This window comes from Polypterus senegalus, chromosome 12 (genome assembly GCF_016835505.1).
Source record: "Polypterus senegalus isolate Bchr_013 chromosome 12, ASM1683550v1, whole genome shotgun sequence".
NCBI classification, from domain to species: domain Eukaryota; kingdom Metazoa; phylum Chordata; class Cladistia; order Polypteriformes; family Polypteridae; genus Polypterus; species Polypterus senegalus.
Window position 1 is genome coordinate 109,608,836 of NC_053165.1, and position 1,064,023 is coordinate 110,672,858.

At 40.5% G+C, this 1,064,023-nt stretch overlaps 6 protein-coding genes across 10 annotated transcripts; 5 read left to right on the top strand and 1 right to left on the bottom strand.

Annotated features, from left to right (window-relative positions):
- The first annotated feature begins 12,282 nt into the window (after positions 1–12,282).
- On the top strand, positions 12,283–46,492 carry LOC120541526 (zinc finger protein 391-like). 3 transcript variants are annotated; one of them, XM_039773248.1, is made up of 3 exons: positions 12,283–12,412; positions 42,348–42,738; positions 43,071–46,492. In XM_039773248.1, the coding sequence occupies exons 1-3, from the start codon at positions 12,347–12,349 to the stop codon at positions 44,093–44,095; spliced, it is 1,482 nt and encodes a 493-aa protein (XP_039629182.1). In that variant the 5' UTR covers positions 12,283–12,346; the 3' UTR covers positions 44,096–46,492. The 3 variants fall into 3 exon arrangements, with proteins under 3 accessions (XP_039629182.1, XP_039629183.1, XP_039629184.1); XM_039773249.1 differs by lacking the exon at positions 12,283–12,412 and adding an exon at positions 38,985–39,186; XM_039773250.1 differs by lacking the exon at positions 12,283–12,412 and adding an exon at positions 39,239–39,274.
- A 20,657-nt stretch (positions 46,493–67,149) lies between these two features.
- si:ch211-79k12.1 (uncharacterized protein LOC568891 homolog) lies at positions 67,150–98,489 on the top strand. The gene is made up of 8 exons (XM_039773251.1): positions 67,150–67,307; positions 81,818–81,942; positions 88,348–88,549; positions 90,101–90,252; positions 93,446–93,590; positions 93,684–93,822; positions 93,961–94,053; positions 98,033–98,489. Exons 1-7 carry the CDS (start codon positions 67,250–67,252, stop codon positions 94,043–94,045), a joined length of 906 nt encoding a protein of 301 aa, XP_039629185.1. The 5' UTR covers positions 67,150–67,249; the 3' UTR covers positions 94,046–94,053; positions 98,033–98,489.
- Positions 98,490–200,126: 101,637 nt separating this feature from the next.
- Positions 200,127–934,513, top strand: cadm4 (cell adhesion molecule 4). 3 transcript variants are annotated; one of them, XM_039773253.1, is made up of 11 exons: positions 200,127–200,262; positions 564,802–564,948; positions 688,740–688,892; positions 726,944–727,078; positions 800,438–800,599; positions 824,488–824,578; positions 874,116–874,288; positions 907,752–907,781; positions 912,806–912,835; positions 929,002–929,130; positions 933,858–934,513. In XM_039773253.1, exons 1-11 carry the CDS (start codon positions 200,196–200,198, stop codon positions 933,965–933,967), a joined length of 1,227 nt encoding a protein of 408 aa, XP_039629187.1. In that variant the 5' UTR covers positions 200,127–200,195; the 3' UTR covers positions 933,968–934,513. The 3 variants fall into 3 exon arrangements, with proteins under 3 accessions (XP_039629187.1, XP_039629186.1, XP_039629188.1); XM_039773252.1 differs by lacking the exon at positions 200,127–200,262 and adding an exon at positions 476,648–476,718; XM_039773254.1 differs by lacking the exons at positions 200,127–200,262; positions 907,752–907,781; positions 912,806–912,835 and adding an exon at positions 476,648–476,718.
- A 46,292-nt stretch (positions 934,514–980,805) lies between these two features.
- Positions 980,806–989,055, bottom strand: LOC120541530. The gene is made up of 4 exons (XM_039773255.1): positions 988,350–989,055; positions 987,800–988,263; positions 984,874–985,162; positions 980,806–983,257 (listed from the first exon to the last, which is right to left on the bottom strand). Exons 1-4 carry the CDS (start codon positions 989,014–989,016, stop codon positions 982,485–982,487), a joined length of 2,193 nt encoding a protein of 730 aa, XP_039629189.1. The 5' UTR covers positions 989,017–989,055; the 3' UTR covers positions 980,806–982,484.
- Positions 989,056–1,012,333: 23,278 nt separating this feature from the next.
- On the top strand, positions 1,012,334–1,026,714 carry LOC120541532 (trypsin-3-like). Its single transcript, XM_039773256.1, has 5 exons — positions 1,012,334–1,012,377; positions 1,020,538–1,020,706; positions 1,021,667–1,021,926; positions 1,026,078–1,026,214; positions 1,026,426–1,026,714. The coding sequence occupies exons 1-5, from the start codon at positions 1,012,338–1,012,340 to the stop codon at positions 1,026,573–1,026,575; spliced, it is 756 nt and encodes a 251-aa protein (XP_039629190.1). The 5' UTR covers positions 1,012,334–1,012,337; the 3' UTR covers positions 1,026,576–1,026,714.
- A 15,377-nt stretch (positions 1,026,715–1,042,091) lies between these two features.
- On the top strand, positions 1,042,092–1,051,941 carry LOC120541533 (cationic trypsin-like). Its single transcript, XM_039773258.1, has 5 exons — positions 1,042,092–1,042,147; positions 1,042,995–1,043,157; positions 1,048,675–1,048,934; positions 1,049,559–1,049,695; positions 1,051,771–1,051,941. Exons 1-5 carry the CDS (start codon positions 1,042,108–1,042,110, stop codon positions 1,051,918–1,051,920), a joined length of 750 nt encoding a protein of 249 aa, XP_039629192.1. The 5' UTR covers positions 1,042,092–1,042,107; the 3' UTR covers positions 1,051,921–1,051,941.
- Positions 1,051,942–1,064,023: the final 12,082 nt, after the last annotated feature.

The following is a 1,064,023-nucleotide window of genomic DNA, read 5'->3' on the forward strand; positions in this document are numbered from 1 at the left end:
CCATTACTCTGAACTTGATTAAGTCGGCTTGAAGTACTGTATATTATGTTCTGTTTTGGTGTAAATTCACAAGTGACCATTTAATTTCATTCTGTTTTTTTTATATTTCTGAGGCTGGCGTGTGACTGCAGGGCAAAAATAAATTTACTCTCTGGTTTCTTCACATTATAAAATTTCTTGTTGCTTGTGAGATGGATGGCTGTGAAATCTTGCCATTTTTCAGTAGTAGAATGAAGAAGTGCATTAGCTCTGGGTCTTTAGTTCATTGTCCCACTGCAGTTGTCTTAATTCTCAGCAGATTCTTGTTGTTAATGGACAAACATGCTGTTGTTTTTGCTCTCAGCCCTTCTAATCAAACATTTTTACCTGCATGCATTTTACATTTCTGAAAAATCAGGAATATATTTTTTGCAAAATAGAATGATTTTGTAACTCTGAAGCCTCACATGTTTTCTTCTTATTAATACAGTACATGTTGTAAGCAAACAGTTGTTTTATATTGAAAATACGTAAGCACAATTGAGATGAACTGAGCCATTTTTATTGTTATTGATTTTAGTACTTAATGCTCATTTTTACCCTGTTGAGAAAAAAATAAGCAATTAAAGACTTGGAATCTAAAGCAAGTCAATTAAAAATGAAAACCACAGAGGTTTAACAAAAAATGTGTGAACTAAAGGCCTGGGACCTCATGCATAACGCTGTGCGTAGTATTCGCACTATAACATGGCGTAAGCACAAAAGCCGAAATGTGCTTACGCACAGAAAAATCCAGATGTAGGAATCTGTGCGTACTCCAACTTCCACGTTCTTCAGCTACATAAATCCCGATCAGCATGAAAACTAACGCTCGTGCACGCGCCTTATGTCCCGTCCCAACTCCTCCCAGAATTACGCCTATTTGAATATGCAAATCAATATAAATCGCCCTTAAGCGCAGCCTTCTGTGAAAAGACAATGGGAAAAGCACGGGGAAAATATAAGAATTTCAGCGAATACCAAGTGGAGGCAAAGGAAAAACATACTATTTGTTCAAATAAACCGTGATATAGCGTGTTGGAGAAACTTAAATGCTCACGTTCACAAAATCGCACAGTGCCGGAAATAAAAAAGAAGTCACATATCAAAGTCGCCGTGAAAAGCCGAGTTGTAAGCCCACTGTCTGAGTGTCATATGAAAGCTTATTAGGGTACAGAGAAAAAAGGCACATGGTTGGGAAAAACCACGAAATGTCAACTTCAATCTCGACATTTCCACTTTAATCACGTAGTTTATTTTGTCATTAAAGTAGAACATCATAAACTTCATCTTAAAATCGTTTAATTAACCAGTTTCTCAAATCACATCGTAATTAAAGTAGCACGTTAAATTCTTTGTTTTGTATTTGATCTTCTATGTGCTCTGTGCGTGTGAATCACTACTTGCTTCTTAAACCGGCTCTCTTCCTCCAACTGGACACAGAATCCATTACATTCGTGATATTACAGCTCTCTGAATAACTAAAATACTGAGATGTATACGTGATGTCATTTTCATGATAATAGGAGTTAAAGCACGTTATTAAACATGTGTTTCACTTCGATGAAATAATTTATTGCAGCAGTACTCAGGGGCGGCTCTAGGCTTGTGGTGGCACTGGGCAGAGGAAGAATCGGTGGCTCCTTTGCCCGCCCGTCAGTAAGGTAGCTTATGCACAGTGGATGGCCACGTCCGTTGCAGACACTGCATAGCCGCCTTGTGCTCATGACACAAGCATTTAACTTTTGCCGAAATTTGTCGCTGCGTTTTTAGCTGTGTTGTTATTTTCTCTTTCTGTTTTATATTCAGTATACATTGGCGTAGCCGTCACTGCAGTCAGTGCTTTTCTTTCCCCAAGTAACCGATCGCCATACAATCAACTCTGTAATAGACGTTAAGCCATCTGTAAGCTTAGCGCCGATTCTTCAAAACGTTTAAAGAACATTGAAATATCTTCGTAGTACATGTTTAATTATTCTATCCTTCACGACACTCCCAGTGAAGAATATAGATTATTTAAATGAAGTTAAAGTTTTATCTGTATAATTTAATAAACATATTTTGCTGCATTTCACCTTAAAAATGATATCGTCATCATATGTAAATACGCGCTTTATAAAGTGGCTCAGGTTGTGCGATATTATAACTGTAGTGCAAGTTTACAGTGGGGTGATTGTACTTATAAGTACACACAGTTCTACAAGGTGCAATTGATTGAATGCATTTAAAGTTCTTGGGATGAAACTGTTTCTGAACCGCGAGGTCCGCACAGGAAAGGCTTTAAAACGTTTTGCAGTGGCTGAGACAGCGTGTGTTTGAAGCTGTATATCGATAATTCCCTTTCCGATCAGCTGCTGCTGTGATTCACACTCAGATACAGTGATATAAATACTCCGAGTGGTGCAGTGAGAGAAATATGGAAAAAGATGATCCGCTGTGGTAACTCCTAATGGGAGGAGCTGAAAGAAGAAGAAGAAGAAGAAGAAGAACTGCCTTCAGATTGAGAGAAATCTACAAACTAACACGTACGACGAGAGGCAGAATTTTAAGACCACTAGTATAATATATATACAGGATGAGGCAGAAAGGATGGACGTTTTTTATAAAATCATAAAATTGTAAATTTTTTCTTACAAAGAAATTTATTGAAAGATTTGAGTTCATATTGAAATAGCATTTGACAATTTGTAGGGATGGAAATGCAGGTCTAAATGCAAAATACACCTTACCGAACGATTACTGAGGCCAAGTTCAGAAGAACGCTTCCAAGTAGATCGACTTGGACTGCGCAGCAGTGCTAGTCGTATGCTTCAACATTTTCAAGGGTACGTGCCATTCATGTAGCCCCCGGCGTTCTTTTGTTCATTAGTGTACCTCGTGTACGAAGTGCTTTAACCCAACATAGGATAGTGTTACGAGAGGGAACTGCTTTATTTCTGTGGATATTGAAATGACAATGAAACTCACGCTGAACTGCGGTAATAGATTGGTTGTTGTTGAAAAAACAGTTGTACGCAAAAACGCAGTGTTCTATCATCCATGGCTCCATGCCTTCAACTAAAAAGAAAATAAAAAAATGCTAAGACTTCACAAACCTAACGCCACCTACCGCACATCTGTCACTCCACCTAGTGGTGAGTTCTAGCTATTTCAAACACGTCCATCCTTTCTGCCTCACCCTGTATCTCTATACATATAAAATCCAATGTCTGTCTGTCCGCTTTCAGGAGAGAACTACTTAACTGATTTAGATCATTTTTTTTCAATAATTTGCTTGAACAATCTTCTCTCATCGCGCTATGAATCATAGTTTGCTTGCAGTACTGATTTATTTGAGCCAATCCGAGAGACGCAGCAGGCCGAGGGGAGGGGGAGGGGCCGTCCTCACTCATGCACCAGCATCACGGCGTTCCTTACCTCTGCTTAGCTAGCAAATGAAAGAACTACTTAGTAGTTATTTAGTTTGTGTTTTTTTCTATAATTTGCTTGAACATTCCAGTTGATTACTCGGGCAGGGCTGTGGGGGATGGCTAGTATATTATATATACAGTGGGTACGGAAAGTATTCAGACCCCCTTCAATTTTTCACTCTTTATTATATTGCAGCCATTTGCTAAAATCATTTAAATTAATTTTTTCCCTCATTAATGTACACACAGCACCCCATATTGACAGACAAAAAAAGAATTTTTGAAATTGTTGCAGATTTATTAAAAAAGAAAAACTGAAATATCACATGGTCCTAAGTATTCAGACCCTTTGCCCAGTATTTAGTAGAAGCACCCTTTTGAGCTAATATAGCCATGAGTCTTCTTGGGAAGGATGCAACAAGTTTTTCACACCTGGATTTGGGGATCCTCTGCCATTCCTCCTTGCAGATCCTCTCCAGTTCTGTCAGGTTGGATGGTAAACGTTGGTGGACAGCCATTTTTAGGTCTCTCCAGAGATGCTCAATTGGGTTTAAGTCAGGGCTCTGGCTGGGCCATTCAAGAACAGTCACAGAGTTGTTGTGAAGCCACTCCTTCGTTATTTTAGCTGTGTGCTTAGGGTCATTGTCTTGTTGGAAGGTAAACCTTCGACCCAGTCTGAGATCCTTAGCACTCTGGAGAAGGTTTTTGTCCAGGATATCCCTGTACTTGGCCGCATTCATCTTTCCCTCAATTGCAACCAGTCGTCCTGTCCCTGCAGCTGAAAAACACCCCCACAGCATGATGCTGCCACCGCCATGCTTCACTGTGGGGACTGTATTGGACAAGTGATGAGCAGTGCCTGGTTGTCTCCACACATACCGCTTAGAATTAAGGCCAAAAAGTTTTATCTTGGTCTCATCAGACCAGAGAATCTTATTTCTCACCATCTCAGAGTCCTTCAGGTGTCTTTTAGCAAACTCCATGCGGGCTGTCATGTGTCTTGCATCTCCTCAGTGTGTGGAGACAACAATTGTACATTTTGAGTGTTGTCCAAAACTAAAAGGGTGAAATATTTGTTTGAAAACTTCTACATACAGGCTTATTTGCAGTCATGACTTTTAGAGTCAAGTAAATATCTCCTTTCAGCTGTTTCTCAGTTACATCTTCATGGTATTGGTTGTAAGTAATATTAAGTGACATAGCCAGTTTTCAATTGGAATATCATTTCATGAAACTAGCACTAAAATTAATTTAATTTTTTTAATTATTTTTTTATTGATTTTATGTAGCATTCCATACAGACAAGTCAAACTTAACAAAACAAATTTCAATTTAACCCCCACCCAAGAGAAGGAGACGAAAGCCAACAACCAGAGTAAAACTTTAAGAGTTCAAATTGGCAGAAGAGTGGCAATTTCAAATGGCAAAAATGGAAAACTCACTAAAATAGGGTTTTCACATTTTCTGGGATAGTAAACAAGAAATATTGCTCCTGAAAGACTTGTGAAAATTCTGTGTTTATCTGGTTTTTGCCAATCAGATGGTTATAAATTCTATGTCTCTCATCCATATCAATGTTGGAGATACAGTTTGCTTCAAAAAAAATGTGGCACATTGTATGTTTTCCACAAAAAGACACAGCAAAATGCACCATTGTACACACGACTGTTTTTTTTTTATCTACAGGAGAACTCACTATGTGGAAAGCCACTTGCCTATGCCACCTAACCAGCAACCACCTTCTGCTGTTTCCTAATTCATAAGGATAAGGGCTCACATGATGCGCCCTCTGTAGAACTCTGAGTTTCATTTCTATTTGTGATGCATCTTTAGGATTGCAATTTATCTATTAAGGATTGCATTTATTCAGTAAATTTCACTTTAAATTCAGTTTTGCGTGAATTGTTTTGTTCATCACTAGTTATAAGTTTGTCTAGAAGACGTGAATAACTGTTGACTTACAGCACTGGATAGTGGAGGAGACAGATGCTTCAAAATGGCAATTTAAAGAAAAGCAGTATGCAAATAATTCTCTTATTTGAGCTGGTTTATGAACATAGTGAAAAGTATATGAAGATCATAGGTCTCAAAATCCTGGTTTGGGCTCCAGTGAGTCTCATGTGTTCATTTAAGAGGAAATCACATGCTGAACAGAATGTCACATGGTGCACTCCTGTTCTTGGCTTGGGTGACCTCATACAGCCCATGCACACACACACACACACACACACATTCATTTCAACTGATTTCTCAATGTGATGACAGTCCCTTCACTCTGCTGTGCACCACCAGCATTATTAATACTACCAGTGCCTTCACCTCCATTGCCTCCTGTGATAACCTACAGATGAATGATCAGACAAAGTTTACTGCGTGGGGAGAGTGGGTTTTGAGAGATGTAAAAAAGAAACAATCTGCAGTCTTCTCCCTTGTGGTCAATAATAGATTTAAGACACATAATATATTAATTAAAGGATTAACTCAGAAGTTTATTATAGTCTAAACTCAATAATATTGTTTTGTGTCATATCAGTTTGATCAGAGTGGCATTTTAATCTCTTATTATCACTCTTGACTTACAGGTGACATAACAGCCCATGGATAAACTTCTCTGATTTTCATGCTGCATTCTTCACGTTCATATTAAATACAAACTCACCCTCTGAATGTGTGCAACACCACTAACAAAAAGAGAGAGGTTTTACATATTTATACAATGGTGAGGTTTATTACAAGAATAAAAAAAAAAAATAGAAATATCCTCCTTAATGGACTTTACTGGAAATAGCTATCAATTGCATACAATGCATAATCACTCATCCATCCATTTTCACATTCCACTGGGTCATGGCCGGGCAGCTAGATCCTATCTTACAAGGCAGGAACCTACTCTGGATGGGATTCCAGTCCAATTACAGGGGACAATCATTTTTATAACCCTTATATTGGTTGACCTTTGATTTTGAACAAGTTACAGTTCACACAGTCTTTGCTGGTGGGCTTAAGGATTGCTGTCAGGTCCAACGCTTGAGATGCACACTTGAGGGCAGTGGGGACACTGAAAAAGACATTATAATGGATGCAAGTTCTATAATGCAATTTGCTATTAGCTTCACTCTTATTATATTTGTCTATTATTGTGACTTAGCTGAAGATTTTTAGGAATGAAAATAATAATTCTTTACATTATATATATAAGGGCAGCAGTAGCTCAGTCGGTAGAGCGGGTTGTCCAGCAATCGGAAGGTCGCAGGTTCGATCCTGGCTTCCGGCATGAGAATGCAGCTGTTGTGTCCTTGGGCAAGACACTTAACCTACCTTGCCTGCTGGTGGTGGTCGGAAGGATTGGTGGTGCCAGTGTGTTCGGCAGCCTCACTTCTGTCAGTGTGCCCCAGGGCAGCTGTGGCTACATAGTAGCTTATCATCACCAGTGTGTGAATGGGTGAATGACTGTTGTGTTGTAAAGCGCCTAGGGGGGTTCTTGAACTCTAGTTAGGCGCTATATCAAATACAGACCATTTTACCATTTATATACTGTAGTGCTTTCTCACTACTCAAAGCACTATTCAGAGTGAGCGGAGAGCTACTTCAAGCACCACTAATGTCCAGGATCCACCTGGATGATGTGATGGCAGCCGGCATGATCCCCACACATTAGCTGTTAGGTGATGATAGGGTGAAAGATAGTCAATTAGAGACAGGGGATGATTAGGAGGCAAGAATGACCAGGCTATGGTGGGCAATTTAGCCAGGACATCAGGATACACCCTACTCTTAACAAAGGATGCCCAGGGATTTTTTATTGACCACAGAGAATCAGCACCTTGATTTTTCTTCTCATCCGAAGGATGACGCTATTTTTACAGCACAGTGTGTCCGTCACTGCACTGGGACATCAGGATCCACATTCAGACCTCATGGTAAGTGTCCCCTGTTAGTCTCACCAACACCTCTTCCAAGAGCAATCCAAGCTTTTCCTGGTATGCTTAGCTTCAGGTGGATGACCTTTCGGAAGTGCATGTGGTATGGCTGCACAAATTCAAGTAATTACAAATGCTTTCTTGCAACTGTATGCACTGCTACTATTTTCAAAGAAGTCAAGATGCAATAGCAGTGTATGCTTCATAAATATTTTGTTTTTTGTCTTCCTCCAGGCTTGCCAATACTGATACCTCTGTAGATTTTACATTTTGCAGACTCCGTTTTTATGAATTGGATTTTAAAACGCTTAACAAGAATGAAATTAGTTTGGTTGCTAAATTGGCAGATCTGTTCCTGAATGTCAGACCAAATTCAGAATCTTAATCAGCATTTACTTCAACATTACAGTTTTAAAAATAAAAGTGCCAAAGTGGTTCTTCAGAGGGCAACCATCATTGGAGCCCAAAGATCCATCCACAAGAAGGTGACAAAAAGAACCATAACAAGTTCTATAAATATCCATGAATAGACGGTAAGAGATCTGTGAAATACCAATGGGTAATTTTAAAAGATTTCATGTTGCATACAATCACATAGGCTAAGTGCAGGTTTTCTTGATCTGTCAGAATCCTGCTAGGCAGCCTAATATAAATTAAAAGATTTTCTGTTTTGTCCACATTTGAACCAATGAAGCAATGGAAAGAACATCTCCCAAAAAGAAATTGTTCTTTGTCGAGCAGTAGTTCTACGAGGAACCCCACACCTTAGCAAAGTGTGATTTTTAAGAGTGCACCCTTTAACCCTTTCCCCTTTTTCTCTCCGTTGGCTTAAATCAATCTGCACAACGTCAGAATCACCCAAGCGGAAATCAGAGCAGGCTGCAACTAGTATCATTCTGAGTTCTTGAAGCAATAACTAAATCTGACAATAGCCATTACTTAGAAATAACATGTTCAACCAAAAGAGCACCTTGGAGATCCTCAGCCTTGACCTGCTCTGAAGGCATCAGGTGAATAGGAGTTGATGAGCCGCACTGGGCAGAACAGCCTGTTGTCATCAAAACTGTCTTTGGACTGCATGTTCTTACACTTTTCAGCTCTAAGACTGTCCCGGTGATGTTAACAGCTCTGTAGACTCTGCTTTCTCTCTCATTACTAAACAAATTCATGTAACTCTGTGAATAGCTTCCTTTCTTACTTTTCAAAATATTATGTTTGAATCTATTGGAAATTGATCTTGTTTGGTTTAGCACAGCAAGCAGAGAAAAAGAGTAACATTTACTGTATATGCTGTTGGTTGGATCAGCCAATTTAACTGACATAAGTAAATCATTGCCAGCATTTTCCTTACATAATGTTAATTTTAATCTAAAACCTTGGTTTCATGAAGTGATACACTGTGAAACAGGTGGAATTAAATTGAAAAGATTTGAAAAGAAAGAAAATAACTTTTACAACTACATTTTTCTTCTGAACTCTGTTTAAAGCCACAGAACATTGCAATTTGTGGCTAGAAGATCCTTCAAAACAATTACATTTTTCTATTATCTTCACATTGTTACAGAGCTAGAAGAACAGAGCAGACCATAAAAGCAAAATCAATGATGTTTAAAGACAAATACTTAAAGAACATCTGTGTGCAATATACAATCATAAAGCACGTGACAAAGGTTTAACGTAACACAAATTTGATCTTGATTCACGTTGGATGTTTTCCTTCAAATCTCCCTCAGAGCGAGGCTTGTTCCGACAGATTTTTCCTTTGAGCATACCCCGAAAGGAAGACATCTGGTGGTGTCAAATCCGGCAACCGTGGTGGCCAAAGCCCCTTTGAAATTACCCTGTTGCTGAAGAAGAACTCAATTTCTGCCATGCTCTTTGTAGATATGTGACATGTTGCTCCATCTTGCTGGAAGTAACCTTCTGTTAACTCACGATCATCCAGTTGATTCTGACATCTCTTGAACGAAATGGTGATCCAATAGGTTTGCACCATGAAGATGCACTCTCAATGCTGTACGCCACCATCCTGATGAAAAGTCAAGTGACTGGTGGTATGCACCCAGAAGTGGCAAACGGAGGTTAAATGTCACGACAGCTGTCCATCTTCTACCTCATTGCTCCGACACAGGGGCATCCCAGCTGGTTCAAAGCTCCATATGTCGAGGAGCACATTGCATGTTGTTTCATTCAGATTACTTCGTCCTAGCGAGAGTTATTACAGAATATTCGGGGCCTCTTCCAAGTGAATATCCCTGAATTATATAGATAAATTGTTAAGTAAATGTTAAGTAAAAAATGCAGTGCAAGTTAAAAAATGCAAGGTGAAGAGTGTGAAGCAGGTATAACAGACAATAACTTTGTATAATGTTAACGTTTACACCCCAGGGTGGAACTGAAGAGTCGCATAGTGTGGGGAATAACGATCTCCTCAGTCTGTCAGTGGAGCAGGATGGTGACAGCAGTCTGTCGTTGAAGCTGCTCCTCTGTCTCGAGATCATACTGTTCAGTGGATGTAGTGGATTCTCCATAATTGACAGGAGCCTGCTCAGTGCCCGTCGCTCTGCCACAGATGTTAAACTGTCCACCTACGTGCCTACAATAGAGCATACAGATGATGGCATTCTCTGCTCCCATCTTCTCCTGGTATGCGAACTGCAGAGGGTTGAGGGCGTGGAGGACCTGTGGCCTCTGGTGGTGAAGCAGCAGCCACTCCATGGTCTTCATCACATGTGATGTCAGGGCGACAGGCCAGAAGTCATTCAGCTCACTAGGACATGAGACCTTTGGGACTGGGGTGATGCAAGATGTTTTCCAAAGCCTTGGGACTCTCCCCTGTTCCAGGCTCAGATTGAAGATGCACTGTAGAGGACTCCCCAGCTATAGCACACAGGTCTTCAGCTGTCATGGCGATACTCCATCTGGACCCGCTGCTTTGCTGGCACGAAGTCTCCTCAGCTCTTTGCTCACCTGCGCTGCTGTAATTGTGGGTGGGGATGTCTCTCCTATGCTGGTATCAGCAGAAGGATGGGTGGAGGGTGCAGTACTTCAAGGTGAGAGTGGGTTAGGTTGGTCAAACCTGTTAAAGAAGTTGTTCATTTGGTTTGCTCTCTCCATGTCTCTCTCGATGGTGGCACCCCGCTTCGAGCTGCAGCCAGTGATGATCTTCATCCCACACTTCCTTCATGTTGTTATTCTGTGACTTCTGCTCAAGCTTTTTCCTGTACTGCTCCTTTGCTGCCCTGAGCTGGACTTGGAGTTCCTTCTGCATGCGCTTGAGCTCATGCTGATCAACGCCATTAAAAGCCCTTTTCTTCTGGTTTAAAAGGCTGTTGATGTCATTAGACTTTCACCTCAGCCTTGCTGCACAAAATTCCTATTTGCAGCAGAGCCAAAGAATAATAGAAAGGGGAATGGAAATTGGAAGCAGAAAATGTTCTGCTCTTATGGCAGAGGGTATATACTTTTAATGAGGCTGGTGTGGATGCAGGCCATCAACACTACTGATTGTACATATTTGTTTTGTTCAACTGTTTTCAATTAAAATACTCTTTTTTGAAATGTATTATATTAGAACATTGTTCTAATAGGGTGGACAGAAAAAAATGTAAAAACAAAACAAACAAAACAGTTAAGCTTTAGAAAAAACAAAATCCATAAGGGTTCTAAGCCAAACGAATGTCCAGCCCAACTGGGCAATCTATCTACCAAAGCTGTTCTTATGTACTTCTTTATTTTTTATTTATTTATTTTACTTTATCTTAAATGATTCAAACCAGTGAGATATCCACTTTCTTTCAAGCAGCACGGGCGGCTCCACAGGACTTTGATCAGGTGGTTGTGCAACAGAAAGTCACCACAGAAGAATCAGACAGCAAAACAGAGAAAAAAGAAAAATGAATAATGGTTGCAGAGAAATAAACGCAATATGCACCACCTAAAGAAGTGTAGAAATTTTCAAAAGATAGTGGAATGTATTTTATTTCATAGTAGAATATAAGAAATTACATACATTTAAATACCCACATAGATAATTTACAAATTGCCACCTTGCTGCTCAGGTGACGCATATAGACTTATCCTCTTCACTGTCCTACTTTTATTTTTCTCTGTTTTACAAAGGCTACCACGGCACAGTAAACGTTTTAAACAAAGGTACTCTGCTGTCTTTGAAAAAAAGAATAACCTCTTTAGAATTTTTTATTACAATGCATATAATCATTTAGTTTGCGTTCCACTTAGAAACAATATTGAACTGATTTTGTGCCTTCATTATACACGTTTTCTTCTTTGGTTATTAAATTATGATAGTACTTCACATCACCTTTCACAACCTTATTCCAATCAATCGAAGGATCAAAAACGTCAGCAAAACATTAAGGTAGTATCAATTGATCGTTTTCAAGTTTCTATAGGCGAATTCAGGGGCAATTACCTAACAGTATAGCAAATTATACAGTTTCGTAAAGTGGTCGATTAAGAGGTGTTTGGAAACTCACAAAAGTAACTGGTACCATGCCATAAAGTTGCTCGTTAATCTCTAAGAAAAATCGTTTTAAGAACCGTACCCCAGTCTTGTCTCTTTCATTAGACTTTTGACAAATGCTGTGCGTGTTCTGAGGATGTGACCCATATAGCTGGGGTAATTGTTTCATCCATGTAATATACAGAAGATAAAATAAAAATATCCAATTTAATTATCATGGCTATAATTACAATGTAAATGAATTATAAACTCTTCAATCCATCCATCCATTTCCACACGTGTCTCTACCGGGCTCATCTTTTCGCGACCCTGCAAATCGATTAAGTGAGTTCGGAGAATTGGAAATAAATTAGGACAGTTCGAGCGAGACAGTGCCTTGCAAAAATACAAATCCCAGAAGTCATTGCGGGATGAGCGACTCTGCTCACGTGGTTAAAGGAAAACCTGCAGTTCGCCGAGATTACAGTTTTCAGAAAATATGACCACAAAATATTACTATTACAAATAATACTATGAATAACTGCAGCAGTGTGACCAATCTCCTTCATTACCTGCTCGTGTCTTCGTACGTGCCAAAGGTGGGTTGATTTGCTCATTATTATTGGTTAAGGTAGTATAGTAGTATGTGTTTCAGATGTTAAAGATATATTTTCTTCTTGTTATGAGTACAGCCATCATTTTGATGGTGTCTTTTTTGTCTTCCTTGATTAGTCGAATTATTCCATTTATTACCAGTTATAAAATGGCAGTCAGCTGATATAACGCATTTTCTCACACCGGTATGTTGTGCGCTCTGTCGTTTAACCCCATCCCCTTGCTCCTTATTTTGTATTTTTCTAAGTCAACGGTTATGCAAAACACAGGTTATTTATAATTTATTATGCCACAAAAAAAGTTAAGTACAGTTAATGCATGCATGTCACCTTCCCAATTATAAGTCACATTTCACTTAAAATTACATGGGTTCTTTAAATATCAGTATGTGATACAGCCTAATGCACATTAAGGAATATTAAATAACTTAACACTGTGTGCATTATGAATAGTTTTCCAGAAATGTGTATTTTTATGTTAAAAAATGTTTGCAATATATTTACAATTACCCTTTTTAATGGTTACAGAGGATTCAGCGGTGGCTCAGTCGTTAGAACAGCTTCTGCAAAGCTCCATTGCTGTATTCAAATGCAGCCCCTGCAGTTTATGTCTATATGGTGTTGAAAAGTATTGTCTGTGTCCATTTGGGTTACTTCTGGTAATTCCGAGTTTTCTTTCCAGATCCCACACACACGTATTATAGTAAACTTACTTGGTGTGTGCAAGTGCGCTTGAAAATGGATGAATGAGATTTTAATAATGACCATGAGTGAAGAGTGTTCTGTCAAAGTCACGTGTATGGTAAGTGGGGATTGACTTTGTGTGAGACAGAGACAGAGCTCCCTGGTGCGCCCCGTTATGTACTTGCGCCTCATTCACGGCTGATTCCCACTTTTCTGTCGTGGGCCCGAATCTCCGAACTGAAAAAGCGACTTAGAAAATGGACGAGTGTCTTATTTTATTAACGTTTTCCGACTCAAAGGAAACTGCCTTTTCCTTATGCTACAAGACGTGTATCAAAGTCACCTTTTTTTCATTCCGTTAAGGGCAACATGCTTCCCAGCGCCGTGTGTGAGGGGTTTTTGTGTGTGTGTGTGTGTTTTCCTTTTTTGTCTTCCGTGTATCCTTTTCTGTCCTATTATCTGGTAATAATTCTAAACCTGGCAGTCAATATGACTTATGAGAGAAGTGTATTTTTCAGCTGTTTATATATATATATATATAAAATAGCTGCACATTATTTAGGTTAATTGACATATTTAAGGTCGAACTGTGAGCATAATCAAGGGACTGAACTAACAATATTGTGGATGAATGTCCACACCCAATCACTTTGTCACACCTCTATATGTTATATTCTTAAAAAGAGGGGAACAACAACAAAGACAAGGTTTTATATTCCAATTCGCTGATATAAATCAATACATAAAGCTAAATAAGTTATAAACTTCTCAATAACTGGTAAATTCATTAAAGTCGAGTTTCCCACTAAGCAGCTCAACCCAGCATATGCATAACCCAAATGGCATTACAATGCCCTCTGCTGGTAGGCTCACATTTGATTTTTATTTAGAGAAAATTCATTTTTACAAGCTAGCAGTCAACTGTTCACCTGTAATTCATGGTTTACGGTTTGATATTATATATTATACACACACACACACTAACTGACCACTGTATTGGCTACACCTTGCTAGTGCCAGGATGGACTCCCTTTGCCTTCAGAACTGCCGTAATTCTTCACGGCATAGATTCAACAAGGTGTTTGGAAACATTCTTCAGGGATTTTGGTCCCTACTGACATTATTGCATCACACAGTTGATGCAGAGTTGTCGGCTGCACATCTACTGTATGATGTGAATCTCCTGTTCCTTCACATCCCAAAGATGCTCTATTGGACTGTGATATGTTTAAGAGTCAAGCCAGTGTAAGATAATCTGAGCTTTGTGACATGGTGTGTTATCATACTGAAAATAGCCATCAGAAGATGGGCACACTGTGGTCATAAAGGGACTGACATGGTTAGCAGCAATACTTGGGTAGGCATTTAAACAATGCTTAATTGGTAATAAGGGGCCCAAAGTGTCCCACACCATTACACCACCACCACCAGCACCAGCCTGAACTGTTGATACAAGGCAGGATGGATCCATGATTTCATGTTGTTGATGTCAAAATCTTATCTTACCATCCAAATGTCGCAGCGGAAATTGAGACTCGTCAGACCAGGCAAAGTTTTTCCAATCCTCTGTTGTCCAATTGTGGTGAGCCTGTGCGAATTGTAGCCTCAGTTGCCTGTTCTTAGCTGACAGAAGTGGCACCCAGTGTGGTCTTCTGCTGCTTCAAGATTCAACATGTTATGCATTCAGAGATGCTCTTCTGCATTCCTTGAGTATAATGAGTGGTTATTTCAGTTACTGTTGCTTTTCTATCAGCTCAAACCAGTCAGGACATTCTCCTCAGACCTCTGGCATCAACAAGGCATTTTTGCTCACTGATTATTTTCCCTTTTTTTGGGCCATTCTTTGTAAACCCTAAGAGATGGTTGTGCATCAAAATCCCAGTAGATCAGCAGTTTCTGAAATACTCAGACCAGCCTGTTTGGCATGCACCAACAACCATGCCATGGTCAAACACCTTTCCTCCCCATTTTGATGTTTGGTTTGAATTTCAGCTGATTGTCTTGACAGTGTCTGCATTCCTACATGCATTGAGTTGCTGCCCTGTGATTGGCAGATTACATAGTTATGTTAACAAGCAGTTGAACAGGTGAATTTAATCAAGAGGCTGGTGAGTGTATATATTTAAAAAAATACGTAACATATATATATAAGCTTCACCTTAATGATGAAACTGTTGAATGAAATCATAATGGGTTCAACAGGATGAAATGGTGGACTCTCTATAGGGTTGCTGATGAAGTAGATGTGTTGATCATTTGGACTGAGAGACCCAGATGAATTTTTCAAGAATCTGACAGGATAACCTCCACTGTGCCCACATTGAGATGGATACCATGAATGTCTAACCTGGAAGAATCCATTTGGTAAACCCAGGATATTATCATTACAGTACATTATATTAAGGTGGCACCTTTATCCAAAGTGTCCTTTAAGATGAGGTTACCAGGCAATTGTTCACATATCTGTTTTATTTTTAAATTGGAGTACAGGACGGGTATGCTGGAAGGTTACTAGGTATATAAGTCATATTTAGATTTGTTCCACTGGAGAGGCAGGATCTCTATCTGGAGAAAGGAATGCTCAACTATTTGACCCTCACCATTTAGAAGGAATGTTCCATGGGGTAGCCGTAGAGCAGCCCAGGCTAGTTTACTGCAATAAGACAAAGACCAGTTTATTCTCAGGCTCAGTCTGGCGGATCCCATGTGGCCATAGCTGTTTGATCCAATCAGTTTCACAATTACCGAGTCATTTAACCTCTGATTATCTTATTTAACTTGTTGTTTATTTCTCTCTCTTCTTATTCTGCTTTCAGAAAAGTACAAAAGTGTGATTTTTACATCGATATGCCATTTACAAATATGTGTCATTTTAAGTCTCCTGTATTGTTTTCCTAATAATTTGACTTTTCCTGTGTAGTCTGCTTCTTTAATTGTGTTCTAATAATGACAATTAACAAAAAGCAGAGCAAACACCCAAGCAAAAGGCACTGAATACTGAAAGTCTTGAACTTCTTCAGCAATAGACCAACTAATGGACTCCATTGGGAAATGATGGATTAAATAACTAGAACACCTGGAAAAAAAAGAATGCAGATCATAGTGATGACAAAGATCCTAAAACCAAACTAAATCACAAAATTATCTCATCAATATCTCTTATCTAATTTTAATTTTAATTCTCTCCTTGTAACTACTTCTTTCACATCTTGTAAAGAACCTTGAGATACTTCCTTTGTATGAAAATGTGCTATAGAAAATAAATAAATAAATAAATAATCCCCATGTAAGTTACATAAATGCTTGGTACATTCTAATAAAAAACTAAACTTAGTTTTGTAATTTCTTTATTAACCTCAAAACATAGAAAACAGGAAAGAACAGCTTGCTTAAAGAGTCCAATTAAAAGATAAGCTGATTGGAACAAAAGCTTACAACAACATGTGCTCCCTAAAAACGTATTCACTTGGTAATCAGGATTTTTGCACAAATTTTAGAAAGGTTTTCTTAACAAAGAGTACTACTGACACATGAAATAAATGACCAGTTAGTTTGGTGGAAAGTAGGACTTTATGGGCTTTGAATATTTGACTTAATACTAGTTTGGAAAAATTAGGCACATAGAATTGATGAGATTTGTTGGGCTAAATAACCCATTCTCGCCAAAACTGGCCTAATGCAGTGCTTCCCAAACTCAGCCCTGGGGACCCCCTGTGGCTGCAGGTTTTTGTTCCAACCAGATTCATAATCACTGATAACACTGAGCTCATTTAATTAGCTGGCATTTTTTTCTTTTATTCTACATTAGCACAGCAGCATGGTCTTTACATTTATAAGACATTTAGCAATATGTCTGCTTTTGTTATAAATGTAAATGCTTAACTCTCTTTTGTTTGTTGATTTTATTATATTTTGCCCTTTCTCTGTGCAGTTTTCCCCCTTCGTTGTATCTTAATAATGACAATTAAAAACGAGCAGAGCAGACACCCAGGCGAACAGCACACTGAATAATCAAAGGCTGCTACTACTTTAGTGTCAGACCCACTAATTGGTAAATAATGGATTAATTAAACAATTGGAACACCTGGAAAAGTAGAATGGAAATCAAGATAAAAGTATTGTGAAAAAGAAAAAAAAAATACCTTATTTCCATGTAACTGTTTGGTATATATATATATATATATATATATATATATATATATATATATATATATATATATATATATATATATATATATATATAAAATTATTTTTACCAAACTTAGTTTTCTAATTTCTATATTGTTCTCGAAACACGGAACTTGGGAAATAACAGTTCACTAAATTAGCCCAGGAGTCCAATTAAAAACAGAAGCTGATTGGAATAAAAACCTGCAGCCACAGGGGGTCCCCAGGACTGAGTTTGGGAAGCACTGCTCTAAATGCATTGGTGCGCCTTTGACTTTAATGGCTGAGAGTGTAAATTGTTGCAACACTCCTAAAACATGCAATGAAAAATATGGGAAGTATAAGCTTCTCTGTGAGTAGTTCAATATGAATTATCCTAAGTAGTAAGGACAGAATTCATAGATTAAAGTGGCCATTAAAATGAAAGAGTGGGCTAAATAGAGTGATGTCATTACAAAAGACTCAATTCCTTGAAATGGCTAGCTTAGCTTAGCTCTAGGGGACCACTGTCAGCACTAATGGAGCCGCTATTGTCTATACTGTCTTAGATATTAGACGGGAAACAATGAGATGCACACACAGAATTTATAGATGTTTCACTGAATCTTGAACATCTTCACAGTTTTACTGACACTTCCAACCATGATATTTTGTTGTTGTCATCCTGATGTATTTTACATTGTCACATGTATATTTTTTTGCCCTAAAGGCAGAATTACACTTCCACATATCCCATCCATTTCACTTTTCATAACTGATGACCTAAGAGGACATTTTTTAGAGGAGCTGAGGCCTCATGTGTAAATCTTTGCTTAGATTCCATATTAAAATTTCGCTTACCCTTGAAAAGCAATAACTGCGTACACACAAAAAAACAGGATTTATAAAACTAGATATATGCCACCTGCCATGCCAAGTTCCTTTAGAAATATTAACTCAGCTTAAAACTATGCGCTTGTACACATGCCACATTTAGCCTCTCTATGTCATCATCTGTCAGTAACCATATATGGTATTAAAGTGCCTCTTTTGAATATTCATGATCTAATCACCATATACATTTGGTCATGTTCCTGAGTAATGCCTTTACTACAAACAACAGAAGAAAGAAAGCAGGAAACAGAACTTGAGCAAATGTGATCTAGAGTTATAACTGATTGAAGTGGAGAACTACAAAAAACATTCTTTTTGCTGATTTCTCTGCCGGAGTCACAAATAAAAGAAAAAGTGACAACAGCTGTGAGCAAAAAAGCAATGTGCCATTATGTAGTGCCCACAGCACTGCCAGTAGACAGCATGAATTCACACAGGCTGTATGTGCAGAACTGTGAGATAAAAAATTAGAACATTTTTACCAAGTAAATGTTGCAAAACTTACAAATTTCTTGACTTTTGATGTATAACATCCAAGCATCTTTGAACTGAAATTGAGCTGTTGTCCCGAGGGACAGAGTCTGGAACATCCATGTGCTCATCCTGGCCCATCCAAGGGGGTACAGGCAGTCCGTGTTTCTGTGCTGTGTTGTGTAGTACAGTATTGCACAAGCCATCACAATGCAGCACACCTTTGCAGGGCTGTACAGCAGTGTGTTGTCTGACAAGTCATCTACCTTTAATCACCCAGTAGTCTGTTCTATCACTGATTATGTGCAGGATTGCCTTTTCATTATATCTCCTGTCTTGTGGTGAACCTGCTCTCATGTGAAAGAAATACTGTAGAAGTTGCCTGTAGTGTATTAAACATAACTGAAATGGCACCCATTAGGCTTACTTACCAAGACGTCTGCTCCTCTTACTATTTTTTGATGAAATAAAGGAAACATGAGTTGAGCCATTCCACCTCACAATAATATTAATCAGACACATTTGAGCATCACATATTGGCTGTACACTAATTAAATGAAAGAGTTTTCTATTTCAAAAAGCAAACTCATTCAGTTATGATGCCTTTATCACAACATGTGTGCAGACAAGCCAGCATTAGGAATATCACCAATTGCTACAAATTGCCTTTTGATCTTGGTTTACTCATCCTCTTAATTATACCATCCTACACAGATGGCATGACATGGCTCAGGAATGACTGTCGATTCCTGACTAGTCCTGTAACGAAACAGGGACTGTGTGATTTCTGTGTGATGGACTGTAATATAGGTTTCAATTCAGCACACAACTGCAAGAGGACATCTTTAGGAAGTCTAAATCAGCTTATAAGAAGCCAGTCATCATCATAAGCCAAAAGCATACTGCGATCCCTGATAGCCTGCCATTGGCAATCTCATCCAAAAGAGCTAACACTGCCTTTGCCTGCTATGTTGTACAACATATAGCACCATCTTTTTTTCTAGACAGAATTAAAAGGCTACAAAAGAAGGCAATTGACATTAAGTGAAGGCATTGGTGTTATTGCTAACACTGAAGAAAGATTATTGAAAGAACATGTCAATTAACTGTGATATAATTAGTTCAAGAACATTGGAATGTGACTGATGCATCATTAAGATGCAGAATAAAACAAGATTTTCTATTCAATTCATTGTCCTGCTCACTGAAGTTGCTAATATGCCGGCACCTAAAAGAGACTGCAAAGGACTTATTTGACTTAGGTCAAACGTTATTATAATATTAATCTAATTTTCATGGCAAGTTCATGTTTTAAAATTCTCAACTTTTGTGTAAGAAATGGCTTATGTACATTTCAGAGCACAAACATATTTTGTACATGAGGTCCCAGGAGCCTATGCTGTAAGTCATCCTAGACAGCACTCCAGCTCAATGCAGACTGCACAGAGACACAGTTACATTCACTGAGTTGGTTTACTATGTGGCTAAAAAAGTCAGTGAGCCTAAGAAAGTGAGCAAAGTTTATGCTAATTGCATACCATCTCAGAAATAAATATTGGAGCAAAACAGTCTAAGGTGGAAACATTATATCTACTGTATAATGAACAGAATAGCCATTAGCATAACCCACCTCATCAGGGCTAGGGCCATGGAAGAATGAAGGCAGGATCCAACAGTGGTCAGGTATTCACAAATCCTATTCACACACTTGACACAACCTTTTAATTTCCAATAAACCTAAAACATAAAACATGTTTGAGATATTGGAGCACAACTAGAATGCACATAGAAAACCCTTAATAGACATGCGGAGAATGGGCAATCACACTACAGACAGTAAGCAGTGTGGGAGATTTGAACCAACATATCATAATAACAATAAATATTACAAATTATTAATGCAGTAAGATTGCATGACTGTTTTTTCAGTTATTATCATGGGAAAGATTGTGGGCCTAATTTTTACATCTTGCTGCTCTTGGACACACCTGACTTATTTTCCTATCCCAGGTGAATTTCCACAATCTTTTGTAAGCAGTCTTCATATTAATTTATTCACATAAAACATTCATGTAAAAATTTATACACTTGTTCATTATACTCCAGTGAATGATGGCTTGAGCTAATTATACAGAATCTCCTGATTTAAGTGAAAGATCTTACATACATTATTTACAATGGCTGTTATGTGTGTGTTGTAAAGGACAGTGTATCCATTCCAGACAAAGGCTGCATAAAATCATACATTATGGTGTGGTGTAGTCATTCAGCATCTATCTGTTTGTTCTTTTTATTGGAAAATGTGTCTGTTTTGCTACAAATAATGCTACTATGGTATTTTGCACAGTAATGGCTATGTTTACTTTTCAGATAACTGGAAATCCTTTCAGATTTTATTAGACGAACACATGTTTCACAATTGGCCTCATGAATATAAGCAGAGTTATGCCTGGAAGGGTTTAGAGATGTACATTAATCATTGCAACTTTGTTTTTTAAGGTGATCATTTAAATGTTGCAATGAACGCCCCAATAACAGTAAAGGATTGTCTATTTGTTGTATTCTAATAAAGCTGTTTTACAGCCATCTCACTTTGATACAAAAAGGCACCGATTTAAAATTTGGTATCATTTAAGGCACAGAAGACAGAATGAAAAGTGCCATTATTTTATTCTAATGAAAAACGGATCCCTTCTTGGATCGAGGCCTTGTCGTGGCAGAAGGGCTTGCGTGGTCAAGTGATCCTCGGAGCTATGTTGTCGGGAGCTACATGCTCCTGGTAGGGCTTCCCAAGGCAAACAGGTCTGAGGTGAAGATCCAGACTAACTTGACCCTGAGACCCCATATGGACTTAAAACAAGGATCGGCGTTTCTCTTGACTGGGAAAGAGTACCCGGGGCAGGGGCTCGCTGGTGAGGGCCTGGTGACTGGACCTTCGACCACGGGGCCCAGCCAGGCTCAGCCCGAAGGAGCAATGTGGTTCTGCTCTCTTGTGGGCCCACCACCTGCAAGAGAGGCCATAGGGGTCGGGTGCAATGTGATATGGGTGGTAGCCGAAGGCGGGAACTCTGGCGTTCTGACCCTCGGTTGCCGAAACTGCTTTTGGGACATGGAATGTTACCTCTCTGGTGGGGAAGGAGCCTGAACTGGTGCGATAGGTTGAGAGGTACCGGCTAGATATAGTTGGGCTCACCTTTATGCATGGTCTGGGCTCTGGACCCATTTCTCTTGAGACAGACTGGACTTTGTTCCAATCTGGAGTTGCTGTGGGTGAGAGGCGTCGGGCAGGGGTGGGCTTGCTTATGGCCCCCCGGCTCGAGGCCTGTACGTTGGGGTTCTCCCCGTTGGATGAGAAGGTTGTTTCCCTACGACTTCGAGTTGGGGGTAGGACTCTGACTGTTGTTTGCGCTTATTTGCCGAACAGCAGTTCAGAGTACCCAGCCTTCTTGGAGTCCCTGGAAGAGGAGCTGCGAGGTGCAGCTCCTGGGGACTCTATCGTCCTGCTGGGAGACTTAAATGCTCACATCAGCAACGACAGTGAAACCTGGAGAGGCGTGATTGGGAGGAATGGCCTCCCTGATCTAAACTCGAATGGTGTTCAGTTGTTGGACTTCTGTGCTGGTCATGGATTGTCCATAACGAACACTATGTTCGAGCATAAGGGTGTCCATAAGTGCGCTTGGCGCCAGGATGCCCAAGGTAGCAGCTCAAAGATCGACTTTGTAATCGTGTCATCGGATCTGCAACCTTATGTCTTGGACACTCGGGTGAAGAGAGGGGCTGAACTGTCAACTGATCACCACCTGGTGGTAAGTTGGATCAGATGGCGGGAGAGGCTGCCAAACAGGCCAGGTAGACCCAAACGAATAATGAGGGTCTGCTGGGAATGTCTGGCGGAGGAACCGGTCAGAAAGATCTTTAACTGCCACCTCCGGCAGAACTTCAACCTCATTCCGAGGGAGGCGAAGGACATTGAGTTTGAATGGGCCATGTTCCGAGCCTCCATTGTCGAAGCAGCAGAACGGAGCTGTGGCCGCAAGGTTGTTGGTGCCTCTCATGGTGGCAATCCATGAACCTGGTGGTGAACACCTAAGGTTCGAGAGGCCGTCAAGCTGAAGAAAGAGTCCTATTGGGTCTGGTTGACCAGTGGGACTCCAGAGGCAGCTGAGGGGTACCGGCGGGCCAAGTGTGTGGCGGCATAGGCTGTTGCAGAGGCATAAACTCGGGCATGGGAGAAGTTTGGGGAAGCCAAAACAACTTTTGGTCGGCACCGAGAAGGTTCTGGCAAACCGTCCGGCACCTCAGGAGGGGAAAGCGGTGCTCCACCAACACTGTGTACAGTGGAGATGGGGCCCTGCTGACTTCAACTGTAGACGTTATTGACTGGTGGAAGGAATACTTCGAGGATCATCTCAATCCCACCAGCATGTCTTCCTTAGAGGAAGCACTGCTAGAGGACTCCAGGCCGCCCATATCAGGGGCCAAGGTCACTGAGGTAGGTAAGAGCTCTGAGCTGGCGGGGCCCCTGGAGTGGATGAGGTTCACCCTGGGTTCCTCAAGGCTCTGGATGTTGTGGGGCTGTCCTGGTTGACACGTCTCTGCAACATCGCATGGACATTGGGGGCAGTGCCTCTGGATTGGCAAACCGGGGTGGTGGTTCCCCTTTTTAAGAAGGGTGACCGGAGGATGTGCTCCAACTATAGGGGGATTACACTCCTCAGCCTCCCCGGTAAGGTCTATTCAGGGGTGCTGGAGAAGAGAGTTCGGTCGATGGTCGAATCTTGGATTCAAGAGGAACAATGCGGATTCCGTCCCGGCCATGGAACACTGGACCAGCTCTACACCCTGGCCAGGATCCTGGAGGGGGCATGAGAGTTTGCCAAACCAGTCCACATGTGTTTTGTGGATTTGGAGAAGGCATTCGACCGTGTCCCTCGAAGCATCCTATGGGGTGTGCTCCAAGAGTATGGGGTACAAGACTCGTTGTTATGAGCCATCCAGTCCCTGTACAGGAGGAGCAGGAGCTTGGTCCGCATTGCCGGTAATAAGTCAGACTCGTTTCCTGTTGAGATTGGACTCCGCCAGGGCTGCCCTTTGTCACCGATTCTGTTCATAAGTTGTATGGACAGAATTTCTAGGTGGAGCCAAGGAGGGGAAGGGGTCTTGTTCGGTGACCTTAGAATCTCGTCTCTGCTATTTGCGGATGACATGGTTCTGTTGGCTTAATCGGACAGTGACCTCCAGCTCTCACTGGAGCGGTTTGCAGCTGAGTGCGAAGCAGCAGGGATGAGAGTCAGCACCTCTAAATCCGAGGCCATGGTTTCCAGTCAGAAAAGGGTGGAATGCTCTCTCCAGGTTGGGAGCATATTACTGCCTGAAGGGGAGGAGTTCAAGTATCTCGGAGTCTTGTTCACAAGTGAGGGAAGAATGGAGTAGGAGGTTGACAGACGGATCAGTGCGGCATGAGCAGTGATGACACGCTGGAAGGATTTTATCTCCCGACTGGCCCTGGAACACCTCAGGGTCCTCCCAGAGGAGCTGGAGGAGGTGGCCGGGGAGAGGGATGTCTGGGCTTCCCTGCTTAGGCTGCTGCCCCCGCAACCCGACCTCGGATAAGCAGTGGATAATGGATGGATGGATGGTAGGATGGAAAAATGGATTTTATTCTCCAATCCCAAAGATGTGCAAGTTAAATTAACTGGCAATTCTAAACTGGCCAGATGTGAGTGAATATGGATGTGTGTGAGTGTGAGTGAGTGTGCCCTGAGTTGATTCCTGTCGGGTGTCACTTTGCCTGTTCTTGACCCTAAAATACATGTATGTAGGCTAGAAAATGGGCAAACATGCAGGCTTTACACAGACAACAACCAGGCTGTGGAGTCAAACTCATGATGCTGGATCCTGAAGACAGTAGTGCTAACCAGGGTTCAAAGTGACTGGATGTGAACCTGTAAGCCTAAATCATGAGTTAATAGACTCTGCAAAGGAGAATTACAAATATTGTTTTTTTGAGCCATTCATTCCATTATTTATTCATTTTCACAGCCATTTATTCCATTAATTCATGAATTGATACTTTTATTCATTCATTCAGAAACTTGCTTAGAGTTTATTCAGTTTTGTTCAGTTTTAACCCAAATAGATAGTGTTGCCACTTTACACCTATAGTTCATCAGGTTATTTTCCCAGTCACGCTCCATTCTGTCTACACTTCTCCTTGTGTACGAAAATATGTGTCTCTTTATTAGACTTGCAGTTTTTGTTTTCAAAAATTTAAAAGCATATGGCTAGGTTGAATGGAGACACACTGCTGTGGTTTGTGTGTGTTTTAATTCAGTTCATGATGGAGGGTACAGGGGTCAATCCAAGCAGCATCGTGCAGAAGGCCGGAAACCGCCCTGAGATGGGGCATCATCCACACTCATTTATACCGTGTCAGTGGAGAGTCGCCAGTTAACATTACATGCAGAACTATTGTATGTGACAGACAAAACGGTGAAAAACCATATAAATACATTGAACTGGAATTTAAACTCAGAACTTTAAAGCTGTAATGCAGGTTTACTTACCCATAATGCAGCTGCACTGCCTGTCATGTTAGACTGAGTATTTTTTTTTCTTTTCAACAAAGTAGGTCTAGCAAATGAGATACTTTGTATGGTCAGAAATATCACATTGCATGGCTCATTCCACAATAGAATCGCCCAGTTGGTCTGTTATTGCTTCAATGAACAGACATTATCAGTGTTCATCAGTCAAGTGAATGGACCAATGTGCACCTGCTGAGACTACTGAAATGTTTAAGGAGCTTATTAGTGACTGCACAATCTGACGGTCATCGTCATTAAATGCACAAGAGCACAGTTATGTAATTTTGAAAATATTGTATACAAATAAAGCCCACAACCTGCCATTTTTAGAGATAAATTCTATTATTAGATATCCTCCTTCCTTTTGAAAAAGTGTTTGTACTGGGTTAGATTCATCCATACAGTTATATTATATTGTGGATCCTACTGCATCTCCTTTAATTCATATATACCTTTATGATTGTTTTTTCTCAATGTATATGAATATCATTATTTCTCTTTACATTTTTCATAATGAACTTCTTAAACTTACCAATACCCAATAGATTTCTATTGCAGTTTTAAGAACATACTGTATATGGCTCTTTCTGACCATTAAAATAAAACTTGTGAATGGTATTGTCCTTAACAAGATATATTATCTAATTACAACCTCCTTCATTGTTTCACTTATGATTATAGTGCTTTTTTAATATTCATTCATACAACCATTTCCTAAACTCGTTACTAGGGTTATAGCGATCTAATGTATATTGTGCCAGCATCAGTTTTTAGCTCACTTTGTAGCTAAAGTGATCTCTTGTTTGTGGTGGGATGTTCTGTTAGAGCTGAATGTGAAATCTGTCTCCTCTGGATAAACTGTAAAAAATGAACTTCTAGATTGATCTGCCTGGCACGGTGGTGTATTCAATTATCAAATTCTTAGTGCTCTGAAAAGATGAACAGACACTTGAGAGATTCTGTCAAGAAATAAACAAATGATCCTTTAAAAATGAGTCAGATTGTGCCTGATGCTGCTAATTGAGGCACAAACGAGAAGAAAATTCAAAAGGAAATTGTTTAAACTACTGTTAATTCATAGGCATAGCTCAAACATAAACTAGTGTGCTGATGGGACAGATAAAGCTCATACTGTATATTAGAAAGAAAATATATTAGCTAAGACAACTGATATTGTGATTTTCTTTTGTGACAAATGTAATTCTAACAGTTATATGCTCATTTAATAACATATTTAAAGCTAATTCCTGTTGGCTCACACTGGAAGACCCCAGGGCAATTCTACATCTATATATTTATTTCCTTAGTCTGCTTCCTTTGTAAGAACACTGCAGGGTGTGGGAGCCTACTTGATCAATATTTAGTGCAGTGCTGGAGTCAGCCCTGGCGGCATGCTAGTCCATTGGAAATTATACTCACACTTGTTTAGGCCCATTTAGGTCACTGATGAACCAAATACAGCTCTCTTTAAGACTTGGAAGGAAAGCTGAAGAGTAACTCATACAGACACAGAGATAAAGTGATGGCTTTGTGCTGGCAGGGACCAAGGCAAGATTTCAAACCACATCTTTTGTGCTTGTCAGGGATGCCAGGGGCAACGACCCGGCCGGGACGCCTTGAGGAACCAGAAGAGGGTCTATGCCCACCCTGGATCATGTGGGGGCTGCCATCCTTGTTGCTTTGGGGGCCACGGGTAGAGGGCATGGAAGCCCAACCCTGTAGGGACCCGTGGTCATCGCCAGGGGGCGCCCCAATGCCTTGCGGACCCAGCCACACCAGGAAGTGCTGGGGGTAAGAGGAGCAGGGAAACCCGGAGAGCTTCCGGGAGAACAGCCGGCACTTCCGCCACACTGGGGTGTGTCCAGGGAGGAGTGCCGGGAAACACCTGGAGCCCATCCGGGGTGAAATAAAAGGGGCCGTCTCCCTTCATTCGAGGCTGGAGTCGGGTGGAAGCAGGACAAAGCAGAAGAGAGAGTGGAGGCGGCCCGAAGAAGAAGGCGTTGAGTGGCCAGGACTTTGTGGGGTTTGTGTGAACCCTTGTAAATATTGTACATAATAGTGTAAATAAACGTGTGGTGGTGATTTAACAACATGTTTGCCTGTCTGTGCCCGGGCCGCGTCCACAGCTATAAGACAGTTTCACTAGCCTCTGTGCTGCTGTGTTTTTATCTAGGCATTCTTCCATTATCAAGTCCAATTAAACCAACTCAGGGTTTGCTTTGGTGGGGGTGATGCTATTCTGATGATTCTAAATAATAATATATAATAATTGACACTGGTTTAAAACTTCTTATATATAATTGTTCCCAGTAGCTTGACATAGGTTGCACAGTGTCAAATGTAGTGATAATAGTAGTACTACTCACTTGTTCATTATATACCATTTGTTGTTTTTTACTAGATGAGCATTTTCATGTCGTAATGCAGTTTTTTGATAATGAAAGCTTAAATGGTCACTTTGCAAATGCTTTACTTATGTAATCATTTTAATGTACCGTTTCATTAACCACTAATCCTGATGTTGGTTAAATTAGTGTTTGGTTTTGGACTCACACACAACATGAACTCTCTCCATGCACAGATTTGGACTTTGGTAACAGCTAGTGGCCTGCCATGAACACTCACTGTCTGAATTATATCATTATATCTCTGAAGCAATTTTTTATCAGCCAGAGAAAAAACAAGCTTGTGAACCATGGGCTGAGCAAACACTATTTCTGAATACTGGGAGTGGAGCACTGCCTGGTAATCTCAGCTGAGCCCTCTTGCTCACTCAGCCTCCACCTTACTTCACAGCACCTCCACCTTCACAATTAGTGACACGAAAAAGAAAACATAAATATTCTTCAGTTTTCTGTTATCTATTTTAAATGCTGAAACTCTCCCCGTCCATTCATTTCCTAGTCTGCTTATTCTAATTCAGGGCTGTAGAAATTCTGTGAATATGAAGTTCTTCTTCTTCTTCTTTTCCTACTTCTATGTGGGATCGATGTGTTTGATCAACCTTCTCTAAACAGCTTGGTCCTTCAGTTCCTCCACACTCAAGCCCTTTTCCTTCAGATCTTCTTTTATTTTATTCATCCTCCTCCACTTTGGCTTCCCTCACTTTCTCTTCCCTTGTACTTTCATTCCCATCACTCTTTTTCCCACCTATTCATTGTCTGTCCTCACCACATGTCAATCGACATTCCTGTACTTTCTTAGATATCTCTCCCACTTTTGTTGTACTTCAGATTGTATCATTTCTTATTCTGTCCTTTTTTGTAACTCCACACATCCAGAGGGGTAAACCAGACCAACTTGCTGTCGTTTCCAAGTGCAGATAAATAGAGAGAGTTAGTGTCAGGCTGTAAAACTTTAGCCAAAACCTTAAGGATGGAAAATGTGAAGTTCAATTACTTAATAAAATTAAAATGTGTTTCTCAAATGTGTGAATATTATACTTAATGTTTTAAAGCCTTGCAGATATCTTTTAGATAGAAAACGACCATTATAAATGTTTGATTGAGCTCAGGCTTGCTGTTCAGGGTTTTTGCATTTAGAAGAGCTGATTATTCAACAGTTTTAAAATGTAATTAAAACTCCATACACTAGTCATGTTCCATGACACTCAGGCCATTAATGTCATTTTTACATGATATTTTTTTCTAGTTTATGCTTTTAACCGAGGCAGTTAACAAGCATGAAGCCAAAATATCATATTAAAAATTAACAAGTACATGTGAACATCTGTTCCCAGTGTACAATAAATAACATTACATTATACAATATGATTTTATGCTAATGCTAATTAGATAATAAAACATGACATTATTGTAAACTGTGTAGTCTGCAAAGTGATGATGATGTTTAATATGCCTGCCTGACTAAAACAAAGCACATTTCCTGTAATATTTCTAGTGTATAGACTACCATAATTACAGACAACCACAGTGCAATTGACCATAGGTGTACCAGACGGTGGTGGTGAAGAGGTTCCTGAGACAAAGCTTTAGGCATACTGGCCTTTCTAAATCTTTACCTATGGTGGTGAGCTCTGGGTGACACAAAAACAACCAGAATGCGAGTACAGACAGACAAACTGATGCTCCTGCCCACCGTAAACCCTGCTAGAGGAAGAGGTTTGTCCAGTTCAACATATTTAAATTGCAGACTCTGCCAGGATATGAAAATTTAAGTAGTGAAATGATAGGAAACTCATTGTCACTCTTGGCTCATCTGCATGGAGTTGATATTGATTACTACTGCCAATCCTGTACTGTCACAATTCTATCGACGTGTATGTAGCTGAACACCTCTGCTGCTCTTTTGGTTTTCCTCTGCCAGTTGTGAAGTTGTGTGGGAAGATGGGCTTGTATGTACTTTCAGGTGGAGATAGTAGAGGAATATTGGGTGAGCAGGGCTTACAATAAAATAAGATTGCCGTCAAGGATGACAAAGTTTGCTGGACAGGATTATGGAGATTTGTTTGTACCAGCTGCAGTGGGCTGGCACCTGTTCCTGCCTTGCGCCCTGTGTTGGCTGGGATTGAGTCCAGAAGACACCCGTGACCCTGTGTTAGGAAATAGCTGGTTAGATGATGACTGACTGACTGTTTGTACCGCTATTTTGGTTGTACACTGCTCACTGTGTTCTACCTGTACTGTCAGCACAATCTTCTTTGTGTCACTGCCATGTCATGATTAGCATCTGTTGTCTCCCATGATACCATTTTACCCTGCCTGTTATACCTCATTTCCTTGTGCAATAAGGACTTTATAATAGATCCTTAGGACCTGATACAGTACATGCTGCTTTTTGAATGTCTCTCAGCTCCAGCCTGTCAGGTTCTGATAATAATTGTATTTGCTATGTTACTATTTCATATTCCGTATTTGTTTAATGATTCATTTCAAAATTTTCTTATTTACATAACTTGCTTCATGTTGATCATTCATGATGTTACTAGTTTCCCTGTTGCTACACTCCTTGCTTGTGACGAGATTGCCATTGTTAGGCACGGTTCATTACAACACATGAGGTATATTACTGAGTGATTAAGTAAGTGATTAAACTTTATTTAAAACTGAAATTTAATATAAATAAGAGATGAAATTCAGAGAATAAATTAGAACTGTTTTGACTTTAGTTTTATAATTAAATATCTGTAATATGCCTTTGACCATTTCTGTTCCTAAAAGTTAGTTTGCCTAGTGCATTTTCTTCATTGCTGCCATTCATATACACTCACCTAAAGGATTATTAGGAACAGCATACTAATACGGTGTTTGTCCCCCTTTCGCCTTCAGAACTGCCTTAATTCTACGTGGCATTGATTCAACAAGGTGCTGAAAGCATTCTTTAGAAATGTTGGCCCATATTGATAGGATAGCATCTTGCAGTTGATGGAGATTTGTGGGATACACATCCAGGGTACAAGCTCCCGTTCCACCACATCCCAAAGATGCTCTATTGGGTTGAGATCTGGTGACTGTGGGGGCCATTTTAGTACAGTGAACTCATTGTCATGTTCAAGAAACCAATTTGAAATGATTCGAGCTTTGTGACATGGTGCATTATCCTGCTGGAAGTAGCCATCAGAGGATGGGTACATGGTGGTCATGAAGGGATGGACATGGTCAAAATCAATGCTCAGGTAGCCCGTGGCATTTAAACAATGCCCAATTGGCACTAAGGGGCCTAAAGTGTGCCAAGAAAATATCCCCTACACCATTACACCACCACCACCAGCCTGCACAGTGGTAACAAGGCATGATGGATCCATGTTCTCATTCTGTTTACGCCAAATTCTGACTCTACCATTAGAATGTCTCAACAGAAATCGAGACTCATCAGACCAGGCAACATTTTTCCAGTCTTCAACTGTCCAATTTTGGTGAGCTCGTGCAAATTGTAGCCTCTTTTTCCTATTTGTAGTGGAGATGAGTGGTACCCGGTGGGGTCTTCTGCTATTGTAGCCCATCCGCCTCAAGGTTGTGTGTATTGTGGCTTCACAAATGCTTTGCTGCATACCTCGGTTGTAACGAGTGGTTATTTCAGTCAAAGTTGCTCTTCTATCAGCTTGAATCAGTCGGCCCATTCTCCTCTGACCTCTAGCATCAACAAGGCATTTTCGCCCACAGGACTGCCGCATACTGGATGTTTTTCCCTTTTCACACCATTCTGTGTAAACCCTAGAAATGGTTGTGTGTGGAAATCCCAGTAACTGAGCGGATTGTGAAATACTCAGACCGGCCCGTCTGGCACCAACAACCATGCCAATCTCAAAATTGCTTAAATCACCTTTCTTTCCCATTCTGACATTCAGTTTGGAGTTCAGGAGATTTTCTTGACCAGGACCACACCCCTAAAAGCATTGAAGCAACTGCCATGTGATTGGTTGATTAGATAATTGCATTAATGAGAAATTGAACAGGTGTTCCTAATAATCCTTTAGGTGAGTGTATAACTGCCATGATAGGTCTATTTGGTTTCATGGATTGATCATGCTGTTATAACCACTGTGACTCAGTTATGATTTTGTAATTGCTAAAAAATTAAGTTGACTCTTGAAACCCACTAGTTTATTATGTACCATCCTCTCCAACATGTATTTCTTTAATGTCCTACTGCACATTAAGAGTAGTTGACATTTGCCTTTGTGTGGAGCATAAAAGAGCTTCAAAAGTTAAATCATGTTCTGTCTAGCAGTTAACAACATTTTAACAGTGAATATGCAGCTTTTAATTCGTTTTTACACTAGTAGTGCTTATGCATTATGATGCACTAGTGATGCCTCATCTGGACGTCTGTGTCTAGTTTTGGTCTCTGGCCTACAAAAAAGATGTAGCAATTCTAGGAAAAGTCCAAAAATAGTGACTAGGCTGAGGGCTGCAGGGTGTCCGTTATCAGAAAAGATTAAAAGATTACCTCTTCGTTTTAAGTAAATGGAGGTTAAGAGGTGACATGATCAAAGTGATCAGAATTATGAAAGGTAATAGTGCAATGGCTCAAGGATGTCATGTTAAAATAAGTTCAACAAAAACACAGGGATTTAGCTGGAAACTTGTTAAGGGTAAATTTCACACAAATGTTAGGATATTCTTCAGTTCTCACGGAGAACTATAGCTTCATGGAAAAATTTACCAGGAAGCATGCTAAGCAGTAGGACTCTAGGGACATTTAAAACTCAACTTGGTATTATTTTGGAGGAATTAAGTGGATAGGACTGGTGAGCTTTGTTGGGCTGAATGGCCTGTTCTCACCAAAAGTTTTCTAATGTTCTAATACCGACAAAAGTTTTATACTGTTTATCGACTCTATGTATGCAAGTGTTCTTTGTGTCTCTTTCAGTGACACAGACAAGCAGCCTGGTGCTCTAGTGCCTGTTCCATTGCAGTGTAGCCTAGTGACCACAGTATTAGGCTGTAAAACACAAGCTGACGACTTCAAGTCTCACAGCTGATTCATTTTGTGACCCAGAGCACGTTGTCAAGTTGTATGAATGCAGAAACAGCAAAACCACTGTGATTTGCTAATAACCTTAGATAACATGTGTCAGGGAAAATAATGTCAAATATGATACAAGCTTTGAATAATTGAAAACTATGCATTTTAGCGGTGGAGTCTATTAAGCAAAAACGAGACTGGGTATACATTATAAATTATATAATACATGGCTATGTTGACAAGTAATAGAATACATTAAGAAGTATTTGATATCTCTTACCTTCCGTGTAACCTCAGGGTTCATCCTCCACCTTCCCTTGGTATCCTCTTGTATCTCAGCCTGTATTGGCCTGCACTTCCTCTTTCGTTTTGTGTTCCCATAAAGCCTGCTTCTCAGATAATACTTTTTCCATGTGCATTGCTTGCCTCCAGTATGCTCTTTGGTTACCACTAATGGTGGACAGGCCCTCATTACCTGCAGTGAAAACATCTTTGATTTTGAAGGTGACTCTGAGCATTCCTCATATGCCTTTCCTCGATATCCTTGAATGTCTCAACCTGCTTTTTGGTGTTTCATATCTCGATCATGTTAGACACACAACGAAACTGGTCAATCAGACCAAAGCCAAACAGACCAATCAGATTACTCAGACATTAGCATATTATTATATAGGTGTACATGTAAACCATATGCAGTAAACCTCTCAAACCACAGTAAAGTACTTCAGATGTTAGCAAGAACTATCATTTAGGAAAAGAGGCCTAGCCTTTGTAAATAATCATTCAAATGAATACACTTGGACAATAAAGAATAAAAGTAAATAGTATTCCAACAAAAACACAGAAGCGCAAAATGAAAAGACTTACAGACTTGATTTCCTAGTTATGTTGCAAATGGAGAAAAACTAAATGCCAGATTTTTTAAAGAAAATCAGTTTTGAACTGTAATTAGCTATAGCACAAAAAGTGCATCCTTTATATTTTCCTGTACAGTAAGCCTTTACTCTAATAATAAGAACTTTATGTGTTCATTCCTAGGTAATTGCTATCAAAATATGCTAAACAAAGCAGTTAAAGTTGTGAGATGAGCCTTGCAATTAAATAATTTTGCTTAATCATCACAGTTTCAGCAATATGTTGTACTCTCAGCTATAGTCCAGGTTTCCTTTGTTACTGTAGATACAATAGACAAAAGCAGAATGTTAAGGGATAAAACTGGATAATGCAAATAAAATCACCTGACTCCTCCATCAATCTCTTAACATTAGAATTCAATAAGAGTACAGCGGCCTAAAGAGAATGCAGAAGACCAGTCCTTATTCTTCCTGGAAAAAAGGCACATTTAGAAACGTCATAATCTCAGTTGAATGTTTTTGAAACCATTAATTAACACTATTAAACTTGATTGAAAAAGGAAAGTTTAGATTTGCAGAATTATTTGAAATGAAGGTCCCTGTGGGTTGGCCAGCCCAGTAATTGCACACCATAGAAGTTAAGGCCAAGAAATACTAAATAGTAAAAGATGGGAACCACCTGTGGACACCACAGAAAACACTTATATTGGGTTTATACAGTATGTTCGCCTTTGAGGTTGTGGGTGGACATCAGAATACACAGAGAATGAACCACAAAAGCATCAAGAAAATGTACAGAGTCCATAAAAGAAACCATTGGGTGAAGACTGGAAACCATGACTCCATAACCAACCACTGTGTCATCTTGTCTCTAAGGCTAAGAAATATCCATGTGAATTACTGCACAGTGAATTACTACATAGTCCATGAGGCCCTGCTGGAATTCGGGGCCCGTCCATGCTGTCGGGAGAGCTCCTCCTGGCGGCCTGGGAGTGAGGACCGGAATATGAAGCTGGCCATCCATCACAGATACTTACATCATAAAAATCTTTCTCAACCTAGCTGTCTTACTGGTCCATAACCCTGTTTTGCAAATCTTGAAAAATGCTCATGAAGCATTTTGGCTTCCATTTTCTGAAACTCTACTTCTAAATCTGATTGTGAAACTTCATATATCTTAATGTTTAAACTCAGACTGCTGTCTTACCTGTTCTCTCTGACATTTCAATTACTGTACCCTCATTCATTTCAAAGTTTCCCATTTTGTCACTACCGTTGCTTGTTTTCAAAGTTCTACACATTATTAATCTCTTACTTTACTTTGCACAATGTTTTAATTTTCTTAATATTTTTTGGCCATGTAAGACTGAATTGCTTGATTTCATACTCACTGTTTGAATTTTGAAAGGTAGTCATTCCAGCTCCTGGAATCTTTAAATGCTGTATTTTGATACTCACTCATTTTGTATATGTGATACTCTGCTTTAATTCTTGTTTGCTCTATAAAGAGCCTTACAATGGAACGGCTTATGAAAGGTGCTATTTAAAAATAACTGATCAACTGATATAAATAAATATAACACAATAGCCAGGGTCAATTTCCAAAAGCTGTTTTTATAAAATTTTACTCAATGGAAAGGTGTACTTTAATAAGATGGCAACCAACACCACTGCCCAAACAAACCCATTCAGCATCAGAATTCATCTTAGATACTGTAAAACACGCTCGGCTTTTTCACATGGTTCAAGAAGCTCTTGCAAATCAGTTACGGTACAAAATTATTCATAAATTAATATAGTTATTCAAATATAGTTAGACGGTGGCAAAGTAGTCACTCAGCAACCTCACAGATTTAGCATTCTACGTTCAAATCCTGGCCCAATACCTGTCTGTGGGGAGCCTGCCATTCTTCCTGTCTGTGCATTGGCTTTCTTCCCAAATCCTGAAGACGTGCATGTTAGGTTAATTGGCCTCCTCCAGGCATGTATAAGTGTGACACCTGTGTCCTGGGCTGGTTCCTACATTCTGTGTGATGCTTTCCAGTTAGGCTCTCTAAGTAGGTTTCAGAATTCATGTTTGTACATTTTTGTAATCTTATATTGTGTGCATTTTGAATTAAATGACTTCATGCTTCAGCAACGTACACATTCCAGTATTGGGTGGGTTACATGGGAGTAATAAACCTGAATGGGTTTGTACTTTTTTGATTTGCTTTCTACTCCATTTCTTGATGACCAACCCAGAAGCAGTCCTTCAAACAGTTGGTCAAGAAAATTAGGGCCAAGTCATCCAATAATTGATTCCACAATCTGTGATAATAAAACATGAGTGCTAAAAAGCATTAGCAGATTGAATTGGCAAAAGTAGGCTTTCTGTTAAATTAAGCTGATGACAGTTAAGATACGTATTTTGGAAATGTAACATTCATATGTTGTACATATAACATTGTGATAGATCAATGCAATTTTTAAATTAATGTGTAGTTGGAAGATATAAAAAATAATCCAAATCCAAGCAAAACCAAAGAAAATGATAGAATAATAATTTAGAATATTAGCACAGACTCTGATAAGTATCATAATAAGCCAATGTTCTGAAAAGGATTAGCTGATACATTTTCCCATTTTAATACATGCCATTGCCTACAAATAGCTTCAGAAGACTGATTTAGTGCTATTACACTGTATCCAGTTGAACCTGAAGAAGTGCCGGTGTTTTTAGTTGATATGCTATTTAGCTTTAGGTCTATAGCTGCTTTTTTAACCATTTTAGCTGAAGGTCTGTAGCAAACAGGGCAACTCTTGTAATCTTATAATTGGCTTTTGCAACCCCTGGTGAGTTTCACACTGACACTGAAAAGGTTGCATTTGGAATCCACAACTGTTTTCTCATGTAGGGTCTTATGCTGACCCTATTTCTCCTTTAAAACTCTTTATTGTATAGACTTTAATAAAATGTCTAAAATCCCATACATTTACCACTCTGTGATCAGGTACTTTAGCACCTCCTCCCCCCTTCCTTTCTACATCTGTAACCTCAGGCAGTTAGACAGAGTAAAGAAACAGGCAGAGGGTAAGTTAGACATGTAATTATGTATTATTGATAGAAATGCCCCAAATAGCAGAATACTATGTGAATAATGGCAAACCATATCTTTACAGCTTATGTGGCAGTGCATCTTGTCTCTATAGGTGGCTCTAGGCTTATCTTCAGTCTAGCTTGCTTTGCCTATCACATGGCCTTTGAATGGGGTATTGAAACAGGGCTGCATGCCTGTCTCAATATGGCTGTCAAGACAGAGTTCCCTTTGTCATGGTCTTCTCTTCATGGCTAGATGGTGAGAGAGAAAAAGGTAAAGTCAAGGTGACCAAATTTATGCCATTCTTAAAACGCTGGGGCATCATAGTACAGAATGGCCATTGATTTAAAACCAATCATAAACAGCCATACTTTAGATCAATAGAATTATTTTTCCAGGCACTTCCTGCCCAGTTACCAATGGCAGTGTTTAGGTATAACTCATCCCCCAGTTGCTTTGTTTAGTCAGTTTATGGCCTTCCTGTGGTAATTTCACATCCTGAGTCAGTCCTAAAGATGCGGTTCTCATCAATGAAGTAAAACATGCCTCCTGATGCTCTCTACCTAATATTACATGTGTGTTGACTGGTTTACAAATAAAGACATACAAAATATTTATCAACGTATATGCTAGAAATCACTCCACGGCAACACCATTGTCTGATGCTTTGTTAGTATCTACATGCAATCCCTTAGGCACGTTTTAACAATACCTGGTTTAAATCAGATGACAAGCTAGTTTGGGCTCTGGGTCCAAATCCCAGCTCATTCACTGCCTGTGTGGGTTTTCTTTGAGTACTCTGGTTCTCTTTCCACAACAAAGCACACATGTTGGGTTGATTGGTGACTCCACATTGACTCAGTATGTGTGATTGTGCCCTGGAATGGACTGGTGCCCTGTCCAGAGCTGGTTTATACATTCTACTGCAGGGTTATAATGATGGATGGACATGTGATTTAATGATCACCTCTATCTGCTGGTACTCAATTATATACTTGGTGCAGCAGCTGCTACACACTTTATTTTACTAATATGTTATATATCACTACTTTTTATACAGTATTTTCTGACTTACAGAGTGCTTATAATGGTGATTTGTTTACTTATGTACTAATCTTTATAAAGCATACAAGTGCCAACAGCAACATTTATTTATACTGCCATTTTCATAGATCAAAGTATCTCAAAGTGTTTTTTTAATAATAAAAGCTAGACACAATAACAAAAAGAAAGTAAAAACTAAAGAACAGTTGCGTATAACAGTTGAGAGTCTTAATGTCCAGATTAATTACAAACTATGGTCAGATGGCCAATAAGAACAGGGAAATAAAAACCAAGGCCAAAAGACCCCCCAGATACCCCTGGGCATTCCATAGTCCATGAATGTGTCATCATTAACAGGATACTCTTGTGGAGCTCTCTTCATTTTCACAACATCCCAGGTGGCTACAGTACACTTGGATCAGAAGGGCTGTGGTGTATAACACCACCACAGACTGTGGAAAAAGAAGAAAAATACACAAGGTAGTGATTAGTGTCTAATCTGCAATGCAGCAAACAGAATTGCATTTAATGAAATGAATCCATTTTCTCCTCTCAGTATGAAGCAGTGTTAGTGATGCTAGTCATTTCTTAAGTGATCAAGAGAAAGATTACAGAAGGTGGATTTTTAGTAGATTTTGAAAGTGTTCAACTGTAATGTCCCAGCCTATATCTAGTAATGTTTATCCTCCTTGCAGTTAGGATACCCAGGTTCGCTTCCCGGGTCCTCCCTGTGTGGAGTTTGTATGTTCTTCCTGTGTCTGTGTGGGTTTCCTCCGAGTGTTCTGGTTCACTCCCACAGTCCAAAGACATGCAGGTTAGGTGCGTTGGCGATTCTAAATTGTCCCTAGTGTGTTCTTAGTGTGTGTGTGTGTGTGTGTGTATGTGCCGTGCGGTGGGCTGGCGCCCTGCCCGGGGTTTGTTTCCTGCCTTGCGCCCTGTGTTGGCTGGGATTGGCTCCAGCAGACCCCCGTGACCCTTAGGATATAGCGGGTTGAATGATGGATGGATAGTGTATGGTAAGGTGAACAAGCAACCTGTAATAAGAAGGTTTTAAAATGCATTAAAAAAAAAATATATATATATATATATATATATATATATATATATATATATATATATATATACTCTTTTAAAAGAACGTTATTGGCTCACTTCTATTTTTTACATAGAATGTTATTGGCTGACTTCTAATTTATGTATAGAACGTTATTAGCTGACTTCTATTTTAGATATATATTTTTTTCTTATGTCTATGAACAGCATCGTTGCCCCATTTTGCTTATCTCAGGTACAGTATCTCAAGCCTAAAAAAACACACAAAGCGGAAGAACATCAACTCCCATCGTGCTCCACGCTTCACGTGACATGTGAGGCCCTAGCAAGAGGCGCCGCAGTGGCTCGCCGTTGTGGAATGGGTAGAGTTGGTTGGCCCGTCAAAGCAACTTTAGGGTTTAACGGTGGACGGAGCTGCGCTTGTTTGGTGGGCGACGAGAGCAGAATCCCGAGGCTGCAAGCCCATGTACTTCATTTCGATGGAGAAGGACCGCTTTTTCCCGAGCGCTGCTGCCGTAAGTGGGGAGGCACAGTGGCAGACAGAGCAGTACGGACCGAGCCATTTTAGGACACGTCGAAGTGATGCCGGGATTCCTACTGCTGGTTCATACTGGTTTTGGGCCTTTTGGGGTTAGCTGTGAGGGTATTTCAGGGAATTAAGGCAGGGGGCGTGACGAATAATAAGGGTGGATCCCTCCGGGCTTTGCTGTGCTAAAAATAGAACGACAGTTTGCTACTTGACATTAATGGACTCTGTTAATATCGCGTTTTGCATGTAATGATACTTCTTATTGTTGTGTATTTCATTAGTTAGGTTTTTTTGCCGCTCATGTATTCCATGTGTTGTTCTTATGGTCACTTTGTTATATAGCTTTATGTGTTTAAGTTGTACAGAAATCACCTCATCATGCAAATTACCAGCCCGGAAACTGGTGTAGTATATTTATACACAAACGGGCACCCTCTACTGTATGAAAAATAATATGAGACAGTAACATAAGTAATAACATTATGTTTCCGTTTCCTTCATCCTAGTCCAGTAAAATATAAGATTTCTAGTGGTTTAATTCACTTAAAGCCGGCAAAGTTTGTATATACAGCGACAAAAGTATTTTCATGAGTGTGAAAACCACAGTGGGTTATGCCTTAAAATGTAGGTCTTCAGTTCCTGATATCTTGAACAGATGAACTTTTTACAAACACTGCTTTAATTGTTTAGAATGAAAAAAAATGGTGTTGTGGGAGTCGTTTCCTTGCTGCAGTTTTTGTATGCTTTAATAAGATGATCAGTTCCTGATATTATTTAACTCCATAGTTAATTTAACAACTTTAAAGACTTAGGTTGAAGGTTCAGAAACACTATGGTGCAATTTACCCAGATTTTTGTCATCCATTTTGTTAACACTATTTTTCATTATTGTTCCGTTACTGTATGTAGCTGTTCACTTTATTTTAGTTTGGTGTTGGGAGTATCCATTTTGAGTGTTTCCTTAACTACTAGCATGTACAGGTATACACAAAAAGAGTGCACAGAGTGCTCTTACAAAAAACATTTTAGAATAAAAACTTAAGAGCAATTTTATAAGAATTAAACTATTGTGATTTTCAGAAATCCATATCAATCTTATATTTTTTTTTATCAGATTATAATGCATGGTTTGGCACCTTTGGTCAACTCACAGCTGTTATCTCCATCATTCTGTTAAATTTTATACCAAAATAAAAACGTCCACAACTGGGGTCGTAGTTGAGAAACTCATTTAGAGTTTACTGGGTTTGGCGAACATGCTTCTGGGGAGTAGCAGTAGCTGCAGATTTTTGTTTCTGCTTTTATAATTGGAAATTAATAACACTGCACAAGTATTTCTAAGGAAGTCTAAATTTATACTGCCATCGATTTTCATGCATAAAACTATTCTTGCACTTGAATTAATCAAGTATTGAATGCAGTACCACACTTAAATTAGATTCAGATAAAAAGACTAGCTGAAACAAATTCATGCACCAATGACATATTTCTGACATTACTGACATATTTCCAAAGCTGAAATCAACCTAATTTTATGTACATTTTATACAGGCACATTTATAATATTAACAGTTGTTTGTATAATGTGAATGTTTTCAATGCTTTATAGCAATTTAAAATATTAAAATTCAAAGTAAATGTTTGATTTTAGTCTAAATTTAATACTTTGTAAGTTTAGAGATTTGGTATGTAATTTATTTAATGAACTATTGTTATTTATTTTTATATGTGTATGTGAGGGAGAGAGAGAGATTTGTTATTAATGTTCTTTTATCGTAAACGTTACCACAAGATTGAGCCAGCCTTTGACGCATCAGCCGCAAGTCAGGAGCCAATCCCGGACAGAGTGCCCATCAATCAGTGGGAGCTGCATTTTCATTCTGTCCCTTTCTACAGTCACATATTTGGAGTGGCTAAATTGGGCAGCTCTAAGTAGTTCACAGCTTTAATAGGAAACATTTAGGATTTTTTTAAATTTGGGCAATGCACACTTTTGAAAAAAAATCAGTATTCGATATGAGATGTATTTAGTCTTGTTTTGTGAGGTTTATACCAGAAACCTAACGCCTATTATACCTTGTCACTTGCAATTTTTTCTTAGTAACATGGAGAATTGCAGCTTTACATACAGCGACTTACAAGAGTATTTTGTCCCAGCAAAAGTTGTGAAAGTTTTCTTCTTGAGCATATGCATGTGTAATACAATGTAGATTGCAACATTTTGTGTAAATATCCATCAGAATGTGAATACTTTGTAAATATAATATCTTCAGAGCCTGTTTATTCAATTGGGGTTCTATACTAGTGGTGCTATATGTATGCAGGAACCAATCCTGGAATAGATTCTAGTCCATCGCCACTGCATACTCTTGGGCACACTCACGCAGGGTTAATTAAGAATCTCCAAATGACCTAAAACTCTTGTTTTGGGATGTGGAAGGAACATCTATGCAGATACGGGGAGAATGTGAGCACTGCAAACTGGCAATGACCTGTGAATGACCTGTTGTTACCAGCATTCTAGTTGCGAATGAGGCAGAAGTGCTAACCACTGTGCTAGTGGAGTGAGTACCTATGCTAGGAATTGCAGTGAGCTTTTGTTTATTAAAATTTTCTTTTAAGTTGTTACTGCCTTCAGTGTGTTTTCACGATGGTTAAAGTGTGTTTTAGAACTAAAGGCTTTTGGTATTGCTAGATTTACCAGACTGAAGTGAAGGATTTATAAAACTACCCAGATATAATAAATATGCAGTATATTTAAAACAATTGTCTCAAATGTATTAAAGAGTATTGTAGAATTTTTTAATCACATGTGAACAGTTCACTTTAGCCTTGTTTGTTAAATGAAAATGCTCCAGAATATATTAAAAGTAATTCCATATTTATTGAGCGAAAATCTTGTTAAAAGTGACTTTTAAATTGCAGTTGTTTCCATGATTGCTCCATTGGACCTCAGTTAGGCTCAGTGATTGGTCAGAGTTATGCAGTAAGTATGAAAGAGCTAGCAACTTATATTTTAGACACTAGCTTCTTGGCATCTAGGCTATAGTGCCAGATGTTGGTGATTTATTGTGCAGGATTTATTTTTTTTTATTTTTTCAGGTTTTACTTGTCTTATTGTCCGCCGTTTCTTTTTTATTTTTACAGAGGGGCCCCTGTTCTTGGTTTGAAATGCATCAGTTCATTGGGGATCTCATGGCATCTACACAGAATCCATCTTCAGGGACAGATGTGCCACAGCAAGAAGCAATCCGTGCCATGTGGGATAGTACTGGACCAGAGACTCTGGGATTTAAGCTGACATCTTCTAAACCTGTCTACAGTGCTGAAGGGATGCAACAACCTTTGACTGCCAGCTACAAACAGGTTGCATCAAAGTCGCCTTTTAACATAGAGGGCATTACTCACATCATGCCTCTGCACTCTAAACATGCACCTTCTAAAACCATAACCACTGTGAGTGGGATTATTAATCAAGTTTCAGAGGCTGGACCAGCTACAGTGACAAGCAACAGCCAAATCAGAAACTGCAATCCATGTAAGTGGAAAGCTGATACAGATACAATTATAGAAAAACATTTTGCATGTAACCTCATTCTGTGAGGGAAAAGGAGGACTGCTGTCTGACAAGAAATACAGTGATAGTATTTACTTCTGGATGAAATGTGTTTGGATTAGTACTCTGTTATTTATATAAGTAGATCATGTATGAGTAGACCAACTTCAAGAAGTTGGATTATTTTAAATACTTGATGTATGATGACTGTGGTTTACCATAGTAGTTAAGTAAATTAGTGAAATGTTTTGCATTTTTATCAGTCTTTTTGATAGTTTCATGAAAATTTATTTTTTCTGTTTTTATTCCAATAGTTGAGAACCAGTCTTGTTCCAGCTGCTTAATTGAGTTCCCGGATCTGAAGTCCAAGGAACGGCATGTCAGAAGACATCACCCTGAACTGTATGAGGCATTCAGAGAACAGCTTCTAAATGGAACAGTTTTCTCGTGCTTTTCCTGTGACCGCAGTTTTAGCAATTTAGAAGAACTTGGCCAGCACCAACTCGCCCATGCAACTCAAAAACTGCATCGGTGCGTGCTCTGTGAAGCAATGTTTCTCCGTCATGCTCAACTTTTACAGCATCAGCGAGTGGTCCACTCCTGTAAGGCAGGAAGTTTCATTTGTACAGAATGTGGAAAGAACTTCAATAGTAGCAGTAACTTGCGCATCCACCAGAATGTCCACACAGGGGCCAGGCCATATTCTTGTACAGAGTGTGGAAAGAGCTTCAGCCAGTCAGGTGCACTCAAAATTCACCAACGTATACATACCGGAGAGAAACCCTACACCTGCTCATTTTGTGGCAGAGGCTTTCCTCACCTAGCTGGAGTCCGAGCTCATCAGCGCACCCACACAGGAGAAAAGCCTTATCGATGCCTACAGTGTGGAAAGAGTTTCACTCAGTCAGGAGCATTGCGAGTACACCAGAGAATACACACGGGGGAGAAACCCTACCTTTGCACCGAGTGTGGAAAGAGTTTTTCCAATCGCTCTGGCATTCGTTTTCACCAGCGAGCTCATAAAGAAGAACTACCTTATGGCTGTGAAGACTGTGGCCGCAGATTTAAAGATGCTCGCAGTCGTAACAAACACCAGAAGCAGATTCATTATGGAAAGATAGATGGGGAGGAGGAAGAGGAAGAGGAGGAGGAGGAAGTGGGTGAAGAGGTGGAGCAAGAGGAAGAGAGTAATGCAGCAGAGACAAAAGAACTTAAATCTAGTGGCGAAACGCCACAGGAAAAGTCACAAGAGTTAGAGGAGGAAAATGAAGCCAATAACAGAAATGCAAGATCAGACAGCAACGTTGAAAGCTGCGAAATAACTATTGTCACTAAATAAAAGAGATACTTTGGTAAAATGAATGCACTGTTTCAAATGGTTGACGGCTGTCTGGAGATATTTGTACTTGGTGTCTGAAGATTTTTGCCCCTTTTCAAAAGTAAAAGCCCTGCAGATGCAATACGTAGTTCAGTAAAATGAAAACAATAGTTGGACACCTTGTTAGATAATCAGCTTTCAAGAGAGTCCAGTGACCCTGATGAGCTTTATAATAACGCTTTTGCCCACCAGCAAGGTGCCTTTTGTGCCTCGAGGATGAGGGTAAAAGCTTATTTTTAATGTACTGTAGTTAAGTTATCAATGATTCTCAGGGGAAACACCACTGCGGACACAGAAAAGCTTCCTGTTAAGTACTTTGCTGATTTACTGTATTTCAGGATTATGGGAGCAGATTTATACAGGGAAGTTCTGTTTACTTAAGAAAACTTCTGCATCCCACAAAGAACATTTATCACGTTTCAGTGCGCTAACAACATCTCTGAATTACTTTTGCTTCTGTTGCGGACAAAAAGTAACCAACTTGCAACAGTCACTCACACTTTGTACACTTTCAAATATGTATAATTTTGGTTTACTTCTAATGCAAGTATATTTAGTATGAGGTGGTATTATACATGAAGAATGAATATATATATAAAAAATATGTATGTATTTTTTTTTTGTTTTATAGTGGCTAAACTGTTTGTAACTAAAGACATTTGTATAATTTGCTGCATGGGATTTGCACTAGAGGCGGCACACAAGAAGTTTAGCAATCATCCTAAAACTTCTTGATGCTGTAGTTCAAATTGCTTATATTTGTTATGTATGCTTATGTAGTTACTTTAGTTATATTGGTTTACCTTTGCTTTATATATTTTTTTCCATTTATTTATTTTTCTTAGTCTGCCAAAATGTAATCAGATCTCTGTAAAGAAGCACTGTCAAGGTGTAGCCTGGATTAATTTGTCCTGACTGCATTTAAAGCACTTGATATGCTTTGACTAATCAAGAAGGAAACTAAAAATTTAAAGTATTTTTTTTCCAAGATGCACTAAGACTGTGGAGTGACAGACTTGCTGTTTCCCTTTTGTTTAATCAGTCTGAGGGTACAAGTACAGATTATATTTTTAAAATGAACACTTAATATTAAACAATTTATTGAATACTGCCACAGCTATGTTAAATTACAGCTGTGTCAGTGTGTTTTAGAATATTTACTTTGCTGCAGGGATGCACAGTCTTGTAAAATGCATATTTCATGTATTATGCCATGTATATTCTGTTTTTCAGCTTTTTAATTCTCACAGCTTCAGTTGTACTTGTTTATTAGTAAAATAATGAATTTTAATTGCTGTTTTAATTTTTCCAAATGTATCTGTGCTATGACATGATGTATTACACAATATTGGAGATCAGGTATTGTCTGTAAAGATGCAGTATTGTGTGCCCGTGAGTGTGTTTTTAATCTCTGTATGCCATGTTCTTTATAACTGCCACATTTGTGCCTTTCAATTATTTTTATTTTTTTTAGTGATCAATACAGGCAATTGTACTGATCAATTTATTCATTTTTGAAGAAGTATAAAAATTTAACCTGAAACAGGAGCTAAACCCAGGAGTGAGGCTTCAAATCACGTGACACAAATGAAATCTATGTGTCAATTTTGCTAAATGCCATTTAGCTGATGAACTATTGCTTATTTTGATTTTATACTTTGTTGTGTCAATCAAACTGTTGAGTATTTTTCTTTTTTTTGTAGAAAAGGTAAAGTAAGCCTCCCATCTACACACTGCCTTTATAAGGCTGAATGTTTTTCTTAGTTGTAAAGGTGTCTTTTTAAACCTTAAATGGACAAGTTTGACATCTGGGTAAGCATATTTAAGTAATACAGTAGTTGGGTTTTTTTTTGTACATTTTGGTTGTGCACTTCAGTTTATAATCCTGTTTAAAATTTGCATTGGTAACCTTAGTTGTCAGCACCTCTGTTAAAATGTTTACTAAGAGCGAGCAATGATGAAATGCCCTTCTTCTAAAAAGTTAAATATCCTGTACTATTATTACCTCTGTTATTCCCATAAAATGTAGATTTCTTCAAGTCTTGTTTTCAAATGGAGCAGAGAGAATATATTGTTAGTGTGTTTTTACTGCTTTGGCTAATGCTTAAAGAGTGTGAGTTAAAAGTTTAGAAGTACAGTTTTTAATCTTAATTGGATAGTTCCAATTTAAACAGCTGTTTTTTATCTTGGCATTGTGTTAAGTCTTTAAGGCACTGTTCTAGGGTCTTTAATATGTATGCAGAGCAGGTCAAATGTTTGTTTGCTTACTTAGAGGCATTTTAAACAATACATATTTTTGCTCATTTTAACCTCATAGGTGTTGCTGCCTAGTTAAAAATAAATCATGTTTGCATTCTGTATCATGTATTTTTATGTTAAAGGAGGTTCAGCAAACAAATGTTGCCATATTTATTCTGCTTTTTGGTGTGTTGACAAGGTTTACAATTTTCAGTTTAATAGAGTAAGAGCAGTGTGCAGAAATGTGAGTCCCCAGAACAAATGACATGTTTTACTGAATTTCTTAGAAGATGTTTACACAACCTCTTCAGCAGTGCATCTCAAGTTAAAGTCCTGCAGATTTTTATTCCAACTACTTTCAAAAATCAATGAGTTACTATTCCTTTTAATTAACCTAAGTCTTTATTTAGTTTTCCATCTCTCTTGTTTTTCATTCAGAGTAATATGCTGGTATAATATTTAGATATGTGTTTTTTTTCCATAATTTTAAATGCTTTCATTTCTTCTATTTACGGAATTTGCCATTTTAATTGTATCAAAATACTGAGAGTTAGTGAAGAGTGGTACTGACACTACAAATGACACTGAATGTTGAAAGAGAATTATGAAATTGTCAATACCTTTTTACCATATTCTCAGACTGTTAAAATTGAAGAGGCAGTGTACCAAGTGGAAGGCTATTCAGCCTTTTTTATATAATACAGGTGCATCTCAATAATATAGAATATCATTGAAAAGTTAATTTCAATAATTTGATTCAAAAAGTGAAACTCGTATATTACTAGGGGGCTTCGCTCACCCACCCCCAGGTTTGGTTTACCAGATATACAATTATTGTATAAGAGATTGTTATTTTCATGGGAATTGGTACATATGCATTATTTTCACTTTTACTTTAAAACTTTTGTAAAAACAATACTTGTCCTTTATTTCCAGCCCCGGACGTGGTTCCATCTCTTTCTCGCAGGATGTATAACGCTGCTTGCATTGTGAAGGGGGCGGCTGAACGCATGCGAAGGAGATGCCGTCAGATCATCTGCTGTCTTTCTGCTGCTTCTGTCACGCTGCCAGTCGATCATTTTAAAGCCTGTACAGCAGCTGACCTTTTGCCACTTCATGTCTCTACCGCTTGCGTTGTGAAGGGGGGGTTAGGGTGGCTGAACACACGCAAGGAGAACTGGTCGCATCATCTGCTGGCTTTCTGCTGCTGGGAGTAACTTAGTATCACTTGCGGGACTTTAAATTGTCTCTCAAGAAGATCATGTCTTGTCTCTTTAGTCTCCCTCCCAAAGAGTTTTTTCTTATAATAGAGAGATATAGATTCATTACACAAAGAGTGATATATTTCAAGCATTTATTTTTTTTCTTTTTTGCTAATTATGCAGGTAATGCATCAGAAAATTAGAATATTACATAAGACCAATAAAAAAAATGATATAATACAGAAATATTAGCCTACTGAAAAGTATGTCCATGTACGCACTCAATACTTGGTATTACTGCATCGATGTGGAGTAGCATGGAGGTGATCAGCCTGTGGCACTGCTGAGGTGTTATGGAAGCCCAGGATGCTTTGATAGTGGCCTTCAGCTTGTCTGCATTGTTGGGTCTGGTGTCTCTCATCTTCCTCTTGACAATAACCCATAGATTCTCTATGGAGTTTAGGTCAGGCGAGTTTGCTGGCCAATCAAGCACAGTGACACCATGGTCATTTAACCAGGTATTGGTACTTTTGGCAGAGCGGGCAGGTGTCAAGTCCTGCTGGAAAATGAAATCTGCATCTCCATAAAGCTTGTCAGTAGAGGGAAGCATGAAGTGCTCTAAAATTTCCTGGTAGACGGCTGTGCTGACTTTGGACTTGACAAAACACAGTGGACCAACACCACCAGATGACGTGGCTTCCCAAATTGTCACTGACTGTGGAAACTTCACACTGGACCTCAAGCAACTTGGAGTCTGTGCCTCTCCACTCTTCCTCCAGACTCTGGGACCTTGATTTTCAAATGAAATGCAAAATTGACTTTCATCTGAAAAGATGACTTTGGACCACTGAGCAACAGTCCAGTTCATTTTATCCTTAGCCCAGGTAAGAACACTTCTGACATTGTCTCTGGTTCAGGAGTGACTTGACACAAGGAATGCGACAGTTGCCGTGTGTGGTGGTTCTTGAAACACTGACTCCAGCTGAAGTCTGCAGTTATCTCTGTTGCTTGTGCACCTTTTTCTGCCACATTTTTTTTCTTCCACTCAACTTTCCATTAATATGCTTGGATACAGCAGCACACTGTGAACAGCCAGCTTCTTTAGCAGTGACCTTGGGTGGCTTACCCTCCTCATGTGGCCTACTGAACTAGACTGAGAGACCATTTAAAAGCTCCGGACACCTTTGTAGGTATTTTAGGTTAATTAGCTGAGTGGAGTGTGACACCATGAGTCTACAATACTGACCTTTTTAACAATACTCTAAATTTCTGAGATACTAATTTTGGGTTTTCATTAGTTATAAGCCATAATAAGCAAAATGAAAAGTAAATGCTTGAAATACATCACTCTGTAATGAATCTATATAATGTGAGTTTCACTGATTGAATTACTGAAATAAATGAACTTTCTATGATATTCTAATTTATTGAAATGCACCTGTATATTTGTTCTTCCTAAACTCTTCGTTAATTTCCACAATTAAATATTTGCAAAAATGTCATTTGTCTGTACCCAGCAAAGTCTGTGTTAACATCTTTTTACCTAGAGACTCAGTGAAACGTAGAGTTTGTATTAGTGTACCAAAAATGAACTGTAGTGGACAGTCTTGAGTCCAAAGGAAACCATGTATATCTATTAATAATCTATGCCAAGGTATCAACTCTTGGCAATCTTTGAATTACTGTACTATCAATGAAGTCTGTCTTTACCATAAATATTATTTGTTGCATTTCTGTTTATTCTCTCACACTGACTTAAAAGTTCAGTAAAATTGTAGTTTATCTGTCCTGTTTCTTAAGCCAATGGCAAAACTGAAATTTGGTGGTTTCAGTTACTTTGGGCCAAAAGTCTAGTGTTATTTTTTTTTTTTAATTATATGCTGATTGCATTTTGGGGCTACCTGGTTGGCAGAGCCTGTTTAAGTCATTTTGGCAACAGGGGTGGGAAGCATTCTCGAATGGGGCTTCAGGCAAAAGTCTGATATTTTAATTCTACAGTTTTTAATGGTTTTTGGGGAGTGCAAGGATTGAAGAACCCTTAAAGCTCATTCAATCAATTTTAGATGAAACTATGAGGATAAAGTACTCTTGTCTCATTAATGTGGTAGAGCAAAAGTGAATGTTAAAGTTGATTCTTTCCAAACTGCAACAGCACCTACATTGTATTTATTTTCATTGAAGTCATTTAACAAAAATAATGTTTTTATGCTGAGAATAGCATGGGAACATTTGCTACTGAAGGATTTTTTTTCTATACTGGTTTTAGTAGTTATTCTTCATTGCAAAATGGGAAAATAGGATATTTTCATGTTGCTTGGCAGTAAATTGACATGCAAACCAAACTGATTAGTTTTTGCTCACAAACACTTCAGTTGAGGTGAGGTGAAGAAGATTAATGCAGCACAACCTTGGAAAAGGGCAAATGCATCTTGAATGAGTGTGAAATGTGCTAAGGGTGTGATCTACTAATCTGTCAAGTAAGTACAGTATTTACATGGGCATCTTATGTTCTGCTACCTGTAGATTAATAATATTGCCATTTTCTTATTCTGCAGTGTAGAGTTAGGTGACCAGACTTCATTTTTATCCAAGACGTACCCTTTTTTGAGGCCTAAAATTTCAGTCCAGCCAGGATTTATAAAATTCTTAAAATTGCCCAGGATTTTGTTTTGCTTGTTACTCTGTGTAAACAACACCCAGGAAGTCTCTGTGTTTTTGTTTGTTCCATGCTCTGTTGGTTGATTATTTTTTTTTTTCTTTGAGCTTGCACTGGGTGTAGCCAGCATTGCTAGTAAAAGCAGATGTATTGAGGTGTCTGCTAAAAGAACAGCACACTGCATGGCAGTTTCAGTCATTTGATAGTTAGTAGGATGGCACAGATGCACATTATTACTGTTGGTGTACCAAGTCTTAAGTGAAAAAGATACCCAAACTAAAGTGTAAATTTACAGAGTTTTAAAATGGCTTATGTAAAATTGGTGTTCAAGGCTGACTTTGTTATTTCAAACCACACAGCAGTGCATAGCAGAGCAAAATTGTGTCATTTGGCCTGATTTTTGTGAAAGAACAGACAACAAAAATAACTAGCGAGATTAAACTACAGAGAATTACTAATATAAAATATACCTGTATATTCCTTTTTTTTTTTTGTCTGCATATTGATTTGACAAAATTTTTACGTTTGATGTTTACTCTGAGGATGTTGATGGAGAAGTTTAGAGAAGGCCAGAAGGAGTTGCATTTCGTCTTTATGGACCTGGAGAAAGCATATGACAGGGTGCCTCGAGAGGAGCTGTGGTATTGTATGAGGAAGTCAGGAGTGGAGAGAAATACGTAAGAGTTGTACAGGGTATGGACGAGGGAAGTGTGACAGTGGTGAGGTCTGCGGTAGGAGTGACGGATGCATTCAAAATGGAGTTGGAATTATATCAGGGATCTGCTCTGAGCCCTTTCTTATTTGCAGTGGTGATGAACAGATTGACAGACGAGATTAAACAGAAGACCCTGTGGACTATGATGTTTGCTGATGACGTGATCTGTAGCGATAGTAGGGAGCAGGTCGAGGAAACCCTGGAGAGTTTAAGAAATGCTCTGCAGAGGAGAGGAGTGAAGGTCAGTAGGAACAAGACAGAATACATGTGTGTAAATGAGAGGGAGGTCAGTGGAATGGTGAGGATGCAGGGAGTAGAGTTGGTGAAGGTGGATGAGTTTAAATACAGGATCAACACTACAGAGTAACGGGATTGTGGTGACTTGCCTTTTCCTGCGCATTAAAAATTTTCAGAAATGCGAGACGACATGGTCGTTTGTCATGTTTATCACTCTGTTCGCAACCGCTTTGTCTCGGTGGTGGTTCTCGAAAAAATCCTGGCACTCGTTCCATTTTTCCATGATGGCTGTTATTGCATCACTTTTTATAACCGCCCTTTCCTCATCTTCCCCTGAGGACTGCTCCTTGGTGAGCAACTTATGCTGCTCCTGCTGGAGTTCAGCAAGTTCCTCCGTCATCAACTCCTTTTTAATGATCCAGGACCAGCTCCTCAAATCTTTCTAAATCCTGTTCAGGAACGCATTCAGGTCACAGTTTCTTCCTGGCCGAGTTCAAGGTCCGGTATGTGAAGTCTTCCCAGGCTTTATCGATGAGGTTGATGCAATGAACGATGTTAAAATGGTTCTTCAAGAACTCTTTCAGGGTCAAAGACATCTCTTTGGTCACATTGAAACACCTGGGGCCTCATGTTTAAACGGTGGATACGCACAGAAATGTTGCGTAAGAATATTTCCATGTTTAAATCGAGATGTATAAAACCTAAACTTGGTGTAAAGCCACACACATTTCCACGGTACCTCGTACCCTGTCATACGCAAGTTCTCTGCTCGGTTTTGCAGACTGGCGGCCCCAGCATCAAAGCAGTGCTACTGTACCTGTGAGGTTATCCTTTCTTTTCCTAACGCGGCTTTATAAATACACTGAAATTAACTGCAACTTGTTTATTAGTTTAATGCATCTGATTGTAATTAACCAGTAACAATATAATGGTCCATGAAATGGTCAAACTATTCTAAATACCATAGCTGCTTTAGCGTTGTTACTTTCACTGCACCTTCTTCTTCTTTCAGCTGCTCCCGTTAGGGGTTGCCACAGTGGATCATCAATCAGAGAATTCTCGGTATGCCTCAGCCATGCTTCCTATTTGAACTGCTCTCATACGACAAACGTTTCACACCTTTCCTGTGCAGACCTCGCGGTTCAGAAAGAGTTACATCCCAAGAGCTCTAAACGCACTCAACCAGTCCATCAGCTGCTCCTTGTAGAACTGTCTGTACTTATGAGTACAATCATCTCACTGTTAACTTGCGATACAGTTATAATATTGCACAACCTGAGCCACTTTATAAAGCGCGTATTTACATATGATGACGATATCATTTTTAAGATGAAATGCAGCAAAATATGTTTATTATATTATACAGATAAAACTTGAACTTCATTTAAATAATCTATATTATTAATAATTAAAGGACACGGTGTTGCTACGCTAGCAAGGATCTGGCGCTCTGCTCACGGATTGTTCCTGCCTCGCACTGTATGTTTCACTGGGACTAGTGTGAAGGATAGAATAATTAAACATGTACTACGAAGATATTTCAATGTTGCTTAAAAGTTTTGAAGAATCAGCGTTATAAGCTTACAGATGGCTTAACATCTGTTACAGAGCTGATTGTGTGGCGATCGGTTACTTGGAGAAAGAAAAGGAAGGACAGGAATTGGAGGTTAGTACGTTTGAAAGAGACGGTACTGCAGGGGCGGCCTTAAGCAAGTACAAACTGTGCGCCTGCACAGGGCCACCAAATCCCAGGGGCCACCACACCAATATATATATTGAATATAAAACAGAAAGAGAAAATAACAACACAGCTAAAAACGCAGCAGCAAATTTCGGCAAAAGTTAAACACTTGTGTCATGAGCACGAGGCGGCTATGCAGTGTCCGCAACGGACGTGGCCATCCACCGTGCATAAGATACCATATTGACATTGGCAGGCGAAGGAGCCACCGATTCTTTCTCTGCCCAGGGCTGCCACGAGCCTAGAGCCGCCCCTGAGTACTGCTGCAGTAAATTATTTCATCGAAGATCACACACAATCACTGCGCCACTGTTTAATAACATGCTTTAACTCCTATGATCATGAAAATGATATCACGTATACATCTCAGTATTTTAGTTATTCAGAGAGCTGTAATATCACGAATGTAACGGATTCTGTGTCCAGTCGGAGGAAGAGAGCCAGTTTAAGAAGCAAGTAGTGATTCACACACATAGAGCACATAGAATATCACATACAAAACAAAGCATTTAACGTGCTACTTTAATCACAATGTGATTTGAGAAACTGGTTAAACGATTTTAAGATGACGTTTATGATGTTCTACTTTAATGACAAAATAAACTACGTGATTAAAGTGGAAATGTCGAGATTGAAGTTGACATTTCGTGCTTTTTTCCCACTGTGTACTCTAATACGTTTTCATATGACACTCAGACAGTGAGCTATGACTCGCCTTTTCACGGTGACTTTGATATCTGAGCTTTCAAGTTTCTCCAATACGCTATGTCACTCGATCAACTTCCTTTTGTTGATTATACCATGGTTTAATTGAACAAATAGTATGTTTTTCCTTTGCCTCCACTTGGTACTCGCTGAAATTCTTATATTTTTCCCCGTGCTTTTCCCATTGTCTTTTCACAGAAGGCTGAGCTTAAGGGCGATTTATATTGATTTGCATATTCAAAGAGGCGTAATTCTGGGAGGAGTTGGGGCGGGACATAAGACGCGTGCACAAGCGTTAGTTTTCACGCTGACTGGGATTTATGTAGCGGAAGAACGTGGAAGTTGGAGTACGCACAGATTCCTGCATCTGGATTTTTCTGTGCGTAAGCACATTTCGGCTATTGTGCTTACGCCATGTTATAGTGCGAGTTCTACGTACGGCGTTATACATGAGGCTCCAAGTGTTTCTAAGCTGTAGAAATGCTACTGTTGCTTTGCTGATCCATATTTTGACTTCTGCACCAGTTCCCTCCTTTTCGTCTGTTACAATGGCCTCTTCTAGGGCTTCTTCCTTAACTTTTATTGGTTCTTTGCTGCAAGCATTGACTTTCTGGAGTGTTGATAAGCCTCTTTATGCAGGTCTGATGATTTTTCCTGCATCTGTTGGTGGCTGTGTGAGTGCAAGGTGGCATCATCTGCAAAATCAAGGCCTTCAAGTTGGGTCCATGGGGTTCACTGGATTCCATTCTTGTTCTCGCTGGTAACAGACTTCATAATCTAGTCAATGGTAAGGAGGAATTCAAAAGGAGACAGCATGTCTGATATCTGATCTAAAATTTATATTTATATTAGATATCAGACATGCTCCACTTAAAATATTTTATATGGCAACAGACTGCATAAAACCCAGTTAAACCGATATATTAAGGTAAGTGTTTATCTCCAACTGTGCACCCTGCCAGCCGGAAAGCAAGCTTCGGCTCTTTCCAAACACGTTAGTAAACCCTGAATCACAAGAACAGACACAAATGAGAAGATTACAGTAAATGTTTGTCAGGCTTCAGCTGAAACACAAAGTCTCAAATGTGCAAAGACATTCAGCCGCCTGCTGGAAAGCATGATGTCATCTTGGCAGATCTTAGTGCCGTTGGACAAATACCAGCCTCAGAACTTGTCCCAGAAAGCATAGAGCTTAGTTTTCTTGCTTCACCTGTACTAATAGCAGCAGAACGCCTTTTTGGAGCATCTCCACAGACACATTTGTTTGAAAATAAAACGCTTCAGTTCTGCTGTTGTGTTAACGCAGAGCAGTAGGTTGCAAGGTGGAGATGAGGGACACATCCAAAGGAAGTGCTCCACCTCTGCTTCTTTTTAAAGTCTGTCATCAATCAGTCATTATCCAACCCACTATATCCTAACACAGGGTCGCGGGGGTCTGCTGGAGCCAGTCCCAGCCAACACAGGGCGCAAGGCCTATTTTATTTTAAAGGTTTTATTAGATGCTGAGGGTGAAAGAAGAGAATGGTGAGCACAGCTGCTTCACAGCTCCAGAGGACCTTGCTGATCTTCTCACTGTCTCTGTAGATCTTGCATGTGCTCCTAATTTGCAGGCTTTCTGATTTCCTTAAACATCCCAGAGATACACATACTGTAGCGGGTATTTGATGACTCTAAACTGGCCCAGCATTTGGACAAAGAGGCATCCCATCCAGAGTTTGTGCTGAAATAGGCTCCAGTTCCCCATGACTTTTTAGAACATTAGAACAATCTAAATGAAAACAGGCTATTCAGACCAAAAAAGCTCGGCAGTCCTATCTATCTAAAAAAAGACAGAGAGGACAGGAGCATGCGATGATACCACATGTTGCTGCACCCACTACATGACAAACCACCTCAGAATCCCAGATGAGGACCTGAGTGCAGCCATGCAATGGGTGACACTTCAGCAACACACTAGTTCAGATGGAATGGAGCTGTGTGAGTTTTTTTTATGGCGGCAGGAGTGCCAATCCTGCCACCAACCCTCAAACTTACCCTGCAGGTTGGAGGACCTACTTGCAGGGCTGGATGCAGATTAACATCATACCCAGGACAGAGCAATTGCAGGTTAAGGGCCTCGCTCAAGGGTCCAATGGAATGAAATCACTTCTGGCATTTATGGGATTCGAACCTGCAACCTTCCAATTGCTGCTGCAGATCCCTAGCCTCAGAGCCACCACTCCACCCCGAAAATTAGGAAATGTGTACATGGTGTAACCTTCAGGTGCTTTTGGTTACCAAGTTGACTGATTTGAAAGTTGGAACATCTCCCTTTTCTAATCACTTCATTCGAGCATGATTTATCACATTTTTGTTTATTACATATTTTTGTAATAGTGAGTAATATTCAAAAATAACCAAAATAATAGAATGCAGTTACATGTGTTAGTAGACAATACTGAATATGTGCTTTTTAATAGCACTTTAAAAGACAGCATTCATAGAGTGGTGGCGAATCACCCAGAACAAAACTGATCTTACTTCTGTCCTGAGGCATTAAGAACTGCTCCTTTCTAGTTCCTCTGACTTAGAAACTGCTGCAAATTTGGAAGTCAGCATTCATTTGAGACCAGCTTCTGCAGGAGTTGGACCTCCATGAAAAGGAAATGTGTTTAGCCAAAGGAGAATACACAAGACTGGCAAATGACACCTGCACAATAGTTTATTTCATTTCTGAACCCCACCTTACCGGACATTAAAAGGGGCATCCTTTTGGACCATATATATATATATATATATATATATATATATATATATATATATATATATATATATATATATATATATATATATATATATATATATAGTGAGGTTTCTAAACTCTTTTGGGACTCCACCCAACAGGACAACACGTCGAAAAGCATCCCAAGGCGCGATCACTAAGTCTGTGGAAGACTGTTTATCCATTGCTGGGGCAAACACAGGCTCACATCGCTGCAGCAGCTCACCGCCAAAGCAAATCCGAGCCAATCACAAGGATGTGATGCGCGAGTCACTGTCTTGCACCCCAAAACATAAGGCTAAGTCTCAGTGCTGTAGCAAAACTGGAACAGCATGGTTATTTATTGTAGCATGATCTACCACTCTCCAATACACAGACACAGCAGTCAGGCAGGTTCGTGGCCAGGTTAGTGGCCAAGCAATACTGTTCCCTGCATTTATAATGTTCCTTCCATCACCCATTGACAACAGCTGCTTATAGCGTGACTGCGATTGTCTTGGATTTGCTTTTGCAGCAAGTTGTTGCAGCGCCATGAGCCTGTGGTTGCTCCGGCAATGGATAAACTGTCTTCCACAAACTCGATGATTACACTTTGGGATGCTTTTTGGTGTGTTGTCCCGTTGGAGTTCCAAAAGAGTTTAGAAACCTCACTATATATATATATATATATATATATATATATATATATATATATATATATATATACACTCATTGGCCACTTAATTAGGTACACCTTGCAAGTACTGGGTTGGACCCCCTTTTGCCTTAAGAACTGCTGTAATTCTTCATTGCATAGATTCTACAAGGTCATGGAAACATTCCTTATGGATTTGGGTCCATATAAACATGACAGCATCATGCTGCAGATTTGTTGACTGCACATCCATTATGCAAATCTTCTGTTCTACCACAACCTAAAGGTGCTCTACTAGCTTGAGATCTGGTGACTGCGGAGGCCATTTGAGTACAGTGAACCCATTGTCATGTTTAAGAAATGAGTGTGAGATGATTGGAGCTTTGTGACATGATGCGTTATTCTGCTAGAAATAGCCATCGGATAACAGATACACTGCAGTCATAAAGGGATGGTACTCAGGTAGGTTGTGACATTTAAATGATACTTGGCTGATACTATGGGACCCAAAGTCAGTCATCGTCCAACCCGCTATAGCTTAACACAGGGTCACGGGGATCTGCTTGAGCCAATCCCAGCCAGCATGGGGCGCAATGCAGGAACAAACCTCGGGCAGGGAGCCAGCCCACCGCAGGGCACACATACACACACACACGCGCACCAAGCACACACTAGGGACAATTTAGGATCGCCAATGCACCTAAACTGCATGTCTTTGGACTGTGGAAGGAAACCGGAAAACCCTTCACGCAGGGAGGACCCGAGAAGTGAACCCAGTTCTCCTTACTGTGAGGCAGCAGCGCTACCACTGCATCACCGTGCTGCCCGGGACCCAAATTGTGCTAAGAAAATATCCTCCACACCCTTACACCACCACCACCACCACCAATCTGAACCATTGATACAAGGCAGAATGGATCCATGTTATTGACACAAAATTCTGACCCTACAATCCAAATGTCACAGCAGAAATCAAGACTCATCAGACCAGGCAATATTTTTCCAATCTTCTGTGTCCAATTTTGGTGAGCCCGTGTGAATTGTAGCCTCAGATGCCTGTTATTAGCTGACAGGAGTGGCACCTGGCGTGGTCTTCTGCTGCTGTAGCCCATCTGCTTCAAGGTTTGATGTGTTGTGCATTCAGAGATGGACTTCTGTATACATTGGTTGTACTGAGTGGTTATTTGAGTTACTGTTGCTTTTCTATCAGCTCAAATCAGTCTGGCCATTCTCCTCTGACCTCTGGCATCAACAAGGCATTTTCACCTAGAGAACCCCCGTTCACCGGATATTTTCCCTTTTTCAGACCATTCTTTGTAAACACTAGAGATGGCTGATTAGATATTTGCATCATCAACAAGCAGTTGAACAGATGTATCTAATAAAACGGCTGGTGAATGTCTATATATATATTATATATGTACAGTATGTGTGTGTTCACACTCTGAGTTTGCTGTAGTGGACAAGACAGCCTCATAACCAACACCACAAAGACTCTCATAAGTGTAACTGGTACCAAAGCATCCTAACACAAGTTCAACAATCAACTTTGTTGCTGTGTCATCTGCTCTGAGGCTGAATGTTTTGGGTATTTGAATAAAGAGAATTGTTGAGCTGTCAACTGATGACCACATGGTGGACAGCTGGCTGAGAAGGATGTGGTGCCTGACTAAGAGTCACCTGGAAAGACTAAACAAATAGTGAGGGCCTGCTGGGAACTGTTAGTGGATACTTTTGTTTGGAATGAGTTCTGCTACCATCTCTGGAAGACATTTGCTTATATCTCAGGAGAGTTCAGTGATGTAGAGTCAGAAGGTACCCAGTTCAGCACTTCAGGAGTGCTGCTTTATATACAGTACATATGTGGTACACACACACACACACACACACACACACAATTACCATCACCTACACCAGTCCTGATTCTAATGGTCCAACAGCCTATGAACAAGAACTGGATAGAAACTAAAATGTAGGGTCCATGTTTGGTGGGGATTTTACAAACATAAAATTCATATTCATATTCATTCAGCATGTTCATTTTGGTATTTTTGAGTTACTGAGTAGCACCATCCTACTGCTTAAGTCAGCCTTTTGGGAGGACATAATTGAAAAGTTTATAGGTTAAATGGTAACTCTGAGGCTGTTTGCACATTGAGTTATTGAGATGTATTTCCATAGCAGCAGATTCTCGAAGCTGTTTCATTTGTTTGTCAAGCATGGTTTGTTTTCTACCGAAGTGGAAAGCCTGGTTTGTGAGTCATAGTTTACACTTGATTTGTATGTTCCAGGTAGGATGACTACATCAAATGAGCAGCTGCTTTCACTTTTTATTTGCAGCTTGGGACTTTTAACAAAGAGTCCGCTTGAATTTGTCTTATCCTGCTTGATATGTAGGGCCATAAATTCACTAATAATAACAAGCGCACACACACACAGACACACACACACACATCTTTTTGCTAATCATACACTTTTGTCAAAACCTTCAAATATGGGATGTATATCCATTAATGAATGTATCGATATTCTGAATGGTCTGGAAACAGTCATTCAAAGGGAGCAACAGACAAGCTAGGCCATCCAATATGTGAACAGTGTATTGGAGACCCCCCTCCCCAAAGGCCCTGATTTAAATGATCAAAGTTCGTATGTGCGTGGATGTGTGTGTGTGTCTGCCCTGCAATGGACTAGCACCCTGTTCAGATTTTGTTCTTGCCTTGCACCCTGTGCTAGCTGGGAGAGGCTCCAGCAGCCCCCCACGATCCTCTTCAGGACTAAGCAGGTTAAAGAATGACTGAATATACACTTAAATAGCTGGATAGACTGATGCTATCTTATCAGGAAGTACAGAGATCTGTTTTCACCTTGACATTAAAGAGGCATCTTCTGTTGATCAGTGTCAAAAACGTCAAATCATATCCACTGTGATTCAATGTTGCATAACAATACAATGTGAAAACTTCCAACGCAGTGAATGCTTTTTATACGCATTGTAATTATGGTTTTGTCCTGGATTATCTTCTTATATAATACGCTACCGTGGTTGTTTGCTTGTCTGTTCTGGATTGTAAATCACCTGTAGCTTGCAAACCGTTTGACCTGTTGACCTGAAATTTGGTACACACATACTACATGATGTCTGCTATCTCATTTTGGGGTGATAATTGACCTCCAAGGTTATTCCTCTTTTTATTTTTATTTTATTTTATTGTAGAATCAACTCTCAGCAGCGGCCTGCAGGGTGGCTGTGCGCTGTTCTCATTCTTACCTCCTTCACCGTCACTTCCTCCACCTATTGATATCTTAAATCATTCTTGAGGCAGATTGAAGACTTAAGTGAAAAATTAAAGAAAATGTACTAAGTAATTGCAACACAAACACTGACTTAATCAGTTTTAAACACGAAAAGATGCCAAAAAAATAAAAGAAGAAGCGGGCCGCTAGGGTGGAGAAAAGAAGAGCTGCTCAGGAAGCAGCAAGAACATCAACCTCTGAACCAACGAATGCCAAACGTACAGAGGAAGAGGATGAAAATTATAAGTCAAGTGTATTCGCAGGGTGCCGTTACTGGTTTAATATAATGCAGAATATACAGAATGTTCATTATTTTCTTCCCTAATGCAAAATGTGTGATTTTTTTTTCTTACTATGCTGAGCACTTTGGCCAAAGCCTCAGAGCTTCAGAGTTTGTACTGTCCTTCACTCTAACTGCTCTCATGGCACTTTACTTGGTGCCTCGTGGATCTGTTGCATGACAAAGAACCATTATATTCTGAGAAAACATGTTTCCACATGAAATTGGTTCTTTTGGGCTTCAAAAAGGTTCTTAAAATGTGGAGAAAACATAAATCTTTAACGCATAGTAGGCTACAGAAGGATACTGAGAGATCTGGAAGAAGGCTGTGTTATTGGATCCAGCAAGAGTCCTTTAAAAATCAGGAACCCTTTGGGACGTCACATATCTGTTATAATGTGTGTGTTTGGGGTGAGTGTGTGTGAGTGTTCATCTTCTGACAGGCTAGCACCCTCTTCAGGGTTTGTTCCTGCCTTGCACTCTACGGTAGCTGGGATAGGCTTCAGCACCCCAACCTCAACCCTGTTCAGGACAAAGCGAGTTATAGAATGACTGAATGGCAGTTATCGTCTACTCATGGGTATTTATGAAGACTGTTATCTGCCTAAATAAATACAAGTTCAATCTGGACCCTTCTTGTGGATGCTTCTTTTAGGTTCTCATATGATGTTGCTTTGGCACCTTTATTTTTAAGAGTGTTCCTATGTGTTTGTGGTGGCAAGTAATCTTCCGCCTTGTGTAGCAGGAATTGTGTGTGCTTGTGTGGGTGCAAATTCAGGAATGAGTGGTGGCAGTGGAGCAGGACAGTGAGTGGAGGCCCAAGGAGCTCACTGCTTTCCTGAGATTCATGTTTGACTTCAGCACATGCACTTCCATGACACTCCACTCCAAAGTGATGGTGGTGGCTGCTGTTACCCACTGCGAAGAGTGTATGAAGGACTTGATTATAAATGTGATGTGTTCCATTAAGTGCTGGTAAAGTGTGACAGTGACTATTGTGTGGTCATGTCAGTCAACAGCAGGGGTAACTAACTCCAGTCCTGGAGGGCCCCAGTGGCTGCAGGTTTTCATTCTAACCATTATCTTAATTAGTGACCTGTTTTTGCTGCTAATTAATTTCTTTTGAATTAATTTTAATTGACTTACTTTTTCAAGATTTCTTTCCCGGAATTTCTTCATCCTTCCTCTAAATTTCTTCATTTCTTTCCTTAAATGGCACCCAAACAGAAATGAAACGTGAACTGAGTGAGCCAAGAGAAGACCAACGAAGTCAGGACCTCAAACTCCAACCAGTTGCTTAATTAGTCGCAGAGTCTCGTTGTTTATTAAACCCGCTCTTTAATTCCATGGCTTGTTGCTGCTCTCATTGTACAATATGACATGTCCAGAATTGTTGATTTTCTCTTTTCTAAGCGCACTGTTAAAATGTTTTGGGGACCTGAACAGATCAGCATTCCTGAGACCTTCACCTTTCTTTACTTAGAGATATCGTATGATGGTCACAGTTTGTTGGTCATGTTTTGGTCCATTTTGTATCTCATTATTGTTTGGCAGCTGATTATGGGAAAAAAAAACAATAAGGGGGCCGAGTCTTCAAGAGCAAGTCAATTAAAATCAATTCAAAAGAAGTTAATTAGGAGCCAAACAGGTCACTAATTAAGAAAAGGGTTAGAATGAAAACCTGCAGCCACGGTGGTCCTCCAGGACTGGAGTTAGGGACTCCTGGTCAACATAGTACATATAACCAATATTACAAAGAATATTAGTATAATTATATACTTATTAAAAAGGCTGTATTTACATACGACTTCACAGAAGCTGCAATCAAAGATAATAACTTTAGTAGTTTGCAGCGCCTTTTGCCACAAGCATTTGTAAAAGAATGTTTACGGCTTCGTTTTCCTTTCTTTCTTTTTTTTATTACAAATCAATCAGGTCGCCCCATTTAACTAAAATCCGACAATGCCCACCCACGCCTATCCAGAGGGCAAAAAAATGCGACGTTTCGATGTGAAACCCCCTGAATGTTACTGAGGCATCCCAAAGGTTAGCCTTTTATAAAAACCTTCCCGCGGAAAGGCTCGGGCTGCAATAAAATGGGCTTGAAAAATAATTGCTTTTATTAAAATATTTGCATAACCAGCGCAGGTAGTAGGAGGTGCTCTTCCGGGATTTTATTGGCTTTTAAAAGAAAAAAACAAATCATCTCGGGTGCGCGGACTCTGCCTGGCAACAAAAGACGCCGGCGCTTCGATCGGCGCGTTCACCTCCTCCGACAGGGCGTCAGAAAATTCAACGGAACCGCGCATGTTTGAGCTGCAGTGCCTTTATTGGAAATAACAATAATATCACGATAACACGCATTTATATATTTTGCTCTCAATATTGGCGATGCATTACCAGTTGCTACACATTAAACCATTTTTTTGAACATTCCCATCAGATTTGCTATACTTTCTTTATCCATTGTATTGAAATTTAGGATTGCAGACAGTGGGAGCCTATTCTAATGTAACATTCATCTGATATCCACCTTTTATTTAATATAATGCAACACACACATAAATTAATAAACATATTATCTTATCATGTTAACGATTTTGTTAAATACGCGACAGGATTAGTTTTAATCTACACATCATCCTACATTCTGATTTTGCCTTCTAACTCATCCTGAACCGTAACTGTAAATAAATGGCAGGGTTGGCAGTGAGCACATGTGACACGAATTATTAAGTTGAAAAGACGGGAAGAACTAAAAATGACATCAAGGGCTCAACTGTCTTCCAAAGTGCCTCGCTAAGTCTTGGCCAGTTAATTGGGTCATTACTGTCACGTGTTCAGAGTTCAGCAAAATTCGTACTTGCTTAGGCGAGGCCGGGCTGTTTCATACCGAACTGACGGCCTTCGGAACGAGGCGTTTACCTCGGGGTTCTCGGACTCAGCGGAGTGTTAGCCTCTTCAGTTAGACCCATTTCCTCGGTCCGTGGAAGACCGAAGTGGCTGTCGGTTTTCATTTCAGCCACATTTTTAAATTATTAACAAGTCGTTGCTATTGGTGGAAAATTCGTACCTTAATTTAAATTGACTCACCTTTTAAGATTCCTTAACCCAAATTGCTTGTTTTTAACCAGCATAAAAGTTAACAAGCAATACTGAGCTGCCTAAGTTAAAAAAAAAAATAAAATAAAAAATATTGGACTTCCTCCGGGAATGTGCTAGGAAACGAGTTAGAATTCGGGCCATTTAACTGCGAGTGTGGAGTTTGCATGTCCTCCTCGTGCTGACTTTGAATTTTAAGTGCAAAAGCAGGTCAGGATTTCTACTTATCCGCAGCTATCTATTCGCTTCCAGTTAGCTATTTATTCACACAGCATGTACAAAACAGTTTTTTATTTAATGTTACCTGCAAGAGAAAATATTCTTCAATGTAAATATTAATTTGAGTCATTAAAATTGATCAATTAAAATTGGCCCATTAGTTGCAAAAATCAATATTTCATATTTTAAACATTGGCAAGTACAAATGAGTTACATCAAGTTTGGCCACCTTAACTTTCACAGTTTTGAGTAAAGATTGATGCCTTTGTTAGGATGGATGCAGCTGAGTTTTGCCCGAACCAATGCAGGTACATGGGTGCAATTGACTGGTAATGTTGGCACTTACCCATATCTAATTAAAAATATTTACCCTGATATTAAATGGTCACTGTATTAGGTTAAATGCTGTTGGAATATTTTTACAGTATTGAGAAAAGACGGATGCCTATGTTAAAATGTAGTTGAGTTTTGCCAGGCTCAACATGGGTACATGCATGAAATCTACTGGCCAAGATGGCACATTTCTATATGTAAATGTGATTTACTGTGATGTTTAATGGTCACTGTAAAGGGTCAAATGGCTTTGGGTCACCCCATATCTTTAAAATTTTGTGAGATGAGAGATGTTTTTGTTAAGGTGAAGTTGAGTTTTCCCCAGCCTGCAATGTGGTTATCTGGAAACTGATAGGCAAAGTTGGCACCTTCCCATATCAAATTGGAAAGATGTCTTCCGATGTTACATGGTCACTGTAAAGGGTTAAATGCTTTTGGACCACTTTAATTGCCACAGTATTGAGAAAAACACGCCTTTGTTAAGATTCAGATGAGCTTGGCCCTGCCCAATGCAGGTATCGGAGTGAAACTATTTGGCAAAGTTGGCACTCATATATATAAACTGCTCAAAAAAATTAAAGGAACACTTTGAAAACACATCAGATCTCAATGGGAAAAAGACATCCTCCTGGATATCTATACTGATATAGACTGGGTAATGTGTTAGGAATGAAAGGATGCCACATCGTTTGATGGAAATGAAAATGATCAACCTACAGAGCCCTGAATTGAAAGACGCCCCAAAAATCAGAGTGAAAAAATTATGTGGCAGGCTAGTCCATTTTCCAAAATTTAATTGCAGCAACTCAAAATTGTACGCAGCACTTTGTATGGCCCCTGTGTTCTTGTATACATGCCTGACAACATCGGTGCATGCTTCTAATGAGATGACAGATGGTGTTGTGGGGGATCTCCTCCCAGATCTGGACCAGGGCATCACTGAGCTCCTGGACAGTCTGAGGTGCAACTTGGTGGCATTGGATGGACCAAAACATAATGTCCCAGAGGTGTTCTATTGGATTTAGGTCAGGAAAGTGTGGTGGCCAGTCAATGGTATCAATTCCTTCATCCTCCAGGAACTGCCTGCATACTCTCACCACATGAGGCCAGGAATTGTCGTGCACCAGGAGCCACTGTACCAGCATAGGGTCTGACAATGGGTCCAAGGATTTCATCCTGATACCTAATGGCAGCTAAGGTGCCTTTGTCAAGCCTGTAGCGGTCTGTGTGACCCTCCATGGATATGCCTCCCCAGACAATCATTAACCCACCACCAAACTGCTCATGCTGAATGATGTTACAGGCAGCATAATGTTCTCCATGGCTTCTCCAGACCCTTTCACTTCTGTCACGTGCTCAGGGTGAACCTGCTCTCATCTGTAAAAGCACAGGGCACCAGTGGTGCATCTGCCAATTTGGTATTCTATGGCGAATGCCAATCGAGCTGCATGCTGCCGGGCAGTGAGCTCAGGGCCCATTAGAGGACATGGGGCCCTTGGGTCACCCTCATGAAGTCTTTCTGGTTGTTTGGTCAGAGACATTCACACCAGTGGCCTGCTGGAGGTCATTTTGTAGGGCTCTGGCAGTGCTCATCCTGTTCCTCCTTGCCCAAAGGAGCAGATACTGGTCCTGCTGATGGGTTATGGACCTTCTATGGCCCTCTCCAGCTCTCCTAGAGTAACTGCTTGTCTCCTAGAATCTCCTCCATGCCCTTGAGACTGTGCAGGGAGACACAGCAAACCTTCTGGCAATGACACGTATTGATGTGCCATCCTGAAGAAGTTGGACTACCTGTGCAACCTCTGTAGGGTCCAGGTATCACCTCATGCTACCAGTAGTGACACTGACTGTAGCCAAATGCAAAACTAGTGAAGAAAAAAACAGTCAGAAAAGATGAGGAGGGAAAATGTCAGTGGCCTCCACCTGTTAAACCATTCCTGTTTTGGGGTCATCTCATTGTTGCCCCTCTAGTGCATCTGTTGTTAATTTCATTAACACCACAGCAGCTGAAACTGATTAACAACCCCTCTGCTACTTAACTGACCAGATTAATATCCCATAAGTTTCATTGACTTTATGCTATACTCTGATTAAAAAGTGTTCCTTTAATTCTTTTGAGCAGTATATATATATATATATATATATATATATATATATATAATGAACTGAGTGTTTCCCTAGCACTGGAAAGGGTTAAATGGCGTTCGTTCACCCTAATTTTCAATTTTGACAAAAGGCAAATGCCTCTGTTAAATTATCCAAATTTCCTAGCGCATTCTTTTTTTGGCAATTCCAAATGCGTGTCGGCGTACTCTGTGAAGGAATTTAGTCCCATCCAAGTTTGGTTCCATTTTTTTTTGTTTTGCCAGATGGTTTACCTGGCCTCAATCACACATCCTTTATCAATTACTAACAATAAATCGATGACATTGATCTCCTTTGTAATTTATTGGGGTTGGTCATTTATTGGGGATTCGGCATAACGCAGCGAAGTTTGGAGGCAACGCGGAGCTCCAGTGCATCCGCGAGTTCGTTTCCTTGTTGTTGCAGTAATCTCACATTTGCATTTGCAGACCCCCACACACTCTTAAACATTTTATTGTGGAGTCCTAACAAACAATTTGAAACAAATCCCGGGAATCTGTTTTTTTTTTCAACAAGATTTCTCTCTTTATTCACTTCCCAAACAAACTGCAGTCACTTCATGTTTGTTTACACGAGGAAAACACTCAGGACACCTTAAGAGTAACTGAACCCTTTGCCGAAACCAACCTGATCAGGTGCGCACTTTCAGTTTCTTGTAATCTGCATCTCGGGTCTCTTGAGCGAGCGGTGATGAGAAGCTCGCCCATTTCCGTGTTAGGGGATTGTCGGCCTTCTGCGGTTCTTTAACTTACTCGTAGCTCCGCCTTCTGGTCAATGTTTATAAAAACTGCTGTCGCAGTAAAAAAATACAGTTCAGTTTTTCAGAAGAGAGAGTAAAACAACTTAAAAGATGAAGACCGGTTCTTATGTTGTAGCGATCTTGCTGGCTTTGCTGAGTCAAATTCAGGGTAAGCATCACTCGTGCGGCGTGGGTGTCTTATTTGACTTTAACTGGAACTGACCGAACTAGAAGTTGAATCGTGGACTTGTTACGGGAGTCTGAAATCGGAGACACACACCTCCACTTCTTACACTGCTGTCGTGTAGAACAAAGCGCCTTGCATCGAGAACGACATTATATAAATGGCAATTCAATTCTTTTTAATATGTAGGAGTTTGGAATGTTAAGTGAACTCAACTTGCTTTAATCTTGTGCTGCTGAGGAATGACGAGGTGTTGCGCATTTCTCAAAAGCTTACGCGTCAAGTCAATCCGCCACTAATAAATATATGTAAAAATATATACATATATATGTTTTTTCTTTAAAGTATACTGTCCCGTATCGAGCAACAGTGGATGACTCTTTTACCATGGACGACATTCTTTACAGCGCTCGGAGACATGACAGCTTCAGGTGACAATCAGCTGATCGTCGCCCGCTCTCCTCTCACGATCGGCGGAGTCGTTCACTTTCACTTTCTCTCTCTCTCGGTATTTCTTTCGGGGTTTTTACGAGACTGTCATCCTCAGTAAACAGGAAACCGATTCTTTTCTAATATATGAACTTTCAGTCTTAAAAGTAATGGTTCTTTAATAGCACTTCATGGTTCTTGACTGGGTTGTGTGATTCCTCGTAGAACTATTGCTTGACAAAGCACCAGAGGGTTCATTGCATGTGAAGTTGGTTCTTTGCGCTTTGAAGAAATCCCCTTTTATGTGGAAAAAATTAAACCTTTTTGTGTCTGGTAAGCTACCTAGCAGGACACCGTCAGATTAAGAAAACCTGAATTTAGCCTGTGTTATTGTATGTAGCAAGAGTTCATTTAAAATCATCATCCATTGGTGTTTCACAAATCTGTTACTATCTATTCATGGTTATTTACTGTTGCAGATCTAAATAAATATTTTATTCTGGATCCTTCATGTAGATAGGTCTTTTGAAAATCAAAAATGATTCTCCTGTGGTGAGCTGGCGACCTGCCCAGGGTTTGTTTACTGCCTTGTGCCCTGTGTTGGCTGGGATTGGCTCCAGCAGACCCCCATAACCATGTAGTTAGGATATAGCGGGTTGGATAATGGATTGAAAATGGTTCTTTTGTGGCATCACTCTGAAAAACCTCTCTGTCATCTTTGTTTTTAAGAATATAAATTGTTTTAAGATAAAAAATAATTTCATAAAAAGGGGTAAACTACCAAGGACAACAGTACCATGGAATACAAGCTGAAGCCACAGTTCAGTAGTGTGGGAACTCCATGGCGTAAGGCACTAGATATTAAGCTCCAAGACTTCCAGTTCAGTCCTTGCCATTTTCTGACTTTGTGTGCCCAAGTGAGACACTTAATTTGTTCTCCAGCTGTTAAAGATGAACACATCAGACATTTGCATCTTGAGTACAAGATATACCAACATAGTCTGTTTGTGAGACAGCTATACTTCTGACTATAATATTGTGATATCTGGTGACATTTAACCCAGCAGACACAAAGGGTTAACTACACAGTAGTGGTAATTTAGCATTAACTCTCCTATTGAGAGTTTTATTCACAATTCACCTTTCCAGATGGCCAGCATATGGTGCAGGCTGTTTTAAATATAATTCCTCATTGAGTGAACTAAAATACTTTTACTCTAGCTGCGACTTTAGTCATGTTTATTGTTAAGTATTGTAGCACCGCTGGGTCCAGACCTGAGAGGGCCATGCTGTCCAAGGAGGTGGGAGTACCTGGAGAGGCAGGACATCAAGCAGCCCCGTGAGCAGCAGGTAGAAGGGGGGCACCAACACAGCACTTAAGAGTGCGTGTCAATCATGTCTCAATCATGCCTTGAATATGGACCCTGGCCTTGAGGAGTAGTGTGTCATAGGAGTTGCCTCTGTCCCCAAGTGAGCAGAGTGAGGTGGAGCTGGGTGACATGTGTGCACAGACAAAAGAGACACCGCTGAAGATCTGAGTGGCATGGTGGAAGTGTTGTGGAAGATGCCAATGGTCCTTTTTAGGGCTATTCATCAGCAATCAGCTTAGAATGGTTCATTTCATTCCTACGTCTCCTACACCCCTTGGGTCATTACATTGGTGGCAGCGGTTTGAAGAAGAGCAGACTAATGACCCCGAGCCAGATGACTGCTTTAGCACTAATGCCTGTTGACCCGTTGATCATGCTAGCAATAGCTCACATAAAGCAGGGCAAACCAGGTCACCTTGCACCCCATGAATGTACTGGCTGATGGACCAGGTTTCTGAGGAGAGGGTAATGTATCACTGCTGGGTCCGGACCTGAGATGGACACACTCATCTGATGGCTGCGGACTGTACGAGGGAGCAGGAAACCCTGGAGCTAAAGCAACCCTGTGATCAGCAGGTGGGGATGTTTGGGCACAGACACCACAGTTGGAGGGCACTCCGACTGCACCTCCCAGCTGCTGGAGTCCATCAGCCTGGATTCATGGCCACTGGCGATTCTTGGATTTGGACCCTGGCCTTGCGTCAGCTCACGGATAGTATGGCATACGGCATTGCCTCTAAAAGGTGAGCCTGGTTAGGTACAGCTAGGTGGCATGTGCAAGCGGACAAAGGGAGAAAGCAGATGAAAGCACGGGTCGCCACTGAAGACCTGAGCAGCCTGTTAGAAGCAGCTGATGAGGAAGCCAACTGTCCTTTTAGAGCCACTCACCAGCAATCGGTATAAAAAGGTGAATTCCATTCCTCCGACTCCTGCACTCCTGGTTGTTGCAGTGTATTATTAGGTTATTTTTGAATAAGTGCACCAACGATGTAACTGAGCATATTGCCTTTGAAACGGAACTTTCTCAGAAATTCCTTCTGTGCTACCAGGGGAAGTACTGCAAAACTCCAAATTTAATCTCATTTCTTCTTTCTGAAATTAAATATCTTTGGGTTGTGGAACGAAAGACCACAGAAATCTGTGAAAAAGCTACATGGTCAGTGGCAAAGCTGGCACGTCATGCCATATGATTCTCGAACCCACTCAATCCAGACCAGGGTCGCAGGTTGGAGCCTAACCCAGCTAGCATAGGGCGTAAGGCAGGAACAAACCCGGGACAGGGTGCCAGTCCATCGCAGGGCACAAAGCTGGTATTGGAATCCTAAAGCAGTAACAGCAGCATTGCTAACCACAATGCCAGCATACGCCAAGTGAATTCAGTTCAGATTTCATTTTATATGCTAACCCTTAAAAGTAGCTCATTTTATAGCATACACTGCACATATTCCTAAAGGTAAATGCAAAGAAGTGGCCATTAAAGTCAGGAATAATAAACTGCCAAACTAGTAGATGATAAAGTGCATCACATTCTGACTGTGCTTAAAGACAGATGGTAACAGAATATAAAAACTGCAGTGTGATGTTACGCTGGATCAAATAAACCTCTAGGGACCTGCTGTCCTTGTGGAAAATTCAAAGTCAAAAATCTAACCGGCCAGATCGGGCTAAGTGGCACCATTCAGGCAAAAGAATTAATAAGGGCTTGCAGATCTTTAAATAGTACTAACCATTTTGGGTCTGCCATGTCTGTCTGTGGCATAGCTTTACTAAGTAGTGTGTTTCTGGTTTGAATAACCTCTTATTTTTTATTTATTTTATAATATGGGGCATACCTCAGTCTGTACATCTGTGTTATCTGTGTGTCTGTCCAGTGGCTATGTCCCTGTCATTCCAACAGATAGAGCATTACATACATCTCTTGTGATAAAATGCATTGCATTTGTCATTCCAACAGATGGAGCATTTTGTAGTTGTATTATCTTTTTATTAAGGTGGACTAACTGTGCTTTTGTGTAAGATGGGTTGAAATCGAAGTAATCAACATAGACCTTAGCGTTAACATTTGCAGTGCACCATCTGTTGGGTTGCATTTTGAAGTATATGCAGTAATAAAATGCCTTGTGTTTGTCATTATAACAGATGGGGCATCACAAAGTTTTGTAGTAATAAAATTCTGTTGGAATGAAAAATGGAAGGCATTTTATTACTACAAATGATAGTGACGTGCCATCTTTTGGAGTGACAGAGACATACAGTAGCAATTAGATGGATGCATAGAAAGACACACAGACACTTATCTTTTTATTAAGGTGGACTAACTGCTACCTGTATTAGACAGGTTGAAATCTAATCAATGTGGACTTTAGTGTTAACATTTGCAGTGTGCCATCTATTGGATTACATTTTGTAATGCATGTAGTAATAACATGCCCTGCATTTGTCATTCCAACAGATGGTTTATCGCAAAGAGTTGTAAATTTTTGTGAAGCACCATCTGTTGGAATTAAACATGCAAGGCATTTTATTACTATGACTTGTTGTGATGTACCATCTGTTGGAGCGACAAATGCAATACATTTTATTACTCCAAATGTTAATGATACGCCACTTGTCAGAATGACAGAGCAGCAAGATGGATGCACAGTTGCTCAGACACACAGATACGTATTGTTTTATTAAGGTAGATATTCTTTCTTATTGAATACATGTAGCTTTTAGGTGGTACAACTAATACTTAAGTTACCCACTCAGGGACACTTCATTTCTGGTACCTGCCGCTGATGCTGTCTTTTGATCAGAGCTGAATGTACAGTTGGTGGTTTTGTCAAAAGCTTATGAGAAAGTAATATCTTGTAGGAAAATTGTGGAATTGTGTGTGTGTGTGTTTTGTTCATGATAACTGTTTAAGTAACTGTTTTGGTGTCTGTAACAAGTCCAATGGGATTTTTTTGGCCAGTGTCTCTTTGTGATCTGTCTTGCTATAATATTATGTCTCAAGCAGTGTGATTGATCCAGTGGCTGAGCACTTGAAACCATTGTGTTGTAGGCTACAATCCCACTGCTGGTTCCCTGTGGCCCCCTGAGGGTGACAGTTAGCAAGCATGTGGAGATGCATTACTTAAAATGCAGAGACAAACTGCACCGGTGACCACCATGACAAGTTGCTGCCTGCCCAGACATCCCCTCCTTCACACCTTGGTAGGAATAAATGGGTTCAGAAACTGGAGAGATAAGAAATTGACGTAGCTAAGCCATGTGTTCACACGTCAAGAGATATGAAGCCAAGCAAAAAATGCACCAGGTGCCTGCACAGGGAATAGAAAAGCACTGTGACATATTTGAATAGACGTGGTCTTCATAAATAGCCGCATTGAATAGTTGATTTAACTTAAGGAAGTAAGCAGTGTTGCCCTTTGTGCAGAGTGCGAGTTTGAAACACACCTCTTCTGCTATGAAAGAAATTAGTCACAGATGAAAAACAAAAGGCCGGGGAAGCACAGCAGGCAAAACAAAGAGCAAGTGTCATGTCGTGGTATGGAATGTGGAAGATAAAAAAAGAAAATTCAAATTCCAAGTCAAAAACATCCATCCATTATCCAACCCGCTATATCCTGACTACAGGGTCACAGGGGTCTGCTGGAGCCAATCGCAGCCAACAGCCATCTGATTGCCTGTCTTTTAAAGTAAAGCTGACCCAGCATTAACAACTTGGTGCTTCCTCTTTGCGCTGCACGAACAAAACTTAATGATGTTAAACGTAACCAAATTAAATCAGGCTGTAAATGGTATGAATGTAAGATGGAAAAATAATCAAAATAGTCATACACAGACGATTAAGGACCCTCCACTTTATTTACATTTTGTTATGTTGTAGTCTTGTGCTAAAAATAATTAATTTTTTTCCCCTCATCGATCAACAGTTAATACCACAGAATGATAAAGCAAAACCAGGATTTTAGAAATTCTTACCAGTTTATTGAAGAATATCCAACTGTCACCAGTATTCAGACTCTTCACTCAGTACTTAGTTGAAACACCTTTGGCAGCCATTAAACCCCACATTATGGTGCTGCCACCACCACCACGCTTCACCAGTGCAGTGGTATTGTGCCGGTGATGAGTGGTGTCCTGGTTTCCTCCAGATGTGATGCTTAGAATTGAAGTTCAAAAGTCCAAGCTTGTTTTTATCAGACCAGAGAGTTTTTTTTTTTTTGCATTTTTGCTAAGTCCAAGTGGGCTTCTATGTATGTGTCTTTTACTGAGGACGGGCTTCTGTCTGGATACTGTGTCATAAAGCACAGATCAGTGGAGTGCTGCAGTGATGCGTGTCCACAGGTTCTCTGGAGCTCCGCCAGAGCGACAGTTTGATTGTTGGGTAACACTCTCACTGTGATCACGATTGCTCAGTTTGCCTGGTTGGGGCTCTAGGAAGAGTAGCTGTTTTTCTAAAATACTTTCAGTTAGCAAGTATGAAGATAATTGTACCCATGGAAATCTCCAACCCTGCTCTTTTTGTATCCTTCTCCAGATCTGTGCCTTAACACAGTCGTATCTCTAAGCTCTTCAGGCAATCCCTTCAACCTCATGCCTCAAGTCTGGGACCCTCTATAGAGAGGTGTGTGCCTTTCCTAATTATGTCTGGTCCATTGAATTGACCACAGATTGACTCCACACAAAGTACAGAAACATCGCAAGGAGTAACAGAAAATGGCCGCACCTGAGCTAAATGTTAACTGTCACGGCAAAGGGTCTGAATACTTGTGTCAGCACCATATTTCACTGTTTAATTTTGAATAGGTTTACATCAATTTCTAATTTTCAATTTTCACTTTGTCATTCTGGGGTATTGAGTGTTGATTAATGGAGAAGAAAATTAGGAAAAACAGTCCTTTCTTGCATCCAATGCTGATGGACGTTGGCTCCTTACAACCCTAAAACTTATGAATAGTAGATGTCCCCAAGCCTTAGTGTTTCAAGTGCTTTACCTATACAGTGTTTATTTGTTTTATACATAATTTATGTTCTCCTTGTATCCACATTCTAGTTTCTTCTTGCATTGATTTTCTTTTGTTTAAAAGAACAACTCATTATGGGACCACCGTAATACATAATTACCGTTTATGTTGTGGTTTTGCACATGTTGTGGTTTAGTTGCATGTGTTTCTATTTCTTTTGTTTATGATTTGTAGTATTTTTTTTACGTTTTATGTATCTGTATGTAAACCTGTGTTATGTTCCATGTGTCTTGTGGGTGGTTCCCCAAGAGGCGGGGCCACCTGCCAATCATCACCAGAGACTGCCCTCCACCCTATAAGTAAAGAGGGTCTGCCACAGTTTCTGGTGGTTCATTTTGAATGTGCTTGGCAGATAGCTAGTTTTCTTGTGTTCTTCTGTGATTTGCAACATTGTGTGGATTTCTGACCATGTTGCTCTGCATTTGGACTTTGCCTTGGATTGTGTATTGGGACTTGTTCAATTTGAATTGTCTTTGCTGACAAAGCCTTTTTGGCTTGTGTGCTCTAAGGAGCTTCTTTAATTTAATAAAGATTCTCTATGGCCCTTTTTCTGTTTAGCTAGGGTTTTTGGACAGGGTTTCCCCCTCTAGTGGACATTTTAGGTGCTTTTGGAACTTAACATGCTTTGGGACTCCTAGTCATAACAGATGTACAGATTCTTTAGACTGATGTGCTTGTGTTGGCGAATGTGTCATTGGATTGACTGGCACGCTGCACAGGGGTTGCAATGATCCTGGGATGGCCTTCCAAGACCTTTCATCAGAATAAACAGATTTGTATCAAAATTCATAATAACCAGTATCTGAAAACACTGAATGGTTACTGTGAACCATTAAGAAAACTCTGCTTTATGAAAGGAGGAAAGAAAGAAAGAAAGGGTACTCCTGTTAGAATTTCAGTTTTAGTAAAGACAAAAAGGCTGAGTAGTGCTGTTTGTTACAAAACTCTGCATAAGTGACATTCCATGATGAACCCTGGACTTTTAACTGTGTGACAGATCAAATAGCTGACAAAGGACTGCCAATGGCAGAAGGAACACTAAATTGTAGAAATGTCCATGCCAGTGACTTGAGCGTGCTTGTAAAAGAAAATAATAGTAAACATGGTCTACAGGGTGTGCCCAGCTCTGGACTGCCGTGTAGGTCAGTGAGGGTACCATTGCTAACTGTAACTGTATAACTGTAACATATAAATAACTGTTTGATGGCTAATAACTTTCTTGATCTAAATCAAAATAAAACAGAGGTGCTTATAGTGGGTCCATCAGCTAAAGCCCAAATTGGTCTTGGACTTCTCGGCTCTTTCTCTGCCTTTTCCAAACCTGAAGTCCGTAATCTTGGTGTTACCTTTGATAGTAACCTCTCTTTTGAGAAACAAGTTAATTCTGTAGTCAAGAGTTAATTTTTCCAACTTCGTCTAATAGGTAAGATAAAGCCTTTTTTTTATCTTCTAAAGATTTAAAGAAAGCTACTCATGCTTTTATTTTTTCTCACCTTGATTATTGCAATTCGCTGTATTCTGGGATTAACAAATCTCTGATACACAGGTTACAGCTGGTCCAAAATGCTGCCACTCGCTTTCTGGTTGGGGCAAGGAAGTATGACTCTGTTTCTCCTATTTTAGCTTCTTTACACTGGCTGCCTGTCAGTTTTCGAATTGATTTTAAAATCTTGCTGCAAGTTTTTAAATCTTTACATGGGCTCGCTCCTGCCTATTTATCTGAACTGTGTGTTTTACACCAGCCATCCAGAGTGCTTAGATCTTCTGGTCAGTTGTCTCTTGTTGTCCCTCGTACCAAATGTAAAGCCAAGGGGGACGGGGCCTGTGCAGCTGCTGCCCCTCGCCTGTGGAACTCTCTACCTCATCATATAAAGGAGTCATCTACAATTGAACAGTTCAAAACAAGATTAAAATCTCACTTCTATTCACTTGCATTCAGTGACCTTCAGTAATACTGATGGTTTCCATCTTTGTGATCATATAACATTATTTCTATTTATTATCTATCTTATTTTATGTTCATATATTTTATTACTATTTATGTTTTATTGTGTATTGGTTTTTTTTTTTCTTTTATTCTATTATTGTAAAGCACTTTGGCCGCAGCATTACTATGTTGTTTAAAATGTGCTATATGCATAAATTGACATTGACATTGACATTGTATGCTCTCTAGCCAGTGGACAGGAATAGAAATTAAGGATACTGATTAGAAGAATATTGAAGTTGTTCAGTTTTACAGGACAGGTCCTGACTCCTATTATGAGGACATGGGCCTTCAAGTATGAGGTAGAGCTCAGGGTCACAGAGGCACTGGGATGAGATAGGCCAGGAGTCTATAGAGGAGAGAGAGAGAGATGGAGAGGTTAGGAGTGTGCACTGGTACAGCACGTTGCCACACCCACCACATGACAAACCACCTCTAATTAGGACCCGAGTGCAGCCATGTGACCGGTGACACCTCAGCACCACACTAGTTCAGACAGAATGGAACAGTGTGAGGTTTTTTTTATGGTGGCTAGAGTGTCAATTCTGCCACCAACCCCCAGGTCTCCCCCTGCATGTTGGAGGGCCTATTTGCAAGGCTGGATGCAGATTAACGTCATACCAAGGACGGAGCAATTGCAGGTTCTCTCAAGAACAGCTCTAGCATGCCAGGGGTGTCAAGAACCATTTCATTGTGTGGCATAAATAGCACTTTATGTGTGCAGTATGGGCTGGAATGTATCAACAAACTGCTACCATGACACTTTCTTTACAAACAAAACTTACAGCTTCCTCTGTGCTCATCACAACCATATAAATGGTCACTTCCAGTTCTCATTGATGTAAATTTGATGCAGTGATTAGCTAGCAGGATGTCATTGCAGGGGAGGGTCAGATTTAAATATATGTTTGTTGTCCTAAGTAGGAAGATGATGAGCCACTTCACCACTGAACAACAATGAAGCATTGTGTAGGTACGATCCTTCCTTGGGATCAACTCTCAAGATGAATTAACATGCACCATTGTATCTGAACACTGGGCTCCTCTCATGCTGAAGTGGATTGTTATTGAGACCACTGGCCTGTCTAATGATGGCCTAAACCCTGCTTGCCTTCCCTAATAGAGGGTCAACAATCCAGCTCTTGGTGAAATCTACTTCAAAATGATAGCAAAGGCCCACACTGAAGGACAAAAAAGAAATCATGTGAAGAAGGTTAGGCCACCCACCACAAGCCAGCCTTCATGGTCTCCATCAGTGATGAACAAAGTACATGCTGCAGGCCTCTCTTAGCAATATCTAATATTCTGGATTTTCTCAGATGTTCTTAACAAGGTGGTGCTGCTCTTGGATGGTGTAAACATAGTAAGTTGCCATGTGGAGGCAGACAAGAAATATTTCAACAACTCTGGCTTTGACCGTAGGAGCAGAGAGCACCTCTAGTGCTGCCACACAGAGGAGTAGGTGTGGATGTTTGTAGCTGCTTGCTTATCTCTGTTTTTGTGTTCTTAAAGAATGTGAATTTGCACATGACAGATTTTATCAGTGATCGAGTTGGTTGGCATCAGCCTACCTGAAGGTGAGATTTCAGTTGTCACTCTGTGTCTATACACACATCAGCATAAAGAGCACCGTTTACAGATGTGAAAGAGGAAAGTTAGAAGATGAAAGGTTCTGTGGTCACTAATAAACCAAAGTGGATTAGTCCAATATGTGAAGCTGTGAGTTTAGTGAGACAAATGAAGTGCACACCTAATGGCCCGGGCAGTGGCACACTGATGTACCTTTTGGAAATTTGGGCTTTTTTTCAAACACTTCAGCACCAAAACTGAAGTGTAATGTAAATTTTGGTACAACACTGCATTTCTCCATTCCTCAAACTTTTACAATTACACTGGGTAACAAAATTGATTTTTTTTTTGTCACATGAATCAATATGGGTGCATCTTACAGTATTTTTCATGCTGACTTCAAAAATCCATCACACTAGGATTTTAAGTGACACATGATGTGACTGCCTCTGAAATGGAAGGATCTGAGCAGAGTATGTGCTCGGGGCATTATCATCCCAGGATCACTAGGTGACAGCCCCCCTGGGTTGCTAGGGAACCATGAACTCCCACAGGGCAAGTTAGAAATTGTAGTTTGGTGGCTCAGCCCTGTTGGGTTCTAGGTGTGCCACCAGGGGGTGCTGCAGGAACTCCAGATCTGTATGTCATCAGGTTTCCACCTTACCTGGAAGTGCTTCCAGACCAAGTCTATGGGACACTAGAAGTACTCCCGGGGATCAGATAAAAGGAGAAGGCTGCCACTGCTCCAGGGCCAGAGTCAGGTTGGAGAAGACAAAGCTTGCTGGAGGAAGAGTGGAGGCAGACAGAGAGAAAGAGAGGAAAAGTGCTATATTGCTGTGCTTGACAGTACTTTTGTACTGTACTGTGGGAAACAGTTGAAAAGCATTTCCCACTTGTAAAAGTCTTTTGTGTGCTGTAAAAGAACTTGTGTCTGAGTCTGTCTGTGTCAGGTTTTGGGGAGCTGGTGTGCCCTATGCAGGCCACAATGACTGAAATGTATTATAAATGTATATTTACACTATATAAACATGCTGGGAAAGTCTAACCTAAAAGGTTCAAGTATACAGTTTTCTATTCTATTGGCCTCAAGAATATTCGTCTTAAGGGCCCAGTAGCTGTCTGCAAGCATACTGGAACTCCACTTGCTTTGGAATCCCTTTTTCTTTTCAGAACTGCCCTGATAAAGCCGTTCACCATTGTCATCGCTGACCCCTCTGAGATTACCAGGGAAAATGTCTGGAAATATATAGAATGTAACTTTTTAGTTTAACTTTAAAATACCCGTACACCTTAATAAGGGTTGATATACTAAATGTACAGCCTAAAAAATGACACAACTACTCATGATGAAGTATTTTTAAAACATCCCTAAGCTGTTCTGTGACAACATCTTTGTTGACAAGTGTAGTCTACGTCAACTGTAACAGGAAAAAAACTGTTAATTTTCCCAATTTTTTTTAGAAGTAAAATCCTGCAGTACTTCTTTGTATTCCTTGCTCTGTGCTCCAATAAACACACGTTATCGGCAATACACTAATAACCCAATTGTGCTCCACAAACTTAGAATCTGGAACCAATGTAGAAAGCATTTTAAGACGGAGAAGCTTCTATCTGTGGCACCCCTGCAAAAGAACCACCTCTTTCAACCCTCACAAACATACGCAGTTTTTAATATCTGGAAAAAAATTTGGAATTAACTTGCTTAGAGATCTTTATATAGACAACGTCTTTGCATCCCATGAACAATTACATTCCAAATTTAACATTCCAGCTACACATTTCCTTCACTATCTTCAAATCAGGAACTTTGTTAAACAGAACCTTCCAGATTTTCCTCATCTTGCACCCTCATCCACGCTGGAAAAAATATTGCTCAATCTCAAGGAATTAGACTCCATCTCTACAATATATAAAATCATTTTACAATCCCTTCCTTTCAAAGATCCAAGAGGACACTGGGAAAAGATCTCTCAATTAATATATCAGAAAAGGAGTGGAAAGTAGCAATGCAGAGAATTCACTTGAGCTCCATATGCACAAAGCATACAATTATACAACTCAAAATTATATATCGAGCACATCTGTCTCGACTAAAACTCTCCAAAATGTTTCCAGTGCATGATCCAAACCTGCGAACGCTGCAACCAAGTCCCAGCCTCACTAGGTCACATGTTCTGGGCCTGCACCAAATTAACATTATTCTGGACAAAAATTTTTAATTACCTCTCAGACAGTCTTGGACTCACAATCCCTCCTAACCCATTAACAGCTGTGTTTGGGGTTCTTCCAGAGGGGCTTAAAGTGGAGAAAGACAAACAAATTGTGATTGCATTCACTACACTGTTGGCACGCAGACTTATTCTGATAAACTGGAAGAACCCAAACTCTCCTCTTTTAAGTCAGTGGGAAACTGATGTGTTATACTATTTAAAATTGGAAAAAATCAAATACTCAGTTAGAGGATCCATACAGACTTTTTTCAAAACATGGCAGGATCTAATTAGTAATATTTTAAAAATAAGTTCATGAAGCATAGAGAATTTATTAATTTAGGTATGTTTACAAGCCTTAAAATTTTACAGCGTTTGGCTTGCTCTCTCTCTCTCAGGGGTGGGGATCGATCTGTTCTTAACATAATTCTTTTTTTTGTTAAAACTTGATTACTATGTATGGATTGTAATAAAATTTATAAAAATAAAAAAAAAAAAAATTTCCCAATTTTAAGGAACCTCAGAAGTGAGGACTTTGCCAATTATGCAGCTCAGGTTTCTATCCTTCATTGTGAATTTGAATCTCACTTTCAGGATCTGACAGACATATTTTACACTTGTTTCGTCTCCTTTTGCTGCTAATGTGAACAATGCTCGAGAATTCTTACAATTCTGAAAGTAACTGAACTCGATTGGCTGCTGTGGTACTCTTCAACATAAGTTCACTAAAGCTTCTTTGCATGATTTCTACAGGTTACACATTGTTAGGGATGTTCCAAGGCTTTGCAAGCATGATGTGCACAAGGCAGCACAGTGAGACAGTTGTGAGCCGGTCCTGTTACAAATTAAAATTAATAAAAAGCAATAGACGCCTACTAACAGATGCAAATCTTTGCAACGAATTAATTGTTTTGATGACCAGCATCGCAGTTGATATTAACAGCTTGTGCAGAAGTAAGCAGTTTTATGTTCATGACCAGAACAGTGTCACAATCCAATCATTGTTCTTTAAAATTACTCTTTTACTGTTGTTTGGACATTGCTCTTAATAGCTTTTTATAAATGTTTTATAATTAACCCATTTCTTGGAGCAACTTTATTAAAAGTTAATGTTTGTTGTTAAAGGATTACTTTTCACCCAAAAATGTTTTTTTCTTTGTTACTTGCCCAATGTAGTTTGTAGTGAGGATCAAGAAATTAGTTTTAACTAGCCGAAGCCCGCTGTAGTATACGGTGGTGTAAGAATAGGAACGGAAAACAGTGAGAAAGGAATTCAGAAATCAAGAAGAAATAAATACTTCCTGAAAGAAGCAGTTGTGGATAGGTGTTTTGGTGGTGACGACAGATAATGAGTTGAAAGATCTAACCCTAGAAAAAGCCACGTACAACTGACCGTGGCTGAAGACTGGCTGTTAGAATTATTGTGAAGAGTAAACAGCATGTGGGTATCCGGTCTGTGCTCCGGTCTTTGGGTATCCGACAGTGCATGTAGAATTTCCAGCCAAGCAGGATTACATGTGAAAGTGATAAATAAACGAGGCTGTCGGAATTTACGTACTATGGCCATGGCATCCTGCTAGTTTTGTTGCATGTATCTTGGACTTCCTGGAAATATGGACGGTAATATGATCATTTTGCCTAAACGTACATTTTTATTTTCAGCGTTTGGGTCCCCATCTGTTCCTAGAGAGGGTGGGGGTGTGACATCATGGGACTCCACCTTCTATCTCACTGAGTAAGTGAAAAAATGAAGAACAGTGGAATTTCACTGGTGGGAGGTCAGGAGCTTCCCACTTATTCTGTGCCTCTCATGTCTTTCTGCAGTGCCAGGCTAGAGGAGTAGGAGACTGAGGAAAATCTGGCTAGTGTATCACCGGACTTATCTTCCCCATTGTCTTTTTTTTTATCTTTACAGGCAAGCCATCCCTGCTGATCCAGTCTCCTGAAGGCCCTGTGCTGGAAGGCCAGTCGGTTACCCTGGAGTGTGTGTCAGATATGGACAGTGATATGAGCTTTTACTCCATCCAGAAATATTCCAGGGTGAGGCATTCTTCTGGGCTGGTGGGCTTTTTTGTGGTTGTAGTTTTGTTTGCTACAATAGACCCTCCTTAAATCCTTTACAAAATAAGAGATGTTTATCTAAACCTACTGTAGCCAGAAGCGTTAGAAGCAAGTGGGGTATTCCAAATAAGAATATTGGTGCAGTTCAGAGAATTTGATGATCACTTGGAGGCCAGCAATAGTTTCATGCTGAGTGACACTGCGTAGTAAATGTCAATTTTGAGTCCAAGACTGATCAAAGCTTTTGGGCCTTCATTTGTCTGCCATTTGACTTGTATTAGTTGCACTCATAATTACTTTACATACTCAATCTAAAATCACAGCTGCTTTTTATTTATGTATTTGATCATAACTTATTAATAATATGACAGGTTGAGCAGATTTCACTGTAGAACTTCCCCCAGTAGCTCTGCGTGTGCAGTTTGACAGACATGATGTGGAACCTCAGGGTGATCAGACAATAGGAGAAACACAAAGTGTTATTTTATTTATTCATGAAAGAGAGTTGTGTACACATGCAAAGAGGGATAAGCACAGGGAAAACAGATCACATACGTCTCAGAGATGAAAACCTAAGAAGATGCCACCAGGATAAATATGCTTCTGCTTTTCACTCTTGTGAGGCTTTCCTGTCTGCTCATCTCTCACATTCATTGGTGCAGCGGTGTGACACTTTTTAGGGATCACATAGCTAAGAGCCTGAGGTCCCTTTACCTTGTAACAGATGGCCTGGCTGAATTTGTATCGAGCTCTGGTTCCCAGTATGTTTCAGTTCACACTATTGATTGAGCCTTTTTTTAGAAGTTTGTATTAAATTAGAAAATTCCAAGCTGCTTATTTGGGAGGCTATGATTGCAATCCCGTCTGTTCAAAGTGTGGAGCAAGAAACTGTGACCAATCCAGCCTGTGGAGGGTCTATGGCTAATAACAGTTCTTATGTTTTTAAATATAAACTTTATGAAAGAAATACTCAGTGAAGAATTAGTTTTAATGTCGAAGTCCACCTGCACGCCTACAAGCAGCTGATGGAGACTTTTCCAGATGCAAATGCTTGTACGAAGGATTTGTTTTGCTGTCAAGAGCAGCTCTCAGACAAGAAAAGCTGGAAAATTTACAAGTTGAAATAACTTCCCTTGAGGTAAATTTTAAGGAATAAATTAGTCTGCAATTGAGGTTGCACAGAAGGTATTTCTATTATAAAATTCATGATTTTGAAAATTCACTGATGCCATTTAAATAGAAGTCTTTTGAAATTTCAAAAATGTGTTCGGTATGCTCTTTTCAAGATGTCTCAATGAAATGCCATATTTTCCTGAAGAATTATGGTATCAAATTTGAATTTATTAGGTCCACTGGGGACTGAAATGTTTCAGGTGGACAGACAGATAAACAGACGGACAAAATGATGACAATAGGTAATAGGTGCTTTTAGCTTTTTATGGAAACACACCTGAAAAGCACAACAGTAACATTCAGATTGGTAGCTTTTAGTGTTTAGAGGGAGTGACATCATTGTGCTATTTCATTAAACCAACCAGTCAGATGCATCTTTCTGCAAAGCACCAATGAGCTCAATAGCCGGTCTGCACAAAAGTAAGGATTCCATAGTCAGTTAACCATGAGCTCTCAATGTCTCTTGTCTTGTGAGATGAGATATCATTGGTTGGGATTTCTGAACAAAGCTAAACATGACTTCTAGTCATTGGGTATGTCATATTTGCCAACCATAGTCACTGATCTCATATTTTCTGGCAATTGGAAATTGCTGGCAATGTCCCATTTACTGATCATGTGCTTACCATTCAGCACAGTCATGCTCTACACTTTTTATGACGGCAAAAAGTGTGCTGCCTGATGGAGACAGAGTTCTACCAGAGCTGTACAAAGAGCTTCTAATTTTCATTTTGTGACAGTTCATAAAACATGAGACATCAGACAGAAGAGCCTGAGACATCAGACAGAGGGGGCTCTTTTCTGTTTGTAAGATACAAAGCACCCATGCTGCCTGGCAGAGCCAGCGTTGTAGGAAGGATTAACAGGTTAACAGATATGGCGAATTCAGCTACTGTGTTTGTGCTTTTTTACTTTCTCGTATATAAAGTATAGGGAAAGTATTGTAATAGAGAGATAGATAGATACTTTATTAATCCCAAGGGGAAATTCACATAATCCAGCAGCAGTATACTGATACAAAGAAACAATATTAAATTAAATAGTAATAAAAATGAAAAAAAATTAAAATAAAATTAATGTTCGATTTACTCCCGGTGGAATTGAAGAGTCGCATAGTGTGGGGAGGAACGATCTCCTCAGTCTGTCAGTGGAGCAGGACAGTGACAAAAGTCTGTCACTGAAGCTACTCCTCTGCCTGGAGATGACACTGTTCAGTGGATGCAGTGGATTCTTCATGATTGACAGGAGTTTGCTTAGTGCCCGTCGCTCTGCCACAGATGTTAAACTGTCCAACTTTACTCCTACAATAGAGCCTGCCTTCTTAACAAGTTTGTCCAGGTGTGAGGCGTCTTTCATTTTTATGCTGCCACCCCAGCATTCGATTCGATCTCGATTCGATGTCGAGATTTTGATGAATCTTGATGTTTTCGACCTCCTTGACGTTCTTGTATATGAAGTAAAAGGAAAGTATTGGAATCCTCCAAAAACTCATTTTAAATGACCCTGAGTCCAGAATTATGTCTGTTTGTCTGTCTCTGTGTGTCTGTCCCTGTGTGTGTGTATGTAAACATGATAACTTTCACTTAGGTCAACAAAATTTTGCATACAAGTATGTACAAAACGTAGATTTCTATCAACTTCATATCAAGTGACATTTACGGCAGTACATCGTTGACTGTGTCCAACTTACTAAGATTGTGTAAGTGACGGCTACAACTCAAATTGCTGGAAAACTCCTCTAATGTGATGTAGACTTAATCTACATTCAGTTATTTGATATGTTTACCCAAGAGACTTAATAATGGTAGGTAGATAGTAAAATTAGTTCAACTAGAGCTCTTCATGTTAGGACCTTTTATCAGGGTCAGAGGTGGGGCTTGAGCCAGCGTCCTTGATGCATACAGTGCTTACAGAAAGCATTCATCCCCTTGTAGGTTTTCACATTTTATTGTTATACAACATTGGATCACAGTGGACTTAATCTGGCCTTGTTGACACTAATCAATAGAAAAGACTCTTAAAGTCAGATAACAGATCTCTGCAAAGTGACCGAAATTAATTACAAATATATGACACAAAAGTTGTGCGGCCTACCCTTTCATTTATCCTTAGCTCTCCTTCACTCTTTGTTTCTTTTACACCGGTCATACTTTGATGCCAGTTAAACAGAACAGAGATGAGAACACAAGTCATTAATAATATTTTTCATGACAACTAGAAAAATAATAAAGTTGTAAACTTAAGGAAGAATATATAAATCATTAAATATGAAAACGTAATAGCATTGTTTGTTTTTCAGTCTTCTCCTTTGCAAGAAGCAAATTCCTCATTTTATTACACTAAGCAATATATTTGTCTTTAGAACAATAAAGACTAATAACGCTGTCAGTAATGTTAAAGGATAAATCCTGTAAACACATTAAAAATGGCACACACCATCTTAATTTAGTATTTTGATTTTACTTTTGCTTTTCATTTTGTATTAGGTTTATCTCCCTCTTTAATTTTGTACTTCGGATCTTTTGAATTAGAGATTATTGGATTTTTGTTTTGATTTTAGTTTTTCTGAATAGAACAGTTCAATTAAAAATTACAGTCTCATTTTTTGGCCAGTTTTGTCATGTCTTTTCTTCTCCTTTTGGATTTATTATAACAATCAGAAGACAATTTTGTCTTTTTGACTACAGAAAGAAGTGCTTATTAATTTTAGAACATAAGAAAAATTCTAATGAGAGCAGGCCATTCAGCTGTCCAAAGCTCAGCAATGCTGTCCACTTAATCCCTCCATTTAACATCAAGTCCAGTTTTGAAGAGGCCTAAAGTCCAACTGTGTGCCGCTATTTGGTCATTTATTTAATGCTTCTATAGTTCTTTGTGTGATGAAAAACTAAACATTTGTATGAAATTTAGTTATAAAGGTTGCTACCTTTATCCCTGTGTTCTTGTTCAAGAAATTAATTGCCAGCTTTTCCAATCTTTCCTTAAAACTCATACCTCACAGTCCTGGAAAGAAGACCACATAGCGCAGCAGCCATATTGAGACAGGCATGTGGCCTGTTCTGAAAGATGACTAAATATTATGACTTAACAACAGACATTTAAGGTCTGTGTGCCGCCTGAAAGTACACATCAGCATTTATAAGGTTGTATGGTTGCCAATATTCAAATGTACTTTGCTTATTGTCATGAACATTATCAATAATACATTATTTAAGTTGAAACTTAACTCATGCTTGTCCTACACGACACTACACAGCGATACTTGGTGTCTGTTGATAGACATAGAGGTGAACAGTATAAAAGGTGTCACCCCTGACACAGATGTTGATGGAGTGTACCTGGATGCCAAAAGTCAATGTCTATAGTGTCTGCCGATATGCTTGAGTAATCGTTCGGGCAAGATGTCTCCCTCTCTGTTTACTCTTCCTCTAGTGGAAATCGGAGATGATTCAGCTTAACTCGTACTGCAAAGGTGCGACGGTTAGAGGAATTGATAAGCTTGAAATGCATCGATTCATCAGGACCTGTCACATTTAGAAATAAATCACCTGAAAGTGATATATGAAATTGGGGGAGTTGGGAATGGCTCACAGGGCCAAAGACTGGGAAACTGACAGATGCAAAGTTACCTACTGAACTTGCACAAGGATGCTTACTTTGAAAGGGTACATTAAAAATAATAATAATAATAATAAAATTGAATAATAGTAAAAATAATAATAAATACACAGACACGCACCCTTCTCTCTTCTTCACTACATGATCCTCTGTCTCTAAACACTGTATGACCCTCTGTCTCTTCCCACAAGATGACCCTCTGTCTCTTCTTCACTGCATGATCCTTTGTGTCTAAACACTGCATGACCCTCTGTCTCTAACCACTGAATGACCCTCTGTCTCTAACCACTGAATGACCCTCTGTCTCTTCCCACAAGATGACCCTCTGTCTCTAACCACTGCATGACCCTCTGACTTTTCTCCTTACATGACCCTCTTTCCCCACCACTATGAAGCAACCATCCACCCATCTCCCCTTTGCCCTGAGCCTGCACTCCCTACGACTTTCTAAGTTTCTAAGTCTACCTTTCTTTCAAGTCTACCTTTGAGTCTATGTAATTACCTGAGGTTACAGATGTAGAAGGGAAGGTGAGGAGAACTTTAGTACAATATAATATAATATAATATAATATGATAAAGTACAATACCTTGCAAACAGTGGATATCTGTGGGATTTAAGACATTCTGATAAAGGCTACTCATTAAATAATACAAAAGGATAAAGTAGAGTAAGTAATATAGACAGGACATAATATATACCAGGACAAAACAAGTGTAGTGGCAAAGGTGCAGGAATTTGCATCAAATTCTCTGTCTGACACTGAGAAAGTCACTTAAATGGCCGGTGCCCTATTTACAAAGAATGCTTGCCTTGTAAAGCACAATGGTGAAAGGCGTCATTCATAAATCAAATTGGCAGTTCCTGGGCTGTCTCCATGTTAGTAAGTGTAGACTTTGGATCTGACGTGCACATGTCCATCTCCAATTTCTCATGATAGCCTGCAGGCCTTCTTATTTATTATTATTATTTTTTCTTTATATGCCCATCTTAAGGTTTTAGATAATAAGTATGGATTTCAGGTTCAGATACATGTACTGTATTTTTTTGGGTTGGTAATGGATGTAAAGAGGACTATTTCCTAATGGGGTTGAAGCGAATCTGTGTGTTTTATTGCCATGTAAAGAGCCTTAAGTGTTTTATTGCCATGTAAATCGCTCTGAGTGTTTGGGCCTTCTGATGCTCATCACTTTTGCTACTTGCTGCCCATTGATTGGCTTAGAGGCTCAGAGACTTGATGCTAGAGTGTTGCCTATTTAGACCTAACCACTGGCCTCCCTGTCTGCTGCTCTAGCTAATTTAGAGTGCATTGAGATAATATTTATCATGAAAAGTGCCATGACAAAGATTCTTGATCAGAGTGTGTTATCTTTTCAAAGGTTGTTATAGCATTTGTCCATAAGGAAAATGTATAAGCAATGCCCTGAGTATTTTTGTTTTTGAGAGGCATATAAAGCGGTGCAGATTGATACAAGCAGGTGGAATGGCTGGATCAATCTGTCCTAATGCTCAGGGTCGATCACTTTGCCAGTCTGATGTTATCAGGACCATAGACAAGTTCTAAAAGCTGCTCTCTGCTTTTTCTTCTTCTGCAGTACATGATGATGTGGATCAACTTAGAAAAGACTACTCACTTAAGATGCTGGTACTATGATGTGAATGTCACCCGTGCTGACGGCCGTCTGCAGCTAAACATTCCCAGCATACAAAGCTGGAACTCTGGCTCTTTTCGCTGTGTTGCTAACAACGGCACCAATGAGGAATCCATATCCGAAGATTTGAATATCCCTGTGCATTGTGAGTAACTCGAGAACAGATTACTGAATCAGAAGCCTGCCAGTCTGAGCAGAACTGTTGGGGACAGTAAAGCTGTTTTAGGGGAATGACCTCTGGAACTGCTAATCATCCTCTTTAATAAAACCCCTGTGTGCGTCCAGGTGTCCGTGTGTGTGTCTTCTGGTGAAGTGCGCATGTGCAGGGCTGCACCGTGCCCCGCCCATTTGCACGACAGTGAATGGCGTAGCCTCAGCCGCGCATGATAAGCAAGTAAAGGTGGAAACCGCGCACATTAAATCCATTGCTAGGGAGATGCCACACATAGTGCCCCACGCATTTGCTGGGGAGAGTGCTGATTGGGTACTCACGGCCGTGCACTAAAATTCCATTGTTGGAGAGACGCCACACATAGTGCCCCGCGCATTTTTACTATCTACTAACAACATGCCACCCAAAAAGGACACGTCAAGTGGGACAAAAGACACAGACACTCAAACCCTTTTTAAGCAACATCTCCTAGAAGAACGGTCAGCTCAACAAGTAAACATCAACAAAAGAAAGGCTGAAAGACAAAGAAAAATACGAGCACATAGATCGATTGAAGACAAAGAAAATGAGCGTCATAAAAACGCTACAAGAGAAAGACTCAGAAGAGCAAATAGATCTATAGAAGAACAGGAAAATGAGCGTAAAAAAATTATCAACTGAGCAAGATATGCAGAACTATCCTATTGAGTTTCTTAATCAGCTAACTCCAACAGGAATGCCGAGGCATAAACTGAACCTTAAAAAGGGAGCAATAATTATGCTCCTTAGGAATATAAACACTAAAAGAGTGTTTAGAAACCTCATCATTGCTCAAGTAAATAACAGGTTCAACTGAAGGGGGCATCGTCTTTATTCCTCGTATTGATTTGGCTCCATCCTCTACTAATTGACCCTCTACATTAAGAAGGCGACAATTTTCAGTTACATTAGCCTTTGCCATAACAATTAATAAAGCTCAGGGGCAAACCTTAGAAAAAGTTGCCATTTACTTGTCACAACCAGTATTCAGCCACAGTCAGTTATATGTGGCATTAGCTAGAGTTAGAAGTTTTTCAGATGTTGTTGTCAACGTTGTAGATGGTCCTGAACAAGGCAAACTGTTGCCAAACTCAGACAGAGTATTTACAAAGAATGTTGTCTATAATGAAATTTTATAGAAAAATTAAAAAAATAAAAACTTTTTCCTAAATATCTTCTTTAGATATAGTGTATTACATATTGTTAGAAAGTTTTACACTAAGGCAATATTAATTATACTTACTGTATTATCATATATGTTTCTATTTTATTTTTATTATTATTTTACTTTAGGCTTCTTGCAAAAATATTTTTGAAAAAAAAAACAAGAAGCAGAATGAGGTCGAGGACCCTTGCCATTTAATATAGACTGTTCCTACTAATGTTAATGCAATACTGTTCAAGCACCCGTTATTGTAACGGGCTTAATGTCTAGTATGTTAATAAAAGCTCAATTATGAGCTTGAGCAACTCATAAAATTTTCACATTTTTTTTCTCCTCCTAAGATTTACGAGATATCTCGATCTACCGGGACAACAGCTTCTATAGCCGTTACTGGGATCAGCTTGGTGTCCTGAATGTGACACGCGGGAGTGATGTGGAGGTGGAATGCTCTGCTTCAGCTTCTGAGACCCCCACTTATACTTGGAGCAAGAAGGTATGTCATCACGATGAGGACCATTTCACAAGAAAGGTACAGTGCTGGGTGGGGAGGACTGCTCTGTAGTTTCACTTCATGAAGGAAGCAGAGGAGTTTCATGCTGTTAGTGTGGGCCAGTAGTACCAAACAAAAGCTCCCATCTGGTTACAGTTGTTTACACCTGCTTGATAAAAAAATAAAATGCTACTTTTTCTGCTAGGAATGAGCACAGAGTGAAGAGAATTCCACAGCCGTGGTAAACTATCATGCCATCCTGCGCTTGGATTCTGCTTGCCCATAATGCCTGAGCTCCCTGTCATTGTAGAATGAATTGTGGTAATAAATCAATGGTGGAAGTAACATTTAGATTGTAAGAAAGATCACCGATGAGGGAAAACTTTTCACATTTACATTCATTTTAATCATACCCAGGGGATCTGGAACTTCCCTCAGCTGCATTAGGAGCAAGGCAGGAAACAGCATCAAAATGGATTTCTTTAATTTTGGAGACAGGCCCCATTAGTTACATTTGTCATCCAATTGCAAAGGTGCATTATTTTTATATTAATAAGCACATTTTACTGTCTTTTGTACAAAGATTGTAATAGAAATCACTGTAGATTTTAAAATATTGAACTAATCCTTAACCAAACATAAAGGAACGTGGGTGGAGAACATAAAAACACAATGCTGACAGAGGTTTAATGAAGTCCACGTCACTGAAGCTGTTAGACAAGTTATGAAACAGGTTATTATTGGAACAGAGAAAAAACTTGACAAGGAGTCGTCTTCATCGCCATTATGAGGTGTTTGAACAGTTCTGATAGTTTGAATGAAACAAGTTAAACTGAAATACAATACAGGGCTTTACTGCGGAACTTCTGCTTATGATCAACAAACTAACAGAAATCATTTTTAATCATTGACATTGCATTGTAAACCTTAATGCTGTCAAAATACCACAAAGTGGACCCTATGCAATATGATCTGTATATCGAAGTTAAGAAGTGGAGCAGATGCACAGTATAGAGAAAGCTAACAAGATCAATCACCCAGATTTAGATCTTGAAACACTTCTAGAAAGAATGGCATCAGCCTTCAGGGTAGAGCACTGCGATGTTGTTAAAAACTGTCAAGATCAGAATTGAGAAGACATGGTGAGATGTCTGGTGTGTCCTGCCTAGGAGATGATCTAATCCCAGAGTCCAAATCATTGGCGTCATGCTGGGAGAAGTTTCACAAGAGTTAAAGCTGGGCAATAAGAAAGAATCCTTTATAAATGGCCATGAAGGATGGCATTAGGGGGCATTTACCTACATAAATAATATTATCACAGGCTTTGGGTGAATAGCATTTTCTTTATCTTTAAATTTGATACTTAGGGATCACAGCTGTAATGAGCCTAGTCACAACTAGAGCATCAAATACGTGTAGGACTTTAAAGTCATTTCTGGATTTCAGAAATTAGTTCTGTGGCCACTGCTGCTGCTACTGCCTGGATCTGACATCTTGGGTTCAGATTTCATGCCAAGATGTTGTCTGTGTGAAGCTTGCACCTTCTCCCTATGTCAGTGTGAGGTTTTTCTCCAAAATCCCTAAAGAGGTGCAGGATAGGTAAGCTGGACATTCTAAATTGGCCCTGTGTGTTGTGGTAAAGTGCATTCTGTAGTCTAAAGGCAGTTTGGCAGTTTTAATAAAAACAGCATGCTCAAGCTTAGGGGGCAGGGGTAGGTGCATATGGCAGCATGGTCGAGCGACCCCAGGGTGTTGATGAGGTAATTGGTGTAGCCTGCATATACGTGCAGATGTGTGCAGTTTAGCTGATCTCCCCATTAGGGCTTTGAGGTTATTAATTAGGCCATGTGTGCCCACTGAAGCATAAAAAGAGTCCATTTAGGACATAGAGGTGCAATAAGCAGTCAGGAAGTGGCCCTCGGGTGGGGTAGGAACACGAACAGGAATAACTAGCCACTCTGAGCAACCCCTGCTGAATGCCAAGGGATGGATGGCAGTGGGAGAAAGGTGTAGGGCTCATGCCACTGAATGCCAAGGAATGGTGGCGGGAACACAAGCCAAACCAAAGGCCAAGCTTGAGAGGGGTATAATATAATATGCTCATTTTTTAATTTGATATCTACCTGCTGTGTTTTGAGTGCACCCCTACAGTGGAGAAAGTGTGAGGCCTCATAAAGGCTCCAAAAACAAGGCAGGTCTTCCCAGCCTGCCTAAAACTGACATCACCCCAAGCAGTCTGACCTTCCAACTCCACGTGGTGGCTTTGACCTATACAGGCCCCACATGAGGAATGGACTTTCAAAAGATTTAATATCCAAATATCTTTAACATTTGCAAAAAAATACCCTTCTAGGGAAAGGATCTGTAAAATATTTGGCTAGGAAGTGAAAGTTCCAAAGCAGAATATGCATTAGAAATAATAAAAAAGGACAAAAACAACAAAAAAGGCAAACAGGATTTGCCTAAAATGGCAATCCAAGGTATACAAGTCCCAAAAACTCATAAATCAAGAACAGATTATAATTAAACCAAGCATGATCAGATAAAAACAGTCTTGTATAAAGAGAAATCAAAAGCTAAAATAACATAAAGATGGTAACTTAATAAACAAAAAGAAGAACATTAAATATGCAAGAAATAAACAAAGGGCAATAATCCTCACTGAACAATGACACTGCCACAATCAGATTCAAGTTACGTTAAAGGAAATTAAGATCTGATAGGACGATGATTATCAGAATTGCCAAAGTCAGACTTTATAGCAGAAGTGCTGACGGCATCAGACCGGAAGCAGTTATTGATAAGCATAATATGTTTAGTCTAGTTTATATTTTTGACGTTTTTGCTTGAAGATGGAGATTCCAGAGTGGCAGGGTGAATCTTCTCTGTAGAGTTCTCTCCAGCCTGACTAAAATCTATGAAGGCCAGCTTCTTGGTATCAGGCAGTGTAGTTGCAGAAGGCCTTCATTACTCAGTGGATGTGAATTGAAGTGTTGAAATTAGAGTTGAGAGGGTAATTGGCAGGTTTTAGCAAGCAATCAGGGTAGACTGGTAAATGTGGTCAATACCGCTGATAGGATCAGTCAGTTAAATGAAGTAAAAAAGAACCCTTGTTCTGATTCATGATTGTGAACGCTCAGACTGGTGCAGAGCTGTGCCATCTTCTATAACATGCTTCTTTTCTTTGTGCCTTCAGGGTCTTGAATGGGTGCAGCTGTCCAATAAACTAAAGCTCCAAAAGGTGCAAGATGGTGATGCTGGATTGTACACCTGCACAGTGCAGCACCCTACGGTGCCCAGCCTGTCTAAGACACGTTCCTTGCAGCTGTATGTGGTGAATGGTATGAGTCTGTGAAGTCAAGGAATTTGACAGAATTCTTTAGGGTGCAACTTGTTGCTTTCTTTTATAACCTGCTCTTTCTTTGAAATCTCAGAAAAAAAGAATTGGCTGGGTCCAGACCAAATGAACCTGATCTTGATGACTGCTGTTCCTGCTGGAGTACTTCTGCTGATCATCCTTATCCTGGCAGTGTATCTGTCCAAACGCAAGGCACCCATTGTCAAAGGGCCCATGTGAGTATGTCTATAGCTCCTCGTAAAGACAGAGTTGGGATTCCAGATTTACAAAGCTGGCCAGGCTCGGCCACATTCCTGTCTCTTTTCAAAATGACTGTTGATCTCTCTATCTCTGTTTATTTTTTTCTGTTGAAGTGATGACCATTCCCAGAAGAAGCCCATATACACTGGGAGCCAGGAGTCTCTGCCTTCCGCTGCTGACACTCAGCCACTAGTCTAAATGGTGAGGTAGGTGAAAACAATGGGATGAGCTGACAGAAAAAAAATTTGTGCAGATCATGTGGTAGTCACATGTGTCAAATGAAACAAAGCTAGTTCAGAAGACAAGAGATGGCAGTCGATGCTAACAAAAATGAAGTTTTAAAGACTGAATTGTCAGTTGATCCACTAGGAGTTGCCAGATGCATTGAGTCAAAGCTACCTGAGAGATAACAGCAGTGGCATCTACAGGTCAATCGGGCTGAGTATGGTCAGATGTCTGAAGGAGTACAGATTAATTCTCTTAACTGCGGCATCTCTACTGTACTCTTAATCAGGGCCGTCTTAACGCATGGGCACATGCTAATCTATGTATGTTGTGACTTGCAGAGTGGTTGTGTAGGTAGGGCCCTCAGTGCACTGCTTTGCCCGGGGGCCTATAATGCTGTTAAGATGGCCCTGCTCTTAATGCAGCATTGGGCTTAACACATCTCCTAGGCTTATAATAAGCATACTGTATAGTGCTTGTCTAACAATGTATGCACTCTGACAACCAAGATTATAAAGCACCTGCCCATTAGATCCACATTTGCATTATCAGGTCTAATTGGATCCTTCAGGATCAACCTTACAGGGGAGTCACGCCATGGCTCAGTAATTTATAAATTATATTATTGCTAGCCTTGGTATGTTTAATGTGGAGTCCAAGATTCCAAGGTCAAGCTACAGATATCTTATAGGCTTTCCCATCAAGTCCATGTAGCTGTAGCTCTAACACCTTATAACACCTTACTGTGTTGTCAGATCTATAAAACCTTACGCACAACAAGCAGTGAAACCAGACTATACTGAGCTTATATGATTAGTTTATTTCATTTATTTGTTCAATAATTTTATCACTGTTCATAAATTATAGTAAACGAATTGCAGGTCAGTCCAACATCCCACATCCTACCCATCTAGACTGCAAGAAATCAGATCATACAAAAGGAAGTGATACTGAGCTATTAAAGGTTAGCAGAGCTTTGGCATGCTTTGATAAATAAGAACATCTCTAATACAAGACTGACAAATTGATTCCAATGTCACATTATGTGATTTCTAGTCATTGGGTATGTCTGACGTGCTAAACACAGTCACTAATCTTGTTGCCGGATCATGTAAGTTTACACAACTGAAACTCACTGGGCATGTCAAATTCCTGCCCATTCTTGCTCCACCCCTTTTCTGACAGCCAATAAACTGCTGCCTTGTAGATCCGGTGCTTTAGGAAGGGTTAACAGGTGTGGTGAGCACAGGCAGAACCTCTGCTCTTTTTATTTCCATTCTGTTGTGGTACATAAAACACGTGCCATGTAACAGATAAGCCTCTCTTCTATTGTAAGGTCCAAAACACATGTGTTTTATTCCTCGTCGCTGTATTATATGCACTGTACTTCCAGACGAACATACATTGGTTGTCAGCTCTCATGCACATAAGCCTGCCCCTACGACAAAAAGCAAAATCAAACCTGTTTCATTGTGTCTGGGCGAATCGCAGACAAGTTGTTGGAGTGAGTCACAATATGCAGCTGGCTTGATGAGAACTTGTCGCCACCTGCCTCCGACTTGCAAGATTATGTAAGTGAAGTCTAAGAATGAAAATCGCTGGAAAGTCATCTAATGGGACATAGCTATGTGATGGTGATTAGTAAAGTGAATTTAGTTTTTTTGTAATTTTAAGGAAAATAGGACCGGCATCTCTCATTACATGATGGTAGGTGAGTTAGTTTTCCTTCAATTGTAGTAGCAGTGAATGTAGATACTAAAACAGGTGATTCATCAAGTGTCTCTCCGGATAGTTCTGTTAGTGCCTTATGGGTAATTGTGATTCCAAAACTGTCAAGATAAAAATATTATTCTTATAAGATCTTAGCGTGGGACATTCCCAAAGAATAAGTCCCAGTGAGACATGTGCCGGAGCATTTGAGTCTTGACCTGGATGCATTTTGATAAGCTGAGTTCAGAGAGATTTATGATGTACACTTTTAAGTTGTATTATATCACACCTTGCACACATTCATTAGGAGTGTATTTTGTCAGTAGCTGACTTTGACTCATTATTTAAAATTATGAATGAATGACCTCATTAACAACACAGATTATCAAGAGATGTCCTCTATTTTGGAGACCTGCTAAAGTCTGGAGATACTGCCGTTATCTTTATTATGGCTAGAAATTACAGTTACAAAAGCAAATATTGAAGGAAGGTTGGGAAAGTTGACGAGGTTTTAGTAAATGTTTTCACTTGCATGTAATAAAAAAAAAATAGTGTTAGCAACATTTTCAAACTGACTTAATCCAATTAAGGAGCCTATTCTGGCATCCCTGGACACAGCAATACTTCATCATAGTGCCCAATCACACCTTAAAGGGCCAGTTAACAATTTGTGGGAGGACAACCAATACAGACAAAGGAAGAAAAGAGCAAAGTGCCCCATGAACAATGTCCAGAAGCAGATTTCAAGCCCAAGGATGCTGGATTTGTGAGACACAAGTGCTACTCACTACAAGAGAGGCATATATTTGCTCAAAGGAGGTTAAAATATAGTCAATATAGAAATATCTAAAGATCTCAAAAACAACCCCATTTCATTGTCTTCTTGGGGTGCCGTCCTGAGTGAGCATTAAACCTACAGATTTCTTTTTTTGCCATAACAATTAATAAAGCTCAAGGGCAAACCTTAGAAAAAGTTGCCATTTACTTGCCAGAACCAATATTCAACCACGGTCAGTTATATGTTGCATTATCATGAGTTAGAAGTTACAGATGTTGTTGTCAACGTTGTAGATGGTCCTGAACAAGAGTGTTTACAGAAATGTTGTCTATAATGAAATTTTATTGAAAAATTTCCTGAGGTAAAAAAATAAAAACATTTTCCTAAATATCTTCTTCAGATATTGTGTATTACAGATTGTTGTAAAGTTTAACACTAAGGCAATATAAATTATACTTCATGTATTGTCATATATGTTTCTATTTTATTTTTAATATTATTTTACTTTTTAACAAAAAAATTAAGACAACAAACAGAATGAGGTCAAGGTCCCTTGCCATTTAATATAGACTGTTCCTAATAATGTTTATGCAATACTGTTCTAGCGCCCGTTATTGTGACAGGCTTAATGTCTAGTCCTTTGATAAAACTGTTAATGACGTTGACACTTAAACTGATCTGCTTTTTTGTGCGCCTCCCTGTATGTAGCATCCAGTCAAACAAAGTTGTGCAGATTTAGAGCCGAGTCTATCCAATAACATGAGACTATTAACAGATACATCATTCCAGTTTAATTAGAAAACGTCAAATCCTATACTCACTCAGTTTATAATATCAAACATTAAATTGGATCCTCTTATCAGATTACTGAGACTTGTGTTGGTCTCAATCTCTCTAGTGTATGATGACATCAGGCTGCTCAGAGCTTATAGCATCGAATTTACTGGGGTATCTCCAGAATGCCAAAGGTTAATTTAACCAGTTTTCATGAGTTCAGGGTTAAATGCCAAGCTCTATACCACATGTATGTGATGAGACCCAGGCTGCTTATTAAGCTTATGGCATCGGTCAGTTGATTCCAACCAAAGACAGAGCTGTGTGAAGTTTAATGGAGAGTCCTCTCTACCAGGCATCAGGCCTAACAAATTCATAAAGTGCCAGGCTTAGAGGTGAGTCTCCATGCCACTAGTCCCTGATGTGATCAGACAGGCATACCGATGGGTAGCTGTTACCATCAGACCACTCAAAGCAATGTCTGACTCCACTTTAAAAGCAGTGTGTTTGGGCTAATAAGGGTTTATGTTATTAGACAGCGCACCACGTAGTCACCTCTTCTGACAGCAAAGACAATGACCAGACTTACGCAGCCTTTCACAGGCTGTTATATAAAGATGCCTTAACACACCTTAGCAGGTAGGGTTGTGTAAAACATCCAGTTGTGCCTCTCTTTACTTATTCTTCTGCTTCTTCAGATGAACCGCAGCCATTGAAGACTGAACACCAGCAGGCACACAAAAGATGAGACCCTTTACAGAAGACTGCGTTTGAGTGGGCACGGGAAGGCATTTTGATTTTCCAAAATTCTACAGCAATTTTTCTTTGTATTGGTTACAAATCAGGGATTCTGCTTACATTTTTGATTTTGATTGTCTACATTTATGAATCAAATTTTAATACCAAGTATTGTGTTTTTTGTAACTCTTGTTACTGTCTGTCTTAGGCTTTTGAGGTTATGGCCTTCTTTCTATAGAGAGGTTTAAAATATTTTTCAAGATGCTTGTCAATGACTACTGAGAAAAAAAGTGTGTTTGCAGATGTTAAAGCACTTTAGAATTTGGTTTTGCTTTTGAATCTCATCCTGCTGAAGTACTTTTTGTTCTACTGCATCAGAATTGTTTTTCATATTAATAAAAAGAGTGTAATAAGTAATGTTACTCTTTTTTCTTTTTATTTACAGTAAACTATGCAGCCAGCATATAACCAGTAAGGTTCAGAAACTGTAAATATCCAGTGCCAGGTTTGATATCCACACTCCCCAGTTTCCGCCTACGCTGTTTATAGATTTTTCACTCTTTTTTAAGTGACCATGTCTCATCTGTTTTGAAAAGTGAGATTTGTATTTGGTTTTGATTGCTTCGTCCTCTTTCTCCAGTTCAGTTTTTATGATTGATCATCTTTCCATGACTCTGTTTTGACTGATTGCTGATCTTCTTCGAATTTAAGTTTGATTGTTCCTGCCTTTTACTCAAGTTTTAATGACTGCTTCTGGTCTGACTCAGGTTATCTTGATTAGTCAGCATCTCAGATTAGGATTACTGACAGGTAAACATCTTTGGATTCGAACGTGATGGCCTGCTCCTCTTCACTCATTCGATTTTAATACACTGGTCATGTTCCTCAGGTTCCATTTTGACTGACTACTCTTCTTTCCATGACTCAGATTTTTCAGATTGATCCTATTCTTTGGACTCTTGCTTTGATTGTCAGCACTCCTGACTCTGATATGATTGACATCTGTCATCTTTGGACTTTGTTGTTTTTTCTTTTCTCATCTCCTCCACTACCCTGTTTTGATTTCACCTTCAATTCTTCTATTTTCCCTGCCCATTCTGGCACGCCTCTTCTTCCATTGACTCGCTGCTTTTGATTTTCTGCTCTACTCAATTCTTTTTCCTACGTGCTCTTCTTCCTCTTGACTGTTTCATTTGTCTGCTTCTGCTTTGATTTCCTTCTCTACCCACTATGTTTTCCTATAAATTCCTCTTTTTCTGATGTGTTTTTTCTTTCCCTGGTTCTGCTTTGGTTATCTGCTCCTCTTTGTCAGACTCTATTGTAGATGTCAGCTCCTCTTTCTCCGATTCTCTTTTGGTTTTTCTATTCTACTTCAGCTGTTTTCCTATGTGTTCTTCCTCCTGTGACTGTTTTAATTGTCTGCTACTCTTCTTTGGACTGTCTTTTTCATTCCCTCTGTTTTTGCTATCCATTCCTTATCTTCTGACATATCTATCCTTCTTCTGACTCGTGTTTTTCCTACAAGCATTTCTTCCACTGACCATTTCAATTGTCTGCTCCTCTTTATCTGACCATTGTATTGAATTTCTACTCCATTCCTTCTGTTTTTCCTGTACATTTCTTTTTCTTCTGACGTATCTGTCCTTCATCTGACTGTTTTTCCTATGTGCTCATGTTCCTCTGGATGTTTTAATTATCTGCTGCTCTTTGTTGGACTCCCTCTGTTTTTCGTATCCATTCATCTTCTTCTGGTTCATCTCTTCTTCTGAACCTGGTCTGAATGTCTGCTGCTCCCCCTCCGACTCTTATTTTAGATGTCAGCTCCTCTTTCTTTGACTCTGTTTTGCTTTACAATGCCTCTGTTTTCCCATGTACTCTTCTTCCTCAGACTGTTTTAATTCTTTACACTTTTCATTGGATTCTATTTTGAATTTGTCCTCCTTTCCTTCTGTTTTTCCTCTCCACTTCTCTTCTTCTGACATACTGTATTTGTTCTTCATCTCTTTCTGTTTTTCCTATATCCTTTCTTCCTCTTAACTGTTTGAACCACCTGCTCCTCTTCATTGGCCACTGTTTTGACGTTCTTCTCATTTCTCTCTAATTTTCTTGTCCATTCCTCATCTTCTGACACATCTATTTTTGTTCTGATTCTATTTCTCCAACATACCCTTTTTATTCTGTTTTGATTGTCTGCTCCTCTTCATCTGATTGTTTTTTACACTCCCATCTAATTTTCCTATCTATCTGTCTTCCTCTGGCTCTGTTTTAGTTTTCTACTTCTCATCCTCAGACTCTCTTGTAGATGTCAGCTCCTCTTCATCAGACTCTGTTTTGAGGTTCTACTTCTTTCCCTCTGTTTTCCTATCCATTCCTCTTCTTCTGGCTTATCTCTTCTTCCCCTGACTCTGCTTTAATTGCCTACTTCTGTTCTTCAGACTCTCTTGTAGATGTCAGCTCCTTTCCCTCTATTTTTCCTATCCATTCCTCTTCTTCTCTCACATCTATTCATCTTCTGTTTTTCCTACACAATCTTCTTATTGTGACTGTTTCAATTGTCATATCCTCTTTGTCTGACTCTGTTTTGATTTCTTCTCCACTCCTTCTGTTTTTCCTCCCCATTCCTCTTCATGTGATGTATTTATTTCATCTTCCTGTAATTCATATTTGACTGCCCACTACCCCAATGCCCCGATCCTTACATGATCAATTTGTTCCTGATTGTATTTGAGGAGCACTTAATCTTTGGCTGCTCCTCACCTAATCCAGTTACTTTTTCTAGAAGACCGTCACAGACGCAGAGCCAGCACATTTCCACATCAAGATGTCATGTTGTTTTTTTCTCTGCCCACTTGTGGTGCAGTCTGCCCAGATTCCCAACAAGCGTCATTATTGTTAGTGAGAACAAGATTTCTTCTCTCTCTCTGCCTCCCTGACCTGCAGCTGACATTTCATTGTTTTCCCAGCCCACTCCTCTCTCTACGAGCCTTCGCTGCCAGTCTGTTGCACTTCTACATGAAATGCTGGTAATGCCCACAGCCTGAGAGCCAGGCTCTCCCCCTGGAGGCTGTGGGCAGAGCTGTGCCAGTCCAGGCTTGAATTGTGTCCTTGAGAATATTTAGTGAAGTCTTGAATATTTATATGCAATTAAACAAAGCCTGACTATTTTAACCTCTGGAATGCTGGAATATTTTGAGCTGCCTGCAGTCTCTTCATTTATGAATATGTATAGAGCAACTCTTGGATTTTACTCTAATGGCAATTCAGAACCCGAATTTGTAAACTTACTTACTCTGAAGAAAACGGCACAGCTGCTACACCCGAGGCGAACAGCTTCCTCTGGACTTGTGCCAGCAGCTGGCAGGACCATCATCATGTTACTGCCTAAAATACACTTTGCTACGTGTCAGAAAAAGCTTCAGACACCAGATTAGAGCTCATGACGGCGCACTGCATTGTGCTTATGCTGGGTAATATTCAAAGTGGCATTCTCATTTAGAAAGCAAGCATGCCGGCTGCCAATAAAGTTTTTAAATTGCTGCAGAAATACACTGCCTGTGCCAAATTCAAGTGTGGGCCTTCATTTACTCTGCCACTTTAACTGTGTGGAGTCCATGGCACAAAACATGCCTGGATAAGTGCAGGGTGCACCACCTGCGGGATTTCCCAAATGTTCAGTGACTAGTGCCAGCTTGAAATGTGCCTGAGGTGAACAATGCAGCCTCGACACCTCATGCTGCACATTCCAAAATGTGTTATTCAAATTACGAAAACTCGGTGGCAAATTGTCCCAGACACCTGCCTGCTCTGAAGAAGACACCATTTTCTCAGACAGTTCCTGGCTGAAGCTCTACTATTTGTTGTCTCATTGCATGGCAGTAGAGTGTTGTACCGTGTTAGCCATAGGTTGATGCAGGAGAAAGTAGGGTGAAGTGACATCTTTTATTGGCTAACTAAATATATTATAAATACAAGCTTTCAAGGCAACTAAGGCCCCTTCATCAGGCAAGGTCTTACGAGCTCCGTCTTCTTCCACTCTGGCTTCTCGAAGGGAGTGAAGCAGCCTCTTTTATCCAGCCCCCAGAAGAAGTGCTCCAGGTGCTCCCCAGTTAACATTCGGCAGCACTTCCAGGTGTGGCGCAAGTGTTGCAAGTGAGTTCAGCTCCTCTTCTGGCAGCACTTCCAGGTGTGGTGAAAGTGCAGTATATCCCATTTCCGGAGCTTCGCAGGCAGCCCCTGGCGGTGGCCACATCGATGCAAAGGGTTGAGCTACCCAGGTCCGTGGACCCCATAAAATCCAGGGTGGCTGCCCGCTTCCATTCCAGGGAGGACACTGCCTTTCTCCCTATCCTTCCCTTCTCGCGGCGTCCCGGTGGAGCAAGGTCCCTGGACATCTGTCACAGACCTAAAGGACTGGAGAGAGTACAATGGGACAGGTTTGAAAGCAAAACAGTTGCTATGAGGGCAATGAAAATCCTTTATGAAACATTTTGATTCCTTTTTTTTTTTTTTTGGAAAATCATCAGGTCTGTGTCACATATGAGTGAAACAATGGAAATTGAGCTAGGTAAAAGGCCAATGAATTATTTTATTTGGACAAATACATGCACAAAGCACCTCCACTATCCAATAATAAATCGATAATCACAATACAATTCACAATAACAATAATCCTCCACACCTCCCAGCAGCTCAGTCACCCTTCCTCCCAACTTGGCTCAACTGCTGGGATCTCCCACAGTCCTTTTATAGTCCCTGACCCGGAAGTGCTTCTGACCCCCAAGTTCCATGTGATTCTTAGCACTTCCAGGTCAGATCAATACTCCTCTTTTTCTTCAGCCCGGAAGTACATTGAACATTGAACATACAAGTCCTTGAGCCTCCCTGCAGCGCCTTCTGGTGGTCCCCACAGTATCCAGCAGGTCTGTGAAGGGAAACTCCAAAGTCCATGATGCCCTGCTGGAATTCAGGGTATCTCCACATTGCAGGGAGGGCTCCACCTGGCGGCTTGGGGGTATTGGCCAGGATAAGCTGCTGGCCATAGTTCACTATATATATAGTGGCGAGTGGCTGGGGGTGGTACCCAGCCGGGATGCCCAGGAGGACCGGAGGAGGGCTTACTCCTTCTCCAGACCACGAGGGGGCGACTGCCCTGGTGGCTTTAGGGACCACAGGAACAGAGCTTAGAAGCTTAGTATATATACTGTGTATATATATATATATATACACATATATATATATATATATATATATATATATATATATATACACACACACATTCATCCACATATATATAATATATACACATATCTACATATATTCACACATACATATACACACACCTATATAATTTATATATATATATATATATATATATATATATATATATATATATATATATATATATATATATATATATATATATATATATATATAAAAAAACTGCTCAAAAAATTTAAAGGAACACTTTGAAAACACATCAGATCTCAATGGGAAAAAGAAATCCTCCTGGATATCTATACTGATATAGACTGGGTAATGTGTTAGGAACGAAAGGATGCCACATCGCTTGATGGAAATGAAAATGATCAACCTACAGAGCCCTGAATTGAAAGACGCCCCAAAAATCAGAGTGAAAAATTATGTGGCAGGCTAGTCCATTTTGCCAAAATTTAATTGCAGCAACTCAAAATTGTACGCAGCACTTTGTATGGCCCCTGTATTCTTGTATACATGCCTGACAACATCGGTGCATGCTTCTAATGAGATGACAGATGGTGTTGTGGGGGATCTCCTTCCAGATCTGGACCAGGACATCACTGAGCTCCTGGACAGTCTGAGGTGCAACCTGGTGGCATTGGATGGACCAAAACATAATGTCCCAGAGGTGTTCTATTGGATTTAGGTCAGGAAAGTGTGGTGGCCAGTCAATGGTATCAATTCCTTCATCCTCCAGGAACTGCCTGCATACTCTCACCACATGAGGCCAGGAATTGTCATGCACCAGGAGCCACTGTACCAGCATAGGGTCTGACAATGGGTCCAAGGATTTCATCTTGATACCTAATGGCAGCCAAGGTGCCTTTGTCAAGCCTGTAGCGGTCTGTGTGACCGTCCATGGATATGCCTCCCCAGACAATCATTAACCCACCACCAAACTGCTCATGCTGAATGATGTTACAGGCAGCATAATGTTCTCCATGGCTTCTCCAGACCCTTTCACTTCTGTCACGTGCTCAGGGTGAACCTGCTCTCATCTGTAAAAAGCACAGGGCACCAGTGGTGCATCTGCCAATTCTGGTATTCTATGGCGAATGCCAATCGAGCTGCATGCTGCTGGGCAGTGAGCTCAGGGCCCATTAGAGGACATGGGGCCCTTGGGTCACCCTCATGAAGTCTTTCTGGTTGTTTGGTCAGAGACATTCACACCAGTGGCCTGCTGGAGGTCATTTTGTAGGGCTTTGGCAGTGCTCATCCTGTTCCTCTGCCCAAAGGAGCAGATACTGGTCCTGCTGATGGGTTATGGACCTTCTATGGCCCTCTCCAGCTCTCCTAGAGTAGCTGCTTGTCTCCTAGAATCTCCTCCATGCCCTTGAGACTGTGCAGGGAGACACAGCAAACCTTCTGGCAATGACACATATTGATGTGCCATCCTGGAGAAGTTGGACTACCTGTGCAACCTCTGTAGGGTCCAGGTATCGCCTCATGCTACCAGTAGTGACACTGACTGTAGCCAAATGCAAAACTAGTGAAGAAACAGTCAGAAAAGATGAGGAGGGAAAAATGTCAGTGGCCTCCACCTGTTAAACCATTCCTGTTTTGGGGGTCATCTCATTGTTGCCCCTCTAGTGCATCTGTTGTTAATTTCATTAACACCACAGCAGCTGAAACTGATTAACAACCCCCTCTGCTACTTAGCATTGACTTTATGCTATACTCTGATTGAAAAGTGTTCCTTTAATTCTTTTGAGCAGTATATATATATATATATACCCTTTGGGGTGCGAGCAGCTGTTGCTGGGGTGCCAGAATCCATCGAGGAAGAAAAATGAAAAACATTATTTGTACAAAATCTTAATTTATTTATCCATTCCTAAATAATTAAATGGGCAGGCTATTTTGTATCAGTGCAATACGCTGCTTGTTAAAATGGATGACTCCTGCTCTTACGTGCACTTAGTGCTGCGTGGGTATTATGAACTATTGTATCTGTTCAAGTTCTATTTAAATTTTAAATATAAGTAATTTTTATTTAGTCGACAGAAATATCTTTGGTAGGAATGTAAGTTAAATTTAGTCATCATTGCATAAATTTTTCTTCACCATAGAAATGTAAAGACTAAATTCAACTTACATTCCTACCAAAGATATTTCTGTCGATTAAATAGAACCTACTTATATCCAAATAGAACTTGAAAAGATATATTTTTTCGAATCTGAGCACGCATTTTAGATCGACTTAACGCACACCACATCGAGCCCCATGCTATTGTGGTCTCGGTTGCCTGCCTCAATAAGTCACCGTCACTTCGCTCTTACTTTTTTACCGTTCATTTAATCATGGGCCTCTCTACAGTTTTGTTTATTTTCAGGTTGTAATGTTCATTAAATTTACGTATCATCTGGTCCATTGGCGGACCGTGCATCTCACACCTAGGCCTTCAGTAGTGCTCCATCTGAATCAACCCGCCTCTCAAAAACTAATTTATGGTTATAAAAACCATCTTAATATGCAGAAATACAGTATAAAAAGCCGCTGCATCGCAGATAGATAGCCACAATAAATGCCTTTATTGAATAGACAAACCAGGGGTGAACAAGTTCCTTTCTACTGCAGCCACAGCCGCGACACACATAAAAAACATCAATAATAACTCATAAACTTGCAGCAATATTATTTAGGAAAATTGCAACATTTTACTCACCAAAAATTTTGATTATTTGTAAACAAAATCCATCCTCCTCTCTTTCCTCAAAAACAGTTCAATCACTCTGTCATACGGATTATCCGTGCACCTCAGTTCCATCAAAAAGTCCCTTTCTATCGCCATCGAAGCTAATGCTGAAAGTCGAACCTGCGGCTTCTATCCCATCAATGGATCTGAATACGGTGACGTCGCCGTACGGCTGCTAGAGGGCTGTACTGACACCAACTCAAAATATGATTGGTTGAAGCAACAGGTTAATCGACATTTATTTTGTGTTAGAGTGCTTACACAACGGATTGTGAAGGCCTCTCTGCCTGGCAACAAATGATGGCTGAAATGTGATTGGTTAAATGCTTTAATACGAAAATACATGCCAGGAAGCAGCACAACCATCGGAAAAGCTATGAAAGGAAGCGGACAGACTATTTGGAATTATTTAATAATTATATTTTGTCCATGAATACTTAACATCAGTTTGTGATTCAGATATTTTTACTTATGAATATGCTAAGCACAGTCCTTCACCCGCGAATATTTACCTTATATGGGCAGGCACTCAATTGCGTGGGAGACGTGATGACGTGAGACGCAACTCCGCCTCCCACGGCCATCGAGCTGCAGTCTATTACAGTATATGGACGAAAATAGGTTCCAGTTATGACCATTATGCATAGAATGTCGAAATGAAACCTGCCCAACTTTTGTAAGTAAGCTGTAAGGAATGAGTCTGCCAAATTTCAGCCTTCTACCTACACGGGAAGTTGGAGAATTAGTGATGAGTGAGTGAGTGAGTGAGTGAGTCAGTCAGTCAGTCAGTGAGGGCTTTGCCTTTTATTAGTATAGATATATTTATATATATATTTTTTTCTTTTAACAAATTTAGTATTCTAATTTCTATATTGTTCCCAAAACATAGAACTTGGGAAATAGCAGTTCACTTAATTAGCCCAGGAGGCGAATTAAAAACAGAAGCTGACTGGAATAAAGACCTGCAGCCACAGGGGGGTCACAGGACCGAGCTTGGGAAGCACTGCACTGCCATATTTCAAACTCACTTTCCTCTTTGATGAAGGCAGTATTAATTCAAATAAATGTTCACTCAGATATCAAATTAAATTAAACCTGTGCTGTGATTGGTTAGTTTGTTGCAATTCAGGGGAAAACAGACAAGAAGTCAGTCAGTCAGTCAGTCAGTCAGTCATTATCCAACTCGCTATATCCTATCACAGTGTCATGGGGGTCTGCTGGAGCCAATCCCAGCCAACACATGGCGCAAGGCAGGAAACAAACCCCCAGCAGGACGCCAGCCCACCACAGCTAACAAGAAGTTAATTTATGAAATATTTTGAGTAACCAGTAGTATTATTTATTCCCTTTAGAATAAGACTCTTTGTTGTCTACTTTGTGTAACGTTTCCAGTATTAACTGTGCCCACCCGTCAACCCATCTATTGCAAGTAATGTCATGCAAAACAACATAGCAGCTTCTCACTGTTTTGTTTAAACTGAAAATGCTCAAATATTTTTCTAGTTTCAAAAATTTAATATATATATATTTTTCCTGGCTTTAAAGGTCTGATAAGGGGGCTCGTTGGGTCTGTAGTCCCTCTTGCTTTACATGGGCTGTGGTGGCATACCCTACACCTCTGATTGGGGCTTTATTATTGTAGCACAAACTTACAAAAGAGCGTTTTCCTGAAAAAGGAGAGTTGAAAAGAAACAGGAGAAAACAAGACCACTTGGACATGGTGGTTTGTGTGCCAGTATGTTTTATTCCAACAGCATCATAATGTCTGACACAGGATATGCGCATCACCAGACTGACAACCACTCCTGGCTGAGGTAAATAATTTGGTGAGAGAGCATTGCAAAAGGGCAAAGCTATATCGATTTACAATTTTGTTGAAAATCCTAACAAAATTTTTCAAAATGTAAGTGTAACAATATGAAAATGAAAGAGAAACATGTGAATTATAACAATGTGAATTATAAGAATAGTTAACAGGATTACCTTTCAACCACACTTCTTGTGAATTTGATCCCAGTATATGATCTCCTGTCTCTGACGCATAGGTGGAATAAAGTAAACAGGATGAACGGCTGGATGGAGGCTGCAACAAAATAAACCATAGCACACATTTTAAACTGGACCATTGCTGTGCGTAGCGGTGCCTCTGACTCAAGTCTCGCCACAGGAGAACTGCGTTCATCTCATCTGAAAAGCGAAGGTCCACAATCCAACATTAACCTTCCATGCTCGATATCTCGTTTGTTTGTATCTGTCCTTCACAGCTAGACTGGACAAGTAAATTAATAAACTGGTAAAGCTAAAGTGTTAATGCATGTGATTCGTTTCAAAAGTGTAATGTGTTATTTTTCCTTAACTGCTTTTACATGTGTTGTTCCACATCCTTTGCTATCTAGACAAGTTCGTTAATGGTGACTGAGAAATTAGGGTTTTTGATGGTTGCTTTCGATTTAAAACTCTTCTAGGAGGTTCAAAGACAAAATTGTCCATATTTATAAATAGCAAATTTAAATATGAGAGAAGTAAAATGTCTTTGGTGTATTAAGAGCATGTCATGCTGCTTTTAAAAACTAACATTTAATCAGTAAAATCTGCGCCAGACTGCAATCCAAGAATCTGCAAATGGATCCATTTCAATGAATAAAAAAAGTAAATCCTAAAGCATTAAACACCGCAATTGAAACATGAACTGCCTCAGACTGCGGACTGGGAGGCGTCATTCAGATTCAGTTCTAACAGTTCTTACACATTACCTTCGCATGGGACAGCCGTGTCACGTAATGACAATTTCATATGAAAACCATAAGTCTTTACGGTTTGAGCAGCTAAAAAGCTGTCAGGCATCGACATTCACTGGGAACTGCCGGGCATCAATGAACTGATTAAATATGTGATTAATTAAGACTGATGGAATGAAATTTTATGATTGATTATTTAATTGTGTTACAATCCTAATATTAATACATTCTTGGTTATAATGGCATCCGAGAGTGATCACGTGTTCCATGTTGGTTGGACGTGCAGTACGAAGTTCACTGTACTCTGTACTTGTGCCTGTTAAGATATCCATCTTAATATCCATCAGTCATTGCAGAAAATCTCCATGTTTCACCTTACTGGTGCAGCTCCCTTCGTAATCATAACTGTGGATCCAGGAGTTCATCTGGATATGCCCATTGTAGGTGAGATTCTTTAAGACTTTTGAGTTCATTGTGTATCACTATATGGTCCCCTCTCTTAGGCCAATGTGTATGCATCCACTGGGATAACAAAATGGACAACATGCAGTAGGTTTAAGAACTACTAGGCCATAGAAAGCCTCTTCAGTATAACAAGACTATGATCTAGAAGGGCGTATTAGTTATAATACTAAAGTTTCATTCCTTGAATCATATTACATATTAAATATATCCCCACAACATAAATTTGATAAATATCACTCCTTCAAATGCAAGAGATCACTACCACTGGCAAGATGTACAGTCATTCATTCTTCTCTTTCAGATCACTGCAGAGACAATGCTATCCAATTATTAGTGTATTGAATTGTATGATGAATTCTAGTAGGCACACTCTCCAGGGCCTGGATTCTTCAAGACCTGATGACAGCATCAAAGAGGTCTGTTTATAACTTACTTAGTCTGTCTTGGCAAGCTGGAATCAGTGGATGATTTGTGTGATTAGTACTCCATGCGCTTTATCATGAAGGTTAGCGACAGCCTGTGTCCATGTTCTTCTACTCTGGGGAAGAAGTGAAAAAAAGATATTGCTTTTACTTCTTTAAAACAAAAAAAAAAAAAGTGATGAGAAAGATGAAGAACACTTCCCTCTGTGTTCTGATCTCCTATCATTCTTTTGTTTTGCCTTTATCTCACTTGAAATGCCAGTTGTAACCCAGGTTTATCTTTCTGAATATGCCAATTCCTCATTCCTTCGTAATATTTACCCAGCTATATTTTATTGCTTTTCTAGTTTAATGTTTATGTGGCTTTAGTTGTAAATCTGCTATCACACAAAAGATTAACTTTGAGTAGCTCCCGTGTCATCTGTATGGTGCTGTTTTATGTGGTATAAAGCACAAGCAGACCTTAGTGCTAAACCATAAAAGTACCTATGCCAGAGGCCTTATTGAGGAAACTGCAGAAACCTACTTTTTATTCCAAATTCCACTTAGTCAGAAGTGACAGACTGTATATAACTAGTTCCTACTGAGCCCAAAAACTGCTGCATGCATCAGTGCTGAAAAAAGACAAAGAAATAAAGAATCATACCACATGACAAGTAAAAACAGGGATTGATTTACTCATCTTCACAGCACTGGGCATAATCCAGACAGACAGACAGACAGACAGACAGACAGACAGATAGATAGATAGATAGATAGATAGATAGATAGATAGATAGATAGATAGATAGATAGATAGATAGATAGATGCTTTATTAATCCCAAGGGGAAATTCACATAATCCAGCAGCAGTGTACTGATACAAAAAAAATTAAAGAGTAATAAAAATGCATGTAAAAACAGACAATAACTTTGAATAATGTTAGCGTTTACCCCCCCAGGTGGAACTGAAGAGTCGCATAGAGTGGGGGAGGAACGATCTCCTCAGTCTGTCAGTGGAGCAGGACGGTGACAGTAGTCTGTCACTGAAGCTGCTCCTCTGCCTGGAGATGACACTGTTCAGTGGATGCAGTGGATTCTTCATGATTGACAGGAGTTTGCTTAATGCTCAATTGCTTTGCCACAGATGTTAAACTGTCCAACTTTACTCCTACAATAGAGCCTGTTTTCTTAACAAGTTTGTCCAGGTGAGAGGCGTCTTTCTTCTTTATACTGCCTCCCCAGCACACCACCGCGTAGAAGAGGGCACTCGCCACAACCATCTGGTAGAACATCTGCAGCATCTTATTGCAGATGTTGAAGGACGACAACCTTCTAAAAAGTATAGTTGCTTAAGACCTTTCTTACACAGAGCATCAGTACTGGCAGTCCAGTCCAATTTTATCATCCAGCTGCACTCCCAGGTATTGATAGGTATGTAAACTCTGCACACAGTCTCCTCTGATGATCACGGGGTCCATGAGGGGCCTGGGCCTCCTTAAATCCACCACCAGTTCCTTGGTCTTGCTGGTGTCAAGCAAATTATAGAAAAAAACCCAATCTAAATCCATTAAGTACTGTAGTTTTCTCGTTCACTAGCTAAGTGGAGGTAAAATATACCCCGAGGCTGGCACATGAGTGAGGAGGGCCTACCCCTTGGCCCACTGCATGTCTCTCAGACTCTCGCAAATAAATCGGTACTACAAGTGAACTATGATACTTTGTGCGATGAGAGAGGTCGCAAAATAAATTGGAATATTCAAGCAAATTATAGAAATAAACCCCATCTAAATCTTTTAGGTAGTTCTCTCATGAAAAGTGAACAGACATACAGACAGACAGACATTGGATTTTATATATATGGATACTTTAACCACCCTGACTCGACAAAAACATTCCTAAACTTATATAGTCCAAGATATATAACACTATCCAGAGAGCAGTTAATCATCCTATAGACTGAAAAATAAAAAAAAAAAACTTAAGGGACACAACTTATCACATGGTCAAACCTAAAACATCTTTAAGGTGAGGCTGGAAAAAAAATCCTTTGTTAAATTTTAGGAATACATAGGACTATACTTTTATAAATATATATACTGTGTAAAAAAATCCTGCTGGATATCTATACTGATATGGACTGGTAATGTGTTAGGAATGAAAGGATGCCACATCGTTTGATAGAATTGAAAATTATCAACCTACAGTGGGCTGAATTCAAAGACACCCCAAAAATCAAAGTGAAAAATGACGTGGCAGGCTAGTCCATTTTGCCGAAACTTCATTGCAGCAACTAAAAATCGTACTCAGGAGCTTGTATGGCCCCCACGTGCTTGTATGCATGCCTGACAACGTCTGGACATGCTCCTAATGAGACGACAGATGGTGTCCTGTGGGATCTCCTCCCAGATCTGGACCAGGGCATCACTGAGCTCCTGGACAGTCTGAGGTGCAACCTGACGGCATTGGATGTACCAAAACATAATGTCCCAAAGTTGTTCTATTGGATATTCTCACCACATGAGGCCAGGCATTGTCATGCACCAGGAGAAACCCAGGACCCACTGCACCAACATAGGGTCTGACAATGGGTCCAAGGATTTCATCCCGATACCTAATGGCAGTCAAGGTGCCATTGTCTAGCCTGTAGAGGTCTGTGCGTCCCTCCATGGATATGCCACCCCTGACCATCACTACTGAACCCACCACCAAACTGGTCATGCTGAACGATGTTACAGACAGCATGACATTCTCCACGGCTTCTCCAGACCCTAAAAAATTATGTGGCAGGCTAGTCCATTTTGCCAAAATTTAATTGCAGCAACTCAAAATTGTACGCAGCACTTTGTATGGCCCCTGTGTTCTTGTATACATGCCTGACAACATCGGTGCATGCTTCTAATGAGATGACAGATGGTGTTGTGGGGGATCTCCTCCCAGATCTGGACCAGGGCATCACTCCTGGACAGTCTGAGGTGCAACCTGGTGGCATTGGATGGACCAAAACATAATGTCCCAGAGGTGTTCTATTGGATTTAGGTCAGGAAAGTGTGGTGGCCAGTCAATGGTATCAATTCCTTCATCCTCCAGGAACTGCCTGCATACTCTCACCACATGAGGCCAGGAATTGTCGTGCACCAGGAGCCACTGTACCAGCATAGGGTCTGACAATGGGTCCAAGGAATTTCATCCTGATACCTAATGGCAGCCAAGGTGCCTTTGTCAAGCCTGTAGCGGTCTGTGTGACCCTCCATGGATATGCCTCCCCAGACAATCATTAACCCACCACCAAACTGCTCATGCTGAATGATGTTACAGGCAGCATAATGTTCTCCATGGCTTCTCCAGACCCTTTCACATCTGTCACATGTGCTCATGGTGAACCTGCTGTCATCTGTGAAAAGTACAGGGTGCCATTGGTAGACCTGCCAATTCTGGTATTCTATGGCAAATGGCACTCAAGCTCCACGGTGCCAGGAAGTGAGCACAGAGCCCACAGGCCACCCTCATGAAGTCTGTTTCTGATTGTTTTGTCAGAGACATTCATGCCAGTGGCCTGGTGGAGGTCATTTTGTAGGGCTTTGGCAGTGCTCATCCTTTTCATCCTTGCCCAAAGGAGCAGATACCGTTCCTGCTGATGGGTTAAGGACCTTCTACAGCCCATTCCAGCTCTCCTAGAGTAACTGCCTGTCTCCTGGAATCTCCCCCATGCCCTTCAGACTGTGCTGAGAGACACAGCAAACCTTCTGGCTTTGGCACGTATTGATGCGCCATCCTGGAGAAGTTGGACTACCTGTGCCACCTCTGTAGGGTCCACGTATCGCCTCATGCTACCAGTAGTGACACTGACTGTAGCCAAATGCAAAACTAGTGAAAAAACAGATGAGGAGGGAAAAATGTCAGTTACCTCTTCCTGTTAAACTATTCCTGTTTTGGGGGGTTGTCTCATTGTTGCCCCTCTAATTTCATTAACAGCAAAGCAGCTGCTACTGATTAACAACCCCCTCTGCTACTTAACTGAGCAGATCAATAGCCCAGAAGTTTCATTGACTTGATGCTATACTCTGATTAAAAAGTGTTTGACAGTACGTGCCAAATAATACAAAGAATACACAACACAAATTGGGACTCATTGGGTGTAAACACCTTTGCTTCCCTTTACGGGAATAGAACCTCAGATGTCAGCGTTGCTTCACTTACTTGACTGTGGATTGAATGGCAATCTGATTATTTGGATGGTTACCTACGAGGTAATGCTTGTGGCTGGATGTTTTGGGATATAATAGTATGTAAGTACACCTGATGAGCCCCAATTTGGGAGAAACTCGTGTTGTGTACTCTGTTGTTGGCAGGTACTGTATCATATATCTATTATCTGTTTCTCGCAACTGAGAGGATGTGGCAGATGTTTGCTGACTGGCAACCAAACCACAAGTGTTATCTGGTAGGTAACTATATATATATATATATATATACCACGAAAAAGCACTTTGGATAAGTTAATCCTGGCAATGCCTAAGTTATCTGCCTTGGTTTACATGTGAACCCCCCAATACTTACCTATTTAACATTCTCTCAACAGTTGTGTCCTTACTAAGGGTTGTCTTCCTTCTCTATAAGGAGTTTACAGTCACTCTGCAATGCCCTAACAATGGCTGAGGCTAGCTAACACAGCTTCCTCCACTACAAGGACTGATTAGAGTACCTTAGCAAAGGCTTATAGCCACTACAAGAGCTCTGCTCTAGCCAGGTTACAGAGCATATCCTGTTCCTGGATCACTTATTAAGGACTTCATTTAGAAATATCTTAACAAATGCCTAGAGATTAATTCATGGTTATATCAGCCCACTCCTGGATTGCTGCCTTTGAGAGATTCTGAACCACCTGAACAAACACAGCTCAAATCTGTACAAACATGCAAGATACACCTTTGTCTATCTCCCTAGAATAGTTGAATCTTTTTTCATGCATCCCAGAATTCAATTAAACACATTGTCACATTGTTATTAATACCCAAAATTCTCACAAACATCATATGAGTCATTAGTCCTGCTGCTTGCAGCTCACAATGTTAGCTTACCCTTACACTGTAAGCTCTGGGCACACATTTTATTTAATTACACAAAATACATATTACTATTGGCATTTAATAAACTGTAAAAAGCACAATTTTTATCCCCAATTTAATAAAAAAAAATGAAGTAACAAATGTATACAAATTAATTTCTTTTATAGTTGTCCAGGCTTCTGCTTCAACCGTATGTGTTGGTAGTTTGTTTCAGATTCCCACAGCTCTTTGCGTAAAGAAGTGCTTCCTGAATTCAGTCCTAAATGTACTTCCTTGTAATTTCGACTTGTGTTCTTGAGTATGTGATTCACTATTTAGTCAAAAGAATTCAGCTGGATCTACTTGATTAATGCCTTTGAGGATGTTAACGACCACGATTAGGTCCCCACAGAGTCTCTACTGCTTCAAACTGAACAGATTTAATTCTCTGAGCCTGTCACAGTTCAGTTCAATTTATTTCTGCATTCATTGAGTATAGACTCAGAGTGCTTGCATAAATCCACATCTATAATACATTAGCAGCAAGTTGTTAAACTATACAACATTTGCATATATGAACACACAAACTTCTCCAAACACGCTGTAAACAGTATAAAGTGCATTAACACTAAAACTAAAATAAGGCCAGTTGACAATGTCAGGAACATGTGGTTTAATCATTTTCGTGTTTGTCCTTATTTCTAGGAGTATACATTGTTTCTCCATTTGTTACTGCCTTTTCATCACTATTTCAGTAACATCGTGATCAGCAACAAATTTAAATTAAATCTTTGATGTTTTTATTTTGTTCTGATGTGTTGTTACTTCATCCTGCTTCTTATTTTTCAATAGCTACTGTTATTTTGTGCTTGTAGAGAATATTGCAATATTAAAGAAAGCAGCGCCCACAACAAAACAAAACTTTAACTAATCAAAGGAAAAGAATTTTTGAAAGCATACCAAATAAAAAATGGCATTTTAGGCAAATATAATCTATTTTCACTCATATTTCATTTCATCAGTCATTTCATGATATATGCCAAATTGCTCATATTCACACAGCTAACATTCCTAACTATTTTCCTGCCGGCTCCTAAAGGAAGGTCCTCTTCATTCTTTGCCATTTGTAAAATACATTTGCTACTAGGGACATTCAGCCTGTCCCACTGAGCAGGTTATGGGAAGGAAGACAAAAACTCCACTTAGCACTCGATTCCTCTAGGGAGTCCATGGTTCATTTACTAATCAGAGGCTACTTTACACTTTGCACTGACCTCTTTTATTTCACTAGAATGCTCATTTTTCTGACAAGTCCTGGTTTGTGATGATAAAAATGAACATTGATGCTATTTTATTGTTTGGATTTACTGTGCAGCTCTCCTTTAACACTTTCTGTTTTTCATTCCACTTGTTCAGGTGAGCATAAGTACTGTGAGAATATAACTCAAAAGTTTTCTCCCTTTTCCTGCACAGGCTTTTCTCTGGGTATTGCACCTGTTAGTTAAATATATATTGTAATATATGGCCGGCCAGTCAGCCCGGCCAATACCCCCAGGCCGCCAGATGGAGCGCTCCCTACAGCATAGAGGTGCCCCGAATGCCAGCAGGGAATTATGAACAACTAGCCAACCCGCGCCCCATAATCAGGCCGTTTTTTAAATGATTTTTAAGGGCAGAGGAAAAAATAAACATTTGAAAAATCCGTAATTTAATAAACCACCAAGAAAAGTAACATTGCAACAATGCACGCTACGAACCAACATACAATTGTTCGTGACTGAAAACCGGAGGAGCGCCGTCGCGCTTTCTCCTTCCAAAGCGAAGGACGGAGTTGAACGGCGCTCATTCAGTACGCACTGCCCGCTTATGTGCCCGCCCCCAACTCCCTACCTGAGTCGCTGCCTGTGTACAGTCCACACGCACCTGTGAGTCACGTTGACTGTTAATTTTCCAAACACCGCCTCAGTCGGTTTCCACGTTGATTTTTCATTGTTCTTTGCGTTTCTGGCTGCTTTTTTTTATCCACCAAGTCACCCGACCATGGGGGGCTTTACAAAGGACAGGGACGTAATCAGTGTGAGCATATGACCCGCACGTACTGGGAATTTCTCGTTCGTGGGGAACAATTGGAAGCCACGGTCTCCATCACGAATGGGGTTCAACGGCTTACCCACGCCGGGTAGACACACGTTGATCCATTCATTGTAGCGCGTGCAGTACCGGACATACAAGTGCATCACAGACCTGTTAATGCTCAATCTCACGTGGCTGAAAGCCACTTGTCCCTCTAAGAATTTGGACGCCGACCGCTGTTGGGTCGTGTAACTATTTAGCAGGCGGGAGTCTCGTTTGTTTTCGGAAATAACCAGCCAAATCGCTCCACCAACTAAGAACTGCCATGCACCACCACCCACAAAATCGAAAAAGAGCTATCAATCTGTCAATCCTGTCCATGTCCGGGCCGGGTGAGGTTTCCTGTGTTGAGTCAAATGAAGTGAAAGGCTCCACACCTGGTGGTGCCCTTCCGTCAATTCCTTTAAGTTTCAGCTTTGTAACCATACTCCCCCCTGAACCCAAAGACTTTGGTTACCTTGTTGGCTGCCGGATCGCCTGTTGCAGGGCCTGCATTGGTGAAGCAGGTGAGACGGTAATGAAACAGAGGCACAGGGCTTATTGGTTTTTAAAGACTGCTTCCTTCATTGGGTTTTAACCAATGCACGGAACGAACCAACACACAATCGTCCGTGCGGCGCTCAGGGTGGAACGGGAGGAGAGGAGAAGGACATCCACTCCGCTCCCTCCGTCATGCTAGTCTGCTGATTTCTCGTTCATTATACACTGCCTGCTCATGTGCCCACCTCCAACTCGTCACTCGAGTCGTTGTCGTCTTTGTACAGTCCAGATGCACCTGTGACTCACGTAGACTTTTCATTGCTCTGTGCGGTTTTGGCTGCCTTTCTATATATAATCCACCAAGACACCCGACCACGGTGGGAGGGGGGTGTGTACAAAGTGTAGGAGTATCTAAGAAGACGCATGTTTGTCGCGGATGCGAATTGCTGTATGTAGCGTGTAAAACAGTTTGTTATGGTGCACGCGGTCGTGCGTCGTAACCGAAAACTCGTTTTTTAAAGACTGCTCACTTCATTGTGTTTTAACCTCAGTTGTAAAGGAACGTTTTAAGGATTCCATGTGATACCCCTTGCAAACAGTTTTACACACCGCATATGGCGATTCACCTCCGCGAGAAACATGCCTCTATTAACAGTCAACGTGGTCGGAGCTGCATGTGACCTCTACGACAGACGAATATAAATGACGCCGGTTTTTCTGTGTCGTCGCGTCCGAGTTGGTGGGCGTGGCTCTGTGAGTTGTCGTCGTATCCAATGGTCTTGGAGTTGGTGGGCGTGGCTCCTTCCTGCGTGCGCCATAGGTGTCTCACTTGTCGGCAGCTTAGTGAATCCACGCCCCTTCCGGCGTGCTTTCCATGGTTGTCTTGCCTTAGTGAATTATATATATAGATGGAGTTTTTATCCACAGCCCTGCTGGATACCACAGGGGCCGCTAGAAGGCGCTGCAGGGAGGAACAACAATTGTTTTCCCTACAACCCGGAAGTGTGCCCTAGTCACATGGACAGAGAGAGAAACTCTTCTGGGTCAAGGACTATTAAAAGGACTGTGGGAGATCCCAGAGCTAAGCTTAATCGGGAGGAAGGGTGGCAACGCATCTGGGAGTAGGACGATTGTTTATTGTATTGATTTATTATACAGTAGTGTATTGTATGAATATTGTGGAGTGGAGTGTGCTTTGTGCACATATTTATTATAATAAAGTCAACTATTGGACTTTTATCTGGTGTCTGGTGTCTGGTCTGAGGGTTCAAAGGGATGACAGTGCCCCCTATCTGTCACAATATATATAACTGAAAAACACAGGGTACCAGTGGTGGACCTACCAATTCTGGTATTCTATGGCAAATACCAATCGAGCTCCATCCTGCCGGGCGTGCAGTGAGCACAGGGCCCATTAGAGGATGTCAGGCCCTCAGGCCACCCTCATGAAGTCTGTTTCTGACTGTTTGGTCAGAGGCATTCACACCAGTGGCCTGCTGATGGGTTAAGGACCTTCTACGGCCCTGTCCAGCTCTCCTAGAGTAACTGCCTGTATCCTGGGATCTCCTCCATGCCCTTGAGACTGTGCTGGGAAACACAGCAAACCTTTTGGCAATGGCACGTATTGATGTGCAATCCTGAAGAAGTTGGAATACCTGTGCAACCTCTGTAGGGTCCAGGTATCACTTCATGCTAACAGTAGTGATACTGACTGTAGCCAAATGTAATACAAGTGACAAATGAGATGAGGAGGGAAAAATGTCAGTGGCCTCCACCTGTTAAACCATTCCTGTTTTGGGGGTCATCTCATTGTTGCCCCTCCATTGCACCTGTTAACACCAAAACAGCTGAAACTGATTAACAAACCCCTCTGCTACTTAACTGACCAGATCAATAGCCTACAAGTTTCATTGATTTGATGCTATACTCTGATTAAAAAGTGCTTCTTCAATTTTTTTGATATATATATATATATATATATATATATATACACTGCTCACAAAAATTAAAGGAACACTTTAAAGAAACACATTAGATACATCAGATCTCAATATGAAGTTGGATATCTATACAAATAACGACAGGGCAATGTCTTAGGAACAAAAGGATGCCAAGTCTTTTAATGGAAATAAAAGTTTTCTGCCTACAGAGGGCTCAATTGTGTAGACACCTTAAAATCAGAGTGAAATGAAGATGTGGCAGGCTAGTCCATTTTTCAAAAACTTAATTTCTGCTACTCAAAATGCTTTTCAGTATCTTGTGTGGCCCCCACGAGCTTGTATGCATGCTTGACAATGTCGGGTCATGCTCCTAATGAGACGACGGATGGTGTCTTGTGGCATTTCCTCCCAGATCTGTATGAGGGCATCCCTGAGCTGTTGTACAGTCTGAGGAGCAACCTGGCGCCCTAATGGACCGAAACATAATGTCCCACAGATGTTCTATTGGGTTTAAGTCAGGGGATCGTGAAGGCCATTCAATTGTTTCAATTCCTTCATCCTCCAGGTACTGCCTGCATACTCTTGCCACATGAGGCGGGCATTGTCGTGCATTAGGAGGAAACCAGGACCTACTGCACCAGTGTAGGGTCTGACAATGGGTCCAAGGATTTCATCCTGATACCTAATGGCAGTCAAGATGCTGTTGTCTAGCCTGTAGAGGTCTGTGAGTCGCTCCATGGATATGCCTCCAAGATCATCACTGACCCACCACCAAACCAGTCATGCTAAACGATGTTACAGGCAGCATAATATTCTCCACGGCTTCTCCTGACCCTTTCACGTCTTTCACATATACTCAGGGTGAACCTGCTCTCATCTGTGAAAAGCACAGGACGCCAGTGGTGGACCTGCCAATTCTGGTATTCTATGGCAAATGCCAATTGAGCTCCCGGTGCTGTGCAGTGAGCACAGGGCAGTAGACATTTGGGCCCTCAGGCAACCCTCATGAAGTCTGTTTCTGATTGTTTGGTCAGAGACATTCACACCAGTGGCCTGCTGGAGGTCATTTTGTAGGGCTCTGGCAGTGCTCATCCTGTTCCTCCTTGCCCAAAGGAGCAGATACTGGTCCTGCTGATGGGTTATGGACCTTCTATGGCCCTCTCCAGCTCTCCTAGAGTAACTGCTTGTCTCCTAGAATCTCCTCCATGCCCTTGAGACTGTGCAGGGAGACACAGCAAACCTTCTGGCAATGACACGTATTGATGTGCCATCCTGGAGAAGTTGGACTACCTGTGCAACCTCTGTAGGGTCCAGGTATCGCCTCATGCTACCAGTAGTGACACTGACTGTAGCCAAATGCAAAACTAGTGAAGAAACAGTCAGAAAAGATGAGGAGGGAAAAATGTCAGTGGCCTCCACCTGTTAAACCATTCCTGTTTTGGGGGTCATCTCATTGTTGCCCCTCTAGTGCATCTGTTGTTAATTTCATTAACACCACAGCAGCTGAAACTGATTAACAACCCCTCTGCTACTTAACTGACCAGATTAATATCCCATAAGTTTCATTGACTTTATGCTATACTCTGATTAAAAGTGTTCCTTTAATTCTTTTGAGCAGTATATATATATATATATATATATATATATATATATATATATATATATATATATATATATATATATATATATATATATATATATAGTGGTGGACAGCCGGGGCGCCCCTTCAGTATATGTTCCAGAGGAGCAAGCATGGGCCCAATACCTACCCCGGGATACTAAACCCCCCTCAGATTCCTGCAGGGCTTCATGGGAGTTGAAGTTTGTTGCAGCCCTTTTGGGATCCACAGGTGTTGCCAGGGGGTGCTGCAACAGGAGCTGTTGAGCCCTTATGGGTACTGTTTTCACCACACCTGGAAGTGCAGCTGGAGCACTTCTGGGAGCTTTATAAAAGGAGCCAGCAGCCACCACTTGAGGGGCCAGAGTCAGGAGGAGGGAGACAAAGCTGTCAAGGATGAGTGGAGGATTTAAAGGAGAAGATTTGCACTTGCACTTTAGTGTATTTGTGGGACTGTGTTGTGCCTAAAAGACACGGGGAAGATGTTGCCCCCATGTGAAGAAAAATTAAAAGTTTATTTATTTTACGTGTGCCTCCAGAGTCAGTTTGTGTCAGGTCGGCACTCATATAGCGCCTTTACTACTACTATATATATATATATATATATATATATATATATATATATATATATATATATATAATATGATAGTCATAATGGATAGACTGACACCCTGACTGAGATGGAGGGTGGTTCTTTATGAGGCCATTTTGGAAAGATTGGACAGATGGATGCACATCTTGTCTAGAATGGTTCCTATTCCCTTTCCCAGTCGAGGAGACAATATAATGAACTAGCCATGTGCACCCAACTACGTTGCGCGTGTTAAAGTTGTCTGTGAAGGGCTCCCTGTTTAAACTTGGCTGCCAGTTGTCAACTGGGCCCTTCGTCGCACAGCATTATGATTTTTTATAAGGGAAACAAAATTACAAAAGAAAACCCTTGGACATTGATTTGATTGATACGGCCTACTCGGAATCACTGTCCGAATAGTAATTATGTGGTGGTGTAGGAGCATTTCTGCTGCTGTCCGTTCACAGTCCGTCTCGTTTTCACGACACTGTCATTTCCTCTCACGATCTGTTCTCAACCTTTCTCCAGTCTCGCAGGTTGTTTTGTGGCAATCCAAAGAGTAAGGCAATATACACGGAGCAATGGTTATAAATGGAGGACACATAGGTATCCAGGCTCTTTAAAGCATAAATAGGGATCACTTCACTGACATGTGAGCAAGCCACGGTACAACTGTGAGACGCGCAGCACTCATCGGCTACAACGTAACAATAATAATTTCCGGAATGTGCTGTTATGTTGTCATTCATTTTACCCACTGTCTTTCTTTCATTCATATGTTACGGCACGTACTTTTAACTTCGGCAATCTCATTCTTTAACCAGGCCTCAGGAGCTAAACATCGTAACACTGTCCACCACCCCTTTCGTAATTACGGCACATTGTTGACATCCGTGAGTAACAACAACGTACTAAACTGGAAGGTGGTCTACACATGCATGGAATTCGCGGACAAACAAAGATCAAGATCTAAATGATTATATACTGTATAAAGATTAGTTAATTTAAAGCACAACAATTTGTTTAATTTGAATGTCTGTGTTTTGAGGTGTGACTGGAGTACTACAGTCTTCAGTAGTATAAGCCTGGAGGAGATTCTTAATGCAATGCCTATGTTTTAGCTGTCTCTCTACTGCCATCTAGTGCTTCTTTTTCTAATTCATTCGCGGACAAACAAAGATCAAGATCCAAATGAAGATTATATATAGAGATAAACTTGGGATGACTGTCTACCAAGAACAGATGTTCTCCAAGTAGAATAGATGGTAGTCCCCCTCTGTCATGGCCCCAGTTTGGAAATGCACTGGGCTGCTTGGGAGGGGTAGTTCTGAGGGGTGGCTCTGTTGGGTTCCTTGGGTGCAGCAGCCAGGGGACACTGCTGGGAAACATGACCTGGTTTCAGTCCACCGTATTCATTGACTTGTGCTGGATCTGCCTAATTTTAACAAAAGTGAACATAATATAAAATGTTAGATGAAAACTTTTTTTTTTGACCTGGAACATTTATTTTAAGAGTGTATTGTCCTTATTTCTAAATGGCTGCTAAACTCAAAAAATTAACCAATGGGGGTCGCTCACTTTATTGATCGCATTTAAGTAATGTTGACATAATTCTTGTAGATGTTGTATTAACACAATTAAATCATAAAGAAACAAAACCATAAAACTATTTTCTTTTAGAAGAGGCATTTTTGGCCACGGGATTTGTTGTCTTCATCCACATATTTTAAGATAACCTTACTCAATTTTTTAATGCTCAAAGCATGATACTCCCATTTTCATTATATACAATTACTTAAGTCGATTTAAGTTAATGCCTCGCAGTTAGGAGACCCGGGTTCGCTTCCTGGGTCCTCCCTGCGTGGAGTTTGCATGTTCTCCCCGTGTCTGCGTGGGTTTCCTCTGAAGCTCGGTTTCCTCCCACAGTCCAAAGACATGCAGGTTAGGTGGATTGGCGATTCTAAATTGGCCCTAGTGTGTGCTTGGTGTGTGGGTGTGTTTGTGTGTGTCCTGCGGTGGGTTGGCACCCTGCCCAGGATTGGTCCCTGCCTTGTGCCCTGTGTTGGCTGGGATTGGCTCCAGCAGACCCGTGTGACTCTGTGTTCGGATTCAGCGGGTTGGATAATGGATGGATGGATGGATTTAAGTTAAAAAAAAAACAATTTTTATGCATATGATTTGCCTATATTTGCAGAAATCTCCAAACCCTTTTTTTCATCGTGGTCCAAGGAACCTCAGCACAGTTGAAAAGAATGTTAGAGACTTTTAGTAAATTAACATTTTCTGAGTGCCGTGGGTTTTGTGTGATTGTGGAAGATGATTTATTTATTTATTTATTTGTTTGTTTGTTTGTTTGTTAACACTGTTGACAAATTTGTTGCCCACCCTTCATCACAAAACCATCGTTTTCTTTGCCTCCTGTACAACAGAATTACTGATATTAACAATGCATACAAAGGACACGCTGCTTAAGGATAAGAATGCAGCGGCAGCTACGAAATGAGCATACAAGTGGAACAGGCCTGCTTCATTATGGCCCATCATTTAAAGCAAAGACTAAGTTGATTTAAAATGAATGGATTCCAGAAACGTAGCAGACATCTCTCACTCCTGGTACACTGAGGCATAGCGTATTGTTTCGGACATGATTTGAATAACATTCAGATTGTATCTTTTCTTTCACTTTTATTTCTAGTATTAAATTCCTGGTTTCTCTGCAAATAAACATAAGAAATGGTCTTAAAAGATAGATAGATAGATAGATAGATAGATAGATAGATAGATAGATAGATAGATAGATAGATAGATAGATAGATAGATACTCTATTAATCCCAAGGGGAAATTCACAATAGCAATAGTTTTCCGCATTCCGAACTGAAAGCTATGATTTAAACTTTTATGGAATATTCGGCAGACGTAGGGGATAACGTTGCATATGGATTAGTCGATAACTTCAAATAAAATGTTCCAGAAACATTCTGAGAACTTTATTTTTAGCCGAACTGTGGCCCAACAATTAATGAACGTTAGTCCAGTGTTAGGTGGGTTGAATCGAGACTTGACTCAAACGCATCTCGCCATATTCGTGCTGCCTCTTCACATGCGACGTGCCGTAGCCAGCCTTTCAAATCCGGATTAGGCCCCGCCCTATGGGAGCCGCACCGTTACGTTACCGACAGTGCCAGAGAAGAACCAGAATCGGGCCAAATGTATCGTGCTAGCTGGAAAAGTTAAGGACTCGTGCTTCAGTTAACGGGATTGTCATTTTGCAACAATACCTGACGCTCGTTTTATGATTCCGCATTCCGCTCAATACTTTGATGAGATCAAACGCTTAGGATTAATGAAGTAAACTTTTAAGACACATCTGGACTTTTACGTCCCCTGAGAACATCTGTGACATTTTGCTGTCGTCTACTGCTCAGTGACCAAAAGAACCACATTTCCGCGTAACAACTGCCACCCGATCTTGCTTTCTTTGCTTAAGGATGACATTGCTAACCACTAAAGAGGACGTACAGGGGGGGGTGCCGCACAGAGGGACTCGGCTTCATATCAAAATTCTTCCTTTTCTTATAACAGGAACGACCACGAGACTGCAGTGTAAGTTTTCAGCATGTATGTTTTAAAAAACTGGCGCATTTTACTTAAATTATGAGTATTCGGTAAATTTTGCCCAACTAAAAGTCGGATGATATTGTCTTTTAAAACCACTTTATCTGTAACTCTTTGTATGTTTGCCAGACTGAAAATAAAAATAGTCTAAGACAGACCCAGTCCTCTCCTTTCCTACAGACATTAATGTATAACCATGCTTCTGCACTTCCGTGCGTTTGTACTACCTAGGGATACAAACAAGGCAAAAAATGAGCTCAACACAAATGAGCCCAGTACAGATTGTAAGCTCGTAACGGAGCGATCTTCTATTCACTCACGTCTTTGCTCTGTGAGGTGATGCCAGGCATCTTAAGTGTCAGACCCCAGTGTTACGACGTGTCAGCGGCGAGATATGAAGTGGTTATCGACCACTGTACCCACAAATGATTCAGCAGCCGCAGAAAGTCAAAAATCCGCAGTAAGCGGCCAAACTGGGAATTGTAAAAGCTTTCCGATGTTTATGTCTCTTTTATACTGACAATGCTCAAGTAATTAGGTGCCCACTGGTGCCATCACAATGCTGCGCAAAACATCGATGGATCGACCCTTTTGAAAAGAATTAGAGATAATGAACTAACGCTCCCCCGATTCACTCTCCTAGCTCGTTAGAAAGTTTTGGGTTCACTTGAATCAATTCCTCCAGGACTCCTGGACTTACCCCCTCATTTCTGCTTTCAGATCACCGCAGCAGGTTCTGGAGTGTCAGATTTTCTGCAAAAATATCCTGCGTAAAACCTCTTACTCAAAGGTGAGATAAATAAATAAATAAAATGCAGAAAGCTGGTATCACAATTTAAGACATGTACAGTACTGCCCGTTGGTCGCCAAACCCCCCATCGATTTGTTGGTATGTTTAAATGTGTCCGATTTCCAACACACGAGGAAGCGCAGATAGCACTTTGGAGGTCGGGTCGTTTTTCGAAAGGCGCGGGCGCCTGTCAGCTGGCATGTGCGGCTGAGGCTGCTCTTTCTATTGTTCATCAGATAGTTGACCTTCGGAGCTGATTTGTAAGATAGCAGACATGCCTGGGGCGCTTTCACGCCTTGTTACTTTCACTGTCAGCACACTAACCACCCCAGGTCCGGTCTTTACACATCTCAGGCGCAGAGCAAGTCTTGTAAGTGCTACGCGCCCTAAAATAAAACGTCGCATGTCTAGGGAGGGGTTGACTGCAATCAGGGCGAACTGCTCCTAATTCAAAAGCGTGGTCACAAGATGTCAGATGCTGCTGGAGGCATTCTTGCATTTAGTAGATGTTCTGAGTAACCCTGATCAGAAAATGTTTAATGGCATTTATATATAGGGGGATGGCTGTCAGCGTAATGTAACAGAGCTCAATGAGAACAACCCTAGCAGTGGATGGCCGCTCATGGGAGACATCAAGTTTGTCTTAATATAATGGGCATCTCACGTGTGCTCAGGCAGTTCACTTATTCTTTTATGGATATCAGAAAAAAATGCTGAGATTTATTTTATTCCGTATTGCATTGGGAGTGAGCAAACATTTCATATACAAAGATTCTCAGGAAATGTTAATAAGAGCTGGAGTCAGTCCCAGGCCTTCCCTAGTTTACATGATATTCCCATGCTGTGGTTTCCTCCCACAGCACATGTTTGTGTTTCAGTGTGTTCACCCTGCGCTGGACTGGCGCCCCGTCCTGGGGATTGTACCTGCCTTGTGCCCTAGGCTTGCTCCTGCAGGATTAAGCAGGCTTAGAAAATGCTACAGTGTGATATGTGTTTATACAGCAGGGTTTCAGAGAGGCTGACATAATTTTTTCACTATAGGTGTCCAAAAAGTGAGACTCTGATTTTAAGCCATGCAGCATGTGATTCAGCAGAGCATTTCCACAGCTTTCTGAGGAGGATCCAATATGACTACGTCACACTGATCCAGATCTGTACCCTAAACTGTTACGACTTCTTTAGCATTCACTCCACCCAGGAATAAGGATTTCACAAGCAATACAAAACTTTTATTTCATTAAAGAAAATGCAAGGAAGGAATTTTAAAAAAAGTCAAATATGAAATATAGAAATAAAACGTACCTGTTGCACTGGCAAAGACAAAAGGTCAACACCTCATTGACCAGTTAGGGTGTTTCTCAACCTCCCTACTTCCAATAATCAGTAATGGTCGGCTTTCTGCTTCCAGTCACTCTCATAGTAACACGATAACTAACATGGCCATCCATGCCAATAAACTCAACTTTCAGTTTCATACTCATCATGCTACCGGCATGGAGGTGTCTTTTGGCAACTCCCTTTTGGGGATTTTCACGACCTTCATAGGACCAGGAACCCTACAAAGTCCCTGGGTGTTAGATGACAGTGCTTTGGTGTGATTACATTTATTTTTAACCTTTATAGCTTTCGGGTGGAGTGGTGGCTCTGAGGTTAGGGATCTGTGCCAGTTGCCGGTTCAAATCCCATAAACGCCAGAAGAGACTCTACCCCGTTGGGCCCCTGAGCAAGGCCCTTGACCTGCAATTGCTCCATCCTTGGTATGATGTTAATCTGCATCCAGCTCTGCAGGTAGGTCCTCCAACTTGCAGGGAAAGGTTGGTGGCAGGACTGGCACTCCAAACACTGTAAAAAAACTCACAATGTGGTGCTGAGGTGTCACCCATTGCATGGCTACACTAAGACCTCAATCCGGGTGGTCCGTTGTGCGGTAATGTGCTGAGATCAGCATATGCTCCAAACCTCTCTTTATAGCTTTCAGGAAGTTTACCCCACCAGTACTATCTTATGCTCCATCCACACAAGTTTGTTGTCATTTAAAAACAAAGACATTGTCTCTATTTTTGCCTTTCATCCAAGATAATCTGCTGTTTTTAATTCCTGAAAATGGAGACTTTTCAAAACGCTCTGCAGATCCGTATGCTTCTGATAACACCACCTCAGTGTTGCAGTGTGAATGGGTGAAATCAGAGAGCTCTGAAAACGCAGACTTCCTAAGTACACTCTGATTGGTCCTCTGATTGGCCCTTCCCCAATTGGATACTGCTCATTACAACTGCTTGTCTGTATTTTACTCTTACAGCTTCAAATATCGTTGTGTTTATTGCCTTTGAGTTTTCTTCTGTGTTTTTATCTCTTACTGTAAAGATTTTTTGGCCAATTTCTCTAAAACCTAGGTTTACGGTAATCCTCTCCCTTGTTAGGGAATTTTGATTATCGTTTGGATCTTTTTATATTGCAGCGACTCAAATTGTGACAGAACAGGCAGATGAAACATCACAAGGAAAGGTGAGATACTGTTGGTGGGGAGGCAGAGCTGCGCACATTTAATGATCTTAAATAGAGGCGATGAACAGAGTAGCAGGTCTTGACCGGGCATAAGGAAAGAATGTGACTGGTATGGCATGAAGGCATGTGAAGACAGCAATACTATTTGGAGAGGAAGGGTGGTGTCTCCTGGGGCTAACAACAGGAGTTCATTAGAGTCCTTTCTTAAAGAGGCAATACACGGTATTTTCAAGGACTATTATGTTGATCAGGATTCCCACCAGATCTTTGTCTGCTGGCTTCATCTTGTTGCTTATGCATTTATTGCTGAAATCTATGAGATCTCACCATTGGCAATGGTTCAAGTTCTGTGACCAGTCTGCATGGAGAAATGGTTCCCAGATCAAGCTCACCAATCCTCCATCTTGGGTTGTTAGGTGATTCAATCCCACTTCTCTCACCAGTGTAACAACCTCATGTGTGTCAGAAAATGGACTAACACATAAATACAAGCAGCTGTTTAATGGTCCTTGAAAGCGTTATTTTTTTTGGCTGTTTAAGAAATTGACCATAATCAACTTCTGCTGCTAACCCCAGGAAATGCCAGTCTTCCTCTTTAAGGTGAACAGCTGTCCTCACAAACCTTCACAAGCCTTCATGCCTTGCCATCTATTTCATTTCTTTTTCCAGGCCAAAGCCAATTGTCATTCTGCCTGAGAGTGAGCCTTATCTGAACAGGCTAGGAAGGAGTCTGGCCATCTTTTTGTCTCTAGGCAATATCAAATAACATTAAAGGTTGTTTAAAAATAGTTAACAAAGTTTAAAACCAAAACTTAGAGCAAAAATCATCAATCAAAAAATAGGCAGAGCGAAGGTCGAAAACCAGAATTACAAAAAGGAATTCCCTAAGCAAGAGAAGTTCTTTCAAACATGCAAATAAAATGTTTTTTGAATTATTCAAAAGCGGAGATACTCAGAACAAGACCTGAGGTCACATTATGTTATGTGATGTAATAAGGACAAATGGAGTCACAAAAAGGTTTGGAAATGGCCAACTTCTATTCATGAAAACAAATGACACGTCTTTACAGGCTGGGGTTCAAAACAGAACTAACAGGTTGAAAAGCTGTTCTATAAATATGGCTGAACAGAGGAAGAGGTGGAGTCAGGGAGGCCGGAACAGGAACTGATGTGGAGGAAGAGTGGTTCTGGGTACCGGATATGATATCATCAAAGAGTGCTGGAAGTGACGTCAGCAGGGGCTGGACTGGGGGTGATGTCATTGGGAGGCTGGTTCTTCAGCTGGTCTGCAGAGGGACAAAATGAGAAAGGATCAGGTGACAGCACCAACCCCTGGTCCGACTGAGAAACAGCACTATTTGAGCCTGTAAACCAGGGGTCCTCAAACGTTTTAAACAAGGGGCCAGTTCACAGTCCTTCAGACTGTTTGGGGGCCGGACTATACACTCACCTAAAGGATTTTTGATATTAGGAACACCATACTAATACGGTGTTTGACCCCCTTTCGCTTTCAGAACTGCCTTAATTCTACGTGGCATTGATTCAACAAGGTGCTGAAAGCATTCTTTAGAAATGCTGGCCCATATTGATAGGATAGCATCTTGCAGTTGATGAAGATTTGTGGGATGCACATCCAGGGCACGAAGCTCCCGTTCCACCACATCCCAAAGATGCTCTATTGGGTTGAGATGTGGTGACTGTGGGGGCCATTTTAGTACAGTGAACTCATTGTCATGTTCAAGAAACCAATTTGAAATGATTCGAGCTTTGTGACATGGCGCATTATCCTGCTGGAAGTAGCCATCAGATGATGGGTACATGGTGGTCATGAAGGGATGGACATGGTCAGAAACAATGCTCAGGTAGCCTGTAGCATTTAAACGATGCCCAATTGGCACTAAGGGGCTTAAAGTGTGCCAAGAAAACATCCCCCACACCATTACTACACCACCACCACCAGCCTGCACAGTGGTAACAAGGCATGATGGATCCATGTTCTCATTCTGTTTACACCAAATTCTGACTCTACCATTTGAATGTCTCAACAGAAATCGAGACTCATCAGACCAGGCAACATTTTCCAGTCTTCAACTGTCCAATTTTGGTGAGCTTGTGCAAATTGTAGCCTCTTTTTCCTATTTGTAGTGGAGATGAGTGGCACCCGGTGGGGTCTTCTGCTGTTGTAGCCCATCCACCTCAAGGTTGTGCGTGTTGTGGCTTCACAAATGCTTTGCTGCATACCTCGGTTGTAACGAGTGGTTATTTCAGTCAATGTTGCTCTTCTATCAGCTTGAATCAGTCGGCCCATTCTCCTCTGACCTCTAGCATCAACAAGGCATTTTCGCCCACAGGACTGCCGCATACTGGATGTTTTTCCCTTTTCACACCATTCTGTGTAAACCCTAGAAATGGTTGTGTGTGAAAATCCCAGTAACTGAGCAGATTGTGAAATACTCAGACCGGCCCGTCTGGCACCAACAACCATGCCACGCTCAAAATTGCTTAAATCACCTTTCTTTCCCATTCTGACATTCAGTTTGGAGTTCAGGAGATTGTCTTGACCAGGACCACACCCCTAAATGCATTGAAGCAACTGCCATGTGATTGGTTGATTAGATAATTGCATTAATGAGAAATTGAACAGGTGTTCCTAATAATCCTTTAGGTGAGTGTAATTTGAAAAAAAACATGAAACAATTCCCATGCACAATGCATATATCTTATTTGTAGTGCAAAAAATATGAAAGAACAATACAATATTTAAAATGAAGAACAATTTTAACCAACATAAACTTTCCAGTATTTCAGTGAGAAGTGTGATGAGATAGTCAATGTCCGGCTCCATGTTTGTCATTGCCAGTCGTAACAAGTGATGCAAGTGTGCCTCAGTTAGTCTGGATCTGGTTGGAGATTTCAGATGTTTCATTCGGGAAAAAGTCAGTTCACAAACATAGGTGCTGCCAAAGATGGTTGCCATTTTAAGTGCATGGTTCCTGAGGCTAAGATATGTCTCAGAGGGGAGAGATGCATAGATGCATCTTGACTTGCTGCTTGTGTCTTTCAGAGAGTCACAATTCTGTAGTTAGTCCATTTCCATTTGGTAATTTGGATCAACAATTTCAATGTCAATAGAAAATGGGTTCCAGAAAAGCTGTATGTCCTTTTCATGGAGATGAAGCTCTTTAAATCTCATTTGAAGCTCCCTTTGCAACATTTCCAGTGAATCCACAATTTGTTTGTTTGGGAATGAAACTGGTGGTTTCTCAAGCAACAGCTTTTGAGTAATGGGGAGATGGCAGAAGTTTTCCTCCTTCACTTGTTTAACGAGGAGGTCCAATTTTACTTCAAATGCTTTCACATGTGAATGCATATCACAGATGAGCTTCCCCTTTCCTTGAAGCTGCACATTGAAACTGTTGAGTAGCTCTGTTACACCTGTCAGAAAGGCAAGGTGCCATTTCCATTCTGCATCATTAAGCTGTGGTACTTTTTGTTTTTTTAAAAGCAGAAAAGCAGAAACCTGTGGAAGTAAGTCATAAAAATGTTTCAAAACTCTCCCTTGACTCAGCAAACGGACTTCTGTGTGGTACAGAATATTTTCATAGGCAACATTCAGCTCAGACAGAAATTCCTGAAACTATCTTTGGTTTAGTACACGAGCCTTAATGAAGTTAACACAGGACACCACAACTTTCACGACAGAGTCCCACTTCAGTGATTTACAACCCAGCGCTTGTTGGTGGATGAGGCAGTGTATGGCTATTGGACGTGAATGGTTGTGTTTGTTCATCTCTTGGTTAATGCGTGCAACCACTCCTTTCATAGACCCCACCATGCTAGGAGCACCATCAGTTGTCACACTGGCTAGTTTAGCCCAGTCCAGCTCCAAATTACTCACAGTTTGGCAAACCTGTTCATAGATAGCCTCTCCTGTTGTTGTTCCTTTGATGCTTTGCAGTGCAGCAAGCTCCTCTGTGACTTCGAAATGATCATTTGTCCCACAAATGAAAATTAGAAGTTGTGTAGAATCATAAACATCATTGCTTTCATCGAGTGCCAACGAAAAATAATAAAGTTTTTTTGAGGAGTTTTGCAAAAGGTGATACAAAGTGTCCCCCATTTCTTCAATCCTTTCTGTAATTGTAGGTCCTAAAAAACTCACTGTACTAAATAAATCAGCCTTCTCTGGACACATCTCTTTGGCAACAGAAAAAAGGCCTTCTTTAACAAATTCTCCCGCTACGAATGGTCTGCTAGTGCGCGCTACTAGCTAGGCAACTTGAAAACTTGCTCACAGTGATGAAATATTTAGCTGCTTCTGCATCACAAAAGCATTTTGCTGAGTTGTCAGTCGATTTTTCAGTTTTAATATTTTGTCTTTTCTCACTTGTCCGACGAAATAATCATATTTGTCTATATGTCAAGTTTCATAATATCGACGCAAATTGTATTCCTTGAACACAGTCACTGACTCCTGGCACACCAGACAAACAGCTCTCTCCTTGTACTGCATGAAAAAGTAATCGTATGTCCATTGTTCTTTGAATATCCTGCACTCAGAGTCAATTTTTCTGTTCTTTGACCTTATTGTTTCCAAAGGGATGCACAATGGCTACTACTTTGTTGGGGTGGGTGTGTCCTCGCCCCTGGTTACTACCTGTCTGCCTCAGGGTGGTGAAGGTGGCTCGGCTTGGCGTGTCCTTGGCTCCAGCGCTTCACATCACTGCATGCTAATGATGCTGGGTGCAGCAACAGGCGCGGCCACAGCAACTCCCACGGCCGCAGCAGGGGCCAGGTAAATGACCTTGGGGGGCCGTATCTGACCCACAGGCCATAGTTTGAGGACCCCTGCTGTAAACCAGTCTCTAGATGCACGAGGGTGACATTGACCTCCATGTCACATGACTGGAAACAAGCAATATGGCCATGCAATGAGAGTCAGAAAATGGGGAAGACCACACAAAACACAAATAAATGCTTACCCAGCAACAACAATCTAGAAATAGCAAAAATAAGTTGTCACAGACATGTGAGCAGGAAGAAGCTGTTTGGACCAAGGGAAGGTAATTGCACATCAGGCCAGGGGGGTGGCGGGGTGCACTTAACCTTCTTCCGTTGCCTTTGCAGTCCAAACATGGGAAAACCTGCTTGATTCACCCTTGATGACATCACTTCCGGTCCCGACGGCCTGAAGAACATCACTTCCGGTTCCAGCGCCCAAAGAATGGCATTTCCTGTTCTACCATGTTACTTCCGGTTCTGGCCTTTAAAGCCGCCATATTTTCACTAAGAAGTCAGTTCAATTGTGGACTCCAGCCTATGCACATCAGCGTCATGTAAAATAGCTTTTTGCACCCAGGGATATTATATGGATGGCTGCATCAAACCTTTATTGAGTGTGTCAAGTCTGTTTATTTCACAAGGCCCAAAAATGATATAATCAAAATCTCAGGGAGTCAAAAATCCAAATTCATAACAGTGAGGAGAAGACGTTTGTAAGGTGGGCAGCCACTGCAATGATTTTACAGATTTGCTTTCTGCTGAATTTTGCATTTCTTTTTTGGTTTACTCTTATTATGTTTTCATTTTTTTTTGGTAACATCGCCACACTACGATTCTGTTGAGGATTTTGGCTCATAGGCGCCTCCATCTTGTACACTGTCATGTAGCCAGGGCCATATTTTTGTTGGAGATGGCTTCTGTTACCACCTCATGACTGATGTCATTGCATCACTGATATTTATGATGTGTCACAAACTCGGCCAAGAGCCATAGCAAGGTTTGGGGCAGCAAAATTGAAAAAATGATAGCACTGAGATGCACGATTCAGAGTCCAAAATAGAACTGAGGGGATAGGGTAAAGGTGGCACCTTTTAAAGGCCAATATATGAAATAACATCAGGGGGTTGGAACCGGAAAGGGTTTTCATCCATAGGCTCAGACCTGGAAGTGATGTCAAAGGGGTCTGAAGCAGACTTGACGTCATCAGGACCAGACAGAATTTCCCGTGAACGGTCTGTAGAAGACCTTTAGCTGCCTCCCATGCACACATGTGTGACAGATGGCAGGACGCTACTACTCCTGTCTAAGATGTCCAACATGATAGATAAATAAAGAAATACATTAAATTGGTGTGTAGTAAGGGTTATCAATTTCCAGGTATTTAGGTTGCGGCCTTTGTTTTGTTACTTTTGATTTTTGGATGTTTTGGATTTTTATGTATTTGTTTTTCTAGATCTTTTGGTAAAGATCCATCTGTCCGTTTCTGATCTTGTTTCTCTTTCTTTTCCTAGTCCTATGAAACTTTGTTCATCTCAGGCACAACACTCGTCCACTTTCTTTACATATGCAGATTACCAAAGAACAGCACGGTGGCACTGTAAGACTTGGGAAAATGACAAAGGTGTGCAAGAACAACGAATAATGATTTTCTGTTTTCAAAGCACTCATGCCAATTATTACAGACATTTTGTGACTGATTGCATATGATGGCCTCTGACAACAAATATTTTTCTCTCTTACTCAGTCGATTATAAGTAAATGATACTGGCTTCCGCATAATAACTCACAACTTCTTTCTTTCTTTCTTTCTTTCTTTCTTTCTTTTTCTATGGTACCCCTGGGTTTTTAGGAGTTATCTGCAAAGCACAGTCACTCAGAGGACCTGCTGCTACCTTACTGCTCATGAGTCCTGGGTTCAAATCCTCTAATTTTACACATTCTGCATGTAACTGTGAATTGAAATGAGCAAGTTCAGAGATGGCATAAGTGTAATAAATAACATAATAATAAAAATAATAAATAGTCCTTCAGTTTTCACTTATTTGAGGTACATTTCTTAGTAAACATAACACAGAACGATTTACTTCCATAAGTTATAACACCTATAAAAAGTATTCACTCTATAAAAAGAAAAGACCTCAACACAAAAAAAGGTTTGGGGCAGCCACCCATATACTTGAATCAGGCTGCAAAGGTAAGGTTTGGTAGCACAGAAGTTTGTACAGATTGAGTCCAAAACAGAACTGAGTTCAGAGTGGGAAGCTGTCTTGCTTTTAGGGCAGGTCGGAGGAAGTGAAGTCATCAAGTCCAGGCAGAATTTCCCATGTCTGGTCTGCAGGGATAAAAGAGAAAGGTTTACTGCACCCTGCCACCTCCTTGGCCTGGCGTGGAATTACCTTCTTTTGGTCCTTCTAGCTGCCTCCCATGGTCATGTGTGTGATAACCCCTTTGAAGTTTTCACATTTTATTGTTATGCAACATTAAATCACAGTGGATTTAATTTGGCTATTTTGACACCACAACACAAAAAGACACTTTAATGTCAAAGTAAAAACAGATCTCTGCATAGAGGTGTAATTTAATTTCAAATATTAAACAAATAAACAAGAATGACAACCCTTTTAGAATGGCACCCCTAGTTCATCACTGGTGCCGCCAGTTTCATTTAGAAGTCACAGAGTTAGTTCAAGGGAGATCATCTGTTTGGGGTTTCAGTTGATTGTAGGATAAATGTAAATGTGGAAGGGCCAACTTGTGGTGGGTTAGCATGGTGGCCTGACCTACACAATGAAGACAAAAGAACACTCAGAGCAACTCTGTGAAAAGGAGATTGAAAAGCACAAGTTAGGTTATGGAGACAAGAAAATCTCCAAGTCGTTGAATATTCCTAGAAATCAATTATTAAAAATGGAAAAAATATGGCGCAGCATAAATCTGCCTAGAGCAAGACATCCACAAAAACTGATGATTGTACTGGAAGAAGACTAATGAGGGAAGATGCCAAGATATTTATAAGAACTGAGAAGGACTGACAGAGCTACAGTGGGTAAGACTGGAGAACTGGAGAAACTGTGCAGATAACATCTGTGTCCCGGGTGCTTCAGCAGTCGCAGCTTTATGGGAGAGTGGAGCACAGAGAGTTTGCCAGAAGGAATTAGGGAGACTCTGAAGTCACCTGGTTCTGTGGTCTGATGGAACCAAAAATGAACTTTTTAGCCTCAGAGGAAAGATACTGGGTATGCTGGGAAACTAATGCTAAGGACAGAGCTGCCAGGTAAGAGGAAAAGAGGAAGGCCTAAAAGGAGGTTTATGGATGTGGTGAGAGAGGACATGCAGGTGATAGGTGTAACAGAACAAAATGTAGAAGACAGAAAGATATGGAAGAAGATGATCTGCTGTTGCTACCCCTAACGGGAACAGCTGAAAGAAGAAGAAGTAATCAGACTGAACCCCATGTGCCATATAAGCCAAGCTCTACACTCTAACCCCACCGCGAAGCATGGCAATGGCAGCATCATGCTGTAGGGATGCTTCTCTGCAGCAGGACCTGGAAAGCTTATGAGGGGGAGAGGGAAAAATGAATGCAGCATGAAAAGTCTGGACAAAATCCTAATGCAGTCTGCCAGAAACCTACACACTGGGAGAAGATTTGTTATCCACCAAGACATTGACCATAAGCATAAAGCCAAAGCTGCACAGGAATGGCTGAAAAGCAACATTAGCATCCTGGAGTGGGTGAGGCGGAGTAAAGATTAAAATCTAAAATGAGAATTTGTGCTGGACTTGACAAGGGCTGTTCACTCACAATGTTCATGTAACCTGACAGAGCCTGAGCAATTTTACAAAGAAGAATGGGGGAAAAATGTCACTGTGCTGATGTGCCAAGTTGGTAGAGACCTGTTCACACAGAATCAGGGCTGTCATGGCTGACAATGGAGCATTTGCTAAATCCTGACATGAAGGTGTGAATACTTATGCACTTAAAAGTTTTGTGTTTTACATTTAGAATGAATTTAGACCACTTTGCAAGATCTGTTTTTATTTTGACTGCTTTTCTATTGATCAGCATCAAAAAGGCAAATTAAATCAGCTGTGATTCTTTAGAGTCCTGGGGCCTCATGTATAAACAGTGCGTATGCACAGAAATGTTGCGTACGAACTCTTCTGTGTTCAAATCAAATGAAATGTATAAAACCTAAACTTGGCATAAAGCCACACACATTTCCACGGTACCTCATACCCTGTCGTACGCAAGTTTTCTGCTTAGTTTTGCAGACTGGCGGCACCCAGCGTCAAAGCAATGCTACTGTTCCAGTGTGATTTATCTTTCCTTTTCAGATGCACATCCCTGACGCAGCTTTATAAATACACTGAAATTAATCACATATTGTTTATTAATTTAATGCATCTGATTGTAATTAACCAGTAACAATATAATGGTCCTCGGAATGGTCAAACTATTTCAAATACTATAGCTGCTTTAGCGTTGTTACTCTCACTGTACTTTCTTCTTCTTTCAGCTGCTCCCTTTAAAGGTTGCCACAGCGGATCATCTTTTTCCATATTACTCTAACTGCCCCACTCGGAGCAGCTGATCGGAAAGAGAATTATCAGTATACAGCATCAAGCACACGCTGCCTCAGCCATGCTTCCTGTTTGAACTGCTGCTCACACGGCAAATGCTTCAAAACCTTTCCTGTATGGACCTCGCGGTTCAGAAAGAGTTACATCCCAAGAGCTCTAAACGCACTCAATCAGTCCATCAAGTGCTCCTTGTAGAACTGTTTGTACTTATAAGTACAATCACCCCACTGTAAACTTGCGATACAATTATAATATTGCACAACCTGAGCCACTTTATAAAGCTCGTATTTACATATGATGACGATATCATTTTTAAGATGAAGTGCAGCAAAATATGTTTATTATATTATACAGATAAAACTTTAACTTCATTTAAATAATCTAAATTGTTAATAATAATTAAAGGACATGGTGTCACTACGCTAGCAAGGATCTGGCACTCCATTCACGGATTGTTCCTGCCTCGCACTGTATGCTTCACTGGGACTGGCATGAAGGATGGAATAATTAAACATGTACTATGAACATATTTCAATTTTCCTTAAAAGTTTTGAAGAATCGGGGTTATAAGCTTACAGATGGCTTAACTTCTATTACAGAGCTGATTGTGTGGCGATTGGGTATTTGGAGAAAGAAAAGGAAGGACAGGAATTGGAGGTTAGTACGTTTGAAAGAGACAGTACTGCTACAATAAATTATCTTATTATTATTGTCACTGTGCCACCATGTTCCCATGTTTAATAACATGATTTAACTCCTATCATCGTGAAAATTATATCATGTATACATCTCAGTATTTTAGTTGTTCAGAAAGCTGTAATATCACAAATGTAATGGATTCTGTGTCCTGTCGGAGGAAGAGAAAGCCGGTTTAAGAAGCAAGTAGTGATTCACACACATAGAGTACATAGAAGATCAAATACAAAACAAAGCATTTAGCGTGCTACTTTTGTTACGATGGGATTTGAGAAACTAGTAAATTAAATGATTTTAAGATTAAGTTTATGATGTTCTACTTTAATGACAAAATAAACTACATTATTAGAGTAGAAATTTCAAGATTAAAGTTGACATTTCGTGCTTTTTCCCCACTGTGTGCCTTTTTTTTTGTCTGTACCCTAATAAACTTTCATATGACACTCAGACGGTGGGCTACGACTCACCTTTTCACGGCGACTTTGATATGTGACTTCTATTTTATTTCGGGCACTGTGCGACTTTGTGAACTTGAGCTGTCGATTTTCTCTGACACTTTGTCACTCGATCAGCCTCCTTTTCTTGTTTATACCACTTTTTAAACCAACAAATAGTACGTTTTTCCTTTGCCTCCACTTTGTATTCGCTGAAATTGTTCTATTTTTCCTCGTGGTTTTGCCATTGTCTTTTCACAGAACACTGAGCTTAAGGGCTATTTATATTGATTTACATATTCAAAGAGGTGTAATTCTGGGAGGAGTTGGGGCGGGATAGCAGGCGCGTCTATGTGCGTTACTTTTCACACTGATCGGGATTTATGTAGCAGAAGAACATAGAAGTTTGCGTATGCACAGATTCCTGCATCTGGATTTTTCTGTGCGTTGCGTACGCACATTCCCACTTTTGTGCTTACGCCATGTTATAGTGTGAGTTCTTTGCACGGCATTATACATGAGGCCTCTGGAGTTTAGGATCTTTAGAGTCCTGATGCTTCCTGTCTTGCTATATGGTTGCGAGACATAGTCTCTATCCAGTGACCTGAGATGAAGACTGAACTCCTTTGGTATTGTGTCTCTCCAGAAAATTCTTGGGTACCTTTGGTTTGACTTTGTGTCGAATGAGTGGTTGCTCATGGAGACATGAGACATGCTCATGAGACACATTACCTGCATTGTGATGAGCGTCAGTTACAGCACTACGGCCATGTGGTGCATTTCCCTGAGGGTGATCTGGCTCGTAAGATCCTCATTGTTCGGAACACGAGTGGCTGGACCAGGCCAAGGAGTCGCCCAAGTAACACCTGGCTGCGGCAGATAGAGGGTCATTTCCGGAGGGTGGGACTGGACTGCGTGTCTGCTTGGGGGGTTGCCAACCGGGATCCCGAGCTGTTTCATCGTGTAGTGGGTGCGGCAACGCACTGTACCACTGCATGTTCCCCAACTTGACTTGACTTGACTTGTGATTCAGTGTTATATAACAATAAAATGTGGCAACTTCCAAGAGGGTGTATACGTTTCCTGAGCACTGTACACATTCATTCACATTTAGGGCCTGCGTGAGGAGTCCTCAGTCCCAAGGACACACCATATGTGTGATATAAGGAGCCTGACTGTTTTTAGAAGTCAATATTCCTTGAATCTTTGATGATGTGACCCTTTAAGATCAGTGTATTTGATCCTAGAGCTTTGGCTTTCGCTACTAAATGTTATTGCAGATGGAGTTAAAAATCTATTGCTAGTTATCTCCACATTTTTATGTATCTATTATAAAAGAATATACGGGCACAACTCTGCTTTTTATGCAAAATAAGACGTTACTCAAATAAATGTCAAAATGAAAATGTGCTTGTTCGATCACTGCCACCCCATCAGCCATTTACTAGTCATTTTCTGATCTCCCACTGCTCTGCCTTATTATTCCATAACATTTTATAAAAGTATTCCTCTACCTGTCAACCCTGAGCCTTTAACTACTTTTGAAAGTTGTTTTTTTTTTCCTTAATTTTTCTCTAAAGTGCCTCTGAAGGAACACAAAGAACAGAGTGTATATTTATCAAGAGAGTGTATGGGTCCTGTGGGAATAACCAAAGAATTCTGCCGGCATAATTGGTGCCGATACTGTCAGGACATCAGAGCGACTTGTTTAACGGATTTTAAGGAAATGATTTTTCCAAGGGTTATCTTCATCATTCTCAAGTGAGAAACATCTAGTTGCCCCCCACCTTTCCGCCATCCCACTCCCCACCGCTGCGCATCATCTCTCCCAGTGGCAAACATTACAGAAGTGCCTCACGTCTCAAGCTGTAAAGGAGCCTTCAGACTTTCCACTTTAGACGGAAGCATTACATTTCTGTAGAAGAGAAGTCGGACGTAAAGCAAATCTTTTATTTTTTATTTTTTGTTACCGCCGATAATGCAAAGCCAATGCTTTGATGTATTTTGCTTTATTCTTAATGGCTTTGTGGAGTGCTTTATGATTGCCCTCTCTAGAGAAGATGCTATATAAAATAAAGATGGACTGAGGGATTTATTGAGTCTATTTGGTTTTCATTTCTATAGCTCAATAGCCAAGCAGGTAATTTCACCTTTTTTCTGATAACCTGCTAATGGAATAATTCTGCGTCCACAAGAAGTGTCCAAAAAGATGGAAACACCAAGTGTGTGTATACACCATGATTCTGAATCTGCCAGCGTGTAGAAATCTGCAGCAGGCAGGAAGTGCTACTCTTTCATAATAAAGTCCATTGGCTCATTTTGTATCTGCAGGGGTGATGCAGTAGTAGTGCTGCTGCCTCACAGAAAGGAGATCAGGGTCTGCGTCCCGGGTCTTCCCCGGATGGATTTTGCATGTTCTCCTCCCGGTGCTGTAGTTTCCTCTCACAGTCCAAAGACATGCAGGCAGTGTTGTGCAAGTTCTCACCTCACATCTAGCTCAAAGTTCAGTTCACACAGATTAAACTGAATAAACTCGCATTCATAGTTCAGCATTTAAATTCTGAACTAGTTCATGTTCAGTTCAGTTCAGTTTGTATTTTTTATGGAGTGAGAATAAATGACCCATGAGTTTACTTTTTTCAATTTTGCATGCCTTATATTAGACTATTACAGTGTTCTTGAATAAAATACAATAATTAGGAAAAGACTTTTTTATTTAAATACACTTTATTGAGTTATACCCAAACACATATAGTCATATATGCTAATAACCTCTTGGTCAAAAAAGAAATTAAATAGATGCAGGTATACAGTTAGGTCCATAAATATTTGGACAGAGACAACTTTTTTCTAATTTTGGTCCTGTACATTACCACAATGAAGTTTAAATGAAACCACTCAGATGCAGTTGAAGTACAGGCTTTCAGCTTTTATTCAGTGGGTTGAATAAAAAGATTGCATAAAAATGTGAGGCAACTAAAGCATTTTTTTAACACAATCAATTCATTTCAGGAGCTCAAAAGTAATTGGACAATTGACTCAAAGGCTATTGGGCAAGTCCGTCGTTATGTCATTATCAATTAAGCAGATAAAAGGCCTGGAGTTGATTTGAGGTGTGGTGCTTGCATGTGGAAGATTTTGCTGTGAACAGACAACATGCGGTCAAAGGACCTCTCCATGCAGGTGAAAGAAGCCATCCTTAAGCTGTGAAAACAGAAAACACCCATCTGAGAAATTGCTACAATATTATGAGTGGCAAAATCTACAGTTTGGTACATCCTGAGAAAGAAAGCAAGCACTGGTGAACTCAGCAACGCAAAAAGACCTGGACGTCCACAGAAGACAACAGTGGTGGATGATCGCAGAATCATTTCCATGGTGAAGAGAAACCCCTTCACAACAGCCAACCAAGTGAACAACACTCTCTACAGGGCAGGCGTATCGATATCCAAGTCTACCATAAAGAGAAGACTGCATGAAAGTAAATACAGAGGGTGCACTGCAAGGTGCAAGCCACTCATAAGCCTCAAGAATAGAAAGGCTAGATTGGACTTTGCTAAAGAACATCTAAAAAAGCCAGCACAGTTCTGGAAAAACATTCTTTGGACAGATGAAACCAAGATCAACCTCTACCAGAATGATGGCAAGAAAAAAGTATGGAGATGGTGTGGAACAGCTCATTATCCAAAGTATACCACATCATCTGTAAAACACGATGGAGTGTGATAGCTTGGGCATGCATAGCTAAAAGTGACACTGGAACACTAGTGTTTATTGATGATGTGACACAGAACAGAAGCAGCCGAATGAATTCTGAGGTGTTCAGAGACATACTGTCTGCTCAAATCCAGCTAAATGCAGTCAAATTGATTGGGCGGTGTTTCATGATACAGATGGACAATGACCCAAAACATACAGCCAAAGCAACCCAGGAGTTTATTAAAGCAAAGAAGTGGAAAATTCTTGAATGGCCAAGTCAGTCACCTGATCTTAACCCAATTGAGCAGGCATTTCACTTGTTGAAGACTAAACTTCGGACAGAAAGGCCCACAAACAAACAGCAACTGAAAGCCGCTGCAGTAAAGGCCTGGCAGAGTATTAAAAAGGAGGAAACCCAGCATCTGGTGATGTCCATGAGTTCAAGACTTCAGGCTGTCAATGCCAGCAAAGGGTTTTCAACCAAGTATTAGAAATTAACATTTTATTTCCAGTTATTTAATTTGTCCAATTACTTTTGAGCCCCTGAAATAAAGGGATTATGTTAAAAAATGCTTTAGTTGCCTCACATTTTTATGCAATCGTTTTGTTCAACCCACTGAACTGAAGCTGAAAGTCTGCACTTTAACTGCATCGGAGTTGTTTCATTTAAAATTCATTGTGGTAATGTACAGAACCAAAATTAGAAAAAAGTTGTCTCTGTCCAAATATTTATGGACCTAACTGTACATATAAATTACCTCTCTATTTCCAACCGTGTGACACAAATGGTGACTGTGAAACCAGCGTGTAGGTGAACAACAACAACAACAACATTTATTTATATAGCACATTTTCATACAAAAAAAAGTAGCTCAAAGTGCTTTACAAAATGAATAGAGAAATAGAAGACACAATAAATAATAAACATAAGTCAACATTAATTAACATAGAATAAGTAAGGTCCGATGGCCAGGGTGGACAGAAAAAACAAAAAAAAACTCCAAAGGCTGGAGAAAAAAATAAAATCTGTAGGGTTCCAGACCAAGAGACCGCCCAGTCCCCTCTGGGCAATCTACCTAACATAAGTCAAACAGTCCTCTTTGTATTTAGGGTTTTCATGGAAGGACTTGATGATGAACTAACTTGAAGGTGAACTAACTTATGCTGCCGGTCAAAATTCACATCACATATCGCATGTCCAACGGAGAAAAATATAAAGTGGCCTTGCAAAGTACAACGTTTTCCTAAAAGTGCTCGTGTCAGCAGGGGTGCAGCTTAAGCACAAGCAGGCAGACACAGACAGAGCCTATTTGATTTTACGTTATTTTTTCCAAATTCAAATAAATGGCAAAAAAATCATACAAAAGGAATAAATATTCGTAAAAAAAACCATGTGCTTATTCGAATACCGTATTCAGAGTTGGTTCCACCCCTACATTACACGATAAAGCAAAACGTTTAACCTGGACCTAAACCAAATCCAGAATGTCACATAAACCTGAACTAGCTCCCGTTCAAGTTATTCGCTTGCAAATATGTTACATTAAGTTCACCGTTCTTAGAAAAATTAGCTTATTCAATGAATGCACTCTTTTGAGCTAGTTCATGCACAACACTGAATGCAGGATAGGTGAATTGATGATCCTAAATTAGCCCAAGTGTGTGATTGAGGTGTGTGTGTGTGTTTTCACCCTGCAATGGACTGGCACCCTGTCCAGGGCTTGTTCTCACCTTGTGCCCTATGCTAGCTGGGTTTAGGATCCAGCAGACATCTGTGACCCTGTTCAGGAGATAGCAGGTTTGAAAATGACTGAGTGGATTGGTGTAAATACAAGACATAGGCTTACACGTCTTGCCAGGTTAACCCCTAAATGCATAAGGGGTGACTGAGTGAGATATGGAGCATGAATGGTTTTGATGTCTGTGATGGATGGCCGGCCGTTTATCCTGGCCAATAACCCCAAGCCGCCAGGTGGAGCCCTCCTTAGAGTATGGAGGTCCCCAGAAGACCAGCAGGGCATCATGGACATTGTAGTTTTTATACGCAGCCCTGCTGGATTCCATGGGGGCCACTAGAGGACGCTGCAGGGAGAAACAACAGATATTTTCCCTATGCCCCAGAAGCACACATGGACAAGGGGAATGATGTGCTTCCGGGGTGAAGAAAAGGACTTTTTACCTGACCCGGAAGTGATTGAGATCACATGGACTGCGGATTGGGAACACTTCCGGGTCAGGATATATAAAAGGACTACGGGAGCTCCCAGACGGTGAGCTGAGCTGGGTGGAAGGGTGGCAACGCGTCTGGGAGTGGAGGAATTGTTTATTAGTGATTATTGTGATTTATATATGAGTATTGTGGTGGAGAGTGTGCTTAGTGCACTGGGGCGATTAAATAAAGTCGAATCTTGGACTTTTACCTGGTGTTTGGAGTCGTGGACAGGGGTTCAAGGGAGCGAGAGCGCCCCCTATCTGTCACATGTCATACACATTAAGTTACTGACTGAACACATGCGTCCTGTTGATAGGACTGATGCTCTCTCAGAAGACACTCTCCGGCAGGAATGAAATGACAGTTCATTGAGTATTAATGTCTGTAGTGATCAGGGACGTGCAGTCAGGGGAGGCAGGTGAGGCTCATGAAAAGAAAAAATACTAATAATGATAACATAAAATAAATGTGTCCACTGGTCTGTGCTATTAATTTGTTTTCTGTATAAATCCAATAATTTTGATCATTTTTATAGCCAAAATCGCTGAATTTGTGCATTGCCTGTTCAAATACAGAGAAGGAACTCGAGGTGCGGTAGCGATAAGCCTCACCTCAGACATGCGCTATCCCTCACACACGGTGTTGATGCATGCAATTGGCATGTGCCTGTTGCTGTCTCCTTGTATGTCACCAATGTAATGTTAGCAGACACGTTTATTATACACCCTGACTTTCCACAGTCTGGCTAATATCTTTAATGAATGTGTGTGACATTTTTTGTCTTGCTGATCAGACATAAAACTACAGTGAAAAGGCACAGGGTGAGGCAGACAGTATTGTGGCGCACAGAAGGGTGCGCAAGTGACTCCAACAGATGCTCATTGCTGCTGTTCTTCTATGCAGAGGCGCCAATAAGTTAGCGATATCAAAATGTCAAGTGCACAGTAGCGGTCCGTTTATTTTTATTTTTTGTTCCGACTCACTGCCAAAATGGAAGATTAAAATTTTTAAAACTAAAGAAAAATAAGGAGGCCTTTTACAAGAAATTGACAGAGATTTTCGTGGGGAAGGTAATACATACAAGTAATACTTACAGTATGAAGGCTGCAGAGCAAATGCGCTCTCTCACGGCTTTCACGGCTATAAATGTAACATTCTTTCGTAGCTAAATATGTACCTTACCAATGTGTGTGTAAAAAATGCTTATGAGATATGAAACATATCCAGTAGTCATGCACATGCTGCCAATCGAGTAGTGAATAAGCTACTCCTTTGGGTTCATATATTTGTAAATCTCACTCTGAAGCAATCAGTGCCTCACCAGCAATGAACCTCACTGCACGTCACTGTGTGTGCCCATGTCATGCCAATATAATGCATCCCTCACTATTATGAAGTGCTGCACTCAGAACTGTTTTTGGTAGGCACTACCATCAGTCTGTGGAGATACCGATGCAAAATGGTTCATCTCTCCATTCCAATTGCTCAGGAGTCTATTGCTTGTACACTATTGCAAAAGTAAATATCCAGTGGAAAATGACCAGGAGATATACTGTACCAAACAATTCGGATTGGGAAAATAATCTTAGTCCAAAATTTGATAGGGTCTGAGTAGCCCATTAGAGAGATGCATGGGACTCAATGCAACAAAATCAAGTTGGAAAAATGTTACAACAATTTTCGTACAAAGTCAAATTATTCATGCCTAACCAACTCTAAAAGTAAGTCTTTTATTAATGCTAAATTCAAAAAAATTAGATTTTTCTGGCTTCATGCCTCCATCCTGAACAGATGGGGCTGGTGACATGTTGATATGCATGACCAGCAACAGGCACTGTGACTGTAATCAGTATTGGCCCTGCCATGAGAAATGAGCACTAAATAACAGTGCTCACAACTAGCAGACACACAAAATGGTGCTGTAGTTACACCCCTTTTAAAACAATAAAAAATTAGAAACCTAAGTACAATAAATTGAAACTGAATTTTAAACTGAAATGCAGAATGTCAAAACCCCAGAATCATAACCCACTCTTCTGAGGACCTTGGCATTTTTAATGCTTGGTTTTGCACAGCAGTCCAGCTATGGCGTCCTTTCTCTTTAAAGTTCTCTGTAGGACCGTTCTTGATTAAAATTGAATGTTCTTTTCAGCTAATTCATCAAAAAATGTGTAATCCGCAAGTTAGTTCCAATTCTCTGCTTTCCTGAAACTTTAAAATTACATGGAACCATTTCACAAAATAGTTGAATGGATAAATGATTGAAAAGTTGGGAATGGATAAGTCCTATGCAGTATTTGCTTCGGCCGTGTGCCCAGTGCTTTTAGGATGGCCTGTGCCTATCTGCCACCATTAAATTGATTTAAGTCATTTCAGAAAATGGAGAAATACATCAAACGTTTGGAATGGGCTGTTGTCCTACAGAAGATCTCTTTTACCTTATATGCTCACCTACCTGGATAGGCAGCTCTAAAGCTGAATTAAATATCATCAGAAATGAATGGATGATTTAAGTCTGTGCAGGTGACTTAAACCCCATGTGGGGTTGGCTCCTGTCTTGTGCGCAGTGTTGCCAGCACAGGTTCTGGCTGGCATGTAAGGAGGCAACTAAGAAAATAAATGAATCGTTTTGTGGCTGCTCACCTGCTCACACCTTAACGTTTGACTGCAGTTGCTCTTTTTAGGTGGTGTTGTTCCTTCTCAGTCTCGTGTTTAGTTCAGCTTAGACACGGCTTCAAGTGAGACCCACCAAAGCAGAGTGATGTTTGTACCTCAAGAGCCTGCCATGCATAATCATAAACAAAAAGGCCTGCCCACCATATTTAAATACAATCATGGGCATACTGGGGTTTTAAATGATGTCGACTTATCAACCACAAATGTGTGAAAGCATCTGCTTTCAATACACATTGGGCACCAGGTACTCACACACACCTACACTTAACTTTTGCAAAGGGGCCAATAGGGAGTTGCCAATTAACCTAACCTAACCAGAATGTCTTTAAGGGCATAAACTGGAAAACAAATGAAGACATGGGGAGATGGTGAAGTGAAGAATGACATTGTTTGAATTTATTGTGAAGGGCAAGTATCTAGCATCCCCCCAACTCAGACTACTAACTACACAAAAGAAGGTTTATTTGCTTAGGCAGCTTTGTGCATTGGTCGATGTCTACCTCAGCTAAGGTGTGCTAGAACATTTCATGGCACACTCCTTCACTAAGAATGATGTGCACATTTTTGGATTTAAGAAACAAATTAAAACACCCAAAGAATGGCGTTATAATCAAAGGACGAAAACGAAGGTGATCTGTGAGGCAGCAGCACTAACCACAGCACCATCTACTCTTCAGTTTATTGTTAAATAGTCAGCCATTCTTCATAGCTCCCTGTTTACCTTGGTTTTCCGGCAGGCCATCATCAATCTCCCTCTCTTGTGCAGTCCTCTGCTCCTTAGACTAAGGTAGCCACCCATTTCTGACAGATCACAATTTCTTCTTTAGTCTTAAAGCAATTTCAATCCAGCCTGGCAGGGTTGCACATCTATATCCTTCATTTGGCTGTATTTATGGAGCCGTTTTGAACAGTTTTGAGGTTACTAGTTTGAAGTCTTCTGCATACATTTGCATCCTTGCTTCCCAGATACATTTCAAGGCAGAGCAGACTCCAGGTCCCTTCATTCACCTTCGCAGCTCTACTTAGAGGTCACTGTTAGGGTGGGCATGCCTGAGGATTTTCTTAGGCACACAGTGGGTAAACACCATCTCCCGTTTCTCTGCTTTAAATCATTAAAATGGTCAAATCTCTGGCCACCTCCATGATTTTCCCACATCCGTGGGCGAGACTATCTATTATTGTCCTTCTCCTTAGGTTTACTGTCCACATAGCTTAACAATATTAGTTTTAATATTCTTGTCAATTGGAGTAAGACTTTAATCAGCTTCTCTCATATCTCACTAAAGGAAGTGAAGTCGATTCAAAAATCCAGGGTGTGCCTCCCATATCACCATTTCATCTGCTTGAAACACATGATGAGAAAAAAAATCATCTCAGACCAAGAAACATCTCATACAAAGCGTATTAACTATGTTTTTCATTTAACATAATGCATGTAAGGGCACTTGTGTACATGACATCTCATGGTTGAGCAGTAACTGTCATGAGTGGAGTTGGACTTCCAGGACTTTAGTTTCTGCATTTGTATTTTAAATGTATTTAATCTAGTTTTAATTATTGTCTGGAGCTGGAGCCTCTTTGACTTAAAGGTTTAAGGTAGGAGCCAACCTTGGATGGGGAAACACTTCTCTTCAGGGCATACTTAAGCCCATATAAACACACAAATTCTTAAAGAAAAACAAGAAAAGAGCAAATATGTGATACTAGAGAACAACAGCCTCCCCATGTCATTGAGCAGCAGAAGCTGATGTGGGAATATAGCCACATTTATTTGATAATAAAAATCCTTCTTCTTGCAGTTTTATTATAAAAATCTCGCACAAGGAGAGAGGATCAATAAGCTAAAATAATCTGAACCATTAGAAGCCATGAAACAGAATCCAGCAATATTTTTAAAAGGTTTGTTATCCCTCTAACTAGTCCTCCCTGTACCTGACTTACCCAGGCTAGTGCCATTTGTGCCCCCATCTGGCCTTGCTGCACTCTCTAAAGTGGACGCTGGATGTTACTTTCCCTCCTTAACCATTGTAAGATGAGGCCGGCTTGTCATCCCGGCCAGTACCCCCAGGCCACCAGATGGAGCTCTCCCTGCAGTATGGAGGTGCCCCGAAGACCAGCAGGGAATCCTGGACGCTGTAGTTTTTATCCTCAGCCCTGCTGGATACCTCAGGGGCCGCAAGAGGGTGATGCAGGGAGGACCGAGGACTCATTTGTGCCCTATGACCTGGAAGTTTGTCATAGGAAGAGCGACGGGCTTCCGGGGTGAAGAAAAGAACTTCTACCTGACCCGGAAGTGATTGAGGATCACATGGACTGGGGATTGAGAACACTTCCGGGTCAGGGAATATAAAAGGACTGTGGGAGCTCCCAGACGGCGAGCTGAGCTGGGTGAAAGGGTGGCAACGCGTCTGGGAGTTGGAGGATTGGTTTATTGTGAATAGTGATTGTTTATATGAGTATTGTGGTGGAGAGTGTGCTTTGTGCACTGTGGCAATAAAATAAAGTCAATCTGAGGACTTTTACCTGGTGTCTGGAGTCGTGGACAGGGGTTCAAGGGAGCGAGAGCGCCCCCTATCTACCACACCATATATCCTGCCACTTGTCATGATTCCCACTAAGTCCTCATTTTAACTTTCTTCCAAAAACTTCTAATAAATGTCCCCCTGCATGTTTCCAGCTGGGAGCAGATTGCCTGATTTCAATCCCCTCACCTGATCCTTTTCCACAGGCTCCGTTGGTTGTCTCATTAGCCGTCACCTCACTGTTCTTGGCCTGTAGAGATCAAAATCACTTCACTGCAGAAACAATCTGGTGTTTAGTTTCATTTTCCAGAGACACCACCGCAGCCTTTACCTCAAGGAGCTTTGGCCTTTGACTCTAACTTGTACTTTAAGGACATACATAGACTAACAAACGCCAGACACTTCATTTAAAACTACATTTTAAGTGAATGACAATGCTTACATCTCTCACCCGGCACTTTTGACAGTTTTTCCAAATCAAAAGTGTTCAGTTTGCTGACTAGCCAAAAACAGGCAGGAGAAATATACATACAGAAAAAAAAAACACTTGTTTTTTGCTGATTTTAATATAATAATTCTTCTCCGGATTTACTTATCTACCCCGACACACCAGGCTGCATAGGGTCTTGTTTCATGCATTTAAAACATGGCCCCAGCGTCGAATTTGATGTGCGGCTGTGCATGTAATGCATTTAAATTTGGGTTTGCTATTAAGTGCACAAACACACACACACACGTATAAGCACACATAAACGTATTTTCCTCTCAAGTCTGCTAGCTGAGTGGATTTGGCAGCCGTTTGACTGCTCAGATCTGTGAGATCTGAAACGTATTCACCGCTTATATCCCCCTTAATTCACCGTTGCTGTTTGACAAAAGCCCAACGCAGAGCCTAAAAGCAATGAGCGATCATAATGCGGATTGTGTCCTGGGAGGAAATGAAAAGGCAGGTTACCAGAACCTGCCGATAGAATCAGAAGGCAGGCAATTTGATTACTGAAAATAAATTTCCCTTTATTGCTGCGGCTGTCGCCCTTTCCCTCAGGAGGAGGGGTCAGCTGTCCTGAGAGATGGCCCGTAACAAACGAGGCGACACAGCGTAGATTACAGACCAGCACAGCTGCTGGGAGACTGCAGTAAGGCTCAGATGGTTATGGCGAAAGTGACATAGAAACTGCTAGTAGATGTAGAGGGTCTAGGATTTAGGGTGCTTTGTTTTCATGAGCTCATTCAAAGCATGAAAGGAACCAAACAGTAGGATGCTTAGAGTATCTAACCTTAATTGGAAGCTCAAGATTCCTCCTCTTCACTTTCGCAAACACAAATATCAGCAGAGTTTCTTTACAGCCTTTGTTGATTTTTGTAAACTATTCAGCTCATTTGATCGAGCTGCCTTGTGGGACATCCTTAGACTTTACGGGATCCCTCTATAGTTGCTGGATATCATGGCCGGCCTGTACACTGGTACTGTGAGTGCTGGGTAGAGTGGAGGCAGAACCTCTGAATTCTTCTCAGTTGATTCTGGGTTTCATCAGGGGTGTATTCTTGGTCCTACTCTGTTCAATGCTTGCCTGAACTGGGGATGGTCATGGGGTACGGTGACTGTGGGGCATCTTTTGGTGAAGCGAGATTCACTGATTTCGACTTTGCTAAAGATGTTGTGATCTTCATGTACTCAATGGAGGTTCTGATTGGGGCTCTCGAGAGACTGAGCGAGGAGTATGAGTGTCTGGGCTTCCAAATGTCCTGAATAAAAACCAAGATCCAGGGTGTAGCCATCAGCAGTGTGTCTGTCTGCGGAGAGAGTGTCAACCTTGTTGAGAGGTTTACTTACCTTGGCAGTGACATTCTGGTGACCCTATGAAGTCATTAGACGTATTGGGAGACCATGAGGGGGTCATGAGATCACTGGAAAGAGGTATATGACACTTCCAATATCTTTCTAAAAGGATGAAGTATTTAGAGTCCTGGTGCTTCCTAAATCTTGCTATATGGTTGCGAGACATGGATGCTATCCAGTGACCTAAGACGAAGGCTTGACTCCTTCAGTGCTGGGTCTCTACAGATAATCCTTGGGTACCACTGGAATGACTTTGTGTCTAATGAGCAGTTGCTCATGGAGTCCTGAATGAGGCAAAATGCTTGCATTGTGAGGGAGCGTCAGTTATGACACTACGGCCATGTGGCGCAATTCACAGAGGATGATCTTGCACATAAGATCCTCATTGCTGAGGACCCGAGTAGCTGGACCAGGCCAAGTGGACGCCCACATGGCATATAGATGATCATTTCCAGAAGGTGGGGCTGGACCATATTTCTGCCTGGGGGTTTAAAACCCGGATCCAAAGGTGTTTCATTATGTGTTGGGTGCGGCAACGTGCTGTACCAGTGCAAGCTCCCCAACCTGACCTGACCGACCTAAATTAACTTTCATAGTACTGGCAAAGAGAATTTAGTTTTGTAAATGGTCCATAGCAGTAGCAGCAGCAGCAGTAGTAGCAGTTGCAATAGTATTGTCACATGTACAGAGTACAATGAAATTCTTACTTGCATGTCCAACCAGCATGCAACATGTCACCATTCATTTTATAATTTGCAGACATTCACTCAGTTTGTGGAAGGATTGATGTTTTTTTTTCATTTTATGCTGCCTCCAAACCTTTATCCTGTTACATGTACAGTTTATCTGCAACATTTCGGCCACATGTACGGCAAACATTCATCTACTATTAGAGTAAGCAAGGTGAGCAGCAGTCTGTTAGTGTACATTCACACATCCATACTCACTCGTGGCAAATGAATTTAGATGCTGCTAATGAACTTAAACTGCTAGGTTTGGGGTGTTGGAGACAAATTGGAGCACCCAGTGATAAGCATGTGGAGAAAGCACTGAAATAATAATTTAAATGATAGTTTATATATCCATGAATATGAAATTCTAAGAGCTGTGTCCATCAGTCATGTGAGAACAATTTTCTTCTAGAAACATGATCACAGTCTAAATCGAAAGTTAGCATGTATATTATGTGATCTAGGGTCCCACAGCACATAACAAACGCACAAAAATTTCCCCTAGAGTATTAAACACCTTCAAAAACCCTGGCTAGTGACACATAGGACCATGCAGAATTCATTAAATAAAAGATAAATTAATACAAAAATGCTCTGGTATAACATGTAACCATGCAGCGCACAAAAGAAAAAAAGAAATTGCCTGAAAAGACATAGGCGATCCAAGGTGAACAAAGTTGCAATTCGAAATCCAAGGCAAAGTCAAATAACAGACTATAAGTTAAAAAATCCAAAGAATCATAAAAGCACAAGAAAATCATCACAAAATCCAGGAACTTGCCACATCATGAGTGCATTCAGATAAACTGCAAGGTACTCTGGGATACACTCCGTCTTTATAGGGCTGAGGGCAGTAGTAGTAGTGATGGGCAGGGGGAGGTGCCTCTCAGAGTACCACCCACAAATCACAAGGAACACAACACAATACACACTGACATAAAGAAACTAATCAATTAATACTGGCAGCAAAGGCTATGAACAATATAAACATAAAAATTGCATTTGTACCCCAGCCTAGGGGAGCCCTGGCTGACACACAACAATGTGCTGATGAAGCAAAAAACTGGGTTAGCTCCAGTCATATCTCAGCCAGAGTTCCTTCTATAACTGGGGTTCAAATGCTTGTTTTGTGTCTTTGCTTTATTTGTACGTGTTAACGATTTCTTGGTTATGACTTACAGTATTCTTCACATTTTTTGTATCGGTATCTAAGTCTGCATTATATTTAATGTGTTTTGTGGGTGGTCCTCAAAGAGGTAGGGTCACCTGCCAATCACCACCGGGAACTGCCCTCTGCCTTCCATAGTTCCTGGCAAATGCACTTGGAACTTTTGATAAGTTTTTGTGTTTCTTCTGTGATTATTGTAAATAATTGGATTTTCAACCTGTTTGTGTTGTCTTTTGACCACTCTTTGTATTCTTGCTTTGGGACTTTGTTTATATTTCCATTTTGCGTCCTTGTGATCTACAGAGCTGCATTATAATTTGAAGAGCTTTTTATTGAGAAAAAAAAATCTTTAATTTTACAAAGATTCTACAAGGCCATTTTGTGTCTAGTTAGGGTTTTTAATAGGATTTCCCACTATAGTAGGCCTTTATGGAAGTGCTTTTGGGATGTATATAACTTGGGACTTCTAGTCCTTGACAGCACCAACCTCAGCAACGTTATTGGGGTTTGCATCTTTACTACGGAAAACTGCTTGAGAGGGTAAAATGGAAGAAAGGAAAAGAGCAGTGACAACATCTGCTGAGTGTGAAGAGCACTGCTGAGGCTGTTCACAGGAAGAAGAAAATAGTGGCACCATCTGCTGATAAAATAACATCCAATGGGGATATCGGAGCCTCTGTAAAGTTTAAATCTCCCCTTGGGGACAAAAACGTCTACAGTAATCCCTCGCTATATCGCGCTTCGACTTTCGCAGCTTCATTCCATTGCGGATTTTAAATGTAAGCATATCTAAATATATATCACAGATTTTTCGCTGGTTTGCGGATTTCTGCGGACAATGGGTCTTTTAATTTATGGTACATGTTTCCTCAGTTTGTTTGCCCAGCTCATTTCATACAAGGGACGCTATTGGCGGATGGCTGAGAAGCTACCCAATCACAGCACGTATTACGTATTAAATAAAACTCCTCAATGATATACGAAATGCTTCCTACTCAGTGCTTTGCACACTTAAAAGCTCTAACAGCCCGTATTGATTTTTGATTGTTTGCTTTTCTCTGTCTCTCACTCTCTGTGAGAAATACAGGCAGATACTTATCCATCATGCAATACCATCAGGGAGACGTATGATTGGCCCCATTATCTGCTTCTGACGGAGAGGGTGTGAGCAGAGGGGCTGTTTGCTTAGAAGATACGGAGGCTCCTCTAAAAAATGCTGAAAGACTACCTTCACATTGATCCCTTTGCGGCCGCTTTATCGCGGTGCCCACATATTTAAAAGCAAAGCCCTATTGATTTTGATTGTTTACTTTTCTCTCTCTCTCTCTGAAATTCTCTGCTCCTGATGCAGACACTCATTTGAAGAGAAGATATATTTGCATTCTTTTAATTGTGAGAAAGAACTGTCATCTCTGTCTTGTCATGGAGCACAGTTTAAACTTTTCACTAAAGGGTGTTATTTCATGTCTATAGGGCTCTAATAATGTTAAACGTATTTAGAAGGTCGTAAACAGGTTTTCTATGCTCTAACTGCAAAAATATTAGATTTATAAATAAAGAATCCTACTTCGTGGAAATACATTCATCACGGTAGAGTCTGGAACGGATTAACTGCGATAAACGAGGGTTTACTGTATAACTGTGCGGAGAATATTTATAAACAGTGTGGGAGAGTTTCTAAGGGCTTAAAATATATAAAAATAACCATACAAACATGGTTTCTACTTCACGGATTTTCACCTATCGCGGGGGCATCTGGAACGTAACCCCCGCAATCGAGGAGGAATTATTTTATCTCTATCTATTAGGTGGAGTGGTAGCTCTGAGGCTAGGGATCTGCACTGGTAATCGGAAGTTTGCTGGTTCGAATCCCGTAAATGCCAAAAAGGGACTCTGCTCTGTTGGGCCCTTGAGCAAGGCCTTAACCTGCGATTGCTCCGTCCTGGGTATGACATTAATCTGCACCCATCCCTGGATCTAGGCCCTCCAACCTGCAGGGTAAACTTGGAGGTTGGTGGCAGTGGCAGAATTGTATCAGTGCATGCCCCTAACATCTATCTATCTATCTATCTATCTATCTATCTATCTATCTATCTATCTATCTATCTATCTATCTATCTATCTATCTATCTATCTCCATAGCATCATCTCAAACATAAGAGGCACTGCAAAAATGAAGAACGAAAAACAATAAAATGAAAATACACTGAAACACATGTGTTGCCAAAATAAAGCTTACTTTATTTGTACCACCAGAGTCACACCCAAGACATAGTAATTCACTACACATTATTAGATTAAATGATTTTTATTCACACACTGCACTTCTTCAATCACCTTTCCAAAAATCATTCACAACAAGTACAATAAACCAAACAATAACCAAATCATTCTTCCTCCTTATGCCCTCCGCTAAGTGTTGGCCAGCACCTCCCGTCTTAGAGTCCTTGATGTGAGTGCTTCTGGTGCTATGGTGTATCCTTCAGGAAGCAGGGGGCTCCTGCCCTGACAGTGTCCTCTAATGAGTCCAACTCCCAAGCACCCCTGTGGGTGTCCTGACTGGGTTACCATATGAGGACCACTGCCACCTATTGACTCCCAATCCTCTGCTTTTCTCAGTCCATCTGCAAAATGATACTTGCTGTGCACAAAGTTATTTATTCGTCCCGTCAGCCAATCTGTGTGAGACATTGCATTGGCCTCCTGTCCAGGTAACAGAACATCCTCTGATCTGGTCGGGCTGCCTGTTCTCCTCCTACAACACATAAGAGTATCAACAGCTTCTTATCTTTTGCATTAATGGAAGCCTTTATTGATAATCCCCCAAAGACACAGTGCAGATATTTTATTATTGTACTCTACAATTATAATGTTTTTTAAACCTCAGATGTTTACTGCAACTTCTGTCAAACAGAGGATGAGAGGTATCAGAACTCATTTTCATCTGCTAAGTTTTGTAAAGCAAACACTCTGGCTGGTCTGCCAAGACCACTCTGACCTCACAGACAGTCTCCAGCTCCTTGAACAACAACAACAATAACATTTGTTTATATAGCCCGTTTTCATACAAATGATGTAGAAGAAAACGATGATGCTGAAGAAAGAAAAAAGAAAAATATAAAAATAAGATTAGGCAATACTAAGTAATAAAGAATAAAGTAAGGTCCGATGGCCAGGAGGACAGAAAAAAAAAAATCTGCAGGGGTTCTGAGGCCACGAAACCACTGAGCCCCCACTGGGCATTCTACCTAACATCTTAATCAGTCCTCATGGTTTTCAGGCTTCACGTGGAAGAATTAGAGGATGATGGTCATGTGGACCTCTGGCCTTCAATCCATCAACGTAGGGACATCACGGTACTTTGATCATGTGGTGGTGGTGCAGATCACCACCACAGAAAACTTGAAAAAGAACAGCAGAAAAAGTAGGGTGTGGTACCTGGATGGAGGTGGTACCCAGCCTGGACGCCCGAGAAGACCGGAGGAGGGCTTGTGCCCTGGGGGCCGCGGGTAAAGACCTGGGAAGCTCGACCCTGTAGGGACCTGGGGTTACCGCCAGGGGGACCCCAATACCTGGAAGACCCTGGACCTCAGCACTTCCGCCACACCAGGAAGTACTGGGGGGATGAGAAACAGGGACACCTGGATTGTTTCCGGCGAGACAGCTGGCACTTCCGCCACACTGAGGCATATTGGTGGGAGATTGCCAGGAACACACCTGGAGCACATCCGGGTGCTTATTTAAAGGGGCCGCATCCCTTCAGAAGAGGACAAGAGTCGGGTGGAAGGGTGGACAAAGTCTCTGGAGGAGGCAGGAGGCGGCCTGAAGAAGAAAAGAGAGAGAAGGCATTGTGTTGGTCTGGACTGAGGGGTATTGGGGCTTGTGAGCATTGACTTGTGTGAAGAGATGAAAAATAAACGTGTGTGGGGTAATACTAGCATGTCTGTCTGTCAGACAATGTCCACAAGGGGTTAGAACTTATTGCGGAGCCATGAAAAAAATGATAATTAAATGCATATACAGAATATCAGTATTAAACTAAAATGAAGCTATAAGAATGCTGTGTTAAAATAATGGGTGTTTAGCAGTTTTTTAAAGAGCTCCGCTGTATCAGCCTGGCGAATTCCTATTGGCAGGCTATTCCAGATTTTAGGTACACAACAGCAGAAGGCTGCCTCGCCACTTCTTTTAAGATTAACGCTTGGAATTCTAAGCAGACACTCATTTGAAGATCTAAGGTTACAATGTTGAGTGTAAGGTGAGAGGCATTCTGAGATATAGAATGGAGCGAGATTATTTAAGGTTTTGTAAACCATAAGCAGTAAGCAGTTTAAATTTTATTTTAAACGACACAGGTAACCAGTGTAGTGACATCAAAACTGGAGAGTTGTGCTCGTATTTTCTTTTCCTAGTTAAGATTCTAGCAGCTCCATTCTACACTTGTTGCGATCCATTGATGTCTTTTATGAGTACTGTAGTCCTGAGAGGAGAGAGTTACAGTAATCTAGTCGACTGAAAACAAAAGCATGAACTCGTTTTTCAGCATCTTGCAGAGTTATAAGGGATTTTAATTTTTGCTCTATTTTTTAAGTGAAAAAATGCTGCTGAACTGAAATTGCAGGCTGTATCAGGCGATCTACTCCAGTCTTTTCCTAGCAGTCTGTACCAGCTACACATCTGGTAGGAAGTGCCCAGGAAGACCATATACATCATCTGGGTTCTCACCATTCAGACAAGCAGTTGCTCCACTCTAAGCTCCCAGACTATCGAGCTCCTTCCTCCCCAGAACAACAACCACTTACCTTAAATCCACGCCAGCATCATTCTTAAGCACTACACGGTCTACATGATCTTTCCATTGACGTTTCTTAAAACAGAGGCTGATCTTCATGTGCTGTAGGTCGCTCCCAAACAAGATTAGCAGAATGCTTGTGTATCGTGTGTGTGAGTTCATCGTCCTACTTAATTTTCATATTAAATATTGGTTTACCTACATTATACAGCTTCATTTCTAATTCTATTTGGAATAAAGAGATAAGAGATTTTGTAAAATGGACTGAGAGTGTTCATTTCTTATGCTTGATGGTTAGAATTGGATAGATTTCTTTTAAAGATTTGGGGGTGAGGTTCTTCACTCTTTTCAAATCTGAAGCAAAAAGAAAAAAGCCTCAAAATCCTAAATTCAGAGTTCTGTCCCTAACATGTCAAAGAATAAAGTCAGGTTTCAGCATTCAAGGATTTTACTTTCACAGATTCACGAGTAAAGCTCATTGGGAGAGATCTGGGCTGCGATGTGGAAAATAAATTTATCTGGTTGAGGTGCATGAAGTGAAGCATTCCAATATGCAAAACTGCTGCCGGATAGGTTCATGGAATAGGATCTGTCAAATCAACGAGGCCCTGATCCATCACAAACAAAAAAAAGGATAAGGAATAAAAACAACGAAAGACATCTGCCAAACACAGCCTGATTCTCCACTCCGGGGTCTGCCTCCACTACAGCAGCTTCCCAGCAGACATTGCAGCCACTGCCCAGCATCTTCCCCTCTGCCTTTTCTTTCCTTTGACTCGGAGGTTACAATATTTCATTAGATTAGAACTGATAATTATTCCTTTTTCTCACAAATTCATTCATTTTTTAATTTGCTTTGTCCAGTCCAAGCTCTTCAGACCATCTCCTGGCAACAGCTTATACAGATTTTCAATTTATTTTATTATTATGGATATTAAATAACATTTATTCTTATAGTGCAATTTCATGCAATGCATGTAGCTCAATGTGCTTTACAGGATGTTAAGAAAAAAACTACAATTACAAAGTATAAATAATGAAATAAAATTAAGTGCCCCTGTATAATGGGCTTGTGCCCTATCCAGAGATTCCTCCTGCTTTGCGGCCCCCTGTTTGCTGGCATGGGCTCCAGCTGCCTGTCCTGGGTAAGTGGATTGAGAAGATGGATTGATGGATATAATGAAATACAAAAAAAATGTATATACAGCAGGGAAAATAAGTATTGAACACGTCAAGGGTTTTCTCAATAAATATATTTCTTATGGGGCTATTAACATGGAATTTTCACCAGATGTCAGTGAAAATTTCATGTCAATAGCTCCATTAGAAATATATTTACTGAGAAAAATGTTGACTCGTTCAATATTTATTTTCCCCACTGATATATTCATTTTTACAAACAGCTGGACACATGACGAAGGTTTGGGGCAGCCACCTGTATAAAGCTGCAACAGGCTTTAAGGTAGAGTACAATGTGTACTGATTAGAGTCCAAAACAGAACTGTTTAAGAATGGAGGATGAGGGGTTTTTATAGCTGGATCAGAGGAAGTGACGCCCTCAGGGCCGGGACAGGAAGTGATGTCCCCGGGGCCGGGAAAGGAAGTGATGTCCTCAGGGCCAGGACAGGAAGGATTTCTCGTGTTTGGTCATCGGAGAGAAAAGAGAGAGGTTCAGTGCACCCCACTACCCCCTGGCCTGGCGTGGAATTGTCGTTTCCTGGTCCCATTAGTTGACTCCCAAACACACGTGTGTGACAATATATATATCAAATAATAAAATAAATTAATGCAAGTTAGATAATACAGATAACAAGTATTAGAAAAGTTAGAGTCCTTAAATATAGATTACATTGCTATACTATTCTTTTTAGGCTGCTATTGATTATAATGATGGGGCCAATGTTAAGGTCAGTTGGTGTAACTCTCTTGTGCTTAGGAGTCGATTTCAGGGCTCACCTAATGTTAATTCCACCCCAAGTCGAGAGTTGGCGCTGTTGTATTATCCCTCACCTCTCCTTTCTCCTGTAGACCTGATAACTGGTGATATCTGGTGATAACTGGTGGCGTAACTGTGCGATATATTCCAAAATAATTGTAGAGGGAAGAGCCTCTATAGCCCATATTTATCTGGGGCCATATATCTGTATGTCCCCTTCACACTCTCACTTTGGTAAGTTATACACCCGGTGCTGTATTTGAGGAGCGCAGCCTGTACTGAGTCCTTCCTGACCCCCAAACGCACTCCCCCACAGAAACTTGGCCCCGGTACTTTCCTACCTGGTTAATTTCATGTTCGTGTCCCGGTTTCTTCTGGGATTTCATCCTGCCGGCTACGCCACTGTGATAATAAGACACCAAAGACATCATAAAGGTTTGGGGCAGCCACCCATATATTGTTTTTCTCAGCTGCAAAAAGGTTTGTTGTATCAGAAATACGATGTGCATCTCACAGAGTACAAAACAGAACTGGCTCTAGTAGCCCAAGATGGAGGATTTAAAGGCCTGGAGAGGAACTGATGTCATCAAAATGGCCAGAACCAGAAGTGACATCAGCAAAGGGGCCAGCTTCGGAAGTGACGTCTTCTGAGGCGCAGGATTTCCCGGGAAAGGTCTGTAGGGAACTGAGAAAGACAGTTTGCGCACTCCGCCACCCCCTGGTCAGATGTTTCATTACACTTACTCAGGCCCTTTAGCTGCCTCCTACTCGCACGTGTGTGACACCGCCTAACCACTTCTTTTATGCTTAACTCTTGGAACAGCAAGCAACGCAGAGTTTGAAGATCTAAGATTAGGAATGAAAGGTGACAGGCACTCCAAAACATAAGCAAAAGCATTATATACAATTAGTAATATTTTAAAATCGATTCTCAAGGACACAGGTAAGTTATGCTGCTAAGACTGGTGTGGTGTGGCAAGATTTTATTTTATTGGTAAGAAATCTTGTAGTTGCATTTTGAACTAACTCCACCAGATTTAAATCTTTCTCAGTTTTTCCAGTTCCGAGTGTACTGCAGTAATCAAGTGATGTTATAAGAGGTTTGTGATGGACGGCAGGGACAGACTGGCACCCTGCCTGAGAACCCTGATCCCTTCCCTGGATGGGAGCCGATGTAATGGGTGGTCACAGACAGTTGCAAAGTGTTTCCCTGTCTCAGGAGAAATGGATGGACTGGCATTCTGGCAGGGTTGGAAAGAAGACTTTTACCCATTTAGAAGGCCAGTATAATAGATGGATGGGGAGACATGCCTTCTAAGACACTATGTGGCAGCAGTCCTGGACTGGTGTACCCATACGCATGCCTGAAGGGTACACTGGGAACTGTGGTTCAGCCAGGCAGTCCTGCTGGGTTTGTTGGGTGTCGCATGAATAGTAGTCCCTATTCTGGGAGGTTTCTGTCTGCCCCAAAATGATTTCCTCTGTGCAATGTCTTGACACTAAATGTACTCCTGGATTCTGCATAAAAGGGTTCACCTCACATCATTTGTGGAGTTGATGTTATGAAAGCACATAAGTCCCAAAAGCACTTCCAAAAATCTTCACTAAAGGGGGAAATCCTATCAAAAACCCTGGCTAGATACAAAAAAGTGGCCAAGTAAAATGCTTAGAAAAAAATTAAAGATTTATTATTACAAAAATTATGTGTAAATATATGAAGCTCCACTGAGCACACAAGACAAAAAGCGGTTGCTAGCAAGGGCAATCCTAAGCTAACAAGTCCCAATGCACAATTCAAAGTCAAAAAATAGTGCAAAACAAAATGTTCAAAAATTCAATGAATCAAAATAGTGAAAGTACAGCAATAACACAAGTAACACTCATTAAATACCAGAAGGATAGAATGGGCAGTTCAACCAAAGGCATAAAGGCCAAGCATAGGTCAATGAGGAAGATGATTTGCAATGAGATGAAAGAACAGGACAGAATCGATAAACTAGTCAGAGGAAAAGAAATAAAGTGAAATAATGGTCAAGGGACTGGCTGTTAGGTGCAGTGGCGTTCCTGCATTAAGGGGCAGTCGGGCACAGCCCCACCAGGTGCACTTCCCCTATGAAATTAAACTTGACTACTAAAATGTTGATAATAACCCTTAGCTTTGTTTTGTTAAGCACTTTTAAAATTTTCTATCATATGCCCAATATGATTAAAGATGTAGAAAAAATATTCTTTCATGTAGTATTAGAAATTGTTATTTTGACGGATGTTGCAAGCCTCTTTTCAGCTGAGGCGGTGGACCCATTGGCCCTGCAGTGTTCTCTATGCCCTTGGGTGTGGAACCAGAAAGTCATGACCCAAATTAAAATGAGTGCTGCTTCTTGTTGTTACTTTTGAGTTATGAGTTAGCCTTTTGATTTGAGCTTGTCCCAGACGAGGCCATGCAGAACACGCCAGTAATGGGGTATGAAAAGTCCAATATCATCTGTTCATCTTAAAGGCAGGCACAGTTATCTGAAAAAAGGAAAAATAGATTCATATTAGTTCATTTATCATCTACAAGATATTACTCTGTACGTCTTGATTTTCATCCCCCACTGAGGAGGATTGCACTGAATTTAAAAAGCCTCAGAGGAAGCCTATGTGTGCTCCTTCCACTTTATTGAAAAGAAGCTGACAGTATGACACTCCTCTTTCTAAGATCAGGTATATATAAAGAAAGTCGTTTTTTGTTTGTCTGCTCGCCACACACTGACCAAAAAAAAAACCCAAAAAAACCACAAACTACTACAAAACAAAGAGACAATCATAAAGGAGCTGGAATGTGTTTTAATCCCTTTTGTGTTCTTTTGTATCCTACATGAGGTAATCCTATTTAATTATCCATTATAAATGCTTAGAGATACTCTGCTGCTCATTTATTTACACAAATGAAATGAACTACACAACCAGTTGAGCTTCACTCTGATGGACAGCTTACATTGTTTTTATTATATTTCGCTAAGAGCTTGTTCTCTGGCTTAGGTGTATGTTCCAGTTTCTTGTATTTTTCTGTTGTTTTTGAATTGTTATTCTTCATATTTCATTTGTTATAATGTAATTTTTGTTATGTGGACCAACAGGCGGACACCTCCACTTCAACCCAGCACAGACAGGAGTGGGACACAAGTTCAAGGCACACATGGTTTTAATTATTTGAACGCCTTCCCCGTTCAGCACAGAGCACAATATTCTTCTTCTTTCTTTCTCTCTTCTTCTCCACACTCTTTTTCTCCTCCACTCCTCCTGGCAAGCTTTTTCTCCCTCCTCCTGACTCTGACTCTCGGAGTGGTGTCTGCTGGCTCCTTTTATAAGACACCCAGAGGTGCTCCAGGTGCTCGTTGACGCATTTCCAGGTGTGGTGGAAGAGCTGCCCACAAGGGTAGAGCAGCTGCTGTAGCACCCCCTGGTGCCACCCACAGTTCCCAACAGGGCTGTATCCAACCCCAACTCCCTTGGAGCTCTGCGGGAGTCCGAGGCACCACTGCAACCCAGGGGGGCTGCCACCTAGCGCTCTGGGGGAGGTAACTCCGGATTTGCTTTCTCTCCTGGTCCTTCCAGTGTGGAGGCATCCCGGCCAGGCAAGGGTCCTGGCCATCCACCACAATTAATTTTATGTAGTGTTTATGTACTGTTTTGGTGTATTTATGTTTTCTGGCTATTCTCCTTGTGTTCTGTGCGTGGAACTCCTTGAGGTGTCTCTTCTGTGGTGTCTCTCATTTGAAGTCAGTCTTGTTCATTTTAATTCTTTTGGTTATGTCAGTGGTTCTCAATCTGTGTGGGGGCCCCCCAAAGGGGGCGCAAAGTAACAAAAAAAAAACAGTGTGCGGAGATGTGAAAAAAGGAAAACAAGAATCAAAAATATGAAAAAAAAATCTGTTGAAACCAAAACAAATTAACTTAAACTACATTCTGATAGTAGAACAATAAATATAGAGTTAGATAAATGTCGATAAAAGTTAAGTAGGTATAATAAAATATGCATCTACATTTCAAAAAAATGTTAGGGGGGGACGCGATTAAAGCTGTTATGAAAACTCGGGTCGCAAATACTTAAAGGTTGAGAAACGCTGGGTTATGTTAATAGTGTTGGTCATTTGGATTGCTATGTATCTGTGTATCTTCTTTTATGCTCTGTGTTTTTTTTTTGTCCCGTCTGACCTATTAAGGTGGGGACTTTCTACAGTCCCTGGAATTCCTTTGTGAATGTGCTCATGGTATGGTGATTTCTCTTGAATTGATTCTGTGCTAGGGTGGCACGGTGGTGCAGTGGTAGTGCTGCTGCCTTGTAGTTAAGAGACCCGGGTTCACTTCCCGGGTCCTCACTGCGTGGAGTTTGCATGTTCTCTGTGTGGGTTTTCTCCAGGCGCTCCAGTTTCCTCCCACAGTCCAAAGACAGGCAGGTTAGGTGGATTGGGGATTCTAAATTGGCCTTGGTGTGTCCTGTGGTGGGTTGGCACCCTGCCTGGGATTGGTTTCTGTGTTGGCTGGGATTGGCTCCAGCAGACCCCTGTGTTCAGATTCAGTGGGTTGGAAAATGGATGGATGGATGATTCTGTGCTTGTGTGGATTTTCAACCCTTGCTGTATTTCATGATCATCCTTGGATTTTTGTGTATCATGTCATTGTTTGCCTTGGATTGCCTTGGTGGTTTCAAGAAACTCCTTATGCCTCTTGAGCTCCTTGGAACTTATTTTGTGTCTCAGAGAATTTTTTTTTTTTTTTTTGTATTTCTAAAGATTTCTAGTTGTCCTTTTGTGTGACAAGCCAGGGTTGAACGATCCCCCTCTAGTGGGCATTTTGAGTCCTTTTTGGACTTTTGTGCTATTTTCTAATTGCAATTGTGAGGCTGCCATATTATGCAGCAGCAGGATTTCTCTTCTGTCCCACAGCCTTCATAATTCCAGACATGCAGAGAGCAAGCATTGGTGCTGTATGACATTTAAATACCTATAAAACACCCACAACAACTATATTATATAGTATCATTCTGTAGTGAACACCGTCCCAAGGCACTTTACTGAAACATAACAGGCCATTAACATACCCTCTGAATCTTTGGCGACACAGGGAGCCTGAGCTTATCAGGACAGCTTTGGGTACAAGGCAAGCAGTCCATTATGGGACTCGTTCAGACACACAAGAATGGGGTCAATTTAGGATCACCAATTAACATAACATTTATTTTTTTTCAGATGTGGCTAAAAAAAGAGAACAATTAATTCACATATTTATTCACATATGAATATTTCTCAGAACTGGAGCAGAGGCTGATTAAATGACTTGATCAAGGTCTCTCCTCTAGTTAATGATAGGGATGGAACCATCAAGACTGGCAAAGCCTTCACCACCAGACAACCCTGTCAATTACATTGGGATGCAATATGGAGTAAGACAAAGTTTGATCCTTGCCATAAAATTTAAATATTTATTCTGATGCTGGCGTAGTATCTCATCACCAACAGTGCAGAACAACTGGTTCTAATGACTGCTAATCCTTCTAATTTAATATCAGAGGAGCATATCCTCTGAGGATGGGACTTGATTTTCCACATTTTGTCAAGCCATTATTTATTTGGCACATTTGAAAAATGTTTCAGATGACAGTTTTATGGTATTAGATTTATGCCGACATAAAATATCCTATTTTATGACAATGAAACAGAAAGGCGAGTAGAACACCACAAGAACAAAAGAATAGGAGAAGCCGTATAATATATGGATTTGGAAGCCAAACAAAACACAGCAGAATTAGAAAGCCATTGTTTTCAAAGGCTGTAAAGGTCAACGGCTTAAAAACAACAAATATTTTTCAAGGTTTTGAAAAGGACTTAGGGTGGCACAATGGTTAACACTGCCTGCCACTTTTTGGGATCTGGGTTCAGATCCTGGCCTGCTCAATCTCTGCATGGAGTCTGCTCGTTGTTTCATGCTAATGTAGATGTTTCTCTTGGTTAGTCAAAGACGTTTATGTTAGGTTGGCTTGGCGTAAATATTAAGTGTGTAAGTGGACCCGGTGGCGGCGTTCAGTTGTGCCAGAGAGATGTCTCCACAAGGTATTAACTGACAAAGCCTGTTTTTAAAAGCAGATTGTTTAATTTATGATTTTAGGCAATGACCTCAGGTCACAAGGACGCAAAGGGGTCTCTCATTAGTGTCACTTGAGTGCGTTCTGCTGAATGCTTCGGTTTTGCCACAGATGCTCAATGCTTTGTGGACGAAGAGCTCCTTTGGGCTGTGCAGGTGGGTCACAGCTACTTTTAAAATCTATTTTTAGGACAGGCAGGTGTTCTCACCGGAGATGGCTACCTTTTAGAAGAGGCGGCTAATTAATAATGGCGTCTGGGTTCGCTAGAGGCAGCATTTCTGCTCAAGGCTCTTCCAGGAGGCCCTTACTTACTGGAGGCTGTTCTTCTGGTGAGAGGCTTCTATCTTCATGATATATATTTTATTTTCAATAAGAGCAGCTGCTTTATATGAGAGCAGGCAATGTTGCATTTTAGTGGAGGCAGCTGCTGGTACTTAAAGGTGCCAGCTTTGGAGGAGATTACTTACAAGATGAGGTTTTGTGGAAGGCAGATGATTCCAGGAGCAATTTTACTTCAGTCAAGTCTAACTGATTTTCTTTAGTGTAAGAGATCCATATTTACTTAAACTATGCATTTTAATACAAGCAGATGTTATTTATGAGTGACCACACAGGTTCAGAAATGTTGCTGCCAGGGTCCTGACTTGGTCTAAATGTGTGTAGTACAAAAGTACAAATACTTAATTTGAGAATCCTTCAACCTTACAAGAGCATTAAATGTTATGCATAATTCCACTTTTACCGCAGTACTTTTTCAAATGAAGATGGTTACTTTTAGTTCACTGTGTTTATAGATACATTTGTTACTGTAATAATGTGTCAAAAGCCAAAAGGGCTAGGCAAATATGCCCAAAGCATTGCCTGGTCAATTCTGTAAAACAGGGGTCACCGACTGGTTTAATTTGTGTGACCACTAGGGAGCGTTGCAGCATCTCAAATCCCAAACACAACCTCACAAACACAAGTCCCGGTACAATATAAAGCTTTATTTTGACAAATACCTCTTTTCCTCTCTCCTTCCACTCTTACAGGCATTTTGTCCTTCTTCCACCTGACTCCAACTCACCGGGATGAGGTTGAGCAGCTTCTCTAATGTTGGATCTCAAAGTACTTCTGGAGCTTTGGCATACCCCTGAAGGAAGTACTTCCAGGTCATTTGGACATCCCATAAAGCAGGGATCATTAATCCCATCAGCTCCTCTAGTTGGACCCCACAGATCCCAACAGAGCTGCCTCGTGGGGCTACAGGTCCCAGCATACCCTGTGGTGTCCGTATGGAAATCCTGACCCAGGGATGCTGCCATCTAGTGTATCGGGAGATCCTGTCAGGACTGCACATTATCTTCCCCTGTCCTCCTGGCTGGGTATTGTTCTTTGGGACAACCCTGCCGGGATACTAGTGTGTCGACATTTATACTGGCATCTTCTGCTCTGCCACTCTTTTTGCTTTTTTGCCACTTGCTAGGTAAAGAAAGGGAGTCCATCCAGGTAGGGGCGTTAGGCCCTGCACGCCGTCCATTACACTAGACTGGCTTTATGCTTGATAGAGAATTGTGGACACAAAGCTTTAAATTCCAACATCTTACCCTTCAATTTCTAACCCATTTAACTGATGTTTTTGGGGTCACAGAGTTTTATGATAGACAATCCAACAGTATTATCTAGAAGACAGGCACCAATTCTGGAAGGGACAGAGGCCCACAGGCTGTCACGCCTAACAAGTTTCGATTGTCTAATTAACTTAACATGCAGTTCTTGGTAATGTGGCTGGAGAACTGCAGCACCACAGAAAAATCCACCCAGACACAGGAAGAAAAGGCAAACTGCATACAATAGGTGACCAGGCTAGGATCTGAAGCCAGTCCCATGAAACTAAGGTGCAGAACTACTAATGACGATCACCCAGTGTTGCCACAGCTTACACCACATAAAAGCTAATAGACACCTAACATCCCCTCATGATGTTGTCAACACCCCAACACACCATTATCTTGTGGCTCTTTATATATAAAACTCTATTCTGTAGGTCTACTTATGCAGAACTGAAGTTCAATATGTTGAAATGTTATCTGAATGTCCACCTTCTCCCTGTTGTATTTAATTCCTGCTTTTTCTACTGCATGTTTAATAATTATATAACTGATTTAAAAAAGACAAAAGAGACTGAAAAAGGTCTACAGATAAAAAAATGTATTGAATCTCAATGGAGCTAACCAGTCACTTCAGAATGTGTCCAAAAATGGGACGGAGCAGTGAGGGAAAAATGGCTGTTTTTATAGCTACTAAGGAGGAAGGGGGTGTGTTCAAGGGTGCAGAGCCAAACGTGAGGTCACTGGTAAGGAAGGTTCTGGAAGTGAAGGTGGAGATAGGCAGGCTTCTGTTCAAAGAGTCTGGAGGGGAGAGAGATGAGGCATTAGTGCATCCCATCAACCCCTGCTCCAGCTTATCACATTCAGCAAAACCCATTGACTGCCTCCCATGCGCTCGTGTGTGACACTGACCATTTTGTTGCTCCAGAGTCCCTGGTTTGAATTCCATGTCTGCTCACTGTTTTTGTTGGAGTTTACACATTCTTTCATGCCTGACAGAGCTGTTTTTGCCTAATACACCCATTCATATTTGCAGCTCGATCTGTGATTCAGTGTTGGTGCGCTCTCCTATTATTTGGTGTTGCACCTCAGGTTTGTTCCCAACAATTCTATACTTGAAAACTGGATTCTGAAAATGCAGCTTTCTTCTTAAGGACATAAATTTGATAAACGAATGGAGATCATTCAGTTCATCAAGCTTGTTTTTTTAGCCAATAGCTAAGTTGTCCCAGTATCTTATCCAGATTCTTCTTAAAGGTCGTCATGGATTCTGCTTCAACTCCATGCCTTGGTGCTCCCACAACTCTTTTATTAGAGAAGGCAGGTTTTTCAGAGGCAGTTATTTTTGCTTTACACATAAAGATTTGCTATTTTGCCTTTTGTGATTCAGTTACTTTATTTAAAGGAGGAAATGTTAAGGAAAGATGACCATTTATTAAAGGTGGTCTTTAAAGGGGAGCTGATATTTAGAGAAGGTCAGCCATATTTGGAAGGGTCAGTAATTGCTTAATTTAAAAGAAATCATTTAGAGGAAGCTGAACAGTTCTTTTATGGCTGGCCTTTACTTGGAGGTTACTGCTTTATTCACATGGCAGTGGCCATTTAATAATTCCCAAGAGGCTCATTCAAATATGTCGATCTCTGTATTTATTCAAGGCTGGAGAATATTGCTTAAGGAAGGGGAATTGTATTCACAAAGAGGGAGCTCCTTTTAGTGGGTGGCCTGGTGGTACACCGTTTAGCCCTGGAGACTTCACAATGGCTGTATGAAGTTTGTATGTTCTCCACATGTCTGTGTGGGTTTTCTTCCAAGAATTTCATTGTTTTAGTCCTGATGATATTGAGGTTAGGATGACTGGAAGTCTTCTGGTGTATTTAAATGTGCCTTATGGAGGACTGGTACCCACTAATGCTTGGGGTCTACCTTCTGCTAAGATTGACTCCAACTCCTTTCACTCTGAGCTGATGAAAATGCATTTTAATAATGGATGGACCTTGTTCAGGAGTATAGAATTACAAATCTTAGCTCCAACCTGTGTCAGATTTTTAAGGAAAAAGACCATTAAAAAAAAATTATTGCTTTGTTCAGTTCAGCCTCACAGGCGGTCACCTTGGAAGCATCAAGCCCAAGGCAGACTCTTTGTGAGGTACCAGTCCATCACAGGGCACACAGTGCCTGTCAGAATAACAAGTGCATCTTTGGAATGTGGGAGAGAAAACCGAAGTACCAAAGAAAAACACACAGAGACACGGAAGGAGCATGCAAACTCCACATTGGCATAAATGGGCCTGGACTTAGAGCCATCTTACCAGCATCATAGGCCCCCGGGCAAAGTAGTGCTCTGGGGCCCCTGTTTTGATAGCAAAGCAGAAACATGCATAGGCATCAGAAACATCGCGGGCCCCTGTGCTCCTGGGGTCTCTGGCCAGTACCCATTGTGTCCATACATTAAGACAGCCATGCATTGGATTCAGAAGCCATGACTGCTAACTGCTGTATCACTACCCCAGCTTGTTTTAACCAAAAATATCAAATGAGCAGCCATTTGCACTAAGCTTTTGAATCCTTACAGGAGACATTTTGTTAAAACCAGTAGATTAGGTTGAGGTGAAAATGAAGGCCAATGTTAGGACTATGACCATTATGCTCCTGGCCAGTCAGCTCATCTGGTATCAAACATGTCAACAATTCCCACCATGCCTCGACCTCTACACTTGAACGAACTTTAGTTTGATGTTAGTAAGCCACGTTAATGAATAACTTCTCCCCATGGCACATTGTCACTGCATCATCTTCACAGACTGATTGCCTTTTACACATTTGTTACAAATATTTGAAACATGTCCCGAGTATGCAACATTTTATCATACTTTTCCTGTGCATCCCACAGCAGCCAGAGCATTAATCATGAAAATGTGCATGTGTTCTTTTCTTAGGGATTATGCTGCCAGCTATTCTTGTAATGATAACTTTCTTTCAAAGCTCACGGATTTGCTTTTCCATTCCTCGGCATGCTTTGTTCACATCGGTTATTAATTTAAATAAATGTCTCTCTTATCTTTCCTGTGCCAGGTTAACGGCCCTTTTACACAAACTTGCTGTCTACACATCCATATAATCTGCCATTATATTACCGGAGAATGAATCTCAGCCTGTCTGACTGACTCCATCAGTACTGACTTGAAAAGTCCTGCAATGAAAGAAGCTTTTGAAAAGAAATAAAATATAAAGTGACCAATTAATGCTATGGTTACTCCTGTTGCTGTTCTCTGTAATATTTATATTCTGCATTACTGTCTGAATTATTTATTGTCTTATTGAAACGCATTATGACAAATAAAGAATCTTGAATATTACCAAAATTAGGGCATAATGTTTGTAAAAATAAATGCAGTTGGACAACAGTACCTATCATGTGGTGGGTATCTTTGACCAAATAGGTTGGGTGTCTCCTAATTCTTGAGCAGAAATGCACACTGTGAACCATGCGGGCACACCTTGGTATTTTTCTGTTAACCCCGCCTCTGCAGGGGTGGGGCCTCATTTGCATTAGGATTCTTGGGTGCTGTGTTACCAGAGGGATGGCTATTTAAGATCCATTTTTTCCTTAGCAAGTTGCTGTGGCTTTAACAGACATTAGCTTTTGTATTTTTATCTGTCATTGTGCTCTGTGTTGTTTAATCTTTCTGGTTCTAGTTTTGGCTTGTGTTTTACACAGCGGCATAGTGAGTGGCTTGTGATGACTGATAATAAAATACATAGGGAACAAACTGGTCAGTTCTGCAAGTAGTAGAAGAAGTAAAAATAATAAGGATCAGAAAATGGGTTTAGCAGTTGTGCAACGAGCCCCGGACACAGACAGGCGGACACATCAATGTCACCCACAACACGTTTATTATCACGGTCCATATTTACAATAGTGCACACAACCCCAAAAGTCCCCAAAGCCCTGGCCAACACACAATGCCTTGTCTCTTCCTTCAAGCCGCCTCCTTGCCTTCTCCCAGACGTCGTCCTTCTTCCACCTGACTCAAGTCTTGAATGAAGGGAGGCAGCCCCTTTTATAATCCCCCGGATGTGCTCCAGGTGTTTCCCGGCAATCCCCCACCGACACGCCCAAGTGTTATTGCTCTTCTTCCCCCCAGTACTTTCAGGTGTGGTGGAGGTGCTGAGGTCCAGGGTCCCCAAGGCATTGGGGCACCCCCTGGCAGTGACCACGGGCTCCTACAGGGTTGAGCTTCAAAGCCCTGTATCCGTGGACACCAAAGCAACCAGGGCAGTCGCCCCCTCGTGGTCTGAGGGAGGCGTAAGCCCTCCTCCGGGATGCCTTGGGTCACCCCCCCAGCCGTCTGCAACACAGTAAACAAGCGTAGAACAAAGTGGGCATTGCCCATTCTGCTACGCTTTTGTGGCACACCAAGTCTGTTAAAAAAAAAAGCCAGATTTAATAGGGATGCAGAGGTCCAGCTGCACAAACCCCCACTTGCATTGCAAACTAAGCGACTGAACTCCAGCTTGTAGCAGGATCTACCCAAACTTCATCTGATAACAAAGGTGGAAATCAGAAGTGATCTGACATCTCTCCAGAGGCCCCTCTGCAGACTTCTTGAGCCAGAAAGCATGAAATGGACTTGAGCAAAGACAAAGACCTACTGTATAATTCAAGGCATGGCAACTAAGATGAACAGAAGTCCTTGTCTATTAGAAGACACTGACTTTCTAACTGGAAATGACTATAATCCAATCAGGAAAAGGTTCAACCTTCCTTTAAATCCACATTCACCTCATGTCTAAAATTAAGTGAGAAGAAGAAAAGAATGCCAGAGAATGGACACTCACTGAAATCCCTTGGGATTTTCTCTGGACGCCCTCTCTGGGATACTCTAAGGAAGGGGGAACTCTCCAAGCTGACTGAAAACATCTGAATCCTGATCTCTGAACCTGAAAGCTATGAGCTGCTCTTTCTTCTATTTGCGAGCCTGAGAGCTGAGATCCAGTCTGCCGCACTAAGCACTGAGCCCTGACTGCTAAAGAGCAGCCATTAGTACAAGAAGGGAACTTCAGCATATAAACACCTGGGCCAGAATGAATAAAGCCTCTCCAATATGAAGTGGCAAAAGACAGAAGAAGGAAAGCTGAGGAGGCAGCAGCACAGCACTGACAAGAATCATGAAGTAAAAAGAAAGAGTCCACTTCAGTTGAACCTGAAGCAACAGCAAAGCAACAACTCCACACAACATCGGACATCATCTATAAAGACCTGGTGTCATAAAACTATTCATCTCTGCCAAGATAAAATAGAACTCTAAATACCAGTAAACAGTCAACCTCCCTGGGTTATGTGTGTGTCTGTATCCAGTTTTAAATGTCAACCCATATATGCAGTTATCATATTCCTGTAATAAATTGTATTGTTCTGTTTCTTAGTGTCCCTCAGTAACCTTGATATAAGTCTAAAGGCCAAAGACCTCCTTCTACAGCAAAGAAAAGTAAGGTAAATAAAGTAGAGGTCTTGCCAAATTATGGGATTAATTACCACTAATGCCAAAGGCAAAAATGATAATTAATTAAAAAAAATTTAAATTTCTTTTTAAAATCCTATTTTATTATGGTATCCTCCTGGGTGACTGTCTTATTGATTATTAATCAAATAATTGGGAGTATGCTCCCCTCGCCTTTCTCGTATACTGAGATAGAGGAAAAGGTCATCAGAACCTCTTCAGTTGCGCAATATTTCTCAAATATCAAATCTCTTTGCTTCTCGTCATAACTAATTGATAAAACTGGTACATAATCACTTATCTCTATTCATAATCGAACTTTAAATTAAAGTGATATTTTTGCACATAGGGAGGTTGAAAACGGATGTGGAATTATTTCATGACTATAGATATAGATTACATGCAAATTAAAAAGATTTATAGTGACCTAAAAACAAAGAAAAAGTGTTAGTCTTTACATATAATACGCTACTGTGGCTGTCCGTTTGTCTGTCCAGGATTTTAAATCACCTGTGGCTCACAAACCGTTTGAACTATTGACCTGAAATTTGGTACACATATACTATGTGACGTCTACTATCTGCTTTGGGAATGATGATTGACCGCAAAGGTTATTCCTCTTTTTATTTTTATTTTATTTTATTGTAGATTCAAGTCTCTATAGCGGCCAGGAGGGCAGCCATGCGGCACATGCTTACTACGGGTGCCGTTCTCATCCCTACCACCTTTGCCGTCACTTCCCCTAACTCTTCATATCTTAAATCATTCTTGAGGCAGATTGAAGACTTAAGTGCCAGCTTAAGTGAAAAATTAAAGAAAACATAGTAAGTAATTGAAACATAAATACTGACTTGATCAGTTTTAAAGCAAAAAGATGCCAACGAAAGAAGAGAAGAAGCAGGCCGCTAGGATGGAGAAAAGAAGAGCTGCTCAGAAAGCAGCGAGTGCATCAACCTCTGAGCAGACGAATGCTAAATATACAGAGAAAGAGGAGAAAAACTAGGAATCCTCAAGTCAAGTGTATTCCCTGCACGTTATCGTGCAGTGCGCCATTACTGGTATTATATAATATTTGTTTGAATAAATTTCTATAGGTAAAACTGCATTTAGCTACATTTAATTATGATAATGATGGCAGAAATAAAAAAAAATATATAAAATGAAATGTATGACCAGGAACACGATGGGGGACATAGCAGCTTATTCCTCCCATTACATCTTTAGATTTACATGACATGTTCAATGTTTACACATTATTGTTAAACTGATGACATATAAATTAAAATAAAATTAGTAGTAGTTGATGAAAGAACATGCGTTATATTGAATACAGTTTTTAAAATTGTGCACACATTTTTATTTCCATGATACAAACAAAATCAGATGGTTGTTTAAATAAAATGCTACTTCCAGTTGAATATCTTTTTCTCAATTTTCATATCTGTTTGCTTTATATCATTATAAATATCCTTACAAAATTTCAATCATCTATCTTTAATTATAATTATAGTTTACTTGAAAATTCACAAAAGAATTCAGTTAATGTAGCACTTCTGGTTGTTAATAGGATTCCTTATTTTTGATATAAAGTGGGTGTACAAAATCTCATTTACCTACATCAAAGTGTTTTCAAGTTATTGTGTTTACACACAGACAGACATCATTTCAAAAATGGTATTTTCGGACTCAGGAGGGTCTAAAATGTTAAGATTCATCAAAATCTCGAGGTCGAATTTTTTCACAATTCCTATTCTTTCTCAATACTAAAGTATCTATCTATCTATCTATCTATCTATCTATCTATCTATCTATCTATCTATCTATCTATCTATCTATCTATCTATCTATCTATCTATACGGGAAAGTAAAAAATAAATCCTACACAAGCCAACATTACCAGTACGTCAAATCTTTCATCAAAGCCTAAACGAGAACAAGAACCTGAAGTCAAAACGATACTTTGCCAATTATTTTAACCTTGAAAACCTTTGGTAAATTTTAAATCTTTAAATGCAAACTCTATAACATGGTCCAACATTGGATCCTGGGAAGTATTACTAGCTGACCTTTCTACAATTGTACCTACAGATGTTACAAGATCTTTTTGTGATAATGAACAGCACTACATCAAAATAGAGACACCCTTAAATTCACAATGATGTCAATAATGGCACAACAATTTTTTAACATTGAGAAATGAAAATGGAGTGAGAAACAGATTTCAGACTTAAACTACAATACCAATGTAAATCAACTGGAGAAAATGTCAATAATGCAAGATAAATAAATAAGAATACTTAATTATAATTAGATAATTAGATGGAGTGGAACAGTAATTCATGCAGCTTTTGTTTTCCTCTGTAGAAAGGAGGAACATCATCAGGAAAAAAACTGGCATCACTCCTGCACTGCCTTTTTTCGACAGGAAGAATGAAACCTTAGTGTTCCAGAGAGTTTTCAGTTGACCACCAGGCAGTAAGAAGTACAGACGACTCTCTTGTGGTTGAATTTTTTGGTTATAACAAGTGGTTACTGAGCCCGGTTTTCAACATCCACGCAGAAGCTGTCCTGCGGTGAGCAGAGTTGGATGAGTCAAAGACTGATGTGAAAATAGGTGACAAAAACATCAATAACCTCAGATATGCCGATGGTATTACCCTGCTAGCTGAAAACAAAAGGATCTCGAACATCTAATCATGAAAGTCAAAGAAGAAAGCGAGAAGGTTGGACTGGACCTGAACATCAAGTAGACAAAGATTGTGACAACATCAGAAAATGCAAGCATCCATTTCAAGATTAACAGTGAAAAAAATGAAGTGGTTGAAGATTTCATCTTTCTTGGCTCTAAAATTAATTGTGATGGCGAGTATACCCCTGAGATCAGGAGAAGCCTGGCACTAGGAAGAAATGGGATGGTCAATATAAACAACATATGGAAGAGTAAAGACATCAGCCTGGCAATTAAATGTAGACTGGTCAGTGGCCATTTTCCCAATAACAACATGTTGTGAAGCCTGGATGCTGAAGAAGGCAGACAGGCCAAGGATCAATGCTTTGACGCTGTGGTGCTGGAGATGTCCGCTACTCATTCCGTGGAACACCTGAATAATGAAACAAGCAGTTCTGGAATAGATCAAACTGAAATTCTCATTGGAGGCCATGATAACAAAGCAAAAGCTCTCTGACTTAGGTCACCACATGTAGAGTAGGTTGCTTGAGAAGATTATCATGCTTGGAATGGTCAGTGACCAAAGAGAAAGAGGCCACCCAAGAATTAACTGACTAGATACCATGAAGAAAGATAGTGGACTGAACATCACAGAACTGAAAGAAGCCATGAGAGATTGGAAGACATGAAGAGCATTGCTCCACAGAGAGGCCAAGAGTCGTATTCAACTGAACAGATAAATGTGGAAAGGTTCGAAGTTCTTACAAATGTTTAGCAATTCTCTTTGGGACAGATAGACATTTTTGGTTTACATGGACCTTCAGTTGCTTCTCTGGTTGTTTGGTTTGGATTTTCCATTGGTTTACGTCATCTGTTGTTAATTATTTGCAAAATGTTTCATTTTTGGTGAGCTAATTAATCTCATTTTGAATATTTGTTTCATTTCTCACTTATTCTTTCCTTATTTCATTAATACTTTTTTGTGATCAACTTTTTATTAAGTAAAGATTGTCTTTTCTCTATTTACAGCAGTGGTTCTCAACCTGTGGGGAGGGCCCCCCTAGGGGGACGTGAAGTAACAAAAAGGGGGGTGTGAAGAAGTGAAATAAAGAAAACAAGAATCAAAAATATGAAAAAATATCTGTTGAAACCAAAACAATTTAACTTAAACTACATTCTGATACAAGAACAATAAATATAGAGTTAGATAAATGTCGATAAAAGTTAAGTAGGTATAATAAAATATGCATCTACATTTCAAAAAAATGTTAGGGGGAGCGCGATTAAAACTGTCGCAAATACTTATAGGTTGAGAAACACTGATTTACAGTATATAGAAACTTGATTAATTAATGACTTAATTATTCTTTTGTGTTTGTTGTTGGTTTGATGTGTGTAAAATGTTAATAAAAGTATTATTTGGTAGTTTTTTGAGTTCTCATGATGTTTTATTGGTTTTGACCTCACCGTTTAGAGAATGATCAAAGATCCCAGTGTCATTTCAAATGAAGGTAGAAATGATTGTGATAATGACCAAAAAAACATTTTAGCAGAGGCAACTCTATAAATGTTTTATTCAGTTTTAGGACAGGCTGTGAAGTCGTTTGAGGAAGCCTCCAGTTTACTGTCATCTCTATACTCAACTCCCTATCGGTGGTCTTGACCTGTGAGTACAAGTGACTCAAAAGAGGTCCCTATTGAGAATTGGTGGGCTTGCTCTGCATTATAGGATGAGGATATCAGTGATGTAGGAACTCTTTGAAGGAAATGTCTGCTCTTCCAGAGCAAGAAGAGCCATTTGAAGCGGTTTCTGCATGTAGCGATGATAACCCCTGAGTGCCTGCCACAGGACGTGTATCACACATGGGCGAGACCTGGGGCAGACAAGGACACACCGGATTATATGTATCAACTGATAGGAGTTGAAGAAAGTTGTTGGAAATACGTTGCCAAAAGGTTTTATCTCAGCATTTTTCCCCATCTACCATCATTTGAAGTGATTAATGAAACTGCCACTAATATTTGTTTTTCAAGTGTTTTTGCAATTTCACAACACAAACCTCACTAAAGCCCTTTTTTGTTAAAGGTTTATGTGGGAAACATTCTCCTTAAAACCTTGTTTACCCTTCCTGTATGTTTTCTGCAGCTGTGTAATGCATGGCATTCCATACCACAACAACTAAATCAATTCTACTTACTGTATGCCTCTTATTCACAAAACAATGGAGGAGTGCAGTATGCTTTATAAAAAAATGGGACCTGCAGCATATTTTCTACACGGAGATAAACCAACATGCATCATCATGCCCATTACTGTGTTCTCTCCACATAAAATCTCAGTACACAAGCAATAGCCGCTTCTGAAAACCAACACTCAGTGAGCTATTACAATTCAACTGCCTTATCCTATTATTAATATTATTTTACATTTATATAGCATCTTTATCACTACTCAAAGCGCTTCAGTGAGTGGGGAGCTACTTCAACCACCACTAATGTGTAATATCCACTAGGTTGATGTGACAGCAGCCATTTTTATGCCAGTATGCCCACCACACATCAGCTGTTAGGTGGTGAAGTGGTGAAAGAGAGTGATAGCCAATTAGAGAGAGGGAATAATTAAGGGGGAAGAATGATGAGGCCACGGTGAGCAATTTAGCCTGGACACTGGGATACACCCAACTCTTTAAGGGATCTTTTATGAACACAGAAAGTGAGGATCTTAGTTTTACATCTCATCTGAAGGATGGCACCATTTTTACAGCACAGTGTCCCTGTCACTGCATTGGGGCATTAGGATCCACACAGTTACTGCAGGGTAAGCACTCCCTGCTGGCTTTACCAATACCTCTTCCATCAGCAACCCAAGCTTTTCCTAGATGGTCTCCCATCCAAGTACTGGCCAGGCCTGACCATGCTTAGCTTCAGGTGGATGACCTGTTCTGGTGTAGGTGGTATGGCTGCTGGTGGTTCAGAGGTAGAATTCTCACCTGCCAACTGCCTTATCCTAGTTGAAAATATGCACACTTTTGCTGATTTCCTTTTTACCTCACTAAAGATCTTTATTTAAATAATAAATAACAGGCAGATGCATGCCCAATAAATGCATGAAAGCTTTCCCTGACAGGAACTAAACACCTTTGATCTTGTGTGAATGGCACGAATCTCGATGTAATTGAAACACAATTTGTTGTGCCAGTTTTATCAAGAAGCAAAACACTTGAGTTTCACTGCAAACTGAGTTTTAGCAAATCATTTCACTCATCTCTAATCCTTGGGAAGAGGATTGGAAAGTGGCTATTGATATCTCATGTTGAACAGTACATTTTCATTGCCACATGACAATAATGACCCTATGACCCATTATGACAATTTGGTTGTACTGTACTTCTAGTAAGTTAAATTAGCTTCATGCTATATGCTTATAACAAAACATGACATTCTTATACTCGCTTATTCTGATTTCGGGACGACATCAGGTACAACGCATGAATGAGCTCTGGATAGGACATCGGTTTATATTTCGAATCCTTTCCAGGGATGTGATTTGTAATTAGATTAAGGTCTTTATAGTTAACTAACTAGACATTCACTCAGTGTAGCTGTGATGATTCTGAGTTTTTTATGCTGTACATACAAAACTTCATTTAGAATTTATTTTTTAAATATCTTTTAATTTTGATCTTGTTTCTCAATTTTATTGTCATTTTTTAGCAGTAAATCATAGACGCCACCATTTTATGTGTTTTTTTCATGGTTACAATTGTGTTCAGTATGTATTCCAAAGTCATCATTATGTGATGTCACCAGCCATCTGTGGTGTACTCTTGGTAGTGTCCAAGTTTATAGATAGATAGATAGATAGATAGATAGATAGATAGATAGATAGATAGATAGATAGATAGATAGATAGATAGATAGATAGATAGATAGATAGATAGATAGATAGATACTTTATTAATCCCAAGATACATCGAATGAAAACCTCGAATGTTAGTTAGTAAATACATTTTTGGGGAGTTAGGATTTCTACAAGTACTTTTTCCTTTGATGAGGTATTTGGCTTTGACAACAGTTATTTTTCACTTCCCAGTCTGATTTGAGGTATGACTACAAGCCCTCTGTCTCTCTCTGCATCTGTCTCATCTCCAGGGTCTTGAACAATATCCCCTCTGAGACAGTACAGCAGCCATATTCAGTCTCACCACATGCAGAATCAAGTATATCCATTCCTTAGCTGAAATTATTATTTTTCCTTGCGGAGATCATTTGAAATTGTATGTGACTTTACACTATATTTTGGATTTCTGTGAACAGGATGACTCACGGGCATTATTTGACTTAACTCTTAACCACTTCAGTGTAATACATTTTGGGACAAGCCTGTTGAATAATGAAAGAATCGGCTAAGTGATCATAGTACTGAAGGTTGCTCCATTCATCTACAAATTTCACCTATCCAGGCCACATCACCTGCAAGGTAAGAACCAGCTCTGGATGGAGAGCCAGAAAAAGACATGATAGAGCAAATTCAAGTTGAGAAAGTAGCATAAAGGGTATTTTGAGTGGGAAGAAAATCTAAATGTGTGGAGGAAAACCAAAATGGATGGGGAGAACTTGCAGACTCCACACAGACATTGATCTTCCCACATTACCAATTTGCATATGAAGAACTGTGCATATTAACTGAAGATATACCACCCACAAAGACCCAGGAGTCCTCACTAACATTTTATTTCTGTATTACAACTCACCTCTTATTTTAACTGTTTCCTCCAGCTTTTAGTGCTTTTACAGCACCTCTTCCCAGAACTTCAACCTGGGCAGCACTTATCTGTTCCCTCCCACCTTTCACTGTGGTTCAGCTTCTTTTTTGCTTACAACGGCATTGAGTTTGGGAATACAAGGAACGTTTTACAGAAGCAAAAAGCTGAATATTGTTCACTGAGGCTGAAGTATATTTTTTAGATTGAAAGTAGACTTAAGAGGCCTTCAATCCAGCTGGAGTCTTCAACAAAAAAGAACAGAGCATTTGTAGTGGCTGACTTCTCCTTCACTCCTTAGCCCTATACTCACTTTAGGGACACTAACTTTAGGTAAGCCTGTCAGTTAGTTCTTCAGAATATAAAGTATTATGGTGGAGTCTCCAGACAACCAAAGAGGTGGTTCAGAAAGTAACGAATCCAGAGAATAATGTCAAACTACAGCATGACTCTGACACACCTCATCTTCTCACACTGCCATTATCCTCATTCAGAAATATTCTTTGCCCCATACTGGTATTACTGGATCTTTCCAAGAAGTTGAATATTTTGAATATTATAGTAAAAAAATAAACCTAGACCTGGCACAGAAATGGCCAGTTAGGCGGTAGCAACAAAGAAGCCAGCAGCAGAAAAGTTAGAAAAGAGGCATTGTCCATTTGTGAAATCCAAGTTAGTGCCTCACACTTTCCAAATTTAATTAAGAGGAAATGAGGTATTGAATGCAAATCAATCAGTATAATTAGAAATGTGGGAAATGTCACCAGGCAATAAACTATGACCTCAAGACTCTCTGTACGAAAGTACTGTCAAGAGTAGGCTATCCAGACAGGGTAAATTGAGTCACTCAGCCTTGGCAGTCATGGATATCCCACCAAACTCTGCTAAAGGGGAATGGAGTCCTGCTACAGCATAAATACCAAACACTGGGGACTTACAATATGTTGTGTTCACTGATGTGTCAGAACACAAGACCATTGCTAACATTAAGGCGTGGGAAGAGAATTTATCATTGACAGCTATAAGAGGTATAAGACAGGAAGGTGCTTTGGTCTCATTTAACATATCCTCCTTATGCCAGCCTTATAAAAGTAATAACATCCAAAGAGTTTTCTGTTTCTGATGAGCTGAGGATCCATGAATAACTTGAAGTTACATGATAACCACCTCAAGTCCTTATCCTTACAGTTAATCCATAAAGTACACCCTGTCCTAATCACTGGTGCTGACCCTCTGATTTAATCATGTAGGACCAAAAGGAGGCCAACGGCTGTAGAGACCAAGCTGAGGATGACTCTTAGTGGTCTGGCCAGAGTCCTATAACATCAACTAATGCTACATCAGTGTCTCTGGATATCTGACAGCCTTTCAATGGCTGAAATTTTGAAGAAAGCACAGACACTCTGGGGAATGATATACTGTACAGCAAGACAATTTAGAGCTTCTCCCGCTTATTATGAAACATGTAATGTCTTTTCTCCACACTGATGATGCAACTCCAGGTATAAAGTGCACTGGAGGAGATTCTGGAAGGATTTAGGAGAATTAAAATCTAGAGGCTCTTGGTTAGGATTAAACATTGATAGCTGATGATTTGGTTAAGAAAGAAGGGGCTTGGTTCATCTCCTATCATACTTTTAAATAAGACAATAATAATGATTACTTGTAATTTCCTTTTTATTAGTTCAACCTATTTTGCTGTGGCACAATCTAAAACGACTTTGACTCTTTTTTTGTTGTTACTTTGACTTTGGTTTCATGTTCAGGCTCTGATGACAGGTTTTGGTTGCTCCTTTTGGTTTTCCAGTCCTCACTTGTGTTATGAATATTTTTCTGCCAATTCCCATCCATTAATCACATTTTGCGTCTTTTCCTTCTCCTTTGTATTTCTGATCCTTGCCAGATGATCCGCAACATCAATTTTACTAAAGAATATGTTCATGCTAGGGATAAAGCAAATAATGCTGTGGGCTTATTTCACTACCAGACCCTCCAGGCAGCAGTCAGAATCTTTCAATTGTAGATTATTTTTTCTAGTATCATGATGGCAGAGATTCAAGACCTTAACAGAGTGTCAAGAAATTACATTAAGTCATCTGGGCTCTGTCAGTAGTTTGGGTGCTAGTGATAACTAAGGATAGAGCAACTGGTTGATCCGACTCTATCAAACCAATACTTATAACTGTCATCATTCCTCTTGCAATGTCAAAAGAATGGTCAAGAATGGCTAGTTTAACTGTCTTTAATGATCCAATATGTTTTTCAAAGGGAATTTTTGATGTTGTTGCTATGGCTACATTGGTAGAATGACCGACGTTCATGGGGTCAGGACCAGAAAAGAGGTATTCAGAAAGTTGCTGCAAAGGGGTCACGTGGACTTATGCAGCACAACATTTCTGGTCTTCATTTTGACAACTTTAGCTACCCAAACTCCTGACATGAGACAGAGCAACTTGCATTTTGGTTGCTCACTATGACCATCGATCTGTCTCAGATTAGCTGATCAGGTTGCTAGTATTACCCAGATGGAACATTTATAGAGTCAGAATTTAAAATAATGGATGAACTTGTAACTCTTCTTTCTGAAATCCACAATTTCAAGGAAGATGCCACCATGGCCCCTTCCTCATGATTATGTACTTCAAGGAGCAAATTTACAGACAAGTACAGTAATCCCTCGCTACTTCGCGGTGCACTTTTCGCGGATTCACGACTTCGCGGGTTTTTAAATATAGTAAGAGTATTTCCTAGTCTAAGAACAACAAAACAAGTTTGGTGACTAAGTGCGTTGTAAAACGGGCTGTGATTGGTACATGGGAGGGAAACGACAAACAACAGCTTCCCGCTTTCTAGCCCAGATCCCACAGCATCTCCCCTTGTCTCTCTGTTGCGGCCATTTTGCTTCAAGCTTTCTCACCAAGTGGTTTACTTTACACTGTACTGTGTGTGATTTTTTTGTGGTTTCTTTGTGTTGAACTTCACTTCAATTGTCACCCCCTGCAATGGCTCCCAAACGTGCTCCTTCTTCCAAGGCTGGTGCTGAGCCTAAATGCCAACGAAGAATGATGACGATCGCTAAGAAGGTGAAACTTCTGGATATGTTGAAGGAAGGGAGAACGTTTCGCTACATCAAGAAGGAAGAGGAGAACATTAGGAAGACAGCTACCATCTACAGATCTGCAGACTGGCTAAGGATCTGCAAGAGCGGTCACAGGAATGGGACGATGATATGGTTCGATCGGCCCAATTTTGCAACAAGGTCGACGACGTCATGACCACCTACAAGCTGCTCTTCGACCGGAAAAAGAAGCAGCGGTAGCAACTGCTGATCACAATGTTTTTGCAGCCTCACAAAAAAGAGCCAGTTCCTACTACTACTACGGATACACCTTCAGAAACTGTGGAAGAGGTGCCCCAGGAAATGTTAGGTAGGTCCCTGTTATTAATAGAGTAAAGGGTGGGTTGTAAACAGTACAGGGAGGGTTTTAAAAACATCCAAATACACGGTAAATAATTAAATAAATATGGTGTCCCTATTTCGCGGAAATTCAGTTATTGCGGCCGGCCTTGGAACCTAACCTTCACATATATGTAAGAGTAGTTTTAAAAGACAGTATCCATTAAATTAAGACAAAGACAATAAGGAAGAGCATTGGCTTAATTTCTTTTTCTGACATTGAAACTGGTTATTATTTCCAATCGCCCAGTGCAAATACCAGCGTCAGAATACACCATTTAACAAACTGGCAAGAAAGCACAGCAGGCAGTGTTGCTCCCTTACAAACGTGGACCTCAGTTCAGTTTATGGCCAGAGGACCTTGTGTAAGGAGTTTGCATACACTCCCCATATTTATGAAGTCACATTTCTTCTTTGGACCAAATAAATGTAGCAAGGATGATTTGTAACTTGAAGTGTGTTGCTTGGGAGTGGGTGAGGAACTGTGCAAGCATTTGATGGATTAATATCTTGAGAGGTTTCCTCTTCTGTCGGGCCGTTGCTACCTACACACTAATCAGAAAAATGTATTATCAGAAAATGGATGGGTAGCGGGATATGATGCTCATGTTAAATAAAGTTTAGAAGTCTAGAAGAAAATGTCCACAGAACTGTGTCCCTTTTATGTGAATTGTAATGCACTTTTACTGAAGGAATATCTTATTAGCTCAGTAGACTGTTTTTTAATTTCTCACGTGAAATATTAATTCATGGAAGATTATGGGCTTGTTCACACATGTGCATTTTGTAACATTTTGTGCTGTGGTCACATAGTGCAGATAATCCATAGCACACAAGCATAATCAATGATATTCAATGGGCTCCATTCTTATCATCATGGGAGAACGCAGTGAGTTTTTAAAATATGCGATGTGCTGCATATCTTCTGCATGTGGATGCACAACAATGCAAACGTATGCAGTAAAACACACAAGTCCTGTAAGGCTGTAAATCCATTTCCATTTTCTGTTTCTAATTTCCTGCAAATGATGTTGATGACATACACACTTCAAACACCATGGCGGAATACAATCAATGTCGTCTCTGCCTCTGATGCATCTCTTGGGCTTCAACTATCATGACTGCTATTGCAATTCGCAAAGCAGGCATTGTATTGAAAAAATATCAAAACATATGGTGCATGGATTAGCACAATACAGCAGATCCTCTATATCCATGGATTCCATTCTCATGGATTTGCTCATCTGCTATTATAAAAGCATATCCCATTTCACATCCACTGTCATCTAATTGCGCCTATTCAGGGCCAATGCAGAGAAAAGAAAAAAATTCTGTGAGATTTACTGGGCCTGCGGTGGGTTGGCACGCTGCCCAGGATTGGTTCCTGCCTTGCGCCCTGTGTTGGTTGGGATTGGCTCCAGCAGACCCCCGTGACTCTGTTTTCGGATTCAGCGGGTTGGAAGATGGATGGATCTACTGGGCAGCTGTGACACGTGACATTGAGCAATAACATGTCTGTGATGCCCTTAGGTGTCCAGGTGGTGCACAAATGCTACATCATATAGATCAGCGAGTGTCTATCCAATGCCGAGGGACATAGGTAGGATGTTAAATCCCATTCAGGACAGGGACTGGAACTTGTTCTCCATGAACAATGTGAACAACAAGCATTGATTAGGTCCTTGCCCTTTGTACATACCACCTGTCGATACTACGATTGAAGAAGACGATCAAACTTAACAATCCAGAGGATTTCCGTAGGTGAACCTGTGGAAGGATCATTACTGGGCCTTGAGGGTGTGGGACTCCGTCTGACCACATCTCACCCCGCCAGTCTTGACCCAGCTGTATGGGACAGGACCCAGGATGGGACACATTGTGATGAGCCTAGTTGATTTTCAATACATTAAACTATACAGGGTGTCCATAAAGTCAGTGTGCAATTTAAAATAGTTGTAACTTTGTAAGTATATGTGATAGAAAGAATTCATAAAAAGGATTAGAAAGTTTGATATATCTAATTTTTTTTTTTTTTTTGTCTGTAGAAGTTTCATTTTTGCCGTATTTGGGGAACTGAAAATCCACATGAGTCTGTTGAACATGAAAGAGATTCTCCCAGAGTTAATGTGTGGTGTGCTTGGGAAAAAATCGACATAGGGCCATTCTTTTTTGAAGGGTGTGTTGTTAATGGTGATAGATATTTAGAAATGCTGTAAAATTACTTCATTCCTCATCTTGAACAATTAGGACTGATAGAGAATACATTGCTTCAACAAGATGGTGCTCCTTGTTACTTTGCTTTGCATGTTAGACAGTTTCTACATGAGAAATTCCCAAATAGATGGATTAGAAGAGGTGGACCATTTTCTTGGCCTCTATGCCAGATTTGACTCCATTGGATTTCTTTTTATGGGGACATGTGAAAACTAATGTTTATTATAACAAACCTCGATCTTTTGAAGACTTGCAAGCTAGGATAACTGATGTGATTGCTGGTATTACTGAAAACCAGCTTGAAAATGTTTTCCAGGAACAACAGAATCGCATTACCCTTTGTATTAGTAATGATGGTGGACATGTTGAAAATTAACAAGAACAATAAAAAATGTAAGTATTTCTTCTTTCTAATCCTTACAGAGTCTTTCTATCACATATAGTTACAAAGTTACAACTTATTTTAAATTGCACACAGACTTTATGACTACTTGTCTAAGATGGGTTGAAATCTCAGTAATATACGTAGATCTAAGCATTAACAGTACATCATCTACTGGAATGTGTTTTAGAACGCATGTAGTAATGAAATGCATTGAATTTGCAATTCCAACAGATGGAACATCACAAACATTTACAGTAATAAAGTGCATTACATAAAGTGTTTCTGTTATATGTAATGTGGTGTGGGATTTTGTAAAAGCAGAGTTAATGATTGTGCTGTGCCATCTGTTGGAATGACAGAGACACAGTAACCAGACAGACACAAAGATACACAGACACTTATCCCTTTATTAAGGTGAATGGTAACGGGTAGCAAAAGTGTGTTGTGAATAGGGTCCATTGGAACCTAACCTCCTTTTTCCGTGATTTACATTTCCAATGCGTTTTTTAGAACGTAACCTCTATGGATAAAAAGAAATGACCGTATCTGAATGTGACATGAAATCCTCCCAGTTTGTTTTTCTGCTAGAAATTAGAGAATGACAGGCAGTTGTATGCAGAATTAGCACTTGAAAATGTACAAACTTATGTGCTTTAAAGTGCATTAAAAAAGCATGTCAACGCTCAAAGCCACATGGAAAACACACCTGTGTTAATCCGTGTCTCTGGATTCATGCTGGTGTGAGTTGGCTCTCAGTCATAAGTCACAGGATCTACAGTATATATATATATATATATCAAAAATCTGTGTGTTTTGCAGATCATATGCTACAAAAATTAAGCATGAAACCTGGGATTTACAGATTACTGAACTCCCTTGTGTTGGGCTCTTTTTGATAAAAAAAAAAAAAAGAAAAATTAAAAATTATTTCTGAATTAGTTTCCACGTTTATCCTGTGGTTTGGTCAAAAACAGACATGGGGGTTGTGCCCAGGAAATAATAAAAGTTGAGCATAAATGAAAAGCAGGTACATCTCCAGCATGTAAGTACAAATCTGGAACAATAACATGATAGCACAGCTCAAAAATCCATTGGAGGCGGACGTGTAAAGCTTTTTGTGAAGATATGGTTTAATCTAAAGAGCTCCCCTCTTGACTCTGTACATGTATTTGACCCCCTCTCATTTTCGCATGGATGCTTAAAGGCCCACCGCTTCTCTGTTTTTAATTGCGTCATTAGCATTTTGAAGCCTAAAGCCTGTCTGTTTCAACACGCTGCATTTTTAACAGCATGATTCATTGTGAGAATAACCAAACTGCTTTACAAAAATACAAATACAGATGGAGGATATAGTGCCTTGCAAAGATATTCAATCCCTTGTTACAAACCCACACGTGCCTTCTGAATTACAGATGCAGTAAGTGAATACGAATATGACAACTGATGTTAAGTGTATGCAAAGGCCAAAAAGAAATTGTTACTGGGATCCAGTTCAGGTGTATGGGTGTTCTTCCCATTTTAATGTTGAGATAAGCTGATCAGGACAGAATTTAAAGTCCATGCAGTGGAGATTTAAGAGCAAACCATAACGGGCAGTCAGAGAAAAGCAAAGGTCAAAGCGCTGAAAGCAGAGATCAGCAAATCAATACAGGCTAGAAGACGTGAACACAGTTTTAGTCAAAATCTGAAACTATTTCTTATAATTTATGTTTCTTATATATTTAACAGCTTTTGATACAGTCATGTAAAAAATGAAGAGCTCCCCATTATATCTTTTTTAATGCGGACATGCAAGATTTGATGTTTATTTAAACTGTATCTTTAGGTAAAGGTGATGTAATTGGGGAAAAAATATTTTATAATAAATTATTCAACAGAAAATGAACAAATATTTTGTTTTTGTCTGTGATAAAAGTAAGTCCCCCTAGCTCTAATAGTTGGTGATGCCCCCTCAAGTAGGCATTCCTTGTGACTGTCTACGAGTCTCTAACATCAACTGGGAGAAAGTTTTTCCCACTCCTTCATGCAGAATTCTTTAAGCTGTGTGATGTCTGTGGGTGTCTTTCATGCACAACCCATTTCAAATCCCCCAGTGGGATTCCGATTCAGGGATTGACTTGACTATTCTAAAATCCTCCATTTATTTTTATCTTCTACCATTCGTTGGTGGATTTCCTGGTATGTTTAGGGTCATTGTCACACTGCAAAGTCCACATTCGGCTAAGATTCTATCTTCTGACTGATGTTCTCATATTATCCTCAAGCACCTTTTGGTACATTAGGGAGTTCAGAGTGGATTCTGTAATAGTGAACTGCTCAGGTTGTGATGCAGCAAAGCATTCCCAACCCATAACACATCCACCACCGTGTTTTACAGTTGATATCAGGTTTTTCTGGTCAAACATATCTTATGGTACCATAGCCAAAAACCCTTATATTTCCCTCATTGGTTCAGAAAATCATTGTTCTTAGAAGTTCTGGTCTTTGCCTAGGTGTTCATGGGAACCCTGAGGTTCTTTCTGGGCAGCTAATCTTTCCTCCTGTCTCACCTCCCATGTTAATCTAATTTGTGTGGCCTCTTTCTGATGGTAGACTTGTGCACTTTAACATCAACAGAGGCAAGAGCTACTTGTATGTCCTTTGATAAAGTTCTGGCATTCATAGAGACTTCTTTTAGCATCTTGTATTCTGCTCTCAGCCTGAACTAACTGCAGCATCCTGGCTTGGAAAAGTTGGCAGTTGTTTCACGTTTTCTCTACTTGTAGAATGAGCAGGTCCCAGACACATGGGCAGCTATAACCTTCTTGCACAAAAAGTAGCTCAAAGCGCTTTACATAATGAAGAAAAGAAAAATAAAAGACAAAATAAGAAATTAAAATAAGACAACATTAGTTAACATAGAAAAGGAGTAAGGTCTGATGGCCAGGGTGGACAGAAAAAACAGACAAAAAAAACTCCAGACGGCTGGAGAAAAAAATAAAATCTGCAGGGGTTCCAGGCCACGGGACCGCCAAGTCCCCTCTGGGCATTCTACCTAACATAAATGAAACAGTCCTCTTTGTAGTTAGGGTTCACATGGAGTCACTTGATGTTGATGGTCATACAGACTTCTGGCTTTTAATCCATCCATCATTGTTGGAACATCACGGTGCTTTGAGTAGATGGTGGTGGCGCAAGCAGAAGGAAACAGAAGAGAGAGTAGGGGTTAGTACAGATTTTAGCGCCACCATGAATAGTTATAATGAGTTGGATATACAGAGTATCAGGATTATGATTACAGTGAAGTTATGGGAAGGCCATGTTAAAATAATGTGTTTTCAGCAGTGCTTTAAAGTGCTCTACTGTATCAGCCTGCCGAATTCCTATTGGCAGGCTATTCCAGATTTTAGGTGCATAATAGCAGAAGGCCGCCTCACCACTTCTTTTAAGTTTTGTTCTTGGAATTCTAAGGAGACACTCATTTGAGGATCTAAGGTTACGATTTGGAATATAAGGTGTCAGACATTCCGATATATAAGATGGGGCGAGATTATTTAAGGCTTTATAAACCATAAGCAGAATTTTAAAGTCAATTCTGAATGACACTGGTAACCAGTGTAGTGATATCAAAACTGGAGAAATGTGTTCAGATTTTCTTTTCCTAGTTAGGATTCTAGTAGCTGCATTCTGCACTCGTTGCAAACGATTTTTGTCTTTTTTGGGTAGTCCTGAGAGGAGTGCGTTACAGTAATCTAGTCGACTGAAAACAAACGCGTGAACTAATTTCTCAACATCTTTCAGTGATATAAGAGGTCTAACTTTAGCTATGTTTCTTAAGTGAAAAAATGCTGTCCTAGTGATCTGATTAATATGCGATTTAAAATTCAGATTACAGTCAACAATTAACCCTAAACTTTTTACCTCCGTCTTGACTTTTAATCCTAATGTATCCAGTTTATTTCCAGTTTATTTCTAATAGCCTCATTGTATCCATTATTGCCAATCACTAAGATTTCAGTTTTCTCTTTATTTAACTTGAGAAAGTTACTATTTTACTATTTTATTTCTTTATGTAAGTATTTTACATACAAATCTTGATATGTTTGCATATACCAAAAAGAAAAAAAATCATGGGGTGCACATACTTTCTCAGAGCGTAGCCGGATATATATTATATTATATTATATTATATTATATTATATTATATTATATTATATTATATTATATTATATGTCACACAGATGCATATGGGAGGCAGTCAGAAGGGCTTAACTAAAGGTAAAGCACCAGATCAGGGGTTGATGAAGTGCACTAATGTCTTTTCTTCCTCCTCTGCAGATCACCAGAAGGAAAGATGACCTTAACCTCAACCAGCCCCATCTCCAGACCACACTGCCCTACTGACCTCACTTCTGCCTCTTTCCTTTTGGACCCTCCTCTTCCTTCCCACCTCCTATAAAACCAGCCAGTTGCCTTCCACAGTTAGTCCCGTCTTGGACTCAGTCGTCCGAGATTACTCTGCATTCATCACATCTTTTTGAGTCACTATTTTTAATATATGGTGTGGAACCCCAAACCTTTTTCTTTGTCTTTTGTGCTTTTTTTCACGTATATTATATTATATTATATTATATTATATTATATTATATTATATTATATTATATTATATTATATTATATTATATTATACTTGGACAATATCTAACATGCAACTGGATGTCTATCATGATGTCAAATGCCGCACTAGGTGTGTCCCACTTATTTAGAAACATGTAACAGTGAGTGACTCACAAAATGGTGTAGATGATCATGTCAATGATATAAACATCACAGAATACTACAATTACTTCTTAAAACCTGACAGTGGTGGCCTAGTGCCTGTCTTGGCAGTGTCAAGCACAAGGAAGGAAACAACCCTGGATGGGATTCTAGTCCACTGCAGGGCACACACACACACAGGCATACACTCACACACACTCATGCACATTCCCTGTCACACAGGGTGAATTTTGAATTGTGTAACACACACATCATTGGGGGTACGGGAGAAAAACTGGACTACACATAGAAGGTCCATGGGACATGAGGAGAACATGCAGACTCCACGCATACAACAATTTGAAGTCTTAGAGGAAGCAGCACTACTCCACCATAGGGAAATCTATTAAAATATTGCTTTTTCCTACAAAAAATATCTTCTTTAGTAACTATACCACTCAGTGGATATGCTGCTAATACCTTTGAACACTGGGATGATGCATTGTGTCTTCCATTTTGTGGCACATTATTAGTGAGCTATGGATCCAGAGTTTTCCGATTTATGCACCTGGAGGCCTAGGTGAGTAAGCCATGGTGAGGACTGAAACAGAAATGAGGTGCCACAGTCACTTGGCCGCACCTTACAGTGAAGCTCTACTTGTTTAGATGGCAATGAAAGTGAAACAGTAATTCTGAAGTTTCCAAACAAATACTCCATATGTTTCAGTAAGTTGGCTAATTGCGTAAGAGTTGCGATTAAAAGTGACACAACATAAGAGGTTATGGTTATTATTATTATTATTATTATTATTATTATTATTATTATTATTATTATTATTTGCTTATCATGGCAATTTGCCTGTGGCTGCTGCTGTGTCCTTGTCCTGACCAGGAATCTAAAGGTTTAACCCAGCACATTACAAAGAACGTGAGCGGTTGCCATCAGTGCTATCTTTGGTACTTCTTGGGCTGTACAGAGTCCTGGTTGCACCTTCAGATTCTTTTCAAATCATTTCTTGATGGTACCTAGGACTCCAACCACCACAGAGACCACATCCTGCTGATCTCAATCTCCGCATCTTTAAATTTGCTTTGCTTTTCAGCTTCTTTGAGTAAGCTGTTGTTGCCATTTGAGAACGCTACATCGATCAGCAGACATTGCTGCTCCTTCTTATGATGGACTACTATATCAGGATGGTTAGCTTAACTGGTACGATCAGTTTGCACATGATGGCAGTGTCTCCAATGTCGACAACAGACTCTGGTATGTGCTGGTGCCATTTCTCAGGCATTTTCCACCTGGTGCACCACAGATCAGTCAGTGCAGATAGCTGGCAACCTTGTTGTGCTGGTATTTAATAGAATAGCGGTATAGGCAATGCAATGTGAAATAATCTGTGAGCATCCATCCATCCATTTTCCAACCCGTTGAATCTGAACACAGGGTCACGGGGGTCTGCTGGAGCCAATCCCAGCCATCACAGGGCGCAAGGCAGGAACCAAACCCGGGCAGGGCGCCAACCCACCGCAGGACACACACACCCACACTCACACACCAAGCACACACTACGGACAATTCAGAATCGCCAATCCACCTAACCTGCATGTCTTTGGACTGTGGGAGGAAACCGGAGTACCCGGAGGGCATTGTTGGAAAAAAAATACTTCTTCTCTGCACAAACTAGATGTCTTAAACAATATGCCTAATTTATAGTTTGTTAGTATAAAGTCTGTGGAGGGCTTATAAAGTGAGTTTTGACTAATTCACTCTAAGTGTACGGAAACGTCTGACTTCAACTGTAGGTAAACCAATGTACAGTAGAAACATTTCATGTATGCCCATAACTCTGCATTATTTTAGAAGTATACAATTAAAGTTGAATACTTCTTTATTTTATATAACACCTTCACAAACGGAAGCGTGACGGCACAGTGGTTAGCACGACTGCTTATACCCTGACCAGAATTACTGTTGGTGTGGAGTTGTCACTAAACAAGTGATGGTTACGTTCACTTAGCCCTGTATGAGTACTAGAACACCATGTGCTTTAGAGTTTATTCCTGTAGTCCTTAAAGGTATTAAAAGTGTCTCCAGCACCTCTGTGAACATGAGCTGGATTAAGGGAGTTAGAAAATGGTTGTTCTATTAGATCATAAAGTGAACTTCCAAACAGTCTGAACACTTGAAGAAGCAGTGGGCTTAACACAAGGGTGAGCCCACAAACAGAAAAAAGCTAAACGTTTTTAAGAGCAGTAAGAGATGGCGCACGACACCAGAATGGTTGCCAAAGCAGAGCAGAAAGTTAATAAAATAAATAGAGACAAAATCAATAAAAAATGGGAAATTTATTTTGAGAAGAACCAGTTATGAAAAGACCTAAAAATAACTTCTGTAGAGTTTGACACTCACAGGTAAAAGAAAGTGACATAAGTCACATAAGTACCAGAAACTTACACGGAGTAAGTGATGATGACAGCAAGTGAGGAGTTCTGGAATGTATGGCTGTGTACATTAGTCATAGAGTTTAGAGTATGATTTGGAGTCAGATGAGATGGTGGTGGAGTAAGAGGGTTAAGCATTGATTGGATGTTTTCTTTTGTCTTAAGTGTAATTTCATTCAAAACAGAAGTGCAAAATTCCAGTTTTAAAATAAAAAATGTAGACATCTAAAATAAGGAATGGCTTTAGTTCTGGATGAAATGCACAGGAAATCATTGTGCGTTTTCAGCTCAATAAAAACCATATGTGGATATTCTGTTTGTTATAAGTAATGTATAAAAAAGAGGGTCCTGTGTGGTTACTATGGTAGTGAAGTGAAAATGGCTGCGCACACAAACACTTCAGATATTAGATGAAAATATGAATGGGAGACAAAAGCAGAGAAATGTGCCTGTTTTTTAACTTTTTCCAGATATGTTAATAAATATACTGCATGCTGTATTTTAAAAACATAACATAATATTCTTACAGCTCCTTAGCCTAATGCAGACGGCTTGATTCTCTCCCAGTAGTATCAGGTGCTAGCCCACCACAGAGCCTCACCCACACTTACAATCACACAGGGAATATCTAGAATCATCAAATAAGCTAACAAACATATATTTGAAGATGTGGGATAAAAACCCACCAGGACAAGGGGAAAGTATGTGATTCAAAATGTGCCACTCCTGGGCCCAGGAGTTAAATCCAGGGTACTGATTCATTAGGCAGTATTGGTAATCATTGTGCCACCATCACAGCCTACATGTATCAAAGTTTTAGAATGATGTAATTTGTTATTCATTCATATTTCAAATTATCTTTTCAAGTGCAGCGGTCATGCATCACTAAAGCCTTTTCTAACAACAGTCCTGTATGGACAGGAGGCCAGTCCACTTCAGGGTAACATCACTCAGACTCTTAAGACTCATCAGCCTACCACATGCATACTTGGGAAATGTGACAGGAAAACAGACAAAGAAAAGGAGCAATCACACAAACTCGATACAATGCCCAGGCTGGCATCTGAACTGAGAGCTCTAGAGCTGTGAGGCAGCATCAGCAACCACTGTGCCACAATCCATCCATTTTCAAACACACTTATCCAGGAGAAGGGTCACAGAGAAGCCGGAGCCTATCCTAGCAAACATCGTGTGCAAGGCAGGAACAATCCCTAGACAGGGCACTAGTCCAGCACATGGTTAAAACACACACATCATGGCATATTCATCAATGGCAATTCGCATAACCTGAATGTCCATGTAACCCATACACTTTTCCTGCACATCCCTCATTTCAAAAAACTGCATTAACACCTATGAGCAACACACACATCTGGACCTTTGCTTTACTCTTTTCATCCCCTTTGCCAAATTTTTTTTCTACCATTTTAAAATGATATTCATTTTGGCAGGTTTTTGACCTTAAATCCACTTGACAGGCTCAAATGTGACAATGCTCAGAAGAAAGATTTATAAAATGAATGGATGGATGGATGAATGAAACACATCTATAACTGAATGGAAATCAAAAGATGAACTTGTCCGACTCAGATTTTTCCACCTGATGACCCCCTAGTTTACAGAAACAGTGTCTATTAGGCTTTTACGAAGCCCCTGACAATGAGCCTAGAGATGTTTCCATTTACAGAGGCAGCCAAAACACTTCCACTCACTTCTGTAGTCATTTTGCTGCTCCAACCATTGGTTACATGATTATTAAAGATGGGAGGACCAGCTCTGGAGGTGACCGTGTATGTCTAACAATGGCACAACATGCACAGTAGTTCACATTTTACAGGGCTTTGAATTTGCTACACGATTAGCTTTAGCCTTGTCTTTCAATAACACTTTGTTCACAAATTCTGCTTCCTATTTTTAAGCAGATGACCAGTGAAGTGCTCTCTTGCAGCATAGTTTCTTTGATATGGTTTGGACTAAATTTCTATTTGAGAGTTGAGTACCTAAATTGGCTTGTGTTCAAAGATGGCTCTACAGTCTTCAAGCTGGTTTGATCCTACTTAACTGTAGCTCAGAGAGATAACCAAACACTGACTTCAAAGATACACATGTATCACTCCTTTACGCACAACAAGGAAACACTTGGCAGACAATTGTTCCAATAAGGATGTAGGAATGCAGAGCAAAATGTGAGTCTATTCCTAAATGATAAAATGTATTTTCAGAACCCCTCTCCCACTGTACTGTTTCCTAATTCAAACACTTGTATATAAAACAAAAAAGAGGTTCTAGATCTCCTATATATATATATATATATATATATATATATATATATATATATATATATATATATATATATATATATATATTTTGTCACACACATGCGAACAGGAGGGAGCTGTATTGACCAAACAAAGAAAATTCCATGCTAGGCCAGAGGGTGATGGGGTACACTAAATCTTCTTCTGTTGTCTCTGCAGACCAAAAATGGGAAAACCTGTCCAATTCAACCCTCTTTTCACAACATATATAATATATAAATAATAATAATAAATATAGATATATATTTATATATATGTAAAGAAGAGACAATGCAACATCAAAGTATTGGGGTACCTCCCTAGTGACCCCTTATAATTACAAATGTTGCAGCACAAAACACATCGAACAAGTTCTAATGAGAACTCAAAAAAATCATAATATACATATATATATATATATATATATACTGCTCAAAAAAATTAAAGAGACACTTTTTAATCTGAGTATAGCATCAAGTCAATGAAACTTATGGGATATTAATCTGGTCAGTTAAGTAGCAGAGGGGGTTGTTAATCAGTTTCAGCTGCTGTGGTGTTAATGAAATTAACAACAGATGCACTAGAGGGGTAACAATGAGATGACCCCCAAAACAGGAATGGTTTAACAGGTGGAGGCCACTGACATTTTTCCCTCCTCATCTGTTTTTTCACTCATTTTGCATTTGGCTACAGTCAGTGTCACTACTGGTAACATGAGGTGATACGTGGACCCTACAGAGGTGGCACAGGTAGTCCAACTTCTCCAGGATGGCACATCAATATGTGCCATTGCCAGAAGGTTTTCTGTGTCTCCTAGCACAGTCTCAAGGGCATGAAGGAGATTCCAGGAGACAGGCAGTTACTCTAGGAGAGCTGGACAGGGCCATAGACGGTCCTTAACCCATCAGCAGGACCGGTATTTGCTCCTTTGGGGAATGATGAACAGGATGAGCACTGCCAGAGCCCTACAAAATGACCTCCAGCAGGCCACAGGTGTGAATCTCTGACCAAACAATCAGAAACAGACTTCATGAAGGTGGCCTGAGGGCCCAACATCCTTTTAGTGGGCCCTGTGCTCACTGCCCGGCACAGTGGAGCTTGATTGGCATTTGCCATAGAATACCAGAATTAGCAGGTCCACCAATGGTGCCCTGTGCTTTTCAAAGATGAGAGCACGTTCACCCTGAGCACATGTGACAGACATGAAAGGGTATCGAGAAGCTGTGAAGAATGTTATTCTGCCTGTAACAACATTCAGCATGACTGGTTTGGTGGTGGGACAGTGATGGGCTGGGTAGGCATATCCATGGAGGGACACACAGACCTCTACAGGCTAGACAATAGCACCTTGACTGCCATTAGGTATTGGGGTGAAATCTTTGGACCCATTGTCAGACCCTATGCTGGTGTAGTGGATCCTGGGTTCTTCCTGGTGCATGACAATGCCCGGCCTCGTGTGGCGAGAGTATGCAGGCAGTACCTGGAGGATGAAGGAATTGATACCATTGACTGGCCCCCATGCTTGCCTGACCTAAATCCAATAGGACACCCCTGGGACATTATGTTTCAGTCCATCCAACGCTCACAGGTTGCACCTCAGACTGTCCAGGACCTCAGTGATGCCCTGGTCCAGATCTGGGAGGAGATTCCTCCAGGACACCATCCGTCGTCTCATTAGGAGCATGCACCAGCATTGTCAGGGATGCATACAAGCACGTGGGGGCCATACAAACTCCTGAGTACGATTTGGAGTTGCTGCAATGAAATTTGGGCAAAATGGACTAGCCTGCCTGCTGCATCATTTTATCACTTTGATTTTCAGGGTGATTTTGAATTCAACCCTCTGTAGGTTGATAATTTCATTTCCATCAAACGATGTGGCATCCTTTTGTTCCTAACACATTACCAGTCCATATCAGTATAGATATCCATCAGGATTTTTTTTATCCCATTGAGATTTGATGTGTTTTCAAAGTGTTCCTTTAATTTTTTTGAACAGTTGTATATATATGAACAGGGTAAACATTAACATTATACAAAGTTATTGTCTGTTATACCTGCATTTTTATCACTCTTTAATTTAATATTGTTTTTTATCAGTATGCTGCTGCTGGAGTATGTGAATTTCCCCTTGGGATTAATAAAGTATCTATCTATCTATCTATCTATCTATCTATCTATCTATCTATCTATCTATCTATCTATATATATACACACAATATATACAGTATAGATAGATAGATAGATAGATAGATAGATAGATAGATAGATAGATAGATAGATAGATAGATAGATAGATAGATAGACACACGAATGCTTACACATAAACCTATAAAAAGGCAAATCAGCCACAGTCATCAGTCTAGTGTAGCATATCAAGCAGGCATTCAATATACAGCTAACTACCTTAAAGCACAATAAAATGAAGAAAAATGTTTTGGGTAAAACTGACTAGTGTGGAAGAACTGAGACTGGACACCACAGCAGTGAGAGTTTCATTTAACACCAGCACAGAGCACAGCACAACACAAGAACCACTCTGAAGTCAGTTAGGACAGTGGTATTTGCACAGTACAGGATACAGGAGTCTTATTCTTTTCATGAATGTACATATCAACCAAAGAAAAGTGTACATCACTAAGACAGCTTGTCACACTTATAGAAAATCCAGAAACTATCCAAGGTTCTAATGTTCCCACAGACAAAATGTATATTGTTGACAGTTTCCACAGATTAGAATAATCTATCTATCTTTCTTTCTATCTATCTATGAGGTACCATGATCGGTTCATTCCCTTAACCAATAACCCATCTTAAAAGTGCCCCTTACTCATAAAGATCCTCCGTTAACGAAATTCACAAGTGACCTAACAAATAGGTCGAGATGACCTTTAAAATCTTTAGTTTTTATACAAAGTCAGTGCTCCTGTGGGAAAGATAAAAGTATGTACTATATTTGAACAACTGTATTTTGATAACATCGCTGTAGTGTTTAGTATAGTAAGACGTTGTATAAAATGAAGTGTGCTAGAAAAGATAAGGAAACTAATTCTCTGTTTTATAATTACAGAGTCGAACAAAAGTAACCAGGTACAGAAAACTGTAATTACCACTTAGCTGCACGCTTTTTCTAAACCGATATAGGCAGCCCGAACTATGAACTACATAGCATTAATAAATAATTAGCCCGATATGAGATCAGTGCTCACACTGTTAACACTACCAGTGACTGCTGTGGTCGTTTTCATTTGAATCAAGAACGCTTCCTCGGCCCCAATTGTTCTCCCTAAACTTATCGTATGAGGCCGCTGTTTCACACTATTCACTGTCGGCGAGCCATGCTTAGATTCATTTTTAATTTAGAGCGCAGGCGCTCCGACTTTTAATTGGAGTGCGAACACGTTTAAAGTCCGAATCCACATGGGGCTCGTAAATAAGCTCCTCCTTCCACGTTGGCGTGCAATTCCATTGGCGAGCGAACGGGATGCCCCGCCCACTCTTAGCGAAGCTTTCATTAACATCTATTAAGGTGGATCCGGACTGCCAAGTCCTTGTGTGATGCGCGGAGTCACGGCGAGGCACAGAGAAGCGCAGAGCGACTAGGGTTTTAAGAGATAATGGCTGGGTCGTGGACGGATTTCCTGGCGTCCGTTGGGATTTTATTTCTCGTCATTAACAACAAAGGTAGGAATACTGCTTTATTTGTAACCGGCGGATGGGCTTCAACTTACTCTGCTGCGTTTGTGTGCAATTCCGGACAACACGGCAGTTGAGCATTAATATTTCCGTATTTGGGAGACGTGATATGAGATGGATTTACTGCTCTTTTGGTTATGGTGACAGTCACATGTAGGGGCCGTTTTGCAGACATCATAAGCAATAACATGCTGCCGATCTCTATTCACGAATGTGTGTTTTGCTTATTATTGTGGACCGCACGTTGTCACTCCTTGCCCACTATAGATGACAAAGCCAGCTCTTTGTAGTGTAGCGCATTGCATATTTATTGTGTACATCTGCTGAAGGCAAGTGCGCTGCGCGCTGACACCCCAGCCTGTCTTAACGGGACACAAAGCCGTGTCCGTAAAACAGCGAATGATCGATGACCCCCTCTCCCTTGTGTTCAGCCTTCTAACAGATAAGCGGAGAAGTGCAGGTGCATCACCGTTCGGCCGAGGTAGCTCTGTAGGTCCGCATGCGTTTTCTTTAAGATATCTTTGGGAACGCGTATCTTAACAGGAAAGAATAAGACCGATTTCATAACTGTCTGAACCGAAATGCGAAAGAGTATTGTACAATTGTTTAATCAATGTGTCTGTTAATAAATATACAGTTCGTGTTCTTGAAAGAAATCATTAAAGAGAAATCCCCCTAGGCGGTGTTCAAATCCTGGCGCACACATTGCGACTCCTTTATTATTTGTCATGTTTCACATACATCTTGTGTGGGCATTTCTCAATCACGGATACTGCTCGTATTAATGTTGCTAATAAACCGCCTTGGTATACATAGTATGTGAGTTATCTGTCAAGTTAAAAGATACACATTAACGTATATATACATTTATGCAGCTCCTCTTAATGATAGTCTAACGTGTGCTCTTAAGCGTTCGGTAACACATATCGAACATTTGATTGGCAGTTATCAGTGCGCAGGCTCATAAAGTCAAAAGTTCGATCCCCAAATTGTTGTTTACAAGAAGATTGTGGAAATATTAAAAGAGACCACCACCTGCAGTCCTAAGCGTGCCATTCTGTCGTTATCCACTTTGAAATGTATGCGAGCTCTGATTTGAAGAAAAATGAACTTGACCACAGTTTGAACAATCCACCTGTTATTTCGCGGTTTGTTTGGAGAAAAGCCTATCGCCTTGGGTGAGGCCGAATATATCAAGCATGCTCCGCATATGTAAGAAGACTGCTTGTCAGTTTCAGTTCAAGAGGTGTGCACGTGCAGTTGAGTTTTATTTAATCGATTTTCTGGCATTGCCTACAGTTTAGAACTAAAAGTGTTCAAGGTGGCTGTTTAATACTACAGTACATTGTTACAACATACTCAGAAGAAAAGCTCGTCTGACCAGAATTGAAAAGAGTTGTTCAAAGAACCGATAGAGTCGCACATGTTTGAAACAAATGGGGCTGCGCATTTACTCAGGATCTGCCTGTATATGTGTATTTGTTTTATAAATTCTTTTTGGCATCAGGTTTTGTTGGAATCATTAATTCATGTGCTAGTTTTAACAAAACGCATTTCGCGTTTTATTCCTTAGTCTTTAAGGATGGCCGGTATAAGGAATCATTTTTGATGTAATCTTCAGTTTTTGCACTCAACACGCTGTCCTCAATACAAAGCAGAATTTTTTTTATTTCACGATAATAAACATTTCAATTCTAATATTAGTTTTTAGAGTTACTGTATATTCGGCATCCCCCATGGAAACGACTCTGATGTCAAATCTTTCCTGAAACACTTTATCAAATGAAGTGATGTTATTAATTACAACTTGATTTCTTTTTTTATGCAAAAAAAATTCTAAGTGTGGATACAGCAACACCAAGCTGTATAAATACAATAAGATCAGGACAGTTGCGTTTGTCAGGCTCAGTAAAAGCACTAAAATAATGGAGAAAATGTCGGAGAATGTGTCGTGTCACTAATATTATAAAAGTAAGGTTAAAGTTCTTAACAAGGAACATACAGTAACTTACAATGATAAATAAAGATTTTATTTCACTTTTTCATGCAAATTTCAAGTAGCTTTTGTGTAAAGTGTTCAAAGTGCCCCTTTGGAGGGCACACATGCCTGGTTCACAAAGGCTACACACATCAGGTGGTGCCAGTTTATATTAAGACATGGCAGTGGGGCGAGGTGATCCAAGTGCGCGTTTCCCCTACTGCAGGAAATTGTTGGAGTGTGTTTAATTGTCATCCATTGTGCACTGCGGTGATCATGCTTCAGGATTTTGTCTACTTGTTTTAAATCTAAGCCTTGAATTTCTTATGCCGCCCTTGTCCTCCTAGCAGCATGTGTCCCTTCATGTTAAGCCAAAAAGCGTGAAGCGGTGGCAGGCATGGTGTCTCTAAAGATGACTTTACAATGCAAACACACACTCCTTGTTTTGACAGGAGAAGAAAAATAAGATTGCTCCGAGGGTCTTGTGTGTAACATCTGAGATGGTTAAACCTGCATTTCTGAAGTTGTCTGCATTGATTGGGAAAATGTGTCTGTCCATAGTTAGCTGCTCCCAAATTGTGACACTTTAGTAAAATAATGCTGCAATAAACCTTAAAAATATGACGTTCAATATTCAACACATAATAACTGCTGTCACGGGGGTAGCACATTCACTGTGCTCCATGATGTGTATTCTTGGGGAGCACAGTTCTTGCAAGTTGACATGCTGCTTGGAATTATTGTATTGCAGTCTATAACACGTAATGTAATCCTGAACCTTTCACAGATGCTTGTGTTTGAGGAGAAAATGGCAAATGTTCAAGCTTTGCTTGTTAGAAACCAAAACTGGAATTTCTTAAAATGAACTTCTTTTCAGCTTATATTGTGTGTTTACACTTTTGCACGTCATATTGATTGTTTTTGAGAATCCTCGCCCTAGCACTTCTTAAAGTTGTCTTGAAAAGCAGCATTCAATAGATAAGTTTATTTAAGTCGCGTTTAAGGAAAAGTCATCCAAGTTTGGGATGGATACATACAGTATGTACCCCTTCTTGCTTTGATCATCAATTTCTAACCATAATGAAAGAGCAGGTAAAGCCGCTTATTGAAAACCATTTACTACGTGACATTATCTTAATACAGTTCTAGGAACTGGGTAACCCGCCACTGTTTGTTGTTTTGTCCCTGGGGGCTGATGAATGGTTGACATGCCTAGAAGGCGCAGTTACAGCGCGTTTGTTGAGCAATAAAGACCTCCCGCGCGTGCGCAGACACGTAAATCTCGCAAACCGTTTCTGAATTCTCGTGGGCTTTTTATTTCTTCAGTTTAGCTCGCGTGCGCGTTCGTGATTATGAACTCCATATACTTCGCCACTGTCAAGCTTCTTTAATTATTTAATGAGTTTGGTTGTTACACGTGTATTTTGGCCTAAGTAAATCATTCCAGTCCTAAGGGCTTCGGGAGACGGCGTGACATTCACGCCAGTGTTCTTCATCTGGCAACGACTAATCCATTTTGGGTTTCAATTTTTATGCTTTAAAGCCACAAACCAGCATTCGTGTTGCAGGGGCTCACATTGGAAAGCATATACTGATTATTAATTTGCCTTGTTGCTTGTATTTTTTTAAATATTGTACTTACCAAACCCGGTCTGCCAGATGGCATGCAAATGCATGGATTCAGCGCCGATCGCTCTGCCTCCGATTTTTTTTTTCCATTTGCACATCATCCAAGAGCAGATCCAAGAAGTAGCTTCCTGTCGCGAGATGTACACAAAGGAGCTGTCATCTCTTCCTGCCACTTGCTTGATCAGAGTTTTATTTCCTTAATTTACTAGCGGACCTTGTTGGTCCTTGACAACTGTGATTAAACTCAATCTTTCATAATAAACACGCACGAAGAAGTGCACGTTAAGGTGTTTCTATTAACCTGGATGACAGACGAATGACATTCTTTTGAATGTAGTTTGTTATTCAGGCGGCAACACTCAACACGGCAATGGCATACTGTCAAAATGAGCATAATGTTTTAATCTTACAAATTAACTTTTTAAACGCGTTGACTTTTCAGGGCTCTGCTGAGTTCCAATCTACCTAATTACGGGAATAAGCGGTTTGTAGAAAATGTTTCAAAATATACTATATAGCTTCTCTGTTTAACGACTTGCACTGTTTTAACATTAGACGTTTAACTGTGAACACAGAGACGAAACGGAGTGGTTCGGTGCCTAGCGGAATGCCTTTTTTTATTCTATTAGCATTTGTCAGATATTGGCAGTGCCCCATGAAGATTTGCCAGGCGTTAATTGATTCTGTTACCCTTTTGAGATTTACAATTGTAGCTCACACAGACACGAACTCAAGCTAAACCAAGTGGGCACATTGCACATGGACGGGCCCGAGCCCACACAAGGTACCTCTGTTAGGGGGCGAGGGGGCTTCTCTTTTATACTTTCGAGACAGGAATGCTGAGCGCGCGGGTTCCACGCACGCGTGATAAGTCCGAGCTGCTGTTTAGCAATCGCCACGTTCAAAGTGCTAAAATCCCAAATGTGCCCCCACGAAGCACTGTTCTTGATTACTGAACAAGAGGAGCGCTTGCTAGTATTTTAAAAGGGGGCCTCGGGGTTAATTATCATCATTAGTCGGTACTCGTCACATATACACTAGAAAATGAAAAGTGTCTCTTTTTTTCTTTGTGCGTGCGTAAGTTCTGCTGTGCATACTAATTTCCCCGAACAGAGACCCCCTCATTGTACCCTAGACACGAGAGAGAGACATGTTCATTCAATAGCATGGCGAATATAATACACAAAGCCCCAAACTGTATAGGTTAAAAAACAAAAGTATTTGAAATGCACACAAATTAGTGTGCGGATTCCGGACGGTGCAATTGTATCCTATGAACAAGAACTGCATTTTTAAGAGATGGGTCATTTATTAGAATATCATCTCTAGATTCTTCATTGTGGTGTCGAACGTGCTGAATATAACGCTACATATTGACGTCAGTTGAGCTTGAATATTCGATGCTATATTTTCATTATCGTTTTTAGTACCATTTCTTCTTGAGATGGATTTTAAGCGTGTGATCTAATTTCTATACTGATACGTATACATGGCTGACAGAACATTTAGTATTAAGGGACATTTCACACACCGATGCACACGTGGACTTGCCCTGCCTCTATTCTTATTCGATACATCCACGTTAATTGAGGTTAACAACGGGGAAAAGGTTAGCGCGATGACATCGCCGCATGTAGAAGATCAATGTGGAGTGCTCGGCTTATCCCATTTTAGGCACACTGCAAAAGAACAAGCAGCCATTTCATTATGATAAACGAAAAGAATATATTTCAGATGAACAACAGCGCAGTGAAGCTTCAGCATTCTCAAACCCGCTTAATCCAGTTAAAGTCCGCGTGGGGATGAGGCTGGCGCGCCAGCAGTGGCATCCAAACCTGGGCAGCGTGCCAGTTCATGGAGGAGCCCACTCGCACACACGCCCACGCAAATCCAATTTACAATCTTCAGTTTACCTGACATGCACGCCTTTGGGGATATGGATGGAAATGGATAATTTACAAACTCCACGCAGACGACGTCAGGGGCGGGGCTAAAACCCTGGCCGTTGGATACGTACGTTCACCAGGATTGACGGGAACACCAAAAGGAAAACTTTACACCACCAGTCAAAAGTGTGGACTCGGCCAGAAACGTTCGTGTTTTTGATAGAAATCAATACCTGTTTTATTCAAGATACCAATAAATTGACTTGGAGTCAAGACATTGGCATGTTACAAATGGTTATACTGTAATTCATTATTCACATAAAACTTCAAAGCTCAATTTTCAGCAGCCATGTCCTAATGGTCAACTTCCATTTAGCTTATCCTTTAGCATTCCTAAAGGCAAGTCTGCGTTCAAAAATGGACAAAATTAAAGAGTTTTCTCAAGAAACCGGTCTGTGTGTGTATGTGTTTTTTTTTAACAGAATGAAGTTTATTCACTGGATTTCCAAGAAGCTGATGATTGGATACATAAGTGTCTGTTACTGTCTTGAGAGAGAAGGGCAAACTGGATATTAAAAGAAGGGGAAGGACCAGATGAATAAGAGGATAAGGGTTAGCAGAGTCTGTAGTGCAAGGCACAAATAAAGTACATGTCCTTGGATGGCTTCTTACTTAAATATCTGCTAAATACCAGCATCATGTGCAACAGATAAATGATGACTTTGGGCAGAATATGGTTAGTGTGACATATAGGGGCATAACCACCAAACCCCAGGCACAGTTGTCAACACACAAGTCTTGGCTTCAAAATAAAAGTTTTTATTATTCACAATACTGTTTTCAGGTTTTTGTCTTCATGATTTCACAATTCCAGACCAAGTAAATGTCTTTCTTTCTTTGCCATTCCTCCTAGGTGATCTTTGTCTATCCTCTGCATTGCGACTCCAACTCACCTAGGTGAGGTGGAGCGGCTTCTTTTATACCAGACCTGGGACTACTTCTGGTTTTACCACATTACACACAGGAAGCTCTTCTGGGTTAGGCAGAACCTCCTTAAAATGAGGGAACCTCACCTCACAGCTTGCCCTGATGGCTCCTATGAAACACAGTAGGATTGCCCATCAGAACTCTGACTTCCATGCCACCCTGCGGATGTGCACATGGGAGATCCACCAGAGAGGCGCTGTCACCTATCATGTGGGGAGGATACATGACCCTGGGATGCAGTCTTCTTCCACCCTTTCATTAAAAAGGCATTCCGGTTGGGTAAGGAACCATCCATCCTAGTCAGAATGCCAACAACCCTGTGCCCCCTTTGACACTGAAAAAGAGTGTTATGGTCAGCATTGTGGCGGCATCTTTTCTCTGTTGCAGCACCACTGGTATTTGGTGTGTATTTAAGAATGAAGCCAACTAAGGACCTGTATAAGGCACTTGTTTCACACAATGCAGACACTGAAGTTCTTATCCTCTTGTGCAGTTTTGCATTTTGACTTTCCTCTTCCTTTTCTATCTTGGTTAGATCCAGTTTGCCCTCTTCCCTCAAGGCAGTAATAGACATCTTTGCATAAAATCTTTACCTCTAAAGTCTGTTGCATGGAATAAGCCTCATTCTGCAGAAAACAATAGACTGACATATCTTGAGAATGCTGTTTCATTTTGACTATTTTTTTAACCCAGAGCTGAACTTGATTAATGCCAGTATCTTGCCACCCAAGTAAACAGAATAACAGGTTTCAGTCACACAAATGGAGTTACAAAGGTTTCTGTTATAACCGACTAGCATTTAAACATGACTAATTAAGGATAAGCAAAGGGAGTTCGGTGACCATTCGGAAACTGAAGGAATGGTAACAAAAATTCAACGCATACGGATGGCATTTTATGTTTCTGATGAAATAGGAAGTTTATCACTAGAGAGTACTATTCACGTAGAAAAAAATGCTACTCGCAGTAAAACAAAAGTAAAAAAAAAAAAACAGAAATACTCGGAATACACAGAAATTGAAAGAAAAGGAGATGTGAAATTTGGAGGGCGGTGCGGTGTATTTGTGCAGCAGCAGCCTCCTCACACCGCTTTCACCCTCTTCAAATTGTAGGTGGTTTGTGGATTTCAAGTACAATAGGTTGGGTTTCTTATTCCGTTTCGTATGCCAAGGTACATGACCATTAGCTGCTTATTGATACTAAACTGGCACGGAATGAATTAGGATGTCAAGGTATACGTGCCCAGCGATTGTTCGGCGTCCCATTCATGGTTAGTTCCAGCGTTGTGATCGTTCATTACGGATTATACGGCTCGGTAACTTGTAGTGGAGAAAAGAAAAAGATGGACAGATGCTTACATTTTTAAATAACAACAAAATCCACAATGTCCATATCATATTGTGTATGAGTTGTTATTTAGATGATGAAATTATGCCGTAAGACTTTCCCGTATTTAGCGTTTTGTTTGGATTTACAGCCTACCGTCCGGTGACCTTGTGACAGGTGTGTGCCCAACACATGGGCAATAAAGCAAACTATCCTAATAATAAGGTAAAACACACAATCTTTATCCTAAACAGCAATCCCATACACCCCCGTTGTTACTGCCGTCTCCCAGTAGCAGATGAAGCTATCGTGCCTTTGTGGAAATTACGATTTAAACAATTGAGGTCGCATATTTACAAAGGCTTCGCATTCTTCCGGAAGCGTGTCTATTTAATAATACATGAAAACATGACGACATCAAACAACGCTCTTGCGGTTTAACAGAGTCTTCTACCGCCTTCATGGTGCTCCCGACACACTTCATAGCTCGTATCAACCAAAGAGAATAAACACACAGAGAAATACAATCAGGGCTCGCCGATGAGGTCTCTCCATAACTTGATTGGCAGTGTGCGTCGTGTCACGTTGAGGTACAGCAGCTTTGTCAAGAATAAAATAAAAAATACCATGGATTACCAGAGATGAGAATTAGATACACCGAATATGTCTAGGATTTACAGGACTCGTTTTATGTCACATTTTCGGGAACGCTGTTGTTTCTTGTGTACTTTTAAAGCTCTCATGTTTTACAGAGAAAATGTGCCGCTAGCAATACCACGCATGCTAAGACAGTGTGAAATCGTTTATTATTTAATGCGTAAAAATATTTTATAATTAGGCAATCCGCGAGAGGCAAAATGCACTGCAGATCGTGCATTATTATACAAAAGCTGCTGTCATTTAATGCATTTTTGAGCGTTGGACAGAAATCACAATGCCGTTTTCTTCATGTTGACTCGATGTTAACACGGTTTTGATGGGGATTTCCTGCCTTTTGCAAGTTTAGCGAAAAACAATTGATTTAAGGTTACTTCTTCGGTAAAACCCACAGTCACCATATACTTATTGCTTGTTTTAAAAGATTAAGCACCAAAGATGATAGTCTATTTAATGGATGTCTATATATAAATCGCCTGTCCAAGAGGCCGATTTCAGTGTCAAACTGGAAGTGATATAGACAAAAGATTGGCAAAGAAAAATACCCTGCCTAAGTGGTGCAGATGAGAAAATCCAAAAAAGAAAAATCGGATAAGTTGAAATCACTGTACTTTTGATCACAATTAACCGATCAGAATCTTAGCGCCGTTCATAGATGGAATAAATCAAGGCGCTATATATACACATCGTCATTTAAAACAGCCAAGTTATGTGCATTACAGGGTCAGTTCAGTTACAACAGGGAGATGTAAACTCTTAACGAGTTAACAAGAATGAAACCTTACTGCTACAACCAATTGAAAACAAGAATCGTTGAACACCGCAATGGAGTTAGCATTTATTAGTATGTGAGTTGGTCACACAAACGCAGACCTCGCACCAGCCGATCGTATTCTAACTCGCACATTGGATCGCGGGGAGGCAAGTAGACGCGAACACCGACGGAGTCTCACGAAGCGATCCATAAAATAGGTCCCACGAAGCTGGGTTAATACTTTTACATGAAATAATATCACATCGTAATTAAAATTGGGTTCGCTGGGTTTGGGGTGTATCCCGGTTTATAGGGTACCAGTCAACCAGTCAAACTTTGGGATTGCCAGGTATAACACAAGCTGTTTTGTAGATGTGTGAAACAAACCAGAGTCCCTGGAGCAAAACCAACGGAACACGTGGAGAACATGCACACATCCCACCGACAACGTCCTACCTAACCTAATAAGTTGGATCCACGAGGCAGAAGTGCTAACCACTGCGCTGCAGTTAATAGCACTTTAGAAATACTGTAGAAATCGACAACTTAAAGAATTGAGAATATTCCAAATGGTATAGCGATGTGGGAAAACTATGTGCATCCTATCTTATGGTCGTGTGAAAACAAAAGAAAGGAAAAGAAAACAAAAAAAAAACCCGCCAATGTCTAGACAGGCATGAAGAGTTGTAGATGAGATTGTTATGGGAAGAGACTTCTCATGTCTCATGACAAAACAGCTGTAAGAAAGTAAAGATAAATTGGAATGATCGAATTGTATCGAATGGTTGGGGTTGAGGGGTTAAATGCTCCGGAAAAAAAAACAATAGTATTCACTTTCCCTAACAGCGATGACCGCAGAGTGAGTTTCATAAAGTGTTTATCCGAGCCAGCAAATTCCGGCATTGGCAGCTGATCTGTTGTGAGGAAACTTTCTGTTTCTGTTTTACTCACCACGGGTTTGATTGAACTCGACACAACCTTCACGCACTTTCCTGATCGGTCCGATTAATTTATGTCTTGGGGATTTCTGGGGGTTTCCGTGTGACTGAAACAGAAACTCCGGGTTCGGTTCGCTAACGCGATCCAAGCGCGCTCTCTCACGCAGAGTCGACACACTTCCTCGAAGAGCCGCTTTAAAAGCCGAAATGCGATTAAACGCCCGCTGCAAAACAAACTTCTTAAACCAAAAAACAAACAGAGCAGAAGCCCCCGGATTTCGCAGCTCTAGGCTCACAAGCTGCCCAAAAGCTCTGCTGCGTTCCAGTTTACACGAAATACTCGAATTAAACTGCCATCAGGCTTACAAAATACTTACTCTTCTTTAACTGTCACTTCATGTTATGTTCGAGTGATGCAGATGTGACACATAACACCAAAGCAAGTAAAGGTGAACCTGCATTCGACCCTTCGAAGTACACATACAGTCGGTAAGAGAAGGTCACGAGGGAAAACAATCGAGTCAGTCGCTGGCAGCCGTTGCGGGTTTCATGTGTGGCACGTACTGCGCACCACAGCTGTAATACAGCAGAATACCGATCGCCACTGCCGGTGTGTAGAAATACTATTGGCCAGCAAGCACCTACCTGGCTACTGTATTTAGCAGGTCCAAAAGATTCACCGACCTGATAATGAATTTTCTCGCTAAACAATTGATTTCCACGGCAGTGTCCTTGTCAGGTCGGTTATAGGCACGGCTGACGAGCCTCGTGTTCGGACGTCTAGAAACGGCGCAGCATTGTGTACATCTAGTCTTACTAAAGGTGCTAGTTGTATTGCGCTCTTACAGGGGACGTTGGGGGATAGAGCGGCGGGCAGATTTATTGACGTGAAAAAGAGAATTGCTTGAGCTAGAGACCCGCACGGGCATCCCGCCAGCCTGAAGCGGGCTCCCGTGTATGCGCGCGCTCCCGGCGCCGCGCCGCTTAAAGAGACTGGCTGCGAAGGTGTGATAAGTGAATCAAATGCACCGGCTCGAGCGAAAGCACGGAGGGCTGGAGTAATTCCGAGGTGCTGAGACACAACAAGGCTGCTAGAGTCGAACTAAAGGCAAACAGACTTTAATCAAAACATGACATCTCGCCGAGTTTCAGGACTCTATAGTTCCTGACACTTTTTAACTTAATAACTGGTTTCGTCCCCAAATGAAGAAAACAAAAATGTATCTTATGTTATGCACCTTTCTTAGCACAGCACAACCGCGAAGTGAGTCCGTTTTTCTATACATTGCGAAGACTTTGTCACAGGGCCACATGGCTTTATAAAGTAAATTGGCTACATTCTTAACAATAATGGTTCCAGAGTGGTTTTTCAGAGCGAAGCCATAGGGGAGCCATTGTTTGGTTCCCAATAGATCCATCCACATGAAGGGTTTCGAAAGAACCGTTATTTATTATTTAGATCTGCAGCAGGCTCCATACAGTAAATAGGCATGACTAGATAGTAATAGATATGTGAAATACCAATGGGTCCTTATTGTGGAAGGACTTTTGCTGCATATAAGACAGGTTAAGTTCAGATTTTCTTACTCTTATTAGTGTATTGCTGGTAGCCTATTACACATTCGATTTCAGCTTTTTATACATATTAAGGAGTTTTTAAAAGCACAAAGAACCATCTTCACTTGCCAAGAACTGGTCATAGAATTAAATAGTTCTGTTTCAAGCAATAGCTCTACGAGGAACCACACAACCCAGTGAAGGACCATAAAGTGCCATTAAAGAATCAGTATTTTTAAGAGTTTACTGTGCGCTTCTTTGTCCAAAATTTAATAATAGGGCTGGAATGACATCACTTTAATTGGCTTCATTTCAAACAATGATGAGTCCATATATTACAGAGGAGAGGAAGAAAATCTGACAGTGTGGTGCAGCCATTGTAATATTGAACTTAATATTCAAAAACCTTGGAGATAATCATAGATTTCAAGCAACAGACCCCTGTTCACCTATCACCTCCTATGGCTCGGCCATTGCAACTACAGAGATATTTAAGTTTCTGGTTTCTCGCAGAACCTTAAATGGGGTGAAAACGCCACATGTATTATCAAGAAAGTCCATCTGAGAATGCTTTTGTGGTGCCAGCTGAGGAAATTTATTCTCCCCCAAGCAATACTGGTCTAATTCTACACAGCCATCATCAAGTTCTGTCTGACCTCATTTATAACTATCTGGTTTGGTGCTACTTCTGTTCAGGCTCAGGCCAATCTGCATGGCATCATCAGAAAAGATCATAACTACTCTAACGTACCACCCATTCAAGTCCTGTATGAGTCCAGGATAAGGACATGGATCATGAAGATCATTGCTTGTCCAGTTCACCCAGGGCACCACCACTTTCAAAGACTTCCCTCTGGCTAATGTTTTTTTTGTTGTGGCAGATAGAACATGTCACCTGAGCAGTCACTTTCCATGTGTAACTATACTGACTACTCAGTATTTACGGGTACACCTGAACTTACTGACTACTCAGCTTTTACAGGTACACCTGCACTTACTGATTACTCAGTATTTACATGTACACCTGCACTTACTTTCTACTCAGTATTTATGGGTACACCTGCACTTACTGACTACTCAGTATTTATGGGTACACCTGGACTTACTGACTACTCAGTATTTACGGGTACACCTGCGCTTACTGACTACTCAGTATTTACATATGCCTCTGCAGTTACTGACTATTCAGCATTTACAGGTGCACCTGCACTTACTGACTACTCAGTATTTATGGGTACACCTGCACTTACTGACTACTCAGTATTTACGGGTACACCTGCACTTACTGACTACTCAGTATTTACGGGTACACCTGCACTTACTGACTACTCAGCATTTACAGGTGCACCTGCATTTACTGACTACTCAGTATTTACGGGTACACCTGCACTTACTGACTACTCAGTATTTACGGGTGCACCTGCACTTACTGACTACTCAGTGTTTACATGTGCACCTGCACTTACTGACTACTCAGTATTTATGCGTACACCTGCACTTACTGACTACTCAGTATTTACGGGTATACCTGCACTTACTGACTACTCAGTATTTACAGGTACACCTGCACTTACTGACTACTCAGTGTTTACGTGTACACCTGCACTTACTTTCTACTCAGTATTTATGGGTACACCTGCACTTACTGACTACTCAGTATTTATGGGTACACCTGGACTTACTGACTACTCAGTATTTACAGGTACACCTGAACTTACTGTCTACTCAGTATTTACGGGTACACCTGCGCTTACTGACTACTCAGTATTTACATATGCAACAGCACTTACTGACTACTCAGTATTTACTGGTACACCTGCACTTACTGACTACTCAGTATTTACTGGTACACCTGCACTTACTGACTACTCAATATTTACGGGTACACCTGCGCTTACTGACTACTCAGTATTTACATATGCCTCTGCAGTTACTGACTACGCAGTATTTACATGTGCCCCTGCAGTTACTGACTACTCAGTGTTTACGGGTACATCTGCACTTACTGACTACTCAGTATTTACGTGTACACTAGCACACCTTGAACCTTTTTCCTCTTCCATTTATTGTATTAGATTTTTATTGTATTTGTCACTTTATATTTTATGCTTCCATTATATGCTGCCTTAGATTTTATCTTTCTGGTTGTTCTTTCATCAATTCTACCACAACAAATTCCTAGTACATGTGAGTGTATCTGTCCTTTTAAAGTGAATTCTGACTCAGAGACTTTCCTCCAGGCTTCAAAACAAAAGCCCCAGTGAGAGTCTGTGTGTTTTCCACTTTCTGTTTTTAATCTACACTTGTTTTTCTCCAGGTATTCTAGTTTGGTCCTTACAGGTGACCCAGTGTGAGACGGTGTGCAAGTGTGGCCTGCAGTGGGCTGGTGTGCCACTCAAGTACAAGCACAAGCACAGACCCCAGCTTGCTCTGAGGTTTACACTTGGATTAAGCAATTTGAGGAAACAGAATATTTGGAACATTTTTTTAAGTTAATGTTCATATTTTTTTCTTACGATAACAAAGAGAAGCCACTTTGAAGGATTCTTTATCATTACACAACACATTTAAAAAATGTAATTAATCTTGCAACATACGTAAATGTATTTATGTCATCTGATACATTTCCTCAAGCGCCATTAATTGGATTGATCATTTAATTGAATAGCTTGACATGGCACTACCCACAATCTCCCAGACTGGCATTAGCGTACGCTTTAATTGTTGAAGAAATGTAGAAAATGGTTATTGTTCTCACAGCTTTTAGTACACAGGAGTTAATTTAATCTGTGGGTTCATTTTAATTATTTATTTAGGGGATTCTAGTTCTCTTGCTTATTAATGGTATGGTTTTTTTTTCTTAAGTAGAATTCTATTAATAGTGAGATGCAAATATGAAGGTAGCCATTAGTTTACAAGGTTATTTGCATATACTAAAGTTACATATGAAATGTAAAACGGGGTAGTGTGTATGGAGGAATATTTTGGACAAAAAAAATAAAATAAATAAATGCATTGTAAAATTTTATAATAAAACAGTGATATGCGAAAATAAATAATTAAATATGTCATGTTACTTATTTCTTTATATATTTAATGAATTCTTCATTTATTTCAGTGACACAGCATGCAACCTGAAATATGTCTATACATGATAACAGTCATTTTCACTTGTCAAAGTTGGGAGGGTGGGCTCTAGTGAGTCCTGTGTGTTGATCGGTGAATCATTGGAAAAACGATGATAAATCTTTGACCATCAAGTGCTACATTTGTAGGCAGATACCTGATGATAAAGTCAGGGCTTCTTGAATTGAAGTAGCCGCCTCCTGCAGGCACTCTGGCCTGCTTCTTCTTGCACTCGTATCCGCCACAGAGAGGCACAATCAGTCCCATCTTTGATTGCCTTGGGAATCCTGGGGTTCATAGACACGTGCAAAGCTGTGACTGCGAGTGTTCCCTCTGCTGATGATTCACCAATCAAAACACAGTACTCAAAAGAGCCCACCCTCTCAACTTTGACAGGTGAAAATCATTTCAAGCTATATTTCATGCTGCATGGGGTGTCACTAAAATAAATAAATGAGGAAATAATTAAATAAGAAATAAAAACATATTTCACAACATGTTTATTTATGCTAATATATTGTGTCACTCACCTATTGTAACATTCCTTAATATATTTATTTGTGCATTTATTTATTTAATTTAGTCCAACATATACAGCACCTCCATAGGTGTGATGGCGCATTAGATCTGTTCTTGCTGTGGTGGGCTTTTCTCTAGGTGCTTGTCATTTCATCTCAAAGACATGAAGGTTAGGTTCACTAGAGATTCCAAATTGGTCCTGCATAAGCTATTGTTTGTTCCTGTGTTGTGCCGTATATTAATTGCAGAGCACTCTTAAAAACAAAGGTTCTAGAGTGGTTCTTCTGAATGATGGTATAAGGGAACCATTTTTGGTTTCCAAAAAAAAACAAAACAAGATCCATGTGAAGGTTTCAGAAAGACCATTTGTTTATTTAGACCAATAATAGGCTCCATAACTTTCCATGAACAGACAAGTGAAACACCAGTAGGTTCCAAATTTTTAAAGGACCCCATCGCACACAATCACTCAGGCGAAGGTCAGGCTTTCTTGATTTGTTGTATCCTGCTGGGTAACCTCTTATACATTCAAGATTTCTGTTTCCTCCACATATTAGGACCATTTTCAAAGCTCAAAGAAACAATTTCATACTCAAAGAACCCAACTCAGAATGAAATGGTTCTTTTTCAAGTAATGGTTCAACAGGGAACCACACAGCCCGGTGAAGCGCCATTCCCGTGCCGTTATTTTTAAGAATGAGGTCCCGGCTCCCCTTGACCCAGAACTGGATTAAGAAGGGTTGATAATGGATGGATATTCAGTTCAGGTCAAAAATTAAACTGATCTTATTTTTTGTCAGAAAAGTACAATAAACACTGAGGAGAAGTACTTCCCCAGAGAACTAAAAGTGTATAACTAAGTAATGTCTTCAGAAGTGACTTCTGAATAAGAATTTAATTTGACAGAAAATATACGTCTGATTATCCTTTTCTAGTCTTACATTTTAGATCAATTTCTGGTAAGACAGGGCAGTGTCGTAATAAAAATATTAAAAGAAGAATTTTATGTTTACACATAATAAGTAACTCAATAAACTTGACCCCATTGTTTTGGATCGAAAAATGATGCAAAATGTTTTTAAGAGCTGCATAAAATCATCAGTTTCCTCTTTGGTATAATTAGATGTCTACGTTTTGCTGTATTGCATACTCTAATAAAACGTTGCAATGTTTTCATGTTTTCACAGCAACACCAGTCCCTTAATCCCCCCAATGGCCTACTTGAACGTCCTGATTCAAATGCGTACAATTTGATGGACAGTTATATTATCTACTAAATGACACCACCATCCATCCATCCATCCATTATCCAACCCACTGTATCCTAACTACAGGGTCACGGGGGTCTGCTGGAGCCAATCCCAGCCAACACAGGGTTCAAGGCAGGAAACAAACCCCGGGCTGGGCGCCAGCCCACCGCAGACCCCACAATCCACTTTCTATATTTCAGAATGTTTTTTTATAAAGATTTTTTTTGCAAGTATTAGTGTTGTAATTTGGATACACCGTCTCATTTCTTTACCAACTATATATAAGACCCGCCCTTCAAAACGATACAATGCCTTCAATAATGGATGTGTATGCTGGGGGCATTTATTTGAATACAGTTAAAGTGGAACAAAAAGCTCTTGTATTTTGTTCTCCTTCAAAACAGTAAAACCAGATATATTGTAAATATTTCATAGCATATATTTTTTTAATTTCCTTTGTGTTCCTGACCCATTCACTGACACTTTTATAGCATTTGAAAACTTACCTCAACATGTATGGAAATAAAAATAACATTCAAAGTGTATTTTCTGGTAAAAACGTTACAGAATTTTGCAGCTTATCCTATTGCAACCAGGGCTGGCAGCAGTATTAAGGCGTAGGGCACAGATTGTGGCGCGTGGGGAGGACCCAGCCACACGGGTTAGCTACCAAACAGTCGGTTGGTTGGCGCACTAATAAGCTTGACCGAGGGTACAAAGTAACCTAGCACCAGCACTGGTTTTAACGTGTGTGTGCCACATAAGTATATTCTCGAGGTATACAAATTCTGAAAGAGCAATATCCGACCTTTATTTTGAGAGGTAGAACATGAATATCTGTGGTGGGCTGGCGCCCTGCCCAGGGTTTGTTTCCTGCCTTGCACCCTGTGTTGGCTGGGATTGGCTCCAGCAGACCCCCGTGACCCTGTAGTTAGGATACATCGGGTTGGATAATGGATGGATAGGTGGAACATGAATACTGAGTGAAGGATGATGAATGTTCTAGCCAGTTAAATCAAAGTAGCAGAAAAGTGACAAAAAAATGAGTTTAAAGGGTTAAAAATGTCCACCTAATATACATTGGCAGGTTACAAATAAACTGATTTCTTAATAAATGCAATTAGTAAATTCCAGATCTCTAATTTCGTGCTATCTAAAACCACCAGACTTTTAAATGTGTATTTTGAAAGCAGTGACCTATAACCGAGTTCTCTCCTGTTGTGTCCCTCAGGATTTTGTTTTTCTCATTCATCTCAAACCATTTCACACTTGCATTATATTGACCTAAATTTCTATGCATATACAGTAGTAGGCTGCTAATATCAAAGATCATTCTTGGATGCATTTCAGCCTCAGACAGGCTTACCGTATGCCTCAGTGTAATCTGAGCCTGGAGGTTGGCAGAACTTCTTTAGATACATATCAATAAAATATAATTGTCTTGAGTAATATCCAGCACCAACAAACTACTTTCGCTGTGCACTTTTGGTCAGGTCAGCCGCTTCATTTGCAGCTTTGGAATCAACAACTAACAATAACGGTAGTCTGATGTGTTTTTAAAAATACCATCAATCATTAAACATCATGAAGTGTTTACCTCATTTCTCTAACTCCGATTCAGAAATATTCGGCCTTGTCTTTATTTCTTTTTCTCTCAATGCCCTTTAGGTCTCCTGTCACCAGTCCCACATTATGTAGTAGACATGCACTAAATATCCTAACACTGGCTCGCTCCTCAGTTAGGTAAGCTGCACCGGCTCTCGGTCTGTTTTAGGGTAATCCTGCATGAACTATAGGTCTCTGCGCTCAGGACACCCTCCAGTTGAAATGACCCCACACACGAGATGGTCTGACTAACCCATAAATGAATGTGCGCTCCATCCAGCTGCCTGGATCAGCTTCATCTAATCAAAAACACGTCCACGTTTCTGCTGGTTTGTCCCTTTCAGTTTGTATACATGGCAGCTTCACGTGAAATCCTTTGTTATTTCCTCCCCATTATTAAAAATTAAGCCGAAGATACGTGTGCATTCTCGATGGCATTTAGAAAATAACTTTTTAAAGTTCACAGTTTCATTGGCTTGTTGTAATTCCTTTTCATTTTTAAGCTTCGGCCATGACACTTTCAAACATCTATACATATCGAGTGCATGGTTTTACTTTTGATGCTCAATAAAATGAATTTTGACTGATGATACATTTTTCATAATAAAAAAAAATGAAATGAGCTGCTTAATATACCAAAAAATGAGTAATTCAAGTGTTAATCTACTTTGTGTTTATTTATTCAGTGTAGCATTCACACCTTATTTTTAATTAAAATCAATATAATGTTCTACAATTAATATTATCTTTGCACATCCTAGCCTATTAAATGTACAAGAACATTATTATTATGGAGTCATTTTCAAATTGAAAAATAAAATGTTATTAGGAACATTTATTGGATTATTGATTGCTTCCAACACATTTTCAATTAAATAACTTGTTATTTTGTCTGTAAATGGAATGTAAGTATTAAGTGCTTTTATAATAATTCAGTACTTTGGTATCATCATGAGTAGTTCCTCAGTAGGCACATTAATTAAAAGATGTTAAATATTCATTTATTTCTCCTTCAAATGTATTTAATTTGAGTTTGACTTGGTTTGTATTGTCTCCCTATGCAATGCGTTGTAATTAGAGTTTCACTAATGTGAACGTTTAACCTTTGCTAGCAGCTCATTTGAAATAACTAGCAAGATTACGTTTACTTAATTTAAGATTAAACTTAACAGAGCTGAATCATCTCATTTCCCCATACACCGTATTTATTTACTTTTGTCACTCATTTATAAATTGTAAATCTCTGACTGATGCAAATTACAGTCCTGTTCTGTTTAGTCATTTCTTTAGTTCATGTCTCATTTCAAAAGAACACAATGCTTCCTGTATTATTCCACTATATAATGCGCAATGAAGGAGACTTTTAATAAAGTGTCACCACTGATTTCAAGTGAGGAGTCTTCATTCGTATTGTTTAATGCCCACACATGAAAAGGAATGAAGGCTCCAACAGCGCACCCGCACAGCGGCGTTTGCTCGCCTTGGCTGGTTTGCTCAACATGAGCTATAGAAATCTCTTCCTCCTCACACAGCCTGCGGTGAGCTGTGGGCAGCTTCTTTTTATCTGTATGTGTTTTCCTCACAAACGACTGCCATTGGTGACGGTTAATTGCAGCTCTGAGATTAACATGTAGGTTTTGAGAGTTGGAGCTTGAGGGCAGAGCAGTATGTGACTTGGCACCGAGTGGGTTAACAAAGACAAAAAAAGGGGGGGGCATTTCCTTTTGGTAGAGCCGTGTTGTGAAACTTCTAATTCAGGGAGCACTTTTTAGGAAGTGATACTTTTTTTTTCCGTTTGGGAAAGTTTATTGTATGTCTTAGTTTTGTCTGAGCAATTTTTCCATTTTTGTGAAAATACAAGGAGGATCATGTCAAAGTCAACGTGGGCACCTTGAATTGTGTATGCGATGGACTGCTCAGCGTTTTCCTAGAAATATGTCACACTGTCACACTTCCACCTTCTTTCTTAGGAGATATCAAGTTGATAAAATTCCCAGTCTTTGTATCAGCCATATCTACCTGTCTACCTTAGTCTTGGACAGATTGAACCATTTCTTGACACTTTTCCATTCTCTGCTACATGGAAGAGAGCCCACGTTTTGCACTTCTCTTAGGAGGTACTGAAGCCAGTTCCATCATGGCCAGCGTCATACTGTTGGGTGCTACCCGCATGATTACGACACCTTGATTAGTTAATTCCAGAAGCCCAGCTTGTGAGCCATGAACAGAACAGGAAGCTATTATGTTGTGTTGATAGTCCATAGGATTAGATCTGATAAACTGTATTAATCCCAAGGGGAAATCTAGAGCAGGGCGGCACGGTGGCGCAGTGGTAGTGCTGCTGCCTCGCAGTTAGGAGACCCGGGTTCGCTTCCTGGGTCCTCCCTGCGTGGAGTTTGCATGTTCTCCCCGTGTCTGCGTGGGTTTCCTCTGGGCGCTCCGGTTTCCTCCCACAATCCAAAGACATGCAGGTTAGGTTGATTGGCGATTCTAAGTTGGCCCTAGTGTGTGCTTGGTGTGTGGGTGTGTTTGTGTGTGTCCTGCGGTGGGTTGGCACCCTGCCCAGGATTGGTTCCTGCCTTGTGCCCTGTGTTGGCTGGGATTGGCTCCAGCAGACCCCCGTGACCCTGTATTTGGATTCAGCGGGTTAGAAAATGGATGGATGGATGGATGGAAATCTAGAGGCATACAGCAGCAAAGGCATAACAAATACAGACTGGCAGCACAAATGATACAATCAATCAATGGACAGAATAATAAATCTATAGTTAGCAGAAACAGGAACATGAATACAAGTGAACTTGAAGAGTACAAGTATTTAGTCTGGAATGTTGGGAGGAAGTATTGAATTGGCTGATAGTAGCAGACCGAAAAGACCCCCCCTAGTTCTTAGCACGCTGCAGAGGAATGTACCTGTGGTTAAAAGTGCCCCATGAGAGCGCCTCCTGGAGGGGATGTTTCATGATGGCATCCAATTTTGCTACCACAACAGCTTCCATTGTGTCTACGGTTGGCTCTGTGATGGAGCAGGCCCCCCACCCCCCTCCGAATAATTGAATTCTGGTGTTCCAATCATTTCCATGGCCATAGGTGTATAAAGTCAAGCACCTAGGCATGCAGACTCCCTCTACAAACATTTGTGAAAGAATGGATCGCTCTCAGGAGCTCAGTGAATTCAAGCGGTGGTACCATGATAGGATGCCACCTGTGCAATAAGTCCATTTGTGAAACTTCCTCGTTACTAAATATTCCACGGACAACTGTTAGTGGTATTATGACAATGTGGATCCAACTGGGAATAACAGCGACTCAGCTACAAAGTGGTAGGCCACGTAAAATCACAGAGCGAGACTGCGCATGCTGAGGTGCACAGTGTGCAGAAGTCGCCAACTTTCTGCAGAGTCAATAGCTACAGACCTCCAAAAGCTCAAGAACGGTGCGTAGAGAGCTTCATAGAATGGGTTTCCATGGCCAAGCAGCTGCATCCAAACATTATATCACCAAGTGCAATGCCAAGCGTTGGTTTCAGTGGTGTAAAGCAGACCGCCACTGGACTCTAGAGCCGTGGAGACGTGTCCTCTGGAGTGATGAATCACGCTTCTCAGTCTGGGTTTGGTGGTTGCTAGGAAAATGGTACTTGTCTGACTGCATTGTGCCAAGTGTAGTTTGGTGGAGGGGGGTGGGATTATGGTGCGGGGTTGTTTTTCAGAGGTTGGACTTGGCCTCTTAGGAACTCAGAATGCTTCAGCATACAAAGCCATTTTGGACAATTTCATGCTCCCAATTTTGTTGCACAAAGCAGGGTCTGTAAAGAAATGGATGAATGAGTTTGGTGTGTGGAGGAGCTTGACTGGCCTGCACAGAGCCCTGACCTCAACCCGACAAAACACCTTTGGGATGAATTAGAGCGGAGACTGCTCTCCTGGAAGAATGGTCAAACATTCCCATAAACACACTCCTAAATCTTGCGGAAGGCCTTCCCAGAAGAGCTGAAGCTGTTATAGCTGCAAAGGGTGGGACAACTCCATATTAAAGCCTATGTGTTAAGGATGGGATGTCATTAAAGTTCCTGTGTGTGTAAAGGCAGGTGCCTAAGTACTTTCGGCAATATAGTGTATCTGGAGCAGCTTGATGTATAACATCAAAAGACCTCCATCTCCTCAGGAAATTCAGTCTGCTCTGGTCCTTCATGTACAGCATCATTGTGTTGTCAGGCCAGTCCAGTTTGCTGTTGATGTGAACCCCCAGGCACGTGTAGCGCTGCACCGCTTCCATGTTCTTCCCCTGAATGTTGACTGGTCCCAGATTGGACCCAGCTCCTTGTTGATGTTGAGCTGCAGGTAGTTCTCCATACATCACAAGACAAAGTCCAGTACAGGCCTGCTATGATCTGATTTGTCTCCATTATTAAGGCGGTATATGATGGAGGAGTCATTAGAGAACGTCTATAGATGGCATGAGCTGGTATTATACTGAAGTCTTTTGCATAGAGGGTAAACAGGAGGGGAGACAGGACAGTGCCCTGAGGTGCTCCAGTATTAACACACCTCCATTTCTGACACTCCATCCCTGAGCTTCAGAAATTGCTGTCTGTTGGTCAGGTAGATCATGATCCAGGAGATTGTGGGGGCATTGAGATGCATAGCCGTGAGCTTCATTAGGTAGAATGGTGGTAAAGACAGGAAAAATCATAGGCACTATATAGCATAAGTTACTGTTAAACTGCAACCATCATAATCATTTTTTTCCTAAGCCCATTTCTTTCATCCATCCATCCATTATCCAACCCAATATATCCTAACTACAGGGTCACGGGGGTCTGCTGGAACCAATCCCAGTCAACACAGGGTGCAATGCAGGAAAACAAACCACAGGTGGGGCGCAAGCCCACAGCAGGGCCATTTCCTTTCAGTAGTCTATAAATGAAAATGTCAGAATTATTAGTTTGGTATATATTAAAGACATTTTAAAACATACATTTGTTTTAAAAAAATAGCCTCTTACCTCACAGAGCACTGCTAATGCCACCAAACGAAATGTGACATGTAGCCTTGTTAAAAAGAAGGTTCAGCCTTGAATTTGGTGAAATGTCATTTTCTGCATTTTCATTTGCAATCACTCTTTTGTGGGAAACTGTTTCTCAATGACAGGGTCAGGCGTCGGGGAAAATATATGATTCTTGTCATATTATATTGTGCCTTCTGAGAATTTTTTTGCTATGTCCAAAACAACGTGTCAGTACATATTGCCTAGAATGGTGGGGATTTATCATCTCATGACCAGGCATACAATTAAATTTGATGTTGTGGGCTCATTTGATAAATCAGCCATTATATTACTTTACGGTCTTTTTCTATTCTAAGATTTATTCTCCAGTCCATAGCTGGCTTTGTAAGTAAGGGACAATGGGTTTGTAATGTTATATCAGCTGAAAATCTAAATATACAGGCATCTATGAAAGCTAAAATATAAGGTGGCATTCTCACACCCAAGTAATCCTGCTTAGGATCATGATGAGCATCAGTGCTAGGCAGAAAAGAGCCCTGAAGGGGGCGCAACTTCTCACATACACACCTGCACACACATGTAGACAATGGATGGGCACAGGTTTTGGGCCTAGGGTACATGAGAATGTGGCACTAAACACGACGCCACCCCGAGAAGATTTTACTTTAATACAATAAACCATTATGTGCTTCTTATGAAAATATGCCAGACATTAAAAACATTTGTTTGTACTGCCCCCGACCTCTGTAACACATGTATCTCATTGATGATGGAGTTTATTAACATGAGGCTTCTCTAAAGTGGTGAGAAATAACACGCTGCAATTATAGATGGCTGCAAGGGCAGGTGGATAATGGTAGCCAACAATTAGGAAACTAGTGCCTCTTGCCATGCCTAAGGGGAGGTAAATGTAACTTGTTCAGATGGTTAAACTCGGGCTTTTCTGACAATTTGAATCTGAAATTTGGTTTTGATAAAGTCTTGTTTATATTGTATAAGCCAAAACATACCTGCATCCAGAAACACTGATCACGTTTGCATGAAAGCTGCAGTGTCTTAAGAGTGGGGCCAAATATCTAAATTCTGGTCTTAGTATCTGACATGCTTATGACTGCAACAAGGTCATACTTTTAGTTTTAATATAAAAACGCAGTAACTTGAATGAGTCATACATCTGTTGTGAATCTGATAAAGGCCAAGACTTTGGTCTTTGTGAAGCTCGGTGTTCAGCCCAGGGTGTCACAGCACAGCACATATTGGCTTTCTGGATGCAGTAGTGGGCAATGATGGTTGCAAGAAGCCACTGTCACCAGTCAGACTCAATTAGGGCAGTATGGAGTAACTGCTCCACTGTAAGACTCGCAGATTATGACACAAGAGTAGCTATGCAAATGCTGCCATCCTGAAACATAATTCCACTGTAAGACTCACCGATCATGCTATAGGCCACAGGAGTAGCTATGCAAATGCTTTCAACCTGAATAATAATTCAGAACAAGAGACAGTAACTTGCCAAAATGGGATTTCATTTATTATATCCAATACTGTACAGCATCCCCTATTTACTAATCACCATCACTGATCAAGTCTGGATTGCTTTTCGGGTAGGGCAGCATGCACCAGAGTTCGATCCTTTTTTAATATTAAGTCCTGGTTTGTCTTTTGTGGTGAATGGATCACATGTGGGGATGACGTAGACATTGCAATGTTTCTCAGTCTTTCTTGCGTAACAATACACTTTTTACCCATGTCTTTGTGACATAGCGCAGAAATGAAAAGAGTGTGATCGTCAGAGTTCTTAACTCTTTCATGGGCTAAGTATTTTTTTTTCCTTTTGTCCCAGGGTTGAATATTTTTCCAAAATACTCCAAAGCACAAAAAGCAATGGTTTCACACATAACATAAAATACTTATTTATGACAAGTATCACTCTGTTTTATGTTCCATGAGCCTTACAGTATGTAAATTCACATACCTATTACTTACCTGTTTTGTCTCAGGGGTGGCACGGTGGCGCAGTGGGTAGCGCTGCTGCCTGGCAGTTAGGAGGTCCGGGTTTGCTTCCCGGGTCCTCCCTGCATGGAGTTTCCATGTTCTCCCCGTGTCTGCGTGGGTTTCCTCCAACAGTCCTAAGACACGCAGGTTAGGTGTATTGGCGATCCTGAATTGTCCCTAGTGTGTGCTTGGTGTGTGGATGTGTGTGTGGCCTGCGGTGGACTGGTGCCCTGCCCAGGGTTTGTTTCCTGCCTTGCGCCTTGTGTTGGCTGGGTTTGGCTCCAGCGGACCTCTGTGACCCTGTAGTTAGGATATAGCGGGTTGGATAATGATGGATGGATGTTTTTTTCTCATTACTCATAAGCTGAAAGGCACTTTCTGGAAAAAACTGTTTGAAGTAGTCGAGTGGCTGGTGATCCGTAGTGTCCACAAGCACACCCTGTCGTATGATGATGTTCAGTAGCCAGCTTGCCTCACACTGATCTATGTCTGTATAGTCCTCCCAGGCAAACGTAGCCATAGGTGTGTCAGCTGCACGACCAGCTGGGGACCAATCTGCTAATGCAGGCACCTGACTTTCACTTTTGAGTCAAATTCAACAATAATATGCAAATACATAATACACATGGAGTATTTTGCTTTGTGCATTTGGTTTGCTGTCTCACCCGATGTTGATGCCATTCTAGACGTTGTTTATGCCTCATGCACACACAGGATTCAACATCAAGTCAACAAGTCTTAAAAGTCCTCCTAGGGAAGAGGGTCTACCTATAACATAACGGTGAGTTTTATCGAAATTTACAGCTTTTATTGCCCTTAACCCCTGGATGTGGACTTTAGTCGACATCCATCCTCAACCCCTTGTGTTGACAAGAAGTCGACATCCGCCCTAAAAGAACTAATGCCCCCCTTAATAAATCAAGCATGATCATCAGAAAACAGGGGAGTGTCCCCGCTGGTGAATCGAGCATAACCCACTTCACGATCCACTATAAACAATCGCTAACAGCGCACTGCACGTTATTTGACTTGAGCATTCCTAGTTTTCATCCTCTTTCTCTGTCTCTGTTTAGCATTCATTTGCTCAGAGGTTGATGCACTTGCTGCTTCTTGAGCAGCTCTTCTTTTCTCCACCCTAGTGGCCCGCTTCTTCTGTTCTTTCGTTGACATCTTTTCACGTTAAAACTGATTAAGTCAGTGTTTGTGTTGCAATAACTTAGTACCTTTTCTTTTATTTTTCATTTAAGCTGGCACTTAAGTCTTTAATCTGCCTCAAGAATGATTTAAAATATGAGGTGGTAGGGGAAGTGACGGCAAAGGTGGTAAGGAATGAGAATGGCACCCGTACGCATGCGCTTAATGGCTGCCCTGCTGGCCGCTGCCGAGAGTTGATTCTACAGTACAAAAAAATGAAATAAAATAAAATAAAATAAAAAGAGGAATAGCCTTGGAGGTCAATCATCACCCCAAACATGGATAGTAAACGTCATATGTGTTCCAAATTTCAGGTCAATAGGTCAAACGGTTTGCAAGCTACAGGTGATTTAAAATCCTGGACAGACAAACAGACAGCCACAGTTGCGTATTATACAAAAAAATAGCAATTCACAACCCACAGATGGTAGCGTGAGACATACTGAAGTAGACCATGTTGTAACTTGGACTATTTTTTTAAATGGCCCAACTGTCAAATCACTAAGAGTCTTATCATAGGGCACCATTGGACACAACTGCCCATTTTTAAGGACACTTTGACAATGTCATGATGTAATAAGTTGATCTAATAATCCATTTGAATTGTCATGGCCTTGTGTCATTTTCCAAGAGGACAATCCCTAAACACATTTTTAGTGAATGCCCATGTAGCATCATCACCTTTCCCAGTCAGCAATGTCCACACTTCTATCTCTGATAGAGCACGGTTTTGTTCATAATTGCCTTCTTTAAAAAAAGCAAACTTTTTTAATACACATAATAGCCTATGGATATACAGTATTTCACAGCAATTAAGGTTAACTGAGTGAAGAAGACAGAAGTTTAGCGGTAAGACAGTTCTAGTCACTACCCGTGGCACCAGAGTGTGGCAACGTGTTGAGTGTTGATTAGCACATACAAGGACGAATTTCACTGTACTCTGTACATGTGACGGTAATGACTCTATAAACCTATTTAATCCACCAAATACAGACATTAATGAGTAGCAGCCCTTCATCCTTGACTTGGCTGTTACTGTCCAGTAATGTCCTATAGCAGAGCACAGGCTTATGTGTGACAGTGGAGTTCACAGAGATCATCAAATGCATTTGGCCATTTCTGTAGATGTACCAGTAACCTGAAGAATTTAGATACCAGATATGGAGATGTGCGACATCATTTGGGACTTCAGTAGGGACAACTCGCAGAAAATTGGTGCACGTTTAGAGCTATTTCCGTTTATCCAGTGAATGCTCCTCTCTCAAGTTATGGCAGGCAGTGGTAACAACTGTGCATTCGAATGAATATTGTCGATCCAGCTAGATTTCCATTGATACCAAAAATCTGAAAATACGGATGCCTTTATAGAAATCTGATCATGGTGTGCATCACTCTCCATGCTTTCACAGAAAACTGGACACGGCCAGGCTTGGTGGGAAAGCGTGATCAACTGAAGGATTATTTGTTGGAGCAAAGCACATGGAAGCCAACCTCTCCCTAACTTTAAGCAGGCTGAGGTGTCTTCGCCATGTCAGTACGTAGACCTGAGACATCACCGCCTTACAGCGGCGCTGTCTTTACTGTTAGGTGTGGAACACTCTGCGAGCCCAGCCTCAGCCATTTATGCACCTTCTGACTGGGCGGATTGTACTACAGGACTCCATTTCACTATTGTAAGATGTGAAGCTATCATACTTATATTAGCAGCCATGAAGGTTTTAACCAATATGAATGCCCTTCATAGGTTGTATTGTTCAGGACCATTAAATTGATTTTTTTGGTCTAACTTCAGAATATCTTTTTAATCCTGCTGCCTGTTGTATACACTAGTCTTTCTTCAAGTTAAATCATTATTTAAGACGGCAACATTTTTTTCTGTGACATTATGTATCTACCAACAGATTGAAAAATGTACAACTAAAAGGCCATAATATTACTACTTACTGTTTAGTGGATGACAGTTTTATCCAAGGCGACTTACAACATTTGAGTTACAATTGGTTCCATTTCTGTCGCTTTTTTAATTGGAGCACAGACAGGTGACGTGACTTGCTCGTGGTCACACAGTGCCAGTAGCCAACTGAGAAGCTCAGGGCTGAAGTCCAAAGCCTTAACCACTGTCTGCCAGTGTCATGTCCTTATTTAATTAACTATGTGATGAAAATGGCAAAATCAGATTATTAAGGAAAGTTTTGCTGAATTCCGATCACATTTGTCCACTCTTTATGTTTCTCACTCTTGTGCTGTTTCCCTGGGGCGGTGTAGCAATTGTTCACAGAGCTGCTCTGCGCTGGCACCACTCCTTTAGAAATCAATCTTGTCTTCATTTTTTCTCTTTGCTTTCTTTTCAGAAAAAAAAAAAATACAAGGCCAATAATTGCCTCATTTCACAGCAGAGCTGGCTTCAGAGTGCCTTGGCATCTTGTCTTATTTGCTTGAGAGGTTAACCCTGTGCTGTACAAGCCAACAGGCCACCTTACAGAGAATCTTTAAAAATGCATCTGTTGTGGAATTAGTTTGATTTGTTGAAAATAACATTCATCAGTAAGCAAAATTTGTGAATTCCAATCATCAAATTTACCTGCTCCATATACTTGTCGTGAAAGGATGTTAAAACTAACACCAAATGGGACGGGAAAATCAAAGTGATTACTAAAGGAGCCTGTGTGAATTGAGCTTGAACTTCCATTGATTTGTTTTCCTAACATTTCTGTTTGCTTTTGATCCCACCTATTCTAATTAATTGTACAGTAACAGGGAACCACAGACCCAAGTGCGATGAATGAACCAGCCCTAAGTGGACGACACAATCATCCATCAGTTTTCTGACTCCACTTATTTTAATTCATTGATACAGGGAGCATTATTCCCTAGGTAGAAACCCACCATGAAAGAAGTGCTAATACATCCACTGGCACCAAGTCTTGCTCAGATTGTGCCAGTCCATCTAATCTGTGCTTCACTGGGATGTAGGAGAAAGCTGGATTACATGGAAAAAGACCAGGCTAGGATCAGTCACATGTGCCCGACTTGTGCTACCCAGATCAAAGTTTTACTAGCTTAATCATGATGTGCTTTATTGATATGGCTAAAATCAACAGTATTGGTAAAGTTAGTAAATAGTGCTATAAATGAAAGGATCATGTTTATGTATTTATTCTAGGAAACTACTGTAGAAATGCAAGCCATTTTATAAATATGAACAAAGGCAAGCAGTATAATCCACACTACATGCTATAAACAAATGCCAAATACTGTATAGAAAGTAAATACAAATATAAAATATTAAAACTGGAAAAATAAAAGTAATTTATGGTTCCAAGCCTAAGGCTATAGATGTTGACTAGACCTTCAGGATGTTACGCTACCTTTCCTGATGAATGTCCCTATTCGAGTACCAAGACATGCAAGATAGCATGCAAGACACAGAATCTGTACATCATTATCAGTGTCACAGAACTGGGAGGAAACCACCGCACAAAGTTACATTGTGATTTTTAGTAGTGGGATTTAAAAGTGATGAGTCTTTTTTGTATCAACGTGTCTTTCATTATATTGAAAACTGCCTTTCATTTTATTTAGCAACTGTCACTTTAACATTGTCATGCTTGATCGAGTTTAATTGGAAGAAGTTGGGGATGTGGCTGGTTCCTCGAGTGCCAAACCCATTCATTTTCAGTGTGTTCTCCTCACCGCAAAACCAGAACACTAGTGCACACTTTCTTTAGTGTGCCACAGCTTTCTCGCCACCTGTTTTTCAATTTACCATATGAACAAGTACACCATGGAGCTTCCACTTTGCCGTTGGCAGACATTGTCTTGAGTGCTGTAATATTAGCAGGAGTGTAGCTGAGGACTGGAACAATCTCTGCTCGGAGCTCTCGTGAGCTTTAGATTTGCGTATCCATTGTGCCGCTTTTGACAAAAGAATACAGTCTCAATCTTATCCTACCATTTCTTTCAGATTTTAAAGATGATCCTTTGTTACGATGTAGAAATTTGATACAACCAATAATCTGTGTACAGAAAGTGCAGCATAGAGCTAACACTCAAACGTTTAATACATTTTATAATAAATGAAAAATAACAACCAAAAATACCAATACTGTACAATCTATCTATCTATCTATCTATCTATCTATCTATCTATCTATCTATCTATCTATCTATCTATATGTATTTATATGTATATATATGTGTGTGTATATATATGTATATATATGTATATATGTATATATATATATATATGTATATATATGTATATATGTGTATATATATGTGTATATATATATATATATATATATATATACATACATGTATTTATATATATATATAATAAATTGCGGCGAGCGGCTGGGGGCAGTACCCGGAAGTACTGAAGGAGGGATTATGCCTCCTCTGGACCACGAGGGGGCAACCGCCCTGGTGGCTATGGGGACCACGGGAAAGGAGCATGGAAACTCAACCCTATAGGGGCCCGTGGTCACCGCCAGGGGTTGCCCGAATGCCTGGAGAGCCCTGGTCGTCAGCACTTCCGCCACACCCGGAAGTACTGGAGGGAAGAAGACCAAGAACACCCAGAGTGCTTCCAGGTGCACAGCTGGCACTTCCGCCACACCAGGGAGTGCGGCAGAAGTTCATCGGGAGGCACCTGGAGCACGTCTGGGTAGATATAAAAAGGGCTGTCTCCCTCTATTAGATATCTGAAGTCGGATGGAAGAGGATGAAGCCTGGAGGAGAGAAGTGGATGCAGTCAGGAGAAGAGGCATTATTGAGGAAGGCCTGGACTAAGGGTGATTGGTGTGGGAGCAGTGGGTTGTGCTTGTGCACTTGTAAATAGAAATGGTCAATAAACATGTGTTGGTGCTTGAACCATTGGTATCTGCCTATCTGTGTCGGGCTGCTATCTGATATATATATATATATATGAGAGACAGAGTATTTATGTATGTGTTGTGGAATATGACCCGGACACAGACAGGCAGACACGTTTAGCTCACCCACAACACGTTTATTATACTTTATTTACAATTATAAGTGCACCACAACCCCCAAAGTCCCCACAAGTCCAGGCCAATAACCAAATGCCTCACTCTCTTCAGGCCACCTCCTTGCCTCCTCCAAGACCTTGTCTCCTTCTCTTCTGACTCCAGCCCCCGAACGGAGGGAGGCAGCCCCTTTTATAATCACCCGGATGTGCTCCAGGTGCCTTCCGGCAATCTTCCACCGGCACTCCCCAGTGTGACAGAAGTACCGGCTCTGCATCCGGAACCACTCCGGGTGTCCCTGATCCTCTTTGAAGTCCAGTGCTCCATAGTCATCGGGGTGCCATGTGGTGGTGACCACGGGCCCTTACAAAGCTTCAAAGCTTCAAAGCTCTGTACCCATGGTCCCGAAAGCCACCAGGGCTCAGCCACTCGCCACAGTGTGTATATATGTATATATATATTTCTATTTTCCATTATATAATAAAATGCAAAGGTCTGTGTCTGACCCTTCAAAGAAATCTGCCTTTGTTGACACAATCGAAAACAAATCCAAGTGTGAGACACACAAGAAGGAGTAAAGGCATAGGAGCCATGCTGAGAGACACCTTCAACAACAACATTTATTTCTATAGCATGTTTTCATACAAATGATGTATTTCAAAGTGCTTTACAAGATGAAGAAAAAAAAGAAAAAATATGAAAATTAGGCAATACTAACTAACAAAGAATAAAGTAAGGTCTGATGGCCAGGGAGGACAGAAAAACCAAAAAAAAAAATCTCCAGAGGGCTGGAGAAATAAACAAAATCTTTAGGGGTTGTGTGGCCACAAGACCACCGAGCTCCCTCTAGTCATTCTACCAAACATAATTGATCTAAATCAGTCCTTGTGGTCTTCAGGCTTCAAATACAAATATAAATACAGGAATAATAATTAAATACGGGAAGTATAAAAGTGGACAGGAGGCGAGCAAGGTGTCGTGAAATGACAGAGTCTGAGAAGCAGGAGTGCCAGTCAAGAAAGGTTCAGATACATGAGCATACTGAGGAAAGGCACTGAGGGTATAGATAGAGAAAGAGATAGCAAACATTTTAAAATGTATTTGATTACTGCATCGACAGGTCACATGATTAGTATACAGTATACAGTATATACAGTGCATTCACAAAGTATTCAGATCCCTATATTTTTCATATATTATTATGTTGTAGCCTTGTGCTAAAATCATTTACATTTATTTTTTCCCTCATCAAACAACACTCAATACACCAGAATGGCAAGACAAAAACATGATGGATAGATATTAGACATTTTTGCAAAGTTATTAAAAATATAAAATTGAAATATCATTTGAAACAGGTCTTCAGACCACTTTGCTATGACACTTGACTCTGGTGCAGCCTGTTCTACTGATCATTGTGAAGATGTTTCTACACCTTGTTTATAGCCCACTTGTGGTCAATTCGATTGATTAGACAGGATTAGTAATGGCACACACCTGTCTATAGAAGGTCTCAAAGCAAAAGCCAAGAATTGATGTTGAAAGGAATTGCCTGCAGAGCGTAGTGAGAGGATTGTGTTAAAGCTACAAAAAAAAAAAAATCTTGAAACATTAAAGGTTCCCAAGAGCACATTGGCCTCCATGATTCTTAAATGGAAGTAGTTTGGAACAACCATGACTTTTCCTAGAGCTGGCTACTTAGCCAAATTGAGCAATTGGAGGGTAAAAGCCGTGTTAAGAAAGGTGACCAAGAACTAAAACTGTGTGTAGATAGCTATCATTCTGGAAGTTTCTCCAATTACTGCAACACTTCACCAATCTGGGCTTTATGGCAGATGGGCTAGCTGGGAGCCTCTCCTTATTAAAAGACACATGAAAGCCTGCTTGGAGTTTGCAAGAAGTCTGCTAAATGTCTCTCAGACTGTGAGAAACAAAAGTCTCTGGCCTGATGAACATGAGATGAACTGTTTGGTCTCAGTTCTAAGCACTGTGTGTGGAGGTTGGAGCTTTATGCTGTGGGGTTATTTTTTAACGGCAGGGACTGAGAGACTAGTTATGGTTGAGGAAAAGTGGAACGGAGTGAATTATAGACTATTCCTTAATAAAACCTGCTAAAGAATGCTGTTGACCTCAGACTGAGATGAAAGTCCACCATCCAACAGGACAATGACTCTAAGCACACAACAAAGACAACACAAGAGTAGTTTAGAGACCAATCTGTGACTGTCCTTGAGCGGCTCAGCCAGAGCCCGGACCTGAAATGAGTCCTACCTCTAAGGGAGACCTGAAAATAGCTGTCCACCGATGGTCTCCATCCTCTGTGACAGAGCTCGAGAGGATCTGTAGAGAAGAAAATTCCCAAAATCCAAGTGTGTGGAGCTTGCCGCGTCAAACCCAATTAGTCTCTAATCTATAATCACTGTTAAAAAGTCATTGAAGGATGTAAAAGGGTCAGAATACTTGTTTCAATGGGAAAGTTCAGTGTTTACTCTTAATACATTTGCACACATTTCTAAAATCCTGTTTTTGCTTTGTCATTCTGGGGTACTGGATGTTGTTTGATGTGGGGGAAAAAATAATGTAAATGATTCTTAACACTGCAACAAAGCAAAATATGAACAAAGTGAAGGTGTCAGAACACTGATGATATATTTAATAATGCACATAGAATTAGTTAACACAAACCCAGACTTGCATATTTTATATTTACACAGTATTTCCATCAAAGAGAAGTTAAGATTCACACATTTTCAGTTTTTCCTCCTCCTTCAGGCTGCAATGTCTTGTACCTTTTTAGCTTTGTAGGTAACTGTTGATGCAACCCTCTCTAGTTCTCAATATATTTGTATATAAGTACGTTTATGAACAAAAATAACAGTCTCCTTATAATGCTGTATTGGGTCTTTAAACAAATCATGTAGAAATTATTCTAAAAAACAATGGCACATTAAAAAGTAAATAATTTACACCTTGACAGTTAATTCTGCATCACTCTGTCTGCTTGTAGTAGAATTTCTTCCTCCATTCCCTCTTTTTATCCTGTCTAGTAATTCATTTTAATGTCTTCACTATCTCTCTTACCATGTCTACGTCTGCAAGAAAGCAGGCATGGAGAATCCAGACATGTAAGTACATGAGCCTATATGCTTAGCCTTTATTGTATCAGTGAAATGTAAATTGCAAAAGTGACCTCGGGGAAGGTTTTTCCTTAACATTATGGTAATTTGTGCATAGACAGAGTAGATGATTTTCTTGGACAAAGTGCAGTGTGATCCCATGAATGGATTTGTGTTCAAAATGTCACTGTGTTGCCCTTTAAAAGGGATAGTTTGAGGAGATGAGCTAAGCAGCTGAATCAGTTTTTGTGAATGGATTCCAAGCTGTATGTAAGGCCTGAGTAGATTAAGATACGTAAAACAGCAGAGCAAAATCCATCCCAGTTTTTCAATCTTATCATAAAGTGTGATAGGGCAGAGAGTTTCTATACAGATGATGATTTTGTCATCTTAAAGATGTGCTCTTTTATACTATGGTGTGTTAAACTAAATATTCAGATGAACAAGATAAATGGAAAGGATCTGCTGATGAAGGGCAGGAAGATGTTTTTTGGGGCCTTGCACTAAGTGCTGCTCCATGCGCTTGTGTAGTTTCTCTCTCCATCTCACGGTGTCTCTCTTTGTTGCGTTTCCCTGCTGCCTTTTCACTGTTAAATCTGTCAAACCGGCTGTAGGTTGTCTGTCTGTTGGCATCCTTCCTCATAACTGAGTGTCAGAGACCATGACATGTGCTGCTACAGGAGAAATGGTGTAAAATAAAACTAAAAATTCACTAATACAACATGTGGATCATTAAAGAACACTCACTGATGCAATATTTAGATTGTATTAGTGAGTGTAGATTTTACTAGTGATGGTTTTATGTTTGTATTTGTGTGTTGTTTAACATCATTGCAATTCAACCATGGGCAGTTTGGAATTCTATTTCTTATCAGTACATGTCACTGTATTAATTTCAAGCACTTTTGTATTATTTGATGTTTCTTTGTTGTCATACTGATCTATGAAACAGTGTGTGGTTTTCACACACATTTAAACCTGCTATTTTTATCAATACAAATGTTTATATTTGGTTGGAAATCTGCCATATGTTTATATTGTGTTCGCAAAATGACATATATTATTCATTGCTGTAAATCTTTAGGTTTACAGGCAGCTGGAATTAAATCAATGTCTTTGGCAGTATTTGTTGAATTACTGGAATCTCCCTCCATATATATCCATTGTGAAGCCCGGGCACGTACAGCCGCCCTAACCTCCCGACACAGACAGGCAGAACAAAGGTTCAACACAAATATTTACAGTTTTGTGCACAGTACACCAGCACAGCACAGTCTCTTCTCTACCACCAGTGCATCCATCTCCACTGCTCCTCAGGCTTTGTCTTCTTCCTCCCGACTCTGGCCATTGAATGGAGTGAGGCAGGTCCTCTTATTCAGGTCCCAGGAGTGTTCCAGGTGGCTCATCAGTATTACCTGGAATCACTCACAGGTGCCTTGGAGGTCCTTTATAGGGCTCTGCAGCTCCCTCTGGCAGCCCCCACAGAACCCAACAGGGCTGCACCAAACTCCAGATCCCGGCATGCCCTGCAGGAATCCGTGGGGCTGCTGCCACCCAGAAGGGCTGTCCTCTAATGTCCCAGGGGAGGTATTGCCTTGCCAATGCCCTCTCTCCTGGTCCTTCCACTCTGTTCGCATCCCAGCCAGGTAGTCGCCATGGCCGCCCATCACACTATATATATATATATAAAATCAGGTTCTTTTGGTACTTATTCTTTTGTATATATAGTGGGAGCAAATGCTACATTTTAACTTACTACTTGTTCCTAAATTTTTATATATAAGGATACATGTTAACATACATGATGTTTCATGATATCGTAAATTTCGCATTTCTCTGCCCAAGATTTCTAGGTAATGTACTGCAAGTTACGACTAAGAGCAGTGTGATTAGACCTGTTGCATTACAGATTGACAGTCCCGGGTACAATTTCCACACGTTCCATATGCCTGTGTAGATCTTCCCTAAAGTATTCTGGTTTTCCACAGACATCCCCCAAAGAGGTGCATGCTGGGATGATTGTCGGTTCTAACCTGGCTACGTGTGGGTGTTTGAGTGAGTGGGCCCTATGGTGGACTGGCACCCTGCCCTGTGTTGTTCCCTACCTTCTACTCACTGCTGCTGGGATACAAGCCTCCCCAAATTGGATTAAATGGGTTTAAGATTTCATGTTAACTCTTGTGTTTGTTTTAATCATCTTAAATATTTTAATAATTTCTCACTCAGTAGATTATTAATGTGTACTCTAGGTTGCACATGATTAATTCCTGGCTTAAAACCTCGCAATGTGAGAGAACAGGAGTAAAGTTTAAGAGCCTCCTAGAGCAGAATCTGATAATGCAGCTGTTTACCCACTGTTTCACAGCTCTGGCAGAAAATGGTAAAATATTTATACTCTCATAATGAAATGCGACATTTCAGAGGTGCTTTGAGCCAGGCTTTGCAATCTTGCAAGCATTTAGTCTCAATTAATTTTGATACTCTGAACATACAGCCACATCTCATGAGTTACTGAGAGACTCTTTGAGAAAACGTTTATCCTTCGCATTTGGACAAAATGAGCCTGTGTGGTACTTAACATGGTTTGATTTACCTCTGCAGCTAATCTCGTAATGTAAGCTTCTGTTAACTTAATTAGCGAGACCTAGATAACAAGAAGACAGATTTACAAAATGGGCAGCTTGCATCCTGTACTCCTGACTGAACAGAAACCCTAGCAGAAAGCAGACAGTTGGTTTCATTTTTCTTTTCCTCTAATAATCCAAAAGATTCAGCCTAGCTGGGATACTATTAAAGAGGTCTTCTTAATGCACTGTAATAAAGACAAAAGAAAAAGACACAGAGTTGGGGCACCATAGTGATGCCTGTATGATTGGCAGTCCAAACTACAACTCGGAATGGGAGGGGACAAAAAAAAAACTTGGCAAAAAGAAACAATTAGTTTTGTTTTTTTCAGACATGAGTCTATGGTTGACTGGCTCCAAGATCGTGGCAGAGCCATTTTTTATTCTGGAGCACAGGAAGAGGCGGGTTCAGGAATCGGAAGTGAAGTCATTAGGGACGTGACTGTCAATCAATACTTCTGTGGTATGGGCAGGGATTAACAGCAATAGGCAGTGGAGCCAACCCTTGGTTTACAGTGCAATTATCTCCCCAGTGCACATGGGTGACAGCACTTAGTCCTCATGGTGATAATCCTAGATATTGAACTGCTGAAATGGATGGATCCATATCTTTGTATGTTAATCCCACCGTATGGAACACTTGAAAGAATCCTAAGGGTGACGATCTACACTAGTAGAGGTTCAGTCTTATATTTCAAGAGACCCAAAGCTGGAAACATCATTCATCTTGGATGTGATTAATACTTGCACTGGACAAACTGTTGATTTCTCCTTAGCTTAACTAAACATGTGCCAAGTTTTGAATAAATACAAAAACTGGCTCTGGTGAATTCTGTTGCCCAAACTGCCATTAAAAATGAAAAAGATAACCTCCCTATTTCCAAATGGACTTTATACTGGTTTGTTTTTTTCATTCTACCGTGTGTTCTATTGTCAGTAAAGGCAAGAGATCAGTAATGTTCATCTTTTGTGGTGTACAGTTGGCATGAATAATCTTAAGAGACTGAATAAAAAGTAATAAATAAGTTCTTTTGCCCTCCACCCCCAACCAGCAACATCTCGGTTTAAGCTGCTCAGTTCCAGTTCATTTAAACCCCATACATCATTAATACACTTTTAGACAGCGTTGAGCTGTATGGCGCAGGAGATTCTGTCCCAAGGGTGGCCCACCAGATGCTTGTTATGCAAGACGTTACCCTGCACATTAAGATGAGCTCTCCTACCTCTAGTATGCTAGGAGCATTGTGTTATGTCAGTGTCCCAGATTGGGGTCAGTAAGCGTCCCAGTCAGTGTCCATACTACAGGATTGATGGGACTCTTGTAGGAGTGAAGGGGAATCCTTTGGACTCTTGTGCCCTGACTACTTGTGTTCTTTTTGTATAACAGATAGGGTCAGTGGCTTTCATGCTGCAATAGATACCTTCTGCTCTAATTCACAGTGGTTGTTTTTGGAGAAATCAACTTTACAGAAAAGGATCAGCGTCAGATTGTATCCATCTCTGCGTAATAGAATCTTTACATGTACAGTATAAAGGTTTTCATATTGACCACTTAAACAAAGAGCCAGTAAAATCAAGACACAGCCACTAAAATAGGAGCAATAAAAGGCCAAATAGATGAAACAGAAAATAAATTATAGTCTGACTTGCTAATGTGTTATGTGATATTTGTATGGATTCTAGCGGTAGCATTTAAAACCAGAAGGACATTAACACCTTTTCTTTCTAGCACATTGACATACAATGATGATATGACACGGTTTAGAATAATATTTTTGAATCTGAGAAAGGGAGATTATGAAGTTGTTAAGCTGATAAGAGAATAATGCTTTATCTTTAGCCAAGACACGCCACTCCTAATTCAGCCATTTACTCTCAGGGTTGTTAAAGAGAGGAATGAAATGTAGTTGGCAGAATCCACCGTTTAGAAAGAGTTTAGCTTCCTGAGTATCACTGGAAATATTACAAAAAGCTGTTAGATTTAATTGGTTTTCAGCAGTAAAAAGTAATATGACATCTAAGCACTGAAATAATTAATGCAGACAGTGTGCTTATTCATATGGCGCAACTAGAGTGACCTTCAAGTTCAAGTCCAATTTATTTCCACACAATACAGAACACAGTCAAATTCTTACTCACGTATCTGGACAACATGCAACACGTCACCACTCTGGGCAATTATTAGAAGTCAGACATCTTGTAGAGCTTTGCAGGATCATTATACACATGCCGTCAAGGATTATATTAGTTTTAAATGCTGTAAAGCAATCAACAGTACACATACTGTATGTATGTAGGTGATAATTGTATCCAAAGCCAGTAACTAATCATAATTGCATAGACTAAGAGACTAGACAGGATTGAATAAAAGCTGAATGGAGCAAAGTACAGAGACATCCTTAATTAAAGGCTGCTCCAAACGGGGCTGAAGGCAAACCTTCCAACAGGACAATCGTCATAAGCGCAAAGACAAGACAAGACAAGACAGGTGAGGCTTAGGGACACCTCTGTGAATGTCCAGCCAGAACCCAACTGAACATCTCTGGAGAAACCTGAAAATAAGACGTTCAATAACAGACCCCATCCAACCTAACAGAGCCCAAGAGGATCTGCTGAGAAAATGGCAGAAAAAAACAAAAGAAAAAACAAATCCAGTAGTGCAAAGCTGGGCATGTCATACCCAAGAAGACTCCTGGCTATAATCACTGCCAAAGGGGGTGAGGAAAGGGTATGAATATGTAATATCTCTATTTTTAAAATAAATTTACAAAAATTTGTAAAATCCTGTTTTTGCATTGTCATTCTGGAGTATTGTTTCTTGACGTGGTGAAAACATTTAATTTAAACCATTTACGCAGGAGGAGGAGGTTAGGAGCACCCGCTGTTAGCACATTGCTACACCCACCACATGACGAGCCACTTCAGGATCTCAGATTGGGACCCGAGTGTAGCCATGCAACGGGTGACACCTCAGCACCACACAAGTTCAGATGGAATGGAACCAGTGTGAGGTTTTTTTATGGTGGCCAGAGTGCCCGTTCTACTACCAACCCCCAGGTTTTTCCCTGTAGACAGAAGGCCGCAATATTGCAAAATGCGATAAAGTGAAGGGGTCTCGATATTTTCTGAATCCACTGTACACACAGCGAATAACTGCACATTACAGATTTAAGCATAAATATTAATGACTGCACCCGCACGTGTCCTCTGTCATATCTACTTGTCAGGCTTCTTGTTTCTGTTCTTTATATTCAATAAACACTGTCGTATTTCCCCCAATGGTAGAAAACAATTGGCACACGAGCGCTCCCAAGGCTCTCCCACACGTATACCTCTTATCGAAAAGCAACAAGCTGGGGATAAAAGACCGGCATCGGCACCTCGGAGCAAAACTCGGTCTTGAGGTATAATATAACAGCTCTAAACTTATTCACCAGTGAGCATGGACGCGACCGATAAAGCATAAAGAGGCACCGAGTGCCCGCTGGTCGGAAAGGCCAGCCGCTCTAAAACAGTTTAGGCAAAATACGCCATTAAAGTCTCAACTGAACAAGCAGAGCTGTACATGCCACACTTTATCTGGCCACCTTTTCTTGCGCCCCTGGCCGCTCAAGTTGGCTCCGATAGAAAGATGTATTTTCCTTCCTCTTTGTTTCTTTTGGCTTCAGGGCAAAATTTGCGTGCTTTTACTCACTAATATGGAAAAGCAAGCTTGTGGGCGAAGCATATATTACACACCTGAATGACAACCTTTCACAAAAACGCCTCCACACCCACACTGGAGCTGCAGCAGGCAAAATCAGACATGCGTAGCAGCAAACAGACGCGCGGGCGCGCTGGCTTTGGCTTTCTCACAAAGCGTGCTCCTGCGCGTGCTCTCTTTCGCATGAGTACATAAACGCAGGACTGCGACGCACGCGCATAAGAATAAATGCACGAGTGGAGAAAACGCGCGCAAATTTCAGACTTGACTTCAGTGCTGTGTTCGTTACAAGTCATAATAGTGCACTCCTAGTGAAGAGATATCGTTTTAGACAAGTTTGGGTTATTTTAAAGAATGCTCTACAGGCACCATGAGACAAAAGGGATTGAGACACAGATGATCAGTGGGGGAGCAATAATTTATAAAATGTGAGCAGCAGTTGAGACAGTCCCTTGGCGCTAAAGAAATTCCCGTCTCTCCGAGAAGGCAGGAGCAGATGGCCGGACTAGATGTACGACAGCTAGCACGTTAAAGCCTTTACTTCAAAGAGCCTTTTCATGGTGATTATCATCTCAAAATATGCCCACTACTGATTCGCTGTGTGACCCTAAACTGATTCAGTTAGTGTTCTAGTTGTAGAAATGTGGAATTTTTGCAGGAATCTTTTGAATACTTCTGATTGTGAAAGGCACTGTAAATAAGTTTATACATCATGCTACTGTATATTTTGACAATAAGCATAGATGGAAAAATTAAATTTCTAACATAATATTGTAAAGCGCACCCTCAGCTAGGTGGGCTTCTAGTGGGGGATTTTTTGTCTTTTCTTATTTTCATTAGCGAGTGTGGAGTTTGAAATCTCACAGTTCCAGGAGTGTTTGTCATCAGGGAGACTGGACTTTGTCCAAAACCTTCTTTCCTGGCATTGTCTCAGCTGTACTCCATGTCAGGACCATTTCTTTCTCTTTCTTTTTCAACTCTGGGGGTTTGGTTTCCTTTCCCTTCAGACAGTTGTCTTTGAGCCGTACCAAGGTCATCTACATAGATCTCTGATGTTCCTCATCAGTTAAAGTTGTATGGATCAAGGCTTGTCCAGAGGCTCACATTCCGACTGAGAATTCCTGTCAGACCTTTCTTTCAGTTGATGAAACTACAGGGCCTGATCAGTCTCTTTCCATCTTTCCATTAGTAGCGGGAAGCTTCTAATAAATAGTCACTTCATTAAGTATCCCTGTGGGGAAATAACCCAGAGAGCATTGTGACTGCTAGAATAGACCCAGTATGGCGGCAGGGATTACAAATAAACAGCTGTGCAAGAGTGATGCTCGGATATGGCCTCAGCAAGGGTCATTAAAGGCCACATTTCCATATAGGGCAGGGGGCAAAGCTACCAGTCCTTCTTTGTATATTTCTGATGGTTTAATCCACCTGCTAGGTCAAAAACATGACAACGTCTTATTCACTGGTCTTATGTTGTTCCTAGTTTGCCAAATCTATGGACGTATTGACAAAAAAAAAAGGGGAAACATCCGAGGTGATCTTGGTGCCCTTTCTACTGCTCAGTATGATTGCCTTAGCATTTTGTTGAGCATCTGTACATATAAAATGGTAAGGATTGTGTCCATTTGTCATGAGACTACATACAATCCGGTGGGGCTTAATCAAAGGTTTATGATGTGAAACACACTAATGAAAAAATGTGCCTAATAACAACCCTCACTGAGTTATCAGAGTTCACATCTTTCTTACAGCAGTGACATCTGCTGAGCATGAAGCAAATTGCTGAACCCAATCACATGACAGGAAGTAGTCCAATGTTAGGCATGTGTGGCGTGGAAACCTGCAGGTACACGTGCACTGCTGGGACGGGACCTTGGTCTTGGGAGGACCAGAGGTCCGTATGTTTTCTAGTTTACTTTTAGTCACTGGTGTGGCAAGCAGATAGGGAGATGAAAGCAAAACTATAAAGTGGCAGTCTTTGGGCCACCTCAGTACTCCACTGATTCTGCCTGACCTCACACTGGAGATGTATTTATGTTTTTTTTAAACTGTTTCTCAACATCATTTCTTCTTGGTTATTGGACATCTGCTATTTTTTTTATCAGGCAACAAATATAAAGGTGGTGGGGTCACCGATTCTCGATTGCCTGTTAAGACATTATTTAAGGGAGCCTTCCATCTTTCTGATGGCTTTTTTTGGTCTTCAGCCTTTGCAGTCCTCCACATGTTGAATTTTTTTTCCCCATTTTTTTGGATGTTGCTTCCTCCATAGCATTACTTTGGGTTTCAAGTCAGGTTTATTTTGAACCCTGTCCTTGACCTTGATCCCAGTACATCTGTCTACTGTTATCTGTTACTGCTGTTTGGTGTCACTACTTTCATACTCAAGGCAAGTGAAAGCCCACACTGCAGTTATAGGAGATGGTCATTGATTTGTCCAGCTATGGCATTGCATGGTGAGAAAGGAGCTGTTCTGTTATTTGAAAAAAGGGCATTTGTCATGAAAGGTGCAACATAAATGAAGACTGATATACAAGGGTTCAAGTCACCCTTGCCATTTCCAAAGGAGCTTGTGTTTTTTTTTGGTGTATGCAGGCCACTCTTACATGTACTCTACATATCTGTAGTGGCCAGTGTATTGTTCTGTGTGATAGTGTGCTGGGGAAGTGGCATTAGTGCCAGGGATGCCAACAGACTAAATAAACCGATTAAAAAGGTTGGAACAATCTTGGAAGTCAGGCTGGACTCACTGGAGAAAGTGGTAGAACCAAAGTTACTCAGGAAGCTGCTTGCTATGCTGAACAAAGACTCTCATCCCTGTATGAGGTCTTGAGTAAAAACAGAGGAGTGCATTCAGTAACAGACTGTGACAAGTGCATTACTCCAAGAAGTGCAATGTGAGGTTGTTTCAACTTTCAGCCATCAGGCTCTGTAATGACCCACCCCTCGGCTGAGGTGGCATTGCTCCTGTGTGCTGGATGGCATGGTTGGCCTGTTAGACATCTTAAAAGATGATGACACCATGTGCAATGTACTGTGCCAGTGCCTCGCATCCTGTACTGTGAAATTGTAGCTGATAAGCATGTGCAATTCTAATCACTTTACACTTAGTTAATTCCTATGCTTTGGTAATTTAATTGTAGATAATTCTTATATATGTATTTGTGTGTTGTTTGTTTACTTAAGATTATTATATTTCTTGTTGTATGTACATCTGTGCCTTTTTTTGTCTGCTGCTGTAATCCTTCTGTATAAACCTACCTACCTACCTACCAACCTACCAACCAACCAACCAACCAACCAACCTACCAACCAACCAACCAACCAACCAACCAGCTCACTAACACTTGCCTTCTAACCGCCAATTGGATCACCTAAGCCTGTTATCCACTCCTTTGCTGTTATTATGACATCCCAAGGCAGGCTAGTCCCAAAATGCACTTCCAGAATTGTCCACTGCCAAACCCCTACTAGATAAAAAGGCAAATATAAAATCTTACAAAAATAAAAACTTTTTTTTTCCTTCACAGAGTGCTCCGTCATGCAGTGAAGCTCCATAGAGCTCAAAAGACATAAAATAATTTGCCTGAAATGCAAGGAAATCCACGTGAAGAAGTCCCAAAATGAAATACCAAGAATAGTCAAAATGCAGAATGAAAGGTTAAAAAAAATCCAGCAGATCACAAAAAGCAAAAGGCTAAAGAGAAACACAGAATTCACCAAAGCTCTCTGGCGCATTCGAAATTAACCATCTGGGACTATTGGAGACCCTCAGGATTTATAGTGTGGGGGGCAGTTTCTGACGGTGATTGGCAGATGTTCCTTCCTCTTGGGTGGCCACCCACAAAATATACTAAACGTAACACAGGCCGTTTACATACATAGACATGATCAAAAACAAAGAATAATGCAAAAAAATCAACAAAGTAACATTAACATATATTAAAGAAACAAAAATGAATAAAACAGGCCTAAATCGTGGACTCAAACCCTCCAGGTTAAAACACAACAGTTGCCACATGAACTTCACGTCTCTTCTAATCCAGGCTTTTGTCCTCCCTGTTGTTTAGGTTAGGTCAGTTCATTACCTCCACTAATTCTAATTTAAAATTCTGTGTTTTCCGTTTCCTTTACTGGTTGAGTTCACCATCTTGTGAAGTAGATAAGTGACCTGGTGTCTTGTCCACTGTTGCCTTTCAGGAAGGCCCAACACGAGTCCTTCTGTCGTTTTTAACAAATCAGCCCAAGATCTCCTCTTTTGTATCTTTTCCAGTAGTAGCCTTGTAACTTTAAATTGAAGTGGCCATTGTATGAGTGACAACAAAAAACAATTGGTTTGACATTTTTTTTTTGTCCCTGGTCAGCATGGGCTTATTGACCTGCAGGACACTTCTGTGGCTCCTGACTGCAAAAATAACCCAATATCCTCTGAAATTCTGGTATGCTCAGAAATACTTGGACCCAGTCTTCTGTATTTGTTTGTCTAGTCATTCGTGAGATTCTTTCTTTCTGTTTATGTCAAAAGAAATTTAGCGGCGGCGGAGGCGGGAGCGGGCCCGTCGGCTGCAGTTCACTGGGCAGGGTAATGGAGAGATGAGGATGACATGAAGTGTGTTTTTTCTTTAATACTGCATTTTCAAAGTGAAAGTAAATTGTCATCTCTGCACTCCCACCCCCTCCCCCCCAGCTCCCATCAGCCTCTACCCAATAAGCTCACTTTAAAGAGGCCTCTCTGACTAATGGCTAGTCTGTGGATGCGTGACAGATGGGGCAGGTCACTCGTCAGTTTCATCACTTTTTTTTATTGGGTTTTAAATCTTTTTCTCAACAGAAATATTATTTTTCACAAATGTACTTTGACACAGTGTTGAAGGATGCCTAAACGTTTTCTGCAGAGCTAAGAGCACTGCTCAGATAGTTGTTGGAGAAGTCTGTTAAGCACATTCAGCCCCACTGGATGCCACAGATAGTGGCTTTGCCAGATCCAAGATTCTATGGGATTCTGGTGCCAAGATGGAAAACCAAAAGCATCTCCTTGTCTTCTTTTGTGATATTGGTAGTGATGCTGTGCTGACTTTAGAGCAGAGAGGAACAGTCCACGCACAAAATCCTGGGTACGGTTCTGAAGATTTTCCATGAGAACAACTTAAATAAGTGCAAAAAAGTAACAGTCAAAGACAGCGGAGATAGGTAGCCATCCAAGACCTTGTGGCATTACATTTGTGAGTAAGCAGATTTGGAAATGAATGGAAAGAAGGAGGTCAGGATTTAACAGCTGATCCATAACCATTCATAGCTGGTGTCTTCCTTGTGCCTAACATTGATACAAATCAGCTCTACTGGGCCTTGACTTCTTGACTGAATTAAGCATGTTCAGGACATACCTGTGGGAGCATGGAGGTGTTTAGGAGAGATGGCAGTGGAGTTTTAACCAGAATGTTTAATGGGATCTTGGAAATTGAGAGGATGCCTGAAGAGTGGAGAAGAAGTGTACTGGTACCAATTTTTAAGAATAAGGGGGATATGCAAGACTTTAGTAACTACAGAGGGATACAATTGATGAGCCACATCATGAAGTTATGGGAAAGAGTAGTGGAAGCTAGGTTAAGAAGTGAGGTGATAATTAGTGAGCAGCAGTATGGTTTCATGCCAAGAAAGAGCACAACAGATGCAGTGTTTGCTCTAAGGATGTTGATGGAGAAGTTTAGAGAAGGCCAGAAGGAGTTGCATTGCGTCTTTGTGGACCTGGAGAAAGCATATGACAGGGTGCCTCGAGAGGAGCTGTGGTATTGTATGAATAAGTCGGGAGTGGCAGAGAAGTACATATGAGTTGTACAAGATATGTACGAGAGAAGTGTGACAGTGGTGAGGTCTGCAATAGGAGTGACGGATGCATTTATCATGGAGGTGGGATTACATCAGGGATCGGCTCTGAGCCCTTTCTTATTTGCAATGGTGATGGACAGGTTGACAGACGAGATTAAACAGGAGACCCCGTGGACTATGATGTTTGCTGATGACTTTGTGATCTGTAGCGATAGCAGGGAGCAGGTTGAGGAGACCCTGGAGAGGTGAAGATATGCTGTAGAGTGGAGAAGAATGAAGGTCAGTAGGAACAAGACAGAATACATGTGTGTAAATAAGAGGGAGGTCAGTGGAATGGTGAGGATGCAGGGAGTAGAGTTGGCGAAGGTGGATGAGTTTAAATACTTGGGATCAACAGTACAGAGTAATGGGGAGTAAGGAAGAGAGGTGAAAAAGAGAGTGCAGGCAGGGTGGAATGAGAATAGTGTCAGGAGTAATTTGTGACAGACGGATATCAGCAAGAGTGAAAGTGAAGGTCTACAGGAAAGTAGTGAGACCAGCTATGTTATATGGGTTAGAGACGGTGGTACTCACCAAAAAACAGGAGACAGAGCTAGAAGTGGCAGAGTTAAAGATGCTAAGATGTGCATTGGGTATGACGAGGATGGACAGGATTAGAAATGAGGACATTAAAGGGTCAGCTCAAGTTGGACGGTTGGGAGACAAAATCAGAGAAGCAAGATTGAGTTGGTTTGGACATGTGCAGAGAAGAGATGCTGAGTATATTGGGAGAATGATGTTAAAGACATAGCTGCCAGGGAAGAGGAAAAGAGGAAGGTCTAAGAGAAGGTTTATGTATGTGGTGAAAGAGGACATGCAGGTGACGGATGTAACAGAACAGAACAAGATGCAGAGCACAGAAAGATATGGAAAAGATGATCTGCTGTGGCAACCCCTAACGGGAGCAGCCGAAAGAAGAAGAGGAAGGACTACTAGCTAAAATTAAGTCAGAATTTTGTTACTAACTCCTTAGGTTCAGTGGACAGGTATAGTCAAAATGGAGAGGTTCTTCTATTGTTGTGGACCCAAAGTTGAAAAGCAGCACATCTGCCACCCTTCAGGAGTCGTATCATCATATAAACTCATGCTGGATGGCCGTAGAGCCCTAATTGGTACACCTACATACGTTGCCTGTAGGTTTAACATCACCTGGCAACCCCGAAAGTGCTTGTGATTAACCTTAATCCGTAAAGTGAAGCCAAGCTTGTACAAGGTAGTTTTCCTGCCACATGCCGAAGACATTCATGTTAGGTGATTGACCCTTTGTAAGTGGTCCCTGAGAGAGACTGGTATCTTCTCCAGGGTTGGTTTCTGACTTGCACCAAAAGTTGCCCAGGATTGGTTTTGGCTTTTAGATATTCATTTATATTTATTTTTGTGGCATAAGTCAGCAGACATTATATCATTACTGATTTTGGAAACCTAAAGTATTGTGAAACACAGTGTGTCACCATTAAATGAGGCTCACTGAAGGTTGTCTCCATCCTTCGGCCACAGTCCTCTGCTGCCGCCCTGATCTTCCATAGCTGCTTGTATGTGAGTCCATTGACATTTTCTCTGCTGCTTTCACTGCCTGCACATTCACACCACTGGGTGCACCTCACAAAAGGATTCAGAGATAACACCGTCTGCATTCACTTTCCACAACTCCTTGAGCTGAACCAAGCCAGGATCCTTATTGAGATTCCTGGCTGCCATGTACCCTGGCTAAATGTGTCCTACTGGAAAAAAGACAGGTGAGTTTATTTACTGGGCTAAACTGGGAGGAGCGCATTAAAAATATATAAATAAACCTAGCTACCAAGTCCTAATGATAGTCAAGAATCATAGTTGAATAATCTGGCAAAGAGGTCAAACCAAATGAAACTCGGGTGAAGCACAGAAACAAAAGGTTTCTTTAAAGTGGTTAAAGAGGTTTGAATCCGTAGATTGAATAATGAAAGTAACCTCCAGGCGATCTTTATTCCGCATTACCCGTGGGTCATGACCCTAGAAGCCACACCCCTAGCAATGATGGCTGTCAAAATGGCACTAATCGAAGGGCCTAAAAATAACATTGAAGACATAGAAAATAACAAATGAATTCAAGCAAAGTCTAATCACGAGAAAATGATTTAAGCTGAGGAGCGGGTCTCATACTGTATGTGCAGATGTTTAAGCGTCCCATCATCTCTGTGTTACCCACTCACACACACAGACACACACATAGCTTCTCAGGATGGCTCCGACCCTTCCGACAGAGTCTCACTCCCAGGCTAACGTGGTCCTGCCAGATTTTTCATGACAATAGATGCTGGGGTGGACGTGCCAAGAGGCAGGCCTGAACACTTTATTAATATATCACCACAAAGTGTTTTAAAAGCAAAAAATGGATTAAAAGAAACTCTAAATCCTAGTTACATTAAGTTAAATATACTCCCTGACCCTGAGCTTTTGACCACTGACTGTGAAACAGTGGCTCAGTGGCAGCAGAATCAGTGGCCAGATTGGCAGATGTGTTTGGGCTTAAATCCAGCAAATGCCAACGCATTTATTTATTTTCAGTATTCTTGTATTTAAGAAACTGAGTGTAACTACTGGGTGGGCTTTGTTTATTTATTTATTTCTTTTGATTGATGTCTTTACTCCTATGTGTGATCTGAAAATCAAAACAGACTCTGCATGATGCCCCACTCTATTGGGTGGAGACTGGCATCAGGTACCTCCCTGCTAGTGTAGCTAGAATAAAGAACAATAAATGATCAGAGGGACTGAGCGTATCCGAACTGAGAGAGAAAGCATCAAACTGTATTGGCTTTGATGTAGAATTCATTGAAAAGCGCAGTTTGCAAAGCACAAGATGGTATTTTTAAGAGGTGCTAAAATTCATCTGTTTGGAGACTTGGGTGTAGTGGGTCTTTAAATTTTGATGCCACAGTAGTCGGCTGACCTAGCCTTTCGTAATTTGTGTTGGAGCACTGACTAAAATTTGTAGCACAGCACCATTCATTTTTTTTCTTAAACATTCTTTCTTTGTCCAGTTGTGGAGCAGCGGGCCAGAATAGAAAGGTAAACTGTTTATTTAAATTCAAAGATTTTACCTTATTTATATTTAAATTATTACAAGCAGTGAAGTAAAAAATGGATATGCTGGAGACATCAAGGCATATTACTGCTAGGATAGAATGGTGTTGAAAACAGAAAAGATGAAGGGGAGTGCAAGAGAAGACCAAATCAGTTCTCTCTGAATGCTGGGACGAATACAAAGAGGAGGAGAAGAAATGTGCTGAAGTGTAAAGCTACTTAAATTAAATCTCTGCTTCTCTGATGGGAAAGAGAAGTCAAAGAGGACACTGGGCGAGATGTCACATGCCTGCCCCAGAATTCAAGTGTGATAGCTGCCAGCTGCAAAACTGTGACAAGACGTGAGAAGGAGAGACCCTTTCTCATAGCTCACCCACATCTCCCGACAGGTTAAAACGAGAAATAAAGATTACCTCATAGCATGTGATTATGGGATGGTGACGCTTAAGGTGAGCACACATGCGGCAAAGTGCTAACAGATCTGAGGATTTCACTTTATGTCAGCCACAATGATGTCAGTGGTGCAAGGCTTTCTGTAGGTGGTGTTCCCTTCCTTTTTCTAGAAGGTTGTTGGTGGCACCCAGCTTTCCAAAAGGAATTGGGTTACATGAAAATGAGGTGATGATGTCAATTTGGTTATTTCTGGGAAGTATTGTCTTAAGCCTGGTAAAGTACACACTGATTATTATTTTTGTTTTCTAAATTTTATGTGTAGGGACTGTGTAGCTCGCCTCTCCAAGGCATAGTCTGCAGAGTCAAAGAGGAGCTTAACTTAAAATCCACTTAAACTAGCCAATCCCAACAGTACTGGGCACAAGGCAGGACACCCTGCGGTGAGTGGTAGTCCATATCAGGGTTCAATCGCACACACACACCAACACTCGCACTTGGCCAGTTTGGAACTTTCAGTCAACCAACCAGACACATTCATGATGATGCAGATACAGGACGAATGTGAAGCCCAGTGTCACCATGCCACCCTTGTTTTTGTAATTTCTAAATTGCTTTGTTAAGTGCTTTAAAAAATAACAGAGTGAAGATTCTGCTTTTATATCTGCCAGTTGTGTCATGGTTATAATTGCTCACCAAGCACATTCAAGATGAACAAAGGCTAGTAAGGCTCCACTAATGATTCGCATGATTACTTACCTCATTTGTTTACCACTGGAAATACCAGTGTTGATGGCAGTGACATACATATGTGATGGTGCAGGTGTATTTTGAACCCTGAACATAGCCTCTGTTATTTTGCAGCCTGTTATTAACACACAAACACACCCATGCACATCTCAAAACAGGTGAGCATAGTACTTAAACTTTGCAGAATAAATAGCACTAAGCTACGCATTGGTTAAAACACTAGCTGTGCTTCCCGTGAGATGAGTTGTAATCGAAATAAGCGTTAATGCTTGCAGTTTACCCTGTATTTGAATGTACTTTGTAATGCATACATGTAGTAATAAAATGCTTTGCATTTGTCATTCCAACAGATGGTGCATCACAAACATTTGCAGTAATAAAATGCATTACTAGAAATGTTTGTGATGCGCCATCTGTTGGAATGACATAGATCTAGCAACTGGATGGACCCACAGATATGCAGACACTTATCCTTTTATTACCATCATCAGAAGAAAAGTCTATGGTACAACAAGATTATGGGAAAGTTAGTTCTCCATAGGGCGGCATGGTGGTGCAGTGGTAGCACTGCTGCCTCACAGTTAGAAGACTTGGGTACGCTTCCCTGCATGGAGTTTGCATGTTCTCCCTGTGTCTGCATGGGTTTCCTCCGGGTACTCCAGTTTCCTCCCACAGTCCAAAGACATGCAGGTTAAGTGCATTGGCGATTCTAAATTGTCCCTAGTGTGTGCTTGGTGTGTGGGTATGTGTGTGTGTGCACCCTGTGGTGGGCTGGCGCCCTGCCCAGGGTTTGTTTCCTGCCTTGCTCCCTGTGTTGGCTGGGATTGGCACTGTAGTTAGGATATAGCGGGTTGGATAATGGATGGATGGATAGTTCTCCATAGTGAGATAACGGTGGACAATCATCATAGTGGAACATGTCGGACTGGTTGGCAGCTTCCGTTGATGGTAACAGCAGGCCTGTCATCTTGGAACATAAACTTTTGCTAGTTAATATTGAGACCACAAGGGGATGGCATTGAGCCCTAAACCTCTGACACAATATTATCCAACACAGTTCCAGGTTCAAGTGAAGGATTTTATTACACAGATAAATCACAAAAGGTGCAAAAGCAACCATCCACAATTATGATCAAGTGTTCTTCTTTCTCTCTTTCCAGTCCTCTTGTTGCCTCAACCAGATGAGTCTGAGTCGGAAAGCAGTGGGCTCCTTTTAAGATGGACCCCGGAATGCTTCTGGTGCCAATATGTGTCCTCTTGGAAGTACTTCCGGATCATGTGGAATCCAGGGAGGTCACCCTTCAACAGCATCCTTTAATGGCACCCAGGGACCCTGACAGGGCTGTACTTCCCACTCCCATGTACTCCTATAGGTGTTCAAACTGAGCCTCCTGTCATATGCAGGATGGAAATGTTCCTCACCTCTGGCTTCTGATGGTCCATCCTTTATATGCCTCTGGCTGGGCAAGAAATTATTTCCTCGTCCATTCAGTGTACCCTTTTGTCCGCCGTGGTACTTACAATATATATACAGGTAATAGCAATCAACAATATTGGCACCCTCATATTTTAGGTATGTCACATACACTATCTTGAGAAATAATGGGAAATATATCAACTTTCTTTCAGCGTAATATTTTAATAGTATGTTCAAAGGTATACAACAAGAAAAAGATGTCTGTTCAACATTGATTTAGTAATTTCTGAAATAAATATGCCCTTTACATGATTATTGGCACCCTTTTAAACAATTCAAATCAGTGTGAAGAAAAATAACCCTCATCTGCAATCAATCGTCAGTACTCATGTGATTTGAATTCACCAATGACTGATAGTTTTAATATTTAAAAAGTATTGAATGTATTGAAGGAATCATTATTCAAAGGATTACCAAGGTACTTTGGAACAAAATATGCTACCTAGTGTTCAGAAAGCTAGGCCTGGGTTGATAGCAATGGGGATAATGACCCACAACATACACCCAAAAGCTCAAAAGAATGGTTAAAGAGGCATACATATGCCAAAAAATATCAAAATGGTGACTTGTTTAGTCACTCCAAATATGTTAAATGATAAGCCAAAAGCGTTTCTGCATGTTGTGGACAGGCTAAATATAAAAATCTCCACCATTAAAATGACAATATCAGGTAGAGTGGGTCTCCACCCTTTGCATGCAGTATCCACAATGACATCTTAAGCTGAGAAGCCTGTGAAAATCCTCTGTGAACCACAACCCTGCAAGATTTGTTATGATCACAAACAGTCTAAACACAGCACCCTTTGGGGCCCTAGGGTGTCAAGGCTGCAAAGACCCCCTCTCACTTCAGCCACTAGGCAACGCACATTTACTCAGGCAGTAGTCTGCATGTCAGCAATAAACCAGGCACAGGGACTGCAGCAGAAAAACATTCAAACCTTTATATCGAGTCAAATTCACCTTCCATTTTGTTTAATGAATAGAACAAAGTACTCCGTGTGTGCAACATTACATCTGTAGGAAATCTGCTTTCTTGTGATTAATAAAATTAAAGTTTATGCCACTTCATGACAATAAGGTTTAGAATCTTGAGGATTGAAGTGGGTGGTGGATGGCGTAATGCTGTGGGAAAAACTCAATATTGGGTGTTTTTTTGTCTCTCTCGTTTATGCAAGTAGGGCTAATGGGTGGGCACCCAAGTCACCCTGATAGTTGATCTGGCTATTTGTGGGGTGTTCGTCAGAGTGGGATAGCCATGGAGTTATTGACCAGAGAACGGTCTGCTTATTTGGTCTCTGATATTGTGTTTGTCCACCAGTGCTGTGGCACTTATTTGTGTGTGAACTGCATACTGATCAGCTGCTTGAGGGTTATGTGTGTCAGGGGCTCTAGTCAGTTTCAACAGCAAACCCCTTCTTGAGAACTTGTAGTGTTCCTCTGACTTTTGCAAGCTGATAAAAAACAACCTTTAATATGACAATAGCCAGTCTGTCGACTTTTGTGTGGCAAACCAGTCTCATCCAGATCATATAACCAGTACGTTGATGGAGTCAAAGATACTTCTGCCATTGGGAGAGGCACCCTAGGGATTGGGCACACCAGTATACCAGAGATCAGAGTCCTTATTAACAAAAGTAAACAACAATGCAGTCTTGAGTGTGTGGATCAGATGTCCAGTTAGGACAATAGAACTCCCCACCCGGAACTTTGGAATTCTCTTTCGGATCTTTTGGAAACAAAGCATCAGCACTTTGTGCTTTGACTATGTCCTTTAGAGAATACATCCTTTTTCTGCAAAAGAAAGGAGGACACCGGAAGAATGTGGAGGAGCTGAGACGTTGGGGATTCAGACTTCCGAATTTGAAATGCAGCAGGCAGTGTCCTCAGACGTAGATGCAAGCAAATCGGCCGCACGTCTGTGCTGCTGCTTACTGTGACCCTCAGATTGATTTTACCCCTTTAGAAGTTGAGAAGAAGAGCCAATATGATAGCTAACCGGTAAAATATCGCTTACTTAGGCTTGTCAATGTTTTTTGTTTTTTTTGCCAAGATGCCCTGTAATTCTAAGTAATTAAACATTTATTTGTAAGAGGAATTACTTTTCCTACATTTGCAAGCCTGTTCATGAAGTACAGCATATATACAAGCAGGCACATAGTGATCTCAAAGATACATGAGCCCAGGATCAAACAGCTTGTTCATTACTTGTGTACGCTTCTTATTCTATTTTTGATTGTCTGGGTTTCCTCCTATATTTTAAAGATATAACCAATCAAATATATAATATAAAACACGTATTTATCGCTCTTCTTATCTCATAATGCTGTCTCTAAATGGCATGTTGTAACTAACACATTCCTAGAATTAGCACAGAATTGTGTTAAAGTGATTTCACTTCTTCAATGATGTGCACAGCACTTTTCATACTGATTTGTTTCTCCCTGGGGGCAGATAAAGTTCTGTCTCATCTAATCTTATAGTACTTTCTTTTAATGGTGTGGTGTGTATTCCAACACTTCACGCACTGCTGTGCCAAGTAATTTATATGGCATCTTTCACTGCAATTGTTGTTAACGCTACCTTTGAATTACACAGTAAAACTTTTGGTCTCCTAGAGCTTGAGGATAGCAACATTAATCCATTAATAATCTACACAGCAATTCTTACAGGGAATCTTCTTTTCCAGGTACTTACCCGGACTGGTACAGCATACATATTCCTAATTTATGGTGATATAAATTGATTTCAGTCAACCACACAATGAGTTGGTAGGACCAGTCCACCCATTAATAAAGATTAGATATTTCTGTAGGTGACTGTGGTAAAGGGGGGCCCCAATTAAAATAAATAAATATGTATGCATGCATGTATGTATGTATGTGTGTATGTACTGTATGTATGTAAAAGGATATGTGTGTATATACATATATACATTGTGGAGACTGGCCCGGACACAGACAGGCAGACGCGTTCATGTCACCCACAAACACGTTTATTTACAATATACAAGTCACAAAGTGCACCACAAACCCCCAAAGTCCTGGCCACAATGCCTTACTTCCTTCTACAGGCCGCCTCCTTGCCTCCTCCTGTAGGCTCAGTACACTTTTATTATCACCCGAATGTGCTCCAGGTGGGTTCTGGCAATCACCCGCCGACACGCCCCTGTGTGGCAGAAGTGCCGGCTGCATCCCCGGAAGCACTCTGGGTTCCCCTGCTCTTCTTCCCCCCAGCACTTCCTGGTGCGGCGGAAGTGCTGAGGTCCAGGGCTCCAAAGGCATGGGGGCGCCCCCTGGCGGTGACCACGGGCCTCAACAGGGTGGAGCTTCAAAGCTCTGTACCCGTGGCCCCCAAAGGAACCAGGGCGGTCGCCCCGAGATGGTCTGGGGAAGGCGCAAGCCCTCCTCCGGTCCTCCTGGGATTCCCAGCCGGGTCGCCACCCCAGCCACCTCTGACAGTATATATATATATATATATAAATAGTGATAATAATACGCCAAAGACATCATAAAGGTTTGGGGCAGCCACCCATATATTGTTTTTCCCAGCTGCAAAAGGGTTTGTTGTATCAGAAATATGATGTGCATCTCACAGAGTCCAAACTAGAACTGGCTATAGTAGCCCGAGATGGAGGCTTTAAAGGCCTGGAGAGGAACTGATGTCATCAAAATGGCTGGAACCAGAAGTGACGTCAGCAAAGGGGCCGGCTTCGGAAGTGATGTCTTCTGAGGCACCGGAACCTTGCAGGATTTCCATGGAAAGGTCTGTAGGGAACTGAGAAAGACAGTCAGCGCACTCCGCCGCCCCCTGGTCAGATGTTTTATTACACTTACTCGGGCCCTTTAGCTGCCTCCTACTCGTACGTGTGTAACAGTATATATATATATATATATATATATATATATATATATATATATATATATATATATATATATATATATATATATATATAAAATATATATATATATGTATGTGTCTGTATATGTGTGTATGTGTATGTATATATATATATATATATAAATGTATGTGTGTATGTGTATATATATATATGTAAATATGTATGTATATGTATTTTGTTTATGAATCTCTCAAACACTCTGGAAGGTGAATTGTGCTTATTCTGAAAGGTTCTAAGTGTTAAATTGCCATTGCTGCTGCTGCTATAATCTCAAGGTCCTTTCGGATTTCTTCTGGTAGATCTTTCTGGCGTTGGTTCTGAAAGATGGATAGGCATGTTGTTCTTGGTATTTAATAGAACTAGGAGGAGAGATGTGGCTAATCCTCCAGATACTAGAAGCTTAATACGGCTGCCTCTGTCAATCGGTAATATGAACGGTGCCTGTTATTATAGTCATAGCTATCTCTTAGTACTTTCCCTGATTGCTGCATATTCCTACACTTTGAGCCCAGTGATGTAGAAGCGACCTGTTCCTGATCTTAGAATGAACCACAGGTGATGTAGTATCTGACCTGGCATTGCTGGTGTTTTGAGTCCACTCTGCTCTGTTTTCATATTATAAGAGTTGTATCCTAGGAAAACAGAAAGCTGTGGAGGTACAAGCATCAGGCGTTTGCTTTTTGTTTGTCTTTATAAATTTATTTCATGAAAAATTCAAAACCCAAAGGTTCTCTGAGACTTGTGTTCAGTCACAGCTTTGCAGGTTCAAATTGTTAAATATTCATAGGTTCCAAATGAAGTTTACTAAAAAAAAAAAAAAAAAATGCTGCACTGCAAGATAAAACAGGTTAACGGCTTTCTGCCAATCAATGTTGTGTTTCTCCAGAACCCCTGCAGTATCCTGGTAAAGCAAAAAGCCTGTGAATCTGCAAGAAATCTCTGAGCTGCAGAATTGTCTCAGTCTGTCTGGTTAAACTTGGCAAAAGGAACTCTTTGCTATTAAGGGGCCACATCATATCAGCTCTTTCAGAGATGGACGTTCATTGAAAGAATCTGCAACTGCTTTAATGCTCTGTCGTGGTCTCATGGTTCACCCTGTCCTATGTGGTATTGCAGGTTAACCACCCTGGAGTCTTACATTAAGGGACTAAAGAGATCACATATCATAGCTCTGCAGCTCCACTGCCTTGCAGTCTGAACTGTTGGATCCCAGTGGCCTGTAATTTTACAATTTTGCACTGCAGGCCTGCAGCTTTTCTACAATTCAGTCACACTTACCAGATATAAGATGTTTGTAGCTCCATAACTGTGTTGTCTATCAGACGTTTATATTCCCGAGGTCTAGTTCCACCACTCTGCTCTTTGACTTGTCACACTGCAGAGGCATAACATTTTTTTCAGTACTGCAAGGAAGTCTGTTTCCTTCAGAGGGCCACCTTAAAATTCAACTTACCAGATCTGGATAGCACCAAAACCTTGTCAGACCAGTCAGACTTCTGTAGTCTGACTTGTCAGATGTCAGAGGCCTACCGCTTCAGTTCAGTGTAGCCTGTCTATGTTGCAGGTATTCCCCCATACCAAATAGAATTTTTTGCTATCAGATCTGGCACGATTTAATAGAGCCCTGCAGCCACCTCACCTTGCAGTCCTCCTTGGTATCTGAATCCTTACAATCTGCTCTCAATTCTGTCTGATCTCTGCATTGTAGCATGTTAGATTTCTGAGTCCTGTCATGTAGTCAGTCTGCTTCAGAGATCTTCAGTTGGCTTCAGCTGAGCCACTTTGTGGTCCTGGTCCATCTAAAATGATCTGAGGAGCTCCAAATTCTTGCAGTCTACCAGACTTCCGATTTAGACTTTGACTGTCAGATCTCTGTGATGTAATCAGCCACATGCCAACTTCCTTCAGCTTCACAGTTTTACAGAATACTCTGTCTCTTTAAGAGGCCTTTGACGGCACCCTTTAGAAGTATGACTTATCAGGTCTGACACGCATGCCATTATACAGTTTGGTCAGATCTTGTGGTTTTCCATTGCACCAGCTTGCAGTTTGATATCAGATCTAAGACATGTTCATCTGTACAATCCGGCCTGTTCAAACTCGGAGCTCTAGTTGTACAGCCCTGATCTCACACCTACTAGATTTCCAAGACTGGTTTGTGTTATCAGATCAGAAACATGAACAGCTCTGCCTTCATGTCAGATGTGGAGGCTTATATTTGCACCACATTGCAGTCCCCCTTGTCAGCCGCCCCACAATCCCGCTGTCATACCTGTCAGGACATCTTTGTGGTCTGATCTGTTAGAGCTTAGAGGCCTTCTGTTTCACATTACAGGGCCTTCTGCACATTTCTGCTTATATGAAATGCACTTGAGTTCCCATTGATAGTGTGTATGGGTGCTGTGTAATAAACGAGAAGGAGAAGAAAGAAAAAAGAAAAATATAAAAAGATTAGGAAATATTAAGTAACAAAGAATTAAGTAAGATCCGATGGCCAGGAGGACAGAAAAAACAAAACAAAACAAAAAAACTAAATCTGCAGGGGTTTCGAGACCACAAGACCACCGAGCCCCCACTGGGCATTTCCTGCACTCATCACTTGTTATTTTTTTAGATTTCTTCCATGATAGACAATCATCTTCCTTTTAGTCTCAATTTTAATTTTTACAACAAGTCACAGGAAGTGACGCCTGATGAATTTAGGGGGTGCAAAGCAGCAATCGCATTGTTTTTGGTTAAAAACTCTTTAATTGAGAATGCATTGTGTGCAGATGCACTATCATGGAGCAAAAGGCAGTTTTGTGTGTGTCACTTCTCCAGACGTTTTTTTCCTGATTTTTTTCTAATGAACACTGCAGATGCTTTTCAGCGGCTTACTGTGATGTGACTGGTTAGCAGTCTGTTAATGGGGAAATTCTTAGTTAGCAAGTCCATCAGTGTTGAAAAACATGATCATCGTTGTCATGATCTTCAGTATGACCTGACGTGTTTGTTCAAGCTAGGTAAAACTGCATTTAGCTATATTTAATTATAATAATAATGGTGGAAATAAAAAAAAAAAATCATAAAATTAAATGTATTAGCAGGAACACGATGGGGACATAGCAGCTTATTGTTCCCATGACATCTTTAAACTTACATGGCATGTTCAATGTTTACATGTTATTGTTAAACTGATGATGTTTAAATTAAAATAAGATTAATAAAAGTTATTGAAAATATATGTATATTATTGAATACAATTTTTAATATCATGTACACATTTATATTTCCACTAGAAAAATACCTTTGCAGCGGCGAAGTACTGTCCTAAAATTTTTATTAAGAAGAAAATTAAACCTTTTTCAACTGAGGAAAAATATACCAATAATTATTTGTTAAGGATCTCTTTGTATGCCACATTGGGAGTTCGGCCCTCCGGTTATAATATGACCAAGCTGTGCGCTGAGCTTACTCTTGAGCATGCAACGTACAGTTGGCCACGTGAACAGTAATCTTGTTTCAGATCTCACAGCTTGGATTGCTGCTGTCATAATCAGTTTGAGTTTCATGGTTTGTTTCAATTACGACAGTATTTGTAGGACTTGTGTCGAAGAGACATTCAGCATCTGTCAAGTGTTGTAAGTATACAACCAGTTTCATCGATAACTTCACATCCAGCTTTTGAGAGTTTAAACATTCATAAACATCCGACGTTATGACCATTACGTGTAGAATTTCAAAATTTAAACCTGCTTAACACTTTTGTAAATAAGCTGTAAGGAATAAGTCTGCCAAATTTCAGCCTTCTACCTACACGGGAAGTTGGAGAATTAGTGATGAGTCAGTGAGTGAGTGAGTGAGTCTGTCAGTCAGTGAGTCAGTGAGTGAGTGAGTCAGTGAGGGCTTTGCCTTTTATTAGTATAGATTATATTATATAATGTATATTATATCCATAGTTTACTTGGAAATCTGCAAAATTATTAATTTAAAGTACCACTTCTAGTTGCCAGAAGTGTCCCAAAAGTTGCTAGAATTCCTTATTTTTGATATAAAGCAGGTGTACAAAATCTCATTGACCTACATCAAACAGTTTTCAAGTTATTGTGTTTGCACACATACATAATCTCAAAAATGGTATTTTCAGACTCAAGAAGGTCTAAAATGCCAAGAATCATCAAAATGTCGAGATCGAATTTTTTCACAATTCCTATACTTTCTCTTTACTATGTATACGAGAAAGTAAAAATGCTCATCGTGGTCTGATTAACAAGACTGTAGGCATGCAGTACCTAGTGGCATAGTTGATAGATACACTCAAATCCTTCTTTGTTGACCAATTCCAGGAATGTTTGGGTCCTCCCTTGTGTATGTTTGTATAAGTGTGTGCATGTATATGTGCATCATGTAATACAATACAACTTATTTTTTTGTATAGTGCTTTTCACAGAGTGCAGACGCAGAGCTTTGTGATCAATTCTCAAGTAAAATACAAGTATGATTGTAAAAAAAAAAGTACAATTATACTAATTACTAAATACAGAACTGGTACACATATAAATGCAGATTTATTAAAACATACAAAGAACTAAGTAGAACTGTTTAAACATAAATGGAAACCAACAATATATGTCCATTAATTAACTGATGAACTATGGCCAGTTAACAATTGTAAAACAGAAAGTTAGAACTACAGTTGGCTGCCTACCTGCTCCTGGCTTTTCTATAAAGTAGTCTGTGTTAGTCATCCAATATAATGAGAAAACCTTATGATCCAATGCTTCCAACGCTTCTTTAAGTGAGAGAACTTTTACATATGCTGGAGAGCAGCCTGGCAGAAGAGCATTGCCACCAAGTGCCGCCAAGTGCCACATCCAAATACTGAGACAAGAAACAGTACACTTATATTTCTGTACAAATGACTAAGAAATAGAAATGCACTATACATAGCTAATCAACAGCTCTAGTCAGGGTATGCTACACTAAAGTAGTGAGTCTTCAGCTGGGATTTAAAAGCCGAGACTGAAAAGGCATTTCTTATATTGAGAGGCAGATCATTCTACAGCTTTGGGGTCCTGTAACTAAAAACATTGTGTTTTTGTGTGAATGTATAATAGTGTGTGTATAATATGCAAACAAAGTTTTAGTTACACATATTACACATAGTCACACATGTGTGCATAGAGGACTTCTTTGAGGCTCTGATAAGGTAAGCACTACCATAATGGGATGAAAGGGACGTTCTCACTCACAATCTTGTCTAGCCATCTAGTGCTCCATAGAATTGCAGCCAGGTGACACTTGACCACACTGATTGATTGATTGATTGATAGATAGATAGATAGATAGATAGATAGATAGATAGATAGATAGATAGATAGATAGATAGATAGATAGATAGATAGATAGATGCTTTATTAATCCCAAGGGGAAATTCACATAATCCAGCAGCAGTATACTGATACAAAGAAACAATATTAAATTAAATAGTAATAAAAATGAAAAAAATTAAAATAAAATTAATGTTAACATTTACTCCCCCGGGTGGAATTGAAGAGTCGCATAGTGTGGGGGAGGAACGATCTCCTCAGTCTGTCAGTGGAGCAGGACAGTGACAAAAGTCTGTCACTGAAACTACTCCTCTGCCTGGAGATGACACTGTTCAGTGGATGCAGTGGATTCTTCATGATTGACAGGAGTTTGCTTAGTGCCCGTCGCTCTGCCACAGATGTTAAACTGTCCAGCTTTACTCCTACAATAGAGCCTGCCTTCTTAACAAGTTTGTCCAGGCATGAGGCGTCTTTCATCTTTATGCTGCCACCCCAGCACACCACCAGAGAAGAGGGCACTCGCCACAACCGTCTGGTAGAACATCTGCAGCATCTTATTGCAGATGTTGAAGGATGCCAACCTTCTCAGAAAGTATAGTCTGCTCTGACCTTTCTTACATAGAGCATCAGATATTTAAAGGTCTGCACCCTCTGCACACAGTCACCTCTAATGATCACAGGGTCAATGAGGGGCCTGGGCCTCCTAAAATCCACCACCAGCTCCTTGGTCTTGCTGGTGTTAAGGTGTTCATGCAAACCACCCAAGCCACGCCCTTTCCAAACTTGGAGATCTATAAAACCTGCCTTGACAGAAGTCACTATTCTTTTATTTGATTGTAGGTGAGAGAAGTGACAGGACAGGATCCTCTACAGCCTTAGTTAAAAATGATTGGCTGATGTTACTGGCAGAGGCTGATTCTTTGATTTTGTGTGCTTTGTTTCTTATTTTTGTTTTGATATTTAAGCAGAGTTTTCAGGCTGGTATCCCATATCTTGAACCTGTATCGGACTAGCCTGTACTCAATATACTGTACATATCTGTAAATATCTATACGTTTATATTATATTTATGATGTACTTCAAAAGAAGCTTCTTCAACATATTAATGAAAGTTAAGCATGTGTGCTGCATCAGTATTTAATTTCCTGCATTTTAACAGTTGCCATATAGTAGCTGTTAGTTATAATTCTGATTTTACTTCCTGCTTTTCTACTTTCTTTTTTTTAACCTTCACACCATACTGGAGGTGGTGAGACTGGTGACTTGTACTGTGTGACCTGTAAGATCTTACAACAATGCCTCTATAGCACTTTATTGGCACATCTGCTGCTTGACATGCCCAAAGCTGTGCCATTCTAGAGCCTCTTGCTATTTTCAAGGGAACTTCAGTATTGCCTGTCCACCTATAGTGTGACTAACCTGTCACATACAGTACATGCTTTACATCTTTGCAGTCTGGCCAGCCTGTGTCGAATGATTTCAGCCACACCAGCCAGCTCACAGATTATCTCTCAGAGGTCTGTGCTTGGACCTGTGCCCGGAGGTTAGAGCAGCCTCTTTAAGAAGCTTGCAGCTGACTACGTTTTCAGCTCCCCAACTATGTCACACACACTGTGTGCAGGTATACATTGATTTTTCTCTGACCTATTAGATCTGAAAGGTCAGCAGCTTCACACCTCTTCTCACCAGCTGTGGATGGATCTCTGTAGCCTGCAGACGATTCACCTGCACAACCCTGTAGTCTTCCGTTTAGTCCCTGACCTTTGCGTTTCAAATCACTTCACCTTCTCAGCTCCATTTTTAGGTCTCAATGGTGTGCAACTTCATCACTTTGCAACCTGACAGATCCAAGGCTGTAATGCAGTCGAGCCCCTCTCTAGGTGTGCCACTTGGCGTCAGTAATATTCTCTTTTGCCACAGCCTGGAGTGGGTCTTTCTTATGTTAGAGGCCTGCAGTTTTATCAGCCTGGTCACGTACAGCTGCAACATCCTCTAGTCGCTACAGTAGAAATGCACATAGAGAAAAAGACCCCAGTTGCCCAGGCCTGCTGCCAGGCCCCCCTCCATCATTTTTTAGCCCTTGTGGCAGTTTCTAAACCTTACAGCAAAGCCATAAGATGTGAGGGCATGCCAGGTTATCTCTTTACATGCTAATTTCTCTCTGCAGTCAGACCTCTGTTATTGTGTCTTATGGAGGCCTACCATTGCACCACCTTGCTCTCGGTTCCTTTACTGGCTCAGCTTCCAGTCATTTTCCACCATGTTCTCAGAGCAATCAGACAGCAGAGGCTTACAGCTTTACCACATATCCATAGGGAGAACTGTCACATTACTTTACAGATTTACCTTAGCGAACTATGTGACCAATGGTTTTCACATCCTTGCAGTCAGACCTGTCCGTTTCATTAGCCAGCAGTGAGAGTAGCTTGTTACAGAGCTCTGCATTTGTAGTTGGCCACTGCTTAACAGAGGTCCAGGTTCTGTTGTTTCTCTGACCTGTTTATCTTCCAGGTCTGCAGTTTCACATTGCTGGTGTCTGAGCTGTCTGTTTTGGGTGTGCGTAGCTGCACCACCCTGCAGGGTGCCACTTGTTGGCAGCCGGTAACTTCAATCCACACTCCCATAATAATCTACACGTACTTAATGAGCCTCACAGCATTTGCCATTTTGATAACTTATTTTAATTAATGTGCACAAGAGCAGTAATGATGACACATGCGTTTGACACATTCTGTTTGTAACAGGTTATACACAGTGTTAGTCGTGATTTTTCCATCTGCATGCTCACCTTGCCAGTTTTTGTGAAGCTACCTTTCAACTATGGTGCCAGCTTCCCGATAAGCATACTCTTTAAAAACATAGTTAACAGAGGATTTGTGATGTACTAGCTAGGGAGATGGTGTGTTCAGAAATGGGATATTTCCAGTGGGAAACCTTTCATTATTACTAGTGCACACCAGTGGATCGAGCGTACAGTGAAAGGGGCATGAAGTCTTGAGCGGAACGCTCCTGCCGGGGAGACATAATCAATTCTGTTATGATTGTTTCTCACTAAATGCTCTTACTGCCCGTGCCGTCCAGCCTTGCTTCTAAATGATGGATGTTCCATCTCTCTCATTAGAATCCAATCTCTGGTCAGTCGGCCACCAATTCCGCCAATTTAGCATTTAGTGACATTGCATTTTCAACGCCTGAGACTCATTTGCCAGCTTTCGCTTTGTCATTACATGCCAAGCATCTCTCTGGTACTTGTCGCTCGACAAGAAAGTACTAAATCTAAATCTGGTGCCATAAAAGTGGTGAGCATTCAGCAAGCAGGCTTGCACCCAAGCCTCCAAGAGAGCCACACACGAAGCAGGCTTATTCACAGAAGCAAGCTTTTCTGAATGTGAAATCCAATATTAATGTATTCCCTCCTGCCACCTTTTAATTGAAATGTGGCGAACTCATGTTAATATTGACATATAACACTTTATTTAATAAGTGAGCGATTGGTTAGTAAAAGAGAGCTGTATTTACTTGCACTTTCACAGTCTGGTGGGTGGAAAGCTTCTGGAGGTGGAGATGTCCTGCCAGGAGCTTTAATGATTATACTGGGGTGCAAGTTTTTTTTTAGTCTATGGTATGCATGGTAGGCATGTCTGCTCAGGTGCCAACCTGACTAGTGAGGTGTACTCCCACCTGTTATTCCAGTCTCACAAGTGGACACCCATGTGCGGTCCCAGACAGCAAGGCCTTCTCTTGTTGCCTGTTCTGATGTCAGTAGTGTCCTCCCACTTAGTGTTCCATCCAAATGTGTGCAATCCCACCAGCTGTCACGGATGCATGTGTGGGCTGTAACATCTGGAAAAGCGTATGTCCATGTATTATCCAGACAAGTGGGCTTTTGCGCTTTGTGCAATTCACTTTTTTAATGTGTGCTCCTGTGTTATCTCCTGACTAGTTCTGCATAGACTTTTATTATCCCAGACACAAGCATGCTCCCCACGTTGTCCTAACCAGAAGGTTTTGTAATGCTAAGTGCTGTCCTGGTCATATGTATATCCTCTTACAAGTTGTATCAAGGGTTCTAACTTGTCCAGAGAACTTGTTCATATATTCTGTCCCAGTGTGTTTAATGGTACTCTATAGGCTGTCCTAACCCCATGGGCTTCCTTCCACTGATTTTCTTAACCCAAGCTAAGCCCACATGATGATCTTACCCAACTGATATAGACCAATATAGTGGTGTTATTCCTCCAAGCTAGCTTGAACCGTAGAGTTTGTACCTGCTGGCTGTCCAGCCATATTTCTACAAGCTACAGTAGCTTGACTAGATGAATAAATTCCCAAACAGACTGATGTTATTCCTTCAGGCTGTCCTGGCCCCTTGTACTTCGTCTTATACACTGTCCCAACCACATTGTGTTACTCTTCCAGGGCCTCCTATCTAACCAGACATAAATAATCTCATATACTATCCCAGCATGAAGGTGTTGTCCCTCTACTCTGTCCTTGCACCAGGTCTTATAGGCAACTCTGACCCCAGGTGCCTCGACTCATAACATATCCAAGCCATGTGGTGCTCATTCTGGCTGTCCTTGCTTATGTCCACATCTTACATCTACTATAGGCATCAACTATTATGTATGATTTGAGTCCTTCAGGCTGACATGATATCATGAGTTGTTTCTTACAAGATGTTCTTTCCTAGCCTTTGGTTTGAAATTATAGCACAAATAGGTAGATGTACTCACACATCTCTGATGGGTCCTCACAAGCTGATGAATGTGTCCACATATGTTGTCCCGACATAATGGTATTATTTCTCTAGGATGTCCTGACTCCAAGTGCTTAGTTCCATGTAATAGTCCAATTAGATTACTCCCAAGTTGTTGGGCTTACTACTCCAGGCCACCCTAATGCTTAGTCCATTAAAATGTCTGAACCAGGTGAGATTTCTCCTCCAGGCTTATGTAACTCCAGGTTCCGATGTGTCCTCACAAACTGATGAATGTACTCGCATATGCTGCCCCAACATAATGGTGTTATTTCTCCAAGATGTCCTAATTCCAGATATTTAGTTCCACATTGGATTACTCCCAAGTTGCTGGGCTTACTACTACAGGCTCTCCTGAACCTGTCCTAAGTTTAATCCTTCTAGCTGACCTGACCCTGGATGCTTAGGCCCATTTTATGTCCCAACCAGATGGTGTTACTACTCCACACTGTCCCAGCTCCAGGTGCTTAGTACCACATGTTATCCCAGCCAGATGGATGTTCTCCTACATTCTGTACCAACCAGTGTTGTCCTTACCAGATGGATGTCCTCCCACATGCAGTCTCAACCAGATGGTTGAACTCTTTTGGCTTTACTTACTCAGGGGGTCTTACTATCACGTGCTGCCACAACCATAGGGTGTCTTGTCATGTCCTGATGGATGACTGTGTTCCCACATGCAGTCCCGAGCAGATGGTCTAGAGCTCTACCCACACAGGGCTTTCTTCTGCTGAATATACTGACCTGGGAGATTTACCCCTCAATTCAGTGTAATTTATGGGTGTTTAACTCCCTCTTCAAAACACAGAATCTGAGTACTTAAACAAATCTGTGTATACAGTACAATACCATAGAAGCACAGAAAAGTGACACATTTGAAAATGCATTTTAGCACAGTAACAAGCAGATGAACTAGAGTGAATTTACTTTCAGGTCCTGTCCCAACCAGACAGGTTTACACCTTCTGGCCATCCTGACCCTGGGCCTTACTGGCAGGTCCAGTCTTGACCAGAGAACTTTACTCTTGTGGTTTGCCCAAACCTGAGGGGCAAACTGCAGAGCAGCTAATGTGGTGTTTCTAATGAGCGAGTAATAAATTCAAAGCCTTCCCTGTTTTGAATGGTGGTGTGGACAGCTGTTGTAAACTAAAGGACCCTTGTAGTCTTTTTGTTACCTCTGCTGTCTTAAGGGGTTTCCAGCATAGTGCTCTTTCACCCAGAACCATTATTACACAGTTTTACCTGTATTAGGATGTACATTTGAAGTCTTCTTTGGTCAAAAAAAAAAAAGAAAGAATAAAAAACTGTCCAGGGTGTGATCTGTGGGATTCAGAGAGGATATCCTTGTGATGAGTTAGCGTACCGTCAAACTGGCCTCCAGCAAATTCTCTCCTGCACCCATTAAGACAAGAAAAGAAAAGAACATTTTGTGTAATTAACTGAATGCTGGCAGGCATGAGCAAAATGTTTTTATTAAATGCCAGATTTAATCACCAAGTGTGCTGCAGAATGATGGATTCTGTCTCGTGCTGGCGGCACGCTGGCCTGGCTGTGTGTCACACAGGGTTTTGAGCAAGCTGACAGTACCCGGCTCCTGTACTCCGGCTGACCTCCTGTTTGTTTGCGTGTGAAATGATGTGATGAGAATGCACATTGTGTCTGTGGAGGCGTCTTGCTGGTTTGGGGTCGCGAGTGAACTGCAGCCCTGGAAACAGTACTGGCTAGGTTCGTGGGGGGTGGTGGGGGGGGGGGATGCAGCGGACGTTTAGTCGTTTAGAGTCGCATTGACTTCATGTTTACTTGGGACTTTCCATTGAGAGCACAGATGTCTCAAAACTATCAACACCGTCTTAACCACCTCTTCCTGCCATGCCATCCATGAGATAAGATAAACGAGAGTCTAGAGCATGACTGACATCTGCAATGGAGACTAAATAGATGGGGAGGCACGAGGGCACTCAGGGACATTATTTTTATAATTAAAACAAGCAAACTATTTACAATGAAACAAATTCATTAAAGCAGCTGTGGTAGCATTTATTTATTTATTTTTTTCCTCCTAGCAAGCCAAGTGTTTTCCTTAACAAAGGGACATTTCAGTTTGATTTCTGTTAATAAAAATTGTATTATTTGCAGCTTCCTATTGAGAATAGTTAGTTATTGAATGGTCTTTCTTCTCTGCACTTGAGCCTAATGGGGCTGCACCCTGTAAGTGGCACTAATTCACCCACTTTTATTCCATCCAAATATAGACCTTGTTTTTCCAAGGTGGTGGTGGAGTTGACACTGAAAAGGATGGAAAGTACATGAGGGTATTTATCATACATTCTAAGAGCAGATGCAGTGTAAAAGGTAGATATAAGCCTCATGGTTGCTAATTCATCTGCTGTCTTGTCTTCTTCCAGCACTTTTTGTTCATATGATGTCATAGTAAAATGCTGTTTTAGGGAGCTGCAGTCAACACTGAAAAATATGGAAGTTCATCCTGGAATACTTTCATGTCCACTCCTGATCACACTTGATCAGACAATATGATGTGGAGTGAGCTAACCGATGTGGCGAATGCGTCGGATGCCTCACCATTTTCGCTTTGGTGACACTTGGGTGTATTATGTTGTGGGAAAACCTCCTCTGTTTTCAAAGTAGTCATTCAAGGAGACCAGATGAGAATATAGAGCATTTCTTTATTTGCACACTGATATGCACAAATGTCTCAGTCCATGGAGTGAGCAATTAATTAAACAGTTTGCTTGCTTTTATACTTTCCTACTACCTTACCTCATCGAATACGTCATGTCAACTGCCTCTTAATATGCCACTGGTGTTTTCAGACTCGTGTAGACTCTTCCATTTACCTGAATGCTGCCTCATTGAAAGGGGAGTCCTGTGGACTTTACTACTGCCTTAGTGGCGCTTCCTAGGGGCTTTCCCATTAGTTTATCCTCACTTTCTAGAGGGGTGTTCATTACTCATTTACCTCATTTTAACATTAGTAACTACTTTGGTGGCTCCTGTAAGATGAGGTTTAAGCCTCACATGCCCAGGTTTAAAACAACATTTAGTTAAACCTTTAATTTCATTCAGTTCTTTTCCTTATCTTTAAATTAGTCACTGTTATAACATCATTCAAGTATATACTTATAATAAATTGCAAAAGATTTACTAATAGTTCCATAGTACATGAGGTTTTTCATCATTTTGTGGGTCCAGGATAATAATGATGTTTAGTACGTCATGGCAGGTGTGCTGTAAATAGTAGACACAATTCTCATAGCTGTTACTTCATTTGTGTTTTTTTCTTCTCCCAGCACCTTTAGCTAATCTGATGTCACAGTAAAAGTCACTCATCAAGATATTAGTAGCTGGTCTAAGGCTTACTGATGTGGTGAATATGTCAGATGCCTCACTCTTTCCTCTTTTGTATGCTTTGTCTGAAGCACTGTGCTGATTTTAAAAGATGGTGTCCTCATTACTGCATTGCACTGCCTTGATCAGATGATATTGTTGTCTTAAGTATATAGAACAATATTTCTTTGTAATGAGAATGCAGGTAGGATTCACTCTTTCATGAGGGCCTTGTCCATGTAATTAAATCTGCAGAGTAGAGCAGTGCACCACCACCACTTTTTCAGCTAAACCTTCCTGCAGGTCCCTTGCTGTCATATGGGGTTTTTGCTTTGCCTCCCTGCACTGCCTGTTCTTTCTGTTAGTTTGCTTGGTCTTCTAGATCTTATCTTGACTTTCATAGTTCCTCTTAACTGCCATTTCATAATGACATTTTCAGACTGTGGAGATTGCTAGCCAGAAGCGTTTTGATATCATTTTATAACCTTCCTCTGCTTTCTAGGCATCTATTAGTTTCATTTTCAGATCCTTAGAAGGGTCCATAGTTGTTGAGTATGGCACAATGTTTGAAGACTCAAAAGAATTTATTATTCTCATCAGCTGACAATTCTTGACCTGACTAACAACCTAATGAGCTAAGCCAGACCAGACTAATGATCCAATGTCGCAACTGAAAGGGAGCCCACACTTTTTTCAAATAAATTGTAACCGTAAATTAACATTTTGGTAAAAATACCATTGTTTAGATTGTTTCCTGTCAAAGTTGTGTATACTAATTTTTACTTCAAATGTGGTGGCACAGTGGGGTGGCATTGTGGCGCAGTGGTAACACTGCTGTCTTGCAGGAAGAAGATCAGAGTTCATGCCCCAACTACTCTTTGTGTGGAGTTTGTGTGTTTTCTCGATGTCTTCATTGGTTTCCTCCAAGTGCTTCCTCACACAGACATGCAGGTCAGGTGGGTGGACTCTCAGCTTGCCCTTGCATGTGGGTCATGTGTGCTTGTGTGTGAATGTGTCTTCTTGCGATTGACCAACACCCTGTCCAGGGATTGTTTCCATCTGTTCTATGATTCCAGAGATGGGCTCCAGCTCCCAACAACTCTGATTAGGGAAAAATGGTTTGATATTTCAAATTTTAACAAAACTTGTAAGTTGGTCAGGTATGTCCAGGTTTTTACATAGAACTGTATATGGATATGATGTACAATCCCGCCATCTCTTTTCTTCATACCTGTTTTCTTGTCATGAAGCACTAGGCACTGTGTGAAGTCCATTTTTGGAAGCATTTTGCTCAGGGGCCACTTGGTTCCAAAATGGCTCCATCTTATATAGATGATGTTTGGCTTGTTTAAGATGTTATTTTTTTCTGACTGGATTGCATTTAAGGTTTCATTCTGATGGCTCCTTCATGAGAATCATGTTCATGTTGGTTATGTTGCATAATCGAACATCACAGGGAATCCTCACAGAAATTTACACTCACTAAGATGTGGACAGTTTTAATTCAGTGGTCAAACTATTCGGCAGAATCCTTAGACAAAACTAACTTGGGGAGGTACAGTATGTACAGACTCAATACAAAGGTCTTCCCAACTAGTCCAAAGTCTGTGAGCCACCACTGCCTTGCCATAATGTTGCTTATACAGCATAATTGGGCTTAGTGGAAGATTCCAAGAGAATGGAGTAAAAGACGTTTTCAGAAGGCCATCATTTGCATGGTCACACATTTGTGAATGGGCTTATTTGCAGAGAGGATCTCATTTCCCTAATTGTGGTAGACTGACAGGACGAGCCAGCCCATCACCCTAAACGACACATCGGCATGTCTTATTTTTCAGACACTTCTTCCTCACCCTGGATTTGGTCTGCTGAGTTTCTGTCTCCATCGACCAACCCCCTCCATCCCAGTCTCCAGACTGCCTCTTTCCTCCGCAAACTTGACCTTTGTGCTTTGAGTTCCTAAGGGACTGGCTCCCTCATGAGGTGCGAAGGCAAGGATGCGTATGTACGAGCGGTACACGCCAGACAATCTGTTTACCACCTTTACAGAAAGGTTACGCTCCAGTGATCCTAAACTCACAAATGCAGTTTAATGAGGAGCTGGACAGCGGTGCCGAGATTTGGCCATGGCTGCTCTGTTAACCCCTTGAGTACCACATTACAGTGAGCTTCGTTTGGCCTTGTCATTTCTCATTGATGGGGGATGGGGGGCGGGCATGGCCACGTCATTTTACAAACCCAGTATGGCAGGCCCCATGCATACCTCCGTCACCTGCTTTAAGGGGATGTTGCCTTTGGGAAAGCCAATAAGCTCTCGCGTTACTGCTGTGTGCTGCTCATCATGTTCAACATGACCTTGAAGAGCTTGAAGCCTGTGATCATATAATCCCCCCCCGACACATGTATGCACACTCTCACATGCACACACCAGCTGTGATTGCCTCTGTAGCTCCCAGCTGCTGTCTTTGTTTGTGTGAAGAGAGTTTAATGTGTTTTGTCTTGCAAGTGCTGCTGTTGACAACTGCAAGACATCTCTCTGAAAAGAAGATGATTGCTGGATGCTCTGCCGTGCTTGATCTCCACAGTGCACAGAAAGAAAACGTCTTGTAAGCAGGGAAATCACAACCCCCGTGGCCCTGTGGCTCTGCGGAAGCAGGCTGCGGCAGACTGTGAGCAAGCGCTCCAACCATGGCAGCCAGTGTGCATAATTTTGGGACTTGGGTTGAGTGGGGTTGCATGCAATAGGGAGGGAGGTGTGTCTACCTGCCAATGTATTAGTGCTGGGAGCTCTGGGGGAATCTCCTAACCAGCATAGCAAACTGGCATAATAGACATTATCAAAACATCCCCTCTTCATAAACCTCTACTCTCAAATGGTAAAACATTTCATTTTAATTCAACATTGAATTGGGAGCTTCACAGTAGTGCAGTGGTTAACTGTGGGTTTAATCCAGCATCTGGTCAGCATCCATCAGTGCATTTACATGCGCTTTAATAACATGGTAGTTCACAGAAACCTGGTTTCTAAAATGCTATGCAGTTCCTTATTCCGGTTAAAGAAAACGTGTTATTGGTTAACAGAGGTAGACTTCTCCATGATTAGCCCATTCATTTGGCCGTGTAAACCCTTAACTGTGCTACACTTAAGGGTTTTGTAGTCTGCACATGTCCGTTGCACTGTCAGCCTGCACATGTAATAAATTTGCACACTCTTCCGTAAATTGAAGAGCACTGAAGTATAGTCGATTCCAGTTAATTGGACCACCGGTTAATCGGACCAGCCACTGATTCGGACCGAATCCTAAAGAACCGAAACAGATCATAATACATAAGCCTAATATTGTTTGCTTATTTGGACCAAAATTCCATTTAATCGGACCAAAGAATGTGACAGAGAATAAGAAAAAGAAGCCACAAGACGCCCGCAGAAAGCGGATGTAAAGCGGGTCAGCGACATCGGGAGGATCCCTGGGCTCCCCAGGAGAATTTATGCTTTTATCAAAGGTCAGGAAGTCGGAAAATTTGTTCCAAGTGCAAACTAGTGGGGGTGTAGATCATTTAGAAGAATTTGAAGATTTATTTTTCAGCAAACAAAGCTGTAAGCAACCGTACATGTACATGTACGTAGTTCTTGTTTGTACGTTCGCCATACGCGTGTGCAGCACAATAAAAGTCATAATGACATTTTAATATGTTACTTATAGCACGTCCCATCTTGGTTGCACATGTATAGGGCATGATCGTGTAATCGGACCAGCCGGTTATTAGGACCAAAATGATCGCGTCCTGATGTGGTCCGATTAACAGGAATCGACTGTATCCACAAGATACATTTCCTGAGGAAAATGCTCGAGTGACAGCATTATTTCTTCTACTGGCTAAAATCATCTGTCTCAGTATTTCAAAAATTAATAAAGTTATGTCGATGAGCTGAACGCACAGAGCAATCTCGAGAGCAGTAGGTTAACGCATTAAAAGTAATGTGCATTGTGTAGTCCGATAACTTTTTAAAGTAATGAGTAATCTTATAAAATACTTATTGTACAGAAGTAAAAATACCTGCGTTATTATTAATGCATCAGCATTGGATGTAAGGCAAGAAACAAACACACGGGTACGTTGCTCCTTGGAAGGGCTCAATTGCACATCCAGGCAATAAAATGTGCTGTGTACAATTTGATAACAGAAACATATTAACAAAGGGTCAGTTTTCACCAGCTATTCGCTATAGATATGTTGAAACAGTGTGATCGGGTGACACAGCGGCCAGTGTTAATGCAACAGATTATTGGGGGGTTGAGGATGTGAAAGGGAAATGAATGTTATTTACTTCACAGCACATGAAGGACTAAACATATTTATAAAAAACACAAGAAAATTATAACAGGCATCACGCTTGTTTTCAGAATCATGGTTGCCAATGATAACATTTAACGTTTAATGACTTTGGAACATTTTGTCGAAGAAGAGCTCCAGAAGATTACTTGCGAACGCACATGTGGATATGTAAGAAACCAGGGTTCTGTCTTAACTGGGTTACTCACATTATCTTGGTTTTCTTGGTGCTTGTAAACGCATGCTATGTGGAGAGCACAAGTTCTTTCCAGGTCTCCTCCCACATCTTCAAAGGTAGGCTGGTTAGGCTAATTGGTGACTCAATACCGGCATGAGTTGTGAGTGTGCTGGTGTGCATCAGTGAACTTACCTAATAACAGTTTGGTCAGACCAGCTTGAATTAATTGGAGCACAAACTCAACAAGCTGTTAAAGGTGCAGCACAGGGATGCTGGCCCATGTCGACCTTGTGTATCTCATAATAGTTGCAAATTAGCTCTTTCTGGAGCTTTACTCATCTCATCTCATCTCACAGATGCTCAATTAGACTGAAGTCTGGTGACTGGGGAGGCCACTGCATTAAGGTGAAGTCACTGCTCTGTTCCTGGACTGATTCCAGCAATTTACTAGCCTTGTAACATGGAACCTTATCCTATAGGAAAAGCCTATTCTTGGAGGGGTACACACATAACTGCTGCCATGGAAGGGAGCACCTGATCAGCAACAGTGTTTACAGTGCCCTCCGCTAATATTGGCACTCTTGGTAAATAAAAGCAATATAGGCTGTGAAAAATGTTTTTATTATTTATCTTCTTGATCTTTCAATAATAGCATTTAACAAACATGCAACCTTTAATTAAATGGGAAAAAAAAATTCTCATCATAAAACAAATCATTTTCTCAAATACACATGTACCACAATTGACACCCCTATGCCAAGATAGCAGCTCTATGTCTTTTCCTATATGTGTTCTCTGGCCTAACTAATGCTTAGAATCTGACACCATTGCTCCATACAGAAACTCTCCAGACCCTTCAGATTTCAAGGCTCATGCTGGTGGACTGTCTTCTTCAGCTCATTCCACAGGTTTTCAATGCAGTTTAGGAATGGGAACTCAGGTGGCCATGGCAAATCCTGGATTTTGTGGTCACAGAGCCATTTTTGTGCTGATGTTGAGGTGTGCTTTGGATCATTGTTCTACTGGAAGTTCCGACCATGGCTCAGTTTAAGTGTCCTGGCTGAGGCAGTCAGCTTTTGATTTAATACCTAGTGAGTCCATGATACCAAGTGTCCTAATAGGTTGTCCAGAGTCTTTGACAGAAAAACAGCATCAAAGATACTTCACAGGGAGGATGAGGTACTTTTAATAATAACTTATTACATTTATATAAAGCTTTTCTAGGTACTCAAAAGTGTTTTACTTAGACAATGGGACACCACCAGAACCAGCACTAATGTATGGCATCCACCTGGATGATGCAGCATCAGCCATTTTTGTGCCAGTACACTCTCATCACCTCAGTTAGATGGTGAAGGGGTGAGAGAGATATTTAGCCAGTTAGAGACAGGGTAAGATTGGGGGTGCAGAATTAATAGACCAAGGTTGGCAATTTAGCCAAGACATTGGGAAACACCCTACCATTTTCAAAAGATGCCCTGGGGTCTGTCATGACCACAGAGAGTCAGGACCTTAGTTTTATATGCCATCTGAAGTACAATGACAATTTTTACAGACCGTATCCCCTTGCTGCATTGGAGTATTGGGATCCACACTGACCACATGGTAAACAACCCTTGTTGGCCTCACCAACACCAACCCAAGCTTTTCCTAGATGGTCTCCCATTCAAGAACTGTCCAGAACTCAACATGCTTAGCGTCAAGTGGATTACCAGTTCATTACCTCTGCTCCAAACCCACCACTGGTGTTGTTAAAAACTCCCTTCTGACTCATATAACACTTGTCGCCTTGAAAGTTCCAGTAATGTTTAGCAAGCTTGTAGGCATTTGAGTTTATTCTTTGATGACAACAGAGGCTTTTTTTCTGATAAGCCTTTAAAACAACTTGTGGTTATGTAGGTGGTGTCTGATTATAGTTTTGGACACATCTGAACTTAAGACCCAAATACCATCTACAGTTCTCTAGCTGTGATCATTGAAGATGCTGTGGCCTTTCAAATCATCCTCCTCAATGTTTGTGGAGTCATAATACAGTAGACACATGTCATCTTCCAGGCTGATTTCTCATATCTGCAGTTGCTTTAAACTTATTAATTTTTGCCTTATTTTGGAATGGGCCTTTTCAACCATTTAGCTATTTTCTTAAAGCCATTTCCTGATCTGAGCAGCTCAACAAGCTGTTGTTGCACATCATTACTATGTTCTATGTGAACGACTAATGGAATTTGGTCAGTGTGTCACCTCGGAGAAACAGGAAGTCGTGGCTAACCACTTAAGTGTCCCTAGTCAGTCCGATGAACTTAAAAACGTAATATATGAATTGGAATACTTGTACTTCAGTTTGATTTTACTTATCCCTGGAGGTGGCACACATATTGCAGAAAAATTTTTGTTTCAGGCCAGGTCAGGTCAGGTTGGGGAGCATGCACTGGTACAGTATGTTGCTGCACCCACCGCATGATGAAACAGCTTGGGATCCTGGTTGGCAATCCAGCAGGCAGACACGTGGTCCAGTCCCACCCTCCGGAAAATGACCCTCTATCTGCTGCAGCCAGGTGTTACGTGGACATCCCTTTGGCCTGGTCCAGCCACTCAGACAATGAGGATCCTACGTGCCGAACCACCCACGGGGAATTGCGCCACATGGCTGTAGTGCCGTATTTGATGCTCCCTTTTTTTTTCCTTTCAATTATTTTACTTCCATTAATGGTTGTATTTTTGTTATTATTTGGAATGAAAGATCAACAGGATAAGGACATTTTTTTCACAGCCCACTTTGATTTCATTTACCAAAGGTGGAGAGATATGTAGATACCCTGTGACCTTCAAATGTTACATCTGATTGCATCTTCTGACCATAAGGGTCTTAATAAAGCGTGTATTGTTGACACCTAACAGGATAGATCCGTGGACTCATGGGGGATTTTGTCATATTCTATTCCTTCCATTAGCACTAATCATTTGCCTTACCCCTGTCTGTGTCGATAGTAGGACAATGTGCTTGTTCAGCAGCACTGAGGTGCTCAGCCATTCATTGCCTAAAGTGGTGTCAGCATGCACCAGCCCCTATCTTCAGCGGTTTGTTTCCATCTGTAGGGTAGCTGTTGGCTCAATGCTTTGGATGGTGGCCCATTCTTGATATTGTTTTGTATGATGTGCCCTGCAGGTATGTTTTTGCCAGTATGCTCATGCTTGGGCATATGGGGAGCGCTATCATGCTGCCTTGGCACACACTTATATCTTTAGTCTAGCCTGATCCCCCTCTGAATTATATATGTGCATGGTTCATTGGTAGCTGCCTACCTGCTTTAAATAACACTGAGCAGTCAAATACATGGCTTTATTCTTGCCTTTGAGTGAGAAACACCTTGTGTGATTTAATAACACGTGTACTGTAGGTGCATACGGAGTGCTGTGCTACCCAAGACCCAGTGCTATGGCATATGGACTCCTTTGTATATTTGGTTTGCTGCGTCTTTGCACAGTTGCTTTTCCTTTCTTTCCATAATTGCTTTTTTTTTTTTTTTAATCTAGTTGCCGGCTTCATAGGCCCTCCAGGGGAAAACACAGGAGTTTGATAAATGGCACTTCCTCCTGATTGTTGAAGAAAATATAATCTTTTTTTTTTTTGCCAGTTCACTACCAGCCTATCCTAAGTTAACTTGTACCTCCGAGCCCCAACAGATGCTAGCAAGGTTCACATTAACAATTGAGAGCGAGGAACTGTGGTGTGTGAATAGGTAGGTGCGCTTCTATCAGTGCCATGAATCTGCTCCTCCTGACGCCTGGTCTCCGCTTTTCATTGGTCACGCCTAGTGTCTCAAGGGACATCCTGTATCTTTGGGTCTGCAGTGGGAGATGAATCCTATTAATTGTTAGATTCGGCGTGTTGTGACAGTCTGTGGGGGGCTGCTATCAGCTGGCGTTGCAGGCCATGATTTGCTACTGCAGTCAGTCTAGTGTCAGGAAGGTCACAAGATCAGTGAAACAAGCAGATCAGTTAATAGAGTAAGAGATACCGCCTCGAATATGAAAGGTGACTAGGAAAGATTGGAGTCGTGGTTATGATTTGATGGCTACGGTGTGCATGTGGATAAGGTCAATCTACAATTTATCAACCAGTCTTTATTTTTCTATAGCGTCTTTAACAGCAAAAGCCACCTAAAATTGTTTTATACTGCAGCACAGCTTGCAGATGATGAGCACAGGATAGCGTCAGTAATTTTCACCATTTAAATTGGACACAAGGTCATTAAGTGGAAAACCAGGCAAATTACAATCAAGCTTGGGGAGATGAAATTATGCATTTTGAAACAGCCCATTGTTTCCCAGCTTAATGTGGTGATGTAGCAGGTTTCCATCGGTGATGCAAGCAGAAATGGGGGGTGGGAGTGGGGAACCAATGGTGGGGGGTGGTGGAATCCCTGGAGCAGTGACGCTTCATCGCCTCTCCTGCAAGTATATGGGGGAAATGTGGCTTTATGATAAAGCGTGTGAGTTCATGTGAGGGAAACACAGGACACGAACAGCATTAAGTGTTATTTATTAGCCACACGTGGATAAGTGCTAAAATGAAATGAAACAAATGAAATTCTGTAATGAACATGTGAACCGCCGATCCTCACTATATTATAAGTTGGATAGAGATAGTTGAACACCATTCTCTAACGTGCCATCCATTTATCTATTCTGTTAAGAGAGGTGTTTTTTAAATTTTCTTCCTGTTTAGTCCTTCTGGTGTGTGTTCAGACCATAGTGTGTGTATGTGTGTGTGTATATTTATTTAAAGGCAAATTTTTATCTATCTATCTATCTATCTATCTATCTATCTATCTATCTATCTATCTATCCATCCATCCATCCATCCATCCATCCATCCATCCATCCATCCAGGCAAGAACAAACCCCTGGAAAGGGTGCCAGTCTATCACAGGGCAAAACATCCACCCACACACCAAACACATACCCAGGCTAATGTAGTATCGCCAATTCACCAAACCTGTATGTCTTAGGACTGTAGGTGGAAACTGGAACATCTGGAGGAAACCCATCCAGACATGGAGAGAACATGCAAACTCCACACAGGGAGGACTCTGGTCTCCTTACTGCAAATCTATCTATCTATCTATCTATCTATCTATCTATCTATCTATCTATCTATCTATCTGTCTGTCTGTCTGTCTGTCTGTCTGTCTGTCTGTCTAATAAATTATAGTAGTAAACTTATAGAACATATAACTTAAAAAGTAATGAAGCAATAGAGCATTTTCCTGGATTTAATACAACAGTTCTGTTTATCTTTCTGTCAGTGTCTCTGTACATTATGTAAGTTAGTAATAATAATTATGCCAAACATTGTGATATATGTAAATGTGATAAAATTTTTCACTCAGTCAGTCACTTTGTCATTTTCTAACCAGCTTAGTCTTAAATTTGGTCGCTGGAGTTTACCCAACTAGCATAGAGCACAAGGCAAGAATAAACCCTGGACAGGGTGCCAGTCTATCATGGGGCAAACATCCTCCCACACACCAAACTCACACCCAGGCTAATTCAGTTAATACCAGTTCACCTAACCTGCATGTCTTAGGACAGTGGGAGGAAACTGGAGCATCTAGAGGAAACCCATCCAGACATGGAGAGAACATGCAAACTCCACAGAGGGACGACCCCGGTCTCCTTACTGCGAGGCTACCCCGCTATTATCCTAGAACTTTACATTTAGAAACAATTATGGAGTTTGCTAGAAATGATCGTCTGTGTGTCTTTACGTCTACCATTACTGGACAGGTTCATAGGGGGCTGTTGCCTATTCTGGCAGCACTAGCCTCAAGCTTCAAGCTAGCGCTGGACATTGTGGGGCATACTGAGGCACTTACTCACTAATACTGATGCAATTTAGATCTGCCAACCAGCCTTACACATCCATGCCTTTGGGATATGGGAACAAAACTGGTATGTTTTAGCCAGGGTGTGCTGTCTGGCTTCTGCTTATTTGCATTTCTTTTGTCCTTTTTATTGCATCCCTATCTTGCAACTCAGTCAGTTTGGGTTAAGCACATCTTCCAGAAGTATAATAATACTACTAATAATAGTTTTACTATTTAGTGCAAGCAATGTCTCCTTCTTCATCGGAAACCAATTTATCTGGCTGGTCCTTCTTTCTAGTGTTGAAAAATGGAAGAGGTAAGAGAGATACCAACCAGGTTACCATTGCACTTCCTGCTAAATAGCTTTCTCAACTGCTCATTCTCTTTTTTCCCCCCAATACACCATCATGGGACACACTTTGGTAATTTGCACTTCTGCTTGTCGCCCTGTGTGTGTGTGTGCCCTGACTTGCACCCTATCCATCTGTCTTCAGGCCCTCTCATTGCTACTATGTTTTTAAACTAACATGCTTTGAATCTGGAATACGTGCGCAGCATGTAAGTGCAGACGAGAAGGCTCTAAGAATTTTGACCCAGTAAAACACATCCTGAGAGTTGACTTCTGCTCCTTGAGCTTCAGTCTAGAGCCCAGCTGACATTGTGAAAGCCGGTGAGCTTGACCTTCTCAGAGCCTGATGGCTGTCTCTATACAGTAGCCATCTCACAAAATAACTTTTTGGAGGCTGCAAGAGGTAGTAACCCTTATGATATTTCCCAAGGCGGTATTAAGAAGTGTATTGCCTTCTAATCACAGATTTATCGAGAGCAGCAGCAGTGGCGGCAGAGGCAGCGTTGGCCTAGGTTCTATTGTTTTGCACATGGGCACCCTGCAACAGATCCGGTATAATTAGAGCCATTTCTTCTTTCTAGCCTCATCTCCCCTGGCATTGGTGCGATAGTCATCTTTAATTAGCTGGCTGAAAATAGCGTACGTACCTTTTAAGAAAGCCCTGGCCTGTGCATCTGCCTCCCAGTCGGCTCAGTGGCTTTACTCTGTGTGAAGTGTGGCTGGTAAAAGAAAAACTTAAAAAGAGTGCACAGAAAGAGAGAACTAATTCATTTTTTATTAATCTCTAATGAAGAAAAAGAAGGGAAAACATATCTGCTGCATTATTCTTATTATTAAAAAAAAAAAAATCTTCTGGGCCGTCTGCTGATAGCAACTCCACTGCTGTCTTCAAAGCAAAATCATAAGCCAATGTTTCTCTCAGAATGAATTTGGGTGGTTATGGGGTTTAAGGAGATATCCATTATAATTACACACCCACCCATCCTTTTCGTTCCCTGATTTCAATTGCATACAGCACCTGAAGTGAGACGTTACTGAGGAATAGCTGAAGGAGGGTGGGCTCAGGAGGCTGAGGGCATGAAATTGGAGGGTGAAGGTTGACAGATTTTTAGATGTTTTATAAGTTTTACTAAGGGACTGACAAAGTGTGATGGGTAGCTAGGAGCAGGGGATCAAGTGCCGTCACTAAAGGGTAAAGTGTGTATTTGAAATGCAGGGGTCAGTTAGCTCCAAGGCCTTCTGGCCAGCCAAGGGGGTCAGGTCCTAATGTCAATAGGCAAAATGGGCACTTGATGATTTACAGCTTTATCCATCCATTCGTCTATTCCTTAAACCTGCTTATTCTTGTGTAAAGTCTCTTTGGACCACAACGTCTTCTGTCAATACAGAGCATTAGGTAGGAACTAATGTCAGGCTGGATACCCACAAATGCTTACAACCTGCTAGTCTCCACACTCTTCTAATCCCCAGTTCAGAAAAGACTCCACACTCTTCTAATCCCCAGTTCAGAAAAGACTCCACAGTAGATTTTCATGATCAGAACTCGGTGCCATTAGTGTTTCTGCTTCAGAATCCTCATCTCTGTATTTTTATTGCTGATTTCCCAGTTGGCACTGAGCATCCTCTTCAACGACTGGATACAATAATGTACAACAACAATATTTACTTCAATAGCACGTTTTCATACAAATGATGTAACTCAAAAGTGTTTTACAGGATGAAGGAAGAGAAAAAAATGACAAAATATATAAAAATTAGGCAATGCTAATTAAAAAAGAATAAAGTAAGGTCTGATGGCCAGGAGGACAGAAAAAAAAACTCCAGACGGCTGGAGAAAATAAACAAAATCTGCAGGGGTTCCAGGCCACGAGACCACCGAGCCCCCACTGGGCATTCTACCTAACATGAATAATCTCAGTCAATACTCATGGTGTTTAGGCTTTACGTGGAAGAATTAGATGAAGATGATCATGTGGACCTCTGGCCTTCAATCCATCAACGTAGGGACTGCACGGTGCCTGATCAGGAGGTGGTGGCGCCGATCACCACCACAGAAAACTGGAAAAAGAACAGCAGAGAAAGTAGGAGTTAGTACAGATTTTGGAGCCATGATAAAAAAGATAATTAAATGCATATACAGAATATCAGGGTTACTCTAAAATGAAGCTATAAGAAAGCCAGATTACAAGAATGGATGTCCTTGGCTTTAGTGTAGTAAGACTGTCTAAGCCTGGTGAACTCCATTTCTGTTTGGGTACGCCATGCATCCAACCATCGGTTCATTCTCTATAGCTGCTTGGCTCAGTTTTAGATTTTCAGCATGTCCAGCCTGCGGCAGTAAACATGGAGCTGGAACAATCCTTAGATGGGGTGGCAGTCCTTCACAGATCACACTCATGAACTCTCCCACATTCTCTCACATTGGTTTAAAGTTAAAGCCACTGAAATGACAGGAGAAATGTGTCTGTTAAACACACAAAGAGCACGAGTTACAACCATGACAGGTACCCAAGTGCTAGGAGGCTGCTGTGCCTCTGCAAGGGTTAAAAATGATGGTTAGCGTAGGTGTTGGTCATGGCCATTCCTGTGTTCAGGGTAATGAGCACTGCTCAGGCTTGGATTTATCTGCGTAGTTCACCACAGATTGACAGCAGCTGTAAGCACACTAATATGACAATGTAAGCTTCTCCTACATATTCATTTAATGAAAATGAGAAAATCTTTTCTGTCTTATGTTTAGATCACGGTGGTCCATCCATTCAAGCATTTTCTGAACCCACTTAATCTAATTTTAAGTCAGCAATGGGTGCTGGGATGGGTTTCAAACCAAGTCCCCTGGAACCTAACTACTGCATCACCAAGACACCCAGTTTTCATGTTTTAGGCAATTATGTTAGTAATTCCCTGGTTTGTTAAGTTTTTTTCTTTCCAGCAAGGTTTTAATGCTATTGTTATGCTGATATGCTTCCTGTAAGTCCAGAGACAGAGAGGTTGAGAGCATACGCTGATTACAGCACACGACAAACTTGTGATTGAGATTCGAGTGCAGCCATGCAACGGGTGACACCTCAAAACCACACTGAAGAGTTGGAGGCTGGAGTGCCAGTCCTGCCACTAAATCCCAGGTTTTCCCTGCAAGTTGGAGGACCTGCTTGCAGGGCTGGATGCTGAGTAACGTCATACCCAGGATGGAGCAATTTCAGGTTAAGGGCCTAGCTCAAGGGTAGAGTCACGTTTGGCATTTTGCAGGATTCAAACCACAACCTTCTGTGAAAGAAAAATTAACTGCTTGCAAGCTGCATAGGGTTAATAGCTGACAAAGCCGTTTTGCTATAACAGCAGGTTGTTCTTACAGTCATCTGTCATAAGACAGGGTGCAGTAAGCTGACCCAGGATAACTTCCAGTTTCTCTAGGATCGTGTCTATTTGACTCAGGAAAAATGACCTTTCCTTCTTTCGGGTCAATCTGACAAGTAAAAAAAAAAAAAAAGAATAGATGGCCCATTAGCGTAATAAAATAAAATGCTTAAGTAAATGATATTATGTTTTTTTATTAAGTAAGGGCAAGGGGGAGGAAGAAGAAATTATAAAAAACCAATCGAAAAATGGAAGTTTGTTCTTCTGCCTTACAATGTAGAATCCAGGTACTCATCTGTGACTGAATAAAAATCTAATTGATTGAACTATTCCTGTCTTCCTCAGGGGGTTTCTTCCACACTTCCGATTACCGGTGCAAATCCCAAGCCTTGGAGTCACCATTCTGCTCTATTAATCCAAGCAAAAAAAAAAAAAAAATTACATTTCCATTTGTAAGTGGCAGAAAGATGCTATCCAGGTGCAAAAGGATGCTGATCTGCAAATATGTTTTGTTGGTCCGATTAAGAAAAACATCAAGAAACAGTAACTGTTACCCCACCAGCAAGAAGTGGAGCACGAATGAGACAGTCTTCCTTTCCTTTTGTGGTATCAGCACCATGTGTTACAGTCATCATTTACTATCCTCATTTTCATTTCACTTTTCCTGCTAAAGTTTGTGGTAATAACCAGCTGAGCTGTGCTGACCAGGCTTTTTAATCCTCTATAACTCCCTCCATCCCTTCTTGGGAAATTGTCATATGTTTTCAGGCCGTCTGGGAGATATAATCCCTCTAGCCCGTCCAGGGTCTCATCTGGGTCTTGTCCCAGCAGGCCCTGCCTTTTCCACCTTATGCAAAGGGTGTCTATGGGGCTTCCTAACTACATAAGTAAACCACCTCTCGATCCAGAGAAGCAGAAGATCTTCTCCAAGGAAATCCCTTATTGCCAAGTTCCTCACTCCTTTACAGGGAGTAAACTAAGCAGCTCTTCTCGTGAGTCTCATTTTACCCACTTGTTTTTGTGATCTCATTCACGTGACAATAATGACTGTATATATATAAATCTTTTTTTTTGGAACTCATGATCGTACGTAATGATGGGTATGAAGACTGACAGGTAAATAGACATTTTTGTCTGAAGACCTAGCTCTCGTTTGAACATTTTGAAAGTCATTGATACTACAGAGTTGATGCAGCAGAATTTCTGTCATTAAACCCGGAGTCACTTAAAAAGTGGAAATCAAGGGGAAGTGTATTTAAAATAGACAACAGGGAGCATTTCTTCATATGGAGATTTGTGGTCATCTGGATGAAACTGCCGAGTCCTGTAGCTGAAGCAGAAATATTAAGAACATTTAAAAAGTATCTTGATTAGATATTGGGGCTACTTGGGTGTTAAGCAACAAAATGAACTTGATGGACTATATAGTTTACTTTTTTCATCCAATGTATTACCTTTTTTTGCTTCACCACCAGTGTTTGGTATAACATCAGCAAAACACACCACTACTCTAATACATTGATCACCTCTGCCTTCAGTTGTGAACAAAACCCAAGGTTGTGACAGCTCACTCCCTATTCAAAGGAAATGGGCCACACTTCTCCCTGAGTGGAATCTAAAGTCAGATTTCGACGGGGTTATTCTCATTCAAACCAAATCACACTCTGCTGTGAACTGTTTCAGTATGCACCATAGACGACACTCTGGTGAGGCCCAGATGACAACATCATATATACAGATGGCAGGATGCAGTCCTTAGGTTCCAAAACTAAAATACAATCTAAACCTCAGCTTCTTTCTTGAAGCCATTAAGAAGGCCAACAGAATGTTAGGTTACATAGCGCCCTGATGTGTGCAGTACAAGTCACAAGAGGTTCTGCTCAAGTTTTATAACACACTGGTGAGGCCTCATCTGGAGTACTGTGTGCAGTTTTGGTCTCCATGCTACAATAAGGACATAGCAGCGCTAGAAAAGGTCCAGAGAAGAGCGACTAGGCTGATTCCAGGGCTACAGGGGATGGATAATGAAGAAGGATTAAAAGAGCTGGCCTTTTCAGTTTAAGCAAAAGATAATTGAGGTGACATGATTGAAGTGTTTCAAATTATGAAGGCAATTAGTACAGTGGATCAAGACTGTTATTATAAAATGAGTTCATCAAGAACAAGGGAACACAGTTGGAAACTTGTTAAGGATAAATTTCGCACAAACATTAGGAAGTTTTTCTTTACACATATGATCATAGACACTTGGAATAAGTTACCAAGTAGTGTGGTAGACAGTTGGATGTCAGAGATTTTTACAACTCGATTTGATGTTATTTTAGAAGAATTAAGTGGATAGGCCTGGTGAGCTTTGTTGGGCTGAATGGCCTGTTCCCATCTAGATTGTTCTAATGTTCTAATATCCTATTCATGAAAATCGTAAACCAGGGAATAGACAAGACACACTCTTGGTAGAATCCAATGCCTATACTGAACAGTCTCAACATAATACCAAGAATACAAACACAACTGCCCCCTGCAAAGACTGGGCCTAAATGACACACAGCAGCTGTCCTTGAATCACGTGTACTTGAAACACCTTCTATAAGGTGTAGCTATTGGATACTTGATCAGAAGATTTTTTACTAAATTCACAATGCTCAAAGAGACATGATTGGCAAGTTTTCAAATATTTGTGGGGTTATGGGAAAGGGCAAAAAGTGGGTCCATGTATCCATAGCCAGGACGGACTCTTCATGTTCCCTCCTGGATCTGAATTTCAAATATTGGAGTCCCAATTCCAGGACTCTAGCTCAGGTTACCCCAGTAAGACTAAGGATTATTAGCTTTTGGTAACTGGAACATAACCTCTTGTCCCCCCTTTTAAAGAATGGGGACCACCAATCCAGTGTGTATGCCCCAGGCACTGTCTGCTCTTCTATGGCATAATGAAAAGGTGAGTTATCCGAGACACACTCACAGTATTCAGTGATTTCATAATTTCTGATCAGATGTCATCCAGCCTTGTCGACACTACAAAGCTTTTTAGTCATCACAACAACCCATCTTCATACAAACTTCTGGTTCTGCCAGCATACCCACCTAGTTTAGGAGTTCTTCAAAGGGTATGCCCAGTTGAAGTTACTCCTACTTAAGACTATGACTTTGTTTTGGTCACAAATTCTTAAAGGGATGTTGTTTGGAGTTGTATGCTCTGTTAAGGTTACCCACAGCAAATTGGTCTAAAGGGAGGGCATAGACAAAGAATAACTTTAACTGACCCTTCTAAGAATAGCTAAGCTGGAACTGGGATACCAGGAGCCACTTCTGGAGCCAGGCCTGGTATTAGAGTTTGCTGGACAAAAAAACAGCATTGGGCCACCATGAGGGCTCATCAACCTCAAGGCAGAGATTGAGAGTTGGGTGCAATGCCAGTCGGGTGACAAGCAAGAGCAGGATGTGATTGAAAGTAATACTCACCATTTACGTTTGCTTCATTTGCTGGGTCTGAATAACTTCATTATCATTAAGGCATTTACCACAAAACTTTTTGCAGTTTTTTAATCATTATCTTCTTTGAGAAAAAATTCTGTTACTAGGCTCGCTTTCATCCTCATAGCCTGGTATCAGGTTGTTGCCTCTTTGATGGATCCCTCATGAATATAAGGAAACGTTTAAAACGGGCCTTTTAATCTCAACATAGCCTCTTCTTTTTTTTAAATGTCATGTCAGTATTTGAAGGTCCTCAAGGTGCAACTTTCAACTGCAGTACTTAATGATTTATTCTGCATATCTACTACTCTCTGGGTTTAAAAAAAAGTCATGTTTACTGACTATAAACCAGCTTTGTTAGCTTCAGTGCTTTTATTGAAAAGCTGATTTTATAGTAACAGCTTACATCTATCACACTTACTTGGTACATAAATTTGAACACTTCTCTCAGGTAACCTCTTAATCTCTGCTTGTTTAAGATGAAAATATCCCGCTCGCTCAGTCCTTCCCTTATAGCTTAATGTCCTGAATCAGTCCAGTGTCTCTCCTTTGGACTTTTTCTAGTGATTCTGTGCCTTTCTTACTGCAGTATATAGAGGTCGAAACTTCACTCAGTGTTGCACAAATGTGCAATATGGCCCAAGTACGAGGATCCATCCATCCATTTTCTAACCCGCTGAATCCGAATAGGGTCACGGGGGTCTGCCGGAGCAAAACCCAGCCAACACAGGGCAGGAATCAATCCTGGGCAGGGTGCCAACCCACCGCAGGACACACACAAACACACCCACACACCAAGGCCAATTCAGAATTGCCAATCCACCTAACCTGCATGTCTTTGGATTGTGGGAGGAAACCGGAGAGCCCGGAGGAAACCCACGCAGACACGGGGAGAACATGCAGACTCCACGCAGGGAGGACATGGGAAGCGAACCCGGGTCCCCTAACTGCGAGGCAGCAGCGCTACCACTGCGCCACCGTGCCGCCCAAGTACGAGGATAAATAAAAAAAAAAAATAAAGGCAATATGAAAATTACACAGTAACTGCAATGGACAGAAGTTGACACAATGCAACATGTTCAGATAGCTTTATGAGTGTTTCGAACACACACAGTGCAGCATTCTGCTGTTACTCTAGTTGAAGCCAAGATCAAATGAACATGGATGAAAGGAAGCTCCACTGTAGGATTGCACCAATGTTGAACAGCACAGTGTAGTGTGATCTCTTTGGTCAGAGAGACTGAAATCTGCTGAAATTCACTGAAGGATGTCGGCTTAGTGTGGAAATGAAAACCGCATGACCCCACGAAAAGTGTATGAATGGGTAAAAAGGTTTAAAGTGTAACCGAAGAAGTTCGATCTGGTCAACCATCATGCACACACAAGCCTACATCGACAAGACAAACACCTTCATTAGAGAAGACTGGCAGATTATGTTGTCCACTGTTGCTGCACATTTGGGTATCAGCTATGGATCTGCCCATGATATATAATGCATGTTGATTTGGGGTAGCATACATTCTGCACAAGATGAGGACCCAAACAGCTTACTGATCTGCACAAGTCAACATCTTGCACTGAATCTCAGCAGGTTTCACCCCCTTTGACCATATAAATCTCACTATGATGTTCAACAATGATGCAATCCTGCAGCGGAGTGTCCAAGGTGGCGTATTCAAAATACCCATCAAACAGTGCAAACTGGTTGCATTGCCTCATATCGTTTACTGCCTTGACTGTATGATTTACCCTCCTTGTGTCACATCTCATGACTTCCCACAGCATTGGACACTAGTCAGTGTGTTAAGTACTTGTTATATTTGTCACATAATCCACCTATGTTTTTTATGCATCTTTGAAGAGACAATCTTCTGGACATGTGGTTCAATTATTACTCTTACCAGGACCCATGTCAATACATTGCAACATTTTTATATCTGCCACCTTTAATAAAATTCTCACACACCACAAAGAAAACAGTTCATTGTTGAACATGATCTTTTAAACAACCCACTCCTTCCTGTGGCTTCAGTTGCCCTTCTACATTGAGAGCTGACACACTTTTTCTAATATTCCAGAAATTCAGAAGGTAGACAGTTTCAAGTTTTAAAATGTAGTAAATAAGTGGTATCGTTGCATGGCTTTCGACATTGTGGGTCATCTGGAGGTGCCAAACCTGTCAGGTTGCTCTCCAGCGGTCTGCTTGTTCCCTGCCTTGAAGGCCAATTGTAAAAAATGCTGCTTTGTCGAACCCCATGTGAGCATGAAAGCTGAGCATGATAGACGTTTAGGCAGACCGTTGCTTGGCAAGAGTCGAGTCTTTGTTTCTTAAAGCCACAACACTCAAAATGTAATGGCAACATTTGGTACACTGTGTTCATTGGTGTAAATTAAGGAGATCTGTAGCACTTCTTAGGTGTGTTCACAAGTAGAATTCTACATGAAAACTGGAAATTACAAAAAACCCAATACAGTAGATTATTCTTTTGGATCTAAATGTCAAAAAGTCTAAAGGAGTAGTTCACCTATCTTGTGCATTCTGTTTTTACAGTGCCTATTATGAGTATTCCCTCTGTTGGAAGCTTTCATGTTTTATTGTTATATAGCATTGAATCGCAGTGGATTTAATTTGCCTTTATTTATACATTGATCAACAGATACAGACTCTGTAATGTCAAAGTGGAAACAGATCTCTGCAAAGTGGTCTAAACTAATTACAAATATAAAACACAAAATAATTGACTGCATAAGTATTCAAATCAAGACAGTGTTTAGTAAATGCCCTTTTGGCAGCCTTGACATCCTTAACTCGGTTTGCTCAGATCTCTGTCAGCCATTTGTCTTTAGAAAACTTGTGAAGCTCTGGGGATTGTGAGTGAACAGCCCTTTCTCAAGTCCATCCACAAATTCTCTCTGGGGTTTCCTTGTATTTTGCTGCCTTCATTTGACCCTCAGATAGCCTTTCAAGTCCTGCTGCAGAGAAGCATCCCCACAGCCTGATGCTTCATTATGGAGATGGTGTGTTTTTGTTAATAATGCGCAGTATTCAGACATGGCCTTTGGTCTAAAAGATAAGTTTTGGTCTCATCAGACCATCGAACCTTCCTCCAGAGTTCCCTATTTTCCTTCTGACCACATCTAGCCAAGATGTTGTGTGTGTGTGTGTGTTTAGGCACCTCACGGGACAGAGGTCAAATTAAGCAAGTCTCGCTTTTATCTTTGCAGAGAAGACTTTGAGCTTCGTGCTAGACAGATTGAATGTCAGTAAGAAAGCCATTGTTAAAATTGCAAAACAGTAAAAAGGCACTTGCCTAGGCCAGGAGCTATGAACAGTCTCAATGTACTCTGAAATTAAAGCATAGAACAAAGAAGCACAGCAGTTAAGAGATTCCTGATGCTATTGTCCTGTTGACATTCAGAACGTTGTCTTTTGCTGTGCCTTTGGGTCTGCCAGACCTGTAACTGTCAGAGTGCCTTCAAGTTTCCAAGTTCTTTTTGATGGTGTACGAAGCTGTGCTCACTGGCACCTTGGCTTTCTTTTCACTTTCTCAAAGAAAAGACATACACTTTCCAAAGGTCATAATGGTATGTCTGTCTCCTTTTGTTAAGTAGCTTTTTGTCTCCATTATGATTGCACTCTGTTGTTTAATATTGTTCAACTAATGCTTCAGGGATATCACAACACAGTTTGTTCTATCACTGCTTTTATGCAGACAGTGAGTTTGTAAGTAATCAACAAAAGATTGGACACCTGTAGAAACTGTCTCAATATTACTAAGGCTTTTTTAACCTTTGTTGGCTGTTCTAAAACTTTTGACTTGTAATGTATTGTGTATGTAAATATGTATACTGTGACCTTAGTGTGGTTGTAAGTCCTGAAGGCGATGCTGTTTGGAGTGGTATGTTCTGTTAAGGGGTGGCACGGTGGCGCAGTGGTAGCGCTGCTGCCTCGCAGTTAGGAGACCCGGGTTCGCTTCCCGGGTCCTCCCTGCGTGGAGTTTGCATGTTCTCCCCGTGTCTGCGTGTTAGGTGGATTGGTGATTCTAAATTGGCCCTAGTGTGTGCTTGGTGTGTTTGTGTGTGTCCTGTGGTGGGTTGGCACCCTGCCCAGGATTGGTTTCTGCCTTGTGCCCTGTGTTGGCTGGGATTGGCTCCAGCAGACCCCCGTGACCCTATTTGGATTCAGCGGGTTAGACAATGGATGGATGTTCTGTTAAGGTTACCTGTAGCAAATTGGTCTTAAGGGTGGGCTTGGACAAAGAATAGTCTATAAATGACCTTTATATATTTTTTTTATTAGATTTAAGAGAATGTCATTTGAAACCAGAACCCATTGCTGGTGATAGGCATGGTGAAGAAGTTTGCCAACAAAAAGTTGCACAGAGCTACCCTGTGGGCTCACCACCTGCAAGGCAGTGGATGAGAGTTGGACGCAGAGCCAGTTGGGTGACAAACAAGATTAGGATGTGTTGCAGTTAACGCCTAAAAATAGTACTTGCCATTTATACCGGGTCTGAATTACTTAAGCACATACACCAATGAGCCACAACAATAAAGCCACTGAGGGGTGAAGTGAGTCCCATGGATTATCTTGTTACATTGGCACCTGTCGAGGGGTTGGAGATATTAATCAGCAAGTAAACAGTCAGTTCTTGAGGATGATGTGTTGGAAACAGGAAACATGAACAAGCATAAGGATCTGAGTAATTTTGACAAGTTTGTGAAGGCTAGATGAATGGGCCCAAAATGGCATAACTTGTTGGGTGTTCCCAATATGCAGTGATTAGTGCTTACCGAAAGTAGTCCAAGGGAAACAACTTGTGAACTGGAGATAGGGTCGTGGGCACCAAAGGCTTGTTGATGCGAGTAAGGAGTGAAGGCTACCCCATCTGGTCCAATCCTATTGAAGAGCTACTGCAGCACAAATTGCAAAAAATTATCATGCTAGCTTTTAGAGAAAGGTATCTGAGCACATAGTGCACTGCAGCCTGCTGAGTACGGGGCGGTGTAGCTGCAGACGTGTCAGAGTGGCCATGCTGACCCCTGTTCACCACTGGACATGTAGGCGTCAAAATTGGACCGCAGAGAAAGCGAAGAAGGTGGCCTGCCTGGCCTGTTGAATCACATTTCCTTTTGTTCATGTGGATGGCTGGGTGCATGCGCGTTATTTATCTGGGATAGAGATGTCAGCAGGATGCACTATGGGAAAAAGGTGAGCCCGCAGCAGCAGTGTGATGCTCTGGGCAATGTTCTGCTGGGAAACCTTGGGAGCTGGCATTCACGTGGATGTTTTTTGGATTCATACCACCTACCTAAAGATTATTACAAACCATACACACCCTTTCATGACAGCAGTATTCCCTGAAGGCTTTCAGCAGGATAAGACACCATACTACATTGCAAAAATTATTCAGCAATGATTTGAGGAACATAACAAAAAAATTCAACGTGTCAATCTGATCGAGCATCTGTAGGATACACTGGGAAAACAAGTTCAATCCATGCAGGCTTCACCTCGCAACTTACAGGACGTAAAGGATCTGCAGCTAACGTGATGGAGGTGGACATGATGACTGAAAAGTAACTGACTTAGTACAAGTTTTACCATTATGAAATGCTAGGAGCGTATGAATTTTGAATTGAATTGCTTCACTCAATTTTATTCAAAAGAGGTTTTTTTTCATTTCTGCACAGTTACTTCAACTGCAGCAACTTCAACTGAGGAAGGAGAATACATAACTAGATGCGATACTTCCATCTGATTACACATAACAAAGTATTGGCCTCTAGGAAAAAAATCGTATGCTGTACCCACCACTTTTTATTCCTCTCTCTCTCTCTGTTTAAGGCAGCAGGCATTTGCATACTGTGTGCCCTGTTGCTTGTTATTTAATAATTAGAGACACCTTATCAAAAGCCTTTCTTTCTTTCTTTCTTTCTTTCTTTCTTTCTTTCTTTCCAATACGCCCAGCTATTTGCTTGTTTTGCTTCTTATTTTCCATATCCTCAGACCGGACAAGTGAGGCGTCAGTCTTGTTTATGCACATTTCCCTTCAGTACCCAGCATGAGCACATGACAGTGCTGCTTTGAGGCCGTGTACAGTAGGAGGGTCCTTGTCATTTCTCAGGCTGTTGAAATGTCAGCCTGTCACTTTTTCTTTGGCCATGGTCTGTGATTACAGGTTATTTAGTTTTTACTTTCAGTCTGTGTGCTTGTGAGGTGTTGCTGGGGTCTGCAGAGTGCAAGCTGAGAAATTGTTATCAAGATGTTATGGTCCATCTTCTTACCCCACTCCTCCTAACTTTTATTACCACTCCTATGTCACTGCCCTCTTTCCTGTTTGTCTGAATACTTTCTTGCTTGTAAATTTGTGAATTCTTCAAGGTGCCCTGAACTCGTAGTGTATATACAGAGGGGAATATGGTAAGCCATTGCATGAAAAGATTTACGCTTGTAGAGTATGACAGAGTGATATTGAACACATAACAGGATGCAAAAATTAAACAAACTCTTTTGTATTTAATACCTGGTGGCACATCTTTTAGCTGTAATACCTTCACACCGTTTCCTTCCATGACAAATTATCTGTCTGTGACATCTTGCTGGAGGGATGTTTCCACACTCCTCTTGACAAAACTCCTCCAGCTCTAAGTGCAGTTCACAAAAAAAGCTTTGTTCTCATCCTGCTACAGAACTAAATAGAATTCAGATCAGTCTTTGTCTTGGCTATGCCAGAACATGGAATCTCATCTTCCCAAACCATTCTTTAGTGGACTTATATGAATCTGCAGAATTTATTATGTTGTTAAAACACTTTGTTGCCAACTTGGGTTTTCAAACATTCTTCTCAAGAACTCCTTGACAGTTCTCAGAATTTACGACAAGTTGCCCAGGAAAAAAACTGCCCAATGCTGTTTGACGGGAGGCGTACGGCTTGGTTGATGTCAATACTTTTCCAAACATGGACACTTTTGATGAGGGCATCTGTTCAGAGGACAGGCTGCCGGAACCTTTCAGGTTTGTCCAGGTTTCTTTTTTTTAATGGAAGGTTCAAACAGGCTGCTTTGTTTCTTTTTGACAGATGTTCCTCTTCCTAGTGACCCTTCCATTTTAGTTTAGTATTCATGTAATTGTTGGTCTGTGGACCACTACGCCAGAGACTGCTAGGATGATTTGTACTGTAGACTGCTTGATGTTATTACCTTTTACCACTAATAATCTCCACATGCTCCAGAGTGAAATTATAGGAAGGTGCCCACTTGTATTCAGTTTGCCTGAAGCTAATTTCACATTACACAACTTCTAGTCAGAGAAGATGTCAAATTTGACGACTGTAGTTGCTGATCTTGTTGCCTGAGTGTGTCAGATTATACAGCAATGTCAGTTTCACATTTTCAAGGAATCGTGCACTTGCCTGTTTATTCTGAGCTAGTGTCCATCTGAAAGCTTTACAGGTATGGGGAGTTCTGTCACGGTCTTGTCCATTTTTATTCTGCCATGGTTGGTCAAACATGCAATTATATGAAAGAAGTCTGAGACTGAAGATCGTTGGAAAAGTCGTGTAATGTGACATGGTCTTAATATTGGATATATAGAGTTTGAACCCTTTTGATGTGGTTTTGTTATCTTGTCAAGTTTCACAATCATTCACTACTGGTTTCCAAAGTTCTGCTGATGTTTCCTTGCTTCGACATCTGATGCTTGACTCATGGGAAGTGCAATTGACCTGCTTTCTTGTGATAATTTCTTTTGGCTCCTCCCTGGCCCATTTCAGATCTTCAATTTCATTGGATGGCTCAGTTAATTGGTTAACGCTGCCTTGCCTTGATGTTAAGAACCAAATGTTATCTTTCTTTTTACACCTGCTCAATGTCTGTTTGTTGTGTGCATTTTGTTGCTTGGGCATTCATTTTGTAAATGCTCAGTAATAATTAAGAAGAGATAAATTCTAAATAAATATGCGTTTCATGGTTAGAAAACAAAAATCGCAATTTTGCAATGGGTTCGCAAACTTTCCAATGTGACTCTCTTCATTATTGACAGGCTTCCTATTTGATTTGGCCTTTTCAACCTAATAAAGGATTTCTTTTCACGGTTCTGGTGTTGCGGGTCTCTGTTGCCATGGGATGAAGAGCCATCATTAAGTTATATTTTTGTGTGACTCAGGATGCAGTATTGTATCCTTTATTTGAATCTGCCACTTATTTCCTTGTGCATGAATACATAAACATGTCTTTCTGAAATACAATGAACGAAAGAAAAGCTAACAAGTTTATGAAAAATGAAGAAGAAGAAAAAGAACCAGAGTATCAAAGCAGGCTTTCTTAATTAGGAGGCTCTTATCTTGGTAATTGTATAACACCAGCTTGATGGGAGTTCGCTTTGCCAGCGGCCTCTAAAATTCAGTGTATGGTTAATCACTTGTTTGCCAGGGAATGGGATTCTGCATGGATGTTAAGATCTTCGAGCTTTCATCTGTTTTTCCAGCACCTGCTGCTTGGAATCACTTTTGCCTCATTTTATTCTTTGCATAGCTGCCAGGAACTTACCAAGCAGGTTAGCTTCCTTCGTTCCTGGTATCTTAAGAGTACTGACCAGTGGGGTGCCAGGGGTCCATGCCAGTCACAGGTGATCTGTTTTATCTCACTGCCCATAAGAGTGGAGCAATAGGAGTCAAGTCAGTGAAAAGGCTTTCAGTCGTGGTTACTGGTCATCATGTTATTGGGGGCTCATGTTTGAATTCACACTGTATACTTAACAGGGATGCTGCGCCTGGCATTTACCAGTACTGACGAAGATGCTAGATTTGTTGTTTGCTTTTGTATTATTTGGGGAATAGGGAAGTTTTGAGATTTAATGCTTAAAGGATGAAATGAGTCCTCTGGGTGGTTTGTATGATGTGGTGCCAGCCTTCACACTTTGTTGGCGTTAAGGTGGGATGTTGGATATTGAGGAGGATAGTGTTCATCTTTTGATTTAATACTGAAAAGATAATGGCTAAATACTTGACAAAGTGACAGATTACATTTTACATGCTGGAGTTGGATAATGGAGAATAGGCTGGGATTAGCTGGCAGACTGGATAGTGGGTACTGGTCTTCAGGTTTATTACTGTAGAGAGGCTTACTGATGGTTTGGTGTTTAGATTGGGTATGGAAGATGAGGCCAACATTAGTCTTGAAGGTGGATAATAAAGTAAGCATCAGTCCTGGTCTGCATGCACAACACTGTACAGAAATTTATTGCAAGTCTTCTGGCTGGGTACTGGCTAAAGCGTTTTTATTTGAATTTTAGTAAAAAAAAAGAGATAGAAAAACCAGTGTTGGTCATTGGACTCTACACAAAGGGTGGAAGAGGTCACAGCTGAATGGGGTAACTTTCCATTTTCTATTATAAGAAGACTGGATGAATGAGAATGACACTTAACATTGGGCCAAATACTAAACTAAAAGCAGTGATGAGTGAAATAAGCAAGTTTTGATTTATATACAGTTTTGCAAAACAGACACTAAAATACATTTTTCAGGCTAACTTGGTGTGATACTCACTAATGAATTATTGTTCCCTAATACCTAATTTACTCTTCTCTGTAGCTGTGTAAAGCATGTAATCTGTACCACAAAAATATTACTAATGTGATGATGCTGCATATGGTCCATTTAAATACACACTAAAATGAACCCCTCATGCATTCTGCTGTGTTTTCTTTACAGGAAAACTGAGTGTATGGAAAGTCGCCTCCCCCTGCTGTTACCTAGCAACTGACTCCTCCTACTTAAGGATATGCACACTTCCTGTGATTTTTTTTCCCTCGCTAAATACTAAATAACAGACACACTTGTGCACAATTAATGCATGAGAACGCTTCCAAGCAGGAACTAAATGTATTTCTTCTTGTGCGATTGGTACTGACTGGAGGTGAAATGCAATTTATTTCATTTTTTTTTTTTGCAAAACAAGCCACTCAGTTTCATTGCAAATTTACTTTTGTCTGAGACTTTACAAATTTATGTTTACATGAACTATATGGCTGTATATTTACTTGCTGTGAGTTTACTTTCGTGTAAATTGTTTCCTTGCAAATTTACTTTCACGTGAATTCATGCGAACATTGGGACCATCCTGACTTCAGAAACTCTCTGACCTCATCGGGTAATTCAGTGAACAGAGTTCTTTAACAGAGAGTTAGTCATACTTTTAATAGTGCAGCATGCAGACACCCATTTGTTTAATGCAGCATGGTAATTCCCACTTTTGTTTTTGACATGCGGACTGTGGCAGTAGGTGGCGCTAGTGCTCCCTTGAACCCTCAGGTACCACGCTGGACACTGGATAAAAGTCCAATACTCTTTATTAATTATCACTAACGTGCACAAAGTACCCTCCACACTACTCATATATTCAATTAGCAACACTATTTTCTCTCCTCCTCGCCCAGACACTTCGCCCCTCTACCTCCCAGCTCAGCTCAGTGTCTGGACTGGCCCGTAGTCCTTTTATAGCTCTTGACCCGGAGGTGTTCCTGCCCAATTAGTCCACAGTTCCTTATTACTTCCGGGTCAGGGTAAACAGTCCTTTTCTTCAACCTGGGAACACGTCGTCCCTTCCTGTCACGTGACCGTGACGTACTCCCGGGTTATAGGGCACACAAGAGCCCACAAACCCCCCTACAGCGACTCCCGGTGGCCCCCAAGGTATCCAGCAGGGCTGTGTAAAAACACTACATAGTCCATGAGGCCCTGCTGGAACTCGGGGCACGATCCTGCTGTCGGGAGAGCTCCTCCTGGCGGCCTGGGGGTGAGGGCCGGAACACAAAGCCGGCAGTCGATCATATCAATGAATAATCCCCCTTGGCATTTTAATTGCAGCGGACACTTGATCGTTCATCAAGTTTGGGTTTTGGTGCAAAGGCTCCTTGCCGCCACGGGCCACTAGATGTACAGCCAGAACGCCCTGAATGTTGATATGCCTCTGCATTGGGGACTTTCATTTACAAATTTACTTTCATGCAAAATATTTTGTTGCAAATGTACCTTTGCACTAATCATTTCTTTGCAAATTCAATTTAACACAAAACGTTATGCTCATCACTAACTATGAGATTTGTGTGGGGCTTCAAGTTGAGTCCTTGATGACTGAAAGTGGTGAGGCCTTTAGGCTCGGATGATGGATTGGTCAGATAAGTACCAGTGTTAAGCTGTGAAACAGTGATAGAATCAGGTAAAGATCTTAAAGTCTCCTCATCATGATTACAGACAGAACATTTGCAGGTAGATCTCATGCTGGTGAGAGGATGAATGGCTTGTTCTGCCTTTAGTTTTCCAGGCTAGCTCTGACTTTGAAGTTGTAAGCTGGGTTAAGTATGCAGAAAGATGGACCTGAAGTGGGCTGATTTAGGGGGTCTACAGTGGATGAGTCAAGATGTAGGCGATTGGAAAGGATTCCTCATCCATGACAAACGGAGACAACAATAATCTGATTAGAATATTTCAGAAAAGAGAGGGTTTCAAGTGTGCTAACAGACACAGGAGCTGCCATTTGATGGAGGTCATGTGGTAGAGAGCTGCTGCAGTGGGTTTAATTGTGAAGGTTTTGGTCAAATTCCGATTTCTAGGGGAGCCCTGTTCCTCTGAGTTTTCCTTTCATCCTGTCTCTCAATTACTGAATAAGCCCTGTGTTTCTCATCATAATTTGCCTAATTAGATCTTTTTAAATTGTTTGGAATTATTTTCAAGAGGCAACACAGGCTACGTTCTCTGCATTTCTTTTCTTCTTTTTTTGCAATGGCTGGATTGCAGCCAAACTCAACGGATGTAAAAGCACTGGGTTTGTGAGAGTCTGAATAATGATGCAGTTGTCTCCGTGAAATCTCCAGTGCAACAAAAGCCAGAAGACACATCATTCTCATCTCTGGAGCTTGTGGGAAGATGACTTTACTATAGAGTTTCTCACCTTGGGAGAAAACAAAGATATCGACAAAGCAGGCACATACCAGAGTAAAAGAGGAGTGCAGTTTAAAGCACTTAAGCAGAAGATAAAGTTTCATTCATTTTGATAAATGAAATGCAGTTATGTGAAAAAGAACTGAGGACATGAGAACTACAGGCAGTAAGAGGCCATTTTCTGCATATTAATAACGTAACATTTCCTAATCCATTTAATCCAGTGTAGAGTTGTAAGCAATCCTGGACACAAAAAAGCACCATTGGGCGTAAGGGAGGAAGACACGGTAAAGAATGCCAGCTCATGTCCAGGCTCACTCCGCACACACACAGGAGCCAGTTTGGAATCTCCATTCTACCTTCCCAGCATGCTTTGGAGATGTGCGTCCAACCCGTAATTGTTATTAAAGTTGTATTCTTTGGTGGCCAAAAACCGAATGCTGTAAAGCACATCCAGAGACACCGATTAGGCCAAATGGCTGGTGTGTACTTGTTTGGGGTTCTTATTTTTATATTTTTTCTTTTTTCTTTCTTCATCTTGTAAAGCACACATCATTTGTATGAAAATGTGGTATATAAATAAATGTTGTTGTTATCATGTCTGAGCAAGTGTTCCTCCCCTAGTTGGGGTTCAAATACATGTGTTATGTCTCTTTTCTTCATTTTTGATTCTTTGATTTATGTTGGCTATGTTAATGTTACTTTTATTGATTATGTGCATTATGCTTTGTTTCTGATTTTGTTTATGTGTGTAAGCTGTCTGTGTTATGTTCTGTGTGGTTTTGTGTGTGGTCCCCCAAGAGGTCGGGGGCCAGCTGCCAATCACTGCCAGTAACTGCCCTTCACTCTATAAATTTGTGAGGGTCTCCCGCAGTTCCTGGCAGTTCATTTCAGACGTGCCTGGGAGTGATGACTTCACTCGTGTTTAATATTTAGTTTTATTGGATTTCTAGATTTTTGACCCACTGCTGTGATTTTTGACAATTCTTTGAATATCTGTACTGGGACTTGTTCACTTTGGATTGCCCTTGGTGTTACAGGCAGCATCTTTTTTGCCTTTTGTGCTCCTATTGAGTTTTATTCTTTATACAAGCAGTTTTATGACGAATAAAACTTTCTTATAAAGAATGTCTTATTCCTATTACTAGCTGGGGTTTGACCATGTTTGCCCCCTCTAGTGGGCATTTTTGTAGGTAATTTTGGGTCAATGTGCTTTGGGACTCCTAATTCACGACAGGAGTGTGCTCACATTGTGCTTAGCTTGGCCTCTGTGCACATGAGGATTTATTGGGTGTTTGCAAATGTCTGTGGAGAACATACAAGCAGGTGTGTTCAGGGTGAAGTTCATAATTTAATATGTGGTGTAGTGTGAGGGGGCTCTGGGGTGATTCATGGAGAAGCTAAGGATTAAAGAGTACTTCCACAAAATGGAGGAGTCTGAGTGGTTACATATCTTAGTCCATTGTATATTACAAGGGGAAGATGTTACTCCACTTGGTGCAATGTCCTCTTAATTTATGTTCAAAACACCATTTATTTTAGTGAGAGGGATGTAAGGAAGACAAAATGGAACAGGCAATTGAGGAACAGTTGTGAATGCCCAGCCTTTTAAATAAGCAGCCGTTGAAATTTACTCAGATGTCACCAGAGGAAATATACTCTGGCTGGTGGGAACAGGCAACACAAAAATGATGAAAAGGGTTTAGGATTTGCAAAACAAGACCCACAGGACCTAGTGATGACCTTACCTCAGGCAGCTAGCCCCCAAACACCACAGGCAGGCTTCGGTCTACACAGGCCTTAAACAGGGCTCTGGCTTTGTAAAGTTCAAAAAATTCCTTAAAATGTCCAAAATCTACAAAAGTATCCCTTGAGGTAGAGGATAACAGTAAACCTCTGACATGATAAGACAACTCCAACAAGGATAATTTTATAAAAGCTGGAAATTCTTTTGAATTGTGCAAAAAGAACAAAAGTGGCAAAAGAAGGAATAAAGAATTTGCCTAAAGAGGCAACCCAGGGCAAACAAGTCCCAATATACCATAATAATAATAATAATAATAATTACAAACCCAAGGAAGAAAAACTAAGACGAGAAGCAAAATACACAAACAAAACTTACAATACTAAATGCTCACAACAAAGACAATCTAATGGGGTCTGTCTCTACTGCTAGAAGATAAAAAATGGAAGGCAGTCATTGAAAGATGAAATTGTGGTGGCCCCACCCCTTGGGGTTCCACCCACAGAATACAAGGAACTCTTAAATACACATTACATAAATACTAAATAATAAATCAACATGACAATATTAACAGAAAAAATGTAGACATAAGAAAGGGAACAAACCCTGGCTGTAACGTAACTCTGGTGCCCTGTGATCTTGTCAGGACTTCGTATGAGCACTGATTGGGCATTAGTTGGGCATTGACCAGGGTACAAGTTTAGATGGGCACTCCCTACCATGAAGTGTAGAGCTGGTAAGAGAGCTGGCATTTAGCATATGAAACCAGAAGATTTGTAGTAAAAGATGGATTTTCATTGTAATTTAATGGTGTAGCGGACGCCCCGACCACAGAAGGAAAGTATTTTCAAGACCATTCCTACCCCGGACGGAGAGAGGGCGGCCCCCCTGGCTTCCAGCAGGACCATCGGTTATGAGCATGGAAGCTCAACTCTGCTGAGGCCCGTGGCCACTACCAGGGGGCAGCTGGACATTTGCAGGGCCTTATTTGAGCACTGCATGGAAGTGCTGCCGGAAGAAGGTCATTGGGCACCTGGACTCCTTCAGAGTGCCCTATAAAAAGAGTCAGTCGCCACCATTTAATGCCCAGCATCGGGAGAAAGTGGAAAAAGCTTGTGAGGATGAGTGTAGGCGGAAGGACTGGCTGAGAGAACGGACTGTGTTTTACTGTGCTTGGGGCCATTGTGTTGCTGTGGGGAGCAGAGAAGAGTGCTCTCCGACTGTAAAGAAGACCTTGGGCTGTGGTGTGAAACGTGTGTCCAGCCTCTCTGTGTCCTGTCCCCGAGCTTCACAATGGAGAAGCTGGGTGTCTCCCCCACATGGCAGTGAAGACCTTTTCATATGGGTCATTAGTTTATTGTTAAAAACTGTTAATAACAGGTAGAGTAAAATAGTGGCTCCATGAAACACAAAGCTGTCTGTTCAGTGGCCACTTCTTTGAATAAGTTTTTAGACCTGACTCTACCAAAGAAATAACTACTACTACTGGGATGGTGTTCACTGCAGAAAGGCATTTATACACATTGTGATAGGCGTTATATAGGCGCCTGACCCGACACACTGACAACAGAGACAACAGAGACACGTGTAAAAATCAAAGAAAAAGGACTTTTATTTTTCTCCAGCCATTGTGCATGTCTTCCCCTGTGTCCCACCGGCTCAACACAGTCCTGCACAAGCATACCACCGTGCAACAAAACATAACAAAATACACTACACAGGTACTTCTTCCTCCACTCCTCCTCTCAGGCGTCTTTGTCTTTGTCTTTGTCCTCTTCCTTCTGACTCTGGCGCCTAGAGTAGTGGCTGCAGGCTCCTTTTATAGCACCCCCGGAAGTGCTCCAGGTGCTCGTTGACCTACTTCAGGCTGCCCTTCCGGGGATGGCTGCAGTCCAGCCCACATGGGCTTGTTAAGCCGTACAGCTCCCCCTGGCGGTGGCCATAGAGCCCAACAGGGACGAGCTCCAGTGTGCCACCAATTGTGGCCCTGATGCAACCCAGGGGGGTTGCCAACGAGTGTTCCGGAGAACGTAGGTGAAGCCCATGAGTGTTACCCCGGATCCAGTGTCAACACAACATACAGTATGCAACTTCACTTCTGAAAAATTTGGAAGAGTCTAGAAATTGCTAATAAAGATAAAGAAGTGATTTGTGAATTGACTTTGACTCGTGTTTCAACAAAAACAGAATAAGGACAAGACATTTCATGTTTTACTGGTTTTTGAAGATAGCCGTTTATTTTAAAATTGATGAAAAAAGTTGGGACGGGGTGGTTTAGGACTAATAGTGATGTGACAAGTTGAAATGAAAAGGTGATATTAAACAAGGGGGCAGTCTGATTGTAGCATAAAAGAGTCTTCCAAAAGAAATTTGCCTACAGATGTGTCAGCAAATAATCAAACGCTTCCTCAAAGACAAATTGGTTGGAAATTGAACATTTCACCCTCTACAGTACACAATATAATTTAAAAATTCAGTGATTTCCCATCAAATTACAATGTGTAAAGGGCAACCACATCATGATCTTCGTTCAGTCAGACATCACTGTCTTATAAACTGCTATGCGTCTGCAGTGGATATCATGACATGGGCTTGGTAAACCTTTGTCAATCAACACCATTCACATTTGTAAGTTAAGGCTTTAATATGCAAACCAGAGTCCAAACAGTCCAGAAGCTCTGACGACTTCTCTGGGCTCGGACTCAGCTCAGATGGAAAATAGCACAATGGATTGTGTTTTGTGGTCCAATGAGACAACATTTCAAAGTTTATTTAAAAAAAAAAAAGCCTGTTGTGTTCTTTGGGCCAAAAATGAGGAGGACCATCCAAGTGATTTTCAACATCAGGTCCAAAAGATAGTGTCCATCATGGTTATCATAACATGGATAACTTGCACATCTGTAAGTGCACCATTAATGTACAGTAGAAAGATATGTACAAATTCTGTGGCAGTATATGCTTCCATCCATACACCATTTTTCCAGGGACATCCCTGCATTATCCAGCAGGACAACGCCAAACAACATTTTGCCCGGATTACGAGTGCATGGATGCAAAAGCAGAGAGTGAGGGGCCAAGACTGGCCTGACTGCTGTCTCATTGAGAATGTATGGTGCATTATGAAGTGCAAAATATGGCAATGAAGGCACAATTTTTGTAGATGAAGACCTGCACATAGGATGAGAGAAAGGTGAGGAGCATGCACTGATACAATGCACTGCCACACCCACTCAGGATCCAGATTAGGATCCAAGTGTAGCCATGCAATGGGTGACACCTCAGCACCACACTAGTTCAGATGTAGTGGAACAGTGTGAGGTTTTTTTTATGGTGGCTGGAGTGCCAGTTCTGCCACCAACCCCCAGGTTTTTCCCTGCAGGTTGGAGGGCCTACATGCAGGGATGGATGCAGATTAACATCTTACCCAGGATGGAGCAATTGCAGGTTAAGGGCCCAACAGAGCAGAGCCCCATTTGGCATTTTATGGGATTCGAACCGGCAACCTTCTGATTGCCAGTGCAGATCCCTAGCCTCAGAGCCACCACTACACCCATATTGGATGAATGGGGAGAAATTCAGCTTGCTAAACTGAACTCACGTGTGTGTTCAGTGCCCACATGCTAATTCAGAGTTATTAAATGAAATGGAGAAGTTACACCGTGGTAAACACTCAACTGTCCCCTGGAGTGTGCTGCAGTCATCAGATCTGACATACAAAAAAAATATAAAAACAATTCAAATCCCAAGATAAAAACATTAAATAAGCAGTCAGGGAACAGTCAGTTCTTGAAGGCGTTGTGTTGGAAGCAGGAAAAGTGGGCAGGTGTATGGATCTGAGTGACTTTCTCAAGGGCCAAATTGTGATGGTTAGATGACTGGGTCAGAGCTTTTCCAAAATGTCAAGTCTTGTGGGGGTGTTCCCATTATGCAGTTTTTAGGACCTTAGAAGGTAGTTTGAGGGAGGAGAACTAATGAACTGGTGGACAGGGTCATGTTTTTAAAAGAAATGGAGATGTTACACTGTGGTAAACACTCAGCTGTCTCCTGGAGTGTGCTGCAGTCATCAGATTTGGCATGCAAATAAAATATAAGATCAATTAAATTCCCAAGATAAAAACATTGAGTAATGTGTTATTGTAGTGTTTTCAGTGTACAGGGTAAACAGAATCTACAAATCATTCCTTTTTGTTTTTCGTAGCATATTGTTCCACCTTTTTTGAAATCTCAATTGTATTACTATTGTTGGAAATTACCTCTGTCTTCACTCCTCTGCACGTAGGTGTTCCTGGCCCACATGCGTTTAAAGAATATAAAATGATTAATTTCAGCAATCTTTATAATTTCAAGGCATGTATTGCCTATAGGTGACAGTAAATGTCTTTTTCAACTCAGAAAGCTGTGGTTTACTGTGTGTACAGGTTGGCTACTGGAGATTTGTCGGTCTTTTCCCGTAAGGTGCTGAATTAAAGAGCTACAGTCATGTGAAAACATTAGGACACCCTTTGAAAGCATGTGGTTTTTTGTAACATTTTTAATAAATGGTTATTTCATCTCCGTTTCAACAATACAGAGAGATTAAAGTAATCCAACTAAACAAAGAAAACTGAGGAAAAGTCTTTTCAAGATCTTCTGTAAATGTCATTCTACAAAAATGCCTATTCTAACTGAGGAAAAAGATAGGACACCCTTGCCCCTAATAGCGAGTGTTACCTCCTTTGGCTGAAATAACTGCAGTGAGACGGTTCTTGTAGCCATCTACCAGTCTTCGACATCGGTCTGAGGAAATTTTACCCCACTCCTCAATGCAGAACTTTTTCAGCTGTGAGATGTTTGAGGGTTTCTTGCACGTACAGCCCTTTTCAAGTCACCCCACAGCATCTCAATGGGATTCAAATCTGGACTTTGACTTGGCCATTCCAGGACTCTCCATTTCTTCTTTTTCAGCCAATCTTTGGTTGATTTACTAGTATGTTTTGGGTCATTGTCATGTTGCATGGTCCAGTTCCGCTTCAGCTTTAATTTTCTAACTGATGGTCTCACATGTTCTTCAAGCACCTTCTGATACACAGTAGAATTCATCGTGGATTCTATGATGGTGAGCTGACCAGGTCCTGCTGCAGCAAAGCAGCCCCAAACCATGACACTTCCACCTCCATGCTTCACAGTTGGTATGAGGTTCTTTTCTTGGAATGCTGTGTTTGGTTTACGCCAAACATGTCCTCTGCTGTTGTGTCCAAATAATTCAATTTTGGACTCATCTGTCCAAAGAACATTATTCCAGAAGTCCTGGTCTTTGTCAACTTTATCTCTGGCAAATGTCAGTCTGGCCTCGATGTTTCTCTTGGAAAGCAAAGGTTTCCTCCTTGCACACCTCCCATGCAAGTTAAACTTGTACAGTCTCTTTCTGATTGTAGAGGCATGTACTTCTACATCAACAGTAGCCAGAGCCTGCTGTAGTTCTCGAGATGACACTTTAGGGTTTTTGGAGACCTCTTTTAGCATCTTGCGGTCTGCTCTTGGGGTGAACTTGCTGGGGCGACCAGTCCTGGGCATGTTGGCAGTTGTTTTGAAAGCCCTCCACTTGTAGACTATCTTCCGGACAGTGGAATGGCTGATTTCAAAATCTTTTGAGATCTTTTAAATCCCTTCCCAGACTCATAGGCTGCTACAATCTTTTTTCTGAAGTCCTCTGACAGCTCTTTTGTTCTCACCATGGTGCTCACTCTCACTTCAACAGTCAGGAGCACACCAAACTAAATGTCTGAGGTTTAAATAGGGCAAGCCTCATTCAACATGCAGAGTAACGATCTACTAATTATGTGCACCTGGTGTGATATACCTGTGTGAGATCTGAGCCAATTTAAGAGGGAATACATGTGAGGGTGTCCTATCTTTTTCCTCAGTTAGAATAGGCATTTTTGTAGAATGACATTTACAGAAGATCTTGAAAAGACTTTTCTTCAGTTTTCTTTGTTTAGTTGGATTACTTTAATCTCTCTGTATTGTTGAAACGGAGATGAAATAACCATTTATTAAAAATGTTACAAAAAACCACATGCTTTCAAAGGGTGTCCTAATGTTTTCACATGACTGTATGTGTGGCAGCTTTGCTTTCTCCCAATGATGCGTTCCCAGCAAGCTCCATTGCCGTTTTCTAGTAGACAGCTGCTGAGAATGGAGCTGTGAATGACCTCCGCTAGTCGGGCTGTGTGCTTCATTAACTGAGCCACCCCGTCTGGCTCTCTGCCTTTTATTTTCCCATTCTGTTTTCCTTGTGGCGATGCTCATTCTGCAGCAGCGCTCCCAGAAGTGATGCACGTCTGCATCTTCTGCAGAAAGCCTCCTGTTAACTAGCGAGTGGCACGCGTAGGGCAGCCCAACCGGCTGCAGAACTCTGGCTGTCAGTGCATATTTCGATATCCCCTGGCAGGTTTTCAGCCCAAATCCCCCCTGCAGTTTCTCCTTTATTTCTTTACCTTTCTTTAGGTGGTCTGTTTGACGTCCCTTTCTATCCTGCCTCAGACATACTCATGTTACTTCTCTTCCAGGTGACTGCACTGTTTTAGCTCTCTGTGCTATATCGTGACCGAAGCCTGGCACCAATCCCCTTTTCACCATGGCACTGCCCATCATTACTTCTTTTATTGATTGCCCTCTTCCCATTCCAGCACTGTCTTACAGTCAGTGCATCCTTTGTATGTGAGGTGGTCTTAAGCCTATAGCACTGAACACCTTGTTTCTTGTAGCTCTTGCCCTCTTTATTATTATTATTATTATTATTATTATTATTATTATTCTTGCTTTCTCTTCAGATGCTGAACCCCAAAGACCTAACCCCTGGGGCAATGCAGCACACTGACTGAATCAAATTCAAATATTTCTTTTAAACGTTTCTATTTAGTCGGTATCCTATTAATAATGGGTCTTCAAATTCTTCTCTGCTTAATGGAAAGGCATGCACATGTTTTTTGAAATAAATTTTCTTTGACCTGCACTGAAGCAGTTTTCACTTTCACACCCTCATGTGGGAGCCGCCTGAGGCAGCCTGTGCCTGAGAAGTAAAAACTGTGAGAAGTGACTAGGCAGGTGGAACAGAAAGGGGAGGGACCAACTTGGTGGGCGTGGCCAGTGGCAGGTTTTGGATCCTTCAGTTTCTTCTGTTCTAGCCAGCAGCAATGGCAAGTGGGCATACATATAAAGCCACTTTAGCGAAATGGGGCTGAGGTTTGAAAAGTAGGCAGGCTAGTCCCTTTAATAGGTGCTGTGTTGCCAGAGGTGTGGAGTGTTTGGGGATCTTCAGGTATTATGGACATGTTTTTTGATAGAACATAAACTGGTGTAGCAAGCAACCAGCCTGCAGCATGGACTGGAGGGCAGAATGTTGGGCATTTGGCGGCTTGCCAGCTGAAGCTGGCACATCCCGCATTGGAAGAGATGGAGAAAACAGAAGCACTTTGTGAGCAGACGACAAGCTCCATTCTTCCTACAAATAGGAGGCCTAAACAGTTTAGAGATTCAACGTCAATTCACATCTCACCCCGAGGCAACGACTCCCCCCACTGTCGCTGCCACCCCTCATTGCCATTGACAGTCGAGGCTGAGGGCTGCCAATGAATCGGTTTTTGTTCCAGGACTGAAGAATGCTGAAGTCAGGTTTCTAGAGGAACTACTATTCTCTTTTTCACACGGCTTTGCTTCTCCACTGTGGCAAAGAAATGGGCAGAGAGAAAAAGGATGAGCACAGAGGGAGAGGGAAAGAGAAGTCAAGCAGCCCTTTCAGATAGCCGGCAGCGCTTGGCAGGGACTCAATTGGGCCGCGTTGAGTGGCAGGGATACAGCTGGTATGCCCCTGCTTATCTACCTTGTTATAAAGAAAGTAAACCACGCAGGCAAAAAAGTCGCAGGTGCTTATTCCCTTGTGCTCTTCCTCCAGTGTAACTGCCAACGTGGGCTGGTGATTTCAACGCTTCATTCTTTTTTTAACTTGTCTCATGGTGTAGCTGCAGGGTGTGTCCAGGTTGCTTTATGAAGGATTCCCAAGCCGTGGAACTTAGGATCCATAAATATTCATTGAACAGGACACCTGCATTTTAGAAGAGATGTCTGTTATGGACCATCCCCACCCACCAGGAACTGAAAATGTGTATTCATCATGGTGCTTGGTACCGGAATGCTTCCATTATTCCTTACTGAAGCTTTTACTTGCACCAGTCTGACACAACATTAAACCACTGACAGGTGAAGTGAATAACACAGATTATCTCATTACAGTGGTGCCTGTCAAGGGGTGGGATAAATTAAGCAGGAAGTGAACAGTCAGTTCTTGAAGGTGTTGTGTTGGAAACAGGAGAAATGGGCAGGTGTATGGATCTGAGCGACTTTCTGAAGGGCCAAATTGTGATGGTTGGATGACTGGGTCAGAGCTTCTCCAAAATGTCAGGACTTGTGAGGAGGTGTTCCCATTATGCAGTTTTTAGGACCTACCAAAAGTGGTTCAAGAGAGGACAACCAAAGAACTGGTGGACAGGGTCATGTATGCCTAAGGCACATTGATGCACATGGGGAGTGAAGGCTAGCCTGTCTGCTCCAACACCTCGGAAGAGCTACTGTAGCACAGATTGCTGAAAAACTTAACACACCATGCATCGCAGCTTACTGGATAGCTGCAGATTGGTCAGAGTGCCCAAGCTCACCCCTGTCCACAACCAAAAGCACCTACAATGGGCACGTGAGCATTGGGACTGGACCATGGAGCAATTAATGAAGGGGGCCTGGTCCGTGAAATCGCATTTTCTTTTCGATCATGTGGATAGCCAAGTGCATGTGCGTCTTTTACCTGGGGAAGAGATGGTAGCAAGATGCATTATGGGAAGAAGGCAAGCCAGTGGAGGCAGTGTGATGCTCTGGGCTCTGCTGGGAAACCTTAGGTCCTGGCATTTATATGGATATTACTTTGACATGTACCACGAGGGAGACATACACAGTATTGGGTAGTTTTAAAGTTGTGGCTGATTGTTGTACGTACATGTGTTGGGTGTCCTTCTTCTTTTAAGCATGTGCTGCAGAGGCCTGAAGATCGCGTGTCTTGTCTTTTATACCTACAGAGGGCTTTTCTCAGAGGTTTAGTCACTTCCTGCCAGTGATTATGTGACTAAGCAATTGAATGGCGCATAAAAAGCAACTCGACCAGCCCACCCCCTACACACACACCTACCCTCCTCTCGAGCCTTGGCACTTCACCAAGTGTATCCTGTAACCTTAGCAACCTCTGCTGTCTTCCAGTTCTTGGGTGCACACTCTTTTGACAGTTTTACCATTTTGACTGCAGCCTCCATCCCATGGAAGGATTTTTGTTGGATATCGATGCTAAAACATTTAAAAATTGCGATTTAGTGTGTCCACTTGCTTTTGGAAGCTGACCAGGCGCTGGTCATATGCAAACTGTACATGTGAAAACATAAAGGTGTCTGTCTGTTCACGCGTTTATACGGTGCCTTCACAAAGTATTCAGACCCCTTCCCTTTTTCCACCTTTTTTATGTTTTGGCCTTGTGTTTAAATAATTGAAATCCATTTTTGTCCCCATTAAGCAACACTCAAGCAATACCCCAGTATGACAAAGCAAAATGAGGATTTTAGAAATGTTTGCAAATGTATTAAAAATAAAAAACTGAAATATCATACTGACACAAGTTTTCAGACCCTTTACTCCGTACTTACCGTATATACTCACGTATAAGTCGGGTCCTGAAACCTGAAAAATCGATCATAAAATCAGACCCGACTTATATGCCCATTCAAAAATGTAATACTTAATTTTTTTTCACATCTTCTTGCCTCCTCCAATCTCACATCAGTTTCTCAGACACATCGAATTTTGATGCAGCAGCACAATTACCAATTTCTTTTGCCACTTCAACGACATTTAATTTAAAACCAGCTTCATATTTTTACTGATTGAACGCTCCATCGTAGATAAGGGATGCTCTTACGATAAAGGTGTATGAGGGTGTGAGATACAAAAAACACACAAAACAGTGCAAACGTCGCTTCGGAATAGTTCGGGTATTACTGTGAGGTCACTTAGGCACAATACATAGTAAAAAAAAAAGCAGTATGCTCTGTGGTTACTCTCTCTGGTGGGCATTAGCATATCATCATCTCCTGGACCAATAGCGTGAGTTTTCTGTATTCGACTTATACGACCGACATTATAAAATACCGGAAATTATATGGTAAAATCAAGCACCGACTTATCCGTGGGAGAACTTAAATGTAAGTATATACTGTATGTAGCCCCTTCGGCAGTCTTCTTGGGGATAACCTGACAAGCCTCACACACCTGGAGCTGTGGATTTTCTACCATTCTACTCTGCATATTCTCTCAAGTTCTGTCATGTTGGGTGGATACTCCATGTGGGCAGCTATGTTCAGGTCTCTCCAAGGATGTTCTGGTTGGGCCATCAAGGACATTCCAGGCATTGACCCTAAGCCACTCCTGTGTTGTCTTTACATTTTACCTAGGGTCATTGTCTTGTCGAAAGGTGAACCTTTAGCCCAGTCTGAGGTCCAGAGTGCTTTGTAGAAGGTTTTCATTAAGGATATCTCTTTACTTTGCTTGGTTCAGTCTTTCCTCAGCCATGACTAGTCTCCCAGTCCCACACTGCATGATGCTGCTACCACCATGCTTTATCTCTGGAATGGTGTTGCACAGATCATGAGCAGTTCCTGGTGTCCTCCAGACAAGATGTTAATCTTGGTTGTATCAGGCCAGAGAACTTTGTTTCTCATAGTCTTGGAGTACTTTAGGTGTCTTTTTTTTTTTAATAAATTCCAAGCGGACATTGTTGTATGAGGATAGACTCCCACCTAGCAACTCAGCCATGAAGCCCTTATTGGTGGCAGTGGGGTTCCTCCTTCCCTGGAGCTCAGAAAGAGTGACCATAGGGTCCTTGATTACCTTTTTACCAACTCCTTTCTCCTCCCGATTTCTCAGTATGCCCAGGTAGCCAGCTCTAGAAAGAGTCAAGATTGTTCTAAAGAACTTTCATTTAAGAGTTATGGAGGCAACCGTGCTCTTGGAAACCTTTGATCACTGCAAAAAATAATCTGCAACCTTCTTTATATGTGTGCCTGTAATCTCTGAAGGTGTTTTATTTGCAATAAATCTGCACAAATGTCTAAAATCTTGTTTTTGCTTTGTCATTGTCACATGTTTAGGGTTGATTGATGAAGGAAATTTTTATTTAGCAATTTTAGCATAAGTCTGTAACATAAAATATGAAAAATGTGAAGGTTGGAATATTTTCTGAATGCATGGTATGTTGTGTTAGGTAAACGTGTGCTTTTAGTAAAGCGAAAAATGTTCGTAGGCCCCAGAGACCTCCATAATGGCCAGAAGAAGAGTAATTAGTGCAGTGGGTTAGTCAGACTAAGTGGGTTCTGAGGTAGATAGGTGGTGGTGACTATCATGGCATACCTGCTCACAATTCATGGCTTGCTTTACATGCTCGGTTGTGACGCTCTTTGTGTTGATGTACTGTAGCTCAAGGCAGTGCAGTGTTTCCTGAATGAGGTTTTGATTTTGCTCTACTGTAAGTGAGTTGTGATTTGTAAATCTTATAGCCTCCAAGCCAATCATTTCAGCAAATGTTTCCAAGATATGGAAAAACAGAAATGCAGCTGGCACACTGGGAATCAGAGAGCAGTAGACATGTCTTCCCTTGAACCCTGGAGAGTTACTTTCAGATAAGTATGTGAAGCACTTGACGTCTCCTCTGAAACCTACCTGCTTTAAGCAGTGTCACCCTTAGAGGCAGAAGAGCTTTGTAAATGATTATGTGTAGGATGTTTGGAACATCCATAAATGCATTTTTAAGAGACTCTTCAAGCTAGCAAATCTTGTAAGCCATAATTATTCATTTGCATTCTCAACATTCATCACCTAATGACATGGAGTTGCAGCATTACTGTTCATGTACACATTATATTAGATACTTGAAACCTTTACTCATATTCTTGCCTTGATCCTTTCAAACGTCTAACATGTACAGCTAAGGCATCTTGTTTCCAAGTCTGATCCTGTCAGATACTTAAGTCTGCATTACTGACCCAAAGACGATCCTGGCAGATACCTGAGACATTTAAAATTCTTATTCTCATGCCTGAATCAAACAGGTGACTTGTGTCTTCGGCATTACCACTGTGAAGAATGATCCTACCAGACACCTGAGTCTTACAGCCTCACCCCAGTACATCCTCAAGTACTGCAGCAATGTCACCTGAAGTCTGATCCTGCTAAATGTATAAGAATTGATAGTATTGCTAATCTAAGGCCTGGTTCTTCCATCCATAGCATTGCCATCTAGCAAGCTAATATCGTCATTTGCTACTTTCAACGCTGGTTAACTCAGATGGCCAGAGCCTGCCAGAGTATCACTCTGAAGACATATCCTATCAGGCTCTGAGCGTTTAGGCATCATTTGCGTACAGTTTGATCTTACCAAATCCCAAAGGCCAATAGCATTGTCATCTTGAGGGCTACTCCACTGAGACAGCATGGCTGTCCAACTGTATTACTTTCAAGCCTTAGACCTACCATGTGCCTACGAGCAGGAACATTACTACCCTGACGTCTGATATTGGCAGATGCAAAAAACATACATAATGACCTTATTTGAAGCCTGACACCCACAGTATAATCACTTTAGAGCCGGATGCTGTTGGACATTCATGGCCAGCAAAATAATCACCTTGTTATCTAATGCCATCAGCCACAGAAGTCTTGCAATATTATTGTAATGTAGGATGCTACCAGGTACCCAGGATCTGCAGCATTCTTCGAAATGTCAGCGCATGGAGGCATTACTGTCTTGGACTTCATTTTCATTAGATATTTGAGATCTGTGGGTGTGCTCACGTTTGTACCTACTCATATCTCATTGTCATAGTTGCAGCTGGGCGGGGGATTTTGTATTTGATTCTCTTCTTAAATATTATAAATATAAATATAATAAGAGAGATAAAAGAAGAAACTTAAGAAATTTGAAAAAAAGAGGAGACCTTTCAGTCCATCCAGCTGGTTTATTTAGCTAACAGATAAGCTGTCCCAGAATCTCATCCAGATTTACAGTAGAATTATAAATCATGTGTGATGGCCTGGTGTCCTTTTCAGGTGTTATTCTTTCCTAGTTTCGGTTATTTGCTGAGGAAGACTCCAGCTGCCCTGTGACCCTTCTCTGGATAAGTGAGTTAAGAAGATGGATGGATCCACTGGAGCCTTCAGTGTACGTTAAAATGAAACTGGTGGCTTACTGTTTGGAGTTATTTCTCCATTTCTAAGTTGATAGGGTGAAGGTGTGTACTTGTTCTGTGGTCCAGCAGCCATACCACATGCACTTCAGAACAGAGCATCCACCTGAAGCTAACATGTTCGGGCCTGGCCAGCTCTTGGATGGGGAGTCCATCTAGGAGAAGCTTGGGTTGCTACTGGAAGAGGTGTTGGTGAGGCCAGCAGGGGGCTGTGGTGTTATGGGTCCACAGCCCATTGAGCAAAGGCCATTTTAAATAAATAATCGACGCGCTCGCGGCTTAGCGAGGGGACATTGGGCCATAGCGAGCCGTGGGGCGATCCGTAGGGTGTGGGCGTTTCTCACCGAGTGCACAGGTGAGGAACTGCCCACATTCGTGATTGTCCCATGGCTAATGGTGCAGCTGCTATGGCCCTCGTCATTTAAAAAGAAGCGCGAGTCGGTTTTGGGGGGAAAAAATGGAAAGATGAAAAAAAGATCGAGATCAAAAAAGAGAGGAGAAAAGAGAGAGAGGAAAAGAGGACGGAGGTTACAGGGAGCGAGGAAGCAGGCGGTGCGTGCGTGGTGGCGCGATCGGCCTCGAGGGCAGCTGTGAGGAAGCTGGGTGTAAGGCCGTCACCCGGGTGTTTGAGTGGATGTTGCTCCCGCTGAGCGACCATGTAGCGGGAGTGACCTGGTGAAAGCGATGAGAAAGGCAGCGGAAGTCGGGAGACTTGGTGGTGGAGTCCCCAATGTGTGCGTCCTGGCCATTGGGGTAATCAAGTCTCGGGGACTGGGATGAGAGCCAAACCGAAGCCAGGGATCGGGAGGTCTCCAGGCTCGAGTATGTAGAGGAGGGCAGCTGCAGAGAGCGTCTTGCCTGCTGCTAAGCCCAAATGGGATAAGCAGGTGAGACGCTAACAGAAAAGAAACACCGAGCTTGTTTGTTGTTTTTAAGACTGCTTCCTAAAGAAGATTTTAACCTCTGGTTTTTAAGGATTGTGTTTTTCTATTGGTTTTAACCTCCACCTTTTATTGGATTATTTATTGAAGAAAGAACTGCACTATTTATTGGAACACTGTTTTGTTTTGTTGACTGTTTTAAATAAAAGCACTATTGCGCTTTTTGCACCACCCCTTGCTCAAGTGTTTATTTGCCTTCACTGGCTAGCTCACTCGGTTACGTTATCGACGGTGTTGGGTTCAAGTGCTTCCAAACATCAAAGGGAAGTGTGGAGCCAGAACCCACATCGTCACAGGGGCACATAACCCTCTGGTTGGAATATGGATCCCAATGCCCAGTGCAGTGACAGGGACACTGTGTTGTAAAAATGGCACAGTCCTTCAGATGAGGTCCTGACTCTCTCTGTGGTCATTAAAGACCCCTGGGGATCCTTTGAAAAGAGTAGGGTGTATCCCAATGTCCAGGATAAACTGCCCACCACATCCTAGTCATTGTGACCCCCTAATCATCCCTTGTCTCTAATAGGCTATCTCTCTCTTGCTACTTCACCACCTAATAGCTAATGTGTGGGGAGCATACTGGCACAAAAATACCGTCGCATCATCCAGGTGGATGCTAGACATTAGTGATGGCTGAAGTGGCTCCCCACTCACTTTGAGTAGTGAGAAAAACACTATGTGAATGTAAAGAATTATTATTATAATGTGAAATGTGTTTGCCCATTGTTATGTCCACTTTGACGACCCATATTCTCAGCCCAAGATACCCAGTCAATGTGATGTGAACATGAAATATATGGTTGGATTGTTACTGACTGAATAACAAAGCACTACATGCAGTGTGTCTTTTTAGTTCTTTTCCCAGCTGTTGCGCCCAGTGGTTAAGGCAGAGCTCTCAAGCCTCCTGCTGCCAACCAATTATAATTAGTAGCCTCTTGTTTTCTGCTGTGTATGTGTAATTGATTCTCGCTGATATTATATGTGGTTATTCTTTCACTTTCCTCCTTATTAGCAGCTCTTCATGTGTTAGTGGAGCCTCGTGATGCTCTTATCCTGCTTAAAGAGCTCGCTCCACCCAGGCGCTGAAAACTTCCTGCTCTCATTTCGCTGTAAAGAGCTTCCAGCCCATTCTCAGGAAAAACTCATCAACGGAATGAAAAGCAAAAAAGATCTCTACTTGACGTGAGCGTTGAGTGTCAGGGAACAAGGAGTACTGGTGGTCATTGGCTACCACCCTTAATTCTAACTGGGCCAGGAACAAAGAAATGCTAAAGCACTTTAACTGAACAAAGGGGGGCAAGTACAGAAGTGAATAGACCAAAATAAGCCCAAACGCCTTACCGGTTTGACTAAGCAGATTTTGAAGTTCCGGTCTTCAAGATGGGGCCACTTGTCTGCTTCAAATAACTCACAAAAGCATTCCATTTTTAGCTCTTTGTCTATCTGTTTATCTGTTTGCATTGCCTTCCATTGAGAGCAGGCCTTGCTATGCCATCCTGAAAGTGTCACGTGATGAGATATATGGATGGCACATACAGTCCTGGCAAAATACTGGCAGTTCTTCCAGAAAATTGTCCAAATGTAAAATGCTTTGGTGTTTACATACTGTATTTATTTCTTTAATTTATTGGTTGAAAGATTGAAAACAATACTAAAGCCTATTCCACAAAGAAATCTTAAAATGGATCAGACAGCATTATTGGCACTCTTTAAAGTTGTAAGAAATATTTGGATTTCAGGTAGGTGATTCCGCTTTGATTTCTAAATTTACTTATCTGTGGTGAGTTGCAGGTGGTAACAGTATAAGAAGCAAACATTTAACCAGTTTGAGTTGAGAAGCGTGTGGTCTCATTCTGCTCTTTTGTGTCTCTGTGTAGCACACACTCACCATGTGGAAAAAAAAGAATCAAATTGTCTGAGGAGGTGGGACGGAAATTTGTAACAAAGCATAGACAGGCCACAAGTCCATCTCCAGAGACCTTAATGTCCCTGTGACCGCCTCTGACATTGGGATCAATATTGTGCTTCAGAATACTTTGGTAACCTCCTGATATCATGATATTATGCAATGACTCCAAGAGCAGCAAAGCAACCCCCAAACATCACAGAACCTCCTCCATGTTTGACTGTTGCTATGCCATTCTTTTCTTCCATCCATCCATCCATTTTCCAACCCGTTGAATCCGAACACAGGGTCACGGGGGTCTGCTGGAGCCAATCCCAGCCAACACAGGGCGCAAGGCCGGATCCAATCCTTGGCAGGGCGCCAGCCCACCGCAGGACACACACACCCACGCCCACACACCAAGCACACACTAGGGACAATTTTAGAATCACCAATCCACCTAATTGAAGGCTTAATTTTGTTTTCTGTAAGCAACGAGATGTTCACTGCAAAAAAAGCTTAGTTAAAAAATAAGATATAGATACTGAATTTCAGGAGAAAATGACTTTATGTTAGTGAAATTATCTGTCCATGCAGTAAAATAATTTTACTTGCCAAGACATCTTAAAATAAGTTAGTTCCAGTCAAGAAATAAAAGCTCTGATAGGTGTTCAAAGGTTTGAAATAAGTAGTTTGATGGATGGCCAAGAATTGTGCCCTGTTAGGAAGCCTGGAGGTGCAGGGGACCGAGAGAAGTGCAAGCCATTCCCTGGGACATAAAGGGACAGCCACTCTGGGTCAACTGGTACATTATTTAACAAAAGGTGCCCATATCTTTGGCCACGATTGATCTTTCCAGGCACCAGAGGAGTTGCCCAGTTTCTAATACACCCCCAGAATTTCACTGCTGTGACCTCAGAAGGGAAGCAGGATGGGAACTGGGCACTCGTCAGTAAGCTCAGATCCTGTGACTATTGATGTTCAGGGTCTTTAGAATGATAATGCCCCCATTGGCAGCCCTTTGTCTAAATTAGCTTGAGAGTGGCTCTGCTCATCTCTCTAATATGGACTTTGTTTTCTACTATATGGCTCCTCATGGACCTTTACAATGCCTTTTCTTTTCTATGCAGCTATTTGCCAGATGAAGAGCAAATCACACAGTTCATCTAATTACTTGGAGACCCAGAGTGGCATTTGTTCATGTGGGCACTCCACCAAAAGACAGTCAGTCACACAAATGATTTGCTCAGTTTGAAAATGAATTAGCCTGCTCTTTCTTCTCAGAGTTTCACTGTTTCCTGCTTTGTGGATTGTATTTAAATTGTCTTCTAATTTCTGTTCCTTTGAATTGAACTTGTGTTTGGCTTGTTGTGTTTGCTGCTACGAGAGGTGCTACGCAAAATAAAGATTGAGTGATGAGTAGTAATGCATTGAGTCAAAAGTAGGGATTGAACTTAAAGCCTTTAGGTTTGCTCTGTAAGCCCCAGAGGTTTAGGCCCATGGCTGCTGTTGAATGGAGTTTTTGGTTTGCTCTCCTCAGTTGTCAACTGGTCATACCACATGGGCGTGTATTGATAAGATTTATTTGTGTTTGTTAAGTATAGCGTGAGTACAGCATGAGAAAAGAAAACCAGGTTAAGTAAAGATGCTTAAAAGGGTTAGGACATCTTGAAGTCAAATAGCGTACTGGGGTTAGGAACCAAAAAGCAAACAAACCTACCAAACATGGGGAGCAAAAGGAATCATAGCCACGCGAGTCTTAACGAAAACAGACGCAAAGTCGTGCAATAAAGTTTTTCATTTTCAAAATGGTCTTAACCCCTTCGGCCCTGGATTTTCTGTTTTTATGGGTAAAATAATTTTGTGAGATATTCTACCTTTGAAGTGCCTAGGAAGCTCAAAAATGAAAAAAACAAAAAAAAATATCACTATTCTTATACAATAGTTGCCAAATACTTCAGTCTTCTTAAGGAAATAAAATTGAAAGTGGAGCTACTTACTGTGTGGTGCGCACAGTCCGGAAGCGTCCATTTTCACTTCTGTGTTTTGCAGACTGTATGCCAGTCTCTCCAGTCTGCGCTAATAGTAGCATGCCCAGTTCCAACGGCTGCAAACATAACTGTGCTTTACAAAAACGGCTGCATATTTATGTTCTAGTGATAGGATGTCATGGCCGAAAGGGTTAAGACTAAGATGGTGGTGGAAGGACGTCACCATCATAACATAACATTAAATAAAAGAATTAAAAAAGTCAGGTGTGGGCTATTCACAAATTATAAGGCTTATTTAAACCTATAAATCTACACTCACTGTGCAGGTTAGCCTATGAACAGTAGACTACCTCTGGGTAGGGTCTGCTTCTGCTCTCAGAACGTCCTCAACTCTTCATGGCATGCATTCCACAGGATTGTTGGAAATATTCCTTTGAGATTCTGGTCCACGATGACATGATTGTATCACATAATTTCAGTAGAATTGTCAGAAGGACATACATGCTGCACATCTCCTGTTCTACCACATCCTCCCAAGGTGTTCTGTTGGATTCAAATCCATTGAATAGGAAGGCCGTTGAAGAATACTGAACTCATTGTCATGTTCATGAGACGAGTTTGAGCCGACTTTTGCTTTGTGACAGTAGTACATTATCAGTTCTGGAAGTAGCCATTAGAATGTGGCCATTAAGGAACAGACAGACATACAGATAGATAGATACTTTATTAATCCCATGGTCAGCAGCAATACTCAACTAGGTTGTGGCATTGAAGTGAGGATTGACTGGTATTAGTAGGCCTAAAGTGTGCCAGAAGAAGATTCCCCACACTGTTACACCACCATCAGCCTGGACTGTTGACACAAGGTGGGTTGGGTGCATGGATGCATAGTGTTGCTGCCAGATTTTGACCCTAACATCTATGTGCTTCAGCAGAAATCGAGATTCATCAGACCATGCTGTGCATGAATGATTTTATACATTATGTGGCTGCCACATGATTGGCTAATTAGGTAATTGCATGAATAATAATAAAAATTCTTTACATTTACTGTATATAATGCTTTTCTCACTACTCAAAGCAGATGTATTGACTCAGTGAATGTATTAACTATGTTAATCAGTTTACTTTGTTTTACAGCATGTTTATCCCAATCCTCATATTTTGTGTGTTCATTATGCATTTTATAAAATTTGTCATTTTAAATTTTAGCTGTAAACTAGTTACTCCTGTTTACCACTTATCACCGTGTATAGGCTGCTGTAAGCCTATACACATTGAAGAGCACTATGCAAATAGTAAACTGAAGTATCATTTATGGTTAAGCACATTGAGCACCTTTTAGGTCCGCAGTCACAGAGGTATACAGATACCCCAGGCACTGGACTGGCCCTGCTACCACAGCCTCTCAACCCTTGGCACTAGAATGATCATCTGACTACTACAAGAACACAAAAGACACAAAGAGGAAGAGTTGGGGGACCATAAGGGTATCCTCATTTAATGATGGTTACGATATTAAAGAAGTGAAGCCCGTCAGGGTCCATTTTAAAGCTCAGCTAGCCCAGGCCAATCACTTCTGAGGAACAAGCTTTCAGTTTGGCCTTTTCTGATATAGCGGAATGGATGGGACATCCAATGCTGCAGAGGAGGTGCCTTCAGAGTTTCTCCTGGGTTTTGTTTTCTGTCGTCAAGGTAAGGAAGGAAAAGCTGTAAAGAATTGTGCCATCCTGCTGTCTGTATCCCTGATTCTTACCTTAGTAGAGCTCTGAAGACACTCATTTGGTATTATTATTCTGTGTACTTTCATTTTTCTTGAGCCCCTCTTTTAGCTGCAGTTATTGATGTTAATTATTAATAAATTTAATTGTGCCATTTCTGTTGAATTTTTTTTTTTTTGTTAATGTGCGCCGTGATGCTGAGTTGCCGCCGTTGTGATACGGATTTGATTTCTACAGAAAGCATCTCTGGAAATACAATAATTAACTTAATTGACGTGAACGATATAAAAAGCAACGCGTCGCACACATCTTTATATGAGTGCTGAATATCCCTAACAAACTATCTTACCCATGTGTGTGATAAGTTCTTGTACTTTAAATGCCCATGTTTCTGATTCTTTGCTTTACTTAACATTTTAAGGATAGGATGGATCTCTGGCTTACATTTCCACTCCCAGTCATCCCAAGTTCTTATTCTTTCACCTTAATTAGGGTAAGGTGTAACATTAGGCATGCATGCATGATACCACCTTGTCCATGGCCACAAGAGTGACCACACTTGTTACCCAAGCCTCACGACCCCTGGCACTACAATAAGCTCATCCTGCACTAGCTGCTCATCCCTTGGCACTGAAATGGCACTTATTACACTAGCTCCTCTATCCTTGGCACTAGAGTAACTGGCTACGTGTTAGCTCTACTGCTGAACTCTTAGCACTAGAGAGTTCAAATTTAACACCAGCTGCTCTACACTTGGCACTGTAGTGGCACCTGTTACCCTTTTTCTCGACTTGGCACTCGAGTGATCACCCGTTAACCCCAGCTGCTCAACTATTGGCACAAGAGTGACATCATTTAGCCAGGAGACTGAACTCATGACACAAAAATGGTCCTCGGTTATCTCTACCTGCTGATTGATCATTGGCACTAGAGTGGTATCACCTGCCAAGGCTCTTCAAACATTGGCACCAGAATGGCATCCGTTAATCCTTCAGTTGCTTAATTCATTGTCTTCTCCTACTTTGTCAACATAAAGAATCCCACCGTGGGATTTTCATATTTTCTCGCTCAGTGTTAGCACAGTGCGGTGAAGGGTCACTACTTTGGGTAATGTCTTTTGTCCCCATGGCAATGGAATGTGAAGGCAACCCTCCACCCCCCAGCCACCAACCTGTACAAACATAGCTGTTAAGTTAACTGCTGGCTGAGGACAGGATCTGCAGGTTGAGATGAAAGGAGAGCAAAATGAAGTCATGAGCCATACGAATTGCAGAATATGTTGACTCAGAGCTGACATGTGGACCTGACACACAGATGGACCAACAAGCCTGTGTTGCTCTTGTGTGCTTCCACATTCTTGCTTTTCACAAATAGTGTTACCCTTAGGGATGATGGCAGTCACACATCTAACGTCTTGATTTATTGCCTGCTGTAAGAGAATATTTTAATACCGGCTTCATTTTGCTCATTGTAAGCGTTTCCCACAAATTAACGTGGTTTAAAAAAAAAAGTAGTCCTTAACCTAACTTAAGACACACACAGGAGGGCACCCAGCAGATGTTCCCGCAGAGCTGTGTGGGGCTGTCCGTGACCCGAGTCTATTGCGTAGTGACTGGGCCGCAGTAGGAGTGATGACTTTGCATGGTGATGACTACCACTCACTTGTAGGCCTTGCCCTAGCTCCTCCACCCAGTCATTTATTTGACAACATATTCTAGACTGATACTTGGAGTGTCCATTTTCTTCTTTTTCCTAATCTTCAGCCTCCTCTTCCTATAACATTTCCTTTATTTTTTAACTGTTTATTCTCTGTCATAGTTTGCACAAAAGATGAGGGACCTGAGGAAGTATGTGTGAAAGATGCAGGTTTATAAATATTGTAGGAACTCTCTAAGTGGCCTTCAGGGGCAAGCAATTGGAAATAACACAGACACCCAGACATTTATGTAAAAATGTCAATTGACGAGAGATAGGACTGGCCACCACAGCTGAGTGGACACCTCACACATCCATATGTGTGGCGCAGGAAAAGATCCCTGCCTGCCAGCCTGGGCTTCACCCTCACTTGCGAGCTGCTGCAGGTCCCAGTGAACAGCACAGGGGGGCCTGTTGCTTTTTCCAGCTGCTGATGATTTGGTCAGATTTGTAAGGTTCTATACACCGTAATGCTTTAACTTTTTTAAAAACTCACATAAGAGAAAGTGAAATATGAGAAAGCTGGGCTGTACAGGGTGCTGGTTATGTCAAAAAAATTTTAAACGGAATAAGTAGTGCATAAAGGGGCAACAGCAGTGGCTAATGGCACATGATTGCACATGTCGAGGCACTGCATTAACAAATTGTACAAATGGAATGTGCAGACAACTCCCCACCGCCACGCTGTAAGGACTTTGTGCCTATCTTAAGAGTCAAGAGATTTTGTGATCGTCTTTGCCACACCCGTACAGAATGACCCCAGGCTCCCACTAGCAGTCGTTGGTGGGGATCAAACTTAATGTTTTAACAGTTCAGTTTGTTAGTTACTTACACAGATAACGTGTTAAAGAACAGTTAGATTGATGTTCTGTAAATGTACAGGGTGGGTGACTTGTTGCCTCTACATTAGCCCTGTTTTAGTAGATCTTTTGTGATGGCAGGCATTCCAGCCAGACGTGGGGTCTTTCTGATTCTCAGATCTTAGCCTTGGTTCTTCTCATGTCTGTGTGGGGAAATTTGACTTTAAGACGCAGAAATCTTTATGTTCACCCATCTTTGCTCTAGGGAGGAGATAGAAATACTGACTGAATATAAATACTATTTAATTGGAATATTACAGTTTTCCAAATACATACACTCTACATGCCATCAGCGCTTATTTCTCCCCCATAAACCCAGACTATGTAAAGTGGACAAGGACCTCGTGTCCTTTTGTCGCAGTGTGATCGCGTCTATCATCACTTTCAGCTTCATTGCCTGGTTTACTGGACAACATTAAACGTAGCTACAGAAATGTTCACTCAGAAGCTCACCTCAACAGCCATGGACACTGTGAGAAGGACTTTAAAGTCACAGTGCTTATGGGCAACCTCAGAACATAGCAATAGAGAAAAGAAGGGGAAGTTAAATTCATGGTAAAATTGAACACATTGCAACATGGTTTGAGTAGAGACAAGAGTTTTATTGCCAGATTGTTTGCAACTCTTGGACGGCCCCTGACAATCTGACTACAGATCCACATTGTTTTGAAAAACTCATCAAAACTTCAAAAGACTTTGTTGGACAGTTATCTTATCAAAAGATCTTGACTATACATTGTTCTCCTGTCTTGCTAAATGAATCTTAGCCTGAAGATGTTTTTTTAATTTTTTACATCAAAGATGTCTGACTCAATGGTTTTCCAATGCAGTCTCTATCCTGGTGTCTATATAATAAACAAAGAGAACTCCAGTTTCTGTATTACATCTTGTCTGAAGAAGGAGCCTGAGTTGCCTTGAAAGCTTGCATATTCTTATCTTTCTAGCTTGCCAATAAAAGATGTCATTTTGCTTGACTTCTCACCTGGTCTGACCAATCGAAATTTGAAAAATTAACCCAGCAGTTAACCAAACATGCAGCTAAACTTATTGGGGCTGACGTAGATGATTTGGGAAGTGTGTGTCAGAGGGCAACACTGAGAAAGTTAGAAATCATCTCCACTGGTACCAGACACCCATTACCTGCAGAACTTAACTTCATTAAATCAGGGAGGGTAGTTGCCTTGAAGACCAACACAGATCGCTCCAGAAACTCCTTTCTTCCTTGTGCCATATCATACGCTTTACTAAGGAATATCAGAGATAATACAAACTTACAGAAGTGTATAGTTTTTATAATTATCATGTAACCAATTTAGGTAAATGTGTACACTCAGACTGCTAGGAGTAGTTATGGTAGCCAGGAATTGGTTTTCAAAAGTTGTAGTACTAGGGTGTTGTACCGTGTTAGCCATTGTGAATGTAGTGAGAAGTCAAGAAAAATGACACCTTTTATTGGCTAACTTAAAAGATTACAATATACAAACTTTCGAGGCAACTCAGGCCCCTTCTTCAGGCAAGATATAATATAGTACATCTTACCTGAAGAAGGTCCTTGAGTTGCCTCAAAAGCTTGAATATTGTAATCTTTTAAGTTAGCCAATAAAAGGTGTCAATTTTGCTGGACTTCTCACTATTTTCAAATGATGTATATATTTTAGAATTTCTGTGTTGGTCTTATCTCTTTTTGTTTTAGAATATTTCTGTCTGCCGTTGGATGCGGCTAAGTAGGCAAATTTGACGTTTTTCTTCTGTAAACATGACTAAATGAAAACCTTGAACCTTCTTTAGGTCCTGTGGTTTTGCTCCCGTAACCCAGTGATGTGTGTCTGGGCCCAATATGAGGTGGTGTGAGCAAATGTGAGAGTCTGCACTGTGGTGGACTGGCAGCCAGTTCAGAAGAATGTGACCTTTCGCTGACTACGAAGGCTACAAGATGGATGAATGGATGAGTAAACACACATGTAACAGTCTTGGCACTCTAGGTAAATAGACAGGACTCTGTTTGTCACAAGACAGAAATGATCTTTTTAGAGAACTTTAAGAAATGATAACAAACAGTAATGACCTCAAATGCACACAAGAATTACAAAATAGATGAAAACTACTGACTTGGAGAGAATAGTCATGGTGAGGCATTATGCAGGGATATTGCTGTTGTTGTTGGAGTCCTCAGTGCTGGTGTGTCAGAAAGAGGATATGCAGCATTGTTGATAACGACCATCAGTTTTCTCTTCATTCTCTCCTTCCTCTGTTACCTCCAGGGTGTTCAGAGTGCATCCCATAACTGAGCCTGCCCTTTTAATTCACTTGTTGATTCTGTGGGTCTCTCATGAAGTGATGTTACCAGCCTGGCACCCTGTCACATTACAGCACAGAAATCATGCTGGCCATCACAGAGTTGAATGTAATGTATGTCACTGTCCATTCTTAAAGGAACTCCTAAAAAAAAAAGAGTCTGCTCTGCCCTTTCTTATGCAGTTCTTCCATGTTACTAGACCACAGTGATGTACTTGTAGCAATGTATCACATCCACTCCCTGAATAGTGACTGGACATAGAGGCTCTTTTAGTGCAGCCAAAGTCAATAAGCATTTTCTTGGTTTTTAATGATGCTGAGTTGTAGATAATTCTCAAAGTTCTCCAGCTGACTCTGTCTTATCCCATTTGTCAAATACACCCCACTAGTGGAGAATTCTTACAAGTGACATGACCTGCTGTTATATTTATAGTCGGAGGTGTACAGAGTGAAGAGAAGAGGAGACGGGCCTGCTCCATGTGGTGCTTCAGTGTTGCTCACATCCATATCAGAGACACAGTCCTTGAGCCTCACAAACCTGTGGTCTACCCAACAGAGAGTCCATTACCCAGGACACCACAGGCTCATCCACCCGAATACCCCTGAGCTTTAACTGGGATGGTCAGATGGTGTTAAAGACACTGGAGAAATCAAACTACCTAATCCTCACAGTACTGCCAGCTTGGTTCAGAATAAGCTTTGTAGAGCACAGTCTTTGTCCAATATGCAAACTGCAGTGGGTATAGGTGGTCCACCACAAGAGGAATCTCTGTTTGTTCAGGTTTTCTTGATGTGGGACATAAGGACCACTGGTCAGCAGTCATTAGCTGAAGAGGCGCCTGCCATCTTTGGAAAAGGAACAATGCAGGATGTTTTTCCACAGCAGCAGCACTTTCTGGGGCTTTAGTGGCACCTGTTAGCCCCACCGCTTGACTGTTGGCACCAGAATAATTACATTTTACCTCAGCTGCCAAATCAACTTGTATTTGAGCAATTTTCCTAATGATTAGTGTGGTTCCATAACATCTAGAACTTTTACTTATAACCAGTCTTGTCTGACTGACAAATACATAGCTTTATAGGCTAATCCCACAAGATGTATTGCACTGCTAGCTTTGTATTTTGTAATCTGATCTTGTCAGATTTCCGATGTCCATTTCTTCATAATTTATAGGCTGACACTTTCAGATTTCCATGGCCTGTATCTTCACTTTGATCCTGTCCAATTTCTCTATTGAGTTATGATAGTCAAGGCAGATTTCTGCAATCTTCAGTCTTATCTCTTAAGGTGTAATTCTGTCAAGTTACCCAGTCTGCACTGGTGGTGTTCTGTAGTTTTTAGAACAAAGTGTAATAGCCTGATCCTGCTGGAACTCTCAGCTCTTTTGATTTATAGTTAATTGCCTTATCCTGAAAGATTGCTAAAGTTTACAGCCTCATGTTTAACAGCATAACCCTGTAACTGCATGTTTGAGTCACCAATCCTTTCAGATTCTGGAGTCTGCGGCTTCATGTTTTATAGTCTGATCATGTGTGATTTTCTGCAGCCTATATGTAATGGTCTGGGGTTATCAGGCTTTCACCTGAAGAAGTTAAATATTTAAAATGTTCATGCTGCCATCATTTCTTGTGCCCTGCAGGTTCATATTTCAGCCCAGTCAGGATGTCTCCAGCCGCACACTTTATAGTCTGATTTTGTCAGATTTCTGCGTCTGTAGCCTGCCGTTGAGTAGTCAAAGTCCATTTCAATTTAAACGGCTCATTTAGTGATTTTCAGTTGTAGACTTCATTTGTATAATTTTATCGGAGGCGTTCTCCTGCAACCCTCAGTCATGTAGTCTTACATACCCAAAAGATAAAATAAGCAGAACCAGAAAAGAGTATATATGTATTTTCATGAAATAGACTCTGGAAATCTCCAAAAAGAGTTGGGGAATGACCCTGTATAATGTCCGTTGGAAACGATGAAAAAAGTAGCGAGAAAGGTGATCAAAAACAAGAGCATTTGACAAAGAAGTAATGAATACAGGGAGTTTTTATAGAAAGTGGTGGCAGGAAATGATCAATACAGGAAATGACATCAAATGCAGAGAGGCGGAAATGACATCATCATGGAGGGCCTAACATGAAGTCATTATGGAGGGCCGGACACGACATTATTTCGGGATCCGGAAGTGATGCCATTATGGCAGAGCTGGAAGTGGCATCATTAGAGGGAGACGGAAGTTGCGTCATCTCGAGAGAACTGGAAGTGACATCATCGATGGGTTTCAGAGATGGTATTGTTGGATGGAAGCCATTTTGGGTGACCGGAAGTATTGCGGGTGAGTTATGGTTAGTCTTCTTTGATTCTGTTGATGGAGAGAAAGAGGCATTAGTACATACAATCAACCCTTCATCCCTTCTAATACCACTCACCTTAGGGCTTGTTGGCTGCCTCCTAAGTGCACATTTGTGACAGTAGTTATACTGTATGTGCATTACTCCATTCTCTAATTTCTGCCTTTATTTTATTTAAAATATATTGGGTAGAATTATATACCTATGACACATTTAAAAAAAATAAAATAAATAGATAAATAAATAAATAAATATATATATATATATATATATATATATATATATATATATATATATATATATATATATACACAGTACAATCCCTCTTAACTGGCCATCTTGTGACTGGACCCATGGCTGGTTGTCGTTTTGGCCGGTTAATCCGACGCATACCTATTTTCATGTAGAAAAGTATTTCTAAGGTATGTACTGTACCTCTTCAACGTTCCTGAAGTAACCATATCCACAAGGCTTCATCCACAATTTCGCACATGATAGTGTGGTGAAATGGGTCCACAGCTCAAGTCAAAAAGGCCACTTTTTAAATAAGTGATAGCTGCACTCGCAGCTTAGCGAGGGGGCATGGTATGTGTGGCCGATCGGTTCAGCGATCACAGAGCTGGAGTGACCGGTATTGGATGACTGGGCGTCGCAAGGCAGCGGCAGTCGTGGAGGCTTTGGGCTGGTTTAGCCCCAGCGTGAGCACCCTGGCCGCTGGGGAAAGAATCCAAGTCTTGGTCCGGATGGAGCCCGACGTAGCCAGGGATTGGAGGGCTACTGGACCAGTGAGGAAGGCAGCTGCACCTGCAGGTAGGGCGACTCCCCTGTTGCGAAGCCCGATGGGAGAAGCTGGGGAGCCGCCAGGTAGAAAGAAGAAGGCACTGTGCTTTGGATTTTAAGCGACTGCTTCCAGCCATTGTTTTAAACTCGTTTGCATTGTTTTTAAAGGACTTGTCTTTTTACTAATGGATTTTAACCTCCTCTAATTCACTTGTTTTAATGGATTATTTATTTAAAGAAGACTTTTGATACACTGCACTTTAATTTAAACACTGTTTTGTTGTTTGCTGGTTTTAAAATACCCCTCACCTTCCAGGAAAGAAGGAACTGCATACATATAAAGAAGAACTCAGGATTATATATATATATATATATATATATATATATATATATATATATATACTCTTTTCGGGTTCTGCTTTCTTTATGTTTTGGTCATTATCCCAGCAAGTGAATTGTTTATATTTTTCATAGTTTTACCGTAGTGATTATTTCATTCTGATTCACATCTTACATACCCAGCAACTTGGTTCAACCATTCAGCGACTTATCCCAACAAAGTCAAACAGTTTTGTGTTTATCTTAAGTCATAGAGGTGGGCTTGTGTGTAAGTGAAAACTGACAACCAGTGAGCACTCACCTGGAAGTACAATGCTTTTAAATGAAATCTCCATACATGTAAAGCATTTACATGACCACAGTCTCAGTCAAGCAGCAGTTATGGCTGTCGGAAAAAAGCAGACAAGACAGTTTGAAGACATGGACAGATTCAGCAACCTGAGACATCTTTTTATTGACTCCGCCCACTTTCCAGGAGCCACGCCCCTGTTTCGCTGGTGTATTGATGCTTATATCGCCCGCCCTTCATGTTGATTTCAGTTCCATTTATTTCCTGCTCTCACACTAGTGGACTCTGTAGTTTTGAGGCCTTTTTATTTAGTATTTATTTAACATCTAAATTATTGAGGTCTCTCGGTTCTACATCCTGAAGCAAAGTAACAGAATTGATGTCTCTTGTTATTGATTTTATATATATATAATTTATATGTTTTCAGCAGTCAACATAACTTTTGTGTGTGAATAAATAAAATTGATCCATTTTCTAGGTTCTAGGTTTCTAGCAACACATTAGAAGTGTCTACTGAATCCATCCATCCATTATCCATCCCGCTATATCCTAACTACAGGGTCACGGGGGTCTGCTGTAGCCAATCCCAGCCAACACAGGGCGCAAGGCAGAAAAAAAAACCCAGAAGGGCGCACACACACACACACACTAAGTACAATTTGGAATCGCCAGTGCACCTAACTGGCATGTCTTTGGACTGTGGGAGGAAACCCATGCAGACACGGGGAGAACATGCAAACTCCACGCAGGGAGGACCCGGGAAACGAACCCGCGTCTCCTAACTGCGAGGCAGCAGTGCTACCCACTGCGCCACCGTGACGCCCATACTGAATCCAATTAGTAAATTATTTAATTGTATGGTTATATAAACGTCGTTGTACTTCTCACATGAACACAAAGAGGTTTCAGGCCTCACAGTGTTTGAAGTGCTCAGATCTATCAGAGTCCTAAAAGTGTCCTGACTATAGCTGGATATATCTCAAAAAGGGGTGAGCATACTACATTTTGGAAATGTAAAACTGTCCTGGAAAGTCGTCATGCAGTTGTCTACTGACATACGAGAGCAGCAACTGTAGTTGTCAAATTTGACATCTCTTCCGAGTAGAAGTTGGGTAATGTGACGGTGGCTTAAGCTTTTGATTTCTGCTGTCAGAAACTAATCGTTTTGGTTATTTTGTCACAATTCCGTCATCTGTAGTTTCACAGGCTTTAGCCTCATTATGGCAGAGTCCCAGTTTTACATTTTTAGCCTGATCCTGTCAGATTTATGTAGTCTGCCCCTTTACATTTTGGAGTCTGATCCTGTTAAATTTCATTATTTTAGTATGATCCCATCAGATTTGTTAACCCTATAGCCTAATCTTATTGTTGCTGCATGGTACCCAGCTTCATATTTAAGGCTCAGATCCTGTCAGACTTTTCCATTTTGCAAGGGTTAGGCCGATTTTGCCAGACGCTTGTCCTCTGTAATGTCCAATTTCTTTTGCTCCGATTCTCTTGACGCTGCTCACTAGATGGAGTTGTGAATGTTTGAGCAGATTTCATTGAGGCTAAGGGTGACCACACACAGCGAGTCCTATGTGCTCCTGGCTGGCAGGCCAAGCCTGGACTGAATCTGCCGAGAGCTGCGTGGCTTGCCTGATGGGCTCTGCTGGAGCTGCTACGGTTTAATCGGATTATTTAAGGCGCAGTGCCTGCACGCTGCTAGCTCTCGTGTTTTCAGACCTGTGCTGATGGGAGTGTGGATCCTGAAACCTTCAGGAGAGCAGAATAATTTAAATTTGCTGAAGGCAAACTCGCTTCTCTCATGATTCTTCAGTGTCAATTTGGATTCCTGTGACCCTCAACTAAAGTAGGTTAAAAATGGATAGATGAATGAAATGTATCCTTCCTTGATAGAATATTGTTGGCTAATTGAATGATTCTTTCAACAAGACGTTATTAGAAGCAGTCAATTCTGATGTATATTTTCAGTGTCTGATTTATTCCTTTTGGCAATGTTGCTATTTCATTATATTTTTTCACTAGTGTACCCTATGCAGAGTGCTTTTTAAAATAATGTATAGTAAAACATGCTTAGTGCAGTTCAGAGTTGTAATGGTTGTTGAACCTATCCTGGCAGCACTAGACAAGCTGCCAGTCCATCAGAGGTCCACCTATACACAGAATACAACAATATACCGGATTTGTGAGCCAGAAACACTAACCACTGTGCCACTGTTCTTCCTTTTGTCTGAAAAAATAGCTGATCTAATCTAATAAGGCTAGTAAGACAGCACAAATGGATCGTGAAAGTTATGTTGGGATCATGCCAGCTACCCTTCTGTTTCTGCCAAGCACAAAACTGTGGTCAGTGAAGTGGATTGCTCCAAATGAACACAACAATAAGGTGTTCAGTCAACATTACTTTTGTGTCCTATGAGTGCCCCCCAAATAGTAGTGTGTGCTCTATGTTTGAATCTGGATCTGAAAAACGAGTCAAACTGGAAACAATTTTAGAAGAAAACAGCAATTAGCATTCCTGACAGGGGACATGCTGCCTGCCATTCAGGAGGATGAGGTCACAGCAGTGGCTGACGCTGTCCTGAGAGTGAGAGGCGTGGCAGGGCGGCAGATCTAGGAATGCCACCCAACATGCATCACTAGGGAGTGCCCAGTAAGTCTGAGGTCTTGTGGGAGAAGGAAGGAGCCATGCTGGTTGTTGAACCCATTTGTCTTGTCGCTGCTGTGTATGCTTGAGTAGAGTTGTTCTTTTGCGATTGTGTTTCGTTTCTTGGTGGTTACGTTTGTGTGCCTTTCATGTTTGTTTGTTTCTGCTTCTCTCTGTTAGTCCTTTTTAGGGGCTGACAAGGATTTTCAGTGAGATCTTCTTGCATGTCTACACTATAAGGAACTAACGAGTTGCTTCTTTTGCCTTTAAGGGCAAGTGGGGCACTGCACCCCATTTTCCAGGAGATGGCACTGTTGTGCAAATAGTAATTAAGTAATTAACTTGTCTTAGGAATTCAGTGTATAATTAAAGTGTTTATAGCAAACTGAACCTATTAGTCACAGTTTAGTTTTGCCGAAAATTTCCATGATATGCTCAATGCAAATTCTGATCTAGAAAAGTATAGCTTTTTATGAATGTGTTTTCATTAATATGCGTTTTTGGTGTCACTTTTGGGGTCGTTGCTCATTTCTGCATTTGTTTTTTAAGATTACCAATAGTTTGAAATTTGACTTTTATTTTATTCAGTTTTGCAGTGAGATTGGTGTGTCATGTGACTGCGAGTGACATGATCAGGAGTTGTGTGTCACATGACTGTAACCATTGCACTTCCCACTTCGGTCAGCAGCCATACCACATGCCCTTCAGAACAGGTCATCTACCCGAAGCTAAACAAGTGCTTGGGTGGGGGGGCCATCTAGGAAAAGCTTGGGTTGCTGCTGGAAGAGGTGTTGAAAAGGCCATTAGGAGGCGCATACCCTGTGGTCTGTGTGTGGACCCCAAAGACCCAGTGCCATGATGGGGACAGTGAGCTGCAAAAATGGTGCCATCCTTTGGATGAGTCGTAAAACTGAAATTCTTAACTCTCTTTAGGTGTTAAAAGATTCCTGGGCATCCTTCATAAAGAGTAAGGTGTGTCCCGATATCCTGGTTAAATTGCCCATCACTGCCTGGTCATTCTGGCCTTCTAGCCACCTCTCATCTCTAATTGGCTAACTATCTCTCTGACCACTTCACCTACTAATAACAAATGTGTGGTGAGTGCACTGGCGACAAATGGCTGCTGTCTCATCATCCAGGTGGATCCTACACATTGATGGATGTGTGGATGTGGCTCCACTCTCTCTGTGTAAAGTGCTTTGAGTAGTGAGAGATGCACTATATAAGTGCAATGTCTTCTTCTTTCTCTTCTTCATCTCACTGGACATTCGGTATGAATTTGGCCGTGATTCCAATTGTAAACATCCCATGGTTAGATAATAATAGCAGCTAACTGTCTTAGCGATAGTCAGATTGTGTCAAAGTGCATCAAGTGCTAGGTAGGCTTGTTTTTTAGTTTCTGAGTCCCTTTTTGCCTTTTATTGCAATTTCTGGTTCACCCCTGTAGTTTGATTGCCTGTGATCTCTTTTTGATCTCCTGTTTTCTTACTTCGGCCTGGCATTGACTATGATTTGTGGTCCACATTCGCCTCTTTTGTTCCTTTTGTCCTCTCACAATAATCCTCAAAAGCTCAGTCACATAGCACATGTGAAGTTGTCCCAGTGTGCCTTTCTCGCCAGACCTTTGCTCAGGTGTGCGCATGTGCAGTCGTATCCTCTCTCTTCTGCCTTGGGACTTAAAATGTGGAAGTCTTTTAAGTGAATTGTGATACAATTTCAAACATGCGTGAACTTGTACATCTTGCTATTTAGGAGTAGTCATCATCATTATTATTAACTATGCCAATTACGTACATCTCAATTTAGCATTTTGAGCAAAAAATTGAAATTTATCAATATTTATTCACATTTCTACCTTTGGTGATGTGCCTTTGGTGCTGATGTTGCAATCTTTTAATACCATTATTGGATAATTGTACTGTATGATAAAATGTTGATGGATCTTCACTTTATGTGATTTTCTTTTTCATGGCAATGTTTAGCTGACATTTAATCATGACTGATGAAGTAGCTTAATATGTCTTTACCTTAATCCCAAAACTCACAGATTTTCCATGGCTCCTTTCAGGTAGCTTCCATGATCTTTCTTTTTCTGCCACATCCACTGCCTCCATTTCTCATATCGCTCACTTAGGGTCAGAGACAACACCATCTGCACTCATTTTCCCAAACTCTGTGAGCCAATCCAAGCCAGGATCCTTCTCGAGACTGACAGCAGACAAGCATAAAGGCCAAGGGATTTAAGTGGAGGAGCAGGTCTTGTACATTCTGCTGTGTAAGTGCTTGATTGTCTCACTCACTCACTCACCTACACACTCGCCATTTTTAACAAAAATGATTTCCCAGGTTTGTGTGGCCCCATTAGAGTTGTCATGCCAAAATCTCCAATCTCCACGGTTGACACTACCAAGTAGTTCTCAGAATTCTGACGCCCTGCCATTCCATCATAGAATGTCAAGCCTGGTCTAGACTACCCCATGAGATGCCCCCTCCCCATCAGCTCATTCTCGCAATTTTACACTTCCACGTTAGAATTAAATGACGGATGATTGCTGGGGATGCTGTGGACCAGGAGCAGTAGGTGGGGGGTCAAAACGCATATTATTGCACACAGTTCATCTCCTCGTTGTCTGGTTCAGCTTTAATTGGCTCTCTGCATCTGGTAGCATATAATTATCAGCCACCGGAATTCCCAGCCATATTGTTATCATGCCAGAAAAATGTAGAAACTAAATATTTGGGTGGTGTGGGTCTGTCAGGCCCATGATGTCGGGCCGAATAGGACACGAGGCTTCCGATTGTGACACCCACCAAATGGATAAGCAGCCAAACAGCTTAGACATATGTTGTTTTTTTGTCTTTTTAGTTGAGTTTTCACCTTTCAAAATCTAAAAGGCAAGGGAATACCTCACATGCACGTGGCTCCCTCATGGCACCTGTGCCTGTCACCTGGATCACACTATAATCATGCATATGGATCACAGCAAGCTTTGCTCAGAGCCATGTGGTGTGTATGGAATTAGACGATGCTACAGCTCCAAGAGTAACTCGTTCAGCCCTGAGCCTTGCTGCCGTCACTGAGGAGCCCCTCAGAGCTGAAGGTATTAAACCCTGGCGTGATCTGAGTAGCAACATCGGTGTGCACAGCGTCTCCCATGGTGCTGAGTGCCTATTATTGGCTGTCCTGACTTTATATATCATTTAAATCCACTTCATACTGAGATAAATATTAGACAATATCTTCCCTGTGTGCTAAAGAGTTTTGTATTTACTGTCATTAGGCTCCTACACAGTACACTTAAATAGAAACAATAAGCGTTTCTGACTAATTTTAGTGTTAGAAACAAGACAAGGTGCCAAAGGAGGTTTTCAACAGAATAAACTTGCTGCCAAATATTATAAATTATATTCTTAAAATAGCAGAATATTTAACGCAGACTCTGAACTCCATGAAAGCACAACAAGGAAGGCACATGCTGAAAATGTGTATATGGTGGACTCATCTGTGTTTCCAAACATTGGGTTTAAGAAGATTGAAAAGTTCCCTTCTGTGCCCAGCTTGGTTGGCACCTGTTTTCACAAAATGAGTGGTGGGGGAGTAGGTGGTGCACCAAAGAACAAATCATCTGAGCACCTTGAAAGACTTCTTCTGAGACCAGGCACTATACAGTCCCTACATCAATGGATTGAAGGCAGTGCCCCAGAGGTTCCATCATTATCAAATTCTTTCTGGTGAAGCCTGAAAACCATGAGGGCAGATTTAGATCATTTATGTTAGCTAGAATGCCCAGTGGGGGTCTGGGCGGACTCTTGGCTTTGGACCCCTTTTTTTCTGTCCTCCTGGCCATCAGACCTTACTTTATTCTTTGTTGCTTAGTATTGCCTAATTTCACATAAACCTTTCCTTCTTCATCTTGTAAAGCAGGGGCTCCCAAACTTTTGGACGTCAAGTACCACCTGAGGTTAAGTGAGTTGCGTTGCGTACCACCCGCACCTTGTTGAAAGGGAGGGAGAGCTGTAAGGGGAGGAGTTCGGGTCTAAACCACCTCGAAATCTGAATAAAAGTTAAAGAATTGGAAGAACTTATGCATAAAATTAATGAAAAAATTTGTGCATGTACATAAATTGATAAATTCCTCCCCGAAACTAAATCCTGCCTTCGGCCTCTATGTGACGCAGTTACTGAAGACGAAATGGTATCGGCTTTGTGCTTAGATCTAGTGACTACGATGCGATACAGCGGCAGTGCACGTATAACAACAAACGCGAGCGGTTTCTGTGAGGCAGAGTTACCGAAGACTAAATAGTTTCGCCGTTGTACTTTCATCTAGTGACCAAAAGCTCAAAACAGTGAAGAAGTAGAAGATGACATCCGCGAAACGGAATTATGGTAGCGTTAAATGAACTAAATACTGATTCGGATAATAGGTTTTATTTATTCAGATGACGGAATGTTACACCACACTAAATTTGGGAATCCACGTATTATTGTATTTAAACAGTTTCATTGGTTTTTGCTCACAACAGGCTTGTCATAAAGGGTTTTGCACAGATAAATTAAATTTGAAGGACCGCAATGTGTATCACCTGAAAAGGCTCCGCGTACCACAGTTTGGGAACTGCTGTTGTAAAGCACTTTGAGCTACACCATTTGTATGAAAACGTGCTATAGAAATAAATGTTGCTGTTGTTGACTGGCCCAGTTTCACCATTGAAGAGCTAATTCAGCCAGGTCTGTTCAGTCTGCTCGGACAAACAGACTGACCCAAACCACTAGGACATGAAGACAACTGTACCACTTTGGTTTAGAAGTCTCTTTGGATATACACTGTCTATAAAAAGTATTAACTCCCTAGGAAGTTTTCACATTTTAATATTATAAAACGTTGAATTACAGTGGATTTACTTTGCCTTTTTGACACTGGTTAACAGAAAAGGACCATTTAACGCCAAAGGGAAAAAACGGACTGTGCAAAGGGCTCTGAATTATTGACAAATACAAAACATAAAGGAATTGGTCTAATAAGTGTTCAGCCCCTTTCATATTATTATGTACCTAAATCATCACTGGTGGTTTTAAAAGTCACAGAATCAGTTCATTGGCGATCAACTGACTGGGGATTTCAATTGGTTGTAATGTAAAAACTCCTTATCAGGAAGGTGCAACTTGTGCTGAGTCAGTTTTGAGGGCAGATCTACACAATGAAGACTAAAGACCACTCCACGCATCTCCATTAAAAGGTGATTGAAAAGCACAAGTCAGGGGATGGATACAAGAAAATCCTGAAGTCTCTGTACATCCCATGGAGTCCAATGAGATGAGTCATTAAGAAATGAACAGAGTAAGGTGCTGCTGGAAATCTGCCTAGAGCAGGCTGTCCACAAAAACTGAGTGATCACATAAGAAGATGCACAGTGAAGGAGGCCATCAAGAGATCTATGAGAGTTACGCGCTGCAGTGACTGAGACTGGAGAGACTGTTGCCTGGTGGCTTCACCAGTTGTTGCTTTATAGGCGATGGGCAAAGAGAAAGTCACTGTTAAAAAAAAAACAAAACACATGACATCTCGGCTACAGTTTAGCAGAAGGCACATGGGAGACTCTGAAGTCAGCTGGAAGAAGGTTCTGAGGCCTGATGAGACCTAAATTGTGCCTTCTGGCCATCACATTCAATGTTTAAATACAGCACATTATGAAACATGCACCATCCCCAGTGTAAAGCATGGTGGTGGCAACATCAGGCTGTGGGTTTTTTTATCTCTGCAGCAGGCCTTGAAAGATTTGCGAGGGTAAACTGATGTAACCAAGTAAAGGGAAACGCTGAAGGAAACCTTGATGCATTCTGCAAGAAATCTGTATCTTCGGAGAAGATTTGTTTTCCAACAAGACAATGTCACCAAGCCTAAAACTAAAAGCTTCAAAACTATAACATTAATGTCCTGGAGTGACCGAGTCAGAGTCTAGATGTCAATCCATTTGAGAATTTGTGGCTGGAGTTGAAAAAGGTTCTCCACTCACAATCTCCATCCAGCCTGACACAGCATGCTGCTTTGCAAAGAAGAATTGGAGAAAAATGGCCATCCAGATGTGCAAAGTTGATAAAGTCCTGTGCACACAGACTCAAGGCTGACATTTCTACCAAAGGTACATCCACTATGAGGGGCGGCTAATACACCCTCAGTCGGGAAGGATAGGGGGATAACAGCATGCACAGGGCATTGTCTCCCCTGGAGCACTAGATGGTAAACTCCCTATGTTGCAGCAGCGCCAATGATTCCCACAGGGCACTGTGGGACTTGGAGTTTGTCAGCTCAACCCGGTTGGGTTCCATGCGTGCTGTCAGAGGGTGCTGTGGGGACTGGGGAGCCTTACTTTGTGGGGGCCTCACCCAGAAGTAATCTGGGGCCAAGCCTTGAGGACACTGGAAGTCCTTCTGTGGTTAATATTATAGGAGCTGCCTGCCATAGCTTGAGGAGCCAGAGTTGGGAAGAAGGAGGACAAAGCTTGTGTGGAGGAGTGGAAGAGGCAGTGACCAAGAGAGAGACAGAGAGAAGACAAAGTATTGCTGTGTGCTTTCTGTTTGTATTATGCTTGGTGCTGTGTGAAACACTTATTGGAATAGTTTCCCACAAACACCTCTTTCTCTATGCTTTTACACTTGTGTCCAAGCCTTTGTGTTGGGTGTTTTGGGAGCTGGAGTGCGTTCTGGTGGACACATTATAACTAAATACTGACTTGATGGCTTTGAATATTTATGTCATTAATTATTTTGTGTTTATGTTTGTAATTCATTTAGGCCACTTTGCAGAGATTTGACATTAAAGAGTCTTTTTCTATTCAGTGTCAAACAAAGCCAAATTAAAACCTTCGTGATTCAAAATTGCACAGTACAATGTGAAAACCTCCAAGGTTGGGGTACCCTTTTTATTTGGTGCTGTAATCTGGTTAGTCAGATTCAGGGTGGAAGAGCCTGTCCTAGTTAAGTTGTGTGTAAGAGTGAGACAAAACATTCACACAGAGATTGGAAAATTAGAATGCCCAGTTAACTTACCATGTCTTTGGGAATGTAAGCGGAAATCTGGTGAAACCCCCACAGACGTGGGAACGATGTGCAGACTCCATACAGACTTCGTCACGCCATGGGAGTTGATCCTGAGACATGAGATCCCTGAGGCGGCGTAGGCACAAGTTAAATAAGTAAACGTAGGAGACACAAACACCCTGGTGCATTTTAGCTTACCTGCAGCTTTATCTGAGGTCAAATGTCTTCCAAATAAATTTGTATTTCTGTGTAGTGCTGCCATCTAGTGGTTGGAGAAAACATTTCACCTCTGAATCATGGGCTTCTTTAAGCACACTGACAATGCCAATCTCATCCTTGTCCACCCCCTGATGCTCAAGTAGCACATTTCTTAGGAGATTATAACGTTGCTATCTTTTTCCATACTTTTAGACGCTTAAAACCTCCAAATACTTCAATCAGCTTCAAGTTCAGCTGCTCAGAAAACAAATCAAACCCAATTACCAAAGGTTCTTTTGCGGACGCCTCCCATCTTGTTTGCAGGGCCAGAACTCATCTTCTGGCAACACCCCTGGCTTTTCCAGTGCCATTGACTCACTGATCACCTCAATTTAGCCAGCTGGCAATGGCACACAGAAAAATTGTCTAAAATAATAGCAGTGTGTTCCACTTTGTGTTTGACAGGAGCGGTGTCATCTCCTGCCACAAGCTGTTCTTTGTCACGTCTCACTGCGCTCACTTGACCAGGCAGCAGCTGAATGTTCCTCAGAATGCTTTAATATGTGATAATTAATATTTAGCAAAACACTCAATTAGGAAAGCTTAACTCTGCCAACATCTACAACATTTTCATCCCATGTCACGTGGCTTAAGGAATATTGCGTCCTTTCTGTTTTTTTTTTTTTTTTAAATGGTGTGCCTTTAACCTGAATTAATAAAAAGAGGAACTAAATAAAGGCTGCCACAGATGGAGAGGCTCGGTACTGCAGTCAGGTTAAGGGTTCTCTTTTTGAACAGAGGGCAACTGGAAACACACTGAACAGCAAGAAGGCAGTTAAGGGAATGAAGAAAAGACACGGGGTCAAGAGATTATTGTTCCCCCATTTTATCTCTGTTCCCAGTCTGGTGAATCCATCTGTCGGACTGTTAAATCATTTAAGTTAAACGAGTGCTGCAGCCAAAGCTTTGAATTGCTTCTCTAGAAGGATGCTGCCTCAAAGCTGGCCCTTCTGTCTGTAAATGTTCTTAACTGAAAGTAATAAGTGTTGATTATAAATGCCTCTCTTCAGGGCCATTCTCATTTTCGTCCAGCAATTTACAGCTACACTGCTTTCATAATTTTTTGAACTAATGCTCAGCCTTATAAAAGTAATTCCTTCATTTATAAGCACTGGAGTCGGTGTACATTTGGTTTGTCATTTACATGCAATTCCTATAATGCAAAGCAAGTCTGATCCAGTGTTCTCTATGGCGCCCTGGCCCATTCTATTTGTTTTCCAATTGTTGCCTAAAGTGTGGAACTAAGTGGTGATTTGTAAGGTGGATAATACCGCTATTTAGGCTTCTGTAGGCTGGCTGTCCGAGCCCAGTGTTTGGCCATTGTTTATGCACATCTGCACCAATCAGTAAGGAGCAATGGTGCAAAGCTCGCCTGCCTTTCACCAGCAGCACAGATGTGGCCTGGGCCAGCTTCGGGGGGTACAGATGTGGGTTTGTTTGTCCTACACAGAGTGCTGCGTCTTTTCCTATAAAGTGCTCATGTGACAGTAAGCTGACTGCTGCCAATTCAGATATGGGTATTGTCGAAGTCATAGACGTGACTTGTCAGAGGTCTGAGCACAGGTCTGCTGAAGACAGGCACGGGTGTGTATCTTAGTGGAGTCACAACAGATGTGTGTGGCTGAGACGAGGACAAGATAGACATTTGTATGTGGTATTGTGTGACCCAGTGATAGCCAGTGATGAGCACTTGTAAATGTAGAGCCTGTAAAAGGTATTCACCCCTTGGAAGTTTTCACATTGTATTGTTATATAAAACCGAATTGCAGTGGATTTCAGGTCAAGTCAAGTCAGAGTGGGGAGCATGCACTGGTAAAGCGTGTTGCCACACCCACCACATGACAAAACAGCTTGAGATTCAGGCAGACACGTGGTTCAGTCCCACCCTCTGGAAATGACCATCTATCTATCTGCTGCATCCAAAATAACGTAGGCATCCCTTTGGCCTGGTCCAGCCACTCGGGTCCTCAACAATGAGGATCCTGCAAGTCAGATCACCCTTGGGGAATCGCGCCAGTAGTAGTGCTGTAACTGACACTCCCTCACAATGCGGGTAATATGCCTCATTTGGGACTCCATGAGCAACCACTAATTCGACACAAAGTCAAACGAGTGGTGCCCAAGGATTCTCAGAAGACACAGTACCGAAGGATTCCAGACTTCGTCTCAGGTCACTGGATAACGTCCATGTCTCGCAACCATATAGCAAGACAGGAAGCACCAGGACTCTAAAGACTTGGTCCTTTTGCATTGATATCGGGAGCACCTCCACCCCTTTCCAGCGACCTCATGACCCCGCATGCTCTCGGAATCCATCTGCTGACTTCAAAGGAAGAGTCACCAGAGAAATGAATGTGACTGCCGAGGTAAGTAAACCTCTCGACATGGTCGACACTCTTTCTGCAGACAGACACACTGCTGATGGTCATTAAAGACCTGGATCTTGGTTTTTATCAGGACACTCGCAAGCCCAGACACTCAAGACTCCTCGCTCAGTCTCTCAAGAGACTCGATCAGAGCCTCCATTGACTCTGTGAAGATCACAGCATCATCAGCAAAGTCAAGTTTGGCTTTATTTACATTGATCAACAGAAAAATACTTTTCAATGTCAAAGTGAAAACAGATCTCTGCAAAGTGATCTTGATTAATCCCCAATGCAAAACACAAAGTAATTGAATGCATAAGTATTAACCCGTGTCAAGTCAATATTTGGCAGATGCACCCTTGGTCGCCATGACAGCCTTCAGTGTGTGTGCGAGCAGGTTTCTATCAGCTTTGTATATTTGGACATGGCCATTTTTCGTCATTCTTTTTCACAAAGCTGCTTAAGTTCTGTCAGGATGTATGGACATTGTGAATGAACCACACATGTTCAAGTCCAGCCACGATTAAATTAGACTGAGACCTACACACTAACTCAGGACTTTAACATTGCTGGCTTTGAGCTATTCCATGTGTAGTGATAGTTTGTTTTTTGGAGTCATTGTCTTTAAAAATAATTTTTCTCTCAAGGGGATAGGTTTCTTGCAGACTGCATCAGGTTTTTCTCAGACTTCCTTGCATTTTGCTGTATTTATTTTTCTCTCACAAGCCTTCCAGGGGCTGCTGTAGAGTCGCATGCCCACAGCATTATGTTGCCATCACCATGCTTCATTGGGGGTGACATGTTTTTGATAATGGATAGTGTTTGGCTTAGTTTGATGGCCAACAAGTTCTCATTGGGCCACAGAACCTTAATCCAGCTGATTTCAGAGTCTCCTATTTGCCTTCTGGAAACCAAGATGTAATGTGTGTTTTTGTAGCATTGGCTTAGCACTCTCCCATGAATCTATGACTGGTGAAGCACGTGAGCCACAGTTGTTGTCTACGCAGTATGTCCAGGCTTATCTACTGTAGCTGGTAACTCCTTCAGAATATTAGAACAATCTAGACGAGAACAAACCATTCAGCCGAGCAAAGCTTGCCAGTCCTATCCTCTTCATTCTTCCAAAATAACATCAAGTCAAGTTTTGTAGGTCCTAAAACTCCTTACTTATTTCAAATGTCTGTGGTTCTCTGTGTAAAGAAAGACTTTCTAATGTTTGTGTGAAATTTACCCTTAACAAGTTTCCAGAAGTGGCCCCTTGTTCTTGATGAACACACTTTATAATAACAGTCTCGATCCACTGGACTAATTCCCTTCATAATGTTAAACACTTCAATCATGTCACTTCTTAATCTTCTTCTGCCTAAAAATTCTCAGCTCATTCAATCTTTCCTGATAATTCATCCCCTGTAGCCCTGGACTCAGCCTAGTCGCTCTTCTCTGGACCTTTTCTAGCACTGCTATGTCCTTTTGTAGCCTGGAGACCAAAACTGCACACAGTACTCCAGATGAGGCCTCACCAGTGTGTTATAAAGCTTGAGCAGAACCTCCTGTGACACATCATGACGTTATATAACCTGACATTCTGTTAGCCTTCTTGATGGCTTCTGAACACTGTCTGGCAGTTGATAGTGACAATTCCACCACAACTCCTAAATTCCTGTCATAAGGGGTACTTTCAGTTTCAGACTTCCATGTGTGTAGTCAAACTTAACATTTTTACTTCCGAGAGTTCTCATAGGTCCGCCACAAGACGACATCTTGCACACTCTCCCAGTTTTTGTGGACAGCCTGCTTTTGTTTCTTTTAACGGTGTCTTTTTTGATATTTAATATTTATATTTTTCTTGAACTTCTGTTCCTAAGAATTTCACTACAATTCCCATCATGTGTATAATTGTATGTGACATATAAAATTTGATCTGTATGGATGGATGATTTGACTTGATAAAGCTGTGACCGTTGAAGCACCTGGGCTACAGTGGTTGAGTGCCCAATCTCTCAGACCTCAACCACTGTAGACGGTGACTTCATAGGTCTCTGCACAACATCCTGAGATGACGTCTCCCTCCATGACAGACAGGTGCGATGTTAACCAGACATATCTTTGAATATGGAAGTACACAGATATATTTAAATGTGTTTATGCACATGAATATGGTTACAGAAGACCTGCTGACTCCCACCAAAGTTAAAACAGTGAGAGTGTTTATTATAACAGACAGAGAGCCATCTTGCCACCCATTTGGGCCTTGCTAAACACAAGCCCTTGAACCTCTGCTTGTCCAATTGCATGGCTTGTTTATTTGCCCCGTGACTAAAATGGTGTTTTTTCATTACTGCACCTACCCATCTAACTTGTACCCCATCTCCCAACTCCACATTTAAAAGGGGTAATGGCACTGAGGTATCTCCATACCCCAGCCTGGGACCATCCTTATTCATTAGTAAAGCAGTCTTTCACAGAACTCCCTCTAGTGACCCCAAGTGTCCCTACACCTTAAATCAAAGGGCATGGTCTCAAAGGCAGCCCCCTAGTAGCTGGTTGTCTTGATCCCTCCAGACACCTTGCGTTCAGTAGAAGTCGGCAGTTATGATTAGTCTTGGCATGCCCTTCCTGAGGTTACTGTTCCTCCCTGACTCTCCTTCATGGGTACGGATTTCCAGCATCTGCTGGGTTACCAACTGTCAGGCCTTGTGTGCCCATGCTCCGTTTACAGCCCTTGCAGGGCACTCAACACATCTGTTTGGCATATTGGTGCTATACCCTTCAAATCTACACAATGTGGCTTGAACGTTTCACAAGTTGTTTTAACCAGATCCATCTCCTGTCTTGCCTATTTCGTATGTTCAGTTTCTTTTGTGCGTGTCTTTGTCAGCCCCTTACTCTGTTACAATATGCAGTGGCACCTTGCCTAAAGCTACTACCTCACAGCCTTAGGGACCCACGTTGAGAGTTTTTCCTGAGAAAAATATCCGCACAGAGTTTCTGTATTCTTCCCATGTTTTTCTATTTATTTTTGACAACACTTTTTCCTCCCACATGACTTAAACTGGTTAAATAAACCCGCTGATTGGCACTGGCTCCCTGTTACCATGCAATCGAATAAGTAAGTTTGGTTCTTGACATTCAATTCAATTAATTGTCGCCATACCTTACAGTGCATTGTATAGCAGTGCTGCTCCTCTCACTGCTGCAGAACTGTGAAGCGACCATCCAGTGCGCTAAATCAAATCAAATCACTTTTTATTTGTCACATATACAGTGGTGTAAAAAACTATTTGCCCCCTTCCTGATTTCTTATTCTTTTGCATGTTTGTCACACAAAATGTTTCTGATCATCAAACACATTTAACCATTAGTCAAATATAACACAAGTAAACACAAAATGCAGTTTTTAAATGGCAGTTTTTATTATTTAGGGAGAAAAAATCCAAACCTACATGGCCCTGTGTGAAAAAGTAATTGCCCCCTGAACCTAATAACTGGTTGGGCCACCCTTAGCAGCAATAACTGCAATCAAGTGTTTGCGATAACTTGCAATGAGTCTTTTACAGCGCTCTGGAGGAATTTTGGCCCACTCATCTTTGCAGAATTGTTGTAATTCAGCTTTATTTGAGGGTTTTCTAGCATGAACCGCCTTTTTAAGGTCATGCCATAGCATCTCAATTGGATTCAGGTCAGGACTTTGACTAGGCCACTCCAAAGTCTTCATTTTGTTTTTCTTCAGCCATTCAGAGGTGGATTTGCTGGTGTGTTTTGGGTCATTGTCCTGTTGCAGCACCCAAGATCGCTTCAGCTTGAGTTGACGAACAGATGGCCGGACATTCTCCTTCAGGATTTTTGGTAGACAGTAGAATTCATGGTTCCATCTATCACAGCAAGCCTTCCAGGTCCTGAAGCAGCAAAACAACCCCAGACCATCACACTACCACCACCATATTTTACTGTTGGTATGATGTTCTTTTTTGAAATGCTGTGTTCCTTTTACGCCAGATGTAACGGGACATTTGCCTTCCAAAAAGTTCAACTTTTGTCTCATCAGTCCACAAGGTATTTTCCCAAAAGTCTTGGCAATCATTGAGATGTTTCTAGCAAAATTGAGACGAGCCCTAATGTTCTTTTGCTTAACAGTGGTTTGTGTCTTGGAAATCTGCCATGCAGGCCGTTTTTGCCCAGTCTCTTTCTTATGGTGGAGTCGTGAACACTGACCTTAATTGAGGCAAGTGAGGCCTGCAGTTCTTTAGACGTTGTCCTGGGGTCTTTTGTGACCTCTCGGATGAGTCGTTTCTGCGCTCTTGGGGTAATTTTGGTCAGCCGGCCACTCCTGGGAAGGTTCACCACTGTTCCATGTTTTTGCCATTTGTGGATAATGGCTCTCACTGTGGTTCGCTGGAGTCCCAAAGCTTTAGAAATGGCTTTATAACCTTTACCAGACTGATAGATCTCAGTTACTTCTGTTCTCATTTGTTCCTGAATTTCTTTGGATCTTGGCATGATGTCTAGCTTTTGAGGTGCTTTTGGTCTACTTCTCTGTGTCAGGCAGCTCCTATTTAAGTGATTTCTTGATTGAAACAGGTATGGCAGTAATCAGGCCTGGGGGTGGCTACGGAAATTGAACTCAGGTGTGATACACCACAGTTAGGTTATTTTTAACAAGGGGCAATTACTTTTTCACACAGGGCCATGTAGGTTTGGATTTTTTTTCTCCCTAAATAATAAAAACTGCCATTTAAAAACTGCATTTTGTGTTTACTTGTGTTATATTTGACTAATGGTTAAATGTGTTTGATGATCAGAAACATTTTGTGTGACAAACATGCAAAAGAATAATAAATCAGGAAGGGGGCAAATAGTTTTTCACACCACTGTACATTATACATACAGTACAATGAGTAGTGAAATGTTTAGTCGCTCATTTCCAATGACTGGAAAGAATATAAACAGTGGTGTAATGACAAAGCTGACATAGTTCTAAGAAATAAAAAATAAATTAACACCAGATATACTGTAGATGTGCAACATGTGTCAAGCACAAGTGAGAAAACACAAGGAGCTCAGCTACAGATGGTCAGTGGAGACTAGAAAATGTTGGTATCCATTACAGTTTAATACTTTACAGCACAGTTGATTCGTTTTCTGCATGTAACCATTTAAAACATACGTACTTGCTTTTCTTTGCATAAACTTAACGTGTAGTTGTAGTTCAGTGGGCGGCAGAGCTGTGTGGGCGCAACTTCACTGCCCAGCACAGTCTGTTTAGAGTTTGCATCTTCTCTCCTCAGGGATTTTCTCCGGGTTCTTGACTTTATTCTGCATTCCAGTGGTGAACAGGTAAGGGTAATTGGCACCCACTGAGTGAGTGGACATCTGTGCATGAGTATACTGTATGCCCTTTGACAGACTGGCGTCTAGTCCAAGAATGAATTCTGTCTTTTTTCCATTCTTACCAGGGCAGGCTCTAAATTCAACCTAGTGATGAGTGAAGCGATTTGTGCAAAATCAGATTTGCAAGAACAACTCTGTGTTTCGCTTCACAAAATAATTTGCAAAATAAATCACATTTCATTTTCAGTGAAATTCATGGCATTCGCTCAAGGACAAAAATGCTCAGTTCCTATCTGCATGAATTCTGCATGCATCTCCCTGTCATTTAGTATTTAAATTAAGATCTTGAGGGAAAAGAAAAATCACCAGAAGTGTACATATCCCCAACTAGGAGAAAGCGATTGCAAGGTATTAGAATAACAAAACACAGTAATGCACTCAAAGGTATATTCTAGCGAGTCTACATGTGGAAAATACTCAATGTGACACATTTTCAGAAAACATACAAAACATCCCATGTGGTGATGTGAACAAGATCTGGCAGATTTGTGATGCCTTACATGCTTTACACAGCGCAAGGTGTTCACGGAAGTGTGAATGAAGCTTTAGGGGGCAGCATGTCTTGTTTAACAGAAACACTCCAAGACTCTATTTAGTGAGTTTCATGTTTCAAAACTGCAAAACTGCCTGCTCAGCAAATTGTGGTGTCAGTTTCATGAAACTGTATGTGAATCAATACTTGGTTGTTTCGCTCCTCACTAACTGTGACCCTAGAATAGAAAATGTGTGGTTTTTGGAGGAATAGCTTCACCTTCACTAAACTCATTCTGCTGCTTTTCAATTTCAGCCCAGAGAGGAGGACCACAGGGACTTGCTGAATTGTGACTACAGAGCTTGACCCCATTGTGCAGGAGATTGTTCTGTGCCCTAAATATTAGGACTGTCTGGACGAGAACAGGCCATTCAGCCCAACAAAGCTTGTCAGTCCTACCCATTTACTTCTTCTAAAATAACATCAAGTTGAGTTTTGAAAATCCCTAAAGTTCTACTGTCTACCACACTACTTGGTAACTTATTCCAAGTGTTTGTGGTTCTCTGTGTAAAGAAGAACTCCCTAATGTTTGTGCAAAATGTACCCATGACAAGTTTCCAACTGTGTCCCTGTGTTCTTGATGAACTCATTTTAAAATAACAGTCTCGATCCACTGGACTAATTCCCTTCATAATTCTGAACACGTCAATCATGTCTCCTCTTGATCTCTGCCTAAACTGTATTGTCTCAGCTCTTTTAATCTTTCCTCATAATTCATCCCCTGTAGCCCTGGACTCAGCCTAGTCACTCTTCTCTTGACCTTTTCTAGCGCTGCTATGTCCTTTTGTAGCCTGGAGACTAAAACTGCACACAGAACTCCAGATGAAGCCTCACCAGTGTATTATAAAGGTTGAGCAGAACCTCCTGTGACTTGTACTCCACACATCAAGGTGCTATATAACCTGTCACTCTGTTAGCCATCTTAATGGCTTCTGAACACTGTTGTGAAGTTGATAGTGTCAAGTCCACTATGACTCCTAAATCCTTCTCATAAGGTGTACTTTCTATTTTCAGTCCCTCCATTGTGTATTCAAACCTAATATCTTTACTTCCCACGTGTAATACTTCACATTTACTTAGACTAAATTTCATCTGCCACAAATGTGCTTAGGCCTGTATGCTGTCCAAGTCCCTCTGTAATGATTCAAAGGATTCCAGATTATCTGCCAATCCACCTATCTTGGCATCATCTGCAAACTTAACCAGCTTGTGACTTATATTCCAATCCAGATCATTTGTATACAGTATATTATAAATAGCAGGGGCCCCAGCACAGACGCCTATGGAACACCACTCTTAACATCAGTCAATTCTGATAAGGTTCCTTGCTCCGTAACCTTTGCTTCCTGTGTCTGACGCAATTTTGCACCCATCTATAAATCACCCTGAACTCCCACTTCTTTTAATTTGATGCCCAACCTCTCATGTGGCACCTTATCAAATGCTTTCTGAAAGTCAAGATAAATAATATCATAAGCTTCACTTTGATCATACCCTTTTGTTGCTTCCTCATAAAATGTCCGGTCACAATAACAGTCCATAGCCATCAAAAAGGTTTGCGGCAGCCACCCGTTTGTTATGCCCTGGCTCTAAATGGGTAATTTTGGTTGAGTTGTTCACAGGCTGGAGTCCAAAACAGAACTGATTTAAGAGTGAAAATATGGTGGCTTTAAGGGCCGGGACAGGAAGTGACGTTATTGAGACTGGAAGTGAGATCATCAGGACCGGAGGTAGCATCATCAGTAGTACCAGAACTGGACGTGGCATACTCGGGACCAGAAGTGGCATCATCAATAGTGCCAGAAAAAAAAAAACGGAAGTGGCATGCTCTGGACCGGAAGTGACGCCATCGACAGCGTCTGTACTGGAAGTGATGTCATCAATGGCACCGGGACCTAACGGGATTTTCTGTGGATGGTTTGCAAAGGATTGAGAGAAAATGTCAGTGCAGCTCGCCACCTCTGGTCTGGCATGGTACTACTATTATTCAGGCCCTTTAGCTGCCTCACAATCGCACGTGTGTGACACCAGCATGGTAGTAAAACAAAGCTTTAACTGTCTGAACACACATGCTGATTGTTCAGGAAAACTTGGGTTCTTGCCACATGTGCCTCAATCTTTCCCTTAATAATTCCTTCCATGAATTTACCTTGCCTCGCTGTTAGGAGACCTGGGTTCGCTTCCCGGGTCCTCCCTACGTGGAGTTTGCATGTTCTCGCCGTGTCTGCGTGTGTTTCCTCTGGGTACTCCGGTTTCCTCCCACAGTCCAAAGACATTCAGGAAAGGTGCATTGCCGATTCTAAATTGTCCCTAGTGTGTGCTTGGTGTGTGGGGTGTGTGTGTGCTCAACCTGCAGTGGGCTGGCGCCCTGCCTGGGGTTTGTTTCCTGTCTTGCGCCCTGTGTTGGCTGGGATTGGCTCCAGCAGACCCCCGTGACCCTGTAGGTAGGATATAGCTGGTTGGATAATGGATGGATGAATTTGCATGTTAATCTTACTGGACTATGGTTGCTTGGATCTGCCTGATCACCCTCTTTATATAATGGGTAACTATTTGCCATTTTCCAGTCTGCAAATGGAATCTTGCCTAGGACTTCTTTGGTCTTGTGTCTGTTCTTGCTAGATAGGTATGGATTATTGTGATCCTATAGTGGTCTTGTAGCTCCTTGGCAGTATAGATGAAAATAGGAAAGATGACCCAGTTTGTGTAGATTTCAGCTTCCCATTTCTATTTTTTATTAAAACAGTTATTTTAAAGTCTAAATGACTTGATGTGTTGCCTGCTTCTGTTCCCCGTATCTGACAGATACTCTCTGGCTATGCTGTGCCCAGTAAAGATGTAATTCATTTTTGGCTGCGTTCAAACTTTGGGGACACAAGTGCGGACAGAGGCTGCAGTCCTGAGGCATTTCTTTTGATGTGCTGTCTAAATTGATCAAGTTCAAGTCCCACTGGTGATCAGCTCTCTTAGTCCAGGATTTGCACCGGATACTGTATCCGGAACGCAGTTCATTTGGCGAGCATGTGAGGTTAGTGGCGTGATGGAGTTTTCAACTGGGTTTATAACCTCACTCCCAGAGGACTGGAGAGGAGCGTGTCATGAACAGGGAATTCACTGCTCAATATTCTCCTTGTGGCATTCGATAAAGGAGGAGTAAGGTGCAAAGAACAGTGGAAGAGAGATAAAGAAAAATCAAAGCGAAAGCCCTTTGGGGGAGACATCTGTGAAGATTTCAGGCCCAACCACATTCGACGAGCTGTGTGAATTTCAGTTTGTCTTTGGCTTTAAGCCAGCATGACTGTGCAGGGCAAGGAGTTCCATTGTAAGTGGAGTTCAAGCCTCTACTCCCTGACATTACTACAAATGCAGTTAAAGAAACCACTCTCTACATAAAGCTCAGCTGCCTTCCGTGTTCAACACGTAGCGATGGACCATAGGGTCCTATTGAATTCTGACCACAGAGCCTGGCCCAATTCTTATTTTGAAGGGTTAGTATATTCATAGATAAATGGAGTTTGACACACTGCGCTCAAAATCTGATTCCCTTACGCAGATCAGTGGCCACTTATAGTCTGAAATCAGAGTCTCATGCTGTCACTGCCAAGAACCTTAGATGAATTTGGACTGTAACGACTGATTCCATCATATGTTTAATAACCTAATATATTTGACATGAGTATGGAGATCCTGATGCTGTAAGCATGGAGTTTGATTATGCCAAACACCTTGCGGCCTACTGCTTATTCAGTGTAGAGCCTGTATGTGGGCACTTACTTTATTCACCCGATAAATTCTGACAACTGAGCCAGATCTTTTCACATTTGAATAGCCTCATGCATACTAGTTGTAGGCATGTGGATCTGGAAATAATGCATGCAACATGTGTTTGATCCTGTCAAACATCTCAGGGGCCTGCTGCATTTTGAATGTGGAGCCTGAATTTGGCACTGCTTTCATCATCTGATAAATTCTGACAATAGATCCCGATCCTCAGATTTACTTGTCCCAATGTATTCTTACCATATGGATGTGGATCCAAAAACAATGTGAGCAGAGTCTGACCCTGTTATGTTCCTCAGGGGCCTGCAGCATTTTGAATGCAAAGCCCAACAGTGTCTCATTTTAGTGAATTGATGAATTTTGAAAACCAGATCTTGTCACTTTTGAAAGGCCTCATGAATTCTGAGCATATACATCTGCATCTGTAAACAGTGCAGAGTCTGATCTTGTAAAATACCTGCGGGGCCTGCTGTATTAAACTGAATGCAGAGCCTGGGAAATTCTGATAGCAGAGCCCATTCTTCACATGTGCATAATGTATTCTGAAAATTGACATGTGAATCCAAAATCTGACCATTTCATATATTTCAAGGGCCTTCTTTATTTTGAAATTCTGATCCATTGAGCATTTTAAAGATCACCTTAATTTACCTAATAAAGTTTTATGAATGTTACAGAGGCAGTGCATTCAGATTTTGAAAGCCTGGTTCAAAACATACCACAGTCACCTAATAGAATTTCAGAGGTCTGTTAAATTATGACCATAAGTAAGTGACACACTGTGTGCACAGTTTGATCCTTTCATGCCGCTGCTAAGTTTCAAATGCTAAGTCTCTGGAGCTGTCGACATAATGAAGTCTGAACTCAGTGCCTGATCCTGTCATACCTCAGTGGCATGGTGAATTTTGATCAGTAAATGTGTCTCGCTAAGTCACTCCTCTAATATAATTGGAACCCAGAGACACCTTCATGGCTTGCTGTTCTGTGTATTATAATAATTCTTGGTCTCTAACACATCAGCACTCTAATACAGACTGATAACAAGTCCAGCTGCATCTGTACATTATTAGCCATCTTTAAACATCTGCATAGCCTGTGTTCAGTAGAATATCATGCTCTGACTATACAGGCCGGTCTGGTCACACCTTTGTCACCTTATATGTTTTACCACAAAGTCCTGTCATGGTGTGCCGAGTTTCTAAAATCTGATCTGATCCTGTCATCCAGCAGTGATGGGCTTTGTTATGACCTCAATGCCCGGTACTGCCACATCTCAGCGCCCTTAAATAGTTTGACATTGCCCGATTCTGTTTCATGACCAAAAGTCATCTAACCATAGGGATGGGTGCTCCTCCAGCCAAAAGGGTCTGATCCTGATAATAAACTTGATTCTGTCACCTTTCTGTGGCTTGCTACATTCAACATGGATCCTTGAAATCAAACAAAACACCAGGACCAGATAATATTTATCCTCGTGTTCTTAAGGAGGCTAGTGAGTACATATATAAACCCTTGACAAATATTTTTAGGGAGTCACTGCACACTGGAGAGATTCTGAAGGACTGGAAAATGGCAAATATCATCCCATTATATAAAAATGGTGACAGGGCAGATCCCAGCAACTACAGGCCAGTAAGCTTAACATGAATCACAGGAAAATTAATGGAAGGAATTATTAAGGATAAGATTGACCAGCACATGGCAAGGACAGGAGTTATTCTGAACATTCAGCATGAGTTTAGAAGAGGGAGGTCGTGTTTTACTAACATGCTGGAATTCTATGAGGAGGCAACAAAAGGATACGATCAAAGTGGAGCTTATGATATTATTTATCTGGACTTTCAGAAAGCATTTGATAAGGTGCCATATGAGAAGTTGGGCATCAAAATAAAAGAAGTGGGAGTTCAGGGTGATGTTTTTAGATGGGTGCAGAATTGGCTAAGGTGATGGTGCGAGGAACCTCATCAGAACTGGCCGATGTTAAGAGTGGTGACCAGCAGGGGTCAGTGCTAGGGCCGCTGCTATTTTTAATATAAATAAATGATTTAGATAGGAATATAAGTAACAAGCTGGTTAAGTTTGCAGATGATACCAAGATAGGTGGATTAGTAGATAATTTGGAATCCGTTATATCATCACAGAAGGACTTAGATAGCATACAGGCTTGGGCAGATTGTGGCAGATGAAAATTAATGTCAGTAGATGTAAAGTATTACACATAGGAAGTAAAAATGTAATAAGCTACCAATTAGTGTGGTAGACAGTAATTCTTTAGGGACTTTCAAAACTCGAATTGATGTTTTTTTGGAAGAAATAAGTGGCTAGGACTGGCGAGCTTTGTTGGGCTGAATGGCCAGTTCTCGTCTAGAGTGTTCTAATGTTCTAATGTTCTGACTCTGTTACACCCCAGTAAGTAGCCTGGTGTAGTTTGACCCTAGATTTAGTAGTGTGGCATTATCACAGTGACCATCTATCCATCCATCCATTATCCAACCCACTATATCCTAACTAAAGGGTCACTATGAAATTCTATCATATTTTAGTTTGTTTGATGTGTTGATTGAAGTGTTCAGATTTACATTTTCGAGGTTTCATGTACTCTGACTGAAAAACTGTGCTCTGACAAGCATCTAATTCTGTGTACAGAGCCTGATCTTGTCAGTAGCCAGTTAAATGTACATGCATTTAGGTTTCTTTCAGTGTACTAACTATAGAGGTTATTTTTGTTGCACCTTAAGGCATGCAGCTTGACCATAGAGCGAGATCTCATCACACCAAGCTCAGGTCCTGTTCCTGTTGTGCTTGTTTGTGGCCTCCTACCTTCTGACTAGAAAAAGCAATCCTTTGCAAGTGACATTTGACTGATCTGATTGTGATTATGACATCCGGATCTATCAGTCGTTAATAGCTTGGAAAATTAGGGCTTAACGTTCATTGACTTTGGCCTCCTAGTTTCTTCAAGCCCTTTTTTTTTTCGTGCTACACATATCAGCCAGCAGCACTACTAATAGCATACTGCTGGAGGACTTTGCTGACTTCTTAAAGCCAGAAAGAGCTGAAGATTGAACAGCCAATTAATGGAAAGTTAAATCTCAAACCAGGAGGTGGCGGAGCTAGAAGAAAATCATTACCACAGCAGCAGACAGTGCTTTCTTCAGTCATAATCCATCCTGGAGTCTGTCCAAACAACATTTAAGTGCTTTGAATCATTTTCCAATGATCCTGTGTGACACCTGGCTTCAGGGAATCAATGGTGGACTGACAGTCTGGAAGAACAGGGTGGCCAGTTTAGCTCTCGGGAGGTCTACACAGTGTGTGCTTTTTTTGTCTTATGTTTCATCACAGTTTTTTCGTATTCCTTTCATTCTCTTTTTCTGCACCTCACGTGAAGGAGGAGCCAGGAGGGAATGCAACTGCAGAAGTTGGGTTATAAAGTGCCTTGATGGTGCCACCAACTGCGGGTGCTGTGCTTCAATATAATATAAAAAGCCCATGAACCCAAATATTTATAGGGAACAGTGGGGACATAACTTCCAAAAGCTCCTGAGCAGATAGTTGGCAGCAGGGAGGCCCATTAGCTTATTAATGGCTTCCTGTTGCCTTAGGTGATGGACTACTGACTCAGAGAGAAACAACATATATTTAATGAATGGGACTGGGAGATAGATGGAGTCAAAACAAGCCAATGTCAAAGCCAGAAATTGAACTGATCAGAACGACTAAATTAAATCGTAAACCAAAAACTGAAGACCAAATAACAACAAAAAAAAAAAGACTGAGAATTTTTCTCACCTGTGTTGCAAGGTTTATATCTGTCAGTGTTGGATACAAAATAAATAAATAGAAATATAGTCACACTGATGACATCACATGCATTGCGTTTCTCAGGGAATTCTGGGAAGTCATTGCCATAGGAACACCTGACACTGAAGCTCTACAAAGGCAGCTCCCCATGCAAATTAAAGATGGCATTGTGGCATAATAGTAAAAACGTAAAACGTTTTTTTATATCAACCTTAAACAGAAAACTAATGCCATTTTCATAATCCTTGACCCTAATAGATTTATACTTTGACCATATAGTTAGTTCATGGGGAAAAAAAACAGATAAGGACACAGTGGTGGCCTTTTTTTAAGAGGATGGGTAGCTGGTATTTCAAGGCCCTCTTTTGTCCTTTGGCTTTCTTACCGCCATTTGACCTGTCAAGCCTGCAACACAAAGTTTCCGCTTCACAGTAGATAGACATTGACACTTGCTTTTGTTGACTAATGTTAAGCTGTTGTTCTGTGAGACACCCATCATGCAAGCTGGTGACCCTCAGAAACTTGTCTTCTGATTGGGTTGTGACTTTGGGTCTGCCAGATCTCTTCCTAGCAGAGTCTCTTCCAGTTTTCAATTGACTTTGGATTGTAGAGGACACCACTGCACTCACTGACACTTTGATTTTTTCAGCAGTTTCTCTAAATGAAAGCCCTACACTTCTAAGGGTAATAATGCTCTGTCTCATTTCATTTGTTAATTACCGTTTCCTTGCCATTATCACTGGAATATTGTCCAAGTAGTACTGCAGAGGGTGTAGTAACACAGTCTGTTCCAACTCCGTTTTGAGACAGACTGAGAATTTTTAAGTAATCAACAGAAGTTGGGACACCTGTACAAATTGTTTGCTTCAACTTGCAAGGTTTAATTTAGTTTAATTGCTGCAGAACATCTGGATGTTGTAACCTATTAGTTTTTTTTTCCCTGAGAAAGGCCCATTTGTAAAATTCTGACATTTCCTTTTTTTCAGTTTTTGCAAACATAAACTTAACATTTAAACCTCTGACAGTTTATTGCTTACCTTTTTGCCATGTTAGGTCATTCATTGCATTTGAACTGATTAAATTTGAAGAAAAACTGGAAAAACTGAGGTGTTTTGAAACTTTTGACCAGCAATGTATGTGTTTTAAATGTTCATTTGTATCACCGTACATTCCCATTCCAAGGTAGGTGAAAATGTAATTGGTTTTCAAAAGTGAGTAAATAGTTGTATTTGCTTTTGTACCACAACAAAATATACACACTATTGAGGTGATGATACAATCATATGGAAAAAGTTTGGTAACCCCTCTTAATTCTTTGGATTTTTGTTTATCATTGGCCAAGCTTTCAAAGTAGCAACTTCCTTTTAATATATGATATGCCTTATGAAAACAGTAGTATTTCAGCAGTGACATTAAGTTTATTGGATTAACAGAAAATATGCAATATGCATCATAACAAAATTAGACAGGTACATAAATTTGGGCACCCCAACAGAGAGATTACATCAATACTTAATTGAGCCTCCTTTTGCAAATCTAACAGCCTCAAGACGCCTCCTATAGCCTTTGAGTGTCTGGACTCTGGATGGAGGTATTTTTGACCTTTCTTCCATAGAAAATCTCTCCAGTTCAGTTAAATTTGATGGCTGCCGAGCATGGACAGCCTGCTTCAAATCATCCCATAGATATTCGATGATATTCAAGTCAGGGGATTGTGATAGCCATTCCAGAACATTGTACTTCTCCCTCTACATGAATGCCTTTGGAGATTTCGAACTGTGTTTTGGGTCATTGTCTGCGTAACTTTAACTTTGTGACTGATGTTTGAACATTATCCTGAAGAATTTGTTGATATTGGGTTTAATTCATCTGACCCTCGACTTTAATAAGAGACCTAGTCCCTGAACTAGCCACACAGCCCCACAGCATGATGGAACCTCCACCAAATTTGACCGTAGGTAGCAGGTGTTTTTCTTGGAAGGTGGTGTTCTTCTTCCACCATACAAAGCGCTTTTTGTTATGACCAAATAACTCAATTTGTGTCTCATCAGTCCAAAGCACTTTGTTCCAAAATTAATCTGGCTTGTCTAAATGAGCATTTGAATACAACAAGCGACTCTGTTTGTGGCGTAAGTGCAGAAAGGGCTTCGTTCTCATCACCCTGCCATACAAATGTTCTTTGTGCAAATTGCACTGAATTGTAGAACGATGTACAGATAAATCATCTGCAGCAAGATGTTCTTGCAGGTCTTTGGAGGTGTTCTGCGGGTTGTCTGTAACCATTCTCACAATTCTGTGCATATGCCGCTCCTGTATTTTTCTTGGCCTGCCAGACCTGCTGGGTTTAACAGCAACTGTGCCTGTGGGCTTTGAGAGTTGCTTTGAGGATCCCATGCTGTCACTCTTCAGAGGAGAGTCAAAGAGAAGCACAACTTGAAATTGATCACCTTAAATAACTTTTCTCATGATTGGACACACCTGTCTATGAAGTTCAAGACTTAATGAGTTAATCCAACCAATTTAGTGTTGCAAGTAATCAGTATTGAGTAGTTACATGCATTCAAATCAGCAAAATTACAAGGGTGCCCTAATTTTTGCACAGCCAGTTTTTCACATTTGATTTAATTTCATACAACTAAATACTGCTGCACTAAAAGTCTTTGTTCAGAAAACACCCCAGTACTCAGATGTTCCTAGGAAATGAAAGACATACCACTGTTATCTTTTTTGTTGAAAGTTGAGTAAATTATTATGCAGGCTGAGAGGGGTTCCCAAACTTTTTCATATGACTGTATGTTAAATAAGAAGGTCATGCATGCTTCTGAGGCTTTATATTATGCAGAAATCCTGTAATCCATCTCTTTCCGTTTGTGTGGATATTTTATTAATCTGGTCAATAAACTGTCTTCTGAGGGCACTGAACTTTCTCGCAGTTAATACACACATAATGAAAACACAAATACAGTCTTCAGGTGGTTTCGAGGCATTTTGACATGTAAATTTTTCTTGGCATTCACCAAGCTATTCTTTTTGCTATAACATTTGATGCAACAGTTTGCGGAGTGGGAAAAAAATTAGAAACCTGGCTGAGGACAAGTACATTACATGTAGATTTATTTGGGTATGCAGAACATGTAACTGATGTTATTAAGTTGAAATAATAAATACATTTGAGCAAAATAAGCACTGACTATATCTTCTGTTCAAGTAACAGTGATCTGTCATATAATCAAGGTTGGATTAAGAATATAAACTCACTAACTCCACCAAGGACACCCCACCAGGCACACACATTTACTCAGAAATTAAGAACACCACATATGCAAATAATAAATCAGATATGGAAATGAAAGTAGAAAAAATTCTAAAGCTTTTTTTCGGGTCAACTTCACCTTCCTTTTTCATTTATTTGAATACTAGCCGTTCCCTACAGCTTCGCCTGTATTGTAGTGAAACTTTAAAAATCAATAAACAAAAAGGTATTGGTAGCTAAGCAGAGGCAAGTTACGCTCATGTTTCCTCCTCAGCCCGCAGCCTCTGTCTCAGATTAGCACAAATATATCGCTCCATCAAGCAAATTATTATTCTTAGCATGATGAGATAAGTTGCAAAATCAACTGGAATGTTCAAGCAAATTCTAGAAAAAAACCCCAATCTAAATCCGTTAAGTAGTTCTCTCATTCGCTAACTAAGTGAATGTAAGATACACCATGAGGCTGGCACGTGAGTGAGGAGGGCCCCATCCCCTTGGCCCACCGCGTCTCTCTCGGATTCGTGCAAATAAAATCCGTACCTCCAGCAAACTATACTTAGTGCAATGAGAGAAGTCACTAAATCAACCGGAATGTTCAAGCAAATTCTAGAAAAAAAAGATCTAAATCTGTTAAGTAGTTCTCTCGTTCGTTCGCTAGCTAAGCAGATGTAAGATACACCCAGAGGCTGGCACGTGAGTGAGGAGGGCCCTTCCTCGGCCCACCGCGTCTCTCTCGGATTCGTGCAAATAAAATCCGTACCTCCAGCAAACTATACTTAGTGCAATGAGAGAAGTCGCTAAATCAACCGGAATGTTCAAGCAAATTCTACAAAAAAAAGATCTAAATCTGTTAAGTAGTTCTCTCGTTCGTTCGCTAGCTAAGCAGATGTAAGATACACCCAGAGGCTGGCGTGTGAGTGAGGAGGGCACTTCCCCCCTTCCTTCGGCCTGCTGCGTCTCTCTCGGATGTGCGCAAATAAATCGGTACCGCAGCAATGAGAGAAGTTGCAAAATCAACTGGAATGTTCAAGCAAATTCTAGAAAAAAACCCCGATCTAAATCCATTAAGTAGTTCTCTTGTTCGTTCGCTAGCTAAGCAGATGTAAGATACACCCAGAGGCTGGCACGTGAGTGAGGAGGGCCCTTCCCTCGGCCCACCGCGTCTCTCTTGGATTCGTGCAAATAAAATCCGTACCTCCAGCAAACTATACTTAGTGCAATGAGAGAAGTCGCTAAATCAACCGGAATGTTCAAGCAAATTCTACAAAAAAAAGATCTAAATCTGTTAAGTAGTTCTCTCGTTAGTTCGCTAGCTAAGCAGATGTAAGATACACCCAGAGGCTGGCGTGTGAGTGAGGAGGGCACTTCCCCCCTTCCTTTGGCCTGCTGCGTCTCACTCAGATGCGCGCAAATAAATTGGTACTGCAAGTAAACTATGATTCTTAGCATGATGAGAGAAGTCGCAAAATCAACCGTAATGTTCAAGCAATTTCTAGAAAAAACCTGACCTAAATCTGTTAAATAGTTCTCTTTTGAAAAGCGGACAGACATACAGACAGACAGATGTTGAATTTTATATATAGAGAGATTAGGCTGTGAGCTCAAAAGGTCATGCGAAAAGACAATGCTGGAATGTTGGATTAGCACATGCAAGTTAAAATTTCCTGATACTCTTTACATGTGGCAATATTGACCCTGTGAACCGACGACTTGCTCATCTTTTTCCTACTTCATCCATAGAATGAGATGTATCCTACAGGGGTTGTCATTATCAGGTGTGTCTAAAGTCCTCTTCTCCATCTCCAAAGAGATGATTTAATACTGCATTCTGTGGAAATGGAGCTGTTAGTACAAACCCATTGCTGCAAGAATTCACACATAGGCAGCCGGCAACCATTAAACAGGTCAACAAAATGCCAGGTAATAGGAGGAGGAGGAGGAGAGGAGGGTGCAATCAGTCAGTATTTGCTTTGTAGTGAGCCTGTACTGGTGTCCAGCATTATATGGCACGTTGCATCATCTGGTAATTAACAACTGGGGGTTTGTGAAAGTCCTACAAAATAATCTTAAAAAAGAAAAGAGCTTCCTGTTATGGAAAGATCCAATAGCACATTCGTTGAAAATGCTTTTAATAAAAGTTGGTAGGGGGGGAATAAAAGGAGCGAACAAACTAATTTTATACCGGTATGATAAGAATAGTGTGTGACTCACTTTGGCAGGCAGGTGACGTGGAATTTCAAGTAAATACAAGGCAGGGGTTCTTAACCCCGTGGTTCCCAGCCTCAGTGGATCAGCCCTGGAAATCTTTTTTTAAAGAGCCGACTTTTGGAAGATGACCGACTGACTGACTGACATTCACTAAGTCAGCAGAGTGTGATGTTTGTGGGGCCGCCAGCTAACTGTATCTTACTTACAAAGGACTGCATGACCTCCACACGCTGAGGAATGACGGCTTCTTGTGTCCAATATCAACAAAAAAAGTAAAAAAGGACGAGTAGGGGGTTCAGGTGTGCTGTATGTACGCCTCTCAGATGTGGAGAATGAAAGGTTAGCATCTGGCTAATTCTAATAGATGGGTGGACAAGTAGAATTAAGTGGCACATCTGCTCAAATTATAACATGTGTATTTTCCAAGGACACTTACTCCGCTCCCACTCCTGTGCTTGAGCGCTGCCGCTCAGACTGCTTACACGCACTTTGCTGGTGGCCTGCTTTTCGCTTTCTGATTTTCATTTTTCTTTTGCTTATTGTACATTAGTTGAGGCTAGAGAGGTCTCACTCAGACTTGGATGTCTGACAGGCTTGCCTCAGTACTGGCCCAGCCTCTTGTTTTGTCACAGTCCAGCATTTAAGTGACAGCATGCAAAATGCATGCAAATGAAGGGAGCTGCTTGGAAGGTAGGAGGGGTGGAAGGGGCTTACGAGGGGTGATGTTGTCATAGAGACCATTGGCAGCATGAGATGGTGACTGAATAAGAATGGAAATGAGAGAGCGAGAGAGAAAGGAAGAGATGGGGTGGCATGGAGGGGACACGGATGGGACTTGGCTCTCCCCCTGCAGATTGGCTGCTCAGCGAAAAATTCACCTTTGGCAATATTTTGCATTTATAGTTTTGCTCTGTAATTTTTTTTTTTTTTTATCCCTGAAGCGACAGTTTTGTAGTTGTGCTTAATGTAGGGAGGAGGATAGTTTTGCTGTGAAGAAGTTTATATTTGCCTGCTTTGCCTGTCGCATTTTAATTAAAATGTCTGCAAAGTTAGGGACAAAGGGAATGTCAGTGGGAACTGACTGGGATGAGGAGGCGGGGGCAAAGTGACACCATAATGGACATTCAGGGAGGGCAAAAAGGGAGTGTGGACACTAGGGGTCACTGTTGCCCCTTAAACCCAACAGACAGAAGCACAGAACAGAGGTTAAAAGCACCCAGAAGATATTTGTTAAATATTTCCTCTTCTCTAGTGCTTCCAAAGCACCACAGCCACCAATACACAATTAATAAACACAATTCTAATCACTTTTCTCTCTTTCTCTCTCTCTCTCTCTTCCCAGCAAGCATTGTCCACCTCCTCCCGACTTTGGCTCGCTTGCTGGGTCAAGTGGAGAACTTGAGTTTTTCTTCAGCCCGGAAGTACTTCTGGCTCAACAGTGCTTCCGGGCTATAAGGGAAGCATGACTCCCCTGGTCCTTCCATAGCACCCCCTGGCGGCACCCAACAGGGCTGTGTTAACAAACTCCAAGTCCCAGGATGTTCTGTGGGAATCCGGGGTACCGCTATACTCCAGGGGAGCTGCCATCTAGCGTCTTGGGGGAGGCAGTGTCCACAATTAGCTGCCTACGCCCATCCTTTCATTCTCAGGGCATCCCGGCTGTCCATCATGGGAGGTAGGCATTAAGATTACTTTGTGCAGGATAGAGGACAGTAGGAATGGTGCGCCAGGTCATTGAACACTGAAAGAGGACAAGGGCAGTAATAGGGCTTGACACTTGAGTCTAACCAAAGTGATGGCCTAAGAGCCACTGCAAGCTAAAGTCCCTGAGTCACGGAGTTACACTCATAAACGGTATTCATCTTTTGGAAGTTTTCACATTTTAACTCCTTTGAGGCTGATGTCAACATATAATGATGTACAGTAGTATCTTGATGCAGCTGCCAGTCGCTCCACAAAAGCATTCAGCACAACGATCAGCTAGGGACCGATCAGCTGATGCTAGTACATCATTTTCGTTTTTGATCTCCAGATCACTTGCATCAAAATTGGAGTTCAGTACATCTGAGTCTGATTCACCAATAATACGCAAAATGTTGTCTACGGAGTATTTTGCTTTGCGCATTCGCTACACTGTCTTGTCTGATCATCCTTTAGCTAAGGCACCCGAATGAAGACAGCCCAAAAAATATTTAGCCCTCAAAGAGTTAATTCAGGTTGAGTCAAAAAGAAGTACCACATTTCTAATGTTTATTCTACAAAAACGCTAGAAGATAAAATAAATTTCATTACAACACAAGAAAGGGTATACAGAATGGATTTTTTCACTGTGTTTTAAAAATGATGTCTTCAAGGTGGTGGCCGTCATTAGCGATACACTCTTAGAGAAGATTTCTGAATGCTCGCATGACTTATTCAGCCATTTCAAGGGAAATAGCAGCCATTTCATGGCGAATAGCGTTCTTGAGGGCTTCAAGGTTTTGAGGTTGGTGTGTGTATACCTTTGAGTTGAGATGGCCCCACAAGAAGAAATCGCATGGAGCCTAGATCATACGAATGTGAAGGCCGCCCGACATCGCCGCTCATGAAAATCAGCTTCCCCAGAAACATCTCCTGCAAAAATTGCTTCATTCTGTTAAAACCAGACATTTATTTCTTCCAGTTGGGGCCACAAAAAATTCTCTAGCATTTCAATGTAACGTTCCTAAGTGATGGAGACTGTTTCTCCCCATCTCCTCAAAAAAAGTATGGGCCTACAATGCCAAATTCTGCAACTACACACCTGTAACATGCTCACTGTGCAGGGGTCTCTGGTGAAGTTCATGAGGGCTGGTTTCAGCCCAATAGCGAAAGCTGTGCTTATTTATGAAACCATTCAAATGGAAATATGTCTCATCGCTGCACATGATGATGGCATCTCGATGAACGGTTTGCAGAATGTCCGCACACAACACTCTACGGTTCTCCCAGTCTGTCTCAGTGAGTTCCTGCACTACCATCATTTTGTATGAATGGAAATTAAGGTCCTCATGCAAAGTCCTCCTCAAAGACGTGTTGGAAATGCCCAAGGCAGAAGCGGGTTTGAGTGCTGAATGTCTAGGAAACTGCAAAGTTGATACCCTTAGAGCTTGGATGTTTTCAGGTGTTCGGACAGTCCAAGGACATCCTGGAGATTTCTGTTCAATGTTGTAAAATTTAGCCACCCACTGAAGAATTGTTTTCCGATTTGGGACATCACCGTTATTAGGAATGCTGGAGTGCGTTCGGAAGGTGTGTCGTGTAGTGATGATGGATTTGTTGTTTTTAAAGAAACCTTTGACAGTGAAAGCACGGTGCGCACCGGACCAAGGCGTGTTTCCGACTGAAAACTACAAGGGATCGCCTATCGAAGGACCTCAAACCCAAACCCACTCAGCTGCCTCTACCTCACCCAATGAACTTGAGAAATGTGGTACTTCATTTTGGCTCACTGCTGTGGACTGGCGTCCTGTCCAGGAATCATTCCTACTTTGCACCCTGTGCTTGCTGGGATTTGCTCCAGTTACCCCACAACCCTTCTCAAGATAAAAGCAGGTTTGGAAGATGAATGAATGGAATTATTATATAACATTGAGTCACGTTGGATTTAATTTGGCTTTCTTGACTTTGATCAACAGAAGAAGACTCCTTAATGTCAAAGTGAAAACCAATTTCAGCAAAGTGGTCTAAGATAGATAGATAGATGGACGGATGGGCAGACAGACAGGAAGAACTTTGTTTGTCTCCAAAATAAAATTTGGCTAATAAATGACAAATATATAACACAAAATTGCATAACAATTACCCACCTAGCCAGTTAGTTTTAGAAGACACAGAATCATTTCAGTGGAGATCAAGTCAAAGTGGAAACAGATTTCTGCCAAGTGGTCTAAGTTAGTTACAAATATAAAACATAAAATAACTGTTTGTGTAAGTGTTTAACACTTCAGATCAGTATGTTGCAGATGTGCCTTTGGCAGCCATGACAGCCTTGAGTCTGTCTGTGCAGGTCTTTCTCTACCAGTCTTGCACATCTGCCATTTTTCCCCATTCTTTTTCATAAAACTGGTCAATCTCTGTCTGATTGTATGGAGATCGTGAGTGAACAGCACTTTTACAAGTCCAACCACAGATTCTCAATTTGATTGATCGACTTGGCCACTCCATTGGTGTTTTTAAGTGATTCCTGTGTAGCTTTGGCTTTATGCCTATGGTCATTGTCTTTCTTGGAACAAATCTTCTCCTAAGCTGTAGGTTTCTTGTGGGCCACATCAGGTTTTGCTCCAGAATTTCCTTGTATTTTGCAGCTTTCATTTTCTGGGGGTTGCTGGAGAGATTCATCCCCACAGTTTGATGTTCACACCACCATGCTTCATGGTGAGGGTGGAGTGTTTTTGACAATGTGCTATACAACAAACCTGGTATTTATTCTGAAGGCCAAAAACTTGGTCTCTCAGTTCTTCTAGCTGACTTCATAGTTTCCCATATGCCTTCTGATACACTTTAGCTGAGGTGTTGGGTGTGTGTTTTTTTTAACATGACTTTCTTTTTGCTACTTCCTTAAGTCTCCAGGCTACAGTTGCTGTCTGCTCAGTCTCTCCAATCTTAATCACTGTGGCTTGTAACTACTTCAGAGTTATCAGACGTTTCTTGGTAGCCTCCCTCACTTGTTGTCTTCCTGCCTGATCCAGAAGGTTTTGTGGATTGCCTGCTCTGGACTGATTTACAGCTGGTCAATACTCTTTTAAGGTGAATGATTTCACTGGACTCAAAGCGATGGAGATTTTCTTGTCTCCATGCCTGACTTGTGCTTTTCAGTCACCTTTTCACGGAGTTTCCTTGCCTTGATTGTGTGTGTTAGGCCACCAAACTGACTCACCTCAAGCTGGACCTTCCAGATAAGGTGCACCAGGCAGTCCCTACATTGATGGGTAGATGGTAGCACCCCAGATGCCCACATTATCATCATTATCTAATTCTTTAATGTGAAGCCTGATAACCATGATGACTGATTGTGATTATTTATGTTAGGTAGAATGCCCCATGGGTGCTCGGTGGTCTTGTTGCCTTGGAACCTTTTTTTCTCCAGCCCTCTGGAGTCTTTTTATTCTTACTTTACCTTACTTTATTCTTTGTTATTTAGTATTGCCTAATCTTGTTTTTATTTTTTATACATTTTTCTTTCTTCATCTTGTAAAAGCACTTTGAGCTACACCACTTGTATGAAAATGTGCTATTGAAATAAATGTTGTTGTTGTTATTTAGACTACAGTTACTCAAAGCCCCAGACAGGTAATCTCCATTGAACCGATTTTAAAAACTATGAGCCACACCAATGATGATTGAGGTATGTCATATTAATGACACTGTATACTTATATGATAAATTATTTTCTGGTTTATGTTTGTAATTAATGTAGACCACTTTCAAATATCAGTTTCCATCCATTATCCAACCCGCTATATCCTAAGTACAGGGTCATGGGGGTCTGCTGGAGCCAATCCCAGCCAACACTGGGTGCAAGGCAGAAAACAAACCCCGGGCAGGGCGCCAGTCCACCACAGAAATATCAGTTTATTGTATAAAAATAAAATGTGAAAACTTTCAAGGAGGGTTAATACTTTTTTCTAGACACTATATGGTATTGCAAAACAGACTTTAACCAGAATGCACTGTTTCAGTCCCAAAGAGCTAGCTAGTCCATCCATCAGTTATTGGTGTTATTAGTGGCAACCATGGACACTGTCATTTGAAGGGTGCCATTTGTGAAAATTAAGGGGTGTGGGCTCTGGACGCAGACCAGGATGTTATCAGACTTTGATGATGTTGAGTGGGTGATGTTACCTGCTGGGCACCATTTATAATAGTCAAAGTGTGCAGCTCAATACACCAAGGGACTCGCTCCCCTTAAAGTCTGCAGTATGTACACAAAGGGGTGAAGGCTCGCATGCTCCAGAACACCAAGAGGGACCACAGGTCATCGTCAAAGTCTAATAATACCGACAATGAGGGGAGATGTCCATCCACCCCACCTAAGAACAAAATTGGGCATCGACAGGCTTTGCCAAAGAAAAGAAACAGTGGATTTTTAATCTCAGTCAACATAAAATACATTTATAAGTGTAATGTGTTTGTTTTCCCATAATGATGTCATTATTCATTTTCATGTTAGTAAGCTCATATCTGATCGGTTGAATGCCATCTTGATTCTGAATTATTTTGTTAAGTGTTCTTCAGATACATCAAGTATACAGTAAGCTCAATTTGTTCATGTGGCCACAGTTCATTTTTATGGGGTATAATGTATAGGGAAGGATGTAAGGCAGAGGGCTTCTGTGCTGGGCATGCTGGGATGGAGTGCTAGCAATGATAAAGTATGCTGAATATGTTGAGGTCGGGGAGTAGGGGCGTATAACAACTTTGTGCTACACATGAATATTGCCATTCTAAGCAGTTGGCACTAAACATATTGTATGTGGAGTGGTCGGCTTCTTCTGTTTTATTAGTTTGCCTTCACACAACTGGGGATCATTTTAATAGACCAAGTTGTCCACAGCTTTGATCACATCAGTATTCCCACTACTGTGATTTAGAAAATGGGGCTAAAGGGGCTCCCATTGGCCATGTCAAGGAATCGCCTCAGCAGGATTGTTGCATGGGTGTGGCAACAAATGGAGCAACAGCCTCCCCTCGTGTTTGTTAGCTGGGCCCTGATTCATGACGCTAGTGAGTGGCTGTCAGCTGTATCATGGTAACGCCTCAGCGGGGCATCACACACTTGTGAGAGAAGACGCGGTCTTAATTCCCACAAACCTGAGACAGAGAAGGTAGGTCGTCTTTGATTGATGCCCGTGATAATTTTGCCTTTGCGATTTTTGGGAAGGCTGACACTTTAAGTTTATTAGCAGCACGGCAGTGGCCTGAATAGCCTTGTTAAAGAAGCGAACAAAATGCCAACGGATGAATAAAAATGTGTAAAGTCATGCATCTGGATCACTTTAATACCATGAGCATATACTGTGCATCTTTGTTTGTCATTTAACGGATGTGTCCGTCACATTAATAAGCCAAACATTACAAGGTCTGTGCGCAGCCTAATGAAGGTTTGCATATCTTCTCAACTTAATAGCTTCACTTTTCACTTCTTGAATCTTCTAGGAGTGAGAAGCGGTGAAAAGTGGCAGGCTGTGTCTGATACAGAGGGGCCAACACGGGCACACGCTGCATGGACACTTGCAGAGCATTACAGGGGTAATCCTGTGTCATCCAACTGTGCACTTTAATAAGTTGGAGCTTGAGCTTAATTTGTAGTTGTTCATTGTTGGTCCTTTGCATATTAAGTGCCTCGAGCCAGGCTAAAATGAGAAATTCTGGCTGCAAATTAATCCTCACCGTCTTCATTAGTGATTAAGTGGGCAACAAAGCACCTGCGGTTAACGACACTGAATACACGGGGATTTGTGTGGGAAATGTGAAGTCAGTGGGTGAGAGAGTCTAGGAACTTGAGGAAGTGCAGGTGATTTGTAAAGGGGGATGGCAGGGTTGGGGTAAAGGGAATTAGATTTGGACAAAGAGGGGGGTAATAAGAGATGGTGCCAAGGGGAGGTTAAGAGTATATGTGCAGAGTATACCTGGTATATGTGAAGGCAGAGAGACAGAGTTGAGACAAGGGAAATCATTATTGGATGTGGAGGATGTGGAGGGCATTAGCAAGGGGAGTCTGTGCTGCATTTGGAATCGGCATTTGTGTTGGGCACACAGAAAGAGTGTAAGGGGAGATGGGGGCAACATGTGTTAGACAAAGCAGTGAGGTCCTGGCAAAGGACATCCATGTTGATTTATAACGGTGTGTCCTGGCAAACGAGACGTTTATGTGTGAAGGAACAGTGGAAGTCAGAACAAAGGGAATCTGTACTTGACGAGATGGAAGTAGGGGCAAGGAGAATCTGCTGGATATGGTAGAGTGGTACTGGCAAAGGAAATATAATGTGCTGCCAGGTAAGAAAGGGAAAGGGCCGGAAAAAAGGATGATGAACACACGTAGTCTGGAAAATTATCAAGAGTCGGTAACCACAGAGACAGTTCCGAGAGAGAGACACCAAAACCAAAGCAAGTCAAGGGAGCACAAGGTAATAAAAGAGAGACATTCGTGTACAAACCAAAATAGAAAATGATTTCTGATTTTAGAAACTCAAGCCATCTTATTGGTGGGGGGTTTAAATACCCTTGATGTTAAAATGGCATGACTTCCCATTGAATCTAAACCATTAGAGTCCAAAATTTAGTTGCAACAATATAGCAAATAATTTATTATTTATTCTTATTAATTATAGAATTATAGAACTCTGAGGCAAGAGGAACTTAGAAAACCTTAAGTTTATTATGAAAAAAAAAAAATCTTGGAAGAACAAGAAATGTATACATTTTACTTATAATTGTGACACAGTCTTGGGCATTATTGATGGGAAATATTGGGAGAAGGAAACTGTGGTCTGTGTGAAGGGTCAACAAGATCAATGAATCCACATGAATCTACATTTTGGCCCCCTTACTATCATTTTGTTTAACTTCTGGAATATTTACACATACTGTTGGTTTCTTGCTTACTTATTTTTTTGTTTGGCAATACCATTTTGTTTTTCTCCTTGAATTCTCTTTGTATGGTCGTGGTTATGGTTATGGCTGTTAAACCCATTGTGGGTCACATAAGTCTTAAGTCCAGTGATGTCCTTTATATCATGGCATCACTTTCCAACTATTTAAGATGGCAGGATGCAGGTCTTAGTTATCTGAGTGTGGACAAATCCTGTTGCACTGACTGCAAAGGCAATCAGTAAAATATTTTATGAGTAGTGACAGGAGTAAAGGATGCAGTCCTTAACAGACAGGGGCTCAATACAGAAAGTCGGAAAGAAAGTCTACTCGTTGAAAGTCAAATCACTAACCAAAAATAAAGTCAGAGATAAAGATCTAGTTTCTACTGCCAGAAGTCTCAAAGATATAAGAATTGCAAAACTGCTGTCGTAATGCCATATATACTCGCATTTAAGTTCTCCCGCTGATAAGTGGGTGCTTGATTTTACTGTATAATTTCTGGTATTTTATAATGTTGGTTGTATAAGTCGAATGCGGAAAACTCACACTATTGGTCCAAGAGATTATGACATGCTAACACCCACCTGAGAGAGCAACCACAGAGCACACTGCGTTTTCTTCTATGTATTGTGCCTACGTGACCACACGGTAATACTCAAACTATTCCGAAGCGACGCTTGCACTGTTTTGTGTTTTTTGTATCTCACACCCTCATATATCTTTAACGTAACAGCATCCCTTATCGACGATGGAGCGTTTGATCAGAAGAAAATATGAAGCTGGTTTTAAAGTAAAAGTCATTGATGTGGTGAAAGACACTGGTAACTGTACTGTTGCAACAAAATTCGATGTGTCTGAGAAACTGGTGCAAGATTGGAGGAGGCAAGAAGATGTTAAATAAAATAATAAATGGTCGCAGTTTTGAACGGGCGTATAAGTTGAGGTCTGATTTTATGATCAATTTTTTGGGTCTTAAGACCCGACTTATACGTGAGTATATACGGTAATTCTTAGATAAGCCAAAAATGCATGCAGTTACCTTTATACGGTCATGCCAATGAAGTCACCTGTCATGCACTTCTAATGCATTATGGGAAAGCTTGTAAAGAGCACAAAACTATCCCCAAAATGGCCAGCAAAATTGACAGACAGGCCTCTGATTGCAAAATAAGGTGCACCAATGAGTGCTTGGAGTCTGACAACTTCTAACAAAAAGTCACAGTGAATTTTATTTCATGTAGGAGACAGCAAAAAAATGAACACTTAATCATACAAGGAAAAACTTAAATACTTTCTAGAGTAGTTAGGGGCAGGAAATACAAGTTAGAATTAGCATTTCCACTGTTTTGTTTGACTTTCTAACTTTTGGATAGTGTTTTGGTTTAGGTGCACATTTTAAACAATCCTCCTGGTTTAACCTTGGCTAGTTTCCCAACTATGTATCCTTTCAAGAAAGAACCAGGATGTTGGTGGGAATGTATGAGACCAGAAGATGAAACGTAGTCAAAACCCAAGACGAAATCTGAAACCAGCTAAGCCCAAATAGGTACCGTAATTCATTGCCAGCAGTCAAAATCCAAGATCAGTTCACTAAAAGTCAAAGAAAGAAACACACTCTGCAGCTCAAAGGTTTTATCTGTACTGTCAGATGGTCAGGAAGTGCATTGTGCCATCCTTTATACTGTTACGCTGCCACCCGTGGAAACCAAAATGGCACAAGAAACAATACAAATAATTTAAATGCCTAAGGACTAATTTGAAACAAAAAAATCGAGTATTGAGTTTGAAGTCATAAGATTTGTAAAATGAGGTAAAATTTTCTGTATAACCCCAAGGAGACAAAGGAAAAATAAATAAAAATAGTAGTGTCACACACGTGCAACTAGGAAGGAGCTGAGTGGACCAAGTGGTGGTAATTACCCACCAGGCCAGGGAGTGTCAGGGGGCACTAAACCTACTTCTGTTATCTCTACAGGCCAAATACAGGAAAACCTGCCTGATTTAACTTCACTTCTGATTCCGGGCCCCAGACTGACGTCACTTCCGATTCCGGCCAGATGACATTACTTTTGGTTCACGGCTTATAAAGCCACCAAAGCACATCATTCTTTTTTTCTATACCCTCTTGCAGGTAGAGTGGCTACCCCAAACCTTTTTCGTTTGTTGAGACTACTTCTTTTACAGTAGTCAGAACACTATGATTCAATATCTCATCTTCAGCTACTTACAACTTTTGTTTTTTATTTTGGACACACTACAAATAATTTAATGAACATCAAAAAACAACATGGTGTTCATAACCAGGAGGGTGTAGGAGGAAGAGTAATAGATTTTTGACGTGTTGGGATGAATTATTGGGTTGAGAGACAGGGACCCCTGTGTTAACCATATTGTTAAAGAAGTTGGGAAGTCAAGTAAAGTATTAAGGCGTCAGAGGAGTCTGTAACTGATAGATGACATGGAGAAGAACCAAAATGTTGTGGACCTAAATTAAATATGAAACCAAAGCGCTCATGCTAATAATGATGGGACTAAAGAGTGTGTCCTAGATAGGAGGAGAATGACGTGTGCCTGTGCTTGACACAAGGTAGCTGGATTCAGTAGAATTTGTAAAGTACTGTCTCAGCCATGATGAAGGCCCTGAACATCACCTCTGGAGATGAGGTATCTTAATTTGAGATACAAGGAGGGCACTAACAGTTATTGGTGGACACAATACAGTACATGTGTGCTTTGGAAAGAGGAGGTAGTATACTGTAGTCATTGGATATGAGTGAGAATAAAGAAGATACCACAGATGGGTTCACCGACAAAAGCGCGATTGACATATGAGCACCGACAAAACCGCGACGGACAAATGAGCGGCGACTGGTTTTCGACAAATGCGCGCCGACAAAATCGCGAGAGAGGCCAAGAGAGTGGGACGCATACGTGCACGTTATGTACACATTATGTGCTAGGTTATAACTGTTATAACTGCTGATGGCATGCCGCGAACAAATAACGCGTCGTATACAAAGCGGAATAATCAGCAGTCAGGCAGCCAGCAAGTCTAAATACGCTCAACTATCAAGATGTCTTGCTGCAATTCTTCCTACATACGCATGGCGTGATCTTAAGGACCATCTGCGTGCCGTGTCTCATAATATTGACTTCTAAAATAAACATTATTATATATGCTTTAAACTAGTAATTCATATTTAATGAAACTTTAGCGATTTTGTCGGTGCGATTTTGACGCCGCGTTTTAATCGCCACTATTTTGTCGGCGCTCATATGTCTATCGTGCAAATGTTGGGTTACTCCTCAGATGTAGCGATGAACAGAAAATGGTCAACACCTGAGAAAGTAACACGCAAATAGCATACAACAGTGGCACAAGATGATGTCGAAATGTGACTGGACACCTAGTGTATGGATAGAATGTAATGGCACAATTTGTGTAGAAAAGCCAGGGAATGTCTGGAACCCCTGAAGAATCAAAGTAGAAAAGTAAACAACGGATGAACATCAGGATAAATAACCAAATGGCTGAAATTGAATATCAATGAGTGGACAAGCTAAGCAAATATAAACTGTGATGGATATAAGAGGATAACATTAAAGAAAAAGGATAAAATGGGAAAGGCATCATAGGAATGGATTCTTTGCAATTACACTGTGAAGGTCATGCAGACTGGTAGGAAAATGCCAGAGAATTTGAAACTCTTTGAAAAATGTGGATCCTAATGGAAGATGTAGAGTAGAAGCAGACAATCCAGGTTTGGGTACAGAATCTGTGCAACCTGTAATGTACTGGCATCCTATAAAGGGCTGGGTTATACTTTATGTCTTTTTCTCTGGCTCTGTAAGACCCCTTAACTAAGAAAAGCTGGTTTCAGAAAAAAGAGGAATGGCCTGGGAGCATTTTTCTGTAATTAACCGAATATCGCTACCTTCAATTTATTTTTTAAAATGTGACGCCTCGGGAAGCTGAGACGGCTGCAGTAGTTTGGAACTGGAGTGGTGCCAGACCTGCAGAGTGTTCGCAGCAGGTCAAAATTTGCACCAGATCTTTTCAAGCAAAATGATACAAGACTTCAGAGAACAGCCTTAGAATCATAATGAAAGATCGCCAGCAACACATGCCCGCTTTTCTCCTGCCAGTTCAGCCGTATCACTGAATTAATTCCGCTTTAAACAAACAGATTGAAATCCGAGAATTGTCTCCATCAGGGATGTGGAGCGGTTTTGGGCTGCTGGCCGTGGTGCTGAAACCAGCTTGTGGCTGGATTTTTGTTAAATTTGGTCGAGTCAAGAAGCTCTTGGCCTTAAGCTTTGGTTCATTCACCTTGCACCCTGAAGGTCTTGGGATGCCCTTAGATGAGTTGGGCATACCATCCGCAGACAAATTGGCGATGGTTTAAAAATAGTCTCCTAGTGCCTTGCACTTGCTCCATCTGCTTTGCTGGCACTGCAATACAGAGAAGAGAAAGTGATACAGGATCCCCAGACTTTACAAGCTATTTAGGTCATGGCTCATTCTGATAATTAATTTCTTTACACTTCATCCACATGTCAGCAAATACTGTGGGAGGTGAAAATGGAAGAAAGGAAAACTTTTGCATTTCTATAGTGCCTTTTTCACAGACACGTCAGTGTTTCACACTGATTTTAGGCAAATTGCTCTCACAGATTTTGCAGGTTTCAGAAAGCAGATTGTAATGAATGTAATAATTTTTTATTTTCCATTTCATCACTTGTTATGGAAGGCCCAGTGGTGTTCATTATCTTTGAAGCGCTCTGAGTGGACCTTCATATTATGTTTTGTGTAAATGATAGCTATTTCATCAGGATTGAATCCGTTATTAGAGCTGACCAAGAGTCTCTGAAAAGTCATCAACGCTCTATTCTACAATGTGCATTTCCTTTAAAACTATGGAATTTTCTCAAGCTTCCTGATTCACAGAAGGTTACTTTCGAATGACATCTTGTATTTTGAGATTATACAAATTTTATTTCACATGTAGGCTGCAGAGATATGACAGGATCAGACTCCAAAGCAGACCTTTGATATAAGATGTGAACATATTGTTCTTCTGCCAAACTTGCAGATCTGACAGGGCCAGAATCAAGCTAGCCATCCCTGTGATCTAACTTAGTCATACTAGTTGGAAAAAACAGAGCTCAAGACATGACTGAGCAAAGAAGACTGAAGGTCCCGTAGGTCAGCTATGATCCCTCTAAGTTAGCAAAGCTAAAATATTCTCAGGGCTGACAGACTCAAATATCTTATTATTTAAGCCATTTTGATTGAACCGTGCTGCCTAGTAGTAAAGCTCCAGTCTACAGAGACCTACCTATTTGTAAATGTTAACAAGATCATATGTTTGATGACAAAGCTATAGGTCCCTAAAACCTGGCACAATGTCACATTTTATGGGTCACACTTTATGAGTAGTAATAGTGCAGCCCCCTAACCTGGAAATATGTGTGTCCCTGAAACCTAATGTGATAGTTTGAAGGGGGAATGTCACAGCCTTTTAGAAATGGCAGGCTCAGATTCAGTGGGGAGATGCAGATCAGTTTACTCTGGCATGGTGATGCTTCTTAGAATTTAGACTGTAATCTTCTGAGAACAGATATTAGCCACTTACTGTAGGTAGTCAAGGTGGATATTTATAAATGTTGATGGATAAAGGCTTCTAGGTGGTAAAACTCGAGGTTCCTGCCAATTTACATAATTGTGGGTTTTAAAAATAAGCTGCACTTCCCCAAGGGCTAACATGATCAAATGTCTAAGTTGTAACGATACAACATCTTGAGCTCCAACACTGTAAAACTTCTAATAGTAATAATGTTGCATATTTATATATACTGTATATATATATATATATATATATATATATATACAGTATATATATATGTTTACACATTATTGTTAAACTGATGATGTATAAATTAAAATAAAATTAATAAGTTATTGAAAGAATATGCGTTATATTGAATACAGTTTTTAATATTGTGTACACATTTTTATTTCCATGATACAAAAAATTCCGATAATTTTTTAAATAGAATATTATTTCCGATTGAGTAACTTTTCTCAAATTTCATAACTGTTTGATTTTATTATTATAAATATCTATATAAAATTTGAATCATCTATCTGTAATTATAACCATAGTTTACATGAAAATTTGTGAAAGTATTCAGTTAAAGTAATACTTCCGGTTGCTGGAAGTGACCTGAATGTTGACAGGATTCCTTATTTTTGGTATAAAGCAGGACTCCAAACCGTTTTTGAGATATCGTGTTCACACACTATGGTGTGGGACGCCTCTACACTGGAAGGACTTGGGGAGGGAGCGTATCCAGAGCATTACCTCTCCCGGAGCGCTAGGTGGCAGCTCCCCTGTGTTGTCGTGGTGCCTCAGACTTCCCACAGGGCTCCATGAGAGTTTGGTGCAGCCCTGTTGGGTTCCGTGGGTGCCACCAGGGGGTGCTGTAGCTGCTGCTGAGCCCTTAATTGCAGCACTTCCACCTCACCCAGAAGTGTTGCCGGAGGTAGGTCAACGGGTACCTTATTAAAGAAGCCAGCAACCATTACTCCGGGGGCCAGCCAGAGCCAGATGAAGCTTGCTAGGAGGAGTGTAGGCAACGAAAGAAAGAAGAGAAGTGTGCTTTTGGCTGTGCTTGTGACTGTGCTGTACACGTGGGAAACAGGGGAAGGCGTTTCCCATGAGGAAAAGAAAAAAAGAATATAAAATAAAAGTGTGTGTTTGCACTTTTGTCCCACATGTGTCTGTGTCGGGTTTAGGAGGCGGTGTGCCCCCTGGTGGTCCACAACATAGACACACACACATACAGACATAATTTCAAAAATGATATTTTCTGATTCTGAAAGGTCTAAACCGTCAAGATTCAACAAAAATCTCGAGGTCAAATTTTTTCACGATTCCTATAGTTTCTCTATACCATGTATACAAGAAAGTAAACATGGATAAAAATGGCAGTGTCCAGATTGTGCAAAGCTGACAGAGACCTGTGCACTCACACCCAAGGTAGTCATGGCTACTAAATCCTGACTTGAAAGGGGTGAATACTTACGTGATCAATTAGTTTGTGTTTTATACTTGTGATTAGTTTAGACCAATTTACAGACATCTGTTTTCACTTTGATATTAAAGAGTCTTTTTTTTTGACGATCAGTGTTAAAAAAAGCCAAATTAAACCCAATCTAACGTGGGAACATCCAAGGGGGCGAATACCTTTTATAAAAAACACTGTATCTACGAAATCTGACAGGATCAGACGTCCAGATTGTTAAAATGCATATTGTGCAATTCTGAGCAGACCAGATCAGACTTAGAGGTGGGAAAGCTGCAGGTCTCTAGCACTGGCTGCGATCGCACCATTAAGTAGGAACTTGCAGATGTCGGAGGACCATTAAGGCCACTGGAGTGCGGTGTAGTCAGACTCTTAATTTGATTGCATTACTTTATTATTATTTTATTATATTCTTGTATGGCTTATAGTGAGAACTGGTTCTATGAGGTGCACTGTGTCAGATAAACATCCATTGCTAGTTATGATTTAAAGAGGACTAGGGTTCAGATTGTTCAGTTCTTACTTCACAAACACACAGTAAATGCAAGTATTTGTTAACTAAGCCAAAAATATCTCTCTGGGACATCTGCCTCATATCCTCAGATGCTAATCTTGCATTGAACTCCATGCTTGTGTGCTATTTAACTGCAGGAGGTAATCGATCGACTTCTCTCTGAATATAGACTGCTAGAGAACTGAGCGCAGGCTTTTACCTCCGAGTATATAGAAGAGCACCCTTGGAGGAAAGGAGCTTACTGCCCGTGCAGTAAACGTTTAGCTTTAAGGGTCTCTACTGTGACACCGCTTCTGAAAATCGGTCCACTTTCCCACCCTACATTTTCAAGTTATAGACGTTCATACATTTAAAGATTATTAAATGGAACTATCAAAGTGGTTTTATAGTGCAGCACCTCCTACAGTGAGAATTTGGGTTTCATTCAGTGGTGCTGAAGATGGACTTCCCTGTGTCGGTCTGGATGTTTGCTTGCTTAACTGGGAAAGACCAGGTAGTTTTTTATTTTATGTTATTTTTTATTCCTAGCGGTCATCTGAAAAAGGGTCCATGTATCTTTAAAAGCAATGATAACATCACATTCCTGATCTGTCGTTGCGCGCCCTCTTGGTTTTTAACCCTTACGGAGTCTTTGTGTCCTCTATTGAAAACATCTGAAAGAGTCCAGTGGGCCGTCTACTGTATAACATGAAGATTCCTGTATACAGCAAGAAAGCACACAGCTGAGACCTTTATCTCCTGGGGCTCGTGAGCGGAGCTGCTTACACAGCAGATGTGGAGCCCAGAGGCACAGCGCCACTTCCTCCTCGCACACTCAGGGGTGGAAGGCGCTCAGTTATTAATAGAAACAGACATCAAGGATAGGTGCAGCTCTTATGTGACTGCAGCTCCTCTCATTGCTGACCTCTGACCTCTTGAGGTAATGAGGGGAGAGCATTCTTTGTGTTGTCAGGTCACTCTTACCTGAATTCACCTGCCTCTTTCTCTTTTCCTTCACCGGTAGAATAATTCACTTGTGATGTGGAATACAAAGCCTTCTCCTGGCATCATATCCCTGAGGCTCCTGTTTCTTGCTGATTCTGAGGCATTGCAATGGCTTCTTCTCTCTGCCTGACAAATTCTTCATCATTTCAGACAGAATTTCTAAGATGAACACAAGTTGTGGTGGGATTGTTTATGTAAAGGCTATTTTCCACTTGACAATATGGATATATTAATAAGAAGGGTAGCCTGGACATACAGTAGTTCTTGTGGTTATTCTTAGACAATGACCATTCAGAGGTTCAGTGAATCTTCTGTGGCCTTCTGGTGGTAAGCAGAGCTTCCTAAACAGTAAAGTATGGAAGAGTTCATTTAGTCATGTGTGCTTCTCAGATGGTGCTGCTTGGTCTGCTTTTACCTCAGACAGAGAAGACTACGGTTCGATAAGAGAGATGGTGGGCTTTCTCAGTGAGGTGTGCCACACAGTGAGGGGTGACATGAGTAGGTAAGGTGTCAACCTCTGCATTTAATGATGGTTTTGGGGCAAACATGAAGTTCAGTTATTGGTGGGGGTCTCTCTGAATTCCCCTTCCCAAGATTTCTTCCATTGTTTTGATGCAAATTTTTTTGGGGAGCTTTTTCTTATCTTCTCAAAGAGTGAAGGCTGGGAGGGCTGTCAAAAAACTAGGCCTAATAAAGGGCATTGAGGCATTCCTTGCGGGATTTTGGGCTATACAAGATATACATTGTTGTTGCTGTTGTTGTTGATGCGCTGTGCAGATGGCATGCCTTGGTCAGAGAGGGTAGCCATGTGTAGTGCAGTCAGTGTGGGGTACCACTCAGAAGGAAAGGTGTCAACTTCAGGATCTAATGAGGGTCTTTAGGCAAACATGGAGCACAGTTATTGACGAGGGTCAAGGATTGTAGGATATGCACTATATTCAGTGAGAGGTATCGTGCGGAAGGTAAGGTGTTATTTTAGGGTTTAATGACGGTCTTTGGGGCAAACATGGAGCCAAGTTACTGATGAAGGTCAGAGGTTGTAAGCTGTGCATTGTATTCAGTGAAAGATGCTGCTCAGAACGTAAGGTGTCAGGTTTAGGACCTAATGAGGGTCTTTGGGAGCTCAGTTGGTGAGGAGTGTCAGTGGTTGTAGGATGTGCATTATATTTATTCAGTGAGAGGTACCACTCAGAAAGAATGGTGTCAACTTCAGGATCTAATGAGGGTCTTTGGGCAAACATGGAGCCGAGTTACTGATGAGGGTCAGAGGTTGTAAGATGTGTGTTGTATTCAGTGAAACATGTTGTTCAGAAGGTAAGGTGTCAGGTTTTTGGATTTAAAGGGGTCTTTGGGCAAACATGGAGCTCACTTAGTGATGAGTGCTGTGCAGCTAGGATGGCTGCTGTCAGTTTCTTGAAAGTGCTCCTCTCGTAAGGCATGAACATCAGTAGGAGATGAAATCTACTTAGTGTGATAAATATGGAGCTCGCTCCAGGAGGAGTAACACTCATATGTAACCAAGTGCAAGTGCAAGGGACTGCCATCTCTATAGCACAGAAGGTGTAGGATTCAGATTCTAGTCAGTCAGAAATGCCACCAGTGGTTGAGACTTCATCAGCGAGGAGTTTGATGTGTGGTTAGTGCCACTCTCTAAGGGCAAATATGGACTAAGGGGTATAGAGCCCAAAATGAATAATAAATGGCCTTGGCACAAGAAGGAAAATAAAGAGGCAGACACAGGCACACATAGATGGTCTTTGGTCCTCTTTTCTTGCAATTTGTCATAAAGCTGCTGCCAGCATGTGGCAGTATGGGAAGCCATTTTGGTGACAATTTGAATTGGTGCTTCAGGGGTGATGTGGAGCTTAATCAGCGAGGAGTGCCATTCAGGTGGCTTGGTAACAACTTGCAGTGAGTGTGTAGTCCTCACTAAGAGAGACATGAAATGAATTGCCACCATGTGCCACTTGTATAGAATGTCCTGGAGCTCAGTGACAGGGTGGTGCTTATGAGGTCGTAGGGTGTGGACTGTCCTTAGTTAGGGGTGTGTGACTGACATCTGGAGCACACTCGGTTAAGAGCTGTTCCACTATGAGGGTGTAATTCTCATGGTCAGGCATAGACTTCAGTCAGAGATGAAAGCCAGAAAGTGACAGAATCTCGGGGTTTAACCAGCGAGCTGTCCCACTCTGATGGCATAACCCAAAACTCTGTCAGGGAGGGACAGAAGAGTCTTAGGGGTGTGCAGGGCCTAGGGCTGACCAACCTAACGTGGGGCCAGTTACGTCAAACGCTGTTTACCGGTGTGTGTGGACTTTATAAACTTGCATGCAAATTTAATAGAAGTAATGTTAACATACACTGGATTATCTCATTTCAGTATTCAGCTAAATTTTTGCAAGATAACACATGGACTTTATCAAAATCTCTAGCTGTGTAAACCCGTGCTGTAAAAAGCCTGGGGCCCTAGAAACTATTGAAATCGTCAGAAAAAAAAATTGAAATGATGTCAGGTAAATTGAAAGGAACTACTCTGGGCATCTCACTCCTAGGTGGATTCATTTTGCTTACATGCTCGCCTCGCTTGTGCATTAGAGGTTTGAAGAAAAGTATAAGGGATACCGTTTTGTCGATGTTAGCAGCTACGAGACTTTGTCTTTTTTCTGAGGTTTTGTTTTGCTGACGTGCTCGCCCTGCTTGTGTTATTAGAGGCTAAGTGAGTTTTCTGTTTCCTCGGAGGTTGAGCCCTTACCCCGACTGCACCTCTCACTTCCGGGCCAGACCTACACACATACTGCCATGCGTAGACATTTATATATATGAGATAACGATATAATCTATTAAAAAAATGCACCACAAACCTCTTCTCTTAGCGATACGGCTAAACCAATAATAAAATGTAGCTGCACGTTCCACTACCAAACACTTCCCACACTATTTCAACTAGGCCTACTGCAGCAAACTGAACCAAAGACGCGCCTAAGAAACAATGGTAGGCTCTCCGGACACGAATGAGTCATAAGCGACAAGACATTAGTTGTTCCCAAATTAAAACAGAAGCCAACCCAGTGACTAATGGGCTCTACCTATTTTAGGAAAGGGATTATACTGGCGACCCTTTTCGGGCGATGAAGGTGGAATGAGGAATGTTTTCAGGTATGGAATTTGACGTTGAAGAGGGATTTTAAAAGGGTTCCTCTTAGAAGCATCTCAAATATATATATATACTGGAGAATATAACTTGACAAATCCACTTGAATGGGACATGCAGACCTTAAAATTGGGGCACTGGGGCGGTTGCCCAACTTGCCATCCCCAAACACCGCTCTTGGGAAGGAATGCTCCTCAACTTGAAGAGTGTGGACTGTAGACAGTGGGTGAGGTGTTGAGCGTCAGTGATGAGGGGTGCCACTCAGATGGCAGATGTGAGTCACAGTTAAGCAGAGCAGAGCAGACTTGGTGCTCAAGCAGTGTGACCCTCAGATGGGGAAAGTAGGAAGAAGAGCTGAAGTGCCCAGTGGCTGAGCTACTTGTGTGATGGGAGTCGCAGCCTGCTGTTTGCTTTGCTCAATGCCTCTGAATGCACTGGCAGTGAAGCAGTTAATCAAGAAAATGGGAGCGACAGCTGACTGTTATTGTGCAGCTCTGTGGAGAGCGTTAAAACACAGATTCATATCAATAGGTAACCCTGGCAACGCCAGTCCCATTGGGCTGACTATTATCTTAGGTATGTTTTCATTATGAGAGCCATACATAATTTATGGAGGAGTCCGCCTTGTAGGTCCATACCTCATTCCTACTGGACCCCTTTCACTTCTTTAGTGTTCTGCTAAGTGATGTAACAAAAAGCAGTTTTTACAGCAAAGAAAAGACAAATAAAACACCCCCAAATGCCTGGCAGCGAGGCGCCTGGCCTCTACAAGCTGCTTTTTCAAAAGCTGTGTCTCTGCAGAATTCCATGTGGACTGGTGACTGCTGCCCTACTCCCTCCCCAAGCTAACCAACACCCCCGCCTACACCCGCAACACCTCCACTTCATTTAATAAAAATATATTTATTTAGGATTAGGCCGGCTGGCAGCAGACAGCGCATTAATGGGCGATATCATTTCCTCACCTAAATCCCACAAATCAATTCTTTCTCTTTGCTGTACTCACTTCTGGTCTTTTGCCCAAGAGTCTTTGTCACGCCTGTTGTTTTATTAAAAGTTAAGAAGTACGTGGTAAGGGGTGTAGAGCCCAAAATGAATAATAACGAGCCTTAAGAACAAAGGAAAACAGAGAAGCGGGCACTGGCACACGTGTGAGGTCTTTAGTTCTCTTTTCTTGCAGGTGGTCATAAAGAGACTGCTGGCATTTTGAGTGACAGGCACTTCATGGGTGCACCTTTGACTCACTGGCTGTGTCCTGTATTGTGCCCCAGTCCTTCCAGGATAGGCTCTGTCACCCGTCCCAATTCACCCTGAGTTTCAATTGCGTGGACTTGAGGATGCTATGCTATACTAGAAAACATGCAGACCTCCGGTCCTCCCAAGATGAATGCTCCAGCCGTAGTCATTCATAAGTACCAGCAAGTTGGCAGTCTGCATGTGCTTGATGCACAATGGATGCCGGGACTTTCGTTCCTCTCCTTCTTATCACATTATTGACTTCTGCAATCTTCTTCACTGTCAATGTTGCTGCTCTTCTTTTTTTCTTTTTTCTTTCTGCCATGTCAATTTCTCAATTAGTTTGACTCTGCAATTTACTATGAGAAATACGTGAACCCCAATAACTTTGTGGAGGGTGCCGCTATCCACATTCTGCATGCGACAGATGCTGGAGCTGTCATTTTTCTTCTTCTTATTAACACATAAATGGCTTCTGCAGCTTGCCTCACACTTAGCAGATGTTGCTGCTCTTCTTTTTCTCACTGCCGTGTCACCTTGTTGATCAGTTTGCTTATGCAGGTTGCCATAAGAAAGACGCAAACTATGATTACTTGAGGAAGGTTTGCTTCCTCAGCGTGTATTGTGTCATAAACATCCTATTAAGACCATGATCGAGATTCTAGCCCCAGTGGTGTGTGAATAATCATGTGAGCAGATGGACAAAACCCTTAGCATTTTATACTCTATATACTGTACAGGGTTGGCCACGGAAAAGTAGCCCGCCTCCAGCGATAGTATGACAAGATGAACGAGCAAGTGAATTGTTTTTATTCACTTACACACAAGTTACAACAGATGCTGAAAGTGGTCCCCGTTCACGTCTGTGCGCCTTTGGCTGATACTGGTTGCAGCTCTTCAACAGTGATGCTGCGGATAGTGTTCGTGATGTTTTCCTTGAGTTCATCCAGGGTATGTGGATTGTTGGAGTACACTTTCTGCTTTAAATTTCCCCACAGATAATGTGGGCAAGTCCGGGGAACATGGTGGCCATAACCCCTTGCTCACAGTTCGCTCCTCTGTAAACAGTTCATGTACCCGTGCCAGTGAATCACATTGCCCCATCTTGTTGAAAAAAGTAGTACATTTTTTTCTTCTGGTGTTAGTTGGTCATAAAATTATTCCAAGATGTCCAGGTAAATGCCAATTTTCTGATCGTGAAGTTGCTATGTCCACCTCCAAAGAGCGTGGCACCGGTATTGGAGGCGGGCTACTTTTCCGTGGCCCACCCTGTACATATAGATAGCAAAGCCTTAACAAACACTCTACTGTCTTGAGACTTAAAAAGCAGCATTGACAAGTTTAGAACAGGGATGGCCTGTCGTGCATCTAGTAGTTATTTGCTGTTACATAACAAGACCTTAAGAAAGTGTTGTGAAACAGTGACACAAAATGGACAAAAAGGTGTTAAAGATTCCTAAGCAAACAGGCCTTTTGGGACCTCTTTGAATGAGACTCCACAAAAGGCCTTACCCCAGGCAGCCAGACCAGGGCCGTCTTAACAGCAGTGCACTGGGACCCCTACCTACGCAACCACTTAGCAAATCACAACATACGTAGATTAGCATGGGGGCCCCTGTGCTCGTGGGGCAACTGTCCAGAGTGCCTATGTGTTACGATGGCCCTAAGCCAGACCCCCAGACACTAGTGGCAGGTTTACAGGTCCAGCCAAGCCAAAAATGGGGCCAAGTACATTTAAAATTCTCAAAAATGCCCTTCTAGGGAGGGGATTAACTGTAAAACCTCTTGAATGACATGGGCAACAAAAAATCTTTACAAATGAACAATTTTTTGTATATACAAAGGGAACACATAAAGATGGCAAAACAGGACAAAATGCAGAATAATCCCATAAAGGGTACGTCTAAAAATGCAACCCGAGGAAAACAAGAACAGCCTGCAACCACAGAATTGAATCCAAAAAAACAAAGGAAAACAATCTACCACCTCTTGGGATCATCTCCTCCAGCAAAATATAAAGGCGGAGGGCAGTGCCTGCAGCAGCGATGTCACGTTGGCTCACCTCTTGAAGTCCCCATCTTAAAACCATCCATCCATATTCTAACACCTATCCAGGTTCGGGTCACCACATTATCACAGTGCATGGGTTTGTGAGCCCCAGTGAGCCTGGGAGTTGTGTTGTCTGGAAAACTGCCAATGGTAGGGTCACCCAAGGCAAATCTGGTCCCAAGTGAGGGATCAGGCTAGCTGAGGTTCACATGACCTTCATGAAAAGAATTAGCAGGGTCCCAATAACCTTGCCCAGAAAAGGGACACAGGGACTCTGCCCTGCAGCCAGTCCTTGGGGGGAACTTGTCGGTGAGCACTTGCCAGTTGGGCCTTTACCCATGGAACCCAACCGGGCACAGACCATCCTCCAGTGGATCCACCACCTACAGAAGAAGCCTTAAGGGCCTACTGTATTGTGATTTGAGTGCCTTGGCATACTGATCCCCAGATTTTGAAGGTGACTTAAATACACCACATATAATAACAAAACTTAAAACAAAATGGGAAGCATGCGCTGATAGTACATTGTCACACCCAACACACTATGAGCCACCTGGATTGGGACTCGAGTGCAGCGGGTGACACCTCAGCACCACCCTGTGAGTTTTTTTTTTTGCCAATTCTGCCACCTACACCCAAGTTTTCCCTGTAAATTGGAGGACCTACTTACAGGGCGGGATGCGGATTAACGTCATACCCAGGATGGAGCAATTGCAAGTTAAGGGCCTTGCTCAAGGGCCCAACAGAGTAGAGTCACTTCTACTGGCAACCTTCCGAATGCCTAACCTCAGAGCCACCACTCTGCCCATCAACATATATAAATGTCTCTATTATAAAAAAAAAAATCTTGGAAGGTTGGAAGTAGACAAGACGTGATTTTCTCAGAGAGACATTTTCATGTCCCGCGAGATGAGTCTTTGTGCCAAGAGATTTAACCACGCCCAGGGCCGGAAATAAAAGATAAAGAGCAGATGACAAAGTAGAACATCGTAAAGAATTCAAAAATGTTGGCGTGATACACATGCAGAGCAGATTAGAGATAATGGAAGTACTAAAATTCGAAAGTCTCAAAAAAAACATAGTAAAGATCGCATTAGCGCAAACAAATGGAAATTATTACTCAGTGAAACAACGGTACAGCGAAAAGAGATCGAATATATTGTTCGGATTTAAACTTTAAGTCAGAGACTTGTAGATCGTCTAATTAGGGTTGCCATCAGGGAAAAAAAAAGTAGTGTTTCTTCCCAATGAAGAGGCGTATCTGCAAGAATTAAAAGATGTGTTGTTTGGTGAAAATGAAATCCCACGAGAGAGAAATCATTTCTCATTTCTGTGAATGCTATTGTCTGACACACTTCTTGTAGGGTGGGGTGGTGTTGGTGAGTGAAGCAAGCAGGGGGAAAAGCCCCCTAGTACTAAATAATAACCAAAAATAACAAATACTCACAAAAGTGACACAAAAACATCAAATGGAAAACACTTTAAAAAAGATCTATAAATTGAAGATAAGCATAACCCTGGCTGTCACATAACACAAAGGCTTTGTTTTTATTACGTACTAATATGTAATGGCATATTAATAAATAAAGCAAGCCCATCAAACCCCACTTCTAAAGTGTTGCTGGTTCTTCCCAGCGCCCATGCTGTAGGTAAAGCAACAAGCAGCCATCCAGGCTTGTTGCAGTTGAAGATCAGAGTGTCGTTAGGCTTTCTGTTGATAGATGGTGTTTGTTGAGAATGAGATGCACAGTGTGCCATCAGAGGAACTAACAATGTCACTGTTGAAGTTAGGCATGTTGCTTGTGGTCTTCGATGTCTCCTCCACACGTAGAGGCGCTGTTCTGCACGTGCTACAGGAAAGACTTTAACAATCTTAAAGCAGGATCTATTTAGACGCCCGCAGAGTTGTGGACTTCAAACCAGGGATCAGAAAATGCGGCAGGTATAATAAGTGTGACAATGATGCCTCACATAGACTTTCTATGTCATTAGCAATGGTGGACAGGAGGGTGAGAGTTTCTTAAGAAAGCTGCAGGATAACACCTTGTCATTTGCAGCTCCATTTTCACTCTAATGAACATGTTGTGGTCTGAGTGGTGCTGTGGCTCAGCTTGGAGGGTGGCATGTGAGACATCGCTAACACACTGCCTAGTGCTTTGTGCAAGCCTGTTCAGCCCTGCCAGACTGCTGTTATTTGAATGGCCATGGATTACTTTGGGAAGTAGAAGCTTTTATTGTGTAGGCAGCACGTTTGCTGTGTAGGCTTGGATTATGCAAATGCCAAGCCTTGTGTTAAGGAAATTCATAAGAGAGGGGGGTACAAAAAAAAAATTCTGGTTGCTGATCATCAGAGTACTGTGAGGAAGCAAAGAATGGGCTCTGGCTGTAAGAAAGTAGCTGTTGGTGTGCAGGATGCCAAGGCCTGCAGTGAGCAATGAATCTTTATAAGAGCGCCCCCTGCAGGATGCACTTCATAATACAGCAGTACATTGTAGCAAAGTGGCAGCTCATGGAGGAGAAACTAATGTTCTCTACTTCTGTATTTGCTTTTAGCTATCAGCTGTATGCTTAAACTTTCCACTCTTACTTTCTCAAAAATAGAAAATAATCCAAATTCAAGAATCTTCATAGTCATAATAATAAACTATGTTGCCGCAACATTGCTGAACTCCTAATGTGTACACGGTTAGGCAAAAGAAGTCATGAATTTGGTCAACAACTCCAGGGTTAGGGTGTAGTTAGTGCTAGCACTTACATATCGAGCATTTCAGAGGTGCTTCTTCACTGCTAAAATACTTTGGACAGATTGTGTATCCACCGTGGAGTCTCCTGAATGGTCCTGGCTGGAATTGGGGAACGTGAGCACCCAATGGTGTTACGTCAGACCTCAACTGAGTGATGTGAGGCGTCGCGCATAGAGCTATGGATGGAGAAGTGGTAGGTTGGGGTGATGCCAGCAGCAGCACTGGAGGGCAGCCAAGGAGTGAGGCTAACCCTTAGGAAGGAATAATTCATGTTTTCTATCCTAATTGTAGTGAGTTTCACGTTTCGCACTTATGAACAGTTGACGACAGCAAGCCATTCAGTCTAATAAAGCTTGCCAGTCCTATCCATTTAATTCCTCCAGAATAACATCAAGTTGAGTTTTGTACATTCCTAAAGTCCAACTGTCCACCACTGTATTTGGTCACGTATTCTAGGTGACTATGACGCTCCATGTAAAAAAAAAAACTTCCTAATGTTTGCGTGAAATTTACTAATGTAAAAGTTAGCAAAATGACTTGTGGGTGGAATTTCAAGAAAGTCTATGCAAAACAGAGACATAATGTTATGAGTGTGTTGCATTATGTTCCTCGATTTGTCCTCATCACAAACACCTCCTTCGTGCTTCTGCATATTGTTTTAATGCGGACACTGATCGGTCCACTTGGACTGCTAAGTCATGCGTACCTTTTAGTTTTGTTTTTTTTATGTTTTATTATCATTCAGCTTAGATTTCTAGGGCTGTTTCTTGCTGACCATACCTCATAGGTTTCAGAAGGTTATGTTCTTCTGCTGTATATCTTACACTAAATCTGCAGTAATTTTGCTGACTGTAGAGCATCTTCCATTCCATATTACATTTTTTTTCTTTGATTTTGTGTAAATGCTCTGGCAGAAAACTGGTAAAACCTATTATATTTTTATTATTAGGTCCTGCAAGATTAATAGTCTTTTTACTTTGTGTCTTGATTATGACAGGATGTTAAATCTTGACCTGCTTCACCTCTCTCTCTCTCATTGGTGTTTTGACATACTGAGTTAAAAATCTATAAACACCTGCTTTTGTACCCCAGTTCCCAGTTTAGAGTTGACTAATTAAAGCCCCCCATAACTATAATACCCCCAACACACTTACTTATGTGATACGATTATACATTGCATATAGACACTGCTCCTTGTGTTCTCGAGGGTCTTTAAACCAGCCTCATGCCTCTGTTCTGACAGTTTTCTCTTCTAACTAACTAAGATGCGGCTCATCACCCATGCGAAACAGACACGTATTTAAATTCTCTCAACAAGTTTTGATTTTGCCTGTCTTCTCTAAATAATAAATATCCACTTATATTATACTCATCCCTGTCGCCAGAATTCAGACAGATTTCCGTTACTTTTATAACATTGTATTTATGTGTTTCTACTTATACCTCCAATTCATTTGTTTTATTATAATACTTTTATCTTTAAGGCAAGCAATTTTCAGCCAATTACTGGCTCCGTGTCTGGTTGCTCCCTGTTGGCTAGTAATTTCAAAGGTAGATAGTTTAGTTTTATCAATATTACTGTCTGATACTCTACAGGAACTTTTTAAAACAGGCCTGTCCCACCCTTCACCTCTCCGTTCCCTAGTTTTGACAGTGCATGTGCCATCCCAGTGTGTTATTGTCCCTTTGGTTCCTCTAAGCAGAGGCACCCTGACATTTCATAAGCCCGTGCCCCTCTCTTCTACACCAGCCCTACCTGGCCTGTGGCATGGCATATATAGAACAATGTCAGCCAATATCAATATCAGATTTATTTTTTTATAGCACATTTATAAACAGCAATAGCTGACCAAACTGCTGTACATCGAAGAATAACACAGTACAAAAAACAATACGCAATAAGAAAATAAAATAGACAAACATAGCTCTTATTAATATTAATTAAAAGCCAGGGATTAGAAATGTGCCTTAAGAAGTGATTTAAAAATAGGCAAAGTAAGGGACATGAAGTGGAAATCCATTCCCCTACACTTGAGTCTTGATTTAGGGACCTTCATGATCAGTAAACCTGAGTGACCTTGATAGAATATATAATTGTAAAAAGGTCAGAGAAGTAAGATGGAGTTAGGCCATTTAGTACTTTACAAGCAAACAATACAATTTTAAAATTAATCCTAAAATGAACAGGGAGCCAGTGCAGAGAGGCTAGCACAGCATAATGTGTTCTGTCAAAGCGGAGATGGGACAACCATGGCCCAAAGAAGACACTCTGAGTCTCAGGACAGGCATCAGAATCAGGCTTTATTGTGCAACACACATACAGACTCAAATCAGATGACTCGCGCAACTGGCAACTGGGCTACCTTACATTTATTACAGGCCTTATCAAGAGTTTACCCCACTCAGCTCATTTGTCACTCCTATCTGACTCCCAGCATCCCGTTGCCTTGGTCCTGCCGCTAATTAGCTCCACCAATATTTCCCAGCCTAATGAGCGTAGCACTCTATACTATCCATCATACCCTCCTGACAGGCCCTCTCCCCACCCTGAACCTGTCCAGTTCCTGCCACCATTATTTCCAGTCCTCAGCTCACGTTCACCACCTGGAGAGAACTGGGGGCATTCTGCCTGTCAGCCTCTCTCTACATACCTGACCTTGACTCATGAAATATTAGTGGCTTCCAGCTTTGCTAAGAAAAATAAAAAATATACAGGCACAAGCCTTTCTGTGATTTAACCCTTACTATACTAACGTCTTCTAGGATGTAATGCTTATTTTCATATATTGTCGTGATGTGCAAATCACCAACTTTAAGAATATAGTTCTTATTAAAAGGCAAGCGGCAGCATTTTGGACCCAATGTAAATGTGAGAAGACTGGCTGACACCAACAAACGAGGTGAGACACAAAAATAACCGGATTGGTAAAAAAATATTTATTGATGAATTACAGCATTCTAAACATTGTCCCCTTCTATACAATCTTTTGTCATGTAAAGTTCTTCATGCAAAATGTGTCTCACTGATTCCCTGTCAATACCAGCCAACTCTGAGATAGCTCGAACATCTAGGTGATGATCATTTCGAACACTCTGATTTATCGTTTTGATGTTTTCATCTGTCCGAGACAAGGGTGGGCGACCAGGGCGTTGAATGAATTTTCTTGTCCTTCATTGAAACGTTTGTGCCTCTCAAAAACTTGCGTGCTAAACAAACTGTTATATCACCGTACACTGTACAAGTTTCTGTGGCTGTTTTGTAGAATTTCACGAGAAATTTGGCAACTCGTGTAGCGATTGTTGTGCAAATACTGACTGGGCCATTCACAGGATATACTTACTGTACCTAGCTGGTCGGCGGTTTGAGAGGGCGTGTAGGAGGGGATATAGTTCTATGATTTACGTCCGGCCGACCTCCAGACGATTTTCCAAGAAAGTCCCAAGCCCAGTCCAGTTATTTTTGTGTCTCACCTCATAAAGTGTATTAAAGTATTCAAGCCAGGAGGAGATAAGAACACGTAGAAACCTTTCCAAATCATGAAACGATAAGAAGGTCTTAACTTTAGATCAAAGTCTCAGTTGAAAAAACTGTTTTAATTACTAAGGCTATCTGTTTATTGAAAATTACTATCCATTATTACTCCCAGATCTTTAGTAATGGGTTTTACATAAGGGTTCAGGGAACTCAGATCCATATGAGGGGCACCACTGATGCCACGTCAGTCCTTTGTCTGTAGAACGGTCAGATTATCCTTATGTATCTCACTTGCTTAGGTGACAACTGGATATATGCCTGCTATGCCCAGAAGCGTATCAGTATGCCGCCCACATGCACATGTATTTCACGTGGCCAAAGACATAAATCAAAGTCAAAGAACCGAAAAGAATATTCTAACTCTAGAGAAACAGTAATAATAGGATTTTTATTTAGTTTTGATTTATCCACAAATTTGGACCGTTAGGAAGTGTTTGACCTTTATATCGTTCAGGCAGTGACATCACATGTCACACGCTGGCGGCTGTCATGCTTAGCAACAGCCTGGTTATTCTAACTAAGACATAGTCAGAGAAAATCTTAATTACAGGTTTAGGAAATGAAGTGAGGTGAAAAATATATGCAACATTTGTTACCGGAGAGACAAATTAATCTTCTCAACAAAAAAGAAAAAGCGAAACAAAAATCTAAATTTATTAGTCAGGAAATGAGTCAACACATAGAAATTCACACACCAACCTTCAATTCAGTTCAGTCTTGGGGGTGATGACCTTTTGTCTGGTCACACTGATGACATCACACATTCCTGGGGGTTCCTGGGAAATCAAGCTACGCAGCAGTTGACGGCACCTGAAAGAATCCAAAATGGCATTGCAGGAAGATCGTAAAAATATTCAAAATCTTTCGGGAGTCAAAATGGAGAAATATACACGTGAGTCCCTTGAGGTCAAAACTCCCAGCCTAGACATATAGAAGTCCAAAAAACTAGAAAAGGTAAAAAATATTTAATGAAATACACCGGTCATAACACCAGCAACCCTGCAACAAAACAAACAAAATGGTTCCACAGCAGGATGTGTTTAAAAAAATATAAAACATGTCTATAAAAATTTCAGATCAGAAAATGAACCTGACTAATATATTCCTTAACCTTTGAAAACTTTTAAAATGATAAATACATTATTTTCAGAGGCCAAAGAAAGGTTAAAAAAATACAAAATAAAGTCTAAATCATGACAGTTGGGAGCCACGTGTCCAAGACGATGACTGTGCACAGTGTGGCTAGTGTCACAAAGTGAGACTGTTGTTGTGACACAAACCTCTTTAGTGTCCTCTGGAGTCAGAAGTGGCCTAACTGGAATTTAGTTGCTGGATGTTTCGCTATCATTGTGAGTCTTAATTCTGCATCGTGGAGTATCGTCTGGCATGTCGATGAGCCATAGTATTAGCCAGCTGCTTAATGGCGCTGTGTCCAAGCTTACCTCTTATCATTCTTCATTGCTGAAGCACTTCCTGCGTTTGACGTGATGCTCAAGAGATGTCACTGCTGGAGTTTTTTTGCACCATTATGATGTGGAGGACTAAATTTTGCAATCATAAGGCTTACTTTGCTATGAGGGTAGGAGCACAGGTCCGTTTGCTAGTGTGCATTCCATATCCCATATTTGACACTTAGTAGATAGAACTGCTGTCATTCTTCTTTCTGTGATCAGCCTCAGCAATGTGCTTCATGCTCAGCAGATGCCTCCACCTTTCATTTCCTTTCTGCCATTTCACCCACTAAAGCAGTTTAGCGCAAGAAGGACATAAACCCTGGTAACTTAATAGAAGAAGCTGCTAATCCAATTTTTTGCTTCATCTGTGTGTGTCACTTTTGATTAAAACGAAGATGAAGCTTCTAGCCCCAGTGGTTAACAAGTAATCATTTGATAAACAGACACAACACTAATATATATATATACTGTATATTTATATATAAAATGTATGTATGTATGCACATGTGTGTGTGTGTGTGTAGAGAGAGAGAGATTTAAATGGAAATATTGCAGAGTAGTTAAGTATCCATTTTTAAAATCTAATTTCAGGTAGTCAGGGTCAATTTCAGCATATGAGTTGTCTTATGAGTCAAAACTGGATGGAGTGCCAGTCCAATGCAAGGGCACATTCACACACCCACCCACACTCACAACAGGACAATTTAGAGGTGCCTGTTTATCTAATCCTCCTGTTTGTGGAATGTGCGTGGAAACCTAAATACCCAGAATACAAATTTGGTGGAGATATGTGCAAACCCCACATGGACAGATTCAAATCTAGTGTCCCGGACCACTCACCGCTGCCCTGTCACATGCTATTGGGGGGGTTCCTTTGGGAGGTACCAGTGTGTGTCTTTGTCAGTTGTACTATGTATGTAAAGCTCTGTTGGATGCTGGTTACGGTATATAGTGCCTTTTATGGTGAAGGCCTTGAATTGGAGGCAGCACGGTAAGGAGACCTGGGTTTGTGTGCTGGGTCCTTCCTGCTTCGAGTTTGCTTGTTCTTCCCGTGTCCGTGTGGGTTTCCTCCCACAGAGCAGAGTTGCGCAGGTTAGGTGAATTGGCAATCCTAAATTGGCCCTGTGTGTGACTGAGGTGTGTGTGTGTGTGTGTGTGTGTGCCCTGTGATGGACTGGCTTCCTGTCCAGGGTTTCCTGCTGCCTTGTGCCCTATTCTATCTGGGATAGGCTGTAGCCCCCCCATGACCCTGTTCAAAAATGAGGGACTGACCTTGAATTGGGCCACACATATTTATTATTTGGGTAGAGATGAGCATTTGACCTTGACAAGTGATGTGAGTGGGCGTTTAGGCCACTTTTCGCATCATTGTAGTGGGTTAGCCATTTATGAAAACTTAATTCCTTCTCATCTCTTGTATCATTTAGATATCCATAAGTTGATTATTTTTTTTTTGTTTCATTTTTTACCAAGAACATTCCTGGGTGCATGTATTAAATATAATACCTAATGTGATTTTGGATTTATTATTTGAAGAGTCAAACTGTGACCCTCATACCAGCTGCAGACAGAATTACCTTACACGTGCACATTTCTTTTTTTTTTTCTGGATTTCATAACTCTCCAACGTGGGCGTGAAAATTTGCTTTTTGTCTCCAAAATTCATATTGATGTGCTCATATGCAAGGAAAAAAATCATTCATTGCAGCTCATAAGTTGCACCCCCCCCACCGTTTGCAATCAAATATATGACTCCTTTGGTTAAAGTTTACTGCCTTCAATTCAATGGGGATTTATGAGTATGAAACTGGAAAATCTGTGCAGAAGTGACATGCAGTAGGTAAAAGTGTAGTTTAAATAACTCGATAATACCTTTATGAATATGCTAATGGTGGAGGTTTTAACTGAGCATTAATGAACTATTAATAAGTGACCTTAATAGCTCGCTAATGAAAGGCATTAACATTTGTCACCTATAGGCGCTTTATTAATGCTTAATTAACAATTTACAGATTACTTACCTAATGGGTGATAAATTAACTATTCATATCATAAACTAGGCAGCGCAAGGATTAATGTGCTACCCTGCCATGATTTAGCTAAGAAAAGATAAGCCAGGTTGAGTTCATTCTACTGAAACTTGGAGAACTTCCACCGAGTGACGGTCCAGAAGAGCGGTGGCTTTGAGCCTCAGGACCAGAAGCCAAGTGAGGCCTGCATTGGCAGCTATGGGAAAAGAAATCATTCAGCACTACAAGGGGATTACTTCATTGGCACAACATAAAGGAATATAAAAACAGCAGCAGTTACAAAAATCTGAGAGTTTAAGTAGAATAGTTATGAATAATAGACAGCACTTATGTCTTCACATTGTATTGCTATACAACGTTGAATCGCGGTGGATTTAATTTCCTTTTTTGACATTGATCAACAGAAAAAGGCTCTTTAATGTCAATGTGAAAACAGGTCTCTGCAAAGTGGACTAAATGAACTACAGATATAAAACTGAAAACATTTAATCACGTAGGTATTGTTTAGAAGAAGCACCTTTGGCAGCCATGTAGAGGCCTCTCCCTATCAGCTCTGCACTGCTATTTTTCCTCAGTCTCCTTTGCAAAACTGCCAAAGCTCTGTCCAGTTGCATGGGGATGACGAGTGAAAGGCCTTTTTCAAGTACAGCTGCAATTTTTCCTGTGGTATTAAGATCTGGACTCTGACATGGCCACTAAACAACATTAACATTGCTGTGTAGGTTTGGCTTTGGGATCGTTTTCTTGATGGAAATTAAATCTTCTCTCAAGTCACTGGTTTCTTGCAGACTGCAGGAGGTTTTTCTCCAGGATTTTCTTGTGTTTTACTGCATTCATTTTACCATCACAAGCCTGCCGGCGCCTCCTGCAGAGGAGCATCCCCAAGGCATGCTGCTGCCACCACCAAGCTTCATGGTGAGGATGGTACAGTATGCTTTTCATCATGTGCAGGGTTTGGCTTATGATAAACATGGTGTTGGGCGGCACGGTGGCGCAGTGGTAGCGCTGCTGCCTCGCAGTTAGGAGACCTGGGTTCGCTTCCCGGGTACTGCCTGTGTGGAGTTTGCATGTTCTCCCCGTGTCTGCGTGTGTTTCCTCCGGGCACTCTGGTTTCCTCCCACAATCCAAAGACCTGCTGGTTAGGTGGATTGGCAATTCTAAATTGGCCCTAGTGTGTGCTTGGTGTGTGGGTGTGTTTGTGTGTGTCCTGCGGTGGGTTGGCACCCTGCCCAGGATTGGTTCCTGCCTTGTGCCCTGTGTTGGCTGGGATTGGCTCCAGCAGACCCCCGTGACCCTGTATTCGGATTCAGCGGGTTAGAAAATGGATGGATGGATGGATGGATAAACATGGTGTTTAGTCGGATGGCCAAAAGGCTCAGTTTTGGTCTGAGCAGACCACAGAACCTTGTTCCAGTTGACTTCTGAGCTACCGTTTGCCTTCCAGCAAACACTAGTCAAGATGCCATGTGCGCTTTACTCCTTTGCCACTTTCCTATATATCTGCAGCTGGTGATGCACCCGGGCCACAGCTGTTTTTGCACAGTCTCTCTAATTTCAGCCACTGCAACTCTTTCACAGCTAGCTTAGTTATACAATACAATACAATACAATTTATTTTTGTATAGCCCAGAATCACACAAGAGGTGCCGCAATGGGCTTTAACATGCCCGGCCTCTTGACAGCCCCACCAGGCTTGACTCTCCAAGAAGACAAGGTAAAACACCCAAACAAAAAACCCTTATAGGAACCAAATGGAAGAAACCTTGGGAAAGGCAATTCAAAGAAAGACCCCTTTCCAGATAGGTTGAGTGAGCAGTGGGTGCCAAAAAAAGAGGGGTAAATACAATACAATCCCCAGACCAGAACACAAGTCATCCTCAATACAATCTAGTAGAAGTAGAAATAGACATATTACAAGTAAGGAGCAGAATTCAACAGTAGATGATATTACGTAATATGATTTGGATCACATACAGTTATCTACTCTTCACTAGTCGTCTTCTTGTATTATGACTTAGTTTTTGTGGATGTCCTGCTGTAGGCAGATTTACAGCGGTGCCATTCTCTTTCCATTTCTTCATGACTGATTTCACAGTGACTTGGAGATTTTCTTGTCTCCATCCTCTGACTTGTGCTTCAATCACCTTTCAATGGAGTTTTTGGACCTTCTCGATAGGGTGATTTATGCTACACTGAATTGAAACCCCTTGACTAGTGTAAAGAGAGGTAGAAACAAGATAAAGATTTGGGGTGGAGGGTTCAAACACAAAGAATTCAAAAACCAAATAGGCATTCAAGACTAAGCCTGAATACAAGACTAGTTAAAGGAGAGGAATGCTCGGGATTTATAGCTGTAGGACAGGAAGAGGCGGGTCTTCGGGCGGAAATGGACTCAATAGGAGGGTGTGAGTTGCTGCCAGAAGTGGGAGGAGTCCTAGGCAGGCTTTCCTTCTTGAGGTCTGCGGAAAAGGGAGAAAAGACATTAGTGCAATTAGTCACCCCCAGACTGTGCATCTTACCCCCCGCTTAAGCCCTTAGACTGCCTCCTATGCACACGTGTGTGACACTAGAAACAGGTGGTCTCCAGTAAACTAATTCTGTGCCTTTTATAATTAATCAGGTCCACCAGTGAGGATTTAGGTGTGCCATATTAAAGGAGTTAAGCAAACAGTTAGTCCACTTTGCAGAGATCTGTTTTCACTTGGACATTAAAGAGTCTTTTTCTATTCATCAGTGTCTAAAAAGCCAACAATGCGAAAACTTCCAAGGGGAGTGAATACTTTTTATAGGCACTGTCACATCCATATCCATCCGTCCACCCTCCAGGGTAGAGGAGAAGCTGGAGTTTAATGTTATTTGAGAATATTTACATCTGATAAATACAACATATCAAAGTTAATGATCATCAGTACTGCATGAGTAGTGTTAAGGGTTGCCGGCTCATGTCATGGCTGTTTTCAGAGTTTCCACATATTTAAAAACCACTGCAGTAGAGACATACGCTAGATTTGCACTTCTACCAGTGGCAGACAACAGCTCTGGTCAAAGTGCCAATGCATTGCAAGGTTTAATTACACCGTCACTCACTCAACTCAACTCCAAGCCAATTCAGAGTCTTATTAACCAGACTGGCACATTTTTTTGGTAGGGCCCAGAGAAACTCTACATGAAGAGAATCTGCTAACTCTATACAAAGTGAACTAGAGCTCTGGAGATGTATTCTCAGTGAGTTTTTGGTTCATTCTTTAATTTTTAACAAAGTGGTTCTCTAAAAACATTTGACAAGCAATCTCTTCCCTGAAACAAGGCAACAGTTTTTTCTTATCGTCTTGACTATTAAACTCTGGCTCTAATCTTCTGCGCACAGGTCATATTTATTGTGAAATAATCAGACTGTTAGTCAGTGACTTGAAATGAATAAGCTGAGCTCCAAAAAGTGTATTTATAGAAATGTTCAAAAATAGCACACAAACTAGATATTGGAATATAATTGGAGATCAAGTCCAAATGCTGGGGTCATGGACACAGACATCCTGTTCTTGCCGTATTTGAAAGAGCTAACAATAGCCTCAAGCGAAAGTAAATTATGAGTGGGTTGGGTGGGAGTTGAAGATAATCAGATGTGCACAAGGCTGGCTGAGGGTTATAAGCCAATGCTGCTACTTTAAAACTGGTCCTAAACTGAACCGGTGGATCTCTGCCAAAGCAAGTGAAATTTAAGAAGGCAAATTGGGCCTACAATACGTGTAACTCTAAAGGGACATGACTGTCATTAGAACAATCTAGATGAGAACAGGACATTCAACAAAAAAAGAGGTCTCTAGTCCTATCCACTTACCTCTTCTAAAATAACATCAAGTCGAGTTTTGAAGATCTCTGGTCCTAATGTCCACCACACTACTTGATAGCTTATTCCATGTGTCTGTGGTTCTCCGTGTGAAGAAGAAGTTGTCAATGTTTGTGTGAAATTTACCCTTAAGAAGTTTTCAACTGCATCCTCTTGTTCTTGATGAACTCACTTTAAAATATCAGACTTAATCCACTTCATAATTTTAAACACTTCAGTCATGGCTTTATCTTGTCTTTATCTTCTTTTGCTTAAACTGTATAGACTCAGCTCTTTCAATCTTTCTTCAAAGTTGATCCCCTGTAGCCCTGGAATCAGCCTAGCTGCTCTTCTCTGGACGTTTTCTAGTGCTGCTATGTCCTTTTTGTAGCCTGGAGACCAAAACTGCACACAGTACTCAAGATGAAGCCTCACCAGTGCGTTATAAAGCTTGAGTATAACCTCTTTGGATGTAGTCCACACATCAGGGCGTTGCTATATAACCTGACATTCTGTTAGATTTCTTAATGGTTTTTAGTGACGAGTTCACTATAACTCCTAAATCCTTCAAATAAGGTGAAATTTCAGTTTTCAGATTTCCTAATATGTATTCAAACCTAACATTTTTACTTCTTAAATATAATACGTTACATTTACTTGCATTATATTCCATTTGCCACAGATTTGCTCAGGCCTCTATGCTGTCCAAGTCACTCTGTAACGACGTAACAAATTCCAGATTATTTTCCAGTCCTCCTAGTTTATATCATCTGCAAACTTAATTAGCTTGTTATTTATGTCCCTATTCAAATCATTTATATAAATTAAAAATAGCAGTGGCCCCTGTGGAACATGACTCTTAACATTAGCCAATTCTGATAAGATTCCTCGCCCCATAACCCCTACTTACTGTGTCAGAGCCAATTCAGCATCCATCTAAAACATCACCCTGAACTTCCATTTCTGGTAGTTTGATGCCCAACTTCTCGTGTTGCACCTTAACAAATGCTTCATGAAAGCCCACGTAAATAATATCAGATGTTCCATTTTGATCGTATCCTTTTGTTGCTTCCTCGTAGAGGAGGAGGAGGAGGAGGAGGTTAGGAGCGTGTGCTGATACCTCGTGTTGCTGCACCCACCACATGACAAACCACCTCAAAATCCCAGATTAGGACCCGATTACAGCCATTCAATGGGTGACACCTCAGCACCACACTAGTTTTGATGGAACGGAAAACTGTCAGTTTTTTTAACAGTGGTTGGAGTGCCAGTTCTGCCACCAACCCACAGGTTGTTCCCTGCAAGCTGGAGGGCCTACTTGCAGGGCTGGATGCAGGTTAACGTCATACCTAGGGTGGAGCAGTTGCAGGTTAAGGGCCATGCCTAAGGGCCTAACGGCGTGGAATCACTTCTGGCATTAACGGGATTCAAACCAACAACCTTCCAATTGCCAGTGCAGATCCTTATCTCAGCGCCACCTCTCCGTCTACCTTCCTCATAGAATTCCACTGTATTAGTAAAGCATGATCTCCCTCATCTGACCCCATGCTGACTTTTAAGTGAAACTCCTGTTCTTGCTATGTGTTGCTCAATCTTTTCCTTAATAATACCCAGTGCTGTTAGAATATGTCTTCCACTTCTCACAACCTTAGCACTGGATTATGTAGGATCATTAAGTGGGTGGATGGAAGTATTTATGATCTCTAACCCGTATCATTGATGTCACTTTTTGCTCTGTCACTCTCTGCTTTACAAGAACTCAAGGAGGTAAGACAAATGAGAGCTGTCTTCCTCCATTCCATACTTCTGAAGGGCTTCCAACAAGCTAACATGAGGACCTAAAGCTGATTTTGTTTTTTTCCTTCCCCGTGTCTTATCCTGGTACTGATGGAGATTCTGAACATGAAAAAACACTTTATAGCCATCCAAGTAAGACGTAAAGGCCAATGGAGGCTGCAAACTTGTTGGTACTTGAGAACCATCAGAATACGAATAAGGTGGCTATTTTTAGGTGTGAAATTTATGAGTCAGCATGGCGCACTCAGTAAAGAGATTGTAGGGCAAGTGGGGGGTTTGCAGCAATGTGACAATCTCTGTTTCCTCAGTACAAGACTTTAAATGTAAAGGAGATGGAGACTAAATAAACTATTCTGGTGGGGACAACTCCAGAGTGGAGGGTGGTGCCAATTTTTTTGGAGGGTCAGATGGTGGTACAGCTGTAGGATGTCCTCCTAGAGGTTACGTTTATCTTCTGTGGTAGGTGTTTCTGTATATTCAAAGCTGTCTGCTGCTGAGGAAATAGACATGTGACCTCCAAATGACCAGTAAGCACGCACACATGTCTATTCTGCAAAGTGAAGGGGAGCTTATAAAATCAGAAGCATAAGTGGCCCCTGGGGTCCTGGTTAAGGCAGCGTGTCCCAGAGTCAGGACGTCAAACCCCTAGGACCTATTTTGGGTGATCTCAGAGGGCTTAGTTAAAGATGAGTCAGCTTTTCAATGCAAAAGGCAGAAGTAAGCAGCATAGTTAGGTAAGCAGTGTGAAAAGCGAGAAAAGGTTTTCTCTGTTAAATTATTACACATGGCCGATTCTCAGACTGACAACAGACGACACTGAGAATGGTAACAGTGGCACTCCATTCCCTGCATAAATGGACGTGCTTGGCAGGACGTTCAGCTCTCCTTTGGTCCAGTCAAGTAGACATGGTAATAAAAACGATCAAGTAACGTAAGGAAGGGTGTTAGAAGGTGAGGAGGTACAGCCGTTTTTAAACTCTTTAAGGGGATTCCAGTATGGATGGGTGGCTCTTAAAAACTCTTAAATCTACATCTCCTTGATTATTCCATCTCTAAGGATGAGTGTTGCTTATTACTTTGAAATGGAATCACAGTCAGGTTGAGAACCTCTGCATGAAAAATGTATTAAATGTGTGTCTTTCTTAGTCATTGAATTGGATGAGATATTTTGTGCTTGAAAGCGTGTGAATTAATGAGTGCATTCAAAGCGTGCACTCCTGTGGTCCACACACCTGGATTTAATGGCCGAGATGATGGAAAAGTGGGACTCCCCCTTGTACTTCACACAGAATGCAGAGAGGTTTGGATAAAGAACTAACTAAAGTGTTAATAATTTAACACTTTATAACAAACTAAATAGTACAGACTTTCGCAGGATTGGAACAGTTATTGAGGTGTCAGTTTGATAATTCTGATGCCTCCGCTTCCTGTTTAGCTGCTACAAATTCAGAATAGCTCAAGAATAGTTCAGCGCAGTTTTTAGTCAGCGCCACCAGGGGACAGCAAAGGCCAGGAGTCTTTAGTGGGGACTTAAAAGCCTACTTGCTGTATTTAAAAGGCAAATTGCTGTTTGCAAAGAAACATTTGGTGATGAACACCATGTTTCCACTTTTGGGGGGCTGTATCTGAGGACCATGACGATCTCAATTCGCTCCAGCAGTGACTTCTAAAGACTCCAAGCCTCTGAGGTTCAGCAGATTTCTTTTCGTTCTTTAGATTCTGTTTCAGACTGCTTTCTTAATTCCAAGCCAATGCCAAATTTCCTCTGGGGACAAAAATAAAGATCTATCTATCTATCTATCTATCTATCTATCTATCTATGTATGGGCTGGAGAAAGGAAAAAAATGTTATCAAAGTGAACTACAGTCGGTCCTCTTAGTCACTGGTCAATAGTGTGTGCACACACATCGGTTCAGTGGCCTCTAAGTGCCGGGCTCTTCGATGGCCAAGTCTCCAGCCTCTATAATCAACCTGCATGTATAACTATAAACTGTATTTGGTAGATTTGTCAATGTCGGCCTACTCAGGCACGTGCCTGCTTGCACAACTCATGCAGTTACTGATAATATACATTACTTGTCTGTGCACAAATGTACATGCAAGCGCACCCACATCCAAGCATGTGTACACACATACAGTTTACCTCAGAATGCATATTAAATTCTTAAAGAAGAACATCTGTGTGAGCACAAGTATGTCGACAGTCTCACACACGTCACACTGCACACAAAGAATTCCTCCCGTGCACAAGTCCACACACATGAAGGTGAAAATCTATACATAAACACAAACATGTATGAAGAGGCACAGACACACCTGATGAAGGCCATGTCAGCCAAAGTAATGGGTTTCTAACCTCCCTTTCTTTTTCTTAAAATGTGGGAATATCCTTTATCTTTTTTTTTTTTTCATTTGGAAGTGCTTGTTGACTTAGCAGCCCTTCACTCATTGTACAGTATAGTTGTATACAAAGAGACATCTTGGCTCACACATTCCCAGAGAGTCATAAACTGCATTTGATCACCAAAACAGTGTGAATGTATACACAGTAGCACATAGTACTGTATATATAAATAAACAAGTACACACATTTGTACAAAAGGGTGTATTCCACCATACACATGTAGACATAATACAGTGTACTCCATGTACTGTATATTCACACAAATATATAAAATCTATATAAGCAGAAGCTCTGAAAAATGTGTCTGTATTCATATGATTTCCACAATTATTCACCTTCACGCTACATATACATGGAGACTGAAGCATATTTACACATGTGGATGCATATATCAACCCGTGCAGTTGTTTCTTATATGATTACGGAAATATGTACAGTATATGTACACATTCATGCATTCAGATCTCTTGTATGCATGGGTACATGTAAGCATTCCCATCTGCATAGACTTACTACATAAGCATAAAAATGAGGTCCACACATTCTGATGCATATACTGTCATAGTCATATTCATTCTCAAATCCTTTTATTCTGAGGTGGGGTTGTACAGGCCAAAGTCTATTCTGGCAGAACTGGGCGCAAGGCAGGAAACAGTCCTGGAAATGCACACCAGTCCATCATATTGTTCCGTCATGCATAGACCCGCACTCACACTCAAGCAAGGAACAGTTAAGAACTGCCAGTCAACCTAACCTGCAGCTTTTAGGGAATGTAGGGAGAAACCGGAGGGGAATTTGCAGACTTTTCAGGGACAACATCCAAGGTGCAGGATTAACTGAGAACAGAACATCTAAGAATGCTTTGAGCACAATGACTGTATACACACACACATTTATTAACACTCTGCATAGAGATAGATAGATAGACAGAGATATATACTGTAAGTAGAGTATAATTAAAGAATAAGTGTCTGGTTGTCCATCTGGTTGCTATATCTCTGTCATTCCAAATGATGGAGTATCACAAACATTTTTAGCAATAAAATGCATTGCATTTGTCATTTTTACAGATCTTGCATCACAAACATTAACACTGCTTTTACACATCCAATAGCAAATGGTATATAACAGAGACATACTGCATGCATTGTGTGATGCATTGCAAATGTTAACCCTGAAGTCTGTGTTGATTACTTAGATTTCAACCTGCCTCTCCAACCCATGGCATGGGCTTGATGTATAGATATAAATAGGTGATGTGGTGGATGTTTGCCAACTGGCCAACCAACTCCCCAAGTGTTACTTGATAGGTAACCACCTAATAATCAGATTGTGATTCAGACTTAAAAAAAGATATAGATATATACAGTAGGCATCTCGGCTGGTAATGACACACAGTAACAAGTGTAATCTGTGGACCCTCTACCCTGGCACATGTAGGCAAACAGACACACATGGACACAGCTGCTCCAATATGCCAGAGGCTACATGCACACACTCACTACAGATCCTGTATACTATAGGTATATAGCCCTAAGAGAACTTTGAATCCTATACGCGTTCAAAAGCATTTCAAACATTAAAGAAGAGCTACACTGTCTCTTCTACTCCTAGAACTGCAAAAGAGCATTTATTTTATGTATTATTTATTTGTAATTATTTTTGAACTGGTGCTTAAAAAGCACGCTGAGAAATTTGTCAAATCTTTATCGATTTGGCCTTTGCTGGAATCAATTGTATCATTAGCATGTTTGCGCTCTGACATTTGGACTCACTTTTCTCGTTTTGTAGACGAGGCGCACCAAAAGCGGCAGCGATGGTTGCGGGGTGACATGACGACACTTGTCCCGTTGCCTTGATGTTAGGACTTCTCTGATCTCCATGACCAGTTACACGTGCGGCGCGCCGTAGTGTTCCTCATAGTCAGAGATCGGTTTTCAGTTTATTCTAGCTTTCTTTCGTATTATTAGGTATTACGAGGCCAGTCCCCGGACTGCTTTCATGTGCGATTTCATACATTCCTAAGGCATGGTGTTAGGTTACTATGCTGTACAGTTCGAGTCTGCTGTTAAAGTGAATCCCGGTAACTCTGCACTCTTTCTAGTAAGCTAACTTTTTTAATCACAAATTAAGATCCTTGCTTTACTTGGGCGATGACACCTGCCAATGACCTCATCCACAGGTGTGCATCTGGCACGAAGCACGCGAGCAGTCAGTGAAAGATTAAACAAACATCGAAGAAAATGCAGTTGGTCCTTGTGGGACGTTGAAATATTTATAAAACGAAACAATAAATCCTCTCCCTGGAAAAAGTAAACTGCAAATGCGCTCCCGCTCTCCAGTCAAATATGATTTTATGTGTAAATCCGTGTCCTCGAGTAGGGAAGTGCATCGCAAACGTGTGCAGCTAAATTATTTATCGTCTTCCGATAAGCTTTATTAAGCAATGGGACTCGCTTCGGGTCCCGCCACGACTAATACACGCCGATTACCACCGTGTTTGTTGTAACAGTTCCGTAGCAAAGCGGATGTGTTTTAAAAGGATTTAAACTCCTCCTAAGGGATAAACGGAAAACTGGAGAGAAAAGTCCGGTACAGGCGATGCCGAAGACTCGCGATTTACGTAATTTACGGAAGATAGCGAGAAAGACGCGAGATATTAAACCACGCCCCCTTCAAAGCCCCAATCTGTCATTCCTGAAAAGAACTTTGTGAAATGAGAAATGTTTGCAGATGTTTTTAAAAGAGAAAGAATTATCAGATTGGCACAAGTCGTTAGACACTTTGCTATGAATTGGGCTTGCCGCACCCCATTCTAATGATCGTCACTGAGATCTTTCTGCACCTTGTTTGTTATAAGCCCACCTGTGGTCAATTCAGTTGACTGGACACACTCAGGATAGGCCCACACCTCTCTATAGAAGATCCCCCAGTTGAGCAATAAACAAGCCATGCAGTAATTGCCTGCAGAGTTTACAGACTGGAGTGTATTGAGGCACAGATCTGAGGTAGGCTACAAAAAATGCATTCCAAGAGCACAGTGGCCTATGTAATATTTAATCAGAAGATGTTTGGGAACAACCACAGCTCTTTCTAGAGCTGACCACCTGTGTAATCTGGGGAGAAGGGCCTTGGTAAGAGAGGTGACCAAGAATCCGATGCTGTTTCCGGCTACGCTCCAAAGAACGTGTGTGGAGATAGGAGAAACTTCTAGAACGACAGCCACCACTGCGATACTCCACCACTCTGGGCCTTGTGCCAGAATGGTCAGGTAGAAATCTCACCTCAGTAAAAGACACATGAAAGCCCATTTGGAGTTTGCAAAAAAGCACCGAAAGGACTGTCTGATTGTCAAAAACAAGATTCTCTGGTCTGATGAATCCACGATTAGCACCATGTCTGGAGGAAATGAGGCACCAGTCATCACCTGTGCAATACCATTTCACTGGTGTACCATGATGGTGGTGGCATCATCCTGTGGGGTTGTTTTTCAGCAGCAGAGACTGGTAGAGTAGTGAGAGTTGAGGGGAAGCTGAACGGGACAATGTACAGAGATATCCAGCTCCAGCACTCTGTGGACCACAGGCTTAGCTGAAGGTTTGCTTTCTAGCAGGGCAATGCCCATAAACACAAGGTAAGGTCAACAAAGGGGTGGCATGAAGACAGCTCTGTGAATCTCCTTGAATTGCCCAGCCAGAGCCTGGACTTGAACCTAGTTGAACACTTCTGGAGAAACCTGATAGTAGCTGTCCATGGAGAATCTCTATCCAACCTGACAGGACTTGAGGGGATCTGCAGAGAAGAACGGTAGAAAATCCCCAAATCCAGGTGTGTGAATCTTTTTGCGTCAAACCCAAGAAGATTGCAGGCTGGAATTGCTGCCAAAAGGGCTTCAATGAAGTACGGAGTAAAGAGTCTGAATTTTTGGGTCAGTGCAATGATTCAGCGTTGTATTTTTAATAAATTGGCAACAATTTCTGAAATCCTTTTTTTGCTCTGTCATTCAGGGTTATTGAGTACTGTTTGATGAGGGAAACACAAAGCTGCAACCAAACAAAATGTGTAAAAAGTGAAAGGATGCTTTCTGAATGCAGTGTATAAATACACTAACGTTCACAAGTTTAGAATCAGTCAGAAATGTTCATGCTTTTAATAGTTGTACCATTAAATTAATTTAAAATACAGCCAAAACATTACACATGGCTATCGATGATTGAAATGAATCATTTATTTTTTACACATGACTGAAAAGCCCCATTTTTAGCTGCAATTACCCCAGTGACCTAATGGTAAACTCCTGCTTAATTCATCAGGTAGAAGTGCTAATTGGTTATTAGAGAAACCTTACAGGATTGAAATCAATTTTAAGGTAGTGTTGTGGTAAACTCTCAACAAAAGGACAATGCAGAAGCAGCCACCTGTCCATTATCAAAATGGATGCTCCGAGCTCTGCACTGTGCAAATTACTCAGCATGAAAAGACAAAGAAAAAGGTATGGGGTTCCACCCCGTATATTAATAATAGTGTCTCAAAAAAGGTGCGATGAGTGAAGAGTAGTCCAAGATGGGACTAATTGGGGAAGACAAGTTGCTGCCTTTATAGGCGGTGGGAAGGAGGAGGAGGGACCGATGGGGAACAGGTGGAAGTGAGGTCACTAGGAGGGTGTGGTCTGGAGGCGGGGCTGGTTGAGGTTTAGTTGGTCTTTCCTTCTGGTGATCTGCAGAGGACGAAGAAAGGACATTAGTGCACCCCTGACCTGACGTTTTACCCTTAGTTAGGCCCATTGACTACCTCCCATGCACAGGCGTGTGACAGCAGACTTTGTGCAGAGGGTGCAGTTTTGGTCTCCATCTTACAAAAAGGACTTGCAGTGCTGGAGAAAGCACAAAGAAGAGTTAGAATGAATCCAGGACATAGAGGTATGAGCTGGAAGGAAAGGCTGAAGAAGCTGAATCTTTTTATTTTTATTTTAAATTAATGGATATTAAGAGCGGGTGACACGGTGGCGCAGTGGTAGCGCTGCTGCCTCACAGTTAGGAGACCTGGGTTCGCTTCCCGGGTCCTCCCTGCGTGGAGTTTGCATGTTCTCCCCGTGTCTGCGTGGGTTTCCTCCCACAGTCCAAAGACATGCCAGTTAGGTGGATTGGTGATTCTAAATTGGCCCTAGTGTGTATGGGTGTGTTTGTGTGTGTCCTGCGGTGGGTTGGCACCCTGCCCAGGATTGGTTCCTGCCTTGTGCCCTGTATTGGCTGGGATTGGCTCCAGCAGACCCCTGTGACCCTGTGTTCGGATTCAGCGGGTTGGAAAATGGATGGATGGATGGATATTAAGAGCTAACATGATCAGTGATCAGTATGAGGGAGGGAACAAGTCCAGAAAGTCCCAGCTCTTATTGTAATATAAATGCTTTAACACAACACCTCTGACATGGATGGACATTTCTTTTTAAGGGAAGTTTTTACACAATTTTAGAATGCTTGTCCTTCATACAGAAGACCACAGACACAGGGAACAAGTGAATAACTAGGTATTGTGTTAGACAGTAGACTTTGGGGTTTCTAAAAAAATGGAGGTAAACTTTATATTGGAGAAATTAGGTAAACAGAATTGGCAAGCGTGTTGGGCTGGGTGGTCTGTTCTCAGGAAAATTGTTGCAATGTTCTAAGTGGAGTCTGAACCATAAGCTTTGGCCTCAAGGCAAAAGAAATATGCAAACTGATTGGGCACTCTCTGTCACACACACACACACACCCACCCACATGTACTCACATGGGTCCAATTAAGAGTCAAGTGTAAGGTAACCATGTTTTTGGGATGTGGCTGGAAAACCCACGCACAGTAAGGACGCACACACAAGCACTGCTAATAAAAAGAAATTCTTAATTATACTTAAATCATTTATTATAAGGCTTCTTACTTTTAAAAATTTGTCTTTGACTTTTTTGTCCCCCCCAGGGAAGATCTTGGAATCTTAAATAAAGAAAAGTGCATGTAGAATTTCCACTTGTATTGCAGTAAACCCTGCATGTGTGAGAATCGGCTGAGCTTCCGGCTACGAACTCTTCCTATCCTCACAGCTTCATCTTCTCCACATTGTCTTCAGCCCATTAGCTCCTTCTGCTAGCTTTTCAAATATTTCATCATCTTTGTCTGGCTATGGCTTCATGTACTGTAACATTTCAAATCTTTTATCCTCTCTTCCCTGTCCTAAGTGAGTTCACTTGCCTAAGTGTTTCATCTTTATTGTCTGCAGTGATTTTTCTTTTTGGTGCTTCACCTTCTCTTACTGTAACTTCCACTTGCTGGCCTCAACTGTACTGACAGCTTCAGATAGTTAACCCTTCCACTGCTTCTTCCTGGTTTTTAATTCTTCTTTCTTGGGTGGGCATCTGATGTGGTCAGGCAAATTTGTGCCAAAGTGGGGGTGTACCCTGGCTGGCACTCTTCAGCTCTGAGCTGGACATGTAAATGTAATCAGGGAATGGAAAGGGAATTAATTCTCCAAAATGTTGGCTATACTTTTTAAATAGTTGATTTTTATATCACGTAAGTATGCATTATTGCATTTATGTTCTTTGAAAATGGTGCTATGCTAAAAACTTGAAATATTATAATAGTTGGACATGGCAATGGGATTTCTTTAAATAATGCACTTTTTTCTTTGAATAGCTTATCTCATCTGTTTCTCTTACAACATTCTTAAATCTTTACTGATATTTCAAATGTTTTCAGCTGAATGTATGTTTATATATTGTCTTTCACTACAGCTTGTTGTCAGGATATTTATGATTCATGAATACAATAAATATGTGTGTGTGTGTGTGTGTGTGTGTGTGTATATATATATATATATATATATATATATATATATATATATTGTGAAGCCTGGGGTGTGTATAGCACCCCCCCCTTACCCCGTCACAGACAGGCTGGACACAAGTTTGCCACACAACACACCATTTATTTACACCGGGGGTGCTTTCTTCACTCCCAAAGCACAGTACCGCACCAAATGGCACACAATGCTCAGTCCCTTCTTTCTTTTTTTTCTCTTCTCCTCCTGTCTGCCTCTACCCCTTGGGAATAAAGTATCTATCTATCTATCTATCTATCTATCTATCTATCTATCTATCTATCTATCTATCTATCTATCTATCTATCTACCTACCTACCTACCTACCTACCTACCTACCTACCTACCTACCTAACCAACCTACCCACCTACCCACCTACCTACCTACCCACCTACCTACCTACCTAGTCCTGGCAAGCTTTGTCCTCCTCCTCCTGACTCTGGCTTCCTGAGTAGTGGCTGCTGGCTCCTTTTATCAGGCACCTGGAAGTGCTCCAGGTGCTCTTTGACCTAATTCTGGTTGTGATGGAAGAGCTGCATCCAATGGCTCAGCAGCAGCTGTAGCACCCCCTGGCAGTGCCCACGAACCCCAACAGGGCTGTATCCAACTCCAGCTCCCATGGCGCTTGAGACATCACTGCAACCCAGGGGTGCTGTCACCTAGTGCTCCGGTGGAGGTAATGCTCTGGATAGGCTCCCTCCCCTGGTCCTTCCAGAGTGGAGGCATCCCAGCTGGGCAAGGGCCCTGGCTGTGCACCACTTCCAATGACCTATTGATCTTGCCTTGATGGAGCAAACAGAAGGGAAGTTAGTTGTCATCCAGCTGGTGTTCCTCAGAACTGTCAGTCGAAAAGGAAGATGGTCTTAGCAAGAGCGCCCCCTCTCAACTCTGCGTGGAATTGCTTGCCTTTCTAGATCCTTGAAAAGTCCTGTATGTGCTTGTGTATGACTGTATATACAATATATATTCATATATATATTCATACATAGTGTTGTGAAAAAGTATTTGCCCCCTTCCTGATTTCCTGTATTTTTGCCTATTCGTAACACTTACCTTATATACTTGTGGATAAGTCGGGACTTGATTTTACAGTATAATTTCTGGTATTTTATAATGTCAGTCATACAAATCTAATGCAGAAAACTCACACTATTGGTACAAGGGATTATGATATGCCAACGCCCACCTGAGAGAGTAACCACGGAGCTCACTGCCATTTTCTTCTATGTGCGTGTGGCAACGCGCTGTATCAGTGTGTGCTCCTAACCTTTCTCTCTGTATTGTGCCTACGTGACCACACGGTAATACCTGAACTATTCCGAAGCAACGTATGCACTGATTTGTGTTTTTTGTATCTCACACCCTCATACACCTTTATCGTAAGAGCATCCCTTATCAACAAGGGAGCGTTCGTTCAGAAGAAAATATGAAGCTGGTTTTAAATTAAACATTGTTGAAGTAGCGAAAGAAATCTATAACTGCGCTGCTGCAACAAAATTCGATGCGTCTGAGAAAATGATGTGGGATTGGAGGAGGCAAGAAGATGTAAAAAAAGAAATGTAAATGTCCCATTTTTGAACAGGCGTATAAGTCAGGGTCTGATTTTATGATCAATTTCTCGGGTTTCAAGACCCGACTTATATGCGAGCATATATGGTAATTGTTTCTGATCTTCATGAAAATTTTGTATAATATTAAAGACATACATAAACACAGTACGCAGTTTTTTAAAGATAATTAGATTATTCCAAGAAGAAAACCTTTCACCAACACTTACATCCACTGTGTTAAAATGTATTTGCCACCTAAACCTAATACTTGGTTGTACCACCTTTTGTAGCAACAGCTGCAATCAGGTGCTTCAGGTAAATGCACAGCTCTTTCCAGCTGCCTTAACCCCTCATACTTGTCTGCAGTCTCCATTCTCCTTAGTCTGTTTGAAATGGCTTTCCTGAAACTTCACCTCCTTGTACTAGTATTTAGAGGGCTGCACTTGAGTACAATGGTTCTGATGTTTTAGTTTCTTTTGGTTATCAAGTATCTATCTATCTATCTATCTATCTATCTATCTATCTATCTATCTATCTATCTATCTATCTATCTATCTATCTATGTGCTGGAGAAAGGAAAAAAATGTTATCAAAGTAAACTACAGTCGGTCCTCTTAGTCACTGGTCAATAGTGTGTGCACACACATCTGTTCAGTGGCCTCTAAGTGCCGGGCTCTTCGATGGCCAAGTCTCCAGCCTCTATAATCAACCTGCATGTATAACTATAAACTTGGGTAGATTTGTCAATGTCGGCCTACTCAGGCACGTGCCTGCTTGCACAACTCATGCAGTTACCGATAATATTCATTACTTGTCTGTGCACAAACGTACACATCCAAGCATGAGTACACATATACAGTTTACCTCAGGCTGCATATTAAATTCTTAAAGAAGAACATCTGTGTGAGCACAAGCATGTCAACAGTCTCACACACGTCACACATATTGGCACACAAAGAATTCCTCCAGTGCACAAGTCCACACACTTACATAAACATCTATCTGTCTATCTATCTTAATTGAAGTCATTTTTCTTACCGAAGTCATTCTGAACTCCTATCTTTTGCATTTCTGAGTCCTTTGCTCAATTGTTGTATGCTGTTTGGCAGTTTTCCTTATGCCTCCTTGAAGACCTTGGGCTATGTTAAAGTATCATGTTTGTGCTCCACAGTACCACAGTACATCTCATATTTACTCTTTCCATTGCTAAAGGCTGAGAATATGTTTTAAATTTGCAGTGCACAGTTGTGGCTGGTGCTGATAATGTGTGGTAAATTTGACATAATGCAGCACAAAAACACTAACATGCTTATACCTTCATTGTATTAATATCCAGTTGAGCCCCCTGCCATGCCATGTTGAGCAGTAGATCTCTCCCACTGTGTGACCACAGTAATGAAGCTGTTATCCACAGGATCCACAGGCTTTGACTTGTGTTGTTTTTTTTTTTTTAATCTAAAGAATTCTCTCAGATTCACAACAGTAGTAAACGAAAGGCAAGCTTTTGATCTCTGCGATAGAACGCCTCTGTTTAATGCGCTGAAAATCTGGGCCATTCTGCCTGCTCTTTGTGTTTTGCCAACTCCAAGAACTGCTTGGTGCACAAATGGCACATGACAGCTGCCTGGCTTGATTGACAGGCCAAGGAGGCAATTTCCCAGAGAAGAAGGGGGCTTAATGTGGGGGGTGCAAAAAGCAATGAAAGATTTAGAGAGAAAGATTTATTGATAGCAAGTCTGGCTTGCAATGTAATAAACTGAGCACTGAATGTAAATGTAAATTGTAGGGCAGGGAGGTGCTGGTGTCCTGAGGGAGAAATCTATGCATGTGCTGGCTAGGAAGGGCACTTTATAACACTGCAGCTCACCAAATGTCCCCAACAGTCAGTGCTCTGAATTCCTTATCTTATCTCTCCACTGAAGTCAGAAGTACTGTATCTGTAACAGCAGTGCTTTCCAGGAGTGTGACACTGCCTGCTTCAGGAGCCTGGAGAAATCATCAAATCGATCAACGCAAAAGAGGGTGGGAGGAAAAGGTCTGTAGTAAAATCGGAAAAGACTCCTCCTGTGAGATAGAGAATTAGCGCAAATGCAATTTAAGTGATAGTACATCCTGAATGGAAGCACAGATTTTCAATGAAAACCATTTATGTATGAGCATTGCTGCTGTATAATTTAGAAGTGCTGATAAGAGCCGTTGACTTGTCTCATTTCCCAGCAATATTTAATTTGGAGATATGATTTCTGCAGTGAAAGAGAAAAATAAAAATAAATAATTTCTAACACCACGACTGTTAACGGAATTTAAAATTTTCCAGGTTGCTTACTGAACAATCACTTTTTAGTGGACATTATGTACCATCTTTCTACATTAAACACTTTGAAATGAAATTTTACTAATACAGAGGCAAAAGTTTCACAGTTTAACAGATGTCTTGTGGCTTACAGGCCATTACTGTAGCCCAACTCTCTCTATATATACAGTTTAAAGTGTGTGTGTGTGTGTGTGTGTATATATATATATATATATATATATATATATATATATAGTGGTCCCGGCTGGGGCTGGAGCCCAGCCGGAACGCCCAGGAGGACCAGAGGAGGGCTTGTGCCTCCTCCAGACCGCGAGGGGGCGTCCGTCCTGGTTATGTTGGGGGCCTCGGGTAGTCGGAGTCTCGATCTGATTGTTTAGGTGGTTACCTACCATATATATATATATATATATATATATATATATATATATATATATATATATATATATATATATATATATATATATATATATATATATATATATAATTTTGACAGGGCCATGGACAGCAACTGTATAGAAGGACCTGGGGAGAGAGCATCAGGAAGGCAATACCTTCCACAGGACTCTAGAGGGTAGCTCCCCTACATGACTGTGTTGCACCTTGGATTCCTGCAGATATGCTGGGAGTTGAGTTTGGCACAGCCCTGTTGGGTTCCATGGGGGCCACCAGGAGGGAGTTGCAGAGCCCTTCACTGGGCTCTCACCATACCTGGGAGTGATTCCAGGTCTGAATAATGAGCCACCTGGAACACTCCCAGGTCCGTCATAAAAGGATCTGCCTCGCTCCATTCAGGGAGTCAGAGTCGGGAGGAAGTGGACGAAGCTGGTGAAGGGAGAAGAGAGGAGGTGGTGAAAAGAGAAGTAAAGGACTTGGCTTTGGTGTGAATTGTGTGCTGTGCTGTGGGGAGCAGAGAATAGCGCTCCCTAGCTGTAAATAAACATGTGTGCTCGACTGGAACTTGTGCCTGCCTGTCTGTGTCGGGTTAGGGTGGCTGTACATGCCCTGGTAGTACACTATATACTAGCTGTGTAAGCCTGTGCTGTAAAAACGTCCGGGGTTCTAGAAACTATTGAAATCATTAGAAAAAAAAAATGAAATGTAGAGATGTCAGGTAATTGAAAGGAACTACTCTGGGCATCTCTCTCCTAGGAGGATTCGTTTTGCCGATGTGCTCACATCGCTTGTGTTAGCCGCTAAGCAAGTGACTCTTTCTTCAGAGTTTTCATTTTACTGGTCTCACTTGTGTATCCTCGAAGGTGGAGCCCTTAGCCCGACTCCACCTCTCACTTCCGGGACGGACAGACACACACACTTCCACACATAGACGTTTATATATATATAGCTGTGTTATCTGGGAAATGTTGTAAGACAGTGCACATTTGTTATATTGCCATTAATGAATTGGGTGTATCAGAAGTAATATGTAACAAAGCGCTTTTCTGTGTACAATATTTGTTTTTTTTTTTAATCAAGGGCTAATATTGTTGACAGGCAGTGTGTTATAGTGGTTAAGACTTTGGACTTCAAATCCTGAGATTGCAGGTTCAAATCTCACAACTGACACTCTGTGACAGCCACAAAGTCAAGTCAGTAAACTTAGCATTATATATACAGTACTGTGTACATAAACAATGTATGCTTATATATATGTATCTGTGTGTGTATATCTACTATGTAATAAAACACTATGTCTGTGTGTCCAGTCCCTCAGAGCAATCTGGTTGGCCAGTTTGGCTTTGGAAATGTGACCTAAGATGAAAGTGTGAGTGTGAGATGCACAAGTAGGAGTAAAGACTCACGTTGGGAGAGTCAAAAATAATGAGATAGTCTGAGAAGCAGGCTTTATGGTACCACACTTGAGATAGGGAGTGCTGGTTAGGAGCCGCACTGAAGGCACATGCAAGGCGCAAGAGATAGCAAATATTTTTTACTTATTCTGTTACCTGTGGTTAGTGTATATATATATATATATATATACTTTGTATATATATATATATATATATATATATATATATATATATATATATATATATATATATATATATATATATATATATACTTTGCATATGTATATATATATACTTTGCATATGTATATATAAAATAAAGATGTAAGGATGACTGGAATCCTAAAGAAAAGTTTGGGTGCTAACCAGGCCACCCTGTTTAATGTGATTGTCCAAAAAACTGAGCAGAAAGAGGTGGTCAGTGGCACAACAAAAAGTAGACTTCTTAGGTGCTTTCTTAGCCAATGAGGCTCTGCTATGTAAAGAGCTCTTCCGAGCTCTGACATGCAGAGGTTTCTCCCTGAAGTGAGATGCCCTCCTCGGGGCAGGGTTTCCTGGATACTGTGGGCAGAGTTCAGTTGCCCTCAGGGGGCGGTTTCTATAGCAAATAACCAACAGGAAGGTAAAAGCTTCAGAAGGATCGTAGTAGTGCCTCTATAAGCTTTCCAAGTAAGCCAGTTCCTAATTTTGGAAGATTAAGTGTCCTTTTCCATGCAATAAATAGACTTCTTGAGTATTTCTGCTTACCACATATATTTAGGTGGAACAAAGTTATTGCCATTTTGAAGTTTCAGGGTATTTGTGTTAACAGGCATGTTCACCTAATAAAGCATCCGCCACATGTGTGTTTTCAGAAAAAAACAAAAAGTATTCAGAATCCTATCATTCTGCACACTTAAATGAATACATTTGCTATTCCTGTCCACCAATCTACTCTCAATAATCCGTAATAAAAAAAGTCAATACATGTTTTATGAAAGGTTGGCAAGTTTAATAAAAATCAAAACCTAAAATTTCCTATTCACTTTCTGCACACTTTATTGTCAATTTGATGTTAAATGGATAAATATGCCATTTCTGTCCACCAATCTACTCTCAATAATCCCTAAAGACAAAGTCAATACATGTTTTATAAAAGACTGGTAAATCTGATAAAAATTCAAACCTAAGATTTCTTATTCACATAAGTATTCACTTTCTGGGCACTTTATTGTGTTGTCACTTTGATGTTAAATGGATACATTTGCCATTTTTGCCCATCCTTTTACATTCAGTAACCTATAATGACAAAGTGAAAATGTTTTCAAATAGGTCTGCAAATTTACCAAATCCAATTGAGACAGTTTTCAGTTTTTAATTGAACATGGAAGATGGAAACACCTTGGAGGAAACGTAGGCTTGCTGCTCCTCCAGTGATAGGCAGCAGTCTAGTAATATAACACTATGAGCTGTATAACTAACGATTCCACTTCTTCATTTCCAAATGTAGCAGTAATCATATAAAAATGCTGAACGAATTTACGATGTCTGGAACTACAATGCATTTGTGTTCTTCCTGTGTGTACCTGTTGGTTTGTGTGAATTTTCTCCTCCATTGAATGTGTGAAACGGGCATTGCTTAGAGATGTTCTTTCTTGATCTGACACCATTCCCTTTTTCTAGCATATAAATCAGTGACTGGGTGTGTTTTCCATGGCATTGCCATCAGGCTACTTGATGTGCGTGGTGTTTATTGCATCAGGTCCATTGGTACAAAGTAGAGCACTCAGCATGCCTTCCAGCCCAACCCCACTGGTCCTCCATATTTCAATCATTTCAGGGCCTGTGTTGTAATACGGGCTCAGGGTGCTGATGAGCTGATTCTGATACCGGGAATTTCAAGTGCTGGGAATGTTTAATTTTTAAATAGGGCATTTGGCTCAGTGGCGAGTGTAAGATTTACAGCGTTGCCTCTTCAATCCCACAAAGAATAATAAATTGCTGTCCGGCATCTGCTGATTACGTCTCAGTGTATTGATTGATGCAGGGACCGGGGCAAATTAAAAGAGAACCTGCTGCCCCATCTTGTTTGTTTTATTCCAGGTTCTGATGTGTTTTCAGAACTGCTTGGAATTGTTTAAACGTTTTGTATGTGAAATGTGTGTTATGTTCCATGTGGCTACACATAATGCCTCATAGAAAGACTTGAGGACGCCATGTTGTGTGGCATGTCTTGTACAAGGGTGCCTCCTGTTGCTGGACTTAGATGACAGGCCAACAAAACAGAAAATGTCACTGGGGTTTTATTCGTTTAAGAATTTGCTGCTGTCTTGTACAATAAATTCTGGGACATCGTATGATACAGGCACATTGAATTAAGAGGTGACTAACAAAAAGAAAGAAAGAAATCTCTTGGTTCCACCTATTTATGAACATTTTAAGAGGCAAAGCACATCAAATTACAAATCTTGTGCCTGTAAGAGGAGTGATCCGGTTTCACCTTCTCTCCAGTATTTCATTTACGTAGCAGAAGTGCATCAAATTGTGAGATTACTACATGTTAGCAGCATTTTTCACTTTCAGCTAAGCATTCTGTTTAGTAAGGCCTATGTTTTAGGAGGGGGCCTCTATAAAGAGAATATAACATTTTTAAACCCACTTCATCCAGTTTTGGTCACGAGAGGCCAGAGCTTTACCATTAATATGTATAAAGTTGTTACATCTGAGCAGTTTCAATGCTGTGATAATCCAGGGGCATACAGACGTGTCAGTTTGATCCGTGAATGTAATGCAAAGATAAAGTGTGTCCCACTATGGTGTCCTGCGTGTGTTTCTACCAAGAACGGTTCTGCATTGGAAGCAGAAGGTTCAGAGTTTGATGGCTAGATGTTAGTGCAACTTGCAATGGATTATACGGTTGATGTGCACTTGTGAATCCATCCTTTCATGCTTTTTCATCAATGACTCCTCATCTCAATTAGCATCTTAAAATTAAAAAGCAAGAAAACATTCAAACATTGGCTACTCAGTTTTCTTCAGTTAGTGACTTCTTTTCGTTCATTGTGGCTCACATAAGCTGTGGCCTTCCCTTGACCTTAAATTTTGATTAATGCAGGAATAGAATCAAGTATAACGTTCAGTTAGGGGCAGGGGTCCATCTTCACCGATGTAACAGGCTAAGTCCAGAATCATTCAGGGCCTCACTTGTCTGCTGAATCTTCACTCTCGCTCTTTTGGAGTGGACACCAAGAGTGGCATTTGGCGACTGCTTCAGACCCCATGCCTAAGGGGGCTCTGCTCTTGTGGTCCTTGTGTCCTGTTCGAGCGGATTTGTCAAGTTGTATTCTCCAGTATAGATCAACCATGTCTCACACAGGCTTTGCGGTTTGGCGATCCTATCTATAGAAAACGACATTGCATCCAGATTAGATGACGAAGATGTCTTTAACAACTCTTCCAATCGGAAGGCAAGAAAAGTAGATTTTCATCTCTGAACATGGAAACCGGTAAGAGATTTCATGATGATCCCTCTACGCTAATTTCACACTTCCTGTCGAAACACTGAAACTCACATTTTATTTGTAGACCATAAACATGTCCAAATATTAATGCACAAAAACATGTATCTCTAATGATAATCGGCTGACATGACATCAACATGAGTTATGTCTATGACATCCTGCATATCGAGACTCAGAGTATCACATTTTGCACTGTCGTGGTATTGTCATGAATTATGAATTGAACTTTTTTTAATACATTATATTGTTATATTTTGATAAAGTCCTCGAGTTATCTTGCAAAAATTTAGCTGAATACTGTAATGAGAAAAATAAGTTAACATTATTTTTATTAAATTCGTGCGCAAGTTACTGGATGCTATAAAGTCACTCCAAGGTGGAAAAGCAGCAGGCCCTGACGGCTACCCTGCAGAGTTTTACAAGAAATTCTCCGCTCAGCTAGCTCCCCTCCTATTAGCAACATTTACAGAAGCCAGAGATAACCAATCTCTTCCACAAACCTTTCGCCAAGCACTAATCACTGTCTTTCCAAAACAAAATAAGGACTTATTACAATGTGCATCATACAGACCAATTTCACTTCTGAATAACGACGTTAAAATACTCTCTAAAATCATAGCTAGAAGGATGGAGAAAGTGCTCCCCTCGGTAATATCACAAGACCAAACTGGATTTATTAGGGGCCGACACTTATCTTCAAATCTTCGACGCCTGTTTAATGTAATATACTCACCAACTAAATCAAACACCCCAGAAATATTATTATCATTGGATGCAGAAAAAGCATTCGACATGATTGAATGGAAATACCTTTTACTATTTTGGAGAAGTTTGGGTTTGGCCCGAACATTTGTGCATGGATTAAATTACTGTATACTAACCCAGAAGCTTCAGTTTGCATCAATAACATTTGCTCAGACTACTTTAAACTAGAACGTGGCACAAGACAAGGATGCCCTTTGTCACCACTGCTGTTTGCAATTGCCATTGAACCACTGGCAATACATTGTCGAAATACTGATCAGATAAAGGGGATTAGCAGAGAAGGACTGGAACAGAAAATCTCATTATATGCAGATGACATGGTACTGTATATATCGGACCCAGAAAATTCTGTGCCTGCAGTCTTAGCAGCACTCACAGAATTTCAAAAGCTCTCTGGTCTCAGAATTAATCTGAATAAAAGTGTACTCTTTCCGTGAATTCGCAAGCATATAATATTAGATTAGACACCCTTCCTTTTATCATTGCAGAACAGTTTAAATACCTCGGGTAAACATCACAAGTAAACATAAAGTTCTATTATCAACAAAATTTCGTGTCTGCATGGAAAAAATTAAACAAGACTTGCATAGATGGTCAACCCTTCATCTCACACTAGCTGGAAGAATTAACACTGTTAAGATGAATATTCTTCCTAAGCTCCTTTTTATTTCAAAACATACCAATATACATTAATAAATCGTTCTTTAAGCAATTAGATTCAACAATAACCTCATTTATTTGGAATTCTAAACATCCACGCATCAAAAGAGCGACCCTACAAAGACAAAAGGCAGAAGGTGGCATGGCTCTACCTAACTTCCAGTTTTATTACTGGGCGGCAAATATACAGGCGATAAGAACCTGGACACAAATAGAAGAACATACACAGGCATGGACCGCAATAGAAGTAAAATCCTGCAGTACTTCTTTGTATTCCTGCTCTGTGCTCCAATAAACACACGTTATCGGCAATACACTAATAACCCAATTGTGCTCCACTCACTTAGAATCTGGAACCAATGTAGAAAGCATTTTAAGACGGAGAAGCTTCTTTCTGTGGCACCCTGCAAAAGAACCACCTCTTTCAACCCTCACAAACATATGCAGTTTTAATATCTGGAAAAATTTGGAATTAACTTGCTTAGAGATCTTTATATAGACAACGTCTTTGCATCCTATGAACAATTACAGTCCAAATTTAACATTCCAGCTACAAATTTCTTTCACTATCTTCAAATCAGGAACTTTGTTAAACAGAACCTTCCAGATTTTCCTCATCTTGCACCCTCATCCACGCTGGAAAAATATTGCTCAATTTCAAGGAGTTAGACTCCATCTCTACAATATATAAAATCCTTTTACAATCCCTTCCTTTCAAAGATCCAAGAGGACACTGGGAAAATGACCTCTCAATTAATATATCAGAAAAGGAGTGGAAAGTAGCAATGCAGAGAATTCACTCAAGCTCCATATGCAAAGCATACAATTATACAACTCAAAATTATATATCGAGCACATCTGTCTCGACTAAAACTCTCCAAAATGTTTCCAGGGCATGATCCAACCTGCGAACGTTGCAACCAAGCCCCAGCCTCACTGGGTCACATGTTCTGGGCCTGCTCCAAATTAACATTATTCTGGACAAAAATTTTAATTACCTCTCAGACAGTCTTGGACTCACAATCCCTCCTAACCCATTAACAGCTGTGTTTGGGGTTCTTCCAGAGGGTCTTAAAGTGGAGAAAGACAAACAAATTGTGATTGCATTCACTACACTGTTGGCACGCAGACTTATTCTGATAAACTGGAAGAACCCAAACTCTCCTCTTTAAGTCAGTGGGAAACTGATGTGTTATATTATTTGAAATTGGAAAAATCAAATACTCAGTTAGAGGATCTGTGCAGACTTTTTTCAAAACATGGCAGGATCTAATCAGTAATATTTTGAAATGAGTTTATAAAGCACAGAGAATTTGTTGATTTAGGTATTTTTTACAAGCCTTAAATTTTACACCATTTGGCTTGCTCTCTCTCTCAAGGGTGGGGATCGATCTGTTCTTAGCATAATTCTTTTTTTTGTAAAAACTTGATTACTATGTATTGATTATAATAAAATTAATAAAAAAAAAAAAAAAAATTCGTGCGCAAGTTTATAGAGTCCACACATACCGGTAACAGCATTTGACGTGACTGGCCCGGCGTGGGGTTGGTCAGCCTTAGGCCCCACACACCCCTAAGGCCGCCCCTGCAGGACACTCTCGTGGGTGGATAAAACGATTTAACCCTTACAACGTCTTTGGGTAAAATCTGACCTGTTATTGTGTTTTGGAATCAGTAAAAGCACCCTAAATGGTTTCTGGAACAGATAAAACTTTCCCCAGGTTAATGAATAGTAAAATAAAGTTACACAATCTTATCATTTGCACAGCTTTTAACTATTTTTTATCTTGCAATGTCTTTCGGGTCCATTTTGAACCAGCCTTGACTTTCATTGATTTTTTTTTCTTCTGCGCTTAATGTAGTTTGTTTGTTCACAAACCCCAAAATAAAAATATCCTAAATGTCATCTTTTCTGCTCAGAATTGTAAAGGCTTTTAGAAAAGCACCCTGTCTCATTTTTGTACAGCTGCTACACATTTTGAACACAGCAATATGCTTCAGGTCACCATTGGATTTTTCAGTACATTTAGGGTAGTTTGCTCACAATCCATTTAAAACAACCTAAATGCCATCTTATCAGCTTAGAGATTTTACAACTTTTAATAAAGTGTGTTAACTGTACAAAAGTATAAAAAAAAAAAAATCCAAATGTCAAATTTTTATCAGCTGCTAAACATTGTGAACATCTCCATGCCCTTTGGATCAGATTTGACCCAACATTATTTCTGTGTTTTGTGCGTTTCTGTAAAAGCTCAATTCCCAAAGTGGAACAAATATAAGATGTTGTGAGGGTTAAGTTTTGTTAAGGCCTACATATGATAAGAGCTGAGAATTCGTCAGAAGACAGAAAGAAAGTTCAATGGCTTCCAAACACAGCATGTAAGCAGGTGATTATTGTTTTATAGCACTTATCTGCTGGTCTGTTTTATCTTTCTGTAATCATTAGACATATCTATCTATCTATCTATCTATCTATCTATCTATCTATCTATCTATCTATCTATCTATCTATCTATCTATCTATCTATCTATCTATCTATCTATCTATCTATTACATAGTGATTTATAGAGTGCTCTTCAGTTCTATCTATCTATCTATCTATCTATCTATCTATCTATCTATCTATCTATCTATCTATCTATCTATCTATCTATCTATCTATCTATCTATCTATCTATCTATCTATCTATCTATCTATTACATAGTGATTTATAGAGTGGTCTTCAGTTCTATCTATCTGTCTATCTATCTATCTATCTATCTATCTATCTATCTATCTATCTATCTATCTATCTATCTATCTATCTATCTATCTATTACATAGTGATTTATAGAGTGCTCTTCAGTTCTATCTATCTATCTGCCTGCCTGCCTTTCTACATACTATATTTGTTTGCATGTATTTGTTTTTACATACTTTTAGAGAAGGGACACACTGGATGCACAGTGAACCCATGAAGGGATTTGACTCCATTACATTGTTGTCATTACTTTGTTAAGACCACCCAACATTTAGATGGTGTTAGTTGTACAGTTCCACATCAGTTGTCATCCACTCATCTTTTTCCTTTCATATTTTGCCAGGACAAAGCCTTTGATTCTTTTGAGAGTCTGTTGTTTGTCTGTCATTTATTTGTTTTTGAACTATTCACATTCTGCTCTCTTTTCCTTATCTTACTTTGAGTCTTGTTTGGTTTCTATGACATCTTTTCTGCAGTCTGTAAACATCACTGTATAGATTAAATATTGATTTATTTTGATTGCTAGCTTTCCGTATTCCACTAGCTATCCATCCATCCATTATCCAACCCGCTATATCCTAACTACCGGGTCATGGGGGTCTGCTGGAGCCAATCCCAGCCAACACAGGGCGCAAGGCAGGAAACAAACCCCGGGCAGGGCGCCAGCCCACCGCAACTAGCTATCTGATCTGAATCCAATGCCATACCCAGTGTTCCAGATGTGCCAGCCCCCTCCTCACTGGCTTCCAGCTCCGCCTCCCTTCATTCTAATCAGTGAATAGGAGGAGGCCTAAATTTTCTATTACTTGAGGTTCATCTCCACCCTTCTCCATTACTGTGCTGCTCTCCATCACAGTTAATTCATTGTGAGAGGGGTCTTATGCAGCTGACAAGCCAATCACAGCTTTTGTGCCTTAAGCACCTGTGCGGCAGTCACACAAATGACTGATTACAGTGGATTTGACTCAGCAATGGAGATGAAATCTGTTTTTTTTTATGTGCTTTTTGGACATCTATCTCTGAATGTCTTTGCAGATAGAAAAAATGTGAGCAAGCACGGAGTCTGATTTTATTTTAGGATGGTGGGAGACTAATCCGATCCATATTGTTGCGAGAATTACGCAGAGCCAGCAAAAAAACAAGAAGATGAAACTGTTGTACTTTTTACAAGTTTTTTTTTTTTTTTTTACGTTTTAATTTTATCAAGCAGTTGCCCAACACACTCTTTTCTAAATATCAGCCCTTCACTTTGCTTTGTGGCATAAGAGGGAAAGCACAACATGTAATTGGTATTCTGACCTTTCAAAGCTGCAGCACAGGGAGGGCCCTGCATGCAAAGGTCTCCAGCCGTTTGGAAGTCGGTGTCAGCAACAACAGCAAAAGTGCATCTGGAATGAGCTCAGAGTATTATTTAAATGTCTAACCCTTTGGCTAAAGGGAAAAAAAAGAATAGTTCAAGCCAGTATTTGACAACAAGAAAGGCATTCAGATATCAAGCTTGAGGTCATAAAGTGGATGAGAAGCTACAAAAGCAAAAAGCATTGATAATCATAAAAAGACATGCAGTTATGGGTGATCCGTGACTCTAAGGTGGTGCAGTTAAGTATGGATGCTTCTGGGATACTTGTGACTGTGTCATGCGAAGGGTCAAAATCTCATTAAGGATCGGTTCCTGTTTTGTTCCCAGTGCTGTTGACTTTGATTCTCCATAATGATGCACTGGACCAGCTGAACTCAAAACTGAAGGAAGAGTTTTGACAGTTGTACGTGCTGCATTTTCAGACTGCCATTTTAATAGCCACTCGATGGATAAGTATGAGATGCCATTCCATAACATGTCACGCTCAAACACTACAACGTCAAATCCAACCTGATAGAGATGTTTGGGCTGTATGAGGAAACCTTTTCAGAACATTAGGAGAACATGCAGATTGAGAATGGAGATGAGAGACAATCCAAATGAAGCGGTGCTTCCCATTTTCTCTAATAACTTTTTCATGTACTGTAATGTGGTTGATAGTTTGAAACATCACAGATCACTTTTGGTGTAGACCTACTTTACTACATATCACATATCACCCATTCTTTTAGGTAACACTCGTTCCCAGCAAGCGTTATGCCAAAGTAGTTTATGGAGAGCATAGGACAATTTTTCATAATTAGAAGAGAGAGAGAGGGGTTGGGAACATTCACTGATTATAGAGCGTTGCCACACCCACCACATGACAAACCACCTGGATTGGGACCCGAGTGCAGCGGGTGACACCTCAGCACCACACTGAACAAACAGTGAGATTTTTTTTTACAGTGGCTGGAGTGCCATTCCTGTCACCAACCCCCAAGTTTTCCCTGTAAGTTGGGGGACCTGCTTGCAGGGCTCAATGCAGATTAACATCGTACCCTGGAAGGAGAAGTTGCAGGTTAAGGGTCTTGCTGAAGTGCCCAATGGAGTAGAGTCACTTCCACCATTTATGGGATTCAAACCGGCAACCTTCCGATTGCCGGCGCAGATCCTTAGCCTCAGAGCCACCACTCCGCCCACATAATTAGAAGCATCTTATATACAAACGCCTACGCGTGGATGTGTGTGTGTCTGTCTGTCCAGCCCAGAAGTGAGAGGTGGAGTTGGGGTAACGGCTCCACCAACGAGGATACACAAGCGAGGCCAGCATGTCAGCAAAACGAAACCTCAGAAGAAAGAGTCACTCACTTAGCCACTAATACAGAAGCGAGGTGAGCACATGTCGGCAAAACAGTATCCTTTTTACTTTTCCTCCCACCACTAATACACATGCGAAGCGAGCACGTCGGCAAAATGAAACCTGTAAAGAACGACAAAAGTCGATTAGCCGCTAATGCACAAGCGATGCGAGCACGTCGGCAAAACGAAACCTCCTAGGAGAGAGACTCCCAGAGTTCTTCCTTTCAATTACCTGACATCTCTACATTTCATTTTTTTTTTCTGACAATTTCAATAGTTTCTAGGACCCCAGGCTTTTTACAGCACGGGCTTACACAGCTAGTATAAAATATAAAAATGGACTTAAATAAGGTAAAGTATACAGATGGATTCAATTCATCGCGCTTGTGATCCAAGTTCAGATGATTATTAAAAAAAACCAAGATATCTACTTCATCTACATGATTGAATTATTTTTCCGAATTCTCTATCATGTGTTTAACAGCCCCCAGATTTCCATCTTGATTATTTCTGTACTCCAAAAAATAAATGTGCTGCCCAGTTGGTGGCAGAAGTGGGATACGAGCCTCTTGTGCTTTGCATTGCATAGGCTGCCTTATTTGCAAATAGTGGACTTCGTACTGAGCACTAGGAGAACGTCAACCTCTAGATGTGTTATAAGCCTTTTTCGGTTGACAGCATGTGTGTCTTTTTAAGTTCATAGGCATTGCCATGAACGATGGTGTCATGGATGGACAAAGCATCCAAGAATTGTTGTGAGCAAAAAAGACTAGAAAATGAGCAACAAGTGGGGAATGAAATTTAAGAAGAATAGCAAGGGGCAAAATACCAGGAGAGAAAAGAGAGTGAGAGTAACCAGTGGAAAAAATGCAAAACAAAACCACAGTCAAAAGGCAGCAGGGCTCCAAACTAAAGAGACAGTCCGGATGCTACGGGCTACTTGAAACAGAGTTAACTGGCACCAAAGAGAATGAGAGATTTTGCACCCATCGAGGGATAAGAGAGTGTGAATGTTTGCAGTATTTATGTGTCCTGTCCTGTGACATCACTGGCACAACAGACACCATAAACAAAAAAACAACAAAAAAAAAACCCAAATCAATCTATACATTGTGACACTAGAGGACACTTTTGCTCCTCTAACCCAACAGAGAGACGCTCAGGACACCAGGTAAACGTACTTTGAAGTATTTTAATTATTTTTCTTTCTTTATAAATAATACCCTTAAGCACCACAGCCACCATACATAGGCAAGTAAATACAGGGTGAGGCAGAAAGGACGGACGTCTTTGAAATGGCTAGAACTCACCACTAGGTGGAGTGGCAGATGTGCGGTAGGTGGCGTTAGGTTCGCAAAGTCTTAGCATTTTTTTTTGGAGCCATGGCTGATAGAACACCGCATTTTTGCGTACGATTGTTTTGTCAAGAACAACCAAACCATAACTGCAGTTCAGCGTGAGTTTCGATGCCATTTCAATATCCACAGAAATAAAGCTGTTCCCGCTTGAAACACTGTCCTAACGTTGGGTTAAAGCGCTTCGTACACGAGGTACACTAATGAACAAAAGACCGCCGATGGCTACATGAACGGCACATACCCCTGAAAATGTGGAAAGCGTACGACTAGCCCTCCTGCGCAATCCAAGTCGATCTGCTCGGAAGCATTCTTCTGAACTTGGCCTCAGTAATCGTTCGGTAAGGCGTATTTTGCATCTAGACCTGCATCCCTACAAATTGTCAAATGTTATTTCAATATGAACTCAAATGTTTTAATAAATTTCTTTGTAAGAAAAAATTTACAATTTTGTGATTTTGTAAAAAACGTCCATCCTTTCTGCCTCACCCTGTACACTAATAATTCACACAATTCTGTCTCCTATCCTATCTCCTCCACACCTCCCAGCAAGCGTTGTCTACTACCTTTCTGACTCACTTGCTTGGTCTTCCGCAGTCCCTTCTATAGTTCTGGACTTGGAAGTGCTTCTGTTCTTCCTGCCATGTGACTTGCCAGCACTTCCAGGTCAGATGGAGAATCCCAGTTCTTTAATCAGCCCGGAAGTACTTTGGTGCTTCCGTTGTTATAATCCATTAGTACTTCAGGGCTGGGTGAGAATTTATTCTCCCATTATCTTTCTACAGAGTCCCCTGGCAACACCCAAGGTACCCAGCAGGGCTGTGTTGCCAAACTCCATGTCCCATAGTGCCCTGCTGCAGTCCAAGGAAGCTGCCATCTAGCGTTTTGGGGGAGGCAGTGTCCTTGAGAAGCTGCCTTCCCCTATTCTTTCACCTCAGGTGCGTCTCTTACAACATATAAAAAAAAAACTTAACTCAGAAATAAATGCTTAGAAACGTTAGAACACTACAGTTTGCAGAACACAATTGAGCGCACCCTCTGTCTGTGTTTTTTCCAAAGCTATGGCTGTGTTATTGCCAATGGCTTCTTCTGTTAGGTCTGGATCTCTCAAATTCCAGAGCACAGTGTGAACGGTTTTTATTCTTGGACCGTAAAGAAACGTTTGATCTGCTTTGTCCAGTGGATAAGGTGCTGCACTTTAAACGCTATGGCCATGGAATCACTTTCCAACCATGCTGCTCCATGTAATCCTGAGCAAGTCTTTTTTGAGGTTTGTTACACTTGTCTACTTTTATGTTTACATTTATTTGCTTAGCCCACACTTTTATCCAAAGCAACTTACAAAGAAGGCCTACAGTGATTAAAGGGCAAACCTTTATCTGTCATACCCCTACAATGAGGCTTCTGCTGAGGATGAAGATTGTAAATGGAAACCTGGTCAGAGGAAGCAGAATTTCATAGCACAAATGATATTTTCCTTCCTGGTTTAATTAGCAGAATTGGTAAAGATTGACATCATTTTTTTTCTCACTGGCCGCTCTGAATCGCCAACATTTCTCCTAAGGGAACAAAGCTTCAATTCTCTTTCACCGTGGGATAAAATGACAACAACATCAGCAGCAGCAGAATGGCGATTCCGCTAACAGCTTGCATCTCTTGTGAAACAGATGGCCGCCCCCGGATTGCATCAGGTAAAGCCAAAAAAGCATCGGATTGGTGTTGGGCCTGCAGTAAGTGCCTTGATTACAGTTTAATACCTGTGACAATTCCTCTGTTCCACGTTCCGACCTCAGATTATGTTAATCCCCCCCCGCTGAGCTCTATGAGATAAGGAAATCTTGCATCTCCTTCTTTTTAAAGCAATGCTAGCTACTGCCTTGTGAATTTCTAATGGATAGACGAGAAACTGAAGTGCCGCAGGAGACTGGCGCGTGGCACTGCGACTGGGACGTGAGAATGCGCTCTCTCTCTGCGGCAGCCCACCAGGATTAGGAGCAACAGCAGCCTCGGTCACAGCTGCTTCCTCTGCGCCTACATGGCAGGAGTAGTCTTATCCTCTCCACTCCTCTTGGTCTACTGATCACATCTGTTCAGCTCTTCACAAACTCTCATGAGAAACTGACCTTCAGCTCACATTCTGGTGGTGACATCTTCATCTCATTGAGCTGGGTGGGACAAACTCACACAAATGGGTGACTCATCTGGTACCCATGAAAGACCCCAGCGTCCATGGAGTTGGGCTTTAAGCCACAGAGCTATTAAACTGCGGTCCTTTGACTCTTCACAAATGTAATTGGCGATCTCTCCTAATTGTGATGAACTCTTAGCACTATGAGGGTGGTCAGGCCTTGGCAGTGTTGGTGATGCTTACGCTGATGTCACATTACAATATAATATAATACAACTTATTTTTTGTATAGTGCTCTTCACTGAGTGCATGCAGATTACACTAATTACTAAATTCAGAACTGGTACACATATATAGTAAATACAGATTTGTTCAAACACACAGAGAACAAGGCAGAAACTGATTAAACACGAACAAAAACCAGCAATATCCATCCATCCATTATCCAACCCGCTATATCCTAACTACAGAGTTACGGGGGTCTGCTGGAGCCAATCCCAGCCAACACAGGGCGCAAGGCAGGAAACAAACCCCAGGCAGGGCGCCAGCCCACCGCAGACCAGCAATATCTGTTCATTAATTAATTGATAAACTGTGGCCAGTTGACAACAGTGAAGATTAAAGTCAAAAACAAAGCCACAGACCTGGAGACCTCGGCCAACTGGCCACCTACCACCTCCTGGGCTCTCTATAACGGAGTCTGTGCTGGCTGTCCACTCTGATGAGAGAATCTCTCCATCTGATGATTCCTTTATTTGAGATGACGTTTCCATATACAGGAGAGCAGCCTGGCAGTACAGCAGTGGCACCAAGTGCCACATCCAGATACTGAGACGAGAAACAAAATAGAGGAGGGTTAGTAACGGTTAAAGAATATCACGCTACTTAAATTATTGTACAAATGGCTAACAAACAGACACGCAGCTCTAGTCGGCCCCACTTACACATCTTCCAGTCAGTGGGGATGTCAGACTTAAGAACTACAGGTGCTGATCTCATCACCAGAGGATTATGTGACAGGAAAAAAACGACAGCCTCCAACTCGATAAGATTATGTAAAGTCGGCCGTTGGATTTTGCTGGAAAAGTCATGTAATGTCTCATGGCCATTGGTGCACTTTCAATGTGGAAGGCAGCACAAATGTAGAGTTAACTCATGAAATGGGGGATTTATATGACTACATGTTGCACATGAGTAGCATATTTGGGATAAGTAAACTCTAAAACCATTTTGACGAGAAAATGTTAAGAGATAAGGAACTGCTGAATGAGATTCTAATTATATTGATAAGGTTGTCTAGGATAATGGTAGCAATGGAGGTGATATGTGAAGTAAGGCAAATTATCTTTAGGTTGGCATGGTAGTACATTGGTTAGCAATGCTGCCTCATGGATCTGGTGTCATGGGTTCGAATCCCATGCCCATTTAATGTCTATGTAGGGCTTGCACATCCTTGCCATTTCTTTGTGGCGTTTTCTCCATGTGCTCTCCAGTGTTCCTTCCACATCTCTAAAGATGTGAGCTTTTGTTTGATAACTGATCCATTACTTAACCCAGGATGTGTCCATATGTGTGTGCCCCATATGAGGTTATTTCCTGTCTTGCGTCTGGCCAAACAATATGTGAAGTACAATTTTTTTCCATTTCTTTTGTTTTTCCAATTGCAGCACAGGCAGAGGAAGTGACACACTCAGTGTCACATAGTGCCAGTAGTGGGATTTGAACCCATAGCCTCAGAGTCTGAAGTGCAACCCCTCAACCAGTGTGTTACACTGCATGGCAATACTAATGGGTACATGTAGCTGTACTCCATGTACGTTATTCAACATCAAACTATTTTGGTTTCCTGTTTGTTTAAACATGCCTGTGCCTTTTGTACATTACTAGCATTGTAAGCCTGTGCTGTAAAAAGCCTGGGATCCTAGAAACTATTGAAATCGTCAGAAAAAAAATTGAAATGTAGAGATGTTAGGTAGTTGAAAGGAACTACTCTGGGCATCTCTCTCTGAGGTAGTTTCGTTTTGCCGGCCTCACTTGTGTATTAGCGGCTAAGTGACTTTGTCTTTTTTCAGAGGTTTCATTTTGCCGACGTGTTTTCCTTGCTTGTGTATTAGCGGCGGGAGGAAGCGTAAAAGGGATACCATTTTGCCGATGTGCTCATCTTGCTTCTGTATTAGCGGCTAAGCGAGAGACTTTCTTCGAAGGTTTCGTTTTTGCCAACGTGCTGGCTTCACTTGTGTATCCTCAGAGGTGGAGCCCTTATCCGACTCCACCTCTCACTTCTGAGCTGGACAGGCAGACACACACACACACTTCCACGCATAGACGTTTATTATATGTTACTAGCTGTCCCCCGTGGCTCCGCCCACGTAGTAGTGAAACAGGACAAAGAGGAGGACCCTGCCCAGATCCCTACTCCTGATGTCACTCTTCCCCCTCCCCTCGTCCCGCAGCCTCTGTCTCGGATTAGTGTGAATACATCGCTCCTACAAGCGAACTGTGATTCTTAGTGTGATGAGCCAGAATGTTCAAGAAAATTCTAGAAATAAACCCGATCTAAATCCGTTAAGTAGTTCTCTCACTCACTAGCTAAGTGGATATAAGATATGACCCAAGGCTGGCACATGAGTGAGGAGGCCCCCGTCCTCCTCCCCTCGGCCCACTGCGTCTCTCTCGGATTCACACAAATAAATCGTTCCTGCAAGCAAACTATGATACTTAGCTCAATGAGAGAAGTTGCAAAATCAACCTGAATGTTCAAGGAAATTATAGAAATAAACCTGATCTAAATCCATTTAATAGTTCTGTCATGAAAATCGGGCAGACATACAGACAGACAGACATTGGATTTTTTATACAGAGAGAGATTTATTATGCAATGAGTAAAGTTTATATTTGCATCTACCTTTGACTTTGTCCCAGCATTCAATGAGGAGCACGACATGAAGATAAACTGAAATGATTTCAGTTAAGCAGCTGTGCCAGGTGCAGGAGTTCATGACCTCAGGTTGTTGTTCACAATAGTGGACTGTTAGCTAAATTAGTGGACCAAGCTGTTAATTTGTCGGTCAGTCTACATATCCGTCATCATCTATAGTCATGCTGTCTCGGCTTTGACTGAAACAATCAGATTGTGAGTACAAACAGCCACAATGAGTTTCCAACATGGGGTTACTGGGCTCATTCTTCAAGTTGAGGAGCAGATCTGCCGCTTATCCAGATCAAGAAGAACCCAGTGGAGGTAGTTTGGTGTTGAGCTTAGGATGTCTCTCTTGGGAGCCCACCGTGGAGCAGATCCAGGACTCACAGGAGGGATTCAGTCTCTCAAAGGTCTTTGGTCATTGAAATGAATGATGTCAAGAGAGAACAGTTTTCAAAGCTAAGCTTGTATCTGAGTCCAGGGAGTTTGTCAGCTAGTGTAAGTTGTATTGCTTCTCCTCATACTGACACAATATTTGTTGCTCTTTTTTTTTTTGTACTTTTTCAAATGACTGAAACAATAATGATAATTAGGTGCCTGTTTTAAGGTGACCTCCGCTGCATGTGAATCAATGCCATTTTGGAAATGAGGCTGTAAATTTTCTTCTCATTGAGTTAACAGCGCTGTATCTGAGCTTGCAGAGCTCCATGAGCCGCAGGCAGAATATTAATATTGGAAATGTAAATGTTTGTTAGCGCTCGGCCCCGTGTCGACGTTCCCGAATGGAAAAAGCTTAAGCGGCAGCTTTTAAAGAATTAGCAATTTCCTCTTAAAACATGCGCCCCCGAGATGTGCATTTCACTTGTAATTGTTTGTAATTGAAAATGATGCATACAAGCAGTCAGCTTTAATTTGAACCTACTTTCGCTGTTTATGTTGGGATGTTTACGTTTTTTTTCTAAGTCACTTAAAAAATGAGCGGACCCATTTAGGCAAATTAAAAGTATTTTTCAACATGTTGCCCTTAATAAGAGCTTGATTGTGTGCATTGATTTGTCTGTCTTTTTATTTTATTTCTATTATTACTTTATTATTATTCTTTATTTAGCAGATGCATTTATGTAGTGTTTCGCATTTGAATGTCATTTCCAGATTAGGGTTAGATAGATGAAACTTTAGTTGCCCCCAGGGAGAAATTTGTCTTTTTACAAAAGCTCTTTAAGTAGATAGATAGATAGAACTGAAGAGCAATATATAATAGATAGATAGATAGATGGATTAAACATGTTATTATATAGATAGATAGATAGATAGATAGATACCATTGAACAAGTTTTTCAGCTTAACAATACTATCATTTACATATATCCATCCATCCATCCTCTTCCGCTTATCCAAGATCAGGTCGCGGGGGCAGCAGCTTGAGCAGAGATACCCAGACTTCCCTCTCTCCGGACACTTCTTCTAGCTCTTTCGGGGGAATCCTGAGGTGTTCCCAGAACAGCCGAACAGCCAGCGTGTCCTGGGTCTTCCCCGGAGCCTCCTCCTGGTTGGACGTGCCCGGAACATCTCACCAGGGAGGCGTCCAGGAGGCATCCTGATCAGATGCCCGAGCCACCTCATCTGACTCCTCTCAATGCGGAGGAGCAATGGCTCTACTCTGAGCCCTCTACTCTGAGCCGGATGACTGAGCTTCTCAACCTATCTTTAAGGGAAAGCCCAAACACCCTGCGGAGGAAACTCATTTTAGCCACTTGTATTCATGATCTTGTTCTATCAGTTACTACCCACAGCTCATGACCATAGGTGAGGGTAGGAACGTAGATTGACTGGTAAATCGAGAGCTTTGCCTTAAGGCTCAGCTCCTTTTTCACCACAACAGACCGATGCATAGATAGATAGAACTGAAGAGCAATATATAATAGATAGATAGATAGATGGATGGATTAAACATGTTATTAGATAGATAGATGGATGGATGTGAAGAGCAATATATAAGAGACAGATGGATGGTTTAAACATGTTATTCTATATTTAGATATATATATAAAGAGAGAGACAGAGAAACAGAGAGATCTGAAGAGCAATATATAATAGATAGATGAATAGATTAAATGTGTTATTAGATAGATAGATGGATGGATAAAAGGCACTATATAATAAGATAGATAGATAGATAGACCGGAAAGACTAAAAAGGAAGAAACATAAAAAGAAAGAAAACATCTGACATGTCCATCCCAGTCCCAGTGAAGCATTATTCAGAGGAACTGCTGTTAGTATAAAGGACCCCCATAGCATTTCTTGACACTCTATGGTCTGAACACACACCAGAATGACTAAAAAGGAAGAAAAAATTAAAATGAAAGAAATGAAAACTTCTGACTTGGCTGTCACGGTCACAATGAGGCATGATGCTGACGTATTGCTGTTGGTATAAAGGAGCCCCCGTAGTGTTTCTTGACACACTTTTGCTGAATGATTCATTTTCTGAAAGTCCTCAGTGTGAGGGTGTCAGAGAGAGGATGTGCAGCATTGTTCATAATGGCTCTCGGTTTTGTTTTAATTCTCTTCTTCAAATGTGACCTCCAGGCAGTCCAGAGTGCATCCCATAACTGAGTCTGCCCTTTTAATTAGCTTGTTGAGACCGGGCCCAGTACACACACAGTGTATAAAATCACACCATCATCACAGTTATAGAAGATATGAAGGGTGCTGCTACCCTCATTAATGAGATGCAGTTTCCTAAGAAAGAAGAGCCTGCGCTGCCCTGTCTTATAGAGCTGTGTGGTGTTCTCTGTCTAGTCCGCCCTATCATTGATGTGGACCCCACAGTACTTGTAGGAGCTCACCACCTCTACATCCATTCCCTGAGTTGTGACTGGACATACAGTAGAGGCTCTTCGGTCAATAACCAGTTCCTCAGTTTTGCTGATGCGTGGTTGTAGATGATTGGGTTGGGTGTGTGTGTGAGCCTCAAGTCTCCAAACGATCCAGCAGTTGATCAAAGTGCACCGCAGCCTCTTTGTGCTGGTGAGATGTGTGCACCGGGTGTCATCTTTTCCACCTCTCACCCTGTGAAGTGCTGAGCAAGCCCCCAGTTTTCCTGGCGATAAGTCAGTTTGAGTTCTTTGCTGGAATGGTCCATCATGTGCACGACTGTGAAACTTTTGATGCTCCTCTTTTCTGCTCCACTTTGTGCGGCTTATATTAAAGGTTCATAAATTTGGTTGTGGAAGACCACTGTGATTGACATGACTAATCCTAATGACTTTTAGGAGCAACTTCTGTCTGTACTTGTAAACCCAGCTTAACTATTGCCAGTTAATGTCCCACTCCTTTGGCGCTTCTCTTCCAAGGAACTTTCTAATTCTTAGGAATACATTTGCTTATCTGAGCGTATTTGTTAAGAAACTGCTCACTTAAACCTCTCAGAATTACTCATTATTTAATGGTCTGACTTATAATGAGCGCAGAGGTGTGAATAGAAGAGAATTTATAGCTCGTCTTTAGGACCCATTGTCGATTTTATCTTTATCACTTGTTGGGTCCTTTGAGCAAAGGATTTAGATGCAGTTAAGAGAGCAGTTTATTAAAGTTTAAGAGCATTGTGGTGGTTAAGGAGTGGACTTGAAACCACAAAGTTCAACCACTGCAAGATGCTGAGTGAGCCACATGACTTATAAATAGTATGTGAATAATTGCAGAGAGAGTCCCCTTGGATAAAGGTGCCTGACACATATTTAACAATATGAGAAAATTGAATGCATGAAAAATCATTGATACATTTACTCTATATCTGCTTCTCTATTTATATGTTTTACTGAAATGAAGTGTATATTTGACTTGGCTCAGTGGAATTTGATTCATCCATTCACTCATCCATTTCTTAATCCATCTATTCAGCTCAGAATCAGCCAGCCTGCCAGCATTACATCAAAAACAAAGCGAGAGTGTGGTAAGTAGTCTTGGCACAATGGCGTGTCATTCTGAGAACATTGTATTATGGAGACTCAAAGAACAGAATTAACCAGCCACATACTGTAGGCAATAGGACAGGCGTTAGAGGGGCAAACTGAACTGATTTTGTTTATGAAATGGACCCCCACCAACACACAGCTCTGACACAGAATTTGATGGACCCTAACACAAAAAAATAAATGAGGCCCCCTTCATATGTTGTTGAATTAAATCCAGTTTAAAAAAATGACCACCGTCATTGAGATATGGCAAGCATACTGTATGCAGTAAGCTACTGTACATGACAGTTCATCCATCCATCCATTATCCAACCCACTATATCCTAACTATAGGGTCAAGGGGGTCTGCTGGAGCCAATCCCAGCCACCACAGGGCGCAAGGCAGGAAACAAACCCCGGGCAGGGCGCCAGCCCACCGCAGATGAAAGTTCAGTAGTCATGATTATACTTTTTTGAACTTCTGGGAATAATGACACCATTAACCTCTTTATTTAGATGTCTAATAGGCAGACATATTAATAATGAAGCTTTATAAAGCAACAATCATGCAGTCTCCCAGTCCCTTGGACCCCAGTGCCACTGTCCCTTCCACACTGCCTATAGCAGGGGTCTGCAACTCCAGTCCTAGATGGCCACAGTGGCTGCAGGTTACTAATTAACTTCTTTTGAATTAATTTGAATTAACTTGTTGTTTAAGATTTGCTCACCTGAATTTCTTCATCGTTCCTCTGAATTGCTTCATTTCTTTCTTTAAACAGAAATGAAATGTGATGTGAGACAGCCAACAGAAGACCAACTAAGTCAGGGCCTCAGACTCCCACCAATTCCGTAATTAGGTGCCGGGCCTTGTTGTTTATTAAACCGGTTCTTTAATTCCATGGCTTGTTGCTCTTCTCATTGTGCAATAGCAGACATTCCCAAAATTGTTGATTTCCTCTTTTCTAAGTGCAATGTTAAAATGTTTTGGGGACCTGAACTGATCAGCATTCCTGAGACCTTCACCTTTTTTATTTTCAGATATTGTATGATGGTCACAGTTTGCTGGTCATGTTTTGGCTCATTTTGTATCTCATTATTATTTCGCTGTTAGTTAAGGAAAAAGAAACAATTAAGGGGGCTGAGTCTTCAAGAGCAAGTCAATTCAAATTCATTCAAAAGGAGCAAAAACAGGTCAATAATCAAGAAAAGGGTTAGAATTAAAAAATACAGCTGCTGTAGATAGATAGATAGATAGATAGATAGATAGATAGATAGATAGATAGATAGATAGATAGATAGATAGATAGATAGATAGATATACTTTATTAATCCCAAGGGGAAATTCACAAATTAGCCCTCCAAGACCAGAGTTGGGGACCCTGGCCTGTAGTTACCCCTCTGTCAGGACCAACGCAGCAGTAACCAACCCCACAAAGCAAGAACAGTTTGACAAAATGATGACAGAGACCTTCCTTTCAGAGCTCTAGTTGGCTCAAGGAAAAATCGAAGCAGCAAAGTACAGAGAAATCCTGAAGGGAAAACCTGCTGGAGTCTGAAAAAGAGCTGGTACTTTGGAGAAGAAATTTGATGATCCAAAATATAGTAATGTTATAGTAGTATTGTCACATATACTGTGAAATTCTTACTTTCACGTCCGACCGATATGGAACACTTCACCAGTCACTTGAAACTGAAAACAAATGAACTTACCTGATGTGCTCTGGTGGGTTGTGACTTAAGTGATTTGCACTCATTACAAAATGTCCCAACTAGTATCCACCACCAACAGCACTCCACAGAGGTCAAACCCAGACCTCAGTCCAAATGAATTTCTGCTTTGTTGTCAGAGTTGAACGTTAGATAGATAGATAGATAGATAGATACTTTATTAATCCCAAGGGGAAATTCACATAATCCAGCAGCAGTAAACTGATACAAAAGAAAAATTAAAGAGTAATAAAAATGCATGTAAAAACAGACAATAACTTTGAATCATGTTAGCATTTACCCCCCCAGGTGGAATTGTAGCGTTGCATAGTGTGGGGGAGGAACGATCTCCTCAGTCTGTCAGTGGAGCAGGATGGTGACAGCAGTCTGTCGCTGAAGCTGCTCCTCTGTCTCGAGATGACACTGTTCAGTGGATGCAGTGAATTCTTCATGATTGACAGGAGTTTGCTCAGTGCCTGTCGCTCTACCACAGATGTCAGACTGTCCAGCTTCATTCCTACAATAGAGCCTGCCGTCTTCACAAATTTGTCCAGGTGTGACCGTCTGGTAGAACATCTGCAACATCTTATTCCGTCTGTGATTTCCTTTTTTTTCCTTAGGGAAAGCTATATAGTAATTTTACAGAAAAAAAAGATAAAAATGGAAGTGGCAGGATGTGTAAAGCAGTCACTAAAGTGCTTAAATGATTCAAGACTGTGATTTCTGTCAATGTGTGAATACATATGGAATTATGCATTTTCTGTTCTTCATGGAAACTCAAAACAAATCAGTAAAGTACTAGCTGTCCCCAACAGCTCGGCCCACAGTAGTGAAACAGGACAAACTTTATAAATCAATAATGGCCAAAGTGGAAGGTAGGCATACTTCAGTGTCAAACGTTGGCACTATATATGATTGTGTTTAGCTCTGACGGGAGAGCGCCCCCCCGCGTGGGGAGCAAAGCACATGGCGGCGATATCTCTGGCAGTGAGCCGGTACCCTCTAAAACACACGTAGCTCTGATCTCTCTCTCAAAAACGTCAAACGTTACTCCTTAACAATCTGTAGATGATAAAGTCTGTTGAACAAACAGGTATGGCTAGCTCAGCAGAGGCAAGGTGCGCTCCAACACGTAGCGAGATGTTGAGCGACTCGAACGGAGGCTAGCGCATGAGTGAGGAGGGGCTCACCCCACGGCATACAGCCTCTCTCTCGGATTCACTCAAAGAAATCGATACTGCAAGCGAACTGTGATACTTAGCATGATGAGAGAAGTTGCAAAATCAACCGGAATGTTCAAGCAAATTATAGAAAAAAAATCTGATCTAAATTTGTGAAGTAGTTCTTTCATGAAAAGTGGACAAACATACATACAGTCAGACAAATGTTTTTGATTTTATATACAGTATATATATATAGATATAGACTTTGGATTATTTAAAAATGATTCCAGTAAAAATAAACCTAAATTCCAAATTTCAATGCAAAACAAAGGCTGAAACATCCATAGGGATGAGCACTTCTGTTATTAGTCATGTAACAGGTCTGTCAAGTTTAGCCTCTTGACACTAATCTATTAATTCGATTTCGTTTTATTTTACCTCATTAACATCTTTAACATGATTATAAATATTCAGGAACAGTAGCAAGATCCATGAGAAACTGGCAGCATTTGGCTGTGAAAGCTTTAAAACTGGATCATTTATTTATAATTGTGTTTGTCTGACAAGTATCGTTTGATAGGCTGCCTCATAGCAAGAAGAGCCGGGTACACGTCTCCCTGTGTGAACGTTACATGCCCTCCCAATGTGTGCACATGGGTTTCCTCCGACAGTCCAAAGACATGCAGGTACAGTGTGTGTACATGTGGTCTGTGTGTGTTCACCCTGCGATGGACTGGCACCCTATCTAGAGATTGTTCCTGGTTTGTGCCTAATGCTTGCTGGGATAGGCTCCAGCTCCCCTGCGACCCTGCTGATTAGTGGGTTTAAAAATGGATGGATGGATAGATATTGTGAATAGTTCTTAGAATTAAAAAATGATTAGAAAGCTAAAGAAAAGTCTTCAGAAAAACTTTAACAGTAGTAGTAGTAACTGATTGGGATGAAATCCAGCAGCCATGGTGGTCCTAGCGACACAATGGAACATATTAGGATGTTATCCATAGATGTTCCATTATAAGCTATCGAATATGTGGATTCTCTAAATTAGCCCTCATATACTTTTATTATGCTCCATCTGGCCATCCATTATTTAAAATCTGCACCATCTAATTATATTATAAATTCCAATAGTATAATAATTATAATTCCAAAAATATAATTATTATAAGTCTGGGACACCAGAGCACTGAGTGCAAGACAGGAGCTTAGACGGTTTGAAATACCTGTCATTGCAGGGTGCAATAGGACACGTGCCTACAGTATAGTGACTCAGACCACGCCAATTTAATCTAGCAGTTCATCAAACAAACATTTTTTTAGGACATGAGAGTAAAATTAGGGTACCCTGAAGTACAAGGAGAATTTACAGACTCCACGCAGTGGCCTTTACACTTTGTTCTCCTGTAAACAGTGTGCTTTTTACCACTGGCAGTATGGATGTAATTCATATTCTTTTAAAATGGGTTGTCAGATGTAGTGGTGTCACTAGTGTTGGCGTCACCCAGTGTGGTGACCAAGGCTGGATTAAGACCCCCACAGGCCCCGGATAGAGCTCCTAGTCATGGCTGTCCGTCAATATGACAATACACTGTCCATCTATTTGTTTCTGACACATGGAATGAAGAGCCAGTGCAAAGCAGGTGTTGATATCAGTGGTAGTAAGGGTGCAAGCTGTCTGTAAGATGACGAGGGATGGCAGAAGGTTGCACCACTTTGGATGGAGGGTTGGATGATTGAGTCAGTCTTGATCAGTCTCACATCTGACTTTGCCACTATAGGTGGTCCTACCAGGTGTACACGACTCCCATTGGAATTGCTTAGGGGATCGACCATTGATTATACAAACCAATCTGCCGCATTAGGTCACTGAGTGGAGAATGAGCTCCTTAACAGAGAGTTGATCATACCTTAAGCAATGCAACATGCGCACAACTAACTGGGTAACTCCCACTATTAAAGGTATGTGGACACTCTTATTGTTTCATCGAGCAGGGGTGGGAGAGGGTCTCACTTGGTGATTTCAGCCCGAAGCACTGCACAAGAAGTTAACAGACAGTCATTTAAATGTCACCCAGTGCTGTCCACTACCCTCTTGTGATGCCATAGATATTTATGTGAATTTTTTGCCCCTGAGTTACCTCCCCTCTCAACTTATCCAATATACCTACAATAAAAACTCTTGACCCTCAAAATTCTGTTGCTGCAGTGCCTCATCTCTCTGGACGTGAAGGGCTGCCACTATCCTAAAGAGCTCTTTTCATCTGTAGCATCATCTCTGCTACCCTGCTGATGTTGCTCCTTCTCTTTCTGTCTGACTCTTCACTGCGAGTGCATTTCCCTCACGCAGTTCTTACTACGGTGCTGCAGTGCAGACATTTCAGAGGTTTTCTTCACAGCACTTCTGTTGCCCTGTGAGGGGTGCCAAGTCATGTCACAGGTGTATAGGGTCTCAGCAGACATCTCTCTCTATGAGGCCTCTATTCCCCTACATTGTGCTTGACCATGAAAGTGGGTAAAGAGACAGCCCAGACCACATTGACAAAGGTGATTAGACTCTGGCCTGTGTAGTTTCACAGGGAGCGGACTGATTTTGGGGACATTCGGTAGCTCCATAAGTCACCCTCCCTTCATCCTAGCACTGAGTCTTTCTGTTAACATTAATGGATTGGGCACGGTTTGTGTGAGCTGAAGGGACTGTGACAGAGACAAGATAACATTGACACACTTCTATTCGAGCAAGTGAACCATGATGAAGATGTGTGAAAACAGGCAGAGCAGAAGCAGCATCAGCTGCACAGACTGGCCAACCTTGAAGCCTGGCTCTCTCGGTCACTTCCGGAGCAGATCTTGCACCCCTCTCCTGCCCTGTCTTTCTCCCACAGGTTTAAGAAGATTTTAAATCTCCCTGTCTCTCTTTGGCACACGTCACTGCTATATTCAGGGCACGTCTCAGACTTTAATGCCTTCCCATCTTCACTTTTCTGCACAACATCTTCACACTAAGCCACTGGTGGAGCTAAGCTTGTCTGCTTGGACCTAGCGGCTGCAGGTTTTCATTGCCACCATCCTATTAAACAAATCTCACTTTTTCCAAGTCGGGCTAATTCTGACAGTGTGTGTGTTTTGATACCCCATTCTGTCCACCTAAAATGCTTTTTATTGGTTATGGATTTGAATAGTTTGAAATCAAAATGCACAGTTTGAATAAATAATTTGATATGGTATGGGCCCTGTCATGGGTGGTCCCACATCCCTTACATGACCTCCAAAGCTTCCTTATCTCCAGTCCTGTCTATTCAGTGGACTTTTATGAGCAGTCCCCTAGAAACAGCAACTGTTAGTTAGTTTGTGCAAAGAGTTCAGTGACGCACTGGAATACACCTGTAATCCAGAGCCCAGTCACAAGGAAAATCTGTAGGCACCACAACAAAACTTATCACGACTAGAAGTTGTAATTAGAACACAAAAGGAGATCAGAAATGACTGGGGTCCCAGCCAGGAAAAACTCCATTTAATGGAAAGAATTGCTGTTATGTGGAGAAGGGAGGAGTGCAGCACATCTCATAAACAGTGTGAAGTACATTGTCATGTTGAGTGAGACTAACTTCCTGTACTGGGCTCCTCTTATATCGTATTCCAGTAAGGGGAGAGGTAAGATGGCACCGAATGTGATGTCAATCTTCGGCGGGACCTCCTCTGCTCTGGAAACAGGAATGGATATTGCTGTTATAAATGGGGTAAAACAAGTCCCCTTGGTGTCCCGAAAAACCAGTTCTCATGACACACAAAACCCATTTTCAGGGCAAAGTGAAGAGTCCTGCTATGTAGTGGTGACCTTACTTGAAAGACCATACACTGGTAGCCTGGTTCAGAAGCAAAACTGTAAAGAAGCTTACCTGAACTTGAACTTGAATGGAGCTTTCTGCACCATTTTTAAACAGTCGCTTTAGTCGTTTGGGTACATTTTTATTGCTTTTTTCTACAACAAGAAGCAACAGGTGACAAACAAATGAGATGAAGTTGGGAGGACAGAAAAAAGTCATGAAAATGAAGGGTATAGAAATGAAGAAGTTAACAATAAAAATAATAATGGGCGACATTCAAATTTTAATTTTTCATTTTGTGCTCAAAAGAAGGTGTGAATGAAGACTAAAAACAGTTTAGCTTCTTCTTTAAGTGATACAACTGATATGTCTTATTGTGATCCAGACAAGTGAAACGTGCTACAATAGTCTTGTTGCTTTATGGAGTACCATCTCACATCTTTCTGTTCATATTTAGAGAGAAGTGTAAGAATGCTGCTTGGTCTTCAGAAAAAGCAATTAAAGCTGAGGTGTAATTTTCTTTGTGATAATAAAAAGTAAACAAAAACATTTTAGATACTGTATGTAGGACATAACTCCAAATACAATTTGACCACAGAAAAGTCTTAAGAACGCAAATTCCAACAGCATTTCCAGAAATGCCCACTAGAGGGGGAAATCTCATCAAAACCCCCATCTGGACACAAAGAGGACCTTATAGAATATAAAACAGCCAAATGTTCTCCAATAAGTATGAAGCTCTGTGGAGCACAAAGACAAAGTGGAATTGACTGTAACATGAAAACAATCCAAATAGAAATTCAGATTATAATAGCAGGATCAAAAAACAGGGCAGAAGGTTGAAAAAATCCAGAATTTTACAAAAAGCACAAAGCACATTAAAAGGCACACAAACTCACCAACTCCAAAGTATTGTGACATTTCGTCCCATCTGGGTTCCTAATTATGATGTAGCTTTTTAGTTTCTTATCTCAGTGCCATTTTAAATATGGCCAAGGCAACCTCTCAAAAGTGTGCTGACATGAGGTCCTCGGCTTTACCTTTTAAAAAAGAAATGCCTTTGCCATTTGGGTATCCGTGTTTTAGATAAAAACAACATGCGCTGCTCAGTGTTTTTATTCTCAGTTTTCTGATATACATTCAGGTTTGCATTTCAGATTCTTGTCTCATATTTCTGGGTGGGTAGAAGACTGGTTTGTCTCTTTGGTTTTGACCCCGGCTCATCCTCCATTTTGTTCTCGTGTTACCTTCTGGTCCCAAAATAAAAATCACTCTGCTTCAGCTGAACACTGAGTGCATTTATGATGAACTGCCAGGAACTGTGGGAAACCCTCCAGATTTATACTTCCTGGTGGTGATTGGCAGGTGGCCCCACCTCCTGGGGAACACCCCCAAAACACTTGGAACATAACACAGACTCAGACACAGGGACTTAAAATATTAAGAATACTGCATATCATATCCAAAAGAAATAATCACAAATAAAACTAAAGCAAAATGTACAACAATGACACAAAACAAGCATTGGAACGGCAGCCAGGGGGGGAATGCAGGCTAAGATGTGACAACTGAATGAGGTAAAAGACAAACACTGTGTCGCAAGTTGGCTAATTTGGGTGGTATTATTTTAAAAGAATTGCCCACTTGATTTGAATTTAGTTTTGTAAAATTTGACTTGCTTGTTTGGAATGTTATTTGCTTTTAATTAATTCAATGAAATGTAAAAAAAAAACAATAAACGCGGTATTTGGTCTCAAGTGTTCGGACACGGCAACTGAAATAACCTGCAAGGCATTTATCTGAATTGCTTACGTGAGCCGACAGATATTTGAGAAAAAAATGTGAATGAATTTGGGCCCAAAAATATGAACCTGGTGAAGGATCAGTGTTTGTAAAGCAGAACTGTTGTGTTTAATGACCTGAGGATGCAATACAGAGTTCATTTTGAAAGCATTGACAAGAGCCGTGTGGTTTGGATTTCAAGTACATATCCTAGGGTGAAAATTGCTGGGTCATCTATTGGCCTGACTGAGAACTCTGTCAACAGTGTCAAGAGAAAACCCTTTGTAGATAATAAAATTCAGAAAAAAAAATGTCACCCCTTGAGTACTTAAATGTAGAAGTCTGTTTCATTACTACAGAGGCAACAGAATCTAAGGAACGGTGACAAAAGCAGCCACGTTTTTTAGTGTGCCTGAAATGGAAAAAGCTGTGAAGAATATCACTTTCAGTGCCTGGAATTGTAATGAACAGAACATGTTAGTCCTGGATAGTGAATAGAGGAGCAGATGTTGTGGATCGATTGAATTTGGTAGAGGCTTCTGTGGTGCTACAATCTATGACATGGATAGAAATTGAAACCATGATTAATAAATTCCAGAAGGTCACTGTTTGAAGAGAAAGCAGCAGCATCACAATCATCAACATGTGTTTCTCCATGTATATAATGTAAATGTGTGTGTTTGTGAATAAACAGATAAAAAGTAGGTTTGCATCTCTGTTATACTCCTGATCTCCACTAGAACGCTGTAAAAATGTGACAAGACTGTCGGAATTTGAGAGAGTGCAGTAAACCTCCTAACTACAGTGTGCACCATACCTGTGTGGTGTCTCCCAAAATGAGCACTTGCACAGTGTCAGCTGATTGTGAGACCATACATAATATGGCACCTGTAATGTACTGTCGAATAAAACACCTTCAGGAGCCGCTTATCCGGAGGAGTCTTTCAAATGCTGACTGGCTTTGCATTGGATATGCAACGATATAAACGGTGCCCTACCGCCGCCCGTTGTCTGCGTCATTGGGACACCTTCAAATTAACTAAAATAAATCGTCTTCATCCTATCTACCCTTTGTCTACTCGCTCCATTCACAACCTGATGTTGCTGGAGGAGAGGAAGACAGCAACTACCACTTCCAACCACCTGCTCCCTTTTTCTCCACGCACCGTTAATTAACCCTGATCCCTGTCACTCAGCCCTCTATTTAGGGAGGTACCCCAAGCCCTTAAAAAGTGTGTTGCCCAAAATTCACAACCCTATCACTGCTTCCACTCCCTATAGCCCATGCAGTGGCAAGACATGTCACAGTACAATACCTTGAAACAAAACTGCTTTTATTGCTAACCATATAGCAAAAATCATAGGGTGTAATCACCACAGTTTTCGTGTATACATTTCACTTTCAATGTTCTGTTTCGGAATCACACCACTGTCCATCCTAGTCAGGTCAACGCATTGTGGCAGCTGCTGGTGGTCAGCTATGAACCTGCAGCACTTGGACTGATAGGCCCTCAGAAGCAGTTCCTTTACAGCAAGAGCAATAGAAGAACTCCTATGCTTAGGTGTTCAGAAACTGCCTGTAAGCACTGCATGTGTTGGGCTTCCTGGTGACATCACCTGAGTTGTCTCTGTCTCTCACTCAGCGCTCACGATCTGTGCAGTGCCAGCACCCCACTCCACTCTTCCACAGTGCAAATCCTTCCTACTACGCCAAGTGTTTTGTCGTGGAATCACAACATGATCCATCCCGATGTGGTTATTTGTACTGTGATGACTGCCAATGGTCAGCTGCGAACAGACAACGTGTGGAATACAATACAGTATGAGCAATAGAAGTACCCCATGCTCAGGGACACAGGAAGTGCCTATAAGCGCTGCAAGCCGAGCACTTCCTGGTCATGTCAGCTCAGGCCTCTCTCGCTCTCACTCAGCCCACATGTTCTGCTAAAGTAAATCAAAGCCTATAAAGCTCCGCCCTTCAGCTGCACCTTCCAATAGAAATAATAATGACTGGAGCAGTGAGAGCACTCATTTAACTTGTACTGATATTCAATAGAGATCTGCCGGCACAGCCTGACCTGGATTGAGCGCTGAATGATTCTTCACTACAATCCGAGTTTAAAATTATTATCGGTGTGGTGATTGTTGTGCCTATTTTGTTTCTGTGAATTTCTCTGAATTGAATCTGATCCGTTAACGCTCCCAAATGGATGCACATTCTCAGAGTTAGTTTAATACTAAATCATTTGTTGTGCATGGTGCCTTATCCAGTGACATGCATAGGCATGTGTAGGTAGCCCCATTCTGCATCAAAAATTGATCATTTGCACTTGTTTTGCAGTTTCAGTTCTACACTTTCATGACGTTTTATAGACGTGGCCTTTTTTTCCCACGTAATGTTTATATAAGTATATATGTGTTAATGTAATACTCTCTCTGAGAGGTTAATAAAACTAATGAAGAATAATACAGTATAATCTTCTCAGACTCACTTTATTCGCTTCAGGGTCTTCAGATTTTTTGCCTATCCAGGCAATATTGCGCACAAGGCAGGAAAAATCCCTGGACAGGACGCCAGTCCATTTTCAGGCCCATTCGTGCACACATCCATCCACATTGACACCAATTTGAAATGATCAGTTAACCTGCAGTGTCTTTAGGGTTTTGAGAGCAACGCCTCTGGAGTATGAGTAATAAGACAGGGGGAGAATGTGCTGTAATGTGCAAACTCTACACTAGATGGCAACCTTATGCGGGATTTAAATGTATGGATGCCAACCGCTGCTCTACCACCAGTCTTTAAATGTATACTTATAGATGAGTCAATTTTTGTAGAAAGAGTAATATGCACAGGCTAATAAACAAATCTATTTAGTCCACAGAAAACATCAATAACTATCTTTTTGCGTGCCTTGAGCCTTAGCTAGGACTGCTGAAGATTTTTACCATTGACATCCTAATAAGCCAGAGCTTGAACAGCGTTCTATTGCATGACTGTCATCATTATTCAAGATGATCAGTAGCTGTTTGTGCTAGCTGAATGCTTAAAATGGAGATGAAAGCTCTAATAATGCATTTTATGATATTAAAAAATAAGTCTATAACAGTTGGTGAGAAATGATCTCATGCGCACTTGGACATTTGTGGACATCTGTGCTTACAATATCACAAACTTAATCTGCATGCTGTCTACTTTCTGCAAGAGTTAAATGACAATGGTGCAGATTGATAAGATTTACTCTGTGAAAAGCCAGTTGGATACTAATTTCATGTTTAGCATGGGGGCTTTTCTATCTCATGACTTGTACAAGGGCGCAGGATAAGTTTTGCATTGCCGTTGAATCTTAACCACCAAACCAATCCCATTTTAACAGTGTGGTGTATCTTCCTTGGAAGCGTGATTTTCATCTGGTTAGTCTGAATGGCCAACACTACCATGAGTTGCTGTCTAATGTGTGGTGGACTCGTTGGGCCAAACTCACCCTGAGATGATTTTTTTTTTTTTATTTTCAGTAGGTTGGAACATCAGCTCACTTTGGCTATGATGTTCATTGCAGGTTGAATTGACTAAGTGGGGTGAGGGGACCAATTCAATGAATATCAAGATCCTTGAATGTTATCTTTTTGATATATTATTTCCTCTGGGGGGTAACCCTAAGCCTGTCGAGTGTAATAATCTCCCGGAAATCATCTGTGCTGCTGTAGTTCAGGTCACGTCAGGTCAGGTTGGGGGGCATGCACTGGTAAAGCACATTGCTGCACCCACCACATGACAAAACAGTTCGGGATCCTGGTTGGCAACCCTCCAGGCAGATACTCAGTTCAGTCCCACCCTCCTGAAATGACCACCTATCTACCGCAACCAGGTTTTACCTGGGTGTCCTCTTGGCCTGGTCCAGCCACTCAGGTCCTCAACAATGAGGATCCTGTGAGCAGGATCACCCTCAGGGAATCGCGCCACATGGCCTTAGTGCCATAACTGAGGCTTCCTCAGAGTGCATGTACTGTTCCTCATTTGGGACTCCATGAGCAATCGTTCATTCGACACAAAGTCAAACCAGCGGTACCCAAGGATTCTCCGAAGAGACACAATACTGAAGGAGTCCAGTCTTCATCTCAGCTCACTGGATAGCGTCCATGTCTGCAACCATATAGCAAGACACAACATTTTGCGCAAAAGATGACGGAGCAAAGGCTTTAACACGTGGATATCTCAGGGTGTATATTAATGTGTGAACAGCATGAAAGACATGCATTTGTTTTGACTATGTTCCATGACATTTCTTTAACTATGTATTGATTTGAGTGTGTGTTAAATATACTGTACATGATTTTGTGATAGGGTGACACGGCGGCACAGTGGTAGCTCTGCTTCCTTACATGAAGGAGACCAAGGTTCGTGTCCCAGGTCCTCCCTGCCTAGAGTTTACATGTTTTCCCGGTGTCTGACATGCAGGTTAGGTGAATTGGTGATCCTACATTGGCCCTAGTGTGTGGTTGGCATATGTGTGTGTTTGTGTGTTCACCATATGATGGACTGGCGCCCTGTGCCACCTGGGATAGACCCCTGCTACCCTCTTCAGGACTTGGCAAGTTAACAAATGACTGACTGAATGAAATTTTGTGATGCCAGAACTATATGACCTGCAGTGGGCTGGTGCCCTACCCGGAATTTGTTCCTGACTTTCGCACTGTGCTGGCTGGGATTGGCTCCAGTAGACCCCCATGACCCTGTGTTAGGATATAGGAAGTTGGACAATGAGTGACTGACAGAACTATATGACACATTTTACATTATGAATATATAAATTATGTCTGTTTGAGTAGCTCTGTGTAAACAGATAGTTTCCAACATATTTTATCAGCCCTAGTGTCTACTTTGTTATCCCACACACCCATTGAACAACAAGCCTTATTCAAATATCCACGTCTAGAACCTCACACCTCATCATCAACATCTTGCATGTCACACTTCCTTGTTCCTAGAGCAGCTGTAGACAAATATCAGTTTCTCTTTCACATGGATTCTCTTTCCTAGAATTGAAGCTCTTGAACACATCACTGCTAGACAATTAGGATTGCCAGCTACACTCGGTTTTTTTTTTGCTACTTATTATTAAGATGGAGCAGGTCTTGTGAAACAATCGCGGCGTTCTGCTGATGTGTTTGATTTAGAGCTGGATGCTTGCTGGCGCTCTGCAGAGCAGGCTTCTGTCACAGTGTGTAGGTGGGCAGCGCGTTTGTCACAATGCACGGGTGAATGGGAAAAAATGCGGTTGCAGTCGGAGAATGTGAAAAATCTCAAGAGGCAACAGAAAGGGTCATGCAGAGTCAGGAGAAAGGGCAGTGGGACATGGTCAGCTTTTCTTCTGTTAGTTTTGATATTTGATAAGCAATTACACTATCAAAGATTCAAATGTATGAAGGAATTGGTCGGAAAAGCAGACTATGAATGATCAGTTGGTGGTCTGCATATGAAGTAAGTGCTATTGTATATAAACCAGAGTACCACCAGGGATTGCATCTTCTCATGAACAGTGTGGAACATTTGGAGCCACCTTAGGAGATTTGTGTTTCTGCTTCTGGCCTCATCCAACACTGACCTTTGTGCATCCCTCACTCACTCCCCTTGTGGAGGAGCACAAATTGTGGCCCTTATATTTCAATGCGTGTGCCAGTAAAGTCTCTTTTATCACTATCAGTCACTTTTCAGATTATCCTGTCATCGTCTTAAACCGTGCTCATTTGTCATCTTGCTGTCTTAAAGAGGAAATTAGCTGAACTTAAAGAGGAATAATTCATCCCTTTACCCCAGAACTTGAGTTTCAAAGGAACAGACGATATGAAAGCACACCACAGCACACAGGCAAAGGCATCCAATTTGTTATCATCTAGTACTATATTACTGCAGAAATTTTTGAGTTTTAATCTTCTGTGGTATGAAGGATATTTAAAATATCTAAGTTTAAATATGTTGAATGAAAAATGTTAACTGTTAGCTACATACAATGTTACTAGACATTAAGCAGTAGCCAAATTGCCTCAATTTTTTACTCTGCATAGATTCTGTGCACTGCATGTAAGAGTTTTGACCAGCAGATGTATGGTGGCCAGTTTGGCCAAAAAAGGTCCTCCAGTTTTACTGGTCTGCTCCCATTCCTGACTTATAGTTCGGCCCTGGGCATCTTAATTTGTGTTGTCATGTCAAGTTTATGTATACATTAAATAGCATCTTCTAGTGAAAAGTCAAGCAAAATGACCCCTTTTATGGGCTAACGAAAAAGATTACAATATGCAAGCTTTCGAGGCAACTCAGGCCAAGAAGGGGCCTGAGTTGCCCCTAAAGCTTACATGATGCCTGAAGAAGGGGCCTGAGTTGCCTCGAAAGCTTGACTTTTCGCTACATTCATAATGACTAACACGGTACAACACCCTAATACTATAGCATCTTCTATAAAGTGATAATCGCACCCTGTCCATCACGGTGTTCTTCAACCACACTCTATGAAATCTTCTATTGGCTCTTTAGTTCTCTGTCAGTCAGGCTTGCTGTCCATTCCCATGACTTTGCTGCTATGTGGTAGCCACTGGGGCTACAATGGTCAACATTGTTGCTCCTTCTCAAATGATGGCAGCTCTGGGTCAGTATCCATCAAGCGTGTCACTATCCTCTAACTCTTCTAAACCCCCTAATCCTTATGGTTTTCCTTCTTTCTGGCAGGTACAGTAAGTGCTGTACTTGCTCGATGGTGGCTGTCTACAGGGAGAATCAAACTTGCAACGTGTATTTTCTGTGTAGTGTCAGTGTGCATAGAGCAACTAGATAAATACATCAGATCAATGGGTCTATTATCTCTGCCATAAACAATGATTTCTTAATCATGTAATGTTTCATAAAACACCATTAGATCTGGACATCCCTACAATCGTTGTTCAGATGTTTAAATCAGTGTGCAGAAACACTAATGTTTATGTGATGTTTATCCATTACTAGCTGTTCCCCGCGGCTTCGCTCACGTAGAAGTGAAACAGGACAGCGAAGAGGGCTCTGCCTGGCTCCCCACTCCTGATGTCACGCTTCCCCCTCCCCTCGGCCCGCAGCCTCTGTCTCGGATTAGCGCAAATGTATCGCTCCTGCAAGTAAACTATAATTCTTAGCATGATGAGAGAATTCACAAAATCAGCCGGAATGTTCAAGCAAATTCTATAAAAAAGCCAGATCTAAATGCTTATCTAAATCCGTTAAGCAGTTCTCTTGTTCGCTTGCTAAGCGGATGTAAGATACGCCTCAAGGCTGGCGTGTGAGTGAAGAGTACCCCCTGACCCCCACTTGGTCCACTGCGTATCTCTCGGATTCACACAAATAAATCGGTAGTGCAAGCGAAATATGATACATAGTGCAATGAGAGAAATTATAAAATGAACAGGAATGTTTAAGCAAATCATAGAAAACACCTGATCTAAATTCGTTAAGTAGTTCACTCGTGAGAACTCGTGAGCAGTTTCCTTGCTAAGTATAGTATCATAGTTTGGTGGCGGTACCGATTTATTTGTGCGAATCCGAGAGACACAGTGGGCCGAAGGGTGGGGGGGTTGGATCCCTCCTCACTCATGCGCCAACCTCAGAGCATATCTTGCATTCGCTTAGCAAGTGAACAAGAGAACTACTTAATGGATTTAAATCGGGTTTTTTTCTAGAATTTGCTTGAACATTCCGGTTGATTTTGCAACTTCTCTCACTGCGCTAAGAATCATATTTCACTTGCAGGAGTGATATATTCACACTAATCGGAGAGAGTGGCTGCGGGCCGATGGGAGGAGGAAGCGATGTAAATCCCTTAGGTAGTTATCTCATTAAAAACGGACAGACATACAGATAGACATTGGATTTGTTATATTTATATATATATATATATATATATATATATATATATATATATATATATATATATATATAATATATAAAGATCGTCCACTAGCAAATCACGATTGCTTTCAATAATTTGACCACAATGCACTTTGAAGGTACAGCACGCCGCCAGCTTGATAATCGCTAGCTTCTTTTCTGCACTCTTTTGTAAATATTGTTCCGGCCTGATGACTTAACAGTCAAATTGCATTGCACATTTCATTTATTTTGATGTTTTGAAAGCACGTTGTCTAATAATTTTAACACCTATGCATGAGTAAAAAAACATTGTTTTGATGTAATTATAGTAGTGTAAATGCCTGTCATATTCCTATTTCCTAAATTAAAAATTCCTTTTCAGTGCAGTTTATTTTGTACAGCATTTTTTTTCTTCTAAAGGTGCCAATAAGTCTATTTTTTCTTTTCATTAATTTCTTTCATCCTATTAGCACTTTGCTCTCCGTTATCTGAAAATTTTTAAGTTATTTCCTTAAAATTCCCTCAAGCTACTGGTATGTTACTGGCCTCTTTTTAGGTGTAAGCAACAGAGGAATTAGAATTAACTGTATTTATTTCCTTTGCTATGTATTTTATTTCACCCTTATTGCTCTTAATACTTTTCATTTCATTCTTCACTGCTCTTACCGCTAAAATGTTTAAGCAACCTCTTGGGGCTTACTTTTGCATTATTAGCAATAATCTCTTCTAACTCTGTTTTGTCATTTCTAATTTCTCGTTAAACTGTTGTCTTCTATTTTCAGAAGCTGTGCAGGAAGACCTTCTGATATTACTTATATTATTTTTAAAGGCATTGTAGAGCGGCCTTTTTCAAAGTCGTTCTTCTTTTCTTACGTTCTTATGTATCTTCCCTAGAAGATCTGCTTTTTCTGCTGCTTCTAGGCTCAGCTTGTATGGACCATTGACATTTGCGTTTATTTGCTTGGCAGACACTTTTATCCAAAGCGACTTCCATGAGAGATAAGCATAACCGAGCGACATTAGGCTAGGGCAAGTGTGGCAGGACAGGAATGAAGGACATCTCTTTAAGCTACTCAGTTGTTCCTCGACTGTCTGTTAACATAATTCTCTGCTTCATTTCTGTAAGAATGAGTTTTTGAAGTTTTATTTCTTGTGGTTATTCCTGACAAAGATGCTATGAAACATATTCTATTGGATGCTGAAGGTTTACTAATCTGTATATTATGAATTCTGTGTTGATTTATGCAAAATAGGGGAGCGTCTTCTGGTGTTTTAAATACCTCGATGTGCGTAGTTAAAGATGAATCACTGATGATGTGTTATTAACTGTCATTACTGCAAACCTTGTTTATTATCACCCCATTGTTTGGTGACATTATTAAATGTGTTGATCTGGGGGATTGACAATGCAATCGCAAAGTCCTTTCCTGTTTCTTCTGTATAAGAGGTGGGTCCTCTCCCAGACTCACTTAAATTGTCACTTAAATATATGGCTGCTTGACTGTCTTCTCTAAATAAGGCATATTGATCATTAACAAAGCCAAAAGAAAAACAGCAGAGGCACCTTAAAATAATGAAATAAATATCTGTTTTAGCTTACCTAAACACATGGCATACTTCACAGTTCACTTCCCCTAACAAGTTGTTTTGTTAGCATTTAAAAATGGAAAACATGCCAGTTTTATATGCCTAAATAATGCCAGTGCATCTGTTTTATTAAAAATGTCTTGTACGACACGGATAGGCGATTATTCTAAATCCAAAAGATGGAACAGAACAAGCAGTGTGTACAGAATCCATTTCACGTATCTGGCAGTGGGATCCAAAGTGACTTGTGCAATGAGGACAGTTTTGATTTTTTTCTACCATTCGATCAATGGCATGTGAAGCGACTTCTGGCTTCCCACTCCTCAATCTTAGCCATGAGATCAGATTTCACGAAACACAACATAAATTGCACCCCATCCAAGTGGAGACATCCGCACATGGGAAAAATGGGTAGAATGGAAGAAATGCGGCTATTGAGCACTGACGGCTTGTTTGAGAAAGTGTGGCAATAAATGAATTAATGTGATTCATGTGAAATAAATAAATAAAACTGGCATCTGGAGGTTTACATAATAAATAGCATAGAACGCCTTCATGGGGTCTTGCGCCAGCTGCATGAAGCGTGGCAGAAGCAAACAAGCCCGAAGAATTTTATGAATTCTTAACCTGCTGCTTCTCTATGCTGTTATAGGAATCGGATCCAGGCGTACCGTTGTTTAAACTGCTAAAGGGCAGTTAAAATACGTGGGATTAGTTTCTTCCATTCATTCTGATGGAGCTGCTGCTACTGTTGATTCACTTTTATTACTGGGTGGCCTTAGCTGCTTTAAGGGTGGCCCCCTAAAACTGACAGTTTTGAGCGTTCAGCACCCAGCCACACTCTCTCGAGTTCCCCTGCTTTCCTTGTGTTGGTGTGAGTGATTGTTTTCTGTTTTTCTTGTTAGCTCTTCTTCCTTCTGCATCCCAGCAACGTGTATTTTAAATTGATTGGCCTTTCTGGTCCACCCCATTGTGTGTGTGTGAAGGAGTGAGTTCCATAGTGTGCTTTATGGCGAAATGGCAGCCTGTCCAGAGTTGGTTCCTACCTTATCCTTAGCACTGCCTTCTTCAGCCCTTTCATGAAATTGAAAATGATGGAAACCAGTGAAAATGAATTGGATTGGAATTCGAGATGACGTTCGCTTTAGGTGGGGGCAGGTATGGTGCCTGAAATTAATTAATCTTAGCGTTGCAGCATGTGGGATTTCTCATGTTTACTTTCCATTATCGCCTCTGCCTCCCTTAGACTAGCAAAGGTGTTTGAAATTTTTATTGGACTGCATCAGGCTGGCTTTCCATTAGTCTTAAAATTACCGTTAGACGGCTATGTCAGGGAGGGAGGTGAATATATGTACAGATACGTTGACAAATATTGTACATCGCCAAAGTGTGTTTAATCAAAAACAAACAAACAAAAAAAAAGATCCATCAAATTTCTGACCCAGTAGCTGTATTCAATTCAGGGTCACAGCAATAATTCCTCATCAGTGGCTCCTGTGTATGTGATGTACTTCCGTTCTCGAGTTAATTATATCCATTTATTAAAAGAAGAAAAAAATGAAAGGTGAGTTTAGGCCTAATAGCTATGGCTAGGAATTAAATTCTCCTCCTTCTCCCTGGTTTAAATACGCTAAAAAAAAAAAAACTTTGGCAGTCATTAAAAGCCAGAACCTGAGGGCAGCGTCTAACATTTTTCTTTTAAAATACTCAATTTTGAATGGTTGAGAGTTGCAGGTGAAGTCCAAAAATCATTAGGCAGTGTTTTCATTGCCCAGCGGTGTGTCACTTTTTAATTACACTGTAAGCGAGCACTGCCGCTGATAGAAATATCTTTACTGGGGGAACTTAACGAAAATCCTGACCCCACTGCAGGCAAAAAGAATAAGAATGCAAAGAAAAAAGCCATCTTCTATGCAGCAAAGACCCTTAGAAGTGGTAGGGACTTATGAGTTATGACAGATGACTTCGCTTGTGGAAAAACGATTTAATGTTTCTCTCATTCGATTTGTCCTTCAAGCTTTTACATTTTTGTGTGCGGTGATTTGGGGTGGTGGGTAGCCGATTGGCCCAGGTCATCAGAACTGTCATTTTGTCTGTTGTTATTATAGACCATGGACTCCCCAGGGGTTTATTTTCTGTGTTTTTTCTCATGAATCCTCACCTGGAGTACTGTGTGCAGTTTTGGTAAAAAAAAGCTAGAAAAAGAACTAAGAAGAGCGACTACATTGATCCCTGGATTCACCTTAGCCCCAAACTCTAAAGGCAGACGTTTAGGCCTGGCCAGGCCGAAATGGGAGGGTTAAGGCTTTTAGCACATAAATTTCAATACATGTATACATGAAGAAGAGCAGAAAACTGTTAAAATTTCTAACCCACACACAAAACAAATCTCCTCTGAAATGTAAACGCTTATTTTAAAGAATAAAAAATAAATGAGGGAAAGAAGCTAGGCAAGAACAAGAGAGCAGTAAAAAAGGTTTTGCTTGAAAATAGCAAATATATATATATATTATCTCATGAAAAAGAAGGTCACTACCAATAAATCCAAAGAAGAATAACCAGAGTGTCTTACCATCAAAACTGAAGCGAGAACCTCAGCTCTGCCTGAAATACTTGCTAGGACAGTCCACCAGCTGCCTCATATGATGGCCACACCTCCTCGGGGTCCACATAAAGGAGACAGGGCAGATAACGTAAAAACACTACAGCTATCAAAAGACACAATGGCAAAATGAATAAGCAAAACAATATCAAAGAAAATCATAAACTATCTATCTATCTATCTATCTATCTATCTATCTATCTGTCTGTCTGTCTGTCTGTCTGTCTGTCTGTCTGTCTGTCTGTCTGTCTGTCATACAGTGCCTTTCTCATCTGTTATATAGCACCTTTCTTATCTATCTATCTATCTATCTATCTATCTATCTATCTATCTATCTATCTATCTATCTATCTATCTATCTATCTATCTATTTCTACAGTGCCTTTCTCATCTGTTATATAGCACCTTTCTTATCTATCTATCTATCTATCTATCTATCTATCTATCTATCTATCTATCTATCTATCTATCTGTCTGTCTGTCTGTCTGTCTGAGATGAAATCTAAGTAATCAATATAGACCATAGTTGTACTGTTTGCAGTGCACCATCTATTGGGCTGCATGTAGATGTAATAAAATGTATTGCATTTGTCATTCCAACAAATATAGAAATTCCAACAACATACTGCATATGTTTGTGATGCACCATTTGTTGAAATGACAAATATAATGCAAATTATAATGCATACCATTTGTCTGTTATATGCCATTAGGTTTGTGATTTGTAAAAGCAGTGTTAATGTTTGTGATGCGCCATGTATTAAAATGACAAATGTGATGCATTTCATTACTACAAATATTTGTGATGCACCATCTGTTGGAATGATAGACAGAGACCAACACACAGATACACAGACACACAGTCCTTTCATTAATGTGGACCAAGAGTTGTGTCTGTCTGTCATGTTTTTACCCACAAACCACTAGGTCTAGGACCTTGATCTTGGTCTTTTTTCAGAAGCTTCTGATGTGATGATACACATTATGAAGCAAAAAATGTGGTTGGCAGCAACATCTGCAAAGTTTTTGCTGTTTACATCTTTCCTACAGCAAACTGCACAGGGAAGCTGATTGAGAAGGTAGAGCTGCGACCTTTGCTGAAAGTGAGGAAAATTCCAGGAGCTGATTACATGAAAGGAAGGAGAAAAATGACAACTTCGGCATCTGCTGAATGTCAAGCACACCCTACTGGTGCTCCATGTGTTTCTAGTGCTTCATAAAACAAAAATAAGCAAAAACAAAATTAATAGCAAAATTTTAAAAGCATACTTTTAAATAACAACAAAAAACTAAATAAATAAAAAATAAACTCAAGTTAGGGCAATAACCCTGGCTGTATGTTCTGCAGCTTTTGTTCTTGACTTGCTGCTATGACTTCCAGTTTCCTTTGTGGGAGGAGTTAGGGTCAGGGGCGTGGTCAGAGGCGGGGTCAGAGGCAAAGTCACTGCTCTTTTTCTGAGTTTGTTTCTCCAATTTTGTGGGTGAAGATGGAAAAGTGACTGCACTGCGTCCAATTCTTCCCCCCTGTACTTTCGAAATCGGCCCCTGTATGAGACACATTAGAGCACTGACGTGACGTTCTATCACTCAGATGTAACACTCTTACTGCATCATAGTTAGAAGTTTGAGCCTGTACTCAGTGAAGAGTGCTAAAGAATACTAAACTGTCTCTCAGACCCACTGATATGTGAGATTCCCAGGAAGCTTTGCTGCTATGACTTCCACAGTTTCCTTTGTGTACTCCCCAATGCTCCCCTCCCACCCAGCTCTTCCTGTTTGGTGGAGGCACCTGTTCATTTTCCCTGCTGACTCCTCGATTCAATGAGCCTTGCTTTGTCTTGAGCAGCCAAAGGCTGATGCCGTTTTAGAGTAAAGAAAAGGAGATGAAGGACGCTTGGTCTCTTTTCTTTGTGTCATCTGCCTGTTGCAGTTCAATTCCCCCACTTGGATGTTACAACAAACCAAGAAGAAGAAGGCTACCAAAGATCTGAAAGAAACACTAACATCTAAAATGACAGTTTGGCTTGTAAGCAGACCACTGGAATAGAGAATTGAGCTTTGTGTTTGTGCCACATGTGAACACTGGCTGGGCAAGTAACCACCAAGGAGGAGAGCATGATACCGTATACCCTACGCTATCTGTAGATGTTGTACTGTATTAACACTTAAGCAATAGTTCATGTAAACAGTATCCAAATGATGAAAGTGTGACAGCATTACCAGCTGAACAAAATCAAAAGGTGAGATGGAGGGAGGAGGCTGGCTTAATAGCACCCAAAATAGCGATAGTGTTTCATCTACCCAAGAATGAGAAAGAGCAGCTGGATAGCATCCAAGGATGTGAGAGATTAAATTCTGCTTGAAAGGGAGGAATGGCCATCCTGTCAGTTGGGCCATGATAAGCCGATGTCCTTTGAATTGGGGATTATGCCATATTTAAAAGTTGATGCGCTCACTATCGCTGCAACTGTCAGCACCCCCTTCCCCCATCTCCATCCTTGGCGGCGGCTCCCTAGGGTGGCAGTAAATTGACCATTCAGAATGATGAAAGCTGTGCACGCATCTCTCTCAGCAGTTGCTTTTACACGTTTGTTTAGCGCGACCCCGCAGGTGGGAACGAGACGTGCGACTCGGATCACAGCATCTTAATTTTGTGTGTTCTTATTAGATAGCAGTGTTTACAATCTCAGAGGACAGCGATCCACTCGTACACTCAATTCTCCTCCGGTTATCGCCTAAGTAATGATGCCATACTCCTAATGGACGGTGGGAATTCTATTTACGTCTGAGGTGGGAGCGGAGAGAATGGACCTCTCGCTCTCACACACTGCCTTGAAAACCATTCTTAAATAAAGGGAGGTGGTCATCTGTTTTGTGCCAAGCATGTACACTTTTTGGTGCTGGACTTTATCGCTGAATATAGCACACTGCCAATAGTATTTTATTGCTTTACCATTTCTCCATTAATCGATACTTTCATCATATTTTTGTGTGTGATGTATAGTCTGCCATATTGTATGTTTTTTGATTTTATTCCATGCTAAAGCCCTTTGAGCTAAGGCAGCTGAGAGGTAGAGGAAAGCCTCACGTGGTATGACAAAAGCTCACACTGAAACTGCTCACTGAGGGAGCAAACAAAAGACTGGCAGAAATGCCACCCTGAGAGCACGCAGTGGTGACACCACCAGGGTGTTGGGGCTTGATACTACTGCACATGGAGTAGGAGGGAGAAGGAGGCTAGTCTGAAAGCACCCAAGCGTGGGAGAGGCCGAGCTTTAACCATGGCATAGACATGCCGCTAGTAAATCACATCATCTCCTTTTTTCATTTCGTTTGATTGCATGACACGATAATGATGGATCAAGGCTGACAGCCCCTACAGTTGTGCGAGGAAGAAAATTATGTGGGAGGGAGGAATGAGCTCATTTTGAACAACCTCTCACAACTGTGAGACATAATGGAGTTAGTCTAATTAAGAAGAGAGTGTGTGGTGCGTGGCCACACCCAGCTGTCGCATCACTTCCTGTTTGTTTTTGTCCGTGTATAAGGAACTGCCTTTGCTTAGACCTGAGCTGTTTCCTGCATCGCGTCTTTGTGATCGTCCTAATTGATGCCGTCTTTACTCATGGCTTTTAAACTCTGAAGGATTTTTTTTTTTTTGTGATGTGACAGCTTGAGAACAATCAATCAAATAATGTGCATTTAATATAGCACCTTTGACCATCTGAAAGGGGGCTTCACAAGGCAAATAAGGAAACAAATGATTCAGTTGTTAGGTTAGGCAGGTAGGCACTGTGCTGGTGTTTAGCTCTGCTTAGTGTCATGCGTTCAGATCCCAAACCTTGACACCAGGACTTATGGTGTCAGTACACAAAACCTTTGAGTCCAACTCCCCAATTAAGGTGCCACTCCAATTCCGGTTCCAACTCCTCAAGTTATGGTACCACCGGCTTCTACTCCTCTTATTGTAATTAGACTAATATATTTACTACTAGCTCTCATCCCTCGGCTCTGCCCACGTAATAGTGTAACAGGACAAACTTTACAAAACAATGAAAAAAAAATAAAATGTCAAATGTTGGCACTGTATCTGATCATGTTCAGCTCTGATGGGAGAGCATGTGGCCGTTATATCTCTGGAAATCAGCTTTCACCCTCTAAAACACACATAGCTCTGATCTCTCTCTCTCAAAAATGTCTAATGTTACTCGTTAACAATCTGTAGATGATAATGTGTGCTGAACAAACAGGTATCGCTAGCTCAACAGAAGCAAGGTAAGCTCCAACACGTGGCGATACTCAAATCGAGGCTGGCGTGTGAGTGAGGATGGCTCTGCCCCTGGCCTACAGTTCATCCATCCATCCATCCATCCATCCATCCATCCTCTTCCGCTTATCCGAGGTCGGGTCGCGGTGGCAGCAACTTAAGCAGAGAGGCCCAGACTTCCCTCTCCTCGGCCACTTCTTCCAGCTCTTCCGGGAGAATCCCAAGCGTTCCCAGGCCAGCCGGGAGACATAGTCCCTCCAGCGTGTCCTGGGTCTTCCCCGGGGCCTCCTCCGCCTCACCAGGGAGGCGTCCAGGAGGCATCCTGATCAGATGCCCGAGCCACCTCATCTGACTCCTCTCTCCTACGGTTTCTTTCTCAAATTTGTGCAATTAAATTGGTACCACAACCGAACTATGATACTTAGCGTGATGAGAGATCCCGCAAAATCAAGTGGAATGTTCAAGCAAATTAAAAAAAAAAAAAAATCTAAATTTGTTAAGTAGTTCTCTCGTTCGCTAGCTAAGTGGATGTAAGATACGCCCCAAGGCTGGTGCGTGAGTGAGGACAAAGCCCTGCCCCTCTCCCCTTGGCCCGCTGCATCTCGCTCAGATTCACGTCAGTGCAGCCAGCGAACTATGATACTTAGTGCAATAAGTAAATTCACAAAATCAACCGGAAAGTTCAAGCCTATATAATTGGGCCTTGGGTCTTTCCCACATCAAGCGGTGGCATGGCCACACACCATGGCTGGCAAGAAATGAACAGGGAAACACACTGCATACACCGATTGGTCATTTTTAGCTCAGACTCAACCCATATGCTCAGTGTGTAAAAGGAAATAATGCACAACCAAAGAATTGGGGGTGTGGGCCACATATGCCACATAATTTGACTTCTTTTCACTACAATCGGTAGGCCAGCCACATGAAATTTGCAGGCAAGAAAAGAAAAGCAGCACAGCGACATCTGCTGACAGTGAAGTGCATTGCACATGCCAACTGATCGTTTTCATCTCAAAACACAAGTTGTGTGCTCCAGGTGCAAAAGACTGTCATATACACCGTTACAGCACGAGAAAGGTGGTGGCACTCTCACCAAGGTGACCTGGCATGCTGTGTTTCATATGAAGAGCACTGTCTTCATTTTTTAGAGGACTAGAGGTCCAAGTGTGCTTTTCTAGTATTAAACATTTTCCCATTTGACAAATCTGTTCAGATATTTTTCAGTTAAAGGAGACAGACGTTTTAAGGCAAGGTAGTTCTGTTCACTACTCATGGCACCAGAGAGTGGCAATGTTCTGCATGTTGATTAACACATGATATGAAGAATTTCATTATACTCTGTACACATGACAATATGGACACTCTGTAGATGAATATGGCAATAAGAAGCACAATGAGAACCCCCATAACAGAGTAGAGTTCCTTTTTCAGCTGGATGTGAACTGGACATTTCTTTTTCATTTCCCACATTCCTGAGGTCTCATGTCCAGAATAGGTGATCCTAGAGTGTTCCACTGGGGGCCTCATGGGTAGTGTCCTGTCTTCAGCCATTTTCTCCATCTTTGTGGATGCGGTTAGCTTGTGTCGGCTTTCTGAGAGACCATGCTTTAAGGCATTTGGAGCACGTCTGCCCGACCCTTTGGCTTTGCCCGTGCTGCCAGTCCCGGCATCACAAGAAGAGTGAGGAGTGCGTGTGACAACATGTAGCTGAATAAGGTGCAGAATACAAAAAGTGGCATTTCTGGTGGTTCTTTGAACATATGAAGCCTTAGGGGCAGACCTAAGAATAAAGGCCCACAGTATTGGAGATTTATATCTAATTAACTATGTAGAGAGCCTAGTTAAAATAGTTGGAAGGTTTGTGTTACAGTAAATTGTCACACAAGAAGACAGTGTTGTCAAGTTAGTGGAGATCTGCTGTGGTCATTGTGCCCGGTCCATGTCAGAAGCGTGGCAGACCATTGTGAGCTTATTGTAATCTTTTAATAGTTTGTGAAGGAACACCATTGAAAAGCAAATTGGTGTAATCCAATTGAGGACTGATTATTGTGTTGCAATGTATTTTTGAATCAGAGAAAGAGATGAAGGGTCAAATTCTAGCAGCTTTATGTAGGCAGTAAGTAAAAAAAAAAAGTCTTGACTGCAGCAGAGATGGGATTTTTCATAAGTCACGCTGTTGAGTATGATTTCAAAGCTGGTGATAGTGCATGAGAGGAAATGTTTATAGGAGTGAGAAGGGCTCATTCCTGCTGAGTTGAGTGGAAAATCAAACATGCAGCGGTTCAGTTGGTGATGGAGCTGAGACAGGAAGTCAGCTTGTTTGCTTCTGCCTTAGGTTGTGAATGTGTTTGTGAATGTTCATTCTACAAAGGACTCACACCCTGTTCAGGTTCCTGCTTTTGCACCCAATGATCGCTGGGATAGGCTCAGGCTGCCCTGCAGCCCTGCCCTGGATAAGCAGATTAAGAAAAATGAATGGATTGATGGATGGATCCTCATGTAAACTGAAATGTGTAAACGGGACATGAGGGAATGCTAGTGAATTAAGTGTCCCAGTGGCAGTACATACAGTAGATACTACATAGAAGAAACCAGGTCTAGAGATGTGAAGCTGCACAATGCTTGATTCACCACCAAGCATAGCAGACTGCATGCAGCTGGACGTCCTACCAAAATTGCCTATCGTGTTCCATCCTTGTTCAGTAGATACTGTTTTTGCTTTCAATCCAAATCGGTGCAGTGCTATAGGAAATCCTGAAAGTTGCATTAACAAAGAGAGCTCTACTCAATGTCCAGATTACTTCTGAAGGCAGCCAAAGTAGACATTAAGGCCATTTTGATTTATTTTCACTCTCAGGCAGACCAGGGATGCACTGCATTGACAGGATCCAAAGGTGAAATGTGACCTCATGTTTGAGTGCCATCAAGACTGGCAAACATCCACCCAACAATTCATCTTAAAAACCCACTTCCTCCTTGTCAAAGTTCTGAAGAGCTGGACCGTGTTTCTAACAACACAATCGAGAAACAACCGAAAAAAGGACGGATCTGGTGTTGCCAAAGAAGGGAAAAAGTAGGAGCAGTTCAGAAGAACCAAAGCCTGGAGAGACAGAGGGTAAATACCTCAAAGTGGAGGCTGTTAGTGAGAAAGAGAGTAGAAGACAAAGTGGAGTTTGACTGTGCATAAAATAAGGAGGGAGAGACGGGACTGACCGCAGTCCAGGATGAATGAGATTGAATTTGGTATCACCCTCAGAATTAAAAAGGAACCTTTGTATTCAGCAACAAAGGAATATCAGTCATATTTTCTTCCTCCTTGCTGCCACAGCAGTTTGACGGAGTGGCATTCTTTAGATTTTAAATTTTTGCGTCAGCTCTCCTTTTGTGTTTTAGGATCAGACTTTACATGCTCCATGAAACTGCCTGTTGTGCTTTGGAGCCGGTGTATGAGGTTTTCAAATTAAAAGCCGAGGCTCAAGTCATACTCTACGAATCAAACCTTGCTAGTGTGACGCCTGTGTTCAGCATGGGGACAGCAGACAGGATCTTTCAGTTTGAACACTCTTAGAGGACAAGGCAGCATGAACCTCTGCTCAAAGCATTCCTGCAGAACAGTGGTGCACATTCTTTGAGAGGCCTGGCACAAAGGCTGCCTTTGAGACAGGCTTCATAACCTACAGACCCTGTCGCTGTATGAACGATGTCAAACTCCAAAATTCTTTGTTTGCTGAAATTTCTGAGGTGCAAAAATCTTGAGAGTGCATGAGGAGACTGGACAACTTGCTCGTTCTTGGCCCACAAGGACGTATGCATGGCTATAAATCTGACAAGCCAATAAATCTAGCTGTGGAGATAGATGTTTTATATAAAGTTAGGATAAAAGGTACTGTACATGTTATATTATGATTCACTTAATTATCCAATATATATTCATAGCAAACTGGCCAGTGGGTTAATGTCTAGAATTGAAGATTACCAAATTAATACAGAGAGTGATGCCTCTTAGTCCAAAATAATCTAAAGTTTATGGGATGGTAGTGGAATAAATAGACATTCTGATTCCGACATCACAGACCTAAAGTGGACCTGGCACTTAATCCTATAGATTAGCTACTCTTCAAGATGGTGGGGTTAAAAGCATATTGGTTTTATTTTTCAGGTTGTAGTAAACTGTGTGAAAAGGCATTAGCCAATCAGAACACAAATTCACAAAAGTATACTTTGCCAATTTTATTAGGAAAACGTAATCATTCCAAATTCCAAGTACAAGAAGTAGTCTTCTGAGGTTGTTTAAGACCTAGTCTATTTATAAGTCATGGCTGTCAGTTGATCCAACAATGCATCTTCCCTGGAGAAGGTCCCTGAGTTGCCTCGAAAGCTTGCATGCTGTAATCTTTTTAGTCTTCTTATATAATATGCTACCATGGCTGTCTGTCCAGGATTTTAAATCACCTGTAGCTCGCAAACCGTTTGAACTATTGACCTGAAATTTGGTCCACATATACTATGTGACTTCTACTATCCACTTTCGAAATGAAGATTGACCCCCGAGGTTATTCCTCTTTTTGTTTTTATTTATTTTGTTGTAGAATCAACTCTCAGCAGTGGGCTCAGGGTGGCCGTGCGGCACATTTGTACGGGCGCTGTTCTCATTCCCTTCCATCTTTGCCGTCACGTCCTTTACCTCCTTACAGTATATCTTAACTCATTCTTGAGGCAGATTGAAGACTTTAGTGCCAGCTTAAGTGAAAAATTAAGGAAAATATACTAAGTAATTGCAACACAAACACTGACTTAATTAGTTTTAACCCAAAAAGATGCCAACGAAAGAAGAGAAGAAGCAGCAAGCGCATCAACCTCTGAGCAAATGAATGCTAAACGTACAGAGAAAGAGTATGAAAACTAGGAATGCTCAAGTCAAGTGTATTCTCTGCACTTTATTGTTAGTCAATTAAAGGTGTCATTTTGCTTGACTTCTCACTACACCCATAATGGCTAACACGGTACAACACCCTAGTACTACTTATTATTCCATAATTTGAAAAATAAGTTACATTTAACATGACCAATGTTACTCCTTTTGCATTCTCTGGAAGTGAACTGACTTGTCTCCCTCTGGCTTTCTTTTTATCTGCGGTCTTCATCATGAGACCAGCTATCTTTTTTCGGTGTGTCCTTTCCCATCAACGGTTTGTCCTCCCCTCAGAGAGAGAAGAACACACACTCTGAAATACCTGGAGCTCTTTGTCTATTCTATCGTGTTATGATTTCCTGCCACAAGAAAACACAAAAATGGATGCAGGCCTTTGAAGAATCTCCAAGCCAGACCGGCGCCCTTCATCTAAGCCTGGCTTCCCAACCCACAATTCAACAGGCAGGCTTTGGCCTTTACATGCCTAAAATCAGTCATAAGCTTTTAGAGTTGAAAAATGCTCAAAACAAAATATTAGGAGAGGCACGAGGAACGCTGTCAAACCTCAGGCTTACCATAACAGAACAAAGTTCCTCCATAAATGATTTATTTTGAAGAATGATAACGTTAAGCAGGAGAAAAAGAGTAAAAATAGGTTTTGCCTTTTATGCAAACAAAACTAAAAACACAGGGCCTTGAAAGGGCTCAAAATGCAGGAAATCCACAAAGTTTAGCAAAAATCATAAAAACCAGAGTATAAATCCAAGTTGCAATGCTGAAGCTTCAGCTTAGCGTGAAGGATCTCCTGTATAGAGCTGCATCACCAGATGGCCCCGCCTCCTTAGCCTCCACTTTAAGGAGGCAGGGCGGTTAATTGGTACTCAAGCATCCATGTTTAACATCATAAACACAATCTAAAAGCCATAATATGGCATAAATGTACAGAAAAGAAAACCCAATGGTATAATACTCAAAAACAACAGAAATATTACACAAAAGTAAGCTTTACTTGAACTAAGGACAAAACTCAGGCTATTCCATAACACGCAGGGTTATCTTTTTGCTGTCAGCTTGGACATCCAAATGAGGAGGAGTGAACTGTCACAAGACATGCATTGCTCTGGAATTGTCTTCATTTATGGTGTGTCATGACAGCGCGCTGACAGGAGAATATTTTTTTGAAAGATCAAAAATAGCATTGAAACCAGAGTGTGAGACAAAAGTCGTTGTCAAAAGTTCAAGCAAAATTGTCAATACAGAAAGACAATGCACAGAAGGATAATAGCAACAAAAAAAATTGTCACAGTTTTTTGGAATCTGCAGATTGGATAAGGAAGTGAGCAAACTACAGAACTTTTAACCCGCCTCGTCACTTACCAAAAGGTCATGACCTCTGAGGCCACACTCCAGGCTGGCCTAGGCACAGGTACCACAAATGTCAGCAATCATGAGAACTTAAAATGTTGTCCAAAATGTTAAAAAACTATTAGGAAAATTAAACAAAAAACGGGAGAAACAGAATCCTTGACTTAGAGAACCCCCCAAATCGAGTATAAAATCATACCCATTAATGAACAAACTTGAAAAAAAGAGTAGCAACAAAACCCATATCATAACACGGTGTCATCTCACATATCCACTCCGTCATATTCCAAGAATTGCGGTCTTTTGCCACAGCTGCTGTTTCCTTTGCTCCAGTGATCCCGTGAACCACCCTCTTTATCTCCATAAGGCCATTAGTACATTTTTATATATTTTTTATTCTGTGCTGCCTCGCAGTTAGGAGACCCGGGTTCGCTTCCCGGGTCCTCCCTGCGTGGAGTCTGCATGTTCTCCCTGTGTCTGCGTGGATTTCCTCCCACAGTCCAAAGACATGCAGGTTAGGTGGATTGGTGATTCTAAATTGGCCCTAGTGTGTGGTTTGTGTGTGTCCTGCGGTGAGTTGGCACCCTGCCTTGTGCCCTGTGTTGGCTAGGATTGGCTCCAGCAGACCCCTGTGTTCGGATTTAGTGGGTTGGAAAATGGATGGGATGGATGGATGGGTTCTCCATTTTAGTAAGTTAATACCTTAGAAGTGAAAAACATAATTCAATACTTTAGAGAGATAGATAGAAACAAGTCCAAGGGATAAATTAAAGTTTTGGAATGAACAAAACTAAAGACTTATTTTAATATCACAAAAGTTTGTTTTTTATAGTTTAAATTCCAAAGCTAGGAACCCCACGTCTACCACAATGCAATCTTAAATACCCAAAGAGCAGCATCTTCATACATAAGGGTGCCATTGTCATGCAATATCTGGCAGCGCCAAAATACTCATGCCCACAAAATGGTGCCAACCATGATACACACATTGAAAATGGCAACATATGCAAAGTCATCATAATAATGATAAAATAATTCACATACATTATGGAAAATCAAAACGTAACATGTGAATTTTATACAGCACATACTCAAAACCAATAAAACTGACAGATAACTGTGAACTGAAAAATGTTTGCCAGAAATTAACTAATGTTTCTCAGACTCAGTGCCCAGAAAATGTGACTTAAGGATTGATTGCTTAGCTGAGAGGCAGGAGCTTAAACAGTGCAAATGTAGAATAAATGTTCAAGTTTGGTGTACGAGTGACAGTGGAAAACAAAAGGAAATGCAATTCAATGGAGTCTGTTTGAGTAATGGAGTTACAGGACACAAGCATTACAGTCAAGCTGGAGAAAGTCAGTGTGAATATCTGTAGGTAAGTGGTAAGAGATGAGGAAACGGACAGATCTTGGCTATGGGGGCAGCTATATCCTCACTCTAGGTGCCAGTTAACATATGTGATGAAGTCATGAAAGAAAATGTGACCATACTCTGGAGAGTTAAAAGTAGAAGTGCCGATATGCAGAAAAACTCATCTGCTACACCAAACAGCAAAATGTGAAAATATCTGTGAATATTGGCCCACTTAAACCACTGAGTATGAGAGAAATAAAAAGTTCTTCCATTCATTATCAAGGTTACATAATCTCAACTCAGGATGCAGGGACACAAGTAGCATTTTAAAATAATGGCTGTAAAAAGAGGATGGCCTTGTATTATTTTGCCGGGTTCTATTGTGGGCTGATGACCTTTCCAGCACAGGTACCTGGAAAAAAAAACCCCTGAGTCCCTGACGCCATGACTAGAGTCTGAAACAGAATTGATGGATCAATAAGTGGGTATTTGTGCTCTCTGTGGAAGGGAGTAAAATAGTTAAAAAAAAAAAAAAGCTGGTATGAGAGAGGCTATGAGAGCCATAGTGAGAGGTGAAATGTTGGCCGTGTTTTATTGCAGTGTTTTTGTTAATGTGTTTGTGTGTTGCCTACAGATCATACAGAAAATGGAGGCACAGTCATGTCCTGTAGGTGCCATTGTGAGTACTACACTGTTTTCAGTGAATATTATAGAAACAATTTACACCTACAGCTGGAATGGTCCACTCAGAGATTCACAACTGAAACAATTCAATGTAGCAGGTGTTCTTAGCCCCCCTCGATGGACCACAGAGAGGTTCAAGGACTCCTCGATATGTTTAGCTAGTATGTGTTGAATAGTGCTAGAGCCCTGACTGAAAAGGCCTTTTCAAAGACAGTATTTTCAAAAGCCATGTTCTGATTAATTTTTTTCACAATATTATTCTCAAAAGCGGCATTTGGGGTGGCAAGTGGGGTGACCGCCCCATGCCCCACGCCTAAGGGGGCCCCTCTTTTGAGGTCCGCGTGTCCCATTATATTCTCCAGTATATATATATTTGAGATGCTTCTAAGAGGAACCCTTTTAAAATCCCTCTTTAACATCAAAATCCATACATGTGCGTCTTTGAAAACATTCCATAGTCCACCTTTATCGCCTGAAAAGAGTCGCCAGTATAATCCCTTCCTAAAATAGGTATAGCTCATTAGTCACTGGGCTGGCTTCTGTTTTGACTTGGGGACAACTAATGTCTTGTCGCTTATAACTCATTCGTGTCCGGAGAGCCTACCATCGTTTCTTAGTCGTGTCTTTGGTTTAGTTTGCTACAGTAGGCCTAGTTGAAATAGTGAGAGTGTAGTGTTTGGTAGTGGAACACGCAGCAATGTTTTATTACTGGTTTAACCATATTGCTGTCGACGCCATGAGTGGAAGAAATTGTGGTGCACTTTTTTAATAGATTATATCGTTATATTTTGATAAAGTCCATGTGTTATCTTGCAAAAATTTAGCTGAATACTGTAATGAGAAAATCAGGTGCATGTTAAAATTATTTTTATTAAATTTGCACGCAGGTTTATACAGTCCATACATACTGGTAACACCATTTGACAGAACCAGCCCCACATGGGGTTGGTCACCCCTAGGCCCCGCACACCCCTAAGGCCGCCTCTGCTTATTGTAGTGGGGTGCAATGATGATGCTGCTTGGGGTGTCAACTGTGTAAAAAATGGCCAGTTTAATTTCAACAAAAGCAACATAAGAAAGACTGAAACACAAACACATCTATTTGCGCTATTTATCAATAATAACTCCTTTCAATTGGACATTTTCTGACTCGGGTCAACATCAAAATGAGAAGCCATCCTGTGGGAGTGGTCTTCTTTTATAAGTGTGGGAGTGGTCTTCTTTTATAGGGGCGGGGCTTCTTTTATCTTAGTGCCCTCGAGGCTGTGAGGGAGGAAGGAGACAAGACTGTTTGTGGTGACGCCCCCTTTCATCCCAGGGTGGTATTACTTACTTTAGGCAAACCTAGATGGTGACCCTCAGGTACGTATGCGTGACAGTATGTATTGTTCTAAATCGAGTGTCTTTTGTTTCTTTCATATGCTTCTAAATATGAAACATTTTTGAGCGTGTTAGATTTTTAAATGTTTCTCTTCTAGCTGCTAAAAAAGAGAGATAAGTCAACGAAAAAGAGTGTAAGTAAATTTAAGAGTTACAAGTAATACATTTAAAGGGCATTCTTGTGAAAGCTGGTGTCCATATCAAGAGAGTTCATTTGAGCAACCAAATCAATGTGAGTCATTATAAAGAAAATAAGCTTGTGTATGAATCAGAAGTAGTAAGGACTAATCGTGATTGGGCATGTAAAGTGATAATTGAGTGATGATTGGGTGCCTTTTACTCACACACCTAGAGAAACACATGGACCCACAGTCCCAAAACAAAAGGCAAATAAAACCCAAGTTAAAGATAAGGAGCTGTTGATACTTCTTAAGTTTTCTAAATAGTTACTTACAGTGTTTGATGATCTTTTCATTTGTTAGCAGACATTTCTCTTTTATTGTCATTCTTATATTCTATATCCTGGAGTTGGTCTTGCATGCCTAAGAGCCATTGTTTTTGGCCTTGTGCTACAGTGTCCCGCTGTCTTATTATTTCATTGTTCGTCTTCACGTAAGTGTGATTTGCTTGATGCTTAGCAGATGTCACTACTCTTCTTCATTTTCCTATTATTATGGAGATTAACTCTTTGCTTTTTGATCACTTTGTCCTTTACGAACAAGCACAGGTCAATTTGCTGTCCTTTATGTACATCTAATAAAGTTTGTTAAAATTTATTAAAATTAATAAATATAGTACAGTCCAAGTCAGGATGTGTTTTATCAAAGTTGTTATTTTAAAACAATCAAATAAAAAGCCTTTTGTGTTAGAGAGAGGGTTGTGTGACAGAACAAAAGGTTACATTTAAAAAGCAGTAAACCCTCCACTAGTTGTTTAGATACATGAGAACTCACACTTCATTATACATTCTGAACACACAATTGACTTGTGCATGCATTTCATCATCTTTGTCATTCTTGTATTCTCTATCCCACATTTGATGCTCTGCAGATGGTTCCATAATTCTTCATCTTCTTGTCATGGTGGTCTTCATCATGTCATCGGCCTCTGTGATTTGCTTGATGCTCAGCAGATGTCTTTCTGTCATTTCACTTCATTTGCTGATCACATCACCGTAATAAACTCAGAAATACAGGTTGGTTTATCGAGGTGGCTGCTACCACAGTTTTTTTTGAATTTCCAGAATGTATCAGGTCATAAGCTTTTGATCAAGACTAAGGTCAAGGTTCTAGCCACAGAAGTTCCTAAAGAATCATATAATAGATGAAGAGACTATAGCATTTTTGATAGATAGATAGATAGATAGATAGATAGATAGATAGATAGATAGATAGATAGATAGATAGATAGATAGATAGATAGATAGATAGATATAGAGAGTAAAAGAGAAAGCACACAAACATTGCGTTAAGGGTTGGAGATACGTCCCCGTATAGTATAGCTTGATCAAGGTTATACAGCAACTTGCTAATTTCACACACATACAAGGTGGACAGATGGGCATATTTATGGAGGAAGGGATGGCAGGAAGGATGCCGGGAGAGGAGCAGGATCCTGGGATGATGGTGACATCATCAGGAAGGGACAGTATGCGCCTGAGGAACGCGGTAGTAGCCCGGCCGTTTGGATGAAAGGTTGGAGGTGAATTCATGGTAGCGGGCTCTTTTGTGGTTCGCCTTTACTAATTGGGTCCTTTGGCTGCCCTCTAATTACTCATGTGTAACGATAGATAGATAGATAGATAGATAGATAGATAGATAGATAGATAGATAGATAGATAGATAGATAGATAGATAGATAGATAGATAGATAGATAGATAGATAGATAGATAGATAGATAGATAGATAGATAGATAGATAGATAGATAGATGGATGCATGACTAATTAGATTTTTTTATGGATGTGTTGATATTGTATGCCTTTGTTCATGCAGGGTTTTCATTGAAGCCCATTGTGTAAGGACATGTGTGATCTTCATGAAACCATGAGACTAACCAAGTTTTTCTGAGCTATCATTCCATACAGTTTCATTTATTCAAGTATTAAGATGGAAATTTAGTGTAGGAAATTCAAGAGGAAAGCAATAAAACCACTCAGAGTAAAGGTTTGAAGGAATCTGGAGCCACCTATCAAGACGCAGAGCAGAAACAAACCCCCTGGCTTCTGTGTGCATTAAGTGAATGATATTTTGTGAGCCTTTTAACTATAACCTCACCTGATGAGCTTGATGGAGTGGGTGGCTATTTCTCCATTTGCAAAATGTCTTGTGTTCTTATGAAGGACATCGAGTAATTCAGAAGGTGTGTGGGTATAAGAGTTAATGTGAATAAAAAAGTAATTTAAGTGAGAGAGTAAATGTGAACCACCGAGTAGGTGTGAGCAGCATAAAGAATACGCAAGAGTGGATGGGAGTAAAGAGAATACAGAGATGGAATGAGGCGTAGTGCAGACATTAAGTGTGACAGCCATATTAAATAGGTGAGAGATGAACGGAGCTCACTGCTGCCCGTGTTATGCTGCCAGTGTGTGCGCTGTACCTGTACTGACCCTCATCTGCCCAGCTGCAGCGATGCCGATGCCATTTAGATTGCTGACAAAGCAAAGGGAAGCCCAGCTAAAGACTGATATGCTTTAGATATTTTGTCAACACCACACGGGTTCATATAATAAATCAAACACAGAGTAACAGGCGTATCCAATTGCTTGGAAATGAACTACATTAGTTCATTGCCTATCATTTTTATGACCTTTGCGTTTTTTGTTCAGCAAATATAATTTGTTCCTGCGGTCTGGAGACAAGTGCAGCTCCAGGAATACATAAAATAAAGGCGTATTTGAACTGGTAGCTTTTTTAGTTTTCTTACTGTTATGAAAGACACTGCGGTCTGCAGGCACATATTTTTCCATTCTCTTTGTCCCCTAACTTTACTTTCTGTGGGATCCTTTTTGTTTTGTTTTATTTATTTATTTATTTATTTATTTATTTTTGTTTAACAGGTGCCTATACTGTATTTCATAAATCCCCGAAGGCACATTGGTGTTGCTTGTCTCCCTTTTATAAAGAATAACAAATGAGTTCATTGTACACAAACACTGCATACTGAAATAGCATCGCTCAAGCAGTTATATTTAATTTAATTCAGTTTAGAACAATAAAAGTTTCCAGGATTGTAATTTTTTTTAATTTCTTATTTTTTTAAAGTAGTTAGAAATGAAAGCCAGAAATAAACAACAGTATGCCTGAAGTTCTGCAAGGCCATTAAGTGAGTGTTATTCAGATGGCCATGGCGTCCTGTTGGACTGATAAGGATGTGTTTGTGATGAAGATGTGAGCAACACTGGAGCTCCACACAGACCAGTCCTGTCTCAGTTATTCTTCACCCTTTACACCTCCAATGATAAATATAACACTAGGTCATGTCACTTGCAGAAGTTCTCAAGACGATTCTACACTAATGGGCCATATTGACAAGAAGCATGAGACAAAAGGTAGAATCCACGAGTAGAGAATTGTCCACTCAACATCAGCTACATGAGGAACTGCTAACTGACTTCCAGTGCACCAAAGAGCCTCTGCAGCGGCCGGTCAGTATTCAGGGAGTAGATGTTGAGGTGGGGACCGTTACAAGTACATGGTGGGCCACATCTATGACAAGCTAAACTGGTCTACAGTAATAACACAGAGGAGCCAAATATGAAAGGGCAGAGCAGACTCTTTTTAATTTAGGAAGCAGTCTTCCTTTCATTTGGTTAGTGAGATTCTTATATACTTTATTACCAGGCTTCTTTAATAACCAGTCCTCCTTCCAGAAAAAAAACAAGGATTATTTCCTTTCCTTTCCTTTCTTTTCCTTTCCTTTTTTTAACTCTTCCACTCCTTCCAGCTAAGCTTTGCCCAACTTCTCTCCCAACTCTGACTCCCTGGGCCAAGTGGAGAGCATATTTTTTTTTAACACCTGACTCAGGAGTACTTCTATTGCTTAATCTGTCACCTCCAGGAAGACCTTCCACAAGAGAACCCAACAGGGCAACCTCATGGGACAACATCTTCCATACTGCCCAGTGGGCATCCATATTGGAGCTCGCCAGGCAGCGTAGAGGGGGATGCTCTGCTCATAGCAGACAGTCATTTACTGCCCTGTCCTTTCAGCCCCACAGGCCCAACCAGAGTATCCCTCCAGGACTGCTGGGACGTCAACCCCCGGTGTATTTGTTGCTGCAGTGTACTTCCATGTCCATGTCCTGGCATAGAAGAGGAATACTGCAGCTGCCTTGCTGACCTTCCTTAATAATGTTCCCCTGGCTGGACAAGGGAGCAGGGTCCATCCCGGCTGGAATGCTGGTTCATCCCTCACAACTGATGGATGGATAATTGGATGGATGGATGGATGGATAGATAGATAAGGCACTATATAATAGATAAATTTAAATAGCACTTTTCCAGACACTAAAAATTCTTTAAATAGACAAGCAATTTGATTCACCACCAATGTGCCGCATCCATCCAGCATTAGGAGTGAAGTGATGAAATAAAATTTATCCTTTATTGCTTTTTTTCAACCCAAGTAACAAATCAACAATAACCTTGTGTTTCTCTGAAAAGTCTGACTGGAAATTCATGAGAGTGCACTGAAGTAGATAGAAGAAATGTCACAAGTCAGAGCTCCGAGAACTCTGATAGCACACGAACGCAGCATTAGTCAACAAATTAATCATCAGAAGTGTGTCATGAAATGCTACTGGGGTTCCTTTATACCATCAGCTATACTCCTTTCTAATGCCTCACTGTGTGTGCTCTCTTAATTTTGGCCGAATCAGTGGTTTTCCTCTTTTTTCTGATTCTTGTGTGTTTATTGGGGTTGCTGTCGTTGCGTTGTTTATTATTTCATGAGCTTCTGTAAAAAGGTAATTTTCCCCTATCTATCTATCTATCTATCTATCTATCTATCTATCTATCTATCTATCTATCTATCTATCTATCTATCTATCTATCTATCTATCCTATAGTTCCTTTCATATCTATCTATCTATCTATCTATCTATCTATCTATCTATCTATCTATCTATCTATCTATCTATCTATCTATCTATCATATAGTTCCTTTCATATCTATCTATCTATCTATCTATCTATCTATCTATCTATCTATCTATCTATCTATCTATCTATCATATAGTTCCTTTCATATCTATCTATCTATCTATCTATCTATCTATCTATCTATCTATCTATCTATCTATCTATCTATCATATAGTTCCTTTCATATCTATCTATCTATCTATCTATCTATCTATCTATCTATCTATCTATCTATCTATCTATCTATCTATCTATCTATTGATTTCAGACAACTTGGCATTTTAATCACTACTTCTGGAATTCTCAGGCACCCCCTCAGCCATCTTTTTTAGCCACCTGTCAGGTGAACTGAGACCCAGAAAGGAGTAACCACAGCCCATTGTGATTTACAGTTCTGATCCTTAATCAGACTTGACATGCTGTTGTGTAACCTTCTGTATGGCTGACTGCCTTATGTGACTCGTATTGAATTTCGTCATAACATTTGCATTTGTTATAATGCTAGATGCTGTATTTTGGCACACCACGCCAGTGATGGCTGCATGTAAATTGACTTTCTCTTGGTGGACATACCAGTTTTTAGCATCACTTGGCCCTTTGAAATAGCTCCGTAAAATGGGATTTATTTGGAATAAATGACATATGTGTATGGAAGAGAAAGTGCTCCTGTTTCTGGGTCTGCAATCTTAAGCCACCAAAATTGGAGATATTAGCTTGCCTGGCTTTTTAACAAAATGCCATTGATCAGGAGGAGGGGTGGCAGTGTTAGGTGAAACAGTCAGGGGGTCTCGGGAAGTCATTTCCAAAAACAGAGTTAAGTAAATTCTTCATTGTCGTATGGCAAAGTAGTGTTAACATATCAGCCATCAAGACTGTTGTTCTGTCATTAGGGACACAATCATGTGCAGGGTGGGTGACCTTTGGGGAGTCTAAGTATCATAGCTGCTCCATTTAAATAGACCATTACTCTATTTGTATAATAATAGTTCAGGGTTTTTCTTTCCATTCACCTCACATGTTCCTCCATTATGTGTGTTGACTTGAGGTACCCATATCACCACCATGCACTGGCACAAAGTGTTCTATGGTTCGATCAAGGGTGGGATCTTCAGCCCCTCTCTGTCCTCTCCTGGCACTGCCCTACAGCCTTGTGCTGCACACTGCGCTCTCTTGCTGCTTTGGAGACCTTATGCCTTCTGGGCAGAAGGGTGTTGTCAATAAACTCTTTGTATTCAGAGTGATGGAGACAATTTCCCAACAAAGCCTAAGATTCCTCACAGTCTCACACACACACACACACACACACAAACACGCATGCACGCACGTTTCCCTTCTTGGGTGGGGCCCGGTTATTTGTAGGCTGCAGTCGTCTCCCTCGCTGATGCTCCTGGCCGCCTTGCTTTCAGTCATGTTGCTGAGGTGCCTTCTGCTTCTCTTCACCTGTGCCACCTGTGAGTACCGTCAGTATGTGAGTGTGTTTCTGGGGCCAGAATGACGTGTGGGATTCTGATTATGGGCTTCGCTTTGAACACAGTAAATGCCACTTCATTTACATTTTTTTAGTTTTTCCATGTTTGTTTCCATTCCAGAAAGACAACGGTCAGTGTGTGTGTGGTTTCCAGGTTTGCTCTTGGATTAGTTCAGTTGGTGATGACGGGGTGTCTGAATGGTCTTTGTTAATGCTTCTTTGTACAGTGAGCAGTCCAGCTGTCTGTTTAGACAGTCTGGTCACTTAGGTCACCCTGACAGTGGGGATAACATCTCGCATGAGTCTTCTTGAATTATTTGGTGATGTACTGTGGCCTGTGGGCTGAGGTGATGGACTGTAAATCACTTACAGCAGTTGCTACTACTGACTTACAGGACTTACAAAAATCATTTAACCTGGCAGTACTTTGATTTATAAAATTTAGAACATAATTCGACTAGGCACTTGTGATTTCAAAGTAGCATTTGGATTAAAAGCGTGTGCTATATAAATACATTTTAAAAGAGCTGACCACTTGGGTGTGACATATACGTACGTACCTGTACCCCAGTAATCCTTTAGCAGTAATGGGCAGCTTCCTCAGTTATCCTAGTGGTCTGCTGCCTCTTCTAGCCTGGTTAGCTGCCCAGTTTGAGGTGCTAGGCTGGCAGTCTGGGTCGTCCTCTGCCACGCGTGGTGATGTGATGCCTTGGTTTTCCGTCAGTGGCGAGGCTGAGTCATTGATTCTTCTTTTTAGTTAGTCAAGTCTTAATTAGGTTTCAGCTGTATCCACCTAAGAGCCCGTGTTCATCTACTTCCTTCCTCTTGTGTTTCTGTGTGGAGGTGTTTGGCATTTTTAATGTGCACTCCTGTGTGGTATGTTATCTGAGCGACAGAATGTTACAGACAATGGCTGTCTCTTAGGCTTCCAATTACCCATGGCTTGCATCCCCCCTGTTGCTGCTGTTTCTGTTTGCATTCAATTACACTGGACATCAACTTTGATTTAAAATGTACTGTTTGGTTTGCTGGTGGCTTATGGATTTCACTGATTATAGTTCGATGTTGAGTTTAACAAAGCCCTAAGCACACACACCCGCATGCACGCGCCAGCTTCTGTTTGTGCGGCAGCCTCCTTCCAGCTCGTTGACTGACTCCTTTGTCAGCGCAAACAGCTTGGATCAAGCTGGTACTGATCCATTCATGTGTTGTTTGTGTGATCTGATGGCTTAGGCTAAACTGTTGCTGTCACCCACTTTGATAAATGGCAGGCGAGATGGCAGAGGAGCAGCTTGAAACAACAGCATTCATCTCCTGTGCCAAGTGGGTTATGATCAGCCATCATCATCCACAGAGCCTGTGCACACAATGGGGCGCCTTCACTCAGTGCACATTATGGCCCCCTGCTTCTTATAATATACCAGGCAAAGTCCATACCTAGCTATCCCCACGGCAGGAAGTTATAGGAGGAAGCTCTTATTCGTATTGTAAAGTACATAGGACAGGGCCCGTACTTGAACAGCTGAGCTAAAACGTTTCATTTTTGTCATGCATGGTGACGTCTAACTATTTTAAATTGCCCTCCAGGCAGGTTCCCTACTTTTTGCTATACTCAGCGTGACCTTCCTTTTTCTCGCTGTGAACAGAATAGGTTGCATGCTTACATATAATATAGCCGAGCATCTGGTTGGACCCCTGACTCAGCAAAGATGGGATCGCTCCTCCCAGCCTTTGTTTGTGCTGTAAAGCACCTACAGCATATCTTAAGTGCATGCAGTCAGGTACAAGTCTCGCTAGTGCTGACCACAGGTTTGACCCTATAAAATAAGGGTCCTGTCTGCCTAAAGCACAAAGAGATTGAGCTGCTCACCATAAACTGCTCAGGCCCCCTAGTGTGTTTTGCTATACACAGAGTGGGGCCTTCTCTCACTATATGATGGCCAGGGGCTTATCTGTGAATACACATGGGAGCCCTGGCTGTTGATAATGTAAGTTTACAAAAATGTATAGATTGGTGACCTGCTTTTTTATATTTAGGTTATTACGCAAAGCATATACCTATGTATGTGATTGAAAAGGCGTTATTGTCAGGAAACTACCAATGTTATTATCAAGTAACATAATGGAACATGAAATATTAAGATCCTTAAATGTTTGTTCATCCCCTGTTCTCCATGGGGTGGTCCACCAATGTGTCATCCAGATCGATACACGCCTGAAGACGAAGAGCGACATTGTCACAGGCGGCTTGGCACATCTGTACTGGTATCCTCTGAAAATTCTTTTGTGTTAACTGCACGTAGCTCAGCCACATTGCGGATGCAATGTTGATACACTTTGTCTTTTAGGTGACCCCACAGGAAAAAGTCTGGTGGGGTCAAATCGGGAGACCAAGCTGGCCAATCCACAGGCCCACCTCGGTCCATCTAGCATTGTGGGAATGTTTTGTTCAACCAGTGTCGCACTGGTACGGCGTAGTGTGGCACTGCCCCAACTTGTAATCACCGCAGATCATCAATGTCCGGTCATCGTTACTCCCATTCTCAGACTACATCGTGATGCCATTTTCGATACTTTTCGTACAGTATTTTAAATGCTACAGCCTGTGAAATGTCATAAACATAAATATGGGCCCATGACGATGTGGGTTCAGCTTCATGCTCCCATCTCTCTTTTGGGAGCTCTTGAACCTGACACTGTTGGTAATGTAACCAGATGAGCTGGACAGTGAGGACACCAACAAGCAAGAGGAAGGTGCAAAGTGCAGAAGTGCTTTTATTAAAAACAACAAAACTAAATCAGTGCCCAAAACAGTGCAGTGCTTCTAAAAGTCAATAAATAAATAATCCATTAAAAACAGGGTGAAACAGTGGAGGTTAAAATCCAATACAAATTTCCATTAAAAGCGAGGTTAAAGCAATAGCTGGAAGCAATTTGCTAAAAACAAGACCCGGTGCCTTCTTCTGCTGGTGGCTCCCCTGCTTCTCCGATGCAGCCGATGCACCAGGGGAGTCGCCCTACCTGCAGCTGACCTTCTCCTACTTCTGCTGGTTTGGTAGCTTCCCGATTCCTGGCTTTGTTTGGCTGATCCAGAATGAGACTTGGGTTCACCAGAGACCAGGACGCTCACACTGGGTCTTCAACCTCCCAAGCCTCCAACTCGCGCTGCCTTCCTCGGCCTTATGCGGTGAACCAACCAATCACTCCTTCTCCCCATAAGTGCTCAGCAGGAGTGACCACTACTTCCTGCCCTCGAGTGCCGGCCAAACACTCCACTAAGGGGCTTTTCTCCCAGTTGCCTGTCCATAATACTGTGAGCTTACTCGCTCCCACAACGGCTCTCAGCTTCCAGATTTCTTCTTCTTTCCCTAACCTCCGTTCTTTTTCTGTTTTTTCATCTCTCCCCTCCACACTCGTGCTCCTACTATATATATATATAATTACGGATGGAGACAATTCCTCACCTGTGCACATACAAGGAAACGCCTGCAGCATTTATTTAAAACTGGACTTTTTTCTAAGCCGTGGACCTGCTATACCACAGGGCCAGCCTGTATATATAGAAGCAAACATCCCATCATCTTAACATCAGCAGAACCAAGGAAATGGTTGTTGACTTTTGGAGCTCCAAAGAGCCTCCATGTCCGATCATTATTCAAGGACATTATGCAGAAGCGGTGTGCTCCTACAAGTACTTGAGGGTCCACATCAATGACAGGTTTCACTGTTCTCAGAACACAGAGGAACTATATAAGAAATGGCAGGGCAGGCTCTTTTTTCTTAGGAGTCTGCACTCCTTTAATGTGGGAAGTGACATCCTTCACATCTTCTACAACTCTGTGATGGCCAGTGTGATTTTCTACACTGTGGTGTGCTGGGCTGGTAACATCACTTCAGGAGAGGCCCACCGAATCAACAAGCTGATTAAAATGTCAGGCTCAGTTATGGGACAAACTCTGGACCCCCTGGATGTCATAGTGAAAGAGAGAATTAAAACAAAACTGAGTGCCATTATGAACAATGCTGCACATCCTCTCTCTGATATTCTAACACTGAGGACTTTCAGACAATATATTATTCAGCAGAAGTGTGTGAATGAATGTTACAAGGGCTCCTTTGTAACAAAAGCAATATGCCTGCCTAATCCCCCTGTGACTGGGACTGCTAAGTCAGAAGTTTTCTTTTATTGTGAATTTGGCTTTTAATACATAGGACAGCAAGACTGAAGTCCTACCTACACATCAAGGGTAATCATCTGTAATGAAAGCTGTGCTCAATTGTGTGTATATTTAGAATCGGGTCCCTTTATATATAATGTAAAAAGCAGAAGCCATACTTGGCACAGAGTGAGAACTTGGGCTTGGCGTAACATGCAGACATGTGTGGTACAGAGGGATCCCCTGGCTCTTACTAAAAGTAGACGAAAATCGCCACATATAGATATATACACAGTAGAGCATCCGGTAGTTAAAGCACATAGACTGAGGTACCCTCTTCTTATTACATCCTAAGTAGGACCATTGCCAATTCACAGGTTGGGAGCATGCACTGATAGCACGGTGCTGAACCCACTACAGGACAAACCACGTGGATTGGGACCCGAGTGCAGCAGGTGACACCTCAGCACCACACAAGACTGGGCCCTTATTCCCACTTCAGGTTGTGCAGCGTCCCCGTCTCTCGTGCTAAAACTAACGGACTTCTAATTCTCAGTACAAACATCCTTTGTTTACATGCCAAGGAAGACCCCTTTATTATAAGACACACTCCCGCTAATGCAAAGTGCACCTTAAGTTCCTTGCTAGATACAGAGTGGGCCCTGTGCTTCTTAGAATGGGCAGATTACAGTAACCATCCATGTAAAATATTGACAGGATAGGCCTCCCGCTTTCTGTGTACACAGGGGTTCTCATCCATCTAACTAAGAAGTTAATGGTTCTCCTTTATATATAACTTTTGTCTTTTAGTAGACTCCAGCTACTGTTTGGCCTTTCTGAATACACAGACTTAGGTTTATTCTTCTAGGTATATTTGGGGTTCGGAGTCTAACTAGTTGAATGTCTAACTATTGACCACTTGTTCAGCTGACTGTCTGTCTATCTATCTATCTATCTATCTATCTATCTATCTATCTATCTATCTATCTATCTATCTATCTATCTATCTATCTATCTATCTATCTATCTATCTATCTATCTATCTATCTATCTATCTATCTATCTATCTATCTATCTATCTATCTACTCACAAACTACTAGGGCCTAACCCTCAATGTTGGTCTTAATTGAAACCTTGTGACTTGATGCCACCTAGAAATTCAAAAATGATTAGCTAGTAGGAAGCTGGTGGCTGTGACCCATGGTGATGTGTTTATGGCAAAGTGATTGAGACACCAAGTGATAACCATAATGATGTCAGAAAGGAAAACAACATCAGAGTCTTCTGCTAAGCGTCAAGCACATCGCAGAAGGCAATTAAGTGATGAACAATGAGAAGGCATAGAAATTCAGAAACTGAAGCACACAGACAAGCAAGAAGTATTACTGAACATAAAATTTTAGGTAGAGGCAATCTAACAGCCATAAAGAACAGCAAAGTGACCTTTGGTTGTGTTTATGGCAAACTGATTGAAAAACTAAGTGATAACCACCATAATGGCAGAAAGAAAAAGAAGAGCAGCAACATCTGCGGACCATCAAACATACTGCAGAAGGTTATTAAGTGCCGAAGGCCGAGACAGAATAAGCAGAAAAGACACTGAAGAACATAGAAGCCATCTTGAATACAGACTCATATGTTCTGGAAATTAAAAAAAAAAAAAGATGTGACAACCTGGTGGCCAGAAAACTTTATTATAATAAAACACAATCTGTGTGCTCAGAATTCATTATCAAGTGTAAGTATTGTGTTTATTGATCATTGAACTTCAAACTTTATTAAACCTAAATAAAGGATTGCAAAGTGATCTATGGTTGTGTGTTTATGGCAAAGTGATCACAACACTATGTGATAACCATCCCGATGCCAGAAAGAAAAAGAGCAGCAACATCTGCTGAGTGTCAAGAAAATTGGAGACCGCAATTGAAAGTCGCATCAGCCGTGTGATCAATGTCCAACTGCATTTATTTTTAAGCTAAAAGCAAAAGAATGTGTTGCCAACATAAAGTTCTGCTCGCTGTAGGTAAGCCACCAGAAGTAATAAAATACATTATGGCTTCTAGGGGAACTGAAATAAGTGACTATTTGCAAAACATAAGAAGTATCAACAGCTCCTTTTCTTTAATTTACTTTTTATTACGTTTTATTTTAGGTTTCTCTAGTCTGTATTATGCGATGTATGCATGCACAGAACACGGCTTATGTTTCTCAGCACAGGCAGTGCACCTTCCATATACACACATACTGTCATTTCCTTCATGCATTCAGAGACCATCTGACTCTCTGTGTCTATGTGGCAAGGCCCCTTCTGATGGCAGTTCATGCTACGGGACCCCTGCTTCTTTCTGTACACACATAAGGGTCCTTTATCTTCTTCATGTGCCCAGTGGGCATCCTGTTCTGACTCGATACACACAGACTAATATCCCTGCAACTCTGTGTACTCACAGTGGGATTCGCTGTTTCCACTGAATGCACAGCAGGACCACCATACTCCCCCCATTCTTATGCTGGCCTTTCTCTCGTCAGGGCCCAGTCTCAGTACCCTATTGGTTGGCTACTCAGACTGTGAGATTTTTTTCTCCCAGTTTTGGCCTTGTGGTGTGGAGTTCGAGTTTCGATTTGAATTAGAAAGCTGTGTATATGTGGTGTAATATGGCAAAATGGTTGGTCTTTTCCCAATATGGCAAAATGGTTGGTCTTTTTCCCATTGATTTAGTTGTCAGATATTTAACCTTTTTTTTTGTTTATTCTTCAATGGTCAGTCTTTTCTATAATAGATGTCACTGCAGAGAGAGCATTTTGTATTTTTGCATTTGGGAGCTTTGAAGTTCTCAATAATACCCTGATCAGCGGCAAAGCTCCCTAAGTGCTGTCAGCAATTTGTTCTGTCATTCATCAGTAAACTCCAAATGTGAGATGAATGATTATTATATCCGTCTCCGAGAGTGAATCTTGAGGCCAGCTTTGTGCGACTCACCCGGCGTGCTCAGATCCTTTCATTTGCCGCCGCTGTTGCGGTTGTCGGCATGAGGCAGCTTGTGCTCCTGATGAGGAGGTGCAGTGAAATGGCAGTAGAGCTTCAGGAAGCTACCTGCAGACTTCACCTTCTCCCTTGCTGAAGAATTCTTACTGAAAGAGGCCTCCTTTCTTGATGGCCTTCAGGCTAAAATTAAATACGTCAACAAATAAATAAATCATGCATGGAAATGATAAGACAGAGATATTGCTTCAACCAGAACAATCTGCTCAGACGGCAAGGAATTTGATTGCAGTCAAAATGCGTATCAAGCAGATTATAAGAAATGCATTTCACATTAGGGCCCTCTTTTGAAGAGATGCAAGGGGCTTAGGTGCGCGCAGCCCAAGAGGAGCGGAGTGGAGCTTTACCTTGAGCTAGCGAGTGATTTACTGGCCCGCCTGCAGGACTATCTGCAATTAATTACATGCGCTCTCCAGCAGATTACACAGATTTATTTTCGATGGAAATAAACTGACTTGTTGTAATGGCACGTTAGCAAAGAGCTCGGCTCCCGGCAAGTGGTGACAGCAGACGGCATGGGCCCGCTGCTTCAGAATAGCAGCTGGAAGCTGTCTAGTAGGGGACCTCGCTGATTAATTTATGTACTGACTGGGTGCGTACCTTGGGGCAAACAAGGAAAAGCGGGGGATTGGTAAGCACCGTCACAGGTAATTATTGTATATTGTGGTCAAACTTTATTTTATATAGCGTCTTTTATAGTGACCTTTACATTTAGACCAATCAAACTTCTCTTTTCCTTTCCTCACTCAAATAAAGTGGATTCAGTTTCCAGGCTTGCCCAGCTGGACTGGAGCTTTAGTTGGCTCACCCTCATTCAGGGTTCTGATTGGCTGGGCATCATTATTTCTTCTACATCGAAACTCTAGTGCTTTCAGTTGCTTTTAACTATTTGAGGGCTGAATATTTTTTCCACTGCGGTGGGTTGGCACCCTGCCCGGGATTGGTTCCTGCCTTGTGATCTGTGTTAGCTGGGATTGGGTCCAGCAGACCCCCGTGACCCTGTGTTCGGATTCAGCGGGTTTGATAATGGATGGATGGATATTTTTTCCAAGAAAAGCACACAAAGCAATGGTTTCACACATAAGTCAACATAAAACATCTATTGCTATGTCGTGCGGCTGCTTTTGGCGCATGTTTGGCATCTCTGGCAGCAGTGGCTGCATCGGGCCACCTCGATGGTCAGCAGGAATGCACGATGGGCCAGCTGCCTGGCTGTCTTCGCACAGCAGGTGGGTGGTGGTGGTGGTTGCAGTGTGACGTAATATGGTTTGTACTTCTTGTCATCCTAAGTGGTGGTCCTCCCAGGCAAACGCTTCTGTAGGCACATCAGCTACACAAAAGTGTTCAGGGCCACGATCAGCTGGGGACTGATCAGATGATGCTGGTACCTCTGATATCCATCTCCAGATCACTTGCATCAAAACTCGGAGTCCGACAAGTCCGATTACGTAAAACGTCCACGGAGTATTTTGCTTGGCACATTCGCTTTGGTCTCTCACCAGATATCGGTGCCATTTTAGAGGTTGTTTGCTCTTCGCTACTCATGCAAGCGTAGGGAATCGAGGTTAAATCAACAACGCTATGTAAGTTTATTTCTAGCAAAGACAATCAAACTAAAATGTAAGGGTGAGTTTCATTGCAGTTTACAGCTGATTACCATCCTCTGCTCCTGAAGTTTGACAAAAGTCGACCTCAGCCCTGAAAGAGTTAATGCCTATGTTTATGTCCAGAGATGGACTGTTATGATGTAAGTGTGTGTGTGTGTGTGCACTTTCTTTTTGTTCTGAACACTGCGATTGACTGGCATACAGTCTGGAGTGTGGTCATCTTCTCTTCAGTTGTTGTTGTTGTTGTTGTTACCCAGAATGACACCATGATGAATGTGGGTAGATGACTGTAAAGTAAATGCAAACTGCCTCTTTCAGCAGCAGCAGTGGCAGCAATGTCTGGAGCAAGGAAACAAAGAGAATCAATCAATCAGTCTTTATTTATGTGACGCAGTTCGCTCAGCCTTCACAAGCCGGTAATAATGCACACTCTCCAGAAGTTGAGTGCAAATAGCAAAGGGGAGGTGTGGAGTGTTAAAGAAATTGCAAATCAGATTCATTTTGCTGTAGTTGACCCTCTCTGACTGGCCTAGAAGATTATTCTTTTTCTTTTTTTGTCCCACTGGTTTATATGATACGTTTTATTCTGTTCATTTTCCTTTAAGATTATTCTTTTTCTTTTTTTGTCCCACTGGTTTATATGATTATTTTTATTCTGTTCATTTTCCTTTATCGGCAGTACGGTGTTATGTTGGGCAGCTTTAGTGGCCACTGTGTCAGTGCCCTCCTCATGTTTGTGTGGCTTTTTCACAGTCGCTCGGGGTCTCAATGTGTACACGAGGTTGACTGCTGACGCTAAGTTGACACAATATAAGTGAGCATGTGTGTGCCTTGGGCCTGATGCGTCTAAGTCCCAGCACCCTTCTGCCCGGTAAGGGAATACACAGCTTTGGACCATGGATGGAGAGTTTCTGTGTTTGTATGTCCATGAGCGTCCAGATTTGCATTTATGAATCAGCTGAGTTAATCTTTATTTTGTTTTCTGTGTTGAATAGTGAGGATGATCCCAAAGCTTTTTAAGGTATCAACATATGTGTAAGGTTTTCTAACCCTTGTAGAGCAGAACATTCTTGCAAAACAAAATCATCTCAATATGTATAAAAGTGTCGCTGAACACACTGTGCCTATGCATTATCCATTGTCATAAGAACAACACAAAGTCATCGAAAAAGATGTGGTGCAGCCACCCATATATTGTTCCTTGGCTGCAAAATTGGTTTGAATTGAACAGAAATGTTCACAGATACGAGTCCAAAACAGAACTCAACTATGTAGTTAAGATGGCGGCTTTATATGCCAGGAAAAGGAATTGACGTCATCATTGGTGGCCGGAACCGAAAGGGACGCCATCAGTGGCATTGGGCCCAGAAGTGACATCATCATTGTCAGCGGAACTGAAAGTGACATCATCATTGGTGTCTGTACCGGAAGTGACGTTGTCAGTGGTGCCGGAACCCTGCAGGATTTCTCGTGTATGGTCTTCAAAGGGATTGAGATAGACAGTTAGTGCACCCTACCACCCCCTGGTTTGGTGTGGAATTACTATTATTCAGACCCTTTAGCTGCTTCCCAATCTCATGTATGTGACACCATCCACTCATTTGGAAACCATAAACTGGGTTCAGGGTTTTGCACACAGCAGAGCATATCACAGCAGCATTAGATGCAAGGCCGGAGCCAGCCCTGGATGAGGCACCAGTTCATATCAGCGGACACTTAACACGCAGACACATACTGACTCCAGAACCAATTAGAGTTGCAAGTTGACCCAACTCAAAAATTGGGAAATTGGAGCTTCTGGAGAATAAACCCACTTGAACGCTGGGAAGACTCCAGGACTGAACTGCAGGTTTGACTCCTACTCCAATTATCTAGTGCTGCTGTTACAGGCCGTGTCTCCTTAGACCTTAAACTGAAGAAGTGGACTAGAAAATGGACGAATAGGATCTGGGTATTGTCTAGTGGCAAGTTTGAGTGCTGGTTCAGTCCCACCACCCCCAATATCAGTGTGTCCACAGTTCAGTTACCTCCACTACCAGCACTCACTGACTAGAAATAAGAAGAAAGCCATGTTGTGAGTTTGTAAAGTGTAAACCACTATAGATTAAAGATTAAAATAAATGAGATTAAAATGTATTACAATGCAATTCAGGAAGTGTAACATAGTGGTTTAGGCATTAGACTGGAAAACACTCACTGGGTGACTCTTAGTGACCCACTTCACGTGTCTGTGGTCACATCGTAGAAATCAACATTACACTCCATTTGTAAATCACTTCAGATAACCGCTCTTGATCTGTTTATCAACAGTTAGTAGTCGTTCATCCAGATCCTCTTTCTCCGTTTATCTCCTATCTACAGCATTCTCTGCCTTCAGATCTCCTGCCACCAAGTCTCTCCATCCAAGCCTCTGCCTTCCTCTCAGTCTTCTTTCTTCAACCAAAAGCTGCCATCCTCTTTCAGTTAGGTAGTCCTACATACCTACCTACCGCATACCAAGTGCCCAAACCACCTCTATAAATAAACAACTAAATTGACAGCTAAGGACATGGCGAGATTTGAACTTGAACAGACACCCTGTGCATTGAGACCACACCGCTAAGCCACAAGTCTTTACGTGGGGTCAGTTTAGACCCTCATGCTCCCCAGCTGGTGCTAGCATTGTCATAAGACGTCAGGCACTCTGACTGTTTTTTACCTATTTTGTACTTTAATAGTTTTGTATTTCTACTGTATTTCTTAGTTTTTGTACTTTTCCAGGGTTTTGCCACATTTTTCTTTGTTTAAAGATTTGATTTTACGGTTTTACTTTCAGAATGGTCCTTTTTAGCATTATCCTTAATTTATTAACTTCTATGTGGGGTCAATGTGTTTGACCACCCTTCTCCATACTGCTCAACCCTTTTCCTTTGATGTCTTTGACTTTCGCCATCTTCCTCAGCTTTGGCCTCTCCCGCTTTCTTTTCCCATGTATTTCCATTGCCATCACTCTTTTGCCCACATATTCATTCACTCGTGTCCATACCACTCATTCCTACTTTCCGATAATTTCTTAGATATCTGTTTCTTTAATTTACTAACCCAATATTCATGGTGCAGATGAAGGTACCAAAGAGGTTCTTCAGAGTGACGTCACAGGAGAAACATTTTCAGTTCCCTAAAGAACCGTCCATATGAAGGTACCAGAAAGAACTTGTGTTTGCTTAAATCAGTAACACACTTTGCAGATAACCAGGAACAGATGATAACAGATTTGTGAAATACAGTGTGGCACAGGGAAATGAGAAATTTTGGACTCTGGGGCGTTGGTAGTTTTTTGGGACCAATGTGACCTCATTTAGAACCCCTTGCCATTAGTTATAAAGGAGCAATGGAGTGGTGCGCAACAAGCCATTTATAAGAATGGTGATAGTGTGACTTTTGCAGAAAGGGAATTTCGGCATCATTACCAGTTAGGATGTCATGATCGTGTCCTGTCTGCTCATGCAGTTACACCATAGATGCGTAACTTTGAAGAGACAGGTTCAGCCTTAAAAATGAAGTCCCCAGGTGGAGCCACTTGGCATACTGCTCGACAATCAATGGCAGCTCTTCAACAATTGTTTGGAAGGCACGTCATTTCACACAAAGGGTGACATTCCATGGCCTCCGAGATCCCCAGATCACACTGTTTGTGATTTTTTTCTGTGGGGACATCTTAAAAGCCAAGTGTACTGCACACGTCCTGCAACCACTGCTGAACTAAAAAGGAGGCATTCCTTTTGAAATGTTACGTTGAGCAGTGCAGAATTTCCACAACAGGCAGTCAGAATGTGTACAGAGAAATGGACAACACCTTCATGATGTTTTCTTCAAAGCATGAAATGAATATTGAATGAGTATTTATTACCATCATTAATTGCATATCCTGTACAATACATTTTATCATTAAATATATCCTGCAATGTGTTTATTCGTGCTTTGAACGTCAATTGAAAATTTCCCGTTTCTCTGCGCCACCCTGTTCCTGATTTTAGGAGGCCATGCTACATGCAATCACACAGGCCAAGTCCAGGTTTTCTTGATCTGTTCGTGTCCTACTAGTTGGCCTGCTATACATTTAAGATTTCTGTTTTCTCTGCATGTTAGGAATCTTTTCAAAGCCTAAAGACCCAAGGTCATATGCAAAGAACTCTTCTCAGAATGAAATGGTTCTTTGTCAAGCAGGAACCACCAAACCCAGTAAAGGTCCATTTTAGAACCCCTGATGTCCCCTTTTCATCTTTCTTCTTCTCATTGTTTGCACCTGAAGTGCTGTGGGTTTATTTTTAAGACTTGTGTATTTGTCTCATGAGACCCATGGGTGACTAAACCAAGTTACATCACTGAGTTGGAGGAAGATGGGCCTCTGTTCAGAAAAGATGACAAGCAGCTTTCAGGAGCCAGAGAAAGTTAGATCAATCAGTTTGCACACTCTGTATTGAAACAGCTCCGGCCAAGAAGGGCAGGAGCCTCAGAAATGATGTTCCCAGTGCTTTATGATTTTTTGTGAGATCATGAAACAAGAGGCAGAGGTGCATGTTCAGATTCCCTGCTGCATGGTGTCTGTCTGGAAGGTCCCCATACCCTTCCACCTTCCCATTGTGCCTTAAAAGGTGTCATTTCACCCTACTTTCTCCTGTATCTATGATTGCTAGCAGCAGCAGTGACCCTGAGAGCAAATTAATGGCTGATCTGCTGTGACATGCCAGGGGTAGTCTCGTCAAGAGCAGGTCTGGATTTGTGTCAAGCGAGATACGTACCAGGGCAGCCTATTGGTCTGTGAGGCCAGGATTCCACAATGCAGCCTCCATTCCTGAAAGTTCCTATACAGTTTGGAAAGAAGGAAGTCTTACTATTTCCATAAGTGATCATTGTTTCCAGAGTTGGGAGGCAGAGGATGAAAAGAGGGTGGCTAGAGAAAAATACGGACGGCTAAGGAGGTGGATGTGAGATGAGAAGTCTGAGAGCTGAGACAGGTATCCTGTGAAGGTGGGCACCATGGTGCCTGTTGTTTTGTTTATTATTTCAATTATATTTGATCTCACTATTACCATCTCCCATTTGTTTTTAGTGACTTTATGATGTAAAACCTTCTTTATGATATAAATCCTTTAGGATTGCCAAATTTGAACAGCCAGAGAGACATTTGTGTTTGTACTGTGAGTCCAGTATAACATTGAAACATGTTCCAATAATGTTAAGCAAAATAACTACAAATAGTGCAGCCATACTGCAGGTATAGCCGGTACATTCCTAGAGTCCAAACTACCTGAAGCTGATTCAGTTTATACCTCACTCAATTCTGAACCTTTCCAGAATAGAATGTTTGTCTATCTGTGTCTGTCTAGCATGGGTGTTCATACAGTATAATAAACTGCTCAAAAAAATTAAAGGAACACTTTAAAAACACATCAGATCTCAATAGGAAAACAATCCTGCTGGATATCTATACTGATATGGACCGGGTAATGTGTTAGGAATGAAAGGATGCCACATTGTTTGATGGAAATGAAAAATATCAACCTACAGTGGGCTGAGTTCAAAGACACCCCAAAAATCAAAGTGAAATAATGATGTGGCAGGCTGTCCATTTTGCCCAAATTTCATTACAGCAACTCCAAATCTTACTCAGTAGTTTGTATGGCCCCCACGTGCTTGTATGTATGCCTGACAATGTCGGGGGATGCTCCTAATGAGACAATAGGTGTGTCCTGGGGGAATCTCCTCCCAGATCTGGACCAGGGCATCACTGAGCTCCTGGACAGTCTGAGGTGCAACCTGACGGCGTCGGATGTACCGAAACATAATGTCTCAGAGGTGTTCTATTGGATTTAGGTCAGGCGAGCAAGCGTGGGGGCCAGTCAATGGCATCAATTCCTTCATCCTTGAGGAGCTGCCTGCATACTCTCACCACATGAGACTGGGCATTGTCGTGCACCAGGAGGAACCCAGGATCCACTACACCAGCGTAGGGTCTGACTATGGGTCTGAGGATTTCATCCTGATACCTAATAGCAGTCAATGTGCCGTTGTCTGGCCTGTAGAGGTCTGTGTGCCCCTCCATGGATATGCCTCCCTAGACTATCACTGACCCACCACCAAACCAGTCATGGTGAATGATGTTACAGGCAGCATAACGTTCTCCACGGCTTCTCCAGACCCTTTCACGTCTGTTACATCTGCTCAGGGTGAACCTGCTCTCATCTGTGAAACACACAGGGCACCAGTGGTGGACCTGTCAATTCTGATATTCTATAGCGAATGCCATTCGAGCTCCACAATGCTGGGCAGGGACAGGGAGCACAGGATGAGGATGTCGGGCCCTCAAGCCACTCTCATGAAGTCTGTTTCTGATTGTTTATTCAGAGATATTCACACCAGTGGCCTGCTGGAGGTCATTTTGTAGGGCTCTGGCAGTGCTCATCCTGTTCCTCCTTCCCCAAAGGAGCAGATACCGGTCCTGCTAATGGGTTAAGGAACTTCTACGGCCCTGTCCAGCTCTCCTAGAGTAACTGCCTGTCTCCTAAAATCTCCTCCATGCCCTTGAGACTGTGCAGGGAGACACAGCAAACCTTCTGGCAATGACACGTATTGATGTGCCATCCTGGAGAAGTTGGACTACCTGTGCAACCTCTGTAGGGTCCATGTATCGCCTCATGCTACCAGTAGTGACACTGGCTGCAGCCAAATGCAAAACTAGTGAAAAAACAGGCGAGGATGGAAAAATGTCAGTGGCCTCCACCTGGTAAGCCATTCCTGTTTTGGGGGTCGTCTCATTGTTGCCCCTCTAGTGCACCTGTTGTTAATTTCATTAACACCAAAGCAGCTGAAACTGATTAACAACTCCCTCTGCTACTTAACTGACCAGATCAATAGCCCACAAGTTTCATTGATTTGATGCTATTCTCTGATTAAAAAATGTTCCTTTAATTTTTTGAGCAGTATATTTCCTGCCAATCCAATTGAACATTACGCTGCTTGTTTCTGATGTTATCTAGAATAGTCACACTTGTTGCTTGGTCTTGGTCTGCTTCATACTATTTTAGACAGAGAACAGTTGAAGTGTTTGAATGGCGGTTTAATTAAAACAAGCAGCCCCTCGGGTCATTCAGATGGTGGATTATGAAAAGATCCATCTGAGGCATCAGAGCTCTGCCAGGCAGGATCTGATCATTAAAATATTAACTTGGAGGATATGTAGCCATTTCAACAGCAAGGTTGTGAGGGGGAAATGAAAAAGTAAAAAGCTGACTGGAAATATTCAAGTTGTCCATACATTCAGCTCCTGAAAGCATTTGCCTGTCTTTTCTATTTGTGAGTGTATTGTTACTTGCTGGTATTTGCACGCCCCCCGCTGGCAGAAAAGGGCATGACATGCTCAACTTTGCCACACCTTCCCAGAGTGACCCCTCCTTCATTAATGCCTTCAGGATTGCCTCCTGACATTTTGGAAAAATTTGGAAATCTACCAGCACTTTAAATTTAAAATGAGGGCTAATCAAAGAAGGCATTTATGGGCCAACGTAAATCTGAGCTGGTCGGTTAAGATGGAATGCTGCTTAGTGCCGGAGTAGGGGACCTGTGTGCAGTGGCTTTTACAGGAAGGCTTTTCAAAAGCCTTTCCTTATATTGTGAATTTTCACTAAACATCGCTTCACTCATTAGCTAAACAATGATCTGTGACTGTGTAACTGCTACTTAGCAGTGGTGCATCCATCTCAGAGCAACTAGTAAATACCAGTACATCGTTTATTAACATGTAAGTGAATTTTAATTAAGTGTCTAATTGCACAGCCATTAGATGCCCATTGATGGGACACGGGGGAAAAAAAACTCTTTTTGTTAGACAGGACTACAGCCAGTCAATAGAAATTAAGTTTTTATTTGACAGAGAGGATAACTGAAGGAGAGATCTATGTGGATGCCTTGCAGCCTTTTTATTTTCTTTTCTTTTCTGTGTCAGTAATGGGGCTGTGGATGTCAGTAAATAAACCTGTCTCACCAGCTAAATTTGGTGATCAGAACTGAGCTGTGCATGACATCCTGCGGCAGCAGAGGGACTGAAATGATCACGTCTTCTTCAGAACATCTATCTATCTATCTATCTATCTATCTATCTATCTATCTATCTATCTATCTATCTATCTATCTATCTATCTATCTATCATATAGTGCCTTTCACATCTATCTATCTATCTATCTATCTATCTATCTATCTATCTATCTATCTATCTATCTATCTATCTATCTATCTATCTATTTATCATATAGTGCCTTTCACATCTATCTATCTATCTATCTATCTATCTATCTATCTATCTATCTATCTATCTATCTATCTATCATTTTGTCTGTCTGTGTCATGAACAAACATACACCAGGCAGAAAGGGCATTTTTATTTTTACGTTTTTTTTTTAATTCTTGTATTGAACAGGAACAATGTCAAGGAAGAAATGAACAAAAATCAAAACTAAAAAATGCTGTTTCTTTAGTTTATTTTTAGTACTCAAAAGAAGTATTTTTTCCTAAGGTGTATGTAATGCTAGTTTACCCGGAAAAAAAATCAAGTCCCATAACCTTGAATTGTAGCTGCTCTGCCCCTTGACTTTTTCCCACCGTGCCTTTTCTGCTTTGCAGTGTCCCCCAGTGGCACTTGAGAGAAGCACATTTAATCTGTCCAACTGGTACCATGTCTGATGTTTTCAGGTCCAATTCTCTAAATGATCGTTTGCCTTATGATACAGCAGTCATCGACAGAGCCAAGGCAGTTACACTCCAGTTATTCCACATGCAAACTTTCAATTGTGGAGAAGCTGCAGATTAAACCTGGTATTATTATTGTATTCTCAGTCTATAAAAGCAAAATTGCATCATGACATCTAGAGCCATGAAGTGTCCTTAAAGAACACCTAATCTAGTTCAAAGTCATGGTGTCTTAGGCCTGTGCCAGTAGCATCTGATGAGGTAGCAGCCCGTTTCAAATCACAGTCACTCACAAGACAGCCATTTTTGCACCAGCGCGCTCACCACATGCCAACAATTAGGGAGTGAATGGGTGAGAGAGAGACATAGGTATAGACAGAGCACGATTGAGCGGCAGAATGGAGAAGGTTATAGTGGTGCAATTTAGCCAGGATATCAGAGTATACCCTACTTTTTTCAAAAGATGTCCAAGGATCTTTCATGACCACAGAGAGTCAGAACTTCAATTTTATGTCTCATCCAAAGGACGACACAATTTTTACTGCACTGGGGCATTGGAGTCCACATGAAGATGACAGACTAAACACTCCCTGGTGGCTTCATCAACTCGTCTTCTGGCAAGACTCAAAGTTCGCCTAGTTGATCTCCCATCCAGGTGGAAGCTGCACATTGGCAGTTACATAGGGCGATACATTACATGTTCTAAAGGTGCATCCCCCCTAGCTGTGGTCCTAGAGGTGAGGAGTGGCTCAACATGGGGTCCGTTGGAGGTTAGGAGATTTGATGGACTGGTGTGTATATGTCAGAATTTAGGGAGTGGACTGGGAATGAAAATTAGCTGCAGGCTACAGGCTCAGTTGCCAGCATTTCGTCTCATTGAGCAAAAGCCAGAATTTAGGAACCAGAAGCTGAAATCTTCCCTGACCAACCTGTGGCCTGGTCCCACCGTCTCCCACCGCTTTCCTTTTCTGTTCCTCATGTCCATCTGTTATCGCTGTACTTCAGCACTCTATCAGTTTTATGCACTGTGTGGCACTCAGTAGAGGCGCTAATCTACATAATGGATGTTCTCTTCATCAGTATTAAAAAGAGGACAAATCTCATTATTCATATCCTATTAAACACAACCGTCAGTCTGTCATCGGCCTCTGAATTTAACAGTGATATTACTATAATCTGTATTATGTAAATGCTGATCCTTTTTTTTCCTGTTTCTTGTGCACTCCTGCCAGGGGTGAGTTAGCCACAGTGTGCTCAAGCCTGCCCTTGCTTCCATGAAGTGGATTATGGGAACAGTTTTTCTATTGCGATCAAATGTTACAACTGCTCAGTTTTGGAATGGGAGAGACCCCCAAGTTAACATCCTGCCCACCCCATAGAGGTATAGTAGACCCCCCCAAGTACTGTACTATTATGGCACCCCAATGTCCCACTTCCACTTTTTCCCTTAAATATGGCTACCTTCAAGACTTTTCAAATGTTACAATTGCTTTTCTCTTCACGTCAATATTAAATTAAAATGAAGCGGACACAACTTCATATTACCTTTGGCTTGCCGCTGTAACAGCTAAAATCTGTTCTGAGAGTCCCAGAAGTCTTTTTGATTCACAAGGAGAGCCTGGGCATCCACTAACCAACCCCCCTGCAGTGTTGCTCGCCGCAGAAACAAATGTAATTCCTTCCAAATTTTGAAAATCGATTGAGTTATTAACATCTGCTCTTCTAGGAATTAGGATTTTATCAACAGATGTTGTGTTTTCTCGAACAGCTGTTGAAACACTGTCCATGCAGGAACGATGCCACATCTCTGCCCATACAGAATGGGTGCACAAGGCAGTCTGCCGTTAATGTCAAACTAGAAACTGTTCATCGGTTGACTATGCAGTTAACCCCTTAACCGTTAACAGTTAACTATGCAGTTCATGCCCCTTAATTTTATTCGAATTTTGCCTTGTGCTAAAATCATTTAAATTATTTTTTTTTCCTCATGAAACAACTCTCAGAATACACCAGAATAATAAAGTAAAAGACAGGATTTTTAGCAATTTTAGCAAATTTATTAAAAATGAAAAACTAAAATATAACACTGACACGAGTATCCTGACCCCTTTAGTCAGCACTCAGTTGAAGCCCCTCTGATGGCGTTTCCAGCCTGGAGTCTTTCTTGGGTTTCATGCAACAAGTTTTATACACATTTGGATCTGAAGGTTTTCTGCTATTCTTCTCTACAGATCCCCTCAAGTTCTGTCAGATTGGATGGAGACTGTTGATTGGGTTCAGGCTTGGCCTGGGCCACTTAAGAACATTCACATAATTGATCGGAGGCCACTCCTCTGTTGACTTTGCTTTGTGCATAGGGTTGTTGTTGGAAGGTGAACTTTCGGCCCAGTCTGACGTCTAGGGCACTCTGGAGCAGGTTTTCATTAAGGGTCTTTCTGTACTTTGCTCAGTTCAGCTTTCCCTCAACCCTGTCAAGTCTCCCAGTCAACAACACCACATCACGAAGCTGCCATCACAGTGCTTCACCTTTGGAGTGATATTGCATATCTGATGAGCGACACCTCATGTCCTTCAGAAATGATGTTTAGGATTGAGACCAAACAGTTCAATCTTGGCTCAGCCTCACCAGAGAATCTTGTTTCTCACAGTGGAAGTCTTTTAATTGCGTGTTTGCTTGGTGCTTGCCTACAGAGTAGTCATTGGAGCAGCAACTGTGTATATGGGGACCCTGGTGAGGTGCTGTGCTCCTTCTTCCCTACTCAGGTCTTCCAGAGAATTATTTATTTATTTATCTATTATTATTTATTTATAAAGCACATTTAAAAAAAATTGGGAGTGGTCTCTCCTACACTTTCTTGTATACGCAGATATCAGGATGGATATTTGAGAAGTAAACTGTAAGAGAATGATTATATTTTTATGTTATGTACATTAAAGAACTATCAACAATGAATCAAATCAAATTAATAATATATTGAAGAATTATTATAAAAGTAAAGTTGAATAAATCGGACTCTGCAGTTGCATAAAGTACCACTTCCAGTTACCGGAAATAGCCCAAAACTTGATAGAAATTGTTTTGTACCTAATACTTGTATGCAAAATTTGCTTGACCTATGGACCTTCAGTAGGAATTTAGAAGAATGCCGACGGTCCACAGGTGTTTGCGACTGCTTGTTACGGTTTATTTCATTTGATTTGACTCCTTATTTGTGTGTGTTTATGTAAGAGATGGTGATACCCAGGGCCACCGGAGAATTTTAATCGGACGTTATGCCAAATCCCACCCCTCCCCTTAAATTGTTTGACTTGGAGCAGCAGTCATGATATTTCAATGGCACAATCTGCAGGTCAGTAGGTGACAACAAATTTAAAATTTGAAGTGATTCTGATCTTCTTGACGGGAGGGTTGGGGACTTAGGGTGGTTATTTTGACAGAGGTGGTATCAACATCCTAAAATTCTGTTGAGCTATAATCAAATAATATTGCCTAACACCAAATACAGTAGCACACACATTATAAATACAGTAAGTGTAATCTTATAATCATTGTAGGCTCTCCTAATAGGACAGAATCAATCAATAGCTCTTGCATATTTACCTTAACAAAGATTAAACAATACATTTATTGTAAATTTTTTGGCTGGATGATGTGCGTAGGAGGAGGTTTTGGGGGGCAGAGGGTGATAATGTGAATTCGGAAAAACACCCAGCCCTGTGTGTCGGTGCTTTAGAATACAATTGAGTCTCGATAACGTGAAGTGAACCAGAGAAAAAGACACCAATAAACTATAGCGGCACGCTGGCCACAGGGAGATTCACTCGAGCAAAGCTTGTTGGTTGGTGGACTGACATGAACATGCAGCTCGCCTCTGATTCAGGTCACATACAGTAACTAAGTGGAGCGAACGAAAACTCATGTGTTTACAAAATACAGCCCCCAAACCCCAAGTACTTACCCTCTCTCTGTCGCTCAGTGATAACATTCTAAACTCGTTCGACTTCTGCTTGAGATGGCTCTAACTGCAGACGACACTCTTGTTCAGTTTCATACCACTTCTTTCTTCTTAGAACGGTATTGCAGCAGACCGGAGATCTTTAGCTGTCGCTTTTTATGACGTCACAAAACACGCCACCATACAACTTGCTTGAAGTAGTTCAATAAGAGATTAATAAAAAGTAAAGTACCACTTCTGGTTAACAGAAATAGCCCAAAAGTTGATAGAAATCTATGTTTTGTACCTAATACTTGTATGCAAAATTTGGTTGACCTAAGTGAAAGAGTGCTCAAGTTATTGTGTTTACATACACACACACACACACACACACATAATTCCAAAAATTGTATTTTTGTACTCCGGGAGGTATAAAACATTGAGATTCATCAAAATCTCAAAATGGAATTTTTGGACGATTCCAATACTTTCCTTATACTTCGTATACGATGTAAAGATGCCTGATCAACCTCACGGTATAGACTATTACAATATAAACACATGAACTGCTTTTTCGAGATAATTATGAGATAAAATAGGCCCTGACCTTTGATAAAAGTCTCAGGTGAAAGTAAAAGCAGGATCTAACTACAGCACTGATCTGTTGATCAAATTTAAAGGTTCTCTCACAAATAACCCCCAAGTTCTTGGTATGTACTGTGCCACCTCTCAATGGAATCAAAGCTCAGTCCAGACTCTTCATTTGTAGCTCATATTTGATGGAACAAGCTGCCCACCTCCATCCCTCCCTCAATGATCCCTCAATGTGTTTAAGAAGTAATTGAAAACCCAGTGAATATCTGACAAATGGTTAGGTTTGCTCTCTGGATATCTGTCACGCTGTTCATTGATATTTTATGTTACGTATGTAAGCTTTATAGCTCTTCTCTAGTGGTGATCAACTTTTGTAACCTGTCCTGCTATACTTGTTCAGAACAGTCCCTAGACTGATGTTACTTGGTTATATTGACCTTCTTTGTAAGTCACTTTGGATTAAAGCATCTGCTAAGCAAATACATGTAAATGTTTGCAAACTCCAAGTGGGCTTTCACGTGTCTCTTACTGAGGGTTCTGTCTGGCCACTCTTGTCATAAAACCCAGACTGTTGAAGTGTTGCAGTGAAGGTTGTCCTTCTGGAAGTTTCTCCCATCTCTACACAGGTTTTCTGCAGCTCACCCTAAGTGGCCACTGAGTTCTTGGTCATTTCTCTTACTAGGACCCCTCTCCTACAATTGCTCTGTTTGGCTGGGTGGCCAGCTCTAGGAAGAGTTGTGGTTGTTCCAAACCTCTTCCATTTAAGAATTACGTAGACCAGTGTCCTTATTGCAGCCATCAATGCAGCACCATTGTTTTTATCAACAGAATCCTGTTTTGTTCAAACACGTGACTTGGTTTTTGTTCAACTGTGGCAACTTCTATAGACAGGTGTGTGCCTTTATGATTGTGTCCAATCAATTGAACTGACCACAGATGTGGACTCAGCAATGATCATTAAAATGCATATGTCATAGCAAAGGGTCACGATACTTGAGTCAATGTATTAGTTCACGTTTTTGTTTTTAATTTCTAAAATCTTGTGTTCACTTTGTCATTCTGGGGTATTGAGTGTCGCTTAATGATTTAAAGATTTTAGTAGAAGGCCACAACACAAAATAGTAAGGGGGTCTGAAAACTTTCTGAATGCACTATGTATTGATGAATATTCACTAGACTTGTTTTGACGTATGTCGTGCCTTTCTCTACTTGGTGACAGGGTGGTTGGCACTACTGCCTCACGGATCCACCAGCCCACATTTAAACTCCATTGATGTGGATACTGCATGACGCTCAAATGTGTTTCCCTGCAGGTGTTGCAGTTTTCCTCACACATCCTCAAAGACAGGCGGGTGAATTCAATTAGTAACTCTAAACTTTCACCATGTTAGTGTGGGTGTGTGTGTAAGTGGACCCTAACACCTCATCCAAAGCTGTCTCCTGCTGCTCACTCAGTGTAGCTGGGATAGGCTTCTGTCCCCAGGACTCTGATTTGCATTAAGCAGCTTTGAGAATGCTAGATCATAATTAACAGTAACTGCTCTTGCAAAATGATGGCTCAAAGATGGTGAGAGTTTTATCTTCAGAAAAGAGCAATCATGACAAATTAAAATAAAAACTAATAAAAATTGCTCTCTAAACTGCTGTGGTTTCCACTCAATTTTATTAGAGCATCACACCTCTAGACCATAGCAGGGTCTGCCTGGATTGCTCAGACCGCTGTATTAGGCCTTCTAATAAGAGCTCCTCATTATCTGAGCCACACTCTGGCATCGTGTGAACTCTTGGGCAGCATGTAGCTGCCAGTTCTGATGAATGCTAGTTTGTCTGAGCCATTGCCACTTTCAGTTTGTCAGTATGCCCTTGCCCTGTCCTTGGCCTAGTGCTGTGGTGAGGAGAGATCACGCTTCAGGTTATTATGTGAGCACTGAACTGGAAGGAGACTTTTCCATCATCACTGCATTTACCTGAACTGTTGCCACTGCTGCAAATGCTTGTTGAGTGTCTTAAAATGTGAATTCCGGCAGCAGATTAAAAGACAGGAAACTCGAATGGGGTGGCACAATGCTTAATTCTGCTGCCTCAGAATATCCAGTATGTAGCTAGGTAGGTAGGTAGGTAGGTAGGTAGGTAGGTAGATAGTGTCACACACATGCGCTTGGGAGTCAACCAAAGGGACCTGTAAACTGCAATTTCATGCCAGGCCAGGGGAGGCGGGTTGCACTGAACCTCTCTCTTTTCTCTCCGCAGACCAAACATGAGAAATCCTGCCTGTATCCGACTACGCTCTAAAGACGTCACTTGCTGTCCCGGTCCCGAGGACATTGCCTCCTTTGAACTTCCTATAAAAACCCATCGTCCTCCATACTTGATCAGTTCTATTTTGGACTCTAACCTGTACAAATATATTGCAAATTTAAGCCTTTTGCAGCCAGAGAAACTATACGGGTGGCTGTCCCAAACCTTCATTGTATGTCCCTCTATTTCGTTCACAACAGACAGACAGACAGACAGACAGACAGACAGATAGATAGATAGATAGAACGTTTTTATTTTCTTGGGCAAATTTGACATATATATATATATATATATATATATATATATATATATATATATATATATATATATATATATATATATATATATATATATATATAGTGGTAATAATCAAGCCTTGACACAATAAAGAGGTTTGGGGCAGCCTCCAGCATAATTGACATTTGGCTGATGATGCAGGAGAAAGTTTGACGAAATGGTCTTTACATACAAGAGTCCACAACAGAATTGAATAGGTTAGGAAGCATGGTGGATATATAGTAAAAAAACAGGAAGAGGAGGGATCTTGGGGCTGGAACTGGAAATGAGGTCATCGGGCTACAAATTCTTGGGATGTGGAAATTACGTCATTAGGAGGTGGGCTGTTCTGCCGCTCTGGAAGTGATGTCTTCTGGGGCTGAACCAGAAGTGACTTTTTTTGTGGTGGGCGTGTGGAGTTGTTGGAAGTGATGTCATGGGAGCCAGGAGGAATTTCCTGCATTTGGTCTGCTGGGAGATATTAGAAAGCATTATTTGGCAGGTGTACTCTGCCACTCTCTGGTCTGACCAGGAATTACCTTCTCTTGAGCCTTTTATCTGCCTCCCTCGTGCATATGTGTAATTATATATATACTATAGGGTGGTCCAGATCTAATTATGCAGATCCAGATTGTCAGGATGACTTTGATTTATGCAAGGACAATTCCGGTTCGGCACAAAGACGGTTTTTCATGGCGTCAGTTTTCACACTTCTCGATGGTCCGTAATGAAAATTGCATAATTAGATCTGGACCACCATATATATATATATATATATATATACTGTATACTAGCTGTGTAAGCTCGTGCTGTAAAAAGCACAGGGCCCTAGAAACTTTTGAAATCGTCAGAAAAAAAACTGAAATGTAGAGATATCAGGTGATTGAAAGGAACAACTCTGGGCAACGCTCTCCTAGGAGGATTCGTTTTGCCGATGTGCTTGCATTGCTTGTGCATTAGCAGCGGGAGGAAAAGTAAAAGGGATACTGTTTTGCCGATGTTAGCAGCTAAGCGACTTTGTCTTCATCTGAGGTTTTGTTTTGCTGCCGTGCTGGCCTTGCTTGTGTTATTAGTGGCTAAGCGAGTTTTCTTTTTCCTTGGAGGAGGAGCCCTTACCCTAACTCCACCTCTCACTTCCAGGCCAGACAGACACACACACTTCCACACAAAGACGTTTATATATAAGATGTATATATTTATATGTATATATTGTCACAAAAGCCACAAAGAGCCATAGCAAGGTTTGGGGCAGCCACCCATATATTTGGTTTCCTGGCTGCAAATTGAAGTTTAAATGATAGCACTGCTGTGCGCAAAACTGAGCCCAAAACAGAACTGAGGGAGTAGGGAAAAGGTGGAGGCTTTTAAAGGGGAAGACAGGAAGTGAGATGAAAGGGGTCGGGCTCATGAAGGTCTTCAGCCATAGGTTTGAGCCCGGACGTGACATCACAGGGTCCAGAGCCGGTAAGGTCATCTTGCATAGGCTCGGTCCTGGAAGTGACGTCAAGAGGGCCAGGTGGAATCTCCCGTGAATGGTCTGCAGGAAAGGGAGAAAAAGAGTCAGTGCACTCTGCCACATCCCGGTATGACTCAGAACTGCCCTTACTCAAGCCCTTAAGCTGCCTCCCATGTGCACATGTGTGACAATATATATATATACACAGTATATGTGTATATACTGATATATATATATATATATATACACTGTATATATATATATATATACACTGTATATATATATATATATATATATATATATATACTAGTATAACTGCAAACCACAATGGTGAGCCCCAGCTGCCCCAACCCGACACAGACAAGTAGAGACACAAGTTCTAGGCACAGTGCATGTTTATTCACATAGAAAGTGCTCTTTTGCTTGCTCCCCACAACCCAGCACAGCACAAGCACTGATTTACATCTTAGTGAGCTGGGAGCAATTGCAGTTTCTGCTGTGATGACCATTTGTTCCCAGACAGAGTCAAAGAGGTTTGATGTTGTCTTAGATCGTCTGGGTGAGCTCTGTGTGCACGTGACAGTAGATAGCTAATGAGTGCTTAGCCAGAAGTACAATGCCTATAATGCAATGACAACTAATAAGGAACATGGGTGCTCTGAACCTCACAAACAGAAGTGAGGCTCGTCAGTCTGATGTCTCATGTTTTATGTACGAGAGCAGAATGAAAAAATAAAATAAAATAAAGAGAGATTGTGGTTAAAGTTGTTGTTCATAGAAAGCATCCATCCAGCTCTGTCAGGTAGCAGCACGTTACCAGCTTCTACAATGTGGCAAGCGGTGAATACTTTGGAAAAGTGAAACTGTGCTGGAAAGTCATCACACAGTCACATAGTTTGCCATGCCCTGTGATTTCCATTTGCACAATCTGACAGGTGACGAGATCCCCTCTGACTAGAAGTTGCATACTGTGACATTGACTTTAGTCAAACGAGGACCTTACCTTTAAACCGCTGGATTCTTCCAGTTGTAGCACCAGAGAAATAAAGATGGCCATCAGAAATGGGGGTATATACTTCCGTGTCTTCAAGTGCTATTGCCAATTCGCTTTAGTTCCAATCCTTCTGTCTGCCTGCTTTTTCACTGGCTGTCAATGAAGTTGCCAAGGCTGGCGTCAGACCTGATAATTTATTGAAAGCCACTCTCACAGACGCTCACAGACGCATGATAAACAGGCACCAAAAGGGACAACCAGCAGGAGCGATTGGTTCTTCTGTTCTCCCAACGAGCTCAGCTCACTTACTGTCTTATAGCGCAGACTGGCCTCTGGATGTGTGAAATCTGTTTGCTGTGAACAATTCATTCAGGGTGCCTGCGAACTTTTACCCGTGACAGACAACATTTCTATCTGCCTTCTGCCTCTCGCATGGCTGCACACGCGGGTTCTTTTTCTTTATAAAATGTATTTGTTCAGTAGATTAGTTATGGTGTATCTAATGTAATTAGCTTGTCTTTAATCTCGGTTCGAGGCCACAGCACAGGCGTTTTTTAATATATCTGCTTCCCCACGACACAGTCATAAATTAGCACATTACTTTGGACTCCTGGGGTAACATCCTTTTTTTCCCTTAAATGATTATTTCTTTTGACATATTAATAACTCCTCAAAGCTTTTCATAATGCTCCATCCTGATTCATTTATGTTTTTCTCATTTCAGCCCAGTCACAAGTGCAGTGGACATGTAAGGCACTATATCTTTGTATATTTTACTAGGATTGGGAGTTTAACCAGACAGATTTATGTGAAAGCTTTAAAACATTAATTTATTATTCCTTTTCATTAACCAGGAGGTAGTTAACTATAAGATGAACAAAGCAAAAGAGACAACAGCTAATCATCTAAATTGGTGCTATTTGCACCTGTATGCGTGTTCATCATTAAATAACTGCTTTTAGTAAAATATTACAAAAGAGCAGAAAAAGGAAATTTGAGGGATTGAAGGTTTCTAAATCTTCTCCACTCCAATTACGGCTTAGGCTGGAAGGAATTTCTGACGCAGCAGAATGATAACAGGTACAGGAGCAGAGTTTTAATTAAATGGCATGTTCCATAAACCAAACGTAATGGCGTCTAATTAAGAAATTGGTTGGAATAAAAGTATGACAGCGTCTCTGCTGGATCAGCTGTAGGTGAACAAACCGGCCCTGTAATCCCACTGACTGGGCCATCTGTACTAAAAACTGCTTTAAATATACTGAATCACAGGGGGGTGTTTAGGGTTTCATGCACGGTTTCTTTATGTTTTTATAAATAATGACAAAGTTAAAACAGTGTATACAGTATATAATACATCTCACATAACATATATAGTCCTGTGAAAAAGTGTTTGCCCCTTCCTGATTTCCTCTGTTTTCGCAAATTTTGACACTGAATGTTTTCAGGTCTTCAACCACACTCTAATATTAGATAAAGGGCACTTGTGGGAACAACTATTTAATTTAACAATTGAGCAAAGTTGTCCAACTGGCACTGTGTGAAAAAGTAATTACTCCCTAGTTAAATCAACCTAATTAAAGTGATAATTAGAGCCAGCACTCCTCACAATAAACCTAATTTCTTTTGACTCATGCCATTAGACTTAAGTTGCCAGTACAAAGAGTCTAAAAGCACAATTAAAGGACATTCCTGAAGAGATCAGAAAGAGAACTCTTCATATCTATTAGTCTGGAAAGGACTACAAGGCAATTTGCAAAGCCCTGGACCCACAGTGAGAGCTATGATCTCCATATGGAAAACACTTTTATTAGTAGCAGAGTGTCTCATGTAAAACAATAATTCGAGGGGAGCAGTTTAAAGTCATCCAGAAAGTCACAAAGGATCCTAATGTAACTTCTCAAGAGCTGAAGGTTTTTCATGCCTCACAGAGGTCAACTTCCATGACTCCACAGTTAGGAAGACACACTGTAGGCTTCATTGAGAAGTAGCAAGGCAGAAAACACTGCTAGTCAAGAAGAACATAATGTTCCATGGACAGATGAGACAAAAGTAGACCTTTTTGGATGTTGCCAACACAAAGATTCCAAAAGCCCCATTGAGTAAAATTCCTGAAGGAATCACAAAAAAACCTCATATCTATTAGTCTGGAAAGGACTACAAGGTAATTTGCAAGGCCCTGGAACCACAGTGAGAGTTTTTGCTAGTAGTGGAGTGGCTGACCTCAGATAATTACTCCAGGGAAGCAGTATAAAATCATACAGAAAATTACAAAGGATCCTAATGAAACATCCAAAGAGCTCACAGAGGTCAGCTTCCTTGACTCCACAATTACAAAGATAGGGGCTTCATAAGGGAGTACCAAGGCAGAAACTACTGCTAATAAAGAAGAACATGAATGCCTGGAAGCCCCCTCATGATGTTTAAGCCCTTCTGGGAGAATGTTCCTTGGACAGATAAGACAAACATAGAACGTTTGGGATGTTGCCAGCACAAAGACTCCAAAAGGAACCATCAAAGAACATTCCAGAAGAGATCACAAATATAATATTGGTATCTATCAGTCTGGAAAGGACTACATGGCAATTTCTAAGGTCCTGAAGCATTTATTTGGCTTTATCCAAAGCAACTTACATTTGAAATACAATTGGTTACATTTCTTTTTTCCCAATTGGAGCACAGGCAGGTGAAGTGACTTGCTCGTGGTCACACAGTATCACTGGTGGGATCTGAACTCACAACCTCAGCCTTAACCACTGCACCACACCACCTTCCACAGTAAAACCATCATAAGACCACAGTGAGACCTATGATCTCCAAATGGCAAACACTTTTACTAGTCGTGGGATGGCTGGCATGAGACAGTTACTCTGGGAGTGCAATGTGAAATTATCCAAAAAGCCACAAAGAACTGAAGGCTTCTTTTGCTTCACAAAGATCAACTTCTTTGACTCCACAGTTAGAAAGACATGGTCTTTACTATAGAGTAGCACAGGAGAAACCACTGGTAATCAAGAAGAACATAAATGCCTGGAAGCACTCTTGTGATCCCCAAGCCTTCTGGGAGAATGTTCCCCCAATACTCCATGGACAGATGAGACAAATGTGGAACTTTTTGAACGACGTGAGTACCATTATGTCTACTATAAATCAAGCAAGACATTCCATACGAGGAACACCATACATATGGCAGTGGTGGGGCTGCGTTGTTGCCTTAAATCCTTGACATCATAAATGAAAGATGTATGAATTCTGCTCTGTACCAGAAAATCTTTGAGAAAAATACTCGGTCACTTCTCCATGAGCAAAAGCTAAAGTGCAGGTGAGCCATACAGAAAGGCAATGATCCAAAACACGAAAAACAAGTCACGTCAGAATAGTTTTGGAGTGACGTAGTCAAAGCCCCAACCTTAAATTCAAGACAGATGCTGTTACAGGTCCTGAAATAAGCAGATCGTGTTGGAAAACCTGTCCTTGGCTTCTTTTATTTCTTATCAGTTGAAAGAGGTGGCATTATTGTGAGGGTGGAAGTGACGTCAGGGCATCTCTTCTGGGGCATTTCCATCCGTGCCAAGGGCAGGAGTCATGATATGAGCCATTGACTGTGTAACTCTCTGTTCCTTCCCCCAAGTACCTACTAACTAGGCTCCTGTGTGTGACTTGTGCTTCTATTCTTGTTTTCCTCAGTGATTTATTTTGTAATAACAGAAGCACTGTATAAGCACTTTTCACATTACAAATAACACTGTCCTTTATAAAAATAAAGAAAAAAATAAAGCTTTGTTTAAAAAATGACCAAGCTAGAATGGCACTCAATCGAAGCATCACTAACCGCAAAATACCACAGCATAAAATCAATAACAACATTAAAATAAATTCAGTGAATTTTGTAAAAGTAAACCCTGAGTCATGATATAAAAATAGTAAGCAATTCTAATAAAGTACTGCAAATAAAACACTAAATAAACAATTAATTAGCAATAACTTGACATCAGACACAGACCATTAGGTAAGCAATAAATCGTAAATGTTCAGCTTTATACATTGTAGAGGACCACCTTCCCTGAGGTCTGCCCCATCAGGATTGACTTGGGGGCTTTGGCTTTGCTCTGAGTCCTTCTCGTCTTCTTGAGACAACAAATCACCTTAAACAAGAGCAGTTGCTGCTGAGGTTGTGTCGTTGAGTCTTTCGGCACAAGCTCAGACGCCTTCTTCATTGCGAGTGCTCAGTCTTCCCCTTTTGGTTTTGCATTGTTGCTTTTTCCCATCTATTTCCTACACTACGGTTCAATGCCAAGAACATTCACAAATGTACAAACGCCCATATTCCTTCACACCAGAGTAATTTAGAGTTGGCATTTCATCTAACAACATGTCTTTGGACTGTGAAATGAGAATTCTTGGAGTAGCTACTCAGGAAGATGGTGAAAGCAAGCAAATGCTGTGCTGAAAGGATTCAAACTTTGCAAGGCTAAAATGCCATCTACTGTGTGGTACTCTACTGTGAGCTGTCATCAGACGTGTCCTGCAATCCACTGATAACATTCATTCATTATCCAATCCGCTATATCCTAACTACAGGGTCATGGGGGTCTGGAGCCAATCCCAGCCAACACAGGGCGCAAGGCAGGAAACAAACCCTGGGCAGGGCGCCAGCCCACCGCAGATTCATTCATTATGTCTGCTATAAAACAATAAGCTGGAGACAGCTTTGGAACACCAGCTAGTTATCCCTCTATACTACTGGTAATAACAAAAAAATGTTTTGACACACAAATAATGAAGACTGCTTTTCAAACATGAGTTCACAAGCTGACTTACTGCTGGCTGGGATGAGGACTTTACATGGCTTCTTGACCGGAAGCGGTGGAACTAAGAGGCAGACATTCAGAGCATCGACATTTGGAGCATCTGATCTGCAGATGAAGGAGAAGAAGATGTGAATAACAGTGTTCCCACTCGACTTGGGATGTAATTACTGGCAATACACAAGCCCTTAATATGGCCGCTATTCACAGTTTCAGGGCAAGGTGGAATCAAAGCCCTTTAAGGTTACCTATTTCAGGATACAGTCATATACTGCATATGGAGTCACACCACAAAGCATCTCGGTTTGTAGATTTACTGTAGGCGTGAAACAGCGTGTGGCGATGGCAGTAACGTACTCGTGTCCACTCCTTGGCATTTCACATTTATCCACTCTGTTGTTGTATAAATCAAACAATGTTGATTTGCCACGTGATATATTTCCACAGTTAAGAAATGAAAGCTAAGACAGATACGGTAAGAAAACTGTCTGCTTCTACGGCCCTATTAATCTACACACCTAAAAAAACCCAATAATTTCCTAATTCCCATTAACCCCTACAACCTAACACCTCTTCTTAAAGAAACAATATCCCATTAAAATGGAGTCATTGTCTACCCAATTCTTAATTCATAAATGAATCTTGAACTACAAAATAAATTTAGCATATCTTCAAATTAACAGAACATCAAAAACATGAATACACTTTCCTCAATTCCCACATTTGCTCTGTGGTGAACTGCTGGTGGTCAGCCATGAGCCTGCAACACCTGATTCAGAAGCAGCCTCCCTACAGTGTGAGCTATGGGAGACTACCTTTGGTCAGCGGCGTACATGACGCTTTTGAACACTGTGAGCGGAGCAGTTCCTCGTGATGTCAGCCCCCACATTTTCAGCGCACAGACCAAGTCGGCTTATCCCCAGCCCTGACTGAATTTACCAGTTGTGCTGAAGGTAATGAAATATGGTATTTAGAAATCCTAACTCTGGCAGTCCCTTTGGATGAGTGGAAAGTCGCAAAGAAGACTCCAGTCTGTAAGAAGGCAGACAAAACAAATCCTAGTATTTACAGACCTTTAGCCTTTATTTTTACAATAACAGACTACTTTTACTAAAACAATATACTAAATAGCAGCATGCATATGTTTAAGATCCTGTCAAGCGAATATGTTAGACATTTGTGAGCGGGCAACTGGAATAGAGGATAAAATCAACAGGTACAGTATGACATCATTTAATTAGAATTTAACACAGTTCTACACAGAAAAGTAATCCTAAAACTAAAACCCACTGGACTCACTGGTGACCTACAAAAACTGAACTTTAAGTTGGCTAATTGGCTGTAGAGAAAGAGTACAAATAGAAGGATCCATGTAGGGTCAGGTCATTGGTGGAGTCCATCTTTAGATTGATAACTTTTTCCAAAGTATATTAATGGCATTGAGTCAAGTTTAACTAGTAAAGCTGTGAACTCGCAGATGACACTAAAACTGGAGGAATATCAGACACTGAAAATCCCGATGGTCTTGGAAACACTTGGAAAATGCAATTTAATATAATGCAAAGGTTTAGGGCATGTCCATGACTTTGTATAAAAAAAACCAAAACAAAGTAAATGGTTTGTAAAGACAAAGTGATGTCTTTTTGGATGTGAATCTTAATGAGGTACCAACAGCAACTGCAGCGTTTGAGGTCATATGGGTTCCAGGCAGGAAGGGGAGGGTTGAGTTTTGCACAGAGGAAATGACATCAGTAGTGGAAAGGCTGTCAATCACCCATTATGCAGAGGGAGGAAGAGAGAAAGCATCAGACAACTGTGCCAACCCCTGGTTCGAAAGGAAAAATTACCATCATCTGAGCCCATAAGCTGCTTTCCAAGTTAGAAAAGGGCAAAGTGCCACAGGTATTCAAAAGAAGGTTAATTTAGTTATAAATAAAAGATGGCAGACACTGTCTTTCAGAAAGCAACCTTCAAAAAGGATTTTGAGGTTTATTTTGATGCAACCTTCTATTTGTCAAAGCAATATGCTGAAGCAGTGAAAATGTCAAATAAAATGTAAGGGTTTATTATAACAACTAAATATGAGCTTCTGTAAAAAGCCACATTTCCCAATGCCTTTCACATCTATCTATCTATCTATCTATCTATCTATCTATCTATCCATCCATCCATCCATCCATCCATCCATCCATCCATCCATCCATCCATCCATCCATCCATCCATCCATCCTGCCTGCCTGCCTGCCTGCCTGCCTGCACCAATCCAGTGATCCTCATTTCCTTCTTTAAAAATTAATAAAAAATACAAGAGCCCAATGGTGCGGAGGCAACAAGTTAAACAATACAATACAGTCCCAGGCTTTATGTCATGTTTTCTTAATTTCACTGGAGCTCCATCTGTGTTGTGCTCGCAGACTGATATCTTCTTCGGCCGAACCTGTGATTTATAGCTAGGAAACAGGAGTGAGGTGCCCTCACTGGACATCTAATGCAGAAGTGAGACCCCATCTGGAGTATTGAATGCAGTTCTGATCAGCACACTACGAGAAAGACATAGCAGCACTTGCACATGTGCAGTCAAGCACATCCCAGAATTCAAGTGCATGTCCAATTCTGACAAGTTCAGGGTATTAAAACCTTGAGAGAAGGCTACATGGGCCTAATCCATGTCTAAAAAAATTCTCAGTGGAATTAATGACAACGATCCAGCAGAATTCCCTTGAATTAACAGGGACTCAAGTACCAGACGAGAACACTGATAATGAAGGAGAATTGCGTTTAAGACAGAACCAGGAAGCATTTCATCACACAAAGAGTTGTGGGAATCTGGAAATACTGCCTCATGTAGATAAAACAGAAAACATAGCAACCTTTAAATAATATCTGGATGACCTGCAGAATATTTTAATTGTCACCAGAGAAGGTTCATGGACTGAATGGTTTATCTACTCTAACTCCTTATGTTCTCTTTTGTGTCTTTTATTGAAGAGACCCTTGCTGCCTCTGGCTCTTTGCTCAATAGCAAGCCGTTTTTAGGGAATGGATAGATGCGGGGTAGCTGTTAAGATTTCATAGGGATAAAGAGACAGGAGTAGGTGGGTTATAGAACTACTTCTGAATCACAGCTAGCAGCCGCCTTTCTAAGAAATAAAATGTGAAATGGTTTCCTAGGAGTTTTTATGAATTAGTGTGCAGTCCCAAGCTCCTTTAGGGAGTGAAATGAAAGTGTTGACGTTCTGGGTCGGTGGTTAACATAACTGAAGCCCTAGATGGATTCACCTTCTAGGTTTTTTCATAATGGATAATCAGTGAAATTGCTAGTTTAGCTAATTGACCTTCATTAAAACAAATGCATTTATGACGAAAATAACAATATGTGAGTTTCCAGCTTAATAAACCTCCCAGCATTATATTAATGAATCAATAAATTCAGTTCAGCTGCAGTTTCTTAGTGTTCCATTAATGCCTAAATATTTCAATTATTGCACAGGGCAGCTACTTTAAGACCATAATAAGAGCATTATTTTACAAAGTGCTTCAATTAATCTGCCAGCTAATGAACACATGGCCCTCATGATATGCATTTCTGAGTAACATACGAGAGACGAACAGTTCAAAGAAAACAGCACTTTAATAAATAAATACAATACCACACCAAATTAGTGTGCAGCAGGGCCCAGTACCAATCATAATAGCTTAGACAGTGTAATGCCTTGTCTGCTGACCCTTTCAAAAATGGTCCACCACTGCGGCGTGAAACCACCCTTTCTGCAGTCACTTAATAAATGCCTCGAGGCTTTTGAATTTTATTTGTAATAAACTGACGTTCTTTAGATTTAAATCATTTTGCATGGTTTTCCATTCTGATTACTTGCTTTCACTGTAGCGTTGAATTGCATAGACCCCTAGGGCCATTTGGTGTTTGGTCTATTAACATTGGAGTCAATAAATAAAAAATCAATACTTCTTTTTATTTTTACGTCAAATGATAACACCTTCTCCTCTTTCAGGCGGGATAAATGGTACACCCAGCTAGCCGTTAGTCAGTGGTTAAATGGCACGGGAGTGACATGGACAAGCCATCCTTCTTGGTCCTCCTGAGTTAGGAGATTAACTCTTCTTGTATCACAGCAGAATATTAAATGGAATGAATGAATGACAGAGATAATTAAATTGCTTTACTAATAAATGTGGAACAGATTTGTTTTCCTAGTAGAATAATGAGCAGACTAAAAGCTGAAATTATCTCCCAGCTAAAAACATTGTGAGAAGGAGATAAAAAGCAAATGACCTGGATCCAACTGCTGCTCTGCCTTTATCTCATCCAGTTATTTTCTTTCAAGTGCTCCTTTTAAACCTAAAAGCTGAAATGAATCCCAATTCCCATTTAAAGCTAACCAGAAAACAAATCATAATAGTAACTTTACGTGAATCACAAAAGACTGACAGTAGTCCGTTAACCATTTAAAGATATGTGGTCAAGGTGAATGAAGTGCCAGCCTGTCTTGATATACAGTATATTTAAGTTTGAATAGACCAAGCAGCTTTGCAAGTGCTCTGCCATATCATACAGCGGAAGCAAAGAGAACAATCAACGGTCTGACACATGAAAGAACTTTTATTGTAACCCATTTCTCATTTAAAATTTTCACTTTTCTGAATATTATACAACACTAGCAAAATACCCGCGCTTTGCAGCAGAGAAATAGTGTGTTAAAGAAGTTATGAAAAAGAAAAGGAAACATTTTAAAAATAACGTACCATGATTGTCAATGTAATTGTTTTGTGACTGTTATGAGTGTTGCTGTCATCAAGGATTTGACTATCATTATTTCTTTCAATCAGGTTCGTATTTGGAGGACGTGTTGTGTTCAAGTTACATTCCGTGTTTGTCAACCATTGTAAAGATAACAGGCTTCATTCATCGAAGTGTTCACTGCCCAAATCGCTACTCGTGAATCTTAAGATGTTTAACAGGCATTCCCGGTATTAAGTTGTGGATTTGCCTGCAAATATTTAGCGGCAGCGTGTCTATGAACTTGTGGAATCGCGTGCGAGTATTTAGCGACAGCGTCTCTATGAAGTTGTGGATTTGCCTGCGAGTATTTAGCGACAGCATGTCTATTAACTTGTGGATTTTTCTGCGAGTATTTGGTGGCAGCGTCATGAAGTTGCTTTCGTCTAGCTGCATCAGAGAATGTACGATGACGTCTGACACGCCTTCTTTTTACTTTTTTCTCACAGCTTGGATTACTGCTGTCATAATCAGTTTGAGTTTCATGATTTGTTTCAATTATGGTAGTATTTGCAGGACTTGTGTTGAAGAGACATTCGACATCTGTCAAGCATTGTAAGCATACAACTGGTTTCATCGATAACTTCACATCCAGCTTTTGAGAGTTTAAACATTCATAAACATCAAAGTGTCCACTACTGAAATCATCACCTGTGAATCTAAGATGTTTAAGAGGCATTGGCGGTTGTCCAAAGGTGTAAAATATTTGGCCATTTTGATACACTTGAAAGCGACAACCGAACAATTCAGCGGCAGCCATCAACTCACATGCAGAACCATAGGTGAAGGGCTTAAGCATTTCACTCTTCTAGTGCTCCTGTGTAGTAAAATTATCTCCTGTACCGTCATGTCCACACCTTGAACCTGTCCCAGTCATTCAATACATAAGACACAATGTTCCTCCGAAAATCAAGATTGAGCCTGATATGGCCGTGCAAATGTAACACAGAGAATAGAAAAGGCAGACGGCATCTCCAGGCATGGAAACCACTCGGTAAGTGACAGTTCTTTGATCGAAGGTGATCACCTCGATAGACATCTCACCACTCAAATCGCTTCTCGTGAATTTAAGATGTTTAACAGGCATTCCCGGTATTAACTTGTGGATTTGCCTGCGAATATTTAGCGGCAAGCGTGTCTATGAACTTGTGGATTTGCCTGCGAGTATTTAGCGACAGCGTGTCTATTAACTTGTGGATTTGTCTGCAAGTATTTGGCAGCAGTGTCACAAAGTTGTTTCCGTCTAGCTGCATCAGAAAATGTACCACGATGTCTGACACGCCTCCTTTTTACTGATTTCTCACAGCTTGGATTGCTGCTGACGGATGGCCTTATATGGGCAGGCAGTCAATTAATTGCGGAGGCGTCGGGATGAGGAACCCAATATAGGCAGGCAGCCAACTACGTGGGAGGCTTGGTGATGGGGGACGCAACTCCGCCTCACAGGGCGACCGAGCTGCAGGCTATGGACGTATATACAGTAATCCCTCCTCGATCGCGAGGGTTGCGTTCCAGAACCCCCCGCGATAGATGAAAATCCGCAAAGTAGAAACCATATGTTTGTATGGTTATTTTTATATATTTTAAGCCCTTATAAACTCTCCCACACTGTTAACATTATTAGAGCCCTCTAGACATGAAATAACACCCTTTAGTCAAAAGTTTAAACTGTGCTCCATGACAAGACAGAAATGACAGTTCTTTCTCACAATTAAAAGAATGCAAATATATCTTCTCTTCAAAGGAATGTGTGTCAGGAGCAGAGAATTTCAGAGAGAGAGAGAGAGAGAGCGCTCGCTAAGAAAGGAAAACAATCAAAAAATCAATACGTGCTTTTGTGCTTTTAAGTATGCCAAAGCACCGCGATGAAGCGGCATTTTTTAGGGGAGCGTCCGTATCTTCTAAGCAAACAGCCTCTGTGCAAACAGCCCCTCCGTCAGGCAGAGAGAGTGAGAGAGACATAGGAAAGCAAACAATGAAGCACCGCACGGGAAGCATATCTTATATCATTGAGGAGTTTTACTTAATATGTAATACATGCTCTGATTGGGTAGCTTCTAAGCCATCTGCCAATAGCGTCCCTTGTATGAAATCAACTGGGCAAACAAACTGAGGAAGCATGTACCATAGATTAAAAGACCTATTGTCCACAGAAATCCGCGAACCAGCGAAAAATCCGTGATATATATTTAGATATGCTTACATTTAAAATCCGCGATAGAGTGAATCCATGAAAGTCGAAGTGCGATATAGCGAGGGATTACTGCATGTACGTAAGTAGGATTCAGTTATGATCGTTACGCGTAGAATTTCGAAATGAAACCTGATTAACTTTTGTAAGTAACTTGTAAGGAATGAGTCTGCCAAATTTCAGCCTTCTACCTACATGGGAAGTTGGAGAATTAGAATTAGTGATGAGTCAGTCAGTCAGTGAGGGCTTTGCCTTTTAATAGTATAGATTCCAGTGTCACCGGAGGTTGGTAATTAGCAGCACATACTGTAGAGCATCATATCTTAATGATGAAGAGATGGAAAATCCAAATGGACAATTAAAGGAATACTCCTCACAAAATATATTTTATTTGAATGTTACTTACACCATGTGGTTTGTAGTGAAGGTCACGAAACTTTTTAACATTTCTAATACAACCGAGGCCTATAGGGACCAAAGTTGGACAACAGTAAACGCAAATTTAAAAACTCCATGAAAAAAATCTCATGTTACTCATGTCGCATAATCCGCAACTAGTCGTATGTTCACAACATCCCAAATACATGTATTCGTACAAAATCATTTCTATGAACAAAAACACGCTCTGAGGCAAACAAGCATTTGAACTGGAGATGCTCAATGCAATACCTTGCCTAGAAAAATATTTCTTTTTGCAGTGTGTGAAGCGGCCCAGCGCCACTAGTCTGTTTTCAGGTTGCTTGGGTAGGCCTTTGGACCCAGCAATGTCCACGCAGAATGAATTTGTTAGCTCCTCCTGGGATTTTCAAAGCTTAGGCCCTTTTTGAAAGGCACATTGATTTTTTTGTGATGCAAGTAACATTGGCATCACACTATTTTAGAGTTGTCGATTACTTTTGTGCAGTATGAGTTGTCAATTTACACGTTGAACAAAAATAAGAAATGTATTATTTAGGGCTGGGCAAGTTAACGCGTTATTATTGCATTAACACATGAATTAATTGATGCAGACAATTATTTTATCGCAAATTAACGAAATTTTTGTTATTATTATCCTGAAAGCCTCAGTCTCGCTAGCGATCGATAGAGATCAGTGATCTTCTTGTTCCAGCGCTTTTCGATACGCTTTTGCTAGAAGGAAAGTTGGCTTTGTTGATTTGACCTCGATCCCCTGCATGTGAATGAGTAGCGAAGAGCAAACAACTTCTAAAATGGCATGTGGAGAGATACCAAAGTGAGTGCTCAAAGCAAAATAGTCTGTGGATGGCTTTTTTCGTATTATTACTGAATCAGATTCTGATTTTTTGGACTCCAATTTTGATGCAAGTGATCTGGAGATCGGTGCCCAGCTGATCATGGTGCATAACACATTTGTGTACCTGATGCACCAACACCAACGTTCACCTGGGAGGACAGACACTTACGATGACAGGAGGTACAAACCATCTTGTGTCTCACTGCAACTCACAAAGACAGTCAGGCTGCCAGCCCACTGTGCATTCCTGCTGGCCGTCGAGCCGACAACAGGTAGCAACAGAAGTTTTATGTTGAGTTATTTGTGAAACTATTGCTTTGTGCACTTCTCATAAAACTGAGTTTTTTGGAAAAAATATCAGCCCTCAAAGAGTTGCCACTGAACCTAGACTGTTTATGCTGCTCCCTGATAAAAGAAAATGTTTCTGCTGGTGTCTGTTCAGATAAAAAAGAAAACAGATACAGTATGTTGCTTGGAAGGTGCCTGTTATAATGTTGCTTGGAAGGTGCCTGTTATAATGTTATGATCGTGGCTCTGGACTCTGAGGGTAACTCGTTTTTCAATAACAAACTAGATGAAACGTTAATGCCCTGGCAGTGGCAAATATGATTTGATTACATTAATGTTTTAACTGCTGCTATGTAAAGGGAATATTGATGTTAAAAAACACCTTATTTGTTTAAAGTTTTTGCAAAAAAAATACACGCAATACACTACTTTTCAGTTCATTATTGAATTTTGCACATAACAATGCGATTGTTGTGATCGTCTGTGATTAATCGTGATTAATCACAGACAATCATGTGATTAATCTCGATTAAAAATTGTAATTGCTGCCCAGCACTAGTATTATTATTCATTAGTGTTTCTGTTTTTGATGTTGATCTTGAGATATTCTTTTCATGCTGATGTTTTGGAGTCTTACTGTACGACAAAATAATATGGTGATAGATCTTCATTTTGTGCTATTTTTTTTTTTACTGACATTATTTGGCTGACATTGTATCATCACTGTTGCTGATAGATTAATACGTCATGAAACGCATTGTTTCTCCCTTTCACCTTCATGTGAGGTTCACTGGAAGCTGTCTCCTTCCTTGGCCACCATCCAACACAGCTGTGGCTCCGATCTTCTACAGCAACTTTCTTGCCGTTCCAATGATTTGCCACACCCACTGCCCGCACATTCACACCACTGGTTCCGCTTTACACCGCTCACTGGAGGTTAGAGACAACACCTTATGCACTCACTTTCCTGGACTCAATGAGCTTATCCAAGCCAGGATTCTGCCCTCTACTTAGTGGTGGCCATTTGCCATGCCCAATGGATTAAAGCAGTGGAGAAGGTATCGGAAGTGTTGCTTTTTAAGTTCTTGATCAGTTTTCCTGCACCCACCCTCTTTTTCTCTCAGATACACACACACACACCTTGTGCATTGGCCCCTTTTATGGCTGGCTTCAGCCTTTTTGACATTACATGGACCCCTTTGCAGCGTCTATCTCCCACGTTCATATGACTTCACCTGAATTTTCAGTTTTCAATAACCGTTTTATTAGTTGACTAACTATGTACTGAAAAAAATATATTCTTCAAAGTATCTTGATTACTGAATACACTGGGCGAAAAGAAAGATAACCCACTTCTCAGGTAGCTCTGGACAGGAGATGTGTGCTAGAAAAGCCCAAAGAGGCCTTGTGATTTGCCCTTTCGATACTTCTTCCTTTAAGTTACTTTCTTCAGAATGTGTTTTGTTTGACATTTTGATTTTCTTGGAATCATTCTGCGTTCACATAGCCTGCAAGAGTGCCCCCTACCTTTGACACCTATTGACACAGGTAATGTGATTGCTTTTTAAAATGGTGTCTGCTGGGAGAGTGAATGCAGCTCTATACACTGCAAAGATGACATTTAATTTTTTAGCACTCTAGTCTTTTATTATCAAACTATATTATTGCAAGACCTTTCGGAGAGTTCTTTGTTTTAGGAAATGTCGTCTTTTGTTTATTAACTGGCAATACTGAAAGGCAGAGTTTGATTTGAAGGTATTATTGGTTTTATATAGCAAATATTTATATGCTAATAATTATTAACATCCAATAATGCTTCAAATGACATTAAAGTGCATGGCTATTAGTCATTGCCTACAATTTTCTAGCTATTAAATGTATTAGAAAAATTACTTTTACAGAGACCTAGATGTCACCATCTTTGAATATTGAAGCTTTAATAAGTTCCTAAAACAAAGAAAATTGAGAGCCCTTTTTTAATATAATAGAAATAAAAAGCACTTTCCCTTCCAGCTTTTTTTTCTCCTTGAAAGTCACCCTACTGTGTTTTTGATTGCATAATAGTTACATATATAACATAAATTATAATAATTTAGGCCCTGGTGAATTTATATCATTTTCACATACCCCTTTTCCTTCCCACAGCGTCCACCAATTAAAGATGTGATTGGTTTTGAGTGGTTTTGCAGAAATAATCATTAAGATGGAGTTACTTTTTGTGGTAGCAAAGATGATGGCTTCAGGCTTGTCCTGAAACGCTGACTTCACTGAATTGTTTTAACAGGAGGCTGCCAGTAAAAATGCTGCTGTCTTGAGGCAAGTGAAACCCCTGCTGAGAAAGGTGGGGCGACCGTGAATGCTGGGTGAATGAATCAAGAAGAGACGAGTGGAGCGCCATGACGCTCCATTGGTTAATGTAGGAGCTTCTCTGCCTGGTCTGATCTAAACTGTAATATGTTGCTTGTACTTTCAGCACAGATGTTTTGTTCTGGCATTTGCATTTCAAGTTTTGAATTTGCTTGTGATCTACAGGACACGTTTTATAAAATCAGTGAGACAAAATAGAAGCAGATCTAGCCATCTGACGTGTCAGCGGGATTGTCTTCATTAATAGAAATGCTGCCATTTTGGCAGAGCAATTTTGGCCAACCCTTACCTAAAGGTGCTGTCCTGGTTATGTTAAGCTATCCAGTTCATGAATGACATGGTGGTAGTAGTGGTGGTTTGATTACACTGCAAAAAAATAGAAAAAAAATGCAATACATTAAAACGGGAGTTGTTTTGCATTTAAAAAAATATACCAATGAGGTAAGCAAATTTTACTTGACAAAATTTCCTAAAATAAGCTAAATAAAGGTCCATAAGTGTTACAATAAGGGTTTAGTGGCTTGATATAAAACAACTTAGATTACATTGTTTGCAGTGTACCCCCATGACAGTGTCTGGACTGTGTCTTTGGTGTGTTTTTTTACTCCAGATACTCCATTTTCGTCTCACATTCCAAAAATGTGTTTAAGATGAATTTGCCAGATTTTAAATTGAGCCTCTATCATTTGGGGTTGTTTGTGTGAGTGAGCCCTTGAAGTGAACCGGTGGGCTGTAAAGGGCTCTTTCTTGTTGTAACCAGAATTGTTTTTGGCACCCCCCATGACGCTGAATTTGATTGAGAAATGCAAAAGTCTCGTTCATTTCTTTATTTCTGGCAATCCAATGGAAACGTTTCTCTCAGTGAGACTATTTTAATTTGGACATGCATCTTGCAGAATGAGATGACTCCATGTTGTTATTGTAAAGTATTACACATAGGAGGCACAGTTGTTAGATCTGAATACACAATGGGAGGTCATAGCACATCTTATGAGAAGGACACGGGAGTCATTGTGCACTCAAGACACTGTTCAGAAGTTATCAAAAAGACTAAGAGGATCACAGTATATTGAGTACAAGTCAGAAGAGGTGATTGTTGAGCTTTATAACATGCTAGCGAAACCCCACCTGGACTTCGGCATACAGTTTTTGTCTCCAGGCTATAAAAACAGACATAACAGCACATGAAGAAGTCAACACAAGAGCAACTGAGCTGATTCCTGGCCTAAGAGCTATGAACTATTAATAAAGATTGAAAGAGTTGAACCTTTTCATTTTAATGAAACAAGAGATTAAAGGGAACACGACTGAAGTATTTCAAATAATGAAAGGAATTTGCGCAATGGATCCCAGCTATTAATTTGAAATGAATTCAGCAAGAACATGGGATCTTGGCTTTTCTTCATGCAGTCAGTCACAGACATAGAGAATAAATTCCATAGTGTGGTGGAGAATACGACTTTAGGGACCTTCAAATCTCAACTTGATGTTATTTTGGACAATCTATGTGCTCTAATATTCGAATGTTTCCAATCGTCAATACCTTCTTTATCACAGATTTGTTTCTTGTATGATGGACTAATTGAAGAACAATTCTGTAAAATTTTGGTTCATTTTTGGTCATTTTTAAAATTTCATCCATTTGTTAAAAATTACATTTTTGTATGCTATGCTTAATTTTTAAAATATTTTTACAAATTTACTCATCCATAGTTTAGGTTTAGTTTTATGATTAATTATATGATTGCATATAATTTTGCACTTTATTTTAACATTAACTCTATACATACTTTGTATATATAGGGCTAGGTCAAAGATATATGGTGCTGCTAAGCAGTGGTGATTGGAAATTCCACCCATTCATAGAGAACATCGAAAAGTGTGTGTGAGTGTGTGTGTGTTTGTGTGGTTAGTTTTCACTGATCTGCATTAGAGATTGGAGTGGACCACTCTGGAATAGTGTGGTCTCGCTTGGAGATCAGAACGCACTTACAGCAGTGGTATGTAAAAGTAAAGAGCTGGGGTGGGGCACCTTTGGGTGTCCTTCGAGATCAGTGCATGCACGCGGTGGGGAAGAGTTAGGGGGCACTCGGTGCCTATGCAGCCTTTCTGTATGTATATACACTTGTATATATATATATATATATATATATATATATATATATATATATTGTCAACCACCGGGGGGTGTACGGCTCCCCCAACACGTACAGGCTGAGACACAAGGCTTGCCAGACGACACACCATTATTTAAGAGGGGAAACGTTTTTCTTTTGCTCCCCACTTCACAGCACAAGTCAAAGCACCAAATATTATAATACACAGTCCTTTTCTTCCTCTCTCTTTCTCTCTGTCTCTGTCTCCACTCCTCCTCCTCCTGCAAGCTTTGTCCACCGTTTCCCGACTCTGGCTCTCCAACTAGTAATGAGGTGGCTCCTTTTATAGGGCACCCGGAAGTGCTGCAGGTGTTTCTTGACCTTCTTCCAGCTACACTTGTAGGTGTGGTGGAAGTGGTGCCATAAAGGGCTCAGCTGTACCTGCAGCACCCCCTGGCGGTGCCCACAGAATCCACCAGGGCTACTCCAAACTACAACTCCCAGCATGCCCTGCAGGAATCTGTGGTGCTGTAGCAACCCAGGGGGGCCACCCTCTGGCATCTCGGGAGAGATAATGTCCCAAACATGTTCTCTCCCTCGGTCCTTCCACCCAGCCAGCGTCCCTGGCCAGCTGTCACAATATATATATATATATATATATATATATATATATATATATATATATATATATATATATATATATATATATATATATACGAGGTGTGGCAGAAAAGTAATGAGACTGGCAACATTGCAAGCGATCTGGCAACTCTGCGCTGTTGTCCTTGATAGAGCACGTGTATCAGTACCCTCCCACAGCTCAATGCGAGTTTCAACTCCTTCCGTTAACTAAGTGATTTTTGTGACGGCTATTAGCGAAGTTGTGTTTTTGGTTGTGCGTCACGCAAAATGGAACAGCGGAATTTGGAGCAACGTTGTGCCATTACATTTTGTGTTAAGCTTGGAGAATCGGCAAGTGTGACGTTTGAAAAGTTAAAACAGGCCTATGACGAACATTCTTTATCCCGAGCTCAAGTTTTTCAGGGAGGCCTTCAACTTCGAAAACCAATGAAAACATTGAACGTGTGAACACTCTTGTGAGATCAGACCGTCGTTTAACATTAAGAACGTTGAGTGAACAATTAAATTTGAACAGATTTACCGTTCAGCAAATTTTGACTGAACATTTGCACATGCGAAAGGTCTGTGCCAAAATGGTGCCGAAAAACCTCACAGTAACATTGATGTTTGAAAAAAATAAAAACTTTCGTAAATAAAAAATCAGTCTCATTACTTTTCTGCCACACCTCGTATATTAGATATATTAGACATAATGTACTGCTCTTTGTAAAAAAAAAAAAGGATGCATGAAATTTTCCACAGCAGGTTTTCTTCTCTTCCAGTGTTCCCAGTAGCCAGAGACTATCCAGACAGTCAGGAGAGTTGAGCAGAAGACAACATGCCAGGCCATTGCTGTGGACATATTTAGTTTGTAGCTGCCAATTAGCCTAAACTCCACTCTTTGTGGGATAAAGTGAGAAACTGGCATTAAAAGAGGATACTCGCACGGAGTACCTGCGGAGAACATATAGTTGCTGCATAGACAGGACTCTGGTCCATAGAGTTGTGAAGCATCCGAGCTAAGAATTCTGCTACCATCTCACACATTTGCAAGAGCCTCTTAGACAGAACATAAAACTGAGAATGCAGTTCATGAACAGATTGCAAAAATGGAGGTTGAAATCTTTTGACATTTCACATCCAAAATATAAGTCTGATTTGGATTTCTGTATTATTCTTCATTTATTCAAGTTTCAGTTAATAATTCATTATTTGCATTATTTATGTGCTGCCTGTGGGATGCTGGGAATCTGCATGTTGCTGTGTGTCATGGAGAGGCAGCATGTTATGCGGCGCTAGATGTGGAGACCAACTTGTGTCTACAAAGACTGGCCACTTAATCTACCTAAGGAATCAGAACAGTGATAAGGGGAGGATTAATTTTAATTTGTATAGCTAGATACATTTCCCTCAACCAAAGCACAACAAAAACAGTGAACTGAAATTTGCAATTAGCAAACCAGAGAGAAGTGTGTCAGAAAAGATTGTAATTATGACCTCTTGAAATTCATTTTAGCATTATGGAGATAAGCTAACAGTAATGATAGATTAATTAGTGATTCAATCGGGTCTCAAACACTACAGGGTTCATGTTTTTGCATTTTGTATTAAGTAAGGAAAGAGATCTCTTAGCCAGTAATATGAACAGAAGTATTCAGGTAAAGACAGTGCTCTCAACCTGAGATAAACTAGCGAGGCTTTTAGAGGGAAGATGAATAAATGTGTCTTAGCACCATTGAAGATGGAGCCTCCCAAGTTCAGGCCATCAATTATCATTGTGACGAGCGTAAACTTACTATGAAGTCCTAAGCTGCATTTTGCGGTCCTCGTATCTTAAGAACCAGCATTGCCCAAAGAGTACTGTTAGATAATGTTCTCAAGGAGTTTCCCGTCTCAAGGGCATCAAGTGGGATCCTTCAAGTAGAAGAAATGAAACAACATAAGATGTTTGACAAATGACAGAAAACTGTTCAGTCCCTCAGGCTAATTTGGTTATCTAGTAGCTGAGTCATCTCAATATCTTATCCAGATATTTTTACAAATTGTCAAGGTGTACATTTTTATTATGTGTCTTGCTAGACCGATCCATCGGCTTTTGTATGAAGTAGTTCTCCTTGATTCCATCTTGATTACACTTCCTCTTAACTTCCTACAGGATTCAGTTTGTTTAGGAGATGCCTGCAGGTAGTTAAGGCCATCGATGTTGCAAACTTTGCCAAAACAGACATCCCCATGTATTGCTCCATTATTGTCTTGTTCTAAGAGTTTCATTTAGGATATTTCTGGGCTACTTGAAATGTCATTGGAGATGAGGTCAGTGAAGGCATATCATTTAGAATGGTCTAGCTGGAGCATCTCTCTGTCTTCGCTTTCATCAGATATGGCTCCTCAAAAATGGACAACTATGTGCTTTACAACATATTCTATAGGTAGACTTTATCTAACATATATTTTGTTTTACGGGTAATTAACAGGTTTGAGAATATTATGGTATTTTTACTGATTAAACTTGAGTGCATAACTGATTCCAAGATCCAGGTCTTTAATGACTTCTTGGGCACAGCCATTAGCAGTGTGTCTGTCTCCGGAGAGAGTGTCGACCTTATCGAGAGGTTTACTCACCTCGGCAGCGACATTCATGTCTCTGGTGACTCTTCCTATGAAGTCAGTAGATGGATTGGGAGAGCATGGGGGGTTGTGAGGTCGCTAGAAAGGGGTGGGTGGCACAAGTCATTAGAGTCCTAGACCTAGACTCCTCCTTCAGTACACTGTCTCTTCGGGGAATCCTTGGGTACCACTCGATTGAGTGGTTGCTCATGGAGTCCCAAATGAGGCACATTACCTGCATTGTGAGGGAGCATCAGTTACAGCACTATGGCCATGTGACACGATTCCCGAGGGTGATCCAGCTCGCAAAATCCTCATTGTTGAGGACCCAAGCAGCTGGGCGAGTCCAAGAGGACGCCCATGTAACACCTGGCTGGTGTAGATAAAGGGTCATTTCCAGAGGCTGGGATTGGATTTCGTGTCTGCCTGGTTGTTCGCCAACCAGGATCCCAAGCTGTTTCATCTTATGGTGGGTGCGAGTAGTAGTGCATGCTTCCCAGCCTGAACTGACCTGTATAACTGATTGCTGTTTAAATGTGAAGGGTGCCTTAACACTCAGTTTTCTTCTTGGATGCAATGAAGTAAAACATTTGAGAACTCTGTTTTTAGGCATTAATCCACACATATAAAATGCTAAGGTCTGTGAACCTGGTGGCTATGACCTGTGGTTGTATGTTTACAGCAAAGTGATTGAGAAACCAAGTAATGACCATCATTAAAGAAAGAAAAAGAAGATCAGCGACATCTGCTGAGCAACAAGCACCTCACAGGAGGCTTTAAGCAGTGAAGAATGAAAACGAATAAGAAGACAAGACTCTAAAGCACATAGACAAGTTAGATTTTAGCTAGTGGAAAACTGGTGGCCATAAAGAATAGCAACATAACCTGTGGTTGTGTATTTACAGCAAAATGATCGAGAAACCAAGTGATATCTATCGCAATGGCAAAAAAAAAGAAAAGCAGTGACATCTGCTTAGCATCAAGTAAATTTTAGAAGGGGATTAACTGATGAAAAATGAGAAAGAATAGGACAAGACACTGAAGCATATTGACAAGCAAGAAGTTATCCTGAATAAGGAGCAGCTGAGCAACAGGCAAGCGCAATGGCTCATAGGCAGGTAAAGACAAGTCTAGGATACAGAAGACAGAAATAATAATAATTCATTACATTTATAAAGTGCTTTTTTCACTACTCAAAGTGCTACCACACAGGACTCAAACCCATGATGTCCTTACTGCAAGGCAGTAGCGCTACCACTGCACCACCTGTGTGGTGACAATTGAGAACGCCATCAAATTGTCAAAACTTCTGACCATATAAAAGCATTACTTTCACATCCTTATTTTGATGTTTCTTTGAAGACCTTTACCCAGCAAACTCATGTTCAAAGAGAACAAATGTGTTTCTAAAATAGAAACGTATGTTTGCTCCAGATGATCCACTACAAGCAATAAACTAAACTAATAAAGACTTCTAAACTAAAAGAAGGAACTATTTGGAAAACATAAAAAGTGTTAACAGCTCCTTATCTATTCCTTTTTATTTGCATTTTATTTTAGGGTCATAGGTCTTCATGTTTCACTAATGTTGAAGATCAGACCAGCTTCACAGACACCAAAGGCACACAATGTCCAAAACGCACACGTTTATTATACTCTTCCTTATTTACACAATACCAAGCATAAATCAGCACAATACTGCGTCCTTTTTTACTTCTCTTCTTTTCCTTCTGCCACCCCCACTGTTCCATTCACAAGCTCAGTCCTCTGCCTCCCAACTCTGGCTCCTCTAGTGGAGTGAGGCGGCCTCCTTTATACTGCACCTGGAAGTGCTCCAGGTGTTTCCCGATTAACTTCAGGCAGCACTTCCGGGTGTGGCGTAGGGCTGCAGACCTTGTTTCCGGAACTGTCCAGGCACCCCCTGGCAGTGGCCACAGACCCCAACAGGTTTGAGCTTCTAAGCCCCGAGCCCATGGCCCCAATGCAACCCAGGAGGACTGCCCTCTCATGTCCTTGGGTATGAATTGCCCTTCTCCTGGTCCCCTGCTTCTCCCCAGCCATTCGTCACACTAGATACAAATAAAAATGTGGTCTGAACTTTAACTCCACCACTCTCACCCATCAACACAATTTGCTTTAACTAATATCACAGAAACTACCGGACTGCACCTTGTTCCTACTGAACACATTCTTAAAATATTCATTGTGTGGCTCTGAAGGTTGCTAAAGCGGCTTGACTCCTACACTGTTAGGGTGAGCTCTGCCTCCTGACAATCCTGCTGTTGGAAAAGGAGCTTCTGGAAGTCACTAGTCCAGTGCAGAGATGGCCTCAACTTTCAAAATCCATATTGTTTGTGAGTATGGTTTTCCCTCCATGGCAAAAAGTATGTTTTATTAAATGATAACTTTAATTTGTTTGTGACCATGTCATGAAGTGGAAATTGACCTAGAGCATCCTTTGTACTTTTAGGTATAGGCACTGGGTTAGTTTTTAGTCAGCAGGGAATAACAGCTCCCTATAGGTATCTTTTCTCAGGATTAGTTCCTGGATAACATTAGATTGCTTTTCTTTCAGTGTCAGACTTCTTGATTGAAGTTGATGTACATATATGAGAAACCTGCTTGTTAGTGCAGTGCTGATTTGAGCCATTTGACAACAATAATCTGTATAAATTACAAGAGGTGTAATGCTACAGTTAGCACTAGGCCTTGATGGCAAAGGAGCAATCAGTAAAGAATGGGGAGAGCAGGCAGGGATGGTCAACATTAGCTCATTGAAGCTGAGCCAAAGTGCCATATGAACAGATGGCTTTTAATAGACCTACCTGAAGGTCAGCAGAGCTGGAGCAGTCCTGGCCGTGAGGGGAAGCTCCTTCAACAGCACGTAAGCACAAAGTGAGACTGAGCAATGCAAGAAATGGAGGCAAGAAACACACATGTGAAGTAAATACGCAGAGTTCTGATTAACACCTGGACACCTGAACAGCAGACAGAGATGTTAACATTTCACCACCATGTTGTACACATCCTCTCAAGAGATGGCGACTTTTGGCAGTGGACCTTTGCCACTGGTTTATCTTGTGAGTGTTTTCTTTTATTTACTTTCGTACATCCATTATTGAGGTGTTACTCCTTTATTATTTGACAGTATAACACATTTGATCAGTTAGAGAAGAAGGAAGGAGCAAGATCAAGGAAAGAGTTGGCACAATTTCAATCCAGAGAGGTATGCAATAGAAACATATCATTAACTGTTGTTTTATAACAACCCTGAGGAGACCACAGAGGATTCAGAAACCAACACTGATGATAAAAAAAAAATATGCATGGCCACCAAACTTGTGTTGGCTGGTTCTGGTCTGTAAAGAATATTTGTCTGTCCGTGCCCCTTATCTATTGTTCTCAATCTTTACCTTTTTTTTCTTTACTCACTGGAAGTGTTGATCGGCGAAACTCTTCATGTCAAATTGCTGGGTTCGGCTGTGACCTTGTTCGTCAAATTTTTCCCTGAAAATTCACCATGCAGCCAGCTTAGACGAATTATTTTTTTCTCAGAGTCCCATAATGCTTTGTGAGATCAGCATGACATCATAGAACTGTAGGAGCGATGTTGGATGGAGATGTCACTACCTTTCTCACCTGATGTGTACTACCAGGCTGATTTGCATTGTGCATGCTCAAAAATTTCAAGTGTACTTTGCCTCCCACTTTATTGATCTTCTTTGCACATGTGTGAATAATGTATGGCATACATGTGTGATGTCACTACCAAGTTGTACCCCCGTGTGCTTTTAAAAGAAAAACAAAACTCACAGTATTTTCATTTGAGGGATACATTAGCCAATGATAATGAGAATATTGTGAAAATACTTTGTTATTCTGCATTCTTTGTATATTGTGTGTTCACTCTTGGATTAAGCTTATTATATTTCTTGTAACTCAGATTGGGCAATAACAGTGACAGCCCCCCAAAAATATTGCACTGATTCCTTGCATCCCAGACTCTGTGTGTGTTAGTTAATCATAGTAGTAGGAGCATTGGGAGACAAAGAGAGAGATAAGGGGCTTGGAGTATTGTGGTTCGGAGAATAATTTCATCTCAAGGAGTCACAGTGGTGCAGTAGTTAGCACTATGTGTTTCACAGCTCAGGTCACATTTTTGCCCTCAATAATCAGTCCGGCATTTTAACGACCTTTGCACCATTACATTCCACACAAAGCAAGTTCAGTTTCTCCTTCTCCATTGACCTCGGTTCGATGAAATATCTGAACCATCCATCCATCCTCTTCTGCTTATCCGGGGTCGGGTCACGGGGGCAGCAGCTTAAGCAGAGAGGCCCAGAGTTCCCGCTCCCCGGCCACTTATTCCAGCTCTTCTGGGAGAATCCCAAGGCGTTCCCAGGCCAGCCGGGAGACATAGTCCTTCCAGCGTGTCCTGGGTCTTCCCCGGGGCCTCCTCCCGGTTGGACGTGCCCGGAACACCTCACCAGGGAGGCGTCCTGATAAGATGCCCGAGCCATCTCATCTGATTCCTCTCGATGCGGAGGAGTAGCGGCTCTACTCTGAGCCCCACCCGGATGACTGAGCTTCTCACCCTATCTTTAAGGGAAAGCCCAGACACCCTGCAGAGGAAACTCATTTCAGCCACTTGTAAAAAATTCCTGAACCTTTGTTTTTGCCAAACTCAAGGCAAAATGAATTTGGCCGGGATTTGCTCATTACTAGACACTACAGCTGCATATATCATAGCTATTGTGTATGTCTGTAGTGTATATTTTATGTCATAATATTACTTTTTACCATTTTCATGGTGCCATTTTGTTTAGTCACAGACGCCATTTTGTGCTGTTTTGTTCATGGCTGCAGCCATCTTGTTTGCCATTTTATTGATGGCATTGGTTGTTGCAGTGTGACAGCCTTTCCTCAATGATATCAAAGATGGTGACTCAGTGTATCCATTGTGCGGGGTTTTGGATAAACACTAAAACAAAAAACCTCAATCTGCAAGTCCTGTTCAGTCTCTGCTTGCTAACTTTTGGTCTTGATCTTTTGTTCAAATTCTTTGAGTACAACTTGGGCGTCACGTTTTGGCTTAGTTCTTTTGGTTTCTTTGATCCTCTGGTAACGTATCCCTGTGCATTGACTGACTATTCTGCCACCTTACCCTTTATGTGATTATCTCCTGGACCATATTAAACATAGATAACTGTCTTTTGGACAAGGAAGAATAGCATAAGTCATTTTTGTTTTCGCAAGGGTTTTTTCGGCAAAATGTCTAGAATTTTTAGTAGCACGTTGTAAAGGTCTCATTTATTCTCAAAATGTGTACACAGCCCTCTGCAATCACAGGAATTAGTCACACATATCAAAGTAAGGTGATCATGTGAGGCCTTTAATTGACTGGCTGCAGCCAAGGAATATAAAGGTCTGCTCTTCTATGCTGGAAATGTGTATGGGGTTTGCAAAATTGAATACTGAAATCCACCTTGAAGCTCCATTAATGTACTTTTCTGGCTGCACAAGTGAGCCCTTTCTGAACGGAGCCATGTCTGTCACACTAATCGCTTAGCTTCTAATGTTATTTATTGCCTTTATTTACTTTTTATTGAGCTGCAAGTTGGTTATTAATTTGAAGTGAACTGCAGCATAATGCAGAATGAAAAATTCTGATGGGAAATGAAGGCCATTAAAAATGTAAAGTGAAAGCTTAAGAGGTCTCTCCTTTTGCCCTTAATGGTCAACGTGTCCATTCCCAAGGCTGACGGGGACAGGCAGCAACACATTTGCAGGGGCACAGCGTGTGTGTGTGTGTGTGTGTGTATGTGTGTGTCGGGGGATTGCTGATGCTTGCTGCTCTCTCTTTTTCTCTCTTTGAAAATTGAGAGTTTGACGATCGAAGGGCTATTATTTAAATTGATAAAATCTACTTGCTGCCACCCCTCGCTGAGATAAACGCAGAGGGACAGTTAAGAGAGAAAAGCTTAGTGGTGTGTAAAATAGTTTCCTTTCTTCCTCTTCTTGCCTCTTTCTCCTCCCCCATTTGACAGCATTCAATGGCATCTGGCTGAGCATCATTCTGTGTCTAACCTGCGCACCAAGTGTAGCATGGTGGGTGCTGTGAAAGTGGTTCTGATACCTTTGGTTTCCTCATTACACTCTTGTGCTCCACACTCCAGTCTGGTTGAGGAGGAGTGAAAGTGAAGTAGAAAAAGGTCCGACATCAGCGGCTTCCTTTATAGGAGGTGAAGGATTCTAAGCCTATTTAATTTATGGCGGAAGTCTCATGTGCCTACATGTCTTATGCAAATTTCAGGCAATAGCCATCAAAGGGTTATCAAAGATATAACTCGGATGATCAAGACTGGAGAAGAAGTGGGCAGAGTCTGGCAGTCAGCCCATGGTCAACAGCCAGTGGCAGAGTTAAAGATTAGAAAAATGATAATGTGAAAGAACAGAAGCCATTGACATTATGCTCCACTTGAACCTTTGTGCAAAAATGAGTTTTGAAATGCAAGACATTTTACATGCCTACAGCCACGTTTTGTTCTCAGATAATAGGAATATTGGAAATACTGCCTGTGGTAGTAAAATTTCTTGATAATATCTAGTAAAATATCTAACCGATCTTGACGAAGCTTGAAATATTTGCTTATCTGGCCGATTGTTTTATCCAAAGCAGCACATGAACCGTTCATTCGTCTGTCACTTACAGGACCATCCACACACACACACATCCACTGTTATGAATTTGGAACTTTGATACTTGTAGAAATTATCTTGGGTGTTACTTTGTATCTATTTGTTCATTTTGGAAATTTCATTATTTTGTTACATTATATTGTATTTTGTTATTTCATGCTGTCTTTTTGTGCTGTCATCCCTATTTAAGATGGTGGTACACTAGTTCTATATAGTTAAAGCAGCAGTGTTAAATGGAGTATTATGGTATTAAAGAAACTCTTAAAATTGTATTTATGGAAACACTGTTTTTATATGGTATACACCAGGGCTATTCAATTGGCGGCCCGTGGGCCACATGCGGCCCAGAATCAACCTCCGAGTGGCCCAGCCCGTGGTTCCGCCCATAGATAATAAATTAATATATATTATTCATAAATTGTTATTTAATATAATTTAATATAAATATATAGTATATTAATATAAAGTATTTATTATGTCTATGGTCCCGCCAAAAACGAGCATTCCTACGTAAATTACATAGCCTGCAACACGCAAACAATGCAGAGCGTGCCGGTAGTAGCTTAGATTACTATCAATATGTCTTTCTCAACACTGAAACGTAAAATTGCCAATGAAAACCGTAAGTTTAACCCTGCCTGGACTGACAAATACTTGTTTATTTTACCGCCACATCCAAACGCCAAACCGATGTGTTTAATTTGTAATGAGTGCGTTGGAGTATTTAAAGATTACAATGTGCGGAGGCATCATGTTGAGAAACACCACACTTTTCGCAACAATTTTCCAGAGGGATCTCAAGAGAGGGCTGCAAAAGTGCAGAGTTTGATTGCATCTTATAACCGGAGCAGTACTACCATGGTGCGGTCATTCACAGCCCAAGAGAGAGCTACTGCAGCATCCCTTCGTGTTTCCTGGATACTGGCAAAAAAGAAAAGGCCATTCACAGACTCTGAAACCGTGAAGGACTGTATGCTGGCTGTCGTGGATGAGGTGATAAATGACGATAAAATTAAAATGAGCGTGGTATCTGCTATAAAAAGCATAACCCTGTCAGATACTTCAAACATTCGTAGGGTTGAAATTTTTGCTGCAGATGTGTATGAAACGCTGTTAGGAGACCTGATGAAAGCTGATACTATGTCTATAGCAGTAGATGAGTCAACAGACAAAACTGATACTGCTCAGTTGTGCATATATGTCCATTTTTTTGATGGCAAATACTTCTGAGAGGAGCTGCTCGGCCTACTGCCGTTAGAAGGACCCACAACTGGCGATATAGTCTTTGGGAAAATTTCCGCCTTTTTTAAAGACAAGTGTTCTGGATATGAAGCGTGTGTGCATGCTTGTGACAGATGGGGCTCCGTCCATGACAGGGAAAGTGAATGGTTTGGCAGCACGTTGGTCCGCTGTTGCACCTCAGTTGATCTCCTTACACTGCATTGTGCATCAGGCGGTGTTGTGCGCAAAACTAAGCGGGGCGCTCAAAACGACAATGGACAGCGTTATGGCTATAATTAATTTTATTCGCTCCACATCAAGCCTCCAACACCGCTTATTCCGCATGCTGCTGTCAGAAATGGCTGCTGAGCACCACGACCTTCTTTTGCACAATGACGTGAGATGGCTGTCCAAAGGCAAAGCACTGGAGCGTTTCTGCGGCCTCAGAGAAGAGATCATAACTTTCCTCCGCGGCAGCAAGCAAAAAAAGGCAGAAACGCACTTGATTCGCATACTGGACGACAACTTCATGGCCGATGCCTGCTTTCTGAGCGACATATTCAAACACCTGAACGATCTCAATTTGGGACTACAAGGCAGAGACAAAACTGTCATCGACCTTGTGGAACAGATGCGCGCATTCCAAGTTAATGATTTGAGCACAGGCTGAATGCTGCATTTTCCGACACTCCACAAATGCATCTCATCCCCCGCACAAATCACGGATGTGATGACAGATTTCATTGCGATGTTGAAAAATAACTTTGCTGGTCGATTGGATGGACTTTATCTGCCCACAGAGTTGGCCGTTTTTGTCAGAGACCCGTTCACTGTTTGCAATAGAAGGGGTCTTATCTGGCAGAGCTAAGAAACTGGTCCCTTCCATTGATGAGGGGAAATTCACACTCGAACTTGTTGACATGCAGTCATCTGTAACCATGGCACAGGAGCTTTCCACTAACGGGCCTGCAATGTTTTGGACTGATGTCAACGCACATCAGTTCCCTAACATTAAGAAAGTAGCGATCGTCATGCTCAGTATGCTTGGATCAACAAATACATGTGAGTCAAGTTTTTCACACACGAACTCCATAAAAAGCAACTCTCGTTGCTCCCTGACTGACCATACTCTCCACCAATGCCTTCGAATTGCATTGACAACTTGACAAATTACGAGCCTAAAGTCACTGCTCTAGTTCAAAACAAAAAATGTCACTTCTCCCACTAAGTCAGCAGGGTAACTGTAGCCTACAATACATCAATATAATGTGGGATGCGTAACAGAGGCATGCCTAATCACACATGGTGATTTAAAATATGTTCCCTCGGTGTTGTTATAGTTGTGAATACTGTGCACTTTTTATTTTATGCACTTTGAGATGTTCCTGGGTCAAATGTGTGCAAGTTGTTTGTTTTGTTTCAAAAGGAAACAATGTTATTTTTAATAGATTACTACTGTGCACTATTTTGTTTTATGCACTTTGTGATCAGATAGGTCAGTTTTTCTTCTTTTGTAAGTGGGGAAAAAACAGGGGTTACCTCAGATTCTGTTAATTCAGCTCTTTTTGTATGCACCTTTTGCTCTGCAAACTGAGCAATGTTAAAAGAGAAACAACGAATAAACCTTATGTTTTTCAATAAATTTGTTTGTGTTAGTTTTAAAATTTGTCATTACGAGCTGCTTTGCCGCTAAAATGACTGGCCCAGCTAACCTTCTTCATTTGACAATCTGGCCCAACTGAATTTGTAATTGAATAGCCCTGGTATACACTCTCCATTTAAGTTAACAAACTCTAGAGATTTTGCTGTAGTGTGTCCAAGATTTTGGATTGTGAAAAAAAACTTTGTTGCAGCCTTAGCTTTTTGAAAAATTTTCTGGTAAGCGAGGACTTTGCATATTTAGTGACTAAGAGATTGGTTTTGTGTATTATTGTATTGTATTGTTATTTTGGTTAAAATAACACTTTGGGTATGACGTTACTTTCTGACCTTTTCATCTCCTCGTTCTTTTCCTTTTTGTTTTGCTGCCTTTCTCCAACTTGACAGAACGCCCACAGCCACTGTAGGCCGATTTAGAGTCTTCTATTATCTTATCATGCGTGTCTTTAGGTTGTAGGAGATAATCAGAGTTATTAGAGAGGACGTGCGGCAATATGCAAACTCTACACAGACAGTGACAAGACCACCAGTTGATGCCAGTTGGTCAGCCACACTAACACCATTCTAATGTACTGCCTATCAGCAAGGGATGGATTTTAAATCATCATTTTGTTAGGGTGTGTTGCATTATAAGGCAGAAAGAACCTACTGTGATTGCCATGTCGGCATGAAACAACATGGCTCCCAGCAGACCAACTTTGTTGAAATTTGCCACACTTACTCTTCAAGGAAATTTATACCTCAGTTTAAGTTGAGATATATTATACCGAATAAAGATATTTGAAATTTCAAAATTTCAAACTGATAAGCATTGTCAAATTTAAAAACTCATTTATCTTAATACACAAAAACATTTTGTGTGACTTTAATTACAGATTAGTTTACTATTTTAAATTTACCTTGAACTTGTATATTTTGCATATTTACTCATCTGATAGCAAACAGACTCTCAATACAAGTTTTCTGTAGTCAAACTTTAGAGAGATTCATGCGTGCAACTCGCTTCTCACAAGTTCATGTTTCCTCCTGAGGTGAGTTAACTGTAAACATATCAAAAAAAGTCACTTACGCAGGAATACATGTAAGGAATAATGTAAGAACAAATGTGCGGCCAGTATTTACATTACTCTCAAAACAGCCTCACGGCTACATTACCTGCACATTACAATGATTCAGTGTTTCTCTGACACTTTCATTTGTCGAGAAAGCTCCAGATCTGCTCTTCATCATGAGCCAAAGCAACCACTAATTTTACCGTGAGACCTCAACAAAGATTTTAAGTCTCCACTGAGTACTTCTTTCAGAAATGTTATGGTTAAGAAATTAGAACTACAATTAGTCACAGACCCTGCATAACCAACAGCTAACAATATGACATCAATCTGTGCCATTTATGCATCACCTGAATTGGAATCTGCTGTGTATGAATGCCATTGAGCCACCACAAGGCTATTTGGGCTACATTTTTGACTACATGATGTTATAGAGTGCTATAAGTACCTGCTGCCTGTGGGATAGCGCAGTGCTGCTGCTGCAGTGGGATAGCGCCTAGGAATGATGTGATGCCATCTGATCAAACTCTTTACAAGCAACCTGTCTGTTCTACAACTTTTCAGGTACTGGACACCCCATGGCAGAAGTTATTTAAACAGGGGCTCTGTGAGTGCCAACAGATCCCATGGTTCTCATGGTAGAAGGTAGTTACAAAGAGCAGTCTGTAGGAGGAGGATGTCTGCGTGGAAGATGGGAGCTGGATAGAGTAGCAGAAGTATTACATGTGGTGGAACGGATTAGGAGGCAGGATTTGCTAGCACCAGTGTTGCCAGGAGGAGGTTAGGAGCTTGCGCTGCTGACAAACATTGCCACAACCCACCACATGACAAACCACCCGGATTGAGATCCAAATGCAGCCATGCAACAGGTGACACCTCAGCACCACACTGGAACATTGTGAGATTTTTTAAGCCGATTTTCCACTGCATAGTATGGCACAGCACGGTTCAGTACAGCTCACCTTGGTTCAGCTCAGTTCGGCTCGGTTTGCGTTTCAACTGCAGTTTAGTACCGCTTTAGAGTGGGCGGGATTATTCACGTGTCGTTATAGTTGCGCCGCCTCTACTGCAGTGACACCGTGGAACTTTTACAACAACACGCAGACAACGACAACACTTTAGCTCGATGACGCGCAAGGGTAAGCATCTAAAAAAAGCACATCACTAGCTAACTTTTATCACTGTTGCAAAGCATAAAATGAACTTAACTGCCAGTGTAACATTAAAATGCTGATTCTGTATATTACAGATCTTCCACATTTTGCAAAAAAGTTGCCGCAACAGACCATCTGTTTGGACATTTAACCGTGCTTCAGAATGGTGGGATGTGATTGTTCCCGGTTTTACAAACACTCAGTGGCTGGAGAACTTTCGAAACTTCCGCGTGTCTGTACCTTTAAAGAAAAGAATAGCCAATGACGCAGTAATGCCGATTTTCTCCGGCCAATCAGTGACCAACAGAGTTTACACGTCACATTTTGGTAACGGTTCGGCACGCTTGGAACCTCGGCTGAGGTGGTACTAAAAAAAGGACCAGGTACCAGGTACTGTTCCCAGTGGAAAGCCCCGCAAAAGTGAGCTGTACTGAACCGTGTTGTGCCGTACTATGCAGTGGAAAAGCGGCTATAGAGTGGCTGGAGTGCCAATCCTGCCACCAACAAGCCAGTTTACCCTGTCAGTTGGAGGACCTTGGTGCAGAGCTGGATGCAGGTTAACATCATATGCAGAGCGAAGCAATTTCAGGTTAAAGGCCTTGCTCAGGGGCCCAACAGAGTAGATTTACTTCTGGTGTTTACGGGATTCGATCCCTAGCCTTAGAGGCCTGAAAAACTGTGCAGCCCAGGGACAACTCTAACCTTACATAGTGACGGAAGAAACCTGCCTAATGCCTGATGTGTGCAAACTGACAAACCAAAATGTTGGGGTCAGGGTCTCCCTCAGATATTTAAGAGGGATGGATTAGGTACATACCATTGAAGAGCCTGGTAGTGGTACAGGTATGGGTATGGGTATGGGTATATAACATAGAAGAGTTTCCCCTTGGACATCTGTATAAAAATCTGAAGAGCAGGGGAGGTGGTCCCCAGTGAATGAAAAGAGTGCTAATACAGTGGAGAAGGGAGTTACAAAAATCGCCCAAAACTCTGCATTGCTTTTTAAAAAAGAAGCCTATAAAATGCATTTTCCCCATTGACACAGATCAAATGTATCACAATTGGGCTGGACAATGTGGGGTGACAGAGGCAAGAATGTGGGGTGAGGCACCTCCTGTCCCAATGTTTAGCAGTGTGTTTGTTGTTTTGGTGGCAATCCTGGTGTTCCCTAACAGCAGGGAAGTGTTTGCATTGGCACAGTAGGATTTAGCGGTCTGCCTTTTTTACTTTCTAATGTTAAATAAACAATTAATATGCCAGGCTGTCTGGGGGATCAAACGTTCACATCCTGCATGGTCTGTGTGTGTGTGTGTGTGTGTACTACGGAAGAAACTTTACAGACACCGAACACACACACACATAATGAGCATGCCCTGATTTAAGCAATAAAACGCAGGCAGGAGAAAGCTTCAGTCATTATTCTTTGTTTAAATCTCGCAAGAGGCAAAAACTTGTCGTGTTAGTGTTTTTGCAAAGAAAAAAATGTCCTCTGAGCTATATTTATACAATTCATTGATTAGCTCACTACTCAAAAAAAACTTCATTAAATAATCAGAAAAATATTAACATGATTGGTTACACCTAGTTGCTAACGGGACATGGCAAATGTTGATACTTTAAATGACCACAATTTGATTGATAGTCCTGTTAGCTTAGGATATACACGACTTTCAAATGTATTATTTTTATTTTTATTTTAGGAGACGTGTGAGTTTCTCCACGTTCGTCCCGTTTTTCATGGTTTAAAGAGAACAATGGTCTAATTTTTTTATGATCCTGATGGGATCAGTATAGAAGAATGGTTATGCCATAAATATAACATTTTCTTTTAAGGGGTTATATAAAATAGCAAAAAAAGCATTTATCATAGTGACTAATAAAATAACAGCATCAGATTTTAAGCATAAACTCAGAAGGATATGAGACTCAAACACATGCTAGGACCAGGATTCAAATTCAACTCTTACAGTGCGTGTGCCTGGTTCTTCTGTAAGCACACTTATTACAGAACTGTTGTAATGTAGTTTACTGATGCATCGCATGGTATTAAACATGTGTTTTATGTGCTCTATTAATACATTGTGACAGGGGCTTGGCATCCTTACCTAGCCGGGACGCCCCTGCACACTATATTTAGGGGGAACAGCCATGGACATTGCAATACCTCCCCATGAACGCTAGTTGGCCACCTCCCTGGGGTGGAACAGTGTCTCGGGTTCCCACAGGGCATCTTGGGAATTGGAATTGGGTGCAGCCCTGTATTTGGGACTCCTTTGGGTGAACTATAAAGGGAGCCAGTGACCACCACTCAGAGGCCAGAGTTGGGTGGAAGGAGGATGAAGCTTGGTGAGGAGTGGTGGAGTGAGAAGAAGAGGTGAAATTAGTGTTTATTGTGTGCTTGGGACTGTGTTGGGCTAGTGGGACACGGGGAAGACGTGTCTCACAGCTGAAGAAAATAAAAATGTATTTAATTTTACACGTGCCTCCTGTGTCTAATCTGTGTCGGGTCAGGCGCTATATAGCGTATTTCTTACAACATGTAATTGCATTCTATTCTAAGTTATTTTTTAAAACGAGTTGTTGTTACAAAAGTGTTTAATGAGCAAAAATGCTAAGCGACTCTTTGTTAAAAACAATTCAAATGCTGCAACAATCAGTTAACTAAGTCCCCACACATACGTGAATGTCACACCATGTGTACATTTTCTAACTTGTTTATAATGGTGGCCAACTTATAGGACATCCGCATGTTTTGTACCACATGTTCACATGACTGTGTTTGACAGTAGCAATGAGGCGATGCTGTTGCAGGGTTCACTTTTGACTCATGTCACATGTGCAGTTTTCTAGCGTCTTTACAGCTGTTGACAGGAAGTCTGGTCCCTGCCAGATGATGTGGCCACAGTTAGGAGAAAGTGCTGCACTCCTCTCTCTGGAGTTGAGCCTTCATAACCCACACGGTAATAAAGTGAATTTGTTTGTGGATTGCTTCTTTTCTGCTGTTAAATTGCACCCCCAGGTTCTCCCTTCTCTGTCGAAGAGATGTAATTCTTGTTTTGTTTTCCCTTCAGTTGCTGATATTACTGACGCATTATGCACATTTTCATTGCTTTCTATGATTTAAATGCAGTAATTTTACTCTTTCTAGTCTTGTTGCTCCCCTCAAATAATATTCACTCTGCTGGGATGGTGGGGGTTCTTTTCCATGGTTACCATCGTTTTTGAATCTGACTCTTGATATTTTAAATTGAACTACAAACAGCTCACAAACAAAGTATATGATTGGCAGCATTTGTTACAACCCTCTATGCACCCTGCTCTTTGTATAAAAAAACAAAGGGGCAACAAATTGTCCAATTAAAATGTTGCTAGAGACCAAATCCAGTACATTGTAAATGAAAAAAAGAAAATGGTTTGAACTGTCAAAGAAAGTCCTGGTTAAAATTAGAATACACAATGTGCTGGTATTGACATGAAAAACTGCACCAAGGGTAATAATGAAACCATTTACAAAGAAGTGTGGATTCTGTCAATTTGTTTCAAAACATTTGTGAGCAAAAATGATTCATCAGCTTGTCATTCTTCTTTCAGCAGTAGAAATTCTATTTACTCTAGGCCTGTGTTCTTTCTCTTTGCTTCCCCCTCTCCAATGTGGTGTGAGTAGGTGTAAAGAAGAATGGCTGTTACAGTACCAGCAGAAGAACTCACATCAGTTGAGACAGCAGTTGTGGAGTCATTGTGAGGCCATCATGAACCCAACAACACAGTTTTAGGCTGGTTTTCGCGCTGGATGACTTTGTCTAAGACTGTCACATGTATCCTTCATTTCCACACTCTTAACAAACTCACAGCATGTTGTAGACAGTCTCAGTGGGCATTTGTTACAGTCAGTCGTGTGCCAAAACTCTCAAATCAAACTATCTGCTTGTTCCCCATTTGTTAACTTTTGTTCAGTTCCTCTCCTCATTCCGGTGTGTTCCATGTTAATTGGGGGCCAAATGTGCTGACCTTACAGTACTTCTGCCGTGCAATACGAGTTTTGGAGCTATGATGAGTCCCAATGGAATCGTGTGATCAGTCAGCCCTTACAGTTGCTAGTCATATACTTCAACACCATCAGAGGTAACAAGATCCAGCAGCTGTCATTGTAAATCTGACATGCTGTATGACAAGAAGTCACGTCGAGTCCAGTGGGGGGTAAGTTTAGTTGCTAAAGATAGTTATTCAATTTAAACCAGCATTTTGTTACTTTTTCTAGTGGATCACTTCTGTTAGAATGCTCTCCAGGTTTGTTTTTTCCTTTGCCTCTCCAATAGATCCTGCACACCAGCCTCTGGTCAGGCTGCTGTAAGATACTGGAGCTAGTGTGGACATTAGAATATTTTAAATTAATTTACCCACTATAAAGACCCGGGTTCACTTCCCGGGTCCTCCCTGCATGGAGTTTGCATGTTCTCCCAGTGTCTGCGTGGGTTTCCTCCAGGTGCTCCGGTTTCCTCCCATAGTCCAAAGACATGCAGGTTAGGTGCATTGGCGATTCTAAATTGCCCCTAGTGTGTGCTTGGTGTGTGTGCGTGTGCCGTGCGGTGGGCTGGCACCCTGCCCGGGGTTTGTTTCTTGCCTTGCGCCCTGTGTTGGCTGGGATTGGCTCCCGCAGACCCCCATGACCCTGTAGTTAGAATATATTGGGTTGGATAATGGATGGATGGATGGACCCACCATAAATGGAGTACCGATGCCTATCCTAAGCATGCATCAGAAGTTAAATTGTGCACACATCAGAGGTAAATAACTTGTCTCCGCCTTCAGAAAAACCACCACAGGGGCTGAACAATTACAACTTATTAAATAACTCTCCTCTAAAAAGACTCTCAAACAAGCCATCTCTTTCCTGGAAGATAAGCTAAAGTTAAGTTTATCCTTTTCACAAAGCATTGATTGTTGCCAAACCACATCTACTTGAACCCTTTTTAATGTTCGCTGACATCGAATTTGAGTTTACAATGGCAGGTGCACATTCCTGGGAGTCCGTGAGTAACTCCAGATAACTATTGACATGCAGAGGGTTACAGAATGATATCAACTGTATACAGTCTTTGTTTTTGGATGGTTGTTCAAACTGGTGAAGTAAGTTGGGCTGTGCAACCAAAGTATAAGGAGCCTGCACACAATGGCCAATTTGGAAGATTCTACGACAATCTCCCAGAATGCTTGTCTGTGTTCTTAGCCATTATCCCCCATAATTATTTTATTACTGTATATAACTTTATCGCAAGTATTAATGCTGAAAAGATGTAAGCCTCTTTCCCTGTGGACACACACTGGAGACTCAGTGTCTGAGGTTCACGGTCTGAATATGCATCATTGGTGACTATTCCATTTATAATTAGGCTTTGAATTAAATGAAAACACACATACATTACGTTAAACTGCCAGGCTTCTGAGGTTTTATTCTGAAACACACGCTAACAAATAGTGCTTAGCCTCTGAAGCTACATGTGAACTGTTCACAGGTCTGTGATTGAACAATTTTTTCCCATCATATAAGGTTTTCCCACAAGTTTCCATATTCAGCTTGGCCATGGTAACCATAAGATCCAAACTTTGAGGACATCGTTGAAAATATGTTGACAAAATTAGAAAAACTGGGTTGTTCGATGAGTCTCAAGCTGTGTTTCCTTCACTCACATCCCGATGCACTTGAATACGGTGACCAAAGAGCTAGACGAGCAGTTCCATCAGGATATCAAAGAAATGGAAAGGAGGTACCAGGGCGGTGGAACGCTAGCAAGATGGCTGACTATGGCTGGGGGGCTGCAGCAAGAAACCGTGGACAAAAAACATAAAAGGAGAAGCCTCGAGAAGTTTCGAAAGACAGCGAAAACGCCATTGAGTGCATGTGTAGAAATCTGTTTTTTAATAGTGTTTTATACTATTTTTCAATTTCTGTTTTGGGTGTCTGCCTTGAAAATATTTTACAAAAGAGATAATTCATAAAATTTGAAAGGAATAAGTCATATAAATGAAGATTGAATAAATTCTTACCGGTGATCAGAGCATTTTTTTCTAATTTTTTTTTCCTTGCGTTTTGTGGAAAAACCTTACGTGATGGGAAAAAATGGATGTTATTTTGAATTCAGTGCCCCGGAACACATAAGGAATGCTTGAAAATTTGAAGTTTTCAAGTCATTGAATTTTGCAGGGCTGTGAGATGTAACATGCGCTAAGAAAACTGCTGAGTCTCTGAAGTTTTAATATAATGTTCACAGTAGTTAAATTGCACGTAACCGCTGAGGTTACATATCAAAGGCATTTCTTCCTAAGAGTAAATAACCTAAAACTTTGCAAATAATAGTAAGTCAATGCTAAATCAAATATTACAGCAACTTATAGTTAATTCATAACTTACATTAAAATCAATCTTTAAATACTAATAATCACTTGGAGTCAGATTAAGAGATCATGTAAGAACTGCAGCTTAATGCTGGAGTAACAAATAATGAAAATAACAAGCAGAATTTTCTAATTAATCTAATACGTAATAAAACAGTGAGGCTGTGTGTGTCCAGTAAATCAGAGCAATCTGATTGGACAGTTTAGCTGAGGCGATGCAATGAAAGAGGAAGTGTCAATTTGAGACGCACAATGTGGAGTAAAGGCATATGAGGCACGCTGAGAGAGTCGCCATCAAAGATAGCAAGTAGACAAACAGATCGAGGCGAGAAAGGGGCCTAGAAAATAATGACAGATTCAGAGAAGGAGGCGTTAAAGGAACGTGCTGGAGAGACGGAGTGCTGGTGAAGAGACGTTCACACACATACAAACACAGAGGAAAGGATCTGAAGGTACATGTAGGGCAAGCGATAACAATTATTTTTAGTTATTCTATTACTTGTCTTTGACAGGTACCGTGCCTAGTAAATATATAAATTAATAGCCAGCTAAAAGACACCCACAATGCCTCATTGCATTTTACCCCTGGCCATGACGCCCAGTTTCACTTGCATTGCAGCTGCATGTCAGGTACCTGAAGTCCTTTTTGATATCCTGGTGTATTTAAACAGACTCCTGACCATCACATTTGGCTGAGTCATTGAGTCTTTTTATCTTTTGTTTTGGCACCTTTTCAAGTCTTAGCATTATTTTTTAAACTTTTCAGTGTTGTTTGACTACATTTTGCTTACGTGTATCTAATTTTTTTCCTACCACTTTGCATTTGTTTGCCCAGTTACTGACCTTCTCCCATTCTGACTATGCCTCTTTGTCCCCAACTGCCAGTCTCATTATAAACTGTTAGTAATGCAGTCAGTCAGTCACAAACTTCCAAGCACAGAAGGGTCATTCATAACTTAAGGGTCTAAAAAAGAGGAGGTGAAGATCACTTTTGAGAGGGGCTTAGTGCTGAGCTGTGTGGCACATTTGTTCACTGTACAAGAAAAGGTAGGTAGAGAGTGAAACACAGGGCGCAAGGCAGGAACAAACCCCGGGCAGGGCACCAGCCCACCGCAGGGCACACACTAGGGACAATTTAGGATCACCAATGCACCTAACCTGCATGTCTTTGGACTGTGGGAGGAAACCGGAGCACCCAGAGGAAATTTACGCAGACACGGGGAGAACATGCAAACTCCACGCAGGGAGGCGAACCTGGGTCACCTAACTGCAAGGCAGCAGCACTACCACTGTGCCACCGTGCCACCACCCATTTGTTAATTGTTTTTCTATTTACTCCTTCAATCTTTTAACATGAAGCGCAGGCTATAACAAATGTGTTGCGATGATTTCATACGCATCATGCATGTGATGTAAAACATCTTGCAGGAATGCTACAACTCTGTTATTAAAATTAAAAGTCTTCAAAAAGACTTTTTGATTTTTTTTCTCTTCTAGTGCAGTGCAGGGGCGTTTTGTTTGTTTTGGTCAGCAAGACGCAGATCTCTGTGTGATGCCATCACAAGGAGGCAGAGTTGTTTAATGTTTGCAAGCAGGAGTCAGACATAGCCATGGCAAAGTTCAACACTGCAATGACAGTCCTACTTGCATCTGAAGCCAAATTTGTAATTAAAGTCGAGAAACAAAGTGAGAGATTCAATGCCAGAATACTTTAAAACAATCCCATAACAATGAGCAAAGTTTTGTTTTGTTATCCACAATCTTGGATAACAGGGCAATACATGGCACCAACCTTTATACCAGCACACAACTGACATAACTCAACACTCACCCTGGCCAATCTGCTATATTGAAACAACACCAATTTGGTGACATCCATAAAGTGAACAATTAGATTCAAGAGAAAAACGTAAAAGATGCTTTAGTGACATCCATAGTGTAAACAATTGGAATCAAGAGGAAGATGTAAAGCTTATAGCACCAATAACCAACTTCACATTGCACAAACCTGCTACTCCCAGTGAACTCTGAGGTCAAACCCCTTAGAAAACTCACAAACAATAAAAACGTAGAGAAAAGCCAAGCAAAATGACACCTTTTATTGGCTAACTAAAAAGATTACAATATGCAAGCTTTCGAGGCAACTCAGGCCCCTTCTTCAGGCAAGATGTAATCATTTTGCTTGGCTTTTCTCTACATTCATAATGGCTAACACGGTACAACAACCTAGTACTACAAACAATAAAAACAAAACAGAGAAGTAGTAATAAGCATGTAAACAAAACACAATCGTCACACTGTTTGTCTGTTTGCCGTATTCCGCTTTGATGCAATTCTGCAGACTCTTTTCTTTTTGGCAGGAATGTCCCAGAGCTGCACTCCCTGGCCTTTCACCTTTCTTCTCTCTTAGTCTTCTTGTACATGGATGTGTTGCAATGCAACAATTGCTAGGCAACGGTCATGCTGTGGTGGGGCTGGGCCATAAAGTGGGAGTATATAGACTAATGACATCACTGGAGCATTTGGAGTCTTCATCTTGCGGCAGTCACTCCTTGGAACTCTCCTTGATTTAGTTCATTTGCTTTGAGTCTGACCTTTTGGATTTGTTTAGGAGCTTTGAGTTTTGGAGTAGAGTTTCTATTTCCTGCTTAATTTCTATTTTGACTTTTTGTCCATTTTTTAGGGGGGGGTTTGCTTTTTGCCATCCTGTTTTTGGAAACGTTTGCTTGTATTATCTGTGCTTGGGGGGTGACCTCCTACCTGTATTTTGGATTTTTTTTTCAGAATTCAGAGTGGAGCTTTTTTCAGTGATCTTATGCTTGTGGAGGAGTTTGGTGCTTGTGGAGGAGTTTGGTGCTTAGTCTATCAACCCAATTCATATGGAACAGGTTTGATCACTACAGACTTACACAAGTGCCCGTTTGTCAAAGGATATTTTTGGTTTTCTTCATTTCTGCCTCCTGAAGGAACTATCCAGAAAAATAGCAGTGATAGAAACAAGGTCAAAATACCTCCACCTCCTCCAAAATGACAACATTCCACCTAGGTAATGTGGGAAGTTATTTTATAATAACACAGAAAGCTTTTGGCCTCCACTCACACGTTACCTTGCGCTGAGGTGTCTACTTCACAGCATCACTTTATTTTGCTGGCAGGTCATCTTACATCAATTCAACATACTGCATCTCTAGCAGATTTGTCACATTTTTGGCAAAAGTTAGCAATTCATCTTTAACTGCCCAATATCAGTTGATAGAATGCCTACGGGATAGTCTGAGAGTTCATTAAAAACTATTGTAAATTATCCATGCCATTTTTATTTATTTATTGAGTTAAGCATAATATATAGTATATAATCATTCATTAAATTCTATTTTTATAACTTCATTTCTACCTCATCACGTGGAGATACCAGGTGTATATGACCCAGCCCATGGAGTGCACAGAGTTTTTAGACGTTTGGTGGGCAGCTGCCAGCCATTAAGTTAACAAATTAAGCCGGCAAGGGCCAGAATCCCTACTTACATAATTCAATAAAGCACTCATTTGAAGCAAAATTTAGGAAAAAAGCTTGATGAGATTTAGAGCTCTAGTGAGTGGCTTAACTTGAATTTTACATGGAGGTCCATCAGATCATAAACAAAGCAAACATCCAGGGTGTCAGAAAAAAGCCTTTAGGTTTATACAGTACATGTTTGGCTTTGCTTCAGAAGACGTGTTATTAAGTTACCTCTGCGAGCTCATATTTAAAATAGCTTCCACTTTTCTCTAGTCAGGTCTCTACAACTGTGAATTTGCAAATATCATGATGAAGTAAGCCGTCTCATTCAGACATAAGTTATGGGATCTGGAGCCTCATGTATAAATGGTGCGTGCGCATAAAAATGTTGCGTACGAACGTTTCCACGCTCAGATTACGATGTATAAAACTTAAACTTGGTGCAAAGTCATGCACATTTTCAGGGTAGCTCCACCCCTGGCGTACGCAATTTCTCCGCTCAATTTTGCAATTTGCCGGCACCCAGCGTCAAATCAGTGCTAGAGTTCCTGTGTGGTTACCCTTTCTTTTTTTGATCCACATCCCTGACGCAGCTTTATCATATACACTGAAACTAACTGAATATTGTTTATCATTTAAGGCATCTGATTGTAATTAACCTGTAACAATATAATGGTCCAGGGAATAGCCATAGTATTCCAGTTATCATAGCTGCTTTAGCGTTGTTACTCTCACTGCACCTTCTTCTTTTTCTTCTTTCAGCTGCTCTCGTTAGGGGTTGCCACAGCGGATCATCCTTTTCCATATTACTCTCACTGCACCACTCAGAGTATTTATATCACTGTATCTGAGTGAGGAGTCACAGATCTACAGCAGCTGATTGGAAAGAGAATTATCGGGTTACAGCCTCAAGCACACACTGCGTGCTATTTGAACTGCTCTCACATGGCAAACACTTCAGATCCTTTCTGGTATGGGCCTCGCGGTTCAGAAACAGTTTCATCCCAAGAACTATAAACGCACTCAATTAGTCCATCAGTTGCTCCTTGTAGAACTGTTTGTACTTATTAGTACAATCACCCCACTGTAAACTTGCACTACAGTTATAAAATTGCACAACCTTAGCCACTTTATAAAGCGTATATTTACATATGATGACAATATCATTTTTAAGACGAAATGCAGCAAAATATGTTTATTATTTTATACAGATAAAACTTTAAGTAATTTAAATAATCTATATTGTTAATAATTAAACATGTGAGGACACGGTGTCGCTGCGCTAGCAAGGAGCTGACGCTCCGTTCACGCTCATGCCTCGCGTTGTATTCTTGCTGGGGCTGGTACGACATTGGATGGATAGATGGATAGAATAATTAAACACGCACTACGAAGATATTTAAATGTCCCTTAAAAGTTTTGAAGAATCTGCGTTTCTACGCTTACAGATAGCTTAACGTTTATTACAGAGCTGATTGTGTGGCGATTGGGTATTTAGAGAAAGAAAAGTAAGGACAGGAATTGGGGGTTAGTACGTTTGAAAGAGAAAGTACTGTTACAATAAAGTATTTCATTGAAGGTCGCACACGGCACAGCAAGCTTCTTGTGTGAGGCAGGAACTATCACTGCGCCACCGTGTTCCCATGTTTAATAACATGCTTTAACTTCTATCGTCATGAAAATGATATCACATATACATCTCAGCATTTTAATTATTCAGAGAGCTGTAATATCACAAATGTAATGGATTCTGTGTCCTGTCGGAGGAAAGGAAAGCCCGGAAGCACGTAGTGATTCACACACATAGAGTACATAGAAGATCAAATACAAAACAAAGCATTTAACGTGCTACTTTTGTTATGATGGTATTTGAGAAACTAGTAAATGAAATGATTTTAAGATGAAGTTTATGATGTTCTACTTTAATGACAAAATAAACTACGTGATGAAAGTGAAAATTTCAAGATTAAAGTTGACATTTCATGCTTTTTTCCCACTGTGTGCCTACTTTTTTTTCCTCTGTACCCTAATAAGCTATCATATGACACTCAGATGGTGGACTACGACTCGCCTTTTCACGGTGACTTTGATATGTGACAATTTCTTTTTTATTTCGGGCACTGTGCGACTTTGTGAATTTGAGCTTTAGAGTTTCTCCAACACTCTATATCACTCGATCAACTTCCTTTTGTTGTTCACACCACTGTTTAAACCAACAAAAAGCAAGTTTTTCCTTGCCTCCACTTGGTATTCGCTGAAATTCTTCTATTTTCCCTTGTGCTTTTTCCATTGTTTTTTCACAGAAGGCTGAGCTTAAGGGCTATTTATATTGATTTGCATTTTCAAAGAGGTGTAATTCAGGGAGGAGACGGGGCAGGACAGCAGCCGCGTGCACGTGCGTTACTTTTCACGCTGACCGGGATTTATGTAGCGGAAGAACTTGGAAGTTGCTGTTCACACAGATTTATGCATCTGGATTTGTTTGTGCGTACGAACATTTCCGCTTTTGTCTGTACGCCATGTTATAGTGTGAATTCTACGCACGGCATTATGCATGAGGCCCCTGGTCTTTACTAATGTGAAAGAAATATATCAAGCTTTTTGGCCTAAACATACTTATTCAGAGGTCAAACCTGTCAGCTTCTGGTACATAAATGCCTTGTGAATTAATACACAGCCACTATACATTAGAAGAAAACTAAAAATGTTTTCTGTTGAGGTTTTACATGATGTGCTTTTGCTGTGATCTTCTCGATGCTGGTACTGATTTTGATAACCATTCTTCTAGGTATACCTATAAGTATGTGTTTTTTACTGGGCAGCTCGATGTGTGCTAATACTGCAACCTAGATTTCACTGGGACACATGGAGAGTTTGCACATCCAGCAAGTCTTTTTAGATGGTCCTATTTACAGTAGTTACTTCATATCTTTCTCCATGCTACTGAAAGCTCAGAGGCACTTCAAGAACAAAGATAGTGTGATGCCGAAGGATTGTTAGTGATTATAGTGAAAGCTATAAACAGTCCTTGCACAAAGGCGCTCTGACTGGTTTGTATTATGTTTCTTCTCCTTTATAACTCTGCTGCAAAATGGTCATTAGTCACAGACTGGCAGATAGAAGCATTTTGTGGAGCCCAACATTTTCCTCTCTTTGAATCTCATTAACTCAAGTGTCTACAGATCGCTGTGTTATAAAGCTAAGCAGGAATAACCAAGCCATTTATGCTGTCATAATGTACAGCAAGTGTTTGCATAGAACTAATTGTTGACTCATCTGATCCATTGTTATGTGCTACAAATCTGTAATATCTTCACAACACTAGGGCTGGGGTGGCCTCTTCCTTGTATGTGTGTATGCAGAATTGCCTTTGGAAAACTTTCTAGATGTTGACAGTGAAGCTTATAATTAATATTAGAAAAACAAAAGGTTAACTTGGCACTCAAATATGGCCTCTCGTCTCTGTGAGTACAACATAAGTGTTCAATGATGAATTGTGGTTTTATTTGTGATTTCTATGCTGTTGAAATCCAGCAGTTAAGAATAATGGTTTCCTAAACTTCCAGTGTCTGTGAAGTAAGGTTATTATTATCCTTAGTAAAAACTGTGGCTAACATGATTAAAAAACTCATTTATCGAAATAAAACCAAAACTAAAGAGCTGAGTGAAAAACAAAAGCTATATTGAAATTAAAACCACATACTCAAAACTAATTGAAATAAAATTGAAATGGGTAGAAGCAAAAATCTGTTGTTACATTCTTTTAAATAAACCAATTAACGGTAGCCAACTGTTGAGTGTACCTCTTTTTCACTAATTAGTTATACAATACATGGATCCATAACTTAAAGAGCATAACAGTTGCTGGCTAGCTGGCATGCTTTTGAAAATAAAGAATTGGTTGTAAATGAAAAAATATCTTCTGGGTGTGTGTTGAGAATGACACTGACAGTAACCAGAGCAAATGAATAACTGATGGAGACGGTCAGGTTTGTGGAGCTCAGTTAAAGGGAAACTGACATATTAAACGCTGCCTTCATAAAGATGTTGAGGACCATGACATGCTGACTTGACACAAATCTACCAAAGAAGGGAACATGAAAGGCTACATAGGTCAAGAAACTCTAAATTTGTCTCTGCAGAAAGCTGCTATATGGTCACCTTTGTTGGTTGAACAGGACAAAAAAGAAAGTGCACTAACACGGCTATTGACATCTAGAAGGTTGGTGAGTTACCTGCTTTCATTGGGTGCTGTGAAGCTTAAAATTAAACAAGTGGACACTGCTCATCTGTGAGTGAGACTTATTTACAAGACAATCTCAAGATCTTTTCGGTATAAATGGCTAGAGTAACAAGGAGTTCACTGCATGCTATATGAGCATATCAGTATATTTCTACAATCTATGGACTCAAGAGGCATAGCATGCATTTCTTAATCTTCATCATATACCCTCTTTAAGGTAAAATTAAAGCTAATCTAAATAAAAATAAAAGTTAGTTGAAGCAAGGACCATAAATAAAAGGTAAAAAAGAACTGGGACAAGTTAAACCGAAACTAAACTGAAAATGAAATGGCAGATGAGGCTCATTTTTTGCTTGCCTAAGTTTTAGTCGATCAGTGGCTCTTTCTCATAGAGTCATTGAATGGCTGAATAAATGTATATCTGCAAATAAAAAAATGAGGTAAAGTTTATAATGGAAAAGAAAGTTAGACCCACAGCTTTGTCTCTGTATAGCGTTTATCACGCGTGTCCTGTTTGAAGGCTTTATCAGAAATTCTGTGTCTCTAACCTTCTTTTCTATTTTTTCTGCATTGAAACCTTATCTATTTTTTTCACTGCCTGTCTCTTTTTATGTGGACTTTTCATTATGTACAGTATATTCAGGAAGAAACATTTATACAAGACAGCTCCGTGGAAGAATTACTTTTGGTCGGCTTTTGTGCTTGTAGACTATGTAAGGATCTCGAGGACAGCATGGAAAGGAAACCAGAGTCCTGCAACGTAGATGTCGCATTTGAATGTGATTTTCTGTGAGACGTCTTGCTTTCCGATGTTAGGTTTAAAAGCTTTGGAAAGTGAGTACTTAATTTTGGAGCAATTCCTATCAACATGGAACGTTAAGGCTCCTGAGTGAGGGAAGTGACATTTGAATGAGAAAAGTCATCCTTTGCAAGAAAGAAACCTTTTAGTCTAGCATATTTTAGCCTTTATCTACATGAAATGACCCACCATATGAACTCAAGCAGAGGAGAAAGCAGGTGCCCTCATCCAAATATCCTCTCTTATTGCTTATTTTACACAATGAATGGCCTCAGACCTTTAGACAAAATATAATATTGAAGAAAAGGATCGTGATTAAAAAGAGCACAGTTTTAAATCACAGATTTTCATTCATTGAACAAACCTATCTAACACACTTACAGCCCATTTGATAAAGTAATTGCCCCCTTACTTACAATATTTAGTTGCAGCACCATTAGCTGCACAATTACAAATACGCATTCCCTGTAACTTGATATTAATCTTTCACATCTCTGTTGAGGAATTTTAGCTCTGTCTTCTTTGCTCTAATTTCGACACATTGGTAGGACTGTAAATGTGAAGCTCATTCCAGGTCCTGCCATAGCATCTCTATTGGGTTCAGGTCAGGACTGTGACTAGCCCACTCCAAAACTTTAATTTTGTTTCTGCTGAGCCATTCTACTGTTGACTTGCCTTTATGTTTTGGGTCATCGTCCTGCTGCACAACTCAGTTTTGAGGTTATGAACATTCTTAAGAATGTTATGGTAAAGTACAGAATTCATGGGTCCTTCAATAATGGCAAGTCCACCAGGTCCTGAGGCAGACATGTATTCCCACATCATGACACTACCACCCCTATGTTTTACGTTAGGCATAATGTTCTTACGGTCAAATGCGGTTATTAATTTTACGCAAGACTTAATGGGGCTTGTGTCATCCAAAGAGTTTCACTTTTGATTCATCTTTCCACAGAAATGTATTCCAAAGTACCTGAGGGTCATTCTTTGCAGATGTGAGAAGAGCACTGATGTTACTGTTGGATAGTAAAGGTTTCCTTACTACTCTCCCATGAGTCCTATTTTTATTCAGTCAGTTACCACAAAGTCATGAACACTGACCTTACTAGAGGCTGGAGAGGCCTGCAGTTCCTTCGATGTTTCTCTGGTAACCTCTGTCACTTCTTAAATAAGTTGTTGCTGTGATCTTATGGTAATCTGGCAGGCCAGTCTATTCTGGGAAAATTCATCATTGTTACAAATGTTACACATGTAGAGATAATGGCTGTCACTGTGGTGCAGTGGGGCCCCAGAACCTTAGAAATGGCTCTGTATCCTATCCTGACTGGTACGTTTCCTCATCTCTTCTGGAATTTTCTTTGACTGAGGCATAGTGTTCTTCCAGAAACCTTATGATGACTGCTTCACTCTCATAATAAGGGTCAATATAGGACTGGCTGCAATCAGTTCTGGCTGTGTTCAGTGAGCGGAGTCTAATTATCAACTCAAATTAGTCCGCCGTTTGAGTGAGTAGGTAAGGGGGCAAGTACCTTTCCAAACAGGCAGTGCAGATGTTGGATAGCTTTATTACTTAACTTACTTAGCAAGGAGCAACTAAGAAACAGTGCTATATGATTACTTTGGTTTCCTGGATTTCATATTCCATTTTGTCCTAAGATCTGAAATGATTCATTGTGCAATAGGGTATATCATGAAGGGGATGAATACCTTTTCCCCGCATTATAGGTTGTGTTAGCTTAACTGTACCACTCCATGGTGCTCCAAATTAAAATTAGGTTTTTGCTGTCTACTTGTGGAGTGGTGGCTCTGAGGCTAGGGGTCTGCACTGGTAATCTGAAGGTTGCCGGTTAAAATCCCGTAAACGCCAACAGTGACTCTACTTCGTTGAACCCTTGAGCAAGGCCCATAACCTTCAATTTCTCTGTCCTCAGTATGACGTTTATCTGCATCCAACCCTGCAAGTAGGCCCACCAACCTGCAGGGAAAAACCTGTGGGTTGGTGGCAGAACTGGCACTCCAGCCACCGTAAAACACCTCACACTGTTTTTATTCCATCTGAACTAGTGTGGTGCTGCATGACTACACTCAAATCCTAATCTGGGATCCTGAGTTGGTTTCTCATGTGGTGGGTGCAGCAATGTGCTCTATCAGCGTGTGCTCCTAAATTCTCTGTCTATTTTCTCTCTTGCAATCCAGCTAAGACAGCTCATGTTAGCTCTAGTTGTGTTGTTTTTTTTGGCGCAGACCAGTTGCAGTTCAGTTGGGCAAACATCTCGTCTGTTTAAATTCCATATTATCTCATTCTCATCTCTGACTTTCTGCCCACTTGTCTTGCTAAGGATTGAGATGGTTTCCAAACTGATCAGGTCTGACAAGACTTCCTTTCCCCACTTGCAATCTTCAGCTCCTGCTTGGTTCTGTCAAGACATTAGAGATGTAGCCAGTCCAGTCTCTTCATATTTACATGAGTCAGTCTGGCACTTTGGAGTAAGCTCCTGGTCTAATGAAGAAGGCTAAGGGACAGTGGGAGCTCAAAACAGAGAAAACAGTGGCTCATGCCTGTACAGTGACCTTGCCCAAGTTTTACTCAGCGGTCCGTGTGTTTATTTCTGTACGGTTGTGGAATAATCAAGGAAGGGAAGGAAGGCAACAAAAATATTTACCAACGGGAAAGATGACATGCTTGCACCCGAGTTTCTAGGCTTCCATGGTGCTATAGCACTAGTTTTAGTTTTATTCCTTTCCTTTCTAGTGACCGTCACTGTACCTCACTGGAAAAAGCTCATTGGGATTTGGCAAAAGAGCATTCTAGAGCTTTGTTTTTCCCCTACAACAGAGAACTTTGCATCTGCATATGAAAGTGATTGACAGGTATACTGCAAGGAGACTGAATATTAATGAATGTCAAAGATTTTTCTTTTAATACCTCTCAGCAGTTTCAGCTGCTTCCTCCGGCAGAAAGACCTCTGGGATGATTTGATTAGACCATTGTTGGTATGCGTCACATTTACCAGCTATGGAAGGGTTTGTCAATTTACACATTCATCTATTTGCTTAAATCTGCTGCACTTGGGGGTTCTGGAATCTGATTTGGACACAATTTGGGAATCAAGCCTGGACATGACACACTCACGCACATCTGCATTTATTCATTCTGGGCCAGTCTGAGAAATGCCAGTTAACTTAACTTATATGTATTTCGGATATGGGAGGAAGTTTGAACACCTGCGAAAAACTCAAACATGGGAGTCGTAGCCAGGTAGTGAATTGAACCCAGACTAGTCAAGTGATCTCTCTATTACTAGTCGAGTAACTCTGTTGCTTCATGGTCTTATGCTGTAAGCACCCCTTATATAGCCATGTATAGTGCCTCTCTCACACAAGATGGTAGAAACACATTGCTCTGGAAGGGAAGTGACATGGAGATTAAATTATTATTTATCTCGTCCTTATTGTGGTTATCAGCAGCGGATGTTGACAGTGATGATCACATGCCCTACAGTTGTCTGCTTTGGACTGAAGGCACCTACAGTAGCTAGGGCACTGCGGACTCAGAACAAGTCCTCTTCTGATCTGAAAAACGAAAGCGGTGGATTAAACTGTGACTGGCTGGACTTTTTAATTCATTTGCCTGGCCGCATCTTACTCAATACATTCTGGGATAATGGATTGCAGTGACTGATTACTCTCACCTCACTCATTAACCGAGACCTTTCTTTCTCTGTTTTCCTTTAAACACTGAATGTGGATTACGTGACTTTGGTGGCAATATGCCTTAGACTTGGCAGCATTTGTAACTCTGGGACCTCAGTACTCAGATGTGTATCTGACACAGCACTTAAAAGCATCAATGGTCACTTAAACCCATTATCTTATATAATGCAAACTTTTAATTTTTATCATGAGTGTAGGTCTGTAAGGTACAACAGCAAAATATTGGGTAAGTTTATAACAAACTTTAGTTGTAGATGAAAATGATCATTTCAGGGGACAGGATTTCTATTGCTTGTGGAAGAAAATCATTAAATGAAAATCATAAGGGCACCTTGTTTATTATCTTTGCTTTCTTTATACTTGTATGTATATATATATATACATTATGTTTATGTGTATTTTGCATTAACAGCTTTGGCATATACAGTTAGAATTTAATGTGTTTATATACTTTTTTATGCTAACAAATTTTGGCATTAAACATTATAATCAGATGGTGTCTATGACCTGTTTTTTATATCAGAATGTTGCTGCCCATGTTTCATATTTATTGATTTTCCCAAAGCTAAGTCAGGTGGAGAAAATTAATTGGTAAAGGTTTACCAACTTCTTAAAGCAATCAGGGATTTATGTTGTCTGCTCTCTGTGACTTATTTGATTTTAAATTTCTTCAGTCTGTCTAATACATTAATCACTGATCTCTAGATTATTTTGCATTGAAGCTGTCTGCATATTTTAAACCATCACAAAAACAACAACAACTAAAAAATAGCAAACTAAGGACTTTTACAGTAATTACATGCAATTTACTTGTCGCATGTTATTTCCCATTGCCTTTCTCATTAAAAATATACAGAGACAAGGAGTATACTTGTAAAGCAGGCTACATCAAAAGAACAAGGAGAATTTAAAAGGGAAGAGTATCTGATTTCACATATCGAGTAAATGTCAAGTTTTAAAAGCAAGAGTGGAAATATATACAGCACTGTTTATGCTACATGGCCCCATGCTTAATCTGAAATATGATGTGTCTTCCCTATCTTATGGCCCTCAGTGTGTATGAGGTCAGAAGCCACAAAAACACAGTGACAGTAGAGGACATCATATTCAGAAAAACGGTGTTTAAGAAATTAGACTCAATTATAACGCCATTCATCTGGAGATTGATACAGCCTCTCATTGAAAAGGCGACTCTACAAAGATCTGAAGCAGAAGGTGGCATGGCACTACTTCACTTTCAGTATTACTACCGGGCAGCAAATATACGTATAATATAATTTTGGATATCAGCTGAAATTTATGAACTTATGCAATGGGAAACAAATCCAATTCTAAGTCTTCCTTGTAAAGTATCTATCTATCTATCTATCTATCTATCTATCTATCTATCTATCTATCTATCTATCTATCTATCTATCTATACCCTCATTTCTGCTCCACTCAATATTCAATTTATCAACAATCCACTCATCCACCAACTATTTAAAGTACGGAACTAATGCTGGACACATGTTAAGGTAGAGAAGCTCTTATCTGTTGCTCCTATACACAATAATCCCCTGTTTCCACCTACTTAGTGCTTATCTTATATTAAACACTAGGGATTAAGACACTTAGAGATGATCTTTATATAGACAACATAACTGCATCTTATTAACACTTATGCTCTAAATTTAACTTTACAGCTACACATGTTTTTCCTAAATGCAAATTACATTTTCTTTTAAAAGAAAACCTACCCAACTTTTCACTTCTCACACCTATATAAATCCCGAAAGCCACTGATTAATCTTGATGTTTACTTAGACAGCATGTTAACAATATATGAAACATACTAGCAAATTGTGCTTGCGAAACGTTAGCAACAATAAAAGCATTAATGAAATGATGATAAAGGAGAGAAGAACATCACACGTTACAGTAAGAAAGCAGATTATTTAAATAAGTAGTGACTTGTGAAAGGACTCAATATTAGATAGATAGATAGATAGATAGATAGATAGATAGATAGATAGATAGATAGATAGATAGATACTTTATTAATCCCTTAAAATAGTCCCATAATTAGTATGTGATGTTCTAGTCACTTACAACAGCATGAATATTTACAATAGAAAGTCTAACATGAACAGGTTAACAGAACATACTGGATAAGAAGGGAATGTAGGGCACATGTCAGTCAGTATGTGTGAAGTGTGACTCTCAGGTAATGTAGTATACCGACGTCTGTAAGATTTGTCGGATGTTTCTGCTTCTGTGCGTTGGTGTGAGTATGTACGCCGGCAAGATCATTTCTGTTGGTCGCAGCTAAGCTGTATGTGCCTTTTCATTTTATTGGGAGGCATACACTCAAGTGAAGGAAAAAGGAGGTGTAAAATGGTAGTGTCGTAATGCAGTTTTAGTGTGTAACAAAGCATGCACATTGAAGAATTGAAGACTTGAAGACCAGAACTCTGCCAGGAACATGGATTCCTCGCTATTGTTGTGGAAGGATATAGTAATTGTGGCAACTGTTGTTTATATCGGGCATGAACGGACAGAAGCGGAAATAATATAAGGATTTCAAAAATTTTCCTTTTCAAAGATCCTAGGAAATGGTGGGAAAGGGATCTGTGTGGATGAAAATTATGAATACAGACACCCCCCACTGGAATACCCTGATTTCAGCAATAAAACACAGGCAGTAAAAATCATCAGTCGTTATTGTTTTTCTAAATCTCAGAAGAGGCAAAAAGCATCATATCAGAGATTTTGCAAAGAAAAAACTGTCTTCTGTGCTATATTTATACAATCCATTGATTAGATCACTATTCTTTAAAAGAAATTTGTTACAAATTCAGAAAACTTTTAACATGATTGGTTACACCTAGTTGCTAACATTATGATCCAGCTGGGTACAAAAACAGGAAACTTATAAGTATTATAGAAGAAAGGCTATGCCATTAATATAACATTTTGGTTTTATAAAATACATTTATCATAGTGAATAATAAAATAACAGCATCAGCTTTTAAGCATAAGCTCAGAAGGATATGAGACTCAGATACATGCCAGGTGCACAGGGTTCAAATTCAACTCTTACACCTGTCTGTTGATATCTCTGGAAAGGAGTAATACTCAGCCATACATACAATACACTCAAGTTCAGTATGTGCCAAAGTATTCCATAATTCAACTGAACATCTTTGATTGATCACATTTATCTCATTTAAAATGCACCAAGGGTAAGACCCAACCTGAGGATGTTACCATCTAGCTCCTGCATCACTAGACCATATGTTTTAGGAATGCACTAAATTAATATCATTTTTCACAAAAATGTCTACATACTTCTCAAACACCCTTGGTGTTTCAAACACTTCTAATCCATTAATGGTGATGTTTGGTGTAGTCCCAGCTGTCATTAGAGAACATAGGAAGAAATCAATTGTAATTTTTGTGACCACAACTACTAGCATGCAGATTCTTTTTCTTAACTGGAAGAATACCAAATACACCTTTTGTAACTCAGTGGGTAAGCGATGTTCTGTATTATTTCAAATTAGAAAAAATCCAACTCTGTCTTGCAGGATATGCCCAAACCTTTTTAAAACATGACAAGAATTCATGAATATTTTAGAATAACAATGATGGACCTGTGAATGACTTCCTTATGCTATTAACTGTATTAATTAACATTTGAAAAGGTAATTTTTTTTTTGTTTGGTTCATGTATCTCTTCTTTTTCCCTTTGTCTTGGGTGGGGTGGGGGGATTAATCATGTACTGCTTTTTTGTTTTTCTGTTTTGTCCTTTGTTTTCTGCTTGTTCATTTCAAAGTAAATGATTGTATCTGTTATGTTATTGTTATGTTTGATTCAGTAGCATGCCAGTGTAATATTCTGGTTTTCAAAAATAAAATATTTAAAGAAAAAGAGACGGTAACAAATGCATAAGCATACATTGAATTAATCCAGGACAGACAGACACGGGTCCTAAACTGCAATGGGAAAATCAAGAAGTAAGCAAACAATAAGACAATTCAGAGGATCTAAGGCTAAACTAGGAAAAAAATCATCAGCATACAGTATGGCTACTTTGAAGTCAGTCTTTAAATTTCTTTCCAAATCTTCCTTTGTGCACATTGGTGTCCTGACTCAGCAGAAAAACAGATAACTAATGTCTTGAATTAAAGCAAGGCAAAGCAAATAAAAATAAAATAAAACTAAGCGCCTGAAACCCAAACAAGAGGCAAAAATCATAGTCACTATTCAGGCAAGAAGTCAAAAACTGGGCAAGACACGAAAATAATCACAAAGAGAATTCAATAAAGGTTTTGAAGGGTTTATCTTCACATCAAATAAGGCTCAATGCAAGCATTGACCTTTAATCCCATCTGCTGATTAAATCAAGGTCACGACCCTGGAGACCACACCCCTAGAAAAGCAGGACGCCACCCTGACAATGGTACACAAAATGGATTCCATAACAGGAAAAGACTATAAGACCTTTAAACTTCAGCCCTAAATTAATTTTAAATCTGGGCTGCAGAAACAGGCTTTGAATTCAACTGAAAAGCAGAAACATGCCCAAGGCAATAAAAAAATGTGAAAAAGTAGCTCAACTGAACTAGAGTGCAGCCTTCATGTAATATTGACCTGCTTAACTACTCTCTCCGCTCCCTTTAATATCTGACCTGTAGAGGTGGGGCTGAGGGCACGTGGTCAGCAGGTGGTCCACATGAAAACAGGACCTGGTCACAGTATAAAGCTGTACTATGCCCACTCATAGTTAACTTACTTAACTTTTGTTTTTAGATTCTTGATTTCCAGTGGAAACTAAGAATTTTGGATAACTGAAACATCTCCTACCAAAACCTATTAAAGTTTTTCTCTGTATTCTGTTTTAATTTTTATTCAACAACTAGGGGGTTCGCCCCCTACATCTCCGCCGCTCACGTTGTGAAGAGGGAGGCTGAACGCACCCCAAGGAGACGCAGTTGCTCCTCTAAAACCCCCTCTTAAACGATGATACAATGGGAAACAAAGAAAGTTTTTTTTTACCTCCTCTTTGCTCGATCAGCTGCTAGCTTGCTGGTGCTACTGTGCTGCATGATCTGCATTTCGCACAGCGCTTCGTACATTTAACAGCCTGTACAGCAGCTGTCCTACTCTTTGTCTTTTATTTCCGGCCCAGCCTGTTAAATCTCTTGGCACAAAGTTTCGTCTCGCGGGACGTGAGTTCTTGATATTTTTTAGTTTAGAACTTAAAAACAGAATAAGAATCTGAAAATCTAACAGCATCACATTATAGTTCAATAAATCAGGTTTTGAAATAATCCCGATTTAAAGTGTGACAAAAAATGTGACACAAAAACATCACTTAAAAGGCTTAGGATATTATATATATAGAGTAGACAATAGCAAATATAATTTTGCATTGCACTTTCATGTCAATAGTGCCACACCACCTCACATGCTCAGTGTAGTAGAACATCTTGCATTTTGTTTTGGCATTTACTTTTGTTGCACTGTCAAATGGTGACTCACATAAGGGACTCTGCTTATGTTTTAAACTGTGTGTCTCTCTGTTTCTATAAAACATTTCCTAGGACAGTATTGGCCTTGTCTGCCTTTTGTTGCTAAGTGACTAAACCAAATGAATCAAAGCAGAAGAAGATCAGTAGAAGTAGTTAGCTAGCCGAAGCACAGGAAACAGAGAAAATGTAAGCATGTGCTGAGCATTCACTTGGGTAGAAGGAATGTTCATTGAGTTCAGTTGAGTAGGTGACTTGCTTTTCATTCATAAGAAGAACAGGGTGGTCCAGATCTAATTGTGCAGATCCAGATCATCTGGATGACTTTGATTTATGTGGGGACGATTCTAGTTCAGCACAAAGACGATTCTTCATGTCGTCAGTTTGCACACTTTTCGATGGTCCGGGATTTTTCGGGTGATTTTCTATGCAATAAACTTAATAAGTTATAGTGTAATGAAAATTGCATAATGAGATCTGGACCATCCTATAGAAGCCTTGAGGTGAAATCCTTTCTACGCTGGCAGCAACAGTGGCCTAGACTTTGATTGCCGCTGGGAACGGACTTCCAGTGTCTCCTCTCTGAAGCAGAGTTATAACCATTTTAGCCACTTGAGTAAAAAAAATGATTATTTAGGCTGGTTTTATAATCTGCTTGTTTTGCGTCATCCACGATAGAAACAGAGCTATGGAAGAAGCCCATCTAATGTCTGTAGAGCTGATAAGTATTTTTAATGGATTAAATATTTTGAAAGGGATATTTCTAAAATGGTGTGCAGTGGTTCTGTAGTGGCCATATTTTATGGAAGATTCTTTTCATACATATCAGAGTGAGGCTGGTTTCTGAAATGTTAAACACTGGATGTTCTTGCACAAACAACTCTTGGTGAGAGAGAAAGGAAAAGGGACATTGACTGATTGGTCATTTTCCCTCAGTGCCGTGGCGGCGCCATCATTTAGGTGAATTACACATTTAGACACGTTAGCTACTGAACTGTCAGTTGGCACAATCATAAGTTTGGCTTGGCCTAGGGTGCAAAATAACCTACCACTGGCATTGCTCACATGAGATTCTTTGTTGAAAACAGGACTTCCAATGTCGACATATTTTCATCTCATGCTCTCGTCTGCCTGTAAAACAGCATTTGTGTTGTGTTGACGTGATCTTGTTTGTTGAACACAAGATTCCCAATGTCGATATATTTTCTTTTCATCTCCTGCTCTCTGTTCTGCCTGTAAAAGAACATTTGTGTTGTGTTGGACTGGAACGAGCCTACTACACATCGCTCTCTATGAATGAGTTTCTGGACAGCTAACACATGGGCTGTGTACATCAGATCAGGTTACATGCAGAGTCCATGGTGGTGTACACACACCCTAAACACTTTGCAACTCATGCCTGAGTGGTATATGAGGCCGAAGCCTTAACTGTATAAATTTGATCACATCCAGCCACTTCCATGGCACTCTCAGGAATGAGCAGCATAGCGCAAAATATGAATGGAAATCTTCAGCTCATTATATTTATGTCTTCTTGCTATACAGGGTCAACTCCCCTTTGTTTATCTTATTCTAGTTGTGAATTTGAAAGAATATTGAAATCTCATTTTTGGGAAAGGTTGAAGTCTTGGGGGACCAGAAAGACAAGGGTGTAAGAAAGGCTAGATTTCCCACCATTTTTTACCCATAATTCAAAAAAATATTTCATGGCCAGTGTATACGAGCCACACTCTGCCAGGATTCATGGATGTGTCGATCCCATCTGCAGATTGTTTCCCCTAAAAGGGTTACACTTCAGAATACCTCAACAAAGGCAAAAAGCTGCGCCAAGGGCTGTGGTCGTGCCAGGACTCAGGATGTGGCACTCTGTACCCAGATAACACCCTGGAAAGAGCTGCTTAAATCTAACAGAGGGTTTTTTGGAAGACCACACAGCAGGCTTTGTATCAAATGGTGGCTATACTGTAGCTTTAGTCATTGCAATCTTTGTCTTCTTAAGCCAGGTCTGATCCTTGGAAGTGGAGGGATGATTGTAGATGACTAAATCTGTCAAAAATTGTCATCTTTGTCTGGTAGTGTTGTAATGCAATCCAACATGTTAATTACACAGCAATGCAATGCATATTCACGTGGTGTATTTAATTCAATTTAATCGTGTCTTAATTAAAAACATATTAACCAAACTGTCACATTCACTCATCAAAGCTGAGAGAGCGAGCTCTAACGAGTGCTGTGTTTTAATCAGTGAACCGTCGGTACATTGGATTTAAACCATTAAATGTTACATTTACAGTAGACACTTCGGATGCAGTCTCCAGATGAAATTGGAGTTAATAGAATTAGCATAGTCAAGTCATTCTGGGCAACTTTTTCTTGCCCTTATAGTTAATGTGCACAGTCACAGCTTTGAGCATCAGGTTTCCCAAATCAAACAAAGTGCATTTTCTCAAGTGATGATTCACCAATCAAAAGACTGTACACGCTACAGTCCGCCCTCTCAGCTTTGACAAGTGAAAATTACAGTTTTAAATTTGAGCTGTATTTCATGTTACATTTGTGGGAATATTGCGGACAAAATTGTATAAATAATTAAGCAACAAAAAGCATCTTCCATGACACATTTATTTACACTCAAATTTCATGCTCTCTAAATTTATTTACACATTTCCCAGTTCATTTATTTATTTAATTTAAAATATTCTTCCATATTGGCACAAATAATATTCTATAGTTATGATGTCGATCAAAACGCTTTTTTATAATCCTTTAAATTTAGAGTGACTTGCTGGCTGCTTAACTAAAAAACTGATCATTTTCATGGTGTGGCTTTTCGTCAGTTACGTTACTTTTGGATAACCATAAAACATATCGTAAAGTCCCAGGTTCCCATTTCACATATTCTTACAAGCATATACACACTGGTTATTTTATCTAAGCTTAAACATGTACATTCTAATGGTAATACTAACTTGCATTTTCTTTTACATTTGCATATCCCCACCAGAACCCCAAACACGTTCATATGAAATGTTGGCCTTTAAGATCTAATGAGCTCATTTGCACCTGCTTGCTGTTCAGTTAGAGAACATTTTGATCACACAATACAGTCAATGTTAGCTTTCCCTTATGGGCTCTGGGCACTCAACTTATTTAATTGAATAATAATCCTTAAATTAAATGCAAGCTGTATTTAGCCTACTGTAAAAGCACATTTTTTGATCTGCTTTACACAAAGGCTGTGTGGTGGAGCAGCCATTCAAATTCCAGCCTTGTGCGTGGTGACAGGATTCAGATTCCAGCCTTGTACCAATCTGTGTAGAGCCTGCATGTTCTCCTTATGTCTGTCCACTCAGTCTGTTTGGTGGTGCAGTAGCTGGTTTTGGTGCCTTATGGTCTGAGAATTCAAACTCCAGCCTGGTTTACATGTTTTCACAGTGTCCACGTGGACGTTCTACTGGTGCTCTGGTAGTCTGCCACATCTCAAATACTACATGCATATTAGGATATTTTTGTAATTATACACTGATTGGCTGTTTGACTGTGCCCCCGTGTCGTTCGATCTATTGGCGATTACTGTGCCATGAGTTACAAGGATAGACTCTGCCTTAATTAGATTATGAGGTTTCAAAGATGGATGAATGAAGGGAATATTACTTATATATTTGCTTGTGCTTTTGATATGTTCTAAATATATGAGGTTTGGTGTTCTAAATATATGAGGTTTGAAAATCAGAAATGTCTTAGGAATTTGAGTAAAATCATTTTCCTGTCAGTGGTCTAAAGTGGTTTACCTATTTAAACAGCCCTGTGTGATTTCAGCGGGTGTATTATTTCTAGACATCATGCTGCATCGGTGAAACGTAAAATATGTGCCATCTACAAATGTCTCTGATTATATTTGTATTTCCTAATAGGCAGCAGAAATTCACCCTGATTGCCTCTTTTTAGTTTGCATGTATTTGATTAATAGAATCCCATTTTCTTTTCCTTTTTTGTCTTTTACAGTTTTGGCACAAGTTGTCCAGGCAGAAAATGTTACAGTCATTGAAGGTGGCACTGCAGAGATCAGCTGCAAACTTCATAACTATGACGGATCAATTGTGGTTATCCAGAACCCAGCTCGACAGACCCTCTTCTTCAATGGAACAAGAGGTAAGCAGGTGGAGACGAGCAGGCTTGGATAGATGGTTATGTACCCCAGACTGAAAACTTCCATGTTTTGCACTTTGCTTAGCAAACTCTTATTATCATAACTTGATTTAAGAGTGTGTTTGTCTGTATGTTGACTCAGAAGAAAATATAAATTGTTGAGTTCAAAATCTGCTACCTCCCTTTGCTAACACTGGTTGAAAATATTGTCACTAAGATTGGGGGGAAAGGTGATTCAAGAGACAGTAGTCAGATATCCACAAGTTGCTTTCTATTGCTACAATTAACCCCAGAGTGAATCCACAAGCAGACCAGGTCTGATTTTTTGTCCACCTTTAGTGGCCCTTACTGTAATGCAGTCATGTCTTCAGTATTTTAAAAAAGCACATACTTATTGAAAAGGAAATTGTTTTATTGTGCAGCCCATGTCTAGCTCAAAAACCTACCCACACATATCAAAATAGTCAACAGCAAGTCCAAACACTAGAACATTAGTAAGAAAGTCAGTTAGCTTGATTGTTAACTCTGGTTTCAGCCTTTGACATGAGGAGCATATCATTTTCATCATCATCAGAACTCTAATGCTGTCATGAGCAAGCTTGTTGTCTGTCGGCGAGCCCTCGGCTCTCCAGCTGTGTCCAGGTGGCTTAACTCAGATGAAAGGGGGAGGATGGTTAGCTTGATGACTTCCAGCAAAACAACATTTAGATATTAAACCATCGATAAACAGACAGTCTGTGAGCCGGCATGAACAATCAAGCATCTTTCTCGTTGTCCTAATTCAAGTTTTGTGTGCTAGAATGAATTAAATTAACAATACAATTGCATACTTCATATGTATCTTCCTCTCCCTCTTTGTCTCTGTTACCAGAATGCTTCAGCAGGTTATTGGTTATATAAGATATGTTACGTATGACTTTCAGCTTTAATCTTATTTTCTAGTTTGTCTTTGTATACAATAAAAATGGCCTTGTTCTGCAGCTCATGCTGCATAGTACAAGTCAAAATGCTTTCATATATCTGGCTAAATGCATGCTAAGTCTATTTGTAAATATATAAAAATAACAAAACCAATTAAAGTCACAGTGGCACACTAGTTATATTTGCTTTACAATGCACCTTACAGCAAGCATTATGAAGCATAAGTACTGTGAGTGGATTTACAAAACGGTTAGATGGAAGGATGGATGGATGGATGGATATTTTAACTAATCAAGGGCTGTGCAGGAGAAACATGATTTTATAAAACCCCTGGGCTGCAGTACCCATAGGACACTCTTTGTATGTGATGTGGTTTAACTTTTTCACCCATTTTTTTTTTTTTTTACTTTTAAATCATGCTCAACATTCCTAATCCACAAAGCCACTACAGGTGCAATATCAAATATTACAGTTCATCCTCAAAGTCAATATAAGGTCATAACGGTTATGCTACTAGTTTATGTTGTTTTCTATTCTTATTCACGTTTTTGTTAATTTTGATTTATTATTTTTCATGTGCTTTTTGTTTTTATGTCATTTTTGTTAATATACTGTAGAGATGTTTGTTTACTTAAGATGTATGCATCTGCGTATATGTGCTTAAAGGAATTATTCCTTGTGTCCAGTGGTTGGAACCCCAAGAGGCGGGGCCACCATTACATTACTGCTTAGGGACCGCCCTCAGCCTACTGTATATATATTTAGGCAAGGGAGTGAGTCCATCAAAAGATTCATTGAAAAAGAATCATTATTGTGAGTACTGCTATGGAGTTTCTGGGTTTTTTTGGTGATTTTCTTGCTTTTGTCTTTGGATTTAGTCTCTGGAAATAGGATTGGAGTTTTTTTTTTTTTGGTTTGGGTTGCCTTTTCTAGGAAAATCCTTCTGCCTTATTTTTTGCCTTACTTTGTCTTTTTGGCCGTTGTTGTTCTTCTTTGGTTTATTTTAAAAAAGTCTTCATTTATAAAGATTCTTTGTTTGCCTTGACTTCTCAAGCCAAATGTTTAATGGTTTATTTGCTCCTTTGAAGGGCATTTTGTATTTTTTTAAATTTGTCTGTTTTTAAAGTTTAAAGCCAGTGTTGTTATCTGTCTTTTTTATGTCTTTTTGGTATAGTTATGTTTTTTAAAAATGTTTTAATGTAATCATTTATTTTATATTAATAATGTTTCATTTAAGTATTATGCTTCTATGTGTGAATCTAAGTTCTCCTATGTCCCTTGTGTTTTGTGTGTGGTACCCCAAGAGACACTCTGATGTCACTACACCTGAACCCACTATTTTTTAGTTCAGAGTGGATGAAGCTCAGGTCACTGAAGTTCATGGGACTCATTGCGAGCATTGCATTTTTTCTTTTTTTATACACTTGGACTTTTATTAAGGCTAAACCGGAATGAGCAGAGCCAGTTGCACTCACTGGGAGGCTTCTCGACAATGTAGACAGAGATGGAGATGACATTGTTAGCGATTGTGCTCCCTCTCATACCAGCAGGTTATTACATACCTTGACAGAGCATGTATGGAGTTCCTTCATGTGGCAATATATATATTTAAATATTTTACATGATGATAATTTATTTAACAATGTCCTATTTCAATACACATACTGTAGCATGACAACACATAATTTAAATAAGACATAATTTCTTAGAATCAGAAATGAACAAGAATCATGTAACTTGTTTGTAGGTAATGATTCAATTCAGTTAATGAGAATTGTGAGACTCTTTCTTGGGTAATGATTCAGTCTCAAAAGAATCAGACAATGATACATGTGCAGTACAGTCAATGAGCCATAAAACAGTGTGTGCTAAAGTAAAATTGAAAACAAATAATTATTAGAAATTAGAATAATATTTTTATAAGGTTGAGTTTTATGTGACTAATTTGTTGAATATTGTAATATTGTTTATATTGTATATTGAATTTGAAATTATTTTAGTACTAAATTCTATAAAACAGAACAATGATTACATTCTGATGTACAGTAAATGTGTTGTTGCTGTATTTTACTGGAATGACGAGTGAAAGATTCATCAATGACAGAGGTTTCGTTCACCAATATAGTTGAAACTCAAAAGAATCATAAGTGACGTAACCCGCGATTCATGATTCAGGCTGTTCTTGTGCATGCACATTAAACATTTACCAGTGCCAACAAAACAAAAGACGCTTGTAGACATCACGCAGGACACACGTTCGCATTAAGCTCAACTGAATCAATTCATTCATGCTTGGTAGTTGCTGAAAAGAGCGATTCAAAAAACAGTGAATCGTTAGCAAGTCACCCATCACTAACCCATATCAAATGGGGAAGCCATGTTCACCTGTATAAAGAGAGTAACCAGACCAGGGTTCAAGCCTCTGCTCCTGAAGTCCTGTTCACCAATACTATGCTGCACTAGAAAAATATTTCAGCATTGCTAGCAAATCATTAAGTACTAGCTCTTATTTTTATCAAAAGATAAAGCTCCTTCTATGAGGGACATTTAAAAAGTTTCTGCGCTTTTGTATTTTTTTTGGAAACAGTGAAGGTGAGAGGAGTAGGAAGCAGTCGTGTATGAGAGTGCCATATGACAGGGAACATTGCATGGCAAAGGCAGATGACTATGTAGAAAAACAATCTAACTTGTTTTTGAAATTATTAATAAATAGAGTTAAAAATAAAGTGTGGAAAGTTTTTGAACGTCCCTCGTATTTACAATCTTTTATCGTTTAGCTGGAAAAACATCATTCATTCACTTTTATCAGACAAACTGCACCTGAAATACTGCCTTAATTTACTGGATTGGATTTTTATTCCATTTTGTAAGAGAAAGCACAGACAGTCATGAAGTGTTGGGGCACCTGTAGGAAAGCACCATATAACCATGTTAAAAATGAAAACGAAACATCGTCACAGACATGAGTCTCAAAAGAAACTGCTTCAAGATGGCGGAACTTCCAATGATAAGGACTTCCGGCAGGATGAGGTGGGTCCAGGTGGCCGGACATCAGAAGTGATATCAAGGGATGTTAAGCCATTAATCTTCCGGTCTGCAGAGGGAGGAAGAGGTAACGCGTTCATAAACAACACCATCCTGTGTTCCAGAAAGAAATTAGCTGAGCCTTAAAGCTGTCCATAATGCACATGAACGTGACAACTGATTATATCAACATTTGGGTTAGTGAATTACTCTAATACTGAACTTGCTTTCTTTTGTTGCATGGACTTTTTAATTACTGAATGAAAGTACAAAGTGTTTATGTTTAATTAGAACAGACAGGTGCTCTTCTTGATAAAATGTATTAACTGGAGTGCAGAATCTTTGATTAGCAGATGCTTTGCTGGCAGGCTTGAATTAGGGCCTACTCAAACAAAATAAGAAGTTGATATTATGATGGTAAATTTGGCTGACGTGAATAATGCACTGTAGGGGACATGGAAAGTGTGATTGTAGCCATGAACAAGAAGCTTGTGACAAAATGTTAAGAGCTCTGGGAGTCCTCAATAACCAATCTGAAGACCATCTGCTGTACTTTCTGGTTTGGCGGGGTTTTATTTTTAGTGCAGTTTGATTTTATTTCAGGAATAAAGATGACCACTTTCTTCCTCTGTGACATAGATTCAGGTCAGAGGGTTAAGTGGCGTATAGAAACCTTTTCAGAGACCTGTGGCCATTACAAAAAAAATTAGCAAATAACATCATGATTTAAAGAGTGAGTGTAGCTTGAAGTTCCTGAAATGTAGTCACAGAAGCTAGTTCAGAGTATAACTTACATGTGTGTGCATGTAGCTACATAAAGCAATCACAAGAAGAAATCCAATAAATCACTTTGGAATGAATTTTGGATGGTTTTGCCACTTGAATCATAAAGACATAAGAAATTTGACAAACGAGAAAAGATAATCCAGTCCATCAAGCTCGTCTGTTTAGCAAATATCTAAGCTGTCCCAATATCTCTTTCAGATTCTTCTTAGAGGTGATCAAGGTTTCTGCTTCAACTCAACATTTCTGTAGTCTGTTGCAGAGTCCCTCAAGTCTTTGTATAAAGAAGTGCTTCATCGCTTCAGTTTTAAATGCACTTCCCCTTAATTTCCACTTCGAATATGTGATTCACAATAAACCTGAAAGAATGTTGCTGGGTCTACTTTATAAATTCCTTTGAGAATTTTGAAGACCTGGATGAGGTCCCCATGCAGTCTCCCCTGCTCAGACTAAACAATAATTCATTTTCTGTCACAGTAGGACATGTCCTTAAGTCCTGGGATGCACTTGGTTGCCCTCCTCTGCACAGCTTCAAGTGCTGCTATGTCTATTATACTCTGTTCTGTTGTTTTTCTTTTTTTAACAGGAGTCTGGGCACAGACTTATTTTCTTCTATGTAAACACGATAGATAGATAGATAGATAGATAGATAGATAGATAGATAGATAGATAGATAGATAGATAGATAGATAGATAGATAGATAGATAGATAGATAGATAGATAGATAGATAGATAGATAGATAGATAGATAGATAGATAGATAGATAGATAGATAGATAGATAGATAGATAGATAGATCGATCGATCCCAAGGGGACATTTACATACTCCAGCAGCAGCATAGTGATAAAGAACAATATTAAATTAAAGAGTGATAACAATGAAGGTATAACAGACAGACAATAATTTTGTTTAATATTAACGTTTACCAACCCCGACCGTGGAATTGAAGAGTCGCAGGAGGAGGAGTACAGGAAGCTAATCAAAGACTTTGTTAAATGGTGCAACTCAAACCACTTACACCTGAACACCAGCAAGACCAAGGAGCTGGTGGTGGATTTTAGGAGGCCCAGGCCCCTCATGGACCCCGTGATCATCAGAGGAGACTGTGTGCAGAGGGTGCAGACCTATAAATACCTAGGAGTGCAGCTGGATGACAAATTAGACTGGACTGCCAATACTGATGCTCTGTGTAAGAAAGGACAGAGCCGACTATACTTTCTTAGAAGGTTGGCGTCCTTCAACATCTGCAATAAGATGCTGCAGGTGTTCTACCAGACTGTTGTGGCGAGTGCCTCCTTCTATGCGGTGGTGTGCTGGGGAGGCAGCATAAAGATGAAGGACGCCTCACGCCTGGACAAACTTGTTAAGAAGGCAGGCTCTATTGTAGGAGTAAAGTTGGACAGTTTAACATTTGTAGCAGAGCGACGGGCATTAAGCAAACTCTTGTCAATCATGGAGAATCCACTGCATCCACTGAACAGTGTCATCTCCAGGCAGAGGAGCAGCTTAAGCGACAGACTACTGTCACCGTCCTGCTCCACTGACAGACTGAGGAGATCGCTCCTCCCCCACACTATGCGACTCTTCAACTCCACCCGGGGGTTGGACATTGGGGGTAAATGCTAACATTACTCAAAGTTGTTGTCTGCTTTTACATGCATTTTTTTTATTACTATTTAATTTAATATTGTTTCTTTGTATCAGTATACTGCTGCTGGATTATGTGAATTTCCCCTTGGGATTAATAAAGTTATCTATCTATGTATCTATCTATGTATCTATCTATCTATCTATCTATCTATCTATCTATCTATCTATCTATCTATCTATCTATCTATCTATCTATCTATCTATCTATCAATTATAGTGTGGGGGAGGAACGATCTCCTCAGTCTGTCAGTGGAGCAGGATGGTGACAGCAGTTTGTTGCTGAAGCTGCTCCTGTGTCTGGAGATGACACTGTTCAGTGGATGCAGTGGATTCTCCATTATTGACAGGAGTCTGCTCAGTGCCCTCGCTCTGCCATGGATGTCAAACTGTCCAGCTCTGTGCCTACAATAGAGCCTGCCTTCCTCACCAGTTTGTCCAGGCGTGAGGCGTCCTTCTTCTTTATGCTGTCTCCCCAGCACACCACCGTGTAGAAGAGGGCACTCACCACAACAGTCTGATAGAACATCTGTAGCATCTTATTGCAGATGTTGAAGGACGCCAGCCTTCTAAGGAAGTGTAGTCGGCTCTGACCTTTCTTACACAGCGCATCAGTATTGGCAGTCCAGTTCAATTTATCATCCAGCTGCACTCCCAGGTATTTATAGGTCTGCACTCTCTGCACAGAGTCACCTCTGATGATCACGGGGTCCATGAGGGGCCTGGGCCTCCTAAAATCCATCACCAGCTCCTTGGTTTTGCTGGTGTTGTAGGTGGTTTGAGTCGCACCATTTAACAAAGTCTTTGATTAGTTTCCTATATTGCTTTTAGGTTCCCCATTCTCTAGTTATAATTGGAAAGATTACAGTGTCCAAAGCCTGTGCTCCTACTTTTATAAGTAAAGATACCTTTGCAGAGTTAGATTGTTGGTGCCCAAGCCCTAGATCAACATTTGGCAGTCAGTTTGCTCCCCAGGGCTTAGCTGTCTTTATTACTGGCTATTAAATGGACTGTCCATGGTAACCCTCTGCTGAAGAACGTCAATATATCAATCTCTATTTGCATAATGCCTCCCATGGCCACAAAGTGCCTTATGTAATTAACATGGCAATACAGTAGTTATAAAACAGTACATTTTGATTTTTACTGCTGTTAATTAACTAGAGAAAGCCGCCAAAATTTCTATTAATGTAAATTAAAATTACAAAAAGGTACCTGTCTAGTCTGCTCAAAGAAGCAACATTGATTACAGAAATCAGTGAAAGGAAACAGTTTGCTTTAAGCAAAGAAACTGCTGAAAGATTAAATAGAACATCCCTCCATGTTGAAAGGAACCAAGCAGCTTTACTGAATCTATACATTTACTCAGTTCAAGCAAATGTCGCATCAGGAGGAGGGCATCACACAGCGAGTGTCAACCATTGGTCACAGCAGATGTGTTTCCTGTCAGAATGTAAGTACAAACACTTATAAAGGCGGTCTGTTTTGTGATGGCACTTTCAGCAGAATGAATTGGATTGGGGGGGCAACTAGAAGGCCGGCTATGAAATGCAGGTGAAGACCCACTTCTTGACTCCTTCTTTCTAGAAATATTCTTCAGGTGTGCAATTATTGTTATAAAGCAGACTCTGCTATCTCGTACTGTGCAGCCGCTTTTTTCCACGTTCAATTGATCTCCCTATTGCGACAGTGTAGTTTTCTTTGCTCTTGATGTCCTCTAAATGTCTTTCAGTGCTCCGTTCTTTTTTTAACTTTTGCAGTTGTTTAAATTTTTATCGTACTTGCATGTTTTTCACGCTGATACAGTTTTTGGGATCTCAGTGGTTCTGTCAGGCACCGTGTGATAGCACATGCTTAAGTATGGAAATCTGGTAATACATCAGATAAGGACAGTATCAGATCAATCATTCAGTCATTTAAATTGGTATAAAAACATAGCATGCAGAAGACAGTCCTAGTCAGGAAGAGACTGATGTGGGAGATAGCGTGGGAGAGCTGCATAAACCTGCCAAGTTTTGTGTCAGTTTAGGACTGTCAGTTTTATGTCAGTTTAGGATTTTGTGAATGTGTTATATGCTACTTCATCTTTTACTTTTCTCAAAAGCTACAAAACTGGCATGGGTGTAAAGTTGTTTCCTTATTTCAAAACTTGTTCAATTTTCAGATTTCCACCATGTCATGCTGTTCTGCCAAAAACATGCAACAGACGTTTTGTCAATAGACAGTACTGGGAAATGAAAAAGGGGATCTACGCTAACTAAATGACTGCTTCAAAACACTAACCAAAAGTAGTTGTCAAAATGCACTAGCACTGGTCAAAAAGCTTATTATGAGTTCCTAAAACGGAGCACACCAACACTGAAAATTTGCTTCAGAATTTATCCGTAATCTTGGAAGCCATTAAACACACTGCACCAGATTAAATACTAGTGCATTGATGATGTCACCAATCGCAACCTGCGGTAACCATGAGTCTAGCAATGACAATGTTTTTTTATAGTGACAGAAACCCGCAGAAAAACAAAATGGAGGCATTTGAACTATAAGTTCAGCCATGCAATGGGTGACACTTTAGCACCACACAAGTTCAGATGGAATGGAACCTATGTGAGGTTTTTTATGGTGGCCGGAGTGCCAATTCTGCCACCAACCCCAGGTTTTCCATTTTGTGTTACCGTACTATTGCTGACAACAACATTCTTTGCTGAGCATGAGATCACCGGCAACCTGACTCAAGACATCAGTGCGTCGATCCTACTTAAGATAGTGGTGTGCTGTATGTGTTACCCAATCCTTCAATAAACCTGGAAGCCATTTTAGGTAGGATGGAATCAGTAGATAGAACAAAAAATAGTAATAATGAGCCAAGGTCGAAAGTGGGAGGACAAGATACAAATAAACAATGGTTAGAAAGTGAGATAGAATCGTAAATTAAGAGACATAGCGAGAGAATCAAAAACCACAATATTTCATGTAGCCTAAGCCAAAACACAAGACATAAATCAAAGTCGAATATCGGAAAACAGTTAGTAGCCAGAGAGAGATCTGAACTATAAGTTCAAATCAATGAAATGATACGAATATTCAAAACCATACAAAATTAACAAAGCATCAAAATAAATGTACAAAACATTAGAAGTTCTAGAGAATCATAACACATATAAAGCAAATATCTATATATATAATTCACTAAAGCAAGACACCCATGGAAAGCACACCAGAAGGGGCGTGGATTCACTAAGCCGCCAACAAGTAAGACACCTATGGCACGCAGGGAGGAGCCACGGCCACCAACTCCAAGACCATTGGATACGACGACAACTCGCGGAGCCACGCCCACCAACTCGGGCGCGACGACGGAAGAAACGGTGTCATTTATATTCGTCTGTCGTTGCCACGTTGACTGTTCATAGAGGCATGTTTCTCGCGGAGGTGAATCGCCATATGCAGCGTATAAAACGGTTTGCGAGGGGTATCCCATGGGATCCTTAAAACAATCCTTTACATCTGAGGTTAAAACACAATGAAGTAAGCAGTCTTTAAAAAACGAGTTTTCGGTTACAACGCACGACTGCGTGCACCATAGCAAACTGTTTTACACGCTACATACAGCAAGAGGGAGCGGAATGGACGTCCTTCTCCTCTCCTCCCGTTCCACCCTCCGTGCCTGAGCGCCGTCCACCTCCATCCCTCCGTCTGGCAGGAGAAGGCGCGATTGTGGTCCACCAGTTTTCAGTCACGGACGATTGTGTGTTGGTTCGTTCCGTGCATTGTTACAATGTTGCTTTTCTTGCTGATTTATTACATTACCGATTTTTCAAATGTTAATTTTCTCCCTCATTAAAAAACTGGCCTGATTACGCGCGTATGGTACTCCGCGGGTTGGCTAGTATATATATATATATATATATATATATATATATATTAAAAACAATAATTTGAGAAAACTCCTGAACTAACAGCGCATTCTTACTTTGTATTTGTTATCTACTGAGTCTGGTGTGATTGGTTGTATTATTGCCAAGTGAACCAATCAGAGTCATACTAGCTCTTAGCCTGGGATGTTGCTGGCTCAAAGTTCTTTAAACTTATTGATTGTAACCACTTTTCACAAGTGCTGTCAAGTGAGTGATTTACCATTAAACCAACACTGGCAAAATAAGCTGACAACCTTATAGGATACAAAACACTAAAATTAAGCTCTAAAATTTATTATCAAAGCCAGCCAGCAATGTTATGGCATTACTATTCTAGACTTTGTTTTTAGTTTTTATTCACATTTTTTCCAGCCTTTCTTTCCTTGGCCTCTAAAAGTAATGGAGGTAATGTTTTGAGGGTTTTAGAGGTCAAGGAAGTTAATCGTTTGGTCTGTTTCTTGATTTAGGACATATTTGACGACTTTCATATTAAAGCATGTGTTCCCTAGGTGCCATTTTGGTTTTTAGTATTAGTGCCTCCAAGATGTCTGGGAGGGTGCCAAGCATGGCATAATCACCGTGATGTTATGAAGGCCATGAACTGTTGTACTGTCCAAGTTTGTGACTAATTCAGAACCTAAAAATCTAGCGTCATCATTGTCAAAGATCTCTCTCTGGCTACTAACTGTTTTCCGATATTTGACTTTGATTTATGTCTTGTGTTTTGGCTTAGGCTGCATGAAATGTTGTGGTTTTTGATTCTCTCGCTACGTCTCTTGATTTACGATTCTATCTCACATCCTAACCATTGTTTAGTTGTATTTTGTCCTCCCAGTTTCGACCTTGGCTCATTATTAGTATTTTTTGTTCTATCTACTGATTCCATCCTACCTAAAACTGCTTCCTCACTTTGCAGTCCTTACCATTGCTAAGTCTAATTTGGAAAACGGGAAATGCAACTGGGCAAAGGTTAGAGCAAAAAACAGAACACCAGGCCTGAAACAAAAAGGCAACTAATCCAGCAACTAAACCAAAATGAGTTCCAAGCAAAAATGCCATAAACAAATGTAAGGACAAGTGGTTTTCCTTGAAAGTTTATTGAAGGATTGGGTAACACATACAGCACACCACCTTCTTAAGTAGGATCGGTGCACTTATGTCTTAAGTCAGGTTGCTGGTGATCTCATGCTCAGCAAAGAATTTTGTTGTCAGCAACAGTACGGTAACACAAAATGGAAAACCTAGGGGTTGGTGGCAGAATTGGCACTCCGGCCACCATAAAAAACCTCACACAGGTTCCATTCCATCTGAACTTGTGTGGTGCTGAGGTGTCACCCGTCACATGGCTGCATTCGGGTCCCAATTTGGGATCCTGAGTTGGTTTGTCATGTGGCGGGTACGGCAATGCCCTGTATCTGCGCATGCTCCTAACCTCTTCTATCTCCTCAATCATAAACAATGCAAACCAAATGAACAATTTCCAAAATGTAATTGACAGCAACCAATATTTATCAAAACTGAATTCATAAATGTTGTTCCTTAGCTGGGGGTTTGAACTGTTCTTCTACTGCCTGAGCTCTGTATTGTTATCTTTTACACTGTACACAACTAAAGCATTCAGTTTTAAACAGGTCTGAGTGTCTCACTCATAGGCCATCTGACTGCTTAACTCTCGCCTCTAATGAACAGAGAATGATTTGAGAGACGCTCCTAAAGCAGTAGGAGTAACTTTAGTTTTCTGTAGACATGGTAGCATTTATGTTGTTGTTAAGCCTTAGTACTGAGGAGAAAGGCAGCAGATGTTTTTATCTGAAGTGCTATATATGGTAAGTTAAAGGGTATACAGAATAAAGCTGACATTTCAGCATCTGAGTTGGATGTGAATGTCAGATATTGCATCAGTGATATGGAAGAGCTAGTGATCCATGTGTGTTTATTATGCGAGGTAATCTTCTAGTTTAAATAAGTCTGAACGTTTTGTTGAAGACTAGTCTAAAATGCCCTGAAGATCATGCATGACTGATTAAAGTTAATTTCATTCATTCATTCAGTGAACCAACTTATTCCAATATTGGATTACAGATAGTTGGCTCATTTCTCTCTGGCATCCACCACAAAGCTGAAAATCAACCTGTGATAGTATGCCTGTCTATTGCAGTACACCAGGGCCATCTTAACAGCATTATAGGCCCCCCGGTAAAGCAGTGTACAAGGGTCCCTACCTACACAACCACTCAGCAAGTCACAACATACAGAAATGAGCATGGGGCAAATGCTCAGAATGTCCATGCATTAAGACAGCCCTATAGTACACACTCTCAGATATACTCAATCTCATCCCAAGTTTCCATTTAACCTATCCTGACCATTTTTGGAATGTTTTAGGAAAATCAGAGTACATGTAGAAGACTGATGCAGCCACAGGTGTATATTGTGTAAACTGTGCATAGACAGTGTCTTCTCCAGCATTAGAACTCACACTAAAATATCTATGAAGTTACTTCTGAACATGTTATTAAACTTAGGATAGCCATGTAATTCTAACATTAACTCTAAACAATGCTGTGTCTTTTCAACAGCAATGTATATTGATAATAAGGCAAGCAGAAGAGTCTAGCTAGTGAACCTGGGGCAACTTAAAATACATTCAACCAAAGAGCCATCTGTGAAAAGATCTAGCAAATTTGTAATTCTGTATCCTGGTGAGCATCACAAAGGATGTTAGGGGGTGGATGATGTTTCCCTTTTTTCTCCTTTGCATCTGTTTGTTATACTGACTTGAGATTTGTGAATCGGGCTTCTTAGAAAGATATCATTTGAGAATAAATATGTGAGTGATGCATCTTCCTACTTGCTGCATCATCACTATTATTTTGCTAACAGGATGGTCACTCCACATTTAGTAAATTATTGATTTCTTGAGCAGTGTTACGTTATTCTTTTACTTCAAAAGTATCCATCTGCACCCTCAGATCAGTTAGCATCATACAGTACAGATGCTCTTTGTGCACAGCAGTTACTGGAGTCTCAGTTATAATTTCAGAATAGGCTGAGCGAAGAGATAGTGATCTTTATGCAGTAATGTGGTTTTATGCCAGGAAAGAGTACTACAGATGTGATGTTTGCTTTAAGAGTGTGTGGCAGATTGCCGGGGTCATTACCTGGCCGGGATGCCTGGAGGGACCGGAAAGGGACAATAATAGCTTCCGGGTCACGAGAGGGCAACTGCCCTGGACTAGTAAAGGACCACGGGAAAGGAGAAAAAGGGTTTTGGCCTGTTTGGACCCGTGGCCACCGCCAGGGGGCGCCTCAAACTTCATCGGACCTGGAGAATTGTCACTTCCGCCACACCAGGCAAGATGGCGGATGAAACTGCCATGGACGCCCGGAATGCTTCCGGGGCAAAGGGCAGCACTTCCGCCACACCAGGAAGTGCTGCCGGAAGATAGTTTCCAGCCACCTGGAATGCATCCCGGCGGGAATAAAAGGCGCCGCCTCCTAACAACTCAACGAGCCGGGAGTGGGAGTAGGAAGAAGCTCCCAGGAGGAGAATAGAGGCGGTGAAGGACTGAGAGAAAGAGAAGGTGTATTCTGGGGATTATTGCCAAGTGCTTTGTGTGTTGTTCGGGACTGGATCCTGTGTTTATTTGGGGAAAAATAAACGTGTGCTTTTATAATGATGTGGTCTCCGACTGGTGGTGTCCGGGCAAATATCACAAGTGTTGATAGAGAAGTACAGAGAAGGCCAGAAGGATTTGTATTGTGTGTTTGTGGACTTGGAGACAGAATATGACAGGGTGCCCAAGGAGGAGTTATGGTACTGGGAGTAACAGGAAAGTATGGCAGGGTTATTCAGAATATGTATTAGGACAGTGTGAGTGAAGTGAGATGTGCAGTTGGAATGACGGCCTGGCTCAGGGTGAGAGTGGGATTATATCAGGGGTCGACTTTGTTTGTTTGAAATGGTGAATTGACAGGTTGACAGATGAGGTCAGACTGGAGTCTCCATGGACCCTGATGTTCGTGGATGATATTGTGGTCCATAGTGAGAGTAGACAGCAGGTTCAGAAGAACCTGGAGAGTAGAATGAGAGTCAGGTAGGAGTGAGATGGAGTACAGGTGCGTAAATGAGAGGGCAGGTGGTGGAAGGGTGTGACTGCAAGAAGCTCACATGGTGAAGGTGGTCGAATTTAAATACTTGGGATCAACAGTCCAAATGGATTGAGGGGTACATCAGGAAAAGAAGGTTGAGGGTGGAAACGCCAGGCAGGAGGAAAAAAGGAAGGCCAAAGAGAAGGTTTATGGATGTGGTGAGGGAGGACATGAAGGCAGTTGGTGTGACAGAAAATGATGTAAAAGACAAATATAAAAGGAGATGGATGATCTGCTGTGGAGACCCATAAATGGGAGTTATAATTTCAGGTAGTGACAGTACACTGCATCTGTCATGAGAAATGTGTCAACACCGATTAGGTAAGGTTAACTGCTCAGTGTCAAGAATTATTGAAATTTTCTAAGAAACATCTTTGCAGGTGGTTTAGTTGTCCGGGAAGGTGAAGATGAATTTTGAAGCAATGATAATAGGACAGAAACCCACGATGGATGGAATGCTAGGCTGTCGCAGTGTAAATATGCACCCAATGTAGAGGCAATCAAGGGAAGCCATTTAACCTGTGAACTGGACACAGGAAGCGCATCAACTAGGACTGAAGAAAAAATATGGGGCCCAAGATCTATGAAGCAGAACTATAACATTCTGCATGGCATGACTCCTGGTTTTTGAACCTCTGGAACTCATTTTTTGTCTATAGAATTTGTTTTTCCAGCTACTGAAATATTTTATTATTTTTGTCAAAAATCAAGCATTCTCTCTGTAGTTTATGTTTTGCTTATTTTAATTATTTTTCAGATTAAATCAAATTAAATTTTTCACAGTGCAATATGTAGTGAAATGCTTAGCTGCACTAGACTGTGAATATTAGTATAAATAAATAAGCAGTAACACATGACTTTATATATGTCAATTAAAATCATTAAGTTAAATGACTGCAATAGTCCATCCATCCATCCATTTTCCAACCCGCTGAATCCGAACACAGGGTCACGGGGGTCTGCTGGAGCCAATCCCAGCCAACACAGGGCACAAGGCAGGAACAAATCCTGGGTGGGTGCCAACCCACAGCAGGACACACACAAACACACCCACACACTAGGGCCAATTTAGTATCGCCAATGCACCTAACCTGCATGTCTTTGGACTGTGGGAGGAAACCGGAGTGCCCAGAGGAAACCCACGCAGACACGGGGAGAACATGCATATGACTGCAACAGTATGTATTGTAATATGTAAGTAAATGAATAATATAAGAAAACTAACAATACAATAGGGCATCATGTAGCTCTAGGCAGTGCCCTCATTTAGGATGCAGACAGACGGTGGACAGAAGCTTCTCCTCGGTCTCTCTAAACTGGTCTTCAGGCAACCGTAGTGTTTTCCTGACCACAGCACAGAAAAGAGGGTGTTCCTGGGATGGCTGGCATCTCTGATCATTTGTTTTACCCTTGCTTGATACTGCTAAGGGACTTTCTTCCCAATCTCAATTTAGAGTCCCATAGCAGTGACGTAAGGGTGGAAGTTGAGATTTTACGTGACATTAGAATGGTGCCATTGATGGAGGTTCACAAGTGACACAGCAAACCCTCCCAAAGAGTTGGGGCTACAATGATAAATGAGGCTTGACCGAGAGCTTCATAACACACCTTTGGAATGGTGTGAAGGATGGGGTCATTAGATGTTTCAATAAATTAACTTAGATGAAGTTTGTCTTTGATTAGCAAAACATGAAGAAGCAAGTCTGTTTGTCCCTGCCTTGCATCTGATTTTGCTAAAATAGGCTGTGTCTTTGGAAACCCTGAAATGGATTGAGCAGGTCTGATGAAGGACAAATGGGTGGGCAGATGGATAGTGAAATAGACTGTCTGAAAGACACCACACAAATCTAACCCAACATTAACATGGCAGTTTTAAGATGTCTATGAAGTCTTGACCCCCTCTATCTTAAGGCCGAAGCCCAACAACTTACGTATTATTTTTTCAGATTGTGTGACTGATAGCAGCATAACAACACAATTGCTACCTCAGGTTGTTGAGGGATGTCTCTTAGATGTTTTCGTGTAATGTTTTAGTTGAGTTTTCAATTTTCAGCTCCAATATTGATCTAGCACTTTCCTGGTTGGGATACACTTTAGATCATATATGTTTCAGTTGTTGTTTTAAGATGCATGACTAGCTAAGTCATATATTTTTGAATAGAGAACGCTTAGCGGAGGTTATGCACAGTCCATTTTCCGATGGGCCTTGTTTCAGCCAGAGTTACTCATGTTGAGAAGGCCACTGCTGTTTCAGACATCTTTAATCCTGTATCCCTTACGATGCTCGAGTGGCATAGCCTGTATTGGCGTAACCTCACTCAGTCAGTCCCTGTCAGCGTTTCCCTTTTGTCGATCCCGGTTTGCTCGGTTGTTCAGTTGCTGCTCATCAGCTTCTATTTGCCGACCTTTTCTTCTCTTTAGCTCTTACTTGCACATTTGTTCTTCCTTTGATCTCCATTTTACTCATCGTGTCACATCCCTCTTTCCAAATGTTGCTGTCAATCACCCCTTTTGCTTCCAAGCTGTCAAGAACAATATTTCATTGGCCTCCTCGGTCCCTGATGATCTTTATTTTTCTTGCTTTGTCAAAGGAGATTTAACGGTCCCAGACATTACCGTCACACAGCTCCCACTTACCACAGATTTCACAATTGTCCTACTTCCTCAGTCTTCAGCTAGCTCATTTGATTGTTGAGCTCCTCCGCTTTTTTCTCATTCATTCCCTCTGCCACTGCTGATTTCTGGCTGTCTCTTTGCATCGATGTTTCATCGATGCTGCCACTGTCCAGCTCATTTTCCTGATATTTCACATGTCACCCGTACTATACCCTCCTCCCTTTCCCCCATCTAGAGTCCTATTTTTGCATTTTGTCACTGTCAGTCACAAAGCTACTTAATTTGTCTCTGTCAGTCCATCATTAGTTTATTATGTCATAAGCTGTCTCTCACTTGCTTACTGTCAATGTCTCATTTGCTTTTTCTGACACGATTCTTTCAAATACTACTTCCCCTCATGCCATGTGGTTAAAAATGTGCCGTTTGCTCCAATAATGCTGTCAAACTCTCATCCGCGCTCTCTCTCTGTCATTCTCTGTGGCTTAAGGCCTGCCGCTGTCAATCTTCTATTTGATCTCTGTGTCTCTTGCTTCTTTGGTTGGCGACAGTATCTTACTTCCTTGGTTTGTCACTGTCAGCTTGCCTTTTGCTCACCCTGACACAATTAATCTCCCTGAATGCTATGAGGTGCCACTGGCCTGTTACCTGTTCGCTTGTGCAGGCCTTGTCCAGATTTGGCTTGCTCTTCTGTTGTTAGTCTCCTAGTGGCACTTTCACTTTCTGTCTCTGAGTCACTTGTCTAATCACTGTTAAACTCCTGGGGCCGACTCTATTGACATCTCCAATCCTCTTTTCTCACTAACCTTTCACCTTGCCTGTGTTAAGATTTACATTTGGAGCAGCAGAACTGCTGACGAGTTTAAAGGGATAATCTTAATAGAATTGCCAAGCAAGTAAGAGTTAGTAATGTGAGTCAGAAATACCAATAAGACAAAACCAAAACTATAAACAGAAGGCAGAGTCACAACAATACCAAAATACTAAATTGTATTCAATTAATTTTGTTTATTCTTTTTGAGAAAGTCTTTCCTTCATTAGATAAATGTTTCGTGTCCTATTAGGCATGATGCCATTTAATTGTACTGTCAAGAAATTGGTCAGCATGGACAGAATGAATATTTAAAACTGAGGAAAGAGTCCAGGTCAAAATGCCAGAAAAGTGTCAATGCCAAGAAGTAAAAACAAGAAACCGAGCACTGAAAACCAGAACGTAAAACACAATCAAAGTTAGAGAGCAAGACCTGTGCCCATATTTGTCAAGTGTTTCAGAGTAGAAAAGCAGTCCTAGCTGCGTCATAGAGCTTTAGAGTGACTCAGATTTAAATTGTCCAAATTTAGAAAGCTATTTCAAACTTCCCCAGGATTTCTGAGAGCTGGTGTGCTATCCTAGCTCACTAGGACCTGCCAAAAGATGGCATTCAATCAGAGATCGGCACTGACATTTTGGAAAAGGGTGAATGTTTTGGAAACTGCAGGCAACAACAAAATCATAAAAAGATTTAGATCTAACAGAGATGGAGTAATATTTGTGAAAACACTTACATGTCGCTTCATCTGTGTAAAGAAGCCATGGGCCGTCAGCTGAAATGAAGTGGTTAACAACATTAAGTTTTTTGGTCACGGTCAAAGTTAAGCTTTACAATAATGATGATTTGGGTATGCTACAACCAGCCATTTCTAGAATTTTGCAGCAAAATTTGCACATCCTTTCAACGCATCATTAACATACAGATTAATACATTTCCTCACCACTCCATATAAGGTAACGTTAAAGCAAGCTGCATTCATGCAAATCAGTGCTTCTTCAGTAGTTGTTGCTGTGATCGATACCACATACTTAAAAGTATTCTTCAAGTGTGGATGAGCATCCATATGTGATTTGCAAGGGATATCACAGACTCAACCCACAGGTGGTCATGGATGCAATCTGTTAATTATGATGTTGTTGTGAAGTGGACTGGTTCAGCGCATACCTCTAGAGTACTCCGTAAGAGTGGCATAAACTCTTTATTTGAATGCAACCACGTCCTCCAGATGTCACCTTCTTGGAGATAAGGGACACCCTCCTTTTCCAAACCTAACAGCCGATGCTCAGCTTTCTTACTTTTATTATTATTATTATTATTATTATTATTATTATTATTATTATTATATTTGTGCTGAAGACTTAGTGTTAGTATTCGCAAACTAGAAAACACCACAATGATTTTAAAGGAAACCACAAAAACCTTTCATGGTTTTTATGAGTGTCATTTTGTGGCCTGAGGTGCTGTAAAATCAGGGCACTTTTCATTCTCAAATGTGTACTCCTACTCTTTGCTGGCAGTAAGTGTGGGGCACTTTGTAACTACTTCTCGTGTCCTGTTCTGGTGTAGGACAAAGTCTTATCCTAGTCAAACTTATAGTGCAATTCCTAGGAGACTCTTAATCAAAATGGGCGCTGAATAGCAAAGGCAGAGAGTTTTATTATTCATCCCAATCATGTAATGTCACGTACATGATGTCAGACATTGTGACGAGTGGAACTGTACTCCCCAGTAAGCAAACAAGAGACACATCTTAGCAATGCAATATGACAGTGTCCCAAAAAAACATAGCGCTTGCTTGAATGACAGTAACGTAAAAAAATGTATAAACCCACAAGTAATATTCTAAACGACCATAAATTAATAGCTTTCAGAAAGGTCAATGCTAAATCAATAAAACAGATTTCTACATTGGCCCATATGGTGGAAACACGACAACTTCACATATAGTGTTAAGTTCAAACTACATTACCCTTGGCAGGCATTATCACTATAAGCAGCACAGCCATGCTGACAAAGAACAGCACACAAAACGGCTGCACCCATGCAAAAATACAAAATGGCACACAATGATGTTACAAAAATAACACTAAAGTTGTTATGGTTTTGCGGACACATGAAAAGCATATAAACTGAGCTCCCCGAAATTCAGCGAATTAAACAAAAATAACTTTATTTGGAAATCCACTGGAAAAAAACACAAGAGCTTTAATCGAAAAGTAAACCCAAAACAAGGAATATTCTAAAAGGGAAGAAAGCTCAAATTCTTGGAATCTTAAAGACTTTCTAAAATAAATCGATATCCACACAAAAATGATTGTATTCTTGGTTTTGCTCCTCCATAAAAGAGGAACACCAAAACATCAGGCATAAGCAGCAAAAATAAATTCTTAAAAGCTGAATTTACAGTTAAAATGTCTTATTTGTGCCTTATTTTTAAGTGCAAAGTGGGGAGGAAGCCTCAAGAAGGAATGCCAGAAACAAAGCGTAAAGAAGCCATTGCCTCAGAAGTTAGTCTGCGCTCAACAAATGGAAGAGAAAGCAATGAAAAATTAACATGTGAAAAATAATTGCAAAATGATTAACAGAAAAGATACTAAAATATAATGAAATGCTAAAAGAAAGGAGATGATACAAGTAATTCACAAAGAAAACAAATAAACTGCAATATTAAAAAAAAAAAAAAGCTAAAGCCAGGGATAGAGCTGTGTGAATGAAGTCTGTAACTGAAAAGTGATATCATGTGACAGGGTCTTTATGTCCCCTCTCATTTGTCACTCCCATCACCACCAGAGTTACTGCCAGTCTCTCACTCTGGCTCATGCTCCTCCCATACTCACCTCTGACCTCCTTAGTCCTAATCATCTCCTCTCTCCTCCATCATTCCCAATGTCTTATGGCTCTTGCTTACAAACCCTTCACCTGGCCCACTGTCCGATTTCACTTTTTTAAACTCTGCCACCCTCTCGCCACTTCTTTTGCCACTAATCGGTCACAACTTCTTTCACCACTTTCTGCCATTCCCTTGTGGCCTTTCCTTGCTGCAGTACTGACATTTTACTTGTTTCTCTGGTCCTATCACCAAACGTTCACTCCCTTGTCTTCACTAACCTCCTCTTTAGCTCTGTTGTTCTGCTTTTGCTAGCTCTGTGGCTCGGCTACCATCTTCCTCTAATCACAGACTCTCACCTGCTCTTTTGCTGTTTAATCTTCTTGACTGATGTTCTACATCCTCTGCTGCTGCCGAACTGTCACCTCAGCTGCCTTCTCAGGTCCTCTGTTCCCCTTCTATCAGCCCTATCAGCCTTGCTCTCTGTTGTCTTCTGCCTCGAGTATCAATGCCGGGTTCTCATCTCTTCTGTTACTGTAGTTAGACCCCTAGTAGTCTCCTTTGTTGCTCTTGCGCATTTCCCATCTCTTGTCAACTTTGCTACAGTTGATCTCTCCCTCCTTCATTCTCCTGCTTGCTTTGGAGCTGTCACTTACAAACCTTATTACTTTAGACGCGAGTCTGGTGCTGTCCCTGCTGATCGCTTTGCATGCTTTGTCCACACCTCTAGAGCTCTGCTGCTCTTGACCTTTTGCTGACTCTGTCACTACTGATCTCTTGCTTGCTGCAACCCTGCCAATCTTTCATTTGCTCACTGTGTCGCTATCGATCCCTCGCTTGTTTTGTCACTGTTAATGACTTCATTGCTCACTCTATCTCCGTCTGGTCTCTCGCTTGGTCAACATATGTACCTGGCCTTCTTTCACCGTTGATTTAAAGTACAAATTTAGTGTATTGGATTAGTTGGTGTAGATTGTGGTTTTTGTACAATGCTTGTTCAAATTCAGTTATATATGTACAAATACAAATAAGGAATATCTGATGTTTTATAAAAAAAAAAGTGTAGTTTTGTACAATACAATGCCTAGTATGTGTACATTTATGATAACGTTAGCTGTCAGTTGTTGTGTCTTAACTTATTTTCTTATATCTGTGTAACAAAGTCTTTTGTTTTGTACTTTTCTGCTGCAGATATCTCGCTAGGATAATAAAGTGTACCAAACTAGACCTCCATCCATTATGTGTACCCTTTGTGCACATGTACACACTTACTTATCCCTGGCTATTTCTTTGTAAATAGCAATTGCTTGAATCAATGAGCCAAGCCAACTGCATGGCAGCATACACAACAGAACTATGAGAAATTGCATTCACATATTAGCGTCCTTATCTTTTGGCACCCAGGCCTCCATAAGAAAGAAAATTATGCATAAAAAATACTATTGTTCCATAAAAAATATGGTCTGACTATTTATCCAGATAACCACTGCTGTTCTTCCTCAAGGGTGGAAAAAATAAAGTCTGAGTGTGCTTTTCATCAGGTGTCACATGCAGATGAACTGCTCTGTGCCAATTGTCTTAATATTTCAAAAAGGAAATTTCATTATTTGGCGTAATTTACATTTTCACAATTTTATTTGTGGAACTGTTTTTGCAGGGATTATGTTTAGCTTATCGAAGATGAGGTAAATGCCTGTATCTATAATAACCTCTATGTCCATCAGGTTGATACAGGAGAATAATATCCAACATATATGTTTATAATATTTTTAATGTCTTATAAAGTTTAATTTTTAAGGCAGTGGAATTATCAGAAAAAAATCAATTTTCATACAGGTACATTTCACACCCTAAGATCCTCCAACAAAGGTATTTCAAGATCTAAGAGCATGTGTTAGGGACTGAGCACCATCAGGGCAATATGGGAGGCAGACAGAAGAAATGCTAATACAAAAATTGTGTCCTTTTATTGCACAATAATCCATTAAAAACAGTTTCAAGTGTTCAGCATCAATAAACAAGGACAATAATAAGTAACTGTTATTAAAATGGTGATACAGTGTTATTTAAAAACTTGCTCAATAAATACAATTAAGAAAAAAATTATATGTATATATTCATAGACACCAAGCATGGGCTGGCATTTAAGCCTGGATGGTTCAAGGTCTCTTACCCGGCTGGAAGACCAGAAGGACAATCGGAGATCAATCGCATGAACTACTTGCTCCCCCGATACAATAGGTGGCAGTCTTCCTGGGCTATGTTGCCTGTCTGGATCCCCGCAGGGCTGGCTGCGAATTGCAGTCCCAGTGGACAGCCATGTGGTGGTCCTTGGGTGCGCGCCAGAGAGAACTGCAAAAATGCGCTCTCCCCAGTTTAAAGAACTTCCGGCTGACCTGAAATTGCTTCCAGGGTGCAATGCTGTGAGATCAGAAGTACTCCCAGGTCCAACATGAAAGAAGCCGAGTTTCCTGCATGGGGGTGGAGGTCAGAGTTGGGAGGACAGTGGATGAGGCTGCATGGTGGGTGTGGAAGGAGGCAAAAAGATTTTATATTATACTGATGTGGAAAAGTATTTTGTTATTATTGTAAAATAAAAAATTTGGATGTGAGCATCAGTAGGCTTTGTGCCCTAGGAACCAAGGTACCCAAGCTATTCTATAACATTTCAGTACTTATTTACCTCTCTGATGCTGACCTTTCTGATCACAAAATAGGTCATTACGATAGCAACTGATGAGAAGAATTCATAATTAGTTATAGAATTACGGTATTTGAGGGTTCCTCTAGAGTGCTTCTTCCTATTGCACGATTTGGCTCAAAAATTAATCAGCACATCGTCATCTCATTACAGGCTTAAGTTTTGAATTTGGTATTTTTCCATCCAGCCATTTTAAGAAACTGTGACACACAAACACACATACAGACACAGGCCAGACATACGTCCATCATACATCGGAAGGTTGCCAGTTCGAATCCCGTAAATACCAAAAAGAGACTCTGCTCTGTTGGGCCCTTGAGTAAGGCCCTTAACCTGCAATTGCTGAACACTTTGAGTAGTGAGAAAAGTGCTATATACTGTAAATGCAAAGAATTATTATTATTATCAATGTTTTTGGCATCAGGCGACCCTGAAATATCGAGATCCATCGAAAAACCGGAGATTGAAGTTTTTGACAAATCTAAAGCTTTTGCTTCTCCCCCATTGATAATAAGTTATGGTGAGGAGGGCGCCAATCAAAAATAAAATATCTTCTGTTTGAACCCTGCTGGTCACAATATATACACATATATTGGTGATGTAAGCTGTTCTACCCCAGGATGTGTTGGCTAGCACTAAAGCTATCTTCTTCTTCCTACATGTACCCAAAGACACCCCAACAGGATACCTGACCCCTCTCTGTAACCCAAAGAGAGTCCTGCTCCTTCCAGTCTCAGCTTATAAAGCCAGCCCATTCCTGGAAGGACAGAGCTCCAGAGTGCTTGTTGAGCCCATGATTACCGTATATACCGTATACGTTTATTGCACTAAATATTAAGAAATGCAAGATCAAATGAGGTGGCACGGTGGCGCAGTGGTAGCGCTGCTGCCTCGCAGTTAGGAGACCTGGGTTCACTTCCCGGGTCCTCCCTGCGTGGAGTTTGCATGTTCTCCCGTGTCTGCGTGGGTTTCCTCCGGGCGCTCCGGTTTCCTCCCACAATCCAAAGACATGCAGGTTAGGTGGATTGGCGATTCTACATTGGCCCTAGTGTGTGCTTGGTGTGTGGATGTGTTTGTGTGTGTCCTGCGGTGGGTTGGCACCCTGCCCAGGATTGGTTCCTGCCTTGTGCCCTGTGTTGGCTGGGATTGGCTCCAGCAGACCCCCGTGACCCTATTCGGATTCAGCGGGTTGGAAAATGGATGGATGGAAGATCAAATGATCACTATGTAAGCAAATCACATGTGTGAGGCTGGCTATTGAGGCACAAATGTGTGTATATACAGTTAGGTCCATAAATATTTGGACAGAGACAACTTTTTTCAAATTTTAGTTCTGTACATTACCACAATAAATTTTAAATTAAACAACTCAGATGCAGTTGAAGTGCAGACTTTCAGCATTAATTCAGTGGGTTGAACAAAACGATTGCATAAAAATGTGAGGCAACTAAAGCATTTTTTAACACAAATATTTGTCCAAATATTTAAGGACCTGTGTATATATATACTGCGGTGGGCTGGCGCCCTGCCCAGGGTTTGTTTCCTGCCTTGCCCCCTGTGTTGGCTAGGATTGGCTGCAGCAGACCCCCGTGCCCCTGTAGTTAGGATATAGCAGGTTGGATAATGGATGGATATATATACAGTATATATATATATATATATATATATATATATATATATATATATATATATATATATATAAAATTTTACATACTATATTAATCTCCAAGAGACTGACTTTTCTCATGACCTTTGAAGGTCAAGCACAGGATCAGCCATTGTACAGCACCCCCAAAGCAATTTTCAGGTTCAGAGCCTTGTTCAAGGGCCCAACAGAGTAGGGTCTCTTCTGGAATCTTGAGGATATTACCCATAATAAATAAAAATTAATGTGTAGCTCTTTCTCTTGCCTTTTCTTTTACTCTGCCTAATTGCCAGGGGTTACAGGTGTGAAAGGCAAATGATTTTAATGCTGAACTACAGTCACTGACATTGTGGTAAGAGTATTAAATTTAAGCACATTTTCTTACGTTGTACATAATAAACAGTATCAAATGGGAGAATAGGGTCACCCTAGTCCCTAACATGCCAAAACACGATATTAACAGAGGAAAGACACTGAGCTAGTTAGCAATATGAAAGGCTTACACTACCACATATCAGCAGCTGAGGGAAGCCCATGGCAAGCAGCAATAGTCCTGACTCTCAGGCTTACACAATCCACTGGATTGATTTTAACCAAAATCAATAGGTCTCTAGTATTGTACAACACCAATAATTGTGCCAAGTCTCATTTTGATTTAACGATTCATTATGTCCACAGATATGATAGTCCAGTAGCATCAAGGGTTATTAGTAAACTGTAGCACACCAGATTAATAATTAAATGATGACTGCCTCCTGCAGATATGCTGCCACACTGTAACAGCAAAAAAATCAAAACAAAGCTGTCCAGTCAAAACTGATGAAATAATAATGAACATTCTGTGCACATGCCAGTAATTATAAAATGGTGTGTATAAAGGTTATTCAATGGAGTCAGGGTGCAGTTAAATAATGTGGTACACTGCAGCACCAACACAACTTCTTTCTATCTTGAAATCTTGACGGAGACTAACTCAGGCCTAGCTAACAGGTCATAGCTGGTAAAAGTCGTGACTACGATAAAATAATAAATTATGTATAGGGTCCCTCATCCCTCCACAGCGTTCAGACTCATACAATAAATAAATGCATATATTTGTAATTTAGCATCTAGCATGTTGCCAAGCCCTAAATTAGAGAAATCAAATCCTTCAGCTTTTTTAATAGTCTTGTGAGAGGAGGTAATCTCACTGCTGTGACGAGGTGTAGGCTCAGCTCACTCCAGCCTTGTGTTATTCCCAGTTTAATTAATTAAAGTCCTGTGTCTCAGGGGCTATTACTTCTAAAGAAGATCCCTGTTAGTATCCCGTTACCCGAGGTCTCTTTAAGCTTTCTAGTTACAGTTTGCCTCATCGACACGAAGAATGTACTGATTGTGGCTGGCAGCCATTGTTTTTAATAATGGAATCAGGAGGCCGAGCAAAGTCAAGCTAAAGACATAACCAGAATGTCCCATTGGCGAAGGACCAGGAGAAATGCCTGGTCAGAAATAGGCAGAGATCTAGCAAACCAAATCGAAGATTAGAAAACAAGAAACAAGTACAAAAAAGTCAAGACAAGAAATAAATACATCATAAGGAAAAAGGCAGAAGAAAGAGTTTTAGGATCCTATAGTTGGTTGCTATTGTGGACAACCTCTAAACCCATCACCACTTCAGAAGTCATTGGCGCAGAGTGTCCTGGTGATTTTTGGGATGTTCCCATGGATACTGGAGACGTGAATAACACAAAATCGTAGCGCTAGTTGTTAACCAAGATAGTGTTGCAGTAAACCAAAACAACTAACATAAATACAGTTGAGCATAAATGTAATAAATTATACCGAGAATGTAAGATGAAAAAAAATTGCTAACACTGCACTTTACGTACGTCAAAAGTTCATCTACGACTCATTTACTCTTATGTAACAAAACCTTACCAAAGGCTTCGTTTAGTGTTCATAGCACTTATAAAACATCAGCAAATATTCACCTCTTTGCAGTGTGGCATGATGGTAAAATGACTTTGCAATATGAAGGATTCACAGGTGTTATATTTAAGTACGTAATATTGAGAGAAACGTGTCTCAGTTAAGCCTCCTCAGGCCACGTTGAAGTACAGTTTTCTTAGCAGGTCTTTTGTCTTTCACCTACCATATCGGGGAGCAAATAGTCCATTTGAGCAGATCAAAGGCCAGAACGATACACACAGCTAGGCCAAAATGAGAGACGTAAATCGTAGTCAGGGACATAAAGGATTTCAAAACCAAAGAGTCTTTCAAATGAACAAACAAACAGAATGGTGAGTGTTTTTAATGGACACAAATTTAGACAACCAGGAAGTCTAAGGGGCTGACCTTTATGCCCCTTTTGCTTGTAATGTCACACCGTCCATGACACCTGATGTCACCCTTCAACAGGCCCCAAGTGGTGGTGTTCATGAAAAAAATGGGATGCCAAACAGAAATAAAATAACATAAGAAGAGATGTGTTTTAAAGCAAAACCTACATTTGCCCATTTGATTTGTTGGTCTCAAAGCCCCCCAAAACAATATATATATATATATACAGTAAATTATATTTACTGTTTAGAAAATTTAAAAATGTGAGCTAAATCAGTAATGCATATTGAAATGCTGGCCCACTGTTCAGTTACAGGACAGCCCACCATTCAGCTGACAACCTCAAAGTGAAGATGTCACCTCTGAGGAGCACCCAGCTACCAAGAACAACAACAACAACATTTATTTTTTATAGCACATTTTCATACAAAAAAATGTAGCTCAAAGTGCTTTACATAATGAAGAATAGAAAAATAAGAGACAAAGTAAGAAAATAAAATAAGTCAACATTAATTAACATAGAATAAGAGTAAGGTCCAATGGCCAGGGGGGACAGAAAAAACAAAAAAACTCCAGACGGCCGGAGAAAAAAAATAAAATCTGCAGGGATTCCAGGCCATGAGACCGCCCAGTCCCCTCTGGGCAATCTACCTAACAGAAATGAAACAGTCCTCTTTGTATTTATGGTTTTCACGGAAGGATTTAATGATGATGATGATGATGATGATGATCACGTGGACTTCTGGCTTTTAGTCCATCAATGCTGGGGCATCATGGTGCTTTGAGTAGGTTGGTGGTGGCGCAGGCCGCCACCACAGAGAAACCGGAAAAAGAAACAGAAGAGAGAGTAGGGGTCAGTATGGATTTTTAGAGCCACCATGAATAGTTATTATGATGAATTGAACATATAGAGTATCAGGATTAAGATAAAGTGAAGTTATAAAAAGGCCATGTTAAAGTAATGTGTTTTCAGCAGTGTTTTAAAGTGCTCCACTGTATTAGCCAGGCGAATTCCTATCGGTAGGCTATTCCAGATTTTAGGTGCATAGCAGCAGAAGGCCGCCAAGAAGTGAACCCACACAATAGCCAGGCCATGTATTTAAAGAAAAATATGGGATATTTTAAAGAAACATGGTCCAAATAAATGTAATACATTCAATTTATTATATTTTAATAACTGTCTTTTTTTGTTTTTTTTCTACAGTCTCTTGATCTGGGTTAGTCTCGTAGAGCCAGACATACTGTAAGTGAAATGTGCTTTAAAGTGGGTGGGAATAATTAGACAGTTTACTCAGCTGGAAATTTCTAAACCAATCCAACTCGTCATGAAGGTGGAGCTCAGAGTAGGGGCGGTGAGTTAAACATCAACTTGGCTCTTGTTAACCTGATCCACTAGACAGCAAGTGGTCATGATGGATTAACCTTCTGTGGCTGAAACATCACAGAAAAGCTTTGTTGATAATATAAATGTGTCGTGTGTGCAGATTTAAAAGTTAAAAACCAGCATAGCCTGTTGCAAAAGAAAAATCTTTCTGCAAAACCAGCGTATTCTTTGCCATTTTAAGACACGATTGGGCTCGGGGGTCTCATTTATGACGATGCTGCCGCAGTCATTGTGAGGTTGAAAGAAATGACCGCTATGTCCATGAATTGGCGAACTGTAAAATATGCATTTGAACTAAATGGCATGAGTGGCAAATTTTCCTGCCTTGCGCTCAGTGATTGCTGGAATAGGCTTCAGCTGCCTTCTGATCCTGACCTGGGCAATGGAGTTGAGGTAATGAGTGGACTGGCAGTTATAAAAGGAGGTGAAAAGACCTGCCATTAAAGAAGAGCCTTGGGAGATGTCATTATTTGTTCTCAGTACACCTAAAACTGTTGTAGGATCTGCCCCAGGACCCAGACCACCTGAGAGTAGTCCCCGTGATGCCAAGGTCAGAGATGTTGGCAAGAAGGACCTGGTGGTTGATCCTGTCAAAGGCAGTGGAGAGATGCAGGGACACAGATGGAATCTCTAGCTACCAAATAGTAATTTGAGATGTTGTATCTTTTTTTGAGTCTGGTACATGTTGTGCAAAGAATAAAAGACAGGTTGTGATCTCTTATGGTTTGGATCCCACTTTTGTCATGGGCCCACCTGCACACAGAGAGTACTGCAGATTGTAATGTGCTTTGCTCTTCAGCATTAACATAACTGCCTTTAAGTGCTCCTCAAACCAAAATACTATTATAAAGTTTGCATGCTGTGTGCGATTGCACATGTACATTTGAGCTCTTAAGACTGCGTTGTGAAGTGCTCCTTGGATTTCATACTTTGGAGAGGTCTAAATAAATGCCTCTTTTGGTGGGGGGGTGGTGTGTAATTACTGACAGTTCAGACTGCAGTGTTTTGTTTCTGATTAGTTGTCTGCAAAACAGCACCCTGTCCTGCTGAATGGGCAATGCTGACTGTGCATTTTAAGATAAAAGGCCTCCTTCCCTGGGGGTCAGCAAACTGCCAGCTTGGCAGATCTTTGCTTCAGAAAGTAAAAGATGCAAGGTCATTTATTTGAACCCAACTCTGAAGACTAGAATGTAAAACAACTTTGCACTTGCAAAAAAATATATGGAAAACTCTTACCTGGCTGCACGCTGGACCCATTTTTCAGGTGACAAAAGGGCCATGATTGACAATTTTGGTCCACCTCTACCACAGTAATGCTCCATTATAATTGTCAACACAGACAACAAAGTGATGGCCTCTGTGGTTGATCTACATTAAACCTGCAGCTGATTGTTGGGTCAGAAATTGTCGATGGCGCAATAACACAGATCCAGTTAAAAGTCACAATTATTATTATTATTATTATTACTAGCCATGTGCACCCAACTACGTTGTGCGTGTTAAAGTTGTCTGTGAAGGACTCCCTGTTTAAACTTGGCTGCCAGTCGTGAACTGGGTCCTTCGTCGCACAGCATTATGATTTTTTATAAGGGAAACAAAATTACAAAAGAAAACCCTTGGACATTGATTTGATAGGAACGGCCTACTCGGAATCACTGTCCGAATAGTAATTATGTGGTGGTGTAGGAGCATTTCTGCTTCTGTCCGTTCACAGTCCGTCTCGTTTTCACGACGCTGTTGTTTCCTCTCACGATCTCTTCTCAACCTTTCTCCAATCTCACAGGTTGCTTTGTGGCAATTCAAAGAGTTAGGCAATATACACGGAGCAATGGTTATAAAAGGGGGACACACAGGTATCCAGGCTCTTTAAAGCATAAATGGGGATCACTTCACTTCACAACTCACGGTACAACTGTGAGACACGCAGCACTTGCCAGCTACAACGTAAAAATAATAATTTCCAGAATGTGCTGTTACGTTGTCATTCATTTTACCCACTGTCTTTCTTTCATTCATATGTTATGTAGGCACATATCTTTTATCTTCGGCAATCTCATTCTCTAACCAGGCCTCAGGAGCTAAACAGCGTAACACTGTCCACCACCCCTTTCGTTATTCCGGCACATTGTTGACATCCGTGAGTAACAACAATGTACTAAACTGGAAGGTGGTCTACGCATGTGTGGAATTCGCGGACAAACAAAGATCAAGATCTAAATGAAGATTATATATAAAGATTAGTTAATTTAAAGCACAACAATTTGTTAAGTTTGAATGTCTGTGTTTTGAGGTGTGACCGGAGTACTACAGTCTTCAGTAGTATAAGCCTGGAGGAGATTCTTAATGCAATGCCTATGTTTTAGCTGTCTCTCTACTGCCATCTAGTGCTTCTTCTAATTCATTCGCGGAGAAATAAAGATCAACATCCAAATGAAGATTATATATATAGAGATTATTTTCATTGAGCAGAGGTTTCCTTTAATGATTTGTCTGAAGCTTTGTAACGTGATTTGAATTCAGGTCTAATCATATACCTCAGGATTCCATCTTTAAACTGAACTCAGTCATTCAGGATGGAATAGTGAGAGTTGGGGGCAGACTCAACAAAGCTGCAGTGCCAGAAGAAGCTAAACATCCAACAATCCTCCATATGTTCACATACTCCCTCTCTTATATTGTAACACATCGACAAAGAGATCGGACATTGCTGGCACAACTGTATACAGTTGTTCTTGAAAGTTTGTGAACCCTTTAGAATTTTCTATATTTCTGCATAAATATGACCTAAAACATCATAAGATTTTCACTCAAGTCCTAAAAGTAGATAAAGAGAAACTAGTTAAACAAATGAGACAAAAATATTATACTTGATCATATTTTTATTAAGGAAAATGATCAAATATTACATATTTGTGAGTGGCAAAAGTATGTGAACCTTTGCTTTCAGTATCTGGTGTGACCCCCCTTTGCAGCAATAACTGCAACTAAACGTTTCCAGTAACTTTTGATCATTCCTGCACACCGGCTTGGAGGAATTTTAGCCCATTCCTCCGTACAAGAACAGATTCAACTCTGGGATGTTGGTGGGTTTCCTCACATTAACTGCTCGCTTCAGGTCCTTCCACAACATTTTGATTGAATTAAGGTCAGGACTTTGACTTGGCCGTTCCAAAACATTAACTTTATTCTTCTTTAACCATTCTTTGGAAGAACGACTTGTGTGCTTTGGTATCGTTGTCTTGCTGCATGACCCACCTTCTCTTGAGATTCAGTTCATGGACAGATGTCCTGACATTTTCCTTTAGAATTCTCTGATATAATTCAGAATTCATTGTTCCATCAATGAAGGCAAGCCGTCCTGGCCCAGATGCAGCAAAACAGGACCAAACCATGATACTACCACCACCATGTTTCACAGATGGGATAAGGTTCTTATGCTGAAATGCAGCGTTTCCTTTTTCCAAACGTAACGCTTTTCATTTAAATCAGAAAGTTCTATTTTGGTCTCATCCGTCCACAAAACATTCTTCCAATAGCCTTCTGGTTTGTCCACATGATCTTTAGCAAACTGCAGACGAGCAGCAATGTTTTTTTTGGAGAGCAGTAGCTTTCTCCTTGCAACCCTGCCATGCACACCATTGTTGTTCAGTGTTCTCCTGATGGTGGACTCATGAACATGAACATTAGCCAATGTGAGAGAGGCCTTCAGTTGCCTAGAAGTTACCCTGGGGTCCTTTGTGACTTTGCCGACTATTACACGCCTTGCTCTTGGAGTGATCTTTGTTGGTCGACCACTCCTGGGGAGGATAACAATGGTCTTGAATTTCCTCCATTTGTTCTGTCTGACTGTGGATTGGGTGCCCACTCACACCTGATTGTCATCCCATTGATTGAAAACATCTGACTCGAATTTCACCTTCAAACTAACTGCTAATCCTAGAGGTTCACATACTTTTGCCACTCACAAATAAGTAATATTCGATAATTTTCCTTAATAAATAAATGACCAAGTATAATATTTTTGTCTCATTTGTTTAACTAGTTTCTCTTTATCTACTTTTGAGTGAAAATCTGATGATGTTTTACGTCATATTGATGCAGAAATACAGAAAATTCTAAAGGGTTTACAACCTTTCAAGCACAACTGTACTTGCACAGTTGAGCTAGAAATATTGGATAACTCAAGAAAGTTCAATTATCAGAAAACTCACTTTAAAGTATCCAATATGCAGAAGGTACAATGCGAAAGCAGGTGTTACCTGACCTTTCACCAATCTCAGAATTGATTATTTTGGACTTTTTCAAGTTAAAAGATGACGAGGTCTAGTTAAGGGGTCTGGAGTAATTTTCCCTTAGTTATGTTTTGTCTTGGTAGAGTAATATAATCTACTTTCCCCTTTTGTATTATTAATATGTAGCCTTTGTCAGAATGCCTCAAATCTCACAGACTTACCACTGTTTATAAGGTATTGTACCATATAACTTCTCCCCACCTTCCCTTCAACATTTATAACCTCAGGCAATTAGGTGTAATAAAAGCAGGAGTGAAGTTACAATTTAAACAATGTATTATTGATAATATTAATAAATAATAACAATATGCAAAGTGCATGTGAATATTGGCAACCATACAACCTGATAAATGCTGATGTGTAATTTCAGGCAGCACACAGACTTGTTAGTTACTTAAAATGTCTCTAGTTAAGGCATCATTGGTGGTCAACTTTCTTCAGAACAGGCCACATGCCTGTCTCAATATGGCTGCTGATCTGTTCTCTTCATTGTGTTGTCCTTTTCAGTTCATGATGTGAGATGGTCTTTCATCAGTTTGGTAAGAGAGAGAGAGTGCAAGGTAAAGCAAGCAAACTTATAGGTTTTCTGTCCAACCCCTAGAGCAAATAGGGCGTTGTGGTACTTAGAGGCTTCTGATACAAGACAGTTCCAAACAGCCATACTTTAGACAAATGGGGGGACAGAATACCTTCACATCTGCCCTACAAACCAGGTGTTAAGGTAAAGCTTGGCAGTTAGGCAGCCTGGCTTTCCTGTGGGGGTTGACTGAGAGACTTTAGCAGAGAAATATTGGCCAAACTTGTTTGAGTCACTTCCGCCAACCCAAATTACAAAGAGACTCAATCCTAAAAGGGGGGAAGTGGTTCCTAAACCATCACACCATTGCATACAAAATATTTATCAGCTTGTATGCAAAATTTCACATCACAAAGTCCAAAGAATCCATAGTTCACCCGGAAGTGCTCCAGGTGCTTGATTGCCAAGCTCTGGCTGCACTTCCGGGTGTGGTAAAAACACTGCCCACAAGGGCTCAGGAGTTCCAGCTGCAGCAGGTGGCGCCTGTGGGACCCAACAGGGTTGTCCCCAACTCCAATTACCATGGAGCTCTGCGGGAAACCGAGGCACCGCTCCAACCCAGGGGGGCGGCCATTTAGCGTCTAGGGGGAGGTATTGCACCGTACATGGCTGCTCCCCCTGAGCATATAACAAAGGAGTGTCCCGGCCAGTCATGGATCCCGGCCGTCTGCCACAAAGCGAAGTTATGAAATTATTACTTTATTATTATTTTATTTTCCTGTAGAATTAACTGTTCTCATCCCTACCACCTTTGCCTTCACTTCCCCTACCTCTTCATATATTAAATCATTGTACACATATATGGTCAAAGAAGGTCAAGGGTCAACAGAGTATGGTCAAGTCAAGTGTATTCACTGCACGTTATCGTGCAGTGTGCCGTTACTGTCTGATTGTTTTAATAATAGATGATGCTGTACCCTGCAGTTCTCGGGTAATGGGTCGAGTCATCAGAACAATTCCAGTTTGTGTGCAGACCAAAACCAGCACAATGGACAGACCAGTGAATAAACTGGGCCTGCTCCCACAAGCATCCAAATATGGTCACATCAAGAAGTATTTGGACAGTGACACAATTTTTATCATGTTGGCTCTGTATGCTACAATGGATTTGAAAGAAAGCAATCATTATGCGATCGAAGTGTAGACTTTCAGCTTTAATTTAAGCCATTTAGGAATGACAGATATTTTATACATGCCCCCCCCCCCACCACCATCTTCAGGGGCTTAAAAATGTTTGGACAAACTAACATAATCATAAACATAATGATCATTTTCAATAACTAGTTTAAAATCCTTTACAGTTAAGGACTGGCCATCTCCAAGTGCTGGGTTTCCACTCCAGTGATACATTGCCAGGCCTTTACTGCGGCTGTCTTCAGGTGCTGCTGGTTCATTGGACTTTCTGTCTTCAGTTTTGTCCTCAGCAAGTGAAATGCATGTCCAGTTGAGCTGTGGTCAGTTCATTCACTTGGCCTTTGAAGAATCTTCCACTTTGCCTTGAAAAGCACTTGGTTTGCTTTCATAGTATGTTTTGGCTCATTATCCATCTGTAGTGTGAAGCATCATCCTATCAGTTTTGAGGCAATTGACTGAAACTCAGCAGATAGTATAGCACACTGTACACTTTAGAATTCATCCTGCGACTTCTGCCAGCAATCATATCATCAATAAACACCAGTGACAGACTTCCATTCTCAGCCATGCATGATCATGCCATAAAACTGCCTCCACCATGTTTCAATAATGATGTGGTTTTCAGCGGATCATTAACCATTTCTTCTCTTCTCCATATTCGTCTCTTTCCAACATTCTGGTATATAGTATATTGATCTTAGTTTCTTTTGTCCAAAGAAAATTGTTAGAGAACTGGACTGGCTTTAAAAATGTTTTCTGGTGAAGTTAAATCTGCCCTTCCATTGCTTGAGGTTTATCAGTGGTTTGCATTTTGTGGTATACCCTCTATGTTTACTTTCTCTTGATTGTAGACTTTGGTAATGATAGGTCTACGTCCCGGAGAGTGTTCTTGGTTTGGCTAAATGTTGTGTAGGGGTTCTTCTTCACCACATATGCAATTCTGCAATCATCCAGCAGAGTTGTCTTCTGTGGTTTTGCAGACCAGTGTGTTCCTTCTTGTAAATAAAAAAGTACCAGATGGTTGATTCAACCACTCCTTTTGTTTCTGCTGTCTCTCTAAAGGGTTTGTTTGGTTTTCTTTGCCTAATGATGGCCTGCTTTTATTTGCATGGACAGCTCCTTGAACCTCATATTGAGAGTTCACAGTGACAGCTTCCAAATGCAAATCCCATCCTTGGAATCAACTCCAGACCTCTTACCTTCTTAATAGTTAATGAAACAACAAGGGACCTGCTCCCACTTGGCTATGGAACAGCTAGTCAATCTTCTTCTTCTTTTGTCCGCTCCCTATAGGGGTTGCCACAGAGGATTATCTTGTGCCATATCTTCTGTCCTCTACATCTTGCTCTGTCTCAGCCATCTCCTGCATGTCATACAAATGACCAAATACTTTTGAACCCCTGGAAATGGGAGTTGGTGATCTATGCAGAAAAATGGCTATCATCCCTAAACTGCTCATACAATATTTTTGGCAAACCTCTTAAATTAAAGTCGAAACTCTACACTTCAATCACATCTTGATTGCTTTATTTCAAATCTGTTGTGGTGGTGTACAGAGCCATCATTGTGCAAATACTTATGGACCTGACTGTAATTGAAAGGATGAATGTTTGTGTTTTATGATTAAATCTGTATGTAAAGTTTAACCATAGTGTTTGACTCTTAACAAGTAAAATGTAGTAATTGTCTCTGCTCCCTGCATAAACAATTAGGGGCTAGAAATGTATGAGCCAGATCATTTAAGTTAATATTAATGGTAAATTTGCCTTAGTCTGCTTAGTTTTTGAACTTGAATATTAAATAGCTTAATAAAGACAATGGAAGATTAAGTTTAATCTGCCTATAATGGCAAGTTATAGAAAATGGAATGTTTGTACTTTGAACTCCGTGCCAGTAGAATAGCCCTTAGATGGCATCTAGACAGCTAGAAAGTAACATGAACGCTTAGACAGATAGGCCACATTGTGCATTGAGATGTACAATCAGTAAGTCCCAGAAGTGTCACACACATTATAATATACACAAATTGTTACATTTCTGGTCAGATTGGCTTTTACATTCATTGACCTTCCTTTGACTTGACTTGGAGTAGCCTTCTGCTTTGGTTCAGATTTTTGATTTAACCATAACAAAGAAAACAAAATACCGCAATTGTGTCTCCCAGTAAATCGCCATCTTCCTGAGCTCACTGAAATGACAGCCTCTCAGCACAAGGCAGAGGTTCAGTGATTTGGAACGAAGTCTTATTAAAATGTACAGTGGTAGATTGGCATAAACTGGGAATCCTGCCTAAGAACGTGCAGGGCACTGAAAAAAAGGGGGCATGGAACAATGGTGTGAACATAACAAAAAATGGAGCGAACTGGAACAGTTTCCTGTGGCTCAATCTAATAAGCCGCATGCTTGGTTAAGAGCAAGCCAAAAAAAACCTTCCTGGAACAGCAGATGATGCAGTGCATCCCTGGTGGCTGAGTTTACCCCCCAATTTGCATATTTGGACTGCATTTGTGTTAAGTTGGAGATAAAAGTAGGCTGATGGTGAAGTTGCAGCAAACCTGCTAAGTCTTTCTGAAGCCAGGGATTACAACTCTCGGAGACCAAAGAAGCCCGTTGGAAAATGGATGGATGGATGGCATTATAAACCCCACTCTAGCTCTTCATTGACCTGGTCGTGTGAAGTGTGAAGCGAGATGTCCAAGAACATATCAGGTATACTTAGCAGAATCTATTGCTTCTCTGCATTAATCAGAATAGCCTAACTGTGGTTAATTTAACCATAAGGCATCATTATAATGGATATAATGGGAGATGGGGAGTGCAATATGTCCCGGGTGGCTCACTCCATTAATGCAATACAATGTCTAGGTCCTGAATTTCCAGGGAGACCAGTTGAGGCTGGCAAAGACTTTTTCAAGGATACAATCATTTTACAGAGCAGAGGATGAGGACTGCAGGCAGCAGGAAATGAAATTGTCGTGCGTCTTAAGCAGTAGCAAAACATTATAAAATGTTATTGAGCAAAACAAAAATCAATTTGACTTGGCGAGTTGGGGAGTAAACAAATGAAAATAAAGAGTACATTTTGAGGTGGTTGAAATGAAATTTGGATTCGGTAGCAGAAAGTGGTGGTCCTGCTGGATTTTTTTTTTTTTTGTTCCAGTTCATACCCCTGCACACCTCTGCTATGCACAATTTCTGCATACAAATGAACGAACCTGTAATACACCTCCATCTTCGATTACTTAAGGTGTCAGCAGATTGGTGAATGTGAACAGCATGCTGCACCAAATTCATTCTTTATTTTTATTAAATCGAGACACCTCTAAATTGTAGCCGTGCTTCAGGGGATTTCTCATCTGAGAGAACACTGCTGTTATTTGGTTTTGCAGGCGGAATAATTCCACAAGCGCCGAGTTTCTGAGAGGCACTTATAGTGCTGCAGGCTTCTGTTGAGAACCTCGGAGAGCGGAACATTAAGGAGTCTCCAGGAACTTTTAAGAGGAGATGAAGCAGTCGCCAGGGACAGATAAGGGGCATATTAAATTATAGAGACTCTAGAGGCAATTACAGGGGCTCAGCTTTACAAATGTAACCTGGACGATTTCCAAAACTACCTTTTGGATATTGGGGAGATTTCAAATTTCCATTTTCCATTGCTCATAGTAAACTGGGTAGGTATTTCCTTTAACACTGCCTTTTATTGAAAGGTTCTTGATGCTCCACTCTTCATTACAACTTAAAAATATGCTTCATAAGCTCCAAAATAAATGTGTTAAGTTAACAATCTCAAAACGGCTTAATCCAGTCCAGGAGCAACTGAGCCGGATGCATTCTTGGAAGCAAACCTGATTGGCAGGGCCCAGTTCACTTATAAAGCCATACTGAGACAATTTAGATTGGCCAAGTAACCAGTGTAATGGAACTGGGCCCGTCAGCAAGCCCCATACAGGATGACACACAAAGAGTCCTGGGTTCAAATAATGGAGGGTTTTAATAACCGATAAAGTACCTCCACACAGTTGCACAAGCACAAAGCGCAGACACAGGTCTTCTCTCTATGCAAATATTTTCTCAATCACATCTCCTTTCACCACCACACTGCGCTCCTCCAGTCGAGTGTTGCTGCACGTCCTCCCAGCTCCAACTTGCCTGGATAGCAGAGTGCGGTCCCTTTTATTAAGGACCTGGGCATACTTCCGGTGCAGGGGCCACTGCCCCAAGGAAGTACTTCTGGGTCATATTGAAGTCCCTTAAATTTGGGAGCGCATCTCCCAACAGTGCCGCCTTGCTGCACCCATGGTCCCCAGCAGGGCTGTGTTGCTGGACTACATCTCCCAGCATTCCCTACTAATTCCCAAATGGGTGCTGACACAGAGGGCTGCTGCCATCTCATGTCCTGAGAGAATAACATATCCCTGGTACCAACTTTTACAATTAATGGGCTGCCCGTTCATCTCTTTTGGGTCTTGCTCCTTCCTCTCTCATGACCGGGATGCCCATGTGCCTGCTTGGAGGCACTTGCCCAGGTAAGGAACCATCCCCTATTTTCTAGTTGGGATGCCCGTCCAACCCATGTGGTACTGACACCAGGAAGAAAACCTCATGCAGACACATTGGAAATGTTTAAACAACTACAGTCAGCAAATGGACACAGGATGACATGTCGCCTGCTTCACAAATACACTCTAAGTCACTTTGTTTTAATAGGTCTGTTGTCTTTGTAGGATAAATACATACTTGTTTGAATCACTGAAAAGAAAGCCATGGGAATATTTGTAAATATGTACACTGCCTGTCAAAACCTTTAGAACATTTAAAAGAGAAGTTTTTCCAGTTTTGCTTCAGATTTAATCAGTTGAAAGGCAATGAGTGACCTAAAAAAGGTAAGCCGTAAAATGCCAGAGGTTTCAATTTTATATTTTAGGTTAGCAAAAAGCAGAAATAAAGGAAATTTCAGAATATTACAAACGGGTCTTCTTCAGGGAACAATTAAGAGGTTACAACCTACAGATGTTCTGTCACTACTGAAGTAAATTAAGCCTTGCAAGTTGTAGCAAACAATTCTGCACAACTTCGGTTGATTATTTAAAGCGCCTGTGCGTCTCAAAGCAGAGTTGGGTCAGACTGTGTTAGTACACCCTCTCAAGTACTACTTGGACAATATTGCACCACAGAAAGTTGTCGATTCCAGTTATAATGGCAAAAAGACTGTAATTAATAAATGAAATGAGACAGAGCAATATTACCTTTAGAAGTGCAGGGCTTTCATTTAGAGAAACTGCTGAAAAAATCAAAGTGTCAGTGAGTGCAGTGATGTCCTCCACAATCCAAAGGCAATTGGAAACTGGAAGAAACTTGGATAGGAAAAGATCAGGCAGATCCAAAGTCACAACACAATCAGAAGACAAGTTTCTGAGGGTCTCCAGCTTGCATGATGGCGGCCGCACAGCACAAGAGCTTCAAGCACAGCTCAACAACACAGGTCACAAAAAGCAAATGTCAGTTTCTACTGTGAAGATGAGATTTTGTGGTGCAGGTTGGACCTGGCAAGAGTCAGTAAGAAAGCCAAAGGACAAAACAGGGCCTTGAAATGCTGGTTGTGGACTACTGCAGACAGGAAGAAAGTCTTATGGGCCAGGGAGTCAAAATTTGAAATCTTCAGTTCATCACGCAGGGTGTTTGTACGCCGTCCAGTTGGTGAAAGGATGGATCCTCAGTGAGTGACGCCAACAGTCCAACATGGAGGAGGAAGTGGGATGGTCTGGGGTTGTTTTGCTGGTGGTAGAGTTGGGGACTGGCACAGAGTGACTGGCATTCTGAAACAAAATGGTTACTTACCACAGTTTGGCTGTTAGATCAGCCAAAGGTGGCAATTTATCTAAATCAAAAATTTGAATCAAATTTTGTACACTTAATGATTCCATGACTTATTTTTTGTTATTTGCCATGGTGTGTTTGTTCTATGCTTTGATTTCATGAAACATTAAGACATTAAACTGCATTCATTCCCATAAAAACTGAAACATTGAGGTTTTCCAAAACATTTGACCAGTAGTGTACACTATTATGTGTTTTTTTCCAGTCTACTGTTTTAGCTTTGCATGACAATTTTTTTTTTAAAATAAATTCTTCTCCCACCCCCTTACCTTGGGTCAGTCCAAAAAGAAAAGTGAATCAATTCCAGCTTGGGACAAACCGCCTCTGGTCTTGACGTAGTGCATTCATTATCAGTCACAATTTGCAGTAAAAGCCCTGTGCTATCAATCAGTTTTGTACCATCTTCACAATTATTGGCACCCCTGACAAAGGTGAATAAAAAGGGCTATAAAAAAAATAACTAATTGCACACTAAAAAAAAAATGAGGGAAGACTGTTGGTGAGCAGCTATTCTGATGTTCAGTTGGGTTCAAGTCCAGGCTCTGGCTGGACCACTAAAGAACATCCAGAGTTGTCTCTAAGCCACTCCTGTATTGCTTAGGGTCATTAACCTGTTGCAAAGTTTGGCCCAATCTGGGACTGTTTTTTAACACAGTACGTTAAAGCACTAAAGTACCAGAATGGTCTGGAGAAGGTTGGCATTAAGAAAATCTTTGCTCTTTGCTCCATTCAGCTTTCCCTTCAACCCAGATAAGTCTCCCAGTCCATGCCACTGAAAAAAAAACAACCCCATAGCGTACTGCTGGTACCACCATGCTTCGACTGTGGTATTGTGCAGGTGGTGAGCAATGCCTGGTTTCCTCCAGACATCACGCTCATTTTAAAGAGGTGAATAAAAATGGCCTCTTCTCTTCTGTGCATCTCAGTAATAGCCTAGTGTAGTGAGTGTCACTGTATGCCCATTTTGAGAAATGAGGAAGCGTGGGGCACCTTACATAGGAGAAAGCCAGTGCCAATTGTCTTAGTCCTGAAGCTTCACATGTTAGGATTTTGTGCCCTTTCTCATGTTGTACTGGCTGCTTTTCCTTTTTTTAAATGGCAAGGAATACATTTCTGTCCCTACTTTGTCAATTTGCATTTTTTCTCTGAGTGATAGTATTATTTCATGTCTTTTTGCACCACTGTTATGGTTTTCCAACATCATTTTTGTTGGGTTTTGTGTAAAATTGCTAGCTTGCCGCTAGTTACGACATGTAAAGTCACTGTTGGGACAGTGTGAAGATTAGTGTTGCACACTTCCTGGTTGTCCAAGTTTCTGGAATGTTTTCAGAAGTTTATTGTGTGGTTTTCGCTGGTTTAGTTGTGGGGCTTCAAAATATTGCCTTTTATTTTCTTTTTTGTAAATTTTGCTTTTGATTAGAAAATTGGGTTTTGTTCTCGTTGGGAATTCTGACTTTGATGACAACCCCTGCTAGGATTTTTCACCCTCATATTTAGAACATCCATTTCCTTATCTGCATTAAGATTCATCTCTGCCTTGTCTGTTCTGGTAGAGTATCATGTTTGATTCTTCTGCTTTCATACCTTCAATTCAGTGAAAGCTCAATGTGCTTCAAGAGTGTTCCCTGGGATAGACTTGTGTCCTCTAAATGGGTATTTCCTGCTTTGCCTCCATTGCTGCCAAGATACGCTCTTCCTTACTGGGTTTCTAAAAAGAGTTCAATAGGCATGTCAGCATTTCAAAACTCTTAAGTCCATCTCAAAGCATGCCCCAATACTGTCAGGTTAATTTGTCTCTTGCATGTATAGATTGGTATCTTCAAGATTTAAATGATATAACAATGTAAAGTAACAGAAATATAAGTGAATTTGCACATGCTGATGTAGCAAGTATCTGATGGAAAACAATAACCAGGTTTCCATCCAAGGAATTTTTGCGAAAAAATATTTAGCGCTTCAAATTTTAGCTGATGGAAATGCTAATTATTGATAAAATGTTGTACATGTCGACATAATATTTTTCCGTTTAACTTTAGCGCATAAATTCCATATCGATACTTCAGATGTCGCAAAAACTACATTGGAAACACTTTTTGTCGGAAAAAAAGGGCTTTAACGCAAATAAATGTGTCACATGATACATTTTCATCACGTGCAATCAAAACGAGAATAGCGGAGCGGTTCGCATGGTCTGATGAAGAGACTCGTTATTTCTCGTGATGAGCCAATGCAGTAGGGGATAGGCTGGTACCTGAACTCCCTCCACATCAAATGTAGCCTGGGGGTCTCCAGGATGTCTAAATAATACAAAAACCGCAAAGGTAATTTACTGTGCCAGTCAAAATATTTAATAAACCGTGTTTCATTATCTAAACATTTTTTTCTTATTATTAAATGGCAGATGTTTTAGCATATATGAGAAATTCTCTCATTAATATTAACTTTAGTTTTTTTTGATTAAACGTCGTTATTTTGTATTAATTCAAATTTCAGTTTTAATTAAAACCTTAAGGGAAGCAGGTTACAGTACTAATTCAGTTGTTATCGCACTGAGAAGGGATGTTGAAAGGTAGGCTCACCTGTACAGATCCGATGCTGCAAACACAGCTGCATCATGGGCACTTCAGTAATGCCAACGCAAATGTCTCGTATCATGCACCTGTCATTAACAAGTGCCTGGAGAACAACAGATGGCCACCCTTTGCGATTAATGTAATCGCTGTAGCCTTCCGTCGGGGGAAGAATAGGCACATGCGTGCCATCCAGCGCACCGTAAATCTGTGGCACAAGATGCACCAAGGAATTGCGGTATGCAATTTCATTGGCCTCCGCTACAGTCGGAAGTCTGATATAACGCTGCATTAATTTTTCTTTAATAGCGGTGCACACAGCATATACACATCGATGGACGGTAGTTTTACTAACCCGAAAGTTTCTCCAACTACTCTATACTCGGCGCAGGTTGCCAGCTTGTAAAGGGCGATGGCAATCTGCTTTTGGGTTGGAACCGGTGGTCGGTGGCAACCTGTGATGGGTGCAACATCAGGACTAATGAATCCACACAACATCTCAAATGTCGGCCGTGTCATTCTAAAATGTTGCAGCCAGAGATTTTCTGTAAAGTGTGTCTCCACCACCTCCTCTCAGAAGGTCTTATTCCGTCGTCTCTCCCAAACCCATAGGTTTCGTCGCACTGGGATACTTTCTTCGAGCTCTAGGGCTATCGGACAAGCAACTGCTTCATTCTGCTGTTGTCTTCGAATATAATGTACAATTCCAATTATTTGTGAAACTGAAATAACAGTAAGCTGGCAAATTTCAAAAAACAGTCTGAATAATCTCTCCATTTCTTTGTTTCTTTGTTTAGTGGAGGGGGTGTAATGTGGAAAACAAAAGGTAGATAATTTGCGACATACACAAAATTATGTATGGAAACGGCTCAAGGGCAGATTTTTTTTCGCGATACAACAAAACTTATGCAACAGTTCGTTTTGGGAGGATGACGTCATCACGCACACCATTTTATCGATAAAAAGCCAGTTGGATGGAAACAGGCTGGAGACAGCAAATTTCGCACATTTTTTTTTACTTATATTCTGTTTGTCGATAACAAAATGTCGCAAAAAACTGGATGGAAACTTGGAAACAATGACAATATCAACTATGCTTTATAGCTGTAGACTGCAGAATCTTTTCTGCAAGGTCATGTTTGCTTAAGTCAGGCCTTGCATAATGTGAAGACATCTATCCTGAGAATTCTTCAGATAAAAGAAATCTAAAGAGGCAACTCCGGTGTTTAGTGACTATCTAGAGTGGGGTGTCCAACTCCGGTCCTGGTGGGCCGTAGTGGCTTCAGATTTTCATTCTAACCCTTTTCCTAATCAGTGAGCAGTTTTCACTGCTAATTAACTCCTTATTCCTTCATTTTAGTAGCCCTGTTTTTAAGGATTCAGTGTACTGAATTGATTTGTTTCTTCATTAAATGGCAGCTAAACTGAAATGAGATTTGAAATGAGCCAACAGATGACCAGCTAAATTCGAACTTCAAACTCCAGCCAATTTCATTTCAACCAGTTTCTTAATGAGAAGCCAATTCTTGCTGTTAATTAAAGATATTATTGAATATCATGACTTGCTTGTTGCTGCTTTCATTCTGCCCCAGCAGACTGTTGATTTTCTGTGTTTTCTAAGACCACTGTCAAGATGTTTTGGTGACCTGAGCAGCCAAACATGACTGAGACCTTCACCTTTCTTTATTTTCAGGTTAGCTGGTCATGTGGCGGCTTGTTTTATGTCTCATTATTGTTTGGCTTCTCATTAAGGACAAAGAAACAACTAAGGGGCCTGAGTCACATCAATTAATGCTAAAGCAAAACAAGTTAATCAGCAGCAAAAACAGCTCACTAATTAAGAAGATGGTTAGAATGAAAACCTACAGCCACTGTGGTCCACCAGGACTGGAGTTGGACATGCCTGATCTAGAGGCAGATATTAACATTTACTATATTATAAAGGAACTGGATTATGTACTGCGGTGGGCTGGCGCCCTGCCCGGGGTTTGTTTCCTGCCTTGCACCCTGTGTTGGATGGGATTGGCTCCAGCAGACCCCCGTGACCCTGTACTTAGGATATAGTGGGTTGGATGATGGATGGATGGATTATGTATTCGAATGCAATTGTTTTGGGATTTTATGGATTCACTGGGACAGTTAAGCATTAACAGTCAGGATAACTGTTGGATACCACTAAAATTAAAAGTGACAAGGGTGTTAGAGTCTTTATGACTACAAAGAATGGTATTGAAGGCTCATAGTGACAGCTGAGAAAGGTGCTATGCTTCTATATGACTATTAAGGAGTCTATTACTAAGACTTTGTGACAAATAAAGAGTCTATTATGCAGAGGTTGTGACTATTAAGGAAGACATTATGGAGGTTTTTGACAGGAAACATATTATTAAGTATTTACGACAATTAAGAAGAAATCATTGAGCAAATGTGACAGCATTAGTGATTCTCCAGGCAGTGTGGAAGAAATATGCTTCTGTTTCACATTGCCAGTCACTAGCACACAGACCCAAAGGCACCCTGGAGAACAAACTCTGATTCAGTGTAGTCGCATTGCTACCTAGTGATCAAACAGAATATTGTCTTACAATAAACGTTATCTGAAGCCTCCTTTGGACCCCAAAGGCTGGCAAAAGCCAGTATCAGAATTGGACATCACTGTTTGACCTGAAAGAATTCTAAGCATATGATCGCTAATCCAGGCCTGCACAGGTTAGAAAGCTGGCCATGGAGGAAGCAGAGGAAAAACTGGAACATGACTGACACAGGGAAAATTCAAAATAACTGCTAACAAATATATTAGTGTTTTGTTAACAATAATGTTCCAAATGATTATTCAGTTTGATTGTTGATGTTTCATGGGTCCAGTGTCCTGCGTTCAAATCCCGCAGTTTGACCACTGTCTGTGTGAAATTTGCAACGTTCTTCATGTGTCTGCATGGGTTTTGTCCAAAATCTCCAAATACATGCAGGTTAGGATAAGCAACGACTCTGAACTAGATTGAGTGTAGGGTGTGACGATGCGGGTTCGGCTCCATTCTCCCATCGCTGTTCAGGAGCCCTTGAACCCAACACCGTCGATAATGTCACCGAGATGAGCTTGATAGTGAAGGCAACAACATAGCAAGGGGATGGTTCAAAAAAGTGCAAAAGTGCTTTTATTTACAATCCAACAAATCAAAAACAAAGTGTCCACAAAGTGCAGTGATTTCAAAAAGAGTTAAAAAAATAATCCAATAAAAGAGTTGTGGAGGTTTAAAAATACACAAAAAAACAATCCTTTAAAATGAGGTTAAAACGTTCATCAGGTAGCAGTCTTTCAAAACAAATGACAAACCCGGTGCTTCTTTTCTGTTAGCGTTAGCGTCTCACCTGCTTCTCCCATACGGGCCCTGCAACAGGCGAGACGCTCTCAATGCAGCTGACCTTCTGCCCACTCCTCCTGCTACTGTCAGTCGCCTTTCCGATCCTTGGCTGCAGTCGGCTCCCCCTGATAGCGACATGGGAATTCTTCTCAGAGCCAAGGCTCTTACGTGGAGGACACCACATTCCAAATCCTGACTCCCGCTGCCATCTGCGGCCCCATGCGGAGTCACCCATCTCCCAGTCACTCCCGTACTTCCTGCAACAGATTCTGCGGGAGCGACAACAACTACTACGCCCTGGGTGTCAGCCCAACACCCAGGCTGTCTGCTCAGCTGCCTACGAGTGCTCGTTCGCTCGCCCGCTTCCTGCTGCACCGACTTGCTCTCTCTTCTCACTGCTTCCTGCTACAACCTCCGTTTACTTCTTTTTCTTTCCGATTTGTTCTCCTTTAAACCGACTCATGCTTCTTTTTATATGCACTGAGAGGACATAGCAGCTGCAGCACATTAGCCACAGGAACAATCACATATGTGGGCAGTTCCTTTACATGTGCACTAGGTGAGAAATGGCCACACTGCAGATTGCCCTGCGGCTTGTTACGGCCACCACGCCCTCTCGCTAAGTCGCTGCGAGTGCGGTGAATATTTATTTAAAAACTGCTGGCCTTTGCTGAGCGAGCTGTGGACCCATAACACCACATGGGAGTGTGAGAGATGGCTGTACAATGGACTGATGCCCTATTCACTCTTGGACCCAGTGCTTCTGGGATAGGCTGTACCCACCTATAACTCTGACTTGGATTAAGCAGTTTGAGAGTGGGTTGAGTTGAGCTGAGCTAGTCAGTTCAGCAATCAAAGGAGTCATTATGACGTTCAACCCTAGAGGGATGACAGCTATGATAATGCAGAAACATCATTTAATCTAAGAGCATATACTTTGCCTAGGCAAAGAAACCAGAATGCCCCAGCATGAGGTTTTCAGAGCATGCAATGCCAAAAGAAGAAGCAGTCCAACTTTGAAGGAAACTTGGATTCAACTTCTATAAAATGGCAACACTATCCAGGGTGCCTCAACAAAAATGGTGCCATGATACTGTAGGGTTAAACAAGACAAGACATGATAAAGTGTTGGGGTTCCCTACCCTATTTATTAGCAGCAATGCTACCAATGAAAAAAAAAAAAACCAGAAAATTATGCAGTGAAACCTGAGGAATCATTCCAAGTGTTTTGTGAGTCTGTGCTTCTGTAGGCTAGTTTGGTTATAGCAGTTGCGGGTTCAAGAATCAATTTCCACTTCTGCCTATTGCTCTTTGGATATATATCTGGGGCTTGAAGAGCTGAGACTTCTTGAAGGTCCCTAAAGGGGTGTAACTGGTTTCCAGGCTACTCCTCCCCACTCTCAAACTGGAATAGGAAAAAAGGTTAGTTCACATGCTTCAACATAATCTGCTTGTAATGTTCTTAAGTAAAAGACAAAAGACGCTTGGAGAAGTATGTTTGTTACAGAAAATACTTAGTCAATAAAGAAAAGACTTATATGTGAACTCCAAACATGGTCATCCTTTTTTTACAAGCACATGTGGAGTCCCACATGCCTTTGTTAACGCAGCACGTCAGATTGAAGAAATGTGACAGAACACTGTCTTTTCATTTAGGTGCATTTACATAACACATTTGAATATATTTTAATTTTAGCCAATCAGCATCCAGATAAGTGATACAGTCCAGCAACACACCTCTGGTATTAATTATTATGTAAAGTCACAAAATATTTAATCATTAAGAATTATGGGTGATACATGGTTAAAAGAAACACAACTTTTTATATGTAAATAAGAGAACTAAATATAAAGTTAAGTGTTATATATGACTTCATTTTTTAAATTGAATTTTCAGGTACAAATGGTGAGATACCCGGGTTAACCTTTTTCTCTTGAAAGATTCCTTATGAGTTTTAAATCACTAACCTCATACAACTAACAACACATGCTATGTCCGATACTGGCACTTTCTCCTGTTGATTTCATATGCCCCAAAAAGCTGAAGACCATAATAATCAATAACTAAACATGAAGTAATTGACAAAAGCATTACTGAACATATTGCTTACAACACTGTCTCCAATACATCTGTCTGGAGCCCTCAACATACTCCTGCAATGTGTGTGTGTGACAATACATAATGTTATGCATAATTCCTTGTAACCAGAAATGAAAAATAACTATTTGATAATTAACATTTGCGAGCCCGACTATGTTACCATACATATAGCTGGAATAAGAACAGTCTTTTCAGGCAGACTTAAGTGATTTGGGCAGGTGCCGTGTTCACAGATAGTCAAAATAATGTTCTTGGTTTGTCTATATATAAAATATTCAAACAGGTGAGATGGTAGTTAAAACCATACCTGGCAATTTTCACAAATAGCATATTGAGTATGCAAAATAAGTGGCTATTTATAATGGTCAGGGACCCTCTAAATACTAGAAGCTATCCGCAAGAAAATGCCTCCTACACTCTGCTGAACCAGAACTGCAATCATCACAACAGCATTCCTCAATGAAGAACTGGACAATGATTGTAATGATACTCCAATGGCTTCCCTGATTATACTACAATGTATATTGAGAGTGAAAGTTGCATTTTAAAGCAAATTTAAAAAAAAAGAAACATATATTGTATATGACACATGGGCTGGATGGGCATCCCGTGAGAAGAGGGGATGGTTCCTTACATGGACAGGGGGTGCCTAACAGGCAGATGGGCATCCCGGCCAGGGACGAAAAAGGCATCATTTCCAGAAGGAAGTGAGCAATGGTCACCCCACTATAAAGAGAAAATATCACTGGGGCCTTTTTACTCCCCCAGCACGCTAGATGGCAGCAGCTCTGGATATCGTTGGCCAATGGAAAACCAGCAGGGCATGTAGGGAGATGTAGTCCAGCAGAGCAGCCCTTCTGGGGTCACTGGGGTGCCACAAGAGACAAGCTCCCTACTGTAATGGACTTCCGTATGACCCGGCCTGGCACTGGAAGTACTCCCGGATCATTTATAAATGGGACCGCACTCCCTTGGCCAGGCGAATTGGAGTTGGGAGGAATAAGGGTAACACTCACCTGGTGAGAGAAATTGTGCGGAAGAATTGAATTGCGGAGATAGAAACCTGTGTTTTTTGTTAATTGTTTGAGGAGTTTGGTTAATAAATCAACCTTTATTTGAAGCCAGGACTGTGCTTGTGTGTTCGTGTCGGGGTTTGGGCTCGCTGACACCTCGGTTTCCATCACAATATACATATATATATATATATATACGCATATATATATATATATATGTATATATTGTGAACGCTGGCCCGGACACAGACAGACGGACATCATATTTTCACCACACACCGTTTATTTACACTAATATTTACAAGATTACCGTGCAATCACACCCCAGTGCCTCCAGCACCGATCCCCCAAAGTCCAGGCCACACAGTCCTTTTGCCTTTCTTTCCTGGCCGCCTCCAGTCCTCACTCCAGCTCCGTCTTGCTTCCTTCTGACTCTTGCCAATGACTGGAGGCGGCCTTTATGGGAACCGGATGGGCTCCAGCTGCTTCCCGGCACTCCTCCTTAGACACTCCCTTGTGTGGCGGAAGTGCCGGCTGCGCACCCGAAGCCGTCCGGGTGTCCCCTGTCGTCTTCCCCAGCACTTCCTGGTGTGGCGGAAGTGCTGGGCTCCAGGGCTATTCAGGCAGCGGGGCGCAGCCTGGCAGTGGCCACGGGTCCCTACAGGGCTGGGCTTCCATGCCCCCTACCCGAGGCCACCAACGTAACCAGGGCGGGCACCCCTCGTGGTCTGGTGGAGGTACAGGCCCTCCTGCGGTCCTCCTGGGCGTCCCAGGCCGGGCTTCTGCCTCGGCCGGATGTGGCAGATGATGGTCTGGAAGTGGGGCGCCGCCTGGCGGTGACCACGGGCCCCTACAGGGCTGGGCTTCCATGCCCTCTACCCGAGGCCACCAGCGTAACCAGGATGGACGCCCCCTCGCGGTCTGGAGGAGGTAAAAGCCCTCCTCTGGTCCTCCTTTTGTACCATGTTTCTGTAGTGTGATTATTTATAGTAATAATAATAACAATTCTTTACATTTATATAGTGCTTTTCTCACACTCTCACACATCGCCATGGTTTTGAAGGATATATATATATATATATATATATATATATATATATATATATATATATATATATATATATATATATATATATATGCATTACTAAGAAAGAATACATTCCCAGAGAGCAAGTGACCCCTGCTGGACACAACCCTGAAATGCCTAATTAAGTCAGAAAGTATGAATATGGAGCTTGAAGCAGCTGTTTATGCCAGTATTCTGATACTTTCAGTTAATAGTGCAGCTTATTCTAATATTCAAAACTGGAAACCATACTAACCAATGCAACAGTGATGGAGTTTGAGATTACTAAAGTGTCACGCCAAACCCGTTTCCTGCTTCCTAATAATTGATGAACTCTCGCTCGCTCTGTGAAGAGTCAGGTACTCCTTGCACCCACTGGTGCAGAGACTGGCCCAGGCTTCCCACTTTTCCTAAAATAACTTTAAATGGGGTCGATAAATAAACGGACAGATAATTTTTACATTTCTTTTTTGGAATCAGTTATTTGCATTTTTATACTGTGGTTGCCATGTTAGAATACAAAGCATTTGTAGGTGAAGATCAGCTCAGTGTTTTGTCAATCACAATAATATCCAAATTCTCGTGTCTTAAGCCAAGTGTTACACATCTTCCCTATTGAGATTGTGGTGGGCAGGCCAGAGACTGAATCCATGTGTCATATGACAAACATTCTTCTTTGTTTGTTCCCAGTGTACCCTTTTCAGACATTTCACCGCCCACAAGTGGCTTATGTTGCTGCTACGTGTATTGAAAGCTGTTTAAGGCGCAGGGTCTCTTGTCATTTCTCAACAAGTGCTGAAGCGTGACCAGTGCTACAATTCGGTGAGAATGCAAAGCCCAGAGAGGCCTTTTCTGTTAAAGTGGAAAAGTATACCCCGAAGGGACGGTGTTTGTTTGTTTGTTTGTTTGTTTGTTTGTTTCAGATCTGCTTGGAGTGAGCTCTCTTTATTTCACATTTTGAAAATTGTTACAAGCGCCTCTCAGACTCAAAGATGGGAGAAAAGAGTTGGTCTTTTTTTTTTAGGTGTGAGTGACAATTTAGAAAAATCAGGTTCGGGGTTCAGGAAATACTGTAAGAAGCCGGAGAAGAGAATTATCTTCAAAAATCAAAATCGTTTGAAAGCCGTCTTTTTTTGTCACCTTACAAGAAAATAATAACCTGGATAATAAAGGCAACCTTGTTTATTTCATACTGATTTAACTTCCCTAGTTTGCATGCAACATAATTGCAATATCTATGTGCAAGAAAAAAAATGAATACAGCATTGAGCAACTAAAATGGCAAAATAATTTACACGGAGGGATATTTTCTAAAGTGTGGTACAATGCCATTTGTTTACAATGCATTCAAATGATACTGTTATTTAGATATAGTTTAAATTCACTGTCAGTCCTCTGCCTGTATAATTACTCTGCCAGTGTAAATAATACTGGGATGATCTTAAAATGACTAATTGGGCTGTTTGCTGATTACCTGTAATTTAGGTCTGGAAAAGCAGGCCACTTTTATAATGCAGGAGGATAAATGAATGCATTTTCTCCCAATTATGAGCAGTGCATGAGAAGAGCTACTGTCAGAACTGCCGCAGTCAGGAAACGGAGGTGCACACTGGGATGGCGCAGTCGGCCTTTATTGAGAAACAAGGAACAGTTGGAGTATCAAGGCTGATTAGAGGGGTATGGTATACGAGCACACGGAAGAAGTCAATTAGCTCTGATTGATCACATGCTGCGGTGGGAGCACAATTACTTGGCCTGGCTGGAATAAGAACAACTATTAGCAGTAAGTCAGAAGCAAATGGACTTGCCACGTCTTCTTGAAGTCAGTTGTTTTTGAGTTCCTTCTAATAGTGATATTGTAATCTGGATGACTAAAAACCCATACAGACGTTGAAAGGGATGGACTGAGCATAACAGGCTGGGGTACTCAATACTTGGGAAAGATTAGAGGGGCATGCCATAAACATGCTGGGAGCAGAGAAGCGCACGCACATCACAGACTTCAGTGTAAGAGTGCATCTTGGATCTGCAGTCAGCACTCCAATTCAGCACACAGGGCTTATAAAAAGTTTTCACATTTTGTTCTTATACAACATTGAATCAAAGTGTTTTTAATTTGGCATTTTTGGCATTGATCAGCATTTTGATAAAGTCAAAGTGAAAAGAGTTATCTGCAATGTGATCTAAACTGATTATAAATATAACACACAAAATAACTGATCACATTAGCATTCACCCTCTTCAGGTCAATATTTAGGAAATGACCCTTTGGCAGCCATGACAGCCTTGAGTCTGTGGCCACGGTCTCTATCAGTTTTGCATACTTGGACACTGACAGTTGTCCCAATTCTTCTCTGCAAATCGTCCCAGGCTTTTGATATATGGAGATCGCGAGTCAACAGCCTTTTACATGTCCAACACAAATTCTCAATTGGTTTGAGATTTGGACTTTGACTCGGTAACTCCACAACATTAATTTTATTGTTTTTTAAGCCATTCCTGTGTAGCTTTGGCTTTTTTTTTTTGCTTTCCAGGATTTCTATGTATTTTGAAACAGAGGAGGTAGTGGTCACTAGATAGGACCAGTATAAAGTGATTGATTGGATTCACCTGGGATCTTCAAAAAATGTGCATTCATATTATGCAGAGACAGACATTATGCCCAGTTAGGCTGGAATGGGAGAACTCATTCACTGTGAGGGTTACTAAGGAGGACTTCTGTTTAACTCCATTTATTAAGAATTTCAAAAACAAATGACATCACTTTTCCCGACATAGTCACCTTCCTTTGTGATGCAATTTTCCCAGCGTCGTACAAACTTTTTAATGCCATGTTTTTGGTTGAGTGCGTAACCACTGAGGCACCACTGCTTTCACGTCATCATCACATGAAAATCTTCTTCCCCTTAAAGCTTCTTTGAGCGTCCAGAGCACTCTGCATCCATTACACTAGTACGGCCATTTTCAGACATTTCAATCCACCCATTGACGACTCTACGAGAGAGAACTTTATCCCCATACTGAGCACACATGCAGAGATGAACTTGTGCTCCCACCCACAAAAAGCGTATGACAGAATTCTGTTCCACTTTGATGCAATTTATACATTTTACAGCCATCTTCACCACAGGGTGACAACTCTTATACTAAACTGTGAGGGCAGCCGGCTTGCCAGGCAGAACTTGTCACATGACACTCTCAGATACGACCAATCACTACTCCTTCCGACTTCACCGTTTCCAACAAAAATATAAAAGTACAGAAACTTTTTGAATGACCCCTCATATGTTCAAAATGCCTTTGGATGGTTCTCTCTATAAGAAATCTCTAAATAAAACCTTGCAGTTGTTGATTCAGTTCTCTCATTGACTCTTTTGAGCTCCAAGCATTCTAAGTGTACTGTAGAAATATGGAGCTATCTTATATACTTGCGTTTAAGTTCTCCCGCGGATAAGGTCGGGATTTGATTTTACTGTATAATTTCTGGTATTTTATAATTTCAATCGTATAAGTCGAATGCGGAAAACTCGCGCTATTGGTACAGTGGATTATGATATGCTAACGCCCACCTGAGAGAGTAACCACAGACCACACGGTAATACTTGAACTATTCCAAAGTGATGTTTGCACTTTTTATGTTTTTTTTATCTCATACCCTTATACACCTTTATCATAAGGGCATCCCTTATCTTTGATGGAACGTGCAATCAGAAGAAAATATGAAGCGGGTTTTAAATGAAAAGTTGTTGAAGTGGCGAAAGAAATTGGTAACTGCACTGCTGCAACAAAATTTGATGTGTCTGAGAAACTGATGTGAGTTTGGAGAAGGCAAGAAGATGAAAAAAAAAATTAAGTGTTGTATTTTTGAACGGGCGTATAAATCGGGGTCAGGTTTCAAGACCTGACTTATGCGTGAGTATATACCGTAATTGTAGTGTAATTATACAACACATCTTACTATAAGAAAGTACTACATAAAAGTATTTGATTTGTATTGTATTATTTATGAAAGGGTACCATATAAATGTTTTCTATATGTACTGCACATTAGTCAGCCTTGTGTAAAGGCATCTGCCCAATAAGAAATTAAGCCCTAAAGAGATTATTTTACTTGGCAGAACTCTAACTGTAGACATATTCACAATGTTGCCATGCCACTCTGCATATGAATGCGCATCAGGATTGCGTTCAGGTTCTACACACCAGATAGTTGCTGGGTCAATGCCCACATCTGACTGCTTTTTTGACTGGAAACTTTTAGAATAATTTGTTCTATTCTGTACTTGCAAAATTCTTTAATTTAGTGTTCATTATAAACGGAAATTGTACAAGCTAAATTTTGGTGGACTCAAGCAAAATTGTGGTGATCCAGTAGCCAAGGAGCTGATCTCTGAAGAAGGTGTTCTACCGGATGCCTGTATGATCGCGATTGAATCATTTTGCCTATCAGGTTCCTTCTGTAGCTAATAAGAACTGTGAAGAAGCTAATAAAGAACTGTGAAGTGCATTTATGATTTTTTTAAATCACTTTGTATGAAAATATTCTCTAAGTCAATAAATATGAATGAAGCTAGAAGGTCATCACACAGTCACCATGCTGTGCTTCCCTAAATCCCTGTGTTATTTTTCTCTCTCCGTTCTCGTTTTGGCCTCTCAGTAGGGCAATGTATTCTTTTCCTCCTTTAGATGGGTGTTGCTTACAAGAGGGCAGAGCTCGAGGGGTGTCACAACCAGGCACAGAGCTCTTGCTAACGGGTAATGAAACCGTAGTTTTGAAATAGCGATGCCCTGGCACTGGCACTTTGCCTGCTGCCTTGGAGCCATGCAACCCCGCAGTGCTACGTATGCAAATGATGCTTCCATCCCCTGAGAAATGAGCGCCGATGTTCAGAACACGCAGCTAATTTTGCTGTTTCTTGCTCACTTAAGCAAAGGACATTTGCAAAGCAGGTAAACGAATGTCTTCTTAAGTGCCGTCAAACTGCTAAAGCGAGTGTTTGTGTTGCTGGAAGAAAACATGAATTTAGGGAGAAGGCAGTCTGTGAATTCCTGCTGTACTGGGGTCTTAGAGATTTCATCCCACACATCTCTCATTACTGGTTGGACTCTAGTTTGACAATGCACCTGTCAGTTTTGGTCTGTGCGCAATGTGTTGTGTCAATGCAGTCGTTTTAAGATCTCTACACCGCATTGTTGTTTTATCCCACAGGAAAAGAAAAACAACATCTATAATGAAACATTCTTTGACAGCTAAATCTGTGCATTATGCCATAAGGCTACATTTAAGTGTCATTTTAAATTAACATCAAGTCATTTTCATTTTCACTCAGCAGTCTCAACGTGATACTCCATCTCTTCCTCTCACATGGACAATTCGAGTAAAAATTTTCTTGTGGGACCGAACACCCTGCAGGTACCAAAATGGTGAAGGTGGCACAGAATATTACTGGCACCCAAGTACCTTCTGTTCAGGACATGTGCAGTACAACCAATGCTGCAATCAAACTTATTAAAGATACCTCAGCCATCCTGCACGGCTGTCTTTCTCACTCCTTCTTTCTGGATAAACAGCACAAGACCATTGAGGTCACAAGGGTACTTAACAGCCAATCACAATAGCACACACTGTAAATATGTATGAATGTTACTGTATATACTGCAGACTTTAACTGTCTTAATTGTAATCCCAGACTGGCTCAGTAATGTTGAAATCAGGGCTCTGTGGGGCCAAACCATCTGTTACAGAATTTCTTTTTCCTCTTTTTCCTGCAGAATTAAGATGGGATCCATCAGAAGCTTCTCTGAATATTATTTCATGATAGATAAGGATCTGCCCATACTCCTCTGCTGTGAGGGACACCATCAATTCAGATCAAATCACCAGTTCTGTTAACAGAAAAGCAACCACAAACCTGTAAGGAATCTCCACCATACTTCACTATTACCCTCAGACATCCATCCATGTACCTTTTCCGAACACTTCAGATGACAGACTGTCTTCTGTTAGAGCTAACATTTTAATATTTTAACTCATCAGTACAGACCTGCCATTTTTTATGCACCCCAGTGCTTGTGTTTTCATGTGTAGATAAGTCGTTTGGCTTTATTTCTAACTCGGAGGAATGGTTTTGATCACATCTCAGTCATGAAACCACTTCTGATTGATGTGTGGACAAGGGTCGCAGTGGGTTCTGCTGGTTCTGAGCTGACGGTGGTAATAGACATCTTCCAACTTTATAAGTAAGCTTCATTTATTTCTTGTTTGCTGCACTCAGCTTCTGTGGACGTCCACTGCATTTCCAGGCCTCAGCCTTGCCCATTTGTTCTTCTTCCACAGAAAAGCTTGAACAGCACATCTTGAAACTCCTGTCTGCTCAGGAGAGACCTTGATGATGCAGGATGACCCCTTTTGTGTCTTTTCGTTATGCTAACTTTTGCCATGGTATAAGATCTGCAGATTCAAGCACCTCATTTGCCGCAGCCTCACCTTTTTCGTCTGGTTATCCCATTCCCAGTTTTATTTCCTGTGACCAGCTGATTCTCCATTTAGGTAATCATTATGGATCAACCTACACATAACGACATTGATCATTATTAGCAACTGTGTGTTAGAATAGCTTAATCAAGCACTGGGCTCTGTGCCTACAAAGATCACACGATTTTAACTGGACAGTGCTTTATATTGCTATGTTAGCTTCTTTCTTTGATAAAATTCAAATATCAAATTGTGTTGCTTCATGTTTTGTTGCTACTGACTCACCACAAGTTGGGGCTTACTGATAAGGTGCTTTTATACTACAATCATTTGAAACCCCTCAGCTACAGACAGGTGATCTCCATTTAACTAATTCTGTAACCTCTAAAACCAACTGCCTGCACCAGTGATGATTAAAAGGGTTAAAATATAGTCTGCCATCAATTATTTGGTGTTTTATATTTGTAATTAATTTAGACCATTTTGCACAGATCTGTTTTCACTTTGACATAAGAGTCTATTTAAACGTTGATCAGTGCCAAAAATGCAAAATTAAATCCACCGTGATTCAATGTTTTATAACAAAAAAAATGAGTAAACTTCCAAGACAATGAGTATACAGTGTACGGTGCGTTGTCATCAGTCAACGGTAATACACGAGTCAAAATGAAATGTTGGGGTGCTGACTGGTCCACCCCATTTACGCAAAATAATAAGTTGCCTCAAATTAACAAATGGCCATTGATGGCGTGGAAAGAAACCAAAAGCAAAATGGAACCTTAGGCTGTAGTTTAAAGGCTCTGGAGAGCAGTTGGCTTCAGGGTTTGAGCTCTGTAGAGTAGCAGGCTCACCGACCAAATAAGACACCACCTTCCAGGCTTTATTAGCTCATAGACCAGAAGGGGTGCGGTCAGTTGCGCTCAGTGGGCATCTTTTCAGAGCTGTGGGTGGAAAAAGAGACAGAACAGTCAGTGATTGTGCCCCCTGGTGCATTGGGGTAGTAAGGCTTGGCTTTGATGAGTCTAGAAGGTGACCCTCTTACACGCATGTGTGCCTGTGGATCACCCTCGGGGCTTCTCTAAGATATGTGGTACCACCTTGGGTCGAGAGAGGGTACTGTAACTACTCATGGGAGCATGGAAAAGGCGCTATATAAATAAAATGTATCACTATTATTAACATGACCTGTCCTATTCCCCACACAGAAGATTCCCAGTTAGGGCACCTGGCTCCTGTTTCTCAGATATAAATCACAGGGTCGGCAGAAGGAGACATCATTCTGTGAGCAGAGCACAACACAGATGGAGCTCCAGTGAAATAAAGAAAAGATTACACAAAGACTGACTGGGGCTGTTTTGGTTGGTTTAATTTTAGTATTTAAAGAAGTAAATGAGGATCAATGAACTGGTGCCCTGACATTTTTGTAACTGCTGACTCAGATAGATAGATAGATAGATAGATAGATAGATAGATAGATAGATAGATAGATAGATAGATAGATAGATAGATAGATAGATAGATAGATAGATAGATAGATAGATAGATAGATAGATAGATAGATAGATAGATAGATAGATAGATAGATAGATAGATAGATAGATAGATAGATAGATAGATAGATAGAATTGAGTAGGTGCCATGCCAGGGTGTTTCAAGCTGAACTGACTATTGTAGTCCTTTATTGTCTGGCAGTATGAATCACTTAAAACACTGTATTTCACTAAATTTAAAATATGACAGCAAAGATCATAACTACAAGTAAGAATTACAAGCATAGAACTCCTTGATGTATTGATTGTCGATGCCCAGTTTGCTCAAATCAGTGTCACAGGCAAAGTAGCCTATCCTAGCAAGAAGCAGCCCTGGTTGTGGCACGGGACTATCTGATATCCTTGGGTTTCTGTTATTCCTGGAACAATATCAAAGTTGCTGTATCAGGACAGTCATTCACCTTCAAACAATCAGCTTTAAACTCGTCCCTTGGTTTCTTAAATGCACAAAAAAGTATTAAAAATCTCCCATCTGAATAAAAAAATGAATAAATAAAAAACTGCTCTTCTTATTTAAATGTATGAACATCTGTCACCCTTTACATTTTTAATATAATAATATTTAAAATCCATTTTCAAAATTTTAAGTTGTGCGCCTTCAAGCACAAAGTACCTACTTTATGATTTCAGAGATTGAGTTTAGATCTGATTGGTTGAAGGTGAAAGTGTCCTGCTGTCCCGGGTTCAAAAGAGCCTAGAAGATATCAAGCCCACCTTGTGGCATGAGTTGATCAGATGAGCCCCTCATACACACAGCTACATCAGCCAATGAAGCTGCTGTTGCTTGTGTGTTTGTAATATGTGTGAGGATAAGTGGGGCACCCACAGAATCACCCAAGCAGACAGTGGGTGGGCTGGCGATTTCAACCAGTCTTCTCATTGGCACTTCTGTCGATTACATTTAGTTTTTTTTTTCTTTGGCACTGCTGGTTGATGTTCCCTTAATATAGTCACACTTTTTGATAACATTAAGAATTTCATTTATTTATACGAAGTACTTCAGTGTCAGGGGCATGATGGTTTTGTTTTAAGGTAGCAATTTTTGTTTTGTTTTATGTTGTTTTGTTATTATGTGCTGCAGTGGGCTGGCACCCTGCCCGGGGTTTGTTTCCTACCTTGCACCCTGTGTTGGCTGAGATTGGCTCCAGCAGACCCCCGTGACCCTGTAGTTAGGATACAGCAGGTTGGATGATGGATGGATATGTTTATCTGTGCTGCATTTGTCTCCATGATTATTAATCGCAGGACTTTTATGTAACGGTGAACTAATTAAACTGAATGAACAAACCACCATCCTCCTTGTCTGGCAGAGGTGGCATTCTGCCACGCTTTCTATATGCAAAACTGAATGGCACTTTCTCCCTGAAGTCCCCAGTTCTATGGTTTCTCTTTCGTTGTCAGCTGCGGTGTAATCTTACATTCAAGACACACTCCCTTTAAGAAGGAGGCTCCTTCGTTTTCTTTTAAAGACTGTCAAGTGGAGGACACGGCGATCGAACGGCTCCTCTTTCAATTGAGCCAGGTGGCTGGAACAATCCAGGGACTCACAGGCAGAGATTTCAGCAGAATTGGAGCTGATTTTATTGGCCCAAGCAGCTCCACAATGCGCTGTAAATCAATGTTAGGCTGCAAAGCTGAGAAATTGTATTGAAACCACTATGTTCATTCAATTCTAGCCCATTTACTCTGGAAAAGCAGAAAATGCTGGCGCGTTTAAATTGGTACAACTTACACAGTGTTTTTTGAAATGGGTTTGTGTAGTGCTGGCCAGGAGGGGCCGCACAACTATCGATTCCTGAGACCATGGGATGAGCGGTTATGTCTGCTGTTCGTCAAACACGTACAATAAACCAAAAGTGTAATAAAGTCAGGGAGTTGGTGGGCATAGGCTGAGCAAGAAAGAGGGAGAGGGAGAAAAGTGGAGGAAGCTAAACGACAACAGGGGAGCAGAAGAGAGAAAATATGAAAACGAGTGACAGAAGAGGGGAAAAATTGAACAAGACACAAGAAGAGAGCTGGGAGTGAGGGAGCAGGAAAGACAGAGCCGTGGAGTGATAGGAGGCGAGTGAGAGCGAGAAACACTGTAAGAAGGAGCGAATGCCCAGAAAATAAGAAATGGAAGGCGGGAGGAACCGTCACACATTAAGGAAAATGAGCGCAGTGAACTGTTTTTTATGATCTCTAATCTTGTATGCGGTAAATCACGAGCCTTTCGTATTTTACAAATCTGTTACCATCTGTTCTGTGCTTATTTACTGTATGGAGCCTGTTATGGATCTGACTAAGTAACGGGTTTCTTTCTGGAACCTTCATGCAGATGACGGGTCTTTTAGGAAACAAAAATGGTTCCTCTTGGCATTGCTCTGAAGAGCAGTCTGGCACCTTTATTGTTAAGAGTGTATGATGCAATAAACCGGTGCCATCTTAGTTTATTATTTCGCAAAGCCCATTACCCAAGTTGTCATAAATTATTAGGACATGTTAAACGCAGTCATGTGAAAAAGTAAGTACACCGCAGGAGACCTTTTTTTTTCTTTTTAAACTCATTTCATGTCCTACAGTGCCTGTACAATATAACATGCATCATGCCACTTTTACATTTTGCAGCCCACTGTGTCATTTAAATAAACTGAAATGCAAATTTCACACGCAACCTGAGCCCACTAACTCAGATACCTGAAATCAGAATCAGGTGCACCAGACCAGGTGGAGCATCATTGGAGAGGATTTTGGAGACACCCGACTTATTTTAACCTCAGAGGTTTAGTTTAGTTTGCACTCTGTTGTTGAAGTGCGCATTCATCTCCATGTGTCAATCGAAAGAGCTATCTGAGAAATGTGAGCCTGATTGGAAATGATCTCCAAATAATTGGAAATCAGACATTTCTCTGTCTGGACGATCATCGTCAAGTGGAGAAGACTCCAAACAACTTGTCCAGGCCAGCCCTCACCAGCAAGTTCAGCCAGACAGCAGAGAGTAAGAACCCCAGATTTTCATTGTGGAACCATTGATGTCAAAGTACACGAGTCTGTCATTACAAAGACACAGCACAAATGAGATCTTCGTGGGAGTTGTGCCAGGAGGAAACCTTTACCAGCCTTTATGAATGCCTTGGCAAAGACCAGGACTTCTGGAACAATATGATCTGGACAGATGAGGCAAAGATAAGAATTTTGGCCAAAAAAATAAAGACATTTGACCAGAAGAACCCAATTAACATCTGCAAAGAATTGTGTTGGGAATGAGATGGTTTGGGCCTGCCTTGATGCATTAGGACCTGGTAAGCTCACCATCATAGGATCAACTATGAATTCTTCATTGCACCAGAGGATGTTTGAGGATAATGTGAGACCAAATATCAGAAGACTGAAGCTCACTTGAAAGTGGACTTTGCAACAAGACAATGACCCTAAACATACCTGTAAATCCACCAAAGAATGACTGAAAAGAAAAAAAAAAGAGGGAGTTTGGAAATGGCCAAGTCAAAGCCTGCATGCTGTGGAGAGATTTGAAACAGACACCCCACAAACATCAAATGGCCAAAAGAATTTTTGCATGGAGGAGTCAGAACAACTTTCTCCCAGTCGATGTCAAAGACTGTGAGACAGTAATAGCAAACGCCTACTTGAGGTGTTAGAGCCAAGGGTGCAGTTACATTTTCCACAGGCAGAATTGGCACATCTGTTCATTTTTCGTTGAATAAATTATTGCAAAGTCAAATTTTCATTTTATTTTTCAATGACATAACCTTTATCTAAAGATATGTAAATGAAGATTAAATCTTGATATTTCCACATGTATTAAAAAGTGAAAACAAAACATTTTGGGGGTTACTTATTTTTTACATGACTGTACATGTTTCATACAGTATGTGTGAACCCCAGACTCACAACATTCCTTGTTCAAGAGAGTTGCTATAAAATTGGTCGGCCTGTGGTAATGCGCTCAAGCTAAAGAAACATTAAACCAAACATCATTATTTATAAGGGTAAAAGTACGCCAGCGTAAAGGAAGGGTGCTTACCGTTTGTTTGCTGAAGGCGCTGCCGTCTAGCGGATGAGCGCTGTGACGCGCTCTGGGTCTGAGCACAAGTGGAGCCGGTATAATGGCCACTAGGGGCTCCTCCGCATGTGTTCAGTTTCACACGCTGGTGTCCTCGCATACCTGGCCTTCGCAGGCGATTTAAGGTGCAAAAAGCCCGCATTTGCTTGTGTAACCAAGGTTGGGTCAGAGATGGGGATCTCACATTGTAAATAAATGAGATTTACTTACTGGTGAGTCGGCAACTGGTGTGCTCGAGCTCAGCATAGCCATTAGCCGTCCACGCGCGCGCGCGCACGCACGCGACCGGCAGAGGCTCGATTTTAAATAGAAAGTTGCTCTGGGCGTGTCGCGGCGCGTGGCGTGAACTTGCCAGCAGCTACCTGGATAAGTGCGTGGGGTAGGCGGGGGCGGCAGATTGGTTCGGTAATCTTGCCGGTGATATTTAAGGAGTTGCCGGCCAACAGGGGTCGTCAGTAGACCTAAAGGCGAGGTGGGATTAAGCACTGCTGAGCTATTGAAGGATCAGTTGTGTTATCTGAGGACTTTGTAAACTCCTGGAGTGATAATTTTGGTGGAGGTATATATGTACTTATTTGGTGTTGGGATAGTTTCGATTTCGGGATTGGTACTTTTTTTGTGTATACACACAATTGATTTTTTTTTCTTGTACATTTTTTTACTTTATTTTTCCCCTTTGAAGGAACCTCCTGAGGCCAGAAGACTACCTTCATTTTTGTAGTGTATGCGTGTGTAGTTTTTGTAGGAGTGCACTGTTGTTGTTGTAAATACTCCTTTTTGTTTGTAATTACTTTTTGAAAGAGTGTCAGAGCTGAAGGACTGCGAAACAAAGCCTGCCTGACACTACTGTGATTTTATTATACAGCACTCTTATAAGTAAACTTGCACCTTTCACCCTTCAATTTTTGTTTGTGTCTCTTCTCTCCGCTAATCCTGTTCGGCTCATGAACTATCAGATGTCCAGAGTGTAGGTTGGGGTCACTTTCCCACAACACAGGATATCACAGGGACATGGAATTAAGGATTTTACTGTTCTACTACTACTACTACTACTACTACTACTACTACTTAGCAGCAGTTGCTGTGGATAAGACTGATCCATCCATTTTGAAGCCTGCTTTTCCCTTCAGTGGAAATACTGGTAACTTCACAGAGACTCTAGAAATGAAACACAAGTGTCTGGTGGGGATGAGATAGTGACATGAATCACTTTGCTGTTATGTTGCCTACATGTCCAGTAAAATATCCATGTAGTTGCTGAACATATTTTGTCTTTGGTTACAGGGAGCAGCAATGGGAACAAGTTAAGGGTATGGATCTACCAAGGATTGACTACCATTCCACCATAAGACCTTCTCACATACAGTATATGCACACACACACACACATTCATAATATCCAATTAACTTCACACATTTGTCTTCAGGTGGTGGGCAGTACTCAGAGAAAGCCAAATCTTGGGAATAATTCCCAGGTCCTGGAGCTATAAAACAGAAGTGCTAAGCACTATGCCTTCCTGCTGGACAAGCTCCTGTATCAATGTATATTAAATACAGTTTTATTCATCTACTTTCTTAGTTGAAAATGTATGAAAACGAAAATAAACTGACTGGACTTCACCAGTTCTAACCTTTAGGTCTGCACCCTTCATCGAATGTCACTCAAATTATCCAAAGTTTCCAGATTCGCCAGTTTGGGGAAATGAAGACAACGGGATACAGGCTCCTTAGCTGCCTCTCATTGTCATTGATTACAGTTGCTGTTCTTGTTTTATAAACTCACCTGCAAAACTAATCGCAGAGAAGCAGCTTCCATGCGGAGAATCTCTTCCCTGTCGGTGTCAGGTTCTGGCAAGCTTCCAGCTCATTCCGGCTTCCCAGAGCATATCCACTTTGTCCAGCTGTGCAGTACACGGTCCCATTTGACTGCAGCTTGCTTCGCTTGATTCGCACAGTGAGCCACAAACCCCCCCACGAAATGGAGTATTGATATGCTATAACTGATTATTATCAATATCTTGATTTTGAAAAGTATATTTAAAATGTCACTTTTGGCTGTGGGTGGTCTTGAATATAATAAGGAGAAGGTGTTTCATTTTGGTTATTGCTAATTTTCTTTTTGTTTGCTTATTTCACCCTCAGTGATGCTGCATTTGTCTTAATTTTTTAAGCTGTTATTTCTATTTGTTATTTATTTTTGCTTAATGTTGCTAGTGTTTTGGCATATGCTGTTATGTGTTTACATTCAAATTTGATGTGCTGGCATCATTTTAAAGACTTGAGGCCAGCAGTGAACTCTTCAGTTATGTATGCAGTTGAAACAGAAGTGAGGACACAAGAATAAAACTCAACCAAATGGAGGGGATAAGAAAATGAGGGCAAAATGGAAAGCAGGAGAGAGAAGCATTGGTGAGCGAAAACAGGAGCTAGAGAGCCAGACGAAAAGATGGAGTGCAGAGAAACTGAGAAGGAAAAACACAAAGGGAGAAAGCAAAGCCTGAAGTCAACTTGGGCACCAGCTGGCTTTACACACAGAACGCAGAGTGGGACGTATGAAGTGGTGGCTGATGCTGACCACCATTGTAAGAAAGGCACTATATAGTGCCCGACCCGGCACAGACTACGCAGAGGCACGTGTACAATAACACAGGCTTTTATTTATCTTCAGCTGGAGGGCACATCTTCCCCATAATCCCCCCTGCCACAACACAGTCCCAAAAGCCCTTAAACAGGTATACCAATACCACAATCCTTCTTCTGGCACCAACAATCCTTCCTCAGGCACCAACAATCCTTCCTCTGGCACCAACAATCCTTTCTCTGGCACTACCACTCCTCTCAGGCAACCTCGTCCTCTTCCTCCCGATTCTGGCTCTTCGAGTGGTGGTCCCAGCCGGGCATGGGATCCAGCATCCCACCATTATATGTAGAAGGGGTGTCCCGGCTGGGCATGAGGCCCGGCCGCCTGCCACACCATCTATAAATACATTCATCCATCTGTACATTCTTTTATTTTCTACTGCTTATCCACTTTTGTGTCAGAGGAGGGTAACAGGCTAAGCAAAGATGCCAAGCAACAGCACATAGAGGTTGCAACCCATTTCCTGAAATATTACAACAATAATGATCATGATTCTTTACATCTATTTATCGCCTTTCTCACTACTCAAAGTGCTTTACAACTTCAACCACCACTAATGTGTAGCACCCACCTGGATGATGCAACAGCAGCCATTTTTGTACCCTGTACACTCACCACACATGCGCTATTGGGTAGTGACGTAGTAAGTGAGAGACATAACCAGTTAGAGATGGGGGATGATTAGGGGGCCAGAATGACCAGGCCATGAAGGGCAGTTTAGCCACCCTGCTCTTTACAAACAATGCGCAGAGATCTTTTATGAGCACAGAGAATCAGGACCTCAGTTTTACGTCTTATCTGAAGGACTTGGCCATTTTTACAGCATAGTGTGCCCATCACTGCACTGGGCATTGAGATCTGCATTCAGACCACAGGGTGACTGCCCCTTGCTGGCCTCAAACGTTTCCTAGATGGTCTCCCATCCAAGTACCTGCTGGGCCTGAACATGCTTAGCTTCTGGTGGATGACCTGTTCTGAAGTGCATTGGAGTGATTTTGTCAATGGAAGTGACATATAGGTCCATCACTGTGAGCCAGAAAGCAAGAGACAGAGCATGCAGGGGAAACACCTGTCTTCACCAGTAAAGAACATATTCAAATGATAGCCCTCCTCCATGAACATTATAATAACTTTTCTTTTGGGACATGAAGGGTCCATTGTGGTTAATTTTTTAAGGAGCATGAACAATCAGTAATGAGCACTACATACTGTGTGCTATGCTTAGAGAGAAACTGTGAGCTTGCGTCAAAAGAAGAGGAATGCTGTCAAAAACAGTCTTGCTGCTCCACGACAACTCACTTCCCTATTCAGCGGCCACCATGGTGGAGTCAATGCAATAAAAGTCTTGAACATCCCTGAAAACCCCCAATCTATTACCATGCGATTGCCACATCTTCAGTCCTGTAAGGAGACTATCTAGAGAAGAATTCTGGTATTCTATGGCAAATGAAAAATCGAGCTCCACGGTGCCAGGCAGTGAGCACATGGCCCACTAGAGGAAGTAGGGCCCTCCAGGTCACCCTCATGAAGTCTGTTTCTGATTGTTTGGTCAGAGACATTCACTCCAGTGGCCTGCTGGAGGTCATTTTGTGGGGCTCTGGCAGTGCTCATCCTGTTCCTTATTCCCCAAAGGAGCAGATACCGGTCCTGCTGATGGGTTAAGGACCTTCTATGGCCTTGTCCAGCTCTCCTAGAGTAACTGCCTGTTTCCTGGAGTCTCCTTCATGCCCCTGAGACTGTGCTGGGAGACACAGCAAACCTTCTGGCAATGGCACATATTGATGTACCATCCTGGAGGTGTTGGACTACCTGTGCAACCTCTGTAGGGTCCATGTATCACCCCATACTACCATTAGTGACAATGACCGTAGTCAAATGCAAAACGACAGAAAAAACAGATAAAGAGGGAAAAATGTCAGTGGCCTCCACCTGTTAAACCATTCCTGTTTTCGGGGTCATCTCATTATTGCCCCTCTAGTGCACCTGTTGTTAATTTCATTAACATCAAAGCAGCAGAAACTGATTAACAACTCCCTCTGCTACTTAACTGACCAGATCAATATCCCAGAAGTGTCATTGACTTGATGCTATACTTGGATTAAAAAGTGTTCCTTTAATTTTTTTGAGCAGTATATATTCTTAAATAGGACACAAATACTGTATATTTATATTAGTATGTTTTGGCTCTGCTAACTCTCACCTCCAGAATCCAAGGTGTGAATCTTAGCTCTGCCACTAAATGCATGAAGGGGTAGGAAACAGTCTTGGACATGCCATGAAGTCCATTGCAGGGTCCACTCATGCACTTACCTAGCCTCACATTCACGGAAGGCCAATTTAGAGTCCACTATGAAACTTAGAAGAATGAGGAACATCATACCTGGAGAAAACCTCACATAGACACAGGAATAATGGGCTCCATCCACACAGACAACAACTGGGGATGCCATTTGAATCCAGAACACCTGATCATTGAGTCAACAGTACTAGCCACTGTGCCACCATGTAGATCCTCAAGTTAATTGTCACCTCTAAATTGTTGCAGTGCTTGTGTATGTATTTGCACCATGCTCACAGACCTGACTAGGTATTGAATTTGAAGCCTGGAAACTGGGGCAGTGAGGCAGCAGTGCTCACCGCCACACCATCTGTGCTGCTGGGCAGATGCCCAGTTTTATTGTGTCTTTAAATTGTCACCCTGTGTGAGAATGGGTCCTCAAAAGGACCAAGGGTCTGTCAACCATTGATGCATATCCTCCATGATTTTCTAACATGGATCAACTCAAAAGCAAGTGCCAAAAAGTAAATGAGTGGATGAATTTATCTGAAAGACAGAGAGATAGAAAGAAATGAGTAGAAGTGAGAGAGCAAGTGAAACATTGAAAGGACAACACAATGAACAGGATTAAGCTTTGCCTTTTGAATATGATTTAAAGCTATATAATGAATAACACTCATGGAGTTGTCTTGCACACACTTATTTAATGTCATAAATATCTCTTGTTTCATTTTTCATCAGAGCTCTAGCAACGTGCATCAAAATGTAAATGTCATTCTCGTAAAGCATGTTTGAACAAATTGAAGTGGATATTGTTAGGAAATTACTAAGAGAAGGAGAAGGCGAATACCACAAGTGAGCTACGTGGGAGCAGATTTAAAAGGGGTTAGGGAGATAAAGAACAAGAATTTTAGACAGACAGACTGTGCTGGGTTCAGAAGAAAAACATTCTTGGAGGGGGTCATAAGAAAACTTTGAGCCTCTAGCTGGCTTTCAACAAGAGTACCATGGAGTGTCAGATGACATACATTATAGCAATCCATTATGGGTGCAGGCCCTGCCACATCACACACGTTTTCCAGAGATTTTCAGTTGCACACTTCATTTTCATTATATTTGCAAGTCTGCGACAGTTGCGACGCACTCCCTTGACTTCCAGATCCGTAGTCTGACATCCCCAGCAACTCAGTCCATGACTTTCCCCAATAAAATCAAACAGGTTAGGTTTTGTCTTAAGTCATTGGGGCCGGTTCTCTGTGCGAGAATTGAGACAGAAGTACAATGCGTATAGTGCGGGTACGAGGAATAAGAAACGCAGGTGCTTTGGACTTCGCAAATAGAAGAGTAGCTCAATTGTCCAATGTCTCAAATTGACATACCACAAGAGAATGGAAAATAGAAAAAAAAAACAACATCTGAGAGTGCAGGTGACCTCGCCATAGCTGAAAACCATTTGTACAGCACCGGCTCTGTCAGGTAGTGCATTACTGGTTATTAGAATGCAGCAAACTTGCGATACTTTAGAAATATGACACTGTGCAGGAAAGTCATCATGGAGTCACATAATTTGCCACGCATTGTCATGTAATCTGACCTCCTCAGACATCTCCTCCAACCAGAAGTCCTGTAATGTCCCACCAGCTTCAGTTGCCTCAATTGTTCAAATGTTGGGTACTCAGTGGCATAGCGTAGTGGGGGTGGCAGGGGCGGCCCGCCCCAGGTGGCACTTTTAGGGGGCAGCAAAGAATTACTTTATATTTTAGTCATTTTATGCCACTGTGGGTACTTAGAATGTTGACTCCTGAAATGAAGCATCACCACAGTCAATATTCCGAGGAGGAGCACCACGAGTTAGTGAGTTTGGACTGGGAGAAATTAAAGAGGAATTTCATAACTGGGCAAGAAATGTGAGTTTAAGGTCAGGATGAGAATGTTTTATTTGTATTTAAATTCAGAACAGCAGAGACTCCCAACTAATTTAGAGATAAACTGAGAGGAATATTCAGATGAACAAAGATTGGTAGTATGAGTGCCTTTGACCTAATCACCAAGCCATACCAATAAAAATGAAAGATTAAGATCTCTGTTTTTGTTTTAGTTTAGAATTCCTTTTTATCAATAGCCATTCATCTGTACTAATAAAAGGCAAAGCCCTCACTGACTCACTCACTCCCTCACTCCCTCACTCACTCACTCCCTCACTCACTCACTCACTCACTCACTCACTCACTCACTCACTCACTCACTCATTCACTCACTCATCACTAATTCTCCAACTTCCCGTGTAGGTAGAAGGCTGAAATTTGGCAGGCTTATTCCTTATAGATTACTTACAAAAGTTAAGCAGGTTTCATTTCTAAATTCTACGAGTAACGGTTATAACGGTCGACAACGTCCGCCATGTTGAACTGTCTTATTTATGGCCCCATCTTCACGAAATTTGGTAGGCGGCTTCCCTGCGCTAAGAGAAACTGATGTACGTACTTATTTCGGTGGTAGGATGCTACTGTCAGCCGCCATATTGAACTTTTCAACGGTCTTTGTTACTTATGGGCCCATCTTCAAGAAATTTGGTACACGGGTTCCCAACGCTAACTGAATCCTACTTCCGTTCATATATACGTCTATAGCCTGCAGCTCGGTCACCGTGTGAGGCGGCGGTGGGTCCCCCATCCCAACACCTCCCACGTTGTTGTCTGCCTGCCTATATAAGGCCGTCCGTCGCTCCAGTCTCTACATTCCCTTCCTTGCTTCGCCACGGGATTCACGTCTCCCTGCTGATAACTACAACCTTTTTATTTAATCCACGGCTTCTCTGCTGTTTTATTGTTCATTTATTACAATTATAGTTATTGTATAGGTATTTTAGACTTACTTTACATTGTTCAGGTACCCATTTCCTTTATCATTTCAACTGTACCCCCATTAACATGTCTATCGAGGTGATCAACATCAATCAAAGAACTGTCACTTACCGAGTGGTTTCCATGCCCAAAGATGGCACCTGCCTTTTCCATTCTTTTTGTTCCATATTGCACGGTCATATCAGGCTCACTCTTGATATCCGGAGGAACATTGTGTCTTATGTATTGAATGACTGTGACAGGTTCAAGGTGTGGACTGATGATGGTACAGGAGATAATTATACTACACAGGAGCACTAGAAGAGTGAAATGCTTAAGCCCTTCACCTATGCATCTGCATGTAAGTTGATGGCTGCCGCTGAATTGTTTGGTTGTCGCTTTCAAGTGTACCGAAATGGCCAAATATTTTACACCTTTGGACACCCGCCAATGCCTCTTAAACATCTTAGATTCACAGGTGACGATTTCAGTAGTGGACACTTTGATGTTTATGAATGTTTAAACTCTCAAAAGCTGGATGTGAAGTTATTGATGAAAACGGTTGTATACTTACAACGCTTGACAGATGCCAAATGTCTCTTCAACACAAGTCCTACAAATACTGTCGTAAGTGAAACAAACCATGAAACTCAAACCGATTATGACAGCAGCAATCCAAGCTGTGAGATTTGAAACAAGATTACTGTTCACATGGCCAACTGTACGTTTCATGCTAAAGAGTAAGCTCAGCGCACAGCTTGGTCATATTACAACCGGAGGGATGAACTCACAATGTGGTATACAAAGAGATCCTTAACAAATAATTATTGGTATATTTTCCCTCAGTTTAAAAAGGTTTAATTTTCTTCTTAATAAAAATTTTAAGGCAGTACTTCGCCGCTAGTTTGCTAGTTTAATTAATAAAGTTTGCATGGTATGCCGCCATCTTAAATAGTGACAGCAAGATAACTTCAAATCTACAAATCATATAATTGTTAAAGATTGTTGTTATCATAAACAACATGGTAGCAACCATAAAAAACATATAAATGGTGGTGCCCATGAAAACATCAAGACAGTGGTGATATGATGAATTGAAATAACAAAATAACAAATAGAAACTCTAAACGAAAATAATTTTGCACAAAATATTACACTTGACAGTTGAATTAGAATACATACATAGTGCATTACTTTGTTCCATCTGTTAATTTTCTAAGTTGATTATCGAGGAAACCTGTGCCTAACCCAGCAGCATTGCATCCAGTGTACCTGCTAACCCTTTGTGGAGTGCTAGTCCATAGCAGGCATATTCATACATGGACCCACATTTAGCCATAGTGGCTCATCAATATTTTAGTCATAGCATTCATTCACATTATCTTAGAGATGCATATTGAGGTTGTAGTAAGACAGGAAGGTTTTGAAACTATTCGTTATTTGTGTTGGAACTGTTTTGGTACCCGTATTGAGGTTCAAAAGCTGGTATTGATAGCAAATTCAAAATTTCAGTGCCGATTCACCAGTACTTATGCCTAATTGTACTCTCCTGCCAAATTTTAAAAAATAGGAATTAGTGGTTTTGTTGATAAATAAGTGAAGTGAGTCGGTCAGTTGCTTGGTCAAGTTTGCATTATATATGTGTAGAAGCTTTACTTTTTACTACTATAATACTACTATTTCTGTACTATTATTCTAGTCTATATTATACTCTACTAGAATACTATACCACTGTACTATTTCAGTATTTAAACTGATTGTGAATAAATACGAGTAACTTCAACTTGAAAAATACCAAACTTATTCTTTAATTTGGTTCTGCCACCCAGTGCCAGATGAGTCATAATGAATGGATGGCACCACAATGTAAAGTGCACCCTTAGTGAAAGATGATGGGCAGTGCAGCCTAGTGGCTTGTGGATGTGTCTTCAAACTGCAGAACTGCAGGCTGATATCAAGTACTGGAATTCTGAGAAAGGTGTGGCTTTTCTCCTACTGTATATTCATAATTAAACACAGACTTACAAAATAAACCATGACTGATGCTCCATACTGCAAAATGGTTTTCTTTTTTGCTTTAAAAAGGAACATGCAAACGGTGTCTATCATGCTATAAGTAATAGCACTTAATTTTCATAAGAATCCTGCTGCAGCAGGCCCTTCCGGTCAGGTCCTGTGCACTTTATCTTGTGGGACCTCAGCACCGTGAGCAGGTGTGTGTTTGGATCTGTTGTCGATGCTTTTGAGTTTGTGTAGGTGTGTTCAATGGCATGTGTTCATATTTTTCTACTTGTGGGCGTGCAATTTTTGAATTTTTTTTATTTGTGCATGCATTTTGCCATCGATGTGCATACAGTACGTGAGTTAAGCTGTGTGTGCCTCTCTGTCTTGGCATTGCTCATGCACTGTCTTTCTCTCTTTGCTTGCACGTGCCCTTCTATTTTGCTTCTCATTTCTCAAGTGCGGATCTGTTAAGTTGTACAAATTGTTTCTGCAGTGCGGAGGAAGCACAGTGCCGGTTCTCTTTCTTGTAAAAACATCCCTGTTTAATCAGAGCCTGGCAGTAAATACTTGGCAGTTCCCTGTGCTTCACGCTGGCAGGTAGAGAGCCGAGTTTAGCCGTCCGTTATTAAAGCAAGGTTAACAGAGGTCTGAGTGCGCAGATCGGCCTGCCAGCGATGGCCATCCCCTGCGGGCCCGACTCCAATTAATTCTCAAGCTTCATATTTAATTCTGGTTGAAATTAACTGCTGACCCCTTTAAAAAGAAAGAAATATATTCTACAGTTGTAAAGGGTACAGTCTGTGTCAGACATTATCGCCTATCATCAGCTTCCCCTTTTCTTTATTCTTTTCTTAATTTGAGTTTTTTCATTGTGGAAGGGTTTCTGAAAATGGTGCAGACCAGTGGCAGGGCTCTTGTTTTTCATTTGGGCGGCCATGCAGCTATGCTTAGCACAAGTGATTGATTTCCTTTGAAAAAATCTTTTGTTTTATTATTCATTTTTTGTACTTTTTTTTTTTAAATAAAATAATTATAATTTGCCTCTGTATTTTTCAGGTGACCACATCTACAAAATGCTGCTATGAAAAGCAGAATGTTCACCATTCATTTTTAGGAAGCATATTAGATTTTTATTTATCTGTTTGACTTTGTTATTGAAATACCCCCAGTGTGCCATGTGTGAGCAGGAGTTTTTGGGGCTGTGAGGCATGGGCACCATAGCAGGGCGGTGACACTTCTTATTTGTATACACCCCATCTTTTGTGTCCTGTTTGTGACTTATTAAGGGGCACCAAAACAACCCCAGCGTGTCACCATGCAAGTCCTCCAGAGCAGAGAGCAATGATGAGATTAATTGTAAAATTAAACAAGTAAGAAAATGTCTGCATTGTGTAACATTCAGGTGCATGACTATATATTAATAGAACAAAACACATCATAGCAGAGCACCATCTCACACTTGTGCTGCTGCCTTACAGGAGTAGAATCAGAAAAGACAAAATAAATAAATAAAAATTCAAGATAACAATCTACAGATTGAAATCCTAGTATCCAACATGAATTTCAGCATATCCATTGTTAATGTTTGTAGTGCATTATCTGTTGGAATGTATTTTGTAATGCAAATAGTAATAAAATACATTGCATTGTTCATTCTAACAGATGGTGCATCTTAAACATTTATAGTAATAAAATGCATTGCATGTTTCATTCCAACATATGGCACATCTTCAGCATTTATTGTAATAAAATGCATTGCATTTTTCATTCCAACAGATGGAGCATCACAAATATTAACTCTATACCAAATAGCATATAAAAGGTAAATAGCAATGGGACAGACACACAGATACAGAGACTCACACTTGTCCTTTGATTAAGGTGCCTTGGTTAGTGGATTCTGAAAATGTATGGCGATAAGATGAGTGAATCAGTGCAGTTGATGAAATACCTTACTGACTTCTCTAAAATGGTTTAAATTTGCAAACCGTCTTATTTTAAGCAATTTGGAGTATGGAGCAGATTCGATTCACATGCATCGGTTTGCCTGGAGTAGACAGGCATCTCTGCCATGATTTGTTGCTGGCCGGTGCCAAGACTGCTAAGATTTTAGTTCTCTATGGGGTAGAAGTGAATATAAAATGGGAAGTTTTACAATAGAATGGCTTGTTAATCTTTCTGCAATATGATTAAATGCTTCAAATGAATCTACAGTAACAAAAATATTTGGTGAAAGATTATTTATAAAATTAATTTAAATGGCATTATTTTGCACCTGAAAGCTGATGATCTTTTCATAGTAATTAGCAGGCTCAGACACTGGATGGCATGAAGGCTGACTTTAAATTCCCTCTCTGTAACGTATACTGTGTGACCATTATTGATGCCAAAAATGTGAACGTAATGAATATACATTTCCACTTACTGTTTGTTTGGTATGAATCTCATGTTACAGCTAAATTAGCACAATCTCTGATGGTTCAGTGATCATTGTATACATTTGGAATTAATGATTGAAATTCAAAAGAGAAATGCAAAGCAGTTTAAGTAAACACTTCCCTTCAACAGCAGTTGACATGCAGGGGATGATGAGCTTCGGCTCACGTGGGTGAAGTATGGCAGGGTGCTGTGTACCTTGTTGACCTCAAGACATTAACGTCTACATTGTTCAATGCTTCAGACTTATTACGGCTAAGATATAACTCTTTTCAGAGATTTTTTTTTTTTAATTTTTAGAGTAATTTTTGCATAAGTACCTGCATGAATAAAAATCTTACAGTCCCAAATAGGGCAGCAGCCATTATAGGTCTGATTAAGGTTTCACTGTATCTCTCCCACACAGGGGCAAAGGTGGTCCTGCATCCGTCGTCGGTGGAGTGGGATCGCGGATGAGCAATTGAGAGTAATGAATAGTTGAAGAACAGAATAGCATATTATCTCAATTTAATGTAATCACATATTTCAAATTAATTTAAGGTAACAAATAATTTATCACCACCTTGAACTGGATAAAGCCTGTTGCATAATGGATGAATTGATGGAACGATACATGCTTGTGACCGGGGTAATCACAATTCTCACTATAATAAAGATAAATCTTGTGTTTTATGTTTCACCATTGACAAAAAAGCTCTCCCTTATCATTTAATGAGCCTTTTTAAAATGAAACAGTTTGACCATATATATCAGCGTTTCTCAACCTTTACGTATTTGCGACCTGAGTTTTCATAACAGTTTTAATCGCCCAATGTTTTTGAAAGGATCCCACTAATACCAATTTGTTCTTTTATCGACATTTATCTAACTATCTAATCTAATTATTTTTCTAGTATCAGAATGTAGTTTAAGTTAATTTGTTTTGGTTTCAATAGATGTATTTTTCATATTTTCGATTCTTGTTTTCTTTTTTTCACATCTTCACGTCCCCCTTTTTGTTACTTTGCGCCCCCCTGGGGGCCCACCCCACAGTTTGAGAACCACTGATATATATAAACTTTAAACAGGAAAGGCAGTTAAACTTAGAGAAGAGTCACTTGAAAGTTTAGGAGCACTGATGCTAACTGGCAGAGCTTTCAAGACAATGAAAATCAGCAGTTCAGAAAACAGTGTCCTCTTCAATCTGGGCAAAGCATCCTTTAACTTGTTCATCCAGCATATCCCATTTTGAAATGGTCGCAAAACGCATCAAGGACAAAGTGTTTTAAAATGGTCAACAGGTGCCCACCCTGCTAGCTCATATATTTTGGGACTGCTCTACACTCTGAACATTTTGGGATTTTGTTTTCTTTGCCTACCTTCTTATATCACTCAAAGACCCTTTAACAATAGCTATGGGAATATCTCATAGTGTCACATACTACATTGCTTTCATGGAGGCTCATGTTGTTAAATTGGAAGATTCCTAATCTATCCGTCATAACCCAACAAGAAAGTAATGTCTTTTATTATCTTAAATTGGAGAAAATTGAAATCCCCTCTGCAAAGAATAGTTGAAGAATTATTTAGAATTTGGCAAGAATTTGGTTATGCTGTTGTAAAACACTTTGGCGGTACATAAGACCAATCAGATTTGGCAGTTTTGTCATTAAGTTTTTGGATGTAGATAAAGGAGGATGGTTCTTTGTTTTCTTTTTAGTTTGATGGATTTCTTGTTGTGTGTGTGATTTCTTTACTTTTTTGGAACACGATGGCTATACAGTATACTGCGTGGCCTGCAGAGTGTGCATCGACTTCCCAATCCGACACAGACAGACACAGATACAAGTTCCTGCACAACACAGGCCTTTATTAGGCTGTGGGAAACGCTTCCCAAATTGTTTTCCCACCTGCACAGCCAGTACAAAGCACAATCAGCGCTGTTATGAAGCACAGAGCACTTTCTCTTCTTTGGCTTCTCTTCTGTCTGTATCTCTGTCTGTCCTTCTGCCTGTCTTCCTCCTCCTCCTCCTCCTCCTCCTCCAGCAAGGTTTATCCCCCTTCCTGCCGACTCTGGCTCCTAGAGAAGTGTCAGTTGGTTTCTTTTATCCTGCACCTAAAACCCGTAAGCATGGTCTGGAAGCACTTCCGGGTGAAGTAGAAGTCTGACAAAAGTATGGCTCTACAACACCCCCTGGTGGCATGCACTAAACTCTCATGAAGCCCTGTGGAAACCCGAGGCACCGCTGAAACCCAAGGAGGGCTGCCATCTACTACTCCGGGGGAGATCATGCCCTGTGCATGTTCTCTCCCCTGGTCCTCCCTTTGTGAAGGCACCCCAGTCAGTTTAGGGCACTGGCTCTCCGCCACAACTGTCCATGTAAGTTTATCTTCGACTCTGTTGTGTTAATGTATGTATTTTATTCTCTGTAGTAAATTTAAATTTTAAAAGATCCTGGTAGAGAATGATCACTTTTAGAATCAAGGGCCACAGGATACGCTAGTGCCGCTTGTTTGGCATCCAAGTTGGTGGTTAAACTGTGTGACAGTAGGGGTCGCTGTCGCTCCTCCAAACCCGCAGACAACATGTCCAGACACCAGGTAAAAGTATAAGAAGTAATTTTAATTTCTTCAATACTGTGCACAAAGCACCTCCACCTCCACAATACTCAATAATCAATACAATAATATTAATAAATCAACAATAATCAATCCTCCTCTCCTCCCAGCAGCTCTGTCACACTCCCTCCCAACTCCGGCTCAGTCTGCTGGGTTTCCCACAGTCTTTTATATAGTTTGTGACCCGGAAGTGCTTCTGTCCTTCAGTCCATATGATTCCATAGCACTTCTGGGTGAGATGAAAACTTCTTCTTTTCTTCAGCTCGGAAGTACTTCATTTCTTCCATCCTTGTGACTAGGGAGTACTTCCGGGCTATAATAGAAACATTCGTGCCTCCCTGCAGTGTCCCCCACAGTATTCAGCAGAGCTATGGAGTCGAACTCCATTGTCCATTAAACCCTGCGGGAATTTGAGGCACCTCCATGTTGCAGGGAGGACTCCATCTAGCGGCCTGGTGGTGCTGGCCAGGCTCACAACTGGTAGCTGATTTCCCATTCTGCTATTGAATACTTTATAATAAAGTGTACTGTTAACTGTTTTTAATTCCACACTGCCTCACTCCCACAGACAATCTGACCACTCCTGTAAGTAAATATGGTCCTCCACATGCCTGGCCACTGCCGCTTAATGATGCAATCTGCTGGATCCATGCAATCTGCTGTCTTTCTCAGCTCACTCAGTCGAGTATTGAGGAAGCTGTACAAAGCCTATACCAGCTACAAAATCACACAGAGAGGGAGAGCGGCAGTACGTTCAAGATTGCTTCTTGCTTTAGCACTAGCAGGGAGCTCATCTTGCTCCTTTCTGAATCAAAATTTGGTTTGACCAGGAAGTGTTAAACACAGCAAAAACACCTGATTTGAGTTAATTATATCTTGAAACTTTGCCATATTTGTCACAAATCAGATGGTCCGTCTGGTGGTCTGACTTCCTCCTCATCTGTTTTACTGTGCTACACAACTCCGGCTTTGGTTAGTCATTGCACATCTGCTGGCTTAATTTCCTCAATATGCTTTGAGTATTTGGCAGTCTAAAATGAAATAATAACAAAAAACTGTTATGAACGGATTTTCAATGCAGAAAATGAACAAATGTTTTAGAACGTAATGGATTTTGTTCATCCTGCTGCTGTTCAGCAACCTGAAATGGATGGGAGTCTGAAAATGCCCCGTGCCTGCTACCTTTACATTGCATCCTGTAAAATCCCAGCCTCGATGCCCACCTCTGCTATTTAACATATGCTCTGCTCTGAAGAACTCTACGCTTTAAGACTAGCAAATATCCTGCAGCTTACCTTCTGATCCACTGTTTGGTCCATAGTGGACTTTTTATGATGGACTTTGTATCCCATGGGAATGCGGCAAGATGGAGGGAGGACTATATGCGGGCTGAACTTCCAAAGAGGTCATCTTTACCGGTGAACATGTGCTTGACGTCAGTGTGATAGAGGCGGTTATAGAGAGTAGACTGACAATCCTGTGGAACATCAGCTTTTATAAATGGAGATTCAAGCCTAAAGCCACCAGATGCTAAGACGTAGGACAAGGACTTGGACTTGGACTGTCGTTGAGAATTTCTAGTTTGCAGATGGAGACATTGCGTTCAGTTTGGGACCATATTTATAAAAGGTGAGCTATTGAAAATGAAAGATCAAGTGGCGTGCAGGATGCTGCACAATTTCAGAGGAGAAAGAGCTTTTTTTTTTTTTAGTTATGAAAACAAGTTGAAGGTGTGATAGTAGAAGGATAACACTCCTGAACATAGAAAAATGGAACGAACAATTGGACTTTGGCAGGGACACACCATTTGTTTGCAAGCCCAGCCACTTGTCTGTGTTTATTTATCGTTGTGATTTTTTTTTACTGTTCACTTTAATCTCTGAAACTTCTAACCTAATATAGATTTATTTTTCACTGAAAAATGCTCTGTGCACATGTCCATGACTGTTAATTTGTAGCAAAGTAAAGGAGAAAAGATTTCTGTTTGTTATGACAGAATCTCAGTGAGGATGTGGTTGGGGTGAGTGATGCAGAGAAATGAGTAAGACGATGACACAGAGAGGACTATTGTAGCGAAAGAAATTAGACATCATCCATCCATCTTCTCAAATTGCCGTCTCCGCTACAAGGCTCTGGAAATGCGAAGCCCATCCAGCAATACTCGGCATAAAGCAGGGGCGAACTGTGGACAGGCCACCAATTCAAATCAGGACATGCACGTGAAAGCCTCTACTGTTTCTCACATTGGACAGCTTTAAAGTCTTCAGTTAACCTAACGTGCACATTTTTAAAATTGGAAAGAAAATGATCATATTTAGAAAAATAAGTAAACATTCAAGGAGAGTGGCCAATTTCCACATGAGCTGCAGTCGGGTTAGCTATTGAACCAGTCCCACTGGTCTACCGTTCAACTCCATAAGATATCCGCTCAACTAAGTCTTGCAGTTTATAGCTGTCTCAACAATGGAAGGCCTCAGACGTGTATGCAGATTTGAAGTAACACAATGCATGCAGCCTACTGTAGAGAACAGGCATCCCGGCAGGGAGAGAGGATGACTTCTTACCCGGACTGGAGGCCAGAGGTGAACAACAGATGGAGTGGCCAGCGGAACGGGAAATTAACTTTGTGTTCACCTGACATGATATAATAGATGGACTGAGAAAAGCTGAGGATTCGGAGTGGTTCCATTCCCTATGCACCATGTGGCAGTGGTCCTTGAATGGTAGCCCAGTCAGGATACCCACAGGGGTGCTTGGGAGGTGAAATCCAGAAGTGCAGCTCTATCGGGGTCCCTGGGGATCGAGAGAGGGTGCTGTCAGGTGAGGACCTCCCTACTTTCTCCATGATCTCAAAGTGCTTCCAGGAAGCTGCAGCATGACACTGGCAGTATTCCCGGGTCAGGCTTGAAAAGGAGCACATGGATGAGTAGAGTCGGGAGGCAGCGGGCAACACTCAACAAAGGAGAGAAGGAGGAAGGATTGGTGATTTGTTGTTAATTTATTGATGGAAAGAGGTCTGTAAAAATGTGCATTGGAATAAATAAATACTTGTTGTTATTTTATTTATATAACATCTGGTGTTATGCTGTCTCTTGGGTTTGGGGTTGTCTGATGCAACATGGTGGCCACACTAAACATAGATCAGCAGCAGCAGACATACAATAGGGATGAAGCCACTGTATGGAGAGATACAGAATGACACTGCCTTGGGGTGACAGAAAGGGAATCCTTCTTTAGGACAAGTTAGATGGGACACTATGTGGTTTAGTCAGAAAGAATAAAAATATTGTGGTGCCACCCCAGCCATCCCTGTTTAATTCTTGAAGGCTAACATAGACTTAAAACAGGTAGGCACTCTAAAATGCTAAACAAAAAAAAGACCTCAGGTATTGCTCAAAAGGCATGAAGGTCAAGAGGATGGAGCTCCGTCACACGGGGTGCTGTGATCATTGAATGACGCCATCTTCCAACACCTTCAAGATTTATTGGCGGAGGACAGACTGCCTTCAATGGGCGTCTTCTCATCTCGGTGGAGGGAATTAAAGAGAACCTGATTAGAGCCAGTGCCTCCTTTTATCTCAGAGTGATATTACATACCACAGATGAGCCCAGAGGGTGATCCTCTGACACTCACACATGACAACCTCTATGACACAAGAGATAATGCGTCTTAGTGGGACAACAACAACAAAGTAGGTTTTTGCATGATGGAGACTGGTTTACACTTTGGAACCAAGTAGATGAGATGCTTATATGAAATGAGACATGATTGGCATGCATGGTGTAGTAGGCACAATTTAAATTGGATGCTAATGTGATTTAACGTGTAGATGTTATGACTGCTTGGGAAGAGGTCAATGACATTACGTATAAGGTAACTAAAAGATATGGCTTCTTTGGAAGATGTAGGCAAGGTCTTTTGGAATGGGGACGGTAAGGTAAGTCAGGAAAGAAGCGAAAAGTGTTTCAGATTGAGGGGTCTATTCTTTATGAGACTTTGAGGTATTCTTGAGATTTTGAAGAAGGTTTAGAATGATAGATCAATGGTGAATCATTTCACTATTGACGCCGAGGCTTGATGTCAGTCTATAGTCGATTTATAGGGAGGCAGTATAATGAACTCACTTGACAGAATTGGGGGGTGACGATAGGTTGCGAAGGTGCTAGGCTAGTCCGTGAAGATCAAACTGTGATTTAGATGTTCAGTTTTAAGATGAGGCTTGAAAATGTATTTTGGGCTTTGAAGAATTGATTTTAAGATGCTTGAGTGACTTAGACAGAATTGAGATAATGACTGAACACAGACTCAAATTTAGAATCCAACCTCTCTGTTGTAAAGGGCCAGCCTGTAACCATTGTACTGTACAGCATCGCTCAAACAGCAAAGGAGAATCCATCTTCAAGAGTACATAGCCCTCCTGTTCTGCCCCCTGAGCAGCACCCGTTTGCGTTTCCCTTCCCTGAATTTCAATTTAAGGTACGCATGAGAGTGTGGGTGTGTGACGAATTGTTAGTCCATCTTTTCTTGCTTCACAGAGCCGGACTCACAATTCTTCTTGCCCGCAGAATGTCGTGCCACCTCAATTACTTTCTTGTTTCACACATCTTTGAGTAGGGTCGTTGTGGCCCCGCCTCCTTCTGTACCTGCCTGGCCTGCAGATCTCTGTGCTCGTTAAACTTGGTGACGTTTGGCCAATGTGAGCAGGCAAAAGAGTCAAATATGCGCAGTGCCCTAGCTGCTTATGCAGCGGGCTAATTAAAACACAGCTAATTAATGCTGAACAAACTGCGAGCTGGTGTAATTGATTAAAAAGCAGATCTCGCCTAACACTCTTGACAGGAGCAGCTGTAACAAATTCTGTTTAAGTTGAGTCACTTCGGGCTGACCTGCTGTTCACTAACTTTACTTTTCACCCTTCCATTTTTTTTCTCTCAAACTCAAAGTAGTTTTTGCGCCAGCCTAAGTGAGACTATCTTGCCGTCTATGTTATTTTGTACTTTTTATCATTTACAACATTTGGCATCTAGATGGTTCATTACTCTTTCCTGTCAGTAATGATGTCTTTTTGTTTTAGGAGCTTAATCTTCAATAATGAAATCGATCAATTTTAGTTTTTCTTTCTACTTTCACCTTCTGTAGCAGGCCTTTTTGTCTTTTCATGTGAGAGAAATATTTAAGATATAATCTGATCTCAGGCTGCCCATTTTATCCATCTTAATGTATTGGCCTGCATTTTACTTGTCTCCAGCTCAACAGTTCAAACCCATCTATTTCTTTCCCCTCTTACTTCATTTGATGCTTCAATATTCATAGCTATACAATTTGTGTTGCTTTAAACTCTATCAACATTTATTGTGAATGCAACATCTGTGGATTTCATTATCATGGTGTCTTTTCCTACAAGAGGCAGACAGCTTCCTATGTGATTCTTCCCATGTGATTTCAGTTGTGTGAATTTCATAGCCAAAGAAATCAAAACCTTTAATAGTCTCCGATTCTGTGTTTATTTTGAGTCTGCTTAGCTTATCTTGGTCTTCTTTAGATGAAGCTACATGCCAGCATTGCACTTTTCTTATTTGATTATTTCAGGGCTTGTTTTAAATCTTCTGCCCTGTGAGTTATTACACTGTAATGTATATAAAAGATCTTTGACATGTCTGCCACTATTATTGATTCCAATCCGGCTTTTCTTTGGCATGTTTAACATCAATTGTACCCCAAGTCATTACTTTATCAGGCCCTCCTGCCCTGCCTTTTAATGGACTGCTCTACCAGTGATGGAATCACACAGACAGGCATCACCATTTAAATCCAATGAGTCAGGTTTGATTGTAAACTCTGGAGGGCAAGACTCAAAAATATGACTCCAAATATTGTACCGTAAAAGAGTCAGGAAGAAAAACCCTGCAAAAAGCATCTATCCAGTGGTAGGCCTGTGATCAGAAACAGATCACTGATGAAAAGGACAAGGACTTATAAGAGATGGGCTCCAAAAGAGGCACAGGAGAACACACAATTCTTCATGGCTTTGTCACAGATTCGACTTGGTAGATGAAAGTTAAATTGGCTGTGGTAAAAACTCCATTGTTTATCCTCTCGCTGTTTCATTCGAGATATTAAAAAACATCTGTTGTGCTGTGATATTTTGTATATAAGCTTATAAATATTTTATAAATCTTTATTTATTCTATGTAATATTAGTGTTTCAGGAGAAATGTTTATGTCATTGATGTGAATGTCTAACCCACCCCGGAGTCTTGAGGATTGACTCAGGATGTGAATTTTATGGTGGGGTTGGAGAAGGTGCCTAAAACCACTTTGGCCAGGGGGATTCTCGGCAGGAGATTCTTAATAAGCCAACCCCTGCATGAAAGTCTTAAACCTAGGGTAGCTGGTAAGCTTCAGCTCAACAAATGGTCTTAGCAGAGCAGGTGTGAAAAGAACAATGTGTGACCCCATTCATCTGAAGCATGGCTGTTAGGGACTGGTGTTGAATCAGAGGCCATTTTATACCACAACGCCCTATTGGTGCAAGGATTCGGGGAGAGAATCTATAAATTTGGTCACTTTATCCTCCTACACACCATGGCCATAAAGAGAAGAACATAAGCAGAAAGCAAAACTTGGCAGCCATATTGAGACAGGCATGCGGCCTGTCTGGAAGAAAGCTGACTAGAGATGATGACTTAGCTAGAGACATTTAAATAACTACAAGTCTGTGTGCCACCTGAAACTACACATCTAGCATTTATCAGGTTTTATATTCACATGTACTTTGCTTATTGTTATTATTTTATGAACATTATAAATAATACATTAATTAAAGTTGTAACTTGACTCCTGCTTTTCATTTTACTCTATGTAACTGCCTGAGGTTATAGATGTAGAAGGGAAGGTGGGGAGAACTTATAAAGCACAATACCTGATAAACAGTGGCAAGTCTATGGGATTTGAGGCAGTTTGATAAAGTCCACACAATAAACAATACACAAGGGGGAAGTAGAGTAAAATAGAACTCTACCTACCAAGGTCAGAACAATATTTAAGCTTTGAAGTAAAATAATTTAAATGAAAAAGAGATTCCCATCATAAAATAAATATTTTTCTCATATATATATATATTGTGATGGATGGCTGGCCGTTCATCCCGGCCAATACCCCCACGCCGCCAGGTGGAGCCCTCCCTGCAGTATGGAGGTGCCCTGAATGCCAGCAGGGAATTATGGACGTTGGAGTTTTCCTTTACAGCCCTGCTGGATACCATGGGGGCCACTAGAAGGCGCTGCAGGGAGGAGCAGTGACTATTTTCCCTACGCCCCGGAAGTACACATGGACAAGGGGAATGACGTGCTTCCGGGGTAAAGAAAAAGAATTGTATCTGACCCGGAAGTGTTTCTAGTGACGTGGGCAGAGAGGGCAAAACACTTCCGGGACAAGGACTATAAAAGACTCAAAGAGACACCAGAACGTTGAGCTGAGCTGGGTGGTAGGAGGGAAACGCGTCTGGGAGTGGTGGAGAGTTTATTGTGATTAGTATTATTGTATTGAATGAGTATTGTGAAGGAGAGGGTGCTTTGTGCACTGTACTGTGAGAATAAAGTCAACATTTGGACTTTTTCCTGGTGTCTGGAGTGTTGGACAAGGGTTCAAGGGAGCGATAGCGCCCCCTATCTGTCACAATATATATTAGCTGTGTAAGCACGTGCTGTAAAAAGCCCAGGCTTCTAGAAACCATAGATTTTGGCACTAGCGGCTAAGTGAGGTTCTCTTTCCTCGGCGGTTTCATTTTGCCGATGTGCTCACCTCCGTTGTCTAGCAGTGGCTAAGCGAATTTCTCTCTGCTTGGAGGTTTCGTTTTGCCGATGCGTTCGCCTCCGTTGTCTAGCAGTGGCTAAGCGAATTTCTCTCTGCTTGGAGGTTTCGTTTTGCCAATGTGTTCGCCTCACTTGTATATTAGCGGCTAAGCAAGTTTCTGTTTTCTCTGTGGTTTCACTTTGGTAACAGAGTCGCTTTCTTTGAGCTTCACACTTCCGGGCTGCACAGACAGACAGGCACACATACTTCCACACTTAAGACATTTATATATAATATATATGTGTATGTGTGTGATACAGTATCTGCCAAACAATACAAAGAGTACACAACACGTGTTTCACTCTTATTGGGGCTCATCAGGTGTACACACTTTTTGCATCCCCTTACAGGAATCGAGCCTCGGATGTCAGCACCTGAGGTGATCACACTACCCCAGCATTTTTGACCCACAAACATAAATACTTTTAAAAATGCTCTCCAAGGCCGTAGACCTCCGAAAACAGTTACGTGGCATTTCAGTACAAATGAGTGAAAAGTGAAGATTTTTTGTAAGTATTGACCCAGTGCACTCTGGTTGATTCATGCTTATTAGATGGCCCCTCCCTGATTGGATCCTGCTCATCACAATGTCCCTGACTGGTTATTCTTTCTGACCTAGCAGGCATACAAGAGTTGCTTTCCATGGTGATTGTTGAGGTCCTTAACCTGTACGCTTCGGCATGATGTTTTGCAGAGTAAATATGGCAAACATATGCAAAAGGCAAATAATTTACTGGATTCTACATCCTTGTGATTGTCATTCAATAAGGATGGGCTGCAAAATGAATAACAAGACGCTTACCAAAGTAGACAGGTGTAGACTTCGGTTAAGCTCACAAGAGCAGAGACATAAAAATACAATGCATAAATCGAAGCTATGGACACATGCGGGGACTCATATATTTATTTTCTGCATTGAGTTAATTTTATGTCTGTGATCAGAGCGTTAATGTGGCACAGGGACAATTCACTGTGGCTCCTTAGAGAGTTTTTTTTCTTTTTCTATACTATGAACACACAATTCAGAGTCTTGAAAACACATTAAGCACATGGGTATCTTATTTTTGACGAGGCTCTGTATTTTTCTCTTCACAATACCTTCAAGAGTGTTTTACCGATGCACTCATTTCCGGCATGTAGGCGAAGGTCTACATCACCTTCGTTTTCGGTTGTTTTAGTGTCAACACGGATACTTTTGTAAACAACGTGAAAACTAAGATTATTTTTGTTTAAAATTGTGGTTTTAAATGAAAAAGCAGAAGTGTGAACGTAGCTTATAATACATAAGTGCTCTGTCAATTTCTTTGCTCAGGTGAAGTGTCGAATAATTGAGTGCACAAGGAATAAGACTACATGAGACAAACGCTGTTTGGTTTGATTTCCTTCTCATACCGATTAACCAATCACGGTTTATTTTATATAGCAGAAAGATGCATTATCCAAAGAATTTCACAAAGCAAACTGTATAATATTATATATATATATAATATAGTAGCAGATTAAAAGTAATAAATAGAACAATCTATTCAATGACTCTGAAATTATTTACCCATTATTATGAGAGAGGCCCCGTCAGTCTTGTCATGTAAATCAAGGCTAAAGACATTTTGTTTTCTAGTTTAACATATTGTACGCTTGTTCTTACATAAACATTTTCATAATCGTGCCGATTGTTTTGTTTGCTCTCTTATTTTCCACCTCTTCTCTTTTCAATGTCCTTGATGTGCCTCCCAGTGTATGTGTCATCATCGGCAATGGATGCTTTGTCAAACCTTTGTTCTTTAGTCATTGTGGTTTGTTACCAACAGGGGAATATGTAACTAAGCACAGTCTGATGCTTTAAGAAACATTTTATTAGTATTTAACAAGTACCATTGTAAAATGTTATGTACAGTCCATCCGGAAAGTACTCACAGCGCATCACTTTTTCCACATTTTGTTATGTTACAGCCTTATTCCAAAATGGATTAAATTCATTTTTTCCTCAGAATTCTACACACAACACCCCATAATGACAACATGAAAAAAATTTACTTGAGATTTTTGCAAATTTATTAAAAATAAAAAAATTGAGAAAGCACATGTACATAAGTATTCACAGCCTTTGCCATGAAGCTCAAAATTGAGCTCAGGTGCATCCTGTTTCCCCTGATCATCCTTGAGATGTTTAATTGGAGTCCACCTGTGGTAAATTCAGTTGATTGTACATGATTTGGAAAGGTACACACCTGTCTACATAAGGTCCCACAGTTGACAGTTCATGTCAGAGCACAAACCAAGCATGAAGTCAAAGGAATTGTCTGTAGACCTCCGAGACAGGATTGTCTCAAGGCACAAATCTGGGGAAGGTTACAGAAACATTTCTGCTGCTTTGAAGGTCCCAATGAGCACAGTGGCCTCCATCATCTGTAAGTGGAAGAAGTTCGAAACCACCAGGTTTCTTCCTAGAGCTGGCCGGCCATCTAAACTGAGTGATTGGGGGAGAAGGGCCTTAGTTAGGGAGGTGACCAAGAACCCAATGGTCACTCTGTCAGAGCATCTATAGGTCCTCTGTGGAGAGAGGAAAACCTTCCAGAAGGACACCCATCTCTGCAGCAATCCACCAATCAGGCCTGTATGGTAGAGTGGCCAGACGGAAGCCACTCCTTAGTAAAAGGCACGTGGCAGCCTGCCTGGAGTTTGCCAAAAGGTACCTGAAGTACTCTCAGACCATGAGAAACAAAATTCTCTGGTCTGATGAGACAAAGATTGAACTCTTTGGTGTGAATGCCAGGCGTCACGTTTGGAGGAGACTAGGCACCGCTCATCACCAGGCCAATACCATCCCTACAGTGAAGCATGGTGGTGGCAGCATTCTGCTGTGGGGATGTTTTTCAGGGGCAGGAACTGGGAGACTAGTCAGGATAAAGGGAAAGATGACGGCAGCAATGTACAGAGACATCCTGGATGAAAACCTGCTCCAGAGCGCTCTTGACCTCAGACTGAGGCGATGGTTCATCTTTCAGCAGGACAACGACCCTAAGCACACAGCCAAGATATCAAAGGATTGGCTTCAGGACAACTCTGTGAATGTCCTTGAGTGGCCCAGCCAGAGCCCAGACTTGAATCCGATTGAACATCTCTGGAGAGATCTTAAAATGGCTGTGTACCGACGCTTCCCATCCAACCTGATGGAGCTTGAGAGGTGCTGCAAAGAGGAATGGGCAAAACTGGCCAAGGATAGGTGTGCCAAGCTTGTGGCATCATATTCAAAAAGACTTCAGGCTGTAATTGCTGCCAAAGGTGCATTGACAAAGTATTGAGCAAAGGCTGTGAATACCTATGTATATGTGCTTTCTCAGTTTTTTTTATTTTTAATAAATTTGCAAAAACCTAAAGTAAACTTTTTTCACATTGTCATTATGGGGTGTTGTGTGTAGAATTCTGAGGAAAAAATGAATTTAATCCATTTTGGAATAAGGCTGTAACATAACGAAATGTGGAAAAAGTGATGCGCTGTGAATACTTTCCGGATGCACTGTATGTATGTATTGCTTTGTGTATCATTTCATGGTAGAGCTGTGATCAGTTCTACTAACTTATAGCTCTTGGAGGCTAACTGCAAACCCCAGGCTTAGTCACTGCCAGGACGTCAGCCACAAGTAATATACCCTTATTCCTTTTTGTACCAGAGACTCTTGTTGTTTGGAGTCAGCAAGTTCTCACCCAGTCAGGGTGGGCTTTTATTCAAGTAATTTGGTTTTACTTCTAAATCCCAAGCACAAGTGTTTCAGGTGTCTCTGAATTGGCCCAGCATGTGTCAGTGTGCTGTATGGCGTGGGACCTGCCATGCATTCAGTGCTACTAGGATAGGCTCTGACCCTGGGACCCTAATTTGAAGGTGATAATCGATTTCATGACACACTCACTGAACTGTCTTATGCTTAGACACGGCTTGTTTAAAGTCAGTGGTTAACTGTATTGGAGTGTGTAGCAAACATAATCAATAATAAGTTCATCAGTGTCATTTACACTTTAACGGTTTATTCAGAGATAAACATGACTGTTTGCTATATGCTAAATCTCTAACATCTAAAGTTAGTTTGCACCTAGCAGTCCATTTAAAAATGTTTTAGCTGGTGTTTAAGAATATTATAGTCATGGCCAAAAGTTTTGGGAATGACACAAGTATTAATTTTAACAAAGTCTGATGCTTTGGTGTTTTTAGATCTTTTTGTCAGATGTTTCTATGGTATACTGAAGTATAAGTACAAGCATTTCATAAAGGCTTTTATTGACAATCGCATTAACTTTATGCAAAGAGTCAATATTTGCAGTGTTGGTCTTTCTTTTGCAAGACCTCTGTAATTTGCCCTGGCATGCTGGCAATCAACTTCTGGGCCAAATTCTAACTGATGGCAGCACATTCTTGGATAATCAATGCTAGGAGTTTGTCAGAATTTGTGGGTTTTTGTTTGTCCACCCACCTCTTGAGGATTGGCCACAAGTTCTCAATGGGATTAGGGTCTAGGAAGTTTTTTGGACCCATAATTTTGATGTTTTGTTCCTCGAGCCACTTAGTTGTCACTTTTGCCTTATGGCATGGTGCTCCATCACGCTGAAAAAGGCATTGTTTGTCCACAAACTGTTCTTGGATAGTTGAGAGAAGTTTCACTTGGAGGATGTTTTGATCCCATTCTATATTCATGGCTGTGTTCTTAGGCAAAATTGTGAGTGAGCCCACTGCCTTGGCTGAGAAGCAAACCCACACATGTGTGGTCTCAGGATGCTTTACTATTGGCATGACACAGGACTGATGGTATCGTTCACCAGTTCTTCTCCAGACGATCTTTTTTCTGGATGCCCCAAACAATTAAAATGGGGATTCATCAGAGAAAATGACTTTCCTCCAGCAGTCCTCAGCAGTCAGATCCCTTTACCTTTTGCAGAATATCAGCCTGTCTCTGATGTTTTTCTTGGGGAGAAGTGGCTTTGCAGCCCTTCTTGACACCAGGCCATCCTCCAAAAGTCTTCGCCTCACTGTGCGTGCAGATGTACTCACACTTGCCTGCTGCCATTCCTGAGCACGCTTTACACTGGCGCTACCCCGATCCCAAAGCTGAATCAACTTTAGGAGACAGTCCTGGCACTTGCTGGACTTTCTTGGGTGCCCTGAAGCCTTCTTCACAGCAGCAGTATAAATGGATTTTTTGGGATTAAGTTCATTTTCATGGCAAAGAGGCACTTAGCAATTAATTACAATTCATCTGATCACTCTTCATTACATTCTGGAGTAAATGCAAATTACCAACATAAAAGCTGAAGCAGAAAACTTTGTGAAAATTATTATTTGTGTCATTCTGAAAACTTTTGGCCATGCCTGTAGCCAAAGCTCCTTTTCAATGTAAATATCCAGTGAAAAAAATCAAAGTGAAACAGAGCTGAAGGTCAAGCACAGCAACTTTTACAAAACTAAATTTGGATTAAAGAGAGAAGGAAATGGAAAGAAAGGCACTGTCACCGGAAAGTGTCCACCCTGAGATGGCAGAGGAGGACACTACTTCACAATTTGGGATTGTAGGCTGTCAGTTCTACCTTAGCACCAAACGAATTCTTCACTGATCATCAGCAGATACGTATGGCTGCTTAGCCCACAACTTGCCCTTATCCTGCACAGTGGTCCTCTCCAAAGCTCCTCCTGTGTACAGCCATGCTGTATGTGTTGTTAATTAAAACATTTTTAAAAAGTAACATATAAAAGAAAAATGACCAGCTACTACACCTTTCTGCTGCTCGCTTGGTGTCAGGATGTCTGTCAGACCCATTGGTGTTACATCAGAGTTCTCTCTTATCATTGAGTCTTCCAGACTTTGGACATTTTATCTTAACCAGGGCTCCTGGACACAGCTGATGTGCTGAGACACCGGCTATAGTCCAGAAAGCTGCTCATGATAATGATGCACCTGAAAGCTTCGTTCAGATAGTATGTTACCTTCTTGTATGTTAACAGTTATTTGTGTTTAGAAATTAAATCATTGTGAAGAGTCAAGCAATTTTCTTGCTGATTTTCAAGCCTTTTGTCCTTTGCTGTCTCTTTCAAGGTGTTTGGTGTGTTTTGGGGCTACCACAAGTCTACAAAATGGAAGATCTTATTATAGAATGGGAGACAAAAACAATGAGAACATTAAAATGGAGTGAGTTTGAACAGTGATGATGTAGAAAAGTGATTGATCCCAAGAACATTTAAATAATTAACCTAAGTAACTATAATACAAGTAAAAATAAGAGTAAAATATTCAGAGAAAGAAGTCCACTACATGAAAACAAACTTCATAAAAAACTAGCCATGTGCGCCCAACTACGTTGCGCATGTTAAAGTTGTCTGTGAAGGGCTCCCTGTTTAAACTTGGCTGCCAGTCGTGAACTGGGTCCTTCGTTGCACAGCATTATGATTTTTTATAAGGGAAACAAAATTACAAAAGAAAACCCTTGGACATTGATTCGATAGGAACGGCCTACTCAGAATCACTGTCCGAATAGTAATTACGTGGGGGTGTAGGAGCATTTCTGCTTCTGTCCATTCACAGTCCGTCTCGTTTTCACGACGCTGTCATTTCCTCTCACGATCTCTTCTCAACCTTTCTCCAATCTCGCAGGTTGCTTTGTGGCAATCCAAAGAGTAAGGCAATATACACGGAGCAATGGTTATAAAAGGGGGACACATAGGTATCCATGCTCTTTAAAGCATAAATAGGGATCACTTCACTGACATGTGAGCAAGCCAAGGTACAACTGTGAGACGCGCAGCACTCGCCGGCTACAACGTAACAATAATAATTTCCGGAATGTGCTGTTACGTTGTCATTCATTTTACCCACTGTCTTTCTTTCATTCGTATGTTATGTAGGCACATACCTTTTATCTTTGGCAATCTCATTCTCTAACCAGGCCTAAGGAGTTAACCAGCATAACACTGTCCACCACCCCTTTCGTTATTCCGGCACATTGTTGACATCCATGAGTAACAACAATGTACTAAACTGGAAGGTGGTCTACACATGCGTGGAATTCGCGGACAAACAAAGATCAAGATCTAAATGAAGATCTCTTTAGTTAATTTAAAGCACAACAATTTGTTTAGTTTGAATGTCTGTGTTTTGAGGTGTGACTGGAGTACTACAGTCTTCAGTAGTATAAGCCTGGAGGAGATTCTTAATGCAATGCCTATGTTTTAGCTGTCTCTCCACTGCCATCTAGTGCTTCTTCTTTTAATTAATTCGCGGACAAACAAAGATCAAGATCCAAATTAAGATTATATATAGAGATTAAAGTAACACGGTAAAGTCAATGAAAGCACAATGCATCGCTTTGGAGATTTCGTAAATGAGTGCTATGTAACATAAGAGATTAAAGCTCTCTTTAGCGATGATTTATGCTGTGCACACATTACACAATTCTCGCCCAGATATTACAGGTTTTGGAGTCTGATGACATAATCCTGAGATCTGAGCCTAATCCGTGTGTGTGTGCCTGTTACTGACGATCATTAGGTATGAACAGTTTAGCAATACAGTAATCCCTCGCTATATCGCGCTTCGGCTTTCGCGGCTTCACTCTATCGCGGATTTTAAATGTAAGCATATCTAAATATATATCACAGATTTTTCGCTGGTTCGTGGCTTTCTGCGAACAATGGGTCTTTTAATTTATGGTACATGCTTCCTCAGTTTGTTTGCCCAGTTGATTTCATACAAGGGACGCTATTGACAGATGGCTTAGAAGCTACCCAATTAGAGCACGTATTACATATTAACTAAAACTCCTCAATGATATAAGATATGCTTCCCGCGCAGTGCTTGATTGTTTGCTTTTCTCTCTCTCTCACTCTCTCTGCCTGACGGAGGGGATGTGAGCAGAGGGGCTGTTTGCCCAGAGGCTGTTTGCCCAGAAGATACAGACGCTCCTCTACAAAATGCCGGTTTATCGTGGTGCTTCGGCATACTTAAAAGCACGTATTGATTTTTTGATTGCTTGCTTTTCTCTCTCTCTCTGACATTCTCTGCTCCTGACGGCGCTCCTTTGAAGAGAAGATATATTTCCATTCTTTTAATTGTGAGAAAGAACTGTCATCTCTGTCTTGTCATGGAGCACAGTTTAAACTTTTGACTAAAGGGTGTTATTTCATGTCTAGAGGGTAATAATGTTAACAGTGTGGGAGGGTTTATAAGGGGTTATATATAAAAATAACCATACAAACATATGGTTTCTACTTCGCGGATTTTCACCTATCGCGGGGGGGTCTGGAACGCAACCCCCGCGATCGAGGAGGGATTACTGTATATCTGAGCCATTGCAGATGCCTTGACTCTTTCAAGTATGTTTCTGGTCATCTACACAAAATCCTTTAGTGCAGTGAGCAATAGCCAACAAGAGAGTGAGAAGAAATGAGGTAGGACCTGCAAAAAACTTCAAAATGACGTCAAGCAAGGGTCTCTCCATGGCATTTCTGGACCCAAAATATGCTAGAACTCTGACAAGAAGCTATTCTCATCTCATCCACCTGTCCTCCATAATCCCTATTTCATTGTCTTTCTTCTTCATTCTGAACAAACGAGAATACAGACAATTTGTGCTGCTGTCTGCACTTCCAGCTTTTTGCAGTGAGATTAAAAGAAACAGTTGGATGTTTTGTGTGTTTTCGTGAGACAGTAGAGTTTCAGAATTAGACACTCCCTGCTGGGGGAATGATCTTGTAATTTGTGAACCTTCTCTGTGCTTGATTGTGTAGTGCGCACACAACTACAGTGACAAGACAACCAGTCAGAAGAAAGAATGTCATGTAGTGTGAGCGGTTCAGTGATTTCGAGATGTTGTGTGAGCTCAGCATTAGTTGCTGTAATTGATGGAGCATCACCACCAGACCATAATAAAGAGTCCAACAAGACTTGTATATTGTCTTCAAGGGTTATATAAAAAATACGAGCTGTCCCACATGTTTATATTGGGTTGGCAGCATAGGGATATTCTTGAGTGTTGGTGCTGGCAAGCTTGTAAGTGAAATTACATCAAAGATGGCCCTCTTGACTTGAGGTGTAAAAACAATATTATCAGTGAATCTGGACAGAGTCAAGACTCTAGTGATAACGTTTTTAACTTCTTGTAGTCTATTCATTGCTTGTGATCCAAAGACAAAGAGATTTACAATAATCCAGAAGAAGAAAAGCGATGAAAGAGTAACAAAGGACAGGCAGCAACAGGCTCTGGTTGGTGATGCTATGCAACTTTTAAAACAGAAATTCTACTGTAACTGAGATGGGTGACTCAGAATTTAAGTTATGCTCAAGTTTGACTCCAAAGCAGGTCTCCAGATATGATGGGTTAATTAGACAGGATCCATTATTAAAAGCAGTACAATCAAACTTCTTGACTTCTATTAGACATCCCATGACGAGCAGTCTTGCTTTAACCGGGATAAGGAATCAAACGTTATTAAAAAAAAGAGGCATGTCAATCAATCAGTCTGGCTGCCTGCGGAGCCATAACACTATATATCCTCTTTACATTTAAGATTGAGTTAAATTATTTATAGGAATACATATTTTCGTTTTTGAAGTATAGGCATGAGAAGCTAGATGGCTTTCTCAAGGTCATGTGGAATTGTACAACTGAGTGCTTTCGAGTCCAGCCCCTTAGCCCCCCTAGAGCGCGCTGCTTATGCCTGTACAGCTCATTTCTAGCTAGGGACTAATTTTTCTGTTCTAGATTGACTGATCTTTTTTTCCTGCTCGAGGCCTTAAAACATACTGTATGTTTGTTCTCCTCATAATATATGCTGCAAGCAGATGACAGGCACTTTTCTACTCCAGCACTTCTGCTTAATTCTTTGAAGCTCTGTGGGGTAGGAGCTGCATGATTGCCAAATCTGACTCACATCTGAGAAGCTTGTATCTAATATGAAGGAGTCATATAACGTACAGCCAGAGTTGTATCCGGCAGGGGGCACAGGCTTAGTAAAAATCCAGCTCTGTTGACAGAGTGGACAAGCTAAATGAAGACCCAAGTATCCATTTTCCCTGCACTATGTTTAGTATAACAGGAAAGGAAAAAGCGATTCCAACCTTGGCCATTTTTTATGAATGTCGATCATTTTGACTCCTTAATAAGGAACAAGAAACACTAAAATAATCGACATTTCTGTTTTCCTACCACTGGAGCCATTCATTCTCCCTTTGTTGGGAGCCATCCAACATTTTCCTTGGATGCATATGCTGTACTAGTCTATGATTTTCACTTATCATTTATTCCAGAAAAATCCCAAAAACAATTTTAAAACTAGCAAAACATGTAATTGATCCTATTGACCCGAATATCCAGTTTCTCTTCTCATATAATGTAAAAGCTTCTCCAGCTTGGTAGAGTTTCATAGATTTTCATGCACATTTAGTATTTTCCCCACCTGTTCAAATTCCATTCAAATTTCTGTTAGCCTGGGAGTCCTGAGATTGAATTGTGCTTTTCATTTTTATGAAAGATGGCGACTCAGTAACACACACATCCATGTACAGGTTTGAAGATGCTATGATTTTGTTTTGTTCCTAATTTTTCTAGCCTTATCTTAGAAATGTTCTGCTCTTTAATGTCCCTTATTAGGGTTTGGACTATGAAGATTCTCAATTCCTGTTATGTTTTGCATAAAAATTGTTTAACGTGATATTTTCTGCCATTCAGAAAAGATTTTTGTCTGCGGAGGAGGTCTCAGAGGTTCCAACCTGTCATCCGTTACTGAGAGGTTAAAAGATCGGATTGTCTATCCGAGTTTTTGTATGGCTTCCTAAAAGACTAGCGTCACTCTTTGTTTTCTGTGTCTTTTGTTTTTCGACCTTGATTTTCAGGTTTGTTGAAAGTGCTGTTTGTCTTTTGGTTCTGATCTCCATGTGTATCTTTCACTATAATCTCATTTTCTTGTCCTCCTTTTTCAAACCATATTATTTCTACATTTAAGACAGTACAGAATGTACAGTATATAAATGAAAGCCAAATACCACTGACTCACTCATCACAGAATCTCTCGAACAATGAGGACTTGGGACTTGAAATTTGGGATGTAGGTTACCCTTAGCCCATAGGTGTTCACTAAGAAACAGTTTTAAAAATTTCATGGTCCAAGCGCATTCTGTCTGTATGTCTGTCCGCTTTTCATGAGAGAATTACTTAACGGATTTAGATCTGGTTATTTTCTATAATTTGCTTGAACTTTCCGGTTGATTTTGCGACTTCTCACTACCATAGTTCGTTTGCGGTACCAATGTATTTATGCAAATCCAAGGGAGTGGCTGTGGGCCAAGAGCATGAGGGCGGGGCCTCCTCATTCATTCGCCAGCCTCTGTTCGAGTTGGTCTACCTCTGGCAATGCGTTGGAGTGTACCTTGCCTCCACTTAGCTAGCGATAGCTGTTTGCTCAACATACATTATCATCTACAGATTGTTAAAGAGTAACGTTTGACGTTTTTGAGAGAGAGATCACAGCTACATGTGTTTTAGGGTAGCTGCTGATTGCCAGAGATATCACGGCCATGTGCTTTTCTCCCCACACGGGGAATGCTTTCCCGTCATAGCTGAACACGATCAGATACAATGCAGACATCTATTGATTTTTAAAGTTTGTCCTGTTTCATTACTTTTGCTCTGATTTTTGCTGGACATTCTGGTTTAGTTGCTAGAGACAGATAAAAGGTGCAACCAAAAAGACTTTAGGATTACGGTTTTTGCTTTGCTTTTTCAACACTGATTTTTCTCTGACTTGTTGTTCAGGCTTATTTCTTCACTTTCCAGTGTCTTATTTTCAGACCAGTCTTGTCTCTGTTTCTATTTCTGGGTAATGTTTCTTTATTGCTGTTTAGTATTCACTATCCAGTCACAACAATGACCTGAAAGTTTTATATTCATCTTTTTAAGATGTCTACTAAAGGAAGACCATAAAATGATTTTGTTGGATTTACCAGTGTCTTTTAGTGCCTGGAGTCAACATCTTAATAGGCTGCCGATCACAACAACGACTACAAGGAAGGTACAGCTGGTTATCAATGGTGATGGTCTTTAAATAGCTGTGAGAATTAATACAGTTCCAGTGTCCATACTTAGAAACTAAACAGCTTGGAGTTGATCCTTCAACATGTTTTATTGTAAAAGGACTTATGACTTATGGCAATATCTGAGCTTGTACACCGACTAGTCTTTCTTTGATTCCACGCATTGTATGAAAATGTGTTATAAGCATGATTTATTTTGATAATTCTGTATCATACTTTTCTTTGAAGTGCTTCACTCAGATTGATTTACTAGATGACTTTACAAAATTATTACACTTTCCCTGTGCCCTTAATTAGACTATAAAGTTTTGGGAGGTATTATCTGGCAGACACCTCACTCAATTCTCCTTACAAGACCAGAATACTTTCATCATTACCAAAAGGTTTCAATGACTAAATCTAAACAAAACTAAAAAGATATAAAATTTTAACTTTAATAGAAATTAAAAAAAAATCTTAACAATACCAAACTATTCATAGAAACTGGAGGAAAATGCTCAAAATACAATGGCCAAAAGCCTAGTAAGCAATGCTAACTAACTATTGCCACAGCAAACAGCAGAGTCTTTTAAAGCTGTTCCTCGGGTAACTGCAGCCTTAATATCACTGCAGCTGGGGGCTGTGATCCCATCAAAAGCCCCACCTCTTTGGCTCTGCAGGAATTAAGAACAACTAACAGGTAATAGAAAGAAGGGTTAGGCACTAAATTAGAGACAAAGAGTAAGGCCCAGATGAAATGCTGGCAATAGCGTATATTGTTGTTTTCTTAATGGAAAAAGTCAGGTTGAGTGATATACCAAAGGTCGCCTCAGTGAATCAAAGGTGCAGATTAAACTTGAATCCTTGTGATTAAAGGTTTAACACTCAGCCCACCTGGTATGAGGGTTACTCATCTGGCTGAGTTTCAAATTCCTTTTATATGTCTTTTTTGTTTGATTGTTTTGTGTATGTTAATATTGTTGTTCATGTTTACTGTATTATTTTTATCTTTACGTGTTTTTTGTCAGTTCTGCTGATCATTTAGTTTGTACATATCTATGTATTTTACCATTTTCCTAGTTTTTGTGGGGAGGACTACACTCAACCCTGTAAAGGCTAATCAGGCACTCAGGTCCTTGTGGTTTGTTTAAATGCACTTGGTGGATTTATTGTGCTTTGTGACCTTCATGCTCTGTTTTTGACCATTCTTTCTGGGTTTGTGTTTTTTGGACTTGTTTGTCTTGGATTCCAGTTGTACCTTTTATTCTCTTTATTGTTAAAGAACAATTTTTGATTTATTAATCTTTTATTTATTAAGGTTCTTTGTTGCCCCAGTGCTAAACAAGCTGAGGTTGGACAGTCCCTACCTCTTTTGGAGGTTTTTGCTATGGTATTTTTGGGACATTTATGCTAAGGTACTCTCAAGTTCACAACACTGCCTGCTAAAGTAATAAACTGCAAACTACAAGATCTCCTGTGTGTTATGATGGCACTTTGATTGATTTTTTTTGTAAGTCTCCATTCTGAGATACAGTTCATTGTAAATAATTTATGGGGGTTTTCAGACAAAAGGAATATAATGGTGCAACAAATTTTATGATCAGAGACTTATATGAAATGTTTATACTTATTTACTGCCATGTTAGCAGCCATTTTGGAATATCTGCATTGTCGTTGCTATGGCAATCTGTCCTATGATGCAGTGGGAGAAAAGGTTGCCGCATGCATTTCTGGATTAACTGAGATTGATCTAAATAGCAATTTTGTAGCTTGTATTTATTTATTTATCCATCCATCCATTATCCAACCTGCTTTATCCTAACTACAGGGTCACGGGGGTCTGCTGGAGCCAATCCCAGCCAACACAGGGCGCAAGGCAAGAAACAAACCCTGGGTAGGGCGCCAGTCCACCATAGTTATTTATTTATTTATTTATTTTTATGACTCCTGGCAATGTAAAGTAGCTATGAATTTTTGACTGATTTTTCATTAGCAATTTGCCATTGTAATATTAATAATTGTAGACTTTCTGTCGACTTCTGGTGCCAACCCTTACCTGTGTTTTGACCGTGTCCTTTCTGCTCAAAAAATTATTTACTGACTAACTTCTAAGTCAGTATGCAGTGTAATTTTAAGGGGGCATGTGGTCCCTAAAAATAATTCTTTTATTTCCTTATAAAATCAAACATATGCACTTCTGTTGGCTCGTGTCTCTTTTTGTGGTTCTTTATAAAAGTATCCACTGTTGCAGGACAGATACAAATTACTTTTGTCATTGAGTACATTCATTTTTACCTCTGCTCTGTTCTCCCTTTTTTGTTATTTTTTGTTTCAGTTTGTTACTTTCTTCTTTCCTGTTGTTTTTTTCTTTCTGATTAAGTTTATATATATATATATATATATATATATATATATATATATATATATATATATATATATATATATAGCTTTATTTGTTGTTTTGAGGTTTAGTTGTTAATTGAAGTATTTAGCGCCTCCTTAATTCTGTAATTTATTATTGCTTATTTTGCATTTCAAGTTATGTATTTAATTTATTTCATAAATTGAATTCGTTATTGGGCCTGTAAGTTTTTACTGGGTCGAGTCCTTCCTTCTGGGAATTTCATACCAATATTTATGCAAAGCCATATAAAACACAAATCACAGTGACATATTGATTACTGTTTACTGATTATTTTTACTGCTTACTACAGCCAGTTCACTTTCCAGTGCACACACAAGTTAATTAATCTGCTAGTGGTTCAGTTGTAGAATAATCAAAACAATTTGTACGGAACTCTGCATATAACGGTGCTCACAGAAAAAGCCTTTATTTGCCTATAAAGACTGGATAAGAATACTGTAAATAAATACATAATATTGTTTTGTAATATTGAATCTGTAGAACAGCCATTATGTAAAGTATTACTCACCAACATATTATCTTATACATTCTTCTGTTTTTTTTCTCTAAAGTGCTGTTAAAAATGTGAGCCACCTCAGGTATTAGCACCAATAAGCTAGTAACTTCCACGATGGACACAGAGAATGTTTGCACCCACGTCTGGTGTATTCTCATCTGCTGCCTGTGTAAGATAGACAGAATAACCTGAGAAGAACAAAGTCAAAGAGCTACGTCAAAATAGGCAAACTGTCCAGGATTAATAAAACAGAACATGAATATAGTAATATCATTCTTTAAGCTCCAGGGTTTAAGAACAATATGTTTTTATTAATATTGCAGGAAAAGAAATTGACTGGATAATTTTGAATCCACATGCTGAGTACGAGATTTGCAAAACAAAAATAAGTTAAAAGCTGACTGGTGACAAGTCATGACAACTCTCAGGACTGAGTTTAGAGAACCCTGGAGTTGTTAATTTGGGAGATTTTGGACAATAGAGTCCTGCAAAGTCACGAGTATCAGAATCACAAGGAAGGACAGAGTCACATAAAAGGAAGCTAAAAGGACTGTAAGCCGAGAAGTGGAATCTGTTCAGCCGGAGACGAGGCTTCTTGTTGGCTCAAACCACTGGCAAGATCAACTGCATCAAATCTTTCAGGGTAGTGCATCATAACAATAATGAATCACTTTATCATGTTTTTATACTGCAGAATGCCCAGGATTGGGTGGTCTTTAGGAGGAAAGGCTGGGTGGTCTTTTGTACTTGGAACCCTTAGAAGTTCATTATCTCTACCACCCAATTAGCTGACGTTTTTATTTCCACTTCTCTAATGCCATCCGATCACAGCATCGGCATCTGACTTTTTACAGTTATAACTATTACAAGCTTAAAGAAATACCCCAGCCAAAAGTAGTATTTTTTATGTTACTTAAGACATGCAATTCAAGAAAAACTTTTAATCTCCTGTTTTAATGCAGAATGGAGATAACAAAGTTTCTGATAGAATAGGAGCATGGTGACCAACATAGGACAACAGTGAACAATATTAAAAATGTCCACTAAAAACTTACTGCTGTCGTATGATCCACATGTCATTTCATATAATTGTAATGTGACAACATCTCATGCAAAGTATTGTTAAGTAAGCCACTTTCAGAAAATAGCCTTGTGAATGAAAATTGAATGGGCTCAGACACAAGTGACCATTTGTATTGCAGGCCTGCCTCCTTTTCTTACATTAAATTCATATCCACAACTGGAGTACCTTGGGATTATTTAGCAGCAGTCTGTGAATTGCCAGCGGTGAGCTGACCTGCTACTTGTTGAAGCATCTCAGATATGAGCAAGTCCAAAGCGTATTCTCCTCCTGATAATGATTTCATTCGCTTTTCTTCTTTAGTTGTACTCATCAATCAGTGCACTTTGCATTGCTGATATCACAGTGCTAGCCAATGAATAAGCTGTTATTGGGCTGGACCCCTGACCAATGAATGAGGAGGGGGAGGTGTCTCTTCAATTCAAATGTTCAGTCACTTTTAATTGTGTTCAATTTCCGTTCATGCGTGCGTTTTGCAGAAGTGTTTTATTTGACAGTATTTTAGTAAAATTATATATGTTTGGGACTTTGTGGGAATACAACTGGATGACAAGACATGCAGATTATGTGACATGAGTAATGTGAGATTTATTTTAAGGAATGTGTTTCTGTTCTTTACTGATGTCCAGTGTCGGTCATCATAGACGCCTATTCTGTCAGAAACTTTATCTTCACTCTGCATGAAAACATGAGATTACATTTGTTTTCTCAGGCGTCACTACAAACAACATGATTTAACATAAAAAATATATTTTTTGGTGGAATTAAAGAAACCTCTTTTGAGCTCTGCTGCTCAAAATCAAAATCTGTCTCAAAGAACACAAAAAAATGTCCCATTTATAATTTCCAGGTACATTATTTAGTTAATCCCAACTCAAAATAAAAGGCATTATGCAATAATCAGCCATTTGTACTGTATTCAGGAGTTCTTCACTGTGTATTGTGAGACCAGTAACATGGAGATTTGTAACCAAAAGAGTGTAACGCTGGTCTTGTCAGCGCGGTGGCTGATGGTGGCGAACCCTCAGGATTTCAAAATGTTGTGATTTATCTTGTGAGTGTCCATGGTGGTGTAAGGACTTCAGTCACCCAAGGAAGTAGACAAGAATACCACCAGCCTGTCAAAGGAGGTGCACCAAAAGGTGGCCTAGTTTCCACTTGACAGGCTGGCTTCAATCTGCACTGGACAAAAACTTCAAAAACATATTCTTTAAAGTCACACAAAATGTGCAGAATGTCCCATGAGGGAGGTGATCACCATTAATCCCCATGTTGTATAGAGGAAGGCTACAAGAAATCTTCATAAAGTAGGATTTATTGAATAAAAAGGAAAAATCTAACAAAAGACTTAGAAGAGAAAAGGGTTGAAAATGGCAATCCTTGCAAACACAGTCAAAAACAAAGTCTCTAAGAATATCCCAATTCTGCAGACAAAAAGGCCACAAGCCAAAAGAAAACAATCTGATATTAGCAAGAGAACAATATTTACAAACTCACCAGCACCTGAGTGCATTTGAATGAACTGCACTGGACTTCAGTTTCCGGGGACGGCCATTTAATTGTGATGTATTGGTGGTCCAGCTTCTTGGGAATTCACCCAAAAAATACAAGAAACGTGAGAGAATTGACTAGCATATATAGAAACTAAATAATATCTAAATAAAATTGAATGAGATAACAGAAAATACACAGAGAGGGTGGCATAGTGGTAGCACTGCTGCCTTAAGGCAAGGAGACCTGGGTTCATATCCCGAGTCCTCCCAGTGTGGAGCTTGAATATTCTCCCAGTGTCTTCATGCGTTTCCTCGGGGTGTTCCAGTTTTCTCCCACAGTCCAAAAACATGCAAGTTGGCCCTCGTGTGTGGTTGGGCTGTTTGTGTTTTCGTGTGTGTGTGTCTCTTCACCCAGCGATGGACTGGTGCCCTGTCTGCAGTTTGTTCCTGCCTTGTGCCCTTTGCTAGCTGGGATAGCCTCCAGCAGACCCCCACGACCCTGTTCAAGATTAAGAAATGACTGACTGATTGTCATAAACAGGTCAATAATACATAAGCAGAAGAATATTATCAGAAATGATAGAAAACAATAAACCAGGGGTCTGCAACGTTTCAGCAGTGTCGTGCCAAACCTATGTTACAATGTTATTCTGCTTGCCAACATAATTCTACCAATTTTGTTATATACTGTATAGTATCAAAATTGATCTGGTTATAATGGGCTTCAAAAGTATATATTTTTCAGGCCCATTACAACCGGATCTTACATTATTGGTCATTGAATATTTTAAAATACATAGGATCATATGTGAAAAGAATGCTTTGTCAAATTTTAATTTTCAACACAGTTATTAAAAATTGTATTACAAATTATAAATTACAAGTGTATTCAATACAAAATACCTTAAATGAATGAGAAAAAATGATCAAGAATTCTAATATGATTAATCATTCTTTATTATTGATCAGAACTATTAATTAATGAGAAGCAATTTTATAGCTACATTCGGTGCCTTTATTTTTGGTTCCGATTATTTGACTAAAACAAGTAGTTTGTTTCTTAAAGCCAGAAACATCCCTTTTTTATGGCTTCACTTTTCTCATCAGAGTTGTTAAACGTTGGCTGATGTTTAGTTTGATAATGTCTTTGTACACATGACGTACATTATAACACACACACAGCATGATCCTTTTGTTGTCCATCCATCCATCCATTTTCTAACCCGCTGAATCCACAGGGTCACGGGGGTCTGCTGGAGCCAATCCCAGCCAACACAGGGCACAAGGCAGGAACCAATCCTGGGCAGGGTGCCAACCCACCGCAGGACACACACAAACACACCCACACACCAAGCACACACTAGGGCCAACTTAGAATCGCCAATCAACCTAACCGGCATGTCTTTGGATTGTGGGAGGAAACCGGAGCGCCCGGAGGAAACCCACGCAGACACGGGGAGAACATGCAAACTCCACGCAGGGAGGACCTGGGAAGCGAACCCGGGTCTCCTTCGTCCAAGAGTCTTGAAAAGAGCTAATATCAAGTTTTTGTCTTTAATGAGTCATTTTAGGGCAGTATATTACTTAATAATAACGAGGTTTGTTGTAACATACCAGAGCCGGAACGAGTCGCATGCGCAAAACGTAGGTGGGGACGCAGAGCGCGAACGCATGCGCAATAATTAAAATATAATAACCAAGAGGTTTGTTTTAACGTACCATGGCATGCACTGAACATATGGTTAACCATTTACATTCGAGTCGCATACGCAAAATGTAGGTGACGCCGCGAACGCATGCACAGTAATTAAAATATAATTTTTACTATATTTCAATTCAATCAGAGTGTCATTGAAGGTTACCGACCCCTGCAGTGACCACTAATGAAAAGGAACAAAGAAGAACTTTACACAAGGAAGGATCTTTGGCTTAACTATAATGCAAAGCAGGAATTGCCTGAGACATGTTGATTGATTTTTGTGAATTTTAGGCAGCCACAAATTTTATTGGTGTTAATTGGGGGAGCAACTCTTGGTAATCCAAAGCAGTTGTGTGGGTCTTAAGCAGACACCGTCTCCATTGACGCTTACTGGAGAGGAACCAACAGGTATCCAAAGTGGTTCAGGTAGTGGCTGTCGTGGATCTGAAGCAGCCAGCCTCCTGACTCCATCAGTGATCATTGTGGTGAGTGTCTCTCTTTTCACACTAGAGTCTGAAGCAGTCTCCTCCATTTCATGTTCAGTCCCAAGTTGTCCAAATCAGTAGAGCTTCTCCTTTCAGTTTTTCTGATCAGCAATTCCTGTCAACACTTAGGGCAGATAACAATGTCTCCCACACTCGAGAATTCTTAGTGGTACATGATCCTTTGTGCCGACCATGGGCTACATGCAGTATGCCACACCTGGTAAAGCAAGAGAGTGCAAGAGATCTTTCTGTATGCCAACAACCAAGGTTACGTGATCAGAGCACAGAACACTAGGGATTGTCAGGCTTTCTGTACATATTAGTGTTTAACACTAGCCGTGAAAACACAAAGTGAAATGCAAACAACAAGAATGATGAAGGAGCTCTTTAAAATTGTCTTCTTTGACCGTGTTTTTAGATTTCTTAAAAGATTCGTCACATAAATTGGAAGCCTTTGGCAAGCCTCTATTATCATATGATCAAAGAAATATTGAAAGGGATTAAAGCTTTGCATGCGGACACGATATTCTGTTCAAATTACCCATTACCAACTAATAAGAAAGTGCTGAAACAGAGCCTGATGCGTGCTGAACAGCAGATACTCTACAAGGCGTTGATTCTGTGCCAGCAAAATGGGGGGGTCAGACCTTTTGAAAGAAAGCTTAAAATGAATGAGCCAAATCGATTTAATAATTAGTCATTTGCATTTATTGAAAATAAGGCTTGTTTTCAGAAGGTGGCCTTCCTTCTTTATTGTACATTCTGTGTCGTGGATGAGTGAGTGTAGGGTGCATGAATCGGGGGCAGTAGCTGATTGATTTGTTTATCTGTTTATTTTTCCCTCCTGCGGCACTTGACATAATGGAGCTCCACCAACAGTTTGCTGCGCTGAGTGCCTCCTGTCATCCGCTCTTCAGATTCTGTTAACTTGGGCTGAGGGTTAAAATGCTTCTCTTCAAAGAGTTGTCTTTGTTCTCGGAGAGAAGTTGTGAACACCTTAGCAGGCCCATGCTGAGAATCACCTTCCATTACTTGTGCATCAGTCGGTGACGCTTTATATTGTAATGGCTGCCAGATACAAGACCTACGTTCCATGAGCTTAGCCAATGCCTCTCTCCAAAGCGACCTTGAAATCTTAGGTGTATGAAGATAGCGAGGGGGATACGGTGTCATGTCAGATCCATTTAATAAGTGCGAGTCAACTTAGTGCATCACAAGATAAGCACAACTCTTCCCAAGCACGCACAGTTCGCTCTTTTGGTTTGGGCTCTCTGCCCATAAGAAATAATCATAGGAGAAAATGACAGGTGTTGGTGGAAGTGGTAAGTTTTTATTATCATAAAAAGAGCACATCCTGATATAAAATGTACAAAGATACTGTACAATTCAAAAGGAATACTCTTTAATATATAACAATGCATTTGAAATGGATTTAATAAAAGAGATTTATATAACTAAGTCACACAATCAATTTAAAATGAATCCATCTGTGAATATATGCTCAATCAAGGATGAAAAAGTATTTTCAAGTAAGAAGGTCTTTTTACACCTCATATGAGTAGTCTAAGTGTCTCTTTTTCTAAGACATAAATGCTGCATATTATTATGACAGCACCACATAAAAGGCACAGAACCAGAACCTGAAATAAGCACTGAGAATTATTATTATTATTATTATTTTTATAATATAATAATATTATATCAAAATCAAAAATTATCATAGTTTGGAGCCATAGTAGTATGGTGGTGCAACTTCGTGAATGCAGTCAGTGCTGGTTGAGGCTCTTTTTGGAGCCCTTGGTGGGCTAGACGGACGTTGACTCTCGTAGCGGGTGGTTGGTATTATTAGACTTCGATGACCTGTGTATCCACCTTGGTGTCCGGACTGTGTGCCCCTTTGTGTATATACCACAGACTTCAATGAGCCCACGGCCCCTGATGTTCGGAGCGTACATATCTTTACTTTCATTAACACCACCCAGTAGGTAAGAGCGCCCATTCAGCACCATCATTGTTCAACGACTGCTTCCCCCTCAGTGCCCAGAGGGCCAAATTTATCATTTAACAGATACTCTGGTTACGGCATCCTGGGTTTGAATCCTGCATTGTTGTTCATGTGGATTTTCTGTGCTTTCTCCCTATCTCCACTAGATCTTCTGGTTTCCTCCCAGTCTCCGCATTCTCAAAGACACATAGGTTGGATTCACTTGCAACAATAAATAGGCCCCAGTGTGAGTATGTGCGAACGTCAGACCCCCAGCACGTTTCAAACCCTGTGGCATCTTGTAGTTCATGACTGATGGCCCCACAGGGAGAGAAGGAGGGACATTGACACTCCATTCACAGTTCTTTATAATGCAAACAAGAATGAACTTTATTAAATAAGGTGCTTTAAATGTCAAAGGACTCCCTTTTTCTTGCACTACTTAATATACCCAGTCGACTTTAGTGTAGACTTGCAAAAAGAAAATAAAGACAATTCAAAACTCTTTGAAAACTCTAAAACTCTTCTTTTAGTAAAAAGAAAACTATAATAATAAATCTTCTCACCACTTCCACCTGAGCTTCTGGAAAGGCATCTAGTTATACCAGGCCACACATGGTGACTGAAATAATTAAATTTAGAGTAGCCAGTTAACTTAAGCTTGCAGCACATTACAAACTTTTACTTGGAAGAGATGTGTCACAAAAAGACTCCAAACAGTCAAAAAGGTTTGGGGCAGCCACCCATATATTATGATCCTGGCTGCAAAATGTTGAAAATGATTGAGTAGTTTAGATAAGATGGCTGATGGAGGAAATGATGTCATCAATGCCGGAAGTGACATCATCAGAGGCACCAGAGCCAGAAGTAACATCATCAGAGGTGCTGGGAACTTTGCAGGAAGTCCCAGGAATGGTCTGCAAGGAACTGAGAGAGCCAGTCAGCACACTCCGCCACCCCCTGGTCTGATGTAGTATTACACTTACTCTTTAGCTGCCTCCTAACCAGACGTGTGTGACAGATGCAGTTGCTGGATCTCATCACCTTGAGGATACCGGATGACATGACTAGAATTCACAGTGGGATGACAAATTCCATGACAATGTTTCAAATTTCCAAAATATCCCAGGCTTTCCACATGCTGAGGGCCAATTAACATTCTGTCTCCCTGTGACAGTGCTGCTGTGAATGAGTGTTTCCCAAGTATGACAAGCTCAACTGCAATATCAGCCCTATTTTCTACCTTTTTCCATTCTGTCGTGGTATGACAAACAAGAGACATCAGACAGACGAGCCTCTGTTCTGTTTTCTTGTGCAAACCCACTACATTCCATATTCCACATATCCGCATTACATGCCGTTGAGACCACCAGGGGGTGTAGCAGCACCCCAAACCCCCAAGACACAACTACAAAACACAGTCCTGGGTTCAGATATGAGGGGTTTATTTGACACAGTACCTCCACAGGATTCCAATGTCCTTCTTTTCAGGCTTCACAACAAAGTAAGTTTTTACTTTCCCTTCCACATCTCCCACGTAGTCTCATCCCCCTTCCTGAGAGTTTCAGTTTCTTTTGTGCAAGACCTGCGAGTGTTTCTGGTTCCACAGCACTGCACACTGGAAGCACTTCCAGGTCAGGGAGGAGGCTTTTAAAGAGGGTATAGAAGTCCCTTGCATCTTCCCCTGGCGGTATCCAAGAAACCCAACATGGTTGTCCCTTGGAATTGCAATTCCCAGCCTGCCCTGGGGGTATCTGTATCAGCGTTCCTCTGCCACAGTGTGTGCGGGGACCCTATGAAGAAGACACCCTTTGTCCTTCTGCGCAGGCCTCCCTTCTGGGTAAGGCACTCATGCCCATTCTTGGTCCATCTCTGTCCTTCCATCGTGGTCTTCCGTACTGGCAAGGAATTGGCTGTTGACCTGCTCTGTATGCCAGTCTATCCAGCATGGCACTCACACCATTTTATGCCTATGACTTATAATAAGATCAAACCTGTCTGATTTAGTAAGTCGCAGACTAGTTACCTGGGGTGTTAAGCTACACAAGTGCTGGTCTTGACAGTGCACCCCAATTACTTCTAACTCACTAAGATTACAGTTTGCGACTGGAAATCAGTGGAAAAATGGTGCTATGGGAGGGAACATTAAACTGGATGGAGAAACCATAGAGAAAAAAAAAACATTTGCAAATAGAGAGAACATTAAAGACAGATATTTGAATTCATGGCTACTGAGGTGTTAGTCAACAGCACCAGTCACTGCACCACCCTAATGGGCTTTAATTCCTGTTTTACTTATATTCTGCCTTTTTAAATTTCTATCTTCTCTGGTGGATCTTCGACACCATCACAGTTCTCATGACAGGATACAGTGCTCGACCAATCACCAGTATATGCCAGGCACATATGTGCGCAGCAATTTATGTTATAAATGACAGCTACCTAGAGGGTCTCCATGACAGGGTACCTTCTTTCTGCTTCCCATCTATCCACACATTTATCTGTCCGTCCATTTTGTCAGTCCATTAAAGGGTCATGGGAAACTAGAGACCATCTTAAAAGCATCAGTCTCAAGGCAGGAACCAACCCTGAATGTAATGTTAATCCATCCGTTCTACCAAATCATAAAGTCGTGCATGCCTTGACAATGTGGCAGGGAAGTCAAGTGCCAAGGGAAAAGCAACATGGGTGTAAGTCTTCTTGACTTAACAAGAGGAACTGTGAATTAGCTTCACTGCCCACTGTGCCACCATGCTGCTCAGATAACAATTATAGTCACAGTCAAAGCAGGATATATTGTTACTCTGGAGACTGAAAATAAAGTGAATTATTTACGAATGGCAGCCATATAAGATAACCAGAACAACTCTTATTTATTTTTTTCTTTCCATTTTCAAGTACTACTGTACATCCGTAAGCCTTTGTGAAAACAAAAGTGAAATTGGATTTTTCCTGCTGAGCAAAACTTGTCAGTGACCTGACAAAATAACCAAGGCTACTATGTCAGCCTGAGTGTTAAGCAAAGGGATTGTGTCCAGCAAAAGCCAGGAGAGAGCTGTAAGCGTGTGAGGTTTTAATGATACACTAAAAACAGCAAACGGAGGAGTGTGACTGGGAACTTTTGTGGGTCCGTCAAGTACCATATTGTTTACTATGCCAGGGCCTGCTCTAAGATTCCACCATACATTCACAATGTCACAATTCTCCTTTCCTCCCTGCAGAGTCGATGAGTGAGCAACCTGGTGAGCAAAAGGAGACTTCCTCCAATCCAGAATGCAACTATTGCTGTGCTGATGTCTTACAAGTTGTAATGGGCGGCCAAAGCCCCATGAACCTTTTGAGGCTCCTTCTTGATTGTTCTGGAAAAAGATCTGAAGCTTCAAAAATAAGAAATCATAGCAGCCATCAGGGCACCACATACAAGCCCTTGTTGATCTAATTGTTCCAATCGGACAAGTGCACTAAAAGCCAAAGAACGTTCTGTGTGCTCATTTTAATTTCATTATAATCATGCTGTCATTAAAATGCTGCAATAAATGATCATTAGTATGGGCAACGATTTTCTACTATACATTAATCTTTAAATGCGTTGTCCTGAAAATGTAGTTTATTGCCATTACAACAACCATTATGAATATTGTAGCAACCCACCCATATTCAACCCGCGCTAAATGCCAATGGATTCTCACTCTTTTAGGTGGTTTGCTGTCCTTAAAAGAACTGCACTTGCTGGAAGTCCTATACAACTTTGGCAGGCTTGCCATTTTTTAGGCTCATCTGCAAATGGCTCCGAAGCTGCTTTATTTGCATGTTTAGATACCAGCTCAAAGTGGTGGTGACTCATTCCCCAGGTTGATGTGGCTTGTCAGTGCCATTACAATAGCATTATAAACAACAAGCATTCATTGGCACTCAGAGCTGGCAAATACTAGTACAATGCCACATTGCATTGTAAATCAACACTAATTTATGATTATGTGACAACTTTTTCACATCAGACAGTTTTTGTGGAGAGAGCAATGTGAAAGATGAATATTTTTCTGTCTGTGTTTGGTGAATAATAATATTAAGGGGCAGAGAGAATCATAGGAGGGTTTAGGGGATGTGCTTATGGAACTGGGCACATATGTGGGCATTTACAGAATGTGTCTACAGTGGCCTGCAGTATTAACGACACATTAGAAGTTCCAGGGAAGATGCTTTATAGGGCATTGTGGTTTAGTGGTTAAGGCTGTGGCCCTCAAACCCTGAGGTTGTGGGTTCAGATCCTGCTAGTAACACTGTGTGACCCTAAGCAAGTCACTTGACCTGCCTGTGCACCAAGTGGGAAACCAAAAGAAATGTAGTTGTATCATAAATATTTTGGATCCTTTCTCTTGGGTGGGGGTTCAATTTTGCTTTGATTTATTACATTTGACTTGACTGTAGATAGATAGATAGATAGATACTTTATTAATCCCAAGGGGAAATTCACATGGAATGTTATCTGTTTCTAGTTAAAATCAATACAAATGTACATAAAAAAAAAACTCCAAGACAGAAGAATAGTATAGCAGTTAGTGTCTGATAACAAGTTTCATCACTTCTGGATTGCATATTTAATTCATTATCTTCATATCCCCTTTTATAGTTTGTGGGAGAGCGCAAAGCTTCAGAGTAGTCATGCCACTATCCTGATGTTTTCATGGCAATCAAAACTTCGGATGCCATCGATCATGTGGTAATGAAGCTTTGACATAAGTTTCAAAGCCTCAGTGTCAAATACCCCATCCCTAGTTAGAAGTACCATAAGAGGGAGCTCTCAGCTATAGTTTCTTCCTTACCATTCATGTTTTTCAAGACTGAAGACCGTTATTTTAGTCCTTATTAGCACAAAGCTTTTGGAGGAGTCCAACCGCTTTCCCAGTGCTTCAGTGATGTTCAAAGCTTCGGATGCCATCACTCACATGGTAATGAAGCCAGGAAACAAGCTTCAAAGCCTCAGTGTCAAATGTTGCATCCTTACTTAGAAGAACCATAGAGGAGAGCTCTGAGCTATAAAACATCCAGACCCTGTCAAAATCTGCCTAGCACTTTGGGGGATACTGATTCTTCCTTATCATTTATATTTTACAAGACAGAATCCCGTTATATTAACCCTTATTAGTGCTTTGGAAAAGGCTGGTTGTAGTCTATAAATGTTTCTATAGTTCATTTGTGAAATGTCAGCATGATTCACATGTATTAAATTAATTGTCCGTTCTGTTTGCTGTTGAGTATGCTGTTGTGGCACCATAACAAACGGACACTGCCTGGCATATGGCATGATGTTTCCTGGTAGTTGGGACCCAGTGGCGACTGTTAGAGCATATTATCATGATCCATTCCACCATGATTTTGTACTGTTATGTTTAAGCTGAGTTTTTATTCTGGTTAATTTTTAATTGTGCATTTAACAGCATGATTGTGGTGCAATTAGGAGTTTGGTACCGTGCAGAATTGTCTTGTTTTGATTTAATTTTGACTTAAAAAATAATCTGTTTACCATGAGTTTTATTTAGCATTTAGGATTTTAATGCATGGTTTAATCTTCACATTTCTAACTCTTTATTGATTTATCAACAACATGTTCATCTTCCCAGTCTCTGAACCTCTTAAAAATCTTTACTGTCACTTTGCATGAATACATTGTGGTCACCCGAGCGAAGGAGAGTCAACAAGACAGGAATATTTTGAGGTGCCAACACAACCGACTCCATTTAGTGATGAGGTCCAACAGAAATAATGCTCGATGGCCTGAGAAAAAAACAACAAACGTAAATGCCATGTAGTGGAGTGACTGTCTGCTCTGTCAGGTCATCTCCTCGATAATGACACCTCCTTCCGGGTAGACATCCTTTTGAAGCCTCTGGACCAGAAGGGGCACGGCAGTTTCATGAAACTGCAGAGGAAGAAAATGATAAGACCATTAGTGGCAGCACCCCCTGTCAGTGTGGGGTGGTATCACATACCTGGGAAGAGATGGTGATCCTTATATGTGCATGCGTGACAACATGTACGTTATTGTGTACCAAAACAGTTTATATTAAAGAATGCATGGATATGGGCTAGGCAACTTGTTAGCCTCGATCACTTGAGCTAAGACTCCAAAGGACTCCAGACTACCAGAGCTTTAGTCACTCTTGGAACTAGACATTTAATTGTTTTCCATGTATCCCATTACCAATTCACCATTTATTTTGTAAGCCTGATGTGTGCTAAGTTCATTTTTTTTCTTGGAAAATTAAATATACATATAGTGGGTTTTAGATTAAACCAGTCCACTGTGAAAAAGGACACCCACCATAGTCATGAACCTGTCTAGTGACCTGAGCTAAAGGATTTCTCCTGTGACTTGGCTGTTTCTCCACACTCCATGCAGCATGTGGACCAGAGTTCCAATTCCATAAACCTGGTGGGACTGTTGCATAATGGAAAGTGGGCATGAGAGGCACCTCACTGCAGAGGGTGAAGTTCTGCTAGTGGAAGTTAGTTGTAGAGCGATTCAAATGGAATTAACCCACTATGAAGAATAGACACCCACATAGTGAGAATTCCCAACTTGTCTCTTGATCGGACGAAGGTCTCCTTTGGCTTGGCTGGCTATGGTGATTACACTCCACCTGGAACACAGATGTAAGTTCTTGTCTCATCAGTCCAGTGGATTGATGCAAATGTGATTACATCTAGATGCTCACATGTATTCATTTATAAAAATATTCTTATGACTATATGTACAGACATTTTGCATTTTGCTACTGAATTTTTCTAGTATCTTCTGAGATGAAGCAATGTAGGAATAAATTGAATTGAATAGAATGTCATCAGACTCCCTACAAGTGGCTCATAGCCCCCCGAGCTCTTTTATACTACATGACATTTATAGTGAGGACCGTCACACAACAATTCACTTCATGGTATAAGGTGAATCAGAAATGCTATCACCATAAATAAAAGGAGACATTTGTATTTAAGTAAATAGCAAAGGACTTCAAGAAAGACAGCAGAAGAAAATGAGAAAATGAAGATTCTCATATGGGAGTTAAATGCAGCAGAAAAAAATCATACTTTAATGTTGGACAGAAAGAGAGCACCACAAAGCTTAATGCGGACTCACTATTAATGGCACAGCAGTTTTTGGATGGAGAAGAGGCTCGCCACAGAAGGTCTTTGGTGTTGCATACAGCCCATAGGCTTTGCAGGCAAGACTAAATATTGTTTTTAAGCTTTTGAGATTTTGGTTCAGTATTAGATGCTTTATGTTGAATGGGACTTCTATAGTTGTGGTGATAATATTACTGCCGCTGTTGTGTAGTATATTATTTTGGAGGGGCACACACCCCATAAATACTAGCCCGTTTTATCTTACACCCCAAGACTAGCCCAGATACGGGTCATACATAAAGTATTCACCCTCTTGGAAGTTTTTAAATTTTATTGCTATACAACATTGAACCCCAGTGAATTTAATTTGGATTTTCTTGACGCTGATCAGCAGAAAAAGAGTCTTTTATGTCAAAATGGACACAAATTTCCGCAAACTAGTTAAAATTAATTACAAATACAAAGCACAAAATAATCAATCACATAAGTGTTCACCACATTAACACCTGAATCATTACTGGTGCTGCTAATTCATTTTAGAAGTCCCAGCATCAGCCTATTGGAGATCACCAATTTGGGGTTTCAGTTGATTGTAGTATAAATGCCCCCATATACGGAAGGGCCAACTTCTGGGGAGTCGGTGTGGTGGTCTAGTGAAGACAAAAGAACACCCCATGGAAAGCACAAGTTAAAGGATGGAGACATGATAATATCTAAATCACTGAATATCCATTGAAGTCCAGTTCAATCAATCATTGAGATCTCTGAAGGAGTTACAAGATACAATGGATAGGGGGAATGATACAGTGTACCAAATACTAAATAACAGTGGAGAGTCTATGCAGACAACTGTTGCTTTAACAGTCTCAGCATTATGGAAGAGTAGGAAAAGGAAAGCCGCTGTTAAAAAAATGCCACAGTAGACACATGGAATACTTTAAAGTTAGCTAGAAGATGGTTCTATGGTTTGTTGAGACAGAAATTTAGTTTGTTGTCCATCAGACTAAACAGCATGTTTACCATAAGCCACACACTGCACCTGTTCAAAAAATCGGGAGTGGTCTCCCATCGACTTTCTCATATACTCAGATATGGGGATAGATAGTTGAGGATTAAACTGGAAGACAATGAATATATTTTTATTAAAGAACCATCAAGAACAAATCAAATTAATAATATATTGAACAATTATTATAAAAGTAAAGTTGAATAAATCAGACTCTGCAGCTGCATGAATATAAGGTAAAGTACCACTTGCGGTTAATGGAAACAGCCCAAAAGTTGATAGAAATCTATGTTTTGTACCTAATACTTGTATGCAAAATTTGGTTGACCTAAGTGAAAACGTACTCAAGTTATCATGTTTACATGCACACACACACACACACACATAGACAGACATAATTCCAAAAATGGTATATTTGGACTCAGGGAGGTCTAAAATGTCTAAATTCATCAATATCTTGACATCAAATTTTTGGACGATTACAATACTTTCTCCATGCTTCATATACAAGAAAGTAAAATGTGTCATCCCTACCATGGAGCATGGTGGTGGCAGCATCTTGCTGTGAGAATGCTCCTCTGAAGCTGGCCCTGGAGACCTTGTGAGGGTGGAGGGTAAAATGATTGCATCAAAACAGCTTTGATTTTGTCTCAAATTGTAGGGGGAGGCTTGTGCGCTTCTCAAAACCCATCTTGAAGTGTAATGCATATAATGCAGCTATGAGGATCAAGGAACATGACAAACAGAAGAGAGACTTGTCTGTTTGTTGTTTTGTGTTGTACATACCACCACAAAATGGTCATCATATCTATTGAAGTGAAAGAATTAAATAGAACCAGGAAATAAGGTAGGAATTATGAGACTTGAATGACTGTTTCTAGGGTAATGATCATGAGGATACAGAGGAGCGATTACTCGTGCCAGAATGTGACCTCAACAATCGTAAGCTAACTTGTGCAAGAATCAAAACCAGAATGTTAAGTAAACCGATAATTAGTCTCTAAATAACGATTTAATTACCAACGCATTTTCTGACATCATGCAGATGCGACTTCCTGTCAGCTCCCCTGGCAACTCGACAGAGCGTCCTGACAACCAACACTCAAAATGGAGGCGACTGTCATGTATAGGCCAGGGTTCTTCCGCTGGCTGAGGTTCAAACTCGTGTTTTATGTCTCAATTTTGTTAATTGTTGATTTATGTTGTTTACACGCATGATACTTTATTTTTGGTTCTGTCTATGTATGTTCCATGTGTTTTGTGGTTGCCCCCCCCAAGAGGTGGAGCCACCTGCCAGTCACCACCAGAAACTGCCCTCTGCACTATATATCCAGAGCGTCTTACCCAATTCCTGGCACATCATTTCGAACAGGTCTGGGAGTGATGAATTTTCTTGTGCCTTTTCCTGTGCTTTTGTGAATTTCTAAATATTCAACATGTTTGCTCAGTTTTTGAACTTGCACTGCATTGTAGTATTGGGAGGACCTTGTGCATCTGGAATGCCCTTGCGTTCTCAGGACACTTCCATTTTGCCTTTTTGCACCATAGAGCTTCGTAGTGATTGAAATACTTTGTGTGAAGAGCAAATCCTTTACTTTATAAAGATTCAGTGCTTGCCCTTATTAATAGATGAGGTTTGAAGGTTATATCCCCTTCTAGAGGGCATTTTTGGTAGTGCCACACACTTTGGGATGAATGTGTTTTGGGACTCTGATTAATGCTAATAAATTGTCAATTATAAATGTGTTGCATAAGGTATTACTTCAAAAAAGTTACTTAAATGAATTCCTTAAACCATAGAACACGTAAAAAAAAATTTTTTGACCTAGAAGCAAATTTAGTCAATGAAGCAGATACATGACACCTGTACACCTTTACACATTATTGGCTATCAGAACTTGGGCCAATACTGTGGAAATGTGAAGCAGTGCTGGAAAGTCGTTATGCAGTCATCTGATTCATCATTCCCTGTGATAAATAGTCATGGAATCTAATCTAACAGCTTCAGTCATCAAACTTGACATCCCCTCTGACTAGAAATCTATTCACACAGTGTTGTTCTGGATTTTGGTGATAGTGACGAGTGTGAAAGTGGATATCACGCAACAGTGACGATCACTGATAAGAGAAGTGTTCACCTTATGGGCGAGTGGCATTAGACTGGCCTTGTTTCCAGTTCATGTTTGTTGCTTTGAAGGTGTTTCTCATGGCTGATAAACATTGGAAAAGTGAAGCAGCAAGTGGGATATGGTGGCATTGTTTGTACTGTTCAAATCTGAACAGTTTTTCAGTATGTGACTCAATTATTTGTTCTAGTTACTGATATACTCAGAAAATGACTTCAAAAGCAGGCCACTTCTAGATGTTTCCTTTTATATTAACTCCTTTCACCCTTGAAATATTGTGTACTAGAGTTTCAGGCCTTTTGCAGGATGGCACTGTAGCAAACTGCTTTACAGCACACAATTACATACTGTAAATGTACTTGATGTGCTTGATGAAATATGAGAGTGCTGCACATACAGCGTCTGAAGTACACATGTGCCATGAAAACTGGCTGTTGTACATAATGCTGGTCAGATACACAGGGTGGAGCAGCTTTTCTTTGTGGACGGTATATCCATTCGTGCCCTTCATCTACTTAATATGTGTATATCCTAAATGACAGCACATTTATTGAGCAAGATTTCAGTGTTCAATCAGCACTGGAGCACTAATGGGACCCCTGATTACTACAAGGAATTTCACATATTGATTACATTTCCTTAACAGTTCCCTTAAGCAGAAAGAGAAAGAAACAAAATTTAAAAAGTATTGTTAGCTGAAGAAAGTTTTTGTGTCCACTTGAAGACACTGAGCAATACACATGCTGCTACCATTTCTAAATGTTTTTCTTCTATGAGGGACAAAGAAGGCTACTCAGTGAGAGTGTCTGTATTATGTCTACATTCGTAACATTACATTACATAACATAGAAGAGGTAATATAACATAACATAATATAACAACATAGAAGAGGTAACATAACATAACATAAAAGAGGTAATATAACATATGTCAGGGATGCCAGGGGCAACGACCCGGCCGGGATGCTGTGAGGGACCGGATGTGGGTCTACGCCCACCCTGGATCATGTGTGGGCCGCCTTCCTGGTTGCTTTGTGGGCCACGGGTTGAGGGCATGGAAGCCCCACCCTGTAGGGGCCCGTGGTAACCGCCAGGAAGCGCCCCAATGCCTTGGGGACCTGTTACCTCAGCACTTCCGCCACACCAGGAAGTGCTGGGGGGAAGAATTAAAAGGGCGCCCGGAGTGCTGCCGGGAGAACAGCTGGGGCGTGACCAATGAAGGAGTGTCAGGAATCACCTGGAGCTCGTCTGGGAGAGGATAAAAGGGACCGTCTCCCTTCATTCAGGGCTGGAGTTGGGTGGAAGAAGGACAAGGCACGAGAGGAGTGTGGAGGCGGCCCGAAGAAAAGGCATTTGTGTGGCCAGGACACTGTATTGGGGTTTGTGAGTGTGCACTGGACTTTATATTTGTAAATATTGTATATATAATAAACGTGTGGTGGTGACAAACAACATGTCCGCCTGTCTGTGTCCGGGTCGGCTCCACACATAATATAACATAACATAGAAGAGGTAACATAACATAACATAAAAGAGGTAACATAACATAATATAACATAACATAACAACATAACATAATATGGAAGAGGTAAAATAATATAACAAAACATAGAAGAGGTAATATAACATAACATAGAAAAGGTAATATAACATAAAATAACATAGAAGAGGTAATCTATACTAATAAAAGGCAAAGCCCTCACTCACTCACTGACTCACTGACTCACTGACTCACTCACTCACTCACTCACTCACTGACTCATCACTAATTCTCCAACTTCCCGTGTAGGTAGAAGGCTGAAATTTGGCAGGCTCATTCCTTACAGCTTACTTATAAAAGTCAGGCAGGTTTCATTTCGAAATTCTACGCGTAAGGGTCATAACTGGAACCTATTTTTCTCTATATACTGTAATGGACTTCAGCTGGATGGCCGTGGGGGGCGGAGTTGCATGTCAAATCATCACGCCTCTCACGTAATCACGTGAAATAACTCTGAACGCAGTACGTAGAAAACAAGGAAGACCTCCAAAGAGCGCTGAACAAAAAACGCCATTTCAGAATTGAGAAGGCAGCAAAAGATTATGAAGCGAGTGATGCATACAAGCATATTAATACGTGCAGCTACTGCGTAAACAAAGCACGGTGTGAACCGTAAGTTTAAATTAAGTTTATAGACACACTCCCGCTGCCGTTTGTCATGCCTACGACGAATATGGTATTCGCGAGATACAAGTTTAATGAGAAGACACAAGGTATAAAAGAGACTTTGGATCACTTTTTAATGGAGTTAAAATTGCTGTAGCAAGAAACTTTTAAGTGCCGGGTCTTAGCTAACATTAAATAAACCCATTGACATCGCGAGATCGCACAAGCACAGCTGAGAAGCTTCGATGCATGTACTCCGAGCGGCTCATGTCAACTGACTTTGCAGGAATGGAAAAGATTAAATTAAGTTCATACACACGCTACCGCTAAATGTTCGCAGGCAATTTCCACAACTTAATACCGGGAATGCCTGTTGAACATCTTACATTCACAAGAACCGATTTGGGTGGTGAACACTTCGATGAATGAAACCTGTTATCTTTACAACGGCTGACAAACACGGAATATAACTTGAACACAACACATCCTCCAAATATGAACCTGATTGAAAGAAATAATGATAATCAAATCCTTGATGACAGCAACACTCATAACGGTCACAAAACTATTACTGTACATTGACAATCATGTTACGTTATTTTTAAAATGTTTCCTTTTCTTAGCACAAACACAGTTGAGAAGCTTCGATGCATGTACTCCATAACGCGTTAAAAAAATAACGCATTTAATCACACTTTGCATTCCAAGCAAAGGGGAACATTTTTCAATGCATGATTTTCTGGTACATCGATTACACTGATGCACACATCAGAGCTACAAAAATGTAAAAGTCGGAAGAAAGCGCATTGCTAGGACTGATCAGAGGAAAATTTTATTTCAAAAGACTACCTGACGGAAGCCTTGATAAAAGCGTGGTTTTGTGCAAACTGTGCAAAAATTAGTTTGCATACCACCGACGCACTTCAACCTTACGGTACCATCTAAATGCAAAACATGTTACAGCGAGCACAGAAACTGCACTAGCAGTTTGAGTACCAACAAAAGGTGTCAGCAGCCCAAACCTCATGAAATGTCTGGCTTCAGGACCAAAATTATAAGTCAACATCGGTCATACTTACAAATTCTCTTGCAAAATGTATTGCTTTGGACTTTAGACCACTAACAGTGATGGAAGATAGGGGGTTAGAAAACGTGCTACGGTTAGCGTCAGGAGATCCAACTTTCCATCTGCCGTGCCGAAAGACTATTTCAAGTAAAATTCAACAGCTTTATGACACTGAAAAGCAAGCAAAATTCGATGCATTACAGAAAGCGGACTTTGTGGCTCTTACTGGGGATCATTGGACTTCCGTGACCGTTAGTAATTCTAAATACATCTAATTACAAAATGTTCAATGATCACACTGTTTTAGCCTAATGTACAAAATAATTTTGGCTAAGGTTACTCAGAGTTTAAAGATTAAGTTGGTCAAATTACCTTTTATGTTTCTGCCTTATTTTTTTAAGAAGAAAAACTGCACTTTATGTTGAAATTTTGATTATTATTATTTAAAGACAATACCATTCTGAAAATGTACTTAAAGTACTTAAAATACCACTTTATTTTTAAGTCTGCCCAATTTTAGCCAGGGATGATATTTTTGTTTCTGTTTTGAATTGAAATACAGTTTAAATACATTTTTTTTTCAGAAATTAAAAGAGCTTGAGTTTACAATATTCATGTCCATGTCTATTATTTGATTCTGTCGCCCACTAAAACCCTTTTAAATTAAAAAACCATTTGCGATTTGGGGCAAATTTTCATGTACAATTACATACAATTAATCAAGATTAATTAATTACACAGCCTCTAATTAATTAGATTAATTTTTTTAATCAAGTCCCACCCCTAATATATATATATATATATATATATATATATATATATATATATATATATATATATATAGTATGTAGATATATATATGCATATATATGTATATATATGTGTGTGTGTGTGTATATATGTGTATATATATATATGTATACAGTATATATTTGTATATGTGTATATATATATATATATGTATATGTATATATGTGTGTATATATATGTTTATATGTGAGTGTGTGTGTGTGTATATATATATATATGCCTGTAACACTCATGACAATGACAACACAATTATATTGTCAATCATGTTACGTTATTATATTATAATGTTTCCTTTTCTTTTTCATTACTTCTTTAACACACTACTTCTCCGCTGCGAAGCGCGGGTATTTTGCTAGTATAACATAATATAACAAAACATAGAATAGGTAACATAACATAATATATAACATAACATAACATAAAAGAAGTAATATAACATAATATAACACAACATAACAGAAGAGGTAACATAACATACTACAGTATAACATAACAACATAACATAATATGGAAGAGGTAAAATAACATAACATAGAAGAGGTAATATAACATAACAAATCATATAGGTCATGACATAATATAACATATAAGATATAACATATAAGAAGTAATATAACATAACATGTAAGTTGGAACATAATATATAAGAGATAATATAACATGGCATAATATAGCATAACAAATCATATAAGACATTAGATAACATAACATATAAGAAATAGCATAATATATAAGAATATGTGAGAGAGAATATAATATAACAACATAATATAACATAACAGAAGTGGCAATATAACATAACAAATCATATAAGGCGTAAGATAATATAATATATAAGAAGTAATATAACATAACATGTAAGATGGAACATAATATATAAGTGATAATATAACATGACATAATGTAGCATAACATAACAAATCATATAAGACATTAGATAGCATAACATATAAGGAATAGCATGATATATAAGAATATATGAGAGGGAGTATAATATAAATATAAGATGTTACATAATATAACACATAAGACGTAACCTAACATACAAGAGGTAATTTAACATCACAAAGAAGACGTTTCATAACATAATCTAACATACAAGCTGTAACATAACATTCTCAGGTCACTTCATCCAGTCCCTTTCGTAAAATGTCTTCATTATGAAGTCCACAGACTTTGCAGAATACTCCAGCTGAAAGTGGTTGCACTCTGATACTTCCCAGATGGCAGCCATGCTGCCCTCTCACACCCAGACGGTCTGTTGTTCCTGTGTGGTGTGTTTTTTTTTTGGGTGGGCAGGGTGTGAAATGTCTTTTTCCTTGGAAGCCAATTGCCTCATATGCTGTGTGGGCTGTGATTTTAAGGAACAGACTCCCAAGCCGATGTTTGAGTTGAGCTGTGGGCTGCGCCTGGCCTCTTGGTGATAAGCAACTCTTTAGAGAATATGCCATGTGCTACATGTGCTTCTTTCTTTTTTTCTGGATAAAGAAAATAGAAGCATCTATGTGTCTTGTCAGAAAATGGGTTTATGAATTTAGCTCACAAATTTGCACAAGTCAAGACTTGCACAGGATGTTCTGTCAGTCAGTAGGCAGCAGAAGAAAAAATGGTACCTATCCATGAAAGGGATGATCTTTGGTCCATGAGGACATTTATTTCAGAGTAAACCCTTCTACTGAATGGAGAATCTGCTCATGAATATACAGTATTATGATTAAGTGGGACTTGTTTTGAATTTTAGAGGCACTGTTGACAGAACAGCTAGATGGTGGCAACACCGTTTTACACTTGCAGGGTACCAGGCTATGGATGTGTGCAATGCATGTGGAGGATCAGAGGCCCTCCAGATGCTCTCCTCAGTAAAAGACCTAATGTAAGTAGGTGATAAGGAGGCAAGTACAGTATTCATTGCTGGGTTCCAGAACAAACATTCTTCACTTTAGTGCATATAACATGGCACTTTTGTTGTTCCTTTGTAAAAATGACAATGACAATAAAGATCTATCTATCTAACCTACTGTAGGTTCTGAAAATAAGGTTTCTCTGGTTGCTAAGGGAATTTCATAATCATGATTTATTTAATACAAAGACTGTCCATTTGTTTTATAATGACATGAACCACATATTGATTTCTTTAACTGGATGATTAATACACACAAGCTCAGTGTGGATGGAAATTGGAAAATGTATGGACATATTTGAATGTCATTTAGAAGAGGTGAAATTGGTTGATGTCAAACAAGCCATCTTATATCTGTTAGGCTCTCATAAACAGTTGAGGGTTTCCAGCTTGGCTTAATGCTTGTCTATGTGTACTTCTATTGCAGCTCTCAAAGATGAGCGGTTTCAGATGGTCCTCTTCAGTCCACGTTTAGTCAAGATTGCCCTGTCCAATGTAAATGTCAAGGATGAGGGGGGCTACTTCTGCCAGCTCTACACTGATGATACACATCACCAAGTTGCAACGCTCACTGTGCAAGGTAGGAGGCACTGCTAAGGTGGTGGTGGTGGTGGTGGTGGAGGGGTGGGCTTCCAAAAAAAATATCTCTAAAGCCTGTCATCCTTACTTTACAGTGAATCTGGGGATATAATAGCATCATCCACCGAGATGGTCAGAGTGAGTGTCTCGTAAGATCTGAGAATTTTTATTTGCAGTATCTGTGCTGTGATCACAGACCTGAATTCCCAAGATGACTAAAAAATACAAAAAAAAAATCCTTTACAGCATGAAACCAGAATGCTTTCTAATAGGCATTGTTTATCCTGCTTTCGACCCTGGCTGTTGGCCTGTCAAGATACACAAAGACAAATCCTCTCATACCCTGGTGTCACATTTAACAGCTTGTACTCCTTCCAGCAAGTTTTGTTTTATAGATAGAAAAATAAAAATTAATATATACATATATATATATAGTGATGCCCAAGGGTGCGTACAGCTGACATAACCCCAACACAGAAAGTCAGGACACCGGTATATCACACAACACATGGTTTATTGATCCAGTCTAGCACACAATGCTCACAGAGCACAACACAGTCCCTCTTGCTGCCATTCCTTCCACATCCACTCTTCCTCAGGCTATTTCCTCTTCCTCCCAACTCTGAGCAGTGGTGATTGACTACTTTTATAGGGCACCCGGAAAGAGTCCAGTTGCCCAACAAGCTTATTCCGGTAGCTCATGACCCGTGGCCCTGTTGGAAGGCAAGGAGGCTGCCTTCTGCCGGTCCAGAGGAGAAAATGTCCTGGAAATGTAGTCTTTCACTGTCGGGGCATATATATATATATATATATATATATAAACTGCTCAAAAAAATTAAAGGAACACTTTTAAAAAAACACATCAGATCTCAATGGGAAAAAAAGAAATCCTCCTGGATATCTATACTGATATAGACTGGGTAATGTGTTAGGAACGAAAGGATGCCACATCGTTTGATGGAAATGAAAATGATCAACCTACAGAGCCCTGAATTCAAAGACGCCCCAAAAATCAGAGTTAAAAAATTATGTGGCAGGCTAGTCCATTTTGCCAAAATTTAATTGCAGCAACTCAAAATTGTACGCAGCACTTTGTATGGCCCCTGTGTTCTTGTATACATGCCTGACAACATCGGTGCATGCTTCTAATGAGATGACAGATGGTGTTGTGGGGATCTCCTCCCAGATCTGGACCAGGGCATCACTGAGCTCCTGGACAGTCTGAGGTGCAACCTGGTGGCATTGGATGGACCAAAACATAATGTCCCAGAGGTGTTCTATTGGATTTAGGTCAGGAAAGTGTGGTGGCCAGTCAATGGTATCAATTCCTTCATCCTCCAGGAACTGCCTGCATACTCTCACCACATGAGGCCAGGAATTGTCGTGCACCAGGAGCCACTGTACCAGCATAGGGTCTGACAATGGGTCCAAGGATTTCATCCTGATACCTAATGGTAGCCAAGGTGCCTTTGTCAAGCCTGTAGCGGTCTGTGTGACCCTCCATGGATATGCCTCCCCAGACAATCATTAACCTACCACCAAACTGCTCATGCTGAATGATGTTACAGGCAGCATAATGTTCTCCATGGCTTCTCCAGACCCTTTCACTTCTGTCACGTGCTCAGGGTGAACCTGCTCTCATCTGTAAAAGTCACAGGGCACCAGTGGTGCATCTGCCAATTCTGGTATTCTATGGCGAATGCCAATCGAGCTGCATGCTGCTGGGCAGTGAGCTCAGGGCCCATTAGAGGACATCGGGCCCTTGGGTCACCCTCATGAAGTCTTTCTGGTTGTTTGGTCAGAGACATTCACACCAGTGGCCTGCTGGAGGTCATTTTGTGGGGCTCTGGCAGTGCTCATCCTGTTCCTCCTTGCCCAAAGGAGCAGATACTGGTCCTGCTGATGGGTTATGGACCTTCTATGGCCCTCTCCAGCTCTCCTAGAGTAACTGCTTGTCTCCTAGAATCTCCTCCATGCCCTTGAGACTGTGCAGGGAGACACAGCAAACCTTCTGGCAATGACACGTATTGATGTGCCATCCTGGAGAAGTTGGACTACCTGTGCAACCTCTGTAGGGTCCAGGTATCGCCTCATGCTACCAGTAGTGACACTGACTGTAGCCAAATGCAAAACTAGTGAAGAAACAGTCAGAAAAGATGAGGAGGGAAAAATGTCAGTGGCCTCCACCTGTTAAACCATTCCTGTTTTGGGGGTCATCTCATTGTTGCCCTCTAGTGCATCTGTTGTTAATTTCATTAACCCCACAGCAGCTGAAACTGATTAACAACCCCCTCTGCTACTTAACTGACCAGATTAATATCCCATAAGTTTCGTTGACTTTATGCTATCCTCTGATTAAAAAGTGTTCCTTTAATTCTTTTGAGCAGTATATATATATATATATATATATATATATATATATATATACTGTATGCTACATAAATTAGTGGATCCATTACACTCAGACTGAGAAGATTTGTTATCTATTTTACTTATCCCCTTATTTTTTTCTAGATAATTCCTCCATCATGGCTCTTATGTGGGTTCACTATAAAAGGTCTGATAATCCTGGTCCCACCTGTCAGGTGTGAGCTTCTTCTGCCAGCTCTGTCACCTATCTATTAAAGCTCTGTGCTTCAGTCTCTTCTGTGTGTTCCCAAATGACTCATCACAGATGTCCTCACCTAATACTCAACCATTCCTGACTTTTACTCCCAGACGAGTATCCCACCATAAGAAAGTGCACCATCTGGTGGTATTTCTTGCCCAGTGTGTCACACATTGAAATATTGGGTGGGATCTCGAAAGCAGAATTCTGTGCTCTTTTGTCAGGGACTTGTTAATTACTATCCAGAGTACATTATTTTTTTTTGTTATGTTTGCAAATATTGTTTGGACGGCACGTTGGCGCATTGGGTAGCGCATGCTGCCTCAAAGTTAGTAGACCCGGGTTCACTTCTCAGGTCCTCCATGCGTGGAGTTTGCATGTTTTCCCCGTGTCTGCGTGGGTTTCCTCCGGGTACTCCGGTTTCCTCCCACAGTCCAAAGACATGAAGGTTAGGTGCATTGGTGATTCTAAAATTGTCCCTAGTGTGTGCTTGGTGGGTGTGTGTGCCCTGCAGTGGGCTAGCACCCTGCCCGGGGTTTGTTTCCTGCCTTGCACCCTGTGTTGGCTGGGATTGGCTCCAGCAGACGCCCATGAACTTAGTTAGGATATAGCAGGTTGGATAATGGATGGATGTTTGGGAATTTCTTACCTCATTTTATGTTTAGGTCTATAATTAGTATTACTATTATTTTGGTTGCTATAAATTTATATGATTATATTTCATGGCCTTATTATTAATGGAATCTATGATATCGCTAATCAAGAGTCTAAGAGTGGCATGAAATGTGATGTCACCGCTACAATACGTACTCACGGGTGTCTGACTTTTTGATCTCCAAAGAAAGGACTTGTGGTAACTGGTATTCATGCAGCTGAGAAGGAAATAAAAGAATTAAGGAAATGAGGCTAAGAATTTGGCATAGTACTTTGTACCACTGGGGGTGCTCCCAAGCCCCCAACTGCAGATGCAGTAATGCCCTAGCACAATTCTCGATTTAAATAAAAGACATTTATTCATCCACTGCAACTTCCCAACAATCACCTGTCAAAAAAATCAGTAATCAAATATAATAATTCTGTCAATTCTTCCACCTTCTTCCCTCCAAGAGTGTCGGCTGCTGCCTCCTGACTCTTACTCCGACTCCCCGATGTGAAGTAAGGGAGGCTCCTTTTTAGGAGAGACCCGGGTCTGCTTACGGTGTCACTGGACTGCATGTCGGCAGCAATTAGGAACATATTATGGAGTAAGCACTTGGAGTATGGTCACGCTGAAGACCCTGAGAATAGCTTATAGCTTCTGAACCTGTTTCGAGCAGAAGGATATTACCGATAGAATTCACCAAGAGGCCTGTGACATCTCTGAAACACCTACACATTTCCATCGGGTAAACTGGCCTGTTGCCAACAAGTGCTTAGCTACATTTCAGAAATGTGATGTATGGAAGAGAAGTTAGAAGTCTCACATACCACCAGGCCTTTACTTAATGTGATGAAGATGTGTGCTCTGGAAACATAAAATTAGAATTGCAGGCCTAAATGCCAAGCATCACATCTGACGTAAACTCAAAACACCACATCACCCTGGTAACACCGGCCCCGCTGTAAAGCATGGCGCTGTAGACAGTGTCTTGTGCTGAGGCTTTTCATTTGTTAGGGACTGAGAAGCTTATCAAGAAAAGAAGGTAAAATAGATGGAAATAAACGTGGAGTTCACCATTCAGGAAAAGTCATCACCATCTGCAAAAGCCCTGGAGCTCAGATATTGATTCACCTTGCAGCCAAAGCACACAAGAAATGCAGCACTTGAGCAACTTTAAATGAGAAAAAAAATGTATAAACTGAAATGGTCGAGGCTCGGACTTGACATTCTGTGGTGAAATTGTCATTAGCCCAAGATCTTCAGTCAGCTTGCCTCACCTTGAATGATAGCGTGTGATGTGCAAAGCTGGTAAAGACTCACAGCTATATCTTCTGTCAGTGAGCCTGCAAGCTTAGAAAGACAAATACTCAAACATTAGCATGACGTTCCATTTTTTATTAGCTGTTTTCGGACCAGCAATCAATCAATCAATTTTTATTTTACATAGAATACACCATCAGAGTGTGGCTTATATTTAACAAATAAGAATACATTTTAGCTTACACAATAAATCCAAAAGCTTTCAGTATCATATTGCACTTTAGACAAAAATGTACAGAAGAAAGTCTAAGTCTGTTTGACAGAAATGTGTGCTGTTATGTGAGATTTGAAAGAGTCTTCGACGGGAGCTTCATAAACAGACTCAAGAAAAGAGTTCATGAGGGTAGGAGCTACAGGGATGTCTGGCCACTCACCAAAAGTTACAAAAACAGATCTTTGATGTTTTGAGAAGGCCACGGTGGAGAACAACTAGTGATCAGCTCAGTGCTGTGATCTGAGGGGCCAGTTGGTTTTTTTTAATATGGTTATGCTTAGCTTACATGCATACATACTGTGACGAGTGGCGAGGGGTGGTACCCAGCCGAGACGTCCAGGAGGACCGAAGAAGGGCTTAAGCCTCCTCCAGACCATGTGGGGGCGACCGCCCTGGAGGCTTTGGGGACCACAGGAACCAAGCTTGGAAGCTCAACCCTATAGGGGTTGGAGGCACCCCAATGCCTGAGGAACCCTGGCACTCAGCACTTCCGCCACACCCGGAAGTGCTGTGGGGAAGAAGACCAGGGACACCCGGAGCGCTTCCAGGTGTGCAGCCGGTACTTCCACCACACTGGGGAGTGCTGGCGGAAGCTAATCAGGGAGGCACCTGGAGCACGTCCGGGTGGGGATTAAAGGGACCGTCTCCCTCCATTCAATGGCTGGAGTCGGGTGGAAGAGGACAGAGCTCAGAGGAGAGGAGTGGAGGCGGACCAGAAGATAGAAGAGAGGCATTGTGCGAGGCCTGGACTTGGGGGTGATTGGTGCTGCGGCCCTGGGTTGTGTGCATCACTGATTTGTACATAGTGTAAATAAACATGTCGTGGTGCATATAATCATGTCTACAATACATATATGATTACATTCTAGTTATGTAATTTACAGAACATATATAAATAAAGTGTCACGAATGGAGTCATCTTTAAATTTTCAATGCAATTTTCAAAGGTGATCAGGGTCTTGTTGGTGTCTTTTTTTGGGGTTTTAAGACCCAGTTCATCCATTTCTGCAGGGACTTTCTTAAGGGTTGTCGTTGAGCGAGGGAATACACCAGTCAGTGTTGGTGCACCAACTATATTTCTCCTTTTAATATTTACAAAGTCCTTGAAGTGAAACAGGTGCTCAATGGCACCTCAAATAAGGCAAAATGAAAAGCCAGTTAAATAAAGAAATATACAAGTGCATTTTTCAATCTTCGCTCGAGTGTGTCAAGTTCAGGTAGAAGCTCCAGTCATCGGTCTTCTCCCTCTAGAATGAAACTGGGAGTGCCTTGCTTTTATAGTGGAGGGACTGCACAGGGCAGAGTCAGTTTCCCTCCATGGATGGTTTCCCAAGGCTGTGGAAGAAAAGTGAGATGTTACCATCTGTGCCCCAGAGTGGGAGTGCTTACCTCGGAGGAGCCCAGGAGACAAACCTCAGATGCACATGCATGATAGGATGTGTAAGACTATCATAGTCTCTTTGAAGCTAAGCCCAGACTAATGTACAGACTGAGGACATCCTCTTCAGTGTCTGCCTCCAACTCCTCCAAAGATGAACATACAATCCTCAGAGATCCCACTGAAGAATCATAAGACATTATTTTTCTATAGGCTTCCTTCAGCTGTTTGTACATATGGTAGTGAAAGCCACATTTACATTAATATATACATTGTGACAGATATTGGGGGCACCACTGAGCTCCAAATCCTGGATACAACCAACACAAATATAGTCACAGGTTCAAAACAAAGGGTTTTATTATGCCAATACCTCACAAAGGTTTCTAGATAGATTGCACAAACACAATCTTCCTTCCTTTTCTTCTCTTCTCTTCCTTCTCCATCCACCTCTCTCCAGCAAGTATTGCCTTCCTTCCTACTCGCAACCCTAATTCTGCTGGAGGAGACTGGATAGCTTCCTTTTATGTTGCACCCCAGCAGTACTTCTGGTGCCAGGGCATAGCTTGAACGAAGCACTTCTGGGTCCTGAAAGGTAGGGATTGTGAATCCCCACAGCACCCCCTGGTGGCACCCATGGGACCCAGCAGGGCTGACTCCCTGCACTACAATTCCTTTTATCTTAGCCTCCTGTCCAGGTAAGGGTCCCATACTCATCCTGAACAGGATACCAGATAGTCCTGACTGGCACTTACAACATATTTGACAATGATAATCTTATAAACCAGATGTTTCCAACACCAGTCCTGGTGGGCTGCAGTGGCTGCAGGTTTTCATTCTAACCCTTTTCTTAATCAGTTTTCACTGCTATTGAACTCCTTTTCATTTTCATAGCCATGTTTTTAAAATATTCACTCCTCTGAACTTATTTGTTTCTTCATTAAAAGGAAGCCCAACAGAAATGAGCTAACTGATGACCAGCTAAATTTGAACGTCAAACTCCAGCCAATTTCACTCCAACCAGTTTCTTAATGAGAAGCCAATTCCTGCTGTTAATTAAAGCCGTTATTGACTATCATGACTTGTTGCTGCTCTCATTCTGCCACAGCAGACTGTTGATTTTCTGTTTTTTCTAAGACCACCGTCAAGATACTTTGGTGACCTGAGCAGACCAACATGACAGAGACCTTCACCTTTCTTTATTTTCAAGTTAGCTGGTCACATGGTGGCTTGTTTTGTGCCTCATTATTGTTTGGCTGCACATTAAGGAAAAAGAAACAACTAAGGGGCCTGAGTCGCGTTAATTAAAACTAAAGTAAAACAAGTTAATCAGCAGCAAAAACAGCTCACTAATTAAGAAGATGGTTAGAATGAAAACCTGTAGCCACTGCAGCCCAACAAAACCGGAGCTGGACACCCCGTCACAAACCTACAATCCTATATTTCCTTTTCTTATTATCTCTGCCATAGTTTCTTAGGAGAGGTATATTAGCTGGGTTTTGATGCAACTCTAAAAGAACACAATTCCAGGGAGCTTTGCTGGATTCCAGGCAGGTTAGTAAAATTAAAGAAACACAGGCGGTTCATTTTAGGATTTCCAAGCCCTCCAACTGAGGGGTTGGTCGCACTCCAGCCGCCATAAAAAATCTCACACTTTTCCAGTGTGGTGCTGAGGTGTCACCCGCTGCACTCGGGTCCCAATCCAGGTGGTTTGTCGTGTGGAGGGTGCGGCAATGCATTATCAGCACAGGCTCCCAACTTTACCTCTTCGTGCTCATATATTTAGTTTACTAGATACATCCACACTTCCTCTGCTCGCCTAGTAACATACAGTTTTTGCTTTAGGTAGAACTGCTAACAGTGGGCAGTAGGAAATCTATAGAAATGATCAATCCTTACAATTGGTTGACCTCCATCCACAAACTTCTCCAGCTGGAACACTTGGCAACACAAATTAAGAAAGCCAGAAGTAAAACCGTCGCCATTTGAGATAATTCTGTTAGTATGATCAGAGCCAAGACTGTGAGATACAACCATGACAGCCTCTGTACCTTATTTCTGCCCTGTCTCTGCCCCAGGTCACTTTCTTTTATTTATTTTCATATCTGCTGTTTTGCTTGCTTGGTCCCCAAAAGATGACCCTTGACCTGCTTTGATTTGCTTTATCCTCGGGTGTTTCTGATTTATCTTTGTTAGTTTGAATGCTGATTATGAAGTCAGTGCAGTCTGGTATTTTATTATTATATTATCTGTTCTTTCTTACCATAAGTATATCTCAAACTCTAACAGTGTATATTAAGTTTTGCTTAATAAATAACCTAAAAGAGACATTTCATCTGGAAGCTAACAACTTTATAAATTAGGTTTGAGCCTTATAAGGGCGATACGCTCGGTGCATTTGGTCTGTGTCAGAGCTCAGACAGCACTTATTCTTGTTGATTGATGCTTTGAGCAGGAAGACCATTAAAAAGAGAATTGCAATAATCATGTCTAGAGGTGATGAAAGTATGACAAAGTATTTCTGTGTCATAAAAGGTGAGGAAGGGTCTCCTCTGGCATTGTTCTATAAGTGGTAAAAAGAAGTCTTGACGACCATCAAAATGTGGCTTTCAAAACTCAAAGAGCTGTCAAGAATAACTCCGAGGGGTGAAGGCCGAAGCTGCAGGTGCTGAAGTCCAGTGAGAGGTTATCAAGTTGTTTGAGCTGAGCTGAAGATCCTCCTAAAACCAGTTGTAGATTGCTCACATGATGGTGGCACATTTATTTGGCCCTTCGGCCCGACATATTTATTAATCCATGTTTGGTTCCTAGCTACTGTAGGTCCCTGTCTGTGCAGAGTTTGCACTTGAATTCCTAAGCCCATTTGTCTCATTTATCTCCAAAATGTACATGTCAGCCACATGACTAATCTTAATCATCTGAATGAAGTTAGTTCATAAGCATGAAGGACTGGCACCCTAGCAAGGGTGGCCTCTACCTCCTCTCCAGTTCTGATGTTATAGTGTACGCTGTGAATCCCCACATTTCTTTATCGAATAATGATGGATGTTTTTTTTTTTTAAAGGGAAGTTTTGTGACACAGTAGTGCTGCCTCACAGCCTGGATTGAATTCTTAATCCGCATACTTTCTTTGTGCATTCACCCCATGTACAGTATGGGGAAAGGGATATACAAAATAGTGCAGCGTTTTATTATTAAAAGATGAGTCAGAATTGACGAGGTGTGCGTTCGTGAATGAGTGTGTCATGCGCAGGACTGATATTTTATGAATGATTGGTTTCTGCCAATGCTGCCAGGATAGCCTTGAGCTCTCCTCAACAGAATAAATGATTTTTCCATAAATACTGTTTATCCTATTATAAATGTTAAGTAGGTTTTATAAATTATTGTTACAAAAGCTAATTTAAAGTGCTTTAGAAATTTACATTGCAGCCAAAAAAATTTGGAAAAACATTCTAAGAGATAGAATTTCTTTACATACTCAAGATTCCACATATATGTCATGGTCACTTCAGTGTCCTTAAATAGCTCTAGCCTAGCCACTGGCTATAAGAGGACAAGAACATTTCTGTTCTTTTATTTCAATGTCAGAAATGTGCCCAGAGTCACCAAATCCATTCTCTATGAACCAAACTAGAGTAAAGAGCTGTCCATGAATGGCCCTGGAACTCCTTACCCTCCAGTCCCACTCCTCATCTCCTGCCATTTATTTGTTGGTCGTGATTTGTCTACACATATGTCTTCAAAATGTACTAGATCTTCAGTTGACTGTGAAAAATTTCTGAGAGTGATGGTTAATCGGTTCCTTGACGGGTGATGAGTTGATCACCAACCACTGGCTCTGCTTTACTTCCTAGTATTCTTGGCTAAATGGTGGAACCTAATGTTTCTGTCCAATACGGTAGGTTTACAACCCTTAGGATGCCCCTGATTATCCTCCACTCCCCAGCTGCCACCCTCTGTTGGCTCCAGAATGGCAAATTCTAAAATTGCTCTACTTGTCTGTTGCTTGAATGACATGCCTTCTTTGTGTCACATCGCTTTTTGTGTGCCTGCCAAGGTTTGCTGCTCTTCTTATGACCCTCACTGATGGCTAGTGTCCTCAATACTTGACATAATACCTGTTTGAGATGATTTTTTATTTAATTCAGCTTTATTTTTTAATGTGTTTGACTCTAAAATTGTATTACACATCCTTTCTTTGGTTTTTTGAACCACCCAGAGAGTCTGTTTCTCACATTTGTCTTTCATTTGGAGACCTTATTATTTTTAACATTATTTTTGACACCATTTTGTTTTTCCAATGGGTGCTGCCATTTTTTTTTAGGGTTTTCATGACACTAGTTACTATAATAATATATCCCATAATGCATTGGGATGGTGTAATGGCATCATTAGTGTGACTATATAAAGGTCACCACTAATCTAAAATTCTATTTATTTGTGAACTATTTTTTTTGTGTGTGTGTGTGAAATTTTCAACAGCTGTGGACCTTCAGAGTTCCACTCCATTGAGGAAGTTGTTTCTTTATATTATACGTCAATGATAACAACTGGATACACTATGTTTAGATTAGGTTTGGGGAGGAATGTGCGTTATATGACTCAAGTCAAGTAATCGAAGTGACAGTAACCTTCAATCCTACTGGCTGTCTAGTGCAGCTACTAAATCGTATTGCTCCGATGGTCTGCAGCTGGACCCATCTCCAAATTTTAGGATAAGACTTTTGCTCTGCACTTTGACTTTGTTTTTAGGTTAACATTTCTGGTTTTGGTGTTTCTTTCTTTGATCTCTCATGTTGACCTCTAATACATTTTTTTTTTACCTTTTTTCTCTTCTGGTACTTCGTCATCAGATTTTTCCGGCTTTCATTTCAGACTCTGAACCATATTATCATGAAAGTATGTGAACATCCCATCAGCCTCATCCAGCCATACCTCATATTCTTCTATACGTAATCACCAGCTGTTCCTTTGCACGTAACTAAACAGGTGAGGGACAGTGATGTTCCTCATGTTCATCACACAGGTATATAGCAGGCCTTCATTCATTTTACAGGCCTAAGATAGAATTGAGCTACATTGAAAAGGGTTAGAATGAAGATAGAATTGATCTCATTGGTACCTCCCTAAGTTCCATAATTCGTTTTATGTTTCAGGTTATTCCACTTGCAAGACAAGTTAAAAATGGCTTCTCTGGGCTTCTCTGGGATTGTGACATACTGTACATAAATCTGTCTGAAAAATCTTCTTTTTCCAATACCTGGTTTTAGAGCAATGAAGCTCATACCTGCAGCACTTGGCCTATAATAGAAATCAAGCAAAACAGTACACCAGTCCATTAAGGGACATGTTCCAGGTAATCTAGTCTAGTAACTGGCGGTTATTGATGGGACCAGAGGTGTCATTCCTAGTGATGATCAAAACAGATAAGATTCTAGTCACATACAGTTTAGTGAAATTGATGCAAAAAATTGTTTTGCAGACAATTTAGCATTTCTGATATAAAGGGATTTTGTTTTAAAGGAGTTTTAGGTCGGAAAACAAGCAACACTGCTCCCAAAAGCCTCAGCCACACTTCCATGTGTGCCTTGTTTTTTTCTGCACTTGTGTAGTGCATGTCACCCATCACACACCAGGAAATTCAATCCAATGCAATTTATCCCTTTTGTTCACATCACCGTGTAGAATCACAGTGATATTTTTTTTTTCTGATGTGCAAATCTTCGTATTTTCCACACAAAGTTGCACTAGAATGCTCCATCGTGCACATTACTGCGTCTTCTTCACAGGAGAATCACACTACAGTACATGGGAAGTTACTCCCCCACTTCCTCCTTTTCCACATCTTGATTCCTGCAGAAGAGGGTAAGGATTTGCACTTTTCATGTACCGTGGAGCTTCGAGTGTCTTTTCCGTTTCCGGTGCATCTTTAGGATTGTGATCACCAAAATACAGTAAGTTATAACAGCTGGCAAAGTTGGTGATTGCATGACCAAATCACAGCTGGCACATGGCAGGATATGAACGCGGTAGTATTTGTTTCACCAAAGGATCTTAATTTAATACTAAATGACATGCAAATGCATACAGAATTAAAACATGTAAATGCCTCCAGTTAGGACTAAACATCTTTCTTCTTGTATCAATGGCACACATTTTACCTGAAGCCAAAGCAATTTGTAACTTTTTTTTGCAAAACAAAATGTTGAATCTCTCTCTGTATTCAATTCCATGCAAATGGTTTAGCTCCTCACCAGTCTTTACCCGTTACTGCACCACACATTTCCAGTCAATAGTAAGATAAGCAAATAGTACAATGAAGTTTAAACAAATAGCAATGTTAAATCAAGGTAACTTAAAATCTTTTATCGTATTATATTTTTTCATATAACTAGTGTACAAAATGACATTGCAGCTCCAAGGATGGAGGGCCGTTATCCTAGACTGGGCATTTCAGTGCATTGCAGGGCACACTTACACAGATTCACTCCAGGCCGATTTAGAATTGCCAGTTAATGTAATACACACGTCTTTGTGATGTGGGGGCAAATCTGCACTACCTGGAGAACAAGTCTTGTAGATGCAGAAAGGACATAAAGATAGGAAACCTAAACCTCTGGATCCTTGAGGCCGTTGTTCGCACCACTGAGTGACTATGCCACCCCCAGATTATAAAATATTTTAACTATATGCTGATATACATAAGTTTGTCATTGTTTATGTTAATATGTATTTATTTTTGCCTTTAAAAAATATTTTTATCTTTTACACATGGGACATGTTTAATTAAAAACTGGACTGAACTGAATTGAGAAAGACAAAGTGTGAACTTCAAGCCTGCCCCCTTCTGGCCACGTTTAATGTCTTGGATTATAAACTCAAATAGTAGGTTAAGAAGCGCTCTCCATGAAGTTGTACATTTTAGCACAGTGTCCAGACAACCCCCATAATTTACAGGGGTTACATTCCTAGAGCACCCATGAATTGTGAAAAACTGCCCATAAATGCCTATTTTTATAATTTAAACCCTAAATATGCCCCCAAAACACTTTAATTTCAAACTCTGCTTAATACATTACCCTCAAAAACGAACGTATACTGTACAGTACTGCACTGGTATGTCTACCGCAGTGCTAGAATATAAAATACCGATGTTACCCTTATATGTACTGTAATTCATCCATCCATCCATCCATTTTCTAACCCGCTGAATCCGAATACAGGGTCACGGGGGTCTGCTGGAGCCAATCCCAGCCAACACAGGGCACAAGGCAGGAACCAATCCTGGGCAGGGTGCCAACCCACCGCAGGACACACACAAACACACCCACACACCAAGCACACACTAGGGCCAACTTAGAATCGCCAATCCACCTAACCTGCATGTCTTTGGATTGTGGGAGGAAACCGAGTGCCCGGAGGAAACCACGCAGACACGGGGAGAACATGCAAACTCCACGCAGGGAGGACCCGGGAAGCGAACTCCACGCAGACTGTAATTCATGCAAGCACATTTTCTTTTGTATGCACTGTCATTTTTTTTGGTATAAGTAGGGTAAATACGTAATAATTAACTTTAATAAAAATACAGTAAAATGTACGGTACTCACCAATAATGAATAATATTGATTGAAGATGATGATGTTGAATTAGCTGTGCAGTATGATAAAGGTATGTATTGAAGATAATGACTGCACAGCAAAGCAGAGAATTTACAGCTCCTCAGGTGGCTACTGCGGCATAACTCTTTAGTTCCAGGAGCAAATCCAGTAGCTCAACCTTCTCCTGGACTGTCTTAAACTTTTTCTGGCTCTTAGGTTCATTGCCAGAAGTCTTAGAAGGTGCAGGGCGTTTGGGTGGCATCTTAGGGCTTTAAGAACAACAAAACGGACAACACGAGATGCTCAGCGAAACTCTCGAGATAGCTACGCGCGGTAAACTGTTTATGATATGGGAATGCTGGGCTGCATCTGCCGGAGATGCGTCACAGAGCAGCAGCCAATCAGCAGCAAGGAAAAATGAATAACGCCCTTGGATTGGCTACTTTCACCATCTCAAGCCGCCTTTTCCTCTGTGGTTGTTTTGTGTTCTCTCTAGAGTACAGTATTGCCACGAAAAAAGCCATAAAAAATTGTGGATGATATTTGTGGTTTCCGCTAACAATTGTTAGGTTCTAAGGAAAAATCCACAAATGACTGAAGCCGCGAATTCTGAACCGCAACTTCCCGGGGGTCTACTGTAAACCTATAAAAAAACCTCAGAGTGACACTCCATGGCTACGGTATGAGGCCCACTTATCAAGTGCAAGGTTGGACTCTGTTTTGCTGCCAGAACAGCCTCCATCCATCAAGTTGTAGATTCAATATGACCCTGGAAGCATTCCTTGGGGTTATTTTGCTCCAAGCTGACTTAACAGCATCAAGTTGTTCTTGCAGGGTATTTTGACCTCACATTCATGCTGTGAATCTCCAGTTTCGCCTCATCTCAAAGGTGATCTGTTAGATTGAGACCTGTAGACTGTGCTGATGATTGGTGTAAACCTTGTTACACACATGTGGTGGGAAGGTTCAAGGAGCAGGGCTACCTAATAAAGCTGCCGCAGACTGTATATGTACAGTACACACGCTTAGCAAATTCTTTGGACCACTATAGTAATACTGGGGAGGGTCTCCTTTTGCTCCCAGAACAGCCTCAGTTCCTAATGGCATAGATTCCATTAGATTTTAAAAACATTTCTTTGCTATTCTGGTCCATGCTGACATGAATGCATCAAGCAATTTCTGTAGAATTGTCCTTTGCATATTCATTCTGTGGATCTCCAAGTTCTACCACATCCCAAGGGTGTTCTACTGGATTTAGATCCATTGACTCGGAAGGCCAGTGAAGAACACTGAACTCATTGTCACGTTCATAAAACTTATTTGAGATTACTTTTTCTTTGTGTCACAGTGCATTATGATACCGAAAGAAGCCATCAGATGAAGGGTAAATTATGGCCACAAAGGGATGCACATGATCAGCTACAATACTCAAATAGGCCATGATGATTGTTTGGTACTAGTAGGCCCAAAGTGTGCCAAGAAAACATTCTCCACACCATTACACCACCACCCGGAGCCAGGACTGTTGACACAAGGCAGGTTAGGTGCATGGATTTATGCTGTAGGTCTGACCCTACATCTGTGTGCCACAGCCCAACTTACGATTCATCAGACCAGGATGCATTTTCCCAGTTTTTCCAGTTTGCACTGTGGCTTTAGCTCATGGCTGACAGGAGTGTAGGGTGACCAGACGTCCTCTTTTCCCCAGACATGTCCTCTTTTTAAGACCTAAAAAATGCATCCAGCTGGGATTCTAAAATCTTCCAGGATTTCATTCTACCTCAGCCTCAAACATTCTTACATTGGATTTGGGTTGCATGCCCCTGGTGCTTTCCCAAACGAGTTACTTCGCCCTCCTCCTAATCCCTTCCACTCACTCTTTTTTTTTTTTTTTTTTATTTATTTATTTATTAATTTTATTACAATCAATACATAGCAATCAAGTTTTACAAAAAAAAAGAATTATGCTAAGAACAGATCGATCCCCACCCTTGAGAGAGAGAGCAAGCCAAACGGTGTAAAATTTAAGGCTTTTAAAAATACCTAAATCAACAAATTCTCTGTGCTTTATAAAATCATTTCAAAATATTACTGATTAGATCCTGCCATGTTTTGAAAAAAGTCTGCACAGATCCTCTAACTGAGTATTTGATTTTTCCAATTTTAAATAATATAACACATCAGTTTCCCACTGACTTAAAGAGGAGAGTTTGGGTTCTTCCAGTTTATCAGAATAAGTCTGCGTGCCAACAGTGTAGTGAATGCAATCACAGTTTGTTTGTCTTTCTCCACTTTAAGACCCTCTGGAAGAACCCCAAACACAGCTGTTAATGGGTTAGGAGGGATTGTGAGTCCAAGACTGTCTGAGAGGTAATTAAAAATTTTTGTCCAGAATAATGTTAATTTGGAGCAGGCCCAGAACATGTGACCTAGTGAGGCTGGGGCTTGGTTGCAACGTTCGCAGGTTGGATCATGCCCTGGAAACATTTTGAGAGTTTTAGTCGAGACAGATGTGCTCGATATATAATTTTGAGTTGTATAATTGTATGCTTTGCATATGGAGCTTGAGTGAATTCTCTGCATTGCTACTTTCCACTCCTTTTCTGATATATTAATTGAGAGGTCATTTTCCCAGTGTCCTCTTGGATCTTTGAAAGGAAGGGATTGTAAAAGGATTTTATATATTGTAGAGATGGAGTCTAACTCCTTGAAATTGAGCAATAATTTTTCCAGCGTGGATGAGGGTGCAAGATGAGGAAAATCTGGAAGGTTCTGTTTAACAAAGTTCCTGATTTGAAGATAGTGAAAGAAATTTGTAGCTGGAATGTTAAATTTGGAACGTAATTGTTCATAGGATGCAAAGACGTTGTCTATATAAAGGTCTCTAAGCAAGTTAATTCCAAATTTTTCCAGATATTAAAACTGCATATGTTTGTGAGGGTTGAAAGAGGTGGTTCTTTTGCAGGGGTGCCACAGAAAGAAGCTTCTCCGTCTTAAAATGCTTTCTACATTGGTTCCAGATTCTAAGTGAGTGGAGCACAATTGGGTTATTAGTGTATTGCCGATAACGTGTGTTTATTGGAGCACAAAGCAAGGAATACAAAGAAGTACTGCAGGATTTTACTTCTATTGCGGTCCATGCCTGTGTATGTTCTTCTATTTGTGTCCAGGTTCTTATCGACTGTATATTTGCCGCCCAGTAATAAAACTGGAAGTTAGGTAGAGCCATGCCGCCTTCTGCCTTTTGTCTTTGTAGGGTCGCTCTTTTGATGCGTGGATGTTTAGAATTCCAAATAAATGAGGTTATTGTTGAATCTAATTGCTTAAAGAACGATTTATTAATGTATATTGGTATGTTTTGAAATAAAAAAAGGAGCTTAGGAAGAATATTCATCTTAACAGTGTTAATTCTTCCAGCTAGTGTGAGATGAAGGGTTGACCATCTATGCAAGTCTTGTTTAATTTTTTCCATACAGACGACGAAATTTTTTGATAAAGAGCTTTATGTTTACTTGTGATGTTTACCCGAGGTATTTAAACTGTTCTGCAATGATAAAAGGAAGGGTGTCTAATCTAATATTATATGCTTGCGAATTCACGGAAAGAGTACACTTTTATTCAGATTAATTCTGAGACCAGAGAGCTTTTGAAATTCTGTGAGTGCTGCTAAGACTGCAGGCACAGAATTTTCTGGGTCCGATATATACAGTACCATGTCATCTGCATATAATGAGATTTTCTGTTCCAGTCCTTCTCTGCTAATCCCCTTTATCTGATCAGTATTTCGACAATGTATTGCCAGTGGTTCAATGGCAATTGCAAACAGCAGTGGTGACAAAGGGCATCCTTGTCTTGTGCCACGTTCTAGTTTAAAGTAGTCTGAGCAAATGTTATTGATGCAAACTGAAGCTTCTGGGTTAGTATACAGTAATTTAATCCATGCACAAATGTTGGGCCAAACCCAAACTTCTCCAAAATAGTAAAAGGTATTTCCATTCAATCATGTCGAATGCTTTTTCTGCATCCAATGATAATAATATTTCTGGGGTGTTTGATTTAGTTGGTGAGTATATTACATTAAACAGGCGTCGAAGATTTGAAGATAAGTGTCGGCCCCTAATAAATCCAGTTTGGTCTTGTGATATTATTGAGGGAGCACTTTCTCCATCCTTCTAGCTATGATTTTAGAGAGTATTTTAACGTCGTTATTCAGAAGTGAAATTGGTCTGTATGATGCACATTGTAATAAGTCCTTATTTTGTTTTGGAAAGACAGTGATTAGTGCTTGGCGAAAGGTTTGTGGAAGAGATTGGTTATCTCTGGCTTCTGTAAATGTTGCTAATAGGAGGGAGCTAGCTGAGCGGAGAATTTCTTGTAAAACTCTGCAGGGTAGCCATCAGGGCCTGCTGCTTTTCCACCTTGGAGTGACTTTATAGCATCCAGTAATTCTGATAATGACAGAGGTTTATCGAGCTCCTCCACACTAATAGCGTCAATTTGTGGTATCTGTAATTTATCCAGAAATGCATTAGATTGTATATTGTCTTCTTTAAACTCAGTAGTATATAGGGATTTATAGTAGTCTCTAAAAGTGCACATTATATTTTTGTGTTCGATGATTTTATCTCCATTCGTGTTAGTAATTACGAGATTGCGTTGCGCACTTCTTGCTTGTGAATTTGTTGCGCTAAAAGCTTATTAGCTTTCTCTCCATGTTCATAATAATGATGTCTGGATTTGTAAATTAGTTGTTCGGTTTCTTTAGTTGTCAAGAGGTTTAATTCTGAATGTAGAGCCTGCCTCCTCTTATGTAGAGTCTCGCTTGGTAGTCTGGCATGTTCTTCATCTATTTTAGTAATTTCGCTTTTTATCTCTGCTACTTTCTTCGCTTCGGATTTATTTCTGTGGGAAAGATATGAGATAATCTGTCCTCTTAAGAAGGCCTTAAGAGTTTCCCAGAGTGTTCCTGCAGAGATCTCAGGGGATGTATTTGTCTCTAGAAAGAATTCAATTTGTTTGGATATAAATTCAGTACAATTCTCGTCAGCTAATAGAAGCGGATTGAGACGCCATCTGCGGGTGAGTGTATGGGGCTTAGTAATTTCAGCTCCAAGATCATCGGAGCATGGTCTGAAATAACAATAGCATCGTATTTACAAGATTTAATCTTAGGCAAGAAGTTATTATCTATAAAGAAGTAATCAATCCTTGAGTAGCAATGATGTACTGGTGAGTAGAAAGAATATGTTCTTGAATTTGGGTTTAAAAACCTCCAGGGATCTGATAAGTTGTGATCAGTTATAAACTTTGTAATTATCTTTGCGGTGTTAGTTGCGTTCCCCTGTGGAGGAAGTCTTATCTAAAAGTGGATTTAGAACACAATTAAAGTCCCCAGCCATTATAAGTTTATGAGTGTTCAGATTGGGAATGGATGCAAATAAATTTTGTATAAATTCCTTATCATCAACATTAGGTGCATAAACATTTATCAAAATCATTTTACAGTTAGATAAGTCTCCCATGACCATCACATATCTCCCTTCAGGATCCAATACTACATCTGATGCTACAAATGGTACTGTTCTATGTATGAGAATTCCCACCCCTCTAGTTTTCTTTGTAAAACTAGAATGGAACATTTGGCCAGTCCAGTCTTTTGCAGCGGAACTGATCCTTACTTAGTAAGTGGGTTTCCTGTAAAAATACTATTTTAGCATTTAGACCTGTTAGGTGAGAAAGTACTTTCTTTCTCTTTAATTCGTGATTCAGGCCTTTAACATTCCAGCTTACGAGTTAACTGTCCCATCATGGAGACACTGATTCTGAGTTTTTGGTGTCATATTATAGTCTTAACTGGAAGTGAAATAGTTTAGGTCTTAATTTCCTATTCCCCCAAGAGTTGTTGCCATGCAGCTTATTATTACGTTGATAGTTATAATTATAAAGATTGAGATGATAGATTAGATATAGATCAAGCCTGCTCTCTTTCTCTTCCCCCCTTAACCCCCCACCCTCCCTTTTTGCCTCCCCAGGTGAGGCTAAAACCCACTTCATGCAGTCCCAGTCCTCTGACATACCCAGAGACAGAGCACGTCCAAAGCACATCAAGCCCCCATGCAGTGGCGCTTTAAGGTTAAAAGATAGAGATATCTGTTACCAATATAGTCTTTAAAAGAGGAAAAAGAAAGAAAAGAATTTTGCACTTAATATATATATATATATACATATACACATATACATATATATATATATATACATACATACATACATATAATCTTCATCAATTTTAGTGCATTAAGATGATATCCCCAGATAATAAACCCAGGTGATGGTGTTAAAGATGTGTCCAAAACAAGCATAACAAGTCTTAATGCAGTAATAGCAATAACAGCAAACCAAGGGTATGATATTGAACAGTCTCATTTAGGGTACACATGAAATAATTAGAAAAAAAAAAAAAGAGGAGGAAAACGTAATTAAGCACAATAAAACACAAACATTTAGCCCTAGTAATACTAAGTAATGATAAGTAATAAGTAAGTAATAATAATATAAGAATATGAGAATATATGCTGATAAAAACCCGTATTTTAAAACAAATAGATCAGACAGTAGATTATTAATCCTAGCTTTATCATTTACCGCCATGACTCACAATTATGTATCAGAATAGTCCGGGATCAGCTTTCTTAACTCATTTTCTGCCTCCTCCTTGCTAGCGAAAACATAGAAATGCCCTGCCATTCCACTTTCAGTTTTGCGGATACAGGAGGCCGTATTTGACATTGGCTTGCCGTAGCAGCTGTTTAATATTATAGAAGGCGGCGTTTGATAGCTGTTGCTGGAGAGAAGTCAGGGAAGACGAATGTGGCAATCTTCATATATAATATCTTCCTTTTTTTCCTGAGGAGTTCCATCACCTCTAACTTAAATGATAATCGTTCAAAACGGACTATAAAAGATCTTGGTCGGGTCTGACGGTGTTTGATCAGTCGTGTAAGCCGCTGCTATCTCAGATTCTGCTTTAAAGTCGCCCCGATTATTTTAGAAAAAGTTCAGTTGCGAATTTCACGGGTTTAAACTTTCGATTCTCCGGCAAGCCTTCAATTCTGACATTATACCTTCTATTCCCATCTTCTAAAGCAGCCAGTCTGTCTCCAAGTTTTTCTCCGAGTTTTTTACATTCAACTGACATTTACTGCTCTTTCCTCGGCACTGGCAGCTAGATGTTCGGCTATTTCGATCCGATTCGTGAATGTCTCACTAAGATGCTCCAATCGATCAGCAAGCGTGCTCAGTTTAGCGAGTTTTTCTCAATGCGCTCTTCAATTTTACCCAGCACCTGTCGAAGTTCAAGCTGTACCTCTTGACGAAGTCTTTCATTTGCCTGTTGGATTTCCTGTCGCAGACATTCATTGGCCTGTTTCATCTCCTGTTTCCATTCCTGTTTCAGTCTCTCATGTGCCTTTGCCGTTGCTTTCTCATTAGCCTTCTCGCTTTTCTTTATATCTTGCCTGAGGTCAGCGAGCAACACTTTCAGTTCAGATAGCTCAAATGTGCCTTCTTGTACCGTAGATGAAGCAGCAGACTCTGCTGAAGCGGTGTCCCGCTGCTCCAGTCCCGCGTGATTGCGTAACTGAAGCCGCGGACCTCCCGGCCTTTTCCAGTTTCAGGTAATCCTCTCCAATCGGCGAGCTATCCACATCTGCACTCACGATCGCACCTTCGCTCCCCTTTTCGCTCTCAGCAGGCGACGATGTAGCGGACCGTGGTCCCGAGGAGTCTGTACTTTCGCCCATCTGATCCAGGTCTGTCTCTGAGAGGCCGTATCTCGAACTAGGGCTTGCTGATCGCAGCTTGGATGTAGCTTTAGTCTTCGATTCTTTCGGACCCCCCTTCTTGTTGGCCATGTTTATATGTGTTTACATATACTGTAGCGGTCCCTCTCGGGTTGAATAAATACAGGATATCTCAGAATAATAAGCAAATAATATGAAAAATAGCACCACTGCTAGCGGAGCTCCACTTCAGACGTCCATCTCTCGCATCGGACGAGACCAAAACTCTTTTTAGCCTTACTGCAAAAATCAAGCGGAAGTAGGGGAGGAGCAAAGCAATAGTTTTCGGAAAGGGAATTACTGCCATTGGTCGGTCGCACTCACTCTTCATGCTAGCTTTGGTCAGTAACATAATTAATTTAATAATTTAATTTAGTAACATAATTAATCATTTGGTCAGTAACATAATAACATAATTATTGCCATTGCTAGCTTTGGTCAGTCTACACCTCGATAACTGTCTGTTGATTCACTGAAGGGGAATCTGTGCCCCCAGTACAATTTTAAACACGTGACCTGCAAGGACTTTCGTGCCTACCTAATGAATAATCGTCGCCTATTGGGAAAGATGCAGCCTGCTGAAAAGTATGCCCAACCACATCAGGAGGACTAAAAGTCTAGTGAAATGGCTGACATTTTATTTTATCTTATTTTATTATGTGGCCTTTTAAGAAATATTTTGAGGTATGCTAAATGTTTTAATTTTATTTTTTTATTATTGCCTTATTTAGGGGAAAACATTAAACAGAAAGAATTGTCATTTGGCCAAAAGATACGTTTAAAGCACCAAGCACCACACCACTGAAAGTGGACTGAAGGCCACTAAAGCACAAGATTGAACGCCAAGGAAATGGAAGTTTTGGTGTTTTTTTTGAAAATGTTACACTTTATTTTAATCTTTGGCCATAAAAAGAAATATTACAAGTTGTTGTTTAGTGCAAGATTCAGTAAGAAATTCAAAAGTTCAGTGCAAAGTAGGCCTATTGACCATTATTGCTTATAGTGGTATTGGTGTTTTTGTTTCTGCATTTTAGTCTTGTTAAAGACCAATAAAGTTAATTATCATACTATAACCTAGTAGTCATGATCATGGACACATTTGTATGCATTCAAGCCACGGTGCCACATGCACTGTCCCCCGACCCCCCATACCTGCTGCCAAGTGTCCTCTTTTTCACAAACTTAAATCTGGTCACCCTACAGGAGTGGAGCCTGATGTGGTCTTCTGCTATTGTAGCCTATTTGCCTCAAGGTGTGACGTGTTGTGCATTCTGAGATGCTGTTCTGCTCACCCCAGTTGTTCAGAGTGGAGTTGCTGTAACCTTTCACATTAGTATGGCCGTTCAGCAGTGACCTCTGTCATCAACAAGGTATTTCCATCCACAGAACTGAAAATCGCAACAGGTCAGCCATTACATAAATACACAAACCAGGCGTCTGGCACCAACAGTCATGTCACATTCGAAATCACTGAGATTAGGTTCTTTTTCAAATTCTGATTTTTGATTTGAACATTAACTGAAGCCCCTGGCCTGTATCTGCACAGTTTTATGCATTGTGCTGGTGCTGCATGACTGGCTGATTACATAATTGCACGGATAAGCAGATGCACAGGTGTTCGTAATAATTTGTTCAGTGAATGTGGATGAGAATCCAGTTATAATACGGATGAAGTGGCAACCCTCCTCACCAAGATGGAAGAACGAATCAGTTCCTCTGGCATCTGCTGTTTTTCTTTAGGGGTGCAACTGCAATGGCTGAGAAATGGAGATGAATAATTTATATGTGGCTCTTTATACCAGATTCTGAAAATTCTGCACAGGTATTGTGCTCCATGAAACAGTGGCTTATCTAGTCTCCCCCTCAGTCTCTTTTTCTTTATCCATCTGTCTCCTTCACACTTTTCCTCGCCCTTTCCCTTGCTTCAATTTTCTCACTCTCTCAGTCCATCTGTCTTCATTGCCCAGCCCCAGTCTGTTCATTTCTTTCTCCAGACCACTTTGCTCTGTTTTAGCTCTCACGGTTTGGTTTTCTCTCTGCCTTTCTTTCCATCTTTCTTTTACAGGTTCTCTAAGTAGGTTTTGTTCTTGTTCATCTCCCCAGCTTGTCCACACTACAAAAAATGCATATCGAAATACTAGACAAAAAAAAAAACTTTAAATGGAAGTTGTTTTGCTTTTATTTAGCAAAACAATCTGCCAATGGGGTAAGCAAAATTTACTTGACAAGACTTTGTAAAGTAAGCTCATTAATCGTAAATACACAGCTTTTGATAAGTCAATAATTCTTAGAATAAGGAAAACAAGATTTAACGTCATGATATAAATACTTTTCATTTGCTTAGATTTCCTGTTTTGTAGGCAACCCTGTTGTTGTCCTTTTGTGGTGTCTACTCATCATCCTCTGACCTGTGTCCTTTCTCTCTCGGCTTCACTCTCTCCTTGTTCGCTTGTGCATTTGCTTCGGCTCTCGTCTTCCAAGAATTCATTATTAGCTTGTTGTATGAATATTTTAAAATCTTTATACATCCAGACAGCAATCGTGATAAGGCCAAATAATGAACACTGCATAAACAAATGCAATAAAAATTAAAATGAGCCACCATAGACTTTATAAGGGGATTGGACATATCTCAGAGCATGAAGATGAGCCAAACTACTGTATAACTATAAAGGAAATCAAAACTGTTTATGTGTTAAACTATTATGAATATCCCATACACACAGGGGGTAATACTTCCAATTAACCACGCTGTAAGTGTTTGCTGTTACACAAGTAATGTCCCCATTCTGTTGTGTACCATGCCTGCCCACTTTTTCCACAACACTCCTCACCTTGTGCTAGAAAGAGAGGATGGGAGCAGGCGCTGATTACAGAGCGCTGAAACAACCATCACATGGTGACCCACCTGGATTGAGATCTGAGTGCAACGTGTGACACCTCAGCAGCACAATGAACAGTGTGAGTTTTTTTTATAGTGGCTGGGGTGCCAATCCTGCCACCAACTTCCAAGTTTTCCCTGCAAGTTGGTGGATACAGAGTAATGTCATACCCAGGACAGAGCAATTACAGGTTAAGGGCCTTGCTCAGGAGCCCACCGGAGTAAAGTCAATCCAATTACAGGCACACATCCCTAGCCTCAGAGCCACCACTCCTCCGCCTTGTGCCAGACTGGCTTCAATATGGCCTCACCAGTGAGTGACGGCCTCACTGTGGCTGTTAGCCAATTTGTAGTAACATAATTAGTCCCAGATCATCAATCATGTTAAAAGAACTTACAGTCGTGTGGAAAAGTACGTGCACCCCATGGAAACTGTTGATTTTTTCAGCAAACAATACATCTTCATATAAACAGTGTCTACAGATAAAGGTGATATTGCATGAATTAAAACTCAACAAAAGTTTGCCTTCTTAATCATTTATTCAAGAAAAATATCAATAGAGGTAATGATCTACTGTGAAAAAAGTAAGCACACCCTTGTCCTCAAAACCTGATAATGACCCGTTTCGCACAAATTACTTCTTGTAGGTGTTTTGTATCAGAACATCAGCTCGGTGAAGTTTTTAATTCCTCCTCAATGCAAATTTCCTTCATTTCCAAGGTCTTTATGGGTTTTCTGTTGCCTGTACTGGCCATTTCAAATCCCCCTGCAATATCTCAATGAATTTCAAATCAGGGCTTTGACTAGGCCAATCCTTTACCTTCTACCATTTCTTCTCTTTATGCCATTTCTTGGTGGATTTTCTAGTGTTGAAAGGTCCATCTCCAGTTCAACTTCAACTTTCAGACAGATGGCCTCACATCCTCCTCAAGCACACTTTGATATGAAGCAGAATTCAGAGTTGACTCGATGACTACAATCTGGCCAGGCCGAAAGGCCTCAAAGAAGCCCCATACCAAAACATTTCCGCCACCATGCTTCACAATTGGTATGCACTTGTTCTCCTGAAATGTCTTTAGTTTGCGCCCAATGTGTCTACTGTTACTGTAGCCAAACAACTCTTTGATTCTTCTGTCCAGAAGACCTGGTCTGTGCCTAGATGTTCAATGTCACACTGTAGTCTTGTTCTAGTGTTCTTTTTAGACAACAAAGAACTTTTCCTGACACACCTTGCATGCAATGGAAATTTCTGCAATCTCTTACTGATTGTAGATACATGCACTTTGACACCAACTTTACGGGTTCTTGGAGACTTCTTTTAGTATCGAACAGTCAGCTAATAAACTGAATTTGGAGGACAAAATCAGCAGTTACTTGAAATCTACACCACTTGCGATGATTTTCCTTACATTGGAAGGATCTGTAGCAGTCCGGTGCCGCTAAGATTCACACCGTTGATGAGACGGTGAACTGTTTATTGTTATGGTGGAGATTCCAAGGACGCACCCAGCCTTGGCCCGACCAGTACACACTCACAAGCAGAGAGATACAAACCCATTGAATGAAAAAATAATATATTAAATGAAAACCCAATACACAACAACAACAATCAGGCAAACATCCCCTTTCCCCTACGGTGATATAGTTGTAATATAACAATGAACCACAACAATAAACACTCACAACAATGTCCTTATACAGTCCAATATAGCAAAAGCGGATGAAATGGTTTGGTGTGAAGATGACAATCCCAGGAACAGCTTCTGTAGTAAATGAGTGAAACAGTCCATCTGGTAGTCCTGAGTGGCAAGAGATGACATTTTCAGGAGCGCTCCTTTTGAAGATGCATGATGATGAATTCACCACTATACACACAACAGGCAGGCACGAAACAATCCATTCATCCTATTTCAGGGCACAATTGACTTTTCAGTAAACACGTTGGACAGGATACACAAAAACATCGACCCCCTGTTGCTCTACCAGGCCCCGCTTTTCAACTTTCCCACTGGTCTCTTTCATACTCAGCAGCCCCTACTTCCATTTCAGTCATCCCCCTTGGGCTGCTAGGAAATGGAGTTCTTCCCATGGTAGCACTGGTACAGATTGATTTCAAATAATATGGCAATCTTTTAAATCCCTTGTCAGAAGTATAGGCATACACAGCCTTCTTTCTGAGGACCTTGGAGAGCTCCTGAGTTCTCAATAGCAAAGATATAATAACATCAATGGCAAAGAGATCACCAGACTCCTTGGATATGCGAGGTTTAAATAAGACAGGTTGCACAGACGTCATTCCTAAGGAGGTTCTTCTACTCAGTGGCACCTAATCTGGAGCACCTGGTTATAATTTTATGGATATGAAATAGTGATAAATGTAGGGGTGGACTTACGTTTTCCATTATTTTTGTTCATTTAGATTATAACAGTGAACACACCATGTCAAATTTATGTTTCATTTGTTCACTTACATATCACCTTTATCTGTAGACATTGTTCATATGAAGACCTAATGTTTTTCTGTTCAAATGTGTTGAAAAAGCCAACAATTTCCACTTTTTCACATGAATGTACACCCAAGTATAAGGATTATTTACCCCTTAATCCCGTTTGTCACAAAATAAATCATTGTACATATTGTGGACCACCAAGGTGGGCACCACTGCCCCCAACTCTAAACAGATAGATGCAGGAATAAACAAGTACAAGCACACGCTTTTTATTTTTCTTTCCCCCTTGTGGGAAAAGTATTCCCCATCACCCACAAGCACAACACAGTCACAAAAGCACAGCAAAACACAACTCTTCTTTTTCCACTTTCCCTTTTTCTTTCTCTTTTGCTTTTTCCTCTTCCACCCCTCCAGGTAAGCTTCATCTCCCTCCTCCCAACTCTGGCTCCCTGAGTAGTGTCTGCTGGCTTCTTTTATATGGCACCCAGAAGTGTTCCAGGTGCTCGTTGATGCATTTTCGGGTGTAGTGGAAGAGCTGCACTCCAGGGCTCAGCAGCTGGTGTAGCACCCCCTGGTGGCGCCCACGGATTCCAATAGGGCTATCCAACTCCAACTTCCATCTAGCCTTGCAGATGTTCAAAGTACCACTGCAATCCAGGGGGGCTGCCTTCTAAGCGTTCCGAGGGAGGTAATGCTCTGCTTACATCCTCTCCCCTGGTCCTTCCAGCACGGAGGTGTCCTAGCCGGGCAAGGGCCTTGGATATCCACCACAAAATATAAAGTGTCAGGTGCTCAGGAAACATCTTCAGCTCATTTGCTCGCCATTTTTTTTTGCAGGAACCTTTGCATCACATTGGAATATTTACGAAATTCCTCCTAAGAGGGTAGCTAAGATTGATTGAGTTCTGTCTTTTTACGCGTTCACCTTATCCAAGGTGAACAATAGTGACAAAGCTGTTCTTAATGCTTGGATGCATTCAACAAGATGCTGGAAACGTTCCTTAGGGATTCTGGCATACACAGACTTGATCACATCACACGGTTGATGTTTATGCTTCATTTCTTTTTATGGCCCATGCTAGCGTCCTGTGAACTTCTCACTTTTCAGCATGCCACATCATTTTGCCTTGTGTCTTTGAGATTCCCATACTCCTCTAGGCACAATGAAACAGATGGGTCAGTGGAACACAATATGTTTACAGTATGTGTCACCCCTAAGGCTCTGGCCTTGGCATGCACTACCCTAATGGCAAGGTCTTCCCCTCAGTAGAACTGCCACATTTTCTGCCTCTGGCAGTTGTTGCAGATGGAGATGGAACATTTTGATCTGTGAGAAATTTTGAAGCTTTAATTTTTGAATATTTACAGTACCACAGCATATGCCACCATCTAACAGTCCTGCCATACAGCGAGTGAAGCACTTCTGCTATCGGGCTGTCATAGATTTAATGTACTAGCCTTGTCCTCAAAAGCATGCTGGATATTTTGTGGGGTACTACTTCATCAGAAATCATCTCTATCTTAAGATTTCAAGAAGGATGGAAGCTCTCTACAGCCATTCTTTGAAATCAGAAGCCCTGGCATGTCCAGTGCTGTGTTTTAATGTAGTATAATTTACTACAATTGATACCCATCAGAGAAAGAGATAAGGAAGATGAGAGAGGCTGGGTGAAGTAATTTGGGCATGTAATTAGAGTGCCCCCTGGTGTTGTGAAGGACTTCATGATGACCTTTCTTTGCTATACTAACATCATGTTTTTCTAGTCTTCTTCATTCTTTCTTATGGGTTTTGAAACATCCTGAATGTGATGATATTAAGGATGTTTTGATTTAAAGTTTATCTAATTTGCTTAAAATATTTTTTCATTTCCATTTTGGTTATAGTTGTCATAGAACCTCTAACGAAATGACCTGGAAGTGTGGAACCTGTTATGTTATCACTGCGACAAGATAAAAGCTCAGCATTGGGCCATCCGAGATTGGATAACTCCATAAAACATCTTGAGATGTTCTTTGTTTCTGAGTCCCTTGGTAATAAAGTTTTTGGTACTGATTTATCACTTTGTTTTAGAGTTTTGTTTTTTTTCTGCCTGTATTTTGCTCTCCCAGTTTTTAATCCCGAAGTTTGGGATGCAAGAACAGGTAGGCTTGATGCCACGACCTAGCTGAACTGCTAGGATTTTCTTCTGCTATTTTTCAGAATGGCAGAACATAAACCCAGATCACTTAAAATGTGGGACCATGAGATGGAACATCTGTATTACAGAATGGACTCAATAGAGTCATAGCAACAAGCTCAAATGAAAATTATGTCTGAACGTGTATCAGATTTTTATTTAAATATAAGGAAAAATCACTTATTATTTACACTTTTATGATAGTTTTGTGTGGGTTGGCTACTCAGCTTTTCTCATGCGCATATGAAAATGGGATATGCCTGCTGTCACCCTGGTAAAGTTTCAACCTCGATCAGTCAGTCCCTCTGGTTGTTTTATAGGAGCACACATGGCCGCCCCACTCTCTCCTTGCATCAAAGAAGACCAGCAAGCAATGAAACACTTTTTATGAACTGAAGGTGTACCATTGAAAACGTTCTGTGTAATATGGAGGCAATGTTTACAAATGGATTGAGAAATTTAAAAACAGTAGAACATGTGTAAAGCTCAAAGAAGGAGTGAGACGCTCATCCACATCCACTACCAACAACAACATTGAGCAAGTCCTTGCCAGGTTTCTGATGAACTGACTGGAGTTTTTACACAATATGGAGATATAATTTTACCATAGCAGAGTTTTTTTATAAATAGAGTGAGAAGTTCAAAAATAGTAGGATGAATGTTAAGCATGAAGATGGAGTGGGACACTTGTCCATGTACATTATCAATCACAACTTTGAGCAAGTCCATACCATGATCCTAATGAACCAACAAGGATTTTGACTCTTTCAACCCATGAAACTTGGATCACTCCTCACTGGCTCTTCTCCAGTGCAAATGGAAAGTGGAACAACCATGTTTACTCATAGAAAACAACAAGAGAAACTGACTGAGCTAGGACAAAACTTTACCACTGTGACCAAAGACACACCAGATTTCCACATAGAGCCAATACAAGCAAAATGATTACAGAAGTGTGAACAATTGCTATTTATTGATAATTGCCCTCATATATATATTTGATGAAATTGTGGGTTTGACCATAGGAGTTCCTTAAATTAAAAACAGAGAAGGGAACTTTTCCTAAGTAAAAAAACCTAGCAGTCCAATACATAATAAGAATGAAAAAAAAACCAAGAAAACATGACATTGATATAGCAAAAAGGATCACAATGAACTTATTTGTAACACTTGGGTACTTTCCAGAGCAGATGGTCAAGGTGTGTCTCACTGAGTGAAGACTAATGGCGCTTTTCCACTGCATAGTACGGCACGACACGGTTCAGTTCAGCTCACTTTTGGGGGGTTTTTCACTGGGAACAGTACCTGGTACCTGGTCCTTTTTTTAGTACCACCTCAGCCGAGGTTCCAAGCGCGCTGAACAGTTACCAAAACGTGATGTGTAAACTCTGCTGGTCACTGATTGGCCGGAGAAAATCGTCATTACTGCGTCACTGGCTATTCTTTTCTTTAAAGGTACACACACGCGGAAGTTTGTGTCCCGTCTCTCCATCGCTGGACGCAGTTTGTTGCATAAGTGGATGAATGTTTCTTCAGACATTCGAAAGTTCTCCAGCCACTGAGTGTTTGTAAAACCGGGAACAATCACATCCCACCACTCTGAAGCACGGTTAAATGTCCAAACAGATGGTCTGTTGCGGCGACTTTTTTGCAAAATGTGGAAGATCTGTAATATACAGAATCAGCATTTTAATGTTACACTGGCAGTTAAGTTCATTTTATGCTTTGCAACAGTGATAAAAGTTAGCTAGTGATGTGCTTTTTTTAGATGCTTACCCTTGCGCGTCATCGAGCTAAAGTGTTGTCGTTGTCTGCGTGTTGTTGTAAAAGTTCCACGGTGTCACTGCAGTAGAGGCGGCGCAACTATAACGACAGTGAATAATCCCGCCCACTCTAAAGCGGTACTAAACTGCAGTTGAAACGCAAACCGAGCCGAACTGAGCCGAACCAAGGTGAGCTGTACTGAACCGTGCTGTGCCGTACTATGCAGTGGAAAAGCGCCTTAAGGGGCTGACCAAGTGTCTGTTTGTTGTCCTGGGAGCCTCTGGATAATCCCCAGGAATGCCTACAGGGAGCTACTAGAGGACAGGGATGCCTGGTCAGCCCAGCTCAGCATGTTCCTACCACCACCTTCACCACAATATGATGAAGAATGACCTGAAATCCCAGTTTAGCAATCCCACAAGTGGCTCCTCCAACAAACAGATAATGTTGCCTGGATTTCACGTTGACTTGGTGTCAGTGGTTGGATGCCTTTAACTGCAGATATGGATATCTCAGCGCTGGGGTGTGTCAATATTTGCATTATTTTAAAACAGACTCTGAAACTGTAGACCTTAAATTTTCATTAAAAAGCAGTGCAACATACACATACCAGTATTCACAGAAGTGCCACCACCTCTCCTTATCCAACACATTCTGGCATCATTCCCACATCTCTCTTACTTCTTCTTCTTCTCTCTCTCTATATCTCAATTCAATTCAAAATCTTTTATTGGCATGATATATGTAGATTGTGTTGCCAAAGCTTTGTACATTTTCAAAATAAGACAAAACATAAGTGACAAACAGTAAATTAAATGAAATATTTACAAGGGCTACCGGTTTTTCAATGAATAAGTAATCCAATAAAGATATCACAATAAATAAAGGCAACAATAACATTTATAAGAGTGAAAGCTCACCTCGTTTTAGATATATATTTAAACATTTCTTTTTTTTCAAATGCTTTCATATTCTCTTTCTGCTTCCTCCAAATGTCCAGGCAGTATCATTTTCCGCACCTCTCTGCCATTCTCACTATTATTCTGTCACCCTCTCTTATCCCTCCCTACCTCTCTTCATCCCCTCTAATTGACCTCCGCCTTTCCATGCAGACCCCGCTCGAGATTCGGTGGCCTAGTCCTCACTACAAGCCTGTCAACGGGGCTCGGATTGCAGAGGCTGAACAGGACTGAGTTATCTCTCTGACCTTCTTGTTAACGCTGATGAGTTTAGCCACAGCAATGTCTCTCAGAGAAACACCCCACCATTGATGAGTGATGGCCTGTCCAGCGGATATACACAAAGCACAAAATGTGCGCAGTTATAATGAGGCAGTGGTGACAGGAGCTGCCCGCTGAGGTCCTGGCAGATACATGGAGCCAGAGAGGGTTTTCACACTTCTCACGGTCGAACCCCGAGATTTATAACAAAGTGTGGCTGAAGGTGTTAGCGGGAAGTCAATGAAATGAAACTTATGAGTTGATGAAAAAAAAAATTAAATAAGGTCACCCAAGCAATGCGTAAAACATATTTTGTCTTTATTGTGGCTTGTAAAGATGTTTTATGCACAGGCCTCTTGTGGCAATTTTTATTTTACTTTTATTAACTTAAAGAAAATATATGTAGGCTGCATCTAAGAGATAAGATTTAAACTGCTAATGCAGAGCCGGGCTGCCACAGTCTATTAAGCTATCTGCATGCGAGGCAGATATTATATCACAATAATGACCAAGTCGGCTTAATTTTTCCAGACCTCCCAAACCCTTCTGTTTGGATCAATCTTTGAAAGTAAACAAAGAGACACAGGCAATCAGTTCCGTTAATATGCAATTCATTTCAGGGGTATGTACATGGATGAATACTAACAAATACAAGTAATATTTGTCAGGCCTGGCACCATGAAAACAGAAATGATGTTGAAAATCAAACAGATACATTATTGTGACAGGATGCTCTTTACCCCCATCCTGCGCCCAACAGATTCACTCCACGTAGGAGGTCCGAGATTCATTTTTCTTTGGTCTGTGTGCATGTGTGGCTCATAAACACAGACAAAGAGAAACATGTCACAGTTAAAGCATTAGAATGGCTGTTCCCTGCTGCTCTGGACCAAAGTAACTCTGGTGAAGGGGAGCCTGACTCTGCCGAGCCTAACAGCTGGCAGACTTGTGGCTCTCATCAGTTATCTTTGGTTTACTTTTAAGTCTGCTGATTCCTGCCTGGCTTGAAGAAAACTGATCAAAAGTTAAACCCCCTCATTTTCTTTGTTTTTATTGTATTTTTTTTTTTTTAATGGCCCTTTAGCAGTTCAGTGCTGTTGTGTATAGTGCCAGCCTCCTAGTTGAAATAACCCATGACTTCCTGTTGAAATAACTCTGATTCTTTATCTCTATCATCTAAAGCAGGGTACTCAACTCTGGACCTGGAGGTCCACAGTGGCTGAAGGTTTTCATTTCAACCATTTTCATAATTAGAAGCCAGGCTTAGTAGATCATGAAACTTGGTATTTCATTCAATGGCTTGTCAGTGCTTTCATTCAATCTTGATCTCGTTTTTATTATCTATATGTTTTGTGGCTCAAGAACAGATTTGTACTTTGTCATCCTTCCCTTCTCTTTTGATTACTTTAAACCAGGGATGGGCAAAGTCAGTCCTGGAGGGCCGCAGTGGCTGCAGGTTTTTGCTCTAAACCAGTTGCTTAATTAGAAAACAATCCTTGCCAATAATTCAATTTCATGGCTTGTTAGTGCTTTAACTCTGCCATATCAGGCCATTCTCATATCCTTGATTTTTTGTCCCTTTCTAATGATATCATCCAAATGATTTGAAGGCTAAAATGGATGAGTAATTCTCAGTCCTTCACTTTTTTCTCTTCACTTTCTTTCCAAGTATTTAATTAAACCCAGTAGTGCATGATAAATACACACAGTTGTAAATGGAAACAAGCTAAATGGAGAAATGCTGGTCTCTTTTGTCATTTGAATCGTATTGCTAATAAGGAGCAATTAAAAACTGAGAATTCAGCTGTTTAAGACTAAAATAAGCAATCTTAACGAGTCAGACAACTAAAATGAAGCAGAAGTGTCACTTGAGCATTAAATGCTTCTTATTAAGCAACTGGGTTGGAACAAAAACCTGCAGCCACTGTGGGCCTCCAGGAATAACTTTGCCCACCACCCCTGCTTTAAACCATTGTCTTAACACCAGTTTCTTACTTGGGACCCACACTTAATTCCAGTCACTTTCCACTTTCTTTTTTACAGCTTTCCCATTGATGGCGGAGTAATTATTCCAACATCTTTTGGCTTGCTGTGCCATTTAAATATTCACATCACCACCATTATTACCTTTTTGTTCACTTTTTTTGCTCACTCTGTTATCCTTCAACTTCAACATTTACTCTGCAATTCTGTTTTTCACTCTGTGTCCAATACCTTCTATTGTTATTTCTTTCAGATATTTAGTTATTTTATTCCTTGCCCACCAAAAAAAAATCTCCTTCTCAATATTTATTGCAATCCACTGTTTTTCTTTAATTACAGTCATTTCTTTTGACATTTCCATTTCATACATCAGCATCTCTTTATTTAACTTTGGGTCCTCAAAAACGTCTGCCCATTTCGCTTCTATTATTTTCCCAAAGTGCATGGACTGTTTGTTTCCCTCTGCACACTCATCTCTTCAACGGTTTCTCTGTATTTCTAATTTCCTTTTATATTCTGCTGCTCTCGTTGGTATTACTTCTCTTATACAATACTCTGTCAATGTGTGTTCTAATCTTAGATTAAGTATAATCAGGCCATTGTGAAAGTCACTGAAATCACATATCCTGTCCACCCTGATGCTTGGCTCGACAACAGCTCAACCTGTTAAACACACTGAGCTACCATCTTATGGCTCTTTGGAGACGCAGGCAGTTTGAATTAACAAGCAGGTTCTTAATAAACCGGACTGACCACTGAGTGTATGTCGCTGCAAAGATAGAATCTGGCACCGTTTGACCTCGATCCGGAAACAGTGCATTCAGAAAATAAATGGATAGGCGGCCAGGCTGAGAGGCTGTCTTTGTTATCAGGCAGTGCCTGACCCACCATCACCTAAGTTCTTAAATACATCATGAGATTAGAAGGCCATCCTGCAGACTTCAAATTGGCTTTTAACAACACAGGGTAGGCTTAGCATGTCCCCATAAGAAACAGAGAAGACTGACACCATTCAGTCCAGTCCAGCAAAATCACAAGGGTGGCAGCTCATTCCCTATTCTTTTTTTTTTTACCGTGTCCTGTTCGGCTGTGAAGCAATCAGAATTGATGTCTGAATGCTGGCGACTAGCCTTACAGTTTTTCTCTCAGGTGGAGCGTTACAGCTTCTGCTGACGTCACGCCTGATACCAAAACTTTATTAAAAATATTTTCAGATGTTTTTAAGATTCGAACCGGACACGAAGACAAAAGTGAAAGAAAAAGAAGAGAGAGAAGGAAGAGATGGAGGTAAATGGGGAAGGGGGGGTTTTCGTATAGAATAAACAATAAATGAACCAGAGTTCGCTTCTAGACCTGCAGAAAGAGAGGGGGGGAAAAAAACAAACCACAAGACAAAAACATTGTTGCATCAGCTACATGAAGATATATAAAAGTAAAAATGTTTGCTGACAATCATACAGTAATTATTACTAAGGCATTTAGGGCCAACCACAACCTTAGATCATGTGCTGAAGATGTCCAAGTCATACTTATGAAATCACCATGTGAGCACCTGTGTGCGTACGCATGCTTGTATGTGTAAGGTTTCTCTATAGGAGCATCCAATAGTGAGTGTGAAGGGCCACAGACCTGCCCCCAAAAATGTGTGGAAGATGGCGGGAGTTCCAAGCCCAGAGATCCAGAGGTCACCCCAGAGCGTGGAGACCCCAGGGAGGCCGTCACCAGAGAAGCCCAAACCCCCACTCGAGAGGCGCAGAGGATCACCCCGGGGGGCCACAACCAGCAGCCGGCAGAGTCCCGGGAGATATCAACGGCAAGCCCTCAGCCCCGCCCGCAGCCGCTCACCCCCGAGTCGGCTGGGCCCGGAACCCAGCAGCCCGGGACCCAAGGGCGACCCACCCTGCCGAGGATCCAACAGAGCCCAGGGAACGAGATCTCACCAGGCAGCCACCGGGAGCGACCAGACAGATGCTCATTCCCTATTCTGACATACTGTGTTACCATTAGCAGCTCAGTATCCTGTCTATGGAGCAACTGTAATATGTAAAGATGTCATATATTTTGTGTACTGTATGTGAACATTCATTGCTCATCCTATGTTCAAAATATTATAGTTCTATGTACAAACAGGTGTAAGTTTGATTGGCCATTCAGGCTTATGTTTTTAGATAAAAAAAAAAAGCTTTGTTTTATTTCATCCTAATTATTATTAAATTAGGCCATGGATTCATGGTTCAACAGAAAACGGAGATGTTTCCATCTAAAGTACTCTTCTTATTTTCAACTACAACCATGGGCTGCTGTGAAAGGACCTGGGGAGTCATGCTTCCCTTATAGCCCGGAAGTACTAGAAAGTCATGAGGATATACTGTACTTCTGGGCTGATTAGAGAACTTGAGTTCTCCATCTGATGCGGAAGTGCTGGCAAGTCACATAGGAGGAATAACAGAAGCACTTCCGGGTCAAGGAATATTTAAAGGACTGTTGGGAACCCAGCAAGTGAGCCTGAGCCAGGAGAAGGTGGACAACGCTTGCTGGGAGGTGTAGAGAAGAAAGAGAGAGAAAGAGTATTGTGTATTTGTGATTTACTTGCCTGTATATTGTGGCTGTGGTGCTTGAAGGGCACTGTTAAAGAAGAAAAGAATTCAGATATCTTCTTGGGGCTTTAACCTGTGTCCTGAGTGTCTGTCTGCTGGGTTTAAAGAGGCAACAGCGACCCCTTGCATCCATAATACCTTTATTAAAATACATAGCTCACAAAGTGTCAAACTTCCCAATTTATTTTGCAAAGCTCAGGGTTTCACTTCAAATTAATGTGAATCACTTGCTCATCACTAATAATAGACTAAAAGTAACCTGGTCTAAGATGGTCCTTCCAGGTCCGTGGTCCAAGGTGAGATGTCATGTCCATGGAAACAGCTTCTCATACTTGGAGAATAGGTGGTACCGATGCTTCATGATTCTCTTTATTGGTGGACACCAAATGGTGTTCACGGTGGATGGTTCTCAGCTGCTACAATCTAGTTGAGGACTCTTCTTTCTTCCCCTCAAGTGAGAAGTGTTTCATCGTCCTCTGTATTGCAGTCAGGTCTGTCTATAGTTGCCCCCACATAAAACTGATCAACTGGGGATCTTGGAATCTCTGTCTGAGGATCTTAGTAGCATGTTTTACTTAATAACTCATAATAAGACATTATTGACTATTGTGTTGACTTCAGAATTGGTCCAAGCTAAAAACAAAAAAAGAATTTCTTTGCAATTCTCTTGATCAAAAAGACAAGAATATTGCAGCTGTGGGTTTATCTGTTCAATATTGGTTTAAATAAAGTAAAATGATATGAATCCCATGCCCCACCGATCCCCCACTGTCAGATGAGATAGCTTCAAGTGGGCGGCATGGGGCAGGGCTGTTTGGATCATAACATTCTTTAGTAGAAGCAGCCTCCTCCGAGCTTAGACAGGCCCAGACTCCTTCATGGAAGGGATTAAAGAGGAAGCCCCTGGCAGGGCTAATTCACCCACTCATTTTGAAATGTACAGAGTTGGGACTACTTCAGCTGGGCCCCTGAGGTGCTTTCTGTGCTTGGAAAAAAGGGGAAGGGATGCAGAATACAAGACTGCCTGGCCTTTCTCTCTCTTGAAGTGAGGTTTCTTGAACATCCCGCTTGCTGGAAATGGCAGGTTTCTCTTTGCCCTGGCATCTTGTGTGGGAGGATGCTGAGAAAATGGCCTGCAACTACCTCATTCTTAGATGTGTTTATCCAAAAACAAATAATCTAAACCGTGTAGTAAATGGAAAGCATAAATAGAGGAGCTCTGCTCACCTGACATACTCAAGAGTGGATGTTTTATGGTGGTTTTCTGTGCTTTTTGACTTTCTACAGCCCCAGCAAAAGAGGCAATAGGCCTAATCCTGCTGGTGTAAAGTGCTTGCTTCGGATTCCAGTTTTTCATTGTCTTTTCTTTCATTCCAGTTCCTCCAGCAGAGCCAACAGTGGAGGTGAAGGAGCAGGCAGTAGAGGGTGGAGAGGTAGAGCTGACCTGCATCGTCCCCCGAAGTAAACCACCGGCCTCGGTGCGCTGGTACAGAGAGCGGCGAGAGATCGTCGGTAAGTGCTTTGGCTGATCAGTTAAAGCTTTAGCCTCATTGATTGCAAAATGTGAGTAGGATGAGAGACTAGGCACAACAGTAGGAGCTGCTTCTAATCCATCACTTTGATTCCTGCATTGGATGAATGTGTATCTTATTTTAGTTCCCTGGTGGGGGTAAGAGAGCTTTAATAACATTACATTGACTCTCATTGCACAGTAATTTACAAATGATAACTGGATTGAGAGCTTGGAGGATTAATCGATGAAATGAAACAGAATATCACTGTGCACTCAGTTTAATTAATAATCACTTAATATGTTTATATCATAGTAGCACCTTGACAGAACTCCTCATTGTCAGTTGCTCAAACCTTAATAATTTATGTGCACATCATGCAACCCATACATATGCAGGATATCTCTAATGTCCATTTGAGCTTTCACATGGCAGGAAGCAATAAGTACCTGCCTAGAATGGAGCTGCATATGTCGCAGAGTGATAACTTAAGATTCCCTTTTGCAAAGCGTACCTTGTGCTCAGTATGCCAAATACTTCATTTTAGTAGAAGGGATTCCATTAGTGTCCCAGTGTTGGATCAACACTGAAGTCTTACTCTGGTACTGTGGAGTATTTAAAAGAATAGTTGTGTAGAATGCTATCAACCAGGCTATGCATATCCTAAGTAGATGAATCACATCATAAAGGGATGCACAAGCTTTAAACAAAAGTCACGTCACCTTGTACTTCTGACAGCATCACTCAGAACAGCTTTTGTAAGAAAAACAGAAAAGTTTTGTAAGACATGTGGCCCTTAACACCATACATTTATTGAATATTCAACAAGTGACAATGCTACTACTGCTACTACTCCTACTTCTCCTCTTAAAAGAAGTACTAAACATTCATATGGCTATTTTATTAGACTAAAATAAAAGGAAACACCCCAACAATTAGTCTTTTTGAATTAGTATTTGAGCAGATTGTATCAAGCACCAAGATGGAAGGAGCAAAGTTCACACTGCATAATAGTTTAGCTCTATAATGGGCCTATATTATAATTAGGAGTTCCAAAGCACACAAATCCCAAAAGCATTTCCATAAATGCCTACTATTGGGGAAAACCCAGTCAAAAACCCAGGCTGGACACAAAAAAGATGCCAGTTAAATAAAAGGTTACTATCATAAAAATGCTCTTCAATAATAATGGTGCTCCATGGAGTACAAAGTCAAAAGGATTTGTCCAAAATAATAAGGCAATTCATGGCAACCCGAGTCCCAATACAGTAAGCCAAAAACAAAGCATAATGTCAAAAACCAAGTGAAATCACATTAGAAGCACAATGCACAAGAACTCACCACTTTGTAGCACATTTAGGATGAACCTCCAGGAAAGTTGGAAGACCACTTGAATTTATAAGGAGGAGAACATTCCTGGTGGTGATTGACAGGTGGAAACACCTGTTTGGGAGTCACCCACAAAACACATGGAACACAGCACAGGCATAGAAAACAAAGTATACAATAAACAAAAGTAGCAATAACATACCTCAACAACTCAAAATTGAACAAAAGGGACATAAAACACCCTGGCTGAGATATAACAGTCTACGTATCGAATAATAAAAATGTTGTGAACTGGACCAGACATAGCAAAAATGGATGCTACAAAAGGCAAGCTAACTCTGAAGAGGCTCACTCCAATCCAGCTTACCCTAACTGCTTACTGCAATCTTTGGTTTAGCATTCCTCAAAAATAGGAAGCTGGCTTAATTAAAAGATGGAAATATTCCAAAATAAATAGAAATGCCCTACAAGATAGAGGATGACAGTACATGTCTGGCATCTGGACAAAAGAGCAGTGCAGAATCTTTATATTTAAAAAATGTAGTTATTAAAGTAGAAAAATATATAAGAATATATACAAGAATGCAAGACCAAGAAGGGCAATCTTAAGCAAACATCTCCCAAAATGCAATCCAAGAGCAGAATACAAAATCAGAGTAGAATCATCAGGAACAAAAGTAGATCTAAAGAAAAAACATTACTTACCCTAAGATTCCATACAACTTTAATACTCAATTGCTGGGTCTCACTTCTGACTGGAAGTAAATAGCCAGAAGGAGGTTCCAGCAGCCATGACACAAGGGTGGCCCTGCCTCCTTGGGTTCCATCCATAAAACACAATGATTGGAGGCATATTTAAGGCGAACAAAAGAACAGTGATAAGTGAAACTATCTAATTAAGGCATGTATACAACTAAAGATTTAAAATTAAAGAAAACACCATCAGGAAGAAAATATGCCTCGTGGTTATTTGAGCAGAAGGTCAATTTACTCGTGTATTTCACAGTCGAGGTACACCAGTGGTGAATATGAATATAAATGTGACAACGGGAGGTGGGTGTTCAATTCAAGTACTTTCCTTTTTTTTTCCCCAAAGTGGTTTATTTAACAATGTTTTTGTAAAAATGCATGTGTTTGGGACATTGGGAACCTACATCTCGATGACTTGACATGAGTAACATGTGATTTATTTTCATGAAGATTTTTGATACTGTTTGTTGTTTTTCACCGCTGGTCTCCATAGATGGCTAACTTTGTTATTTCCATTTTGCATTTAAACAAGAAATTATTTTTTTCCTCTGTCACCACTTCAAACTACACAAAGTAAGTAACATATTAAAAAAAAATATCACATTTGGTGGAGAATTCCTTTAAGTCTTATAAACACCCCAAGTCCTAGACTGTAGACAGACAGTAAAGAGCTCCAATAAAGTGATGTTCATTTAAGCAGAATTCCCCACACAGGACACAATCCTGCATCACACAGACTTCTCTCCACAATAAATTCTCTTTCTCTTCCTGAGGCTGGGTGGCTTCTTTTATACCAGACTGACAGGTCAAAAATATCTCAGCCAAGCTTTAGTCGTCCGTCATGCTGGCTTTGTTGGAGACAGGGCTGCTCACCAAGACTATATTTCCCAAGGTACCCTGCGGGGGTATGAATAGGAGCTCCACCCAAGGGAAGCTGCCACCCAGCGTATTGGGAGATTAAAAAGCCCAAAGAGACAGTGCTTCCCTGTCCCTCCATTTCTTCCCAGCCAGGAAAGATACTGCAGACAAATCTGGCCAGGATGTCTGTCCATCCATTTGGGGCTTCCCTTCCGAGTAAGGAAACTTCCTCCCTACTGGCTGAGACGCCAGTCCATCCAAATTGACATTTACAGTCTGTAACAGTTGGAACAGTAAAAGTCAATGTTTGATGCCGAGGTGTAGGAGGAGTACTGATCCTTTATAGTGACAAAAAACACTAAGCTGTGCATGAAGAAAACATTTATACAAAACAAATGCAAAATATTTTTGAGGTGCTTTTATTTTAAATTTCAGTTTGGACATTTCTCTTAATGCAGCATTAATGTTACATGTAGAGGTTTCGACTACATGGGTGAAATGAGAGACAGCTTTTGAGAAAGATGTGTGATTTGATCATTTTGAAAATAGGTTTATGATATCTGAATCCTTAAATGAAGGTCTCATGCTGGAAAAGACTTGATGAGCTGTGTAGCACTTATTAGTCTTAACAAGTTCTCAATAACCACATTTGTGTCAAAGCAGACAATATTATGTTGTAGTAGTTGAATTAGAGACCAAATTCTGCTTTTAATACTATTAAATTGAGCATTGCGCTTCAAGAAATTTTAAATAAGCATAACTAAACATGAATCATTTTTCATAGTTAAGATGTGAGTAGTGCGTGAATTACAGAGTACAATATGCCGTGTTTTAACTAAGATGGTAAGGAGACCAAAATAACTGAATGAGGTGGATTTTTTCACAGTTTTTCTAATACTGTGCATTTTTAACCTCCAACGCATACAGAATTTCTGCATTTCACCAATTGCAGATGCTGTCAATACTGCAATATACAGTATACCTAAAAATACACTTAATGAGAAGCAATTTCCACAAACCTCAGAAATTTCAAGCGATCAGAACACTTTTCTAAGTGATAAGTCAAAAGCACAAGCTGTAGGCATGGTGGTCTTAAGTCTAGCATACTGCAGCATGAAGCACAAGTTAATGGGTTCAGATAGATAGATAGATAGATAGATAGACAGACAGACAGACAGACAGACAGACAGACAGACAGACAGACAGACAGACAGACAGACAGACAGACAGATAGATAGATAGATAGATAGATAGATAGATAGATAGATACTTTATTAATCCCAAGGGGAAATTCACATAATCCAGCAGCAGTATACTGATACAAAAAAACAATATTAAATTAAACAGTAATAAAAATGAAAAAAAATTAAAATAAAATTAATGTTAGCATTTACTCCCCCCAGTGGAATTGAAGAGTCGCATAGTTTGGGGGAGGAACGATCTCCTCAGTCTGTCATTGGAGCAGGACAGTGACAAAAGTCTGTCACTGAAGCTACTCCTCTGCCTGGAGATGACACTGTTAAGTGGATGCAGTGGATTCTTCATGATTGACAGGAGTTTGCTTAGTGCCCGTCGCTCTGCCACAGATGTTAAACTGTCCAACTTTAATCCTACAATGGAGCCTGCCTTCTTAACAATTTTTTACAGGCGTGAGGCATCTTTCATCTTTATGCTGCCACCCCAGCACACCACCGCGTAGAAGAGGGCACTCGCCACAATCGTCTGGTAGAACATCTGCAGCATCTTACTGCAGATGTTGAAGGATGCCAACCTTCTCAGAAAGTATAGTCTGCTCTGACCTTTCTTACATAGAGCATCAGTATTGGCAGTCCAGTCCAATTTGTCATCCAGCTGCACTCCCAGATATTTAAAGGTCTGCACCCTCTGCACACATTCACCTCTGATGATCACAGGGTCCATGAGGGGCCTGGGCCTCCTAAAATCCACCACCAGCTCCTTGGTCTTGCTGGTGTTAAGGTGTAAGTGGTTTGAGTCGCACCATTTAACAAAGTCTTTGATTAACTTTCTGTACTCCTCCTCCTGCCCACTCCTGATGCAGCCCACAATAGCAGTGTCATCAGTGAACTTTTGCACGTGGCAGGACTCCGAGTCATATTGGAAGTCTGATTTATATAGATTGAACAGGACCGGAGAAAGTACAGTCCCTCTGCGGCGCCCTGTATTGCTGCACACAATGTCAGACCTGCAGTTCCCAAGACGCACATATTGAGGTCTGTCTGTAAGATAGTCCACAATCCATGCCACAAGGTGTGAATCTACTCCCATCTCAGTCAGCTTGTCTCTAAGGAGCAGAGGTTGGATGGTGTTGAAGGTGCTAGAGAAGTCCAAAAACATAATTCTTACAGCACAACTGCCTCTGTCCAGGTGGGCGAGGGATCGTGTAGCATATAGATGATGGCATCCTCCGCTCCCACCTTCTCCTGGTATGCGAACTGCATTCAGTGTCCGTCGCTGAGCATCACTCATCGGAGCTCAGTAATACAGTGGTTCTCAACCTGTGGGCGCGAAGGGGGGCGCGAAGATGTGAAAAAAAGAAAACAAAAATCTGTTGAAACCAAAACAAATTAACTTAAACTACATTCTGATACTAGAAAAATAAATATAGAGTTAGATAAATGTCAATAAAAGTTAAGTAGGTATAATAAAGTATGCATCTACATTTCAAAAAAATGTTAGGGGGGGCGCGATTAAAACTGTTATGAAAACTCAGGTCGCAAATACTTAAAGGTTGAGAAACGCTGCTGTAATGAGTCTTCAGTTTGTGATAGCAGAGAAAAAAAACACTCTATAAAAGAAAGCTTATTTCTGTTTTATTAAAAGCCATTAAAAGCATTTTGATTGCTCCATTTAGTTTTTTCCTTAATTGAAAAAGATTATTCTGGAGGACATGGACTTACACGACACTCCATCAAAGGCTATGTTGGTTGCCTGTTAAAATGCTTAGGATCAGATTTATAAAACTTGCGTACACATTTAAGAATTCCGAAATGTGAGTAAACAACTTTCCACACAAATGTTGGGAGAGCTTTCATAATATTTATGAGAACTCTGATTGTTGGCAGGATTGGAACTCCAGCCTCCGTAAAAAAAAAACCTTACACTGTTTCACTGCACGGCCGCATTCAGTCCCAGTCCCTGTGGTCCATTGTGTGCCGGGTGCGGTAAAGTGCTGTATCAGTACATGCTGTCAACCTCCTCATCCTCCTCCTCTAACCCATGCATACACAACATTTTGTAGAAACTGGAAAATAGCAACACCCTTGATCAAGCAGGGAAATGCAGGCAAACCAGCTAAATGGTGACTCACACGTATTATGAATCACCAGTAACTGCGTACTACACGATAACGTGCAGTGAATACACTTCACTTGAGCATTCCTATTTTTTATGCTCTTTCTCTGTATGTTTAGCATTCGTTTGCTCAGATGTTGATGCGCTTGCTGCTTTCTAAGCAGCTCTTCTTTTCTCCACGCTAGCGGCCCACTGCTTTTCTTCTTTTGTCGGCATCTTTTCGCGTTAAAACTGATTAAGTTTGTTTTTGTGTTGCAATTACTTAGTACGTTTTCTTTAATTGTTCACTTAAGCTAGCACTTAAGTCTTCAATCTGCCTCAAGAATGATTAGCGAAGGTGATAGGGAATGAGAATGGCAACCATACACTTGCGCCACACGGCTGCCCTGCTGTGCGCTGCTGAGAGTTGATTCTATAATAAAATAAAATAAAAATAAAAAGAGTAATAAAAATCATCACCCGAAAGTGGATAGTAGACGTCACGTAGTATACGTGTACCAAGTCAATAGGTGAAACGGTTTGCGAGCTACAGGTGATTTAAAATCCTGGACAGACAAATGAACAGCCACGGTAGCGTATTATATAGGAAGATATTACTGAACCATTATTATAATGTGCATTGATGTTTCAGCTATATTACACCTCAGATGTGCCGAATATGATGTACAGACTCTTACTTCAGCTCCCTTTTTAAGAGGGCCAATTCTTCGCATTTGCATTGAAGAACTTTTTTGTCAAATCGTCAGTTTATATCAGCTAACTGTTGTCTTCCTCTCACAGAATTGCCTGACAGGTCAGAAATATTCAGCCAAGCTTAACCTGTCATGTTGGCTTTGCTGGAAGCCATTAGCCAACCGACGAGGCACTACATCCAGTTTCCTTATGGTGTGGGGGCACATACATAAGACATGTTATTGCCAACATACAAAGTGAATTTGCAGCAGCGTTGGGTTTTGATAAAATATTCAGTGCAATTTACTGCACTCATATTGCAGTGAAGCGAAAATGAAGCTGCTTTTGTTAACCAGTTACATTCCAAGATATTCCAAGATGAGACTGACAAACTTGGTGGTTTGGTGGCCTTACTTTGGAACAAAGTGGCTTTGAGAGGCCTGATTGTATGGTACATGGCAACTGTGTCTGCATTGACACAAACGTTGTTTTTTTATTATGGGATTCATATGTACCCAATGTTTTTGGGTACCCACTCAGACCCTCACACCTGACTCCTTTCCCCAACCTCCAGAATGCAGAGGAGAGATGCTACAATGCCACGCATGATGTTGCACAGTCAGTTATGGAGCACAGCGTAGGACTCGATGCATCAGGTGAGAGGCTGCTTTGCTGCATTGTGGCCACATACAGGGCCATCTTAACGGATGGGCACGCTTGGCAGTTGCCTGGGGGCCCCACGAGCATTGGGGCCCCATGCTAATCTGTGTATGTTGTGACTTGCTGAGTGGTTGTGTAGGTAGAGAACTCAGTGAACTGCTTTACCCGGGAGCCTATAATGCTGTTAAGATGGCCCTGGCTACATATTTATGTGGTTGATCAGCCTGTGCCATATGAGGTTGTTTCAGGGTGGCAACCAGGCAGGTTCACATACATACATTTACAAGATGATCGTGATATATAAAGGTAGAAATGTATGTACATCAGGTTTTATAAATTGGATTTTGTTTGGCATGTTTTTTGAAGTACACATATTTTTACTCTCAAAACCATGCAAAGATGTAGAAATTAGACACCAGCTCCTTAAGTCCACAGTGGCTGCTGGTTTTCTTTCACATTAATCTGATTATTAGAAAGAAAACTATGGCTTTACTTGAGTCATTTTCTGATCAATTATTGTATTTTTTTCTCTGAAACTTCTCATCAATTGTAGCCATTACTTATTATATTACTGAAATGTCTGCTCCGTGTTTTGTTTTTTTCTGTTACTGGATAGTGGAGCAGCCAAGTATTTCGAATATGAACAAGACCTAGTCATTTAAAACCGTGGTTAGACTGGAGCTGAGCAGAGTTTAAAAATCTGTGATCGCATAACTTTATTTACTGTATGCCAGACTCTAACCTGTTAAGATCATTTTGAGTGCTGACAAACAGCACATGACCAGTACAGCCTTCCAAAGACATGCAGGTTAGATGAACTGGCCCTATTTGGTGGTCTGTGTGTTCACCCTGTGATGGACTTCCAATGTGTCCATGATTTGCTCCTGCCTTGAGCCCTATGCTAACTGGATTAGGCTCCAATCTCATGGTGACCCTGATCACGAGAAAGTGGGTTTAGAAGATAGATGGACTGATGGACCTTTAATTAACAGTTTTTTACCCTCAGGTCATAAGGCTACACAACAGCCAGTTATTAACATCACAATGAATGTGCAAGTTTATACTGTATGTTTTATAGGAAAAAAAAGTTAAACATTATTTCCTGACTGAAAATAAAGAAGGCAAAAGATACAATGTTTTGGCTGTATAGCCTTCATCAGGTGTGCAACTGAAAAAAGAAAGCAGCTAACATAAATAAGAAGGAAAGGAGAGAGCAAAGTTAGTGAAGATGAAAGGAGAAAACGTGAGAACAGGTGAGAAAAAGGGAGTGATTAAAAAATGACTTGTTTTATATATCATCTGATGTTGTGTGTAGCGTTGGGTGTTCATTGTCTGCTGTCTATTTATTACCTGACCTGTCCTGCTGATGTCACTGGTCTGTACATGACAATACACTTCAACTTTAAAAAAACTAAAACTTGAAAGAATTACATTTGCACTTGCAAGCTTAAGGTGATGTCTGATTTCCAGACTGGCTGCAAAAATCTAAAGCCATGCTGGTATTGATGAGTGTACACCCGTCTTGTGCTGAACAATATAAACGGTGCTGCCCAGTCATTCCATTATGGAGCAAACATTGATCCAAAAATTCCAGAATCTAAGAAATCTTTTTTTCAGCATGCTTCTTGGAGGCTTTTGACATATTAACTGCAACATTCAAGCTCTGCCTGTCTGCCGAGGTCACCAAGATGAATTCAGCTTCATCTCCTGGTCATTTATCAAGTCGACTTCTATCTGCCCCCCAGTTTTACACATCATATTCACTCTACTGGAGTTGTCAGTCACAGACATATTAAAATCAAACAAAGAAACCTGCTTCCCAGTTTCCCACTCTGATTTATTTTATTATTTTATGCCATTTTGACTGGTCCTATTTATTTCTGTTCTATTCATTCTTAGCGTGATATTTCATTCTATGTTGAAAATGGCTTAACTCTTTTGACATATATTTTAGAGCAGCACTTTATAGTTTGCACATCGAGCTCTGCATTTGTTACTTTACAGTACTTGATCTAATCCAAGCCAATGCACCATTGAGCCCATTAAATACAAAAACGCCCCGTTAAAAATGAGCCATCATGTTTGTCGACTGCTCCGTTATTCTGTATTCAGGATTACTTCTTGCTTGTCAATGTAATTCATCATCTTTTCTTCTTATCCTTTCTCTCCTTTAAAAAATCCAACTTCACAGTGATCAAATTGGTGATACGTCACTTTGCTGTACTTTATGTACGTTTAATAAAGTTCAATGTTCAGTGATCAATAAACACAATACTTGAAATTGATTATAAATTCTCAACACATATACACCCTTATCCTGGGGGATTATCAATAGGTGGGCTTATATGGACCACACTTTTATTACCATAAACTATTTTGACCAGCAGTAAAATGGCCACCAGGTAGTCACGGTCTAAAATGTTTGGAATTTTCACAACATATTAGGCTATATTTAGGATTTTCTGTTGTTTTTTTTCACATCTTCTGTGATGTGCTTGACGCTCATCAGATGTTGCTGCTCTTCTTTTGCTTTCTGCCATTATGGTGGTTATCCTTTGGTTTCTCAAGCACTTTGCTCTAAACACATGACCACATTTCACTTTGCCATCCTTCATGGCCAGGTGTTTACACACATAAGAACTAACATTTGAGTATAAGTTCTGAATACTTATTTGAGAATCTTCTCAATTGTCAGCAATCATTTCTCTGTATTTGTTTTCTTGTTGTTCAGCAGGTGTCACTACTCTTCTTCTTCATCTATTTCCCATTATGGAGTTCTCATATAATTGTCCTCTACAAGTTGCTTGCTCCTCTACTTTTTCTTTTAACTATGTCACTTGATTGTCCAAGTACTTAGCCGTAATAAACCCATAGATAGATAGATAGAACGAATGAACGAACGAACGAACAAACTTTATTTGTCTCCAAGGGGAGATTTGGCTTTTTACAGAAACTCTTTAACTAGTACAGGGCTTGTGTATAAAGGCTGCTGCTTTCATAGTTCCCAGAACTCGATGTTAAAATAAATGAGAGAGATTCAACCAGAACAGTTGGGATACCAGCCTGTTAATTCCATTTAATAGTGGAATTTAAAGAATAAAATTAAATTGCACACAGGCGTGTTAAAGTAACACTGTCTGTCCTGAATAAAAATCTCAAAGAGAGAAAAAATGCTTCTGAGTGTGAACTCTGTCCCTGAGTGAATGTCCACTTCTGGCTTACAAGGTTTTGTAGCATCTGCCCGGAAGGAGCGAACTTTCCTGGGTTGGAGAGACATTGAGGTCCTTTGTCTTCTGGCTGGAGTTCCTCTGAACTCTGGGAGTAAATGGAGATGGCGTTAGAAACTGTGCCTTTCTCAACTTGGGGTGGAATTGTTCACCTGGGAGGAGTCCTGAAGATGCTCCCAAAATGCATGGGCCTGGCTGTTTTTATATATACTGTGTCATAGGAATGAACCAGACACATCAAAAGAGGTTTGGGGCAGCCACCCGTATATTATGCCCTGGCTGCAAATGGATAATTTTTTGTGAGTTGTTCACAGGTCAAAGTCCAAAACAGAACTGATTTAAGGCTGTTAAAGATGGTGGCTTTAAAGGCTGAGACAGGAAGTGAAGTGACGTCATTAGGAACCTGGAGTAACGTCATGTGGACTGGATGTGACATCATCATGTGCACTGGAAGTGACACCATCGTGACAGTAAGCGACATCATTGTATGCGCTGGAACCGGAGGTGACATCATTATTGGCAGCAGAACCTTGCGGGATTTTCCCATGGGTGGTCTGCAAAAGGTTGAGAGAGAAAGCCAGTCCACCTCACCACCACCTGTCTGGTGTGGAACTACCATTATTCAGGCCCTTTAGCTGCCTCCCAATTGCACATGTGTGACAACTGTTTCAACTTATAAAATGAAAGATAGAAAAAAAAAAATAGCCACCACTTAGTGTCTGAATGGCTCAAAGTGTACAGTTAAACCATTTTTGACAATATTTGCGGTAAAATGTGAAGCAAAATCTGCCAAAATAAAAACCAATCCATTCATTGAGAGCTACAATCATTTTAAAATTTCTGCCTTCAAAGAGAAATCCAAAGATCATAAAAAGTGACTAACAGAAGCAGAAGAGTCAATCAAATGAATATAAATGAGCACAAATAAGCTATTGTGAAGGCCTTCAGTGCATTTTATTGTAAAAAATACAAATTGCTAATATAAAGTTCAAGACTTTTTTAGACTTCGTAACGCAAGATGCTCGTTCTGAAGTCCTGAATGAGACAATTCAGTGTAAACTGCAGGACCCAGCACAGTCCATTCTGCTGAAAGACTGCTAACAGAGTGTGCTGTTTTGGTCTCCATATTACAAAAAAGACATAGCAGTGTTAGAGAAGGTACAGAGAAGAGCAATTAGGATGAACCATTTAATTTTAACAAATAGAAATTAAGAGCTGACATGACTGAATTGTTTGTAATTATGAAGGGAAATAGTACAGAGGGCCCTGGCAGTTGCTGTGATATAATCCTTGAGCACCACACTGGAACACAGATAAAATTTCTTTTAAGGTTGGATCTTGCATGATGCTAGAACATTTTTTCCTTCATACAGAGAACCACAAGCACATTAAATAAGTTATCGAGTTAGGCCGTAGATAGCAGAACTTTAGGAGCCTTTAAGAATGAATGTGGTGTTATTTGGGTGTTCACCTCTGTTGTCTATGAGCGGCTAAGCGAGTTTTTCTCACCTCGTTGATTTCGTTTTGCCAATGTGTCCGTTGTCTATCAGCAGCTAATCCTGTTCTTCTCTCCTCGGAGATTCGTTTTGCCAATGTGCGTGCCTCTCTTGTGTATTAGCGGCGGCAGTTTCACTTTGATGGGAGAGTCACTTTCTTTGCGCTTCACGCTGTAGCCTCACACAGTCAGACACACACACTTCCACGCGTAGACGTTTATATACAAGAAGAGCACACCGAGAGTTGGTCCATTCCTTAAACTTCCCTCTGCTGTTAAGTACCTTCCAAAATAATTGTCATTCAAAGTCTTGGGTAAATATCTGGTTCAAAAAAATAAGACTTTTCATATCTAAACTGTTACCAGAAAAAAAAAAAACATACGAAGGTAAATGTTATATGGTGTATGATTTCATCTTCTGATTTAAATGTGCTAGTACAAATGATGTCACGATGTCCGAGTTAAATAGGCAGGTCGTTTCAAGTACATTTTCTCTTACAACACCTTTGTCTGAAATCTTCAGTTTCTGTCCAGTCTATCACATGGAATAACCTTCATTCCAAAAAAAAAAGGACTAGATGGACATATTTCTTGAGAAAGCTGCTTTGTTTTGACCATTTTTGAGCCCAGTGAACAGAATAGCAAGTTTCAGCAGTGTTAATGCAATTATAAAGGTTTCTGTAATAACTGATTAGCTTTTAAAATGACTAATTAGCAATAAGGTAAGGAAGTTGATCATTCGGGCTGAAAATAGGGCTTTACAGTTGTATGTGAATAATAAATTAAAAATCAGTTGTTTCAAGAAGTAACAGCCAGTTAGCAACACTAATAATGGTTTGGCTGTGTTTTTAAATTAGATTAATGCCATTTTAACTGAAAAACAATATCAGTTTTTAATAAAAACATGAACATTTCCAGGTATGTCCTAAACGTTTGACTGATAGCGTAGCTATTTTCCATGCAGACACTTAAAACAGCAGTCTGATTAGTGTGAATTTCAAACAAATACCGTATTGCAGCCTAGGATTTGTTTTTAAGGAAAATTTCTTATTCTTAGAATTTCATTATTATGGCAAACAAGTAACGATCAGCTTCAAGAGAGAAAAAAGCAGCTGAGCTGAAGAAGGGCTGTTTGCCTTCTGTGAAGAAACACTGCATGTCACTTTCCTGGAGTCCCTTTGCAAATTGTGGTGCGGATAGACTACTTTATATGAGTACATTTCAATAAATAATAAGTTAATTATACTACTATTTAGCGTATTCTGCTGTGCATGGAGAAACAAATCAAAGGGGATGTAACAAGTAATTGATTCTTATTGAATATTTTGTTCCAGTCCTTTCTCCATCTGACTTGAAAAGTTAATATTTGCTCATTTAACGGCAACATTTTTTCAGACTAATACAAGCTATATTTTGCAACATGTGTTTGTGTATACTTATGTTAAAGAGGTTTTAAATTGGAATGAATTATTGATTTAATCCTATAAAAAAATCTGTGATTTATCAATTGGGTAGGCTGAAAGAAATACATTTTTTAACTACCTACAGCCAAAGTGGGCCCCCCAGAAAGAAAAATGACCCCCTAAAATTACTGAAGTGGGCCAAAATGTCTACTTGAAAATGAATTCTACATCAAACACTGCTTTTCTAAAGTCAAGTATGTCTCTTACATTCTATTATTATTATTAAGTTGAACTTTGGTAGGGCTAATTTTGAGCAGATGTGACAAAGTCTAAGTAGGATAGACTGGGATAAGCTTTTAAATGTGGAGACAGTCGAGGAGCAGTGGAACAGGTTTAAAAATGTTTTACATGTAATGCAGGACAGATACATACCTAAATTTGGAATTAATAGGAAACTAAAAAAAACTCCACAGTGGATTAATAAAGATTTAAAAAAGAAGTTGCAAAGGAAAAAACTGCTGTATAAGGCATATAAGACTAATGACTGCAAAGAGAACCGTAGCGCTATGAGAACATGAGGGCAACCATTAAGAAGGATATCAGAGAGGCTAAAAGACAGTTGGAGAGGAATATAGCAGATAAGGCGAAAGAAGACCCCAAGAGATTCTTTCAGTATTTTAGTAGTAAAAGAACAGTTAAGGAGGAGGTCAAGTTCATCAGGAATAGTAAAGGGGAATTAAAAGATACAGACAATGAAATAGCAGATGCCCTAAACTTACATTTTTCTGAGGTGTTCACAAGTGAGCAAGTGGATAACCTGCCAGAGGTAAACGCGACTACTAAGGAGGTACTGAGGGATTTGGAAATTGTAGAGGGAGAAGTGCTGCTCAGATTAAATAAGATGAAATCAAACAAATCACCAGGCCCAGATAATATTTATCCTCGTGTTCTTAAGGAGGCTAGTGAGTACATATATAAACCCTTGACACATATTTTTAGGAAGTCACTGCACTGGAGAGATTCCGAAGGACTGGAAAATGGCCAATATCATCCCATTATATAAAAAGTGTGACAGGGCAGATCCAAGCAACTATAGGCCAGTAAGCTTAACAAGCATCACAGGAAAATTAATGGAAGGAATTATTAAGGATAAGATTGAGCAACACATGGCAAGGACAGGAGTTATTCTGAACAGTCAGCATGGGTTCAGAAGGAGGAGGTCGTGTTTTACTAACATGTTGGAATTCTATGAGGAGGCAACAAAAGGATACGATCAAAGTGGAGCTTATGATATTATTTATCTGGACTTTCAGAAAGCATTTGATAAGGTGCCACATGAGAGGTTGGGCATCAAGTTAAAAGAAGTGGGAGTTCAGGGTGATGTTTTTAGATGGGTGCAGAATTGGCTCAGACACAGGAAGCAGAGGGTGATGGTGCGAGGAACCTCCTCAGAACTGGCCGATGTTAAGAGTGGTGACCAGCAGCTATTTTTAATATATATAAATGATTTAGATAGGAATATAAATAACAAGCTGGTTAAGTTTGCAGATGATACCAAGATAGGTGGATTAGCAGATAATTTGGAATCCGTTATATCATTACAGAAGGACTTGGATAGCATACAGGCTTGGGCAGATTTGTGGCAGATGAAATTTAATGTCAGTAAATGTAAAGTATTACACATAGGAAGTAAAAATATTAGGTTTGAATACACAATGGGAGGTCGGAAAATCGAGAGTACACCTTATGAGAAGGATTTAGGAGTCATAGTGGACTCTAAGCTATCAACTTCCCAACAGTGTTCAGAAGCCATTAAGAAGGCTAACAGAATGTTAGGTTATATAGCCGATGTGTGGAGTACAAGTCAAGGAGGTTATGCTCAACCTTTATAATGCACTGGTGAGGCCTCATCTTGAGTACTGTGTGCAGTTTTGGTCTCCAGGCTACAAAAAGGACATAGCAGCACTAGAAAAGGTCCAGAGAAGAGCGACTAGGCTGATTCCAGGTCTACAGGGGTTGAATTATGAGGAAAGATTAAAAGAGCTGAGCCTTTACAGTTTAAGCAAAAGAAGATTAAGAGGTGACATGATTGAAGTGTTTAAAATTATGAAGGGAATTAGTACAGTGGATCGAGACTTGTATTTTAAAATGAGTTCATCAAGAACACGGGGACACAGTTGGAAACTTGTTAAGGGTAAATTTCACACAAACATTAGGAAGTTTTTCTTTACACAAAGAACGATAGACACTTGGAATAAGCTACCAAGTAGTGTGGTAGACAGTAAGACGTTAGGGACTTTCAAAACTCGACTTGATGTTTTCTTGGAGGAAACAAGTGGATAGGACTGGCGAGCTTTGTTGGGCTGAATGGCTTGTTCTCGTCTAGAGTGTTCTAATGTTCTAATGTTATTATGATGATGACGATGATTCTTATTATTATTTAGTGTAATTTACAGGGGGATACACTTCCTTTATACGTATATATAGTGGCCTGTAGAGTGCAAACCAGCCGCCCAAACTCGACACAAGAAGACATCAGGACACAAGTTCCACTGCAGCACACGTTTATTTCAGTAGGGAAGCACTTTTCCCTCACGCCCAACAGCAGCACAGTGCACTGCTCCAGGCACACACCAAATACACAGACCCTTCTTTTCTTTTCTCTCTCTCTCTCTCTTTCCTTCTCTTTTTTACCTCCACTCCTCCTCTGGCAAGCTTTGTCCACCTCCCTCCTTCCCGACTCTGGTTCCTGGAGTCGCAGTAGTGGGCTCCTTTTACAGAGCACCCAGAAGTACTCCAGGTGTTCCATGACCTTCTTCCAGCAGCACCCCTGGGTGTGGCGGAAGTGCTGCAACCAAGGGCTCAGCAGTGCCTGCAGCACCCCCCGGCACTGCCCATGGATCCCAACAGCGCTGCTCCAAACTGCAACTCCCGTTGTAGCCCTGTGGGAGTCTGAGGCACAACTACAAACCTGGTGGGGGGCACCATCTAGTGCTCTGGGGATGGTAATGCAACTGAGCACATTCCCTCCACAGGCCCTTCCATTATACAGGTGTCCTGGCCAGCCAAGGAACCTGGCTGTCCACCACAATATATATATATATACACACATACTAGGGGGTTAACTCCCGCTCGCTTCGCTTACTAGCCCTCTGTGGCCTACACTATGCGCCAGCCACTTCACTCTCTGCCTCTCGCGTTGTGAAGAGGGGGGCTGAACGTACCCCAAGGAGACATGGTTGCTCCTCCAAAACCCCCTCTTAAACGGTGATACAATGGGAAACAAAGTTTTTTTTTACCTCCTCTTTGCTCAGTCAGCTGGTATGCTGCTGCTGCCGTGCCGTGTGATCTGCATCTACATTTAAAAGCCTGTACAGCACCTGTCCTACTCTTTGCCTTTTATTTCTGGCCCCAGGCGTGGTTAAATCTGTTGGCATAAAGTCTTGTCTCACAGGACGTAAGTTCTTGATATTTTATAGTTTATAATTTAAAATGGAATAAGAATCTGAAAATCTAACAATATCACATTAAAGTTCGATAAATTCTGAAAAGAATGATACCAAACATATATATGTAGGATTTAAAATAAGCCCAATTTAAACTGTGACAAAAAATGTGACACAAAAACGTGACATAAAATCATTGCACTTTTAGGCTTAGGATTTTATATATAGAGAGTAGATGTATGTACATATATATATATATATATATAGAGAGAGAGAGAGAGAGGGAGAGAGAGATAGGGATGTTGTTAATATCTGTTTTCATTTCTGCAGATATTTTAATACTTTTGTGAGGCCTTTGCAGTTCCTTTTTTTCTTCTAATGATTTTTGTGTGGTTGCCATTTTGCCAAGGTATTTTACAGGTGCCACCATGTAGTTTGTGGCAGTGACACCAGTTTCTGCCCACATGGGCAATTGATGCACAGCTCATTGTATCATTGCTATAAGAGATAACTTTCTACTTGGGAGACCAAAAGAAGCCTTTATTAAGGTCTTGTTACATAACAGTAAATGAACAGTAGAGGCATTTTTGCAGTACCTAAACTACAATGTTACAGAAAATTGTTTTATCAGCCTATTCTTTTGTCAGCAACAGAAACTTCTTGCATCTTCTCAGGCCTCGTGAATGAGGTTGATCGCTCTATAGTTGTAATGACTGGCAACTTCTGCTGGTGGGAAATAGATGAGTAAAAATAACAATAAATTGGTATACATGTCAGAAATCCAATGCCCCAACAAATCTAGGCTACACTGTAAAAATAAAAAAATTAAAGTTAAATTTACAGTAAAAAACTAGCAGCTATGGCTGCCAAATCTTTACAGTAAAAAATGAGGTGACAATATTTTTAGGGTTACAGCATAACTTTAAAGTAAATAACTGTTTTTTCTTTACAACACAGTACAACAGAAATGAACATTTAACCATTACCTTAAATCCATGCACTGTGATAAATATGGCAATCATTAAACCATTAAAAAATGTTGTCAGGATTTAACTGTATACACTGAAAAGAATTCAATGTTTAAAGAAGTTACGGCACATTTTCTGGTGGAGAAGTAACACTTGCTTTTGTGGTGTTTGGTGTCCTACAGGTGTGTCAGCCCACCATAAATCATCAGCTTCCACAACCTCACAAAACCTTCAGCACGCAGGGTAAACAAGCCTGCTAAGTTTTAAGTTTTATTCCCTACTGTGTGTAGTACTAGAGTGTTGTACCGTGTTAGCCATTATGGATGTAATGAGAGGTTAAGCAAAATGACACAGTTTATTAGCTAACTAAAAAGATTACAATATGTGAGCTTTCGAGGCAACTCTGGCCGCTTCTACAGACAAGATGTAATACAGAAACTGGAGTTCCCTGTGTTTAAATACACACTAGGACAAATAACATTGGAAAACCTTTAAGTGAGACATTTTAAATGTAAAAAAATAATAGACATCGTCAGACTAAAATTCATTTAACAAGAAAGGAGCACAATGTATAGTCAAGATCTTTGGATACGATAACTGTCCAGCAAAGTCTTTTGAAGTTCCTAATGAGTTTTTCAATACAATGTTGATCTGTAGACATATTGTCTATGTCAGTCCGCAAGATGTTTGCATCATTTTGCTTGACTTCCCATTCTGTGCTAAGGTTTACAGTTCACTAGGATCAATCTGGTTAAAGGGTATGAAATCAAATGCAAATATCGTATCTTCAGTGTTACTCTGTTTTACATTTTACAGTTGTTTACCTTCTCTATTTAACAATTTTACATTGTAATATTAACAGTAATTTTTTTCACTGTAACAATAATGTATCGGTAAATGGAATGCAGCATATTTTGAAGTTAGAAAAATATTAATTTTTTAGAACTTGGCTGTAAAAAATAATGAAATGTATTGTTTAAGATATACAGATAATTTTCAGTAGAACGTAAAGTAGCTTTCCTTTTGTCCAGAAAAGGCATTTTACTATCACCGTTCACAGTATGTTTACCATTAAATTTACTAACATTTCTTACAGTGTAGAGTTGCTAAATCAAGCCAATGTGGAATGAACCCTTGCATTTTTCCAATACAACACTTCACCTATGAGAGTGGTCAGTTCAACAAGCAACACAGAGACAAAGCAACAAAACCTGGCAGCTCTATCCAAAAACGTAAAAGCAGGAATCGGGTGTGTATATCGGACCAAACGGATAGCCGATATATCAAACAAAAACCATGAGGTCTTCTCTGACTAGTTAGACTTTAACCCATCTGAGGCAGGTAGCAGTTATAAACCTCATGAGGGCCATAGAGCACCAGAAGCTGTCTATGCAGCAAGAAGCATAAGCAGCGTCCAGCACTGAGCACTCCGTCATCCATTACTGAACACTGCCTGCTTCTTGTCATACGGAGTACCCTGAGTGAAGATTAGAGAGGAGTGGATTATTAATTGTGGTTAAAAGCCGTAAACCAGCAGTTGTCTAGAAGCCAACAGTTAAAGGGTTTAAGGGCCTAAAATAACAAATTTAGATCATCAAAGTGAACAAATTGTAAATCGCTTAATAAATCACCACGACTTGTATTCATTCTTGAGTTTTAAGAAGGCAGCACAAAAAAAAACTTGGTGTTACCTGTAGGGGGCATAACAGCAACCCAAACCCCAGACACAACTTCATAGACACAAGTTCAGATGCAAATGTTTGTGATTCTCAATAAAAGAAAACAAACAAATTATGACGCAGCTCCTGGCTGCTTAGAGTTTACTTACAGTTTCCGTCTTTTGTTTCCTGCTTAGTGTTTTGACTTTGTCAAAAAATCTTTTGACCACTGCTTCCGCTCTTCTAGTTTCTGGGATATCTATTGCTATATCCTTTCAATAAGATATTTGGTAATGCCTGCTGCACTCAATAAAATAATGACAAATCAGACTGTGGTCAGTTGTTCACTCAAGATATGAAACAAACACCTTCGAAAGCTCCACAACACTATCAAATTCTAGTGCATTTTTTGTCTAAGAAAGAGGATTTGTCTTTTTAGCTGTGCGCAGGAGGTATGGCTTGAAAGAATTGATCCAAAGGCCAGATGGTTCGTTGACTTCCAACAAGACAACACTCAGATGTTAACTCGTGATGACACAATAGACAGCAGCAAAGGTGTGTGGTGTCACCCCACTATGATCATCTTTGTTATAATGACAGGGTTCACCAAAATGTCGAAACAGCTGAAAGGAGTAGGCAGAAGTGAAGTTCAAAAACAGGCAAAAATCAGAATACCAGAAACTAAACAAGAATCATAGTCGAACTAGTAACAGCACACTGCACGATAACGTGTCGTGAATACACTTGACTTGAGCATTCCTAGTTTTCATCCTCTTTCTGTAAGTTTAGCATTCATCTGCTCAGAGTTTGATGTTCTTGCTGCTTCCTGAGCAGCTCTTCTTTTCTCCACCCTAGCGGCCCACTTCTTCTCTTCTTTCGTCAGCATCTTTCGTGTTAAAATTGATTAAGTCAGTGTTTGTGTTGCAATTACTTAGTACGGTTTCTTTAATTTTTTATTTAAGCTGGCACTTAAGTGTTTAATCTGCCTCAAGAATGATTTAAGATTTGAAGAGGTAGAGGAAGTGATGGCCAAGGTGGTAGGGATGAGAACGGTGCCTATATGCATGCGCCGCACGGGCACTCTTCTGGCCGCTGCCGAGAGTTGATTCTGTAATAAAATAAATGAAAACTAAAAAGGGGAATAAAATCATCACCCCGAAAGCGGATAGTAGACATCACATAGTATATGTGTACCAAATTTCAGGTCAATAGGTTAAACGGTTTGGACAGACAAACGGACAGCCACGGTAGCGTATTATATAAGAAGAAAGGATGAGCAAGAGGCACCAACACTAATCGCTTTTGCACAGTAATAAGAGAGAATATAAGTTTCCTTGTTCTGTAACAGCTCCACAAGATGTTGTCACACAAGTGCTACCAACAAATTGGCGGTGGATATAACAAACAGCAAACCAAAATGATGTCCAGATTATTCAAACTGTAAACAAATAAAAATCGTATCGGCAAAACTCAAGGTTATTACAATCTTACTTCAGTAAATGATACAATTCCATGTTCATCTCTTCCTCCCATCTCTCTCATTCTCTTTAATAAAAAAATCTGGCAAATTCTTTCTAGCCTTTGTCTCTGATCTCATTTTCAAGTTTTGCTTTGGACGTTCACATTTCAAAAGGCCCCTTTCTACTGGTCACAGCTGGTTTCATATTTCATGTACAGGCTAAAATAGTTTTATATATGTAAATGCAAACTTAATCTGTGTAAAAAATGGAAAAGTAGTAAAGAATCACATATATGTCTGCATATCCAATTAAGGTATAAATCACAGTGGCATACTAATTATCGATTAAATTTGCTCTACACTAAATTTATTGTTGTTGTTCATTATTTGTCAGATGGTTTTATCAAAGGTGACCTAGAACATAATTTAAAGTGGATCCCCAGACACGCAGATGAAAAGTAGGAGTCAAACAAAACTGGAGGTCATTGACGTTTGTTTGGGTCAGTCAGCCCAGCTGCTGATGGAGTGTGGAGGGTGCGGAGTGCCAAGATGTATGGAGATGCGTCTTTGGCCGCAGTTCACATGGTCATAGGAAGCTCTTTCCACAGCTTTGGAGCAACATCTGAGAAATATTGTCTGATTTTTACATGTCTGAGAAGAGTAAAGAAATCAGCAGAGAGGTTTAAACAGAATGGAGTCTTCAGTGGGGACACAAGTGACTGAAAATATTGGGGGGCAGATATTTCTTATTGTGAAGGCTTGATGTCTTGACTCTCTAATTCTGTCAGTTATCGCAGAACTTGCGTCATTCATTTCACTCAACAACTCAGATCTTAGGGACCTGCAGCTAATCTGTCCTGCTGTTTCTTTGTTTCATATCTAGGTTATTTAAAGCTTTCCTATCTTCATGTTGATTTCATGGGCCTGTTTGCCATAGCAGTGTGCTTCTCTGATTCTGTTTGGTCATTCCAAAAAAGTTCTACTTCACTGTTGCTTTGTCTTAACGGATTGTTGATTTTGCCTGAGGTTTGTTTCTTGCTCCCCCACCTTGTATTTCTTTTTGCCAGATTATGAAAGGCTTTAAGTATGCTGAAATGATGCCTGATCCCATCAGTTGGCACAAATCTGCCTCGATTCCATATTGTGTTACAATTTAATTGCATTGAAGACAGTCATTGACTAGGATGTTCACAGTGGGGTGCTCTGTGTGCATATAATCAGCGTAACATGGCCCCACTCAAGTTTAATGGAAATCTTTTGCTGCTGAAATAACCATCAGCTGGTGCACTTTGCAAACATTTCATATTTTATTATGATTTTTATATTTGGATATGTACTGCATATAGAATGTAGAAACCAATAGTACTATAAATGTGTGGTAAAGCTGTTAGTGCTGCTACCTCACGACTCCAAGGACTCAAGTTCAGTTCCCTGATGCTGGCTATGGCATCTGTTCTGTCTCTCTGCCCTTCTTCTCTGTCTGCTCATTTTTGTTTCAAGCCATTCAAAGTACATGTTGGGTTGATTGGAGACATTGAATTGGCCTGTTGTAAATGCATATGGGTCTCATCACATGAATGAGCGTCTTCTCTATGTGACCCTGTACTGGGCAGAAAGGGTAAAAGAAAACAATGGATGGAGTGTTATGACTGAACTTAGCCTCAGTTGTCATCCTAAAATGATGGTACCTTATATTTTACCAGTAGATATCTGTTGGGAAAAAGGTGTTTTTGTATTACTTCATAGAGCTTGTATAGCCCTTGTCTAATATGTAGCTAGTGGAAGGGCTTGGAGTTCTTTGGATTTGGATTATTCCACTTACCATTAATTCTGCTAGGACAATGCTGCCTTGACTAGAATGTGATGTTAATGCTAAGGGAAGTGTTGTCTTCAACATCTGTGACAATGTGGGTTTTGCTCCATGCTCCCACTTCCCTTTTGGGAACCTCTTGAACTCGACACCGTCGGTAATGTAACGGATGAGCTGGACAATGAGGACACCAAACGAAGCAAGGGGAAAGGTACAAAGTGCAAACAGTGCTTTTATTTAAAAAAAACAACATTCAAAATCAAAGCAGTGTCCAAATAAATAGTGCAGTGCAATCAAAGTGTCCATAAATAAATAATCCATTAAAAACAAGTGAAAATGCTTTAGGTTAAAATAATGCAGTAAATATTCCATTAAAACTGCCGTTAAAATACTGGTTGGAAGCAGTCCCTTCTTTAAAAACATGGTGCCTTCTTCTCTTAGCGGCTCCCCTGTTTCTCCCATCAGGGCCCTGCATCAGGGGAGTCGGCCTACCTGCAGCTGACCTTCTCCTTCTAGTCTGGTAGCCTTTCAGTCCCTGGCTGCTTAGGGCCGAGACTCGGGTTCCCCAGCGACCAGGACGCTCACACTGGGGCTTCCACCTCCCACGCCTTCTACGCCCGCTGACATCTGCGGCTTTACATGGCAAGCTGTCCTTGATTGCGGTCACTCCTGCTACTTTGCAGAACTCAGCAGGAGTGACCCAATCCATCTGCCCCCGGGTGCCGGCCAAACACCCCGCTAGGGCTTGCTTCACAGCTGCCTGCAACTATCAGCGAGCTTACTCTTCCTGCTCGCTCGTTCACTCACACCCGCACTGGCTCTTAGCCTCCAGCTTCCTCTTCTTCCTCTTCTAACCTCCATTCTCTCTTTTCTAATTTTTCTCCCCTTTCTCCGCACTCGCACTCCTACTATATATAATGGGGACATGACACAGGTGCGGCGATTAGCAGTTCCCGGCATCAATTATGCATACGGACAGTTCCTCATCTGACCACATTGCGTCCGAGAACTACCACACCCCCTCTCTAAGCTGCGAGTGCGGCGATTATTTATTTAAAAGCTGGCCTTTTCTTCTGAGCCACAGACTCGCCTATATCTAGCTGGAGTTGGTCTGCTGAGATTTTACTTTCTCTGAAGTCCTTCGATCTTCCAAAAAGTTTTTTTTTTTCACCAAATACACATCAGCCTACAGGTTATTGTTCCCTTGTTTTCTGGTGCCTTTGAGCATTTGTGTTGTTTTACTTACTACACAGTCATTATCTGTTGTAAAGCACGAGAAAAGACTGAAAAAGAGTTGGGGATCCACCCTGTATATTGTGCACAAAAAAATTATTAGCTCCAGAGAACTGTCTGGGTCAGCGTCCAAATAGGAACAGGATAGGAAGGTAAGGTGCTAGCCTTCTATAGTTGCAGGGGAGGAAGAGGTGGGTCAGCGAGGGTTCAAGCTGGAAATGAGGTCAGAAGGAGGCATGGCTAGGAAGGGAGTGCAGGAACTGGAGGAGCTTCACACGGGTTTCTGTTCAGGTGATCTGCAGAAGTGCACTCCGTCAATCCCTGCCCTCGGTTAAGCCCTTAGCCTGCCTCCCAAATTCGCATGTTTGACACTGTATTGATTTTTTGTAGATAGTTACAGTATATACATGTTGCTTAGCACATGCAAGTAAGAATTTGACTTTACTCTGTACTTGCGACAGTACTTACTTCTTACTTATTTATGCCTGCTTTCTCTCACCCACAAGAGTCTTCCAGGCACCTCAGTCCTGGGTTTTTTAATTTCCCAAAATGGCTCCAGTTGAGGGTGGCGCAGTGGGCAGCACTGCTGCTTCGCAGTTAGGAGACCTGGGTTCACTTTCTGGGTCGTCCCTGCGTGGAGTTTGCATGTTCTCCCCATGTCTGCATGGGTTTCCTCCCACAGTCCACAGACATGCAGGTCAGGTGCATTGATGATCCTAAATTGTCCCTAGTGTGTGTGTGTGTGTGTGTGTGTGTCCTGCGGTGGGCTGGCGCCCTGCCCGAGGTTTGTTCCCTGCCTTGCGCCCTGTGTTGGCTGGGATTGGCTCCAGCAGACCCCCGTAACCCTGTAGTTAGGATATAGCGGGTTGGATAATGGATGGATGGCTCCAGTTGAGACCCATGCTTCTGGTGTCAGCCACCCAGTCACCCTGGAAGGAGAAGCAGTGGAAGAGGTGGAAGCCTTTACCCACTTGGGAAGTGTCATCAACAAGCAAGTCAAAATCAAAGCGGATGTACAGACAAGAAGTGGAAAGGTAAAACCAACATGCCTCCAACTGAAGAAGATCTGGGACTCAAAAGAACTACCATTACAAAGCAAGGTCAGGCTGTTCAATACCACTACTATGTGGAGCAGAAACATGGAGGAGAATAGGAACAATCATGAAGAAAGTTGAGATATTCATTAACAACTGTCTAAGGATCCTATATATATACTGGCTGAGTACCATCGGTAACAAAGACCTGTGGCAGAAAAAAAAAACAAACTGTGCTTATTGAAAAGAGACACACAAACATTTTCTAACCCGCTGAATCCGAATACAGGGTCACGGGGGTCTGCTGGAGCCAATCCCAGGAACCAATCCTGGGCAGGCTGCCAACCCACCACAGGACACACACTAGGGCCAATTTAGAATCGCCAATCCACCTAACCTGCATGTCTTTGGATTGTGGGAGGAAACCCACACAGACACAGGGAGAACATGCAAACTCCACGCAGGGAGGACCCGGGAAGCGAACCCGGGTCTCCTAACTGCGAGGTGGCAGCGCTACCACTGCGCCACCGTGCCACCCCAAAGAAAAACAGCAAACATAAAATGAGACATCTGTAAGGGTATTAACTTTTTACCTATTCCTGAATTATATAATGAACAACAACAAAAATTTATTTCTATAGCATGTTTTCATACAAATGATGTAGCTCAAAGTGCTTTACAAGATGAAGAAACAACAAAGCAATCTACCCTAAATTCAATATGAAAGAAGGTGCGTGTAAAAGTGAAATAGTCTCTGACTGAGAGAAAAATGAATACCTCAGGTTCAGAGTGAGGGAGGAAATCAGTCGGACCCTGCACAACTCACTACAGGTATATGCCTTGAAAAATATAATGACATGCTGGAGCACACTGGGACACTGCTGGAAGTTGTAATGGTGCTGGACTGTTCTACCAGAACCAAAATAAATTGCAGAAGGGAATGGCAGACTTAGCCAAAGTAAATTATATTCTAAGAGGCTTCTGCTTACTCAGTAATCCCATCACAAGTGTTCTTATTCTTTTGGTTTGATATAACTTTGACATTAAAATTAAGCGATGGAAAACGGCTTAGAAATGCTGACAGGCTTCATCTTGTACCTTCGTGTCTGAGCCTGCAGTCTGTCTTTATCTTGTCCTTAAAGCTACACTTAAATGCATGGTGTTGTGACCTGAACTGACATGTGCGTGCAGCAGTCTCCGAAAGGTAAAGGCTGCATCTTGTTTTTTTTAATGCAGAGAATTGATATTTTCACACACAAGCTGCCAAAAGGAATCGCTTTGTTTAAGTGTGCAGTACTTTGCAATGTAGATAGATAGATAGATAGATAGATAGATAGATAGATAGATAGATAGATAGATAGATAGATAGAACTTTATCTGTCCCTAGGAGGAAATTTGGCATTTTACAGAAGCTCAATCAATGAATGAATGACATTACCAGCAAAACTATCCTGTATGTCGTTTCATTTGTATTTCTTATGTCACAGTAGTTAAGAGTTTAGATGTGTTAGCCTTAGTGGTACAGTACTGCATTATAGATCTGCTCTACTCATTCACACTGCACTTACATTTTTTCTTATTAAGTGCATTTCCTTTATAAATGCAACAAGATGTGCACAAAACCAAAATTCTCTTCTATTTCATACCCTGCCTAATTCAACTCCTTCTACTGACATCTATTTTTAATCGTGGCACCTCTAAAGACCCCTTTAGGGCTCTGTATCTGTTTACCTCGTCATAATTAATTTAGATCAATAAATGGCAGATTAATTAAGAGTGATTTCCCATTTCTCTTGTCCTTTAATTACTTTAATCTCCTTCTGTTTCATTCATTATATTCTTATTTATCATGACGCCAGGGAGTGTATGTTGGTCGGACATGCAAGTAAGAGTTTCAATGTACTCTGTGCACCTGACAGTACTACTACCATTGTACTCAAACTCACTTTGTTTCTGTCTGATCAGATCCCACCCTTTTTTGTCATCTTATAAACTCCTAACTTCTGCATAATCCAAACTTTTATAGTTTCTTCCACTCCTAATTCTTAGACGGTACAGTAAACCCTCATTGTCAGTCTGAGTTCTTATTTTTTATTAATTTCTCTTAGAACATTAGAACAACCTGGATGAGAACCGGCCATTCAGCCCAAACAAAACTCGCCAGTCCTATCCACTTAATTCTTCTAAACTAACATCAAGTTGAATTTTGAATGTCCCTAAAGTCTTATTGTCCTACCACACTACTTGGTCACTTATTCTATCTGTATGTGCATGTTTCTCTGTGTAAAGTAAAACTTTCTAATGTTTGTTTGAAGTTTACCCTTAACAAGTTTCCAACTGTCCTCCCGTGATCTTGATGAGCAGTCTTGATTCACTGAACTAATTCCCTTCATAATTTTAAACACTTCAGTCATGTCTCCTCTTGATCTTCTTCCGCTTAACTGTAAAGCTTCAGATTGTTTAATCTTTCCTCATAATTCAACCCCTGTAGCCCTGGAATCAGCCTAGTCGCTCTTCTCTGGACCTTTTATAGCACTGCTATGTCCTTTTTGTACCTGGAGACCACAACTGCACACAGTACTACAGATGAGGTCTTACCAGTGTGTTATGAAGCTTGAGCAGAACCTCCTTTAAACTTCTACTGTACACATCAAGGCGCTATATAACTTAACATTCTTAATTGCTTCTGAACACTGTTTGGAAGTTGATAGTGACAAGTCCACTATGACTCCTAAATCCTTCTCATAAGGTGTACTCTTGATTTTCTGAACCTTCCATTATTTATTTATGTACCTTTTGTTTTGACAAAATAATACCAAAAATGTACTGTATATAACATTTGTCCCTTTCTATGCAAATATTTTAGGAAAGAGCAAAAATAATTGAAGATTTGTGACTTACTCTGAAGGTTTAAAAGAAGAATGTGTAATCCATGAACAACTGCTAAATAACTAGGTGGGCTCCTGTTGAGTACGAGTCATTTTTTGTAATTGAGAAACGTTTATTTTTTTAAAGCAATGCAGCATGTCTTTAAGCTAGTGCACACTCAGAGGGTGCCCAACATTTCTGAGGTGTGCACTGCAGTGAGATTAGGATTTACTACTGAGTTGGCAATAACACAATTATAATATACTACTGTCACAAACAGATACATTGTAATGGAATTTCAGCTAAAGATAATCTTACAACAACAGGAACACGTTAACATGGGAACAATCCTGTGAGGAACAGGCCGCTTTTAGATTTTTTAGGAGTTTATGGAGTTCCGCGTATGATGTCTCACCTTCCCAATTCATTACGTTAATGTTAATTTCTAGTTAGGTTATTGGGAAAAATGCAAGGTCGCTGTTGATAATGTTACTTGCCTTTACATGAATGCAAAGAATATATTATTTTTTATTTTGTCTCTCCAAAACAATTCCACCACAAAAATGGAATTCCTAGCTGACCAGTTTTTTTTGTGTTTTTTTAATTACAAATCAACTGCCTGAATGTTACAGACACACCCAGGGTTTCTGAGGATTTTTGAGAGAAACAACAGAGCATGCAGATGTCTTTAAAGACAAATAATCAGAATAAGCAGAAGGTCAAAATCTCAAAGACAAACTCATACAGGCAAACAGAAATGAAGAGGACATGGCAAAATCAAAGTCAAAAAGGAGGTCACAACAAAATTCAACAAAAAAATTCTACTGCTAGGGCCTCCTTGAAAACAAAACTATCAATTAGACGTTCAATACTTTGGAATATCCACCAAGGGATGCGGACAAATGTTTAGGTTGCCGTACTTCTATTCACATCCTATGACGTCATTGCTATGACAAATGTTTTCAGCTTCAAAAAGACATTATGGTAAACAAAAAAACAAGGCAGTAACAGAAATCGAATTTCAATTATCAAAAGGACAATTAAAACTAACATTTAAATTGCCAACCTGTACAATTAAAAACTAGTGTTGATCAGTGACATTTCTTGCAACAAATATACTGTATTGGCCAGTGAACTTGTTCACCAGATATTTTCCGGGATATTTGCTGGCTCACACAAATAATTTTTTCCCAGTGTCCCATGATGCTTTGTGAGGGCAGTGTGACATCACAGAGCTGTAGCTGCCATGCACAGAACTTTTGCACATGTGTATTGTAAGATTATTTCCAATCTGCTATGGTCAAGCGTTATTCCAACATAAAAAAAAAACTCCCTCCTTTTCAAAGATCCAAGAGCAGAGTGGGAAAAGGATCTCTCACTCAACATCTCAGAAAAGGAGTAGAAAGTAGCAATGCACAGGATTCACTCGAGCTCCATATGTGCAAAGCATAGCATTATTCAACTCTAAATTATATATCAAGCACATCTCTCTGGTTTAAAATTGTCCAAAATGTTTCCAGGGCAAGATCCCACCTGCGAATTCTGCAATCGAGTTCCAGACTCACTGGGTCACATGTTTTGGGCCTGCACCAAAATTAACATCATTCTGGACCAAAATCTTTAAATGTCTTTCAGACAGCCTTGGTGTCAAAATCCCTCCTAACCCAATAACAGTTGTGTTTGGTGGACTTCCAGATGGGCTTAAAGTGGAGAAGGACAAGGAAACTGTAATTGCCTTTTCTTCACTACTAGGATGTAAGACTTATCTTGCTCAACTGGAAGAATCCTAACCCACCTTTTTTAAGTCAGTGGGTAACTGATGTTATATACTATTTGAAACTGTAAAAGTTCAAATTTGCACTTAGAGGATCAATACAAAACTTTTTCAGAACCTGTCAGGATCTAATCAATAACATTTTAGAATAAGCATTTAAATTGAAGAAGCAGGTTCTCTCCCCTCTTTTACTCCATTTATCTATATTCATTTACTAATTTATCTATTGTGCTGGCCTAGTCCTCTTTGTCAGGGGTGGGGGTTGATTTTTTACTAACCTATTTTTGTAAAACTTGAGTTATCTGTATGGAACGTTATTTGATTTTAATAAAATTAATTAAAAAAAAACTATTTTCATTTGAGGAGCACATTAGCTGACCATAATGCAAATATTATAAGTACTTCAGCTGTAGGACTTCTGGTATATTCTCCAAATTAAAAAGCAATAGAAGATGAAATAAAGTATAAAATGCGCCTCGAGGGGCCTAAAATTCCGAAAGCGAGATTCAGATTAACATTGCATGCATGTCTGGTACAGTCCTTACTCCTCTTTGACCAGTAATCCTTAAAGTTAGGAAAAGGAGCGGGTCTTGCTGGTTGCAGTTGGCACAGAGATAAAGGTAAATTAACAGTGAAATGAGCTCATGTGGAAAGCCATTAACAACACTGCTCTTCTTACCTGGTGAGGAAGAGCCTGAAAACACACAAACTGCCTGAAGGCACAGTCGGATGCCATTATTGGTAAGTTCGTTTTACTCGTCTCACCAGACACATGGGTTGTGGCACAGGAGTAGTCCGTTCTGCTCAGTCCACTGTCCCCTATTTGTAAATGGCTGTCAATACTGTTTTGTACAAAGATCTGAAGTCCCGCCTGAAACTCTCCTTCAGGGTCCACAGCTAACCAGATCAGTCGCTGATATAGTGAGCCATGCACAAAATGATTTTCTTTAAAAACAGACGTTCAAAACAAAGGCAAGTAAGGAGCTGAGAGCACACAGATCAGTGCTACAGACTGACCCCATTCTTATGGTGTATGCTTGGTTTTCTCGTTACTTTTTTGGAAGACACTGCATGGCAGCTTATTATTCTTATCAGCATCATCTTGTTAAGAACATCTCACAGTGGCTGCAACGTCAGATATTCAGTTCTTTGCCCACTTCTGATCAAACAGAAGAGAAATAGTTTTTCATTTATGTACACTTTCCATTGCAATTTAACTGGAAACCCCATTTAAAATGTCTTAATCTTAAGGAAAGCATTTTGTGTAAAGAACGTATTTGTATAAGGTGAGAATCTATGCAGGTGACATAATAATGACTTGTAAAATGCTTCATAGAAATATAGGAAAGAGCACATTTTCTGTGGCATATTTCATGCTGAACACTCCTACGAAGTGCAGGGACAGTTTTAAACATTCAAAAGCAGTTTTAGAAAACAAAAGCAGTATTACATTTAAAATATTAATTGCAAGCAGCACAATAAATCAGTTCTCTGCAGCGTATCAAAGCGTGCATAGATGCGGGTGACGAGGTGAGCAATTCATTTCTAATCCCATTTATCCAAAGTAATTTTAAATTATGACAGACTAAGTAAGTCAGATCCATTTAGAATGAGATACAGCAGAGACATATTAGAGCCGGTTATCTTAAATGGAGGATATACCACCGTCCATCGGCCTGTCCTGTGCTCATCTGTTTTGCATTTTACTTTTCACCTGTTTTTTCTTCCCTTCCTGTTAATTCTTTACCATAGTGTGAAATCAACACATTCAGTCTGCGTATTTCTGGCCACGTTTTGCCCCATCTGCAGATTCATTAGCCAGTCTAATGTGTTTATTGATTGATTGGATAAAGGGCTGATGGAGGGGGTCTTGCTGATAGGCCTAGCATTACCTGTTTCTGGTTACCATTAAATACAGTGGGGACATTATGGGTGAAGGAGGTGGCTGTTGTTTTCTCTACTTTGAATCACAACACAAGTAATTCCAATCCAAGAAAAAAAAAAGACTAGAGTGCCAGGGCGTTGATCACAGAATAAATCAAAATATAAATGCTAGAAGAAACTGCTTTGTGTAAATGCAGGCAGATGAGGTGAGGATAAATTACAGACCCTAAACTGAGGAGAGGCGGTTGGCAATCGATGCAGTATTTTAAGTCTCGTTATTAGCCGAGCACCCTCACCACCTCTACGTGCTGCACTGTTAAAGGTCAAGTGTAATGACTGCAAAGAGAATTTAATCTGAAATGGCCTGCCATACTGACCTGCTACTGTATACATCTCCCAGATTTAGTAGTCGGGAAAAGAAAGCACACATCCGTGATGCTGAGGTTATTTTCTTTGTTGTTCTTGTTGTTTTGTGATCAAATTTTATATGCCGCTTAGGTTAGAATGCCAGTGCTACAAATATCCAAAACATTCGGTCAAAAAAATAAAAAGCGTAGATACAAAATTAGAGTATTGTACACTTTACAAAGGTTTAAGAGTCTGCGCTTTTTCAGAGTATTTATACTCATTATGATTGTTAATGCCACACTGTTAAAGGTTAAGTGTAATGACAGCAAAGAGAATTTAATCTGACCTGCCATACTGACCTGCTACTGCATAGATCTGCCACAATTAGCATTCTGGGACAGCAGGCTTACATCCATGCGGCTCCCACTTGAATGTCAGTGCTACAAATGTACATAATATCCAGACTCAAAATAAAATGCAGAGATATAGAACAAAAAAGTTATATTACATAGCCATGTTTGTAATGGCCAAAGTGCATATTAAATGTTTTAGTCTTATTCAGATTTATACAGATTCTTCATAGTCACGTGGATCCATCTATTTGACAAGATAATCTGCAAGCCTCAGATTACTGTACCCTAATTTGACATACAGGCTGCTAAAAGGAAGAGAGTGAAAGCCCCAGGGAGGACTGGCAGCCATTATAAAATAGAGAAACTCCTTAAAGCTATGGTAAAATAAATATATATACTAGATAACACTTTGTCAGAAGGAAGCAAGCCGAGGAACAAATTGACGACCACAGGATATGCAAGGCTAGTGAAATGGAGTAGTATCAGCAAAGCCACAGCTGCAAGCCATTCGCTCTCATCTCCCATGCTTCCCCAGACTCTGTAAAAGTGAACGATGATCCCACTTCACTTAAATGACTTTTCTGCAGCCTGAGTGGCATCTGCTCCTTTTGACAATTCTATATTTCTTACAGGTGGCTCCTGTTATCCTCTCTCCCAATGGTCTCATGTTAGGCTCCAGTGTAACAAGTTCTTTTTTTGACTCTGGTCTTACAGCTGCCCATTTTTAGTATGAGATCCTACAAGTGCTCTGCTTTTCTAGCCTTCCAACAACTTATACAAAACTAAGCAGTGATCTTCTTGAGCTAAAAGAAAATTGTTTTAGCACAAATGTTGGCTTAAAGGTTAATTTTGACATTTGTAAAGGCTAATTCGTTTTTTGATAATCTTGGCATGCATTCCTGGCAACTTGTATTCTTAAGTGAAGCATTATATTTCAATGAAAAACAAAACTTGTCTACCCTGGTAGCTTAAAATAAAAGCCTACTCGAAAAAACTTGAAAATACACCCTTAGAAGTTGCCAGATATGCCCACTTTGGAGCCTAGAATGTTACAGAGTGGTGGCTCACATCTTCAGATTGCAAAAAAGCAATTTATTTTTGTAAGTCTCCACCTTTTTTAGGGAAGTCTGCCATTCCCTTCCGTCAGGGTCAGGCATGTGGGGTGGGGCGATGAGGCAGAAGGACAGCATTTTCAAGTAGCTGTGTTTAACATTTACTTATTATTATAAAATAATCAAAACCGTATATACTCGTGTTATGTTCTCCCGCGGACAAGTTTGGGCTTGATTTTATCATATACTAGCAAAATACCAAGGCCGAGCGAGAAGTTGTGTTAAAGAAGTAATGAAAAAGAAAAGGAAACATTTTGAAAATAACGTAACATGATTGTCAATGTAATTGTTTTGTCACTGTTAGGGGTGTTGCTGTGATATATTTTATATATATAAATATTTACATATATATATATATATATATATATATACACACATATATATATTGTGGTAGCTGGCCTGGACACAGACAGACGGACATCATAATTTCCACCACACACCGTATCGTGCAGTCCAACCCCAGTGCCTCTTGCACCGATCTCCCAAAGTCCAGGCCACACAGTCCTTTTTCTGGCCGCCTCCTGTCTTCTCTCCAGCTTTGCCTTCCTTCCTCCCGACTCTCGCTTCGACTGCTGGGAGGCGGCCCCTTTTATGGGAACCCGGATGGGCTCCAGCTGCTTCCCGGCACACCTCTGCAGACATGCCCTTGTGTGGCGGAAGTGCCAGCTGCGCACCCGGAAGACGTCTGGGTGTCCCCTGTCGTCTTCCCTCCAGCACTTCCTGGTGTGGCGGAAGTGCTGGGCTCCAGGGCTGTTCAGGCAGCAGGGCGCCGCCTGGCGGTGGCCACGGGCCCCTACAGGGCTGGGCTTCCATGCCCCTTACCTGAGGCCACCAACATAATCAGGGCGGACACCCCCTCGTGGTCTGGTGGAGGTACCAGCCCTCCTCCGGTCCTCCTGGGCGTCCCGGCCGGGCTCCTGCCTCGGCCGGATGTGGCAGATGATGGTCTGGAAGTGGGGCGCCACCTGGCGGTGGCCACGGTCCCCTACAGGACTGGACTGGGCTTCCATGCCCTCTGCCCGAGGCCACCAACGTAACCAGGACGGACGCCCCCTTGCGGTCTGGAGGAGGTACAATACACATATATTTATATATATATGTATATATGTGTGTGTGTGTATATATATATACATATATATATATACACACACACATATATATACATATACATACATATCTACATATATACACGCATACATATACACACACATATATATTTATAAATATATATATATATATATATATACCCTTTGGGGTGCGAGCAGCTGTTGCTGGGGATGCCAGAAACCATCGAGGAAGAAAAATGAAAAACATTTGTACAAAATCTTAATTTACCTATCCATTCCTAAATAATTAAATGGGAAGGATATTTCATATCATTGCAATTCGCTGCTTGTTAAAACGGATGACTTCGTCTCTTACGTGCACTTAGTGCTGCGTGGGTATTATGAACTATCGTATCTGTTCAAGTTCTGTTTAAATTTTAAATATAAGTAATTTTTATTTAGTTGACAGAAATATGTTTGGTAGCAATGTAAGTTAAATTTAGTCATCATTGCATAAATATTTCTTCACCATAGAAATTTAAAGACTAAATTCAACTTACATTCCTACCAAAGATATTTCTGTCGACTAAATAGAACCTACTTATATCCAAATAGAACTTGAAAAGATATATTTTTTCGAATCTGATCGCGTATTTTAGATCGACTTGACGTGCACTACATCGAGCCTGCGAGCTATTGAGCTGTTGCCTGCCTGCCTCAATAAGTGACTCTCGCTTCACTCTTACTGTTTTACCCTTCATTTAATCATGACTAGTTAAATTAGAAAATAGAAGGAGGATTCCACTGAGTATGGCTTTACCAAAACAATTATTGATGGCGAATAAAGTATCCATTATTCATAAAGCCTCAATTGGTGATCTGTTTTTCTGCGTTAACCTCATATTTTTTCATACTTCTTCTCAAACCAAGGGGGTGTGAGGGTAAAATGAATCGGGAAGCACTGATATATATATATATATATTGTTCTGGGCTCATCAGGCGTACACACTCACTGCACCCCCTCTCGGGAATCGAACCTTGGATGTCGGCACTAGAGGTGAAACCTCTTGTGTTGCGCCATGGCGCGTGGTTCGTTTATTTGACAGTATGTAGATCGGTATATATATATATATATATATATATATATTGTGAACGCTGGCCCCGGCACAGACAGACGGACATCATATTTTCACCACACACCATTTATTTATATACACTATTTACACAGTTTGCTCACGTGCACCCCCAGTGCCTTCTCGCACCGATTTCCCCAAAGTCCAGGCCCACAGTCTCTCGTGCCTTCCTGGCCGCCTCCAGTCCTTCCTCTCGCTCAGTCCACTTCCTCCCGACTTCCACCCATCATTGGAGGGAGGCGGCCCCTTATATAATGCCCCCGGATGAGCCCCAGGTGTTTCCGGCATCTGCTCCTTAGCCACGCCCCAGCGTGGCGGAAGTGTCGGCTGCCTTCCTGGAAGTGCCGGGCTCCCGGGATAATTAGGCACTGGGGCACCGCCTGGCGGTGGCCACGGGTCCCTACAGGGCTGGGCTTCCATGCCGTGTACCCGAGGCCCCCTGCCTAACCAGGACGGACGCCCCCACTCTGTCTGGAGGAGGCACTCGCCCTCCTCTGGCCCTCCAAGGCGTCCCGGCCGGGCTCCAGCCCCCGCCGAGGACCGTACGGGATAAACCAAGCCCTCCACCCGTGTTCCCCAACAGAACCAGGACGGACACCCCGGATAAACCGGCATCGGGGCGCCGCCTGGCGGTGGCCACGGGCCCTTACAGGGCTGGGCTTCCATGCCCTTGACCCGTGGCTCCCAACAGAACCAGGACGGACGCCCCCTCGCGGTCTGGAGGTATATACTATTAAAAGGCAAAGCCCTCACTGACTGACTGACTGACTGACTGACTCAATCACTCACTCACTCACTCACTCACTCACTCACTCATCACTAATTCTCCAACTTCCCGTGTAGGTAGAAGGCTGAAATTTTGCAGGCTCATTCCTAACAGCTTACTTACAAAAGTTGGGCAGGTTTCATTTCGAAATTCTACGCGTAATAGTCTCCCTTTACTGTAATGGAGTTGAGCTCGAAAGCCGTGGGGGTGGAGTTTCGTGTGACATCATCATGCCTCCCACGTAATCATGTGAACTGACTGTCAACGCAGTACGTAGAAAACCAGGAAGAGCTCCAAAAAGCGCTGAAGAAAACATGCATTATATAATTCAGAAGGCAGCGAAACAATAAGAAGCAAGCGAGTGACATATACAACCATATTCATGAGTGCTGCTACTTCGGAAACAAAGCACGGTGTAAACCTAAACTGTAAATTAAGTTCATAGACAGGCTGCTGCTGGTGTTTGTCATGCCCACGGGTGATGCGGGATACAAGTTTAATGAGAGGATGCAAGACATAAATGAGAGTTTTGATCACTTTGTAACTAAGTTAAAATTGTAGGTGAAGGGGTGTGCTTATGCAAATTCCGAGAGACTGTGTTTGTGGGGGATTGACAGTTAAGGCGGGTGGGGGAGTCACGTCATCATCTCCCCTCCCATTCACCTCATTTCGCTCTGAGCTGTGCTCCGCAGCTAACACAGTGTTACGACTTTGTGACGCTGCCACCAAATACTCACAGAAAAATCCACAAGTTAATACACACGCTGTGTCTAGAGTTTCTCCACACTGAATCCTCCAGGCACTATTTACAAAAGGTTACATTGACAATCGTGTTATTTTTAAAATGTTTCCTTTTCTTACCATTTAATCACAAGCAAAGGGGAACTTCTGTCAATGCATGATTTCCTGGTACACCGATTACATTGATCAGTTCTTCCCGATTCATTTTACCCTCGCATCCCCTTGGTTTGAGAAGAAGTATGAAAAAATATGAGGTTAACACAGAAAAACAGATCACCAATTGAAGCTTTATGAATAATCAATTCACCATCAATAATTGTTTTGGTTAAACCATACTCAGTGTAATCCTCCTTCCATTTTATAATTTTTCCGCCACTAGCCATGATTAAATGAACGGTAAAAAGTAAGAGCGAGGAGGTGATTTATTCAGGCAGGCAGGCGACAGCTCAATAGCTCGAATTTGGATATAAGTAGGTTCTATTTAGTCCCCAGAAATATCTTTGGTAGGAATGGAAGTTGAATTTAGTCTTTAAATTTCTATGGTAAAGAAAAAGTTATGCAATGATGACTAAATGTAACTATATAAAGTCAAAACTTGTATATATAAAGTCATTCGCGAATATATAAAGTCAAAACGTGAATATATAAATTCAGCGCTGGAATATATAAAGTCAAAACTTGAATATATAGCCTAAAGTCATTCCCAAATATATAAAGTCAAAACCTGAGTATATAAAGACGGCGTTGGAATATTTCGGAATATATAAAGTAAGCGCTGCAATATATAAAGTCAAAACTTCAATATACTGTATAAAGTCAGTGTCGGAATATATAAAGTCAAAACTTGAATATATAAAGTCAGCGTCGGTATACATAAAGTCAAAACTTTTTTCTGAATATATAAAGTCAAAACTAGAATATATAAAGTCAGCGTCGGAATTTATAAAGTCATTCCTGATTATATAAAGTCAACATCGGAGTATATAAACTCACTCCTGAATATATAAATTGAAAGCCAAAATCTATTGATTGAAACGACTCTGAACTAATTTAACAAAAACGTATTCAGAAAAATAAATTTAAAAAACACTGTTCGGTTAATGTTTTGAAAATGATGCATGTGCCATGCCCAGGATTGGTTCCTGCCTTGCACCCAGTGTTGGCTGGGATTGGCTCCAGCAGACCCCCGTGACCCTGTGGTCGGATTCAACGGGTTGGGAAATGGATGGATATTCCAGCGCTGACTTTGTATATTCCGACGCTGACTTTATACAGTATATATATATATATATATATATATATATATATATATATATATATATATATATATATATATATATATATATATATATATATATAGATATGACAACACTCATATCAAAGACAAAACAATTACATTAACAATCATGTTACGTTATTTTTAAAAATTTTCCTTTTCTTTATCATAACTTCTTTAACACACTACTTCTCCGCTGCGAAGAGCAGGTATTCTGCTAGTGTGGTATAAAAAGAGATCCTTAACAAATAATTATTGGTATATTTTCCCTCAGTTTAAAAAGGTTTAATTTTCTTCCTAATAAAAATTTTAAGGCAGTACTTCGCCGCTGCGAAGCGCAGATATTTTGCTAGTATAATAATAAAAGGCAAAGCCCTCACTGACTGACTGACTGACTCACTGACTCATCACTAATTCTTCAACTTCCCGTGTAGGTAGGTAGAAGGCTGAAATTTGGCAGGCTTATTCCTTACAGCTTACTTACAAAAGTTAAGCACGTTTTATTTCGAAATTCTACGTGTGACGGTAATAACGGTCGATAACGGTCGACAACGTCCGCCATGTTGAACTTTCTTATTTATGGCCCCATCTTTACAAAATTTGGTAGGCGGGCTTCCCTGCGCTAACCGAAACCGATGTATGTACTTATTTCGATGGTATGATGCCACTGTCGGCCGCCATATTGAACTTTCCAACATCACTAATTTTCCAGCTTCCCGTGTAGGTAGAAGGCTGACCCCATCTTCACGAAATTTGGTAGGTGGCTTCCCTGCGCTAACCAAAACTGATGTACGTACTTATTTCGGTGGTATGACGCCACTGTCGGCCGCCATATTGAATTTTCCAAACGTCACTAATTCTCCAACTTCCCGTGTAGGTAGAAGGCTGAAATTTTGCAGACTCATTCCTTACAGCTTACTTACAAAAGTTAAGCAGGTTTAATTTCGAAATTCTATGCATAACGGTCATAACGGTCAACAACGTCCGCCATGTTGAACTTTCTTATTTATGGCCCCATCTTCGCAAAATTTGGTAGGCGGCTTCCCTGCGCTAACCGAAACCAATGTACATACTTATTTCGGTGGTATGACGCCACTGTCAGCCCCCATATTGAACTTTCCAATGTCACTAATTCTCCAAATTCCCGTGTAGGTAGAAGGCTAAAATTTGGTACTTATTTCGGTGGTATGATGCCACTGTTGGCCGCCATATTGAACTTTTCAACAGTCTTTGTTACTTATGGGCCCATCTTCAAGAAATTTGGTACGCGGGTTCCCAATGCTAACTGAATCCTACTTACATACATATATACGTTCATAGCCTGCAGCTCGGTCACCGTGTGAGGCGCCGTTGGGTCCCCCATCCCAACGCCTCCCACGTTGTTGGCTGCCTGCCTATATAAGGCCGTCCGTCGTTCCTGTCTCTTCATTCCCTTCCTTGCCTTACCACGGGATTCACGTCTCCCTGCTGATAACTACAGCCTTTTTATTTAATCCACAGCTTCTCCTCTGTTTTATTGTTCGTTTATTACGATTATAGTTATTGTGTAGGTATTTTAGACTTACTTTACATTGTTCAGGTACCCATTTGCTTTATCATTCCAACCGTACCCGCATTAACATGTCTATCGAGGTGATCACCATCGATAAAAGAACTGTCACTTACTGAGTGGTTTCCATGCCCGGAGATACCACCTATCTTTTCCATTCTCTGTGTTACATATTGCACGGCCATATCAGGCTCACTCTTGATATCTGGAGAAACATTGTGTCTTATGTATTGAATGACTGGGACAGGTTCAAGGTGTGGACTGATGATGGTACAGGAGATAACTTTACTACACAGGAGCACTAGAAGAGTGAAATGCTTAAGCCCTTCACCTATGGATCTGCATGTGAGTTGATGGCTGCCGCTGAATTGTTCGGTTGTCACTTTCAAGTGTACCGAAATGGCCAAATATTTTACACCTTTGGACAACCGCCAATGCCTCTTAAACATCTTAGATTGACAGGTGACGATTTCAGTAGTGGACACTTTGATGATTATGAATGTTTAAACTCTCAATAGCTGGATGTGAAGTTATCGATGAAACTGGTTGTGTGCTTACAACACTTGACAGATGCCGAATGTCTCTTCAACACAAGTCCTACAAATACTGTCGTAATTGAAACAAACCATAAAACTCAAACTGATTATGACAGCAGCAATCCAAGCTGTGAGCTTTGAAACAAGATTACTGATCACATGGCCAACTGTATTTGCATGCTTAAGAGTAAGCTCAGCACACAGCTTGGTCATATTACAACCGGAGGGCCGAACTCACAATGTGGTATACAAAGAGATCCTTAACAAATAATTATTAGTATATTTTCCCTCAGTTTAAAAAATTTATTTAATTAATTTAAAATTAATTAATTTTCTTCTTAATAAAACTTTTAAGGCAGTACTTCACCGCTATATATAGATAGATAGATAGATAGATATAATGTGTGTGTCTGTGTATGTATGTACAGTATGTATGTATATATATAGAGAGAGATATAGATATAGATATATATAGATATATATATATATAGATATTAGATATATATATATATAGATATAGAAATATATACTATATATATAATGTGTGTGTATGTATGTATGTGTGTATATATATATGACAGCAACACTCATAACAGTGACAAAACAGTTACATTGACAATCATGTTACGTTATTTTCAAAATGTTTCCTTTAATTTTCATTACTTCTTTAACACACTACTTCTCCTACTAAGCTGGTATTTTACTAGTATATATATATATATATATATATATATATATATATATATATATATATATCAATAGTAACTCATAAACTTGCAATATTATTTAGGAAAATCGCAACATCTTACTCACCAAAAATATGGATTATTTGTAAACAAAATCCATCTTCCTCTCTTTCCTCAAAAACAGTTCAATTACTCTGTCGTACGGATTATCCATGTGCTTCAGTTCCATCAAAATGTCCCTTTCTCTCGCCAATGAAGCTAATGCTGAAAGGCGAACCCGCCCTATGGTATTTCTGGCATAAATTTGAATTCGACAGAAGCTGTGTACACGGGAATGCTCAACGCCAAATATACCAACGTGAACAGCTGCCCATGCTCTCATTCAGATTTTTCTGATGAAGGAAGACAAGGAGATGAGTGGGAGATTTTCCTGCAAAATCATCCATGGCATACATTACAGTCAGTTCTGTTTTTAGCCGAGACAGATCAAAAAGCGCTCCGTGGCTCTTGTGTTAAACTTGAGAAATTTAAACTTGCGTGAAATTTTTCTTGTATTTCTGAAACATCTGGGGCTCGAGGAGCATGACAAACATCAGGTTTTCGTGGTCTTGAAATCTGGTCTGTGTCTGGGAAATAATATTGTCCAGAATCCTGCCATGGAGTTGGCCGTAGTGCGCACAACGATCTTTAGCTCGGAGCATTTGCGGTGCGTTCAGTGGCCTCGTAGAGCTCCTCATATCGGCTTCTATCCAATCAATGGGTCTGAATACGGTGACGTTGCCGTACGCCTGCTAGAGGGCCCTACTGACACCAACTCAAAATCTGATTGGTTTAAGCAACAGGTTAATCGACATTTATTCTGTGTTAGAGTGCCTGCACAATGGATTGTGAAGGCCTCTCTGCATGGCAACAAATGATGGCTGAAATGTGATTGGTTAAATGCTTTAATACAAAACTACACCTCCCACGGCTATTGAGCTGCAGTCTATTACAGTATATGGACGAAAATACATTCCAATTATGACCGTTATGCATAGAATTTTGAAATGAAACCTGCCCAACTTTTGTAAGTAAGCTGTAAGGAATGAGCCTGCCAATTTTCAGCCTTCTACCTACACGGGAAGTTGGAGAATTAGTGATGAGTCAGTGAGTGAGTGAGTGAGTGACTCAATCAGTCAGTGAGGGCTTTGCCTTTTATTAGTATAGATTTTCCAGTATTTTATAATGTGGTATAAGTCAAATGTGGAAAACTAATGCTAGTTTTACCTAGTAATACCCAAACTATTCCAAAGTGACGTTTGCACTGTTTTGTGTTTTTTGTATCTCACACCCTCATACTCCTTTATTGTGAGAGCATCCCTTATCTACAATGGAGTGTTCAATCAGAAGAAAATATGAAGCTGGTTTTAAATTAAAAGTTGTTGAAGTGGTGAAAGAAATTGGTAACTGCCCTGCTTTAACAAAAATCGACGTGTCTGAGAAACCTGTGCGAGATTGGAAGAGGCAAGAAGATGTAAAAAAAATGATATATAATATATATATATACAGTGGTGTGAAAAACTATTTGCCCCCTTCCTGATTTCTTATTCTTTTGCATGTTTGTCACACAAAATGTTTCTGATCATCAAACACATTTAACCATTAGTCAAATATTACACAAGTAAACACAAAATGCAGTTTTTAAATGATGGTTTTTATTATTTAGGGAGAAAAAAAATCCAAACCTACATGGCCCTGTGTGAAAAAGTAATTGCCTCCTGAACCTAATAACTGGTTGGGCCACCCTTAGCAGCAATAACTGCAATCAAGCGTTTATGATAACTTGCAATGAGTCTTTTACAGCGCTCTGGAGGAATTTTGGCCCACTCATCTTTGCAGAATTGTTGTAATTCAGCTTTATTTGAGGGTTTTCTAGCATGAACCGCCTTTTTAAGGTCATGCCATAGCATCTCAATTGGATTCAGGTCAGGACTTTGACTAGGCCACTCCAAAGTCTTCATTTTGTTTTTCTTCAGCCATTCAGAGGTGGATTTGCTGGTATGTTTTGGGTCATTGTCCTGTTGCAGCACCCAAGATCGCTTCAGCATGAGTTGACGAACAGATGGCCGGACATTCTCCTTCAGGATTTTTTGGTAGACAGTAGAATTCATGGTTCCATCTATCACAGCAAGCCTTCCAGGTCCTGAAGCAGCAAAACAACCCCAGACCATCACACTACCACCACCATATTTTACTGTTGGTATGATGTTCTTTTTCTGAAATGCTGTGTTCCTTTTACGCCAGATGTAACGGACATTTGCCTTCCAAAAGTTCAACTTTTGTCTCATCAGTCCACAAGGTATTTTCCCAATAGTCTTGGCAATCATTGAGATGTTTCTTAGCAAAATTGAGACGAGCCCTAATGTTCTTTTTGCTTAACAGTGGTTCGCGTCTTGGAAATCTGCCATGCAGGCCGTTTTTGCCCAGTCTCTTTCTTATGGTGGAGTCGTGAACACTGACCTTAATTGAGGCAAGTGAGGCCTGCAGTTCTTTAGACGTTGTCCTGGGGTCTTTGTGACCTCTCGGATGAGTCGCTCTGCGCCTTGGGTAATTTTGGTCGGCCGGCCACTCCTGGGAAGGTTCACCACTGTTCCATGTTTTTGCCATTTGTGGATAATGGCTCTCACTGTGGTTCACTGGAGTCCCAAAGCTTTAGAAATGGCTTTATAACCTTTACCAGACTGATAGATCTCAATTACTTCTGTTCTCATTTGTTCCTGAATTTCTTTGGATTTTGGCATGATGTCTAGCTTTTGAGGTGCTTTTGGTCTACTTCTCTGTGTCAGGCAGCTCCTATTTAAGTGATTTCTTGATTGAAACAGGTGTGGCAGTAATCAGGCCTGGGGGTGGCTACGGAAATTGAACTCAGGTGTGATACACCACAGTTAGGTTATTTTTAACAAGGGGCAATTACTTTTTCACACAGGGCCATGTAGGTTTGGATTTTTTCTCCCTAAATAATAAAACCATCATTTAAAAACTGCATTTTGTGTTTACTTGTGTTATATTTGACTAATGGTTAAATGTGTTTGATGATCAGAAACATTTTGTGTGACAAACATGCAAAAGAATAAGAAATCAGGAAGGGGGCAAATATTTTTTCACACCACTGTATAAAGTGTCATATTTTTGAACGGGTGTACAAGTTGGGGTCTGATTTTATGACCGATATTTTGGGTTTCAAGACCCAACTTACAGGCTAGTATATACGGTATACAAAAAAGGAAATTCAAGTATGTACCTTAACAATGAGGTACACACCCAGTTCCTTATTTATATACTACCTTTAAAAATTGTGAGAAACATTTTTGTTTTATAAGTTTCAAACTTCTCGTAGTTCAGTTCATAACTGCTTGCCGCAGCACGAATGTCTGAGAATTAAAACGACGCATGTGCTTTCAAAGCTACAGCCACGCATGATTTTAGAGCTTGTTTTTGCACTGAATATATATTAAAGTTGTCATTTCTAAAATGTTGTTAATATCTGGAATATTGTTAAGGTGTCAGTCACAGGCACAGTGTCTGTTAAACGTGTCCTCATTGTTTGTGTTTAGCTAAAGAGGGCAGACGTCTTTTTAGATTGCAGAGCAAATTTTAAGAGAGTATTCAAGATGAGTGAAGCAGATGAGTTTTGTTGGACATTCAATTTTGCATTATATATTTGTATTGTTTTTAATGCTTACTTAGTTTGTTTTAATAATATCATTTTCACTTGTTTATATTTTTTTCCAAAATAATATATCATTTAATTGATTAATTTATTTACTTACTAGCTGTCCTCTGCCCATATAGTAGTGAAACAGGACAAACTTTAAAAATTAATAAATAAGAAAAAATGTAATTCTGGCCTACCAGAAGGAAGGTACACTCCAATGTCAAACGTCACTGTATCTGATCGTGTTCAGCTCTGACTGGAGAACATCCTGTGTGTGGGGATAAAAGCACATGGCCTCGATATCTCTGGCAATCAGCAGCTACTCTCTAAAACACACATAGCTCTGATCTCTCTCTCAAAAACGCCAAACATTAGTCCTTAACAATCTGTAGATGATAATGTCTGTTGAACAAATAGGTATCGCTAGCTAAGCACGGGCAAGGTATGCTCCAACACGTGGCGAGAGGTAGACTGACTCAAATGGAGGCTGGCGCGTGAGTGAGTAGGTCCCCGCCCATAGAGATTCAAGTACTAAAATTGTATTTTATTCCATTCATTTTGACAAATGCACTTTTGTTTTGTACCATGAACCAGTAATGGCAGACTGCACAATAACGTGCAGTGAATACACTTGACTTATAGTTTTAATTCTCTTCCTCTGTACATTTAGCCTTCGTTTGCTCAGAGGCTGATGCGCTCGCTCTTGCCTGAGCAGCCCTGCTTTTCTCCACCCTAGCGACCCACTTCTTCTCTTCTTCCGTCGGCATCTTTTCGTGTTAAAACTGATTAAGTCAGTGTTTGTGTTACAATTACTTAGTACATTTTTCTTAATTTTTCACTTAAGCTGGCACTTAAGTGTTCAATCTGCCTTAAGAATGATTTAAGATATTTAGAGGAAGGGGAAGTGACAGCAAAGGTATTAGGGATGAGAACTGAGCCCATACACGTGCATCACACAACCATCCTGCTGGCCACTGCCGAGAGTTGATTCTACAATAAAATAAAATAAATAGAGGAATAACCTTGGAGGTCAATCATCACCCTGAAAACGGATAGTAGACGTCATGTAGTACAGGGTGGGCCGTTTATATGGATACACCTTAATAAAATGGGAATGGTTGGTGATATTAACTTCCTGTTTGTGGCACATTAGTATATGTGAGGGGGAAAACGTTTCAAGATGGGTGGTGACCATGGTGGCCATTTTGAAGTCGGCCATTTTGGATCCAACTTTTGTTTTTTCAATAGGAAGAGGGTCATGTGACACATCAAACTTGTTGGGAATTTCACAAGAAAAGCAATGGTGTGCTTGGTTTTAACGTAACTTTATTCTTTCTTGAGTTATTTATAAATGTTCAATGTGCTGCCCATTGTGTTGGATTGTCAATGCAACCCTCTTCTCCCACTCTTCACACACTGCTAGCAACACTGCAGGAGAAATTTTTGTTCAGTGATGAGGCAAACTTTTATGTGAATGGTGAAGTTAACAAACAAAACCACCGCTATTGGTCTGACACTAACCCACATTGGACAGATCCCTCCAAGACTGTTGGAACAAAAAAAATGATGGTATGGTGTGGTATATGGGGTACAAAGATAGTGGGGATAGTGGCCCACCCTGTATATGAGTACCAAATGTCAGGTCAACAAGTCAAAAGGTTTGCGAGCTACAGGTGATTTAAAATCCTGGACAGACAAACGGACAGCCACAGTAGAGTATTATATAAGAAGTTATGCCTGACCATAAAGATGACCAAGTGTTTCTCATCACTGCTAAACCTTATTTGTAGGAATCAATGGAGATCTACAGTAGCTTAAAGAGGAATGAAAAAAGAGAGGGTCAAAATTGGAAAGACAGACAACACAGATTGGAGGTGCTCATTTGGCAAATGTATAATGATACCTACCAAGGACAACAGCCATTTTGTGCAGAAAGTGAAACTGTCTGCTGTGACTGCTGGAAACGTAGACAAGCACGCTTTGTGACATGACGTTGACATTTGTATTACTGGTGGTGGCAGTACTATAGCCATCACAAATAATGGATTTTGGTGACATTTTTCAAGTTTACAGAAGTTTTATGGTGGAATGATTTTAGGGTGAGCCTATGCTTACTTTGTTAAGTAGACCTACAGATATGTCCTCCAGGTCTTGCCCTCATATCCCTGTACTGTACTCACCTGACTGGGAAGGGGCCACTTTAAACCTGGAACATCAGTACATCTTACTAAACTTTAGACCCCAGATGGCAAGAGATAGCAAAATGTAAAAGTGGTGGGGGGACTGGTTTACAAACTTTATTCAGTCATTACAGTCTTTAACATTCTTAATGAACCAAAAGCAGAAGCAAAGCAAATATAAGTGAACACCATACAACCTGGATGTTTCAGCAGCCTATCTAATCACAAACACTCAATGCGTGTTGGCCTTTGGATTCTTTCTGCAGCTCAGATGTCTCATGGCATGGGTCTTCTTGGTGACTGCTTTCTTTGATACTACTTCTTTCTGTTTCTTCCTTGTCAGAACCGAGGTGAAGACCCCTAACTCCTTTGTGTCCTACCATTGATAGACAATATCAGTGCATGTTTGTGAATTAAAGGCACTCAAGTCCTCACTTTTTACACACATGGAGAGTCCATCCATCCATTATCCAACTCGCTATATCCTAACTACAGGGTCAACACAGGGCGCCAGGTAGGAAACAAACCCCGGGTAGGGCACCAGCCCACCACAGGGCACACACCTACCCACCCACACACCAAGCACATACTAGGGACAATTTATGATCGCCAATCCACCTAACCTGCATGTCTTTGGATTGTGGAGGAAACCCACGCAAACACGGGGAGAACATGCAAACTCCACGCAGGGTTGACCTCGAAAGCAAACCCACTGTGCCACCGTGCCACCCCATGGAAAGTCCATTTTCGTAAAGTTCTGACTTTTCTTACAAAGTATAATAATTGCTAAATAGCCCTTTTGCAGCAGAAGGTTTCCTCTTTACAAGCTTGTCTTCTACAGAAACTCTCGTTTCTACTAAAATCCCCTGTTGTGCGTGGTTAAGACTCACTGCTGGTATGGAGATCAACAGGTCAAGTTAAAAAAAAGCTAAAAAAGAACTTGCAGTCTTAAATCATTTCTAACAGTGCACTTATCTTCAAACTACTTTTAACAGAATGGTACTGTTTCATAACGTAATAAAGTAAATTGCAGATGCTAGAATGCTTATATCTCCTATCAGCAAAATGAATCTGGAAGAAGCAATCAAAAGTGATAGGAACAAACAGAGAGCCGTCAGTAGACTAAAGTCTGGTCATTGATCTTGTTAGCCGCAGTGGCACATGGCTGACCACTGACGTCTCAAAGCTCTGGATGACTGTGTGGTGTCTGAAATATTTCTCTCGGATTCCCTGGGTTTTTCACTTTGCTTCCCACACCTCAAAGATTTACATGATGCAAAGCGGTTGCTGCATTATTTCATGCTGATTTCATATCTAAAACATTGCCATTTGTGAAGCCTTTTCAATGAAAGGCAATGTCGTCCTAAACAGCGACTGCTGTGCACTTCATTTTATGGTATTTCCTCCATAGCTTCTGTTGGGAGGCCTGTTATTTACATACAAACTCCGCCCACACTGAAGAGAGAAGCAAACACATGGCCTTCCCTCAGGAAAGATGGTGGCAGGAATCTCTGTTAAAAATTAATTACTTCAGCTTTGTTTTGTTGTCATACACATAACTTTGAAATATTTTCTGAAATCTTTTCTACTTTGAAGTGGACTTTTTTGCTTACATTTTAAGCCTTTAGTTTCGCAATTGCTTTTACACTCCTTAGGCTACCAATGTAAGACACTCAGTTTTTTTAAAAATGTATAAATAATGCCTCACTTAGTAACACATATTTCTGGGACAAGGGAATGACTTCTATTATTTTCACTTGCCACCTTATCCTTTAATGGTTTATGTGTCACTAAAAAGCCAAGCCCTGTCACACCATCTGCCGCCAGTGTTGACTGGAGAGACGTCACACATTGACTGCTTCTGCAGAGGGGTATTATATCACAACACAAGCCCCCTTCCCCGCCACCCGTATTATCATGCTATTTGTGAGATTTACCAGGAATGTTTATTGGGGTCATTTACTCTCACCCTTGAAGATTAATAACACACGCACAGAGTTACACACACATGCACATCGCAATCCCATCCAGACAAAGTCTTGAGTGGTCTAGTGTTAGTCTCTGCATAAGATTCTCAAAGTTGGCATTCACTACCACCAGCTCTAATAAGCACGTGGTTGTCAATACGACACTCATAAAAGCACAACTCTTTTGGTTGTACGCTACCACACTATGTATTGCTTTTACTGCAGTTGTTCTAATTATTAAGGAGCAACCTCAATAGCCTCTGTAAACTCTGTGAATAAGAAAAGTGGCATCAAACTCACACTTGGTGCCCATTTACTATTTCAATCATTCTAGAAAATTAATATCTCATCAGCCCAAATATTCTTATGCAAAATCTACAGGCTGAATATTCAAAGTGAATCTAATTTGATCTAACCAGAAGTTGTAATTGATCAATTTAATACACTGTAATTGGTAAGCGTAGCCATTGCCTGAAAGACTACCGAGCAGCATATACATTTAGGTCATTAAAAATCTAACCAAACTTACACAAAAAAAGAAAACACACAGCATTGCAGATGAAAGACACAAGACATTTCCATCTTATAACAAAAACTTAAACAAGCTTTGCATGCTATGCAAAAGGGACAACTTTGAGAATGTGCTGTAGATATTACAAGATACTTGCTGACATGTCCACGGTGGTGCAGTGGTAGCGCTGCTGCCTCGCAGTTAGGAGACCCGGGTTCGCTTCCCGGGTCCTCCCTGCGTGGAGTTTGCATGTTCTCCCGTGTCGCGTGGGTTTCCTCCGGGCGCTCCGGTTTCCTCCCACAATCCAAAGACATGCAGGTTAGGTGGATTGGCGATTCTAAATTGGCCCTAGTGTGTGCTTGGTGTGTGGGTGTGTTTGTGTGTGTCCTGCGGTGGGTTGGCACCCTGCCCAGGATTGGTTCCTGCCTTGTGCCCTGTGTTGGCTGGGATTGGCTCCAGCAGACCCCCGTGACCCTGTATTCGGATTCAGCGGGTTAGAAAATGGATGGATGGATGCTGACATGTCAAATCTTGTTTACCTCCGTGTATTTGATGTGAATTTGACGTGTGCTCATTCTGTAGACACAATTATGGAATGCTGAAGAGATTTGAAGAAGAATTTCTACTATTGTATGATAATGACATATATGTAGTATTGTTAAAAATGAACATTGTTCCTGTACAAGAAGAGATCAAATGTGACTGCAGGGAAACAACTGGTTCTTTCTTTAAGTCTCATTGCTCTTATAAACCTCAAGATTCCCTTTTTTAAACCAAAATATTATTTCAAGAAAAGTTAATACGTGAGAAGGATATCGATATGGTAGATCAGAACCCAAATCTGCTTTATGTGCTTAAAGTCCATCTCAAAGGTATTTTTGAAATATGAAGATGTACAAAAATTGTTTCCATGTTTATTTTTACAATTACAGCAGAAGTGAGGTAGGGTTAGAGTTGGGTTGGCTTGCTTAGGGTCACATAACATATCAGTGATGCAGGTTAAGACCAGGGCCTTAGCAACAAGACCATAAAGTCTGCCTGAAAAAGAAAGATTTACAGGGCAAAATAAGAGGTTTTCTTTATTATCCAGTGAACAAGAGGAAATCTGCATTAATGAAATCATTGGTATGAAAACACGCACATTATAATAATAAAAGAATAAATGTTTTGCCCAATTAAATATAAGAAGAATGCAATGACACTAAGGGTTTTATGAAGTAAGGCTATGCTGGCACTCTTACGTGTCTTTGTGAGCAAAGCAACAAATGAAAGACTGGTCTCCCCACCCTGGTAATTTCCCTATGCATACAAAATATGAGCTAATGTTGCTTTAAACCATCAAGAAATGGTTCATCCAGTCACTCATTAATTGCCCATCATTTCCCAGTACAGGCTCATAGGAGCCTATAACTGATTCATTAGTATTAGGTTCAAGGCTGGACTCTAAACTTGGTGCCAGTCTATTACAGAGCATAATTATGCCCAAAAGCAAATCTGCATGTTCTTGGGATATTCAAGGAAACTGGAATACCCACAGAAAACCTACATAAAAAAGAATAAATGTGCAAATTCCATTTCCTGAGATTTGGAACTAGGATGATGGAGCTTCTGAGACACCAGCCTTAATCACTACACCAGTAGGTCTCCCTGTCAAAAAATTGAAGAGGTGATGAGAGATCAAACTGGTGCATATTGAAGTAATAGTCATTTTGGAGTTAGTGGTGTTAAAAGTATTACAACGGTATTAAATGATGAGAAATTCAGTTTATTTTTGACACCCAGAGAGGGTGCTCCTCAGCAGACTCCTCATGCCAAACAATGGTATATCAGAAAATCCGGCTGTGACATCAATATCTTAACAGTGAAAGTTACAATGAGAGGTTACAAGAGGAGAAACAGTGGAATGCACCACTGCAAAACAGGCAAGGAGACCAAAAACAAATAAAAGAGATGGATTCATTTTTGCTAAAAAAGTCACGATAAACACAGAAGGATTTAGAAATAACAAAGATGGACTAGTAGGGAAAAGAAACAGACCTGCTGTCTCCTGGGGCCTAACTACATAAGTGTCGCTCTATCTGCCTGTTAGGTTGGTGGTCCCACTTGCCTGCTTATTATTTATACCCACTGCTTGTTCTTTCAATTCCTCTCCTTCTTTCTGTCTTTCTCTTTGTTACTCTTTCTTGTTTCTTTGACCTTTCTTGCTCCAGCCAAGATTTCTTGCAAGTAGTGATGAGGAAACTCCATGGTGTTCGCTTGGCCTCTAGTTTGGAGAAATCACGGAAGTGTTTGCGGATATCGCCAAACTCAGCGAAATGCATTGAAATCAGTGTGGACAGACTAACTGAACTAGATTTGACTAAATGGTGCAATCATCTTTAAACTGTACTAGACAAATTATTGTGGCCAAAAAGTTGACCTGAGCTGTGCAGCAGCAGTGCCAACCAGTGCACCACCGTGCCTCCATGAGATTAAATTAGTAAGAACACAGTCAGAGACATGCAATCATACATTTCATCAAAACAAAGTGGAAATGCAGAAATCGTAGCCAAAAGTCAGAAATAATACATAGGTCTTTTAAAGGCAGAAAATTAAAAGTGGCAGGTCATGATTGAAGCTGCTGGCTCGTTCTATGTTTTGAAGTCATGCTGAAGACTCTCCAAACTGTCAGTGCTGATGCTTTGCACTTTTTCTTCTATCAAAAATATAGAAAAATCTTATAAATAGTAATAAATCTTTTGTTTTTATTATTATTTCATGTTTTACACGGGCATCAGGTTCCTTCAAGGTTTGTTATTTATTCTCTGCGTGGCTAATTATGCATGCAAGGGGCACGCGCCTCTTCTCATTTACTAAAGTGGAACTCGAAGATCAGCCTGCACATTTGGTGACAAGCAAATATAACTCATTATTTATGCTGTATTTTTTTTGTTTGTTTTTTATTTCACCTTATACAATTTCTTTGTTAATTTCCGCATACCCCTTGGGGTCAGAGCAAGTTAATTGCAAGTTAAGGGCTTTGGTCAAGGGTCCAGCAGAGTAGGATCTGTTTTGGCAGTAATGGGGTATTGAACTGGTAACCTTCCAGAAAAATAAAAACTCTCTATTAAAAATGTTTTCTGACGTGTCTGCTTTATTCAGCCTTGACCATGCCCCTCCACACCGCTCACCCAATCATTATTCCTACTGTGCACATCCTCTCTCCATCCCACCCCATTACACTCTCAGTGCTAACTTGCCCTTCAAGGCAGTCGGTTATAATGCAGAGGCAGAAGGCAGAAAAAGCAAGTAATCTTTTCAAGAATGTTGAATTTTAAAACGAAAAATAGCAGCAAGAGCTGATAATGAACATCAAAAAAAGAAAATAAATAAAAAAGCTGCATATAATAAAAATCAAGAACAAAGAGAATTGTCTAATATATAAAAAGAAGAAAAATATCCCAAACAATTTGCCCACATAAATGCTTATAAAATGTAAGTTAGAGGATAAAGTAATTCATAATATTATAACCAGTCTGGAAAGGAAATTACCACTGAGGCAGTTTGTCCTGAAAAGCCATGCAAATGGGGTTGCTTTGGATAAAAAATAAAATAACATTTTGAGAATCTGCATTATTTTCTTATCTGTTCTACCACTAACTAAGTCCTAAAGAGTCTGCAATGCATGTGATCAAAATTACATACCCAGGGGGGCGGGCCCATTCAGTGTTGGCTGTTACATCTCCAGTGCTGGGCTCGCAAAGCATTATGGGGCACTAGGGAAAAAAGTTCTCCTAAACTGGGTTAATTATTAGTAAATAATTTGATGAACAACGGTGAATGTGAACACAGCAAATTTGCTGTGTATAACGTTTTGCTGAAATTCGCCGATCCACACTACTTGCAAGCACCTAAATTCTCTGGTATGGACTGTATGGGCCTTTTAAATCTCTCATAGGCTGTCCCTCCGTATCAAGTGCTTGGACCACTTCCAGGGTCAGGAGAGTTTCGTTGAACTTCTCTGGCTAGAGCTTTGTCTAGGTCTTCTTGCATGTAGTGATGCTTGAAAGTTTGTAAACCCTTTAGAATTTTCTATATTTCCGCATAAATATGACCTAAAACATCATAAGATTTTCACTCAAGTCCTAAAAGTAGATAAAGAGAAACCAGTTAAACAAATGAGTCAAAAATATTATACTTGGTCATTTATTTATTGAGGAAAATGAATGAATATTACATATTTGTGAGTGGCAAAAGTATGTGAACCTCTAGGATTAGAAGTTAGTTTGAAGGTGAAATTCGAGTCAGGTGTTTTCAATCAATGGGATAACAATCAGGTGTGAGTGGGCACCCTGTGTTATTTAAAGAACAGGGATCTACCAAAGTCTGCTCTTCACAACACGTTTGTGGAAGTGTATCATGGCACGAACAAAAGAGATTACTGAGGACCTCAAAAAAAGAGTTGTCGATGCTCATCAGGCTGGAAAATGTTACAAAACTATCTGTAAGGAGTTTGATTGATAGATAGATAGATAGATAGATACTTTATTAATCCCAAGGGGAAATTCACATAATCCAGCAGCAGTATACTGATACAAAGAAACAATATTAAATTAAATAGTAATAAAATGAAAAAATTTAAATAAAATTAATGTTCGCATTTACTCCCCCGGGTGGAATTGAAGAGTCGCATAGTGTGGGGGAGGAACGATCTCCTCAGTCTGTCAGTGGAGCAGGACGGTGACAAAAGTCTGTCACTGAAGCTACTCCTCTGCCTGGAGATGACACTGTTAAGTGGATGCAGTGGATTCTTCATGATTGACAGGAGTTTGCTTAATGCCCATCGCTCTGCCACAGATGTTAAACTGTCCAACTTTACTCCTACAATAGAGCCTGCCTTCTTAACAAGTTTGTCCAGGCATGAGGCGTCTTTCATCTTTACGCTGCCACTCCAGCACACCACCACGTAGAAGAGGGCACTCGCCACAACCGTCTGGTAGAACATCTGCAGCATCTTACTGCAGATGTTGAAGGATGCCAACCTTCTCAGAAAGTATAGTCTGCTCTGACCTTTCTTACATAGAGCATCAGTATTGGCAGTCCAGTCCAATTTGTCATCCAGCTGCACTCCCAGATATTTAAAGGTCTGCACCCTCTGCACACAGTCACCTCTGATGAGGTGCACCCTCCTGCCCACTCCTGATGCAGCCCACAATAGCAGTGTCATCAGCGAACTTTTGCACGTGGCAGGACTCCGAGTCATATTGGAAGTCTGATGTATATAGACTGAACAGGACCGGAGAAAGTACAGTCCCCTGCGGCGCCCCTGTATTGCTGAACACAATGTCAGACCTGCAGTTTCCAAGACGCACATATTGAGGTCTGTCTGTAAGATAGTCCAAACTATTTTAAGTTTGGACTCCACCAATCCACAGTCAGACAGATTGTGTACAAATGGAGGAAATTCAAGACCATTGTTACCCTCCCCAGGAGTGGTCAACCAACAAAGATCGCTCCAAGAGCAAGGTGTGTAATAGTCGGCGAAGTCACAAAGGACCCTAGGGTAACTTCTAAGAAACTGAAGGCCTCTCTCACATTGGCTAATGTTCATGTTCATGAGTCCACCATAAGGAGAACACTGAACAACAATGGTGTGCATGGCAGGGTTGCAAGGAGAAAGCTACTGCTCTCCAAAAAAAACATTGCTGCTCGTCTGCAGTTTGCTAAAGATCATGTGGACAAACCAGAAGGCTATTGGAAGAATGTTTTGTGGATGGATGAGACCAAAATAGAACTTTTTGGTTTAAATGAAAAGTGTTATGTTTGGAGAAAAGAAAACACTGCATTCCAGCATAAGAACCTTATCCCATCTGTGAAACATGGTGGTGGTAGTATCATGGTTTGGGCCTGTTTTGCTGCATCTGGGCCAGGACGGCTTGCCTTCATTGATGGAACAATGAATTCTGAATTATATCAGAGAATTTGAAAGGAAAATGTCAGGACATCTGTCCATGAACTGAATCTCAAGAGAAGGTGTGTCAAGCAGCAAGACAACGACCCTAAGCACACAAGTCATTCTACCAAACAATGGTTAAAGAAGAATAAAGTTAATGTTTTGCAATGGCCAAGTCAAAGTCCTGACCTTAATCCAATCGAAATGTTGTGGAAGGACCTGAAGCGAGCAGTTAATGTGAGGAAACCCACCAACATCCCAGAGTTGAAGCTGTTCTGTATGGAGGAATGGGCTAAAATTCCTCCAAGCTGGTGTGCAGGAATGATTAAAAGTTACCGAAAACGTTTAGTTGCAGTTATTGCTGCAAAGGGGGGGTCACACCAGATACTGAAAGCAAAGGTTCACATACTTTTGCCACTCACAAATATGTAATATTCAATCATTTTTCTTAATAAATAAATGACCAAGTATAATATTTTTGTCTCATTTGTTTAACTGGTTTCTGTTTATCTACTTTTAGGACTCGAGTGAAAATCTGATGATGTTTTAGGTCATATTTATGCAGAAATATAGAAAATTCTAAAGGGTTCACAAACTTTCAAGCACCACTGTATCTGACTGACAACTTTTACATAAAAGGCTAGTCCAGACCCCGTCATTTTGTCACTACGTGTGTCAGTAGGAAGGCCATAGGTATACTATTTAGCCTCTATGTTACCCCCGTTTAAGTGAGGAGTTTCTGCCGATTCTGGCTCTTCGTACTAATCATCTCCTGGATGTCCGCATAGTTAGGGTCTTTACCCCCTTTGGTGGTCTTCAAAGCCAAACAGTTCATGTTATAACCTTTTTCTTGTCCTCTGTCCTCTCACTGAGCTGTAATGGTAGCCTCCACTGATTGCCCTCTCTTATTGTGACTTTTGTTGTTAAGATATCATCTATAGATATCATAGGTGGATTTCCAGTTTTATCATTTTATGTTAACCTAAAAGGAGACATTTTCTCATTTCATACCTGCAGTCTTTGTCAATGTGAATCTCTAAATCCAGGAAAGTGTAGTCTTTCACAATCAGTACTACTTCCTTATTTATCTTCACTCGCTTTATGAAGTCAGTTGACATCAACAATTGGCACTGCTAATTTGCTCAAAGGTGCATGTGAATGCATTTGTGTGCCCCCTGTGAGCGACTGGTATCCAGCGTCTCCTGCTGGGATTGATCAGGTCTTAAAACCAGATACTTTAGACAGATATTTAAAAGGCAGATATCTGAACTGAAAGTTGGCCAATCATTAAAGGTGCGAAACAAATGCAAAGGAAAGCATGCATGCATCCATTAGATGACAGACGCACCGCTGAGAAAAACGAGCATGCAATCATTAGAAGACAATTTATGTCTGGCGCTCCTGTTGCTGGATGAAGTCTGTGCTTTCTTTGCTGAGGCTTCTGTGAAGTCACTGAATTGCTTGTCTGCTTCTTTAATTTCAGCAGTAAAAAAGAGATTTGCTCTGTTTTTCTTGGCTGCACGGGGTTGCGCCGATATTTGTTTTTCCTTCCTTTAGTGTTCTTTTGCCTTTATTTTTAATGTGGGTATTATGCTTTAGTTATTTCTTTATCGTTTTGTCCACATTAGAGACTCGGTTGCTTTGTTATATTTGTTAAATTAGTAATTGATTGGCTCCTGTAAAGACCTGGTAAAGGCATCGCACTTTACAGTACCATTAGAGAATCTTCACAAATATCTTGTGCATGGAACTTCTCTTCATTATTATTTTTCTGGGGGTCGAGCTCATTTAGTTTTTCTACTAACTGGTTCTCAATTTACAGTTTTCACCTTTCAACCTAGCATGGAGGGGTTGAACAATCAGCTGGAGTGGTTACGTCAAGTTGGGCCATGATGCCGTGTAACCAGAGTGACAAATGGATTTTGTGTAACCACCTGAGGAGAACAGTTGAGTTGAAACATTCTGTTCATAGAATTCATCGGGAAGATGGCACAAGAAGCTATTAGTGAAGGAAGTCATACCACTTCTTTTAAGTTTAGCTTTTGGAATTCTAAGGAGACACTCATTTGATGATCTAAGATTACGATTTGGAATATAGGGTGTCCGACATTCCGATATATAAGATGGAGCGAGATTATTTAAGGCTTTGTAAACCATAAGCAGAATTTTAAAGTCAATTCTGAAAGACACAGGTAACCAGTGTAGTGACATCAAAACAGGAGAAATGTGTTTGGATTTTCTTTTCTTAGTTAGGATTCTAGCAGCTGCATTCTGCACTCGTTGCAAGTGTCTTTTTTGGGTAGTCCTGAGAGGAGTGCGTTACAGTAATCTAATCGACTAAAAACAAAAGCGTGAATTAATTTCTCAGCATCTTTCAATGATATAAGAGGTCTAACTTTGGCTATATTTCTTAAGTGAAAAAATGCTGTCCTAGTGATCTGATTAATATGCGATTTAAAATTCAGGTTACAGTCAACGGTTACCCCTAAGTTTTTTACTTCCGTCTTAACTTTTAATCCTAATGCGTCAAGTTTATTTCTGATAACCTCATTGAATCCATTATTGCCAATCAATAAATTTCAGTTTTCTTTATTTAACTTGAGAAAATTACTATTCATCCATTCAGAAATACCAGTAAGACATTGTGTTATTGATTCGAGAGAGTCGGTGTCATCAGGTGCTATTGATAAGTACAGCTGTGTGTCATCAGCATAGCTGTGGTAGCTCACGTTGTAACCTGAGATAATCTGACCTAACGGAAGCATGTAGATTGAGAAAAGCAGCGGACCCAGGATAGAGCCTTGTGGAACACCATATAGAATATCATGTGTCTTTGAGTTGTGATTACCACAACTAACAAAGAATTTTCTCCCTGCCAGGTAGGATTCAAACCAATTTAAGACACTGCCAGAGAGGCCCACCCATTGACTAAGGCGATTTCTAAGAATATTGTGATCAATGGTGTCAAATGCAGCACTCAGATCTAAGAGGATGAGAACAGATAAATGGCCTCTGTCTGCATTTACCCGCAAGTCATTTACTACTTTAACGAGTGCAGTTTCTGTGCTGTGATTTGTTCTGAAACCTGACTGAAATTTATCAAGAATAGCATGTTTATTGAGGTGGTCATTTAACTGCATAATGACTGCCTTCTCTAGAATTTTACTTAAGAAGGGCAGGTTAGAGATGGGTCTAAAATTTTCAAAGCAGAGGGGTCAAGATTATTTTTCTTGAGTAGGGGTTTAACTACAGCAGTCTTAAGACAGTCTGGGAAGACCCCCGTATTTAATGACGAATTTACTATGTCAAGAATATTATCAATTAGCGCCTGATACTTCTTTGAAAAACCTTGTTGGTATTGGGTCAAGGACGCAGGTGGAGGGTTTCAGTTGAGAGATTATTCTATGTAAATCAGGTAAATCTATCCTGGTGAAAGAATTTAATTTGTTTATAACGGAGTACTGGGGCTTAGGAGGTTCCACAGTGTTGGGGAGATATACTATGTTATTTCTAATATCATTAATTTTTTGATTGAAAAATACAGCAATGTTCTCACAGGTTTCACTGGAAGTATTATGGGGCATTCCTTTGTGTTACCTGGGTTTAGCAGACATCAATTGTAGAAAATAAGACTCTGGGATTACTAGCATTGTTATTTATAATCTTAGAGAAATAGCAGCGCCTCTCAAGACGGACTGTGTTATTGTATTCTGTTATTTTAACCTTCAATATCTCATAATGGATAGTTAGTTTAGTTTTCCTCCATTTACGCTCAGCTCTACGCATGTTCTTTTAAATCAGACACTCTTTGGGTCTTCCATGGTATAACAATGCTAGAAGATTTTTTAACTGTCTTTTCAGGTGCAACTATGTCAACAGCAGCTCTTACTTTAGAATTAAAGTTTTCCACTTTACTATTTACATCATCCTGCTATTATAGCTGGCACTATAACCGGACTGATTGCTTAGAATGTTTGTAAGTTTTACAGCTGCTGAGGAATCAAAGAAGCGTTTTTTAACAATATGCTTCTCATGAATGTTTTCTATCATTATTTCTATATTAAATAGTAGAAGAAATGGTCTGATAGACCAATATCAATGATCTGCTTTACATCAACTTTAGTCCTTTGGTGATAATTAAGTCTAACGTATGACCTGCTTTATGTGTAGGCTGATTAACGAGCTGTCTCAAATCAAAAGAGTCTAGGAGGTTCATAAATTCCTTTACTTTTAGGTCACACTGATTATCGATATGAAAGTTAAAGTCGCCTACAATTAAGAGTGTGTCATAATTCGTAATTAAAATTGACATTAGGTCTGAGAATTCCTCAATGAAAGACGCATTAAATTTAGGAGGTCTATACACGGATAAAACGAGAACGTGAGAAACTCCATGAATAACAACGGCGAGATACTCAAAGGACTTAAATTCACCAAAACTAACATCTTTACATTTTAACCGGCTCGAGTAAATGTTTGCCAATCCACCCCCCTTTTTTCCCTGGCGGTCTGCACAAGTAAAACTGTAATCCGGAGGCGCAGATTCGATTAAAACAGATGCGCCGTCTGAGTTAAGCCATGTTTCACTTAGTGCAATAAAATCAATGTTTCAATCACTAATAAGATCATTGATAAAAAAACGTCTTGTTAGTTAAAGCTCTAACATTTAATAGCGCCATATTTAATGATTCGAGGGGGGGCAGAGCTGAATTCTATGCGCGTTATTAGTTATTGGAAGAGAAACGAAATTATGAGAAATTATGAGAAGGATCTAGGAGTCGTAGTAGACTCATCACAGTCTGAAATTAATTTCCAATCCAGACAGTGTACAGAAGCAATCTAGAAAGCTAATAGGGTCGTGTGGTATATATCATGATGTGTGGGGTACAATTCTAGGGAGGTTATACTTAAATTACGAGGGACATTCAGAAAGTTTCCCACTCTATTAAGAATTTCAAAAACAAATTACATCTTACACTAAACTTCAAGGGCAGCTGGATTGCCAGACTGAACTAGTCACATGACACTCTCAGATATGACCAATTACTACTCCTCCTGCCTTCACCATTTCTAACGAAAATATAAAAGTGCGGAAACTTTTTGAACGTCCTTCGTATATAACACACTAACAAGGCCTCACCCAGAGTACCATGTTCAGTTTTGGTCGGCATATTACAAAAAAAGACCGAACAGCACTAGAGAAAGTCCAGAGAAGAGTGGGGTGTCTGATTCTGTGACTAACAGGTGTAAGTTAAGAGGAGACTTTTTCATTTTAAGCCAATGAAGATTAACAGGTAACCTGATTTGAGAGTTTAAAATTATGAAAGGAATAATTACAGTTCATCCCAGTTGTTACTTTAAAATAAATCCTACGAGAACATGGGTACATGGTTGGAAACTTGTTAAGGGCAAATTTCGTACAAATGTCGGAGAGTTTTTTTTTTTTTCCATGCAAAGAACCAAAGAGATATGAAATAAATTACCAAGTGGAGTGATGGAGAGCAGGCTTTGGAGACCCTTCAGATCTTGACATGATGTTATGTTGGATAATCTATGTGGATGGGATAGACGAGCTTGTTGGGCTAAATGGCCTGTTCTCTTTGCAATGTTTCTAATATTGTAATTCACCGTTTCCCAACCTTGGGGCCATGACCCCAAGTGGGGAGATATGCTAAAGCAGTTGTGAGAAAATATTTAAAAATCAAAAAAGGAAGTGAATGTCAGTATTTAAAACAGCTGGGGTCGTGAAAAAGCTCTGAACCTCTTTTCTAATTGTTTCTCAAGGTCTCCATCGCAACTTGAAGCCGGGCATTTTCTCTTGTCTCGTCATCCCATCATCCTCTATGACCAGTGTTTGTGTTACCTTTAAAAATAACCTGAGTGTTGAATCCCACGTCCAAGCTGAGGTCAAGACTTCATCCTACCACTTACAATGTCACTAACCCACAGCCTTCCCGTTCGACATGCTGAAGTCCTTTATCACTACTTGTCATGGTTACTTCAGTTCTGTCTTCAGTTTTCTTTTTTCAGAGATTCTCAACCAGTTACAAGTCCAAAGGGCATATGCAGTGGATTCAGAGAGTATTCCGACCCCTTCACTTTCTGCGCACTTTATTGCATCGCAGATTTATTTTTAAATGGGTACATTTGCCAGTTCGGCCCATCAATCTACCCTTAATAACTGGTAATGACAAAGTGAAAATATGTCTTCGGAAAGGTTTGCAGATGCATTAAAAATCAAAAACTGAAATCCACTGTATGATACGTCCCATGTGACTTGGACCAAATACATCTCATTACATTTCCAAAAAGCATAACTGTCAAACTGTTAATTTATGAAGTAACTAACAACTCAAATTGCCTCTCTGTGTTGTTTTGTTATAAAACCGTGAGACTTCTGACATTGGTGATCTTGAAGTGCTGAATCACGTCCACATAAGAAGGGTTAAATCAGTAAATGGAAAAAAGATGAAAGGAATGGTTAAGCAGTCCGACGGTATCCCTTGTATTTAAGCGTTTATTAGATATCACTACAGAGTACACTGTCATGAAAAGTACACAGGCACATTTTGATGGCATTTACTTTCATTTTACCACTTTAAAACTGAAATGTGGTGCATGCTATCACAAATGATAACATGCACATAAATCCACATGAAATTAATTTCAGACAGACACTATTTTACATTCATTTGAATTCATATGCTGAAGCTATAAATTTTATATCCAATTTTTATGTCTCCTCATTTAGGAATAAATCCACCTTTAATTGAAATGTTCCTTTTTAAGTATGCCATCAGACATTAACCTTTTAATAAAAAATATACCCAAAACTCAAGTTTTGTTGAATACCTTTATCAAAAGCTTTAAAATGTATAATGATAAATATAGCTCCCCTGAAGGATATAAAAAAGTCAAATAGCATAAAAGCTCACTTGACATGAATTTCATAAATGTTCAACGTGAGCTAATCTCCGGTCCCAGAAATGAAAGGCTGTGAAATAACAATGGCTGCCCTTTAAGTATTCTCCTCACCTGCTTCCAGCTGGTGTCAGCAGCTTGTCCGGCCCTGGCTGTGCATTCTTTGTGCCTCAAGATTGACTCACCTTGACTTGCCCGTCTGTGCCTGTCCTCAGATAGCATGCATATGGAAGCCCTGGATTTATTTATTTATCTATCCATCCATTCTTTAATTTTTAAATCCACTAATTGAGCTCAGCGTCATGGGGGACCAAGGTCTGTCCCCGTAACACTGAGTGCAAAGCAGGAACCAGCCATTGAAAGTGTGTCAACCCAATTACGGGGCACATGCTGTACCCTTCAACCTCTCTCCCATCTGCCGACGTGAAGAGTTATCTAGAAATGTATTTAACACCATCTTTGCACCGGGGCTGGAGGTGACTGCTGCCCGGCTTTGCTGTACTTATAGGATTTACTTGTTTATCGCCTGCTGCCCATTGCTTCGTGACCTGCAATTAGACCAGCAGGATTTTGCTATTTTCTTCTAAAACCAAGCTTGAAATTTTGTTCCCTGTTGTTAAATCCAAGCCTACTGAAGTATTTTTTATATTTAAGCACAGTAACATGTGTCTGTACAATAGCATCAATAATAATATGAACCACACTCTCCATTTTTGCATTCATTCATTTTCTGTGCCCATTGTATCCTGTTTGTAATTGAAACCAATTTAGTAAGAAACTGGTGCAAGACAGTAATCATGTCTGGATAGGACAAAGTTCACCACCAGCCATACAGGAATTCCAAACATATAACATACTGCAACAAGCTTGATGATGCCTTTCAGTTGACTTTCTTCTCAACAGTCAAAATGGGATCAATAGGTTTGTATTGATTGATAGTCAAAGCTGTAAACTCAAGGGGGCGCAGAGAAAAGTGGAAAAAGGCCCCAGAAACAACTGAGAATACGTGATAAGCCATACAGGCTCAGGGTTGGAGCTGGTTTCTCTTGAAATATCCTCTTTTTCTTCACACTGCAGCCCATAATTCCTATTCAGTTTGATTGTTTTCCATTTCATGCCCTTTTTGTTTTAAGTTTTACCTACTGTAGAATTCTTAACAAACATCAGATAAACCTGTAACAGTGCTGCCATGGATGAGTGGTTCTCAAATAGTGCACCATACACATTATGGAAGTACTGTAATTACATTAATTAATTACACAGGGAGAAACTCCAAGGGGGACACCACTCTTCCCGCTCCATGCTCTGACATGATGAAAAACTTCAAGTCCCGTCACCACGGGCAGTCTTTTTTTATTATGTTTTTGTCTCAAGAGATATGGTAACCCTACAGAGGAGTGATTTGTTCATATGACTCCCACACAGAACCAACCTTGGCCCTGCCTTCCTGCACGCTACACTGTTAGTTCTGCTAGCATCTGAATGCTCAAAGTGTCACCCACTCTGGCTCCTGCCTGCTCCAGAGCTGAAGGTTAGAGAGCTGTCTTCTAATACTGTTCCCCCCTCACGTGTACAGATTTCATCCCACTCACCCACAGTAGAAAATTCATTCCCTGCACTAAAATTACATCATACAGCAAAGTATTAAATCGAGTCCCATCAGACTTGTGCAAGAATACACACCTCCAGCCCAGTCCCCCATTTATTGAGCAGAATGAGGGCAAATTATTACAATAATAAATCACGGGTTAACTCACCCAGGCATGTTACGGAATCTCTCGCTCTTTCTTTTACAGTCGGATCAGGTGCCATCGACCTCTCTGGTTTTTTGTTTTTTTTTATAACAAAGGCTTTGGAGCATGTCAGGAGGCATAATGTTTTACTTCTATAATATGTGAAACTTCTGATTCTCTGGGGAGAGGGCAGACAGCAGGATTCAATTTCAAGCAAGGGACTCCTGCCCTACCAGTGTTCACTTTATTTCTTTTGAACCAACGGTCACATATATAGATAACATTTATTTGGCTTTCTGACTGCAACACATTGGAAGAAACTTTGTGTGTGGGAGTCATTTGTGAATTTCCCCTTGGGATTAATAAAGTATCTATCTATCTATCTATCTATCTATCTATCTATCTATCTATCTATCTATCTATCTATCTATCTATCTATCTAATCAGGGCTAATTAGGATCAAAATGGGCTGCTGGAACTTGTAGCATCAGATGCCTATGAGGAAGAAATGAAGGTTGAAAATGGGGGAAGGGTCCTACTATGAGGGTCTAGAGCAGAGGTAGGGTGTTGTTAAAGATAATCCTGTTGAACTCTGTGGGGTTTACATGCTAATGTCTATTTTTAATATATATAAAACCTGTGAAGTGAATAACAGTGATCATTTTGTTACAATGTAACCAGTCACAGGGTGAGATGCATTAGGCAGCATGTGGGCAGTCATCTCTTGAAGGTGATATAATAGAAGAAGAAAGAATGGGCAAGCATATGAGCTTGTGTGACTTTTAACAAGGGCCAAATTATGATGGCTAGACAACTGGGTTAGTGAATCTCCAAAATAACTGCAGTGGTCAGTACCGACTAAAAGTGGTCACAGATAGAACAAAATGTGAAATAGCAACAAGGTCATGGGCACCCAGGGTTCATTGATGCTTGTGGAGAGTGAAGTGTAGCTCATCTGGTCATATCCCACCAAAGATATACTGTAGCACAAATTGATGAAAAACTGTTAGGAAGATGTCAGAACACACAGTGCATCACATCTTGCTGCGTATGAGACTGCTTAGTCACAGATCGTTCAAAGTGCCCATGCTGACCTCTGTCCACCACAGAAAGTGCCTACAATAGACATGTAAATATTACAACAGGACCATGAAACAGTGGAAGAAAGTGTCTTGGTCTGACGAGTCGTGTTTTCTTTTAGACCATGTGGTCGTCCAGATGCATGTGTATCATTTACCTCAGGAAGAGATGACAGCAGCATGCACTATGGGAAGAAGGAAAGCTTTCAAGATGGTATAATGCTCTGAGCAATGTTCTGAGGGGGCAACTTGGGATCTGGTGTTTATAAGGATGTTAACTTTGAGATGTACCACCTACCTAAAGATTGTTGCAGGCCACATACACCCCTTCATGTCAACGGTACTCCCTGATGGCAGTGGCCTCTTTCAGCAGGATACTGCATCTTGCCACACTGCAAAAATTGTTCAGGAATGGTTTGAGGAACATGACAAAGAGTTCAAGGTGTTGACTTGGCCTCCAAATTCCCAAGATCTCATTTAGATTGAGCAACTGTGGGATCTGCTAGAAAAGAAGTCCAATCCATGGAGTCTCCACCATTCAACTTACAGAACTCAAAGATCACTGCTTATGTCTTGATGCCAGACATCACAGGATACCTGTAGAGATGTTGTGGAGTCCATGCGTCAGCAGGTCAGAACTAGTTTGGCAGCACAATAGAGACCTACACAATATTAGACAGATGGTTTGGTTTTAATGTTGTGCTTGATCAGGCTGGCTGGCTGGCTGGCTGGCTGGCTGGCTGGCTGGCTGGATGGATGGATGGATGGATAGATAGATAGATAGATAGATAGATAGATAGATAGATAGATAGATAGATAGATAGATAGATAGATAGATAGATGAGACCCCTTCACTTTCAGAGAAGATAGATAGATAGATAGATAGATAGATAGATAGATAGATAGATAGATAGATAGATAGATAGATAGATAGATAGATAGATAGATAGATAGATAGATAGACAAAGTGAAAAGATGTCTTTCATTTATGTAAATATTCAGAACCTGAATTCATTACTTTGTAGAAGCCCCTTTGGCAATGATTACGGCTTCATGTCTTCTTGGGTAAGCCTCTACAAGCTTTGCTTGATTCGGGTAATCTATCCCCAGTCCTTTCAAATCCACAGGTGACACAGTCAGCTCAGCTAGTGTCAGATAAATAATTTTAACAAAAAATGTTAGTTTCTGTCATAGATGTAAATATTGTTTTAAATTATTTATAATCCTTTTATGCTAAATGCATTTAGAATGAAGCATCTTAAATTTGAACGTTCTTTTTCATTTATGGCTAACCTACCTAATACTATAATAACCCTTTAATTTTTATTTTAACTATTGTTTTGTTCTGAATTACACTACATTATTAATGTTAAAATATTTAAGTAATATTAAATACAGTTACTCCCGGGGTCCCTGGCCCTGAACTTTAAGCTTCATTAGTTTCGTAGTAGATCTGCTCCTACCTGCAGCCCACTCAGAACCAAACATCTTGGCAGTTTTAGCTCTTATCGTGGGTTTAGCACCACTAGAAATATTGCACAAGTCATACGTGACTGTTAAATCGAAAACTGGGTTTTTGGAGAAATGACCCATGGGGTTTATACTTGGATATGGATATCTGATTCACGAGTGGGTGGAGTGGGGTGGAGTTTAGTGGGGCTTATGGGCTATGAGCTTTTGCGAGACTCATACGAACAGAGTGGTTATGTGGGGTGGGACCTCTCGAGGATCAGGGGCCCCATGACGTCGCCACTGTACGGAACCGACGTCTGCCCTGTGTCTGATGTCTTTTATTCTTCTGCCATATTTCAGACCTCAATTTCCTTTCATTTTGATGAAGTTCAAATTTAAAGAGGATAGAAGAATGACTAAAAGTGGATGAAATACATTGAAAGCAACAGGGATGAAATTAGATGGAAGGCTGTATTTTGAGTTCATAGACATTAGAGGATATAAAATGCATTGATTCCCCCCTTAAATATTTACTGTATATTGCAATAGCGAGAGTTTGCTATAATATACCTACGTGGTATATGTAATACACAACTGAATATGTGAAAACAAATTTCATAAGATCCCCTTCCAGAACAGCAGATCCCGTACAAGTGGCGTAAATGGAAGTGAAGGAAGTGGCTTGCTGCAGCTCCAGGATTCTTTGGTACTCATTTCGTTTTAACAGCAGTACAGGGAGCCGTGTTTTCTCTATAAAATGGCAACATTATTAAATCCTGCTGTATAATTGCATATTGACCGGGTAATTTTCCTTGCTGCCACGGATTTTATAAAACACTGCACATTTTTCGACACTTGTGTGGTGTGCAAAGCGTGCCTTTATCTTATTAGAATGGAGCCGTGATTTAGGGCTCGGAGAAGCAGGAGTTCTGTATCAATATCTGTGGCGCATTTCAAGATCTGCCAGCACAACTGGCTGAAACTCAGAGCAGCTATTTGCTGGCACAGAATGATTTTTAGTGTTTTTTCTCCTCTTCTTTGTTATGTATATGTAAGTCTTTTGCTTTCTTTAGAGAGAAACCGCAAAGAATCCAATGTTTAAGTTGATGGATTTAGCTGGCACAACTGCTTTCCCATGATGGCGGTGGGATTAATCAGTGCTACTTGGGGTTTGGATATCACGCGCTTTTACGTGCACATGCCAGCGGTGCTGACAGTAGCTTTCCTTTTGACATATGAGATTTGATCATGGGGATCTGTGAGCAAAATCTACCTTTGTAGTACAATTCATTTATACATTTCAACATCAAGAAGAATAAAAGTGACTTATGCTGTTATTTTGTGGCCACCGAAGAAAACCAAATGTATAAAAATGTTCTCTATCAATATGCCATACTATTGCTTCAAGACTGGAGGGGTCAGTGTTTTCAATCCACCTCAGATGCCAGACCACTAAAATTGAATAAGAAACAGGAGCTACACTTGAGAGGAATCAGATTTCTGGATGGATGACTTGCCAGCCAGCTACACCTGTAAAGTAAAAAAAAAAAAATAGTAATAAACCAGAAAATCCAATAAAGCTGCTGCGCCGTCCCATTTTGTTTCTGACCAGCTGCTGAGCCTCAAGGTCACCCCAGGGGGCTGCTGATCAGATACGCCTGCTCTCAGAAGGCACCTTTCATTTCTGTTGAGCAAGTTCACTGAGCAGTGGCGCTTTTAAAAGTCATTTATTGCCACTTTCTGCTCATGGTAGTCACACAGGAGTGAGCATGCCGGCCTTACGCTTGTTGTGAGCAGCGGAGAGGTGACAAGAAGTTCAGAGCCTCACTAGCAAGACTCAGTAGCTCCATAGTGGTCAGTTTTCATAATCAGATGAGGTAAATTGAAACCAGAAGACTGTCAGGCACAAAAATCACAATGGTGCCAGGTCGTGTACTGATAACTGACACTTCCTTTACGCCAGACTTCAGCAGAGTTTATTTCAATCTCCTCTTTACAGGATCTCATTATTCTCCTGCATGCTGGCACAATAAAACAGTGGATGAGAGACTCCAAGGACAAGGCATAACCAGCTATTAAAAATGTTATGTGGCCAGCCCAGGAGTTTCTCCATACTTAACAATATGAGCACAGCATCCATGGTGAATTCACCACATTGTGAGCAAGATGCAATGCCACTGCTGTGTTTGAACGTTCTGAACTTTAAAAACTCAAAATGCACTAAAGCCTTTGTTTACCAAGCCCAAAATGCGTGTTGCAAATTTAATGAACTTCTGACCATTGGCTTGGCTGTTAAACAGTTTTTAAAAAGTTTTAAAGCTGAAAGCACAATATTTATCATTCACCCAATACCTAATCACCTCTTCAGAGTGAAAAGTGCAAGCCCTTCATAACTTTTATAAGAATCCGCACGTTACTTCTCAAGACACTGAGTGTCCGACTGCGCACAATAACGTTTGGGGTGACCAGCAGTTCTGCACAATGCATGCTAACTCCTGACATACTACATTGTATTGAAATGAAGTCTGTGCTCAAAATGCAATGTCCTCTTCACTGACCAGAATATGCAACAATTTTTAGGATTCAAGAATTGCCTTGTAAAATAAACGCCAACAATTTAAGCTGCCGAATTCACAGCATTTTCTGGCATAGATGTGTTGGCTGTAAAATACAAAGCACCAGCACTCTAAAAGGCTGATAGTCATGTTGTAAAAATAAAAATTCTGTCTTATGATGAGTGTGTTCTAAATAAACTCCCAACAAGCTGTGAATTATCTGGGTAGAATAGCCAGTTACCTGACTAAATAAGGGCAGCGAAATGACCGTTGCTATCTGAAAAGCTGGAAATTATGGAAATAATACAAATTTATAAGAAAGGGCAGAGTAGGCTCTTATACCTTGGAGACTGTGTTCCTTTAATGTGGGAAGTGACATCCTTCACGTGTTATATAACTCTGTGATGGTCAGAGTGATTTTCTACACTGTGGTGTGCTGGGCTGGTAACATCACATCAAGAGAAACCCACCGAATCAACACGCTAATTAAAATGGCAAACCCAAGTATGGGACACACTCTGGACCTCCGGAGGTCGTAGTGAAGGCGAGAATTAAAACAAAACTGAGTGCCATTGTGAACAACGCTGCACGTCCTGTCTCTGAAACACTAACACTGGTTACCTTCAACAGAAATGTGTCAAGAGCTATGGGGGCTCCTTTATACCAACAACAATACATCTGCATAATGGCTTATTGGGACTGGGACAGACAAGTCAGGAGTTTTCTCTCTTTTTAATTTACTTCAAACCAAAGTGTGTGTGTGTGTGTGTGCATTTATTTATTTTATGTATTTCTTGAGCTACTATAAAAAGGCCAAAATCCCCCTGGGGACAAATAATGTTCTATCTATCTATCTATCTATCTATCTATCTATCTATCTATCTATCTATCTATCTATCTATCTATCTATCTATCTATCTAATCAGGGCTAATTAGGATCAAAATGGGCTGCTGGAACTTGTAGCATCAGATGCCGATGAGGAAGAAATGAAGGTTGAAAATGGGGGAAGGGTCCTACTATAAGGGTCTAGAGCAGAGGTAGGGTGTTGTTAAAGATAATCCTGTTGAACTCTGTGGGGTTTACATGCTAATGTCTATTGTTAATATATATAAAACCTGTGAAGTGAATAACAGTGATCATTTTGTTACAATGTAACCAGTCACAGGGTGAGATGCATTAGGTAGCATGTGGGCAGTCATCTCTTGAAGGTGATATAATAGAAGAAGAAAGAATGGGCAAGCATACGATCTGAGTATATAGTTTCTTATCTATCTATCTATCTATCTATCTATCTATCTATCTATCTATCTATCTATCTATCTATCTATCTATCTATCTAACAAAAAAAAATTCTCATAACTAAACTTGTTCTGCAATCTGGGTACATATTTAAAACTGACAAATGCGCACTATCCACCAGTGAAGCCATATATATTTACAAACACACAACACTGAATGAGAGTGAAGGAGAAAGACAGCATCATCTGGATCACCCAGTTAGCCATGTGAAAGATAACATCCACTGAAGAAGGTACAGTGGCAAGGACAATGTTTTTGCACAAAGACACATTTTTCCATGCTTTGCCTCTCTGCTCCATAATTTAAAATTAGAAATCAAACAATTCAGACATGATTCATTTAAAGGCATTTACATACATTTCGGTCACAGCATTTAGTAATGACAACACTTTTTCTACATGGTCCCCCAATTTCAGGGCATCATGATGGTTGGGACACTGCAGTGGCAGGTATATTAAAGCAATCATATTTAGTTCTTGGTCACGTATCCCTTGCAGGCAATGACTACTTGAAGTCAGCGATGCAGAGACATTGCCTAGTTGCTGAGGATCTTCTCTGGTTATGTTCTGCCAATCCTCTAATACAGTCATCTTCAGCTTCTGCTTGCTTTAGAGGCTTGTCACCTTCATTTTTTTTCATCAGCATATGGACAGCATGCATAATTAGATTTAAATCGGGTGACTGAGTTGGCCATTCAAGAATTTTCCATTTTTTAGATATGAAAAACTCCCGTGTTGCCTTAGCAGTATGTTTGCAGTCATCCATCCATCCATTATCCAACCCGTTATATCCTAACACAGGGTTACAGGGGTCTGCTGGAGCCAATCCCAGCCAACACAGGGTGCAAGGCAGGAAACAAACTTCGGGCAGGGCGCCAACCCACCGCAGATGTTTGCGGTCATTGTCTTGTTGTATAATGAAGTGATGTCCAAAGAGTTTGGAGGTATTTACTGGACCTTGAGCAGATAAAATGGTTCCATGTGCCTCAATGTGCCACTGCCATCAGCAGTTCCATCATCAATGAAGATAAGTGTGTCAGGACCTGTGACAGCCATACATGCCCCAGCCATAACACCCCCACCGCCATGTTTAACAGACGAGATGGTATGCTTTGGATCTTGGGCAGTACTCTCCACACTTTGCTCCTGACATCACTCTGTTACAGGTTTATCGTTGTCTCGTCTGTCACACGAGAGCTTTTCCAGTATTCTGCTGACTCTTTGAAGTACTTTTTCACACATTATAGAGGGCACTAATATAATGTATGCCTGTGTGTGTGTGTACACTGTATCGGTAGCCCTATACTCCCTTTCTATCCAAAGAACTTCTTTTTTTATCCGTGATTAGGTGTTTTCTTTAAATGATCATTTTCTTGTATTTTTGAGGTATGTGTCCTGTCAGAGTTAATTAGAACTGTAGACATTTAAGATGATGAAGATTAAAGAAGTTGAACAGATTGCTTTTGACAAAGTTTCTGATATGCACATGGAAATACCTGTTGATTATTGGAAGAGTAAATTTAAACAGAGCTGCACATTGGATCCATACGCATTATTAAAATGGAGGTCTGTAAAAGCTTGGATAGCCAATGACGTCCACACAATAACAACTGTGTAGCTTAAGATATTATTAGGTTATGTTTTGTCAGTTTTGAGCTACTTTACTTCTTTTCTGTTTAAACAAATCTTTATGTCTTTATGTGTATTTATTTTGCCATTAGTAATTTCTAATTTCTAAAACTTGTTTCATTGCTCTGAGCTTGCACTCAGTGAAGAGTCCTATACAAAAATTAATTGAATGGAATTGAATTTAGATGAGGACATGCAGAGCACTTACTGGGGAAGCCAAGTACATTTGGAGACCACATAAGGGCCACACGGAAAGACAGTCAGTAGAGGAAATGCAGAGAATTTGCCTACAATGTAATCATTTTGGTTAAGGATCATACTGTATAACACACAATGAAGCAGGCTCAGTTATTCCAAATGATGGATTTGTGAGTCTGCTTGCAGATGTTCAGATGTGGACATTGTGTAATGTTTATGCGTCTTGCTTCAAAGGTCTCCTCTAGAAACTAAGGAATACAGAATGAACAAAGGCTTAATGTAATCAGAGTATTGCTCAGGGTGGCAGCCTATGGCAGCATTGTGAGACAGGGCCATCAATGTATCAAGTTGATGTCACTCTCCCATCATGCATTGCCAGGTTGAAGCAGAGTGCAACACTTAAATACATTTAAAAAGTCAAATACTGAATTTTACTTATGAAAAGAAGGTGCTAAAATAAAGGAATGGTTCCTTATAACCACCAAGGACCTGTTTATTAATAAATATTGTGGGTGCCTCACCTTCTCTGTCGAGAACCTCTGTCTCCATTTCTTCTCTGATCTTTAGACTGTAAAGCTTAGTTAAACTTCAATAATCATGTTGTAGGAAATCAGTCGGCACACAGGAAGCAGGAATGTGAAAACGAATAACTGAGTGACTTTATCAGCAGAGTGTGCTGTAGAAGTGTACCAATGGTCACATTTGATACACTCTACCACAACAAATGAAAGTGGATATTTTTTGGCACTTCCTTTTGCCCATGTGTATGGAGAAGTGACTCAGAGCTGTTTTAAAATGATAATTCTCTGCTTCGTTTTGTCTAGGGGTGACCAGCCAGCAAGAGAATGACAAGACTGTGAGCATCTCCAACACCATCCGTTTCCAGGTGGACAGAAAGGATGACAAAGCCATAGTGTCCTGTGAGGCCACTCACCCAGCCCTGCGCGGCCAGAAGAGGGTCAACAACTATGCCCTCAATGTACACTGTAAGTTCATATGCTTGTGCTGTGCCTGTTTTGATGGGTTACCACATAGTCATTAAGATAAACATATTTTAAAAATTTCACAAGCCAAATGAGAGCAAGCTGAGGTCTGATCACGAAACTTTTGGTGAAGAAGTATTGACCAGATTTGACCCTACTGTGAAAGAAAAATCACAGACCAGACCTGAGCACCTCAAAGCTTCATTTGATTATTGGGGTAATGATGGAATTAGATGCAGTGATATTAACTAGAACAGCTGAGTAGTGCAGTATCTGCTACAAACACAGTAGTGACCGTTGCTGACCAGACATAATTAAAGATGTGAGGGTACTGTGACCTGGCCAGATTATTGCCTGAGATATAAACGGCGATCAGTTCTGACCTGAGCACAATATGACAGACTAAATGTGATGAAATATGAGCTTTGACCCTATTCAGAGCCAAACCCCTCTGAGGAAAAACAGAAGATGTTAAATGTATAATGGAATTGCATTTGCTAAGGAAGCACTTACCAAAGCTTTCAAGAGTAACAGCAAAATCTGACTGCTAACGCCTGGTAGGCAACTAAAGCACTTCTGGAAGGGGGCCTGTAATGATGAGTTGAACCTCCCATGAGTTACTCATGCAAAAGATGCAATGACTCTTCCTGAGTACTTTCTGAGAGAAGATAATTCAATTTGTCCAATAAGCAAGCTATAATGACAAGAGCAGATTATAAGGAACAAGATTTGTTAAGAGTAAATTTTGCACAAACATTAAGAAGTCTTTCTTCACACAGAGAACCACAGACTCTTAGAATAAGTCACCTAGTAGTGTGGTAGACAGTGTGATAAATAAGAACACCAGACATCATAAAGGTTTGGGGCAGCCACCCATATAATATGTCCTGGGTGCAAAAGGTTGAGATTTCAAACATAGATGTTCACAAGGGTCCAAAACAGAACTGATTAACCAGAAGCAAGATGGCAGCTTTAAAGGCCCATACAGGAAGTGACGTCATCAAGGGCCCCAGGACCGAAAGTGACATCATCACTTCGCCCAAGGTGGGCGGAACAACAATTGACGTTGTCCAGACTGGAAGTGATGTCATTGAATGCCCCGGAAGTGACGTCATCAGGGACAGGAAGTGACATCATCGAAGGTGCTGGAACCTGCCGGGATTTCGCGGAAAGGGTCTGCAAGGAACTGAGAAAGACAGTCAGTGCACCCCTCTGTCCCCTGGTCTTATGTGGTATTACAATTACTCAAGTCCTTTAGCTGCCTCCTACTCGCACATGTGTGACAACAGTAGGACTGTAGGGACTTTGAAAACTCGACTTAATGTTATTGAAGACTAATTAAGTGGATAAGTCTGGTGAACCTTGCTAGGCTGAATGGCCTATTCTCATCTAGATTATTCTAATGAGTACAGCTATTTTAATAATGTGAACTGACAATTTAGAAATAGTGAGAAATTCTGGGCAGCTGTATGTGAAGAACTGAAATGAGACAAGCATAAAGGGGTGGGGGTCTCATGGTGCACAGCGTTTAACAGTATCAATGTCATATAAAACAAATTCAAAAGAAAACAATCAGGACTATGAATGTTCCCTTCATTCTAAGGGTGTGTTGCTGTTGTGGGCTGATGTGGTTCCGGCAGAGGTGGGTCCATAAATGAATGCATTTCGTTTCTTATGTGATGTTGTGACCAGAAGGGGTGGGACTTCCAGGTACATCTGGAAGCAGCATCACTGTTCCTCTAAGATCTCTTCCTCCATCCTAGGACTGAGAGAGGAAGAGGGTTTAGTACATGTACCTCACCCAAATCTGTCCCCTGTTTTTACTCTTGTGTAAGAGCCTCCTTCACACACACACTCCCACAGTGCGTGTGACATGTATTTTAAAATGTAGCTGTAAAGCTGATTTAAATATATGATGTGAGCCAGTCACACTAGTAGAGAATACAGAATGGAACAGCAGTTAACCTAATCTGTACATGCTGTGATGTGACAAGACTTCTGTCTGAGAGAAAGGCAGTGACCAGAATGATTTGGAATCTTCAAAAGCCAAACGCAACCCAGACTGACCCTCCTGTCATCACATTTAATAGAGAACAACGTTTGGAGAAAGGCAGGTTAGAGCTTACCAAAGAGGAAGCTGTACTCTTCAGGTTCAGATTAACCCTGACATCTGATCATTTCAAAATATTCAGATAATGCAGTCCTGTCCTGTGTCATAGAAACCCCCCAAAACCGAACGGAAATATAAAAACCTGCAAACTTTCATTTGAAGTTGCCAGCTCTTTCAGTTGATGCTGTTCAGAGCCAGGAAGCAGTTATCTTTCTGGCTTACTGAATACGTCTTATCTTTTAATTCTGCCGCTCAGCGTGAACTAACCGGGGCTAATTGAGGATGTCACACTATAAATCTCTATTCATTCGCCTCTTTCCTTTGTCTAAAGACCTGACTTATTTATTTTGACTGGGGGCTTGAAATTTTGCATTCCTCATTCAGTTATCCAACCCTGTCTCTGCTCCCCCGGAGTTTATTAAATTGCAAAAGGGAACAGTTTGCAAGGATAAGCCTCATTCATCAATCACAAGATGATTTCATTACTATTGGTAGGTTTGAAGGCTTGCTGACAAGGAGAAGCTTTGAAATTGGAATTAAAGGTGGCATATCTTAGGAGCGGGCATATTTCTACCCACTGCAAACCTTGATTTATTTTCTCCTTTTATTCTTTGAAAAATCAAGCCCATTTTGACACAAGGCTGCATTACACATGTCAAGGACCTCATATGCTGTAGCTTGGACATCATAACAACATCTGAAATAAATGAAAATAAGTTCCAACTTGCCAGTGTGTGTCCAGTACTGGCCGCATTTCAAAACTGGGTGATTGTCATATCTGCTGTGTGCTGGGCATGGTGGGATAAAAGACGCTCTTTGCTTGTAGATTCTTGAACGGCCTGGAGATATGTTTTGCAAAGCGGTTAATCTGGCTTTTCAGTTAAGCACTTTGATTTAAAAATGATATTTGCTAATGCAAATTTTTTAGAGGCTTTTTAAGGTAAAGATATCACCAGCGTAACTTATCTTAATTCCAGCCTCTGTTATCACCCAGCCCAAAAGGCACAATGCCATGCAAGTGCCTTATATACTGGGGACCTTGTCTATCTTTGAGTGGATGATAGGAGCAGGTTAAACTTAGTCCCCAATGTCATCAAAGTCACCCCCTCACCAGTCCTGTCCTGTTTTAGTCCAGAACTCATTTTGAATTCATTTCAATTCATTTTTTTGTAGTGTCCTTCACAGTAGCTTGGTTCAGAGTGTTGGCCAGACTGTCAAAAGTGAAGTAATGCAAGTAAAATTACTAACATGGAAATATTTAAAACTATCAATTTATATATAACTAGCTGTCCCCCTCAGCTCAGCCCACGTAGTAGTGAAACTGGACAAACTTTAAAAATCAATTAAGAAAAAATTAATTCTGGCAAAGGTAGGTCGTGTTCAGCTCTGACATGTGGGGAGAAAATCACATGGCTGTGAAATCTCCGTCAATCAACAGCTACTCTCTAAAACGCACGTAGCTCTGATCTCTCTCTCAAAAACGTCAAGCGTTACTCCTTAAAAATCTTTAGATGATAATGTCTACTGAACAGACAGGTATCGCTAGGCGAGAGGTAGACCAAGTCGAACGGAGGCTGGCGTGTGAGTGAGGAGGTCCCCCACTCCTGATGTCCCACTTCCCCCTCCAATCGGCCCACATCCACTTTCTCATATTCACTCAAATAAATCTGTACCACAAGCTAACCATGATACTTAGCGCGATGAGAGAAGTCACACAATTAACTGGAATGTTCAAGCAAATTATAGAAGAAAATCCGATCTAAATTTGTTATGGTTGACATGTCCACACTTTCCTAAATAAATGCAGCAGCTTTATATTCAGTAATACTATAAATTCACCCCCTTTGATACCACTGCACACGTAAATACATTAATATCATGGATACAGTTTACCCGTGTCCACAGCACATCTTTGAAGCACCAGGGCTTTAAAGTTCAGAACAAAAAAGTCCATGTTGGGATGTTTTCTTGAAGTTCCTTCAGTTATGGTTGCAGCATCTTCACTCAGCTGGAACCACAAATTGGTTATTGAATTTTCAAAGTCCACACAAGTGAATGCACATGACTCTAACTTGTAACTGACCGTTCAGCTTCACAGTTATAGGAGTTTGTTCCTCAGCACCTGGTTACCTGCAACTTGGTGGGCAAGGCACATCTGCACTGTAGTCTCAGACGGTCCTCACATAGACCCCTGGTGATCCTCTCCATCTGCTGCTTTCTTTGTTATTTCTTTTAAGAGCAGACGTGGCTCCATTTCCATGCAGTCAAGTCACTGTAATCATTTTCTATTTACTGTCTGGTCAATGCATTTGCACACAACTTGTGAACCTCGGGTTGAAGAACAATAAAAAGAAAAAGAAAATCCTACAGTCACTGCTAAGGGATAACAGTTTGGCTACAGAAGAAGGCATTAAGAAAGTAGGAAGTTAAGACATGAATTTGCCATCCTTCAGGACCGCTTTCTACCACTGCTGTGCTATCTCTTATTAATCTTGTTAGCTTTGATCACTGAATTTTTCCCACTGCCCCATGATGCCTTGCAAGGCCACCAAGACATCACAAGGCTGTACCAGCCATTTTGGATGGGGATGTTACTATCCAAACTTTCATGTGTGCACGCTGTAACCAGAATCCACTCTTCTGTGCTGCCCAAGCTTCTCCCAAACACAAATAATGTATGCCGTATACACACAAGTCTACTTGCACCCTGCATGCATTAAAAAACAACTTGCAGTATTTTCATTTGAGGAGTACAATTGCTGACTGTAATGGGTGCATTATGAAAACAGATTCATTGTATGTTGTGTCTTCACTGCTGAGTTAAGTTTGTTATGCTACTTGATTTGTAGTTCAGATCAGGCAGTGATGAGATCAGCCTACAGAGTTTATAGCGCTGATCTCTTACATCACGCACTCTGTGGATGTGTCGATATGCATGCATAAACCGTCGCTTCTCCGAATCTCAAAGAGGGAAGTGCTAATACAGAGTAGCACAAACCAATTTTCAAGTTCCTGTCTACTCATCAGCCAATGCTGGGTCTATATTAGGAAAGGGGGCACCAAATGCATGCACAATTAGCCACATGGTGTGACAAGTCAGCTTAAAGGACACCGAACCCCTATGGACACAGAAAACATAAGACCTTGTGATATAAGAATGATGAGTGATTTATTATGATTTACAAAGAGTTATATCTGTTTAATGGAAGAATATAGTGCCAAGCATCTGCAGAGAAACAAAAAAGTGGTGCCAGTTGTGTGGAAGGCAACTTCAACACAATGGAAATAAGCCAGTTCCACACACTGCTTTGTAGCATTGGCAATCAGTACCCTAAAGATTGGAACTCCCCAAGTACAATGATCTATTTCTTTTCACTTTTTTCTAGTTTGAAGTCAATTATTGTATTTTGTTTTTGTGGTCATCATGCTGTCTGCATTTCTTGGCATAGTGGTTAGAACTGCTGCTCTACAGCTCAGGACACGTTTTTGGCCTCAATTATCAGTCAGGCATAGTTGACAGACACTTTGCTAGTCCTCATGGACACTTAAAAGACTGTCCATCCAATCCATTATCTAACCCGCTATATCCTAACTACAGGATCACGGGCGTCTGTTGGAGCCAATCTCAGCCAACACAGGGCGCAAGGCAGGAAACAAGCCCCGGGCAGGGTGCCAGCCCACTGCAGGGCTAAAAGACCATTGGACCATTTTATCCACTCCAGCTCGTTCAGTTTCTCCTTGCCCATTGACCTCAATGCATCTTACCGATTTTGGTGAAGTTTCTAGACATTTCCAGAATTCTGCCGAACTCAAAGTGAAGTGAATTCGACAGGGTTTATGCATTACTAAATCTCACTCACATGGAGCTTCTGGAAGGAATACAGTAGAAGATATTGTGAAATCAGATTTCTCCCCAAAAAGTGTGATGAAGTGTTTCATGCCAGCCCTGTCCTGAATTATATGCATACATCACTTAAAAAAAGCTAAATTCCTAGAAATTTAACTGCATGACCCTGTGGAAATCGGGCTGCCATGTACAGTTATAGTACCTGCGTTTTTTAATGCATTTTATTTGGTGGTGAGCCTAAGACTTGTCAAGTACTAACAGCTACGCACATTCTGTAGTGTCTATGAGGCATACTGGCTCCATGAAAAGTGATGTGCAAAGAAGAGCAACCCAGAAGGGCCTTGAGAAGATTGATACCCTACAGTTTTAAAGTGAAAACCCTACATGTAGGCCTAAACTAGGTGATTTTGTCGAACCCACAAAATTCTTCCACCTAAATGTTAAATTACAAGGACACTTAGTGTGCTCTTAAACATAATGGTTCTTTAATGGCACTTTACTGGGTTGTGTGGTTCCTCAAAGAACTATTGCTTAACAAGGATCGGGATGAGTGCTGTGCATATGAAATTGGTTCTTTGAGCTTAGAAAAGGTTCCTAATTTGCAGAAAAAACATAAATATTCAATGCATACCCTCTTAAAAACAATGGTTCTTTAATGGTGGGATTATATGGTTCTTTACTGGGTTGTGTGGTTTTTCATAGCACATTTTTTGCCCAAGTGCCATTTCATTTTTGGACAGATCCTTTGTATATGAAGCTGGTTCTTTGTGCTTTGAAAACCTTCATAATGTGGAAAAAAAATCTAACTATTCAATGTAACCTGTACAGATTAAGAGAACCTTGAACTTAGCCTGTGTTACTTAGTGTGTTCAGCAAGACCTATTAGTATTTCACAAGACTGTTACCATCCATTCATTGTGTGGAGCCTGTCACAGATCTAAAGTTCCTTTTGGAACCTTCATTTGGATGTGTCTTTCGGGAATCTAAAATGGTTCCCCCAAGGCAGGACTCTGAAGAACCACTCTGGCACCTTTATTTTAAAGAGTGTATTATGCTAAATAGAAGAATACAACAGATCAAGAAAACATGAACTTAGGTTTTCTGTAGCAAGAGTCCTTTTAAAATCAGGAACCCACTGGAGTTTTACAAATCCGTTATCATTCATTCATTCATTCATCCTTTCAGGGTAACGTATGGAGCCTGTTATGGATCTAAATAAATAAAGATACTTTCTGAGACTTTCATTTGGGTGGTTCTTTCAAGAACCAAAAATCATTCTGAAGAACCGCTTTGGTGCCTTTTTTTTTAAATTTTGGAGACTAAAGAAAGTCAATTCAGGATTGGTAGACAATCATTTCTTCACACAAAGAGATGCAGCAATTTGGTAAAAGCTACTGAGTCATGTAATTGAAAAGGAAACATTGACATATTTTACAACGCATACAGATCAGGATGCTAGACAAACTGACATGAAACTGTGGAAGGAGATCTCTGAGGAAGATAGGAATAGTTCAATCAGTCAGTCTTTATTCAGCCATAAATGAGTACATGGATTCTACATTGCAAGGCAGAAGAGCAAAGTTCCCCTGTTTCACTCGACTTTTAATAATTTTCCTCCTTCCCCATTCCCCTTGCTTACCAATTAGATATGTTTATCTAAGCATTTCATCTTAGATTGTGTGCATCGGCTAACCGTTTCTATTTTGTGTACATTGGAAAAGTGGCCCTAAAGAAGGAAAAGTGATCTTTCCTGTGTCTAACGGATGCATTCCATAAAAAGAAATTGTCCTTGGCCAGCGTACTGCACCCTGTCTCATGACAGATGCCTGTATGAATAAACTGCCGTTATAGAAAAAACAGCTTTGTTAGTTTTTTTTTTTTTTATCCATTAGTAACTTGCAAACTGTTAATATTTTTTTTTCTTACACAAAGAAAGGTTATCTTATACTTGTCAAGATTTTATGCTTCTAAAAACAGTTTGGTTCACTCTTGTTTATTGGAAACCTCTGGACTGGCTTGTGATATTAAAGTTGCTCTTTTGTTATGAGCACTTAGATGGCATGATCAGCAGCATTTGCCAGCTTGCCTCCCATTGTGGTTCCCCTCCATCTAAATGCTTTCTTCCATCTTGGTTCATTTGAACATGGGAAAGGCACTATATAAATTAATTCTATTATTATTATCCATCCATCCATCCATTTTCCAACCTGCTGAATCTGAACACAGGGGTCTGCTGGAGCCAATCCCAGCCAATTCAGGGCACAAGCCAGGAACCAATCCTGTGCAGGGTGCCAACCCACCACAGGACACACCAAGCACACTAGGGCCAATTTAGAATCGCCAATCCACCTAGTGCCTGGGCGGCACGGTGGCGCAGTGGTAGCGCTGCTGCCTCGCAGTTAGGAGACCCGGGTTCGCTTCCTGGGTCCTCCCTGCGTGGAGTTTGCATGTTCTCCCCGTGTCTGCGTGGGTTTCCTCCCACAGTCCAAAGACATGCCAGTTAGGTGGATTGGCGATTCTAAATTGGCCCTAGTGTGTGCTTGGTGTGTCCTGTGGTGGGTTGGCACCCTGCACAGGATTGGTTCCTGCCTTGTGCCCTGTGTTGGTTCCTCCGGGCACTCCGGTTTCCTCCCACAATCCAAAGACATGCAAGTTAGGTGGATTGGCGATTCTAAATTGGCCCTAGTGTGTGCTTGGTGTTTGTGTGTGTCCTGCGGTGGGTTGGCACCCTGCCCAGGATTGGTTCCTGCCTTGTGCCCTGTGTTGGCTGGGATTGTTTCCAGCAGACCCCCGTGACACTGTATTCGGATTCAGCGGGTTAGAAAATGGATGGATTATTATTATTGTTGTGATGCAACAGCTAGAAAATTTAGCTTGGGGTTATGGCATGCCCTGTTTCGGAAAACCTGTATTATGAAGATTGTTGGTGGAAGGGTGGGCAATTGAGAGGGTCTGGATTGTTCATCCATACGTCCATGAGCAGTCTGTGGCTCCTCACAGCTTCTGCAGCAACATCTGAGTCACGCAGTGGCTAAAGGGAAGATGTGCTCAGATGTTGAGCCACATGAATGTTCAAGGGAGAGATTTTGACAGCAAGGTATTTGCTCTGACAACAAAGAGGCATTGTTTCATTCATGAGCTGTTCATCAGCTCTAATGAATTACATTTTATGGGGGGAAAAACAGAAGTATTAGAAATAAAAAACAAAGCTCTATCATTACTTGTTTTTTTCAAATTAATATTCCATAGAATCAGTCACAGCAGAAGAGGATAAAAAATTACGGATTTTTCGTTCTTTTTTTTCTTGATTTCCATGAAAGTTTTATGCTTCTTTTCTAAATTCTTATGCAGATTAGCCATTTATGTATTCACCAGATGCCTAGGGATGTTGACTTGCATTTCTGTAGTTCTGCATAAAGAAAACAAAATGCGGCACTTGCTTGAAAAGCCCAGTCTCTGCTTAATAGGTGGGAGGGTGATTACAGCACTAAAGAGGTGCCACACAGGGGGCCGACTCACAAATGACTGGTTTTGCTTCTCTGTCCACCATGCCCACCACCCAGTCATGTAGTATCCTATCAGGGGATCAAGGTGTCAAGGGATTTTAATGGGAGATACTTCATAGTTTAGCAACTTACTGTATTAAAGATCATTTTGTGTGTGACACCTTTAATTTGTACAATATTTTTGTTCACATTTGCCACTATTTAAAGTAATTTAAGTCATATAGTGTAACACACATGCAGTACCCTTATCACAGTATATTGCAAGGTCAGGTCAAGTGAGGATGAGGGAGCATGAACTGGTACAGCACATTGTCGACCCCACCACACAACGAAACAGCTCGGGATCCTGGTTGGCAACACCCCAGGCTGACACGCAGTCCAGTCCCAACCTTCCAGAAATGACCCTCTATCTGCCACAGCCTGGTGTTACGTGGGCGTCTCCTTGGCCTGGTCCAGCCACTCAGGTTCACAACAATGAGGATCCTGCGAGTTGGATCACCCTTGGGGATATTCTAAGTGAGAAAAAAATTAGTTGGACCCAATTTTAATGATCAAATTTGTATGAAAATAGAATTAAAAGAACAGGTGACATTTTGAAGGAAAATTTCAAAATCAGACCAAAGAAGTGATTTATTGATCCAGATTGGAGGAGAGAATTTAATATTCAGTAAAGTCCCCATTGTTTGCAGTGCAAGCTGTTATGTATCAAGGCAAGGAATCAGAAGTGCCAAATGGGGTCCTGTGGCTCGTTCATCAATGCATTATGGAGGCAGTGGCACTGTCTGTGGAGAGCGTGGAGCAGACTGTACCCGTGTCTCAGAATGTTACACACATATTCTATCAGGCGGATTACGGTATTGTTTAGTTGTGGTGTTTGAGCATTGACTACTTAAAAAATGGCAAGATGACAGCTTCTTTCCAGCTCCAGGTCCCATGTTTTCATGTCATATCCCAGATATGTGCAGATTATCTTAATTGGAAACTCTCCGTTGACCCATTTGCATGTCCAGGGTTATATCTGGTGATGCAATGGTGATGTCTACAAACCAGAATTTGGATTTAAGCAGGGAAAAGAAGGGATGAAAGGATGATTTATCTAGTGCTAGGTGTTTGGTTGTGGTAGGGTAGTAAGGTGAACCTAATCACCCTTATATTTTTTATTACATGGATCATATGTTACACTACCTTTGATATCTGTGTCCACAGGCAAATAGATGGTATACCAGAACAGGCAGGAATGAAAGTTACACCTCTGTTCATCATATATTATAGAAAATATGCCAAAAATAATCTTCTACTTCTTCTTTCGGCTGCTCCCATTAGGGGTTGCCACAGTGGATCATCTTGTCCGCATATTGATTTGGCAAAACTTTACACCGGAAGCCCTTCCTGACGTAACCCTCCCCATTTATCCGGACTTGGGACCAGCAGGAAGAAACACACTGGCTTGTGCATCCCCTGTGGCTGGGTTTGCATCAATGTAAAATGAGTGTGACATAAATACCATTATAACCTAAGTAGAAGTACATCTTGCATCCATGTGCTTACTACCAGTTGGCTGTCTGTCTTGCTGTCCTGATTAGTCTCTGATCTGATGTGCTCCAGCATGGCTCTTGATCCAGCATGCTGTCCGCACAGTCCAGCAGAAATGGCCTCCCCACAGAATGGAAAATGTCAGAGAGGTAGAGATAGTTTTTTTGCTACCCTGTCTTTATTTTAGTCCCGCTTCCTTGATGTGCCTTTCAGACCAATGGGATATCATAGTGCAGGCCGTCACCCATTCTTCAGTGCAGTACTGTGAGGCATGACTTGTCACAGGTGGATTCAGCTCCCATTCCACACGTTATACTTTCTTCCATGGGGGTGGTCACAAATTTTACTTTTCCCATTTTTTACAGGCTATGCCAGCCAGTTAATGGCCTTTCATCTGTATTCCCCCAGGCTAGATTACCAGTCCGTTTCTGAGATTTTTATCTATACTAGTTTTATTCTGTATAAGTGAAACAATTGGTTTCTAAAGAACTGTTTTTTTTTTCTTCTAAGTACATAATATTATTACACCATCCTTATGACACTAGGACATGAAAAACTTGAACTTATATTGGCAACAGGGTTCAAAAAGTGGGAATCACCTCTGGTTAGGAAGCCTGTCTACAGCATAAAAGCAGTCATAGGATCTCCAATAACATACTGTTGATTTTGAGCATTTCCATAGTAAGTGATTTTGTAGAAAAACGTATTAAAATTGACGCTGAAGAACAAAAGCTTTAAATGAGTCAGTGAATAGTTTATCTAACCCATTGGTGGTTGTCCCAGCAAAGCTGGTGATTGGTGTGAACTACTCTATCACCGGGCACACTCACTCACACACACACTATCACATACTTTACTTCTAAATTAATCTTAAATGTACATGATGATAAGCAGAGAAATCTGGGATCCTAACAGAAAACCAAAGCAAGCAACCGCCACTCTGAGCAGGCCAGGGCCGGGATTTGAGTCTCAGACTCTGCAGATGAACCACTGTGCTAGTGGGCCATGCTCATATCTTAAAATGTATTTTAAATACTTCAGAAGGGACTTTGTTTCAAGTATTTGGTTTTAAAGACATTTTTCACGCAATTTGTGATTTATCTACAGAGGACTGGTACCTGCCCTGCCTTGTGCTTGGTGCTGCTGGGACAAGCTCCAAACCCTGTGACTTTGAACTGGTTTAGCTGGGTTTGACAATGTGTTCATGATATTAAACTTTTTACATTACTATACAATTTGAACATGTCTGAAGACTGCACAGAACTCATTATTTTTTTTTTTTGGGGGTGGGGGGTGTCCGTCCTTTCTGGATAAAATGGCTATTTTTCCTTATGATCAGCATTAAACATCACCTAGTGCAGGAATTAGCTCTTGGGTGATAAATGATGCAAAATGGAAGTGTTTTTGGTAATTTAACAACACACACGTCACAATTCCAGATTTTAAGAATAAGGTTCAGTGTCTTGGGCGGCACGGTGGCGCAGTGGTAGTGCTGCTGCCTCGTAGTTAGGAGACCCGGGTTCGCTTCCTGGGTCCTCCCTGCATGGAGTTTGCATGTTCTCCCCGTGTCTGCGTGGGTTTCCTCCCACAATCCAAAGACATGCAGGTTTGGTGGATTGGCAATTCTAAATTGGCCCTAGTGTGTGCTTGGTGTGTGGGTGTGGGTGTGTTTGTGTGTGTCCTGTGGTGGGTTGGCACCCTGCCCAGGATTGGTTCCTGCCTTGTGCCCTGTGTTGGCTAAGATTGGCTCCAGCAGACCCCCGTGACCCTATTCGGATTCAGCGGGTTAGAAAATGGATGGATGGAAGTTCAGTGTCTTTTACCACATGATCATTTCCGTCTCCTTTTTTTTATAAAAAAAAACCAAAACCCCTCTTGACCTCCATGTTGAGAGACTCTCCTATCATTCATTGCAACATGTTACACTATAAAGTGCATTTTAGGGCCTTTAAATGCCTTGAAATTAACTTTTGAGATGCCTGAAATACAACTTGAGGTATGTAAAATTGATTTTGATATACATAGGTAAAAGTACATTTTCAGATAATTTAAAATGGAGCATCCCGTTGATAGACAGTATTTCCAAAGGAAGTGATTGTGGGATATTTTGAAATGCTTTTGCTCAATATCAAAATTAATCAGAGGCATATCAAAAAAATCTTAATCATTACACTATTTTCTAAAGTTTTGTTTCCCTTTTCGGAGTTCCTGTAACATGAAATCTATGACGCCAACCCTGACACCAATGCTAGTGGATTGCAAGACAAGATCATGCCTATTAAATTCATTCTGGATTTCACAGCCACCTTAGCATTATGTTTACTACGAGAAGAATTAGTCAAAAACAAGAAAAAATGTTATTACGTGTAAGAGAAACATATATGGTAAATACCAAAATGTCAGCATAAATAAAATAGGAAAGCTGTGTCTAGTGCTCACTGCTGTAGTGATGCAGATTTAGTATGCGTACTTCATATGCTGTGTTTTCGAAACAGTCATTAATGAACAGCCCAATGTTGGAAGCAATCGGGATAGTACAAGTGTGTTACTTTGTGCACTCCTCTTATAATAACTTTTCTATTGCTTGAGCATGACAGACTAGAATGTTAGTGCCTGATCCCCACGATCAGTGCACCAGTTTTGTTTTTGTAGGCTGCCACAGCACAAAGCTTCTCCACTTCCACATTTCCTCGACCCAAACAACAGTCGATTCATTGTGGACAGTGCTTAAGGGGCTAACGTCTTTCTTGTCTTTCTACTTGACCATAATCATTTTGTCTTTTTGCCTCACATCTACTTCAACCACAGTGAACCTTAATGTGACTGAATTCACCAGGAATATCACTGCAGTTCTGTCATACAGTGGCATATACATCAGTTTCAGCATCCATGTCAACGTCTGATGACCAATTCATATTGTAAGCACTATCACTTGATTCAACTAATGGTTCAGTTTCAGCTTGTTTAAGAACTGGTTTTAAAGTTAACTGCTTCCAAGCCATTGTGTTTTTTTTTTATTGAAGGCTCCTCCCCAGTCACGAGTATTGATGAGTTACCTTAGAGTGGCAAATCAATATTGATTTTTTGCAGGTTGATGTTATTATACCCACTAGATGGCAGCAGAATACTGTTCTGAGATTGATTTGGACTTAACACTGTAAAGGTGATCATTAAACATCACCCTGAGTCTGACACAGGCTTACCCATACTTACATGGAATTCTAGGGGTGAGTCATGTTCAGGGTTAACGCCAAAGGAATTAAAATCTGAACTGCATTTTATGAACCTACAAGGATATTTCCAGATATTTTTAAATGTTAATTGGGTAATTAGGACAATACATTATCCCAAACAAGAAGGTGCATGGCTGAGTTAGTTTCAGATGACTGCTCCATTCCGACAACTCTTGCCTGCTAACAAGTGGAAAAGGCAAACAGATGTCAGGCATGTCTGAACCTGGCCTAAAATAAGTTGTTAAAAGATTGAAACAATCTATAAAATTAAAAAAATATGCAAGAATATGTTTTAAATATTTAAGGATACATTTATTAAAATATAAATATCTCCATTTATCCTTTTTGCTGACTTAACTATTCAGCATCAAACCTGGTAGCATTAAACTTATGATAGGAATTCAATACTGGGAAGTGCGTCAGAGACATTTACTTACTGATTACAGGACTGGTTTGGAGACAGGTATTAACATAAGGTGTACCCCATTGGTACTTATAGGGTCATTAGATAGATAGATAGATAGATAGATAGATAGATAGATAGATAGATAGATAGATAGATAGATAGATAGATAGATAGATAGATAGATAGATAGATAGATAGATAGATAGATAGATAGATAGATAGATAGATAGATAGATAGATAGATAGATAGATAGATAGATCATTATTATCATGTGCACAGAGTACAGAGAAACACTTACTTGTATCTGCTAATGGACATTCAACACGTTGCCACTTTCCAATGCCATTATACAGTAGGCGTTCAGAGAAAACCCCATCACAGGTGTAGGGAGAATATGTGGGATTCAAACCAAATCTGCAAAACCCCTGCAACATCTTTGTTGAATATCTAGCATTCTTCAATCTGCTTAATGCAGTTCATGTCACAGGGCACCAGAGCCTTTCCTGACAGCACTGGCCACAATGCAAGAGAGTCCATCCTGAGGTCCATTCACCCACTCCACACTCCATTTGGAATGAACAATCAGCCTAACGGCATGTCTTTGAAATGTGGAAGGAAATCTCACATAGACATGGGGGAACCGCAACATCCTCACAATCAATGGCTAGGCACACGATATGACCCAGGATGCTGGATTTGTGAGGTGTGTGGAAGACGAATGTTCTCTTCGTTCCCTTGTACTAATTCATGTCTGAGAAGTAAGCTTTACGAAACCAAGTAACAGCATGCTTTGTTTTAGCGAACAGAAAAATGTTTGTGCAAAGGACTCAAGGTCTGAGCATTCCACACATGAGTCTGCCTTATCACGTTTTCCCTTAGCTTACATCTGAACGCCATAACAAAAGGGGCCAAGAAATCAAGTTGCATAAGGGACATTGAAGGGGCTCAAGGTTTGTGTATAATAAAGTGTTGACTGTTACATTTTATAATGATATTAAATCACGCATTCTAGGGGTATAAAACTGGACCCCACCCAACAGAAGGGGTTCAGAAGAGCCCTGACGCTGTCATGTACATTTGATTGTCTGCTTTTCTGAAACTCTTCTCACCGTGACTCTGACAATAAAGCTGCTTTATAACCACACCTGCTGTCTGGTCTGAAACCTTCGTCCACAGGTGACAACACCATTCACTGCACCACCATACACACTTGTGTTTATTACATATTGTGCAAACATTTGTCAAACACAAACGTTTTTATTAGTTGAACTGTGTTGTCATTTAGGGGAGTAAGTGATGCTTAGACTCCATTCTTGACTAGTATGCCCTTCAATTGGCATTTGCACGTTCTTCTCATATCTATGTGTGTCTGCTCCCACAATCCAGAGTTATTAAGGTGGTTGGCAGCTTGCATTGGCACGAATCTGTCTGGTCAGGCTAAACTGGCACAGACTAGTGTGGGCTGGGGTGTGATCTTGCCTTGCAGTTCACTCTACTTCACGTTCCAGAAACCCAGAAAAGGGAAATGTAAGTTCAGAAAATAGATGGATAATGATAATGATTAAGATGTTTTATATGTGTTTTTTTATGGCATCTTTTATTATTATTTTGTAGATTCTGTTTTGCAATTTTCCAAGTCCATTGGATTTATGTTAAGAAAGTTTTTATTTGTTTCCACGACGTGCTAGGAAGTGTCACATGGCCACAATCATCACATTAATCACATCACTGGAAGTGCCAGCGGCTTCATGACACTTTATCCTTCGGTTGGATTGAGAAAACTTTTAACTTCTTTTGTAATACTCACTTGCAAAACAAGCAGATCCTAGCACCAAGTTTCATCTTTGGTTTTCTGAACTTCTTCCTTCTACTGTCTTCTGTCTTGCCCTTGAGTTTTGTTTGCCTATTTTGGTTGTGGCTGCAGCGCTCTACATTTTTTGCCTCATGCTATTCATCTCCTGGTTTTAATCCTTTTTTCACAGTAACCCTTATACTTTATGCCTATCAGAACCAATAGTTGTTCCAGCTTTAAAAATGTATAATAGGGAAGATTTATTTCAATAGATAAATATTGCTAATAAATTTTTATATGCCTTTTGGACCTTTTATGAATTTCAATAGTAATCTATCCAACCATTACATTTTTAACCCTTTCGGCCCTGACATCCTATTACTAGTACAGTACATAAATATGCAGCCATTTTTGTAAAGCACAGGTACGTTTGCAGTCGTTGGAACCGGCCATGTTACTATTAGAGCAGACTGGAGAGACTGGCATGCAGTCTGTAAAACACGGAAGTGAAAATGGACACTTTTGGACTGTGCGCATCACCTTTCATTTTATTTCCTCAAGTAGATTGAAGTATTTGGCAGTTATTGTATAATAATAGGGTCAGCATGGTGGTGCTGCTGCCTCGCAGTAAGGTGACCTGGGTTCGCTTCCTGGGCCCTCCCTGCGTGGAGTTTGCATGTTCTCCCCGTGTCTGCGTGGGTTTTCTCCGGGTGCTCTGGTTTCTTCCCACAGTCCAAAGACAAGCAGGTTAAGTGCACTGGTGATCCTAAATTGTGCTTGTTGTGTGGGTATGTGTGTGTGTCCTGTGGTGGGCTGGTGCCCTGCCCAGAATTTGTTCCTGCCTTGCGCCCTGTGTTGAGTGGGATTGACTCCAGCAGACCCCCGTGACCCTGTGTGTCAGGACTGGGGTGCCCAACTCCAGTCTTGGAGGGCCGCAGTGGCTGCAGGTTTTCATTCTAACCCTTTTCTGAATCACTGACCGGTATTTGCTGCTAGTTAACTTCTTTTGAATTCATTTTCTTTGACTTGCTCTTGAAGACTCAGACCCCTTAATTGTTTCTTTTTCCTTAATTAGCAGCCAAACAATCATGAGACATAAAATGAGCCAAAACCGGCCCAGCAAACAGTGACCATCATACAATATGTGAAAATAAAGAAAGGCAAAGGTCTCAGGAATGCTGATCTGCTCTTAGAAAAGAGAAAATCCTTAATTTATTTAAATGTCTGCAATTGCACAATGAGAGCGACAACAAGCCATGGAATTAAAGAACGGGTTTAATCAACGACAAGACTCAGCGCCTCATTAATCAGCTGGTTGGAGTGAAATTGGTTGGAGTTTGAGGCCCCGACTTAGCTGGCCTGCTGTTGGCTCACTCACTTCACATTTCACTTCTGCTGGGGTACCATTTAAGGAAAGAAATGAAGCAAATCAGAGGAACAATGAAGAAATTCAGCGAAACATTTCTTAAAAACCAAGTCAATTAAAATTAATTCAAAAGAAGTTCATTAGCAGCAAAAACAGCTCACTAATAAAGAAAAGGGTTAGAATGAAAACCTGCAGTCACTTCGGCCCTCCAGGACTGAAGTTGGGCACCCCTCTGTTAGGACATAGCGGGTTGGATAATTGATGGATGGATGGACTCTATAATAATAGTGATATTTTTTTTGTTTTTTTCATTTTCAAGCTTTCTAGATACCCCAAAGGTAGATTATCTCACAAAAAGGGTTAATCTTCTTTTTTCAGTGATTAAAAGGAGTTTTATATTTTGTTTTTTTTTTAAACTGGTTGATTAAAAGAAGGGAATGAACATGAAATGTGATGCCAGTCCATCGCAGGGCATAATCACTTGCACCAGTTTGGAATAGCCAAAGAAGGACCACACAGACCTGGGGGGAAAAAATGAAAGCTCCACACTCACAGGATCGATGATCAACGCCTGAGACTCCACCGGTTACCACTTTTACACCATGTACTCTTCCACCAGTCATCAATCATATTTTTATATAGTGCCATTCACAGCTAATGCTCTCCTTAGTTGCTTTACAAAGTGCACAAGAGTACAGCACAATCAAACTCAAATTAACTGCAAAGCACAGTTTTACATAGGAGAAAACTTTTTCATTTAACCTGTTTTATTTCTCAAGTCACTTTATAGCTAATGATGCATTTAATTCATTCATAAAGCCCCCCTTATCACCATCAGATAAATCACAAAGACTTAAAGAGTAGGAAGAATGTTGGAAATCAGTGATATATTCCAGGCAAACATTCAGATCATAGGCGGCTGTCCCAGTATGGAGTGGCACTTCAAAGAGGTTTGAGCATTACTGATCCACAGCTCTCCGAGGCACCAAATCTCTGCACGGCTCATTCAGAACTCCCAACCTGCGTGCTGCGTCAGGAGATCAACTATTATCAATGCAGCTCTTCTTGATGAAAAGAATATTTTAATGCAGTATAACTCATAAGAACTTGAAAGCAGGCATTTAAGGGCCTCAATTACTGCTGTCACAACTGCACTCATTCTTGGGCTCGGCTTTGGTTTGCTGAGAATGTTAGACGAGTGCTGCTGGCTAATGGAAGTTTAGGACACTGGAAAGACACTTCATGTACCTCCTTTGAGCACACATGTCTTGTGCTTCTAGCAGCAATCTATAAATTCATTTTAGCATCTTGTGTTTGAGTGTCATTGAGTTGTTAGCCTGTTTGCGGTGATGCAAAGTCTCGTAGGGTGCTGCACTGGAATAATGATGGTGAGAAATTCAAGGAGTAGAGACATTCTTCTCTTTAACCAAGCCAGCATCTCAGAAGCAAGTCTTTAACTGGGAGCTCCAGGGTTCTGTCACACATAAGGAACGAGCCACTCTTAGTGCCAAGGGCGAAACGTACCTCAGCTACAATATATTTTAGTTAAGAAACTGACAAGCTGCATTATGTTACTATTTCTCATTCTCATGCTATGACACTCACCAATGAGGATTTCACATGTCTCTTTTTAGCAGTCTAGCTGGAGGCATTGGGCATTCATCTAATGAAATACAACATTTAAAGCCATACATGCAGCACGTTTGCCACCCCGATTGGTTATTATGTAGGTAGCTGTTGTGAAGCAGAGTTTCCGGGGATTATTATGAAGAATAAATTAACCAGAAGATATAGCGTGAAATGCAGACATAGTGAGAAGGACAGTTAGAATAGGCCAACAAAACACGAGGGCAAAACCGAGAATCAAAGTCAGAAACAAGAAAGTGAGTTCTAAAATGGGGACACCTCCTAAGTTAGTTTTAAACTAACTATACTGGCTTTTTTTTTGGAGTGTTAATCCACCAAGAGATTCATGACGCTGCTGCTTCATTTAATGCGGCAGTTCTGCTGACATCACAGATACTCCATAAATGAACACGCTGAGACAGGTTGCGGGAATAAATGAATGAAAGTGAAAAAAAACCTGTGCCAAATTAAATGGAAACATTTCAAGACACTAATAAATTAATTCTTCACAGTAGAGAAACATTAATTGACCTAAACCCTAATACTTTTATCGCAGTCAAATCTTTTTCTGTCCAAAATTTCCTAATGCTTTTTAACAGTGTACTGCTGTCTTAAGTTAAATATTTTACAAAATATCTTTATAATAACTTCCATTTTTCCATTCCTTCAGCTTTGACTGCTCCCTCCTGGCCACTACATTTTGTTTTGATGAGCTCTTTTAGTGTTTTGTAACCTTAATATGCCCCACTGACTACCATTTTGTCTGCTTCTTTTAATCAATTTTTCATCTTCCAGTCATTTTCTCTCATAAATAAGTCCTAAGAAACTTTACGTCTCAACAGTGGCAGGTTAGGTGACTTGCCAAAGGGCACACAGTGAGGCAGTGGTAGGCAACGCAGCCAGCCATCTTGTCTTGCCGTGTTCACGTATTCCCACATGTTTGCCGCACCTAACACTGCATGTGCTGTTCTTTTCTGTTGCCTTGATTTAGTGCTTGACTCTCTCCTGATTTCAAATTTTTGGAGTTTTCAAGTAAAATGTCTCTCTATTATAAAAGAAAATCTTCAGATGAGACTATTGCCAAGAGATTTTCTTCAAGTCCGACCCTCCTCTCAACCATTTGCGGTTAACGGCCCATGCCCACGGTCCTCTCACCTCTCATTTGTGTGAATGCTTTTGTCAGACACAGTTCCAGTGCTCTCAGCTCTTATAAAAGAAGACTTATTATGTCCAAATGTCTACAACCGTTAACAATGTCCAGTCTTCCACCGGCTGAATTACTGTTGAAAGAAGGATGTATCATAATGTTATTGCGTAATTTATGTATGAGTGATGGTCTATGCAATAGGACAAGATTACCATATATACTAGCATTTAAGTGCTCCCGCAAATAAGTTGGGGCTTGATTTTACCACATAATTTACGGTATTTTATAATGTCGGTTGTATAAGTCGAATGCGGAAAACTCACGCTATTGGTCCTGAGACAGTAACCACGGAGCACAATGCCTTCTTTTCTATGTATTGTGCCTACGTGACCACACGGTAATACTCAAACTATTCCAAAGTGACGTTTGCACTGTTTTGTGTTTTCACACCCTCATACACCTGTATCATAAGAGCATCCCTTATCTACGATGGAACGTTTGATGAGAAGAAAATATGAAGCTGGTTTTAAATTAAAATTCGTTGAAGTGGTGAAAGAATTTGTTAACTGTGCTGCTGCAACAAAATTTAATGTGTCTGAGAAACTGGTGCAAGATTGGAGGAAGCAGTGTAAGTGTAAAAAAAAAAAAGAAGTGTCGTATTTTTGAACGGGCGTATAAGTCAGGGTCTGATTTTATGATCGATTTCTCGGGTTTCAATACCCGACTTACACGTGAGTATATACTGTAGTTGTATTCAAAAATGGTTGAACAATTCTGGCATGTAAAATTTTAGCAGGCGACAATGAAGGTAATGTAGTACATCTTCCCCAGATAACATTAGACACCAAAGCAGATCTTGATATGCCATTCATATTAAAACGTTTACAGTTTCCTGTTAGAATAGCTTTTGCTATGACAAATCACAGGGACAAACATTCGAAAAAGTTGGTTTATTCATTTGAGAGAAAAATGATATTCACTCACGGGCAGTTATACATTGCGTTGTCACAATGAAACTCCAAACACTGAATCAAAATTCAATGCGATATTGATGAAAAGTTAATTCCAAATAATTTTAAAAGTTTGTAAGTTTATAAAGTATTTGTGTGTTAATTTCAAAGCCAAACAGAACGAAAACGTATAATGCAATGAATACCTCTAACGCAACATGAAACATAATTTTCTTTTTATTTATTACGCTTTACTATTTTTTACTATGGTTAATTACTCACTGTAATGTAAAATAGTTAGGTCTATTATGCATATTTAACAATTCCCATGAAAATAACAATCTGTTTAAATTGTACATCCTCTTCCCCATACGTGAGCGGCAGATCCGTGAAGTGGCTACCACGTAGTGCCTGCCTGGGAGTTGGTGAACGAAGCGAGTAGGTGGCAGAGCCCCCTAGTATTATTATATAAAGAGCCCTTGGTTGAGCCAGAAACATTTTTTGCAGTTTTGTTTATACAACAAATTATAAAATTTGAATTTTTATGAAAAAGTAGTCCCCTTATACATTTAGTAAGTTTTAGCTGCAAAGACTACAACCTGTGATTCAGCATCAGTCTTTCACTTCACCACAGAAGATTTTTTTTAGCTTCCTCTTCTTTGCAAAACTGCTTTAATTCAAAAACTTTGGTTAGGTTTTTGAGCATAAACTGTCTTTTTAAAGGCCTGTCTCAGTAGCTCTTTTGAGTTTAAGTCCAAGCCACCTGAAATCTTTGCTATTTTCAGCCATTCTGATGTCGGTTTACTTTTGTGTTTTGGAGATGTGTCTTGCTGCATGACCCAACTGCATGCCAGGTGCAAATCACAGAAGGATGACCAGACACCAAAGTTTAGGTCCTGAGGCAGCAGAACATGCTCACATCCTCTCACTTCCACCACCATGTTTGACTGATGGTATGATGAACTTACTGTGCAATGCTTTGCATGCTCTACGCTCGGCATAACAGAACCTGTGTTGTTCAAAACGTTTCACTTTTCTCTCGTCACTCTATAGCACAAAGGCGTGGGGATCAAACAACTGCTTCCTGTGTTTGAGTATGTATGTTCTTCTTTGGTAGCAGTGGTTTCTGCCTTGCTACTCAATGATTAAGCCCATTGTTGCCAGTTTCTTCATGGCATCACGAACACTGATGTTTGCTACTGCCATGCTACTTCTTTTTTTTGTTATCCTTCCTAGATGATTTTATCTTGTGGCTTTAAAATAATTAATAATAGTAATTTTATTATAATAATAATTTTGGGAGGCCACCTCTGTTTTAAGAACTTTTGATTTGGCTCTTAATGTGGTTCGATAGAGTTCCAGAGTCTAATAAATGTTTTTTTTTGCTGTCTCCAGAATGATAAATATCAATAACCTTTTTTTTTTTCTTTTCTGAAGCATTATGTACTAATCTAAAGGCAAGTGCTCTCTGATGGTAAGTGAGGTTAATGCAGAGCAGGCCAGGCTGTAATCAAGCTTAGCTGTGTTAAATCAGCTGTCTCTAATTATAATGTTGATTAGGTTGATTTTACCAGGGGGGTGATTACTTTCTCCCACAATACTAATTGATACTGTATTTCCTGAAAAATAATTTTAAAGAACATGTGTTATTTGTTCACTCAGATGTCTGTTATCTAATATTAGATTTTGGTTGAGGACCAGAAATTATTCAGTGTCAAGAGTTTGCAATATTAGAGGACATCAGGAAGGGGGCTAATACTTTTTCCCAGTACTTGCAATCTGCCTGTGTTTCACTGTCCCTTTTTCCATCATCATTTCTCTGCACGGTGTTATTTCATCTCTTTTCCCACTCGGCATTGACTCCTGTCTTTCTTTACCCGTCTATCTTATCCATCTATCTGCCTTTGTCTCTGTCAGCTTTCTAGCCACAACTACTTGCTCCTCTTGTATGACTTGCTGTTTTTTTTTCTTTTATCTGTCACTGTGGCAATTTGTCTGTCTGATCAATTTTCACCCGGTGAGCGGTGACTGCGATCCAAGACCCCTGAGAAAACAGCTCATTATGTCCAAGTGCTACATTTGCCCTTCTGTGTTGACTACTTTATGGAACAAAAAAATTTAGCTGGCGCATAAGCACTACCTACATTACCGCTAAATAAATTTGAGGTCAAACTGAAAAACATTTCTGAGCACTGCGGGAAACTGTCAGCTGCATTTTCAAAAAATCCCCAGTCCGTCTCCCAGCGACTGATTGAGCAGAGCCCCGCTGTGCAGGCCCTAATTCAGAACTGCGAGTTCACCTGACTTCTCTACTCTCACCATAGGCATGCTTTTTAAGTGGCTGTTCCTAATTGGTGTTCTGCATGTGTTTTAGACTCGCCAAAGGTGAAGATCCAGTACCCCGCTGGAGTTCTTCGTGAAGGGGACACCCTGACCCTGATGTGCACAACTATGGGAAATCCTGAGTGAGTAGAAAGTGTTTACCATTCTCTGCAATGGACGTCTGTCTGTCTGGGCAAGGGAAGGGGGACATTAATGTTGGCTTCTATCATAGACTTGAAATGTGTCATTAATTAGTCAACTGTAAAATCTCAGTGCTAGACACATTACATTAAATGTACCCAGGGCCTTCATTTTAAACATCAACTGTCAGTGACAATTAAATGCATCCTCTGGAGGAACTATGGAATAACAGGAAGCAAAAAATACTTATGAGACCACCTGCATTACAAAAGAACACATTTAAGACCAGCAGCTGTTGGGTTTTGTCAAATACAAATCTCATGTGGATCATGTTAGATGAGTTCTTTAACAATTAAATGGACATATTTACTTGGATGGCTTGAGGTGGATATTACTGAATATCTTCCTATCAGAAGGCTTCCATAACCTGACTATGATTGGTCAATCAATTAATAAAACAGTCAATTAGTCATTTTTACAAATGTTGCCACAGGGAGCTTCATTATGATTAAAGCCTATGGCCCCTGGAATTGACCTTCATATGATGATTTACTAGAATAGCCTCTGATTTAGGTGCATGCTAAACAAGAACATTCAGTATAACCAAGAGAAGCATGTCATAAAATGAATTTGTTTCAGAACTCCATTGTAGCATTTGCATATACCTTTAATAAAAAACAGAAGCACCGATTTTTGGGAATAGCCAAGGAGACAGACTTTGAGCAGAATTTATTTATAGTCAGGTCATTGTCGTATTAATCATAACCCACTAGTCGCTCTGCTGTCTTGGCAAAGCAGTATCTGACAAACATATGGGTTTATATTAAGCTATTAAAATAATTTGTGGTGAGCTACCTGTGCTGCATTCTAGCTGTCATATAGGAGCATTAATGACAATGATTATTTAGATCTCCTCAGACCAGTGTCTGGCAGCTGTCCGATAATGTCTCTTATTTAGGGTGAGCTAGTCTGCGCTGGTTAATTAAATTCTTTTTCTTTGTTTGTTCCTTTTCTGTTGGGTTCATATCACTGCAGTTCACTGACATTTTACTGATAGCATTCATTAGTTGCAATTCTGTTCCTTGTTAAAGCCACCCAGGATATTCTGACAGAACTTTGCCACTCACTGACCAGAGTTTGTTCTCATGTACTTTGTTGCTTTTAACAATGGACCAATGACCTTGCTCTTACAATTCCTCTCTTCATTTCCCAAACTCTTTTACCCTGAGCAGGGTCACTGAAGCCTATCCCAGCAAACTTCGGGTGCAAGGCAGGTTTATCGTAGGGTGAACACAAACATGGGCCAGTTTACCATTGCCATCCCACCTAACCTGAATGTCTTTGGAATGTGGCAGGAAACCAGAACACCCACCCAGAGGAAACCCATGTAGACACGGGGTGAACATACAAACTACACACAGAGAGCACCTGGGACACGGACCCCGGTCTCCTTGTTGTGAGGTAGCATTATTACCACTGTGCCATGGTGCCACTCTGCACTTATGATCCCGTGGTTTAAATCAGCTATTTGGGGCATTTCGTTTGAGACCCATTAAACAAGCAGGCCAGACTTTATATCTAGTGTCTCTAATAATTAAAATAAGCTAACATCAACGTTGTAATATAAATGTCTGCCATACATGTTTTTTTGGGGTATTCTATGTTTTGTTCTGTTTTATGGATCATTTTTTAATTTGACTTTGTTTTGTAAAATTTTAAATTATTATTTCCTTTCTTTTGTTTACTAAATGTCCCGTTGAGTGTCATTGCTGTTGTCACTGTATGTGACTCTATAAATATCGAACCTTTCTAAACACCTGCTATCCCTCAGCTGATGAATCTCCTGTACAAGTATTACCATAAAGTTAGCCTTAGTGCTAGGTTTTCTAGTTCTTTTGACTTTCGCTTTCACTTCTACGTCTGATTAAGAGGAAATGTTAGTGAGGCCATCAGGAGAAGCTTAGCCTGGGGCCTATGTGTGGATTCCAATGCCCCAGTGCAGTGACTTAGACTCTGTACTTCAGATGAGACTGTAAAACTGAGGTCCTCAATCGCTGTGGTCATTAAAGATCCCCAGGCATCCTTCATAAAGAGCAGACAACCCACAACCCAAAAACAGCCTGTGATCCAGTTGTTTAAAAACGCTGAATTAGAGGATGTTTATTCAGTTTGTTAAGGATCTTTCATCGCATTTATTTTGTCAATTTGGTTTTGATGATCAGTTTAAATTTCGGCTTATTTAGGCGTATTTCTGACTCCTTGTTTAAAATCTGCTCAATTTTCTGTTTCTGTATGAAAATACCAATTTCCTGGTCTACATTCTATTTTACCTTCTCCCTTTCCAAGCTCATTGTCAGTAAAAAACAGTTTGCTGTTAATCCTCTTTCCATCATTTAGAGCCCAAGGGGGCAGGGCCTCCCTCTGATGCAGGTGTTTGGCTAATGGATAAGGAGGATAATGACTGGGGCATTGAGTTTGTTCTCTTTATTTATGGATCACCTATCATCTGAAAAATTAGGTTATTTTGTTGAAGGTTAGCTTTCTTTTGATAGGTTTGGAATATTTTCCTTTCATATTGCCTGGTTATTTTGTTAGGGTGTGTTGCTAAGGAGATCTTGTTCTCTCATTTATACTCTTTATTATGTAGACCACAACAGAATGCCCCAAATCCCATACTCTTATGACATACACACATGCACACCCAAATCCAAGGTGAGGTCATTAACCAGATTGAAGCAGAAATCTGATTTCGTAAAAGCTCATGTTCACATGTGCCAGTCCACTTACGGAGTTCTACCTTAGCAAAACATTTAGCTGTGCGAAAAAGAGTCACGGGGGTCTGCTGGAGCCAGTCCCAGCCAACACAGGGCACAAGGCAGGAACAAACACCAGACAGGGTGCCAACACACAGCAGGGCACACACACACACCAAGCACACACTAGGGACAATTTAGGATCACCAATGCACTTAACCTGCATGTCTTTGGACTGTGGGAGAAAACCAGAGCACCCAGAGGGAACCCATGCAGACACGGGGAGAACATGCAAACTCCACACAGGGAGGACCCAGGAAGCAAACCCAGGTCTCCTTACTGCAAGGCAGCAGCGCTACCACTGTGCCACCATGCCGCCCACTGTATGATCAGCTCATCATTAATAATTTAACAATATCTGAAACATTGAGACAGGCTATGTCACCCAGGAGAAAAAATAATGCAATTGTCTGAGCATTTGCCTCAATAAGTTTTTCTTTGTGGACACTTACACCATTTTCTACACGTAGCTGATGAGGTTAAGTATTAGGGTGGTTACTGCATCGCTCTCAAAATGCATGGATCTGCTGCTATCCATTCCTTTCTTGCTGCTGCTACTCTACCATTCATGGACATGGGACAGGCTAGCTGAGTGCAATGGACAAGTGCATCCTTAATTGTAACCCAGGTAAGGGTTTACATAGCCATATACCGCAGAGATTAATACAGTGTATCAAATGAAAAAAATAAATAAATAAAATAACCGGGGTACTTTCTAAAAAATTGATGTGCATTACCTCGGCTTCTCTGAGACCAGAATCCCAGTTATATATGGCATTTTTGAAACTGGGTTTCTGTGAATAACAGGGTTATTAAAGTGCACATAAACACACTCACTGTCAAGATTAACTGCTGCTTCATTTCAGCACTTCCCTCTTTCTTTTACATTCCATAACTCCAGGTAATTAGATAGAGTAGCAAGACAGGCTGGAGAAAATGTCACACATTTTTTCGTATATTATAAATAATATTCCCAAAATATAAGCAAAGTAAAAATGTTCGCAGAATAATAATAAAGCAACCTGGTTCATGTTAAACATCCAGTATGCTTAAAGTACCAGGTGACGTCTGTCTTAATGTCAATTAGTCTGTGTTCCAACGTGGTCTGGCATGGCCCTTGTCCAGAGTGGCATGAACAGAAAGTATGGCCTATCTGAATATGGCCACCGAGAGAGAGAGAGACGGACTTTGACACCCTGTCTTCATGTTCATGCAACTTCCTTGCTGTACGTACCTCCTGGGCCATTGGGATAAGATGTATCCCTTTATCATTCCATTCTTGTTTCAGTAAATTTTGTAAATTTAGCCCCATTTGCAATCCTCTTGCAAGGGGAAGGGGGTTCAGGCCTATGCTAGTCTATTAATGACCTTTCATCTCAGCCCTCCTGTATTCCCTCAGGCTAGCTGGCAAGAATTTCTCAGAGTTTATCTACTGTATACTAGTTTTAACTCCTAAATATAACTGGTTTTGAATGCATTTCTTTCTAAGTACACATATTTATCATAATATTACTACACCGTCCTCATGGCTTTGGTCTTTATGTATTATTTGGCCTTTTATCTTTCGTTTAAGCTTAGTCTGGCCTGTTTTGTATTCTTAGCTTATTTATTACATGAAATTTGGCTTATTGTGTCTTTCGGCCTGATTTTGGCTAAAGCATTTCCACCTAGAGATTATGCCAAGTTCCTAAGAATGTCGTCCGCCATCTGCACTTTGCTTTTCAGACCAAATTAACAAATATACAAATTTTTGGGAGCTCTTAGAATTCTTAGTTTAATCTTATGCATGTAGTGTAGCTTTCCGAAACATCCACATGCATCTGTAAGTCATTTTGCTTTGTTCTGAAGCCAGTCTGCTGTTGAGGTCTTCCATTTGGTAGCCTGTTGATGAACGAATGATTGGCAAGTGTGGCTTTTTTTTTGTTGAAACCCCTAGCAGTTCCCTTGAAATCTCAATGGCTTGGTCTAACTCTCAATGAAGAGATGGCTTTCACTGCGGCAGCTGTTCCTGGCATGCCAGCCCTCATGCGTCACCATGCTCGGCAGGCATGGTCTCCCATTTTCTACACATAGGATTCACTTTATTAGGTTCTTGAGGTTCAAAGCTTGGGTTTTGTTATGCCATAAATGCTAGACATCCCAACAGAGCTTAAAGAACATTATAAAGAAGAAAACAAAAGAGTTCATAAAGTGTCACAGCTTGTAGAGGTGATGTCAAGATTTAGTTAAAAAAGCATGTCTTGCCAAGAGAAGGTGGCTTCTGGAAAGTGAAGGACCCATCTGTCTCTCTTAGTGCCATCCTGGCAGAGCTTGATTAGAGAAAGAAAAAAAAAAGTTTGATGGCTTTTGTGTTTGAGCAGCAGCTCGGTAATTTGATTGTATGGGCTTGTGATAAAAGACAAATGTGCAAGCCTTTGGGTGGGGAGTGTGTGTTCTTTGAAATGCAGGGGGCTATGGGATCCAGATCAATGTACCGGAAAGATTTTGGAGGGTGAAGGAGGAGGAGTGGGAATAATTTTTGTTATTGCAACGCAATAATAACCCCAGTGCAATTTGCTGTAATTGCTATGTAATTATCTTTTGAACAACAAGTTTTCGGCACTAGAATTTCAATTGCCACGGTCCTGCATTGCCGCCAACCTGCACTACAGATGCTAAGGGAACGGAGATGGGAATGAGGCCAGCGTCATCTTCTCCCAACAAGAAGCAGCCTTCAAGTCAGTTAATCAGGCCCTGCTAAAGATTGATTCATTAATTAGTCTCTGTGATATGTTCTACAAAACACATCCTTACCTGAATCAAAGTTTTGGTGGGTTCCCAGAGGCCTTCTGCTATTCACACATCATGATGCGGCTTTTTATGTCTGTTCTATGCATCAGGGGCAATGAAATCACTCCATCGGAACTGACGGATTCAGCAGAACAAAAAAAAAAAGACGCAGTCCGCCTTGAATGAGCTGAATGGTTTCTTATGTTTTTCCAGTGAGAGTTTGCTTTATACTGTGGAAAACAAAAGAACTATTGTTCTTGTCATTAGCAGCTGTAACTAAAGTAATTGTTCCGATTTTTAGCTGTTATCGTCTGACACACATCAGAAGAAAACTGAATTCCGAGTAAATCTGGGCAGGAGAAATAGCCCTAAGTCTGAAGTAATGCACAATGTTGCCTGTTTATTCTGGAAAAGAATGACCTCAGAGTGGTAGCACATCATTAGGAGTACTTTAGATCTCTTAATTTTGAACTCTCATCTAGATACCGCATGTACAGGTTTATTGCACACATGAGCAATCAGCAGGTTTTTGCCTTGCAGCTTTCTTTCTTTGGGGGAGATGCAGTCACTTAGTGCTATTGTTGTGCAGAAGACACCATATTGTGATGTATAGGGTGTAGCTGTGCAGATTTCCATGGGAACTGTGGCAGCTTCTTCATTTATGTGGACTCACCGAAAATGCAAATATGCCAGTCGAGGTATAGCTAATATTTAATGATGGTTAAGGTGTCATTCTGGGTGTGAAGGGCATTACGTCCCTACTGTGCCACCCTAAAAGAGGAACTTAACATACCAGGTTCTACAAGTGCAGAAATAATGAAAACATATCTTAGACTGTTGTGATTTTTAAGTCACTTTGGATAAACCATATTAATGAAAAATTCTTGGTGCTCACTGTCACATCATCTTACCCATTATCTTGTAGCACTCTGGTCAGTCCATTACAGCAGTGTGGGCTGTGGCCCACGTTTGGTTCACATCTGGCCATTGTTGGGATCAGAGTTGCTCTTGTGACCTTTCCCCATGGGTTTGCCGAAGCTTATGACAGCACTGCATGATATTCGTTTCTGAGCATGCTCATCTCACTAAGAAGGACACGTCCCACCTCATCTGTTTCAACACAGGGAATCCCCCTGGTCCTCTAATCTTGATCATTTCATAAATGGCACAACTCTCTTTATAATCTCGCTCGTTTCATCATGGGGGACTGCCACTGGCTCTTCAGTTACTGATGTGGTTCATTAGTGAACTTAAAAAGGTGAAAAGGTGTCCTATGGTCAGTAAGGATAAGAAACATTGCATTCCTGACACTAACATTCCTTTCGCATGTGACTATACAATTGTGAAACAAAAACGTCACCAAAGAGGTTTTTTTGAGTTTTATAATATTCTATAAAATATCAGCCATACCACTTGCACTTCAGAAGAGGTCATCCACCTGAAGCTAAGTGTATTCGGGCCTAGCCAGGATGGGAGACCATCTAATAAAAAGCTGCTGTTGCTTCTGTAAGAGGTGTTGGTGAGGCCAGTTTGTACTTACCCTGAGGTCTGAATGTGGATCCCAGTGTTCCAGCGCAGTGATGGAGACACTGTGCTGTAAAAACTGAGCCGACCTTCGGATGAGACGTAAAAATGAGGTCCTGACTCTGTGATCATAAAAAATCCCGAGACAAGCTTTGTAAAGAGCAGGGTGTATCCCGACGTCCAAACTAAATTACCCTCCATGGCTTAGTCATGCTGGGTCCCTAATCATCCCCTGTCTGTAACTGGCTATCTCTTTCACCACTTCACCACCTAACAGCTAATGTGTGGTGAGAGAACTGGCACAAAATGGCTGTTTTTGCATCATCCAGGTGGATGTTGCACATTACTGGTAGTTGAAGTGGCTCCTCACTCAATTTGAGTAGTGAGAAAATGGCTATATACTGTAAATGTAAATAATAATATTTATTTATTTCATACATCTTCTTGCCACCTCCAATCTCACGTCAGTTTCTCAGACACATCCAATTTTGTTGCAGCAGCGCAGTTACCAATTTATTTATTATCGCCACTTCAACGACTTTTAATTTAAAACCAGCTTCCTATTTTCTTCTTATGAAACGCTCCATCATAGATAAGGGATGTTCTTATGATAAAGGTGTAGGAGGGTGTGAGATACAAAAAACACAAAACAGTGCAAACGTCGCTTCGGAATAGTTTGGGTATTACCGTGTGATCACGTAGGCTCAATACATAGAAATAAAAGGCAGTGCACACCATGGTTACTCTCTCAGGTGGGCGTTAGCATATCAAAATCTTTTGTACAAATAGTGTGAGTTTCCGCATTCGACTTATACGACCAACATTATAAAAAAACAGAAATTATACGGTAAAATCAAGTCACAAATTATTCGCGGGAGAACTTAAATGTGAGTATATACGGTAAACTTGTCCTATTGCATAGCCCATCACTCATACATAAATTAAGCAATAACATTATGATACATCCTTCTTTCAACAGTAATTCAGACTGGACGGTGTTAACGGTTGTAGAGATTTGGACATAATAAGTCTTCTTCAAGTCCCGACTTATCTGCGAGTATATACGGTATGTCGCTTGTTCACATCACTGCAGTAGAGTGCAGCACGTTTGTGAAAACTATGACATGCTAGATATTTTCCACACAAAGACAAACTAAAATGCACCATTGTGCAAATTATTGTGTTTTCTACACTGGAAAATTAACTACACGGTAAGGTGCCACAATAACACCCTGCATTCCCGTCCTCACCATTACCTAGCAAACGCCATATCCTAGTTGAGAATATGCACACTTCCAGGAATTTGTTTTATTTTTTTAATTAGAGAGCTTTATTTAAATACTAAATGACAGGCAGATGTTTGCAGAACAAATGAGTGAAACACTTCCAGACAGGAACTAAACGCTTTTTTTCATGCATGACTGGTACACATTTTGCTTGAAATTTATTTTGTGATTTTTTTTTTGCAGTGTAACATTAAGTTTTGCTGCAAGTGTAAATGCTTTATTTATTACTATCTCAGTGGACCCCATATTCGGGCAGGTTAACAGCTTGAGCTTTTCTCTTTGGAATCATCTGCTTCATCTCTTTCCACAAATTACCTGCTAGACTGAAATTCGGTGACTGTGGTTTGCCTTCGACTGTGTCTCCTTGACTGTATTCAGTGATGACTGTTACCTCGTGGACATCTTGAACTCTTCTGCCTTCTTTCGGTTCAATTTAAACAGGCTGTAGATACTCATCTGCTGTTCAGTCATTAAGTCTGCTTGTCTTGAATCTCAGTTTGGGAATGTGTGGATTCGGTCTAGACCGAGTTTATGCAATTTTAATGCGTATTACTTAAGGCTGTAAAATTTGAACATTGTTATGGTGACATCATTGCAGTGCTATTGTGCTGATGTTTTGGGTCACCATCTGAGGTGGTGTCCTATGGCCACACCACGTGCAAGTGCAACGTGTGATGCCATGATACAGTCACAGGCAGTGTGACTTAATGGTTAAGACTTGGACTTTAAACCCTGAAGTTGTTGGATCAAATCCCACTATTGATACTGGGCGACCAGAAGCAAGTCAGTTCACCTGCCTGTGCTCCAATTAGAAAAAAAAATACAACTAATTGTATCTTTAATGTTGTAAGTCGGCTTGGAGAAAGGCATCAGCCAAGTGATGAGTAATAATAATACTTAAGATGGGGCCTGCTAATCCCAATCCCCATATTTTAGTTAAGGATAGGCCATTAGACAGGTCTAGAACTTTGGCTTGGACATGTACTTAACTTTTTTGGGTTTTGATGATCATATTTACTTTTAACCTTCTGGTGTTTTAACCTAAGAATTTTTCCTCCTGCTCTTTTAAAGCTTTTACCTCCATGCCACAGTTTTGGATGTTGTCTTTGCATTCTCACCAATGAGACCATTACACTGTTGCCCTTTATCTGTTGACTTTTCTAGTTTAAACTTTACTTTGTGCTTTTTATTTTTACTCTTGGTGACTTCTTTAATGTTATATTTAACATAACATTAATTCTTTAATGTTTTTACTCCATGTTTAAACTGCTGTCTTTATTATTGACTACATCCTAAACTTCTACATTGAATTTATTGCTTTTCTTTTCACTGATTGGCTCTTGCCCCTTTTTACTTTTGAGATGATGTCTTAGAGATGTTAACACAAATCCATTCTTTAATAACACTGCATGCTGCTCTTACCTCTCCATTTGTGACAATGTCCATTAAGCTTGTGATTGGTGCCTCCGTCAAAGAGCAGTTAAAATTGCTGTCTTATCCGATTGATTTTTGGCATTGTACGGAGCCCCTACTATGAAATGACATGCCCAAACTTCCATCTTTCACAGATCTGCCCTCTCAATTGGTGTACAATATTTCTGTCTGGCAGCACCAGGCAGTCAGCCTTCTTGGTGATCTTTCTGGAATTCGGTTCTTATTTTATTCCAGTCTCATTTCCATTTTCATAGTCATTTGCAACACCAATCAATATTCCATGCGTGCGGTATCTGACTCTGTTCCCTTGTATCCGCTTTTTTCCTGTTTCGCTGTGTTTTAGACCTGAACAAGTCTGTCTCCACTTTGGTCTTTACTCCTTTCATCTCATTTTGGTCCTATTATCTTACTTTACTGCCTTCTCTTCTCCATTTCTTAGCAAAATATGTTCAAGAATGTCACATTTTGTTCCAGACGCCCAAACAACCAACAGCTAAACTTGTGATGGGCCCAAGTGCAAAAACATTAAATTGGCACCCCTCACATGAAATTAAATGAAATCCAATTAAAAAATGACCTTCATCAATGAGACCCATCAAGTATGTAAGCTTCATTAAAGGTCAACAGTCATAATTGATGTTTATCGAGTTGTGGGGATGGCAAGATCATTAACCTTTTCATTCCGATGTCAAGTAGGCAAATGTGTTAACAACAAAGCCTAAAACAACAACCATGTACTTACTGTGGGACCCCAGCCACATGGGTTCTGGTGCAACTGCCCAGCCACACTGCCTTTAGTTACACCACTACTGCCAGTTCACCCAACTCAAATAATACATAGACTTGGAAGCCACTGCCCAATTTACATTTCCTGACAAAGGAAGACAGCTTGTGATATAATATCTGCTGATTGTTGGAGTCCATGACAGCATGTGTCCTAACAAGTTGCCCCAAACATTCCTTCTTCATTAAAGATCTACTGCCACACTTCACAGTGGCGATGAGGTGATTTTCTGCAAAGTCCACCAAACTCACCATTGCTGTTTGCTATTTTTGTCTCATCTGACTGTAGAACTTGGTCTCATTGAAAGTTCCAGTAATGTTTAACAAACTATAGGTGCTCGAGTTTGTTTTTTGGATGACAACAGAGGCTTTTTTCTGGTATCCTTCCCAAACAAATTGTGGTTATGTATGTGGTGGGGATTTCTGACGCCAAGACCCAACTCTCATCTACGATTCTCCAGCTTGTGATCTTTGGAGATTCTTTTGGAAACTTGAACTGTCCTCCTCACGGTGTGTGTTGGTCAGTATTGACACATGTCCTCTTCAAGGTTAATTCCTAACATCTCCAGCTGCTTTAATCTTATTAAACAATTGTCCTGATTGTGGAAATGAGTGTTTTCAACCATTTAGCTGTTTTATTATAGCCATTTCTTGATTTAAGAAGATTAACAACCTTTTGTCACTGGTTCATTACTGTATTTGTGGATCTTTCCCATTGTGATGGATGACTAAAGGTATCTGGCTAATGTGTCACCCCATATTTATACCCCAATGAAAATGGAAGTCATGGCTTAAGTGTTCCTTTTCACTTAGATGAACTTAAAACCATAAAATATAATTAGGACTGTACTTCAGTTTGATTTTACTAATTTGACTTTCTGAAAGTGCCAATCATTGTGTCACATGTGTGTACCGCTCTTTAAACTGGCACAATTATAATATGCGCTGCCCTCCTAGAGCAGCAGGAAAGGAAAAAAAATAAAAAAAATAATTGGGGGCGCGAGTGACAAACACTATTTTCCTACTACACCACCCTCAAGTACAGAGACACACAAGTGAAAGCAGGGTTAAGTAAAAAATAATCATTGGAAGAAGATAGACACACTTACTGAAACAAAAAAATCTTAGAGACATAATATTGAGCTGCAGCGTTTCCCACCCAACACAAATTACGACACAAAACACTTAAACACATACAGTACTAATACAGAAATCTGAGCAAGAGAAAAAAAAAATAATGTATTCGTAATACTTTACATACAGTGGTGTGAAAAACTATTTGCCCCCTTCCTGATTTCTTATTCTTTTGCATGTTTGTCACACAGAATGTTTCTGATCATCAAACACATTTAACCATTAGTCAAATATAACACAAGTAAACACAAAATGCAGTTTTTAAATGATGGTTTTTATTATTTAGGGAGAAAAAAAAATCCAAACCTACATGGCCCTGTGTGAAAAAGTAATTGCCCCCGAACCTAATAAGTGGTTGGGCCACCCTTAGCAGCAATAACTGCAATCAAACGTTTGCGATAACTTGCAATGAGTCTTTTACAGCGCTCTGGAGGAACGTTGGCCCACTCATCTTAGCAGAATTGTTGTAATTCAGCTTTATTTGAGGGTTTTCTAGCATGAACCGCCTTTTTAAGGTCATGCCATAGCATCTCAATTGGATTCAGGTCAGGACTTTGACTAGGCCACTCCAAAGTCTTCATTTTGTTTTTCTTTAGCCATTCAGAGGTGGATTTGCTGGTGTGTTTTGGGTCATTGTCCTGTTGCAGCACCCAAGATTGCTTCAGCTTGAGTTGACGAACAGATAGCCGGACATTCTTCTTCAGGATTTTTTGGTAGACAGTAGAATTCATGGTTCCATCTATCACAGCAAGCCTTCCAGGTCCTGAAGCAGCAAAACAACCCCAGACCATCACACTACCACCACCATATTTTACTGTTGGTATGATGTTCTTTTTCTGAAATGCTGTGTTCCTTTTACGCCAGATGTAACGGGACATTTGCCTTCCAAAGAGTTCAACTTTTGTCTCATCAGTCCACAAGGTATTTTCCCAAAAGTCTTGGCAATCATTGAGATGTTTCTTAGCAAAATTGAGACAAGCCCTAATGTTCTTTTTGCTTAACAGTGGTTTGCGTCTTGGAAATCTGCCATGCAGGCCGTTTTTGCCCAGTCTCTTTCTTATGGTGGAGTCGTGAACACTGACCTTAATTGAGGCAAGTGAGGCCTGCAGTTCTTTAGACGTTGTCCTGGGGTCTTTGTGACCTCTCGGATGAGTCGTCTCTGCGCTCTTGGGGTAATTTTGGTCGGCCGGCCACTCCTGGGAAGGTTCACCACTGTTCCATGTTTTTGCCATTTGTGGATAATGGCTCTCACTGTGGTTCGCTGGAGTCCAAAAGCTTTAGAAATGGCTTTATAACCTTTACCAGACTGATAGATCTCAATTACTTCTGTTCTCATTTGTTCCTGAATTTCTTTGGATCTTGGCATGATGTCTAGCTTTTGAGGTGCTTTTGGTCTACTTCTCTGTGTCAGGCAGCTCCTATTTAAGTGATTTCTTGATTGAAACAGGTGTGGCAGTAATCAGGCCTGGGGGTGGCTACGGAAATTGAACTCAGGTTTGATACACCACAGTTAGGTTATTTTTTAACAAGGGGGCAATTACTTTTTCACAAAGGGCCATGTAGGTTTGGATTTTTTTTCTCCCTAAATAATAAAAACCATCATTTAAAAACTGCATTTTGTGTTTACTTGTGTTATATTTGACTAATGGTTAAATGTGTTCGATGATCAGAAACATTTTGTGTGACAAACATGCGAAAGAATAAGAAATCAGGAGGGGGGCAAATAGTTTTTCACACCACTGTATTATCTGTCTGGAATGTCGAGCTCAGTCTGCAGTGGGGAATGAGGTGCCGAACCATACCTCCTGATCAACAGTTCCTGTGCTGGCCTGTCAGGTCCTCTCCTGAATACCTTTCACCAGAAAATAAAAATAATTTGTCCTGAAATGAACCTGGGTTTACCTGACATTTTCCATGCGGTGTCAATCCTTTCCCTCTTGCCTTTTCCTGTGATGGCGTCTGCTTCTCTCTTGGCTTTGTGCTTCTTCTCTCCTTTTTCCCGCCCTCATTTACATACTGTTGGCTCCTCCCCATACAGTCAGCTGGCCCTCCAAGCCAGGTGCTCCCCCCCCCCTTACAAATTAAGCCATTCCAGTAATAACAGGAATGGGGAAAGGTACAAACTCACAGTGACACACACATACAGTATTCCAGACGACCGTTACATGTGTAAATAAGATTCTTTTTCCTTTAAATTAATTTACTTTAATTAATGTTTTAATTTGTGTTATTGTTTTGAATGAACAATCAGGAGAAGGAGTCGAGTCTAAAGGTAAAACTCTTTGTTTACCAGTTGGTCTACATCCCTGTCCTCACCTATGGTCATGAGTTGTGGGTAATGATCGAAAGAAGAGATTGTGAGTGCAAGCACCAGAAATGAGGTGGCTGGGCTGGCACTTCATGATAGGGTGGAAAGCTCAGCAATTTGGGAGACCCTCAGAGTAAAGTCGCTGCTCCTCCAGATCAAGAGGAGCCAGTTGAGGTGGTTTTGGCATGTCTGAAGGATGCTCCAATAGAGCTGCTCCAGGCACATTCCACTGAGAGGAAACCCTTTGGCCGACGAAGAACATGCTGAAGAAATCATATCTCTTGCCTGGCTTGGAAACGCATAGGAATTCCCCAACTGGAGCTGAAATCTAAACTGGGGATGGGGATGTCCGGGCTGACTTGCTTGACCTGCAGCCATCAGCAGGAAAAATAGTTGAGAAGATGAGATGAGATCAAGAGGATAAACAATGAAAACATTTTTTGGTAATTTTCTATTATCGTCACGCAAATCAGTGGGGCCGCCGCCCCAGTTACTTAATTTTTGGGTTGTTAGAATTAGTAGACTGGCCTACCCTAACCACAAATGCTAACCTTAAAGTTAGTGGGAGTGAAGCAAAATTACCTATAGGTCCCTAATGTTAATATCCCCTTAGGTTGCCTAGTTTTTAAAACGATAATACGATTTGCATCACGATAATAGAAAAGTACTCATTTTTCTTCCCAGCCCATTTTGCTTTTATTTACCAAGGGTGCTAATATTATTAGAGGGCACCAAATATGACACATGCTATCTTAGAAAGTCCAACAGCATTATTAAAGACCTCAGCCATCCTGAACAGTTGGTTTTCCCTTTCCTCCATTCAGAACCATTAGCAGTTGTACCACAAGACTCAGGGACAGTTTCTGTCTACAGACCATAAGGCTACACAATAGCCACTCATACTGACAACAACATGTGCTTTATTCGTAAAGATCATCTAACACCATGTTTAATGGTGCCATATTGTTATTGTAATCTAGTTTTTGAGAGACATGCAAGTAAGAATCTCATCGTACTATATAGACTCAACAATGTCTCTGAACCTAAACTTGAGCTGATGGCTCCTAACCGAGACAGAATGCTATTGCCATGAGAGCTGCTCCTCCCATTTGCTTCATTCGATTATTTCTTGCTTGTCTGTCTTCTACCTGCCATCAAAACCTCTGGAAAAGTCGTCTTATATGTGCATTGCTTTTCTGTTAATACCCACTTGATCCTTGTATCTCACCCCATGAACATGTTTAGATTTTCCTGGCATTCTTTTCAGGGCCACATTTGAATTGCAATCCCTTTCTTCAACGCTTCCTTACTTTCCCTCCACATCCTCCATGCAGCAGGCTTACAGAAGACTCTGAAATCTTCCTTAGAAATCTAAACTTAGCATTATGCAGCCTCAGCTTTAGTGTCTGTAATTTATAATCCATTTTCGAAATGCCTCCCAGCATCTTATTAGCCTTTTTTATAGCCTCTTAACGCTTTCAGGATGAGAATGAGCTCTGCTTTATAACTCCCAGATTCTTTTTTTTTTTTAGATTTTTCAGATTCGACTACTAAAAGTTTTTATTTCATATTACAGTAGATGGTCTTGTTTATTTTTTTACCAGTTCCAAATACGAGGCCTCTATAATAAGAACCGTCAAAAAAAAATGGTAAACAAAAAAAAATCCCATATATTTTCCTGCATTTGAATGTCAGGCCTTTTATTTCCCCCATATTTAATGGAAACATTTACAAATCTAGCATAGTACATTTATTATTGATAAATCCATCCCATATTTAACATCAGTGACTGTGATCGTTTTTAAATTAGAAGTACTTGTAGGTGACAGCCTGTGAGGTGCTTGCCACTGATGTTTAGCGTTTTTTTTTTTTTCTTTTTATAAATCTGTGCTTTGGATGATTGCTTTCAGCTCCATTTGGTATCAAGTCATTAGCAGGATTTAGATGCAGCTGCCATCTTGCTGTGTTTAGTTTGAAAGAAAAAGCATATGGATGAAGTAGCCTGACATGTACAGCAGCATACCGTGTGATCTAAAGGTGCACCCGTTCTGAGAGCCAGCCATCCAGACCTGCTGATTCACTGGGGCTGTTTTGGGTAGGATAGGAGTGACATGGCGGCACAGCAGTTAGCACAGCCCTGGGTATGAACCTCAGCTTTGGAACTGTCTGACTGGAGTGTGCATGTTCTCCGTGTGCCATGTGGAATTTGGATTTGTCAGTTTTCCTGTCCGGGATTGGCTTCAACTGCCCTGGATTAACAGGTTAAGAAAATGGAGAGTTGCATGGATGGATTTCTTGTCATGTGTGTTGGGCTAATTAGTGACTCTGAATTGACCCTGTATAAGTGAAGGTGCTCAGTGCTGAGCACCAAACCGTATGAGTAGTTTCAAAAACGGATGGGTAGATTCTTCTTGCAGAACAAATAACATTTGACACTAGAAATACTGAATACGCTCAGTTGCATTTTTTCCCATAACAGTAGAAGTGATGCTGACGTGGAGCAGTCTTTCTTCAGCTGCACATATGCAATTAATAAATCTAAGATTTAACACCTAGGGTTCTCAGGCTCAACCGAGGCTCAACCAAGGAACTTGTACAAAGTCTGTGTAGATGTCTTCAGCTTCACATGCAGTGATTGCAAAGAGTTTAATATTTTTGTTTTCAGCACAAACTCATCTATAATAATATGAAAGCAGCAGGGAGTTCTGGGTCATACGCAGCCATTTATTTGTTTCTAAACACGTGGAAATTGAAAAGAGTAGTTTTGATAATGCAGTATACAGGAATATCATGAAAATACACACTAACCAATTGCGAGGAATGGTTTTGATTAATGAACCTTGTTCAACATGGCCTTAAGCTATATAAAGATGACAAAATATTTCAGCATATCCAATCAGATAGATAAATAACTGGCTTAAAAACATGCTTGTGTCACTGCTCTTTTTGGGCAATGGCCATCCTGTACTGAATATTTATGAGCTATTCAGGCCTTGGCCACCTACAAGACAAACTCTAGAATTTTCAGGGAGCTAAAGTAGAAGAATATTTATTGAGAACACCACATTAACTATATAAATAGAAAATGCACATTACACATACCTCAAGTTTTTTTTTATTTTATTTTAACTAAACTGCATCTTAGAGGTTTTGCCCAAAACACTCAATATCCATTTGTGCCATTCCATACATTTCTGGTGAGATGTTAACAATATTCAGCTACATATTTACACAAACAAAATGCCTGACAATCTATGTGAGGGGTGTCTGGTGGGAAGTGAGGCTACCTGGGAATGAAGTGGTGCAGCACAATTCCGGTTTAGGATTTTTCAATGTAGTCTTCCTGAAAGTGGAATGCACATCTCCCAACCATGCTTCCACCTCTGGATGTGCTCAAAAAAAAAAAAAAAGGAAACTTCTTGGGAGTCACACCACTCATCCATCCATCCTCTTCCGCATATCCAAGGTCGGGTCGCGGGGGCAGCAGCTTGAGCAGAGATACTCAGACTTCCCTCTCCCTGGCCACTTCTTTCAGCTCTTCCGGGGAAATCCCGAGGTGTTCCCAGGCCAGCTGGGAGACACAGTCCCTCCAGCGTGTCCAGGGTCTTCCCCGGGGCCTCCTCCTAGTTGGACATGCCTGGAACATCTTGCCAGGGAGGCGTCTAGGAGGCATCCTGATCAGATGCCCGAGCCACCTCATCTGACTCCTCTCGATGCAGAGGGCAGCGGCTATCTACTCTGAGCCCCTCCCGGATGACTGAGCTTCTCACCCTATCTTTAAGGGAGAGCCCAGACACCCTGCGGAGGAAAATCATTTCAGCCGCTTGTATTCGCAATCTCGTTCTTTCGGTCACTATCCATAGCTCATGACCATAGGTGAGGGTAGGAACGTAGATCGACTGGTAAATTGAGAGCTTTGCTTTACAGCTCAGCTCCTTTTTCACCACGACAGACCGATGCAGAGCCCGCATCGCTGTGGACGGCGCACCTATCTCATGCTCCATTGTTCCGTCACTCATGAACAAGACCCCAAGATACTTGAACTCCTCCACTTGGGGCAGAATCTCGCTCCCAACCCTGAGAGGGCACAGACAGTGTTTACTGTAGAAGCCATTAAGAAGACTAACAGAATGTTAGGTTATGTAACGCCCTGATGTGTGGAGTACAAGTCCAAGAAGGTTCTGCTCAAGCTTTATAACGTACTGGTGAGGCCTCATCTGGAGTACTGTGTGCAGTTTTGGTCTCCAGGCTGCAAAAAGGACATAGCAGCGCTAGAAAAGGTTTAGAGAAGAGCGACTAAGCAGATTCTAGGCTTGCAAAGGGATGAGCTATGAAGAAAGATTAAAAGAGCTAAGCCTTTTTAGTTTAAGTAAAAAAATATTAAAAGGAAACATGATTGAAGTGTTCAAAATTATGAAGGAAATGAGTACAGTGGATTGAGAATGCTGTTTTTAAACAAGTTCATTAAGAACATGGGGACACAGTTGAAAACTTGTAAAACTGTAATTTTCACATAAACATTATGAAGTTTTTCTTTACACGGAGAACCAGAGACATTTGATATAAGTTACCAAGTAGTGGGGTAGGCAGTAGGACTTTAAGAACTTTCAAAACTAGACTTGATGCTTTTTTAGAAGAATTGGGTGGATAGGACTGGTGAGTTTGAGGGGCTGAATGGCCTGTTCTAATGTTCAAAGCCAGTGGCTGAGCACAGAAGACACACTGTCCAATTTAGTCACATGCACACTCCAACAGGTTAAGTGGTTTTGCTTATGGTTACCCACTGTAGGGATCTGAACCAGCAACCTTTGCTTTAAGGTCCAAAGGCTTAGTTCTTAGCCTAAGTTACCAGACAGGTTTATCTACCTAAGCAAAGCACAGGCCAAAGTTCCACAGCAAGGAGTGAAGGAGTGGAATAATTCTCTGAAAACACAATATTACTCCATAAATCAGGTAATGTAGTGCATTATACACTGAATTTGAGTAAATGTGAGCAAACATAATAAATTATTATTCATTCTGCTAACTTATGCATGAAATATATAATTATTTCAAGTATGCATTAGAGTCTATTTTAATTTCCTAAGGCAGCTTATTATCTGTTATGATGGCATCACAGTGCCTCACCCTTTTTTTTTTTATTTTCTTTTTTCATACTTCTTCACTGTTTTTTTGTTTATGTTTTGCTTCCTTGTGTTTGTAATTTCACCCCAGCCAATCCCCCCCATGTTTCTCATTGTTCTAATTTTGCACTAAATGTAGTCCTTAGGTTTAGGCGCAGCAGTTACCCAGAGGGCCGTAAAAGCCAGCTGTTACCAGAGCCTCATTCTTGTAGCACTCGCAAGTGGAGCTTGCTGGGTTTGTCGCTCCTCTGTCTGCTTATTCTTTTTGCTAAGGTTTAGTAGTCGTCTGGCTACCTTCTTGTCTCTTCGAGGCCATTTTCATTTTGCCATTTTGTGTCTCTTTAGTGAATTTTCAGTTAGTACTTCTGGTTTTGGAATTATTGCTTCAAATGTATGCTTTTGCTTTTTGGTTGAATCTTTTTGGTTGAATTAAATTCTCCTGTTTCTTTGGTTTTGTCCTTAGTAATTTTAAACGTTTTTCTACTAAGATTATTCATCTTAAGCTTGCCAGTGAACAACGTCCAGTGATGCCAGCTCTGTGTGGTGTCAAATCTCAATTCTGGCTCTTTTCATGTGTAGCTCCTAGTTGGTGGCATGAGCTGCCCACCTCCACCCAAACTGCCGACTCCCTCAATGCATTTGTGAAGCGATTGAAAACCCTTCTCTTCTATGAATATCTGTCAGATGGTCAAGGAAGGTTTTTAGCTCCATAGATCTGTCATTGATAATTCATATTGTGTTTGTTAGGTTAGTTTTTATTGCTTTAATATCAATTGTTAATTGATTATTTGGAATTTTTTTATATATATTGTCAGAGGTGGCTGGGGTGGCGACCTGGCCGGGACACCCAGGAGGACCGGAGGAGGGCTTGCACCTTCCCCAGACCATCTGGGGGCGACCACCCTGGTTCCTTTGGGGGCCACGGGTACAGAGCTTTGAAGCTCCACCCTGTAGGGGCCCGTGGTCACCGCCAGGGGGCGCCCCCATGCTTTTGGAGCCCTGGACCTCAGCACTTCCGCCACACCAAGAAGTTCTGGGGGGAAGAGGAGCAGGGACACCCGGAGTGCTTCTGGGTATACAGCCGGCACTTCCGCCACATGGGGGCGTGTTGGTGGGAGGTTGCCTGGAAGCACCTGGAGCACATCTGGGTGTGGATAAAAGAGGCCGCCTCCCTTCATTCGGGGCGAGAGTCGGGAGCGGAGTGGACTGAGCTTGCTGGAGGAGGCAATGAGGGGGCCAGAAGAGGAAGAAAGGCATTGTGTGGCCAGGACTTTGGGGACTTGTGGGGTTTGTGGTGCACTTAAGGACTTGTATATATTGTAAATAAACATGTGTTGGGTGAAATGAACGTGTCTACCTGTCTGTGTCTGGGCCAACCTCCACAATATATATATATATATATATATATAGCTCTTCTCCTGTGGTGATCAACATTTGTAACCTGTCCTCCTACGTTTGTTCAAAAACAGTCCCTAGACTGAAGCTACTCGATTATGTTGACCTCCTTTGGATAAAAGCGACTGCTAAGCAAATACTGTACATGTAAATGAGAAACTTATTAAGTTTTTGTTGATTATTTACTATTGGATTTTTTTTTCTTTTTTCTTTGATGATTTCAACATGTGATGTAATTCCCAGAGGGTGGTCCGGCTTGCAGGATCCTAGGCTGGACCAGGCCAAGGGGATGCCCACGTGACACCTGGCTGTGGCAGATAAATGGTCATTTCCTGAGGGTGGGATTGGACTAAGTGTCTGCTGGGGGGGTTGCCAATCAGGATCCTGAGCTGTTTTGTTGTGTGGTAGGTACGGCAACTTGCTGTGCCAGTGCATGCTCCCCTGACCTGATTTCAATATTTCAGATGTATGGCAGACAGTGATATGACTAAAAACAAGAAATCCCTTCTCCTGTGAAATTAAATTAAAACCACTTAAAAATAAGGTATGTCAACCATATAAGCTACATAACAGTTAAATCGTCATAATCAAGCTTTTGTTGTGGGAGTTGTGGGAATATAATGCCATTGACCTGGGATTTGTTGTGAAGGATCTGATGGTGACTCTGTCCACATCTTAGGACTTTCTAACTTTCTGACGACAGGAGACTGAGATCTGCTGATGTCATCCTTGTGAATGGAAGAGGAACTACTGAGAGTTTTGTGTTTTGAGCTATGAGAGTAATTAAAAGATACATTTTGCTCCCAGTAAACTATGTTATGTTTTATTTTGTGTTTTTTGCCGCTATAAAACTATATGGAAAATTTTAAAGCTTTTTTTATTCCCTTTTGAAGGATTTTTTTTTTGTTTTTTTTTTTGCACCTGCACAGGAGCAAAAGTAGCTGAATATTTAGGGAAGTGTTTGGAAAACTTACTTGTTCTTGTTATTTGTATTCAAACTAGCGTCAGTGAGGCAGGGAAGTAAGGAGTAACTGAGACCAGAAACTCTGTAAGTAGAGAGACATAGAACTTTATAGATAGATAGAACGTTATTTGTCCCCAGGGGGAAATATGACTTTTTACAGGAGCTCAATAAATAAAATATGTAAATAGGTAGATAAGTAAGAAAGTAAATAATAGACACACATAAACTTTGGTCTGAACACACACCAGAATGACATTAAAGAGCGAAAATTTAAAAGTAGGAAAAGTTCTGACTTGGCTGTAACAATCCCAGTGAGGCATTATGTAGATGTATTGTTGTCGGTATAGAGGACCCACTGTAGCATTTCTGGACACACTTCTGCTGAATATTTCATTGGCTGAAAGTCCTCAGTTTTAGTGTGTCATAGAGAGGATCTGCAGCATTATTCATAATGACACTCAGTTTTGGTTTAATTATTTCATTTGCTACGACCTCCAGGGGGTCCAGAATGTGTCCTATAACTGAGCTTGCCCTTTAAATTGGCTTGTTGATTTGGTGGGCGTTTCTTGAAGTGATGTTACCAGCCCAGCACACAACAGCGTAGAAATAACTGATGTCATAGTGACAAATAGTTAAAAGTAACAGCAATTCCTTAGTGGGGAAAAAAGTCAAAACACGTACAAAATAATTGAATAGAGCACCATATGGTACTCATACAGTAAAGCATTAAATGCTAGCAAGCAAGGGCATATGCATTCAGAAGTGAGAAAGCTTTCTTTTTAAATACAGGTAGATGGCTGACTTCAACATGGTAAAGAGAGGCACAAGCAGCTGTAGGAAAACACTACAGTAAGAAACTAACTGTCAGCAGAGTATCTCCAAATCTTTTACTGTTTCACTATTAAGTCAGACCTAGCAGCCAGTTGTGGAGATCAAGCTCCAGTCTGCAGCAGCACTTGTGGTCATCGTCAGGATGAACCACTGCTGACTGAGTGTGTAGTTATAATCGCTAGACCCCCGGGTGATTTATGAGAGTTTATCATGAACATAATATTCTCTAAGCAACTTATTTTTCTAAAAAAGCAAAGCAAATAGATGTGAAAATTCTTAACAATACAAGATAAAAGTCTATCCAACCCAATGTTCCAAGATATCAGGTAGTTCTTTGAATTTTGCATTTTGCATCTAAAGCAAGCAGAAAAGTTCCTATTGACTAATTGACTAATCAAGCATTAAAGTGTCATTTTTTATTTTAAATCTTAATGCTTTTCTCTAGTAAATACTTCATCACTAAAAAAATACCAAGAAAATAGCCTCTCACAATTTGAAAGCACATAAACCAGACAATTTTTTTAAATCAGTTTCCATATCATCTTGGTAATAAAAAGTTGTTTTTTTTTGTGTTTCAGCCAGGGTTTGTTTCTCTGGCATGTGTTTATCTTCTGTTGTTTTTGAATTGTTATTATTTTTCATGTAATATCTGTAATGTGTGTATATAATTTACTAATTGTGCACTGTTACTCTAAGTGTGCTGCCATTCTGTGTACTTTGTGGGTGAAGCCGCAGGGGGTGTGGACACTCAGCCAGTGAGAGAATCACAATGGTGGATCATTGAAGTGTGAAGGAGTTGATTTGAGTCATTTGTTATGTTTTATCTGCCTTTTTCTTCTCTATCTTTGGATTTTTAATATTGGATTGTTTATTGGGACTTGGTTTGCCTTCTGGTCAACTCTTTTTTGCCCTTTTGAGCATTTGTTTTTTCCTATTTTGTTAATAACTATTCTTCACTTACAAAGAGAATAAGCCAAAATTTGACGGTTCTCTCCCTTGTACGATATTTTGATATATTTTTGTAATTTGAACTTTTAAAGATAGCTTCTCTTTGTAGCCCTGTACAGGCCGAAGCCAGTAAGTAGTAGTTAGGGGAAAAGCTGAATTGTGGTCAGCCTCTTCTTGGCTGGACAGTGAAGGTCTTAACTCTTTGAGGGCTGAATATTTTTTCCAGTTTTCTGAAAAGCACACAAAGCAATGGTTTCACACACAAATTAACATAAAATATCTTTTGCTGCATGTTGTGGCTGCTGTCGGTGCCCGTTCGACGTCTCTGGCGCAGGGGCAGCTCCATGATCTGCAGGAATACGCAGATACTGTCTCCGTGCAGCAGTAGCAGTTGCAGTCTAATGCAATCTAGTTTGTACCTCTTGTCATCATAAAAGCCTGTCCTTCCAGGTGCATTAGCTATACGGACATGTTCAGCACCACAATCAGCTGATGCTGGACCCTCACTTTCGTTTTCGATCTCCAGATCACTTACATCAAAATCCGACAACTCCAAGTCCGACTCAGCGATATAATACACAAAGCGCCATCCACAGAGTATTTTGCATTGTGTTTCTGCTTTGGTCTCTCTCCAGATGTCGATGCCAAATGAAGGATTGCTTGCTCTTTGCTACTCATGCACGTGCAGGAAATCTCAGACAAATCAAAGAAGCTAACTTTAAAGAGAGTCAAACTAAAACATTTTGACACATTTTACACAGCTAATTACCGTCCTCTACCCCTGCATTTCGATAAAAGTTGACATCCGCCCTGAAAAAGTTAACCTGCTTTTGTGGCTCTTTTTGGAGACGTCACACCCTATTGTTATGTTTGAGATGGCAGTTCACAACAAATGTGAAACAGCAATGCAGTCACCATAGGCCCAAATGGAACTGCCATGCTCACATTGCAGATAGTTATGACACAATGACGAGATGAACGTTTTCGGTGTAAACTAAGAATTAGCCTTGGATGAGACAACCATCCATGTCAGGCTACACTCACATACACAGCCTGTTTGCTATTTGACCTACCATTTATGATTTTGGGTGCAAAACATGACAGCATTCATACTCTACAGTATACTGAGTGGTATCAGGTCAGTGTTAAAGTCATTCTTCTGGAGGTATGCAGCTATTGAGCTAACTGCAGGGCTGCTGCACTGCTGACATATACTACAGTATCTTTGAGAGAAATGCAGACATGATTGCGGCATAGCTAATTACTGAAGGGTTGTGATAGATGGAGTTGTATGAAGCTACTATGACTGCAGATGTTATGGCGGAGCTGTTGTACATGGTTTGGTTTGCGTACTGCACTTGGAAGACATCTCTGAACTATGTATAGACATTGTTTCTGCTGTACTGCATGGTGTGCCATGTCTCTCCCTCCCCTCATAGTGGTTTGTACAGCTGCTATGCACTTCAATGGGCCTGGGATCAAATCCAGGCTTGGTCACCGTGTGGTCATTGCACATTGTTACCAGAGCTATGCAATTTTTTTCTGGTACTTCAGTTTCCTCAGGCATTCTAAAGACTCATATTATGTGGTAGGTTAATGGATGAATGCAGTCTTTCTTCTTCTATATTAGCGCAGATGTGCATTCAGTTTTTTTTTATATTTTTATTGAGGCATGTTGCAGTGAAATCTCTTGCTGTATTCATATTGCTTATGAGGTAATAATGGACAAGAATTATACACAATATGGATGCATCACTTCAAGTATACATAATGGACAGAATTACTGAGAGCTGCAGTGGTTGTAATTATTGGTCCATGTAAGCAGTTAAATTGCCTTATTATTGAAGATGAGCCATTTGTGTATCGTGTTATTGCTGTTCAGGATGTTGGCTTCCAGCAAAAGGCGGTGATATTGGGGCGTAGGTGTTTCTATCAAGTCACATGTATGATATTTATAGCATAAAGTAAGAAACAGGAGTGTTTATTTAACAAGCTGCAAGCAATGGACTGTCCTTGTTTGAATGAAAGCGTGTTAATGTCTGGCTTGCACTTGGGATTCTTTAATGGTAATTCAACAGAGAAATAAGAATAACTCTGCACGTGTATAATAAATGTTTAAAGAGAAAGAAAGAAATAAAGCCATACTCTCCCGCATTTGTCTTTTAAAGACTGTAAATAAAGTGGTTTATCGAGTGAAACAATTTAATCAAAAAATTGATTATGGGCTTCCATGAGGGGTCGGTGTGTAGTCCGCAGAGGGTGAGTGAGTCGCAAGCATCTTTCTGGCCTTAATTCTTTCTGGAAAGCTCACGTTGGGGTTTTAGCCATATAGTTAATGAGGCATTGTTGCCAGAAAAATCTTATCATTGCTAGTGGTGATCACTGCAAACTGTTTTGGGGATGAAATCATGTCTGTGACACTCCATAGCACCATTTGTCACAGGTTTGCTGTGAAAAGTAGCACTGTTCTTCAACCTTACATGTCTGACAAGGCAGCGATAGGAAAGAGGACGCAGAGCTGGGTGTGAAAGTCAGGGAGCCTTACGCTTGGTGCGCACTGCTGTTTTATGAAGCAGGAAATGTATTCAGAAAATGATTATTGCTCTACTGTAACAGACCTTGCATGCTGGATGGATTTGACATGGGCATCAGGAACTTTAATGAGAAAATTTTTGAGAGAAACGGAGCAGTGGCATTTTAATATCCGGCAAGGCTGATCCACAGCAAGAAGCGCTGGCAACAAATCTGCTGTCTGTAGAGAAACTGCAGGAGCTGCTTAATTGAGTCGGGCAACGGGTCTCTTGACCAGCAGCTGCCACCGTGGAATCGGCCAGTGGCTTGTTAACGTGCTTATGTTTCCTTCTGGAGGCTGAAGTTCAATAGTGCCATCCGGTGATGATGTAAACAGTGGCTGACATCATCCCATGAAGGCAGTGTTCCTTTGGTGTCCTTTTATTGGACACTGAATCCCAGAATTAGTAAAATGTCTGAACTCCGCTTGTACTAAATACCAAATGTGGAATCAAAAAGGAATTATTTTCCTTTTTGTACATGGAAGATGTTGCCAGTTGGATTCTGTCCACTCTCAGACCGAGAGCGCACAGTAAAGAAGCATTCTGCACTTGGATTAACAAAGAAGTAAAATGGTGCCAGAAGTTTTTATTCTGTATACAGCCTTCCTACATAATGCAATGCCAGATGCCTTTATGTATCTCTTAAAACCTGCTTTGATCTTAAATGTGCATTAAAATGTTGGATTTATCAATGAAATAAATACAGGAAGCACAACAAGGTAACAGTTAAATAGAAAATAAAGTAAAACCTCAACGCCACTAGATTTGCCTACTCAAAGTTTTTCCCTTGGTTTTAAGGTGGGATATCTTAACCACTTCTGATTGTTAAGAAATACGATTTATTTCATTTTTTGCTCTTTCAATGTTAGATTTCTGTGCTTTTGAGACTTTCCAAGTGGGAACAAATTCAATTTTCATGTTTTTATGCGTACTATATCATGTGATAATCTACTTTGCATCATTTCTGCCACAATTTTAGTTTTGATGAGCGTTACTCTTTTCATCTGCTGTTGTTAAGACGCCGCCACCGTTGTCAGGGACAGAGTCACGGTGCTTGTGACCTTGATGGTAACAACGTGATGGTTAAAACAGTTGTCCTCATGTGCACTTCACTATCCTAAATTTGCACTTCATGTTTTTCCTGCTACTGCTTTGATCGTCCTTGTTTTTGACCTTGCATTCCTCATTTTGACTTTGATTTTTGTCTCATAATTTGGCTTCATTATTACCTGCTCTCAATCTCCCAATTCTGACCCTTACTTTCGTTTTCAGTCTCATTTGTCTCATCATTCACTTGCTATCTATCTTGCATAGCACGAATGCTATCTGTTAAAATAAAAACTCTTCAGTCTAGTTTTCCAGCTTCTCTCAGTCTGTATCAGTCAGCCAATGTCCCAAACTCCAATTCTGCATTCATTGTGTTTCCTCACCCCTCACCATTTGATTATAATACCTGTGGGATAATCTCCAGAATCGTTTTCAAAGTCTGGTCCACCAGGCCACAGTGCGCTGCCGTGGTCCCTGGAACCCCTGTGTTTTATCATTGAAAACTCCTTATTTTCACTTTCAGACTCTTTATTAGGCTCACCTGAACAGATTGTCACATGTGCCCCCTACCACCCTCATATGTTTACATGTATTAATCTGTAACAAACCAAAATAAACAGGAGAGTAGTTTTGCATTTTTATTCATTCATTATAGATCACGTATGACTCCTAATTTGCCTAAAACATCAGCAAAGAAATGACTGGGACAAATCATATCAGATACAATGTGGATGTAGACGTCTAGGCATTCAGTGTTTCTAAACTGCCATCTTTGTAAGCTTGTTGGACTCTAGATGAAATGAAAAAGATGGAGACCCAGCCTCTGATCCAATAGGTCTATGAATAGAAAGAATAACAAGAGACTCAGTATTAACCTGAATTCATTCCAACCTCATGCTTTCTTGATATACTTTGGGCCAATGACGCATCGTAGTTAGGCCGCTTTTCTTGTCATGTGCAGGCCTCATGCCCTTAGACTGGTCCTGTTTGGGCAAATTTTATCTTACAGCCAAAAAGCTGCTCATTTTCTTTTAAGCAACCAGTTCTAATCCATCCTTTAAAGACGTTATAGAGACAATTATCATAAAATGCTAGATATCTTCTTATATAATACGCTACCATGGCTGTCCGTTTATCTGTCCAGGATTTTAAATCACTTGTAGCTCGCAACCCGTTTGACCTGCTGACCTGAAATTTGGTACACATTTACTACGTGAAGTCTACTATTCGCTTTCAGGGTGATTATTAACCTCCAAGGTTATTCCTCTTCTTCTTTTCCTTTTAATTTATCATAGAATCAACTCTCTCCAGCGGGTTCAAGGCGGCTATGCAGTGCCGTTCTCATCCCTACCACCTTCGCTGTCACTTCCCCTACCTCTTCATCTCTTAAATCATTCTTGAGGCAGATTAAAGAATTAAGTGCCAACAACTAAGTAATTGCAACACAAACACTGACTTAATCAGTTTTAACACGAAAAGATGTCAACGAAAGAAGAGAAGAAGTGGGCCGCTAGGGTGGAGAAAGGGAGAGCTGCTCAGGAAGCAGCAAGCACATCAACCTCTGAGCAAACAAATGCTAAACGTACAGAGAATGAGTAAGAAAACTATGAATTCTCAAGTCAAGTGTATTCCCTACACGTTATCGTGCAGTGCGCCGTTACTGGTTAGAAAATATAACAAGTCCAGAGGGGACTGGGCGGTCTCATGGTCTGGAATCCCTGCAGATTTTATTTTTTTCTCCAGCCGTCTGGAGTTTTTTTTTGTTTTTTCTGTCATCCCTGGCCATCGGACCTTACTCTTATTCTATGTTAATTAGTGTTGACTTATTTTATTTTCTTATTGTGTCATTTATTTTTCTATTCTTCATTATGTAAAGTATTTTTTGTATGAAAATGTGCTATATAAATAAATGTTGTTGTTGTTGTTGAAGTCACTGAAGTATCTGTTATCGGAAAGTCCATAAATATTTATGGCTCCCATCTTTCTGTACTGTTTAGGAGGGCTCCACCTGCCCAATATTTTGTAGATGTACTTCCAACGTTTAGGTTGAGGAAATCCATCTGACTTCCTTCCCATCTGCTTTGACCTGCCTTTAACTTTGGAGAATTAACTTCAGATGCAGCCCTTTCCATTTAAAGCATCTATTGCCCCTTGCTGACCCAGTCTTGTCCCCTTGACATGTTAGTGGTCTCGCCTTACACTGATGTAGGTTTCCTTTGTTCATAGGCTTTTTCTGGTTCATAGACATCTCACCTGTTCTACCTCAAGTTATTGTTAGCAAACCAGGTAACCCATCTCAAGTTCAGCCTTTTCAAATGCAGAGTTTAGACAGGTTAGTTCAGGGTCTTGCCAGGTAGTGGTGGTGAGGGTGATTTATCCAGGCCTTCTCCATATTCACTTAGCTGATGAGCCCACATCATCACAAGCCTTTCATTGTCTCTGCATTTCTTTTAAAAGAGCTGCCCGATCTGTCACAATTGGCAGTTTACAAACTATCTATCCATCCATCCATTTACAGTTGTCGCCTTCTAATTACAGTGTTGCAGAAAATTAGAGCCTACACTTGCAGTACCACTTAGAGATACAAAGCGTTGTTGCCACACAAGCGTCTCATCACATTTAGCTGTTCTTATGAAATTGATTCCAGTGGGGAGGAAAAGGTGCAGTCATCCATCTACCCATTTATTTTGTGAATCTGTGTTATCAGCCAGGAAGAGCCAGTCCTAGCAGATTGGGTTGAAAGTCAGAATCCAGCTCTGGATGGCATGTCAGGCCATCACAGGGCACAGTCACACACTAAGCACACTTACTCATGCCGGGTCAATTTACAGTCATCAATCAACCTAGCATGTCTTTGGGGTTTAGAAAGAAATCAGAGTATTTGAAGATAACCCGTACAAGCACCAGAAAAAGCTGGGTGAGTGAGATAGTGAGTGGGCTGGGAATTGAGCATAAGATATTGGAACTGTGATGCCACTGTGCTAACCGCTAGGCCACTATGTTACCATAATTTACACATTAATTATAGACATTTTACATGTTGTGGCAGACTACCTTTGAGACATCTTGCTTTTCTGACAAGATCCAAGAACAAAGGATATGTTTTCTGCTATTTAGTCTAAACAGACAAATGCCAACACCTTTTAATACTTGCAGAAATCATCCTGATAAGAACTGCAAATTACGAGGAGACCCTTTTGTGGCAACAACACTTTTGTATCTGTAACGTTATGCACTCTTTGATTTTTGGTAATTAAACTGCAACATCTGAAATGGTTACAATGCTTTCATAAAGCACTCAGACCTGTTCAGTTTTTACACGTTTTGTTATGTTGCATCCTGTGGTAAAAAATAAGGCAGCAGATAAGTAAAAGGTTTGAGGATGGCCACCCTGCAAAATAAAAGAAGCACATCTTTACAGATCAGAGTTCAACTGAACTGGACTGAACAGGGTGAGTCTGTTCTATAAATATGGTGGATAGAAGGAAGAGGTGGAGTCAGAGTGACCGGAACAGGAACTGATGTGGCAGGAAGGGGAATTCTGGGTACTGAAAGTGATGTCATCAGGGTTGGCTGGAAATGATGTTAGTGGGTGGTTTGGTGGTGATGTCACTGAGAGGCAGGGCCTTCAGCTGAACTGCAGAGGAACAAGAAGATGGAGGATCAGCTGAGAGCTCCAACCCCCAGTCTGGCTGATCAATAGCACTATTTGAGCCTGTAAACTGCCCCCCATGCACATGTGTGTGACAGGCCTTATACTAAAATGATTATTTGATCCCTCATCCAACAAAAATTAATACCCCAGATTGATAACCTGAAACAGGAGTTTAAGAATTATTTCAGAGTTATTAAAAATCAAAAAGTGAAATTTCACATTGGTACAGGTGTTCAGAACCCTTTACTCACTACTTAGTTGAAGCACCTTTAGCAGCGATTACAGTCTCAAGTCTTCTTTGGTTTAATGCAACAAGCTTTACACATCTGGATTTGGGGATTTTCAGCCATTCTTCTCTGCAGATCCCCTCAAGCTTGGTCAGGTTGGATGAAGATCATCAGAAGACAGCTGTTTTCAGGTTTCCCTAGACGTGTGCAATTGAGTTCAAGTTTGAGTTCTGGCTTGGCCACTCAAGAACATGCACAGAGTTGAAGGTGAATCTTCAGTCCTCTCTGAGGTTCAGAGCATCCTGGAGCAGGTTTTCGTTAATGATGTATCTGCACTGTTCTACATTCAGCTTTCCCTCAACCGGGCTCTGATACACATTGTCAACTGTAGGACCTTCTGTAGCTGGTGTTTGCCTTTCTTAATCACATCCAGCCAATTGAATTGAGCCCAGGTGGACCCCAAACAAGATGTAGAAACATCTCAATGACGATCAATAGAACAGGACGCCAAATTTCAATTGTCACAGCAAAGTGTCTCAATATTTGTGTCAATGTGATGTTTCAGTTTTTTATTAAAACAAATGGCATAAATGTCTTACATCATGTTGTCTGTTTGTCATTCTGAGATATTGACTGCTTCTTGATCAGACAAAACAAATGATTTTAGCAAAAGGCCACAACATAACAAAACTTTCTGAAGACACTGTAAATATAATATTGCCAAACCAAATTCAGAGTTTCAAGGCACTGGGGCATATCCAAGCAACACAGAGTGCAAGGAAGGAACCAGCCCTGGACAGGAAGCCAGTCCGTCATTGGCCCACTCATACTCACACCCAGAGCAACACTTTGCCAGTGGCCATAACACGTGTACCTCAGACGAGGTCATCCACTGGTCGCCCAGCCAGCACTTACAGGTCATGTAGGAAAAGCCTGGCTTGCTGCTAGAAGAGATGCTGGTGATGCCAGTAGGGGGTGCTTACCCTGTAGTGTGAATGTAGATCCCAATGCCCCAGTGCAGTAATGGAGCCACTGTGCTGTAAAAATGGCACAGACTTAAAACCAAGGTCCTGATTCTCTGTGGTCATTAAAGATCTCTTTGCAACCTGCACAAAGAGTAGGGTGTATCCTAATGTCCAAGCTAGATTGTCCTCCATGTCGTACTCATGGAAAGGGGTCTTTCTTTGGACTGCCTTTCCCAAGGTTTCTTCCATTTTTTTCCCTACAAGGGTTTTTTTTTGGGAGTTCTTCCTTGCCTTCTTAGAGAGTCAAGGATGGGGGGGCCATCAAGAGGCAGGGCCTGTTAAAGCCCATTGCAGCACTTCTTGTGTGATTCTGGGCTATACAAAAATTAATTGTATTGTATGCTATATATTGGTGGTGGTTAAAGTGCCCCTCTCCTGACTGTGTAAAGCACTTAGTAAGATAAGCTCTATATAAATTTAAGGAATTATGGATTATTATTATTATTATTATTACTAACAGTCCAATATTTAGTCACCAGTTAACCTATTATGCCTGTCCTCTTGGTGTAAGAGGAGGACTTCTTAAAATTTATTTAAAAAAAGAATCCCTCCTACACTTTCCATGCAGTGTTAAAATATAATAGCTTAAATATGTAAACATGGATCCATGTAGGGCGGCACGGTTAGGAGACCCGGGTTCGCTTCCCAGGTCCACCCTGCATGGAGTTTGCATGTTCTCCCTGTGGCTGCGTGGGTTTTCTCCAGGTGCACCGGTGCAACGTACTTGTTAATAGTCGCCCTCATTGACTGGGATTTAGCAAAATGGTTGTTTGTGAGCTGCCCATCAGTATTTTAAGATTTAATGAACTTAACAGTGGCTTAACATTGTTAAAGGCTATGACAGGTCAACTTTCTCCAGCTGGCATTCTGTAGATTTTCTGAAGAAGTTCTTTTGGTGAACAGACGCATATTGGCTGGAGTTCAACAGCATAACCAGACGGAAGAAGCTAAAGAATAAAGAGGCTGCAGCTGGTTCACAATGATGACTCCATACTTGGTTTTCTGGCTTTTTTCCTCATTTATAGTAGACACCTGAAATGTGTCACTCCATTTATATCAGGTCCTGTCAACCAGCATGAAGAAACATTTCTCACTAAACCAACTAACTCAATAAATATACAAATAAATAAAGTGTGAAGGAACACACACAGGGACAGGCATCCCAGCCAAGATAGATTATATTCCCTTAACTGGCCCGGAGGCAAGTATGACAGAACAATGGAGGGAGGCTTGGTTCCATAAATATATTATGCCTCCCCAAACCGCTAGATGGCAGCATCTCTGGAGCATGGACAACCGCAGGGCATGCTGGGACTCATAGTGTCATAAGGCAACCCTGCTGGGGTTCGTGGGTGCCACCAGAAGGCACTACTGAGAGTCACACTGCCTGGTACCACAAGTACTCCCAGGTCCAAGATAAAAGGAGCCACTCAACCTCACATGATCAGGTCAGAGTCTGGTGAGGACTCTGAAGAAGAATAATGAAGGAAAAGAATGCCTGGTTATTTGTGACTGTTTTGACTGATTTGAACCCATGACTGTGTTTGTGTCAGTTGTGTCTAGTGTTTGGGACTCCCCTAGCTTCCACAAAAGGTACTGCAAATATGGCAATAAATCAATAAAAACACAATGATATTTGAGCATTACTAATTAAACATTCATTTCAATATTTTTTTTTTGCTTATTTCTTTATGTGTCAATTTAATTACTTCCTCCTTTTTTTAGCTCACTGACACCTCATGCAACATGAAATTGTCAATTTCACTCATCAGAGTTGCGAGGGTGGGCTCTAGTGAGTACTGTGTTTTGATTGGTAGATCATTTGTAGAGTGAAGGTTTTGTTTTTTTGGTTATCAAGGGCCACATTTACAGCAGACACTTTGGAAGAAGAGTCCTGATGACGAATTTAGAGCTTCTCAAATTCAAGCAGCCATTTTACACTTCATTCTGGGCAACATTTAAACGTGCACTTCACTGATTATTCACTGATCAAAAAAGTAAGCAAGAAAAAAATATATTTTGTGAAGCGTTTAATTATTTATGTTCACATGTCAACAATCTATCCATTTCCCAAATCATTGTGTTTTTATGTATTTATTGTCAGATTTTACAGTATCTTTATTGTCTTTATTCAAATATTTATTTATAACATTTTGTCTGAAATCCTACTCAATAAAACGACATCCCCGTCCTTTGCATTCAAGAACTGAGGGAAGATCTGCTTTATCAATGATCTCCTCACTTCTGTCTAAAGCAAGTGAATTCCAAAGTGTGCCTGCTTCTGTAGCTTTTAGAGGACTGTCATTGAGCACCTAGAGAACATCTAGAAAGGAAATGGAGAACTAACTATATATATGTGTGGTGAAGGGCACAAAGTATACACTGTCACCCACTGATCGTCACTCATCAGCAGCAAAAGCAGACTGGGGGATTACCATGCTTTGGAGATTCAGCATTTACTGCAGCTTTAGGAACACACTGAAGAATTCAAAGATGGAGATTAGTTATGGATGGGGCAGAATGTGACGGACACTTGGGGCACAAATTTTCCTAGTAGACATATTTTTAGCAGATAAGGAGATAAAAATTTAAATATTTAGCTAATATTGTAATGTCTTCAGCTTACATGTGATACCACTGCCATGTTGATTTTCCATACCACTGGTAGTGTCCTATTCCTGTCAAATTAAGAAAAAGAAAAAGAGACATAGAATCCATGGAAATAATTGCAATTTCTCTTGTAAAATTAGAAAAGAAACTTTAACATTGACTTCAGCAGTTATAAGACCATGAGGTTATAGATACATGTGGTAAATATGATTTCTACTCAAACATTTTCATTTTATTAGTTTATTGCTGTGGGCAGTTTCTTCAATTCTTAACCCAGTTGAGAATTCAGGGAACCCAGAACCTAGCCCAGAAAATTTGGCCTTTAGGTAGGAATCATCCCTGGTCAGGGTGCCAGTCCATTGCACATGCCCGTGTGCCATCATACCAGGCAATTTTGGGATCTCTAATCATCCTAACACACCCATCTTTAGGTTGTAGTAGAAGACAGTGACTGAGCATAGGATTCAAACCCTGGGTAGTCCACGTAATGTGAGGTCATCAGTGCTTTGTCCTTGAACCCTTTCTTTTTTCTGATTTATATTAATGACATTAATTCTGGTATAATTAATAAACTTGTGATTTGCAGAGAACTCTAAAACTGGATGAATAGCAGACACTAAGGAGGCAGCAAAAACAATTCAAGAAGCTTCAGAACTGGACAAACATCTGGAAAATGTGGTTTAATGAGAGAAAGTGTAAAGTGCTACATGTGGGCAAAAGGAACATCTCTATATACTGTATATAAAATCCAATGTCTGTCTGTCTGATTTTTATAAAAGAACTACTTAATGGATTTAGATCTGGTTTTTTTTTCTATAATTTGCTTGAACGTTCCGGTTGATTTTGCGACTTCTCTCATTGTGCTATGTATAAGAGTTTGCTTGTGGTACTAATTTATTTGCGCAAATCCGAGAGAAAGACATGCAGCGGGCCAAGGGGAGGGTGGCAATTACCTCCTCACTCATGCGCCAGCTTCGGGGCATGTACCTTACCTCCGCATAGCTAACAAAGAAGACAACTACTTAACGGATTTAGATTGGGTTTTTTTCTATAATTTGCTTGAACATTCTGTTTGATTTTCATCGCGCTAAGAATCATAGTTAACTTTTAGAAGTGATTTATTCGCGTTAATCCAAGACAGAGGCTGCGGGGTGAGGGGAGGGTGAAGCATGACGTCAGGAGTAGGGAGCCAGGCAGGGCCCTCCTCACTCATGCACCAGCCTGCATTCGAGCCGCTCTACCTCTGCATTTTGCATATACTGTAAGATTGGAGACACTGAGCTACAGGAAGCAATCTCTGAAAAGGATTTGGAGTTTATGTAGACACAGCCTTTTCATCATCTACTGTACAGAAGTGATTAAAAAGGCAAATAAAACGTTATATCATAAAACTGTTAAATGTTAATCAAGGTATGTCATGCTCAGACTATATAATGCACTCGTAAAGACCGCATCTGGAGTATCGTGTGCCATTATGGTGCCCACACCACAAGAAAGACATAGAAGCAATTGAAGCCATGCAAGGAAGAGCAACAGGCCACATTCCAGGACTTGAGAACGTGTCCTACTGTGACAGACTAAGAGAATTAAACCTGTTTAGTCTGAAGCAGAGGAGGCTAATCTGGGTCTTCAAAATCCTCAGAGGATACAGTAGGTCCAGCAGAATTCTTTCAACTTAACGTTAAATCACGTACTCGGGGCGGCAGTGAAAATTAAAAGGAAGTGCATTAAACACTGACGCAAGAGTTGTGGGAATCTATACTAATAAAAGTCAAAGCCCTCACTGACTCACTGACTCACTCACTCACTCACTGACTGACTGACTCATCACTAATTCTCCAACTTCCCGTGTAGGTAGAAGGCTGAAATTTGGCAGGCTCATTCCTTACAGCTTACTTACAAAAGTTGGGCAGGTTTCATTTCGAAATTCTACGAGTAATGGTCATAACTGGAACCTACTTTTTCATCCATATACTATAATAGACTTCTGCTCGATGGCCGTGGGAGGCGGAGTTACGCCTCCCACGTAATTTAGTGCCTGCCCATATAAGGCCGTCTGTCAGCAGCAATCCAATAGAAACACTGCCGCTAAATATTCACGGGTGAAGGACTGTGCTTATGCAGACGAAGATGAGATGGTCAGGGTGGTGTTTGGCACAAACTCAGTGAAACTGCGAGAGAAACTTTTAAGTGCCGGGTCTTAGCTAACATTAAATGCAGCCGTGGACATTGCACAAGATGGCACCAGCATAGCTGGGAACCTTCGATGCATGTACACCGAGCGGCTCACGTGAACTGACGCAGTGCACAGACAAAAAGCAACAGTTCCAAAGAGTGCTGAACAAAAACTGAATTACACAATTGAGTAGGCAGCAAAAAAATATGAAGCGTGTGATACATACAAGCATATTCATAAGTGCAGCTACTGCGGAAACAAAGCACACGGTGGAAAAAGTCAATGTCCCGCTAAAGGAAGACAGTGTAAAAAAAACCTGTGCATGCAGTGTGTCACATCTCAGATAAAGAGGAAGACGAGCTGTTTATTGATGCAGTAAGAAACAAATCGATGAATGAAACCTGTCATCTTTACAACGATTGACAAACACGGAATGTAACTTGAACACAACACATCCTACAAATACGAACCTGATTGAAAGAAATAATGATAATCAAATCCTTGATGACAGCAACACTCCTAACACTCACAAAACAATTACTGTATATTGACAATCATGTTACGTTATTTTTAAAATGTTCCCTTTTCATTTTTATAACTTTTAACACACTACTTCTCCGCTGCGAAGCGCGGGTATATATATATGTATATATATATATACCCCGATCTACATACTCTCAAATAGACAAACCACACGCCGTGGCACAATGGAAGAGGCTTTGCCTCTAGCGCCAAGGTTCGATTCCCGAGAGGGGGTGCACTGAGTATGTACGCCTGATAACCCCAAAATTAGGGCGAAACACATGTTGCGTACTCTTTGCATTATTTCATAGTAAAACTATTTCAATGTATATATACATACATATATATATACACACATACATATATACTGTATCAGCGTGTCCCGATTCATTTTACCCTCGCATCCGCTTGGTTTGAGACGTATGAAAAAATATGAGGTTAACGCAGAAAGACAGATCACCAATTGAAGCTTTATGAATAATGGATACTTTATTCGCCATCAATGATTATTTTGGTAAAGCCATACTCAGTGTAATCATTAGATGAACGGTAAAAAAGTAAGAGCGAGGGGAGGGTAACTTATTGAGGCACGCAGGCGAAACCACAATAGCACGCAGGCTCGATGTACTGTAGTGCGTGTCAACTCGATCTGAATTGTGCGATCACATTCAAAAAAATATATCTTTTCAAGTTCTATTTAGTCGACACAAATATCTTTGGTTGGAATGTAAGGCGAATTTACTCTTTACATTTGTATGGTGAAGAAAAATTTATGCAATGATGCCTACATTTAACTTACATTCCTACCAAAGATATTTCTGTTGACTAAATAAAAATTCCTTCTATTTAAAATTTAAATAGAACTTGAACAGATACGATAGTTCATAATATCAATGCAGACTTGCACGTAAGAGCAGGAGTCATCCGTTTTAACAAGCAGCGTATTGCACTGATACGAAATAGCCTGCCCATTTAATTATTTAGGAATAGATAGATAAATTAAGATTTTGTACAAATAATGTTTCTCATTTTTCTTCCTTAATGGATTCTGGCACCCCAAGCAACAGCTGCTCGCACCCTAAAGAGTGTATATATATATATATATATATACTGCTCAAAAGAATTAAAGGAACACTTTTTAATCAGAGTATAGAATAAAGTCAATGAAACTTATGGGATAATAATCTGGTCAATTAGTTGCAGAGGGGGTTGTTAATCAGTTTCAGCTGCTGTGGTGTTAAAGAAATTAACAACAGATGCACTAGAGGGGCAACAATGAGATGACCCCCAAAACAGGAATGGTTTAACAGGTGGAGGCCACTGACATTTTTCCCTCCTCGTCTTTTCTGACTGTTTCTTCACTAGTTTTGCATTTGGCTACAGTCAGTGTCACTACTGGTAGCATGAGGCGATACCTGGACCCTACAGAGGTTGCACAGGTAGTCCAACTTCTCCAGGATGGCACATCAATACGTGTCATTGCCAGAAGGTTTGCTGTGTCTCCCTGCACAGTCTCAAGGGCATGGAGGAGATTCCAGGAGACAAGCAGTTACTCTAGGAGAGCTGGAGAGGGCCATAGAAGGTCCATAACCCATCAGCAGGCCCAGTATCTGCTCCTTTGGGCAAGGAGGAACAGGATGAGCACTGCCAGAGCCCTACAAAATGACCTCCAGCAGGCCACTGGTGTGAATGTCTCTGACCAAACAACCAGAAAGACTTCATGAGGGTGACCCAAGGGCCCCATGTCCTCTAATGGGCCCTGAGCTCACTGCCCAGCAGCATGCAGCTCGATTGGCATTCACCATAGAATACCAGAATTGGCAGATGCACCACTGGTGCCCTGTGCTTTTTACAGATGAGAGCAGGTTCACCCTGAGCACGTGACAGAAGTGAAAGGGTCTGGAGAAGCCATGAAGAACATTATGCTGCCTGTAACATCATTCAGCATGAGCAGTTTGGTGGTGGGTTAATGATTGTCTGGGGAGGCATATCCATGGAGGGTCACATGGCATGTCACAGTCACCTTGGCTGCCATTAGGTATCAGGATGAAATCCTTGGACCCATTGTCAGACCCTATGCTGGTACAGTGGCTCCTGGTGCACGACAATTCCTGGCCTCATGTGGTGAGAGTATGCAGGCAGTTCCTGGAGGATGAAGGAATTGATACCATTGACTGGCCACAACACTTTCCTGACCTAAATCCAATAGAACACCTCTGGGACATTATGTTTTGGTCCATCCAATGCCACCAGGTTGCACCTCAGACTGTCCAGGAGCTCAGTGATGCCCTGGTCTAGATCTAGGTGGAGATCCCCCACAACACCATCTGTCATCTCATTAGAAGCATGCACCGATGTTGTCAGGCATGTATACAAGAACACAGGGGCCATACAAAGTGCTGCGTACAATTTTGAGTTGCTGCAATTAAATTTTGGCAAAATGGACTAGCCTGCCACATAATTTTTTCACTCTGATTTTTGGGGCGTCTGAATTCAGGGCTCTGTAGATTGATCATTTTCATTTCCATCAAACGATGTGGCATCCTTTCGTTCCTAACACATTACCCAGTCTATATCAGTATAGATATCCAGGAGGATTTCTTTTTCCCATTGAGATCTGATGTGTTTTCAAAGTGTTCCTTTAATTTTTTTGAGCAGTTTATATATTGTGGCAATAGGGGGCAGTAGTGCACCCTCGAACCCTCAGGTACGACTCCCGAGACCAGGTAACAGTCCAAGACTCTTTTATTTTCTTTCCACAGTGCACCAAGCACCTTCCACACTCTTCACAAATAAACACACTCCAATAAACACAATAACCTCTCCTCCTCGCCCAGACACTTTGCTCCTCTCCCACCCAGCACAGCTCAGTGTCTGGACTGAGGCAGCGCCCTTTTATAGCCCCTGACCCGGAGGTGTTCCTGTCCCAGCAGTCCACAGTTCCTTATTCCTTCCGGGTCAGGGCAATCAGTCCATTAGTTCAACCCGGGAGCACGCCATACCTTCCTGTCACGTGACCGTGACGTACTCCCGGGTCATAAGGCACAACAGAGCCCATAAGTCCCCCCACAGCGACTCCTGGTGGCGCCCAAGGTATCCAGCAGGGCTGTGTATAAACACCACAGAGTCCATAAGGCCCTGCTGGACCTCGAGCACGATCCCGCTGTCTGGAGAGCTCCTCCTGTCGGCCTGGGGTGCGGACCGCCTCGAAGCCGGCAGTCTTCCACATATATATATATATATATATATATATATATATATATATATATATATATATATCTGTGTGTGTATATGTATATATATGTTTATATATATATGTGTGTGTGTATGTATGTATGTGTGTATGTATATGTATGTGTATGTATGTATATATACTGTATATATATATGTATGTATATATGTATGGATATGTATATATATATGTTTATATGTGTGTGTGTATATATATATATATATATATATATATATATATATATATATATATATATATATATATGACAGCAACACTCATCACTCACAACCGTGAAAAAACAATTACATTAACAATCATGTTACGTTATTTTCATAATGTTTCCTTTTCTTTTTCATTACTTCTTTAACACACTACTTCTCCGCTGCGAAGCGCGGGTATTTTGCTAGTATGGAATAAACTACCAAGGCATGTAGTTGGAGAAAAAAATCTTACGCAATCTTTAAGAAGTATTTGGATGAGATACTGGGACATTGTAGTGTTGGGGGCCAAGTGAAAAGGCAGAGTGAGTCCCAAGACAGCTGGAGTTCCAACTGGGCAGACTCTGTATAATTCAACGAAAAATATAAAAACAAACTTAATAGGTGCATAATGACGCCTTTGAGATAATACAGTCTTTGTATCACCCTTTAGTGGCATTCTCTGTTGTTACAGGCCCGAAGTCGTTCCTGACAGTCAGGCTGTCAGGATCAAATGAGACGCCACTTTCCAAGGACGTCTCCCTTTTATAAAGGACGGAACTTCTCTGGCTCTGTTTTCCACAAGGGGTGCTTTCTCTGCTCTGTGAGGGAAAAATGACACAAGACTGTTAGCAACAGCGCCCTCTCTTGTCTCTGGGTGGTACCACATATCTTAGGTGAGCCTGGAAGATGATCCCCTGGTGCATATGTATGACAGTAGCTGTTATATCAAACAAATGAGCTAGATGGACTGAATGGTCTCCTCTTGTTTGCCAAATTTCTTAAGCTATATTGCCAATATGCATCTCAGTAAAGTTCATAAGTTTTGTGCCTAAATCAGTGTGACTTGAAAATGCTTGTAGTTCAGTCCCTTTGTGGCCCCAAGTTAAGTCACTTATTATCCTCCAGCTGTCGACTGCACATGTAGCTGCGACATTGTAAAACACTTTGAGCTGGTGTCTGCTATACAAGGGTTCAATTAAAACAGTTATGTTTGAATGGATTCGTGCCATGCCTACCTTCCCTTTCATAATTGTGAACCTGTAATGCCATCCACTACTCTACTTACAAAAATAAAACACCTTAATATGACATGTGCTGTAGAAAACAGTTTGGTTGATTATCAACCGTTCACATGATTATAATGCTTTTCCACCCGTACATTTATCAGGTGACACACAGCTGTAGCGACAAGGATTTAATTCTCAGGCCTATCATTACTTGCTCTGAGTGTGTCCCAAAGACATGAATGTCTGGTTAGTTGGTGATTTTACATTGGCCTGCTCTGAGTAACTGAAGACTCAAAGCCTTCCCCAGAGCTGTTTCCTGCCTGGTTCCCAATTCTTTACATGACATAGTAAAGGAAAACTGAGCAGACCAATGGTTTGTGAGATTTTTCCATTAAAGCCCTACATATTTTGGAAAAATAGAAAATCTTTAGGGACTGAAGAGTGATTTTTCGCAAGTCGTTATTGCAGATAATTTCTGAATCAAGCTTGGGTACTAAAATTTAGAATGGCAGTCTGACAGGCAGCTGGCAGTGTAAGAAGAATAAAAGCTTGGCACTAGTCTCCAAGTATATCTGAGATGAATGACATTGAAATTTAATGTTGAGTCAGGGCAGATTTCCTCTTCCATGTGGTGGCTTTTTTTGAGCCTACACAGAAAGTTGTTGAGTCTTTAGAAAATGGGTTTGGAACAGAATGAAGTGTCACTATACATAAGAAAGCAGATAATCTGAGTGGCAGAGGCATACGTTTGCTTCATCTGTACTTGGGCCTGCTAGAGTCAGCACTGCTCATTGTAAAAGTGTGTTTATGATCTGGGGACAGTCGTGCGACTCCCACATGGCATGCAAGCATACTGTAGCACTCACAGAGCTATAGAAAAGAGCAGTTCAGAACAAGATTACATGCCTCACGCTCGGTGGTCATGTGGATTTCCAATCAGGCCCCATTGTTATAAATGGGTTATGCTAACAGCAACCAGAAGACTGAAATTACCAAGATATGCCTGACAATAGTGACACATTGTAATTAGCAGGTACATCTGTTGTCTCTGGCCAAAACAGAAAATGATGTCTCCTTGTTCACTGATGTAATAGTAGCTTTGTACAAGAGAAAAAGGATGTGTCTGTTCATAGATTTGTGGTGACTGAGTTTCTGCGACAAAAGAAAGCCCCATCTGGCATTCTTGTCCAACCTCTATGGGTGCAAGCAGAGTCAGTTTATTGGTAAACCTTATGGAAGATGGGATCATAGACCTCATCACCCAGTCTTTTATTGGTCATCCTTAAGCTGCCTTTACTGAGAAGAGTAAATGAACAAATCAATGAACTCACCAGAGAGAACTGACACGTTATAATCAGAAAAATTACAGCAATTATCAGAGAGAGTGAGAGAAAGAGTTGACATGTGACATCAGAAAAATTGCAATGGACAAGGGGAGTAATATGGCACCTCACAGTCCAGAAGATAGAGAGTAGCTTGGGATACCAGAAGATTTGTGCACACTGGATGTCATACTTGGTGATGGAACAGCCCAAAGTGTGTTGAAAAAAACTTTTTTTTTCATAATTCCAAAAACGCTATGCTGTCAAAGGAGATTCATTTGTCCATATCAGTTCAATGTTCAAAGTTGCTTTATTTAGTCCTTTTTACACAAGAAAACATGAAATTTGCCTTCTCAGTTGCATATAATAAGACAGAAAGAAATGAAACAAAATAAATAGAAACAAGACAGGTTACGGAAAGGCAGTCTGATAATGCATATTTGCACAAAAATTGTTACAGGATACATATGAAACCTTAATCATTTTCTCCGATATTCCTTATTAAAAAATCATATGGCACTAGGAAGAAAGGAATTTCTGGAATGATTTGTGTGGGTTTTCAAAGCCGTCCTGATTTACTGAAGTTAAGTTCTGCATGTAATGGATGTCATTCATCAGTTGAGATTATTTCTAGTTTCTTTAGCTTTGTCCTGTGACACACACTTGCCATCATCTCCATCAGTCCCAATAACTTTAGCTACATGCGTAGTAATCTGCTGGAGCTTTTTAAAATTTTGGTTTGTTAGACTACTTAACCAGGCAATGAAGCTGAAAGTGATAACAGACTGAATCATACTGCAATAGAAGGACAACATGAGGTCCTTGTCTACTTTAAATAATTTGAGTTTACGGAGGAGAAATAAACGCTGATTGCATTTGGAGAATATTTTTTTTTTTGTATTAGCGTTCCCGATAAGATTGTTATCTAAGTTAGTTCCTAAGTATTTATATTTCATTTACTATTTCTACCTCCTCCCCAGAACAACAATGGGTGGACATACAGATTTCTGTCTCTTGAAATCAAATATCATTTCTTTGGTCCTTTATACATTCAAAGTGAGAAAGTATTTATTACACCAGTTTACCGTACTGTACAGTCTACTTTATTTAGACAGTGCCTTTCTTCCTCCCCAGATGTGCGTCCTATGAGCATGGTGTCATCCGCATATTTGATCATGGAGCAGTGGTCATTGTTCTGTCTTAGGTAACTTGTGTACAGAGTCAATAGTAATGGTGATGAGACACAACCCTGCTAACTTCCAGTGTTTGAATGAATGACTTTTGATAAAGCGTCCTGTACCTTAACTGTCTGTGAACCATTTATAAGAAAGTCCTGAATCCATAATGTGATAAATTGGTTTACATTCATACTATTCAGATTTCCAATCAGTATGTGAGGCTGTATGCATTTGAACGCTGAAGAAAAACCCAGAAATAGTACTCTGACACAAGTACAAGGGTGATCAAGAAAAGTATAGATTTGATGTAAGATGTTGATGCAACACATATTGAAAGTTGAGTTTGATCTGTAAATGTTGGAGCTGGAGCCACATTCAGAAACAAGGGACCTTCTAACTTCTAGAACAGGAGAAAATCTATTTCAATGAGAATGAGAATTAAATAGACCAGTAATTAATGATATGTAAGATTTGATTGATGTGTAGTAATGACCTTGTCATATCTTTATAGAATCATAAAATGAATATGCTCATTACTTTTAGTATGACCCACACAGGAAAGACCAAAATTGCCTTATTTCCCTGCCTGCTTCTTTTCTTAATCCTATAACAGAGCCTCCATTTTTGCCTATTCCAATTAGTACCTGTTTTCTCAGAATCTGTTCACGGATTCATAACCTTTTAATCAAAACAGAAATAATTCAAGGAAAATGAATTTCTTTAAGCAAGAGCACAAAGTGTAACTTTCTCTTGGACTCCCGGCACTGTTGATCCAGGTGTTATGAAACCGCAGGAAACTCTGCTAATGTGCACCATGCTTGATGATTCTGCACATTATAGAGCATCAGTACCAAGCCATTCATCTTAGAGCTAAAAAATTTAAATCTGAAGGAGCCTAATTAAAAAAAGATGAAAGAAGAACATTGTTAGGCGGATTGGGTTAGCAGACTAACAAAGCTTGCACATCTCATAGAAGGAGCATCTCACGCAAGTGAGTGACTGAAGTGTGAGTCCTGACAGCTGCTGAAAAGATAAAAATAACTAAAATCACACACTACTACTTACAGAAAAACTCCAAAGAGCAGTTCTGTCTCAGAAGCTCACAAAATAGAAAGAGAAGCTGAGGATGACGTCCCTGACCAGGAGACCCCCTCTGTCCCTCCCCTCTTCTCATACACTGAGGTCTCAAGCTGCTACCTCTAATCCAATGCCATTTGGGAATAGTAAATTGAATTAAATAGATTTAGCTGCATGTAAACCTGCACTGAAATGCTTAATAAAGATGAAACACCAAAAAGAGCAAAGAAAAAAAGAACTAAACACCGAAAAAAAAAAAACAGAGATAAAAAGTGGATTCCATTAACTTGATTTCAGATAACTCTGCCACACTTGAAAGCTAACGTTGCTGTGTTAATCTTGCAGTCTCCTGAAAGCACCACGGTAATTCGATTTTACAGCTGTTTGCAGCTATTTATTATTATTTAATTGTCACGCCAGCTCGAGCCACCTTACCTTGACTTTAATTAAATAGCCACACAATAAACTGCTCCCCAAAATGCCCTAATGCTAGCAGCTGAAGTATCCTCCTTCTTTCTCTCTTCACTATGGTTGGGGGGCATTTGAAGAAGGAATGCGACCCCCAGTCAACTCTTCTGTAGGGTGTAAGGCATCTAAACTATTTGAACTGCACCCTTTTTGCATTAGTCTCCACAAGCAAACAATACATAAAAATGCATAATTTTGTAATGTCAACATTTATAACAAATAGATGGAACTTATTTTTGTATAGTGCTCTTCACTGAGTGTAGGCGCAGAGTGCTGTCAAAATGCAAGTATAGCTTACACTGGTTACTAAATACAGAATATAAATACTAAATACACATATAAATACATTTTTGTTAAAACACACAAGGGAACAAGGTAGAAACTGGTTAAACAGAAATGGAAACTAACAACATCTGTCCATTTATTAACTGATGAACTTTAGCAATTTGAACAATCAATCAGAGGCAATCAGAGGAGATTAAAATCGTACAAGCGAAAGTCAAAAACAAAGTCACAGTCCTGGAGACCTCAGCCAACTGGCTGCCTACCCGCTCCTGGGTTCTCTGTAATGGAGTCTATGCTGGATTAGATTTAAGCAAAAAAGTGAATTTGATGCACTTCAAAACATTAGTCTTTGTGAAGCTTGGTAATTAGCTTGACATTTCCTGGCTTACACTGGCCCTATGAATCTGAAAGTAAGATGTTGCAAGTGACAGTGATGACACAGAATCGCTGTTGGGAAAGATCTACTGGACACAATGGAACAACACTCATATGTGGACCTTTGAATCATACAACAGGTTAGTGCAACACCTACAACATTGCTTTTAACTGTCTACAGAAATGTAACATATTTCATGATTTCCTGTCATTATGAATGAACTATTCTCCTTGTTGGAGGATTGATGTTGAGTCACCATCAGAGATAAAGGCCACATCTTGCACAGGTCTAATGGCCACTCTATTCACATATATATACTACAATATATACTACTGTGTAATCTGGATGTTTTGGAACTTCACCCTATTAGGACAGCAGTTGTGTAAAACCATCACCAACTTGTTGTGAGCAGGTCTAAGGTGCAATAATTGCATGACAGGATGTTGTCATTTGCCACCTGATATTATTTGTCAGGGTGTTATGGTGCATGGCACCATCGCCAATTTGTTATGAGCAGGTATACTGCACAAAGTCATGACAAGGTCTGATAATAAAGTCAGCCAGTCTTGGGTCATTTTCTAATGGGGTGCCATGAATAAGTAATGACAACATGATGCGCACATCTTTCTCTAACTGGATGCCTCCATTAAAACATGAGTAAGTCATTGTGGACACCAACGTCAGTCTGGCTCACACCCTCTGCTGACCATTGCCCCTCTGCAGGAGCAGTTCAACAGTGATGGTTGGGTGTGTCACACAGTTGCAGGCATTGCAAACTCTACAGGTTTTGCTCCTTTCAAATCCTCTTCATTTTAAACTAAAGAATTGTTCTTTTGCTCTCCTGTTCAAATGGTGTCTTACTCATCAATTACAGCGGTGCTTGAAAGTTTGTGAACCCTTTAGAATTTTCTATATTTTTGCATTATTATGACCTAAAACATCATCAGATTTTCAGTCAAGTCCTAAAAGTAGATAAAGAGAAACCAGTTCAAAAATGAGACAAAAATATTATACTTGGTCATTTATTTATTGAGGAAAATGATTGAATATTACATATTTGTGAGTGGCAAAAGTATGTGAACCTCTAGGATTGGCAGTTAGTTTGCCTCTCTCACATTGGCTAATGTTCATGTTCATGAGTCTACCATCAGGAGTACACTAAACTTTAATGTTGTGCATGGCAATGTTGCAAGGAGAAAGCCACTGCTCTCCAAAAAAACATTACTGCTCATCTGCAGTTTGCTAAAAATCACGTGGACAAACCAGAAGGCTATTGGAAGAATGTTTTGTGGATGGATGAGACCAAAATAGAACTTTTTGGTTTAAATGAAAACTGTTATGTTTGGAGAAAGGAAAACACTGCATTCTAGCATAAGAACTTTATCACATCTGTGAAACATGGTGGTGGTAGTATCATGGTTTGGGCCTGTTTTGCTGCATTTGGGCCAGGATGGCTTGCCTTTATTGATGGAACAATGAATTCTGAATTATATCAGAGAATTCTAAAGGAAAATGTCAGGACATCTGTCTATGAACTGAATCTCAAGAGAAGGTGTGTCAAGCAGCAAGACAACGACCCTAAGCACACAAGTCATTCTACCAAAGAATGGTTAAAGAAGAATAAAGTTAATGTTTTGGAATGGCCAAGTCAAAGTCCTGACCTTAATCCAATCGAAATGTTGTGGAAGGACCTGAAGCGAGCAGTTAATGTGAGGAAACCCACCAACATCCCAGAGTTGAAGCTGTTCTGTATGGAGAAATGGGCTAAAATTCCTCCAAGCTGGTGTGGAGAAATGATCAAAAGTTACTGGAAACGTTTAGTTGCAGTTATTGCTGCAAAGGGAGGTCACACCAGATACTGAAAGCAAAGGTTCACATACTTTTGTCACTGACAAATATGTAATATTCGATCATTTTCCTTAATAAATAAATGACCAAGTATAATAATTTTGTCTCATTTGTTTAACTGGTTTCTCTTTATCTACTTTTAGGACTTGAGTGAAAATCTGATGATATTTTAGGTCATATTTATGCAGAAATATAGAAAGTTTTAAAGGGTTCACAAACTATCAAGCACCACTGTAGTGCTCTGCACCTCAATTATAAATCAAAGTGGACCACTGCTATCGTTTTGAGGGCACACTTGTTTGGTTAATGCTTATATCCAATCACAATAACATTTAGCTACCCATAAGTATTTCTCTGCTTTTTATGGGATGTTCATGCAGTCCACAATGGTGGTAGGGAAGCCGCCAAAGTTCAGTAAGTGTTGTGCTGTGGACTGATGTTGACCTGCGATGTGGTTAACTCAGGAGCTCTTCTTCTGGCCTTTGGTTGTAACTTATTGTAATAAAGACCCAGTTTTATATGTTTACTTTCCGAAGGTGTAGTGTTACTGTGCAGAGTGCTTAGCACATGAATCAGATTTACTGGAGTGTCAGAGCCTGAAATTACAGTATAGATGGTGGAAAACGTAAGATGACTGAATACATTGGCTATTAATAAATGTTTGAAAACATTTTACCAGACAAAGAATTGCAACTTATTCCTTAGCAGTGTACTTGGAAGTTGTGCCTTGGGGGCCTGTGTTGACATTAGGTGTACTACAATTTATAAGCTACATTGAAAAGAAGGCTTTCCATTTTTTATAGTTTATTGAGAAAGGGATGTTGTTTTTGTAAGTAATTCAGCGTTCATAATTTCATCCATTCACAGGACTAGAAATATCCCATTGATGTAAACAAATTGCTTTGAAACCCCAGTAACTGCTGCCTGAGCTGTAGATAAATAGTCTTAGACTGGCTTAGGATCCACTCAGCTGTACTGAAAACTTAAGAAATAGTTTGGGTGGGTCAGGAAATGGAATAAATGGTCAAGAAGGGTTCTGGTACATCTGCCAGTTTTTGTGTTTTTCAAAGGAAGAAAAGTGAAAGATAATAGATTGTTAACATAGAAGCCATTCATCATTCCAGCTGTCATCCTTTAGTAGGTTTCAAACTGGAGAAGAAGTGGTGTAGACTGAAGTTTGGCTGAAAAACTTGTCTCCTGTTCCAATGATTTCACACTGTGTACTTCTGTAGCTTTGGCATGTCCATCAAGAAAATCTCATGACAGACCCACATCCCTTGTTAAGATGGCTGCTCACTAACTGCCTTAGAATGCTTTACGTTTCTGGACAGGTGTTTCAGGATGAGCTCACTCATTTTCTTCTGTGAAATCTAAAATTTGTCCCTCTCTGTCTCTACAGGCCTGAAAGTGTTGAATGGACCCGCCTGAACGATTCACTTCCAGACAGGACAGAAATTCAGGGCAAAGCATTAACAATTCCACGGCTGAGCATGATGGACAATGGGACCTATGCATGTGAAGGAGAAAATCAGTATGGACGGTCGGTGGATGAGTACGTCCTGGTTGTGTACGGTAAGAACAAAAATCTGTTTTCTTGCTCCATGGGCAGGAGTTCAATCACTCTGACCTAGAACATGGCAGTTATCAATGATGCGTGCTACCTTCACCATGCAGTGGATTAACCTTGCTGGCAGGATTTCAGCTACAAATCGGTGTCTCTGAGATTGGTTAACTGCTAAAGCATGCCTACCTCACACACTTACACATGCACATTATGTTGAATCTTTAACTGAGTTGTCTGAAAAGAACAAAGCCATTTATTCAATTAAATCTCAGCTATTTACATGAGGCAAATGCCTTTCCACGACTGTGTACTTGGTGTACAATTCCTTTTGCAGCTCAATTACTGTCTCTGGTAGAATTCCTTCGGATAGAATCGAGCAATTCATCCATCATGGTTTCTGAACAGGTTTTTACTCTACAACCAAGAGACATTAACTCAATCAAGGGGCTGTGTATGCCTACGAAAAACTGAGAGGTACAAGGGCGATATGCATACCAGTAGACACCAAAACACTGCACTTGTGTGGCATTGGCGCTTAATGCGTTCATCACAACATCCTTAGGAGGGCAGTCCAGGAGGCACAGGGAAGCATCCACATGAAATGAAAAATGAAATAGCTTACCAGCTTTTGGTATTGTATTTGATAATGCTGAAGAGATTTTCACAAATGCCAAAAGGGTGTTATTTTATAGAAAGATTTGAGATCAGCTGTTCTTATACAGACACACATTCTGACAGGTGACACAGCTAGGATGTGCCACAAAACAGTGCATGCATCTCTGTGGGTATGAATACATGTGTAAGAACACGGTGAGCATTTGATGTGGTTGCTGAAATGCAGCACATATAATACACATAGTGATATCACAAACACAAAAACAGGGCAAAATATGTGTGATGATAGGTAGAACGAACATGACAAAAAATACTGTGTACATAAACTTTGAAGTGCATACAGTATATACAGTGTGTGTATGTTTGTGAACATATATGTATAAATTGTATGTATATATATTGTATATGCAGCATACTGTATATGTATATATATTGTGTATATATTGTGTGTGTATGTATGTGACCAATATATATATTATGACCAAGGAACATTCCAAGGACTCCAAAACAACGGTTGGAGCTACAGCAAAACTAGCCTGTAAACCAAAAAAAAAAAGATGGCTTAATTCATTCTTGCCAAACATTTTGACAAAAAGATCCATTTGTGGAGCTCTGTTGTTGCTGTTGGTTCGAGTTCAAGATGGACCAATCTTCCAGGAGACGCCCGTTTTTATGGTGTCTGAGACAAAAGGGGTGTGGTCAACTCTGGGTGACGTGGGTGGAGTTAGGTATCCTCATTATTCTTCTTATCGCAAAACTGTGGTGGAAAGAAACAGTACAGTTAGTGCTGGTGGCCATTCTCAAGGTGTCACCTTCCTCATCTGAGCCAGGAATGGTGGTCCCGAGGCATGCATGCATTTAAATATATATCTAGTTATTTATATATTTTGTGATCAACATGGGGCTCTACAGAACCCTAAACCCCTAAGACGAATGCACAGTAAAGAAATACCTCTGTACTGCAATTACAGGCACTCTTCAATTCACTACTGCTCCTTCCAGTTGAGTGTTTCCTGTCTCCTTTCCCAGCTCCATCTCTCATGGATAAGTTTGTGTGGTTCTTTTTATTGAAGACCCTGGAGTACTTCAGGTGCCAGGACATCCCATTTGGAAGTACTAGTTGGTCATACAGAAGTCCCATAAAGTAGGGAGTGTAACTCCTTACATCAACCCCTGGTGGTAACCATTGACCCCAGCATGGCAGCCCTACTGGACTACAATTACCAGCATTGCCTGTCCGAATGGGTAATGAAGTCCAGGGCTGCTGGCATCTAGTGGGTCAGGGCAGCATATAGCCAGCCCATGTGTGTTGTCCATTACAATATATGTATCAGTATTAGAAAGAATTGGGGCACTTGTGATTCCTTAATATTCTAATGATCAAAACAAAAAAAACATACGATACAAGTGTTACGTCTTTTGATACTGGTGTCCAAGATCAGACTGAGGTGAGGTGGAGTACGAGGTGCTTATGGGAGGGAATGACAGAAGTGACACTTGACGTGGAGAATGCTACTGGCCACTTGTATAAACGATTTTTTGACCTTACTCATAGGCCTTGTGTCATCAGTTATGGATATTTGCTCCAGTATTAGAAACTTTATCCCATGTGTGGTCATTATCTGTACCTAAAATTGCTGGTTACCAGTTTTCTGGCCACACAAAGGGAAGTTCAAGTGAAGAGGCCTAGAAATGTTAATATGAGAACATTAGAAAAGCTGTGACGAGAACATGGCATGCAGCCCTAGATTCTCCAAAACATTTGGTTGAGATTTGAAGGTCCTCAAACTCCTATTGTCTACCATACTACTTGGTCACTATTTCACTGGCTATGGCTCTTTGTGTGAAAAACTTTCTAACATTCTGTGAAATCTGCCCTTGACAGGTTACCTTAACATGTTAAAGACACACACACACACATGTTTTGATGTACACACCCAGAGTCAATTTGCTGACATGTGAGTGACACAAAGGTGTTCGCACACACACACACCATTGCTCACAGGTATAGTCATCCACCCTCAAACACCATTGTTCAATCAGGTGAATTTCACTCCGAACATGGAATAAAGCAATAAGAACAAAAAGAAAAGATGTATTCCAAGACATTGAATGACTCCACTACAAGAACTGTCTCCTTGAGAAAAAGTCAAAAATAAAATCTGTTGAAATGATGAATTATAAACAATAATAAATAATATATTGCCGTGATGTGCTGAGAGGAGCTCAAGCGTCATTTTTCATTAATTCTGCGATATTTCTCCTGTGAAACTTCAATAACATAGTGACAATAAATTCATGAGAGCAGACCTTCAAACCGGCGCACAGGCGGCACACAATTTACACCACCTAAAAGCCTTGAGTCACCAGGCATGGTAGCATTAAGGTTGTGATTGTCAGATAATGTGCCGCCGCTCTTTTTTGTCTCTCACTTTCACTCGCTCATGTTAAGTGATTTGAAAAAGTGCCTTCCCATGTTTTTTTTTTCTTTCCTTTCTAAAGTGCTTTGTTATGCTGCATGCTGTAAAACAGGCCATATAAAATAAAGGCTGATTGATTCCAAATGTCCATTGATTTTCCAAACCTGCTTGTCCAATTTGAAGTGTAAGAACTTAGAGAAGATTTAGCCAACAAGGACACACTGAGGCATGTATTTTGAAGTAGTGTGGTGCTGGCAAGTATCCTGACCACGTGTGTGGACTATGAAAATAAGGGGAGAGCCATAGGGAACCTAAAGATGTCTCATAGAAGACTTGGCAAGACTTAGCATGGACTGAGAGCTGAGCGTACTCTGCCTTTTCATTTCTGAATCTAGCTGATTGTTTTGGTTCTTACCCAGCCATGCAGTTTGTTTGTTTAATAGATATGAAATGTCCAGACTGAGACTTTGAATTCTTCAGAATGTCTCTCTTGAAGTGTTTGGTATCATTGTTTATTCATAAAAGATGCTTCAGACTGATTTCAGTAGAATTTGTGGTCTGGTGTGTATTCATTTCTGATCATTAGCAAAGCAACAGAGCCGTTGAAATGTGCCACGTATGAACCAGAGCCCTGATGACCTACTGATTAAATTATGCAGGAGTCTGACCCCAGCACTAGTCTGAAGCTGGAGAATGTAATAAGATGGATTCTGCTTGGACTACATGAGCTGTAACATCTATGTTCCAGCCTGGTGTTGGCAGCATTTGGAGGCTGCTGTAGCTGCATCACATTAAAGTCTGATCTAGCTAGCTCATGGAGAAACTGCCATAGAATCGCCTAGAGCTATAAAATGCTGCCAGATGAACAGATTAGGAGAATTCTCTGAAAATCAAATTTCTAGTTGGCATTGCCCTTGGGCAGATGAATGAAATGTTGTGTCCCTGATCTGCCAGAACTTTCAGGGTTCTGACTGCAGCCCTGCCCACTGGATGTGGTCCTCTGAACCTTTAAATTTTGCATCTTGAAGGCGCCTGGCAGGTGGCTTCATCTGACAGCTTGGCTCATAGACCGCAGCCTTACAGATATCAATTATAAATGCTGCTCTCCGATCTGAAAAGAACAATCTTGCCATTTCCAGCAAATTAGACATAAAAATCTAGGCTAGCTTCTTTCCAACAGTCCCTGTGGGAAGTTGAAAATCTAGATAATGAGCTGCCAGCACTGAAAGACTATACACATCCTAGTTCAGAGAGCACAGAGGGGCCTGCCTGAAGAAGAAATTTGCTTAGAAAGGAGCGGGGCCTTGAGAAGAATGACCCCCAGGGCTCCTGTGATAACAGGAATGCATCAGTAGAGTCGAGCCATCTGATAAAATCTTACCGTAGCCACCAAAATTACACGTTACAGGAAGTGGAAGAGTATCCCACAAGTGCCTTTATATCTATGGTTTTATATTGTGCTCTATCTATCTATCTATCTATCTATCTATCTACAGCAGGGGTCCCCAACTCTTCTTCTGGAGGGCCCCAGTGGCTGCAGGCTTTCATTCTAACCCTTTTCCTAAGTCAAGGCCTCAAACTCCAACCAATTTCACTCCAACCAGTTGCTGAATTAGGCTCTGATTCTTGTAGTTTATTAAACCCATTCTTTAATTCTATAGTTTGTTTCTGCTGTCATTGTGCAATAGAATACATATGTGGAATTGTTAATTTTCTCTTTTTTAAGACCACTATTAAAATGTTTTGGGAACCTGAGCAGATCAGCATTCCTGAGACCTTCACATTTCGTTATTTTCAAATATTGTATGATGGTCACAGTTTGCTGGTCATGTTTTGGCTCATTTTGTATCTCACTATAGTTTGGCAGCTAATTAAGGAAAAAGAATCAATTAAGGGGTCTAAGTCTTCAAGAGTAAGTCAAATGAAATTAATTAGCGGCAAAACAAGTCACTAATTAAGAAAAAGGTTAGAAGGAAAACCTGCAGCCATTTGGGCCCTCCTGGTGCGGAGTCTGGGACCCCTGATCAACAGTCATGTGAAAGTTTAAATACAATGTTGACTTTTTTAGTATATTTGAAAAGGGAAACAGTGGATCTTCATTCAAACAGTGCCTAAAGATAAAGGTAACCTACCTGAATAAAAATGCAAGGAATATTATCAATTGATGTAATGGTCAACTGGGAAAAAAGTAAGTACACCCTTGGCCTCAGAAGCTTGTATTATCCCCTTCTTCTTGTGGTTGTTTTATATAACAACATGCTACCAGCCTCTAACATCAACTTGAAGTTTTTGACCCTCCTCCATGCAAAATTCCTTCAGTTGCAAGCAGTTTACGGGTTTTCTTACATGTCCTGCTCATTTTCAGATCCTCCCATAACACCTCAATGGGATTCAGATCAGGGTTTGACTGGGCCAGTCCGTAATCTTCAACGTCTTTTTTTTTTTAGTCATTCATTGGTAGATTTTCTAGTGTGGTTTGGATCATTACCATGCTGAAAGGTCAATTTCTGATTAAACTTCAACCTTCTGACATATGGCCTCACATTTTCCTCAAGCACACTTTGATGAGATGCAGAATTGATGCTTGACCTGATGACTGCAAACTGTGCAGGCCCTGAGGCAGCATGCAACCTCAAACCATAACATTTCCACACCCATGCTTCACGGTTAGTTTGAGATTCTTCTCCTGAAAGGCTTTCTTCGGTTTATGTCAAACATGTCTACTGCAACCACAGCCAGACAACTCTATCTTTGGTTCATCTGTCCAGAGCACCTTGTTCCGTAAGGCCTTGTCTTTACCTAGATTGTCAATGAAAAACTGTGGTTTTGCTCAAGTGTTACGGACAACAAGGGCACATCTCTCATTCAGGTTGACACAATTACAGAAGTTACCTGCAGATCCTGCAGTGAAATTTAGGGGTTCTAGGAGGTTTCTTTTAGTATCAAACCATCTGCTCTTGGGCTGAATTTGCTGGAGTGGTTAGCCTTGAAGAATTTAACAGTCACTCAAAATTTACACCACTTGTAGATGATTTTCCTTACAGTGGAAAGATTGATTTCAAATAATTTGATGAGCTTTTTAAATCTCTAGCCAGGCACTTAGGCATCCACAACATCCTTTTTGTGGACGTTGCAGAGCTCTTTGCTACATCAATAGCAAAAGAGCACACCAGACCACCTAGGTGTATGTAATTTAAATAAGACTGGGTCAACCAGCATACTCCCTGAGGAGGTGCTAATCATTGGCACCTAATCTGGAACGCCTGATTCTAATTTTGTGGATCTGAAAAAGTGATAAATGTAGGGGTGGTCTTACTCTTTCCACATGAAAAATCAGCTTTTTTCTTAATTTAGATTATGAGAATGAATGCACCCTCTTCGTTTTTTGTGTCATTTGTGCAAGTATGTCGTCTTTATCTGTTGGCACTGTTTGTATGAAGATCTAATGTTAACCTGTTCAAATATGTTGAAAAAGTCAACAGTTTTCATGGGGTGTACTTACTTTTTCACATAAATCTACCTATCTATCTATCTATCTATCTGAGGCTTTTGGGTGTCTGTTTGGTTCTAACCCCTACAAGACAGCTTTGAAGAGAATCATTTGCTCTCTAAACAAAGACATAGTAATAATAATGACATAAACAGAAATGGTGATAATTATCTGCCTGTAGTTTATTTCTAATCTGCCTGTCAAGTTCATGAAAAAAAGTCTCAATTGCTAAGCTATTAAAATGCCTGAGGGTAGGAGAGGCCTATAATTGTAACTCTTGTTCAATTAGCTTAAAACAATTTCACCAATAACATCAGATATTTGGTCTTCTTGGCACAGGCAGAGATTATACACCAGCTTTGTCGGAGACAGAAGCCCTCATTATTCAGACTGGGTGGTAAGGAGTCAAGGGAACTGTGCTGTGAGCTTTTTTCTGTATAATGGAAGAAAGGTGAAGGTTCAATAGAATTAATTATTGGTGTTAATGAAGAAAAAAAAAAAACAAGCAATCTGTACTTTTGGTTTTATTATCTACAGAATAATTTTAAAGCAGCCCTTGCAGATGCTGAAGAGTGCAAAGAGACAGTAATTGTACTTTAAGGTCACACTTCAGGAGGCAGCAGTGGTGTTGTTTGCAAATATGAGTCACAAACAGATAATGTGGTGCACCTGCAGAGACAGAAGTTCCAGCTGTTGGTCGTGTGTTGGGAGAAGGCTGATCACTCAGAGCCAAAGCCAGTTTGGGTTTCATGCAGCTGATGTAAGATGATTTCCAGAAATTCAAGACAGTATGTGTTGCTCACTGTACCTGCAGTAAAACTCCAAACTTTCTCATTGTGTTTAATCTTTTTTCTTTTAGCATCAGATAAGTGGCAGGATTCATCTGTGTAAGGGGAGTACATGAGTGCTACATTTTACATTCTGTGCATTAAATGGATGTCTTACCTAAGGGAAGCCCAAAGCCTCACGTCATCCCCTAATACTCTCGGCCCAAATGTTCTAAGACTTTGTTACTGGTATGTGATGCCACATGAAGGCTCTCAGGATCTTATTGTTGGTTTTTGCATCAAAATCCTGCTGAGCCTGAACCACACTTAAGACATGTCCTCCTCTGATGTGTTTGTTCCTAACTATATAACAACTTAAGATGTGTAGATCCTAAATCTCCATTTTAAAGTATTTAAATAATAAGGAACTTTTGCTAGACGCTAAATATTTTTCCACTACTAAGAGGAGCTCTGACTTTTTTTCCATGTTTGTTTTGCCTGAAGGGCCCCTCATTTTCTAATCCGAGCAATTCCAAGGCCTCTTCTTTTACATTTTCTAATTACCTGCAGTCTTTTCAGGACTTTATCTTTATGTCACGTGAAGATCCCAAAACCTTTTCTCTGGCAAGTCTCATAATGTCAAGACTAGGGAGGCTCAGCTCTGGCTGCTCTCATTATTTTAAGACCCGAAAGAACTCCTGTCGGCCTTTTCTCACCATACTGACAGCTGCTGAAATGCTGTTTTTTGTATACAGCACAGTACTTGATCCGGCTTGACTTCTGGTGGCTTCTTTTTTTGACTGAAACGCAGTGCCTCAAGAACAATTGGAGGGGAAGCGGCTGATATTGAATAAATAAATACATTGAAACCTTGAGCATATTTTAAGTACCTGTCACTGCATATACTTGAAAGGAAAAAAATGTTTCTTGTAGAGCAGTAAAACACATAATGGCTAAAAATGGCAGAATGTAATGCTTAGCCTCCAGCCTGCAGCAATTGAGCCATCAGCATGACATGCCGCACTGAGTTAAAGGGGCTTCAGTACCTGTGGAGTCTAACATCAGTGTACTTGACGCACCATACGGCAGTGCAGTAGGTGTGTGTGTAACAGGGGCTAGTAACCCCTGCATAATTTTTACTGACCACCTAAGGAGCCAAGACCACCTCCAGTATATTTTTATTCTAAAGATTTATTGAGTGAATAAGTATGATATTAATATTGAATATTAATACTGAAGTAAGGTTGACATTAATATTGGAAGAAAAAATGACATTATTACCACTTAGCCTAACAAAGATTATAAGTCTATAATTTAAATGTCCTTTCTATAATACAAGTGCCTTGAGCTCTTATTTCTACATAAAAGCTATTCTTGTTAATTCTATCATATAAAATATTATTAAATATCAATGTTGGTTTAAAATAAAATAACTGTTTAATACACCAAAATATAGCTTAATATCTTGTCCAGTCAAATTAAAATACACCTCAATAAAGTGATAGGCAATGCACTGGCGTCGCAGCTCCAGGCAAGTGGGTTCACATTGTGGATTTGCCTCTTGTTTGTGTGGAGTTTCCTTCTTATGCTTTTGCTGAAGCCTTTACCCAAGGTGACTTACGAAAATTGAGAGAAACAGTTGGTCACATTTCTGTTTTTCCAACTGAAGCACAGGCACTTGAAGTGACTTGCTTGTGAACACACAGTTTCAGTAGTGGGATCTGAACGCACATCCTCAAGGTCTGTAGTCCAAAGCCTTAACCACTATGCCTACACGTGCCTGCCACGTCCAGGATCCAAACATGCAGTAGTGAGGAAGGCTGGGTGATGGTGACTCCTGTACTGTGCCCTCATTCTAAAGTAACTTGTTGGTCTTTGGAGACTCATATATCAGTTTTGTATTTAATCTTTCCATCTCAGATATTTCCACCACAGATATTAATTATGATTGGCAAACACTTTTAAATGCTGGAGCGATCAGAATTTGATTTTTACTTATCAAATTTAATATGAACGAGCTGTCATCAGTTATATTCAGCCAGCACAACTGGTATGGCTCAACAGGCAACATCCAGATAAAGAATGGCATTGAATTCATTGTATGTTGTTGATCTTGACTACTGCCACTAGTCTGAGAGAGAGAGAGAGAGAGAGAGGTGCAGGTGAGATTTATTGTACTACATATACATGACAACATATTGTACATGACCTTTCACCAGCAATCTCCTTTATAGAGTAGTCATTAACCAAACCTGGCCCCCTATGCTTGAATAAGGAGGCAAATGTGTGTTTCATAATTATGATTGAATCATTGCTTCATACAAATGTCTTCACCTCACATACCATCAGTTTTGTCATGTTGGGCTCCTAGGGAGACCCAATTATACCTTTCATTATGTAGACCTTAAAAGAATGCCTCAAAGTCCATACTCCTTACCACGCTGTCAGGCGCATTTCTGCAATCCCAGGCAATCCAAGTATCAGAATAGGCAGGAGAGAAAGTTACTCATGTGTTCATTTATTATAGATTATGTCTTAATGTTCAAATATGATAGCTGTGCCATAAACTAAAGCAAATAGAATGTGGCTTTGCAAATTATGCAACATGGTAGTGCTAAATATTTAGTTTCAGACAGCACATAGGCTTATAGTTAACACTCGATTCTCTCCTTAGCCACATATTCATCTTTACAGGGCCAGGCAGACTTATGGCTTCTAAGAGATGCTTGGTCTTCTCCTCCATGGATGAAAAAATGGCACAAATTGAGTTTCTTTGTTATCTTAGTTTTTATCTTAATCCAGCCTCCTTGTTGTACCTCCTGGACTAACAGGATAAGCCTTACTCCTTACTCCTATTCAGCCACACCACAGTCCTCCAGTCCCTCCTCCATTCTAGCTTAGACTTTCTACCTGGAGGTGGGAAAGGGTGTCATTCCAAGGATATACCTGAGAGTTAATGGCATTTCATCTTAGCTTACCATTAAGCACTAAGGTTATTAATAGATATTTCATTGTGAAATTGATGGAACACACCAACATTTGTTAAAGTCTTCACATTTGCATTGGTGTGACTGTCAGTTTATAGTCCACGATGTTTAGTTTATGGGATGTTCAGAACCAGCTTCTAAATGGTTTGAGCAAGCGAGAGTCTCTGATGCTTCCACAAGGAGGAACATCCTTTTAGCAGGTGGATTGAGAACGGACCAGGAGAAGAAACATGAGCCTATAACAAGCCTAATCCCTAAATGTTATATTTAATAATTCTATCACCAAACCAGAAACAAAGCCTGAAATTGTAGTCAAACAAAACCTCAAGAAATTCTTTATATCAGTAATTCAAATGCAAAACACACTTGCGAAATTCACAGTTACTGTCCATTCTCAGATAACCCTGAAATGCCTGAGGCTGAACCTTTAAGCCATTGACTTGGTGATAGCATATGCTTCAATTCAACCTACAAACTCTTTAGTAACATAGTGGCAGCCACACCACAAAATGGCAGTGAATGTAAAAACCATGGTGTTGTCAGGAAAAAGTCACAAATATACCAAAATAATGAAACCAAATTAAAAAAAAATAACAAGTGAAATGAAATCCCCAACCTCCAAAATATAATAGCCATAGGTGTATTTCCAAAATAAAAAAATAAACAGGTTTAATAATAAGAAAAAAAATAACAGAACATATTCTTAACGCTATGCTGCTGTAAGAGGTAAACCTCCTGGTAATGCCAATTGAGCTCTTAGCACCAACGGATCACTACACTCTATGCATCAACAGAGCAAATCCTGCCGACTGTGCCAAGTGTTTTGTTGTGCACATGGTTGAGACATACAGTACAATGGTTTGTTCCAGTCTGAACATTTACACTATGGTAATTACTGGTGGGCAGCTAAGCACTAGCAACACGTAAGTCACTGAGCTACTCAGAAGCAGCTTCTTGATGATTCGAGCAAGGAGAAATATCTCAAGCTGTAGAAGTAAAGTAGGCAGTTGTGTCATCCAACAGATGCTGGTTCATGCTTCACTCCACAAAAAAAAAAAAACGAGTATTACAAAGATGATTTGCAGTATTTTCAGAAAAAATAATGGAAACTAATCAATGTCTCTAAATGGTTTTCTTTCACACGACTAAACCATTTGAATCAGTCAATCCCAAGCACTCCAGAGGGTCAAATTACTTTTGTACCATGAAAGTTATCTTTAATCTTCACTACCTGCAAAGTATATGTATTGAATAATCCCCTTCAGCAGATCTATAACTGGCCATTTAGAGGAGGTTAGGATTAGATTCAAGTGAAGGGACATTACTTTCCTAACACTCTTTTGATGTTCATAACTGCTTGGTTCCACCTGATCTGAGGCAACTTCCACTTCTATCACAGTGCACCTCTTCACTCTTCACTCTTCACTCAGTCACCCTATACCTACACCTAAATCTGTTTCTCCTACCTGTCATTGAAGGAGATATTGGATTTTTTTTTCTTTTTCACCGCCAGATGCACTTCCTGACGCCAACTTCCCTTATTCAACATTTGTTGGTGACTTCATTTTAATTGTCCAAGGTCACAGGCTTAAGGAAGCTTTTTGCTTCCAATGTAAAAACAAGACCACCCCAGAAAATACCACCAGCCTATAATTTGTGATTGACCCCACAGCTAGCACTATGTTGGAAAAGTCTCTCTGAAGCCCTCCTTCATCATAACAATTCTTTGCTAGTCCAATATCAGCTTTTTATGCTTTATTATTAGGCACATCATCACATATTAAATAGGATTAGCATGATATAAATGGATTAGGATTTTGAAAAGGCAAATCTCCCTGTGTGCCACTTAGTTGTCATGTTGCCAGTAAGTATTTATCTTCTCTAAAAATTAATTGTGCAATAGAGGTGTGGGTTTTATTTTTGGAGTACCTACCTCACGGTGTCAGTCACACAAGCGACATGCCTCAGATGAATGTTTAATTTCTGAGACTGTGCGCCTGGTGAAATTTCATCGACTAGTCTAGTGAACGGCTGCTAAATTTTGGGTTTTGAGACTGTAAACCAAGGCCAGTCTGGCATTGTGAATGAAGTGTAGGTTTGACTAGCCTCAACTGTAAATGTTAATATACTTTAAAAGGCTTTTTGAAACAGGAAAAGGTAGAATTTACACGACAATTAAACTGGCATATCAAATATTAATCTGCAGCCTTCCTGAATTATTAAAATAAACATCCCGTGTTTTTAGAAGCTGAACTGTCTGGCTGTCGCACTTCATTAACTGCAATTTACGTTTTTTAATTAGCTCTCATAGTCATTAAAGCGTTATGAAGGGATTCATTTAATAAACTTCATTTTCTTTTTTGGTAAATAAGCTCCTTTTCACATCTTTGTGAAAAAGTATCTCGCATTTGAATGATCCGCTTTTATCACAACCGGAAGAATTATTTTTCAGTCTTTTTTCATTTAGAAAGAGGCAAATTTATAGCCGCAGTGGGCTTGAAATGAACACAGCTGGAGGATCGGCTGTGTTTTACTGTGGCTGTGACGTCCTATGTGTTCGGTTTGCCGCTCCTAGATCTTCAATTTGATTTAAAGGGCTCTCGATACTGCTGGCTCTTTGTAATTGCTAAGACAGAAACAACATGAGATTTGTGGTTAAGTTTTAATGGCAGGACCTTGGTTGGCTGAGTGGGTACAGACTTTAAGTTTAACCTCTTTGTTGTGTTTTGGAAGATTGTGGCATTTCTGCATCTTTTTTCTATTTTATCACTGGCCAACGTGTACACACAAGGTCTGTTTTTGAAAAACCTCTTTTGATCTTCATGCTAAACCACAATGTTACATTTCAGTATGACCACCATCTCAAATTACCTAAGTAGAATTAATTATTTTCCATTTTCTTATATTTGGGCCCAGACAGGTTAAGGGAGCTGATCAAGATCAGTCAATGAGTCAGAGTGGAATGCATAGCAAGATGGGGATTCAAGGGCACAGTTTTACTCAGTCTATGTGAAAAAAAGGGCTCATAACAGCAGGTACTTGGAAGAACCAAGGTTCATTCCATTTTCCTGAAATACAAATAGCAGGCCATTTAAATTCTGTTTTATGTTCATCCATTCCTACTTTTACAAACATGCTCTGGCCAATTTAAGCTGGGGTAACGCTGAAACCAAACCCCACAGAACTGGGTGTCACCAAACCAGTTTATTGTCATCAACTAGCCTAACACACATGTCTTTGGAATAGGGAGGAAAACCGACACAAGGAGAACTTGTAGACTCCACACAGAATTCAATTCCAGAGCTGTAAAGTGGTAGTGTTAACCATCACCGTTTTTATGTGAACATTATAATTATGAAATTTTAACCAGGGACCTTTAAGCCCGTTCAAGAAACAGTATACAGAAGACCAAACTCGCTTGATTAGAAAAATATCTAAAAGGAAACTCTAACCAGAGTGGTTCAAAATATTTTTGAGAAGTGCCATTGATGAGTTGAGGGTGAGGATGGTAGGAATGTTTCTCTCTTCCATTTTGACCCACGGCATACAGGCAAGGCCAATGAATCTGCTATTCCAATCTGGGGATTTAGGCCACATGATAAGGTACCTAATCCTCCATTCGGTTCCCAGCATAGTATCCAATTTCAATGTCACAGCAGCTGCAACATTTATTCAGATCCTCCTATTTAATATAAGTTCATCTTATCTGGCACTTAAAACAGAATATTTCCATTGTCACTAAATCCGAATTACCAATAAAGAACATACAAAGAAAACACTCATAGTTGTCATCACCATTCATTATCAAAGGTACCATAAAAACTCCCTTTCCATGTCCCTCAGCAACTGGTATACCAGCAGGGATTGTTTCCTAATTTGGACCTGATGTTTCAGGGATGAACCGCTATTCCTTACAATCCTATGACCCAATTAACGGGATTTGAAATTTGAATATTTACATATTCCTCAACAACTGGTATCCTATTAAGGACTGGTTGTCACTGTGTGCCCTTTGTTACTTGGATAGGGTTCATGTCCTTACAACCTTGTTATCAAAATTAGATTGAATTAGTCTAATCTTAAAACATCATCACAGGTCTTCCATATAATCGATTATAATCACATATACAATATAATACAATTTTGTTTTGTATAGCCCAAAATCACACAAGAAGTGCCACAATGGGCTTTAACAGGCTCTACCTCTTGACAGCCCCCCAGCCTTGACTCTCTAAGAAGACAAAAAAAAACTCCCAAAAAAACCCTTGTAGGGAAAAAGTGGAAGAAACCTTGGGAAAGGCAGTTCAAAGAGAGACCCCTTTCCAGGTAGATTGGGCGTGCAGTGGGTGTCAAAAAGATTGGGGGTCAATACAATACAATACACAAAACAGAACAAATCCTCAATCGAGTATTAAAAATAAAAATGTTACATGTGTGGAGCAGAATTTAACAGCAGATGACATCACATAATATGATTTGGATTTGTTTAGAGTCCTGGAGACCTCAGCCATCAAACTGCCTCACCCATTTGGCCATTCCACAGCTGAAACAGTACTTGGCCAGCCAATTCGATGAAAAGACCCCTCTACCCCATGATTCCTGCGATCCTCCATCAGGGATGACTTTACCTTAGGCAAGCAAAACAACTTGGCAGGTGGTCCATGGCACCAAGTGCGGCATTTGTGTACCAAGAAGAGAAACAGAATAGGTGAGGGTTAGTAACAAATTATAACTATCATGTTACTTATGTTTTAGTGCTAATGACTAACAACAGAGATGCAGTCTGTATAGTTAATCAGCAGCTCTAGTCAGGATATGCTAAACTGAAGTAGTGAGTCTTCAGCCGGGATTTAAAAGCTGAGACTGAAAGGGCATGTCTTATAGTAGCAGGCAGACCATTCCACAGTTTTGGGGCCCTGTAACTAAAAACTCGACCTCCCACTTTTATTTTATTAATCTTTGGAATCATAAGCAGACCGGCATCTTGAGATCTTAATGTGCGCTCTGGTTTGTAAGTCATGATAAGTTCAGACAAGTAAGCCGGACTTTGGCCATTTAGTGCTTTATATGTTAAAAGGAGGATTTTGAAATCTGCCCTAAACTTAACCGGGAGCCAGTGTAAGGATTTAAGAACTGGAGTTATGTGTTCGTATTTTCTTGTTCTTATAATAATTCTTGTAGCAGCATTTTGGATTAACTGTAGGCTGTATAAAGAACAGTTTGAACAGCCAGTGAACACCGCATTGCAGTAGTCAGTCCTACTAGAAATAAATGCATGAATTAATTTCTCACAATCATCATCATATCATTGGATAGAATCTTTAACAACTGTAGCAGGTAGGGGCACTCAAGGAAGCCTAGTCACAGATGACTTACTCATGAAGATAAATACACAGAAGTAGGTAAACACCAGAAGAAATCAATATGATACAACATAACTTTAAAATAAAATATCCCAGAACCCCTTTTTCAACACCAGAATGGGGGCATCTGATCCACTTGTCCATGAAGAACCACAAATAAAGACCCCCATTCTTTCAATTCAAACCACTCCGGCCTCACTTCCACATGCCTGCCGAGTTCTTGCCACTCACTAAACACCAAACTTCAAGCTCGCTAGCAGAATGACATGAAGGAGCTTTTAAGCCCCATGTACTACTTGGACTACTTTCAGCATCAGCGATGCCCTTGGGAACATGTTGGATCACTCTCCACAATCTCCCTTTAGTAGTCCTAGGTATCGTTACAGTCCTAAAACCCAAGCTGTAATGCAGTAAAATGGCCAGGCATTGCAACAGAGGTGTTATAAACCAAATATGGAGCAGGGGGCTATGCATTGCATTAACCGACTGACTGCTGCCGCCTATCAGCTTGGGGAACTCCTAATGTAACCCTTACATCCTTCAATTATTCTGCCATCTGCAACAAAGTTACATTCAAGGATCCTTCTTTTATTTAGACACATAATGTCTAGAAAAATTGACAAGTTCACTGTATTGTGCACTGGACTCATTTTATAGTTCATCTACTGGCTGGAATCACCCCTAAGTTAGGCCAGCTCTGTTCCTGTCAACATCTACCTTTACATATTCCAATTTTGTATGCTATCTCATACTCTAGAACCCATCCTTGTCATTAAATTGTGTTCTATGCCCAAGCTTTATGAATATAGCACCTTCTAATCTCACAAGTTCTCTCGTCATACAGTATAGTATCTATGTAGATGTCTTTAGTTTATCGTAACTGAATTGTTCATGTGAGTCTTTTCTACTCCTCACTCAAATCCCAGTTCATCATCAAAGTTCTTTTAGGTGACCTAACTTATGATGACAAATAGCATGCAGTATCCTTTGTTTATCTAAGGCACATAGCAGGACCCAGTTCTTTATCATGAATCCCCCAGTATGCCAATTCTGGCAATACCAGTTAACAGTCTCACAAACTGATTATATTATTTTTCCCAACTGTTCCTCCAACACCACTAAAGCATCTTGTGCTTCTTTATAACCTTTCACGTAGGACGTTATTCCAAAGAATAAATCTGCTGGACCACATCATTCATTTCAGGAAATAAAAAAAAAATCCCCAAATGCAGCATTAGAGCTGATGACTCTTGTCCTCTGTATACACTCTGAGGACACTTTTAATAACCTGTCTTTCTTGGGTCTAAAACAGCATTTGTATTCTGTTGGCTTCTTCATGTTGGGAGCCTGTTCTGTCATTGGCCAACTGGAACACAATAAAAAAACAGATTCTAATTAAAAAAGGCAGTGAAGAGGCCCGCCTGGCAGTTTATGGAGGGGCAGGATTTGTTATTGCTGTGTTCCTCTCTCTTGTAATTAGGAATCTCAGTTAATGAGGCAGCACTCTTCCAGGCAGGCATCCGTGTGACATGCCCATACTTTTACATATATGTCAGATAAAGCTACTGCCACTATTTGTAATTCTTTTATTAGACTGTCTTGGACTGCGGTATCAAATGAAGAATATGTCCAGTGGTTTAGTGCCAGAAGTTCAGTTAATTTCTTCAAATGAGAGAGGGAAAGATAAGCAGCTGTAGCCCAGAAGCCCTCATTGTTGAGCCCTTAGTGACAGATCTGACGTTTTTGAGCACCACAGAGTCCACTCTGCTACTTCAGATATTGTGCCATCTAAAATGTTGGTCTGTCTCATGTACTCCTGTCGCTTCGTTATTAGACAACAACACTGAGTACTGTCATAATAGACTTCCATGGTGGTACATCTCAAGTTTTGAAGATCTACGTAGGTTGATCTCCAAGAGGCAGGTCTCAAAGGTCATCCAGTTAAATTGTCTCTGTATTGTGTTTCTGATTGCTAACGGTATTAAAGTCTTGACCAGACAGAACGTCCTCAGGTATGTCCTCATGAATTGTTCTTTAGCACAATAAACATCACAGGTGTTTCAGACTCTGATGTGTCAGATGATTAGACATCTGAGGGTTACTGAATTCATCCATCTATCCATCCATCCAGGCCAGCTGTCGTTTAAAAGATAAAAGAGTTAGGACACAATACGAAAGGATGTTCAGCACTCCAATATCAAAACCAAAATGTAGTATCATGAAAATATCCAAAAGTCATTGACCCCGAAAGAGGCAGACTTCACTAACATTGTCTGCAAGGGCTGGCCAGGTTAGCCTTTGAGCTTAGAGCTGTCAGGCTTTATGTGAATACACTGCTCAACGCACAATATTTGTTCCTGGAATTACATTCTGTATGATACTTAATTCTGAACGATTTTCCCCTGCTGCTGGGCAGCTCATTACAACAGGGTTGTTGCATTTTTTGGTAATCCACAGTAATGTATAATGCAGAACTTCCTGCTCTGTACTGTAAAGGACATGGCGACATTAAAATCCAACCAAATGATAAAATATACAAGCACAGAAATCCCTTTAAAATGCAAAGTGAGATGGAGGAACTAAAGAAAGACATCATCTTACAAGGTCAAGAATAAGGGCACTGATTTTTTACACATCAGCCCATCAAAAGAAGTTATCAGCCCCAAAAGCAGGAAAGCAAGTTAATTAATACAGTGTCATTTAGATGGCATTTCTAAAAGAAGACTGACTATTTTAATATTTGAATGTGATAAAAAGATTACAGATGGAGAAATGTGGGTGTCTGAGATGTCTTTCACTCATTCATCATTAACAAAATAATAACAAGTGAAATGTGACGTCTTTGAAATGCCTTTCATGATGTTGCATTTTTTGACGTGGTTTAGCTGAACTTTTTTCATATTTTATTTCAGATTATTCTTCTGTTTATTGTTAGCACATCTAAGTATTAATTATTATTATCGTACAGTTTTCCCACCTTTGTTATAACTCTGTGTATTTGGTACCTGCTGTAAGAAGGTTGTTTTTCAGTTATCCATCAGAACTACCTGAAGTGCCTCAACAAGGTGTCTTAGATGTGGCACGAGAATACCAGCCCACATCAACTCCAGTATTTCTTCATTAGTTTCAGATTATCTGTTGGTCGATCTCTTTTCTGAATAACTTGTCCCACCTCATCCAACAGATGGTCGATTGGATTGAGATGTTGTGACTAGGGAGGTCTTAACATCCAGATGAATTCACTGCTGTGCACTTAGAAGCAATGAACCAAACTACCACTGGGAGCTACATCAGCAAAAGAACTGTGTGTCGGGAGCTTAATGAAATGAGTTTCCATAGCCCAGAAACTGTACATAAGCCAAGATGACAATGTGCAATGCCAAGTGTGGGCTGGAGTGGTGCACTGCACACCACCATTGGACTCTGGAGGAATGGAAATATGTTCTCTGGAGTGACAAATCACACTTCACTATCTAGCATTTAGATAGACTAATGTGGATTTGGTAGATACCAGGAAAACACTACCTTCTGGTTTGCATTGTGCCTACTGATAAGTTTGGCAGTGGAGAGATAATTGTCTGGGTCTGTTTTTCAAGGTTTGGTCGAGGCCCCTTGGTTCCAGTGAAGGGTAATGTTATTGCTACAAGATACAAAAACATTTTTAAACAATTGTGCAGTTCCACCTCCTTGGCATCAGTCTAGGGAAGGCCCTTTTCTGCTCCAGCATAACTGTGCTCCTGTGCGCAAATACATGATGGAACTTGAGTGGTCAGCATAGAGTCCTGACCTCAACTCTTTTCAACACCCATCTATGAGCCAAGTCATCTCATCCAACATCAGTACCCGACCTCAAAAATGCTGTTTTGGCAGAATGAGAGCTAATTCCCACTAACACATTCCAAATTCTTGTGGAAAGTCTTCCCAGGAAAATGGAGACTGTTATAGCCTCAATGAGGGGTCTAACTCAATATTAATACCCATGGTTTTGGAATGGGGTGTTCAACAGGCTCACATACAGTAGGTGTGATGGTCAGGTGTCCGCAAGCCTATGACCATATAGTGTATTTGTGGTTATGTATGACAAAGTTGTATAGTTATGTGCTGTTCAATCCTCTGCAGGTATCCTTATGGACTACATTTTGGATCATCTTGCAGACCATTATTTAATATAAACATTAACTTATTTAGGCACCCTTACTTCATGGATTTATTAACCAGAGTTTGAAATGCTGTTTGTGGTTGATGGTCAATCGTTGTCTGTATGTTATTCCTGTGTCTGCATGGCTTTTCCTCTTCAAGGTTTGGTTTTCTTCCCACATTCCCAAATAACATGGAGGATGTTTTCTGACTCTTGTATACATGCAGTAGTGGACAGGCACCCCACTCAGGGCCGTTTCCAGTTTTATGACCATTGCTACCAGGACCGTCTTAATGCATGGGCATGCTGGGCAGTTGCCCGAAGGCCCCACAAGCATAGGTGCCCCATGCTAATCTATGTATGTTGTTACTTGGTGAGTTGTTGTGTAGGCAGGGGCTCCAGTTCACTGCTTTGCTTGGGGGTCTACACTGCTGTTAAGACGGCCCTGAGTGCTACTGGAATAGGCTTTGATCTCCCTCAACCCTAAAATGCATTTGTGGGCCTCAGAAAGTTAAAGTTAAGGTTCTTTCTTTATTTTTTTATTCTTTTGTTCAATGTGACTTACAGCCAAAGTGATAAAGGCTAACTGCAAGTACACTTGTTCACATGTATTTTTTACAATTCCTTGTAGTGAACAGTCTTTCGCCTTCCAGCTACATTCAGTCAGATTTATTTGAATAAATATATTAGACAACCAAGGACAAATGTGAGTGTCATATGTTTAAAATATTCCATAGATTTAGTGGAGAGGATTACGCATACAGCAAGCTAAGTAAAAACATAGATAGAACAATACATTTTATACATCTGCAAGGATCCTGAAGTTTATGTTAAACCTGGTAGGTTATTACTATCATAACATTATCGTTCAATGTACAGAATGTTAATATCAAATCATCCCTGGTCATTCACTCGGACCACTTCTGCAATTAGCCTGTTGACCCTTTCCGACTTTTCAGTGATTAACATGATCTTTCTGCATATGAGGTACAATCTTACTGCTGTAGGGGGTAAAACTGAGTGTCTTTACTTATGCGGAGCACATCTAGGATCAGCTTACCGCAAGTGCCCCCCACATTTAGGAGGCTCCTGCTGTTTTCTTGTTCATAACGATGATCAATCAGGTTAGCATTTATGATTTAGCTATGAAGTTTAAATAATTAAATGCCATTGACTTCAAACATATCTAATAACCACCGTATTCCCATTCTTACCATGTTTGGTCTTGATAAGGGCCTTCTACATGTTTGCTACAATCTGATTACCCTATGCGTTATGTTTAGGTGTATTTTTTTCATTCAGGACACGTCTGGCATCAACTTGTTGCATCTTCTGAGGATACTACTGTGGTGTTTGAATTGACTGTGTGGCATGTTTGGGATACTCCTTCTGTTCGTTCTGATGACATTGGGTTTAATTATCCATCTGCAGCCCATCTGGGATCAGGTTACTGCATATTCTAATGAGACAGAACCTAAATATTAATAGACTGAATATTTATGATCTCCTTGCTGTCCTTTCTGGTCCATTTACTTAGGCAATCAGGATCATTAAACACCCACATCAACTAATTCTTCTTCTACAAGAGAGGCCACGATGAGGAACGTTTTACAAATTTCCTAAAAACAACAGAATAATTCTGGTTCAGAACTCATAAAAAAATCAGAAAGACTGTCTGAGCGGCCAAACAATTGGAAATTGTACTGCATAAGGGAAGACTAAACTGCTTGTTATTATCCGGCACTTGATGGACTTCAGAAGTATAATTGGCATTTGTTACACTGTAGGCGATGAAAGCTCTTCAGTTCTGTGGAATTGGGTACCTGAATGATTTGTGCATGGTCTCAAAGTAGAAAGATTTTTAGGCTTTGTCAGTAGAAATGGATTTGGTGTGAAAAGTGATGAAGATGTATGGAGCAGAAATCAATTTGGTCAAATAACCATTTAGGCCTCGAACAGTGGGACGTGAAAATGGTTTATGATTTCAGCAGTGAACGTGAATTGGATCTGATGACAGCATTAGAATTGTCTGGTAATTGTAGCCCTGAATTATAAACATTCAGGACCCACCGACCCCCTGCTTGGAGAGAAAAGCGCCATTTGCACTGATTATCCTGCTCATCTTTAACACTTTAGGTTTAAATATAACATTTTGTTCAGAGCTTGCATTGTGTTTCTCCTAATAATAAAATATTAGGATAGTTCTATCAATGCTTTAAGTACTATGTGAGCACAGATTATGTTTATCAGACCAAAAACAATTTTACTTTATGATGTAACACCTTCATGCAGATCCCAAAGCTGCAGTAATTGCAGATATGCTACATGAAGTGGTAGACAAGAAAATACATTTTTGAGAAAGAGGGAGATAAGCTGGAAGCAGCTTCCCCACAGGAGACGTACATTCTCAGAAATGTGCTTTTGCTTGATGGCGATTCAGCTCTATTCAAAAATGGCTCAATAAGATTACCAGCAAAACTTGAAAAATAGAATATGGTTCATAATTATCACATGATAATGCGACAGTTTGTGTATGCATGAAAGGGGCACAGCACCGCTTCATTGTTTTTTTCTTGAACCACTATGGTAACAAATTACTAAATGTCTGGAAAACATCTTAGACCATCAGTTACATTTCTAGAGATGTCTATGCAGGACATTCATACTCCTTTAAGGATATCTTGGTTTACCTAAAAGTCTCAAAGGAATTCAATTAAACTTGAATCAAAGAAACATCCTTTCTGCTGTACATCCCCTCTTTATAGTGTGCGCCATCCTCAGGCTTTCATTTAATTATATACTAGTCAGATGTTGCCACGTAAAGGATTGCCTTGCATGACTGCACCCATGTTTCATCCCTGATGACAACGCTTCTGAGAAACGCCTCACTTTTCTCCCACATACTGTGTCAAATGTGGCTTTGCTGTTTCCTTAGACGGCCATTTCTGCCCTCACCTACTTTTGTTATTTGTGGTTTTAGAGCTCCTTGAATCCTACAAAATAGCTAAAAATGTGAACACCGAAAGTGGCAAGTTACAGGTATGTCATTTTCTCATCTTTGTTAGTTTGCCATCTTCTGAGTGCTGCAGCTTCTTCCCACAGTCCAGGTTAGCTGGATTGGCGATGCTAAACTGTTCCTAATGTGTGTGTTCACGTGTTCACCCTTTCATTAACTGGCGCCCTCTCCATGGGCTGTTCCTGCCTTTCTGGGATTGGCACCAGCTCCTCCGTGGCCCTGCTCAGGTTAAAGTTGTTTTAGAAAATGGATGGATGGATGTTAGTGTGTAAGGTTTTTAAACTTCACTTCTTATTTAAAAAGTGACATAACCCAGCTTTGTATGCTCAGTGAAAGCTGCAAAGTAAAACCTTCTCCATTCAATTCAATTCATTTAAATGTATCTTTATATATAATACATTACCGTGGCTGTCTGTTTGTCTGTCCAGGATTTTAAATCACTTGTAGCTCGCAAACCGTTTGAACTATTGTCCTGAAATTTGGTACACATATACTACATGATGTCTACTATGATTCACCTCCAAGGTTATTCCTCTTTTTATTTTTATTTTATTCTATTGTGGAATCAACTCTCAACAGCGGCCAGTAGGGCGGCTGTGCGATGCATGTGTACGGACGCCGTTCTCATTCCCTACCACCTTCACCATCACTTCCCCTACCTCTTCATATCTTAAATCATTCTTGAGGCAGATTGAAGACTTAAGTGCCAGCTTAAGTGAAAAATTTAAGAAAATGTAACTAAGTAATCGCAACACAAACACTGACTTAATCAGTTTTAGTGCAAAAAGATGCCAACAAAAGAAAAGAAGAAGCGGGCTGCTAGGGTGGAGAAAAGAAGAGCTGCTCAGGAAGCAGCAAGGGCATCAACCTCTGAGCAAACGAATGCTAAACAGAGACAGAGAAGGAAGATGAAAACTAGGAATGCTCAAGTCAAGTGTATTCACTGCACGTTATCATGCAGTGCACCGTTGCTGGTTTTCTGTATATTGCTCATCACTGAATACAGGCGCAGAGTACTGTAACAAGTTTCGAGGTAGAAAACAAATCTACAAATGACATAATGTGCACACATAAAACTACAGGCAGGCCAGATTAAACATGCAGCAACACAAATCAATTTCAAGTTGATTAACATAAATGGATCCTGTATGTCCATTAATATCATCTTTGGGATATTATAATGAAGGTGGGGTTTGCATCCCTGGTCCTCCTTGCATGGAGTTTCCATGTTCATATTATTGTCTATCTGAGATTACTCTCACAGTTCAAAAACACGCAAGTTAGGTGGACTGGTGTTGTGAAATTGGCCATGGTGTGTGCGTATGTGAGCATGCATTCAGCCTGCGATGGACTGGCACCCTGTCCAGGGATTGTTCCTGCCTTGTTCCTTATGCTTGCTGGGATAGGCTCCAGTTTCCTGTGACCCTGCTCGGGCTTAAGCAGGCTTTGAAGATGGCAGGGTATAGTATCTTAAATTAGCTCAGGGCGAGACGGCATGTCTGTTGACAAAATCAAATCACCAACCAAAACCCAAAACTTCTATGACATACGATTTTCTTTAACCAGGGAGGCAATGCACATTGAACAGAGATTATCCATCAACCTTCGATAACAATAGGATGTCACGGGTGACCGTTTAACCCATCCTTTTGATGACATTAACACACGCCATGCACTCTGGGAAACCTAGGAAACACCCAGAGGCTTTGCTCAAAAATTGCAGCACTCGTAATAAAACAAAGGTGGATTGTGGCATAATCAATATATAATACAAGGAAATCCTGAATGTCGGTTACTTATACAATCCCACACACTTTGACTAATCTGGACCAAACTTGTTGTTCTAGGACCATATGGAACATTTTGACCATGGGGGTCGTAGTCTTTTTTTCTTTGTATGCTACAGTTCTGCTGGCTCAGAGTACTGTAAGTGATACATCTGAACAGACAAAAGCTGGACTAGCAGACAATATGACCAGAACTCAACACTACTTACCCAGGCAACATCACATGCTGCTTCTATCTACTGTAACATAGAAAGGGGTACCATGTGGGTGTTAGGTGAGTGTTGATCAAGAGTGGAAGTGCAGTCCAACAGAAAGGAGAATCACAGGGTCATTGTTTAACTACTGCTTTGTCAGCTGTTATTAATAATTTAAGCAGTATGAACTCTTCACCTTCTACAAAAAGGACGAGTCAGACATAACAGCATTCATGGTTACAACCCAACAAGGGGATACTGCAATTCTAGAATCCAGTTGGACCGAAAAGAACAAATTCCTGACTCAAGAGAGCAGAGACACTTCTAGAGTGGCAGTGTGGATGACACATCGGAAAGCTAGCGATTACAACAGGGTCACCATTTGAACAAAAACAAAACACATACGCCTTTGCTTTCTTTCCTTTAAACCATTTTATAAAAATACCACGGCAATGCTGGGTACTTCGGCTAGTGTTAAATAATTAGTTCATCAAGAAGTTAAAACCTAATGTTAAATTCTGGATTTTTAAGTCCTAAAACCTCCTAAATATTTATTCAGGAAAACTGGCAAAAACTTAAGTAAAACCTCTGATCGCAACCATTATGGCCACCCTGTTCTTGCCTCCTTTCACAATCCTTTACCTTTCTTCAAAGACCAGATGCATTGGAAAGGATTTTTCACACTATTTGTAAAGTAGAGTTAAGAGCAGGTTGTGATTGGTGAGCCCAAATTAGCTTTGAAAGGTAGGTGTTTGTTTTGACATGGCAAATTAACTGGAACTGCAATAGTGCTGTGAGGGATAATTTGATAGGCTTCACAAATAAGAAGCAGAGTCTGAAACAAGCATGTTTGAAATATTTAAGAGTTAATAACACAGTAAAAACAAAGAACAACTCAGTACAGAGAATAAGTACTACGCCACTAAAGGGAAAACGTGAGCCACAGTCAGAGTCCAGGAGACCTCGGCCAACTGGACATTCTGCAGTAGTGTTAGTGCTGGGCCCTCAATCTGATGACAGATTCTGTATATCCAATGTTTCCCATGCTCCTTTATCTGAGATGACTTTTCCATAGGCAGGAGAGCTGGTTGGTATCAACTGCACCATTAAGAGAACCAGAATAGTGGAGGATAATGATATGACATGGGAGAACAGAGTCACCTCACATCTCACATCTAAAAATGAAACAAAAATAAAAAAAGCAAAAATTAAAAAAAAATAAATAAATACTTGAGCCAGAGGTTAAATGCTACATGAACCATGACAAGTTCCAATTTAATGTCATTCAGATTCAGTGCCCTACCTGCCACATTGCAAAACAGATACCGACAAGAACTGAGTGGTTGGTTCCTGCCAGCTCCTTTTGACCCCACATTGATAAAAACAGGTTCCAAAAATGGACGCATGCTCTAAAGTGAATAAACCTTTAGGCTTTTGGGGGTTGGCATTTTATGGTTAAATGGCCAGACTGGCAATGCTGAAATACCAGATGACTATCCTTTCTGGAGAGACACACTCAAGATGAAGCCAATCTCTTTGGAGACGTTCATGGTCAGTCGAGTCGTGTTCAACTGGTGATTTGGAAACTTTCCCATATAGATGGCTCACGGGAGTCCTGTTGAAATGCAAGATCTAACATTTCTGTCCACTTCTTGAAATGTTTATAAAATAGTTTTGATTTCTATTTGATGCCTATTTAATGAATGTTTGTATGTGCGAGTGTCTAGTTTACTTTTATAAATGGCTGCTCTCGAAACTGTGACATTGAAATGGTGACATCTGAAAGTCGAAGTCTACCCGCTCACCTTTTAATTTCCCTACCTTTCACATTCTAAGACATCCTGCTTTTAATAATAGAGCCTAGATGTCTTTCATCTTTCTTTTTATTGAGGGGAGGGTCAGTCACCTGCTGTAAACATTTGCTTGGATCTTCTCTGACGGGGCTTTCCCTGATCATTTGGGCTGATCCTTTATTGTGTTGTCAGCTTGTTGTCATGTGGCCTTTTTAGCTCCAGAAGCTTTGATTTCTTTGTTTTGGTGCACTAAATAAGGGATTTACGGTGAATATTGCTCTCTGGCTCCTTACATTTTGCTAGTATATTTATTCTTTTGTGTGCCCTGCTACCAGTCTTTTGTGCTAACTTTCCACAAGACACTTTGTAAAGTAAAGACAGAGTGTTTGAAGCTGTATTAGCTATGCTCCACAAAGAGCTCGTCTGTCATAATAACAAGGAGGCCTTCGGCGCTGCTGTAGAAGTGTGCTGTTGGCTGGAGACAACCCTGCATGGACTGTATGATTTCACCATGACAACTGTGTACTGTGAAATGACCCAGATAGGACAAAAAATAGAGTTGTTCAAGGCCAAAAAAGCTCTGGCCCAGGAACAGCAGCTCAAAATAACGTATGCAGTGATGTACCTGAAGACAATTCCAGGTTAACAACTCACGCTGGGCAGCGTGGCGGCACAGTACTCAGCATTGCTGCTTTACCATTTCAGGTGCTTTCTTTAAATGCGTGACCTACTCACTGGCCCTGTGAAGTTTGTATATTCTTTATTTGTTCATATGAGTTATCAAAGATGGAGACCTTGAGTGAGTCTGTGAGTGAATAAGCTGGCCTTTAATTCAGTGTTGGCTCCTGTCTTGGTTCCAATAATGCCGGAGCTAAAATCCTCAGAGAGAAAGTGACTTTAGAAAATGAATGAATATTTATGCTCTTTAGTAACATAAATAGCACAGCATTGTGTGGCAGCATAACATTTGAAGCACACTTTGATTTCTGATGTAAATAATTATCATCTTGGAGTTCATGCAGGCTTCTTTAGGCGTTCCCATTTCCTCCCACAGTCCAAAGACCTTGACTTGGGGACCAGGAAATGGTTAGCCAGATAGAGCCAGACGTATAATATCACATGAGTGAATTCAGCTTAAAAGTGGGTGGGAACAATTAGACGTCTCACTGACTGTCACATTTCTAAACCAATCCAACGTCTCAGGAAAACAGCATCCAAAGTAGGGGCGGTGGTTTTAAACTGTAAAGATCAATGATGCTCTCACCAACACCATCTTGTGTGTTACGATGGAAAAACCATCTATGGCTGAGAAGTCACCCCGAAAAGATCCCTATTAAACAAATACATGTGTGCTGCATGTGTTAACAACAAATGCAGCCTCTTACAATGGAAAAACCTTTTTGTAAAAATCCAGATTATACCACGCCATTTGAAGAGATCAATAGACTAGCAGTAAAAGTGAACAATGCATTGTTGCTGTTGTTCACAGTTATGATGACAGTGTCAGATTCAAGGTTGAAAGAACTGTCAGCTAGGTTTGAGAAAATATGAATTGAAAAATATGCATTTGAAGTGAACGGTGTGTCGCACTCCATCAGAGGGACTGCTGTTAAGAGAGCTGATAACAAAGAGCTACCGGAGATGCAGATTTTGATACTCAAAACACAGGAATCAGCAAATATGCTTAATGACACTGACGCCACTGCAACAAAATCACAAACGAGACCACCTTCTGCCAGTACATCTAAACAAATAACTAAAGTATGTTAATGTTACTGTTTATATGGAAATGCAAATATGCTGTATGAAAAATAGCTGCAGTGTTTTAGCATATAGTGTATGCATTGACTGCAATGCTTATCTCATCTCTATTTGCTGTAATGCCATTTACTGAGACAGTAGTCATAATGACAGACATTGTAGCAGACAGAAGCACTTCTCAAACGCCTTGGAACAAGTACCTGCAGTAGTCTACGTGTCTGTCTCTTCTATCGCTGTGCTCGTTACAACATACAAACTGATCATTATGCTTCAGTTAACTTGCGCTTCTGAGCTCCTCAACTGATAGTAGCAATTTTGTAGCACACCCCCCACTTATAACTTGTGCAGAGGGTGTCACCTGATTTATGTAGCAAGGAAACCGCTACGTTTTTAAAACGAGGGATGGATGAAATCAGGCCAACACCTAAGCCTTACCGAATTTTCACCCTGCCACCCGAATATTAACAACACCCAAGAAAAATCCCCTTGAGATTAAACACACCAAACACACAAATATATAAAATAATCCTTATTTGCTAGAATAACTACTTACAAACACAAAAAATACTAAAACACACCCCACAAACAAACCCCACACGATGATGTTTACAGTCCTGGAAAAAAACGTCCTTACTGTAAATGATGGAAGTGATTCTAGAAATGGAAACTTGGGTTAAATGATGGAAAGAAGTGTGGAACGCTCCTATTCAATAGACTGCTTCCCGGAACATGGATAGTGAAATTCTGTCCGACCACCGGAGTCCAGAAGAATAGTCTTTGGTGGTGCGCCTCTTCTCCAAGAGCATTGAAGGACTGGATTGGGAGGAAAAGAACCCATCGCCATTCTTATGTCTTGTGGCCAAGCACCATCCTTCTCCGCTACGAATGTGCAGTAACTGAAATGTTTAGGTGCTGCTGCAGATGATGTTGATTAGAAAATGGTGCAATCGAAAAGTCTCGCCACATCCTTCTCTTCTGGTTTTATTGGTACAGTGCGTACCAACCACAAACTACAAATCCCAAAAGCCCCTTCATATCAGTGCAAACCTGTTTAAAGACACTGACCCCAATTTACAAACAGAAATCGTTTCACCCAGTGTTGTCATTCTCATTTAGCAATCTCTCAACAGGACATACTTACCTAGAAACAAAAAACATCCAGGTGGCCCAGCTACAATTTTATCTTTCAATTTTCTCTCATTGTCATCTTCTGTTCAGTTTCTTTTTCTCTCCCCCCCTGTCTTTCCATAGCTATTTATTTATTTGTCTGAGACATGGATAGTCATACAACAATGCAACACTGAATGTTTAAAATGTACAGTGAGAAAATGGAGGCAGGTTTTTATGCACTTTTATGCTATATCATTTGTATGAAAAGGTGCTATATAAATAAATGTTGTTGTTGTTTATAACAAAACCCTGTTTGAGAAGAGTACGTCACCGCTATTCACGGCAAACTTTTTAACAAAGTTATTTCCATGGCATTTCTTCTCATTCAGGAATCACTTCTGACCCCAACAAGATTAGAAAATGGTTAATTAGTGTCACCAATGAGAAATCGCTCAGGGCTCCCATCCCTTCATTACATGTCCTCACACAAAGTGGCTGGCTATGAGTTCAGGATCTCTGAATGAGAAAGCACTTACTGTACTTTTTGTTCAGGAAAGGGTCGAGGGCAGCAAGGTGCAGCAAGTCTAAAAACAGTTTAGAAGTTCACTCGGGCAAATCAGAGTTCCCTTTAACTTGGCTTGGTAAGCAAATGCTTTCTGTTGGACTGCTCAGAGGAGGGACGAGTGTAGCAAAGAGCAGCGAGACTAAGGTGAGAGAGAAAACCCTCTGTGTTAGGTGACACCCTCACATTTGCACCTTAGAAATCAGAATATACTCACATTACCTGACAACCAGTGTGGTATTTTCCATTGAAATAACAGAGGTTGCCAGAGGTGGGCAAAGTCATTCCTGGAGGGCCGTGGTGGCTGCAGATTTTTGCTCCAACCCAGTTGCTTAATAAGAAGCACTTATTGCCCACGTGACACTTTTGCTTCACTTTAGTTGCCTCACCCGTAAAGATTTTGAACCGTTATTGCTTATTTTAGTCTTAAACAGCTGGATTCTCATCTTTTCAATTGCTACTTATTAGCAATATCATACAAATGGCAAAAGAAGCCAGCATTTCTCCATTTAGCTTGTTTCCTTTTACACCTGTGTGTATTTATCATGCACTATTGGGTTTCATTAAATACTTGGAAGGAAAGTGAAGAGAAAAAAGTGAAGGACTAAGAATTACTCATCCATTTTAGACTTCAAATCATTTGGATGAAAAATTGAGGATATGAGAATGACTTGACATGGCAGAGATAAAGCATTAACAAGCCGTGACATTAAATTATTGGCAAGTATTGCTTTCTAATTTATCAGCAAAACACTGCGGCCCTCCAGGACTGACTTTGCCCACCCCTGCTCTAAGCTATCTCTTGATTATTATTAGCTCAGTGTCTTTGAGATCACTAGCTCCACTTTACAATGATCCTCTAATACACGCATAAGAACTTACATTAATTTTCCTTTCCGTGTTGAATATCACCTAAGGCCCTTTTCAAATTCTACAACTTTTTACAAACATATTATACAGATGGAGCACAGGTGGCTTGCTGTTGGCCACAAGATGAGTCAAAGGCTGGGAATAAACCAGCAGCTTTGTTGTCTAAAGTGCAACACTTTCATCACTCTGCCTCCTGTCAATGTTGAATACAAATTTCAAGCTTTTCCTGAAACAAACAAATCTGACTCACAAGTAAATAGACTGTAACGTACTGCATGTACCACACCAACATCCCACTCCCATGAGGAAATCTCAAATTACAATCATAAAGTGTGGCGGCAGAATTTTAACCACAGACTCTTTAGCATATCTTGGTAACTCTTAATTTAATTAGATGTCTTATTTGAAAATGAGAAAAAAATCCTGCCTTGTGTTATAAATTAGATGCGGTTAACCTTCTGAACACCAAATAACAATAATAATAATGTTAATGCACAATATATGAATCTTTCGGCCAACATCTTCATTGGGAGTCCACAGAGTAATCAAGCACGGCCATCACTTCCCGCTAGGAATCAGCCTCTAATTAAGAGATTGGCTTGACTTTCTCATTTAGAGGTGCCCACTGAGTTTGCCAGCTGTACTATAATATTTATTTAGTGTTTAGCCATCCAACACACTAAATAAGCCCCTTGTATATGGTGACCTGTAGTTTGCAGCAGGCCTCTAGCACAGTGTCTATTATGGAGTTGACGCCATAACTCTGTTCCACTCCTTTGTCCCACTAGTGAAGTATCCTCTAGTAAAAAATACGGCCTTATTGTACAAACACCACTGACTGTGCTAATGAATTGCGTTTTTCAGACAAGAATGCAATATTTCAAATGTTGTTCTTTTTGTTGTCCTAGATATTTCACTCATCTTGCAATATGGTCCCGTGATCAGCGCTTATACCTGGAGTCACAGGGTGTTTTGGGTCTTTCGACAATCATACACCTTTGGCTAGGTGACCCAACTGGTGTTGATCAGGACTCAACTTGTAACCAAGCAGTACTTGTTGTCCACAGATCATCTATCTTCATCCACAGCCATCTTGAGGATTTCTGTGTCATTACTGAGGCTTTTCTACTATGATATCCTGTGATGCCTACTTCAGGGTCCTGAGTGATTGCCATGAAGGGCCTCTATAGCCCACCTCTGTTAGCAGACGTTGTGTCCACCTCACCATGTCTCTGTCATTCTCTCTTTCATATGCCTCCTCCATCCGGTTTTCCCAGGGAAATCACAGTACCAGCAGAACTATATGTCCTGGTGTTTCAGACATCAGGACCAAACTGGCCTAAGGGTGGCTACTGCAATGGTGTTTGGGAGCTTGAGTTGCTTCAACTGCTTAGTCTCATGCTTGTGGTAAGAAGCCCACTTTGTACTTTTGGCCACGGTTATGATTTCTCCCTTACTTTGACAAAAGCAATTGAATGCTCTGCTAGGTGGTACAGTCAGCTCTGACTGATCTCATTGCAAATGGTTTTTGCTATTATTTCACCCACCAAGTGGTGCCACCAGTAATAGTGGTCCCCTTAAGAGTCTTTGTGCAACAACTAAGAATGTGTTCCAGGCCAGTGTTTCCCAACCAATGTCTTTTCAATCCAGTGTGTTGCGATCTGAGCAGGGGGAGTGGAGTGGACCCCTTGGTAAATCGAGTGCAGTCGTCAAAGTGGGAGGAAGGGAGGGTCACGCACAATCATCAGAATGTTAGAAAAATCAAGTGTGATTGTTACTGCAATTGGCAGAGTGGTGATTGGGGAGGTCATCCAGGATCCACCTGTGATGCTGTCGTTGTCAATCCGACACCATTTTCAGAACAGTGTGGGGGGTCCGGGGTTTCTTCCTGAGTCTGATACAACCAACCTGCAATGCCACCACAGCTGGTTAGGAGCCGCTGTTCTTGGCATCTTGTCCCAGTATTTGGATGAAGTGCAGTTGTGTCATGAAGGTCAGTATTATTAATGAAATTGAGGGTGGTGGTAGTTGGGCTGGATGGATTTGTCTTTAGCACACAGGTTTGTCATTTAAAATGAGTTCAACGAGAACACAGGGACACAGTTGGAAACTTATTAACTTATTTCTTACAAACGTTAGAATGTTCTTCTTCACACAGAGAACCAATGACACATGGAATCGATTATCAAGCAGTATGGTGAGGAGTAGAACTTTAGGGATCATCAAATATCGATGTGATGTTATCTTAGAGAAATTAGGTGAATAGGTTTGCCAAGCGTTTTTCATTCATTTTTATCATTAATTTTCTAATTTCTAATTTCAAGCTTGTGTTTTGGTTGATATATTGTTTACCTCTCCTCTAATAATAATAATACTCATCAAAATCTAAAAGAGTTTAAGTGGAATCACTGTTTGATTTCTTTGGTGTCTGCATAATTAAAAGCAAAATAATGATTAACTGTGCCTTTGGTGCTTTTTTAATTAACTGTGTCTTGAGTTTTGTATCCATTCTAACTTATTGTCATTTCTGTTTTTGATCATCATCATCATCCTCCCTCTCTGTTGCCATAACTGCTAAACATTGCCTCCATTATTCAGAAGTTCCCATCCAAACTGAAGAACCCACAGGTACAGTATCATCATGCTAACATTTCATGTTACACAACAGTCCTGTAGTGTCTGGTTGGCTTAGAATAAGTATTAATGAAATAATTAGTAATAATCCTACTAATAATTTAAGTTTGTTGTTTTGCCTGGGAGGAAGAAGAAAAGTTCAGATTGCTTCATGTACTCCATTGAGCCGAAGTTCTCAGCATTGATTTTCTGTCAGTCAAAGTGTGTGTAAATTGAACCAAGAGGTCATGGTAGAAGTGATTTGGGGTAGAAGTCATAGACTGTTGACAGGAAGCAATTCTTGTGATTTCACTTCTACTCAGATCTTTTTCATTTTAAAATTAAAGAGTCAGAGAGTGGGATGTTACTAATGCCATTTTTCCAATAACACCAGGAACAAGTAATATCCAGAGCCAGGATGATGGGCTGGTTAGCAGTGATTTTCTGATTTCAAACAACAAAGATGAAACAAACGTTACATATACAGGGGTTACCTTCATCGTTATTGACACAGATTTGCATTCTTGATTAAAAGGACGTGATGTGAGAGATTCCCATAGGAAAAGTTTACCGCTCAAAGGTTGATCTTTGATGGCTCAGGAGACATACAAGAGATTCTCATTTATGTTTCATTTTAGGATCAACTTTGTCACCGATGTTTCTCCTAAAATTCTTTAGGTAGCTTTACATAATAAGGAGACATGAGATGCAACTGAGGTAAAAGTAAGTCAAAATTGAGAATTTGGTTTGAAATCTATGGTATTATTTTGTGAGAACTCTTTCTAGTCTCGTTTTAATCTCTTTCAAGACTTCTTATTTAGACTTATTATTAGATTGGTGCCTTTATCGAATTCATCTCACAGCATTTTGGCAGCTTTTCCACTGCATAGTACGGCACGACACGGTTCAGTTCAGCTCGCTTTTGGGGGGTTTTCCACTGGGAACAGTACCTGGTACCTGGTCCTTTTTTTAGTACCACCTCAGCCAAGGTTCCAAGCGCGCCGAACCGTTACCAAAGCGTGGCGTGTAAACTCTGCTGGTCACTGATTGGCGGAGAAAATCGTCATTACTGCGTCACTGGCTATTCTTTTCTTTAAAGGTACACACACGCGGAAGTTTGTGTCTCATCTCTCCATCGCTGGACGCAGTTTGTTGCATAAGTGGATGAATGTTTCTTCAGACATTCGAAAGTTCTCCAGCCACTGAGTGTTTGTAAAACCGGGAACAATCACATCCCACCACTCTGAAGCACGGTTAAATGTCCAAACAGATGGTCTGTTGTGGCGACTTTTTTGCAAAATGTGGAAGATCAGTAATATACAGAATCAGCATTTTAATGTTACACTGGCAGTTAAGTTCATTTTATGCTTTGCAACAGATGCTTACCCTTGCGCGTCGTCAAGCTAAAGTGTTGTCATTGTCTGCGTGTTGTTGTAAAAGTTCCACGGTGTCACGGCAGTAGAGGCGGCGCAACTATAACGACACGTGAATAATCCCGCCCACTCTAAAGCGGTACTAAACTGCAGTCGAAACGCAAACCGAGTCGAACCAAGGTGAGCTGTACTGAACCGTGCTGTGCCGTACTATGCAGTGGAAAAGCGCCTTTTGAGATACAGCTGCTTATATTTCTTGTGTTTTTCAAATTGGAGCACAGGCAGATAAAGTGACTTTCTTGTGGTCACATGGTGTTAGTAGTGGGACTTGAACACACAACTTCAGGGTTGCAAGTCCAAAGTCTTGTCCTCTCTGCCACATTGCATGCCTTTTCTTCCAGAATGGCTATGATCTAATTGGAGCACAGCAATATAAATTAGAGTGACTAATAGTAGAAGTCCAGAAGCAAGGGCTCCAGTTTTGTGATCATAATAAAGTGTTTTATTACCTCAAACCTCCTTATATTTCATCATATATTATAGAGCACATAATGCAAATATTTTCAGAGTTGTAAAAAAATTGGAAAATCTGAGTCTATTGTGTGACTTTGCTGAGATCTCTTCTGAAACTCAAGAGGAGACGCTTGTGAGAGTAACAGGGTACTTTGTTTTAGGAGAAACATGTGAGAAGTAGGAGACAAAAGAAAACGTCTCCAATATATTTCTACCTCATCTCATTGTTGTCTAGGAGAAACGTTAAAGATATCAAGGAGATCTCTTTTTTGATTTTTCATTCCTATGGGTTACTGTAGTACTGCTTTTTCAGTTTTTATAGACACATTTTATGCACTTGTTCCCGTGTTTGCTTATATACTTTTTGTTAATGATGAAGGTTTCCATGTCACATTGCACACTTTCAGTAGCCCAGTCTGCAGTAAGTGCTTGTACTCCAGATATGGTCCAGCGCACTTCTGATGCCACTAGGAGGAAAATTTAAAAATGGCCTTCAGAGTGACATTATTTGAATTAGGATGTTGTCATCTGCATGGCCACACTGGCTGAAAGCCTTCGATGATCACTGTGTCACAGTCACACTGATGACACTCCACATACGGAGTCAGAACTAATAAAAATGCAACATTTCATGGGTGATTATATAAAAAATGTGATATTAAAAAAAATACTCCTGGTTCCTGCTGGTAGTGGAGAAATGGCCTAAGTTTCAATCTGCTTGCACTTTGCTGTCTTACCAGATATGCTGTGGCACCTCTGCAGGCAGCAACTGTTTTTTGCGGTGTGGTGGTCTTCCCTTATAGTGGTTACTTTTTCCCATATACTGTATGCTATGTGTGTTTAACACAGCATAAATACTGGGACAGTGAAGTCAAAAATGATTACTGTACTTGTGTACTTTAACAAATCTCATTTGAGATGAAAGATGAATAAATGTGCATATAATATCATCTTTTATTTCTGGGTATTTCTGTGTACTGTATATATACTTCACTTTTTCACAATAATGCTATTCTTTTATTTGTTCCATCTTATTAGGGCAATTGACTCTCACACTGGTCGTGTACACATAAATTTTACTGTGTAGAGTTGGATCTAACTTTTGCTCTGAAATTTGGCATCTGCCTTTGGATTTAGTAGGCATAAATCAACATGAAGACTGGAGAACTGCCCATGAATGAAAAGGAGACAATTTGGATGTTGAAAAAACAGACAGAATTATATCAGAATCTACTGTTGTCTTGAAACTCAGGCAGTAGGCTTATAAATGCCATGCTGTTAGACACAGACTCCTAATGCATTTTGCGTCCTGCTTTTCCAGTTTAGTGTTATGGAAAGCCAGAGCAACTCCAGGTAGCTTCCCTTGCAAAGTGGAAACCGACCCTGAATTGGTGCCAGTCCATCAGTGGACATGTTGCTGTACACACATACAGTTCACAGCTGGCATTTTCTAATATGCACACTGTGGCTGAGTGCAGGAACGACAGACTGCTGGATCAGCGAACAGAACGCACGGTGTGTAAAACTAGCTGCATACAATCCAAGAAATCACACTTTATCTATGAAACAAAGTAAGAGGTCATGTCCTGGTTGGACATGCATGGTCACATCTAGAAGGGGCTCACACTCATCCTTACAGATGAAGTAACTAATGATTAAAGCAGCAGATTGATTGACTTCACAGGTAGACAGAAACATCTGTCACTGCCCAAGAACATCTCTCCAGAGTTCTTGGTCAGTACTTAATTATGACCCAAAACACACAACCATCAGAACAGAAGAGTTCCTCAGGTGGAAAAAATAGGAAGACTGGCCAAGTCAATCTCCTGATTTAATCCAATTGAGTGGGCATTAAACTGGAAATAAGACTGAAGTCAGAAACTCATCTGCAACTGAAAGCAACTGAAAACTGTAGTAGCAAACACTTGGAATAGCATCTCAGAAACAAAGCAAACCTCAAAATTGGTGTTTTCAGCATGCAATGAGAGACAATGCTCTTCCAGCTATTCTCCCAAACCAGAATCATGTCAAGGAGGTCAAAATATCAACAAAAAGTATGCATTTATTAAATAATGAAACATAAGCAGGAGACTAAACAAAACAAAACAAAAAAACCTACAAGCTCTCTAGACCTACCTACAGCACAGAAGAGGTCTCCATCTCTGTCTGTCAGGTGGGGTGGCTTACACACTTGTTTACTTTAAATACTGCACAAAGTACTCCATTCTTCACCACCTGAGTCTCCTGCTGTCTTCAGCATTGTCTCCGTTTCTCCCACCAGTGTGCCCTTGCCTCAACTTACCTCACAACTCAAAGCTTGAAGTGCCCATGAATGGGAAAACTGAATTTATGTCCAGGTCACCAACACACACGCAAAGTTCTGGGATCATCTTACCTGAGCACCCTTTGGTGGACTCATTCATCTGTCCCTCCTTGAGCTCCAGTTCACAGTAGAAGGTTCCTTGTAAGCTTCCAGGCTGCCTGTCCTCCATAATATATAGCAGAGGCCTGAAATGTTCTTGGCAGTAACCCCTCCACATTGACATCTCTCTCTTCCACACTAATTAGTTTATGCCCTTCCTGTTGCATTGGCAAGACTATATGTGTTGGCAGTGCTGGCTTGTGCTTTTCTCTCTTCCCTAGGGGCCTTGATGGGCACCATCTTGTTTTTTTTCCTATTTGATTACCCTTTTTGAACCAAGGAGCTTTTCACATATTAACTCATAAGCTTGTACAGTCATTACAAAAAATTGATTTGCAACCATATTATACATTTTGTATTTCTTTTAACATATCCCAATAATTACATTCTCTTGAAATGGGTTCAGTGTAACACAAAATGTGGTATCATTTTAAAACGTGAATGGATATATTCATTGAACTACCCAGAAATAGGAGGTGAAATTTATGCGCGCTTGCAATTGAGGATTATAACACCCAAAGTCTGTAGAAGTGGGTACATTTTTTTCATTAAGAATGTTGATGGACTGTTTCAGAGCCTCCCAGTAATTAAATGTGCTTCTTCTTTGTTGCATCTTCCATTTTAATTAACTTTGTCTTTTTCTGCTTCATTCACATGTGTTTTGTCATTTGTTTTGTTTCTGATCATCGTCATCATCACCAACCTCAACCTTCATTAACAACATCATTCAGAGGTTTTCAACTTTTCTGAGCTCCCTAAAGGTACAGTAACACCGTCCTAACAAATCTCTAAAGTCATACTAGAGCTTTAAACCTCAAGACAGCTCAGGTGATATTCCTTTGATAGTGGATTGAAATATTAATAAGTCAAAGTATTCATACCCCTCAGTGTTTGTCCTGTGTTGTCGCATCACAGCCTCTAGTTAAAATGGATTTTTGGGGGTTAGCATTGTTTTGTTTTACATGCCTACCACATTGAAGGTGCAAAATGTTTTTATTATGAAGCAAACAATAGTTAAGACAAAAACAGAAATAATGAGTGTGCATAGGTATTTGACCCCCAAAGTCAATACTGCAATTCCAGCTGCAAGTCTCTTTTTGAATGTCTCTGTTAATTTAGTACATCAAGTCACGGGGATTTTCACCCGTTCCTCAAGGCACAACTGCCAGAACTCCTTCAAGTTCAATGAGGTGTGTTGGTGTACAGCAAACTTCAAGTCATGCCACAGATTCTCAGTTGGATTGAGATTCCAAGACATTGAAATGTTTCCATCTAAACCACTCTATTGTACTTTTAGCAGTATGATTAGGGTCATTGTCCTTCACCCCAGTCTCAAATCACTGGCAGACTGAAATGGGTTTTCCTCAAGAAATGCCCCTTTATTTAGTGCACTCCATCTTTCTTTCAATCCTAGCAAGTTTAACCTGTCCTTGCCTGTGACAAACATCTCCACAGCATGATGCTACCACCAGAACGCTTCACGGTAGGAATGGTGTCCTCGGGGTAATGGGGAGTTTTGGGTTTCCCATTGTGGCCAAAAAGTCCAATTTTAGTCTCATCTGCCCAGAGATGTGATTGGGGAGCCCACCACATGCTGTTTGGCAAAGTCTAAACATTTCTTCTTATTTTTTTCTTTAACCAATAGCTTTTTTTTCTGGCCACCCTTCCTTAAAGCCCCACTCTCAGGAGTGATCAACTTAAAGAGTTCCTATGGACAGATACTCCCAACTCAGATGTGCATCTTCACACCTCCTTCGGTGTTATCCTCCTTGTCTGTTCTACGCGATTTAGTGCCATATTCTTTCCGTTTTGTTATAATGGATCTAATGATGCTCCGTGGAATATTCAAAGATTGGGATATTTTTTTACAGTCCAACCCTGATCAGTACTTCTCCACAACGTTGGTCTCTGACCTGCTTGGAGTGCTGCTTGGTCTTCATGCTGCTTGCTTTGTGGTGGTGTTGCAGAGCCAGGGGCCTTTCAGAACAGGCAGAGTGTCATGTGACACTTTGATTGCACACAGGTGGACCCCAATCAACTAATTGTGGGATCTGTGAAGTAAATTGGTTGGAGCAGATCACTTTTTGGGATTTCATAGCAAAGGGGATGAATACATATGCATGCGCAACTTCTCAGTTTTTACTTGTGTTTTTATATACAGTGGTACCTCGGTATACGTCCTTAATCCGTTCCAGGTCCTTGGACTTATACCAAACAGGACGTATACCAAACAAATTTTTCCCATAAGAAATTAAGGGAAAATGATTAATCCGTTCCCATGAAAAAAAATCCTATTGTTATTGGCATATTATACATTGATGGGGTTGTATAAAATAATTTAAACACTCCTTAATACTAAAATACATACATTCAAAAGCAATTAGAAATAAATGAAAATTTAACCTCACTTTACTTTTTAATAACGTCTTTGTTTTTCACAATCGTAGATACCATTGCTCTCAGCATACAGTATGCAGCAGCCAAGTCCCGGATATGCATGCCACCTTCATACTTTTCAACAATCAATTCAAATTTACGCGAAAAAACACAAAATCACATGAAAATTCACAGAGAGTTATAGCGTGTACTGATGCTCGTGGGCAGTCATGGCTTTGTCTTGAGAGAGGTACACAAGGGTAGCACGCGGGTTGTTCACTGAATGCTAGCAACTGGTGTACTGATGCTCGTGGGCAGTCGTGGCCTTGTCTCGAGAGAGGTAAACAAGGGTAGCGCGGTGTTCTAGCACGCAAGTCGTATTCCAAACAAAGGTTGTATACCAAGCAAAATTTTTCGCATCCAAACAGGACGTATACCAAGTTGGACTTATTCCAAAGCGGACGTATGCCAAGGTACCACTGTATATATACAAGGTATTTTATTTAAATTCCACTTCGACAATTTGGACTCTATTGTTAAGCACATTACATAAAATCTAAATGAAAATCTATTTTAATTTGAGATTGTAATGAAACAAGACAGGACAAACACCGAATGCTTTCACAAGGCAATGTATGTTCGTAGAGGGCACACTGGGTGACGTATATGATAGCAGACTTAAATATTAACAGACTGAATATTAATGTTCTTGACTGACACACTGGGTAATATTGCACTCTTACACCACCAAAGAACTGGTTTCTGGCCTGGTCATTGCACATTCTCCCTAAGTCCATGTGCATGTGTGCATTATCCAGGTACAACAGCCGCATCCTAAACACGAATGTGTGTTTTTAATTGGCATCTCTTAATTTTACCCCAGTATGAGTATGCCCAGGCTATTTAGTGCTGGACTGGTGTCCTTCCCAAGGTTGGTTGATGCTCCACACTGGATACTGTAGAATCCCAGCAAATTTTTGTTTCTTTTAAGGAAGAGTTTACGAAGCCCACTTGGACCGAGTTTATATTTTAACCAGAAGAATCTGTGAGCTGGCAGTACAGTAGTTTGGGGGATTGTCCTTCTTGACTCCAAAAGCCTTTTCCATTAGAGACCATTTTGTAGCACAGCAAAATAATTTGATTGGATAAACAGGTGGTTGTCTACATTTGTATATCAGAGTTAAAATGAAATTGCAGTAACGTGCCTGAAGTCGTGTGTGTGTGTGTGTGAAACTGTTTGAAGAAACATGGACTCATCTTTGAAGAACTCAAAGGATTGACTCATCCCAGTAGACAGACTCCTGACATCAAACGGTTAAAGTATAGAGCGGCCAAGCTGGATAAACAGTTTGTGTTCCTAGCAAATAGTTTTGTTCTTTTTTTTTAACATCAGAGTTACATTATATTGTATTACTAGAAACTTGCCGCACGCTACGCTGCGTGTTGGATGACCACAGTTGAAGGACTCAATCGTAAGGACCTCTCGTCGGGTGTCTCATTGGTACGTTTTTGCCTCTTTCTTTTTTCGCGAACACGGCGTAATCTGTCTTCACTCTCTGTAGGGGTTTCAGTTGCCTTTCGTTGTGCGGCAGAGATGCGTCGTTGAGCTAATCTGTGTGAATGCTGAGTGCCCATTTCTTGCGAGCGACTGTCACGCCTTTGCCTCTTTGCTTCATGATCACGCTGTAATGTGTCCTCTCTCGCAGCAGCAGGTTTAGTTGCGTTTCGTTTCGGCATTGTTCCGTAAGGTCTCCTCCGTACAAGTGCACATGGGTAGCTGAAGACGGAAAGGCATAGTGGGCATAGTGAAACACACGAATTGGTGACCAGGGGAACCATCCGACTCAGACGCGGGGCTCGAAATACTCAAGTGCACATGTTATTTATAATTAAATTTTTTTTTTCTGTTATGAACTTCCCCAAAAGAGTTGATCCCTGTAAATAGCTAATAGTATGTGAACAATATAATCTGTTGTAGTACGGGCGTTAATTAGCATCACACCTCATAACCTACATACACCACGTGTTTGGCTATAACGCCAGAAGCGCGGTGGACGCTGTAAGGGTAGGTTGTGGTTTCTGTTTCTTTCGCGATTTTTTTTATTTCATTTTATTGATTATTTAATAGGCAGAGGGGAGAAGACGTTAATGTGACGCTCTGTCTATTTCTTAACTTTTGTTTTGAAAAGATTTTCTGGAACAGGAAAAATAAAAAGCAAAGGGGAAAGAACGGAGGGGGGTAAGCAGGAATTCTGAGAGGGGACGGACTGGGGCTTTTCTATGGGGCGGCTATACAGCCAAAAGGAACGCGGACACGGACACCGCGCTGGGCTTTTATTATATAGATTATTTTACAACAATAGGTAAAGGTATCAGCTCCCTGAAACACAGTAATGGAAACAATTAAATCAAAAAATGATTGAATGAATGAATATTTCTTTGCTACTTTCACATTTATTGCCTAGCAGCCTGACACATCAATACTGGCATTAGAATGTGTCGGGTATCCAGTTACACCCCACGATTCCAAGGAGCTGATCCTAACTCTTTTTTTGTGTGTTTTTCACAGCTTTTTCAATGCAAAAAGAATATGATATAAAAGCAGATAATACGTGTACCGATAGACTGTAACAGAGTGCACTGAAATGCTTTTATGTCCCAGGAGTCTTCCAGCATGCCTGACATGTAATGATGTCCAGTCAGGGTGCTTTGCCCAGTCTTGCCATTCCTTGAACGCTGGTAGTTCTTGCTGTGATATGGAATTTCAGAGAGCAGGTGTGGCCAAGAGCTGCACGTCTTTGCTGCAGGTAGGCTTCCTTGTGTCCTATTCCGAATAAGCACAGTCCAGTTTTCCTCTGCCAGCCACAGTTGCCCAGTTCCGTTGTCAACTCCACTGGACTGAAGTACACATTCTGGACCCCTCTTGTACACCTCACTGATGTAGAGTCCACTGCTGTTCTGCGGTGGGCATTAAGAATGGAGGACCCTCTTTCTAGAATGTTTTCATGTAATGGCCATTATGTATGCCACAGCAGGGATATTTCTTGCTTTCAGCAGAAATAAGGAGTCAATTTTGATTTGCAGCAGCTCATGGTCTGTCCTGTTAAATTGATAGAAGTGGATACAATTAAGCCGTTTGATCACGTATATGGCAATTCATGCCAATGACAGTGGCAAATTACCTGCTAATAGCACTCATGCTAATGAGGATGGCAGTAACAGTGGGAGTGCGGGAAGGAAAGCAGGGCTTCAGCTTTCATGTCATGAGCGTTCTCCTTCTGTAATTTCATAAAACCAAGAACTTGTAGGGGAGCATAGGTGGAGATAGAATGCACTTGCAAAAGTACAGTTTGGTTTTATCCGAAAATGGCAGATCACAGGGACTTTCTCTTTCTGTATCGCCTGAAGCTGGAGTCCTAGCTAAACCAGTAAATTATTTATTACACCATCCCCGAAGCACTAAGAATTTTTTTACTCCTGGAATAAAACGGCTTTTTTCACCTGCAGATCCAAAAGAAAAAAGAAGGTTATGTTGTTAAGCTACTCAAGATTAGCAAAAGCATCAAGCCATTCTGAAAATGCTGAGGCACTTGCTCCGCTGAATCTCAGCAGTTGGATGGACAGATCTTTTGAAGTTTTGTTTTCTTATACAACACTATGGCAGCACATTGGGTTGTGTTGCTGGGTCACATTTTCATGGACCAGGGTTTGAATCCTAGCGTGATTATTATATACTAGCCGTGCCCCGCGACTCTACCCGCGTAGTAGTGAAATAGGACAGTGAGGAGGGCCCTGCCCGGCTCCCCAACCCTGACGTCATGCTTCCCCCTCTCCTCCGCCCGCAGCCTCTGTCTCGGATTAGCATGAATATATATTGCTCCTTCAACCAAACTTTAATTCTTAGAGCAATGTGAGAAGTTGCAAAATCATCCGGAATGTTCAAGCAAATTATAGAAAAAACCTGATCTAAATCCATTAAGTAGTTCTCTCATTCGCTAGCTAAGTGGAGGTAAGAAACGCCCCGTGGCTGGCAGCAAAGGTAAGGAACGCCTCGAGGCTAGCACGTGAGTGAGGACAGACACACACACTTCCACACGTATGTGTATATATAAGACGTGTGTGTGTGTGCAACATGTGACCATTTACCCAGTTTCTGGACGGGTTTTTCTCAGTACACTGCAGTTTCCTGCCCAGTCTTCTGACTACTTACTTGGTGACTATACCACCCACAGATTTAATAATAATAATTCTTTACATTTATATAGTGCTTCTCTCATGACTCAGTGCATTTTCATAGTGAGTGGGGAGCCACTTCAACCACCACTAATGTGCAGTCTCAACCTTGGTGATGCAACGGCAGCCATTAGTGTGGTATTAAGCTTACCACACATTAGCTGTTAGGTGGTGAAGAAGTGAGAGATATAACCAATTAGACACAGGGGATGATTATGGGGGTAAGAATTACTAGGCCATGGTGGGCAGTTTATCCAGGACATCAGGATACACCCTACTCTTTATGAAGGATGCCCAGGCATCTTTTATGACTATAGAGAGTCAGGACCTCAGTTTTATGTCTCATCCAAAGGACAGTGTCATGTTTACAGAACAGTGTGCCCCGTCACTGTACTGGGTCATTGGGATCCACATTCAGACCACAGGGTAAGTGCCCCCTTCTGGCCTTACCTTTTCAACCCAAGCTTTTGCTGTTGGTCCCCACATCCAAATACTAGCTGGGCCTGAGCATGCTTAGCATCAGGTAGGTTTGTATGCGAATGTGTCATGTGATGCCATGGAGTCCCCCGCAGCATTGGTCACTGCACCAAGAGATGAGATAGAATATAAAAGTTAACTCCTTCACCTCCCAACCCTTAAGAGCTATTAAAAAAGGGTATGACAACAAATCATTTTAAGTAGGTTATTTTACTGGAAAAGACTTTAACCTCCAAAAATTTTTGTTAGTGACTGAGGGAAGCCATTGACAAACTGCAACAAACCTAACACTGTAGCCTTCAAAGTCATCCTGTGTCAACTCAGAGGATGCAAAGTGTCTTGTTTCAGGGACAGTGTAACATGTTGCCCACTTTCTTTAGGTCATTGAGTGTAAGCTTTGAAGAAACAGTTGCCAGGGCGTGTCCTAATTCTCCATCCATTTGTTATGATTCATTAAATTTTATTCCAGTAAATAATATTTTTCTGTATTTAGCGAGTTACTAATGTTTCTTAAGGTCAGAGAAAACAACTTCAGCAGTTCTTCAATTTTTGTTCTTCAGTGAAAAAGGTGAAGTTTGTAGCAGTCATGAAGATGCAAGATTCACACCATCTGAGGACCTTGATTTGTCTATTTGATTATGGAGACCCCAGGAACACATCCTGCCTTGACCCAGCATGGGCACACAAACACACAATAAGCGGCACAATGAATAGATAAATAATAAAGAATATATTAATCAAATGATAAAAAAACAATATTACACAAAAACTTGCATGCAAAAGCCCCAACCAGTTCCCTGACAGTGATAATTATTTACATACACTATCACAGTAACACTAACAACAAAATCCAACACAGCCTAGCAAAGCAGGGACAGATGATGATGAATGTGTGAAATGGAAATCCCGGTGTAATGAAAGAAATGTAAAGTGGGGATTGAGGTGATTGGGAGCGCTTCCCAGACGAAAACAAAGCCCACCAAGATAAATCCACAACGACAAGCATGCTCGGTACATACATTCAGACAAAACTGAAATCCGAGGTAGTGGTAGTCTGTTATCCAACAGTGTGTGCAATGAATAGAAAAAGACAAACGGACAGATGATTGCGATCCCTTTGATGTCTTTTTGTCTACATTTTAAAAGAGCCAGTCTGATTAATCTTCTTCCCAGCAACCTTTGCACCCTTCAAATTTGCCCAGGGCTGTAGGGAAATGTAGGCTATTTTAAGTAGTGCTGCTACAAGTTTTTTCTTCCCTAAAGGTGCTATAATTTTATGGTTCATTGTCATGACACAGCGAGTTGTTGTGAGGGGTGTGGCTTTAGATTGATATTCATTATGATGTCATTAATGTGATGTATTATAAGCAGTGCCTCCTGAGGAACAGTGTCAAAGTTTAGGGAAAAACTATCAAAAAGAGAATCCTGTAGTGTCAATTTACGTAGATTTCTCGTTAACTAATCAGCAAGTGTTTTGTTTCTTCAACTGAGATTCTGGTTTTGAGCCCTGCTAGTTTTCTGTTTACATTTTCACATCCAGAACTTTATCCTTATCTCTTTTGGTCCAACTACTGTAGGATGTGTGTGGAATCTCTGTTTCCCCTTCTAGACGAAATCCCAGACCTAGGAAGAGATCTATACAATTTATGAACAAAGTTCACAAATTGGCAAAAGTCTGCATTAAATAGCTTTCACTTTCTCTGTCTGTGGTTTAGATGTTGTGATAGACTATTTTTCAACAAATACCCAAACACGTTAGGTACAATTAGCCAAGTAATACAATTAATTCATAACATAAGGATTATAGAAGATGGATTTATGCACATATATACTGTTTAAATAGACAGATATAGACAAAGAACAATAATATAACACAAAACATAAATTTATGCTAGCTAAGTTGAACTTTTTCCCTCTTATAGCAAAGGGCACATAACTTATGAATTCTGATCTTCAGTTAGTGTGGTCAAGATGGATACATTCTTCAGCTAGTTATTAAGTTTCCAGCTCCTGCACTTTGATGGTGGTGTTAATTTGCTCACAGTTCATCCACACTTGTTTACTTCCTCACATACACACAGCTCCTTGGAGTGCATTGGCATGTGTATGTGTGAAGCTACTCTGAACTTTGCTACCGAATTTAGGAAGAAATAATTATTGTTAATTATTAACAGCTAAAAAAGTAACCATCACACAGGTTAATACTTTTCAGTCACATTGATACCAATAACTAAAATACATTAACTGTCTTTATTGTAAATCTTAAGTTACAATTAACAGTTGTTAGAATGAAAGTAGGTGTACTTGTGATTTGGTTCCTCTTGACTCTTTGTGTAGTTGATGCTTTGCTCCAACCACCCTGAGTTGGCTTTCTCTGGTACATGTAGAAGGATGTTTTATCTTTTTTTGTTCAGATGATCCTCTCCTTCTTCGCCTTGGGTGCACCTTCTAATTGTGGGTGGTATTGCAGCTTTCCGTAAGGTTTCACACACTGTGGTTCTCTTTTGTTAGCATTATGTTTGCTGAGTTGTCAGTGATTAGAATATTTCTGTCTCTAGCAAGATGAACGTATGGCTTTCGTATGGTCTCCCTTTTGCACATGCACCTCGCTTTGCTTTAACAAGGTTTGGACTTGTGGAACCCTTCTCTTACTCCAATGCAGGCAGTATTTTACTGTTCCAGTCCAACACCGGGTTGCTCTTTCAAGTAAAAGGAACAGCTCCAGCCTTTGTTGTGTCCACACCCTAGCCAACAAGGGTCATGCAGACTAGAAATACAGACTTAGAGCATGAAGATCATATAGAAAGAGCTTAAATTCGAGGCTTGCAATGGATTGTAAAGGTTGGAATTGTTGTTGTTGGTTTCTTGGTGCACTTTTGCCCAACCTTTTTTTTGACAATTGGTGCAAAGTTTTGTCCATCTAGGTTGCCAAACATTGAGTTATAGCTCTTTGTTCACCGACCAAGTGCTTAGAAGATGCACGGTGGTAGACATTTCTGGATTTCTCCTTGTGATTGATCAGTCTAATCAAATAAAACACCGAATCTTGTATTCCAAAGAGGTTTTGTAGGGAGAAAACTGACACTTGAGCTAAAGTGAAGACTGCCTGGCAGCTGACTCTTAAGTAAAAGACAGGTGTGCCAAAACAAAGCGAAATCTCTTAATACCAGTCTGTCATAACTACTTCCGCCTTTGGCAGAATGGAGATAAGGCAGTGCAGGAGTGAAGACATATGATTGGTGCCAAGTGTTTTTTTCTTCTCATCTAAATGGCTAATACATCTGTTGCTCTAACTAGTTGATTAGCACGGCCAATCTACAGTATGCTGATTAGTCCAAATGAGCTCTTTGTGTTCTTGGCCCTAGGTGTGCCGTCTTATCAGTCTGTTCATGTCTGGGTCATCTGTCCAAGGGCCGTGAAAACTAGTTTCATATCTGCATAGCTTTTTTTTATACAATAAAGGTTGCACTTGAAGTAAAGTTACAAATATACACATTACGCACGTGCTTATCTGCAAGACTGATGCCTGTTATGCTAAGCAGTACCAAAGGCCTTTTACCGCAGCCTTTGAAAGCATGCAGAAGTGACAATGTTGCGCTCCCCGAACACTGCCTTTTACTAAGTCTTACTGGAATAAGCACAGCATGACCTTGTATTGGAAGAAGGAGGTTTGGAAAAAATAGATCAAGTGAATGATGCATCACTGCAGTTCCCAGTGTGGCATTTGACAAAATAAAAAAACATGAAAAGACACAAAGAACTAATGTTAACATTTAATGAGCATTAGAGGTGTAATCTCGTTTTTATAAATCGTATAAATGATGAACAGTTACAAATGGGATCATGTGCCCAACAAGGCCTTTGTAGTGCATGTTGGTGGAGGGTAAAAGTTCACTTGACTAATTCAGGTGTGGGTGAGTGGCAGGTGCCAGGGACAATGGAAGACATTAACGACAGACATGTCCTCCAATCATGAAGTATGAAGTTATTATCCTGTTGAGGAGTGTTATGCTCTGGGCAGACAATGGAGGTGTGTGACCCCAATTTAGGTTAACACTGTTTGGGGGCAGAATATTTGATATAAATACAGTACAGCCATCTTAAGCTTCTTGTCGTTGGTTATGTCAGATTTGCTGACCACAGTTTCTGATCTCATCCCCGGGCCACATCAGTTTAAACGACTGAAAATCACTGGGCATGCCTCATTTACTGTCTGACCACTGACTGCCCCTTTTTATGACAGACCATTGCGTGCCACCTGACGGAGCTACCACTGTATGAGGGGTTAATTGGTATGGCGAGTTCACTGCAGTCTTGGCCCCTTTTTGTTCCATTCTATTGTGATATATAAAACATTAGACATCAGACAGACAAACGTATCTTCTGTCTGTGAGGTCCAAAGCCCCCATGTTTCTTATTCTTAATCGCTTCATTATATGACTTGCATTTCCGGATGAGCATTCATCGGTTATCAGCTCTAATGCATGCAGAGCCTCCCACTATGACTACAGCCAAAATCAAACCTGTTTGATTTAATTTCAACAAGTCATGGACTAGTTGGAGTGACTCACTGGTTATGTCAGACTAGATGACAGGCCCCATGGGAGCACTCAGCTGAAAGTCTCCGACACACTAAAGTTATGTAAATAAAGGCTACCACTGTAAATCACTGGAAAAGTCTCATAACGTGATCAGGACTTTACACTCCATAATGTGTGAGGACAGATTTCATTTTAACCCATTGAGGTTTGTGGAATAATCAGTCCATCTTTTTATCTATTTTCTCACCTACTTTTCCAGTTTAGTGTCAGGGAGAGGTGGATACCAAGCTGGCAAACGTGGCCTGGGCACCAGCTCATTGCAGGGTACACTCCCACACACCCCTGCTCTGAAGTGCTGGCTTAGTTGCTAATAAACCTTATCGGCACATCACTGGGACATGATAGAATATGGACAACACACAAAATCTAGGATTCCAAAGCAGGGCACTGGAGTTGTAGGGTAACAGTGCTAACCACTGTGCCAATTTGCTTCTCTGCAGAAAAGAAAGAAAAACACAGTTTTCCAAATTCTATTTTATTCAATAAATTGTCTAAACCATTAATTTAGCAGTGAAAAAAGCAGATCAACATCATGATTATGACTCTGGTGCCCAATAAATTAGTTTCTTTTTTTGGATCGGGCCACGCTTACATTTTCTATGAAAACTGTCAACTTGAAGTTTTGCCTGCCATTAATTGCTTGATTGAATTAATATGCTGTGCACCTTCCCAATATAAGCAGGAGGATGCATGGTGCCTTCTTAGTGCCAGTTGACGACTATGTAGCCACTTCTTAATCAGAGTGGATGGATGCATAGCATCTTCTTAGTCAGAGTGGATGGTTGCAAGTCCCCTTCTTAGTAACACTGGGTGGATTCACGCTGCCTTCTTAATGATATAAAACCCTTTCTAAGTCAGAGCAGATTTTTGCAAGAAGGATGTGGAGAACTTAACACCTTGCTAGGTAATTCAAATGGACGTGTGACCTTTTCATAATGGCAGTGTTCCTTCTGTGCAACTGTATGTGGATTCATAGGCCCTTCTCAGTCAGAATGGATTGGTGTAGGACCCATTCCTAATAACATTGGATAGATATCTGGCCGCTTCTTAATGACAGTGGATAGATGCCCGACCCCGTCATAGTGACAGCCCATGTATTCAAAGCCCTTTCAGAGTGACAGTGGATAGATGCATAGGCCCTTCTAAGTGACAGTGAATGGATACATAGTCCCTTTGAAGAGACTGTGGGTAGATGCATAGCCCCTTGTCAGCCCAAACAGATGAATGCATGAGACCTTGTTAGCCGGATCACAGGTGTCCAGCCCCCTTTAAATGACAGAGAATGGGTGAACAGCTCCCTTCTTGACAGAGTGTGTGGATATGTGGTACCTTATAATTTAGAGCATATAAAATTATACCACCTTCTTAGTCAAACTGGAAGAATGCACAGCAATTTCCCACTCTGAACGTATCATTACTGCGTAACTCACCAAGGTTGGCATTGCAAATATACCTCAAAGAATATTCTTTCAAACCAGAATATACATGACAATGAACAACACGCTTCACTATGCTTGAATAAAATAAGGATCACCTGAGCACATTTTGCTCTTTCCGCCTCTGAGAGGATGGAGGCTGACTAGCAGGGCAGGTGATGTACTGTATGGTCCAGCTAGAGAAGGTGTGGGTGCCAAATACCAGCTAAAATTATTGGGCCTATGAAAAAGATTTCACATTTTAATTAGGATACAACATTGAACAGATCACAATGGATTTAATTTATCTTTTTTGACATTGATCAACAGAAAAAGACCCCATAATGTCAAAGTGAAAACAGATCTCTGCAAAATGGTCTCAATAAATTACAACTATCAAACACAAAATAATTGGTCTCATAAATATTCACTCCCTTCGTGACAGTATTGGTACATACACCTTTGGTAGCCATGATAGCCTAGCCTCTGTATGCACAAGGTCCCAGTCTCTCTCTTTATCGGCTTTGTACGTCTGCACACAACCATTTTTCCCCATAATGCTTTGCAAAACTGTTCAGGCTCTGTCAAGTTGCATGGGGATTGTGAATGAAGAGCATTTTTCAAGTTCAGCCACAAATATCCAATTAGACTGCGATATGGACTCTGATTCAGCCAATCCAGGGCATCAACATCATTTTTTTGCAAGCAATTCCTGTGTAGCTTTGTTTTTATGTTTGGGGTCATTGTCGTGCTGAAAAACAAATCTTCTCTCAAAGTGCAGGTTTTTTGCAGACTGCATCAGGTTTTTCTCCTGGATTTCCTTTGTGGCCTCTAGGGGGCACCATTGAACCTCAAACCCCGACACAATTGTACAGACAAGTGAAACATTCACAATCAATTATTTTATTTAACAAAGTACCTTTCCAGAGGCTCCTTGTTCCATTGCTGTTCCCAACAAATCATTTCCTTTGTTTTTCCTTCTACTATACTATTCCTTCACTCCTCCCTTTATCCACTCCCGACTCCGACTCACCAGGCCATGTGGAGGTCTTTCTCTTTTAGCTCCCAACCTAGGAGTACTACAGGTGCTCAATTTATTGCCTCTGAGAAGCACTTCCAGGTTAGGCAAGACCACGCTGGTCACTCAACATCTAATTCCCAGCAGGCCCTCCAGGTGGCAGCCTCAGAACCTGACAGGGCAGTTGTATGGGACCACAACTCCCATGCTGCCCTGTGGGTGCCCATACCGGGGCCCACCAGAAGGGATAATGCAACCCAGTGTAGTGGAGAACGATCTGCCCATAGCATGCAGTTTCCCACTGTCCCACATTTCTGGCCTCCTGACTGGGAAAGGGACCGCCATCCAGCCCAGCTGCTATGATGTAAGCTCTTGTGCACTTGCTGCCACAGCGTCCCTCCATGTTTGCCTCCTGGCAGAGAGGGGGAAGATTGCAGCTCCCATCCTAACCGTCATTTATTTTGGCTTCCAGGAAGAAAGCAGGGTCCTTCCCGACTGGGTCCACAGCTGGTCTATCACACTCTGTATTTTGCTACATTTATTTTCCCCACTACCCTCACAAGCCTTCCAGAGCCTACTGCAGAGAAACATCCTCATGGCATGATGCTGTCACCACCATGTTTCACAGTGGAGGTGGTGTGTTTTTAATAACGTGCTTATGCCAAACATGGCATTTAGTCTGATGGCCAAAAACACTTCTCAGACCACAGAGCCTTCTCCCAGCTGACTTCCCCCATGTGCTATGTGATAAACTCTCTGGCTGAGATGCTAAGTGTGTTTTTTACCATTGGCTCATTCTTGACTCAGCATAAGTTGGACATTCCAGATCAGGTGCATTTATACAACAGTTGATTGAGACGCCAGGCAGATGATCTCCATTGATGCTAATGGCAGGACTTCTAAAAGAAGCAGTTGGCTGCACCAGTGAGGATTTAGGTGTTACAGAGGGTGAATCCTTATGCGGTCAGGTATTTTGTGCTTTACATTTGTAGTCAATTTAGGTCACTTTGCAAAAATCTGTTTGGACTTTTAAATTAAAGAGTCTTTTTATGTTGATGAGTGTCAAAAAAGCCAAATTAAATCCACTGAGATGCACAGTTGTATAACAGTGTTTGCAAAAGATCACAGAGCACTCCACTATTTCACTAACCACAACACCCGATATCTCATACATGTGCTCAACTGTCCAAAGAGGCAGGACTAGCGGAGATCAGCATTCACAGATGTGGCACTTGGTGAGCACTTTGGGCACATCTCCCAACTGCATGTGTCCCTTTGCCTGCCCCTCTCTGCCTCGGGGCAACTCGTATGCCCCTCTATCCACCAGCCCGTCCCGTGAGACTCGCTGGTGCCCAAACACCCAGATGGACTCTTAACAGCCAGGAGATGCGTCTGTAGTGCTTAAAGTGCAATATAGCGATTGTGGTTCTGCTTCTCCAGGCAGTTCTGTTCTCCTAAGACAGGTCTCAACAACAACAACAACAACAACATTTATTTATATAGCACATTTTCATACAAATAGTAGCTCAAAGTGCTTTACATATTAAAGAATAGAAAAATGAAAGACATAATTATAGAAAAATAAATCAACATTAACATCGAATAAGAGTAAGGTTCAATGGCCAGGGGGGACAGAAAAACAAAAAAAACTCCAGGCGGCTGGAGAAAAAATAAAATCTGTAGGGATTCCAGACCATGAGACCGCCCAGTCCCCTCTGGGCATTCTACCTAACATAAATGAAACAGTCCTCTTTGGATTTAGGGTTCTCACGGAAGGGCTTGATGATGATGATGGTCACGTAGACTTCTTCCTTTTAATCCGTCCATCATTGTTGGAGCATCATGAAGCTTTGAGTAGGTGGAGGTGGCGCAGGCCACCACCACAAAGAAACCGGAAAAAGAAACAGAAAAGAGAGTAGGGGTCAGTACCGATTTTAGAGCCACCATGAATAGTTGTTATGATGAATTGAACATAGAGTATCAGGATTAAGTTAAATTACGATTAAAATGAAGTTATAAAAAGGCCATGTTAAAGTAATGTGTTTTCAGCAGTGTTTTAAAGTGCTCTACTGTATCAGCCTGGCGAATTCCTATTGGCAGGCTATTCCAGATTTTAGGTGCATAACAGCAGAAGGCCGCCTCACCACTTCTTTTAAGTTTTGTTCTTGGAATTCTAAGGAGACACTCATTTGAGGATCTGAGGTTACGATTTGGAATATAAGGTGTCAGACATTCCGATATATAAGATGGGGCGAGATTATTCAAGGCTTTATAAACCATAAGCAGAATTCTCGACCACCAGATTCAGACCCAGGTATGCTACACCTGGGTACCTGGCAAGGCATACTATTGTGCTGAAAACACTGTTGTATAACAATAAAATGGTAAAACTTCCAAGGGGCTGAATACTTTTATAGTCACTCAGAAGCACTATGGGATATTGCCAGACTTGCAGTATAAATGTATGATAGGTGGAAACCTGAAGAAATTTTAATGGGCTTTGCAAGAAAATGTTAAACAAGGATTTAGCCATGTTCTTCAATTCTTTACTGTCAGAATGCTGCCATTTATTAACCAGAGAAAGTCTGCGATACCCCTCACCTTTGTACAGCTGCTACAAATGTACTGGTGTCAAGGACTACTGCAGACTAAATGAGAATTTTTAATTGACAATCTGATCGACTCAAAAGAAGAAACGTAAGCAGTTGTCCATTTTTCTTTTACTTTAAAAAAGGTGACAGGAACAGTGTACACTTTACATGTTTTGATTTGTAACCTGTTCTCATGTCTCCCTTCTAAACTGACAGATCCTGGTGCAATTGTGGAAGCTCAGAGCTCGGTGCCCTACGCAATCATCGGGGGGATCCTGGCAGTGCTGGTATTCGCAGTCATCTGTGTACTCATCATCATTATCTGGTGCTCTGTTAGACAGAAAGGTAAGAACTGGAGACACAAGTTAATAGGAATGCTAAATGGTAAAGGGTCGGTTTTTGCATCACACCACCTGTGCCCAGCCTTAACAATCTGAAATTTTTAGTCCAATTTCAGCAATATGCCCACACTAAAAATGCACTGCTATTGAATTAAAATGGAAAGGAGTGAGTGTAACCCTGCTCCGGTCTTTATGTACAAATAATGCCAAGGTAAAGCCAAATATTTATTATGACCACTGATTTTGTGTTTTTGAATTAGTAGCTCTTTAATCCCCAGAACCCTAAATGTATGTCCAGAATGCACACCATCTTTATGTTACTTTCTTTCACAGGAATCAAATTGCCTTTGAGCTTGTGCATTTTACCATTTCCTCAATCCCTCATGTCAGTGTTAAAGTAATGTTCTGTCATCACAAATGGTTTGACTCCTGGCAAAGGCGCCTCATACTTGCAAAAATATTTCCTTGTCACTTCTCTTGACTTACTGCTACCTGTTGGGCCCATTTCCTTGTCAGTCTCTTTGATAGCAAAACATTTATTTGGGCTGCAGTGGCCTCTTCCTGGAGATGGCCGCTTTTTCTTTTAATTTTGTCCTACAACAGCTCTTGATGAGCTCAGTGGCACTGAGCCTTTACCGACATTGCCGATGTGTGCCTTCATTCCTCCTGCTATAGCCATAGTTTTACTTGAGGTTGACTGAATAATAGTGAGCTTAAAAGTATCATCTGCAACATAGGCCTTTGTGCAGTTTGAGTATACGCAGGAAATGTCTTCATCCACTGAGGATTTTGAGGGATGCTAATCAATGGTTACACGTCTTTGAGTTCTGGGTTGTTTCCAACTCAGCCTGTAACGCAAAGTAAAACCCATGACAATCACACGTACTCTACAGAGTACACACAAAAATAAAGCAGTTTGGACAGACAGACAGACAGAACTGAAGAGCAAAATATAATAGATAGATAGATAGATAGATAGATAGATAGATAGATAGATAGATAGATAGATAGATAGATAGATAGATAGAGATAGATAGATAGATAGATAGATAGATAGATAGATAGATAGATAGATAGATAGATAGATAGATAGAGCACAATATAATAATGGCCATCACAGAACTATAGAACATATAAAGGATGTCACTAGTCTCACATTAAAGAAGTTATTTTGTGTTATCAAACTGGTCTAACTTGTCATTGATGTGGCCCCTTAAGTACTTTCCACAGTACACCACTTTCACATCCAATTCCTAAATGGTGACCAGGGACCGCATGTATAAATGGTGCGTACGCACAAAAATGTTGCATACAAACATTTCCATGTTCTATTCGCGATTTAGAAAATCTAAACTTGGCATGAAGCCGCGCACATTATCACGGTAGCTCATACCCTGGCGTACACAAATTCTCCGCTCGGTTTTGCAGACTGGCGGCACCCAGCATCAAAGCAGTGCTACTGTTCCAGTGTGGTTTCCCTTTCTTTTTTAGATCCACATCCCTGACGCAGCTTTATAAATACACTGAAATTAACCGCATATTGTTTATTAGTGTAATGCATCTGATTGTAAATAACCTGTAACAATATAATGGTTCACAGAATGGTCAAACTATTCCAAATACCACAGCTGCTTTAGCGTTGTTACTCTCACTGCACCTTCATTTTCTTCTTTCAGCTGCTCCCATTAGGGGTTGCCACAGCGGATCATCTTTTTTCATATTACTCTCACTGCACCACTCGGAGTATTTATATCACTGTATCTGAGTGGGAAACACAGCTGTACAGCAGCTGACTGGAAAGAGAATTATCGGTATACAGCATTAAGCACACGCTGCATCAGCCATGCTTCCTGTTTGAACTGCTCTCATACGACAAACATTTCAGAGCCTTTCCTCGCAGTTCAGAAACAGTTTCATCCCAAGAACAATAAATGCACTCAATCAGTCCATCAATTGCTCCTTGTAGAACTGTTTGTACTTATAAGTACAATCACCTCACTGTAAACTTGCACTACAGTTATAATATCGCACAACCTGAGCCTCTTTATAAAGCGCATATTTACATATGATGATGGTATCATTTTTAAGATGAAATGCAACAAAATATGTTTATTATATTATACAGATAAAACTTTAACTTCATTTAAATAATATATATTATACGTTGAGCTAAAGGGTTATTTATATTGATTTGCATATTCAAAGAGGCATAATTCTGGGAGGAGATGGGGCAGGACAGCAGGTCGCGTGCACACGCATTACTTTTCACGTTGACCGGGATTTATGTAGCGGAAGAACATGGAAGTTGGTGTTCACACAAATTTATGCATCTGGATTTTTTTGTACATACGCACATTTCCACTTTTCTCTGCACGCTATGTTATAGTGTGAATTCTATGCACTGCGTTATGAATGAGGTCCCAGGTGTAGAGACTCTTTGGTGTGATTAAAAGTCAATAACCAGCTCCCTGATGTTAAGCTCAAGATAGTTCTCAACATTCTCCACCTGACTTCTATCCTTTGCCTCACCCCATTTGTCAACACACCCTGGTAGTGAAGAATCATGGGAGAATTCCTGCAAGTGACATGACCTGGTGTTATATTTATAGTTGGAGGTGTACAGAGTGAAGGGAAGAGAAGACAAGCCTGTTCCTTGTGGTGCTCCAGTGTTGCTCACGTCCATAACAGAGACACAGTCCTTGAGTTTCACAAACTGCGGTCTGTCCGACAGAGAGTCAATTACCCAGGACACCACAGGCTCATCCACCTGCGTTTACCCCTCAACAGGGATGACTAGATGGTACTGAAGGCACTGGAGAAATCAAAAGACAAAATCCTCACAGCACTGCCATCTTTGTCCAGGTCAGAATAAGCCTAAGAAGCAGAAGGATAACTGCATCTTCCACTCCAGTCTTTGTCTGACACGCAAACTGCAATGGGTCCAGGTGGTCTACCACAAGAGGACTCATATAATCCAGATCCAGCCACTCAAAGTTACTTTATGGGGAGACTTTAGGCACAAAGGAGATTAACATTGGTAAGCTGCAAGCAGCTGTCTTTTAGTGAGAGGGTCCCTAAGATACACATTTTATTCATTTCAGCAGAACTGACGTGCTCCCATTGTCTTTTTTAATAACTTTAGAAGAACAAGGACATTGCTGCTAACTAACATTAAAAGCTTAAATCATCACCTTGAAGCATGTCTTATTTAACAAAAAAAGTCAGTTCAAGTGATAAATTTGACCCTGACAAATATAAATTGCTCTTAGCAAGAAATCTTGATTACTTAATTACGTATTTTTCAGCATGTTCACAAATGATTAATACCTTCAATCACGGAACGTAAAATGTATTGATTATTAAAGGATGATGGGTAACGTGGCTACCCCACAGCTCCAGAGTCTTATGTTTGAATCCTGGCCATGAAGATGTTGCTTGTTCTCTCTGCGTCTTTGTGGATTTTCCTCCCATATGCTAAACATGCATGTGCTGGATTGGTTGACATTGGTGACTGCAGGCGTCCTAATCCCTGCCATTGGCTCCATGATGCCAGGAAAGGTTCCTGCCATGCCATTCTGAGCAGATTCAAGAAAGAATGAATGATTATTAAAAAATTGATTCATAATTAATACTTTAAATGTCTATATCTTCACTGGAAATGTGGATCAGGCTCAATTTATCTTTGAATCATGCATTAGCTATTACTCATATTACTTTGTCTTCTAAACAACTAGGAGAAGTAATTACCCTTTGCTTAATAAATGTGCGGGAGTCTTGTCCTTGGCATTGTGCGAGTGATAAATACTAAACACATCCAAGAAGCACAATCTGATTAAGTAATTTCTGGCACCATCTGCAAAATTAACACATGCAAGCCTGAAGGGTTAAGAATGCATTTATAAAAACGCTGTGGTCGAGAGAGGTACAACATGAGTCCCAGTAGTATTTAAGGTGCCAACTGTATCACGTCGTTTTAATAATGGCTTTGAAAACAAAATAGGCCATTGGCATGGCTTTAAAAAGATAATGTTAAGGCTGTGGTGCCTCTTCTAAAAGAACAGATGCTTGTCTGAGCGGTCAGTCTGGAGTAGAGCTCCATCCTGTACTGGATCTACAACCAAATGAGACGCCTCACAGTGGGAGTGTCTCAGATTTATAGTCCTCGGAATGGTAGGGGCGGAGTCACTTGTCCTCATTGGATGTCTGCTTGGAGCTGTGGGCAGAGAAAGAGATGACACCATTAGTAACCACACCCTCCTCGTGTCCAGGGGTGGTATTGCTTACCTTGGATGAACCCAGACCGTCTTAACGTCCATTCATCCTTGATCTATTTTGAAAATGCTGTCCATCTTGACAGTTTTAGCTTCAAGACTAGGACCAAATGAGGGATACCAGTCTGTACACACACACACACACACACATACATACACGTGCACCCTCATATATCCCCAATTTGGAAATATCCAAAAAATATTTGAAATAACTATTTTAATTTCCACAGTTTTTCTTAAAGGACGTGTCCATCCTGTAAGACATTAAAACCTCAGAACTGGAATAACAAAAGGTTATAGCAGGAGGACTATATTGATAATTTTAGATGTTTCTTCTTTTTTACTAAGCTAATAGCTTGTGCTTTGTGATGAATTTGAGTAATGGGTTATCTGTCTGCCTTGGACTTTACGGTTTCTATCTCATTCTGAATTTGTTTCTGGCCTTCTCTTTCACCAACAGGCTCCTACCTGACACATGAAGCTAGTGGCCTGGATGAGCATGGAGAAGTGCAAGAGGCCTTCCTCAACGGTAATGAGAATCGAGAAGGGAAGAAGGAGTATCTACTGTAATATTAAAATGAAAAAAAGTAAATAAATGAATAAATAAAATAAACCACACACAGAAAATACAGAAAAAAAACAAAACCCTCAGGCCATAAAGGGGCATGGTGAACTTGTTTGAAGAGGGGTAGGTGAAACAAAAAGTCCTGAATTGTATGTTGGCTATGTTTTTTTTTTATTATTATTATTATTATTAATTTGTATTACACAGAAACACGTCCAGACAGACTTGCCCCGATTGTGGATTTGGAGATTCTGAACAGTGCAGGGACACGCTTTGTGTCTGCCATATGTCTTAAGTGCAGTATTTTTGTATTTGTGTTCTGTACGCTTTTTCCACCTTGCACACTACTGCTGGACTGAATACCACTAGCTTGTTGGGTGGGATAGAAATGGGGAGAGTGTGCACTTCTAGGGTGGTGGCAGTTGTTCCCAAAGTCAGCAGGACTGTGTGTCAGATGTTCACTGTTGGGTCCAGGGACAATCTTGCAGGTTGCTATCTCTTGTTGTTCTGCTTGAGCTGAAATGTTGAGCCTTCCGTGTTGAGAATCTTGTGTACTGAGGCAAAAGGTGACAGTCAGTAGAAGTGGCACTTAACACATAAGCACTTTGATTACAACTCAGTGCCATCAAGTAATGAGCTACTGACAATAATAAATAGTTAGCGGCATCCTTTTGAAATCTTTTTTGATCCTAGAGTTTGTCCCACACTTGCACAGGCTCTCGTCACATGAATCTTCACTGGATTCGATTGAGGGAATCATAAGGGGCGATGTCCACTTGTTGCATATCCTCTTTCAGGCAGTCCAGCCATCTTTTTTTCTGCCACGTTTTCTTCTTGGACTTTAGGTTGTCGCTGCAAACCGTGTGTCCGTAACTTCAAAGGTGAGGTTCACACTTTTTCTTGATGACAGGCACCACTCCCAGAATTCTTGACACATTGTTACTCATGACATGGTCCAGCCATGTTAGGCCAACAGAGCATTTTCGTCTCCATGACATGGAGGGCTTGTTCATGCTTCGTGCCTGCAGGCTAGCAATCCATTCCGTACAAGGCGACAGGGCGGACAACAGTTTTGTAGATTTTCAAATTCAGATAGACTGAAATATAAACCAGTTACTTTGTAACGTCAGGAACCTTCCCCACTCAAGCCAGCTTGGCTATACCTTCAGCAACCCCATGAAAGAGACCACTCACCCTGTAAGCTGCACAGTAAATTGACCCTTGAGTCCTGAGTCGTTATCCTAAACTTACAATTAAGTGTCTCAGTTTGTCAGCCCTTTTCTCGAGATAGTATACATTCTGCTCTGTTTTGAGCCATGAACAATCCAACTCGGAGAGCAAGATGGCAGGGAGTGGGGTGAAATAGTACAATCCCTGGACCACGAAATGCAAGGCTATGGTTTCATTTACTCTTTCTTGTAAATTAAACAATATTTATTTCACTTTCTCACTAAGCAGCTTTAGAGTAGTACAATCTATATCCGTAAAGGTTATTAGTTTTATATATATTGCTGGGTTCTTGGACATACAGTGTACAAAAAAATGCCCCCTTTGTGCTCCCTTGGGACGCCTGGATAACCCAATCACTAGACATTCATGGGACCAAATTAATTTGTGGCTCTTCTGCAGTGGATTATAGATGTTGGGTGAGGTTTGAACGCCGGCCTGACACTTTTGGTGGGTATAGCTCCCTTTAGATATCCACAGTAAGATAAATGATTCTGCCTGTAAAATTCTGGAAGGATCTGGAAAACACTAAAGCGCCACAATGCAGGTCCCCCTTCTACTGTAGCCTGCCCTGCCATGACTATGCATTTAAGAAATAGGCTGTTGCCCGCCTGAAAATGCAGAGCAATCATTATTGTCTTCAACACTCCCCATCTAGCTGTGTTCTCATTATAGTCCACTTGTCTATGTTTGCCTTATTAGCTTTGTGAAAGCCTGGACCAGATGGTAGCAGACCCCTGATATAAACCAGTAGGACTGTTGAATGTAGTGGTCACCTGGACAATGAGCACTCAGATGTCATTTTTATTTTTTATCCAGCCTACTTATCGCATAGGCCTTATTCACACCAGAAACTCATACACAGCAACCGCAGTCCTCTACTCTTGAAGTTCTTTGGATCATAAGTGACTTCTATCCTTATAAGCAGTTCACACGTATTGAAAGCTTCCATCCATTTTCTGTTAGAAGAACTGCAGGGTCAGTTGTATCCCTACATGCACTTGCATTGGGCCAACTAACCTAGCATGCATGTCTTTGCAATATTTGAGGAAAACCTTGCAGTATCCACAGAGAACCGGAATTTGAACTTTGGACAGCGCTGTCTCCACCCTTATAGTATGCAGCTAATGTCTAAACCGATAGCTCAAACGCGGTTTGTTACCTGCTTCGATCTTGCAGTGCACCCCTTCAGCACATGTCAGGTATGTGGCCTGCCTCTCGGTGACTTGCTGTCTTATAAGATGAAGTGCACCTCCCTTCTTAATTTCTCTAAATGAAAGCTGTAGGAAATAGAGGGTTGACTTAATGATTACTACCCAGAATCCGTCATCGTTCCTTACACTGCTTTCTGCAACACTGATCCCTGCCGCATTAGGCATAATTACAGAGCTAATAAAGCGGGAATAAAACTCACTCCAACTGCTTCCTAGACATCTGCCAGCCAGGCCTCTAATACTGTCAAGAGATAAAAAAAAAAATGAAATTACAACAAATCCCCCAAATGTGGTTGAGAACCAGAGCTGTGGAGGGAGATAGTTGTGGACACTGGGTGCAACGCTGATATGATACACCTCAGTGAATGTCTAACAAGGAGACACATTAATCAAACAGACAAACAGCCAGCCTTCCAGGCAGCATGCACTACTGGGAGCGTCCCCCTTTGCATGGCTCCTCTTAGCCAACGTGGTCTCCGTCTAACATGCCACTGGCCCTTTCATGTTCACATGAGTATCAGTCTTCACATCTGCATCAGAGCACAGAGCCGCCTTTAATGATTAGACTGGCATTATTCTCAGTTGGCATTCGGCACAAATTGTTATTTGCCCGCATCTCTAGGGGTTAAGGATGGAGGGATCAAAGCGACTGTGCACTTTTTCAGTCGTCTGCAGTCTGATCCTAAGCCTTAGAGAGAACCAAACAGGGTGCGTTCTAGCACAAAAGCGTCCCGCTGTTTGGGGAAATGCTACATCTCCGGGGATGCAGGCTTGAAAGTATCCTCTATCGGCTCTCATGGGCTCCCAGATTGTGTTTTCTCTCTTTTATTCTCTGTCTTTCACGCTGCCATTTACAAATAAACATAATATTCCAAGGACAGAGGGGCTGCTGGATGCAAGCCCAGTGGCTCATTTACACTTGGGAGACCAGAGGTTTTGGAAAACTACAAACACTCACACAAGCTAAGGAATAAAAAACACCCAAAGCACATCTTAATTTGAAGATATTTCAAATAACAATCACCCACACACACTTGAGCGCAGATGCACATCCTTCAGATATGAGATTCCTTAGATGAACCTAAACTGTATATTAATTAAAATGCCCGGCTCAGTCCCCTGGCAATCTCTTTTGTATAGCCAGGCATTGCCTGGGCCTCTTGTTGCAGTTTTCCTAGCTGCCTGAGAAGGTCCTGCTTTCCAAACACCAGGCTCAAAAAAATGCAACCATGAGAGGCGGCAGCTTTCCCTGGAGCTGCACATTTTAGCATTTGGTAGCACTAACTCAGAATAGCTCCAGGTTGTAGCCATCAGTACATACTTGAGGAGACCACCCGTCGTTTCTTCTTCCTGCTTATGCAAAGTGTATTCGCAAAGCAAGCTGGAGGAAACGACTCCCAGCACTCAGTCATCCAACTGGTTCACTTGCTTCATGCCTCTGCACTGATTAGGTGCGTCTTGTTCTCAGTAAAACTCACATTTGCCCACGGTCTTGCCTTTTCTCTATTTCAGTCTAAATTTATAATGTTTAAAAAATACCATGTTGTAAAATGGGTGGCTTGTTGGTGCAAAGATCTGGATTCAGTTCCTCTCCGGCTCACTATCATGGTGGAGATTGCATTTTCTCCCTGTGTTCAGTTTAATCTTTTCCATGTACTCGAATTTTCTATCACACTAGAGGCCTGTTGTCCTAAAATAAAGATGGCTCCTATAGAGCAAGATCCCCTCTTCAAGTTTGGCAACGCATTGTTTTGTTTTCACCATGAAAAAAAATGCAGCCGCACAGTGATCACATCAGTAATGTAACTTTCAAAAGTAGTGCCCGGTTGTCAGCATGCATTTCTCTCTTGTTCTCCTTCTTGTATTCTGCATCCAGTATTAATCACCTCCTCTGATGTGCCTGATGCTTAGCAGATGTCACTACCACTTTTCCTTCTTTTTATACTAGAGTTCTTTATTGACAATCAATTATCAATAAAAACAATACTTACACTTGACGATGAATTTAGAAGACATATATAACATGATACAGTTAATTTTTTCCGCTAACCCTCAACTCTGTCACTTTATCGATCATTTTAATTTTCAGAAGTTGTAACCTTCCAGAATGTATCAGGTTATAAGCTTCCAATAAAGACCAAGATGAATGCTCTAGCCCCAGTAGTTTGCAAGTACCAGCAGGTTGCCACACCATATGTGCTTGCCGCAGCTGGTATTCTTCTTCTTCCTATCATGTAAATGGTTTTTGCAATTTGCTTCATGCGCAGCAGATGCCGCTGCACTTCTGTTTTTTTCTGCATGTCATCTTCTTGATCAGTTCGCTGTAAGGAACACACAAATGTAACTCACTTTGCGGAGATTTGCGCTTCATCAAAACACGCTAACAGCATGTATCGAGTCCAAAGCTTTTGATTAAGACCAAGATCGAGGTCCTAGCCCCAGTAGTTCACAATTAATTGCATGACAGATGGACAAACCATATCATTTTATACATATACTGTAGATTCCTCCCATGTATGAAAGACCAGCTCAACTAATAGGAGAATCAAAGTTGGCCTGCTGTGTTATGAATAGACCATCAACCAGTCCACTTAATGGCTTGTGCCCAATGCAACATTCTTCAGCTCTGAAAAATAGAAAACCCCAACTCAGAATACGGACTGAGCGGTCATCTAAGCAGCTACGGAAAAAGCATCGTTATTGCACTTCAGTTGTACATTTCTGCCTCATAACAAAACATTATCTTAAGTGCTACGTTAAAAAATCTCAATTAACGGTAGCCAAAAATGAAAACTAATTCAATATGTTAAATCTAATTAATTGTTAAGCTACAGAGCACAATATCATAAAGTGCATTAAAAGCAAACCACCATACAGTTCAGAGTAATGTGGTAAAGATGAGTAAGCTGTTCTGCTAGACTGAGCAAAGAAAATAAGATGGAGTGAAATCTCAACCGACCTGGCCACGGACTGGTTGAAGTTCCCATACATCCTGTGTTTCTTTACACACGCCCACAACTTTTTAATGCTACAGCATGCAAGATTTTGTAGTAATATGCAAAGAAGTGAGCCAAGATATCCGCACCCTCTCTAGTCCCCCCCCACAAAAGACAGACGGCAAAACAGCACTTAGGCAAATCCTTTGTAAATCGACATTAAAGTGGACTATTCTTTTGTCTTATGGCCACTCCTCACAAACGTCATTCATGGACAGTGTGTGGAAACAAGCAGGTGACCATCTGAAGGGGAGCAAAGCCACACAGTAACATAAAAGGAATTGGGCTAAATAGTAAGGCACAAGATAAGTAGACACTAGGAGTGGTGAGGACAGCGCATGATGATGGTGATTCACCCGAGGAAGGTTCAGATTTTACCAGGCAACTTTTGAATCCGACACTGAGACTTAGAAAACAGAGCAGCATTTCCCAGGGCCAACTTTACAGTCGGTCATTGTCCCTGTCACAAAAGACCTAATAAACGGGCCTTCCGCTGCTGCTGCTGTCTGTGTGTCAGTCCTTCCTCCTCCATCTCTAGGCGGAAAAAAAACACAGCATGTTAGACAATAAAGTGGACTGCCAGCTGCCATCTTCACACATTTGTACCACTGGATGACTGTGGATAACAGATGGGAATAAACTAAAATCAGCTTCTTTTCAGTACCACTTTTGGCTTTGATGCTAATGGAGTGTTGTGGTTTGTAGCAATTTAAATGAACTCTCAATGTGTTTTTAATAATCTAGCTGTACGTAGTGCGCTATTTAAAATAGGCACACGGTCAAGTATCCCACGCAATTTTTTTTAATATTCAACAATATATATCTCTTCAGCTTTATAAATTAATAAATTGCATGTACTGTACTTCAATAGTTTATATAAACATGCTAATTTAGTAAATAGATTTTCAAGATGAGTCCTGTAATTCATATTTTTACTACATATAAATAGGTAATTATATTGCATAATAGCGAGTAATGCTCAGATGGCAACGTAATTGAAGATTTTGGCATGCCAGGCCAGGCCTTTGAGGGAGCACTGGCTTCCTCCAAATCTCAACAGCCAAACGTTAAGTTAGATTCCACCACCAGTGAGTGTGGGTGTGCCGTGTGATGGACTTGTGCTCCATTTGAGGTCGAATCTCACTTTGGAAGTGACCCTGAACTGGAAAATGGATGGAAATCTTGCAAATGAGATGAGGCCCTTGAAGTAATGTACCACCCAAACATGACCATTTTCGCTTTTATCCGTTACTTACCCCATGTTGTTTGTAGTGATGGCTGAGAAAAAAAATAAATTTCATGGAGAATGGAGAAACATAACTTCTGAGAGAATGGGTGCCTATGGAGAACAATACAGGAGGACAGCAAGCAATATGAAAAACATCCATGAAAGAACCTCAAATTACTCGTGTTGCATAATTTACACATCAACTCATCCACTCGTATGCTCACAATATGCAAAGTACATGCATTATTTAAAAAAATATATATTTTAAAATAAATGAAATGGGTGGGGCAGTGGGTTCTGCAGGGTTCACATCCCAAGTCCTCCCGGTTTGGAGTTTGCATGTTCTCCCTGTGGCTGTCGGAGTTTTCTACAAGTGCTCTGCTTTCCCGTGTATGTGTGTTTGAGTGTGATGGACTAGCACCCTGTCCAGTGGTTGTTCCTGCCTTGTGCTCGCTGGCGTAGGCTTCAGCCCACCCCATGACCCTGCTGAGGATTAAGCAGGCTTAGAAAATGGAAAGGTATAGTACTTCTGGAAATTCAGAGTGGTGCATGAGCAGGAAACGCATTCAGACAGGATCAAGCTTTTGGAAGATCAATGAGGAAAGGAGGAAGTTGGAGGATGTCTTCAATCCCGTTTGAATGTGTTTCCTGTTCATGCACCACTCTGATTTTCCATATTTATTTTAACATTTTTTCAGCAGAAAATGCCTGCGCTTTGCATGTTGTGAGCACACAACTGAATGAGACATGACATGTGGATTATGCGACACGAGTAATGTGAGATTTTTTCATGGATGTTTTTGGTATTGTTTGCTGTTGTCCAGCGTTTGCCTCCATAGATGCCTAGCCTGTCAGAAACTTTGTTATTTTGGTTGACCACGAAACCATGAGATTAAAACATTTTCTTGGCCATCGCTACAAACCAATTGAGGTAAGTAAAATATACAAAATTATTATTATTAGGTGGAGAATTCCTTTAAGGACCAAACCAGGTTTGAATGTGACTATCTCCCTTAGTGATATTAGATGCCATTTGGTTTTACCATTTTGCCACTCTCCTGTCAACATTAAATCATTAGTTACATTTATATAGTGCTCTTCTAAGCCACTCAAAAATCTTTACATAGACAATGGAGAGCTATTGAACCACCACCAATGCATAGCATCCACCAGGATGATGACAACGGCAGCCATTCTTGCTCCAGTATGCGTACCACTCATTAGCTATTAGGCAGCAAATGAGAGAGAGAGGGAGAGAGGGGGGTGATTGGGGGGTCGGAATGACCAAGCTGTGGTGGGCAGTAAGCCAGGACATCGGGATACACCCTACTCTTTTTGAAAGATGTCCAGGTATCTTTTATGACCACAAAGAGTTAGGACCTCGCTTTCATGTCTCATCTGAAGGACGGCACCATATTTAGAGCACAGTGTCCCCATCACTGCATACCACACACACAGACCACAGGGTAACAGCCCCCTTAACGGCTTACCTACTCCTCTTTCAGCAACAACCCAAGCTGGCCAGGTCCAAAACCTGCTTAGCTTCAGGTGGATGAGCTGTTCTGTTGACAAATGTTCTGCCATATACATGTATATTGAAACAAAGCATAACAGAGGGTCTTTGTGGCTGAATGTCATACCACTCCTCTTCATGGCAGTGGCACTGCCAAGAAATTGCAGCCTTTGGATATGAACAAAGTAACGCCTGCAAGTAGAAAGTGACCTCTTGGTTCTTGCTAACCCTTAATGGATTTTATAGTAGACCCATCAGTCTGTGGGCAGTCCAAGTGATTTTCCTTTTTTATTACTATTGTTTTGACTAATATATCACAAAGTGAAGACTACAAAAAAGCGACAAATTATTCAGTGGGTTTATGTCTGCATTGTATTATGGATCATACACATTTCATGAGTAGGAAAGCATAATTTCAATCTAGCATTAAAGTCACATCATCATTCCTGGAGATGAAGGGAGTCATGCATCATCATTTGTGTGAATTGTTTTTATTTCCCACAACTGGTGATGCGTCTCCATAGACCATTTCCATAAGGAAAAACATTGCAGTGGGAACCGAACCTGACTGACGCTGCAAGACGTTTGACAAAATCTCTCATCTTCCAAATCTAGGCTATGTTCTGCTCACATACTTCCATAAAAAACACCTGCCATCGTCACCCTGCAGCTTACAGGTCTGTGTTATCACAGCCTCCTTCATATATACGGGGTGTGGGACCCCTCGGGGGGTAAAGGCTGTGATGTCCTTCTGTTAAAAAAATACATTTATATGGCACCTGCAATTAATGCACTTGTACAAAGTGTCGACACTCTGAGGTGCACATGCTGTGGAAAATGTCCAACTCAACAGATTCAGTGGGATACTGGCATTTAGAAGGTCTTTCAGCTCAAGCAGAACCGCACCTTTGGTAACATAAACAGTAATAGGTGGAATGTGCGCAGCCTCATTTTGTGATTGGAATGGTGAGAGTGCCCCCTGGTGACTCCAAGCTGCGGTCTCATTCCTTTATTAATCTGAAGGGGCCTATTAATGGGAAAGCGTGTGTAGAATTTTATCATCTGAGCTGCAGGGCTTTGCTGGACTTTACTGGGAACAAAGTGACAGTCACAACCGAGGCATCTTACATGCACACTTTAGGTGAGGGATTGACTTTGCCATGTTTTTTTCCAGCACACTAATACAAAATTTAAAATTACGATCCTGACTCCTGCATTTCCACAGCATGCTATGTCACCAGTTTTGCTTTCTGGAGCAGCAGGGGAGAGCAGACATGCTGTTGTAAGAGAGCCTGGGCCGCCTGGACTTTTTTTGGGATCAAACCCTGGAGGGTGATGTGACAGAAGAGACTCAAAGCCATCCAAGTACAGGCAAGGGCATTTCAAAACATTTTTTTGTAAAATGAGAGCTCATGACAAGTGGATTAAGGACACAGGATTGGTGGTTATGGTGTCATGTTGAAAACAGTTGAAAGCTGAACAGAAAAAAATCTGTTCAGAAGGCTAGTGGTTTATCATAATGGGACTAAAGAACAAAAATTTAGCTTAATTTAGCCATTCACCAACTGTTTTTGCCAAACATGCTTCTGTTCAGCAGCATTGGGGGTCTTTCCCCTAAGCTTGTCAGTGTTTGCACTTTGATGGAGACCCTGAGGGGGTTAACGTCTTCAGGCCACCATCTCCCTCCTCCTACCAGTCATCACCAGTGTCCTTGGCTCAGATGAGCTGAAATGTAAAGTTTATTTTTTTGTTTAAGTCAATCCCAATTGGTAAATATTTTTAAACGATTTTCCAAGGTACTGTTCTGATCTGCATATTTTTTTTATCTGAATGTGGTGCCAGTTTATACAGTGTCCTGGAGCTCAGCACATGTACATATGCTTGCCAAAACAAAAAAAAAAACAAACAAAAAAAAAGCCTCGCTAATGTCCTTTCCTTAGCTTTGCCGGCCTTTTTTCCCCCATTTTGTAATCCCTGTGCTTACATGGACCAGTATAGTGCCGTGACTTACGCTATTGATGGATCTGCCCACCACCAGCCCCCCAAAAATGGGTCAAATTCATTCACACTTGAAAGCAGGGCAAAAAAAAAAATAAAAATGACACACTGTGATTTCTGCAATTAAAATGGGTGGGGGATGATGGGGTGGGGTGGGGGGGATTGGAGATAGGTGTGTTTCTTTAAAAGATGATTAAGGTTACTCTTGTGTAATATAGACAATTAAAAGACATTGTATAGATCTATTTTGTCTTATAGTCAAAAAAAAGAGAAACTGGAGTATGGTAGCAGCTAGCAAAATAAAAAAAAAGGTTCAATTAAATCTTAGTTTTAATGTTTCACACTGGAACCCATCCCGTCGTGTTAGGGGCAGGGCCTGATTCTTCCTCCTTTTGTCTAGAAATGACACCTAAGCTGTACATTTTCATGACCCTACTCCTGGCCACTCTCACCCACCGGGCAGCGTCTTTCTGAGGCTCCTCCTCATCCATTTGACTTTTCTTCCCAGCCTAAAGCTAAAAGCAGCAGCAAGTTAAGTAGGAAAGGCAGTAGTTTGTAGGAACATTGCCCCTTCATCTCCAGGCCCGACTGATGTTTTGGTTTAGCAGGTATCCCAAACGTTCTCGAATCAGGAGTAGACCTGCACCCGGGTCTCACGCCTACATAATATCTCAAGCTCTGACTTTTTAGTTCTGCTTCTCATGGTTGATAAAAGAATTGGTTACTGCATTTGGGTTGGGTTTTGGCCTTTTGGGTTACTGGGTTGAATCTTTATTTCTTTAAAGCTACAAAAGGTTGTCCATTTCAGGTGTGACAAGACTGCAGTGAGTGCCAAAAAACAGAATAGGACCTGAAGAGAAGACGTAAATAAGAAAACAGGCAAAGATTTATAATGAGGAAGTCAAACACACAGTCGACAAACCAAAAATCAGAATTCGAGAAAGAAGTCAATATTTCGTTTGCAAGGATTTGTTTGCCTAGAACACAATCAAAAGTACAAAGGGCCAGACTGTTGGTTGTCACTCTGTAAACTCGCATGACTACGAAGTGTTCATCATGACGTTTATACTCACAACCCTGTGGTCTCACGCTCACACTCGACAAAATGGTCGATCCAGCTTCTCATGGGTGCCAAAAAATTCAGTTATTGTATTTGTGTTAGGTTTTGACTCTTTGGATTAGTGTGTTGAGCCTTTACTTCCTTAAAGCTACAAAAGATTGTTCATGTCAGGTATGAAAAGACCCTGATGAATGCACTTCTAGGATCAGAAGATAAGACGTGAATAAGAAAACAATCAAAGATTCGTAAGCAGGAAGTCAAACACAAAGTTAACAGGCCAAAGATCAGAATTCAAAAAAGAACTCAATATTTCACTTGCAAGGATTAGTTTGCCAAGAACACAATCAAAAGTACAAAGTGCCAATCTCTTAGTTGTCATTCTGTAAACTCGGATGACTATGACATGTGTGTCACGATGTTTATACTCTCAACCCAGTGCTCTCACGCCAGGCTTGTCTGCCTAACAGTGCTGTAGCGACAGCTCCACATAATGGTGGCACCTCCTTCTCACAGCTGTCAAAACAGTCGGTTATTGTTGTTTGTGTTGGGTTTTAGCACTTTGGATTAGTGGGTTGAATCTTCACTTCCTTAAAGCTACAAAAGGTTGTCTGTTTAGGTGTGAAAAGACCCACTCACTGTTCTGCCAGAATGAAATAGGCACAAAAAAATTTAAAATAACATCAGAAGACGTGAACAAGTAAACAGGCAAAGATTCACATCCGGCAAGTGAAACACACAGTCGTCAAGCCAAAATTAAAATTTCAAAATAGAAGCAATACTTCGTTTGCATGGATTCGTTTCCCAAGAACACAATCAAAAGAAAATGTGTCAGTGTCTCAGATTTCACTCTATAAACTCAGAGGAATAGTAAGTGTTTATGTGTGTGATACCATGATGTCACAGCCTCTAATTTCCAGGCTGTTTATCTTGCAATGGTGTAGCGATCGCTCCACAAAATGGCGGCACCGGCAAAAAACAAAATGGCGGCACCTAAAAAAAAAAAGGTGCCAAAAATAATTCAACCGCATGAAATACATTCAGTCAAGGAAAGAACTGAAATCTATATGTTCCAAAACCTAAAATTAATCTTAAAAGTTCCAAACAAGTATAAGAAGAAAATCAAAAAACAAAAGAAATTAGAAATTAAACCAAATCTCATGCAATCCCAGAGAAGGGAGTCCATGTTTCTATTTACCTGATTGGGTTTACTTCATGCCAAGCACAGGCCAACATTTTAGCAGTCACACTTTAGGAACACATCAAAGGTGTTCCCCATTGTGATGCCTCCAGACGGTTACAGGATAAGTGTCATGCCAGTTATAAAATTTGAACCAGTTAGCAAACAATTAAGATTAATAGTAAAATGGGCAAGAAAACGAGGAGGGTAATGGAATTTAGTTATGCAAATTAGGATTTGTCAGACAATAAGGGTGACAAAAGGGAAACAAAAGTTTGGGAAACTTACTTTTGTGATTGTTCAGGCAACTAAAGCATCAGAAAGGCTCTGCCCAGTGCTGTTGAGGTGGTGATCACTGCTGTCTCTTTTGCTTCTAAACCTTACCAGTTAACCTTTAGGTAGAATGGCATGAGGTCAAAAGCAAAACTCACCCCTTCATGGAAAATGGCCACTCCGCATTCTTCTAGGGCAGTCCCAGTAGGAGAGACCTGCTAATAAATCAATGTGTAAATATACTGCCTTTAATGTTGTGCCTCTAACAGACTGGCGTGCTGTTCCCAAACTGTGCCATTTTGTCCTGTACACGTGACCTCTGTTTTAGTTCATTTTATTTTCATTTATTTAGTTTATTATTATTATTTTATGTCTGCCAATTTGTCTTGAAAATATTTATTATTTTTTTCACCTCTTTGTTTCCAAATGAATTGTGTGCTTCATCAACCTCCATTTTCTATACGTTGTTGTAAACCCATTTTGTACAGAAAAAAACTGCCAAGAAAAGGTGTTTAAAAAAACTAATAAACTTTTAATGTTAAAAAAAGAGTGTGTTTTTAAATTGTTGAGTGTCTGAGTGGTACAAGGTGAGCAGCTTCTGCAGTGCTAGACTTGTTGGCATGGGGTCACAGAGGGGTTGTGAACTGGTGTTACAATTTACAAAATGTGGGGACAGAAGAACGGGGAAGGTGATCTCTGCAGCATATGGGATTGAACGGGTGGGTTTCTGATGCCCTGTGTTCTCGGCCCAGCACAACTCACCTTAGGCATCTTATAGTTCATGACAGAGAGAGACAGACACTCCAAACAACATTCTTTGCAGTGCAGAAGAATAAACTATAGATCTTTATTAGAGCAGGTGCATCGATATATCCGCAAATGATCCAATTTCACACACTCTTTAGATCCAAACCACATTAGATAGTGTGGCAGACGGCCATGGATTTACCTGGGTGGGATGCCTATGAACTGGAACAGCCTGGGGAGAGAGCAGACATAGGGCATTACCTCCCCTGGAGAGCTAGATGGCAGCCACCCTGGGCTGCAACAGTACCTTGGATTCTGACAGGGTTTCATAGGAGTTGGAGTTTGGCAAAGCCCTGTTTGGGTGCTGCAGGGACTGCAGAGCCCTACTTCATTGGGCTTCTGCCTTACCCAGAAATGATTCCGGACCAAACTAATGGACCACCAGAAGTACTTCTGTGTGCAGGATAAAAGGAGCCTGATGCAAAGCTTGCTGGAGGAGGAGTGGAGGTGGAAGAAAAGAAAAAAGAAAGCAAAGAAAAAGACAAAGTGCTGTGTATTGCTGCAATTTTGTACTTTGCATTGATGGGAAACATTTGGAAAGAGTTTTCCACAGCTGAATAAAAGCCTGTGTGTTTCTTATCTTGTATCTGAATCTATCTGTGTCAGGTTTGGGGAGCTGGAGCAACCTCTGCAAGCCATGATAAATAGAACTTTATTTTATATGGTATAAACACACACCAGATTGGCCATAAACCAAGAAAATTAAAATGAAAGAAAACTTCTGACTTGGCAGTCCCAGTCTCAGTCAGGCATTATGCAGACGTATTTCTGTTGGTATAAAGGTAAACCTGGCCATCATAATTCTTCACACACATCAGCTGAATACTCTGTTGGCTGAATGCCCTCAGTGCTAGTAGTGTCAGAGACAGGTTGTGCAACTTTGTTCATAATGGCATTCAGTTTTGTCTTCATTCTCTCCTTTCCTTTACACTCTGGGGTACAGAGTGTATTCCATACTGAGCCAGCCCTTTAAATCGGCGTGTTAATTTGATGGGCCTCTCTTGAAATCATATTACCAGCCCGGCACACCACAGTAGTAAAACAAATCACACTGGACATCACAGAGTTATAGACAATGTGAAGGATATCACTTCCCACATTAAAGGAATGCAGCCTTCTAAGGAAAAAGAGCCTGCTCTGCCCTTTCTTCTCTAGTTCCGCTGTGGTCCAAGACCAGTCCAACCTGTCATTGATGTGGACTTCCAAGTACCAACTCTACATCCATACTCTGAACAGTGACAGGAGATAGAGTCTCTTTGGTGCAGCAAACGTCAATAACTACTTTATTGCATTTGGTGATGTTAAGATGCAGAAACTTCTCTGCACCAAAAAACAAACTTCTCACTTCTTTACTTGACTTCTCTCATCTGTCTCATCCCGTTCTCAATAAACCCCATGAACACAGAATCATGGGAGAATTTCTGCAAGTGACATGACCTGGTGTTATATTTATAGTCAGAGGAGTACCGAGTGAAGAGAAGAGACAGGCCTGTTCCTTGTGGTGCTCCAGTGTTGCTCAAGTCCATATCAAAAATACAGTCCTTGACTCTCACAAAACGACTGTCTACCCATCAGAGAATCCATTATCCACGACACTACAGTCACATTCACCTGCACATCTCTGCATTTATCCCATAACAAAGATGGCTGGATTGTAATGAACGCACTGGAGAAATCAAAAGACATAATCCTCACTGCCAGCTATGTCCAGGTGAGAATAAGCCTGGGGGAGAAGAAGGATAACTGCATCCTCCACTCCAGTCTTTGTTCAATAAGCAAACTGCATTGGGTCCAGATGGTCTACCACAAGAGAACTCATAGAACAGTCTCTCAAAGGTATTCCATGAGGCGAGATGTGAAGGCCACTGGTCGGTAGTAATAGGTGATGAGGCGTCTGCCTTCTTTGGAACAGCAACACTGCAGGATGTTTTCCACAGTAGTGGCACTTTCTGGAGCCTTAGGGACAAACTCAAGAGGTGACAGGGGACACCACAAAGTCGGTCAGCACAGGCCTTAAGAACTCGAGGACTGACTCCATCTGGTCCCGCTGCTTTCCCTATGGGTAGCTTCCTCAGTTGTCTCCTTACTTACTCCTTACTAATAAAGATAAATACAGGAAACTCAGAACTTTGAATTAGAATATGAGATAAGAAACCAGAATAAATACTCAAAATACCACGAGAAAACCCTAAAAAACATAATTCAAATCCAAATCATCCTGAGCACCTGGACAGAGAGGGTAAACTTAGAGTAGTCAGAATGTTAGGGTAAGTTCAATGACAAGACCAGAACAAATGACTTTTAATTTGTTTGTTTTTAAAGAATGAATTGAGTCAGCTGATTTAATTAGTTCTGGAGGTCATTTCAAAATCTGGGATTTCAAATAACTGCCATCCTGTCCAAGCCAAGCCGTACCAGAAAGATCAGCCTGAGTGCAAAATACTAAAGGATGTCTCTAAGGACCCCAAGCTTTCATTACAGGACCTCTTGCCACTGTTGATGTCAAAGTGCAGGAGTCTACCATTAGAAAGACAAACAAATGAGGTCTACGTGAGGGGTGTGCTGGGAGAAAACTTTGCTGTCCAGGAAGAACATTGGGAAAAGACTAAAGTCTGGTGATGAACACCTAGGCCAGGGGTCGGCAACCTACAGCACACGTGGAACGATTTTCAATAGCGCTCTGAGTGAATTGAAATACTGTATAGTAAAAATTATATCTTAATTACTATGCACGCATTTGCACCGTCACCTATGTTTTGCGTATGCAACTCGCATGTAAATGGTTAACTACATATTCAGTGCATGTACGTTAAAACAAACCTCGTTATTATATTTTAATTATTGCATTGCGTTCCACGTCTCCACCTACGAAAGCAGGTGTTCAGTGCCAGCCGTGGTACGTTAAAACAAACCTCGTTATTATTAAGTAATATTCCATCCATCCATTATCCAACCCACTACATCCTAACTACAGGGTCACGGGGGTCTGCTGGAGCCAATCCCTACCAACACAGGGCACAAGGCAGGAAACAAACCCCAGGCAGGGCGCCAGCCCACCGCAGTTATTAAGTAATATACTGCCCTAAAATGACTCATAAAAGACAACTTGATATTCAGTCATTTCAAGGCTCTTGGATGAATGAATATGGATTTATACAACAAAAGGATCGTGCCGTGTGTGTGTTATAATGTGAAAGTGCCGTGTGTCAAGTGTTCAAAGACATTATCAAACTAAACATCAGTCCACGTTTAAAAACAGATGAGAAAAGTGAACCTATATATAAAAAAAGGCAGTTTCTGGCTTTAAGAAACAAACTACTTATTTTAGTCAAATAACTGGAACCAAAAATAAAGCCACCGAATGTAGCTATACAATTGCTTTGCATTAATTAATAGCTCTGATCAATAATAAAGAATGATTAATCATATCCGGATTCTTGATTTTTTTTTTTATTCCAACTAGGTATTTTGTATTGAATAAACTTGTAATTAATTTTTAATAAATGTTTTGAAAACTAAAATTTGACAAAACATCCAACCATCCATTTTCTAACCCGCTGAATCCGTTGACAAAACATTCTTTTCATATATGATCATATGTATTTTAAAATATTGAATGACCAATAGTACAGTATAAGATGCGGTTATAATGGGCCTCAACAGTATATACACATTTTAAGCCCATTATAACCAGATCAATTCTGATACTAAAACAAAATTGGTAGAATTTTGTTGGCACGCGGAATAACATTGTATCATAGGTTCAGCATGACACCACTGAAACGTTGCCGACCTCTGACCCAAGGCAAAGACCAGAACTTGGGGGTCAATGTGCTCTGAACAGATGAGAGAGAGATTTGGCTGCGCTACCAGAAGACCTGTTCAGCAGAAACCAAAGGCAGCACAGGTAGTGGAAATGTGAGGATTTGGAACTGGTTTGCTGTTTTAGGGTCTGCATAGCTCGCTGTCATAGAATCCATTCTGAATTTGTCATTGTACCAAATGACGCTTGATGATAATCTGTCAGAAAAATCAAAGCTCCACCAAAAGTGGACTTTGCAACATGACTATGATGCTAAAGATACCTGTAAATCCACCCAGGAATGGCTGAAAAGAAAGAAATGGAATGGCCAAGTCAAAACACTGAGATACAGTGAGGGAATTTGAAATGGCTTGTGAAACCAAGATTGCACAAAAAAAAAAAAAATCACATAGCTGAAAGAATTCTGCAAGGAAGAGTTGGAAACACTTTCTCCCAATCGATGTCAGACACACCTTGACAGTCACAGACAACACAGACTTTAGGGGGCACCACCAGCTATTACAGCCAACAGGGTATTTGCTTTTTCAAGAGATGGAAATTGCATTTTTCATTTAATAAACTATTGCAAAATTACAGTTTTTGTGATTTTTTTTTATTACTGTAAGAAAGTTTAATAAGGTTCCACCCTCGGACGGAAGTGGTTGCCTGTTCACAACAGACTTTTCTTTCTGCCATATTGGTTTATCTACAGCATGTTTGTTTGTTTATTGCTTCAGTTGTTTTTTTTTCACGTTAAAACAAATATAAAATACTGGAATTCAATAGTCTCATATCGCCACTCATCTGACCGTGACTCCTGTTTTCAGCTTTCTGTTAGCTAAACCCTGCGAATTAGTACATTTCAAGAGGTCCCTAACACCCCTCTTTTACAATTACCGTAATCGAAAGATAATGTTTACGTGAATATCAACTCCTGAGGGTCCACATATGTTAAAAAAGAAAAACCAAAACATTTCATGAGACACCCATCCTTTCCCAGACAGACACCTGTACGGTTCACCTCACGGCTCCCCCCTTCTGACAGTCCATGGATGTCCGTGTGATGATTAGATTGGATATATTAACTTAGACTTACTTGATATTTACAAAGAAACAAAGCAGACAAACCGACAGTGGCGTGTGGTGAGGTTCATGGCTGATGAGGCACTGACTTCTTCAGAGTCAGAGTTACAAATATATGAACCCAAAAGAGTAGCTTATTCGCTATTCAAATGGCAGCATGCACATTGAGTACTGCTTATGTTTTATATCTCATCAGCATTTTTTACAGACAAATCGGTAAGGTACATGTTTGGCTAAGAAAGAACGTTACATGTATAGTGGCGAAAGAGAGTGGAGAGAGCGCATTTGCTCTTCACCCTCCATGTGTTCTAAACTTTCCATTGAAATTCCACAATTACTCATTCCATACAAATGAAAGTACTGAGTGGTGTACAAAAAAAAAAAAATTCAATTTTGACCTTAACAAAAAAAAACAAAATAATATTATTTAAAGGTCCAATTTTAGTTTTTTTTTTTATTTATTAATTTTATTACAATCAATACATAGCAATCACGTTTTACAAAAAAAAAAGAATTATGCTAAGAACAGATCGATCCCCACCCTTGAGAGAGAGAGCAAGCCAAACGGTGTAAAATTTAAGGCTTGTAAAAATACCTAAATTAATAAATTCTCTGTGCTTTATAAAATCATTTCAAAATATTACTGATTAGATCCTGCCATGTTTTGAAAAAAGTCTGTACGGATCCTCTAACTGAGTATTTGATTTTTTCCAATTTTAAATAATATAACACATCAGTTTCCCACTGACTTAAAAGCGGAGAGTTTGGGTTCTTCCAGTTTATCAGAATAAGTCTGCGTGCCAACAGTGTAGTGAATGCAATCACAATTTGTTTGTCTTTCTCCACTTTAAGACCCTCTGGAAGAACCCCAAACACAGCTGTTAATGGGTTAGGAGGGATTGTGAGTCCAAGGCTGTCTGAGAGGTAATTAAAAATTTTTGTCCAGAATAATGTTAATTTGAGCAGGCCCAGAACATGTGACCTAGTGAGGCTGGAGCTAATTTGCAGCGTTCACAGGTTGGATCATGTCCTGGAAACATTTTGGAGAGTTTTAGTCGAGACAGATGTGCTCGATATATAATTTTGAGTTGTATAATTGTATGCTTTGCGCATATGGAGCTTGAGTGAATTCTCTGCATTGCTACTTTCCACTCCTTTTCTGATATATTAATTGAGAGGTCATTTTCCCAGTGTCCTCTTGGATCTTTGAAAGGAAGGGATTGTAAAAGGATTTTATATATTGTAGAGATGGAGTCTAACTCCTTGAAATTGAGCAATAATTTTTCCAGCGTGGATGAGGGTGCAAGATGAGGAAAATCTGGAAGGTTCTGTTTAACAAAGTTCCTGATTTGAAGATAGTGAAAGAAATTTGTAGCTGGAATGTTAAATTTGGAATGTAATTGTTCATAGGATGCAAAGACGTTGTCTATATAAAGATCTCTAAGCAAGTTAATTCCAAATTTTTTCCAGATATTAAAACTGCACATGTTTGTGAGGGTTGAAAGAGGTGGTTCTTTTGCAGGGGTGCCACAGAAAGAAGCTTCTCTGTCTTAAAATGCTTTCTACATTGGTTCCAGATTCTAAGTGAGTGGAGCACAATTGGGTTATTAGTGTATTGCCGATAACGTGTGTTTATTGGTGCGCAGAGCAGGAATACAAAGAAGTACTGCAGGATTTTACTTCTATTGCGGTCCATGCCTGTGTATGTTCTTCTATTTGTGTCCAGGTTCTTATCGACTGTATATTTGCCGCCCAGTAATAAAACTGGAAGTTAGGTAGAGCCATGCCACCTTCTGCCTTTTGTCTTTGTAGGGTCGCTCTTTTGATGCGTGGATGTTTAGAATTCAAATAAATGAGGTTATTGTTGAATCTAATTGCTTAAAGAACGATTTATTAATGTATATTGGTATGTTTTGAAATAAAAAAAATTTAGTTTTTAAATGCTGGATTATTTTTTCATTAGTCTGGTCCCTTTTTTTTTATAAAATAGAAAACGGTTTATGGTCTTACCTTTATTTGTAAATGAAGTCCATGCGCCTATTCTTTTTCACGAAAATCTCTATCAATTTCTTGTAAAAGTCCACCTTATTTTCCTTTAGTTTTAAAAATCTTAATCTTCTGTTTTGGCAGTCAGTCGGAACAAAAAATAAAAATCAATGGACCGCTGCAGTGCACTTGACTTTCTGATATCGCTAACTTATTGGCGCCTCTGCGTAGAACAGCAGCAAGGAGCACCTGTTGGGCTCACATGCGCCCCCTTCATTGTGCCTTTTCACTGCGGTTTTATGTTCGGTCAGCAACACTAACTATGACACACACATTCATTAAAGATATTAGCCAGATTGTAGAAAGTCAGGGTATATAATAAACGCGTCTGTAAACTTTAGATTGGCGACAGACAGACAGCAGCAGCAGCAGGCCCCGCCAATTGCAGGCATCAACCCAGCGTGTGAGGAGAGCGCAGTCCGAGGTGAGGTGAGGCTGGTCGCTGCTGCATGTATTTGAACAGGAAATGCGCCAATTCAGCGATTCTGACTATAAAAAAAATCAAAATTACTGAAATCATAAAGAAAACGAATTTATAGCACAGACCAGTGGACACATTTTTTTAATATTATCATTAGTTTATTACTTTTCAAGATGACAGGTGAGGCTCCTGCCCCCCCTGAGCGCATGTCCCTGCAAACAAGTCACGTGGACACAATTCAGTGAAATAAATTCAATGGATTTCGTTTAAGAGCTCACCCCACTCTTCAGTAGTCAACTTGTTCTGCATCACATTTTTTATAATAAGCCCATTCACAAACTACGAGGGGCGTTCAAAATGTTACTGCACTTTTTCATTTTTGTTGGAAGCGGCATTACAAAGTTGGTACGACGCTGGGAAAGTTGCATCACAAACATAGGTAACTGTAGAAAAGTGATGTAAATTGTTTTTGAAATTCTTAATAGTTTTTAAAAAAGTGCAGAAACTTTTTGAACGTCCCTCGTGCTTCAAGAATGCATCATAAAGCAAAAAGAATACAAAATATATGCACTTTCCATTTTCGTGTGTTTGATTTTATAAAAACTTCCACAATCAAAGCACTCAATAAGAAAATTTCACAATACTTTCAAAAAACGTGTTACAAAGCAAGGAGTTCACAAAAGCAATATAAACAAAATGGAAAAGAATTATACAAAAAGTTATAATGTTGCAACCCCAGTTAAATGTATCAGTTTATGGTGCAGTGCTGCAGTGGGCACCAAGATAAAACGCTTTAAATGGTAAAATGACCCAAAACCTGCGTCACTCCATTCCAGATCTGCCTCTTTGTGGCTGCGAGTGGACCTCTGCGATGGAGTGACCCCTCGGCTCTGCCCCCTATGGCCCTAAACTGGATTAAGGAGTTTGAAAACGTTGCCATGAATAGCAGGAGTCTCCGAGTCCCGTCCCAGGGCTCTAACTGTGGCTGCAGGTTTTCATTTTAACACTTCTTAGTGACCAGTTATTGTTGCTAATTAACTCCTTTGTCTTAAATTTTACTTGACTTGCTATTTAATTGATTGTGTCTTGTTTTCCTCAATTAGCTATAAAACGAGCCAACAGATGACCGGCTAACCCGTGTCTATCATAAAACACCTGAAAATAAAGAAGGTTGATTGTCTCGGTAATGTTGATCTGCTCAGGTCCACAAAATATTTTGGCAGTGCTCTTTGAAGAAATAAAAGCAACAGTTTTGGAATTGTCTGCTATGGCAGAATAAGAGCAGCAACAAAACACGGAACTAAATAACTGGTCTAATTCACAACAAGAATTGGCTTCTAACTAAGAAACTGGTCGGAGATAGAGGCCCGACTTAGCAGGTCATCTATCGGCTCGATGACTTCAAATCTCATTTCTTTTTGAGGGACATTAAAGAAAAAATAATCAATTCAGGGAACGGAGTCTTAAAAAAACAAGTAAATTGAAATGAATGGAAATAAATTAATTTACATCAAACACTGGTCACTAATTAAAAAAGGGATAGAATGAAAACCTGGTGTCACAGTAGCGCTTCAGTACCAGTGTCACATACCCCAACTACACAGTAATCGGCACAAAGACACTCTTTATAAAACATTTTAACATTAAAAAGACGCAGTGTTGATTCAGCCCTCATTCCTGTTTACAAGGATAATGCAAGAATAACGCGACGCCCCAATCTTCTTTTTGCACAAGTCTCCATGACGTCGCCTTTTTGAATTTGTGGTTAAGCAACTCTCTAGCACGTCTGGTCCTGTGCTGCCCTCTACTGATTAAGTAGCATCAGCTACACTTTCATAATTATAATTTAAATGTAGTGACACCGAACCTGGGAGCTTTGACTCTGCGACAAAAAAACGCTTTCCGGACACGTCCGGAGAAAGAGACAGAATGAATAACCGAAACTTGACGAAACTCGGTGTTTGGAATATGGCTTGGCAGACTGAGCCATTCTACAGATATGGTTTAAACCAAAAAAAGATCTCCATGCAGAGACATCCATCCATCCATTATCCAACCCGCTATATCCTAACTACAGGGTCACGGGGTTTTGCTGGAGCCAATCCCAGCCAACACGGGGCGCAAGGCAGGAAACAAACCCCGAGCAGGGCGCCAGCCCACCGCAGGGCGCGCACACAATTTAGGATCGCCAATGCACTATACCTGCATGTCCGTGGACTGTGGGAGGAAACCAGAGTACCCGGAGGAAACCCACGCACACACGGGGAGAACATGCAAACCCCACGCAGGGAGGACCCGGGAAGCGGACCCGGGTCTCCTAACTGCGAGCCACTGCGCCAATGTGCCGCCCCCATGCAAAGACAACAAAGTAAAAAAATGAAAACAAAAAGTACAATGAGAAACAATGGTGTATGTCAGAGCAAAAACAACGCGCAATATTCTACTTTAAAAAAGGTTGTTTTTGTATAATGTTCGTCTCCGGTGGTTGCCCCCCACCCAAACCCCCTGAGTTAGCAGCATGTTGGTGTCTGGCCGAATCTCCGTGTGTCCGAGACTTGCCCGCTGGTCTGGCTTGGTTCCTTCCCACACAGACAAACACATGGGGCTTCAGATCGACTGGCTCTTCTAAAGTGGTCGTGTGGGTGTGCTAGAGTGGGCGATCGGCTAGAACCTTACACAGAGCTCGTTGCCTTACATCCGATGCTGCTTAATTGGATAATAAATAATGAAAAAATACATAGAATCCGACTATCATACCAATTTACACTGACGTAAATGTGTTGTTTTAAATAAATAAAAGACATACCTCCTGGCACATGGTTTCCCTTTTCGTCTTTTCGCAGATGAGCGCCCTCTCCGGTGGTCTCAATTAAATATGAAACCCAGCTAGTAACATCCAGCCCTGAAATTACTAGGGAACGTTTTATACAAACTCAATAAATAAATACGCAAATAAGTTAACAAGCTGTGAAATGAAACATTGCACTTTCATAAAAGAATAAATGTCTGTGCACGTCCCTGTTGTTCCAATAGATGGCGTATCACAAACAATAACGCTTCTTTTACGAATCCCAGGCCAAATGGCATATAACAGAAATATATGCATTGTATAGTACACGGCAAACTTTAACGCTGATGTCTGCGTTGATTACTTAGATTTCAGCCTGCTTAAGATAGATAGATAGATAGATAGATAGATAGATAGATAGATAGATAGATAGATAGATAGATAGATAGATAGATAGGTTTACAGTGAGAAGTGCTGGCTCATAATATACAGGTGACCAGTTCTTGAAGTGCATACTGGCCCACACTGGTTACCTGTATCTCTTCCTGAAATTCCTCCTTGGAATAAATAAAGTTCTATCTATCTATCTATCTATCTATCTATCTATCTATCTATCTATCTATCTATCTATCTATCTATGTCTTTAAATTGCCTAATAAATACATAAAACACATTCACATGTAAGTACAAATAATTAAATTTGTCATTAAATGTGATTGTCACTTTTTTATGTAATTATTTTTTCATTCAACTATTTCAGTGACACAGTGAACATGAAACATGACTTGGAAAGAAAACTGTCATTTTCACCCATCAAAGTTGAGTGGGCGTACTCTAGCAGGTACTGTGTTTTGATTGGTGAATCATCAGTAGTGGGCTTGGCCATCAAGGGACACATTTACCGCAGAAACTTCAGAGGATGGGGACTCCTGATAAGAAATGTGTGTCTTCTTGTGTTAAAATGGCCCCTCACACTGCACACCAGGGTATGTGGACACCCCTCCAAATGTTTAAGTTCAAGCGTTTCAGCCCACTCATTTTTAACAGGTGTATCAAATTTGCATACGACAACATTTATTTCTATAGCACATTTTCATATCAACAATGTAGCTAAAAGTGCTTTACAAGATGTCTAAGAGAAGGTTACATGAAAAGAAAAACAAATAAGATTAGGCAATAATATCAAAGATAATATAACAAATAAAGAAAAAATAACAAATGAATCTAAATGATCTTAAAAATAGCATACGATATCAAGTAAAAGTGTAGCATCCTTATATACCGTATCATGATATAAGTCTCTAAGGATGAGTCCGGTGACAAGGTCAGATGGTCGGAATGACAGAAAAAAAACAACAAAATTCCAGTTGGGCTGGAGAAAAAAGCAAAATCTGCAGGTATTTCAAGGCCAAAAGACCACCCAGTTCCCACTGGGCATCCTACCTAACAAAAATGTTCTCAATCTATTCCTCTAACACGGTCTCCATTAATACACATTGGCAGTAGAGTGGGTCATACTGAAGAGCTCAGTGACTTTAAACATGGCACTGTCATAGGATGCCAATGTAGCCACAAGTAAGTAAATGAAATTACTGCTCTGAAAGATCTGCCCTTCGGACAACTGTAAGTGCTAACATTGTGAAGGAGAGTCAAGGAGAATCAACAGCTCATCCACAAAGTATTATGCCATGCAATCGCACAGAGAGGGGCTGTGGAGGACACAGTGTGTGAAAATCACCTATCCTCACTTACAACAGGGCTCAAAGCCACTTCTGGAAGCAACATCAGCACAAGGACTGTGCATCAGGAGCTTCGTGAAATGGATTTCCATGGCCAAGCAGCTGCACACACGCCTAAGATCACAACACATGGCACCAAGTGTTGGGTAGAATGTTGTAAAGCCCACCGCCATTGGACTCTGGAGTAGCGGAAATGTGTTCTTTGGGTGATGAATCACAATTCACTATCTGGCAGTCTGATGGGCAAATCTGGGTCATCACATTCATAAAAATATTGGGAAATAAAAAATCGATCAGATTCTGTCGAGGAAAACCAAACCGAATAGGAAACCAGGAGGGCTGAGGAAGAACAAAAGGAAACAGTAGTGTTAGTAAAATGAAGTTACTCAACATCATGGTGTGACAGCTCTGTGCGTACTGGTGGTGTTAGGGGCTCAGACGGCTGACTTAGACTGTTACACTGCTAAGAGCACCTCGTCCTTTAACTTCATCCTTCTACTGGTTAGATAGTGGGGATTGAGGGAACCGCACAAGACAAGCCAGGCCAAATGTCAACACAGAGGCGTTGTGGAGGTGTACCTCAATAATGGTCACTCCAGATGTCACAGCATAACCAGACGATGATGCCACTCTCGCTCATATATCCCATTGCCCTCTGCCAAGCTCATCTAAACAGAGGTTGCTGCTTACCTTCCATAACTGCCTTTAAGGTGACACTTACATTAATTGTGCCCATTGTGCTACTTCCTATTGGTTTTGCATTTCAAGATGGTTAAGGCAGGCAACCCTCACTAGACAGCTGGTCTTTCTAATAAAAAGCCCACCATTATGCCACCATTTTTGCACCCTTGTTTTATCCTGAGCCTATAGGGAACGCTCCTTGGCACTTGCACTGACATTGGGCAACTCTAGGACTTCACTTGATATCCATCACACACCATTGAGCAACACGGCTGAGATGTGTTCACAATGAAAAAACTAAACATGACCAGTCAGGGGCATCATGCCAGCAGGGGGCTTCTAGGCAGCCTTACTCTGCAGTTGTGGTGCCTTGCAGTTCTCATTTCCTCTACTCAATAATTATTTTTTTAAATTAAGTGATTAGTGACCCATTCTAAATAAATAAACACATCCAGAACTTTGGAATTATAGAAGATCCACGGAGACTGGTCTAAGGTGAGGGTCCATTGTATTATTTTTTTTCATTTTGGTCTTATTAGGGAGGAGAAAAGTGACATGTTAGGGAAATCCAGAGCCATATGGAGCAGCACTACACTGAAAGGTGTTAACGGTTTCATTATGTGAAACCTGTTAGGAACAACTGACAAGGAAAACGCAACTTACTTACAACTTACTTTCAGGCGCAGAGCATGGTGAACAATTCTCAGTTGAAATATGAGTACATATTACACTAATGACTAAATACAGAACTGATAAACATAAAATACACATTTGTTAAAACTCACAGAGAACAAGGTTGAGACTGATTAAACATAAATGGAAGCCAACAATATCTGTCCGGTAATTAAAATGATGCCCGTTTTAAATAATGCCATTCAGACAGTGCGTTATCACAAAGTAATTACAACTGGGGGACGCGTCTTTGGTGGACAGCTTTAGCCCCTCATTGGCATCTCCTCTTCACCGGACTCTCAGAGCCAATTCTCAGAATGACGTCATGTCAGAGAATTTAGCTGAGGCCATTCTGCAACCTGGCAGTTGATCACTCATCAGGGGCTTCTCCACACTCCCATCACCCTGTTCATATAAATGTGTCAGCTGTATCCATTCTTCCTCAGCCAGAAGCCATTCAGTGACAGCTTCATCTATCATGCACAGACCCTGGAGGTGCAAATGTATAGAATTCACTGCAGAGCTCTCCTCTGACAACCACACGAGGCTCAGCCCTTTCTCTCTCCTGGACTTTTTGCTTAAAATGACCTGAGCTAAAGAGAAAGACAGTGGCTGTAAAAGAGGCCACTACATGACAAAGACTAGGCCATTGTCTTCATAAACAAGCAAACTTGGAAATTAACAACGCCTTTTCCAGAGATGTTTTCCATGAGACTATTCCATGTTTAATACAATTTAAAAATTTAAAGAACAACAGAACAACATTGCAGAGTCCAATAAACAAATAATAGAAGTAGTAAAAAATGATGATAGATAGATAGATAGATAGATAGATAGATAGATAGATAGATAGATAGATAGATAGATAGATAGATAGATAGATAGATAGATAGGAAAGGCATTAAATAATAGATGCACTTTAAGAACTAGCAGCATGGTGGTGCAGTGGTAGCGCTGCTGCTTCACAGAAAGGAGACCTGGATTCGCTTCCCAGGTCCTCCCTGCTTGGAGTTTGCATGTTCTCCCCATGTCTGCATGGGTTGCCTCTGGGTGCTCTGGTTTTCTCCCACAGTCCAAAGACATGCAAGTTAGATGCATTGGAGATCCTAAATTGTCCCTAGTGTGTGCTTGGTGTTTGGGTGTGTGTGTGTGTGTGTGTGTGTGTGCCCTGCGGTGGGCTGGCGCCCTGCCCGGGGATTTGTTCCTGCCTTGTGTCCTGTGTTGGCCGCGATTAGCTCCAGCTGAACCCAGTTACCTTGTGTTAGGATATACAGTAGCGGGATGGATAATTTTTCCGGTTTCTTTGTGGTGGCGGCCTGCGCCACCACCACCTACTCAAAGCATCATGATGCACCAACATTGATGGACTGAAAGCCAGAAGTCTACGTGACCATCATCATCAGGTCCTTCCATGAAAACCCTAAATACAAAGAGGACTGTTTGACTAATGTTAGGTAGATTGCCCAGAGGGGACTGGGCGGTCTCGTGGTCTGGAACCCCTACAGATTTTATTTTTTTCTCCAGCCTTTGGAGTTTTTTTTTTGTTTTTTCTGTCCACCCTGGCCATCGGACCTTACTTATTCTATGTTATATAATGTTGACTTATGTTTATTTTTTATTGTGTCTTCTATTTTTCTATTCATTTTGTAAAGCACTTTGAGCTACATTTTTTTGTATGAATATGTGCTATATAAATAAATGTTGATTGATTGATTGATTGATTGACTGACTGACTGACTTCAAGAACAGGTCACCTGTATATTTACCAGCAGTTAATGTACATGAGCTATCTATCTATCTATCTATCTATCTATCTATCTATCTATCTATCTATCTATCTATCTATCTATCTATCTATCTAGTGTCACAAGTATAACAAGAAGACATCAAAAAGGTTTGGGGCAACCACCCATATATTGTGCCCTGGCTTCTAAAGGGTTGTTTAGATGAGTTGTATTCAGGTTAGAGTCCAGAACAGAACTGATTTCAGAGTGAGAATAAAGGCCGGAGCAGGAAGTGAAGTAATCTGTACCAGGCCCGGAAGTGACATCATCACTAGCGCCAGTGACGAAAGTGATGTCATCAATGACACCAGAACCAAGCTGGATTTCCTGTGAATTGTCTGCAGAGGATTGAGAGAGAAAGTCAGTGCAGTCGCCACCCCCTGGTCTGGTCTGGTGTGGTACTACTATTATTCAGGCCCTTTAGCTGACTCCCAATCACACATGTGTGACAATAGATAGATAGATAGATAGATAGATAGATAGATAGATAGATAGATAGATAGATAGATAGATAGATAGATAATGGTGTGTGTCCCACATCCTGCCTCAGTCGCCGTCTGTGTGGGTGTTGCATATCCCCCGTGTCTGTGTGGAGTTGTCCTCTGTGTACTTGTTGTGTAGTAAACCTGCCCTGTATCTGCAAGTGTGGCAGTGTGCATGAAGTTACCCAAATTTTATTATGCAGCGCCATTGTGCTCAAGACTGGAGCCATTCCTCGATCCACAACTGGGAAAACTCACACCGAGCTACAGTGCTTAGAGTGGCGATTTAGCCTCTCACCATTTTTGAGATGTGTAAGCAAAACCATGGAACATGGATTTCTAATATGGAGACTCAGGACTATTAAAAATTTGCAAACCTGACATGTAAGAGCCAAGTCTTTTAAGCTAATGTTGGTTTTTACTTACTTTGAATATCATATATTTTTCACACAGATAAATGTAAGATTCTATTTTACCCTTATTATCTAACAAAGTAATGGAATGTTCCTAATATTCAGAGGTATCCCTGTGTGACAAAAGAATGCTCTCAGATTGTACTTAGATATGGATGGAGAAATAATGCTGGCAACAAGCCTGGGTGAAAAGCTTTGTGAAAGGCATTGTTGCATTACAGCTCATGGGAATTTTATGATTTATTGCTGTCTTTGTTCATTTTTTTCATATTTGTATTACTTCTGCCCTATATGTGTGTTATTGGTTAACTATGTACTGTCTCTTTATGTTTATTCTTTGTGGGTGGTTTCCCAAGAGGCGGGAACACCCTGATGCCACCCCTCCTGAACTCCCCCTCTGACTTTAAGCCCAACAAACAGGAGCTTGAGCAGCTGTTCATGGGAGTTGGCTGAAGGACTTCAGGTAATGTTTCTGTATTTTGATTTTACTGTTTTCTTTAATCTTAATGACAAAAATTTACTGTTCAAGACATTGAATCAACTGAAACGATTAATTCACAAAAAGATTTCGTCTTTCAATCGTTTGAAACTTTGCGTCACAGTGACATCTAGTGGCAGAAACAATCAATAGACATTGTTTTGAAGCCAGCACTTTTCCCTGATCTGTTGTCCAATGGTGTACTATTAAGTTTGTATTCCTACTTTTGTCTCCATCTACTGTAAAGTGTATATATACGTATACATCTACATTTATTGTAGGTAAAACATAAGCACATGTTAAAGTACTTCTTATTTCTGACCTTTTGACACCTGTCAGGTATCTTCATTAGAGGAAAAATAATTAGACCTGAGGATAGAAGAGCATCTCATGTGGAAGGAGTTGTGAGTCATTGATGGTTCAGTGGCTTTAGCTCTGAGCGGGCCGAAAGCAGAATTCAGCTCAAAGTGTGTACCAGGAACTCATCCGTTAACCAATACCTCTTGTGTGCTTTTGAGTTTCCTCTTGTCCTAATTTGAGATGTGTTCAGATTAAAGTTCTGTCCTGGTGAGTCAATGTGGCTGAACACCAGGAGTCAGTTGCAGTGTAGCAGAGATAGCCATGTACTGGCAGCGGTTCAAGACCAGACTACATAGTGTGGTACTAAGAAGAGATGGTCCACAGGTCTAAGTGGTACTAAGAAGAGATGGTCCTCAGGTCTAAGTGTTGCCTCAATGAACAGCGGAACAGGACCAAAAGTAACTTTCACTAATCCACAGCTAGTCTTGTTTTGCTTTTGTGTTTCTCCTTGGTTTGCTCAGCTGGCCATCTCATTGCCAGTTAAAGGTTAGTTGATGGTAGTTTTCCTGCCCGGGAAGCCATAATGGATGGACAAGTAAAGATTCTCTATCCAAAACAATTTCTCCAGCAGTACACTAGATGGCAATACTCCACTGGTGTTGACCCAATATGGACACATGCAGGAATCAATGGGATTTGCAGTCCTGACGGACAACCTCTTTGGGGTCCTTGGGTGCTGTCCTGTTTCGTGGGACTTTCAAGTGCTTCTGCCATTCAGTGTTATGGCACAGGAAGTACTCCTGGGTACAACATAAAAGGAAGCTGTCCAGACTCCTCCAGTGGAGTCATAGTTGGAAGGTAGAAGGAGACACTCACCTGGAGGACTGGAAGGAGAGAAAGGAACATTTTATAATCGGTGGCTATAAAAGTGGATTTTGTTCACACGTAAAGGTACTGTCTTAATACACAAGAAGATTTATTTGAACTTGGGACTGCATTGGGTGTGTTGTTGTCTGGGACATGGTGGTGGTGCCCCCTACAGGTTACAATAGAAGGGACCTGACAAGAGTGGTCAGAATATGGGACATTTTATTGCGGTCAACGCAATAAGGAGTATAAAGGGGAAAATAAGGTCACATAGGGCTCTGGCAAAACAGAACACTCATGCAAACCTATTCAGAAATGATTGAAATCGTTATGTTACATCAGATCGGCTGTCGTTATTTTAAACATTATTCACTTTGTGTGTATGAAAAGATCCAGAAATCTCTACATGGAAAGTAATGATAATTACTAAGGTGGTATCTGAAGAATTACTGTCTCTCTGTAACACACAATCAGATCTGCCATGATGGTGACCTTGTGGTGTGCACCCTGGGGTCCCAGTCACTAAGGGGTCTTGGCATATGCATTTTACTGATTCTGTTTTTACTTTGCACTCTTCCACACATCACATGTATGTGGTTACTTGTATATTATATTACCCCCCTTGTCATTCATTAGGCACCCAGCTTTCCCAAATAGCTGAAGTAATTCAACAGCCACCCAAGCACAGGCGCTATATAAGACATGTTGTGAAAGATCTGATATCAGATCTGAAGGACATCCACAAAGCCAGATGTTTTAATTTATGCTTGTTGTTTTTTTTATAATATTTATATTTTTCTTGCACTTCTGTAAATAAGCATTTCACTACAGTTTGCATGATATGTATAAGTATACTATGTGCCAAAAAAGAAAATGATTTGATATCTCCAGAACATTCCAAAGGAATACAGCACGGAAGAAACTGGCAGCATCTTTCAGTGCGCACTTTTGGAACTGGCAGCTGAGCAATTTCTTAATTAAGGACACTAACTCTGCATCTTTTCTCTGGTATTATTGGCTAAATATGTGTATCTTTATTCTTCTATTTCTTATATTACACAATATGAAATTTTCCATTCATCTCATTATTTTCTATGGCATTGAGTTCAATATATTTAGTTCAGTATGACACTATACTTCTGTCCAAATAGAAATATGAAATATAGTATTCTATAAATTTTAATGGCATATGTGTGCTTTTTCATGTCTGTAGCAGTCTGTCTGATGCATGTGGAATTCAATTTATAACATTACCCATCGTATTAAGTCTGTTAAATGTGCTCACAAACTGGTCTACATTAGTACACAATTTGGTTCTCTGTCTCCGACCCCCAGAAGCCCTCTGCAATTGCAAGTGGTTGTCCGAGCATAGATCGCCACTAGACTGCAGCTCTGAGGTGCACTGTAACAGCGTTCAACCCCAAAGTTGTCTCGTTACCGTAAATAACATACAAAGGCCAGATATGCACGGGATCATCTCCAGCTCAGAGCACACTGCAACTGAGCCTATTTGATTTGGATTTCTTCCCTTCATAGCCTTTTGACAGTCAGAGAAGCCCAATGGTGCACATGAAGAGACGACAGTAAGACACTCGGGAAACTGAGGCAAGACTTTGCAAATATCTGAGGCTCACACTGCCCTACACGTGATGCAAACTGGGTTGAGATATGAGATAACAGCCAATTAACAGCACAAGGAAGTGAAATGTTGTCATATTTTAATTTTTTGATTTTTATACTATAAAAGTGTTATTTTGCTGTTAAAATATCCCGATCAAAGGTCACCCCATTTTGTTTAGTTTTTTATTTTCAAAGTCAAAAGAACAACTGGAATGTTTTGAAACACGTGGTGACATAATGGGGCCCAGTTCAGCCGTACAGTTGTGCTTGAGAGTTTGTGAACACTTTAGAATTTTCTATATTTCTGCATAAATATGACCTAAAACATCATCAGATTTTCACTTGAGTCCTAAAAGTAGCTAAAGAGAAACCAGTTAAACAAATGAGACAAAAATATTATACTTGGTCATTTATTTATTAAGGAAAATTATTGAATATTACATATTTGTGAGTGGCAAAAGTATGTGAACCTTTGCTTTCAGTATCTGGTGTGACCCCCCTTTGCAGCAATAACTGCAACTAAACGTTTCTGGTAACTTTTGATCATTCCTGCACATCGGTTTGGAGGAATTTTAGCCCATTCCTCCGTACAGAACAGTTTAAACTCTGGGATGTTGGTGGGTTTCCTCACATGAAATGCTCACTTCAAGTCCTTCCACAACATTTCGATTGGATTAAGGTCAGGACTTTGACTTGGCCATTCCAAAACATTAACTTTATTTTTCTTTAACCATTCTTTGGTAGAACGACTTGTGTGCTTAGGGTCGTTGTCTTGCTGCTTGACACACCTTCTCTTGAGATTCAGTACATTTTACATTTACATTTTCCTTTAGAATTCTCTGATATAATACAGAATTCATTGTTCCATCAATGAAGGCAAGCCATCCTGGCCCAGATGCAGCAAAACAGGCCCAAACCATGATACAGTAATCCCTCGCTATATCGCGCTTTGACTTTCACGGCTTCACTCCATCGCGGATTTTAAATGTAAGCATATCTAAATATATATCATGGACTTTTCGCTGGTTCGCGGATTTCTGCGGACAATGCGTCTTTTAATTTATGGTACATGCTTCCTCAGTTTGTTTGCCCAGTTGATTTCATACAAGGGAAGCTATTGGCGGATGGCTTGGAAGCTACCCAATCAGAGCATGTATTACATATTAACTAAAACTCCTCAATGATATACGATATCTTTTGGCTAAATCGTATACTTCTATTTTATGTTGATGTTTCTAAATGTACAGCACTTTGGTCAGTCGTGTGGCTGTTGTAAATGTGCTATATAAATAAATAAACTAAACTAAAACTAAAACTAAACTAACTAAGATATGCTTCCCGCGCGGTGCTTGATTGCTTGCTTTTCTCTGTCTCTCTCACTCTCTCTGCCTGACGGAGGGGGTGTGAGCAGAGGGGCTGTTTGCACAGAGGCTGTTTGCCTAGAGGATACGACGCTCCTCTAAAAAATGCCTCTTTATCGCGGTGCTCGGCATACTTAAAAGCTCAAAAGCATGTATTGATTTTTTGATTGTTTGCTTTTCCCTCATGCTCTCTCTCTCTCTCTCTCTCTCTCTGACATTCTCTGCTCCTGACACACATTCCTTTGAAGAGAAGATATATTTGCATTCTTTTAATTGTGAGAAAGAACTGTCATCTCTGTCTTGTCATGATGAGCACAGTTTAAACTTTTGACTAAAGGGTGTTATTTCATGTCTAGAGGGCTCTAATAATGTTAACAGTTTGGAAGAGTTTATAAGGGCTTAAAATATATAAAAATAACCACACAAACATATAGTTTCTACTTCGTGGATTTTCATCTATTGCGGGGGGTTCTGGAATGCAACCCCCGCGATCGAGGAGGGATTACTGTACTACCACCACCATGTTTCAAAGATGTGATAAGGTTCTTATGCTGGAATGCAGTTTTTTTCTTTCTCCAAAGGTAACGCTTTTCATTTAAACCAAAAAGTTCTATTTTGGTCTCATCCATCCACAAAACATTCTTCCAATGGCCTTCTGGTTTGTCCATGTGATCTTTAGCAAACTGCAGACAAGCAGCAATGTTTTTTTTGGAGAGCAGAGGCTTTCTCCTTGCAACCCTGCCATGCACACCATTGTTGTTCAGTGTTCTCCTGATGGTGGACTCATGAACATGAACATTAGCCAATGTGAGAGAGGCCTTCAGTTGCTTAGAAGTTACCCTGGGGTCCTTTGTGACCTTGTTGACTATTACACACCTTGCTCTTGGAGTGATCTTTGTTGGTCAACCCTTCTTAGGGAGGGTAACAATGGTCTTGAATTTCCTCAGTTTGTACACAATCTGTCTGACTGTGGATTGGTAGAGTCCAAACTCTTTAGAGATAGTTTTGTAACATTTTCCAGCCTAATAAGCATCAACAACTCTTTTTCTGAGGTCCTCAGAAATCTCTTTTGTTCGTGCCATGATACACTTCCACAAACGTGTTGTGAAGAGCAGACTTTGGTAGATCCCTGTTCTTTAAATAACACAGGGTGCCTACTCACACCTGATTGTCATTCCATTGATTGAAAACACCTGACTCTAATTTCACCTTCAAACTAACTGATCATCCTAGACGTTCACATACTTTTGCCACTCACAAATATGTAATATTCAATTATTTTCCTCAATAAATAAATGACCAAGTATAATATTTTTGTCTCATTTGTTTAACTGGTTTCTCTTTATCTACTTTTAGGACTTGAGTGAAAATCCGATGATGTTTTAGGTCATAATAATGCAAAAATATAGAAAATTCTAAAGGGTTCACAAACTTTCAAGCACCACTGTAGTCACAGGACTTCTTCCTTTTGCTACGGAGTCGAGTTTCGAAACTGAAGCTTTGCAAAGTGTTTGGTGTGTCTCAGTTCGCAGTTTCGAGTCTGACATCACTACTTTTTGCTCTGCTGGTTGGTTTCTGCTTGCCCTTTAAAGCTACTCATTTTTGCTCTTTTAAGCTTTGTCTATATCCTCATATGTGACAGTTCTGTATTTAGTGAGTGCATTTTGCCTTGAGAGTTGTCGTGGCACCTGCACTTGGTGATAATGCTACTTACGTTCCATTTTGTGTGTTGTATTTCGCCCATTTTTTGACACTCACGGCAAATCCAACCTACCTGGAAGAGGGTCTCTCTCTGAATTGCCTTTCTCAAGATTTCGTCCATTTTTTTTTCCCCTACACGTTTTGTTTTTTTGGGAGCTGCTTCCCGTCTTTGAGACTTGAGGCTGTCAAAAAACAGGGCTGCGCAAGAAAAAAAACTGTTTTGTTGTTTGTTATGTCTTTGTTTATCTCTAAATATATTACTCATTTGGATCTTGATCTTTGTTTGTCTGCAAATGAATTAGAAGAAGAAGCACTAGATGGCAGTAGAGAGACAGCTAAAACATAGGCATTGCATTAAGAATCTCCTCCAGGCTTATACTACTGAAGACTGTAGTACTCCAGTCACACCTCAAAACACAGACATTCAAACTAAACAAATTGTTGTGCTTTAAATTATAACTAAAAAGATCTTCATTTAGATCTTGATCTTTGTTTGTCCGCGAATTCCACGCATGCGTAGACCACCTTCCAGTTTAGTACGTTGTTGTTACTCACGGATGTTAACAATGTGCCGGAATGACGAAAGGGGTGGTGGACAGTGTTACGCTGATTAGCTCCTTAGGCCTGGTTAGAGAATGAGATTGCCAAAGATAAAAGGTACGTGCCTATGTAACATATGAATGAAAGAAAGACAGTGGGTAAAATGAATGACAACGTAACAGCACGTTCCAGAAATTATTATTGTTACATTGTAGCCGGCGAGTGCTGCGCGTCTCACAGTTGTACCGCAGCTTACTCACATGTCAGTGAAGTGATCCCTATTTATGCTTTAAAGAGCCTGGATACCTATGTGTCCCCCTTTTATAATCATTGCTCCGTGTATATTGCCTTACTCTTTTGGTTGCCACAAAGTAACCTGCGAGACTGGAGATAGGTTGAGAAGACATCATGAGAGGAAAAGATAACGTCGTGAAAACGAGACGGACTGTGAACGGACAGACACAGAAATTCTCCTACACCACCACATAATTACTATTCGGACAGTGATTCTGAGTAGGTCGTTCCTATCGAATCAATGTCCAAGGGTTTTCTTTTGTAATTTTGTTTCCCTTATAACAAATCATAATGCTGTGCGACGAAGGGCCCAGTTCACGACTGGCAGCCGCGTTTAAACAGGGAACTTTAACACGCACAACGTAGTTGGGCGCACATGGCTAGTAAATACAGATTTTTTCATTTATAAAGAAATTATCATTGCCCTTTGGTGATAAGCTATGGTTTGACAGTTTTCTCCTTCTTTGGAACATTTAACCTTATTTTAAAACTGTAATGCAATTCTCCAAATTTTGGGCCTAGTCAGGTCAAAGCCTCCTAATAGTAGTCTTAAGTGAGCTGGTATGGACGAGTCACTTCCGGGCTTGGCCAGTTAAGGTTTTGGCCTGCTTTATGTTCTTTTTCTGGAGGCCTCACATCCACTTTCACCATATTCAAGTCTCCTTCACATAACAGGCGTCCTCTAGGACAGGTCCTATATGAAAAGCAAAGGGAAATAGGGCAACATGCTCTTACAACATGACCTTTGACCCTGATTTAAATAAATATGAGTTCAGGAGATGAAAGGAAGATATAGGATGTCTGCAAAGAAACTGATGTTCAACTAATTTCAAGTACTGTAAGTTTCAAAATCAACCACACATGAAGAAAAAGTATTGCAGAAATTGTGCAGAAGAAATTGGTTTCTGTATGAGTTTATCATTTAAAAAAAGAGTTCAGCTCAACTGGTGGATAAATGTGAGCATTTAACAGAACGACTATAGCACAAAATAGACATCAATCAATCCATCCATTCCCTAAATGTGCTTATTTGTTTATGCTAGCATCTAAATTCAAACACAAGGCAGGAGCTCCATTGTTGGGCTCTCGCTCAATTTGGCCCATCATGTAGTCACCAGTTTACCCAACACGCCCGCCCAGAAGCCACTATATTCAAAGGACCTCTTACGAGAATATGGCCAGGCAATTATGTTCTTGGGACAGGTCAGCTTTCTTCTGTTATAGTACACATTAATTATGGTTCAATTTTTATTCCCGTTCCATTATTTGTGACACGAGGGACTGGCCCTGTGACCGAGACCATCAGATTCGCCACATCAGCAGATAATGTGACAGTAAAAATGATGGTGGCTCTTGTCTAAGTTATCTTTTAGTCATACAATCAACAAATAACAACCTTTAGTGTCAGTTAGCTTTATTACAAGTAGGCCTAGAGCTTTGATTTTGAATTATTTTTGCTTTGTCTCTGTGCTTTGTTCATTCGGTTAACATTGCGCTCTTCAGGTTTCGACCTTACTCCTCCTCCACTTCAATTTTGCCTTGTGTTTCTTATCTCCAAGTCTTTCAGTTCACGCACAGTAATTCCTAGAGACTCCTTCTCAAAACTCCTTTCACCAATGCTTTTTTCTAACACTTAGGAAAATAATCTGTGAATTTGTACCAATCCCCCTGACTATGCCATGCAATCAGCCAGAGAGCCAGATCGGTTTGCCTCAGCAGCTCATTGCTGCTATTTCTTATGATAATGGGGCCTACTCTGGTTTTCCCATCTCCATAAATAACAAGACAGCACACTTGTACTTGGTAGTTAAACACTGTGATTATACGGAAATCAGACCAAGCTATAAAACACAAAAATGACATACAGTACACACGTACAATTCACAAATACAAGACAAGAACAAAACAACATTAGCAGCACTAAGGACTGTTAGCAGTCCAACAAATATGAATCCTGCCAAGTTCATTTCATAATTGGAGAAGCTCAGGTCAATGCCATATGGAAGATGGGGAAGATTCCCACGCACAAAAAAATACATTTTATTCTTACCGACTGTTCACAATTGCCACATCACAACAGGTACCCACCTCTAGAGCAAAACAGGCTTCCATCTTAGTAGTTTCCATGTCTTCCATCCAATTGCTTCTCTCTTCCTGCAATTACTGAGCACCTCTGATGTTTGAAAATCTAAGGGCTTAGTTTCTTCTATTTAAATTCCTTTTATTTAAATTGCAGTTGGCCAGTCCACAGTATATCTTCTCAATTAAAGTTGCAGATCTTAGTGTCCACTTTAGGGCATGTCAGCTCCGTCAAACAATAATGGGAAATGACAATGCCAAAGACAACACTTATGTGGACACCATTACAAGTTAACCAGCATTTGGACTTTTTATACACCAAGGTCTACCAGACATGATTCATGGTGCCCACTGCAGCTGCAAGATTTCATTGTCACCAGTGGTCTTAGTTGGATGACTAGTGACGCCATTCCTGCTGTATGTTTTGTAAGACATTTAGTACACTGAGTGTTGTCATCACACCCACTTTGAATGGAAAAACAGAAACACAAACTGAATTAATCAATGAATTGTTGTCATAGCTTTCATCATCAGGACTCGTCTTATGATCTTTATTCATTTTCTTTTGAGATTCTTTTAACCTCCCTGTTACCCATTTGCTCCCTTAATTACTTCTGCAATTTCTGTTAAAAATAACAATTAACAAACAGCAGGCAACTGCTCTAATAACACTGTGTCGTACGCACAAGCTTCTCACTCAGTTCCACTCACAGTATGGGTTCATTATTACATGTTTGATTTTAATAATAAAAAATAAGAGAGCAAAATATTCACAAGTGTGCCTAATAAAATAAACCCATCACAGAAAACCACCAGAAAAAATGAAATCTAAACTGCTAAAAAAAATTAAAGGAACACTTTGAAAACACATCAGATCTCAATGGGAAAAAGACATCCTCCTGGATATCTATACTGATATAGACTGGGTAATGTGTTAGGAACGAAAGGATGCCACATCGTTTGATGGAAATGAAAATGATCAACCTACAGAGCCCTGAATTCAAAGACGCCCCAAAAATCAGAGTGAAAAAATTATGTGGCAGGCTAGTCCATTTTGCCAAAATTTAATTGCAGCAACTCAAAATTGTACGCAGCACTTTGTATGGCCCCTGTGTTCTTGTATACATGCCTGTCAACATCGGTGCATGCTTCTAATGAGATGACAGATGGTGTTGTGGGAGATCTCCTCCCAGATCTGGACCAGGGCATCACTGAGCTCTTGGACAGTCTGAGGTGCAACCTGGTGGCATTGGATGGACCAAAACATAATGTCCCAGAGGTGTTCTATTGGATTTAGGTCAGGAAAGTGTGGTGGCCAGTCAATGGTATCAATTCCTTCATCCTCCAGGAACTGCCTGCATACTCTCACCACATGAGGCCAGGAATTGTCGTGCACCAGGAGCCACTGTACCAGTATAGGGTCTGACAATGGGTCCAAGGATTTCATCCTGATACCTAATGGCAGCCAAGGTGCCTTTGTCAAGCCTGTAGCGGTCTGTGTGACCCTCCATGGATATGCCTCCCCAGACAATCATTAACCCACCACCAAACTGCTCATGCTGAATGATGTTACAGGCAGCATAATGTTCTCCATGGCTTCTCCAGACCCTTTCACTTCTGTCACGTGCTCAGGGTGAACCTGCTCTCATCTGTAAAAGCACAGGGCACCAGTGGTGCATCTGCCAATTCTGGTATTCTATGGCAATGCCAATCGAGCTGCATGCTGCTGGGCAGTGAGCTCAGGGCCCATTAGAGGACATGGGGCCCTTGGGTCACCCTCATGAAGTCTTTCTGGTTGTTTGGTCAGAGACATTCACACCAGTGGCCTGCTGGAGGTCATTTTGTAGGGCTCTGGCAGTGCTCATCCTGTTCCACCTTGCCCAAAGGAGCAGATACTGGTCCTGCTGATGGGTTATGGACCTTCTATGGCCCTCTCCAGCTCTCCTAGAGTAACTGCTTGTCTCCTAGAATCTCCTCCATGCCCTTGAGACTGTGCAGGGAGACACAGCAAACCTTCTGGCAATGACACGTATTGATGTGCCATCCTGGAGAAGTTGGACTACCTGTGCAACCTCTGTAGGGTCCAGGTATCGCCTCATGCTACCAGTAGTGACACTGACTGTAGCCAAATGCAAAACTAGTGAAGAAACAGTCAGAAAAGATGAGGAGGGAAAAATGTCAGTGGCCTCCACCTGTTAAACCATTCCTATTTTGGGGGTCATCTCATTGTTGCCCCTCTAGTGCATCTGTTAATTTCATTAACACCACAGCAGCTGAAACTGATTAACAACCCCCTCTGCTACTTAACTGACCAGATTAATATCCCATAAATTTCATTGACTTTATGCTATACTCTGATTAAAAAGTGTTCCTTTAATTCTTTTGAGCAGTATAGTTATGTTAATCTGGGGCTGCATACAGAAAGGAAGCTGTGCCATATGCAAGCCGCTTGCAATCCAGATAGCTGCTACATTTGTTTTCCCAGAGTTTGGCTGCCAATATCCTCAATCTGACAGCATTTGGATTCCAGTTGATGACCAAAGTGCTAAATGGACAAGCAATTTTTCCCTGTGTGTTTGAAGAGGGTCCTCTAACTGAGCATTTGAGGGTGTTAGGTTGTTATATAAAGCAAACCCATATATTTATACAGCTATATACAGTCATGTGAAAAAGCAAGTACTGAACACCCCATGGAATCTGTGGACTTTTTCAACATATTTGAACAGGCAAATGGTAAATCTTCATGAAAACAATGCCTACAGATAAAGGTGGCAAATTTAAAAAAGCATGAAAATTGTGCCTTTTCAGTTATTTACTCAACAAAAATATCAGTAGATGTCATTGTTTACAAGGGAAAAAGCACACCCTCGACATCAGAAGCTGGTGTTGCCCATTTTTGCAGAAAGTACGTGTTTGGCATAATTGCCCACCAATGTCTGACACTGACTCTGTAACATTTTTTATTCTTTCACTTGCAAGCTGTTTGTGGATTTTCTTGTATGTCTTGCTCATTTCACACCCCCAAAAACATTTCAATGGGATACAGATCAGAGCTTTAACTGGGTCAGTCCATAACCTTCCATTTCTTCTTTTTGTCCCATTGCTTGGTGGATTTGCTGGTGGGCTTCTAATCATTATTGTGTTTGGACAGATAGTCTCAAAATGTCCTGAAGCACACTTTGATATGATGCAGAATTCACTGGTGACTCAGTGACTGCAAGCTGGCAGCCCAGGACTTGAAGAAACAAATCAAACCCATACCAGGACATTTCCACCAACATGCTTCACTGTTGCTACAAGGTTCTTCTCCTCAAATGCTGTCTTTGGTTTGTGCCAAACATGTCTACTGTAACCATGGCCAGACAACTCTATCGTTGAATCATCTGTTCAGAACACACTGTTACAGATGGTATGGTCTTTGCCGACGAACCTTTAGTCTTGTTCTAATGTTCTTTTGTTTGGACAGCAGTGGTTTCCTGGAATAAATGGCATGCAGGTCAGATTTGTGTAATCTCTGATTGCAGATGTATGCAACTTAGAACAATTTGAATTCAAGAATTACGTGCAGATCCTACAATAAACGTTTGGGGTTCTTGCAGACTTCTTTTAGTATCAAACGGTCAGCTCCTAGACAGAATTTGCTGGGCCAGCCAGTCTTGGACAAATTAGAAGTCATTTAAAATCTACGCCACTTGTAGAGGAGTTTCCTTAAAGTGGAATAATTGATTACAAATAATTTGGCAATCTTTTTAAATCCATTGTCAGGCTCATAGACGTCCACAAACACCTTTCGGAGAGCCTCAAAGATCTGTTTTGATCTTGGCATGATGACACCACACACTTCAATAGCAAAGAGAACACCACACCCTGCAAATTCCCTGAGGAGGTTCTAATCGTTAGCACCTCTGATTTACATTTTATGGGTTTGAAGAGGTGATAAATATAGGAGTCCTCATATTTTTTTAACATGACAAATCTGCAGCTTTGTTTTATTACATTATGCAATGAATATTTCTTCACCTGTAGGCAGTTTTTATTAGATAGATAGATAGATAGATAGATAGATAGATAGATAGATAGATAGATAGATAGATAGATAGATAGATAGATAGATAGATAGATAGATAGATAGATAGATAGATAGATAGATAGATAGATAGAACTTTATTGCATGAAGATCAAATATTTGCCTGTTAAAATGTGTAGATCTGACCATCTCTGCTCAGGAATTCACCCAGGGCGTCACCTCCCCTCATTAGCTGTTCATCCTCCCTGCCATATATAGCAAAGGCTTGGCTCAAACTCAGGACCTCTGGTTTACAGAATAACCTTTTCTGCCAGAGGTGTTAAAGGAAAACTCCTTTTGGGAATAGGGCTTGGTTTGATTTGAAGAAACTAATTGTGAGCTTACCTCTTAATTACAGGTTTTTATATTCTTACTCTCTTCATGCCTTGCTTTATTTGCCTCTTTGCGGTGCAAACCCAGGTCACTGTACCATTTGTCTGTGCTGTGGAATCATCTATTTCTGTTTACCAGGCCACCAACATATTTCTGACTCAAGTGTGACCTCAAGCAAGTTATTTCACCCACCACTGCTCCAAAAGGAGGAATGCAGAAAGCCTCTGTATGTTTCCAATTGAAAGGCACTGTATGCTTTACCTTTTTGGATAGTTTATGACCTTCAGTGGCCCTGGAGAGATGAAGCAGGTTTAGGATTGAGCAGTTTATTTTAAAATGCTAGAATGAGATAGTGAATGCTTCCTATACATTATCTGAGGAAGGAAAACACTCCTTAGGGTATTATTTATCACAAAGTGCTTTAAAAGTAAATACTTTGGCAGGAATGCTGTGTTTTAATGGCACTCTCAACACCAGACTGTTTTTCTATACACAACTCTGAAAGCAACAGCGTTTAAACCTTAACTTTCAACACATTCTCTAAAATACTAACACAACTGTAAAGAGTTGGAGCTACAATCTTTATTTCTGTGCAAGGAATGGCTCAGCATCTTTTCTGTGAATCATATTTCCAAACTCCCGTATGGAGTTTGCATGTTCTCCCTATGTCTCTATTGGGCTCCTTTGGGTGTTCCGGTTTCATCCCACAGACATGGTGGACTTGTGATGCTAAATCGACCCTGATGCGGGTGCGCTCACCCTGCAGTGGTCTAGTGCTTTGTCCAGGGAATTGTTCCTGTCTTCCACCCGATGCTTGCTGTAATACTCGCCAACTTTCGTGTGATACTGCATTGGGTAAGTGGATTTGAATAATGTATGGACGAATGTTATTGTTGTTGGTCAAAATATTTATTTTTTGAGCCAACCTTTGCTGCAGTTTTAAGGCTACCATTAAAGCAGTGTCAGTATACATAATATCTGCCAGATTACTCTCATTATCATTACTCCTGCTGAGGTTTGATGAGTTCTTTTTGACTGCTAGATTCCTAATTAGCAGCTCTCTGGTGTTTGTTACCTTATTATTTGGCCAGCATTGCATGTGTCAGTCGTAGCTGTGCAGCATCATGGAACAATGAGATACAAGAGGAAGAAGACTTGATTTATGAGGCTGCATATCCTCATTCAAAGTATAACAGAATAGTGAAGTCATTCATATCTTGTAATACTCTGACTGTTTATTTTATGTATTGCTGTACACGAGATGTGCCCATTTGTAATAATTTTGCTATGTGGAGGACTGGTATTCTCAAAGCAGTGCAACAAAGGAATCTCACCATCATAATGCCACCTAATAACAGGGATGTGTCTGATTAAAATGTTTTGTGAACATGGATAGAATGAGCCTGATTTTCTTTTTGATTTATTTAGTCTCATGGAGGCTAAATACAGAATAGCTGAAAGATTAACGTCATAGTCATTTTAAGAAAGACCTTAGATCTTTTTCGGTAAAAGATGTAATATGATGATCCCCATGAATGTTTGGTAGTCATAGGTCATACAGCAACATTAAAGAAGAACTCTGTTTTGGCGAATGCAAAGAACCTAATAGAATCAAAATGAACATAGTCGAGGTGCCAAACTGTTCTGGGCCTAATGAACCTCATAAAGCAATGAACCAGTGATGCTGCGAGCTGTAGGAGGTACAGATGAGTACATCATACAACACATTGAAACTGTAATAGTTACAAAATAAAAATAAAATATACAAGAAAGTTTTTAAATAAGCCATATACTCCAGAATGAGCTATCCAACCAAAACCCATATTGCCAAAATTGTTAATTTTTCACAGTTCTGCACTCTCGCCATTCACCACTGTTTTAAGAATATGATCGATATACAGTCATATGAAAAGGTCTGGGAACCCCTCTCAACCTGCATAATAATTTACTCAACTTTCAACAAAAAAGATAACAGTGGTATGTCTTTCATTTCCTAGGAACATCTGAGTACTGGGGTGTTTTCTGAACAAAGATTTTTAGTGAAGCAGTATTTAGTTGTATGAAATTAAATCAAATGTGAAAAACTGGCTGTGCAAAAATTTGGGTCCTCTTGTAATTTTGCTGATTTGAATTCATGTAACTGCTCAATACTGATTACTTGGAACACTAAATTGGTTGGATTAGCTCGTTAAGCCTTGAACTTCATAGACAGGTGTGTCCAATCATGAGAAAAGGTATTTAAGGTGGTCACTTGCAAGTTGTGCTTCCCTTTCACTCTCCTCTAAAAAAAGTGACAGCATGGGACCCTCAAAGCAACTCTCAAAAGATATGAAAGAAGCCCTTAATGCACTTGCGCCACAAACAGAGTCGTTTGTTGTATTCAAATGCTCATTTAGATTAGCCAGATTCATTTTAGAACAAAGTGCTTTGGACTGATGAGACAAAAATTTAGTTATTTGGTCATAACAAAAAGCTCTTTGCATGGTGGAAGAAGAACACCGCATTCCAAGAAAAACACCTGCTACCTACGGTCAAATTTGGTGGAGGTTCCATCATGCTGTGGGGCTGTGTGGCTAGTTCAGGGACTGGGGCCCTTGTTAAAGTCGAGGGTCGGATGAATTCAACCCAATATCAACAAATTCTTAAGGATAATGTTCAAACATCAGTCACAAAGTTGAAGTTATGCAGGGGTTGGATATTCCAACAAGACAATGACCCAAAACACAGTTCAAAATCTCTAAAGGCATTCATGTAGAGGGAGAAGTACAATGTTCTGGAATGGCCGTCACAGTCCCCTGACTTGAATATCACAGAAAATCTATGGGATGATTTGAAGCAGGCTCTCCATGCTCGGCAGCCATCAAATTTAACTGAACTGGGGAGATTTTGTATTGAAGAATGGTCAAAAATACTTCCATCCAGAGTCCAGACACTCATCAAAGGCTATAGGGGGCATCTAAAGGCTGTTATATTTGCAAAAGGAGGCTCAACTATGTATTGATGTAATATCTTTGTTGGGGTGCCCAAATATATGCACATATAATTATGTCTAATTTTGTTATGGTGCATATTGCATATTTTCTGTTAATCCAGTAAACTTAATGTCACTGCTAAAATATTACTGTTTCCATTAGGCATATCATATATTAAAATGTCAATGATAAACAAAAATTCTAAGAATTAAGAGGGGTTCCCAACCTTTTTCAATATATATATATATATATATATATTGTCACACACGTGCGTTTAGGAGGCAGTCAAAAAGCCTAAAGGTGAGTGAAACATCGTGAGACAAGGGGTTGTCACATGGTACTTAATCCAAATCTCTCAATTTCTCAGCAGGAAAACCGATGAGAAATAAAACAACTTACTTCTGGGTTCCAAAATGGTCCCTGAGACATCACTTCTGGCGCCGTCCTTGATGACACTTCCAGCCACTACTGATGACATTACTTCCGGTTTCCGTCAAGATGACGTCACTTCCGTCTCCCCGTTTCAATGTCACCTCCTGCCAACCATTTCCACCATGCATTATCAATTACTGTATACTGTATAAACGCCATTTTGTTCACTGTACTTTGTCAACTATCAAATAATACTTTGCTTTTGATCATTGAACATTTTCTTTGCGTGTTTTCTTTTGTCCGGTGGACAATATACGGGTACAATCCCCAAAACTTATTTTTGGTGAAGATTCTTTTTTTTTTATTTATGAAGAATTATCCACTATATATATATAAGTCATTAACATACCAAAAACATTTAATATCTATGCATATGTCTCACTCTTCACTATGGTGTGAATGTTATTTCTGATTACTTTTATTTTAAATAACAGAGAAAGAGATTCATAAAAATAATCTCCATATCAAGAGCTTTGATCAGTGTATGCCAATTGGACTTGGCATAGTCTTTTTTCTTGAAATTAAAACAGAAAACAATAAAAACAATTGCTTATTTGTCAAAATTAGATAAATACAAGTTGTATATAGTTTATTAAATACACTTAAGGCAAAAATGTATTGCAGTGATCTTCAAATGCTAAAAAGAACAGAACCATTTCTAAAATAGAAAGCCATTAAATTAATTAAATGAAGCTTTCAATTCCAATGTGCTGGGCTTAGTGTAAAAATGACATTTAACTGTGACAGCATATTCAGTTTACAAACAACAATAAGACCTTTCAGTTACAACAATTTAACCACATGAACTTTGGCCCAAAAGAAATGCACATTAATGAATGTGAAGCATCGATCCTGGTTAACTGGCATTAACCACAAATCAAAAGAGGCAGCGGCTGTAAACTGCCCACTCAATTTGACTCAACAAAGTGATAAGAAAGACAGTTTCTGTCACATAAAGTGTCTCTAACAGTACAGGGTTAAGCTCTTCGTAACACTGCAGCTTGTAAAATTTTAAATGAATGCTCTGGCTCAAACTGTGATAGGCCGATTCTGCATCCAGCATTAAACAATCCCTGTGACTCTGAACTGGAGAGGCAGGTTAAAAAATTGATGGACAGAATCTTTAAAAATTGTTGGTCAACTAGGAATATTCTATTTTTCATAATGAAAATCGGCTTAGTTCACTGATTATTAAACATCATGGAAAAGCCAGCATTTTCAAAGGCTTCTAACAATTGATCACAATATTAAAAATTAAGCACTTGACCTCTCCCTTCAACTATGCTCTCTGCATTTCAAAAATTCTAAAGAATTTTTTTCAAAAATGCCAAAATACAGCTTGTGTGACCACAGCAGAAGGTGCTCACCTTTTTAAACATATTCAAAGCCTGGATGGAGGATTAACACACCAATTGCTCAACTATTGTGCTGCTCTTATTCTGACAATAAACAGAAGACTTAGGTTACAACAACTTACAAACCGACAAAGAATTAAATTGAGATACAGCACATTTTAAATACCACAAAAAGCATTTGAAATATAAATACTGATTTTGCAAAGTACTCTTTGTTTGAGCTCAATATGGACATGTTTTTAATTGTCAGTTTTCAACATTTTGTGTGCAGTTTGCACTGGTAGTATTGAGTCTTAACAAAACTACCCATCTGTATTCTACATCAAAAGATTCAGAATCCTTCCAGTAACTTACAAGTGTGGAAGACAACATTTACCAGAAAAGCACATTGTCTCAGTGCAACAATTTACTTTGTAGGTTCTGCTGTTAGTACCGGAAATGAAAACATACCAGCAACCCTCAGGTTATGGAGAGAAGTACTCAAGAGCTTTCTCATCAAACTGACCATGGGAGAAATTCTCACTTCTCAACTGATAGTACATCTTCGTGTGTGTGAGCAGCATGCTCTGACATAACGCGTGGCACTGTTCCCAGCTGCCCACTCCTTGTACCGTTACATACCTAATCACCTAGTACTTTAGACACACAAATCTCACCGTAATCTTCATACAGATGCAATGCTATCCAATTTACCTCAGTTTTACAATCTCAGACACCTCTTCACTCCAGCTTTACATCTCTGCACAGCCTTTTCAACCCCTCAGTTAGGAGGCCAAGGTCAGTCAATGGTGTTGAAAGCTGCAGCTGACCACACAGGTCCTGTACCAGGTTTTGCACATGGGGACTTAAACGGTTTGCATTCTGCTGCAAAAGTATGTCCAAAAATTGTGTAATGAGATCTGGGGATGTGTTAGCTGCAAGCATACCAATCGTCTGCCAGAACGAAAGGAGGATCCGCACATTGTTTTTGAAGGTTCCAGTTGGATCCTCAGCATCTTTATTTAGCAAAGTTTGTGGTTTTTGCAAGACAACTATATGTGGCTCCTTGTGTGATCTTATAGTGCTTCTAACAATCCTGTGAGCCAGCGATGAGTTGACTGGAAAAGTGCCTGCATTACAAACTTTCCGGCTGGAGTTCATATTAACAGAAGAAGGTCCAACAAGGGCCAAAACTGAGGGTTGCACATTTGAGAGACAGCTAGACATTTTTTGAGCCATGAAAGTAGAAGGTTTCAAGCCTATCAGCTTATTAACAATCCCATTAGGGGGCAGGCTTCGTCCTGCAGTTGACTGTGTAGCAAGAAATCCAGTCATGGTGCTTGGAAGGGCTGTCTGGGAGTTTAATGTTGTAGTACTCTTTACAGGTTTAATCTTCCCTGGGCATTCTGACTCGATCTGTGTTGAAGACACTCTTTTCAGCTGGACGCTAGGCTGTGTCTCTTTCATGGTGAAATTCATAAATTGCTTCGAGTTGTCTAGGGGCTTTACTGAGGCTTGGGAGGCAAAACAAACTGATTAGTTGGACAAAGTATTTGTTAAAGCATACCCCCAAATAAGCCACAAAGACGAAATGCAAGGCAGCTCATTTGAGTGCAGTACTGGGCCCCTTTCAGAGTAATTGGAAAACTAATAAAATAAAGGAACTATCATTAACACTCAACTATGTGAAAAAGTAACTACCATACCCATAAAATGTTTTCTTTTTTAAAGTATGTGGATATATCAAGATTTGATCTCCATTTAAACCGTATCTATAGATGAAGGTGATTAAAAATAACATCCTGACATATTTACATTTTGTAGTCCATTGTATATTGAAATAAATATAAATGTAAATTTTGCATGTGGAAAAAAGTATATTGCCTTGAAAACATATCTGCCCCTTCCTGCTTTTTGCTATATTTGTTTGTTCATAACACTTGTTTCTGATCTCAAAGTACATGAGTCTACCATTAGAAAGAGGCTACACTAATTAGATCTACAGTACATCAGAGATGTGCCAAAAGGGAAACTTTTACTATTCAGAAAGAATATCAGGGCAAGACTAAAGTTTGTTCATGAACATCTAGGCAAAGAGCAGAACTTTTGAAACAATCTTTTATGGACAAATGAGGAAAAGATAGTTAGGACCACAAGACATGTTTGGGAAAAACCAAAGACTGGCCAAGTCAAAGCCAGGATCTAAATCCTATTGAGATGCTGTGGGGAGATTTACAACGGACTGAGCATGCAAGACACCCACAAGCATCATAGCTGATGGAGTTCTGCATGGAGGAGGGTGAAAAATGTTTTACCAGACAATGTCACAGCCTGGTAGACAGGTATAGGAAACTCCTACTTGAGGCTGTCTCTGCCAAAAGGTGAAATACCAGATATTTGAGCAAAGGGTCTACTTACTTTTCCCAAAGATGGAAATGGCATGTCTGTTCATTTTACGTTGAATAAAAGATTGCAAGGTCAAATTTTCATTGTTTCTTTTTTCCAAATACATCACCTTTACCTAACAATACTGAGTAAATGAAGATCAAACTGTGATATGTCCACTTATATTTAAAAAAGAAAAAACCTTTCATGGGGTATACTTACTTTTTCACCTCACTGAAATTTACATTTAGACATCAATAAAAAAAAGTCAACTAGGGTAGATAAACAGCTATGCAACTAAATATTTTACTAATGTTATGTCATTGCCCCTTTTAAAAACACATTTATAATAAAAAGATACATTTGTAATTAATATTAAACAGTTCAAATAAAATACAAAACCCAATAAAAAAAACAACTGTAACTGCAAGGTAATGAACCACTTTGGATGGCTACAAAAATGTAGGTGACCACCATAAAATAAATAATTTTAAAATTAATTAACCCTGCCATTTCAAGAAATTTGTTATTTACTATACAATTTTGAGGAAGAAAACCATGATAAAGGAAGTAGAGAATACAAAATATGTGGTACTTTTAAAAACCGTGTACTTACAACCTTTACAACTTTTGCAATAGCCTCTTATAATTAAAATGCCACATGCTTTACTTAAGCCATATTGTATGGAGAGGTACAGAAACACTCACAGGAAAAGTCAAACCAAAAAAAAATCAAAAAACCTACCCATTCTAGCAGACATTGAAGGACCTGCAAGCCTGCTCCTCACATTAGATGGTAGTACAGCATCACCCTGAGGTGTTCGTCCTTCAGCAATCTCCTTATCTGGAGACAGACAATTACCCTCGCGGACACTTGTGTTACCTGTATACTCCTCACAGCCTTCCATTGCCTCTTCCTTAACAACAATTTCTTCCTGTTTAACAATGACGGGACTGACGTATAGAACCTTGTTTAGTGATTTCACATTACTGGTTTCCACATTACTCTCAATCAATGGGATCTGCTTAACTTCCTTAAAAAGAAAAGATTAGATACACAATCATTAGTTAGATAATAATTAAAATGATGTCTAAATATTAAGCTGTGAAAGTGGTGCTTTGTTGTAAATGTGCATAGAACATAAAGCACATGCAGACAGAAATGAATGCTTGCAAGAAGAAAAGAGGAACACATGATCAGCTTTTGCCTACACAAAGAACACGGTAATGCTTTACACAAGGATAAAAAATGCTCTTAACAACATAAATTGCTCTGATTCCATCCAATAAAATTTACTGAAATCTAAGGACAGAAACACCACTACTAGAATGTACAGTTTTACTCAAAGTAATACTGATAACTAGGCATTTTTTTATTTTATTATGAGAGATACATTACCAATGAAAATCAATCAACAACTCCCTGTGTCTTTGAAATTGAGAAAACTGGTTCAGATCAATGGATGGCTAAAACTAAATAGTTTGCACACAGGTCTTCTCATCCTAAAATAGCTATGAAAAATACCTACACTGGGGTGTTACAGTGAGGCTAGCTCTGCAGTCTTGTAATAAGGAGACTGGGTTTCATGTATAAGGTGCTCTCTATGTGGAGTCTGCACAATCTGCTCATGTCTGCTGGATTTTCTCCAGATGCTCCTGTTTCATCCCAATCCAAAGATGGACAGGTGAGGTAAACTGGCATTGCAAAACTGGCCTGTTTTTGAATGTGTATTTGCTCTGTAATGGACTGTTATACTGTCTACGTGTTGTTCCTGCCTTGAGTTTGATGTTTGCTAGGATTGGCACCAGCTGCTCTGTGACTCAGCAAGTTAACATAATGGATGAACAGATGGATTGAATATCTACACCTAAATAGGAATCAGGGAAAACTACATTTTGTGCTACACTAAAAATGTAACTTATTTGTAGACATTTTTATAACTCTTTTCAAATTAGAAGCATAATACTATAAAAATGCTAAAACCATACCACTTTCTTTTCTGTGTTCAATGCTGGAACACACAAGTATTAAGCACATGAAAATAAGCTAAACTTGTCAATACAACAAGCCTAAAAAGCTATTCGTTGATTAAACCGGCTAAAGCATTCTGTGGTTATAGAAAACATAAACAGAAACTGACACTAAGGGTACAGGAGTGTAAATGATGCTTGTCACATGCAACCTATTTATACCCTGATTCCAAAGCCATACCATGAGTTTACTAATTGCCAACATCAGTCACTTTGGACTACAAGAATCCTTTAGCAAGTCTTGTACTTGTCAAGTTTTCAAAGGACCATTTCAGATAACATTCATCTTTCACATTTCAGTCAAATAAAAACAGCTTTTGTCAGAAAAGAAATACTCCACACAAAAATGATACATCTTGTTATATGTAACTTACCCCATGTAGTTTTCTAATAATGGCTGAAAAAAAAAGTTTAATCTCATGCTTTCACGCAGAATGACAGAATCTAATGGTAAGCGGCAAACAATGTGAAAAACGTTCATGGTAAAACAGAAAAAAATTCTGACGTTACTTGTGTTGCATAATCCATAAGTCTTTTATCCAATTCTATACATATACAGGAAAACCAAGTTGTACGAGGTGTTAAGGAGGTGCACTGGACATCATTCCAATCACTTTTACTCCACTGTCTCCTCATTTCTAAATAATCCGATACACGTACTTTTAGAGAATTGTAGATATTATAAACTCAAACCAGAACACGCACTCCAGGAATCTCACTTTTCTTATACAAGCTTCCTTTTATTATTATTTTGTTTGTTACCTTTTGCAAGCTCTGCCTCAATCATTTTAAAATAAAGAAGAATGGAAGGACATTGTGTGATTAACATATAAAAAAATCACTTTTGGGTGGAGTATTCCTATAAAACTGGCTAACTAGAAAAGTTCTATTGTTAAATAACCTTGCATATAATCAGTAAAGTTGTCTATTATTTACATTAATAAATCAATCACTCAAATATTTTGGATATCTGGAGTAAAAAAAAAAATTGGTAACATTACCGGCCCAAGCTATACACTGTACTACTCTGTTCAAGTATAACAACTATTATCAAAGTAATTCATAAAATGTGCTGAAAACTTTTTAAACTCTTAATAAGAAACTGCACGTGTATACTGTAGCTCTTGGTAACATAATGTGATGGGTCCCATTTCAGTAGGAAGCTTACTTTGCTATTAAGGAGCTGCTACAAAAACAAACACTTCACCTGTGCACCACATTAAATCTTTCGTTACAAACTTCATTCAGTTTTAACCCAATTACAGCTACAGCTCAGTGTACTGTAGTTGGTAGACGTCTCCGGCTGCTCTGCTATGTCATATATATATGAAAATGTCATAAAGAATATTTTAACTGAGTAGATACGTCTGCGCGATTGTTTTAAACAACGTAGTTAAATAAATATTGTGCACTCATTAAACAAAACTTGATGACGACTTGCAGCTCTCGCACCACTTACTGCAAGAAACTGTGACTGCAGGTTGCTTAACAAAACTCAGGCTTATAAAAACAGAACATAAAAACTGCATCAATTAAGTATAACTGTGAACTAAGCTCCTGTTTTACAATAATGAAGCAGGAGTGGGTAAATACAGTTCAAATGAAAGTTATGCATTATTAAAAATCAGTGCCAAGCCTACGATGTTGGTGTAGTTGCGCGAAGAAGCCTTCTCGAGGATGCTTCTGACATCACTGGTGGACGGTGCAGAGATAAACATGCGAGAGGGCGGGGCTTCGCGGACAGGTCCGAAGCCGAAGAGTTTATTCAGGTTTGCGCCTGCGCGCTTGGAACACTCAGCCAGATGCTTCTCGGTGCTCTGCTCGTTGACGATTAGCACGTGCTGTGCTCCCAGGCCGTACTTGTCCAGTGCCGTGATCGAGGCGGCCCTTAGGCAGTGATTGGTGTACAGTCTAGGTAGCTGGTAATGTTCGGATATTGTCCTCATGAAGGTTCCCAGGGCATTTTTCCCAATGGCTTGATTAGTATACCACGGTTTGCCTTCAGACGGGATGGTCGGCTTTGCTTTCTGCCAGAAACTGGGGTTTGCTGGATTAAGCTTGCCAAGGTATTTTTCGAATGAGCTTACTGGGCACGTGGGACTCCCTGCATAGGACAAGGAGACACGTTGTAATTTGTCATAATTTGTGTTATGATTACATTGTGAACGACGGGCAGCGGGGCACTCTTACCTTTAATCTCGTACATGCGTGGCTGACTCTCTGCCGTAGCCCCACGGGAGTTTTTTGTGAAGTGGAAGATTCGGGAACACACGTATCGAGCCCCGTGGGAGTCGTTTTTAACATGAAACTCGTCCTGTTGGAACTCGCGGAGGTTTTCTCTACCTCGGATGCACAGGTACAACATGATGTCGATGAACACTTTATGTTGAAGCCCCACAGGGGTACCCATGTCCATAGAGCGATAGAGCAATTGCAGGTCTTCTTTAGTAATTGGTGCTTTGTGTTTCACGTCAGCTTTCCCTTCTTTTTTGAGTTTGGTCATCATTTCGGAAAACATTAAGTTTGACTGGCCAAAAGCTGGGTCTCGGATGATGTCCTTTTTTGTATGCCGTAGGAAATGCTTGTATAGTCCATAGCGGAGCGTTACCAGCGACTTTTTAGCGTAATAGTCTCCGTTTGGCTTCCTGACTTCAGCATAGAAGTCCCGAAGGAGTCTGTCCAGTTCTGCAGACTCGGAGCTTGCCACCGCCTCCATGCGGACATCCCGGCGCCTAAGATATTCACTAAACACAGATAACGCCGTTTTGATAACAATCTTAGTATTTTTTGCATCATTCTCTTCTATGACTGAATTGATTTCGGGGGTGAATACATTTGCGACGCCCTCTTCCTCCATTTTGGGAGGAATAAGGGATGCGATTGTGGAAAATGGCGATTTGACGTCTTCACGTCCCCGGTGAATGACGTCAGGACGCTTTATATACTACTAGCATGGTAATGTACGATGCGGTACACAGGTCCATCCACAGAACTGCTGTCGATTTTTTGTCAGTCCCCCAGCACACCCTCGTTTTGACAGTTTGCAGGTAAATACGGAAAACGACGGGATGTAGACAGCTGATCTAGTCATACTGAAGAGCCCGCTATCCTGCTATATTTCTAGGTACAGAAACATCAGCAAACTTTGCATGCAGACATACCAGTGCCCGTATTTTGAACCTCGCTGGATTTTTTTTTCCTCTTGTGTCGCCAATGATGGTACATGCGTGTAATGTTACTATGTAAAATAAAACGGCAACAATTCTTGTAACTTTTATTTAAAAGTCTATACAATTCAGACCTTGAGAACTATGTGTGCAATGATTTGTTAACCATTCTGCTGATAGCAAATTTGGTATCACAATTGCAATGGCCAACAGCATTGAGTGTAAAGTTCAAATTTTAGTCTAATTTTCTGCCTGCCATGGAAATTTTTTAAAAAGTCGTGAAGAACTAAATATAACACTGTACATTTAATTAAAACAAAACTAGGTGCTGTTATGATCAAAGTTGCAAATCCTTTCGCTGATGCACTAACATGGCACTTTAAGCCAACAAATTATTGAGGAGAAGTGTGTCAAGAAACGCTACTATGGCTCCTTTATACTAACAGCAATACACCCATACAGTGCCTCACTGGATCTGCCAAGTCAGAACCTTTCTTTTTTTCTTTTTACATTTTTCTTCCCTTTTAGTTATTCTACTGTACGCGTCAATACCCCGTATGTATGGTGTTCGCGTTAATACCTGGACTAAATACAAGTTAGAACCATGCAATGGGACTCTGTCTCAGTAGTTGGAACATAATGTGGCAAACGCGAATGCAGTATTGCATGATTGGCTAAGAATGTTTGAATGCTTCAGTGATGCCGCTGGAGGGCCGAGTATAGTAAGTCGGTGTTGGTTCGAGCAGATAACAGTAAGTTCGGTTGGTTTTTGGAACGTTGGTTTGGTGGGGCATATTTTCAAGGACTAACATCGTCGACTGACTTAAACCCTTTGACAGCTCTGGAACCGTAAGCAATTTAGAACGTATCGCCATTTGCTTGGTACATCAAAATCTATCTTTGGGCAGTTTGGTTTTGGCATCTGTTCTTCTGACAACTATTGGCAAACTGAGTAATGACAGCTGGGTATTAACAACGGTCATTGTTTAAATTTTAGCTGATCTCAGATCTAAAATGACCGCGCCAACATAATTGTTACTCTGACTCTGATTAGAGTCGTAGAATACGGTTTGTTTTGAAAATTTGTTTGCCGGAAAAAATCAAATGAGATGCGCCGAAGAGCTGAGTTCACGTCTCGCAGCCCCGTTTAAACAGGAAGCTTTTCATTGCATTGGCCAAAAAGGTCTATTTTAAGCACAAATCAGTGCCATGATAACAAAATCATTTCAAGGACTTAAATAATTCTTTGCGGAAAAGGTATGGATTTCACAAACGTAGAATTTGTAGCCAGATTCGATCGGGCTCCCAGTCGCTAGTATATATATAATTTCCCCTTGTCCACAAATGAAGTTCTATCTTTCTATGAAAAGTTAATTATATTTAAAATTCTGTAATGGACTTTACGTTGATGTCGGAACACTGTGTTTATCAATTTTTAACAGTTTTATTATTAACTCAAGCAGATCCATTATTTTAATGTTAAAACCATACTACATAAAATACTTAATTCTGTGCAGAAACATCTCTTTGGAGAATCCCCAAAAATTATTGTATTTTGCTAATATGTTCATTTAAATTTCTATTTTGCCCATTAAAATGAATTTCTTGCCAAGTGTGCCAAATTTACAGTGGCAACTGAAAATTTTTTACGTCATGTACTGAAATATAATCCCTCTAATACACTGAATTACAGTTTGTGTGTGTGTGTATGTATATAACCATCCACCCATTGTACTATCAGAGCAGAGTCGCAAGAAAGTTGGACTCTAACTCAGCAAGCATCTAGTGCAAGACAGTAACAATCCCTGGGCAGGGTGCCAGTTCATCACGGGATTGATCTTCAGTTTGAACTGAGAAATGTAGCTTCTTTCTGCTTCTAATGTTGATGTACTTTTATATTTTGTTTATCTTCTCTATACGTGTGTGTGCATATACAGGGGTGGGCAACAGTTGGTTTATGGTTGAGAGTACATGAGGCCTGCAGTTGGACCACTTATGAAACTGTAACTATGTACACTGTGCCATTCTTTTGAGTTAATAAAGCTAATGTAATAATCATAACCTGTATGTCTCTTTCCATACAAACAACTTTAAAGCTACGTTTGTCCTTGCCTTTATTTGGGTTTGTGTGTGTGTATATATTTATGTGTGTGTGTGTATATATATATATATATATATATATATATATATATATATATATATATATAATACACACACACACTTCGGATATAGCAGGTTGGATAATGGATGGAATCAATAGCGTCTTAGTTTTTGTTTATAGCTCTAAAAATGAAAAAAGTGAAAACTTAATATCATAGTTTATTACTTTTTAAATTTTGACTTTTGTTTAAACAAAACCTTTTGCAGATGCAGATTTCTGCAAATTAATTTTCTGAACTTGCTTAGTGTAATAAAGGTCTCTGGAGTGCCAGAACCAATCCTTGCAACAACTGGCACTCAACAGGAAAATGCTACAGAATTTCAATTAAAAAGACACCATGCATGTCTCTGAATATACTTTTATATATCATTCTTCAGTTTACAAGTCCAGAAGTTTGTATGTATGTGGACATACAGTAGAGTTAACAAACAAATCATCATGCATCGAATATCTATTTTTTACTTAAGAGCATAGTCCTCTCAAGACTTAATTGTTTCATGCTAGACAAGCCTGAGACTGAATGACCAGCACCTGGGCCCCCAGTTCTAAAAGGCATATGAGAGAAGCACCTCAAAAAGGGAGGTTCCTCCAAGTGCTTAATATCATTCCTACTTTCCCCAGTGCTTGAAAACAGTCCTGTGCTACATTTTACACTAATAACCTGTCAATATGAACTCTTTAGTGGATTGCAACATTATGCATAGTGTTAGTTCATAAAATTTTTGATACAAACTAAAAAAGAAAAATGATAAAACCATTTATTATTCTTAAATACAAAATGTGCATTTAATTCCGTACTAAAAATAATGCTTGGTTCTGCCCCATAGCGTCATAGTTGTCTATAGGTTTTCATTGCAGCAAATGTCCAGTGAGGCACTACATGTGTGTCAAGCTTCTTTTTAGACTTTAATGGCGACTTCTGCAGAAGACGCAGCACTCAGGCTAGGGAAGCTACCAGGCTGCTATGTTCAGCCACAGATGTACAACTGGTTCTTTCAGTCAGCTGTTACCTGTGTGAGTGTCTTTCATTTTAATGCAAAATGTATTCTCAACAGCTTCTAGTTTTACCCATGTGTACTCATTAAAAGAAGTCATTTGAAAGTAGCGATGGGTTTCAACTTCACTTGAGATCTTTTCTATTTTTACATACTCCTATTGTGCTCTCTCTTAATCTCCTGTTCGTGCTTTATGGATTCGAAATTAACTTGCTCTGTCAAATTTACTAAAGATATATTGCTTAATGCACCAGAGAGCATTCACTCACTGCATTTATCATCATTTTATTCAAGTCATTCGGAAGAGCTGCAACGAACAGGAAAGATGATGAGCTACTGTAGCTGCTCCTCCGCATTTCAACGTGCAACTGGCCACAGTTTTAAGGGACATTTTAACAGAATATTAAGTGCCTGGCACAGAATGCTAATCTGGTCTGCCTTGAAACAAGTCATGATTTCTTTCTTTATGAAGATGTAATGTGAGTAGCTCTATAAAATGAGTGCCACATTCTAAGTATTGCATAGCCAGATGCAAAAATCTTGCCTCATCTCTATGCTTTGTATTATTTGGCCCAGTAAGATGGTGATGAGAGTGGGTTTTTAACTATTGTATTCAAAATCCATAATTATCAGTCAGCACAAGGTCACACATACCTGGCAATTCTCATATTATTTCTATTTACTGTTTGCAATACAAACAATTCAAGCAGGTTTCTTATCTAGAAAATATAGAGTCTTGTTCTTAAAGCATGTGTCCTTAATTTACGTGTATTGTCTATGCTTGGCACTTATTTGTGTCACGTCTTTGAGTCCTGTTTTTATTTCACATGCATGTTTGGAGACCCTTGGGTGGAAAGAGGCACCAAGCCATTTTAAACAATCTAAAACAAAAGAGGTTCATATCTTCCAATAGACTTAACAAATTATGGGATTCTTGGCCTTAATAAACAGAAACCAATTAAACAGAATATAAATGCAAAACATTATTAAAAATAACTGCATGAGGCACATTTTGTTTTCAGACTTTTTATATTAATACCTTCAGTCCTGGCATAATGTCCTAAAAACAGTGTAGTAATTGAACTTCACAAAACACTTCCCAATGCTGCTGTACTCTAGGTGGCATATAGCACCTTTCAGAGTAGTAATTCATTAATAAGAAAAGGTCTACAAATGTCATCTTCTACACTCTAAAAGGACATACAGTATTAGCATATTTGTCAGATTAAAACTAAACATTTACTAGGCCTGGTCTAAAGCTTGTAACTTGCCTCATGTAGATTGTACGTTAAGATATGATGGAATATTCAGTCTTAAGTGATGGAAGTCAACCTAAAACCATTTGTTTTAAATGTAAAATGTGTGCTGTCATGCCTGGCCTTTTGGTAAAAGCCACGTCTCTGTCATCAATCACTTATTTTTCAAGAAGAATTCTCAAAGCAGCTGTTCTTTAAATGCCCTCCTTTTGTGTTTTACGGTTTTCTGCTACAGACTGCGACCTCTAGCTAGAGAAGATGTTTCTTCAGTGCTCTTGACTTTGAACAAAGAAGCCATGTAAGGACCCCTTCTTTTTTTGTGACTTTCTGCCAACAACATAAAGAGCTTTTAACAGTGTAACTCCATGAAGCTACTTATTTGACTGCTTATTTGCACAGCTATACAGGAGCGTTCAATGTTTTAAAAGGTATTCAGTGATTGGTGCCATTAAATTGATAAAAAATACATTGAAAATGAAATATTACGCATTTTGATTGCGTGTGAGTTTTGCCCAAGCCCAGGAAGTTGCACTAATCAAGTTCCATGTCAGACTGGCACACTGCTGTGCAAAACGGAATGATCTTCAATGTTTAAAGGACACTATAAAAGGTTTCAGACAAAACGTATAACGAGCATGTTCAGGTTTGTATGAAATCGGAGTGCCGGCTCAATTCAATGACACACTCCCATGACTGTAACAAGAGAGCAGTTACAATATGAAGCAACCACTGAGAAAGGGTAAATCGCATAGGCTTGGACAAGAGGGATCCCTCATGAAGGTGAGTTTTGCCCAGTCCAGCGTGGGCACACAAGTCCAGCTTCCATGGCAGACTTAACACTGTCCCATATGCACAGAACAGACTGAACACTGATGTTTGGTGTACACTCGGTAAGAGGGTTAAATCATGATGGGCCACTTTAATTTTTACAGATTTTGGACAGGAGGTGGGCATCTGTGTTAACTTGAAGGTGAGTTTTGCCCCCCAGCCCAACGTGAATGCAGTAGTTCACTTCCTTCAAAAAAATTGCCCACTTCTGTACCTACAGTGCAACACTGCATGGGAAGAAGCAGACATCTTCCACTAATAAAACTCTGCATGTTCACTGTTTCTTGTAATCTGTTACAGCTGCTTTAAGTGTTTTTTTCCCTGCCAGTTAACAATATGATATAAAAACCACAGTTGCTGTCTGTGTTGGTGGTCCATGTTGTGTGCATATGTTTACATTGTTATGTTCAGGTGTACTTTTAAAAAGAACAGTTCCTTAATGGCACTGTGTGGCTCCTCATAGAACGGTTGCTTTATCAAGACCCATTTTGATTCTGTGAAGCATTCGTTGCATGGGAAATTGGTTTGTTTGAGCTTTAAGAAGGTACCCAATATGTGGAAAAAACAAAGATCTTTCATTGTACTAAACTACAAAGAAGAATACTGACAGATCAAGAAGACCTGAACTTAGCCTGTGTTCTTGTATATAGAAAAGAGTCCTTTTAAAATCAAACAGGAGTCCAGTGGTTAGACAAATTTATCTTTAACTATTTATGGAGCCTATTACTGATAAAAGGGGGTTCTTTCTGGAGCCTTTATGTAAATGGGTCTTTTGAGGACCAAAAATGGTTCCCCTATGGCAGGGGTGGGCAAAATCAATCCTGGAGGACCGCAATGGCTGTAGGTTTTTGTTCCAACCCAATTGCTTAATAATTGCTCTAGAAACACTTCTGCTTCATTTTAGTTATCTCCCTCATTAAGATTTTGAACCCTTATTGCTTATTTAAGTCTTAAACAGCTGCATTCTTGGTTTTTAATTGCTCCTTATTATCAATATGATGCAAATGACAAAAGAAACCAGCAGTTATCCATTTTGCTTGTTACCCTTTACACTTGTGTGTATTTAATATGCACTATTTGGTTTAATTAAATACTTGGAAGGAAAGAGAAGAGAAAAAAGTGAAGGATTGAGAATTACCCATCCATTTTACACTTCAAAGTATTTGGATTGGTATCCTTAGAATGGAAAAAAAATCTAGGATATGAGAATGACTTGACATAGCAGAGTTAAAGTACTAACAAACCATGAAATGTAATTATTGGCAAGGATTGTTTTCTAACTAAGCAACTGGGTTGGAACAAAAACCCGCAGCCACTGCGGCCCTCCAGGAATGACTTTGCCCACCCCTGCCCTATGGCATCACTTTGAAGAACCACTTTGGCAACTTTGTTTTTAAGAGTGTGTTTACCTATCAATAGCTACATGCATGTCTGACATATTACTAGTTATCAAAAACAAACAAAAAAAAGTTACATTCCCTTTATCTGAGCACGCTTTGCCAATAAATGAGATTCTAATTCTAAAACCAACGCACCTAATATGTATCTTGTGTGCCCTCTAGTGGCGAGAAGTCATTCTAATGGAAAAGGAAGTTATTGAAGGTTGGTATGGCATGGCAGCTACTCGTGTTGTTAAACAATCTTTAGTATTCCTGACGATGCAGTTATTTTATGTTTATATTAATCATCGGAGTGTGAACTTATGAAAGACAAATACATAATTACCTAACATTGCAATAAGAATATAAAATGCACAAAAGAATACCGACAAAAGACCTATGGATAACCTTAAAAAATATATATATTTGCAAGAGTATTTTCTCACATAGTATTTTTAAACATTCCCAGAAAAAAGTAATGTAAATTGAGTTGTCATAAGGTATGATTATTAATTAACATTTGTCTAAGAAACAAAACAATGTTTAACAAAGAAATTGCCTTCTTATCCTGGAAAAAATGGAGAAAACGATATTCCTGGATAGCTTGCTAGTATCTCTCCTATTCTGTAGGTGGTGAAGGTAAAAAATACTGCAATTAGATCTAAAATGTAACTTTAGGCTTTCAATTAATGTACTCATTTTAGACCATTTAAGGTGAGAATTGTGTCTATACATCAAACTGCCTGTGACACACGTAACTCTTGAGAGGTTTGATTCCTACCCTGCGTGGAGTTTGCATGTTTTCTTCCTGTGGCTGTGTGAGTTTCCTCTGGGTGCTGTGATTTCTCCCACATTCCAAAAACTTGTAGGTTAGCTGGATTGTCGATGTTAAATTGGCCCTAGTGGGTGTGTGAGCGCCTTGTGATAGACCGGCACCCTGTCTAGCAGATTGTTCCAGCCTTGTGCCCAATGGTTGGTGGAATAAGCTCCAGCCTCCCACAACCCTGTTCTGGATTAGCAGGCATAGAAAATGTTGTGGTATTAAAACCTGCTAATCAGAATTATATTTAAATCACTTTATGATTTTTTTTTAGAATATTAGAACAATCTAGATGAGAACAGACAATTCAGCCCAACAAAGCTTGCCAGTTCTATCCACTTAATTCTTCCAAAACAATATCAAGTCCAGTTTTGAAAGTCCTTAAAGTCCTACTGTCCACCATACTACTTAATAACTTATTCCACGTGTCTGCGGTTCTCTGTGTAAAAAAAAAAAAACACTTTCTAATGTTTATGTGAAATTTACCCTTAACAAGTTTCCAACTATGGCTCTGTGTTATTGATAAGCTCATTTTTAAATAACAGTCTCGATCTACTGGAATAATTCACTTCACACTTTTAAATACTTAGGTCATGTCACCTCTTAATCTTCTTTTGCTTAAATTGAAAAGGCTCAGCTCTTTTAATCTTTCCTCATAACTCATCCCCTGTAGCTCTGGACTCGGCGTAGTCGCTCTTCTCTGGAAGGAACAACTTTGAGGAACAGTTGTGGAAAATGAAAAAGTTGAAGGGACGCATGGTGACTCACTCATTGTGGTGCTTACTTACAACAAAGAGACCAGAATTCACATCCTGGGTGCTTTCTCAGTGGAGACTCCATGTTCTCCCCATGTTTACGTGAGTTTCCTCCTGGTGTTCCAGTCCAAAGACATGCATGTTAGGTGGGCAGGTGACAATAAATGTATTTGTGCATGTGTGTTCACCCTGCAAAGGGCTGCTACCCTGACCATGGATTGTTCTTGCTGGGTTTAGCTCCAGTTTCCCCACAACCCTGCTCTGGATAAGTGTGTTTAGAAAATTAATTGGAAAAGTTTAACAAATATTGCTGAAAACATTTCTCAGAGTTTCCAGTAGCTTCTGGTTTGCCATGATTTACCTTAAACCATGGAAAATTTTAAAATAAGTTCATAAAGCACCGAGAATTTATTTATTTAGGTATGTTTACAAGCCTTAAATTTAATGCTGTTCGGCTTGCTCTGTCTCTCAGGGGTGGGGATCGATCTGTTCTTGACTCAATTTTTCTTTTTGTAAAAACTTGATTGCTTTGTATGGATTGTAATAAAATTAATAAAAATAAAAAAACATGGAAAATTTGTTGTGCATGACACTTTGACTATGATTTTTCAGAAAAAATTATTCAATTGAAAACAGATGTCTGAACAATGTCTGAAACTTTTTTTTTTATTTAATTCAACAGTTTTTCAACAATGGAAGAAATGGGATACATTAACCACAAGAAGATCTCAGATGTCCATTGAGTTATATCCATTACATCACCAGTCTCTTTCACGTAAAGAATATTTTCAGTACAGTAGAGACTGTTGCATGTTCACGTCTGCTGAGCGAGGCTGGATTTGTAGGTAACAAGTTTGGACTGAGGAGCACAGGTGTCCTCTGTGGAGAAGTCTGTGTGGCCCTGAATGAATTTCATTGATCTTATCTTTTAATACCTTCATGAAACATATAGAATTTTTGTGTGGAAAGATCTATCCCTTCATCCATTCATGTTCTTAACCTGCTTATCCAGGGCAGGTTTGTGGGTGCAAAGTAGGAACAACACTTAGATAGGTCACCCGTCTGTAGCAGGGTGAACACACCCACACTAGGGCCAATTTAACAACACCAATTCATCTAGCCAACATGTCCTTGGACTGTGGGTGCAAACCTAAATACATACACGGAGAACATACAAAATCCACCCCAAGGTGTGAGTCTCGGCCTCCTAATTGTAAAGCAGCAGTGCTACCACTGCATCACCATTCCACCCACTCTGTACAGATATGCACAGTATGTTTATTTTTAAACAATCAACTTAATTACATTCAGAATGATCTTATGTGTCCATACTTCCCAGAGGGATACATGACATGAGATTCTTAAACACACTTCATCCAATTCAGGATCACATGAAAAAGTACTGAAGTCCATTGCAGGGTTCAGTCACACACACACAGAGTCAATGTGCAAACAGCAATTAGCCTAACCTGTAGGTTTGTACAGAAAATGTGGAATACCAAGAGGTAAAGCCACATAGAAATGGGGAGAAGATGCAGACTCTTCAAAGACGATGGGTGAGCATGGAAAATTTCAGATCACCCTTACCAAGACATGTTATAATGCGTACAAGTCGACTGAGACAACTGGATGGAAGGCCATTCCTTGCCCAGCATTCTGGTGGGATCAGAACGATGGATGGGTATTGTGGGTGCCTGCCTCAGGTGTAAGGCAGGGATAATGAAAGGACAATGGGAGACTGCTCCTTGGTGACAAATAGTCCCCCAGTAGACTAGGTGGTGGTACTCTGCAGCTGTGCCCCCAGTTTGGGCATCTGCAGAGGCTCATGGAAGCTGTAGTTCTGGAGAACAGCTCTGTTTGGTACTCCAGGGGGTGCTGCCAGGGGAGGCTTCCTATCCACCTGATCCAGAAGTGCTTCCTGGGTGCAATGCTGTCTCACCAGAAGTTCTCCTAGGCCTGGCCTTAAGGGATCCAGTCTGGCTCAGCGAAGGAGTTGGAGTCAGAAGAAGGCTTGCCTGGGTACAGAAAAAGGAAAGAAAAGTGAAGGATCACACTCACTACACTGGACTGATTAAAAGAAGCTTGTTAAGGTACTTCTGCAAATACAATAACTGTATTTGAACCCAGGACTGTGCTGCTTCACTTGTGTCTGGGGTTTGAGGCTCTGATATGCCCCCCTAGTGGCCACAGGGTCTGTTAGAATATGAATCAGAGGTTTTTATTTCTATTTTAAAACATTGGTTATACGTGTAGAAAAAACATGGCATTTACTATATCAGAGAGTCTGTGGAGATTTTTATGGGTCTTTGTGAGGAGAAACAAAGAGGGAAGATTAAGGGTGATACTCTGCCACTAACACAGTTTTTATTTGTGTCTTTTGTGCCATTGTGGATGTTGGCGTTCATTTGGGAACCTGCTTTTTAGGACAATAGAGCTCCACCATAGAGGAAAATTATTTTGAAGCTCATAGGGAACGTAGAATTGGTGACAAGCACTGAAATTTTCCTTTCCTATTTTCTTTAAAAACAGTTGATTTGGACATGAAACAGGGTCTGCGGCAAGGTGGTGCAGTGGTAGTGCTTCTGCCTCAGAGTTAGGAGAACATGTTTCACGTTCCAGATCCTCACTGTATGGAGTCTGTATGTTCTCCCTGTGTCTGCGTCCTCCCAGAGTCCAAACACATGCATTTTAGGTAGATGAGCAATACTAAATTGATCCTTGGTGTGCGGGTGGGTAACTGTAGGTGTTTTCCCTGTGATGGACTAGTGCCCTGTCCAGGGTTTGTTCCTGCATTGCACCCTCTGCTGGTTGGACTAGGCTCCAGCACCCCCATGACCCTGTTCAGGACTAAGCAGGTTAGAAGATGAAAAAATGAAATTAAACAGGAGGTCCCTTGAGTCCCAACTCTATCTGATTTTGTCTCCCATTCACAACTGTTTAAGTCCAGAAACCTATAAAAATATTTGCAAAACAGAACACACATCCTGCTTTATAATGATAATACTTACACAGTATTGGCAACTTTTTACAACTTCAGGAGATAGTAATTTAGGACTTTCAATTTACAGACGCATAATTTTAGGCAGTAGCATAAAATTTGGAAAAATTACATTGATGACCGAATTGCACAGTTTAGGGACAAAAATTAAACGAAAAGCTATCTAAATTCTATACTTTTCCATTATCTAGTATTGAAAGTTTTAAAACACATTTTGTCAAAATGTTTATAAAATGTCCTGTTCATAACTAAAATAGATGTTAAATTAGTGCATATTAAGGATTTCTGTAGGGTCATGTTATGAGCGAGCGAGATTTTCTCAAGGTGACTCCAACAGCTCCACAGGGCCATACTTAGCATCTTGAGCCATGTGCCTGAACATGAAATGAAAATAAAAAAAACAGCCGTTGCTAACGTTTCTGTGCCATCTGTGCCCTGATGTTTTCTTTGAACAGCCAGTTTTGAAGTGACAGCTGATGTCCGCCATACTTACTGCTTCCATAATTTTAAACACTTCTGTCATGCCTGCTTAAAGAATAAGTTCAGTATTTTTCAAGTCAAAATTATTTCTTCATAATTATGGCAACTATTAATTTGCCACAAAAAATTGAGTTCTAAAGTGAAGTGTTTTGTATAAATTTAAAAAATACCTTGCCTGTTCGTGCAGCTTATAATGGGGATAAAGGGGACATGTATCCATAAATGAAAGAAAAAGCCTTAAAATGTACTAAATATGCCCACTTCAAAACAGCAATGGTTTAAATTTAAGAAAATATGCCTTCTGCGTTTATGAAGCATCCTTTTGATAATCAATCCATCCATTTTCCAACCCATTGAATCTGAACACAGGGTCAAGGGGGTCTGCTGGAGCCAATCCCAGCCAACACAGGAAGGCAGGAACCAATCCCGGGCAGGGCGCCAACCCACCGCAGGACACACACACAGAATCCACCTAACCTGCATGTCTTTGGGAGGAAACCGGAGTACCCCGAGGAAACCCACGCAGACACGGGGAGAACATGCAAACTCCACGCAGGGAGGACCCGGGAAGCGAACCCAGGTCTCCTAACTGTGAGGCAGCAGCACCACCACTGCGCCACCATGCCACCCTTCCTTTTGATTATGAAAGGATAAAAATAATTATTTTATCACAGATGTTTGGAACTATTGTCTTTGCTGTAAGATTATATTTCCTGTCTCTTGTCTTCTCACAGTTGCCATCTTGGGTAGAGTTTAGCCATAAATAAGCAAGCTGATCAGCACAAAACTAAACATGTGTCTGAAGCTATTTAGAGCAGCTTTGTCTATCAAGAATATGGTCTGAAAATGTGCATATCCAGGATGTAAACATAAGCTTAAAAAACAAAGAATTTACAATTTCCATCGACTGTGAACACTCAAAGACCTACCGAAAGTGGATTTGTGCATTTGTTGCACTCATTTCTCCATGGATGACTACTTGCAGCTATACGGGAAACAAAAACATGTTCGAGACTATTGAACCCAACTACAGTTTCAATCCCATTCCAGGTGAGTCATTGCACTGCAGCTGTACATGAAATGGGCTGATTTGCAGAGCCATAGAATATTAACAACATGTGATGTAGGGTGACGAGGAAGAACAATCATTACCAGTGCTGCTTCCCAAACGTAGTGTCAGGGGTTTGAATTGTCTGCCTGAATGTTGTCCATCTGGAGTTTTCATGTTTTCCCAGACTTATGAGGTGTTATGTTATCTTTAAAATACTTACAAAGCCATAACAAACTGAAATTGCACATTCCAGGTTAGCTTGGAAGGGATTATGCATAGGGGTGTAATCGACTGATGCCTGTTTCTTGGCTTTACCACAGCACTGCAGACAAAGTGATAATTGCTGAGAGGTGGTGCAGAGCCAGATAGCTTTTAAAATTACATAATCTCACAAATAATTTACTTTTTTTTTTTTATCGCTTTCTAAAGTGATGTGGATACACTGTTTTACAATGTTTGTGCAATTTCAAGACGCAGGTTAATGTCTGATAACATTCTTCTTCTGTTAAACTGACACATTGGTAAGTTTACATTTTTACATTTTTTTCATGTCTCTGCCCTGGTGCCCTTCAGTCCCATTGTAAGCTGCAACAACAGACAAGGAATATTTAAAATTTATAAAAAAAATTACAGTACACTTTTATGTGGCAAATTAATACATACCATGATTGAGTTTGAGTCAATAGATCGGAATTACTTATGAATGTTTTGAAAATCACTTTAGTTTATTTCTCCTAACTCACCAGTATGAAAAAAAACCCACACAGTATATATCATTTGACTCGTCCTGGTGTCTAGTTATTCAAGGAATTAAACGTTTTGGGGTTCCCCCTATTTTTGGCCCTCTAGACCTAAAAAAACCCCACTTATTTTAAGGCCATTATTAGGCCATATTTTGTACAGGAAATGACACCCTTATGATAAAGAGTAAACCAATAGGTGTCTTCAGCGAAAACTAATCAAAAAGATTTGAAGTTGTGCAAGCTACATCAACTGACCACAGGGGTTCACCCTTTATTGGGATACGAGGGGTCAAAGTTGCTCCTTTTCATAAAACTTGGGAATTGGTAATATAGGCACGTGGAGCGTCGTTTTATACTATTTCAAGGTTGCTGACCACGAATATGATATTTTTGATATTTGATTCTTTATTGGTGGTCCTAGCCCTCTAACAGACACTTCAAGAAAGTTAAAAAAAGGGAAATTTCAAACCTAAGTGGGGTATTGTTTTAGACTATTTCAGTGTGAATAGTTATGAATATGATGTTTTTTTATCCTTTACTAAGGATCTAACCCTTCTTGGACCTCTGTCAGAGGGTGAAAAGAATATTGAGACTATTTAGACTTTCAAAATGTAATTTGAAGCACACATTTTAATATTTTAAATATTTGACACAACTATTCCTGTTCATTATCTACTTCTACCTCATGAAGTAAATCATTATATTTCCTATGTATTATAATCATATTAAATCAATATATTTCCCATGAACACCCTGAATTAGGGTGATGTATGCTAATTCAGACTTTTTAGTTTTTATATGATTTTCATTTGCCTAAGATGAAAAGATTTGGCTGCAATAGTGAAATGTAGTACTGGGTAATTCAGATTGCTTGTCTCAAGTTAAAGTCAAGTCAAACTTTTATAAAGCACATTAAAAACAGCCTAGACCGAACCAAAGTGCTCTACAAGAATAAGCTAAAGGAAACAAATAAAATATATACACACATAACAAAACCTCAATCATGACAAGCCATACATACTGTAAAAGACATACTCAAAATACCAACACACACACACTTACAAATACACACTCGTAATCAGGAATTTACATGAACCAACATATACAAATATCATATTTAATCATCATATTTAAGGGCCAGTAAATCAAATTAAGTCTTTAATGATGTCCTAAAAGTAACTAACATCGGGACGGGCCTAATATAAAAAGAGATGTAGCGGCCACAGCAAAAGCGCAATCCCCACTTCGCTTCAGCCTCGACCTCGGCACCACTAAGATCTTCTTATATGTGAAAACATGAAGGAATTCCAAAAGGTAAGAGGTGGCCATTTGATTCAGACTTTTAAAAAGAAGTAACAAGATTTTAAAATCAATTCTGTAGCAGACCAGAAGCCAATGGAGCGAGGTTAGTACTGGCAAGATGTGGTCATGCTCTCTGCGGAGCCCTCAATGGTGCTGTTCTGTCCTTGTATTAGGGAGATGAAAATGATGACACCCGGGATTCCAGATGTGAACTCACAAACCAAAGCATAACTCCTTCATTTTACCTCATATACTGCAGTACATAAGCTTGCACAATCTCCATCTGCTATACATGAGTGTCTGTAATGAAGAGTACCTTTTGAAACTCTGGGATTTAACTGCAAATCTAGACGACTGAAAGCCATCTTATAAATAATGACATCCCCCAACACGTTCAAAGACATTTTGTGGGGTCTCTATCCATCTATTCCTCCACTATAGAGCCCATTTTCTCCTAAGCCCTTTGTATTTGCAGGCTAAGTTAAATGTGGGAGTCCTTGATTCTCTTATTGGTCTTTAGAAAACCAAACTGTTACTTTTTCTTCTCCTGTTACTATTTTAACTTTATGGTTATCAAACACATATTGCAAGCTTTCAGTTTTACTCCCCACCAGAAATAACAAATACACATGTAGTTAAAATTGAACAATAAAACAAATAACCTTAATCATTAATAGTAAAACTTTGTTTTGTCTGGAAAATATATAATCCAAAATCAAAGAAATGTAAGTTTCAAGCTAGTGCCAGTAAAGTAAAGTGCAAGTATTTTCATGATATTGAGGATGTGGTTCATATTGATTTCAGCGCCTATAAAAATATTCACCTCCTTGGAGGTTTTTCATTTTAATGCTATGCAATGTGAATCACAGTGGATGTAAATTGTTTTTTTTTTTTTTGACACTGATCAACAGGAAATAACACTTTAGTGTCCAAATGAATACATCTCTGCAAACTGATCTAAATTAATTACAAATTTAAAATGTAAAATAATTGACTAGGTGCTGTACATGCTTGGAAAGACTCACATGACTTGTCAGTTTTATTCTAATTTGGTGTTTACATTGAAAAGCAGCCTGGAGACTGTCATCATCCTCCCCTCAAAATCGGTCCTTTCTGACATTTCGTTTATATGCCTGTTGCAGGCTGTTACCTTGTGTTCAAGTATCCAACAGCCTTTACCTATCATACTTCATTAATCTGGAGGAGAATGGAAAATTCTAGCCAACACTACACAACTGTTGCAGCTTTATACATAAGTGGTGTGCAGAGTGTGATGTCTTATTTAGGAATCTGTGGTCTGTTCCCAGAGAACTTGGTGTGGAGTGATGCAATACGGTAAACAAATATGCCAGTTGGCATTTCTGTAGCATGCATAATTCTTTATGGAAAATTTCTTCCATCTGACCTTTATTATGTCTCTTCCCTCTGGGGTCTGGTTTCTGTATGTTTTCTCTATTACTTATTACCTGATATTTCTGTGAACCACCTGTAATGCTGATGGCTTGATTTATTTTCCACTCTGGAATATGATTTCAAATTTATCTAAAGATAAAGCATGCTGTAGAGAATATGAAAGGAATTCAAAATACAGTAGTGTACAAAATGTACTGCTGTAGTACAAAAGTGTCACTGCTAAAGGACAATCATCAGATGATGGAGTGTCGTAAATACTTTATTTTTAACCTGGTCCTGAATTTTGATGCCTCGGTATCTTCTGCATGACTGTATTAGTGAGAGGTTTCTGCCCCAGATCATTAGCTTTTTTTAGGATGGCGCATGCTTTACTTCAGTAGAATTTGTAATGGAGCACTTCAGCTGATGACAGGTCAGGTCTTATTTTATACATGCATACATACATACATACATGCAGTACATACATTCTGTATATAAATATAATAGATTCTACATCTTTGTAGGGGAGTGGAAGCATCTGCAACAGTTAGACATCAGGAGGTAACTGGAACTAAAAGGAAGGCTGCCACTGTGTCCATTCACAACACAACTAGATTATAGAGGGAAAAGTGAGACCCACCACATTCATTACTAGGTTGGTCTACTCATTCCTTAAGATTAACACAAACACAGATACACACACACACACACACACAGATTCTATTCACACAATTTTGTATGAGTGATTCATAACTGCCAGTCACTCTGTAATATTCCATGTAGGATCCTGTCCACATAACGTGCTTATGAGTGAGGCCTCCAATGCCTGTCACTCTTTGGTAGTCCACATAGGTGCTCACTCTCTCTGGCACTAATAACAAGCAGATGTCCCCGAGGTACATGAAGGCTTACACACCTTTTGGTTATATGCCACTTACCAACAAATGGTGCATTACTTCTGGCACACTTGCTCTTCTTATTGAGGTGTGACTTCTCAGCCTCCCTAAACCTGCAAGGATGAGCAAATGGCATGCTCTGCTGCACCAGGTTCCTTAATATTTACTTTATTACTTCATTCTAGATTTAAAGACAATCTATAGAAATATAAAAGCATCATGGTATGTATTAACATATAATAACAGTATAAGAAAGTATAATGGAAAATAAAATAGCAAAGTCTGGATGTACTGTATATACAGTATATAGTCTTAGAAAAGCTTGTTGACTTGGGAGGGTTTTAGATTCAGCGACTGATGTGGTGCATGAGTTACACTCTTTAATGTCCAGATGAAATGGTCTCTCTCTTCCTTTATGACACCTCTCGATCTCTGATATTGCTTCCTATGTCATTCTTTTTGGTCCCTTGGACAAGCCATATTTAAATTCAAATCTCATGGGGGTACTCTGGAACATGTGACATTACATCCATATGAGTGGCTTGCTGTCCTGTTCATGGATGGCTCTACCCAAAAGCTTTGATCTTGTATAAATCTGTAAAATCTGTTACTGTCTCCATTCTCATTACTATTAAGTTGTAAACTGATTGACTGTTTTGGACTAAAATCAACATACATTATTTGAACAACAAAACAGATGCATTAAAGTTAAGAATTACTAGTACAATACAGAAAGAATGTACAAATGTGTTATGGGTCATAAATTATTAGCCCACAAGAGAGGATGCTTTCTTTGTAAATTGCCTTTGTACGTTAGTTAGTTAAACTGAATCAGGGTCGTGTAAATGCCTTTGCAGTTTAGTTCATTATGGTTTGTTTAAGCAATACTGAAAACTCAATATAAGCAGTCTGGAGTTTTAATAAAAAAGAAAATTTTATTCTTCAGAATAACACATAAATAAAAGGAAAGGACTGGCCTTGTTGGTTTGGGAAGGAGTCCACAGTAGGAAGACAGTTTACTTCCGTACATCACAGAGAAAATTAACACCCACCCAGGATGCACCAATGGTGTAACCTTTAGAATATGAATGGGGGTAATTTTACTCTGCTAAATTAGGCCTGCTAAAAGATGCCCTTAATTTGACTTTTAATTGAAATTACTTAATTGAATTATTTGGCTAAAACTAAACAAGCCCCAGCTTTAATAACTGGGAGAAACCAAAGACTTTGACTAAAGACTTTGACTTTCTGTATAGTTTAACTTATATTTAGAAATTCAGCACCATTACAGCTGGGATTGAAAACTTACTGAAATAAGTTGTGTTCTGGTTACTTGAGCACTTCATTATGGGCCCAAAAGGCGTATTTGGCATGGATCATGGGCCATTTCATTACCAGACACAACTCCTCTAAAGAAAGTGATCAAACTTATGACTTTTTAAAACTTATCTCTCTTTTTAAAAGCTACAGGTTTTTAGGTACTGGGTTGCAGATCTTAAGGCAGCACTATGAATACATAACCTCACCAGACCACCACTGCTGGGAAAGGCACACCCCTCTACCTTGGATGGTGGGGCAGAATTCGGAAATCCAAGCAGAGTAGTCATTGATGGAGACATAGTGTTGTAACTTGGTCCTCTCCCTGAGGTAAGAGTTGAGACAAAAAAGTGTCACACATTTATTTTATATACAGGAAGAATGACACCTGTTTTGGTGGACATACAGTAGTTTCAGAGCTGGTTAGCAGAATTGACATCTGGGTGGATAAACCTGTTAAAAACTTGGGAGGCACTTATTACAAAATTGCAATACACTTTTAAAAATGATCGTTGTACTGGGTTATTTAATTCCTCTTAGAACCATTGCTTGACAAAGAACCATTTAATTCTGAGAAGGGTTCTCTGTATATGAAATTGGCTTGTTGGGTTTGAAAAGGTTCTTAATATGTGTATAAGACAGAAATCTTAAATTTAGCAGGCTACCTAGCAGGATGCTGACATATCATTAAAACCTGAACTTAGCTGAGCTATTGTATGCAGAAGAAGTTATTTTAAAATCAACAACTCTTTGGTATTTCAACAAATCAGTTACTATCTCTTCATGGATATTTTTGACACCTGTTATAGATACCTAAATAAATAAAGGTCCTTTCTGGAGCCTTCATCTGATTGGTTCTTTTGATAGCCAAAAATGGCACCTTTATTTTTAAGGGTATATATAAAATGATTAGCCCCAATATTAAAACCACTGAAAAGTGAAGTGAATAACATTGAATATTTTGTTACAATGGCACCTGTCAAGGGATGGGAAATATTACAGCAAGCGAACAGTTAATTCTTGAAGGTGATGAATTGAAGCAGGAAGAAAGGGCAAGTGTAAGGATCTGAGCGACTTTGTCAAGGGCTAAATTGTGATGACTAGACAACTGGTGCAGAACATCTCTAAAATGGCAGGTCTTGTGGGGTGTTCCTAGTATCCTACTGTTCCTGCATCCACTGAACAGTGTCATCTCCTGGCAGAGGAGCAGCTTTAGTGACAGACTGCTGTCCCCATCCTGCTCCACTGACAGACTGAGGAGATCGTTCCTCCCCCACAGTATGCAACTCTTCAGTTAAGGTGGGTAAACGTTAACATTATTCAAAGTTATTGTCTGTTTTTACCTGCATTTTTATTACGATTTAATTTAATATTGTTTTTTGTATCAGTATGCTGCTGCCGGATTATGTGAATTTCCCCTTGGGGATTAATAAAGTATCTATCTATCTATCTATCTATCTATCTATCTATCTATCTATCTATCTATCTATCTATCTATCTATCTATCTATCTATCTATCTATCTATCTATCTATCTATCTATCTATCTATCTGTCCAGTACGCAGTGGTTAATAACTATCGAAAGTGGTCCAAGGAAGGACAATTGGTGAACTGATGATGGGGTAATGGGTGCCCAAGGCTCCTTGATGCACGGGGAGAGTGTAAGCTAGCCTGTCTGGTCTGATCCCACAGAAGAGCTACTGTAGCACAAATTGCTGAAAAAGGTAATGTGGGCCATGAGAGACAGGTGTCAGTACACACAGTGCATCACAGCTTGCTGCATATGGAACTGCGTAGCTGCGGAATGGTCAGTGTCCAAGCTGAACCCGTCCACTATAGAAGATGCCTAAAATGGACACATGAGTATCAGAACTGGACCATGAAGTGATGTAAAGAGGTGACCTGATCTGGTTTTTTTTAGATCATGTGGATGGTTGGATGCAGGTACATCATTCTCCTGAGGAAGAAATGGTGACAGGATACACTATGGGAAGAAGGCAAGCCAGTGGAGGCAGTGTGATGCCCTGGGCACTGTTCTACTAAGAATCTTTGAGTCCTGGAATTCATGTGGAAGTTGCTTTGACATGTACCACCTACTGTCACACACACTTGTTTAGGAGGCAACTAAAGGGACTGAACAGATGTAATTCCAGGCCGTGCCAGGGGGTGGCGAAGTGTACTAATTCTCTCTCTCAATCCCTTGCAGACTATTCTCGGGAAATCCTGCCTGTTTCTGTGGCAGCCAACGACATCACTTCCTTTATCAGCCTTTAAAGCCGCCATCTTGCTTCCACTATATCAGTTCTGTTTTGGACTCAGTTGTGTGAACATGTCTGTTCTTGCTAATCAATTTTGCAGCCGGGAAATATTATATGGGTGGCTACCCCAAACCTTCTCAATGTCTTTTTGTAGTTCTTGTGACATTACCTAATGATTGTTACAAATCATGAACACCCCTTCATGTCAATGGTATTCCCTGATGGCAGTCGCATCTTTCAGCAGGATACTGCGCTCTGCAAAAATTATTCAAGAATGAGGTTTGCGGAACATGACAAAGAGTTCAAGATGTTGAGTTGACCTTCAGATTCCCCAGATCTCAAACCGATTGAGTACCTGTAGGATGTATTGGAAAAACAAATCTGATCTATGGAGGCCCCACCTTGTAATGTACTGGACTTAAAAGATCTGCTGCGCATGTCTTGGTGCCAGGTACCACAAGACACCTTCAGAGGGCTTTGTGAAGCTGTACGTAATACTTGTTTTGATTTAATAATGATACAATGCTCCAGAGACCTTCAAAATGCAAGATTGAATGCTGCTGCCTACGATTTGAAGCATAGACTGTTATATGGTAAACCTTGTACTTCTAAGTATGGAAAATTCATATTTAAATAATGTTAGACAGTACAGTGCTGTACTGGCATAACAATCGCTTTGGATACAAGAGACATGGCATACATGTGTTGTGTACGGAAAGCTGTTGTGCTCACTTTTTCTGCTATGTCACATTCTCCAATAGGGATTTCTGAACTGTGGTATAACATTATGGAACCATGGACGCATACGCGGTCACGCGCTGCCCAAAAGGAGGTTATGTGAGATATAGTTTACCAATGGGATTCTTGACTGTAAATGCATTCTGGCATCCAATCATAAAAAAAAAATCAATCATATTATTTAATTGTTGTAAAGGTTCACACTGCAACTGAGTTGCATATATTGTTATTTTAATTTCACATGGTTCTCCTAATCTTATTCCATGGGTCTTTACGTCAATTGGTAATCAAAATAAAACCATCAACTAGCATTACATGAGCAGAACAATATGTGGATTGGAAACATTGTGATAACTAAGAAACAATCAGAGGTAGGGACTGGAAAACCAGACAGATTTGAGAGAAAGCTGAAGGGAACAAAGAACAGAGATATCCTTAATGAAAACTGGCTCAAGATCACCCCAGCGTTCACACTGGGCTGAAGATTCACCTTCCAACAGAAAAGCAAAAACAACACTAGAATGGCTTAGAGAAACTTTGAGAATATCCTTGAGTTGCCCAGCCAGAGCCCAAATGAACATCTCTGGAAAGAGCTGAAAATCGACGGCTGCCATCCAACCAGACAGAGTTGGGGAGGATCTACAGAGAAGAATGGCAGAAAAATCCCAAAATCCAGGTGTGTGAAACTTGTCATGTCCACCCCAGGAAGACTCCATGCTGGAATCAGTGCCAAAGGGGCTTCAACTAAGGGCCCGAATGTTTACATCAATTATAACATGTCAGTTTGGTATTTTTCATCTTTAATAAAGTTGCAAAACTGTCTAAAGTCCTGGTTTTTGCTTTGTCATTCTTGGGTGTTTAGTGCTGCTTGATGAGAGAAAAAATAAATGTAAATGATTTTAGCACAAGACTGAAACATAGCAAAATGTGTAAGAAGTGACGGGGTCTGAATCCACTGAATCTCCACTCTGTGGCCTCTCCGTTCGCGCCTACCTTCTTCCTGGGCTTTTAGCACATGTGCTATTGCTGGACGAGGCTTCACAGTTCTTGCTACCAAGCTCAGGAATGAGTTACCTACAACCAACCAAACTGCTTATGTCTCCAAAGAATCTCGAGGCCGCTTAGATTTCTTGCCTTTCTGCTCTAATCCTGCATATCTGCTGCTTTGCTGACCACATAAACCGTCAAGCAATTTTTAGTATATTGTTTGACTTTTAGTTTTTCATTGACTTTTGGAACTAATAATAGACCTACAATTTGTGTGCTGTGCTTTGAATTTTGTTCTCTAAATTGTACCTTCTAACCACTTAAATTAAATATATTATGGTTTGCTTTGTAAGTTGCCTTGGAAAAAGGAATTTGCCAAGCAAGGACTAATAATATAAATAATGGATTTTTTCATTTCCACACCTTTCACATTTGTTGACAAAAATTACCATATTTTTATTTCACAAGCAAGTTCTTGCATAAAAAGTTAATTATTTATGAGTCATATAAGAGCGATAACATGGCACAAATGGGGCTGACAGATAACTTCCCAGGACACAAATTAATGTCTGGAAAGATTTTTCACAATGACAAGCTATCTGCTATATATAAAATGAAGCCGCATTGTGAGACGTAGCAGAGCACAGCAGCAGCAATGAAGATCATCATATTTACAGTTTTGGTTGGCTGGGCAGGTAATGTTAAAATGAAAACGAAATGATCGTTATTTCTTTAGGCACTGAAAGGTTTCTTTGACATTTTTGTATGCTCTATACATTTTTAGACAGGAAAATATATCAACGTATTCTGGCTTTATACCTCATTAAGAGAGAGCAGAGATATGTTTTAGATTAATTATATGAGCACAATGCTGAAAAATTACATTTAAAATGCATTCATTGGCAGTATTTGTAACAGACCTTATTCCTCTTAAATTCAGCGCTACAAGAAGGATTTCATTTTAACCCTTTCCTTTATTCTAGACCTGAAATAGACCATTTATTTTGAAAATGTATTCCCCAGCGAAGTGCTGCTGCCTTACAGATTCACTATGCTAGGTGTGACTCTCCTGTGCCGTCTCTACCTGTGTGGAGTGGACATGTTCTCTCTGTTTCTCTATGGGGTTTCCTATCATATCCCAAATAAGTTAACTGATGACTCTGCACTGTCAATATGGCTGTGGGTTCAAGTAGGCTCTGTGATGGACTCCTTTTCCACCAAGGTTTGGGACCTGGTCCACCACAACCTTCAACTGAATTAAGCAGGTCTGGGATTGTTACAATATGTTATACTGGAGAAACACGCAGCCTACAGTCCTAAAATGAAATGCTACAAAAGGCTAGATAAAAGCCACAGTAAACTCGACGGCTGTTGTTTGTAAATTTAAAAATGTCCACTTGATTATGAATTCTAAACACATTTGTGCCATTTCCTGGGAGGTTATCAATATATCAATATATAAATATCAAAATGTTGTGCCCGCCAGTAAAAAGCCAACAATTTTCTGAATTCCCAGGACATATCAAGGCAAAAGCTTTTGATTTTGTATAAGATCAAGGATCAAGCCCAATAATTTTATGAGTAACCTCATGACAGACAGACATTAGCTCTTTATATATTTTACTTAGCCAGCAAGTTAAAAAATGACACTCCACTTGCTAAACTACCATCTCTTTTACTATTTATTCTTATGTTTATTTATTTCTGCTATCTTCCTGTTTTCATTCCTGTGACTTAAGAATTTTTCAACTGCTTTCTTAATCAAAAGCCAGCTAGACTCTTTTTTTGTTTAAAAAATACTGAATTCCAACGTTATAATTAAGAAAAGCTGTATTGTAAGTTTATAGCAGTCCGCACAGATCATTGTCACATAGGCTGGTGGTCTAGTCAGTGCTATCAGTATAGAAAATGAATTAAACATAAAAGAAGAAAATCACAAAACACAACTGGCATGAAGACAACAAAAAAGGGAATTGAAAACTCTGAGGCTAGTTGAATTTTGAAGAAGATTCTTGCTCTTATTTCTAATTTAGCTCCCTAAACTTGCAATAAAATTGTACATATCCTAAAATAGAAATGCTGGCTCTTGTGCAAAAATGCTATTAACTTAATAATAATAATACATTTTATTTATTTGTAGGCGCCGTTCTAAACACTCAAGGACACTGAACAATAGATGAAACATAGATTATAAACAAAAGTAAAATACAAAATTAAAATCAGACAGAGCAATTGTAATCAAAGAGAAAAAGCAGTCTTAAACAAATGAGTTTTAAGTTTAGATTTGAAAAGTGAAAATGATTCAATATTTCTAAGCTCAGGGGTAGTGAGTTCAGGAGCTGGGCAGCAGAGTAACTGAATGCTGTGCTCCCCATAGTGGTAAGACATATGAAGGGGACATTCAAATAGATGGAGGAAGAGGATCTAAGGGTATGGGAGGGAATGGCAACATGGAGGAGTTCAGACAGATATGGAGGGGCAAGTTTGCGGATACCTTAAAAGTTAACAGAAGAATTTTGAATTGAATGCGGAACTGAACTGGAAGCCAATGAAGCTGCTGCAAAACGGGAGTGATATGGTGAATAGAGGGGGTTCTAGTAATGATGCGGGCAGCTGAATTCTGGACCAGATGAAGCTTATAAAGAGATTTGTGAGAAATAATCCAGACGAGAAGTGACAAGGCTATGAACAAGGATAGCAGTGGTGTGGGGAGTGAGCGAGGGGCGAATACAGTTAATGTTATGCAGGGGGAAATATAGACCAGGAGATGTTATCGATGTGGGACTGAAAGGATAAAGTACTGTCAAGGATGACACCCAGACTCTTAACCTGTGGGGAAAAGGGAGACAGAGGAATTATCGATAACAAATGAAAAATGATCAGTTTTGGATAATGTTGATTTTGTACCAATGAGGAGAACCTCAGTTTTGTCACTATTTAATTTAAGAAAATTTGAAGAAAACCATTTACTGTTATGCAATTAATAAGTGAGAAGGGTGGAAAGGAAGTAGTAGGTTTGCTAGTGAGATAGAGCTGGGTGTCATCAGCATAAGCAGTGGAAGCTAATGTCATATTTACGAAAGATATTACCAAGGGGAAGGAGGTAAGTAATGAATAGGAGGGGCCCCAGGACAGAGCCCACCTGAAGTAACAGCGGTGGGTTGGGATGTGAAAGTTTTAAGCTGAACAAACTGAGTGCGGCCTGAGAGGTAGGATCTGAACCAGTTTAGTGGAGTGTGGGTAATGCCAATTGAAGATAATCTATTGAGAAGAGTCGTGTGACAAATAGTGTCAAAGGCTGCACTCAGATCAAGGAGGATGAGAATAGTAATTAAACCAGAATCAGCCGCCATAAGGAAGTCATTAGTAATTTTTATAAGTGCCGTTTCTGTACTGTGGAGGGGACAAAAACCAGACTGGAACTGTTCATATAGATTATTTTGAGATGAATGAGAATGAAGTTGAATAGCCACTATTTTTTCAAAAATTATGGAAATGAAGGGTAGATTAAAAATAGGACGAAAATTACTGAAATTGGTCAGATCAGCACCAGGTTTTTTCAGTATTGGGGTTTTTGCGGCAGTTTTAAAAGATGAAGGAACAGAAGAGTGGATTTTAGCAGAAATAAGAGGGACCAGAGAGAGGAGGCAGGCTTTGACCAGAACTGTAGGGAGGGTGTCCAGTTGACAGGTGGATGGCTTAGACTTACAGACAAGATCTGAGATTTCTGAGAAAGTAGGAAACTGAAAAGAGGAAAATGAGTGAGTTGGTGGGTGAAATTCAAATGAAGTACTGGAGGAATCCATACAGAGAGACTGATGAATCTTCTGGATTTTTTTCATTAAAAAAGAACCTAAGGAAATTGCAAAATTCAGTTGAGTAAAGGTGAGAAAGTAAAGAATCCAGGGGTTGTGTGATATTATTAAGTAGTGAAAGCAATGACTTGGTGTTGCCTTCATTGGAAGGAATAATGTGAGTATAATAGTTAGATTTAGTTTGGGCAATACAGTCCTTGTAATAAAGTATAAGGTTTTTGTACATCTTTTTGTGAACAAAGAGTCCAGTTTTTTTATATAACCATTCAAGTTGCCGGCCTTTGGCTTTCAAAAGCCGAAGTTCAGGTGTGAAACAGGGAGCAGAAAAGGAGAAAGAAACAGATCTAGTTTTTAATGGAGTGACGGAGTTAAGAATACCATTAAGTCCAGTGTTATAGTGTGAGACCAGTTCTTCAGGAGTGGATAAATGATGAATGTCCATAAGGGAATTAATACTAGAGGAAAGAGAGTCTAAGTTAATATTCTTAATATTACGGAAAGACGTGAGACTGGAAAGATTAGTGTTTAACATTGAATGAAATAAAAAAATGACCAGTTATGGGGAGTTCATCTGCAGTAAAATCAAGCGGGGTAACTCCAGAACGGCAAATCAAGTCCAAGATATGTCCTATGGAATGAGTGGGAACATCAGTATGCTGCTGGAATTAAAACTCTCAAGGCAGGATGTAAAGTCTCTAGTAATAGGGACATTGATTATCTATATGTATATTGAAATCCCCCAGAAGTATTATGTTTGATGAAACAGTGGATAAGTGTGTAAGGAAAACAGCAAAGTCATTCAGAAAGTCATTATTTGGTTTAGGGGGGCAGTAAACAGTTGCAATAATAGTAGAAATAGGTTCATTTAAATGACACACAAGAGAGTCAAAAGAACTGAAGGCAGAAATAGACAATGGCAGGACTTTCCACTTCTCATGCAGTTTCTATATCATTGCGACATGTGTTTGTCTGATATGTTAATTACTTTATTATGGAAATTTAAAAGGGAAGGAGGACAAATCTTAAGTAAGTTAAAAAATGGGAGTCCCTGCACATTTCATAAGAACAGCTGGCACAGAAGTGTGTTGGGTAGACCTGCTGCTTCACATGGCTTGAAAACCAGTTTGATTCCCAATTGCTCTCCTTCTGTTCATGTGGATCTCTTCTGTTTACTTACGCTGTCTCCAACAGTCCGAAGACATGTGGTCAGAAGGATTAGCAAACTGAGAGCAGGTAAATGTGTGCAGACATCAACTGGGGTCCCATTCAGTGCAGCGTGCTGCTGGGACAGAGTTCATCGCAATGGCCAACAAACAGCAGGTACAGAAAGGCAGTTGGGATTTTTCACAAAGTTAGTTAAGAAGTTTAATTATCTACAGTAGTTTAAATTCATTTTTGAATATATAATTTCTCAAATGAAAAAGCTCACCCTATGATTAAACAATTGTTAATAACATAAGGCAGCAGCAATATTAATTATTTTCAGAACTGACATGTCCAATTTAAATGCCATCTTTATGCTTCTGTTCAGTTTAATTTCATGTCATAGGCAGCGTCTATCAGTTCAGCAGTTTTACATTTACTGTATTTTAGTGTTTTTAAGTAGATCATAATTGGGATTCAGGATTACAAGGTAAAGGAAAGTAATAATCCGCCTGACATGGCCAAATGGGAATTTAAAAATGTACTGCAGGGTAGGCCACTCTCCATGTTGGTAGAATATGACAACAGGCTGATGCCTTGATCTGTTCAACTTATGCTGAGGTCCCCAAACAAAACCATTAAAAACAGTGGTGCAAAAATACCTCCTTTGGAGAGAGCAGAGATACAGAATGGGAAACGTTTGGGACCAGCTGATCTAAATGGTTAATAACCAGTTAAAAATGAAATAGCGTTCAAGTGTGTTTGGGCAGCATGTTTCATTTTTGACAGGGATATCTCATTTTGTCTTATGAAATATTTTAGTAGCAGTGAGTCCTATTCAAAAATAAAAGTGATGGAGAATCCTAACTCACTTGTTTTAAGTCAGCGGGTGGCTGATGTCATACACTATTTGAATTAGAAAAAACTGTAATTCTCTCTTAGAGGATCTGGAAAAAACTTTTTACAAATTTGTGAGGCTCTAATCAATAACATTTTAGAATAAACATTTAAATTGATGAAGCAGATTCTCTCCCCTCCTTTTTATTCTATTTATTTTTATTCATTTAATAATTTATCTATTTACTTATTTTTACTAGTTTTACCCTGCTGGCCTAGCTCTCTTTCTCATGTGTGGGGGATTTTGTTAAACTTGACTTGCTTGTATGGAATGTTATTTGATTTTAATAAAATCAATAGAATGCAAAAAAAAAAAACAGTGATGATATTATGTATTTTGACAGACAGCCGGGTCCCACGCCCGGCCGGGACGCCTCTGCTGCATACGTCCCGGGGGAGCCACCATGGACAGTGCAATGCCTCCCCCGGGGGGCCTGGGGCAACCTCCTGGCCGTGGGTCCTTCCTCAGTCTCCCCCGTGGCTCCATGGGACATGGAGTCCACCACAGCCCGGTTGGGAGATGGGGTGGCCGCTAGGGGGTGCTGCGGAGAGCCAGCCGCCACAATGGCTGACTTACCAGCCTCACCTGGAGGTGCAATTAAGACCAGCTGGTCAGGCACCTGGAGCACTTCTGGGTGGGCTATAAAGCAGGCAACCTCCCTCCATTCTACGCCAGAATCGGGAGGAAGAGGACGAGGTTGCCTGGGAGGAGTGGTGGTGCCAGGAAGGGTTGTTTGTGCTGTATCTTGTGCTTTGGGAACTGTGTTGGGCCTGTGGGACACGGGGAAGACGTGCCCCATGGCTGAAGAAAAGAAAATAAAGCCTGTGTGTTTTATACACGTGCCTCTGCGTAGTCTGTGCCGGGTCGGGCGCTATGTAGCGCCTTTTACAGTATTTACATGGATTATTTACAGTACCAGAAACAGCGCAGTGCACGATGACGTGCAGTGAATACACTTGACTTGAGCATTCATAGTTTTCATCCTCTTTCTCTGTACGTTTAGAATGCGTTTGCTCAGAGATTGATGTTCTTGTTGCTTCCTGAGCTGCTCTTCTTTTCTGCACCCTAGCAGCCTGCTTCTTCTCTTCTTTCATCGGTGTCTTTTCACATTAAAACCGGTTAAGTCAGTGTTTGTGTTGCAATTACTTAGTATGTTTTCCTTAATTTTTCACTTAAGCCAGCACTTAAGTCTTCAATCTGCCTCAAGAACGATTTAAGATATGAGGAGGTAGGGGAAGTGACAGCAAAGGTGGTCACTGCCAAGAGTTAATTCTACAATAAAATAAAATAAAAATAAAAGAGGAATAACCTTGGAGGTCAATCATCATTTCGAAAGCGGATAGTAGAAGCCACATAGTATATGTGTACCAAATTTCAGGTCAATATGTCAAACAATTTGCAAGCTGCGGGTGATTTAAAATCCTGGACAGACAAACAAACAACCATGGTAGCGTATTATATATAAAGATTGTGTAATGGAGTCCAGAGAAGCTCGATGTTGCTTTCAGAGACGCCAGATTCCTACCGAAGTGATGGAAAATTGTACTGATACAGGCACATTTGTTAATTGTGAATGGAATATGGTCAATTTTAGTTCATATTGCTTAAACACAAGAGAGAGTTCAAATCTGTGTTGAGGTTGTGCAAGCAACTGACATGACAGCAACATCCCTGCTGGTATTTCAATAACTTGTGTCTGCCATCAGCGTCCTTCAAACGATTAATAAAAGAAAACGTAAGCATTGAAATAACCTCCGACAAGGTAAATGTACAAGAATGAACTTAATCAGTAATGGATATCTAAATATAAACAAATTTAACAACTTCCCCAATGCTTTGAGGTTGGGAGTTTTTGATATTTCAAAAAACTGTCTGGAAATATATAAAAGAAATCAGAACGTTTCTGACATTTTATTTTTTTCTAGTGTATCAAAGTTCAACAAAATCAGTCCACTGGGAGCCGCATTATTTCATACAGACAGACAGAAGTACAGAAAGACAGACTGAGAGGCCTCACAACTACAAAAGGTGCCCTAAAACAACAGGGCATTAGCAGCTCTGCTGGGCTACAATAATGCGTCTTCAACCAAAACGTAATTCAAGACGAATGGATCATTACAGATTAAACGCTCTGCCTCTTACAACAGTTTTATTTCTTCTTGAAATCACCTTGTACAGCCAGGATTATAGGCATTCATATGTTCCATTAGATAACAGGGACAAAGCCATTAATGTTTTCTTAACGATTTTTGAAATGAGCTCTGACCTTACTGTAAGGGAAGCTGATGATTTAATGATTTCAGTTCCTCCTGAATTGGAGTCCTGTTGTTGTAGTCCCTAGTTCTAACAGGCATTATTGCTTTTTTATTTTTTATTTAAATGTGAAGTAGCAAATGATCAATCTGAACAGTCAGGCCTGCATGATACAAATGAATGAGCTGGCTTTTCTTTGCCCATCCATTTGAGTCATTGTATTAATTTTGAAAAATTTCTTTATTAGAGCCAGCAGGTCTTACTTTAGAAATGTGTTGACTTCAAAACAGCAACACCTACGCTTTAAGCCTTTCGGTTTTAAAAGTTTTCAATATTGTCTTACATTTTGTGGAATTTCCACCTACCATAAACATTACATGCTTTCCAAATTTAAGAACAATCAATTTTCACTCCCAGAATTCATTGACAAATAACACATACTATACTGTAGCAACAAAATCAAGTGCTCAAAAACATCCAAGCATGCATTCCTGACTGTATGTTGTGGTCAGTTGTGCTAAAAGCCTAAAACATTTAATGCCTTTATTACACTTCATTATACCTCTTAAATTCCAATTTTGCATTTATGCTTTGTTGAGCTGCCATAACAGCAGCAGTCCATGACCTTGACTTTGTTCAGTCGTCTCTGAAATATTGAGCTGTTGCACCCACTTAACTGTCAGACCCCAGCCGCAATGCCTGACGTTTGAATGATTTCATTTAATTTCCTGTCTTTTTCTTCTTAGCGGCAGCCAGCCTCCCAGAAAATGATGAAAGGATCATCAACGGTTATGAGTGCAGACCTCACTCTCAGCCTTGGCAGGTTTACCTTACCTACAACAATGGAAATCGCTGGTGTGGTGGGTCCCTCATCAACCAATGGTGGGTGCTGTCGGCTGCCCACTGCTATAAACCGTAAGTAAAAGAAAGGCTGGACTCTAACTAATCTGTCCATTATTGACCAACTTCCCTTTCTAATTCCATTACTTCTTTTTCTTTTCCTTTCTTTCACCTCATCCAGTAGAGCCTTATTGTCATGCACAGTATGTGCAGTGTTTACATATTCTCTCATTTAATTTTTTGAACTTTGGTTTCTTCAACAAGTTTAAAGTGCACATTGAGTACATTTGCAAATCTAAACTGGTCTTGTTTCTAAACTGTGTTTTGTGTTGGACTTTCCTAGTTTAGTTCTTCCAATTTGCCTGATGGGCAGCACGGTGGCACAGTGGTAGTAGCACTGCTGTCTCGCAGTAAGAGGACCTGGGTTCGCTTCCTGGGTCCTCCCTGCGTGGAGTTTGCATGTTCTCCCCGGGTCGGCGTGGTTTTCCTCTGGGCGCTCCGGTTTCCTTCCACAGTCCAAAGACATGCAGGTGCATTGAAAATCCTAAATTGTCGCTAGTGTGTGCTTGGTGTGTGGGGGTGTGCGTGTGTTTGTCCTACGGTGGGCTGGCACCCTGCCTGGGGATTTGTTCCTGCCTTGCACCCTGTGTTGGCTGGGATTGGCTCCAGCAGACCCCCCGTGACCCTGTGTTAGGATATAGCAGGTTGGCAAATGACTGAATGACATTTGCCTGATACTGCCTAAATAGTCTCTCTTTAGAAAAACTGGGTTTGGACAATTAAATCAACACAGGGCCCAATGAGTCAGTTCTTTTCTTCATGCTCTTCTTTTTTCATACAACATCTAGTGTCCTCCTTTCTAACAGTGACATTTGTTACTGTTAGCAAACAGAACCCAACATCTACCCAGGACTGCCCCTTTAACCACCCTTACTGTCTTCAAATGATGAATACTGCAATTTCGTTTTGCTTCTTCTTGTTATAAACTATGTAAGTATGAACATTATCATTTCTTTCTAACACATTATCTTACAGGGCAAGTTCTTTAGAGGTGCACCTGGGTGAACATGACACCACCAGAGCAGAAGGCACTGAGCAGCATTTACCAGTGTCCAGAGCCATCATGCACCCAGAATACAACTCCTACAATCTAAACAATGACATCATGCTCATCAAACTCGCCAGGCCTGCCCAGTACACCCAGTATGTGCAGCCAATCATGTTGCCCAGATCTTGTGTGTCAGCTGGCACCTGGTGCTTGGTTTCTGGATGGGGCAATCTGCGAACAGATGGAGGTAAAAGAAGAATTGTTTTAGTGTTGCCAGGACAATGCAAGTAATAGATGGGGAATGATGACATCAGGTGTAAATATGAATGTCCAAAAATGACAACTGCCCTGGTTTCTACTAGTCAGATGAAGCCAAGTTTCACTTTAAAAATAAGGTTAAGCTCTTAAGTGTGCAAATGACAGATTCAAGAATAGGTTTGTTATTTTCAAAGTCAAAGTTATATTTCCATGATCATGGTATATGGTAGTTTTTCACTGGGACTTGTGTTCTTAAGTGAAGCATTTTTTTTTTATAAATTTTAAAACTTACCAAGCCTGTTTTTGTGGTAAATGGCATCTGCAGGGCACCAGTCCAGCTTACTAAATGCAGTGTCCATTTTCAAGTCAAAAGTGTCCTCGAGTTGATCTGTGTCTTGTAATTGTACTCATCTTGCATATTATTTTTAGAAGATAAAAAAACTTAGATTCTGTCATTTTAAAAGAAATGCTCTTCACCTCATTGCCTGTCTTTCTCTCTGTGGGCAGTTCCCAGGGTCATGATTTGCTGTGGCTGGTTTTGTGAATACAGGAGTTGCCATTGTTCTTTAGAGGGTGACTCTAATGCTTAGGGTACACTTTCTCTTCGGACCTAGCCCAACAGGCCGTCATATCAGCTGTCACAGATATGTCCGGCTACAAAAAAGCACAAAGGTAACTTTGCACAAAACAGCTTCAGACACGTGTGTGGTTTCATGCCCTTTCTCTTCTTTATTTCCATGAAAACTCCACCTATGACAGTGGCTATGAACAGACAAGTGAATGGGAATATTATCTTACCACAGGATTAAAACAGTAGCATGAAGCAAGGATCTCATTTATTATTTCTAGTTTCCCTTTGTTGTCTCACCTCAGAAGTATATGCAACATTTTTTATGAAAATCTTCATAGTGGATGTATTCAGTCAGATTTAAGGCCTTCGTTTTCATGTTTGTACAAGTGCCCCAAAGAGACTGGTATGGCATGGTATTTTTTTTAACTTTACAAAAATATTTCTCACAATTTTAATAACATTATTAATGTATACCATAACTGTGAAAAAATAACTTTAACTTGAAAAACACCAGATTTCATCTTTATATAAATGACAGACCTTCAGTGGTTTGAATCCAAATTAAATGTGCATAGCTATGTTAATTTACTGTATCAAGCCAAATTTCCATGTAAGGATATCTCAAATACATTTTCAAATACAGTGGAACCTCGGTTTACGAGTAACTTGGTTTACGAGTGTTTTGCAAGACGAGCAAAAATTTTTAATAAATTTTGACTTGATAAACGAGCGATGTCTTGCAATACGAGTAGTATGGATACACTTTGTCTGCTGAGCGTCATGTGATCACAACTGAGCTGATGGTGGTTCTCTCTCTCTCCTTATCTCGCTCGCTCGCTCATCGCGTCTTTTTCTCTCTCTCCTTATCTCGCTCGCTCGCTCGCCCAGTGCGTCTTTTTCTCTCTCTCTCCTTATCTTGCTCGCTCGCTCCCTCATCACGTCTTTTTCTCTCCTTATCTCGCTCGCTCGCCCAGTGCGTCTTTTTCTCTCTCTTCTTATCTCGCTCCCAGCGTCTTTTTCTCTCTCTCTTCTTAGCGCCTCTCTCTGTTTACTACAGCATTGTGACTGTGTGTGTGCTGTGAAGTGCGAGTCCTCATCTTGCTCCCCAAAACACGAAGCTGAGTCTCAGTACTTTAACACCAGCTGAATAAACACCAGTTTATTCAGTTTGAAACAGCAACAGCGCTGTTATTTATTGCAGCGGGATCTTTATAATGTTCCTTGATCTTTTTGGATGCGCTTATACGGCGAACTGCTACAGCGCTGGGAGACTGCGATTGCTTTGGGACACTCTTCAGCGTGTCGTCCCGTTGGGTGGAATTCCACATGAGTTTAGAACCTCACACCAGCCATGATTCTTTTTAAAGGTAAATTGCAGGTTAATTTGTATTATGTATTTTACTTTATATTTTGTATTAATCCTTTTTATATGAATAGTTTTGGGTTGTGGAACGAATCATCTGAATTTCCATTATTTCTTATGGGGAAATTCGCTTTGATATACGAGTGTTTTGGATTGCGAGCACGTTTCCGGAACGAATTATGCTCGCAAACCGAGGTTCCACTGTATCTTAAAATAATTGTGTGTGTATTTTAAGACAACTCAAATACATTTTGTGATATTTTAAATGGACTTTGCATGCATTAAAGATATCCATCCATCCATTTTCTAACCCGCTGAATCCGAATACAGGGTCACGGGGGTCTGCTGAAGCCAATCCCAGCCAACACAGGGCACAAGGCAGGAACCAATCCCGGGCAGGGTGCCAACCCACCGCAGTGCATTAAAGATATCGGATATGCATTTCGAGATAACCAAAATCACTTACCATAAAGATCTCCATTCTCTCTTTGGAACTTCCTGTCTATTTTAAGGTACTTTGAAATGTATTTGAGATACCTCAAAGTGAGCAGAAAGTTATTTTAAGATATCTTGAAATGCGTTTGAGGTATCTTAAATCGTATTGTGCATTGTTTCTCATTCACTCAGTCATCTGCCACCTGTGGGTTGTAAGTTGCGTATATTGTAGTGGATCATGGTGGGTTGCAAATTGGGTTGTGACAGGTTAAATCACCGAGGGGATGCTCTGAAGAACATGCTAGATTTATCAAAGGGACCAACTATGACAATCGCGCTCGATTCACCAAGCATGGAAAGTCACTAACATAGGAAAAAGTGGGTTGTGAAAAAGGTTGCACAACAATAATATTGTAGGTAGATATCTTGAAATAAGTCCAGGTCTTGTTAAAGGTAACTGAAAATGAATTTGAATAAATGTGATTCAATATATTTAAAAAAATCTTGATTACATTTCCAGATATCTTAAGATGACACCCATATCAGAAATACATATATATTTGCAAATATCTTACAATAGCCTTCTGCCCATTTTCTGATGGCTGCAATCTACTTCCTGCTTCTTTCAAGATATCTCAAATTAATTTCAAGATATCTTTAAACAGGCAGGAAGTCCCATTGAAAATTTTCCAGGAGCTCATTTTGAGATATCTTGAGTCATATTTTAGATCTCTCGAAGTGCGTATGGCCTTATTTTAAGAGATGTTAAAATGAATACTGAGATATCTCAAGACACCTGCGAACATATGTCAAGATATCTCGAATTGTATATCACTAACTTGAAATACATCTGAGGTATCTTTAAATGAACAGGATACCATGTGAAGATATCTTGAGATATATTAAAATGCCTATGGACTTATTTTAAGAAATGTCAAAACAAATACTGATATATCTCAAGATGCCTGCGAACATATGTCAAGATATCTCAAACTGCACATCACTAACTTGAAATACATCTGAGGTATCTTTAAATGAACAGAATACCATGTGAAGATATCTTGACATATTTTAAAATGCATTTGTGATATCTTGAAATAGACATATTTCTAGATATCTGCAAATCATTTTGAGATATCTTGAATGCATTTCCTGATTTCTAAAAATGCATTTTGAGATATATCTAAATGTTACTTCAGCCTAAAATAGGGTTTCCAGCAAATCCCATCTGCATGTGCAGACTCTCACACAATTCATTATACCTTACATATTTACAGTGCTTTGCTTTCACTCCTCAGGTTTATTTATGTAAAATCTGTAATACAGTATAAATAGCCATTTCCACAACCTTTCTCACAAAAACATGACACAAGGATGGAAAAGGATATCAGTTATATTAGAATTATTAATTATTTATTAACTCCTTTACTGTAAGTTGTTTGTAGTACATGACGGCCTTTGATTCCTTAAAATATTTCCAGTACTGATCTGAATCTGTTGTACATCACATTTAATCCAGATCACAAGAGTTTACACCACAATCCTACCCGGAATCAGATGATTCTGGTATCACTCGATTCTGATCATTTTATAATATGAACACAACTAATGTTACTATCATTTAAATGTAAAACTCTCATGAGTGTTGTGCTACATTCCCAGACTGTTTCACTTGTAAAGTCACCATTTGATTAAGAGCATTTGTAGCAAGAGAAGGTGAGGGAGTAGGGTGATTAGGTGTCACTCATCTGCTTTGTCTTCTGTCTTTTAGTCCAATACCCAAAAGCTCTGCAGTGCTTGGACCAGCCGATTATTGATGATGCCACCTGCCGCAGGGCTTACCCACCTTATTTTACAGAAAATATGATGTGCTCTGGCTTTATGGAGGGGGGCAAAAGCAGCTGTCAGGTGAGTACTTAATGATGAATGGGGAGAAGAATTCAAACATCACACACTGTTTAATCTGAAATAGCCAGGTAGATGCAGGGTATTCTCTTTATGGTATTGAATCTGTAGGAAGAGAAGTTAAGACCAGACATGATTGAAAACAGAGGTGCTGGCCACCAGCTTCATGAGCATCTGTGTGTCTCACAATGATTTTTTTTTCTTTTTGGTCCAGGGTGACTCTGGTGGTCCACTCATATGCAACGGAGAGCTACAAGGAATTGTGTCATGGGGTTACGAGTGTGCTCAGCAAGGACACCCCAGCGTCTATGTTAGAGTCTGCCGCTACAATAGCTGGATCAGTAGTGTCATGGCTTCCAACTAAATGTTAATGAAGAGAAGCAAAGGGCAACGCCTCGACTTAAGTGCTTAACATTCACTGTGGGAATCAGACAGCCCTGCTTACAAATTGTAATTTAAAGGCTTCAGCTTCTCTAGGGCTTAATAAAATAAATCTAAAGCAATGAAGTGCCTGACTATTCAAGATTTTTCTTAGAACACTATTTGGTCAGGAGTCATTTACAGGAATTGCATGTGACATTTGAATCAATTCCTGGGTTGTTTGCAAATAATAAAGGGAAAAGAAAATGGCAAATTAAACAGCAATTACCCTGATTAATTTAAAATGACCTCATCAGTAAAAGTCTTAAATATAATAAAATATTGCTGTCAGTCAAGTGAGCTGGCAGATAAATAATGAAATCTGAGGATATGCAAGCCGTGTCGCTAAACAGTGAATGGAGGAAGTGACAGCAATTCATGTCTGATCAATCTAAAATGTTTGGCAATATTTGAAATTACACTGACACGCTTTTTAAAATAATCTATCTCAAATGAAATGTGTTTAAGCTGTTACATACATGAAAACCTATGTAAATTAAAAATTCTAGCAATTCATTTTCAATTCTTACCGTTCCTCATATTTATTTAAAATCTTTGATTTGAGGGTAATGGAAGTCACACAGCTTATTTCTCAAACATATTTTATTAGACACTGAAAATAGAGTGGCACAAAGGTTAGAGGTCCATTCCTGGGGCCTCATGTATAACGCCGTGCGTAGAACTCGCACTATAACATGGCGTAAGCACAAAAGCTGAAATGTGCTTATGCACAGAAAAATCCAGATGCAGGAATCTGTGCGAACTCCAACTTCCACGTTCTTCCGCTACATAAATCCCAGTCAGCATGAAAAGTAACGCATGTGCACGCGCTTTATGTAACGCCCTAACTCCTCCCAAAATTACGCCTCTTTGAATACAAATCAATATAAATCGCCCTTAAGCGCAGCCTTCTGTGAAAAGACAATGGGAAAAGCACGGGGAAAAATATAAGAATTTCAGCGAATACCAAGTGGAGGCAAAGTAAAAACATACAATTTGTTCAAATAAACCGTGGTATAATCAACAAAAGGAAGTTGATCGAGTGACATGGCGTGTTGGAGAAACTTGAAAGCTCACATCACAAAATCGCACAGTGCCGGACATAAAAAGAAGTCACATATCAAAGTCGCCGTGAAAAGCCGAGTTGTAGCCCACTGTCTGAGTGTTATATGAAAGCTTATTAGGGTACAGAGAAAAAAAGGCACACAGTGGGAGAAAAGCACGAAATGTCAACTTCAATCTCGACATTTCCACTTTAATCACGTAGTTTATTTTGTCATTAAAGTAGAACATCATAAACTTCATCTTAAAATCATTTAATTAACCAGTTTCTCAAATCACATCGTAATTAAAGTAGCACGTTAAATGCTTTGTTTTGTATTTGATCTTCTATGTGCTCTATGTGTGTGAATCACTACTTGCTTCTTAAACTCTTGCTCTCTTCCTCCAACTGGGCACAGAGTCCATTACATTCGTGATATTACAGCTCTCTGAATAACTAAAATACTGAGATGTATACGTGATATCATTTTCATGATGATAGGAGTTAAAGCACGTTATTAAACATGGTTTCACTTGATGAAATAATTTATTGCAGCAGTACTCAGGGGCGGCTCTAGGCTTGTGGTGGCACTGGGCAGAGGAAGAATCGGTGGCTCCTTGCCCGCCGTCAGTAAGGTAGCTTATGCACGTGGATGGCCTCGTCCGTTGCAGACACTGCATAGCCGCCTCATGCTCATGACACAAGCATTTAACTTTTGCCGAAATTTGTCGCTGCGTTTTTAGCTGTGTTGTTATTTTCTCTTTCTGTTTTATATTCAATATATATTGGCGTAGCCGTCACTGCAGTCAGTGCTTTTCTTTCCCCAAGTAACCGATCGCCACACAATCAGCTCTGTAATAGAAGTTAAGCCATCTGTAAGCTTAGCGCCGATTCTTCAAAACGTTTAAAGAACATTGAAATATCTTCGTAGTACATGTTTAATTATTCTATCCTTAACGACACTCCCAGTGAAGAATATAGATTATTTAAATGAAGTTAAAGTTTTATCTGTATAATTTAATAAACATATTTTGCTGCATTTCACCTTAAAATGATATTGTCATCATATGTAAATACAAGCTTTATAAAGTGGCTCAGGTTGTGCGATATTATAACTATAGTGCAAGTTTACAGTGGGGTGATTGTACTTATAAGTACAAACAGTTCTACAAGGTGCAATTGATTGAGTGCATTTAAAGTTCTTGGCATGAAACTTTTTCTGAACCGCGAGGTCTGTGCAGGAAAGGCTTTAAAACGTTTTGCAATGGCTGAGACAGCGTCTCCATGAAACTGTATACCGATAATTCTCTTTCCGATCAGCTGCTGCTGTGATTCACACTCAGATACAGTGATATAAATACTCCGAGTGGTGCAGAGAGAGTAATATGGAAAACGATGATCCGCTGTGGCAACTCCTAACGAGAGGAGCTGAAAGAAGAAGAAGAAGAAGTGAGAGTAACAACACTAAAGCAGTTATGGTATTTGGAATACTATGGCTGTTCCCTGGACCATTATATTGTTACAAGTTAATTACAATCAGATGCATTACACTAATAAACAATATGCGGTTAGTTTCAGTGTACAGTAATTATAAAGCCGCGTCAGGAAAATAAGGAGTAACCACACAGGAACAGTAGCACTGCTTTGGCGCTGGGTGCCGCCAGTCTGCAAAACCGAGCGGAGAACTTGCGTACGACAAGGTATGAGGTACCGTGGAAAAGTGCGTGGATTTACGCCAAGTGTAGGTTTTATACATCGCGATTTGAACGTGGAAAAGTTCTTACGCAACATTTCTGTGCGTACGCACCGTTTATACATGAGGCCCCTGGTCTGATCACTGTATGCATGGAGTTTACATAATCCCTCTGTGTCCCTGCAGGTATTTTGGGTTCTCCTCCCACAAATGAGTGAGTGAGTGTGTGAGTGAATGAGTGAGCCCTCCCAAGTATTGGTGCACTTTTCCAGGGTTAGTTCCTACCATGAGCCCAGTGCTTCAGGGATAGGGTTTGAGATTATTATATTAGGCGTTATGAGTAAATGTGTCCTGCAGGGCAGAGTCAAAATAGACTTTACCTTCTTACATACTGGGCCATGATTCGAAAGAGAGGTTTTTAGGCAATAAATACCAGAAATATAAGTGAACTGAAACAGTTTTGAAAGGAGGAATGACCTACAATGCCTCACATCCATTGTGAAGTTAAAAGAGCAGTGCTTCATTCTTCATGCCCGAGGACTCCTAATTTTATCATCACCTAATTCAGAAAAAGTTCCAAGCTTAAAACCCTTTGCTTTGTGTGCTTGAGACAGTTTTGCACCCAAGCACACGGTGTGCAGTGTCAGCTCCCATTTCTTTTACTTTGATCAACAGCCTCTTATTGTTTATTTCTCAATCTAAAGGTAATTAACATAATTATGCACACCTATGATAAAATGCTCTTGTTTCTTCCTCGCACAATTCTAGCGCACTAGTTAAAAATAATCACTAAAGCGGACTGTTTCCTAATATTTTTTGCAGCAATTTAAATAAAAGTGCATGTTAGTGGTTTATATGTGTAATGATAAACTTCATTAAATACTCTAGCACAAATGTTATCTATTCAAGGCAATTTGTTGGATTGTATTATTTATAATCCCAAATCCACACTTCTATCTTTTCATTCAAAAATACAATCTCCATCCACAGTAATATTTTCACATCTTTCTATTATGAAAGTAAATCCTGAGACAAGACTTTTTGAAAGAGATAATTTCAAGTCCCACGAGACAAGACTTTTGGCCATGAGATGTTTTCAAGTCACGCCCTCCTCTCAGCCATATTCAACCACACACATGGCCCTCTCACCTGTTAATCATGTGAATGCTTTTGACAGACACAGTTCCTGCTCTCTTAGCTTTTAGAAATTTTTACGTTTTCCTCATTTTAACTTCCCAATAAAAGAAGACTTATTATGTCCAGATCTTATTGAAGAATTTTATCCCGAAGGGTTATCAGCAGCAGAAATGAATACACGGGAAATCCTAGCATCGAGAAACAATGAAGTCAAATTGTCGATCGGTTACACAGCAAAACGATTAAATACGTATCAATAGACTATGCTGAAACAGTTGGTGGTGATCGTGCTGAAGATGAAAACATCAACTTACAATATTCGAAGAATATCTACAACCGTTAACACCGTATGGTCTTCCACCACCCGAATTACTGTTGAAAGAAGAATGTATCCAAGAAAGGTAATTTAGTACATTTCCCTCAGATAACATTAGACACCAAAGGAGATCTTGATATGCCATTCGTATTAAAACATTAACAGTTTTCTGTTAGAATAGCTTTTGCAAAGACAATTAACAAATGACAGGGACAAACATTTGAAAAGTCGGTTTATTTATTAGAGAGAAAGAAACGAAATTCACTCACGGCCAGTAATATGTTGGATTGTCAAAATTCAATGCAACGTTGACAAAAATGTAATAAAAAAAATGTTTAACTGAATTTTTACAGAAAAAGTATAAGTTTAAAAAGTTCTTGCATGTTATTTTCAAATCCAAACCGAACAAAATCATATAACGCAATGAATACTTCTAACGCAACATGAAACATAATTTACTTTCAAATTATTATGTTTTTACTATTTTTAAAAATGGTTACCGGTAATTACTTGCTGTAATGTAAATAGTTAGTTCTATTATGGATATGTAACAATTCCCATGAAAATAACAATCTGTTTAAATTATACATCTGCATCCCCATACGTGAGCGGCTAAACTGCAAAGTGACTAGTGCATAGCACTGCCCAGGGGGTTGGTGAACGAAGCAAGCGATCTTTTATAAAAGTATCTCTTCCCACACTAAAGCAAACAATAATGCATATGACGTAGCCATTCACCTACAGTACATTGGGCATGTACTCATCAGAGGAATCTGAAACACTAAACATTCATGTTCAGCTTGCATTCAGAGCAGCAACGGCAAATACAAAAAATACAACAAAACAAATGGTTTTGTTTAGACTGATGATGAGGTTTAATTGTTTAGAGCAATAAAATGGCTGAGAAAAATGCAAAGAGCAGGATCCATTCTAGTAAGGGCCACATAAAAAGCACAAACGTAATCAGAACATGATTAAAGTTTGCAATATCAAAGCTCTCTGTTTTACACACTATAATGCTGAGCTTACGTTTTCAGAAGTTTGGGCCTCTGGAGAGCTTTTTCAAAAGGGTTAAAAATGTCAGGGCAGTGTAGACGTGAGGCCTAAATGGAGACAAATATCTGCATTTTTAAACAAAAATGTATTAGTGTGGCTGTAACACACTTCACCATCTACAATCTCTAAGTCACTGAGGACAGTCCGTGTAGCGACTTTGAGCTTATCAGGTTGTGTAGTGTTCCTTTACCATGATATGGCAATGAGAGACAGTATACAGTGAGTTCTGATAGGCGCAAAGCAGCATCGCCATATACAGGGGTCTGCTGACTTTGCATCGTGATTTAAATTGTGATTATGTATAGGAGACATTGTGCTGTTTCCTGTGACATGCAGAAAAGGGGACTTCGCCTTTAACCAGAATTCTATTTTGGACAGAGACAGGCTTATCAGGGGAGACACTGCATTTTAAAAAGGGAAAGGAGTGCTTGTGTGAGGCTGTAGTGTGGTATTCTAGGTAGTGAATGATTCATTATTGGCCATTTTTCACCCATTCAAAGTAATAGGACAACATGATGTTGAATCATGACGCACCTTTTTTCTCTTTAGTTTTGTTGGGAGGTACATTACTGGTTTTTAGGAATGGAGTTGCTCCCTCTTAAAGTGGGGGAAGCCTGTATTCCTCTCTGTTAGTGCCCACCCCACTGAATTAAGATACACTCATTATGATGAGCACTCGCACTCAATGTCACTATTTCATGTTGCCATTACTTGAATCATACTTTAGTGATTGAAAAACAAGCTACATATGAAAAGAAGGTAACCTGAATTATATTGTTTTTAACAACTTTTTTTGACTACATATAAAATTGGAAGAGAACCAACATTTACTTGTGCTTTTGATACTTAAGTACAATTATCATCAGATGCTCTGCTCTGTTGGGCCCTTGAGCAAGGCATTTAATCTGCAATTGCTGAGCGCTTTGAGTAAAGTGAGAAAAGTGCTATATAAATGCAAAGAATTATTATTATTAATTTAAAACTTCTACTGGAGCAGTTTTCTCAAGAGCTGATTTTACTTCAGTAACTTTTCAGAACATTGGCTCTATTCTACGTTTACTCAAGTATGGCAGTTAAGTAATTCATACAATACTGCATGAAAGTAAACCAGTCATTTATAGGACTTACTCACTCATATTTTGTTGTAGGTATTTATTATACAGCCGTTTTAATTTTTAATGCCTTACTTTAACTAAAAAGTGAAAATTTGAATTCTATGCTCTAACTCCTCATAACACTGAATTGGATAAGCCAGTTAGAAAATGCATTGATAGATTGTTGGAATATGAATTCAGGCATCTACAGTATATTTCAGAATGGATCAAGGAGTGGTGGCTCTGAGGCTAGGGATCTGCACTGGCAGTCGGAAGGTTGCTGGTTCGAATCCTGTAAGGTGCCAAAAGGGACTCTGCTCTGTTGGGCCCTTGAGCAAGGCCCTTAAGCTGTAATTGCTAAGCACTTTGAGTAGTGAGAAAAGCGCAATATAAATACAAATCAGTGAAGGTAGTCATTACATTTTCTAACATTAGAAAAAGTGTGACAAGAACAGGCCATTAGGCCCAACAACTTAATCTATCCAATTTATTCAGACTATTAAAAATGACATCAAATCAAAGTCCTACTCTTCACCCTACTATTTGGTAATTTATTCAATACTGAGCAGACACATATTCACAATTCAGTTTTTCCAATCCACGTGACATGCATGTTAGAGGAAACTCTGAACAACTAGAAATAAACTCACACTGGCACAGGAAGAATGTGTAAAGTGCATGCCATCGGTGACCAGGCCTGGGATTCAAATAAGCACACCTGGAGCTGTGAAACTTCACTGGGAGCTTCTGTGCAACTGTTGCATCTAATAAAAAATATGTCTATATGTTGTGGCGGGCCCTGGCCAGGACACCTCCTCGCTGGAACTATCCCGAGTGTTACCTGCCCCAGTGCACTAGATGGCATCCCTCCTGGGTTGCAGCGGTGCCTAGGGGAGGGAGTTTGGTGCAGCCCTGTTGGAATCCATGAGCGCCACCAGGGGGCGCTGTAGCTACTGCTGAGCCCTATAGAGCAGCTCTTCCACCACACCCTGAAGTGCTGTCGGAAATAGATCATCAAACACCTGGAGCACTTGAGGGTGCGTTATAAAAGGAGCCAGCAGCCACTACTCTGAGAGCCAGAGTCAGGAGGAGGGAGATGAAGCTTGCCAGGAGGAGAAGAGGAGAAAAGAAAAAGAAAAAAAAGGAAAGAGTATCATGATATGGTTGGGAGTGTGTTGAGCTTTTTGGAATGGGGAAGGTGTTGCTTACAAGGTAAAAAGAACATTGAAATTCACGTGTGCTTGAACTTATGTCCTATGCCTGTTTGTGTCAGGGTCAGCCTTTACAATGTACAATCCTGAGTGTAACTGTTCTACTGTCCTTATAAAAGCAAAGAAGACGAAATAAGCCAGGAGTCTCCAAATCTTTTTCTCTTCTCTTTCTATATCATTTCTCAATGTTTATCTATTTCTATGTACATATGATGTGGTGCTTTGCTTTTTAACACTATTATATTTGAAGAGGTGAACTGCCTATTTGAAAGGATGCAATCAAAAAATAAATTGAACTGAATTAAATTCAATACTGGGGTCTGTTGATGACAGAAAGGTTGCTTGGCCAAACATTTTTTTCACAAAACACATTTTTTAGCTGTCAGTTATAATATTTTAATTATCTTTGTACATAAAATACTTAAACATCAATATTTTATTTTTTAATAAAAATTTGTTTGTAGCAAAACAGTTAATAAGATCTGAATACAACTGGAATTGTCCTGGCATCAGGTAGCAGCATGTAAAACCATTAGAAGTAAAAAATGTATTACTTCCAGACACAAATTTCTTGGAATCAAAACAGAGAAGAACATTTGACAAAATATTTCAAGAAAGATGGATCATTGGCTTACTGCACTGGCGTAACTGGCCTAGTGCCAAACATGGCAGAGATCATAATACAGAAGAACAGAGACTTATGAGCATGTTGGTTTATAAACGTTGTGTGTATCTCACTGAGGCAGCAGTCAGGGCACACACAATTCCCAGGTTTTCTTTATTAGTGGGACAGCATCAGGTTCAGAAGGAATGGCCTGCTGGGAAAAAGCTGCAGATGCTACAGGTGGGTGCAGAAAACATTATAAACCCTAGCTTGATGGACTCAGATACAGTGCTGTGACTACTGCTTCACATTAAGTGTGGTTTAATAAAGCAGTTAATCAAAGCCCTGTCAAAAAATGAAGCCTGTTCTATACTTCTCCACTAAGTTCCTGGCTTTGTCTGAAGCTAAATTGAAAGCGGGAATTTTTGCTGGGCATGAGATTAGAAAAATTCAGCAGGTTGGAAAATGAATGGATAGATGGATGGATTTGTGATGCAGAATTTGATGGCGTAATGAATGATCTGGAACAAGAGGCTTGAGAATTTTTAGGTAATAATAAAGATCTATAAATGATAAGGAAATTGTAAATAATGTATTAGTTACATTTATGAAACTAGGCTGCAACATGATTCTCAAGGTTCACTTTTTGGATTCACATTTTGAATCTCAAGTGCAGGGTGAAAGATTCCATCAGGATATCAAGGGCATGGAAGGAAGATACCAGAGTCGCTGGGATGTCAGTTTGATGGTGGACTACTGCTGGATGATTCAAAGGGATACATCAGAAAAAGCGATGGGCCACCAAACAAAGTTTTGGTTCAAAATGCTAAAGAGTGACAAAAGCTGTAGAGGTTATGCAGTATATAAGTCAATGAATACAAAGGTGGCTCTCTTTGCAAATGTGTTTAAAAATTATTAGAGTGAGTAAATATTTTCATGTTAAATTGATTGAGAAAAATATTGAATACATGAATAAACTGTGTAATTGGCTAGATTTTAATTATGTTTCTTTTCAACGTTGAACCTAAATGTTCTTGGGGATTAATAAAGTATATCAAAAATGTGATGTGATGGAAACATTTAATTATATTTTTGTTGTCTTCAAGAATAAAAATAAAAATAATTATTCAGTAATAAAAAAATATTTTATAAGTTTCATTTCTCAGATCTGTGTTAAATCTAAAAAGTGCATGGCAGTGAACAGAGAAGGGTCAAGGCTGTCAAGAACAGGCCGTCTGTAAATAAACATTCATGCAGTTGGTCACACAGATAACAATCACAAAGTTAAATGCAATCCCACATCTGTCATCTTTGAGTTGTTTCCCATAATCTTTGAACCTAATGACCACCTACGTCAAATATTTACTCCCCTCAACCATACACTAGAAAAAATAAAAAATGATTTACCTATCTAACATGTATATACTGTATATACGACATTTTGATAGTTCCTTGCAGTTAGGAGACCCGGGTTCGCTTCCCATGTCCTCCCTGTGTGGAGTTTACTTGTTCTCCCCGTGTCTGCGTGGGTTTCCTCCGGGTTCTCCAGTTTCCTCCCACAGTCCAAAGACATGCAGGTTAGGTGCATTGGCGATCCTAAATTGTCCCTAGTGTGTGCGCTTGGTGTGTGGGCATGTGTGTGTATGTGTGCCCTGCGGTGGGCTGGCACCCTGCCCAAGGTTTGTTTCCTGCCTTGTGCCCTGTGTTGGCTGGGATTGGCTCCAGCAGACCCCCGTGACCCTGTAGTTAGGATATAGCAGGTTGGATAATGGATGGATGGATTTTCATACTTGAAACTAGCTTTACAATAAGAAATGCTAAACAGAGTTACAAAAATAAATACATGAAAATTAAAGAACATTCATATGTAACAGTTATCCAAAGTAACACAAACATGAATGTATTTTTCCACAGTTCTACAAAGAGAGCACCAATGTATTAAGTGACTTGCTGAGGATCATAACCAATTCCGTGTTAAAAAGCTAATAGGACTCACTACTTTGCAGATACATTGAGGGTCATTTGAATGTTTGTAAACTATCATTTTATAAGGCTCCTTTAAATGGTGAACACCAGCCCAATGTGCTTTCAAAAGGAAGAAATAAAGCACAACTGGTAACTCTGACATTTTGTACAAATGTCACTCAGTTAGGTTGATTAGCTTATTCAAGACAATGCGGTGAGTCAGTGACGGGCTGAACCCGCAGTATCGTCGTGTGAAGGTCAACACTTTAGTCACTCGGCCTGTTCATAATGGAAACATTTTTCCTACCATTCTACATTCAGATGGCCTGTGAGCCTTACATTTATCACCCAGTTTCTTATTAACCTTTTTACTTGGAATATTTAAGGATTGTTTGAACAAATTCACAAAGCCAATTAAGGCAGTTTCTACAAGTCAAGGTTGCGTGTTAACGCATTGGGAAAAATGACTGGGCGAGAATCGCATAACTTCAATAAAAAAAAAAAAAAATCAAAATACAGGACAAAAAATAATGAGAAAGTATATCCATGACAATCCATTAAAAAAGAAAAGAATGGGAAAGTGTATACAAGATAGTCCACTTAGGCATATTCATAGGCTAGTTCAAAATGTACAGTTCTCAGAATTGCCTAATCTAACACAAGGTCACATGGTGCTGGAGACTATCCCAAGAGCCTTAGAGGGACAGCAGCAAACAGTCATGGACAGGGAGCCAGTCCACCACAAGGCCCCCAAGTGAATGCACCCACATGCCATCTCATGCAGGGCCAGTTTGGAAGTGCCAATCAGTCTAACCTGCTGATCTTAGCAGGCGGAGGAGGAACACCAGAGTATGTTGAGGAAAACACAAAGACATGAGAAAAATGTGAAAACTCCACATGGTCAATGACCAGATTTGAAGTAAGAGTGCGGAATCTGTGAGGAAACAGCTTGTATATAAATTAAAGTAAGAAGCATCTTACTCTCTTGGCATTATAATGGCCCATCTGCAGGTGATTCCTGACTGGCATTTGATGTTAATCTGGCTAAACTTGGGCTCCTCATCACCCTGAGAAAGACTCAAAGTAAGTGCATTGATCCATAGATGGAAACAACACTAAAAAGGCTAATCTTTTGCTCATAAGTATCACTGTGGTACACAGAGGGTGAAAGATCCAGAGAATAAACCTTGTACAGCTGATTAATATCTATATATTCAATGATATTTTTAGGTTTTTAATTGCTTTATATGTTATTACAAAAACAGTAAATTAATATGCAATTAATATTAAAATTAATATGCAATCATAAAATGCATAAAGTTACAGGATATGTTTGGTATTTTTCAAGTCAATGTAATTTCTTCATAATCACTCTACATATTCATTTGCCTCATCAAATTGTGTTTTAAATTTTAAAAACACCTTGTCTGTTCTCATAGCTTACAATGGGTCCGTTGGTGTATAAAAAGCCTTTAAACTTACCAAATACATCTACTTTGAAGCAGAAAAGGAAATATGCCTTAGGTGTGCATAACCCGCCCCTGGGATAACGAATAGAAATTAAAAATAATCATTTTATCACAGATTCTTTGAACTGTTTTTCTTGAGATAAAATGTAATTTCCTGTTTGCTTGTCTGCTCACCTCCACTGTCATGGCTGGAGTAAAGACATATTAACAAGCCCCCAGCGCCAAGTTATATTTTGCTTATAATCTTACTTTTGCTTCTGCAATTCTATTTTTTTCAATAGTTATGTTCTGCCATAGCTTGTAACAACAGACAGATACTCACTCAAATCAAACGGTAATTTTTCCAAAATGGATTATTTTCATCTAAACGGGAACTATTTTTTGCCCATTAAATTTGTGTTATTATTTAACACTTACAGTGTAGTAAAAAAGAGCAGATAAAAGTTTCATTGTACTTTGTACAATTAACAATGGATTTGAAGTGAACTTATCATGTCTTTTAAATAAAACCCTTAGATTTTTGAAAGAGCCATGCCATCTGCATGTTACAGTTGCCATGGTGTGTTCAGAGCGTACATAATAAAAAAAATTAAAATGGCAGAGTGGGCGATAGAGCAGATTGAACTGAGGAAATAGTGATAAAACAAACTTAGGACAGTGTGTGTTGTAAGCGGCTGCTCAAGAAACTAGAAAGTCATTTCAAATGACAGGTCTGACCAGAGTAAAGTGGCTAATTCCATTCCTCCATTTCAGGGTCATTTCAATATTCTCTCTCACTGAAGCATACATGTGCATCATCAATCCAGCAGTAGCAGGAAATATCTTTGTGAAATAATGAAATAAGTTTCCAGATAGTGAAGCACTTGTGATTTCTTCACTTTTTATTATCTAGTATTTATTATCTAGCTGTCTAACCAACAGGAACAACAATTCACAACTGGGCATCAACACTCCATATCAATATGTCGATACTGATGTCTGCTGAGGACTTTCAGACGTGAATCTGTGACCCTGGCCCTGAAAGATGCTGTGGAGGAAGATGGGTGGTGGAGTAAAGTGCTTGTTTTCCTGCCTAAAATGAAATGGATATGCTTTTTTGTAATATATTTGTAATCTCAAGACGTGAACAATACTCAATAATATTTTTGACTTGAAAAATGGATGTATTGGTGAGTTTTAAAGCTTTACTTAAAAATGGGTTCCAGTACCTATTCACCTCCATTCTGAAAGGCAAGAGCAGGCTAGTTATTGCTATAATTTACAAAATGTGCTTCACATTAGCATGCAATTTCATGCAGTAAATTAAAATATACAATGAATGTGAAGAAATAACTTTGACATTTGTCTTTTATTTTCTACTTTGAATTTTCCCTGTATATATTTTGTTAGTTTAATAAAATTGTGTCATATTTGTTCTGCCTTCTTTATGGTTGTTCAGTACATGTTTTTACATGAATTCTAAACCTCAACGAAAACTAATTTCACCTTAGTTTTGTAAAATTTGCAACAGGCAAAAAGTAAAAGTTTAAAGTGTATTATCACAATTTCATTTTATTTTGTTAATTGAGTGCCACCTTTTGGTTTGTAAGTATTGGTCATCTATATATATAATATATATACTTTTCCAAATATTAGGACCGATATCTGCTCCTTTGGGCAAGGAGGAACAGGATGAGCACTGCCAGAGCCCTACAAAATGACTTCCAGCAGACCACTGGTGTGAATGTCTCTAACCAAACAATCAGAAACAGACTTCACGAGGGTGGCCTGAGGGCCCAATGTCCTCTAGTGGGCCCTGTGCTCACTGACCGGACACCGTGGAGCTTGATTGGCATTTGCCATATAATACCAGAATTGGTGCCCTGTGCTTTTCACAGATAAGAGCAGGTTCACCCTGAGCACATGTGACAGACGTGAAAGGGTCTGGAGAAGCCGTGGAGAACGTTATGCTGCCTGTAACATTGCAGCATGACTGGCTAGGTGGTGGGTCAGTGATGGTCTGGGGGAGACATATACATGGAGGGATGCACAGATCTCTACAGGCTAGACAATGGCACCTTTATACCATTAGGTATCGGGATGAAATCCTTGGACCCACTGTCAGACCCTATGCTGGTGCAGAGGGTCCTAGGTTCCTCCTGGTAAACAACAATGCCCGGCCTCATGTGGCCAGAATATTCAGGCAGTTCCTAGAGGATGAAGGAATTGATACCATTAACTGGCCCCCATGCTCGCCTGACCTAAATCCAATAGGACACCTCTGGAACATTATGTTTTGGTCAATCCGATGCTGCCAGGTTGCAACTCAGACTGTCCAGGAGCTCAGTGATGCCCTGGTTCTGATCTGGGAGAAGATCCCTCAGGACACCATCTGTCGTCTCATTAGGAGCATGCACCAGCATTGTCAGGCATGCATACAAGCATGTGGGGGCCAAATAAACTACTGAGTACGATTTGGAGTTGCTGCAATGAAATTTGGGCAAAATGGACTAGCCTGCCTGCCGCATCATTTGTTCACTTTGATTTTCGGGGTGTGTTTGAATTCAGCCCACTGTAGGTTGATATTTTTCATTTCCATCAAACAATTTGGCATCCTTTCGTTCCTAACACATTACCAGTCCATATCAGTATAGATATCCATCAGGATTTTTCTCCCATTGAGATCTGATGTGTTTTCAAAGTGTTCCTTTTACATCTTGCCTGAAGAAGGGGCCTGAGTTGCCTCGAAATCTTGCATATTGTAATCTTTTTAGTTAGCCAATAATAGGTGTCATTTTGCTTGGATTTTCTCTACATTCGTAATGTCTAACACGGTACAACACCCTAGTACTACAAAGTGTTCCTTTAATTTTTTTGAGGAGTTTACTTGATAGATGGCCAGGAACCCTGCCCCGCCAGGACGTCTGGAGGAAGGACTGACCGGGAGAGTGGCATTATTCTTCCCTGGGCACCAGGACAGTCCTTGAACCCTGGAGGACCAGGAATGGTGTATGCCCGGAGTGCTTCCACCACACTGGGGGAGTGCTGCCGGAATGTCGTCATCGTGCATCTGGAGCACATCCGGGGCAAGATAAAAGGGGCTGCCTCACTCCAATTGGAGAGCCAGAGTCAGGTGAAAGAGGGCGGAGCTTGTGAGAGAGGAGCGGGGGTGGCCGAAAGGAACAAGGACTGAGCTAAACACTGTAGATATTGTAACATAGGTAAAATAAAACGTGTGTGTGTTTTGAACATCTGGAGTCGTGTCTGTCTATGGCCGGGTTATCTTTTACATTAAATAAATATATTAAACAGAACAACAGCTGCAAAATTTCACTTCTGCCATCACCTAATTCTGTAAAAGTTCTCCTCACAATAACCCTTGGTGTTTGAGACAGTTTTGTACCCACCAACGTCCTACACCCAGAACTCCCTTTTCTTTAATATAATCACTTTTGTGTAAGATCTTATCAAATTTCAAATGAAACTATTTTATTTTAGTATGTTCCCAATTTTGAACTAAATTAATTAATCATTAAATGTGAATGTCCAGTAAAAAAATGTAACTCTCTTTTTATATGATTTCCATTAAGGTACATACATTTCTTAATAAATTAATTACAAAAAAGTTCCCAAATTATGGAAGAAAATGTAAACTGTACATATATATAATTAAAATGCTACTTTTTTCTACTGTGATGGACATTTATATGAAGTGATAAGATGGATCAAAGTGAAAGATAGCAATTATCCATTACCTCAATGTCAGAGGAAAGGCAGTGGAAACACATTGGTACAAAAATTGCTATTTTTAACACCTTGTAATGGAGAATGACACAACATCTGATAAGAAGAATATATAAATACAGAACTATGGTTTGACAGTACACAGTTTCTCTCCTGAACCCTTAACATGTTGTTCTTTGTAACTGCTGCTCTGATCGCTGCTTCAGGTACAGTAAATCACAGGTTTACTTGATCTTTCTTTCTTTCTTTCTTTCTTTTTCTTTTTTACAAGACAAGGTAATATCATTGCTTCTCTCTTTCTCAGTCTCAGGTTTTAAATCTTGTTTGAATACGTTTATATATGTAGCTTTCTATGTTTGCACTGTGTCCACATCTGCTTCTGTACACAGCTCTGACATCTAGCCATATTGTAAGCCTAATTAGCAGGCTGGCTTGCTCCAGTGTGTTAGTTTGAGTATATTTGTGTGTACACCTCAGTGATCATTTCAGTCTGGAGGCGACGCATCTATAACTCTGACTGCCTTCAAATCTGTTTGTTTTTACATTGAAAACTATTTGTATTGATGAGAGACCTGCAGATAAACAAAAGCAATGTTGCTTAATGTTCTGCATTTGTGGATTAATAGTAGTTGAGGTATGAAGATGTATGCATTAGTATATCACTTAATTCAACCTACTATAAGTCAGGTGAATGTCTAACTAAGGGTAGACATCAAATTCAATAAATAGCCTTTAGTCTAACATACCGAAGAAAAACCTAATCAAAACATTTTACCAATTGGCAGTTCACTTCTTAAATAGCAGAACACTCCATGTTCCAGAGGAGTTTCTTTAATCAGACCTGTACAGCATTGTGAGCTATGGCAGATGTTCATGGGACATGTTCAGTGTGTGTACTTACGGTTTTAGAGCCCAGTTCTTCATGCACTGCTTAACAGAATATAACGTGGATTCTAACGTGTCTTAAAGGTATTCCTTGCACTGTCAGTGATCAGTGCTGTCCATACATTTAGGAGATCTAATACCGACTGTCCTCCTGCTCTTTTTCCCCAGTGGCCTTCCCACTTGAAGATGATGATAAAATCATCAATGGCTATGAGTGTCCTCGGCATTCACAGCCTTGGCAAGCCTTTCTGACCACCAACAACAAACGCTGGTGTGGAGCCGTTCTCATCAACGAGTGGTGGCTGGTGTCTGCTGCCCACTGCTATAAACCGTAAGCACTTAATGCTAATATGCTTTCATTTTTTTTTAAGAAAATTTTATCTTGGGTATTATGTAGTCTTTACCAGTTTGCTCTGTTGCCTTAGAAGTTATACTGGTCACTACACCACAGCCAATTACTACATCTATAATTCAATTTTGGACCAATCATGGTGACTTTTGCAAAAGTCAATTCGAAAAGGTTCTGGGCCAACTCCTTTGGTTTTCCTGGATGAGAAGCTGCAGGGTCAGTCCATGGTTACCTTTGCATTTACTTGACTGATTCACAGTTATTGTACCATAGTGTGATGCTTTTGGACCAAATCTGTTTACCCCGCTAAAATAGTGTGACCAAAATAATATGCTTGTCTGTCCTCAAGGTTGGATTAAAATCCCCATGGATCCAGGGTAGCGTTGGTCAAAAGCCCACCACCCCTAGCTCAACACAGGCACATTCCTATTGAACAGCACATACAGTATTTTAATAATAAATCTCGTACAGGGACTGAATTAGAAAAAAATTGTAAAACTTTGTACTAGGTCAACTCCACATTTTTATTTTCTTTTTGTTTTGTTCATTAGAATATTACAATGAATATAAGAAGCTAACATCACATTTAGAGTTAATCAACCTTCATGTGATAATGCAATTAACAAACCTCAATGAAACATTTTTAAAAGGCCCATATCTCAAAATCAGCATCCTACATTCAGGTCTGGTCTTGTCTGCTAAGTCATTTCTACTGCAATGGCCTTGTTACTAGCCACATTGTTGTTCATGTCTATGTTGGTGTTATAGGACTCAAGATAATTCATCTGCATGTTGCTGCTAAAAGCTGCTAGAAGTGCCAGTATTAGCTCTCTACTGACTATCAGCAAATTCACAATTATATTCTCAACTATGAATTGACAAATACACGGATCTTGACTTTGCTGATGATGCTGTGATCATCATGGAGTAAATGAAGGCTCTGATCGGGGCTCTCGAGAGAATGAGTGAGGAGTCTGAGTGTCTGGACTTGTGAGTGTCCTGGATAAAAACCAGGATCCAGGTCTTTAATGACCTTTTGGGCACAGCCATCAGCAATGTGTCTGTTTGCAGAGAGAGGTCGACCTTGTTAAGAGGTTTATTTACCTTGGCAGTAACATTCATGTCTCTGGTGACTTTTCCTATGAACTCAGTAGATGGATTGAGAGAGCATGGGGGGTTATGAGGTCACTGGAAAGGGGTGTGTTAGGCTCCCGATATCTATGCAAAAGGACGAAGGTCCAAGTCTTTAGAGTCCTGGTGCTTCCTGTCTTGCTATACGACATGGTTACGAGACATGGACGCTATCCAGTGACCTGAGATGAAGACTGGACTCCTTTGGTACTGTGTCTCTTTGGAGAATCTTTGAGTATGGCTGGTTTGACTTTGTGTCGAATGAGTGGTTGCTCATGGAGTTCCAAATGAGGCACATTATCTGCATTGTGAGGGAGTGTCAGTAACAGCACTACGGCCATGTGATTAATAGTTGAGAGAATTAAAGTGGGATTTGAAAGTGGATTGCTGTGAATGTATATATATATATATATATATATATATATATATATATATATATATATATATATATATACTGCTCACAAAAATTGAAGGAACACTTTTTTTATTGGGCCTGGCATGAAATCAATTAAACCTGTCTGATAATTTTCTGGTTGGTTAAGCAGCTGAGGTCATTGTTAATCACTTTCAGCTGTATTGATGTTCATGGACTTAACGACAGGTGCACTAAAGTGGCAACAATTAGAAAACCCTCAAAACAGGACTGGTTTTACATGTGGAGGTCATTTCAAGTTTCTCCCTCTTGATCTTTTTTGGCTGGTTTTCCACTCGTGCTAGTTTTGGCTTGAGTAATCATCTCTGCTGGCAGTATGAGGCGATTCCTTAACCCTACAGAAGTTGCACAGGTTGTCCAACTTCTCCAGGATGGCACATCCACCCGTGCTGCAGCAAGAAGGTTTAATGTGTCTCCCAGCACAATCTCCAGAAAATGGAGGAGATTTCAGGAGACTGACTGTTATTCTCGGAGAGCTGGACAGGGCCGTAGAAGGTCCTCAACCCATCAGCAGGACCGATACCTGCTCCTTTGTGCAAGGCGGAACAGGCTGAGCACTGCTCGTGCCCTACAGAATGACCTCCAGAGGGCCACTGGTGTGAATGTCTCCACCCAAACAATCAGGAACAGACTTCATGAAGATGGCCTGAGGGCCCAACGTCCTGTAGTGGGCCCTGTGCTCACTGCCCAGCACCGTGGAGCTCAACTGGTCAAGAACACCAGAATCAGTTCAACATGACAGGTTTGGTGGTGGGTCAGTGATGGTCTGGGGAGGCATATCCATGGAGGGACGCACAGACATCTACTGCGTAGGAAATGGTGCTCTGACTGCCATAAGGTATCGAGATGAAATCCTTGAACCCATTGTCAGACCCTACGCTGTTGCAGTAGGTCCTGGTTTCCTCCTAATGCACGACAATGCCCGGCCTCATGTGGCAAGAGTATGCAGGCAGTATCTGGAGGATGAAGGAATTGAAACAATTGAATGGCCTTCACGATCCTCTGACTTAAACCCAATAGAACATCTGTGGGACATTATGTTTCGGTCCATTAGGCGCCGCCAGGTTGCTCCTTAGACTGTACAACAGCTCAGGGATGCCCTCATACAGATCTGGGAGGAAATGCCACAAGACACCATCCGTCGTCTCATTAGGAGCATGCCCCGACGTTGTCAAGCATGCATACAAGCTTGTGGGGGCCACACAAGAATCTGAAAAGCATTTTGAGTAGCAGAAATTAAGCTTTTGAAAAAATGGACTAGCCTGCCACATCTTCATTTCACTCTGATTTTAGGGTGTCTACACAATTGAGCCCTCTGTAGGCAGAAAACTTTTATTTCCATTAAAAGACTTGGCATCCTTTTGTTCCTAACACATTGCCCTGTCGTTATTTGAATAGATATCCAACTTCATATTGAGATCTGATGTATCTAATGTGTTTCTTTAAAGTGTTCCTTTAATTTTTGTGAGCAGTGTACAGTGGTGTGAAAAACTATTTGCCCCCTTCCTGATTTCTTATTCTTTTGCATGTTTGTCACACAAGATGTTTCTGATCATCAAACACATTTAACCATTAGTCAAATATAACACAAGTAAACAGAAAATGCAGTTTTTAAATGATGGTTTTTATTATTTAGGGAGAAAAAAATCCAAACCTACATGGCCCTGTGGGAAAAGTAATTGCCCCCTGAACCTAATAACTGGTTGGGCCACCCTTAGCAGCAATAACTGCAATCAAGCGTTTGCGATAACTTGCAATGAGTCTTTTACAGCGCTCTGGAGGAATTTTGGCCCACTCAGTTTTGCAGAATTGTTGTAATTCAGCTTTATTTGAGGGTTTTCTAGCATGAACCGCCTTTTTAAGGTCATGCCATAGCATCTCAATTGGATTCCGGTCAGGACTTTGGCTAGGCCACTCCAAAGTCTTCATTTTGTTTTTCTTCAGCCATTCAGAGGTGGATTTGCTGGTGTGTTTTGGGTCATTGTCCTGTTGCAGCACTCAAGATCGCTTCAGCTTGAGTTGACGAACAGATGGCCAGACATTCTCCTTCAGGATTTTTTGGTAGACAGTAGAATTCATGGTTCCATCTATCACAGCAAGCCTTCCAGGTCCTGAAGCAGCAAAACAACCCCAGACCATCACACTACCACCACCATATTTTACTGTTGGTATGATGTTCTTTTTTGAAATGCTGTGTTCCTTTTACGCCAGATGTAACGGGACATTTGCCTTCCAAAAGTTCAACTTTTGTCTCATCAGTCCACAAGGTATTTTCCCAAAAGTCTTGGCAATCATTGAGATGTTTCTTAGCAAAACTGAGACGAGCCCTAATGTTCTTTTTGCTTAACAGTGGTTTGCGTCTTGGAAATCTGCCATGCAGGCCATTTTGCCCAGTCTCTTTCTTATGGTGGAGTCGTGAACACTGACCTTAATTGAGGCAAGTGAGGCCTGCAGTTCTTTAGACGTTGTCCTGGGGTCTTTGTGACCTCTCGAATGAGTCGTCTCTGCGCTCTTGGGGTAATTTTGGTCGGCCGGCCACTCCTGGGAAGGTTCACCACTGTTCCATGTTTTTGCCATTTGTGGATAATGGCTCTCACTGTGGTTCGCTGGAGTCCCAAAGCTTTAGAAATGGCTTTATAACCTTTGCCAGACTGATAGATCTCAATTACTTCTGTTCTCATTTGTTCCCGAATTTCTTTGGATCTTGGCATGATGTCTAGCTTTTGAGGTGCTTTTGGTCTACTTCTCTGTGTCAGGCAGCTCCTATTTAAGTGATTTCTTGATTGAAACAGGTATGGCAGTAATCAGGCCTGGGGGTGGCTACGGAAATTGAACTCAGGTGTGATACACCACAGTTAGGTCATTTTTAACAAGGGGCAATTACTTTTCACACAGGGCCATGTAGGTTTGGATTTTTTCTCCCTAAATGATAAAAACCAGCAAAAGAATAAGAAATCAGGAAGGGGGCAAATAGTTTTTCACACCACTGTATATACTGTATATATATATATATATATATATATATATATATATATATATATATATATATATATATATATATATATATATATATATATATATATATATATATATATATATATATATATATATATATATATATATAGAAAGACCCCAAGTCATCCTCATAGTAGATCCAGCCATGTTTTTCTGAAAAAAAAAACTTTTTGTGCAATGCACACCCTTAATGAGCTTCTATGTACACCCTGGTGTCTTCATTTTGTAATCTCTTCATAATTTAAATAGCTTTACCTTCAAGTATATTTTTAAATGAATTTATAATTATCACTAGATTATTAAATTACCTAATACTGAATGAACTGCAAGTCAGTAGACATAATGTATGCACTATTGCAGCACTGTAATCAAATTAAATCTAATATCACTTCCACTACCCATCTAGGAAGCAAGAAATCAGAAGATTTATTATGAAGAGCAAATTCATAAATATTGAAGAATCTGAAAGATTAGTGAAGGTTCAGCATATTTAATTAATGAAAAAGCCTTAATAGATGGCTACCATTCTGTAAAGAAACTTTGGAAAGATCCTTGCAAAGTGAATTTGATTGTTTTTCTACTGTAGTTTGAATTAAAACAGGACATCCCTTTCCTATTTTGTGACGGTAAATGAATTAGGATTCTTCCAGTTGAACAAGACAGGGTGACGTGGTAGCAACAGAGTGTAGGTTACCACAACAGACTGTTCATTAAGCACTGATGTATTGCCACAAAGAGAGATGTTATAGATGTGATGAGTAATTCAAAATATTTTCCAATAAGATCAGAGTAGTGAACATTCAAAAATATGTGACCCAATGAGGTAAAACCCAGACAACAGCATTCTTAATTAGAATCTTAACTTGGGTATATTTTGGGTAGTCTGTCATTCTGAGATGTCTATCTCTGCTCGATTTCAGCCCCAGCACTTTGACCGTACACCTTGGGGAACACAACCTTGTTGAGGAGGAAGGCACTGAGCAGCACATCAAGGTTGCCAAAGCCATCAACCACCCCGGCTACATCTCCTGGACGGCTGACAATGACTTCATGCTGATCAAACTCCAGAGACCTGTTCAGTTCAATGAGTACATCCAACCAATCCAACTGGCAAGCAGCTGTGCCCTCGCAGGCAGCCAGTGCCTGGTATCTGGGTGGGGAAACCTAAAAATATCTGAAGGTAGGCTACCTTTTTATTTACTATTTAATAGAAAGAAAAAAACATTTAAGTGGCAACATCTCAAATTTCCAATTAGCTGATAGCATCATGACAGAAACAAGATTGTAAATCTTGTCACCCACATCCGACATTTGTAGATGGGCCCAGGAGGAAACTGGAAATGACAAGTATGGACAGTTATGACACCATCATGTACACTAACATCTATCTATCTATCTATCTATCTATCTATCTATCTATCTATCTATCTATCTATCTATCTATCTATCTATCTATCATACGTCTTGAGCATGGGAAAGGCGCAATATAAATAAAGTGTATTATTATTATTATTATCATCTATCTCTCAATATGTTTTTCATTACTAGAAAAGCAAATCATGCAGTAATACTGTAACAAGCATGTGACAGCTTTCAAGGACATAAAAAACATAAATTTACTCTGAAAATAGCAACTTGCTAAAAATAATAAAATCAAGAGAAATGGCAGTTTTTAATTCTGCTTATTTTTTATGGAAAAATATTAACTATGCCTTTAAAATACCTGAAGATGAGAGAATCTCTTCTGATTTGACTCTTATTCGATTATTTTGAAACCATTTGTATCTATTATTCTTTATTCCAGTTCAGTATCCTGATGTCCTTCAGTGTCTTCAAGTTCCCATTCTCTCTGATGCAACATGTCGTCAAGCTTATAAAAACCAAATTACAAGCAACATGTTCTGTGCCGGCTTCATGGAGGGTGGAAGGGACTCATGTCAGGTAAGAAAAAGGCATATCCCATTATGTCCTGATGTGACATTGTTTGTCCTTAAGAAAATACAGTATATCAGACTTTTTAATACTATTTTTTTCTGTTCAAGTATATACCATATTCATATTATACCAGCTCGAATCGGGCTACAAATTCTACCTTTGTGAAATCCATACTTCAGTGGTTCTCAACCTGTAACCAGAGTAATAATTATGTTGGCGTGGGCATTTTAGATCTGAGATCGGATAAATTTAAACAATGACCATTGTTAATACCCAGCCGTCATTACTCAGTTTGCCAATAGATGTCAGAAAGACGGATGCCAAAACTGAACTGCCCAAAGATTGATTTCGACATACCAAGCAAAAGGCGATACGTTCTAAATTACTTACGGTTCCGGAGCTGTCAATGGGTTTAAGTCAGTTGACGATGTTAGTCCTGGAAAGTACGCCCCACCAAACCAACCTTCCAAAAACCAACCGAACTTACTGTTATCTGCTCGAACCAACACCGACTTACTATACTCGGCCGTCCAGCGGTGTCACTGAAGCATACGAACATTCTTAACCAATCATGTAATACTGCGCCCGAGTTTGCCACGTTATGTTCTAACTACAAAGGCAGAGTCCTATTGCATGGTTCTAACTTGTATTGAGTCGACTGAGTCGAGGTATTGACCCAAACACCATACATACGGGGTATTGACGCGAACACCATACATATGGATAATATCAAATTATATATAAGGATAAAAGATGGGAATAATGTATATCATTCAAGAAAAATACCTCACAGTCCATTGCAAGTAGGTGTTTCTCCTACCTTACATCTGGCACCATTAAAACACAACACAGTTCATGCAGTTTTTAATTACTAAGGGTCCTGGTATGTTAAAGGCTGTGTTTACCGTAATCCAGAAGTGAGTTTACTTGACATGACCTCAAGATATAAATTTTATTTTATGTGACTCAACATGCTGGCATTTCTCCAGTCTCTTGATTGCCAACTTGATTGCCTCATGAGGTGCCTTTCCTGCATTTGACACATTACCCTTAGGTCTGTGTGCCTGCTTTAACAGATGAACATGACATTTTTTTGAGTGGTGCATGTATTAGGGGGCTACACAACACACTGCTATCCCACAGGCAGACTTTTGCTTTGCCTCTATAGCTGCTGTGAGGTTTGCCTTATTAATTACAAGAAGCAACTTTAGAAACTATTAGTTTCATTTTTGAGTTTAAAGGAACTGGAGCCAATCCCAAAAGACTGGATCAGAACTGAATATGGTGCCAGTCCATGTCAGGTCCTACCCATGTATATACAAACCCTGTCTCATGCAAGGTCCAAGTAAACATGATTATTACCATAACATGTACTTGTTTGGGATATTAGAAAAAAATGGGAGTATCCAAACTGACAAGAATAAAATCACAACACTCTTCATTGTGCCACCATTCCCTCCATGTATTTGTTAATGTTTTCTACATCTCAATAGCTGCTCTAAACAGTGTGAATGTTCAGGATGGTGACACAGGGCCTGTGCGTTTCTGCAAGTGATGCTGAGTTTAATCCATCCATCCATCCATCAACCCATTTTCCAACCCGCTGAATCCGAACACAGGGTCACGGGGGTCTGCTGGAGCCAATCCCAGCCAACACAGGGCACAAGGCAGGAACCAATCCTGGGCACACCTACACACCAAGCACACACTAGGGCCAATTTAGAATCGCCAATCCACCTAACCTGCCTGAGTTTAATCATTAAACAAAATGCAAATTCTGAATAAACGACTTCACAAGAGAAACAACTATAGCAGAGTCAATTTATACATGTCCTGTCATCTTTCTTTAAAAGATTTCCAAGAAAACACAACTATCATATACAATGTACATTTGTTATCTGTCATCTCCTGTGTAATTTAATTTGACACAGAGCTGAAAAAATTAGTAAATAAACTGAAGTGCGAGTCCACGTGTGTGGATGTGTACGACTGACTGTGAAGGAAGTAATGAGTTCACAGCAAGGACAAAACATTCAAGCTGCTAGTAAAAGCTTAATTTGTTATTTTTGTTCTTTTAACAGGGTGACTCTGGTGGTCCCTTAGTCTGCGATGGAGTGCTGCAAGGCGTTGTTTCATGGGGAGATGAATGTGCCAAAGCAAATGCACCAGGAGTGTATGCCAAAGTGTGCAACTACAATGCCTGGGTTGAAGAAATTATTGGAAAGAACTAAATGAATGAACTGATTGAATTTACTAATAAAAGTTTTAAATACAAAACAGTATTCTGTCTTTTTTTATATTAGCTTGTAGCAATTTTCATGGGAATAGAGGTGACCAATCTGAAATCCTACTTTAGCCCCAAGAGGGGTTTGCTGAAGGTTCATGGGAAAACTGTAATTGGTTTAATTGTACACTGATCAGCCAAACATTAAAACCACCTGCCTAACATTATGAAGGTCTCCCTTGTGCCACCAAAACAGCTCTGACCCATTGAGATATGCCAGCAGCAGATCCTTTAACTCTTGTAAGGAGAGAGATGGAATCTCCATGAGTCAGAGTTTTTTATCCAGCACATCCAACAGATACTCAATTAGATTGAGATCTCAGGAATTTGAAGGCTGTGTGAACATCTTGAACTTTCTGTCATGTCGCTCAAACCATTCCAGAACCATTTTTGTTGTGTGGTAGGTCACAGTATCCTGCTGAAAGAGGCCACTGAAATCAGGGAATGTGGTTGCCATGAAGGGGTGTATGTGATCTGTAACAATCTTTAGGTAGGTGATACATGTCAAATTAATGTCCACATGAATGCATAACTCAAGCATTCCCAGTAGAACATTGTCCAGAGCATTACGTTACCTCCACCAGTCTGCCTTCTTTGCATAATGTATCTTGCTGACAAGTCTTCATCAGGTAAACAACATACATACACCTGGCCATCTATTAGGCCACCTTCTTCCATTGCTCCATGGTCAAGATCTGACACTCACAGGCCTATTGTAGACATCTTTGGCAGTGGATGGAGGTCAGCATGTACACTCTGACCAGTCTGTGGCTATGCTTGTTATAACAGCAATCATGTCTTTACATGAGGCAGGTGATATTGGCTACCCACTCAGACGCCATTCCCAGACTCCCAGAGTGTAGAAGTCTGGCGCTTCAATGCAGTGTGGAGAGTAGCATAGGACAACTCTAATGCCATTGACAATTGAGCTTCATTTGTCCCCAGGGCTACAGTTTGCTTTACACAGAAGCCCTTTAACTCTTTTAGGGCGGTTGTCGACTTTTGTCCACAGACAGGGGGTTGAGGGCAGAGGGGTAGAGGGCGATAATCAGCGGTCAACAAAACTCACTGCTACATTATAGGTTGTCCCTGTTTGCTAGGAGGACTGTTGGACTCGTTGACTTGATGTTAAATCTTTGAGTGTGCGTGGGTAGCATAGAGTAAACAACATTTAGAATGGCATCGATATTAGGCAAGAGTGCAATGTGAATGCGCAAACGAAAATACTCTGTGTGTACTATTTATTTATTGTTATTTTGTGTATTATCGCTGAATCAGACTGATTTATCGAACTTTGATTTGAATGCAAGAGATCTGGAAATTGAAAATGAAAGACAGGTAGCTGTTTTATTTCCAGAAAGTACCTTTCAGTTTATGAGCGAAAAGACAAACAAGTAGATATTAAGTATGTGAATTTACATACTGTAGAGGCTCTTGGAACAGAAAACTGAGTGACATTTGTAATAAATAAGTATTTAATGTTGATTTATGTTTGAAACCATTGCTTTTTAGAAAAATATGCAGCCATGGGAGAATAGGAAAAAAAAATTAGCCCTAAAAGAGTTAAATAAGTAAATACCTAAATAGATAAATAAACATACCTATATATATATATATATATATATATATATATATATATATATATATATATATATATATATATATATATATATATATATATATATATATATATATATATATATATATATATATATATATACACATACTATGGTCTGAACACATACCTAAATGACTAAAAAGGAAGAAAATTACGGTCACAGTGAAACATTATGCAGACGTATTGCTGTTGGTATAATGGACCCCCATCATGTTTCCTGCCACACTTCTGCTGAGTGATTTGGTACCTGAAAGTCCTCAGTGTTAGTGTTTCAGAGAGAGGATGTGCAGCTTTGTTTTAATGCACTCCTTTACTACAACCTACAGGAGGTTCAGAGTTGGTCCTATACCTGAGCTTGCCATTTTAATTAGCTTATTGATTTGGTGGGCCTCTCTTGAAGTGATGTTACCAGCCCAACACACCATAGCATAGAAATATTGCACTGGCCATCATAGAGTTGCAGAGGATCTGAAGGATGTCATTTCCCACATTTAAGGAACTCAGTCTCCTAAGGAAAAACAGCCTGGTCTGCCGTTTCTTATATACCTCCTCTGTGTTCCAAGACCAGTCCAACCTGTCATTAATGTGAACCCCGAAGTACTTGTAGAAATTCACCAACTCTACATCCATTCATTGAATAGTGACAGGCCATGGAGGCTCTTTGGTGCAGCGAAACTCAATAAACAGTTCCTTAATTTGCTGATGCTAAAGTGCAGACAATTCTCTGTGTCCCAAGAAACAAAATTCTCCTCCCTACTTTTATTCTCTCTCCCTTTATCAATACACTCTATAAGTGGAGATTTTTTTTTTATTTTTATTGAATTTATTAAAATGTGTAACATTGCATACAATGAAGTCAAACTTAACAAAACTAAATTCAATTCAACCCTTACCCATCAGAAAGAGAGGAAGGCCAACAGCCAGTGTAAAACTTTTGAGAGTAGTAAAGAGAGAAAGTAGTCTTTCTCCCCAATATAAATGCTCATTCTAAAATGTTATTGATTAGATCCTGCCAGATTTTAAAAATGTTCAAGCAAATCCTTTAAGTGAGAATTAGATTTTTTCCAATTTCAAATAGTATACAACATCAGTTACCCACTGACTTAAATGAGGCGGGTTAGAGTTCTTCCAGCTGAGCAAGATAAGTCTATATGCTAGTAGTGAAGTAAAGGCACTCACAGTTTGTTTGTCCTTCTCCACTTTAAGCCCATCTGGAAGTCCACCAAACACAGCTGTTAATGGGTTAGGAGGGATGGTGACACCAAGGCTGTCTGAAAGGCATTTAAAGATTTTGGTCCAGAATGATGTTAATTTGGTGCAGGCCCAAAATATGTGGCCCAGTAAGGCTGGAATTTGATTGCAACATTCACAGGTTGGATCTAACCCTAGAAACATTTTCGACAATTTTAAATGAGATAGAAAAAAAAAATTAAGTTGAATAATTGAATGCTTTGCACATATGGAGCTCGAGTGAATTCTATGCATGGTTGCCTTCCACCCCTTTTCTGAAATGTTGAGTAAGAGATCCTTTATCCCACTGTACTCTGGGATCTTTGAAAGGAAGGAACTTTAAAATGATTTTATACATTACAGAAATGCTGTCTGAGTCATTTAAGACTGATCAATATTTCTTCTGGAACTGAAATAGGTGGGAGGTGAGGAAAATTGGGCAGATTTCTTTTCTAATTTGGAAATAAAAAAAATTGTGTTGATGTGAAATTAAATTTGGAGTGTAATTGTTCATAGGATGGAAATACATTACAGTAATCCCTCTTCGATCGCGGGGGTTGCGTTCCAGACCCCCCCGCGATAGGTGAAAATCCGCGAAGTAGAAACCATATGTTTGTATAGTTATTTTTATATATTTTGAGCCCTTATAAACTCTCCCACCCTGTTAACATTATTAGAGCCCTCTAGACATGAAATAACACCCTTTAGTCAAACGTTTAAACTGTGCTCCATTACAAGACAGAGATGACAGTTCTTTCTCACAATTAAAAGAAAGCAAACATATCTTATCTTCAAAGGAGCGGCGCTCCTTTGTCAGGAGCAGAGAATGTCAGAGAGAGCGCTCGCAAAGAAAAGCAAACAATCAAAAAATCAATACGTGCTTTTAAGTATACAGAAGCACCGCGATAAAGCGGCATTTTGTAGAGGAGCGTCAGTGTCCTCTGTGCAAACAGCCCCTCTGCTCACACCCCCTCCGTCAGGCAGAGAGAGTGAGAAAGATAGAGAGAAGCAAACAATCTCAAGCACCGCGCGGAAAGCATATCTTATATCATTGAGGAGTTTTAGTTAATATGTAATACGTGCTCTGATTGGGTAGCTTCTAAGCCAACCGCCAATAGCATCCCTTGTATGAAATCAACTGGGCAATCAAACTGAGGAAGCATGTAACCTAAATTAAAAGACCCATTGTCCAGAAAGCGAACCAGCAAAAAATCTGTGATATATATTCAGATGTGCTTACATTTAAAATCTGCGATAGAGTGAAGCCGTGAAAGTCGAAGCGCGATATAGCGAGGGATTACTGTATTTATATACAAATCTCTAAATTATTTCGGTCCCATACGTTTTCCAAACATTAAAAACTGTGTACAGAGAGAGTGGATAAAAGGAGGTTATCATGTAGAGGTGCTACAGAAAATAGAGTTTCTAATTTGAAGTGCTTCCTACATTGGTTCCATATTCTGAGTGAATGAAGCACAATTGGGTCGTTAGTATATTGACGACATTTTGTATTTACTGGTGTACAGAGCAAGGAATGAAAAGAAGTACAGTACTGCAAGGTTTCATTTTTATTGCAGATGTTGTTGTGATGTTTACTTCTAGATATTTAAAATGATCTGTAATGATAAAAGGGTAGGTGTCCAATCTAATGTTGTTCGCTATAGAATTTACTGGAAAACACACTTTTCTTTTAATTAATTTGAGTCTAGATATCTTTAAAAATTCTGCTAATACAGTTAAGGGTGCAGGCACAGAATTATTTGGGTCTAATATATACAGTACCATATCATCTGCATATAGTGATATTTTCTGTTTAAGTCCTTCTCTGAAAATCCCATTTATCTCTGATGCATTTCGAAAGTGAACAACCAACGATTCAATGGCGATTGCAAATTGCACTGGGGACAAGGGGTATCCATGTCTAGTACCGCGTTCTAGTTTGAAGTAGTCTGAAGTGGCCTGCCCGACAGGATATCTCAATAAGTCAGGTGGGAGGGTACTTTACCAGCCAATGAAAATCTGCAACGGTGTGATTACATATGCATGAGGTTGATTAGCATAGTCTATGTATGGTTGTTCCAGGGCGGCAACCTAGCGGCGTTTCAGGTGCATTCACATACACAATCTCACAAGATCATTGTGAATCTGCATGTGCCACATTTTAAAAATCAGATTTTTTCGGGCATATACATTTTCCAATTTTTTTGGAATGCACATATTTTCACACTCAAACTCAGAAAACATTTTTTAAATGAGACCCCAAGTCATCTGTAAATTAACATTCATGCAGCTGGTCACACTAATAACCAGACAAATGTAAAACCTTTTGTATTGTTTCCCATATCCTTTACACCTAAAGACAACTTGCGTCAGTTATTTACCTTAACCATATGCTGGAAATAATCAGGTTCAGAAAATGAACAAGTGATTACCCAATCTTTTAACCCAACAACATTTATTTATATATGACATTCTCTTACTTGAAAGTAGCTTTACAATAAGAATGGCTAAACACAGTTACCAACAATACATTTAACAGTTATTTATAACCCTTAACCAAAGCACCTTACAAACCACAATGCAATATTTATCCACAGTTCTACAAAGGGAGCACCAGTATCGTGTTTCCTCGAAAATAAGACAGTCTTATATTCATTTTTGCTCCAAAAGATGCACTAGGGCTTATTTTCATGTGACATCTTATATTTATTTATGTACAACAATATACATTTATCCAAATACAGTCATGTCATCTTCTGGAATATCATCACATTCAAACCCTGAATTTCAGACAGAATTTCTTGCTCCTCCAGCCGCTTTTAGGATACTACAGGGTCGATTTGTGCATGCTTCGATGTTTAATGAATGGTTCAATGTGGTGAAGCAAAACGCCGATATACAAATGCATTCATGGTCCTTTGATATTCAAACGTTGCATATTCCCCAAAGTAATGACATGATACATTTTAAAAGTCTCACATACCATCTTCTGCACCATCTTTTTTTTTTTTTTTGCACCTTTATAATACCATTACAATGTGCGGTGGCATATGTGAGCCACAGATAAAAATAAATTAATGACAAAATGAAAATATCTATTTTGCGATTAAAGTGGAAATTTCAGCTTTACACTCGAAATGTCCTCTTTAGCCTCATAGTTTACTTTATCATTAAAGCAGACAGTCATAAACGTCATCTTAAAACTGACCCAGCTGTTAAATTGCTACGAGCTTCTGGGGCTGACCTGACGGCAGCGGCAAGCAGCATCGCCACACAGAACACATTCAATTTATAATATTCCAGCTCTGTGCACATTTAGAATTCTTAGATTTATACTTGATATCACTTTAATGATGAAATATATTAAAAATATGCATGTTACATTTTACAGGTAAATTGTTAACTTTGTTTAAATAATAATTACACTAATAGTTACACATATGGAGTGGCACGATGGCAGAGCGGTGGCGCTGCTGTCTCGCAGGGAGTCACGTCCCTTGTGATCCTTGCCTGGGGTCTGCATGTTTTCCTGGTGGGTTTCCACAGTGTGCTCAGATTTCCATCCAAAGACATGAAGATTTGGGGATTTGCTGAAGGTACAATGATGCCAGTGCATGTGTGTGCTTGTGTTCACCTTGCAATAAGCTGATGCCCTGTCCAGAGATTTTGTTTCTGTGTTGCGCTGATGCTGCTGGAATGAGTGCATCCCCGGATTGATGGATGTAATCATTAAACATCCTTTTCAGAGATATTGTGGCAAGGTGTCCTTGGAATTTAATGGATGTTTCGGCCACACGCGTTGCATCACTTGAAGTATAAACCTTTTCAGTTGACGACAGAGACTAGGGCTTATTTTTGGGGTAGGGCTTATGTTACAGAGCAGCCTGAAATTCATGCTAGGGCTTATTTTTGGAGTAGGTCTTATTTTCAGGGAAACACAGTATGTTAAAACAGTTTGCTAAGAGACATAACAAGTATGTGTTAGAAGCTGAACAAGAATTCATATGGTTTACAGTGCCATAACAGACAGGACTCATTACTGTGTAGATACACTGCAGGTCATTTGAATGTTTGTAAATATTCATTTTATAAAGCTCCTTTATATGGTGAACACCAGCCCAATGTGCTTTTCACACAAGTAACTCTGACATTCTGTACAAATGTCACTCAGCCAGGAGAATTAGCTTATTCAGGCAATGTGGTGAATCAATGATGGGGCTGAACCCACTATATCGTGGTGTGAAGGTCAACACTTTAGTCACTCGGCCTATTCGTAATGGAAACGTTTTTCCTAACAAGTTACATTCAGACCAGCTCCGAGCCTCGTGTTTATCGCCGAGTTTCATATTAACCTTTTTACTTGGAATATTAAAGCTGATTAAGACAGAGTTTTTATAGGTCAAGGTCGTGTGTTAACTCATTGGGAAAAATGACTAGCCAAGCATCACATGTCTTAAAATAAAAAATCAAAATACAGGACAAAAAAAGCAATAATGAGAAAGTATATACAATACAGTTTATAAAAAAAGAAAAGAACGAGAAAGCGTGTACATGATAGTCCACTTAGGCATATTCATGTGCTAGTCCAACATGTACAATCCTCAGAAGGTCACATGGTACTGGAGACTATCCCAAGAGCCTTAGAGGGACAGCAGCAAACAGCCATGGACAGGGAGCCAGTCCATCACATGGCCCTCAAATGAATGCACCCACATGCCATCTCATACAGGGCCAGTTTGGAAATGCCAATCAGTCTAACCTGGATGTTAATCTGGATAAACTTGAGCTCCTCATCACGCAGAGAAAGACCCATAATAGATGGATTGATCGATAGATAAAAACAACCGTGAAAAACTAACCTTTAGCCATATAGTGACACTGTGGTACAACGTTGTACATAGAGGGTGAGAAATCCAGAGAATAAACCTTGTACACCTGATTAATATCTGTATATTCAATTATATTTTTAGTTGTTTCATTTATTTATACATTATTACTGAAACAATTAATAAATGAATGTGCAGTCATAAAATGCATAAAGTTACAGGATACATTGTGAGTTTTTCAAGTAGTTATTTCTTTCCCAATCATTCTATATATTAATTTGCCACATAAAATTGTGTTTTAAAGTGAACTGTTTTTTATATATTTTAAAAACATCTTGTCTGTTCACACAGTATACAATAGGTTCCATAGGTGAATTAAAAAGCCTTTAAACTTACCAGATGAGTCTATTTTGAAGCAGAGAAGGTTTTCATTTTAGAAATATGCCTTAGAAGAATATGTATGATGCATCCTTGTGAAAATAAAAAGAAATTAGAAAAAAAATATTTTATCACAGATTCTTTGAACTGTTTTTCTTGAGATAAAAATACATTTCCTGTTTACTTGTGGGGTTATGACAAATCAAAAAGTACCCAACACCAAGTTATATTTTGTTTATAATTTTACTTTTCTGTTTTTTCAATAGTTATGTTCTGCCGTAGCTTGTAACAACAGATAGATACTCGCTCAAATCAAATGATCACTTTTCCTAAATTGATTATTGTTTTTCTAAACATTACCCACTTTCTACTGATTAAATCTGTGTTGTTATTTTACACAGCCCAGAGAGCGAGGTTCACCTTAAGTTACAGTGCAGAAAAAACAGAAGATATGAGTTTCATTATACTTTGTACAATTAATAATAAATCTGGAGTGAACTGATTATGCTTCATTGTATTTCAAATAAAAGCCTTCGATTTGTAAAACCGCCAAACCATCTGCATGTTGCAGTTTCTGTTGTGTGTTCAGAGCATACAGAAAGTCATTTTAAGGGCCATGTTCAGTCCAGCAGTCGGAGTAAAGTGGCTAATTCCATTCCTCCATCTCTGGGTCATTACAATATTTTCCCTCAATGAAGCACACATGTGCATTTTCAATCCAGCTATAGCAGGAAACATCTTTGCAAAATAATGAAATAAACTCTGCACAGTGAAAGAATTTATGTGATCGTAAGTGTGATTTCTTCAGTTATTATTGTCTGGCTGTCTACTACACAACAGGGACAACAATTGAGATCTGGGCATTGACACTTAATGTCAATAATGATGCTTGATGATGACTTTCAGAGGTGAACTTGCACACCATGATGCTGAAACATGCTATGGAGGAAGACTAGTGGCAGAGTAAAGTGCATAGCCAGTCCAGTCTTCTTTCAAAATGGACGAAGGTCACAACAGTGTTTTGCTTTGTATTTGTTATCTGCTTAAAATGACATGGATACACTGTATTGCAAAATGTCTGTAATCTCAAGACGTGGAACAATACTTGAAAGCATTTTTGGCTTGAGAAATGGGTGTATTTGGTAAGTTTTAAGGCTTTCCTCAATAATGGCACCCTTTCACCTCCATTATAAAGGGCCAAAGCAGGATAGTTATATTTTAAAATGTTCCAAAAGTGCTTCACTTTACAATGTAATTTCCTGCAGCAAATTCAAATATACAATGACTGTGAGGAAATAACTTTGACTTGGAAAATACCAAAGTTATCTTTTAACTTTTCCATATCAATACAAAGTCTTACAGCATTGATGATCATAATCACCTGGTGCCTCATGTATAAACGGTGCGTATGCACAAAAATGTTGCGTAAGAACTTTTCCACGTTCAAATCGCGATGTATAAAACCTACACTTGGCGTAAAGCCACGCACTTTTCCACGGTACCTAATACCTTGTCGTACGCAAGTTCTCCGCTCGGTTTTGCAGACTGGCGGCACCCAGCGTCAAAGCAGTGCTACTGTTCTTGTGTGGTTACACCTTATTTTCCTGACGCGGCTTTATAAATACACTGAAACTAACCGCATATTGTTTATTAGTGTAATGCATCTGATTGTAATTAACTTGTAACAATATAATGGTCCAGGGAATTGCCATGTGTGACAGAATTAGGGTTTTCTTGCACCCTTGTACCCTCGGACCACATGTCAGACACCATATAAAAGTCCAATAATAGGATTTATTATAATAATAAAGTGCGCAAAGCACGCTCCTCTCCACAATTCCCAATAAACAAACAATACACCAATAACCAAATCCTCCAATCTCCCAGACGCTTAGCCACCCTGCCTCCCAACTCAGCTCGCCGTCTGGGAGCTCCCACAGTCCTTTTATATCCCCGACCCGGAAGTGTTCCCAATCCAACAGTCCACAAGTCCTTATTCCTTCCGGGTCAGGGTAAACAATACTTTTTCTCACCCCGGAAGCCCGTCGCTCTTCCTATGACGAACTTCCGAGTCATAGGGCACGAAGAACTCTACGGTCCTCCCTGCAGCTCCCTCTCGTGGCCTCCATGGCATCCAGCAGGGCGGTGCATAAAAACTCCATTGTCCATGATGCCCTGCTGGTCTTCTGGGGACCTCCATGCTGCAAGGAGGGCTGCACCTTCTTCTTCTTCTTCTTTCAGCTGCTCCCTGTAAAGGGTTGCCACAGTGGATCATCTTTTTCCATATTACTCTCACTGCACCACTCAGAGTATTTATATCACTGTATCTGAGTGTGAATCACAGCAGCAGCTGATCGGAAAGAGAATTATCGGTATACAGCTTTAAGGACACGCTGTCTCAGCCACTGCAAAACGTTTTAAAGCCTTTCCTGTACGGACCTCGCAGTTCAGAAACAGTTTCATCCCAAGAACTTTAAACGCACTTAATCAATTGCACCTTGTAGAACTGTTTGTACTTATAAGTACAGTCACCACACTGTAAACTTGCACTATAGTTATAATATCGCACAACCTGAGCCACTTTATAAAGCGTGTATTTACATATGATGACGATATCATTTTTAAGGTGAAATGCAGCAAAATATGTTTATTATATTATACAGATAAAACTTTAACTTCATTTAAATAATCTATATTCTTCACTGGGAGTGTCGTTAAGGATAGAATAATTAAACATGTACAATGAAGATATTTCAATGTTCCTTAAACGTTTTGAAGAATCGGCGCTCTAAGCTTACAGATGGCTTAACTTCTATTACAGAGCTGATTGTGTGGTGATTGGGTATTTGGGGAAAGAAAAGCAAGGACTGCAGTGGCAGCTACACCAATATATATTGAGTATAACACAGAAAGAGAAAATAATAACACAGCTAATAACGCAGCAAAAAAATTTCAGCAAAAGTTAAATGCTTGTGTCATGAGCACAAGGCGGCTATGCAGTGTCTGCAACGGACGTGGCGATCCACCCTGCATAAGCTACCATATTGACATTGGTGGGCGAAGGAGCCACCGATTCTTCCTCTGCCCAGTGCCATCACAAGCCTAGAGCCGCCCCTGAGTACTGCTGCAATAAATTATTTCATCGAAGGTCGCACACAATCACTGCGTTGTGAAACTCATGTTTAATAACGTGCTTTACTCCTATCATCATAAAAATGATATCACGTATACATGTCAGTATTTTAGTTATTCAGAGAGCTGTAATATCACGAATGTAATGGATTCTGTGTCCAGTTGGAGGAAGAGAGCCGGTTTAAGTAGTGATTCACACACATAGATCACATAGAAGATCAAATACAAAACAAAGCATTTAACGTGCTACTTTAATTACGATGTGATTTGGGAAACTGGTTATTTAAACGATTTTAAGATGAAGTTTATGATGTTCTACTTTAATGACAAAATAAACTACGTGATTAAAGTGGAAATGTCGAGATTGAAGTTGACATTTCGTGCTCTTTACCCCACTGTGTGCCTTTTTTTTTTTCTCTGTACTCTAATAAGCTTTCATATGACTCTCAGACAGTGGGCTACAACTCGCCTTTTTACGGCGACTTTGATATGCGACTTCTTTTTTATTTCCGGCACTGTGCGATTTTGTGAACGTGAGCTTTCAAGTTTCTCCAACAGGCTATGTCACTCGATCAACTTCCTTTTGTTGATTATACCACGGTTTATTTGAACAAATAGTATGTTTTTCCTTTGCCTCCACTTGGTATATATATAGTATGTAAAAAAAGAACAACACCTCCAAAACACCACTTCTAACATCACCTAATTCTGTAAAAGTTCTCCTCACAATAACCCTTGGTGTTTAAGACAGTTTTGTACTCACCAACTTATTACACCCAGAACTCCCTTTTCTTTGAATTTAATTACTAGAAATTATTTAATTCCTTTAAGATCTAATAAAATGTAACTATGTTATTAACTATGTT

Excerpts from the sequence above, each read along its gene's own strand:
- cadm4 (XM_039773252.1), top strand. The coding sequence starts at position 476,649 with ATGCTCCTGGCCGCCTTGCTTTCAGTCATGTTGCTGAGGTGCCTTCTG. Across the intron at positions 912,836-929,001 it reads CTTTTCTGAGCTCCCTAAAG|ATCCTGGTGCAATTGTGGAA; the intron begins GTACAGTAACAC and ends CTAAACTGACAG. Across the intron at positions 929,131-933,857 it reads GTGCTCTGTTAGACAGAAAG|GCTCCTACCTGACACATGAA; the intron begins GTAAGAACTGGA and ends TTTCACCAACAG.
- LOC120541532 (XM_039773256.1), top strand. The coding sequence starts at position 1,012,338 with ATGAAGATCATCATATTTACAGTTTTGGTTGGCTGGGCAG. Across the intron at positions 1,020,707-1,021,666 it reads GCTGCCCACTGCTATAAACC|GGCAAGTTCTTTAGAGGTGC; the intron begins GTAAGTAAAAGA and ends ATTATCTTACAG. Across the intron at positions 1,021,927-1,026,077 it reads CAATCTGCGAACAGATGGAG|TCCAATACCCAAAAGCTCTG; the intron begins GTAAAAGAAGAA and ends TCTGTCTTTTAG.
- si:ch211-79k12.1 (XM_039773251.1), top strand. The coding sequence starts at position 67,250 with ATGAAGACCGGTTCTTATGTTGTAGCGATCTTGCTGGCTTTGCTGAGT. Across the intron at positions 81,943-88,347 it reads CCATCCAGAAATATTCCAGG|TACATGATGATGTGGATCAA; the intron begins GTGAGGCATTCT and ends CTTCTTCTGCAG. Across the intron at positions 93,591-93,683 it reads GCAGCTGTATGTGGTGAATG|AAAAAAAGAATTGGCTGGGT; the intron begins GTATGAGTCTGT and ends TTGAAATCTCAG.
- LOC120541533 (XM_039773258.1), top strand. The coding sequence starts at position 1,042,108 with ATGTTGTTCTTTGTAACTGCTGCTCTGATCGCTGCTTCAG. Across the intron at positions 1,042,148-1,042,994 it reads TGCTCTGATCGCTGCTTCAG|TGGCCTTCCCACTTGAAGAT; the intron begins GTACAGTAAATC and ends CTTTTTCCCCAG. Across the intron at positions 1,048,935-1,049,558 it reads AAACCTAAAAATATCTGAAG|TTCAGTATCCTGATGTCCTT; the intron begins GTAGGCTACCTT and ends TCTTTATTCCAG.
- LOC120541526 (XM_039773248.1), top strand. The coding sequence starts at position 12,347 with ATGAATAACTGCAGCAGTGTGACCAATCTCCTTCATTACCTGCTCGTG. Across the intron at positions 12,413-42,347 it reads TGTCTTCGTACGTGCCAAAG|AGGGGCCCCTGTTCTTGGTT; the intron begins GTGGGTTGATTT and ends TTATTTTTACAG. Across the intron at positions 42,739-43,070 it reads AATCAGAAACTGCAATCCAT|TTGAGAACCAGTCTTGTTCC; the intron begins GTAAGTGGAAAG and ends TTATTCCAATAG.
- LOC120541530 (XM_039773255.1), bottom strand. The coding sequence starts at position 989,016 with ATGGAGGAAGAGGGCGTCGCAAATGTATTCACCCCCGAAATCAATTCA. Across the intron at positions 988,264-988,349 it reads ACGCATGTACGAGATTAAAG|GGAGTCCCACGTGCCCAGTA; the intron begins GTAAGAGTGCCC and ends TGTCCTATGCAG. Across the intron at positions 983,258-984,873 it reads TTCAATGTCTGCTAGAATGG|CCTCAGTAAAGCCCCTAGAC; the intron begins GTAGGTTTTTTG and ends TTGCCTCCCAAG.